Source organism: Balaenoptera borealis (genome assembly GCF_965194805.1).
Source record: "Balaenoptera borealis genome assembly, chromosome: 14".
NCBI classification, from domain to species: domain Eukaryota; kingdom Metazoa; phylum Chordata; class Mammalia; order Artiodactyla; family Balaenopteridae; genus Balaenoptera; species Balaenoptera borealis.
In genome coordinates this window covers 80,616,719-81,601,120 of record NC_138875.1, presented here as the reverse complement: position 1 = coordinate 81,601,120, position 984,402 = coordinate 80,616,719, and the positions used below count along the sequence as shown (strand labels likewise).

At 43.3% G+C, this 984,402-nt stretch overlaps 5 protein-coding genes and 3 long non-coding RNA genes across 31 annotated transcripts; 3 read left to right on the top strand and 5 right to left on the bottom strand.

Moving 5' to 3' along the window:
* Positions 1–93,191: 93,191 nt before the first annotated feature.
* HSPB8 (heat shock protein family B (small) member 8) lies at positions 93,192–107,100 on the bottom strand. Its single transcript, XM_082356048.1, has 3 exons — positions 106,169–107,100; positions 100,328–100,391; positions 93,192–94,208 (listed from the first exon to the last, which is right to left on the bottom strand). Exons 1-3 carry the CDS (start codon positions 106,533–106,535, stop codon positions 94,049–94,051), a joined length of 591 nt encoding a protein of 196 aa, XP_082212174.1. The 5' UTR covers positions 106,536–107,100; the 3' UTR covers positions 93,192–94,048.
* A 17,500-nt stretch (positions 107,101–124,600) lies between these two features.
* Positions 124,601–287,111, bottom strand: SRRM4 (serine/arginine repetitive matrix 4). The gene is made up of 13 exons (XM_082355937.1): positions 286,348–287,111; positions 172,823–172,969; positions 163,162–163,248; positions 160,597–160,668; positions 157,777–157,803; positions 155,961–156,011; positions 152,132–152,230; positions 149,036–149,192; positions 135,878–136,182; positions 132,585–132,788; positions 127,510–127,620; positions 126,699–126,839; positions 124,601–124,905 (listed from the first exon to the last, which is right to left on the bottom strand). Exons 1-13 carry the CDS (start codon positions 286,476–286,478, stop codon positions 124,602–124,604), a joined length of 1,836 nt encoding a protein of 611 aa, XP_082212063.1. The 5' UTR covers positions 286,479–287,111; the 3' UTR covers position 124,601.
* On the top strand, positions 126,582–129,112 carry LOC309611493. The gene is made up of 3 exons (XR_014234562.1): positions 126,582–126,633; positions 126,722–126,847; positions 128,937–129,112. It is a non-coding gene; the product is annotated as an uncharacterized lncRNA (long non-coding RNA).
* A 100,923-nt stretch (positions 287,112–388,034) lies between the features above and the next one.
* On the bottom strand, positions 388,035–772,447 carry SUDS3 (SDS3 homolog, SIN3A corepressor complex component). Of its 18 annotated transcripts, none has more exons than XM_082355979.1 (16): positions 771,842–772,441; positions 771,583–771,663; positions 769,482–769,551; positions 767,112–767,167; positions 764,989–765,060; positions 762,881–762,900; positions 761,490–761,646; positions 752,897–752,992; positions 751,904–751,965; positions 751,718–751,739; positions 750,442–750,547; positions 737,436–737,520; positions 734,083–734,168; positions 620,105–620,170; positions 464,699–464,813; positions 388,035–397,847 (listed from the first exon to the last, which is right to left on the bottom strand). In XM_082355979.1, the coding sequence occupies exons 1-15, from the start codon at positions 772,218–772,220 to the stop codon at positions 464,756–464,758; spliced, it is 1,416 nt and encodes a 471-aa protein (XP_082212105.1). In that variant the 5' UTR covers positions 772,221–772,441; the 3' UTR covers positions 388,035–397,847; positions 464,699–464,755. The 18 variants fall into 18 exon arrangements, with proteins under 18 accessions (XP_082212105.1, XP_082212090.1, XP_082212089.1 ...); XM_082355967.1 differs by lacking the exons at positions 388,035–397,847; positions 464,699–464,813 and adding exons at positions 474,941–474,957; positions 688,192–688,260 and having other exon boundaries at positions 771,842–772,289; XM_082355968.1 differs by lacking the exons at positions 388,035–397,847; positions 464,699–464,813; positions 620,105–620,170 and adding exons at positions 637,387–640,028; positions 683,499–683,555; positions 688,192–688,260 and having other exon boundaries at positions 771,842–772,289.
* A 3,267-nt stretch (positions 772,448–775,714) lies between these two features.
* Positions 775,715–957,823, top strand: TAOK3 (TAO kinase 3). Of its 7 annotated transcripts, none has more exons than XM_082355888.1 (22): positions 775,715–775,942; positions 866,711–866,814; positions 871,316–871,379; positions 877,508–877,725; positions 886,596–886,667; positions 887,061–887,162; positions 890,798–890,843; positions 891,769–891,865; positions 894,287–894,400; positions 895,601–895,692; positions 906,700–906,793; positions 907,813–907,894; positions 914,194–914,361; positions 916,969–917,175; positions 926,990–927,124; positions 934,953–935,189; positions 936,891–937,019; positions 940,646–940,849; positions 948,449–948,688; positions 950,225–950,437; positions 956,419–956,601; positions 957,627–957,823. In XM_082355888.1, exons 4-22 carry the CDS (start codon positions 877,606–877,608, stop codon positions 957,786–957,788), a joined length of 2,697 nt encoding a protein of 898 aa, XP_082212014.1. In that variant the 5' UTR covers positions 775,715–775,942; positions 866,711–866,814; positions 871,316–871,379; positions 877,508–877,605; the 3' UTR covers positions 957,789–957,823. The 7 variants fall into 7 exon arrangements, with proteins under 7 accessions (XP_082212014.1, XP_082212011.1, XP_082212012.1 ...); XM_082355885.1 differs by having other exon boundaries at positions 775,715–776,009; XM_082355887.1 differs by lacking the exon at positions 775,715–775,942 and adding an exon at positions 795,678–795,737.
* Positions 783,625–794,201, bottom strand: LOC309611492. Its single transcript, XR_014234561.1, has 2 exons — positions 789,693–794,201; positions 783,625–789,297 (listed from the first exon to the last, which is right to left on the bottom strand). It is a non-coding gene; the product is annotated as an uncharacterized lncRNA (long non-coding RNA).
* A 1,041-nt stretch (positions 957,824–958,864) lies between the features above and the next one.
* On the top strand, positions 958,865–971,097 carry LOC309611498. The gene is made up of 2 exons (XR_014234567.1): positions 958,865–961,434; positions 969,529–971,097. It is a non-coding gene; the product is annotated as an uncharacterized lncRNA (long non-coding RNA).
* PEBP1 (phosphatidylethanolamine binding protein 1) lies at positions 970,465–975,786 on the bottom strand. The gene is made up of 4 exons (XM_082356049.1): positions 975,503–975,786; positions 974,215–974,324; positions 973,399–973,499; positions 970,465–971,440 (listed from the first exon to the last, which is right to left on the bottom strand). The coding sequence occupies exons 1-4, from the start codon at positions 975,635–975,637 to the stop codon at positions 971,223–971,225; spliced, it is 564 nt and encodes a 187-aa protein (XP_082212175.1). The 5' UTR covers positions 975,638–975,786; the 3' UTR covers positions 970,465–971,222.
* Between the last annotated feature and the right edge of the window lie 8,616 nt (positions 975,787–984,402).

Sequence of the window (984,402 nt, the reverse complement as noted above, 5' to 3'; positions counted from 1 at the left end):
TGGTTTTCTGAATTTTGTTTGCAAACTTCTTTCTCCCACTGAACAATCATGGAATTAAAACAAACCTTTTCCCTCTTACCTTTACAATAACACTTGTTGGTTGTGGGAAAACTACAAAACACAAAGAATTAACCAAAAATAAAAGTGCTGCTATTATTTGGTATATTTCTTCCAGATATTCTTTTTAGAAGGGTTTTAGAAGTGTACTTACCTTTCAAAATAAAAATAGGCTTTAAGAAATTTTTGACTGTAGAAGTAACAAAGGTATGTTTATAATTAGATGTTAAAAAGTATACACGTTTTATATATAGATTCATTTGTATTATTTTTAGATCCACATATAAGTGACATTATGTAGCATTTGTCTTTGTCTGTCTGACGTACTTAACTAAGTATAATATTCTCTAGGTCCCTCCATGGATATAAAGGGAAAAAATGAGAATTAATTTTGTTCATAAGATAAAAAAGAGTATACATGTGGAAAAAAACTACCATAGTCCCCTTACCCAGGGATTATTATTTAGTCTTTTGGTATATACAATTCCATATTTTTCCCAGATACATCTATATCTACACCTATATCTTATCCCTTCTTTTTTGACAAAAATCAGACCACATTAAATATACTAATTTTAAAAAAACTTACTGACATCTTTCCCTGTCAGTGAGTACTGAGTTACACCATTAGCTTACATACTTTCAGTACCACAATGAGAAATACATTTTAAACTGTGATCCAGTACAGTGTATGTACAGTACATATATAATTGAGATAAAAGTTTCATGAACCACTACTCACCACTATTATGTATGACGTACTCATGTTATTTTCCATTTTATTCTCTTTCATTTTTAAAAAATGCTTGTTATGGCCTAGTAAATTGATTTCAAGACCCACTAATGGGTTGTGAGTTGCATTTTGAAAAGCATTCTCCTAGTCACAATTTCAACGGCTTTTTTGTATTTTGAACTCCAGAGTTTATAAGTTGTGTGGAATCACAGAGGAGATCTTGTCCAGCCTCTTCTTTTTATATGCAGAGGAGTGAAATTTTTATTTTCTCAATAGCTGGTACAAGAACTTCCCTCGGGAAATTTTCTTTGTTTACAGAAATACCTTTGTAACTGCTTGTAGAGGGGAGGCTGCTGTAGAAGGAGTAGCTGAACCACCTTCTGCAAGGAATAAACACATTTGGGATGGAGAATGTTGAGCCACATGTCAGAGAGGGTAGAACCTGAGTTTAAAAAAACAGAGGACTTTTAGAAACAAGAATATCAAATACCGAATTCCTGTTATTTGCACTGCTGTGCTGTAAACTCACCTACTCTCTCAAGTGTTCAGTAAGGCTTAATATTACTTGGGTCTCTTTCCACCAAGTGATAGAAATACAACTCAAATTGGATTAAGAAAAAAATAAGCTAGGAGTGTTTATTCGCTTATGAAATTGAATACACCAGGCATGGCTGGATTCAGGGCCTTAAGTCATGTCACTTAAGTCATGTCACTGACATTTGGTATCTTTTTATATCTTTTCTTTTTCTCTTGGTTCACTCTCAGGTATTGACTCCCAATAGTTTTCTCTAAAAAGACCCAGGGCTAATTCTTATTGGATGGACTGGGACCATATTTGAACCAATCATTGTGGCCAGAGGGATGGAATGCTCTGAGTGGCCAGGGTTGGATCACATGCTCACCCTTGGATCCAGAGATGGTGTCACATTCAAACCCTCTTGGTTTGAGTTGGGTGAGGAGTGGTTTCCAGAAAATTGGGTTCACAGTGGGAGAATCAATGGTGGGAAGCAAACATAATATATTGAATACATGCTCATTGACACAGTGCCTCACGTGAGCAGTTTGCTTAGTGGAGAGTAAGGAGCTGAATTCCGCATCTGTTTGCCCCAGTGTAGAAATGGACTCCCTGAGCAGCACATCAAGATGAGCCCTAAATAAAACTAAGAACAAACGGAAAGTATTCCTGGTATTTCACAGAAATCTTGGGGAGGGCATGACATTTTTCTACAATTTGTACAAAGGGTATCCATACCAATCTTATCTAGCTTTTAAAGGAAAGAGGATCCCTGAGGAGATGTGGATTGCATAAATGGGAAAACTGAGGCCCAGAGAGGTTCTGAGACCTGCCCAAAGTCACACAGCTAATTTTTATTCGAGCCTAGACTGAGCACAGTCTCCTGCCATGGCTCAGCAATGTTGTCTCCACATGACTCAAGCAGAATTCCCTCTTATATGCTGCTTACATCAAAACTAGAAATGTCCCAAAGCCTTGTTCCCCTGGCAGCTCTTACCCTTATGAGCCCCTCGCTTGACCTTGGGGCTGCTTGGGGGCTCTGCATGGACTTGGAAGGAAGAGCTTCTATGGGAATGGAGGAGTCAGGCTCCAACCTCTTTAGGAGACTGGGAACCCAGGTGTCTGAAAACGAGGCTTAAGATGCAGGGCCCGGGACTTCCCTGGTGGTCCAGTGGCTAAGACTCCACGCTCCCAATGCAGGGGGCCCGGGTTCAATCCCTGGTCAGGGAATTAGATCCCACATGCTGCAACTAAAGATCCCACGTACCGCATCTAAGAACTGGCACAGCCAAATTTAAAAATAATAATAATAAATAAAAAAAAAGATGCAGGGCCCAACAAGAAAAGCAAACCAACTGGGCAGGGTCAGTGGAATAAGCAGGAATGACCAAGAGAAGATAAATGGCTAAAGAAAGGGGATAGATATTTATAACGTACTTCCTATTACCAGGTATTTTGCATATATTATTTTACTCAATCTTCACAAAATTTTTCTTTTCAGGGAATGAAAGGGAAGGGGAGGGAAGGGAGTGGCTATCAGCAGGGGCCATGCTGTGAAGGGCTTTGAATTTGGCTGCATGAGACAGTGAATGAATGAATGGAGTTTATACCTGTATTACTTTATTGCTGTAACAAAGTACCATGAACTGGGGGCTTTCAACAGCAGAAATTTCTTGTTTTACAGTTCTGGAGGCTAGAAGTCCAAGATCAAGGTGTCAGCAGGGTTAATTCCTTCTGAAGCCTGTGAGAATCTGTTCCAGGCCTCTCTATCCTAGCATCTGGTGGTTTTCGGGCAATCCTTAATGTTCCCTGGCTTGTAAATGTATAACCCCGACCTCTGTCTTTATCTTCTCACGGCATTCTCTCCATGTGCGTGTCTGTGTCTGTGCCCCAAATTCACCTTTTTATAGGGACACAATTACATTGGATTAGGGCCCACCCAGTATGACCTCATCTTTAATTACATCTGCTACGACCCTGTTTTCAAATGAGGTCACATTCTGAGATACTGGGGGTTAAGATTTCAACATCTGAATTTTGTAGCGGCGGAGGGGGGCGCGGACACAGTTCAACCCATAACAACGGCTAAGTGGAATCTTGAGAAAAGCTGAGTTTAGCAAATTTAAACAGATTACTTTAGGGCCTCTATGGTGATTTCACAGCCTCACAGAAAAATCTCTCATACTCCTCCCATTGAGACATGGGGCCTCTATTCTCTCCCCCAGAATCCGAGACAGAGTGTGGTGGAAATGCTATGTGACTTCCGAGGGTGGACCATAAAAGACCATGCCACTTCCACCTCATGTGCTGGAAGACTGGGCTGTACCTAAGGAGTTTGAATACCCTGAGGCCGGCCCTCTGAGAAGCACGTGGATAGTCTCTGGCCAGCATTCCCAGCTGAGTCCAGTCCAAAAGTTAACCTGTTGAGATGCCAGGCAGGTAAGTGAAAAAGCTATCTGGGAACTGCACACTCCAGCCCCAGCTGCTCTAGTCCCAGCCGGTAGAGGCTTTTGAGGTAAAGTCCCAGCCCTCGTGGAAGAAGGACAAGTAGTTCTGGCTGTGCCCTGTCTGGATTCTGAGCCATAGAATCAGTGAACATAAAAAACGTTTCTTGCTTTAAGCCACTAAGTTTAGGCTATGTATTATCAGCATCCTCCAGAGAAACAAAACCAATTCCACCTCTATCTCTCTCTCTCAAGTCCAAAGGCAGCTGTAGGCAGAACTCCCTCTTTCTCAGGGGACATCAGCCTTTTTTTCTCTTGAGGCCTTCAACTGATTAGATGAGGCCCACCCACATTATAGAGGGTAATCTGCTTCACTGCAAGTCTACTGATATAAACATTAATCTCATCTAAAAAAATACCTTCACAGCATCACCTAGACTAGTGTTTGACCGAATATCTGGGTATCATGGTCTAGCCAAGTTGACACATAAATTAACTATCACATACCGGTTTGTTACACAGCAGTAGCTAACCAGAACAGCCCCTTGCAGCCTCTCAACCTGCTGCTGCACTGTGTGACTTTCCAAGTGGGTGATCATAAGTTACATTTTCCAATTTTATTTAGTCAAATCTCCTGCCCTCCTTCCCTCTCCCTCCCCCTTTTAAACAGAGATCTTTCCGGTATGTTGTTCTGCAGATCACATGTTAAGAATCTTGAGTGTAGCCGTTAAGAGTCCCTGATTTGGAGTCTGACAGAATTAGATTCAGTTCTTGACTGTACTAGCTCCTAGCTGTGTGACCCTGAGTAATTTAGTAAACCTCTCTGGGTCTCAATATCGTCATCTATAAAGTAAGATAATCATACTGACCTTGGTGCTATTTTGAGGAGTGAATTAAATGAGCCATGGAAAGGGTTCAGTCCAGCACCTGGGCACACATTTTTTAAAAATTCATTCATTCACGAGTAGGCCCCAGATTTTACCAGTCTGTGGTGCTGTATTTCCTTTTCAGATCTTCATTATGAGGCTCAAGCTTCCATCCCACTCAATTTCTAGAAGATTCTCCCCCTCCCCCTTTCCCTTTCTTCCTTTCTTTCTTTCTGTGTGTGCGTGTGTGTGTGTGTGTGTGTGTGTGTGTGTGTGTTTCTCTTCCTCTTTTTCTTTTCCTCTGTAAAGCCAGGCTTCCCGCACTGGGGAACGCACGCACGTCTCACAAATTCATCTTGCTTGTCACCGCAGCCAGCCGCGGTTCTCTGGACCACTGCCTCACATTTCCCACGAGGAGCTGCTCCTTTCCTTCAGCTCCCCTCCTTCAGCCTCCAGCTGCCGCTCTGCCCTGCGCACCTCCCCTCAAGCACGGGACAGACCTTGCTGCCCACAGTGGCAGCGAAGAACAGGCTGCAACTTTTATGCTGACTTGACTGAGTGTGCCAGGGCGGAGGGAGGGGAGCGGAAGTGAAGTGTCGGCTTCTAACCGCGACTGGAGGGAACGTGCTCCGAGACCAGAGACCCAGCTCCCTGGATGCTTACGGACTGCGCCCCCCACACTGTGTCAGTGCACCCGGTGCTCAGGGCATTGCCTGCATTGGGGTTCACACCTACCGCCCAGCTTAAGCCCCCCCTCTCCGCATCCTCACTGTCTGACCTCATTCCAGGGTGATGGGCAGTGAGAATTTCCACTGCCTTTAGGAAGAATCTGGCCTGAGTCATCAGGGAGATGATGTATGCCCTGTGGTCCTCTGTATTAGAGTCCTCCAGAGAAACAGAATCTATAGGATATATACAGTTGACCCTTGAACAACATGGGTTTGAGCTGCACGGGTCCGCTTATATGCAGATTGTTTTCAATAAATACATACAGTACTATGTAATCAGTGGTTGACTGAATCTGCAGACGTGGAACCATGGATACAGAGGGCTGACTACGGGACTTGAGCATCTGCATATTTTGGTATCCACGGCAGGTCCTGGAACCAATCCCCTGCGGATACTGAGGGATGACCGTATGTGTATATACATGTATATACACGTGCAGAGATTTATTATAAAGAATAGGCTCACATGATATGGAGGCTGAGTAGAACATACCCAGAAGAGCCAGCCTGAAGGCCTCAGGTCCAGAAGAGCCAATGCTCTAAGTTCCAGCCTGAGCCCAAGTCTGAAGGCAGAAGACTGATGTCCCAGCTCCAAGAGACTCAGGGAGAGACATAGAGAGGGCTAAAGAGATTCCTTCTTTCTCCTCAGCCTTTATCTACTCTTGAGGCCTCCAACAGATAGGATGAGGCCCACCCACACTGGGGAGGCGGATCCTCTTGACTCACTGGTCCAAATGCTAATCTCATCCGGAAACACTCTCACAGACACACCCAGAAATAATGTTTCCCTAAGTACCTGGGCACCCCACGGCCCAGCCAAGCTGACACAAACGATTCACCATCACGCTTCATACATCGGGGCCCAGCTGCCCATCATGGGCACACCCTGAGTTTGCAGGGCATCTGTGGCCAGGCCAGTCCTCTGTCGTGCCTCCCCTCCACGCGAGGGCAAGTGAGGTCCTAGCACCTTCCATCCTCCAGGCACATCTTTACATGTTGACGTGCAGCACTTCATCACCTACAGACAGCTGCTCAAACAAGAACTCACACAAACTCCCCAGAACCGGCACTAATTTAAAGGCTTAGAACGTCTGAATCCACAGAAAGAAGGAACAAGTTGCCAGGGAGAAAGCCGATTCATTTAACTCCCATGGAAAGAGAAGAGGCATTGGAATTGGTTGAACATGGATTCAAATGCAAGTCTTGCCCACACCGGTGCAGTTTCTGCCCCTATGAAATGGGGACGGTCCCAGTTCCTGCTTTAGAGAGCGGCTGTGAAGATGACATGACAAACACTTAAAAAGGTGCCTGGCACGTAGCACATCCTCAGCAAATGATGGCTGCTGTTGTTATTACTATTTGCACTACTTTTAATACTACCAGATTAAAAGTAAAAGTATTACCAGAGATTTCGATGCCTTAAGATCAACAGGGCCACAATATTCTTGACTGGAAGTCAGCGGGGGAGGGGCCACTTATCCCTGTGATAAAGTTTGGAGTTGAATTGGAGATATTCTGAAGTCTGTTCTAGCAGCCTTTTGTTTTAAGGGAAGAAGTCTGGGTTTGGGGTTCTGACAGGTGACACGGGTTTGAACCATAGCTTTGACTCATTAGCCATGTCACCTTGACCAGGTGCTGAATCCCTCCAAAACCTCTGTTTTCACATCTGTAAAGTGGGGATACTGATATGGGTTGAGGACAGGAATGGCAACGATGTAGGAGAACTACGGAGCAGGGAGATTGTTACACGGTAGGTCCTCAGAATCTGGGAGCTTTTTAATATTGTCATTGTACCTTTTTTTCCTAGACACAATTCAACAACCCATAACGGACACTAAAGTGACCACTTTCAAGTTGCCCCAGGAAGACCGTGGTGTGCTCTGCGACCCTAACCCCAGAGGAGCACTCTGATGGATGTCCACTGTTTTTATCTGCCCAGCACCCATCTCCCTTCTTCTGGGTACGGCATCCCAGTCTTGGGGGGGAAGGTGGGGAGTACTCACCACTCCAACACCCTCAGTCCTTATGGTTCAGATAGGATTGGCCTCACACTCCAGACAGGATTGGGCATGTGACCCAGGTCTGGCCAATGGGTATATTTCATCCTCCAGTGGCACAGTGACCGGTTCAGGTGACCCTGTGAGACTCTCTTCTAGGAGCTGCTACGTTGGGAGCTTGGGAGCAACAGGGACCATCTTTCCCATGAGAGAGACGCCAACACAGAGAAAGACAGGTGGGAGATACAGAGGGAGACTGAGCCTGATGACATGTTTAAAGCCCCCACATTGAGCTGTGCCTGAAGATTGCTTCCCTGGTCGATGTTTGAGTTCCAGGAGCCAATAGATTCCCTTTTGGGCTTAAGGCCATTTTGATGTGAGGTTAAATGATTTGTAACCAAACACACGCTAACCGATGTAATTTCGCCCTCTCCCTGCTCCTGTTGACGTACCTCAGTCACTCCTGGTGGCCTGCAGTAAGAACATTTCACCAGGAAAAGAGAATTTCTTTCAGTCTTCCTGTGTTGTCTCAAAAGAGCCTGGTTTACATCCCCAGCAGAGATGCTCATAATTGGCCAATGAGAGCAAGGAGCCAGGGTGGTGTACGTGTGCCAACAAATCACTCAAGCAGGCAAAACTCTTGGGGTTTTATAATTATGTGGAAAGGCCTAAGATTCCTGTAGGGGTCAGCAAATTAAAATTCTCCCAGGGGCTCAGGGCTTCTGAATGCCGGTTTCTGATAATCTTGTTTATGTCCTGGGGTAAATAAATCCGTCTTTTGTTCTGTGTTATTCAACTCTCAGCACTGTTCGTAATTAAAGGGGTGGAGGGTGGAGAAATGAATGAGTTCTTTAATTGGCTCTGTTCTGGGTGACACGGAGTAAGACAAAAAGGGGGTGGCCCGCTCTGCCCTGGGAGCCGGTGATAAAACTCTGGGGCAGCTGGTGATCAAGTGGCGAAGGGGCGGAAATCTGCCGTCATTAGTGTGATCAGTGAGCACAGGCTGCGCCTCCGCTGGTCTGTGCCAGGGCCCTCCTGAGACACGGGGAGAACCTGGGTGGATGTGGCTGGTTTCAGAAGTCACCCCACCCCTACCCCCAGTCACGGACACCCTGGCGGCACTATTACTCACCCCACCTTCCACTTTCCTACCGCCATGGCTCTAGGGGTGGGACGATGACAAAATAAAGCAGACAGAATCCTACTAGATGGTCAGATAAAGAGAAACCCCACTTACAACATAATACGATAGAAAGGGGATAATGAACACAAGTAATAACAGATGCGTTAGCTCCCATAGGTTGAGTGCTTTCTATGTGCCGGACACTGGGTTGAGAGCAGTACACACATGCTTTCTTTTAATGCTCTCAAGAATCCCATGTTACTGGCATCACTGTCTGCAGTTTTTGGAGGAAGACACGGAGACAGAGAGGTTAAGTGACTTGCCGGAGATCCCTTGGCTGTGAATGACAAAGCGGGCGTTCACCTCCAAGTCAATCAGACTACAAAGCTACGCTTGTGTTGACTGCATTACGCCTCCCCAGTGCCTTTCTGGAACTCTGCTTTGTCTCTCTAGAGCTTTTAAAATTTTTAAAATCAAGTCTTGTACTCTCTCTGAGTCTCAGAGTCCCATCTGTAAGATGGGGGTAACGACACTTTTATGCAGCAGGGTGCATGGATGCAAACAACAGAAACAGACTTTGGTTAATTTAAGCAAAAAGGGAATGTTCAGGAAGGATATCGGGGAGCTCACGGAGCTCTGGTCTCTTCTGGTCCTGTGGAGGGAGAGGAGTCCAGCTCCCACCAAGAATCTCCCAATGCGGGATTTTCCCCCAACAGGAAGGGTGTTCAGATGCTGAGTAGCTAAAATACCCTCCTGCCCTGACTTTCTAATAGGGCTGTGTGGTGATGGGTGTCTCAAGTACCAGGCATGACATGTAGTAAATGCCCAGTGAATGGTAATTATTATTATTAATAATAATAACTAGAAAGAGCCAGCTCAGCCTGTCTGCACGCTTGCCATATACATCCTGGGCCGCTTTTCCTGTGGGATGATTTAGATTTCCTTTATGAACAGAGACATATCCTCAAGACAGAAGGATGCTGGCACGTCTTCAGATTGGTCACTAAAGCATGTCCTAAATTGAGAAGAAATCAAAACAGATTGCATCTAATTTCTCACTGTTCCAAGCAAGAAATTACCTTTTTAAGGGAAACACCATGACTTTCAAGCTGTTTGCAAACACAGTGTTTGTCAAGTGTCTTGTCTTGGGTTTGGCTTGGATTTCTTCTTTAGATTGTCTGCCCCCAGGGGGTTAGCTGGGTTTTTCAGAGAGAAGAGGCACAAAGAATCCACTTTTCTCACTTCTTCATTATGGTATTAGGAGACTGGTGAGCCCTACTCTTCCCACAGTTGGCTGAATGGGTTCTTATGGGGAAAACATGGGCTTTGGAGCCAGACAGACCTGGATTCAAATCCCGGCTCTACTGTATCCTGCTGTATGAACTTGGGCAAGCCACTTTATTTCTATGGATCTTTGTTTCCTCATCTTATAAATGAGATCACCATCATTTACTTCCCAGAGTTTGCAGTGGGCAGCAGTAACTGTTGGTTTGGCTCAGCGCGGCTGCTGACCTATTTGATACCTTTGTCTGAATTAGGAAAAGGCATTCCTTCTTCTAGCAGATGTTTCTGGAGCCCGGGTGCATGGCTTGCAGAGCAGAGCACAGGGCAGGCTTTTATTTCTTCTTTAGCCCTTCTGCTGGTGCCCTTGTATAGTGTGCAACCTGCGCAACTATTCACAGTGGCCCTGTTTTATCAGCCTATTCAACTTTTTAACTTGTCTTCTAGTCTATCCTCAAGGATGGGAATATAACCCAATTCTGGTCAAATCATCTGACAACAGTGATTGGGCCAAGGAATGGTCATGTGACCCAAACAGTCCAATAAGAATTTTTCCCTGGGACTGATATACCCATGTTAGAAGAAAGTAGTACTTTATATTCATTGGGGAAATGGCAACCATGTTCCTCTTCATATGGTATAGGCCTGTTTATAGTAGGAGGAAATGTGATGAACAGGCAAAGACAAAGAGAGATAAGTAAAAATGAGAGATGGAGAGAGGAAGTTTCTGGAGCCAGTTTTGGAGGTTGGTTCCTGTGATTCTAAGCATTAATTCAGTTCTCTTAGTTCCATGAATCCAAATAATTCCCTTTGCATGATTTCCTTTTTGCTTAAGCTAGTGTGAGTTGGTTGTCTGACACTTGCAACTACAACTGTCCTGATAACTGGGGAGTTTCTATAAGATGTACTGTATATGGAAAACCCCTCACTCAGAGTGGCATTCCATAAATAATAGCTGTTATTATTGCCACACTGTATCACAGGGAATTCCCACCAATTTGCTTCTTTGGCGTCAAAGGAGAAAGTGCTTTTTTAGGTTTGTGGTGTCAGATGTGCCATCAGCCCTTGATTTCATGCCCAAGGGAGACATCCATAACTCATTAACAGAAAATATTAATTGATAAGGCTATGGTGGAATTTTTTGGTGTTATTCTCTGTTTTGTTTTTGTGTTTTTTTTGTTTAGCCTGGGAATGGTCTGAGTCCTTCCCAACAGGTGCTACAGGTAGCTGCTGCTAATCATTTGGACATGAAAGAGATGAAACCAAACACTTTTTTATTTTTTTTTCAAACATTTTGATTTTAGGCAATTTATGACAAAAATCCATTACAATTCATTTTTTTAAGCCTCTAAGTTGTGGAAGCATGCTGACAGAGGTGAGAAAATGTTGCTTTAAATTAATGCCAGAAAATAAGGGACTCAGAATAGCACCAGAGAAGCCTAAATGGCTAATGAAGTTTGGCAGAAGGTTTTTGTGAGCATGTGTAGGGCAGCTGGGTCAACAGGCAAGCGAATTCCCAAAGACAGAAGAAACAATTAGCTCAGCTCCGCCACTGCATCTGGGGTAAAACTCACTTCCTCCTGATCTTTTGGGGATGAGGGTGGTGGTGGGGATCTTGGTGAATTTTCCAGCCAGAGGAAGGCTTTGTGGTGGAACAGAAAAAGAAGAAAATAAATATGAACAAAGCACTCCAGAGTTTTCTGCCCAGCACGGAGAAGACCAAGATCTGTCACTGACTGCTGAATCTAAGGGAGCCTAAGAGGTCAAGTTCAATACTAGAAAATATAAGGAGATATTCTATTTCAAATGCACCTTATGTTTTCTAATGTGTTTTCACCGTAGTGAGATGTAGAATTTTAGGTGTTTGATAAAGGTGTATTTTTCATTATACAGATCCCTAGAGAAGCACCTGCTTATGTAGAATAAACCCACAGACAAAATAACCCCCAAATAAGCCCTTCATAACAGTTTTAAATTACTAATCACTTACTATATGCTGAGTTACTTTTTAACACACGTTATCTTTAATATTTACAATGAACTCTACAAAATAACAAATTTACCTCCATTTTACAGATGAAGAAACTGAGACTCAGGTTACTGAGTAGAACAGCAAGTTTTGTCATGCTATTTCTGCCCTCATGTGCCACGTGGCTTATATTTTTCTTTATAACAAATTACATAAGTAATTTAAAAAGTAAGGATGCACATAAAGTTAAAAAAAAAAGTCTCCTTAATTAAGTAATTCTTCTCATCCCATTTCCCAGAGGTAGCCTATAGTACCAATGGGGTGAGATGTCTTTCAAGATCTCAGATAATGCCACAAAATGTTATGTGTGCTTTCTAGGAAAGTCAGAAAATGCAGATAAGCAAAAAGAAAGATAAAGTGTCACAATTCAGAGCTATCTGGGGAGAATGTGCTGATGTATTTCCTTCCTGTCCTATGTGTGCGTTGGTGCGTGTGCGTGTATGTGAATGTGTGTGTGTGTGTGTGTGTGTATGTGAATGTGTGTGTGTGTGTGTTTAGAAGAAACATTTATTGACTTCGTGTCATGTGATCAGCCCTGTGGGGGAAAAAGAGGAATAAGACCCCAGCCCTGGTCTCTAGGTCCAACGGTCTAGAGGTAGCGAGGAGTTGCAGCCTTTCCTTCAGCTTTCCAGGGACTCCCGGTCCTTGCTTTTCCCATGGAGCAGTGAGGATGGTGTGGGAGCCCCTAAGAGGGGAGGAGAGTGCACAGTGAGCACATCTCCTGAGCATGAGGTCCCGTGTGACGTCCTCCCCATCGCTCCATGATATAGTTCCCATTCTACAGATGAGGGGACTGAGGCTCCGGGAAGTGAAGCCGCTGACCGGAGATCACACAGCTCTTAGGTGGCAGGGCCACTGTGCTCTTCTCCCTGTTGTGCAGCCCTCACCTGCTGCAGCCCTTCTAGGAGTGGGTCAACCCTTGTCCACAGGGAAGTGGGGTGAGCTCATGACTACGGGGCTGTGGGAGGGACGGTGTAGCGTGGGGGGTTCGGAACACAGCCTCTAGAGTTGGGGGGATCTGGGTTTGAATCTCAGCTCTGCTATTTCTGTGAACGAGAAATGTTGCCTACGGATCAGCAAACAAAGGGTGCTGCGGCCATCAAGTCATCGGCCACTACCGCTGGGATGGAGACAATCGGGCTGCCCCGCCCACTGCCAAGCCCTCAGCCCCTGCAGCCACCCCCAGTGGTGCCCCCTGAGGATGGGAGAGCACAGGATACTGGCCCCAGAGAGCTGAGGTGCATATCAAAGGAATGATTTCAATGAGCCCAGACTTTTGCATCTTCCCATCCACAGAAAAGCGCTAAATCCATTAACTTGAGATGTCTGGTTCTCTTTAATTAACAGTAATATTTGATGTTCCGACTACCTGATTTTTGTTGCAAAAACTCCTATGTATCCTGGCTCCTCCCTTACCTCTTCAGAGCAGTCCCTCTGAGTGATCTGAGAGGCTGCCTCCCAGGCTTGAGGCCTCAGAAAGTCCGCCCAATAAAACATAATTCTCTGCGTTTTTTTCAGTCAACACTTCCAAGCTATGTGTCCTTGGGCATGTGGTTTCACCTCTCTGAGCCTCAGTGAGGGTTAAGTGAGGCTGGGGCACTGAAGCTAGCCCGTAACCAGCTCAGCACAAAGCAAAGTGTTACTGATCGTCATTACTCTGATTGCTTCTGGGAAGCCTATGATTTAGGGAGAGAGACGATTAGGTGACCCTCCTCCTGGGGCTGGGGCTCTATTTTGTCTCTCTTGGGCACAGGCTGCTGGTACCATTGTTCCAAGCACTTTGGGAAAACAAAGCTGGTCCTGGCTTTGGGCTTCTGTTGACCCCAACTCTTATCTGAAATCCTCTCTCTTCTCTGCCTACCTGAGCTAACCTGTCTAGTGACTGAAAGTAAATGATTGTTGAAGACTGAATAAATGATGGGAACATGAAAGGCCTGGCAGATAGAAAGAATCAGTTGGGGAATGTTGAGGAATTTACTTCTCTGGGCTCCACGACCGTCTCTCTGTGTAATGAGGATAGGAACACCCACCTCATTGGGTTACTGGGAGGATTAAGCAGCTACTATATGTAAGGTGCCAGGCACAGCGTTACTCCCTCTCGCCTATCCTTTTTCCTTCTTTGGGGACTTGCCTGGTCGAAATGCACACTTTTCCATGTGTGGTCACTTGGTTGAGTCGGGTAAGGGAAAGGTACTCTGTTCCGATGCCTCTCCCCACTCCCTGATGCTCAGGGGAGAGAATTCGGACGCCTGCACCTGGCAGCCAGCCTCTTCACCTTCCCCATCCTGCCCTGCTTCCTTTTAGCTCTGTCCCTAACCACTCTCGCCCAGAGAACTTGTGGCCTGGCCCCTCTGTTCCCCTAAAGCACTCTGTCTCCCTTTCTTGCTCTTTCTGTGGCTTGCAGAGTTCTGAAATGGTTAAACAGCAAAAACAAAATAGGATCCGGCAGTCACACGTGATGGGGTATTTGATCAGAATTCACAAAAAGTGTCATAGTTGATCAGTTTCGCTCAACAGAGCAAATTTGATCAAATTCAGCCTGGACATGATGCTGGCCAACAGCCGTAATGGACTAGAGCCACTGATTTCCTCCACTGACACTGCAGGGCTGATGGGAGTGACAACGCCAATGGCCTGAGTTCGCTGGTCACTCATCCATCCTCAGAGCAACGCTATGAGAGAGGATGGTATCACTGGTTCCATTTTACAGACGGCACAACTGAGGCTCAGGTAAATGACTCAGTAGAAAACTGACTTGGAGGAAACTGCCTTGAAACAAAAGATGCAGCTCTTCTCTTTGGCATTTTGGAAGTGTGTGAAAATGGTGGGTTTGCCCTGTTGGGAACTGGGGTGCTAAATTTGATTTTAACTTTAAAGCCGAAGCATCATGCAAGATTACTTTCCCTCAGGACCAACTGGGAGCAGAATTAGAGCATAAGGAGACTGCAGAAGGGACAAGAAGGGATCTTCTTATCTGATAATTAAAAAGTATTTTCAGCTCTGACAACGTCTACAGACCGTGTAACTAAGGATTTGTACCGAAAATGGAAAGTGTCATCAGTAGATAACTGATCTGACCATTTTTGCACTAAATTCTGTAAGGGAACCAGAACTGTCTGAACATAAGTGTGATGAAATGAGAAGACGCCAATGGGAAATGATGGGGATGGTGATATAGTTCTATTTTGCTGGGTGCCAGTCACTGTAATCAGCATGTTAAATATAGCTATGCTTCCCTCAAACTGGGAGGTATAGGTATTTTTATCTCCAGGTTTCAGATGAGGAAACTCAGAGAGGGGAAGTGACCTGCCTGAGAGCACACAGCTAGTAAGTGGCAGAGCTAGGATTCAAACCCTGATTTGTGTGAATTTAAAGCCCACTCTCCTTCGATCATATTAGCCCCAGCCCTGGGCTAGGTCCCAGGGATTCAAAGATGAATTGGGATACAGTCCTGCCCTCACAGAGCTGCACGTCTTACAGGAAAAAGAAGCTAGGTCAGTTAGAGTTCTTTGAATCTCGAATCAGGCACAGATAAAAAAGCACATCTCCACTGCTCTCCAGTAAGGAAAGAAGGCAGTGAAGGCACAGGTTGTGGGTAGAAATCCCTTCGTCTTAGTTCTGATTTATTTCATCAGCACCTTCCTGGGATCTGAGTTGGGGGCCAGCAGTTGGCTGTGCTCTGATGCTGACAGAGGCAGCACCGAGTCCTGGCTCCCACCCCTGTGCTGTCCCCAACCCACCCTGAGGTTTAGCTCAGGAAGAATAATGAGCAAGTCTCCTTCTCCAACTGCTGTCCAGTGGGAGAAATCAAGACGCCCTCTCAGGAGCCGGCGTCATGAACACAGCGAATGTAGCCTTCCTGGGGCTCCTGACCTGCAGCTGTCATCTGTGGGGCGGAGGCCCCCCCCCCCCCCCGCCTGGTGACACAGACACTGCTCTCCATCATTCATTTCCTCCCACTGGGCCAGGAGCTGGTCCAGCCCAGGGCTGATCAGCCAGTACAAACAGCCTGGGAATCACTCCGACCGGCTGCAAATTCTGGTTTAACCTTCCTCTGTACAACCAGCTGCCATTTATTCATGGCATTTATTCCACATACAACACCTACAGGAGGCTTTCTCTTCATAACCTGCTTATTAAAAAAGCAGGGCTTGCGGGGGTACAATCCCAGTTCTTGTGCAATCCCAGCACTGGTCCTCCCTGTCTCTGAATGAAGGTCGGACAGGCCCTAGAGCTCATCTGCTTATTTGCAGGTAATAAAAACGTGATGCCTGTGATCCCCCAAACCATTTCAATTCAGTGATTAATACGTCCGGTCCAGGGCAAGGGTCAAACCTCCAGGCTTCACTAGCTCAGTGGAAGGTAGTGTCTTCGCTGCAGGCAGAAGCAGCCATGGGAAAGGGACACAGTCAGCTTTTTGAGTTTCCCCTAAGCGAGTCGTAATTCTGCCGTCCGACTCCTTCCCCAGCCAGCCGCCCTGCCCCTCCAAGGTCGGCAAGGGCACAGCGTGGAGAATGATGGGGAGAAAAAGGTCTCGCTTGACTAGGGCTGCTGTGAGCTGGCCTCTGCTGGCTGCCACGCCCTCCTGGGCTGTTTGTGTGAACTTTGGACCTCTGTCTCCATTGGCCTCCGAACATGACAAAACCTTTGTAGGAAGAAGAAGAAAGACCTCCTCTGCCTTCAGATGCAGCCTCATGGGTGCTCAGCTTGGCACATGGATGCTGTCTTTTTTTGGCTGATTTTTTAATTTAATTTTATTTTTTTAACATCTTTATTGGAGTATAATTGCTTTACAATGGTGTGTTAGTTTCTGCTGTATAACAAAGTGAATCAGCTATATGCATACATATATCCCCATATCCCCTCCCTCTTGCGTCTCCCTCCCACCCTCCCTATCCCACCCCTCTAGGTGGTCACAAAGCACCGAGCTGATCTCCCTGTGCTATGCGGCTGCTTCCCACTAGCTATCTATTTTACATTTGGTAGTGTATATATGTCCATGCCACTGTCTCACTTCGTCCCAGCTTACCCTTCCCCCTCCCCATGTCCTCAAGTCCATTCTCTACGTCTGCGTCTTTATTCCTGTCCTGCCCTTAGGTTCTTCAGAACCATTTTTGGATGCTGTCTTTTGCAAGTTAGAAAAAGCCTTCTCCTTCCATGTTTTTGCAAGCCCATATCAGTGTGCACACCTTGAGAGCGGAGTGTGGCTGGAATTCTGCAAAACGCACCCTCTCGAACCTCTGTTCAGTGCGCTGAGCGTCCGCCTGTCTGCAGGGACCCTGGGTGCACATCTCTCACCTGTGTTCCCCCGGCACCGATGTTCCCTTCGGCCTTGGTTCTCTGTGGTCCGTCTCCACAGACTGGGTCTCATCATCCCTCCAAGAGGCCTTCTTAGGCAAAGCGTCTTCTCTCATCTGTCTCTAGGTCAGCTCTCTCTCTCTCTCTTCCCTTCTCCTTCTCCTCCACCAAGGAAAACACTGGACTTTGGTGGGAGTGCAGCTACTTGCCAGACTGCAGCCCTCTTCAGCCAGCTTTCCACCCCTTACACTTCTCAGGCACACGTCAGACTCCGGGCCACCGGAATCCAGTCTCCAGGGGACACAGATCGTGCTCTCCAGTGTTCTCCTCAAAGCTCCTCCCACTAGGCTTCAGGTCAGGGGACCACACCCCTCTCACCCCCAGGGGGGTGGGGAGAATAAGATGTCACAGCACTCCATCAGCTCTCTCTGAAGAAATCCTCCTCCCAATTCCCTACTCTCTTCACACTTCACCTTGAACCCTCTTGTGCCCTTGAATTAGATGAGAGGCTAAGGGTCCCGAAGCAGGTTTTGACCATCTCCTTTGCCAGTCCTGCTGGGGGGGTCTTATCCCTCTCTTTGGAACATGGGAAGACTTGGGACTTACTGTTTCATTCTTGGCTTGCTTAGGGGACCCAGTCCAAATTCAAACAACACATCAGCCAGCAGTAGAAACTGTCAAGCGCCCCATCGGGACTTAGTGCATCAGAGCGGAAAGACCAACTTCCATCCGCCAATATCGGCATCCAGGTGCCCGGGGGCTTTCTCTGAAGATGAGGCAGACCAGAAGTGCCAGGGAATGAAAAGCCCCTAGGAGCAGCCCTCAGCCAGCGACCAATGAGAGTGTATGTATGAAATTCCCAGATCCCTCACTCCCGAGTTGGGTTAACTCTGAGGCGTGTGCTCTGCATGGTTCCAGAGCTCCCCACCTGATGATTTCTGATGCCCACAGTGGTCACTGGCTTGATAACAAAACCTTCAATGGTTTTCCTGACTCATTATCCCACTCTCCTCATCATCTCCCAAACAATCGCATCTCCATCATCACTCAAATCTTTATCTCAATGTCCCTGTCTGGTGGAACCCAAACCATGACACACGTAATATGTCTAGTCCTTAGAACAACCCTGATCTTCTCCAAATCTTGCAAGATAGATGTCTTCCTGTCTCCACTGAGGAAGCAGAGAGCCTAGGGGTGAAGTTGTTTAACCCATCAGTCATGGTAAGACTGGGATTCAATCTCAGATTCATATTTTTCCAAAGATCTGCTCTTTCTCCCATACCACTCTGCTTCCCAGCAGCTGTCAGCCATCCCCTCCAGCAAGTAAAACAAAATCCTTTCAGTGGCCACTCCTAGTCTCAGAGTATGTTCAATCTAGCACTCTCCCAATGTTCTCAACCTTAGTTCGAAATCATCTGCCCAATGCCATTCTTCACGCCCCACTTATCTGCTCTTAATCCTCCCAACTTCTAGTCTGAACTTGTCCTCTGGACTCAGCGCTGGGTGCGCTGGGTGCTGTCTTCCTGAACCTTGACTTTGGCCCACCATCGAGCCCCATTGCTTAGAACTGTCTTGAGAAAGACTCTTCCCAGTTGGGCTGAGCCCCAGGATTCCTCGCTGGGGTGCTGTCCATCGCGGATGCTGTTCTGGTTGTTCATATTATGACTGCCCCCGTAAGGCCTCTTTCCTCTACGCCCTAACAGTCCATATCCTTAGCTAGAGTAAAATGAACTGATACTCATCACTCAAACTATGAAGGCACAGCCACACAATCATGCCCACTAGCTGAGCAAACCTGAGAGGTTATCAGAGGAACTTGGGCACCATTGCTGGGAATTGGCAAAGTGGGAAGATTTTAACTGTTCCCAGGCTTGTGGCATCCACCTAATTTCCTCTAATGAGCACGCACAAAGCAATGAGGAGAGATGCAGGATTAGATGGCAATTCAATGCCTCATAATGCCAGATGAATGGCAGCGCCCGCTCCACAGCAGTGCGTTTGCTGATGTCTGGGAGACGGTCTCCATGGATGCTAATTCAATTACGCTGAAACATGGAAGGAAATTGTCAGCCAAATCGCTGCCACACTGCCAAGCTGTACCTCGCCCACGGCCCCAGTGCTGTTTCCTGCTGATTCAGCAGCAGGCGGCCTTTCTGGTCCAGGAATGACCAGGGGCTGTGTTTTACTTGGTACGGCTACTTGGTTCTTCAGGCAAACTCCCCATCCTAGACTTCCAGAGAAAATATTTTTTTGTCAATCTTTTCCTTGCTTCCTTTCTCTCCTAAAATGCCTCTTGTTATTCATTCACTGAACAACCACCAAAATATATGACAAGTTTAAAAGAGAATATATTATTCAACCAATAAATCTTATGGAATAGAGTAAGAATATGTGCTAGGCACTCTCCTAACCACTGAAAACACAGCAGGGGAGGAAAGGGCAAAAAATCCATGTCTTCGGGAATTTTACAATCCTGCCCCACCTTCTAAGGAGGTTGGATGATTGGGACAGCTTCAAGGTCTTCTTTGCTTTCCAGAATCTGGGTAATGGCTGAATATGAAAAGTCAAAGGAGACAGAAGAGCCATGTGAATTACAGGAGAAAGAGCTGCACGACAAGAGAAGGGTAAAGAACACAAAACAGTTGGCATGGTTAGGGTTTGGAGATTTTAGGGAGTTTCCACAATAGGAAAAAACTTTTGGGAGTGGGCTATGGGAACAGCAGTGGGGAGAAGAAAGTTAATTTCAAGTTTTGCTCTGAGAACGGATTGCCTCTGTGCTCTGTGATTTTTTTTTTTAAGGGGACTTAAGTAAATGCAGTTCTAAAATTGTTCTGTTTTGAAAGAAAAGCATCAATCAATCAGCAAATATTTATTGAGTGCCCGCTATGTTCCAGCTGTAAGATAGATGCAGTCTTTGCCTCATTGGGCTTGTTGTTACGAGGGAAAGACAGACAGAGCATGTCAGAGGTACACAAGAGAGGGATGAAACTTCACTGGAGAAGAGAGAGACATCTTTGCTGGGCAAGTGAGATTTATGCTGAGCCCTGAGGGACTGGGAGTTTGTCAGGCAAAGAGAAGGGGACGGGGTACGTGGATAGTTTCAGACAGAAGTAAGAGCATCTGAGAGGCTTCATGCAAGGAAAGAATGTAGTGGACTTGGCCAAAGCTGCCCCATCAAAAGAAATAATGCTAGAAACTTCCCCACCAGACTCTTCTCAAGACCCAGTTTCCAGAAAGCAAGTAAAATCCAGTGTTCTCAGGGGAGTTTCTACAGGGCGGACATGCATCTGTCTCACTCACCTCCTCTGCTACTTCCTCTACGGCTGCCACCATTGCCAAGGAGATCAGAGTTGAGGTCATGCTGCTGGGGCCTTGGGCAGTTGAGTAAGATTGCTTTTTAGACTGGTTGTCTGGCTGTCAGAACTGGGGTTTCTTGGTATAGGGATCTGCGCTATGGTGGCTTCCAGGCCAAAGCAGGCCAGCCAGGCTTCAGAGAAGCTACATTTATTAGGTGCCTACTAGGTACCCAGTTCTGTGCTGAGTACTAGGAGACAGAAGTGAATAGCAGATATGGTTCAGTTCTTGCCAACGTCAAGGCAAAAGGCATTCACAGCATCTTCATGTCCTAGGAGCTACGACAGTATTGGTTTATAGTTTGCTCCCAGAGTCCCTCAGGGAGATCAAAGAGACTTAAGTTGGAAATATGGGCTCTACCAAGTAATAGCTATGTGACTTAGGCAAGTTAATTCTCCTGCATCTACATTGTCTCATCTGTAAAAATGAGGATTATGACACCCATCTCAAAGGGCTTGTAGTGAGGATTAGAGGTAACCTGTGTGCCACCATCCTGATGAATAAGCAGAACGGGATAGGGTGCAAGAAAGAAGCCTAATTCTTTTCTCCACTGTCCACTGACGAAGCTGGGGTGAGCTGAAGCTTTCTCTGCCCCTGGGTAAAATCTTAAACAACTTCCATCATTTCACTGGCCGTTCCTGGGTAATACAACATCCTGCACTCATTTTACCTCACAGAATAGTTCTGTCTCAGTAATTAAAATGCCTCCTCTTAAGTAATGGTTAAAACTCTGGGTTTCATTTAAACTGAAAGCTTCTTTCAAACAAACCCACTGTAAAAAAGACACAGATGAAATAATTGGAGAAATATGAACACTGACTGAATAGTAGATGAAATTAAGGGATTCTTGTTAATTGTGTAATAGTAAATATGATATGTGGAGATCTGTGTTGAATTACTGAAGATGAAATAACATGATGTATAAGATTTGCTTTTCAATAACTGGTGGCTTGTGGGGAAAGAGCTGGGGCATAAGTGAAACAAAAATGGCCAGGTTTATTTTATTTTTTATTTTATATTATTTCCCCTACTTTTATAAATGGTTGAAAATTTCCAGAATAAAATGTTTGAAAAAGATGTTAAAGCATCTCCTCCAGGCAACCGCATATGATTGGCGGGTTGTAAAGCACATAAGACTAGTAGGAATTGTTCATATCGTAGACATTGTAGGTCTATGCCTTGATTACAACAGATCTTTGGCCAATGGCGGTGGTATGCTGCTCTAATAAAATCAGTTTATGTGGGAGACAAACTTCTATGATGACCACCCCCTGCAATTAACTCCTGCTCCTGGTATTTACACGCTTTGTGATCCCCTACTCTTGGGGCTGGACCTAGTGACTTGCTTCTAATTAATAGACTACAGTAAAAGAGATGGGATGCAACTTTGGAGATTTGATTTAAAAAGACTGCCTTCAATCTGGCTGACACTCTCTTCTCTGCTTGTCTTTCTTGCTTGTGCCTAGTTTCTACATATCTACTCAACTCATGGGAAACTCATGCATCCTTGGCACCTGCTTCCACTGCTACCCTCTTCCATCATCCTGTGATCTTTTAAAAAAATTTTTATTGAAGTATAGTTGATTTACAATATTGTGTTAATTTCTGCTGTACAGCAAAGTGACTCAGTTGTACATATATATATTATTTTTCATATCCTTTTCCATGATGGTTTATCACAGGATATTGAATACAGTTCCCTGTGCTATACTGTAGGACCTTGTTGTTTATCCATCCTGTATATAATAGTTTGCATCTGCTAATCCCAAACTCCCAGTCCTTCCCTCTCCCACCCCTCCTCCCCCTTGGCAACCACAAGTCTGTTCTCTATGTCTGTGAATCTGTTTCTGTTTCATAGATATGTTCATTGGTGTTGTATTTTAGATTCCACATATAAGTGATATCATATGGTATTCGTCTGTCTCTTGCTGACATACTTCACTTAGTATGATAATCTCTAGGTCCATCCATGTTGCTGCAAATGGCATTATTTCATCCTTTTTAATGGTTGAGTAATACTCCATCATATATACACACACACACACACACACATATACACACACATACACATACATACATGTGTATATATATATATATATATACCACATCTTCTTTATCCATTCATCTGTCAATGGACAGTTAGTTTGTTTCCATGTCTTGGCTATTGTAAATAGTGCTGCTATGAACATAGGGGTGCACGTATCTTTTCGAATTATAGTTTTGTCTGGGTATATGCTCAGGAGTGGGATTGCTGGATCATATGGCAACTCTAATTTTAGTTTTTTGAGGAACCTCCATACTGTTTTCCATAGTAGCTGCACCAATTTACATTCCCACCAACAGTGTAAGAGGGTTCCCTTTTCTCTACACCCTCTCCAGCATTTATTATTTGTAGACCTTTTAGTAACGGCCATTCTGATTGGTGTGAAGTGGAACCTCACTGTTGTTCTGATTTGCATTTATCTAATAATTATCAACAGCATCCTGTGATCTTGACAGGCTCCAGCCACAGACTGTTAATCTATACATTTTCCAGATCTGAGTCAGACTCTAGGCAACGCATAACAAAACTAGAGCTATCTCCTTGAAGTTTCCCTCACAAGTTGTGGCTAGGAGTAATTGCCTCTCCCCTTCCCAAGAGGGACTGAGACTTACTTCTCATTGGAATACTTCCTCCAAAAAAATCCTCTGCCCATTTTCCAACTTCAACTTTTTTATACGCTGGCGGTGGGTGTTGGACCAAGGGTTACAAAATTATTTCTGCCTGGAACATTTGCAAGGCTGGCATCTTGCTTTGAAATGTCAGCTGTTTGAACATATTTTACTTTATGCCTGTGGGACCTCAGCTGAAACCAAGACCCAAAGCATCCCACTTTAACATCCTCTTGCGTACATGAAACAGGGACAGAGTTTCTGTTCAATAATGTTGGTAGTTATTTTTACATTGTTGTGGGAGATGGACTGCACTGATGGACCCAATCAATGGTCTTCCTGTAGCCACACTCTTTGCCACGTGACTTTGAAGCCCCTCCCATCGGAGGATGGGGTCTATTTCCCAAACTTTGAATTTCAGCTACCCTTGTAATTGCTTTCGATAGACTGCAACAGAAGTAGTGTCATACCTTTTCTGAGACTGGGATCAAGAGATCCTTCATGAATTTGGCTTTTCTTTTGGAACCCTTCTGCTGCCCTGTGAACAAACCTGTGGGTAGAGTGAGAGAGCACGTGGAGAAGGGCTGAGTCAGCCGAGCTGTCCGAGACATGTGACACCACGCGACCAAGATCAGCAAAGCCACCAAACTGTCCACAGAGATGTGTGTGAACTTCACTGGGTTCAGCCCAGATGATCAGAAATGCCCAGCTGACCCGCTGACTTGAGATTAAAAGTAATTGTTTGTTATTGTATGCCACTGACGTTTTCTGATTGTTTGTTATGTGGCATTATGGTGGCAGCAGATAGCTGATACAATTGCACTGGGATAGCTAATGAAGGAGTCGTTTTTGGGCAGAGGGCCCTCTCCAGTAGCAGGTGGCAAAGCTGACGACCAGCTTGGCCTTGTCATCTGTATATATCTCTCCCGGAGGAAGACTGTTTTCCTTCCTTACACATTCTCAGATTCAGCCCAGAGAGATTCCTCCTGGGCTTGTCAAAACTTTCCAGAATACAGTACCGCAAACAGGGCTTCCATTGGCAGCTTGTTAGCATAATTGAAATGTGGGTGGAAGCTCATTAAGCTCCCTTCGTCAACATTCTTCCTTCCAGGCCGGGAGAAGCTGTGAGTTCTGTCACATCCCATTAGCACTGTGTCTGGGTGGTTTCCACACCTTGCCAGGCGAATCAAACACGTGGGGTCTGCATTTAAGGGAAAATACATTCCTTCCCACGGAGAGGGGTATGTACATGGAAATTTACAGAAAAAGACAGCAAGAAGGCCGAAAAACGCTTGAACGTACAAGGACTCACACGGGTTGCTGCTGCACATATTAAATAAACTAGCATTTGAAGTCTTCTCTGGATATCACCATGTTCCCTTCTATTCTTATCTCATTCTGGCCCCCTACAAAAACCTATTTTATGGAAAGCATTCTGCCACAATAGTAATAGTAATCATGATGTGAACTTTCATTGAGTATGTTTTATTTGCCAGGCTTTGTGCTAAGAGTTTTATATAAATCACCTCATTTAAGCCTGGGCAGGAAACTCTTTGAAGTCCGAAGTGGTGCCCATTGTTTTCTGGTATATATCCGGCCCATAGCACAATTCTTGGCATTAGATGCTCCATAAACATTTAGTGAGCAAATGAACGAACGACAATCTTGTGCAGTAGATGTAATTATTCCCATCATTTAGATAAAGAAATGGGGGATGGACAACTGACCCAAGTTGCTATAGCTAGTAAGCGGTGGGAGGGGCTTAAACCAGGAAAGCCATCTTCAAGGGTTGCTGTTGTGACAATGACATAAAGCAGAGAAGATGAACACATAGGAAATTACCTCATGCATAACAGGAACCCAAATGTTAGGCATCACAGAACCGAAAACAACCTGGGCTCAAATCTTTACTGCAACTCAACACTGCTGCCTCGCTTGTTTAAAGCCATGTGAAATTCAGGATGTCATATCCCCAGCAGTGCTGTTCTCGCAGCACTGGGCTAGGACTTCCAGGAAAGAAAGTGTGGGCACAGGAACTAAACAAACTCACAGTTAAATGCTTTATATCAACAAACACCATAGGCTTGTACAAATCAATCCACAACAATTAGCTTCAAAAAACTTTAACAACCCGAAACCTGCCTCATATGATTGTTTTCAAGACGCGATTAAGGTAAAGCTCAATAATGCCTAGCACTTGGTAAGCACTTAATAATAATAGCTCATAATAATTAAAGCTTGCTGAGCACATACCGTGTGCCAGGGCTCTGCATGCACCATCTCATTTAATGTTCTCATCAAGTCTGTAAGGTAGATACTGTTAAGTGTTCCATTTTACAGCTGAGGAAACTGAGGGGCAGTGAGGTTCAGCAATGTGCCCAAGGTCAAATATCTAGTAGAAAGGCTAGTTTCTCTTTGGACTGGACACACTCTCTGGAGGAGGGTTGTGAGGGGAGAACAAGGACCACTTTGACTGAGCTGGGACCAAACCCCAGGCTGAGCATGGGTAGCTCCTGGCATTTCCCAGCATTTGCAAGCAGCTACTCCTATGGCCAGTTTACAAGGTCTGACCCCTCTTGAAAGGCTTGCTTTGTCGATCTTCGGTGCAGAGGAAATGGCACTTCTCCAACATCATCTTTAAAGGAGCATTGTGTTCTAGCAACTACAGGAAGAAAATCCTCCACGGAGGATTGTTTAAAATAATTGTGCTCTGATCAATTTAATCTGAGGTTGGCTAGGTTTCACCCCACTAGTCAACCCTGTTCTGTTGGTGGTTCTGGCTGGAACTCCTTCTTGAGGAGAATTTCAGCAAAAATCAATGTGTTTGATTAGCAATGTCTGCCAGGGGTAAAGGAAAGCTGATATAGGCATGTGTGCCATGTGTTACCAAGCTTGGTTATTGACATACTCTGAAGTGGTACTCTAGGAGGGCAATCATACTGCCCTTTGTCAAAGTTTTTGGGGTGCACCACACGAGTGCCTCCACATACCATGCACAATTACACGTTTGCACAAAAAGATGTTGCTTTGTCATCTGAAAGGTCATTTTATGAGTCTTATACATATTCAGATTTGTCACTGAACCTCCACCATGTGACCAAGCCTTCCTCTAGATCTTTTGTTTTTATTCTCCTATTGGGTAGGAATTATGATTTCCATTATCTAGAAGAGGAAACAAAGGTTCAGAGAGGTGAACTAACTTGACCAAGGCTGCACAGCACCTAGCGCAGTGTGTGACGTCTAGTAGGCAACTGATAAGTTATATGTTGATTGATCAGCTAGTAAGTGGCAAAGCCATTTAAGCTGTAGGTTTTAGGCCTTGAGACTAATGCTTATTCCTTGTCACAGCAGATGAGGATCTAGAGCCGCTAGATGCTGTGGATGAAGAATGTCACCTGCCATGTCAGTAAACAAAGGATGTTGCAGCCATCAAGCCAGGAGCCACTGTAGCCACCCAGACTGTGCACGCTGAGGGGATCCAGGATGGAAAAAACCCCAGGATACTGGCCTTACACAGCAAAGGTGCAGATCAAAGGAATAATTTCAATGAGCCCAGACTCTTGTATCTTCCCATCCATAGCAAAGCACTAAATTCATTAACTTGAGATGTCTGGTTCTCCTTAATTAACAGTAATATTTGATGTTCCAACTACCTGGATTTTGTTGCAAAAACTCCTATATATCCTGGCTTCTCCCTTGCTTCTTTGGAGCAGTCCCTCTGAGTGATCTGAGAGGCTGTCTTCCGGGCTTACGTCCTCAGAAAATCCGCCGAATAAAACATAATTCTTAACTTTTAGGTTGTGCATTTACTTTGCAGTTGGCAATGCCATGGTGAATACAGAAACAAGCAGCTCAAGAAACCTGCGGTCTTAGTCCCTTTCTCCTCCCTTCCAACCCTCAGAGAGAATTCCAAAGCTTCTGGGACGAGAAAGGGTCACTGCATTTTGTTTAGCTACGAAGCACTTAAGTGGTAAATTGCCTTTACATTTTAAATTGCTGGCACCATCAGATTCACTCTGAATACAAGCGCATCTTTTGGGGGTAATAGCCATTTTTATGCTGTTAATCTAGAAAAAGGAAATACGGCTCAGAGGGCAACCTGATGATGGGCTGGGTAGCAGTCCCGAGGCTGACGTGGTCTAGAGAAAACCACAGAGTCTCTCTGGGGCTGTTTTCTCTATAAGAAATTATATTCGATCTGTGTCTTGGTAACCACAGCAGGGGAGAGTTAAGAAAACCTAATAAGGAGTCTCCTGGCAAACAGAGTTCTGTGCAAAAACAAAATAATGAGAATGCTGCATGAGAAATACCCTTCGTGTTGGCAATAAGTCCCATCTATTTGTTCAGGCGTCAAAGCTCTTTCAAATCTCGTTTCCCATGTGATCGTTGCAATAAACTTGGACGTTGGCGAGATGGTGGGAACAGGTGGTGGAAACGGAAGCCCAGGAATGTGAAGTGATTTTTCCAAGGTCACACAGCCTAAAATGGGGCAGAGCCAAGTCGCCAGTGCACTTCTAGCTGGGTCCCAGCTGCATCGCTGCACCACTGTGCTGAGAAGGAAAGGAGCCGCTCCTACCTGAGTCAATGTCTGCTGAATGAATGCAAGTGACTGAGGGAGATGTTGGTTGAATAAACCCCTGTAAACCTGTCCAGGGACAATTTTGCTAAGTGTGTCAAAAAGCCTTAAAAATATAAATTCCTGGGCTTCCCTGGTGGCGCAGTGGTTGAGAATCTGCCTGCCAATGCAGGGGACACGGGTTCGAGCCCTGGTCTGGGAAGATTCCACATGCCGCGGAGCAACGGGGCCCGTGAGCCCCAACTACTGAGCCTGCGCGTCTGGAGCCTGTGCTCCGCAACAAGAGAGGCCGCAACACTAAGAGGCCCGTGCACCGCGATGAAGAGTGGCCCCCGCTCGCCGCAGCTGGAGAAAGCCCTCGCACAGAAACGAAGACCCAACACAGCTAAAAATAAATAATTAATTTAAAAAAAATATATATATATATAAATTCCTTCTGGCCCCTTTCATTCCCCTTCTTTAGAATTTATCCCAAGGAAATAGATAAGATATGAAAATGTGATATCCAGACACTCATATCAATATTATCTCTAGGAGCCAAAATGTTACATCTAACCTAAATATCCAACAGTAGGACATTGGTTTAAATAAACAAATAGTTAAATAAATTGTGGCACGCCAGGTAAATAGATAAATAAATTGAGTTTTAAAACTGTATTGAATGAATGAAAATAAGAATGTGTATGGCGGCTTAGCTACAGTGGTGTTTATGGCCTATTTTAAATGAGCAAAAAGAACGTAAATTTAAATGTCCACCAAGGGTTTGGGTTTGTCAATGCACTGGAATCCTATATCATTTTTTAAAGTAAAGAAGCAGATGGATATTTGTGGACACAAAAAGAGATTCCTAATATAGAAGTAAAGTGGACAATGCAGAAAAAAAGATTATATGCAACCTGGTCTGTCTCTTTTACTCTATATATCTGTAAGGATATATGCGAAAATGTTAATAGGGATTATCTTTGGATGATAGGGGTATATTTTTAAACAATAATAATTGGAATAATTCTTCTTATAGATGCTGATATAGGATAATAATTCTTATCATTGTGCTCTTACTACGAGCCACGTGTGTGTGTCTGTGCTCAGCTTACAGACCTGAACCCATTCTGAACACAGCACAGCCGCATGAAGCAGATATTACTGCATGAAAGAGATAGGGACCCCAAGGCTGGGGCTGACCCGGGAAGGATGACAGAGAAAGGACAGGAAGATGTCTAACTGTGATAAGCATCCCCTCGGTGCCAAACACTCAATACACATCATCACACTGAATCCTGCACTGACTATTCAGAGTAAATGTCCCCTCCAACTCACATATGTGAAAACTGTAGCTCAGTGAGGTTGAATAACTTCTCAAGGTCACCCAGCTTGCAAGTGGCTCCAAAATGCACCGGGATCCATTGCTCAGAAAATCTGCTTCTCCTTAACAACAAGGTCATGGCCAAACCCACTGAGGCTGCAGGAGTTTGGAAGGGCCTGTTGATCACTGCGTCCAGCCTGGCTTTGCAGCGAAGGTGGAAAAAGAGTCTGGCTGGGAACTTTAATATCCTTGTACCAATCTCAGCTTCCGTCCTCCCGAGGAGTGGTGCATTTGCAGCTCCCCAACCCTGCCTTTGACTTTGGAAACAAGACACGGGAATCACACCAACTTTGCAAAGCCATGAAAGCAGGCCCCACATCTCCATCTTGCTTGGTCACCTTAGGGAGACTGCTTCAGCTCTTGAAGCCTCAGTTTCCTTACCTGTGAAGTGGAGTTTATAATGCCCATCTTTATGGGGGTTTCATGAGGTTGGAAATAATATTTGCAAAGCACCTGGCACTCTCATCACGTAAAGAAGTGTTTTTTTACTCATAAAAATGGAGAGGTGCTAACACTCAGAGAACATGGAGCTAGTGACAGGCTAGGCAGATATGTATTTTGGAGCCCCAGGGAAAAGCACTTCAAGTCTTCTTTGCCAAATTAAAGTCAGTTCCACCTTAAAATTCCCCTCTGCAAATGCTTTGAAAGATGGTATTTAATTGATCATAACATCCTCAGACTCTCAGGCAGGATCTTTCCTCCACTTGCTCATCACTGCTGATTACTCAAGATATTTTTATGTAAACAGAAAATGGCTCCTGCATAATTAGACCCATCCACTCCCCGCTCCCCGCTTTTCCTCTGCTTCCAGCCTCCTGAAGTTGCCCTGCCATCTCTGAGGCTAATCAGCTGAAGGTCTATGCCTCTGCTGAGCTCCTGGGAGCCCAAGATGGCTGGGCTGGGGCGGCAGACCCTGGAGATGCTGCTGTCTGGGGCCATGGAGGCTGCGGAGAGGGAGGCAAAACTCTGCACCTTCCGTTTTTCCCTCTTGGTTTCCCGCAATGCAGCCACCATCCACGTGCCACTCGCTGACCGTTGCACCCATCAGGAGAGACGCTCTTTTTAAACATAGCAGTCCTGTGTCCCATCCCTGACTTTGTTAGGTAACTCCAGATAGAAGGGATTAATCCTAAACTAAATGCTCTGTTTGTAGATTACATCTGAGTAATGTGTTCCTTCCATGGCAGCTCCTTGGACATACCCAGCATTGGAATTCCCGGTTTCCATCTTGGTCTCCCTGGCCCCCTGCTGATATCAAGCAGGACTCTGTGGGGCTCCTGGGCACAAAATCCTTTCTGTGTCCCCCATTTCTTTGATTACAGGAAATAGGCTTCATTCAGCCTCCATGACCTTCCTTGAGTTCCAATGGGCAGGTTCAAACAGTTGTTAACTAGGGAAGGGAGGGGATGCGAGACATGGGAGAGACAAATAGTCAAGAGAAACTATAGTGCAGCCTTGGGGCAGGGTCCTGGTTCCCCATCAAGGGATACAACAATATCTTTGAGCTATTTTACAGGTACTGAAACCCTCACCTGGTGGAAGAAGTTAACTGCATGCTGCCCACAAGCTCTAGACCCCAGACCAGCTGGAACCAGAAGGTTAATGATGCTGACTCCCAATTACCTCATCACCAACCAATCAGAAGAATGTCCACGGGACTTCCCTGGTGGCCCAGTGGTTGAGAATCTGCCTGCCAATGCAGGGGACACGGGTTCGAGCCCTGGTCTGGGAAGATCCCACATGCCGCGGAGCTACTAGGCCCGTGAGCCACAACTACTGAGCCTGCGCGTCTGGAGCCTGTGCTCCGCAACGGGAGAGGCCACGACAGTGAGAGGCCCGCGCACCGCGATGAAGAGTGGCCCCCGCTTGCCGCAACTAGAGAAAGCCCTCGCACAGAAACGAAGACCCAACACAGCCAAAAATTAATTAATTAATTAATTAAATTAAAAAAAAAAAAAGTAAAAAAGAATCACTCTCACAGAAAACAAAAAAAAAATTAAAAAAAAAAAAAAAAAAAAAGAATGTCCACGAGCTGATCATGCCCTCTTTGAACCATTACTATAAAACTCCTCACTACCCCCTCCAGGTCGGGATATGCAGTTTTGAGGGCACTAGCCTGCTGTGGCCCCCTTTGCCTGGCAAAGCAATAAAGCTATTCTTTTCTACTTCACCCAAAACTCTGTCTCCGAGATTTAACTGGGCGTCAGGGCACAGAGGCCAGATTCGGCTTCACTTCCACCCTGATAGACTGCCCCACAGACCTCCGTGATATCATTGATTGAGGGCATGGAGAATACGACGTTGTCTTCTCCATTCCAGTTCTTGGCACAGTCCTGGGAATTAATAGATGCTCTGCTAGGGGACTTCAAGTAGCTCCATGGAGAAGGTGTGGGAGTGGTGAAAAGCAAGTCCACAGAGGTGTGTGAGATTGGATTGCTGGAAGTGTGGGCTTTGTGTTAAAGGTCCTGCGGGGTCTTAAGAGGAGGAATGAAATAACTAGGTTTGTGCTTTAGGAAGATCACTCTGGTTGCCCAGGTAGAGAATGGATGAATGGAGACAGGAAAACGAGGAAGTTGTTACAATAACACCAGAGACCGCAGCCTGGACTAGGGTGATGGTCCAGGTGTAAAAACCTCCAGGCTTTTGCAGCCTCCTGTGCTGGATCCAGGTAGATGCCGTTGGGAGATGCTGTTGGGACTGTCCCTATCCCCTAGGCCTACCCCTTAGATTTAGAACAGTCTGCAGACTGTTCCTGTGTGCTCTGATGACTTCTTGTCTGCTTGGGTGACTTCCTGTACACTCTGAAGACTTCCTGTGTCTCTCAGCCAGAGGATAGCCCCTGGCCATGGCAGTGTGCTTGGTACCCCTCCAAAGAGGCAGGAGGTGTCCGGGGAGTGACATCTCAGGAGTGTCCCTCAACCAGTGAGGAACAGGAATAGGTGTACAAAGACACCAGCTGCCCTGCCCTTCAGTGGGACAAAATTAAAATGTGTCCTACACCATTGCCTAGAACTAACTGGCTCAATAATGTACCCTGTATTGCCGACTTCCCTTACTGGCTCATTTTCCCACTCCCTCACCATGCTTCCTGGGACCATTCCCAAATAAGCTCCTTACCCTCAAATTCTCCTCTCTATTTTTAGAGAAACCCAAGGTAAGACTGGCATTTTATTATAATTTTATATTATAATGAATAGATAAATATACATGCTCATTCATTTGTTCATCAGTCATGACATACCTTGGTACACTTTTTTGGTACCTCTATTTTTAACATCGATTCCCTTAAGAAGGGTCGATAACTCTCTGGGACCCTAAGTCCTACTCAAGCTTTCTCAGGTACAGCATTTAGTCATTGACACTACTGCCACGAACAGACCCCAAGTGCCAGGAGGAGGCATGAAAATACCGCTAGTTTTCAATTTCCAAAGTCAAGATGCAAAGGGTTCTGAGAGAATGAAATATCCCCTCCAGCAGACCCCATCTATCAGCCCTGGTCAGGGGCGTGGAGACAGGAGCTGCTGGTGGGCAGGGGTGAAGACCCCTCAAAGGTGCTATCATTTAAGCTTCCTTTGCCTGGGAGAGTGCAGATAAATTGTTTAAAGGGAGAGAACTTTATGGCTGGTAGAGAGTTGATATTACTGCCTTTTTTTTTTCCCTAGAAAAATATGTTGGTTTTAAAAAAAATAAAGTGACCTTCAATGACCCCAACTTCAATGGCAAAGAAATGCTCTGTATTTCAAGTTTATGGGGAAATTTTGGAGCCATGCAGAGGAACCCTATGGCTCTTGACCATGGACGACTTTGCTTCCAGAGCACATTTGACAATGTCTGCAGTATTTTTGCTGTCACAACTAGAGGAAGAGTGCGCCTGGCGTCTGGTGGGGAGAGAGGAGGGGAGAGACCAGGGTTGCTGCTCAACATCCTACAGTGTACAGGACAGCCCTCACCATAAAGGATTATCCAAGCCCAGATGTCAGTAATGAGAGACCCTGCCTTAGAGGAATCTCTGCATCCCAACTCCTATTTTCCCCTCCAGGCTTGGGGAAGGAAGAATCAAATCATGGGGCATTTCTGGGGGCATCAGCACGGGGCAGTAGAGGTTGGTGGAAATTCTGTGGTTGCCTTCGCTTCAGGGGGTAAGATGGCAATGGTGGTAGAGGTGGGCAAAGAGCCATCGGCATTGCTAAGGCCCTTGATTCTAGTTGGTTTCAACAATGAGAAGGTCTAACAGCAACCAAAGGTTAAAAAGGAAATTTGATATCATTACCAGAAATTAAAAACCAGAGTCACTTGCCATTATTAGAAGGTATCACAATATGAATCCAGTGAAAGTAATCAAATATCATTCAGTATTGGGGAGCTGAACAGGCTGGGAATCAGGAAGCCTTGGAAAGTCCCACTGCCTCTCTGGGATGCAGTTTTCTCAGCTATAAAATGGGATCTAGCTATAATAGTGTTTCTCATAGAGTGGTAAGGATACCACATTTTGTGCAAAGGGAATGATTTGCAGTTGTCCACAGAGGCGGCATCAGATAGCAATGAATTGCTTGGTGGGAAATTGATATTTTTTTTCAATTTCTTTTCAATCCTTTTAAACACAGCAAGGAGAAAGTCTCAGTTTTGGTGCTAACCTGTCTTTAACACTTTTTGAACACTTCCTAATTTCCCCTTTCACAAAACAGGGGTCCATAGGGTCAGGGCCTTGATCAAGTCACAATACTCAATTCTGTAACACTGTATAATTTCACTGTATTTAATCTACAACTACCTTCTATTCATGTCAAGTAGTACTAGTTTTCCATTTATAGTGGTATTTATTACTTTACTCTTGAAAAGCAGTACATCAATTAAAAAATATATGAAAATAAAAATGAATAGAGGGTATGTGAAAATGGAAGATTGTGAAATTAGCAGATGTTGTAATACAGCTTAGGGAGCTAAGCTATCCTGCTAGCAGTAACCTTAAAATTGCTCTATTTTTTTTAAAATTGCAAAGTTAATAATTTGCAAATAAACAGCAAACATCTATGCTTTACCTATTATCTTAGAGTTACACAAGACTCTTGAAGTAAGCCAGATGCTATCAATGGATGCTTCCAGCTATATTAGCCACCCATCCCTCACTGGACTCATTTCACAACCTCTTTTGTGAGGAGGAGTCTTCCTAGACCTACAGTGCTTGGTACACAGTAGATGCTTAATAGGTGACTGTTGGAAAAAATGCACACAACCAAGGAATCAGAAAGGAAGGTTCCACTTCCCAGTTATTAGGGACAGAAAATCCATCTCAAATTGGCTTAACAAAAAAAGTCTTACTCAGAAATGAGGCGGGGAGGGGCTGTGGCATGTTCTAGTCCAAAGGTTCGTGTTGTAATCTGGGCTGTGACTTCATCTCTCTACGATTTCCTCAGATCTGCCATCCTCCCTGTCCTTGTCCTCATGGGGGCTTTGCCTCATGTAGCAAAATTAGCTGCCCGAGAACCCACATACCCCAAAGCCAGGGGAAGAGAGTATCTTTTCCCCAGCATCCCAAGGAAATGTTCTGAGATTCACTCCAATTAGCCAATGACCATTTGGGGTCACATGCCAACCTTAGAATCAATCACTAAGGCCAGAGTGATGGAATGCTCTGACTGGCTTCTCCTAGGTAACATATCCCACACCTGCAGCTAGAGATGGTATCATCTTTCCCAGAGCAATATGGGTCCCCAGATAAGAATGAAGAGCCATTGGGAAGGAGTAAGGGGAGGAAACAGATGCTGGGACAGCATGGACACATGATGGATGCCCACTCCACCCACGAACGGCAGAAAACACTGAGAGAGACTCCTCTGGTTCGTGAACTATTTGCTATTTGCCATGACAAGAATACAAATCAAGGGTAAGCATTTAGAAACTTACAGAGCAATTTAACATTTCTACAACATCCATGTGTGTGATAAGAAGACTGATCGTGTCGAAGAGAGTGTAGACCCTAAGTACTGACTTAGGAAGGATTGGGAAAAAGAATGTCTTTCACGATAGATAATTTGAGAAGCACTAATTTAGAAGCTGTGCCTCGTGGGTTGGCCACTGTTAGCAGGTTGGAAAGTCTGAGCTGAAATTCCTAAGATTCATACAATATGACTGGGTACAGGAAATTGAGACGTTTGTGTAAATCAGCCTGACACCAAGATATTATAAGCATCCTGATTTATCTGGAGCTGTTTCCAGACACCAACGGGTAGGTTTTATGGATCACAAGATGCCAAGAACCTACAAGAAGAAAACATCAAGGAAATGCAGATGATTGAGAATGAAGTCCACGTTTTCAGGCTTGCTCCTTTTGTCTATTCTGACAATGTCTTTACTACTTTTTACGGGATGTGCACAGGTCACATACCAAGGAATCTGAATGGTATCAATCAGCTAACAGTAATATGGGAAGATTGAAGTAAAGTATCAATGCCTTCAAAATTAATAGTAAACGCTATTTTCAATCTTGAATTGTATACCTAGGAAAACTGTCAATCAAGGAAGAAAGACATTTTCAGATCTTCAAAGTATTCAATATTACCTAAGTACCTTTCTCAAAAAGCTACTAAAGGTTACAGGAAAGCAAATGAGTTGTCCAAAAAAAGTGACGGGGATCTAGGTATTCAACTCAGGAGAGAAGTTAAACCCCCAGGATAATTACGAAAGATAATACCAAGTCAACAGCCATGCAGCAGGGGCTTGAAAAGAAACCAGTTCCTTTTGAAGGATGAGACTGGAGAGTCCAGGGAAAGAGAAGGAAGAGGAGGAAGAAGAGTAGAAGAAAGTAAAGCGAGGAAGGAAGGCAAGAAAGCAAAAGAGAGAGGAGGAGGAGAGGGAGAAAGGAAGGGAGGGAGGAAGTGGAAGATTACATGTTGCATTTGAGCATGTGGAAAAATGGTACTAAGATTTTTGTATCATAGTTGTAGGTTTTAAGAAGAACTAGTGGTAGGAACTTAGCAAATAAAAACAAGAGGCAATTATTATCTCCAGGAAAAATAAAAGGTTAGAAAATAAAGAACATGCAATCACAGTGTAATACTTAGCTAAGGACTGAATTTACATGGTTCTAATAATGTTAACACTGAACAGTGGTTTAAACAAAAATTGAGATACTGTATAGAAGATATTTTATGAAATGTGGGGGGCAGAGAGGTAGAAAGAGAAAGAAACTGGGGGGTGTCATTAAGAGAATTAATTATCTTCCATAATAGATAATGCTTACAATTGACAACCAATAAAAAACAGTATTAGTACATTACTTAAAATACAGAGATAAGTACCAGAAAAGACATCCCAAAATAGTGAATGTATTTGCCATGGTGGAGCAGGACTGGGGAGTGATATTTTACAATGAAGCAGAGGGGACTGCTGAAATTTTGTTATAACTTTTATAATAAAATTTGGCCTTTAACTATACACATGTTTCATTTTTGTCAAAATAAAAAAGTAATTTAATTTTAAAGCATCCCCTCCAGCTGCTGTTTGGACCAGAGACTGTGGGGGGGGCAGGTAGGGAATAGAAGGAGGGGAGCCAATATCATCATTGAGTATTTTACCTTGCCAGTAAAAAGGTATAATCTGTTGGGTTTTGTTATTTTACTTTGTAGCTTTATTGCTCAACCAGGAGATGGAAACTACAGAATTTATTAATCTGCTTTATTAACAGGCTTGGTATTTTGCCACCTTGGTCATATCTGGGATCCTGCCATTATTGAGTTTTCTTCTCTGTTACACTTCTCTCCCATTCAGCAAAGATGCCTGCAACGGGAGCAGGAAGAATTGAAATTCTAGTCATGTCTCTCCTCAGTTCGGTCTGATTTTCAGAAATTGCAGTAAATCAGTGGCACTGAAAATTGCCCTATTTTTTTCTGGGGGTGTTGGTTTGGCTTGATGAGAAAGCAAAAACAAATGGAGTTTATAAATGTAACTAATCAGGAAGTTAAAGAGAGGTTAAACCTAATGGATTAATCAAGTTCCTCTGGGAAGTGGGAAGAAAAGGTGGGAGGGAGGGAAGAGGGAGTGATGGGGCAGGCTTTCGTCCAGACTGATTTAATAAGCCTTCCACTGGAGTCAGCTCTTTGAGTGTCTGGGGCTTCCGCCCCCCTCCTCCGTCTGTGCTTTCTTGTTAGACAGTTGAGAACCACACAATAGTAGCAGTCTGGTGTGCTCAGTGGAGAGAACAGGGTACCAGCCGCTCATAAAATTTCAGCTCTAATGTCTGATTCTGCCACTTACTAGTTGCGTGACCTTAGAGATATTCCTTCCCCCTTTGAGCCAATGTTATGCTCATCTGTAAAATGGGGTAAGTATTCCAGTCTCCCCAAATTATAAGGCTTGTAAAGGTCAACAGAAGAAATATAGTAGGGTGCCAGAGGTAGAGATGGAGAGGAGAGAGTGACCAGCACCCACAAGGACCTTGAAGAGGGAGGTGCACGTCCTGGGTTGGGAGAGCAAAGGGGCGAGTGGTATTAGAGGAAGCTGGGGGTCAGGGCTAGAATATGACAATCAGTGTAGATGACATTCAGGATTTTCATCTTTATCTTGAGAGCTATGAAAAGAACGATTTCAAAGATGGCAAGGGAGTTTGAGATGATTAGATTTGTGTTTTGAGATGATTCGTTCCACATGTCCTTCATATCACAGTGGCTCTCAGATCTTTAGCTCTGGCCCAAGACTTTTCTCTGAGGTTCATACTTGTAAATTCAACTACCTGTTAGACAACTCTCATAGCTGTTCCCCCAGGCACTCAAACTCAGCATGGCCCAAACTGAATTCATTACCTTCCTCCCTAAATCTGACTCTCCTCCACCACCCCTCTACCTTCCTTTGTCTCTTTATAAGTGGAACCTGTGGCAGAAAGTGCTAGTTGCCTCCGAATAATCATTCTCCCTTCTTAGTAACAGAATCTTCAGCAATCTGCCTAGGAAATCACTACATTACATTTCTCAGCCTCCCCACAGCTAGTTGTGGCTACATGACTGAGTTCCAGCTGATAAGATACAAGTGGAAGCTTTGCTACCAGTAAATCTCTTTAAAGGGGCTCCATTTTGTACTTCCACTTGTTCTCCTTCTTATACTCTGAAATGCAGGTGTGATGGCTGGAACTCCTGCAGCCATTTTGGACCCTGAGGATAGAACAAACGTGACAGGATGGTAGAACAGATGGAAAGAACCAGGTTCTCTAAATATTGAAGAGCTTCCAAACAGCCCTGGACTGCCTATCTCCAGCTGCCTTTCTCCTGACAAAGATTCTTCTTTCTTGTGTAAGCCACTGTAGTTTGGGGTTTCCTGTTACTCACAGCTGTATCTAATTCTAAGTGACAGCCAGAATCCTGGGATTCCTTTCCTACATCTAATTTATACTAAGCCCTGTCTCCCAGCTATCCTGGCTCCAATCCATCTCATTTTATTATTCTTGTTTGAACAACATCATCTCTTACCAGTATGACTGCAATAGCTTCCTCGCTGACTCCCTGCTTTTAACCTCTCCCCACTGACACGCATGCCCAAAAAATTTCCACATTTTAATTAAGTAATCTTTCTAAAACTCAAAATGGCTGTGTTACTTCTGAAAAATCATGGAATCACGGACACTCAAAATACAGAGTTTAAGAGGCCCTCAGAGGTCATTTAATCTGGATTTTTAAGGTTTGTTTGGCTTGCTGAAAAAGGAAAAGCAAATGGAGTTTTCCATGTGCCTTTTGCTGTAATATATAAACTATTCCATATATAAAATGTAGAAGCGAACTTCTCTGGCAAAGACACACAAATGTCAGCAGTTTCTCACAGGTGTTCACCAAAAGTTAAAAATCTCTAGTAAGTCTAACCTCCTCATTTTATATTCAGGGAAACTGAGGCCCAGAGAGGTTAAGTGACATGTCCATGGTCACAGAGAAGTTCAGTGGCAGAGCTGGAACATAACCTCCTGTTTTCTCCAAACAAGTGTTACAAACTGGAAGCCAGTGAAGTTGCTGAGGGCTCCTGCTCCTCTCCTTGAGGACTGAGTGCCCATTTTCACTCAGACTATGCAGACTGGATTCACATTGATGAGGTGGTAATTTGTACCCGTGAATAACAGGAACCTTAACAGAGTTATTAATTATATATATTTCTGTTTACAAGAGAATAACACTGTTAGCCCCATTAAACACCATTATCAATGCATAATCTAATAATTTCAACATAATGAAACTAATATATTTCAGAGGAATAGAAGGAAATATTCTACATTTGACACAAACTGGATTATTCTAAGCTAGGAAGTCCTTGAGGCAGCGATAATAATTGTTCTGATTTTCACCACATCTACTTGGTACAGTGCTTTACACTTTACATATCATTTTCACATGCCTTATTACCTTGTTTCATTCTTCTAGAAATGTGGAGAGGGAGTAGGGCAGAGCAAACAGAGTGTACTAGTTGGGAATATTTTGGTTGCAAGCAACAGAACGAACATCCAACCTACACTAGCTTTAGGAAAAAAGAAAATGGGGGGGGAGCGGATGGTAAGATTGTTGGCTCACATAACTGAATTGCCCTGGAATGTTCCGATTCAGGAATGGTTTGATCCAGGGGTCCGTGCTGTCATTAAGTTTCTGGCTCTGTTTCTGGATGATTCTCTCTGCTGCTTTGTTGGCTTCATCCTCAGGTTGACCCATAGTGGCCTCCTATTCCCATATCCTCACACCACAAAGCCCAAAAGGGAAACAGATGAGTTCTTGTGGCAGGTCTCATGGAGGGCAGAGCACTTGTCTGTCCCAGAAATGTCAGAAAGCCTCTCCTCATATCTTATTGGTGTGACTTAGATCAGGTGCCCATCCCTCAACCAATCACAATGGATGATGGATACAAGCACTTACTGGTTTGAGCCAATCAGGGCCCATTCTAGAGCAGAGGGTGGGATCAATTCCACCAAAAACAACAGAGCTAAAGATGGTGGTCGTGGGGTGGGGGGAAGGTACCCACAGGAAAACGTGAGTGAGTGCTCTTGGTGGGAAAGAGGGAGGTGGTCTGGAAAAACAACCTACGGTGTCCGTTACACCGTGACTGGAGAGGTTAAGAGGCATGCCCAAGTGACACACGGATTCTGACACGTGGGGCCAGACATAAATTCAGGGTTTTTGTTTCAAACCTTATACCATCAACACCATTGTCTAGAAACCTGAAGAATTTTCCTACTACCATCTGTATGTATCTACCAGCTCAGTCCTTAGCAAAACACCAGAAAACTCGTGACCATTATGCTGAGCCAGTAACTTCCTGTCTGTGCCCAATCAAAACAAAGAGCCCAAACATCAGATAATAAAGGAAATGAGACTGAACTTGGCATTGTCCTGATAAATACGAATTCCCTTCAATGTCACAGGAAGTAGCCAGACAGAAGCAAGTTCCCGTTATTTTTATTCCTGGCCTCACACCCTTGTATATCAAGTTGACTTCGGTTTAAGGTCAGCAACTCAATTCTTTATGTCACATATCAAATCACTGTGACTATCGCCTCCCCAGTCACACTGCTTTTTCTAGGATTTCAATTCATTTATATATGAATCACCTACTACTACAGAGCCTGGAACTAGCCAACAATACATGTAGCTCCCTACGAGGTAGGTACAGTAGTATTTCTGTTTTACAAAGGAAGGCACTGTGACTCCAAGAGCTAAGGTCACTGTATTAGAATAAACCATTCTTTCCCTGCTGGGTGTATTCTTAACTACTCACACAGGACGCTTCACTTCTGACACTTCTGGTCACCAAATGTGTGTGGGGTTTTCCCCACACCAAGCAATTCTCCATGACACCCACTGGGTGTCCTACAATTGAACTCAATTCTAACCCTACCTACCTGGAGTAGAGTCGATCCCATAGGTTAAGGGCTCGGTCCCACCGACTGTTCCCATCCCAAGTAGTAGGTCCCCAGATCACTCACAACCTCTGTCAGACGTGGCTACTAATGGGAGGTTCCCATGACCCTAATTTGCTAGAGCAGCTCACAGAACTCAGGAAAACACATTTACCAGCTTATCAAAGGATATGATGAAGGACAGAGATGAACAGACAGGTGAAGAGATACGTAGGCTGACGAGGTCTGGAGGGCCCTGAGCAAGGCAGCTTCTGTCCCCGTGGAGCTGGGTGCATTGCTCCATTACGTGGATGTGTTCACCAACCTGGAAGCTCCCCCGAATTCCACAGTATTGGCTTCACCACGCAGGCATGATCGATCATTAACCCCGTTGCCAGCCCCTCTCCTCTGGAGAAGGGACTGGGGGCCGAAAATTCCAAGCTTCTAATTACGGCTTGGTCTTTCGGGTGACCAGTGCCCACCCAGAGTTGCCTCATTAGGACAGAAGATGCTCCCAGTATTCTCATCACTTAGGACATCATGAGGGTCTCAGGAGCTCTGTGCCAGGAACCAGGGGGCAGAGACCAATACATGTTTTCCACCATCTCACAGTCACTCAACTAATAAGTGCTGAAGGCCCTTCCATGTGCTTCTCTCACATGCTACACTCTTTACCAGGCACCCGATACAAGGACACATCCTGGTCTCATTTGGAAGCACGTGGAAGCTGTTAGGTTGGAAAAGTCTGTCCTGCCTGGATTTGACGTCAGAGCCCCCTTCCCTGTCGCCCGTCACTCACATCCAGGAACAAAAGCCTTGACTGAGAGGCTTTATCAGGGCCACCTGCTCAGGACACAGACAGTACCAACAGGAAACATCTGCTCTAGAAACACCGGTGCTTCTGTTGATTGAAATGGACAAACGGAAAAGCTGTTCCCGAGTCTGGGGACATTGTGAGCTGAGGGGAGTATGGCATTACCAGCTACTTCCGGCAGAGCTAGAGATGGGAGGACGTGGGCAGCAAGAAGCATATCCCAGGCCATCTGGGACCCTCTTGGTCCTAATAATAATCAATCGCTGATAAATATTGTGCCGTGAAGAAGCTTGGAGGAGCCTCTGGGGTGTTTTGCCAGATGGGTAATTGAATTCCCTCTGGGAGGAAACAAGCGCTGCTTGGCTGACCCCATTTTGGGTGGTGGTCTCTAGGTCAACTTAAGGTAGAAAAGCCAAACCCGCAGGACATTTTTACTTTGTGTGTGTGTGTGTGTGTGCTCATGAGCGCTTGTGGCTGTGTGTGGTTGTGTGTGTAACACTGAAGCATATCACAGAAAGACTGTTCATTTCACTTAGAACTTATCACCAGTTTCCTTGAAACCCTAATTCCCCTCACCCCAGGTACTTCAAATAGAATTTGAGTTACAACATCAATTTGGGTTGATTTATCTACAGACTTCCTTCCTCTTCCCTTCCCTTTCTTCCTCCCTTCCTTTCTTCCATCCTCTCATTTAACAAACTTTAGTTGAGCCCCTGTTATGGGCCAGATACTGTGCTGGGTGTTAGTTGTCAGATGTGAGTAAGGCGCAGTCTGGGGGTTGGGGATGGAGGCTTATAGCAGCGGTTTTTAAATAGGAATGGTTCCCACCTTCCCAAAGGGGACACTGGGAAGTGTCTGGAGGCACTTTTGGTTGTCAGGACTGGGGAGGAGGGGGCGCTACCAGCACCTAGTGGGTGGAGGCCAGGACGCTGTTCCGCATCCTAGGACGCACAGGACGGCCCATGACAACTATCCGACCAAAAACGTCCATGGTGCTGAGGTTGAGAAATCGGATCTTTAATATGGAAGATAGAATAGGACTCACTGTGTTCAGTCCCGGCTCTGCCTGTCGCTGTCAGAAGACCTCAAGTGAGTCTCTGGACCAAGTCCCTTGACCTCTTTGAGTCTCAGTGTTCCATCTGTCAGAGGGGATGAAAATAGCCCCCTCTTAATAACGACTGAAGGGAGTCTGGGCATAAATCATACTGTTTAGTACCTGGCACAGAGCAGGTACCCAAGAAACAACAGCCACTTGGCTTCCAGGGTCTAAAAGGTACCAGTGGGTCCTGGTGAAATTGCAAATGTATCAAGGGGAAGCCCAAAGGGATTGCCCTGCTCTTTTCCCTTCCTGGTATCATTGTAACCTGTAGCTAGACACTGATTTGTACATTTAATGGTTTAATGCCCCCATGCCCTGATCGACCGTCAGCTCCATCAAGGCAGGGACTGTGTTTTCTGTTGTTCCTGCCTATATTCCCAGCACCCAGCAGTGTCTGGCCAGGTGGTATCTATTCAATAATTGGAGCCAGATGGCCTGAGTTGAAATCCTGGCTTCTCCACTCACCAGCTGTGTGAACTCGGGCAAGTTACTTAACCTTTCTGTGCCTCGTTTTCCTCCTCCATAAAGTGGGGAAGTATCTACCAGACAGAGCTGTGGTAAGGGTTAAATAAGCTACCATATCTGTCTAGGGCCTGGCACCTGGTTAGTGCTTATAAGAATTTATTATTATTACCATCACTACTTTCTTGTTTTTACTTTACTGAATGCCACTCTGGCACTGGATGCCAGCTCACAGGGGTAGACCTTCCTCCGCCTTTGAGGAGCGTTTGTTTCTGCGAATCATTCAGAGATAGAGCTGAATTTGCAGAGAAGCCGGCAGCTCAGCTGAGCAGAAAAGTAGAAGCCGAAGTGACTTCTGGTGGGAGATTCACGGGGCCCGCTGGGTCACCCAACAGCTTCTCTCTCTCACCTGGAAGAAATGAGAATTGATTGGAAGCTCGTCCCATCTGAAAAGGCCTGTCGGCAGCCAGAACCAGTACATGTTGTCAAGGATGCTTTTGGTTTTTGGTCCAGGGAGGAAGCGGTTCATGATGATTTGCTTTTCCAGGAAGTGAGACTGACTCCGTGGAGAGACAGAAGGAGGTCCCAGATGCCTGCTGGATCTGACTGCTCCCCTGACGAGCAGGAAGAGAGGACGATCAAGGGGCAGATAGGAAATGCTGAACAAGGAGAGGAGACCCAGTGGGAACCAACCCAGCGGCTGAGGGGAGGCTGGGAATAAGGGGCAAAACATGCGAGCGGATCAGAGAGGGAGGAAGAGAGGTTTAGAGCTGAGAAGACTGAGAGCAACAATGACAACAATAATAATAGCTGCTGTGAATTGAGCGCCTACTGTATGCTGTGGGCACTTTACACACCTGAGCTCAGTTAAGGCTCAAGATGCCATTAGCTCATGTGTGTCAGGCCTCATCCACCTGTGGGTGATGAAAAGGTCACACTTTCTGTATGCACGCATACATTCACTCATTCACTCAACAAACGTTCACTGAGCACCTAGCGTATGGCAGGCACTGTTCCAGGCACCGGGGATACAGCAGAAAAGCAGACAGACCATCAGACCACACTCCCTGCCCTCGTGGAGCTGTCGTTCTCCTGGGCTGAGGGTCGGCCAACAATGACAGGCAATGACATCTAGTAGTCAGGTGACGAGGAGTGCTGTGAGGGAAATAAAGCCTGGGGTGGAGGTGGCGCGTGTAGGGGTAGAGTGAGGTCGAATTTTAAGAAGAGTGGTCAGGAAAAGCCTTTCTGAAAAGGAGACATTTAAGCGATGACCTGAAAAAGGTCATTGGTTAAAAGTTCCTGTGTTGATTCCAGCAGAGCTGGGTGGGTGAGTGGAGGGGCTTCCCATACCACACCGAGCGGTTCTCAGACGTCAGCAGGGTGTCTGCTGACTCAAGGCCCGGGAAATAGCATCAGGTTCCACAGGGCTGGAATTGCAGGGTTCAGGCCTACAAGACCCCCAGCCCCACTTCAGATGCCAGCCAAAAGCCTAGGCTGTTACCTGCGCCTGTGACCAGCGGACCGTAAATCAAAGGTTCCCACACCTTCCTCCTCCGGTTCGACGTATTTGCTAGAGCGGCTCACAGAACTCAGAAGCATGTTACTTGCTAGATCACTGGTTTGTCATGAAAGGATGTAACTCAGGAACCGCCAGATGGAAAACATTCAGGGCGCGGAGCACCACGCCCTCTCCGGCTGCACCACCCTCCCCGCATCCCCGTATGGTCTCCAACCTGGAAGCTCTCTGAACCCCGTCCTTTTGGGTTTTTCTGGAGGCTTCATTACATAGGAATGATTGCAGGACTCACTGGCTGTTGGCAATTGATTCAACCTCCAGCCCCTCTCCCCGAGGCTGAGAGGCAGGACTGAAAGTTTCAACCCTCTAATTACAGGATTGGTTTTTCCCCCTGGCAACTAGCTCCCATCCGTAGGTGGGGTTCAAAAGTCACCTCGTTAATATAACAAAAGACACCTTTGTTGATTTCATCACTTAAATTCTGAGGGCTTTTAGCTGTGTTGGAAATAGAAAGACCAAATATGTATTTTTTATTATAAACCACAGTATCACAGGTGAAAAGTGAGCCATGTGCATATTTTGGATAGAGTATAACAGAAAGAGAGCAGCACGTGCAAAGGCCCTGAGGTGGGAGCGTGTCTGGCATTTCTGGGGAGTAGAAAGGAAGCCAGCATCCAGGAGCACAGGGAGTTAGGCAGACAGTGGTGGGAGGTGCGGGCAGAACAGGCACAGGTGTTGGATCACGTGAGCCTCATGGCATTGTAAGGATTTTGGCTTTTAATCCGAGTGAAATGGTGATCCATTACAGAATAGCAAGCAGGGAAGTAATTTCATCTGACTTAGGTTTCAACAACAACTCTGGCTGCTGTGTTGAGAACAGTCTGTGGGAGGCAGGGGAGGAAGCAGGGGACCAGTTAGGAGGCTACTGCAAGGATCTGGGTGGCAGATGATGGTGGCTCAGACCAGACAGTAGCAGCGGGGCTGGTGAGAAGGGCTGGGATTCTATATCCAACTTGAGTTGTCCTGAATCCAAGCCTACTTATGTAGGATACTTCAAACACCCTGTCTCGTCCCACCCATGTGTCCTCTCACCTGTGCCCAGAAGACCCCAAGACAGATGCACTCACCACCTAGCATCAGGCTGTTCTCTTGTTCTGGTTTCACATGTCCTCAGTCACTGCAGCCCTTGGAGTGGTGACACCATCACCACTGTGCTCATTAGGAGACAGGGTCCATGCCAGGGAATCACCTCCCTGTGTCCCCAGATCTTCCGGTCTTGGGGATGCAGGATGGTACCATGGGCCATGCAGTGGTGAGGAGACAGGCCAAGGCCTCACACCGGTTTGCTTGTGTGCCCCCAGGCATGAAGACTTCATCAATGTTTCCATCAGCTTCTGGCCCTCACTTCCTCTTGCCAGAGGACTTGGGTTCAGTTGGGGACCAGATCCCTGGCCGTATTCTCCCTCTGCATCCCCAGTGAACCTCACCCTGCTTCCTTGGGTGCAAACAAAACAGATTCCAGAGGACAGCCGTGAGAGAGAGCGAGGGAGAAAGAGAGGGAGAACGTGTGCGTGTTGAAGAAAGCGGTGTGTGCCAGCTCAATGTAGATGTTATTCTCCCCGTTTTCCAGATGAATCCATGGAGGCTCAGAGAGGTTAAGCGATTTGCCCAAGGCCATCGCTTGCATTCAAGTCTCCCAGTATTTCCTCTTCTTTTGCAATATCAAGACCCCTGCCCCATACTGCCCATGTTTCCCCCAAATCCAAAATGCCACAGTATGATTGGATAATGGAACAGAGTATTCAAAATTGAATGTTTGTATTTAAAATCTTGGACATACTGTGGCTGCAATATGTAGTAGCCCTTTATTCAGTCACTCAATAGACCTTGATTGAGCACCTAATAAAAATCAAGCCAAGAAGCGCACTGTCTCTGTGGGAGATGGACAAGTAAGAGATCAGTTAATTTCATTCTGGGTATTTGGAGAGAATTCTGGGCTACTTACTCCTTAAGAGGAAGGGATGGGACCACAAATGGGGTTGACTCCTCACCTCACTGGTGTGAGGGGTGGAAGCAACACCGGAAAAGCAGTGCTGTCGTGTCAGGCAAACCAGGGTTCGAATCCCACTCTCACCAGTGACCAGCTGGATGACCCACATTCCCTCAGGTCCCTTTAGCACCGACACACCAGTGTTTGACACAGGGTAGACACTCCATAAAGGATCCTTACTGTTGCTGGGTTGGCAAAGGAATTTGAGGACAGAAACAAACTGGAGAATTCTGCCCCGAGGCGCCTTTGTTGGCAACATCAGTTTTAGGGGAGGGAGGAAACTCGTAAGTATCTGGATGAGGACACTCTGCCCCCGAAAGAGTAGACGGAGCTCCTCAAACCACCTGCACCCTTAAGCCCTGCCAGAGAAAGTTTCCCCAAATGCAGGAACCTAAAACCTTCCATGATGGCTATAGACTTGGCGACTTCACTTTTCCAGACAAGGTGGAAACCTGCTCCTCAACTTCAATGCCTATGGGTGAAGTCCAATACGTTTAATACTTTTCTAGGTGCTGAAATGGATCGTTTTTCTCAAGACAAAAAAAAAAAAAAAGGAAAATCGAGATTCATGATAGGGTAGGGAAGAGGTGGGCAAGTTTTGATGATACAACAGAATATTTGAAATCCTGGCAAACTAGGGGAAAGGTCACCAACCATCTGTCCACTGACCAGACTGGAGCTACCTGGCAATTTGGGGATCCTGATCTATTATCTCTACAGACTGTAAGTTCCCCGAGAGGAGAACCACGTCTTTGAAAACTTCTTTTCCCCATAGGACCTTGAAAATAGAAACTTTATGCAGAGACAGGCAGGTTCCTGTTAATACCAACAGCTAATGTCTACTGAGTACTTGCCATATTCCAGGAACCATGCTAAGGGCTTAATCTCAGTAAATGTTCAAAACAAAAAATAAAAAACCCAGATGGTGCATGCTATTATTACCGTTTACTATTATTACCATTTTATAGAAGATAACATTGAGGCTCAAGGAGGCTGAATAAGTAAACCCAACGTCACAGATGGGCTCTTCAACTTCAATGTCAATGGGCGAACAGTTCAGTGAAAGAATGAAGATTTCCCCTCCTCAGCATGCAGACGGTTAACTTAGAAACTCAGGCTGTCAGCACTTCTCTGATCTTGGCACTAATTATGTACAGAAATCATTTTGCCTCTGCTGTCTAATGCAAACGACTGTACAGAAATGGAATATATCATGATACGTGTTACGAGTGTTTTTTTCTTCTTTAAAAGACTACCTCAATTTCCCCCACTTTTCATTTCCCCCTCTCCTTGCCAGATAATCAGATATAAAAGTTATATTAACCTACCAACCACTTCAATTAAAATGCTCATCCAAAATTTGAAAACAATTAAAAAACCCATTATCTCAGATTTAACGTTCTCTGATTCCGTGTCTATTTTCTGCCACAGCGCAAACGGCAGGTAACATTATCACAGTAGGTGCCTTCTAGAAAGCAATGTCTCATTCTTTGCCAGTCGGTCCCGAGGCTGCTCGCCCGGCATGGGCCTTATTAAAAACCCACATGCCCTGGTGTACTTCTGTCATGTCCAAATGCATTGAAATAATTGATTGTTTTAATGAGTTCTCCTTCTGTCTCATTTTCTTCTGTCTTTCTCTACTCAGGAGTGGGTTTCAGAGAGAGGAAAGGACAGATCCACTCTTGGGAGGTTATAGACTGAAAGATGGGAGGGTCCCTGGCTTGGATCTGTTGCCCGGGGGTTCTGCGTTCCCGTGATGAAATTAGAAATGGTTTTCCCTGGGACTTCCCTGGTAGTCCAGTGAAGAATCTGCCTTCCAATGCAGGGGACACACGTTCAATCCCTGGTCGGGGAACTAAGATCCCACAAGCCAGGGGGCAACTAAGCCCATGTGCCACAACTACTGAGTCTGCGTGCCACAACTAGAGAGCCCATGTGCTGCAACTACTGAGCGTATGCACTCTGGAGCCCGCACCACAACAAAAGAGCCCATGTGCCTCAACTAAGACCCGATGCAGCCAAAAATAAATAAACAAACAAATATTTGAAAAATCTAATTGTCCAATGACAAAGAATTATATCAACTAATGGCATATCCTAAGAATGCAATAATATTCTGAAGTCATTTAAAAGTATATTAGAGAAGAATATATATTGAATGAGGAAAAATGATACCATGTTGTTAAAGAAACCAAATAGAATACCAAATGGTATGATCTAAGTTTTATGGGAAAAAAAGTATATGGCTATGACTTCATGAAAAAAAAAAAAGACTGGAAGGTTATATAGTCCTCTGAGAAAATGAGAATCAGGGTTATTTTTATACTTGCTGAGCTTTTTCTGTTCCAAATTTTTTCTCCAGTGATAGTGCATTAATTTTTCTGTTCAGAAAACAAAAGTTGTTTCCAAAAGGAATACCTGTGAATTATAGCAGGAAATGGAGTGGGACTATCTGGGAATTAAAGCAGGTTTAAGACCTTTCCTCTCAGCCCTGGGTTCCTATTACTACCCTGTAGTAGTAAGATGTGATGCATTACTATATATGATATATATATAGTAATATATAATTAACAAGAATTACTACCACCTCTCACCATTCCCTGGCCTTTTATCCAGACCTAGATAAGGTGCTCTGGCTCAATTTTTCCCAGATCTGACAGGCCACATAACTAAACAATTACAGTGCTTTTTCTTAACAGATGATGGAACTCCGACAGAAACCAGGAATTAGTTCAATAATTGGACAATCTTTAGCTGTAGGCGAGGATGGAGTAGTGGGAATGGGAATATCCTCCTGCCTGAAACAACCAAAAAATTGGTGCAATATATGCTACAATGATTTTCAAGCTACTGGCCCTCAGGAAACAAAGGACAGTGATCCCTGAGGGGCAAGAAACAAAAAGTCAGCCCTAGGTTTGCATTCCTCCATGAGAGAATTTCCAGGGTGCAGCATAGGGAGGGGGCCTGGTGGACTCCCTGAAATGAGAAGACATTGCTGAGAGTCTGGGAACCCATGGTGGCTAGAGTTCCCAAGTTAGAATCGTGCAGAAGAGTGCTATTCAGAGAGAACTTCAGAAACGGTGGAGTTCTGATCAGCCCATGCATGCGAGCAACTACCCAAGGCTGGGGAATCTTCTGCAAGGATTAGAGATGACGGTGCTGGGTGTCTGGACCAACATATTAGTACAAAGGTGGAGAAACTGTTCGAGACGAAAACAGAAGAGAACACTTTTGTGACCCTGCTTTAAGCAAAAATTTCTTAGATATGACACCAGAAGTACAACCTATATAAAGACAAATGGACAAATCAGACTTCATCAAAATTAAGATCTTCTGCTCTTAGTTAAAGCAGCCCCAACAGACTAAGTACCACAGACTGGGTGGCTTATAAGCCACAGAAATTTCTTACCGTTCTAGAGGCTGAGCCATACAAGATCAAGATGCCAACAGATTTGCTGTCTGTTGAGGACAAGCTTTCTGGTTCATAGCCCATAACTTCTCGCTGTATTCTCACAGAATGGAAGGGATGGGGAGCTCTATGGGGTCTCTTTTTGAAGGGCACTGACCTCACTTATGAGGGCTCTGCCCTCATGACCCAAGTACTGCTAAAGGCCCCACCTCCAAATACCATCACCCTGGGAGTTAGAGTTTCAACATATGAACTTTGGGGCAGGGGATGAAAACACCCAGTCCATTACATGTTCTTCAAAGGCACTTTTTTTCTCTCTCATTTTATTACAATGAAGTTTAACAGAACAGAAAAGTCACATGACCTTGGAGGGTCCAAAGGCACTTTTAAGAGAATGAAAAGAGATGCCACACATATCTGGAGAAAACTGTAATTTGAAAAGATACATGCACCCCAATGTTCATTGCAGCACTATTCTCAATAACTAAGACATGGAAACAACCTAAATGTCCATGGACAGATGAATGGATAAAGAAGATGTGATACATACATATAATAGAATACTACTTAGCCATAAAGAAGAATGAAATAATGCCATTTGCAGCAACATGGATGGACCTAGAGATTATCATACTAAGTGAAGTAAGTCAGAGAAGACAAATATCATATGATATCACATGTGGAATCTAAAATATGACACAAATGAGTCTTTCTCATTTGTGTTATCTACAAAACAGAAAGACAGACATAGAGAACAGACGTGTGGTTGCCAAGGGGGAGGGTGGGTGGGAGAGGGATGGATTGGGAGTTTGCGATTAGCCGATGCAAACTGTTATATAGAGAATGGATACAGCAACAAGGTCCTACTGTATAGCACAGGGAATTATAGTCAATATCTTGTGATAAACCATAATGGAAAAGAATATGAAAAAGAATGTATATGCGTAACTGAATCACTTTGCTGTACAGTAGAAATTAACACAACATTGTAAATCAACTATACTTCAATAAAATACATAAAAAAAATAGAGGTGCCACTAATAGACCGGAAGACATTATTTCCAAGTCATGTATTTAATAAAGGATTTGTATTCAGAATATATAAAAACTCTCAAAACTCTACAGTAAGGGAAAAAATCCAATTTAAAAATGGGTGAACTGTTTGAATAGACAATTCACCAAAGAATCTATAGAGATGGCAAATCAGCACATCAAAAAAAGCTCAGCTTATTTAGTCATTACTCATTAGAAAAATGCAAACTAAAAAAACAATAGGATACCACTGAACACCTATTAGAATGGTTAAAATTCAAAAGGCGGACCTTAACACATGTTGGCAAAGACTGGAGAAATTGCAACTCCTAAATGCTGCTGTTGGGAATGTAATATTGACAAACTGACTTCCAAAATAGTTGTACTTTTCTTAAAAAGTAAATTATACCTATGATATGATTCAGCTATCACACACTTAGCTATTTATCTAAGAGAAATGAAAGCTTATGTCCATGTAAAGGTTTGCACCCAATGCTCATAACAGCCTTATTTGTAATAGACCCAAACTGGAAACAACCCAGATGTCCATTGACAGGTGAATGGATAAACAAACTGGTATATACATATGATGAAACACTACTCAATAGAAAGGAATGAACTGTTGATGCACCTAATGGAGATGAATCTCAAAATAACTATGCCGAGTAGAATAAGGGAGACAAAAATTGTATAAAAATCTAGAAAAAGAAAACTTAGAAAGCAAGTCGGTGATTGCCCAAGGCATGAGGTGGGAGGGAAAGATTAAGTGAGTCAGGAAGAAACCTGGGGGGTGATGGGTATGTCCTTGACTATGGGAATGACTTCACTGGTGTAAATATATATCAAAGCATCAACTTGTACTCTTTAAATATGTGCTGTTTGTTGCATACTACACCTCAGTAAAGCTATTAAGAAAAGTGAATACACAGATTTTAAAAAATTGAACTGTCAAGAAAATAATTCTGGCTCCAAGCATGTCTGAAAAAAAAAAAAAACTTAAATGGTATCTTCTTTGTGCAACTTGTCTCTCCCAGAGAGAGGCTTGCCTCACTTGGTCAACAGGGCTGCCACGACTCCTGGACTCCATCCTTCTATATTCAGATCCAGAGCCAAGAAAGCATCACCTTTTCCCTAAAGGTCCTCATAAACCTCTGAAATGTACTCTAACTGGACCAGCCCAGGTCACGTGCCCATGAATGCATGTGGGCAACCAATCACTACAGCCAGTGAACCATGATGCTCTGATTGTCTCAGGCCTGAGTCATGCGCAGCGAGAGCAGGAAAGGATCCCATTTCTTAAAACAATTCAGGGTTGTAGTCACAAGAAGGGTAGTGGATATTGTGGGGACCACAAGAATGCACCTCTTGGATCTCTGTGTGCAGGGTGCATGATGAGTCGAGGGCCTCAACTGCCATGCTCTGAAATCCATCACCGTGTTTGTGCAGAGGCCACACTTCCCTCGGGCTGCTCCCAGCCAGCAGGTGAGTGCAGAAGGAATACCAAGGTAGACCCCTTCCTGGGAGACACAAGGCTCTCCTGACAAGTCACGTTGGCTCAAGGACTCCCTAGTGGTCTTGCTGAATGGCTTATGCATTAAGTCTAACATGCTTTTGTTCACCCTTCTTTCCTCCTCTCTACCCTTCACCTGTGTCAAGGTGCCAGCTCCCTCTCCATTCTCACAGGCATTTCCCCAAATAAATCTCTTGCACGTTTAACCCCATTTTAGCATCTGTTTCTTGTAAGACCCAAATTAACACAGATACCAGGGAGACACCTAACACATCTCTACCTTTAGTCAAAAGTTCCAGGGTTTGCCAAATCAGTTCTTATCCTGTATCTTATTTGACTTGCAGCTCTGGTTGGAGAAACTGCTAGGAACACGAAAGCCTTGAAGTGGACATAATAGGACTGACTTATGGGTGGTGACCCTGCCATCCATTGCCAAGCACTCAGTGATTCACAAAGCACTTTAAGATACAAAACTTGATCTGATCTTCACAAAAAAGCAGTGAGGTGGGTGGAGCTATTGGATATTAGTCGTAAGGAGATTGATAGGGAGATCAAAGTGAATTGTTAAAAATCCCATAGATCCATGTCCCTGCTGTGCTGAAGAATCTTCAGTGGCTCCCACTGCCTTCAAGATAAAGACCAAGGTAGTCATGTGATGCAGAAGGGCCCTGTGGTCTGGCATTAGAGCCATGTTCAGGGCTCCAATAAAGCCACAGACTATTTGGCCTCTTGGCCTCTGCATACTCTGTTCCTTCTTCTTCAAACACTTTCCATACCCTCCTCTGGTATCAACTACTCATCCATACTACTACTACTCTCTTCCTATTAAAAACCTACTCCTAAAAAAAAAAAAAAAAAAAATCTACTCTTGAAGACTGGGTCATGTATTCCTTTGAGGCCCCAGCTCCCTGTTCTTACCCATTTCATAGTGTAATAGGTAAGAACTTTTGTATTCTTTTTTACAAAAAAGTTATTGAAATTTAATTGATTTACAATGTTGTGTTAATTTCTACTGTATAAAGTGATTCAGTTATACATATACATTCTCTTCCATATTCTTTTTCACTACGGTTTATCACAGGATACTGAATATAGTTCCCTGTGCTACACAGTAGGACCTTGCTGTTTATCCATTCTCTATATAATAGTTTGCATCTACTAATCCCAAACTCCCCATCCATCCCTCCCCCATCAATAGGAGATACAGATATCATATGGAATTGACTCACACAATTACGGAGGCTGGAAAGTCAAGATGTGCAGTTGGCAAGCTGGAAACCCAGGAGAACCAAAGTATAGCCCCTGTCTGAGTCCGAAAGTCTGAGAACCAGGATTAGCCAATGACACATAACTAGCTGAAAAACTGTTGACACTTGAGACCCAAGAGCCAGTATTTCAATCCAAGGTTGAAGGCTGGAAGAGACCAGTATCTCACCTCTAACCGTTCGGCAGGAGGAGATCCCTCTTCCTCAGCCTTTTATTCCACCCAGGTGTTCAATGGATTGAAGGAGGCTGCTGTTGGGCTGCACCCCCCAGGCCTGCAAGCTTTGCAGCTGCCCAGCCTCAAGACCAAAGAAAGAGCCCAGAGACACCAGCCGTTATTGGATAGGGAATCTTACACGTCTGAAGCACAAGGTCCTGGACCAACACCTTACTGTGTACGGCAGACACGACATGGCAGCAAACTTCACTTCTCAGGGGAGAAGGAAGCTACCATTTATAGGGGGAACTGATGTCAGGTTGGCTCATCAGTTACGAGGGAAACCAGTGGCTGGGGCAGGGGGCAAGCATGTAGGCAGCTACTGATTACACCTATCATGTGAGTGGACCAGGGGCTGGTCATGCAGGGAGTGTACAGAGGGCAAGAGAACAGCCATCTTGAGTGGCCTGACCTCACACTCCACCTCCACACGCCCTGCACGACCCTCACAGTTTTGGTCAACCTCTCTTCCATGGCTGCCCTCAGGTCAGGTAGATAGAGCTGCACTGCAACTGAACACCACACATGCGATACAAGTAACAGCAGCTAAGGAGAACCAAGAGTAAAGGTACCGGCACTTCCCTGGTGGCGCAGTGGTTAAGAATCCCCCTGACAATGCAGGGGACACGGGTTCGAGCCCTGGTCTGGGAACATCCCACATGCCGCGGAACAACTAAGCCCGTGTGCCACAACTACTGAGCCTGCACTCTAGAGCCCACGAGACACAACTACTGAGCCCACATGCCACAACTACTGAAGCCCACGTGCCTAGAGCCTGCATGCCACAACTACTGAAGCCCGTGCGCCTAGAGCCCGTGCTCCTCAACATGAGAAGCCACCGCAGTGAGAAGCACGCGCACCACAACGAAGCATAGCCCCCGCTCACCGCAACTAGAGAAAAGCCCGTGCGCAGCAATGAAGACCCAGCGCAAAAATAAATTTATTTTTTAAAAAAAAGAGTAAATATACCCAGTATGCTAAAGAGAGTAAAATTCGCCTAGAGGTGGGTAAACTTTGGAGCTGGTGTTTATCGGGTCAATTTTTCATGCAAATCCAGAGGATGACGACAACAGCATCTCGCTGTAGACCCAGCAGCCAGATTCATTTCATAGTGAGCCCACCACTGCGCCCCGTCTGAGAGCAGACTCCCTCCACTCAGACTCGGGAGCAAATGTAAGATGTTTAACAGGCACAATACAGGGGAGGTCGTGACCTTTAAGCAGAATACAGCAGTAATAGCACTCCGAGATCATACCGCCCCCGCCTACAATTTCTGTACTGGCCTGCAGTATCGCGTCACCCGTCCACTGGCAGTCCCCAGAGCTGGTGCCGAATACTGGAGGGGAGGCATAATGTGGATATACTGGTGCCTTTCTCCAGTAGGGGCCGGATTAATTACCTAAGTAGTCTTAGGTGGGGCCGGCTAGACCACAGGTGAGATCTGTGAGTCCCTTTCTAATCTTATTCCCCACTAGGCAGCAAACCCAAACCAGCAGGGTCTTACCTGCCAGCCCCATGCCATTTATAATGTGTCCCTCTGCGGGCAGGTCCTGTAGGCAAAAGTGAGTTGCTGTCCTGACTGACAGTTGGCAACCTTTGGGTCCTTTGGTGGTCAAGAGTTGAACTTAGATTGTGTTGACTAGTTGCCTCGGGGTTAACATGGCATGGACGCTGGGACGATGCTCCTGAGATGTTCCGTCACGGTTCGTAGGGCTTGAGTCAGCCTCCTGGCCCACATGTTGAGAGCACGGGTTTCCTGCCTGAATTGTTAAGTACTCCGTTTATCTTTTCCGTTAGCCCGGCAGCGGCGAGGCTGTAAGGCTGGTGGAGATGCCAGCGGATGTCATTTTTATCAGCCCACTCCTGGACTTCATGGTCCTTGGTCGATGGTGACGTCCATGGGGGTCCTTATTTTGTGCACAGCTGTTCTAGACGGCCCCCCCAATAGTGGTCTTTCTGTGGTGCTTGATGACTCGGGTTGGCCTTTTGTAACGTCTCCCACCTGTTGTAACGCATTGTAGACGGCATGTAGCTGTGGTCCCATCCCATTATATTGTTGCTCTGTGCCCTTCCATAGCCGGACCAGAAGCCCAAGGGTTCTCTTGTTATTTGGCCATTACCACATTTTGGATAACTGGCCACGTCCAATTCACAAGCCTTTCCCTGAGTTAATATCCCTAAAGCCTGTGTCTCTCATTGTGTAGCGGTGGTGGGTCAGGGGTAGGCTTGCCTTCCCGGACCAGAAAATACCCAAGTATGTAATAGATGGTCCAGGTCCTTGCATTCTGTCAGTGTTCACCAGCCATCCCCGGGCAGTCAGATGAGCCATGAGCGTGGGGCTGCTCCTTTTAAACTAGAAAGAGACTCCAAGGTGAACAGGGTGCCCTCAATGTAATGGAAGAAAAAGACACCTCCCATGGTGGTCAGCTGCCACAAGGCCCCATGCACGTGCTAGTGGATGGCCTCCTTGGGGTCACCCTGCTGCTTTCCATTCCCCATCCTTATTTCCTGACCTCTTGGTGTTCACGGGGGTTTCCTCGGCCTCCTGGCTGGCCAACTATTGGACTGCACCCCGCAGGCCTGCAAGCCCAGCTTCGAGACCGCAGAGAGAGACTGGAGACAGCGGCAGAGACATCAATACTTATTAGACAGGGGATCTTACGCATCCGAAACGAAGGGCCTGGGAACGACAGCCCTCCGCGTACAGCAGACAGCAGGCAGGACGTGGGAGCAACGTTTGCTACACGGGGGCGGAGGCTACCATTTATATGGGGAATTGGCGTCAGGTTGGCTCGTCAGTTACCAGGGAAACCAGTGGCTGGGGCAGGGGGCAAGCATGTAGGCAATTACTGACTAAGCCCTACAGTGAAGAGGACTGGACAGTCATGTGAGTGAAGCAGGGGCTGGGCAAGCAGGGAATGGACAGGGGGCAAGAGGACAGCCATCTTGAACAGCCTGACCAGCCAGAGGCCCACCCGCGTCAGGGAGGGCAGTCTTCTGAAATGGAGTCTACTGATTCGAGGCGAATCTCATCCAGAAACACCCTCTCCGACACACCTGGAATAACGTTTGGCAAAATGTCTGGCCACCCAGTGGCCCAGTCAAGTTGACACATAAAAAGAACCATCATATGGGATAATTGTCCAAGGGTGTGTGACAGCGCCGGTGGCAGGGCTGGAGAACAAGCTGTCTCCAAAGCTCTTCTTTTTTTTTTTTTGGCCAAGCGGTGTGATATGTGGGATCTTAGTTCCCTGACCAGGGCTTGAACCTGTGCCCCCCACATTGGGAGCGCAGAGTCTTAACCACTGGTCTGCCAGGGAAGTCCCTCCAAAGCCCTCCTTACACAGCCATGTCGCTCTCCCCGTGGATAAGGCAACCACAGGGTGGTGACCCCTGCCTGATCCATCTGGAGCTTCTGCATTTCTTGAGGACACGCTAAGTGCCAGGCTCAGGCTCTGTGCTTGGCATTTTACTTATATCCCCATGGCCTTGGACTGTCCTGGTCTCCAGATGCATGCATATTTGTTGAGCGAATAAACCCCATTTGCCAGAGAGGATAACTCGCTTATTATAGGATTCAAACCTAGGACGGACTCCACAGCCACACCATCCTTCCTGAAAAGCCCTCTTCCAAGCCCCTGATTTCTCACGCCCCAGAAGCATGACTTTGCCCCTCCAGAGGCTGCAGCCTCGGCAGAACTTAAAATCTCAGCTCCCCGGGGAGCACCATCCCCTCCCCAGAGCAGATTTCCCGGCCCTCCGTGGTGCTGCCCAACAGGCTGCCGAACAGGCGACTGGGTGAGGAGCCGGGCACATACCTCGCAGGTCAGCTGGCATCTGATCCAGACTTTTCTTCCCCAGTTTCTCCACATGCACAGGGGTTTGCTGGGTCTGCAGTGCCAAGTGGTAGCGTTGTTAAGGGGAATCTGTATTTTTTTCTTTTCCTTTCTCTAACTCTCAGCAGCAGCTGCCCCTCCGTTCATGGCAGGTTCCAAGAGTCTCAGACAGGCGTCAGTATTGACAGAAGAGGCCCCACAGCCCAGCAGGGGATGCCGTTTCAAAAGAGGAGCTGAGCAAGCTCATCAGGACGGCTTCTCGACACACTTTGGCCGCCCCAATTACTTGGTTCTGAGCAGCATGAATATGGATCAGTGAGAGGAAGGGGACTCATCTGGACTAGTTTGGTTTTTTTTTTAACACAGAGACCGTATAGAGGGGGACTTTAAGGTCACTAGTTTTGCAGTCAGAGAGACCTGGCTTCCAATCCCATCTCTGCTCTTTTTGCTTTGCTACCCCTGTGACCCTGGGAAAGGACATTCGCTCCTCTGAATCTCAGTTTCCTCATCTGTAAAATGGGCATCGTGATAATCAATACTTCCAAAGTGTGCCGTTAGGATCACGTGACAATGCATTTAGCACAGGGCCTGGCTCACCATACGTGTTGCATAAATACAGCAGTTCCTGGTGTTCTGTTTAGAAATGGTCACATCCAGAGGAACTGGCCTTCTCCTTAAGAGTGGGGAAACTTTTCCCAAAGTCTCCTGCAGATTTCCCTTCACGGCTCATTGGCCAGCACTGAACTCTGCGAACTCCTGACAGTATCTGAGGACATCTTTCCCAGCCTCCTAGTTTTACAGTTCGTGAAACCGAGGCCCACAGAAGGTTGCACAGCAAGTCAGTGGCAGAGTCAGGCCTGGAACCTGATGCCTAACCCAGAGCGGTTTTCATCCCCCTATAACACTCTTCTATCAGTGCTAAGATTTCCAAGGCTTTTTACTCAATGTATTTGTCAACATCTGCAACCAGTTTCCTGAGCACAGGCAGGCAGGAGCCCTGGGCAAAGCCTCTTTCCCTTTCTCCTCTCTTTATCTTCCAGCCCAGGTGAGCAGCTCAGTTAAGTCTTGTACTCTCCAGCCAGCTCAAGATCATCCTGTCTGTCATGCAGAGAAGAAAATGGGGACGAAGGAGAGAAGCCCAGAGCGGCATCTATTCAACTAGTCTGCACAAGGACCCCTAGCAAGAAAGCCAGGCTTGACTGAGGGGACACACGATGGCGGGTGCTATGGAGACTGGAGGGGAATGTGGTCCAGCTTCACCTTCCCCGGGCCTCCTGCTGGAAGGCACGTAGTCATGCGGAAAGCCCACTACCGTCGCACCAGAAGCCTCCCCTCGTTAAAATTCTGGGCCATGGTGTCTTGTATTAAAGCTGATATTAAGCCATAAAATGTAATATGTTATGACACCATAAAATTCAGTGTAATTGCTATAGAACCATAAAATGTAATGTAACAGGCGCAGTGTCCATTACGCTGCTTCACAGTCTAAAGCAGTTAGCTTCCACTCTGCTTTTAGACAAACAAACAATTCCTATTCATTGCTACCTCTGGAGGAAGATATAGGAAAATCAACGCAGATGAGCATGAATTGTAACACAAATGCCAAGGGAGGATGCGGTGGGGTGTGGAGGCACCCTCCAGGCTTTGTAGTAAGACAGAACCGAGGTTCCAGTTTTGTTCAGTAATATCTAGATCAGGGGGACTTCCCTGGTGGCGCAGTGGTTAAGAATCCACCTGCCAATGCAGGGGACACAGGTTCGATCCCTGGTCTGGGAAGATCCCACATGCCACGGAGCAACTAAGCCCGTGCACCACAACTACTGAGCCTGCGCTCTAGAGCCCACAAGTCACAGCTACTAAAGCCCGTGCGCTTAGAGCCGGTGTTCCACAACAAGAGAAAGCCACCGCAATGAGAAGCCCGCGCACTGCAACGAAGAGTAGCCCCCGCTCGCCACAACTAGAGAAAGCCCGCGCGCAGCAATGAAGACACAATGCAGCCAAAAATAAATAAAATAAATAATAATAATAATATCTAGATCAGGGTCCCGAAAAGCAGAGCCAAAGATGGGGATTCAGGCTAGATTTCTCCTGCAATCACATGTGCCTAGGTCCTGCAGAAGGACCACAAAGCTGCAGCCAATCTGGGTCTGGGAGTTGGAGGAGGAAAAAGGGGAGGTCTGGCCTGTCTGCCGCCCACAAGGCCCCAGCAAGGGGAACCACCAGATCCGTGACAGCCAGTGTGAGTTGCAGCCGGGCCTGAACTGACGTTGCTGCTCTGAGCATAAACATGGCTGGCTGCTGCTTCGTGCCCACTTTCCAAAGCTCACCCCAGTTCCCCTCGTGGCCCATTCGGACACAGAACCCTGCAGGGAAGGGAATCTGGGGCAAAGGTTTCCATTTAACTAAGATGACATGATGTAAGGTGACCATGGGAAGGGAAGGCAGAGGGAAACAGGGAGTGGCATCACAGTTGGTGAGCGTTACGGAAGGGGAAGTTGGGAGGCCTGCGGGTGCCCCCCCCAGTAGGGACCAGCGTTGTCTAGGGGCTCAGGCAGAAGGAAGTGATGGATAAGGTGAGGAGCAAAGGAGAAGCAGTTAGCCAGGGGAGAAGGGTGTGGTGGAAGAGATTGGTGTATGGAGAAGAGAGGGGGGGGGAGGAGGGAGGGAAAGCGGGGGAGCGAGAGAAGGAGAAGAAGAAGGGGGAGGGGAGGGGGAGGAGGAGGAAGGGGAAGGGAGAAGGGAAGGAAAGAGAAACAGATTGAGAGAGAAAGGGACAGACAGTAAGAGACAATGAAAGAAAGATGCAAAAAAGATATCAGAGAGAGGGAGAGAGATTGGAGAGAATTAGGAGTATAAGAAGAGCATGTGTTTAGAACGTGGAATGGAAGAAGAATGGTGTGAGGTGGGCTGGAGAAATAATCAGGGACCAATAATATATAAATACAGAGAGAGAGAGAGAGAGATCCACACACCTATGTAGCTAATCTATACTGTAAGCACATAACAACTCACCCTGTCAACGCATAATAGACATCCACACTCGTTCATACAGACACATGCACACAAACACATATAATTCCCCAATACCATCCATCCCCTCACACCCCAGGAGGCAACGGGTTCATTCTGGTCACTTCCTGGGCAGGGACGTTCTCCAAGAGCCCGTGTGTGGTGTTTCCCCCATTGGCTGAGCTGGTGGGCGGTGCGGACGCTCAGCAGACCACAGTTATCCTGCGGTCAGTAGCCCTGGTCAGGGGAAAAGATGGTCCTTTCTGATAGGACATCAAAGCCTGGAAGCGTGGGCTTGGCTTCCAGGGGCTTTAAGAGGAGGCCTTGCTTCTGATGCATTTTTCAACTCGCTTCACAGTGTTATTAATGAATAAAACAGACCAGAAAATCGGGAGGAAATGAGGCAGCATAAAGTCCCCACTGTGAATTCTGATGAGGCACCCAAAGGATCAGTGAGCAGGAAGGACACAGAGCTGGAGCCAGGGAAGTGTGTTTGGGAGAGCTGGCGCTGGAAAGCCACACAGAACAGAATGGACAACCAGGGACCACGCAGCACGACTCAGCTGTCTGCGTGTCCGTGTGTGCCTGAGTGTCTGCCTGAGAGAAAGAGCCACGGGGATGCAGACCTAGGGGCGCCTGTTGTATAAATATTTGTGTCCAAGTAAATGGGAGAGGGAATCTAAAACCCCAGGAGCAAATGCTAAGGTTTTCTCAGACTAGAGGGAGATATATTTTCTCCTGCCCCACCGTGCCCCCTGCTATCTCCTTATTGAGGGTATTTTTTAGGGAAGGGAGAACCACCAACAAATTTACTATGAGACAAATGAAAGGAAAACCATGATTTCAACATTTCTGCTAATTCCTAGTGTTAAGACGGAGGCCTGGGCTACATGGGTCTTTCTTTTGTGAGGATGTACCACCAAGAGTTTTGAATGATGCTGAGGAAGGTCCAGGAGCTTGTCTGCGTTAAAGATTGAGAAAAGATTCATTTGCTTAAGAAAATAAAATCAAAGTTTGCAGGTATTCTCTGGTCCTGGGGAAGCTGGCAAAGTGTGTAGATCAGGGGGAGTGAGAATACCTAAACAGAAAAGGTATCAGGCAAGGGACCTAAGGGGAAAGCCAATCTGTGAACAGTTCCCTGCAAGGTCTTAGTTAAGGAGCTTTAAGGATGGAGATGGTGAGTATTATATTTTAGGTTGTTTCCTATTCCACACTGCGTTGTAATTCACTCCTGATAGCCCTAAATCTTCCACAAAGTCTGTGTATCAGTTGAGGTAAAGGTTAAGCTGCTGTAACAAAGAACCCCAAAATGCAGTGGATTAAAGAAGACAGAAGTTTATTTCTTATTTGTGAAGGAGTCCTGACAGTGTGTGGTCTGGAATACGCCAGACTTTGCTCCACATCCTCACTGGGGGACCCAGGCTCTTTCCCCAGCATTGTCTTTGTCTGCACGGTTAGGCTGCATGCAAGCACATCTCTATGCTTTTGTATACAGGGGGAGGGAGAAAAAGAACGCCATGCACAATTTTCTTTTAAGCAAACGTGGCATTAGGGCTTCCCTGGTGGCGCAGTGGTTAAGAATCTGCCTGCCAATGCAGAGGACACGGGTTCGAGCCCTGGTCCGGGAAGATCCCACATGCCGCGAAGCAACTAAGCCCGTGAGCCACAACTACTGAGCCTGTGCTCTAGATCCCATGAGCCACAACTACTGAGCCCGTGTGCCTAGAGCCTGTCTTTTGCAAGAAGAGAAGCCACCGCAATGAGAAGCCCACGCACCACAACAAAGAGTAGCCCCCGCTCACGGCAACTAGAGAAAGCCCACGTGCAACAGCAAAGACACAACACAGCCAAAAAAAAAAAAAAGTGGCACCAGTAAACACATTGCTTCTGCTCACATTCCATTGGTTAATTCCATCTTGCCCCAGGGGAGGCTGGGAAATGTAGTCCCCAGCTAAGCAGCCATGTGCTCAGCTATTACTATGGAAGAAAGGGAGGATGGAAATTGTAAGAAAACTGGCCGTATCTACTGCAGCCTTGAACCTGGGCTAAGCCACCATAGTTTCTTACCGGATTATTGTAATAGTCTCCCAACTGCACCCTTGATCCCTTCATTCTATTGTTTTTTTCCCCCCTCAATAGATTTCTTAACCTATTAAACACATTTTTTGACTACTATGCTAGCCAGCTTTGAATTTGTATTATCACACAAAAAATTGTATCTTAGTTTTTGACTTTCAGTCTATTCTGAAAGCAACATCCAGAAGTGCTGCAAAAAGTTATTCACTGCTCAAAACGCTCCAGGGGCCTCCCATATGCTCTGAGTAAAAGCCAGAGTCTTTGGAACTGTTTACCAAGCCCTGTATGATTTCCAACCCCCAGCCACTTCCGACCTCACCTCCTCTCACAGCCCCCCTTGCTTACTCCCTCCAGCTACACTAGCCTCTGTCCTCCTCTAACGTGCCAGGAGCGCTCTTACTTCAGGGCCTTTGCACTTGCCAAATCCTCTGCCTGAACCACTCTTTCGCAAGACATACATGTGGCTCATCCTGCTACTTTCTCATCCCAGCCTTCCCTGACGCCACCCCATTTAAAATAGCAATTTTACCCCCTGATATACATGAATGATGTATGTGTGTGTGTGTGTATACATGTGTAAGTGTATGGTTTTTTATTGTCCTTTTCACCCATTGGAATGTAAGCTCCAGGGATGGGGATTTCACATGTGTGGGTGTTCATATGTATGTGACACATATGCATATCTGCAAAAACTGTTAACCTCCTTCCTACTAATGACAGACTGTCCTGGGCCCAGGCAGGGAGGTGACAGTGAATAAAAGAGCCCCCAGTCTCTAGCCTCCTGGAGCTTATCTTTTGGTGGATGAAGACAGACAACACATTGCATGAACAAATATTAAATATGATCATTTCTGAAGGTGATAATTGTTATGGAAAATAACCTGGGGTGAGTTGTTGATGAGTGATGGTGGAGGAGGGAAACTTCTCTAGCTAACATCATCAGGAAAGGTCTCTCTGAGGAGGTGACATATGAGTTGAGACCTGAGTGATAGAAGGAGCCAGCTGGGACTTCCCTGCTGGTCCAGTGGTTAAGACTCCACGCTTCCACTGCAGGGGGCCCGGGTTCGATCCCTGGTCGGGGAACTAATCTTCTACTGCCGCGAGGTGTGGCCAAAAAAAAAAAGAAAAGAAAAGAAAAGGAGCCAGCTGTGCAAAGTGCTGGGAACAGTATTTCAGGCAGAGGAAACAACAGGTGCAAAGTCCATGAATGGGACTGGTGTATTCAATGGAAAGAAAAGCAGGGAAGTTTGAGCAACCAAACTCAAACCCAGGGAAGCACCAGGGATCATAGTAGAGATGAGGGTGGGAGGGAGGTGGGGAGGGACCAGATCATTCAGAGCTTCCCTGGCCACTTCCCTGGCCATTAGCCAGTACCCAACCAGTGTTGGCTACTGAGTGCTCGCAATATGGCAATTCCCGATTGAGACGTGTCATAATGGCAAACGACACACCAGGTTTCAGAGATCTCGTATTCAAAAAAAAATGTAAAATGTTCATTTTCATATTAATTATATGTTGAAATGGTAATCTTTTTGATATTAGGTTAAATTACTGAAGTTAATAACACTTGACTTTTTAATTTTTTAATGCACCGTATACATATACAGCTTGCATTATAGTTCTATCGGGCAGTAACAGAGACTTACAAGCCTTGTGAGAAGTTTGAATATTATTCTAAGTGCAGCAGAAAGCCATAGGGGCATTTTAAATAGAGAAGCAACACAACTGGATCTGTTTAAAAGGATCACTCTGGCTATCGGGTTCCCGAGGAGTAGACCCTGAGACAGAGCGACGTGTAGGACACTGATTAGGGAGTGTTCTCGGGATCCACACTCGGGGAAGGGAAGTGAAGGAAGCAGGATGGGTAGGAGGGGGAAGATGAGCTGGGTTGCATCCCACCAAAGGGCTCAGCTGGCCCCCACGGGGAGCTCTGAACGAGGGACAGGGCTTCAGAGTTATTCCAGACTGGGCCAGGAGGCTGGGTCTTCATCCTCTTATAACGTCCGGTCTCTATACCAGCTGGGGATGAGGTAGCTCTCACTGAAGCTCAGCCCTCCGTGCTGGAAGGGGGAGCTGGTCAGTGCAGCATAGCACCCAATGCAGGGATCAGTCTGTGGACCAGGGGAGGAGGGAGTCGGAGTGGAAGCAGAGAGACAAGCTGGAAAGATCTGGCAAGGGGTGACTCTCCAGGTGGGGGGACCCTAGTGACCAAAGCTGCAGAGGTGGGACGGCACAAGGGGTCATCAGAGACTATGAAGAGCTAGGCTTCCTTTCAGGGAGCAGTGAGAGAGGAATGCAAATGAAAGTTTGGGGAAGTTTTGCTGTATGTTGGAGACCAGATGCCCCACACAGGGAATGGAAACTTCCCTGGTACCCTCCTACTTTAGGATTGGCTCTTTAAGATCCAAAGGAGAAACCAAACAAACAAAAGCATCCTTGGCAACCGGGTGCCTCCCAGCCAGTCCCCAGCTTTCTGACAAGCTTGTCACAATATTGATGGAGTGATTAAATTTCGTGCTGAAGAGACTCGAGTCCTAAATAATGTTCCAAATAGACAGCAACTGTCTGAGATGCTGCCTGCACCTGCCCCGTATTTCATTAGGGCCCCCAGAGGCGAAACAGAGCCAAGGAAGTGGGAAAAGGTCAGGATCTGAGCGCTTTGCATCCTGCAAGAGGGGCCGTTGGGGTCCAGCAAAAAGGGCATTGGACTGGAGCTTCAAAAGCCAAACTTCCCCGGCCAGGATCAGCAACTCACTGTGTGACTTTGGGCAAGACATTTCCTTCTTTGGGCCCCAGTCACCTAATTTGCAAACCAGTAGGGAAGAGGGAACATTCACTGGTCCCTGATGGCTCTTGAATATTCATAACAGCTTTTTTAATGGAGGACTTACGACGGGCTAAGCACTTTACATAGATTATCTCATTTACTCCCCACAAGAATCCCATGAGGTGAGCACTGTTATGATATTTTACAAAGGAGGAAACTGAAGCTCAGAGAGGTTAAGTAACTTGTTCCAGGTGACACAGCTAAGTGTTGGGTCAGAATTTGAAGGTCAGCAATGGAACTTACCATCTCAGTCACTCTGTTTTAGGTTTCTTACCAATGCTCTTAAGGGTCTGGACTATTTTTAACCTTACAGTTTAGGGGAAGATGATTTATTCAGGGTCACTTACCGTTAGCTCTGCACTTTGAAATGTCAGTTTGATGGCCAGCTTTCTCTCTCCACCCCTGGGCTGTCTTGCCCTTGGGCTGGAATCATTTGTGGGACTCTGTCAAATTGACTTTGATTGGTACAGTCTCAAGAGGGCCAGGGTTTGGGGCAGATGTGGCGGGACATGGGACATTATCCTGACTAGACTTTGAAGGTGCTTTATTGACAAATGTTATCCTGGCGAAAAACCAAAGCTCACCTGCCTCTGGCTCCTCTTGGCCTCCACTCTGATTCTCTGCAGCTGAAGTCCGTGAGAGACAGCCAGGCCCTGGGCTCAGAGGCTGTAGCCAAGGGGAGCTCCATCTCCTGTTCCCTCTCTGCACAGCCAGGTACAGCGGGCAGCCGGCCAGGCATCCCTCAGCACCTGTCACTTGCTGCGGGAATAAAGGGAATAAGACAAATATAAGAAGCATGTGGTTCCCTGTGAACCTGGCAGAGTTCCAGTGTTGGTCAGGATGCAAGGGGAAGGGCACTCATGCTTTCTGGGGTTTGACCACTTGTATTGAAACTCTGAAAAATGGGCATGCCCTCTCTGACCCCAGCTCAGAGTGCCCTGGCATGCCAGTCTGTCCCCCAAATACCAGTACTCATGTCCCTCCTAACCCAATGGGGTGCCTTGGAGGGACCCTAGGCTCAGAGATGGCTACATAATTTGCAGGTCGCAGTGCAAATAAAAATGCGGGGTTCCTTGTCTGTAATTTGTGCAGTCCAGTTCAAGATAAAAATTCTGTTAAAGATGCTGAAATAGAAAGCTTTTTCCTTTAAAAAAAAAAAAAAAGGGCATGCCCTTGTTGAGGAAGGGCTCACTGCATGTATAAATGTATTTGCATGGAAACGAGACTGAAAGTCTAACCACTGAACGGTGGTTGTTTTTGCATGGTGGGGTTTCAAGGATATACGTTTTTAAATTAATAGATAATTTTGGAGCAGTTTTAGATTTACTGAAAAACTGAGTGGAAAGTACAGAGTTCCCATAAGCCTCTAAGTGTGTGGTAATGTGTGATGCAGCAATAGTAACTAAGACATGATTAAAACAGGCATCCTGGCTCCAGACCCCATTCATGTCTCCTCCTCACCTAGCTGCCTCTCTATTTCCCAGCTATATGGCCTTGGACTAGTTTCTTGGTCGCCCAAAGTCTCAGTTTCTTCATCTATAACATGGAAATCACGATAATTCCTAATTCATAAGGTTGAATGAGTGAGGAAGTCAGAGGAAGCTCTTAGCATAGTGCCTGGATCTTGGTAAGATCTGGTGGCCATTCAAGAAAAGTTATCTTGCTAATGAATGTCAGAGCATCTGGAAGCGCACATAGGTGTCAAAAAAAAATAAAAGCAATAATACACTTGGCTGGTCTCAAACAAATGGGGAGTCTGAAGATTGAGGCAAAAATGACATTTTTCCCATTGAATTCCTTTCAGTCCCTCTAGAATTCCACTCAGATGTGGTCCAGTGGGGTGTGGTCTTTTCTCCCCAGTTTTTCTCCATCTTCTCTCCCTGTGTTCACATTCCCTTGCCTCTTTTTTCGCCTTTCCTCCCATGTCCCAGCTCTATCCTGGATCAGCACAAAAAGTGACAATCTCAAAATTCAAAATTGCCCTTGAAAATCCCTTAAGAGGTGTCATATTGGAGACACCAAAAATTAATTAATTTTTGGTGTGTTGGGTCTTCGTTGCCGCGAGCGGGCTTTCTCTAGTTGTGGCGAGCGGGGGCTACTCTTTGTTGTGCTGCACGGGCTTCTCATTGCAGTGGCTTCTCTTGTTGCGGAGCACGGGCTCTAGGCACGAGGGCTCAGTAGTTGTGACTTGCGGGCTCTAGAGCGCAGGCTCAGTAGTTGTGGCGCGCGGGCTTAGTTGCTCCTTGGCATGTGGGATCTTGGACCAGGGCTTGAACCCGTGTCCCCTGCATTGGCAGGCGGATTCTTAACCACTGCACCACCAGGGAAGTCCCCTACACACTGTCCTCACTAAGTTTTCCTCCAAAATTGGAGTAGAAGGCTGTTTCTTCGGTTTCTGTTTAGGTTTCATGTTGATCTTGATCTATATCTGTATCTATATCTATCTATCGAAATATATGTATCTATGTATCTTTAAATTCTAGAACCACCCTCAGTGTGGCAAAGCTGTCCTCAACCCTGAGACAAGTAGGAAATGACACCCACAGGGAATTCATTAGGTCCACGTTTCCCATCTCATGCCTGTCCTGGGGCACACACTCACTGAGTGCAATCAGGGAGCATAATTACCAGCACACTTGTGTTAACACTTCTCTTTTTTTAATCTTAACTTTTTGAGGCTCCCACTAATCCTACTGCATCCATTCTAAGATGCACACTTTTTCTTTTCTTTCTTTTCTTTTTTTAATTAATTAATTTATTTATGGCTGTGTTAGGTCTTCATTTCTGTGTGAGGGCTTTCTCTAGTTGTGGCGAGCGGGGGCCACTCTTCATCGCGGTGCGCGGGCCTCTCACTATCGCGGCCTCTCTTGTTGCGGAGCACAGGCTCCAGATGCGCAGGCTCAGCAACTGTGGCTCACGGGCCCAGCTGCTCCGTGGCATGTGGGATCTTCCCAGCCCAGGGCTCGAACCCGTGTCCCCTGCATTGGCAGGCAGACTCTCAACCACTGCGCCACCAGGGAAGCCCGATGCACACTTTTTCTGATTTTAACATCCCTGAGACCGAGATGCATTTTACACTTTGCTATCAGCCAACCAGCAGGTGTGATGTAGTTTTACGCCCTGTGCCCAAGCAAACTTGGTCGTAGCTATTCAGACTGTTGTTACTTCAACTGCGTTGTGTACACTGCCGAGCCCCCACATGTTGATTTCATTCGCCACTTAACATGTCTTCAGAAAGATGATGCCATGATACGAGTTGGCGTGGAATGGAAAGTTTCTGTGTGTACAGAAAGACCCCCAAGCAGAGTAATGGGCTGGAGATTAGGTAATTGTGAGGCAAATTCCTGTCTTTGAGGGAATGATTCCACTTTCATAGTTTCTTGCAAAGTAGCAACCAAATCTTGATGGAACCCCTAAAAAGGAAGAAACCACGGTAGATGAAGCTATACTGCATTTTGTCACTGAGATATGTGCAAAAGGATTCCTTGTCATATACCAAGCCAGGCAACAGAGGTAAGAGAAATTGCCAAACCCCTTGAAACAGATGAAGGGAATTTCAAACAAAGGATGGTGTGACCAGTTAAGGTGTTTAAAAAGACTATGAAGGCACTGGGTAATAACTTAATCGGAAGAGGTTTTTAAAATTTATTTCTTAATTTTACATAAAATAATGATGTACCTTAAACTCGATGATGTTTTACATTTAATAAAAGCCAGTTGAATTCAAGGTAGTTAAATATATGCGGTGCGATGCAAATTTAATGATCAATGAACTCTCCCAGTATAACACTGATGTGTTATTATATTTTATAAACCTCTGACTACTCCCTCTGTCTTTCCAAAGATCTCTCCCAACAAGGGGTAAGGAAAGGGAGAAAAGAAACCCCTTCATTTTGATAGTGAAGTATATATGCATGTATTTTAGGAACATGTAACAATACCAGTAAAACAATGCTTACCCATTAATTCAGAAATACTGGTTCTAGGAATTTACCCTCAGAAGAGTGACTGAGTACAAATATTTAGTTACCAGGATGCTTATCTCAGCTTTGTTTATAAGAGTGAAAGATTAGAAACAATTTAGATAAGCATCAATAGGACTGTGCTTAAATAAACGATAATACATCCATATAATGGAATACTAGAATAGGCGGACATCAAAAACAGAGTCAATGTTTATCAGCATGGAAGGATACTCATATGATAACAAAGAGGATACAAGCCAAGCTTGAGAACCTTTCTGTAAAATAATAATAATAATAATAAAATCATAATAAATGTCTATATATTTAACATATGAATGTTGAGGGGAAAGAAACAAATGAAACGTAAAAGCAGTTATCTCCTTTTCTGAATAGAGGAAATGTCGGTGATTTTTATTTTCTTCTGAGTTTTCTGATTCTCCTTTCATAAAATATTTTTATGTAGTTAAAAAATAATAAGAGAGGGACTTCCCTGGTGGCGCAGTGGTTAAGAATCCTCCTGCCAGTGCAGGGGACACGGGTTTGAGACCTGGTCCAGGAAGATTCCACATGCTGCAGAGCAACTAAGCCCATGCGCCACAACTACTGAGCCTGCGCTCTAGAGCCCGTGCGCCACAGCTACTGAAGCCTGCGCACCTAGAGCCCGTGCTCCGCAACAAGAGAAGCCACCGCAATGAGAAGCCCATGCAGCACAACGAAGAGTAGACCCTGCTCGCCGCAACTAAAGAAAGCCCGTGTACAGCAATGAAGACCCAAAGCAGCCAAAAATAAATAAATAATAAAATAAAAAATAATAATAAGAGGGGAAAAAAAGGAATTGATGTAGCTCCTGTGAGAAAAATGAGGAAAAGCTGCCCACTTAGGCTTCCTCTGTGGTGTTTCTGTAGATGTCCCCAGGCTTCTGCTCCAGGAATGACTTTTTCTCAGTAGGGGTGTGGATCGTAGAATTCAGAGCAGGGAGGTGGTTACAACTGGAAATGGCTCTGTTACAGACTGAAGGTTTGTGTCCCCCAAAATTCATATGTTGAAGCAGCACTAACCTCTGGGGTGGCTGCATTTGGAGATGGGGCTTCAAAGGAAGTAATGAAGGTTAAATGAGGTCATAAGGATGGGGCCCTAATCTGATAGGATTAGTGTCCTTACAAGCTCCTTCCCCAGTCACCCCCAGTGCCTGCACCAAGGAAAGCCCAGGTGAGGATGCAGCCAGAAGGCAGCCCTCTGCAAGCCAGGAAGAGTTACACCAGAAACCAAATCTGGGGCACCTTGATCTTGGATTTCCAGCCTCCAGAATTTTGAGGAATAAATACCTGTTGCTTAAACCACCCAGTCTGTATTGTTTTGTTACAGCAGCCTGAGCCTACTAATACAGGCTTCCCCTATGGTGAGGGGCTCCAAGTGTCCCATCTGCTACACAAACAATTAGAGGCCTCCCTTATAGGTTGTCTGACTGAGGGAAGGGAGTCAGATGGACCTGGGTACAAATCCTTCTGCCACTGCCTGGCTGTGTGAACTTGGGCAAGTCTCTTTACATCTCTAAACTTCAATTTTCTCATTTGTCCAACAGTGGTGAAAGCTGCCTATTTCCCTCATTGGGATGCTGTGAGAATTAAACTGAGGGAATGCATCTGCACCCAACTTGACCAAATCATTCTCCTGCTTAAAAATCTCTTTGGGTGAGGCCACGTGACATAGATGAGATAATGCCTGCAAAATGCCTGGCACACGGTAGAGGCTCAACAAAGATCAGCTCCCTCATTCCTAAGGATTCTTCATGAATTCATTTATTTATGACAATAAATTATCTTTTGGTGCCTCAGTTTTCTCATCTGTCAAAGGAGGATACAAAAAATAACTATTTGGGGCTTCCCTGGTGGCGCAGTGGTTGAGAATCTGCCTGCCAATGCAGGGGACACGGGTTCGAGCCCTGGTCTGGGAAGATCCCACATGCCGCGGAGCAACTGGGCCCGTGAGCCACAATTACTGAGCCTGCGCGTCTGGAGCCTGTGCTCCACAACAAAAGAGGCCGCGATAGTGAGAGGCCCGCACACCGTGATGAAGAGTGGCCCCCGCTTGCCACAACTAGAGAAAGTCCTCGCACAGAAACGAAGACCCAACACAGCCATAAATACCATAAATAAATAAAAATAAATAAATTAAGAAAAAATAAATAAATAACTATTTGGTTGAACCACATGAAACTGATAATATTTGATTGTTTGGGACCTATGGCAATTTCACAGGGTGCCACCCAATACCTCCTGGGTCTGTGGTAAAGATTTAAGAAAGAGTTAAAACGTGTAAAATGATCGTGAAAAAAAATATGAACCCAAACGATGGCTATGACGACAATTATAAAGATGATGGTGATGACGATGATTATGATGCTTATGGTATAGAAGGCTCTGAGCTACGCCCTGGAGATATTATGGGAGATAAAACACCATTCTAATCCTTAAGAAGCTCACTGTCTAGTTGGGGAGAAAAACAGGTGCGAATGATCCAATGACAGATGCTTTGACATTTATCACCTCTTCCTTGGGGACCATGGGCATTAGACAAGATGCCAGAGGGAGCAGAGTGCTGGTGGGCGAGGAGAGTCAGGCAGATGAAGCCAAAGGTGAGGGCAGGTCAGTTTGTTTCAGCTGGAAGGAAGAACACGTTTTAAGATCTGGAGAGAGAGCCTGAGATGTCTTCTAGGTAACCCCACGTCCATTCTGGTTGCCTCTCCCTGAGGCACTGATCCAGGCAGAGATCCTCCTTCTTGAATCACGATATGACCTGCTTGGACCTTCATCCCCTGTGCACCCACAATACCCTCACGTGGATTCTGTGCTTGAGTCTCTCTCTTACTGCCCAGTGTGCTCTGGCAAACCAAGCTGAGCATCCTCACTGCCTTGCTTTGCCATCACTGGCTTCCTCGCCCGGGCTGTCTTCCTCTTCCTGCTCCCCTGCTCCCGGCCCACATGAGTCTCCCTCCTCTTGCCTCACAAGGACCATCCTAAGATCTGTCTTGTCTGTTTCACCCAGAGAATACTCCCATCAGTCTCTTCCCTACCAGGAACTGTGTCTTGTTCCTCATTATAGCCCCAGTGTCCAGCAAAGTGCCTGGCACATAGGAAGCACTCATTAAGTATGTGTTGTAGAATGAATGAATGAATGAAGGTGAATGGGCAACATATATTAAGTGCTTGGCACATAATACCCCCAGATTCTTCTATCTAATCTGTCTCTACCATTTTATATTTTACAGATGAGGAAAGTAAGGGCTAGAAACATGAAGAGACTTGTCCAAAACTAGAAGTGAATTTTTCAGAGAAACAATAATGATCATAAAAGCTGTCACGTATTAAGCCCTTACCATGTGCCAGGCACTAAGCTCAGCACTTTATGGGATTCTCTCATGGAATCCTCCACGTAACTCTCTAGAGTTGGACTGAGTTTGACCCTTGTTTACACAAGAGGAAACTAAAGCTCAGAGAGGTTGTTAGTTGCCCAAGGCCACACAGCTGGATTCAAAGCTAGAGTTATGTGTTTGAGTTTTGGCTCTCAGCCCCTTATCCACATTCCGGGAACATAAATAAATGTTTCTGGGTTAAAAGAATGAAGTGGACAGGCTCCTCTCCAAATGTGGGCTGCCCTCAGAGCCCTGAGGATGGGGGCGCCCCAGAGGGTCAAGGGCAGAGCTGGAAGATCAGGGCTCCAGCCAAAGTTGGAGGCGAATCTTGGTGGACTTACCTCCGACCTCCAGGAGGTGCTCTGGATATCTTCCCCAGTGGTCTTTGAGGGGCTTTGGCCAATCCACCAAAAGTCAATTCTATGATATGAAGATCTCTGAAAAATCAAGTTGCCAATGACCAATTTCTCAAATTAGTCAACACTGCCAATTTTCCAAAACCTTATTTAAGGAAAATTCTTATCAAATATAGTCAACGGATATGAATACATTCCTCTTGAAGACAGTCAATGACTTACACTCTTATACATGTGCTAGTTTAATACGCTCAATGATGATATTCATTGAATTTATACTTCTTGAATACTCTTATCCCAAAATTTATTCAGGATGTTTTAATTATATTCAAAACTTTACTTAAGATATTCAAGAATACATTCTTCATCAGAAGATCGTCATAAGAAAGCTAAAGAGCTCCCATGATATTTAGCTTCAGACAAATTGAGCTTAAAATGCTGCTGAGAAGAATATATTCGCTGAAAACATTCAAGACTCATTTGTTAGGAAGAAGACCATTTTCGTATTCATTGAAAATATTCAAGAAAGCTAGTAGTCTTCAAGACATTTTTGGCAAATTCAGAAAATTGGTGAGTTGACGGCCCAGCTCAGCCAGGTGTTGGTCTGAGTCCTCTTGCGCCAGCACGGGGCCACGCTCCTCTCAGTTCTGTGGGAGACGTGGGACAGGCCAGTCCTACCAGAAAGCTGAGAGCTGCATTTGGACCCTCAGAGGAGAAGACAACATTGTTGTGTCCCCAGGCACCACCTTGACCCTTTGGTCACCTTCATGAGAGGGAAAAACAGAAGACACGTTTCCAAGGGCTTTGTAAGCATGATTTCCCTCAATCACCCTGAGGACTTGGTTATAAAAATTATCCCTTTTTACTGATGACGATGCTGAGGCTCAGACAGGTGAAGTGACTTGCGCAAGATCACCTGGTTAGTCAAGGGCAGAGCGGGAATTTGAACTCAGGCAGAGAGAGAATTTGAACTCTAGTGGCTGAATTTCAGAGCCCAGGCTCTTGGCTGGTGCACTGTACATCCTCACACAAAGATGACCTTCTATGAGCTTCACTGAATCAATGAACAAAGAAACTATAGTCAAGGTGGGGACCTGCTAGTGCGGACTGAGTAGATGGGGCTTTGAAGAAGGAAGGAAGCCAGGAGCTATACGGGAATTTGCTGGCATTTCCATTTGGAGATTAGAAGCTGCAGGCAAAGCAGGAGAAGGAGATAGTGAGTCACAAGGACAGGCCCCTTCTTTCTCTATGCCATGTAGAAATGAAAATAATGGACATTCTGATGACCTACCTGTGTTTTTTACTTGTTCCACAGTCATGTGATTTCTTAGAGCCCAGATCTGGCTATATTATGTTCCCTGAAACCTTAAAAAAAAAAAAAAAATCTAAGCACAAAGCACAGCGGGAGAACAAGGCTAGCCATTAATGGAGACGCTTGCACTGTTTCACAGCAGCAACTTCAGAGAAGTTTTCCAAAGTATTCGCTTCATCCTTTCTTTTGAGGGGAAAATGTTATTTTGTTCTTTATTTTCCAAGTGAGATGCACACCATATGTACATTGTTGATAAATCAAAAAGTATGTATAAGCTAAAATAAGATAAAAATCTTCCTTCCCCTACTTCAAACACTCCTTGTTAACAGTGGGTGTATATTTTTCCCCAGGGCTTTTGTTTTTATGCAATTTTTAAATGGGATCATATTACACATGCTATTTTGTAACTTAATTCCTTTAATTTATTATGATCTTATTAATGAAGACAACTTCACATCGTTTTTATTATTGCAGATTTCTGATTGTTGATGATTTGTTCCCTGAATCCAAAGAGGTAAGAGATGGAGAAGGCTTTGGGGGCTACTTGGGATGTTGGCTGTGGGACAAGGTGTCCTCCGACAGGACTTAGGAGGGTGTTGGTGGCTGGGTCCCTGAGGAGGGGCCACCTATGGCTCCCTCCAGCCAGTCAGGGCTCAGGAACTTCCGATGGCAAACATCTGGGGAGATGTTACAATGATATTCCACAAGTGACAGAACCCCACCTCTGTCAAGTGGGGTAGTTTTGAGAATTGTATTACATCAGACTGCAAAGTGCCCGCCCAGCGCCTCCCCCTTGACCCTCTCTACTCCACTGATCTAATGCAGACACCTCCACAGACACAGCAGGCTTCTGGAAATCCCTCCCAAGGACGATGGATTTTAGTAGCTTTTGTTCCACCAAGACAATAACGTTTTGGCAGGGCACAGCAGAACTTGTCTGGACAGCGTGACCAGGCGCCTCTGAATGGCAGGAGCTTAGCTCTGAGGTCACGGCGCCCTGGACCTCAGCATCCTTCCCCTCGCCACCGGCTGGCTTTTCCACGTCCTCCTCTTCTGCTTCCTGCTTGGTCTCCCTTCCTTATTCCCAGTTGTCTTTTATTATTATTTTTTTTTTCCAGAGTCTAACCACAGAGAGAGGAGAAGCTTGCTGTGGTGGATGTTACTGCCAGGGGTGGGGAGTTAACGAAACCCTTGGGAGGTGACCTGGGGCTGGACCACCTTGTATTGTTATTTGCCGCTTGAGAATAATTATAAAGAATAGACACCCTTGGAGAAAAGGGAACCCTCCTACACTGTGGGTGGGAATATAAGTTGGTGCAGCCGCTATGGAAAACAGTGTGGAGGTTCCTCAGAAAACTAAAAATAGAGTTGCTGTATGATCCAGCAATCCCACTCCTGGGCATATACCAGACAAAACTATAATTCAAAAAGATACATGTGTCCCCTCTGTTCACAGCAGCACTATTCACAATAGCCAAGACAATGCAAACAACCTAAATGTCCATCAACAGATGAATGGATAAAGAAGATGTGGTATATATATACAATGGAATATTACTCAGCCATAAAAAGGAATGAAATAATGCTGTTTGCAGCAACATGGATGCAACTAGCGATGATCATACTAAGTGAAGCAAGTCAGAAAGAGAAAGACAAATACCATACGATATCACTTATAGGTGGAATCTGAAATATGACACAAATGAACCCATCTACGATGCAGAAACAGACTCACAGACATAGAGAACAGACTTGTGGTTGCCATGGGGGGGCGGGGCACAGAGGTGGAGGGAAGGATTGGGAGTTTGGGATTAGCAGATGCAAACTAGTATATACAGGATGGATAAACAACAAGGTCCTACTGTAGAGCACAGGGAACTATATTCAATATCCTGTGATAAACCATAATGGAAAAGAATATGAAAAAGAATGTCTCTATGTGTATAACTGAGTCACTCTGCTGTACAGCAGAGATTGGCACAGCATTGGAAATCAACTACACTTCAATAAAGAAAAGAAAGAATTAATAGACACCCTCAAAGCAGTCATTCCCCTATGCACCAGAGACTCCTCAACAATATTTGATTTTTAGCTAGTTAGTGAGATAATGTATATTTAAAAAACCACAGTGCCTGGTACATAGTAAGCACTCAATAGATGCTAGCTATTACTATGATTGTGATCCCTTAAAAATGCATAAAGGGGCTTCCCTGGTGGCGCAGTGGTGAAGAATCCACCTGCCAGTGCAGGGGACACGGGTTCGAGCCCTGGTCCGGGAAGATCCCACATGCCACAGAGCAACTAAGCCCGTGCGCCACAACTACTGAGCCTGCGCTCTAGAGCCTGCGAGCCACAACAACTGAGCCCACGTGCCGCAACTAATGAAGCCTGTGCGCCTAAAGCCTGTGCTCTGCAACAAGAGAAGCCACCACGATGTAAAGCCCGCTTGCCGCAATGAAGAGTAGCCCCCGCTCGCCACAACTAGAGAAAGCTCATGCGCAGCAACGAAGACCCAACACGAGAAGGAAGGAAGGAAGGAAGGAAGGAAGGAAGGAAGGAAGGAAGGAAGGAAGGAAAGAACGAAGGAAGGAAGGAAGGAAGCATAGAAAGCATTTAGACCTTGCATCTGGGCAACCATGGGAAGTCTGAGACAAACACCATTCCTGTAATGAGACCCGCCTCCCCCACCCTGGAAACAGCCCCGGGCAGAGTGCATGCTGGCAATATTTTCATACCCCATCACCTCCTGAAGACAGCCAGGGTGTCACCAGGCAGGTAAATGCGCTCATCTTTTCCCGCTGAAATTGGCACGTCCGGCGTGGAGCTTCGATGATCTATTTATCAGGGACAGTTCTGCTCTGGGATGGAAGTGCCCTGGTTTGCTGAGTGGTCTATTTATTTGTCTCTGCTGGCAATGCAGGCTTGTGGGGTCCCCATCCTGGTTCCCACTGATGCCTTATTCCTCCGGCATCCTGCCGCTCACACGGAGGGGCAGGCACGGGGGCTGGCGGTGTGCTTGCCTCCCCACCTACAAAGGTGCCCTCCAGGGCTGGCTTGGAGCGGGGAGGTCCCTGGGGATGGTCATGGGGGTGCGGGGGGCAGCTCACGTGGCATTAAAGAAACCACATCTCCAAGATCAAGGTCCTTTTCAAGATGCCATGGGAGTGGAATTGCTCCAGGCTCAAATGCTGGCTCTGCTCTTTCTTAGTTGTGCGGCCCAAAGCAAAAGGTCTGACCTCTTGGATCCTCAGATTCCTCATCTGTTATGAGGGAATAAAGACACGTATTTCCCGCTTTCTTGTGAGGAGAGCACATGTAAAGCACCTGGCACATAGTAAAGTGAGCCTGACACACGTAGGAAGCTCTTAATAAAAGGCAGCTATTGTTCACATCTTCATCCTCATTACCATTCCCCTGGGCTCAGAGCTGGTCCCTGGAGAGGGTGGGGTTTTCTCCTAGGCTGATGAAATGCCAGAGCTGGAAGCAACCTACAGAAAAAGCCAGACAGCTGGATTGAAGCTTTGACTCCGTAACACTGTCACACTGTGTGATCGAGCGGCAAGTTATTTCACCTCCCTGAACCTTAGCTTCCTCTTCTGTCAAATGGAGATAACAAAATGAGATACATCATGAGAAGCATCAGGCCTCAAGAGGACTCAGTGAAGATCAGTTTCTTCCACCCCTCTCTCACTTGCACGATGCTTTACAATTTGCAAAGGGAGGTTACAGACATTATCTGATGCGATCCCCCCCGTGACACCCCCAGCCCAGGGACAGATCACAATCCCTGGTTCACAGATGGGGAAACAGGGGCTCAGAGAAGTGCAGCAACTTGTCCCAACTCATATTCATTCATGTAACAAGTATTTACTGAGTGCCTACTGCATGCCAGATGCTGTTTTAGGTGCTTCGGATATAGTGATGAACACAACAGGCAAAAAGAAAAAAAAAAAATCCCTGTCCTCATAGAGCTTACATTCTAGAGATGGGGTGCAGATAATAAACAATGGAGATAACAAATAGACAAATTATATGTTAGGAAGTGACAAGTGCTCTGGAAACTAGATCATGACGAGGGGGGTCAGGAATGATGGATGGAGGAGAGACAGGTCGTAGTTTTAAGGAGGGTGTTCAGGATGAGTCTTACTGAGAAGGTGACAGCAGAGCAAAAACTTGAGGGAGCCGAGGGCGTTAGCCATGCAGATGTCTGGCGGGGAAAAGCATTCCAGGCAGAAGGAACAGCGCATGCAAAGGCCCTGAGGTGACAGGGAGCCTGAGGTGTTCACAGAACAGCAAGGAGTGGAGTGGAGAGAGAGGGGAGGGATGAGGTTGGAGGGGCACAGAGGTAATGGGGTGTGTGTGTGTATTCAGAGAGAGAATCCTTTAGGGCTTTGTAGCCATAATAAGGACCATAGCTCTGAGTGAATTAAGGAGCCACAGGAGGGTTTAAATAAAGTCGTGCCATGGTCTGAGTAGTATTTTCCCAGGACTGCTCTAGCTGTTGCAGACAAACTGACTGCAGGGTATTCATCAGCAGATGAATGTGTAAACAAAATGTGATCTCTCCATACAATAGGATATTATTCAGCCATAAATAGGAATGAAGTTCTGACACAGGCTACAACATGGATGAACCCTGAAAACACACTAAGTGAGAGAAGCCAGACACAAAGGGACAAATCTTGTATGATTCAAATTCTATGAAATATCTAGAGTAGGCAAACTCATAGAGATGCAAAGTAGATTAGAGGTTACCAGGGACGGGGGAGAGAAAGGAATGGGAAGAGTTATTGCTTCATGCCTGCAGAGTTCTATTTGAAATAATGAAAGTTTTGGAAAGAGACAGTGGTGATGGTTACACAAACGGTGAATGTAATTAATGCAGCTGAATTGTGCTCTGGTAAAAAGTGGTTAAAATGGTAAATTTTGTTATATATTTTACCAAAAAAAAAAAAATTGACCGCAGGGACAAGGATGGAAATAGCCTAGGCTGTAACAGAGGCTCAGACCAAGGCGAGGAGGTGAGAGGGGCTCAGATGCTGGATACACGTGTGAATTAAGACCAGGTGTGGAACCTAGGTCTCCGGAACCTTCCTTCCCCAGGACCTCAGGGCCCTGGAACCACACAGCAAGTGTTCTGTGCTCACCGCAGGACCCCACCCTCCCAGTCTCCTGATGCTTCCAGATCCTGGTGGCGCAGCCAGGACGGGTGCTGGATCCCTCTGGCTCGTTGGGAGGACGCAGTGTAACTACACAGAGTGGGGGTTGTGGGCTGAGGCCCTTGTGGACGTCGGCACCGCACCCCACACACACGCACGCACACATCCGGGGTTTGCACCGCCGGCCCTGCCCAGGCAGCTCAGCTCCAAGTTGGCAGCTACACCTCTGTTTGGTGTATCGCTCTGGTTGTCTGGGAGATGAGTTCCAAGGTCACGAGCCCAGATTAGAAACTGGGGGGAGCCCGTGAGCTCACGAACAACACTGTTGCTGTTTGCACACCACGGACCTTAGTAACCGGCCAGAGACGCTGGCCCAAACCTTGCTCCTCCTGAATTCGGGCACCATGGACAGAGCGAATACTGGCTCAAGTTAAAAAAATAACTTGAACATCCACTTTATTTTTTAAAAAATTAGTGTCACTTTAAAACAACTAAAATATAAATGCAAACTTATATTTCTTTTAAATGGAGTATTATACAGACTGATTGAGGCTGGCTTTCCCCATGTGCCGTGACAATAAATCATCTTCAGGAACATGTTAGTTAATGACTGCATACTTTCTCCCATTGTATGGAAGTGTCATCATCTGTGCAACTAAACCCCTCACGCGGGCTACGGGCTCTGACAGTCCTGAGCTCAAATCCCAGCTCTGCCTTCTACTTCCTATGTGACCTTGGGCAGGTCGCTTCCCTTCTCTGATTCCTTATTTCCTCCTGTGGGGAGGATACCACCCAGCTCCCGGACTTGTGAGGGTTAAGTGACAAACAGGTGAATGGATGTTGTAAAGTGACAAGTGCTAGACAAACAGGAGGATTCGTATGACAGAGGACCTCAGAGAGTATGGACGCCGCCTAGTGACAGGCTGACAAGGAGAGAGGGCAGTCGAGGAGAGTCCTGGGTTTTCTGGGGGAGGCGGTGCGTGTTGATGCCATGAACGCAAGTGGGGAAAGGGGGGGAGGGGAGCAGCGTGCAGGAAGAGATACTGAATTCGGTTTTGCTCGTGAGGAGCTTGAGAAGGCCTCGGGTGGAAATGCTTAGGGGGTGTTTGGAGCTCTGGAGAGCCGATCTGGACTGGAAAGAGGAATTGGCTGTGTTAACACAGAGGTGGCCATTGGAGCTACGGAATGTGTGTGACGATCCCGGCGAGAAGCAGAAGGGGCTGAGGACAGGGTCCCGAGCACCACTGCATTGATGGGATGCTTCCAGGAGATGCAGGAGCAAAGGGAGAGGTAGCAGGACTTGCCCGGGTCACAGAAGGAATTTGCTGTTGAGCTGGATCAGAACTCAGGCGCCCCTTTGTAGGTGGCGTGGAGATGCCGCTCAGCCCAGCGCCTCTCCGCGTCTCTCTCTCTCTTCCTCTCTCGCTATAGCAGCTGGTGTTCATTGTTTTCAAGGGAGAGAAATGGACTCTATCTAGTTTAGGGGGAAAAGGATTTGGTAGAGCACATACAGTTGAAAGGAAAGCTCAGCACTGGACCCCAGGAAGTGTTAGGGAACCACTGACCTACACTGCCCACCTCGGCCGGGCACGACCATAACCACTTGCACGTGTTGTCTCACAACAGGAGGTCCCGATAAGGAACACGGTGCTGCTGCCGGAAACTAACCAGGAGGATTCGGGAGGGGCCACAAGGAGGGAAGAGACGCCAGCCCATAATGTTGTCCTGCCAACCTCTCAGACTCCTTCGTGCTGGAACCTTCGTGCTGGAACTTGGCTGAGAGATGCGTGCGCCACCAGGAAGGACCCTGAGTCAGACCAAATACGGGCCAAGCAAGATGACTGGCCAGAGACAACCCGGAAACTAACCCCATCACCATAAAACCTGAGACTGCGAGCCACGTGGCAGAGCAGTTCTCCTGGGGTCCCTGACCCTGCTGTTCCCCACCCGGGTGCCCCTTCCCAATAAAATCTCCTGCTTTGTCAGCACGTGCGTCTCCTCGGACAATTTATCTCCGAATGTTAAACAAGAGCCCACTCTTGGGCCCTGGAAAGGGTGCCCCTTCCTGCAACAGAAGGACAGGAAGGGGGTCGGGCTGAAGACCTAGGGAGTAAGAAAAATGAGCGTCTCTTCAGGGCATCGCCACTGGGATGAATCAGCTTCAGTTCTTTCCCATCCTCCCGTCTCTCTGCTAACGGTTCACATTCCCATGAGAGACCCTGATTGGCTTAGCGTGGGCCATGTGCCCACCCTTGGTGAAGGAAGGACAGGGCCCTGGGATGGCAATTCCTAATGAAACCACATACAAGGGTGAGGATACCCCAAAGAGATATTAAGGGGCTGGGACCAGAGGAAAGGGACATAGAAACCGCCAGGCAGAAGCCGCAGGTGTGCCTCCCCTGGGCGCAGGGGTCTCTGGAGCCTCCGAAACTGGTTAAAGGGCATTCCCTGGAGGAGGCGAGACTTGAGCATGGGTGCCCGTGATTAGGCAACCTGATTAATTCATCACTACCCTCTTATACCTGGCAGGATCCCAAAGGGATGCAACAGAAGGTGGAACAGGATAGCTTTAATGAGAAGAGGAAGAGCAAACAAGACCTTAGCCACTCAGACGCACTAGGGATGAGGGTGGGGCAGGGGAAGGTAGGTCTACACTGCCAAAGTGCTCTCTAGATGCCAGGATTGCTCCAAGCGTTTTACGTATCTTGACTCATTGGTTCCTCAGCACAGCTCTACAAAGCAATCTATCATCACCTCTACGTTAGTGTCAAGGAGGCTGAGGCACAAAGAAGTTAAGAAGTTTGCTCAGGGATACCCAGCTAATAAATGATGGAGAGCAACTCCAGTCAGGGTGGTCCTGCTCTGGAGAGAGAGAGAGAGATAGAGGGAGAGGGAGAGGGAGAGAGAGAGAGAGAGAGAGAGAGAGAGAGAGAGAGAGTGTGTGTGTGTGTGTGTGTGTGCGTTTGCGTGTGTGTATAACAATTACATAACGATTACATGGCACATAATGCCATGTTGTCATGGCGTTATGTTGTCGGAGGGGAAGTAAAATGTGCATCAGGTAATATGTTACCTGAAAGGGTCTCTTATGAGAATCAAATCTTTTTTTGGCCGTGTGGGATCTTAGTTCCCCCACCAGGGATCGAACCCATGCCCCCTGCAGTGGAAGCGTGGAGCCTTAACCATTGGACTGCCAGGGAGGTCCCGAGAATGTAGCACCTAGGTTTACTTTTCCCATCTTAAAGGCAAGACATTCTCTAGACAGAATATTCAAACAACCCAGAAATCCACAAAGGAAAAAAAAATAACTTGAACATCCACTTTATTTTTTTAAAAAAGTGTCACTTTAAAGCAACTAAAACATAAATGCAAATTTATATTTCTTTTAAGTGGAGTATTATACAGACTGATTGTTTGAGGCCGGCTTTCCCCATGTACCATGACAATAAATCATCTTCAGGAGCGTGGTAGTTAATGGCTGCATACTTTCTCCCATTGTATGGAAGTGCCATCATCTGTGCAACTAAACCCCTCTAGTTGAGCCGTTTTGTCATTTCCAATTATCCCTGAGCATAAATGCAGCAGACGCTGCCGGTGATCGGCTCCATCTCCTCACATGCTTTTTACTGTTTCTGAGCACACCTCCCCTGGCTGCTGGGGCCTCTTGTTTACATGGGTCCGCATCTGTGACTTTTCTCTGCAGAACCACCCTGGGGCTTACTGAAGCCACAGCGTCCAAAAGCCTGACGTTTACCTCCTCGTGGGGGAATCTGCCTCCCCCACTTCCGTCCCTAAGGTAGACCTTGGCCTATGAGTGCCGATGTTGGACTACTAAAGCCCAGACCTCTTGCCTCAGGTCAGAACAAATTCTGACCCACTTGATCCCTCTCTGGCGGCACTGTCCGATAGCGTAGAGCAGAAGCGGTGTCATGCCATTTTCACGGATAGATCATAAAAGACCTATCGGGCTTTTGTCTCACGCTCTCTCCTGGATCGCTTGCTCCCAGGGAAGCCAGCTGCCATGCCATGAGGACACTCAAGCAGCCCTATGGAGAAGCCCACGTGGTGTGTGTGTGTGTGTGTGTATATATACACACACACAGTAAGTCCCCTACATACGAACGAGTTCCGTTCCGAGAGCGCCTAAGTACAATTTGTTCATAAGTCCAACAAAGTTAGCAAACCTAACACAATTGGCTATAAAGTACTGTACTGTAATAGGTTTATAATACTTTTCACACAAACAATACATAAAAAAACAAACACACAAAAAAGAAAACATTTTTAATCTTACAGTACAGTACCTTGAAAAGTACAGTAATACCAGCTACATCACCGCTGCTTTTACGCTTGCTTCCGGACATCCCGGGCTTGAAATAAAGATACTGTACTTTATACAGTAGTGTGCAGTAAAGTAACAAAAGCACAATCACTTGTAGAGGATGCACGCACATGACAATGTACACCAGACACAGGAACGAACTTACGTGACTGGACGTGCGAACACAAGTTCACATCTTTGAAAGTTCCTATGTAGGGGACTTACTGTATATAAAACTGAATCACTTGGCTGAAACTAACACAACATTGTAAATCAACTCTACTCTAATATGAAAAAGAAAAGTAGACCCTCTACTCCAGTCAAACCTTCAGATGACTGCAGACCTGGCCACCATCTCGATTCAACCTCATGAGACCCCAAATCAGAACGACCAGCTCAGCCTTAGCTGAATTCCTGAACTTTAGAAACTGTGAACTATTAAATGTTGACTGTTCTAGGCTACTTGATTCTAGGCTAATCTGTGATGCGACAAGAGCTCCCAGATGAACCTTCTTCTTAGAGGTTCACAATGCACATCGCCAGGCTAAAGAAGAATGTTTGAGTACTGTCTAACCCAGGACTTCCCAAAACTATTTGACTGCAGAACCCAGTCCATTCCCTTTTCTTCTGACGGAACTCACTTTAGGAACTGCTGACCTGGTGTGAAATCTTGGACACACCCAGAGATGCTCAATTTCTGGCACTTTTGCGAGACCGTCTTTGTCTTCTGACAACTGTGTCTTTGCTGGCTTAGATCTGAGGAGCCATTGGCAGTCAGCTCTGTCATCCTGTCTGCTGTGGATTTTGTAAGCTTTCACTGTCAGAATCAGAACAAAATTCACACAGCTGTCACGCAGCTCTGATGGAGCACAAACAGGCAGAGGAAAATGGAAATTGTCGCATGATATCAGGTCACTAGGCAACATGTCCAAGACAACTGGTCTGCGACTCTCCTCTGACCTCCCTGCTTTACTGGGCTGCTGGGATGGTAATAATAACTAAGCAATGGTCCTGTTTGATTTACAAGCTCACTCATCTTCCCAGCCACCCTCTGGGGGGTATTCAGGGCAGCGACAAACGAGCCCCATTTTATAGGTGAAGGGACTGAGGCTCTGAGTGAGGATTAAGAGCTTTGTTTTTTCTGGCATGATTCCCTCTTCCAGAAACCCTTAATCCTTCTTTCCACCACACACACCCCCCCAGCCTAGCTAACACTGGTCTGAAACCAGTCTGCCTGAGTTTAAAACTGGCTCAGCCATGCTGCCACTTCCCAGCTGTGGGAACTTGGGCACATTTCTGCATCACTAAAGTTTGGCTACGGATTAAATGGAAAAATGGATGTGCACAGCATGGACAGCGCCTTACAGCTAATAAGCATTTAATAGCGTTATTATTATTAACGCTCATCCTTTCAACTTTGACAACATTTCTTCCTAGAAGCCCCCAGGAACTACTCTCACCTCACCCAGGCTGGGTCCAAGCCTCCCCTGGGCTCCTCCTGTACAGCGGTCCCCCACCCACCCACCCAATTCTCCAGTGGTTCCTAACCTTGGCTGCAAATTGAAATCCTTGGGCGGGAGCTTTTTAAAAATACCCATGCCGAGGCCCCACCTGAGACCAATAACATCAGAATCCCTCGAAGGATTTCTAGAGCATGAGCTAAGTATTTCGCCACCTGACCTTCCCCTCAGCCACGGAGGGATGCTGGAGACTCGGTGCCTGGGCTCCAGCCTGGGAGCGCATCCTGACACCTTCACCTGGGACATGACGGCGGGACGTGTGAGGCTAGCCAAGCAGCACTGCCCACCTGCGTCTCTCCTCCATCTCCAAGTCTTCCAGGGAGGAGAATGCTGCAGTCCACCGCCAGCCTGCTGTCTGGCCCTCTCCCTTCCGCCATGCTCTCTTTTAAAATTAACCCTCTCCACCATGGTAGTTTTGTAGGATAACCAACAAAAACAACAGTGATGGTAATAGCTGATATTCTGAACCCTTCCTATGTTCTGGGGACTGTGCTGAAGGCTAAGGGGCTAAAGTCATCCTCCTCTTCCATAAAAAAATACATCACTCAGATTCCAAAGTTGTATTTGCAAGTTTCTCCTGATTTAAAATAATAGGTTCAGGACTTCCCTGGTGGCGCAGTGGTTAAGAATCCGCCTGCCAACACAGGGGACGTGGGTTTGAGCCCTGGTCCAGGAAGATCCCACATGCCGCGGAGCAACTAAGCCCATGTGCCACAACTACTGAGCCTGCGCGCTAGAGCCCGTGAGCCACAACTACTGAGCCCGCGTGCCACAACTACTGAAGCCCGCATGCCTAGACCCCATGCTCTGCAACAAAGAAAAGCCACCGCAGTGAGAAGCCCGTGCACCGCAACGAAGAGTAGCCCCCGCTCGCCACAACTAGAGAAAGCCCGCGCGCAGCAACGAAGACCCAAAACAGCCAAAAATAAATAAATTAAAAATAATAATAAGAGGTTCATGGTACAACCACTATGGAGAACAATACGGAAGTTCCTTAAAAAGCTAAAAGTAGAACTACAATGTGATCTAGCAATCCTACTCCTGGGCATATATCTGGAGAAAATTATAATTCGAAAAGATACATGCACCACAATGCTCATTGCAGCACTGTTTATCGACACAATAGCCAAGACATGGAAGCAATCTAAATGTCCATCAACAGAGGAATGGATAAAGAAGATGTGGTACATACATACAATTGAATATTGGCCATTAAAAAGAATGAAATAATGCCATTTACAGCAACATGGATGGACCTGGAGATTATCAAACTAAGTGAAGTAAGTCAGACAGAGAAAGACAAATATCATGTGATGTTACTTATATGTGAAATCTAAAAAAAAAGATACAAATGAACTTATTTACAAAACAGAAACAGACTCACAGACTTCGAAAACAAACTTATGGTGACCAATGGGGGGGGGGATAAATTAGGAGGTTGGGATTAGCAGATACACACGACTATATATAACATAGATAATCAACAAGGACCTACTGTATAGCACAGGGAACTCTACTCAATAGTCTGTAATAACCTATATGGGAAAAGAATCTGAAAAAGAATGGATACATGTATATGTAAAACTGAATCACTTTGCTGTACACCTGAAACTAACACAACATTGTAAATCAACTATACTCCCACATAAAATAAAAATTAAAACAAAAATAGGTTCATTCTTGGGCAGGGGGTGGGGATTGGCAACTAAGATGATAGAGATGTGTTACCAGGGTTACCTCTAGACCTCTGACAGTGGAGACTGAAATCCCCTCAATGCCCCTAATTCCCACTCTTCTTGTCCCTAATGGAGACCTCGGGAATTGGGAGGCAGGTGCTGGGAGAGCATCAGCTCCAGGTACTGACTCAGGCCACTGGTTCAGTAACCTGCCATGGGTCCCTGGCAGACCCTAGGCTCCGCCTTCCAGGCTGGGCTCGGGCTGAGACCACCCAGTGCTCCCCATTTACTGTGGACTCACTCTGCATTAGTACCTGTGGGCCAAGCACTTGGCACACACTTGTGTAATCCCCACACCAGCCCTGCATTACCATCACCCACTTTAGTGGATAAGAAAACAAATGCCTGCCCACAGAGGTCAAGTGACAAGGTCACATATAGGGTGAGCAGCAGAGCTGCGATCACAGTTCAGATCCCTCATAGCCTTGCTGCTCCCCGATCTCAGGGCTCACGCTTAGCTCTGCCTTGGACCCTGCTATTCTCTTTGCTTATTTACGTATGGCCCGAGATCCCCATTATACCCTCAAGGGCAGAGCCTCGTGTCTGTCTTTTTCTCCAGGGCCCAGCATGGTACCTCATACATAGTGGGCCTGGGGAAAGGAGGCAATATTCAAAATCTTTAACAACTTGCAGGACCAGGGCACTGGCTATTCAGAATGGCCACTGGTCCAAAGGGAGCTGCTGATTCCTAGAAAAACTGGGAGAAGGTAGAGGGAGGAAGGTGTCTAGATTTTAAAATATAGATTTCATCATTATTCAGGTATGGCATGGCTAAAAGATCAGGAGACGACTGCCACAGAAAAAATAGCTCATTACATTCACAGATGCCGAGAGAAGGGGGCTCGTCACGTCATGGGGGCCACACGGGGAAGCACCAGGTTCGGTCAGGAGACAGAGGGAATGTGGACAAGAGCCTTTATTGTGGTCTCTGCGGGAAGGAACAGGGGAGGTGGGGGAAACAGACTTAGAATGGGCTAGTACAAATAACTTCAGTTAGCTCTGGGGCACAGGGGCTGTCCCTAGTTGTTTGGTACCTCACTTTGAATGATCTGGGCAGGTGGGTGGTGGCTCAGAGGGAAAGAGTGTGACAAAGGTTGGGGTGGGGTCTCCGGATTGGTCTTCATAAGAGAGGGGTGCTTGCAGGCTATCTCTGCGAGGGGCAGTCCCTCCAAGGTCAGCAAGGCGCCCGGTAGTCAAAGCACCAGAATAAAAAGACATGCTTAATAAAGGCTGAGACACTGGGGGCAGCTTAGAGGCAGTGTTATTTGTCAAGTGGTACTGAAGTATTTCAATATTTGGACACCTGGCTCCATTGTACCTGGGCATACAGTTGAATCAGTGCTGAGCCTGAAGAAAGGCACTCAGTAAATATACATCGCGTGGCTGAATTGTATGGGCTGGGCCTGCAGTCTCCTCGCCTCCCCACATCTCAGTCCTCCTTGGAGAATGGCCATGGCAGTGCCATTCCACACGGCTGCCCTTCCCTTTTCCTTGGGAGCCACCAGGGAGCCCCCATCTGCTCGTACTTGGAGGACTTGGAGCTGGTGGTCAGGTGGGCTGCTCTCACTGCAGACAGGGTGACTCAGCCAGCTCTCAGCAACTGAAGAGCAGAGCCCACAATAAGCCTTGAGCCTCCCACCCCTTCTGGCAACTCCTGGGCCCAGGGCGTTGGGTGGGAGGGGACCTCCCAGCAGCCCTCCACCCCGCCAGCTCCAGGTGTTCACTCATGGATGAGACGGTACTGATTTCCACATTATGATGCACAACTTGTCAGGTGCAAAGTGGAGGGGGTGGAGGAGAAGCCAGCCACTGATTCCCGGAATTTATTTCAAGACACATTAATTTGTTTCTTTCCTTCAAGGTCAAATCAAGTCATCTCCATATATCACCATTGGCAGTGACTGACTGGCTGGCAGGCAGTTAGGAGGGGGTGGGGGTGGGCTGAGGATAAAACTTTCCAGGGAGTTGGGTCAAGGGAGCAGAGCGTGGAAGCAGGTTCTAGGCGGTCCCTGTCCCAGCACCATCATCAAAGTGAGGGCTCCGGAACAATGTTCCTCTGTCATGTCGTTGGAGATCTCTGGGGAGGGGCCGAGTCATCCGTTTTGATGACAAGGCTTGCGTCTGTAAGCTGGAAGCTCTCAGAACTGAAATTAGCCGGTTTTCTGGGGTCTGAGATCATGTTTTTGGCCTGATTTCCCAGGGAGACCCACACTCACCATTCCTTCCTTCATTCGTCCATTCCATACATACGTATTTCCAGTGGGTGGGCTCTCAGTTCTACCCGCTCAGGGTCTCACCATTCAGCGACCCAGAACTGAGGAACGTGGAAATGAAAGCTTTGCTTTTCTCTTTACCTCACCAGGCTCTCAAAGTGGAAGGAAAGGGTAACCCGACACCCAGCACGGTGCCTTGCACTCGGTATGTGCCCAGTAAATATTTGTTGAACAAATATCAAATGAGTAGGGATTTTCCCCTTTACTTGAATGATTTCTCCTTTCATCCTTAAAAGCAGAGCAGTTGGGATGAGTTTTGGTGTTTGTGATTGTTATTATTATTTATTCTGCTACACAAATGCCCAAGCTGTTACAGGATGTGCTGGGTTGGGATGGAGGTAATGGTGAGGGGGCTCTGGCCAGCTTGCTGGGAGTCTGAGCTGAGATCCTAAAGAATTAGCCAAGGAAGAGGCTGGGGGAGTAAGCACTGGAGAGAGAGAGAGCGCAGTGTATTCAAGTTCTGGGAGCAAGACAGGGCCTGTCTGGTTAGAGGAGCAGAGGGAAGTCAGATGGGGCTGCAGGGCGAAGGGAGGGGGTTAGGGGAGGGCGGAGAGCAGTGACCCAGGGGAAGATCCCATAATGCCTTGCAAGTCTTGCAAAGAAGCTTGGACTCAATCCTTTGAACAACAGAGAACCATCAAAAGCTTTTAAAAGGGACATACCCTTCGCTTTGGCTCCTGTGTTTTCTTGTGCCTGTGAGGCACCTCCCCACCCCAGCCTCGTGTGCTCAAGTCTGACAACCGTGGAGCGACCCCTCCTCTGATAAGCCAATCCTATCCCCACCCCCCTGCAATGCCCCGATTTGAAAGATCACTTCTCTTCCCACAAGGTGGACGGACTCACTTAAGACACCCTTAACGTTCTGCATTGCTGAGACACAGGCAGAACAGGGTAACAGGTAATAGTAGAGTCAGACTCTAAGCCTGTTGCTTAGCAGGTGGGTGATTTGCGGCCAAGCACTCATCCTTCCATGCCTCAGTTTTCTTATCTGTAAAATGGAGATAAGAACCGAACCTTCCTCCTGTAAGCGAGCAGGACCCTATGGGGCCTTCCGGGGACAGACCAGCCCCCCTCCCCGCCAAAGAATACATTTCATCAGAGAAGCGAGAAAAGACAGAAACAAAGGAAAACGGTCAAGCAGACAAAATAATAATAGTTTAGCCTTTAAACAAAGTCAAGGACCTTTAGTTCCTTCTCAAAGGCTATAGATACTATTCCGAGGCAAATCCTTAGAGCTGTTCGGCAGATACTGAAACCCGCCGCCCCAGATGGAAGACGTTAACTACATGCTGAGAAGAAGCACGCACACCCCGCGAGCCTGTTGGAACCAGAAGGTTGATGATGATGACTCCCAATGAACTCACCACCAACCAATCAGAAGAACGTCCATGAGTCGACCAAACACCCGGCAACCCTCTTCCTCACCCTGTCTTCAGAAACCTTTCCCTGAAAGCTGTCAGGGAGTTCAGGCGTTTTGAACCCTAGCTGCCTGGACTCCATGCTTGGTGCCCTGCAGTAAACGCTGCACTTTCCTTCACCGCACCTGGCGTCAGCAGACTGGCTTTACTGCCTGTGGGCCAGGGGACCCAAGTTTGGTTCGGTAACACTCATAGAATTGTAGGGTGATTAAATCTATTAATACATATAAAGCACTCAGCACGGCGTCTGGCACACAGTGAGGATTTAGTGAGGGCCGGGCTGTCTATTATCTGCCTACCCGTGTTGCTGCTCTCTGAGCTCCTCTGGGAAGGAATCGTGGCTAATTGTTTGCTATATGCTTGGCTCCCAGCATGGGACCAAAATAAGTAGGTGCTCAGGAAATAGTCACTGACTCCTGCTGTCATTTTGGGGTTTGGAGGTGCTCTTAAAAAGCAGCTCAGCAACCCCTCATTAACTCGTCCAAAAGCAAACGTCTAGGTTCAAGTTCTACCGTCACCGTGAGACTTACCTGGGCTACTTCCCATGGACACAGCCTCTTCGTCGTAAAATTGAACATCTACTTCCTGGGCTAACGTGAAGCTTAAATGAGATTGGCTCCAGGGATGGAGCATGTGACCCAGGCCTTACCAATCAAAGCACTGATTTCCTGGGCTTTGCTTAGCTCAGGGATGGTCATGTGACCCAAGCTGGTCCAATAAGAATGACTCCCAGCAGAAGCGATGAGAAAAGAGTGGCTTTTCTCGCTGGGGACTGGAATGTGGGGATGTGGGGCTGTAGTGATTGCAGCTGTCTTGTGACTACTTGAGAGGACATGGGGACATGGAAGACTAGGAGCAGGGGAGATGGGAGGCAACAGGGAGACTGGGAATGGAGCTGACACCGCAGGACCAAGAGACAAGCTGAGTTCTATTAACATCATTAGAGACCTGAAAGCAGCGTTTAACCTGGACTTCACAGCTGTGCCCAATAAACACCCCTTTTTGCTTAACTCGGTTTGAGTGGGGTTTCCTAGCACTTAGCACAGAAACAGTTCTAACTGATGCATTCTGGCAGCCTCCTTGCTCCCCACCACCCTACTTTCAGGGTTCTGGGCTCCTGGCAGCATCAGTGTGGGGCATCCATGAATTGTTGATTGCCCCTTTCCTCCTTCCTAACAGAACCTTGTTTTTTCAGGCAGCAATGTTCCTGGCCTCAAAGGACAAATCAATATTGATCTAAGCCCAACACGGCATCCCTTTCCCTTTGCCAGGGATTGGCTGCAGCATACACATGTGACCCAGTTTTGGTCAATGAAATAAAAGAAAGAAATCTGCTGAGAGAGAGCTTCTGGGAAAGATGTTACTGATAAAAGAGAAATTTAGACAAAAAGACTTCTTTACCCTTGCCTTCTCTTCCTATACATTGTCGTATGAGGTTGAGATGCTTGGAGCTGCTGCAGCCATCTTGCAAACATGAGGACAGAACTTGTAAACTTGTCGGAGATGGCAGAGGAAAATGATAGACTCTGGGTTCTTGGTGGCATAACAGCTGAAAAAGTAACTCTGAAATCACTCATATCTAAACTTCTTGTAAAGTTAGACAGATATTTATGTCATTTAAGCCACTATGCATTGGGCATTATTATTTGCTGCCACAAGCATCCCTAATTGATGCGGCACATCTAAGTGGTACTGCATTTAGTTCCCATCAAAATGACACACAAGGCTAAGAACATCAGCTCCTTTATTATTATTATTATTACTTACTTTTATTTCCCCCTAAACGACAGCACAATTCAAATAACAATGACACACACGTCCCACCCATATACACAGGACCACTAGTCCGCCTGCCAGACAGTCTGGCCTTTGCTTGGTTCCCGGTGGAGCTGTCTGGAGACAGCCCCCTGTGTAAAAATCCCGACTTGGACATAGGAGACACAAGAAAGGGGGGACCTTAGCCAGAGAATAAACTAAGGGGCTTCCAGAGTCCTTGGGGAGTGCCAGCTTGGGAACGTGCTATAAATGTCTGGGTGAAGGGCAGAAAGCACTGTTTGTTTTCATGTGGTTGTTGGCTAAATCCCATATGGGGATGTAAGACCTATCTATAACCCTGTGTAAACCACGTCTGCAGAAACACAGTGGTGTGAGCTACTGGGCTCCGTCAACCAAACCCTGGGGCAGGCATGGACACTGGGAGCCCAGAATGGGAACCTGGGTGATGGGGAGGTCCCCAGAGAAAAGCAACTCTTGCATTAGCTGCAAGGTAAGATACAATGTGAAATGTTATGTCCCCTTTTATTTGTTTTGCAGCTGTAGAATGTGCAACATTTTCATCACGATAGAAAAGGTAAAGAAAGAAAAACTCCCAGCATCTTGGCCTAATGCAGCGGAACACGACCTGCCAATTGCGCCATCTTGCGGAAAAACCTACTATTACACTCTCCAGGGAATCTGGTCAATCCACCCTGACCCCCAACATTTCAGTCACACTAAATCTATGAGTTCAGCTAAAGTAATGTATCCTGGAATCAAAGAAGCCCAGGGGTTGGGGAGGGAACAAGGAAGGGCCAAGACTGGGGTCTCAGGTACAAGTGACTTCCTGGCTGTCTTGGGGAAGCTCGTTGTTGAAACTGCTCTCTCCAAATGGTGAGTAAGGGGGGATCTGGGGGGCTTCGATGATCAGCAGGCCTTCTGGGGAAAGCGAGGCGAATACTGTCACAGGATCCACCTCTGCAGGAAGCCTAGGAGAAACACACGATTCATTTATTATTTTTAATATAGCCAGACATTCTCATTTCATTTGAAAGAAAATATTTTTGATATTGCCTGGTGGGATTATTATTTTGATAATAATCCCAGCAGGCAAGTTCCACTACTATCCCCAATTTATAGATGAGGAGACTGAGATCAGAGAGGTGAACTGATTTGCCCAAGGTCACACAGCCGGCAAGCAGCAGATGGGAATAGAATTGGAATCCTGGTCTCCAAACTCAGAGTAGCTGATCATGATGCTCCTCTGTCTCCCCAGGCACCAGACTTTTGAAAAAAGGTCCACGGTAGGGAAAGCCAGAAGGTTCAATCCCCACAGATCACCGGTCCGGGCTGGCTCTGACTATTGTAAATGCAGGGGTCTTGATGAAAGACCCAGGAAGTAAGGTGAGCCCGTCCTGGTCATGGGCAGGACCCTTCCTGGAGGGGTTGGGGAGTTTTTTGCTGTGAACAGCCACCTGTAGCCACATGAACTTCCTCTACCAGGGAGACTCCTGCCAAATTGAGCCACGGAGATTACCAAGGGGCCTGCAGGGAAGGATGGAAGAGAAAGGGAACTTGGGCAGTTGCCAAGCCAAACTTCTGAAGTAGAGACAAGGCCAAGAGTTTGGACCTCCCTCTCTGGGCTGGGGATGGGCTGACTCTGTTTAACCCCTTGCACGCCAACCCACAGAACACCTGGGACCGTATGACAGGGCAGCCATGGTCCACAAGCATGGACTTTGCAGGCGGGCAGACCTGAGTTCAAATCCTGGTTCTTCCTGACTGTGCGACTTTGGGCTAGTGATCTTGCCTCTCTGAACTTATTTCCTTATAGGAAAAGGGGTTAAAAATAGCATCTATCTCTTAGGGTGGTGTGAGAATTATGTAGGATAACGAAAGCAAAGGGCTTCGCACAGTGCCTGGCATACAGGAAGTGCTCAGTCAGCCTCACCTTCTACATTGTTATTGGAGTCATTGGCTGTACAAGTGAGCATCTTGACAGCTGTGACTATTTTTTTTTTAATGACTACATTATTTATTTTTTGGCTGTGTTGGGTCTTCGTTTCTGTGCATGGGCTTTCTCTAGTTGCAGCAAGCGGGGGCCACTCTTCATCGCGGTGCGCGGGGCTCTCACTATTGCGGCCTCTCTTGTTGCGGAGCACAGGCTCCAGACGCGCAGGCTCAGTAGTTGTGGCTCACGGGCCCAGTTGCTCCGCGGCATGTGGGATCTTCCCAGACCAGGGCTCGAACCCGTGTCCCCTGCATTGGCAGGCAGACTCTCAACCACTGCGCCACCAGGGAAGCCCAGCTGTGACTATTTTAGCACAATCACTGACCCATGAAATGTCAGAGCCCAAAAGGATCTCGACTGTCCAGGACGATGCTCTCATGTTACACACGAGGAAACTGAGGCCCCAAGATGGGAAGAGACTTGTTCAAGGGCTCTCACCAGGTGACCTCTATATTGAAACACGTGGTGGGAGAGCTATTCCTCCTCAATCCTCTTGCAGATCTTTCATTTACATCTAAGGGAAAGTCTCAGCTCTGTGTTAACATGCCTTTAACACCTTAGCCTCTATCTCTTGCTATTTTCTCTCTTTTAACAAGGAAAGAGCTAATCTGTGACTTAGAGCCTCAGGCAGGCAACACTGCCTAGTTAGAATTTAACCACATTTTGCTTTCGTTGGATTTATTTTACAATTGTCTTCTTCAGTGAACGTTTGACTGATGAGAGCTGAACCTTATCAAAAGCGAGTTGATCGAAAAGAAAAAAAGTCGTGAGCAAATAATAGTATGGGAACGTAAGCATAGAAGGCAAAAAATAGTTGAAGATGGTTCGTGAACCACACATTTTGTTTCCCCTAACCAAGTAGGAAGGTCATGGGCTTGGAAGGTGGAGAGACCTGTGTTCAAGTCCCAGACCAGCTCATTATTGGCTACGTGACCTTTGCTGAGTCCCATCATCCTCTGAGCCTCAGTTTTCTCATCCACAAGATGAGCTTAATAATTCCTACTCTAGAGCATCCTCTTTTTTTTTTTTAACATCTTTATTGGAGTATAATTGCTTTACAATGTTGCGTTAGTTTCTGCTTTATAACAAAGTGAATCAGCTATACATATATGTATATCTCCATATCTCCTCCCTCTTGCGTCTCCCTCCCACCCTCCTTATCCCACCCCTCTAGGTGGTCACAGAGCACCAAGCTGATCTCCCTGTGCTATGCGGCTGCTTCCCACTAGCTATCTATTTTACATTTGGTAGTGTATATATGTCAATGCTGCTCTCTCACTTCGTCCCAGCTTACCCTTCCCCTCCCTGTGTCCTCAAGTCCATTCTCTACATCTGAGTCTTTATTCCTGTCCTGCCCCTAGGTTCTTCAGAACCTTTTTTTTTTTTTTTTTTTTTTACATTCCATATTATGTGTTAGCATACGGTATTTGTTTTTCTCTTTCTGACTTACTTCACTCTGTATGACAGACTCTAGGTCCACCCACCTCACTACAAATAACTCAATTTTGCTTCTTTTTATGGCTGAGTAATTTTCCATTGTATATAAGTGCCACATCTTCTTTATCCATTCATCTGTCGATGGACACTTAGGTTGCTTCCATGTCCTGGCTATTGTAAATAGAGCTGCAATGAACACTGTGGTGCATGACTCTTTCTGAATTATGGTTTTCTCAGGGTATATGCCCAGTAGTGGGATTGCTGGGTCATATGGTAGTTCTATTTTTAGTTTTTGAAGGAACCTCCATACTGTTCTCCACAATGGCTGTATCAATTTACATTCCCACCAACAGTGCAAGAGGGTTCCCTTTTCGCCACACCCTCTCCAGCATTTATTGTTCGTAGATTTTTTGATGATGGCCATTCTGACAGGTGTGAGGTGATACCTCATTGTAGTTTTGATTTGCATTTCTCTAATGATTAGTGATGTTGAGCATTCTTTCATGTGTTTGTTGGCAATCTGTATATCTTCTTTGGAGAAATGTCTATTCAGGTCTCTGCCCACTTTTGGATTGGGTTGTTTGTTTTTTTGATATTGAGCTGCATGAGCTGCCTATAAATTTTGGAGATTAATCCTTTGTCAGTTGCTTCATTTGCAAATATTTTCTCCCATTCTGAGGGTTATCTTTTCACCTTGTTTATGGTTATAGCATCCTTTTAAAGATGAAACAAAATTAAAACTCTACATCTTTTAACATGACTCCTGACACACCACCGGGGTCACTAAATGGCAGATCAGACAGACACCAGGGAAGATGTGGAGCAAAGACACTCAAGTCTGCTTTGGTTCTGGGCATCCTCCATTGATGACTTCCTGCATCCCCTGGCCTCTCACTCCAGTTGGGTGTGGAAAAGCCCCCATCTCCAGGCTTTGCCCTGCACCCAACCTGACTGGCAAATTCCAAGGCCTCTCCCTCTCTCCCTCATCCAGTCAAAACGGGGTCTTTCACATGGGGATGGATGTGCTGAGAAGAATTCCTAGCCGTGGCTGAGGCAAACGGCTGGAGCATCCTGTCTGGGAGGATATCTCCAAGGAAGGATCTCAGCCTGGCTGAAGGAGCTTCCCTGTCCTCTAGTGACTGGAGCTTTTCCTGGGAGAGGCAGTGAGACCTCTGAGATGGGGCTAGAGCCATCCCAAACCCCAGTCCCACTGCTTGGTGTCTGGAGTCTGGGCAGAGCCAGGAGGTCCCAGGAGGTCCCAGGACTCCCAGCTGCTCTTGTGTGATTCCAGCCTTGTGGAATCTTTAATAATTTTAATTCCCATGGGCTGGGCACTGAGTCTGTACACATCCTCTCATTCCCCATCCTGAGGGAAGGAGGGATACAGGAACAGAAGTTCAGAGCAGTTCAGCATTTTGCTGCAAGTCTCCCACTCAGTCATGGAGCTGGGACTCCCTACACGCAGAGGCGAGGTTCAAAAATATTTAACATCTGGCACAGCTGGACCAACCAGAATGGTTGGATCCATGCCGAAGTGATGGAGGAGGGTCCTGGGGGCCCTTTAGTCGCTGGAACACGGGGAGGCTTGGAGGGTCCAGGGACAGGGCCGGGACGGCTCATTGACTAAGGGGAGCCTCTAGGGGGCCTCTGGCCATGTTAGTCCAGCGTCCTAACAACCGGCCCGGCTCAGCTGCTGAGCCTCTAGCAGCTTTAGGCAGTTCTATCTGGTCAAGTAACTCCCAGCAAGCTGTTTTCCCGGAGGCCTTGGAGATGGTGAGATCCATGGAAATGGCTGTCTTTTAGAGATGATGAATTTGATGACTTCTTTCCGGCTCAGTCCCTTTCACAGCTTTGCCCTGTCTGTGACTCCATCCTGAGACCTCAGTCTCTTAAAAGAAACATCAGGGCTTCCCTGGTGGCGCAGTGGTTAAGAATCTGCCTGCCAATGCAGGGGACACGGGTTCGAGCCCTGGTCCGGGAAGATCCCACATGCCATGGAGCAACTAAGCCCGTGAGCCACAACTACTGAGCCTGTGCTCTAGAACCCATGAGCCGCAACTATGGAAGTCCGCGAGCCACAACTACTGAAGCCTGCGTACCTAGAGCCCGTGCTCCACAACAAGAGAAGCCACTGCAGTGAGAAGCCCGCGCACCACAATGAAGAGTAGCCCCGCTCGCTGCAACTAGAGAAAGTCTGCACGCAGCAACGAAGACCCAAAGCAGTCAAAAATAATAAATAAATTAAATAATTTATTAAAAACAAAAAAGGAAAGAAAGAAACATCAGCTCCCTCCCTCCCTCTCTCCCCCCTCAGCAATGTTTGTTCCTGCTGGCTGCGGTACTAGGGAAAGGTGTGGGTCTTGGGGATGGCAGGCGAGCCAGGGAGCGCGGAGAAGAACAGTTTGGCGTTTGCCCTATCAGGAAGTGGCTGCAGCCTTTTAAGTACTCCAGAGGCGCCCGGTGGGTTAGGAATGGGCACATGGCAGGAGACACAGGACTACAGAATCCTAAAGCTGAAAGCAGCCTCAGCATTCGGCTTGTGGAATCTCTCTAGACACAGGATATCTTTGCCAGGGCGAGGGGAGGAGTTAAGATTCAGTAACAACAACAATAATAGTAACAACAAACCACCACTTATGGGGACCTGCTGTGTGCCCATCACAGTGCAGTGATCTCATTTCCTTTTCAGCTGGTAACTCGGCAAGGCTGGCATCAGCACCCATCCCTTTTACAGGTGAGGAAAGGGCATTCCTTGCTCAAGGAATGAACACGGTGAATTCAGAGTTCAAAGGTCTGTTTGGGCTGTTCTAAATGCTAATTTTAAGGACCTTGGGTATGTCCTTTCACTTCTGGGAGATTTAGTTTCCCCATAATACAAGGAGGGTAATGTCTCTTTTCCCCACTGCATACCTTTGCTGCAAAGGTGAAATGGGACTGGGAAAAGACTTTGGAGCCAGCAGTGCACACAGTGGAAGGATGCTGATTAGGGGGGAGGTGAGTCTCTTCTCGCTACAGTTGTTGCCATCAGGGCCTCAGTGTGGCTTTGACTCATTGGCTCAGCCTGCTGGTCTTCCTGCTGCTTGCATAATCCCCCCGCCTCAGCCCTTCTCACTCCCCTCTGCAAAACTGGCCTTTCCTTTGTCCCAATCTCTCAGCCTGAAAACCCCTCTAGGTGGTGAGTAGTGATGACAGCAGGACAGCTTCCAGCCTAATTCATATGGCTGCTCTAGGGGAGGCGCGCGTTCTCCTGGCCATGGGAGACTTAGAGCAAGCAGCCTTCGAAAGATTCTGTTTGGGAATTTGGGGCATCATATCACATGGGTGGGTGAGTGCCCCGATTTTCGTGGAATTGTGGACAAGTCATTTTGCCTTTCCTATTCTCGGATTCTTCATCTACAAAATGAGATTGTTAATCCCACCCCACGGGGCACTGAGCAGATGACTTGGCACAACCTACACGCCCCCATTTCTGGGAACCTATGCACGTTTGCTGTGATACCTTCTCCCCTTTAGGTGCAAGGGTTCAATTCCCTGCCCCAGGGGCAGGGGGTGTATCTTGAAGTAGAGATGCCCAAGAGGGAGAGACCCCAGATCTCAGGTCCCAGGCGTCCCCACTTCCACTCCAATCCTACCCTGAAATCCAACTGCCAGGTTACTTACTGGATTTTCTTTGTGAAGTTCTTGGAAACAATGCCACCTTCTTGCTGCTTCTCTTCATGTTTACCTGGAAGGGAGAAGAAAGCCATGTGTCAGCGGCTATGTCCCTCGGGCATCATTCAGGACTCAGGCTCAGATGTAAAACCTGCCCCGGCCTCGCTGTGTGGCTCGGGGCTTGGTCTAGAGGCTCCAGTTGTCTGAGCCTCTGGTCCCTCATCTGCTAAGTGGACCCACTTGATACCACCTCCCAGGCTGTCGTGAAGATGCAGTAAGACAACAGGCAGGTCAGGAGGCCTTGACCGTGGTTTGTAGATGATTATGCGTTAGACTTAGGAAATCACAGTCTATCTCCTGTCTTCTAAGATGTGGTACGGCATCTTCGAAGCCTTGCGTCTCACCCCTCTCTCCTAACCAGCCAGGAGACCCCTGAGGCCAACATCCCAGAATGGGTGAGAGGAAAAAAGTGGGGCTAGTTTGCCACCCAGCTGGCTTTATAATGCACAGAGCCCTTTCCCAGCTCTGAGGATGGGCCTCTTTCTCCCTCAGTTACCGATGTGAAAACTGAGGCCCAGGGATGGGTCTAAGGGCACCCAGCAAGTGCATGGCAGCCCCAGTCTCAGAACCAACTCTTGGAATCGAAGCCGAGGGCTGGGGTCCGACGCCCCTCCGCCTGTTCCAGCTTCTAGTTAGTTATTTGGGCCCCATTATCTGTACTGAGTCCTGAAAGAACTGCCTGGAAATAATGCTTCAACCTGCTAAAAAAAAAACAACACCCCAAGGGGGCTTTCCCTGAGAAATGACACATTAGTCACCACGGATGTGAAATTCCACCCACCCCTCCTCCTCCAGGCTGGCAGGCAAGGGCTTTTTTTTCTTTCCTTAGGAAGGAAAAATATGAAATTACAAGAAGGCTTAGGCGCAAACTGGCTGTCGTCTGCAATTTATGTAACAAATTCTGAGCCCATTGGCCCATCCCCACTTTTTTTTTTTTTTTAAATGGGGAGAGTATCTCTAATTTCTCTTTAAACAAATCGGATTAGCACCTGGCAGAGCCATTAGGCTCCTATTATTACTCGTTCCTCGTTTGTGGCGCCACATTCCAGGGCCAAGAACCCTCATTTACCCATGGGCATCCTTCTGAGGGGCTTTGGAACCTAGACTGTAAATAACCTTGTGTAGTATGGTGTCTTACTGCAGTCAAGATTTTAAGCTGATAATTTATAGGTGATTACATTATTCATGACCTTTTTATTATTCACGATTCCTTTATTAATAACTTGTTTTCTGATTACAAGATAACGCATGTGTATGTTTGAAAATGTAGAAAAGAAAGAAAAAAAAAATCAAAACCCTCCATAATTCCATCACCCCAAGGAAACCACATTTCTGTATATGTTCCAGACTTTTCTATGTTACTTAGAAATGCATACATGTTATATAGTATAGATGTATATCACCCATTTTATCAAATGAGATCATATTGTATGTTACACCTGAAACTTGTTTTTCTCTCTTACTGACGCGTTATAATTATTTTTCCATATTATAGCAAATATTCACTGCCAACCTGACTTTTAATGGCTGCAGGGAGATTTAAGTTCATTTAGCCAGTCCCCGGCTTTGGGGCACTGAGAGGGTTTCTGACATCAGAAAGAACCTCACTGTACTGAACATTCTTGTAGCTAGATCTTCACACCCGGCCTCATGACTTCCTAGGATAAATTCCAAGTTCTAGAATTTCGAAGCCTTGCTCTATATGTTGCTAAATTTCCCTTAGGAAAGGCTGCATGAACGTAGTCTCCCACCAGCTGGGCGGAAAGGGGTACATTTACAGGAATTCGTTTTTCAACGGGAGTGTCTGCCTAACCAGAACATACTATTCTGCCAACGTGCTGCCTCTTGAAGCTCAGAGAGTTTATTCTGACCTGCCAAGTCCGTGACCACCAGCTGACCAGCTCTGATACAGGCCTGTGGCCAAAGGAACACTGTCTGTCCCCTGGTCCCCTTCCCAAAGCCTGGGCCTCCGGAGACCTGCTTCCCCTGGGGACAGGCCAGTGCCTCTGACTCAGCCCTTTTGCACACTTGGTGTCCTGGCAATAATAAATGATAATGATGGTGATGGTCAGAATAATAATAGCAAACTCTTATATTGCGGCGCTTCCTTGGTGTCCGCCACTGTTCTAAGCACCTTACCGATATCAACTGTTCATTTTTCACAAAAACCTTAGAAAGCAGGTACTTTTATTATTACCATTTTGTGGATGGGGAAATGGAAGTTTAGAGAGGTTAAGTGATGTGCCCCAGGTCACACAGCTTGGAAGTGCTGGAGCAAAGACTCCAAGGCAGGGATGTGGGTTGGGGATTGGAGTCCCTGCTCTGACATTTCCCAGCACATCTCTCTTCTTCTCTACAATGGCGATGACAACAACTTCCTAGGAGCCGATGAGTCACAGAATTGCTTTGAAAGTTGTAAAAATACCATGTGAAGGTGAATGCTTGTGGTTTATTTTGATACTGGGGGAAAAAACTGATCCTCAGAAGCTAAACCTCTCCGTCCATGCTCTGAAAATAGGTACTGGGGTTGTGGGGGAGGATCTCTAAGCAAAGGCAGCTCCGTACAGGGGGGCTTGGGGGAGGGGGTTAAGCTGGGTGAAAGAGGGTTTTGCTAGGAGGCCCCTGCTGAAGCTTAATTTGCATGTTATTTGGATATCTATTTACTGGGGCAGTTTAAGGATTATGACCGATTTTTAATTTCTTATTTTGCTTTCCTGTCTACATTTTCTACCATGGAAATAGTTTATGTTGGTAAACAAAAAAGCAATTATTATGAAAAAAACAAAAAAACGAACCCATCTGGAGGCCAGGGGAAGCTAGAGGTCCCGAGAAATATAGGTGCCAAGAAGCCGCATCAGCACTTCGGGGAAAGCCATTGGCCCAGCTGAAGAAAGAAGGTGCTGTTTCCAGGGGAGGCAGAGGCCCTGGGATTAAGGAGAGGGGGTGGAATAAAGCCTCTGGCTTTCCAGTCCCTTCCTCGGCCAGGGCCTGGGCCAGCGGCCCATGAAGAGAACATTTCTTGGCTGGTGGCTGCAGGGTGGGGGAGGGGTATATGTGAGGCATGATGGAAACCATCTAGTTCAGCATTTTCCAAACACTTCCCTGGGCCTAGACACTCATATGTGGTCAGATAAGACAGGGCTACCTCTCAGAGACTCATAAACGCCATTAGCAAATTCAAGGCTCTGATAAGTCCTGCAGTGAGGAAACCTGCATTTATCAGATGCCCAGTGATATCTTAAAACACACCATTTGGCAAATACTGACCTAGTCCAACTCCTCATAAGACCAAGGGTAAAGCTGAGGCCCAAGAGGTGGTAGGATTTGTCCCAGGCCACTCAATTAGAAGGAGATCCAGCCATCCTGACTCGGAACTATCTAAGCAGGCCTGGCTTTGAATTTCAGACCTTGCCATGGAGAAGCAGGTGACCTCAGGTGACTTAGTCTCTCTGGGCCTCAGTTTCCTCATCTGTAAAATGGGTGCAACAAACCTACGCATATTTCCTTGGAAGTCCATGTGAGGAACCGGTGAACCAACATATGGCTGCGTTTAGCACAGTGCCCTACACAAACAGCTTGAGGAAGAATGGGTGTGTCATTAAGTGAGGTAGGATGGGAGACTGATCTGACTTCCCACGTCCCTTGAAAGTTGCTTTTTAAACGGAGCCCCTGATAATCGATTTGATTTTTTAAATCCCTGTTATAAAAATCTTTGGATGTATTCTTGGGGGATTTGGATTCTGTCAAGCCGACATTGCTAAGTGCATATCTGTGAGGCATTTTCAACCTGAAAACGCTTTGTCTGTCTTTGTCTTATTTAAGCCCCCAATGACCCCATTTTACAGATGTGGAAGCTGAGGCTCTGTGACCCACTCGAAGCCTCTGGGTTAGTAAGGTACTCAGCTGGGATCTCAGCCTGGAGCTGCCAGACCCCACCTAGAAAGGAGGATGGAGGAAAAAGCTCTCCAGGCTGGACAGAGTTCTCCTGGAGGGGCCACAGGGCATGGGACACCCTCCACCCTGGGGTGGAAGCCTCTGGAACCCTAATTAAAACAAAGACAGGGGAAGCAGTGATAATAATCACCTTGTTTGCAGAGTGCCAGGCAGACACTAGTATTAGCTCCATTTTACAGACAGTCTGCATTTGTTATCATGGATTGTCTGCCCATATTTAATCTTCCCTACAGCCTTGCAAGATGGATGTTATTATGATCTCCACTCTTCAGATGGGGAAGCCGAGGCTCAGAGCAGTGAAAAGACTTTCTTGTCCATATCCATTCAGAGATTGAACAGCGGTGGTGGGATTTGAACCCGGGTCTCAAAGAACATCTAGCATGTATGTATGTATGTATGTATGTATGTATGTATGTATGTATGTATGTATGTTTTGGGGCCTTAGCGTTCTAGTAACATCAAAACAATGCCGATCCCTTGTGTTCTAGGCACTAAGTACACACTTCACATGCGTCATCTAAGACGAAAATCCTTAGGCCGTGTAGCCATTTGAACCCCAATTTCCACATAAGGAAACAAAGCCCAGAGAAATGGTTTCAGGCATCTGGCGCCCTGGCCATCTCCCTCCACCCACATAAGGCCCCAGAATGCCGCCTGGCCCACCACACCCTCCGGAGCCTCTGATGTTTATAATTGTGCCCTGGGAGCCTTTGAAACTCCCCCTGAAGGCGGCTCTGCTGGGGCTAGTACCTACCCAGCCTGTTTGCAATGGCTTTTATTGATTTTCCAGCCGGTAGAGCCTGCCAGGAACATGCTTTTTAATAGAACATTAATTGGGAGGGAAGGGACAGAAAGCTTTTCCCCTGCTGCCCTGCTTCGCAGGGACTGAGCGTCCATTTCCTCTTTCCTCTTCCCCAAAACGTTCCCTCTCCCAGGCTGGGATGTGGGCAGGCCCTGACTTGGCCTGCTGCTAACTCACGGCGTGACCTTGGACGAGTGCCCACCTGGGCCTTAGCCTCCTCAGCTGCAAAATGGGACTAGCCACCTCTGCTTCTCAGGGCTGGAATGAGGATTATTTGAGAGCAGGAATATAAAAGCTGTAGCCCTTGGCACCTGGTAGGTGCTCAACAAATTGTCAATTTGCTTCTGGCCTCCCAATTCCCAGACAGCTGGGGGTGGAATCCTTGGTGGTCTTGGGTGGGTTGCTTTAACCTCTCTGTGCCTCAGTTTCCTCATCTGTAAAAAAGAGGAGACAGGCCCTGCCCCTTCTGCTTGTGTTCATTGAGATGCCACAGGTAAAGCTCTGAGCACGGTGCCTGGCAGACCGTAAGCGCTCAACCAGGGTTACCACGTCGTAGCCTTATAATGACAATTATGCCTCAGTTTCCTCATCTGGGACAAGGGAAGGTGTTTCTCTTGAAACCTGAGCTAGTTACTGACACTATCATTACACAGCATCAAACACCCCCTTCTGGACTGTATCGTGATGCTTGGGTGCGTGAACCTCACTTCTTCTTTGGCTTTTTACTCCTATACCTGTTAAACTTATTCTTTATATTAAATTCTCTCTGTTAGGACAGACATGCAACGTGGTTTCTATTCCCCTGCCTGTTGGCTGGCTGATGCAGCACCCAAAGGCCCCAGCAGCTGAGTCAGGTTAAAAATCCCCCTAGGAACTGGAAGAGGAGAGCTTTTCTGCAAAGAGAACTTTTACGGGCTGCATTCCGGAGCCCTGAAGTCACCTGTGTCATACGACCACAGCGTCCCCTCCAAAGGAGCGTTCTCTTGGCTCTGCCGGGTCTGAGGTCTACACCCCCTCCCCTGCCCCCCACTCACCAGACACCTCCACGTATCCGTCCTTGGTCTTTACCATCAGCTCCTCCGGCTTAAAGCTGTGCACGTTGACACACACTTTCCAGGGCTCCCCGGGGAAGGGGGGCGGGCTCCTGCCCTCGGCAGGCACCCCAAATCTGGCCACAGCAGAGGGCCCCCGGGGCACCATGCCCGACCTCAGGGTCCCCGGCCAGGCGGAGGAGAGTCGAGGCAGGGCCCAGTCGGGCCAAGAGGCAGTCAAGTCGTCGGGGAAGGGGTCCATGCCAAAGCCATCATCCAGCAGGCGGGAGGACAGGGATGAGTCCCGGAAGGGGTCCCGGCGCCGGCGGCTCGTGTAATGGCAGGGGAAGGGCATCTGACCATCAGCCATGGCGGCCGCTGAGCTGGAGGGGAAACAGAGGCTCAGAGAGAGGGAGCCACCTGCCCAAGGTCACACAGCAAGGTGATGTGGGTGCACTGGCCTTCCAAGCTTATTCTTCAGCTTCGGAAAATGCCACTGCCAAGGACGGAGGCACACACCAGGTTGGGGTTCCGGCCCCGCGAGACTCTCCAGCCACCGAAGGCGACCCTTGGCTGGTGCAGCAGAATTCTCAAGGACCCCTCTCCACACAGCCTCACCGGAGATCAGCCAGCCACCGTCCGCCCAGGCCGTCCAGGCTCTCAGCCAGAGCCGCGGAGTGGAGCGGAGAGCTTAATAAGCCGGGAACGCAGGTCTAGAAACTTCTTGCTTCTCCTGGGCTGGGTGCCTTCTATTTATTCCTGCTTGGGGCTGGAGGCGGGTTCTGCAAGCACCTCCTGTCACAGGAGTATTCAGAGGTGATGAACCAGCCCCAGAGAATCCGCGGAGGGGACAGCTGGGCTCCCGGGGGGCTGGGAGGGGCCTTCGCGGCCAAGTTCTGCCAGCCTCTCCGGACTCTCCTCCCCCAGCTCGGCTGGGCTCAGCTCCGCCCTCCCTCCCGCTCCCTTCCCCCCAGAGCCTGCCCGCCCCTAGCGGGGCACTAAGGCCTGGCTATTAATAACCCTCGCCTGGCTGAGGGCTCAGATCACCCTCCTGAAATACCCTCTCCAGAGCCTGCAGCATCCTGCCTCCCCACTGGGGACCCGCGGAAGGCGAGGAGAGAGACGGGAGCCAGTGGATTGGAAGGCAGGTGACCCTGGGTTGCAATGCCCCCTTCCAAGCCTCCAGCATCCTCAAGCTCTCAGAGCTTGCCTTCTGCGCCTTCTGAGGGGCGTAACATTCTTCCCCAGGTGGCTCTGAGCTGTCAGCTTTCCCACCTGTGAAATGGATGTAATAGTAGCCTCCTCAGGGATGTATCATAAGTCATCCTCCTTGAGCATTTAGCAAACCATCACTTCTATATTTTCAATGTTGATTCTCAATTACATAATGCTTGCTACATGCCAGGCCCTGTTGCAAATGCTTCACAAACATTAGCTTTGCTTCATCCTCACCAACAATCCCGTGAGGTGAGAGTAGTGTGATGATCCCCATTCTACAGATGAGGAAACTGTCATAGGAAGGGTTATCCAATGGTAGCTTCTATTATGATGATGACAGTTAATAATGATAATTATCCAAAGGTGCTCTATTTAGGCAGAATGTCTGGTCTGGAATTCCAAGCCCGGAGAGGACCTATTTTCTAGACTTCCCTGCCCCTCCCAGGTAGCTCAGAGAATGAGTCTGTAAATTGTCCTTTAACCTAAAGGCCCCTCGAGCTTGGGTTCATCTTTCATCTGTCCCCAGCAGGTGTGCAGTTTGGGGCGTGCTATGCTCCCTCTATGGGCTTAGGGTTGGGACCCTGCCTTCCTCGTGGGCTGGGGTGGTTTGGGGGGTGTTTTAAGGAATTCAGTGAGTCATCGGTTGAGATATTGGTTTGGTATTAAGCAGGGCGCACATGAGGCAGTTTGCTAAAAATAATAGTATGGAAGGTGGCAACACCACCATCGTTTTACTGTTCCCTGCATACCTGCGACGCGGTGAGCAGTTGCTGCCGTTATCGCCCTGAACCCTCACAACAGCAGTGTGGCGTTGTCACCATGCCCATCCTGCAGGTGAGGAAACAGGCGCAGAGCGTGGCCTGTGCACACCGCTGGGGGGCGGCAGGGCCTGGGTGGGAACCTGCAAGTCTGGGCTGAGCTGACAGACCCAGACCCCGCTGCCTTCTCCTGGGGCCGAGAGGGGAAGATGGAGGCGCCCCCATCCCAAGTGACTGGGGTGAGATCATCGTGCTGGAAGCTTCAGGCTGACGTCACGTTGGGCACCGAGGCCTCAGCTCTCTCTGTAATTACAGTGAGGCGAGGCTGGCTGGGTGTGGAGCCAGGAATGGGGAGAATCGCTGCATGACACACAGAAGAAAGCTGGCCCTGCCTGCGACCTGGGCAGGGGCTGGAGAGGTTTCCGAGCAGGGGTGGGGGTGGGTGGCTCCTCCCGAGGGAGTGAGTTTGTGTGTGGACTGGAGTGGGTGTAGTGTTGTGTGTTTGTTTCCCGCGTGGGTGGGGCAGTGTTCGCCTTCCTAAGGGCGAGTCTGCGGGTGGGTGTGTTCTAGAAGATGCTGCTTCTCCTTCCTCCCAGGCTTCCCTTCCACAAAGCCTGGGGAGGGGGTGGGGAACACACGCTCAGTGACCTCACCTCCCTTCTCATTTCAGGGATGATTGCCGCATTCAGGCCCGCAGGAGGGAAGAATTGCTGTGCAGCTAGAAATAGCAACAGCAATCATTAGCATTTATCTGGCACTTTCCATGTGCCAGGTTCTGTTCTAAGCACTTTAAATTTATGTGTATTAACTCAGCTAATCCTCCCTACAACTCCATGAGGAAGGGACTTTTATTATCCCCATTTAACAGATGAGGAAACTGAGGCACAGCGAGAGGATGTGTCTTGCTCCTGTCTATATGCCCAGTTAAGTAGCAGAGCTGGGATTTGAACCTCAGAAGTTTGGCTTCTGATCCCTCTGCTGTACTGCCTCTTGTAATCATAGTCACTGCTCACATTGATTGAGCACTGACTGTGTACCAGGCCCTGTGCCCAGCACTTTCATTCATCGCCTCAATGAATCCCTGTAGTTCAGAGAGGTGAAGCCACCTGCCCCGGGCCACACAGCTGGCTGAGGATTGGAACTCGAGCCAGTGGGATGTGGGAGCCCCCGGTAACCAGAATGGGACAATATTGCCCAGGCCTTGTCTGGCGATCCTCCCGCGTGCCTGTCGTCCTTTTCCGCCTGGGCGCTTGCTATGTTTCTGGGTGGGGCAGGGGAGGGGGCGATGCTACACCCCAGGTCCTGGAACAAGGGCTCCAAGGGTGCCATCCTCTTGGAGCTTTCACACAGGAAGGGCCACAATTAATCCCCAGACAGACAGCCCAGGGGGAGGGTGACATCACCCTGCATTCTGGAAACGGGGGCCCTGGGACGAGGAACAGCAGCCTAAATTCACACAGGTAGTGCCAGGACGAAGACCCAGGCTGATTCTGTGCTTTTTCTTTCCACTGCCGTGAGAAACCCAGGTTCTCTCCCTCCCCAGCCTTTACCCCTTCACCTGCAGGTCCAGCCACGATGGGGGTGGGGTCTGTGGGAGCTGCAGGGGGGGGCTCTATGAAGCCCTCCAAGGCATGGCTTTCTGGATGTCATTTTTGCCTAAAGTTTGACCTACAACTTCAGGGGTTTGGACTCTTGTTCTGGGTGTGGAGGCGGATCCTGGCGGCCTCCCCGATTCACTCAGGCTCCAGGTCCAGGAAGACCCGGCTCACAGTTCCCTCTCTCGGTCGCCCCCAGAGTCAGCTCATTCCCCAGCAAACAGGAGGCAAGGATGATCACGCCTTTTCTCCTTCCTTTTCTCAGCTCCCCTGTGGGCGACAGTAATGGGATTTCCAGCACCTTCAGCTCCATGAGAGCAGGGCCCTTGGGTGTCTCGTTCACAGCAACATCCCCTGTGCCCAGAAGGGCACCTGGTACATGATGGGAGCTCAGGAGATCTTGGCTGAGCAGATCATGTCTTAATTCTCGCTGCGTCTGAACTGCCTTGCTACGTGTGACAGAGTCCACGCACAGTGACAGCACTGGGATATTAACTGAAATCTCTGGAGTGCCTAGAAGGTGCCAGGCACCAAGCTGAATGCTCTCCAAGCATGTTTTCACTCAATCTTTACAACAGCCCTCTGCCCTGCAGTTTGTACTATCATCACCCCAGTTTTCCTGATGAGGAAACTGAGGCTCAAGGCAGGATGTAACTTGCCCAAGGCCACCAGCTTGTGGGCTCCGAACCCAGGTGTGTGTGAACTTCAAGCCCAGTGCCCCTTCTTCTGCTGCACACTCATACAAACGCGTGATTAACAAACAAACTAGAAAACAACCCGCATGGCCCCTCCCTTAACAAGTCGATACCCTCCCAATCCCATGCAGGTGGTGCTTATTAAGCTCTAGCTTCCTCCTGCCATTGTCTCCAAAGTTCTCTCCAGACTGCTTCCTCTGACCACCTCTAAAAGTAATTATAATAATCCTAATCACAATTAAAATGGCAAACATTTAACATTTTGTACCAGTTGTGCTTTATGTATCAACTTAATCCTCAGCCAAATTGCTCTAAAATCGGTATCATTATCTCCATTCATAGATGATGATATTGAGTCACAGAGAGGTTAAAATAACTCTTTCAAGGCACACAGCTACTAAGTGGCAGAGCTGATATTCAAATCCAGGCACACTGGCTCCAGAGTCTGTGCTCCTAACCACTTGGTGATTCTGTGAATAACAACAATCAAAACAACGAAACAGTAATGAACCCACCATTATTCAAGACCGGTTATGTCAAGACTGAGCTCTGCTAAAAGCCCTGTCTTCTCTCTTCATCCTCATAAAAACCCTAAGAGGCAGTGGGATGCTGTTACTCCTGTTCTACGTGGAAAAGTCTAAGGCACAGAGTCAGGTCTGTGCTGACTGGCTCCTAAGCCTATACCTTCAGCTGCCCAGTTAGCTGGGCCGCCCGCCCCCGCTGCACGCCCGGCCAGAGCGCCAGCTCTCCAAACCCAGCCGGGCCCAACAGACCGCAGCTGAGCTGCAGGTCACGGCCCACCTCTCCCTTCATCTTCTCACTGGGCCTTCCTCTCTAGAACTTTCTACCAGTCCGTCTACCTTCTCAGTAGAACAAACGACACCGGGACACACTCACATTTGGGAGCCTGGAGGCTGCCTGGGATGAGCTATCATGGTGTCAGCCAGAGGATCCTTACGTGTTCCTGACCTGAAAGCTGCTCAGAGCCGGGGCGGGGGTGGGGGCTCGGTGGACTCCGCGGAGGGGGTTGGATCTTAGCTGCCTGTGGCTCCAGAAGGGAGTCAGGGGTCAGCTCTCTCCACCCATCTTCAAAGACGGACAGCCCTGGCTAATGGCTCTCAGGGACCCCTTTACTTATTCCCCATTACTTATTCCTTTTATCAGGACTTCTGAGACCCCTTTCATAACTCAAATAGTTATTCTGAGCCAGGGAACCAGATTTTTAAGGCGTGAGAGTGCCAGCATTGACCACTTATAAAAGACAGTAAAACATGGTGGGTAAGAATGTGAACACGCCCTGATTGAATCCTGTTAGCTGTGCTGCTCTGGGCAAGTGTCTTAGCCTCTCTGAATCTCTGTCTTGCCAGCTGTAAAATGGGGATGATAATAGTACCTATCACACAGGGTAATTGTCAGCACAGGTTGTGAGGGGGACATGGTCGAGGAGATGGGTATGGGCCAGCTGACGTAGGGCCTCGTGGACCCCACTAAGGAGTTAGACTTTGTCCTGAGCACTTTGAAGATCCACTGACCTGTCTGGAGAGGGAGGGTGATGTGATGAGATGTGATGTTCCAGAAAAATCACGAGCTGCTCATGGAGAGTGTATTACAGGGCAAGACTCCAGGGAGACCAGCAAAGATTTTGTTGTAGGATCCGGGGAAGATGGTGGCCTGGGCTAGGAGAGGCCTGGCCTGTTGGCTAAGAAGAGGTGAAGGGTGGATATAATCCTTGATATAGTAAAGAAGGAGAAGCAATTTGACCACGTGATTGGATGGGAGGGGAGGGTTAGGAGTTTTTAGACCTGGGCGACCAGGTGGATGGTGGTGCCCTGCAATGAACATGTGAGGACAAGCAGATGCGGGGAGTGAAGAGACCCATTAGTTCATTCACTCTTTTATTCATTCACTTCGTATTTGTTAAGTTCCTATGTGCCAAGCACCACCCTAGGGGCTAGAGAAATCAGTGAATGAGGTGAAAGTCTCTGCTCTCACATCTATCAATAAACAAATAATCCAATCAACAATTTAAATACCTTTAGATGCTGAAAAGTCTTACGAAGGAAGTAAAGGCTCTTAGTTACGTTTCTGATCTGATTTCCTGCTACCATCCACCCCTTGCCCCCTGAGCTGAAGTCCCAGTGGCTTTCTTTCTGCCCTTGGGACGGAAGAGCCACACTTATTCCAGTCCGAGGACCTTCCAGTCACCTGTGACACTCCTCTCCAAATCTCTGCATCTCTGGTTTCTCACTTTGTGTCTCTACTTAAATGTCGCTTACTTGGACAAACCTTCTCCTATCATGTTCTCTCACATCAGCTGGTTTCTTTTTCTTCATAGCCCTGGCCATTAACTGACAGTGACTTTTTTTTTTTTTTTAATAAGAATTCGCTTTTTTTTTTTTTAAGACGTTTTCTGGCTTTATTTATTTATTTATTTATTTTTGGCTGTGTTGGGTCTTCGTTTCTGTGCGAGGGCTTTCTCTAGCTGCGGCGAGCGGGGGCCACTCTTCATCGCGGTGCGCAGGCCTCTCGCTATCGCAGCCTCTCTTGTTGCGGAGCACAGGCTCCAGACGCGCAGGCTCAGTAGTTGTGGCTCACGGGCCTAGCTGCTCCGTGGCATGTGGGATCTTCCCAGACCAGGGCTCGAACCCGTGTCCCCTGCATTGGCAGACAGATTCTCAACCACTGCGCCACCAGGGAAGCCCTGACAGTTACATTTTACCACTCTATTATTTCGGGTTTTTTCTTTTTTTTTTTTAATCCATCAGAATGAGAGCTTCACGAGGGCTGAGGGTGGGGACTTCTGTCATTTAGGGCTCTGTGCTTGGCACCTAAAACAGTACCTGGCACATCACTGGGATTCAGTACAATTCTGGGCACTTGGTAGGTAGCGATGCACTTCCAGACGCCACTGTGATTGAGAAAAGCCATGTAACTAGTTGTGGCCAATGAATTGTGAGCAGAAGTGATGTCTGTCAATGCCAGTCCCAAGCATTTAATATAATAGCCCCAGGGAGACCTCAGCTCCATGAGGGCAGGACCCTTGGGTGCTTCCCCTTTCCTTCTGCACTCTGGTCACCAACATCATCCATGAGAGGCGTCCCCCTGCTGGATGGGAAATAAAGCTCTGTTCTCGTAAGACTCTGACATTTGGGGTTTATTTGTTAGTACAGCATAACCCAGGCTATTCTGATGAATAGTTTTCCGAGTTCTGTCCTTTTGTGGCCGTTGGTGTTCCTTCAAGAGAACTTCTCGCTGTTATAGCGTCGTGCTGAGGGGTAAATCGTTCTCTCTCCTCTATGGAGAGACCTGCCTGGGAAAGAGGTACCTATTCCTCCCAGTTTGGGACATTTATGCAGAATGCCATTACAAAGCACTTAGCAGAAGGTCACTCTGAGATCTCTGGGGAGAGCTGGAAAGTCTATAATCTTGAGGTCCCCTTTCCCAGATATCTCTCAGGTCAGAGCAGGAGGTGGTTTGACCAGTTGGTGACCGTGACACCAGGCAACTGCTTTGGAAACTTTTTTTTTTTTTTAGGTCTGGGGATGACAGCTCTTAGGAGGGCTCAGCCTGAGAGCGTTCTCACGGTCTGTGCTGGGAGGGGGAGGAAGGTTGGAGTCTCTGGGAGGATGTACAGAGATGGACAAGGGGAGATATAAACATGATGTCTCCTTCTCAGGGCTGGCTTAGATTCACCCCGAATACGAGGTAGGATTAGCTTCAGCTGAGAACAACAGAGGGTCAAAATAACAGTGGCTATAAGAACAGAGAGGTTTCGTTCTTCCTAATATTAAAGTCCAGAGACATTCTGTCTGAGCTGGCACGATGCTGTGCTCCACGCGGTCCTTGGGGACTGACACCTTTCCATCCTACTGCCCCATCTGTATGGGCGCCAATCCCGAAGCCATCTCATGGACCAAGGAGCCACCTTGGCTCCAGCCATCACGTCCTCATTCCAGCCAGCAAGAAGAAGGAAGGGATGAGGAAGAAACAAAAAGCACACAACAAATCTCTTTTATAGAAACTTCTGCAAGCAACCATGTAAAAATTCTGCCTTTTCTCACTGACCAAAATTAGCCACATGGCCACCCTAGCTGCAAGGGAGGATGGGAAATGCAGTCTTTATTCTGGGTGGCCCTGAGCCCAGTTAAAAATTGGGGTGGGGGTTATTACTGTGGATGAAAGGGCGATGGCTATCAGGAGGCAACTAGAAACTCTGCCGCATCTTGAGAGAGTAAAGACAGATTTTGCAGAAGAGTCCTAAAGGCTTCAAGTTGGGTTCTTTTAGAAAACTGGTGGGAAATATGTACTTCTCTGCACCAAAATGCTGATAGTTTCATACATAAACTTGGCATGGGATGTCAGATGATTCATGGACTCTCTGAAGCCCAAGCACGGGAGGTCATGGATTCCCTTAGGTTAAGATTACTTAACCTAGAGATAGGATTTGAGGTGAGAGAGACTCCAGGGAGAAAAGAAAACCTGCCATGAGTCACCTGGCCACAGGTTGGCCATAGTTATAGAAGGTTCAGAGCCAGGACTCAGAGGGAGTGGAAACCCCTGTTGCTCTGGGTACAAATGCCTGAATGATGCCCCGTGTCCTTCCACTGGTGGAGGGATGTGAGAACTACTCTGGTAGAAAATGTTGATGAAATGTCAGGGTGGGGATACATGTGGGGAGATCGCCAAGCTCTGAGGAGACTCTGGATTCTTCTAAGTGGAGGAGATATTTATGGAGGGCGGCAGCTGGGAGCGCCTCTCTTGAGAACTCGGTGTTCAAGGTGATGAAAGGTGAGAAGAGAGGCTGTTTGAGCTTTTGCCAAGGTGACCCGGCACCATCCCAGAAACTTATCAGGAGGGTACCTAGGCAACTCAGCCAGCCTACCCCCAACCCCCAACTTTTTTAGGATCAGTAACAAGGACACTACCTCCATCAGGCCCTGGGCTAAGTGCTTACACGCATCACCTCTATCCATCTCCAGGGCACCCTTATGAGATCGATACTTTCATTGTCCCCATTGGAAACACGAGGCACCTGAGGCTCAGAGAGGTTAAGCCACTTACACAGAGACACTCAGCTAGGAAGTGGCAGAGTCAAGCTCAAACCCAGGTCTTTCAGACTCCCAAGCCCTCACTCTCAGAAACTGCCTTTAAAAAATCATGCCAGGGCCGGCACTTCCTGCTGGGCACACCGGGAGCGGGGATGAACGAGGCAGGCAAGGCTTCTGTCCTCTTGGAGATGGGCAGCGAACACATAAACAAGTAAACACACTAATTACAGATAGTAATAAGCGCCATGGAAGGAATGCACAGGATAGGCAGGGGGCAGAGCCCGACTTTAGGCAGGTGAAGTCGTTCCTCTGGTCCCGCACACATGCAGTCGCCCCTGCCTGCGATCCCCGCCCCTCCCTCCTCTTTCTTGGGCCCCCTTTTCTGGCCTGGCCAACTCCACTCATTGCCCAGGCATTAGCCTAGATGTCAGTTTCTCTGCAATGCCTTCCTTGAACCTCCAAGGCTGTTTTAGGTGTCCCTTTGGACCCACCCTCATTCTAGCATCCAGCTGTGCCACCTACTAGCTGTGTGACCCGAGGCCCCCGTCTGTGCCTTAGTTTCTGCATCTGTAAAATTGGCATAAAATAACACCTACCTCGTAAGGATGTGAGGTTGAATTCACATAAGTAATTTGTGTCAATATCCATGAAGCGCTTGGAATCGTACCCGGCACAGAGTAGGTCCTCTGCAAGAGTGGCCGTTGTTCCTTGTGTTCTCAGTGCCACGATGGCAGCTTGTACCACACCACAGGATATCATCAAATCTGGACGGCAGATGACATCTTAGGTGCCACCTAACTCAGTGGTTCTCAGTCCTGGCTTCATATTAGAATGACCTGGGAAGCCTTTAAAAAGATGGCCGACTGGCAACCACTCTCGGCGATTCTCATTTGCGGTGGGGGGGTGGGGGGGGGTGGGACTTGGGCGTGGCTGGTTCTCTAAAGGTCACAGGTGTTTCTAATGTAGAGCCAGGGTTGAGAAACACCGGTCTAAGCCAACCTCTTTTATCAGGTGGAGTAACTAGGGCCCAGAGAGGGCTCGGTTTGCTCTCCTCATGAAGCCAACTAGGGGCCCCTGCCCCTTGGGGACTTTTATTTTCTGATGTTGCCCCACCCCCTGCTTGTCTGCTTGTCTTCACCCGGTGGAGGGGCTGCGTGTGCCCTGGCGGCTGGAGAAGTTTAGGGTTTACGCTGCCTCTGCTCCATCCCTGGGCAGCCGCCAACCTGGCCGGAAAGAGAGGCACTTCTGGAAGCAGGGCTGTCTCCCCTGGAGACTGGGAGGGCTGGGTCACCTGTTCAGGCCAATCGCAGGAAGAAAAAAACACAAGAGTCCCGTAACTGGGAGCCAGAACACGGAGAGAGGGGCGAAGACCTCCTCCACGAGTCACTAGGAGGCGGCTGGCATCACAGGGACCACCTCCTGGCAGACACATTTTCCAGAAAAAGTCATCAGAGGCCCTTAGGGAGGGCTAGCTCTGAGCAGATGGGGCTCACACCTTCGGGAGTAGAGAGGTGCAGCAGAAATGGCCCTGCAGCCCACAGACCTCGGTTCAAATACCCACTAGCTACATGGACTTCCCTGAGCCTCAATTTTCTGCTCTGTCAAATGGGGCCAAATGGGGTTTAGGAAAATGAAATAAGTTAATGCATGCAAAGGGCTTGGCACATAATTGACCCATAGAAGGTAATTATTATTATTATATTATTATTTATTGATGAAGCCTCAAAAGAGGACACTGGTGGTTGCCTTAACCAAGCCAATTTGGGAAGGAAGGAATCAGTGTGCATGAGGTGGGGCAGGGGGCATGGGGCAGGGAGGGAGTGGTGATAGATAGCTTTGGATCTACCCCAGGGAGGTGATCCCATCCAAATGACTCCCAAGGAAGATTTCCAGAGGGATGGTGGTAACCTGTTCTGTTCGATCTTTCTCCCGTAGCTAATTAATAACACACTCGCGTGTAAACAAGAGGCTGAAACAACCTCCCAGTAGCCCTGGGGGTACAGGTGAGCGTGGGGCGGAGGCACGTCCTACTCTCTGGCCCCTGGGATGATATATATATATATATATAGAGAGAGAGAGAGAGAGAGAGAGAGAGAGAGAGTGTGTGTGTGTGTGTGTGCGCACGCGTGTGCATGCAATTTTTTAGACCCACATAGTGTTTGAGAAAAGAATGAGTTATAAACATTTTAAACATCAGGAAATTCTATCTAAAAATTCAGGGTCTCTTGAGAACTTGGGAGATGTGGCAACACGAATTTGAGAGCTCTGCCTGGCAGTGGTATATTGGGCTCCCCGGTTGAGTCCCAACCCCGTACACTTCCTCACCTGGCTGTCCCTACGGGTGTTTTCAACCCCTGTTCTCCACGGAAAGAAACTTTCACACCCGACACTGAGAACATTTCCGGAGGCCTCCACGGGGTCTCGGGGGGCCCCCCACTGTTCCGAGCTGGTTACTTTAGGCTGTCTTTCCGGACGCCCCTCCCATAGCTCAGTTTAGGAAATAGTCATCATGCTCACTAACATTCACTGAGTGCGTTGCATGCACTCAATTTGTTTTTTTTAGAGCCACCAATGGGGTGTGGTCCTTGCTCCGTGGCACACCGCTAATAATGACGGGGTCCAGACTAGAATCCAGGTCTCTGGACTCTGTGCCCTGTGCTGAACTTCCTCCTGACCGTGAAGGCCTCGGAGAAAAACCATTGTACCAAAGGAAAGTGGTCACTTACTGCATAAGCAGATGTGTTGTAGGGCAGAGCAGTGAACAGCCTGCGGTCTGGAGTCAGCCCGCCGGGATCCTATCATCGATTCTGTGACCTTGGGCTGGTGACTTTGCTTTTCTGGGCCTCAGTTTCCTTCTTGGTAGAAAAGAGATCTTAATACCTATACCTAATATAGGTTGTGCTGAAGACTAAGGTAAAAAGGCTTAGGGAAAGGTGGCTGCTATGAATGTGTGTATGAACCCAAAATACTTACAGGCTTGCTTTGAGGAAAGGAGCGAGACGGGCACTGTGATGATGTGTAGCACAAAAGCAGGCGCCGCCTGGCTCTTCTCTGTCCCCGTCTCCCAGCCGCCCCCCCTCTGCTTCCGGGCACCTTATGTAGACAGAGGACGCTGGGCCGCGGATGAGAACACCATACCATGGAACCTTTTATTAGAACAGAGACACGTTTCGTACAGGCTGAAAAAAATCGGAAACCTCGGGTAGGTTATGCTTAGCTGTGGACACCAGATATCAAACAAGCCATGGCCACTATGTCACTGGGTAGAGGACAGGGTCCCAGGATGCTGGAGAACACAGGAGCTTCTCCCCCTCTGATGTGGGCACGCGGGCAGAGGACGGCTGCTCAGGCTGAGCTGGGCTGGTGGTGGGTCCCCCAGGTTGGGGTTTTCCAGGTGGGAGTTCCAGCCCCCGATGTGGATCAAGCCCCCAGGGCTGATGTGGTAGATTTTACTAGGTCCTTGGCCAATGACTGCTGGAGGAAACGGCTGGGTATTGGGAGAGAAAAGATACAGCACACAGAGAAGTCCTCACAGCCTAGGCCTGGAAAGAAAGAGCTACCGAGAAGAGCGTGGGTGGGGCGTGGAGTCAGGCAGATCGGAGCTCAAGGGAGCCTGGGCACGTCAGTTCCCCCTTCCCAGGCCTCAGTTTTCTCATCTGAAAAGTGGAAATATGACCTGTGTCACTGGCTTGTTTGAACAATTGTACAAAACATGGCCTGACACGACACACGGTGGTGAAATCCAGAGCACGGGCAAAGCCATCCTGGTCTCTCCTTTGAATACACTGGATGGCTGGGCTTGGAGAGAAGTTCAAGCTCATACAGAGGGCTTTAACCCAGGCCACAAGAGTTCCCAGGGGGCAGCACCTGGAGGTCTCCCGTGTCTGCCTGCAGGACTCAGCTACTCCCACCTCACCCTGCAAATGGAGTCCATGCCCTGCTTCTTTACTTTCTTCTGGCCCTTCAACCTACAGAAGACACGAGAGACCCTATATCTGACAGTTTGGAACTCACAGCATCAGAGTTAGAACCCCCTCCCCTCCACCCTGCCAAGAACACTTAGGCCAAGACCCATTTTACAGATGATAAGACTGAGGCCTGAGAACCACTCCATTTCACCCAGACAGACACATACAGGCAAGAGAACCACAAAAGAATGCTGTTCCCATCTCTTTGGCTCAGCTCGTTAGAAGATGAGGCATAGCTTTTCTTGGCCACAGAAAAGCAATGACAATTTTTTGATCTCTCTCTCTTTTTCAAGGAGTTGTGACTTTTTAATAGAAGTTAAGTTTGTGCGCAAGCATTTCATTCCTCAATTAATTTCCATCTCAATGAGGATTTCCCGGAGATAACCAGTGTTTTAGTTCCATTTGAGCTTAATTTGTATGAATGAAGCCTCCATTTCCACCAATTCCAATTTGCTGGGTGATTCTAGCACTCATTACCTGGGCGATAACGTCCCCACTGCAGACAGCTGCACCCGGAGCTGAGAGACGGACTGATTTCCAATAGCAATTCGGGAGAAGAGGTGGTCCTTCACCTCTCCCAATACCACTCAATAAATAGGAAATAAATTATTAAATAAGCCACGTTTTGATGAGGGATCCCCATCATTGTATTTACAATGCAAAACAACTACCACCAACAAACAAAACAAAAAAACCCTCTAAAAACCAAAAATAACCCAAAACAACAGCCACAGACAGAGGGGAGACAACAACTCCATCAGTATGACTGGCTCATGGGTGCGGAAGTGAGAAGGAAGAGGTCACAACAAAGCATTGCTTGATGACACTGCATCTACCCTAAACTCCTCAGCTGGACACTGCTGGCCAGTGGGAGAGGAGGTGTGGTTTGAGGAGCCTTTTTTGTTTTTTTTATTCTTTCTTTTTAATCAGACAAAATTTTCTATTCAGCTGGAGAAGAAAACAAAGCAAGACACATGCACCTGAGACTATTTTGAATATTCGTGGAAAGGAATACAGCAGAAGAAAAGATGGAAGTGGGACTCGAGAAGAAAAAAATGTGCTTTCAAACCTTTGGAAGCACCCCAAATGTTGGCCTCTTCAGGCAACGCCTTTTGGAAAGGAAGATGGATCTAAGTAAATGAAGAGATGGGGGTTCGCTGAGACTGAGACCCTCGTGTCTTTCAAACATCATAATTTCTGTTTTATTTTTAATCTTTTGCTTCTGAAAGATTGACTTTCCATCAAAGAAGGGACGACGCGGAGGTAGGAATGCAGTCCAACCTGGATGTCCCTGGGTGGGGGATTTGAATTAGCTTTTCTGAATCAACTGGAGGGAGTTCACATATTGCTTTTAGGTTTTATTCTCATGATTGAGAACCTCCTAAAAATGTTTGAGGATGTTTTCCTTTTTTCTCTAAGTCTCAGTGAACTCACGCTGTCTTTGAAGAATTGCCCAGGCCTCAGGTCAACGTTTAGGGTTGTATCTCAAAAATTCCTCCACTACTCAAAGGTGGAAACTTTGGCCCAGAGAAAGGAAGCAATTTGCCTAGCTCCACTCATCCAGGGAATATCCATAGCAGGAAGGTCGAAGGGCTGAATGTTGCTTGACCTCAAACCACATCTCCCTCCCTTTTTCCATACTGCTTTTAAAAATAAGTCCTCACCATGAGCAGGCTTGAGGCAATCTGTCTTATTCCCTGGAAGCAGAAGTGTAATGAAGGTGAAGTAGGCAGAGGAACAGCAGTGCCAGGGATTGGGAGCTCTGGTTAAACAAGGTTTACCAGTAGCCCCCAAACAGTTTTACTTTCGGATGGAAAAAAAGGAAATGTAAAGGAAATTCGAGAAACACACCAAGTGGCAGGGAGGGGACAGATTTTTCTCCCAGGAGGCATTTAAGCTCTTGCAAACTTTCCCAGGCTAGGGGTACCCCCTTGCTTGGGTTAGGGCAGAGTAAAGTCACATTGCCAGGGAAACAATCAGGGATGTTGCAAAAGTCTCACCAAACCCAAAGCTGGACCAGGCGAGCTGGCCATGTCAAGGCAGTGAAGAGCGACTTTGGAAAGGGCAGGAGCCCCTCCAGCCAGCAGCCGGAAGACACTGCTGGCCGGTCAGAGAGGCAGGGCTGGTCAAGACCTCTGGATCCTGGTTCCCAGGACAGGTTCCAAAATGACCCTCTTGGTGGGAACTTCCGGCTGCTCCTTTCATCTTGTTTGTTTTGTTTTCTAATTTCAGAAATAGTTGTGTGCTCTCTTCTGAGATCACAGAAAAAGGCTTTTGCTTTGGGTTTGTGTGTCTCTCCCAGGATGGCTGATAACCTCGTCACAAGGCAGGGGTGTCCACAGAGCAGCCTTGAGCTCTCAGGGGATCGGGAGAAATTAGCTAAGGGGGAGTCAGAAGCATGTGTAACTTACATGAAACCAACTAGGTAGGCTCAGAAGAGCAAATGATCTCACCCACTAACTGTGTGCCCTGGAACAAGGGTGAGATTAAGATGTGCACATCTGTCTCACATTGGGTGCCTTCCTAAAGGACTTTCACAGGTGATTTAGACTCTGCAGCTTTTGCCTTACATGCTAACTTTAGACTCTAACCCCCATGTCAGCTGTGACTCTACCATGTCAGGTCAGCACCTTAGCTCGTAAGCCTCTTGACTGTTTTCATCTTTCTGGTACCTCAGTTAGGTAGCTGGGGGGGGGGGGGCAGGGGGCTGGAGCGCAGGCCTGAACCTCACCAGACGTGGACTTAGTCATGAACCTTTGGTCTGCAGTGCTTCCGGGCCACCTCCAGGGTGTTCCAAGCTTAGAGCTCTGTGAGTCTCCCCTTCAGGGAAAAGGCCAACATTCCCATCCACATCCAGCCTCTCAAAACCCATCCATGGAGACATAAGGGAAAAAAAAGAGAGATGCACAAAAATACTGTAGAAGTTCCCCCTCCTCCCCAAACACACAGACACACACACACACACACACACACACCCCTCTCCATATAAATAAATACTTGAATACTGCTAACGGCAACTGAGAGAGCGAGAATCCCATAAATAAATAAATAAATAACCATAAATAAATAAATAAGATAAATAAGAGGTTTGCTAGGAGCCCCCGGCAAAATGACCCCCTAGAGTTGCTTGAATGAAGGCAGTCTGGACCGGGGGGCCGGCTCTTGGGTCTCTCACTGCTGTCCTGCTAAGGAGGTTCTGTGGCTCCAGAAAGCCTTTGTCTCCAATGGAGACTGGCGTCCAGTCTGGACTCCTGGGCGGGGAAGAAGGTTATCTACAGTTGCTGTACATGCCCTCCCAGGGCACCTGCCCCTGGCCCAGGCACCTGCCATCAGGCCTTCTGCGGTGATAGCACTGGCATCCATTAGTCTTGGCGGGCGGGGCCCAGGTCTGGGCCAGAGGGCATCGTGGAAAGGCCAGGTCCTCCACTGCCGCCCTGGCGCCTGGCCCCGCTCTCCCAGTGGAGGAAGGACTTTCCGGTTGGCTGCAGGGCAGTTTCTGGACCCACTGGCTGATGTGATGGGAAAGACCGGGAGGGAGGATTTCACTGCTTCCAAGAAAAAGGATTTTTTTTCAAATGTCCCCCCCCAACCCCCCAGGGGTGTAAGGGATAAAGAATGTTTGGCTTCTGCTTCCCAAAGCCCCAGCATCCAAAGCTGGGAACTGTCCCTTTCACCCTCTCCCTCCACGCCCTGTCCTGCTGCTGTTGGCACCACAAACTGGACACTCACCCGCAAGGCTCCGGAAAGCCAGTCAGCTGGTGAGGGGGATGCCCAAGAGTTTATTTTAAGGACCTTCTCCCTCATGCCCCTGTTCTCAGGGCCTTCCATGGGTGAAGCAGCTGGTGGTATTTGTGTGTTGGAGATCAACTTACCCTCGCTGCCCAGCCCTGGGCGGGGGAGTGGGGCGAGGGCAGAAATGAAGGTGGGGCTTTCCCGAGCTGGTACGAAACTCCGGAAACCAGTGGAGCTGTGGAGCATCCAAGCCCCTTTCCCCCAGACTCTCTGGATTTGGATCTTTTCCCCCAAACCTGAGCTGCTGTGCCCCAGCCTGGCAAAATTCCTGAAAGGCAAAGGAGGTGACTTAGGCTGAGGGTGGGTGGGTGCTGGGCTGCACTGGGGGGGATCCAGGGTGTGGCAGTCTGGGCAGTGAGGAGGGGGCAGGCAGGCGCCAACCGGAGGGTAAGGCCAGACAGGCTGGCGCTGCAGACTGGCAGCTGGCCACGGCACTGGTGAACGTTCAGCAGATGGTCCCGTGGAATGAAGCTGCTGCCAGCTAACAGGGCTGAGGCAAACTTGGGAAGTGGGGCCGCAGACCAGGCTGTCCTGACTGTCCGCCGTGCCCGTTCTCAGAGGTCGCCGGGTCCGTGTGAGCCGCCAAGAGGCATTTCGTGTAAACGGTGCAGCGGCCTCTATCCCCGGCTAGAAACTACTGGGCCCGTCTTCCTGACCACGTGGAGGTACTGCGGACAGCAGACTGACCCCCTCCTTTTTGCTTCTACACTCACGGCCCAAGAGTCCATCTCCTATCTCCCGACACCTACCACCAACTGAAATGTCCATGTCCCCTACCCACGTGTCTCCCTTTCTAGGACCCAACAGCCTCTAGCTTTGGCTCTGGCCTATGTGGGGAGCTGAAAGGCCTGACCCCTCTCCTAGGCCTGAAGTGCCCTTGGTCTCTTCTAACATCCACCCCTCACTCCCACCAGGGTCCCTACACATGCAGCCATGAGACTGAATGAGAGGAGAATGAGGGCAGGTGTGAGGAAGCACCACTGGCCTTCGTATGCAGCCTGCCAGCAGTGGGCGAGCAGAACTCTCTCTACATTTTCCTGGCCAGACCCAAACTTTTGAGTCACGGACCCAACGCTTCTTACAAACCTTTGAGGTTTCTCTGTGCCAACAGAAGGTGGTTCACTCCATATGCTCAGGCCTGAGTTGAGCCCCAGGGTGGTGTGGCGGAGGTTCCTGGGAGCTCGACATAGAGGCTGAAGCCCCCATACCCTCTTTTCCTCCCGCCCCCAGGAGAGCAGGAAGGACAGGGCTCAGGAGCCCTCAAAGTCTGTACCAAGGAGAAGGCAGGGTGGGCAGGGAGTGGGGGAGGCTGGCAGAGTGAAAGGGGCACCACAGGCAGCTGGCTCAAGGGAGGGCCTTTGCTTAGCGCCTTGTGCTGGAGTAGCTGTCTGCTGAGCTGTAGCTCCGGCTCCGGCTCCGGCTCCGGCTCCGGCTCCGGCTCCGGCTCCGAGAGCCCAGGCTGGGGCTGCGGGAGCTGCAGCTGCTGCTAGTGTGGGTCCGGCTGCGGCTGCGGCTACGGCTGCGGCTGCGGCTGCGGCTGCGGCTGCGGCTCGGGCTCCGGGAAGAGCTTCGGCTGGCTGAGCGGCTGTACCAGGAGGACGCGCTGCTGAGGCCGCTGGACGAAGAGGGGCTGGGCCGGTAGTAGGGGATGGGGCGTTTCCGGGCACTGCAGGGACCAGAGGGAGAAGCATGAGGGCAAGGCTCCTCCCAGCCTCAATCCGGGAGCACAGGCACTGTCCCGAGAGACATTTCCCAGCTCCTCAGGGAAAAAAAATTCCCATACTCTTCCCTTGCAGTCCTGAGAACATCAAGGAGATGCTTTCAGTCTACTGCTGATATGTTTTGAAAAGTCATAATCTCACTTTTTTTTTTTTTAACACAGCAAGGCTGGGCTCAGAGAGAACCTCCAGCTGGCAACAGTTTTGTTTTGCTATTTTTATTTTTACTAGAACCTTCTATTTATGGCAAAAAGAAGAGGCTGATTTTCCACTCACTGCAGTGCATCAAGTTTCTTTTTGAAATAAATGTATGGACCACTTAAAAAAAGAGCACATCTATTTACAGAAAATTAAGTAAATTGTACACTTAATAATCAGACAAGGCAAAAGTGGGGGATGGAAGTTTGGGAAGCACTGAATGGGTTCATCAAGATGGACTACTTGGGGTTGAGTACGGAAGCCAGAGCGTCTTTTGGAAATGCCACTCTCTTCATCTCAGCCTTCCTCCAAGTCCATTCCAAGGATACCTTCAAGAGTCAAGGCAGTGGGTGTAGGACTCCCTTCCTGCGTGCCAGGCCAAGGCAGGGTGTTTTGTGAGACACTTGAGAAGGCAATGCCACTACCCTGCCTTACTATCTGGGGCACAAGTTCTTTTTCCCCCTTCAGGTCTTCTCCAGGGAGGAGGCATGGGTAGCCGGGATCCTTGTGGGTCTCTGGACTGAGCAGCTGACCCTTGGAGGACCAGGAGGAAGACCAACCAATTGTCAAGAGCCATTTTTAGGGTAACATTCAGCCATTCTCTCCATTTCAAGGCCTGAGAAATCTGTGTCCATTTAGACCTCAGGCTTCTCTTCTAGGGCCTTTCTCATCCAAGACTTTATCTGTTACAGGAATCTTCATCCATCTAGTCTGACCATTCAATCCATCACAGTGGAACACAGTGGGTTCTAGTGTTCTGCATGTAAGTTTATAAACTGCATTCACATCTCTTTGCCCCTTTTCATTTCATCCTTATGATACTTCTGGGAGTTATTTCCTCCAATAGCTCATGGGTGAGAAAACTTAGATTCTGGGAGGTGAAGAGACTTTCCCAGCTCACCTGGAAAGTGGCAGAGCCAAGATTCCTCTCCAGAACAGTGCTCCTCCCCTTACCCACTAGGGCTCCCTCCCGGTCTTTTTGGCACCTAAACAATCCTATTTGCCCTCCCTACACTTGGTTCAGGGTATAATTACCTATGGGTCTATTCAAGCCTTGCATCCGGGCGTGTGGGTCTAAGGGCGGAGGTCTGTGGCCACCGCCTGGCTCCGCCTCCACGCAAAGTCCCGGTTCTGTCCCTTGCTTGGGTCCCCATTCCAAGGCCCGACCTCTTTCTGTGGCCCAGCCCCGCCTCCCCCGCCCCAGCTGCATGCGCAGATTCCGGCCACACCCGATTCCCCCGGCTGGGCTCACCCCTTTGCCCGCCACTGCATTCTACCCCGCCCCGCCGGCCTAGGCCCCGCCTCCATGGCCCCGCCCCTTCCTGCAAGCCCGCACGGTGGCTGAGGGTGCTGACTCGCCCGAGGCTTTGAACAGAAACTTCATTTCGGTGGCTGATGGGCGGGGGGGGGGGGGGGGGCAGGGTGTCCCTGAGCTCCCACAATCCTGCAGTCCAGCCCCAAGGAGGCCTGGGGAGAGTGTGAGACCCCAGCGGGTGGGAAGGGAGTGGAAGTGAGGGCGGAGGTGGGTGCCTCCTGGCCTCACCTCGTTATCCTCCGCGCCTCCAGGTGGCTCGGGGAGTCTCTCCGGCGCTTCCGCATGGGCGAGTAGGACCGACGTCTCCGCCGCGCTCGCTCGCGCTCCCGCTGCTGCGAACCCTTCTCGCTGTACTTGGGGTCCCGCTCCCTGAAGGGGTGCGGTGGGGATGTTACTGGGGAGCTGGGGCTGGCCTGGCTTTTCGGTGGGAGGGGGGCACTCACTTCCTCCTTACCTTTGCCCTCCCCCCCCGCTGGGGCAGGGCATGGGGTCTGCACGGGGCCCCTAGGGAGGTGGGAGGGAAAATGACCCAGCTGTGGGGAGAGTCTGCATGGATGGGTGGGTACCCGGGGTGGGGAGGGAGGGCCTTGCAGCTGGGCGTGTGTAGGGGTGTCAGCCTTTGAAGGTGGGCATTGCAGGGTGAGGATATGACTGTTAAGTGGGCCCAGGTGCCGAGTAAGAATCAGAACTGGGGGGTCTGGACATAGGGATGAGGGGTAGTATTAGGTGTGCGAAGAGTCTGAGGGCTGGGGTGTGGCCGTTGGAGTGTTTGGGGTGAGTACAAGAGAACGCTGGGATGTACTGGGGGCCTCACTGCCTCTCCAGACACGACAAAGGGAACCACTAGGATGCTGAGTCATCTCCCATCCGTAACCGGGCAGGGCTTGACCTGAGAGGAACTCGCGGGGCTTGGGCGACGCTCCAGAGAAGCGAGTCGAGGAGGCGGTGCCAGACAGGCAGATCTGAGCAAAGGAGTGGGGACTGGGGGGCGGGGCCTAGCCTGACGGGCGGGGTCAGTGCCTGGGGGCGGGGCCGGTACCTGCTGGGACTGTAGCGGGAGTAGCTGGGGCTGCGGCGGGACCTAGAGCTTCTGCTAGGCGGGCTCCTCTTGCCAGAGCTGGAGGAATAGCTGGGAGAGCGGGAGGAGGACCTGGAAGAGAGGAGACAGCCTCTGAGGGGCCTGCTGAGCTCTGCTGGGCTTGCCCCGCCTGTCCAGCATTTTATTCAGCTGGTCTCCAGGCCTTTTTATTTCTGGAGGCCAGACAAAGGAACCAAGCCCTTACCTGAGGATGAAATCCCCTCCCTTTTGGATGGTTAATAATGATATCAACAACTTCCCCTTATTGTGTTCTTCCTATCCTGGCCACGTGTTAGCTGTGTGACCTTGGGCAGGTGATTTCACTTCTCTGGGCCACTATTTTCTGATCTGTAAAATGGGGGTAATTGTACTTACCCCATAGAATTGTAAATTAAACGTGTAAATTAGGGTGACTTACTTAGCATCTTGGCATATAGTCAGCACACAGGAAATGTTTATTATTATATGATTATTATATATTCTACTATGTGCCAGATTTTGAACTAATTTTTTTTTAATATCTTTATTGGAGTATAATTGCTTTACATATATCCCCATATCCCCTCCCTCTTGAGCCTCCCTCCCAAGCTCCCTATCCCACCCCTCTAGGTGGTCACAAAGCACTGAGCTGACCTCCCTGTGCTATGCAGCTGCTTCCCACTAGCCATCCATTTTACATTTGGTAGTGTATATATGTCCATGCCACTCTCTCACTTCGTGCCAGCTTCCCCTCCCTCCACTGTGTCCTCAAGTCCGTTCTCTACATCTGCGTCTTTATTCCAGCCCTACCACTAGGTTCATCAGTACCGGTTTTTTTGATTCCATGTATGTGCGTTAACATGCGGTATTTGTTTTTCTCTTTCTGACTTGCTTCACTCTGTATGACAGACTCTAGGTCCATCCACTTCATTACAAATAACTCAATTTCGTTCCTTTTTATGGCTGAGTAATATTCCACTGTATATATGTGCCACATCTTCTTTATCCATTCATCTGCTGATGGACATTTAGGTTGCTTCCATGTCCTGGCTATTGTAAATAGTGCTACAATGAACATTGTGGTACATGTATCTTTTTGAATTATGGTTTTCTCAGGGTATATGCCCAGTAGTGGGATTGCTGGGTCATATGGTAGTTCTATTTTTATTGAACTAATGTTTTGTATATATTATCTCATTTAATCCTCAGCACTTCCTAGGGTTAGGTACTATTATCAATCCCATTCTATAGATGAGGACACAGAGGCAGAGAGAGATGATATATTGGGTTGGCCAAAAAGTGCCTTTGCTTTTTAAGTAAAAATAAAAGACACATTTTTCATTTTCACCAGGAACTTTATTGAACAACATATTCACCCTTTTGTTCCACTACCTTCTGCCATTTTTCAGGTGACTTCATAATTCCATCTTCCCCAAACTTTTTATCTTTTTGAGCAAAGAACTGTTCCAGATGCCTTTTACGGTCTTCCAGGGAATTGAAATTTTTTCCATTAAGAGAATTTTGTAAAGACCTAAATAAATGGAAACCTGAAGGTGCAATGTCTTATTCAAAGGCGGCGGATAAATCAGAACTTCCCAACCAAGCTGTAACAGTTTTTGCCTGGTCATCAAAGAAACATGTGGTCTTGTGGTATCCTGATGGAAGATTATGCGTTTTCTGTTGACTAATTCTGGATGCTTTCCATTGAGTGCTGCTTTCAGTTGGTCTAATTGGAAGCAGTACTTTTTGGAATTGTTTGGTTTTCCAGAAGGAGCTCATAATAGAGGACTCCCTTCCAATCCCACCATATACACAACATCACCTTCTTTGGAAGAAGAACAGCCTTTGGTGCGGTTGTTCATTTCGCTTGCCTCACGGATCTCTTCCGCTCCAGACAACTGAACAGTATCCACTTTTCATCGCCCACTGCAATTTGTTTTAAAAACGGAACGTTTTCATTACGTTTAAGTAGAGAATCACATGCGGAGATACGGTCAATAAGGTTTTTTTTTGCTTAACTTATGTGGAACCCAAACGTCAAAGCAATTAACATAACCAAGCTGGTGCAAATGATTTTCAACGCTTGATTTGAATGAATATTTTGAGTATGTCAGCTATCTCCTGCATGGCATAACGTTGATTTTTCTCAATTAATGTCTCGATTTGGTCGCTATCAACTTCAACTGGTCTACCTGACCGTGGAGCATCGTCCAGTGAGAAATCTCCAGCACAAAACTTCACAAACCACTTTTGACACGTTCGATCAGTCACAGCACCTTCTCCATATACTGCACAAATCTTTTTTTGCATTTCAGTTGCATTTTTACCTTTCTTGAAATAATAAAGAATAGTATGCCGAAAATGTTGTTTTTCTTCCACCTCCAATATTAAAATGGCTACACAAAAATTCACCAATTTTGATGTCTTTTTTTTGAAATTTTGAAACTTTATTTTTTAAGTTTATTTTATATATTTAATACTTTTATTAATTTTAATATATTGTTTTCTTTGTTTTTTTTGTTTTTTTTTAACATCTTTATTGGAGCATAATTGCTTTACAGTGGTGTTAGTTTCTGCTTTATAACAAAGTGAATCAGCTATACATATACATATATGCCCAAATATCCTCCCTCATGCACACCGATATGACAGCTGTCACATACACTCTAACAAAATTGTTTTGAATGAAGTTAAAGACAACTAAGTGCTACTAGAGCCATCTTACAGAAAAAACCAAACAAACCTTTTGGCCAACCCAATAATTTGTTCAAGGTCACTCAGCTGGTAAGGGGTTTGAACCCAGGTCTGTTTGGCTACAAAGTGCTCCTGACTTCTGCTAGACTACACTGTTGTGCATCCGAATTATAACCCCTATGCTATTTCCAGTCTTCTTCCCTCTTGCTAATGCCTCCCATGTTTAGAGAACGACTGCCTTGGTTTCTCCACCACTTTCCTAGGAACATCTACCCTTCTTTCTCAGTCTTTCAAATAATTTTCATCTCACAATTGCTGATTTGATCTGCTAGTAGTTCCTGCCAGGATTCAGAGGGATTATGTGGCCATGTCTGTGTTCAGTGGGAAAGAGGGCTGTGATGGATTAGCAATGTCTGCTACAGGCACAGGAATGAGTAGGGGGGACACTCTCTCATGCTCTGTTTTTGCCAGCTTTCCCTCACAGGAATGCTAGCAAAGTTTTCCTATCCTTTTCAGTTTGAAAAGAAGTCTTGCTCTGACTTGCCCTCACCTAGGTGTTCCTTAGCCCCTTCCTACTTTCTTAGGTGATCATAATAACCATCGCTTTGGGACTCTATTCTTACATGTTGCCCAGGGTGATGGAAGGAGTGTGGACAAGGAATAGCTCCTCCAGTCTTAGTGCCCTGGGACAGTGTCCAGCTACGGCCCCTGAAAAATTTGCTTTGCCAACTTGCTCTTTGGCTATATATTGAGAGACATTATAAAAAAGAGTTACGATGAAATAATGCTTTTGGACACTTTGAAAGGACGTCAGGCATTTCTATCCACTGTACCACATAGTGTCCCTTTTCTGTGGAGCCATATGAATCATTTTTCATACTTAAAAATCAGAAATAACTGCTCTTCCAAGCAACTGGTTCAATTTGTATCTTTTTTGTTAATAATGTAAAGGGACAATTTCCCTTTTTGCTTTGTCTGCCAGGGAGCTCAGAGTCACATTTGCAGCACACCTCCATAGCAACAACAGTCATCCCTCGGGATCTGTGGGGGATTGATTCCAGGAGTCCCTGCAGATACCAGAACCTGCAGATGCTCAAGTCCCTTATATAAAATGGCATAGTATATTGAATACACTGGCCTTTCATAACCAGGGATGTGAAACCTGCAGATACAGATGGCCAACCATACAGAATGGTAGGACATGCCTTTGGGACTTAACCTTCCTCCTGATTTAATTTTATTTCTCTCAATTTTCCTTTTAGCCTGATTTGCTCTTCTACTTATGTCACTCTATCATGTTGAATATTTCTGTTAGCTTCCTTGCCTTCTTATTTTGAATGAACTGGTCTTGAGGTAACCACCTACGTAAGCAACTGTTTTTTGATACAGTTGCAGAAGAGGAATAGTTGGGTTGCTGTTGGAAGTTCTTGTTTGTAGAGGGAAGCTGGACCCCATGAAGCTGTGGGTTGATTAGATTGGACGGAATCTTCCAATTCCTGAGATCGCATGTCTCTGCATTCTGCCATATCATTATTCCACATGAGAAAATCAAACAATAACCAATGGTTATTAGAATTGAGTGGTAAAGTGAAAAACTGGGCACAAATCTTCTCCCTGTATCCATGCCCCTTGCAATGTGATTTTGCAGTTCCTCCCACTAAGAGGAGCATCCCTTGCATCTATCTGGATTGGTCCTCTGACTTGCAATGGCTAAGAAAACAGCTGAAGAGGTCATGCCTGTTCCAAGCCAAGGCCTTGCACACTACTGCTCTCTCTTGGAACCCTGCCATCACCATGTGAACAAGCCCAGACAAGCCTGCTAGAAGATGTGAGGCCGCATGGAGCAGAGATGAATCAGCTGGGGTCATTCAAACCAGCCAGCCCCCAGACAACCCACCAGCTGATGGAAGACACATGCATGAACCCAAGAGAGAACAGAAGAAGAACCACTCAGCTGAGCCCAGCCCAAACTGCTGATGCACTGAATCAAGAACTAAGGAAAAACTTATTGATAAGGATGCTACACTGGGGGGATAATTTTTATGCAGCAGAATATAACTGATACACATGAATGGATCCTCATGCCAATAACAACAATCAAAACTGATATTATATTCTGAGTCCTGATCTAAGTGTCCTATAGTCCTCAGAACAATCCTTCAGGGTAAGTATTGTTATGGTTTTCATTTTGCAGGGGAGGAAACTAAGGCTCAGACAGGTTAACTGACAACCAAGGCCACCAGTGAGTAATAGATAGAATGGGCATTCAAACTCAAATCTGTTCCACTCCTGTCCCTTGGTGGTCAAGCGACATCTCCAGTTACCTTAACTAGCTGCAGAGCCAAGGTCAAAATTGCACTCACCTTTTCCCAGAGGAGGTGGATCGGCTCCTGGTGTACCTGGGGGAGGCCCTGGGGTTTGGGGATCGGGACGAGTGGCTGGAGGGGTGGGTGCTGGCACAGGAGGAGCTGCGGGAGCACCCTCGCATGGGGGAGCTCCGGGCTGCGGATGGGACCAAACTGGACTTCTTCACCTCGGTGCATTCCAGACATGGCGACTGGAATCCTCTGCAGAGGGGAGAATGGCTGTTAGCACTGGCCTGCCCGCTGGTCCAGGGCATCTTGAGCTGATACTCACCTCCTTACTTTGCCTCGGCTGTGGTGCTCTCAGAAACCCCCCCACCCCATCCACCTTTCCCCATCTTACTACCTCTGGAGAGACTTCCCGGACCACGGATGTTCGTGGAGCAGAGACAGAGTAGGACACGTAGCACAGGGTGCATGATGGGTATGATCAAATCACATGCTGGAAGGTTTCGTCCCTCTCCACTCTTTTTCAGCCCCTCTGATTATATTAATGAGAACGCTCGGGTTGGGTACTAGTGGGCTTTTACTGTCTCTTTAATGCTTGCAATCTCCCAAAGAGAGAGAGAGAGCAGGCCTGAGACGCAGAACCTTGGGCAGGCAACTGTAACTAACCAGAATTAAACACATTGTCTGAAGCCTATGTATTTTCACAGGTGCCTTCTATTTAGGACAGGTGATATAAATTTTCTATTTAAGATAGTACTACAAGTTTCCTTATATTAAAAAGTGAGTTTATTAAAGTAAATAAGAGTAACAGTAGTACCTGGATATGGAATGACTCAAGAAAGTGACATGTAGTTGGTTTAAGTTGGGAAACTGGCGTAGCCCATTTTGCAGATGGGGGAATGGAGACCCAAAGAAGGGTGGAGGCTTGTTCAAATTCACCCAAAGGACAGGGTCCTGTCATATTCTCACCTTGCCTACAGCCATGCTGGGTTCCTGCTGGTTCTCAGTAAGGACATGTTCATTGGGATTGGGCCAAGGGTCAAGTTCCTATAACATCAATATGGTTTCATCGTGACCCAGCCCCTGCTCATACTCCAGTCTCAGCTCTGGCACTTTCCTCTCTTGACTCCAGCCATAATGGACTCCTTGTCCCTCCTGGAATATTCCTATTCCCTTCCTTGTCTGCAGGCTTTAGAACATTCCCACTGCCTGGAACCCTCTTCACTTGACAACTCCCACTCATGGTTCAGGCTTTCGACCCCCTTAAGCCTGGTTGTGTGACCTCCAATGTGTTATCACAGCCCCCAGCCCCAATGTCTCCTCCACCCCTAGATGGCTCGCTTGGTCTTATAATTGTTGTCTCCCTCCCCCAGACATGGAGCTCCCTGGGGACAGGACTCACGTCTCTCTGGACACTGTATCCCAGCACCAGGACAGAGCCTGAGACATATGTCCGAGGTCATTGGTAAATAGCTGTGCAATAAACAGGCTAAGCCTCTGCACATCCTGGGAGCTTCACAACATCATCTCATTTAGCCCCCAACAACCCTAGGAAGTTGGCACTATTATTATCCCTTATTTACAGAGAAGACCCAGAAGGGTGAGTTGCTTGCTCACGGCCACCCAGAGTCTCAAACCCTGATCTGTCCAGCCCTGAAGCCCATGTCCCTGCTACCTTGCCAGCCCCTGCCTTTACCGTCTGTGGTTCCCCTGATTTAGAGCTGATGTCTCTTCCATTCTGCCCTCTGCTCATAGCTGACATGACATAAATAGCCAAGGATTTAAAGATCATTTATATTTCACAGTGAAAGGCTGGGTCTAAATTATTTAATTTGGCCGTCCACATAGATCAGGTTAAGCAGGTAACTGCTAAATGCCGTTCAGGCTTAACTCCAGTTCTGGAGACAGATCTGTGTTTCAATCCTGGTGCCGGCCCTTATTAAGTGAGTTTCCTAACTGCTCTGAGCTTCAGTTTCCCCATCAGCTAAAAAAGAATTATAACAGAACCTATCCCATAAAGGTTTTAGAAGTTTAGGAAGATTATCTATGGAAAGCACCTGGCATAGTACCTCAGGGCTCCATAAATAATAGCTGCCGTTACTATTATTGTTATTGTTGTTGTTGTTGTTGTTATTGCTATTCTCAGTATTTCCTGCATAACAGCCCTGAAGTATATGAGTAGATATCTGGGAACATCACTGCCTGTTCTTGGAGACATTGACGTTTGCTCTGACCCAGCCCTGGCTCCCAGCCGAGCTTGGGTGTGAACTGAGGCCAGGGATGTCCTGAGGCAGGCAGATCCATCCCTCTCTACCCTCTAACCACTGGTAACCACTGATCTTTTTACTGTCTCCATAGCTTTGCCTTCTCCAGAATGTCATGTAGTTGGAATCGTAGAATACGCAGGCTTTTCAGATTGGCTTCTTTCTATTACTAACATGGATTTAAGTTTCCTCCCTGTCTTTTCATTGCTCGGTAGCTTGTTTCTTTTTAGTGCTGAATAGTATTCCACTGTGTGTACGGACCACAGTTTATTTATCTATTCACCTATTGAAGGATATCTTGGTTGCTTCCAAATTTGGGCATGAATAAAGCTGCTATAAAAACATCCATGTGTAGGTTTTTGTATGGACATAAATTTTCAGTGTGCTTGGGTAAATACTGTGGTATATTTTAAAATGACAGTGACTTTAAATGTTAGACTTTCTCCTGTGATTATTGGTAAACTGACATCTGTTTTTTCCTGCCCAGCCTCCATCCCTCCTCCTGATAACAGTACCCTGCCTTTCCTTCAGAGGACCAGACATTCCCCAGTTTTAGTGTACATGGGAAGACTCATTAGCCCTGATGGTGGCATACGACAGATTCTAGCCAAGAATACAGCAGCCCCTGGGCAGTGTGATTGGTCTACTGTGGGCAGATGACCCAAGCTGGGCCAAGCAGAGTCAATGAGCACTTGCCCTGATATTTTCCTGAAATTCTGGGGAAAGAGGCATTTTCCTTCCATTGTCTGGCTAGACCGATAGAATGTTAACTGGATGGCACCTTTTCCAATGCTTTGGGAGGATCTGCTTGAAAAATAAAGCCAAGAGAGGGGGAAGCAGAACTGAGAGATGTAATAGGAAAGACAGATTCCTGATGACATATTTTCGAGACCCTGGATCCAGCTATATCTGAAGCTGATATCCTTGGATATTTTTTTCAAAAATGATGCCAATTACTCTCTCTCTCTCTTTCTCTCAAATAAAAGAGTTGGAGTCTGTGTGTGTGGTGTAGTGCTAGGGTGAGAGACTGAGATTGTGGAGCTCAGGCAGGACCCCCTCCTCCCATCCAGGTGCACTGACCTTGACTCTCTGCCCCTGCTGGTGGGGGAGAGATTCTCCAAAGTGGCCCCCTTGTTCTGGGGTGAGGAGGTGGTGAAGGAGTTCCCTGAATCAGAGGTGTTGCCGCTGTTGGGGTCCCGGCTCTTGCTTAGGCCCCCAGTGGGGCTCCCCTTCTCCGGACCCCGAGACCTGGCCGAGCTGATCTGCATGGAGGGTGGCGAGGAGGTGTCATTGCCTGAGTCATACTCCTGGGAGCGTCCTCGGTAGGTGGTGAGCAGGCTGGCTGTTTTGGTAAAGAGGTCAGCAGCAGACCCCGACCCAGCGATCTGAAAGCAAAAACACCCGTTGGACACTGCTGAGCGCTGGGTCTGTGGGCTGTGTCTAAATAACCAAGAAATGTTTACCATCATGATGCACTGTAACGAAAGGAAAGAGAGAGAGGAGAGGAAAGAAGAGACGCCAAAAAACAAAAGCACAAATTCCTGAAAGAATACCACAGAAAGGAGATCTTTTTTTTACCCCCTGCTAGGATAACTGGAAGATTTAGGTATCATGCAGAGAAAAAGCATGCGATCCAGATTAAACAAAAGAAAAAGGAAATTATACAAAATTTAATTTCTAATGAATTAAACAAAAGCAACAACTTAAGAGAAGGGGGGGTGTAAACACCCTTAACCTAAAACAATAATAAAAATAAAGAAAAGTGGGGGGAAAGAAAGGAGGCTATGGGCCTGAAAAAATATATCTTGAAACTTAAAAACAAAAAAAGGAGATAAAGCCAAAATTTGACAACCAAATCCTCAACAAATTTGACTTTTTTTTTTTTAAAGAAAAAGTTGCCCGAATAGAACCCTAAACAAATATCACATGGGGAAAAGAAATGAAATAAAGATGAGAGGTTTTTTTTTAATATAAAGTCAAGGTCACAAAATGATATTTTAGTAGTTTTCAACTAAAGGGGAAAAGAAAGAGGGGACAAAAAAAAAAAAATGGAAGTCAAATTGTCTGACTGAAAACAAACAAAAAAAAGCTCTCTACAGATATTTGCGTGTGTCCTTTTCCCCCTGGAGAAGGTAGCTAAGGCGCTCGAGTGGCTTCTAATAAATTCTCTCATGTCTTTGCGGATTATATCCACTTACCAAGCAAGAACTCCTCCTTTAGTAGGTAGGTAAGGTGTAAGAGAAAGGGAAGAGCGGGCAAGGTGAGTCCATCATTAGAGTCGCAAATGACAAGAAAAAACACACACCTTTCTGTACATCCTCATACTTGGCCCTGAACTTCGGGTTTTGAGTTTTCAGTGTTCTTGACAGGTGAAGCATCACTTCTGGTTGGCTTTCTCAGTAAGGGGACCTCAAGCCATCAACACTAACCACATCAGTCCCTTAATGCCCAAGTTGGATCAAGAAACCCTTGCTGACAATGCAGATGGCGGCTAGAGTTCGCATCAATCTAAGGTGTCAAGATGGGGGGCGGGGAACAGGGAAGGTGTGCTTGTGACAAACGGCTTTGGGAGGGGCTGCCTTGGGGTGCCTGGGAATGAGGAGGGGTCCCCAGGATCCTGTGTGGGGCTGATCTAGGACAGATGAAGGAGTAAAGGAGGCAACGGAGAGCCAGCCCTCGGGAAGGCTATGGTGTGTTTAGAAGTACAATGGATGGTTTTCTTTAAACATTCAGACCAGTCTCACAGCTGGGATGACATAGTGGGTTCGGTTCTGGTCCCCCAACAATACCATGCTTAGATGTGGGCAAGATGGACCTCTGCCCTGGGTCTCCTCCAGCGATAACCATCCCCATGGGGTGAGAAATCTGTGGGGCTGAGAAGGCACCACCTGTAAACCACTCCCCCCAAAGTGACTCTCTGGGGACCTGAAATCCCAGAATTCCCTGTTTAAATGACCCCTGAGTCCCCTTCCAGGGTCTCTGCAGGATCATCCATGGATCTATTCTCCCAGGGGTAGACCACGCTTCAAGTGTGCACATTCCTAGGTCCAAGTGTGGCTATTTGAACAGAAGTTGGATGTTCAGGCTTAGGTGTCCGTGTGCTTGAGTGGGAGGTCCATCACAGTGTTGGATGGTGCAAGGACATGGGGGGAGAATGGGAGGGGCCAGGGCCTCGGGGCAGATTCTCCCTACACTGTCATGTTGTGGCCTGGCACTCCGAGGGGTCCAAGATTCTAAATCCAAATCTGACTTTCCAGATCATTTTGAAGGTATGTTTGCCAAGATAGGAGAACTTATTTCATCTAAGTTTGCTGGCTTGATTTATAAACATTTGTATATATAGTGTGTGGCTCTCCTTCTATACGCTTGTCCCAGGCCCTGCAAATATTAGTGTAGGCCTCACCATCAAAAGCCTGCTTCTCCCACCCAGTTTCTCCCATGCACCTTGGGCCTAAAGAAGGGGGACTTCTGGGCTTTCTTAAGGAAACACTTCTGCCTTCTCAGCAGCTGGTCATGAGGGTGAGATACAGAGACAATGGAACTGTGAGAATAACAGTGATGACTCCACCAGCTCAGGATATCAGCTCCCGGAGCTGGGGAGGTGGGACTTCCTTTGCGGATTCTCCCAGGAGGCTTTGCACACAGACAAGGTGATGGTCCAGCTTTACCAAGTTCCACCCAGCGTGGCTGCCACTGTACATGCCTGGCAATCTGGCTAGCTTTGCTCTGGGACAAGGGATCTCAAAATAAGGTTGCCCAAATGGGGTTTCCTAGTGTGAGACTTCTTTAAAAATTAATGTAAAGGCCCTTTTTCCATTCAGCTCCTTTTTGTCTTCCAGTTTGCAAGTTGGATGCCGTATCTTTCCCACCTCTGAGAGTTCAACGGCTACATATGTATTTCCACCACCTCTGTCAGGAATGACAAAGCATCATGCCAGGCAATTAGACCCTGGGACCTGGGCTCTCAGGCTGGGGCTTGGCCTGGGGATGGGCTCATGGAATCTTTGTCTCAGAGACAGTGAATGTTTGGTAGCCAGTGTATCACAGGTGACTCAGGTGAGCCCCTCCTGGAGGGAACCAGGCTGGACCATGAATACAACGGTTTCCATTACCCTACGGCTTGCTACCCGGAGGCATCGAGTCCGGGCCTTGCTCTGCCCAGGTGCTTGTTTCCACCTTGACTACTAATTTCAAAGGATATGTCCTGGTGCATCAAGAGTCCCCGGGGGAAGGATCTCCTGAACATAAGGCCCCTCGGGGCTAGTGGATAGAGAAGGGGACTTTGCCTTTTTCACATTCTCAACCCCACATCCTGAGCTCACAGGGACACTTTCAGAGTGTCGCTACCTGACCACGACCACTATCCACGTGCAACTTGTGTGATCAGAACTGAGAACTCTCGAAGGCATCATGCTCTCCCATCATCACAGAAAACAGAGATAAATGTGCTACTGGAATGTCCTCATTGGGTTGACCCTGGTGCTTGAAAATATCAACCTCTCCTGCTTGTTTAAAAGTCCCATTTCTTTGGATGAATCTAAATTCTGTGACATGCGTGACAGTGTCGACACTTTACAGCTCAACCCTGTGTCCTTCACAAACCTCATCTCTTCCATACACCCACCCATGACTCTGGCCCCCACGACCTTCGGCCAATCGATTAGAAAGTTTTCTTGGTTCTACCACCACATCTTGCTCTCCCAACCCCAGGCCATTTGCCTATGCCACTTCCTCCGCCTAGAACACTGTTCCCCTCTTCCTCACTTCACATGGCTAAATTTATTCATCTTCCAGTTTACGTATCACCTCCTCTTGAAAGCTTTCTCAGAGCTCAAGGCCAGGACAGCACAAAACTCTCTACTTCATTCATTCTAACGTTCACTCTTTCATTCATTCACTCATTCAAAAATGAGTGGCTTCTGTCTGCCACAGCACTCTTACTGAGGTGAGGGGGCAGTAATTGCTTGTTTTACCTCCTGTCTCCATCTGGATGGGTTGAAAGTTGGGGTCTTGAGACCAGCTCAGGGCTGGGCGTGTGAGCCAGAGACAACCTCTAGAATCAAGTTTTAGGTCCATGCCAGTGGCAAAGAGAAGGAATGCCCTCCGCTCTTCCTCCTGGCCCTCCTCAGACCTAGGACCCTCAGAGAAAGCACACAGGAGTCCAGCCTACACATGCTCAACAGCATAAGTTCCAGGCTAAGGTGAGAAGTTCCTGACCCGAGGAGCCTTCCAGATGAGACAAGCGGTGTTGGGTCTCCTTACTTCCTTTTCCAGCTTCTGCTATTCCGGGAGGTCGGGTTAAAAGATGAACTGGGTCTGGCCCCTTGCACGCAACAGGGCTGCTGGCCCGTGCAGTGACTTTGCTCGGGTGCTAGAACGATGCTCCCCCTGGGTCAGGAACTCGAAAATGGTGCCCCACTCTGGCCAGACAAGTTAGAAAAAAGATACACCTTTCTCTGGACTGAAGCAGCCCCACATCGGTTTTCACAGCTGGCTCGACAAAGGGAGGGTCGGTGGGGTTTAACTCCAAGGCCAGTCACCCTTGGACAGGGCACAACCAGCATAACATGACACGCCTAGCAGGTCCTGGAGACGCAAATCTTCTCCCCCCATTTGACCTGCTTTAAGGATTACTTTGAGGGCCGCGGGAAGGGGTGGTGGCCCGAAGACTTTCATTCCTGCTTCCTTCAGCTGAACTCTATTTGGTTTTGTCTTTACCAGTCTTGATGGGCTCTACCTCTGTTTCCAGGTGATAGAAACATTTTCATAAACTCAGTAGGGATGTCTGGATCGTTTAATGGCCTCTTAGCCTCAGATTCCTCCTTCTCCAGAGCTCTCCATTCATGGAGAGCTGGACACAATGGAGGGGGGCCAAAGGCAGACTGTGGGGGGGGTGTGTGAGCGTGCGCGCGTGTGCGAGTGATGCCGTGATAATACAGGGGAGACCTTCATAAGTCAAGGACTTTATGACAGGCAGACGACAGAGGCCTCTGTGCGCTCGCCTCCCGTCTCTAAGTGTCTCCTTCCTCGCCAGGTGTTCACTCCCACTCCGCCACGGAGGAAGCGGGCTGTTGCCCACTGGCCGCTGACATGATAGGATGGCTCCCCCGTGCTCCTCCCTGTCTCATTTAGATAACAGGCCACTCACAAGTCGCCTTTAACGAGCTCTTCTTCATCTGCTGGAAATTTCTCTTCTATGCACATAACTGCTCTCTGCCCCTGTATCCCCAGCTTAGCTGCAAAACGGTCCTCAAGAGGCCGGCTGGGAGGAGTCATCCTAGACCCACTTTTGTCCAGGAACAATGCCCTCATGGTACCCGGGACCCCTGTCTAAGACCTGGGACCCTCATACCAGGGCTCTCTTCTGTGGTCCACTCTGACCCCTTCCTCCATCCCAGACTTGCCCTTCTTTTTATGTCTTCACAAAGGCCTACTTTTGGGGCTTGGCACAAAAATTTAGCCCCTGTAAGATTTGCTTAATCACCGAGTGAAATACACCTGTCTTCATATGGTTCTCCTAGAAATTGAGATAGGAATTTGAGTGCTGGCAGTTTCTTTGAGGGCAAGGAACCTCAGTAGGAGAGTGGGGGCAATGAGCAGGGGAGAGAACGAGCCAGCTGTCACAGAGGGCTTCTGGAGGACACCTTGGGAGCCAAGGCGGAGACAGCTCCAGAGTTAATCCCAACCACGGAGGGAGCTGTGATATTTATACACCAATTCCCTGCCACTCATGGGTTAAAGGCTGCACCCAAAGGGTGTCAATTCTCTAGTAGGTCCAAACTGCCACCCAGCCAAACAAAGTGGTCTTTGGCAGCCAGAGAACATTACCTGGAAGCTGGAAGCTGGCAGTGTGTGAAGCGGGGACGCGGAGGGGATATAAACGGACAGCATCTGTCTCAACACCCCAAACCACCACTGGAAAACTGACGGGCCAAGTTATACTTTGTTTCAGATATGCTTTCTTTAGCCCACTTATCAGCTAAACAAATTTATGTTCGACAATAAATTTGAATGAACTCTCAACATTGTAGAGTGGGGCAGATTCACATAACAGCCCATTTCTAGTTCATGCTGAAAAATAAGAGGATCTGGCAAGATTGAGTCGACATTCCTGCTTGGTGATAATTGGCTTGTGAGGAATTGCAGCTGCCCCTTTTGGACGGGGCACAAGCTCTCCTGACCCCAGGCCTTATGGGCTCCCTGTTGCTTATATCTATTAGCTGCCTGGCCCTTGAGACAGCTAAGTTTGTGACCCTCTGTTCTAAGTGTTCGCTGCTACCCGGATCTATCTGAAAGCAGCACAAACACAGTGCATCCTGTATGTTTCATCTCTCCCTTCCATCCTCCCCATCTCTGCCCTTTCAAACCCTCTTGGACTTTGTCAATGAAAGGAACCAGGAGACAGAGTCATGAAGCCATATCCAGACCCCAGAGCTATTACAAGCTTTCCCCTTCTGGGTCAGGACTGCCAATCTCAGATTTTTTTAAGGACAAACTGTTTTTCACAAACTCATGGCCACTGGGAGAAAACAAACGAATACGTTCCCTTTATTCTCTTAGCCCCCGCCAATGTGAAGCTCCAGTTTTTTGTTTTTGTTTTTTCTTTTGAACTCATAAGCTTGCCTATTCTCCTTTTTCCTTAATATACTCAGCGTCAACATTTGGGTTTTTCTAATAAGTAATTAAATCCCCCCACCATGAACTCCAGCTCCTGGTGTTTCACTAGGAGTTTCTCTCAGCCCTCCAGGGAAGCCAGCACTGTTATTTATTGTTTTTGTTTCAAATCATTATTTAATCAAGAATGGGGGAAAAAGGCAACCTCTCACTTACACTTCAAAATTTAATTTCGGCTGAATTCCGAGATCAAGAGGCAGCACAGCCTAATAGGTTACAAAAATACAATCAAGAAGAGAATTCCAATTAAACTGAACAAGTCCATTTACTGAGCTTCAAATGGCTCCATGGAGAGAGGGCTATAAATTTTTTTTCCCTCCCTGCCGTATGGGGGACTGGAAATTCTCATGTGAATGTAGAGCTGCATGGCAGAGCTTTTAGCTAGAGGGTTCTGGTTATTCCTTTTTTTTTTTTTTTTTTTAAAACCTTTTGTTTCACAAAGACGTTAAGTTTATTTTCCTCACTGTTGTTCATCTTCCTCTGCACATTAATTACGAAGACATCAGAAGACTGGATTCATTGACCTGTTAGGAGTTCATTAGAGAGGGGGAGGAATGGAGAAAGACAGGGATCTGCTGAGGATGTTGGGAAGATGACAAAGTCCTTTAGGGCTGGGGTGGTCCCACAGGGCTGTGCACTGACGTTGACCTTGGGCCTGGGGCCGGATGTCTCTCCTTCCCTCCATCAGGAAGCTGAAGGGGACCAGCAGCTTCAACCTCATCATTTCTCAGAAGCCCCTTTTGATGGCCCTCAGCCCACCTCTTCTTGAAAATTTCTACATGGATCCAGTCAGGCAAAATTTTCACCAGTCCAAATTGAAATGAGAAAAAAAAAGTTCAATGGAATGAGTTTTTCATCCAACGAAATGCATTTGATTTAAAGTCTCATCCTTTCTTCTGAGGCCATGTCTATTCTTCCTCTTCAGATGGTAAACGTCCCTTTCACTATAGAAAATGGTGGTTTTCTTTTTTCTGTCCTTGCTTGGCAAAAGTAAAAGTTGACAATGCTATTCCATTTTCCATTTAAAAAGGACAACTGTCCCACAAATGCCTGAGTCTCACGGCCCCCTTCTTCCGCATTTTAGTCCCTTTGTTCTCTAAACTGCAACGAATGGCACTGGACTAGTGAGTCTCCTAGTCTGAGCAAGAGCTCACTTTTGCAGGATGTACGTGACAACCTGGGTCAGAGGCGGGAAGGCTGGACCCTCCATACACGCTCCCTCAGCCTCACTTCCCCTGTCTGCAAAATAGGAGGCATAGCCTTCCATTCTCCTAGAGTTGTTCTGACGTTCACCTGAGATCTTGGATATGATTAAGCTTTTTGAGGCCAGAGATACTTCAGAAACATCATGTATGCTTTTACTGGGAGCAAGTTTAATTTAGCCATTATGACGACAAATCATAACACTAGCAACTACTGTATATTGAGTGTTATGTCCCAAGCATCGGGCTAAGTTTTGCTCATAGAATAGAAGCTGCATGAGGGCAGAAATCTTCTCTGTCTTGTTCACTGCTATTCACCCAGTGCCTGGCACATAGTAGGTGCTTAATGCATATCTTATAAATGAATGGATACCTTATCTCACTCCACCCTCACAGCCACTCTGTGCAGTATGTATGCTTATTAGTTAAAGGTACAGATGAGGACACAGAGGCCCAGCGAAGTGAAATGACACAAAGGAAGTCAAGTAATTAAGCACCTGGACTCTGAGGGTAGACTTTCTGGGTTGGAATCCTAACTTCTCCATTTAACAGCTGCCCTTTACTTAAGTTTTCTAGGCTGTAGTTTCCTCATCGTAAAATGAGGATACTAGCGGAAGATCCCCTGAAAGGCTATTATAAGAAACGCATGAGATGACACATGTAAAGAATTCAGCCTAGCACCTCGCACATAGTAGGTGCTCAGGAAGCATGAGCTATGGCTGTTACCCAGTCTCATAGGGAGATGAAATCAAGAACTCTGGAGTATCCGAATCTGCTTTAAAGCTCCTGTCTTCATCACTGTCGCCTCCTGCTTCCTCCTGTTGACAAATTTCATGAGGTCCTCTTTTACGGAGCCCAAGTTTTGCCTTTTTTTTTTTTTTTTGCGCCGTATCTGTGCAGGTTTTTGTTGGCAAGGGTTATGTGGCAGCTGTTGGCTCAACAGAGGCAGAAGGAGGAGAAAGGAGAAGACTGCCCTCTCCTGGGTCTAATTTCAGTCTTGATCAGCCCCCTTTAGATTCCCCCTCCAGTTAGGATAGACCTCACAGAGGACCCCCTGCTACAGGACAGGGCGTGGCCAAACCTTGGAGCCACCAACCTCTCTGTCATCCAATAGGTCCTCTGTCTATCAGAGTAAGCTTCTGAGATACAAGCCATGATTCAAACCAGCTCCCCTTCCTACTTATTGGGCTACCTATGTAAGTCACTTCACCTCTCTGAGCCTCAGTTTTCCCATCTGAAAAATGGTGATAATGATGGCACCTACCTCAAAGAACTGTTTTGTGAATCAAATGAGAAAAAAAAAACCAAAACAACTGTGTAAAGTATGTGACAGTGCCTGGCACACAGTGGTATATAGCCATCTCAATTGGGTGAACTCCTACTCATCCTTCAAAGCCCAGCTCACATGTTCCTTTATTTGTAAAGTCCTCTCAGACGCCAAGATCTCTTAGACATTGGTCCTTCCTCTGTGGTCCTCCTACATATTGTACTTGCTTCCGTCACCTCCAGGGGTGATATTCAAAATATTCAACAACTGGTTGAGTGTGGGTACTGCCCCATCTGAAGGTAGCTGGTCTTGGCACTGAAGGGCTGCCAGGTATCACTGTTTAGCTGCTGGACTGTGAGAAGGTCCAGAAGGTACCAGAGGAGGGAAGGGATGGCTTTGTTGACCGGGGGGTGGGTGGTGACAGGGTCTATTTATCAACTGGTGTGCAAGTATTTGAATATTTGAACAATGGAGGAGTACTAGTGCTCACCGACTCAGTCTCAGCCCTAACGACAACGCGTATCCTACTGTATTGCAGCCTTCTGTTGACGGCTAGATGGTGAGCTCTGGGATTCAGGAAGCCTGTTTATTCATCTCTCTGTCTCCTTAACACCTTGAACAGAGTTGACTGAGTGTAGATAAGGAATGAATGAGGCCATGAAGGATTCACTCCTTGGGACCCTCCATTTGGATTTGGGCTCTGACCAAGAAAGAGGGCTTCAGGTTATCTTTAGCTCACCAGCTAGGATTTTAACAAGATACAACCCACTTCTGCATATTCATGTATGCAAACAGGCCCCCTTGATGTAATGTGCCCGTCCCTGATTTTCAAAGAGCTCTGCATATGGGATGCCCACCATGGAGTGTGGCAGGAACCATGGCATAGGAGACCCCTCAAGCTTGGGCTCCTGTTCACCTCCAGAACCCCCAGAACCCCATCTCCTGCCCTGGAATTCTTTCCCCATCCTGACTCCAGCCTTCGTTTCCTGCTTCCACTGGCTAGTTTCTCAGTTGCCACCTCCTCTGCCCTAACCTAACCCTAACCCCAATTCCCTTCCCTGCCTGCCTACCTCCTGCCCCATCTCAGCATTCACTGTTGTGCATTGTCTTTTACAGTTTGTACCTTGTCTGTCTTCCTTTTAAGAAAGCACAGGCTGTTTCTTATTCACTGGATCCTGAGAGCCACATCAGAGCTGACCCTTTATAGATGCTTAGTAGGTAAATGGTAGATTTGAACAAGTGATGGAATGGGTGACTCAGTGACAATGACTGTGCTGTTCTCTTCAGCAGAGAGCTCAAAAAAATCTTGGGGCCAGGACTCTTGGAAAACCTTTGGTCCAACCTGGTATCCTCTTCCATCCCTGCCTTGCAGGAGAGAGGATGAGAAAGAGCCCAGCATGGAGAGCACTCGGAGGACCAGACCTGGGGGGAGTCTGACGCCCCAGGAGTCAGGCAGCCATGAGCAGGGTGGGGCTAGCCATTTGGGCTGCAGCTGCCATTGAGGATGGGAGGAAACTGAAAGCAGGGGAAGCAGAGGTTCTAGCTGTGGTCTCAACTCATCCAGACTAGCCTCGGCCTGGAACCATTCTACTATTACTACTCCACTACTATTACCAGCACTGCTACTATTGTTGCTACTACCATTACTATTTCCATTGTTAATACTGCTGCTGCTTCTATCCACCGCCAGCAACCTAGCACCTACCACTCGCCTGTTAGTCTGAAAGTCTTACTCACATTGAGTCATTGCATCCTCACAACATTCCTCTTATGAGGTAGGTCTTACTATTATCCTCATTTTGCAGATTTGGAGAAAACTGAGGCACAGAGAGTTTATGGAACTTGCTCAAGATTCCACAGTTGGAAAATACAGAGCCAGCATCTGGAATGTTTTCATCACAACACCTGCTACCATTTGCTGACTTTTGCCCCTGTGCCGAGCACTGGGCTCGACTATTTACAAAATTACTCTGCTTTTGTCCCCAAAACAAGGCTTTTGAAGAAGAGGTTTATTATCTGCATTTTTTTTTAACAGATGAGGAAACTGCAGCTCAAAAAGGTTTAGGTAACTATCCCCAGCTTGCAGCCAGGATTTGACCACATAATCATAGTCCCATGTTTTTAACAACTCCGACTTGCCATAGCCCATGGAATTCATTTCTCTCCTGTGAGTCCGGGTTCTCTGTTTGGAATCAGGGTATTGGGTTAGGTGAGCTCTTAAGGCCTCTAACTTCTAGGTACGGATGAGCTTTCTGCTCTTCTAATAGCGGCTGGGCCCTAAGAACCAATAGCCAATCTGGTACCTCATTCACTGGTGTGGGAGGACCACAATTTTGGGGTGGGGGGGAGTCAACACTCGGCTTTTTGCAACACCTTGGACCTGACTGGTTAGGAAACCATCCCAGGTGAGAGAACACAAGCCAGTTGCTCCCAATGGCACTTTTTAATGAGGGTCAGTTAGGGCCACTGAATGGGCTGCCATAAATACCATGACCAGGGAGACTGGGTGGATTTTACCAACTTAAAACCATTCTTCCACCTCTTATTGCTTGTATTTTAAATTTATTTCTACCTTTGCAACAATTCCTTTGGGACACAAATGGGATAATCATGCTCATTTTCCAGTTGAGGAAGCTGAAGCTGGGAGGGGTAAAAGGATTTGTCCTGCCAAGCCAAGACTTGCCCCCTGGCCTCCAGACTCTCTGCCTTACTGGGAAGACCTTTCATAGGACATTCACGGAGGGGATAATGCAGGTGAGCATTTACCATCTGCAAATACTGAGCAACTACAGGTATCTCTACAAAGGAAGGGCCTGAGGTGAGTTGTGGATGGTTCCAGCTAGGTAGAAGATTTGGGCAAAAGTAGACCTTGGTGATACATGGTGCCGTTACTGGTGAAGAAGGGTTTCCCAGAATGCACTGGAGATATAACTATTGTGTCAACCAGACCCAACCAGTGTTTATCATCACCTTCTCTTCCTTGACCTCTCAGCAAGAACCCCTGAGCTATTCCTTACTTCCACCTCATCCTTTCTAAGGGAGCAGCTCTCTGAAATTTTCAGATTTACGCCTAGCTAGAGGAGACAGGTCCCTTCCCAGCTGTTAGCTGAAAGCATAGGGTACGTCTGTGTTGAATCTCCTCCTATTTGTGTGTCTGTCCCTTTAGAGTCTACAAAAGGCCTTCACATAATTTCTGTTATTGGATATCCCCAACAATCCCACATGGAAGTGATATTATTTCAAATTTACCAATGAGAAAACTGAGTTTCAAAGAGGTTAAGTGACTTTCTCAAAGCCACACAGCTAGGAAGTTGAGTTCAGGCCCAACTCCAAACCCCTTGCTCAGGAAACTTCCTGGCATCGAACTGTCTGAAGTTGCATTCCAGCCCTCCTTCTTGACCTGAGGGACTGTTGCGTGATCCCATTCAAGGCCCGGTTTCTCGACTGGATTCGCTCTTGCTTTACTCAGTGGCTTCACTCCAGACCTTAACCTTTCTGAGCATTGGCTTTTCTGGCCCACCTGTGGAAGGGACTAGTGAGGGCAGCTGCGTCCTCAACTCCCTGAGACCTTGTGTGGACACGAGAGGCCGAGTGCTATCAGCTCCTTGGAGGAAAATTCTCGTATACATTCAAGGCCGAGTTTACCCAGGTGAAATCAAACCCCAGCTGCTCGTCAGTGCTGCAGACTAGCTGTCAAAGATGCAGACTTCACCGCAAAGCTGCAGTACCTCTGTTGCCTCAAAGACCCCCTCTTTTCCTTCTTCCCCAAAGAAACCTCCTGTGGTGTCTCATACATGCTTTCCTGCAGATGTCACTCTGGAGGCCAATATGTACTTTCGAAGTTCCCCTGCTAAAGAGCCGGGGGGCTTCAGGTTTTTCCTGTCCCCCCAAGCCCCCACTTCCCAAGCCGCCAAGCCGAGTGCTGCCAAAGGCTGGTGAATGACCATCTGGTTAATCAATAAGGAGGTCTGAAACCAGCTGGATATCTGCCCGAAACTGAATTAAAATGTGTCATACACTGCCCTGAACTTGTGCCTCCACCCCCTCCAAGTGTCACGGCCAAGACTGGCAGAGGAGGCTGTGTGGAATACTTACTACACCCCTGGCCGACAGGAAGCTGAGCATCTGGAGGGGCTGGCTGGGCGGGGGGCTGGACCGGGCCTCAGGGCTGGCCTTGCAGAAGGTCTTGGAGCAGCGGCGAGAGCGCCTTCGGCGGGACTTCCGCCCTTCCTCGGGGGACTGGCCACGGTGCCTGGGTGCGGGAGAGAGAAACCTGAGGGTCTTTTGACGGGGAGCATGGCAGAGAGGTGACTGAAGGGCCAATAGGATCTGAGGACAACAGAGCGTGTTTGGGTGTGTCTGTATGAGTTACGTGTGCATCCACCCACCCACCCATTCATTCATTCTCTCATTTGTTCACTTGACAAATGTTTATTCATGTACCTGGCACTGCTTTGGGGGCTGGGGATGCAGCTGTGAAGACAGAAAGGGTCCCTATCTTGATTCAGTTTACTGTCCTTTGTGTGCCTGTGTGATTGTCTGTCTGCTTGCCTGTGTCTGTGACTGTGTGTACGTCTGGGTGTGTGTCCATCTGTGTTTTCATGTGTTTGTCTATAAATGTAACTGCTTATATCTGTGTGTCTTTGTGTATGTGACTTTACCATCTGTGAAATAGAGGCATCTTATTGACTGTCACCCAAAACTTAAAAAATATATATCTGACAAAAACGACCAAGATGCCTTCTGCAAGCTTGTCACATCTAGATCTGGCTGCCTGTCTGCAGTGGAAACCAAAGGAATCTCTGACTCCTTAGAAAGGGTGTGTTTGGACTCTGCATACCTGTTAGCTCTGAGTCACAGTAGTGATACAAATAACACCTTATGGATTTGCACGGCACTTGTAAGCCCCTCTTCAGGTGCTTTCACAGTCCCCTCTACAACTTGAAGACATACACAGGGCAGATATTACTTTCTTATTTTCAGATGAGAGAGCTGAGGCTCAGAGATGTTTAGGGACCTGCCTGAGGTCACACAGCTTGTAAGTGGTGGAACGAGGGTCCCCGTGGGAACCAATGCCTCTGGTTCTTGCGCTGGAGTGTCCCTCTCTGCTCTGGGGCCTCCAGGTCACTTTTCTACTGAGTGTGTGGCCCGAGGGCCAGCTCTCAGGTTGCTCCCACCCATGCTGTAGTGTCTCTCAGCCCAACAGGCACTGGGGAGCTCGGGCGGCAACAGCAGCGGGAGATGTGACAGCAGAAGGAGGGCTGGGGCCGGGGCTGCGATGTGAGCCCTTTCCCGAAGAGGTAAGCCTCGGAGAAGGTAGAGTGGGGTGCGCCGAGAGTCAGCAAGCAGGCCCTGCACCGTCCTGCAGCCCAGGCCTGGGCTGGAGGTGAAGGGTTCAGGCTGAGTCACACAGACCTGGGCCTTGGTGCCAGCTCTGCCCGTCACCGCGACCTTGCTCGGACCCCTTTGCCCACCAACACGCAGGTTTCTCAGCTGTAAATGTCTGTAATGCAGTTGAGCTCAGTGTGTCAACACCCTCCAGATAAAGGCCACCGGGGGTACCCTGTACTTGAATGAGCGTGGTCACTGCTCCCTGCAGTGGCAGAGAATGCACATCACGGGGAAGTGGAGGGCGCCTCCGTCCGGGGGTGTTAGCGAGAACCTATCATGAGCGTATGCTCGGGGCCTCTGGGGAGCACGCAAGGAGCTGGCGCTCTGACCCGGACTGGATGTGTCAGAAAGCGGAGGTAATTCTCTGATTGGGTGTCTTCATCAGTCTTACCTAGAGAGAGGGGGAGACTAGACTGAGGTCAAGGCTATAACTGGTAAAGAAGCAGCAGTCGCTCACACATGCCAGGATGGAGAGATGCTGGGTTACTTTTGGGTTTTGGACAAAGTTCCTGTTTTGTCCGGGCTCGGACCTGATTGCAGAAGGGTCTTGTTTTTGCCTGGATCACTCAGGGTCACGGAGCAGCCTTGTGTGATGGTGATGTCCTCTGAAACTGTTGCTGTCCAGTGGGAACGCCAAGGCTATAGTACTCGATGTCAGGGGCTGCTTTCTCCTTTCGAATGCTTTTACACCTGGCTCCACGTTCACATCACCTGGGAGATTTAAAAATCTTGCTGCCCTGGACCTACCTCATCTGGATTAGATCAGAATGTGTGGAGCTGGGATCCAGGCACTGGTATTTTTAAAAACTTCCAAAGCGACCACAGTGCAGCCAAAGTGGAGAAGCTCTGGTCTAGCTCATGGTGTGATTGGGATGATTAACAAAGAGAATGTATTTGCAGTGGCAGCACAGCGCCTGGTTCAGAGTAGAATTTAGGTAAATATTTCTCCTCCTCCTCCTCCTTCCTCTAGTCGTTCTGACTTAACTGGGATGCAGTGGGACCGGGATAGTGAGATTTTTAAACCTTCCCAAGTGACATGGCCACGTAGCCAAGTGTGAGAAGCACTTAAGAAAGAATAAAGGAGCCTCTGACATCTGGAAGTTGGCCTGGTACCATCAGGGTGCCCTTGATGTTCCCATTGGTCTCAACAATGTCAAACGCCAGCATCAACGAAGCCCCCTCCCTCTTCTTGTTCTCCTTACCCACAAGAACCGCTTCCTCTTCTCAGGCCGGGGCAGCCGATGTGTCAGCGTAAAGAGGTTCCAGGTTAGGAGAAACTAGACTCAGAAGGGCCTCAGAGCTAGGTACCTTGTGCTGTGTGGCCTTTCATAGGTCACTTAGCTTCTCTGTGCTTAGAACAACCCTTAGTGAGAGACAGTCAAGTGCAGAGCCAGATGCCCCAGTTCAGTCCTAAGCTCTGTCACTTAGTAGCTAAGTGCCTGGCAAGTTCCTTAACCTCTCTGTGCCTCAGTTTCCTCATCTCTAAAATGGGGATGACAATAGTGCCTCCTTCGTAGGGTTGTAGAGGGGATCACACAGCGGATCAGGAAGAGTGCTCAGCACCTGGACACGGAAGCACGGTGTTAGCAAGTCCTGTAGGTGGAGGCAGCGGGTCCGTCTGTCTGCAGCCCCTTCTCTACAGGGAAGCGCAGACAGCCTGAGTGCGAGGCGGGGGCGCCCCTCTGCTGGGAAAGCGGCCTCCCCGACAGTGACAGTGGGAGGCAGAGCTGACGGTGGCCGCGTCTCAGACGGGCTCTGGGCAGATGCCGGGGTGAGGAGGTGCCTCAGGGAGGGGGTTACCTGCTGTCACAGCTTGAGGAGCGGGACTCCGAACTCTGGGACCGCGAGGGGCAGTGGTGATGACGGTGGCGGTGAGACTTTCGGGGCCGGCTTCGTGATCTTGGGGCGGGTGGAGGGTGAGAAGGAACCAATCAGAGGAGAGAGAGACAGAGAGTTTTTGACCTTGTGACACACGTCTTTCTCTTGCACCCGAGTCACTGTCTCTCCCAAGGTCATGCATCTCCCCCAACCGGCCCCTTGCGTCACCCCCGCCTCCCGCCTGTGTAACCGGCCGTCCCTAACACAAGAGAGCAGAAAGGGGTCGTCTGGGGGAGACGGCCTGCCCCCCAGGGCTCTGCTGGGAGCAGAATCGTCACCTGCACACATCACCTCTCCCTCGCCTGAGGCAGGAGTCTCGATTTCAGATGGTTTCACGAACCAGTCAGATACGGTAATGTGTGAATCAGTCAGGCACTCAGAAAATATCAACCGAAGGGCATGGGTTAAAGAAAGTGTTTTGTCTCCAGAATAGTGCCGTGGTGCTGTATCTTCTAATTTTTCAAGTGAATGTAGAAGTTGAGATTTTTATGTAAATTATTCCTATTTTAAATGGAAGCTCATTTTTTAAAAAAGACACAGTTTGGGGCTATCAAAACACATTTGCAGAATCCATTAGGCCTTCGGGCTGCCAATCTGTAACCTCAGCCCTGGAAAGGTAAGTCTGGATTCTTAGCATGGAGTCAAAAGCCCACTCGCAGAGGGAGTTACAAACATCATCGACAACAAAAATTACACTACCACTGCCACTAAAACTGGTGTTATAACAGGTTACTTCTGCTTTCTCTAAATAATAATGATAACTCAGAAGTAGCAGTAGCAGTGGCAGTGGTCACTGAGGATGTACAAGGAATGTCAATAGTTTGGGCCAAGTCAGGAAGCCAGTGGAAGTTAGAGATGATTCTATTGTGAGGTAGCTTGGTTATCCCAACAAAAGACTCAGGGATTCTGGTAATGTGATCATCAGACCATATCCCTTCCCTGTTTAAAGCCCTCCCATTGTCCTCATGTCAAGTCCAAGCTCTGACCTTGAACCCCAAGCACCTTCAGGAGCCAGCCTCTGCCTAGCTCTCCAGCCTCCTTGCCTGGCATCTAGAGCCCTTGTTTGAAAGGCTCAAGCAACCCCGAGGTGCTTGTATTCTGGCTCACACATTTCCCACATTTTATGATGCCCTGATGACGGTGATGGTGATGATGGTGATGGTGATGGTGATGGTGGTGATGGTGATGATGGTGATGGTGATGGTGATGGTGGTGATGGTGATGATGGTGATGGGGATGGTGGTGATGGTGATGATGGTGATGGGGATGATGGTGATGGGGATGATGGGGATGATGGGGATGATGGTGATGGTGATGATGGTGATGGTGATGGGGATGATGGTGATGGTGATGGTGATGATGGGGATGATGGTGATGGAGATGATGGTGATGGGGATGGTGGTGATGGTGATGATGGTGATGGTGATGGGGATGATGGGGATGATGGGGATGATGGTGATGGGGATGGTGATGATGGTGATGGTGATGGGGATGATGGGGATGGTGATGGTGATGATGGGGATGATGGTGATGATGGTGATGGGGATGATGGTGATGGGGATGATGGTGATGGTGATGGTGATGATGGTGATGGTGATGGGGATGATGGTGATGGGGATGATGGTGATGGGGATGATGGTGGTGATGATGGTGATGATGGGGATGATGGTGATGATGGTGATGGGGATGGTGATGATGGTGATGATGATGGTGATGGTAGGTAACCCGTCTCTAACACATACTGCCTGCCAGGCACTGGGTTCTAAGCATTTTCCTTAAATGGACTCATCTACTCCTCATAACAACCTACAAAGTGGATTCTCTTATTACTCCTATTTTACAGATGCAGAAACCAAGGCACAGAGAGATTAAACCACTTGCCTAACCTGCAGCCTAGAATGGTTACCTCCATCCTTTGCCCCAGCCTAAGCCGCCCCTCCCTCAGGAAGCCTCCCCTCACCACCACACCCTCTTTCCTGCACCCGGACTCCCACCTCACCCAGGGCTTCCATCTGCCACTGCAGTGCTGTGACCTGTCCCACATCTGTCCCCGGTGTCCTGCTGCGAGCTCCTCGAGGCCGGGAGGCACATCTGTCTAATCTCTGTCCTCGGGCCCCACACAGGGCCTGACACCTGTTAGGGCCTCTCTAAGGGATGCTGAATAAGAGGAAGTAAGTTACTCCAGCGGTCCCCTGTTTAAAAGCCGCCTTAACTAACCATAGATCTTGGCAAGAACAACCACCTGATCTCAGGGGTGTCTTATGTTTCTTGCTTCTCCCTCTCCTGACTCTTGTTTTTTGCCTTTCACAACCGTCTTTTATGTCCTGCTAGTGATTTCTGAGACTCGTCCAACTCTTGGCGCTGGGCAGGGTGGCCACCTTGCTGCCCTCAGGCAGGCAGTCCGTGCCTCTGTCATGATCTTCCCAGAACTCTTGGGGTCTGGGCGCAGCCCCCAGCTCAGTGACTGTCTAGACCGCAGCTCCACGGACAAGCCATGCTGAAGTCTCTGAGAACAGGCTCTGTCTGTGCTTAGCGTGAGCGTACACTCTATACAGATGACCAATGATCACCTCTTGACGTGAACTGAACAAGCTTGATGATTGGGACGTTCTTCCCTGAGCTAACTCACAGCTCTAGTGCTTCCTTCTGGAGCGTTCCCCAGGCCCCCGTGGTGGTGCCTGAAATGCCCTCTTTCGCACTGACCTTGGGTGAGGAGGCGCTTCAGGCCGGCAAAGCTGAGCGCCACGCCCTGCTTCCTCTTTTCCCTCCCCGGCAGCCCACTGACTTTCATCCCATTGCCTTTGATTCTCGCTTTAGAAGCTTCTTGGTGGGAGATAAAATGTTGGTTGATTGGAAAACACACTCACTAACATCTGCAAGGGTATAAAGTAGATGGGTTGTAACCAAATTTACTTTTAATTTGGCTGGGAACTGAACTCTTCAGGCAGCGCTGGCTGATTTGAATTTCTACTACCAGCTATAAACCGTGAACCAGCTGGGACCCGAGGCCGGGGGTAGGAGCTCCCCTGATATCTCCATGCTCTAAGCCCAGAGGCTGGGGCTGGGACTCACATGTACACACACACGTGTGCACGCATGTGATCATGCCCCCTTACCCACCTGTGCACACACAGCACACACGTGCACAGGTAAAAACCATCCCGCACCCTCCCTATGAGTAATGCAAGCAGATTAAGCGGTGCACACGCCAAGGGCACCGAACTAGCACATAGTAGCAGACAGGGCACCTACATGCATGCTATTCAAGTTCATGCTCACATAAGCAAGGGCACACATATGCATTCGTGTGAACACAGATATACACCCCCCCCACACACACACTATGCACCTGCATTGCACACAAATGTTTGCACAATGGAAGAATGTACAGATACTATTTACAAAGTGCACGCTACGCATATACGCACCAGGTACAAACGTTACACAACGCACACAGGCACACAGAATTCACACACAATGGGCACACACATGCACACCGTTCACTTTCATGCATACACAGACACACATGCATACACACACATCACATACACAACCTTATGCACCCATGCATGCCAAACCCACAACTGCAGATCTACACACAGTTCTGTCTTCCCCTTCCTTCTCCCCTCTTGCCCGCCCACCCTCCTCTCCCGGTCCCCATTTCTTCGGCAATTCTAACCCTCTGGCTGTTCACAGGTCAGTCCCCCACCTCCCCAAGCTGGACAGTACGTTGCAGGTGGGATCTACTTACTGCTTTTTGTGCCTCTTCTCTTCCCTTCTTTTGTTTTTTGGGCTGGAGGAGCTGAATGAGAAATGGCCAATTAACTGAAAGATGCAAAATTCTAGCAAAAGACAAAGTAGTCAAAATGCTTAACACACAGTGGTCACTAGATTCAGGCAGTTTGGGAATGGACACTGATCATTTCTAAGATCGGAGCAGTTGCTGCCAACGTTTTCACCCAGTGGGCTCAGCTAGACACACCAACCCACACGTACAGACTGCGGATGGGGGACGGAGGATGCTGAGATTGGCTCTGGTAGCTTCATAATAACAGCAGTAGCAAAGGTAATCATATCTGCCATGCTTTGAGGCTTTCTTATCAAGTAAGCGCTGTGCTAATACCTTTTGGCAATAATCTCATTTCATTCTCCCTACAACCTATGGGCAGTGGCACATTTAATAAGCACTCATTTTCCAGAAGTAGAAACTGAGCCTTAGACCAGCTAAGAAACTTGGATCACAGAGGTGAGCTGGAAAGTGGCCCCAGACCATGGGTCCCCAGGGCCCTTCCTCTTGACTGCTGTTCAATCAATTTCTAAGAGAAAAGAATGGAATATCCAGGGAGCTGCTCTAAAGCCTCATGAAGTTTGGCAGATTCTGAAACGTTCTGCTCGTGAATATTCAAGTATCTGTTTTCTTTTAAAGTCACAGTACTGGGGTGTGGCAGAATGGACAATGATGACTCAGGGTCCCAGCATCATGAAATAGAGGCCCCAGAGGGCGAACACTGTTTGGTAGTTCAAGCTAGACCGGCTTCAGAGGGTCACCAGGAACGCATCACTGACCTAAGTCCTGCGGAGGAGAAAATTTGATTTCATCCAACTGAAATCGCACCTTGACATGTGTCTGGGACTCAGCCTGGGAGGTGGAGAGCCCAGGACCTCACTGAACGATCCAAGTTCACATCCTGGCTCTGCTGCTGAGTTGCTGTGTGACATCAGGCAGGTTACCTGTCCTCCTGAAGACCCAGTTTCCTTGCCCTTAAAATGGGGCCATTGCTCAAGCTGTTGGGCTGAGTGGATGGATGACATTGGTTATCAGTGTCTACTTGCTAACTGAATGAATGAAAGGCCTTTGCACTCTGTCAGCTGCTGGCATTGTGCTATTGTTATTTTGGAAGCTGCAGAAGGGTGTCCTGATCCTCTGTCTGACAGATTTGGGTTTGAGTTTTGGCTCTGCTACCTTCAGACCGTGTGTCTGTGGACATGCCTGCCACACCTCCTGAGTCTTAGTTTCTTCATCTGTAAAATGGAAATAATAAGGATACCCACTGCACAGCGTTGTGATGGGGATTAATGGAGATTACGTACACACACGCATGGAAAAGGCTTAGCACAGGATCTAATTTATAGTGAGTACCCCACAGGTGACAGCGTTATTTGTGCTCACCCTGTGCTTCTAGCACTCGGCCTCTGTCCCTTGGCTAGGATCTGGGAAGGCTTTGGTGGGGTGACTGGGGCTGATGCTTCTCTACATGCCCCAACCCAAGATTTCAACCAGCAGTCAAACAAACAGACTCTGGCACGGGTGGCGAGACCGGCCAGGGAGAGGAATCGGTAGGAGCTGGTCCGGCAGCAACCATCTGGCCTGGGGGAAATTGAAAGTCTGGCTTGGAACTTTCAGGGAAACCAGATCATGGCCTTCATTTCAGAGGAAACTGAGGCCCAGGAAGATGAAGGGGCGTGAACACAGAGGTAGAAGCAGAGAGCTTGACCTTAGATGCTGCTTAAACCTGGTGAGGAAAGCAGAAAGCTAAGCAGGCAGCCAGGGGCAACAAGGTGCTTACCTGTGCCTTCTCTTCTTGGAGAGCGACCTAATTGAGGGCAAAAGAAAGGAAGAGAGAGAGGGAGGAGGGAAAGGAGAGAGACAGGGAGGGAGTGAAGGAGAGGAAGGAAGAGGGAAGAAAGGAACAGAGGGAGGGAGGGAAGAAAATAAATGTGAGTCTGAAGTTTCTTTTCCTGGGATGGATGTATCAGTGCATTTGTCATCAGGCTACAAGGGGACCGGGACACCTAGCAAATCCTCCTCCTCTTTTAGATTTGAAGGTCATATGGGAAACATTGGTTTGCGTTTTGAATTTCCAGGTCAAAACCTACTAGAGTTTCAATCCTCACCCAAATTTGTCAGTAAGCCTGTCCTGGAAAAGGTTGCATGAGGGGCCAGAAGAGAGTCCCTCTGCCTCTTCCCTCCCCCCAAGTCTCACTTTGGTCTTTTCTCTCCCTAGTTGTGGATGCTTCATCATCATCATCATCATCATTTTCATCTTCATGGGACAACCGACTTCCACATGTGGAACTCTTTACTGGTGGCCAGGCTCCGTGCTAAGCGTGTCTCACATACATGCTTTGTCTCATTCAGTCTCTTCCCCAAACCTGTGAAGTACTATTAACAACCATTTAACAAAGACGCTGAAGCTCAGAGAAGTTAGTTAAGTTGCCAAGGGCCACACAGCTTCACCTATGTAACCCCGATTCATTCTTCAGAGCCCCACACAGATGTCATCTTCTCCTTGTAGCATTTTCCAATCCACTCAGGCTGGCCTGGTGCCTCCTCTCTGTTCCCACAAACCCTGGGCGAGCTTCTGAGCTTAGCCTCACTATGGTACAGACTTCTGCGTAATATGACCACCATTTTCCCCACTAGAACGTGAGCAACTTGAGGGCAGGAACTGGGTTCTGCTCGCTGCTCTGTTCTCAGGGCCCTGAATCCTAATCCGTGACACACAATGGGTATTCAATAAATAGATGTGAAAAATGGGATATATATATATTTTAAACCTTGAAGCCTTACTTAATTGAAAGGGAGAAAAAAAAGCTCAATGCATCCTCTACCCCTCGATCCCAGCTCCAAAAAGTCAACCATCACTAACCAAACATTTCAGGAACTTGGAGAAAATGGACTAGAATTAGAGCTATGCTCAGTAGATGAGGGCTTGGGAAGAACCGGCGTTTGTATCTCCCCCTCCTAATTCCCCATGTCGTGGTCCTTCTTCCCTCCAAACCTCCAGCAACCCCTGGGCCACCGGTAGCCCCCAGAAAGCAAGTCTGTTTCCAACCCTCTGGCCTAGTCTCCTTCCCATGAGAAGAAGCCCTTGACTAAGAAGCCACTTGGCTCCCAAGATCCATGTAGAAAAATGCTCCTGCTTCCCCTCCAACCCCTAAACTGGGACAAACTGCTCAGCATAGGAAGGTGACGAGACGGCAGTCTGCGGTCACAGGCAGGCCCTGCCTCGACAAAGGACTCTGTGTTGGGAAAGTTTCGAACACCAAATTAGCAACATTTTACAATTGGTTTGCCCACACCTTGTCTTGAGCACAAACTCAGCATCAGTTGGCGTGTCTGGGCAGGTGGTAGACATAATCGGTGAGACCAAACTGAGTTGAGACCTTTCTGGCCACAAGGGCTGAAAGGCACCCACACCCCTGGGTTGGGAAAAGCCACGTGGGGGCTACTTTGAACGAGAGGGTGAGATGCGGCGGGAGGTGAACCCAAATGACCTCTTACCTTTTGTTCTGCTGCGATGGTTTAATTGCACAAATAATCCACCACCCGTGTAGGAAAATTGGAAGATACAGATAAGCAAAAATAAAATATAAACCGCTCTTTCCCTGTCATCCACAGCCAACCACAGCAAATAGCTTAACTTCCAAAGATAGCTTCACACTCTCTGAGCCCAGGGGGCCAAACAAGCTCTGTAAACGTGTGTAGATGGAGGGGAGCAGGTTAGGTGGGGACAGTGCAGCACCTCCGCTCTGTCTAAACACACAGCAACTCCTCAGCTCCAGCTGATGGCTGCCTGTGGGAAAACCGGTCCAATGAAGAGAGAGCTTCTGATTTTACAGAGGAGCAGGAAAACTTTGATTTTTGTATTGTGAAATCTTTCAATTATAAAATGTTGGCTTGGCCCATTAACCACAGATTTGAGACCTCTGGTGCATAGCCTTCCTGTCTTTTATTTTTCCCCATAAGCATGTGTGTGTGTGTGTGTGTGTGTGTGTGTGTGTGTGTGTGTGTGTGTGTGTACATGCACATGTGTATAGTGAGCTCCTTTGGGACTGTGTGTCCAGTTCCTAATGCCCCTTAACCACTGTCCACAAGGGCGTACGATCCAGAAGCCATGTTTCACAGGATCCCATTCTCTAGGACATAGTTGGACCAACCAGAAAGGTCTCTCCTTGGGAATTTGGAATAAGGAACAAGACCGAGAGATACAGCATCTTCCTGTGGCTGGGTCTGCAACATGAAGAGACAGGAACAGGGTGCAGACTCCACGTCCCCGTGTGCACCAGGGGGCCCGGCTGGGGTTGTGTCAGCTTTCCATTCGTCAGTTCTAGCCCCTCACTGAGGCCTGGCTGGTCCCTGAGACATTCCTGTCTCCTTAGAACAAATTCCCCTCTGGTCTGAGTTAGCATTCGTGGGCCTCTCGTCCTTGCAACCAGAGTCCCAAGTTAGACGAGATACAAATACACGACAACACATAGATGAGGATTTTTTTATAAATGAAATGATAAGCTTCCAAATGACCTTGCAGTGCCATCCACTGTCACCTCCACCCTCACCCCAGCGGGAACATCCCTGTTTATTTGCAGAGGAGGAAGGACAGTACCTGTGTCTCTTATGTTTCTTGGAACTTTTCTTCTTCTTTTTCTTGACAGGCGATGGGCTATATGATGGGGACCTGCCGGGGAGGGGAGACACACTTCAGAGGGAGGCTTTGAGGGTCAGGGTTGGTTTCATAGAGACCCTTCTCCAGCCCCCAGACATGCCTCAGCTCTTTCAGTAACACACATCAAGGATGATAATTTGTAGAGTTAGTTTGCATTTGTTTCAAATGTTACCACGTGTTTTACTACATGTATTATCTCATTTAATCCTTCCACACACTTCTTAGGTAGGTACAATTGCTACCCTCCCTTTTCAGACAAAGAAAGCAGGGTTCAGAGAGGTAAAGTGACTTGCCCAAAGACACACAGCTAACAAGGTGGGTGAGCTGAGATTCAAACTGAAGACTCACTGATCCCAGGGGCTTTGCTGTCAATCACTATAGCACCCATAGCTGCCCTCCTGGTCAGGCCATAAATATTTATTTTTGTCTGCTGCCCTCTTCCAAAACTGCACATACTTTAAAGGTCTCTCCTCTGCTCCACCCTATGTCTCCCTGGTAAGACCAAACCCCTGCAGGAGATCTTGCCAGGATGCACTCAGCATGGTGGTGCCATGAAGGGGTTACCCGAGAAACAGAGACGCCCTAGAATCATGATTATGACTCAAGGCTGAGGTTCGGGTAACCCGAGTTCCAATTCTGACTCTACCATTAATTTATAAGTCACCTCGGGCATGTCACTGCTCACTCCAAGTCTCCTGTTCTCCCACTGATAAAATACCATGGTTGAAGCGTATCAGGAGCTGCAAACTCAACACCAACAGAGGCCTGCCTCTCAGATAGCTTAAATGGATGCAGCAGGTTGGGGGGGGGGGTAGCAGGGGAGACAGTAAGGAGTGGTGAGGCCTGTGGTGAACCAGAGAGCACCTGACCCAGGGGTATGGCTGCTTCTCAGATCAGCTGAAGGTCTCAGGTAGGAATGCAGGCTTGGGCTTCTAGAGCTCCTGCCTTTTGAATAGAAGTTGCCAGAAGAAAAAAAAAAAAAAAAAAAAAAAAGAAGTTGCCAGAAAAACATATTTTCGTGTGACATCTCCTGGTTTTAAAATATGGCCACCAATTAAAAAGACAAAAAACACTTTGCAGGTCAAATAAAACATGTCTGCAGGGGGAGATGCAGGGTTGAGAAACAATCGGACTTAGGGAATCATAGCACTTGTCCCCAAAGAGTGCTCACTGGACATACTGAATGAATGAATAAATGAATGATGGGAGTCTGATCCCTCTGGTTTCCTCCTTTGACATGTTCTCCTGTCCATACCTAAAATCAGGAAGCTCAGGCCACTTACCCCAATTCCACCCCTCGCCCTAGAATGGATGGAACTCAGGGTCTTCATTCACAGTCCCCTCTGGGTCCTCTTTGGGCCTAGCCCCTTAGAACTAGGTGAAAGGGGTGTGGAGGGAACAGGGCCCCGGAAAACCTGGAGTTAGGGCCTGAGTCATCCAGACTCTGCTCTCTGCTGCCCCCTGCAGGCTTCTTCAAATACTGCCTCCAAGGTTTGCTGGGATTTTTAACTCGCCCCTCTAAGGAACATCTCTCTGATCACCCCTTGGGGTGTGGAACACTGAACCTGCTTTTAGTCTAGGGATTGACAGCCTAGAAGAAAATCTGACAATATTTTTAAATACAAAAAAATTAAAAGGTATTGTACATAGAAAAACCTCACAGGGTTCAAAAGAGTCAATAGCTGGCCAAAAATATAAAGTCCATTATCCTTGGCATTTGTGTGTGGTGGAAGCAACTGAGGAGCCCGGAATCAAGTGTCTGTAGGTTCTGTCACCTCCTCTCTGAGACTTTATTTTCTCATCTCTAAAATGGGGGTAATAGCTATAAGAGAAATGAGTCATGGTGACTAGAGTTGACAATACTGTACTGCTAAGAGATTAGATCTTAAAAGATCTCATCACAAGAAAAACCATTGTAACTATATGAGGTGATGGATAGGTTAACCACACTTACTGTGGTAATCATTTAGCAATATAAACATATGTCAAATCATGACGCTGTAACCTTGGGCTAATACAATGTTATAGGTCAATTATATCTCAGTAAAACTGGGAAATTTTTTTTAATAAAAATAAAATGGGGATAATAATGCCTGCCTGCTAGATCGTGGTCAAGCATAAAAGAGATCATGGAGATCACAGTGCTTGGTACAGCCGTTCACATACGTGAGGTCTCCAAAAATAAATAAATAAGTAAATATGCATGGTCATGACTATGCTTCAGACTAGTCATTTACTATGTGCCAGACACTGTGACAGCTGCTTCCACATCCATTTTATCACCTAATTCACCTAAAACCCCAAGAGGCAGGTATTTCCACCATTTTACAGAAGTGGAAACAGGCTCAGAGAGGTGAAGTGACTTGCCCAAGGTCACACAGCTAGTTCAGAGGCATAGAGGGGATCTGAATCCCAGGGGAGTCACTGTCTGACTCCAAAGCCCTTATTACCCCTCTTTTGTCCATTCCCCCATCTTCAGTGTTCCATGTCCCTTGGGGCCCTCACCTCCTTCTCTTCTTCCGGGTAGCTTTCTTCTTTTTCTTCTTCCCCCTGGAGGAAGGGGGTGGCGTCAAGTCTTTGCCTTGGGAGGCACTGAGGGGAAAACAGAACTGGGCATTAGAGGACACAGGGTTCCCCAAACCCCCAGTCAGGGCTGTTGCTGCTGGGAAAGGATCCAGTTCCTTGGAGGGTGAAGGACCCATAGTGAATACTTAATTACCACCTCATGGCTGATTTGGTTACACTTCAGATTAAATGCCTCAAATAAGGAGTTAATGCTGACCTAATGCGACAGATGCTGTACGTTACCCAAACATCAATTGATTAGTTAAATCAGAGTTATAGAGGTTAACTGCTCCTTAATAGATTTATTATTGAATTTGCAAATGGCTCACCTTGGTAAATAAATCAGTTTTTAAATAATTAATCGGCAGTTCAGCACCCTCTCTCCCCAATACATCATGTCTGTAGTTCCTGCTGGAAATTAAATAGGAGGCAGAAGGTAGGTTAAGTAGCAGCTGATTATTAAAAGTATATTTGCCAAGGTCTAATGTAACAAGATACATTTCTTATATCGCTTCAAGGAACCTCAAAATCCTCCACTTTTCAGGAATAATTATTTGCTGTTCAATTAAATTCAAATGCTCAGGCTGCAGTTAAATGAAGTCAAGTTATCTCCTTTTATAATTGGGGCAGGCTCCAGGGATTTTTTTTAAAGCACTATCCCATGGCAAAACGATATGGTTGTGGATGAAAAACTGCTTGGGAATTGAAACATGCCAACCCAGCTGAACCTCTTTGGGAAAATAGATTTTTAATAAAATGTTATTGTCATTATTAGTAACAATACAGCTACTGTGTATTCACTTATTATGCACCAAATGTTTTAAATACTTTGATGCTCACAAAAGCACTTTGAGGGTGTTATTTTTTTTTTTTTAACATCTTTATTGGAGTATAATTGCTTTAAAATGGTGTGTTAGTTTCTGCTCTACAACAAAGTGAATCAGCTATACATATACATATATCCCCATATCTCCTCCCTCTTGCATCTCCCTCCCACCCTCCCTATCCCACCCCTCTAGGTGGTCACAGAGCACCAAGCTGATCTCCCTGTGCCATGCGGCTGCTTCCCACCAGCTATCGATTTTACATTTGGTAGTGTATATATGTCCATGCCACTCTCTCACTTCGTCCCAGCCAACCCCTCCCCCTCCCCGTGTCCTCAAGTCCATTCTCTACATCTGCGTCATTAGTCCTGTCCTGGCCCTAGGTTCTTCAGAACCATGTTTTTTTTTTTTTAGATTCTATATATATGTGTTAGCATACGGCATTTGTTTTTGTCTTTTTGACTTACTTCACTCTGTATGACAGGCTCTAAGTCCATCCACCTCACTACAAATAACTCAATTTCGTTTCTTTTTATGGCTGAGTCATTTTCCATTGTATATATGTGCCACATCTTCTTTATCCATTCATCTGTCGATGGACACTTAGGTTGCTTCCATGTCCTGGCTATTGTAAATAGAGCTGCAATGAATATTGTGGTACATGACTCTTTTTGAGTTATGGTTTTCTCAGGGTATATGCCCAGTAGTGGGATTGCTGGGTCATACGGTAGTTCTATTTTTAGTTTTTGAAGGAACCTCCATACTGTTCTCCATAGTGGCTGTATCAATTTACATTCCCACCAACAGTGCAAGAGGGTTCCCTTTTCTCCACACCCTCTCCAGCATTTGCTGTTTGTAGATTTTCTGATGATGCCCATTCTGACCGGTATGAGGTGTTACCTCATTGTAGTTTTGATTTGCATTTCTCTAATAATTAGTGATGTTGAGCGGCTTTTCATGTGCCTCTTGGCCATCTGTATGTCTTCTTTGGAGAAATGTCTATTTAGGTCTTCTGCCCATTTTTTGATTGGGTTGTTTGTTTCTTTAATATTGAGCTGCATGAGCTGTTTATATATTTTGGAGGTTAATCCTTTGTCCATTGAGTCGTTTGCAAATATTTTCTCCCATTCTGAGGGTTGTCTTTTCATCTTGTTTATAGTTTCCTTTGCTGTGCAAAAGCTTTAAAGATTCATTAGGTCCCATTTGTTTATTTTTGTTTTTATTTCCATTACTCTAGGAGGTGGGTCAGAAGAGATCTTGCTGTGATTTATGTCAGAGTGTTCTGCCTATATTTTCCCTTAAGAGTTTTATAGTGTCTGGCCTTACATTTAGGTCTTTAATTCATTTTGAGTTTATTTTTGTGTATGGTGTTAGGGAGTGTTCTAATTTCATTCTTTTACGTGTAGCTGCCCAGTTTTCCCAGCACCACTTACTGAAGAGGTTATCTTTTCTCCATTGTATATTCTTGCCTCCTTTATCAAAAATAAGGTGACCATATGTGCATGGGTTTATCTCTGGGCTTTCTATCCTGTTCCATTGATCTATATTTCTGTTTTTGTGCCAGTACCATACTGTCTTTGATGACTGTAACTTTGTAGTATAGTCTGAAGTCAGGGAGCCTGATTTCTCCAGCTCTGTTTTTCTTTCTCAAGATTGCTTTGGCTATTTGGGGCCTTTTGTGTTTCTATACAAATTGTGAAATTTTTTTTCTAGTTCTGTGAAAAATACCATTGGTAGTTTGATAGGGATTGCATAGAATCTGTAGATTGCTTTGGGTAGTATAGTCATTTTCACAATGTTGATTCTTCCAATCCAAGAACATGGTATATCTCTCCATCTGTTGGTATCATCTTTAGTTTCTTTCATCAGTGTCTTATAGTTTTCTGCATATACATAGGTCTTTTGTCTCCTCACGTAGGTTTATTCCTAGGTATTTTACTCTTTTTGTTGCAATGGTAAATGGGAGTGTTTCCTTAATTTCTCTTTCAGATTTTCCATCATTAGTGTATAGGAATGCAAGAGATTTCTGTGCATTAATTTTGTATCCTGCTGCTCTACCAAATTCATTGGTTAGCTCTAGTAGTTTTCTGGTGGCATCTTTAGGATTCTCTACGTATAGCATCATGTCATCTGCAAACAGTGACAGCTTTACTTCTTCTTTTCTGATTTGGATTTCTTTTATTTCTTTTTCTACTCTGATTGCTGTGGCTAAAACTCCCAAAACTATGTTGAATAATAGTGGTGAGAGTGGACAACCTTGTCTTGCTCCTGATCTTAGAGGAAATGGTTTCAGTTTTTCACCATTGGGAACGATGTTGGCTGTGGGTTTGTCATATATGGCCTTTATTATATTGAGGTAAGTTCCCTCTATGCCTATTTTCTGGAGGGTTTTATCATAAGTGGGTGTTGAATTTTGTCAAAAGATTTTTCTGTTTCTATTGAGATGATCATATGGTTCTTCTCCTTCAGTTTGTTAATATGGCTTATCACACTGATTGATTTGCGTATATTGAAGAATTCTTGCATTCCTGGGATAAACCCCACTTGATCATGGTGTATGATCCTTTTAATGTGCTGTTGGATTCTGTTTGCTAGTATTTTGTTGAGGATTTTTGCATCTATGTTCATCAGTGATATTGGCCTGTAGTTTTCTTTCTTTGTGACATCTTTGTCTGGTTTTGGTATCAGGGTGATGGTGGCCTCGTAGAATGAGTTTGGGAGTGTTCCTCCCTCTGCTATATTTTGGAAGAGTTTGAGAAGGATAGGTGTTAGCTCTTCTCTAAATGTTTGATAGAATTTGCCTGTGAAGTCATCTGGTCCTGGACTTTTGTTTGTTGGAAGATTTTTAATCACAGTTTCAATTTCAGTGCTTGTGATCGGTCTGTTTATATTTTCTATTTCTTCCTGGTTCAGTCTTGGAAGGTTGTGCTTTTCCAAGAATTTGTCCATTTCCTCTTTTCTAAGAATTTGTCCCGGTTGTCCATTTTATTGGCATATCGTTGCCTGTAGTAATCTCTCATGATCCTTTGTATTTCTGCAGTGTCAGTTGTTACTTCTCCTTTTTCATTTCTAATTCTGTTGATTTGAGTCTTCTCTCTTTCTGTCTTGATGAGTCTGGCTAATGGTTTATTAATTTTGTTTATCTTCTCAAAGAACCAGCTTTTAGTTTTATTGCTCTTTGCTACCATTCCTTCATTTTTTTTTCATTTATTTCTGATCTGATCTTTATGATTTCTTTCCTTCTGCTAACTTTGGGGTTTTTTTGTTCTTCTTTCTCTAATTGTTTTAGGTGTAAGGTTAGGTTGTTTATTTGAGATGTTTCTTGTTTCTTGAGGTAGGATTGTATTGCTATAAACTTCCCTCTTATTACTGCTTTTGCTGCATCCCATAGGTTTTGGGTTGTTGTGTTTTCATTGTCATTTGTTTCTAGGTATTTTTTTATTTCCTCTTTGATTTCTTCAGTGATCTCTTGGTTATTAAGTAGTGTACTGTTTAGCCTCCACGTGTTTGTATTTTTTTTACAGATTTTTTCCTGTAATTGATATCTAGTCTCATAGCATTGTGGTCAGAAAAGATACTTGATATGATTTCAATTTTCTTAAATTTACCAAGGCTTGATTCGTGACCCAAGATATGATCTATCCTGGAGAATGTTCCATGAGCATTTGAGAAGAAAATGTATTCTGTTGTTTTTGGATGGAATGTCTTATAAATATCAATTAAGTCCATCTTGTTTAATGTATCATTTAAAACTTGTGTTTCCTTATTTATTTTCATTTTGGATGATCTGTCCATTGGTGAAAGTGGGTGTTAAAGTCCCCTACTATGATTGTGTTACTGTCAGTTTCCCCTTTTATGGCTGTATGTATTGAGGTGTTCCTCTGTTGGGTGCATAAATATTTACAATTGTTATATCTTCTTCTTGGATTAATCCCTTGATCATTATGTAGTGTCCTTCTTTGTCTTTTGTAATAATCTTTATTTTAAAGTCTATTTTGTCTGATATGCGATTGCTACTCCAGCTTTCTTTTGATTTCCATTTGCATGGAATATCTTTCTCCATCCCCTCACTTTCAGTCTGTATGTGTCCCTAGGTCTGAAGTGGGTCTCTTGTAGACAGCATACATATGGGTCTTGTTTTTGTATCCATTCAGCCAGTCTATGTCTTTTGGTGGGAGCATTTAATCCATTTACATTTAAGGTAATTATCGATATGTATGTTCCTATTACCATTTTCTTAACTGTTTTGGGTTTGTTATTAAAGGCCTTTTCCTTCTCTTGTGTTTCCTGCCTAGAGAAATTCCTTTAGCATTTGCTGAAAAGCTGGTTTGGTGGTGCTGAATTCTCTTAGCTTTTGCTTGTCTGTAAAGGTTTTAAGTTCTCCGTCGGATCTGAATGAGATCCTTGCTGGGTAGAGTAATCTTCGTTGTAGGTTTTTCCCTTTCACCACTTTAAATATGTTTTGCCACTCCTTTCTGGCTTGCAGAGTTTCCGCTGAAAGATCAGCTGTTAACCTTATGGGGATTCCCTTGTGTGTTATTTGTTGCTTTTCCCTTGCTGCTTTTAATATTTTTCTTTGTATTTAATTTTTGATAGTTTGATTAATATGTGTCTTGGCATGCTTCTCCTTGGATTTATCCTGTATGGGACTCTCTGTGCTTCCTGGACTTGATTATTTCCTTTCCCATATTAGGGAAGTTTTCAACTATAATCTCTTCAAATATTTTCTCAGTCTGTTTCTTTCTCTCGTCTTCTTCTGGGACCCGTATAATTCGAATGTTGGTGTGTTTAATATTGTCTCAGAGGTCTCTAAGACTGTCCTCAATTCTTTTCATTCTTTTTTTCTTTATTCTGCTCTGTGGTAGTTATTTCCACTATTTTGTCTTCCAGGTCACTTATCCGTTCTTCTGCTTCAGTTATTCTGCTATTGATTACTTCTAGAGAATTTTTAATTTCATTTATTGTGTTGTTCATCATTGTTTGTTTGCTCTTTAGTTCTTCTAGGTCCTTGTTAAACGTTTCCTGTATTTTCTCCATTCTATTTCCAAGATTTTGGATCATCTTTACTATCATTACTCTGCATTCTTTTTCAGGTAGACTGCTTATTTCCTCTTCATTTGTTTGGTCTGGTGGGTTTTCACCTTGCTCCTTCATCTGCTGTGTGTTTTTCTGTCTTCTCATTTTGCTTAACTTACTGTGTTTGGGGTCTCCTTTTCACAGCCTGGAGGTTCATAGTTCCCGTTGTTTTTGGTGTCTGCTCCCAGTGGGTGAGGTTGGTTCAGTGGGTTGTGTAGGCTTCCTGGTGGAGGGGACTGGTGCCTGTGCTCTGGTGGATGAGGCTGGATCTTGTCTTTCTGGTGGGTAGGACTGCGTCCAGTGGTGTGTTTTGGGGTGTTTGTGACCTTAGTATGATTTTAGGCAGCCTCTCTGCTAATGGGTGGGGTTGCGTTCCTGTCTTGCTAGTTGTTTGGCATAGGGTGTCCAGCACTGTAGTTTGCTGGTTGTTGAGTGGAGCTGGGTCTTAGCGTTGAGATGGAGATCTCTGGACGAGCTTTCGCTGTTTGATATTACGTGGAGCCAGGAGGTCTCTGGTGGACCAGTGTCCTGAACTCGGCTCTCCCACCTCAAGAGGCACAGGCCTGACACCCGGCCGGAGCACCAAGACCCTGTCAGCCACACAGCAGCAGCTCTGTCCCTCACTGCGCCTCCTGGGTCATGGCCTGTCGGCTGCTGCTGAGCCCGTCTCCTGCTTCTACCTGTGGTAACCCCACAGGAGCAAGGGTAAGCAGACAGTCTCGAGAGGGTCTGCTGCTGAATGGTGGCCAGCCTCGTTCTCGTCCCTCAGCCCGGCAGCAATCCAGCAGCTGCAGTCGGGTCTCCTTTCTAACAAATCCTAAAGGGGTATTCAGATGACACCTTGTAGAACTTTCTGGGGATCAGGGTCAAAGAGCCTGTCAACATAGTGGTGACTGCTAGCTGTTACTTCCGAAAGGACGCTCATGCAGACTGGGGTCTCCGACAGGCACGCCATCTTGGTGTTATGATTTTTACTGTCTCATTCTACAGGCGAAGAAAACCAGGCTCAAGAGAGTTGAATTGCCTTGCTCACGACTGCACAGTAAGGAAGTATCCGAGTTGGAATTTGAATCGAGGCCTGTGTGATTCCTAGCCTGAGAGCTTTCCCACAAAACCAGCTTTTCACACTTGTTTGTGTGGCTGATCTTTTGGAAGTTACTCAACTCTTTACAAAACATCATAAAATGCTGCCATAATTAATTCCATTCTAAGAATCTGGTATTTACAGTTAGTAGAAAAAAACGATACAGTGATTAGAATATATGTTAAGGTCTCCGCATTGTCAGCCAATAAAAATCATATAGCCATATCTAGAACAGTTTCAAGAGAGTCACTTTTAGCAGGTTAAAAATAAAAATCATAGGGATTAAGTACCTAGCTACTTAACTACACTTACATGTTATATAAAGCACAAAACACAGCACACATATCCAGGAAGCAAACAGGCCTCTTGTGTAAGCACGGTAGGCCACTTCCAAATTTTTCCTTCAACGAGGGCTTGACACAGAGTAAGAACCTAATAAACATTTGTTGAGTGACCAAATGAGGGATGAATGGATGAAATAATTTAGACACTTGTTAAATCACCTTGTTTCATATAAACACTTCCCAGTGTAACAGCTGCCAGGAATTTGAGAAAAACTGAAAACATTTAAGGCATAAATGCCTAAGGAGAAAGAAAAGACCTTTTAAAAATGTGTCTTATAAAATAGAGAAAGATTTTATTGTTTCTGTCAATTACTGTCACTTCATTCTCATACCCCAGGGTCTCAGGGGAGCAAGGTTTGGGAACCACTATCCTAAACTCAGATTTAAGTGATGAGATAAAACCCAAAAGCCCTACAGAGAAAGACAAATATCATATGATATCATTTATTTGTGGACTCTAAAAAAATAATACAAATGAACTTATTTACAAAACAGAAATAGACTCACAAATATAGAAAACAAACTTATGGAGTGGGGTGGGAGCGGGGAGATAAATGGGGAGCTTGGGATTAACATATACACACTATATATAAAATAGGTAAACAACAGGGACCTACTGTACAGCACAGGGAACTAGATTCAATATCTTGTAAAAACCTATAATGGAAAAGAATCTGAAAAAGAATATATATATATATATCTGAATCATTTTACTGTACACTTGAAACTAAAACAACTTTGCAAATTAACTATACGTCAAAAAAAATACTGTTAGGAAAAAAAAAAAGCCCTTGAATCTGGATGGATTTGATGTCTGTGAGGGGGGTAATTAACCCCCTCCCTAAATCCCAGATGCCTTTCCTCTACCTCTTTATTTTCCATGCACCAGTCTCCCAGGTGTGCCCTTGCACACAGTGGGGCGGTAGGGCCAGAATAGTGGTTAAGTGCACCACAGTGAGATAAGGGGCGGTTAAACATGCAGCAGTTAAGTATGCAGCGGTCACATATACAGTGGTCCACTACACAGTGGTCAGATACGTGGAGGGAAAGTATGCAGCCGTAAAGAATGCTGGCTCCAGAAACGGACACACTTGGATTTGAACTACTGCTCTATTACTTCCTAGCTGGGCAGCCTCTATGAGTATCATTTTCATCATCTGTAAGATGGGTATAAAACATGAGACCTGTGTCCTAAGTTCGTTACAAGGAACAAGGGAGCTTACTCATGCGATGTGCCCTGGACCAGCACGGAGCAAGTTTACAGTAAATGTAGTGTCTATTATTATAATTATTATGATTTTGATTATCACTAGCAATAGGATTATCATCAATATTGTGGTTTTTACTCATGTCAGAGGGCAGGTCACAGATAGGGGAAGGGAGCAAGAGGCCTGGACACTGTACAATGAAATGGACGACACAGCATCATTTTTAGATTATCATGTCCAGAACCTTCTCTTCCAGCTCCATGAGACCCCAGCTAACATCTTAAGGTCCTCTTATATTCCAGGCTCACTGTCAGGATCTGTACACACCTGATCTGATTTAATCTTCACTTGACTTTGAGAATTAGATCTCAATATCCCCATTTTATAGTTGTGAAAACTGAGGCTCACACAAGAAAACAAACTTGCCCAAGGTCACTCAGTTAGTAAGTGATGGTGTGCAGGTTTGAACGCAAGTCCCTACAACACACTAAGTCTCCTTTGGCTGTCTAGGAGTCAATGATTTGAAAGTATGGAAATTCCCTTCCCCTCCCCTTCTCTCTCCATCTCTTGCAGCCTCTTATGGAAACAACTTTATTTTTTTTCTGTTTCCTGGGGATAATCCTCCGGAACTGATGTTGAACTTCACTTCTTCAAGCTGATAGGACTTAACTGTTTCTCCCTCATTGAAATCACGGCCTAACTAACTAAAGCCTGTAGCCAGCCTGGGTAGAGGGCAGCCTGGGTGGAGGAGCAGACTTCGGCCATGAGAGCTGCTCTGGCTTCCTAAGCCACTGCCTCAGGATTCAGGCTCTTAACTAGAGACTCCTGTTCATAAGCCTCAGGGGTCTATGTGTCCTCCGAAATGGTACACAGAATTTGGGGAGTATTCTCGGCATTCATAGCTTCCATCTAATTCTCAGATGGGTTTTGATCTGATTTAAGGATCTCAAAGAGGAACTTGCAAAAGCGAGAGGGGAAGAGTCGTCAGAGAGACAAACTTCATCTCTCCATCCTCAAGTTGAACTTCCCTGTTAGACTGAAGAGGGGAGCGGGGCAGGGTCTCACCTGTGTGCTCTGGCAGGACTGGCCTCCCGGCAGGCTTTGCCTCTCTCCCAGCTGTTGGAGCCCAAGACCTCAGTGGCCAGAGGCTGGCTCAGCTTTTCCGAGGGTCCATCCTGAGCTGGGACCATGGGGCTGCTCTGGGGTTCTGTCCTATAGGGGAGGAAATAAGGAGGCAAAAGTGTTAGGATATGACAGAGATTCTTAATGTTCATCAAACATTCATAGATGTCAGAATATTTCCAACCTCCCTCGGAGTAAAGTTGGGGCCATAATACCATCAAGGGTCAATGGTCTCTGAATGGGAGAGATATGTATTGTTTCCAGTTTGAGGCAGTAAGATCTGTGTGTCATCTCCAGCTCTCTCTCCCTCTGTCACAGTGACTTTGGAGGCCACACATTCCAAAAGGTGAAGCTACTTGATGGAGGAGAGATGCCTGGACCACATCAGACTTTGCATGACAGAAATAAGCCTTAGTTAGGTTAAGCCACTGAGGTTTAGGGATTTATTTGTTACTGCGGCATAGCCTAGCCTAACCTGATTGAATCACAGGGAGAGGCTGGAAACCAGCATTTTACTTCCTTCCTCAAGACTTAATTGGAGGCCAAAGCAGTATAGGATTAGTTCAAACTCTCCTTTGCCATTTCTCTCCCACTTTTCTGCCTTATCTATGTATGGCACAGAGACAGCTTCATTTAAACACTATCTTCACGATTTAGTAACTCTAGGTCCTGGGATCAGTCCCTCAACCTCTCCGAGCTGCAGTTTCCTCAACTATAAAATAGGGAATAATATCAGTCCGTATATTGTTGAGTTGTTGTGAAGATAAAATGAGATAATATAAGCAAACAGGAAGGCCTAAGAAATATCACTTCCCTTTCCCTTTACTTCTCTGTGAACCAAACCTCCCATTTGGTGTCCTTAGCAGGTGTGAGCTCACCTACTTGGGATGGCAGTTCCCATGAAGGCCTGAAGTTCTCTTCTCTGCCTCTGAGATGAGGTCCAAATAACACAGGGAAATTACCTGCGTCCCACCTCCTTCTCTGAGTCCCAGAGAGGGAAAGGAAGTTGCTTAGTTACTCAGCCTTTGAAGAAGCTGTCACTCAAGTCTCCTGGCTCCTGTCATTCAGAGTCAGGAGTCTGAGAGCCACAGGTGGATCTGGCACCATCCAGCGAGTATCCCTGCCTGCTCACCCTGCCTGCAAATCCCAGGTCAGGCACCGATCAAAGGCATTAGCATTTCTCCTGCACCGAGCTCCTGCAGCCAGTGCATCAAGATCGGTTTTATGACTCAGGATGAATGCACTTGATAAGCCCCCTGCTCCTTAGGGCTGCCAGGAGCGCAGGCCAAGCCTGGTCAATATTGAAGGAAGGGCAGCAAAACACATCCTCCTCTGTCAGCCGCTTATCGGTGCATCTTTAGAAGCAGAGCTGGGAGATACTTCAAGCCCAGGAAGGATGGAGATTCTAGTCGGGTCTGCCCAGCCCTCCTCACTGCCAACTCCATGCTACCAGAACTCCAGTTTTCCCTACACCTCCCTGCACCCCTTCTCCCACGATGAGGGTTCCATTTCCATGTCTGCGTTCCCTCCGGTCTATCTGTGTGGAATGCCGCCCTGGCTCTTTTCAGATAACTCAAAGCTTGCAGTTTCTGCCCAGCCTCCAGCAAGGTTTGCCTCTTCCCACACTTGTCCTAGCCAAGGCTAACCCAACATTCACTAACGCCTATTCCCTGAGTGCCTGCAGTGTGTCCAGGCCAGTTCTAAGTCTGGTGATGCAGTGAACAAGACACAGGTGTTCCCCGAGATCATGGAGTTTAGATTACAGATGGGAAAGCAGGTAATAAACACACAAGAAAGTAACAATATGGCTTATTTGTTGGTAATAAGTTATGGAGAGAATAAATCAGTGGAATGGGGCTAGGAAATGGGAGCGGGTGACTGCTATTTCGTATACAGTAATCAGGGAAGGCCTTTTTTAGGAAGTAACAAGAGAGTGCAGACTTGAAGGATCAGAGACTAACCTTGCAGTTTGTGTTGGTTTTAAAATGTGTTCACAAATTCTTTGACACTCATACCATCAAAAGCTGAATCCTAGAAGATGTGATATATATATGATGGAATACTACTCAGCCATAAAGAAGAATGAAATAGTGCCTTTTGCAGCAACATGGATAGACCTAGAGATTACCATACTAAGTGAAGTAAGTCAGACAGAGAAAGAGAAATATCATATGATACCACTTATATGTGGAATCTAAAAAAACCGATACAAATAAACTTATTTACAAAACAGAAATAGACTCACAGACATAGAAAACAAACTTACGGTTACCAAAGGGGAAAGCAGGGGGAGGGAAAAATTAGGAGTTTGGGATTAACAGATACACACTACTATATAGAAAACAGATAAACAGCAAGGACCTACTGTATGGCACAGTGAACTATACTCAATATTTTGTAATAACCTATTTGGGAAAATAATCTGAAAAAGAATATCTATATGTGTGTGTGTGTGTGTGTGTGTATACACACACACACACACACACACATATGATGGAATCACTTTGCTGTACACCTGAAACTAACACAATATTGTAAGTCAACTATACGTCAATAAAAAATAAATAAATTTTAAAAAGAGAAAAAAAAAAGCTGGAGCCTAATTTCCCCCCCTGTGAATACTGGATGGGCTAGTGACTCACTTTTAATGAACAGACTGAATTAAAAGTGATGATATGTGACTTCCAAGACTAGGTCATGAAGGCAACTTCTGCCTCTTCCTCTTGGATTGATCACTTTGAGGGAAGCTGGTCGCCATGTTGTGAGGACACTCAAGCAGCCCTGTGGAGACGCCCATGTGACAGAACTGAGGCCTCCTGCCAACAGCCAGCACTACCAGCCATGTGACTGAGCCACCCTGGAAGTGGGTCCTCCAGCCGCAGTCAAGCCTTCAGATAAGATAGCAGCTGTGGCTGACATCTGACCACCATCTCATGAGTGCTGAGTCAGTCACCCAGCCAAACTCCTGACTCACAGAAACTGCAAAACATAACTGGTTATTGTTGTTTTAAGCCACAAAGATTTGGAGTATTTTGCTGCTCAGTAATATACAACTTCTACACAGGTATCTGCAATCAGTGGAAATATGTTCTAGGCAGAAGGAATAGCAAGTTCAAAGACACTTGGCATATACAAGGAATAGCAAGCAGGGGTTAGAGTGATAAGAGGAGAGATCAGAGATGAGGTCTTTGATGGGACCTAGGAATCTGTATTCCTAAAAAGTTCCTTGGGGGCCTCTGATACTGTGCCAGGTTTAGCAGAGCCTGGACTACATAGGTCATGGAAGACTTTTGGGTCCCATGTGGCTGAGATGGGTGATGATGTGGTCTGGCTTACATTTCAGAAGGTTCACTCCACTGGCTTAGGACACTCAAAGGAAGGGAAGAAAGAGATGGGGAGACTATTGCAATGACTTAGTGATCAGTGAGTTTATCAATGGATGCGTATTGCCCAGCAGAGTCTTGAGTTGGACACACACACAAGAATGGAATTTTGGACTTTCTGGAGTATTACAGGAAACCAAGACACAAATATGTGCCTGAGGCAACCTTGCACCAGGCAGAAACTGAGTTGATGTGAGGAGTTTGGCAGTGAATAAATACATGACAAATAGTGCTGGCATCGGATGGAAGGTCTCAGTGACTTGTGCTAATAGAGGCGTGGGTTATCCCCAGTGCAGGGAAAGCTGGGGGATACTACTGCCAGGCACTGACGGACAAGGCTTAAGGCAGGGACAATGTCTCATCCATCGCTGCCAGCAGCAGGGTGGAGAATCAGGGATGGAAACCCTGACAATGGTTTGATGAGCAGAGAGGTATAATGGAGTTGCTGCAGCTTACAGCTTGACACTCCCTGTTGTGGTAGTTCTTTTATTTTTCCAATAGCACTGGCCTCCCCTTCCTGGTGTTGAGTACCTCACCTGGGATTATAACACAAACAAAAACAGAATTAATTCTACCAGGCTGACAGGGAGTGGGGAGGGAAAGATGAAAGGAATCCTTCCTGATGTAACATTTAAGATTTTTAAAATGTGTTCTAATACTTTGCTTCTTAGCTTTTTTAAAACTGAAAGAGACCCAGGGATCACGTAGTCCAGGCTCTGCTAAACATGGCACAGTATCAGAGGCCCCTAAGGAACCTTTAAAAAATACAGATTCCTAGGTCCCATCATAGCCATAATAAATCAGAGTCTCCAAGGATGAAACGTGGGAACCTGCAACTTAAAGAAACATCCCAGGTAATTACACCTTCTATTAGGTCAAGAATAAATCCAAACTGATTATCTGGTTTAAAAGGCTCTGAATGATCTGGCCTCTGTCCCTCTAGACCCCATCTCCTACCCTTCTCCCCGTCCCTTACTCTGCTTTGGCCACATGGCCTTCTCGCTGTTCCTCAAATGGAACAAGGCGCTTACTCAGAGCCTTTGCTCTTTCTGTTCCCTCCACCTGGTATGCTGTTCCTCCTCCAGCTATCTGCATGGCCGGCTCCTTCTCTGCACTCAAATGTCACCTCCTCAGAGAAGCCCTCCCTCATCCCCTTATGTAATCGTGCTGCTCTCATCACCGGCCACCACCACAGTGGCCTGCTGTGCCTTCCCTCCGTCACAGTACTTGTTACTATTTGAAATGACCATTTTACATGTTTATTTGCTAACCGTTTGTCTTCTGGACTAGAATGTAAGCTTCCTGAGAGTGGGAACTAGTCTCTTCTCTCATCACCGAATCCCCAAGGATCTAGTGCCTGGCATAGACAGCATGCCTTCTTGCTCAGGAAACATTTGTTGAATGAATGAATTTACAAATCAATTCTGATGACCAATCTCATGTGAGAACCACAGGTCAGATGCAACCTCTCCTCACATATAAAGAAGCAGAGGTCCAGGGAGGAGGACCAGTCTGAGGCCACACAGCACTTCAGTGGACTCAGACCTCAGCCATGGTACCTCCACCCCCTTAGCCCCACCCATCTTCCTTCTTTGCCTCCAGCTTTGCATCCGTGCAGGGCTTTAAGAAAAATTCTGTGTTCCATCCTTGCTGAGGAGTACAGGCAGCTGCCTCGTTTTTTCCACACAGTCCGTTGATGTTGCATTAAAAAAGATACTTAAAAGAAGGCGAGCTCTTCAGGGGACGGCTAAAACAGTGAAGTCAAAGGGCCAGTGCACTCCACTTCACAGAAGGAGGGAGGGAGCCACAAGTGCTGCATTCCTCAAGGCCTCCCCGCTGGGTTCCTGCTAATCAGCGACCTGGAGCTTAGATGCTGCTCTCCGTAGTCATGGCAACCAGCAGATTCCCAGCATCTGATAAGAGGGCTGAACTTTCCGCAAAGCTCCTGACTCCAACAAAGCTCTCACTCAGCCGGTTGGACGCCTCGAGCACTAGTGTGAGTTAAACACCGCTTGGGGAATCAGAGACAAACAATGGTGGAGGGGAGTGAGGACACCGGCCCCTGCCCAGCTCTGTGCAGAATGAGGAAACTGAGGTCCCAAGAAGAGAGGAGACTTGCCCAAGGCCACAGGGTGACTCACGTCAGAGCTTCAGCTTGAACTGTGGCCTTCTGACCCCCAGTCCAGTGCTCTTTCCACGTCCTTTGATCAAAACAACAGCCGGCATTTATCAAGCACCTACTCCGTGCCAGACACCGGGCTAAGCCCTCCTCTGCGTCGTCTCATGTAAGCTTCCAAAGAAACCCAGGAGCAGGCATGGCCACCTCCACTATACAGATGGAGAAATTGAGACCCAGGGGTAGTAAATGGCAAGAGCACCAGATGCCCTGCTTGTATATGAGAATCAGCTGAGAAAAAAGGAGAGCAATCTGGAAAACACTTTGAAAATATAAGGAAATAATAAGTGGGGGCATAGGGTGAATGTTAGTAATTTCCCTGTACGACAGGGATTTGCCTCATGTGTTTGGAGAAGGGGCTGTATCTCAAGCCTCTGGCCTGAATCTTATATTCCACAAATAGAAGTGGCACTTGGCCATTAGATTTGGGACATCCCTGACACTTACTTTCCCCATCCCACTAATAGCTTCTCCTGGGTGTAGAACACTTGCAAATCCAGTGTCTCAACAGACGCTGACAAGGCTTCTCGGTAAGGTACTCAGTTTGGTGAACTTATCCCCATTACTCACATGAAGACACTGAGACCTGGGGAGGCAAAGGAACTTGCTTCCCATCCAAGATTCTTGTTCTACACTTGCATCCAGGGCTGTGAATGATCCGCCCTTGTCGCTGCACTTAGCCAGACACCTACTGTCTCCCCGTTTCAGTAGAGGATGAAGGCGCAGACCCTCAGCTCCCGGGTCCAGCAGAGAACCCAAGGTTTATCGTTGGGCTGAGCCAGCCCTTGGGCAAGATGGATTTGGCTAATTTGTGCCTTGGCTCCTGGGACTTCAGTCTGGGTCCTGTTAATATCCCGGCCTGACGTCTTGGTACCAAGTCCTTTTCAAGGTTAATTAAGCCTGGTTGGGGACACTCTGAGGGAGCTGTGATTCTTTGAGCTTTGCTATCACAATTGGAAAAAGTGTAGGAGCTTGGGGGAAGAGCAGGGATTCCAGAGAGCCACCGTGGGAGGCATCATCTGGATGTGGGAGCCACGATGCTCAGCTTAGTAAGAACTGAATGAGAAAGAACACAAGTTTTATGAGGCTGGCATTTCCCTCATTATTTCATTCATTTATTCAACAGCTGTTTACTGAACACCTACTTGGTATCAGATTTCAAGGACCCAAAGGTAACTAAAACTTATCTGTGTCCTCAAGGAATTTCCAGCCTGGAAGAGGAACACTGATTCCTCAACTGGGGATTACAATGTGGTATAGTAAGTTCTCTGATGGAGAGAAGCTCAGAGAACCATGGGACCACAGAAAGAGCACCTAATCCAGCCTGGGGAATATGGGCAGGTGGCTGTGAAAAGTTTCCTAAAAGACATATGGTAATTGGTCACGTGCAAAGGCCAGGCACCGAGACACAGCAATGGACTTCAAGGAACTGCAGAGGAAGTAGTAAGTTGGAAGAGATAGTTGGGGTGGAGGATGGAAGGTAAGAGTTGAGACTGGCTTATTTCACTTAGCATAATGCCCTTAAGGTCCATCCATGTTGTTACAAATGGCAGGGTTTCCTTCTTTTTATGGCTGAATTCCATTTAATCTATCTATCTATCTATCAGATATATATATATATGATATATATCACATTGTCTTTATCCATGGACACTTAGGTTGTTTCCATGTCTTGGCTATTGTAAATAATGCTGCAATGAATGTGGGAGAGCAGAAAAAAACAGGAGCTGAGACTAAGGAGGCAGACAGGGCTAGATTCTTCAGGGCCAAGTGGACAGGTGCTTCTCACACCTTCACGTGCATGTGAATCACCTGGGGATCTTGACAGAATGCAGATGCTGATTAAGTAGGTCTGGGTTAGGGCCTGAGCTTCTGCATTTCTAACCAATTCCCAGGTGATGTTATTGCTCCACAAACCATACTTTGAGTAGCCAGGTTGTAGATTTTACAAATGATTTGGACTGATCCAGCTTTCTAGCACCCTCTGCCCTCAGGCAACTGGTGAGAACGGTTTAGTTCAGTTCCCAGGGCTGAGAGCATGTGAGTGTGTGAACATGTTTATGTGTGCGTGGTAAACACTCTTGTATATCAAAAGCTGTCCAGTTCCTGGGCCTTCCCTGGTGGCGCAGCGGTTAAGAATCCTCCTGCCAATGCAGGGGACACGGGTTCAATCCCTGGTCCGGGAAGATCCCACATGCCGCGGAACCACTAAGCCCGTGTACCACGACGACTGAGCCTGCGCTCTAGAGCCCACGAGCCACAGCTACTGAAGCCCGCGCGCCTAGAGCCCGTGCTCCGCAACAAGAGAAGCCGCCGCAGTGAGAAGCATGCGCACCGCAACGAAGAGTAGCCCCCGCTCGCCACAACTAGAGAAAAGCCCGTGTGCAGCAACGAAGACCCAACGCAGCCAAAAATAAATAAATAAAATAAATTAAAAAAAAAAACAAACCCATCCAGTTCCCAAGTTCAGGTCAGAAGACGAAAGAACCATACGGAGAAAACTCAGCTCAGCACTTCTTACCCGGCTCAGCCAGGCAGGTCAGGCCCCCAGCCCGCCTGGGGTTTGAACTCTCACCACAGAACACAAGCCTACTGCCTGCACTCCACCCCAAGTCCACCCAGTCATTTTGCCCTTCACAGGCTGGCCTGTCAATTGCCTATTTGCCTAGTGAGGGTTCAAAGTGCCAAGAAGGGGACTGAATCAGATTCTTGGGGTTGTCTGAATTCCAAAATGTTGTGGTTTCCCACTTGACCACGTTGTGAAGGGTAATCAGGTGATGCTGGGAAAGGGCAGAGGTCCTGCAGTTCTACTGACCTGGCTTCATGCCCTGATTCTACCCAGCTGTGTCACCACAAGAAAAAAGAACACCTCTCGCTCCAGCCCAGGGGCAACTGCAAGACCTTTCTATCAGCTGGAATTGCAGACAGGGTTTGGACTTCTCCATGGAGGGAAAATTGCTGATTAGATTTTCTTGCCCTGGGAGGGATTGTGCTAGATGAGCCCCTTTTGGGCATCAGTACGGCTACTGCTAGAGGAGGCGTCAAGCAAGCAAGATCTGCTGGGAAGAGGGAAGAAGCCCTCAGCCTTAAAGGAAACCTTCAGTCCGGAGCAGGAGGAGCCTTGGTTCAAGAGCTGAGAGAGTAACAACCGGTCCCAGGAGGTGCTGTCAGGGACCGTTCACGTACCCTTCATTCAGCCACCGACTCAACAAATATTTATTGAGCACCTACTATCTGTGGGGCATGTTCTAGGCACTGGAGACACAGCAGAGAATGAGACAGAAAAAACTCTCTACCTGGCGGAGCTTGCATTCTCCTGGGATGGGCAGAGGGAGGAGGAGAGCAGAAAATAAGCAGAAGTGCACGGTAACTATGGAGCGTATTGGAAGGCAAAGAAAGCTATTTAAAAAAAAAAGAAAGAAAGAAAGGGAGACGGATAAGGGGAACTGAAAGTGCTACCAGGAGGGGGACGTGGTTTCAGATGGTGTGATCAGAGAAGGTTTCACTGAGAAGGGAACATTTGAGTGAGACTTGAAGATGATGAGGGAGTGAGCCTGGAAAAGAGCAAGACAGGCAGACAGCACAGCCAACACAAAGGCCCTGAAGTTGGAACATACTAGATACACTGAGGCTGGAAGTGAGGCAGCAAAGGGGACGAGAGGAGGGGGTGATGTCAGAAGGGTAAGGAGGGCTCAGATCGTGTCCTGGTGGGCTATTGCAGGGCCTTGGCTTTTTCTCTGAGCGAGGTGAGATGCCGTTGGAGGGTTCTAAGCAGAGAAGCGATGTAATCTGACTTAGGTTTTAAAGGATCTCTTTGGCAGCCTGCTGAGCGTGGACAGCCAGGGAGCTGGGATTAATGCAGGAAGACCCGTGAGGAGACTACTGCAGCAACCCACAGGAGAGGAGATGAGGGCCAGGATCAGTGTTATCGCTGCTGTAGTGGCAAGAAGCGGTCGGTTTCTGGACAGATACTGAAGTTGGAATCAACCAAGTTTGCTCATGGGTGACTCCAAGGGTTCTGGTCTGAGCAACGGGGATCGATGAGCTGCCGTTGACTGGGCGGGGACAGGTGCACATGAGGGGTGTTTTGTAAGGGTTCCCCAGAGCTCAGTTCTGGACATGTTAGTTTTGAGATGCTAATTAGACACCCCCTCGTGGAGATGGCAGGTGGGCAGTTGGATACAGGAGACTGAAGTTCAGAGAAGACATCAGCACTGGGGAAAAGCCCTTGAGTGATGTTAGCATTTAGATGATGTTGAAAGCCAGAAGATTGGATCTTCTGGGGAGTAACCGGGAGCACGTGGCTAGAGTGAGGTGGGAAACTGAGGACGAAGGTAAGCTCTGAGGGAGTTGTACCGGCGGGGTTTCAGAATAACAAAATGGCTCGATAGAAGCGTCCCAGCCTGGCGGACTGGCTCTTAAAATATACTCATAAAATGATTCCTCCAATTCATTCCTTTAGATGCAGTGATTCATTTATTGTTTATGCATGCATTCATCTATTTCGTCATTAGCTATTCATTTATCCACTGATTCATTAATCACTCATTCACTCATCTGCTAAGCATTACTTTACTTCTGGTGGAGGGTCATTTCAAGATGATCCAGACATGAGTCTTTCCCTCAAGAAGCTCACAGGCCAGAGGAAGACATGGGGTAGGTACATAAGAAACTCTCATGCGGGGTGAAAGTGACCCAAGAGAGGAGAAGTCCTCAGTAGAGACAGGGCACCAGTGCCTGCAGGAAACAAGACAGGTGGCACAGAGGGGGCTGAGCTGCTTGTCCGGGGAGGGCTGCCAGAGCACAGTGGCTAGATTTCTCACACTGGCCCTGCCTGGGCACTCACCATGCCCAAAGGCACGACCCTGGGCGAGTCTCTTCACCTCTCTGGTGAAATCACAAGTTGTCTGCACCTCACAGGACGGTTGTGAGGATGAAATGGCACGATGCACGCCCAGCACTTAGTTTCTGGCACACGGCAGCACTTTAAATATCAGGGAGAGATCACATTGTTCACCAGCCTCACTGCTCATTCCGATTCCCTTTCACCAAACAGCTCAAGACAAGGGATTCTGGGAAGGGAAAGGGCAGGGAGGTCAGGGGGCATTGAGTGTCCCCGGAGACCCTCTCTACACTGGGGCCTTGCTCCCCACCACCAAGCTGAGTGGCTACCCATTCGCTGCTGTGTCCCGGCTTCTCTCTCTCAATAGCCCAGGGGTGAATTTATCTCCTCCTGTCCTCCCGGGACAACCAACTGGACCCTTTCATCAGCTGGAACTACAGAGGTGGGGGTGGTGATGAGGGAGGGCATCGGGGAGCGTGGTGCAGTTGGGACTTTGTGTCCCTGCAGACACACACAACACACACGTCCCCCCTTCCTGGGGCTGAGGTTTGGTAGAAAATTCCTAACAAGCGGAGAGTAAGCTACCGCTAAAATCTGCAGAGAGGACAGAGCGGACTAGCCACAAATCTCGATGGCAGGCGGTGAGCAGGCAGCAAGCTCCGGAGGTCTGGGCTCGTTAGTTTTAAAATAACACAGCAGAGAAGTGAGATAAAGGGCTTCAGCGGGGGAAGCTGTCAGACACCTCGCCTTACGCTGTTGGAACCACCCGAGGGGCCCCATCTCTCCTCCTGGGTTTCAGAAACAGAGATTGCAGGCTGGGGCAGCGGCTGTGTTGCCTGATCACAGAGCCAGAACTTATCAGAGCTAAGCCAGCCCTTGGAACTCTACCCAGGAGAAGCTGAGGTCCAGAGAGGGGCCAGTGCTACATTCCAGACACTCGGCGAGTTTGGGGCTGAGCAGGGACCACCAATCAGTTCTTCTGCAGCTGTAGTGAAAGCTGTTGCTCAGATCTTGGTGTGAGTGTTGGCTACAAATACCTCACAGGCACCCCTTCCAAGAAGGTTATATCCACCCCTGGCGGGTGGCGAGGCATCCCATAGCCAACGACTCACTTGGGAGTACAAACGACCTTCCCCCTTGCGGCAAGGTAATACAGTTCACACTCTAGAGCTCCCTGTGGGATCAGGCTGAGGCTAGAGTCTAGCTGAAACTACATCTTTTCATAGCTTTCTGTACTGCCCTAGCTTGCTTCCTCACTCCCTTTCTCCTGAGAGCACACCCTCAATAAGTCTGTGCACCCAAATCGCTGTCTCAGGCTTAATTTCTTGTGAATTCCATCGAAGACAGACCCAGACCAAGTTTTCCTCTACCAAACTACTAAATGCAAAACAATAGTTAAGTACTGTATTTGTTCAAACAGACATGGGTTTGAAGCTCTGCTTTGCTACTTCCAGGCTATGTTTACCCAGCAGAAGTTACTTAGTATCATTAAACCTTCAATGTTTCCCCAGCTGAGGATGGCAAATGTTCATGGGTATGTTAATATTACCTGTCTCATAAGACGGTTGTAAAATGTTTAGCACATTTTATGGACACATAACAAATGCCCAATGTATGTTATTTGATGAAGCTATTTGACGTTATTTGATGATGATGGTGATGAGGAGGAGGAGGAGGAGGAGGAGGAGGATGGCGGCAGAATGAGTAGACAGGTTGGTCCAATCACAACTCCACCAATCAGCAGAAAGCTCTCAAAAGACTCCACCTCTGAAGTTCCCGCACCAATCATCAGTGAGTTCTCAAATCACACCCTTCCCATTCATCCTCCTTTAGGCTTGTCCCAGAGGCCCCTCCTTTGCCATTATCATTCTTCCCTGACAAAGGACTTCCTGTGGGAGAGAGGGAACTCTGGAGAGACCAGTCCTCTGTCTTTACCCGGAAGTGACCATTTCTCAGTGCCAGCCCAGGCATCCAGCTGTACCACCTGTAGAAAATGGCTCCTCCAAAGTAATTCTGATGAAGGAGTTGATGGGAAAGGTCTGTCCCTCTGCTGGGATTTTTACCTGCCTTCTAAAAGTCAGACCTTTATCTTTAGTAGGCAGTCAGCTTCAAGACTATCTCCCACCAACCCTGATGGGTCCCCGGGCTCCAGGAGGGCTTGGGGTGGTGGGGAAGGATTGTGGCAGGGACGGCTAGGAGCCCCCAGCACGTGGGCAGAGGGCTTTTTCAGCTCTGCGGTGTCTCTGCCGGCCACAGACAGCACCTAAGCAACCGGGAGCCACAAGGAGCACTGGAATCAGGCAGACTGCAGCCTGAAAGCTGGTTTTGCTGTTTTCAAGCTGTGATCTTGAACGAGTCACTTCATCTCTCTTCTGCAGAACGGGGTAAATGGTAGTGTCCAGCTCGTAGAGGTGATGCACGTAAAGTGCTTAACACCATTCCTGGTGCAGAGTAAGCGCTTCATCAATGTTAGCTGTCACTGTAACTGGAATTATTCATTGTAAATCGCCTTCGGGGCAGAGTCTCTCAACTTCGCTGTCTGCTCCAGCCCACCCCTGACCCCACTGCCCACTTCCCCATAGAAATAAATTCTGCACTCTCTTTGCTCCAAGATATTGCAGCATACCCTTGACCAAGGTCCCTCATCTATTTAAGCCTCAGTTTTCTCATTTTTAAAATGGGGATAATACCTTACGTATTGGTGTAGTTGTGGGAAATATATAGTTATTACACTAAGCACAATGTCTTACTATTATAATTGCAATTAGCACTGAAAGAGACTTGGTAGCTCCCATCAGAGGAAGAAGTTCTGCTTGGTGAGGAGCCTTATGGATCATTCTTTCACAGTCATCTTTGAGGAGTGCATAGCTTTCAACCTGCCTGGAATACCTTGGGACCCTGAAGACGGGGGACTGGCCCCAGTGACCTCTGAAAAGCCTGTCCAATTCAAAGATTTCTGTGAGTCAGATTCTCCTCTGGGTCTAAGTCGTCCCCATCTCTTTGCCTCTTTCTGAACACATTGGGGTGGCACAGTAGGGACCCACATGGCCCATTCACCCCCAGTTTAAGGATGAGAGTTGTCACCTCTAAACAGTTTCTGAGTTCCTAGGTGGGAGCATGGGTATACCAACTTCTTCAACTCACTGTGTTACAGTAAAGGGACCTCATACTTACTGAGAACCTACATTGTGCCAACACCTCATCAGATATTTAAAACGCATTGTTTCATTTAAGTCCCATAATAAGCCCTTGAGGTGGGAATTGTTAAGGGTTGTTTTTAGATGAGAAAAACAGAGGCTCAGAAAGGTATAGTGACTTGCCTAAGGACACACAGCAAGTGAGGGAGCCCAGAGTTCTCAAGGAACTGTAGCTGGGTGTCCCTGGTCTCCAGACTGAGGATGGCCACACAGTTCAGCTTTTGGTGTCACTATGTCTCTTCCACTGTGACCATGTCTCCACCTCCCCCATGCTGACTGGTGTTCTGTCTTCTTCCTATTTGCTCTCCTGCACCCGGTCCCCCGGCTGCTGTCTGCACAGTCTATTGATGGAGACAATCAATCAGCCAGCTTGCTCAGACAGCTAAAAAACACCCCATTGACCAATTTTCCCTCCAGCGCCTTTCCGCGGACCATGAAACCTCACTAATTTGGAATTTGCAATGATTTCTGACATAGAACCTGCATTTCTCATTCTGGTTAAAAAAAAAAAATGAATGAAATGATATCCCATGGACCCCTGCGGGCTTCTGAGCAAGGTCCTGGCAGCCAAGAGGCCCTGTTTCCACCCCCTTTCTCTTTGTTCCTTCTGGTTTCTTCCACCTGCACCCATTTCTAGGTTGGATTATAACTGATGGCACTATTATAAAGGCTAATACTACTAGTAATAACAGCAGGTATTCATGAAGCACCAGCTGCGTGCCAGCACTGTTCTAAACGCTTTGCATTTGTTTGCTTTGATAATCCTCACCACAGTTATTTGAGGCTGGTACAGTGATCAACCCCATTTTACCAATGAAAACACTGAGGCAAGAGGAGATCCCGATAATTGGGGGTGGAGGTGGAATTTGAAGCCAAGCAGTCTGTTTCCAGAACCCATGGTCTTAACCCCTTCCCCCACTGTGCCTCTAGGGCTGAGCACTATGGGGGCCACTTGTGGACCCCTTGGACCCCAACAGTGCTTCCTGCTTTGGGCCTCTGAAAGCACCATGCAATGGGACAAGAAAATGTCGTGTCCTTCTATAGATGTGTGACGGTGTGTTGAGCCGGGGATTGGAAGTCAGTGGAAAAGCTGCCTCCCGACTTGTGTCCCCAAGGACTCTACCGAGTGAGAGGCACAGAGCCTTCAAAAGAAACTGGTGGCGAGGGGTTTGAGAAGGATCTTTCCTAGGTTCAGAATCCTGTTTTAGAGTGTTGATTGCCCTTAGGGGTCAACCATCTAACCAAAGCCCTGGTTTCTTTCTACAGATATTTTGCTCTATGCTGATAGAGATGCAAAATGCAACTGGAAAGCTATGTGCTGTCCCACTTGCCCCTTTCCTGTGCAAAGGCCCTGTGGCATCCTTTTGCATAGGCCCAGAGTGGACTTGCCTTTGTGGATTTGCAGTAGGGCATCCTCTTTTTTATGGGGGGAAACGCTGCCCACTCCGGTTGCCTTGGAATACGGTTTAAATGGAAAAGAAAGACCATGCCATTAAAAAAAATTCATTGAAATGACTTGATTCTGCCAATTACCCATTTGGTGGCGTTTAGACAGAGCCTTGGTTCCTGGTACAAATCTCTCAGCCCCTCTGGTAGGACCTGAGGCCTAAAACAAGTGCGGGGGGTCTGGCAGGATTGAGGCAAAGGCCTTTAAACTAGTCCAACACTCCTCGACCGTGACAAAGCTGTCTTCCTGGTCACTGTATTTATGGTCGCATTTTTACTTGCAGCCAGCTAAGACTCTGCACATGAATGAATATATATGATGTGTCCAGAGGTGTGTGTATAAGGCGGGTAGAGCCTGGACCCCGGTGTTCTCAATGTCAAGATGCGCCATGTGGCAGCTCAGAAGTGTCCAGGGTGGCCGGAGAATTCGTTGTGCGAACTGGAACACTTGGAGGATCAAAAGGGGCACAGACGGTAGATACGCAGGATCTGTGGTCACCCTGGCTATCTCCCTTTTCTGACCTTGAGACTCGAGTGTCCAGCTGTCTCCTCTCCCTCTCCTCCCAGAAGTCCTATTGGCTCCGGAGACTCACCTGTCCAAACCTCAACACATTGCCACCCCCACCACCTGTTCTCCAGCTCCACCTTCTACCTTCTTAGGCAAGCAGCAACCGGCCATCCCCCCGGACCCCCTCTTTCTCTCACTCTCATATCCAGCCCATCAGCAGATCTTGACCATTTCAATTTCAAAACATCTCAGCATCCATCTCCTCTCCATCTCCACTGCCACCTCCCTGGTCCAAGGCCTCATCATCTCTCACCCAGACAACTGCAACGGCTTCCTCGTTCACTCTGGCCCCGCCCCGCCCACTCTCCATGCAGCAGGCAGGGTTCTCTTCCAAAACGCAGATTCAATCACATCACTTCCGTCTTCAGAGCCCCAAGAAGCAAGTCCAAACTCCCTGATGTGGCTCTCATGGGCCTTCAAGGTCCACAGCCCCAGCTGACCTCTCCTGGTGTGTCATGCTCCGCTGCTCTCTCACTCACCATGCGCAAACCATCTGACATCCCTGCACAGCCCTGTACAGCCCCTGTGTCCAGATGCAGCAGAGCATGAAACTTAAGGGCGCGGCCTGGTGCCAGATCGATGGGTTCAAACCCTTGTCCTGCCACTCTGTGACCTTCAGCAATTGACTTCACCTCTCTGGGCCTCAGAGCTTCATCTATAAGATGTGGATAATAAGAGTACCTGCCTCATAGGGTTATTTCAGGGATTAACAGTGAATACATGTAAAGCTCTTAGAACAGTGGTTATTTCTTACTAATTAGGAAATGGCATCACTCACCTTGCCTCCTTCAAACTGCCCATGTTTCCTCCTGTCCATTCTTCTGATTTCAACCTACAATGCCACCTCATCCAGGAAGACTTTCCTGACTACTGAGACCGTTTATATACCTTCTCTATGCTCACAATATCCTTTACTGAAATTGTCAGTTTAAATCTCTGTTCCCGTCCCCTGGACTGTGAAGCCTTTGAGACAGAACCTGAACATTTTGCAGCACTGTGTCCTCGGCACCTGGAAGGTGCCAGGCCCATAGCGTCTTCAGTAAATATTGGTTGAATGGGAGAACTGACTGGATAAATAGCCCAATCAAGCCAGCGAGGAAGAGGTTAACTGAGGGGACAGGCAGTGGATGGCAGTGTATCTCACTGTCAGTGTGGCTACAGATAGCCGCTTGGGACGGTTCCCAAGTCCCAGGATGCCGGCATTTGTAATAGAAATTTCTCCAAGATGGGCAGGTACTGAGGGCAGCCGGTCGCCCCTGAGGATGCTGCACACTGAGAAGGAGCATGGGTCTCCCTGGGTTTCCTGCTGTAGATGCCCCGCTGTGCCCCTTCCCACCTTCCAGGCCACTAGCTCCTCAGCTCCAGGGGTCAGAGGACAAACCGAGTCCCTCTGCTTGGTGTTCAGGAGCCCCTCCCCCCACTGACCTCTCCTCCGGGTATTCCCCCCCCAAAACCAGTCAGACTCTCTGAACCCACAGACCTGGGTTCCAGTCCCAGCTTTGCCACATACTAGTTATGTGGCCTTGGGCAAACGAATTCACCTCTCTGTGCCTCGGTTTCCCCACCCATAAAATGGAAAGCATAATAGTGCCTACATCACAGGGCTGTGATGGGGATTCAGTGAGGTCATGCATTTTGTGATGTGCACGGTACGTGGCAAGAGTGCAGTACTGCTTTTCCGGACTTCTAAAAGATGACTCTAAATTCCATGTCTTTATCAGTCAGCTAGACAGTCCCAGCTGCTATATTCACAGAGATACAATCAAACAGGGAAAATACATTAAAATAAATAAATAAATAAATTCCATGTCTTGTTTGCACTGTTCTCCCCACTTGAGATGCTTTCCCCCTGTGTCCCTGCATGGCCAAGCCTCCTGGGTGGGTCTCCGCTGTGCATCTAGACACTCCAGCTGCTCTTCTGTCCTCTGGTGCAGACCCACGGCCATGGTGGACACCCGGAATGTTCTGGGCAGCTGCACTGTCAGCTTGGCTCTGGGCCCAGTAAGTCTGAGCCCTTTTCTGAAGAATCAGCTGGCCAGCAAATGCCCCTGGCTATGCTGGGAGCAGGACCATTCCCTTCTATGCAGCCCTAGAGATGTGACCCCAGCGTCCCTGGCAGGGAAGCGGGGAGGGAGGCAGGGAATGAAGGAGCCACTAACATGTGGACCTGGAGCCTAATCCTGCTGGAGAGCCCTGGGAACCAGCGTAGACACACAACTCCGAGTTCTTGCGCCTGAGGCACCTGGAGAATTTACCCTTCAACTCCCATCAGTCCTGACTGAAGGCTACTCCCCAGGGGCAATAACTCCTGCCCTGTGTCTGGGTGGAGTGGGCTTGGTGGCTGGAGAGAGCCCTCAGGTAGAGTCTCAGGTCCTGTTAGTTGGAAGTCAGGTTGGCATCCTCAGGAATGGTGGGCACTGAGGGGACACGGGCAGAGAAATAGCAACATCACCAGTTCTGCCAGGCCTAGGCACTGAGTGGTGTCTGGAGGGCTGCAGTCACGGCCACACCCCAGAAAAAGGCCAACCACCAGGCAAAGCCCAATTTCCCTGGAACTTTCACAAGGTGGGGTCCTGAATACCAGGAAATACCGGACTTCACTCCTTTGTCAAATCCTCCCTTCTTGCCTCCCTCCCTTCCTACTTTCTTTCTTTTTTTTAAAATTAATTTTTATTGGAGTATAGTTGATTTACAATGTTGTGTTAGTTTCTGCTCTACAGCAAAGTGAATCAGTTATACATATACATATATCCACTCTTTTTTAGATTCTATTCCCATATAGGTCATTACAGAGTATTCAGTAGAGTTCCCTGTGCTATACAGTAGATTCTTATTAGTTATCTATATTATATATAGTAGTGTGTATATGTCAATCCTCTTGAAGCTTTTTCTTTAATTTTTGAATTTTATTTATTTTTTTATACAGCAGGTTCTTATTAATCATCAATTTTATACACATCAGTGTATACATGTCAATCCCAATAGCCCAATTCATCACACCACCACCCCCAACCCCCTGCCGCTTTCCCCGCTTGGTGTCCATACGTTTGTTCTCTACATCTGCGTCTCAACTTCTGCCCTGCAAACCGATTCATCTGTACCATTTTTCTAGGTTCAACATACATGCGCTAATATACGATATTTGTTTTTCTCTTTCTGACTTACTTCACTCTGTATGACAGTCTCTAGATCCATCCACGTCTCAACAAATGACTCAATTTCGTTCCTTTTTATGGCTGAGTAATATTCCATTGTACATATGTACCGCATCTTCTTTATCCATTCATCTGTCGATGGGCATTTAGGTTGCTTCCATGACCTGGATATTGTAAATAGTGCTGCAATGAACATTGGGGTGCATGACTCTTTTTGAATTATGGTTTTCTCTGGGTATACGCCCAGTAGTGGGACTGCTGGATCATATGGTAATTCTTTTAGTTTTTTAAGGAACCTCCATGCTGTTCTCCATAGTGGCTGTATCAGTTTACATTCCCACCAACAGTGCAAGAGGGTTCCCTTTTCTCCACACCCTCTCCAGCATTTGTTGTTTGTAGATTTTCTGATGATGCCCATTCTAACTGGTGTGAGGTGATACCTCATTGTAGTTTTGATTTGCATTTCTCTAATAATTAGTGATGTTGAGCAGCTTTTCATGTGCTTCTTAGCCATCTGTATGTGTTCTTTGGAGAAATGTCTATTTAGGTCTTCTGCCCATTTTTGGATTGGGTTATTTGTTTCTTTAATATTGAGCTGCATGAGCTGTTTATATATTTTGGAGATTAATCCTTTGTCCGTTGAGTCATTTGCAAATATTTTCTCCCATTCTGAGGGCTGTCTTGTTTATGGTTTCCTTTGCTGTGCAAAAGCTTTGAAGTTTCATTAGGTCCCATTTGTTTATTTTTCTTTTTATTTCCATCACTCTAGGAGGTGGATCAAAAAAGATCTTGCGGGCTTCCCTGGTGGCGCAGTGGTTGAGAATCTGCCTGCCAATGCAGGGGACACGGGTTCGAGCCCTGGTCTGGGAAGATCCCACATGCCACGGAGCAACTAGGCCCGCGAGCCACAACTGCTGAGCCTGCGCGTCTGGGGCCTGTGCTCCGCAACAAGAGAGGCCGCGACGGTGAGAGGCCAGTGCACTGCGATGAAGAGTGGCCCCCGCTTGCCGCAAACAGAGAAAGCCCTCGCACAGAAACGAAGACCCAACACAGCCATAAATAAATAAATAAATAAATAAAAATTTAAAAAAAAAAAGATCTTGCTGTGATTTATGTCAAAGAGTTCTTCCTATATTTTCCTCTAAGAGTTTTATAGTGTCCGGTCTTACATTTAGGTCTCTAATCCATTTTGAGTTTATTTTTGTGTATGATGTTAGGGAGTGTTCTAATTTCATTCTTTTACATGTAGCTGTCCAGTTTTCCCAGCACCACTTATTGAAGAGACTGTCTTTTCTACATTGTATATCCTTGCCTCCTTTGTCATAGATTAGTTGACCATAGGTGTGTGGGTTTATCTCTGGGCTTTCTATCTTGTTTCATTGATCTATGTTTCTGTTTTGGGGCCAGTACCATATTGTCTTGATACTGTATCTTTGTAGTATAGTCTGAAGTCAGGGAGTCTGATTCCTCCAGCTCCGTTTTTTTCCCTCAAGACTGCTGTGGCTATTCGAGGTCTTTTGTGTCTCCATACAAATTTTAAGATTTGTTGTTCTAGTTCTGTAAAAAATGCCATTGGTAATTTGATAGGGATTGCATTGAATCTGTAGATTGCTTTGGGTAGTACAGTCATTTTCACAATATTGATTCTTCCAATCCAAGAACATGGTATATCTCTCCATCTGTTGGTATCATCTTTAATTTCTTTCAACAGTGTCTCATAGTTTTCTGCATAAAGGTCTTTTGTTTCCCTAGGTAGGTTTATTCCTAGGTATTTTATTCTTTTTGTTGCAGTGGTAAATGGGAGTGTTTCCTTAATTTCTCTTTCAGATTTTTCATCATTAGTGTATAGGAATGCAAGAGATTTCTGTGCATTCATTTTGTATCCTGCAACTTACCAAATTCATTGATTAGCTCTAGTAGTTTTCTGGTGGCATCTTTGGGATTCTCTATGTATAGTATCATGTCATCTGCAAACAGTGACAGTTTTACTTCTTCTTTTCCAATTTGTATTCCTTTTATTTCTTATTCTTCTCTGATTGCCGTGGCTAGGACTTCCAAAACTATGTTGAATAATAGTGGTGAGAGTGGACATCCTTGTCTTGTTCCTGATCTTAGAGGAAATGCTTTCAGTTTTTCACCATTGAGAATGATGTTTGCTGTGGGTTTGTCATATATGGCCTTTATTATGTTGAGGTAGGTTCCCTCTATGCCCACTTTCTGGAGAGTTTTTATCATAAATGGGTGGTGAATTTTGTCAAAAGCTTTTTCTGCATCTATTGAGATGATCATATGGTTTTTATTCTTCAATTTGTTAATATGGTGTATCACATTGATTGATTTGCGTGTGTTGAAGAATCCTTGCATCCCTGGGATAAATCCCACTTGATCGTGGTGTATGACCTTTTAACATGTTGTTGGATTCTGTTTGCTAGTATTTTGTTGAGGATTTTTGCATCTATATTCATCAGTGATATTGGTCTGTAATTTTCTTTTTTTGTAGTGTCTTTGTCTGGTTTTGGTATCAGGGTGATGGTGGCCTCATAGAATGAGTTTGGGAGTGTTTCTTCCTCTGCAATTTTTTGGAAGAGTTTGAGAAGGATGGGTGTTAGCTCTTCTCTAAATGTTTGATAGAATTCACCTGTGAAGCCATCTGGTCCTGGACTTTTGTTTGTTGGAAGATTTTTAATCACAGTTTCAATTTCATTACTTGTGATTGGTCTGTTCATATTTTCTATTTCTTCCTGGTTGCGTCTTGGAAGGTTATACCTTTCTAAGAATTTGTCCATTTCTTCCAGGTTGTCCATTTTGTTGGCATAGAGTTGCTTGTAGTAGTCTCAGGATGCTTTGTATTTCTGCAGTGTCTGTTGTAACTTCTCCTTTTTCATTTCTGATTTTATTGATTTGAGTCCTCTCCCTCTTTTTCTTGATGAGTCTGGGTAATGGTTTATCAATTTTTGTTTCTCTCTCAAAGAACCAGCTTTTAGTTTTATTGATCTTTGCTATTGTTTTCTTTGTTTCTATTTCATTTATTTCTGCTCTGACCTTTATGATTTCTTTCCTTCTGCTAACTTTGGGTTTTGTTTGTTCTTCTTTCTCTAGTTCCTTTAGGTGTAAGGTTAGATTGTTTATTTGAGATTTTTCTTGTTTCTTGAGGTAGGCTTGTATAGGTATAAACTTCCCTCTTAGAACTGCTTTTGCTGCATCCCATAGGTTTTGGATCGTCGTGTTTTCATTGTCATTTGTCTCTCGGTATTTTTTGATTCCCTCTTTGATTTCTTCAGTGATCTCTTGGTTATTTAGTAACGTATTGTTTAGCCTTCATGTGTTCGTGTTTTTTACGTTTTTTTCCCTGTAACTCATTTCTAATCTCATAGCACTGTGGTTGGAAAAGATGCTTGATATGATTTCAATTTTCTTAAATTTACTGAGGCTTGATTTGTGACCCAAGATGTGATCTATCCTGGAGAATGTTCTGTGTGCACTTGAGAAGAAAGTGTAATCTGCTGTTTTTGGATGGAATGTCCTATAAATATCAATTAAATCTGTCTGGTCTATTGTGTCATTTAAAGCTTCTGTTTCCTTATTTATTTTCATTTTGGATGATCTGTCCATTGGTGTAAGTGAGGTGTTAAAGTCCCCCACTATTATTGTGTTACTGTCGATTTCCTCTTCTATAGCTGTTAGCAGTTGCCTTATGTATTGAGGTGCTCCTATGTTGGGTGCATGTATATTTATAATTGTTATACCTTTTTCTTGGATTGATCCCTTGATCATTATGTAGTGTCCTTCCTTGTCTCTTGTAACATTCTTTATTTTAAAGTCTATTTTATCTGATATGAGTATTGCTACTCCAGCTTTCTTTTGATTTCCATTTGCATGGAATATCTTTTTCCATCCCCTCACTTTCAGTCTGTATGTGTCCCTAGGTCTGAAGTGGATCTCTTGTAGACAGCATATATATGGGTCTTGTTTTTGTATCCATTCAGCAAGGCTGTGTCTTTTGGTTGGAGCATTTAATCCATTCACGTTTAAGGTAATTATCGATATGTATGTTCCTATGAGCATTTTCTGAATTGTTTTGGGTTTGTTTTTGTAGGTCCTTTTCTTCTCTTGTGTTTCCCACTTAGAGAAGTTCCTTTAGCATTTGTTGTAGAGCTGGTTTGGTGGTGCTGAATTCTCTTAGCTTTTGCTTCTCTGTAAAGCTTTTGATTTCTCCATCGAATCTGAATGAGATCCTTGCCGGGTAGAGTAATCTTGGTTGTTGGTTCTTCCCTTTCATCACTTTAAGTATATCATGCCACTCCCTTCTGGCTTGTAGAGTTTCTGCTGAGAAATCAGCTGTTAACCTTATGGGAGTTCCCTTGTATGTTATTTGTCGTTTTTCCCTTACTGCGTTCAATAATTTTTCTTTGTCTTCAACTTTTGCCAATTTGATTACTATGTGTCTCGGCGTGTTTCTACTTGGGTTTATCCTGTATGGGACTCGCTGCGCTTCCTGGAATTGGGTGGCTATTTCCTTTCCCATTTTAGGGAAGTTTTCGACTATAATCTCTTCAAATATTTTCTCAGGTCCTTTCTCTCTCTCTTCTCCTTCTGGGACCCCTATAATGCGAATGTCATTGCGTTTAATGTTGTCCCAGAGGTCTCTTAGGCTGTCTTCATTTCTTTTCATTCTTTTTTCTTTTTCTGTTCCGCAGCAGTGAATTCCACCATTCTGTCTTCCAGGTCACTTATCCCTTCTTCTGCCTCAGTTATTCTGCTATTGATTCCTTCTAGTGTAGTTTTCATTTCAGTTATTGTATTGTTCATCTCTGTTTGTTTGTTCTTTAATTCTTCTAGGTCTTTGTTAAACATTTCTTGCATCTTCTCGATCTTTGCCTCCATTCTTTTTCCGAGGTCCTGGATCATCTTCACTATCATTATTCTGAATTCTTTTTCTGGAAGGTTGCTTATCTCCACTTCATTTAGTTGTTTTTCTGGGGTTTTATCTTGTTCCTTCATCTGGTACATAGCCCTCTTGCTTTTCATCTTGTCTCTCCTTTCTGTGACTGTGGTTTTTGTTCCACAGGCTGCAGGATTGTAGTTCTTCTTGCTTCTCCTCTTGAAGCTTCTTATGAATACACTGTATGTCTTGTGTTCATAACACACTTGGGAATTCCAGGGCAGACCAGTGCTTAGGACTCAGCTTTCTCACTTGCAGGGGCCAGGGTTCGATCCTTGGTCGGGGCACTAAGATCCTGCAAGCTGCACTTCAATAATTCCTCTTTTCATTTCAGCTAACATTTTTCTCTTGTTCTTCCCACTCAAACTATCAAAAAATCGTCCTTCCTACTTTCTTTCCCTCCTTCCCCAGACATTTCTTGAGCTCTGGCTCTGCTAAGCATCCTTAGGGTGTAAAGTTGATTAGGACACTACGGTCCACCAATCTAAAGCCTTTTTCCTATAAAGCTCAGAGAGGGGACGTGACCTGCTTCATGTGAAGTGGCAGAGAAGTAAGCAGAACCCCGGTCCCCTAACATCTTGAGCCTCAGGCTACTCTGACTGACGAGAGCTCTTCCTGGAAACTCTGTCCCTGCCCATTCTGCCAGAGCCAGAGCCGCTTCCTCTGGCTGGAGGCCCAGGGTGAGGCTGGCGCAAGGATGTGGAGGTCAAGCTGGGCTGCTGGGTGCAGGGCAGGCAGCGAGCAACAGCTCTGTCCACAACCGCCCCGGGCTGAATCACCAGCCGGGCCAGTTTGGCTCAGCGTTTCAAACCCATCCTTATGCACTGGTACAGTCTCAGGGAGAAAATAGGATTTTGCCTGTTGTTGCAATTTAAAAGAAGGGGGGAAATCACAAACACATTCTCTGTCTCACCAGAAAGCGGCCCATTTGAGAAGATCAATCAAATGTTTTCAGCCAAAGCCCCAACAGGTCCATATTTTCCCAAATTACATGGGTTGAAAGGAAGATGGGAGAGACGGAGAAAGGCGTGACGAGGCTAGGCTGGTGATGGGATTATCCACAGCGGAGGGGGAGGGGGCCCCACTGTGTCTTTAGTGGGGTGGGGGGAAGAGGCTGGGCAGGGTGTGGGGCTCCTTCTCTTGGTGGAGGGTCTTGGCTTGTGTTCAGAGATGCTGCAGAGCCCTGCAAAGACACCCACTGGGAGTTCAGCCCACTCTCAGTAACTCTTGTGGAATAATGAGGCTGATAATGAGACCGGCAAGCCAGAGCCGAGGGATGCTTCCAGCTCAGGGGAGAAGTGTCTCCCTGCAGTACAGCTCAGCGGTTGTCAGCCGCTGTGTGACACTCCGGTCCATCATGATCAGTTGTAAGCACTGTCATGGGTTTGTTACTAATTGCTAAAGATGAAAATTTGGGAATGGTTTCCAATTGAAATAAATGTATAAATACATGAATCTTCATCATCCCAGCTAACGGCAGCTCCTTTCAAGTGGTAACCTTGGAGTTCTCCTTGACTTCTCTCTCGCAAACCCGAGGTCTGACTTATCAGCAAATCTAGATGCTACCTTCAAAATATATCCAGAATCCAAATAGTTCTCTCCCCCTGTGTCCACCACCCTGGCCCAAGCCCACATCATCTCTCACCTGCATTATTGCAAGAGCCTCCTAACAGGTCTCCCTGCTTCCACCCTTGCCATCCTGCAACCTGTTCTCCGAGAGGCAGCCAGACGGATCCTGCTAAATCTCAAGCCAGGTCATGGCACGCCTCTTTTCAAAGCCTTCCAAAGGCTTCCCTAAAGCCAAACTAATTAGAGGCCCATGCAACCTGGCCCCTGTTACCACCCTGACCTCACTTCCCACTCTCTTCTCCTGCTTTCTCTACTGCTGCCCCACTGGCCTCCATGCTGTTCTCTGACACGCCAATTATAATTCTGCCTCAGGACCTTTGCACGTGCCATTCCCACTGCCTGGTACATGCTTCCTCCATATATCCATATGACATCCTCCCTCATCTTCAAGTCTTTGCTCAAATGTCACCTTCTCAGTGACATTTTTTCCCTGACAACCCTACATAAACCCTATTTAAAATCGCAACCCCTCTCCATTGTACAATGGTCTCTCCCTGCTTTATTTCCCTCTATTGTACTATATATTTTGTGATCTGAGATAACCATTTACATGCTTATTTTGTTTATTGTATGAGCTCCCCACTCCCCCACTAGGATCGAAGTTTCATGAGGGCAGGGATTTTTTTGTCTCTTTTGTTCACAGCTGTTTCCCCAGACTCTTGAATAGGGCCTGGCACAAAGTAAGGGCCCAATTAATATTTGTGAAACGAGTAAGTGGATAGATTCACGATTCTTTCTCTAACAGAGTCCTTTACCCTGAGTGGTACTCTGTTATGTTTCCTTGAGCAGGAAAGAAAGGTGTGAAATTAAGTTCGTGCACTAAATGTTAACATTATGTGATCTTGGGTTCATGCGGGGAGATGTGCTCGGTATGTGAACATCATCTGTCGTATGTCTGGACTGCTGGGAAAAAAAGGTTGAAAACAACAGGACTTATGAGGGGGTTTACAATATTGCATGGCTCTTAATTGCTGTCTGGCTTTGAGAAAGTTGCCTGCCCTTTCTGAGAGACAGTGGAGGAGCAATGGGACCGTCATCACACCCAGAGCACTTTGGCTCAGGTCCTGATTCTGCCACCACTAGCTGAGTGACCCTAACCAAAGAACTTGATTTCAGAAACCTCTGTTTCCACGTGTCCATCATGGGGAGAAAGAAGCCACCGGGTAAGAGGGACAGCATCTACGAGGGTGAGCTACGGAACTGAGATCCGGACTTGAATCCTGGCTCAGCCACTCCCTAGCCATGAGCTTCATTTCTTTACCTTAAATGGGAATAACCCAATCCCACAGGAATGTTGTGAAGATTAAATGAGTTACTGAATAGACAGTGATACGGTAATAATAAGTGATCGTTTTAGTACTTATTTTCCAGTCTTCCTTCTAAGTTTTTATAGATAGATAACTCATTTAATCTTCATCACAATGCTATGAGGACAACATTATTATTCCTTCTATTTTAAATACAAGGAAATTGAGTCACAGAGTGCTTAAGTTATTCACCCAAGGTCACACAGCAGAGCCAAGTTTCAAAGGTCTAAAAACCAGTCCTTCCTCCCCGCTCCCTCTCTAGCCCTAAATAGAACCACCTGGGTCCTTAACATCCTCTCGCGCCAGTTAACAGAAGTTGGGGCTTAGGACCAGCCGACACCCCGCATTCTCTAGATATGGCCCTACATCTTTAAGCACCAGAGTTCTCCTGAGAGGTGTGCCAGGTAGCTGAATTTGGGTTGATTAAATCAAGGAGAAAATCAATTAAATCTAAATAAAGAAAAAAGATTGGAAATCAGGCACAATGCCTTCTTAATTACAGAACCTAATCACTGGCTGAAAAAAAAATAACTACAGAACATTTCATTTCATATACGGCCTTGTGTATCTGAAGTAGAGACTCCTAATGAAATGCACATTTCCCCACTTGATTAGTAATTGACTAGGCGATTCCGGCAGTATCATGGGTGGAAATGATCAGGCGTAACAGCCAGAGCTTTTTAAGGATGTGACAACACAGGATGCTTTGGGGGTTTATTGAGGGGTAGTTGACCCCAAGGTCCCCTGTCCTTGCGGTACAACTCACAATCCTCCCGACAATGAATGCGGCCACTGGGCAGGGCCAAGTGTGCAATGCAGCAGGCGAGCGTGATTAAATGGCTTTTCTCTGCACAGTTCGGAGTCATTGCAAACACACAGGGCTGGGGAAGATCGCCAGCAATCAGCGACCAAATGCCTCAAAGAAATTACCCTGACAAGTATCCCTGCCATTCAAACCCTGGATTATAGCTTTCTAATTGGTCTCCCTGTCTCCTGTCTCTCCCCTTCCAATCTTTCTCGTCCACTGCAGCTAGGGGCATCTTTATAAAGCACATCTCATTGAGTCACTTCCTTGATTAAAACCCTTCATTGGATTCTTGCTGCGATTAGGGCAGTCCAGGCTCCCTACCCCGGCTCAGGAGACCAGACATGATCTGATTCCAGCCCATCATTTCTCCAGCCCTCACTCCCCACTCCTGCATCCTTTATTCCAAACATACCGATCCAACAGAGTTCTTCAAAACCTTTCATGCTCTCATGATTGCATGTCTTTGCACGTGCAGTTCCCTCTACCTGGAACACCCTTCTCTCCTTTCCCCACCTGACTAACTCCTGCATCACATGCTCCTGAACCACTCTCTCATCTGGCTAGGTTTTCTTTTCAGAAGAGCTTTCTCCTATCATGGCAAATGTTACGTGAAATAATAATTGTCTGTGAGCTCAACGAGGGCAGGGTCTTAGGTCTGTTGAATTGTTTTGTCCCCAGAACCCAGCACAGTGTCCAGCCCTGCTTCAGGATTTTGTTGGATGAGTGGGTGTAGACTTGCCAGAAATGGTCGTGATAATTTGGGTGATGTGCAGCCTCCTTCTTACAAGGTAATGCATTCACAACGCCATCTCTCATCTGGGATGCTTTCTTGCCTTTTCTGACTATGAGTGAGTGTGATAAGGCTCACTGTTTGCTTGCTCCTCTGGTTCTTTTAGGATGTGGGAGCAGTGACCAGAGCTCCTGGGGACATCACCGACTCAGTTATTCGGCCAACTAGCCCCCATTTATTGTATATCTGCGATTGCTCAGCATCGAGCTGGACACCTGAGCTTTAGAACGCTGACGAAGGTGAGGTATCTGTGCTACAGTAGCTCACAGCTCAGTGCACAACAGGTGTGTAAATGGATGCTTACAACAGCAGGACACAGGAAGGACAGATTCCCACAACAGCTCCTTTTACCTAAGGGAGGGGGACTGAGGTGCAGAGATGTGCTATGGCTTTTCCGAAGTCACAAATAGGAAAAATATACATCCCACCTGCCTCCCCTCAAGGTGCCCAAGGTGGGGGAGCATCTCCCAAGCCACCAAATAAGCCAGATCCAGTGAGGTCATTCCTCAGATGGATAAGCCTGAGCGCATTTGGGAGCAGGTGAGGTTGAGAGTAACATCGGAATTAGAGTTAGTGAAAGACACAGTGACTCCAAGAAATGAAGGTCTAGAGACCAAGAACCCTACCCACTGGGTCTCTGCTCCAGGTCCACTGGATGGTGTTGGAGAGAAGTTCCCTTAAAATCCCTCTTATTGCCTGTAGTTTGTGGAAGGCAAGTGTTGAACCACTCTTTGAATTCATTCATTCACTGAACAAATACTTACCAGATATTTAAATGAGCCAGGCAGTATGCCAAGTCCTTTGTAGACATTTTCTCATTTAATACACAACCCTTGAATTAAAGCTGATTTCAAGGTATTATTCTAATTTCTCCCCCTTTGCATATGTGGAACCTGGTGTCAGAAAGGAAAATAACTTGCCCAGGTAGTCAAAATTAATAATAATGATAACAGATAACATTTGTGGGTCATTTATTGCATACCTGACATGGTGCTAAGTTAATACGCCAATTTTAATCCTCACAACAAGGTTCTGGGGTAGGTACCCTTAATATCCCATTTTACAGATGAGGTGACTGATATTTAAAAAGCTCGAGGAACTTGCCCAGAGTCAATAGCTGGTGCATGATGGAGCCAGAATCTTACGCTAAGTCTGCTTGAGTCCCTAGTCCAGTATTAATCAACATGGTCCCTGAATCACCTACATCAGAATCAGGTGAAACATTTAGGTAAAATGCAGAATCCCAGGCCCACACAGCCCTCCAGAATCTGAGGGCACAGCCCAGGAATTGGCATTTGATATGAAGTTTCTAAGTGATTCTTACACTCACTAAAGTTTGAAGAGTTTGTTGCCAATCCTCAGGTAGGGACCGAGCAGCTTCCAACTAAAAGAAAATATTCCATTTGACTTTCTCACTCAGTTGATTTGGAAAAACATAACCAAAGGAAGAAAATCAGTGAAACTCTCCCTAGGTCCCAGGAGGGCTGCAAGAGATGTAAAATGAAGACGGCAAAGACATTTTGGTGCCAATACTCCAGCAGATGTGTTTACGTAAGTCGGTTTGATTACAGGTGCTAAAAATACCCCCTTTAAATTTAGGAGCCTAGAACATTTCCCAGTGCTTTACCAAAAAGCAGTTTTTAAAAAATTTTAATTCATTCCTAACCCCAACCTCCTTCAACTAGTTATTAGTATTGACGCTGGAGTCCCAGAGTTTGTTATCGAGAATTATAATGGCAAATCACGAAGACATTTTCTCTGATTACACAGATTCTCAGTGTATTTGGCTCCCATCTCCCTGCCAGCCGTTCCTCTGAATCAGCAAAGCGCCAGCTGTACTCTTTGACTTCCTTCGGGTGGTTGAATACCAGACCTCGACAACTTCCCCAAATAAATCTTCCATCCATAGGGATCAGCCCCACTTCCTTTCCCCCCAACCTCTCTTATTATGATTTTGTACTTTACATCTTTGAATCATATATTGGTAAGCCCTGAGAAGTTCAAAGACTCAACTCACAGATGAGGAAACTGAGGCACAGAGAGAAGGGGAATAATTCACTGGAAGTGGCAAAGCATGAAATGACGGGGCTGGTCCAGAGCCCATGCACCCTGCCTCTGAGTCTAGGGTTCTTCCCATTACACCAGGCTGCTTCTCCTGTAATTCTGCTCTCCACCACTTACTAGCTTTTGACCTTTAGCGCAGGTTACTAAACCTCTCTGAGCCTCAGTTTTCTCATCTGTAAAATGGGAATAGTAATAATACTCACCTCAAAGGGTTTTTGTGAGGATTAAATGACTTAATCTATGCAAAGTACTAAGCACGGTGGCTGGTACATAGTAAACCCTCAATAAAAGGCAGCTATCATCATCATCATCATCATCATCATCATCATCATCATCATCATCATCGTGCAGTCCACAACACATGTTGATCAGTGAGTGATCACTAATATTAAAAATTCTGATCATTTTTTATCCTGCTCACTTTTTTAAAATAAGAAGAAACAATGCCTTGTAAAAACATATTCAAGTGTTCGAAAAATGTTGGCAGATGTTTTATGAACGAATAAGAAAGATTCAAAATTACTAACCTCGAGATTTTGACCAACTTAACATTTATTTCGATTGGAGATTAGGGATGCTGACCATTGGTTAACCTTCACACAACCCATCAGCCCCTCCAGAGGGGACACTGGCCTTGATCACTGTTTCTCCTTCAAGACGCAAATGCTCCCTGCCCCTGGAGTCTTCCTCGGTCCCACTTCTCTGAGCTTCTCCCACAGGGCTTGGCCTTAGAGAAAACTTTCTCTTCCATCCCATAAGGGAGCTCATTACCCTCACGCTGCCTGTGTCTAAACACCATGAGGGGAAAGACGGCAACTCGCCCTGTACCTGGTGTGTCATAAACACTTGATGCGATGAATTAGTTGGCTTATTTGCAGTCAGCTCCTAGCCCTTCTAGGACTTCTCCCTTCTAGACCAGTGCTAGATCTCTAGACTAGCATCTTCACTGAAGAATCCCCGGGGAGCTTTTTAAAATTGCCATTGTTTAGGCCCATCTCAGATCAATTAAACAGAATCTCTAGGGCAAGGGCTTGGGCATGAATATTGTTTAAAAGCACCTCCCTCCTCCCAGGAATTTATTGTCTTATAGAGCCAGAGGTGATAACTACTGCTTTAGACCATTTTATATATATAAATATATATTTGATTTTCTAGCCCACCTGACTGGGAGCCCATTGGGAGTAGGTCTTATTCGTCTTTTCATCTGCAGCCTTAACATAGGGATTAACAAGCACTTAATAAATGTTTATTGAATTAGTGGCAATAACCTTTTATACTAATCACCAAGACCCTTACTGGCTCATAAAGATGGTGCTTCTGATCTATTTAATCTCTGAGTCTCAGTTTCCCCATCACTACATTGGGGGTGAAAATAATATCTATTTCCTGGAGCTATTTATGGTGAGCGCTGAATGAGATCATGTGGGTGAAGTGCCTAGATGGAGCCAGGAACATCAGAAATGCCCACAAAATGTGATTTTTTTTTTTTTTCTTTTCCCTTTACTAGTCCCAGGGCAAGCAGTCAGAGGAAAGGAAGGGAATCAGCTGTGCTTAATCCAAACAGGAAATGTACACAATATCTAACACTGCCACACCCTTACCATCAATACCGTCACCACCAGCAACAGCATGATTAATAACGAGCCCAAACTCTGGGCAGACTCTTTTTTTCAAGCACTTTACATATATTACTTCCTTTAAGCCAATGATGACCCTACTGAGACAGGCCTGGGACCTGCGACTGGGACCCTTTGCTGCAGTGCTTGCACCTGGACAAAAGTCTCCTCAAGCGACAAAATACAAAGAAACTATAAGGGACTAAAAAATAACTGCGTGTATGCACAGTTGGGGCAAATTCTGGACAACTAGATACAAAAGAGACCAAAAAGCCCAACTGCCACTTCTGAAGAGCTGGGAGCAAAAGCAGGGTACTGTGCATGCCCCCCCCGCACACACCACCACCAAAGCGGTGGGCAAAACACTTAACCCACCCCTCTGACCCGACCTGTGGACACACCCCTACTACCCTCACCTCTTATAAGGAACCAGCTCGCCCCGCCTTGGGGAGTGAGCAAGCAAGGGAAGCTGTTACTTGTTCTCGCTCCCCGCTGCTGCAGCAGGGGCCCCAGTAAAGCCTTGCCTGAATTTCTTGTCTGGCCTCTGATCAATTTCTATTGATTAAGGAGGCCAAGAACCCTGGTCAGTAACACTAATAAGGTAGGTATTACCATGCTGGTTTTAGATGAGAAAATGGAGGCTCCAAAAGGTTATGTGACTTGTCCAAGGTCACACAACTAAGTAGTAATGCCAGTGTCAAACCCAATGTTTTAACCACCTCCCTCATATTCGTCACTACACGTCCCGATTTTTCAAAGACAGGCAATTCATTTTGCAAACTAGCTCCTGACTCCTGGAGTGTCACATTCTTTCCTTCTTTGTGTGCCCAGCTGAGATGACACATGCCTCTTGTCTCACGTGTTTGCTCAGATCACCAGACAACAGACGAGTTGGCTGTTAGCTGTTGGTGCATCTCATTTCTTTGCTCTCCTTTGGACGCAATAATAATTGTGGGTACTTTTGAATCCATCTGAGCTAGATTCAAATCAGAACCCTGACTACTCTGTGACTTTGGGGCAAATGTCTTAAAGTAGCTGAGCCTCAGTTATTCCTTCTGTACAATGGAGCTAAGAATAGTGGCCAGCTCACAGGACGCTTGTGAGGATTAGATAACGCGTGCAAAGTGCCTTGAACCTCACGAGGGCTCAAGACAAGCTAGTAAGTGGTAGTAACAATAGTTGTTGTTCCTCTTTGGAGAAGATGGTCTAGCTGCCCAGAGGCCGGCCACCTGCCTGTAACCAGAGCAGACTGGCTGGTTGCCTGGGTCCTGGCGATGTCCAATATCTCTGTTCAATTACCTCCATCTGTGGGTAGAACAGCCCCTGCATAATGGACTGATTAATCTCCTTATCGCACGGAGCACACAGTGTAATTACATCAGAGAATTCAGATCCCCAAGCGCTACATCAATCAACGCAGAGAGGGCAGCTTCACCCTCCCTTCCCTAAGAGCCCGGGGAAAAATAATATGTCTTCCATCTCTGCCTCCCTCGCTCATCCTTCCCTCTGATGTGAGAGTGGGACTAAGAATGCACAGGCAAAAAGCCGCCTGGGGAGCAGGTAGGGAAGGAATGTAAGAGGAGGGGACCTATTTTTAGGTCCGTTACTTCTCGGGTTCTGTGACAGCTGTCACTCCCCACCCCACCTCACCCCCCGCCTTGGAAGTTGCTACTTGAGCTTGGAGTGAATAAGCGGTGGGGGGAGGGGGCTGGAGAAGAAGCCCCACTTTTCTTTTTAAAGGATGGCTGGACAGAACGGTAATAACAACTACTCATAGTTGTCTTTTATGGGATTCTGACCACTGTGCCTGCAAAGGTTATCTCCTTTCGTCTCACGATGACCTTGTGAGGAAGGTGCTATTATTAGTCCCCATGATGCCGATGAAAAAAACTAAGGCTTGGAGAAGTGAAAGAGTTCCCAGCTGGCAAGTGGCAGAGCCAGGGATCAAAGGCTGCTGAGTCCAGCTGTGAAACACCAGCTTTCTGGCTCTGCTCCTGTTCCCACCCACAAGCGCTGGGTCTGTATGACAGGGCATCTAGCGCCTCACCTCCCTCACTGAGAGTGTAACTCAGCCACCGTCATCCCCTTATTTATCTCCTGAGCTCTGCCATCCACTCATCAAATAATTTATGAGCATCATCTATGTGCCAGACACTGGCTAGGTGCCAGAAAGGCAAACATATATGTGTACACTTGGAGCCCACTCTCAAGGCGATCTACGTCTGATGGGAGGACGCTCGCCCAGACCTTCACTGAGAAGTAATGATGGCGGCAACACCATGGGTGAATCTCACAGACACCACGCTTTGCAAAAGAAGCCAGACGTAAAAGGTGGAGATGGCCTAGAGTGTGATTCTGTTTCTATGAAGTTCTGGATCAGGCAAATCTAACCTATCATGAAAAGTCATCAGGACGGTCATGACCTTTGGGAGTTGGGGACTAAGGAGAGACCTGAAGGAATTTTCTTGATGGGTGTATGTTTCAAGGGTGTGTGCATTTGCAAAAACTCACTGAATTGTACACTTAGATTTGTGCATTTCATTGTACGTAAATTCTCCCTAAAAAGTACTGTGAACAAGTATCAAAAAATAAACAAAAGTAACAATGGTGGCAGCCATTTGTGGTATGCTATGTGCTGAGCCTTTATAAGCATTAATAAATTTAATTCTCATAACAGCATTACTGAGGCACAGAGAGGGTAAGCAGCTTGCCCAAGATTACACAGCTAGAAATGGCACAGCCAGGATTCCAGCCCAGATCTGTCTCTTTTGTTTGTTTGTTTGAATACAAATTTATTTATTTATTTATTTTTTGGCTGCGTTGGGTCTTCGTTGCTGCACGTGGGCTTTCTCTAGTTGCTGTGAGCTGGGGCTACTCTTTGTTGTGGTGCGTGGGCTTCTCATTGCGGTGGCTTCTCTTGTTGAGGAGCACAGGCTCTAGGCGCATGGGCTTCAGTAGTTATGGCACGCAGGCTCAGCAGTTGTGGCTCACGGGCTCTAGAGCGCGGGCTCAGTAGTTGTGGCGCACGGGCTTAGTTGCTCCGTGGCATGTGGGATCTTCCCGGACCAGGGCTCGAACCCATGTCCCCTGCACTGGCAGGTGGATTCCTAACCACTGCGCCACCAGGGAAGCCCCCCAGATCTGTTTCTGACACATAAATCTGTGCTCCCGACCACTAAGCTATCCTGCCTCCACTCACATAGTGCTCACACTGAGATTCATTTATATCTGTTTATTCACTCACTCAACCAATAGATGTTTGATGTGCCCCGCACTGGGACTAGGTTCAGAACCACGTGGTTAAAACACACCCCGGGATTTGAGCTAAAGGAGCTACTGGTCTTGTAAGAAGGGAGACGTGGAAGCAATCGGTCATATCGCAGTGTGATATGGTCTGTCGTGGAGGACCTGAGTCCTGGGGAGGACACACCTAAGCCGCCTTGGGAGAGGTGATATCCAATCAACCTGCTTTCTCGTAGCCCATTTCAGTGCCTGTCCCCTCTGTTTACTCTCTGGGCATCTGAAAGACAGACGGCGTGGAGAGGGGGTGGGGTGGCATCTCTGAAATCAGGTTAGAGGGGTGAGTCCCAAGACGCCCACGCGCCCAGCACCCCGTCTCGCGTCATGTGGGTCTCATTCCAGGTGTGGGGGAGACGTTGCCCAGTCAGACCCCAGGGGGCAGTGGAAGGGTGGGCTTTGGACCAGAAGAAGGGACAACCTGAACTGGAATAAAAGCAGTGATTTGTCAGTAACTCTAGCTCTTAGGAAGCCAAGGAAATGAGGCTTCTCTTGGTGGTTTGGTGACAGACTACCTGTGCATGATCTAGGACATATCACATCATCTTTTTGGTCCCTAGTTTTCCCATTTGTAGACTTGGTGGCCACCTAAAATCTCCCCACATAAAACAGATTAAAATGGAGCTCTTCCATTTGCAGCAGGGTTGGTAATCGGGATACCTGACCGTTCAACCTTCTGCCTGTTCTTTGAGGTGAGCTTGGAGATAGCTCTGCAGAATACAGTCTGGAAACTACAAACAGAGGTGGATGCTCAGACTTCCCAGCTCTCCAATATGAGGAATCTATGACTCCAAAGGCTATGGTCTGTCTTCTTCACAACCGAATCCCCTGTGCCTGGAACAGTGCCCTGGCCCAATAAATAGATGAGTGGACAGGTGATTCAAAATCGATTCACTTAGTGGACAGGTAGAAAGAAGCCAGGTTTTTTTTCCCCCTGGTTTAAAGAAGCTCCTGGAGGGAAGAAGCCTGCAGACATGTTTTGCTTGTGCTGCATGGTACTTTCCAACACTCAAGTTCATGGCCATTTCAAAAACAGGTGTTTCATGTACAAATTTCAATTTTAAGAAAGATCAACGTTGGAGACAAGGGACCTGCACTGCTCTCCCAAGGCAACCATCAGGCAGATCTAGGCAGCAGCGACCTCCTGGCTCACCTTAGCCCCCACCTGTTATCCTCAAACGCGCTGGGAGGGAACGGAGCTGCCACGCCTGGTCCAGCCTTGCCACGTATCCATACCTTGGGCGATAGCTGGTAATCTGGTGGTGGCTTTCTATCCCCGACAGCTTCTAAGAAATTAACTGGCCTGTATAAGGCTGGCCCAGAAAACCAAGGCCCACCCTTTTCTCTTCTAGCCAGGAAGAGACAAGGTGACTTCACATCTCATTGGCTGGGGGTGTTCCAGGAATTGCCCACATGGGTCTACACCCACGTCCTCATTTTCCTGGTAGGAAAGAAACAACCAGCCTCCCACTTTCTCCCTTCTCACACAGGACTCTTTGTTCCCAGGTTCCAAAATGCAGGCTCAGCCCCAATCAGGTTTGGGGAGTGCCACGAAGCCTCCGCTGTGGTCTCCAGCTGCTGGGATTATATTTCAATCATGGAAATCCATGGTTCTTAAATGTGTGTCAACAGCCTGTGCAGATCTGGCTCCTTCAGAACCAGGGATGGCACTTTCTGTAAATACAGATTCCTGGGCTCCACCCTCAGGGATTTTGATCTAAGAGGTCACAGTGGTGGAGGGGTAGACTCCAGTATTTGTATTTATGGAAAGCTCTCCCAGGAGGGTGATTCTAGTGCCCAGCCAGGGGTGGGGCCGTAGATAACAGGCTAAACCACTCTGTGGTCCACTTGCTCTGCCTTCCATCTCTTTAAATGTTGACTTTTCTATTTGGGGCTCTCCTGTTTCCAATTTTTGCCTCACCTTGAACTTCCCCCCAAGGAGATCTCCCTAAGCCTGATGGCTCCTTCCCTGATTTTCTCCCTCAGCTACCTTGAATTATATCCTTTGGGCTTAGCTCGGACTCCCTCTCCCCTCAGTTCCCAGTTCCACATTACTACCCAGGCAGAAAAAAAGACACCCCAGATATCAGTATCTCTGGGGACAGGCATCGTCCTCACCGACCACAAGCCTTGCATGGGGATTTCTTGTTCCTTCTCCCTGCCATCCCCTCCTATTTCTAAGCCTCACCGCCTTCCTTTTAGGATCAATTAACGGGAACAAGTGCCGTTTTATCTCTCGGCTTTGGAAATCCATCAGCTGTCTGCGACACCTCCATGGTGGGTACTTGGAAGAAGTCAGTCCTGAGCAAGAGCGATAGAAGCCCCGTGGCAAGCCGGGTGTGGATTACCGTGCCCAGGGGTCCAAGTGGATGGGAGATAAATATCTAAAACTCCCACAGCCATGGAAACAGCAGCTCTTCAAGGTGATTTTTGCACACACACAAAAGGAAAAGAAAGTGGAGTTCAGATGAGGGCCCTGACCCCACTGCGGCTACCCAGCCTTTCTGCTTGTAGAAGGGGCCGGTTTAGAAAGGGGAGGAAAGGAGAAAGAAGCAGGATAGAGGATTTGGCTGTGGGGTAAGCAGTCTGCACAAAGCCTGCTTTTTCTCCCTTTTTGTCCTCTGGCTCTGAGGCTGGGTCACAATGGTGACGATGGTGGTTATGCTGATGACGACAGCTAACAGGTATTCAGCGCTCGCCATGTGCTGGCTCAAGCCAGGCACTGCTCTACGTGCTCTGTTTGCATTTGCTCCTCACAACAGCTATGACATAGGTCCTATGTTACCACTGCTGGATTACAGAGGAGAAAACCGAGGCAAGGGGGAAGTTCCAAAACTTGGCCAAGCCTACCAAGGGACGGGGGAGGTGGAAGAGCCAGGCATGTCTCAGTCTGAATCTGGAGCCTGACACTAAATGCCAGGCTGTGCTGGCTCTGGTCATCCGAGGCCCTGTCCCCACTTGGACATCCCTAGTGGACTTGTATTTTTGTGAACATCTGCTAGGTAAGGTGTGTGCCACCAGCCATTTAAGAACTTGAAATACAGCTGGGGAAGCCAGATTTAATAAAAATAGATCCTTAGCCCTAGACTGCCAGGCACTGTGCTAGGAATTTTACAGCACTACCTCATTTAGTCTCCTGACTACTCTGTGACCCACATCTTACAGGTAAGGAAACTAACGTTCAGAGAGATTAAATCACACATCCCAGGTCACATAGGGTGTGGTGGAGGAGCTGGGATTCAAATCCATGCCTGTTGGCTTCTAAAGCCCAAGCTCTGACCCAAAAGGTTCATGAAAAGGTAACAAACCACACTAGGGTAGTTACAATAAGCTATAGCATGACAAAAAATACTGGGCTCCCGAGTCTTATTTGTACAAACGTTTATTGAGCACCTACTATGTGCCAGGCACAGTACTAGGCACTGGGGATAGGATGTTGAGAAAAACAGTTATAGTTTCTGCCCTCATGGAGATTACAGTCAAGTGGAAGATGCAAAAGGTATGTAATTAAACAGAAGAACTAGGAAGGAAAGCGGCTAGTCCTGGGTGGACATGCAGTAGTGGGGTTGGAGCAGAAGTGAGTGAGTGAGACAGGGTGAGGGGAGACAGGCAGGGCAGGCAAGAGCCAACTCTGCAGAACCTGATAGGCTACGAGCACTGTTTGGACCTGATTCTGAGAGCAGTGGAGAGCTCTTGATGGAGACTGGGCAGGAGAGTGACATGGACGGCTTCCTCTTTGGAAAGACCTCTCTGGCTTCAGTCCATATGATATTATGGATGTGTATGTATGAACCCACATACGAATGTGTGGAGCGGGGGCCAGAGCCAGTGGTAGGAAGACAGGTAGGAGGCCCTTGCAGGGATTTGGACAAGAGAGGATGGTGGGTTGAGGAAGGAGGGAGGGTCTATGTTCCCTAAATCCAATCAGTGCTGTTGGTGACAAGCAACCTCAGGTGAAGGGGTGTGGATGATTTAGTATAAATGCATCCCTGCAATCTAAGGAAGCAACAGTTCTACGCTGGAACAGTGGTCCTCAAACTTGAGCATGCCTTGGAAACACCTACAGGGCTCGTGACAGCTCAGGTGTCAGGCCCCACTCCAGGAGTTTCTGCTTTGGTCGTCTGGGCTGGGACCCAAGAATGTGCATTTCTAACAAGCTCCCAGGTGATGCTGCTTCTGCTGATAGTGGGACCACATTTTGAGAACCAGAAGTGTAGAGTAAAAAAGGCACACAATTTGCAGCATGTGCTCCACAACAAGAGAAGCTACCGCAATGAGAAACCTGCGCACTGCAACAAGAGTAGCCCCCACTCGCCGCAACTAGAGAAAGCCTGCGCGCAGCGACAAAGACCCAGGACAGCCAAAAATAAAAATAAATAAATTTATAAAAAAAAAAAAAAAGCACATGCTCTAGGCGCACGGGCTTCAGTAGTTGTGGCCCGTGGGCTCAACAGTGTGGCTCGCGGGCTCTAGAGTGCAGCCTCAGTAGTTGTGGCGCACGGGCTTAGTTGCTCCGCCGCATGTGGGATCTTCCCGGACCAAGGCTCGAACCCGTGTCCCCTGCATTGGCAGGCGGATTCTTAACCACTGCACCACCAGGGAAGCACTCAGGGTTGAATCCAGTATCTGCCCTTACTTAACCTGGGTGAAACTGGATTACCTCTCCAACATTCAGTTTTCTTCATCTCTAAAATGGAACCAGTAGTATCAACATTATGAATTTGTTGTATATTTATAGTAAATCAGGTAAACGGCTTATTATAGTACTTGGTACATAAAAGAGGCTCAATAAGTAACAGCCATTGTTAGAGAAAAAGATTAAACCAGCACTTAGCCAAAAACGCATTAGCACTGGGACTAAAAAATGGTACCTTCAATGAGCATACAAAACCTTGGGCCACTAAAGTTAATAAGTAGCTAATATCGGCAAATGACAAAAATTGGGTAACACATACTAAGGGGTTACTCTTTGCCAAGCGAGACTTCAAAGGCAGCCAGAAAACAGAGGTCTTCATGGCTGCTAAATCAGCTTGTCTATTTATATACCTATTAAGTGGGAAATCCCTTCATTAATCCACCATTTTCCATCCATCCATCTATCCATCCATCATCCATCCATCCACCCAACCACTTATGCATAGATTTTTCTAAACCCCTATTTTGGGCAAAAGAACTGTCCTAGGTACCCTAAAATTCAATGGCGAGATCCTCGATCAAGTGGGTCCAGCATTTTTGCCCTTCTGGCATTCCAGTTGGCGTCTGTTTCCATATTTTACCCAAGGACTCTGGCTCACCCAGAGCAGTCTACACCATGGTGGAGGTGGGCAGGGGGCAAAAAAAGAGCAGCACGTCCTCAACTAAGATGAAAACCAAAGGACAGAGGTGGTTGAGAATTAAGGCCCCAGAGACAGACAGACCTGAGGTAGATTCCTGATCGCTGGCCCTACCATTTATCCGCTGAGTGACCTCGGACAAGTAACCTTTGTGAGCCTCAATTTTCTTCTCTAGAAAAAATGGGAGTGTGAATAGTGCCCATCTCATGCGGGTGCTTGTGAGATAATACATAATGTATATATAAAGAGGTTGGCATGATTCCTGGTATATATTAATTAAATGCTAAACAAATCATAACTATTATTGTTAGCAGTGGAGCAGGAAACTTAAGGGTCAATGGGGCAATTTGCAATCAACGTCTTCATTATCAGCTGAAGCCAAACTTGGCGTGGGGTTTTCCCTGGGACGATACCCTCCCCCTGCAAGAGACAAGAAAATAGTCTTTCTTTCCCCCTTTTCCACAAAGTTCTGCCTGATAAATCAGTGTCTGGTTTGAGGAGCAAGAAAGAAAAGCACTTATCAATATGTCTGATATTGGTAAAGCACTTTCTGCATTTCCAAAGCATGTTTATATCCTTTTTCTCACTTTATCCTGACAAAACCCTAAGCTTTAAATAAGCAAAGTCTTCTTCGCCTCATTTTGAAAAGAAGGAAACAAGCGCAGGGAGGTTAAGTGGCTTACCTAAGGTCACACAGCAAATTAATAGCAGGGCTCTGGTTAGTTTTCTTAAATGTTCTTTCCAAGATACCGCATGACAACCTGCGTTCACTTTCTTGGTTTTATGCCTTTTCATAAATATGAAACCAGAGGACTTTGGCTGACTCCTCTGGTTTTTCTTTAATACTCTAATGCCATCACTGGAAAAAATATGTGTATGCATGCATTTTTGGCTATTGTGAATTATTAATGACAATCTCTTTAGTGTGTCAATTCCATTCCTTTGTTCAAAACATTCCTTTTGGCATTGGCAACAGCACTGAAATAAATAGTTTATTTGCCAATAACATAGCTTGTTAAATTTTAATCAAATAGAGTATTGTAAGCACGTAGTTACTGGGATACACCCCTTGGGAATGAGAGAGATCACTTTAGAAATGAATTAATAATGGAGCCTTTCGAAGCCAAAATGAAATGGCCAATGGAGCCTTGATGTGAATGATCCCTATTTGAGTTGTAAAGCAATGGGGTTGGTCTCACCCTACTCCCATTAAAATTTCCTTGTTAATTATTTTCGGAAGATAATAGGAACAACCCAATGTGGGGGGTACTGTTTTGCTTCTTATTTTCTTTTGAAAAGCATGAGCTCTTCTTACGGTGTTTCAGGCACGTCATCCAATATCCTTGCATGTTAAATCCTGGGGATCTGGTGTTGTGGCTTTAGGAATGGAGACGGGAGCCCAGACCCATGGCCTCCATTAATTTCTCTCTCCCTCTTTCTCCTCTCTCCTCTTCATGCTCAAGAGAACATGATATCATATCTTGTGAGTGATGATGCCCTTTACCCATCACCAGGAAGATGGAATTACTGAGTTGTTTCAGTTTGTGGAAAGGGATTTGGCCATAATTCCTTCTGCTCTTACTCACATATCCCCCTTATGGACCAATGGCTAGCACTTGGGAAATGGTTGTATGGTAGTTACTAGGGCTGTTAACTGATTTCCAAATTCTTCATTCAGGCACACAGTAGGATTGCACTTACCCTCCCCCTTAAATTTAGGCACATGCCATGACGTGCTTTGACTGATGAAGTGTGAAAGGAATTGATGTGTGTAACTTCTGGATAGAAGCCTTTAAAGGCAAGTGTGAAGTTTACTATTTTCCCTTTCCCTCTGCCCTAGTAACACAGACTTTCCAAATGGTAGAAGTTCATTCAGCTGGGCTCTTGAGAGAGGACACCACGGAGCAGGGACTCCTGTCAACCCATGATGAACATGTAGTGTGAGCATGAAAAGAAACCTTTGTTGTTTTAAGTCTCTGATGTTTGGGGGTTGGTTGCTACTTCAGCACAACCAAGCCCATCCTTACTGACAGATGCAGGATAAATAATGCATACATTACCATGGGAGTCACACGCAGTGATGACCATGAGATCAAATCCGGGACTTCTAGTTCTTTGGGGGGAAAGAGAATGTGGCTTGTTCATCTCTGAACATCCATTGCCTAGCAGAGTGCCAACTATTAGTGGATACCAGTAGTGTTTTCTGGAGTAATGATTTAGAAACATGGCAGCATAATCTCTGGACTCTCTTAAATGGCTAAGATGATGATGATGACGGTGGTGGCAACCACCTTATCGATGATACCAGCACCTACTGAAGGCTTACTATGTGCCTAGCACTGTGCTAAATAAGCTGACAGGCAACATATTATTCAGTCCGTGCAGTAACCCCTTAAGTTAAACATTAATGTTGTCTTCATTTTGCATATGAGAAAGCAGTGCCATGAAGAAGGTAAGGCAATGGACCAGGGCCATTAATAAGTGGCAGCACCAGGATTCAAATCCAGATACATCTATTCCAGAGATCCTCAATGAAGGTGGGAGATCTTGCCTTTGACAATGTCTGGAGACACTTTTGGTTGTCACAACTGGGGAAATACAACAGGCATTTAGTGGATAGAAGCCGGGAATGCTGCAAACATCCTACAATGCACAGGGAAGTTCCCCAGAGAATTATCCAGCCCAAAATGCCAACAGTGCCAAGAAACCTTGATATATTCTTATGATGCTCTTAACCACTAAATTACACTGTCTCTACTTCTATCTCTTCAGAAATCAGGGAGACCAAGCTTCAAGATTCCCACTTCATCTTCCTGGAAGACTTATTGGAAATAAATACATGTGTTTCTGACTTGATCACATTATAAAATATAGATTTATATACAAATTTTCAGGAGCACACATTTCCCATTAAGTGAGAGATGCCTGGAAAGTTATGTAACTAGTAGGTTCAATAGGTAAGGATGGCTGGAATTACAGACAGGTAGTGGTTCACGGTTGAATTCACCACACACGTTATGTCCTTTAAGCAGCACCCGCTGTCCTTGGTGCTGAACCACTGTCAGGGTCTCGCAGACATGAATCAGCAAAGACCCTGGGTTTGAGCGGAAGTTCTGCCCACGCGCCTGAGTGCTCACACAGGGCTACACCTTTTTCCTTTTCTAGCCTCTCCATTTCAAGGACATTCTGCTCCCACCTTTGGAACCAGTTAATTAGGATGTGGGAAACTGCTATTTTTGAGATCATCTTGAAGAACTTTCGGTGTGGGGCTTGACAAGGTGGCGATTGTTTTCCTTCCATTATTCATTCCTTCAACCTTTAAGGACTTTTCTGCCACTGAGTACACAGCGCTGCCACACATGCTGATGTGCACATACACACACACACACACACACACACACACTCCACATTAAGAGGTGCTGGGAGGGAACAGGCATGCTCAGATGAAATAGGGTGTCTGAAAGGATGAGGTTGGGGAGTGAATGATAGAATATAGGGCTTCATTATCAAAGAAAACTAGCCAGTGACCAGCATTTGGTTGCCAGGTGAGGATTATGTTCCTTTCTCCCATCTTAGACTATGGGCCTTATAAGGTTGATAAAATGTTTGATAAGAGTAGGAGTGAGCTGATCTCATCCTAGAAGCCTGTCTTTGGAAGTCATTATATCCTTCAGGAAGTTGGAAGACCTGGAATGTCAGATGTGGAGGATCCAGTATAGGGGAGTAGTTTTCTGAGGCTTAGGACGGGATGGAAAGTTGCATGTTAGGGAGCTGAAGTCCTTTCCCTCATTTTATGCTCCTTTGGAACATTCTCTCTCTCTCTTTTTTTTTTTTTAATATTTATTTATTTGGCTGTGCCAGGTCTTAGTTGTGGCATGCGGGATCTTTTTTTTTTTTTATTTTTAGTTGTGGCATGCGGAATCTTTTTAGTTGCAGCACGTGGGATCTTAGCTGCAGCATGCAGGATCTAGCTCCCCAACGAGGGATCGAACCCGGGTCCCCTGCCCCTGCACTGGGAGCGCGGAGTCTTAACCACTGGACCACCAGGGAAGTCCCTGGACCATTCTTGGGAGGGACTCATGTCAAAGAAGTTACAGACGATGCATGGAGGAAGTTGACTAAGTCCCAATCAGCTAACTCAGACCTCACTTTCTTAGTTTCTGCTGAAACTTAGTCTCTGCTGAAATGCCTTAGGGCCTGGGATATTCTGCCTTGTGTAGGTTCCAAAAAATACGAGGACTGATTCTGCCATGTGTGTGTGTGTGTGTGTGTGTGTGTGTGTGTATGTGTGTGTGTGTGTGTGTGTGTGTGTGTGTATCCCAAACCCAGATAAAATTGCAGAACATTCACAGAGGTCTGACCCCTGTGAAGAACATCTGAGGTACAGAAAGATCCTCAGGGACTTTGGATAAATGAATAAGAGTGTATATGTGTGTACATGTATGTGCACACACACACATGTAGTTATCTATGTCATGTAGAATGTGGGAATGTGTGCATGGATACATGTGAAAATGTCCATGAGTGTTTAACAGTGTGGGATGGGAGTGTCATATTCAACAGCAATTTCTCCTTTGGATCCATGGTTCTCCTGGGCAGTTTTTTTTACTTTGTTTTTGCTGTTTTGTCCATCTGTCCACTGAGGTGGTTAATTCCAGGGGAAAGGGGTTTTTGCATCATGGGCTGATATGTGAGATGTTCTCAGGTCCAAGTCATCTCAGATTCTGTTTTGTTCTCCTTTGATACCATTATACTCATGGAATCTCAAAGCTGAAAGAGCTTCCAATCACTTCAATTTGTAGGTGGAGAAGCTGAGGTCCAGAAAAGTGAGTCAAATCTATACAAATTCACATAGAAGTCAGGGTCAGTGCCTGGACTGAGTCCACCATAGGGCTCCTTCCACTCTCCTACTCATGCTTCCTCAGCACCAGGGGATTGGATTGGCACCAAGCAGAGAACTGACTTGCAATCCAGTCAGCTCAAATCTCCATCTGATCCCCAGCATGAAGGGACCCTGCACCCTCTCTCCTTTCCCCAGAGATGCTGGACACTTCCGTCTTAGAATCTGGCCTGCTCTGGGCTACCAGGATCGGACCTGGTAGTGGGCAAAGATCTCCTGAGAGAAAGATCCAGAAGAGAGGTCAAGAACCAGGTTGGCAATGACATGAGACACATGGAAGATGTGGCTCCCCATTGCCTTTAAGATAAGACATGCCCCTGTGATGCCCAGGCGGATCCAAGCCCTTCCTATACCTTCTCAGCTCCCTCCCTTCCAACTCCCAACTTGCACCCACACTCTAGCCAGGGTGGCATTTCCCAGGACGGGCAAGGCTCTTTCTCACCTCAGTCTTTCCACATATTGGGAACAACTTCCACTACTCCTCTCCTCTTTCCTGGCCGACTCTTGCTTATATCTAGAGTTTTGTCCCAATCATTACTTCCTATGGAAGCTTTCCATGGCTCCCCAAGTCCTTGATATGTGTCCCTCTCTGTGGCCCTATCACCCAGGGAGAGAAAAACGGGGACGTTCTTATCTGGTATCTGTGTCTGGTTGGCTCAGCCTTGTAGCCCCAGAGTCTTACTCAGTGCCTGTCAGAATGAATGAATGAATGAATCAATGAATGACGAACAAATAAACATCCTTCTGAGTCCCTTCAACAGAGCTGGCAAGGGACTGAGTATGAAGCAGAAGCCCTGGGGAGTGTGTAGAGAAGGGGACACTTAATTGGTAGAGTCAATGTTTCTTAAGCCAAGACCCACACAGAAGTGATTTCAGGGCTGAGGACTACCCCATAGGCTCTGAAATGCTGTCTGTTGTTCACAGGTCTTGTGCTTGCCGGACATGCAGGAGGGCCGGGCGGAGGTGTCTCCAGCTAAATAGCTGCAATCTAGGGAGACGTAACTGCAGGATTTGAAGGCAACTTTTCCATGTGTGGCTCTGCTCAGGGGAAAAAGTGATCACAGGCCTCCCAACTGGAGAGCCTGCCAAGTATCAGACAGCTGCAGGTGGGGTGGATTATACTGAATTTGGCTGCCATGGGCAGGGCCAACCTTAGACAGAATGTGAGGGTGTTAAGGGCACAAAGTCTCTGGAAAAAAAAAAAGATAAGAGAGAGGAAGGGAAAGGCAGAGGAAGGGGGCTGCAGGGTGAGCTCCAGGAGAGAGAGTAGCTGGCTGGTCTCCAACTCTAGGGAGCATCAGAAGAGGCAGGGAGAGAAGAGAGATGTCTGACAGCAACTTATATTTCCGAGGAATGCTTGCGTCATTATTTCTGGAAATTTATATTATGATGGACCCTCCTCCATAGAAGAGCTATAGAAGGGGCGAGATAACCAACGGGTAATGAACTTGGGTTTTTAACTCAAGCTGCCTATATTCTAATTCTAGCGTTTCCACCTATGGGCTGATAACCTGAGGAAGTTAGTTAATCTTTTAAGCCTCCACCTACCCCTCTCTAAAATGGGCACAACTCCTGTACCAGTCTCAGGGAGTATCTATCTCATTGTTATGAGGGTTAAAAATGAGATAGTCCACATAAGGCACTTAATACAGTGTTTGGGACACAACATGGGCTTGATAAAGATTAACTAGTATTATTCATGTCTTGTGTTATTATTTACCTAAGTAGTCCTAACGCCCCCACCCCCAAATGTCTGGCACATAGTAGATCTCAAGAAAATATGGCACAAATAAATGAATGGATGGATAAATGAATGGAGTAAATCAACGAAATATTTTTTATGTACTCAGTGTTTGCTATGAGGCAATTTTATATATGCCTTGCGTCTGGTGTTCCCTCTGCCTGGAACACACTTCCTCGTCTTCTTTCCTGGTGATTGCCTATCTGTTAATCAAGATTCAGCCCAGAGAGCCTATTTTCCAGGAAGAGGCCTTCCTGGCATCACTTGCCGGGGGGTGGGGAGGGGTGCGGGGAGAATCATGGTTGTACCTCTGTTCTAAAAGCAGCTGTGAGTAGAAAGAACCCTGGACCTTTTCGTTTCTGTTCTGTTTCTAGCCTTATGAGTGACCTTGGAAAATCCCTTGATACCTTTTTAAATTGAAATATAGTTGATTTACAATATTGTGTTAGTTTCAGGTATATAATATAGTGATTCAGTATGTTTTGCAGATTATATTTGTGCTTCTATCTTGTCATTTGTTGAATGGGGATGATGGTGTTTACCATATAATGTTGTTTTCAACATGTCTTTCCTTCAAAAATATTGAGCTCCTCTTATGAATCAGTCACTCTTCTGGGCTCTGGAGAAATCTCAGTGAACAAGACAGGCAAGATCTCTACTATAATGGAGCTCATAATTTAGCGTAGGAGACAGACATTAAAGAAATGTGTTATGAAAAAAATATGTACATAATTATAATTTGTGATATGTGCAACAAAGGAAAGGAGGCAGTGGGAGAGACTAGGAAAGACTTTCTTGAAATCTGAATGGCAAGAAGGAAATAACCATTCAAAAGAGAGTTGAGTAAGAGCATCCCAGGCAGCGTGAGCAGCGTGTGCAAAGGTCCTGAGGCAGAAGAGAGAGCTTGGGGTGGGGGTGGGGGGTTGAAGAACTGCAAAGAGGTGGAAAGGACATGAGGAAAATGGGACAGGGGAGGACAGGAGTACCATAAGGTTAGAAAGGTGGGCACAGAAACCAGGTCTGACAGAGCCTTCCAGGCCACAGCAAGGAGATTATAAGTGAGACAAGGGATGTCAGCTCTCTTAATAAAAGGTAAAGCTGCATGCAATGTGACATAAGACCCTGGCTATGGACCTGTAACTAGCCTTTTGGTTTCTCCATTGGCAAGGTGAGAGAACATCATCTGTCCTGCCACACGCCTCCGCCCCCCACTCCCCAGGTATAATGATGGGTGTGACGTCTCCTTGTAAGTGACATCTGTACATGACAGCGTACTGCACCTAAGCCTTATTGTGGCTGCACCAGGCACCGTGGCCCTGGTTATGCCAGCCCTTAGACAAGGCTGAGCTATTATCAAAAGGGAGGAAGCATCCTGCAGACGGTTTTGGAACCATGATGTATGTGGCTATTCTGGGCCTGGTGGGAGGGAGGCTTGAGGGGGGCTGGCCGGAAGAGCAGAGTTATTTCAGGACACTGCAGCAGGCAATTTGCAGCCTGAGTGTACAGAGCAAATCTGGATAGACCGGAGGGGCCAGAGACCCTGAACTGCTGAAAGCTAAAGGACGTCCTTAGGCGGACCCAGAAGAGACGTGCTTCTTTTGTCAGGCAGCATGGCAGGGGTCCTGGAGGCAGGCAGGGCTGGGACCAATGCCTGCTGTGTGACCTTGGCGGGTGCCCACTAGGTGCTAGGCATGCTGCCAAGTCCTTTACATGCCCCAGCTCACCGTGTCCTCCCAGCAACCTTATGGCATGGCCTCTGGGTTGTTCCCATCTTACAGATGAGGAAACTGAAGCTCAGAGAGGTTAAGTGACTTACCACGGTCCTGGTGCTATTAGAGGGAGAATCAGGATTTGCACTCAGCTCTCCGGATCCCAAACTGTCTGCCCTATGCTATTCTCCCTGCCTCTTATTACCCACGACAGAACAGGGTTGTCAGGACAACTAAATGAGACGGTACCTGTAAAACACTCAGCACAGCTTTCGCCACGTAGTATCTGACACATAGACATCTTGGTAAGATGTCACTTGATTTCACCTGCACTCTTTGAAACTGCTTATTTGAAAGTATGTACCAAATGTGAGGCGCTTTATTCTTGTGGTGAGATAAAGGCAGGTCTTAAAAATCCAGATCCAGCAGGGACTGGCTAAATTGGGATTCTGAGGGGGGTACTAGCCATTTGGAAAAAAAACCTAAAGTGTGTGTGTGTGTGTGTGTGTGTGTGTGTGTGTGTGTGTGTGTGTGTATGTGTGTTTTAATAGAATCCATGGAGGGAAAAAAAGCTGCAACATTAATTACATATATAAATAGCACTACTGCATGTGCTCTTTAAAAGAGTCTTGCAAAGTGTGATGGCAAGAAGTTACTGTCCCATGGAACAGCTAAAGACATGGAGACACAACAGGGTTTATGGGGTTGTCCAAAGTCACAGAGCAAACCAGTGGGAGAGAAGTGATGGAACCCCAGTCTGCTCCTTCCTGGCGCAGGTCTCTAACCCATGAATATTCTCAATGAAGATTGTAAATAAGATTTCATAGTTTTCCCTGCTGAGCATCTATTCTCTGCTATTATGATATGAGCAGTGGATTCTTCTTGAGGGACCATCCCCTTCTCTACTCTCAGTCTATCTGATTCAGGCAAAGTACCTTCACCCCATATCCACGATGAGCCCATGATCCAGTCCTGGCCAATCACAGCATCACATGCCCCTGGCCACAGTGACAGGCTCATAAATGGGCACCTATCCAAACCAGGCCAACTGAGCTACTGAGACTCAAATCTGAGGCTTCTACTGAAACCACTGGGAAGGGACCCGCCGTCCTAGAGGTTGCTAAAAAGGATATGATGAAAGCTCCTGGCAGGCCAAACTATAACCCCAAGAGGAGAGGATGCCTAAGAAATAAAGAGGGGACAACACTATTGAAGATCCTGGATGCAGCTAGACCTGAAGCTATTTAACTTTTCAGTTATGAGAACCAACACATCCTCTTTATTACTGCGGCGACCTTGGTGTGGTTTATGTCCCTGTAACCAGAGGACTCCCAGCTAATGCAATCACTGTCATCATCAACAAAAAACTTTACTGTAGGTCTACAAAACGTAGGAGCTTCTGGTACCCATGAGAGTGGTTAAGAGCATGTATACTAGAGTCAGTCACCTGGATTTGAGGACTGCCTCTGCCGTTTTCTAGTTGTGTGACTTTTGGTAAATTACTCTACCTCCCTGTGCCTCAACTGTAAAGTGTGAAAATAATATCCCCTACTTGGCTGAATCATTAAATGAGATAATATGTGGCTAAGGCTTAGAAGAGTGCCTGGCACACAGTAAATACTCAATAAATGTTACTACTGGAATGTGGATCAGAAAGAAAGTGTTTTACCCCAAACCTGGGACCCTTAGAGGCACCATGTGTACAAATCGATTTGATGGTCACAAAATAAACACAGTGATAGCTGTCACTTTTTGAGTCCCCACTAGGTGCTTTATATGATTATTTTACATCAACCATATAAGACAGGTAATTTACTATCCCCACTTAACTGACTACAAAACTGAAACTCGCAGAGTCAAAAACCCTTACTCAAGACAACACAGCTAATACGGAATGGAGCTGGCACTTAACCCAGACTTGCTTTCTCCAAAGCCGTGTCTCCCTCAGAACATGTTTCCTAAGCCTCAGCTGTTCACACAAGACCAATCATGATTGTTGACCATTTATCCATGTGCTTTTTATATTTGCTTAATATTATTCTTGAAATTGACTTTTTTAAAAAAATACATTTAGTTAAAAAAGAGACCTAACCTCACAACTGTAAATGGAAAATGAGTATCCTGCTCAGAAACAGAAGACAGCCTTAAAAATAGGTAGGATGGGGCTTCCCTGGTGGCGCAGTGGTTGAGAATCCGCCTGCCAATGCAGGGGACACGGGTTCGAGCCCTGGTCTGGGAAGATCCCACATGCCGCGGAGCGGCTGGGCCCGTGAGCCACAATTGCTGAGCCTACGCGTCTGGAGCCTGTGCTCCCCAACAAGAGAGGCCGCGATAGCGAGAGGCCCGCGCACCGCGATGAAGAGTGGCCCCCGCTCGCCACAACTGGAGAAAGCCCTCGCACAGAAACGAAGACCCAACACAGCCATAAATAAAATAAATTTAAAAAAAAAAATAGGTAGGATGAAAACAAAGAACATTATTAAATTCTAGCCATATTACTGCTACCTGCTTTGGGCTCTGAGCCTGACACCTGCTCCCTCTTTTGTTAAGAAAAGAAGATTAGCAAGTGTTGAGAGGTGTTAAAAACATAGCAGTCCCAAACTTAGACAACGCTTTGACAATCAGAAGGATAGAAAGTGACTTGAAAGGGCAATCACTTTCTCACTATGTTATTTCACGCTGCGTCCATGGGGCCACCTAAAATATCTCAGACAGATAATACTATGGGTCCAAAACGCTGGAAAACACAGCACCTCAAACTCCAATCTACCTATCCTCTATGGGCCCTCTCCGTCTATACTCCACTGCGCTCTCTCTCTCTCTCTCTCAACACTTGAGCATCCTAAATTATCAAAAAGTCTTCGATTCACAAGACTCTTTCCTCAGGTAAGTCTTGGAAGCACTATATTGCACGCTGACATAGACACCCACCCAATTACACCCACCTGACAGATACATATGGTCCTTATCAGCTGAAATTCACTGCCCTGCCCCTCTATTTTGGATGAGCCAGCATCCATCCACCCACCGTTACACAGGGATCCATCTACATTCACACAACAAGAACAGCCACTGTTGCCACAGTGATATATTCTAAACAAGGCAGGTGATATCATTCTCCTTGGGTATGTGGCATCAAAGAGATGATTGGGGCACACCGTTTCTGATTCAGACTCCTGGGGAGAAAGACTTCACACTGAATCGAATATACTACCAAGAGTCAGAAAGAGGAAAATGATAAATAAATGCCTACCAAGCTCTGAAATGTACACTCTAGCTGTGTGGCCTTGGGTAAGTCATTTAGCCCAGATCCAAATTACACCAAATGACTCCAAGCACCAGGACTTGCCCATGGTCACATAGATAGTGACAGAAGTACAGACAGACCCAAGGGACAAAGGGATTGTTGGATATTCCGTTCTGTGCCCGAATGTGCTACAAAGCAGCATTTACCAAAATGTGTTATAGTGAACACTGGTGCTACATGAATAGTTGCTTTTTCCTCTAAAATGGTGTGGGGATGGGACTGTCCACTCAAACGGAACTGAGAAGCTCCAGGTTAAACAAAAAGGACCAGGTTTTGCTGCCACAGGACTTATCACAGCTTTAATGTGCTAAGTGCAATGTGGAAGCCCAGGAAGGGAATGTGTGATGCAGCCTTTCTCAAAAATTTGTGGCCACAGAACCTTTGTTTTTTCTTTCTTTTTTTTTAACATCTTTATTGGAATATAATTGCTTTACAATGGTGTGTTAGTTGCTGCTGTATAACAAAGTGAATCAGCTATACGTATACGTATATCCCCATATCCCCTCCCTCTTGCATCTCCCTCCCTCCCACCCTCCCTATCCCACCCCTCAAGGTGGTCACAAAGCACCAAGCTGATCTCCCTGTGCTATGCGGCTGCTTCCCACTAGCTGTCTATTTTATGTTTGGTAGTGTATATATGTCCGTGCCACTCTCTCACTTCGTCCCAGCTTACCCTTCCCCCTCCCCGTGTCCTCACGTCCATTCTCTACGTCTGCGTCTTTATTCCTGTCCGGCCCCTAGAGAACCTTTGTTTTACGGTCTAGTGGCTAACAGTCCATGGAGTACTTTGGGAGACACAGCTCCACCGAGGATTCTCAGTCAGAACACCTTCCATGAGGGGAAACTCACTCCTTTTAGAAAAACTCTGATGGTTAGAAAGTTCTTCCATCTTAACCAAGAAAAAAAAACTTAATCGAGAAAAAACAGCCTCCCTGTAACTTGCACCCTTGAGTTCCATTTCTGCTCCCTTTTGAGACACATAACATTTCTGAGCCTTGCTCTTTTTCCCTATAAACTGGGAGTGATTCTAGCCCTAATTAAATCCCAGAATTGGAAAAATTACACAGGATAACTCAACTTTTTTAGACTGTCGAGCGTTGTAGATATGTGAGCCATCGTGTATAAAGCAGAATCACAAATTGCTTCAGGCAGAAATGCTTAGGCCTAGCCCTCGTGGAGACAGATAATTCAGAACAGGGTTTCCCGCCCTCGGGACTATTGTTCTGGGGGACCATCCCGTGTACTGTAGGATGCCGAGTAGCATACCTGGCCTCTATCCACTAGACACCAGCAGCAGCTCCCCAGCTGTAGCAACCAAAATCATCTCCTAACATTGCTGAATGCCCCTTGGGGGATAAAAGCGATCCTGGTTGAAAACCACTGCTCTAGATCAGCAAGCTTTCTGTGGTGATGGAGACTTTCTGTAACTTGTATCTGTACTGTCCAATATGGTTGCCACTAATACACATGGCTATTGAACACTTGAAATGTGGCTAGTGTGACTGAGGAAATGGATTTTTAATTTTAATAATAAATTTAGTATTAAATCAATAATACATTTAATAATAAAATTTCATATTATTTAATTTTTAATTTAAATATATGTAGCTACAGGTGGTGAGTGGCTACCATATTGAACAATACAATTCTAGATAATGTAATTTGAGGTCCATCTATTATGCCAAAAATATTTGTTGAGCACCTACTATGTGCCAACCACAATGCCCCTTACTTGATCTATACTGAAAAATGGCAATATGACTCCTGGTCTCACCCAACTGGTAGATACCTTCAAGTAAGCTAGTATACAAGACAGTGTGTGCTTTGGGCTTGCATGCCAAAGAATATCTCCTCTACAAGCCTGTCCCTCTGTCTGAAACGCACCACATGCAGTCCATTGAGTTGCAAGGTCTCCAAAAGACACACACGTTATCTCAAGAGGAAAGCTGATTAACACCCACTGATGTGTTGCGATGGGTTTGTTTGTGTGATTAGCTACGCTGAACAGATCCCTAAGAGCTCTCTGAAAGCACAGCCCTGTCTTGCTCATCACTGCCATCACCAGAGCCTGGCACAGTGCCTGGCACAGGTGGGTGATCAGCAAATACTTCCCAAAAGGATCCCCAGAACAGATCCAGAACAGCCTGTTAAAGACGGTGACAGTTCTGAAAACCACGTCATGTCAAGAACAACTAAACCACCTGACTGAACTTGAACAGGACAGTATCCCAGTACCTGGCACCAAGTATGTGCTTAATAAATATTTGTTGGTTGACCAAAGACTTGGGGGGGGAGGGCGGGTTGAGAAAAGCTCAAAGCCTGTGTCAGACCCGGAGAGGTGAGGCTCAGATGTGAAGAGTGTGTGATTGGCATAGATAAGAGAGACCCCAGCTGGGGTATAAGGAGAAGAAGAATTTATTATTACTTCTACTGTTACTGCTTGTTATGGGCTGAATTGTGTCCCCCGCACCCAATTCATATGCTAACATCCTAACTCATGGTACCTCAGAACGTGACTGTATTTGGAGACAAGGCCTTTAAAGAGGTGATTCAGGTAAAATGAGGTCATATGGGTGGGTCCTCATCCAGTATGACTGTTTTCCTTATAAGAAGAGTGTAGGACACAGACAACATACAGACTGAGGGACGGCCATTGGAGGACACAGCAAGAAGGTGGCTGTCTGCAAGCCAAGGAGAGAGGCCTCAGAAGAAACCAAACCTGCCAACACCTTGATCTTGGACTTCTAGGCTCAGAACTGGGAGGAAATAAACGTGTTATTTAAGCCACCTGGTCTGTGGTCTTTTGTTATAGCAGCTGGAGCTGACTAATACATTACCGATCGTTTAAAACACATCAGGCTCTGTACTAACTGTTCCACATGCATTATCTCCTTAAATCCTTGCTCTGGTTCCCGTAAGTCTACTCTTCCCCCTGCAGCCTGATCTGACTCCTTTCAATGGGAATCAGACCGTGTCATTCCTTTTTTCAAACCTGGGCTTCCCACCTCACTCAAGGCAAAAATCAACGTCCTTAGAATCACCAAAACTCATCACACAAATTGGCCCCCTGTTGACTCTCTAATCTCATTATTCTCTTCTTCTTTCAAACTGCTGTACCCATGGCTGGCCAAGTGTATTCCTGCCTCAAAGCTTTTGCATTTGCGTGTCTCTGCCTGGGATGCCTTCCCACCAGATGTCACCTGGATTGTTCCCACACTTCCTTCAAATCTTTGCTCAAGTGTCACTTCATCAGTGAGGCTTGCCTTAAACACCAGATGTATCAATACAAGGTAACCGGGGACTCCCGCCCAATGCCAGGCTTTCCCTAACCCCCTTTCCCTGATTCATTTTTCTCCCCACCAAGTGTATTCACTTGCATATCAATCTATGTCCTCTTTCCGTCCACTAAAACTTAGGCACCACGAGGGGAGAGACTTTCTTATGTTTACTGCTACATCTCTAACATCTAGAACAGTGCCCGGCACATAGTAGGTACTCAGTAAATATTTCTTGAATGAATGAATGGGTCCTCACAACCTCCTTATGCAACAGCTATTATTATGATGCCCATTTTACAGGAAAGGAATTGAGGCTCAGAGAAGTCAATTTCCCCATTCAAGGTCAAATAACAAGGAAGCTGCAGGTGGGATTTGAGCCCAGTTTTCTTTGCCTGCAGTTCCCATGCTCTTAAACACCAGGAGGCCTTTGGAGAACTCTACTGTTGGCAGAGAGTGAGAATAACCCCATCAGCTCACAATCCATGCCTTTTCTTGATGCTCTATCTAGCTCCTATAGCTCCATCACATGGGCTGGCTGAATAGGTCTTGATAATTTGACTCTAGAAAGAAGAAGAAGAAAGCTAACGGCCACTGGGAATCATCTCCTTCCGTATGACATCATGGATCCAGCCTTGATCTGGGACTGAGCTGGGGGACCCAGATTCGGGTCTGGCTTTGCCACCCTCTCCAGGTGTATGATCTGGGGCAAGCTCCATCTGTTATTTCTCTAATCTCCAGTTTCCCCAACTGTAAAATGGGGGTTCTAACTCTTGCTTCACAGCACTGTGGTGAGGGTAACATACCAGAACATTTGAGAAAGGGAAACTTTGAACACTGCAAAGTGCTAGGCACACAAAAGGCAGTATTCAAGCTGCTGAGTTCAAACATTTGTCTAGGAATTGCTGGCATTTATTGTATATTGTGGCAGATTGTATTACTGTTCTCTGTTCTTCTTGCTTCCTTGTGTCCACTCCCTTTGTCATGTGACTTTGTAGTTCCTCCTGCTAGGGGTAGGCTTATTTCTCCACCCCATTGGTGTTGGGATTGGCCATGTAACTTGCTTTGGCCGGTGGAGGGTGGGAGGAAGTGACAGTGTTCCAAGCTTAGGCCTTCAGGGGCATTGTGTGTCTCTGGTTGTCTCTCTTGCACTTTGACCATCATATGAGAATTTGTCCTGGGAAGTGGTCCAAGGAAACGAAGGCATATGAAGCAGATCTAAACCCAAGCCCGGCTAGACTCAACCTAAACAAGCTGACTCCCAGTCAACCTGCAGATGCATGAGTGAGAATAAATGATTAACGTTTTAAGGCATTGAGTCCTGGGGTGATTTGTTACACAGCACTATTGTGGCAATAGGTGACTGACATACCTACTTGCTAAATGTCACATTAGGACATTATCCCATGAAATATGTGATAGGTTCAACAATTATCAACAATTATCAAATAAGAAAACTGAGAACAGATGGCTTCAGAGGTTTGCTCATGGTCTAGCAAGAAAATGGCAAAACTAAGCCAAAAACCACGGAACTATGTGAGTGCAGAATCCTCACATTTTATACTCCAGGCTATGCTATTTCCTTTCACCTGTGAAATAGAAACCAAATTGTATCCAGATTATTTAGGCTAAAGAGATGCCATATCCTCATTGTTCTGGATATTTCAAGAGAGATTGGATAACAAAGAGTTTAGGTCCCATGCTGAAATTTAAAACAAACAAAAAAACCCAGTAACAACAGACCCCAAAGGGACATGGGTTCTGATCCCAGTTTTTCCACAAACTGTGCATTCTTGGTCAAGTTTTCTCCCTTCTCTGGGCCTTCACTGAACAATGATGAGACTGGATTCTGAATCATTAATGAAAATAACTTATGTCATTAGCTCTAGGATGTTTCACGGGTTGTCTCATTTAATCTGTCCAATGATCTTTCCAGGTACTGATGACAACCTGAGACACAGACAAGTTAAGTAACTTGCTAAAGGTCACACAGCTGGAATTCAGAGCCAGACCTCCAGACTTACCCCAGGGCTCCAGGGTCCCTTCCAGATCCAAGGTTCCCTGGATGAGCTTCAATGTGGATAGAAGCCAAGAGCTCTCCTTTCCCTGGGTAAGGGGTCACACTTGTACTTTCCTCCTGCTCCCACAGGGGTATAATGGGAATAAAGTCAGGAACTCTGCTTCCCTCTCCCTCTGTCCAGGCTGGGCTGGGGGGAGATAAAGGGGTCCTGAAAACCAGCCCTGGGATAATTAATGGTGCCCAAATCAGGCCTCTTTTCCCCCTCGGTGGGTCACTGGGATTGTTAATTCTTTTCTTTATAAAAATAATTAGCCCCAATCAAGACAGGAGCGCTTCAGAATTACAACTCATTAGCTGTGTGTGCATTTTTCAGTTCTAAGAAAAGTCTCGTGGCACTGATGAAAATTACAGGTCCCTGGCATCAGCATTAGAGTAAATCCAGCCTGTGTTCCCAGCCGATTACCATCAGCCACGTTGACTCGGCTTCTGTAATTACAGATGGAGACGGAGGGTGCGTCTGTGTGTGTGCTTGAGTGTGTCTATCTCTGCGTGAGTGGGGTTGGGCGGTGGTGACAAAGGCCTGGGAGTTCCAAAGTCTGGATGGCAACTCACTCAGCTCTTTCTCCTTCTCAAAAGGAGGCATTTGCATCAAAGATAAGGCTAAGGGTTAATTCAGAAGGAACAAGCTACAGGGTGCTGGCAGTGGGGATGGAGTGGGGTGGGAGATCTTCTCCTTGGGAAAGTGTGGCATGTGGGAAGATTCCTCACCCAGGATTCTGGAGTCTTGGGACATCTTAAGCCAGCAGGCAGGTCTGGGTTCAGATCCCAGCTCTGCACCAACTGCTTGTGACTATGGGTGTGTCTACTTTTTGGTCCTCGGTCCCCACATGCATATAGCTGAGCCCAGTGACATTAATAATGAGAGCTAACCTTTATCTAACACCTACTATGGCTCAGACCCTGATATATTTCCTCTGTATCATCTCATCTGATATTCGTGAACAATCCAATGAGGTAGGAACTGGTGTCATTCCCACTTCAAAGATGAAGAAACTGAGGCACAGCAAGGTATTTAACTGGCCCAAGTTCATAAATAGCAGAACTGGGATCTCCACACAGGCATTCCAATTAACAGGGTTTATATCATAACCACAGTGCCATACTGCGTTTCTCAAATTCTAGCTAAGGAGAATCTTCCCAACTCTGCTGGGCATCTCAGTGCCCTCTTTTTATTAATAATGAAAATCATAACATATCAAGCACTTAGTATGTGCTGGGCTTCTTCCAGATACTCCCCACATATTTTTATCTCTGTGGTGCCTCGCGGCAACCTTATGACACAGGGCAATGTTGATCTACATTTTGCAGAAAGTGCGGCTGAGAGAGGTGAAGGGTCTTGGCCAAGTCTGCAGGACTAAGTCTGGCTCCAGAGCCTGTGCTCACAGCCACCGCACGATACTCTTTCCATGGCCCGTGGGAGCTCCAGCCCTGAGCCGGGAGGAGGGACAAGCAGCCTGGGAAACTCTGCCTCTGACTCTGTTCTCCTCCCTGGGCCCCCATCTCCCCATGTGTGAAAGGCTCTGGGTCTTTGAGGCTCTGAGATGCTACCAGTATGCCTCCCCGGCCCCGATCTCCTCCTCATCTCTCCTCCTCATCTCCCGAGGTGCCCACAAGGAGCTGCTCAGCTGTGCTCTGACCCCTGTCATGCAGATGGAGATAGCGCCAGTGACCTAGAAGCATTTCCTTTTCAGGAGACTGGAAAATAACCTGGAGCGTGGCAGGCCCTTGGGGCCACCCTAGTGTCAGGAGTCCAGAACATGTCCAGCCGATGGGTCCTCAGGGGTACCAGGAGATGTGCCCATGACACGGCTCTGAGTGCAGGGGTGGGTGCGGGTGTTTGCAGCTCATTCTTCCGCTAGACTTTTCTCTTCCCCCCCTTGCCCTCTCTCTTATTCATTCTTTCTCTTTGCCTCTCCTTGTCTGAGCATTTATCCTCTGTCCCCTTCTGACTTCCTCGGTCTCCCAGGTCTCCCTGACCTCCCCTCTGCTGTGTTTATTTTTTCCCTCATTTCTGCTCTCCCCTCAGTCTCCCCCGGCTCCTCGCTTTCCCTCCCACTCCTCTCTCACCCGTCCATCTCCAGCCTTCTTTCTGGTCCTTTATCTCTTTTCTCTCCATCGCCTCTCTTTCCTCAGCTCTTATCTCTCTTCTCCCTCTCCTCTCTCCACCTCCCTCTCCTTTTTCCTTTCTTCTCCCCCCCACTTTTCCTCCCCCCCACGCATCCTCCCTCCTGATCCGCCCTCCTCTCCCTCCCTCTCTCATCCTGCATCACCCACCCCCACCCCACCAGGGCCTGCTGTTTGTTCCTGTCTGCAAAGGTTGGCAGTGTCCTTGGTGGGCGGTGGATCACTCACATCAGAGGTTTGAATCAAATCAAACTGCAACTGAATTACACTAATAAACCAATTAAATGCCATTCAAAAAGTAATTTCCGTAGCATCCCTCGTATTTACTGCTGCAAATCCCGTTTCTCGTGCTGCCTTCTCTTGTTCCCGCCCCCCCCCCCTTCCTCTTCAGTCTTCTCTCTTCCTTTCTTCATCCTCAGATGCTTTCCCCTTCCCTCTCTCGCCAGCTCTGCCTGCTTCACCCAGACACCCACCCAGCGCACAGCCTGCTTCCCCAACCTGGGATTCCAACTACAGTCTAGGCAGTTGGTCAGATGAAAAGAGAGCTGAACCAGGAGTCGAGAGACTTGAGCTCTAGTTTTTGGCTTTGCCGCTCACTGACTATTCTGGGAAAGTCCTGGAGTCTCTCTAAGCTCTTGTCACCTGCCCAATGAAGGCCCTGGACCAAGCAATTTCCAAGGTCACTCCTAGCTTCTGAAGTCTACAGTTTCATGGCCAATGCTGTTGAATGATGTCAATGATTCCTAGAGTTGAGGATCCTGAAGAGACCATCTGGTCCCACCTCGCTGCCTTGAAGCAAGACCCCTGGTGGAGCCAAGCCAAGCTGAGCAGATAGATCTCAGCTCGCTTTGAAGGCCATTATTCACTCTCTCTCCTCTCACTGAGAACGCTCTTTACCCTCAGACCACAATCCAGAGCGTCTAATCACCTCCGTCCCATTATTCCCATTTTGCAGATGGAAGTCTCAACACCAGAGGATTTTCAATCAAGAACCAAACGAGGCATTGGTTGGGCTCCATTTGCACACATTGCGCCTCAGATCCCCCTCAGTACACACAGGTATCTTACAAAAGCTGAAGTAAACAGCGATTTTGGTCTGGGGACAGACTTCACCCTATCACTTTACTTTCCTGAGCGCAGCTTAGAAATGTCCAACACTATTGCTGGCACTTAAACTTATGAATGAATTTGATTCAGTAGGGAGCAAGCAGAAAGCAGCTTTCCTCTTTCTCCTACTAGAAAAAAAAATTTTTTTTAACGTTCATGGGCTCCATATCACAGGGCTGTCTTTTGAAGTTGTATGGTTTGTTGTTTTATTCTTGAATTGAAATATCATTGATATTATAGAAATTATGTAAAAATAGCTTATATGAGAAAGATTAGGAAAGTACTTTCACAGCTACCATTTCACTGCATCTTTATAATATATCTGTAAGATAGTCAGGGGACATTATCCTCACTTGACAGATGAGGAAACTGAAGCGTAGACACCTTAAGGGGCTCCAACAAAGTCACACAGATTTAGATTTGTGACTATAACCCAGATCACCTAATTAGACCCAGAGAGAACTGGATTTGAATCCAAGCTCTGTACTTATTCTCTCTTAGGCAAATGGTTTCACCTCTCTGTGTCTCAGTTTTCTCCTTTGAATGATGGAGGTTAAAACGAAATCCCCTCAAAGAATGAGGATTATTATGACGATCAAATAAGCTAATATATGTACGATGCTTAATATGATGCCTTGATCACAACGAGCAAATCAGTAAAGAGTAGCCACTGTTACTATTGTTCTCACTGCTACTGATGTTGGGACAGGTGTCCTTCCCCCGTCCTCACATTTATGCCTTGCCCCTTAGGGGAGGTGGCTTCCCCCACTCTCTCCATTCCTAGAAAATTATAAGGAGCATTTCTGGCCTCCTCTCCACTCCCAAATTCACTCCTTTCTGGGTGAAGGTTGTCAGTCCAATTGGTCAGAGTAGGGAAATAACTAGGTCATGCTTTACTGAGATGGGGGGGTCGCTGTGTACAAAGACAATGCGCGTGCTCTACAGGCTGTCTCTCCCCGCCGTGTCTGCGTGGGTGAGAAAAGTTCTCTCACACTCTCCAGCCACATCTGAAAAGGTGGCTCTCAAGGTCCAGCACTTAGTTCAGGTGTCAAAGATGAACGTCTTCACTGAGCCTCAGAGCCAGGTCACCTTTCCTCCTGCAGCTTTCCCAAATTCAGCCCTGGCTATTCACGTCAGTGCTCTGGTTTTCATGTGGTTATTTACCTGCCACACTGCTTACACATCACATTGGTTGGATGGCCGACAGTCTCGGTTTGCCTGGGACTGAGGGGGGTTCCCTGGTATAGAACTTTCAGGGCAAAGACTGGGAAAATCCTGAGCAGACTGGGAAAACCCTGAGCAAACTGGGGCCACTTGGTCACCCTGAACGCTGGTTCAAACTTTGGAGTGATGAGTGACATCCCAAGCCCCTTACACAAGTAATGATAATAACAGTCATAGCAGTCATAAAACATGAAGATTATAGAACATTTGAAACATGTACAAAAATTTGAAGTCAGCCCTAATCTCATGACTCAGGGGCTCCTCCAGCCAGGCCCACCAGGAGACACTCCCGGGTGCGCTCAAGGGCACACACTGTACCTTGGCCATAGCATAAATGGGGCCTTCTTGGTGCTGGGCAGTGTGTCACCGCCGACCACAGCGTCACCAATCTTGCTTTGTGGCCTTTTCTCCTGTGTTCCGAGGGGAGCGAACAGCAGAACGAGGAGCGTCTGTGGTGCTGGTTGGCGACGAGAATTGTTAGCCTGCTGTGTTGGAGCCAAGTCCGCCCGTGACCTCCTTAACTGCTTCAGCTTCCTGCTCTGTGCTCTTGGACTTGGAGCGCTGGGATGGAGGACGGAGGCGGAAGAGACCTACTCTCTCTCAATCACTGGGGATCGTTATCAAGAAAACAGCTGGATACTGAGAGGCCAATTCAGCTCCTCCCTTTTCACCCTCTGGGCTCCTGCCTTCAGAGAAGGTGAGGGAGAATCGTAATGGCTTTCCAGGGGGAGCTGAAAATAAACTGGGTCTAAGTGGGCAGCAGGAGTTCCTATTTGCAAGTTCCCAGGGACACCACCCTCTCGCAGCATTCCAGGAAGACGTGCAAATGAAGAGGATAAAAGAAGAAATGCAGAGCATGAATTCAGGACACAGGAGATAACAGAGCATGATGAAATCATGAAGAAAACTTTGCTGAGTTGAGGAACAACTTCTGTTGGCAAATCAAATAGACTCAGCAAATTCCGGGAACAAAGAATGAGAAAAAACAAACACCTAGAAATCTTGGTAAATGATTTGAATTTCGAGAATAAAGAAGCAAGGATGCAAGCAAGGCAGGGGAGAAAGGTTAATTATCTGCTTAGCCACTGGACTATGAGTGAGCAGAGACAGTGGTGGGGCTCACCTTGGTCACGGCTGTGTCCCCAGCACCTGTCAAAGCGCATGGCTCATAGTATTGCGTTGGCCAAAAAGTTCACTTGGGTTTTCCTGTAAGATGTTATGGAAAAACCCAAAAGAACTTTTTGGCCAACCAAATAGCTGCTGAATAAATGTTTGTTGAATGAATTAAGTAGACGCATGTAATAGTATTATTAACGCTTGCCCCAGTTAGTCACTCCTACAGTATTTCAGCCACAATCATACTTCATTGACCTGCTGGACCAGCAGAGAATGCAACTACCCTCATTTTACAGTTGAGGAAAATGAGATTCAGCCAGATGATGCTATTGCCCAAGTTTATGTATCCAGCAATGGATGGAGCTGGAATGGGAACCCAGGTGTCTCAATCACCAGCCCTGGACTCAGGTCTTGAGAGCTCAGAAGCAGCCCAGATACACTTTCACGTCTTCTTTCTCCTTCTCTTTAGCAAATGTACTGCAGGGGTTTTACCATGTGCCTGGGCAACACATATACAAGCCAGCTGTCCCTGTGGGGAACACAGTGCGGAAGGCCTAACAGATACCCGCAGGGTACACATATAAATAAATCAACCCTGTTGACCCACGGAGAAATTCCATGCGAAAACGTGGCCCTTGGCAACAGAATCTTGATTCACGCAGCTCTATTTTCCTTGGTGGGCCGGGGATAATTTTTCACCCAGACTGTAATGTGATGGGGAGGCAAACAGACATCTATAAAACATTCAACAGAAATCCAATTTTCATTCGGAAGGGTTAGTGGTGCCCTCTCTCTCTCCTTAGCTCCTAGTCTCCCCTCCTGCCTCACCCACAAGACCCCTACTTTCTGTTTTGCATTCGGGATAGAAAAATCTATTTTCTGATAATGGTCCTTAACTCCCAGGGTATATTTCCCTTCATACAGTATGGCCTTTTGCAATCTGGGTGGCATGCATTCTGAGATCTCTGTCCCTGTCTCTGTCTCCGTGTGTGTGTGTGTGTGTGTGTGTGTGTGTGTGTGTGTGTGTGTGTCCCTACCCCTCTCCTTCCCTCCCTTCCTTCCTTTCCCCTTCTGCCTCCCATTCCCATTTGACCAAGAAACACCAAAATGGTGAGCTACCCAAGAAAGAGAGGTGGAGTCACTTCTTGTTTTCACCAGCAGGGGGCGAGGATATCCCCCTTGCCTTCAATATCCCCTGTTGCTCCCACCACAAACAATTTCTAAGACCTTTTGAGAATGAGACCAAAAAAAAATGTGGGGTGCCCTCTTTCCCCAGAAGAGTGGGTGGCAGAAGTGAAAAGAGCTCACCCAGAACAGCATCCATAGGCATCCACATGTTCCTCAAGTACCACTGGAGAATCTGGGACCACTCTAGCAACCCTGGACACAGTTGGCTACAGCAATGTGAGGTATCATAAGGCACAAGTGGGCAGCACAGACCATTCTGTAGGTTCGTTCTCCTTTCCGTCCTGTGTCCTTCCCCCTCTCTTCCTTGCCTTTCTGCATTCAACTGCTTCTTTCCCTCTTTCCTTCTCGTTTAAACTTGGACAATTACTTGCTTGAACACTATTCACAATCAAACTGGCAATCAGGAACTCCCCAAAGGTGTTATCCATCTCCTTCCACTTGTGGTCCCTACTCTGCCACTGAGATGACCAACAGACCACAAACACAGAGAGAAAACTGTCCTCTTCCTTTATTCAACCACGGGACCTGCTGTTTATGCTAGAAGCTGAGGAAAGGCAACCCTCACAAGCCAGAGGAAAACTGAAGAACATCAGCAAGGTGTAGGGCTGACAGGGAACGCATGGAAGAAGGCCCAGGCTCAGATACAGGCCATTGTGTGCTCAGAACAATGGGTCTGGAAGCAAAGGAAGAGAGTCCGGCTGGACCTTACAAACACCTGCTGGAGCCAGGGTGGGCCACAAAATCATCAGCGGATAATTTTGGAACCCACTGGTACCTCTGGAAATTGAAGTGGAGCCAGTGGCCACACGAAGTAGCACTGATTCATACTTGGAGTGTGAGAAAAGGCAGGGCACTGCTGGGATCTTGCTGACCATTTCTGGCTCCCCCACAAACAAGAAAATCTTTCACACAGGCAAAACTCCTCACCAAAGATATCTTTGGCCCTAGCTACCTCTCTTATCTCTCCAAGCGGCTGAATCTATGAAAAGGAAAAGGCAAACTGCAATAAATCTAAACATTTCCCTTTTCCCTTCATCTGGCCTGATATATCCAATCAAAGATCTACTAAATACCTCTTAGAACCTATACAAGCTTCCAATTTATGATAAGCATGTACCTCACTCTATAAGTATGAAAATACAGAGAATAATGTTTGGCTATATGAAAAGACTCAAAGTTTAGAAAAAGATGATAAAGAAGACTCAACAATATAGAGCTACTACAAGGAGAAAAATTCAGAAATTTTCTTGATAAGATGAAAGAGGGTGTTGTATCTATGTAGCTAGAAGAGATAATCTGAGAGGGGTACCTAAGAAATCTGGAAAATGCCATGGAAATGAAAAACATATTGGCTGAGTTAAAAATAAAATTGCAATAGAAGCATTAAAACAGTAGACTGCATGTTATGAAGGATCAGATTTTTTTAAATGTAAAGATAAGCTCAAGAACATCTCCCCTAATTCAGAAACATGTAAATGAAAAAGGAAAATGAAGAGACACAAAGGAGGGATCCACAACATCCAATACTGTAGAATGAGAAGAAGAGGCAAGAGAACCAAGATATAGTGAAGAAAACTTTGCTGATCCAAAGAGGACATCGAAAAGAAGATGTGCTACATATATACACTGCAATATTACTCAGCCATACAAAGAATGAAATAATGCCATTTGCAGCAACATGGATGGACCTACAGATTATCATACTCAGTGAAGTGAGTCAGGAAGAGAAAGACAAATACCATATGATACAACTTATATGTGGAATCTAAAACATGACACAAATGAACTTATCTACAAAACAGAAACAGACTCAGACATAGAGGACAGACGTGTGGTTGCCAAGGGGGAGGATGGGTGGGGGAGGGAGGGATTAGGGGTTTGGGACTAGCAGATGCAAACTATTATATAGAGAATGGATAAACAACAAGGTCCTACTGTATAGCACAGGGAACTACATTCAGTATCCTATGATCAACCATAATGGAAAAGAATATGTAAAGGAATATATATATATATATATATATGTGTGTATAACTGAATCACTTTGCTGAACAGCAGAAATTAACACAACATTGTAAATCAACTATATGTCAACAAAATAAATTAAAAAAACAAAAACAAAGAGGACATCAAAATGGCCAACAAGCCCATGAAAAGATGCTCATCACTAATCATCAGAGAGATGCAAATTAAAACCACAATGAGGGACTTCCCTGGTGGCGCAGTGGTTAAGAATCCGGGAAGATCCCACATGCCGCGGAGCAACTGAGCCAGTGTGCCACAACTACTGAGCCTGCGCTCTAGACCCCACGAGTCACAACTACTGAGCCTGCGTGCCGCAACTACTGAGGCTGAGTGCCGCAACTACTGAAGCCTGCGTGCCTAGAGCCCGTGCTCCACAACAAGAGAAGCCACCGCAGTGAGAAGCACGCACACCGCAACGAAGGGTAGCCCCCGCTCGCCGCAACTAGAGAAAGCCTGCGTGCAGCAACGAAGACCCAACACAGCCAAAAATAAATAAATAAACGAATAAATAAATAAATTTATTTTTTAAAAAAACACAATGAGACAACACCTCACACCTGTTAGAATGGCCATCATCAGGAAGACAAGAGATCACAAGTGCTGGCAAGGATGTGGTGAAAAGGGAACCTTTATACGTTGTTAATAGGACTCTGAATTAGTCCAACCACTATGGAAAACAATACAGAAGTTCCTAAAATTTGTTTTAAATAGATCTACCATACAATCCAGCAATTCCACTTCTGGGTATACACCCAAAGGAAATAAAAAGAGGATTTCAGTAAGATATATGCACACCCATGTGTATTGCAGCATTATTCCCAATAGCCAAGATATTGAAACAACCTGAAATCCCATCTATGGATGAGTAAATAATGTATATACACAATAGAATATTATTCAGCCATTAGAAAGGAGGATATCATGCCATTTGTAATGACATGGGTGAACCTTGAGCATATTATGCTAAGTGAGATAAGACAGAGAAAGACAAGTACTGTATGATATCACTTATATGTGAAATCTGAAAAAGTCAAACCTATTTTAAAAAAGAGAGTAAAATGGTGGTTAGCAGGGGATGGGGTGTGGGGGGATATGATTGATGGTGTTTAAGGATACAAACTTATAATGAGTAGTAAATAAACCATAGATATCTATCTAATGCCCAAATCATAATTTTATTAGAATATTTTAACGTACTTCAAAAAATTAAGTAGGTAAAAATTAGTAAGTCTGAGTAATATATATGTATTAGATGTTTTTCCTTCTGAAGCATGAACAAGATTCTTGAACATAGGTGGATAATTTATGAAAAAATAAATCCCCAAACTGGTGGAGGTTGGGATGCCCTGCCCAGATTCACCTTTAAGAGCGAAGGGTGAACTTGCTGCTTGGAGTCAAAGTGAAGCCCTGTAGTCCCTCCTCCAGGAATAGGGACTTTGGCCCAGCAGCCTGCCCAGCGCCTACCGTGTCCTGTCAATGGTGGAGTCCTGGAGGACAGGAGTTCTGTGTTTTAGGAGATGCCCCGGGAGAAGGAGCCGTGGGATGGAGAGCAACCTTTCCCATCATCTCCTTAAAGAAGTGCCCCTTGGAGGAGTCTTTCCATTTCACATAACATGGAAGGAATCTCACTGGGTCTATCTAATCCCACTCTCCCATTTTATAGGTGAGAAAAGTGAGGCCTAAAGAAGGGAAATTATTTTCCCAAGTTCAAACAACTTGTTTCCGGCGAACTTCGGACTTGAGTTTGGGCTTCCTGAGCTCTGATTTACCCACCACCTCAGGCTGCTACTCTTCCATACCCCACCTATATCCTTTTGCCTCTATTTTTCAACAATGTGTCACAACACCCAGTGGGGAAAGGGAGGGTGGAGGAAGTCATCCTAAAATCCCTGAGGTCAAATGTGCCCACGAAGAGAGGCCTAGATGCCCGATCTCTCTCTGTGGCTGGACTCCTGGCGGTGCTGTATTTCAAAGCAGTAAAAAAAAAAAAAAAAGAGCAAAGGGTGTATTCTCCCAGACCCTGGAAGTCCTGCCAGCAGACCACACTCAGCTGCCAGCCCTATCAGGGATTGCCCCCACTGCAGAGTGCAAAGCTCTGCCTCTTCCTAAGGCAGCCTGCATCCAATGATTGATGTGGGAGATAAAGGTTCATCCTCTTGCCCTCAACTCCAGACGACTCTGAAGGGTCCTCTCTGCTTCAGAGCTCTCTGTGGGGTCAGCTGAGGTCTCCACTGAGACTTCCTGGCAGACGAACTTTTCCCTCTGTGCATCCTGCTTCCTTCCCTTCCCTTCCTTTCCACAAGTGTCACTTGACCCCAAAGTCATTTCTCGTAAATTCCCTGCATCTAATCTCCATCTCAGATCCTGCTTCCCAGGGAACCCAACCTGCAAAACAGACCTGTGACTTGCTTCTAACAGACAGAATATGACAAGAGTGATGGGCTGTAATGTCTGTGATTAAGTTACATAAGATCGTAACTTCCATCTGGCCAGCCGACTCTTCCCCTTGCTGGCTCTAATGAAGAAGGCTGCGACGCTGTGAGCCATTCTATGGAGGAGCACACGTGGCAAGAAACTGAGGGAGGTCTCAGGTCTGCAGCTAACGAGGAGCTGAATCCTGCCCACAACCACCTAAGTGAACTTGGAAGCAGATCCTAGCTGGCCCAGTTGAGGCTTTGAATGAGACCTCAGCTCTGGCTTACACCAAGATTGCAGCCTTGTGAGAGATCCTGAAGCAGAAGACCCAGCTAAACCTGATCCGTGGAAACCGTGAGCTAAAAAACTGTGTGTTGTTTAAGCTGCTAAATTTGCGTTATGTTAATCTGTTACATAGCAATACATAACTAGTGCATAAGGATTTACCATCAGAAAATAATCGTGGATGCGTGCAATGATCTGGACACAAAGAAGTTCACTGCAAAATTTTTATAATTGAGAACATTTGGGAACAGTCTAAATGTCAGTGAATATCAGGCTGGAAAAATCAATTATGATACAGGTGAACCGTATGAAATTGCCATTTTTATAGGTTAAAAAAGGTCAAATATCACTAATTTTATGTCTCAACCTAATGTACTCATACAGTATAGACAATAAAAAAATAGTAATTGCAGAAAACAGTTTTCAATATGGTGGGAAAACCTCGTGAAAATTTCATGACATATTGTTAAGTGAGAACAACAGTTTATAAAACTATGGAAGTATGATTTTAATTTTGCAATAGAGAGAGATGTACACATATGCATGTGAAAAAGACTGCAGGGATATCAATAAAAAGTTAACCGTATTTATCTTTAAATTATGGGATTTGGAGTGATTTTTATTTTTTTTCTTTCTATACTTTCTGCAACTGACATATATTATTTTTAATGATCAGAAAGCAAGGTTAATTAATACAAGTCAACAACGGAATAAATTCCTAAACCAGAACTAAACTTCCGGCTTAGAACGCGGATGCTTGTTTCTCACAAATCATTCTGCCTGATTTCCTGGGTTTACAGAATCACTGGGAGTGTATTTGTTAAGTGCCCTGTGATATCATCAACAGCTCTGCCGGATTAGCTTGCTGGTTTCTGGAAATTTGTCAACCCTCCCTTGTGGATAGATTCTTTCTCATCTTGTGGTATATCCTAGGCTCTTTGAGTTGCTGTTTACAAATCCCTTGGCTTCTGATATTTCATGGTGCCGGGCAGTCGAGGGAATTTTGAGGAAAACATGTGTTCTGAAAGAATGTGAAAACTCACCATGTATTTTTCTCTCCTGTTTCAGTTACCTCTGCCCTTCTGTCCGCTGTTCAGTTTCATCTGTTACCCAGCTAATGACCCTGTTAGAAAGCCAAACGCTCCCCAGCTTCCTGGTGAATGGCTGATGGATTTTCTCTCCCAGATCCCAGAAGTGCCTTGGGACAGCTGTGTAGGCCCCTGAGGGATGGGCCATTAGCTGGGAGCTCTCCCTCACTGAGAATTATCCCCTTACATCAGAATGCATTCCTACCCCCTCTACTTGGTACAGCCTGCTTACTGTGTCCCTGACCATGTCGTGTCTGCATTGAATCCAAGGCTCCCACTCCCTGGAGGAGACAGGATTTGAGTGATGTGGTTTTGGCAAATTTCATTACCATCAAAGGCATATGTTATCACTGCAGGAAGAAATGGGGGTGTAGGAGAGGGGTTAGTTGGTGACTATCCACATTTTCTCTCGCTGACAAGGGACTTAAAGTACTTCAACTTCAGAAGAGCCTAAGTTTTAACAAGATGGATTCAGGCCAACCGTGAAGACAAGAACCATTTCTGTTCGATTCACCAAGCACCTAGGACCGTCCCTGGCACACAGTGGGCTCCTAGTGGATGGCTGTCGAATGACTCAGTGACTGGATTAATGGATGACATCAAGAATTGCTAGCATGCTCTTTCTTAATTTGGAATTCCCACCGATTGGTCCAACTTCTAATCCTGGCAACCACACAGAATAAACCTTATCTCTTTTGCATATCGTTTTTGAAATGTTTGCTCACAACGCTTGTGTCTTCATGTCTGCGTTGACTGTTTCCTTGAAGCTTAACAACCCCGGTGGCTTCAATCACAGAACATTATCATTTTTCAATCAATGACAAAGGAAAAATCGCTGTCCTTGTCCTTTGATTAAGGACATTAGAATGGTAATAAGGGAGCAGGTGCTGGTGGGAGTCGATCCAAGCCATGGCGCTCATTCTCACTTGAGGGAATGAATGGGGATGGTGTAATGCCTACCCATCCCCTCCCATGAAAAAAGATACTGTAAGTTGTTCCTCCCCTTTGGGTATGGGGCAGAGTGTTTTCCCACCTGTGTTTACCTTTTTCGGTGTTGGTCTCCTTAATCAGCTCCTTCCTGCCCCTCAGATCCCTGCTATTTTCCTCCTATTCTGCCCAGACCTCTTTTTATGGAGCAACCCTATGTGTCCTCACCGCAATCCTCCCGCTACGCAGAAATTCAAGGCAAGAGTGTTTGCACAGCTACAACGCAGCAAGTCAAGTGTTCCTTTGGTCCTGTCTGTAGCCTAGGATGGCCAACTTAAATTCAATTTTTTTTCAAGGTCTCCTCCTCCTCCTCCCCCTCCAGGAAGCCTTTGCCTGAGCGTTCCAGCCCACAGTTTTCTTTCCTCCTGAGTTTGAGCTGCATTTCTATCTTGAGGTAGCATGGTGCAACAGATAGAACATGGACTTTGGACCTAGCCTGAACCAGGTTCAAATCCCGGGACTAGCACTTACCCACGGTAAGGTGTGGGCAGATGAGTTTTCCCAGTATAGTCCACTTTCTCGATTTGCAAAATGGGGATTGTAAAGAGGGATAGTAACCCCTCATCTACAGAGGGACTCATTCTAAGGCAGTGGCCCTCACAGTGTGGTCCCCAGACATTCCGTATCACCTGGGAACTTGTTAGAAATGCAAATCCTAAGATACCTCCCCAGCCCATATCTGCTGAATCAGAAACTGGGGGTGGGTCCCAGCAGTCTGTGCTTTTAACAAGCTCTCCAAGTGATTTCATTGCTCAAGTTTGAGAACCACTAAAGATTAGCAATAACATGTGCAAAGCACTTGCACATATGTGTTTAAGAATCTTCACTACTATCAACCTGTACATCCATCACTCAGCTTGATGCTGCCTTGCACTAATGAATGTCTATTAGGGCAGGCAGTGTAGCATAGTGGTTAAGAGTACAGGCTCTGGAGTCAGAAAGCCTTAAATTCCATTTATACCAACTTTGTGGTCTTGGGTGAGTTAGTAATCTCTGTGCCTCCATATCTGTAATATGATGACAATGACAGTAAAAGAAAATACTCTGTTGTTTGTTGTGAGGAATACCTGTGATAAGACGTGTTGAATACTTATCCCATTGTCTACCATGTAGTAAGTGACCCTTAAAAGTGATCGATTATTCTAGTCTCCAATTATGTTCATTTATCCTCAGTTATACCATAGACTCTTTAAGAGCGGGGCTAACATCTAGGTCATTTATGCCCTCCACAATGATTTGCATCGTGCAGAGTATAGAGCAAGGGCACAACTAATGCTTGTAGATCTCTCATTGCCCCATACACTAATATCATACAGGGTAAGAGCTTGAGCTTTATCATTATCAGGTGATTCGAGTTGACATCAAAGAAGAAAATTGTCATTGACAAAGGAAAGTGATCTTGTAGGAAAACCTGGGATTGTGTCCTTACTCTGCCATCTATCAGCTATGTGACTTTAAGATTCCATTTCTTTATCAGTAAAACAGGGATTATGCTTTGTTTGAGTTTAGAAACAGAAAATCCTGACTCAGATTGGTGCAAATCATAAAGAAATATATGATCTGAATTCTAAGAAGTCCAGTGGTCAGGTGGGCTCCAGGTCTGGTTTACTCAGTGACTTGATGATGTCATTCAGAGCCCAGGTTCTTTCCATATTTTTGCTCTCCCATCCTTGGTGTGAGGGCTGTGCTCTCAGGCTGCACTGTCTTGATTTCAGATTGGCTGCCTGTCCCAGACATTCCACCCAGACACCAGAATGTCCAGAGAAAGAAAAAGACTGTCTTTAAATGTGACTCCTTAAGAAAGGAGAAATCTTTCCTGAAATTTCCACAGCAAACTTCTTGTTATGTCTTATTAGCTTAGACTGCGTTACATATAAAACATCTTAAAACAATTGCAGGTGAGAGAACAGGATTGGTTTAGACCTATCACCTGGGTTGTGTGGCTGGCTTGGGGGTGCACCAATGCCACTACATAGAACCAAATTTACAGGGTTGCTGTGGCAATTAAATGAGACCATTGTACCACACACTATACCCAGCACATAAATGACATGTGATAGTGTCCTCTGTCCCTTCCTCTTTCCGTCCCTTCTCTCACCTCCCCCATACATCAACCAAGTTCTAAGCATTCTGCCTCTTTAGTTCCAATTTGTCCATTTCTCCATAGATCCCATCACCCCCAAGTCCAGTCCACATCATGTTTTCCTTGAACCTCTGCAATTGCTCCACTCCACACTTTAAAAAAATAATATTATTGACCTCTTCTTCCCCATCCTCTGCACAGCCACTAGAGTGATTTTCTTAAAAAACATAAATTGCTTAAAACCTTCTATGGCTCCCAATTCTCCCTAGAATAAAACCAAATCCAGATGTGGGGGTCACGAGAATGTATCCCCAGACCTCCAGCCAGAGGGAGCATAACCGCCTGAGGCCTCTAGTGCCCAGCTCCGACCTCTGCGGGATCAGTGGCTGGGATACCAAGGCAGGGACGCAAGGAACTCCGCTGACGGCCGCCGACTTTAGCTTTAGGGCCCCCCAGGAACCTTGCTGAAACTTCCTCAGACTGCACAGCAGGCTAGGATGCTTCCACTCGACCTTTCTTCCTCCCCTTTCTCCTCTGTTTAAGGTCTGATGCTCTCCCAGCCTTCCCTGCCCCCACCCACCCCATTTGGCTCTTGGGCAGTTCCCCTAGTAAAATCCTTATGTAATCCTGTCTCGGCATCTGCCTCCAGGAGGACCTGGACTCAAAGAGTGAGCACCTCCATGATCTGACCCAGCCTCACCCCTCACGGCTTACCCCCCGCACTAGATGTGCCAGCCACCCTGCAACACAGACGGTCCCCCTTACCCCCTGGTTTTGCACACGCTGCTCCTCTGCCCCAATGCCACCCCCTTTGGTCTACACTCCCTGTTTGACTAAAGTCTCATTTCTTCTGGAAATCTTTAGCCTCTGTCCCCCCTACACACACACACGTACACACACACACACACACGATTACATGCCTGTGCCGTGGACACCCAGACTCTTCCCAGATCCCCATCACTCCTCAGTGTATGTTATAACTTTTGACTCAGGTGCCTCTCCACAGAGGATCAAGCCTGCAGGGCGCAGGACCATGTCTTCTCATTTCTCCTATTTGTCCAGTACCCAGGACAGGACCTGCCACACTGTGTTTAACAGCTAATGGTCCCCTTCTCCTCCTATGGCCCCAATACATGGCTGGGAAGACACAGAGAGTCCCTGATAGGGCCCTGAAACACATGCAAGTTACATCCCCAGCATCAGCCTGGTTTGGATGTAGAGGGGTCAGAAAAGATCCAATGGCCCCAAGATCCAGCTCAGAGACCTGGCCAGCCTGCCTCGCCCTCTGCTTCCACAGGAACAAGTCTTGGCCCCCCAGGGAGGCTGAGTTTAAACGCACGTCAATCACGCTCTGGCAAATCCTGGATTAAAAGATCAAAGCTGACAGGCTGCCTGTTCGAGGCAGGGGCCAGCCAGGACATACAAGGAGAGGTTGGGTGTAGAATACACACCAAACCGGGGCTTGTGAAGAGCAGCGCTTCTATGTGTGTGTGCAGTTGATGAATCACCCAAAGGTGCTCAGCCTAGGGGGCTTATAGGGGCTGAACCCAGCCCGAATTCCTTCCACCAGCCTGTGTGCCCAGCTGTCAGGTTGCATCAGCCAGAATCCAACCACCTAGAGAGGGCACCTTTGGTGACTGCACAGAGATACACCATGAGCCAGCAGCAACCCTGAGTGAGGCGGGGCCAGACTCCAGGAAAGAATCGGAGGCCAGAAGCCAGCCCAGTTGGGAGGCCAGAGCCTAGCGCGCACCAGGGGCTCAGTGCCTGTGGGCTGCTGCTGGGATGAGCTGAGGCCTCTAGCTCTGCCTCCCCAAGACACAACAAGCAGCCCTTGGCCACGTGACCTGAGACCTGTGACCTTTCCCTTTATCATCTGGCTCTCAGTGGGGACCAGAGGAGTTGCTATGCCTTATGGGATCTTGGCTGTCATAGCCCCCCCCCCCCCCCCAGCTAGGGGAGCTGTTGGTCTAGAAGGAGTCAGAGAGGAATAAACACAACCCCACCAGCAAATACTAAGCTGTCGGCAGTCTCATCGTATTGCACAGGCACCCAGTTGCTCTCCATGTTGTGATCCAGGAATGTGTCCTTGTTAACCAGAATCCTGATTCTGTTCAGGCATTTGGGCTGGAGGAAGAGGGTGTGCCTCATTAGGGAAGGCTGGGCCCTTCGGCAGCACCACAGAACAAATGTTGATTAATCAAAAAGCCAATCACGGAAAGTCCAGTCTCCTTGCCGGTGATGGCTTAGGTATAAGCATGTGATAAGAATTCTGAGAGGCCTCGAGGGAATTCATATTGTACTATTCCCAAAATAGTACATGAGAGAGGATGCTCTGTCTCATTGTGTCTGCATGCAATGGCTGGAGATGCTGCATCCTTCTTGCAGTGTGGAGGGAAAATATCATTAACACCCTGAGAATGGCAGAGCCAAACCTGAGGTCTAGTTGAGTTGCTCAATTAACCTACCCTCCCTCAGGACTTCTGTTAAGTGGGAGAATACATTTCCTTCATCATTTAAGCCATTTTCCATTGTGTTTTCTGGGACCTGCAGCTGAATACACCTTAACTCGCACAGGTTCTCTGGGCCCACATTTGAGACATATATATATATATATATATATATATATATATAAAATAATGCCTTATAAATTTCAAAATCCCTCTGCCAATATTACGTAGGCGATGGCTAGCAACTCAGCTCCATGATATATGAAATCTATGTCCAGTAAAGCTTCCCTCCTTCATATCAGGTAGACATTCAACTAATTATGCAGTCAGGATGCCAGGAAGTTCTGCCTGGCATCTGGCTTACATTTCTACTGCTGCTTTAGGGACTCTCCCTGTGAAGGAAGTCCCATGGAGATCATCTCTTTGCCTTAAACAGCCACCTAGAACCTTGGTCCCCATGGGATGATAACCTCAGCTGTGGTTAGATCCCTAGCATCTGGACCAGTGCCCAGCACAAAGTGGGTCTTGAAAAAGGGTTTTTTTAAATGAACAAATAAACATGAGGTCTTCACCAGAGGGTCGAGCGGAGGCTTCACTATAAGAGAAAGAAAACAAGTGTTCTCCTCTTTTGATTGAGTCCCAACCATGTCCCTTTCTACTAACTTCAGTTCAGGCATGGTGTCCCTAGAGCGGCAGGACAAAAGCCAGAATTCTCAGCCCTTTAGGAGAGGGATTCCAGCATCAGTGGCCACTGGGGGGCAGTGGTACTCACACTCCCTCACCTGTCTGATCCTTGGGAGGTTCTAGTCTACTCAGGTTGATCCAAGGCGTCCCTGAAGTCTTCATTCTCTGAAGCCACACGGTGATGAACGTACACCCCTCCCCTACCTACAAATCAGCTGCTCTCTCCTGATTGTTCTGCCTCAATTCCATAACTCCTGTATTGTCTGCCTTGAATTTATAGGTAGTCATTTGCCTACAGATTCCATCTCCTCTATGAACACAGGTTAGTTCTTTTTCTTTTTTTAAGTAAACTTCTAAGTGAAATATAACAGCCCTAGAGAAGAGTTCCCAAATCATCAAGGTAGAGCTCAACGCACTTCCACCAGATTAAAGAAACAGAATTTTTCCAATACCCAGACCCCCCCCTCCACCGCCATGCTCACTCCTGGTCACTCTCTCATCTTCCTCTCCTGACTTTTCTGACTTCTAGATGAGTTTTGCCTGTCTTGGGGCTGAATATTGTTGGGGAGGAGAAATTTCTCCCTCTATCCCTCTTGAGTTCTTCTGGCTGGACTGATAATAAAATTGACACAAGACAGGTTAACAAGAGAAAAAGACACAAATTTTAATTCATGCGCGTGAAGGTCTCATAGAAACGGGATCTAAGAAGCGGCCAAAGCAGGCAGCTTTTATACTTTTTAGACAAAGAAACAATAAATTTGTGAGGAATTGACAGGACAAAGAAACTTGGGTTTTGGGTGCTTAATTAGTAAGGAACCTAAACAGAGTCTGGGCTTGAATTAGTACATTTTAAAAGTAACAAGGTTTGTTTGTACGGGCTCCTCATCCCTGTATCTCCAGTGATAAGGGCATCCTTCTACCTCGGAGGCAGGGAGTGCATCTTGCACGTGAGAGATTTATTTCCTGCTTTTGGGGAGACAGAAAGGAGGGCCAAAGTGTCCCTCTTGCATTGGCCATTTCTTAAAATAACTTTAATTCAAAATAATCAATATGCCTTTGTGGCATATTTTGGGGCGGCCTGCTCTGAGCCCCAACAATATAAATGGAATCATACTGTAGATGCCCTTTTGTGCCTGGTTTCTTTGGCTCAATGCTAAGCTTGTAACATCCATCACTGTTGTTGCCTATAGAAGTTCGCTCATACCCATTGTACAGATAAGAAAACTGAGGCTGAGAAAGAGGAATCACAAGCAAGGTACCCAGACAACCAATGGAACCCACAGCTCCTCTCCACTGTCTCTGTGAATCACTTTCTTGGTGCCATGATAGCTCCTCTCTGTGGGGGGATCAGTATCTCCTTTTCCTGTCCACCCAATAGGACTATTTCTCTTTGAAAAAGACAAGCTTAATCACCCCCCTTTTTTCAAAAGCCTTTCCTCATTCTTGGCTCCAAGATAAAATCCTCTTTATTTCCCCAGCTCTTTCCTTCCTGTGCTCTCGATAGAAAACCTTTCACCAGCTCTGCTTGCAATTACCACCGAGAGAAATCTCATCTATTTTGGGCAATTCATTTGAGCTTTCACGCCGGGCCTGTCTTTAACACACCTGAATGGTCCTCTTCAGGACAACCTTCCCCCTTGAGCCGCACTTTTTCAATGCCACCAGCCCTGACTCACGCCCCTTCCATCCTGACTCTTATCCTTTCCATGATTTCATTCCTTGCACTGTTGGAAACGGATCATTCAACCCAGACTGTGCTGATAAGATGGATAGCTCTTCCCTGCTTGGGGTCACTGGGTTTAACCAACACCTCAATGCACGCATCTTCTACAAGGATTTAATTTCGATATTTAGACAACAGATTTTTATCTACCACACCAGTTGCTTTGCCTCTGAGTAGAGTGGGGATAATCCTTTGGCTTTAATCAGGAGGTAGGTGAAAGGGTCTGTGTATGTGGGGTGCAGGGGATAAAGTTAGAAAGGCGGAGCGTCAAGACTCTCATCCCAGGTACCTGACTCACCGTCTGACCTTGAGAAAGTCAGTTCCCCACTCTGAGCCTCAGGGTCCCATCAGTAAAATGAAGGGGTTGAGCGTTAAATTGGAGAGGGGGTGGTCGATCCAGCAGGGAGTCCACGCAGGGCCACCAGTCTCAACTGTGCAAGTTGCTGCCTGCACAGGGATACCCTGTCAGGGGGCTAAGTTGAGGGCTGAAGTCCACCCGGAGAATGGGGTTCCCTTCCCTAATTCACGGTGCCTTGCCGTTAAGCAGCGGCCCTGGTGCTGTCGTATGCGCGTGATTTTTCTGGGAAAAGCATCCACAGCTTTCCAGCTTCTCAAGGCATCCCAGTCCCCCTGAAGGATTCAAAACCATTCGTTTACATGGTCTCTCCAGCCCCTTGCTTCCCTGCCTCCGGTGAGTTTGCTGGTATTTCCTTTCCCCTTCAAATACCCTCACTTCTAGCTCTGAAATGATCCATAAGCACAGAGCCCTACTCCTCGAATAAAATTGCTGGAGAAGGGAGGTCTCGTCTGGGACGACTGTTTCATTTCTCAGTGAAGGAGTTTGACCCAAGGGAGGTTGAGGGAGAATGCTCAAGGGCAGAGGAAGGAGCTGTCAGGAATAGTGGGGTAAAAAATTAATTAAATGTCTTATTTGGGGAGGAGGTAACAGGGTACAAAGGCAGCCGCTGCCAGAGAAGGCAAAAAGCAGCTGCTGTTTGGGGTTCGGGGCTGAAAGTGAAAATTTAAAACAAACTCAGCTGAGATGGGTGGATGATGGGAACATGCTTGGGGGAATTCAAATCCTGGGAAACTTCAGGGATTACCTGAGTCCCTCTTTTACCCATGCTGATGGGAAGAAGGAAGATAACAGGACTGGATCTGCAGGCAGCCCCTTTTCTGCAGGCAGAAAATCCATTATTTCCGCCTAGGGATGGCAAGCGTGCCTGTGATTAGGGCTTAATCGTTCACATGGCACAAAGGATTTTGTGCTCACCTTTTTCTTTTTTTTTTTTTTTTTTAAGCTTCTATTAAATATTTAAGGGGCTGGCTCCCAGAGCATTTAAATTAGGATTTGGTTTACATCAAATTGGTTTACATATCACCTTTGCCAGTCAGGTCCTCTCTTCTGGGAATGTGGAACTGGGGCAAGGAGATTCAGGGCATCAGTGGTGGGGTGCAGATCTGGAAGATTATGGAGAATTGAGGGTTTCATCTGGCCATTTGGAGCAGTTGGGTTCTGGGGTGTTTCCCTGTGATAAACCCTTTTCTACTTGGGCTTCACTGAGTCAGTTTTGGATTCTTGCAACCAAACCATCCTTAAGAAGACACAAACTTCAGCCACCACTGGGTGGGGGGTGGTGGTGAGTGATGGCAGGATAGATGCTCTAGAATCTTCAGTGGGGTCCTCATGACTCCTAGGTGGCTTGAGAGTAAGTATGCCCCACTTTAAATCAATCTAGGGTATAAAATTCCAATTTACAACACAGCAAATTAGAGTAATTCCTTCCATTACTCTAGAGGATTCCTCTTCCATCCTGGTGGCCACCCAGTATTTCCAATTAAACCCATTCATTCTAGCTCTCATCCAGAACACATGCATTTCTCTCTCCCTCCCTGTCTCTCTCTCTGCTTCTCTTTTTCTCATGATAAGTACAATGGCTGTCATGCTTGGAACTCATACTATGCCCTAATGCTGTGCTAAGCTTTCTATTGACATTGTTTTAATATTCACAACAACCTGCTAAGTTATTCTTCCCCATGTTAATGATGAGGAAATTGGGGTTTAGATGGGCCAAGTAACTTGCTGGAGGTCACACAGCAGGTACGTAGCAGAGTCAGGATTTGAGTCGAGGTCAGTCTGAGTCCAGAGGATGGGGCAGAGCAGAGCCGCTCTTCTGCTGATAGGCGGGAGCAGAAGGGCTGGGGGGAGGGGGCAGAATGAGTTCACTAGGAAACTGGCTGAGCCTGGAGACGGTGGGAAAGGGGAGTGTTGAAGGAGGGCCTCTGCTAAAGTGAAGAGGAGATGGACACCCCCCACCCCCATCCTACAGTAAAGGATGCCAGAAACCTTTACTCTCACTCTCCCTTCAATGGACTCCACTCATTGTTGCTTTTAAGAATCTCCAAGTCCCTAGGTTCTTGTCTCCAGTTTGGCTGGCAGAGCAACACTCATCCATGCATATCTCCGCCCCTGCTTCCCAGAACCCCTCTACTCCTGCCACCCACCCTCCTGCTCCCCTCCCATCTTCCCCAGTGCAGGGAATGCAGCAGCTGCCTGCCCCTGAGCGCGTGCTGAATCCGCAGCCCAGACGCTGAAGTCCACTGTCGTGAAGGAAAAGCTCCAGAGGAAAGTATCCAGAGACAGGGCAATGTCTCAGCAAGGAAACAGCGGGCTGATGCGCCATTTCAGGCACAGACTCAGTAACTTTAGAACTGGAGGAAACCTTAGAGGTATGTCAGTTTCAAGATGGGGAGAGTGAAGTGCAGAAAGCAGGAATGACTTTTCTACCATCATGCACTTAATGGGTGGAAGAACTGGGTTTCATTCATTCGTTCATTTACTCATTCATTTGCTCACCCAAGATTTATCAAGCAGCTATTGTGTGCCAGTCACAGGAGCTGGAGATACAAAGTGGAATAAAACAGCCTCAAGGAGCTTGTAGTCTAGGCTGTAGATGGTATGGCTCCCGTGTTAAAGAATTTTCTAATTCGTGAGGATATTAAAGTTGGCTACATATTTAATAAGCATAATAGTACTTAACCATGCTCTAGACCCCAGAGTATTTACAATTATTATCTCATTCAACCCTCACAACAACCCAATGAGGTAGGTACTATTTTATCCCCATTTTGCAGATGAGAAAACTGAGGTACAGAGATCTGAAATGACGAAGGCTACACAGCTGCTAAGTGGCAGAGCTGGGATTCAGACATGGGCTGCCTGGCCGCCTGCTGCCACTTTGCCGTTCTCAAGCACTTCCATAGCATGTTATTATATAAGGAAAAAAAAAAACTGCCCATATGCTGCTTAAAACGCCATAAAGTAGGTAAAAATACAAATAAAGAATACAAAATCAGTATTCAGAAAAATAAATGACACTCAGTAGTCAAGGGTGATGGAGGGGAAAACAAAACAGGGATTTGTAAGGTACGTGTATTCTTTCCCAGGATTACTAGTGTTGAACCGCAAATTTGGATATGAGTCTCCTAGCAGACAAAAAATAAATTAAAAAGTCTGTTATATTATTTTCATAATTTCTGATTAGAAAATTTAATTTCTTATAGCGAAATACAACAATCTGTTTATTTTTTCTTTAAAAAAAAAAATATATATACACACACATATATATGAACTGAACCCTGAACTCTTAGGGCAAAGACCACATCCTGCTCATCTCTATGAAGGGTCCTCTGACAGAGAATAATGTGAAAGATGTTACTGTATTGGGTGGGTGGGGGGTGTGTATCTGTTTCCTAGAGCTGCCATAACAAGGTAGACAAACCAGGTGGCTTAAAACAACAGACATTTATTCTGTCACAGTTCTGGAGGCCAGGAGTCCAAAATCAAGGTGCTGTTAGGGCCATGCCCTCTCCAAAAGCTCTAGCGGGGGACCCTTCCTTGCCTCTTCCAGCTACTGGTGGCTCTGGCTTTCCTTGGCTTGCGACAGCATCACTCCGGCCCCTGCCTCCATCTTCACATGGCCTTCCCTCTGTGTCTGTGTCTCTTCTTGTCTTATAAGGACACCAGTCATACTGCATGAAGGGCACACCTTACTCCAGTACGACCTCATCTTAAATTACATCTGCATTGTCCCTATTTCCAAATAATGTCATATTCAGAGGTTCTGGGTGGACTTGAATTTTAGGGGGGACACTAATCAGCCGATTACAGGTGGTAAGAGAGGTCGTTTCTGAGGAGGTGACCTTTTTGCTGACGTCTGAAGAGCGAGGAGGACCTGGCCAGGCACACATCTCGGGGACCAACAGTCCAGGGTGACGTGTGAAGGCCCTAAGTCTGGCATGAACATGGTATGTGGGAGGGCTCGCAAGACCCCTGTGGCTGCAGCAGCAAGGGGAGGGGGAAGAGTGGGGGGAACACGGAGAGACAAGAGGAGCTAGAAGGAAGCCCGGACCATTGCCAGGAGCTTGGATTTTATTCATAGCGCAGCAGGGCGGGCCTCGAGCAGAGGAGTGACAATGACAAGGTCTGGTTTCTAAATGATCAGCCTGGTGGCTGCATTAAAGCGCAGCCCGGAGGAGAATAAACAACTGTAAATGGCAGTGGGGGGTTTGGGAGACTGTCCCTGTGCGTCCAGGAGAGAGAGGATGACAGCTCTGACTGGTTCGGGAGCTGTGGGGACGGAGAAGAAGCGATTTAGGCTGTACTTACGGCTGATAGCCTCCCTGACGGACGGATTATACGTCGGGGAAGGAACGGATGATCCTGCTGTCCTGAGTATTGTGCTATACGTACATCCACCTGCAGCTGGCATTTTCACTCAAACACATGCCCTCTTTCCATGCCCAGACTTGGAGTTCAGCCTCTTCCCTTTGAACGGCTTCACTGCCTTCCATATTTGGGGTTGATCACAACTTAATATTTCTAAATTCCCCCATTCTTGGGCACTTAGGTGGTTTCTGATTTCTCACAGCTACATCAGTGCTACAATAAACATGCATCCAATTGCTCATGCCTTCAACAAATTTCTGGAACAGAATTTGGGCGTGTGTCTGAGGCTTTCTCCACGCTAGAAGGGGTGTAGCTGGGTTTTAGGGTACTCCCACTCTAACGGGATTATAGGTTTTTGTCAAAGTATACTCCCATGGGTTCAGTGACCATTAAGCAGAGAAAGCCCATCCCTCCCCCACCTCCTGAGGCTGAACAGTCCTGGAGGAGGCCCCCATCGCACACCACCTCCTCGCTTCCTGTGCTTCCCGAAATTTAAAAATTTCAGGGTTCCTGTAGGCCATATGCTACCTTGTGTCTGGTCTTTAAAACATGGAGTGGCATTTGGGGAATGGGACCAGGCTGCCAAGTGTAGCTTGGATCTGGGAAATGGCCAGACTCTCCTTGCAGACGGCTTTGCTTTTCTCTAATACATGCCCTCATTTGAACGCAGGTCCAGCAGGAGAAGAGGAGATTAGATCCTTATACCTGTTCTGACTCATAGTTCTCCATCTGTTACAGCAAAGCATTCTTGGGAGAGAGAGAGGATCGGGGAGGGAGATACAATCTAGCTTCATTTCTATCCTTTTTCCAAATGCTACCTACAATTTTTTTGTCTGCTCTGAATCTCTATCCTCATCAGAAACAAACAAAAAAAGTGTAAGAGGTAACACACAAGACAGATAAAGAATAATCTGCTTAATATGCAAAGAGCCCTTACAAATTAAAAGAAGAAAAAAAGAGAATGACCTAATTATGAAGGACACAAAGTAAAGCAATCACAGAAAAATACAAAACAGCAAACAAATCTGCAAAGATGTGCAGCCTCACTCATTATTAAAGGGGAATTAGAAGAGGCACATATTTGCTAACTCTCAGAATGACACAGATGAAAGAGCTTGACCATTCCCTACCTTGTAAGTGTCAATACCCTTGGGAAGGGAGGGTGCAAACTTTGGGGAGGTCAATAGGACAGTATCTTCTTCTTTGCCCCCACCCCCTTTTCCTTTTTTTTTTAATTAAAAAAAATTTTTAGGACAGTATCTTATGCTAGGAATATTAACAATTCCATTTCTAGTAATTTATTATAGATAGATAGACAGATAGATAGATAGATATAGAGACAATGAACTCCAAAGTGGGCAAAGATATACAAAAATTCTTATTATAGTAATGATTTTTAAGGGAAAATTCTGAAAACAGCGTGACTGTGAATCAATAGGACAGTGATTAAATAAAGAATGATACATCTATACAATAGAATACAATGCAGCGATTAAAAAAAGAACAGGGCAGCTCTAAATGTACTAATATATTTTAAAACACAAGGTACAAAGTTCAGAAGAAAAGGCAACTTTCCTGGCATAATGCATTGTATTTTCATATAAAACATTTATGGAAAAATGGATTTAAAAAGCACAATAGTGATTGCCTCTAGTAGACAGGAGTAGAAGATGAAGAGACTTTCACTTTTGTATACTTCTACAGTGCTTTTTATAAATTATTATTAAATGTTACCTTTATGATTAAAACTTGCTTAAAAAATATTTAGCAGAAAGCAGATGATTCAATAGCAGATTTAAAATCTGGAAATTGGAACATTTGAGTCCTAACTCCAGTTTATGTTCTGTTTTCACCTGTGTTACATCAGGTAACACAGGTAAATCTCTGGACCTGATTTTCTCATCATTAAACTAGAGATGCTATGGGTTTCTTGGTGCTGGTGTCACTGCTGATGTTCTTTATGCCGCTGGAGTGACAAACTGGTGCAGAAAAGCAAGCAGCTTAATTGTTTGGCTCCAAAATTTGTTTTGTTTGTTACTCACGTGCAAACATCAATCTGATATTCTTGGAGATCGTGTCACTTACTCAGTGAAAGAAATAATAGTGATGCTTCCCGGCCATGAAGGCGTATTGGAGATGTTAGAGGGCCATCCAATTTCACCCATCCTTCTGCTAATTCCACCTGTAGCCTAGTGCATGCTGGGATTAAATAGCATCACCTCCCGGGTTGATGTAAAACACCTGGCGAGATTTTTCTCATGCTTGCCTTCCCTCAAGTTGAGAAGGTAAAATTGGGTCATTCTCCATCTGGGGTAGGAGTAAATAAAGACATTGTAAACGTCAACAGAGGAAATCACTAAGCAGGGGAGATATTATTAATAGGGACAAGAAAACTAGAAACGCTTAGGTGAGAGGTAACTGAACAAAAACAATAAAAGAACTTTGCAGGGCCTTTGCAGAGAAACTGCAAAGAACTGTGGGTTAAGGAACGAAGATGGAGGCCATGGTGGGGCAGAAGGAAGAAGCTGGTTGAGTCAGCAGGAGTGCAGTTGAAAAGGGAGGGCCTCAGCAGCAGACAAAGAGCATCTTGGAGGCACTCACTGGTTGATTAAAAAAAGGAAGGCGGGGACCCACAGGCTGAAGGACAGGAAGAAGAAAACTGTTCTTAACGATTATAATCAACTTGCCCTACAATCCCAAAGTGGGAAAAGGAGGACAGGTAGAAAAGGCTGACTCCAGAGGCCGGGAAGACGGTAAGCAGAGAACAGTTCACGGAAAGCTTTGTCTCCGAGGAGTGTTGCTAAGTCAGGGGATGTCCACCTGGGAATTGTGTCATGGGGACCTTGGTTAGAAAGACACTGGGTGAGTCCCAGCTCAGACACCCTGTTACGTTGGCGAGTTGGCACTCCCCATGGGTGGGTGTCTGTGTTTGATTCATCTCTATCCAAAGGAAGTGGCCCATCGTGAGCACGTGGTGAATGCTGGCTGCACGAATGAATGTCCTTCCAAGGAGGTGAAAAGAGAGACTCTAACCTTCTTCCCCACGTGCCTACTATTGGCTTATATTAGGACCTTGGCTAAAGTACAGCTTACAAATGTTGCCACCCTAAGCGTCGTAGCCACAGTGACTGAGAACTTTGCCACATCAGGACACTGAGAAGTGCTTGCGGACATTCTCGTAGGTAATCCCTGAATCCAACCTTGGAGGTGGGTGTCATCCTCACCCCCCTTTTACAGATGAGGAAAGAGCTTAGAAAGGTGAAGTGGCCTGCCTGGGGGTGCCCAGTTGGGATTTGAAACCAGATCTGTCAATTCCAAAGCCCAAGAGCTTTGCAACAAGATGCCAGAGACTGACAATGGCCCATGTGGGGGAGGCCCTAGTCTCCCTATTTTACAGATGAGAAGACTGAGACCCAGGCAACGGAAGTTCAGATTGTCAGACTCCAATCGAGTGCTCCTCCCGCTGTGCAACTCTGCTCCTCCCTAATCCCATGGGAAGGCAGGAGCCGTGACTCAATGTGGCTTTTTTCTTAATTTCCAAAGCCTTCCAAAGTTGAACAGTCCTGATTTTCCAGCCATGTCAGATATTTCTGACTGGCTCAGTGGGTCTCAACCAGTAGCGATTTTGCTCTGCAGGAGACATGTGGCAATCTCTGGAGACGTTTTTGGTTGTCACAACTAAGGGTGTGTTTTTGGGGGGGGGTGGGTGCAGTGCGGAGATTCCACTGGCATCTAGTGGGTAGAGCGCCCAGGGGTGCTGCTAAACATCCTACAGTGATGCTTATGGACCTCCACCTCGTCTTTTTTTTTTTTTTAATGTTTATACACATAACTAATGCAGGGGGAAATCTTGTAATTTATGAAAACCTTCTCATTAAATACATAAGCCACAGAGACAAAGCTAAATATCCACCACTCCCCACCCCCCTTCATCAGCAGCGACACTGTCCGCAGTCTGTGTACATCCTACGAGTGCAGAGCAAATTCCTCACAATGAAGAATACATCATTCTTTGTGAAGTGGATAGACCCCTCTTTGGCCTCCCTTTGAGGCTGGTACTTTTTACCCTCAGTCACCTAGTATTAACTTAATCGCCCAGGCTGTCTGGGCGATTCAGCCCAGAAAACATTTTCTGAGTACCTACTATGTACCAGGCGCTGAGCCTGAAGCTGTTCTGACGCAGAGAGAATATCTCCCACGGCACACAGTCATGAAACATTAGAGCAAACAGCTACGGCCGTGACACACCCCAGCTCAGGAACTAAGAAACAAAGGGGGAAAATGGTCTGACTGACAAGAGCGGAAGGAGAAGCATCTGGAAAAGTTGCTTGTAGCAACTGCTATTTGGGCCCTATTCACACCTTATTTTTTTATCAGTTGGTTTCCTTGTTTATTGTTAGCACCTTTCCGCACCCCAATCTGTCACAGGTTCTCTTATATCTCTGACTCCTAGCATAGTACCTGGTATACAGCAAGCACTCCCTAAATATGTGCCCTTTGAATGAATGATATTATCTCATTCAAAAACCCTGTGAGTAGGTATTGCTATTATCTCCATTTTACAGAGGGGAACCTCAAGGCTCAGAGAGGTGAAGTACTTGGCTTAAGGTCACACAGCCAGCAAGGAGCAGAGGGCCAATTAGAACCCAGAGGTGCAGAATCCAAAGTTCTGCTCTTGACACCAGGCTTTAGAAGGCAGCCCTGATGGCTTAGTGAGTGAAAGTCATGCAGGGCAGATGGATTCAGGAAAGAAGAAAACTAACTTTTGCAAATCTTTTCTTCAACCTCTGGATTTGAGAAGGTCTGGTTCTTTGGGGCTGGGATCGCTGTGAACCTCCTCCATCATCCCTCCCCAGTAGCTAGTGCATCCCATCCCTCTCTTGCCCCCCGATTCTCCTATTTAATGGTCTTTCTCTCCCCTGCCTGCCTCCCTCTTCCCCGTCTCGTCCAGTCCCCCGGGGCTGCCAAAGATGCCATTCGGTCAGATAATTAAAGTTCCCCTCCTGTTAGCATCTCGCTCCTGAGCCCTTCCAGCAGCTGTTCAGCTGGAGCGGGTCTGGGAGAGAGCACAAAAGCTTTACCAGTAATTGTGTCTACAAGCTGCGTGTGCGTGTGTGTGTGTGTGTGTGTGTGTGCACGCATGTACACAGCCAGCATGCGCCTGGCCTCACCCCAGCCCCTTGGGCGGGGGCCACGGATTCATTACAGATTTTTCTTGGCGGCGTTGAGAGGAGGGAGGGGAAGGGGACCAGATGGCAGACAGGCGGGAGGCGGTGGGCCCTGCCTCCTCTTCCTCTCATCAAGCAGATGCCCTAGGAACAAGGGCCCGGGAGGCAGAGGCAGGATTAGAGGGGGAAACTCCGTATCAATTAGTGTCAAAGGCCGGGAGACTTGGTGGGGGAGGGGCAGCCAGTTGGCTCTGGCTGGTGGGGGAAGGAGAGAGAGAGAGAGCACTGATGGAGGAGAGGGGACCAGACCAGCCCGCAGCCCACAAGGGGTTAACATGCATCCTCACAAGGAGCTGGGAGTGAGGACAGAGCCACCCTCACAAATCACCAAGGGCAGTACCGCACTTTCAGGTGGGTAAACTGAGGCCCAGGAGGAGAAGAGGCTCAGCGGGAAGTCTTACAGCCCCTGCACTGGGGCTAATACTACTATTAGAGTTTTAATATTATTAGATATTAGACAACATTAGATAATATTAGCTATTAGATAATAATAATAATAATAGATATTAGATAATATTAATAATACTAAGAACATTAGTAATATTCTTGTAAGTAGTAATATCAAAAAATCCTAGCAGCAATGAAATCGTATTAGCCTCATTGCTGAGCACTTACTTTGTGCCACATACTTGCTGGACAATTTCTTACCTAATCTAATCCCCCCAATGGCCGGATAAGCTAGATCTTAACAGCCTCGTTTTATGGATGAAGAAATTGAGGCCCAGAGAGGGGAGTGAGGCTGCCCAAAGTCACAAAGCAAATAAAGATGGGGCTGAGATTCTAACACGGAACTGAGCCAAATGAACAGTCAACAAGCACGGCTTATCTGGACTTGCCCTTGGAGTGAGCTTCGGTCCATGTTGGTTTTGAGGAGCAGCATTCTTAAACCCTCACTTCTTCTACTCTAAAAAACAGAACAGACTTTAAAGTCCCAAGACCAAAATTCAAGTTCAAGCTCTTACTGACAAGCTGTGTGACCTTGGGCAAGTCACTGAGCCTCTCTGAATTTGTTTCCTCTTCTGCTCTGTGAGGTTATTCAACAACGGTGGATAGGAAAATTACTTCTGATTAATGCCTATAATGGAATATTATGCAGGCTTTTAAAAATGACGAGGTGGATGGGTATTTACTGACATAGTAAGATACTCAGACTGTATTGTTAAATTAGAAAAAAAAAATCTGAAATTAAAAAAATGCCCAATATTATCCCATGTTGATTAAGACATATAGAGAGAAAGAGTGAGATGACAAAATGAGAGAGAAAGAGAGAGAACAAGAGTGAGTGAGTAAGTCCAGAAGGATAAACTCCAAAATATTCATAGTGGTTATTCTCTGTGCAGTGATACTTTCTTGTATGTCAGTGTTTATAAAAATTAGTATGAATACAAGTGATAATATTAAAAGTTTGTTCTGTCATCAGTCTTGCCCAGTCCTGAGTATTGTGAGGACCAAAGAGTCTGGCTCTGCATACTGTAAAGTACCCACACATCTGAGGGATGGTTTGTCTCCTGGGGTGTGATAAGATGGGGAGGGGAGTGATAAGATGTAGGTCAGGGTCTTGTCTACAGCTCAGTTAGAGACCCAACAACATCAGTGGGTCAGGTCAAAGTCATAAAGAACCAGCGTCTGAGGGCTGCTGGGGAGGGAAGGGTTAATGTGCAAATCCATAAAGCTGACCCCGGGGTGGCCCGCTTAGGAGACCATCTGCCAGCAGGCCTGCAGCTGCCCATCCAGGCAGGTCCTGCCTTCTCGCAGGCTCCTCCCAGCCCGCACAGCTCGGAGCGGCCCAGATGCCTCTGCCTTGGCCTCTGACTCCAGCCAGGGGATCTGGCCTGGCAGAGTTATCACATCTCTCTCCCCATCCCCAGCAGCAGCACTGGCATCCGAGGCAACAGAGGTTACCGACTTTCCCACTTAATGGTCTCACGTGACTAGTAGACAACGACGTGGTAGGTTTTCCCATTGTACAGCTGAGGAAACTGAGTCTCAGAGGCAAAGGCGCTTGGCCAAGGATACAGATTCTTGGAGACAGCCCGGGTTCCTGGGGGAAGCAGCGAGCCCCACCGCATCCTCTGATAGTCTCCCATGGGCAACGACTCCTCCAGGAGCAGTTGAGGGGCCAGATGAGGCTGCTATTCTAGAGCCTGTCACCAAGAGCTTGGGGCAACGGGGCAGGGATGGAGATGAAGGAAAAGAACACAAGATGGGAGTCTTTAGGAAGCTGGGTTCGAATCCCTGCTCTATCTCCCCACTCTGCCTCATCTGCTGGTCTATCTAGAAAGTCTCATAGGGACCTTCCAACTCTCCCATTTTGGGGAATCCAAGACCTCTGACTACTTCCTGACCCCAGGAAAAAGATGAGCAACTCTTCTTCCCACCATTGGCACCCACTCTGGAGTCAGATATTGGTCCTGAGAGCCAAAAGAGGGGAGAGAAAAGAGTTAACTTGAGGGGTGGATGGAGAAGGGACAGAATCCTCTCTGGAACCTGCCCACATGTCAGACTGAACAGCTCCAGACTGACGGCCAAAAGACGCAGAGAGAGACCCAAAAATTCCCAGAACAGATGGGCCAGCCCGGGCGCGTGGGGGATGAAATGGTCGTCATAATCATAATATCTCAAATTCCTCTGGTGCATTCTGGTTTTCAAAGCTCATTCAAATCCATTATCTTATTGGAATCTCACAACTCTTCTGGACAGTAGATGGCCAGGGGCTACAAGACCCATCTGGCAAGATGAGGCAACTAAACTCAGAGAGGCTAAGAGGTTTGCCCAAGGTCACACAGCTCGTGTGTGGTCAGAACAGTCAAAAAGAGAAATCAGGTCTCCTGAATCATAATTCATCCATCAGTGGACCTGTGATTTGATCCCTCCATTTTCTAACTTGGGGGCTTGGAATGATGATATATGTTAGTAATAAAATAGCAACAACAAAAACAGTAATAAAACCAACGTGCACTGATCACTTATAACATGATAGGCACTGCTTTAAGCACTTAATACATACTATCTCATTTAATTTCCACTTTGACCCTGGATGAGGTAGATACTACTATTAGCTCCAACTTACAGATGGAGGAGACAGCCTCACATGAATGAAATCACTTGCTCAAGGACAAAGTTATAAAACACTGGAGCCAAGATTCAAATGTAGATCAATCACCCTATCCCTTCACCACCATGCCAGTGGTTCCCAATCATCACTGCAAATCAGAATCACCTAAGAAGAGTTTAAAAAATCACTATGCTCAGATGTCACCTTGAATCAATTAAATAAGGGCGTCCAGACATGGGGCCCAGACATCAGTATTTCTTAAAGATTCCTAGGTGATTCCACTGTGCAGCCCAGTTTGGGAATCACCACACTACACTCTCCCCAGGGACTGTTCCATTGATCATCTCAGAAGAGCTCTGTGACAGCTGAGTTTCTCTCCGTTTCCCTACCTGTAAAATGGAGCCCCTTTAGCTTTGCTGACTAGGATCCATCCTCTGCAGGCTCGGGGCAGGAAAGTGTTCAGGCCCCAGAACTCTGAGCTGAGGGCTCTAGCTGCTCCCCCAGAGTCAGCTAGAGCGTGGGAACCCTATACCCACCTGACCCTGTTGTATAACTTTTATTACGTGTATTTCAAATCAGGCTTCTGTGCAACTGCAAACACCGGAATCTGCAGCAACAGGGACTGCGACGCTGCTAGCCGCGTTCTTTACCTTCTCGGGGCGAACCCGTTCGGTGCCCCCCCAAAACGTAGTGAAATCATAATGGAGGGGGAGCCTGGGGCACCGCCAAGGGAACAAAGGAAAACAGCTCCTGGAAGAAGGGGCTGTGGCTTGCTGGAAACTGGGACAGTGGTTTGGTTTTGTTTTGTTTTTCCCAGACTCTGGAAATCATCTTCACTCCTGCCTTTGAAATCATCCCCCAGTGCCTCCTCAGAAGGAAGCAAAGTGCCTTCTCCGTGCCTGCTCTCCTTTCTGAGTCTGGGGGAGCAAAGTGTAGAGGGAAGGTGGTCTCTTCCCTGGGTTCAAGCCCTGGCTGTTGGCTAACTTGTTGCACGGGCTTGGACCAGCCGCTGCCACGCTCTAACCAACTTCCCTGCCTGTAAATAAGGAGGCTGGAGCCCCTCCTGACCTTGACCTACCTAGTTCTGTCATCAGATCTGTCAACCGCAGGATGGATAACAGAGAAACTCAGATGCATGTAGAAATGCAAAGGAAATCAGGCCTCCTTGAGAGCTCTCTGCTCCACCCCCCGTACCCCCACCAGGAGAAGGTGCCATGGGAAGCTGTGGTGCTTTCCTGACCCCCTTGGAACTCGCGGTCCTGGTCCACAAATGCTTTGGGCTCAAAGCCGGGAGTTCCAGGATTGTGAAGTCCAGGATCAAATGTCCTGACGAACAATGTCCCAGAGGAGGTGGGAGTGACCCCAACGGGCTCAGCAAATGACAGGTCTTGGACCCATGGAACATAAGAACCATGGGATCCTATGGTCTCAGAATCTCAGAACCAGGGGCATAACCAGGTGTGTGGGGCCCGAAGCTTACGCAGTTGGGGGCCTTCTTTAAAAACACAGCCTGAACCACTTCTATCGTACTTTACACTCTAGACTTTTTGGTTGTATATTCCGACTGCCTCATCCTATGACAATTTTGTAATATCGTCAACTACAGAGAGAATAGGAAGGTAATTCTGCATTTTTTCTGTGCTGGTTGTTTAGGAGCACTTGGAGACCACGTGGTTGAGAGGTCCAAAGGTCCCAAAGAGATGTGAAAGTGAAAGGAGCCCACGGCAGTGCCCGACGTCAGGCCGTTCTGGCAAGCCTGAAAGGGGCTTGTGAGGACAGGGACGTTCCAGGGTCTCTGTGATCTTTCTACTGCCCGTGAAGAGGGCTTCCTTTTGAAGCTGTGCTAGGAGTGGTATCTTAGCCACACTGAGCTCTTCACGCATAGAAGATAGCTCATTTTTAGTTGGTTATCTCCCCTCATAACTTCTACCAGCTCTCCTACTTAACAATCCCACACCCTTGGGGGAACACAGGAACAGAAAATATATGCAAAATGGCCCTCAATTTTGATAGAGATATACGCAATTGCTGACTTCAATCTTTCTGCAGCATGTCCCTGAGAGAATCAAGAATCAAGGATGCCACAGAAGCCTGGGGACTGGGGCTCAGGACATAGCGGAGACTATGAAGGTACGGAGCTCGGAGGTGTAGGACTTGGGCTGGATGCTGCTGTTGTTGGGGGTAAGGGAAGACAGGGCGGTGCAGGCCAAGTCAAAGGGTTCCATCTACTTGCCCCTGGTCCTGGATCACAGGCTGTACGCCAAGCCTAGCAAAGCCTTCCCACAATCCCCTTCCTCCCTGGGACCCTGAGGTGATGGGGAGCAATGCGGTACAGGGATTCAAATCCCGATTCATTCTTTACTAGCTGTGTGACCTTGAATGAGTGCTCTGACTCCTCTGACCTCTGAGTTTCTCAACTGTAGGATGAGCGTGATGAAAACGTACGCATCTATAGAAGCAATATGATTCACATACAAGAACATACCGTTCTCAGCACAGTGCCTGGCGCTGGGATAAACACTCAGTAAATGCTGGGTGTTCTGATTCCTGTCCGGCTTGGCCTTTCTCACCACCAGAGCCCAAGGAGAGACCCCTCCCTTGCCCATGATCCCAGGGAAGGGCTGAGATTGGCCCTCCTAATATCATATGCTAGCCCTGCACCAGTTATAGCATCTAGGGTAACTGAGAAATAGAATTGTGTCTCTTGCAGCCCTAATTGGTATGGAAGTAAGGGTCTATACGGGAAAGGAAAGCTTCCTGGAAAGACCCAAATAAAAATAATATGGTCCTTTACAACTGCCTACTGACTAGGTTTGCCCCATGAATGGGATACAGACCCTCTCAGTCAACTGAGTTTCCGTCCTATCCCAACGGGCCAATCTGACCCCAATTTTCTGACAACCCTGGTGTCCTTTCTCAGAATGTCTAAGAATTCTGGGAGAATAAATCCATCCCATGTCATAACTCTGCTCCTGGAGAGCAGAGACTTTATCCAGTTCATTGTCACAACCCAAGCATCCAGCACCAGGTCTGGCACGTGAAACACACCCGATAAATATGTTACTGAATGTGAGAGTGAATAAATGGAATACTAAATTTTCAAAGGAAAGAACAATCAAGGGAGATTACTTCCCAGAGATCAAAGAGAAACTTTCTGACAGTTGAGTACTTTTCCTTGTTTTCTTTTTTGTAGCAACATTTAATAAGCATTAATGGTGGTCGAGGCACTGACCTAATCACTTTGTCTATCACTGCATTTAATTCTCCCAACAACACTTTGAAAGTTGCTCTTAACATAGGCAGTGTGGTCTGATGGTTAAGAATACAGGCTTTACGAAAAACGGGACGGCCCTCCATTACCAAATAGCGCTTTTGCGACATGCGTTGCTCTTGCCCCAGTTCTGGCACCTCATCGTTTTATCAAGGACCTTGTTGTGTTTTTACCGACTTATTACTTGAAATGATAATACAGCCTGTCTGTTTGCTGTTTCAAGACTGTGATATATTTTCCTAGTGGTTTGGCTTTAAAAATACATAAGACTTAATTTTTCTTCAAAAAAAAAGAAAAAAAGAATACAGGCTTAAGAATTAGACCCATGTTCAAATCCTAGCTCCAGCAGCTTCTAGCTGTGTGATCTTGGATCAATTACTTCTCTCCTTGAGGCTTTCCTTGTCTATAAGATGGGAATAACAATATATACTTGATGGAGTTAATTTATTTAAAATGTTAATGCATGTGAAGACTTTAGCACAGTGCCTGGATCACAGGAAATGCTCAATAAATAGTGACTGTTATTCTTCCTGCCCTCTGCCTCTTATATGGAGAAAGAGCTTATCAGAGAGGCCACAGATGCTCACCGTAGGATGTGATTCCAGGAATGAAAGGCATTTCCTGTGTATGGGAGAGGATGGCACCAAATTCCCTTCCCTTTCCACCCAGACCTGCTAATAGATTACTTTTCTAGTTCTCTTAGCACCTAGGAGGGATCCTGTAACTAGCCTTCACCAATGGAATATACACAGTAGTAATGGGTCACTTCAAGGCGGACGCAGTTAAGAGCAGGTGTGACCTCTCCACCTTGGTTCACTTTCCTCGTCTTCCGGCTGGATCATGCCACATAGCACGGAAGCCATGTTACGGGGGTGGGTCCCTATACGGCTCCATGAAGCAAAGCCCTCCTCCAACCCATTTAGGACTAAGATACAAACAAGAAACGACTGGTTCATGTGAGGACACTGAGATCCCACATAGCTGCTACCTCTTGCCTACCCTAACCACACTATTTTTATTTAATGACCTTCTTGTAATAGCCAAGATGATATCTATTCTGCTTATTCTTTAGGTCTAATGGTATAAGTAGCCAGCAGATGTGCTCTCATGGCGAGAGATTATGTTCCTTGGAGAAGAAGAGCACTGGGAATCGATTCCAGTGGTCTGAGGGATTCCCAAGAAAGAACACGAGATGTGAAAGGAAGTCCCCGTCTCTCCAGCGGCACTGCCTTCCAGGTTCCCCCACTGCGCAAACAACGCCATGACTATGGACAGCGCTAAACTTCCACTTAGGTTAGGTTCTGGCAGAATGTCTTCATCTCTAGCTGTTTCTTTTTTTAAAAATTTTTATTTATTTTATTTATTTATTTTTGGCTGCGCTGGGTCTTCGTTGCTGCACGCGGGCTTTCTCTAGTTGCGGTGAGCGGGGGCTACTCTTCGTTGCGGTGCGCAGGCTTCTCATTGTGGTGGCTTCTCTTGTTGCAGAGCACGGGCTTTAGGCGTGCGGGCTACAGTAGTTGTTGCACGAGGGCTCAGTAGTTGTGGCTCACAGGCTCTAGAGTGCAGGCTCAGTAGTTGTGGCACATGGGCTTAGTTGCTCCGCGGCACGTGGGATCTTCCCGGACCAGGGCTCGAACCCGTGTCCCCTGCCTTGGCAGGTGGATTCTTAACCACTGCGCCACCAGGGAAGCCCCTCTAGCTGTTTCTTGAGAAAACTCAGAACAGCCCAAGGATAGGACTGTCCATGGCTAGATGACTTGTAATCACAAAATCTAGGTTCCAATGGTAAGTATACTTTCTGTGTTCTCTTTGCCTCTTTTCCCAGAGATGTCTCTTCGCACCTAGAAACAGTTTAACCCAATCCTGGCTAAAGCTCTGGTCTGGCTTTGCCCAAATGGTGACCAACACCACTATGGACTTTAATACAGGACCAGTCACTGGAAACACAGGGTCCACTGGAGTTAAATATATTGGAGATTCCATGGCTCCTGGGTCCAAGTCCCTTCCTTTCCCGTGACTAGTTGTGCAGGGGTGAGAAGAGGATCCTAAGGATAAACGGTGCTCCTCCTTAGTGACAGATGACCACACACTAACTCCCGCCAGCCACCTCCCAATTGTTCATTCCTGTCCTTAGAGAGAACCAGCAAGAGAAGTTTCTGCTCACTCCTGTAAAATGGTGGACTCCGAGGTGTGCAGCTGGCTGCTGCTTTGGCGCGCCAGATGTGCTAGGCTCCTTTCTAATTTATCATCTCCAATGCTCACAGTAACCTCGGAAGAAAGTTATTCCCCCCAGTTTAGAGATGATAAAATTGAGGCTTGGGGAAGTGAAATATAGTACCATGCTGGGGTTACTTGGCTGTGCTATTCAAAGTATCACACGTCCCACGTGCTGTACACAGTACAGTCCGAGCAGAGCAGAAAGTACCTTCCAAACTCCCAGCACCATTTTTGATGTGTCAAAGGATGTGAAGAAAAAGGATACCTGCTCCACCCACCTTATAGTGTTAAAGCACTAGAGCACAGCTCAAAGGCACAAATATACATAAAGTATTTGAAAAATGTAAAACACTATATAAATGCAAATTATTAATTAATAGGCAAATTAATTGATTGACAAGTTCGTATAGCATGGAGGTTAAGCGTGTGGGCTCTGGAATCAGATAGGACTGGGTTTGATGAAGTTTTGACCTCCCTGAATCTCAGTTTCCTCTTCTGCGAAATAGAGATAAGAATATTCCCCGTCTCATAGGGCACTGTGAAGCTTTAATGAGTTAGCATATACGAAATGCTTAGTATAATGTCTGACTCACACTGTTGTTACTATTTTTACAAATAACTCTATTAGTCTCAGTTTTTTCTTCTGTGAAATGGAAAAAAATAATTCAACCCATCGCATGGTGCTTTCATGATTTGAAACTCTTTTAAGAATGCAGTATGCCAATTCTGATGATAAATCACCCCCAAACTGAACAGAGGCTGGACACAGCTGGGAAAAGATGTGGCGGGAGAAGACTGGGGCCCCTGAGGCCAGCCCTCCCTGCTGCCTCCCTGCCCCCGCCCTGCTGCACAGCAACGCAGGTGCTCCAGGCAAGACGAAGCTGGCCTCCATCGCCCTGCTCGGAGTTCCAGGGCCCCGGCAGCAGATCTGGCTCCCGCAGCCTCCCAGCATCCTGCTGGGAGAACACAAAGCCAGAAATAGCTCCCTTGGTGCAGGACACCCCTTCTCCTCCACGTCCTGCTTCAGCTCCCTGACTTGCCTGAGGAGATGGTGAAATGTGTCTGCTTCGCTTGGCATATTGTGGATCAGCAGAGGGCAGGCTGGTACTTGAGCCCTGTCTCCATCCAGACTGCCTTATCTTCTGAATCTCACCCAGTAGCCAACTCCTCTAGAACTCCCTGATTCAACAAATACTTACTGTGTACCTAGTTGGTGCCAAACACTGAACTAGATACTTTCCCATTACAAGTGCAGCCAAATCTCTTCACTCTCTAAACCACCTCTCCCGGGGTATATAACACAATGCCTGTTCACAGCTCTAAGTAAATATGGATTGGGTATCAGCTGTGTCCTGGGTCCTGTGCTAGTGGCTGGGTATATGGAGATAAACATGACAAAGCCCTCTGGCCAGATATATACATTCATGCGCTAACTAACAGGTACCAGCATTGCTCTTCTATTGACATTTCTATTCATCAACCTAATGGTTTATGTATTTAACAGTAGTTATCGGAGCTGGTTAGCCACTGTCTAGCTTCTTTAGCCTTGGGCAAGTGACCTTCCCTTTGTGAGGTTCTGTTTTCTTATCTGTATAATGGGGGGAGGGGGTGTTTTGTGATGAACATTAATTGAAACAATGAATGTAAAAAGCATAGCACCAACAGCAAGGATACTACTTGATCTGATCCTCCCAAAGCTGTAGCATTCCCTTCCTGGAAAAGATAAATATATAGCATGCATACTGCCACCTTCCCTTCTTGCACCAAGGACAGACATCACTAATGAATCAAAGCATTCTTTGTTACTCCTCTCAGATGTAGCCCCAGAAGCCTTCTCAGCACAGTGATTCGGGCACATACTACTAATTGATTGAAGCTGTTGACATTCTCTATGGAACTTTTTTTTTGCCATCCTGCCCTTACTTCACTCAGTTGCATAGGTCTGTAGTTTAGCTGACACTCTAATGAATATCTCTTTCCTGTCTGAACTTTACTCTTGGGTCTTGAGTGTAACCTCCTCAGAGACTGAACTACATGGGCATAGGCCCAGATGCATGCAGGTGGTGCCCATTATATGTATGTATTGACTGATGTGCCTCTGATCAGCAAATCTGGCTCCCATTCTGCTGACCTGTTGAATGATCTTGGGCAAGTCAGTTCTCATCTCTGGACAACTTTGATATTATTTTCTCATAGGGAGTGTGTTAGTAGAACATAGTGGTTAAAATCTTGACTACTGGGGTCTTACAAGCTTGGGTTTGAATCCTGGATCCACTTCCTAGCTGTGTTACCTTGGAGAAGTCACATAACCTTTCTGAACTTCAGCTTCCCCATCTGTTAATTGGAGATGAATTAATAGTACCCATCTCAAAAGCTTAAAGGAAATATTGCATGGAAATGGGATACTGTTTTGAGATACTGATCTATGTGGTTTTTATCTCCCTGTATTTTCCCCTTTTCTTTTTTACCATTTAAGCAGATCATGGGTTCTACCCTCCTTGCCTCCGGGGAGGCATGTGTCAGGGCTGAAAACAGGAAGAATATGAGAGTGTTTTTAGCTTTTGCTTTTTGGAAAAGTCAAAGCCTTTAGGGGAAGAGGATTTACGGACTTAAGGAGAGAGTCCTGAAGAAACACAAAGGAAGAAAGATTTCTCCAGAGCAGAAAGAGATTGCCTCTGCTTCGGAGTGGAGAGGAGAGAAGAGGGGAGGGGAAGGGAGAGGAGGAGAGGGGAGGAGGGAGAGGTCTGTAAGACCAGAAAAGTCCTATGTGGGCAGAAATGATGGGTGTCTCCATGGTAATATGTGTGAATTGATGGTCAAGCTGGGCAACCTTGGGCAAGTAAAATAACCTCTCTGGAGCCGTGTTCTTACAATGTAAGGCTGTTTTTAATCACCCTACAAGCTTAGTGCAAGGAACTGGGACGTCCTTGTGCTTAACAAATATCTGTTCTCCCATGCCCTTCCTCAACACCAATGATTCCACTTGTGATCCTCTGCATTGCCGTGTTTGGGTTTAGCTCTGGGCAAGAAAACACATGGTTAACTACCAATATCTCGTGTGTCCTTGTCTTGAAGGGTTGTCCCTCTTCATGGATGGTTCGATAATCGTCCTGTTGGGAAGAGCACTCCTGGCATGAAAGGCACTTCCCACTGGCGGACTCTCCTTCCGAGTAATTGCGCCGTGTGAGAGAGGACCATCACTCCCCCGGCAACCCCTCACCCCCCCACCCCCCACCCCCGGCAACCCCTCACCGGCCCCGTGAGGTCAGCCTCACTGCTGGGCAGTCCCTTCCCTCTCTGCTGCAGCCGGGTCTTTGGTAAGCTCCCACTGAAGTGATCACCTAGAAACCTGAAAGCAGGACAGCTCGGCCTCACCAGTGACATTCCCCGTATCTTGCCTATGGGGAAGCAAGAGTTGGGTAAGAGAGAAAACTGTGGCAGCAAGTACATCTGGGTTATAACCCTAACTCTGACCCTTACAAGGTGGTAACCTTGGCCAAGTTGCTTAAAGCCTCTAAGTCTCACTTCCACCATCAACAAAATGGGGATAATGCTATCTATTGCATAGGATTGGGGGGTGAATTCAGTGAAGTGATATCTACAAATGGCCCAGCACAGAGCTTAATTTATAAGCAGGCAATATCTAAAATTGCACGGCATTACAACTAACTCGCTGATCTTTGGCCAGTCGCTTTACCTGTTCAGACTTTAACTCTCTTTTCGACAAAATTAACTCCTGCCACGCCTGCTAATTGCTAGTTATTAATAGACATGTCTCTCCTACTAGAATGTAAGCAACTTGAGAGTACAGGAATCTTTATTCATTACTATGCTTTGCATATAGTAGAAGCTCAGTGCTGGGTGAAGGTATGAATGGATAATCAGAAGGGATTTCAGATGTGAAATCCCCTTGCACAAGTTTTAACAAAGAATCACAGCAATTGTGATTCTTTGTTTCTGACAAGAATGAATAAGTACAATCATTTAAATCTCAATAGCAAAAGGCCTCGGAGAAAAACCAACAAACCTAAAGTGCCTAAATTCCTTGGGACTACAATGTTTTAGGTGTCTTACAAAGAACTAAGATTGGGAGAACAAGTTCAACCAGGCTTTATGCTTGTAAGGTCTTAGAAAATAAATGGTCTGAGCTGCCATTTCTTATCATCTGTTAAATGAAATTAATAAACCTTACTTTACCATAAATATAGGGAAATGGTAAAGAAAGGCACAAAGTAGATGCTCAATAAATGTTGGTTGGTTGGTTGGTTGATCGGTTGGTTGAATGAATGGATGGATGGATGGGAGAAGAAAATAGTTGGAAAAAGGATGAAGGAACAAATAGCTGGAGAATAGATGAAGGGATGGATGAAATAATGAATAAATAAACAAATGGTTCCTTGATCAATGGATGGATGTAGGGTAGATGGATGGATGGATGGATGGATGAGTGACTACGTAGTGGATGGATAAATAAATGAATAGAGGAATAGATGATGAGTTAATGGATGGATGGGTGGATGTGTTGGTCAAGTTCGTAGCAAGCATGAAGTACTGTGCCTATGAAGAATGACTATGACTGCATAATAAATGCACCTAAACTGGTCAACTTGGGGTAGGTGTTGCAATTAGAAGCCCTAGATTTCTCACTCAAGAAACACTTATTCTCCTTGTTTCTCTGCCTCCCTTCCCTAGGGAAACTTGCTTCCAGGAAAGCTGCTCATTAATGTAGCATCAAACTCCTTCAGTGAGTTTGTTCACCCGAAAATAAAACTGGGCAGTACTAGTGGACATATGTCTTGAACTATGTTCTCTCTCACGCATCACTGGGGCACTGGGATGGAGCAATGTAAACAGCTTGTCAAGAACTTCCTTGTTTCCCTACAGTGCTCCTAATTTTTCTGATCTTTCCTTCCTACACCAGGAGATTGGCAGAGCAGGCATTCCCAACAAGAGCTAGTAAGAGTTACCAGCACAGGATTCAAATTGCATCTCTGACATCACCTAGCTGTGTGAGCTTAGACAAGTTACTTACCTCTCTGATCCTTAATTTTCCCATCTACAAAATGGAAATTGTCATAATATCTAACTACCTTAAAGAATGGTTCAGTGGATTAAGTGATATACTGCAGATAAAGCATTTTGCTCAGTGATTGGCATATAGTAAGTACTCAGAAACTATGATTAGGAACTATTATTAAAACTTTGAAAGGTGAAGAAGTTGAAACACTGACATTCATGAGGTCACTGAGGCAGAGAAGTAAACCCTGGGCGTCAGGAGACCTGGGTTCTGATTCACTATTTGACTTTGGGCAGGTAGGTACCTTTTCCTCTCTGAGCCTTTCTTTCTCTACCTGTATAATAGGGAATGACCCATGAGCTCTGAGATTTAGGGGTATAATCGCAGTGTCTTTTTGCCTTCCCCCTCTACCAAACTGATTCTCTTTTGAACATGAGCCTTCATGTCCAAGGGCAATCATTCCTAATAGGTAAAACCAGGAATCAGCAATTATTCAAGTTAGAGATTTTTGTCACCCTGATACAGATGAGGCTCAGGGTAGCAAAGTGACTTGCTCAAAATCACACAGCTAATAGATGGTGGGATAGGATTCCAACCCAAGCCTATCAACCACAGAGCCAGAACTCATCCAACTATGCAACACCTTTCCCTTGGCACGTGTCATAGCCGGGTTTGCTTGGTGAACGGGAGGTGATGCCTTCCTTAGGGCTGGATGAGCAGGGTGGGTGGAGGAGTATATGCTGAGCACCCAGTTTCCACGGAGAGGAAGGCAACAGGGTCTTCTGGACCAGAGTGGGGACAGCAAACACCAGCTGGCCCTGACGGCACCGAGCCCAAGCGACGAGATGGGAAACATCAGGAACATCTAGGAGCACGCAGACCACAGTCCCCAGTTCCTGCATTCACACTACCACCGGGGACAGTTTGAGAGTTGATCTGCTAAAGGGCCATTAAATGCTATCGGTCCAGGGTGGAACAGCCAGCGTTTTGGGGTGTGGATGAGTACAGGCAGTGGATGGCGATCATATTAGCCCTTTTCCTCTTCCCTGGAACCCACTGATGCTCTACAAGGAACCCACTGTCTCTGGCATTGATTGCTTGTGAGGCCTTAGGCAAGTTACTTAACTACTCTGGGCTGGATTCCTTCCATAAAAGGAAGTTAGGGAGGGTGGGATGAAAAGACTCTGAAGGCCACCCCTAACTCTCCTAGTGGCAAGATGTCCTTTCTTGGGGGAGCGGGGTGGTCATACATAACCTCCCCCATGGAAGGAAGGTTTCCAGACTCATGCTCCTCCCACTGTAGTTTGGGGCCTGTTTCCCCTCAATCAAGCCCCTGCAATGATGGGGTAAATTTCTTCCTAAGGCTCCTGAGATCTGAGTCCCCCTTGCTGTTTTGGGGTCCTACTCCATTGTCTCCCTCCTCCCTTGGCCATTAAAAGGGATGTCACTCTAAGGGATGTCTCCACTTAGGAAAAGGAGCATACACAGGGGCAGCTGTATGAGGCATGAGGCTGGTACACTTTAGTGTAGAGAAAGAAGGGGGCTTTAATGGGGGTAACACCGGCAATGCAGGCTGGTCAATGACCAGAGGTGGTCATACCTTTCCTCCCCTTGCCTGGTGGATCCATGCTCAGTGCACAAGCTCCTGGGGTCACACATTTTGTCTGCAGTGGGATGGGGACACTGAACTTGGAGTCAAGAGACCCGGGTTTATTCTGGGTCTTTATAAGACCTTGAGCCTCAGTTTCTTCTTCTGCAAAACGGACATAAAACAGGCACTTAACTGTTGTGAGAATCAAATGAGATCAACAGCAATAGTTAAACCACCACCACCACCACAATAATGTATCATGATTTCATGGTGTGACTTTTGGCAAGTCACTTCATATCTCTGAGCCTCATTTGTCCTATCTGTAAAATGGGAATACGTTAATTTTTCTGCCTTCTTCTCCAAGGAACTCTGAGCAGTGCGGTGTCTTAGAACTGCGTGTCAGGTGGCCCATAAGTCAGCTACACCTCTGACGTTAACATTCTGATGCTCCACGAAGTGCCCTGTGTACTCTCTGTGCCCCTGTCTCCCCATCTACAAAATAAAGAGGCTGTATTCGAATCCCTCAAATGTCCCCTCTGGCCCTCCCGTTCTGACTGCCAACGAAATGCCTCAGTGAGCTGACACTGGCTAATAAGGAGCTGATCACTGGGACGTGCTATTGTGGTGATGGTTTCCTGCTAGAAAAAACTGTCCACACGGTAAAGAGCTGCCCCGAGCCTACCTGCCCTCTATGGGAGTGGGCTGGGCCCCAGAATCACCTGCCACTTGGCCTTGGAAGGGAGGCTGGACAGGGCAGCTGGCCAAAGAAAAGCCTCCTTAGTGGCCAAAAGCTCTGAAATATGATCCCGGGAACAGCCAGGCTGAGTACAGATGGGCATCTCATCAGGATCCCCAGACCAGGCTTTGGGCAGCATATGCCACAAGAGGTCTTTATGGGGCAGGATGCCATATCTCACAGCGAGGGGCCGGGGGCAGGAGAGAGCAGTGTCTGATCGCCTGATCACAGCAGAGAAGCTCACACACAAACCTTGATGTTGGGCAAACACCACTTCACTGAACCCAGTGCTCACCCAGGCTGACTCAGGCTACGTAAGGGCCTTGGACAAATCCTTCCCCTTTTGTGGGTCTCAGTCTCCCTACCTGCAAAATGAGGAGCCGAATTACACGAGCAGGCCCTAGAGATCTTTTGATATCTTATCTCTTATCTCTCTCAGTAAGAAGTTTTGAGAATGAAACCCTCGTATAAGTGTATTTATAAATTTTATCTGTACAGTTGTTCCAACACATTATAAATATTATAAAACATATCCCTCCGTCCTCCACGTGTAAAATGAGGAGACTGGATAATCTCCTAAAGGTCCCTTTAGCTCTCAAATTCTGACGATGTATGTCTGTAGGTCTCTGAGTTTCCTCATCTGTACCATGCACTTACATCTGCATACCCTCAATCATTCATTCAACAAACATCTAAAGAAAATGGGCCAACCATGGGCCACTGTTCTAGGTGCTGAGATACAGCAAGGAATGAGACAGACATGGTCTCCACCCTCAGTAGTTCAAAGGGTTCTCCTGTGAATCAAAGGAAACACTGCTGTTTTTGAATATTGGAAATACCATGTGGTTCAGACTATTAGGTATGAGAATGATTTGATGAGGTGAAATTGCTACAATTCATGCATTCAACCACCATTTGTTTGGCCCCTTGCTATGCATCAAGTGAAAGAGGTAAACCAACGAGCAAACTGACACAGTCCGCATGCTCATGATGCTTTCGGTCTATTAAAAGAGGTACACTTTAACCAAAGATCCCGTAAGTCAGTGTAAAATTACAAATGTGTTGAGAACCAAGAGAGGTACTACAGTGATGAGAAAGTCTGTAACGCCAGGTGTGACCTAGTCTAGAGCATTGTGGGAGGATTCCCTAAGGAGATGACATTTGAGTTGAGATCTGAAAGCGGAGTAGGTGTAAATTAGGCACCAAGGGAGAGGGACGGCTTTCTTGGCATCATGTGCAAAGGCCCGGCGGCAGGAAGGGCATGGAAAATTTGAGTGACTGAAAGGAGGAACGGGATGCAGCTGGAGCGGATGGAGTGAGGAGCAGCATTTTAGGAGTGATCTTGGGGGAGGTGGCCAGGGGCTGCACCATGGCAGGGAGCCACCAAGGCCTAAAGTTCTGCAAACCAAGGGACAGTGATGCAGGGCTTTAGATGAGGGTAGGGAGGGTGTATATGGTCTGAATTACTTTTCAAAGAGGTTCTTCTAGCTCGACATGGGGATGGGTAAGAAGGGTAAGGACAGAGGAAGACAGTGTTACTGACAGTGGTGTGAGATGCGATTATAACAATGGCAATTGCCTAAGCTGACTGGACGTAAAATAAGATGATTAAAACAAAACAAAAACACCCATGACCTTAAAATCCAAACCACAGTGACAGGATGTATAGCAGGTAGAGAAGAACGTACTTGCCATTGAGCAGACCTGATTTCAGATCCTGGTTTCATACTTACAAACTATGTGACCTTGGACAAGCCACACTTCACCTCTCTGGTCTCAGCTTTTCTTTTTCTGCAAAATGTACTAGACTATAAACTTCTCAGTTAAGAGCTCTGGGTTTTTATTCTAATTATGACTCACCAGCCATGTTCCCATGAGCAGGTCACTTCTACTCTCTGAGCCTCAGTTTCCTCATCTGTAAAACTGGGTCTTAAAAATACCTCTCTCCTAAAGTTACTGTGAGGATGGAGTCAGACAACAGGTGAAACGTGTTTAGCACAGGGCTGGGCACATAATAACGTAAGGAGCTCGGCACACACATTCCCACCGTGAGCGAGCGCGCACACACACTATGAATACACACGCGTCAGGCCCAGATGGCACCTCTCTTCCCGAAGGAGTGGTAACTGTCTTGTAAAATTCCAGCTCACTTGCCTAAGCTTAACTTTTAATGAAGCCAGAGAACAGTGATCCACTGGTGTTTCTGCTCAGCGAACCTGTCAGCGGGATGTAAGCCCAGGGAATTCGGCAACTAAGGGATTCTCCAGATGAGAAACATTTGCGTCCAGAGGATCTTAATATTTGTTTGCAACAGACACATGCAGACGTGAATTACTTAATGACTGTTTTAGGGTTCGGCATTGTTCCTGGATTTGGTTTGGCTTTGTCTCTATGACATCTTAATTCTGTGTTTTATTTCTCAGAGCTCTACATACAGGCTGTGACATATGGGAGCTCCCTCAGCAAAATCTCCAGTGGAGATGGGGGAGGGAAGTAGAGAGAGAGAGACAGAGAGAGAGACAGAGAGAGAGAGAGAGAGAGAGGGAGAGAGAGAGCACGCGAGAGCAGACTGTAGCTTCAAGAGTGTGTGGCAAAGGGGGCTGTGAGGTGAGAGGGATAGTATACATTTGCACCCATGGATATGAGAGATACACCAAACCCTCACCGTCATGGGAACAAGATTTGCCACTGCTATTTGGAAGTCTAAACAGTGTCTTTTTCAATTTCCTAATCTGATTGACCACAATCAGAGCGATGTGTAAATTTCATGTTTGTCCATAACGCATGGAGGGGCCCAGCTAAGCTTCTGACTCTGCTGTTCAAAGTCATCCCTGGTTGCACTAGAGTCAGGAGAGAGGAGACAAGAGAAGCAGATCAGACCAGGGACCCTGACTGAGAGGGCAGGAGCACCCCTGCGACCCCCTCCATCCCCCCAGCCTAGGAGCTGAGGACCTGGGAAGTCCTTAGATGTCTTACAAGGCCCTGCTTGATCTGTTTCCTGCCTATGTCTAGGGAGTCAGCTCCTGTCAGTCTCCCCCTCACCCATTCTGCTCCAGCCACACTGACTTCCTTGCTATTTCTCAAAAACATCAAGCATGCTTCCACCTCAGGGCCTTTGCACATACTGTTCCCTCAAACACTTTCCCCCCAGTAATCCTCATGGCTGGCTCCCCCCCTTCTCCAGGTCCCTGGCCACTCCATCCAATAAAGCCATCCCCACTCTCACCCTCTAGCCTTTTGCTCGGCTTCATTCTTTTTTAAAGCACTTACTACCACCTGACCTTATATTATTTATTTGTTTCTTCATTTATTATTTTTCTCCCCCATGAGAGCGGGGGCTTCATGCTGTTCACTGCTATACCAAGTAGGAGCTCAAGAAAATTGTTGAATGAATGAAGTACAGCTTTGGTTTTTAGCCACAGGCAGCTACTTCTTCTTCATACATTCATTCCCCAGTGGTTTATTTTCTCTTTGACACGTATGGGCTCACTCTGCTCCCCTCAGCGTCGGTGGCTGCTTGAGGAATGCAGACTGGATTTTGTTTTAGCCAGAGCTGGACCATGAAGGACAAGAAACCTAACAGCCCATGCCCGAGTCTGTATCCTTAAGCCACTGACAGGGGAGCTGGGAGATTTATATTATAAGGGCAGTTCCTATCCATAGCCTCCCTTCATTAGCACTGACTAGGACTCCCCACAGATAATGCCCCCTCCAGAGTTAAACCCGCTTTTTCTTCTGGGAAAAGGAAAGCTCTTTCTTGAGACTCTATGGGGAATAAAGGCTGTATTCACTCTGATCATTCCTTGCATTTGTAGGTAAAATTGATGAAGAAAAAGAATCATTCCCATTTTACAGATGAGAAAACTAAGGATTACTGTATGATAATAAGCAAGGGGCTCCAGGTCTCACTGAGGGTCTCTTCTTCCTCTGGTTTTCCACATCCCCCTTTCTTTATTCCTACCTACATTTATAGTACTTAAGATGATCTGCCTCAGTCATACACACTCCTGTTTATGTCTCCCTTTGCTGCTAAATTCCGAGGCCCTCAAATGGAAAGATTGCATTTCACTCATCTTTTCCTCCCTGATGGGCCTGACACGTAGTAATAATAAAAATGATCATTTATTATTAATAGTAAGAGCTAACATTGATGGAGCCCTCACTGTGTGCCAAACAGTGCTTTCCATACATTAGTTCATTCAGTCCTCCCAACAGCTCTTGGAGGTGGCTGCTATTATTAGTCCCATTTTATGGATGAGGAAACTGATATTGAGAAGGTCAAGTTGCTTGCCAAAAGCCATGGAGCCAGTGAGCGTCTGTAAACAGTAAAAGGAAACATTTCCTGCCATTAGTTTGCCTTCAGGTCCTGTCGGATTTTTAAAACAGCTCTGTACAAATCTCCAGTGGCTCTTTTAGGCAACTGTAGTGAGAATTATCTCACTACAACTCCGTGAGATGAATATTTCACCGATGCGGAAACTGAAGCGTAGAGAGGTGAAGTGACTAACAGATTCCAGAGCGAGGAAGTAGCCCAGCAGAATGTCAGCCTGGGTCCATCTGACTTCTGAGCCCAAGCCCGTCACCGTTCTACCTCTTCCACCCCAGAAATATTCTCTCGCACCTCAGAGAAAGTCTTAGTGACAAGCAATTACAGAACTCCGGTTTTGTCAAGCCCCTGCGAACTCTTCCACCTTGCAGGAAGGTAAATCCAGCCACTCTGAAAGGAAGGATATTTTAAAAAATGTACTGTGCCCCTGTGGGATGACTGAGCTGCCCATGGGGCAGAAGGCACCTGACCCAGGCTTCCAGCCTCATTTACAGGAGTTAGGCTTTTAGGGATGTCGCCCCATTTTGGTGGCCTGGAGTCGGGGTGAAGTTAACGGAGACTGACACGGGCCTGGAAAGCACTTCCAAGTGACATTAAGTTCAACCTCCTGCCCCCGGACCAGCCGACATGTTCACTCACCCAGCCCCACAGACATCTGTATCTAGAGAGCTTCGTTCTGACACTAGTGAGAGTCAAATCTATCCGCAGCGTGTGTGTCTCCCCGTCTCCCGGGCTGCGCTGAGCAGCATCCTCAGATCGCCAGGACCGGGGTGGGGCTGGGAGAGGGCTGATCTGATGCTGGATTTGGACCATGTGCACTCATTCAATTAATGCATCCAACTTTCACTGAACATCTACCGCAGCTCGGGTCTCTAAGACAGCACAGTTGCCAAGTGAACACGGCAGAGTCAGAAACGATCCCCTCATTGACCCTGTACACCATTCAACCAATTTCACCTCTCAGAAGGAGAAAGGTTTGACCCAAACAGTAACACTCCCTTTCCAGAGAAAATGTTCATTCATCGCCAGGGCAAGCATTTTCCCTGACCCTCGTCTCTTGGCTCTTAACCACAGGACATCGCCTCCCAACAGCCCCTCACTCTGCTCCTAAAGACAGAGTCAGCACAAAAGTGCTAACTGATCTCTTGGCACGAAGGGGAGACTTGAATTAAATGGTTCAAAGGCATTTTCCCTGCCTTACAATTTGGCCATCTTTCCCTTTATGCAGTAAAATCTCCAATAGTTTGGAATTTATGATCCTTTAGACAGGGACTGGGCTGAAGTCTGCTTCTGGACTATTCTGCATGGAAAGGATTTTCGAAGAAAATTAATAGCTTGCCCAAAGAATGGTAAAGGGAATGCATAGTCTACTTAAGGGGGCCACCTCTCTAGCCCTTTACAAACACTCCTGTACCTACAAACAACTGATATACTAATTACAAATGATGGCTACGTGTTCATTGAGTCCTCAACCACTCTTTGTTGATCTGAACGTTACAGTTTGCGTTGGCCTCCAACACTAGGTTTCCCACTTAGAGCCTAAACTTCTTGGGTGAAAACTTTTCTGGACTAAGCAATTAAAAAAGAGAATTACTTAATGCCAGGAAAACGACTATACTTCTTTGGCAGGAACAAAAGAGGGGGTCTTGTACACTCCAAGTATCTTATTGATTCATGCTGGCTCTCTTCCAGCTGGTACAGGGTGAGGTTTGCCTGGGATAGTCCCCATTAGAGCTTCCATCCTGGAATAACCACCCACAGGCAACCCTTTTCACTCTTGATATGAACTACAAATTCTACAGTCACTCTAGAGTTGATGGGCTAGGGATTAAAACTATGGTTTTCAAGGAATTTGAGCCTTGGCTAGACTGGCAGTGCTTGGTCATCCCTATACAAAACAGACTAATATTCCGTAAGGATGTTGTACCAATCCATTCTGAATCCAGACAATTCTTCACCAGCCCTCCACCCCCTAACTGAAAGCATCAGATCAGAAAGCAGCTAACCTTCCCTCAGGGAAGGAAATATAGGACCTTAGGGAGGAAAATATGGGACTGCTCTCATCCCACCCACCGCACCTCAAGTGCTGTTGCCTGTCAGGAGCTGAAATCTCACAATTTTTATGGTCAGCATTATTAGGGGGAGAAATGGGTAGGCAGGAAAAACACAATACTGGAAGGAACTGTAGATTTCCTTTGGCCATTATAGCTCTGAGCTGTTTGTTTTAGAGGCAGTGTGCATTAAACAATCACTCTGCCCCTCGAACTGTGGGAAGTGCGTTACCTGACTCAATCCTCCTAAGTCACTGCCTGAGGCAGCTATGATTACTGTGTCCGTTTTCAAGCTGACAAAAGAGGCTCAGCAAGGTAGAGCCACCTGCCTAAGGCACTCCGATAAATGGTAGGACCAGGTATTCGGGGTTCGGTGAAGCTCAGCTCTGAGCCCTTAAGCACCGCCTCCCACACTGCTACACTGTTCCGACATTTGAGTCAGACATCTGCTCGCAACTTGATACGTTATAAAGATATTGCCTCACCAAGTACGCCTCACAGAGGGGGAGAGGGAGGGACCAGGGGATGCTTTGCTTGGAGTAAGGTTGTATGATGTATGCATATTGCTATGAAATCAACGAATTGAATGGAAGCTTCTATCCTGGTACTAAATTATCCTCCGAAACAGACTTAAAATATCCTGGGGAAGTTCACTCAGGGGGTAGTAGCCCTCATCCATAAACAAATATTAAAGTGTGTAACCAACAGGACTGGCTGGTGGTTCACCCACGCCCTCCCCCATCTCCCTATAGACAGCTACTTGGGCAGATCCGCTGACTGTGAGCTGGGCCTCATTCATGGAACTAGACAACATTTCTGATGAGACCAAATCCCCAGACTGCCTGTAGAGGAAGCTGCTGGGGCCCAGCTGATGCTAAGCTCATGCCTCTGTCCCTTTCCTTCCTAAGAACTCTGCTTTAGAAACATGGTACTTTCACCCTTAAGTAAGTATAGAACCTTAAAAAGGAGGTAGAAACTGACCATCGCTGGATGTGGCTAGCGTGGGTGAAAATGTGGATGTTTCAGGCTTTACAGCCAGTCTGTTAAAAGACAGCTCCAACCCAGCCCCTCCTGAAGACTTAAACACAATGTTTCCTGCTCACTCTCCACCCCAAACCAAGAATAACAGCTATAAAACTGGAATCTGTTCTACAGAGAGGCCATGCCTGTTACAGAAGTATTAAAGAGGATCCTTTCAGCACGACATAAATTAGGGACTAAATGCTCAGACTTTCACCTCGGGAGTGGTTTTCAGGGGGAAGGAGACTCAGGACGTTAAAAGACACCAGGAGTGAAATGATGCCTGGGTGGGGAGGGTTGGCTATTCTAAGAGTCTCATATGGATTAAATCAGGATTTGCACAAAGCTGCAGAAGCATGCGGGGTGGGAGACCTTGTGAGCAATTCATACGTCTGAGAGTATGACCAGGAAAAAAGGCATGACAGTAACAGACTGACAGGCAAAAGGTGAAGTTACCAAGCAAGGTGGACATCAGGTATGCTTATCTGAATTCAAATACCACCAGGAATCTGCTCTCCTCTCCCTGCACCCCTGAAATGCATGGAATACTCGGGACCAACTGCCACACTTCTAGTTTCCAATGAAATTTCCTCTAGTCCCTTCTACAAGGGCATATTCTTTGGCCAACGCAGCACCTGATTTGCCAACAGGAGGTGCACTCCAAAGGTGGAATGGATGGCAGAAACCCAGGAAGACAAAACCACTGATGTCAAAGCTCCCTACAAAGAACCTCCTTCCAAGCAGAGCAACATCGGCTTTTGGTGGCATTCAGTATTATTGTTCCCCTTCTCCAGCCCGTGTCAGAGGACGTCCCCTCATCCCAGCCACAAATACTGGCTGCTTCTGCCGCCACTTGCAGCCTGCTACATCCTGCTACAGCCTGCTGACCCGTCATCTTTCTAGCGTACCCATTCCCAACACGGGGTACCCGTTTTTCCAAAGACCTGTACGAGCCAGGTCTCTAGCAGACTATGAAAAGTTCTCCAGTCTGAGTTTGAATCTTAAAATATAACTCTCCCATCGGTCCTCCACCTCACACCCACTGGAAAGTTCAGAGGCAGCTGTGCCACAACAGGCATTCTGTCCGAAGCACTTGCCCAGACATGTTTTCGATCCACTCCCTAATGTAGCCTGTCAGGATTAAGAAATCCTCCAAGTGGTCTCCCCTGGTCCACTTCTTTCTTTTTCTCCCACCCAACCACTCATCCAACACCAGCAAAAGAAGAGTTTTCATTCAGCCTTGATTTTCCCTGACGGAGGGCACAGCCTTCTTCCTTTCATTCTCGAACTCCTCTAAATTGAATGATTTATGAAAACAATTGGGTCTTCTCTGTATTGGAATGCTTCTGTTTCCCCCAACCTCCTCTCAGTTTCACCCCACATCTTCTTCTCCCTCTTTCTGCCTTTCTTTCATTTCTTCCCTCATCCCCCCTCCATCACACTATTTCTATACCACCACCCAAGGATCAGTTCTTATGCCTGAGTTCAAAGCAATCAGTTTCTTTTTGAAAAACCAAATAAAACTCTTCTGAGACCATCTTCACGATCTTGGAAGGCTCCTCCCTGCCTCTTGAGCTCAGACTCCTGGTTCTGGGTGCTGCAGACCACAGATAATTCAGCAGCAGCAGCCAGAAAGGCGTGGAGGAGGGTGCTGTTTAGGGTGTATTTGAGGGAACAGCATATGGGCTTTTGTCAAAACAGTCAGAGCTCACTAGTTTCTGAGCTGAGCATGGAAATGTGCCGCTGTCTCTGAACAAGGCTTGAGCTAGTTCAACCCTCATCTCTTCTTGTACAACACCCCTAACTGCCTCGAACCCACCGTTCCTTCACCCCCTGTCCTCGGAGCCCTGGGATACCAAGAAAAGTTTCTCAGTCATCTCCCACCTCCACCGCCCACCCAAAGACAGCAAAACCTTTCCAACCGCAGCTGCCAGGTCAGCCGGTTGAGCGTTGCTCCCCTTAAAGACTCTCCGTCCCTTCCCACCAGCTGCCACCTCACACAAGCAATTCGTTCTCCCATGTTCCAGTGGGAGATACAGAGTAGTGACGGGAAAAGACAGGCGCTCTGGCCCAGCTGCCTGCCTCCACCCCGCAGGGCTCTGGGGCGCAGGCCAGAAAGGGGGACCATCAGGGTCTCCCCTCTTAAGCAGGAGGTCATTACCTTGGCAGCGGCTTGCGGGCCGTGATACTGGCGACAATGATGCTCTCGGGACGCGGGGTGGCCACGGCTTTAAAGGTTCCTCGCCAGAACTTCTCAAAAAGCTGTTTCTCTCCTTGTTGAACGCTCGCCATGGCCAACCAAAAGGGCCCGGGGCTCCCGGGCGCTGTCCGGAGTGCTGAAACGAGGATTCCGAACGGGGGCACACCCGGCCCCGCTCTCTGTCCGTGTGAAACCGAGAGGGGTGGGGTGGGAGAGACAGGGGTTCAGGGCGGGGGATGGGCGCCTCAGCCCGGGCCGGCAGGGGAGGAAGAAGGCTTGTCCGCCGGTTCTCTTCGCCTTCTGGGTCGGCTCTGGGCTGCGCTCTGAGCTTGCAGAGCCTCCGCGCCCCAGGAAGGGAAGGTTGGGCTGGCTTTCTCGGCAGCGCCGGAGAGAAGAGGCGACGGGGTCGTCCGTGTGTGCGTGCGCGTGTGAGCTCCGGAGCGCCCGGGTTTTGTCTCTCTCACAATGTGACGTTGGAAAAGGAGGCTGGTCGCGCGAGCTGCACTTTCCTCCCCCCTCTCCGCCTCTCCTCCTCCCCACCAACTCCCTCCTCCTCCTTCTCAGCCTCCAGCCGCCATCTGCATAACAAAAGCCCGCAGGTCTAGGGAGGAGAAAGGGCGGGGCGCGCGCCTGTCACCAGGGCCCCGCGGCTATGGAGTTGCAGCGCTGACCCCTGAGAAAAGCACTCGCGGCACCCCGAACTGAACCGGGCGTGAGATCCTGCTTCCCAGCCCCCTCGCCTCCCCCCTCCGTCGCGGGCCTTCCCCCTACCCTCTCTTGCGTGCTCTCTGGGCCCGCCGCCTCCCTTCCCAACCCCTTCGCGAGTCTTGAAGAAGATCCTCTATCAAGGGAGAAAAAAAACTTAATCTATTCGCCCCCGCCAACCTGCCCCGCCCCTCCGCCACCGCCTCACTTCTGGGAGGGGCTGTCTACAGCAGCAAGGGGACGGGGGACGTCTTCTGAATTCCTCTTTGCGCCTGGGTGCTGCGAGATCCCCACCACCCAGAAAGTGCCATTTGATGGACCATCCGTCAACAATTCGGCCTCTCGCCATCTGCCGAGCCGGCCCCGCCCGCAGAGGGGTGCAGCGTTACATCTGTGCACGCGGCTCTAAGGGCTATCTCTTTTGTGCCTCACTGCCAGCCAGCCCAACGTCCTGCTGCCAAACCCATCCAAAGGAAAGAGTGCCCCCGCCCCACCCGACCCCATCCACTCCTGCGGAGCTCTGCTGCAGCCACTTTTCCTTAAGACAGCTTGTCTCGGGAGAGGAGTCCGTTTTGGAAAGGAGAGTTTTGGGGGGTGGGTTTTGAGGGGGACATCGGAGGATTATAGGGGGATACTCTTCTGTCTGTCTCCCCATCTGCTACCCCTTCCCAGTCCAACCCTAATCCCAGAAAGTGGAAGTTTAGAATCACAATAAAACCTAGATGCAGAGGGTCTGGGCAGAATTTCTCTCCTTCACGCCCAGGGTTTTCATTAAGGAAAAGAGACACGGGACCCCTCAGCCCATCTCTCCCTTGGAGTCCTTTAAATCTCAGCAGAGTTGCTACTCCCACTCCCCAGACTTCACATTCCTGGAAGGAGGCTTCGCCAAGTCTTAAAGGCCTCCCAGCACCTGGCACTGGGTCTTGGCCACAGTAGGAATAAACTTCTTGCTGATGGTGATAGCGATGGGGACCAAAGGGACCAGGGCACCAATGTGAACTTCCGAAATTCTCTGAAAGGGAACAGGAGGGGAATAGGAGAGAAAGGGGAGGAGGAAGGCAGAGAGAACTCTGGGGTAACCGAGCATCCTTCCAGAAGTGTATCTACATTTGGATTTTTGGGTATTTGGATATTTGCGTGCCTGCTTGTGTGAGCGCCTGAGAGCACTGCTCGCTCTGCAGTGACCCCTTCTGGTCAACAACTAGAGATGCATTGGCTGGCTTCTTGATGTGGGTTGCCCTGCCAGCAGGTGGAGGTAAGGGCTGGGGAGCTTGGAGGTGAAGGAAAGTGGAGGCTAGGCCCAGATGTGTTCCCTTCTCTCCCTCCTGCCCCAAATTCCCCACTCTCCGATCACTCTCAGGCACTATTTCCCACCCTGAAGTTGCTGTCATTTGAAATGCCATTGAGAACTGGCTCTTTAAGTAGCCTGAGATATTTGACACCATCCTTAGTCATGACATTGGGGGTCTGAATTGAGTCACACGCAGGGGAGAGGTAGATGGGATCCTACCCCCACCAGATCAATCAACATTTCCCAGCGTGTTCCTGTTCTAAGTTCTTAGAATGTTGACAAAGTTCCCATTTGCACAATATTGTCTCTTTTAAACCTGAATAGCAGCCAGGTAAGGTGGGAAGGGAAGCTGTTGTTATTGCATTTTAAAGGTGAGGAAGTTGAGGTGTAGGATGGTCAAGTGACTTGCCCAAGGTGATTCTATAAGAGCAAAGGAAGTCTGTACAAAATACAGTTGCTGATTTTTCGTGGTGGATAGGGGATCTTGGGATAGCAGGCACCCCAAGGTGGCACACTGTGAAAACTGTCAGATACCAAAGGAGCCACATACTGAGAAGCACACAGTATTGAGACTTCTAAGTTGGGAGTCTTGGGTGATAAATTCAGGGCCTCGAAGCCAGACTGCCTGTGTTCAAAATCTCAGCTCGGCTATTTCCTAATTGTGTGATCTTGGAAGAGTGACTTCACTTGTCTGTGCCTCAGTTTCTTCCTCAGTCATATGAAATTCTATAAAACTCAAATACCATGTATGTAAATGGACTTTAGGTCTGGCTTCTCCAATGTGACTCAAACTCCAGTTCCTCCATCACTTTATCATGCATAACCATCTTGTTCTCATTCCCATAGGATACTGCACTCTGCTTTACCAGGTGCAATCAGTCACCATGCTGAGACCTTTCAGTATGCTGGGTAATGAATACAAGCATGTGGCACAATCACTACCTATCCTCTGTGCTATGCCCGTGTCAGCACTCTTTCTGAGACAAGACCTCAGAATCCTTCTCAACACATTCTTTAGATAGCCACCACTAAGTGGCTGGAGTTGGCATTCCAATTAAAATCAATTTGCTGGCCAAGTCTAGAGAGTACTTCTTTACCTGAATGGCATTGTTCTTTCATTAGAAAAAGGGAGACCAGGGAGAAGGGATTCTAGGATTTGGAAACCCAGGTACTCTAGAGCAGGAGCTAAAGAGATTCTTATACGTCCTTCTCTCTGATGATCCAAAAAGGCAGCACCACCAGCTCAGAGAAATAGCTGCCCCTCCTCCTGAGGCTGTTCAAATCCCACCTCACTAACATGACTGTGTTATTGAGGTAAACCCCTCACTCTCTCTGTCCATAAATTCTCTGAGTATAATATGGCTAATCATTATCCACCATCATCAAGGGACACCAGGGTACTTGACAGTCTGTACCCATTTCCAAAAGTCCAGTGAACAGTGAATGATTCAAATAATTACTGCGATAATGGGAAATATGATAATGAGACCAATTCATCTGTCTTTGTGCCCTTAAACAGGATCATGCTAAACTATTCAAATTACAAGATTCTGTATTTTTTCGTACAGACTTTTAAGGAGAAAAAATGATTCTATTACTCAGGGCTTACTAATCCTCACTTCTTGAAAGTTCTACTTTATGTTTAATCTGAATCCCACCTTCTCTGTTTAATATCCATTTCTCTTCTAGAATATTGATATAAACTGCTCCAAATGCCCCTGGACCAACATGGATAAACCAGGAGTCCTCCTTCCCTGGTTGCGTAGTTCCTAAGAGTCTATAAGACAAATACATTCATTACTGTCTCAGATAATAATAACTGCACTTATCGAGTACGTGTTACTATGTTCTATGTTCTAGTCACCATTTGTGCTAAACCTTTGATAAACGTTATCTCATTTAGGGCAGAGACCTAAATAGACAATTCTCCAAAGAAGACATCCAGATGGCCAACAGGCACATGAAAAGATGCTCAACGTCGCTAATTATTAGAGAAATGCAAATCAGAACTACAATGAGGTATCACCTCACACCAATCAGAATGGCCATCATTAAAAAGTCTACAAATAATAAATTCTGGAGAGAGTGTGGAGAAAAGGGAATCCTCCTACACTGTTGGTGGGAATGTAAATTGGTGCAGCCACTATGGAAAACATTAGGGAGGTTCCTCAAAAAATTAAAAACAGAGTTGCCATATGATCCAGCAATCCCACTCCTGGGCATATATACAGAGAAAACTCTACTCTGAAAAGACACATGCACCCCAATGTTCATAGCAGCACTATTTACAATAGCCAAGACATGGAAACAAACTCAATGTCCATCAACAGATAAATGGATAAAGAAGATGTGGTATATATATAAAATGGAATACTACTCAGCCATAAAAAAAATGAAATAATGCCATTTGCAGCAACATGGATGGACCTAGAGATTATCACACTAAGTGAAGCAAGTCAGAAAGAGAAAGACAAATATCATATACTATCACTCATATGTGGAATCTAAAATATGATACAAATGAACTTATTTACAAAAGAGAAACAGACTCACAGACATAGAAAACAAACTTATGGTTACCAAAGGGGAAAGGGGGAGAGGGATAAATTAAGAGTTTGAGATTAGCAGATACAAACTACTATATATAAAATAGATAAACAACAAGGTCCTACTGTACAGCACAGGGAACAATATTCAATATCCTGTAATAAACCATAATGGAAGAGAATGAAAAAGACCATATATATATATATATGTAAATATATATTATACTGGGTTGGCCAAAAAGTTCGTTTGGGGTTTTCCATAACATCTTAATTACATCATAAATATAATTAATGTATTTATATTTATTATATGTAATCTATATATTATATATATATATATAAAACTGAATTATTGTATATATATATAACTGAATCACTTTGCTGTACACCAGAAACTAACACAATATCGTAAATCAACTATATACTTCAATTTTTAAAAAAGCATTATCTCATTTAATCGTTCTCAACAACTCTATGGGAAAGGAACTATCATTGTCTAAATTTTGCAGATTTGGAAACTGAGTTTCAGAGTGGTAAGAGGATTCAGTGTGTGCAAAGACCACATATTGAAAGAGTTGGGTACACACAAAAAGGAGGCTGAAGACCAGAGAACACAGTTAGTGATGGAAGAATGGAGGAGAAATGGAACAGTTAGTGATGGAGGAATATGCTCCATGCAACGAAATGAGAGCACTGCCATTATTCTGCCCAATTTTAAAAGCCAATGACACTATATCATTATTTATCAAAGTAAGGTTCCTTAGAACCCTGGTGGCACACCCCCCTGCAGAAGGTTTTAGGTGGTACCCAGGCAGATGGAGTATTAAATAACCTCAGAGTACATGGTCATGTATGATGAGAAAGTATTCCTTTTATGACTTGCCTTCCTAGCTATTAGGTTACCTCCAGAAGTAAATCTCCAAATTTTGATTTTCTGAAAATGTCTTGAACACATCTCTTAGACTTTTCAACAATAAGAAAGTGACTTCAGATTCAGGGGCATGGACAACTAGTATTTAATAATGCTGCTTTGCTTTCATTGTATTTATTTTTATAGTTATCTTCCATGATTGGCATGTGACACTAATTTTTCATTTCTAAAATGTCCTCTTTAAGGAAATTTGTTAGGTAAAGAGGTGATTCACGCTTGAACAACTTTTTACTATAGAAAATTTCAAACATATTCAAAAGTAAAGACTAGCACAAAGAGCTCCTGTGTACCCATTTCTAAGTTCAACAATTATCAACACATAGTTGATGTTTTTAATCTTACTCTGACCCACTTACCACACCCCTAAATGATTCTGAAGCAAATCCAAGACATTGTTATTATTCCAGTTGTAAATACTGCAGGATGTATCTCTAAATTGCTTTGTTTTTTTTTAGTATAATGGTGATATCGTTATCACACTAGACAAAATTAACAATAATTCCTTAGTGTCATCAAATATCCAGTCAATGTCCACTTTTCCCCAACTGTCTTAAGTGTTTGTTTGAATTGGGATACAAATAAGGCTCATTCATTGTGGTTGACTGATGTTTCTCCTTCAGTATCCTTTTCTCTATAAGCTCCCCCCACCACACACACACACATATACATACATGCATTCCATTTCTCTTTCTTCTTTATTTTTGATAAGAAACTTGCTTGTTTGTCTAGTAGAATTTCCCATAATCTGTATTTTCCTGATTGCATTGATAGCATTTCTCTGTGCCTTCTATTTCCTGTTAAGTGATGGTTAGATCTAGAAGTTTAATCAGATTTAAGTTCAAAAGAAATTCCACCAGAAGGTTAATAATGTATGATTTTTTTCTTTTCTTGTGATGCTAGCTGAGACTGAAGATCTTTGCCTAATTTATTAATTTATTACGGGTTGCAAAAATCGTGCTGCTCTAATCCATCGTTTATTTTTATGTATTAGCTGGAATACTTCTATAGAGAAAGATCCCCTCATCAACTATTTGGGAAACTCGAGGCACCATCAATATAGAAAAGGCAGAATAAATACTTGATCCTTTCCCTTTATTTACTAGTTTAAATAACAATGAGTTGGTGTACTAACATTCTTTAAAAGTACTACTGAATTTTTTATACTTACGATGAATTCATAGATTTAAATATATTTGATGTGCTTTGTTATTTTTAAAATAAAATTTATTATTATTTTTTTATTTTTATTATTTTTGTTGGCTGAGTTGGATCTTTGTTGTGGTGCGCGGGCTTCTCATTGTGGTACTTCTCTTGTTGCGGAGCTTGGGCTCTAAGCGCAAGGGCTTCAGTAGTTGTGGCTCGCGGGCTCAGTAGTTGTGGCGCCCGGGGCTTAGTTGCTCCGCGGCATGTGGGATCTTCCCGGACCAAGGCTCGAACCCGTATTCCCTGCATTGGCAGGCAGATTCTTAACCACTGCGCCACCAGGGAAGCCCTTAATTGCTACTATTATCCTTACTAATGCTAAAATTGTTTCACCTCTAGCCAGGATAGTCTATTCAATTGGTTCCTGAGTCCTGTGAAATGACCCTAGAAGCCTCTGATGACTTTCTTGCTTTCTGCTATGTCCAGATGTTCCAAGCTCAACTTACAAATTTCCTGCCTCCCCCAGACCTGGAATCAGCCATTTCTCCAAACGGCAGTGGTTCCTTTTAATGAGTGCCAAGGTTGCTCATCCCTACTAGATTAGTCAGTCATTGTTTCTAGGACTTTTTAATATACAGACCTAGGAAATTTTATTTTAAGACAAAAAAATATATCATGATTTTCTCCTGGTATCTCTGGTTCAAATAAGGGCTGCAGGTTTTTCTCATAAACCATAAATCACACATTTGTATTTCCTTTCTGACATGCCAAAAATCCAAGTTTAGTGACACCAACATAATTACTCATTTTGTCTGTCCCACAATACACACGTTTTAGAACAAGCACACTTACACGACCACCTATAATATGATTACTGAAATCAGTTTCAGATTTTGTTTTAACCTCTCACTTGGGTGTATATTCAAATTACTGTGTTTTAAAGTCAAGTGGAATAAAGTCACATTGAGGTTTATTTATTTACTTTTAAGCTGGATTTTTAGGGATTGCTTTTTAATATAACTTTATTTTTTAATTACGTAAAATATTTACAGTGTTCTAAAGTCAAAACTTCCACAAAGTATATTCGGAGAAGTCTAGACACCCTGTACTGTCCACCCTCTTTACTCTATCTCCATAGATAATTTAATTTTTTTTATGGTTTATCTTTCCATTTAAAAACTATTCCTCATTCAAAATTATTCCATTTTTCTTAAAGTGTCAAGACTAAGTAAGAGCACAGGCGAGACACAGATGTTACAGAAATCCTAAAGTAGTATTCAAACTACTAATGTTCAGGACATACTGTATCATCTATCTGTGTGTAATAGCCCAACCTGCTTTTCCCAGGCCTGGAAAGGGGCATTGCCAGCATTTGACTCAAAGGCCTTTTTGCCCAGAGGTGTGTAGCAGAGCTCCTTTACTTACAAGCAAAAAGTATCTGGCATATGCACATGTGGGCATCTCATCAACTGCACTATGCTGGTGTAATATTTAAATGTGGACACACAGATCTGTGTTCTTCTCAACAGCAAGGTGGGAAAAGAACTTGCCTAAGAGAATCCAATTTTGCATCTAAAAGCATCCCTCCACCTGTCATGATGGCTCACCTTATTTAGTGTATGTGTGTGTATGTACTGTATATTGCCTCTAGTGCCTTCTGTTTTTAAAGATAGGACGCAACTTCTGAATGTATCTCGCTTTGTCTTGTCTGTTATTTCTTTTCTCCTGAAAGGAGTACAGAAGTCTCTCCTGGAATGCTTTGAAGCAGAAGACAAAGGCAACTGACCTTTGGCTTGGAGAAAAGAAAGGACAAAAGGAGAAAACCGAGGCTGTTCCTATGCCCCTGCGTGCCGCAGACCTCTAGGCAGAGCTGAAGCCAGGCACCTTCTGCAGCCAGGGCCTTTGGGGACAGTTCTGTGGCAGCAGGACCCTCCCTATTGCCTTGCCCCTGGATTGGATGTTGCAGAAATAATTACCAAACAAACCGATAGTCTGTGTTGTGATGTGACCACAATTGTTAATGCATCATTTCCCTCCTGGAAACTTAGTTTGCTTTACAGGCAGGCCAGATTCTAAGCAAGCTCCTGCCAACCCAAAGCCCAGAATAACTTCCAATGCATTTAATCTTTCCTCTCTGTGCAAGAACTTTATGAACATTTTCACGTTTTACTCCCTGCGGTGGCCCTTTGAAGCAGGCTCTGTAGGAAGTGAAGGGATTGTCTGAGATTATACAGTCAGAACGTCTAGGGGGCATTTCTCTTTTACTTTGTTTGGGGGGCATGATTAAAATAAATTAATTAATCAAAATAAATTTTGTTTTTAGAAAAGTGACAAATGCTATTTTTAAAAAAATCCCTCTCAACTAGACTTTACAGAGGATACCCTGGGTCTATGATTCAGGAATCGGAGCAACAAGCTTATGACTCTCGGCCCCCTCTCCTTCAAGGGGTCTTCAGATGAGGCTGGGCAATGTACGGAAGGCTGGAAGGGCCAGGATTCCTGTCCTCATTAAACTTGGGCAACTCATTCCTAACTCTGGCCTCAGTTTTCCCACCTGAAATTATACGGTTGGGTTCTCAGAGGTCTCCAACTGGCACTCCACAGGATGAATTTCTGGCCTACAGAAATACCCACAAGGTGTTCAAAAATAGAGAATTTCAATGACTACAGGTCGAAGGCAAATGCTCTCCTTTTCGCCACAGACCCCACCATTCTTAACTGCATCTCACCCAGCCTTCCTCGGGCATGAACATTTCCACCCTCAACCCAGCAGCAACTCCTGGACTTGGGCACCTCTAAGGGCCTTCCCAGGGGTGACATTTTATAGTTTCTTCACGATTTTGTTTGCTTGGAATAGTCGTAACAGTCATTTTAATAACAGCAGAAATTTAGCATTTGTTGAGTGATTACTGTCTGCCTTTGCATTGGATTAAGCATGAACCATCTTGCTCCCCTCTCATAATAATCCAAGGACAAAGCTATTATTGTGGTCCACCCTTTGCATATGTGGAAGCTGAGGCTCAAAGAGATGAAGTGCTTTGCCCAAGGCCACACAGGTGGTCATACGTGGAAGAGCTGGGATTTAGGTCTAGGCCTTTCTGAGCCCAGGAGCGATATTCAAAATACTTAACAACTAGGACAGCACGGAGCCGACTAACCAGATGGATGCCAGACCTAGGGTAGCCTGGGTTCCAGGGAAGTGGATGGAGTGACCAGGCGGGTGCAGACGTGGGCCCTGGAGGGGGACGAGAGGAGCAGCTATTTACTGAGATGAATGGACGTACTTCAGTATTAAACATCCAGTATGACTGCAACCGCTCTCTGGCTTCGTGGCTGGACTGCTCGCTCTTCACCACACCGCTCAGCCCGTTGCACGATGAGTCAGAGGCACCTGAAGTATCTTTAGAACATGTGTTCCAGAAACACACAAAAAATGGTGCTGAACGGAAGGCAACGATGCCAGGTGATTCTGGGGGACAGGTCTCCTGAGAGATGGAGAAATGGGGAAACAGAAATACAGACAGGCTCCCTGCTTTCAGAAACTTAGAAATAAAAAAGGGAGGTGGAGCTGACCCGGAAAGACAGTTCTGTGGGTTTCTACATGAGTTGAAGGAGGCTAGAATTAACATTAAGTGGACCACTTAATATGGCTCTGGCCCCAAACCACAGACAGTGTAACTGACTCTTAAAGAAGTAATTCAAGTTATGTGCCCTTTCTAATTATTATAACACATTTACAAAATTTATTGGGCACAGACTAAGTGCCAGCAATTATACCAAGTGCTGAGGTTTCAACAAGAAGTAGGAAACTATCTCTGCCTTCAATAAGCCCCCAGTCCAGGGTGAGGGGAGGTGGGGGTGTAGGCAAGTAGCCTGGCAATGCCTCTGGGTTGCGATGCGTGCTATCACCCCTCCACTCAGAGGGCTGAGGCTGCACACAGAAGGAGTCCTCGTCTCTGTGTTGAGGTGGTCAGGGAAAAACCAGACCCTAAGTGCAGGTTATCCAGGCCAAGGAGGCGGGAGAGGGAGAGGCCACTCCAGGGAGAGAGCTCGCAGGTACGCAGACCCAGAGCTTAGAGTCCAGCAGCGATTCCCACAGTGCAGTCCAGACCAGCAGGAGCAGCATCTCCTGGGATCTTGATGGAAATGCAAATTCCCAGGCCCCGCCCTAGGCTTATTGAGTCGCACACTCTAGGAGGTAGGACCCGGCCATCTGTTTTGACAAGTCCTCCAGGTGACTGTGATTCAAGTTTGAGAAACGCAGAGGATAGGATTTCCTCAAGGTTGAGGGTCAGAAGTATGGCTGGAGAGGAGGGTGGGGCCGGGTCACAAAAAGCCTGTGTGATCAAGGTTTTATCTTTAGGGTAATGAGGCACTTTTGAGGATTTTAGAAAGAGCAGTGACATGACACTTGCTTTTACCTACATAAATGCTCCTCAAAACTGCTCAGATCGTTCCTACCTCTAAGCCTTTGCATTTGCTGTTCCATTTGCCTGCAACATTCTACCCCCAGGCTTTAAAAATACGAATTCCCCAAAGAAGATATACAGATGGCCAACAGACACATGAAAGAATGCTCAACATCATTAATCATTAGAGAAGTGCAAATCAAAACTACAATGAGGTATCATCTCACACCGGTCAGAATGGCCATCATCAAAAAATCTAGAAACAATAAATGCTGGAGAGGGTGTGGAGAAAAGGGAACCCTCCTGCACTGTTGGTGGGAATGTAAATTGATACAGCCACTATGGAGAACAGTATGGAGGTTCCTTCAAAAACTAAAAATAGAACTACCATACAACCCAGCAATCCCACTACTGGGCATATACCCTGAGAAAACCATAATTCAAAAAGAGTCATGTACCAAAATGTTCATTGCAGCTCTATTTACAATAGCCAGGACATGGAAGCAACCTAAGTGTCCATCATCGGATGAATGGATAAAGAAGATGTGGCACATATATACAATGGAATATTACTCAGCCATAAAAAGAAATGAAATGGAGGTATTTGTAATGAGGTGGATGGAGTTAGAGTCTGTCATACAGAGTGAAGTAAGTCAGAAAGAGAAAAACAAATACAGTATGCTAACACATATATATGGAATCTAAGGAAAAAAAAAAAAAAAGGTCATGAAGAACCTAGTGGCAAGACGGGAATAAAGACACAGACCTACTAGAGAATGGACTTGAGGATATGGGGGGGGGGAGGGGTGAGATGTGACAGGGTGAGAGAGTGTCATGGACATATATACACTACCAAGTGTAAAACAGATAGCTAGTGGGAAGCAGCTGCATAGCACAGGGAGATCAGCTCGGTGCTTTGTGACCACCTAGAGGGGTGGGATAGGGAGGGTGGGAGGGAGGGAGACGCAAGAGGGAAGAGATATGGGAACATATGTATATGTATAACTGATTCACTTTGTTATAAAGCAGAAACTAACACACCATTGTAAAGCAATTATACTTCAATAAAGATGTTAAAAAAAACTCATTTAAAAATTAAAAAATTTAAAAAAATAAAAAAATAAAAAATAATAAAAATACGAATTCCTTCTCATTATTCAGATTTCAGTTCAAATACTAATTCCTCTAATCACCCAATAATAAATGGTCCTTCTGTTCGCCTCTCCCCCATCAGCTTGTTTTATTTTCTTATAGCTCTTACCTCCACCCATAATCATCTTGTTAATTATGTGTTTATTTGGCTATGGTGAATAACGCTACGATTAACATTGGTTTATGTGTATCTGCTTGAATCTCCGCTTTAAGTTATATTGGGCATGTGCCTAAGAATGGAACTGCTGGATCATGTGGTAATTCTATGTTTCATTTTTCTAGGAACCTACCCCTCATTTTACATGTCAAGGAACTGAAGTCTGGAGTGGGTTCCGGATATGCCTAAATTCATAAAGCACTGGGTAGGTGGTAGAGTTGTAAACAGACTCCTGGACTCTTTATCAATCCCAGACGGTGGAGAGCAATAAAGGGAGAGGAGAAACCAGAGGGTCACGATCAAGGAGACTGGCAGGGGTTGGGTATCCGCTGGGCAGAAGGGTCCACTCTTTGGCAGTCAATTTTTCTAATACTGGGCCGACGGCACAGTCAGGTCTCTATGATAGTAAGCCTAAGAGGCTGGGTAAGCAGGATAGGGTGGAAGAAGGAAGACCAGGAAAGAACAGAAATTAAATTAAAACAGTTTTGCCCAAGTGCTTGGGAGAAGGCACCTACATCTTGGGAGAAGGGAGGAAGCAAAGAGAATGGATGGGAACAGCTTGGCTTCAGAACTCTGGGCTAGGGCTACAGCCAGAGAAGAAGCGGGAGCTGTAGAAAGGGCATGAATGTCACACTAAGGCATCTGTACTTCTTTTTGAAGCCAGAGGTCTATGGGATTAATGAAACCCATGAAGTTCTCTGAAAAGTTTGTGCTTACGTGTCTGTATGCACTACCCTGGGATAAAACTACTGGGTCTCCATCAGAGTGTCCAAGGGATTACAGACCCCCAGCTAGCTAAGAATCCCTGGGAGCTGCAGATGGGATTTAAGCCTCCCATTGGTTACAGCTCATTCCGTGCAGGCATGCAAATGTCACAAACACTGGGATGGAGGGCCCAGGGATAGAAGAAGAAACTACTACCCTGTTCTTTCCTTCCCCCTTGAATCTTTGCACATCAGTTCTCTGCGCTGGGATGCCTTCTCTTCCCCGCTGCCACCCACACCTCACCTAATTAAGTCTTATTCATCCTCCAGGTCTCGACTCAGAATCTTCCCCAGCCTTGGAGAAGACCTGCCCCTCCCAGGATACACACCTGTAGCTCATTTGAAACAACTGCCACACATTGTGATTATATAATAAATAATGTAAGTCATCACTCAAAACTATCTGCACCCCTCCTATCTACTGGAATAAGCACTCTTTGTTGGAAGATATCATCCACTGTGTTCATAGCTATACTCTCAACACCATGAATGGGTCCTGGCACATAGTGGAGACTCAAGAAACACTACTGGGCGATGGCATGGATATTTGAGTGAATGAATGAGTGCATTCACAGAGTTGATCACTACCACCTGAATTCTTTTCCCTCGCAGCCCTAGCCCTAACTCCCACCCAACTCTTCATTTTGTATTTTAAGCCCTTCCCCTTGCAGTCCAGTAGGTATGGTGGGAAAGAGCTGCAGGAGGGAATCAATTGGACTGGGCAGGTTTCTGAAGTCTGCCCCAGTGGCTTCATATGGATGTTTTTAATCACTTAGTGAGCAGATGAGAGTGATTCTCACTCTATGGGTGAGAATCCAAGCACCTTTCCAAAGTGGTTAGCAAATCCCATCACTGACCAGCAGCAGCATGGCATTCACGGCTGTATTTTGAAAATCCTGATACCTATTTTCTAATGAGCACGTTGCCTTATTTGGCTTATTCCTTTTAAGCTGTCAGGAAGGTGGGAAGACTTTCATTTGTTCTACGTCACCCTATGTGAAGAGAAGAAAAATACCCACATTACAATAGCAGTTTGGGGTTTAATGTTATTAGAGTAAGGATGAGTAATTCTGAAGGCAAAGAGTGCAACTACAGTGAGTCAAGAAAGTCTTTTAATGGGTGTCAAATTAGCAGCATCAGCCCCCCTGTTCTAACTCCTCCCTAAAGCCTTCACCTGACCTCATCAACTCTAAACCTCTGTGAGCCTCAGTTTTCTAATCTGTAAAGTGGGGAGAACAGCATTTTATCTGATAAGATTGTTGGGAGGATTATAGGAGATAATGTATGCAAAGTATCTGCTTCTATATTTCCTTCTCCCACACTAGCCCACACATTTAAGCAATTTTAAGATTAACATAACTATTGGACCCCAAATTCTAAGCAGCCCCAGCAATAGAGGGCAAAAATGTGAAGCTTTGGGTTAGGGGGGTTGCAGAACAATGGTCAAACAAAAAAACTACGTAGAACAGCATTAGGTTTCATTAGCCCAAAAGGTTTGGTTATGTATCTTTAACTAACAGGGAGCTTTCTATGTCTTTTCCATGCTGTAAGCATTTTCCCTTCAAACTTTTTTTTTAAAGCTGATGGAACAGGAAAGAAGAAGGGAAAGAAGCCACTCTTTCGTTTCTTCAAAGGCAACCCAAATTTGATCCCTTTAGTGAATGGCTCAAGATAAAAACTCCACTTCAGTCTGTTTTCTGTGATTAAACAACCCTCTTGTTTGTCAAATAGCAGGGAGAAGAGAGGAAGGGGAAACTCTTGTGGCTGCTAAGTGCTCTGAAATGGACTCCCTCCCAGCTCCCTCCGGTTAGGTGCGCGGACGCCTACAAAGGGATTCTCGAGATGGGAGGCAAAGCTGAGGTTCAGCTGCACAGAATAGAAGAGAAAATGGGGATGAGGTCCCACAGGATTGTGGAATCCCCAAGTGAGGATGATCTAGAACTCTTAAGCCCCGCTCCCAACCCCCTGCCTTCCTTTTAGGGACACCCTTCTGCTCCATGACATTCTCCATGAAAGAAATCATACTATTGAGTAAAACTAGTAGACTGCTCTTTCTTTTTTAAGGGGTCGGAGGGGGCTAACCTAAATCCATCTTGCTTCGCTGAAATCTAATTTCGGCTCGACGTGATGAGAACTTGAGTTTCCACGGGAAGCAAGGACTTTTTACTCAAAGCACTGCTAAGTCCTGTAAGTTCTGGTTGGGATGTAGATGTAAACGTGCTGGGCTGTTGAAAAGGTGGATGGATGTAGTCCATAAAAATACAGGACACCAATACAGGCCACCCAGTTAAATTTGAATTTCAGATGAACAATGAATGTTTTCTTAAGTATGTCCCATGTAATGTTTGGGATATACTTATGCTAAAAAAAAAGTTTCATTGTTTATCTGAAAATCAAATTTAACTGGGCACCTTGTATTTTATTTGGCAACCTCAGCTATTGACAATCTAACCCCAGCCTACATTTCCTTCTCATTTCCTTGTGAGCAGAATTGGGAGTATGGATAAGAGCGGAGAGCCACTGAAGGCTTTCTGAGGAAATTTCCGGGGGGGTTAAACCCATGGGTTTTGATGTCAGGCAGGGCTAGATTCAAACCCCATGTCTGCCTCTTACTACGTGACCTCCAGCACGTGACTTTCCCTACTGAAACTCCTTTCTTTATGGTAAAATGAGAATTGTAATATCAGCCTTACGGAGTTGTTGTTAAGATTAAAATGGGGTGACATCAAAGCACCGAGCAACCTGTAGCTCCCAGATAAATGGCAGCCCTCACAAGCACACCCCTCTACCTTTCCACTGGCAGTTCCTTCCTTGAATTCCTCCTTACCTATGAAGATTTCTCCATCTTTCTCTTCAGCCCAGGTAGCTTTTTGTCTAAACTGCTAGAGCACAATGCCATGTGCTCTGAGGCACTGTATTGGAATCAGCATCAGTGTTCACAGATGTTTTCCCAGTCGAGACTGGATTTTTTTGGCATCAGATACCAAGTTTCCTTCATCTCTACAGGTCTAGCATTTAACACAAGGCTTAACACATAGGAAGAGCTTGATATTTCCTAAATGAACATGTTATGAAACCACTAACACCTTAGCATAAGTCGCCCCTGACTGCAGTTTACAAATGGTAGCACAAGCACAAAAAAATAAAGTCAGTATAGGAAAAGTTTCTCAAGAAGCTGAAATTGTCCCATTCAACGGATTGTCTTTATTTGAGACTATTCTTGCTTCTTCGTTTGCGGTTGAAAAAAATGTCACTTATAGAATAAGTTTTTAAAGGTATTTATTTGACAAAATAGAGAGTTAGCAACCTCCACATTGAGACAAATCTGTATCTCTATCTCTAGCCCAACAAGGAAGTTTCAACATTGAAAATGCACTAGTACCTGAAATCGAAAGTCTGAGGACCACCACTTTATGAAATAACAGAGTGAAAAGCAGAATTGGAGGGAATGTAACCCACGACTGGTAAGTTTTGATGAGAAGAAATGGAGAGGAAAGAACTACAGCATGAGCCCCAACTACGGAGGTAGATTTTATCTGAATAAAAAGACCAAAAGGAGTTTGGTGGAGCAAAATGGTGGATGAAAAAAGCAAACTAACTTCCCCTACTTCCTCACTTACTTAGGACATAACCCCACCACCCCAGAGATCAGGATCTTCATTTACTCAAGTCTGAGGTCCCTCCCAATGGTCCCTCCCACAGCTGCTGAGGTCAACAACCTCCTTCAAAGATAACAATACAGTACAAGGAGGGATGTCGATCCCACTGACCTCCAGGGACCCTCCTGTCTTTGGAATCCACATCAGGCCCCTCCCTCTGAATGAGAACAGCTGTACCAGTGCCCCATGCAAATTCTGGGAACTTGCCCTTGACTTGGCCTCAGAATTACATTTCTGTAAAGACAGTTCCTTAAACCTCTGTAGCTCTGTTGACCACGATTCCAGGCATTGTTTGGTCATTCCTCAGCCCTTCCTCCCTTTGTCCCTCCCCCTTTGTCCTGTCCTAATTGGACACATCTGTCACTTTCAGGTCCGCATTGCTCATCTGTCATGGTCCACAACCAGGAAGAGACAAGGGAAAAGGCCAGATGAATGTTTTGCCAATAAGAGGAAGACTTGGATGTTTTAAAATTCTCCATCTCTCAGGGTAATCGTGTCCCTCATCCCCAACTCAGAAATAATAATAATAATAATAGCAACTATTTAACTACTTGTCGTGGGCTCACCATATGACAGGCATTACACTAAGCACTTTACAGCATTACTTCATTTAATCTTTACGACAAGCCCATGGGGGAGATGTTACCATACTGCAGATGAAGAAACTGAGGCTCATGAACTTAAATCATTTGCCCCAGGAGCTTCTCACAGCTGTAAGCAGTGGAGCTGGGGACTGGAAAGCGGTGTTCCTGATTCCAAACTTCTGTGCTTAACCTCACTTAATAGAGCCTCCACTCAGCCACCTTCAAAGACTCCTATCGGTCTACCCGATGGACCTCAAAATTCTCAAGAATTTTGGGCTCTCAAGACCCTTCAACACCTGGTCTCCATCTGCTTCTGCAATCTCATCTCCCACTAATGCCCTCCTAGAATCCCCCATGGCAGGTATTTTGGAGTCCCTTTTACTTAAGAAGTCCCTTATATCTGAGCCCTTTCCCACACCATTCCTCAGCCCTTAACATGCTATTTCCCTGACCCAAGTCTACCCATGTTGCAAGCTCGAGCTCGAGCCCCATCTTGCCCAGCACACCATACCCAACGAGTCCACCTTCATCTCAGTTTCGTAACACTTAGGGTCTGATGAAGCACGCGGCCCACCCCACAGATGACCCTGAGTTACTGTGTCATCATCCCTCACGTGGGTGTTTCATCTCCCCATCTTGACAGCCACCTACGGGGAGGAGACATGTCACAGCCCACGTGTGTCTTGTATTCTCTTATGGGGAACACAACAGGTGCCCAACCAGTGTTTGATGACTGACCCCCTTCTCCCCTCTTCCTTTGTCATCTTCATTCTTACTTCTTCTTCCCCCTCTCCTCCTCATCCTTTCCTTTTGGATTTCATTCTCTTCTTTCTGCTCCCCTCTGCTCCCCTTGGCTTTTTTAAGTGTGGCAGGCGGCTGCTGACGTGGCTCCCAACGCTCTCTGCCCCTGATACCCACAGCCTTGTGTAACCCCCTCTCCTTGGTGTGGGCAACTTGCTTCTAATGAGCAGTGAAGGTAATGCAGTGAAGGTATGCAGTGAAGGTAATGGTATGCCACCTCCATGATTAGATGACAGAAGGCTGTGACTCTCGTTAGCACTCTCTTGCTGGCACTCTTTCCTGTCCTCTCTCTTGCTCCCTCTGATGAAGGCAGTTGCATGTTGTGAGATGCTCTGTGGAGAGGCCCACATGGCAACAGATCAAAGAAGGCCTCTGGCCAACAACTCATGAAGAAGTGAAGTCTCCGTTCAACAAGCTGCAAGAAACTGACTCCTGCCAACAACTGCATATGAGTGAACATGCCAGTGGATCCTTCCTAGCTGAGTCTTCAGATGACTGATGATGCAGCCCGGGGCCACACCTTGATGGCAGCCTTGTGAAAGACCCAGGGCCAGAGGACCCACTAAACCATGACAGACTTCTGATCCACGGAAATTGAGATAATACGTTATGTTGTTTGTAAGGGGGTGAATCGTTAAGCAGCAGTAGATGGCTACGACACTAAGCGTTCATTTGCTCAAACATTTGTTGAGCATTTAACATCATGTCCCTGTTAAATGAGGGGATGGTTTGATGACTCAGGCATGGCTCTCTCAGTTTGAAAAGCTCTAGTCTCGTTGGGAGCTGGGAAGAGAGGCAAGTTCTCAGATCACTGAAGTTATCATTTCAGTGAAAAGCCCTGATAGGGAAAGGAAGAGGGACCTAGTCGAGATGTCATTCTGCTTAGGAGAATCCGAGAGGCTCCAAAAGTGGTGAACGTTGAGCTAGGCCTTGAAAACAAGTAGGAGGTCATCAAACTGCGGGAGTTACATAGGAGGGTGGGAAAAGCATTCCCGGCAAAAGGAACACGATGAACGAAGACACAGCGGCATGAAAAGGCTTGTCATAATTGGGTAAACAGTGAAAAGTTTAGCATTCCCTATTCTGACTCTTCTGTAACAAAAAGAACAATATGATTTGATTCAATGTTCACTGTTAAGTTTTAATACTCAGCATCTCATTGAATTCCTACCACATTCCTACGAAATGGAAAATCTCCATTTATAAGTGAGGAAACTGAGGATCAGAGAGTAGAAGTGACTCAAGTGCTCAGGGTCCCAGAGCAAGTCACTGGCTAAGCTGGGATTTGAGCATTGAACTGTGTTACTCTCAAGCAGCTCTCTCAACCATCCGCTTGCCTGTGTCACAGCTGTGACAGGTGGCTCCAAAGGGAGAGGCTTCCAGTTTCTGCTGGATAGGATAAGTCTCTCCAGGCCTGTGGACCCACACACTCCGCTCACAGCCTGGTATGAAAACAAGGAGGCTGGCCCAGTGAGGCTCCCCGCCGTCCTGGGGCAGGAATAGAGTTCAGTGGAGAAGGGCACAGGCCTGGGTTCAAATCCTAGCTCCTCCAGTTACCATCTGAGTGACCTTAGGCAAAGCATTTAACATCTCTGAGCCTCGGTTTTCCTATCAGTAAAATGGAGAGATAATAACAGCACCCACTCATAGAGTCAATGTGATAATCCACAGAAAGCAGAAGCAGAGATGGTGAGAAGATGCCATGAAGATGAAGGGCCTCAGTAAGTCTGTCCATGTAAAAATTCAGAAAAAGGAACCTGAAAAAGAGACAGGGAGAGGCCAGGTAGCCCCGTATATTTTCCTCAGGTTCTGATGACTTTGCAATTCTGATTCCCTCATATCCTTAAAACCAATGTGCCATTTTCTTGAGACCACCTGATGTTGAGGGGGAGAAGATGGGAGGGGGAACACTTATTCCCCAGGCCTCATGTTTCCCTATAGGAGGACCTCCAGTAGAGTGACACTCCTGGCCTCTTGCCCCACCTGACTGGTGTACCTGGAAGAAGGAACTGAACTTGCTCAGCTAGTCTCTCTTTGGGGATCTGCTTGCCTGCAGAGAAGGTGCATTCCGGGCTTAGCAGAGCAGGCTTTGTCCCATCGGTTTTGCCTTATGTTGGGATTGGGGGTGAGTTCAACTGAGAAGAGTATTAGCAAGCTGTGTCCTCCAAAAGAGCTTCTTATCAGTAATAAAGCGGACACTTTGATCTCCATCTGACTGGCTCTTTTGTGTCTCTTGCAATTAGTTTCCAACCACCTTGAAAGGGTTCACTCCCTTCTTTTTACATTGCTCATTCCAACCCTCCATTAAGCCTCCTTGTCATGATTCCAGATGGCTGTCCGAAGCAAACTTTCTGCCAAGACAGCTCTTCTTTGGCTTTCCTCTCGCCTGACATTCTGGCTTCCCACCCACCCAGGTCTTGAATCGTACAGCAATTTGGCGGATCCACTTCATACCCATGCCTTGCCCTCTGCCAACCCTGCAGATGCCTTGATTCATCCAAGTCATTTCTAATTACATTTTGGCTGATAACTATTCTAGCAATTTCTTCATGTCTGGTACATGTTCCAACTTTTCCACTTTCTTACTGAATCTTATAAAAAAAAAAAAAGGAACTTGGTAACTCTGACATTTTTGAATCATCATTAATTTCAAGCTTGTCTTATTTTATTAGCTGTTCTACATTCCCTCTGAGATCTCTTTCCTCCTTGATGGATCTGAGAACCTCCATGTTTCCCATAACTGAGCTAGGACTAACTTGAACTAACTTATTCTAATGAACTTGCAGAAGCAGCAGTAGATGTAGCCTCAGGGTGGGGTTCCCAGGTGTAGACTGCTGGCACCGTGAGCCCTCAAAACCTCTCTTCCAGGGGCTTGCTGATCCTCTGTCTGTTCTGAAATACCTTCCAAGAATTAGTTTTTCTGAACTAATGAGAGGTAGGCAAAAGTCTCCAGAAAGGCACGATGATGCACATACTCACTGAGAGGAAGGTGAGCTCATCGACTCACCCTCCCCCGTTAACACATATGGAATGATTTTCTTTTCTCCCTCCAGATAAGCTCTCTCATCACTGGCTGAGAGTTCCCAAGGGGATTAGGGAGCAGAGAGGTGTTTTATGGGGGAAGAGGAGCAGAGAAAAGGGTCAGGTCCAGAGTGTGACTCTCAATAGCACTGTCCAGAAGAATGTCCCATGACGATGGAAATGGTCTGTATCTGTGCTGCTGATATAGTAGCTACAAACGACATGAAATGTGGCTAGTGTGACAAGAGAACTGAATTTTTTATTTTATTTAATTTTAATTAATTTAAATATAAATAGCCACACGTGACTAGTGGTTACTATACCCAACAGTGCAGCTCTACAAAATGCTACTTTGGGCTTATCTGGACCTTCCTTCTACAGTAGCCATAGTTCTTTGTGAGTCCTGGGATAACATACAAGAAGACGATGATCCATCTGATTCACAGAATCTGGGGCCAGTGGATGGATGTCATGATGCTCCAGGCCCATGGGAACTACCCTCTAGTAGATATTTCAAGCAGAGGTCACAGATTGGTGGTCCACAGGCAAAATTCAACCTGTACGCCTGTTTGACTTATACAATTTAAAAAAAATCAACTGGTTGCTGACATTTAAAAACGAAGAGGTTTCACATAACGATTTGCATTTCTAGCTTCTCTTGAAGAAACCAGAAGACCCCACCGGCCAACATTCAGATGGAGATGGGTAGCACCAGCGTCCTTCACATAGGACAAGTTTGCCACAGTTCCCATCCCTCCCTACGGTCTAAACGTACCATGTAGGCGTTTGGGTTTGTTCGTCCTTGCATCACGGTTCTAAGCACGCATGGGCTTTTGTTAGGCATCAGACATCGTGAGTTCAAATCCCATTTCTGCCTTATCACAAGCTGTGTGACCTTGAGCAAGTGACGTCACCACTCAGAGCCTCAGCTTCCTCCTAAGTAAAGTGGGGAAAGTAATAAAACAGACTCCAGAGTGTTGTAAGGATCTGAGGGAACAGTACTTGTAAAACTCTTGATATAGAGCCAGACTCATGGAAGTGCTCCAAAAATACATGGTAGATGTTGGAAGGAGAAGAGGGAGGATGAGGAGATGGAGGAAGAGGAGACATGAGAAAAAAAGAGAGAAGAGGAGGAGAAAGAGGGGAAGAAGGAAGAGTCAGAGGGAAATAAGAGCTTCTAGTCAGTTTCCAAACACATCTAAGACCAACAAAGAAGAAAACAAAAACTCTTTCCCCAGTGAAATATTCCCTAATTCCCTACAAAACAGCAACACATAATACCACAACCACCCACATCGTAAGCCCAGGGGCACGGGGTGAGAGTTGAGAGGTTAAGAAGGAAGGTACTAAAGCAGCTGGCCCCCAGCACCTTTGCCCTCAGATCTGCAATCTTTGTCCTGAGAACCAGTTCTTAGAGGCATTTGGGACTTTGTGACAGAGACACCAAAGGGTCTGGGCTTCATGAAATCTATTCAGGCTCAAGTCCCTCCCTCACATCCAGCATCTATAATCAGAAGAGAGATCTCCATGTGGCATAGTTTGTACATGTCTGTCAAAGGAAAAGCAAGTCCTTCTAAGATAAATCCAGGGAAAGTTACCAGCTATCTGTTTGCAAAAAATAAAGAAATGCAGGAGATTTGGCTAAATTCTCAGGGAGTTATGACCTCAGGTTCCCAGTGTTTAACTTTGCACAGTTTCTCAAAGTTAATTCAAGGACCATGTAATTTAATATGCTGGGAGAGGCATATCAAAATGCTGATTCCAAGGCCTTGCACCAGACATGTGGATTCAGTGGATTCCGTTCATCTGGGGGGTGGGGCTAGGGAATCTGAATTTTGTAGATATACAAGCTGTTCTACTTATCTGACTTACTGAATCAAGGCATATTAATGCTGGGGAAGCATAGTTAGCAGCTGGTGAGACTAGCAAGATCACTGCAAATTGGAGTGGTCAGGGAAGGCTTCTCGGAGGAAGAGGGCCAGCCTTTTGCTGGGTCTTGAAGTATCTAGATGTGGGCCGCAGGAGGAGATTAATGCACTCAGTGACTCATTCACCAGATTCTTACTGAACACCTGCTATGTGCCAAGCTTTGTTCTAGTAAGCAAGACAGAGAAAACCCTCTGTCCTCATGGATCTAGTTGGCAGAGGTGGGCAATAAACAAAATATGTAAGCAAAATACTTAGCTTGTAAGATGGCAATAAGCACTAGGAGAAAAACAAAGCAGAGACCTTTGGTAGAAACATGTTTCAAATTTGGATATAAGATAATATTATATCAATACAAGCATGAGTCCCAGTCTAGCGGTCAGATGTTGGCAGGAGGCTGCCCATTGTGGTAAACCATCACACCCAAGATCCATCCATCCATCCATCCACCAATTTATCCATCCATTTATCCATCCCACCTTTCATCCTTCCATATTCTATTCTTTCCTTCCTTCCTTCATTTTTTAAAAAATCGAAGTATAATTGACCTACAACACTATGATAGTTCCTTCCTTCCTTCATTTATACAATCTACTTAGGAAACTGTGTGCTAGACCCCCTGTGAAGTTCTGAGGATACAAAACTAAGACAGACACTGTTATGGGATGAATTGTATCTTCTTTCATATTCGTATTTTGAAGCTCTAACCTCAGAATGTGACTGTACTTAGAGACAGGGCCTTTAAAGAGGTAATTAAGTTAAAATGGGGTCATTAGGGTGGGCCCTAATCCAATATGCCTGGCGTCCTTATATGAGGAGGAAATCAGGACATGGACCAAGAGAGACAATGGACACATGCAGGCAGAGAGATTACCACGTGAACACAGTGAGAAGGCAGCCGTCTGCAAGCCAAGGAGAGAGGCCTCAGAAGAAACCAAACCTGCTGACCTTGGTCTCAGACTTCCAGCCTCCAGAACTGTGAAAAAATAATTTTCTGTTATTTAAGTCACCCAGTCTGGGGTATTTTGTTATGGTAGCTGTAGCAAACTAACACAGATACCATCACAGAAGCAGGGGTTCACCCTCCAGAGAGAGAGAGAGAAGGAAAATTAAACAGAAAATTATGATACAAACATCGCTTTGCCTTGCCTGAAAGCCCACCCATAGAGGCACCTCCATTTGAATTCATCACTGCTCTCTCATTAATTCAACAAATATTTATTGAGCACCAACTACATTTCTGGTTCTGTACTAGACAGTGGGGATACAATGATAGATAAGGTAGATACATCCATTGCCTTTAGAAGTTCACAAGCTCCCCTACCCACGCCTCTAGACTGAACACTGTTCTCTACCCATTCTCAAATAAGGCGGTGCAGTGTTGTGCGATAGATATGATCACAGACTGTGGAATCAGACAGACCTGGATTTGGGGCCATGTTCTACCACTAATGGGCTGTGTGGCCTGGGGTAGGCTATTTAACCAGTCTGAGCCTCAGTTTATCTCTAAAAGGCAATAACAACACCCAGGTATGATTGCTGTGAGAATTAAATAAGATCAGGGACATAAATCAGGATAAGTACTCCATAGATGTTTGCTATGGTTATCAATGCAGCCTCTGAAGCAGAGCCAATCAGATGATAATAAATATCATCACTAACATGGAGCGCTTTCTCGATACCCAAGAACTCTAAGTAATCTGCACACATTATCCTTATATCCATGAAGCAGTTTCCCTACAACCCCAGCCTTTCCTAGTTTAATATTCTGGTTTCTCTTTTGTCTACTTAGTGTTTTATCACTCCCAGGAAAGCACTTAAGACCCAAGATTGTCTGAGGGAGAGGCTATAGGCCTGTCTGGAAAGAACTTGTGTCTTTCTCCGCATCCATGGTTCCCCTGATGCTCCAGTTTGCACACTGGCTCAGGCGAGCTGGAAGAGGGATCTGGAGGGAATGGTGCCGGAAGTCCCTCCCTTAGAGCTGCAGTCACCAATAACACATTGGATTACTGGTCCCCAGTAAAGCAGTGCAGCTGTCTCTGTACATATCATTCCTAGCAGGGTTTTGCAGTCAAATTCCCCCCAGCGCTACTGGAAGGTACGACCCACTTGCCTTCGAGGGAGTGGAGATGGGAGCCAGCAAGGACTTGTTATCATGGAAACCATGTCTCCTCTGGGGCCCCAAGGGGCACTTCTGGAAATGGTTTGGAATTTGATCACAGTCTTCAAGCATAAGAACCGTGGTTAAAAGCTGTTATTTCCTCCCTTCTGATAAACGGTTGTCGAGAAGCTGCCAGTTCTGTTTTCGCTGGGGGAGACTGGATTGGGGGAGGATGTGGGTCGGGAGGAAGGGAACAGATGATAGGATGGGGATCCCAGAGCCTCAGAGCTGCACCGCACCCCAAATGGAGATGACGGTTTGGAGATGGTCCTGCCTGACTCCCTGTGAAGAGTGAGACAGTCAACGGGACATTGAGATTAGATGGGGTGAGTCGTTAAGCGACCACCCTCTCAGGTTGGAAAGGAGGCTCAGCTTTAAGTAAGAAACTGAAACACGCAGGTAAGAGTCATCAAGTCTGAGGGTCTTAAAAGAGAATTCCAGGTACAGGGGTTGCAAACTCAAATACCTATTAGGCACCGAGAAGAAAAACACCATTTAGTGAAGTTGAAGTGAGCTTGGTGAGGCTTTAGGGGAACAGGAGATGGCACCCCATCTAAAGGAGAGGGCAGTCACCAGTTCCAGCTGCCTGCTGGAGACCCCGGGTGGGTCTGCAGCTCCAGCACAGACCAATTACCCACGTTTTCAGTGGTAAGCCCCAAATCTGGAACTTTAGGTGAAATCTCCTGACATGGAAATGTAAGCTATGGATTCAAACATTTAAAAATCACTTTGCAGGCCAAATAAAACATGCCTGAAGGTCAAATCCAGCTCACTCATTCAAGTTTGCAAACTGTGCTATGAGTGTTGAAAAGAAATTCCAAATTCCAGAGGCGGAAGGGAATTTTAATATATCATCAATTACCACCACAACGACGAAAAACATGTAAAAAGAATAGTTATGATTTATTCAGTACCTACTGTGTGCTTAGCAATTTGTTTATATTACTCCATTGAGTCCTCACCACAATCCCGGAGAGGGCAGGGATTTTTACCCAAACTTAGGAAGAAATTGAGGCTCACAGAGGTTAAGTCATTTGTCCAAGGTCACACTTTACTACACTGGAGTCTCTGCAGAGAGGGTAATCATTTCTCCATGTATCTTCTGCGGCACAGAACGCCCCAGACACCTCCAAAGGCTTCTTTCTTCTCCAAAATTTCGCCTTGTTCTATCGATCAGGCTTGTTCTAATGCAGTGTTTTTTAAATGGGGGGGAGGGAGGAGGCGATTTTGACATTTAACAATGTCTCTAGACATTTTTGGTTGTCACACTGATGGGGGAAGAGAGGGGGCGCTACTGGCATCTAGTTGGTAGGGGCCAGGGATGCTGCTACACACACACTACGATGCACAGGACGGCCCCCACTACAGACAACTGTCCAGGCCCAAGTGTCAGTAGTACCAAGTTTGATAAATCCTTGTCTAAAGGGATTAGGGGAGGGAGAGCTGACGGCTGGGGCATTCCTAAGGAGATGAGAAGGAGGAGGGAGAGAAAAATACTGAGGATGATACTTCTAGAAGCAGCTCCACTGTTAGAGAACCTGCACAATTTACCAAGGGTTCTCACTGCACTGTTTCACTAATACTTCACGACACCTGTTTAACACATTTTCTTATTGCCATTTTACAGATGAGGAAACTGAGGCCCAGAGAAAGAAAGGGATTTTCCCTCAGGCTTCATGAATGGCATCCCACAAATACTTATTGAGTGTCTGGGATATCTTGGTTCTAGTTGAGGGATGTGCCCCTTCTGCTAACACTTAAGTGTTTTCTCCCTGCCAGGCACTTCACTAAGAATTCTATACGTATCATTGTAAATCCTTCCAACAACCCAATGAAATGAGTACTCGGTGTATCTGCATTTTTACGGTTGAAAAACTGAGATTCAGAGGAGTGACACCACATGACCAAAGGCATCAGAATTTGAACCAGGCATTTTTGACTTTGAATCCTGTGCTCTTAGCCATTCTATTGTCCTTCAACCTGTGATAAGTATCCCATGCTTATCCAGTGAGGAAGCATTTACTGAATTCCCTATTTAGAGGAAATTGGGAATACACAAGAGCAATTCCTAATGCATCCTGATTTCAAGGAGCTTACATTCCAATGGAAAAAGCAGGCATATTCACCACTAGCTGTAACACAAAATGAAAAGTGACCAAGTCATAAAGAAGAGGCAGTAAAGCACTGAAAGACAGAAGTCAGCAAACTACGGCCCGTGGGCCAAAACCAGCCTGCTGCCTATTTTTGTAAATAAAGTTTTATTGGTGCACAGCCATGCCCATTGGTTTACATAATGTTCATGGGCTACTTTTCAGTTGAGTAGTTGCTATAGAGATCACCCAGCCTATAAAGCCAAAAATATTTACTAAATACATGGCCCTTTACAGAAGAAGTGTGCCGGTCCCTGCTGTAGAAGAGAAGTGACCAATACTGAAAATAACCCACCTTCTGTGCTTCTCTCTAGATCCACAGGTGATTGATTATACCTCATAAATATTAGCATGAGGACCCCCAGAGATGACATTAATGACATTAACAAACTCTAGATACTGGGTGCTGACTGTGTGCCAGGCACAGGCCTAATCCTCTCTAGTTCCCCCAAGCAACCCATCAGACAGGTATTATTAACCCCTTTCACACATGAGGAACATGAGGCTCAGAGAGGTCAAGAGGCAAACCCAAGTTCAAGTAGCTATCAAGGGTCTGAAGGTGGACATGTACGGCTCCAGAGCTCTCAGCCTCCTGCGTGCGGAAACACTCAGCATGAGCCTTGGCTCTGCAGAGTCAGGAGACTCTGATAAGTTTTCCATAAATAAAATTTTCTTCTTTCCTTCCTTGACCAAGTCTCCCACCCCTGTAAACCAGGTTGATACTTCGATTTATAATAAGAAGTATATATTTGGCTTTCGTCCCCATTCCTGGCACAGAGCTCCTAAAACCCTTGGAATTTCCTAAGTGATGACAGTGATAAAGGTGTACTGTTATGTCAGTGAGGTGATTTTTGGAAAACTCCAGTGTAACCTAAGAATGGAAGCTGGTGGTCAGGGGAACCAGCCATGTGATTAGAGGGTTGGAACTTTCAGACCCACCCCACATCTACCTCTGGGGAGGGGAGAGGACTGCAGATGGAATTCAGTCACCAAAGGCCAATGATTTAATCAATCGTGCCCAAGTAACAAAGCCCATAAAAACCCAAAGGACAGGTTCTGACTACTTCCGGTGCTCAGTGAGGCATGGAAGCCCTGTGCTCTTTCCCACCTACCTCGCCCTGCGCATCTCTTCCGTCTGGCTGTTCCTGAATCATATTCTTTTATAGTAAACCAGTGATCTAGTAAGTAAAATGTTTTTCTGAGGTTTGGGAGCCACTCTAGCAAATTAATCGAGGGGTGGGTTGTTGGAACCTCCCATCTACGGCCAGGAGGTCAGAAACACAGGTGACAACCTGGACTTGGCACTGGTGTCTGAAGTGGGGGTGAGTGACCTTGTGACACTGAACCCTTCACCTGTGGGATCCGATGCTACTCTCAGTGCAGACAGCGTCAGAATGCAGTTGAACTGTAGGACATCCAGCTGGTGTTGGGGAATTGCTTGGTGGGGCGGGGGAAAACCCACACTTGGGATGCAGTGTGGCTGAGTGGTTCTCACACTGGGTGTCAGAATCGTAACCAGTAAGAAGCTCCTGCCAGGCTCAGATAGTCCTGGAAGCTCTTTTCATAACCAACTTGTCTGTCTCAGACAGCACCCAGAAAGTTCCAAATTTCAGAGGGCTGCAAAGCTGCTACCTCAGCCTCACCTCGGGGAGCTACTGCGGCTTCCAGACGGGCTCAAGTAACTCCCTGCCCCCAGCAGTCCAGCAGTTGATATTACACAGCAGTTTACAACCTCCCCTGGTTAATCCAGCCTGCTCCCTGGTCACTTCTCATTAAGCTGAGTGTGGCCTCCTTTCAACTTTCTCTGAATTAAACTGTCACTTTTCCCAGCAAGGGGCTGCAGGTGGAAAGTACAAGCGCAAAGCTTGGAAGACAAGTGAGGGAAAACGGGACCCCCCCCCCAGAGCCCCCCCCATCAGCTCCCACCCCCTTTCCTGGAGCCACAATGATGCTGCCCCTCACCACCTCCTCCCACCTGCAAGTTAAACAAACATAAGTCAAAGCATGTCGGGGAAGTTTTAAAACTGAGGGTATTTGGCCCAGCTGCTGCAGGAGAACATTCGACTACAGCAGTTGGACCTGTAAATTTCTTTCTTGGTGTTCCCAGGCTGGCCAATTATCCCAGCTGTGCAGCCAAGGCCCCCCCGGGATGTTTTCAAGAGAACTAGCTCACAGCAGACGTGCTGTTCTGATTTCAGTTGTCCCCAGTCAAGCATCCCAGAGCCCCAGCTCTCCGTCTCCCAGCTTGATCTCAGACCACAAAATCCAATTGCCTCCCCAAGGCCTTCACTGACTGACAAATTGCTGCCCCGGCAATGGTCAAATGGTTACCAGGGATCCCTTTGGCAGCAAATCCATGAGCAAGTTGTATATTTCTGTGGAAAGAATTTGGGTTTAAATCCCCCAACTCTGTTTCTCCCCAGCTCTGTGATTCTGAGCAAATGACTTAGCATCTTGGAGCCTCTGTTTCTTCTCCCGTAAGATGGGCTGTCATTGGGGCTTGTCTCCAAGATGTAATTAAATAACACAACAATATATTTTTTAATTGTGGTAAAAATATATATAACATAAAATTTGCCTTTGTAACCATTTCAAGTATACAGTTCTGGGGTATTAAGTACCTTCACATTGCTGCACAACCATCACCACCATCCATCTCCACAATTCTTTTCATTTTGCAAAACTGAAACTCTGTACTCATTAAACACTAACTCCCCATTCCCCTCCCCCCAACCACCATTCTACTTTCTGTCTGTGAAATTGACTAGTCTAGGCACCTCATATAAGTGGAATCATACAATGCTTTTTCCTTTTGTGACAGGTTTATTTCATTTAGAATAACGTCCTCAAGGTTTGTCCAGGTGGTAGCATGTGTCAGAATTTTCTTCCTCTTTAAGGCTGAATTATATTCCTTGTATGTATACAACACTACACATTTATTTATCCATTCATCCATTGATGGACCCTTGGGTTTCTTCTCTATTTTAGCTATTGTGATTAATGCTGCTATGAACCTGGTTGTACAAATATCTCTTTCAGTCCCTGCTTTCAATTCTTTGGGGTATATACCTAGTAGTAAAACTGATGAATCACATAGTAATTCTATATTTAATTTTTGGAGGAACTGCCACACTGATTTCCTTAGTAGCTGTACCATTTTCCATTCCCAGCAACAGTGCACAAGGGTTCCACTTTCTCCACATCCTCACCAACACTTTGTTATTTGGAGTTGTTTTTTTTTTGATAGTAGCCATCCTAGTAGATGTGAGGTGGTATCTCATTGTGATTTTGACTCACATTTTCCTAATGATTAGTGATGTTGAGCATCTTTTCATGTGCTTGTTGGCCGTAGACAACAATATTTTTGATTAGTGCCTGGAACATGTTGGGGGCTAAAACCTGATGCCCATAATTACAGATCCTGTGAGATACAAATCATGATTCCAGCTGAATCTTTCTTGTAGGTCGGAATGCTTGTCTGCTCCAGGCCTCAGAGCCATTTAGAGGGAGAAAGCTGTGCTTTCTCTTGCCTATTCTCTGAGACTGTGGGAAGTCACTTCATGTCTCTGAGCCTCATCAAGATGCTCTGAAGACATATAAAATAAATTCAAAACAATCTTAAAGGTGGTGGAAAGATCACTGTACTAGGAGTCGTACAGACCTGGGTTTGAGTCCTGCTCTGCCGTTTATTAGCTGTGTGATTTGGGCCAAGTCATCTATCTCAGATTCCGGCATAAATGAAGCATTCCATGGATATTTGTTAAACAGGTGAATGAATGAATGAACGGGTGAATGATCTCTTTCTCATCAGTAAAATTATACCCATTGCTGGAATATTCTATCCACTAATACAATGTATTTGCAGAGTGCTTTGCAGTTTTGAAACTACTTGGGATGTGGTATGGCTGAGTGGTTCAGAGTATATATTTGCATATTTACAAATAGACAAATCTCAGTTTGAATCCCAGCTCTGCCAATACTATCCATGTGACCTTAGACAAGTTATGTAATCCTTCCAAGCCTTAGTTCCTCTGTTTTTAATATGAGAATGATAGGAATTCTCACTGTACTAGTCAGCCGATGATCCTTGTTCCTGATGTTCAAGTTCTTACGTAGCCCCTACTGAAAATGAATAGGGCTGATCTACACAACCAATAAGATATTGCTAAAATGATGGAGCGTGACTCTTGAGCACGCCATAAAGGATACTGCAGACTCTGCCTTGGAGGCTTGCTCTCTCTTGGATCAGTCAGCCTGAAGGAAGCCAGCCATCATGTCATGAGGATGCTCAAGCAGGAGGCAAGGAACTGCGGCTTCCTGCCAGCAGCCAGTACCAGTTTGCTAGCTTGTGAGTGAAACACCTTGGAAAATGATCCTCCAGCGCCAGTCAAACCTTCAGATGAGGCTGCAACCTAAAGAGACACCCTGAACCAGAACCACTTGGCTAAACTGCTCTCAAATTCCTGACCATCAGGAATGTGTGAGGATTAAAGAATAATAAATTAAAAAAAAAACAAACTATGCGTCAGGTAGTAAATGTTTACTGATGTTTTAAGATGCTAACTTTCAGGGAAATTTGTTATAAAGTGATAGATACCTAGTACACTCACCTCATAGGGCCACTGTGAATTTTAAATGCATGTAAAGGATCTTTCCTGCACAGTGCTTTACCCACAATAACAGCTCAGAAAATATCACTCATTATTGTTATTTTGGGCCATAAAAGTAAGTTATTTGCTCTTTGCTCTGATTTAAGGACTTAGAAGGGGTGTGTCTGTAAAAACATGCACTTGAGAGGCATCAATAAATTAATTAAAGCACAGATGATGTGGAGCCAAGAATATAACCTTTCTGTTATCTAAGCTAAAGAGAGGGGAGACGGGGCAAATAAAAACCTAAAAGGCTGAAGGTTCTTTCCAGCATTGCAAAGATTTAAGTAAGTCAGTGGCAGAGACCCAAATTAAATACAAATTACGAAGACTGGAACACTCAGAGCGCTGTATAAACAGACATGGTATTATGGTTTCCTGTACTTTATAAAGTCTATGAAGTGCTCATGGAATTATCTCTTTTAATCCTCCCAATAAGTCCTGTAGGATGCTTATGCTTGTGTCCATTTTATGGAAGGGTCAACTGAGACTCGGAGGCCTGAGGCAAACTTCTCAGGAACATATAGTCATCAGGTGCTAGTGACGGGCTTCAGACCGAGGCTTCCAGTCCTCTTGACTCAGACCAAGCCCAGAGGTTGTTCCATGATGCCAGGTTTCAGTCTCTTCCTCTCTCTGAGCTTCAATTTCATGAAAAGTAGGGTTTGGAAGAAACCAGAGACCACATGTTCAGAAGCTTAATGCACAAAGCGGTTTACTGAAGTGCAAAAAGCAGGTCGACAGCGATTGCTTTCTCTACTATAAGAAAAACAAGAGCACACATTCAACATACATAGCAAATGACACTGGGCCTCAGAGTTGGGGAGGCAATAGGGACTGGCGTGGACGCTGGCCAACTGAAGAGCATACGTCTTTTCTTGACAGGGTGTTCTCCTTGCTCTATCCAGGTGCTGCCATGCAGGAATAGAAGCCTAGTGCTGCCAGATCACCTGCTTCTTCAAGAGAAGCCTGAACCTGTATTTTATATGAATTCTCACCAAGTTTAAAAGTTGGGTCAAAGAAAATAAAAATAAAACAAAACACTGTATGAGTCAAACGCACACATCCACAAGCTAATTCAGCTCATGAGCCACCGTTCAGTGACTCCTGGACTAGATACTTTGCAAGGTCCCCTCCTGCTCCAGGGCACGCTGTCTCCATCAGCACTCAGCACGACTGTCTGTTTACACGGGATACTGGGCAGCCTCATAAATATTCCAAACTGGTTTTCATGTGCAGATGTGAGCTGTGTCCTCAAATAAATTCCAGACTCTCTTGAGCGCGGGGACCAGGTCCCTGGTTTCCTGTGGGTCTTTGTTTCTCTTTCAGTATAAGGTGCAGCCACTCAGGGTGAGGGCTCATTCAGCTGGGGCAGAGGGTCAGGCTGAATGATTTTCCCCAGGCAGTGGCTCTGGAGAGCTGCAAGTCTCACATCACTGAGGTGCGGGGGAGCTTTGGATCTTGGGAGGGCAGCTTCCATCACTGCTGGTGTTCTAAGGAAGTGAGGCCAGGGAATCAAGGTTAATGACTTCCATCTATATCATGTCTGCCAGATTTATAAACGAGGCTTCTGTTTCCTTTGGGAATCGTGCCTGCTGCTGGGCAGATGTGGCTGCTTTTGCAGAGGGAACTGACTTCCTCCAAATCATCCCAAATGAAGAGGCAGGTTCCTCTGGGTGTTCTCTCCCTGGAGTCCCCGAACCATCTCATAGTGTCTCATAATGTGGGTCCTGGAGCTACCCTTCTTGGGTTTGAATCCCAGGCTCCTTCACTTACAAATTAAACAGAACTGAAATTGCTTCCTGATCATCCCTGTGCCCATAATGGTGAAGAATCTGTGTTTAAAAATATAACTTATGTCCTCTGCTCCCCAGGGTCTTATAATTTAATTGAGGAGATAGAACCAAAAAAGTTACAAAGGTTTAATATAGATATGAGAAGTTATGGTCCGTGGCAGTAAACGATCATTAGCAATTGAGTTGTGCAGAAAGTACCATAAGAACAGAAAAGAGGGGAAGGGTAAGCTGGGACAAAGTAAGAGAGTGGCATGGACATATATACACTACCAAATGTAAAACAGATAGCTAGTGGGAAGCAGCCGCATAGCACAGGGAGATCAGCTCGGTGCTCTGTGTCCACCTAGAGGGGTGGGATAGGGAGGGTGGGAGGGAGACGCAAGAGGGAGGAGATATGGGGATATATGTACATATGTAGCTGATTCACTTTGTTATACAGCAGAAACTAACACACCATTGTAAAGCAATTATACTCTAATAAAGATGTTAAAAAAAAAAAGAACAGAAAAGAGGAGGAGAAGAACACAGTGAGATTCATGCAGGAGTGTTAAGGCTTTACAAGCTGTTGGAGCTGGTGGGGGAGAAGGGGGCATTGATGAAAACTGCTCTGCTGGCCCCCACTGAAGAAGACAAGGTTGAACAGTGGCTAGAAGTATGGACTTTGGAAACAGACCTAGGTTTGAATCCTGAATTTACCAGAGGATTCTTTTAGTTGAAGGTGACAGAGACCCAGCTTCAACTTAAGCAAAATGGGCCTTTACTGATCCACAGAAGAGGGGGTAGCTTACAGAATAAATTGAGGTAATTAGGGCAGTTCTGAGGCCTGAGAAACTGGAGGCCACTGGGATTGTCTGACTCTGCCCATCTCATTTCAGCTTTTTTTTCTGCCCCATGTCACACTCTTCTGCAGCAGATGGGCCTTCTCCATCTGGTAGCACATATGGCACCTAGAAGCTCTGGATAAGGGCCTTTGAGTTCTGTGACTACAGAGAATAGGCTATTTCTCCTCCAGCTCCAAGTAAAAAGTCCCAGGGAAGAGCTCTGATTGGCTTGGCTTGGTCACATGACTTTCACAGGCCCTTCTCAGTGACCACAGAGGAGTGTGGTCCTGTGATTGGATAGGCTTGGGTCTTGGATGGAGTCTTGTGAATGGCAGCTCCACCAGAACCACAGTAGTAGGGAGGGTCTGGAGAGAGGCTTCCACTATTCCAAGAAGGATAGGATATTTATCAATGCTTTGTTTTGGTAGAAGGTCTTAGAAATAATCTAGCCCAGTGTTTCCCACTCGTGAATGAACCTGTTAAAATTCAGATTCCCAGGCATCACTCAACACCCTAAACCTGTCTCTAGGGATTAGAGCCCAGGAAGCTGTTTTTAACCAGCTTTCCACATGACTCTAGTGATCAGTTAAGTAGGGAGACCACTGGTCAGTCTATCCCAATCTTATAATTTTATTGGCAAAGAAAACTAGGCACAGAGATGAAAGTGATTCACCCAAAATCACAGATCCAGGAAATGGCAGAAGAGAAATAAGACTTGAGTTCACCTGACCTGCAGTGCCCCCCTCATTCTCCTTATAGCTCCTTGTTTTCCCTGGCTCTTTCACTGTCTCCCCAGACCACACAGGGAGGAGGCCCCATGAGTCACCTTTCTACAACTAGATGTCTCTACTACTGAGTCCCTAACACTGACCCTCCCAACACACTCACACTAACACACACGCACGCACGCGCACAGCTAGACACGCTTCCTCCTTCTCCAACAGCTGTGTCTGGAGAAAGCTTGATGTGATATGATGGGCTGCAGAGATGGCACTTCAGGCAGGGGGAAGTGGGGAAGGGAGGGAACCGCAGAAGGACTGGGAGAAGCATCCCCCAAAGATAACCATGGCTAACCCCACGGGGCGCTCTGAAGCAAGAATGGTCCTTCTTCAGAGGTGTCTCAAGTTGGGTCTAAATGGTCAGATCTTTGTACTCCCACGTGGATTACTAATTTGCTGTGGGCTGCCCTGAGAAGGCTTATGTCTTTGGATGAGGTAGTTCTCTGCAGCTGAGGCAATCCCTGAAGGGCTGGCAGGTGAGGACCAGCTACCGACAACACCCGCACGGCTGGATAACACGTCCTTCCTTGAAGGAGGATTTGGGCAGTGCATTAGCATGTCCACCATATATAAATGTTTATAATTTACTGTAAGTAATATTTGTAATTCATTTATTATAAATATAGTTTCCTATGTATTCTTATACATCATGATAACAGCACACTTTTCCAAAAATGCTCAACATGTATTAGACACTAAGCTAAGCACACTGCCTTGTTACTACATTTAATCGTTAAAATAGCACCATGAGGCAAATATTGTTACCCTTATTTAACAGATGAAGAAGACGAGGCTCAGAGGGTTTAAGTAAGGTTACACAACTGGTATGCAGTGGATCTAAGATTCCAACCCAATTCTGTCTGATGTCAGAGTGCTATAGTAAAACCACTATCATAAAACTGCTGCATGAGTTATTCAGGTAAAGTGGGGGAAGAAGTGGTTACCAAGAATCAGCAAAGAGGAGGCCACTGCATCTGGAGGAGTCTCGACACAGAGGAACGCACCCGATGACCTCTGAGAGATTCCTGCAGTTCCCCACTAAGATTCACGAGCAATTCAGCATTATTTAGCTTACCAGCGTTTTCAGTTACCTTGTAGAACGTGAGCACATGGGATACGGGAGATGTATGCTTTGACTAGAAAGAGAAGACAGACAAAGGAAAGAAAATTCTTGCCCATAGGATGGTCTCGAAGTACTGGGGAGGGAGTTCAGGATAAGGAGATTGGGGAGATCCCATAGGGTGTCCAGAGTCTGAAAAGTCAGGTTTGGGCTAAGAAGGTAGTTAGGAAAGTGAGTCAAGGGAAAATTTCACAAATTAACCAAAGGTCAGCCCTGTCTTGGGATTATATCCCGCAAAATCTCTAAAATTAGAAAGGCTCTTGGAGATCATATAATCCAACCTTCTCAAATTTTAGCGAGGGCGATGGAGACCTAGATATGGCCTGGCTATGGCTTGACAAAGACTGCAGAGAAAGAATAAATGAAAACATAGGTCTCCGGATGACAGTTGGCACTATTTATTAACATGCCTCCCTTTTTTACCTCAGTGTTGGTTAAGTTCTCTAAGCAGCAGATGCTGAGATAAAACAACGAGTGTAAAAGGTTTACTGGAGAGTAACAACCCTTGAAGGAAAAGGGAAGGGAGCAGGGTTGGACAGAGGCAGCTGTCAGACTGCAGTAGAGCCCGGGGCAGTCTCTACCAGCCCAAAGGGGAGCCCCGGAGCAAAGAGTGCCCGTTAGAAGCATCTACACTGCTCTATTCTCTGCTTCTATGAGTTTGATTATTTTAGGTTTCTCACCTAAGTGGAATTAGTCCTTCTGTGCCTGGCTTATTTCACTTAGCATAACGGACCAGGGACCGTTGGGGAGGGGGAATTGGGGGGTTGTTGTTCCATGGGTATAAAGTTTGTTATGCTATGCTAGATGAATATATTCTAGAGATCTGCTGTAGAGTATAGCACCTATAGTCAACAATACTGCACTGTGCGCTTAAAATTTTGTTAATAGACTTATCGTGGTGATCCTTTTACAGTATATACAAATACCAAATCATTTTATGTACACCTGAAACTAATATAATGTTACATGTCAATTATACCTCAATTTAAAGAAAAAGAAAACTTTTGCAGGTGATGGATATGTCTATCACCTTGGCTGTGATGATGGTTTTAAGGGTGTATGCACATGTCCAAACTCATCAAATTGTATACATTAAATAAATGCAGTTTTTTGTATATCAATTATACCTCAGTAAAACTTTTTAAAAGCATCTGTTCTGGTGGGAATGGCTGGGCCCTCTTATCCCTCTCATGTTTAGCCACTGGCTGGGGCCTCCCTCAAAGGGTGCGACCTTGGGAGGCGGACCACACTCCTCAGAGCTGGACAGGGAGTCCTTCCCTGAAGGGGGATCTGAGCCATGTATTTCTGTGTCGGCCACAACTCTCAACGGAAAGAGCTATTCTTCTATCTTTTTTTTCCTGACTAGATAAATAACCCATGTCCACTGTAAATATCTGAACAACACAGAAAAGTAAATGGCAAAAGGTAAAAGTCACCTAAAACTGCTAGTATTTTGAAAACATCCTCTTATATATTTTTATGCATATACATGTATATTTTATGTAAATGGCATCATATAATACAATAAGTTTTTATTGTTGACTTTTAAATATATATATATATTAACTCCACTCCACTCCCCCCTGCCCTTCCCCAAGTAAACAATAACAACATTGTGCGTGACCACCTTATGTTTTATGGGCATATAGGAATTTTAGAAGTGTTTTTACACAACAGAATTTTTTACACCCTCACAACAAGTACCTTGTCAGCTGGCAAATGTAAGCTTCCCCATTTCCAGAGGAGAGGACTGAAGCCTAGAAAGATTAGGTGGTTATCTAAGAAAGTCACTGAACTTGTAGGTGACAGAGCCAAGGCTCAAAGTCCAGGACTTCCCATGCAGTGCCCTTCCCTGTAAATGCCCTGGCCTAATACCGACCAGGTCTCCTCCTGCTTGACTACATGCACCGGACTCCTCTCTGTGACTGGTAACATATCAGGTAGTGAACTTTCCATCCCAGGAAATAATCAAGCTAAGTTCTGATGGCCATTCATCAGAGTCGCAGGGTTAAGCAGATTCTTATGCTGCAAGAAGGTCCTGCTGCAACGCCATAGAAGGAAGTGCAGTGCTGTTACTGAGTCAGCATCTATTGGCAGACAAGAAATCAGCTCTGGCAGCTCCTGTGTTTACATCGCCATCTCACCCTCCAACTAGCAGTGTTCATATGATAGCTGGATTTGGGGGGTTTTTTCCCCCAAATTTCTATTTTGCTCTGCACCTCTATAGAAATGCAAACACTGGCCCATTAAAAGAGACAAATGACAATATAATAGTAATAGCCCATTTTTTAAATCCACATGGCTGCTTTGGCCAGGGTGGAAAATGTGCTTGTTAAAATGTGAGGAGGTGCTCTGGCTGGTTTCCTTGATGCAAACACAGATGTGCCAAGTAAGCAACCAATAATCAAGGCATTTAGTTAGGTGATTAATTTCCAAGCTTTCAAGGATGAACATTTAGTGGCAAAGAGCATGGGTCTCAATGTCAGCTAGACGTGGGTTTAAGTATTGGTCCCTCCACCTCCTGGCTTTATGATCTTGGGCAAGTCACTCAACTTCTCTGAGCTTCTTCACTACTTCTTAACAAACAGTAGCTGTTAACAAGTAATAATGCTAATACTGCTATTACCCCATTACTAGTATTATAAACTCAAGTGCTAAAAAGGCTTCTCGGGCTAGAGGTTCCCCCTAACTCAGTTTATTAGATCTCTCCCCACTAAACTGACTTAAGCCATGGACCCAATCCCTGAGCACACAAGTTAACTTCACTTTGCACTATCAAATGTATGCTCTCTTAGCCTAAGATAACACGTGTTTCAGGCCCATATTTCACAAAGTGTAGAAAGAATAGACCTACCGATATTAATTACTGGAAAAAAGGAATTGGTGATCAAATAAGTTTGGGATATACTCGGTTCAACTTGGTTAAATGAAGTGAAACACTTGGTTAGAGACACTCGGTTAAACAAAGTGAAACAGATTTATTTCCTGCAGGACTTGTCAGAAACTTTTAAATCCCAATAGAATTTGTGCCTCTCTAACAAGCAGATATAATATTGTATTAATCTTGACATTTTCAGTTGCAAATGGCAGAAGCCCAGCTGAATTTAGGTTATGCAAAAAGACACTTTATTGGTCATGTAACTCTATCACCTAGGATTGTATATACTTTAGGTTAAAAGGGTCCAGGGGTTCATATTATGCCGTCTAATCTGTCTCTCCTCCCTCCCTCCTCTCCCTTCTTCTTCCTGCCTATTCTCTCCTCACCTATTTGAACATCTCTTCCCTGTTTGGCTTTGTTATTAGGCTTTTGTGTTGGACAGCAATATTGCTTCATGGAAGTCTCAAGATTACAGTCTAGGATACAGAGAAAGAAAATATTTTCCCCCAATTTACCTATCTTGGGTCATGGACCCATGTCTAATTCACTCTCTGTGGCCAGGGGTATGAAGTAGCCTGATTGGACAGGCGGACATAAACTAAGCATGGAAGACAGGGAAAGGTGTTTCCCCAAAAGAAGAGTTGCAATGGTGACCCAAGGGCAGGTTATCTTGGCATAGAGAACTACCTAAGAAAGCTTCTGCTGTTTGAGAGCTCATAGCTTAATTTGGAAGTGATGATAGCTGTGTGATTCTAATGCAGCCTATACGGTCAGGCAAGAGACAGAAGTGAGAGCGCTGGAGCCAGGATGAACTCCTGACTCCCAGCTCACTACTCCTTCCCCAACGTCCCTCCTGAGAGCTTCCTTCATAAAATAATGGACTATGGACCCTGTTGTTTTGTGTCTACCTAGAAGGCTTCCTCATCCCCATTTCTCTACTTTCTGCAGGTCCACAGAGGTTATATCATATGACCCAGGTGGAGCCAATCATCTTCTATATTTTCCTGATCACCAGGATTGGCCTAGAGGTGGCCATGTGATCCAGATGCAGCCAATCAGTGCCTTGCTTTGCTCTTTATAGAGACATATTTGAAGAAAGTTGTTTTTTTATTCCCATTGTGGGTAAGCAGCTGAAAATGTGAATCTGTGACTCCCCAGTATCCTTCCATGCTACATGTTTGGTAGCTTAAATTGGGCTTTGTCCTTCAAAATGGTCACCTTCTCCAACATTTCACCTGAATGCTGCAAAACCTCCCTGCAGGTTCTGGAAAGGGGAAGCCTGTAATAGATGGAAGTGGTACAGACAGTAAGTAGTCTTTGGAGCACTGCTCCACGACTCTGTCCTGCTCCCCTTACAGGAGCGGATGTCAAAGTCTGTCGACCCAATCCCTTCCTGAGCCAAGCCTCACCCCTCCTCCTTATGAGGCCCACACCTGCCTCCACGTTTGCCTCCACACCCAATCCACTCTTGACACTGCATGGAGGACCCTTTGGGTGCCCAAACCTCACCACGTTACTTGCTGTTAAAACCAAGGTGTATCACCTGAAAAAAAAGAGGGTCCCAGTTCCTCAAGTTAGCCTACAAGACCTTCCAAAGTTTGGCTTTGACATGTTCCAGTCTCATCTCTCAACACGCCTCATAATTTGCCCTCCACCAACATTGGATGGCTTCCGTTCCTCTGCATATACCATTTTTAGAGCCTCTTCTCCTCTTGGGAAAATCCCACCCATCCTTTAAAACTCAGCTAAGGTATCTTCACTACTTCACACTAGGTGCACCAGAAGGACTCGTATTACCCCTGTCACCGCACTTCATTCTGCTTTATGATCGTATGCTCGGGTGTCTGTCATCCCAGGAGAGAAAGGGTCCTTGCTTAGTCTTCTTTCTCTCCCACCTCATATCCAATTCATGTGCAAATCTTGTCAGCTCTACTTTTGAAATATATGTATATATTCCAAATCCAACCACTGGTTGTCACCACCACTACTATCTTGGTCTGAGCCCCACTAATTCTATTCTAACTAATAGAATTAGTTCTATTAATTAACTAATGAAGTTAGGCTTCTAATTTCTCACCCATATTGTTGCGTTAGCCTCCTCCCAGGTCTCCCTTGATTCTGTCCTTAGCCACCTTCTTGTTAGGAAGCAGCCAAAAAAAGCAGCCATCGTCAAGACAGCAGCCAAAATGTACCTTAAAAAACCAACATTCAGGATTGGTTGGTCCTCTGCTCAAAACTTTAAGTTGGGCTTCTCATTCACTTAGAAAAAACTGCAGTCCCTACAATGGCCTACGAGCCCTCCACGATGCTGCCTCTGTTCCTGCCTGATGTCATCTTCCACCACCCTCCTTCCGCCTCGTGCACTGCAGCCCCTGTGGCCACCCCCCCGCAGTCCCTCCCGCCCACCAGGCACACTCCCGCCCCACAGAGACACATGTGCTAGTCCCTCTGCAGGACTGTTCTCCCACAAGTCTTGCTCCCTCACCTCCTTCAGGCCTTCTCTCAAATGCCACTCTCACAATCAAAACTTTCTGGGTACCCTATTCTAAATGTCCATTGACAGAGGAATGGATAAAGAAGATGTGGTACATATATACAATGGAATATTACTCAGCCATTAAAAAGAATGAAATAAGGCCATCTGCAGCAATGTGGATGGACCTAGAGATTGTCATACTGAGTGAAGTAAGTCAGACAGAGAAACAGAAATATTGTATGACACCGCTTATATGTGGAATCTAAAAAGAAATGATACAAACGAACTTATTTACAAAACAGAAACAGACTCACAGACTTAGAGAATGAACTTATGGTTACCGGGGGGAAGGGTGGAGGGAAGGGATAGTTAAGGAGCTTGGGACTGACATGTACATACTGCTGTATTTAAAATGGATAACTGACAAGGACCTACTGTATAGCACAGGGAACTCTGCTCAATGTTATGTGGCAGCCTGGATGGGAGGGAAGTTTGGGGGAGAATGGATACATGTGTATGTATGACTGAGTCGCTTTGCTGTGCACCTGAAACTATCACAACATTGTTAATCGGTTATACTCCAACTAAAAAATTTTTTTTCCAAAATAAAATGAGTTTCTTCTTGAACACCTCCCATCCTCCTTTCTTATTTTCTTAATTTTGTACCATTATACCATGTATTTTACTTGCTTATTTGTTTTATTTATTATGTGTCTCCTGAGTAATACCCCACCCCCAAAAGATAAACTCCCTTATGACAAAGAATTCTGAGTGTTCTGCTCATTGATATAGTTCCACTACCTAAAACAGTGCATGGCACATAGTAGATGTCCAATAAATATTTGTCAAATAAATGAATAAACGAATGAGCAAATTATTTGAACACAAACTGCCTACCATATAGTAGGCGATCAATATAACTGACTGAGTAAATTAATTAACTAATGAAGTTAGTCTTCTGTAAGTCTAAATGAGGTTTTTTTCTGGTGTTTTCAGGGTTCTTTCTCAATCCCCTTCTCAAGTTTCTGGGTCTCCAGCATCCTAATCAATTGTCCGTGGAGTTTTTTTGTCCCTCTCTGATGTGGTTCTGTAAATGTCTTCTCCAGGAGCAAGAACAAAGTCAATCAATGAGTAGCTGACAATGAGGGGCCATATCCCAACTGACAAAGCTCAGCTCCATTCAGGAGAGTTTGTCATTCTTAGTGACACAAAGCCAGGCAATGTCACAATTCTTCATCAGGAGTTTCCAAAATACTGGGCTGGGCATTCATCTGCAGGCAAAACTAAACTCTTTGGATTCTAGGATTCTATAAAAAGGGCTGGACATAGTGACACTGATGTTGAAGTCAGCAGGCTAGCCCTCAAAGCACATGGGGAGTATATGTGAAGACAAACAGATTTCCATGCAAATAGAGATATGTACAAAATATGTCTCCATTCAACCTCTATGAGACCCTTAGAGAGCTTGGCGTTAGGGAGTAATAATTAGCATGAACCCAGAATTTAATAGTTTGTAATAAACTTTCCTGTGTATGATTTCATTTGGGCTTCATGACTATCCTATGAAGAAGGGAGTATTATCATTTCACTGGTGTGGGTTATATTACGGTTCCAAATTATTTGCTGCCCTGCCTGTGAGAGGGTTATACAACCCTGCTTACTGCCATGTGATTTCCACTGCCTCTCTGTGGGAGAAGTATAACATCCTTACCCACAGAACATGAGCAGAAGTGAATATCGGGGACATCTGAGCAAAAGCTTTAGAGACACTGAATGACTCTACCTCATTCCTTATCCCTGGGCACAAAACCAGTGGATGTGTCTTCATCTTGGACCTCAGAATGTAGAATACACATGGAGAAGAGCCACAAAACCATAGCTGAGACCTGACCGCAGCAAAAATATAATATGAGCCATAAATAACCCTCTGTTGCTGTAAGTCACCAAGATTTGGGGGGCTGTTTGTTACCACAGCATAACTTAAGCCGACTAGCACACCCATTTTACAGGGGAAGAATCTAAGGATTAAAGAGATTAGTGATTTTCCCAAAGGCATTCATCTAATATGTAGCAGATCCAGGACTCAAACTCAGGGTGTCTCACCCCCCAAACCATGTTCATTCTACCAGATCATTCTGATTAAGGACAATGTCTCCTTCTGCACATCTCCTGCAGTAATCTGGAAAACTGAGTGGTATCAGCCTCCAAGCTAGTTTTTTTTTCACCAACAAGAGCCCTTTCCTCTCTGAGCCCCTGCCAAGTCAGAAAGGGGCTCTGAATTTCACAGTTATTTAGGGAAACAGAGTTGGCTCAATCTAGTTGTTTTCATAGACTGGTCTCTGGAAACTATCCCAGCCCAGGGTAAAATATGAAATTTAATCACAGGGGGAATTTAGCCAGACCACCAAGCCCCATCAACTGTTCCTCTTGTTTCCTTTTAGGACTCAATTGTTTTTCAGAAGCCCTTGGATGGGTCTGGAAGAGCTCTGGGAGGATGGGTTTAGAATGTTAGCTTTATTTAATCAATTCATGCTTTTGGACCTTCCCTGGTGTTCTTAGAGGGACATCTGGGGACCCAGGCAGTCTTGCTACAAGGCTAATATTTCTCAACATGTAGAGTCTACACATATAAGATTTGTTCCCTCGGGGCCCAGTTTGGAGCACAAACACTGAATTCCCAGGAACTAAAATCTGGGCCGTGGGCATTAAGCGTACAATGAAATGGTGCACATCACCCAGGCAACCTGACTGTCCAGCAATGTTTCCAAGAATTCTACAAAACAAATGTCCTTGGCCACTCCTGGTACAGAGTAAAAAGCTGGCTGTGCCTGGAACCTGCTCATGAGGAGGCAGGAGAGAAAGGCCGAAGTCAGCTTGGATATCCCACTACCTTCCGATTAGAGACCCAGGCCATGTACAAGAACACACAAGAGGAAATTAGCGAAGCCTGGGCATGGTTTTTAGTTCAGGAGCTATGCAGGGAAATGCAAAAGAAGCTTCATCTCTTTAACAAGCATTATCTAGCATCTACTATGTGTCAGACACTTTTTTAAGCACTATGTCAATATTGTTACTGAACGTTGGCAGAAATTCTCTGAGATATGAACTCATATTATCCCTATTTTCCAGATGAAGAAACTGAGGCACAGAGAGAATAAGTATCTTTTCCAAGGTCTAGGAGCTAGAAATGAAGAAGGCAGGATTGGGACCCCCGTAGTCTGCCTCCGGAGTCTGTGTTCTTTACCTCTATGCAGCGGTGCTTCTAAGGTGTCACGGAGGAATCAGACCTCGGCAAAAACTGAAACTGATTGAATGTGTCCAGCAATGGCATGGTTTCTCTTTCAGTCTGACTCCACTCAGAATGAGAGGGCTAAGACCCCACCTCCCGAGGTGGAGGTTGAACACAAGACACTTTTCCCATATCTCATGTCCCTGGAAACCTCTAGACTATGAACTCACAACAGGTAGGGAGAGAGCCACTCTTTGTACCACTGTCTCCATAGCACCTAACGCAGTGCCTGAATCAGAGAATGCCCAGTAAGTATTTGTTAGAGGGAATGGAGGGAGAGGGGGAGGGAGGGACGAAGAGAGCTAAGGAAAAAGGAGGGAGGGCTAAGGGAGGGAGTGCGCAAGGAAGAGAGGGAGAAGGGAGGAGCTATCTAGTTGTCAGCTGCCCATCATCTCATCCCCAGCTAGAGGTTAGCTGAGAGCTTAACGTATTGCTCCTCCTAAGAATGTTTAGAGATCCTCTCAAAAGAAAACTTCAGAAACTGCTGTGGCTTTGTCCCTTCTCACTCACTCTTCTGCAATGTTTTCCCCCTGGTTTTCCAGATCCCTTATGTACTGCTGAACATCAACACGCGCGTGCGCGCACACACACACACACACACACACACACACACACACCCCTACAGAACACCGTTTGCCCAACAGTTAAGCCACGAGACCTCGTGCTCTGCTGTTCTTTTTCTCTTTGCACAGAACCAGAGAAAGGACCCAAGCGCGGACATCACTCCAGCTGACTTCTCGTTGTTTTGGGCAGCAGGGATGCCCACAGCTCCAACCTCTTCTCTGCCCATGAGAACCTCAGCTACTAACAGCACTTAGCTGCAGGTGAAATGTCACGGAATCTGAGGCTGCAACAGCCCAAAGGGACCTGTGAGATTACCTTGCTTAGGAATTCTTCATCTTAATTTTGGGGGAATCCATTATTGTCCCTCCAAGGCCTGACTCTTCTCATTATACTACATTGTCTTCCCACTCTCATGTCTTTTCTCATTATTTCCTCAGACCAATATCTTCAAACAAGGCAGTGTAGCATTTTAGTTCAGAGCACTCTAATTGGAGGTAGGGAGACCGGTCCGATTCCTGGCTCAGCCAGTAACTAGCTGTGAGCCTTAAGCTCATGTCCTGCTCTCTCTGAGCCTCAGCTCTCCCATACATAAAACGGTGATAAGAACAGATGCTACATCATAGCATTTCTGTAAGGAATCAATGAGATAATGCATCTAAAACACTCAGCACAGAGACCAGCACATAGTGAGTACTCAATAAATACTTATGATTATCCTCATTCTTCATGCTTTGTCCACACCCCAAACGGCAGCAGCATGTTTGTGATTCCACATAATTTCCCTTGTTTGCAGAGTCAGGAATAGCCCTCCCTTGTTAACCTTCATTTGGAAAGCTATTTAACTCTCTGACATTAAAATTAAAATATAAACAGCCCAGCGCCTGATTTAATGGACAATTAAAAATTAAATTAACAGTTAGTAAGTGATGAACTAATTTTGTTATTATAACCATATTAGCCTCATACTCGGAGAAATATAAAAGGGAAAATAGATCCCTTAAGATACACACACACACACACACACACACACATATACATAGACACAGGCAAGAAAAGATTTAAGTTCATATATTATAGCCTTGGCAGATTCACTCTTTGAAGCTATTCCCCCCAAAACTCAGCTGTCTGATATTTATGCAAAAATGTTTAGATGCCAAAGCAATGAGAATTAATGATCTGGTAGAAAGAAAAAGAATACCAAAGGAACGTTTTATTGCAAGCTGTAGAGCAAACACTTGGTAAAGCAGCCTGGGTTATCTCACCCCATGCTCGTTGGTGGCCTCTGGAAAGACCAAGGGTTTTCTTGCTTGTCTTCAAATACATGGATCTGTCAGATGTGCTAATTGCAACTCTCAGGTATGGTGCTCTCGGTTGGGATCCTTACTCTCAGCTCTGATAGGAGGGGGAGATGAAAAACAGCACAGGCGACCTGGAGAGGGCTCAGCAGAAGATGGGGCATGGAAGAATGGCACCACCCTCTAAAGAAGTCCCAGAGCTCACCTTTTCTTCCCTTACCCCCTTTGCGCTGTGCCTGTCCCCGCTCCTTCCTCCCGGGGTGCCCTGCTCTCAAAGCTCTCATCATTTTAGCATCATTGCATATTAATGTATCCGTCCTTCCTGCTGATCCGTTCGGTCCACATTAAGCACTGCTTCTATCGTGTTTACATTTACACGCCACCATACAGCAGAGTGTCTGGCTCAGTGTTTGTCGTCTTGAATTGATTTAATGTAAACGAGTGAAAAATTTGTTCAATCTCAGATATTAAGACCCAAGATGCTGCCCTTTCTAGGGGCATTTGCCATTTCAGTAGGGGGACTGGAGGAGCGATGCTGAATCCAAAGAGATGGCTTATGCATGGGGTGACTCCAGGCATCAAGAAGTGGCCAGAGGCTCAGGGGATAGTGTTGGGAGGGGAGGCTTCCAAGAACTCATCAGATCACAGCTTGTAGATGCCTATCTGCTCCGATTACACGCTGGTCTGGCTTCAGTGAACACAAACTGTCTTAGGAGCAAAGAACACCACTCAGTTCTCACCATGTGTGAAGTGTCTGACAAAATACGATCTGAGTCTGATAAGAAGTGATCTGAATGGGGCAGCCTTCACCCCCCAGAGTCCTCCTCGCCTCCGTTTTCCGAGATCCCTACTGCCATAGTCTCTGCTTTGGAGTAAAGAACATTTGTCGGCTTTGGGGACAAATGTTCTTTACTCCAGGATCCATTCCCTCATAGCTTAATTTCCTTTGGGAGATTTCCTCTCACTCAGTGTGTACAGTCTTAATGATACCAACAGTCAAGGCACTTCATCTCCCACCCAGAGATGTATGATTCAAGTGTGGCAGATCAGTCCTTTCCTGCTGTGACTCTGAATCGTGAGTAGAGGACCATAAGGAGGAAAAGTGTTTGCCATCACTTCTTCCAGAGGGACACCTTTTCAAGAATGTTGTCCACTTCACACCACCCAGATACCAGAGTATCACTTTCCTTTTCTGAGCTGGGTTCTCCAGGTTTCTCATTGATTCTATGATCCAGTACCTTCTAATAAATTCATTTTCTGCATAAATTAGCCTGAGTCTGTTTAAACATATTATGACCCGATATATCTAACTGATACTTGGGGTTGGAGAGCAAGAGGTGAGGGCAGGAGGAAGCCATCATCTGGGCTTCCAAACTCTCTCCCAATAACACAGTAATTCATCACATTTATTAGTTAGCCTCGTCCAAGGAAAATACCCAAATGAATTCAATCTTTAGTGAAAAAAAGGAGGGGGAGAAAAAATAAGGTAAAATCATGAGGAGGACAAGTCCTAGGAGTGGTAAGAAGCCAACAGGAGAGGTCTGCCAAAGGAAACCAATTCTTGCTTATTTTGCTCAGCTTCAACCTCAAGTAAATTTAAAGACCCTCATCAGTCTAGCCTCAGGTAGGGAGGTGGGGATTCTGCGTGATTAGTAGGACTCGAAAGGCCTTCCTGATATACGTCCCCCTTGAGCCTAGTTTCTCTGTCTCATTTCCCAGATGATCCGAGTGCCCAGCCATGGGGTCCCCACCTTATCTCTACGTAATGGTCCAACCTCACAGGCTGCATGGAGGGAAAACCTCCAGGACATTGTGGGGACAGCACATCAGAAAATACCACGGCTTTCCAATGGTCCCTATGTCTGGAAGCAAACTGGAGGTTTGTGAAGTTGGTCTTCCACCTTCAATTGCCACCAGTCACATGTCACAAAGGTAACATTAAATAATTTTACTGCATCCAGTATTAGGCAGAGTCTATAAAAGGACAGACGAGTGGGACTTCCCTGGCGGTCCACTGGTTAGGACTCCATGCTTCAACTGCAGAGGGTACAGGTTCCATCTCTGGTTGGGGAACTAAGATCCTGCATGCCCCGTGGCACGGCGAAAAAAATAAAATAAAATAAAAGCTTAAATAAAAAGAAAAAAAGGATGGAGGTGCACAGAGAGAGACATATTAGGGATGTCATTCGGTGCTTGCCCCCGCATACTCATTTCAGGAAAACGATCTACCCTATGTTCCCCCATTTCTTCAACAACCTCCTATTCCTGCCAGCTAACGGGGCCACATGTGGACTACATGACCCAAGAATGATGGGTCCAAAACATGGCAGTGACTTACGACCTGTGTGACCCGGGATGCAAAGATATATTTGGCCAGATGGCTCTGAGGTACTGAAAACTGTAAAGCTGAGAAGTGAGATGGCACAGGGGCTGAGGATGAAAAGACACCTTCAAACCAGGAATAAACCAAAATTCTATGTGAGCAGAAAAGATAAAGAGTGAGAGGAAATCAGCCCACAGAGAGAAAGTAGAACTGAACAAATAATTGGAGAGAACAAGAGAGAGGATGAGACAGAGAGAGAATAACAGAGACTAGTGCCTAAAGCAGTCTCAGGTCCTGACAGCTTTCCAGATCTAATTACAGTTCACGGTTGTCCTAACAATACACCACTGTTCTGGAGGCAACTTGAAGGAGTCTGTCTCTTGCAACTGAAAGAGCCCGAATGAAACAAAGGGAAGCCAGGACACAAAGACCAAGGTGAAGACCACGCGAACCAATGCCAATTTTCTCTGGCCCTAGCTTCCAGACCAGAGACGGATCCATCTAAAATAGCCTCTGGGGCCTGGAGCATATTCTATTTCTCACCGTGTGCACTATTATCCCATTTGAGCCTTATGACAACTCTGCAAGATAATAATGTTCGACACACATTCATTCGACAAATATCCGTTCAACTGCTGCAACGTGTATCACCAGCACTCTCCCAGAAAGGCCAGAGGATCATGGCTCTTGCCCTAGAGGAGGATGCCAGCTTGTGGACAGAGGTATCTGCATTTTACAAATGAGGAGAAAGACCAAGATGGGGGCATGGGTGTATTCAGGCTCCCCCAGCCGGTCAGTCAAGGGGATAAGATTTAGTTCGGGTCTCTGAACTCATCATCTTTCTAGACTGCTATCAGAAAAGGACCCTGCTTCTCCCATAGCCATGACCCCGCCAGGGGTTGGCAAACTTTTACTTAAAGAGCCAGACAGTAAATATTTTAGGTTGTGCAGACCATTTTTGGTCTCTGTCATGACTACTCAATTCTGCTGTTAGAGCACAAGAGCAACTTTAGACACTATGGAAACAAAGGGGCATGGCTGTGTGCCAATAAAGCTTTATTTACCACAAAGTGGCTGGCTGGGTTTGGCCTGTGGACCATAGTTTGCCAACCCCTACTAAACGTCTGTGTGCTTGAAGGAGCCCCCTCCTCCCATGACCCATGAGAGTCCCAAGAGCTTTAATGATGGCAAAGCTGTGGGAGTCAAGTAACGTTTAGACACTTTCTCAACCTTATGGTGGCTGACTGATTGGGCCATAGGAGGAGATTATACACCATCTGCAACCTGACTTAGAAATGGATCATTTCACACAGATAATATATTTTCTCCAAGAGCCTCTCAATATCCCAGCTGCCCATCACCATAACAACCCACACTCTATAATGAAAAAGTAGAAGCAGTAACAAATAAGGGAAGAACTCAGGCATTGACTTTTTTGGATATAAGTTTTGACATTTCAAGGTATGCTACTAACAGACCAGCCATCAGTGTCTTCAAACATTCTGAATTTCTTGGATCCTCATACGATGGTAAGTGTGTTCGTGTTTTCCTGAAGGCCAGTAGTCATATATCAAGAATCTTAAATTATTTAGAGCATATATACATACGAAGAAGAAAACTCAGCCTCTATCAGGAGAGGCAAAAATGTAAGAGTCAGAGATGATAGATATACTAAAAAATTAACTGAGAAATGCTAAGAAGGACCATTGTGTGAACACAGACAAGTCAGCTTTATGCAGATTCCTGGTGGGGCAGTTAGAGAAGGAGCCAGAATATATCCCATATTTTTCTGCCCTTGGGAAGGATGCATTCTAATTCTGTTTGAATGTTAGGCTTTGCTGTGAATAGTGTTATAACTTTTCTATCATCAGAGTCCACTATGATTAGAGGGATGAAAGGCAGACCTCTGAGTCAGGCCCACGTCCTCCCCATTCTTCTGGGTCCCTGTGAGATAACAGAAAACATATGTATTGGTCTCTGCCCCCAGTTCCTGGCACAGAGCTCCTGAAACCCTTGGAATTTCCTAAGTGATAAGAGCACTAGGAACATCTCTTGTTCTAATATTTGGCCTCTAACTCCAGTTCCTGCCACAGGGTTCCTGAAATCTTTGTAATTTCCCGGGTGATAGGAGTGTCTTTTCCTCCAATGAGGCGACTCTGGGTGGTTCCTGGATGAGGGCTGGTCACCGGAAAGACCAAGCCATGATTAGAAGCTTGGAATTTTCAGCCCCCAGCCCCATTCTCTTGAGAAGGGAGAAGGGCTGAAAATGGGGTCAATGATCCGTCATGCCTAACTGATAAAGCCTCCATAAAAATCCCCAAATTCCAGGGTTCAGGGAGCTTCCAGGTTGGTGAACACATCCACATACCAGGAGGGCGATGCACCCCAGCTCCACGGGGACAGAAGCTGATGTGCTTGGGACGCTCCCAGACCTCACCCTATGTACCTCTTCATCTGTCTGTTCATCTGCGTCCTTTATCGTATCCCTTAATAAACTGGTAAATGTAAGCGTTTCCCTGAGTTCTTTGAGCTGCTCTAGCAAATTAACTGAACCTCTGATTTACAGCCAAGTTGGACAGAAGTTGTGGGTAACCTGGGGACCTACTACTTCCAATCGACACCTAAAGTGGGGTGGGAACAGTCTTGTGGAACTGAGCCCTTACCCTGTGGGATCTGACACTATCTCTAGGCTGACAGTGTCAAAATTAAGTTAAATTGTAAAACACTCAGCTGGTGCCATGGAGAGTTGCTTGCTATGGGGGAAAACCTCCACACATTTGCTGACCGGAGGGGTCAGAAATGAAGTGCTCTGGATGAGGAGTAAAGGATACACACAGGAGAGAAAGAGTTTTCCCAACACGGTGCCCAAGTCCTGGGTATCAATACACGGTATCCTCATCCTCTACATAAGCCCATGCAATTCCCTGATCCTGTCCTCTGGGAAAGGTTGAAGGGCACAGAATGATGGTGGCTGTTTGCCCAGGATACAGCCTCTAGAAACATCCTCTGCCCTGTGGCTCCCTGAAAAAAATGAGGAGGGAAGCAGCCTAAAGAAGCCCAGATAGGTTCTATTCATGATACCCTGACTTGAGGAAAACTGTATCCTGGGAGTGTTGTTTAGAATTCTCAAACGTATTCCTGCCCAGCTATGTTGTCTGCTTAGTTTCAGACCAACCCTTCCCTCCTTGCTCTCCGGGGTTTCCGTGGAGACACTGCAGAGGAGGAGGGGAGACTAGACAAGTGCATCTGCCTGTGGTTGGGGGTCACCTGGGGGCTGCCATTTCAGCCTCCCCAGTAGTGGTGGCTCGTGAATGTTTTATTAAATACCTTCCTTGGGATGGTTCTTGATGAAGGCAAAGAGCTACTCTCCTGAAGGCAACTACGAGCATCTTTTCAGCCTTCCTCTATTTATGGGACTGACCCTTTTCGTTGCTCATGTCTTGAAGGTACCAAACAACAAGAAAGGTAATGATCTCTATAGCTGAATGTATTAAGCACTTACTAGGTGCCATGTGCTCAGCTAAGCATTTTCCATTCATGGTATCATTTAATCTGTAGGAAAATTTTTGAAGTAGGTACAAGAAGTATCCCTGCATTCCAGTAAGGCAGTAGAGTGTGGTGCTTAAGAGCATGAATTCCAGAGCCTGATTCCCTGAGTTTAAATCCAGATTCTCTACATACTAGGTGTGTGAACTTGGGCAAGTGACTTAAGCTTCCTGGCTGTTACTAGTCATCAATTGCTGTGTAACAACCCTGCAATTTAGTGGCTTAAAACACCACTCATTTGTGATCTCACAGTTTGGGGCATGGCCTATCTGGGTCCTCTTGTTCAGGGTATCCCACAAGACGATAATCAAGGTGTCAGCCAGGGCTTCAGACATCTCCATGCTTGACAGGGGGAGTATCTGCTTCCAAGTTCATTCAAGCCTATCAGGATTCAATTCCTTGAGTGTTGTTGGACAGCTGGCCTCAGCTCCTACATGGAAGTTTGCCTCGTCAAAGCCTGCAAGCTGAGAAGGCAAATGAAATGGTCTGCTGGCAAAATGGAAGTCACCATCTTTTGTAACCTCATCAGGGAAGTGACATCCTATCATCTTTGCCATATTCTACTGGTTAGAAGCAAGTCACTAGTCCAGTCCACTCTCAAGGGAAGGAGATAACCCAAAGGCATGGATTCCAGGAGCTGGGGATCACTGGAAGCTATCTTAGAAGGCTGCCTTCCGTATCTGGGTCTCAGTATCCTCATCTGTAAAATGGAGATAGTAGTGCCTACCTCATAAGGTTATTATGTATTATTAGCTTAGTTACTGTATGCAAAAGCATTTAGATTGGGGCCTGGCATATACAGAAAGTGTTATCAAAGTGTTTGCTATTATTGTTTTCATAAAATAATGAAAACTAAGTCACTTGCCCAATGTCATTCAGCTAGTGAGTAAGGACTGAACTCAGGTTGTATTAACTGAGTCTCAACTGTGCACTTAGAGGGGCAGCAGTAACTGAGGACAGACACAGTTCCTGATAACATGGGGCTTCTAGTCTAGAGGAGAAGAACAGACATCAGTCAGGGAATTACTCAAATAATTGAAAGCGTGGTAAGTGCTACAAATAAAGATGTACCAGGTGCCAAGAAAGCGCATACAAATCCAGATAAGAGGGTGGTCTAACCTAAGTATGGCTGATTGAGAAAGGTTTCCTTAAGGATGGGACATTCCAGCTGGGGTTGAAAGGATAAACAGAAATTGGTTGGGTTGAAGGGAAAGGACGTGTGCTCCAGCAACTGGGAACAGCCTCTGGGAAGACCCTGGGGCTGAAAATGCATCCTCGATGACATTTTTTTTTTTTCAAATATTCCTCTCTAGTCTTGCATGCACTCCCCATACATCAATGACAGGTCAAATACCACCTCATCCATGCAGGCATCCGTGATTGTCTCTCTCCAATATCTGGAAATATGCTGGCTGTTCTCCCAAAGCATTTGTATCCAGTTTGGAAGGCACCTGTCACACTGATCTGCTTTGTCCGGTAAGTTTGCCTCCGTGGTGCTTTTCCTGGCTTCACAGTTGACCTGGAAACTCCTGGAGGACACTCCACAGACCTCTCACCTCCTCCTCTCTGGGGGATGCTCACTGCCAAACTTTGGGACCAGGAGGTAGGGGTAGGGAAGGAGATTTTGCTCTATACACTGATGCGCCTTTGGATTTTGTAACATTTGCAGATATAACTTAGTCCAAAAGTAAGAGACATTAAAGTTCATAATAAAAACGCAAGGCAATGTCGCATAGTTGAAAGAGCATGCACTTTGATATGAGACGTGTGTATCGGTGCCCAGTGATTCTGGTCAAGTGTCTTAACCTCTCCGAGCCTGTGTCTTCTTCTGTAAAATGGGGATCGTCCCACCTCCCTGGAAGGGTTGTTGTGACGCTGTATCTGATGCGCCCAGTGAAATACCCAGCACACAGTGGGAACTATGATCTTATAACACAGGCCAATGGCACTATCATCTTTTCGCTCTCCTGCTGGGGTTTTAGATGGTTTAGCTTAGATTTTCCCTCTTCCTTTCCCTCTTCTACCCGCTAGCAGCATGGAGACTTTCCAGTGCTGAGCTGCTGAGCACGTCTTAGGTGGAGGAAAACAGCCAGGGTCCTGAAAGGTGCACAAGATGGAGCTCAGGCAGCCTCCCCCACAGTGGTTTTGATGGAGCAAAAATGAAGCCATACAGCAAGAGTGCTTGTGGCAGTTGGCCAGACTGCATCCTCATGTAAGTTCTCATACTGGGAAAGGGATCTGAGCAAACCACCGGAGCAGCTGAGACTCTGGGGAAAACCTACAGGAAACAGTGAATTGTCCTATAGACTAAGATATCTGAGGACAGGGCTGCATCTTTTCATTCCTGCATCCCAAAAGCCTACCAGAGAGTGGACACCTTAGAAATAATTATCAGGTCACTGATCCAGCCAGCCGGCTATCCACCCAACCCTCCAATTTCTCATGAGCCCTGGAATTCTTCAACTGATTCATCCGCATTGAATTCCTTGGTTATAGACTCATCCTTGTACTCTGCCCCCCCAAAACACAGATTTTTTTAAAAAAAATATATATATATTTATTTATTTATTTATTGGCTGTGTTGGGTCTTCGTTGCTGCGCGTGGGCTTTCTCTGGTTGCGGCGAGCGGGGGCTACTCTTCGTTGCGGTGCACGGGCTTCTCATTGCAGTGGCTTCTCTTGTTGCGGACCATGGGCTCTAGGCACGTGGGCTTCAGCAGTTGTGGCACGTGGGCTCAGTAGTTGTGGCTCGCGGGCTCTAGAGCGCAGGCTCAGTAGTTGTGGTGCACGGGCTTAGTTGCTCCGTGGCATGTGGGATCTTCCCGGACCAGGGCTCGAACCCGTGTCCCCTGCATTGGCAGGCAGATTCTTAACCACTGCACCACCAGGGAAGCCCCACAGATGGGTTTTTTCACAGATCTGTTCTTCACAGGGAGGCTTCCAGATGAGGAGGCAGAAGTGCCTAGTGGTTAAAGATCCAGGCACTAGAATCAGACATCTGGATGTGAAATCACAGCTGGGCCACTTCCTAGCTCTGTGACCTCAGCCAAGTCATTTCATCCCTCTGGATCTTCATTTCCCCAAGTGTACAATGGAATAGCAACAACAACAGATTGCTAATATAATCGGGTACTTACCCTGCGCCATGTACCGAATGAGTACTTCACACATGTTCATTATTAATGGTACTTACTTCATATGGTTGCTATGCAAACTAGGTAAGTGCTCAGCACAGAGACTGGCATACAGTAAGCATTCAATAAATGCTACTTATTGCTGTTGTTATTCTTCTACTGGGGCATGAAGACTTGATTAACTTCTATTTCTTGGTCCAGTGCCAGCCTGATACCTAAGACAACTTCCTTCCACCCAAATAGATGGATGATATTTCCAGCAGAGAACAAAAACTCAGCCAAAAATCACAGACATTGATGTTCTGCATTTGTGAAAATACTGATACCCACATTTTTAGCAACAGGTGTTATTACAAAAATACTAAATACGTTTGCAAAAATTCCTTCTGTTCTAATGTGAGATAAACACCAATTGTCATCCCTTTCAGCAGTGTCTGCTGTCTTCAGGGATTCCCAAGTTAAAACACTCACATGCAAAAGCCATACTCTTCTCTAGGAGGAACTTTTGCCATCATAGCTGTTTTTGAAAGCATGGTTGAATAGCATTTCCCTTTGTTTATAAAAATGTCTGCTGCTGGCACATGCCCGGCAGGGAACTGGAGGCAGAAGCCCCTCTCTCCACTTTGGAGCCCCTTACATCACTCCCATCCCGCCCCGATGATGAGCCCACACTCATTAGATTGCTCCTAACCCTTCTTATCTTGTATTGTGCATTACCACCTCCGCTACATTGCAGTATTAATTTGATTTATGGCCCAGCCGCCCCACCTGAGGCCCAAGAAGATGGCTCCCCTCCGATCGCTTCCATCAGCAGCATAAGTGGAAGGTAATAAAAACCCATACGTGGCTCAGACTTTCAATTTCAATTGGAAATTGAAACCGTGCAATCTGATTAAAGTTTAATCTGCATCATCAATAAACATGTGTGCTAAAGCAATGAGGGCTGCTTCACCTCGTGGTCGCAGGCATGGATTTGACGAGAGCGTGTCTGCCGTCTCTTGTCTAAATGATGCGTTTACTGGGGTGGGGGATTGCATACACCAGCACACGTGCATGGGCTGTGGGGAGGTGGCACATTGGAACAAAGAGATGCAATCACCATATGCACGTGTTTGGGAGGAAAAGGTTGCTCATGCTCAGAGGAAACTGGACTGAATCAACAACTCTACAAGGATCTGCAAAGGGTGCAATGGTTTTTCAAGGAGTGCTAATTAATATTCATGTATTCATGTCTTCATTCATAAAGTATTCATTGAGTGCCTACTGTGTGTCAGCCCCTGTGCTGGGTCCCGGGGTCATAATTGTGAAGGGGAAGAACAGACACCGTTTCTGCTCTCGGGAAGCTTACAGTAATGGTTGAGAGGGATGTCAGTCAAATAATTAGGCACTTAAATGTAAAATTGCTCCCCTATGAAGTGCCCACAGTGCAGAGGTTTATAATGCTCTGAGCACTATCAAGGCAGCGATGTGACCTATCCTGTAAGGTCAGGGAAAGCTTCCTGGAGGTGATGAGGATTGAGCTAAGGTCTAAGGCGTAAGTCGTGTGGGGTTAACTAGGCTGGGGGTGGGGACAGGGTTTGGGAGATGGTACAGACACAGGAGTGATCCAGCCACAGGAGGCTCTATATGCTAAGGCTAGGGGGCAAGAGGAAGCATGGCAGATCTGAGGAAGGGTTGAAAGGAGGCAGAGTGACTGGAGCAGAGAGGAGGAGGCTCAAGAAGAGCCCGGAGACTGTACAGAGACATCACACAAGACTTTGTAGGATGTGGCAAAGGGTCTAGATCTTTTTTTTTCCCCTAAGTGCAAGGGGGAGCTACCAGAGGGTTTTAAGCAGGGCAGCTATGTGGTCTGTTTAACAGATGCTGCATAAAGAAGGAAATGGAGGAAGCGGGAATGGATGGGCAGGGACTGATGTGGAGGCTATTTCTATGGTCCAGGGGGAAGGTGAGGATAATTTGGACTCATTGATGACAGTGAAAGTGAGAAGTAGACACATTTTCTACAGGGTGGAAGTTAATGCCTGCCCTGCAAACACATGATAAACGGACTCATCTCATCTCCATTCTCACAGCCCTTACTCAAAATATATCACCTCCATGAGCTCCCCCAGCCTCCTACTCTCCAAGAAAACAGGCCACTCAACCTGCACTTCAGCAACTTTGACTTCCATCCCAAACTTACCTGCATCTTTACCCATCTTTACCTATGTCTGTTCCTCCTGAAGGTAAAAGGTAGAGTACCTTTGCTTTGGCCTCCAGACCTTACACACATTGTTCCTTCTGCAAGAACACTCTTTCTGCATCCCCCTCAAGTCTCAGCTCAGAGGCTTTCTTTCAGAAGGTCTTCTCTGACCCTCTCTAAATACCTGGGTTAGAGACCATGTATCACAGTGCCCGTAACTGCCTGCTTAGTTGGCTCCAGGCAACTACTAGACTAGGAAAACCTCGAAGAGATGGCCAGGACTTGTTTCCTATTATATCCTCCAGGACCCTGGACAGTGGCACATGAAAAGGGCTCAGTAAATGTGTGTCTGAGGATTGAAGAGCTCTAACGTCTTTCTAAAGCCAACTCCTGCCTTTGCGCTACTGACAGCAACTCTTCCCGCTTCACCAAGACCTTGTTGCATCAACTGTCCCTTCCCTCTTATATATTCAAGCTCACTCTCTTACCTAGATCCTCCCTCACAACAAGAAAGCCATACTTCCCCATCCTAAAGAGCACTTTCATTCAATCCTGGCTTTCCCCCGAGAGTAGAAGCATCCCCCAAGCTTCTGTTCAGTCCAACTTCTAGAAAACACAGTCCACACACTCTTCTACTTCCTCATGCCTTGCTTCCTTTACCATCTGGTTTCCATTCACACAGTTCCACTGAAATTGCCCTCGAGAGCGCTGGGGACTTCTCAATTGCTAAACTCAACGGTCATTTTTCAGCCTTCATTCTACTTGACCTTTCAGTAACATTCGCTGCTGCTGATCACCTGCCTTCTGCTTGAAACTCTCCTACCCTCTGATTTTCACAGTACTATCTCCTGGCTCTTCACTTACATCTTTGACTGTGATTTCTCATTTCTTACCCTTTAATGAACTTTCTGGGGTTTTTCATGCCATTTCACAGGTGAATAAACTAAGGATACAATAGCCATATGATTGTGAATATGTTTTTTCAAAAGTCCTCATCTGTTAGAGATATTCACTAAAGTACTTTTGAGTGAAATGGTGTATCTTGGAATTGCTTGAAATACTCCAGATGTGGCCATGTATTATCTGTGCAATTAAAAACGTAAGCATAATTTTAAAATAAAATAAATTAAAATAAAATAAAAGGTTATATGATCCACCACCACAATTCTATCTTCTAAAACTAGGTCTCCTTTGGAGTCCTAAAACCAATGGTGTTTCTACCACAAAGATCAACATACTTCAAGTGATCCAAGAGAGGTCTTAGTCAGAGCAAGGGTTCATAGTGTTCTGCCTGACAAATGGAAGGTCAAGGACCATGCGTTTATGTTACGACAGAGGAAACTTGGAAATGTTGTCAGGCTTGGCCCTGCCAGGATCCACACATGGAACCCTGAATGGCATATTTATCCCTGCTGAGGTGAGTCTCTCTGTATGTGAAAGCATACTTTAGAAAAATAGACTTCTGTAAGGGAAATAAATTTTGGATCTCTCAAATCTTAGAAATTATAACTATCAAGAAATCTGAAATGTTCTGTGATTTGTAAAGAAGGGCAGCATGGTGCCACGGTGAAGAACACAGGCTCTTGAGTAAGACAGACCTGGATTTAAAGCCCTGCTCCATGTTCAGTAGCTAGCTGAACTCTGACAAGCCACCAGGGGCTTCGAGTATCAGTTTCCATACATGCCAAAAGGGGAGAGCAATTCCCTACCCTGAGGGGTTATGGAGAGGATTAAAACGTGAAAACACCTGGAATACAGTAGATGTCTACAAATTCTTATTGGGGATGGTGGATAAATTGGAGGCAGGGAGCAGCCCTGGCCCTCCAGGAGAACCTAACATTGGTCCCTCTTCCCATTTCCTGTGCGTCTCACTCACTCAGGATGATTTGCAGTTGGTGGCGAATTCAGCCCTGGGACCAGAGATCTGAGACTGGTGATAAAACTGTCAGCCAAGATTTGCTACATCTTTTTTTTCCACCCCCTAGCCTCCCATTAAAAATGATTTGTCGTTAGGACGAAACATGGGAAAACAAACGTGATTAAAATTTTCCCATATTAAACGCCTGTGTAGCAATGGCAGGCCTGAGCTGAGCTCTCTGGAAAGGCTCTGATTCATCCATCTGGAAGGGGGACGAGCAGCTGGCAGAGTCAAGGAGCGGAGCAAGAGTCTGGGTTTGTTCCTCTGCTGCCTCATACACAACCCAGCATCTTCCTTCCAGCTGGTTGACTTCATCCCACTGACTCCGCCAAACACAGGTATAGCTGATCAAGGATTAAAGGTGTCTGGGGCAGAGGGTGGGCATTATCACAGCAGCAGGGAGGTAGGAGAGGATGGGGAGGGAAGATGTGCCTATCTATCATACTCTGCATTCCCAGAGGTGAAAAACAAATCTCTTGTGACCTTTGGAAATGTGATAGATCTGCCAAAAACCCATGAGGTCAGTTATAGGTTATAGGTTATAAAACTCACTTCACAGTTTTTCCATCGTTCAAAAACCTTTGGCTTCCTTAAGTTCTGTGGTAGATCAATTGCAAAAGCATCCAAATTCTTCACCCCTCCCTGTATCCATGCCCCGTGCAATGTGACTCTGCAGCTCCTCTCATCAAGAGGAAGACTCTCCCCAGTCCTTGATGTGGGCTGGTCTTGTGAGTTGCTTTGGTTAAGTGAATGCAGCAGAAGTGAGGGTGTGCTGATTCCAAGCTTAGGGTTCAAGAGATCTTAAACACTTCCACTCTCTCTTATAACAAGCTTGAGTTACTCTGCAGGATGATGAAAGATACAAGGCTCAGTCATCACCTATCACCCCATCCAACAACCAGCTAACCTCTACATATGTGAGTGAGGCCATCCTAGACTAGCATGCCTCCCACCAACAACAATCTGACCACAGATTCATGAGCAAACCCAGCTGAGATCAGCCCATCTCGTCCTAGATCAGTAGAACTGCCCAGCTGACCTGTAGACCAGTAAACAATAATAAATGTTTATTGTTTGAAGTCACTGATCTTTGAGGTGGTTTGTTATGCAGTGAAATTAACTGATTCACAGTCCATATGTGTGTGACTTTCCATGATCACCTCCTTATAACATATAACTCCTGCCTAACCCCTTCTGGAAATAACTTTAATCCATTATGCCCTGAAATTGAAATGGGTGTTGTTGTTGGTTTTCTTCAGCTCTGTAGAATCTGGTAAAAATCCTTGATTAATGTGAAAATCCCTCCCCCCAGGCTCAGACCACAGGAATTTCCTCTGGAAGAGGCCAAAGTGTTAGTCACTCAAGGACCAATGGAGAGATAAGCCCTTGCTCTACCAAACCCACCCGAGCATGATGACCAGGGCTTCTATCATCCCACCCCAGATACATCTTACTGTACTGTTTTTTTCTCTTCAGAAAGAATATGATGACTGTAATATGCTTGACTGGTAAGAAATTTTAGTTAATAGGAGAAAGAATCAAAAGTAGAGTAGATATTTGTTTAGTCATACTCACCATACTCATAGAGATTTCCCTTCCCTCATTTGATCACGAAAGATGCTGAAGGTTCATTTGGATTGGCCAAGCCAAGGATGTGTGATTGGGGCAAAGGTTTCATTGGACCAAACCTGCCAAGGTGACTCAAAATCTCTCTCTCTCTCTTTTTCTCTCTCTCTCCTAATTATGAGATTGGAGAAAATATACTATCTCCTCCCTCTTGGGAAGGGTCATTTCCCCTACCCCTTTGGAATCTAAGGGGGAACTAGGGTGAGGCCCAGAGGAAAGGCTATCTCTGCTTGTCTAAACTCGGTGAAGGAAGTTACCCACATGCTCCAGCATCTGAGTGTATAAATGGTGGTTTGAGAGCAGGATTCATTTGTTCTCTTAATAGCATATATGCTCTTAATGGTACCCCTTACATACCCACTGCAACTCAAAGACTTTTTTCAGGAAATGTCTCTCCCAGAGGACAAACATGAAGGAGGGAGTGCCTAGAAAGTTATTGGACCCACAAGAAACACACAGATGGGTTACTTTAAACGTTGATGAGGAGGAAAATAGAAATGGCATCGGCAAGGTAGAAGACTTGGTGTTGTAGGTAAAATTGCATCCTGTGAAAATATTAGGATGTAACTAGAGTATCTGAGATGGAACTCTCTTTGACATGAAGGTATCAAACATCAACTGCACGAAATGGGAATCTGAACACATAAGAAGAAATTCTTGAAGTGTTTCCCTAAACAGAAAGCTTTCCCTAAAGCAGAAATCTTTCCTCCTCAAACCCGTCTCCATTCTGCAATTCGTAACATTATCAGAATTTTCATTACAAGGCCATTTCTCCATCTTCTGGGCCTTGCCTACCCACACCAACCTCGTTTCCTTACACTCCCCATCTTGGATTTTACCTTCTAGTCATTGTTACACCTTAGGAAACACTGGGTTAACTCCTCTCTGTTTTTGCAGGTACATTGTGTCTCTATATGGGACATTCATATCCCTTCTCTCTTCCTAGATAACTCCTACTCATCCTTCAGGTCTCTGGTTAGATGTCCCCTCCTCCTACAATTTGTGTCAGTGGACCTTTGGGCAGTCCTGTTTCAACTGGTGGAGAACCCCAGGGCATTTTCCATGTGTCATTGCTTCCTTCCCTTGAAGATACAGAACTGGATAAGTTGTCACTTGGGGCTCACAGCACCATAAGCCTCGGGCCATTTCACGCCCACGAGATAATTTCTATGAGTTACAACAAGGGAAGAAACAAAATCACGAGCCTTTAAATTCATCTTACTTTAGGTCATAAAATTTTTTGTGTGTGCTTACCAGTTATTTCTATCACAGCGTATAGGGAGCCTGCCCTCCATGCCCAAATATAAGTGAAAAAACTGTAATTGGATGTCATCACTATCAATCATCCCTCTTAGGGAAGGAGCAGTGCAGCAGTGGCCAGGTGGTAGGCAAGGAGTTTGACCTGGACAAATCTCGTTCTGTCATATTATCCTAAGACCAAGGCAGCAGAGGGGAGATGGAGGTGCTTTCATTTCAGTTAGACCCTTGAAATCATTTAAGGAGAGAGCCTCATGAGCAGGGGGTTAAGAAACCAAGGGGGTAATATCTTATTATTTCTTAATGGTACCTTGAGTAGAAAATAAAGGAGTTTGTTGAAAAAAAAAAAAAGCTGTACTGATGGATTTCTGTTCTTTGGAGTTCTAAACCTTTTCCCTACTGCTTTATAAAAAGCAGCAATTAATGAATGCACTACTGGCAGGAAGACAGGTGTCCCACTTGTTCTTTGAGTAAGATGACCCCTAAAATCCAATTTTTGCTAATCCTGCCAAGAATAGGTTTGGGGCTCCTCCTCTAGCTCCCACAGATCTTGTGAAGGGTACAAACAGAACCCCTCCCAGAGTCTGTCTCCACCCCCTCTCCCCACTGCCAGATGATGAGCTTCTTGAGGACACAGGCTATGTCTCGTTCCCATAAGTGAGGACTGGTTCTCAGAGCCTATGGGAACGCTAACCTACGAGTCAGTTCAGGATCCCTTCGGCAGCCACAGATCCAAGCATCAAGAGAGGATCTGACCACCAGTTTGGTTCAAATCCAGGTCCCTAGATCAATCACCAGCTTTGGTCTCACCAACTCAATTGACTTAAAGCAAATGACCCTTGAATCTATCAGCTTGTGATTTTTCCGGTGAGTAAATGATCCAAGTTGGCAGTTCACCTACCCTTGGTATCCGAGAACAGAACTGGGCTCCAATCCCAGCCCTGTCACTTACTTGGGAAAATTACTTATCCTCTTTGTGTCTCAGTTTCTTTATCTACAACATGGGGACAATAATAGTACCTCCTCTCTAAAGTGGTTGTAAGGAATTAGAGAGAATATATACACATACAGTCTTTGGGGCACACGGTAGACCCCCATGAGTGTTTGCTATGATGACAATGATAATGATCACATTGTTGATGACATCATCAATGATGCAATGATACTATGCCTGTTTCATTCTTGCATAGTGTTAAGTGGTTGGGAAATATTCCGAACAGAATGAAGAATGAATATGGGCCCAATATATATCTGGTACCTGAGACAGCCTTCAATGTAATTAGCACACTGTGGGCACACTGACAGGATATTTCTGGGTCCTTGTTTATGTTCCTTCCCCCTTGTCTTTCGGTGTCTGTATCAGCTGGTGAATCGCTATGCACAAACATTTCCGATTGACAGGAAAGTCAGAGAAAGTGCAATCTTACAGCTCAGATATTAGTTCAGTTGCTCCAAATCTTGGTGATGTGATTGATGGGAGTTTTACTGCAAATGTAAAAAATCTGTATTCCTTTCTTCCTGTTCTGGCACATCACTGTTTTGGTCTTACACAACACGTGCTGGTGCATTGAAGATAACAGCGCTCTAACGTGCTTGATGGCTCTGCATCAGAGCCGGTCAACGTACCACCCGCAGGACAGAAACCACTGGGTCCACAACACTCACACACCCACTGCCTACTAAAGACAGCGAAAACTCGCAGAGCGAGAGACGGAGAGTATTTGCTGATACAATACCAATTTCACCAGCGTTAACTGAGCACCCTGTATGGGTGAGTGTCTACTGCATGGGTAGGTGTGAAATAAATTCTTGTTCTGTGAACGAATGGATGAATGGAAGTCTACGTATTGTGAAATTGTTGAGGAATCTAAAATGCTTCCACTTCTGGAAACCGCATTTTCAGAAAGCAATCAAATCCCAAGGGAATTAGCTAGATGAGCTGAACACACAGCAAAACCCCAGGGGTGTTAGTCCAGCTGCTGCAAATGTGACAAATGCACAAACCCAGGGGAGTGGCCAATGGCTTGACTGCTAAAAGATGAAAATCCACAAAGAGACTTAATTTTGAGAAGACAGTGTTCGACCATCAGCCACAGGCACAAGTTGGATCCCACAGATGTGGTGAGGGCGGCCTTCGCTTTAGGCGATGTGCTTCGGAAAACCTTGAGGCCATTCTCTTCAGTGGTGGCTGGGTTACTATGGGGGCTGGGGGCCAAGGAGTTTTTAGTTTCGAGAAGGAGAGGCAGACAGATTCTAGGCTCTGTGTCTAAAGGTCCCGTCAGTCTTCTGCACTGCTGTAACCTCAGCAGCTAGCACAATGCCTGTCACAGAGCAGATGCTAAAATATAGTTGGATGGATGAATGAAGACATCTGCAAAGTATACTACCTATCTCTGTATTGATATAACATGTTATCTGCATTACTGTGAAAGTATTGGTAATATATAGTATATATATCTAGTATACCTGCATTACTTGCATGGTTCTAGAAGATAATGTTTATACATATAGTTTATAATACTGAGTCTATAATCTATAGTAGAAGGTACCCTAATGAAGGAGAGATAAAATGGAGTAGCCAGCAGAAGGAGAAATGCCTTCCAACCCGGGGAAACTGGGAAAGGCACTACGGAAGAGGAGACATCTCCTATGGGTCTTAGAGCAAAGGCAGAGTCCAAGATGCCTGGGTGTTGCACAATCCAGGCTGAGGAAACAGCAGGAGAAAAATTCCAGCAACATACAAATACGGAGCAATGTTTCTCCAAGCATATCCTAAGGAACCATTTATACAAAACCACCCAGGAATGACCATCCCTAGCCTACTGGGTCAGAATCTCTGTCGATGAGGTTCATGAATCTGAATTCTAATAGACTCCCTAAGTCATTCTTAGGAGCTACATTTTGGGAACCATTTCCAAAGAGTTCCAAGCTCACCCTTTCATTTAATCCTCTCAGCTACCCAAAGAGGTAGGCATGATTATCCTCAATGTATGTGCAGGGATACTGAGGTTCAGGGAGGTGAAGTGTCTTACCCAAGGTCACCCAGCCTGTAGGTAAAAGAGCTGTGATTCAAACACAGAACGTCAGACATCAAACCTCTAGGCTTACCTACCACTAGTCACTGCCTCTCTGAATGCAAGGCTACAGGGCAAGGTGTGTGAAGAGGAGCTATCGGAAGTGACTTTGAAAGAGTATGTCCTGATAATCATAGTAGCAGAGATCGATAAAGACAATGATACTGCTTTATATCTTTTAAAAGAAAGAAAGAACACACTGCCACTCTGGCTGCAGCAGACTTTATCAGGAGGCTCTGATTAATGAGCAAAGCCCTGGGCTCCGCTCCCTAATAGATGCCTGTTATATCACCAGGAGATTTCCATCTCAGTGATACACTGCTATAACGTGCTTAGGCTGCAGTGTCGATTCTGCCCTGCGTTTGATCAGGCTCATCTCTGTTTTTAAATAAAAAGGTCAATAAGTACATGCATCCAATAGAGTAACTCGTGATCAGGAGATGAAGTTAAAGCAATTGCTGAATAATTCTCGGGGTTCAGCTCAGCATTGGATGTGAACGGTGTGGTTGGACATTTCATTTGTGGTCAGCTGGACATGGAAGGTTAAAAATCCAAGGTCAAAGGTCCAAGGTCATGGGTCCAAATGACCAAGGGAACCAATCTTCCTTATTGTTCAAAAGCCTCACTTGACTCTCAACCCTACCTGGCCACCCGAAAAGTCCATGGAGGGGAGACCACCTGAGAAGATCTGGTGAATCAGAGGTCTCGCTTCCTCCAGTTCTCTGCTCAAATGTCAACTTCGAAGGACTCTCTGTCCACCCACGGGAACAGCATGGCCTTATGCTTTCCTTTACTTTCTTTTGCCTTTCTTCAGGAATCGTAGCAATACTCAACATTATATTATCTACTCATTTGTTCTTTTGTTTATTGCCTTTCTCTCCCCAGTAGACTGTAAGCTCCGTAAGGTTAGAGACCTTTGTTCTCCTCCATTCCCCAGCATCCAGGGCTCTGCCTGTTACATGGTACACATTGCCTAAATAGTTGCTGAGTTAAAGAACAATGTGGTGGCACAGAAGCATCCTCTTTTGGGACTTCCCTGGGGGTCCAGCGGTTAAGATTCTGTGCTTCCAGTGCAGGGGGTGTGGATTCGATCCCTGGTCGGGGAACTAGGATCCCACATGCCACGGAGCGTGGCCAAAAAACCCCCCCAAAAACCCAAAAAACAGAAAACAAAAAAAGCATCCTCTATTCTGAGAAGCAACTTCATTCTCAGTTCTAACTGTCTTTGCTTGGTGATGTCATTTAAAAATAAAACTTTTTTTTCTAATTAAATCTTTCAACAGCTTTCTTCTGATCATCCCTAGGATAACTTGCAAATTTTGTGATGTGGTTTTTCAGATCCTCTGGTTCTGGCTGAGGTTTCTCCACCAGGCCATCCCATGCCTCTTTCTCTCTTGCATCTGGGTATCATACGTTCTTTCAACTGGACAGTAGTGCCCTGCTTTCCCCCGTTTCCAGGTCCTTCTATATGTACCCCCTCATCCTGAAACACCCTTTCTTCTTCCTCCTTCTTTACCTTGTTTGTTCCTAGGCATCCTTCCATTCTCAGCTTAAACACTACTTCCTGGGGCTGTCTCCCCTGAATTCTCAGGCTCAGCTAGCTCCCCTCTTATATTTCTCCATGGCATCCTGCATTTCCACCTTCTGTCACATTTGAACATGTCTCTATAGACTCCACTTTGTGAACTCCACCAAGGTGGGGATGGGCCTTTCCTCCTGACTGCTGAATTCCTAGCAGTCAGCACAGTGTTGGAGAGAGTCAGTGCTCAATAAATATTGCCTTTATGAACAAATGCATGCATGCATGGACAGCAGAGCCTGAGAGCTCTCTCCCACTGAAATTACCTCCAAACACAGGACACACACAGATCTTCATCCCCTGAGATGGTGTTCGAGGACACGTGGGTGATTTCGGGTCTCAGTATTGACAGCAGAACCTCACTCACCCCCATTATTCTCCAGGTCCAGCCCCTCACTGAGCAAATTAAGTGATCTTCTTATCAGTAAAGACCCTGGCCCTCTCCTCAGGAGCTGAGGTCATTCTCCAGTCCACACCCTAGATGGCAAAAACATTAGGGAGTTGGATCTTTTGCAAACGTATTATTTAAGCCTTTAACTAAGAAACAACACTTTTGTTTTTGGAGGTGAAAAATTTGCAACTAACTCAGCATCTAGAATGCTAGCAAAATTTGAAGCAATCTAGAGAATTGTGCTGAAACTGCAAAGCCGGGAGGCCAAGCAAAAGAGGCCATGCTAGCTTTATATTCACAGAGAAACCAGAGCCAATCTGGAGACCACAGGGGAGGAAGACAGGGGCTGAGTAGGGGAGAAAAACACATGGAGACCTTTTATTGCTTTTGTTTAACTCTAATTACAAAAATTAAAAACAAATGCAAAAATCTCCCATAATTAACCATCCAGAGATAACAACTTTTAATATTTTGTTGCATGCCCTTTTGGTACTGAAAAAGATGGGCTGGAGGCTGCACTTATTATTTAATAACCAGCTTCCTTCCTTAGCAATGCAGCACAATCATACTCCAATGGGAGGCAGATGGCATCAGTCAAAAACATGGACTTTGTAATCAGATAGACCTGCATTTTACTCTTGCTGAACCATATACTATTTAGTTCTTTTGGCAAGACGCTTAAGCCTTAATTTCCTTATCTATAAACTGGGGACAAAAGTGGAATTGATCTCTCTGTGTTGAGGACATTAAATGAAGTAAAACATGTAAGTTATTAACACGGAGCCTGTTGCATAACAGATGTGTGAGTAGCTATCGTTATTACTGGTATAGCATAGCATCAGCAATTACTTCTCCCCAGCATCATTTTTGGTGGCCAAAAGTGTTATCGTAAATGCATTTGCTTAACCAATCCCTTATCATTGGACATATACGTTGCTATCATTTCTCTTTTCTGTTAGATGGGACTTTAGGATGAATAGCCATGCCAAGAGTCCCCAGGAGAAAAGAGAGCACAAGAAGAAAGGGTGGTTCCAGCAAATGTCCTGGTGCCAACAGGTGGAGAGCCAATGACACATGAGTCCCCAAGGGGGAAGGGAGGGGAGAGGAGGGACACGACACCTGAAATCACTCAAAGGAGGACAAACAACTGTTTTTCATTCTTACACTAACTGACCAAATTGTTTCACTGGATCGGAGACAAGAGTGATGGAACAACCTACAGCCACCAGAGTGATATTTTAAAATCTAATTCAGACACACTTTCTTCCTTAAAACAAAACCCATTCCCTTTATCCTTGTAGGATTTGGCATCTGTCTCCCTCTCTGACTGCAGCTCCTATCACTATCTCCTTTGCTCACACCAGTCTGAACACGCTGGCCTCCTTGCTAGTCTTCCAACTTGGAATGCTCATTCCTGCCACAGGACCTTTGCACTTGATCTACCCTTTGCTTGGAATACTCTCCCTTAGATCTTTGTGTAACACACTATGCATGATGCAGGTCTTTGTACCTGCTCTGAAAGATCTTCCCTGACCTATAATTACAAAGCTATAGTAATCAAAACAGTATGGTATCAGCATAAAAACAGACACATAGACAAATGGAACAGAATAAAGAGCCCCAGAAATAAACCCACACAAATACTGTCAATTAATATTTGAAAAGGGAGCCAAGAACACTCAGTGGGGAAAGGACAGTCTCTTCAATAAATGGTGCTTGGAAAACTGGGTATTCACATGCTAAAGAATGAAATTGGACCGCTATCTTACACCAGTCATAAAAATTAACTTGAAGTGGGTTAAAGACAAATTAAAAGAATTGCAATCATAAAACTCCTAGGAGAAAGCACAGGAAAAAAATCCTTTTGACACTGGCTATGACACTAAAGCATAGCAACAAAAGCAGAAATCATTAAGTGGGACTAGATCAAACTAAAAAGCTTCTACACAGCAAAAGTGACAACAAAACAAAAAGGCAAGCTACAGAATGGGAGAAAATATTTGCAAACTATATATCTGTTAAGGAGTTAATATCCAAAATATATAAGGAACTCATAAACTCAACAGCAAAATCATCATCATCATTCTATTTAAAAATGAACAGAGGATCTGAATAGACATTTTTCCAAAGAAGACATACAAATAACCAATAAGTACATGAGAAGGTGTTCAATGTCACTAATCATCAGGGAAATGCAAATCAAAACAACAATGAGATATCACCTTACACCTGTTAGAATGGCTATTATCCAAAAAAAAAAAAAAAAAAGACAAGAGCTGGCAAAAGCTGGTGAAGATGTAGAGAAAAGGGAACCCTTGGGCACTGTTGATGGGCAAGTAAACTGGTACAACCACTATGGAAAACAGTATGGAGGTTCCTCAAAAAATTAAAAGTAGAACTACCATATGATCCAGTAATTCTACTCCTGGCTATACATCTGAAAGAAATGAAATCATTATTGTGAAGAGATATCTGCATCCCCACGTTCAGTGCAGCATTATTCACAATAGCCAAGACATGGAAACAACCTAAGTGTCTGTCCATGGATGAATGGATAAAGAAAATGTAGCATATATACACATTGGAAGATTATTCAGCCACAAGAAGAAGGAAATCCTACCATTTGTAACAACATGGATGGACCTTGAGGGCATTATGCTGAATGAAGCAAGTGGGGAGATGTTGGTCAAAGGGCACAAACTTCTAGTTGTAAGATGAGTAAGTTCTTGGGGCATCTAATGTACAGCATGGTGACTACAGATCACTGCGCTGCAGACTTTAAAGCTGCTAAGCGAGTACATCTCAAATGCTCTCACCACCACCACGACCACCGAAAAAATGATAATGACGTGAGATGAAGGATGTGTTCGCTAACCTTACTGTGGTGAGCATTGTGCAATATACAGGTGTGTCAAATCACCACACTGCACACCTTAAATTTACACAATATTACATGTCAATCATATTTCAATAAAGCTGGGAAGAAAACAAATATTCATCCAACTATCTGCTCATTTTTCAATGATTTTCTTGTTGTTTCACAGTTCATACATCTATCTATCAACTGAATCCATCCAGCCTCATCCATCCATCTATCCATCTATTTATGGTTTAACCTAGTACTTATCAAGCTTATTTTGAAGGATGCTGAGGCAACAACAGAGAGATTAGAAGCATGAGACCATACCAGTACCAGCATTTTTAAACATCCCTCTGAAGCCAGCTCAATTATGCCTGGGGGCCCACCCCAAATTGTGCCCCTCTCCCCCCAGTCCAATACCTCCTCCTTCCAGCCCAGGGACACAGGCTCCAAGACTCAGCATCCATCCCTCTAGCTCCCTGCAGCCTGGGGCCTCCATCCCTCTCCCAGCTTCTGCCAGTGTTTAGTTTGCAAACAGAGCTAATGCCTTCTGGGCCAGGGGAGTACACGTCACCCAGCCTGAAACACTAGTGAGATCTCTTCCTCTGCCTTGTGCTGGGATGGCACTATTCTCCCAGGTGCCTAAAACACCCAAAGCTTTGGCCATCTGTCCCTACCCCAAATCTAGCAGTTATTCCTGAAGTCTCATTCTCTGCATGCCGCCAGGGTGGGGAGGCCAATGGGGTTCAGGAATGATGATGAAGATAATCATGATAATGATGATGGTACTAGAACTGGTGTCCATGAAATTGGCTCCTGCCAATTTGCGAGAACAATATCCAAACATATTTATCAAGTGGACAATCCAACCAGTCAGAGGAGATGCTCCCTGCAAATAACCATTGGGACCAGCACAGCTATCCCAATGCCTACCAGCTGACTATCTGCCTGCTTTGCATATCTATCAATTAATGAAACCCATAAATAGGCCAGGAGGCAGTATTATGAGCCCATTTCTCAGATGTGGAAACCGAGACTCAGAGAGAGAAAAATCACTCACAGAGTACGTAAGCAGATCTGGAATTTGCTGAGTCCTGAGTTAGCTTGCTGAGCTCATTTTGTATGTTTGTATATTTATTTGTATTTATTATGAAAATATTTGCTTTATTTGGTAAACACCTTAGCTGTATTTTTCCCCATTTTTTTTTACTTTTGAAAAATTTCAAACCTATAGTAAAATTAAAAGAATAGTTTTCTGAACACCCATGCATGCTTCACCCAGATTCATCAAATTCTCTCTTGCCTTCTCTCCCTCAGAAGGCACACGCACACCTTTTTTTTCTGTTCCATTTCTAATTAAGTTATAACCACCACGATGGTTCATCCCTAACTCCTGCATCAACTTTACACTGGTAAGCACTGCCCCACATACACTCCTGTTCACACAGCCCATTACAGGGCTTCTCTTCCTTCCCAGCCAGAAGCGGTCTCACCTGTGCTTCTAGACGAGCTTCCCGCCGTCTGCTGCTCACCCGTGCCGCCTAATGCGAGGCTCCTCAGCCACAGCTCCGCTGAGTGGACCCCATCCCCTGACATGGGGACCAGGGAGGGTCTCTGACCCAGAGGGATCCCAGCCACGAGCTGGCAGAGGCCTGTGATTTGGATGGAACGAGTCAATCAGATTTCCCCTCTCAGCAACCTGAACTAAGAGGAGAAGATAGTATTTAGGGAGTTACAGGCACTAGAACTTAGAAGGTCATGTTGATTCAGGGGCTACTGTGAAGGTGGAAGCCGTGAGGAAGCAAAAGAAAGATGGAGCAGCTGCACAAAAGTAATGTAGAAAAATATAACAATAACAACAATAGCAGCTAACATTTATTGAACAGATAGAATATGCTAAGTACGGCACAGTCAGTAACCCATTTAATACTTGACATAGAACTACATAGTGTCATCTCCCCTGTTGAGACTGAGACACAGAGAAGTAGAGTAACTCACCTGAGGTCACACAGCAAGCAGCTGGAGGAGTCTGCTTGCACCCAGCACCCTGCTGGCTCCAGGTACTCTCCCTGCCCTTCCTGGGTCCCCTGTCCTGCTGTCTCTAGATTCCCACGAGACGCGTCTACATCTCACAGCAAAGTCTCAATTGCACTTGAGCTCGCTGGAGTGGGTTTCTGTTGACTCCAATCGAAGGGACCCTGACTAAAGCCCCTGGCCTCCCAGGTGACTTCAACGTGCCTCTACCCTGAGACTGGATTTCCTTAAGAACACTTATGCCCACCACTCTGACTAGTGGCCTTGAAGTTTGCAGAGATAGGCCCGCACATCTAGGGAGCTGAGGGTGATGCGTGAAGATAAATTATACATGACCTGTTATCAATAATTTAATATGCATAACCTGTCTTTGATGATTTCCTTATTTAGATGGCACCTTTGCTTTATTTTATGTAAAAGAAAATTTATCAGGACTCTCACACTTTCACTTGTGACCTTATACAACATAACCCATTTTCCCAGAGAAAACCCTAAGCTTCAGGGCTTGAATTTTTCCACCAGTGAAATTTTCAGGGAACTACTGCTTGCTCGATTAGGGAGAGACTTTTTTTTAAATCATATTCAGGTAACCAATTATTTGAAAATTAGCATTCCTCAAAGTACAGTTAACACTAATGACAGCAAACATAATTGAATCTCTCTCCAATGATTTAGGAGGTACTTCTGAATGTCACTTCCCTTTATTTGAGACTGTAAAAAAAAAAAAAAAAAAACCCGGATAATAAAATTAAATCCTTACCTTTGCTTGCTGGAGCTTTCTGGGTGTTACATGGTTGCGAAACTAAGTCAAGCACAGATGTCACATCTGCTATGCTGGGCTGTTCGTCAGAATCATCAGAGTCGCACTGAACAGTGTGAGAAGATACTCAGCTCCACTGTATGGGGTCACTCTACTGATTCTACCGTAGATGCCTCCACCAAGCTGGTTACATGCCTAGATCAGCTCCTTTAGAAGTTGGACATTAGCTCTGAATTCCAAGGTGGTTGGGAAAAAGCAGGGAGTTCTCATGTTTGGGAGACAAAAATTCCCACCTAGCAGAGCTCTTTTGAGGATGGGTGATTTATATGTCATGTTTATAATACAGTGTCTTGTGCTTAATAAGTGCTCAATAAATAGTAAGTGTTATTAAGGAAATAAATACTTGAGAGTTTGAGAGGAGCCAAAAATCTATGCTTCTGGCTATCTCCTAAATATTCTGACTAGTATTTGTTTTCATGGCAGATAGAAAATCAATTCTACTCCATTATATTCTCCTCTTTAGAGAACCATTCAGGTCCCTCTTAGCGGAGGAATATCCAGAGGGAAGGAAAATGAATGCAGGAGGAAGCCACAGGTTCGAGGAAGCATTGGTGTCATGGAAATTCACGGGACCTGAAGGCAAAAGAGTGGGATTCGTGTCCCCACTCTCCATGGCCAGCACTTTTGAAGCAGCCAGTTTCACAGCAGCCCATTTTGGGCATGGCTCAATACTACATAGTGTTTTGATGGAATCCACATCCGTTTCTTTTTTAACTTGCACCTCCTGGCTCATTTGTTTCTTCTTTCATCGGGCAAAGGTACATTAGGCACCTGTTGTGAGCCTGGAGCTGTTCTTGGTACTGAAGAAACACCAGGAAATGAATCGGACTGGGCCTGCCTTTACAAAAGGTTTCAAAGGAGAAGTGCAGATGAGACAAGAGAGTGTGAGGACCTTGTCCAGTCCTGGGGGTGGCGAGGAGGAGCTTCAGAGAAGACATCCTGGAGAAAGTGACCTTTAAGCTGAGACCTGGAGAACAAGAAGGAGTTAGCATCCAAGGTTTTCCTTGAAGAGCAGCACAGAAAAAGTCTTTACCTTCCAAACATTTGAGGTCAGCTCTCTGACCTCATTTCCTATTACTGTCCTACTCTCTCAGTCTGATTGGACCACACTGGTCCACACTGAGGATTTCCCTTCTCCCAAAATAACATTCTCTTTCCCCCAGATGACATGATTCTAGGCCCTTTACCACCCTAACCGACCCACCATCCACAGCTCCATTGGTCAAAGCTTCTTAAAAGGTGGTGTCTCATGTGTTTCTACCCCTGGCCACAAGGCTATATGATGAAAAATTATACCTTGATGCCAACAAGAGGATTGGAGTCTCCTTGCGTGACAAAAGCTCCACATCAAGAATGCCTTTCTTACTTATGTCCACACAAACTTGAATTCAAATGTTCATAGCAGCATCATTCATAATAGTCGAAAGGTGGAAAAACCTGACAAAGGGATAAATAAAAGGTAGTATATCTACACAGTGGAGTATTACTTGGCCAGAAAAAGGAATGAAGTACTGACACATGCTACAATATGAATGAACCTCAAAAACAAGCTAAGTGAAAGGAGCCAATCACAGAAGACCACGTATTATGATTCCATTCATATGGAAGTCCAGAATAGGGAATTTGTAGAGACAGAAAGTAGATCAGCGGCTGTGGGTGGGCTGAGGAGGGGGACGATAGCTAAAGAGTAGATTTCTTTTTAAGGTGATAAAAATGTTCTAAATTGACTGTGGTGACTGTTTCATATTTCTGTGAATCCTTCAAAACAATGGAATTGAACACTTTCAATGGGTGAACTGTATGGTGTATGAATTATGTCTCAAAAAACCTGTTAAAATAAAACTTAAAAAAAATGTCTGTCTTCTCTTTGTTTGGAAATGTTTCTAGAACTCCAATGATGTGCTAACCAATGTGCCAGACACACTGAAATTATTTTGTTGAAAAGAATAACCTTTTCAACAAATGGTGATAGGACGATTGGAGAGCCACACACAAAAGAATGGAGTTGGAACTCTAACACATACAAAAAATAACTCAAAATGGATCAAGGACCTAATTATAAGAGTTAAAGTATAAAACTCTTAGAAGGAACCAGAAGTATAAATCTTCATGACCTTGGATTAGGCAACAGTTTCTTAAATATGAAAACTAAAACACAAGCAACAATAACAACAAGAAAAAATAGATAAATGAGACTCTGTCAAAATTAATAACTTTTGTGAGTCAAAAGTCATTATCAAGAAAGTGAAAAGACAACCCATAGAATGGTAGAAAATATTTGCAAATCGTATACAGGGTCTGCCTAATATCCAAATATATTAAAAACTCTTACAACTCAACAACACAGGTAAAAACAAACACCCCCCCCAAAAAAAAATTTAAAAGTGACCAAAGGAATGGAATAGACATCTCTCCAAAGAAAATACACAAATTGCCAATAAATACATGAAAAGATGCTCAACATCATTAGTAATTAGGGTAATGCAAATTGAAAGCAGAAGAGAGACACCTCACACCCAGTAGAATGGCTATAATAAAAAAAAATAGAAATTATCAAGTGTTGAAGAAGATGTGTGGAAAAACTGGAGCCCTTGTATACGGCTGATGAAGATGTAAAGTGGTACAGTATTGTGGAAAATGGTTTGGCTGTTCCTCAAAAAGTTAAACATAGAACTACCATAAGACCCAGCAATTTCATTCCTAGCTAAGAGAATTAAAAACATATGTTCAAACAAATGTTTATACACAAATACCCACAGCAGCATTATTCATAATAGCCAAAAAGTGGAAACAACCCAAATGTCCATCAATGGATGAATGGATAAACAAATGTGGTATTTCTATACAGTGGAATATTATTCAGCCATAAAAAAGAACGAAGCGCTGACTCATGCTACAACATGGATCGACCTCAAAAACATTATGCAAAAGGAAAGAAACCAGTCACGAAAGGCCACATATTGTATGCTTCTATGTATAGGAAACGTCCAGAATAGGCAAGTCCATAGAGATAGAAAGTAGATCAGTGGTTGCCAGAGGCTGCGGAGAGAAGGGAATGGGAAATGACAGCTTAATGGGTATGCAGTTTCCTTTGGGGTGATAAGAATGATCTGGAATTGGACAGTGGTGATGGTTGCAAAACATTGTGAATATACTAAAAACGACTGGTTAAAAACCATTAACTTTTAATGGTTAAAAGGATGAATTTTGTGCTATGTGACTTTTATCTCAATTTTAAAAAGGGGAGGAGAAAGAAGAGGAACAGGATGTGGTGAGAACAATCTACTAGGGGCATCACACAAGGCCTGTGGAAGAAGGGTTTGTTTATTCTTCTCAAAGTCCATCTGCTGACTTTCAGATGGTGTCTTGCCTGAGAATGGGGCTAAGAAATTTTTTTTTTCTGAACAACGGAAGAAAGTAATTTAGGAGTTAAAGAGATGGCAAAGTGAGAGTTGGGGAAAGTTTGTATGACCTCTGAGGCTTTGATGACCCCAGTGTCCAAGGGAGGATGACCTAGGTGAGAACTTCTGGCCAGATGACTTTATGTTCTGCAACTGACCATCAGGACAGAATAGAGAAAGAGGAAAGGGAAGAGAGAAAACAGCACAGAGGCATAATCCAGGAGGAGGAGGAGGAAGAGGACAGACAGAGAGAGACAGGAAAACATTCTTTTCTTCCTTTTGTCTCCAAAGCCGGGTGATAGAGAATGGAAACGGGGGATGTAGATCAGAATGTACTTTTCCCTTACAAGCTGCGCTGAGGCCAGGGGCTGGGGAGCTGCTCACTCGGCCACAACTCATCGGCAGCCCTGCACAAAAGCACCCTTATTAAAGGTCAAACGGAGCCAGCAGGGGAAGGGTTGATGGAAGCAATAAAGGGGCACAAGAGGGAAGAGGCCACGGGGGCAGCTGGTTCTGATTGAGAAGTTGTCCCAAGCAGGGCAGAGGCCAGTCATTCAAGCTAGCAGATGATGCCTCTGACACCCACCGGGGATCCCTGGGCTGGAAAACACTGCCTTTGTCTTCATGGCCCAAGAATTTCCCTGGTCCCATGCAGAGATCAATGGCCAATCAATAAAACACTGGCTTGTATAAGAAACAATTATCAGTAAGCCAGAAAGACAGGACTGGGAGCCCTCTGCTCCTGTCTACCTGCCAGTGGATGGGAAGCTTGCTGAACTCTCAGAGGTCAGGTAGCTAAAGAATGACCGAAGTTCCCAGGTGCCCAGGTCAGGATAATTCATCATCATTATTAGTTACTTCTACTATCTGTCAAACATTCTACACAGTTCATGATCTCATTGGATCCTCTCAACAACATACACACAAGTGCTGTTACTAATCCCATTTTACAGTCAGGAACACTGAGGCTCAGAGAGGCTAAGTCACCTGCCCAATAGCACTTAACTAGTGAAAGGCAGAGTCAGGGTGTGACCCCTATCTGTCTGACCTCAAAGCCTGTGCTCTTAATCACAATACTTATCTGTTTCTCACAATGACCAAATTATTATTGCGGGCCTACTATGTGCCGGGTCATGAATGCTTTGTTGGGATTTGGGTAATTCATTTCTTCTCTAGGGGCCTCAGTTTTCTCACCGATCTCATGGAGAGTTGTCACTGATGTTCTCTCCTAGGAGGGAGGTTCTGAGCATCAAGTGATATAGTCATTGGTACCCATTTGGATATCCAAGTCGTTATCCATTTGGAAAATGGAAACCCTGAGTGTCTCAGAGGTTGTCCCTCCCAGAGTCTTTCGCACTGGGAATGCTGTCCTACCTAGAAAGTAGCACAATCCTGACACAGACAGGCATCAGAGTCCCAAGCTGAGACTAGGATAGATTATTTGATTTGTCACTGATCCTGGAGTAGAAAACAAAAAAAAAGTGAAGGTCACAGGGTGGGAAAAGAGGAATGAGGAATTGCAGTTGACCGTATGATAATCAAATGCAACATTAAATAACAGGTATGGCCCAAACCATCAGGCCTCTGACCCTTCCCTGTGAATAGATAACCAATAACCACTTGCTAGTCATGGTCTTGCCCCCATAATGATGAGCTACCGTATTTTTAACATGTGCATATCAGTTCTCTTAAATTTTTTAAAACATGAAGCTTTATTTTTACCTTTAAAAAGCCCTAGGCGGACGCTTTTATGGCCCTCACTTGGGCGGCTAGAAAGCGCTGCCTGGAAAGTGTGAGAAGCATCCACCTCAGCAGAGAGCAGGGCTGCAGAAAAAAATTTTTTTCTGAGCAATGCAGGAAAGTAATTTAGGAGTTAAAGAGATGGTAAAGTGAGAGTTGGGAAAAGTGTGTGTGTGTGTCCATAACAGATCTCATGATAGAACATTAGAAAGCTCTAGACCTTTTATTTAATTTCTTTTAAATATACCTTTAATGCCATCTTATTTGTTTCCTCCTGACCCAATGGCATCTATGAGACTTGATCTTGCAAACAACGACTTTGCCAGGGATAACAGATGCTTGTGGTGCCCAAGTCACAGCCTTTCAGCTCACCCTTGACTGTGGCCCCAGCAGTCTGGGCACAGTGACACCATTCAACTTCAAGCTCCTGCCCAGAACCCAGGACCTCTCTGCTTCAATGCCCTCTCTACCACCACAAGGACCCGCTCAGCCTCAAGTAGGTGAATTCTGAAAGTGTGGGGCAGTTAACACCCTCGGGGAAACCCTCAAATGGGTGACTGGAGTCAGTGGATACATAACTCAGCTGTCCTGCCTCCCATGCTTTAAACAGGGACTTCTGGGAGACAGTGTGTGTACACTTCTCAGACGCCCCGATGGATTTGAGCCCCACTGCCTACAGCAGCAGCTTGTAAATAATGAATTCTTTATTGGCTTTTCATCATTTCCTGATTTCACTCTCCCTGATCCTTCACTTCTGCTTCCTGGGATTAGCTCCCAGATAAACTACTTGCCCCCAAGTACTTATATCACGGTTCTTCTCTGGGGGAATCCAAGATAGGACCCCCAAGCATGCATCTTTCACGAATAAAACTTCCCTGGTAGGTGTATCAGTCGGGGTTCAATCAAAGAAGCAGGTCCACTGGGAGGTGTATATATATATATTAAAGAATTCGTCCCGGGCATGTGACCTTACTCAGTTGTGATTGATTAAACAGTCTCCATAAGGCCGTTGTTGTCTTTGCATCTGATGCTGGAGTTTGAAATCTGCAGGACAGGCAGTCCCGAAGAGCGGACAGATGAGAAGTGAGAGAGAGCAAGGACAAACCGGAATCTGTGAGCACAAACTAGGACCCACAGAACACAGACTCAAACCATGTTGCGTCTCACTGCCTCTGACCTTGTCAGAGTCAAAGAAGAAAGAGTCAGATTTGTAACTGGTACACACTTATGGTTTGTTACTGCCCAATATCCATCCTCATTTCTCCTAACAACACAACAGTTTCCCTTGTGGAACAACTCTCCTCAGGCCTCAGTCAATGGGAAGCCCAATTCAAGACTGGGAAACTGAGGCCCACAGACACGTGAAATAACTTGCCGCATGTCACACGGCATGGTGAAGCCTGGTGAAGACCCATGACTTCAAGGCTAGGGCAGTGAACTCTCTGTAAGTCCACCAGCAAACAATGGTGAGCTGACCCTACAGGGCCGGGCCAGGTCAGCTGTGGGAGGAAATTCAAACAGAAACTGGAATTTGTTTTCTCACCTTTGCTCTCCCTCTCTTGTTCAGTCAGGAGTAAATGCTTGAATAGCATGTGCAGGAAGAGAACCCAGCTAGTTAAATTGCTAATTCTCTCCCTCCTGCGCCATCCCCAACAAGGCCCCAAAGTCAGCAAAACCCGTTATCTACTTAATCTGATTTTATGCCACGCGGCAATTTATTTTTGAAATTTTTTTCTTGTTGGATAATGGCAACTCTAGAGAAAGCTCTATTGATTTTTTTGACTGCAGGTTTATCGGGGCTGAGTCAGCCCAGCCTTCCACCACCTGGAGTCTCCATTTAGATCTTTATCTTGTCTCTTCATAGCTTGAAAGAGTTAAGTTTAGTTAAGGCCACAGGGATGGGTCCTGAGAGTCACATTCACACTCATAATGAAACAAAATTAGAAACTGCTTTAGGTTCTAATGACCACTGTATTCACCGTGCTGAACTATACACCGAGGAGAGAGTACGAACACGGAGGTGAAGTTGGTATTTCCCGAATGCCTGTAGTCTAACTGCAGCCATGTAACTTTCAGGGGGTTAAAGCAGACAGAAAACCTAAACTTGGTCCTGACGCTGACACCGTGCACCCATGCCGAAGTGCTCGCCGTCTCCAGATCTGTTCTTCATCCCCAAATGAAGGAAATGTTTCCTACCTTCCTTATGACACCACAGACTTATCAATAAAATTGATCATCCTCAGTGGAAAGATGCTTGAGAATAGATGATCAGTATCCACACGGGCCCTGGTCTCATCCTTCAGACACTGAAGGGGGGTCTTAAAATCTTGCTTTCTCCAAGAATCTTTCCATCATTTTTCCTTCATTTATTCATTCAGAAAACATTCATTGAGCAGATACTAGAGATATGAATTATTTCCACCCACACTTACACTCTCTTCTTAGACATCCTGCCCATACCTCCTTACTGGACGACTTGTTTGCTCCATTTCACATCTCACACCCTCTTGGCCCACCTCTAGTCACTGCTGCAGCAAACCACCAGCTCGCAGGTCTATTCTGATAGCACCTTGCTTTAGCTGAGCCACGCACCTCCTGCTTTCTGCTCTAGGGATTTGATCTAAGGGCCATTCTGGTACAAGTACAAAACTGGAAAAGAGATGAAGATGACACCCTTTGGGGCAGTCCTTTGACCAACAGAGACAAGGAGCTGATGAATAAATTCTTCCCTCTCCCATTCTCAGGAGGGCATCTCTGAGGTGCATTCTACATAGTTCAACACAGGATCGCTGTTGAGCATGAGCCTCAGTTTCCCACATCAGCTCAATAACACACCTTTGGACTGGCTTGCCCTCCTTCTCTATTTGACTCTTCCAAGTTCCCCCTCTCCTATTCCCCAGCATCTCTTTCCAACCAAGCCACCTGCATGCGAGCCCTTCTCATAAGCTCTGCTTTCAGGGGGGAATTTGAGCTAAGACCTCCATACTGCAAAGAGATACTTCCAATCTTTAGAGCAGCACGGCACATGATCCCATTCCCCTGCCCCTAAAACCAGTTGATTGGCCAAAGAGTAAATGTCTGGCAGGAGTTAAAGCCAATCAAATTTTCTCTTCCCTGGGAATTTAGAATCAAGATGCTAATCTCTGTGTGATGTTCGAAGTGGAAAGCATTGTAAAGCCTGGGCTGGGGACATCCATGTGCCCATGGAGCAGAGAAAGCCAGTTTGCAAAGAGACAGAAAGAGACATCATGCAGTCTTAGAGAAACACAGGGGGAAACTGCTGGGTCATTTTCTATTTTTTTTGGTTCAAGTTCCTTGCTAGCCCAACTCCCCTTCCCACCTTTGGGCTCTCTGAGACCCTGTTGTCCTTCCAATAAATTCATTTTTCTGCTTATACTAGCTTGAGGGGGATTCCATTATTTGCAATGAAACAGTTGCTAAATCCAAACATCCTTTTATGTGACAGGCACTGTGTTAAGCTCTGGATGTACAATAATGAACAAGACACAGCCCCGGCCTTCAAAGAGCTTAACATCAAACTGATCAATAAAAAATGAGGTAGTGTCTCATAACATTTCCTATGCTGCCAGAGCTAATTCTTGTCAACACAATCCTGTATATTATGCCAAATAACTAATTAATCCATTCACAGTAATTGCAACCACTTCCTAATCCTTACCATGTGTAGAGCACTGTGCTTTATGTGTGTCAGATCTTTTCAGCCTTTACTGAAATGGTTCATTTCTTTAGTGTTAGGAATATTGCAGTAAATAACATCATTTCAAGTTATGATAAGTGCTGTAAAGAAAATCAACCAGGTGATGTGACAGAGAGATAAGAGTCAGGGTGGAGCAAGTGGATGAAAACTATTTTAGATGATGAAAGGAGAGGGTCAGAGAGAGCTTCCCTAAAGAATGAACATTTTCACGGAGACTTACAGAATGAGAAGCAAGTAGATGTGCAAACAAACAAACAAACAAACAAAAACCCAAGGGAAGAATATTCTGGGTGAAGGGAAAGGAAAGTGCAAAGGCCCTGAGGCAGGAATGGAATGAAGGAATAAATGAATGACTAGACTCCACGTAAGACGCCTCTTCCTGACCTTGAATTACACCCGTCATTCTCAGCTCTCTGGGCGCACAGTGAGTTTTTAAAATACCCATGTTTAGGCTACTCCCTGCCAAGATTTAGATTTGATCAATCTGGGGTAGAACTAAATCATCTTTTTTTTTTTTTTTTTAAAGCTCCCCAGCAACTGTGATTCACAGAAAGGGTGGAAAATGACTAGACTAGATGGACATTGGTGCAGTAGAATTTACATAAAAAGGAAGCAAACATGATGGGGAAATGTGATGATTGGTTATCTCTCAAATCTTGGATCAATTCCTTGGTTCCTATGGCAATAGCCTGTATCCAGGCAACAGTCTCCCAAATGTGGGTTTTTGGAGACTGGGTGAAGGGATGTGATACATCCCAACCAGGAAGTGCTTCACTATAAGAAACTTTGTCAATGTTGCCAGACCCTCCCCTAGGCTGGGTTAGGCCTCACCTCTCTTCTCCTCAGCCCCCATACTTAGCCCCACAAAGCACTTATCACATGATGTGATACATGTCTGTATATTTGCTCATCCAGTAGAATTCCACGAAGGCAGGAACTGTGTCCTCTTCCCCAAGGCATCTTACATGTCTTTCAGGTCTCAGATTAGATACTACTTCCTCCAGGAAGCCATCCTTGACTTCACCCCAGGAAAGTTTAGGTACCTCTGTTGGGGGTCGCTTTATCATAGAACTTATTGCCCTATATTCCAACTGTATTTACACATATCTCCCTCAGTAGTCCAGGAACTCTTTGAGTCTGAGACCATATTTATTGATTCATTCCACTAATATCTATTGATCACCTTCTATGTGATGCATATTGTTCCAGACACTGGAGATACAGCAGTGGAGAAAAATGGACCTGCTCTCATAAGGCTCATGTCACTGTGGTGGGAGGACAGGCAATGAACTCATCAGGCACACAGTATGTCAGACAGTGGTAAGTGCTCTCAGTGTGATGGGAAGACACGGAAAGCCACTGGGTGGCTTTAAATAGAGGAGTGAAATGACCTCACTTTCCTTTTAAAAGCATCATTGTGAATTCTTTGTTGAGAAAAGAGTGTGAGAAACCAAGGGCAGGTGCCAGAAGGGCATGGCATGGGGCTATTTCAATTAACCAGGTGAGAGATGAAATGGTAGCAACAGAGATGGTGAGAAGTGGTCAGATTCTGGGTATGTTTTTAACAGCTTAATTGAGGTAGAATTGGCATACAATAAACTGTACATACTTAAAATACAACTTGATAAGCTTTGATATATGTTATACTTGGAAACCATCACCACAATCAAGGTAATGAATATATCCGCCACCACCCCAAAGTCTCCTCGTGCCCTTGGTCGTCCCTCCTGCCTTCTCCTATCCCCAACCATTGATCTGCCTTCTATCACTATGGATTAGTATGAATTTTCTGGAATTTTATATAAATAGCATCATATAGTACTCTTTTGCATCTGGCTCCTTCCATTCAGTATAATTATTTTGAAATCCACTCAAGTTGTTGCATGTACCAATAGTTTGCTCTTTTTCATTCTTGAGTACAATGCCATCGCATGGAGGTACCACAATTTGTTTATCCATTTACCTGTTGATGGACATTTGGGTTATTTTCAAGATTGTGGGTGTATTTTGAAGGCAAAGCTGAAAGGATTTGCTGGTGGAGAGGCTGTAACATATTACAGAAAGGGCAGAGTCACGAATGACCCCCAGCTTCTTCACTTCAACTGGGGAGATGGACTTCCCAATTGCTGAGATGGGAAACACTGCAGGGTTAGCGTAGAAGACCTCTAGCGCCCAATATACTGCCTAGCGTATAGCAGGGGTTCCACAATGTTGGCTGAAGAAGGACGAGGACAGGAAGAACAAAAGGAAATGGTGTAAACTCAGTCTGGGGTGCTGGTCATTCAACTCTGAAATTTCAAGCCGAGCTATACCTATTCTCTCCTTTTCCACATCCCCCATCCGCTCCTGAAGCCCAGGCAGTCATAAGCATAAAGAGACTCCTTGGGCACAAAGGAGGTGGAAGGCAGGTTCAATTAGAGCAGGGCCCCTTGTTCTCAAATGGCCTCGGGTCCAGGAAGCATTGTTTCCTCCCCAGCATGGGGCTGAATGCACAACTGTCCTCTTTGGTTTCTGAACAATAACTTCCAAATTACTCCCCACCTGGCAGATCCACTTGAGATCTATGGGCCACAAAGAAGCGTCCTCCCTCTCCCGCATTTACTCTGTACTTCCCAAATGCTCCGGCTTGAAATGTGTCTAAATGAGCTGAGCCCCAGCGTGAACTGTTACTAAAATCCGCACACACACCAACGTTTTCTATGGCAAAAAGATATAAAAGACAATCCACAAAACAATAGATACAAATAGCCAATAAACATAAAGGAGGGAGGCTGCCCAGCCTCACTATACTCGAAGAATTGGAAATTCCTACAATCTTGAGAAAACATCTTATTCCTATTAAATTGGCATGATTAAAACAAATGCAAATAAGCTAGCACTGGCAAGAGTGTGAGGACACAGACAGGAATGTACTTTGCTGGTGGAACTGCAAATTGGTACAACCATTCCGAAGGAAGCTTAAAAAATGGCCAGAGTCTTTGATCCAAAAATTCTATGTTTAGGAATTTGTCCTGAGCAAATTGTTATGGACGTCTGTAAAGATATTCATCACATGATTATCTATAACAGGAAATGTCACCAACCACCTTAACATGTAAAGAAATTATGGCACTGCCCATCAACAGAATAGATAAATGCACTGTGTATATTCATACAGTGAATTTTACAGCAATGAAAAGGAACAGAATAGCATACATGCAACAACATAGTTGGAGCTTTCAAACATAATATTAAGTGAAAAAAGGAAAAAAGAGAAGACATAGAGTATGATTCCATCATGTAAAGTTCAAAAGTAGACAAACTGAAACTATATTGTTTAGGGATGCAAACACAAATGGTAAGACTGTAAGGAGAAACAAAGTGATTTCAATAAAAGACAACATAGCAGTTAACTCTAGGGGGGAGAGTGGGGGTACATACAGGGAGCTCCTGGAGTTTGGCAAGGTTTTATTTCTTGCCCTGCATGGTAATTATGTGGGTACTCAAACTGCTATCATCCTTTATGCTGTATTTTCCTACCCCTGGTCATTTCAACGTTAAGCAAGATCAGGGAACGAGCTTCTTTCTTTCAAAGCTTACGATGGAACCATACACGGAGCAAGGTTTGACCACTTGTATCTAAAAATTCTAACAGGCTTGGCATGAATAATCTGTCCTTAAGATTTCTTCCGTTAGACCTTTAGAAGATCTAAATTCTAAATATCAAATTCTACTTTGATAGGATTGTTCTGGAAGATAACAGGGCCACCTCATCTCCGAATTTGCTGAAATTTGGCATCACTAAGAAAGAGAGAGAGAGGGAGGGAGAACAGGTGATATTACTCACTAAAGTCCTTCTTTTTAAACAAGTTAGTTAAATAAAACTGTGGCTGTGTTTGGGGCAGTGGTGGAGGAGACAAAGACATCCCAGATAATCAGGAGGTCACAGGCTGAGCCACAATACACAGAGCTCTGCTAAGTGCTAAGCACTCTCCTTGACATTGGGGCAGAATAAGAGATAGCATCTGGCCTTAAGAAACTCATAGAGCAAGGGAAGGTGGCAGAATAGCAGTGAAATAGTCCATCTGGGGGATGAGAGAATAGTTTGAGGCCATAGAAGAAAAAAGGAAATGAGGGCATGTGTTTCTTTTCTGAGCCACTACTTCTATTCTAGCCCAATTCAGCAGGATTTAGAAACCAACGGGTACCCAGAATGAAAGAACTGCTTCCTTCTTCCTGGTAGGCCTAAGTTCAAGCACATCTTGATGCATCTAAAGCCTTCTGCTAGGAGGTAACGAGACTGCCGGCCCACAGGAAAACTGGGCTCTCTCTTGTCAAGAGGATATGGTATCTCAAGCACTCTTCATGTTAAGTATATTCTGCATCTAATTCAGAAGCTAAAGTGTCAATTTGTGATGATCATTAATTAAAACAAGAGCAGCAGCAACAACAGTGAGGAGGATGATTGTGAAACTTATTGAGACTCAAAAGTGTCAGAGGCTTAATTTGCATTATTTCATTTTCTCACGTAACATACCAGGTAGTATTTTTAGATATTATTAATGTTCCCATTCTACCAATGAGGAAACGGAGGGAGAGAGAAGGGAAGCCACTTGATCAAGGTCACACAGCTGGTTGGTGGCAAAGGTTGTGTAAAACCAGGTCCTCCTGACTCAATCACCACGCTAATTAGTACCACGTGAACACTGCCATGGCGCCGGCCCATCCTCCACGATGGGAGGGAAACTTAGCTATTGTGCCTTGCTCTGCTCACTCCAGAAGCACTGGTTTGTGAGTGAGGGGATCTCCAGGCTAAGGAGATAATACAGCAGGGCAGAACTGGAGTGATGTTGAATGGCTTTGGTGATTTATTCTCTGGCAACAATTGTGCAGCTCAGAGGGATGGTCAAGCATCTTGAGGCCCTAGAGACAGCTGACTGCATTCCTGAGGTAATGGTGGTTTATTTAGCAATCTCCATCCTCTCTGTCATGTTGTCCAGGGTCCTGTGCATTGGAATTGCTCGGTGGTAAGGGAGTGGGAGAGAAGTCCTCGGGCTACATCAAGTCACTGGAGGAGGTATTAGATGAGGTGTCCCAGTAAGATCTTTGAATAATTCTCACCAGCACCAGGAGGAATGAGGGAGACAGCAGATTCCATACCACTGGTTATTTCCTTCACCTCTTCTGTCAAAGTGATGGGGCTTCTGCTGTCTTCCATCAAATCACCTTCTCCGCATGCTTTGGCGCCAGGATACAACACTTGGGACTCGTGGCTCATTCTTATGCCTCTGAGAGTGGGGAGGTCATTGCCAGTGACTAAGCCTTGGAGAGGCAGATAAGACTAAGGAGGAAGATCAATAGAATAAGGAGACTTGGGATGACTGGGAGGGAAAAGAGGAAAGTCATACAAAGAGTCCAAGACTGGTTCCAATAATGACCACCATTTGCTAAGAGCTTACTAGATGCCAGACCCTGTGCTTAACACTTTACCTATATTATCTCTTTAAAATCTCACAAGAAACCTAAGAAGTAGGCATGAGCTCCATTTTACAGATGAAGAAATTGAGGCTTAGAGAGGTAAGATGAAGTCCCCAGGGTACACAATCACTAAGTTGTGGGTTTGGGATCCAAACCCTGATCTATCTGTTTCCAATGGTCCATGCTCTTAGCATTACAAGATACTGCTTCTCAACCCAGAACAATTAGTTCTGAAATGAATTCTGTAGCTCAAAGACAAAATTTAAGAAATTAAATAGATGAGGAGAGAAGAGAAAAAGAGAAAAAAGGAGAAATCATCAGAGTGCATTGTGTGTAGTGAAATATGAAACAAATACGAATGTTTTGTTTCCCACTGTGTGTGTGCACATGCACATCACCAGGTTGTGGCATAAAATGCATCTCTTACCATTGATTATGGTAGAAAAAGTTTGGAGAAGCACTGCTTTAAGGTCTTCAATGTCCTCATTCATTGTCTCAACAAAGTTTCAAACAGGTACAATGTGTTGTCCAAGGTGCTGAAAACACAAATATCAACCCAGGAGCCCCGCCCCAAGGCATCGAAGCCCAACAGGGGAGCAGACTCTGTGCAAATAACGCCACGTGCAAAGAGATTTGATGGAGAAGCCCAGGAAGCTGAAGGAAAAGCATGGGGAGAACAGGGAAAGCTTTGCAGAGAAAGGTCTCCACGAGGTGAGTTCTGAAGTTGTCGAAGCACATAGGTAATGAGGCTCCTGGGAGAGAAAACTGCTCTCTCATTCATATGAAAAAGGGGAATGTTGGGTAGACTAGGAATCCATCCCCATTCTTGCTTCATGATCATGATATTGGATATTTACTGAGTACTGACTATGAGCCAACATACTTGATCCCACTTAGAATCATGTACATAGCAAACATACAAGGCAGGTCCAGGATTTTCTCCTCCAACTTACAGATGAGGAAACTGGGCCTAGAGAGTGATTTGCCCAGGGTAGCACAGCAGAAAAAGACAGGGCCAGGATTAATACCTGAGCAGGTAACTTCAGTGTGTGTGCTCTTAATCATTACCATATCACCCTCTCTAACCAAATCATTCAAGAGTCTGGAGAGAGGGGAGAAAAAGCAAGAGTGAGAAATGAGGCAGAGGTCAAGTGATCTTGAGATCATCACTCTATATACACAATCCCGACAGGTCTGTGAGGTAGGTACAATTATCCTCCCATTTTACAGATAAGGACAGTGAGGCTCAGAGTGGTGTGGTGATGTCCTTCTCAGTAGCCACACCCACGTAAGCTCCAGTTCTGAGTCCCCACTGCTCAGGCTCTCAACTCCCTGCTCCAGAAGCTGGAAAATCGCTTTCCTCCCAGGCCTCTGTGGCGAAGCCTTCACTGTTGGCCCATCTGAGGAGGCGTCTCGTCTCTGCCTGGGAAACGTGGAGGCCGCGCACCAGTGGCCCCAGGCCCCAGAGGAGGCAAGGCCACTAGTTAGAAGAGTCTGTTCTGGTGTCTGCCCAGATGCCAGCAGACAGACAGACATGAGACGGGAATCCCACATCACTCTGTTTTAGGGCCTCGGAGTCTGGCGCCCAAGTAAGATGACATTTCTGAAACATGGCAGTGGGGCCCAGCTCTGGGCAGAGAGAAGGGGGAAGGGCTGCAAGAGGGAATGAGAGCTGGCAACGGGTGGGCGTGGGTGATGAGTTGATCCTTTGTCCCCTGAAGGCAAAAGAGAGATAAGCATTCATTGACCTGGTTTTAAGTCCTGGAGGGGCTGGCATGAAGAGGTAGCTTTGTAAAGAGGGAAGAGCCCAGAGTTTAGGCATGGGAGACAGGGTTGAAGTCTTCCTTCTCTTCATAGCAGCTACCAGTATCCTCGTCTATGAAATGGATGTAAAGATTGCCACATCTAACGCTGACAGAGCACACACCATGTGCTGCTTTCCACTGTTAACTAGGTTAATCCTGAAAACAGTCCCATGAGAAAACAGTTCCATCATCCCCATTTTACAGATGAGGAAACTGAGACTTAGTGGCAACTCAGGTCATAAGTACAAGAGACAGGGCTTGAACCCCAACATATGCCCTTAGCTATTATTTTATGCTGCCACACGGAAAAGTAAATCAGTGTAGCAGCTGCTGCCTACTGAGCACGTATCATACCCACCTACTCTCATTTGGTTTTCTTGGTATTGGTCTCAGCAGCCCTATTTTATGGATGGGGCAACTCTAGGGCCTGGCAATCTGTAGAGATGTGTGCAGGGTCCCACAGAAGCTGACTTCCAAGCCCACATACACAGCCACCACACTCGTGGTTCCCCTGCCTGGATAATCATAAAAATCACCTGGGAGAGGGCTAAACATTTGGACTTCCAAATTCCATTCTTAGAGCTGGTTTGGAGTAGGTCCTAGGAATGTGTATGTTTGAAATACACCCAAGGTGATTCTCATTATCAGTGACTTGCCAAAAGTGACATGTTAGAATTATATGAAATAATGAGGGAATGCATTAGTAAACTTCAAAATGCTATAAAAATGCGATAAAGTATGCTTTTAACAGTAATATATTTCATCATTATTAATAATAACAAACCACTGTAAATGTTGCTGGAAGCATCGGTGAACATGTGCTAAGTTCTAATGAGCATAAAAGCTGAGAAAACAGAAGTCGCGGTGACTGACCTTAAGGAGCTAGCAGTCCAATAACTGAGATAAAGGATGTTTTGGTGTTTTTCCAAGAGTGAGTTGCTAAGGAACGTATCAAGAAAGAATGAGATAATTCATGCTACTGTCAGCATATGAAGCCAGTGGACTTTCAATTACCAACGTACAGAGCAGAAGGGTGTTAACGTGTGTCTGAATTCCTTGAATTCACTCTGTCAGAGGGTGAGAAAAACAGGTTGAAAATGTTGTAGACGGCAGGGAGGAGTGGCCATCTTAGACTCTAAGCTTAGCATCTGGGCATGGAGGTGGGAGACTGTGTCAGAAATGGGACAGAACTGGCAAAAGAACATGAATGGATTTGCTAGTTGTCTGACAGTGTGTAGGAACCACCCAGTTGTCATCAAGAAAGAAAAGAAAAACAAACATTGCAAGCGGTTTAGCATTATTAACTCATACTGAACTGCATCCACTTGGCTAGTGTTCTGCTTACATGCTGACGGGAACTATGACTTGCGTTCTTAGGAACGTGCCTTCCTCTCTCTCCTTGCACTGTACAACTCCTAATAATGTTTGGCTCTAAGACTGGCCAATCAGGTGTTCACTGTACCCTGGTCTTATTGATTGACTAAATGATGGTGTTATGGCCCGATGAGAACCAAAGAGATTCTATTCTTTGACTTTTGGGGAAATGCTGGTAAGGGAGAATTACTCCCCTCTTTATTAATGGGCTTGCTGAAAGGACAGGATATAAGCCTGGAGCTGCTGGTGGCCTTCTTGTCATCACTGGGGAGAGCCTACCTGAGAGTGGAGCCAACACGGAGGAAGTAAGAGCTGAGATGGGGGAGAGGAAAGAGTGAGAGAGAGAGACTGTGGAAGATGTCATTTGAACCTATGGATCCAGCTGGAACTACCAAAGTCTCCATTGTATGTATGCATGTGTGTGTGTGTGTATAAATAAATAAATAGCTAGATAGGTAGGTAGTAGGTAGACAGATAGATAGACAGATAGATAAATAAAATTTTGTGCCTAATTCTCTTTGAATTGGGTTTCTGTGCCTTGCCACTCAAAGTCCCAACTTTTACAGATGCATTCTCCCTCCCTCCTCAAACTCTCACTGCCCAGGCTCAGCAAGGTTTGGAAATAAATGGGATGCAGGTGGATCATGCCGAGTTATGTCTACATTGGCTCCTCCCGTTAGACATGAGTAACAGGAGAGTCAGAACTCCCATGAATGGGAAAAGAAAGAAGAGTATGCAGTGATGCAATTGTAGCAGGGGTATTTCAAGCTAAACTTTCGCAAAGACTTTTTCAACAAGATGATTCTATTTAAAGAGAGTACCATTCCTACTAATAGCCTTTCCGTGGTCCTTCTCTTAAATGCAGCAGGCAGCTCCTTCTTTTTTATTTTTCCTCTTTGCCAATAGTTTATTTAACACATGTTCACTGCAGGAATTTCACAAGCCACTAGTATACAGGGTCATGTCTCCTAATAAGACGATAAAGAAATAATATACTCTAAACCAACGATAGGTTAATCACACTGTTGTTCCGGGCAAGGGGAGATGACAGAAGTAAAGTCCAAATTAAGTCGAGATGTACCTTTATGCAAGTTTGGTTTCTAGGGAAGGAAGGCTTAACCAAATGGGAGCTGACTTTCAGCTGCCAGTACAAAACGGAAGTCCCTTGTTGCTGGAGCTCGTTGCTAGGGAACCACAGCACCTGTGGGGCAGGGTAGGCTCCTCCCAGGGTTATCCCGCCAGGGACCGTTGCCCACCTTACACCACTGCGAACGAGGAGTGCTCAAGACAGGAAAAAGATGTCCCTTCTCTTCTTTAGACTGCTGTACAGTTTAACACCACTGCCGACCAAGAGCAGCCTGGCCACGGCAGGAGCAAGTGGAGAGCTAGATCATCAACTCAAAGTCTGTAGCTTTTGCCCAGACCGAAGCTCTCGGATATTCCTCACAAACTCTAGGTGCTCACAGTCTAAATGTCCCCTTGCCTTTAGTCCCCTTGCTTCTCCACGTGCTCTTATCGATAGGCCCCCAGCGGGGCCCCTCAGCAGTTGTGCATATCAAGGACAACTGATGTGACAACATCCTGACACAACTTTACTTCTAAAAACAACTTTTTTTTGGTCTTTGTCATCAATAAGTGCATTTGAAATCGTATCAAACCAATACACAATATACTATAAACCACTGAATTGTGTACTTTAAATGGGAGAATTGTGTGATATATTATCTCAATAAAGTGGTTTATAAAAAAAAAAACCAATACACAACACAGGTAGAGAGAGAGATGCTGAGTGAGCCCACCCGTTCTTGTCCCCAGTGGTTCAGGTCTTCCCAGCCTAGGAGCCAGACTTGTAAATGGATGGTTCCAGCCCCAGACACTGCCCGACTGTAATTCCATGAGAAACCCTAAGGGAGACTGGCCTCGTGGAGGTCGGTCAGCCCCAGAACCATGAGAGATAAAAATAAAATGATTGTCGTTTTAAGCCCCAAAGTTTTGTGATGAATTGTTATACAGCAATAGATAACACAAACAGACCCCATTTCAGAATAACGTTTCCAAATGCTAAAAGAGCATATATAGGATTACAAAGGCACACTGAGAGATTAAAAACCCAGTATATGACAATACATGTGCTTTTCATCAATGTATTAAGTAAGATCTGGCGTTGCGTATAATGACGACTATAATTTCAGTGTTGTTTGGAGTTGTCCACACAGCAGACGTTTTTTGTCTGTGATATAAATAACATGATATAAAGATATTTGCTACTTTTTGATAAAGTCACAGGTAGTTCTAATACTATGGCCACATGCTGCCTTTATTCATTATGGAAGGAAAAGCTAAGTGTCAGTTACCAATGAGTGGAAAGAAAGTAATAAAGGTGTAATTTTTTTTCCCATCCAAGTTTATGGACTGCTTTCCTCCACCCCCGACACCCAACTGAGAACCACAGGAAGTTGGTGCTTGCAAGAATCTCAGGAATTATAAACCAATCCTGTCTTTTCCATATGTTGGAAGCGAGGGGTGTGCCATTAAGTCTGATGATAAATTGAGATTATAATGGAGTAATCATAGTTCAGGCATACAAAAATGGAGTCAGGTGGCCATTGAGGATCTGGTCTCAGACATGTCCCTGCACCACTGAGAACCAGAACTTCCTGTGAACTATGCCTATGCCAAGGACACCAGCCATTTTTAAAACAACATCTGGTAATTGCAAGCTTGAGTCTCAAGGTTGTTCCCCCTTGTAACTAATTATGCAACCATTTCGGACCCCAACCAATCCTTACTTCATAAGCACCCCTACTTCTTGCCAGCTCCAATTATGATTCTTGATAAACCACTCATGTAACTAACCGGAACCTTGCACTTTTTGCCTTTATAGACCTCCCCCATTTTGTAGTTTGGTGGAACACAATTCAAGTGCTTCCTGAATATGTGGTCCCCTGGGCTTCTTGAATCTGTGTCTCCTGGGCTGCAGTCCTAACAAACCCCAAATAAACACCTTTTTATTTCAATCAGGTCTCCATTTCTCAAATTTTGGTTAACAAGTCTTTGCTCAATGTGAGTGGCTCTTTGGTAGCAGTGTATTTTCCCAAGCCACTCCTCTGTTCCCCTTCTCTAGAGTTTTCTGTCTTGTACTCTCCCTTCATGGATCTGTCTGCATCTCTTTTTCCATGGCCTTTTCTTCTCCTGTGACCCCTCCTAGTCATGAAATTAAATGGAGCTTCACAATCAAAGCTGTGTGTATACTCACTTCTTTCTCAATCTTGCCCACGATTCAAGAATTCATTTACCGGGTACTCAGTTTTCTTCTTTACGTGCTGCGATTTGTATCGTGAACCCTCTACTTAGATTAATCAGATCATGAAACCATGTACATCCCTGTGCCCCACCCCCAGGATGCTCTGTCCACTCCTCCCCTTATCTAAATTAGTGTCTCTGCAGTATGTAGTCTGTGCTCTGCTCGTAGCAGAATCACTTGGCTCCACCTCTAACCTAAAGACCGCCAGGGGGCAGGTCTTAAGAACCTGCTTCTTAACAAGCTGCCCTGGGTGGTTTAATGGCCCTGACAGCTTGAGGACCCCCCACCCTGGTCGACAAATGTCCACACAATTTCCACCTCTTCTGCTCACCACAGCCTCACCTGCCTCTGACATTCCCATCTTCAGAATTCCTATTTATCTTATCCTGCTCTGCCTTCTTGATGGAAACTTTAGAGCAGCGAGGAAGAAAGAAGAGGATCAGGTGGTGAGCACTTCATGTGCCAGACATTCTATGAGATCCAGTGAAGTAAATGTTATTGACCTTGTTTTACAAATAAGAAAATTAAAGTTCAAAAAGTTGAATGACTGGTTCTGGGTCACACAGTTACTAAATGGTGGAAATAAACTTACAGCTTTAATCCTTTTTTTTTTTAGCTCCAAAGCCTCTGTTCTTCTCCTGACACAGACCTTATTCAACTGAGCATCAGGGTTGAAGCATAGTCACTTTCCATATGCTAAGTCCTAATGTATGTTCCTTTTTCCCAATAACCTGAACTTAATAACCTGAGCTTTCCCTTGAGCCTTTACAGATTTTTCTCATTTTATGCCCCGCCCTCCCCATTCAACATATGTCTTTCTAAAAGTTCTTCTCCGGTCTCTTCTCTTTTCTCACTCTTCATATGACCTCATTTTTTGACCTATATGCTGGATGCTCAAATCTATCTCCAGCCCAGACTTCTTTCTTGAGCTTCAAACCCAGATGCCGGATGCCTTAGGTACTAAAGTTCAACAAGCTGGATTCTATTTCTTGGCCCTATTCCCATCTACAAACCATCTCAGTCACTGTGGCAGATTCTGAGGAAGTGTGCTCTTTTAACATCTCTTCCAGCCTCTATCTAGTGGACATCCCCAATGCAGAAGCCAGAACGCTCCTTCTCTTCAACTCTACCTCTAAATTTTCCAGAGCCCAGAGCTCAGTCCTCCACTTATACCTTAGGTGTTCTTTCAGTTCAAAGGCATTCAATAGCATATATTTGCTGATGAATCCTGAATTTCTCTACCAGACCTCTCCCTTGAGGTTCAGACTTGTATATCTGACCTCATAAGGGCAGTCTCCATGTGGGCATCTAATCAGCGTCCCAATACGTCCGGAAGAGAACACTGAGATCCCTGCTGCCTGCAGTGCTCACCTTCCACACTGCAGATGACTTACTCCTCCATCGCCTTCAGATCTCTGCTTGGAGATGCCTTGCTCTACTCATCCTATCTAAAATAGCAGGCAGCTCTTTCTTAATTCAACTGTCTGCTCTGGGTCCAAGATAATATCTCAAAAAAAAAAAAAGAGGGAAGGAAGGAAAGAAGGGAGGGAGGGAGAAAGAGAGAGAGGAAAGAAAGAGAGAAAGGGAGAAAGAAGAAGAGAGAGGAAAGAAAGAGAGAAAGGGAGGCAAAAAGACTATTTCCTAAATCAACAGTTCTCAACCCTGACTACAAGTTATGGAGCTTTTGAAAATTACTGATGCCCAGGTTCTACCTCCAGAAATTCTGATTTAATTCATCTTGGGTGGGAGGAAGTATTGGTATTCTTTGAGAACCACTGAGTAGTACTGGTGTCTTTCCTTGTGTGGCCCTTGGACCTAAAACATCAGCGTCACCCAGGAGCTTGCTAGAAATGTACAATCTCAGGCCCCACCCTGGACCTGCTGAATTGGAATCTGCATTTTCACATGATCTCTAGATGATTCCTGTGCACATTCAAGTTCAAGACAGAGGGACTCCCCTGAAACCAGCTTCAATTCTGGGGAGAAAGCTGGCACAGCTCTGTACCCTGGGGCCATCACCACATCTACAGGGGAGCCATCTGTCTTGGATGAAGCAGAGAGGAGAGGACCGTCCGGGTGGCCCACATCAAGGACAGGTGACTTCAGTCAGTGCCCCCCCGCCGCCAGCCTTTCTATGGCCGCTGCTCTTCCACGATAAGTCGCGGTGCCGTGTAACGGTCACTTAAACCACCCAACGCAGAGCAGCCCGGCTCCAGCTCCGGAGCAGCGTCGTACAATTACACCGAGGAAATCATTTTCATGCTTCATTAGTACTCCTTAACAGAGATGGCCTGCTGCCAGGTGTGACTGCGAGGTGGCAGGTGGACTGTCTGCGTCCCCTTTCGATCAGCCAACTTTAACGTGCACGTGAATCACCTGGGAGATTCTGATTCATGGTATCTGGAGTGGGGTTGGGCGCTGGGGGTGGGAATGTGCCTTTTTAACCAGGTGGTACTGAGGCTGCTGGTCCTTGGAGTATCGAGAAGGCCTCGGACTCCACAGGTAAACCCAGAAGGCCCACTTAGAAACATGCTTGTGCTGAGAGTTTTCTCTAGTGTGATCTCATTTAATCCTAACAATGCTGTAAAGTAAGGTTATTTAAAAGCTATTCCCATTTTCCATCTGAAGCAACCAAGGTTCAGAGCCCACTCGAATCGCAGCCAGCTGATTTCCCAAGTCTAGCTGTGCGTCAGAATCACCTGGGGACTTTTTCAACGTACACTTCCTAGAAGATTTTGATTCTGAGGTGGCTTCAGGAACATGTATTTTTAAAAGGTCCTCGAGCAATTACAATGCAGCTACTCAGTGGACTGACTTGGGGAATTACAGATTAAGATGTCACTACCTGTCTAGAGCAGATCAGAGCAATTCGTGTGCGTCCCACTTCCTTTAAAGAGTAACTGCTTCTTATTTTCTTCATGTCCTTGACACCTAGCCCAACACCTGCCAAAAAGCAAGGGCTCCCTAAGAGTTACTGCCTCTCTAAATGAGTTGAGAAATGGATGGTGGATGGACAGAGGCATGTTTGCAGGGAGAAAGGAGGCAGAAAGGAGGTGGGGAGGGGAGGAGGAGAAGGGAGAGATGAACCAAGCTAGGGGCTCCTAGAGCTTGGCATTTACCCACACACTTGCATCAAATCCTCAGAAGCATTTTTTAATGTCACAGATATAAAACAGGGGGTACCATCTTAGCAAGTGAGCTATCCAAGATGAGATGTCTGTATTTACAGGATACACTGAAACCCTTACCGACTAACAGACAATGTAGGCAGGGACGGGGGGAGCTGGGAGAACCTGACTCCGCCATAACACGTGGAAGGATGGTGTCAGCCTCTGTGCCGACCAGCGTGACGCGCTCCCTCGCTGTGAGGCACTAACCTACAGCGGTGGCCCACTTGCAGAGAACAGGCCTCCCGTTCCCCAGGCTCATTTGCCACCCTCTCTTCCTCTCCCACTCTTCTCCCCGAACTCGCCTCCTCCTTATGTCAATTTCCTGCCTTCACTTCTGTCTTGTTCCCTGGGCTCTTAGAACCTTCTTTTCAAGGTTCTAGCCTCCCCACCTCCACCTCTCTCTACAGGTGAATTTGGAACCACTTTCTCATCAAGACCCATCCTGCCACCATCAAAAGCGTAGATCCAGCCTTTAGCACAACCATGAATTAGGAGAAGGTAGTCTTCATTTTCCCACCTCCCCCAGCCCTACTGGAACTCAAGCTACCCTTCCCCTGACCCTCACCAAAGAGCCATTTCCGCACCCAGCCCCACAGCTTTCAAGAGCATCTCTGCATTGATGATTCTGTAATTTATATCTTCTGCCTCCACTCATCCCTTGACCTCCAGGCTTGTACATCCCGCTGGGTGATTAGGATCTCCAGTCGGAACTCTAACAGGGATCTCAAGCTTAACACGTCGCAAACCCAACCTCTAACTCTCCTCCACTCTCCCTCCACGGTCCTCCCCACCGCACTTGCAGCACCACCACCTGCCCAGTTGTTCAGTCATTCGTGACCGCTTCCCCCTCTCACTCCAAGAGCCAAGTCTTCAGCAAGTTCCCAGAACTGCACCTTCAAGACATAGCTCAAACCTGCCCCTTCTTGCAGCCCCTCTGCTGCCCCGCCTCTCTCCCGGATCATCACGACACCCTGCAAACTGGCCTCTGGCTTCTCTTCTTGCCTCCCACTAGGGCCAGTCTCCACCCAGAGCCAAAGCGAGCCCTTCCAAAGAGACATCAGCTCGCACTGCTCATCTGCTGAAGACCCTCGCAAAACTTGCCATCCACCAGCCACACACCCCGCTGTGGCTTCTGAAGGTCTACACAACCTCAAGTCTAAGTTCCTTAGCCTTCAATCACATTTGCTGACACCCTCCCTGCTCCCAGTGCTCTTGAGTGTTTCTGTCCCCAGCGCCACGACCCTTCCCACCCCCCTGCCTTTGGACTTCCTGCTGGTCTAGTCTTCACTCAAATACTCACATGGTTCACTTGCTATCTTTGCTCAAATGTCATCTCCTCAGAGGGCATTTAATATGGTGTCTCACCATCCCTACCCTCTCTGCTGCCCCTGCCTTGTCCTTCATTCCACCTTCACCATCTCATTTATATTTACAGACACACACACGCACACACACCTATCCACACATGTATTTGTTGATTATCTGTCTCCACCCAACAATATGAGCTTCATGAGACCTTTTCTATACTGATCTCAGCTGTATCCCTCACGCCGTGCACAGTGCCTGGAACATAGTAGATATTCAACCTAGTTGTTGAACAAATGGGTGAACTGTCTGCCCCTACCTTGCTCAACGGTGTGTTAATCTGGATTATAAGAACCAAGCTTTGTCCCTTAGCCTGTAGTTCATCCTCCTGGCATCTTGCTTTTCAGCAAATAAGCTTGATAAATGCTTGCTACCACAGAACATGTTAAATAAATAATGAAGCATTCACATCACAGAATTCTACATATTCTTACTCCATTTTTCTTAAAAAGCCATAATCCTTATAGAAAAGAAGACAAGGAGGATATACCCCAAACTGAGAATGAGATCATCTTTGCACTGTGGGATTATGGTTAAAGTTTAGTTTCTTCTTTGCCTTTTCTCCATTTTCTAATTTTTCTACAATGAAAATGTACAATCAGGACTTCCCTGGTGGCGCAGTGGTTAGGAATCCACCCGCTAATGCATGGGACACGGGTTCAAGCCCTGGTCCTGGAAGATCCCACATGCCGCGGAGCAACTAAGCCCGTGCACCACAACTACTGAGCCTGCGCTCTAGAGCCCGCGAGCCACAACTACTGAGCCCATGTGCCACAACTACTGAAGCCCACGCACCTAGAGCCCGTGCTCCACAACAAGAGAAGCCACCACAATGAGAAGCCCGCACACCGCAAGGAGTAGCCCCCGCTCACCACAACTAGAGAAAGCCCACGCGCAGCAACGAAGATCCAACACAGACAAAAATAAAATATAAATAAATAAATTTATTATTTTTTTAATGTACAATAAAAATCTAATTTTTTGAAAATTTCAATGTGCTCCTGTTTAGAGGTAAAACAACTAATCATCTAAGACTCTGAGAGTCGTTGTGCCGAGACCTGAATTCTCACTTCTGCTCCTTACGTTGCCTCAGCCAAGTCACAATTTCTCAGGACTCAGTTTACTCCTCTGAAAAATGGGGGCACCATCTGTTGTTCTTGATATAGAAGTGTGATGAGGCTCAAATGGCAATGTCTCCACACTAATATTTGGAAAACAGTAGTACATTCTGAGGGGCTATCACTAGTGAATTGTTTCTAGGGCACTGGTGGGCGTCATAGAGCTTACCCCCTCTCAGCAAAGACGCTCGCACATCCATGCTTCGCCCGAAGGCATGACTATCAGTAGAAATGGTAGGCACCGTAGGGAGGCAAATGGAGAAATCAGTTCATCAGGCAGCCCTTTTTTCCCCCCTAGATTACCATTAGCTAAGTGACCGCCCACTCTTTACAGACAAGACCTGAGTTTCAGGGTATGTTCTGAAAGGACCCCTCCTGTGAGGAGGGATACAGTGGCAGCTCAAAGCAGGAGATGGAACCAAGTCAAACCCCTCTTCTTTTGCCTTTCTTTTTCCCTTCAAGTCAGATCCAGATTCCCAACTACATCCATAACCTGCCCAAACACACCAAAACAAACACACACACACACACACACACACACACACACACACACACGCATATGACTAAACAGCCTTCATTTAAGTTCTGATGATTTTCCCTTTAAAAATAAAAGTGGGTCTGAGAGTCTGTAATATTTTGTGAAAATCGGGCTGAGTGCTGCAGACCAAGGATGACAGCAGACACAGGCGCTGGCTCATTACCCTTGCCTAATGTCTCCCATCACAGTCTCAGAGAAGAAGGCTCATTGGGCAGCCATCAAATGAGAACTCCATTAGCATCCTTCCCCCTATAGGGGTCTCAGTTTCCCCATCTATAAAATTAGGAGGATAGACTAGAACAGGGAAGCAGATAGGTGAATATCTCACATATATCAACTTGTACTCTCCCATTCTTTGAAATCCAAAAGAAATTAGCCCTAACGCTTATTCCACATGCAGCCACAGACCCAGTGTCCTTCCCATTCGTCCAGGGTTATTTGCGGGTGGGGCTGAAGGGAGTATTTCTCCAACTCTGGCTTCTCCATTTTCACTGAGTTCGGTTCAGTTTATGGACCATCAGTGCAGCACCCCACGTGTTCTCTCGTTTTCCCGTAATACGGCCCCTCACACTGGACACCGCCCCTATTCCTGCATGCCCCTAGATGCCACCAACACAAGGCTCCATATGTAAAACAGACTTTTATTGTCAGTCTGGGGAAACAAACTACTTAAAATTGGAAACGAGGTATCCAGCTCTTTGAAATCTTTGGCCACTCTGCCATCATGAAGTTCCTGTGCTGTCTGCCCTTCTCTCTGAGGTTCAGCTACCCACCATGTGGTGCAGCCTCCCCTCCCGTACAAGCACTTTTACCCTCTCTCTTCCCTGCTCATCCATGACCTTGAATTCCTATTAATTATGCAAAGCAATTTAGTTCTCTCTTTGTTTTGCTGTGTTCTTACAGCTTATGTTCCTCATGGCCCATCTTCAATACCTAAAAGAGCCTATAAAAATACATTCTGACACAGACAGTTTTCTCTCTAAGAGGAGTTCTGATGCCAACTGTGTCCAGCTTTTTTGACCCTACTCACGTATCTGCCATCAATTCCTAGTTCCATGCCTGAAGCAGACATCACTAATCAATTCACCACTACTTGCCACTAATGAGGTCTCTTCCCAACAGAGAAATGTAAGTAGACACCACCAGTCAATAACAGCTGTCACCCTAAGTGCAACATTTTTGCAAATGTTTTGCATCTGAGCCCCAGATGACCTCAAAGTTTCCTTCCAGATTTGACTTTCTAGGGTCTGGTGAGAACAGAATATTCATTGAATAAAATTAACTGAGGACCTCATTAGTCATTTGCATGGAAATATTCCAGGCAATCTGAATAGGATATACTCCAACCTCAAACTTCCCCCTTCCCTCAGCTCCAAGAGTCTGCCACAGATCTGAAAGCAGCCCACATTTGATCATTCCTTTGGATTAAAATATGAAAGATCCTAGTTAAATAAGAATAGCACAACTTCATTCTCTGCTCAGAATGTTTTTCCCTCATCCTTTTCCTTGAACTGGCTTCCTCCTAGTCAGCCTTCTGGGCTCAGCTGAAATGTCACTTTCTTCAAAAAGACATCTCTGAACACCCCTCCCACCTCCAAAAATAGATCAGTTCCCCCTCCCCTCACTATGGACCCTTACAGCACCATGCACTCCCCTCTATAACCCTTATCATCATTTAATTATATAATTATTATTTGTCCACCTTCCATCTAGACTTCAGCCCTAGCACCAAGACATGCCTGCACATAGTAGATGCTCAGTAAATATTTGCTAAATGATAAATTGATTACTGATTAATTAATATCTACTTTCTGGGGTGGTTGTGCGACTTAGAGATGCACACTGAATATAACATGTTTAGCAAAGTGCCTGGCACATAGTAAGTGTTCCATAAAGGATAGCAGTAAGAATATGACTGATACAGGGCTCCGTGCCCTCTCTCTGTATAGCATCTCATTTAATCCTCACAAAATCATACACGAAGGCTCTGTGACTGTTCCCAGTCGACAAGTGAGGAAACTGAAGCTCAGAGAAGTGAGGGGTGCCGACGCTGCAAAGTGGCACTGCTGAGATGGAGGCCGAGGCAGCTGAGCCTCAGAGCCTCTGCCTGCAGGCTGTCCAAGAGGGACCAGCGGAGGGGCCTTAGGATGAGGACTTGAGGGTGAGTGAGGTTTCCACTGAAAGGAAAGGACAAGTGTAGCAGATCAGCTAAGGCTTGAGCCTTAGAGTCAGAACAGCCGGAGCTCAAATCCCTCCCTCGCCACTTCCTAGCTGGGCGCCTTGGGCAAGTGACTTAACCTCTCTGAACCTCAGTGCTCTCCTCTATAAAATGGGGATAATAATACCTCTGTCTGTAACTGTATTATGTAGATGAAACAAGATCCCATAAGCAAAGCACTTGGTACACTGCCTGATACATGATACAGTGCTCATAAAAACAGAAGCCAAAATTATTACTTCCTCCTCATTCTCTTCCTTTCTCTTCCCTTCTCCCCCCTTCCTCTCCCAAAATTACTTCCTCCTCATTCTCTTCCTTTCTCTTCTCTTCCCTTCTCCCTCCTTCCTCTCCCTATCCCCCATACCCCCACACACACACTTGTATACACCATTTGATTCTTAGAACATCATTTTTAAGTGGGTAAAGTAGTTAAGTAGAGGCTTCTTTACCCACCACCCAGTGGTATGTGTGTTTTGGGGAGAACTGGGGCTTTTTCCCCTAATGCCCTGAAACAAAGAGAGCTTACTGGTCACAATTAATTGTTCAAACTGCCAGAGGTTTGAGAGCGGAGGGGTAAACAGACGCTGCTCTGAGCACTGCGCTCAGTAACGCACAGAAAGGACTCATTTTCGATGCATGATTAACTCCCCGTCGCCAATGATTTACACAGCAGATGATCAAATGAGAACTCGTTATTCCACAGACAGAGAGTTTGGGCACCAGGCATTCAGCCTCCTTGGGACAGCTCTGTGCCCCAAATTCCTGGGGTGTCTGTGGTTTGTGCCTTGACCCAGGAAGATGCTGCTTGTCTTTGGCCCGGTTCTCCCAAGGGCTCTAAAAAGAGCAGCTATCCAAAGCAGCTCAGGGTGAGCCACAAGACCTCCCTCTGTCCCATGACTGGAAGGGACCCAGAGCCCAGCTGCCTTTGGTCTCCATTATGTCTTGCGATTGCTTAAAGGAACGCCTGTACTTTGGAATATAAAGCCAAGAGTGGCAGGGCTCATGTTCAACCAAGAAGGCTCCCAGGACCAAAACAAAGAGTCAGCTTCATAGATTTCGAGATCCATAGAGAGTTGTCAAGTATTAATTGAGCACCTACTATGATATTACAAATTAAGAACATCGCAGCCTCTTCTTTCTCCATTGGATGGACAATGTCTTCCTTGAAGGCTACATGAGTACCTTCAGTACTGAGTTAGTAGGTAAAAATCCGAGGGGCTCTACACTGCCCTTGCCTTCCAGAAAAGGGTAATTCTACTGCAAGGGCTTTCTTTAACCATCAGTGGCACAGAGGCCAAAGAATCAGGAACCAAAAGTATTCCAGAGAAAGGACAGGGCCTCTGCCCTTCATGATGTTCAATCAAATAGCCTTAGTCACCATGAGCCAGGCTTTGTCAGGAAGATGGTGCTGAAGTAGACACATTCCCTACCCATGAGAAGTGGTGATGGGGTAGGGACATGGAGAATTAGAAGACAAAGTTTCCAAATGTTCCATTCTAGATCAAGGCTTATCTGTGACGAATTCCTTACTAGGACTCAGAAACAAGAGAAAAATAAGAACCATCCTTGTGTGAATTTTTCGTAGAACTAAATTTATTTCATTGTTAAAATGATTCCTTATTTTGAAATAATGCTCTTCCCCCCCTCTTTTCCCTTTTTGTGTAAATAAATTTCTTTTATGAAATGACGGTGGTGATAAGATTTGAGTGTTTCAAGGTCTTTTTGGCAAAGTCAAAAGTTGCCGAATCTATGTCAGACACCGCCTGCACCTTCTCAAATGTTAGTGGTTCATGAAGTCTCTAAATCAGGCACCCACAGCTGTGTATAAAAGCAGTACAGATAAAGCTCTATGGGAACTCAGCAAGGAGGGTGAGAAATCTTCTCATCTAGGTGAAATCAAGAAAGGCTTTAAAAGAGTTGACATTTGGGCTGAGACTTTAAAGATGGAGGGGCTTTGTATACCTAGAGTTTGAGGTAGATTTGAAAGGGAGGACACAGCTGGAACAAAGGCACAGGGGTGGGAACAGAATCCCACAATGAGTCATGCTGCAGGAATAGCAAAGACCTAGTTTAACCGGAGTAGTAGATTCCAACCTGTGAGCCACTGCCTCCTAGAGGACTGCAGAGGTATTGCAAGGTATCTGCCAATTTTGGGACCAATTTGCCAATGCCTCATCCCTAGTAGAACTACTTTTCAAATGTCTGTAGACCTGTTTATTCAAAAGCATTATTGAATTCATAGATGCATTTGGTCAACAAATTGTTTCCCAAGCCAAGTATATTAAAATATCAACTGTTAGTTTGGCGATCCATGATTTTTTTTTAATGTCAAAAAGGGAACTTTATGCCATTTCCTAACCATTCATTCATCAAGTATTTATTGAGAGCCCATTACGTGCCAGGCACCATGCTAGACACAACTTGCTGAGGTAAACAAGATCCGGAGCAGGGAGACCAGTGGGGAGGATGTTGTAATCTGGGTGAAAGATGGGGAAAAGACTTAGATTAGGATGATAGCAGAGGAAAGAATGAAAAGTGGCCAGACTTGGGCATATTTTGAAAGTAGAATAAAAAAAGTAGAATTGCTGGTGGATTTGATGCTTAAGGGTCAGAGGAAGAGGAATAAAAAGTTACTCCTAGGACTTTAGCCTGGACAACTGGTTAGATGATGACAGACAGCACTGTATGAGAAAATGAGAAAGGGTTGGAACCATTGGACAACAGAGTGAGGCTTGTGAAGGTGGGTGAGAGGGTCACTGGAACTAATCCTGGAGGTCAGATCAAGAGGGTGGGGACCTTAAATGCCACAGCAAGAAGTCTGAACATTCATAACTGAAGGCACTTTCTTTAATCACCCCCCAAAGTTGTAAGCTTGGGATCCCTGAGGATGCTTGGGGGAGATGCTCTTCATTCAAGTATACTTGCTGAGGACCAACTATATGCAAGACACTGCACTTAGCATCGTGGGGGATACTAAGAAAGGCAGGACGTAATTTCTGCCCTGAAGGCACCATCATCTGATCAGCTGAGTTTCAAGATTTACAGATGAGAAGAGCAAGCATCCCATCTTTGAATAGTGGCATAATAAGATAGGCTCTGGGGGGAAGTTGGGATTCCGGAAGTTGCCAAGATCTCTATGAGGAATCAGGTGGAAATATCCTGAGTTACATCAGGGTGGGTCTCCTCTGCATCTTTTTGTCAAGAGAGTCATCCTCATGCTACCTAAAAACAGTCTTGATACACTCACTTTATTCAGTTTCCACTCTGCGTCCTTCACCCTGACCACTGAAATGGACTTCACTGGTGCACCCAACGCGGACCACCCCTTACTAGCCCAATGCAGCCATCCCCCAGATGTTGTGAGTACCGGCTACTAGGCTCACATCTGCCCTGGGGGGGAACTGCTCTCTAACAGGAGCCACTTCACCCAGAAAGCCCACTTTGGGCACAACCCTCCCCCAAAGCATCCTGTATACAATGACTAACTGACCTGGAGTTTAAAAAGGCTCACCCCGGGGCCCCAAGGCAGATCAATTCTGCAGCACAGTTCATGCTCCAGAGCTCCCTGTGGGATTGGGCTGTGGCTAGTCTCCAACTGAGACCACATCCTTGTTTAATTCCTTCTCCTGGGCTTTCCTGCTTCCCCCACTCCCGCTTGCTTCTAAGAGCTCAGTCTATCACATGCATGAGAACCCCAGGGAACCCAACCTAAAATATCAACTCTGCACTTTACTCTCTAACACAGTACTATTATTAATCATAACTAACATTTCTGAGCTCCTACTACATGCCAGACAGCATGCAAAGAGCTTCACGTACCTTCTAGGATCCCAAAGGTTCACTGCCATGACCCCCATTTCACAGGTGAGGAAATGGAAGATCTGAGAGGTTATCATGTGTGGCATCCCTAACACGTTTCCTCTGGCCTCTCAGAAGGAACCCAGACATAGGGGGCTGCACTTCTCCTTCTGCAAAACAACTGTTTCCTCCCCCTACATGTTCCTTGGTCCTCATTTTCCTCTTACTACCTTTGCACCCATCCCCCTCTGAAATCCACTGGTCAATTACACGGGTTTCATTGCTCAAGATCTCCTAGGGCAGAAAATTCAATTGATTTCCATCTATTTTAGTTTTCTCTCAGAATGGCTTTTTTAAATTGGCAATAAGCACTTTAGTTCTCCCAAGAATTGTTTGCTCAACAAAATGTTCGTAGCATTCATAATAGTTATGTGTGTTGAGGGGAGAGAGGATGTCCCACCACCGTCTCTTCTAGATGCTGAAAATAATTGACAAGATCTGGGTCTGCTGTAGAATCACAGAGGCTTCTCTCTCCCAAAGAATCAAGCCTCAGTGCCAGCAGAGTCAAAGGGGAAATATTGTGAAATTCCAAGCCCTTCCCTGAAGGAAGGGGCATAAGAGAATGAGGATGACTTATACCAGTCGTCTCTACAAAAAAAAGGGGGGGGTGTGGTGGGCAGAGGGCTGTTCCTTTTGCCTGGAGTGTCTTTTCCCTTTCTCCAACCACTGAACTCCTACTCATGCTTCAAAACCCAGTTTAAACGTCATCAACTCTAAGATTTACATGAGCTTCCCCAGCCCCCAACACAGTCATTGATTTCTGTGGACATACAGAGTACAATCCACTCTCAGAATATAGAATGGCAGCAAGAGCTCATTCCTGGGTGAGATAACCCAGGATCAAATTCTCACTCCTTCACTGGCTGTGTGACTTTCTGCAAGTCATTCAACTTCTCTAAGCCTCAGTTTCCTCATCAGCAAAATGTTAGTGCACACAAACAGCACTCTGCCTGGAACACGATAAATGCTCAGTAAAATGGGAGCAAATTTCCTCATTACTATCATCATGATCACTCCTTCCTCTGAATTCCCATAAGCACCATTTTCCTATTGTCCATTCCATTAATTTGCTATTTACCCTAGATGGCCTTGTTTTGTTAATTAACATCTCATATGCGCACATCTCCTCTCCTTAAATACACTGCAAGGTCCCTGGGGACAGGAATGCGTCTTATACTTTTATATCCTGTACAGCTGTGAGAACAGTACCAAACAAGTAATATGTGCTCAAATATTTGCTGAATAAATTCTTAAAGCGTTGGCTATGAGTACAGGTACTTATTTTGCTTGGCAACAGAATAACATTTTGTATTTACATTCTCATTTCCAAGGCTAATTGATGTGGGTCTTATAATCATAAAAACCCCTCTAAACCCTCCCCTAATAATGGCAGAAGCCATCAACTAAACAAACCATTAGATGTATCAACAATCTATTAATCCGCTCTTAGGAGGGACACTGGTTGATTTTTCAGCTGTCTGGCTGCACAGAGGGATTGGATTTAACTGGAATATTCAGTTTGGTTTCCAGCTCTCCATCAGCACTGCTTACTCTATGAAATGAGGATTAGGTGATAATGGAGCTAATATAAATATGGAGTTAGAGAAAGTTATGCAGATAGCATCTAACACAGTTCCTGGCATATTGGAAATCTTTAATACATGGCAGCTCTAAAAATCTGGGGAGAAAGCAGAGGTGGCTAACAGAAAGGACTTTCAACCCTGGCTCTGCCACTTGCCAGCTGTATGACCTTGGGCAAGTCATTTGATCTCACTGACATCCAGTTTTCTCGTAAGTAAAACGGGGATAAAAATATCTGCATTGTGGGGCTATTATGAAGATTAAGTGAGATTATATGTATAATACGATAGCTGTCTGTATTGGCACAGCTGACACAGTGGAGGAAAAGGGACAGAGTACCTGCCCTCATGAAGTTCATAATCTAGGGGAAGACACAAACAATCAGTTAGGACAAGAGGATAGTAAGTGCTGCTACAGAGGTGGTACAGAGAACTGAGGAGACACACAAGAAGGCAAGAGAACAGCCTGGGCCCCTGTGGTGGTGTCACTGAAGGCTTCCCCCAAAGAAGGATTCGCTGGCCATTACAATTTCATTGCCCAGCTTCACATCCATCTTCCATCATCTCTGTGATGAAGCTGAGCTGCAACTACATCCCTACTTTTCAAGCTGCATCCCTGGCAGGTTCTGTAAGATGTAAGCCAGAGGTGACTACAAGGCTGGAGGAGGCTGTATTCGCTTTCCAGGACTGCCGTAGCAAAGTGTCACCAACTGGGTGGCTTACAAAACAGAATTTTATTCTCTCACAGTTCTGGAGGCTAGAAGTCCAAAATCAAGGTGTCAGCAGGGTGGGTTCCTTCTGAGGGCTGAGAGAATCTGTTCCATGCCTCTCCCCTAGCTTCTGGTGGTTTGCTATCAATTGTTGGTATTCCTTGGCTGGTATAAGCATCACCCCAATCTCTGCCTTCATGTTCCACTGGACTGTGTGTCCAAATTCCCCCTTTTAATAAGGACAACAGTCATTTTGGATTACTATGACCTATTCCAGCATGACCTCATCTTGACTAATTACATCTGCAGTGACGCTATTCCCAAATAAGGTCCCATTCTGAGGTTCTGGGGGCTAGGACTTCACCATATGAATTTGAGGGTTGGGGGGATACATTCAACCCTTAAAAAGCGCAGAAGGGATTGCTCCTTCCGGTCTGCATCCTGTTCCCATCCGTGTCAATGGTTCTCCCCTGACCCTGGGCAGTGCCAACTGGTTCCAGAAACAGCAGTTAGCTCCTGTGTCCAGGTGTGTTTTCTCACACTGCCGGAAACAGCTTCATTGTACCCCATCACTCACCAGTATCAGCTGGCCAGGGCTACCCCCTCCGAGGCAGTCTCAGCCCTGTGGGGACCCTCCTCCAAACATCTAGATTCTAAAACCCAGCCTCTTCCCTTTAGGTATTAGCTTCTTTCTGCCCGTGAGAGGCAATCTCTGACATGGTCCCCCCATGATCCCTGCCCTCTGATATTTGTGCCCTTGTGCCATCACCTCCCCTGGCGTGTAGGACGGACTTGCTGACTTGCTTCTACTAGAAAACGGCAGAGATGATGGGACGTCACTTCAGGGATTCGATAATAGGACTGTGGCCTCTGTCAAGGATGTTTTCTTTTGCTTGTTCAGTTAATGATGTTTTGTCTTGCCACACTGCGAGCTGCCCTATGGAGGCCCATGTGGCAGGGAACTGAGGGAGGCCTCCAGCAAATAGATGGGGATAAACTGAGGGCTTTGGTCCAACAGCCCACGGGGAACTGAATCCTGCCAGCAACCAAGTGAGTGAGCTTAGAAGGAGGTCCCTCCTCAGTCGAGCCTTCAGAGGAGACCCCAGCCTCAGCTGCCACTTTTACTGTTGTTATGAGAGACCCTGATGGAGAAGATCCAGCTAAGCCATGCCCAGGTTCCCAAACCACAGAAAATATGAGATAATGAATGGTTGTTTTAAGTTACTGAGCTGTGGGATAATTTGTTACATAGCAATGGATAACTAATCCACTGCAGTTACTATCTCTGTGACCTCAGTGTTCCCTTTTTATCTTTTCCATCTTCCAATAAGTGCTTAACCAACTCCCTATTAAATTCTCTCAGTTAAATTAGTTCCTGTGATTTCTATTTTCCTGATTGGACACGAACTGACACAAGATGACATCTAAATTGTGACCTTGAGGACGAGTAGGGGTTAGCTAAGCAAAATGATGGGAAGAGTGTTTCAGGAAAAGGGAAAAGGATAAAACATAGGTAAAGCCTTGGCACCATTCATTCTTTAAACATATTTATTAAATACCACTATGTGCCAGGCCTGGTCCTAGGAATGAGATTATGAATGAGAGAACAAGGTCCTACCCTCACGAAGACTATCCTCACGTGTAAGCCAAGACCGGTACATCAGAGACAGCCCCACACATGCATCCTGTCAAGATAGGAGCACTTGCCTTGGCATCCCTAATCTAGGCACGAGCTGAGGAACTACCTCCCAGCTTCAGCATCTCATCTGTGAAGCAAGGATGACAGTGTCTCCCTCCCAGGACTGTAGCACTGACCAGATGAGGCTGGGGGTGGGAGGCGCTTAAAGAAGCTTTGTGTAGGAGTCCTACTTTAATAACTGGCACTCTCAACTCAGAATGATCCAAGTTCTTCATCTGCCCACGTGGCCAGCGGCCCTCTGCTGGCCTGGAGCTGGCTGCAGACAAGGCCTGGGTTAACAGGATTAAACAAAGAGCCTGTTGCTTCTGGCCCCAGCCAGCGGGTTGCTGGTCATTGATAAAAACCAGCTGTAATAAAAGGAGCAACCTCCCCCTGGCCACCCACCCCATAAATCATCAGCTACCAAGGGCTACTGAATTACCTTTAGAAAATGGATGACACCAAGCTGGAAGGCTGCTTGATAAGGTTTCCCTTTGAATAATTCCATGTAGAAAGCTGGGTTTGAGAAATGGGGTCCTTCCGCCAGCTCAGCCCCATCCATGCCGTCTCTGCCAGGTGCTTTCAAGATAAACATGTTTCCTTATGGGCTGCCAGAGCATCTGTGACAAAGGAAGAAAACTTACTGTCAGGTCCCAGGAAAGAATCTACTTCTGCCCAAGACATAAAAGGTGGTTTTGTTTTATTATTATTGTTCATGATTTGTAGTACTAACTTATTAATAATAGCTATGATTTATTAAGCATATTCTATGTGCCAGGCAGTGTGCAAAGCATGTGATCTCATTAAATCCTTAAACAACCATATGAGGCAAGTCATGTTATTCTCTCCATTTGGTTGCTGAGAAAATTAAAGCTCGGAGAGGTAATATGACTTTCTCAAGGTCACACAGCTAGTAAGTGTTGGAACTGGGACTCAAACCCATGCCCTTAACAGGAATCAGCAAACTTGTTCTGTAAAGTGTCAGACAGCAAATATTTTGGGCTTTGTAGGCCATCCTGTCTCTGTTGCAACTACTTACATCTGCCCCTGTAGTACAAAAGCAGCCACGGACTATACATAAACAAATAGGCATGGTTTTGTTCCAATAAAACTTAATTTACACAAACAGGCAAAGGACCTGATTCGACAGATCAATGGACCATGACCTACTATGGCAACGTCTACTCTTAGCAGTTATATGGCACTAACTCTACATTTGGACTTTGCAGTTTCCTCCACTTCTTTATTTCCACGTAGAAAATGTACTGGCTCCTCATGGAGTTATTTCATTTATTCAATTCATTTATAATTCCTTTACTGCTTTCTTGAAGGCTCTAGCTTTAAGGAAAATAACAGATTCTGTGAGGTGGAGAAGCAAGATTTGTAATAGATTTCAATCATTCATTGTATAAGTGAGGAAAAGACCTGTTGAGCTAGGGTAACAATAAATCCCCAAATCTTAGACTTAGAAAAGGGCTTCTTAAACTCAGCATTATTGACTTGTGGGGCTGGATAACTCTTTGTTATCCTGTGTATTGTTGGGAAAAGGGTGGAGGGGGAAGGTTAGGGAAGTCTTTCCCATGGAAGTGTCAAGAACTCTGAGGGGTGTGTAGGAATCAACTAGATAAAGAGGAGGAGGAAAGAGTTGTAGGCAGAGAAGTGGGAGTGAAGGAGCCTGCTGTGTCTGGGGGAGCTGAAAGGTCAGCGGGATGAACACACAGGAAATAAAGGGTGAGTGGTGTATGAGGCGGCTTAAGAGGATGAGGGCCGGATCACCCAGGGATGCTATGAGAGTTTACAGAGTTTGGTTTTGCTCTTACAGGCAATGAGAAGTCACCCAGTTTTCATCAGGGAGTGAATAATTTACTTTGCATTTTGAACAGATCATTCATGCTGCAGTGTGGAGAATGAGGTAGAAGGGGGTGGGGGGGGATGCAGGGAGACGGATCAGCTGACTGCTACCGCCCTTCCAGGTGAGAGGTGATGGGAGCTCAGGGTGGTGGTGGGGAAGACAGAGAAGAGTGCATATATTTCAGAGATAATTAGGATGTGAGATGTCAAGAGGGGAGAGGTTTTCAGATTGTCATCATTTCTGGCCTGTACAGCCAGATGGATGATTGTGAGGCTCACTAAGAAACACTGGAGAAGGACCAGGTTTGGGGGTAAGGGAGTAGGGAGACAATACAGACTGTAATAGACTGCGAGCTTAACAAGTCTTTGAGGCGGCCAGGTGTAAATATCAAGAAGGCAGCCAGAGATATTTGTCTGCAAACCAGAGGAAAGATGAGGCTGAAGTTACTAATACAAGAATTATCAGAACAATGCTCAACCCTTGCATTGCAGCTTGTGGTTTGGACCCCAATCCGTGGCTTCATCATTTGCGGCTGGTTATCCTTGACTAAATGGCAGTAACTATAACACCTCTACAAAGATAGAACCATTTGTCTGCTTCCCTCAGAATTCATTCATTCATTCAGCAAACAGTTTTGGATCTCCTCATTTGTGACTGGTTAGCCTCGATTCAGTGGCGATAAACCTAACAACTCTACAGAGGTAGAACCATTTGTCCGCTTCCCTCAGAATTCACTCATTCATTCATTCAACAAACAGTCTTGGATGATACTGTGTACCAGATTTTGTCCTTGTGGGGGCTGATGCTACAGCAGTAAACGAGGACCAACAAGGTTACGGTCTTTACAGGCATTTGGTATTTTATGGTTTCTTCCTTTGTGTGAGTTGCTCACAACAAGGAACTCTTGTTCTTGCATGTCTGGTCTGGAGTAAATCACCCCACACTGAAGGAAGTGCTTGCCTGTAAAATGACCTCAAATTTTTAATAGGAAGATAGAATTAGAGTATCTCAGCCTTGTACTGTTAGGATCCATTTAATTCAATGACGTCAAATAGATTTCTTCTCACATGCCAACTTTAACTGATTGATATTGACTGCCTGGAGAAATAGGCTGAGAATGTTTCAGCCAGAAAAAAACAAAGTGATCAATTAGTCATGTCTGTCAGGGGTTTGCTATGGAAGAGTGAGATGCAATGTGTCCATGGTTCTGATCTCAACTCTACCTTTTCATGTACTGCTGAATTCTGTTTCATAATATCTTGTTAAGGAACTTTGAGTCTATGTTAAAGATATTGGTCTATTATTTTCTTTTTTTAAGTCAGCTTTTCTTATGAGAGTTATGCTGACCTAATGATATGAGTTGGAAACAATTCTCTTCTTTATTTTCTGAAAGGGTTTGTGTAATCTTGGCATAATTTTGTCCTTAAATATCTGATAAAATGGGCCTATAGTTGTGGTGGAGAGAAGTCAAGAAGAGTTTTTAAATTGTGAATTCAATTTCTTAAATAGATACAGGGCTTTTTAGATTTTCCATTTCTTCTTCTGTTAATTTTAGTAGGCTGTATTCTTCGAGGAATTTGTACATTTCATTTAAGTTGTCAAAGGTAACCCATTAATTTAAAAGGTGTGAAACTAAACCTTAGATATGACAACTGACAGGCCCTAGGACACAGAGTAAATGACAGATGATCAAATGTAAGAACGCAGGGCTTCAGAGGCTGAGTCAATTGTTCTCAATCTGGCACATCCAGATGTATCCTACTTGCAAAAGCCACAGGGAAATTGACAAAGGATCTTTCCCCAAATGACACACCCATGCATTTTAAATGCCCACATGCTGCAGTATTTAGCACGATCTGGTGACTTGGAGAAAAAGAGCTGCCCAGGGTAAAAAAATCACCATTAGCACCAAACTGGAGCCTCAGATTTTAGCGATCTTACCTGCCTAAGCCTGAGGCTTTTTGAAAAAACTCGTGGTTCACAAGAAAGAGAAACCCAGTTCATTCAGGTTGCCCTGGGAAGTATCCCAGGCTGCTTTCCCTCAGTGGAGCACAAGAAGCCAGGCTGTCCATGCAGATTATTGCCCCCTGAATCCAGGCCTGGCCATTGGAAGAAAAGCCCCTGAGGACCTTCTCTGCCTGGCCTGACCTACTTAGATGCGATGTGCCTAGTGAGAATGGGAATGGAGCTGATGGCGATGGACAAGAAGGCAGGCCCGGGGTGGCCCAAGGGAGATGAGCTCACAGGACTCGGCTCAAAATGCCTCTGGGGGAAGGTCTCTGCAGAGGAGAAGCATCTGTTAAATCTGGATACTCAGTGCCCTGCTGAAAATTTTTCAGTGACACCCCTGTGCACTCATGAAATAATCCAAACTCCTGCACATGGCCTCCAGGGCACTGCATGACCTGATCGCTCCACGCGTCTTTCCCCATCCTTCCCCCGACCACTGTCTTCTTTGAGTGAGACTGACCTACTTTTACAGGCAAAATGGTAACACGCTCTCCCTTCCGTCGGGGCCTGGCATGGGCTGTTCCGTTTGCCTAAACTCTGTTCTTCCTCTATTTTCACTTGGCTTGTCCTCCTCGATCTTCAGGTCACAGCTTAAAGATCACTGACTCCACAGTGCTTCCCAACACCACAAGTCTGGGGCCCTCCTCTGTGCCGCCACAGCCTGCTGCGCTCACTCGTTGCTCCGGAGTAACTTGCCTATCCATGTGTCAGTATACCCTCCCTAGTCTGCAAGCTACCTGGCCTCTCCGCTGAGTCCCACAGTCCTATGAGCAACTGCCTACTTGATGTCTTCTTTTGGATGCTTATAAGCACGGCGGACCTAACCTGGCTGATACCAAACTCCCACTCCCCCTCCCAAACTGTTCCTCCCACAGTCTTTCCCATCTCAGCAAACCGCACCTCCATCCATTTAACTGCTCAAGCCAAAAACCTTGGAGTCATCCTTAACTCCTCCCATTTCATCACATCCCACATCTTATTCATCAGCAATATACCTTTCCAAATACGTCCAGAGTCAGGCCACATACCGACAAGAAAGTAAGAGAGAAAAAAGCGAAAAGCCAATAAAGTTTGCGTAATAAGCAAGTTACCGCTGGGGGAAACTGCTGGGGACCCTCTGGGAGACTGTGGTAAACACACCTCAGAATATTCCCATGGAGGATGGGGGATGGGACGTTAAGCCACCAACTCCCATCCCCCGATGGTTAAAGGTTGCTCTGAGAGTGTCAATTTCTCCGCACTTCCAGGTTATACCAGAGCTCAGCAAGATGAGCTCTCAAGCAGAGGAGAGGCAAGCACTTGTGGTAAAAAGCTGTCAGCAGCACACTCTGAAATGTTTGAAGCTTAAGAAAAACACAGGTGGACCACAGAGATGCAAGGTGGGGCATCTACTATATTGGGGAAAAAAGTCTACTGTAAGAAATCGGAACCCCAGGCATACTGGTACCAAGGCATGGGGGTCTGATTTTTATATTCCCTGAATGATACAGAAATCCGCAGCCAAAAAATTAGCATAAATATAAGTCTGGATTTTGAAGCTCTTGAGCCTCAGGAGGAACAAAAGCAAAAACACTGCATAAAGATGGAATCCATTACCAGGAAGGTCTGTTGGGGTTTCCACCCCGCTGCACAGAGTCCATGGACAGCAAGCCAGACCAGTGGAAATGACCAGCAGAAAGAGGACAGCTCCAGCCCCCCCCCCGCCCCCCAGCATGGAGCTTCTCCCACGTGGATACAGCAGTTAGAACTGAGAGGACAGTCAGCTCACCAAGGACATGTTAAAAAGAAACCTCCCAACAATGAGATACCACTGCACACCTATTAGAATGGCAAAAATCCAAAAGACCGACAACAGCAAATGCTGGAGAGCATGTGGAGCAACAGGAACTCTCCCACATTGCCAGTGGAAATGTAAAATGAAACAGTCATTTTGGAAGATGATTGGGCAGCTTCTTACAAAACTAAACATACTCTTACCCATGTGGTCCAGCAAACACGCTCCTTGGTATTTTTCAAAATGAATTAAACACTTATGTCCACACAAAAACCTGCTCTCAGATGTCTGTAGCAGCTTTATTCATAAGTGCCAAACCTGGAATGAACCAAGTTGAGCTTCAGTTGATAAATGGGTAAATAAACTGTGGCACATCCACACAGTGTAATGTTATTCAGCGCTACAAAGAAATGAGCTACCAAACCATGAGAAGACATGGAGGAACCTTAAACACATCTTACTAAGTGAAAGAAGCCAATTTAAAAAACTAAATACCTTACGATTCCAACTATATGATATTCTGGAAAAGGAAAAACTAAGGAGATGGTAAAAAGATCAGTGGTTGCCAGGGGCTGGGGCAGGGAGGGATGAAAAGGTGGAGCACAGAGGATTTTTGGGGCAGTGAAACTACTCTGTACGATACTACAGTGGTGGATACATGCCATTACACATTTGTCCGAACCCACAGAACGTACAACACAGAATGCACCTGAATGTAAACTATGGACTTTGGGTGATAACAATGAGCCAGCGTAGGTCCATTGATTGTCATCAATGCCCCGCTCTGGTAGAGGATACTGATAGCCGGAGAGGCTGTGTATCTGTGGGGACTCTATGCTCTCCGCTGAGTTTGCCTATGAAACTAAAACTGCTCTAAAAGATAAAACCTATGAAACAAAACAGAACAGAACAAAAAGAAATATCTCTTCCCCTCTCTCTCCTTCCCACCTCACCACAGCAGGAAAAGAGGAGCAGGAAAGTGTAGGGAGCACGGGCGTAAGAGGCCAGAGCCATCCCCTAAGTCCAGTCCATGCTGGCAAACAAAAGGGGGAACTCTGAATGAAATATGTCAGTTGAAAAATGGCCTGGTGACTAGGCTATTTTAATAGCTCAAGGAGATTGAAGAGTTATGGAATCCAACTGACTTATTAGGTGGCAAGAAGGTGGGATGGGGGTGGGAGGTGTAACAGAGACTGGCTTCATAACAGTTACTGAAGAAAAAAAAATAATTTCATGTTTTGTTTTCTCAATGAGAAAAGACTTCTCAATCAATCAGGCTCCAGAGGCAATTTCTGAGCTCTTTTACAAATCAGATAAATTCTCCCTTGTTTCTACACCGAATGTTTACCCATATATATACTGCAGGCGCACACGCGCGCACACACACGCACACACACACACACACACACACACAGAGCTGAGAAAAGCCTTTATGGCTGGCAACATCCTAACACCTGCTCTGGTCTTGTTGGCAGCACACAGGCCATTTAACAAGAATATGCTCTGGCTCTGCTGAGAAGCAGAGTATCAATAACAATCATAATTACAAAATCTCACACTTCTATTCCATTTTGTTTCAGGAGGTTTAAAACACTTGGCAGACTTTAATTCATTAGCATGGGTACACACACTCACCAACCATGGGAGGAATAGCAATTGTGAGATGCTCCTGCCCAAGCCTGATACGGTGTGATAAGATCCCAGGACATCTGTCAGACAGTTACACGTAGCACCATGTCCTGCAACTGTTCTGCAAAGGTTGAGACAACTTCCCTCAAGGCTTTCCATGTCCCCAGTGGTCAATGGGCTGCCATATTGGTTCTTTGAGTTTTATCCAAAGTGGTTATTTCTTCTCTACTTTGACTTGGGTCTCATCTCACAGCTTCTAGGGATATGGAAAGACTGATGAGGCCCCCAGAGAATAGTTTTCTAACAATAGTGAGGGTCTTGGTCATGACCCCACCTGCTACAGCATACCCTTCCTCTTCCCCACAAAGCACAGTAGCCCTATCAAGTAAAAACTTGGCCAAGTGCAGCAAAAAATGCCCTGATCCTTATCACTTTCCAGGATCAGAGAGACAGAGATGAAAATGAGTTAAGGCTGGGGGCAGGGGTGTGTTCCCTCACATGCCACGTTCCCCCCACCACAGGACCTTTCATGGGCTGCTCCCTCCACCTGGGACACACCCACCCCCATGCTCTCCCCCTCACTTAATTCCAGCACCTCCTTTAGAGCTCAGCACAGGTCACCTCCCCAACTCTGATGCAAACTTCTTTGTTAGACACTCTCACAGAAAGAAGCAAGTCCATTTCTCCACATTTTGTTCACTTTGTAACAATTTACTCATTTTTGAGATTATTTGATTATGATCTGCCCCCACACCACCTGGACTTTAATTTCCAATAGAGCAAGGCCTGTGGCTAATTTTGTTCACCAACATAGCTTCAGAATTTAGCATACTGCCTGGTACAGTAGATACTCAATAAATATTTTAATGAATAAATCAATGAATCCTATTTTACTGAGAAATACAAACACATTCGATAAATACTTGTTGAATAAATTAACCAATATCTCTAAAACTGGCTTAATATTAGTACCTACTTAATAATAGGACCTACCTAATAGAGCTATTAGAATTACAGTGTTAACGCAAATAAAACTCTTAACAGTGCCTGGCACATAACAAGCACCCAGTAAATATGAGTTAATCTTATTGTTCATATCGGTATCCCCCTAATAGGAAGATACTTTGAATTATTATGTAAAGGGAGTTTTCTTCTTTTTATTTTCTAGTAACCCAGCCCTTCTTTCAGCCTGGGCAACATTTTTCAGATATGGAAACAGAGGCTCAAAGAGACCCTAAACTGTACAGCTGGTAAATGGCAGAATTTGGATTCCAATCTACTTCTCTCAGACTCCAGAACACTAGTGTTTAACCCACATTTTCTCAAACCATCTAGCAACTGTCCAATGAATAAACAAACAGAACTTCAACTTTACTCATTTGAAAGATCAGCTTATTTTTTTATTTGTCCTCTAAAGAGAAAATATCATTTTACTGAAGAATCACTGTCATTACAAAAAGTACCTAAAACGATAGTAATCCCATGTCTAGCTGCGAAATAAATTCTCCTTTTTTATTACAACAAAGACAATGGTGTACTGATGCATTATTGGAAACAATTATCTCTATCCTTGGTTTGGGCTGTAGCTCACCACAAGTTGCTGCCTCAGCCAATATTACTTAAAGATGGTGATTTTTTGTTTCAGTCGCATGAAGTATACTTTAAAAGCAAACAGGAGGCCCTGCTTGAAAAATCGATTACATGTTTCCATTTTAATGTAAACATTTAGTGTCCAACCCTCCACCTCACCACCTCATTAGCATTTGAAGGCAAACCCCCACTGCAGACCATTACTTCAAAACCTTTTTAAATTTTCAGACAGAGAAAGCAAAGGCAGCAAAATAGAGACCTTAGCTGATAGTTGATCAAATGCAATAATCGTGATGAGGGCTGTGGGGCAAACTGCAGGAGAAATGGGAAAATATCAGCTTCAAATCCATCTCTGCCTCCAGGGAGCTACTCAGGTGCTTATTTGGATTTTTAGAGAATCTTTCAAGTTCTGTTTTGCAAATATTGCACCTCCAAAACATAACAATAAATAAAGTGGATTTTATCATGGTCAATTTATGCCCTAAATGACCAAATTTTCCTTTTCTCCATGCTGAGGAGTCACCCCTCTGAGGATACTAGAGAAGACTCCTTGGCTAAAACCCACAGGGTCGGAAACGAAAGTGCTGTTTGAAGCCCAGTGCTGTCCCCCCCTGGTGACATGGTGTCCTGCCTCCAAAGCCACAGAAAGCAGCCTGCACTCTTCCTGAAAAACATTCAGCCTGTCTGCGCCGCCATCCACCCAGCACGCCAGGTGTGATTGAGGCAATTTAGGCTGAGTGCAGTGTGCTCCATTTCAGGCTGAAATCACGCCAAAGACTCCTTACAAAAGCTACATTCAGCACCTCCAATTCCACATTCCATCCCGCGCATTGTCTGCCATTATCACCCAGGATTCCAAAAGCACTTGGCCGCATTAAATAAGAGTCAGGAAGGAAAAGCATAGCAAGGGACTGCTTGAGGACGCAAAGCTGGAATAATGAAAAGGGACGCAGCCAGAGACGTCAGCTGAGCTCTGAAAACAGACGAGGCTTAATGAGCAGGAGGGAGGTCGGGTTTCTCCGAAAAGGCAGATTCAACCAGGTAAGAACTGGATCATCACGCTCTACAGATGGGGGTGCGCCTTGGTTCAGTACCTCTGGAGGTTTGGCAGTACTCATTAAAACTAAAAAGGGCATGTGCTCTAGGGTCCAGACGTTTCTCTTCCTGGCAACTCTGCTAGAGAAAAATGCAGATGGATGCAATGCGCACAAGGAGGGATACACAAGGATTTTCAACACTGGGTTGCTTGTAAGAGCCAAAAGGTGGGAAATGATCTAACATCTGTCTACAGAGGAACAGTCACACTGTGGAATACTATGCAGCAGCAAAGGGATTATGCCCTAAGTGGAAATGATAATAATATCCACACATACCTGTCCAGGGCTTGAGATGTTCCAGAAACTCTCGTAAGTGCCTTCCACGCATTAAACTGTTTAATCCTTATAACCGTCCTTGAGTAGTTCTGCAGTTAGGCTCACAGAGCAATTCGGGGCACCAAGACGTGAAATGACCTGTTACCCAATGCAAGTCCTTGTGCCCGACGCACCGAGAGGCCAAACGATACTAAAACGTCGGAGTTTGGAGCAGAGAGAGGTTTACTGCGGGGCCCAGCAAGGAGAACTGGGGGCTCATGCCTTAAAAAACCCCAAACTCCCGAAAGCTTTCAGCAAAGCCCTTTAATAGGAAAGGTGAGGGAGGGGCGTGGTTAGTTGCTGCAGACTTCTTGGTGGCAGATCCTTTGTTCTTGAGGCCAGGTCCCAATGTTCCATAAACCTCCACCAAAACAAATGTTACTCTCTGTTCTGACAAGAGAGGGAAAGGTCCCAAGGTTCAACTTTCCCCTCCGAGGTCCAGGCCCCCGGCTAAGGTGGCGGGGGGGGGGGGGCGGGGGGGGAGGGTCCCTGCGCAGGCCGGTTACCCTGCCTGGGTCTTCCCGCCAGTGGCTAGGCCTGGCTGAGCAGGCACATCTCAGCTGGCGGCGCCCTCAGGGCCAGACCCCAGACCCTGCCCAGCCGTCATCACTGAGGGAGCCAGGCGCCCAAGACCCCGCCGGCTCTCGGGCTCCTCAGGCTGCCCAAAGCGGGGCTGGGCCCGAGGACCGCAACCCACGGAGACCACCGCCGCCATTAGGTCGCGGAGCTGGGGATGCGGGAGAGGTTCGCGGCTGCTCCGAGGCCTGTGCCCGGGCCCCCCAGCTCACCCGCGGGCCAGAGGCCAGAGGGCCGCGGGGAGAAGGCCACGACCCGCCTCGTGCCGCACTCTCTGCCGGGAAGACGCCTGCGAGGCTGGGACCAGGACCACTAACCGCCAAGCTAACGGTCTCGCGCTCGCAGCAAAGATTGCGGGCTGAGCCTCTCGCGCTAATGGTCTCGCGGTAACACTAACGGCTGCGCACACGCCCCGCCCCTGTTACACACCTGCCCAGGATCACGCAAGTCCGCAGGGCGTTTAAACTCACGCCAGCTGGATCCAAAAGTCATACTGCCTCTCAAGGAATTTTAAAACAGATTTTTGCCCTTTAAATTAAAAAAAAAAAAAAAAAAAGCATGATGTTGTGGAATGATACCTACAATCTGCATCTGCCAGCTAGAGTCTCAGGTGCCAAAGAGCCTCATGGCCTGTGGCCTCTCGTTGCTTAAACGGCATTGAATGAACTTGGCCACCAAACGCCACTCTCTCACTCCTTCCTCTGCTTCCCGGGCTCATCATTCCCTTCCCGTAGCACATTATTATTATGTTTAGATATGCTCATTCATTCAGTCAGGTCTCAGTCAAGTTTGTCGTCCTGGGGGCCCTTTTGTTTCTTCAACATGTGCCCTGCGCCAAACCGGAAGTGGGGGGGAGGGAGTACCTGGAAGGGTGGATTCTGGAGTCTGACAGGCCTAGGTTTGAATCTGTGCTCTGCCTGTGTGTCCTTGGGCAAGTGACTTCGCCTTTGTGAGCCTCATTTTCCTCACCTGTTAAATGGGGACATTAATAGTTCCTACCTCATGGGTTGTGACGATAATGTTTGGGAAATGTTTAGCATAATTCTTGGTACATGGTAAGCCTCTCTCTGGTCCATACTCAGAGGGGAAAAAAAATTCACATTTTCTTATGTCTTCCTTCTTTGGGATGCGCCTGACTCTACCCAAAGGAGGAAAAGTAGCAGATTCAGTTCAACATATAACATATACTGACCACCATCCAGTCTACAACTCCTCTTCCTGTTGGCACATGGACTTCCATTTTGGAAACTCTCGCACTGAGAATGGTTCTGGGATGAGTGTCCCTTCCCACTGTTGAAACCCATAAGGGGACAGGAGAATGACACAGTTTCCTCTAGTCACCTGCTTTCTCCAGAGGCTTGGAATCTTGAGCTGGTGACGAAAGGATGTAGAGATGGTTGAGGCTGTGAACTGGACAATTTCTGCTGATGGACATGTGCTATAATTCTTGATGTTTATTCCCTTGCAAGCCTGGTCCTCCAGCCCGTCATTCATTCCATACACCCCATAGCCTTCCACATATTCTCCTTTAGTTGAAGAAAGCTGGAGTTAGGTTTGTGTCCCTTGCCACCAAGAATGTCGGCTGATACCTGCTATCCACAAGATGCTGTGGATGTGGGAACTAATATGATGTCATCAGTCCCTGTGCTCAAGTTGTCCACAGCCTTGCAGGGAAGTTCAGAGCACTCTCATTAGGTGCATGGTTAGGTAGTATTCATCCTCTCCACCTCCCAAAAAAGGCAATATCTGAGTGGAGCTGAGATGAGAGAGAAGGGCAGGAGAGTCATGACTGAAACAATGATATTTGATTTCTCTGCATACTATGACCCCATTCTAGAGACCAGAGACCATACCCAAGCTTAATCTTATGGGCCTATTTAGAAGTCTGGCTAATTAATGGCTGTAAAAGCAGTTTGGACTTTGCAAGTCTTTTATAATATGCCTCATTTAGTCATAATGGGCTCGAGACTGCCTCTGGCATCTTCAAGAAAATTAAAAATCCAGTAGGCAGTGGAATTGCCTCTACCTAGTTTTCCTATTAGTTTTATTTTTATTATGATTGCAAATAGCGGCATTACTAATGGTACCTTGGACCAGGAAGCCTTTCCAGGGAAGGCCTTGCTGTCTCCCCATGTCCACAGCATGAGTTATTGGTCTTTTAGCCAGCAGTGTGCTGGCTCCTTCCTCGTGGTATTAAACTCGCACCAAATGGAGGGGAGCTGCAGGGCTCCTGAACACATGACCCACTACAAAGGGAAACACCGTGTATTATCCTCCTGCTTGACAATACAAGTCCTAATTGATCTTTGTCTAATCCTTGGCTCCAGACAAGCAGGTGTCTGGTATGCGTGGGCTGGACAAGATTTGGTATTCTGGAAGTCTGGGATAGCACGTGGTGTAGAAAGATGGCAGCGGATAAACTGGGCAGAGGAGGCACGACTAACAACAGTAATAACAATAATGACTCCATCCATTATTTGCAAATAATCATAATACTGCTACCAACTGAACAGAAAAAAATTGTAGTGATATCAAGAAGTTCCTGGCATCTCCAATGAGAATCAAAGGATTACGATCAGGGATGATATGCCCAGGAATGAAACCCAGTCTGTACCACTTCAGCACAGACAACTGCTACCACTACTCGTTACAGACACTTCAGTTAATATTAGCGCCTCTGGGTTTGAAACACCACCCCCTGCTAATGCTGCTCCTAAAAAGCTGGGTGTGTCTGCCACCATGCTCACTCAAAGGTGGAGTTCACCCATACCTGCTTACCAACACTGCTTATTTCCAAATTGAAGTTTTGCATAGGTGAATCAAATTGGTGGGACAAGGTCAGAGGCATGCCAAGGGCAGTGGGAGTGGTCTGCCCCTGACGCAAAGAGTAAGAGAGTGCGTGGTTAAAAGAGAATTTAAAAGCAATATAATAAGACTGAAGACAATCACCCAGCTTTATATTTTTACCACGAGACAGTAATTCTAAACAATGTCAAAGATATAATACATCTCTGGGTGGGACACCCCTCCTCCTTATACGCCGTGAGACTAGTTTACGTTTTTGTGCCTCAGCTGCAAAAGAGGGATGCATTTGTCAATGGGGATAACAATAGAACCTACCTCATAGGGTTGTTGTGAAAAAAAAATGAATCAATATTGTAAAAACGTCATTTCTCATCAAATTGATCTAGAGACAGTAATCCTAATAAAAATTCCAGCAAGTTTTTGTTTTGATGGAAATGTACAAGGTAACACTAAAATATATGTACAAAGTGAAAGAGCCAAAATTATCACAAAGAAGAACAAAGTCAGATGACTTTCACTACTGGATATCAGGAGTTATTATAAAGCCATAGAAATTAAGGGAGCGTGCTTTGATACGAGAAAGATAAATAGATCTGTGAAACAGCATCGAGAGCTCAGAAACAAATCCACACATGTAAAAACACTTGATTTATAACAAAGGTGCCACAGGAGAGCCATGGGGAAATGATGGCTTTTTCAATAAATGGTGCTATGTCAATTGGCGATCCATATGAAATAATCTGAATATTGATCTCTAACTCATAATATACACAAAAATCAATTCCAGGTGGATTATAAATCTGAATGTGAAAGGTAAAGAAAGATAAAGTTTCTAAAAGACAATATGGGAGCATATCTTGAGCTTGAAATACACAAAGAAATTCTTAAACAAGACAATGGAACCAGGATGGCTGACTCCCCACTGTGCATTTGGTTCTGCATAAGAGGGAATCCACAAATCAAACTCTGTATCTAAGTCCCATCGCTTAAAGTTTCACTGCCTAAGAAGCTTTTAAAATCTCAGAATGTTCAGGCTGCAGCATTCCAAAGGAAGAGGGAATTCCCCATGTGCTCTCCATGGGAAGCATCTATGTGTAGGCTACCTTTATAGAGGTAGCGACTCTGATGTCATATATAGTGATTGTTTACTACATGCCAGGCACTGTGTAAAGCACTTTGCAATCATTTCTTATTTATCTGTTTTTCAGCCAGTGGTTGATGCTTGCCAGTTGGTGACCATGGAAATCACAACACAAGAAATTCTATCTTCCAAACTCCCCTCCACTACCTCACCCCTTAACATCTGAAATTTTTAATTTATAAAATTAAGACCCAAAGAATCAATCATGAAATTGAAGGTTAAATCAGTGCTTCCTGATTGTTTTGTTCAATTTACAGTAAACCTTAATATCAAGTTGAAGACTTCAACTTTCAGAAATACATTCCCCACATTCAAAGAAAGATAGACAAAATGAAAAGGCAGAGGACTATGTACCAGATGAAAAAACAAGATAAAACCCCAGAAAAACAATTAAATGAAGTGGAGATAGGAAACCTTCCAGAAAAAGAATTCAGAATAATGACAGTGAAGATGATCCAGGACCTTGGAAAAAGAATGGAGGCAAAGATCGAGAAGATGCAAGAAATGTTTAACAAACACCTAGAAGAATTAAGTAACAAACACCTAGAAGAATTAAAGAACAAACAAACAGAGATGAACAATACAATAACTGAAATGAAAAATACACTAGAGGGAATCAATAGCAGAATTACTGAGTCAGAAGAACAGATAAGTGACCTGGAAGACAGACTGGTGGAATTCATTGCCGCAGAACAGAATAAAGAAAAAAGAATAAAAAGAAATGAAAACAGCCTGAGAACTCTGGGACAACATTAAATGCACCAACATTCGCATTACAGGGGTCCCAGATGGAGAAGAGAGAGAGAAAGGACCCGAGAAAATATTTGAAGGGATTACAGTCGAAAACTTCCCTAACATGGGAAAGGAAATAGCCATCCAAGCCCAGGAAGCGCAGCGAGTCCCATACAGGATAAACCCAAGGAGAAACATGCCGAGACACATAGTAATCAAATTGACAAAAATTAAAGACAAAGAAAGATTATTAAAAGCAACAAGGGAAAAACGACAAAGAACATACAAGGGAACTCCCATAAGGTGAACAGCTGATTTCTCAGCAGAAACTCCACAAGCCAGAAGGGAGTGGCATGACATATTTAAAGTGATGAAAGGGAAGAACCTACAACCAATATACTCTACCTGGCAAGGATCTCATTCAGATTCAATGGAGAAATCAAAAGCTTTACAGACAAGCAAAAGCAAAGAGAATTCAGCACCACCAAACCAGCTCTACAACAAATGCTAAAGGAACTTCTCTAAGTGGGAAACACAAAAGAAGAAAAAGACCTACAAAAACAAACCCAAAACAATTAAGAAATTGTAATAGGAACACACATATCGATATTTACCTTAAATGTGAATGGATTAAATGCTCCATCCAAAAGACACAGGCTCGCTGAATAGATACAAAAACAAGACCCATATATATGCTGTCTACAAGAGACCCACTTCAGACCTAGGGACACATACAGACTGAAAGTGAGGGGATGGAAAAAGATATTCCATGCAAATGGAAATCAAAAGAAAGCTGGAGTAGTAATACTCATATCAGATAAAATGACTTTACAATAAAGGATGTTACAAGAGACAAGGGAGGACACTACATAATGATCAAGGGATCAATCCAAGAAAAAGATATAACAATTATAAATACATATGCACCCAACATAGGAGCATCTCAGTATATAAGGCAACTGCTAACAGCTATAAAAGAGGAAATAGACAGTAACACAATAATAGTGGGGGACTTTAACACCTCACTTACACCAATGGACAGATCATCCAGACAAAAATTAATAAGGAAACACAAGTTTTAAATGACACAACAGACCAGATAGATTTAATTGATATTTATAGGACATTCCATCCAAAAACAGCAGATAACACTTTCTTCTCAGGTGCACATGGAACATTCTCCAGGATAGATCACACCTTGGGTCACAAATCCAGCCTTGGTAAATTTAAGAAAATTGAAATCATATCAAGCATCTTTTCCAACCACAACGCTATGAGATTAGAAATCAATTACAGGGAAATAAAACGTAAAAAACACAAACACATGGAGGCTAAACAATACATTACTAAATAACCACTAGATCACTGAAGAAATCAAAGAGGAAATCAAAAAATTCCTAGAGACAAATGACTATGAAAAGAAAACGATCCAAAACCTATGGGATGCAGCAAAAGCAGTTCTAAGAGGGAAGTTTACAACAATACAATCCTACCTCAAGAAACAAGAAAAATCTCAAATAAACAATCTAACCTTACACGTAAAGGAACTAGAGAAAGAAGAACAAACAAAACCCAAAGTTAGTAGAAGGAAAGAAATCATAAAGATCAGAGCAGAAATAAATGAAATGGAAACAAAGAAAACAATAGCAAAGATCAATAAAACTAAAAGCTGGTTCTTTGAGAAGATAAACAAAATTGATAAACCTTTAGCCAGACTCATCAAGAAAAAGAGGGAGAGGACTCAAATCAATAAAATTAGAAATGAAAAAGGAGAAGTTACAACGGACACTGCAGAAATACAAAGCATCCTAAAAGACTACTACAAGCAACTCTATGCCAACAAAATGGACAACCTGGAAGAAATGGACAAATTCTTAGGAAGGTATAACTTTCCAAGACTGAACCAGGAAGAAACAGAAAATATGAACAGACCAATCACAAGTAATGAAATTGAAACTGTGGTTAAAAATCTTCCAACAAACAAAAGTCCAAGACCAGATGGCTTCACAAGCGAATTCTATCAAACATTTAGAGAAGAGCTAACACCCATCCTTCTCAAACTCTTCCAAAAAATTGCAGAGGAAGGAACACTCCCAAACTCATTCTACAAGGCCATCATCACCCTGATATGAAAACCAGACAGAGATACTACAAAAAAGAAAATTACAGACCAATATCACTGATGAATATAGATGCAAAAATCCTCAACAAAATACTAGCAAACAGAATCCAACAACACATTAAAAGGATCATACACCATGATCAAGTGGGATTTATCCCAGGGATGCAAGGATTCTTCAATATACGCAAATCAGTCAATGTGATACACCATATTAACAAACTGAAGGATAAAAACCATATGATCATCTCTATAGATGCCAAAAAAGCTTTTGACAAAATTCAACACCCATTTATGATAAAAACTCTCCAGAAAGTGGGCATAGAGGTTACCTACCTCAACATATTGAAGGCCATATATAACAAACCCACAGCAAATATCATTCTCAATGGTGAAAAACTGAAACCATTTCCTCTAAGATCAGGAACAAGACAAGGATGTCCACTCTCGCCACTGCTCTTCAGCATAGTTTCAGAAGTCGCAGCCATGGCAATCAGAGAAGAAAAAGAAATAAAAGGAATACAAATTGGAAAAGAAGCAAAACTGTCACTGTTTGCAAATGACATGATACTATACATAGAAAATCCTAAAGACGCCACCAGAACACTGCTAGAGCTAATCAATGAATTTGGTAAAGTTGCAGGATACAAAATTAATGCACAGAAATCTCTTGCATTCCTATACACTAACAATGAAAGATCAGAAAGAGAAATTAAGAAAACAATCCCATTCACCATTGCAACAAAAAGAATAAATACCTAGGAATAAACCTACCTCAGGAGGTAAAAGACTTGTACTCGAAAAACTATAAGACACTGATGAAAGAAATCAAAGATGACACAAACAGATGGAGAGATACACTATGTTCTTGGATTAGAAGAATCAATATTGTGAAAATGACTACACTACCCAAAGCAATCTACAGATTTAATGCAATCCCTATCAAATTACCAATGGCATTTTTTACAGAACTAGAACAAAAAATCTTAAAATTTGTATGGAGACACAAAAGACCCTGAATAGCCAAAGCAATCTTGAAGGAAAAAAAACAGAGCTGGAGGAATCAGACTCCTAGACTTCAGACTATACTACAAAGCTACAGTAATCAAGACAATATGGTACTGGCACAAAAACAGAAAGATTGATCCATGGAACAGGATAGAAAGCCCAGAGATAAACCCATGCACCTATGGTCAACTAATCTATGACAAAGGAGGCTAGGTTATACAATGGAGAAAAGACAGTCTCTTCAATAAGTGGTGCTGGGAAAACTGGACAGCTACATGTGAAAGAATGAAATTAGAATACTCCCTAACACCATACACAAAAATAAACTCAAAATGAATTAAAGACCTAAATGTAAGACTGGACACTAGAAAACTCTTAGAGGAAAACATAGGAAGAACACTCTTTGATATAAATCACAGCAAGATCTTTTCTGACCCACCTCCTAGAGTAATGGAAATAAAAGCAAAAATAAACAAATGGGACCTAATGAATCTTAAAAGGTTTTGCACAGCAAAGGAAACTATAAACAAGACAAAAAGACAGCCCTCAGAATGGGAGAAAATATTTGCAAATGAATCAATGGACAAAGGATTAATCTCCAAAATATATAAACAGCTCATGCAGCTCAATATTGAAAAAATAAACAACCCAATCCAAAAATGGGCAGAAGACCTAAATAGACATTTCTCCAAAGAAGACATACAGATGGCCAAGAGGCACATGAAAAGCTGCTCAACATCACTAATTATTAGAGAAATGCAAATCAAAACTACAATGAGGTATCATCTCACACCAGTTAGAATGGGCATCATCAGAAAATCTACAAACAACAAATGCTGGAGAGGGTGTGGAGAAAAGGGAACCCTCTTGCACTGTTGGTGGGAATGTAAACTGATACAGCCACTATGGAGAACAGCATGGAGGTTCCTTAAAAAACTAAAAATAGAATTACCATATGATCCAGCAATCCCACTACTGGGCATATACCCAGAGAAAACCATAATTCAAAAAGACACATGCACCCCAATGTTCATTGCAGCACTATTTACAATAGCCAGATCATGGAAGCAAGCTAAATGCTCATCGACAGACGAATGGATAAAGGAGATGTGGTACATATACACAGTGGAATGTTAGCCATAAAAAGGAACGAAATTGGGTCATTTGTAGAGACATGGATGGACCTAGAGACTGTCATACAGAGTGAAGCAAGTTGGAAAGAGAAAAACAAATATCATATATTAACACATATATGTGGAATCTAGAAAAACAGTACCGATGAACCGGTTTGCAGGGCAGAAATAGAGACACAGATGTAGAGAACAAACGTATGGACACCAAGGGGGGAAAGTGGTGTTGGTGGTGGGGGATGAACTGGGAGATTGGGATTGACATATATACACCAATATGTATAAAATAGATAACTGGTAAGAACCTGCTATATAAAAAATAACATAAAATAAAATTCAAAAAAAAAATACAGTCCCATGCATTTCTTTACAGAATCTGTATGAGATAGCTATAGCATTGTAATTTCACTTTTCCAAATGGGTAAACTGAGGCACACAGAAAGCATCTATCAGGGTCTGGAACCGGCATTAAATATTTTAAGCCATATCCAACGTGAATGGAAGAGTTCGCCAGTTTTGCAGAGGCATGCGCAAGTGAAAAATGGGATTGTTATTTGGGATTGTCTCCTTACAGGTAAGTAACCACAGAGGGTGAGACAGGAATGTACTTGGCCTTCACTTCATTTAGCCTCATTCAGAATCTCCTCACCTCATTCCTAAACTGGTCCTCCTGCCTCCAGTTTTCCCCCGATTCCACACACCTCTTAGCAACACTTTTAGATTTATCTTTCTACAAGAGAGTTCTGATGTGTCATTTCCTTGCTCAAAAAGCATCAATGGTTCTTCTTTACTTTATTTTAAAATATGGGATTTGTAACCAAACACCATCAGAAATAAATCTTGGGTTCATTGAGTGGTTTCGGTCTACTTAATCTCTCTAAGTCTTGGTCTTCTTGTCTGTAAAATGGGGTAAGACTAGGGTTGATGGGAGGGTTAAAAGAGATATTTTAAGTGGAATGACAGTGCATTGATGTGCTGGTTTTAAAAGATAGAATGAAACACTTGATTCAATTAACAGTAAAACTTAAAAAAAATTTTTTTTGCTATTTAGATCTTGCTGTGCACCAAGTTCTGTGCTCACACTTTTCATGCAGGCCATTATCAAATCTGCACAACTACCCCTGAGGTAGGAATCACTATTTTTGCATTTTATATATACACAAGGAAACTGAAACTCAGAGGTGTCACCCAGCTGGTAAATGGTAGCATTTAGTTTTAAACTCAGATCTCACTGAGTTCAAAACTCATTCCCTTCACTGCTATGTTTGGACCACCTACATCAAAGTCACCTGGGGTGGTGGGGCCTTGCAAAAATGCATTCTGGACTGGGGCACAGAGATCAGCTAGACTACCGACAGAATCCATTCTCCCCTTTCTTAGTGACAGAGAATATGGCGGCATAGCTAGAAGACTGTATTTCCTCACCATTTTTGCAAGTATATGCAGTCATGTCACAAGCTCTCACCAATGGAAGGTGAGCAGAAGTCATGGGGACCAGCTCCAAGCCAAGGTGAGTAAGAAATAGATGCAGCTTCTCCATATTCTTCCACTGACTGGAAGCTGGACATGGTAGGAACTGAGCCTTGACTGAGCAGATGATGACAAGTTTATAGAAGGCAGAGGAGCCTCATGATGGAAGGGTCTCTGGACCCTTCTGGCCTATGTGTTTTGGTTATCAGAGCTGCACAACAAACCGCCCCAAACTGGCACAGTGTTGCTTCCGTAACATTCTGTTGGTCACAGAGCAGTGACAGAGCCTACTCAGATTCAAGAGGAGGGCACATCAACCTCATTTCTCAACGAGAACAGTGTCAAATAATATGTGGCCATCCTTAATCTGCCGCATCTCATGAAGATATCCACCAATAAGCAACACTCACCTTGGATTGTAATGTGTGTGAGAGAAATATGTTCTTTGTTCTCTAAGCCATGCTGTTATTGGGCCTCTAAATAGCCTTTTGCCATAACAAATACTCCTAGTGAATTAAAACAGGGGGAGGGGGTGAAGAATCTGAATTCTGACAAGGAACCTGACGGCTTACTGCACACCCGAATTTAAGATCCACTCTGCTAAGCCGCACGGCTACTCCGTCCCATGTCTGACCTCCCAGTGACTCTGAGATAGTTAAGCCCTTTTATCTGATTGTTCAAGGGGTTCACATCTTAGAACAGACAACATCTCCACGGGGCTGTTCTGAAGATCCACGACCTTGCTAAATCCCACTTGGAGATACTCAGAGGGGACTTGGAGTTCACCTAGTGAAACACTCACGGGTCCGGGAGCTCTTAATACTCTAGGGCTCCAGGATGCGCACTTCAGGGGCAAAAATACAGAAGTCCAGGCAAAAGGGAGTGCTTTCTAATGCAACTCCTATAGGCACTCAAATAAAAGGATTGAACTATTTCAGAGGCATAGAGAAGTTAGAAACTAGAGGTGCAACAGTGTTGCTTAGCTGAGTGGATCTTGAATACGACAGACTTGCCGTCAACCAACAGTGAATGACTTTGTGGGTTTCACACACGTCACATAATCGGGGAGCCAGGCTCCTACACCAGCATGTTAAAACTCTCTAAGCAAGAAAGTTGCAGGAAAGAGCAGTGGTATTTAAAGCAATTCGTGAAGATACCCAACAAAAAAAAAGGACAGTTTTTTTTTTAAATTTTTGGCTGCGTTGGGTCTTCGTTGCTGCACGTGGGCTTTCTCTAGTTGCGGCAAGCGGGGGCTACTCTTGGTTGCAGTGTGCATGCTTCTCACTGCGGTGGCTTCTCTTGTTGCAGAGAATGGGCTCTAGGCACGCGGGCTTCAGTAGTTGTGACACGTGGGCTCAGTAGTTGTGGCTCACGGGCTCTAGAGCGCAGGCTCAGTAGTTGTGGCGCACGGGCTTAGTTGCTCCGCGGCATGTGGGATCTTCCCGGACCAGGGCTCGAACCTGTGTCCCGTGCATTGGCAGGTGGATTCTTAACCACTGCACCACCAAGGAAGTCCCAAGGACAGTTTTGAGCCCAACGTCTGGCTATTCAAGTCTCTTAGCACCTGGAGGGTCTCATAAAATCAGGTCTCTAATCCAAAAGCCTTATCCTCCTCCTAGCTCACTTCTAGTTCTATGTGAATATTAAACGTCCTCATGGCTAATATCGGGTCCCTGCAGACTTAAGTTGGCAGTCTTCCTCAACAGAGATGATAATACCAATCCCATGAGGTTGTTGCAAAGATCAGAGAAGATAATAGAGATGTTCACGCGATGAAAATTCATGACGAAGGTCCACAGAACGTGCAGTACAATGTTCAGAACGACGTGGCTGCGTAGTTATAAGAGTATAAGTTTTTTTTATACTTTTTTTTTATGCTTTTATACTTATATTATAAGAGTATAAGTCCCTCTTATTCCCTTTCCATTGTTGGGAAATAACTTCTAAATCAGGAATGGCAGCTGTTATAGACTGAATTTTTATATCCTCCCAAAAGTCACATGTTGACATTCCAACCCCCAAGGTGATAGTATTAGGAGGTGGGGGCGCTTCGGGATGTGTTTAGGTTATGAAGGTGGAGTCCTCATGAATGGGATTGTGCCCTTACAAAAGAGACCCCAGAGTGCTCCCTCACCCCTTCCACCATGTGAGGACACAGTGAGAAGTCATCTGTCTATGAACCAAGAAGTGGGCTTCACTAGATACCAGATCGGCCAGCACCCTGATCTTGGACTTCCCAGCCTCCAGAACTGTGAGGGATGAATGTTTGCTGCTTAAGCCACCCAGTCTGTGGTACTTTTGTTATAGCAGCCCAAAAGGACTAAGACAGCAGCCCATAGATATTTGATTTGCTGTACACAATGACCTTTTTTTTTAAAAAAAAGTTGCAAATTAGGTTCAAACATGAAAATTAGAAGGGCTTACATGAAAATTCAGATTTCTGGTTTCTTCTAAAAGAACAGAAGCTCTAGAAACACAGTCCAACCTGGCCCCTACAGGCATGAATTTGAGAGCCTGGGACTTGGTTCTCTCTTGTCAACTTTTGCCTCCTCAGTCTACTTTCCTGGGCTCAAATTTGTCTTCTCAGTTTGGGGGAATGGGCAGGGCAAGAATCTGTTGAAAGCTCTGACATCACCATGAATGCTGAGTGGAGAAATTTGTCTTTGATTCTTGGCCAAATGCTAGGTGCAGGCAATGAGAAAACACATGCCAATAGTACTGTTTGCTTCGGAGTCATCATGTTTTATTCCTCACAGATTTGGTGACGCCCTACTATGCTCAGGGCATTATGCTCTAACCGATGGAACACACAAAACTGGCAAGAAAGATACCTCATTTAGCTAACTCCTCCTGTTCATTGCTTAAGTTTCACTATTAATGTCCCTGCCTCCAGAAAGCCCTCTCTAATTCCTCCAACTAGGTTAGACTGCAGGTCTACTCTTCTGAACTTCTCCTTTGTCACATCCCATCAACTTGGTCAATGTCTTTCTCTAGCTCCCTCCTCCGAGTTCCTTACGATGCCCTGTGAACTGCTGCATCCCCAGTTCCTAACATGGTGCCTAATATGCAGTGGGCCCTTAACAATACACTAAAAGAAAGAATAAATGAATGATTACATGAATGAATGAATGTACGAATAGCAGAAGATTGGATGTTTATGCAATTAATTGCAATAGAAGTGAGAAGTAGGGCAAGTGTATTCATTGGTCAATTGCTCATTTGTTAAACATTTTAAATATCACCCCCGAATACAGGAGAGTTAAGTGCCCAGTGTACTAATAGCTGTAATTAATTAATAGCTATAATGATTACAAGCAGATAAAGTATATTCCACTAAAAGGGCCAGTTCTCTCCCCGCAAGGAATTTTGGTATCAAGTTCCTTATACAAATTAAGCTCCTAGAACACAGTAGGTGCACAGTAGGTGCTCAACCCATGACACAAAGTTATTATGAGCGCTGTGATTTGCAATATCGCATCTATTATCTTCACTGCTATATACTCAGCACAGAATATGGTACACAGTGACGAATCAGAGGCAGAGACTCGCAGAGACACACCCAGCAACAGATCCAGGAACGGGAGAGACAGAAGAGAGACAGAGAGAAGCAGAGACTCAGAGACATCCCCCAGAGAGATGACACAGAAAACAGAGAGACAGAGTTGAGAGAGAGAGAGAGAGAGAGGTTGTCAGGGAGACACAGGTAGACTAGAGAAGGACAAACACAGAAGGACAGGGACAGAAACGTAGGGGATTAAAACAAAATAAATCACAGAGACATAAAATTAGAGTTCTACAAAGTAACAGAGAGAAGGAGCGGGTGGAGGGGACGCACAGGTGAATGTGCGGGTCAGATTTATCTGGAGTATGCAGCACTCGCCAGGGGTCCCGATCCTGGAGTTCTGGGGGCGGGGGGTGGGGGTTGGGGAGGGCTGGGTGGCACAAGTTTCAAAAGCTCCCCAGGTGACTCTCCTGTGCAGCCCAGACTGAGAACCGTTGCCTAAAGCAAGGTTTCTTGTCAGAGGGGGGACTGTACCAGAATCACTTGGGTGTTCGTTTAAAATCCTTGGGCCCTTCCTGGGCTATGAATCAGACCTATGAGTGCAGGGCCCAGGCAACTGCATTTTGACATGTTCCTCTGGGAATTCTGAGGTACACTTAAATCTGAGAACCACTGTCCTAAGCTGGTGGCTTTAGGGAAGCCACACACACACACACACACACGCACGCATCTCAGAGCATGCTTGGACATGATGTTCCCAGGTGCTGGGGAGAGCCCAACCTGTCCTTATGTGTGGAAGCACAAGACTCAAGGTCAGAAAACCGGGTCACAGCCTTGCTTCCTACACACTGAATCACCCTAGACTTGTCACTTAACCTCCGGAGCCTGTAATTACTCATCAGTACAGTGAGGTTAATAACCGCAGCTCTGCCTACCTCACAGGCCCTTGTGGTGATCACATGAGACAGAGAATGCACAAGTGCTCTGTAAGCGGAAGAGCCCTACACTGCCATCACTAGTATGACTAACAGCATCATTATCATAATAGGTATGTTGTCTTTTTCCAACACCAACAACCAATGCTCCAGTTCTCCGACTCTCTGACACCAACTAGGTGTCCAACAATCAACTCCAACACCACCCACAGGCTACCCACACTTCTGTCCAGCCAACTACAAACTCAAGGGTTCCCAAGGCCCCTTCCTCAGGTTTGACAGTTTGCTAGAACAATTCACAGAACTCAGGAAATTGCTATGCTTGCTATTACAGTTCACCATAAAGGCTGCAAATGAACAACCAGGTGAAGAGGTACATACAGTGAGGTCCGGAAGGAGCCCAGGAGCTTCTGTGCCTGTGGAGTTGGGGTGCCCTCCACTCCCAGCATGTGGGTGTGTTCACCAACTATTCAAGAGCGTTTATAACCGAATCTTCAGGCCCCTCCCATCCCCAGGGACTGGGGGAGCTGAAAGTTCCCACCCTTTAACCAAGAGTTTGGTCTTTCTGATGGCCAGCCCCTAACCTGAATCTATCTAGGGGTCCCACCCTGAGTCACCTCATTATCAACTACTCCAGTGTCAAGAAAGGGGCAGAAAGTTATGAATAACAAGAGGTACTGCTATCGCTTAGGAAATTCCAAGGGTTTTTTAAGCTCTGGACCAGGAACCAGGGACAAAGCCAAATATATATCTTATTATACCGCAATGTGTAAATTACAGAGTGCTTGCAATCTTCTCAGTGTCCTGATCACATGCTTTGTTTCACTGGTTCCTTATAACTACGTTGCGACATGGATAATTTACTATGATTAAGCCCATTTTACAAATGAGGAAATTGAGGTTCATAGAGATCTAGTGTTTTGCCCAGGATCACAAACAAGCAAATGGCAGAGCCAGGTCCCTTATCATCTTAGATCTGAAAGGAATCTCAAAGACCAGTCCATACAATAACCTTCCTCTACAGGTAAGGACCTCCAAAGTTCAGAGAGATAAGATGTCTGACCTAGGTCATAGAAGGAGTCACTGCTACACTCTACTGCAAATTATTTTAAACAAATTGCAGTCATGACAGACAACCTGATTGTGCATGTAGAAAATCCTATTAAATTCACACCAAAAAATCTACTAGAATAAGTGAATTTAGTAAAGTCACAGGATACAAGTCAATACATAATAAAAATAAATTTCATTTCTGCTAGTAAGAAATAATTGGAAAACAAAATTAGAAATACAATGGGATTTACAAAAGCATCAGCAAAGATATAATAATTAGGAATAAAGTTAATTAAAAATGTGTAAGTTACTGAAAACTAAAGAAGAATATTAAGGGAAATTAAAGATGACTTGAGTAAATGGAATGATATACCATATTCATGGGTCAGAGACATAATGTTGTTAAGATGCCCATTCTCCCCAAATTGACTGCAAGCCCAACCAAAATCTCAGACTGAAGAAACTGACAAGCTGATTCTAAAATTCCATGAAAACGCAAAACACCTATGTATTAGTTTGCTTGGGCTGCTGCAACAAAGTACCACACGCTGGGTGGCTTAAACAACAAACACTTATTGTCTCACAGTTCTGGAGGCTTGGAGTCCAAGACTGAGGTGTTGGCAGGATTGATTCTTTCTGAGGGCTGGGAGAGAAAATCTGTTCCATGCTTCTCCCGTAGCTTCTGGTGGTTTGCAGGCAATCTTTGATATTCCTTGGTTTGTAGAAGCATCACCCTGATCTCTGCCTTCATTTTCATGGGGTTTTCTCCCTGTGTGCATGTCTACATCCAAATTTCCCTTTTTCAAAGGACACAAGTCATATTGGATTACAGCCCACCCTACAGATCTCATTTTAACTTGCTAACCACTATAAAGGCCCCATCCCCAAATAAAGTTACATTCTGAAGTACTTTGGGTCAGGACCTCAACATATGAGTTTTGGGAGGACACATAATCTAGGAAAGCCAAGACAATCTTGAAGAAAAACTTACATTACCTGATTATTATAAAGTAACAGTAATCAATATAATATGATAGAATGATATAAATGAAAAGAAAAATGTATCAATGCAACAGAAAAAAGATTCTAGAAATAGACTCACATGTTATAGTCAATTGTTTCTCTACAAAAACACCAAAGCAATTCTATGGAAAAGGAGTCTTTTTGACAAATGGTGCTGGAATAACTAGGTACTCATATGAAAAAAGTGAATCTCAATTCCTATATCATACTATACAAAAAATTAATTTTAAGATGAGTCATAGGTCTAAGCGTAAGAGTTAAAAGTATAAAGCTTCTAGAAGGGAACATGGGAGAATATGTTATAATAAGCAAACAGTTCTTAAGACACAAGAAGCACTAAGCATATCTTTTTTAAAATTCATAAACTGGATGTCATAAAAATTTTAAACTTTTGCTCATTCAAAAGACACCCTTAAGGAAATTAATAGGGAAGGCATAAAGTGAAAGAAAATGGTTACAATACATGTATCTGATAAAGTCCTTGTATCTAGAACATAAAAGAAACTCCTACAACTCAATAATAAAAAGAAAAATAATCTAATTTTTTAAATGGTCAAAACTCTTAAACAGATACTCCACAAAGGAAGATATACAAATAACCAATTAGTGCATGAAAATGTATCTAATGCCATTAGCCATCAGGGAAATGCAAATTAAAACCAGATTGGAAAAAAAAAAACACTGAATGCCCATCAAAATGGTTTCTTAAAAGTCTAACGAACATAAAACATTGGCTAGGATGTGGAACAACCAAAAATTTGAAACATTCCAAATTGGGATACAGAGTGTACACAATTTTTAGAAAAGATCTGGAAGTGTCTTATAAAATTAAACTTGCATCTACCTTGTAACCCAAAGAAACTCATTCCTAGCAATTTACCCAAGAGAAATGAAAACATATGTTCACACAAAGACTTGTACATGTTTTATTTATAATAGCCCCAAACTGGAAACAACCCAGGTGTCTATTAATAGAAGAACAGATAAATAAACTGTGGTACATTCGTACCACGGAACACTAGGCAGCAATAAAAAAGGATAAACTGCTGCTTTATGCAATAAAACGGATGATTCTCACTGACAATGATGACCAAGAGAAGATAAAACAGAATACACACAGAATGGTTCCATTTTATATGAAGTTCAAAAACAGGCAAAATGAATCTAAAAGTGTTAGAAGTCACAAGAGCTGATCACCTTTGAGAGTGGAGTGTTCACGGAAAGAGACATGACGGGGCCTCCTAGGGGACTGCGAATGTTCTGCATCTTCATCTGGGAGCGATTGCATGTTTAAGACCTGAACACTCTACAGATGAGTGGATAAAAAACGTGCGGTATATAGAATACCTCTTTATTAATTTTTTTACAACCCCATGGCGACATATCATACCTTCCCAGCATATCCAAGTGTCCCAGCACAGGAGTTGGGCAACCACAGTTTAGTCCAACGTTTTTCAAACTGAGTGCTGCAACCTATTCCCGGTGCCATGAAATTAGTGCATTGAAACTAGCATTTTGGAATGGAATGGAATGGAACATATCCTAGTACAACAGTTATGTGTGTGCCTGTGTGCGTGACAGCATGTGTGCGTGCACACGTCTATGCACACAAGGCCATGTACTGGTTGTGATGTGAAATGTATCTTAGCAAGGATCAAATCAAAATATTTGAACCTGACTCTAGTCCATTCCCCACTCCCACAGCCCCGTTGGGAGCACACACACACCTGCACCAAAAGGCACCTTGGCTGTTGATTTGTAGGTAGACTTCCTTGCTGACTGTTCGCAATGAATTGATCCAAAAGGTAAACTCACCTGCAGCTATGGAACAAAAAGAGGTCTTCTGTGTTAATTGAGATGTTTACTCTAAGCAAGGCAGCGACCACTTGTGTGTGCTCGCACTGTAAAGAGTGTGTACTTTTTGCTTTGTTTAGTTACCACGATCCCTGGTCTATGGAAGAACCCCCAGACGCAACCGACAACATCCCTCTGGGTCCAGATACAACAGGTAGGCGAGGGGCTGGTGGCTCCCTCTCAAAAAAGGGCCAGGCCCCTGGGATCAGACAGGTGTAAACGCCAATCCTGATGTTGTTACCTCCCATCTGTGCGACACCAGACAAGGGAAATCACTCCTTTGAGCCTCAGTTTCCTCATCTGCAAAAAAGAGGTGATGGTAGTACCAACCTCATAGGATTGTCGTGGGTTAACAATAATGATGGTTTATACCTAATACAGCGCTTACACTGACTATGCCTATTGACCCAGGTAAGCCTCACTACAACTATGAGAAATGAAGGATCTATTTCCCCACTTTACAGGTGAGAAAACCGAGGCCATAGAGGTTCAGTAATTTGCCCAAGGTTCCCCAACTGATAAATTGGGTGGGCTGGGCTTCTCATTCACTCTCTCTGCTCAGTTTTAGCTACTTAATGAAAAAATTAGTGACAGAGAAAATGATATATAAGAGATCATGCTAATCTTTAAGGCTGTTTACCAAGAATTTGGGGTTCTCTTTCCAGGCACATAGTTGGATTACTGTTCTCCACCCTCTTGAATTTCGGTAAATCCATCTGCTTGCTTTAGCTAATAAAATGTGAGCGAAAGTGATGAGTGCCACTTCTGGGCAAAAGGTTTAAAAGAGAGCATATTTCAGCATATTCCTCTCCTTCCTGCTGAGAGGATCATGAAAATACATCAACACGGAGCCTCCATTAACCTGATTTCCTGAAAGGCTAGGGTGAGCGCAGACCTCCTGCCAATATGCCTTCATCACACTACGTGATTGAGAAATAAAGTTTTGTTACATTAAGACACTGAGATTTGGGGTTACCTCTTCTTATAGCAACACCTGGGCTATGCTGACACAAGCCCTTCACAGATACCATTTACTGAGCTCTGTGTGTCAGATTAGGTGCTAGACACTTTACATACTTCAACTCATTTAACCTTGACCACAATCACAGACAGAAATCCTACGAGTGTGCCCGTCTGCAGATGAGGAACTGAAGCTACGAGAAGTTAAGTAAGTCACCCAGGTTCACACAGCTCCTAAGTGGCATGGTCAGGACCCAAACCTAGACCAAAATGATGACTGCCTCTCCCCCACTCGTGGGAAGTGAACGCGGTCGTGTGCTGGAGCCAGCTTGTACCAGCTTGTGAGAGTGGGCTGTGGGCATCCCTTCCCAAGTTCACGTTCAGCGACACCGTACTGGGACCTTGAAATCCACCATGGTGGGAGCATTTACACCATGGAAATTGGCAAATGCTACAAATCAAGGCTTTTCTTTTTTATTGAAGAGCCAAGTTACCATGACACTACTGATTGGACCCCTCTTATCAGAGCCAGCCATGCTGAGTTCCAATCCACTCAGCGTGCCCAGGGAAATTCCCAGAAGCTTATCCGGGACCCCTTGGGATTCCCCAAAGTGTTTTTAGTTAATGGGAAAGAATCTGTAGCACTACTAGCACAAAGCAGGGGTAGCACAAGTTGAATTGTTAAGAGCAAGAAGAGAGAAGATGCTCTGCAGGGTGGCTGGAAAACAGGCTTGGAGAACAAGAGAGGGAAAATCTAGCGGAGGAAAGAAAGGCCTTCCAGTAAGGAGAACGGAGTCTTTAATCTGCGGAGCACACATTTCGTTAAGTCTGCATAATTCATGAAACACAGGAACTTCCCAAGGACAGCTCAAGTTCAGGGCAGAAGATCAAGTTGACAAGATTGGCTTTGGGGTAAAACAAGTAGGGGCGGGTCAGGAGGGTTGGCTGCTGGAAATGACCTATATTTCTCTGTGTTTACACTGCAGCAGGAGCTGTCTCTGCTCATCCATCACCTCAACTAGGCTTCACCCGCAGCCCAGTTTTCCCTGGGGGTGGGGGGCCTTTGGAGCACTGAACCACAAGGATGGCTATTGTGTTGGCTTCCAGTGGCTGCTCCCGCATCTCCAGACCACTATTCATTCTTGGGATGACAGTGAGAGTAACTCTGCCACTTCCAGGCAGGGTGTCCTCGGAAAAGTGATCTTATCTCTCTAAGCCTCAGTTTGCTCTTCTGTAAAGTGGGGCTGATAAGAACTCCTAATACGTAGGGCTGTAATGCACAGTGCCCGGCACATAGTTAAGTGCTTAATAAATAGCAGCTTTCAAATTTTATTAGTACAAGGAAGAATAATAATAGGAATAATAATTATAATATTTAATAGTGTCCGATACTATTCCGAGAGCCTTGCTTAAAATAAATCCTTTAATCCTCACAGCAAGCTTTTTAGATAGGTACTATTACTATCCCCATTTTCTAGATGAGGAAACTAAGGTGGGAGAGGGAGTGTCGTTTGACCTCAGCACAGTAAGTGGTGGAGGCAACCAGTTATCGAGCTCCTAACTGCCAAGGAGTTTCTCAACAGTATCTTTCATCCTCACCTGCACACCTTGGAGAGTTAGGTATGTTTGTTTCCATTTTAAAGATGAGGAAACTGAGGCCAGAAGAGTTAAATTAGCTAACCCTGGGTCACTGAGAGAGTATGAAGCAAAGTGGGAATTCAAAACTAGGTCTCTTCGTCTCTGAGTGTTTGTTTCATTCAACCATCCTTCATTCCCAGAAACAAAAGCAGCAATCCTTATGAAGACTAAATAATGTTTATTTGGCACTTAGGATATGCACGACACTAGACTAAGCATCCTCCTATCCCAACAGCTACAGGTGGTAGGCTTAGCCCCATTTGACAGAGTAGAAAACTGAGGCATAGAGAGGTTGACCACTTGTCCAAGGTCACCCAGCTAGAAAGTGGCACAGGTGGGACACAAAACCAGCTGTTCTGAGGCAGAGCCTCCTCACTTAACCACTGGGTTAAATTCTGTCCAGCTCCAGTATCTAGTCAACAAACATCCTTGATCTGTGCTAAAGAATGGTAAGGCAGACTTTATTCAGGGGGCTACCACTGTAGGAATAGGGACCACTGCAATGGGATTTTGCAGCAGGGAAGAGAGATTGGGCTCAGCTCCAAATACAAGGAAAAGTGGGAATTCATAGCCAAGGAGCAGGGTGGAGGTCAGTGGATGGAAAGTCACTCAGAGAAAACATCAGGGCAAGGATTCTGGCTAAATTAGGATTCTTGTGGGATGAAGGGCAGGGTGATGAGACATCCCCTGGGGGATGGTGGAGGATGAGGAACCCACTCAGATATCCAGGGTGATCAGTGAGCACGGCTAAACAGACTGAGAAGTATTCTTGCGAAATACAGAAAGGAACATTAAAGTCCAAAAGTCAGGGTTTAGTCGAGAAGAGAATTCAGAGGAGACCAACTAAAGTTTGGTTGAGAGAATCTTTGTCACCTGCCATGAGGTCCTCTCACTCTTTTTGACCAGTATCAGAGTAGGATTGAGGGGAAGAGGAGGGACAGGGGTGGAGAGAACCCAGAGCTGGAGAGAGAAGGGCAGATAGCTGAGAGAGGGGCAATGTTGGAGCTAAAGATGACTGACAGGAAGCTCGACCAATGGCCCTGGGGGCTGGGCCAGCCCTCCTCCTCCCCTGGACGCTCCTCCTTCCCTCTTCCCTCCAGAAGGGAAATTATCCCAGGTGTGTCCTGGAGGTCTCAGAACTACCAATTAAAATGGGCCTGGAAAGATCCCTCAGTGTCCTTGGAGATAAAGCGAATATCCCCACCTCACACCTCACTTCCCCCCTCCTGAGCGGGCAGCGGCAGAGACCCGGGAGGTCCCTGCCTCGGCTCTCTTGGCTAGAAAGAGTTATTAAAGCAGAACCTTCTGAAATGACGAAATAAAGGTCGGAGCCTGCCGGCTGAATGGACTTCCGGCTGAGTCTGACGGAGTCAAGCCAGGAGCCGGAGAAACACTTGGCTTGATTAACAACCCCCTTGCTCACCTCCGTGCAGGGTGGGCCTGGGGGTGGCCCAGGGGTGGGGCCCCACCTGGGGAGGAAATTTCGTGTCTCCTGTAGGTGCCAGACTGAATTCCAACGAGAAGCCAGCCCCGCAGGAAGCTCACCCTCCAGAACCTCCAGGCCTGCCCATGTCATCGCCGTGTCTCTCCCCTGTCTCCCCTCAAACGCTCCCTGGTCCCCGCATGAAACCCCCAAGTTTCTCGGCTGGCCTACAAGACCCCGTGTGATCTGGGCTCCGCCTGCCTCCCCAGCCTCATCTCACAAGAGTCTTGGCACCGTTCTAGAAAGGCTGCCCCGCGTGCAGCTCCTTGCCTACCCCGGGCTGTTTCTCCTCTCCTGGACTTTGATGGGGTCGTCCCTGTGCCTACAATGCCCCTTCCCCTGTCCCCTCCCATCTGCCACTTTCACCAGGAAGCCCCTAATCATCCCTCCTGATTCTCCTCATTCTTCCCAGTCGCTGTCTTCCTCCCCCAGGGCGGGGTCGGGTGCTGTTTGTGTCTCCTAGGGCTGCCGTAACCAATACCACACCGGTGATTTAAAACAACAGAAATCTACTCTCTCACAGTGCTGGAGGCTACATATCTGAAATCAAGGTGGCAGCAGGGCCATGGTCCCTCAAAGCCACTAGGGGAGGATCTTTCCTTGCCTCTTCCAGCTTCCGGCGGCTCTGGCTTTCCGTGGCAGGTGGCAGCATCACTCCAACCTCCATCTTTGCATGGCCTTCCTCCCTCTGTGTCTCTTCTCTTCTTAGAAGGACACCAGTCTTTGGATTTAAGGCCCACGCTAATCCATTGTGACCTTATCTAACTAATTACTTCCTGTTGGGCTGCACCCCACTGGCCTGCAAGCCCTGTACTTGTCCAGCCTCAAGGCCTAAGAAAGAGCCCAGCGTCAGCAACAGTGGCATCAGTGGTTTAATGGATGGGGAATCTTACATGTCTGAAGCGAGGTCCTGGAGCGACACGCCACCATGTTCTGCAGACGCAGGTAGGACATGGCAGCAGTCTTTGCTATGGGGGGAGGGGAGAGGTATGGAAACTAGCAGAGGAGCACGCCCGCCCCATGCCCCTCACCCTCGCGGTGGAGATGTTCTGATCTAAAGATTAGAACAATCACTAGCTGGGCCGTAGGCAAGTATGCAGGCATTTACTGATTAGGCTCTATGTTTAAGAGGGAAGGTCAGTCCTGTGGGTAGGGTATAGATGAAGCAGGCACAGGTTGACCAGGGGATGTAGAGAGCAAGACAACAGCCATCTTGGGTGGCCTGATCATACACATCTGCAAAGACCCTATTGCCAAATAAAGTCACATTCTGAGGTTTCCAGGTGGACATGAATTTTGAGGGGAAACTATTCAACGCAGTACACGCACTTAAAAAAAAAAAAAAAAAGGCTGGGTCTCTGAGGCTGACTACGATGTCACAGGCAGATATTCCATTTGAGAAAAACGGCTTAAGCGAACACCCAAAGGTGGGGAGCCAGTGACCCCTTTAAAGCTTCCCTGGTAGCGGGCTTCCCTGGTGGCGGGCTTCCCTGGTGGCACAGTGGTTAAGAATCCACCTGCCAATGCGGGGGACATGGGTTCAAGCCCTGGTCTGGAAAGATCCCACATGCCGCAGAACAACTAAGCAAGTGCGTCACAACTATTGAGCCGGCGCTCTAGAGCCTGTGAGCCACAACTACTGAGCCTGCATGTTACAACTACCGAAGCCCGCGAGCCTAGAGCCTGTGCTCCGCAACAAGAGTAGCCCCTGCTCGCCGCAACTAGAGAAAGCCCACGTGCAGCAACGAAGACCCAATGCAGCCAAAAATAAATTTAAAAAAATAAATTTGAAAAAAAAAAAAAGCTCCCCTGGTAGGTTCAAGCCTGTGCCTGATACCATCTTTTCTCAAGGCCCTGATGACCCCTCCCTTTTGCTTGCCCCACTTAAAACAATCTGGCAGGAGAGAAGAAATACTCAACACCTGTAAACAGACCCCATCAGCTAATAAAGCAGAAAGCAATAATCTGTCGCTGAAAGTATGAGCCAACACGTTTCTCAAGAAGCTTTCCATTCTAGTAATAACATTAGGCTAGTAAACGGCTTGCCTCTCTCTGTCTCTCTCTCTCTCTCTCATCTGTGCATTTCCATATAATGAATGTCAGGTCATCTTTGGGAATATTAAATATCCAGGTGGCCCATGCAATTGGAGAGCAGGCACATTATTAATTCCAAAGGCAAGGGGGAAAAATGAAACCCAAAGCAAGAGAGAGTGATGGAGTCAGCAACTTGGGGGTTCAAATATTGGCTTCATCACTTACCGACTTGTGACTCTTGAGCCTCAATTTTCTCATCAGTAAATGGGGATAATAATCACACCTTCCTCCCTGGCTTGTTTCAGGATAAGTGCCTGGCACCAAATGAGCACCTGAATAAATGCTACCTGGTGATGTTTTTTAAATAAAATTTTTTTGAGTAATCATATTGTTAGTTTGTTATTGTATATTTCTGAAACATGATATATTTGTATTACCAAAAAAGCAAGTAAGAAGCTAATTTCTTGTCGTTAGGAGTTAAGGTTTTTCAGCTTAAGGGATACACATATAAAATCAAAATAAAAACAATGCATCCCAAGTGTGAATTAGAAATACATTTATGAACATGATGCAGTTTCTCCCACAAAACATATGCATTCTCTAATTGTCCTCTTAAAATCCCTGGAAACAATAGCTAACCCAGGAGGAATGAGCCCTGCTAACACTCAGATTATGGTCTCAAATATCATTTTCCTATTCAAAGAAAATAGGGCTCCTTGGAGAAACAGCTGACTCCTGGCCTTGGGCAGAAAATGTACACGATGAGTCGGAAAGCACCCTCATACCAGAGGGTAAGAAAGCTGTTGATATATTAGGGTCATTTCCAAAGGACTCAAGGGCCAACGTTAATAGTCTCCCACCAGCCAAAGATGAGATAATTTGAGCACTAATAAGAATAATGCAACAGAGTTAAGCACATCAAATATGTTAAAGATCCACGAATTCATAGTGGTATGAACAACTAATTCAGTTGTTTCATTTAATCCTCAATTCAATGCTATGAAGGAAGATCTAATTAGCTTCTATGTCACACATGAAGAAACTGAAGCTCAGAGAAGTGAAGTCTCTCATCCAAAAATCACACAGTTTATAAATGGAGGAGCTGGAATTCCAAACCAGATCTGTGACACTGCAGAACTGCAGAAAATGTTCAGCAAAGTTTAACTTTCCCTCCACTACCCCACCACATCAGGGCAATAGGAAGGCAGGTAATAAACGGTGAGAAGAAGGAACTCTCAAAGTTTCATCCCACAGTCTCTTACTCCCTGGTTATAAGCAACGGCTGCTGGTGGTTGAGTGTGTAGCATGATATATATGTAAAATGATAATGATGAACCAATTATAACCACTCTTGTGAAAAATCCATGAGAGCCATTAAATGGTCTTTGGTTTTAAAGTGGTAACCAGCAAGATGTTTCTCAGATACTTCCTGATTCATGACTGTACCTTCCTGCCCCTTAGACCAGAGTTTCTTAAAGAGTGGTCTGGGAACCATTTTTACCCATGACCTAGGGTACTATCTAAAAGATGCAGATTCATGGGCCCCATCTCAGACCTACTAAATCGAGCTCTCTCTAAAGAGCCCTGTAATAGTATTTTTAGCCAAGTTCCCTGGGAGGAATGTGAGAGCATTAAAATTTGAGGTACTGCCTAACATCCCCCAATTGTCATATGAAACACCCTCTGTCTCTTCCTGTCTCCATCCCCCCCACCCCATTCAATCTACTCTGCACTACAGTCAGAGTGATCTTTCTAGAAGACAAATCTGAAACAGCACCACTGTTAAAAGCTTCCAGTGGCTCCCCAGTGTCCTCAGGACAGAGGCCAAATATTTTAGCTCCTTAACAATCTCAAGCCTTGTTTGCCATTGCTCCCAACACCACCCCAAACACTCCCTGCACCCCCATCACGGGGCACTCTGAACCTTCCCCAAGTACACTCATGCTTCTATGGCTCTTCCAGAATGCCTGTGCCCACCATTCACTCTAACCCTACCCTTGTCCGCCTCTCCAAATCCTACTCATCCTTCAAATGTCCTTCTGGATTCACCGGTACTTGGCCTTCCTTGGTACTTTTAGCTGAGTTAAGGTACCCCTTCTGATCCCATTCTCTCTCTCATCTCAAGATAGTTAGTAATGGGCAGGTTATGTGCCCATCATCCAGCCCCCATGCATCCCTGGAGAACAGAGGCCATGTCTTTTTCATGTATCTCCATCACCCAGTACAGTTCTGGCACACTGTAGGCTCACAGAGCTTATTAAATGAGTGAATGAATTAATGAACAAATGGCATCCCTCTCCCCATTCTCACTCCATCATGGTATACACCGTGGCTCACCCATTCTCTGAACTCCCCTTACCTTGCTTCACTCCCTCATCAATAATAATTTTCTCCCATGCTGCCCCATCGGGTCAGGGCCATGATCTTGGCAAAGGATGTGATGGGGGGATATTGTATCTTCCAGATGCTCCCTTTAACCTAAATAACAACTGGCCCTTCTGAAGCACTTGCCAGTTTGCAAACTCCTTTGATAAATACGCCCTCCCTACAACAGCCCTTGAAGGCAGGCAAGGCTAGTCTGCATATCCCCACGACAGAAATGAGTGTGTTTATATATATAACTCAGGTTGCCTGTCCTGTCCACACCTGCTGTTTTGACCGCCCATGCTAAAGAGTTGGCCACAAGTAGCTGGTCATGTTATATGCTCGGAGCCTCCCCTCTGACCACAGCTGATTGGACCAGGACTGTACACTTGATTCAAGTGAGCCAATCAGGTTCAGTCTTGAAAATTTCAACTGGAAAAGAAAGAGGATTTTCTTGAAGGTCATTTTTAGCATTTATGGAACCTGTAAGCTGAGCCAATGTGCAGAGAAAAGCAGAAAGGAGCCACTAGGTGGTTTGAGAAAGAGACAAAGAAAAAGAATGGTTTTCTTGGCTTCTGATCTCTGTTCAGTGCCCCGATGGGAATCTTGTGAGATCCAGCTCTGCATCCTGCCCTTGGGTCTCAGGAGGCCCTTCACTGTTCTTCCAATAAACTCTCCATCCTACTAGAGTTCATTTGTGTAAGTTTTTGTTCCCTGTAAACAAACAAGCCTGGCCCAGATAGGGCTGTAAGCAAAAGGAAGAACACTTGGGAATCCGAAGACCTTAGTGACTTTGCCACTGAGTGACTGTGTGACCCCCTAAGACTTCAGTTTCCAGTCAAGTGGGAGTAGTGATAATACCCACCGCACAGGATCATATGAGTAACACCTGGAAAAGCATTTTGTAGCTACGGAATTATTAAATGAAGTAACCTGCCCAAGTCCACTGTAATGGTAGGAGAGTCAAGCATCCTGGAGTGGGCAGCCAATGAGAGAGCTACAAAGGAGAGACCCAGTGCCCTTCAACCAGGAGTCACTTTCTACAAACAGCCCTCCCAGGACACTGCCTGGAGACAGGAGGAAGAATGTAATGGCCCGACCCAGAGGTTACCAGCTTCTGAGAGACACCAGCCTTCAGAGTAAGACCTGGTTACTCCATGAGGGAAGACAGCATCTCCCTCTGGCTCCAACAGTTTCTCTCTCTGGGTCCGTAAGTTCCAGGGGTAGGCATGGTGTCCGTCTTGCTAACAGGTCTATCTCGCACAGCAGGTGCAAATAGGTGAATGAATATCTCCGTAATTCTCTGTCTCCAAGTGTCTCTGTTGTGTCTACCTATGTTTTAGTGGTTCTGCCTGTCTTTTTCTGTCTCTCTCTGCCTCTCCCTCCCCCGCCCCACCTTGTCTTTCCTTTGTCTGCTTCTCTGTCTCCCCCTCTCCCGTCTCGCTCTGTGTCTGCCTCCCTCTCTCTCCTCCCCACCTCGCCCGCACACACTCACACCTGCCCCGGGCCGCTCCCTCATACCGGCTCCCTTTGTCTCGGGCCCTCCTCCTTTGCCTGGAAACCGCCCTCCCTAGCAGCCCCGCGGAAACCATAGCAACGGGCCGCCTAAGTCGCCGCCATTCGTCCCTGTTTTGTCCCTCGCAAGCTCGCGGACGCTCCAATTACAGGTACTCGGTCGGCGGCGATGCCTTTGTCTGCAGCCCATTCGCAGCGAGCCGGCTCCAGGCCCAGAAGCTGCTGGGCGCTGCCTCGCAAAGCGGCTTTCGTGCCTCCTCCGGGCGCCCCGCGCCGCGCTCAAGGACAAGGCGAGCTCTGACTCTTGCTCCGACACCCTACGCAGCCGGCGGGGGGAGGGGGAAACGGAGAGGGGAACGCGGGTAGAAGGTGCTACAGACAGACTGACCGCCCAGCCTCTGCAAGAGAAGCCTCGGGCCGGAAGGGCGGGGAGGGAACGGGCTCGGGCTCCCCACTGCTGGCTGTGTGCTCCTCTGGGCTCTGACCTCCTGTCCATCCCTCCAGCCTGTAGGTCATCCTCAAGCCACAGAACCTTCCCACGTTCTGTCCCCTCCAGCCCAGATCTCCCCTCTCTTTGCACTCTCAGCTCCTACCCCACCTTCAGAACCTGCTCCAGCGCCCCTTGCCCACCTCCATCCCACTTCACTGGTGACCACAGCTCCCTGTGTGGTGCTTCCCCGTGTGCAATGATATGTGCATTTCTTGAGCGGCACATTAAACTCCTAGGGCTTCTTTAACAAATTACCACAAACTGGATGGCATTTATATCTCACGGTTCTGGAGACCAGGAGTGTGAAAGCCATGTGTCAGCAGGGCCATGCTCTATCTAAGGCTTTAGGGGAAGATGCTTCCTTTCCTCTTCCAGCTGCTGGTGGCTGCGAGCAACCCTTGGCGGTCCTTGGCTTGTAGAAGATCACTCCAGTCTCTGCCTTGGTCATCACATGGCCTCCCTGTGTGTCTCTGTGCAAATTTCTCAAAAGGACAGCAGTCACTGGATTAGGGTCACCCTAATCCAGTATGTCTTCATTATAAATTGATTATATCTGCAAAGAATCTATTTCCAAATACGATCACATTCTGAGATTCAGGGGGAACATGAATTGGGGCTGGGGGACTATTCAACCCAACATAGATTTATAAGCCCTGGACCTCAGCAAAGGCGTCTCCCTTGCTCACGCCTCTGGCCTCAGTGCCCAGTAGAGCGTCTGGTCAGTTAAGAGGTGGGTCAATATTTAGCGAATGAATGACTGAGCATGAGTTGCTTTGCCCCCACAAGGCTTAGTACTCCTTAAGCATGAAACAGAAATAACAGCATCGCTTCAAAGCATCACTGAGAACTCCACACCTGGCGTGGAGAGAAGGCTCAAAAACCGGTAACCATGTGTATTCGTTTCCTGTGACTGCTGTAATACCTTTGTGACTTAAACCACGGAACTGTATTCTCTCACAGTTCTGAAGGCTCGGAATCCAAAATCAAGGTGTTGGCAGGGCCACACTCCCTCTGAAAGCCCTAGGGGAGAATCTTTCCTTGCCTCTTTCAGCTTCTGGGGGGGCAGAAACAGATGTTCCCCGGCTCATGGCTGTATCTCTGCCTCCATCTTCACATGGCCTTCTCCCCGTTCCATTCTTCTCGTCTTCTTATGAAGACAATTGTGCTTGGATTTTGGGCCCACCCAGAAAATCCAGGATGATCTAATCTCCAGGTCCTTAATTACACCTGCAAAGTCCTTTTTTCCAAATAAAGTCATATTCACTGGTTCCAAGGATTTGACATGGATGTATCTTTTGGGAGGCCCCCATTAGACCTACTACACCGTGATTTTTTTTTCTGTAACTAAGGTCCAAGCTCCGGTTGCTGACAATTTATAATTAATCAGTACTTATGAGAACCAAGTAGCTGCAGTTCTGAAACGTACTCATTTTTATTTACTTTTCACAATGACTCTGAGAAGGGAAACTCTGTTATTCCCAACTTAAGAGTTGAGGCAAATGAGGCAAGAGGGGTGAAGTGATTTCCCTGCAAGTCACAAACCTGGAAATCAGGGAGAATCCCCCCAAAGCATCCTGCTCTTCATCCCTGTGTGCACAAGCCATCCCCCTGCAAAGCCCTTTCTTTCTCCTGATTTCACTGCCTGGGTCCACTCATCCTTCAGTTTCCATCTAACTGGTTGTCCCTTTTCCAGAAAACCTCCTCTGCCCCCATAAGTCTGTGTTAGGACCCCTCTTCTGGTTTCCAAGGTATCCTCTATTTATCACTCGGTGTCTATGTGTGTCTCCTTCCTCTCAACTGCAAATTCCTTGAGGGTAAGCACTGAGTCTAGTTCAGTGTTACATTGTCATAGCTTAGCATGGAGGCAGGCATTGAGCAAGAGCTCCATAAATATTTATTGAAGCAAGGGACTTCCCTGGTGGCGCAGTGGTTAAGAATCTGCCTGCCAATGCAGGGGACACAGGTTCGAGCCCTGGTCTGGGAAGATCCCACATGCCGCGGAGCAACTAAGTCCGTGAGCCACAACTACTGAGCCTGCGTGCCACAACTACTGAAGCCCACGTGCCTAGAGCCTGTGCTCCGCAACGAGAAGCCACGACAATGAGAAGCCCGCACATCACAAGGAAGAGTAGCCCCCGCTCGCCGCAACTAGAGAAAGCCCATGTGCAGCAACGAAGACCCAATGCAGAAAAAAAAAAAAAAAACTATCGAAGTGAAATTATGCGTGTAATGGCATCGTCATAGATGTTCAACTGAAACACATCAGTATCAGTTATATTATCATCATTATCATTATTATTATTACCTGTTTAACTGAGATCTCAGTCCCACAGAAATCTTGGTTTGGGAGAAGGCTAGTGGATAGTTATTCCTAGGATTTAAATAATTGCAAAGTTTTAAGACTTGTGTAATTGGTAAAATGCTGGTGCCATTAATAAAACGCAGAGAATCAATATGTAGACCAATGCTTATCAAACATTAATGTGCCCACAAATCACCTGGGACTGGTTAAAAATGCACATCCTATTCAGCTGGTCCGTGGCAGGACCTGAGATTTTGCACCCATGTGCTCTCAGATGATGCCCATGCAGCTGGCCCTGGAGAGAACTTGAGAAGCAAGGATGCAGCGGATTTGAGCAGAAGGTCAAAGATGATGAGTTGGATTTGGAAATGCTGAGTTTGAGTTGCTGAAGTGATTTGCAAGTGAATATTTCACTGAGGCAGCTGGAAACACAGGCCAGGACTTGGAGCGAGAGGTGTGGGCTACCGCTTCCAATATGGCGCATCATATCAGATGTTGGTGACTTCGCATATGGGCAAGAAGAAACAAAGATATTGGGGGAGTACCCACATTTGGGAGGAGGAAAATGAGAGAAATAGAGAGTAGTTGGAGAGAGAGAGAGAGAGAGACCAGGATAGTGCAGAGTCACAAGTCAGCCCCCTGCTGCAGGCCACATGCACAGTGAGCCAAGAACTTGCTAATGGCATCTGTGACCTTGAAATAAAGGTTTTACTGGAATCCAGGGATGTGTAAAACAGACACTGTTGCCCCCACCCCGTATGCCCTTGGCCCACCTGAATTCACCTGCAGCTGCAGCCCACAATATCCCCATGCACAAGCTTTCCACCTCGAGCACCCGTATCTGTCTGTCCTCTCAGCCTGAGGGCCTCCTCCAGCAACCAGGGAGCTTGCTTGGCCTCAGCCCGGATGTATAGGGGAGTTAACACCCAGGGGGCCAAGGGGGCAACCTTAAATGATGCAGTGTGGGAGTGGATGGATAAATACCCCAGTCCCTCGGTTCTCCAGGGGGTGGTTCTAAGGTGTGGTTCTCAGTAGAGCGAAGCTCCAAATGCCCACAGCAGTCATCCCCTCAATGACACTCCTCCTCTTCTTGGTTTTTCTCCCTTTGCCATCTCACTTTTCCACTCCCTCACTCATACTTCCTGAGATCACCTCCCTAATAAATTCTTTGCACGTAAGTCCTTGTCTCAGGGTCTGCTTTGGTGGGAGAGAACTCACCTGAGACAGGTTAGTAGCCATAAGGCAAGGGGTTAAGTCTGAATGGCTAATACAAAGAACAAGTGCATTAACACAAGAGATGCAAGGAGTTTTAAGCCAGTCTTGCAAATAGCCCCTCAGCCACTAGCCCAGGCAAGTAATAAGCTGAGCCAGGCAAGTGATCTGGTGATTAGGTTGAGTGATTTCTCCTGCATGAGAGAGAGAGCCTTGGGGGCAGGTGCACCCGAGCACCCCCCTGCCTCCAGCATCACCACCACCACCAGTCCACCTTAACACTGGTCTGCACGCAAAAGAGCAGACTTTGTCCCTGGAAATGGGCCAAACTTGAGGGAGAGGGTAGAGTTTGCCTTGGTTCACCTCTCTGGAGAGAGGCTCTGGGTGCAGCTGAGGTTGCTTCTATATATAACACACAAGCACAACTAATAAAACCGATTGTAAAGCACTCTGCAGATCCAGAGTGCCACATAAATGCTAAATAAGAAAATTAATCTTAGCTACAAAGAACTCACATTGTGAGACTGGAGTGGTTTTGAGACTGTGCCAGGGAAAGGGGAGTGTGTGCCCCCTCCTGCTCCCACTCTCTGCCCTCACCCTCCCCCCAACCAACACAGGTGCACGCACTCCTCAGGGGCATGTGGGTTCTCCCGCGTGCACCCCTGACACACGCACACATACGCACACACGCTCTAGTACATATACCCCACACACATGCACACAGAGACATTTTTATAGCCAGACATGTACACCCAGATGCACCCTGATACATGAACACCTGCCAACACATACGCCCCCCCATACATACTCACCACCCCACACATATGCACCCAGAGACACCTTCATAGCTGCGCATGTACACCTACATGCACACCCAATACGTACATCACTAAGACCAGAAGTCACCCATTAAGTGGCAAGGCTGAGATGTGAACCCAGACAGCATCTAGAATCTACACTTTGAACCCCTGTCAGGTGGGAAAACAGAGGCTCTGAGAGACGAAGTGATTTGCCCATGATCACCCAGGTCAAAGTGCAGAGCTGGGAGCTGGACTGGGCCTCCACCTCCTGACTGCGTGGTGCTTCTTGCTGAGCTGACACGCCACGGACGTTTCCAGCCTAGACCCGTGATGCTAGAAGCTTCTGCTGATAACTTGCTCCTCCAGTCTGCTATTCTGTACCCGTTCCAGGATGACAGCTGCGTGAGCCACTCACCAGCCGCAAGGCGGCTGGGTTGCCTCCTGAGTGTCACCTGCTGTCTCCAGCCCCCTCGGGAGAAAGAAAATGCCACCAGCTCTCTGCTGCTGTCTGAGGACGGCTGTGGTCTCTAGCCCCCTTCACACCAGCTTCAGATAGCACAGACCAGGCGGAAGGAAACATCAGCCAGGTTTTCTGCAGGGCACGGAGACTGTGGAATAGCTTAGCAGATAGGGATGAATATTATGCCTGCCTGGAAAGGTTCTCTGTGGAGACAAAGGGGTATCAGTCATCCCCTCTCTTGCAGGAGAGCAAGCTGGCCACAGGGCTAAACGCAAGCCAGGGTCCCCAAGGTCAGAGCCTCCTTAATTCTCAAGATGAGGAAATCTAACACCTGCAGTAACACCAGCTGGTCTTTACTGAGCACCTACTATACACTAAGCACTGTGCTATGTGTTTTTGCACTGAGTTCTCTATAATCCTCATTATACTCTAGGGACATAAACCGTCATTAGGCCCCCTTCACTAAAAAGAATGGGGGTCGGGAAGGCTTGCTCAGGGCCACACAGCCAGAACTGGCTTTCTGACCCCAGAGATATAGGTGCCCACCCACTCCAGACGGGAAAGTTCCTTGTCCCAGGTATCCTCCAAGTCAGTGACTGGCTGAGACCACAACTTCTGCACCCTAACACCCGAATTATCTTATACATCATGAAGCCTACTTTGCAACTAGTAATGAAACAGATAGAGGATGAGTCATAGGGCCAGAATTAAGAGTGTAGTAGTCACAAGTGTGGAGGGAGAGAACAGACGGTTGCCCATCATGGCCATTTCTCGACTCAGAAGTAGAGTCATTGTCTAAGCCATTCTCACTCCCTTGCCAGGGATTGGTTTGGGAACGGGATAGGGAACTTAGTTTTTGGCCGATGCCTTGTTGGAAATGTTTCCTTGCTCTTAAAGAGACAGAGTCGGGGTGGGAGTAGGGACAAATTAGGAGCATGGTATTGATTAACAGATAAAATAGATAAGCAACAAGAATTTATTGTATAGCACAGGGAATTATACCCAATATCTTGTCATAACCTATAATGGAATATAATCTGCAAAAAAAACCCAACTAATCATTATGCTGTACACTTGAAACTAACACAATATTGTAAATCAGCTATACTTCAAAAAAAAAAAATTAAGAGAGACATAGTCAAGAGAAGGCCTCTCATCTTCCCTGGATGTTATATGTGGATGTGACAACCTGGAACCACAGCAGCCATTTTGTGACTTTAAGAAGAGTCAGACTAAAGGCAATTCCCTTGAGTTTAGAGATGGAAAGAATCCAGGTTAGATGACATTGTTGAAATGCTAATTAACTAACCACAGAACCAAATTTCCTCCAGACTGCCTGCTAGGGATATTATGAAAGTCTTTCTTGTTTAAGTAATTGAGTCAAGGTTTTCCATTACTTGCAGCCAGAAGCACCCTCACTAATACAGTGAACCTTAAATTCTGGTGTCAAACTGCACGGGTTCTAATCCTCACTCCACCACCAATTAGCCATGTGACCTTGGGCAAGTCTCTTGATACTTCTGAGCCCTGGTTTTCCTCCTCTGTAAAATTTGGTGGGTCATAATAATCCAGGGTCATTGTGAAGATAAAATGAGAGGATACAAATCAAAATGCTTTGCAAACAGAAAAGCCTGAGGTATTGCTGGATATTATTACTGTTGCTGATGTTATAGACTCAGCAGGGCCAGAAGAAGCCTGGGGCATCCCAGGGGGCCCAGAGCCTGCCCTTGTTCCTGGCGATGGACTCAAGGAAGACAGCAGCTGCACACACTCAGATAAGGCCATATTTGCATTCCCCCAGCCTCTCCTGCCCACGATCTGCAGGCTGAGCCAGACCGCAACCCTTCCCAGGGGCACAGGGCCAGCAGTGAGCAACGGATGGAGGGAGGGATGCTGAGGTGGGGGCTGAGAGGGGGCTGCACCTCAGCCATGGAAGCCCCACCAGAGAAGCTCACATGCCAGGAACAGCACAACGTTCTAGCTGTCATATTCGGACAGTCTCCTGGGCGGCCAGATCCTTTGTTTTCAGCCTCTCACTCAACCCTCATAACAACTCTATGAAGTAGATTTATTCCTATATTATGGATGAGGGAACCAAAGCTCAGAGAGGTTAACAGACACGTCCAAGTTTAAACAGCCGGGAGTGGGAGGGCCAGACTCCAAAGCCGTGCTCTTAACCACTGTGCTGTAGCCGAGAAGATCACGTGGCCCTCAAGCTGCACAGAAGAAGCAAGCATGAGCAGTGCTGGGAAGAGCTGGCCTCCTGCATTCACTGACCTGGGCTTCGTGGAGCTCACCGCCCAGCCGATGACGGAAGCATTCAGGCTTCGACTCTTCCTGCATTTGCCTTTGACATCCTGGCCTATCTCAGAACTTCCCTTTTCCTTCTGTGTCAGCTCTCTCAGTAAGGGTCCTGGTCCCCAGGAGAGAGCTCCTGAGGGAGACAGTGCTCTCTGAAAATGGCTCCAGAAAAGTGGAGACACCACCTTTCACTAAGAGTCTGGGGGCCCGAGAGGGCAAGCGAGGGGGAGCACGTGGGAGTGGGCTGGTGACAGTCCCCCAGCCAGATGCGCCCTCTGCCATTCTATGCACTGCTCGCTGCCTCGGGAGGCCGACGCATATGAACGGCACCCATGGGCCCCCTGCCCTCTAGCTGCCCTGTGAGTTTAGCCAGTGGGAGGCACCGGGAGAGGCTGGAAAGCTAGGAGAGAGAGTTGGAGGCGTTTCTCCCATCCCCTTTCCTACTCCCTAACTCAGCACTGTGCTTCTGGCTGTGGCTAAGCCCCTCCGTGACCGCAGCTCCTCTGGCCTCCTCTCCCTGGCTGCACCTCTCACCGGGTTCTGAGAGCCCCATTCCTCTCCTTCATATTCAAGCCTTATGTTCAACTGCTCCCAACTATTGCTAGTGTCTGTGTCTCCCCACATCCCTCATCAATCCCCCTAACCTTGCCCACTCCTCTGCGAGCAGTCCTTTCATCAAATGTTCTTCAAACTCCCAGCTTTCTCTTTCCTCACGGGGCTCTGAGTGGTGGGATGTGTGCGTGGGAGAGGAGGCCAGAATGTAATGTGTTCTCAAGGAGTTGGACTGTCTTGGCTCAGCTATTCAGTAAATTGCCAGTGGGAGGGGTTTAAGGAATCACCAGAGGTTGGTAATGTCCCGTTGATGCCATTGGAAGAGGGTGGAGCTCGGTGGCTAGGGCGGTTCTCTATTTCTGAAGGATGCAAGCTTTGACAAGCCAAAATCCACCTGGCCTAGTCTGCCTGGCTTCCCGTGAACTTCAGAATGGTAAAGAGCAAACAGCCTATGACAGTGAGATGGTATCCAGCTCTCACGCACAAGAGCTACGTGGCACTTTTAAATTGACAAAGTAGTTTTTCATGAATTCACTCAGCTGAGGCTCACAATTATCCTGTGAGGCAAACAGATAAAGGCCACTTCCCCCCACTTTACAGATGAGAAAATTAAAACTGAGAGAAAGGAAGGGACACAACTAAAGTCACACAGCCCCAGAAGGTCTCAACCACCAGCCACGGTGCTCAAAGTCTCAGGCTCCTTCCAACACACCTCACACTTCTAGCCAGTGTACTCTCTGCCTCGGTGGCTGAAGGATCACTTGGCAAACCTGAGAAGGTTGTCCTTCCCTTAGACTCAAAAATAAATAAATGAATAAGAGCTAGCTAGCATTTGTCCACTGAGCACCTATTATGTACCAGGCACTGGGCAAAATACTTTGTATACACTTTATCCTTTTTAACCTTCAACAATGCTGTGAGGTAGTTATGATTATCCCCATTTAAATGTGGAGGAAGCGGAGGCTCGGAGAGTTTAAGTGATTTGCCTAAAGTCACACATCTGGTAAGTAACAGACCTAAGATTTGAAATTAGATCCGTCTTATGCCTCCTGTGCCTAACCACTGCACTGAACTGCCTCTAGGCCAAATGTTCCAAAAAGAGAGCATTGACATGATGCATGAAAGGCATGTCCTTCCCCTCTGCCAATGCCTGGAGCTATGTTAGCAAGAGCAGTGAACTGCATATTGAAACTTGATCATTCTACAAACAGCACCTGTAGTAAGGCAACCCCTGTCCTGGCAGTTTTCCTTAAGTTTTCTGATCCCGCACAATGTTGCCCTGGACTTGGGGGGATGAGAGAGTCAAGTTTCCACGGATGGAATGAATGATACCGCATACATCTGCAGCATTTCACATCTCAGGATGTGTTTTGACATTCAATGGGTCATTTCATCCTTACAGCAAACCTGTTGGGAACATGGGACAAATATTCCCTATCCTATCTTTCTTTGGAGAAAAGTAAGGATGCAAAGAAGAAAACAGATTTTCCCAAAGTCACACAGCCGGTACAGGGGGAGCCTGGATTCCAACTTACATAGATTAGATTCCAAAGCTTATGATCACTCTACTCTAACATGCTGTTTGGCATGGGATAAGAATCCGAGAGGGGAAGTGACTTGCCCATGGTCACACAGCAAGACAGTGTTACTGGGATTAAACTCAACCAACACACCATGCTGCATCCTGTCAGCCCCCCAGACTTCCTCCTTTCCATCTCCTCCTCCCTTCCTGGCAGTTCTCCCCTCTAGGGGCTTTCCCTCAAGTCCCTCTTCTAGAAGCAGATAGAACTAAGAGATGTCTCACAACCCATAGCCTCCTTGGGGAGAAATAAAGGAGAAGGAGAGACTAATGAGAAGGGGGGAAAGCCCTGATGGGCTTTATTTGCATGAGCTGGTTACAGCACGGCTCGGGAACTCTTGGCAGTATCTGCCTGCTCTCGGTCTGCAGGAAGGAGGTGGAACAGCTGTGTGCACATCTGCTGGAGGAATTCTTTAAAGAGCAGAGATGATGCTATTTTTCTACCAGCAGTAGCAGCAGCAGGGCAAGTGCTTGAGGCTCATCTTGGGTTCATTCTCTCTCTGTCTGAGGTTCATGTCTTTAGAACAGCTGTACACACAGAGCAAGGCTAAAAGGCAAGGAGGCCTCTGAAGCAAGATCAGGAGCCCCCAGTCAAATTCATGTAACTGACTATTCACAGAGGTTGCTTACAAACAGAAAGTAATAGCTAAGACACACTGTGTGCCAGGCACTCTTCTAAGCTACATGCATATTTCATTTCCATATTCACATTTGTATTTCATATATATTAATTTAATCCTCAAAACATATAATCCAAAAGAATCTCTATGCCATAACTACTGTTACTGTGATCAGCAGTTCTCAAATTTTAGTGTGTTCAAGAAACACCCCCAAGACATTGTTTAAAAATCAGATTCTTGGGCTCCTGCCCTCTGAGCTCAGGAGAGCTAGACAGCCCAGGAATTTGCATTTTACTAAGCTCCCCTGTTCGATTCTTGTACAGATAGTGGAGAGACCACTCTTTGAGAAAGACTGGTAAGGAGATATATTCATTTTCATGGGCGAAAAACAATAGGCCAGCACCTGGGATAGGCATATAGGAGTTGAGGAGAAGTAATTATAATGCTAGATGTTACCTGGATGTTAACTACATTCCAGGCACCTTGCTAAATGCCTTACATTCACTAATGCTTAATTATCAGAACAACCCCCTAAGTCAGGTAATATAACCTCCACATTACAGACAAGGAAACTAAAGTCCACAAAGGTAAAGTAACTTGTCCAAAGCCTCAGTTGTCCAAAGCCTCAAAGATAGCAAGTAGAGGAACTGGGATTTGAATGCAGGTCTGTCTGATTCCAGACTCTGTGATCGTAGTCATGGATGCACATTTCCTACCCTGTGGAACTCCCAGACCAGTGGAAGAGCCAAGCTAGGGACCTAAATAGTCAAAGCAACACAGTAAAAAATAAAAAGAACCACAGAGTTTTATAGTTCTAAGAGTTGTGAAGGTTAGTAGGGGAGATCACTTCCTATCAAAGGACAACCCTGGTAGGCTTCCTAAGGGAGGTGATCTTTATATAGGGTCTTTTTTTAAAATGGTAGGGTTTGAACACAGTAGTGATGGGAGTTGTAGGGAAGAAAATTCCAGGAAGAGGGAGTATCATACGCAAAAGCACTGATGTGAGAAAGCACAGGGATTTGATGGGAAACATGAGCAATACCACTAGGTTGGTGTGAAACTATAGGCAAATCTGAATAATTCACCCCCTCATCGCTTTCAAATGTTTATTCAAATGTCATCATCTCCATAAAACCTTAGCTGGCCACCCCATTTACAGCTGCAGTGAAAATTCTGCCCTCCCTGTTCCATTACTCTGCTCTATTTTTTTTCCAAAACACTTTTAATCTTCTAATATATAATTTGCTTTTTTTTTGTTTTCTTAACGTCTTGTCTGACTCCACCCACTAGAACAAAAGTTCCAAGAGGGCAGTGATTTTTGTCAGTTTCGTTTATTGTTGAATCCTGGGTTCTATAACAGGACCTGGGATGTGATAGGTGATCGATTCAAATTTTTAAAGTTTTGAATGAAGGAAGCAAGAAGGAGCATGAAGAGAAGTGTGTGCTCGGAGATTTCAGCACCTCAGACAGAGACCACTGTTGTCGCTCCTGGGAGTTTCATACCTGGCTGCCCAACTGATTGCAATTTGGTAGATCTGGGATAGGGGACCAAGTTCCTCCTTTCCTCCCTCCCTTTCTTCCTTCCTGCCTCCTTTCTAATTCTCCACTGATGAATCTAATGTACATCCAAGATGAGACACCATGTCATATCCAGCTGTGGCAGCCTACATAAGCCACTCCTACTGCAGACATCAGTAGAGTTTCCAGGATCCTGACATTCTGACCAGGCTGGTGATATCAACAATGTCCCAAGTCTGGGGGGTGCAGGTGGAGTTCTCCCATTAAGGCAGCCTTAGCCCACAGGAGCGATTCCCGAATCAATTCCCTGCCACAAGACAGCCTTCTGCACTCTCTTCTCCACCACAACATCTTCGACAAATCCTATTCCTCTCCCTCCTCCTTTCTGATGAGCCCTCAAAGACTCCCACCAGTCTGTTCTGATTCATATTTATCAGCTTGGGGCTGTCTTCCCTTCCACCATCACCCTCGTATTCTCTCCCAAGTTAATCAGGGAAGGCAGACGGATGATGGTACCCTGTGCAACCTAATTAAGATAAAAGCTTCCACTCATCTCCCTGCTGATGAGACAAAAGATGCTGCCAGCAATAACTCCTGGTGCCGACACGTCTGATATGTGTAGCCCCGTGGAGGCTGGGGTCCTGGTAGCTGCCTTCAGAGCAAAAGGATCCCAGTTACACAAGCTCCCAAGACATGGACAGATATGGAAGATGGAGAAGATAAATCCTGAACCTCATGTTTGCTAAAAACTCTTAGTTTCTGTATCCAGAATCTGGCTACTCCTCACCACCTCCACCTGGTCCAAGCCCCCATTGTGTCTTACCTGGATTATTGCAGTGGCCTCTTCACTGGTCTCCCAGATTTCATCCTTGCCCCTCTATAGCCCATTCTCAATGCAATAACATTGCCATACTGTTATGTTCCTTTTGAAACAAATTGACTCATGTCACTCCTCTTTTCAAAACCCTCCAGTGGTTCCCCAAGTCACTCAAAGTAACAGCCAAAGTCTCTATATGGCCCTACCTGTTTGGCCACAGCTACTGCTATGATCACACTTCTTCCTACTCTCCCCTACTCTGTTCCAGTCGTATTGGTCTCCTTGTTGCTTCTACAACACCCAGCGTACACTCTGGCCATCTGCTTTGCACTGGCTACTCTCCCTCGTGACCTTCCCCCAGGTAGCCATCTGGCTCATTCCCTCACCTCTTGACCACCTTATTTAACACTGCAACATACACCACCAATCACCCTTACTCTGATTTATTTTTTTCCTGTAGCAGACATCGCCTTCTACTATACCAGATAGCTCATTTGTCCGTTATCGGACAACTAGCACGTGAGCAGCACAAAGACAGAGATTTTTGTCTGTTTCATTCCCTGCTGCTTCCCCAGCCCCTTAAATTGCGCCTGGCACATAGTAAGCACTCAGTAAACATTTACTGAATAAATGGATAAATCAATCAGCAGGGAAACAAAAATTTACATTACTCAAGATGGCTAGAAGGAACAAAGGCAACTGTGGCAAAAACATGGAAACCAACATAAGAAAACATTCCCTGCAGTGTAATCATCAAGGGCTTGACAGTCTACAGGTGTGCAACCTGACTGTATCAGTCCTGCATCTTATAAGTACACCTGAGGTCACATTAACGTCCTGGCTCTGCCATTCCCTGCCTGTGCGACCTTGAGCAAGTTACTTAACCACTCTAACCTTTGATTTTCTCATATGTAATAAGGGGATGATAATAGAAACTCACCTCATGAGTTTGTTGTGGGACTTAAATGATGATGTATCTAAGGGGCTTAGAATAGTGCTATAAGCTTAGTGAGCAGTTACTGCTGGGAGCCCTCACGTGCTGACATAGGTCCTAAGCCACTCACTGGAGGAGGGACACAGAGCGGAAAACTGGGTCTCAGAGTTGCTCAAAGCTCTCTCTATGACTCCTGCCCCCTGGCTATATCCCCTAGAGGGCACCATGAACCCTCAGAGGCCAGAGCAGCACTGAGGCCTCAGGCAAAATTGTAGAGATGAATTTTCCTTAAATCAGGCTCCCACTTCTTTCCCTAAGAAGCCCTGCTTGGGTCCAGAATCACGTATTTCTTGTACCTGACAGCTCTGACTTTTCATCTTAACTGCTAACTTCACTGGAGATCAAAATTAGGCCATTAGCTAGGTGTGGATGGAGGTGAATCTGGTTAAGGGGAGGGACAGACACTTGGTTATTCTTATTTCCCTCTTCTTCTTCCCCCAGCCCTCCCCAGCCCCAAATCTCCCTTCTCCTTAACTACAAAGCAACAGTCCCCATGCATGTCAATGAAAGCAAGCAATTCTAGCCAAAATAGTTAATGTTTTGCATCAAAATAGTTTGATGTTTAAGCTGCTAAGTTTCAGAGTTGTTTGTCATGCAACAATAGATAACTAATACATCTGGAAAGAGACCTGAAAATCTGCACTTCTAACAGCTCCCAGGGGATGCCCTGCTTCTGTGGACCACCCTCTGAATAGCCAAGAGATTAGATGATTTGCTCAAGAAAAATATAGCTAGTCGTAAGTGGTAAAACATGACTTTGAACTCAGATCAACCTGTCCACATCCCCTGGGCACTCACTGTTCCAACATACGCTGAGAGTGTTGGACAGCAAGCATCGCCAGTCTCCACCTGAGGGCCTCCTTCCTGCCCACTCAGGACATTTGGGGAGTTCTGCAAGTTAATGTCCAACGGCAGCAGTTACCCGATGATGGCTGGGAACTGAAAGGTAAATACACCAGCTTCCTTACCTCTTAAGCGGGATAACTGAGGTGTGTTCTACAACGCCTCCCAGAAGTCCCCAGAGAGACTGAATTCCAGTGGTCCTAATTTGCTCAATATTAGGACCACTGGAACTCGGTGCTAATTTGCTCAATAACAACCCTTATTGACTTTTTTTCCCCTTCCCTATGTCACTTTCCCACTACCCTACCGATAATTCTTGGGTTCATCTCCCAAATAAACCACTTGAACTCAAATCCTTGCTCTGGGATAGATACAGTGTGCCAGCCGCTGTGCAAAAAGCTCTAAATATATCATCTCACTTAATCTCTACAACAAGTAATATTTCCATTTTATAGACACCTGAGGCACAGAGAGGGTGACTGACTTACCAAAGGTTACACAGCTAGGAATGAGCAGCACAGGATTTGGAAACAAGCCTCTCTGACCTGAAAGCCTAGGTTCTTATACTTCTAGCCACGCTCCACCCACTGCCATCTGCTCTCAGTCTAAAGCCATCCATCTCCATTCTCAGGTCCTTCTCCCCGCCCCTGCTTATAAAAACTTCCATGCCTCAGGCCCCATCCCAGTGTGTCTCTCGCCCTAGGAAGAGGCCACTAAATCAGTATGAACGTTCCCCAAACTAAGTTCCTAAGTAACTAAGATCTTCTCAAGGCTTGTCCCCCAAAAAGCAATCCCAGCAATAGGGAATATCATCGGGTTTTCCGGCACATCTGAGGATCCAAACAGAAGAGAATCCACTGTGACAAGTGGATCGTAAATCAGTCCTCACAGGCGACAATAATTCAGCAAACTATAGGGCTTCTTCCTGGGGATGCAGGTAGGAGTTTGGCTTAGTACTCTCTGCTCCAACTCATTCCCAGAAATGTTAAACAAAATCTACCCTGTGTCTGGCTCATAGCAGGCTCTCGGTAAATGTTTCTTGAATAAATGAAACAATCAGTGAACCGATGAATACAGGTGGACCGCCTAGCTGGGCACAGAGAGACCCTGCCCACTCCCAGGATACCTCCTGCCCATTTGATTTCACAAAGGAGCAAAGTGCTGAACCACCTGTACCAAGAATCACAACTCTATTCATGTGGAATGCTTCCCAAATTTTTCAAGATGACTCCCTATGTGATGTCTCATTTTATACTCATCCCTCCCACAACAGCCTTTGAGCTTGTCGGAATGGGAATGGAAGGCAACTGAGTGTGAATGAAAGAACTTCAGCCCCTAAGTCCAAGGGACGTTAGGCTCTAGCCCTGGTTTTGCCACCATCTGCCACTAACATGCAATGTGACCTGAGGATGGCCTCTTCCCCATTCTGAGGACCAGTTTCCTTGTCTTTAAAATGAAAAGGGTCAAACTGAATTTAAGATCAGAGTCCCTTCTGGTGCTAACATTTTAGGATTCCAATATCTATCCAGATAGAAAGGGAGGGCAGAAGAGGGCCAAATTTTATCTATCGCAAATTTCCCCGTGATTCTGCAAATCTCATCTGTGAATCTCGGTTAAGTTATTCCTACCAACAGTAAATGCTGTTTTACTGTTTACTCATCGTGCTCTTGGGACTATGCAGGGAACGCTCTATACGTTATCTTACTTATTCCTCACAACAACCTGTGAGCCTGGGCTTGATGTGTCATTTATAAATGCTTTCAACTGCCAGAAGCAGGAAACCTGACTAACCATGGCTTAAGCCACAAGGACATTCTTAACAAGGATGGTTCAGTACCTCAATGACATCATTAAGTATCTAGGTTCTTATATCCTTCTCTTCTATCATTCTCAGAGTACTGGTTTTTCATTTACAGATTTGTTGCCTCATGATCACATGACGGCTACCATGGCTCCAGACATCATAATCCAGATATTATAACCCCACACAACAACATTCAAAACAGAAAGGAGGAAAGGGAGAGAGAGAGAGATCTATCCTCAAGTATGTACTGCTCTCTTTTTTATGGGAAAAAAATCACTCCCAGAATCCTCTTTGCCAGCTTCCCTTTTATCTCGTCAGACAAAACTCAGTCACATGGTCACCCTCGGCTGCAAAGAAGGCTGGAAAAGTATTTGGCTTTTTCAACCGTTACAATGGGAGGTAAACTCGAGAAAAAAAATGACACATGCTATTGGCTAGGAAACCAACAGTCTGCCCTACTCTTTATTTCCATTTGAAATTCAGGAAGCTGAGGCTTAGAGAGGTTAAGTAACTTGTTCAAGGTCAGGCAGTGAATAAGTGGCAGAAGCATAAGCATAATTATCCCCACCTCCAAAGCCTGTGCACTTAACTACTGTCACAAGCCACCCGGGGAACCAATTAGACCTTAAAAGGTTGAATGGTGGGCAATTTAAAGGGAGTTGTTTTTTCTAAAAGGATATTGAAAGAGAACAAGGATTTCAAATCAGGCTTGAAGATCCAATGATGAGAGAGATAGGAAATGAATCTCCTCTGGAAGGCAACAGGATTCTGCCCAGATACCTGGCAGGCTGGTGAAGATGAGGCAGCATTTTCCCAAGCCCTTGGCACCCTACCCCAGTTACAAGTTTGGCTGCACACAGCTTTGCCTTGCCTTCATCAGCATAAGCAGCTGAGTCAGAAGATGGTTCTCCTGGGGAGGGAAGCAGGAACCCTGGAATGGGCTGGTCATTCCTGAGCCATGTGTCAAGGGGCTTTTAATAGCATAATCACTCTCTCCTATGAAGGCCAGTGGTGACAGACCTTTTAATGAAGGATAATGGTATTTTGCATTTAAATATACTCAGCCACTGACTCATTACTGTAGTAGCCATCAGAAAGACAAGTAAATCAAAGGGAAGGAAGAGTTTATCAGGCTTGGGGAGAAACCAGGCTAAGATGTGGACCACCAGGGACCCACATGACTGTTGCAGCCAACGCAAGTAGCTCCTGAGCCCTCTTTGGTGGAGAACCGGACTGCATGGAACATTTCCATCATCGCAGAAAATTCTATTGGACAGTCCTAAAATGGAATGAGGCTGGAGGAGGGTGACTTTCCCAAAGGAAAATCAAGACGCTGGGACCTGAAGAAGGGTGGATGGATGTTGAAGAAGCAAAACAGATGCCCACTGAGGGTCATTCTTAATTTAAGAGTTGCAGACTTCTGAAACTAAAGAGAGCTATGGACCTTCTCCCCAGGCGGGATAAAATTGCAAACAATTCACAGACACTGAAGTCTGCTTAGCATTTCAGAGGGGTCATAGGCTCTCATAAGCTCCCTGAAGCCATGCAATGAGCAGTGACCCCAGTTCAGAATGGCTGGTGTTCAGGGAATTTTAGCAAGACAGTGGGTGCTGGAGGGAATAACTTTTAAAGGCTTTACTGCCTGAGGGCTGTCTCCAGAGCTTCGTTTATTCTCCACCCCAATGCCCTTAGTCTGGGAACAAGAAGAATTCGTCTCTACTCCTAATTATCGGGTAAGACACAAACGATGCAAATATTATGCTAAATGAGGCCCCTTAAAATAGCAGAGAGCAAACCAGGGCTGAAGATGCCTTGTCATTTGCAATTTGCAAACGAGTTTGATGTCTTTCTTCATTCTCTCCCCACTCCCCACCCCTGTGGTTGATGTTAATCTGAATTCCTGAAGGAGTCACCTTCCCCCCAGAAAGGTGTCTCTTGAGGGGAGGCAGGGAGGAAAATAGGGGGATGGAAATGCAGCTTGATTGCCTACATGTGATTAGTAATTACATGCCAAGAGTCGCTCTGGAGAGAAACACTGTCACCCTCTGATGAGGAAAAGGCTTTGAGAGGCAGATCTCCCAGGTGGAGAGTGGAAGAGGAAGATGATGAGAAGGGGAGGGAGATGGTAATAGATATGCAGTTGGGCGGCTGCTGCTAGTTGGGCTGGGGGAGAGGCAGGCAGGTTATTCCATCCTTTGCCAGTGTTTGCACTCCACCATTCATCAGCACGGAGACTTTGAGCTATGTGTGGCTTAAACTGTGTGCCTCAGTTTCCTTATCTGTAAAATGGGGATAAAGCTGGTACCTGCTTCCTAGAGCTGTTGGATGACTGAATAAAATCTTATTACAGTGCATGCATCCAAACAAGCTCCAGTTCAGCCTCCAATTGACAAGACATTGTGCTTGGAACTCTACAAGACCTCAGGAAGGCCACCCTGGTCTCTGCCAACATAGACCCACATCCTTTAAAAATGGAACATGATAGTCTATAACCAACTTCCAACTACTTGTGTCACCAGAAAGGAATGCTGGTTTGGGCAATCCTAGACAAAAGTAAACCAAAATCGCATATTTGGTTTTAGCAGTTTTCATGAACTTTCTCACCATGGGTGATGAATGAGAAAGGTGATTCAGCTCACCCAGCATTCTCAGTTGTTCTAAATGCAGAAAAGACTCTGGAAGGAAGGACCCCCATTAAGTACCTCTCCCAAAAGGGCATGGACGGCACAATACCTAGTGAATCTCCCTCCCCATTCCTCAAAAATTGGAACATGTCACCCAGCCTACAAATTGCTGCGTGACCTTGGGTAACTGGCTTAACCTCTCTGGTCCTCAATTTCTTCGTGAGTAAAATGGAGATACTAAAACCAGGCTTCTGCACTGTTTGTTCTTCCCTCTTCATTTCATTTTTTTCTCTAAATGACTTAGATCAGAGCCCCTCTCCTCTGCCTCCCACCTACCTCCCCCCCACCTACCTCCCCCCTGAGCATACAGCCCCATAGCATTCCCCGAGATCTGCCTGGCTTCACCGTACCCTATTTTCTGCTCCAAAAAGAAAGAGGTCCATTTTGGTATTGTGTGTACAGTACACAGGTATAGTGATTAGACTGCATTTTTACTGATTTGTACTGGTTACATCGTTCCGATGATGACCCTTCCCACTGAGGGAAGAATGGGGCTACAGCAGTGGTCCTCAGCTGCGGCTGCCCATTGAACTCACCGGGGGGGGGGGGGTTAAAATATTGATGCCCAAGTTCCACCCCATCTCCTTATCCCCTCACTCCTACCCCCCACTGAGATTCTGATTTAATTCATTTTGGGTACGGTCTAGGCATTGCGATTTTTTTTTAACCCAGGCTATACTAATTTGCAGTTATATTTGAGGACCACTAAGCTAGAGAAACTAGGACTAATGAATGACATACAGTGATAGGGTAAAGCCTTAAATCCATATTTTTAAATTTTATCATGAGGAAAATAATGATATATTTGACCACAATTTTTAAAAAAATCTTTTTTGCTCTCCCCAAAACCATAAGACAATTTAAGAAGCCGAACAGCCAACTTCTTAAAAAGAAACTGAAATAGATATGGAAGACCAAGGGGAAAGTACACATCCCCCCAATTACCCCCAGACAAATTTTAAAGCTCTGTCATATATAAAGAGCCACTGTAAATCAATAAGAAATATATAAAAAACCCTAAAACTCCAACAAAAGAAAATGAACAAAAGACATGAAAAACAATTCTCAGTAGGATAATACGTGTCTAATAAGCTTATGATTTTTTTTAACTCAGCCTTTTCAATAATCAAAGAAATGCAAATGGAAACAAGTCACTGGCTTTAAAGCTATTAAATTACCAAAGACAAAAAGAAAACCTCTATGCTGGCCTGGGTAAAGGAAGCACTCTCAAACCCTGCTGGTGGGATTGTAAATTAGTTCAACCTTTCTAGAAAGCAATTTGGCAGGACAATCCCAATTATGTTAAAAATATATATAGGTACATTTAGGCATATGAAAAAATACTGGGAAGATAAAAAACAAATGTTAACAGCAATTTTCTTCCTATAATAAGATTAGGGTGATTTTTATTTTCTTTTTTATACTTTTCTGTATTTTCCAAATTTCCACAGTGAACATGAATTGCTTTCATAATGAGGAAAAAAGAAGAACAATGAAAAGAGACACATTTTTTAATGTTATGTTCTTTTTTAATATATAAATTTATTTATTTATTTATTTTGGCTGCATTGGGTCTTCATTGCTGTGTATGGGCTTTCTCTAGTTGCGTTGAGCGGGGGCTACTCTTCGTTGTGGTGCGCGGGCTTCTCACTGTGGTGGCTTCTCTTGTTGCAGAGCACGGGCTCTTGGCGCGTGGGCTTCAGTAGTTGTGGCTCACAGGCGCTACAGCACAGGCTCAGTAGTTGTGGCACATGGGCTTAGTTGCTCAGTGGCATGTGGGATCTTCCTGGACCAGGGCTCGAACCCGTGTCCCCTGCATTGGCAGGTGTATTCTTAACCACTGCGCCACCAGGGAAGTCCAAAAACCTTGTTATGTTCTTTTGAAATGTGTTTTTTACCATTTCATTCCAGGATGCTTGGTTTTGCAGTGCTAAGCTCTATCTGAAGAGTTGTACTTCATCCTGAGAGAGCTGTCCAGTAAAAAGAACTGTTTAGTACCTCTAGCAAAAAAGAAAGCACACCTGCTTTGTACTCGGCAGACCTGTGTAGGTGTTTTGGTTTTGCCCCTTCTTGGCTGTGTGAACTTGGGTGAGTCATTCAAACTCTCTGAGGTTTGGATTCCATATAATCATTCCTACGTTGTGGGACTGAATGAGACAGTTTATTTAAAGTATCTGGGCCCATGCCTGGAGCAGAAGAAGGGCTCAATAAATGGTAACTAGTACAAACCACATGGTGGGGAAAAGGCATGAACTCCTTACAAATGGGAAGCAGTCATTACAAATGCGGGGGAAAACCCATCCCACTTGGAGAAAATTCTCCTGATAAGTACACCTCAGGTCATTGTTCCCATTTTACAGAGGGGGCTCTCTCATGAGGTAGAACGCTTTGCTTAAGACCCTCCCAGGACTTCAGGGTTAGGAGCTGAATGAGCAGCAAAGCCCAGCCTCCTTTACTCCTGGAATATACTCTGCTGTTTCCCAAGCCCAGAATGACGTGTCGTCCATCTTCTCAGGTCTCCCCAGACCAAAGGCAGCATCTCCTGCCACCTTCCACCAGCATGATCCTCTCGTGTTCACCGCAGCACATGCATAATGGGAAAAGTTTAAAGCCACCTAGATGTCTGTGAGCTCCCCGAGGACGAGAACCATGTCCATTTTGCAATCCCCATGTTGTGTCCTTAGCTTCTTTGAGTCGGAGTTAAGCTAGAACAGAAAGGGAACAGGGAGATTCAAATGGCCCCTGGCCCCTGGCTTACTGGCCACTCCAAACAGGCGATCTCGTTCTTCGTCCAGCTGCTCTCAAGCAGAAGCGAGAAGGTCAGCTCCTGGCTGAACACCGGGGGCAGGTTGTGTAGGGTCTGTAGGCCGTGGTGAGGACTGTGGCTTTTAATTGAAAGGCAGGGATTTTTGCCCTCTTGTTCACTGAAGCATCCTCAACACCTAGAGCACTGCCTGGTACAGAGCAGACACTCAATAAACAGCTGCAAAAATAAAAACAAATACTACGCAGCCAGCAAAAATTCCTGCCACAGGAAGATATGTGTAATATTAATATATTCTTAGGTTTTGTTGTTTTTAAAGGCTGATTACAAAAGAGTATAAAACTGGGCGATCACACATTGTTGACAGTGGCCGGTTGTGAATTTGACAGGGGTAGTGAATTTGCTTGCTCCCCCCCAATTTCTTTTCTGCTTTTCTAACTGAATATTTCCAAAAAAGAGCTTATGATATTTGTGTAAGAAAGGAGAGAAATAAATGAATAAATTGGATGGAGGAGTGGGAGGGAAGAAAGGAAGGATCTAGGAAGAGGAGAGGTTAATTCAGGCTGTGAAATCCAGAACATGTCCTGTCACCTGCGTCCTCCAGCTCACACACACACACACACACACACACACACACACTCACGCACGCACGCACGCGCACATCTGGAAGCCAGCCTTCCCTTTCTTAGCCTTGCCCCTGGAGGCATTCCAGACTCTCTGCTCTCGGCGGCTCCCTCTCCCTCACCTCCTCCCTGAGGCCGGTGCCCGCAGTGCCTTGCTGCCCAGGCCACAGCAGAGGCTGCGTTCAGATCTGCAAACAAAAGCAATTAGCAAGGGTCTGCCGCCTGGCTCCTCTAATTGCCCACACTCCTGAAAAGAAAGAAATGATGGCTCTTTCTGAGGAAAATAAAAACATCTCAAGCATTAGCCCCACAAGCATGCAGAACAGGCCTCTCCTAGGGACACCCAGAAATGGCCAGAGATGGGACTCACATGGCAAGAAGGCCACTGCCCCAGGAGAGATGAGGTCAACTGACCGGGATGGCCCCTTGCCTGGCTCTCTTAGGACTGACCATTAACCCCCTAATGTGAAATCAGGCCTCTAGAAAGAACTGGGTTCAAATCCCATCTCTACCATTCACTAGCTGGGTGGCCTTGAGCAAATCACACAGCCTCTCTGAGCCTTGACTGTCAATGGGAGCAGTGACAGCAGCAGCCTCCAGGGGTTACTGTGGGAGCTAAGTGAGAAAGCACCCAATAAGAGCTACTGACCATTGTCACTTACGAGCATATTTTCCCTCTGCCTATGCACCCTTCCCCCATCACTTTTCTATCTCACTAATTCTTATTCATCCTCCAAGATTCAGTTCATATGTTACCTCTCCCAAGATGCCTCCCTGACCCCTTCAGGCTGAATTGGCTGCCCTCGGCCTGTGCTCCCAGTTTTACACACTGCTTATTTGTGTGTGGTTAGGGCTCATTGGTTGTGAGTGACAGAGACAGCCCCTGGTGAACTTAAGCAGCAAGGGAGTTTATTGGAAGGATGTCAGAGCTCAAGAAATCAATGTGAGGTTGGAGACTGGGCCTTGAGAATGAACTAAGGACGCTCCAGGGAGCCAGGAAGTAGAATCTGGGCATGAGGCCACTGAGAACCTTGACCCTTTCGGATGCCTTGTTCCTCTGTTCAGAATCAAATTCCAGAGAGAATAGTGGACTGCCCTTGATAAGGGCACAGGCCCATCCCTTGTCCAGAGTAAAGCAGAGCCTCCAATAAAGCAGGCCCTGCTATGGGGAGAGGTTACCCATAAAGGAAGTGATCTGTGAAATATAAGTGGGTGCTGGTCAGTGAACAAACAACTGAAATCTGTCTCAAATACAAGCAGGGATTTCACCTCATTCACTTCCCTCTGAGTCTCTAGCACTTTACTCAGTGTCTTGCAAAGTTTGAATGAATGAGTGATGGAAAATCATAGCCTTCAAGGTAAGTAGCACTAAGGGCCCCATTTGGGCACCAAGGGGGTTAGTGGTTAGAACCATGGACTTGGTAGTCAGACAGAGCTGAGTTTGAGTTCTAGCTCTGCCTCATTTTTGACTTTGTTATCTTCGACTTTGGGCAAATTGCTTTCTAGGCTTCAGTTTCCTTACCTGTAAAGATATCTTTCTAAGTTTGTTGCAAGGATCCAAGAAGATTTATGTAAAGAATTGATACAATGCCTGGGACATAATAAGTGCTCAATAAACCACACTGCTACTACTGCTTGGTTTTTATCACTGTTGTGATTACTGCAGGAGATGAGGGGAGGGAGGTGGTCTGCTGACTGAAAATGAGAGCCTTAGGGAGAAGGAATCACTGTGATATGTGTGTGGGCCCTAAGGGAGGCCCCTAGATGACTCCGCCCCAGGGATGCTCAGAGCTGAGAGAGGGAGACAGATGAATTCTCACCCAAGATAAAGTGTGAAAGTTATATTTTTAAAAAAAAATGAACGAAAATGAAACTAACATATGATGAAAAACATATGCAGCCAGTAGAACCAGGTGCAGGAAGAAGCAGAATCGAATGTAGTCAAGGACCGACTTACTCAACTCACTAAATTCTGAGGGTAGTGACGAAATGCCCAAGCCCTGGGGAAGGGAGGAGACTCTGCTCCAGAAGTTTTCTCAAGTTGGAACTTGAGCTGAGGTTTGGGATAAGTTTGGAGAGGTCAAGAAGAAGGGGGGCACTCCAGGCAGGGGGCATGGAAGCTAGAGTATCAAGCCTTAGGAGGCTGTCTTAGCTCAGGCTGCTATAACAAATCCCATAGGCTGGTGGCTCCAACAATAGACACTCATTGCTCACAGTTCTGGAGGCTGGGAAATCTAAGATCAAGCTATCCGTAGATTCAGTTCCTGGTGAGGACTCTCTTCCTGGCTTACAGACAGCCACCTTCTCGCTGTGTCCTCATATGGTGGAGAGAGAATGAGCTCCTGCCTTTTCCTCTACTTATAAAGGCACAAATCCCACCACGGGGGCCCCACCCTCAAGACCTCATCTAAACCCAATTACGTCCCAAGGGCCCCACCTCCAAATACCATCACATTGGGAGTTCTGGCTTCAGCATATGAATTTGGACGAGAAGGGGACACAAACATTCAGTCCATAACAGAGACTTACACGGTGGGCAGGGAGAGCTAAAAGGGAGATGATGATTCTGCAGGTGGCTTACATTTTTGGCAAATCATGCCTCTCCTCTAGATCTTTAGCTCAGACAGGGGAACGTAAACCTGGTCTTACATAAAAAGTAGTGCTGAGGTTTCTTTCTACAATTCAGAGTCCCCGTCTCTGCCCCAGATATACTAAAGCAGAATCTCCTGGGACAGGGACAGGAAATCTGGACTTTTTCATTTCCTCAAGTGGTTGCTTTTTATTGAGATACAATTCAAATAATACAAACTTAACCATATTAAAGTGTGCAACTCAGTAGCACTTAGCACATTCACAATGATATGATATGCAACCACCAACTTTATCTAGTTCCAAAGCATATTCATCATTCCATAAGGAAACTCCTTACCCATTAAAAGGAAACCCCCAGGGACTTGCCTGGCAGTCCAGTGGTTAAGACTCCATGCTTCCAATGCAGGGGGCGCAGGTTTGACCCCTGGTCGGGGAACTAAGATCCCACATGCCATGTGGCATGGCCAAAAAGTAAAAAAAAAAAAAAAAAAAATGACACCAAAAGGAAACCCCTATATTCCATTCCCCCTTCCCGCCAGCCCCTGGCAACCACTAATCTGTCTTCTGACTCTATGAATTTGCCTACTGTCATTATTTCATATAAATGGAATCATACAATGTGAGTCCTTTTGTGTCTCTCTTCTTTCACTTAGCATCATGTTTTCAAGGTTCATCTATGTTGTAGCATGTGTCAGAATTTCATTTCTTTTTATGACTGAATACTATTCCATTGGATGGACCACATTTTGTTTGTCCTTTCGTCCACTGATGGATATTTGGGCTGTTTCCATCTTTTGGCAATTGTGAACAGGGGTGTCCTCCAAGTGATTTTGAGTTCGCAGACTTGAGAGTTGCCATTTTGGAACCGTGCTGAGATGACAATCACTTAAGAAAACCAGAGTTCTCAGACTTCAGTGTGCCTCACTCAGAACCGCCTGGAGAGCTTGCTGAAAACGCCCATGACAGGGCCCTACCTCCAGATACTCTGACTCAGTAGCTTTGGGTGGGCCTGGATACCTTTATTTTCGATGAGGTCCCCCCCCCATCCCCACAAATTTTGATGCAAATGGCCAAACCACCATTCTGTAAGAAACGGGGACTTAAAAGAAGGAAGTCAACCATGGTTGCTCGAATTGTGCATTTTTTTTTCCATTTTTTAAACACTTGCCAAGATTTGTCAAATATTCAATAGTGAGCATGTTTTACTTTTACATTCAAATTTATTTTAAGTATTAATGAATTTTAAAAAAGGAAAAGGCTCTAATGCCTTGCTAGATTCCTAGCCTCTGCCTCTCTCCAGACCCCTCCCCCCACCAAAAAAGACTTCCTGACCCCCCTCCTGTGCTCCCCCAAACTCAGGCTCTTTCTAAAAAGCGCACACACACACATTAAGAAAGTGAACCTCTGATTTCTATGCACGGGACACTTTTGCCTACGGCGTGTCATACAATTTGCTTACTTACTGCGTGCTTTTTGGAGCATCTGAGGAAATCAAAGCTGGGGGCTGGATCTCTGTTTGTTTTCCTACAGATAATGATATTCTCCCACCACCTAAGTTAATAGATTGAGGCTTGCAGGCATTTATGAGTGGTGTCTTTAATACGGTGCTGGAATACTTGCCCTATAAATTCTTAAGAACAGACTTATAGATTGCCTGTTACCAGCATTATGGGCTATTAATAAATCAGTTACAGCCACGTATTTTTTTGAAATTGCATTTTCCCTTTGTGTTCACATTCTAAGCAGCTACAAATCGGAGAGAGACAGAACACCCATGCTGGATGAGGGTTGCAATTTCCTACAGAGAGATGGCAGGGGAAGGGGGATGACAACTAGGTCTGCAGAGGCAAACAATTTGGAGCAAGGAAGAAAGAGGAGCAAAGGGCCCCCAGCAGCTGGGTGTTGTTGCAGCGTTTTAGAGCCACGGTCCATCTCCTGGTGTCCTCCGGTAGCAAGGCTGAGTCGGCCAGGGTCACCGTGATTCCTTTGCTGTAAATCCCCCGGCAGTTCTCGACTCAGGCTGCTCTGTGTTAACTTCACATTTAAGGATACGCTGGTGTGGATGGTCACCTGAGCCTTGCTGGGACTCTCCAGCTGGTGTGCACAAACACCGCCACGTGGGAGGACAGATCTCCACAGCCCCTTCCCCGGCAGGAGGAAGCCTGGGCCTCCTTCAAGGCTCCTGTCCCCATCTGGAAGCTGGGGAGTCCCCAGGGGCTGACACTGCGTTCAGGTCTGGCACTTCAGGCAGCTGCTCTTTCCCCACCCCCACCAGCGCAGCAGCGCTCTCCAGCCGTGGCACTCGGAGCTCCCTCGACTGGCACTCACCTCACGGCAGAGCATCATTTCCCCCTCAGCCTGCTCCACGGAAGGACCCCGCGGCACTGGTGCTGGACCACAGCGTCGCACACTTTGCATTTTACACAGACGCTTCTTTCCTCTCAACAGTGCCAAGTCCAGTATGACAAAAGTCAAAGCCGCATTTTGGGGTTTTTAAAACATTATTTTCTCTTTGTTTGTTTTTGTCAGAACTCCTCTTTTCTTCCAACCACTAAGCCTTCTTGCAGGGACTGAGTCACTATGCCCACGGAATGTTTTCCCCACCAGCAGATTCACTGGAACAGATCCCTCTGTCACCTTACAGTCTCTTCTCATCGAGCCTCCCCTCCCCCTGCCACACTGTGGTGTGTGCGTGCTTGTGGTGTCTGAACACCACTCATTAAGGCTGGTGGAATTTTTTTTCCCAGAAGCCTCCAGTGCAAATCACTGGATGCAAAGAGATACAGGGAAGAGCAGTTTCTGGCATCACACACCCTGTGTGTGATATAAGAAGGCGTGGCCACCTGCTCTAACAAACCAACCCCATGTCTCAGTGGCCTAAGACAATCAGGTTTATTTCCCACTGACCTCACAGTCTGATGCAGATGGACAGGCTTCCCTGGTGGCTCTCCTCCAAGTGATGACTCAGGGATCCAGGCTCCTTTCATCAGGAGCTGCTGCAACCTTGAATACTTCACCACCACTGCAGAAGTGAGGGGAGAGGAACTTTCAAAGAGATGCCCGCATTTTAGCCAAGGGCCTAAACCCTGTCATGTGGTTCCAACTTAATTGCAAAGGGAGCTGGGAAATTTGATGTGTGCCCAACAGGTGGAAATGGGATTGCTGGGCCATTTACCCAGGTTCCACTTTGGCTCAGCCAGGAATCCAGACACATATGGGTTCCCAAAGATCATGTGTATTTTATATACAAATAAAATGTAGAGGGGCAGCCCCTACACATCCTGTCCCAACTTCCCAGCCAGAATGGGACAATCTGACAGTTAACCAGGAGACAGGAGAGTCCGAGACCCCTTGGAAGCTTCCCAGAATGTTCCCTACCCAGGCACCTGTTACTGAATCAGAACCTTCCCTAGTGGAATCACTCCTTGGATGGAGGAATGGTCAGGAGGCCCCTGTTAAAATGCTCCTCCAGGGGAGAGTCCCTCACATGGATTTGCAAAGTTCACTTATCAAATGAGCTCACTGATTGATTCCTTCATGTCATTGATGCCTACAGGGGCAAAGGACTGGGGATACCTTGTGACAAGAGTGTCCCCTTGGAGAACAGCAGGCAGAATGAAGCAGGATGAGGACGCAGGATGGAAATGGGCAGCACAATCTGGTCCTGGGGCCCTAGAGCGGGGGGTGGAGGGGGGCTGATCTGAGGCATTAAGGAGGCACCGAAGGGCTCTGGGTATGAAACAGAGGGAGCTAGAGAAGGGTTATTTAGTGATTTTTGCCTGAGGCCAGCACTGCCCGAGACGACTTTGTCCTCCAGCCTCTGTCACATCCTCTGGCCTATTTCTTTGAAGATAAGGTCTGGGGCTTAAAACCAGAGGCTTTCAATTTATGTAAACAGAAAACCTTCATTGGCAAGATCTCTGGGCACAGTGGAAAGGCTGGACCGGAAAGCAGGAGGCTGGCTCTGGCGCTGACTCGACCTGGAGATGGTGGGTCTGTCACCTCTCTTCTCGGGGCCTCAGTTTCCCCGTGTGCAGTTGGGCCACACTACAGACAACAAGAGGATTGATGGAGCTGTGGGGAAAGCCTGAGGCTCTAGTCTCAGTAAGAGCTGGGTTCACATCCTCAGACACACATTTAGCCTATGTGGCCAACAAGACGGATTCACGCCCACAGCCATCCACAGCCCTTCCTCTTGTCTTCCTCTTCAACAGAGGCCAGAAAGCTAACTTCTCACACTTCTAGAGGCTCTTACAGCTTGAGGCAGTTACGGTCTGTGAAGAGACACAAGTATCTAGGGAAAGCACCCCTCCTAGAATGAAAAGACAAAGCTTCAAGAGAAAGGGTTAGGGGGGACCTTCAAGATGGCAGAGGAGTAAGATGTGGAGATCACCTTCCTCCCCATAAATACATCAAAAATACATCTACATGTGGAACAATTCCTACAGAACATCTACCGAACACTAGCAGAAGACCTCAGACTTCCCAAAAGGCAAGAAAATCCCCACGTAACTGGCCATGTGGCTGACAGGGTCTTGGTGCTCTGGCCTGGTGGGAGAGCCGAGTTCAGGACACTGGACCACCAGAGACGTCCCAGCCCCACGTAATACCAATCGGCAAGAGCTCTCCCAGAGATCTCTGTCTCAACGTTAAGACCTAGCACCACTCAACAACCAGCAAGCTCCAGTACTGGACGCCCCATGCCAAACAACTAGCAAGACAGGAACACAACCCCACCCATTAGCAGAGAGGCTGCTTAAAATCATACTAAATTCACAGACACCCTAAACGCACCACCGGACGCAGCCCTGCCCATCAGAACGACAAGATCCAGGCCCACCCACCAGAACATAGGCACCAGTCCCCTCCACCAGGAAGCCTACACAAGCCACTGAACCAACTTTACCCACTGGGGGCAGACACCAAAAACAACGGGAACTACGAACCTGCAGCCTGCGAAGAGGAGACCCCCAAACACAGTAAGTTAAGCAAAATGAGAAGACAGAGAAACACACAGCAGATGAAGGAGCAAGGTAAAAACCCACCAGGTGAAACAAATGAAGACGAAATAGGCAGTCTACCTGAAAAAGAATTCAGAGTAATGATAGTAAAGATGATCCAAAATCTTGGAAATAGAATAGAGAAAATACAAGAAATGTTTAAAAAGGACCTAGAAGAACTAAAGAGCAAACAAACAATGATGAACAACACAATAAATGAAATTAAAAATTCTCTAGAAGGAATCAATAGCAGAATAACTGAGGCAGAAGAATGGAGAAGTGACCTGGAAGGTAAAATAGTGGAAATAACTACCGCAGAGCAGAATAGAGAAAAAAGAATGAAAAGAATTGAGGACAGTCTCAGAGACCTCTGGGACAACATTAAACGCACCAACATTTGAATTATAGGGGTCCCAAAGAAGAAGAGAAAAAGAAAGGGACTGAGAAAATATTTGAAGAGATTATAGTTGAAAAGTTCCCTAACATGGGAAAGGAAATAGCCACCCAAGTCCAGGAAGTGCTGAGAGTACCACACAGGATAAACCCAAAGAGAAACACACTAAGACAAAAATTAATGAAACTATCAAAAATTAAATACAAAGAATAAATATTAAAAGCAGCAAGGGAAAAGCAACAAATAACATACAAGGGAATCCCCCTAAGGTTACCAGCTGATCTTTCAGCAGAAACTCTGCAAGCTAGAAGGGTGTGGCAGAACATATTTAAAGTGATAAAAGGGAAAAACCGACAACCAAGATTACTCTACCCAGCAAGGATCTCATTCAGATTTGACAGAGAGATTAAAACCTTTACAGACAAGGAAAAGTTGAGAGAATTCAGCACCACCAAACCAGCTCTACAACAAGTGCTAAACGAACTTCTCTAAGTGGGAAACATAGAGAAGAAAAGGACCTACATAAACATACCCAAAACAATTAAGAAAATGGCAATAGGAACACACATATCAATAATTACCTTAAATGTGAATGGATTGAATGCTCCATCCAAAAGGCACAGGCTCGCTGGATGGATACAAAAACAAGACCCATATACATGCTGTCTACAAGAGACTCACTTCAGACCCAGGGACACATACAGACTGAAAGTGAGGGGATGGAAAAAGATATTCCATGCAAATGGAAATCAAAAGAAAGCTGGAGTAGCAATTCTCATATCAGACAAAATAGACTTTAAAATAAAGACTATTACAAGAGACAAAGAAGGACACTACATCATGATCAAGGGATCAATCCAAGAAGAAGAGATAACAGTTGTAAATATTTATGCACCCAACATAAGAGCACTTCAATACATAAGGCAAATGCTAACAGCCATAAAAGGGGAAATCAACAATAACACAATCATAGTAGGGGAGTTTAACACCCCACTTTCACCAATGGACAGATCATCCAAAATGAAAATAAATAAGGAAACACAAGCTTTAAATGACACATTAAACAAGATGGGCTTAATTGATATTTATAGGACATTCCATCCAGAAACAGCAGATTACACTTTCTTCTCAAGTGCTCTTGGAACATTCTCCAGGATAGATCATATCTTGGGTCACAAATCAAGCCTCGGTAAATTTAAGAAAACTGAAATAGTACCAAGTATCTTTTCCAACCACAGTGCTATGAGACTAGATATCAATTACAGAAAAAAATCTGTAAAAAATACGAACATATGGAGGCTAAACAATACATTACTAAATAACCAAGAGATCACTGAAGAAATCAAAGAGGAAATCAAAAAATACCTAGAGACAAATGACAATGAAAACACAATTACCCAAAACCTATGGGATGCAGCAAAAGCATTTCTAAGAGGGAAGTTTATAGCAATACAATCCTACATCAAGAAACAAGCAAAATCTCATATAAACAACCTAACCTTACACCTAAAGCAATTAGAGAAAGAAGAACAAAAAAACCCCCAAAGTTAGCAGAAGGAAAGAAATCATAAAGATCAGATCAGAAATAAATGAAAAAGAAACGATGGAAACAATAGCAAAGATCAATAAAACTAAAAGCTGGTTCTTTGAGAAGATAAACAAAATTGATAAACCACTAGCCAGACTCATCAAGAAAAAAAGGGAGAAGACTCAAATCAACAGAATTAGAAATGAAAAAGGAGAAGTAACAACTGACACTGCAGAAATACAAAGAATCATGAGAGATTACTACAAGCAACTCTATGCCAATAAAATGGACAACCTGGAAGAAATGGACAAATTCTTAGAAAAGCACAACCTTCTGAGACTGAACCAGGAAGAAATAGAAAATATAAACAGACCAATCACAAGCACTGAAATTGAAACTGTGATGAAAAATCTTCCAACAAACAAAAGCCCAGGACCATATAGCTTCACAGGCGAATTCTATCAAACATTTAGAGAAGAGCTAACACCTATCTTTCTCAAATTCTTCCAAAATACAGCAGAGGGAGGAACATTCCCAAACTCATCCTACGAGGACACCATCACCCTGATACCAAAACCAGACAAAGACGTTACAAAAAAAGAAACCTACAGGTCAATATCTCTGGTGAACACAGATGCAAAAATCCTCAACAAAATATTAGCAAACAGAATCCAGCAGCACATTAAAAGGATCACACACCATGATCAACTGGGGTTTATCCTAGGAATGCAAGGATTCTTCAATATACGCAAATCAATCAATGTGATAAACCATATTAACAAACTGAAGGAGAAAAAGCATATGACCATCTCAATAGATACAGAAAAAGCTTTTGACAAAATTCAACACCCATTTATGATAAAAACTCTCCAGAAGTAGGCATAGAGGGAACTTACCTCAACATAATAAAGGCCATATATGACAAACCCACAGCCAACATCATTCTCAATGGTGAAAAACTGAAACCATTTCCACTAAGATCAGGAACAAGACAAGGTTGCCCACTCTCACCACTGTTATTCAACATAGTTTTGGAAGTTTTAGCCACAGCAATCAGAGAAAAGAAAGAAATAAAAGGAATCCAAATCAGAAAAGAAGAAGTAAAACTGTCACTGTTTGCAGATGACATGATACTATACACAGAGAATCCTAAAGATGCTACCAGAAAACTGCTAGAGCTCATCAGTGAATTTGGTAAAGTAGCAGGATACAAAATTAATGCACAGAAATCTCTTGCATTCCTTTACACTAATGATGAAAAACCTGAAAAAGAAATTAAGGAAACACTCCCATTTACCACTGCAACAAAAAGAATAGAATACCTAGGAATAAACCTACCTAAGGAGACAAAAGATCTGTACGCAGAAAACTATAACACACTGATGAAAGAAATTAAAGATGATACAAACAGATGGAGAGATATACCATGTTCTTGGAATGGAAGAATCAACATTGTGAAAATGACTATACTACCCAAAGCAATCTACAGATTCAACGCAATCCCTATCAAACTGCCAATGGCATTTTTCACAGAACTAGAACAAAAAATTTCACCATTTGTACGGAAACACAAAAGACCCTGAATAGCCAAAGCAATCTTGAGAAAGAAAAACGGAGCTGGAGGAATCAGGCTCCCTGTCTTCAGATTACACTACTGTAAAGCTACAGTAATCAAGACAGTATGGTTCTGGCACAAAAACAGAAATATAGATCAATGGAACAGGATAGAAAGCCCAGAGATAAACCCACGCACCTATGGTCAACTAATATATGCCAAAGGAGGCAAGGATATACAATGGAGAAAAGACAGTCTCTTCAATAAGTGGTGCTGGGAAAACTGGACAGGCACATGTAAAAGAATGAAATTAGAACACTCCCAAACACCATACACAAAAATAAACTCAAAATGGATTCAAGACCTAAATGTAAGACCGGACACTATAAAACTCTTAGAGGAAAACATAGGAAGAACACTCTGAGATAAATAACAGCAAGATCTTTTTTGATCCACCTCCTAGAGTAATGGAAATAAAAACAAAAATAAACAAATGGGACCTAATGAAACTTAAAAGCTTTTTTTTTTTTTTCTCATTTTAGGTGCATATACATTTAAATTGTCATATATCCCTGAGGGATTGACTTTTTTATTATTATAACATATTCCTCATATTGCTCTATTTACCCACATGTATTATGTCTTTTCTGTTCTCCTGTTCCTCATTTATTAGCTTCTTTTGCATTGGGTTGATATTTTATGCTTTAAAGCATTAATTTTTAAAATAATTTTTGACTATATTTTTTTTTAAACATCTTTATTGAAGTATAATTGCTTCACAATGGTGTGTTAGTTTCTGCTTTATAACAAAGTGAATCAGCTACACATATACACACGTTCCCATATCTCCTCCCTCCCGCATCTCCCTCCCTCCCACCCTCCCCATCCCACCCCCCCAGGCGGTCACAAAGCACCGAGCTGCTCTCCCTGTGCTATGCGGCTGCTTCCCACTAGCTATCTATTTTACATTTGGTAGTGTATATATGTCCATGACACTCTCTCACCCTGTCACATCTCACCCCTCCCCCTCCCCATATCCTCAAGTCCATTCTTTAGTTGGTCTGTGTCTTTATTCCCATCTTGCCACTGGGTTCTTCATGACCTTTTTTTTTTTTTTTTCCTTAGATTCCATATATATGTGTTAGCATACTGTATTTGTTTTTCTCTTTCTGACTTACTTCACTGTGTATGACAGACTCTAACTCCATCCACCTCATTACAAATACCTCCATTTCATTTCTTTTTATGACTGAGTAATATTCCATTGTATATATGTGCCACATCTTCTTTATCCATTCATCTGCTGATGGACACTTAGGTTGCTTCCATGTCCTGGCTATTGTAAATAGAGCTGCAATGAACATTTTGGTACATGACTCTTTTTGAATTATGGTTTTCTCAGGGTATATGCCCAGTAGTGGGATTGCTGGGTCGTATGGTAGTTCTATTTTTAGTTTTTTAAGGAACCTCCATACTGTTCTCCATAGTGGCTGTATCAATTTACATTCCCACCAACAGTGCAAGAGTGTTCCCTTTTCTCCACACCCTCTCCAGCATTTATTGTTTGTAGATTTTCTGATGAAGGCCATTCTGACCGGTGTGAGATGATACCTCATTGTAGTTTTGATTTGCATTTCTCTAACTTAAAAGCTTTTGCACAGCAAAGGAAACCATAAACAGGACCAAAAGACAACCCTCAGAATGGGAGAAAATACTTGCAAATGAAGCAACTGAGAAAAAGATTAATCTCCAATATATACAAGCAGCTCATGCAGCTCAATATCAAAAAAACAAACAACCCAATCCAAAAATGGGCAGAAGACCTAAATAGACATTTCTCCAAAGAAGATATACACATTGCCAACAAACACATGAAAGGATGCTCAACATCAGTAATCATTAGAGAAATGGAAATCAAAACTACAATGAGGTATCACCTCACACCGGTCAGAATGGTCATCATCAAAAAAGCTACAAACAATAAATGCTGGAGAGGGTGTGGAGAAAAGGGAACCCTCTTGCACTGTTGGTGGGAATGTAAATTGATACAGCCATTATGGAGAACAGTATGGAGTTCAGTATGGAGAACAGTTTTTCCTTAAAAATCTAAAAATAGAACTACCATATGACCCAGCAATCCCACTACTGGGCATATACCCTGAGAAAACCATAATTCAAAAAGAGTCATGTACCACAGTGTTCACTGCAGCACTATTTACAATAGCCAGGACATGGAAGCAACTTAAGTGTCCATCAACAGATGAATGGATAAAGAAGATATGGCACATATATACAATGGAATATTACTCAGCCATAAAAAGAAACCAAATTGAGTTATTTGTAGTGAGGTGGATGGACCTGAGTCTGTCATACAGAGTGAAGTAAGCCAGAAAGAGAAAAACAAATACCGTATGCTAACACATATATATGGAATCTAAAAAGTTCTGATGAACCTAGGGGCAGGACAGGAATAAAGATGCAGATGTAGAGAATGGACTTGAGGACACGGGGAGGGGGAAGGGTCAACTGGGATGAAGTGAGAGAGTGTCATGGACATATATACACTACCAAATGTAAAATAGATAGCTAGTGGGAAGCAGCTGCATTGCACAGGGAGATCAGCTCGGTGCTTTGTGACCACCTAGAGGGGTGGGATAGGGAGGGTGGGAGGGAGGGAGGGAGATGCAAGAGGGAAGAGATATGGGAACATATGTATATGTATAACTGATTCACTTTGTTATACAGCAGAAACTAACACAACATTGTAAAGCAATTATACTCCAATAAAGATGTTTAAAAAAAAAAAGAGAGAAAGGGTTTGCCATGTTTCTTCCTGTTGCCAAAGTCATGGAAAAGATGCTTGAAGGTGCAGCAGCAGCCATCGTGTAACCATGAGGAAGAAAGCCACACTATGAGAATGGAGAGTAGTAGAGCAGGAAGACAGAGGGAGCCTGGGTCCCTGAGGAAGTTCTTGTTGGTGAAATGTTGAGCAGCTGACAGCAAGCCTCTTATTTCACGGGCCAAATAAAACCCCTGACAGATGTGTCAGGTCTCAGTTACTTGCAGCCACTCGCAATTCTAACTAACCTTGAGCCAGTTCTTTAATGCTTTTTAAAATTAATATTTATTGAGCACTTACTTTGTGACAGGCATGTACCAGGCACACTATATCTATTCTGTCCGATTTGTCACAATAACTCATTTCATAAATGCAAAATTTGAGGCTCAGACGGGGTAAGTAATTTGCTCAAGGTGAAACAGCATGAATTTGACCTCTAGAACCTGGGCTGTTAACCATGACCCATGTTCTACTTTCCTGAACCTCAGTTTCCCTATCTGTAAAATGAGACAGAAGGAGGCAGTGTTGTAAAGGAGCCAAGCCTATGGGCTTTGAATAATTCAGATTGACATCAGCTCAAATCCTGCCTCCACCACTTGGTGCTGTGTGACTTGAGGAAGTAACTAAACCTCTCTGAGCCCCCGTTTCTTTTCCAATAACTGGGACAATTAGGGGACCTACCTCATAGGGTTGTCCTAAAGATTAAGCATCAGGTAAAGCTGTGAGCACGGAGCCCAGCAGAGAGCAGGCACTTCTCTGCAGCTGAGATCATCTCCCCTCTCCCTTCTAGCACAGGATTTCCATGACCTTGGTGGCTGGTTGTACGTCAGTGAAATATCCGACATCTTTCCCTGGGGAAGAAGCACTACTGTGGCTTTCTAGGTACAGATGACAAACTGAATACAGAAATTTTTCATCTGAAACCAACTATTTTTTAAAACAACTGTTTGCAAGTTAAAAAAAAAAAAGGGACTTCCCTGGTCGCGCCATGTTTAAGAATCCGTCTGCCAATGCAGGGGACACGGGTTCGAGCCCTGGTCTGGGAAGATCCCACATGCCGTGGAGCAACTAAGCCCGTGTGTCACAACTACTGAGCCCGCGTACCACAACTGCTGAAGCCTGTGTGCCTAGAGCCCGTGCTCCACAACAAAAGAAGCCACTGCAATGAGAAGCCGGCACACTGCAACGAAGACCCAACGCAGCCAAAAATAAATAAATAAATAAGTTTTTTTTTTAAAGTATTAAAACTGTTTACAACTTTGTTTACTCCCAGCAAGGGTTAGATCAAAGCATCCAGCCCCTCCCTGCCGCAGGTAACGGAGGAGGGAGAGAGGGAATCACCCTCCAGGGGGCTTCGCCGGACTCCACAGCTAAGCTCAAAACTTAAAAACCTGCAAGTGGGAGGGAAAGGGGGAGGCGTGGAAATAATAAGAAGCCGGTCCCAAGAAGGTTGTATAAAAACAATGAAATCGTAATATTTTCCACGACAGATCTCATCAGTGCCGACTGAGTGCATTTTATTAAACCTCATTTATTAAATTTTGAGGAACATAATTTAGATATAAGATCCCGGACAAACAGTTTGCAAACTAGCTGAATCCGGACGCATCACCGTCCCCCCATGCATGGAAAACAGGCTGCTTTTCGTCTTGATGGTCTCAGGGCTCTCCGTCTACAGTTTGTGCGGGGGAAGGAGACAGTGAGACAGGGTGTGTGTGGAGGACTCCATGCTGTTATTTGCCATCTTTCTCCCCCCTCGAGCCGTTTGGACGTGTTGGGCTTCCTGCCCTGTAGCATAAACATCTCTGAAGTTGAACGGGCATGCTTCGTTGTGTTCTGGAATCTGCGGGCTGAGAGGAAATAGGTGCACAGGTGCCAAAAAAGCAACATACACGCGCAGCACAAATTGTTGATTTGTTTATCTAAGGGTCTCCCCTGAGCCTCCCAAGACTCCCCCCACCCACTCGGAGAATCTCATTTACTGGGATTTACAAAGCAGGAGTTGACCCAGTGGATGAAACAGATGATATTTTCATTCTAGGATTTCCAGGTCACTGGGAAGTCTCCCTACTCCCACCAAACTCCCAGCCCAAAACACTTCCCCAGCCCTGCTTTCTAAGGCCTAAAATGCCCCTTTGTGAAAACCAAAAGAGTTAAGGCATGCCAGAGACTCTATGTTATTTCGTCTATTCCTCTCCTTGGCCCGCTCAGGGCATGCATTAGTCATCCTGCTGCATGGAGGGAAACACAGACTCAGATGGGTGAGGCGACTTTCCCAGGGTCACTCGGTGATTAAGTGGCAGAACCAGGAATCCCAGCCCAGGGGATACTGTATACGATTTAAACATTCTTTTAATGGCAGGACACAACACACTGACACTCAAATAGAGGAAGGGCAGAAGTCTTTGTCACTGACAGCTCCAAATGAGAGAAGGCCACCATGCAGGGCCTCCCAGGGGTTTGCACTGGGGGCAGGGTAACGTCAAGCTTGAGCTGCTGCAGGGGCACCCTATGTAAGCACAGCGGGGCTATCTGGGTCTCTGGGGCTCCCTGTGGACTGGCTGCTACTTGCTCTGGCATGATTAGGGCAGGTGCACTGGGACCCCAGAGTGTGAGAGCCCCGTCATCAGCTGCTCGAGAAGAGGAACTAACAAGCCTCCAGACAGGCCCTCAAAACTGGGTTAAGACAGCATTTTAAATATATATATAATATATATTATACATATACATATATCATACATGTTATAGGTGGGTCTAATTCTGAATCTCAGATCCTCTTCCTCTCTCTCTGCTGAAAATGCCTATCAACCTTGGGGTCACCCATCCTCAAGACATTCACTTGGTCACCTTGTCTTGTTGGCCCCATCTCTGAAAAGTCTCTTGGATCAGTCCCCTGCTCGAGAAAGTTACGCTCAGATCTCTTTCATGAACTACAAGGCCCTTCGAGAGAGCATCACAGGGTTAAGAGAAAGAAAGTGTGCTCAGAGGTCAGCATAGGGGTCACACTGTGGCAGAGCCACTTGTTAGCTGCACGACCTCAGACATCAGTGTCCCGCTGAGCCTCACCTGCATCTGCAAAATGGGAATTAGAGGACGGCCCGCCGCTGGAGATCGGCAGGAGGGAAGAAGGCAGATTATCTGTTGGCAATCCTGGCAGAGAGTAAGTCCTCAGTTAAGATACTCAGTACTGCCGCTGCTGTGATTCTGTCCGCTCCGGCGCAAACCTGCATTTCAACCTCGCCAGCCACACTCTGCCCCCCAAACACTACCGTGCTCCTCCTTACGTCTCTGCCTCGGCTGGGATATTTTTCTCTACACCTTTCCCACTTCCCAGCACGTCCTGGTCATCCTTCAGGGCTCACCCCCATGGTCTTCTCCTCCGAGAAGCCTCCCGGAGCCACTACCAACCCCAGCAGAATCCACCTCTCCCTGCCCAGTGCTCCCTCCCACTCCGTCAAAGTCTGAACTCGGGCATCTGGTGGGAAGGAAGTCGGGTTCCTACCTGCTCCCCCCACAGTGAGCTATGTGAGGAAGTGAAGAATCTTATCACACGGTGCAGTGGTAGCTGGCTTGATGTATTAGTCAGGGTTCTCCAGAGAAACAGAACCAGCAGGACAGATAGATATAGATGTAGATTTTTCGATATTATATATATAGTCTATCAATAGACTATAGATCTATATCAATCTATATCTATATCTACATGAGGATATTTATTCTAGGAATGGGCTCGTGTGATTATGATCTGCCCTCTACAAGCTGGAGACCCAAGAGAGCCGGTGGTGTAATCCAGTCCACGTTCAAAGATCCAAGAAGCAGAAGCATCAATGTCCAAGGGCAGGGGAAGTCAACATCCCAGTTCAAACAGAGAGAGAGCAAATTCGCCTTTCCTCCACCTTTCTGTCCTATTCAGGCTCTCAACACATGGGATAATGCCCACCCACATGATGGGCACATCGATACTCAGCCTATAGATTCCAGTGCTAATCTCTTCCAGAAACATCCTCACAGACACACCCAGAAATAATGCTTTACCAGCTCTACGGGCCTCCCTCAGCCCAGCCAAGCTGATGCTTAAAATTAAAAATTATAGTTGATGAGGCACCTTTGAGTAGCTGCCTTCCCTTTCTTGTCTCACTCCTCCGCTCCATCACCTTCGCTCCTCAACTTGCACTCAAGTTCTTATCTCAGGGGCTGCTTCTGGGGGAATCCAGATTGACATGTAATCCCTGCTAGCCGTGAGATCTGGAGCATGTTACTTAAACTCTCTGTGCCTCAGCCTTCCCTTCTGTAAATGAAAATACTTTTACTTATGGAATTGTATTACGAGGATGAGATGAGCTAAGTTGAGCTTGGAAAAGTGCCTGAAAAATAGAAAACACTACAAATATTAGGTCTCATTATTCTCAAGGTCTAGCTAAGGACCTGGCATATGCTATGGCTTCAAAAAAGTGTTTGCTGGTTAAAGCATACTGAATCTCTCAGGATGGAGGAAGGCTGTATATTAAGCCTTTTCATTCCACATTAGTTAGGTTCTTCCAGTTGCCAAGAACTCACTCAAGCAAACACAAGCAAGGCAGCCTGTTTCAAGGATGTGCCTGTAGGAACAGAGATGGGCATCTCTAAGGAACTGCAGAACCACCAGCCAGGCAGACTGTACCAAGGCAGGAGCATGACTGGGGAATAGGAAGGTGTCTCAGATTCCGAGAACAGCCCTAGTGAATGGGTTATCTTGTCATCCTCCAAGAGCTGCAGGGTGTTTTTGTGTCTTCCCTCTAGAGATCTATCGCTCATACATCTCATCTGCTCCCTCTGTATTGCCTCTCTTTGTACAACAACTTTCTGGTTCCACTGAGGTCTCTGAGTTTCCAGTAACATCTCTTTCCCCCGTGGGTTCTGATCCAGTTGAGAAATAGTCATAGTAGTCAAACTGGGATGAAGACATCAACTTCGGGGGTGGTAAAGCTGCACTTAGAAACACAGTGTAGACTTGTGACAAGAGGCAAGAATTCCACTCCCTCCCCCCAAGTCTAGACCTTGATTCTTCCTTCAGCAAAGAGTCTGCTCTCCAGCCAGCCTGGCCCACACCTGCTGACCAAGAAAAGACCTGACGGAGGAGAGAATACAGGTCATCTCACTACAGAGGTGCAGGAGCTGAGAACAGACGTCCTGAACAGCAGAGCAAGTCTGAAACCAGAGCTTGACGAAGAGACCGAGCTGGCCACACTCAGACCTGTTCCCAGCTTCACCAACAGATCATCTATTCACCCCACTGGTAGAGTGAGAAAAGGAGGAGGAGGGGTGGACTGACGCCCTCCCTGGTACTTCTAGAAGGGTAGAAGTTGTTATTTTAATGGACTATGGCAGACTAGACAGGGGAGGGTTTGAATTTTTTTTTCCTGCAGCTACTAACTGACCAATCTTGCCTGTGTCTATAGTTCAAATTCCCAAGAGAGAGGATCTGACTGGCCCAGGGACTCATCTTCATCTCTGTTTGAACAGCTAGTTCATAAACAGCTAGCACAAAGGCCATTGGCCAGCCTACCCCTTAGTGCAACATGAAATTGCCCTGTTCATTTATTTGTTTATCATCTTCCCACACCCCGGCTAGGGTGTTCCTGAGGGACAGGAATCTTGTCTGTTATGGTCATTGTTTCATCCCCAGCATCTAGAAAGGTACATGGCACAAAGTAGGAGCTGGATAAATATTTATTGAATATAAGATTGAATGATTGATTAATGCAACAAATAAGTGAGTGAATGAACAAACCTAACAGGTTTACAAAAAGCCCTACCTACATCATTGGAGCCTGTCCTCTATCACCCAGGGAACTCAGCTTCAGCCCGCAGCTTGTTTAGCCTACGGGGCAAAGTCCCTCAGGTAATGAGACCCCACTCACCTAGAAGGCAATTGAGTGAGTTTCCATTGTCATGGCAGCGAGCCTCCGATCTCCATCAAAGCAACTTAGCCAGTGTTCCTTCTAACCACTGGAATCTTTCTGAGAGATGTTCTGGCCAACACAATTTTCTCCATCTTATTCTATTTCCAATGATGTTTTAGCCCTTCTTGAAACTGGACCACTTCTCTGATTACCTGCTTCTTAATCCAACTCTGTCTGCACCAGTACCCTTGATTAACGTCTTTCCCACAGACAATAAAGTCTTCCTCCAACTCACTATCCAGGGCATTATTTAACAGAAACCTAAACCCAACATGCTAATGAAAACAGCTCTTGCAAATAATCCTTTAAAGGGGTTTTAAGTACCCAGTTCCTACTAAACTGATGCAAATTAATGACCTTTAGGAGGCTTCTAAAAACTCACTATTCTTTTACCCAGAATGGAGTAGCGATGAGGTCACAGATAATAAGCACCAGAACAACTCAGTCCCAAGTTTAATCACTGCTGAGCCTGACACAGTGGTAAAAGGGGACAGTGCCCTGGAGAGCTCTGAAAAAGGAGACCTCAGTGTTGCTGAAAGAGGTAGACGGGGATGCCCCAAAGGAAGGGACTTTGTCCCAGTTTCCTCAGCATTGGCCAGAGGGGCTGGGAAACTTAAAGGGTGAGCTATACTCATGAATAAATAAGACCTCCAGGGCCATTGTGCAGATCAGAGATAAAATGTAAATGTAAATGTAAAATGTAAATGTAAATCTGCACATAGCAGATGCTCAATAAAAGTTAAATGTTGTTATGATGAAAACCACACACTGGTGCCTGCGACAGCAGGGACCTGGGGAAAGAGGGTCAGCCCAGGGGCAGGGGTGTCTTGGCACCAAAGGGCTTGTGTGTGCTCAGCAAAGTGGAGGCTTTGGAGATATGAGGTTTACAGCTCCAGGACATGCATTTAAGGGCCCCTATGGCCAAAAGGGGCAATTTAGGAAGGTCCTAAGTTAGCTGACTTGTTGAGAGGGCAGAGCAGAGGCTTCCTCTCAAGGGAGCTGAGGTCAGGGTGAACCTCTCCAATTCTGTGAGTCTACACTGGACCAGAAGTGTCTTTCCTTGTATTCCTCTTCAAGTTCACAGTGCACTCTCTACCCCTTCTCACCATCCCTGTCCTCTGATTTACAGCTCTAGGTTCACCTCCTCCAAGAAGCCCTCTTAGACTTTTGCAACCTACGTACTCTTTTTCCCGTCTCTATATCCCTATGACATTCACAGTCTGTAGCAAACAGTTTAGCCTCCTTTTTCCACTTTACACCTTACTGGTTTCTGGTACGTGAGATCTGGGAGCCCTCTTTTTTTTTTTTTTTTTTTTTTAATTACAACCCCGTGGCTTATTTATTTTATAACTGTAGGTTTTTACCCTGTATTCCCCTTTACCTATTTCTCCCAGTCCCCATGCCCTCCCCTCTGGCAATCACCCATTTTTTTCTCTATATCTATGAGTTTGTTTTCTTTTTTTTAATTTTTATTTTATTAATTTTTTATACAGCACGTTCTTATTAGTTATCCATTTTATACATATTAGTATATATATATCAATCCCAATCTCCCAATTCATCACAGCACCACCACCATCCCCCCCACTGCTTTCCCCCCTTGGTATCCATACGTTTGTTCTCTGCATCTGTGTCTCAGTTTCTGCCCTGCAAACGGGTTCATCTGTACCATTTTTCTAGATTCCACATATATACGTTAATATTCGATATTTGTTTTTCTCTTTCTGACTTACTTCACTCTGTATTGACAGTCTCTAGATTCATCCACGTCTCTACAAATGACCCAATTTCGTTCCTTTTTATGGCTGAGTAATATTCCATTGTATATATGTACCACATCTTCTTTATCCATTTGTCTGTCGATGGGCATTTAGGTTGCTTCCATGACCTGGCTATTGTAAATAGTGCTGCAATGAACATTGGGGTGCATGTGTCTTTTTGAATTATGGTTTTCTCTGGGTATATGCCCAGTAGTGGGATTGCTGAATCATATGGTAATTCTATTTTTAGTTTTTTAAGGAACCTCCATACTGTTCTCCATAGTGGTTGTATCAATTTACATTCCCACCAACAGTGCAAGAGGGTTCCCTTTTCTCCACACCCTCTCCAGCATTGTTGTTTGTAGATTTTCTGATGATGCCCATTCTAACTGGTGTGTGGTGATACCTCACTGTGGCTTTGACTTGCATTTCTTTAATAATTAGTGATGTTGAGCAGCTTTTCATGTGCTTTTTGGCCATCGGTATGTCTTCTTTGGAGAAATGTCTGTTTAGGTCTTCTGCCCATTTTTGGATTGGGTTGTTTGTTTTTTTAATACTGAGCTGCATGAGCTGTTTATATACTTTGGAGATTAATCCTTTGTCCATTGATTCATTTGCAAATATTTTCTCCCATTCTGAGGGTTGTCTTTTCATCTTGTTTGCAGTTTCCTTTGCTGTGCAAAAGCTTTTAAGTTTCATTAGGTCCCATTTGTTTATTTTTGTTTTTATTTCCATTACTCTAGGAGGTGGGTCAAAAATGATCTTGCTGTGATTGATGTCAAAGAGTGTTCTTCCTATGTTTCCCTCTAAGAGTTTTATAGTGTCCAGTCTTACGTTTAGGTCTCTAATCCATTTTGAGTTTATTTTTCTGTATGGTGTTAGGGAGTGTTCTAATTTCATTCTTTTACATGTAGCTGTCCAGTTTTCCCAACACCACTTATTGAATAGACTGTCTTTTCTCCACTGTATATCCTTGCCTCCTTTGGCATATATTAGTTGACCATAGGTACGTGGGTTTATCTCTGGGCTTTCTATCCTCTTCCATGGATCTATATTTCTGTTTTTGTGCCAGTACCATATTGTCTTGATTATTGTAGCTTTGTAGTATAGTCTGAAGTCAGGGAGTCTGACTCCTCCAGCTCCGTTTTTTTCCCTCAAGACTGCTTTGGCTATTCAGGGTCTTCTGTGTCTCCACACAAATTTTAAGATTTTTTGTTCTAGCTCTGTAAAAAATGCTGGTGGTAATTTGATAGGGATTGCATTGAATCTGTAGATTGCTTTGGGTAGTATAGTCATTTTCACAATATTGATTCTTCCAATCCAAGAACATGGTATATCTCTCCATCTGTTGGTATCATCTTTAATTTCTTTCATCAGTGTCTTATACTTTTCTGCATACAGGTCTTTCATCTCCCTAGGTAGGTTTACTCCTAGGTATTTTATTCTTGTTGTTGCAATGGTAAAGGGAAGTGTTTCCTTAATCTCTCTTTCAGATTTTTCATCATTAGTGTATAGGAATGCAAGAGATTTCTGTGCATTAATTTTGTATCCTGCAACTTTACCAGATTCATTGATTAGCTCTAGTAGTTTTCTGGTGGCATTTTTAGGATTCTCTATGTATAGTATCATGTCATCTGCAAACAGTGACAGTTTTACTTCTTCTTTTCCAATTTGTATTCTTTTTATTTCTTTTTCTTCACTGATTGCCATGGCTAGGACTTCCAAAACTATGTTGAATAATAGTGGTGAGAGTGGACATCCTTGTCTTGTTCCTGATCTTAGAGGAAATGCTTTCAGTTTTTCACCATTGAGAATGATGTTTGCTGTGGGCTTCTTGTATATGGCCTTTATTATGTTGAGGTAGGTTCCCTTTATGCCCACTTTCTGGAGAGTTTTTACCATAAATGGGTGTTGAATTTTGTCAAAAGCTTTTTCTGCATCTATTGAGATGATCATATGGTTTTTATTCTTCAATTTGTTAATAAGGTGTATCACATTGATTGATTTGTGTATATTGAAGAATCCTTGCATCCCTGGGATAAATCCCACTTGATCATGGTGTATGACCTTTTAATGTGTTGTTGGATTCTGTTTGCTGGTATTTTGTTGAGGATTTTTGCATCTATATTCATCAGTGATATTGGTCTGTAATTTTCTTTTTTTGTAGTATCTTTGTCTGGTTTTGGTATCAGGGTGATGGTGGCCTCATAGAATGAGTTTGGGAGTGTTCCTTCCTCTGCAATTTTTTGGAAGAGTTTGAGAAGGATGGGTGTTAGCTCTTCTCTAAATGTTTGATAGAATTCACCTGTGAAGCCATCTGGTCCTGGACTTTTGTTTGTTGGAAGATTTTTAATCTCAGTTTCAATTTCATTACTTGTGATTGGTCTGTTCATATTTTCTATTTCTTCCTGGTTCAGTCTTGGAAGGTTATACCTTTCTAAGAATTTGTCCATTTCTTCCAGGTTGTCCATTTCATTGGCATAGAGTTGCCTGTAGTAGTCTTAGGATGCTTTGTATTTCTGCGGTGTCTGTTGTAACTTCTCCTTTTTCATTTCTAATTTTTTTGATTTGAGTCCTCTCCCTCTTTTTTTTGATGAGTCTGGCTAATGGTTTATCAATTTTGTTTATCTTCTCAAAGAACTAGCTTTTAGTTTTACTGATCTTTGCTCTTGTTTTCTTTGTTTCCATTTCATTTATTTCTGCTCTGTCCTTTATGATTTCTTTCCTTCTGCTAACTTTGGGTTTTGTTTGTTCTTCTTTCTCTAGTTCCTTCAGGTGTAAGGTTAGATTGTTAATTTGAGATTTTTCTTGTTTCTTGAGGTAGGCTTGTATTGCTATAAACTTCCCTCTTAGAACTGCTTTTGCTGCATCCTGTAGGTTTTGAATTGTGTTTTCATTGTCATTTGTCTCTAGGTATTTTTTGATTTCCTCTTTGATTTCTTCAATGATCTCTTGGTTATTTAGTAACGTATTGTTTAGCTTCCATGTGTTTGTGTTTTTTACGTTTTGTCCCTGCAATTGATTTCTAATCTCATAGCGTTGTGGTCTGAAAAGATGCTTGACATGATTTCAATTTTCTTAAATTTACTGAGGCTTGATTTGTGACCCAAGATGTGATCTATCCTGGAGAATGTTCCGTGTGCACTTGAGAAGAAAGGGTAATCTGCTGTTTTTGGATGAAATGTCCTATAAATATCAATTAAATCTATCTGGTCTATTGTGTCATTTAAAGCTTGTTTTTCCTTAGTAATTTTCTGTTTGGATGATCTATCCTTTGGTGTAAGTGAGGTGTTAAAGTCCCCCACTATTACTGTGTTACTGTCGATTTCCTCTTTTATAGCTCTTAGCAGTTGCCTTATGTATTGAGGTGCTCCTATGTTGGGAGCATATATGTTTATAATTGTTATATCTTCTTCTTGGATTGATCCCTTGATCATTATGTAGTGTCTGTCCTTGTCTCTTGTAACATTCTTTATTTTAAAGTCTATTTTATCTGATATGAGTATTGCTGCTCCAGCTTTCTTTTGATTTCCATTTGCATGGAATATCTTTTTCCATCCCCTCACTTTCAGTCTGTATGTGTCCCTAGGTCTGAAGTGGGCCTCTTATAGACAGCATATATATGGGTCTTGTTTTTGTATCCATTCAGCAAGCCTGTGTCTTTTGGTTGGAGCATTTAATCCATTCACGTTTAAGGTAATTATCGATATGTATGTTCCTATGACCATTTTCTTAATTGTTTTGGGTTTGTTTTTGTAGGTCCTTTTCTTCTCTTGTGTTTCCCACTTAGAGAAGTTCCTTTAGCATTTGTTGTAGAGCTGGTTTGGTGGTGCTGAATTCTCTTAGCTTTTGCTTGTCTGTAAAGCTTTTGATTTCTCCATCGAATCTGAATGAGATCCTTGCCGGGTAGAGTAATCTTGGTTGTAGCTTCTTCCCTTTCATCACTTTAAATATGTCATGCCACTCCCTTCTGGCTTGTAGAGTTTCTGCTGAGAAATCAGCTGTTCACCTTATGGGAGTTCCCTTGTATGTTATTTGTCGTTTTTCCCTTGCTGCTTTCAACAGTTTTTCTTTGTCTTTAGTTTTTGGCAATTTGATTACTATGTGTCTTGGGGTGTTTCTCCTTGGGTTTATCCTGAATGGGACTCTCTGCGCTTCCTGGACTTGGGTGGTTATTTCCTTTCCCACGTTAGGAAACTTTTCGACTATAATCTCTTCAAATATTTTCTCGGGTCCTTTCTCTCTCTCTTCTCCTTCTGGGACCCCTATAATGTGAATGTTGTTGCGTTTAATGTTGTCCCAGAGGTCTCTTAGACTGTCTTCATTTCTTTTCATTCTTTTTTCTTTATTCTGTTCCGCAGCAGTGAATTCCACCATTCTGTCTTCCAGGTCACTTATCTGTTCTTCTGCCTCGGTTATTCTGCTATTGATTCCTTCTAGTGTAGTTTTCATTTCAGTTATTGTATTGTTCATCTCTGTTTGTTTGTTCTTTAATTCTTCTAGGTCTTTGTTAAACATTTCTTGCGTCTTCTCGATCTTTGCCTCCATTCTTTTCCCGATGTCCTGGATCATCTTCACTATCATTATTCTGAATTCTTTTTCTGGAAGGTTGCCTATCTCCACTTCATTTAGTTGTTTTTCTGGGGTTTTATCTTGTTCCTTCATCTGGTACATAGCCCTCTGCCTTTTCATCTTGTCTATCTTTATGTGAATGTGGTTTTCATTCCACAGGCTGCAGGATTGTAGTTCTTCTTGCTTCTGCTGTCTGCCCTCTCTTGGAGCCCTCTTGAGGGTTGAGACTCTGGCTCCTATGCCTCATGTATCCCTCACAAACATGTTTTCTAATCTAGGGCCTCTCACACTGTAATATGCACATTAATCCCCTGGAGATCTTGTGGGAATGCAGATTCTGATTCTGTAGGTTTTGGCTAAGGCCTGAGACTGCATTTCTAACAAGCTCCCAAGTTATGTCAATGCTACTTTGAGTAGCATGGATCTAGAGCATCTTACCAACACTGTTTCTTCAAGCTTTTAATGTGTTACATATCTAAAAAGATAGAGAGAGAAACAAGTCTACTCCAGGAGTTCTCAGAGGCTTTAATGGACATTATGAATCTTCAAGAAGGGGCTATGGTGTGCAGCATCTCCCAACAGAAATCTCTGTTCAAGGGACTGTCCTACAGCATTTATCTCATTATCAGGTACACATCAATTGCTAATAATAAGAGCAAATATTTATTGCATCCTTACTACAGGGCAAGCATTTTACACACACCATCTTATTTAATTATTCCACTGAACACTATGAGGTAAGCACTACTGGGATCCCCGTTTTAGAGGAGGAGATGGAAGCTAAAGGGGTTAAGCCGTTTACCCAAGTGTGTGTGGCAGAGTCAGGAATTGAACCCCATTAGACTGACTCCAGGGTTCTCCATTTTAACCATCCCACTTGACCTCTAAGCCTGGGCCCACAAATCTTCCTTCTGCCATGAATAACAGCTAAGAGGCCAAACTTGGTGAGGACAGACCTCTGCCTCAACTGCAATCAGTTTTGTCCAGGTGCTCTTTTTTTACATAGCTATAAGTTGTTTGTTTGTTTTTCCCCCCCCTCTGGTGAACATTTACTAATCGTATGTAGGAAAGAAAAAAAAGCACACTTCTGTTTCAGCTCAGAATGTGTCTGGCTGCAAGTAACAGGACAGACAGGAGTTTGTTCTTATTACACTACAAGATGTCCAGAGATAGATGGTTAGAGACTTTTTAAGTCAGCCATCAGAAACCCAGGCCCCTTCTTTCTTTCCAGGTGTGTGCACAGTAACAGAGAAAGCTTATGTCTTGGTTCTGGAAGAAGTTGGTGTAAGCACCTTCCTCATTCATCCTTTCATTTGAAAGGCATGTTAAGGTCCTTCCATGTGCCAGACAGTGGGCTTTGGAACAAAGATGAAAAGATACAACCCAGTCTATGGGTCAGATAAGATTATACAGATACGCAATCTCCTAATTATGATACCATGAAGTGACTATTATTTATTTCAACCCTGGCTTTCTACAGAAAGGATCTGAGGTGCTAATGTACTGTGATAGGTGTTATAAGAGAAGTGAGCACAGGATCTGTGGAAGCCCAGAGAAAGGGCCCCTCACCTACCTGGGGGTGAAGAAGGGCAAAAGGAGTCAGGGAAGGGGTGGATCTGAGTCTTGTAGGGCAAACAGAAATGAGCTGGGCAAGAGAAGATCAGGTAGGCAGGGCATGCCAAGCCAGGAAAAATAAAAGGACAGTGTAAGTAGTCAGAATGCTTTGCACTGAATCCTGTTTTGGCTTTTTAAAACAGGTGGGGTTTTTTTTTCCCCTCATGAAAAAGAAGCAGAGGGGTAAATAGCTCCAGTGTTGTTCCAGTGAAGCAACCACATAAGGATCCTGGATCAACTTCTCTGCAATTCTCTTCTCCCTCCCCTCATGGTTGTAAGATGGCTGCAACTGCTCTGGGTATCACAAAAGGACAGAATAAGCTTCCCTGACAGCTTTGCCCTTCCAGGCAAAGCTGTTCACTTTGCAGTGTAGCACAGCAGTTTGTGCATATGGGCTAGGGGGTTAAACTAGATGAGATTCACTGGAGACACACAAAGTTTTTAAGAGAATTATATCTGAAGAAACAAATGTGATCTTGAAATGAAAGGGACAGAAAGGGTACAAAGCGAAAAGAGATATTCAGATCATCAAACTTCTACAAGCAGGAAGCAGGCTGAGAAAACTATTCAGTATAAATGCACACCACCTTTTATATAAAAGGAAGGATGACTAAGAGGGTAGAACCAAGAGTCTAGAATTTGGAGTCAAGAGCCATGGAGAATTATTCCCAGGCCTTGAGACTGAGTCAAGGAACTGTCAATCTGTGCCCAGCTGGATTTCAGAATTGCTATGGACCCGTGACTCCTGTGTGCCTCACATCTTCTGCTTTGTGAACAAGAATGTTTACAGTGGCTATCCTGTCTGTTCCAGCATAGTATCTAAAGATAGTTTGTCTTCAAATCCTGGCTCTGAGCTTGGTATTTTGGGCACCTCCAACCATAAGCCAGTTTATTCATCTGTGGAATCAGGACAATAATGCCTACCTATCTCATAGGTTGTTATAAACACTCAATAAGCTAAACATAATCACTCCACAGTGCCTGGCATAAAGTAAGTGGTGTTCAGTAAATGACAACTGTTATTATTTTTCATTATTCTCCCCTTTGTATTCTGAATATACTCTTACTATAGCACCTGTCATTCTGCACTGGAATTATATGCCATATGTCTACCCCATATATATGCTACTGTTTACTCCATTAGGCTCTGAGCACTTGGGGCTTAGAGAAGATATTCATGTTTGTATCTTCAACAAATATAAATACCCTGGCATATGGTAGATGATTGGGAAGTGTTTGTTGAATGAACAGAATAGAATGGAATAGGAGAGAATGGAATAGAAAACGATAGAAAAATGTATACCCATGATTCGGCATTCCTTTCTGCTAGCTTTTGGTATTGAATAGCATGGTTTTCTTTCCTGGCTGTTATTGTGGGAAATGATTTGAGAAAGGCAGGGGACCTTCCTGTCAGTCATGATGACTGTACAATTCTGAAAACCTGTGATGCTGAAGTTCTCCAGAAGCGGTCCCTACAACAGGAATCCACTGTGGCTGGGGCAAAACCCCTGGAAAATGAAGAGCTTCTCCCATTTTGGAGACATCAGAGCTCCAGAAACATGCAAAACAGCCAGCTCTCCTCAAGCCACTTCCCTTTCCCAGAGTACTCTGCTGACCACCCTTCTCCCAACTCTGTGTTGTGAGCAGATGAAGTTCAGTGAGTCGAGGTTTCTCATGTGGCCCCAGAGAGTTGAAGGCAAAATGGGATGTGGACACAAGGATGTTTTTACTGACTCTTCTTTAGTGCTTCAGGGAACATTACGTTTGGCTAATTTAGGAAGAATATCAAATTAAGAGATACCCATCTACATAAGATCTATTAGAAATAAAACTCTCAAGAAGCAAGGGGCTATAGTGCCCAGGGTCATGACCTATGACCTTCAGAGCTAGGATCCTTTACCAGCACCAACAACAGTCCTAGCACAAATGCCAACAACAAATTCCTAGCATAAATGATGCCATTCACTCATAACAGACATTACTAATCAATTATAGCCTACTTTCACCCCAGACATAGCTTCAAATGCTTCTCATCCCATTGACTGAAGAAAGTCAGTACTAATTGATTGGGAGTGCCATGCAGGATTAAACCCACTTTCCTTCCCTGACCTAGATGTTCACACTACCTGTGTAGTCCTCACAATTATAATAATCTCCTTAGATGGTTCTTCTTTAGGTCCCTAACAACATGATCCTAATAGTATCCTAAGACATCATGAGCAGACTACTTGCATCTCATCATATTGCCTCCTCTCTCTAGGATCCTCTTACTTTCCTGAATTGCACTTTAGTAGGACATAATATGAAACAGTCAAATAAAATCACATTTACTATAAGAACACTGTTGAGGATATTGTTCATTACTTTATACACCATCTTCTCTATGAGGCTCCAGGAGGAAAAAAATGCCTTTCTGATCTTAGGATCAATAATGGATGTGTCTCTCCTGAGCCACCAGACTTCCTTGCCTTATGAACCACATGCATTCTGTAACGGACATGTTTCCCTCTTTGCACTGGCTGCAGGAAGCTTACAGACCAGGATGGCACTACTTCCCTTATAATTCATGCATTAATCTCTTTACAGAATCCAAATTATTTTTCTTGGTTGTTTCCCTCCTTTGTCTTACTTATCTTAATTTTCATTTATTTCATTCTGCTACATTTTGTGCATCCTTGTAAGCCACGTTGAATACTTCGGGGAATAAACTTGGTATAAATAAACAGATGGATAACTAACATCCAGACGAATGTGAAGCATTATTCAGGTTTTTAAATATTCATTTCACGTGCAAATGTTGGGGATGGGGTGCATCAGAGTATGTTTATTGGGGGAGTGGAGTGCATAAGACCATCTTTCTCTTTAAGCATCTACCCTTGTTCCTCTTACTCTGCAGGACCTAAAAAAGGTGTGTGTGCGTGTGTGTGTGTGTGCACACACGTGTGTGTGTGTCCTCACTTCCCTGCTTCACACATGCTCCTACAGACCTGAGACCACCTCACAGCAACCTAAATCAGCTTGCCAGGAGACACGTAGTTTAACCTGAACACCAAATGCCCAGGGGGTTCTTGAAGCGCCAAGATGAAAGAACGGTCACTCTCATTATTCCCCAGAGTCACAGCTCTCCGTTGGCTAAACTACTTGTCTAAACCACTTTAAAAACATGGACTTTGAAGCTACATATATCTGTGTTTAAATCCTCATTCTGCCATTCAGAACGTATTTACTTAACCTCTTTTTATAAGCCTCAGTTTCCTCTTCTGTAAAATGCCTACTTTCTGGAGTTGATGGCTTAAGTGAGATAATATATAAAAAGCATTTAGCACAATGTTGGGTACGTGGTGAGTCCTTAATAAATGATAGCTATTACTTTACAGCTCTGATTGCTCTTGTCTCCCTTAATCTTGTAAACTATAGGCTCTGCTTCACTATGGTGGGGGTAGAGAGTAATTTGGTTTATTACATCCTTATTAGCATCTAGCCCAGGGTCAAGAACACGTAGGTGTTTAATACCTGGCTGCTGAATATTTGGAAGAACGTGCACCTGGAGACATTAACAATCAATATATTTACGATGCTGTGCAATATTCCATTATACTATACTACTTCCTCCTTCCTAGAATGGTCTGTCTTCAATTGGCATCAGTTATATTGATAGTGCCCTCTGCTAGCTGGCAGTAGCAACAAATAACCTCTTAAACTTAGCGTGAGATTTGCTCTGAAGGAAAAGAAAGGAAGAAAACAGACATGTACTGAGTGCCCACTGTGTGCCAGCCAATGTCCTGGACATGTCCATCATCTGTGCATGAAACTGTGTGGTTAGTGAGTGAAATCCACATCAGCCTGCATCAGGTCAATTCTCCCTGTGTGTAAATCCTACAACGTGAGAAAATCTATATTCTTTTCCAGGTCAAATGAAATGCCAAGAGGATTAAAAATGTGTCTCAGAAACCTGTAACCAGAGCTCAAGAAGCCAGCAACAGGGAGAGCCCTGGTTAATTTCAAGTTGCCAAACAGCCAGCTTTCTATCAGTTTCCAGGACCTTATTTCCACCCACCCCCCCACCTTCATTCTCAGAATTGATGTTTATGTTTCCACCAGGATAGAGACCAATTCTCCTTGGCATCCTCCGTCAGAGAGAATCAGAAATTTTCCACCTGGGATGCTACAAATTGCATTTCTCAACACAGTTCTGGAATACAGGATATGACCAGCATAGCTAATGCTGAGTGATCAAAACTCAGCTGCTCTAACTTTATAACAATCATCATCAGGCAGTCAGAGTTTCACCAAGGGATGGAACCTCTTGTCCTCTGAGATTCAGAGAGCAAGAGCACAGCAGTCTGAAAGCAGCTCCCAGGGGAGATTGCAGCGCGAGGGGAGGCTGGTGGAAGGCTCTGCCAGCTCCACCCACGTGACTTGGGGCACACTGCCGCATTGCTCTGAGCCTCAGTTTCCCCATTTATGAAATGAGGATCGGAGCAGGACCTAATTCAGTGAGCTACTGGGAAGATTAAATAATAAAACACGTATGAAGTTCTTAGCCCAGTGCCTGGATCATGGGAAATGCGTGATAAATCTTAGCTAAGCTCTAGTAGGCAGCTTGTCTGGTGTTTGTCCTCCTTCTCTAAAAATATTCCTCACTCCACACCCCAGTTAAACCCTTGGGAGCTATATTTATCCTATCTGGAACCCCTTCCCCCGCTCCAAAGTTCCCAGCCAATGGTGGTTGGAACGTAGAGGAAACATCACCCAAACCAGACCAATCAGATTCTCCCTCCCAGAAACCTGGGATGGAACTAAAGGAGCTAGTCTCTGCTGGCTGTTTCAACTGAGGACATGTAAATTCAAGAGCCAGGTGGGTGCCGTCTTCCACATGTGACTAAAAGAAGCACAGAAAGAGTCTGGAGAGAGAGGGTTCTCCTCCAGGTCTGTGGCTACTGAGGGAGAAAGGGAGACAGACAGACAGACAGAGACAGAGAATATGAATTTGCCTTAATTCCAGACCTTTTCTGGCTCACAGTTCCAGGGCCATGGAAGGCCAGGCTGCATCTGTTCCCTGTAAGCTTCCTGAGTCAGCACTGTGGGCTTTTAACAAACCTCACTTTTTCCTTAAGCTACTCTAAGATTTCTCTTAGTTGAAGAAAAACGTTTTGATGCCAAAGCAAAGAGATTTCAGGCCCCAAACTCTTTTCTTGGGACTATGCTACTTCGTGGGATTTAATGAGGAATTCTATGAGAAAGGAAAGAAAAGGGACAAAAAAAATACCATATAATGAGCATCTATTGGGTACCCGCCTCTCTGCTTGGTGTTCTCTCATATCACCATCCAGATGTGACACAAGTGTCTATGTCAGGGACAGTCATCAATATTTTATCAATATTTTAAAGCTTAGAATGGTTAAGAGCCCGGCCCAAGATCACACAGCCAAAAACATGGTGGAGCTCAGAATTGAACCCAGGTCTGTCTGAACCCATGTAAGGGTTTTTCATACATCTGGTATGAACAAACTGGGACTTACTTAATTCAGTGTCTGCTGCATGGTCACAATCATCACCACCATCATCACCATCACTATCATACCATCATCATCATCACTCATCACCATCATCACCACCATCACTGTCATCATAATTATCACCAGTATCACTATTATCACCATCACCGTCATCATCTCTATCATCATTACCATCAGCACCATCACCACTATTATCACCATCACAATCATCACCATCATCGTTATCACTATCATCACGATCATAAGCATCCTAATGACTAACATTTATTTATCAATTCCATTCAATCAGTCTTTGTACTGAGCATGGTACATATACACGTTAGCACACAACAAGCCTTTGAAGAAGATATTAATATCATCTTTATTTTACAGCTGAGGAAACCGAGGTATTGTGAGGTTAATCACTCATCTGAAGTCACTTACCTGGTCAATAATACAGCAGAGATTCAAACCGGGTCTATCTGAATCCAAAGCCCACTCTGTAAGACCATACTGTCCTGGAGGGCAGGGATGCATCTCCTATTTCTTTTGCATCCCCCATGATGCCAAGCATTGTGCTGTGCATGCAACAGTTACCAAATAAATATCTGCTGAGATGATGAAAAATGTGGAAAGGATCACAGAAGTGCGGAACAGGAAAGGGTCAAATGCTCCGCTCCGGGTCACCAGTAAAGACAGCAGGAAAGCCAGGCTCTGAACACAAATCTCCAGGCACAAAAGGGTCTCTTTCATATTGGTAATAAAGATGTGTGTCAAAATGCCTTTCGACGTGGGCGAGAGGCTGACAGGAGCGTGCCGAGCATCTCAAAGGCTGAGGTTCACTGCTTAGTCCTTAACCTTGTCTCCTGAGCTGAGCCAGGCCATGAATAAATGCCAGGGAATTCCTCTCTGACCTCCAGCTCAAGCCAAGGAGACAATTAGAAGAGAAGACCCCACTCAGTGAGTGCTTGTATGTACCAGGTGCTTTGCTAAGTACTTTACTGAACAGGAGAAGATATGCTGAGGTCATCTGACAGTATAGCACAGTGATTAAACAATTAGGCTCTAGAGGCAGACTGCCTTCAGCCCTGGCTCTACCACTCACTACCTGTGTGTCCTTGGACCTCACTCTCCTTGGCTATAAAATGGGGATGATGTTAATGCAAATCAAAACTACAGTGAGGTATCACCTCACACCTGTCTGAATGGCCATCATCAAAACGTCTGCAAATAATAAACGCTGGAGAGGGTGTGGAGAAAAGGAAACTGCACTGCTGGTGGGAATGTAAATTGGTGCAGCCACTATGGACAACAGTATAGAGGTTCCTTAAAAAAAAACAACTAAAAATAGAGCTACTATATGATCCAGCAATCCTGGGCATATATCTGGAAAAGACGAAAGCTCTAATTCAGAAAGGTACATGCACCCCAATAGTCACAGAAGCACTATATAAAACAGCCAAGACATGGAAACAACCTAAGCGTCCATCAACAGATGAATGGATAAAGAAGATGTGGTATACATATACAATGGAATGTTACTCAACCATAAAAAAGAATGAAATAATGCCCTTTGTGGCAACATGGATGGAACTAGAGATTATCATACTAAGTGAAGTAAGTCAGACAGAGAAAGACAAATATATGATATCACTTATATGTGGAATCTAAAAAAAGAGTGCAAATGAACTTATTTACAAAACAGAAACAGACTCACAGACATAGAAAACAAACTCATGGTTACCAAAGCGGAAGGGTGGGGGAGGGATAATTGGGAATATGGGATTAACACATGCACATTACCATATATAAAACAGATAAACAACAAGGATTTACTCTATAGCACAGGGAACTATATTCAATATCTTGTAATAAACTATAATGGAAAACAACTGGAAAAAAGAATATAGATATATACATATATGTGTATATACGTATATATATGTATTATATAGATGTATAGGTGTATATATATGTATTCATGTATATATGAATCACTTTGTTGTATGCCTGAAACTAACACAATATTGTAAGTCAACTATACTTCAATTAAAAATAAATAAATAAAATGGGGATGATATTATTTTCTTTATTTTTTACTTTTTTATGCAGCAGGTTCTTATTAGTCATCAACTTTATAAACATCAGTGTACACATGTCAATCCCAATCGCCCAATTCAGCACACCACCATCCCCACCCCCCCCCCCCCCGCCGCTTTCCCCACTTGGTGTCCAGACGTTTGTTCTCTACATCTGTGTCTCAACTTCTGCCCTGTAAACCTTGGAGGTAAGGCAGAAGAACCTTGGCTCTTCTAATTGGCTCCTTGGCTTGGTTCAGCTGTACCATTTTTCTAGGTTCCACATATATGTGTTAATATACGATATTTGTTTTTCTCTTTCTGACTAACTTTACTCTTTATGACAGTCTCTAGATCCATCTACGTCTCAACAAATGACTCAATTTCGTCCCTTTTTATGGCTGAGTAATATTCCATTGTATATATGTACAACATCTTCCTTATCCATTCATCTGTCGATGGGCATTTAGTTTGCTTCCATGACCTGGATATTGTAAATAGTGTTGCAATGAACATTGGGGTGCATGTGTCTTTTTGAATTATGGTTTTCTCTGGGTATATGCCCAGTAGTGGGATTGCTGGATCATATGGTAATTCTATTTTTAGTTTTTTAAGGAACCTCCATACTGTTCTCCATAGTGGCTGTATCAATTTACATTCCCACCAACAGTGCAAGAGGGTTCCCTTTTCTCCACACCCTCTCCAGCATTTGTTGTTTGTAGATTTTCTGATGATGCCCATTCTAACTGGTGTGAGGTGATACCTCATTGTAGTTTTGATTTGCATTTCTCTAATAATTAGTGATGTTGAGTAGCTTTTCATGTGTTTCTTGGCCATCTGTATGTCTTCTTTGGAGAAATGTCTATTTAGGTCTTCTGTCCATTTTTGGATTGGGTTGTTTGTTTCTTTAATACTGAGCTGCATGAGCTGTTTATATATTTTGGAGATTACTCCTTTGTCCATTGATTCGTTTGCAAATATTTTCTCCCATTCTGAGAGTTGTCTTTTCATCTTGTTTATGGTTTCCTTTGCTGTTCAAAAGCTTTTAAGTTTCAGTAGGTCTCATTTCTTTATTTTTGTTTTTATTTCCATTACTCTAGGAGGTGGATCAAAAAAGATCTTGCTGTGATTGACGTCAAAGAGTGTTCTTCCTATGTTTTCCTCTAAGAGTTTTATAGTGTCTGGTCTTACATTTAGGTCTCGAATCCATTTTGAGTTTATTTTTGTGTATGGTGTTAGGGAGTGTTCTAATTTCATTCTTTTACATGTAGCTGTCCAGTTTTCCCAGCACCACTTATTGAAGAGACTGTCTTTTCTCCATTGTATATCCTTGCCTCTTTTGTCATGTTAGTTGGCCATTGTTGCGTGGGTTTATCTCTGGGCTTTCTATCTTGTTCCATTGATCTATGTTTCTGTTTTTGTGCCAGTACCATATTGTCTTGATTACTGTAGCTTTGTAGTATAGTCTGAAGTCAGGGAGTCTGATTCCTCCAGCTCCGTTTTTTTCCCTCAAGACTGCTTTGGCTATTCGGGGTCTTTTGTGTCTCCATACGAATTTTAAGATTTTTTGTTCTAGTTCTGTAAAAAATTTCATTGGTAATTTGATAGGGATTGCATTGAATCTGTAGATTGCTTTGGGTAGTATAGTCATTTTCACAATATTGATTCTTCCAATCCAAGAACATGGTATATCTCTCCATCTGTTGGTATCATCTTTAATTTCTTTCATCAGTGTCTTATAGTTTTCTGCATACAGGTCTTTCGTCTCCCTAGGTAGGTTTACTCCTAGGTATTTTATTCTTGTTGTTGCAATGGTAAATGGGAGTGTTTACTTAATTTCTCTTTCAGATTTTTCATCATTAGTGTATAGGAATGCAAGAGATTTCTGTGCATTAATTTTGTATCCTGCAACTTTACCAGATTCATTGATTAGCTCTAGTAGTTTTCTGGTGGCATTTTTAGGATTCTCTATGTATAGTATCATGTCATCTGCAAACAGTGACAGTTTTACTTCTTCTTTTCCAATTTGGATTCCTTTTATTTCTTTTTCTTCTCTGATTGCCGTGGCTAGGACTTCCAAAACTATGTTGAATAATAGTGGTGAGAGTGGACATCCTTGTCTTGTTCCTGATCTTAGAGGAAATGCTTTCAGTTTTTCACCATTGAGAATGTTGTTTGCTGTGGGTTTGTCGTATATGGCCTTTATTATGTTGAGGTAGGTTCCCTCTATGCCCACTTTCTGGAGAGTGTTTATCATAAATGGGTGTTGAATTCTGTCAAAAGCTTTTTCTGCATCTATTGAGATGATCATATGGTTTTTATTCTTCAATTTGTTAATAGGGTGTATCACATTGATTGATTTGCGTATATTGAAGAATCCTTGCATCCCTGGGATAAATCCCACTTGATCATGGTGTATGACCTTTTAATGTGTTGTTGGATTCTGTTTGCTAGTATTTCGTTGAGGATTTTTGCATCTATATTCAACAGTGATATTGGTCTGTAATTTTTCTTTTGTACCATCTTTGTCTGGTTTTGGTATCAGGGTGATGGTGGCCTCATAGAATGAGTTTGGAAGTGTTCCTTCCTCTGCAATTTTTTGGAAGAGTTTGAGAAGGATGGGTGTTAGCTCTTCTCTAAATGTTTGACAGAATTGACCTGTGAAGCCATCTGGTCCTGGACTTCTGTTTGTTGGAAGATTTTTAATCTCAGTTTCAATTTCATTACTTGTGATTGGTCTGTTCATATTTTCTATTTCTTCCTGGTTCAGTCTTGGAAGGTTATACCTTTCTAAGAATTTGTCCATTTCTTCCAGGTTGTCCATTTTATTGGCATAGAGTTGCCTGTAGTAGTCTTAGGATGCTTTGTATTTCTGCGGTGTCTGTTGTAACTTCTCCTTTTTCATTTCTAATTTTATTGATTTGAGTCCTCTCCCTCTTTTTCTTGATGAGTCTGGCTAATGGTTTATCAATTCTGTTTATCTTCTCAAAGAACCAGCTTTTAGTTTTACTGATCTTTGCTATTGTTTTCTTTGTTTCTATTTCATTTATTTCTGCTCTGGTCTTTGTGATTTCTTTCCTTCTGCTAACTTTGGGTTTTGTTTGTTCTTCTTTCTCTAGTGCCTTTAGGTGTAAGGCTAGATTGTTTACTTGAGGTTTTTCTTGTTTCTTGAGGTAGGCTTGTATAGGTATAAACTTCCCTCTTAGAACTGCTTTTGCTGCATCCCACAGGTTTTGGATCGTCGTGTTTTCATTGTCCTTTGTCTCTAGGTATTTTTTGATTTCCTCTTTGATTTCTTCAGTGATCTCTTGGTTATTTAGTAACGTATTGTTTAGCCTCCATGTGTCTGTGTTTTTTACGTTTTTTTCCCCTGTAATTGATTTCTAATCTCATAGCGTTGTGGTCGGAAAAGATGCTTGATATGATTTCAATTTTCTTAAATTTACTGAGGCTTGATTTGTGACCCAAGATGTGATCTATCCTGGAGAATGTTCTGTGCGCACCTGAGAAGAAAGTGTAATCTGCTGTTTTTGGATGGAATGTCCTATAAATATCAATTAAATGTGTCTGGTCTATTGTGTCATTTAAAGTTTCTGTTTCCTTATTTATTTTCATTTTGGATGATCTATCCATTGGTGTAAGTGAGGTGTTAGATTCCCCTACTATTATTGTGTTACTGTCGATTTCCTCTTTTATAGCTGTTAGCAGTTGCCTTATGTATTGAGGTGCTCCTATGTTGGGGCATATATATTTATAATTGTTATATCTTCTTCTTGGATTGATCCCTTGATCATTATGTAGTGTCCGTCCGTGTCTCTTGTAAGATTCTTTATTTTAAAGTCTATTTTATCTGATATGAGTATTGCTACTCCAGCTTTCTTTTGATTTCCATTTGCATGGAATATCTTTTTCCATCCCCTCACTTTCAGTCTGTATGTGTCCCTAGGTCTGAAGTGGGTCTCTTATAGACAGCATATATATGGGTCTTGTTTTTGTATCCATTCAGCAAGCCTGTGTCTTTTGGTTGGAGCATTTAATCCATTCACGTTTAAGGTAATTATCGATATGTATGTTCCTATTACCATTTTCTTAATTGTTTTGGGTTTGTTTTTGTAGGTCCTTTTCTTCTCTTGTGTTTCCCACTTAGAGAAGTTCCTTTAGCATTTGTTGTAGAGCTGGTTTGGTGGTGCTGAATTCTCTTAGCTTTTGCTTGTCTGTAAAGCTTTTGATTTCTCCATAGAATCTGAATGAGATCCTTGCCAGGTAGAGTAATCTTGGTTGTAGATTCTTCCCTTTCATCACTTTAAGTATATCATGCCACTCCCTTCTGGCTTGTGGAGTTTCTGCTGAGAAATCAGCTGTTAACCTTATGGGAGTTACCTTGTATGTTATTTGTCGTTTTTCCGTTGCTGCTTTCAATAGTTTTTCTTTGTGTTTAGTTTTTGCCAATTTGATTACTATGTGTCTCAGCGTGTTTCTCCTTGGGTTTATCCTGTATGGGACTCTCTGCGCTTCCTGGACTTGGGTGGCTATTTCCTTTCCCATGTTAGGGAAGTTTTCAACTATAATCTCTTCAAATATTTTCTCGGGTCCTTTCTCTCTCTCTTCTCCTTCTGGGACCCCTATAATGTGAATGTTGTTGTCCCAGAGGTCTCTTAGTCTGTCTTCTTTTCTTTTCATTCTTTTTTCTTTATTCTGTTCCGCAGCAGTGAATTCCACCATTCTGTCTTCCAGGTCACTTATCCGTTCTTCTGCCTCGGTTATTCTGCTATTGATTCCTTCTAGTGTAGTTTTCACTTCAGTTATTGTTTTGTTCATCTCTGTTTGTTTGTTCTTTAATTCTTCTAGGTCTTTGTTAAACATTTCTTGCGTCTTCTCGATCTTTGCCTCCATTCTTTTTCCGAGATCCTGGATCATCTTCACTATCATTATTCTGAATTCTCTTTCTGGAAGGTTGCCTATCTTCACTTCCTTTAGTTGTTTTTCTGGGGTTTTATCTCGTTCCTTCATTTGGTACATGGCCCTCTGCTTTTTCATGTTGTCTATCTTCCTGTGAATGTGGTTTTCATTCCACAGGCTACAGGATTGTAGTTCTTCTTGCTTCTGCTGTCTGCCCTCTGGTGGATGAGGCTATCTAAGAGGCTTGTGTAAGTTTCCTGATGGAAGGGACTGGTGGTGGGTAGAGCTCGGGGATGATATTATTAATAGTGCCTTCTTCATAGGGTTATTTTCAGGGTGAACTGAGCACACGGTTAGTGCTCCATAAACAGTACCATGTATTAATCCTCCTAATGACCCTGTGAAGTAGGTACATCCACCCATTTTTCAGATGAGGATACTGAGGCTCATGGGCAGAAATGACTTGCCCAATACCACACAGCTAACAAGTACAGAAAACAGATTGGAATTTAGGTCACTCACATCCCAAGGCTGGGTCCTTTACCATTCATACTGCATGTCACTATAGGTTACCTTGACATTGTGTCCTCAGCCTTGGGAAGAGGGGAAAGGTCAGACCCTTTGTCTTCTACAACCTTCGATCACTCTTCCAATGGTTTAATTTTGTCACACGCACATATACGTGGGTGCTGTAGGCACAGAGAAGCCAAGTGTCAGGGTTTCTACCACTCATTTTTTCATTTATCACATATTTACTGTGCCATGCCCTGAGAAAGGTGCTGGGAATAAAGTCACTGACAAAACAGACTCAGCCTCTGACCTCATGGAGCTCAGTTTAGCAGGGGATGCAGACATTAATCAGTCATGCAGATGTACGACTGTGGCTGTAACATGTGTAACATGTAACATGAAGCAGTGATGCTGGTGCTCAGAGGGCCTGTGATAGAAAGAAATGACAGAGAAAGGAGGCAGGGAAGGCTTCTCTGAGGAGGCGATGACTGAGCTAGCGTATATAATAGTCAACACCCACAGGAAAAAGGGAGGGAAAGCCATTTCAGGTAGAGGGGATTGCATATGTAAAGGCCCTGTGGCAGGAGGGAGCACGGGAGTGAGAGGGACTGAAAGGGGACCTGTGTGGCTGGAGCAGAGGGAATGAGGGATGCATATTATGGGAGGGAGCTGGGGACATCATCAGGAGGCAGGCCACGTAGGACTTGAGGGCAGAGCAGAGGCTCAGCCTGTGCAACAAAGTGAATCAGAGCTGCCTTAGTTACTTGTTCATTCTGTGAGCTTCATGAGGACAGGGATGCTGTCTGTTGGTTTACTGCTGCATCCTATGTCTACAGTAGTACCCAGAACACAGAAGATACTCAATAAACATTTTTGAATGAGTGAATTTATATATTCATTCCACAAATTCCACCGCTTCATACAAGGCCGTGGCCTAGGTCCTGAATGAATGATGGACCTTGAATAGTTCTGGGTTAATGAGAAAGGCAGATAGTCCACCAGACTGTTAATGTCCTAAGGACAGAGGCCATGTCCTTAGTTGACTCTGCACCTGTACAAGAGCAAGTCTTCACATTTATTATGCAGATCCCTGGGTCCTAGTCTCAGACAGTCTAACCTGGTAGTTCATATGTGGAATCTGGGACTCTGCACTTTAGCAAGGGCTCCTGTTGATTCTGAAGCAGGTAATTCCCCAAAAACACTCTTGAGAAACACTGTTATAGAACATTGCCTGGCACAAAACAAGTGTTCAATATAAAGTTGACAAATGAGTAAGTAAAAGGAGTGAGTCATTGACTGAAAACAACCTATAATATAATGTTATGCGATGAAATGCTGTAATAACAAAGGCAAGTAGAAAGAACTATGGAAGTGCTTATAGGAATGCAATCGCAGGCCAGGGAAGGCTTCCAGGAGGAGGTGGCTTTAGAATTGAGCCCTGGAGCCTGAGAAGACATTTTCCAGGTGGATATGTCTTTATATTTCTGAACCTCATTTTTCTCAACTGTACAATGGGAATAACAATAGCTTCACTGGGAGGAGGATATGAGAATTACATGAAATTTACTCATTCATCCCATAAATATTTATGGAGCATCTACCACGTGCCAAGCACCATTCTAGGCACGTGGGCATATCAATGAACAAAGCAGTGAGAGAATCCTGTCCCTGAGTTACTTACATACTAGGAACGAGACACATAATAATCCTAATAAATGAGTATATTATCTAGTATTTTAGAAGGCAAGAAACGCTATTGAAAAACAGTAAGGTGGAGCAGGGTCATGGGGACACTATAAATGTATCAAATCAACACATCAGACACCTTAAACTTACACAATATTGTATGCCAATTACATCTCAATAAAAATAAAAAAATAAAGACAGCCATTGCTGCTATCATGATCAAATATTTGTCAAGTAAATAGTTGCTCTTTTTGACAGATCTTTTATTTTTATGGCTTTCCTTGCTTGGGAAAATAAATCCTTGCTCCCTCGACTGACTCCATGAGGACAAAAGAAGTTCTTCCCATCCAGAGAAATGCTTTTTCGCCATTAAAAACAAAAACAAGCAAACAAACAACCAAGCAAATCTCCTACTTCAAGCACTTGACAAGGGTAATCTAAGGTCTGGTGCCCAAGGGCACCCCTTGTCCTGAAGCATAGGTTCTCAATGGTGGTGGTGCTGCCCCCTAGGGGGAGATCTGAAAATGTTGGGAGGAGATTAGATCATCACTAGGTCTGGAAGTGTGCAATGCATTCACATCAATGCCCTGCCAGACACTTAACATCCGTGAAAAGTAAATTTATCATAACCAACTGAGCCTAACTCTAAGTTCTTTGTACATAGAAACAAAAAAAAAATATTTTCTGCATGGTTTAGGTATGCATTGAATTTTAAAGGAATATTACTACTGGATAAATTGAGCAAAGATTGTTCTTTGCTTTGTTCAGAACGTTACCGAAAGTTGTGCACCGTTTCAGAAAACCAGGTCACTGACAGCAGCGCTGTGCATGGCATTTTTTGTAGGTGACACAACACATCTGTACAAGTTTGCCTCTGTAGCTGCAGCAGTCACAGTGATTATATATGGAAGCAATTATCTGACTATATCATTATGTTTTATTGTAGAGTCATATGCAAACATTTACATGTTGAAATATATACTGTCTTATTATAGACTACATTCACTTTATTCTCTGTTATAATGCTATTAGGACATTATATTGATTTTTTGAAGCTACGTGTATATATATAGATTCTATTATCTGTGAGTTTCATTTCTGGATAGTAAAGAGGGTGTTACAAAGTGTTTCTTCTTTTATGGAAAGCGGCATTGCGTCTGACTGAGGACTGACTCGTCTAAATGCTACTACTGAGCTTTAGAAAGTATGCCCTGTGGATTTTGGCACTATTATTGCCTGATCTCTCCATATTTCAAGAGAAACTGGGCATCCAGATATTTATGTGCAAGCTCCTGTTTTTACAGAAATGGTAACAAATTTTAAATATATTTGAACACACAGTGAAAAGATCAGTGACGTCAGGGGTTTGGGTGAGGGGGGGACAAATAGGCAGAGCACAGAGGATATTTAGGGCAGAGAAGCTATTCAATATGATACTGTAATGGTAGACATATGTCATTATACATTTGTCAAGACCCACAGAATGTACAACAGTCAGAGTGAACCCTAAAGTAAACTATGGCCTTTGGGTGACAGTGACGTAGACCCATCCACTGTAACAAATGTACCCTCTAGTGTGAGATGTTGACCATGAGGGAGGCTGTGCATGGGCTGGGGCAGGGCGTGTGTGGGAACCCCCTGTACGTTCCACTCAATTTTGTTGTGAACCTAAGACTGCTCTAAAAATAAAGTATTTTTTTGTATAAACACTCTACAGGCCAAATAATCACACGCCAGACTGTGATCTCAACTTTGAAACTAGATGTATTTGCAAAACTGATAATACAAAACCTAAAGAGCGGGTATAAGAACATGCAGATGGACCAATGGAACAAAATAGAAAGCCTAGAATTGTATCTAAGGGAACTTGACGTATGATTAAGATGGTGCCTCAAACATGGGGGAAGTGGTGGATTTTTCAGTAGGTGGTACTGGGAACACTAACTCGCTAGGAAAAATAAAGCTTACCATCTTTATTACTCTACTTACAAAGGAGAAATCTCCATGGATTAACGACCTTAATAAGAAAGACAAGATTATAACGTCAACAGTTTGTTCCTACCAATAGTTTGTGCCGTAATTTAACTCCACCTCATGAAGGACATCTGGGTTGTTTGCAGTTTGGGGCTATTATGAATAAAGTGGCTATAAACATTTGTGTACAGATAATAAATAAATAAAACTAGATGTATATGATGGAGAAACCAGGAGAAATGCCTGAACCTCTCCAGGGTGTGTATAATCATTCCAATTGTCAGTGGCTAAGAACATATGTACTGTGCAGTTTTATACATATTACATTTCACAAGAAGCATCTAAGATAAGTAGTGTCCATGTCACAGATGAGAAAACTGAGGCTTGGAGAAATGAACTGACTTGGCTTGAAAGGTGAAACCAGGATTCCCACTGAACTCTGGAGTCTTGTGATTAATTATAGTAATTACGGTCAAAAGCATTTTAGGGCCCACTGTTTGCCTGACCCTGTGCACAGTGCATTTCAAATACTCTCTTGTCTAAGTGCTATAATCATGTTTTGAGGCATACAGTTTTATCTCCACTTTCTAGACAGTGAAGCTGAGGCTCAGAGAGCAACACCTGTGCAGACCTTGCAGCCAGAAAGTGTCAGAGTAATCTCAGGATGACCCCAGCCAGACCCGCTTGACTCCAAAGCTCGCACAATCAACTACAATGTCTATATTTCCTCTCAAAAAAATAAGCAATACTAATAGATTCATTCACTGAACCCCTTCTAGGACAGGGACTTCATCCACTGTGTCTATACCAGAGACTGTCACACATTAAAATCACTTTAGACACTATTCATGCCTGGGTCTCCCGTCATTGGTCTAGGATATGGCCTGAGCATCAGGATATGTAAACGCTCCCCCAGGTGATTCCAATAATTGGTAATAATTAGTATAATGAATTAAACATTCAAAGATGGGTGGGAATCCTGGCTTCACCTCTTCAGCCAAGTCAGTTCACCTCTCCAAGCCTTAGTTTGCTCCTTTGTGACATGGACACTACTTATCTTAGAGGGTTTTTGTGAAATAAAGTGTGACCTCTAGCTGATGCACACGACTTGGCCGGGTCAATGATTCTCAAGCCTGTGCACTAGAGTCATCTAGAAAAGTCTTCTTTTCTAGTTACAGATGCCCGGGCTCCATCCCCAAAGATTTTTTTTCCCAGCTGGTCCATTCACTGGGTGCGGATAGAAAACCTCCCAGGTGATTCTAATGTGCAGCCAAGGTTGAGAACCACTGAACCAGGTATAACTGATGCCCTATTTTGCTCATGCACTAAGCGAGGCTCACAGAGGTGAAGTGACTTATTCAAGGTCACATACCTAGTAAGTTGTGCTTTTAACCATTATTCTACAATATCCTGAAAAATTAAAAACCTCTGTCCTTTGCCACTAAATCCAGATTGTTGCTAGAACCTTCTTGCCGAGCCAGAGAATCATAAGATCTCAAGGTAAGTGTGCTCCTTAAAGGCCACCACAGTACAACCTACCACCTGATGCTGATCTCCCTCTCTGAGGGGTTACCTTGTTCTAAGTGGTTCCTTCAGAAACAGGAAGATCATTAGCACTTGAGCAGCCCGCTCTGCCTTTGAACTGTTCTGACTCTTAGGAAGAGCTGCCTGACTTACTACACAGCTGCTGAGAATTTTGAGATCGATCTGTTTGAACTGACACAGGGAAATCTCTGAGATAAATTATTAAAGGCAAAAAGCAAAGTTCAAGGACTATATGCCTAGTATGATCTAATTGTTATGCAAAATACAAACCCTTCTGAATGTGTATGTAATCACATAGGGAAAACAACCTGGAATCATAAGAACAAGTCAGTAACAATGGTTAACTTTAATAGGGAGAGGGAAATTTAGAAGGAGCAAGTGTATTTTTTCCAAATAGTAATGATACGTACCTCGTGGGCTCCTGTGAGAGTAAAATACAGAAAGTAAGAGACTTCACGTGATCCTATCATAAACACTCAATAAATGTTAACTGAAGATTTTTTAGTCATAGAAGAGTTTCAAAAGGATGTCAACAGTGATTATTTATGGATTTTTTTGCTTGTATGTTTTTAAATTTTTTTTCTAAAATGAGCATTTTATTAGTTGTCAACAAGGAAGAAAAAGGATTCACTTCTATGGCAACTCAGAATGCATTCGGCTGCAAGTAACAGAAAACCTAATGAACAGAGGCTTACACAAAGAAAAAATAATAAAAGGAAGTTTGTTTTTCTCTCTTAAGATGTCCAGAAGTAAGTGGCTCTTGTTAGTTCTGTCATCAGGGACGCGAGGCCACTGGCCATTTTAGCACATCTATGTTTAGCCCCCTGCTTCTCACCGCATGGTTTCAAGGTGGCCACGGCTTCTGCAGACACCACATCCTCTTTCCAAGCAGAAAAAGGGAGGAGAGATGGTGCCGGCTGCATGTTTTCCCTTTTATTGGGAGACACCCTTGTTCCCAGAAGCACTCACAGCAGACTTCAGTTTAGGTCCCATAGATCTCATTTGTGTCACTTCTGCCTTCAAGGGAAGCTGGCAGAGTAAGGAACAGGACTGTCGTAATTGGCTTCAGCTCATCATAACTCATAAGCCTAGGACTGGGTATACCACTGCCTATTTTTTTTAAATGTTCTGCTCTCAAGGAAGAAGGGGGTTTAGGTACTGGGTATGATACACAAGTGTCTGCCACAGCTTCCATTTGTGGAGCCTACATTTCTCCCCCAAACATCCACCATTGATCCTAGGTGTTGTTTACAAAATCACATGCACTGTTAATAACTGCACTTGTAGGCTGCTTGCAGTGTGACATACAATTTATTTAAAATCTCATGGGGGAGGGGCTTCCCTGGTGGCGCAGTGGTTGAGAGTCTGCCTGCCAATGCTGGTGACACGGGTTCGAGCCCTGGTCTGGGAAGATCCCACATGGCGCGGAGCAACGGGGCCCGTGAACCACAGTTACTGAGCCTGCGCGTCTGGAGCCTGTGCTCTGCAACAAGAGAGGCCGCGATAGTGAGAGGCCCGCGCACCGCGATGAAAAGTGGCCCCCACTTGCCACAACTAGAGAAAGCCCTTGCACAGAAACGAAGACCCAACACAGCCAAAAATAAATAAACAAATAAATTTTTAAAAAATCTCATGGGGAAACCCAGCAGGGTCAGAGCTGGGATTTGCAGACTTCCCCCTGTGGAGATGAGTAATACTCTTACCCCCATTATTTATTTACATCCAACCGAAATACAAAGCCGAGGGGAAAAAAAACTTGAATCCCATCCCTAACTGAGACTTATACACATTCAAACATCATCTGAAAGAGAAATGGACATGGAGGAGCAGGTAACGGAAGCTGGGTTTTAGGGAGGGATGGCTCCAGTTCCGAGAGAAACGTCACCATAAAAGGAAAAGGTGACTGGCACAGGGAAGGCTCGACAGCAAAGCCTGCAGGGCGGAGGGAAGCAGGAGGTTCAGGTAACAGGTAACAGGCAGAGCACAGCAAACCTAGATGATGCGCTATATGTGTGTGAGTGTGTGTGCCCTGCGAGAAAGGGGGCTCTCAGACAGAGTGACGTGAAAGCTCAGCTTCCAAGGAAGGAACAGGGAATTTGTCTTCTCACTTCACAACACTATACTCAGCTCCTGCAGCACTGTGAGAATCGAGAGCTGCTTACAAGAGGGGTTGAGAACTCTGGTTCTAGAATCACATGACTTTGGTGCACACCCCACTTCTACCATCAACTATCTGTGACCCTGGGCAAGCTGTTTAACCTCTCTTTCATTAGTTTCTTCATCTGTAAAATGGAAATAATAAAAATATCTACCTTAAAATATGGTCGTGAACATTAAGCCTAGACAGTGCCTGGCACTTGGTAGGCTCTTGCTATTGGTTAGCTAGTGGTATTGCTATGCCAAAGGGTCGAGACCACCAACAATTACAGGGGATCTCAGGATGGTGAAGGCCAGGAGTTATTAGAAGCCAGAACTGATTTGAGAGTCCACATGTAACCCTAATCAAACTCAGGTTCCCACGTGGCCAAGTCTGGAGCACTGTAGAATTTAAAGAAACTCAGCCCAGCAACCAAAAGCCCAGACCAACTCAGTCTGGTCTTTTTGCATCTCTTGGGCAGCATTAAAGAGGGATCAAATTCATGATCCACAGACACACTTCTTTAAAGAACCCCTTTCTCTTACATGCCAGCTCTCCCACGTTCCTCATCACATGTTCCTCACTCCCAGCTCTCCCCCAAAACCTTCAAACCCCCCCTACCATATGTGCCTCACAAAGCCTCTCTCTCATAGAACTCTGTTCTCTCTCCTCTCTGACAAGTCCATCTAGGTCTTTTCAGGACAAAATCCCACCATCTCTTCTCTGGTTCTTCATCCACAGATTGGCACAATCTGCATTTGAGCCTGAGGTAGGGAGACAGGGAATGATACTAAATGGGTAATGCCAGAAATCATCCCAAAAGAATGAGGGATGGCAAGAATATTATGGATAGTCACTTGGTCTCTGCTTTTTATGCAAGGCACCTTTCCTTTGCTAACTTGGTCATTCAACAGATATTTATTTGTGCCGGGCACAGTTCTTGTCTCAGGGATAGGAGGATGGTAATTCGTGGTCCCTACTCTTAGGAGCTTACTGTCATCTCCTCCTATCTCAGCCACTTGCCAGCATAGGGGATGCCCCAGGTCACCCAGGACCTGAGCCAGGAGCGGATGTGCAGTCCCCCAGAAAGTCCTCCTAAAGACCTCTGGTGGAGGGTTCCAGCCTGATGACTATTTCCAGCCTCTCCATAACACTCTCGGGAAATGAAGATACCGAGTTGACAGTGGCCTTGGCAGAGCCAGAGAGAGATCCCAACACATTTATCACCAGCCGGGGAGCTGCTGTTCAGCCTCACTGACCTGTAAAATCCACACTAAACTCAGGCCTGGCTCTTCAGCTTCTGAATTTGATTTAGACCTCAGTAAAGGCCCCCAAGGCCTGATATTGACAAATCATCATTTCTCAGGACTGATCTACTTAATGTGAATGTTTGAAGGATGCTAGTGGGAAGAGCCAGACTTGCTTCATCTACTAGGCACAAGGGGCCACAAAGTTACCTACCTTCCAAATGCCCCCTCAATTTGGCACTTCTCCCCCATAGTGCTCATCACATTTGGAATTATCAAACCAAAAGCTGTCTCCTTTGATGGAATATGAGCTCCAGGAGGGCAGGGACCATATCCGACTCATTCATGGGCTGTACACTCAGCATCAAGCCTATGTGTAGCCCACAGCAGATACTCAATATATATCTAATGATTTCATCACACGTGATACTACTCTCATAACATGCCTTGAAAAAAACCCAAAAAGTGTGATAATAATAATATTTAGTCAACATTGACTCAGCACAAGGTAGGGTACTAAATGATTTACATTCATTATCTTAAATAAAAAGTCAGAGAGACAGGATTTATATCCTAACGTAGAGATTTCCCAAATGCATAACTTTGAGCAAGTGATTTAACCTCTTTGAGCCTCAGTTTCCTAATCTGTAAAAGAGATAAACAAGAATAATACTAATACGCCTGTGACGTGCACAGCACAGGAACAACTTTTTAACAAAGAGCCCAGCCCCCTCCACTTATCAAAATTTTAACTGCTATTCCCATTAATTCCCAATAATTCCATTTCCAGGAGTTTCTCAAATAGAAAAAAAATGTGCAGCTATACTATAAAAAGACAATGTACAAGAGTGCTTACTGCAACATTGTTTGAAATGAGAAATTTGGCAGTAACCTAAATGTCCACCAACAGGGGATGGTCACATAAATCACAGCATAGTGTATTCGTTTCTCAGGGCTATTGTAACAAATTACCACCAACCGGGTGCCTTAAAACAACAGAACTTTATTCTCTCACAGTTCTGGAGGCCAGAGGTCTAAAATCAGTGTGTCAGTAGGACCAGGCTCCCTGCACAGGCTCTAAGGGAAAATCTGTTCCTTGGCTCTTCCAGCTTCTGGTGGCCGCCAGCATTCCTTGGCATGTAGCCGTCTCTCTTTCTGCTTCATCTTTACATGTGCCTTCTCCTCTGTGTGTGTCTGTGTGTGTGTAAAATCTTCCTCTACATCCCTCTTAAAAGAACATACGTGATGGCATTTAGGGCCCACAGGATAATTCAGGATGATGTTCTCATTGCAAGACTCTTAATCATATCCGCAAGATCTTTGTTCCAATAAGGTAACATTTACAGGTTTATTATAGACTGACGGTTGGTATCTCCCCAAAATTTGTACGTTGAACTCCTCACTTCCCAATGTGATGGTATTTGGAGACGGGGCCTTGGGGGGTTCACTAGGATTAGATGAGGGTAGCGCCCTCATGATGGGATCGTGCCCTTATAAGAAAAGACACCAGAGAGCTCACTCACTCTGTGAGTGAACACAAGAGAGACGTCATGTAAGCACACAGCAAGATGGCACCCGCCTACAAGCCAAGAGAAGACACCTCAGAATGAAACCTATGTTGTTAGCACCTTAATCTTGGACTTTCTAGCCTCAAGAACTATGAGAAATAAATTTCTGTTGTTTAAGCCACCAGGCTACAATATTTTGTTATGGCAGCCTGCGCTGACTAAGATAAGACTCCAGGGATTAGGACATGGACATATACTTGGGGGCCACTATTCAGGTCATGACTTGCAGTAGGTGATGGAATACTATACAGACATCAAAAAGAACAAAGCTATTTCATTGTCCAGGTGACAGGTGACAATGACCTGAATTAAGGAGGAGAAGTGAAGATGGAGCAAAGGGAACAAACTCTAGATGTTTCTGACAGTAGAGCTTAGAAGACTTACTTTTAGTTTGAATGTGGAGGATGAAGGAAGGAGAAGAATCCTCCTTCAAGTCACTGCAGTAAGAAAAAGAGACCTGGAAGATCACACAGGATGATTTAAGGGCTAAGCCTAGATTCTGGATACATAACCATTCTTGACTTATTATTGAAGCATAACATACAGTAAAATAAAAAAACCTTCAGTGTACAGCCCAGTGAAGTTTTACATTTGCCTTCGCCCACTTAACAACCATGCAGAGCTCCTTATATAACATTTGCAGCGTTCCAGAAGTTTTCCTTGTGTACCTTCTAAGTCAATGCCCATGCAAAGGTAGCCATTTTGATTTAGATGTTCTTTTATTCTTATAGATGTTTTTGTATTTTGAATTCTATAGGTTTTAGATGTTCTTGAACTTCCTACAGATGGGTCTCTTTTATATCTGGTTTCTTTCACTCATCATTATGTCTCTGAGATTCATCCACGTTGTTGCATGTATTTGTAGCTTGTTCTTTTTTTGTTGCTGTGTAGTATTCCATTGTATCTAGATGGAACCTATAGGATTTACTGATGGGGTATGAGAGAAAAAGGTGTCAGGGCTTCTGTTCTGAGCCACTGAAAGGTGGAGTTACCATTAGCTGAGATGGATTACATTATGGGAGGAGGAGCTCAGGGGCTTGGTTTCGGATGTGGTGAATTTGAATTGCTCATTAGACATTGAAGTGTTGATAGTGAGTAGGCCATTAAATCATCAGGCAATGATGGGGAGTGACAGAGGGGAGGCAATTACAACAAGCTGGGGTAGTGGGTGATGGAAAGATGGCAAGAGATTCCGAGCTAAAGAGGGGGAAGAAGGACAGGGAGGTGGCAAGCACGAGAGAGAGGAGACACACCTCACCTCCAGGAGTACTGCAAGGGCAGGAGGCGTGGGCATGGAAAACAGCCACCACTTGGGAGGGCTCCATCTGCAGAAGAGGTTGTACTGTGCCAGACGCACACATTTTCCAGGGGCTCCTCATCCGCTCACCAAGCAGACACCCTAACACCCACCTGCAAAGGCATATTAGCAGCCCCAACTCTTTTATTTAAGGCTGCTTCCCAGCCTTAGCCATCCAATCAGTTTTCATTGCTGTTTATATCTTCCTGTTATTCTTAATGTCTAACAGGTAATAAATGAAATTACAAAGGCAGGCACATGACCATTCCCCATGCTTGCCAAGCAAATTAGCTCCTCTGACACCCGAGTCCCAAACCCACCTCTGCCGCTAACGTGACATGTGACTTCCAGGAAGACCCTGCCCTTCTCTGACCTCACCTCCTATGTCCATAAAAGAGAAAACCATAATTCAAAAAGACACATGCACCCCAATGTTCATTGCAGCACTATTTACAATAGCCAGGTCATGGAAGCAACCTAAATGCCCATTGACAGACGAATGGATAGAGAAGATGTGGTATATATATACAATGGAGTATTACTCAACCATAAAAAGGAACGAAACTGGGTCATTTGTAGAGGCGTGGATGCATCTAGAGACTGTCATACAGAGTGAAGTAAGTCAGAAAGAGAAAAACAAATATCGCATATTAATGCATATGTGTGGAACCTAGAAAATGGTACAGATGAACCGGTTTGCAGGGCAGAAATAGAGACACAGATGTAGAGAACAAACGTATGGACACCAAGGGGGTAAAGCGGCGGGAGGGTGTGCGGGGGCTGTGATGAATTGGGAGATGGGGATTGACATGTATACACTGATGTGTATAAAATGGATGACTAATAAGAAAATAAATAAATAAACATTAAAAAAAAAAAAGGGACAGGGAGAGTGTAGATAAAGAAAGTGTGGGCTCTGGGATCCAGCAGGCCTCACACAGTAAATGGGGTGTGGCCTCTTTTGTTGTTTGGCCTCCCCAGCACCCACACCCTCTTCTGATAACAGTACCCTGATTTTCTTTAAGGAACCCCTCCTCCTCCCTTCTCAGCCCTTGAGGTTCAGAGAGAGCTAAACCCACCCCCCAGATCCACACGTGGCCTATCAGAATCACAATCGTTTGTTTGGGGATGTGCACATGACCTAATTAAGGTGAAAGGGACATCAACCCTGGGACTTTTATTGAAACCGCTGGAGAATGATGTTCTCTTTTACCCTGTGGCTCAGCTAGCAGCCTGTCAGCCTATGGCTGCTTGAGGCCATCTTGCGTCATGAGATTTGGGCCAAACTGTGAAGAGCTTTTCATGCTATGCCATGAAGTATGAAGGCTTTACTCAAGGTGAGCATCTCCAATTTTTTCACCAAAGTGTCTGTACACAGCAGAGAACAACAAATTGAGTATGTCCATTCTGAAGTGCTGAACTATGACCTCAACTACAAAATTTCCCCAAAAAGTCATGTCTTAGTGTATATTAATTATTTGTTTCAATGTTTAATAAATTCTCCCCTCCAAAGGTATTAGTTCCAGGAAGTTCTTCCTGTTTAACCTGTGGCTTTCTGTCTCTCCTGGTTCACTGTCACCCATCTTCAAGGCTACAGCTGCCCCAGTTTGAGAAATATGACTTTAAATAAGAGACAGCCACCAAAGGTTTTTGTGGAGTGGTGTAACCTGATCTCAACTCTATGTTTAAAAGGTAACTCTGGACCATGACACGCCTTGTCCATAATTTCCAGGGTCACTGCAGCAAAAGCCTGTCATCTCCCACATGAACCTTGACAATGAGTTAAGCCTGTGACTTTAGTCTGGAATGTTCAAGCCACATCACTCACTCACTCACATCACAGGGCTCTTTCACATATCAAGCTGACCTGTCCCAAGGACACCTGCATCCTTGCTGCTCCCACCAAATTTTTTTAAATTATTTAATATCTTTTAAAAATATTTATTTATTTATTTGGTTGCACCAGGTCTTAGTTGCAGCAGGCGGGCTCCTTAGTTGTGGCTCTCAGGCTCCCCAGTTGTGGCATGAGAACTCTGGCTGCGGCACGCATGTGGGATCTAGTTCCCTCACCAGGGATCGAACCCCGGCCCCCTGCATTGGGAGCACGGAGTCCTATCCACTGCGCCACCAGAGAAGTCCCTCCCACCAAATTTTTATTTCCCTGTGGGGCTGCACGCTGCTGGGAGATAGCTACATCCCTGCTAAACTGCTTTGATAACGTTGATCGTGAGCCTTAGATTGCTGAGCTTTTCTGGAAGTTGCGTGAAGGTTTTGAAGTGAAATCTGTCTTAGTACTGACCTAATCCTCAGGAGGGTCAACTTCTACTTCTTCAGGATCACCCTAAAATATATGGAATCCTTATATTCTAGAGGAATGATTCATAACTGTTTAAAAGGGACGGGTGTCACAGCCCCTTTTAAGAACTGATGAAAGGTCTGGACCCCTCTACCCAGGAGAAAACACCTTTGCACAAAGCGTTAAATACAATGTCAGGAGTACGGTAGACACCCCAAAAACCCCATTCTGAGACTAGGTTAAAACTCAGGGATGAGAACATCAGAATTGGAAGAAATCTTAGAAATTATCCGGCTGAGCTGGTCTACTGAGCACTAATGATAACAACAGTAATGATCATGATTATAAAATCAATTATCTATTAAGTACTTACTATGCACTAGGCACTCTGCTAAGACTTTACATACATCATGTCTTTAAATCCTCACAATGACTCACCCTACTAGGTACTATTTCATCCGCACTTCACAGACAAGGCACCTGAGGCTCCTGGAGTCTAAGCCACTTGCCTGTGGATAGGGAACAACTGAGTGGCAGAAGCCTGCAGACTCCTAGATTCATGCTCATAACCGCTGTGCATTAGCACCGTCATTCATAGTTCTTGTTGTCACCCTTGGTGACAAGTAACAGGAACCCACTAAAGCTAGCTTAAGCACAAAGGGGGTTTGTTATAAGGAAGGATATCAAGGTGTCTTACAGAATCAATAGGCAAGGAATTAGCTGGACTGTAGGAATCACTTAGAACTAGACATTGGTTTACTATAGGAACCAAAAAAAAAAAGCAATCCATCTATTATGGACTGAATGTTTATGTTCCACCAAAATTCACACCATGAAGCCCTAATTGCCAGCATGACTGCATTCGTGGCTGTAAGAAGGTGATAAAGGTTGAAGGAGGTCATAAGGGTTGAGTCCTAATCCAATAGGGCTGATGCCCCTATAAGAAGAGGAAGAGACACTGCAAGATGGCAGCTGTCTGCAAACCAAGAAGAGAGCTCTCATCAGGAACTAAACCTTGCCAGAACCTTGATCCTAGACTTTCCAGCCTCCAGAACTGTGAGGAAAAAAAATTTCTGTTGTTTAAGCCACCAAATGTATGGTATTTTATTATGGCAGCCCTAACAGACACCCTTTCCCTCACCCTCCCCTACTCTCCCTCTCCCAACAAAGAAAGAAAATCAGCAAAGGGAAATTTTAGGAGCTGGGCTTCCCTAGCATGAAGGCTACATCACCAGCTAAAGACGGCCCCTCAGAATGGCACATACCCAAAACAGTGAAACACTGAAACTGCAAAGGTCTCAAATGCAGATGTGTAGAGAAGCCAGGCAGGGACCAGAAATGAGTGAAGTGGGCTAGAGGTGCAGAGAAGGGAGAGGCAGGAACTGAGAGCCCCACAGAAAAGACACAGCCACTTCTCGGCATCAGCCAGCCTGGCTGTAGATGGACCTGTCAAGTGCTGGCAGATTGCGCCCTTTCATTTTTAAAAAAGAAACTCTTAATCTGCATTTGCATGTGAAATCTCCAGAGTTTTAAACACTGCACACTTGTACAGTCCAAACTAAACACATGTATGGGCTATTTCTAGACTGAGGGCAGCCAGTTTGTGAGCTGTGTGTACAAAGCCCTATAGAATCCTGCTGGGAGGGAGGGGAGCAGAAAGAGAATGTGCTATGGACTCACAAACCTAAGTTCACATCTTAGGTCCAACACTCACTGTGCTACTTACCCAGTCACTTAACCTCTCTGATCACTGTGAGCTAATCTCTTAATCCTATCGTTTCCAACATTTCGCCAATACAAATAATGCTATTATAAATCACGCTGTACACATGTCATTTTGTATTTTACAAGTCTATCTGGAGTATAAATTCCTAAAGGAGAGACTGCCAAATGTCACAGGTTGGATTCTCTGGAACAGACGCTGAGATGGAGTTTGGGTTGAAAAATGTTTACTAGGAACATATGTCCACACGAAAACTTGCACGTGAATGTTCATAGCAGCATTATTCATAATAGCCAAAAAAAGTGGAAACAACTCAAATGTCCATCACCTAATGAATGGATGGATAAAATGTGGCATATCCATACAGTAGAATAATATTTGACAATAAAAAGGAATGAACTACTGATGCATGCTACAGAACGGATGAACAATGAAAACATTATGCTAAGTAAAATAAGCCAGACACAAAAGACCACGTATTGTATGATGCCATTCATCTGAAATATCCAGAACGAGCAAGTCTTTAGAGATGAAAAATATATTAGTGCTTGCTTGGGGCTAGAAGTTCTGGGGGAAATGAGGAGTGAATGACACTGAGTGCGGGGTTTCTTTTGGGGGTGATGAAAATGTTCTAAAATTGACTGTGATTCACAACCCTGTGAATATACTCAATCTTAATTATACACTTTAAATGGGTGAATTATACTTGAATAAAGTTGTCCCCAAAATGTTGAAGGCAAGGGGAAGGAAGGAGAACTGGGCAGACAAAAAGTCTAAACTGCAGTGCAGGTCCAGTGGGGCCAGCCAAGCAAGCAGAGAATGGCTGAGCCGAGACAGCCAAGCCTTTCCAGCCGTCTCATTCAGCCGGGATGCTGACCGCTCCGGAAGGTGCAGCCTTGGCTGGGTGAGGGAGCTCTGGGCAGCTGACGGCTGGAAGCCCCCTGCTGTCCACACTCCCCACAGCAGAGCAGCAAACCCTCCCCTGAAGGGGGGATCTGGGAAGCGCATCTCCACGTCTACCTCACCAACTCAAAAGGCCAATTTAATTAACTTTGATAGATAGTGCCACACTGCATGATTGTCACCGTTACTGCTGTCATCCAAGAACTCCCCAACCACTGGCAATATTTTTCTATCTGGCAGGTGGGATCCTATTGGACTACATCAGGGGCTACCTTTTAGAAGACCACACCGAGGAATACCCGAACTGACTGCCATATGAGAGACTTTTCATTTTCTCCTGTGATGACTGGTTCTGTGGTTTTCCAAAGAGAGCTGATATGATGTAAAGCTATGTTTTAGAATACTTATTCTGGTGACAGCGTGCAAGATGGACTGGAGGGGGAGACCCAGAAGACCGGGAGACTAGTTGATTATTGAAACCTCCCAGCCATGGGGTGAGGAGGGTGGGTGGTTGCCACAGAAAGGGATAGAAGGAAGAAGGAAGTTGTAGCGCACCTGGAGACTGATTGGACCAGCTTGTAAGGGAGAAGGTAACTCCTTTTAGTTCAAGTTCAGGGGCACTGGATGGATGCCTTGGCCCTATCCCACCATGATACCAACCTCCTAAAAATCTTCCCCATCCACTCATTTCCCTCCATCTCCACCATGACCACCTCCATCTCTTGCGTGGGCAACTCTACAGCCTTCTAACTGATCTCAGAACATCTATTCTGCTTGTTGCAATCTATTCCCCTACAGCAACAAGAGGGATCTTCTTAAAACTTCAATCAGGTCCTGTTAACCCCAGATTCAAGCTCCTCCAATTGCACCTCATTGTCCTTGGGATAAAGCTCTACGTCTACAAGGCCCTTCACTAGCTGCCCCTGCCCACCTCCCCAGCCTCATATTTTACCAGTCCCCACACTCCTGTCCTTGCTGAACTTCCTTGAAGTCTCTGAAAGTTCCATGTTCCCTTTTGCCTCTGAGTCTCCACACACGCTGTTCTTCTGTGTTCAATATTCCATAATCTCTAGCCTATTCCTACTTAAACTGGAATAGATGTTGCCTATTCCAGGAAGCCTTCCCTGACCACCATATCTTAAGATAGGATGAGTTGACTGTGGCAGATGATCTACAAAGATGGCATCAACAATCCCCTCTCCCTGTTTGCCCTCCTCATCACGAGGTGGATGCTGTTTCCTCACTCTTGAATCAGGCTGGAGGTTGACTAGCTTTAACCAATAGAATGTATCAGAAGTGACTTTCTAGCGTGTCAGATCCCAGACCTTAAGAGACTACAAAGCCTCTTCTGCTTTCACTCAGGCGGAACACAGCCCCTGGGTAAAGAAGTCCAGGAGAGAGAAGCACCCCATGGAGGAGAAGCAAGGTCCTACACTATGTGAGAACCAACACCATGAGAAGAAAGTGGCCCCACCATCTGAACAAGTCCCGGGATAGTCAAACCATCCCCAGGAGGTGCCAGACATGTGACTGAGGCCATCTTGGCTCCTCCTGCCCCAGCCAACACCATGTGGAAGAGCAACGAGCCATCCTACGGAGCCCTGCCTGAATCCCTAACCCAGAGAATTGTGAGTAATAAAATATTTGTTTTAAGCCACTGTATTTTGGAATGATGCATGGATAATTGATAAAATGTCCCTCCCCTTAGTTCCCACAGCACCTTCTGACTCCTTCTATCACGGCATCTATTTCATTGTCTTAGAGTTGTTTGTTTAATCCCTTCCACCTCTCCCATGCATATACACATTAGCACCAGGAGGTAAAGGACTAAACTATGTCTTGCTCAGCACTATCTCTCCAGGGCCAGGCACATGGTAGATGCTCATTAAATATGTTAATAATACAATCAATCAAGATAGAGACACTCTAAGTACCACTTCCCTTAATAAAACCAAGCCATCTCCCCAGGTTGCCAGGGAAGGGTGAATTTCCACATGGCAAGAGGTGAGTAGACCTCATTACCAAGCTCTTTCTCTCCTCCCCTCCCTCTTATTTACCCAACCATTGGCTCTTTGGAGAATCTGGATGTTTTTATGAAAGGAACCATGGGTGCCCATATCTTTTTTAAAAATTACAGTAAACACAAGGTCATCTATTGCATGTTAAATACATGCTTGGAAGCGTACCAACCACCTGTATGAGTTTCCTAGGGCTGCTGTGACAAATTATCCCAAAATCTTTGGCTTAACACAAATTTATTCTCTTAAAGTTCTGGAGGCCAGAAGTCCACTCTCAGTCTCACTGGGCTACAGTCAAGGTGGCAGCAGGGCTGGTTCCTTCTGGAGGCTCTAGGGGAGAATCCTTTTTCTTGCCTCTGATAGCTTCTGGAGGCCACCTGTAATCCTTGGAGCATGGCTCTTTCATCACATCACTCCAATCTCTTTCTTCCATCATCACACCCTCTACTTCCTCCTCTGTAGTCAGATCTCCCTTCATCTCCCCTTTTTAAGGACATTTGTGACTACATTTAGCATTTACCTGGATATTCCAAAACAATCTCCCCATCTCAAGATCCCTAACTTAATCACATCTGCAGAGTCCCTTCTGCCATATAAAGTTACAATCACAGGTTCTGGGGATTAGGGTATGAGCATCTTTAGGAGCCACGATTTAGCCTTACACCTACTGACTCACTCATTCTCAGCAACACCATGACTAAGTTCTTTTGTTATCTCCATTTTACAGATGAGGAAACTGAGACCCAGAGACGTGAAATGACTATTGTAAAGTCACACAGCTAGGACTTCCCTGGTGACACAGTAGTTAAGAATCTGCCTGCCAATGCAGGGGACACGGGTTCGAGCCCTGGTCTGGGAAGATCCCACGTGCCGTGGAGCAACTAAGCCTGTGCGCCACAGCTACTGAGCCTGCACTCTAGAGCCTGCGTGCCACAACTACTGAAGCCCGTGCACCTAGAGCCCGTGCTCCGCAACAAGAGAAGCCACCACAATGAGAAGCCACCACAGTGAGAAGCACGCGCTCTGCAATGAAGAGTAGCCCCCGCTCGCTGCAACTAGAGAAAGCCCACCTGCAACAACGAAGACCCATCACAGCCAAAAGTAAATAAATAAAATAAATAAATTTAAAAAAAAATAAAGTCATACAGCTAGAGAGTGGTCAGGCCAACCGAGGAAACCAGTTATGTTTGACTCCTCGCCACTCTGCTACACTGACCGTATATCATTGTTTATTACAGGGGCTGACAGCGCTATTTGGGGAGAGATCCTTTAAGGGAAGGTGAATCTCAGCAAACGGTGGCTACAACGTCCAGCCACCCCTCTCCCTGCATGGAGGGTTTGTTGGTTTTCTTTGGGGCCACCTTGGAGGATTAGGGTGCTATTCACTAAAGAAACCAGTGGTAAAGGCTACCATTTGGGATGTGTTGAGTTGGAGGCAACCTTGGCAAGCTCTCAGTACAACTTGAAACACCTGAGAAACCAGGTCTCTACTCTTATGCCTGTAAACCATGCACACGGGGCAGGAGATATCAGGGTTCTTCTTTCCCCGTGGGCCTTTGGAACCCCATTCATCTCCCAGGTCTGCAGCTTAGTCATGAGGTGAAGCAGGGACAGATTTGCCCCAACCGGAGGGGGATCTGACGGTGAGGAGTTCAAGGCAGCCTGTGCCTCTGGGACTTGTCACTCCTCCACTACCTTTTGGGGATCCCACACCCTCAGAAGTACCCTCCAGACCCCTATCAACACCCATCCCTCAAAGACTATATGATCCTTAAGTGTAAGGATTATACACATTATCCTTTCATTTCTGCCCCTCAGAACCTAGCACATTTCTTGGCTCACATTCAATAATCAGGCAGTTTGTGTATGAGAAAGAAAGAGAGGAAACAGAATGGACTAGATAGAAAGGGAGGAAAGGGATGGCCATTTGGTGCCAATTGTGCAGTCTTGGGCAAGTCACTTAACTTTTCAAACATCATTTACTATCCTTACCTGTAAAATGGGCATAATGACTTTCTGATAGCTAACATTTATCGAATACTTACTATGTGCCAAGCACAGGTCCAAATGCACTATCTCACTTTATCCTTGTAGCTTATGAAGTAGCTACTATTAGCTACCCACGTATTCTTTTTTGCCTATTTTTATGGCCAAAACTCACTCTAATTTTGTTTTGTTTTGTTTTGACCTTTGCAGTTCAGTTTAAACACACACGCACATTTCACAGATGAGGAAACTGAAGCAGAATGTGATTAAGTAACTTGCCCAGGATCACACAGCTTCTAAGTGGTGGAGTCGGGGTTCAACCCCAGTACTCTGCTAGCACATAGAGTGGTTATGAAGACTAAATAGGATGATGGATGTAAGGTGCCTAGTACAGGGGTTAGTATGTATGGATTGTTATTAGGAGTAAGGTAGGGAGAGAGGGAAACAGGATATCACACCTAGTCTCTCTAGTTGCTTTCTTGTGTCTGTCTCCCCTTTCCAGGTACACAGAATCAGATTAATCATTAGCTAATGATAACCATTTTGTTTTATTATTTTTTAAATAATACAATGAACACCATGAACTCATTGCCCAAACCAAGAACCAAAATTTTAGCAATAATTTCATCTACACATGTGCTCCTCCCATCCCATCTCCTGCCTTTCTCTTAAAGGTAACTATGATCCTAAATGTTGGATCAAACATTCCATTGATTTTTTTTCTTTAGTTTTTACACACATGTATGCCTAACAATACATTGTTTCACTCTGTTTGTCTTTAACTTTCTAATTTCTAGGTCTTTTAATTATAGGCTCTTACTTCTTTTGTTGTGGTTGAATTTTACAAGTTCACTCAGGCTGCCATGTTTGGTTCTATGGGCTCTTTGGTGCACAAGGGTTCCGAGCTGAGGGCACAGGTGGGGACTGAAATTCACCCTGCAGTTCCTCTGGTCTTTTTCTTATCAGCACAAAGATGCCATTCTCCCACCAAACCATGTACTATGAGGCAGCAGCCACTGGCGGGGGCGGGGGGGAGGCTTTCTCTAATTTGCACAAAGGCACCATAAGGGCTAATGGGGGGTCTGAGTTCACCTCTCCTGAATCACGAGCAATCCCTGTCAGACCCTCCATATTCAAGGTCAAGATAGAGCCCATTGAGATTCTAGATGGGAAATGACCCACAGTGACAGCCTGTGGAGACAGCTGCATCGTGAGATTCACTGTTCCCGCTGGAAGCTCGTTGGCCTTACTCCATCCGTCCATCTCTAACCCATCAGGAGGGACTTCCTAATCATGTTCCAGGGGCTTTAAGATTTATGTCAAGGGGCCTCGATTTATTGAATTAATGCTGCTGAGCAGAACTGTAGTTGTTAAACAGTGTGGAGATCTGGATTTTACAGCAATGTAACTAATAAGGCTATTAACACAAACGGGGCCTGCTGCTGGCATTTATAATACCATAAATCTCTCTTCCCTCTGGAAGTATTTATGGGATGGCATGCACCCAGAGTCCACCACCTTTTCTGTGCTCTGCTCTCAAGGCTCAGCCAGGAGGATGTGTTGCCCAATAAGGGAACTAGTTAGGAGGAAGGAGGGAGAGAACTGAACCTGGGCTGATTCTCAGCTTCCATCCCTTCCATCAGTTGGAAAGGCTGGTCATTGCCGTGGGCAGATGTAGATCTTTTAAATTATTATTTATGTATTTATTTCCCATTTATGGAGCATTTACCACGTGCCAAGCCCTTTGAAAATTTAGTGACTATGGTTCCCCAACACCTTCTCAAGAATGAAGTATGTGTCCTTCCACTGAACTTAATTTCTGTCTTGAGCCCCCCCAAACCCTCTGAAGCAGAACATTTAATATTGTCACTTCCAGCTAAACTCAATCATTTTAATGATTTTTATTTTTCTCATTGATTTCAGCTTAAACCAAGTCAGATTTTGGATTTCCTCACTCCTTTCCTCTTAGTGGAAAAGATTCCAAGTTCCAGGGGGGTGTGCAAATATCCCTGTGCCATCAGTGGAGAGGCATGGCCACGTCTTTATTTTCATCTGTCCATGTGCTCTACTGACAACCACTGAGATGGAACCCCCAGCTCAGTGTCAGCCTCCAAGCTGGCTGACTCCTGGGATGGGATACACCTCACCTGGTCCGCACATCCTTCACTGCGGTACCTGCACCCCAGCCAGACGCAGCCTTGCAGAACTGCTGTCTCACTCTCTCCCTCCCCTCCTCCTAAACTCCCAGTCCCACTAAGGGGCCAGGGACCACGACACTCCAGGAACACTGGAAAGACACTCTCTGTCCTTCACATGCCGGCCAGACCACCCACCATGTGTGCTCTCTCCAGCTAGTACACTACAATGCCACAACGGCACTGGGGACATCTCCACAAAGCCTGCCATCTCTCTTGGCCTGCTTGCTTGCCTTTTTTTTAAACAACATACTGAGCCTTTCTCAGGTACCATTCTCAGCTTTACAAGGTGTGCTTCATCTACTCCCACCAACAGCTCTATAAGGTAAGATCTATTATTATCCCCCCCATCAAAGATGTAGAAACTGAGGTCCAAAAGCTTAAGTCTCCTGTGTAAGGTCACATGGCCATTAAGAAAGGGAGCTGGATTTGAACCCAGACAGCTGGACTCCACAGGGCAATGACACATCTGCAGAATCCAAAACTAAAAGTGGGGCCCTGCTCCCTAACACCTCTCCAGAGCTTTGCCCCAGAGAGGTACTGTCCAGAGTCCCATGCGCATCCAAGTGTATACTCCTCTCCCTTTTTTAGGGAGTTTGGGGAATAAATGGTTTCCAAGGAAATCTTCCTAAACTTTCCCGAACACCTCAGCCTTTGGAATTCCAAAGCTACAGATGTCACTGTAATCCTTTTTTCTCTTAGGGCAGGGGAGGCTAAGGCCTGATCTGAACTGAGTCTAGGATGACAGGTGAACTTGAATGTTTCAGGGAACAAAGAACCCCACAAAGGTGGAAGCTTCATGCCTCATCCATATTCACATTATCACATTCAACCTCACAGAAGTTCCCTTGAGGAATATGCAGTCCTCCCCTTTGTACACGGGAATAAAGATTGCAGAAAACTCAAGGGCTTCTCCAGAGAAGTGAAAACTCGCAAGTTGGGAAATGAGAATTCGGACTCAGGTCTCTCTGAGTTTCTGTGGGATCACTAATCTCTCTCCTGGGAGCAGAAACTTGGTCTTGATTGGCTTTTCCATCCAGCCAGATGGTGGAGAAACTGGTCTGAGTAGAGACTTGTCCTGAGCTTAGGACTGTCCTCTGGGAGCTGGCCAGGCATAAGGAAGTGTGTCACAGGGGATGCTCAGCTCTGGACCCTTGCCAGGAAACTTCCGGTGAAGCAGAATTCAGAAGATCCACTCTTCTGACGTTTCTTAGCTTTTCTCCGTTCTGCTCCTTCCTTCTTTGGCTCCCATTGTTTTATTAAAAATATTTGTGAGCCCCTACTGTGCGCTAGGCTTTGTTCTAGAAACTGGGGAGACAGCAGGGAGCAAATCAGACTCCTTCTCTCCCTCAAGATCTTAGAGCCTCAAGGTGACCAGGAAGACTATTAGTTCCCCCAGAGGGCAGGGCCCTGGCACAGAGTAGGTTGTTAGTAAATCGATCAAGGGTTTTCAGTTTCCATCAACTATACAACTTAGAGATACAAGGTGAAGACCCCACAGGTGTCTCAACGATTTGGACAGTGCTGTGCTCCCCAGATTCCTAGCAATACATGGACATCCAAGAGTGGTCATAACATGCTTCAGTGATGGCTGATGTAAAAGGAGACAAAGCAGACGAGGAAGTACTCAGACTAGGACAGGAACCCAGATGTGAGTCGCTGCCAGGGGAGGAGAAGGAATCTCACATTTTCTGAAAACCTACTCTGTGCTAGACCCTGGCCTAGACAATTAACCTACATTATCTAATTTAATCTTACGACAGAGGATGAGGTAGGCACTCTCACCAACCCTGCAAACTATTGCTCATCAATAAAGAGGGCCCTATTATTGTTCAGTCTCCTGCGGACGATGACTGCCCACCTCCCGTGGGTGCTGAATTAATTTTATGAATGGAACTAGGGTGGAATCCTGAGCCAAGCTGAACCTGGGAAATGTGGCCCCACGTGCAGCGAGGATGTGGCTGGCTCATTTGTTTTATTTAATCAAACATGTATTTTGTTAAAATAATACACTGGTGTTTTTGGGGTTTTTTTTGCTTCATCAATACATGTACGTGGTGTGAAACTGGAAAAAGAAATGGAAATAAAGAAAACAGAAGAGAAAAACCACCATTAATCTCATCATCAAGAAATATTCACCATCACTACTCTGGCATTTACTTCCTAAGTGCTACCCAAATGGATATACATATTCATGGACATATACATATGTGTACACATACAATATCATATACATACATATATGTGCATATCATATACACATATATCTCATGTGCATATATGATTACATATCATACATATATCATATACATATACTTAGGTTACATTTTTTCAATAGATAATTTTTCTACAACATTGTGATCTTGCTGTTTTAAAATTTTCTCATTTCACCAAAAAATATATCATAAATATATTTTCCTAATATTAAATATTCCCCTATAACAAAAATTTGAAGGCTCCAACAAAAGCCATTATATGTGTACGCCACGTTTTGTTTACCTAGTCCCAATGGTTAAACATTTAGCGAGTTCAGTATTATAAAAAATTCTACCATGAACATCTTCATGGCTATATCTTTGAGCACATTCAAGATGATTTTCTTAGAATAGATTCTATAAAAGAACTTGCAGTCTTGGGGGCTGTGCATATAGAAAAGGCTTTTTGATGCATTTTAGCAAATTCCTCTCTATAAATTGTGCATGAGTTTGCCCTCCCACGCCACTGGATAAGACTGCCTACTTTTCCACATTTGTCCCTTCACCAGATGCTGTCATTTTTTACATATGTTTCAATTTAAGAAATGAGAAATGATGTTTCAAGGACACTTTAATTTGCAATTTTTATTACAAGTAAGGTTAAATCAATCACCTAGAGTGCTCTGAGTTCAGCACAGAGAGGGTGAGTTGGGTGGAGTGGTAAGTAACACAGAGAAAGTTATTTACCCACACAAGGACCACACAGAAGACAGCAACCCAGAGGGTAGGCAGCATGAGTTGATAGAGAACTAAGTGCTAGAGGGGTCAAGGCTTGTTCAAGGGGAAAGGGCTCAGTGTCTGTCCTGGAGCTGAAAGCAGACCTTGAGGGGGAGGTATGACGGGAGCCGTGAACAAGGGAAGGTGCCCCTCATGTCACTCTCCCCTCACACGCTCCGTTCCCCAAATGCTTCAACTCCTCAAATGCTCCCACCGCTTCATCTCCCAGCCTTTGCACGTGCTGGTTCCTCTGCCTCTCCCTTTCTCTTTGCTAAGTCATCCTTCTCACCCTTCAGGCTATATCTTGAGTGTTTCTTCCTCAAAAGAAGCATCTCAGCCCCAAACAAGTTCATGCCTCCTGTCATGTGTTCTCCCTGTGCCCAGTACTTATTATAACAGTAATTAATTGTGTTTGTAATTATTCACGTAATGTTCCTGCTGGACTACAAGTTCCGAGAGCCTGAACTGCATCTGCCTTGCTCACCTCTGGGTTCCCAAGACCTAACATGAAATCCTATTTAATTCTCCCCTCCCAGCTCTAAAACCGCCCTTCATTAATCTGCCTTCTGCTGCTGTTGCTGCTGCTGCTAGGCCTGAAAATTACAGTTCTCCTTTGCCAGCTAGATTTCTTTATCGGTTCTGTCAACAGGGGGAGACGTGGAGGCTGGAGGAGGGAGAAGAGACTCGCTCTTCTTCCTGTTGGCATCCTGTCCCTTTAAGCACCTCCCCAGCAAAGCAATGCCTCCCAGCCCCCAGCACCCCCTAGCCCCAGCACCATCACCTCTACAACCCACCACCCCGCTTCGGCAAGTGGTTCTAGTCTACAGTTGCTTTCAGCACTCCCTGAGTCAGACTATTTGTGCCCTTTCACAGGTACCAGCACAAACCAGCGCTGTTCCCTCATCAGAAGAATAAGCCCCAGATCCATGAGCCCCTCCTCCCAGCTTCTAGGCTTTGATAACCATACGTTCTTCCCTTTGTTTCCCCAGCTATAGGGAAGAAGCAGATTCCCTCAGCTATTACATCTGGGCTATCTTTGTTCTACTTTTGCTTTTCCATCCTCCACCTGTCCATCCAATTCCCTATATTAAACTCTCTCTGTTCAAATACCTAGTGTGCTTTCTGTCTTCCTCACTGGACCCTGATGACACAGTAGACATTCAATTAAAATTTCACTGAAGCCAGGCACCATTCTGTGGTTACAAAACAGCATGAACAACTCAAATCAATCTTGCGAGATTGAGCACCTAGTATGAGCCTGGCATTGTGTGGGGTCCTGGAGGCCCAGAGATGAAACAGAAACAGAATGAGCTGGGAGTGCCCAAAACACCTTTAGACTGAGAGTCAAACCCCCTTTCTCCCACCTCCATACCTAGATCAGAAGCCTCTTAAAGGGGAGCAATTTAAGCTAAGGATTCCTCCTGCCTTCTGCATTTTGCAGGGTTTTTCAGTGGGTTTCTATTGACATACTGACAATAGAAACTCTTTACTGTGCAGGACTGACTCTGTAAGAAGTTTAGCATTTTTGACCCCCTCAGATAGATGCTCATGCCCCTCCTCCAGTCGTTCTGTCAGTCAAAAATGCCTCCACCCATTGACAAATGTCCCTTTGGCGGTGTCCACCCTCCCTGACCATTATGAGGTTGCCCATTGAGGACATACCCCCAGGGGATGAAGAATTTGCTGCTGATTTCTGACATTATCAGCCCCAGCAAAGAAGACTTTAATAAATGTAGAGGATGGAGTAGTTCTGCATGATTTCTGCAAATTAACCGAGACAACCAGCAGAATGAAATCCACAGAGGGCATGACAGGGCGGCAGACTGGTAGGGTGTTGGGTAGAGGAATAAGGCAGCCGGAAACCTAATTAGCCAGGACTGCTCATATCTGATCCGCTCTGCTCCCAGCTGCCTCCTGAGTCGTAACATGCTGAAAATGAAATCATTAAGAAGCACTCAGACACAGCCCCCTTGTTAGAAATGGTCCTGAGTGGGCTTAAATGGAAGAAGAAGAATAGGGAGAAGGGAGGGCATCGAGGAAGAGAGAGGGTGGGTGACAGCTGACTGTGAGTCCCCACATATACGGTATAATCCAAGCCAGGGTATGTTTGAAAGAATTGAGGTTTTCTCCACTTCTCCCCACTCCTTTCCTGCTATTCCACCCACTGGTGACTTGTAGAGCACCAGTTTTCAAAAAGGTAGGTTGGTACACTCTAGACTGCATGGAAATTGACAAGGAAATGTGGTTAAAGTTAACCCTATTGTGGGTAAAAATCACTAACAACAGTTTTCAAAAGATGATTTTCTCCCTTCCTTCCTTCCTTCTATTTCTTTCTTCAATCCTTTAAAGAATTAATTAAAATAGATTCCAGTTGTCTCTCTAATAATATCATCTTTATGGCACTTCTATTCCAAAATCCCGTCTCACAAGGGAGAGAAAAAAGACAGAGTTCCACGTGTGGATCACAACGCCAATGAGTCTCATCTTCCCAACCCAATGATAACTGATGTTTGTCTTTTACTCCCTATACCTTTCGCCCCCAACCAAAGAAAAAAGTTTTCACTTTTGAGATTAGCATAGCATAACATGATAAAGGACAGTGGAGTCCTAATCCTCTCTTGGACATTTAGTGGCTCTGGGATTAATAGCAAATTACTAGCCACTCTGAGCCCTAGTTTTCCTCCCCAGCGGATACAGCCACTGGCTTCTCAGCCTCTGGACCCTGGATGCTGCTGAGAAACGGGGACCCTGTGTTACCAAATCTCACAGGGTTGTTGTGGGGGTCTAGGAAGGTAAAGGATAGACGGGTTCTTCGTAACATTAAATCATTATATGCACAGATACTGTAGGGCCTTGGTTATTTGCCAATGACTTATGCATTCCATTGATTATCTATGTCTGCCTCCCTGCTCTGCCTCTCAACTAATCCTAGACGGGAGAACTGGGCAGAGTGAGTGAGTGGCAGCCCTTCCGACTGCCTACCCAACAACCTTCACTCCCACCTCTTTCCCAACAGAACTCCAATGTTACTTACTCTCCTAACAGCCAAGTGCTTGAATTGGGGCTGTGCCCCGCTCTTAACCCCAGGAGAGAGGTGAGTCTTGACTGGTCAAAACTAATCATATTAATTCCACTGCTCTTGTCAGTGATTGGCTGAAGCATGGACATGTGACACAATTGTGATGAATGGGAAGTCTGCTGGGGACTCTGGGAAATGCATTTCTTGCTCTTACAAAGTCAATGCCTTTGACGATGATGTTGTCTTGATGCTTAACACTCTTGCAGCCATCGCTGAGCTCAAAGGGAAAAGTATAAGGACAAAAGCTAGCCACTGAGACTTTGAGAGCGTCAGCATCTTTGATCCTCAGAATTAACTCTAGATGTGCCCTGTCTACAGATGTCCTGATACGTAGGATCATGTAAGGTGATCACACATCCTTGTCTTAGTCAACTCAGACTGATATAACAAATTGCCATAGACTGAGTGGCTTAAACAATAAACATTTCATTCCTACAGTTTTGGAGGCTGGAAGTCAGAGATCAGAGTGGTCAGGTTCTGGTGAGAGCCCTATTCCAGACTGCAGAAGACCAGCTTCTCCTTGTATCTTCACATGATGGAAAGAGACGGCTAGCTAGCTCTCTGGCCTCTTCTTACAAGGGCATTAATCCCATTCATGAGGGTGGAGCCCTCATGACATAATGACCTTTCAAAAGCCCCATCTCCAAAATACCATCACATTAGAGATGAGACATATGAATTGGGGGTGGGAGACATAAACATTCATTCCATAACAATACTGGGTTTCCTGGAACTGTTCCAGTTGACATTTGTGCCAGTGTACTTTCTGATTTAGCATTTGTCCTGAACAAAATTTACTGGTTTGAATGATAAATCATATGGTCTGCCTACTGATAATAAATGTCCTTATTATTTAAGTCACGTTGAGTTAGATTTATTCTATGCAGCCACAATATTCTAATTAAAACAGGGCTAGAGAGAGGTATAAACGATGCATGTATACATATGTGTGAATATTTATGCATACACACAAGCACATGCAGGACGATACTAAAGCTTAGAATGAATGTTTTATAGTAACCTCTACTTTAAATTTTCCATGCTTCTTCTTCTTCCCTCCTTAGTAAACAGTATTATTGTGGAAACAGAAAAAACATGAGAGAGAAACAAATCATGACATTATAATCTGAAAATTCGTCGTCTCCCAAATGTTTCATGGATCTTTAAGGCAGAGCTCTGTGCGTCCCCACACTATTTTCACTACTGTCTCGTGCAGCAAAACCCTGATCCCTCTCAATGCATGGAGCTCTTTCACTTTGCCCAAAGTTATACGTCCACTGTTAGAAAATGCATCTACAAGTGCTCGTTCTCACTCTCTCCTTCATCTGTCCTTCCCCAGTCACTACACTAAAAGCTTCAATTTGCCAGTTGCCCTCTCCCCTTATGCTGTTGTCAGCAGGTGGGGCTGACTTGGCCAGTGTCACAGAGAAAACTGAGCAGTCTGCTGATGTAGTCTGTCGAACAAGTGCCCCATTAGTTTTCCTATCATCTGATGAGCTTCATCCATTAGCTTGGCTGATTTGAGGCTGGGTTTCAAGGTAAATCTAGCAGGCAGGCATCTAGTTAAGACAAAAGCAAGTTAGAGTACTCAGTGCCTGCCCAGCCTGTAAATGACCCTTGCAGATAAACTCTCTCTTTTATTCCTCACCTGATGCAAATCCAAGTGTCTGAAATCAACTCTAACCACCCAAGGTCAGGAGTATCTAGACTTGGAGACTGGAATCAAGAAACTCAGAGGACGCTCACAGCTGTTACCAACACTCTTTCCAAATCGAAACAGGCACTCTTCTGTGCTGATGGTAGTGGTATAAAAAGGTACAACATTTTTGAGAGGGAAATATGATAGTATGCACCAGAAACCTTAAAAGAGTTCACATAGTTTGATTCAGCAATCCAATTTCTATGAATTTATCCTAAAGAAATAAGGGGACAAATATGTGTGTGTATGAAATATTCATTACATTTCTGTAATGGAAAAAATTAGAAGTGCTCACTGGCAGGCAACTGATGACATGACTTATGATACATCCATGAAATGGAGTATAGCATAGTTATTAAAACAAGTCCTTGTCATTTTAACACATGAGAGGGTAAACTGGCACAACCATTCTGTAGGCGAGTTTGGCAATATGCACCACAAGCCTTAAAAATGTTCACACCACTTAAAAGAGTCACTAATGCTGTTCACAAGGTTTCTGGTTTTCCACCTTCCAGACACATGGTAGACTTGAACTTCATGGCCTCCTAGTTATTATCGACTTAGTTATTACCCATGGTTCTGGCTAATGAGTTGTTAAGAAGGAGAGTTGAATACCACTTCCAGGCCAGAACACTGAACTGTCAATGTAACACCCAGAGAACTCTTTTCTTCTTCCACGGTGACTATCAGTGATTGAAATGGTGGACGTTCCATCAGTCTTGGTCCCAGTGTGAGAAGACATAAGCATAACATAGATGGATATGTAGGATGAATGGGAAATAAACCTTTGTTGTTTTAATATTTTTAGAGTTGTTTGTTACTGCAGCATATCCTACCTGTGCTGACTGATACACCCTTTGACCTAGCATGACCATCTCTAGAATTATAAGGAAACACTTGTACACATAGGTATACATATTGGAGGATCTTTTGTATACATAGATACATGTTGAAGGATATTAATCACAAACTTGTTCTTAACACACATACAAAAACATACAGCAATAAGCCCTACAGCACACTTACAGTGCCAAGACAGCTAGATCAGAAGGCATGGCAACATCACCCATGTGCTACAACATTTCCTAAGAAGACCTGGGCCCTGATGTAGAACCAAGTCACCATCCCGGCTTCTTCCGTCTCTCCTACATAATGAGTTCCCTTCAGAGTCCCAACAGTCCAATCAGCTGACTTTTTAGTCAAGGTTTCTCTAGTCCATTAAAGATTTTCTAATAATATTACATTTCAAAAAGTAAGGGTTAGGGGACTTCCCTGGTGGCACAGTGGTTAAGAATCCACCTGCCAATGCAGGGGACATGCGTTCGAGCCCTGGTTGGGGAAGATCCCATATGCCACCGAGCAACTAAGCCCATGTGCCACAACTACTGAGCCTGTGCTCTAGAGCCCGTGAGCCACAACTACTGAGCCCACGTGCCACAACCACTGAAGCCCATGTGCCTAGACCCCGTGCTCCACAACAAGAGAAGCCACCGCAAGGAGAAGCCCGCGCACTGCAATGAAGAGTAACCCCCGCTCGCCGCAACTAGAGAAAGCCCGCGTGCAGCAACGCAGACCCAACACAGCCAAAAATAAATTATTTAAAAAAAAAAAAAATCAATTGTCAAAAGATAAGGGTTAGAACCTCAATCTCTTTTCCTCCCGAGAACCTCTGAGGTTCCTATGCAAAGTTATCCAACTCTCCCTCTCCCCCCTCCCCCATAAGTCACCAAGATCTGTTTAACAAGGAATATAGGGAGAAAAAGCCTTTATCCCCAAACATACCTGCTTTGCTCTTCCCCTGGAACAATGGGTACATACTTGCTTTATATCTACATAACCCACTCAAGCAAAGTCTCCACCTTTAGAAATAAAAGCAGCTGGAAACGTAGAAACTTCTCTCAACTTGGAGGGAAATAACTTTATTCACTACAGCACTATTATTATGAATTATATTGACCAGATTGACAATGATGAGAAATAAAACAAAGATGTAGCAGGGAGAAATGATATGTTTCACCAACCAGATTAGAATTTGCCTTGTGGGGGGAGGGTCTCAGGATGTCCCTTTCAGCAACAGCTCTTTAAAATTTAATGGCCCGGGGCTTCCCTGGTGGCGCAGTGGTTGAGAATCTGCCTGCCAATGCAGGGAACACGGGTTCGAGCCCTGGTCTGGGAAGATCCCACATGCCGCGGAGCAACTAGGCCCGTGAGCCACAATTACTGAGCCTGCGCATCTGGAGCCTGTGCTCCACAACAAGAGAGGCCGCGATAGTGAGAGGCCCGAGCACCGCGATGAAGAGTGGCCCCCGCTCGCCGCAACTAGAGAAAGCCCTCGCACAGAAACGAAGACCCAACACAGCCATGAATAAATAAATAAATAAATAAATAAAATTAAAAAAAAAAAGATATACGTACATAGCTATACTATGTATACCATCATAAAGAAAAAAAAAAATTTAATGGCCCTACTGGATATACCTTCTGAGCCCTAGAAGGTAGTTGGTGAAGAGAAAAAGTAGAATGAAAATCCCTGAGGCTCTGAAAGGGATGGTTTCTCGGTTGCTGGAAGACCTTACAGAGTTGCTGGTGGTGGCAATTGTGGCAATGGTAGTAGTAGGGGTGGTAGGGGTGATGGTGGTAGTGGTAATGGGTGCACGTGATAGACCCACTCATCAGCCTAATCCTGACCTCTCAATTCAGAAGACTGAATTAATGTGACAGTAATGAAGCATTAATATTTACAAGGATTTAATATTTTATCGCCAGTCACTCATTCTAGAAATGGATTGAAAACAGAGAGGTCAGCTGCCATCAGGGAAAACAAACAACTCAAAAGCAACAAGAGAAGACTAGGGAAATAACAGGGGAGTGGTGAGGGCAATGAGTAGAGAGGGGAGAACGGCCAATCCCACAATGAGAGTGGAGGATCTTAGGGCACCTGCCCTCATAGGCTCTCAGCCTGTGAGACAGAAGCATCACCGCTCTTCCCCTCCTGTTTTTCTTCTTCCTATAATATTCTAGTCACCGATTGCCTTTGGGAGACCCCCTCTCTGGGAATAGGTGAACCCTACTAAGCATCACAGTTTTCCCCAAAGAGTATTCGGAGGCGTGGTCTGTAAGCTGACTGGTAGCTCTGTCAAGGCAGGGACCAGGTCTATCTTGATCACCGATGTTTCCCAAGAGCTGGAAAAGTGCCTGCCATATGGTCAGAGCTCAACAACGTCTGAGAGATGAACAATTGAGTGGATAGCTCTATGGGATGTTTTATTTTTAAAGGTTCCATACTCAAATAATCGCAGGAAGCATGCAGATCCTAGCCCTCTCTTGGAGAATTACGATGTAACATCAGAGAAGCCTTTGTCTAACTGTTTCTCACAGAAGGTCTCAAATTTGTTTGAACATATCATCCCCCACCCTTTTTGGAATGCCTTAACTATTCCTGTGGGACGTGCTTTGGGAAATGCTGATATATAGCATTACAGCACAGTGGAAAGAGCAAAAAATCTGGCGTTGGACAAATCAAGATTCAAAAATCTCAACTTTACTATCTTCCAGCTGAGTCACCTTGGACAAGTTGCTTAATCTCTCTGAGCTTCAGTTTCCTCATTTGTGATAGGTACATAATGCCTGCTTTATGTACCTCACAGGGGTTGTTACAGGAATCAAATGAGATACCACATGTGAAAAGTAAATTGCTTTCACATTGCAGTTGTTGCTGTTTCTAAAAGCCAGAATCATGTCAAGGTGACATTGCCCAAAGCAATTTCCAGTTTCAGACCCTGCTGAAGATGTCCCAAGATATGCTGATCTCTGGGAGCTTCTTGGGCCTTGAAGGTACATTTCTACATGCAGGTGAGTCCTACTATCATAAAAAACTAATATCAGAGTCTTTATAAAGGTCACTTGAAATATTTTAGCAGGTACTGGTCATTCACAACACCTTTATCCCTTGCCATCTCCCACTATTTGAAGGCTGGAAAACCAAATACTCAACTCCCAGATTCCTTTGCAACTAGGGCAGTTATGTCTTATTAAATATAAGCAGACATCTTCAATGAAGCTTCTGGGAAAAGCTTCATTCAATTTTCTGATTTAATAAAGAATCAGGCAAGACCAGCACAGCCTTCTCCCCATTCCCTTCTTGAATTGAGTACAGATGTGAAGGATGGAACAGCAACAGCCATCCTGCAACTTTGAGGGAAAATACAAGAGAATTACAGAGGCATTATTATGGAATTATTGAGCCAATGCACCTGAGCCAGAAACCACCTTCCCTCAACTTCATGTTATTTAAAAAAGTTTAAATCACTACAGCTGAAAAAAATCCTAGCTGATTAAAAATAGTGGGGAAAAGGGTTTGATTGGGACTTTATTAAAATCAAACTTAAAATTATGAAAATGTTTATATATCATATTAAAATAGATTTAAGTTATAATTAAGTTGCTCTATAATTCCACGTTCTAATTCTTAAAACCAAGAACATATTATTGATTTATTTGATACAGAGCACAATTCTTCTAACCAAATTATATCCCAACATATTGTAGAGATGCTTCACCTCATATTTGACTTTTACAGCAAGTTCATTAATATCAGCTTCATCAATTTTCCTGCTAGTCTCTTAATCCTCTGCTATCCTCATCCCTCCCCTTGGCAGCTCCCATTGTAGGGTCACTCTTCTAGATTTTTCTCCTCTTTAATTACCTAGCTCTGCCAGGTGCTCAGTTGTCAAGGGCTGCATGAGATGTGAGCAGTTCGCCAGCATCATTGTCATGAAATCCCACATCTTACGCAAGATTTGCAGGTCCACTTTGCAGTCAGTTTTCATTATATTTCTTTAACACTGTTAGATGTTTACAACATCTGATAACTGAGGAAGAGGCTGACTGAGACACTGGCTAGAAGGCAGGGATAGACTAGCGTTGAATGAAAAGAAATATCTATAGGGGGGTTGATTTTTTCTAAGTGGACAGTTCATTGGTGAATATTTTTATGCACTGATGGCATTCAAAAGTCTACCATTGGTGTTCACCCTGATAAAGCCATGAAGGCAATAGACTGGGAGTCAGAAGACTGTGCTCCACTTCCACCTCTGTCTCTGATCTGCTGTGTTACACTGAGCAAGTCACTTCGTCTCACTGGGACTCAGTTTCCTCAACTGCAAAGTGACTAGACTGCATACGTTCTAAAAGCCTTCAACTTCTGAAAAGTCTATTATCCTGCAAACAACTGCCAATGAGTAGGGAGTGGCAAGCTTGAGTCCAGAAGCTAAGAACCTCTGAAAAGGGTGACAGACAATCCTGGACAAGGTCCTCCTTCGCTAAATCTGACTCGAGTTACACGTTTTCATCTTGAGGATTCCCTCGATCGCTTAGTAGCAGAGAAACTAATTAGATTTAATAAGAGACAAGGCTGCTAAATGAAAGTACATGAGAAATATCACACTGCTGAAGATTAACACATGTTCTGGTCTGTCCTCTTAATAAAACCAGGACCTTCATTTATCCTGGAATCTGTGACCTAGACAGAGTGAAAGGAATAAGCAGTTTATTCATCTAGGATAAATAAGGATTTCATCCCAAGGAATACAAGTGCCATCTAGAAACAGAAAATACGTAAGTAGTAACAGGCCAATCTTACCCCATCTTAATGCTCAGAAAGTCCCTAATGCTTGAAATCGTTCAGTGGTTCCCCACTGACCCAGCATATCCATCCAGCATGATGTTCAAAGCCTCCACCATCTGGTCCCTGCAAGTATCTCTGCCCTTGTCACTCACTATTTCACTCCTTTTACTTTGTATTTCAGCATCAAGGAATTTAATATTTTAAATATCTGGGAACATCCCATTTACACTGAGCTCTTCCTCACTTCCATGGTTGTATTTCTTCTGTATTTCTCAGAATTCTCTTTCCTACCTTCCACCCTATCCTGCAGCCAAACTACTTACAGTTCCCTGAGCATGTTCCCTGCAGCCTCCTCTTCCGAGGACACCGTTCAGGTACAATGTATTTTACTACAATTAACAGAATACCCAACTAAAAATAGCTTAAACAATACAGAATTTAAAACAGTTTGTTCAGTGACTCAACATCCTCAGGCTTGATGCACCCCCTCCCCCAGGGTAGTAAAATGGCTGCCACAGCTCCAGGCACCACAACTCACATAACAGCATCCAAAGGCATTCAAAATAGAACTTTATCTTCTCAACTCTCTTTTTTTATGATGGAGAAAAATCTTTCCCAGAAGTTCGTGCCCCCAGCAGAATTTCCCTCAGATTTCTCCCGTCAGAAAACTTCTTTAGTATGAAATTAGAACACTCCCTAATACCATACACAAAAATAAACTCAAAATGGATTAAAGACCTAAATGTAAGGCCAGACACTATTAAACTCTTAGAGGAAAACACAGGCAGAACACTCTATGACGTAAATCACAGCAAGATCCTTTTTGACCCACCTCCTAGAGAAATGGAAATAAAAACAAAAATAAACAAATGGGACCTAATGAAACTTAAAAGCTTTTGCACAGCAAAGGAAACCATAAACAAGAAGAAAAGACAGCCCTCAGAATGGGAGAAAATATTTGCAAATGAAGCAACTGACAAAGGATTAATCTCCAAAATTTACAAGCAGCTCATGTAGCTCAATATCAAAAAAACAAACAACCCAATCCAAAAATGGGCAGAGACCTAAATAGACATTTCTCCAAAGAAGATATGCAGATGGCCAACAAACACATGAAAGAATGCTCAACATCATTAATCATTAGAGAAATGCAAATCAAAACTACAATGAGATATCATCTCACACCAGTCAGAATGGCCATCATCAAAAAATCTACAAACAATAAATGCTGGAGAGGGTGTGGAGAAAAGGGAACCCTCTTGCACTGTTGGTGGGAATGTAAGTTGATACAGCCACTATGGAGAACAGTATGGAGGGTCCTTCAAAAACTAAAAATAGAACTACCATATGACCCAGCAATCCCACTACTGGGCATATACCCTGAGAAAACCATAATTCAAAAAGAGTCATGTACCACAATGTTCATTGCAGCTCTATTTACAGTAGCCAGGACATGGAAGCAACCTAAGTGTTCATCAACAGATGAATGGATAAAGAAGATGTGGCACATATATACAATGGAATATTACTCAGCCATAAGAAGAAATGAAATTGAGTTATTTGTAGTGAGGTGGATGGACCTAGAGTCTGTCATACAGAGTGAAGTAAGTCAGAAAGAGAAAAACAAATACCATATGCTAACACATATATATGGAATCTAAAAAAAAAAATGGTCATGAAGAACCTAGGGGCAAGGCGGGAATAAAGACACAGACCTACTAGAGAATGGACTTGAGGATATGGGGAGGGGGAAGGGTAAGCTGTGACAAAGTGAGAGAGTGGCATGGACATATATACACTACCAAATGTAAAATAGATAGCTAGTGGGAAGCAGCCGCATAGCACAGGGAGATCAGCTTGGTGCTTTGTGACCACCTAGAGGGGTGGGAAGGGAGGGTGGGAGGAAGGGAGATGCAAGAGGGAAGAGATATGGGAACATATGTATATGTATAACTGATTCACTTTGTTATAAAGCAGAAACTAACACACCATTGTAAAGCAATTATACTCCAATAAAGATATTAAAAAAAAAACAAACTTCTTAAATGTCCCAGGAGTAAAACTTATCAAGCACTTACCCTCTGCTCCCTTCCTAAATGTCACCAGGTCCCCCCTAGCTTGACCTCTGATTTTGTTTTTTATTTTAGCAACATTTACCTAATATTACCAAATGCTAGGCACTCTGCTAAGCACTCTAAAAACATTACCTTATTTAGCTCTTAGAACAACCCAGCAAGGCAGGCACTGTTATCCCCATTTTAAGTCGAGGCAATGGCCCAGAAAGGTTAATCAACTTGCCCAAGGATGCACAGCTAAAAAGAGGAAGAGTCAGGATTCAAATCCGAGTATGTCCAGCTCCAAAGCCCAAGCTCTCAGCCACTCTTTGTCCTTCTCATTCCTGTCTCCTCTTGACATTCTTTACCCCTCAATGGCCCCTTCTCTTTTACACAGAAGTCTCCCTGTCTAATGGACCCTTTCCCATTGCTTAGCAACATTTTCAGATCTTCCCTGTAATTAAAGAAAAGTGAGGGCCATTTTCCTTCACCCTATTCTCTCCTCAATCTATCAAGCTTCTCAAAAGCTCCTCTTCACACTCACTGATTCCACATCCTCAGGACACGTTCACTCTTCGCTTAATCTAGCATCCTCCCCCGCCTCCCCACTGAAATGGCTCTGCCCAAGGTTATCAACGACAGCCAATCGATTGGCTTCTCCCCATGCTCCCTTCTCCTGGACCTGATTAATTGGCACGGCAGGTAGGCAGCTGCCAAGGGCTCCAGTCTATATGGGACTCCAAAACATCACTGGAAATATAACGAAGAAAATTGTGTTTACCAGAACTCCTCTTAGGAGTTAGTACCGTGTGCAGTTGGCAAGCAAACTTTAATCAGTTACTCTGGGAAGGACTGGGAGATCTCCCCAGGAGGCATGCCTGAGTAACAACAAATGCTTCCCAACTGTCTACCTATGAGGGCTGGTCTCTTTAACTGCAGGGCTTATGTTTTGCTGAATACGAAAAGCAAGCCTGGAGCCAGAGCTAATTGCTTGGGTCACTAGAGGAGAGGCCTCTGCCCCAGGTGATGCTCAAGCTCTCCTTCAAATTAATGCCAAGCAAATATTTAAAGAACATCAGTTTAAAGGGTACAAAATGATTAGCCTACTCTATGGACCTACATTTCTCAGTCCAGGTAAATCTGCTGTATGTAATATGACTGGTTCACTTCCTCCTCCCCTCGATGGTCTGGGCTGCTTTTTTCTGGGCCCCAGCATCCCACTGGTAAGTCCTTTCTCTCTCTCGTTCTCTCCTCTTCATTTCAGTGGTTCCTCTGCCTCTTCCTACACCTATAATGGGGACAGGCTCTGACTTCAGACTGACTTCAGACTCCTTTCTTTACACCTTCTCCCTCCTGGTCTCAACCATTCCCAGGTGTATTAGTTATCTACTGCTGCATAACAAATGACCCCAAAACTTAGCAGCTGAAAACAACAAACATTTGTTATCTTACAGTCAGAAATCCAGGAGTGGCCTAGCAGGTGTTTCTGGTTCAAGGTCCCTCAGGAGGCTGCAATCAAAGTATCAGCCAGGACTGCAGTCATCTCAAGGCATGACTGGGAGAGAGAATCCACTTCCAGTTTCATTCATGTGCTTCTCCACAGGGCTGCATCACAACATAGCAGTTGGCTTTCCCAAGAGTGAATGATCCAAGGGAATGTACCCAAGATGGAAGCCACGTCTTTATAATCTAATCTCAGATTGACATCCCATCACTTCTGCCCTATTCTGTGCACTGGAATCAAGTCAAAGTCCCATCCACACTCAAAAGGAGGGGATTACACAAAGGCATATATACCAGGAGGTGGGGATCATTGGGGCCATTTTAGGGGCTGCATACCATCCAAGGCTCTCCCATCAACTCTAAGGAGAGTCACTACTTTTCTCATGACCCTTTCATCTCGATTCCCAACTGCCTGCTAACTCATTCCATGTGGACATGGGAGATGGCTGGCACCTCATGTTCCACCTACCTCAAACCAACTTTTTTGTGTTCCCTTAAAGCAACCCAATTTCCCTGCCTTTCCCCACTGATGGCTGTTCTCACAGTCCCTGAAGATTTGGGGCTCTGAGTCATCCTTTTATTCTTCAATCCAAAAAAAATCCTCATGTTGCCATTTACTTAGCCCCTGATATGTGCCAGGCTCTTTCGCAGACATTATCCTATTTAATTTTTGCAGTGCTGTAAGGTGAATGAACTCATTTTTCTTTCAAAGGGAAGTCGATTTCCTGGAGTTGGGTTCCATGCTGTGTGCTGAGAAAAAGCAATGAACAAGACAGGTACAGTCCCTCGGGCACTTATAACCTAGCAGAGGAGAATTTTCCTGTACTAAATACCCCATGGCTGAGATCATATGTTGTATATAGTGAAAAACTAGTGCTTGAAATAAAACAAACCTAGGTTCATGTCCCAGTTTATCCATTTACCAGATAGGTAACCTTGGGCATGTTACTGAATCTTTCTAGGCCTCAATTTCCTTCTGGGACAAAATAATAGGGCCCACCTCATGCAGCTATTTTGAGGATTAAAGGAGATAATTCAAGTATTCCACTTGGCACACAGCCTAACACACCAGGGTTCAGCAAAAGAGAGGTTTTGATGAGGACATGTGATGATGATCATAGAACTAATTTACCCAACTCACAGCAGCAATAATCACTAACATTTACGGAGAGCCACTGTGCACCAGACACTGTTCTAAGCACCATGCATGCAGTAATTCACTGAATCCTCCCAGCCACTCTATGAATTCAACATATTATGTCCATCTTATATATGAGGAAACTGAGGCACAGAGAGGTTAAGTGACTTGACCAAGGATACAAAGCCAGAAAGGGGCAGAAACAGACTTTGAACCCAGGCAGACTAGCCTCACGGCCAGGAACTTGATAGAATTTTAGAAGCAGAGATGCCTGAAAAACCCAGTGCTCGGGGAATGCTAGAGGTGTGTGTGTCTGTCTGTGTGCATGACTATGTGTGTGCATCTATTTGTGTGTGTGCATGTGTGACTGTGTATGTGGGATCATGTGTGTGGCTATACATATGTGTAGACCGTGTGTGTGTGTGTTCAATCTCACTGTATTGGGTAGAGAGAAAGAAATTCACATTCTGGGTCACAGTTTGCCTTCATTTGCATTTGGGCATGGAGCTTTTTTTATTTTAATGAATTTTTCTCTTTTTTAAAAAATTTATTTATTTTTGGCGGCGTTGGGTCTTCACTGCTGTGCACGGGCTTTCTCTAGTTGTGGCGAGCGGGGGCTACTCTTCATTGTGGTGAGCGGGCTTCTCACTGCAGTGGCTTCTCTTGTTGCAGAGCACGGGCTCTAGGCGCGAGGCCTTCAGTAGTTGTGGCACATGGGCTCAGTAGTTGTGGCTCCCAGGCTCTAGACCACAGGCTCAGTAGTTGTGGCACACGGGCTTAGTTGCTCCATGGCATGGGGGATCTTCCCGGACCAGGGCTCGAACCCGTGTCCCCTGCATTGGCAGGCGGATTCTTAACCACTGTGCCACCAGGGAAGTCCCGGGCATGGAGCTTTTGGTTGTGAAAAATCTTGCTTGTTTGTTTTTATTAGAATTCCTCTCCTTTTTCTAAAGCGTGCTCCCCACTTGTGGTTCAGGGAATGATGAAAAAGCTCCCAGTGGCAAAGTAGAACCTGCCTCTTAACAGCACATTAAAAGAACTACAAAACTCACTTAAACCTTTCCTACCAATAAATTATAGGGAGATTTCCTCAGTAAAGAAGACAAATGAATTATACAGTATTTCATTCCAACACACTCTCCTCCTTCACACTATATATTTCTGAGACATAACTGGAAGAAGAACAGCTCTATGGGAGGCAGCGTACCCCGCCCCCCAGGCCCAGACTTGGTGTCTTTATCATAATGGCTTGAAAATTTGTACACCCCTCCTCCACTGAATATGTCTCCATTTGGAAGTGACCAATTCTAGCATCAACAAAACCCACCTGCCATGTCTCTCCTTCTTTCCCTTCTCTGGGAAAAAAACCTTAGGTTTTTCCCCTCCCCTGCATTTCCAACCCCCTTCCGCCCCCGACCCCCCATTCCTTCCTTCTACTTCTCATCTTTACTCATAAAATTAGGAATCAGGAGTGCCTAACAGGTAGGGAATTGGTGTCAGACTCAGCTCTGCCATTTACTACCTACATGACCTTGAGCAAGTGGTTTAAGCTCTCAGAGCCTCAGGTCCTTCATCTGCAAAATGAAGGTCATTGTGACGATTAAGTGAAATAAGTAAGTAAGGTGCTTGGAATAGTGCCTGACAATGTGGTAAGCAGTAAACATGTATATGAAGTAACTATTAAGTGCATAGTGAATCACGGTGGGGACTCAAAAATTTCCTGATTGAATGGTTATACATCTGTTAAGAATAGGCCTCTGGTCAAGAAAGAATTTAGTCTGGCATCATGCAGTGGTCAAGAAGACAGACCTGGGCTCAAGTGCAAGCTCTACAACATAGTGGTTTTGTGACCTTGGGTGAGAGACTTAAGCTCTCTGAGTATCAGTTTCCTCAGCTGTCAAATGGTGACAATAATAGCCCCCACCTCTCGGGGGTGGTGTCAGTCACTAGATTTAAGCCCTTAGCTCAGAGTCTGGTGCATAGTAGATGTTCAATAAATGGTAATTATTAGGATTGGGGTATACCCTTCCCTTTGCAGCCCATGAACTCTCCTTGCCCCTTTTCAGCCCTCTTCTCTCTGTTTGGTCTTTAACTCTCCTCACTCCCTATTTACACACAAAACAAGGAGGGTTCATGAGAGTGTTTATGCAGTGCTGTATCTCCTATCTATTGCTGCCCAACAAAACACCCCAAAACTTAGTGGCCAAAAACAACCACAATCATTTATTTTGCTCACGAATCTGCAATTTGGGCAGGGCTTGGCAGAGATGATTCTTCTCTGCTCCAAGCAGCATCAGGAGAGACAACTCAACTGGGCACTGGCAGATCCACTTTCAAGAGGGCTCATTTACATGGCCAACAAGTTGGTGCAGGTTCTAGGCTGGGAACCCAGCCAAAGCTATGCACTGTGGAGCTTGGTTCCTCTCCACAGGCTACCTGGGCTTCCTCACAGCATGGTGTCTGTGTCCCAAAAGTGAATGTACTAACAGAACAAGAGGGAAGTGCATAGTATTTTTATCAACTAGCCTGGGATGTCGTATAGCACCACTTCCATTGATATTCTATAGCTCAAGGTAGTCATGAAGGTCCACCCAAATTCAAGAGGAAATGACATAGATTCTTGATGGCTAATAAAGCATATAGGATTGGAGATACTGTTGTGGCCATCCCTGGAAAATACAGTCTGCCATACTTGGCTTTCTTTCCTCCAAACCTCCACCCTCTAAGGAAAGCATTCCACCTTAAATGAGTTATCTCTCCCAAACAGGCTTAATCAGGTTATAGCTAAAGAAACCCAAGCTAGGAGCCTCATAAGACACTGAACTGACTCATGGATGCTTCCTAATTGGTTTGGATTATCTGTGTGAATCTGCTGGTTTGGACAGGTTTGACTAAATTTTCTTCATCTGGTCATTTACAGGAGGTGGTTCTGGGAAGGGGGGGCAACACAAGAGAGTATCACAGATACTGTGGTCAAGTTTAACTCCTCACTTAGGAATGTAAAAATAGAGGCTTAGGAAAGTGAACTTAAGATCAAGAGCAAATGTGCTGGGACTTCCCTGGTGGTCCAGTGGTTGAGAGTCTGTGCTATCACTGCAGGGGACACAGGTTCGATCCCTGGTCGGGGAACTAGGATCCCACATGCCACGTGGCTTGGCCAAATAAATAAATAAATTTTTTTAAAAAAGAAAAAAGAACAAATGCGCTGGAGCCAGAACTTCTAATTATCTCCTAATTCCAAGGTCAGTGTTCCTTCCCTAGTACTGCACTGCCCTGGACCCTAAGGACTTTTTATAAAGTATTCATTAAAAGGACTAGCTAATATGCACCTGCAATCCTATGTAGCAGCCATGCCTTGCCCCAGGCCCTTTTTTAAAAATAAAGTTATTTATTTATGGCTGCGTTGGGTCTTTGTTGCTGCGCATGTGCTTTTCTCTAGTTGCAGCGAGAGGGGCTATTCTTCGTTGTGGTGTGCTGGCTTCTCTTGTTGCAGAGCACAGGCTCTAGGCACGTGGGCTTCAATAACTGTGGCTCACGGGCTCTAGAGCTCAGTAGTTGTGGCACACGGTCTCAGTTGCTCCACGGCATGTGGGATATTCCCGGACCAGGGATCGAACCTGTGTCCCCTGCACTGACAGGCGGATTCCTAACCACTGCGCAACTAGGGAAGTCCCTACCGTCCCTTCTGACGGGAGTCTTAAGCAATCAGATTCTAAGTGCTATGATGTGAGTCTACCCTTCCATGGACAGCTGATTGGCTTAGGTTTAATCACCTGACCTAAAGGCAGCCAATCCAGAGGCCTGGTGCATAAAGGTGTGCTAAACCAATCAGATTCTCTCTCTCTGGAACGTGAACCAAGAAACAGAAGGCAGCACCTGTTCATGGGAATGAAAGCTGAAAGTTCATGAGGCAGAGTAGGGATGAAGCTGCCTTCAAAGCCTTCTGCAACCTAATGTTTTGATGAGCAGAAACTACCAGTTACAGATGAGGTAGTCCATAGAGAGAAGAGTGGAGCAGTCCCAAAATAAAGATAGAGACAATGAGTTACAAAAGGAGGGAGAAAACAGTCATTAGAACCATTTCAGATTCTGAGAACTTTCCATTCCAGTTTCAGGGACTTTATATTTTTTATTTTTTAACACCTTTATTGGAGTATGATTGCTTTACAATGGTGTGTTAGTTTCTGCTTTATAACAAAGTGAATCAGTTATACATATACATATGTTCCCATATCTCTTCCCTCTTGCATCTCCCTCCCTCCCACCCTCCCTATCCCACACCTCTAGGTGGTCACAGAGCACCGAGCTGATCTCCCTGTGCTATGCGGCTGCTTCCCACTAGCTAGCTATTTTACATTTGGTAGTGTATATATGTCCATGCCACTCTCTCACTTTGTCACAGCTTACCCTTCCCCCTCCCCATATCCTCAAGTCCATTCTCTAGTAGGTCTGTGTCTTTATTCCCGTCATGCCCCTAGGTTCTTCATGACCTTTTCTTTTTTTCTTTTTTTTTTTCTTAGATCCCATGTATATGTGTTAGCATATGGTATTTGTTTTTCTCTTTCTGACTTACTTCACTCTGTATGACAGACTCTAGGTCCATCCACCTCACTACAAATAACTCAATTTCATTTCTTTTTATGGCTGAGTAATATTCCATTGTATATATGTGCCACATCTTCTTTATCCATTCATCTGTTGATGAACACTTAGGTTGCTTCCATGTCCTGGCTACTGTAAATAGAGCTGCAATGAACATTGTGGTACATGACTCTTTTTGAATTATGGTTTTCTCAGGGTATATGCCCAGTAGTGGGATTGCTGGGTCGTATGGTAGTTCTATTTTTAGTTTTTGAAGGACCCTCCATACTGTTCTCCATAGTGGCTGTATCAACTTACATTCCCACCAACAGTGCAAGAGGGTTCCCTTTTCTCCACACCCTCTCCAGCATTTATTGTTTGTAGATTTTTTGATGATGGCCATTCTGACTGGTGTGAGATGATATCTCATTGTAGTTTTGATTTGCATTTCTCTAATGATTAATGATGTTGAGCATTCTTTCATGTGTTTGTTGGCCATCTGCATATCTTCTTTGGAGAAATGTCTATTTAGGTCTCTGCCCATTTTTGGATTGGGTTGTTTGTTTTTTTGATATTGAGCTACATGAGCTGCTTGTAAATTTTGGAGATTAATCCTTTGTCAGTTGCTTCATTTGCAAATATTTTCTCCCATTCTGAGGGCTGTCTTTTCTTCTTGTTTATGGTTTCCTTTGCTGTGCAAAAGCTTTTAAGTTTCATTAGGTCCCATTTGTTTATTTTTGTTTTTATTTCCATTTCTCTAGGAGGTGGGTCAAAAAGGATCTTGCTGTGATTTATGTCATAGAGTGTTCTGCCTATGTTTTCCTCTAAGAGTTTGATAGTGTCTGGCCTTACATTTAGGTCTCGAATCCATTTTGAGTTTATTTTTGTGTATGGTGATAGGTAGTGTTCTAATTTCATTCTTTTATATGTAGCTGTCCAGTTTTCCCAGCACCACTTATTGAAGAGGCAGTCTCTTCTCCACTGTATATTCTTGCCTCCTTTATCAAAGATAAGGTGACCCTATGTGCGTGGGTTTATCTCTGGGCTTTCTATCCTGTTCCATTGATCTATATTTGTTTTTGTGCCAGTACCATACTGTCTTGATGACTGTAGCTTTGTAGTATAGTCTGAAGTCAGGGAGCCTGATTCCTCCAGCTCCCTTCTTCGTTCTCAAGATTGCTTTGGCTATTCGGGGTCTTTTGCGTTTCCATACAAATTGTGAAATATTTTGCTCTAGTTCTGTGAAAAATGCCAGTGGTAGTTTGATAGGGATTGCATTGAATCTGTAGATTGCTTTGGGTAGTAGAGTCATTTTCACAATGTTGATTCTTCCAATCCAAGAACATGGTATATCTCTCCATCTATTTGTATCATCTTTAATTTCTTTCATCAGTGTCTTATAATTTTCTGCATACAGGTCTTTTGTCTCCTTAGGTAGGTTTATTCCTAGATATTTTATTCTTGTTGTTGCAATGGTAAATGGGAGTGTTTTCTTAATTTCACTTTCAGATTTTTCATCATTAGTGTATAGGAATGCAAGAAATTTCTGTGAATTAATTTTGTATCCTGCTACTTTACCAAATTCATTGATTAGCTCTAGTAGTTTTCTGGTAGCATCTTTAGGATTCTCTATGTATAGTATCATGTCATCTGCAAACAGTGACAGCTTTACTTCTTCTTTTCCGATTTGGATTCCTTTTATTTCTTTTTCTTCTCTGATTGCTGTGGCTAAAACTTCCAAAACTATGTTGAATAATAGTGGTGAGAGTGGGCAACCTTGTCTTGTTCCTGATCTTAGTGGAAATGGTTTCAGTTTTTCACCATTGAGGATGATGTTGGCTGTGGGTTTGTCATATATGGCCTTTATTATGTTGAGGAAAGTTCCCTCTATGCCTACTTTCTGCAGGGTTCTTATCATAAATGGGTGTTGAATTGTGTTGAAAGCTTTCTCTGCATCGATTGAGATGATCATATGCTTTTTCTCCTTCAGTTTGTTAATATGGTTTATCACATTGATTGATTTGCATGTACTGAAGAATCCTTGCATTCCTGGGATAAACCCCACTTGATCATGGTGTATGATCCTTTTAATGTGCTGCTGGATTCTGTTTGCTAGTATTTTGTTGAGGATTTTTGCATCTATGTTCACCAGAGATATTGACCTGTAGGTTTCTTTTCTTGTAACGTCTTTGTCTGGTTTTGGTATCAGGGTGATGGTGGCCTCGTAGAATGAGTTTGGGAGTGTTCCTCCCTCTGCTGTATTTTGGAAGAATTTGAGAAGGATGGGTGTTAGCTCTTCTCTAAATATTTGATAGAATTGACCTGTGAAGCCATCTGGTCCTGGGCTTTTGTTTGTTGGAAGATTTTTAATCACAGTTTCAATTTCAGTGCTTGTGATTGGTCTGTTTATATTTTCTATTTCTCCCTGGTTCAGTCTCAGAAGGTTGTGCTTTTCTAAGAATTTGTCCATTTCTTCCAGGTTGTCCATTTTATTGGCATAGAGTTGCTTGTAGTAATCTCTCATGATCCTTTGTATTTCTGCCGTGTCAGTTGTTACTTCTCCTTTTTCATTTCTAATTCTATTGATTTGAGTTTTCTCCCTTTTTTTCTTGATGAGTCTGGCTAATGGTTTATCAATTTTGTTTATCTTCTCAAAGAACCAGCTTTTAGTTTTATTGATCTTTGCTATCGTTTCCTTCATTTCTTTTTCATTTATTTCTGATCTGATCTTTATGATTTCTTTCCTTCTGCTAACTTTGGGGTTTTTTTGTTCTTTTTTCTCTAATTGCTTTAGGTATAAGGTTAGGTTGTTTATTTGAGATGTTTCTTGTTTCTTAAGGTAGGTTTGTATTGCTATAAACTTCCCTCTTAGAACTGCTTTTGCTGCATCCCATAGGTTTGGGTTCATCATGTTTTCATTGTCATTTGTTTCTAGGTATTTTTTGATTTCTTCAGTGATCTCTTGGTTATTAAGTAGTGTATTGTTTAGCCTCCATGTGCTTGTATTTTTTACAGATTTTTTCCTGTAATTGATATCTAGTCTCATAGCATTGTGGTCGGAAAAGATACTTGATACAATTTCAATTTTTTAAAATTTACCAAGGCTTGATTTGTGACCCAAGATATGATCTACCCTGGAGAATGTTCCATGAGCATTTGAGAAGAATGTGTATTCTGTTGTTTTTGGATGGAATGTCCTAAAAATATCAATTAAGTCCATCTTGTTTAATGTATCATTTAAAGCTTGTGTTTCCTTATTTATTTTCATTTTGGATGATCTGTCCATTGGTGAAAGTGGGGTGTTAAAGTCCCCTACTATGATTGTGTTACTGTCGATTTCCCCTTTTATGGCTGTTAGTATTTGCCTTATGTATTGAGGTGCTCCTGTGTTAGGTTCATAAATATTTACAATTGTTATATCTTCTTCTTGGATCGATCCCTTGATCATTATGTAGTGTTCTTCTTTGTCTCTTGTAATAGTCTTCATTTTAAAGTCTATTTTGTCTGATATGAGAATTGCTACTCCATCTTTCTTTTGATTTCCATTTGCATGGAATATCTTTTTCCATCCCCTCACTTTCAGTCTGTATGTGTTCCTAGGTCTGAAGTGGGTCTCTTGTAGACAGCATATATATGGGTCTTGTTTTTGTATCCATTCAGCCAGTCTATGTCTTTTGGTTGGAGCATTTAATCCATTTACATTTAAGGTAATTATCAATATGTATGTTCCTATTCCCATTTTCATAATTGTTTGGGGTTTGTTATCGTAGGTCTTTTCCTTCTCTTGTGTTTCCTGCCTAGAGAAGTTCCTTTAGCATTTGTTGTAAAGCTGGTTTGGTGGTGCTGAATTCTCTTAGCTTTTGCTTGTCTGTAAAGGTTTTAATTTCTCTGTCAAATCTGGATGAGATCCTTGCTGGGTAGAGTAATCTTGGCTGTAGTTTTTTCTCCTTCATCACTTTAAATATGTCCTGCCACTCCCTTCAGGCTTGCAGAGTTTCTGCTGAAAGATCAGCTGTTAACCTTATGGGGATTCCCTTGTGTGTTATTTGTTGTTTTTCCCTTGCTGCTTTTAATATTTTTTCTTTGTATTTAATTTTTGATAGTTTGATTAATATGTGTCTTGGCGTGTTTCTCCTTGGATTTATCCTGTATGGGACTCTCTGTGCTTCCTGAACTTGATTAACTATTTCCTTTCCCATATTAGGGAAGTTTTCAACTATAATCTCTTCAAATATTTTCTCAGTCCCTTTCTTTTTCTCTTCTTCTTCTGGGACCCCTATAATTCGAATGTTGGTGCATTTAATGTCCCAGAGGTCTCTGAGACTGTCCTCAATTCTTTTCCTTCTTTTTTCTTTATTCTGCTCTGCAGTAGTTATTTCCACTATTTTATCTTCCAGGTCACTTATCCGTTCTTCTGCCTCAGTTATTCTGCTATTGATTACTTCTGGAGAATTTTTAATTTCATTTATTGTGTTGTTCATCACTGTTTGTTTGCTCTTTAGTTCTTCTAGGTCCTTGTTAAACGTTTCTTGTATTTTCTCCTTTCTATTTCCAAGATTTTGGATATCTTTACCATCATCACTCTGAATTCTTTTTCAGGTAGACTGCCTATTTCCTCTTCATTTGATTGGTCTGGTGGTTTTTTACCTTGCTCCTTCATCTGCTGTGTGTTTTCCTGTCTTCTCATTTTGCTTAACTTACTGTGTTTGGGGTCTCCTTTTCACAGGCTGCAGGTTCATAGTCCCTGTTGTTTTTGGTGTCTGTCCCCAGTGGCTAAGGTTGGTTCAGTGGGTTGTGTAGGCTTCCTAGTGGAGGGGACTAGTGCCTGTGTTCTGGTGGATGAGGCTGGATCTTGTCTTTCTGGTGGGCAGGTCCACATCTGGTGGTGTGTTTTGGGGTGTCTGTGGCCTTATTATGATTTTAGGCAGCCTCTCTGCTAATGTATGGGGTTGTGTTCCTGTCTTGCTAGCTGTTTGGCATAGGGTGTCCAGCACTGTAGCTTGCTGGTCGTTGAGTGAAGCTGGGTCTTGACATTGAGATGGAGATCTCTGGGAGATTTTCGCCATTTGATATTATGTGGAGCTGGGAGGTCTCTTGTGGACCAGTGTCCTGAAGTTGGCTCTCTCACCTCAGAGGCACAGCCGTGACACCTGGCTGGAACACCAAGAGCCTTTCATCCACACGGCTGCTAGTGTTGGGGGGTCTCCTGCAGAGGTGGGGGGTGGCTCTGCCTCACCGTGAGGACAAGGACACTGGCAGCCAGGGACTCTAAAAAGCCCCTTTTATTCCCAGAAGTGGGACGGCTGGATCTTATGGTAGTTCTATTTTTAATTCTTTGAGGAACCTTCATACTCTTTTTCCATAGTGGCTGCACATCGTACACTCCCACCAACAGTACATAGGGTTCCCCTTTTTCCACATCCTGGTCGACGCTTGTTATATTTTGTCTTTATGATAATGGCCATCCTGAGAGGTATGAGGTAGTATCTCACTATGGTTTTGATTTTCATTCCCCTGATGATTAGTGAATTTGAGAATCTTTTCATATACTGGTTGGGCACTTGTATATCTTCTTTGGAGAAATGTCTATTCAGGTCCTTGGCCCATTTTTCAATCAGGTGGTTTTTTTGTTTGTTTGTTTGTTTTTGCTATGGATAGAGAAAATGTGCTATATACGTACAATGAAGTATTATTCAGCCTTTTAAAAGAAGGAAATTCTGTCACATGCAAGAACATGGACGCACTGAGGGGACAGTATGTTAAGTGAAATAAGCCAGTCACAGCATCACTGCTTGATTTCACTTACACGAGGTATTAAAATGGTCAAACTCATAGAACCAGAGAGTTGAATAGTGGCTGCCAGTGGCTGGGGGAGGGGGAAGTAAGGTGCTGCTATTCAATAGGGATCAAGTTTCAGTTACACAAGATGAATAAGTTCTAGAAATCTGCTGTACAAACTATTGTGCCTACAGCTAACAATACTGCAGTGTAGACTTAAAAATTTAAGAGAGCAGTTCTCATGTTGAGTTCCTACCACAATTTTTTTTTTTTTAATCTACACTGGCCTATGTTCTTTGCCAGTTACTTCACTGCCTTAGCTCACTAAAATGTAGAGTATTCACCCATTTCATAGATAAGGAAACTGAGACTCAGAGAGATTAACCAACTTACCCAAGATAGCACAGCCATTGAGTGACAGAGTGGAGCCTAAGCCCTTTCTTCCACATCTTTTTGGAAGGTCATTCCTCTCTGACCTATCCCTCTAATTAACACTACCCCCTCCAGAGACTTGTTCCTTGGAGGCTGCTATGAAGATATATTAGCAATAACCCTGTCCTTGAAAGATGACTTTGCCTTAGGATTCCACCTCTTCCTCAAGCTGAGTTAATTGCCAAGACTGTAGGGAAATCTCACCACCGCCTTAGTTCACGCAGCAGGACCCTCATCCTTAACAAGGCAACTTTCTGACAAAGTACGTTAGATGGCCTCAGACAAAACTTTCCTAGCAGGGGATTGGAGAGGAAAGAAAAAATTAAAAGCAGAATAGAGCGGAGCGAAAAAGGGGAGATTTCTTTGCATTGATTTCTTTGCCAGTGAGAAGTCTTTAAAAATCACTCTTTAGCTGCAGTCCTCAGATGCATGAGCTGTTATGCTGAAGGAGGGAGAAAAATCAAATCTGAATCAGATCAAACTGTGGTCTTTCATTCATCTGAACAGGCAGCCCTCTTGGTAAACAGAAAATTAGAAATTCCCACAAAAGGAAGAGAGAATGTCTGAGACAGCGTTGGCCTCGGGCAGAATTCTGAGGTTGGCAAAGTCTGACTTCAGAACCCTCTGGTGCCCCATCCCCGGCCCAGGAAGAATCTTCCTTGAGCTAGGTGAGGAAAAGAGGAACTTGGCTTTGCCTCGCCCTCAGCTTCTCCTTCTGCTTCGTGGTAGACCTCCTGTTCCTCGTCCCATCCAGTTTCGCCAGTCACCTGTCCCATTAGTGTTCTCTGATGCTAGCAACAGACCCCCGGGAAGGACAAATTGATAGTTCAACCAACTGTTAATTAACTGATAATGAAATCTACGCTCAAGATACCCCTACCCCACCAATCCAAGGATGTTTGAGATTGAAAAAGGGAACTCTTGGAGAGCCCATAGTCTTCAAGACACAGACTCTATGATGGAGGGATAGCAGGCAGTGTGCTGACTGAGGGGCGTGGTGGGTGCCGTGAGTTGGTGCCAATATTCCCCTTCGGAAACGAAGGGTGCATTATCCCACCTGCTGAAGTACTTTTTAGAAGAGCCCTTTGCAGTTCGCCCTTTCAGGGATTGCCTCAGCTGAAGAGTAATACCTCATCGAAGGTCACGCCCCCTTCCCTGGGCAGCCTGCCCCCTATTACTGATGAACAGAGGTTATGCAGGCCCAGCCTTCTTGTTGAGACAACTTCAGACACAGTTGGGAAGATCATCCCATCTTCAGAACTCCCCCTAAGGCTGGCTGAGGTTTCTGCTGAGACTACGTTATAGCTCAATTTCCTCCTCTTTTCAATCCTGCATCCTTCCCTTCCCCCATAAGTACTGATCCCAAGGGCTCTCCCTAATGAACGTCCTGCATGCCAATCCCCATCTCAAAGTCCGCTTCCCCAAGGAGTCCACCCTGTGACAGGACAGTGAGAGAAGAGCCTTCATGGCAGAGCCAACATGTCGCATCAGCCCAGGGGCACCATTTCCGCCATTCTGTTCGGAAATTGTATGCCCTAGTGTTATGCAATCCTAAAGCCCTGCATTCTGTCATTGCTTCAAATCACACTATCTGCTCTTAAGCACGCATTCATGACCACCCAGCTATCCACTCTACTGACCTCTAAGATGGTCTCTTCGGGTACCTGACTCTCTCACTGTGGCCTGTTTTTGTCACTCAGGGCTTTGCAGTGTGTTTTCTCTGTATGACTATCTGGCCTGCCAAGCTACTTCCCCACATCCTGAAACTTCTCCCACATCTAGTCCTCCTCAAAATGTGCATGTTCCATCTGTGCCACTAAATATACGGTACTGGACAAATATTTACCCTTCTGAGCCTCCATTCCCTCATCTGTGATTATGGCACAGACTGCTGATTAGGTCCCAAATATCCATTATTCCCTCCTTCTTTTCCCAGATCATGTGGCCACCCATGTAGACATTTCCCAGTCTGCCTGGCAGCTAGGTGCCACGGGACCACATTCTGATCAATGAAATGTAAGTAAGAGAAACTGCATAGTATATTTAACTACTATTGATATATTGTTCCCCTAAAGGCAAGCTGTTTTCCCTCCACATTCCTTTTCTCCTTTCTGCTGGCTAAGAAATTCCAAGAAGTAGAACAGCTGCCTTGAATTCATAAATGCAAGCCAATTTCAAATCAAAAAACTCTGCCAGTTATATGAGAGAAATAAGTTTCTATCTTAAGTTCCTGTAGTTGGGGGTTATAGCATTTTTTGTATGTATCATAACCAATATACATAAAAAGAAGATAATAACTCTTATCTCACAGATCTCCTAACACCTAATCATCCTCAGTGAGCATTTCTTCATCCTATTTCTGTTTAATCTCATCTCTAAATGAGGGGTTTAAAAAGAACAGACCTCACAGGATGTAAAATAACACAAGGAAAGATGCTGAACTTAGAGCCTAGATAAGCCTGAATTCACTCTACATAAGCTCTGTAATCCAGGGCCAAGTCACTTAACCTCTCTGTGTTTTTGCTTCTTTGCTCTTTGTAGTTATCTCATAGGGTTGTTGTGAAAATCAAATGAGAAAATGTATGTAACATGCTTGTGTAAACCCATGTTACATGATGGGTGCCAGTTTTGCAGAAACAGACTCTCAATCAAGGACAGCTATTATTATTAGAGAGGCCTCAGGCCAATATTATTATTGCCTGAGGGATATGAGCATGTGCTCTGGAACCAGGCTGTCTAGGGTTGAATCCAAGCTCCCCCACTTACAATATGTGTGAACTTAGGTGGACTACTAAATCCCTCTGGATCTTAATTTCCATCTCTATAAAATAGGGATTGTAATAGCATCTACCTCATAGGTTCATCATAAGGATCAAATGAACTGATAATTTTAAAGCCCTAGTAGAGTACCTAGTAGATGGCAAGTGTTCAAAATTCTACCTATTGATTATTGTTATCAAAGACTCATTCCAGGGCTGATAGGTTAGGACTCTCCTCACAAAACGGAAAAGTAACCAAAGCCTCAATCAAGGGATAATGCACACTCCAATGCTTTATGAAAATGAGATCTGCCCTTGCTGACCTGCTGTTAGCTGAAATCCGCATTATTAGAACCACACCTTCAAATTAAGATGTGTTTTTATAAAAACCCTAGCCCTGAGGCAAGATATCAATGTATTAACAGAAAATGAGACTGCTTGGCCTATTTTATAATTCAGCAGAAATACACTCAGTCATTTATTCATTTAAACATTTTCTAAACAGCTATAAACACAGTTCAGGGCTCTTAGGTATTAAAAAAAATAATAGAAATCAGTTTCCCCAGACTACTACCTCAGATTGTAAAGAAAAAGGATCATGGAAGACACTGTTAATTGCCTCAGCAATATCTATTCCCCTTCTTTCTTGATAACATAACCAAATCTTACTTGGAAAAGTAAAGTGTAGGGCTTCCCTGGTGGCGCAGTGGCTGAGAATCTGCCTGCCAATGCAGGGGACACGGGTTCGAGCCCTGGTCTGGGAAGATCCCACATGCCGCGGAGCAGCTGGGCCCGTGAGCCACAACTACTGAGCCTGCACGTCTGGAGCCTGTGCTCCACAACAAGAGAGGCCGCGATAGTGAGAGGCCCGCGCACTGTGATGAAGAGTGGCCCCCGCTTGCCACAACTAGAGAAAGCCCTTGGACAGAAACTAAGACCCAACACAGCCATAAATAAATAAATTAATTAAAAAAAAAAAAAGTAAAGTGTCAATTCCAGGCAATGGATCATGACTGCTCTAAGTTGATCATGACAATCTTGTCCCTCTTCCCAGACTCTCTTGTAGCTAAGGTGGTCATGTGGCCCAGGTACAGCCAACAAATGTAAGCAAAATCTGAGGGGGCAGTCCTGAAAAAGCATTTGCTTTTCTGGTAAGAGGAGACAAAGCAGATGGTTTGGTGCCTTTGCCTTTTTCCCTGCCTGCCTTCTTTCTGTCTTGAACATGTATGAGATGTCTGAAACTGAAGCAGCTATCACATGATCTTAAGATAACAAGCATAAAGGAAAGGCTGAGGAAAGAACAGATACACTGGCCCTGACATTCCCAAGCCACTCAATGAACCAACAGCAGTAACCATTTACCTCCTGACCTCTTCTTATAAGCTATTACAGACGAGTTTTACTTGCAGCTAAATGTATTCCTACATATACAGGTTCTCCCACAGAATATGGAGCTGTAGCAGGCAGGTCCAGACAGCAGGTTCTAAAACATGGGGATATGTTCTTAAATCCAAGTTGTGGGATGATATAAAGGCTGTGAAGAGGGTGCTAATACTAAACCTTTCCTATTTCATCATTTTATCTGTGACCATCATCTAATTCAACCCAGTCTTTTGTGTATTCCTCTAGCGTGGATCCAAGTGGCTTATTGATAATCCTAAGGGGCACGATCCACCTATAAGTATAACAATATGTACTCCCTGCGCTCATATAAAACCCTGCTGTATTTGGACAGACACTCTCCCCAACCCACAGCTTTTTTCCTTTCCTATCATTTCTGTTCTAGCACATAGCAATTGTCCCAAAGGCTTCCTGTGCCTTTTCAACTCTGCAATCACACAGCAGTTGATAAGACCTATTAATATTTCAGCTCATTTTTCAATTGCAGGGCCACGATACTCACTGAACACAAACCATCTATTTGTCTACCACAAAATGCACCCAAGTGTCTCAAAATGTAACCTTCTGGTTACAAAATGAGACAGTGCTCAGGACCTCGGAGAGCACCCTTCCAGCACCCTTCCAGCACCCTTCCATGTCAATGCAAGGGCAATATCTCCAGGACCTCTTCCACAATCCAGGTCATGGAATTGCCTCTTCTTGACATTATTAACCAGAAAAAAATTTTTTAACCACTGGGTGGAGGGATATAGCCATTTTCTTAACCTGAAATATGGCAATCCACCTCAGAGGAAGCTTGGGGGAAACAAATGCTTCCATTTAGCAAGATTAAGATAATAATCAGAACCATTCACTGAGCACCTGATATGTGCCAGAAACAGAAGATATTGTTGCCATTTTATAGGCAGAAAAACAGAGGAGTAAAAAGCTACCGTATTATATAAACACTTGCTAAATGCCAGGCAGTCTGCTAAGCCATATATTCACACACACATATATATACACATATATATATATGTCTTATATATAAATTAATATATATATTTACACACACAATCTTATCAATTTATACTTATATATATATTGCTATATTGATCTATTCAGTTCTTGAATTTGAATAAAAATAATTTAGATAGTAGTGAGAGATACTTCTATTATTAGCCTCATTTTATGTGAAGAAATTGAGACAGGTAGTACATAGCTCTTAATAGCAGTATTAGAATTTAACCCAGGCAGTCTGACCATACCTAAGGCGACTATATAATTTACTGTGCAAAATAGCATTCTTTTGAGGGTGAAATGAGTGCTAGTAATGATAAGGCCAGAATAGCAGGTGTGAATCAGGACTGTCCCACATAAACTAGAATATATGGTCACTCTAGTTGTATTGACCTCAATGAAATAATGACATGAAATAATGCACTTAAAGCATTCATCTCTATGCCTGAAATGTAATGTGTGCTCAATATATTTTAGCTATTTTTATTATTACCCATCTCTCAGGGTCACTTTGAGACCTTCATGAGATGGAAGGTGTAAAGTGGTCCAGAGATACACAGTAAATATCATCAAGTGTTTCCTTAACATGCCTCCTCCATCCTGTCCTCTTGCTTTCCAAGGAAGCATCAATCCCAGCACTTGACACCTGTCACATGTGAGCAATGCAGAGCCAGAAGAATGTGAGATGACTCAAGGCCTGTCTGCCTCGGGTTGATGGGTGGGAAACCAGTGAACTTCTGAGACTGGTCCAAACACCCACTGCCGCATGTCAGGAAAGAAGCCGGTGCTTCTGGAGCAGCCATTGATGTCTGTCTGGGCATCTGATATCTCAGCTAAATTCAGATTGACAATCAATACAGACTCCTCCGGAGACCTAATTTTCACAGGTTCCCTTAGTTCACCAGCATGTCATTTTGCATAGGTGAGACTTTCATTCAGGGTGGCTGCTCCTGTTTCTAAGCAGTTGTCTGAAGTTTCCCAGTTCTACCTCCACTCTCCTCCACGTCTTCAATCGCTTCATTTTACAGCAAGGAAAACATTTTATCAATGGCCACTCTCCTTAAGGTGGGATTACAGATATCAAATCACAAAATCATGGAAATTCTAGATAGAGCTGGATTGCTTTAAGAGTTTCTAGTCTAGAACAAAAAATCTTAAAATTTGTATGGAGACACAAAAGACCCCGAATAGCCAAAGCAGTCTTGGGGGAAAAAAACGGAGCTGGAGGAATCAGACTCCCTGACTTCAGACTATACTACAAAGCTACAGTAATCAAGACAATATGGTACTGGCACAAAAACAGAAACATAGATCAATGGAACAAGATAGAAAGCCCAGAGATAAACCCACGCACATATGGTCAATTAATCTATGACAAAGGAGGTAAGGATATACAATGGAGAAAATACAGTCTCTTCAATAAGTGGTGCTGGGAAAACTGGACAGCTACATGTAAAAGAATGAAATTAGAACACTCCCTAACACCATACACAAAAATAAACTCAAAATGGATTCGAGACCTAAATGTAAGACCGGACACTATAAAACTCTTAGAGGAAAACAAGAAGAACACTCTTTGACATCAATCACAGCAAGATCTTTTTTGATCCACCTCCTAGAGTAATGGAAATAGAAACAAAAATAAACAAATGGGACCTAATGAAACTTAAAACCTTTTGCACAGCAAAGGAAATCATAAACAAGACGAAAAGACAACCCTCAGAATGGGAGAAAATATTTGCAAATGAATCAATGGACAAAGGATTAATCTCCAAAATATATAAACAGCTCACTCAACTCAATATTAAAGAAACAAACAACCCAATCCAAAAATGGGCAGAAGACCTAAATAGACATTTCTCCAAAGAAGACATACAGATGGCCAAAAAGCACATGAAAAGCTGCTCAACATCACTAATTATTAGAGAAATGCAAATCAAAACTACAATGAGGTATCACCTCACACCAGTTAGAATGGGCATCATCAGAAAATCTACAAACAGCAAATGCTGGAGAGGGTGTGGAGAAAAGGGAACCCTCTTGCACTGTTGGTGGGAATGTAAACTGATACAGCCACTATGGGGAACAGTATGGAGGTTCCTTAAAAAACTAAAAATAGAATTACCATATGATCCAGCAATCCTACTACTGGGCATATACCCAGAGAAAACCATAATTCAAAAAGACACATGCACCCCAATGTTCATTGCAGCACTATTTACAATAGCTAGGTCATGGAAGCAACCTAAATGCCCATTGACAGATGAATGGATAAAGAAGATGTGGTACATATATAGAATGGACTATTACTCAGCCATAAAAAGGAACGATATTGGGTCATTTGTTGAGACGTGGATGGATCTAGAGACTGTCATGCAGAGTGAAGTAAGTCAGAAAGAGAAAACAAATATCGTATATTAACGCATATATGTGGAACCTAGAAAAATGGTACAGATGAACCGGTTTGCAGGGCAGAAATAGAGACGCAGATGTAGAGAACAAACGTATGGACACCAAGGGGGGAAAGTGGTGGGGGTTGGTGGTGGTGGTGTGATGAATTGGGCGACTGGGATTGACATGTATACACTGATGTGTATAAAATTGATGACTAATAAGAACCTGCTGTATAAAAAATAAATTAAATTAAATTAAAAAAATTTTTTTTTACAGTTTCTAGTCTGATGCACTCAATTTACAGATCAAGGAACTGAGATACAATAAGAGACTTGCTTAATGTAACAGGCAAGTTATTTTAGCATCAGAATGGGGTTGGGGGCAGGACTCTGAAGTTGGACTACCTAGATTCAGATTTTACCTCCATCATATTCAATTTACTTTCTCTCTCTGTGCCTCACTTTTCTCAGCTATAAACTGGGACTAATCATAGCACCCACCTCCTTATATTCTGATGAGGATTAAAAGAGATAAAACCCCCCTAGCGCAGTTTCCTAGGACTTAGAATAAACATTAGATAAAGGTAGCATTTTATTATTAATATTGATGGAGCTGGTACAAGATTCCACATCTCTTAGTAGGAAAAACCATGAATTTGTCAAATTCTGGGTGCATCCTTAAGAAAAGGGGCATTTTTTTAAGGTTTTGGATTTTTAAATGCTTTTCCTTTATGGCATTTAATACTCTCAAGATTAATGAGCTTGACCATCATTTCTTAAACTGTATTCCTCAAAGTAGCAGTTTCTAACAAAGCTAGGAATTCTTTGAAATCCCTAGTTTGGTGGTCATACAAGTCTGAGAAATAGTGGACCTTCTATTTCTTCCTCCCCTGAAGATTCATAATGCATATGAACATATTATGCAAGAAGTCCTGCAGGAAAGAAGTCTGCATGACATTATTTAAGCTGCCATTTCCCAAATATACTTGACCACAAAATCCTTTCAAATATCCCCACTGACACTAGTGTCCCAGAACACGGTTTGAGAAATTCTGAATTAGATCAAAGCTTCTTCAAGTCTCCCTCTCAAAATCAGAAGCCAAGCCATGTCACCTGACATTCCACAGCTTCCCAACCTGAAAAAAATAATCTAGCAAATAACCGAGATTTGACATCTGCCCAACCCAAGATTCCCACAGCACTGAGTCTTGACAGTCATGTTTGTATAACTCTACTCTGCCACCCTACCCCTTAGCTATAGCTAATTGGACAAGAAGTGGACACTTGACTGAGGATGAACCAATCAGATTCTCTCCAGAGACAGCCCGGTGTAGGGAGGTGTCCCAGCTCTGAAGTTGAAGTCTCCAAACTCCTACTGCTGGAAACTCAGAAACTATTCTGCTTAGAGCTTCTTTCTCAAACGTTCCCCACCGAGTGGTAAAGACGGTGGCTAGCATCTCCTGCCTACTATTCTATTTCTCACTTCCCACAATTCCATGAAAAGTCCCAGAATTGAGTCTTGTTGGCCCTGATTGGCCCCGCTTAGGTCACTGACTCATCCTAAACCAATCACAGAGGACAAGGGATATGGGCCTCTGATTGGCTGGGCCTGAGTCACGTGGCCATTTCTGGAGCCAGGATTGACAAGAAACCCATCTGAATCTCCCAGGACTGAAGATATAGGAAGAGTGGTTCCCAAAAGTAAAATTGAGGTTTTGTAACCAGAAGAGGGTATAGAGGATGGACAGATAAAAATAAAGATGTCCACCATGCCCAGGGCCACATTATGACTTTAATGGGTCTTAGGCACGTCTGTCTTCATGAGTCCCTTCCTCCATAAAAACATATATATTTAAAATTGTATTTTACGAGTGTGTTGGCATAAAGACAAATATAACCCAGGCTGGGTTATATTCCTGTTTGTCTTCTGATTTTAGAGGAAATTAAAACATTTTTGTGGACTCTAGGCACTGCACCTACTGTGCCAATGGATAAATCAGCCCTGACCACACCAGCTCTCAGACGGAGACTTTTCCAGCAGAAACTCACTGATCAGCAAGTATTCTTCCTGTGCCTGCCTTCCACACCACCCTTGAGCTTGGCCCAAGAGCTCATGAGGAGGCGCAGCCAGTTTTCCTAAAGAACCAACCGGGAGAAAAGGGAACCAAGTAAATTATGGGCTTCTTAATAAGCATAATCTTCCTGCTAAGGTGTTTATCTGCCAGACTGCCTTAATCTGCTTCCAAAGTTCACATTCATTAACTGCCTAATCTCTGAATGGTGCTGACAGCCCCCTTCACAAATCTCTCATCTGCCGTAACCCAAGTTATATTCATGGTTGTTATTTTTAGGGTTACATGAAGTCAGTAACCTTTTACTTTCTCCCTACCCCAACCGCCCCCATAGTTTAAAGAGAGAGGAACCAAGGGGATGTTTTCATGGAGAGGAAAACCAGAGAAAGAAACAAGCTGATAGGGAGGGTGGGAGGGAGGCTCAAGAGGGAGGGGATATGGGGATTTAAAAAAAAGAAAAAAAGAAAGAAACAAGCTGAAAAGGGCCCTGACCGCTTTGAAAGCAAAGTCCAAAAGGGGCTTTCTGAGGTTAGCTAGAAAATCTCTTGTCCCTAGTAATTTACCCTGAACTACTATGGGCAGAGGGTTGCCAGTCAGCATAGTGCGGTTCACGCATTCCTATGTGTCAGCCATTTGCTTAACACATTGGTGGGTTCTGCCACATTCGTGTGTCGACCGAAGAATTATTTATTAAGCTTTTGTTTACTTTAAACCACCTCACTTTTCCCACATAACCTCATCTAAGCATTACCATCCATGAGATCAAAAGTTTGATAAACAATATTTTTCCTGATACATTTAATTAAATATTAACTATTCAAACAGAAAATACTCCTGGTAGCATACCTACCACTAATTAGCTGTGTGACTTTAGCAAGTCACTCACCCTCTCTGAGCTTCAGTTTTCTGACCCTGTTGACCTCTCAAGCTCTATGATTCTGAAATTCCAGAGATACGTTTAGGCAGTTGTATTTTGTGAGATTATGTTCCACTTTTTCTCCCACTTTTCTAGCCTTTATTTTCCTGAGTATTAATTATTAAATGGGGGGGGGAACTATATAAAATTTGAAAACAAAATATATCTTAAACTACTCTTTTCCCTTTATTCTCTATGTTCCAAATCTATTGGGTTTGTTTTGTTTTGTTTTTTTCAGATTTCTGTCCACCCAAGCTCCTTCAAAACTTCAGAGGTTTTGTACATGCTGTTCCCTCTGAAAGCAATGCTCTTCCCACAAGTTAACACTTACTCACCCTTCATATCTCAGCTCAGTGTTCCTTGCTCAGGGAAGCCTTCTTAACCTCTTACCGCCACTTCCACTATGAGTCAGGTCTTCCTTCTAAATGCTTCCATATCATTCTGTTTCTCTGGATGTAATTTTTTTTAATTTGGAGGATCATTTTAGTGTCTGACCTCCTCACTAGACTATGTTTCACGAGGACAGGAACAGCACTTGATTTTCGTGACACTGTGTTTCCAGAAATTTCTGTAGTGCCTAGCACACAGTAGACACCCAATTTGAATGAATAAAATCTCCAGGAGAGGGTGGTTTTGGAATCTCATAGAAACTCACATTTCTTTTGGTAACCTATTCTAGGGACTCCCAACCTTTTCAGTCACAAAATCATCCTTAATGTCTAGCCTAAATTCTTCCTTACTCTTGGCAGAGAAAACATTTTAGAAATAGAGTTATACCTGAATGCTGTAGTCTTGGAGAGCCAAAGAGAAATTATAAGTTGCTTCTCTGATGAAGCCCTGGGAATTTCTTCCTACTCCCCACGCAAGGCAAAATCCAAATGTTCTTTTTTTTTTTTTAATTGGGGTATAGAAATCCAAATGTTCTTGATGCATGTTAATTGCAAATGGAGACTACTGTTACCTGTTTCCACGCAATTATCTACAGAGTTCAGCCCAAGGCTGTGACTCTGCCTGATGGCTTTCTCTGGTAACCGGAGCCCAGTGAGCCTGTGCCCAGGAAATGCCGGGGAGTTAGTGCTCCTGGGGATTAGCACTCAACCAATGACTGATGCTAGCTGATGGATAAATATGCCAGCTCCCTTGCCATCCCAGGCGGGATAATCTGATTGCCCACCGTGGTAACCTGCTGAATAACACATCCTTATTGGCTTCTTTCCTTTCATTGCCTCATTTACCCCACCCCTTACTGCGGTGGACACTGTGAAGCGCCATCCAGACCTCCCTTCACTGAAGGACTTCCTGCCCTAGCTGCTGGGAGTGCTGCTGGCAGACGACCTTCATTTGTCAGTCCCTTTAGGAATTGTCTCAGCTGCAGAGAGCTGTCTTGGCCAAGGATGCACCTTGTTCTGGGAAGCCCATGTCCAATGACTGATGGATGCGGGTTTATGAAGGCTTAGCCACCTAGCCAAGTTTAGGACAACTTGGAGGGTCGTCCTAGCTTCAGAGCTCCCTGTAGGGTTGGCTCGGGCTGTTGCTGAGCCTGCACTGTGGCTCGCCTTCCCCCCTGCCCATCCCTGCTTCCTTCTCCTTCCTTTTATACGTGTTGATTCCAAGGGCATTCTTTAATAAACATCCTGGCGCGAACTCCATCTCAGAGTCTGCTTTCTGGGGCCTCGCCTCTCTACGAGGGGGAGAGCTAGTGAGCCAGCCAGCTATCCAGCTGTCCCGTTCATCGAGAGGGAAGGCTCTACAAGGAGGAAAGCGAGCTTACTAGTATTTGTAGCCTGTGAAGCTGCACTAGGATTATCCCTATTAATAATAGTATCAAATACCTACAGTGTTGATTACCTACAAAATCTTAACCTTCTCCAATGTTAAAAATTATTGTCCCAACTATTATATTAATGCCATTAATATGATTAGCAAAAAATAATATAACCTGAATCACTACCACAACCTACAGCTTACTAATTAGTTTTATCAGCCTATTTCTTCTTAACCAGTTTAACCACAACAGCCTTTACTTTCCATTAATCTTCTTCTACTCCCTATCAGCACCTTTACGAATTCTAGAAACATGACTCCTACCACTAATACTCATAGCCAGACGATGCCACCTGTCTAAAGAATCACCAGCTTGGAAAAGGTTATACTAATCGTCCTACAGATGTTCCTAATTATAATATTAACAGCCACAGAATTGATTCTATTCTACATGTCATTAGAAGCAACACTAGTCCCAACATTATTATTATCTCCTGAGGAAAGCAAACAGAATGACTTAATGAGGGACTTTGCTTTTTATTTTACACACTAGTATTGATAGCATCTCTTCCACTTCTAGTTGCTCTCGTACATACCCAAAATACTATAGGTTCGCTAAACTTTTTAATAATCCAACACTGAACCCAAACAATATCTAACTCTTTATCCAGTATTTTCATATGACTAGCATGCATAATAGCTTTTATAGTAAAAATACCCCCCTGACTGCCAAAAGCACATGTCAAAGCCCCCATTCTATAGTTCTTGCAGCCATACTACTCAAACTTGTGGGCCACGGTATGCTACGAATCACAATGATCCTACACCCCTTAACAAACCACACAGCATATCCACTCGTCACATTAGGAATAATCATAACCAGCTCAATTTGTTTGTGCCAAACAGACTTAAAATCACTCATTGTGTACTCATCCATTCGACACATAGCACTTGTCATTGTAGCTAACCTCACCCAAACATGTAGAAGTTATACAGGGGCTACCGCCCTAATAATTGCCCATGGCCTCACGTCATCTATGTATCATTCTGTCCGGCAAATTCAAATTACAAACATATTCAGAGCCGAACCATAATTTTAGCCTGTGGCCTACAGACGTCTCTTCCACTAGTGGCAACATGATGACTACTGGCAAGTCTTACGAACTTAGCATTACCCCCCAACAATCGACTTAATCGGAGAACTATTGGTAGTAATAACATCTTTTTCATGTTCCAACATCACCATCATCCTAATAGGGATTAAGGCAGGCATTACTGCCTTAGACGCTCTATGTATTCTAATCATAACACAACATTTACATGAGAAAACACCCTCTTAACTCTGTACCTATTACCCCTTCTACTATCACTCAACCCCCAAATTACTTTGAGACCCATGTACTGTAAATATAGTTTGACAAAAACATTAAATTGTGCATCTAATAACAAAAGCTCAAATCTTCTTATTTACTGAAAAAGTATACAAGAACTGCTAATTTATGTCTCCACATTTAACCAAACTTTTAAAGAACAGGAGTGATCCATTAGTCTTAGGAACCAAAAAACTGGTGCAATTCCAAACAAAAGAAATAAATTTATTCCCCTCTTCCACACCAGTCACGCTAACTATATTAACTCTACCAATTAAAATAACAACCTCCAGTGTCTACAAGAGTAACCTATGCCCATTTTATGCAAAAACCATTGTCTGATATGCCTTACCAGCTTAATTCCCATGACAATATTCATTTACTCAGGCCAGGAAATAATCATTTCAAATTGACACTGAATTACTTACTATCCAACCCTAAAACTATCACTTAGCTCTAAATTTGACTACTTCTCAGTGATATTCCTACCAGTAGCACAATTCGTCACATGGTCAATCATACAGTTCTCAACATGCTATACACCCTCAGACCCTAACGTTAATAGATTCTTCAAATATCTACTTGTATTTCTCATCACTATGCTAAGTTTTAGTTACTGCCAATAATCTTCTCCAACTTTTTAGCTGCAGTCATGTCCTTTTTGCTAATGGGACGAACGGTAGGGCCAAACAGACACAAACACTACCTCTCTTCAAGTCATTTTACATAACCGCACTGGTCTCTAATTGGATTCATTATATCAACAGCATGGTTCTTACTCAACTTAAATGCATGAGACTTGTAACAAATTTTCAGACTTAACTTAAATCACATTAATTTACCCCTAATCAGGCTTCTCCTAGCTGTAGCTGGAAAATGTACCCAATTTGCCCTTCATCCATGACTTCCCTCGACAACAGAGGGCAACACTCCAGTCTCAGCCCCACTCCACTCAAGTACTATAGTTGTAGCAGGTGTTTTCTAACTTATCCGTTTTCATCCACAAGTAGAAAACAGTAAAACAATCCAAACAATAACATGATGCCTAAGAGCCATCACCACCCTATTTACGGCAATCTGTGCTCTCACCCAAAACATCAAAAAAATAGTCGCCTTTTCCACCTCAAGTCAACGAGGCCTTAAAATAGTAACCATTGGCATTAACCAGCCCTACCAGCCTTCCCCCATATCTGCACACACGCACTGTTCAAAGAAATGCTATTCATGTGCTCCAGATCCATTATTCACAGTCTAAATGACGAACAAGATATTAGAAAAACAGGAGGTCTGTTTAAAGCAATACCTTTCACCACAGCCTCTCTCATCATCAGAAGCTTTGCATTAACAGGGATGCCTTTCCTCACAGGCTTTTACTCCAATGACCTAATCATTGAAACCGCCAACACACCCTATACCAGTGCCTGACCTTCCTAATTACACCGATTGGCACATCCCTAATGACTGTCTACAGCACTCAAATTCTTCGCACTCTTAGGACAGCCTCGCTTCTCTACTCTAACTCGAATTAATGAAAATAATCCACTCCTAATTAAGTTTATTAAACGCCTTTTAATTGGAAGTGTTTTCGCTGGATTCTTTATCTCCAGCAACATCTCTGCAACAACTATTCCACAGGTAACTATGCCTTATTATTTGAAATTAACAGCCCTTGCCGTGACTATTTCAGGGTTTACTCTGGCACTCGAAATCAAGTGTAGATTTTTGTGTAAAAAATACACAAAACCTAAATTTCAATTATCCTTCAAACCTATTCAAATTCTCTAATCTCAGATACTTTCCAACTATCATACACTGTCTCTCACCATATCTAAATCCATCAACAAGTCAAAAATCAACATAACCACTGTTAGATCTGATTTGATTAGAAAATGTGCTACCAAAATCTACCTCACTTTTCCAAATAAAAATTTCTATACTAGCCCTAGACCAAAAAGGCCTAAAGTTTATTTCCTCTCCTTCCTCAGTACATTTGCCTTAAGCATAGCTCTATTTAATTTCCATGAGTAACTTCCATAATTAGCACAACACCAATAATGACCAACCAGTAACAAACAATCACCAGCCGAGTACCATAACACAGCAATTCCTATAGCTTCCTCACTAAAAAACCCAGAAACTCCCGTCTCATAAATCACTCAATCCCCCAACCCATTAAACTTACACACAATCTCTACTTCTTCATCCTTTAAAATACAAAGAACCACTGCAAGCTCCATTATCAGCCTTGAAAGAAACATGCCTAGGATGGTTTTACTAGAAACTCAAATCTCAGGATACTGCTCAGTGGCCGCAGAAGTTATATAACCAAAAACTGCTAATATACGCCTAGATAAATTTTTAAAACCATTAGACCCCAAAACAACCCAACAAAATTTATTACAATACCACAACCAACTCCACCACTCACAATTAATCCAAGCCCACCATAAATAGGTGAAGGTTTTGAAGAGAAACCTACAAAACTACAAAAATAGTATTTAAAATAAATACAATGTGTGTCATCATTATTCTTTTTTTTTTTTTAATTTATCTATTTATTTATGGCTGTGTTGGGTCTTCGTTTCTGTGCGAGGGCTTTCTCTAGTTGCGGCGGGCGGGGGCCACTCTTCATCGCGGTGCGCGGGCCTCTCACTATCGCGGCCCCTCTTGTTGTGGCGCATAGGCTCCAGACGCGCAGGCTCAGTAATTGTGGCACACGGGCCTAGTCACTCCGCGGCATGTGGGATCTTCCCAGACCAGGGCTCGAACCCGTGTCCCCTGCATTGGCAGGCAGATTCTCAACCACTGCGCCACCAGGGAAGCCCCTGTCATCATTATTCTTACATAGAATCTAACCAAGGCCAATGCCATGAAAAATCATCATTGTATTTCAACTATAAGAATACTAATGACCAACATTTGAAATCTCACCCATTAATTAAAACTGTTAACAACACATTTATCTACCAGCTCCATAAAATATTTCATCATGAGATATCTACAGACATGCATTGTTCAGAAAACAATGGTGAAATTTCAGTTCCCTACTAGGTATTCCTTTAATTCTACAAATCTTAACAGGGTTATTCTTAACAATACATTGTACATCAGATACAATAACTGCCTTACATTTGTAACGCATATCTGCCGAGACGTAAATTACAGATGAATTATCCAATATCTACATGCAAATGGAGCTTCCATATTTTTTATGTGCTTATTTATCCATGTAGGGCAAGGCCTGTATTATGGATCTTACACTTTCCCAGAAACATGAAACATCAGAATCATCCCTACTATTTACAGTAATAGGTTTATGTGTTACCATGAGGCCAAACATGCTTCTAAAGTGCAACAGTCATTACAAATCTCCTTTCAGCAATTCCTTACATTGGCACCAGCCTGGCTGAATGAATCTGAGAATTCTCAGTTGACAAAGCCACCCTTACACGATTCTTCTTCCACTTATCGTTCCATTTATTATTGCAGCTTTAGCAGTTGTCCACTTATTATTCCTTCATGGTACAGGCTGTAATAATCCAACAGGAATCTCATCCGACATGAACAAAATCCCATTTCACCCATACTACACAGTCAAAGATAACCTTGGTGCCTTGTTCCTATTTCTTTTTTCTTTCTTTTTATTTATTTATTTATTTATTTATTTTTGTCTGTGTTGGGTCTTCGTTTCCGTGCGAGGGCTTTTTCTAGTTGTGGCGAGCGGGGGCCGCTCTTCATCGCGGTGCGCGGGCCTCTCACTGTCGCGGCCTCTCTTGTTGCGGAGCACAGGCTCCAGACGCGCAGGCTCAGTAGTTGTGGCGCACGGGCCCAGTTGCTCCGCGGCATGTGGGATCTTCCCAGACCAGGGCCCGAACCCGTGTCCCCTGCATTGGCAGGCGGATTCTCAACCACTGCGCCAGCAGGGAAGCCCTATTTCTGATGCTACTAGCAGTAGTACTAGTACTATTCTTACCTGACCTTCTAGGGGACCCAGACAACTATACCCCAGCTAGCCCCCTCAACACTTCTGCCCTCACATCAAACCAGGTTGATACTTCTTATACCCATACGCAATCCCACAATCAACTCCCAACAAACTAGGAGACGTACTAGCCTTAATCTTCTCAATTGTAATTTTACCAGTTATCCCAATACTTCACATATCAAAACAATGAAATATAGCACTCGACCCCTTAGCCAATGTCTATTCTGAGTATTCATAGTGGATTTACTAACACTAACATGAATCAGAGGATAACCTGCTGACACCCATTTATTATCACTGGGCAACTAGCATCTATTTTATACTACCTTCTAATCTCGTTCTTATACCACTAACAGGCACCATTGAAAACAACCCCCTAAAATGAAGAGTCTTTGTAGTATATTTATTACCTTGGTCTTGTAAACCAGAAAAGGAGAATAACACATCTCCCTAAGACTCAAGGAAGAAGCCCCAGCTCTACCATCAGCACACAAAACTGAAATTCTACTTAAATTATTCCCTGAACAATTTGTTGTGGGACATTTACACTATCTTTAAGTACTATATAAGTATTAATAATGGCACCATCGGGGCTTCCCTGGTGGCGCAATGGTTAAGAATCCGCCTGCCAATGCAGGGGACACGGGTTCGATCCTTTGTCCGGGAAGATCTCACATGCCGCGGAGCAACTAAGCCCGTGCGCCACAACTACTGAGCCTGTGCTCTAGAGACCGCAAGCCAAAACTACTGAAGCCCGCGCGCCTAGAGCCCGTGCTCCTCAACAAGGGAAGCCACCGCAATGAGAAGCCCGCGCACCGCAATGAAGAGTAGCCCCCGCTCACCGCAACGAGAGGAAGCCCGCGCACAGCAACGAAGACCCAACACAGCCAAAAATAAATAAATAAAATAATAATTAAAAAAAATAAAATAAAATAATGGCACCATTAAAACCAACACTGCTATGTATTTTGTGCATTATGTTACCTTCCACATATGTAAGTACATATATGTTTTATTGTACATAATACACGATATGTATAATCGTACATTAATTATCTACCCCATGCTTATAAGCATGTACATTATCCTACTGACATTACATAATACATTATACTGGTCAACTCACATTAAACCCTTGTCCCTGTGAATATCCATGAAGTAAATGGACAGCTTGTTATTACATAGGACATATACGTTTATTAATCGCACATACCACGTTGAGTCAACTCACTTCCAGTCGACATGCTTATCATAACTGATAAACAGAGCTTAATCAGCAAGCTATGAGAAACCATCAACCTGCCCACAAACATGTCCTTCTTATTGCTCCAGGCCCATAAATCATAGGGGTTTCTGTGAATGAAATATATCTGGCATCTGGCTCTTACTTCAGGGCCATCTCAGCACACACTTTCCCCTTAAATAAGACATCTTGATGGACTAATGACTAATCAGCCCCTGCTCACACATAACTGGTTTCACGCATTTGGTATTTTTTAATTTGCGGGGTGGGTGGTGGGTGGGAATGCTGTGACTCCGCTATGGCTGTCAAAGGCCTTACTTAACATAGTCCAGCAACTTGTAGCTGAGCTTAAACTGAATATTATTTACCAACATCATCAACCATCAGTTGTTGTTTAGCCAATGGTTATGGGACATAAAGCAATTACACATATACATACAAACGTATGTACACATGCACATGCATCAGGTAAATAGCCTGTTTAATCAAACTCCCCTTACTCCGCGCTAAACTCACACTTTATATGCCATCATCACCCTGCCAAACCCCCAAAACAAGGCAAAATATATAAATATATAACATTCAGCTAACTCATTAAACAAACACATTACCCTTATTTTACCAACCCAAAGCTAGCGTAACTACAAACTAGCCTCTGAACTGTACCAATGAATTACTTACATATACAGCTTATACAGACAGACATCCCCCTAGATCTGCCACTTACCTCAGACAAAATCAAAATTAAGTATATTTTAATGTATAAATTAAAATACATTTTAATAACACACAAAAGAAAAAATTATTTCGATACTAATTTTAACACAATCCAAACTATTACACTGAATACCAATATATCACTTAAGTACATAAATCTTCTACGTACAAAATTCTACTCAACCTGTTGATGTAGCTTAATAATTAAAGCAAGTCACTGAAAATGCCTACATGAGGTTACCTACTCCATAAATACATAGGTTTGGTCCCAGCCTTTCTATTAATTTTTAATAAAGTTACACATGCAAGCATCTGCATCCCAGTGAGAAAGCCCTCTAAACCGTAAAAGATTAAAAGGAGCAGGCATCAAGCACACCAAAAAGTAGCCGCCATGGTCATATGATTGATTAACCCAAATTAATAGAAATCTGGCATAAAGCGTGTTAAAGAGCACCCCCAAAAATAAAGTCCTAGCTAAGCAGTAAAAAGCCATAGCTAAAATAAAAATAAGCTACAAAAGTGACTTTAACATTTCTGACTACCCAGCAGCTAAGATCCAAACTGGGATTCGATACCCAACTATGCTTAGCCCTAAACTCAAATAGTTACAACAACAAAATTATTTGCCAGAATACTACTAGCAAAAGCCTAAAACTAGAAGGACTTGGCAGTGCTTCTTAGCGCTCTGCAGGAGCCTGCTCTATAATCAATAAACCCCAATAACCCTCACCAACCCTTGCTAATAATACAGTCTACATCCCAGCACCTTTAAGCAAACCCTGAAAAGGAAGAATAGTAAGCGTAATTATCAGAAATAAAAATGTTAGGTCAAGGTATGGGATGGGAAGAAATGGGCGACATTTTCTACCTCAAGAATGTAAAATAATTTAATATGAATGTTTTTATGAAATTAAAAACCAAAGGAAGATTTAGCAGTAAATTAAGAATAGAGGGCTTAATGGAATCAGACCACGGGGTACACACACATCACCCATCACCCTCCTCAAGTATGGATAACTCTCCAAAAGCTATTGACAAGTACCAAACATAAAAGAGGAGACAAGTCGTCACAATGTGAGCATACTGGAAAGTGTGCTTGGACAAATATAAAGCACCTAATTTATACGCACGAGATTTCATACCGCATGAACACTTTGAACTAAAAGTAGCCCAAACTTCCCACCAAATTCAACTGTCATAAGCGAATTAAATAAAACATTCACTCAACATCTAAAGTATAGGAGATAGAAATTTAAACTTGGCTCTATAAAGTACCACAAGAGAATGATGAAAGAAGCATTAAAAGTACCAAAAAGCAAAGCTTACACCTTCTACCTTCTGCATAATGATTTAACTAGAAAACTTCAACAGAAGGAACTTACACCCGAAACCAGACAACCTACTTGTAAACAGTTTACAAGAACAAACTCACCTATGTGGCAAAATAATGAGATTTATAAGCAGAGGTGACATGCCTAATGAGCCTGATGATAAGCTGGTTGTCCAGGAAAGAATGTTAGCTCAACTTTAAATATTACTTTTAAAATCATAACTTTTTAAAAAAAATAAATTTATTTCTTTTTGGCCGCGTTTGGTCTTCATTGCTGCACGCAGGCTTTCTCTAGTTGCGGCGAGTGGAGGCTACTCTTTGTTGCGGTGTGTGGGCTTCTCACTGCCGTGGCTTCTCTTGTTGCAGAGCACGGCCTCTAGGCACGCAGGTTTCAGTAGTTGTGGCACACGTGCTCAGCAGTTGTGGCTCGCGGGCTCTAGAGCACAGGCTCAGTAGTTGTGGCGCACGGGCTTAGTTGCTCTGTGGCATGTGGGATCTTCCTGGACCAGAGCAATTTTAAATGTTACTCTAAAAAAGTACAGCTTTTTATACACAGGATACAGCTTTTCTTAGAAAGGAAACATTAACAATTTCATAGTTGGCTTCCAAGCAGCCACCAATTAAGAAAGCATTCAAACTCAAAACACATTCATCTTTTTTTTTTAATTTATTTATTTTATTTATTTGGTTTTGGCTGTGTTGGGTCTTCGTTGCTGCACGCGGCTTTCTCTAGCTGCGGTGAGCGGGGACTACTCTTCGTTGTGGTGCGCGGGCTTCTCATTGTGGTGGCTTCTCTTGTTGTGGAGCACGGGCTCTAGGCACGTGGCCTTCAGTAGTTGTGACACACGGGCTTAGGTGCTCCGCGGCATGTGGGATGTTCCCAGACCAGGGCTCGAACCCGTGTCCCCTGCATTGGCAGGCGGATTCTTAACCACTGCGCCACCAGGGAAGCCCAAAACACATTCATCTTAATACCAACAATAAACCAACTCCTAATTTAATACTGGACTAATCTATTAATAGAAGCAATACTATTAACATGAGTAACAAAAAATGATTATCCTTGCATAAGCCTATATCAGAGCAGATGGCCCACGAATAGTTAACAACAAAATAAACCTAAGCCAACACTTAGTTATTTATTAAAACAATTATTAACCCAACACAGGCATGCATTTAAGGAAAGATTTAAGAAAGTAAAAGGAACTCGGCAAACACAAACCCCGCCTGTTTACCAAAAACATCACCTCTAGCATCACTAGTATTAGAGGCACTGCCTGCCCAGTGCCTCCAATACCAGTGGTTAATGCCCATGGTATCCTGACTGTGCAAAGGTAGCAAAATCATTTCTTCTCTAAATAAGGACTTGTATGAATGGCCACATGAGGCTTTTACTGTCTCTTACTTTTTGATCAGTGAAATTGACCCTCCTGTGAAGAGGAGAGAAAAATATAAGACAAGAAGACCCTATGGAGCTTTAATTAACTAATCCAAAAAAATAATAATAATAAACAATAACTGAACCTCAGGGGATACCAGAGCTTTTAATGGATTAACAATTTTTGTTGGGGTGACCTCAGAGAATAAACTAACCTCCAACTGATTGAAATTTAGACCAACTGGTCAAAACGCATTATCACTTATTGATCCAAAATATTGATCAACAGAACAAGTTACCCTAGGGATAACAGCACAATCCTATTCTAGAGTTCACACTGACAATAGGGTTTAGGACCTCAGTGTTGGATCAGGACAGCCCAATGGTGTAACTGCTATTAATGGTTCATTTGTTCAATGATTAAAGTCCTAAGTGATCTGAGTTGAGACCCAAGTAATCCAGATAGGTTTCTATCTATTATACATTTCTCCCAGTACAAAAGGACAAGAGAAATAAGGCCTACTTAACAAAAGCACCTTCAAATTAATCAATGATATCATTTTAATTCAATTAATTTACTCAAAGAACAGGGTTTGTTAGGGTGGCAGAACCCAGTAACTATGTAAAATTTAAATCTTTATTGCCAGAGGTTCAATTCCTCTTCCTAACAAAATGTTTATGATCATTCTTTCACTCATTATCCCCATCCTACTAACTGCAGCATTCCTCACATTAATTGGACAAAAAGTTCTAGGCTATATGTAACTCTGAAAAAGGGTCAAACATTGTTGGCCCCTATGGATTACTACAGTCCATTGCTGATGCAGTCATGTTATTTATTAAAGAACCACTACAACCACCAACATCATCAATTTCTATATTTATCATTGCACCAATTCTGGCCTTAACCTTAGCTCTCACAATATAAGTCCCTCTTCCCATACCCTACCCACTAAGTAACATAAACCTATGTGTATTAGTTACACTAGCCATATCAACCCTAGCCTTTTATTCCATCCTCTGATCCGGATGGGCTTCAAACTCAAAATACACACTAATTGGAACCCCACAAGCAATAGCACAGACAGTCTCATATGAAGTAATATTAGCAATTATTCTCTTATCAGTCCTGTTGATAAACATATCATTTACACTTTCAACCCTAATTATTACACAAGAACACATATGACTAATTTTCCCATCCTGACCCCTAGCCATAATATGATTTATTTCCACTCTAGCAGAAACCAACTGAGCCCCATTTGATTCAACAGAAGGAGAATCAGAACTCGGATTTGGCTTCAGTGTAGAACATGCAGCACCCCATTCACTGGGTTCTTCCTAGCAGAATATGCCAATATCATTATAATAAATATTTTCACAACAATCCTATTTCTAGGTGCATTTCATAATCCCTACTTACCATACCAGTATACGGCTGATTTCATCATTAGAACACTCCTCCTACCAATTGCCTTTCTATGAATTCAAGCATCCTACCCATGATTCTGATATGATCAACTCATCCATCTTATGAAAAATTTTTCTACCACTAACACTAGCCCTATGTACACAGCATGTTTCACTACCTATCATCACATTAAGCATCCCACCACAAACATAAGAAATTTGTCTGTGGGACTTCCCTGGCGGTCCAGTGGTTAAGATTCCGAGCTTCCACTGCAGAGGGCACAGGTTCGATCCCTGGTCGGGGAACTAAGATCCCACATGCCATACGGCCAAAATAAAAAAAATTTTTTAATTAAAAAAAAAAAGAAATTTCTCCGACGAAAGAGTTACCTTGATAGAGTAATAATAGAGGTTTAAATCCTCTTACTTCTAGGGAATTCCCTGGCAGTCCAATGGTTAGGACTCGGTGTTTTCACTGCCAGGGCCCGGGTTCAATCCCTGGTCAGGGAACTAAGATCCCGCAAGCTATGAGGCATGGCCAAAAACAAACAAACAAAACAAACAACAACAACAACAACAAAACCTCTTACTTCTTGAATTATAGGAATTGAACCTACCCATAAGAATTCAAAATTCTTCGGGCTACCACATTACACCACATTCTACAGTAAAGATCAGCTAAATAAGCTATCTGGCCCATACCCCAAAAATGTTGGTTTATAGCCTTCCTGTACTAATAAACCTTATTATCTTTACTATCATTCTACAGACCATCATTGTAGGAACCGTAATTGTAATAACTAGCTCACACTGGTTATTTACCTGAGTTGGATTTGAAATAAACATACTAGCTGTTATTCTCATTCTAATAAAAAAAAAAAAATTCAACCCACGAGCTATAGAAGCATCCACCAAATATTTTCTAACACAAGCCACAGCATCAATACTACTTATAATGACTTTACTATTAATCTAATATACTCCAGTCAATGAACTATTACAAAAATCTTTAATCAACAAGGAGCTCTCCTCCTCATAGAGCCTTTCCTCTCTTCCGCATTGGTCGTATTTATAAACTGCACTACATTTTTGTTGTTGACATATCTGTCTCCCCCACTAGACTGAGCTCTGCAAGGGCAGGGACCATGATTTGTTCACCAATATATCGCCGGTTCCTGGCACAAATGCCTGGCACAAGGTAGTTACTCGGTTAAGTTGTGGTGGAATAAATGTGAAGCAAAGTTTGCCCCACACGCATATTAAACAATGTCCTAAACCCTTCCCAGGGGCTTCCCTTGCGGTCCAGTGGTCAGGACTCTGCGCTTCCGCTGCAGGAGGCACGGGTTCAATCCCTGGTCGGGGAACTAAGATCCCGCATGCTGCATGGCCAGCCAAAAAAAAAAAAAAAAACCCTTCTCAATTTGGCCTAGTTCCAGTTCCACAATCATCACTCTGGAGCAATAAAGACAACTTCTTCACTGTGGGCCACGAAGGAAGTCTTTGCTGTCTAGTCTACTTTTATGTCAATGGATCACTACTTTTCATGCCTGGCTATTATGAGAAAACTGACATTTGGCATCTCAAGAGGAAGGACACAATGATTCAAGTAAAAAAAAAAAAAAAAAAAGACTTTTACAACTTCCAGTCATGGGAGTGAGGTGTGTGGAGGGATGGAAGTTCCTAATAAAGAAGATGGTTTGGTTAATCAACGGGGAGAAGTGTGAATTTAATGAGGACTCTCCGGCAGCTGAGGTGCAGACCTCATCTTTTACAGCTGCCTTCAACAAGAGAAACGCAGATGATAAATCAGAAATCTGGAATTATTACCAAGCTGCAAAGGTCCAGTCCAAACACTAATTGGCCTCCCAGAGTGACATTAGAGTTTTGGAATCTAAATGAATCCAGATGTCCAAGCAATCAGTAATCCCCAGTTGAATTAGCTGGAACCCAGCAGACTATAGCCTGAAAGAAACTGGACAGCAGGGCCTAAAAGAAAACCATTTGTAGGCCAAAATTGGAATAGAAACCAGAAAACAAGAGTTTGGCACTGGTACTGCAATTCTTCTGACAATGGATACTTCTATTTCCAATAGACTATAAACTCCATGAGGACAGGAATTCTGTCCATCCCTTTACAGATATATCCCCAGAGTCTAGCACAGTGACGTATATGTAGCAAATCTTCATCAAATATTTGTTGAAAGAGTGACTGAATAAATAACTAAATGCTGTAGCACCCTTTCTTAAAATCTTGCAGCACCTTGCTGCTGTCAGTTTCTCCAGTTTTGTGTCTATTCTCCACCATGTAATTGGCCCTCTAGCAAAGGTGCAGATGTGGAGGAAATGGAGCCACGAGGCATTACCAACGTGGAAGCCTCTTCCGCATGGACCCTCATTCTCAACTTCCTCTCCCCTCTGGACCCTTAGCTTATTGAAGCCAATGCTCATTCGTCCTGGGTTCAGTGCAATCCTTCAGCCACGTGTATCTTCCTTTTGTTCCACTGTTGGGTTAGAAGTTAGGGCATGTGGAGGGGACACAGATCCTTTGAGGAGGAGATGAGTGGTACTCACCCTGGCCTCCCTCATGGCTGACCATCAAAAGAGCAATCAGATATGTCACGCTGCCAAGATTAACCGCCCATTATCTCATCCTCTCTGCATTACTGTGCTAAAAGAATATCTATCTCCTACCGTTATACTAGCCTTGGAATGTGCCATAAGGATGTGTGAGGGGAGGGGGAAAAATATGTCTTTCTCCTCTTTTATCATAATAATCATCACACTGTAATTTGACTTGTTGTATATAATCTGCTTCCCCTAGGAGACTGTGACCTCCCTAAGGGCATGGACTACGCTTTATATTTCTACACATCTAAGGGTCCTCGAGGCACTCACACAGGGGTGGAGGTGGGTGCCATATGGTGATGTGCTCTGCTGGGTAGTGGTTGGAAGAAAAGCTGCTGCCACTGGTGAAAAAGGAGAATTTTAAAAACAAATTCATGTTTGCGTCCAACAGACTGCATCTGCCCGATGTTCTATATGGCTGTACTTATGCTACAGAAGACAAAAGGCACAAAGGGGAGTTTGGGCAACTGAAAAGATTGCACCATTCAGAAAGATAGGTCGCATAATAGCTCTCTCCACTGGAAGCTTTGGGTGCCCACCCTGCCTCTGGTGTTCAGAATACTGCATGCAGGGTAGAAGATTTAACATGCCATACACACACTCCCTGGCCTATAAGAACCACCACAGGCACCACCAGGCACGAGTACCGTACACAGCCTAACATGGTGTGGAATTCCAGCCAATACTTTTTAATTAAAAATAATTTTTTTCTTGATACAAGCATAATGTATGTTAATTGTGGAAGATTTAGAAAATACAAGGAAGCTCAAATAATTTTTTCAAATACATGTGATACTAGTACCTAGAAATAAACACTGTAACTCCTTCCAGACTTTTATATACCAATCCTAGCACTTATCTCAGAGAGTGCATTAGTATCTTCATGTTAATTCAACTCCGTTCCACATGGTTTCTGCCAGGTGTGGTCTTCTCCTCAGTGCCCAGTGCCACCTCCACTTCCCTCCAGTGAGAAGTGACTCTCCTCTCTGGCAGACCATAAGCATCATCTGCTGCCCTCTTTTCATCCTATGACACACATGCTGTTAGGGCGTAAACTCTATGTCCTACTCCTCTCAAGCCCTTCCCTTTAGATTATGAAAAGCCTATTTCATAAACTAAAAAAATTTGTTATTATGTCCCTGCTACATCCACCCTAACGCTCCTCAAGGCACGATAGATACCTCTTACTTATTAGGGAAGCATGCATGCTAGGAAAGAGAAAATACGCCCCCCTATGCACACACATAAACATTTCTGCATTTCATCAAATCTAAAAAGCTAGTAATTACAGGACACACTATTTTTAAAAATTTTATTGAAATTAAGGCCCACAGAGAAATGTGTATAAAACAGAAATGTATAGCTCAATGAATAATCACAAAGCAAACATCTGTGTGACTGCCAGCCAGGTCAAGAACTAGAACGATGCCAGGCTTTCAGAAGTCTTCCCCCCGCCCCGCATATCATGTTTCCTCTAACCTCTCAGAAGATAACACCTACACCTACCTTGAGGTATAACACTATATCTTGGTTTTGCCTGGGTTTCTGAACTTTATGTAAGTAGCATCATACATTATATATTCTTCTGTTAATGACTTCTATCATTAAACATTAAATTTGTGAGATTCATCCTTGACTCGCCACTGTTTTATGCAGCTCTAAGAGAGAAAAAACACTACCAATTAAACTGTGGCACCAAGCTTTCTTACCACTTACAATTTTTCTTTTATACCTATTTAAAGAGCTCTTTTAGACTTATTTGTTCAGACTTTTATCACATATTATTCTTATGCACTCATAAAAAAGGGAAATGTAAGCAAAATAAATTGGCAGGTTGTTCCTAATACTCCTTTATTTTCAGAATTCAATTCTTCTTGACTATTATCCTGCAGGGCTGCGCCCTATACAACCTGCCTGACCATATGCAGCAGCCCCTGCTTACTTCTCCAGCCTCCCCTGCACCACTTTCCCTCTTGCTCTCCATAATGGACCCACATGCACCTTCTCTTAGTCTCCCAGACACGCCAAACTCCTTTCCAACTTGGTCTATGCTGCTCTGTCTTTTTAGGCACACTTACCCTCAATTCCCCCTTCACTTAAATAACTCCTACTAACCCTCTACGTCTGTTTGAATGACACTTCCTCAAGAAGGCACTCCCTGACTCTCCAGGTTTTCTGTACAACCATGCCTAGACTTGGTTAAAATGTTTCATGTGCTTTATGGTTTAGTATCTGTATTCTTGCCTGGCACTTAAGCTGCCCAAGGAAAGAAGTTATCTGTCTCCTCACTGATATACTCCCAATGCCCAACACAGTGCCAGGCACAGAGCAGGTGTTCAATAAGTAGAGAATGTATGAATGAGTAGAAGGATAGATGTAGGGTAGATGGATAGGTGAGTAACTGAATGAATGAATGAATGAATGAACCCCTTTAAGACAAAGAGAGGCAAAATTAATTCATTTGGTGAACTTCAGGGCTGTCTGATATCTCCATTCTTCTCTCCTTTCTCTCCCTTACCTGCCACCCACCCAAACTGGCCTGAGAATTGGGACCCTCCAAGGGTTCAAAATTGCCTTCAACCTAGAGTGGCCAAACGTAGCAAAGAAAACACAAGATACCCAGTTAAATGTGAATTTCAGATGAGCAATGAAATTTTTCTAGGGTGTCAAAATGAATAATAATTAATGAAATAATCATTTCATTTTGATATAATACTTATACTTTAAAAAGTCATTGTTTTTCTGAAATTCACATTTAACTGGGAATCCTATAGTTCATCCGGCAACCATAATTCAACTTCTTCAAACCTGGACCTTCAGCTCCATCCTCTGCCTTCTTCCGCCCACCTCTGTGTCACAGGCGTCTGACCTCTGCAAAGTACATTTCCCAGAACCTTTTGCTAGCTGGCTTCTGGGTTTGGCCAGTGGGAGGCACGGGGGCGGGGAGAGTGGTGGGTGACAGTAAGAGAGAAGTCACTCTTTCTTCCCATCTTCTCTGCCTCAGGCAGCATCTCTAGTAGCAGCCATGTCACCTGTAAGTCCAGTTCCTGCTAGCAGGCTCTCTGTAGTGCCAGCTTCCACACGATGACCCCAACTCCTGGTCACACCACCCCCTCTCTCTGCTCCTCTGGCCTAGGAACAGAGCCGCTTCCTGCTGTTGCCAATCTCTGAGTTGCCTCACCCTTTCAGTTTGGCTTCTCTCTTCTTTGCTCATCTATAATCTATTCCCTGCATTTAATTCCTTTTGCGTTGAAACCTCAGAAGGTTTCTGTTTTCCTGATTTGAACCCTGGACTCATACACCCCAAGTCTCTGACTCCTTGTACAGCCTCCTGACCTCATTGCTAGGTATAACCCTTCCTCCTTGGAGAGCCAAGTGTAACATCCCCAATGCCAGGTCCGTTTTCAAGTCCTTTCACTCCTACTGTAGAGATTGCGTCCCTGGTCTAATGTTTGGGGAAATGGCTTCAGTATTATTTTTATGAGTAATAATAATAGAGCTAATATTTACTGAGCAGTTACTATATGCAAAGCACATCTCATGAGCTTCATCTCATTTGCCTTCCAGTATAACTTTATGACCGGATGCTATCGTCCCCACTTGGCAGACGAAGGACCTGAGAGACCAAGGTGATGCCTTTAGAAAGGGCAAACCTGAGCAAGTGTGACTCTGTGCTCTGGACTGTTCCACTCGACTGCCTGGGAATCCAGTCCCAGCTTCCCTTGCCCCTGCTCTTAGAGCCAGTGCCAGTTCTCTCAGAGGATACAGGCATCTTTAGAAGCTGCTGTGTGGGCTTTCTCTGGAGGGGCCTTTGAGTGTTTTAGCCAGCAGGCTATATCTTGGGGCTGCTTTAAATGAACCAGTCTCCACAGTGTATGTGTATGCAGGGGTGGGTGTAACAAAGAGGGAATGACCTTGAAATTTGCAATGAAGTAACTGTGTCAGCTGTCATCATGGTGAGAAGCCAGCCAGCCAGCCAGCTCGGCAGGGGACCCAGGGAGACACGAAAGGCACAAAGCGTCAGATTGAAGGAGATATCATTAATCAGGCAGAGGGGCCGTTGGCACCAAGGGAGTACCTGCTCAACAAAGTATGAAGTGTCACCCAAGCAGCACTGTGAGCTGGCCTCCTGATGTATGCTACCTCAGAAAGGCCCATTTTATGGCAAAAATAAATAATGAGATGAGGTTGACATCCATCCCTCCATCACTCTTCCGCGTTTCTGGGGAAATCGCAGCTAATGGAGCACTGCATGACTCTGAGCTTCACAACCAGAACACGTGGAGGTGCCCCCCACAGGGATTCAAATCCCACGGGGGCAGTTCAGACACTGCAGACCTCAGCCCTGTTAGTCACCAGCTGCTGGCCTCACACAGACCCAGCTGTTTAACATTTGAAAACCAATATCAATTTTTAACATGGCACAGGTGTCAGGGAGTGGGCAGAAAGCCAGGCAGGAATGAAGTTAGCACGATTTGATTTGGCCAAGCTTCCTGCTCCAGGGAGTAGTGGGGGAGAAGAGGCAGAATGTGATCTGGACAAACTGGGAAGCAGATGCAGTATATGTCTGGCAGTTTCCTTCCCGGCACTCCCCACATCAAATGCCCAGGGCTCACAGGTCATTGCTGTGGTGCCCAGGAAGGCCCATCTCCAAAGCCCGATTCATGCACTCACCACTTAAAAAGTATTTACTGAGCATTTACCATGTCCTAGGCATTGTGCGGGGGGTAATCCCATACTCCCTCTATTAGGGAAGACCTTTCCCATCTTCTGTCCCACCCCGTCAAGATCTTGCCTTCTGGTCATTTGTTTCATTCTGGTCAAGAATATTAATTGAGCACCTACTCTGTGCCGGGCACAACAGTTGTATATACAGCAGTGAACAAGACAAATCCAGTCAGTGACATATAGTGGAAAGAAGAACAAATTTGGAGGCCAAAGATCAATTTTGGACAGGTGGGGTTAACCCCTCAGAACATCAGTCTTCTTGTTGGTAAAATGAGGCTGATCCTACCCATTTACGAAAATACTATGAATCTCAGAGATAAAAGATGTGAAAATTACTAATTATACCTACAAAGACCCTATTTCTAAATAGTCACATTCTGAGGTGAACGGTAGAGATAAACTTGGGGGACACTAACCCACTATAATTATACAATGTTATCAATTAATCAATATTTTTAAAGGTTTTAAGGGACGATATGTTTATGTCTCTTATTACTCAACCACCCTATGAACTCCCAGAGATCAGGAAGCATGGGTAATATTGTCTTGGATCCCCATTTTCACAAACATGTAAATATCTGTTGAATGCATGAATGATTGAATGAATGGACTCAGGGATAATAATAGGGGATGGAAAACTCCAGGGCCAGGCTGGTAACATAAACGCGGGCAAGAATGGCCCTGGTGGGGTGGACTTGAGGGCACTTGTCCTAAATGAGGGCAAGGCTACTCAACTCCAGCCAACGCTTCCAGGCCACAATCAAGCCCAGCATTGCCAGACCTTCTAAGTTTTCAATAGAAACAGAAAGTGTGGCTTTTTATGTGAAATCTCCCAAGTTTTAACTGTTGGCAATAAACTGAATTTTTAAAAACACAGTACAGAATAACCAAAATGCACTGATGAGTGGTATGTGGCGACCACCAGCTCATAACCTCTACTAAGACCTAAGGAGTGACTCTGATGGTGTCATTTCAGGCAGGCCAGTGATAAACACATCCTTGAGATGGCTGGCCTTGCAGTGTCTCTCCCCTGCCTACCTGTGTGTTCGGTGTTTGCGGAACCCTGCTAAGATTTACAAGTGAAAGATTCACGTCCTCATCGATTCATGCATTCAAGAAGTATTTATGGAACCTCCACCCTGCATGACGCTATGTGCTAGTCTGTGTTTTGAGACCGAAACAGACATAATGCCTGCCCTCAAGGAGCCTGGAAAGGGAGAGAGAAATTAAACTGATCATTATGCAAGTAATTATTTAATCACAACTATGTTGAACTGAAAAGAAGACAGAGGCAAACGTTTCCTCTCTCAGTTTTTCAGTACTTTTGTTTAGTTTATTTGAGAATGGGGATACGTGGAAGGGGTTACTGTTACAACCTGCAGAACCCAAACAGGGGAATAGCATTCTTTAAGAAGTGATTGGAAAAGTCAATAATAACAGCTACCATTTAGTGAGCATCTACTATATATCCATCATTGTGCCAAACATGTTGAATGTGTTTTCTTTAACTTCCAAAACAAGCCTGCAGGGTAAGTTTATTTCCATTTTCTAAAGGAAAAACACTAAGGCTAAGGGAGATTAAGTAAACTGCCCAAGATTGGGAGTCGATGAATGGCAGAGCCGAGACTTTAACCCCTGTCTGTCTCACTCTGCAGCTCGTGGTCTTTCAAGCACATAATGTTCTTTCTCTGCAAACACTACACACACCACCAAGTGCAAACTCCCTGTCCAGACTTCCAGCCAACACAGCAAACAATCCCCCAAAGGTATGATAGCTCAAACATAACAGTTTATTTCTCACTTATCTACTATTCCAAGGCAGTGTTCCTGAATGGTAAGGGCTGCTCTGGCAAACAGTAACTCAAGGACCCAGAACCTTTCCATTTCCTGACTCATCACCTTCAAAAACAAACTGGCTTCCAAGGTTGCCAGGGTGGGAAAAGAACAAGAAGGATTGTGGGTGTGAGGTTTTCATGGGTCATGCAGGAGGTAGACCACAACATTTCTGTTTACATCCCAGTGGCTACTACTCAGTCACATGGTGGCAGCTACCGCAAAGGAGGCTGGGAAATGTAGTCTGTGTGCTGAGAAAGAAGGGAAACTAGGGATAGGCTAGTACTCCCGCCACACTGCTTCCCAATAATCCATTTATTCTGGTTGTATGCTTTGAGTACTTGCAAAAGTTCACCCAGGCTTACTTTCCCTTCTGGAGTGTTCAAGGAGCTTTTATTCATGTGCCTTACAGTCTTATATTTACACTGATAGCTATTTAAAGTCTGTATAACTGCTTGACACTATCATTATCTTGCATGCTTTGCTGAGGTTGGAGTCTCAGGGAGAGATATGCTTTCTTTTCCATGGGTTAGAAATGAATATAGCCCCCTAAGCAATCTTGCCAAGGACTAAGAAAACGATATAAAGAATGAAAAGCTTTCAAAAGGAAGATATTACTCACATAGTCATCCAGAGCTAGGTCTGCAAAGGAGATACGAACATACCATAAGCCAATTTCAAGCAAATGTCATCCAAGACTCTTAAGAGGTTCCCTCTTGTCAAGTTTCCCTTTATGACACACTGAAAATTTTAGGGTACATCAACAAATCATGATTTGCCATTTCCCTCCAAAACCCTCCCTGTTGTGAAATTCCAAGTAGCTACTCCCTAGAACAATATATTCTAGAAGATTTTACTGGGTATGTCTGGGTTTATTTTATGTTGCCCTTTATGTAAAGAATGAACTGTTGCCTATTCACCACCAGTAGGGGATGCACGTTGAAATGGGTTCTTCTCCCCCAATGTGGGGAACACACACAGCCTTAAATGCCTCCCCTACAAAGGGAATTACTCAAGCCCTGTTTCATGGAATACCCTTCCTGTGGATGCTAATACATGTTCTAAAAGAAAATGGGAAGCAAAGAAGGGATTCTGAAGGAAAAATAGGGTGGGACAAACTGGGTTAAAGAAAAAGAGGCATCTTTACTGCAGGACTTTCAGAACCTTTTGTATGTTAATTGCTGATTGAATATTAAAGAGAGGGCACGGGTTGACAGCTGCTCTCCTTTCAAAGGGACCATGAGACACCTACAGAGAGTGAACGTGTTTTTAATTTACATATATATTCATATACATATGATTCTTCTGAATTTGAAAAACAAAGTCCTCTGCTCTGCTCAAAATATTCCTAGAAGAGGGGATATTGGACACATTCTCTGACCACCCCATTGCAAGTCAAGGATTTGGAAAAAAAAACTCTTAATTCAAGTTAAGAACAGAAGCTTTGGGGTCAAAAGACCTGGGTTCAAATCCTTGTTTTTCCACTCACCTGCTGTACAACCTTGGGTAAGTTAACTAATCTCTCTGAGCACCATTTCTTGATGTTTCATTTCCATGCACGTGAAATGGGGATTATAATAACCATTGTCCCTACCTTATTGGGACATTGTGAGAATTAAGTGATACAAACTCTGCAAAATACTTAGTATGCTTGCTGGCACACATAAGTCACCTGCCCTCCAAAAATATTAGCCATTATCATTGTTACTCTAGTATGCTGTATTTCCCAGATTTATATGTCATGGGAACCTTTTAACCCAGAATATCCATTAGCATCTCAAGGAACAGTATAGAACCAAGTTTGGGAAATGCTAAATAAGAGGGCATCCTACGAAGATGACATCCTATGATGAAGACAGACCACAGGGCATTACAGGACCCAGAGAGTTCATTAGGAGTTCAACATCATGAACATGGTCTCTCTCCCCATCTCTCAAAATCCAAAATGGTACATCTAGAGGTGGTGCCAACTTCCCGGGACTACCTGCAAAGCCCTGGTGTCTAGGTCTTCCGCTCTTCAAGTCCCAATCCCAGCCAGGGCGGACAAAGTGTAAGGCTGACCTTTCTCTGTTCAAAATGAGATTCGGCTGGCTGAACACACATGGAACTCTTAGACCCCACAGATTACCGTTACATCCACCGCTGAGGGCAATGCTTTCCTGTCTCCTCCTGGGGTTCATTCTCCCGTGGTAGAGGGCCCTTTCCCCTTTGAGTCTACTCCAGCCTGTCTACTCCAGGCTCTATGAGAGATGATCTGTCACTAAATGCAGTTATGGCCATTCAAGTTCCAGTGGATGTCAGTAGTAAAATAACTATAGTCACCCTCTCCTTAGCATTTCCAATATGCCAGGCAGTATACTAAGCACCTGAAATGCACCACCTCATTTAACCCTTACAAGAACTCAAGAAGTCGGGTCGATTATTGTGCCCATGTCACAGATGAGAGAGTGTGGTTCCAAGAGATATAATGACTTGCCCAAGTTCTCATAGTCAATTATGATCTGAACCTGAGCCAGGTCTCCTGAATTTGGTTCATCTACTTCACACCACCTCCTTTTTCTCATGGTTTCCCTCCCTCTCCTGCCTGCTCTCAGCAATGATCTCCGAGAAAGAACTGGATGGATTTGGGTGGGGAGGGAGAACGCCAGTCAGACACACTGATTTTTAGAAAAACAGCTTTCTTCTCATTGATGTTCAGCAAATTGGCCTGCTTGCAGTATCAGAACTAGTGGTTGGTCGGTGACTCAGGAAAGCCCCAGTGAAGAATCATAAAACATAATGCCTTCATATCTTAAGTGTTTTAGTTTAACCTAAAACAAAGCAATGTCATTTGTCCACCCATATTTGGAGGCAGGGAGAGGTTTTGTCTGGGAGCATGGGAGTCCTGCTGGAATTTCCCTGCCTTCTTACATGAATCACAACCACAGTATATTACCTCTGATATCCAATCCCAATTTCTTTGGAGTGGAGCACTTGAAAGAAGGCACACATGAAGGAACCTGGGTACCGCACTCTTTTAGAGTGTTGTGAATTTTTTTTTTTTTTTTTGCTAATCTTTTCATTTTCGTCCCCTAATTTGACAGCATTTCTTTGCAACTCACCTTTTCAAGTCTTTTCAAAGCATTTAACTTCGTGTTCTCAGAAACAACTCCTCTCTTTTAGCTCTTGGATTTCATCTGTGATTTGTAATGTTTAATTAAAATATATACTTGTAGTAGAACAAAATGTAGGAGCCGTGAACTCCCCCCCCCACCACAGGACTGCCCACCTCATTCCCTCACCTCCTTCCGATTGTTACCTTCTCAGTAAGACAAAATGACCACACTCCCCCTTCCCGGCTCACTTTTCCCTAGAGCTCGTCTAATCATCTCAGGTACTGACCGTTTTATTTCTTTTGTTTATTGTTGTCTCGCCCCATTAGAATGTAAGTGCCGTGAAGACAAAGATATGAGTCTATTTTGTTTGCAGATGTCTCCTTAGTGCTGGGCACATAGTAGGTCCTCAGGAAACATGTGTTGAATGAATGAACAAACGCTCCAAAATGGTGACTAGGACTAAAAGCCAATACCAAAGAGATCTCAACAACCTCCGTGCTTTAAAGTGAGCCACTAACTTGGAAGTCAGACACCTACCTCTGAGGCTCACCAAGAGAAGAACCACTTGACTTTACCACCCCCAGTTCTCACCCATCCCCCACCTCTTCCCAGACTATGAAAGAAGGCAGCCATGGCCCTGTGAGTCATGTTCTGTGGTGACAGCTGCTCCCACCGTCCACTGTAGGGTGAGGTAGATGCGGGCTGGGGGAAGGAGTGGTATTTTGCTCACCCTGAGGCCAGGTAAAGAGAGATTTTCTCTTTGTTTTGGTTTTCTATATTTTCTTCCAGAATGTGCCTATGTATTGGTTTCTTTATATTTATCCTGCTTGGGGTTTGTAGGGCATTGTCTGGCTGATGCCTTTCATCAGATTTGGAAAAGTTTTAGTCACTATCTCTACAAATACCTCCTTCTGCCACATTCCCTTCCTCCCTTCTCCTTCTGAAACCCCAATTGGACCTTCTCACCATATGCTTAAGTCTCTTCCTTCTCTTCTGAATTTACCATTTCTGTGTCTCTCCATTCTTGATTTTGACTATTTTCTTCTGACCCATCTTCCAATTGACCAAGTCTCTTCGAACTATGCCTAATTTGCTGAGTTCTTAATTTATTTTCTTTTCATTTCTAGAACTTCCAATTACTTCTTTTTATTATTTTTAGTTTTTCACCAACATTCTCAATTTTCTCTTTTATCTCCTTGTACATAGCAAGCAGAGTTATCTTATGGTCGTTGTCTGATAACCTCAATATTTGGAGGTTCTAGGGGTCTGTTTCTTTTGTCCATTGTTTCTGCTGGCTGCTCACCTCTCATGTGCCTGATTATCATTTTCCTGCATGCCAGACATTGCATTTGTAAACCTGTTTGTAGAAATAATTTGAGGCTTAGAATGATGTTATTTTTCTCCAGGGAGCACTTACGTGTGCTTCCTCTGAGTCCCTGTGGAAACCGGCAATCTGGGGTCCTCTCCATACAAACTTCAGGGACTGAGATGAGTCAGTGCTGAGCTGCATCCCTGTAAGAGCCTGTCTGCCTCTATCTCACCTTTACCCCTAGGGTGCAGCCCCTCAGGATGCCAACCAAAAGGAAGGAGGGCTCACCAAGCCCTCTCCCCCTCGGCAAGCCCTGAGTTCTCATCTCTGTGCCCCCAGCCCTAGGTGCGGGCTAAAATGACCACTCAGCTTCTTCGCCTCTCATCACACCCAGAACTGCCAGATATTGGTCTCACCTCCGTAGACCTCCACCCCGGTGAATAATTTTCACTACTTGTTAGCTGTCTGATGTCTTGAAGTAGTGTGTGTGTGTGTGTGTGTGTGTGTGTATACATACATACGTATACGTGTGTATACGTATGTATGTGTGTATATGTTTATATAGACATATGGGTGTATATGTATGTGTGTGTGAATATATATTCCAGTCTGTCTAGTGGGAGGGTTGGTCCAGATTACCTAGTCTACCATTATCAGAAGCAGAAGTCTCTTCATTACCTGTGTCAGGGCCTGGCTAGGGTAAGGCAAGTGAGGCATCCGAACACAAAATTTCAGGATGTTCTCACTCTCAGGTCCATGCAAATGCGGGGCTGGCACCTTAAACTGTGCACCCTCGGCACCTCACACGCCTCCCTCGCATGCCAGTCCTGATCTGCATATGTTTGCAGAGGTTCAAATACCTGGGCAGACATTACTAGGTGAACTTATATCTAGAAAATGGGCTGGGGGATACTTTACTTCTTTATTTACTTCTAGGTTGTTTGATTGTTCTTATGTCACCAGATCTTGTCTACCATGCATCTTACATGCATCATCTCACGCAACCCTCAGAGCAACCCTAATAAATAGGTACCATCTTCACCCTCAGTTTGCCTATAAGGAAACAAAAGTACACAGAGATTTAGTAACTTATCCATGTACCCAAAACTGAGAGGGGATGGAGCCAGATTTTGAACCCAGGTAGCCAGGTTCCTAAGCCTCCATGTCTAATCACTACACACACAGCCAGTCATTATGACTCCTGTTAAAAGCACTGAATTACGTACTTTCGGAATTTTAAAAACATGGTGCAATATAAAATGGAAAATAATATTTTAATTAATAACATACAGGGACTTCCCTGGCCATCCAGTGGTTAAGACTCCGTACTTCCACTGCAGGGGGCACAGGTGGGTTCAATCCCTGGTCAGGGAACTAAGATCCCACATGCCACATGGCACGGCCGAAAAAAGAAAAACTTAATAATATACAGATATGTTCTATATATTAGAAGTCTTTGACCAATGGTCAAAGCTACTTCCAGCCCATCCCGCAGCAGGGGAGAAGCAGGGTTCCGTAGCCCCTTTCTCACTTCCTTGGCCTTTTCACGCTCTCCAGCACAGAGGAAAAATGACCCAGGGCCTGTTCTCAGACGTGTGCTGGGGCCAGACTACTGCCCAGGCCACATTGGTCTGCCTGTTGTTACCACGTCAACTCAGGCCTTTGTTCGCGACACGGTGCCCGACTCCCATTACTCACTCTGTCCTTTCCTGTCCAGCTGTGCCAATAAGATGACTTATCAGCAGGAGCTTGGGACGGGCTGCCAGGTTCTGGGCAGAGGAAGGAGGCATGGGAACTGTTTTATGAAATAAAGGCCTGGCAGCCAAAGGACACACTTTGCAATCACAAGTGCCTCTCCCACGAGCTCTGGACGTTGCCTTCATTCCTTCGTTCACTCATTCGTTCATTCAGCACGTGTTTACTGAGGACCCAGCGCTGAGCCAGGCCTGTGGGATACACAGGCGAGGCCTCTGCCCTCTGTTCAGGGGCCTGGGGAGAGGCAGGCACTGAGCGAGTTAATCACAGGTGCGTCAAGTAGGCGTGGCAGGCTATCAAGGCAAGAGGCAGGGGCCTCAACTAGCCCGGGGCCAGAGAAGGCCTCCGTGACGAGGTGATTGTTGAGTCGTGATGGGGCTCAGGCCAGGCTGCCCCAAGATGCGTCACTCTGGCACTCGGATTATTTTAAGCTGAAAACAATCAGGGCCCAAAAGACTCAGGAAGAATCTTTGAACCTCCCCCTTACTGCCTAAAAGAATTTAAGACAGGAGGCCTATCCCAGGAAGAAGCTATCACCATAAACAACTGTAGTAAAGTGTTAGGAGTGGTGGACCACGAGGAACCATTTGATCAAAGCCCACTGTCTTTGGATGCCCAGCTAACGTGTACCAAACATTAACTCTTCTTAGCGCCCTGTGGGTTACTTTCCTTCCCCCTGAATCCCCAGACCCCTACCTCCTTCTCCTTAGTCCAGCATATATGTACATATGTATGTGTGTGTGAGACATATATATATCTCATCTAGCCTTGCTGTCTTTGGAATTCTTCATTATGTGGCTTCCCCATGCACACGTGATACATTTGACTTTCTCCTGTTAATCTACCTTATGTCATGTTAATTACCAGCCAAATGAACTAAGAGGGGAAAAAAGAGAAATTTCTCCACCCCAACAGCTGTGATCTGAAGGCAGAATAGGAGTCAACTCCCCCAAGATGGAGGCGAAAGCATGCCAGGTAGAGGACGTCACACGGGTAAAAGTCCTGAGGTCAGAAGGAGCTTGCTGTTTGTAAGGATATAGGAAGTGTGGGGAAGAAAGCAGAGGGGAAGAAGCTGGGGAGGTGAGTGGGGACCAGATGATGCAGAACCTTCCAGGCCCTTGTGAAGAAGCTGGTCTTTATCCAAAAGAGCTTGAGAAAATCAATGGAGGGTTGTAGAAGGAGGCATGTCAGGATCCCACTTGCGTTCTAGGAAGACCACTAAGGAAAACAGATTAGGAGGGACCTACACGGAATGAGAGAAGCACTTAGGAACCCAGCACAGTGCTTTTCAGACTATCTGCAGGGACGGACCATTTTCTCTCCAATCCATCACAAACCGACGCTTTTGTAAAATACAACAGAAATTCACTTGGATGTCACAGCAATGTCAGATTGCTATAAAAGTTTCTAAACACTAACTCCCAGTTTCTTTACTTACTGTGGACTGACTGTCACTAGTCTGTAGATGACAGTTTGAGGAGCACTGGGGTAGCACAAATGAGGTTCCCAAGCCAGACTCCAGTGTCCAGAGAGAAAACGACTTCATCTTCCAGAACCTAGGCGAGCCTCTGGCACCTGGCCTCTGATCAGCCTGATGTAGGAAGTATCCTGAGCCCTTCCGGACAAGCCTGCAGGTTACCACTCACGTACATGTGAGTGTTTATTCTCCTCCGAATCCCTCCTCGGCGCCCTCCTCCTGGAAGCTCCTGCACACGCCAGCCCGACGGTCTTGGTGGAAGGGGCTGTTCCGTTTAGTCTTCGTCGGCCTCTGCCTGATGCCAGTTCCTGCTCTGCATGTAACTTGTCCTTTTCAGTCCTTGAGCTCATCTCCTGTCCTGCACTGACTTCCGCTGAGGTGGCGCTGCACCCTCCTTCAGGCCTCCCTGGTTCAGCTCATCAACCCAACCTCTGCTGCACAAGTCCTTGCATCCTGGGACCAGCCTTCCCCTGGCCCTCTCTCCTTACCTCCCTCCCCCCACCGGCTCCTTTCCCATCCCGCCCGGGGCCACACACAACCCCCATGCTTTTGGCCAGCTTTCCCTCTGCCCAGCACAGCCACCACGACCTCTAGCTCTCTTGCCATTGAGAGGAGCAAGGCTGCTGGTCATCGGAGATCACAGGGGGTCAACAAGTCACAGGCACCCCTTGACCCCTGGGTCTCTGTACTCAAAATGGTGTTCCCAGCAGTCAGCTCAAGGAGGTGGAGCAAAGACGCGCATGTAAAATTCTCTCTGCCTCTCTCCGTAGCTTCCTCCCTCTCAGTCTCTCTCTCCCTCTGTCTGTCTCTCTCCCTCCTTGTCTCTTTCAGTCTCTCTTCTCTTCTCCCCTCCCCACACTTCTTTCTCCTTCTCCCCTCTCCCTCCTCCTCTTCCAACTCACCTTCCACCTGACCTCTAAACAGAGGTGAGAGGAGGAGAACTGGGTCTGGCTGACGTTGATTTCCTGAATCTTTCTGTCTCACAACCAGATCAATCTCCTGAATTAAAGAGGTAATAAATCACCACCCTTATTATGAGCTCCTATTCTGCCACCCATTCCCTGGGGAAAGTGATTAGATAAGACTGCTGCACACAAATATTTCCAATTCCTCCTCTTCCAAGTGCTCCTCTGATCTTTTGAATTAGACATGGTCCTACGACTTGCTGTGGCCAATAAAATGTGAGGAGTGACACGTGTCACTTCTGGGTGGAAGCTTCTCAGAGCTGTCGGACAATTCTCTCTCTTTTCTCCTCCTGCAGCAATCATGGAAGCATGTTCCCTTGATATGAAAGATTCATAAGATGAAAGCAGCCTGGAACGCTGAACCTGTCCCAGAGTGCAACTGTCCCCGGGCGTCACCAGCACTGCAGCAGACTTTGCATGAGCACAAAATTTTGTTTTGAACCCACTGGTTGTCCGTTACAGCACCATAGCATTGCCTGTCCTGACTAACATACCATGTTTCTGGCCCAAACAGCAGGTGGTGAAAGTGAAAAGAAAAAGCACTCAGTAGCTAATAGCTCAGCAGGTCATCATCCAGGGGAGGTTGTGGCCCTTCTCCAAGCTACAAACAATGGCGGCCTGGCTTGTAAAGGTGGTGCCAGCAGAGATGACAGAAGTGGATAGATAGGATACAAAGTGAAAAGAGGCAAGTCTTGGTGATGGACTAGACTGAGAGGATGAGGAGAGGGGTCTGTCAGTTTCTGGCTTCGGGAATCAGGGGGACACAGAGCCATTAGATGAGGTGCAGAGCACCAAAGAACATGCCGACCGTATCTCCCGGTCCCAAGAGCTCTGAACACAGCCAGTTACAGCACCTGGAACAAACAGCCTTCATTCTGGGCACTCTCCTGACTCCAGTGCGCAGGCTTGAGGCTGAGCTTTCCTGGTGGTGAGGCAGATGCTCTGTGGAACAGCCAACAGAACTCTGCTGTAATCACTTCCATTTATAACCATCAGGAAAAGGCCAAACTACAAGGAGGAAGGCTGTACTCCAGAAACCGCTGGTGTTTGAGCACCTGACACAGCTGCCAGTGCTGAGGGCTTGATGGATGGAAAAGGCAAAGAAGAGTGTCTCATTTAATTGTTCACTGTATCAACTAATTACCTGGCGTTCATCCATCAACACAGGACGGTTAAAGGGAGAAAGTCCTGAACTTGAGATCCAGAGGCCTGGGTCTTGGTTCCAATTCTGTCATTCAGGACCCTGGGCCAGGTACTTCCCCTCTCTGGATTTCCCCAGCCCTACAGGTAGAGGTCCTTCAGTGGGGTCCTGTGCACTCCTTGGAGATTTATGAATGGGCCTTAGAGAGCCCCAGAAATTATATTCAGGACACTGCTTGAATGTGCAGATGTCTGTATATTGGAGAAGTGGGTCCATGCCTTTCATCGGATCCCCAAAGAATTCCATGACTTGGAAAAAAGTTTTAAACCACTGAAAGTAGAGGTGGACACCGCGGAGGGCTGGGGGGAAGGAGGTGGAAGGAGACGGCAGGAGCCAGATCACGAAGGACCTCACGAGCTGTGTTAGGGAGCCTGGCACCACCCAAAATGAATACAGGAACCCCTTCTGGTTCACTTTTCCAGTTGTGCCCAGGCAAGCCAGAACAACAAACACCTAGGCATCTAGGGACAGGGCAAGGAGAGAATACCTGAATCACCCCTGCGCTTATTCATCCAATAGGCATTTGTTAGACACCTACTGTGAGCTGGGACCTGATACTAGAGGCTGCGTTATTGTGATAAAGAAACAGTGAATGGGACAAACGGGCAGAGGAATGCGTGTCTGTGTGTGTCTGCATGTGTCTGCGTGAGTGTGTCTGTGTACGCGGCCCTTGGAGCAGCTGTGGGCTGGGAGCCCCGCTGCAGGCTCTTCTCCACCAGAGCCTGACTCCGAAAAGCTCCAAGGAACAGTTTGCATCGCGGTTATAAAGAGCTGACACTAAAGCTGCAAGGCACACAGGAGGATGCCAGGGAGTGACGGTCTGGGAACCAAAAAGTCCCGTTCCTAAGACGCAAACCTGGCTTAGAGAGGACTGGCTGTCCCAGGCCCTGCTCGGGGCTCCTGTCTCCACCACTGCTGACAGCCAGCCCTGTACTGCCAAGACCTGGAAACTTGCTGGACGTGGAGTCCCTAGATTTCTCTACCCCTTGCTAGAAAACCTACACCGTCATCAAAATTTGAGCTGCAAAAACTCAGAGTTCTTGGTATATCTATTTACTGCAAACTGAGAAGGCTTCGAATATCAGGTGTCTTCCTGCAGTAGAAAGCCATGGGACACTGGCCTCTGTGTGAAAGCTGTGAGGCTGGACAGCACAGCACAGGGAGGTGGCGAAGGAGCAGTCAGGACCAAGGGCCTTGGAGTCAGGATGGACAGGTTTGAACCAGTGCCCAATGTGTGCCTCAGTCTCCTCCTCTGTCAAATGGGAATAACAATAGCACTGACCCTCTAGGGTTGTGTGAGAATTCAATGAGTTAAAATGCAAAAGGGCTTGCAGTAGTGACTGGCACATAGCAAGCACTAAATAAATATCATCTATTATTTTTTATTATTATTGTTCATGAAAAATGGTTTCCTCATAGTCATTTGAAACTATACACTGCTGGGAGAGAGAGAGAGAGAGAGAGAAAGAGAGGAGGAGGCAGGGAAAAGGAGGCAAGGAAATAAGATGTTCCATATCTACCCATTAATGACACCAGGCAAGAGAAGGGTGAATCAATTTTTATGACACATTAATATAAATATTTTACATATGAGAACTAGCTCGGGCTATCTTTTTCTCAACTGTAAGGCATTTCTTTTTCTTTTCTAAATTAATTAAGCCATGTTTCACTTAGAAGAAAAGAAGGAAGGAAGGAAAGAGGAGGGGAAGTGGGGGAGGAGCTTAGCAGAAACCTGCCCCTCACCGCATAGCGACTGATGTGCCCGTGCACCATCTGCCTAGTGTTTTACAGGTTCCTGAGCATCTGCAGTTCATCAGCTCCTTCTGGCTGCTCGAAAACTGTCCTTGAAGCAAGTCTTCTCAGCTCCATCCAACAGACAAGGAGGCTGAGGCTAGAGAGGTTAAGTGACTTGCCACGTTACGTGACCGAGCCCCAGCTCCTCTGATCTCCTAACACCGGGCATTCCCCCCATTGCTTCTCAAAATTCTCCACTTATTCATTCAACCAGCAGCACTAAGTCCTGCTCTGTGCCTGGCCTCGTGATCAGCGCTGCAGACACAGGAATGAATAAGCTACTGCCCTTTCATCGAGGCAGGTTATAGTCTGGTTACGGGGGTATTTCGAAGTGCTGTCTCCTAGAGTGACCTTCTGAGACATAAGGAAGCCCAGGCCCTGGAGCCACAGGATCACACAGTCCTGCGGTCAAGTCTTGACTCCTCCACATCCTGCTGTGTGATATTGGGCACCCAAACAACCCTTCTAAGAGCTGTTTTCCTCAAATGTCAAACAAGGACGATGATGATAATAGGGCCTACTTCACAGGGCTATTGTGGGTCTTAACATAAAACACTTCCTACAGAAACACTTAGCCTGTTCTCGGAGAGACACCTTCTGAAAGGCAAACTTGATAGATTTCCTCCCTGATGGGCCTGAATATCTTGAAAGGAGATTTAGACAATTGGCAAAGAGTTGAGGGTTGAGTTAGTGGGAAGTACACAGATAACAAAGCCAAGGGAAAAACGAGGCAGTTATTAACTTCAGAGAGAACAAAAGATGCTGCAGGCGGGGAAGGTAATCTGAGCTGACTGCAGCATCAGCAGAGCACACCATTTACAGTTAGGGTAATATAAACACTGAATATTGATCCAACAGAAATCACAGCGGATCTGGGGGGAGGGGGAGCCACGTGTGCAGGTGGGCACAGGCAGGGGCTGAGGAAGGAGAGCCGACTCCTCGCCTTCCACAGTCAGAAGCCAAGGGATAAAGTCTAGAATGGAATCATCAGGAAGTCACAGTACAAGCAGGCTATTTAGAGACGTATAGGTAAATAAAATAACCCACCCAAAGGGCAAAAGTAGTTGCTTCGGAGGAGGTGAAGGGAAGAAAGGGGCCAAGAGGCTGCTGTTTTATATAACGTGCTTTGCAGAACTACCTGAATCTAAACGAGGATTTCTCAACCTCAGCCTCACTGACATTTGGGAGCAGACAATACTTTGTGTTGGGAGACGTTCTCTGTATTGCAGGATGTTTAGCAGCATCTCTGGCCCCTACCTGCCAGATGCCAGTAGCAAATAACACCCCCGGCCCCAGCTGTGACAACCAAAAATGTCTCCAGACATTTCCGAACATCCCCTGGAGGCAAAACACACACACACACACACACACACACACACACACACATTGAGAACCACTGATCAAATTAAGCACATGTATAACTTTAATTTTTAAAAAATTTTTATAAAGTGTTTACTGCAGTGACAGATGCACGGTTAGTGCTTAATGAATGGTACCAAGGATTGTTATTTCCTTGACCTTGCTGGGGATGCCTTCTCAATCCATCAACAGTCATTTCCTGCACCGCCACAGGAGATACGTCATGCCCCAGTGAGCTCCTGATCCTTCATATTCACAGACAGTACCACTGCTGCTAATCACATTAGTATTGATAACAATAACCGTCTACCATCTCTGGGCCTGGCACAGGGCGCTGCACACAGAGGGTGAGTGCATTCATTCACATCTAGCAATACCTTGTTGCCGGGCTCTTGTACATAATCAGTGTTAATTTCATCCTCACAAGTGGGGGAGGGAGTGGGGAGGATGATTCTTCTCAGGTTACAATGAAGAAACGGAGGATCAGAGAAGCTAAGCAACTTGCCTAAGATCACACAGCTAGTAAGTGGAAAGGTCTTAGCTTCAAACTTAATTCTCTCCAACTCCAAAGCAAGTCAGCCCCCACCACACCTGGGATAACCCCTTGCTATGCATCGAAAACACCAGGGGAGATTTTAAAAAATAGCAATGCCCGGACCCCACCCCAGACCAAGGGACCAAAATCTATGGGGGTGGGGCCCAGTCATCTGCATTTTTTAAAACTTCCCCAGGTGACCCTGATGCACAGGGAAAGCCCTAAATCAGTGTTTCTCAAACTGTAAGGTGCACATGAATCCCTCGGGGACCTTGTTAAATCCAGATTCAGCAGATCTGGGGTGGGGCCTGTGACTCTGCATTTCTAACATGCTCCCAGTAATGCTCCTGTTGGTGCACAGGCCACACTTTGAGCAACAAAACACGAACCTGCTGCACGTCCTCGCTTGTTAACCCTTCATGCCAAGTTTACTTAGGGAGTTTTCTAGGGAAGAGGTAAACTGAATTTCTTCTCCAGGGAACAACAACAACAGTAACAACGCCATTTACTTAACATCTACTATGTGTCAAACACTGTGCTAAGTATGTTTTAAATACATCAGCTCATTTAAACTTTACAATAACCCTGTGTAGTAGTTGCTTCTATTAGCATTCCCATTTTACAGGTGATGAAACAGAGACACAAAAATTAAGTGACTTGTTTAAGAGCAGTACAGTTAGTGAAGTAGCCAAAAGTCATACCTGAGTCTCTCTTAGGACCCTTGATCCCTGGTTATCCTGCCTACCTTAATTTAAGGCCATTATCCACCTATGCTCTGCAACCTTAGGCAAGTCACTTGACCTCTCTGAGCTTCATATGTCCCAATTGAAAACTGAGCACAGAGGTCATCCCTAGATAACTCACATCAGGAGAATGCATTTTGATGTCAAATAAGACCACATCCCTGAACAAGGCACTCACTCTTTAAAGACACAGCATGTTACAAATACCCATTCTGAAGAGTTGGGGGTGTGCTATTTTGCTTTTAACCTTGAGTGGGTGGGTGGGATTCTGGCCCCTGGGAACACACTGTGTGAAGGGGCTGGGAGGCAGATACACATACCTGCAGAAGAAGATAAGGTTTATGACTGGAAGCTTATTAGGAGGGGCGGCAGGAGAGATGCTATCACCCCAGCTGAAATATCAGCCAGTTCATCTCTGGCAGTGACTCAGCCTGGACAGGGGGGCAAAGGCAGCAGGGCGATCAATTACAATGCTTCCTGCTCTCCAAGGATGCTGAGACGCCACCCGCCCGCACCTGGTGGGGCTGAGCACTGGGTCAGGGGTGGAGGAGAAATCTAGCAGCCTTTCAGAGAAATTGGATGAGCTGCAGGTTCAAACTCTTTCTCAGGGAAGAATTTATATCCAAAATTATAGAGGCAAGAGGTGGAGCCAGAAGGCCCTGTTCCAGCACCTTCTGGCTGTGTGAGCCTGGCAGGTCAGTGCACCTCTTAGAGCCTCAGTTTAATCCTCAGTAAAAATTGAGCCTGTCTTAGCTGATGTGCCTTGCTCTTGGGGGTGTTTGAAGGTTTTCTAAATGGCAATATGTATTTTGTATGGACCTGCTGGTATAAAGCAAGTCCAGATGGTACCTGAACCGACGTTTTTTTTTTTTTGGCTACACTGTGCGGCATGTGGGATCTTAGCGCCCTGACCAGGGATTGAACCTGTGCTACCTGCAGTGGAAGCACGGAGTCTTAACCACTGGACCACCAGGGAAGTCCCATGAACCAACATTTTTATTCTAACAGTTATGTGTTGATTTTATATGCATCGGGGGAAAAATATATCTATATATACAGTTATTGTAATACATTGTTGGTTTCTTTTACCTTCATCTGCTTTATTTCACCTCATATCACATATCACCACCTGACATTGTATAAATGTATTCATTCATTCATTGTGTATCTCCCGCCACTACTCCCTTTTGGTGCACTGATGTACTCCCAGCGCCCAAAATAGTGCCTGGTATAATGTAGGTGCTCAATAAATATTTTTAGAATGAATAGCAAACTATGAATTCACTTGATATGATTGCTTAGGATGGGTCAAGATATTTTTTTTTCAGTTTTGGTTTTTAAGTAAGCAGATTTAAAGAACAGTCAAAGTGGATGCAAAAGCCCAAAGTCGGGGGGGCCACCAGGTAACAGATGCGGAGATGCTTAAACTACTGCGTCTCCAGAGTGCTGGGGGCTACTGGCAGCAGTGACAGCAGCAGCCCTGGGGGCCAAAGAGCGACTCGGGGCAAATGCCAGATCCTCAAGTCACCCACCTGTAACGTGAAGGAATCCCTCCTGGTCCTGCCTCTTTCCCAGGTCTCCTGTGACAGCCAAGTGAATTAACCAACTGGAACTGTTCTAAAAACCTTCAAGAGCTACTGACACGGTAGTGAAATTCTGTTACTATATAAACACTCTGGGTGTCACCCAACCTGATCAGCGCAAGGATCTCAATTCGTTCCCATTGTAGGTGCTCCCCAGAGGAGTCTGCGTGACTCCAGGGTGGAGCCAGACTTGGGTTCAAGGCCCAGCACTGCCACTTGGCACCAGTGTGACCTGAACAGTCTCTGGACCTCGTTTTCTGCACTCAGCAAATATTTTTTGCTCTGTGTCTATAAAATAGGGATAGCACAGCTGCCCCGCAAAACAGCTGCTCTGTAAGCAGCAATAGTAGGTCCTAGGTCCCTGCAACAACCTATTATGCCCAGTGTACAGATGGGGAAATTGAGGCCTGGGGAGGTGGGATGATTATATAGCTAATAAGAGATGGAGCCTTCCCTCAAACTCAGGAAGTCAGATAACCAAGCTCCAAGGTTGTTCACACGAAGCTACACTGCCTCCCTTTAAATGTGGGTATCTATAGCTACTATCTTCATTCATTCATCGAAGAAACATTTACAAGCAATGACTGTGTGCCAGGCACCAGGTTAGTCACTGAGGAATGAGGATGTCAATGAGTTGGATAAGTTCCCTGCTCTCAAGGAGAGAGGAAGACAAGGGTATTAGAGGGTGGCAAATGCTACAAAGAACAAATGGCTATGGGGGCTCATTCTGATGGTTGGGGAAGATCTCTCTGAAGATGAGACGTGAGTGACCAGAAGGGATCAATCTTAGGGGAAGGTTTCAGGAAGAGAAATCCAGAAGGAGGGAACAGTTAGTGCCAAGGTCCATGTGGGGAACAGGCTTGGCATATTCAAGGGACAGAGAGAAGGTCAGGGTGGCTGAAGCACCATGAGAGGGGGAGTGGCTCAAGAGAACCAGGAATGGCAGGTAGGGGGCAAGTCAGGTATGGTTTTCTGGGCCTGAGTAAAGAGTTGGGGGTTATTCTAAGTTCAAGAGGAAGCCTTTGGAGGCTTAGGCAAGGAGCCACACATCTTATTTAAGGTCATCCTGACAGCTATGTAAAGAACAGATTAAAGGGGGGAAGTATAGAAGCTGGGACATTAATACGGATATAAAGAGACTATTATAGTTGTTGGTACAAGAAATGATGGTAGAAACAAAGGCTTGTGTCCACCAAAAGCCACGTGCAGGAATGTCCACAGCAGCATTATACATAATAGCCACAAGCTGGAAACAAGCCACATGCCCATCAGCAGCAGAATGTATAAACAAACTGTAAGACATTCACCCAGTGGAATACTACACAGCAGCGAAAAAGGGGAAAACTCCCACTACCCACAAGAACACGGCACAATCTCCCAAACGCAATGTTGAGAAGCCAGACAAAAAACAGTACATGAAAAAAAAAGACAAATAGTACATGCTGTTTAATTCCATTTATAGGAAGTCAAAACAGGCAGAATTAATCTGTGGTCATGGGAGCTGGGGAGTGGTTACCCTTGGGATGATCTCGACTGGGAGGGAGCATGAGAGAGCAGCTGGCCTCTGAGTAATGCTCTCTATCTTGATCTACACGGTGGTTATATGACTATGTTGGTATGTAAAATTCATTGAGCTGTGCACTTAAGATCTAAAACAAGAGCAACATTAAAAAGAAAAATGATGATAGAGTGGGTCAGGGTGGCAGCAGAGAACGAACTCAACAGGTCTGGTCCCTCCCTTAGGATTTTGGAAGTGAAACTGGCCTCCTGGGGCTCTGTCCCATGACTTACGAGCAGCCCTCTCTCCTGTAGCTGAGGCTGTCACCCAAATGAGGGAGGACCATGCAGCACCCACAGCCGCAAGAGACAGGATTCCCCAGGAGTGTTGGAAATCTCCAGCAAGAGGTCCAGAACAGCGAGCTCTGGCTTCCCACCCTGCCAGCTGAACCGGGAGGGCTTGGGCTCCAGAGGGAAAAGGCCTGATCCCATCCACGGGAGCCTCTGCAAACAGCCCTGGCCAGTTTTAAACAACTTTCCGTCTCTGTCAACCAAAGGGCCACATCAGAACTGGAGGAACCGGGGCAGCCAGACTCCTTCTGCCTGTTTTCAGCCTGAGCTACCTGCACTGTGCTCCCCGTCGCATCAGAACGACTGCAGGTTGGGGCCCTGCTGCTCGGGGAAGCCTCCAGAAAGGACCCCGTGGGCCAGTGGAAGATGGGCTGAGAGGTGCTTTGCATCCTTGCAGTAAGATGAGTGTCTTTAATATCACTTTTAAACCTTCAGGAAATTTTTTAAAGCAAGAAGAAAAAATAGGGCTTCCCTGGTGGTGCAGTGGTTGAGAGTCTGCCTGCCAATGCAGGGGACACGGGTTCGAGCCCTGGTCTGGGAAGATCCCACATGCCGCGGAGCAACTAGGCCCGTGAGCCACAATTGCTGAGCCTGCGCGTCTGGAGCCTGTGCTCCGCAACAAGAGAGGCCGCGATAGTGAGAGGCCCGCGCACCGCGATGAAGAGTGGCCCCCACTTGCCGCAACTAGAGAAAGCCCTCGCACAGAAACGAAGACCCAACACAGCCATAAATAAATAAATAAAATTTAAAAAAAAAAAAAAAAAAAAAAAGACTTGGGAATTCCCTGGCAGTCCAGTGGTTAGGACTCTGCACTCTCACTGCTGAGGGTCTGGGTTCAATCCCTGGTCAGGGAACTAAGATCCCACAAGCCACACGGTGTGGCCAAAAAAAAAAATTAAAAAAAAAAAAAAAAGAAGAAGAAAAAATACATTATATATACAATAATAATAATACACACACACACACACACACACACACACACACACACACACACAAATGGGGTCCCTTCCCAACTGCCTTTTTTCACTTAATAACTGATCTTGACTATCTTCCAGTGCCATTTGAGAGACTTCAAGTGCATCTGTTTTATTAGCTCCATAATAAAGTGATAAGCAATAAAGCTGGAATTCATTTGCTACACACAGTTCTAAGCCCTTCTCGTGTCTTTTTGCCTTTAATACTCACCTCAACCCTATGAGGTCAGTTGTATAACTGTCATCCCCATTTTACATGCGAGGAAACTGAGGCTCTCCAGAGGTCTGCCCAAGGACAGGACACAGTACTGTCTTAAATGTAAGTGCGTCTGACGTCCAGGTCTGCCCTTGATCAGCACATGTGACAGCCTCAGGGTCCAGTACGATGAAGGTGCTGTGGTGTCTTGAATCAACAGGCCTCTCATCATACATCCAGATTGAGTCCATGTTTCCCATTTGTGATACGACTGTGTTGAATAAGTCCTTGTGAATAGATAACCAGGGGTCAGCATGACTATTTTCTTAGGATAAATGCCTGGTTGTGGGATGGCTAGGTGGAAAGCTAAGCCCCCTGTCCAATTAACTGCCCTCCAGGAAGGTAGTGTCGTTGACTCTCCCACCAGCAGGGTGGGAACTGTCTGCCTTCACAACCCCGCCCCCCTGCTTCATAAAACCTCAGTCAAGAGTGACTCTCGTCCCTTCATCTGGTATATTGCAGCACTATTTACAATAGCCAGGTCATGGAAGCAACCTAAATGCCCATTGACAGATGAATGGATAAAGAAGTTGTGGTACATATATACAATGGAATATTACTCAGCCATAAAAAGGAACGAAATTGAGTCATTTGTTGAGACGTGGATGGACCTAGAGACTGTCATACAGAGTGAAGTCAGTCAGAAAGAGAAAAACAAATATTGTATATTAACGCATGTATGTGGAACCTAGAAAAATGGTACAGATGAGCTGGTTTGCAGGGCAGAAGTTGAGACACAGATGTAGAGAACAGACATATGGACACCAAGGGCGGAAAACTGCAGTGGGGTGGGGATGGTGGTGTGCTGAATTGGGCGATTGGGATTGACATGTATACACTGATGTGTATAAAATTGATGACTAATAAGAACCTGCAGTATAAAAAAACAAACAGAAAATAATAATAAATAAATAAATATAACTAGGTTAATTGAGGTCAAAAAAAAAAAAAAAGGGTGACTCTCATCCTCCCTCTCTCTTTCCTCTCCTTGAACACACAGATGTACCATTCGCTGAAGCCAACTACCAGATCACAGGCTCCCAGGAGGCGGAGACCACAACTTACTCCGCTTTATGACCCTCCGTGCTCCAGGGGGTGGAGGAAGGCATTTGCACTGGGAAGAGGCCATGTCCTTAAACTAAAAAACAGATTCTCAGCTCCCAGCCTTGGCACATGCTGTTTGCTCTGCCTGGGTCACGCTTACACCACTCTCAGTCCTACTTATCCTCAGAGCTTCAGCTTTGACATCTTTGCCACCACTGCCACCATCTCCAGGAGGCCTTCCTTGCTTCCCCAGGTGGGCCAGGATGGCTTCACGGCACCTCTGCAACCCCATTTTCACCCCCGACAATGTAACATGGACCACACCACATTACACCCAATTTCATCAAAACGAAGCCACCCTCATTATTTTATTAACCCTAAGAAACACACTGACCCAATGCTTTCCTTTTTTCCAACAGCTTTGTTAAGATATAATTCATATACCATACAATTCACGCATTGAACCTGTACAACTCAATGGGTTTTAATACATTCACAGATATGCATAATCATCACCATGTCGATTTTTAGAACATTTTCATCACCCCCCAAAGAAACCCTGTACTCATTAGCTATCACCTCCCTGTCCCTCTATCCCACACCTTTAACCCAATCACAGGAAACCACTAATCCACTTTTTGCCTCCAGAGATTTCCCTATTCTGAATTTTTAAATGAATGGAATCATGTAACATGTGAATGGATGTGACTGGCTTCTTTCACTTAGCATAATATTTTCAAGGTTCATCCACATTGTAGCATGTATTGGTACTTTATTCCTTTTTATGGTAGAATAATATTTCATTGTAGGGATAGACCACATTTTGTTTATGTATTCATCAGCTGATGGACATTTGGCTATTTCCACCTTCTATCTATTGTGAATTATGATGTTGTAAATGTTTGTGTACATGTTTTTATGTGGACATATGTTTTCATTTCTCTTGGGTATATGCCTAAGAATCACAATGCTTTCTTATCATTTTATTTCTACTTATTTTATTTTTTTTCTACTTATTTTAAAAGTGCTTTTAGACTTATTTAGACAACAATTTTTTAATCACATATCACTCTGGCACATACTTTAAAAAAAAGAAGCAAAATACATCAGCTAAGATATTCCAAAAATGTTTTCAATACAAAGTCTGGGTCTTCTAAATCATTTTTAAAATCATAGTTGCCTGCGTCCATGTTTTCCTGTAAGCTATTGTCCTCTTTGCCATTCTTGTATTAACAATACAAGAATTCTTAAAAGAGAGCTCCACTGTCTTCTCCGGTCAAGACTAACCTCATCCTGACTGCTGCTGATCAACGGTGATTTCACACCATTGATCATAAGATGCATCCCGATCTTGGAGAGGTTAATGTGTGGGAAAATGTGTGCCTTAGAATTGATGAAATATGGTCATTTCCTGTCTGCTTGTCTGTATCCCGCACAAAAGATCACAAGTGTCTTGAGGACAGGAACCAATCTTCTCCACCCTTGTACTCATTCCCACTTTCAGTTAACAGAAATACATGAAGAACCTAGCCCACACATAATACACTCTTAATGAAAATATATCAAACGAATGAATGAATGTTGACCTACTTTGGAAAATGAAACTCACCTCCTAGCTGGGGGACCACCATCAATTTGTTTCATCTCTCTGAGTTGTTTCCCCATCTGTGAGATGAGGTAATGATAAGGATGAAAATGAGCTCATGTGTGCAATGAACCTAGGAGAGTCCCTGGCACAGAGCAGGCTACTGAAAAATATTTGTGGAATCAAAGGATGAATAACTGAATGAGAAAATAATTTTTTTAATTTATTTATTTTATTTATTTATTTTTGGCTGTGTTGGGTCTTTGTTGCTGTGCACGGGCTTTCTCTAGTTGCGGGGAGCGGGGCTACTCTTCCTTGAGGTGCACAGGCTTTTCACTGCAGTGGCTTCTCCTGTTGCGGAGCATCGGCTCTAGGCACGCGGGCTTCAGTAGTTGTGGCATGCAGGCTCAGTAGTTGTGGCTCGCGGGCTCTAGAGCTCAGGCTCAGTAGTTGTGGCGAACAGGCTTAGCTGCTCCGTGGCATGTGGGATCTTCCCGGACCAGGGCTCGAACCCGTGTCCCCTGCATTGGCAGGAGGATTCTTAACCACTGCGCCACCAGGGAAGCCCGAGAAAATAATTATTATTGCAGCTAAAATTTATCACACACTTTCCCGTGTGCCAGACACTGTTGTATGCACTTTATGTGTGTGAACTCCTTTTTCTAACCCCTCATGTCATCCTCACAACAAGCTTACAAGGTAGGTACTGATATTTTCCCCAGCTAAATAAGGACAATGACAAATGAGGAAACTGAGGCATGGAGCAGTCAATCAATGAATAAATGAATACAGGAATGAACAAATGTTGGACCTACATTAAAATCCCAGGCATCCAATCTCTAGAGGGGTAAGCTGGTCAGTCCCTTCACCTCTCTGAGCCTCACCCCTGTCTGTAAGATGGGGAAGTAAATGACCTGCACCTCACAGGCAGGTGCTGAAGAGGAAGTGAGTAAGCATTAAGTAAGCACCTGACTCAGGTGTAAACGGGCAAAATGAAGGCTGACCCATGTGATAGGAAAATCCCTTCAGTGCTTGGCCAGGTGACCTTGGGCAAGTCATGTAGCTTCTCTGAACCTCATTTCCTCAGCTGTAAAAAGGGGATACCCTACATCCCCAAGGTGGCGATGAGGCAGCCTGCAATGACACCTGCAAAGCCCCCAGCTCAGCCAGTGACTGCCGCAGAGAAAGTCTCATGACGACAGGTGGCCCTCACCCAGCCAGACCTGCTTTCCAGGACAGCACATCAGCTGAAAGGGGCTCCTCCCTCTGGAGGCAAGTGAAACATGTGCCCGCAGCGGCAACCCTTCAAGCTGTCAGACAGGCGGGGCACAACCCAATAGGTGCACTCTTGCTTCCCCCAGATGAATAAATCATTACGGGAGAGTGGTATGCCTCCCACCAGCATCCATAAGGACCTGAATTATATATGAAGGCAGCAAAAGCAATTTATCCCAGACACGTGCAAGTCATAACATGGGAGTTCTTGGGCGCCCAAGACAACTTTCAGATATTGCAGTTTTTATCAAAGCAAAAAAGGCCTCCAAAGGAGCACCCTGCCCCACGGGTGCGGGGATGCCTTACTCGGGCTTATTTATTATCAGAGGAGAGAAATCTACTCTCCCTCCCGGTTCTGCCACATCCCCCCATCTGCCGCCCCAGCATGGCTGCTTCTCAGCTCAGGAGCCCTGGGATTTGAGGGTGAGCGGCCAAGAGCAGCCCCCTTCCTTGGAGGGAACCATCTGCTGGCAGGCCGGGAGCGGGACCAGGTGTGCTCCAGATCCCTGGAGGGAGAGGGGAGAGGAAGAGGAATTGCAAGACGAGAAAATGGTCCGGTAGCAAGAGCTCTAAGCCAGAGCTCCGGAGTCCCACCTTCGCCACTGATTACGTGGGGGAAACCGAGGCACTGAAAGGTTGGTCAAGGTCACGTGGAGAGAGAGGGGAGGAGCTGGAATGACAACTCAGTTACACTCAACAGACATTTATTCAGTGTCTACAGTGTGCCGGCCCTAGGGATACATGGTAGAGATGCGCATGTGACTTCCCGCTGCCCCTTCCAACCGTCGCCCTCCGGCCCTGGGCTTCTGCTCCCCCTGCCTGCCTTGCTGCTGATGCTCAAATGTGCCAAGTGCACCCCTACCTTAGGGCTTTTGTATGTGCTGTTCCTTCTTTTTTTTTTTTTTAAACATCTTTATTGGAGTATAATTGCTTTACAATGGTGTGTTAGTTTCTGCTTTATAACAAAGTGAATCAGTTATACATATACATATGTTCCCATATCTCTTCCCTCTTGCATCTCCCTCCCTCCCACCCTCCCTAACCCACCCCTCTAGGTGGTCACAAAGCACCGAGCTGATCTCCCTGTGCTATGCGGCTGCTTCCCACTAGCTATCTATTTTACGTTTGGTAGTGTATATATGTCCATGCCACTCTCTCTCTTTGTCACAGCTTACCCTTCCCCCTCCCCGTATCCTCAAGTCCTTTCTCTAGTAGGTCTGTGTCTTTATTCCCGCCTTGCCCCTAGGTTCTTCATGACCTTTTTTTTTTTTTTTTAGATTCCATATATATGTGTTAGCATATGGTATTTGTTTTTCTCTTTCTGACTTACTTCACTCTGTATGACAGACTCTAGGTCCATCCACCTTACTACAAATAACTCAATTTTGTTTCTTTTTATGGCTGAGTAATATTCCATTGTATATATGTGCCACATCTTCTTTATCCATTCATCTGTTGATGGACACGTAGGTTGCTTCCAGGTCCTGGCTACTGTAAATAGAGCTGCAATGAACATTGTGGTACATGACTCTTTTTGAATTATGGTTTTCTCAAGGTATATGCCCAGTAGTGGGATTGCTGGGTCATGTGGTAGTTCTATTTTTAGTTTTTTAAGGAACCTCCATACTGTTCTCCATAGTGGCTATATCAATTTACATTCCCACCAACAGTGCAAGAGGGTTTCCTTTTCTCCACACCCTCTCCAGCATTTATTGTTTCTAGATTTTTTGATGATGGCCATTCTGACTGGTGTGAGATGATATCTCATTGTAGTTTTGATTTGCATTTCTCTAATGATTAATGATGTTGAGCATTCTTTCATGTGTTTGTTGGCAATCTGTATATATTCTTTGGAGAAATGTCTATTTAGGTCTTCGGCCCATTTTTGGATTGGGTTGTTTGTTTTTTTGATATTGAGCTGTATGAGCTGCTTATAAATTTTGGAGATTAATCCTTTGTCAGTTGCTTCATTGGCAAATATTTTCTCCCATTCTGAGGGCTGTCTTTGCGTCTTGTTTATGGTTTCCTTTGCTGTGCAAAAGCTTTGAAGTTTCATTAGGTCCCATTTGTTTATTTTTGTTTTTATTTCCATTTCTCTAGGAGGTGGGTCAAAAAGGATCTTGCTGTGATTTATGTCATAGAGTGTTCTGCCTATGTTTTCCTCTAAGAGTTCAATTGTGTCTGGCCTTACATTTAGGTCTCGAATCCATTTTGAGTTTATTTTTGTGTATGGTGTTAGGGAGTGTTCTAATTTCATTCTTTTACATGTAGCTGTCCAGTTTTCCCAGCACCACTTATTGAAGAGGCTGTCTTTTCTCCACTGTATATTCTTGCCTCCTTTATCAAAGATAAGGTGACCCTATGTGCGTGGGTTTATCTCTGGGCTTTCTATCCTGTTCCATTGATCTATATTTCTGTTTTTGTGCCAGTACTATACTGTCTTGATGACTGTAGCTTTGTAGTATAGTCTGAAGTCAGGGAGCCTGATTCCTCCAGCTCCCTTTTTCGTTCTCAAGATTGCTTTGGCTATTCGGGGTCTTTTGTGTTCCCATACAAATTGTGAAATTTTTTGTTCTAGTTCTGTGAAAACTGCCAGTGGTAGGTTGATAGGGATTGCACTGAATCTGTAGATTGCTTTGGGTAGTAGAGTCATTTTCATAATGTTTATTCTTCCAATCCAAGAACATGGTATATCTCTCCATCTATTTGTATCATCTTTAATTTCTTTCATCAGTGTCTTATAATTTTCTGCATACAGGTCTTTTGTCTCCTTAGGTAGGTTTATTCCTAGATATTTTATTCCTTTTGTTGCAATGGTAAATGGGAGTGTTTTCTTAATTTCACTTTCAGATTTTTCATCATTAGTGTATAGGAATGCAAGAGATTTGTGTGCATTAATTTTGTATCCTGCTACTTTACCAAATTCATTGATTAGCTCTAGTAGTTTTCTGGTAGCATCTTTAGGATTCTCTATGTATAGTATCATGTCATCTGCAAACAGTGACAGCTTTACTTCTTCTTTTCCAATTTGGATTCCTTTTATTTCTTTTTCTTCTCTGATTGCTGTGGCTAAAACTTCCAAAACTATGTTGAATAATAGTGGTGAGAGTGGGCAACCTTGTCTTGTTCCTGATCTTAGTGGAAATGGTTTCAGTTTTTCACCATTGAGGACGATGTTGGCTGTGGGTTTGTCATATATGGCCTTTATTACATTGAGGAAAGTTCCCTCTATGCCTGCTTTCTGCAGGGTTCTTATAATAAATGGGTATTGAATTGTGTCAAAAGCTTTCTCTGCATCGATTGAGATGATCATATGGTTTTTCTCCTTCAATTTGTTAATATGGTGTATCACATTGATTGATTTGCATATATTGAAGAATCCTTGTATTCCTGGGACAAACCCCACTTGATCATGGTGTATGATCCTTTTAATGTGCTGCTGGATTCTGTTTGTTAGTATTTTGTTGAGGATTTTTGCACCTATGTTCATCAGTGATATTGGCCTGTAGTTTTCTTTCTTTGCGACATCTTTGTTTGGTTTTGGTATCAGGGTGATGGTGGTCTCGGAGAATGAGTTTGGGAGTGTTCCTCCCTCTGCTATATTTTGGAAGAGTTTGAGAAGGATAGGTGTTAGCTCTTCTCTAAATATTTGATAGAATTCGCCTGTGAAGCCAGCTGGTCCTGGGCTTTTGTTTGTTGGAAGATTTTTAATCACAGTTTCAATTTCAGTGCTTGTGATTGTTCTGTTCATATTTTCTATTTCTTCCTGGTTCAGTCTCGGAAGGTTGTGCATTTCTAAGAATTTGTCCATTTCTTCCAGGTTGTCCATTTTATTGGCATAGAGTTGCTTGTAGTAATCTCTCATGATCCTTTGTATTTCTGCAGTGTCAGTTGTTACTTCTCCTTTTTCATTTCTAATTCTATTGATTTGAGTTTTCTCCCTTTTTTTCTTGATGAGTCTGGCTAATGGTTTATCAATTTTGTTTATCTTCTCAAAGAACCACCTTTTAGTTTTATTGATCTTTGCTATCATTTCCTTCATTTCTTTTTCATTTATTTCTCATCTGATCTTTATGATTTCTTTCCTTCTGCTAACTTTGGGGTTTTTCTGTTTGTGCTGTTCCTTCTGCCTGGAATGCTGTTCCTCCAGATCTTTGCATAACTGACCCCCTCCCCTCGTGGTCTCTGCTCAAATGTCACCTTCTCAGGGAGGACTACCCTGACCACCTTATCCAAACTGGCAAGCCCCTCCCGTGCCCTGAGGCTCCATCACCTTGTCGCATGTTGGGTTGTCCAGAAGCAAACACAGCGTGTAGAGGGGAAAGCAGGTTTGAGAAAAGGGGGGAAGATCAACTGTTTTGGTTGACAAAGCCTTGTCCACACGAGCAAAGAGCTCTGCAGGCAAGTACTGTCCCCCAAAATGTTCCGAGTCAGCCTGAAATGTATCCCCCTCTTCTTGCAGTCACTGGATGCAGGTTGCCCTGGAAAAGGTGTGAGCTTGGCAAGGTGTCTTTGCAGCTCAGGCTGACCCTGAAGGAGCTGACAGGTGCGGGCTGTCTGCTGACCACCCTCCCACAGCCAACCAGCAAGTCCTTCTTTGTCAGGACACGTGGGTGGAGCATCCCCATGTCTACAGCATCCCTGATCCTGCTTGAAATCTCTTCCCAGCACTTACCACCACCCAACACTGTATATAACTATGTATTTACTTATTATCTTTCCACACAACTCGACTCTTGTCTTCAGGAATATAAGCAATGGCTGTCTTGTTCTCCTTGCCTAGAACACTGCTTGGCATAGAGCAGATACCTAATAAAAATGTGCCCAATGAATGAATGAATGAATGAGTGCCTCCCACTGCTCCCAACTTAACAAGGAAGACTGGACAGTGAACGGTTACATTTCAGCATGGTAAGCACTGTCAAAGGGGATATCCCAAGGGCAACAGGGGGCCTCTAACCCAGCCTGGGATGGGGAGTGTCCAGGGAAGGCTGTCTGACTCCAAGTCCACTGCTATTCCCACTTCACCAGGACAGGACAGGCGATGTGAAAGCAGCTGCCATTGCACTCAGGGCTCCTCCATCATCTTGATGTGTCAGGTACGGTTGCTTAACCATTTCATGTTTTTATATACTGCCTGTCCGACCAGGTTATAACTTCTCTGAGCCCAGGGAGCATGTCTTACATTTCTTTTTTTTATCCCCCTCAGTGGGAGTGTGGTGTTTTGTGCACCACTGACACTCACTGCATAATTACTGAATATGTGAATCAGGCCTATAAGGATGAAGCAGCATGGCTATGGGTGACTAGGTTTTCTGACCTCCAGTTGGGAGACAAGGTCTATAAAAATAAAAACGGCTCTCGCTCAGTGAGCGCCAGCTCCAGCCAGATACTGTGCCAAGCCCTTTGCATATATCACACTATCAGTTCTCATGGCAGCCTTGCAAGGTAGAGGTCTGAATATTGTCTCCATTTTACAGATGAGGAAACTGAGGCCCAGAGAGGGGAAAACATTTTCCCAAAATCACACAGTCAATATGTGGTCGAGCTGCCAGACAAGCCTGCACTGATGCTCTTAACCATTACACTGACCTTTTAAGGTTAGCAAGACAGTTTTAAATCAGGATAGAATCATAAAACCTGGGTTGTGAGATCAAACATCTCCATCAGCCTGAAGTCACTAGGGTCTCTGGGTATTCAAGTCAGGGAGCATGACAAATGGCCACTCAGCCCCATTCATTCTCATCTCTGTAGTGATTCCTGATGTCTTCTCTCAGTCACTGATTGTGTCTCCACCAGAAGAAAGAACCAGAAGCTGTCTCCCTAAGAGATTTATGTGACAGCATGAAGGTTGGGTGATTGCACCCAGATCATTACAAATATGGAAACCTGGCTTTCTCAGCACACAGCGCAGTATCATCCCTAGGGATTAGACTCACATTAGCCACACTTTGAGACTGATGTGTAAACCAGATGACAACTTGTTCATGTGCAAAGAGAAATTACTACAGTAGGGATTGGTTCAGAAAGTCTACACAACCAGTACTTTCTCTCCTGGTAAGAAGACCAGCCTGGGGGAATAAATAATAATCTGGTTTCTTGATGCATAAACTCAGGACAAGGAGAGACAATGTTTAGTGGCAGCAAACTGAAATGGCTGGGAGCAAGCATTTCATGGAAAAGATAGTTCAGATGGGATCGTAACTAGTACGAGTCAATTGGCAGCAATATCTGCATCCATCTTGTGGCAGAGATTTTTGGTTGTTGCCAAAAGGCCATTGTCAATTCCCTTTCCCATGGTTGCTTCACATTGTAGAGATTAGATAAACATACACTCACTTTCCTTAGAACTATGGGTGGTCATAGCTGGCCAATGAAACACAATGGCAAGTCATCTTAGGGGGTTCTGGGAAGATATTTGCCTTCCTGGTGAGAGGTACGGAGGCAAGAGAAGAGCTCACTGGTACTACCTCTTTCCCCTTCTTTTTGCTTAAGCATGGATGTGATACCTGGAGCTGCAGTAGCCATCTTGCAACTATGAGGAAGATGAAAAGCCAATGTGCTAAGGTTTATGGAATGGAAACCTTAGACACATGGATCATTGATAGTATTGTTGATCTGCTGCACCAAACCTGAAACTTCCTACATCCAGACTTCCCATTAGAGAAGATCATTAAATGTCTTTGTTGCTTAATCCATTGTTGTTTCAGTTACCTGTTGCATGATTACAAATCACTCCAAAATTAAGTGGCTTTAAACAACAACCATTATTATCTCTCATGATTCTGTGAGTTGACTGGGCTCAGCAGGGCAGTTATTCTCTCCACGTGGTGTTGACTGGGGTTGCGATCATCTGGAAACTCGACTGGGTTGAATGCCCAAAGGAGCTCGTTCACGTGCCTGGCAGTTGGCTGACAGCTCAGCCTTTCTCGGTATGGCTTGGGTTTCTCACAGCATGGCAGCTGGGTCCCAAAAGGGAGTCTTCCAAGTGTGCAAATGTAGAAGTTGCAGATCTTTTGCAGCCCAGCCTCGGAAATTACAGAGCATCACTTCCACTTCATTTTATTTTTCAAAGTAAGTCACAGGGTGAGCCCAGGTTCAAGAGGAAGGGAAGGAGACACTGCCTCTTTTTTTTTTTTTTTTTTTTTGACATTGCCTCTTAATGAGAGGAGTGGCAAGGAAGTTCCAGCCACCTTTAATTGACCACAGTTATCAACCTGCTTTTATACGACTTGTGGCTGAAAGCATATCTCTAAATGCAGCCTGGCAAAGATCAAGACTCCCTCTCCACTGGGACAACCTGCAGTGGCTACGCTGCCAAGGTGGGCATTTGCAACTCTGTCCTTTAGGCCCCCACGGCAGATCATGATGGATACAACCTTGCTTTAAATATGTTAACACATTCAGTCACATGACAGACAAGTCTTGCAGGCCTAGGAGCCATTCTGTCTCTTTAAGGTGACCCTGCATTGCTCTGCTTTGATCTATAATATATTGGCTTCATGGTTTAACTCTCAGAAGGCAATCTTTACTTCTTGTGTTTTCCAAGTGCTTGAGAAAACATCACTGTAGCCCCCTAAACCTGGCAGCAATCTCCATCAAGATGATTATCCTTCTTGCCCTGTCTGTATTGTAGGGTCACTGAAAGAATCAGATGGGATGATGGCTGGAAAAGTACCTTGGAATGGTTAAGAGGGATTATTACTATCATATTCAAATAAGCATGTTGTGTTAGTTACGGCTTTTTTGGTAAAAGTGACATAAAACCCAATTCGACCCAGTTTATGCAAAAGGGAGAAAGGTTGGCCGGAAGTCTGAGGGAGTCTTTCCAGTTTCAGGCATGGTGGGATCCAGCAACTCAAACATCGTCAGCAGGACCTATTTTCTCTCCACCTCTTGGTCCTGATCTCCTCCAGGTTGTTTCATTTCTCAACAGGACAAGCTGCCAACAAGTTCAGGTGCATATCCTCCTAACTCTTTAAACAAAACTCCTTCTCCTGACCATTACGGGTCCAAGTTGAGCAACATGCCCATCTCTTAACCAATCCTTATGGCTAAGGGCATGTAATGGGAAGGGGAGACACATGTTATGAAGTATGGGTGCTTTGACAGGCACACCGTGAGTGAGCAGAGAACACAGATGTGCAGAGAGAAGCAGGGAGTGGAGTGGTCATGGCGAGAAGTGGAAGAGAAAGACCATGCAGCTCCATGAGGAAAGTGGGGGGGCGGGACTTCCCTCCCTGGCTTTTTGTTTCTATCCTTGAGGAGAGAGTCAATCTTGGCAGAATACATTTAAAGAGACTCGATACTGATCCCAAATTTTCATAGCAAACTGGGGGGAAGAAAAAGGGTTTGAGTTGGAAATTTATCTTGAAAAATGAAACTAAAGCTTATCAACCTAACAAAATTTAGGTTACCATTTCAACAACACATGAGTTCTTATGAAGAACGAAAAGTGAATTAAGCAGTAAGGGTTTTTTGGGGGTAATTTTTCTGACAAAATCCTTCACTTCAGCTTTGGCTTTCATAGCATGATAGCAAAAAGGTCATTTAAAAAAATATTCAAGGGCTTCACCAATTTTTCCTAAGGCCTTCTTGAATCTTTTGATATTTAAATCTTTCTCTTTTGAAGCGCTCACCGTGTCACTTTCCTTGTCATTTTTTTTTTTTCTTCAACTGTTAACTCTTTGGGGGGAGGGATGTTCGAAACACTGAATAACTGATATGACAGCATGGAATGATCAACAGTCACCACAACAGCCAGCGTGGCTGAATCTGTGGGTTCTGGCTGGGTATCAGTACTGATTGTTCTAAGACCACCAGACTCCCAGGGGTTGTCTGTGATTTTTCTGTTCTTTAAGCACGTTTCATCAACTTCATGGAATCCTGCACTTTGGGCAAGATTTCCAATCAAACATTTGCAGTTGGATTACACTGCATATGCACCAGGGTCAGACAGTCAGTGAGAGGCTGATTCTCTTTGATAGGACTCATTTGCTATAAGAAACAGCAATCCCTCCCAGGACATGTGATGGGCACTCAAAATTCAGGGGGTCCTTCAGAGAGACTAAGCCACAAGGAAGCTGATGTGGTAGAAAAGGATTCATGCTAATATTAATCATTAAAATTTTTAACAATTGATGTTGTACAATTACTGAAAGAGCTGGAGGACAACTTTTACGTCTCTACACAACTCCATCATCTCCAGGACTCAGATGATAAATACTCAATAACAAAGACCTCCTGAGTTTTGTTTGTGAACTAGCTTGCATGGATTGCCCTTTCTTGCAGGCAATAAGTCTTGCCAAAGACAGTCAGGATTTATGCATAGGGTCACCAGACGGTTTCGACAGAAATATCAGAACCACTTGGAAAAAATACGATGACCATGAATGGGTCTGATATTTTCTGAATTTGTTTCCTAAGTGAAATGCTCAAATATCAGCCTACATGGTTCAAACTGGAAATCCTATTTATAAAATTCAGGACAGATCCCTTACACAACTGTAGTCTTTAGCCCACCCATTCAGAGAGGTGTGGGGCTTCCCTTGCTAATCATGGGACAGAAAACAGAGTAAACACAGAAGAGGGAAAGGAGCAGCTGAATTGATGAATTCTACATCTCGTCTCTTTGCTGAGGCTTTGGAGTTCTGATCCTCAGACTTAGGGGGCAGGGCTGGGGTGGTTACAGGTCACTGGATATCTTCCTGGCCTCAATTCTGAGGAACAACAGCAATTATTTCATGTTCTGCAATGCTAATTAACTCGAATCAGTCAAAGGCTTGCCCAGATAAGAAACAGTTCTGAAAATAGACTTGTGAATTCTGCAGACTATGAACTTTCCTTAATTAACATGTTAACATACATCCTTCCCATGCCTCAAGTCAAAGCTTTTTCAATCTTGGGAATAGAAAAGCAAGAGCATCTGAAGCTAGCAATCATTGGCTCTCAAGAGTCTAGCGGTACAAAGCTGCAGTTCTACAGCCTGACAGGTGTGGATGTAAATCTTGGCTCTGGTACTTGCTAACTGCGTGACCTTGGGTAAGTCATTTAACTTGTGTGTGCCTCAGTTTTCCAATCTGTAAAATGAGGAAAATAATAGTATCTACCTCATGGGGTTGTTGTATTAAGTATAAATATTTTCAAGACCTAACACATAATGAACGTCTAAAAATTATTATGAATCTGACCCAGTGGGTAGACAATCTAGATTTCTTTCCCCTACTAGGCCATTATTCTTCCTTGTAGTAATAGCCCCTTGGGTTTCGTTGGAGTAACCACCCCTTCTCTGCTCAGGGTGGTTCAAGAGGGACTAAATTCACCCCAACTCCAGGGCTGAAACTATGTATTAGTTTGCTAGGGCTTCACAGACTGGGTAACTTAAACAACAAAAATTTCTCACAGTTCTGGAGGCTAAAGGTCTGAGATCAAGGCGTTGGCAGGGTTAATTTCTTCTGAGGCCTCTCTCCTTGGCTTGCAGACGGTCATCTTCTCCCTGTGTCTTCACATGGTCTTCCCTCTGTATGTGTCTGTGTCCTAATTTCCTCTTCTTGTGAGGACACCAGTCATATTGGATTAGGGCCCAACCAAATGACCTAATTTTACCTTAATTACCTCTTTAAAGACCCTATCTCCAAAATATAGTCACATTATGAGATACTGGGGGGTTAGGACTTCAACATATGAATCTGGGGGAGACAAAACTCAGCCCATAAAAATTTGTGACCCAGATCTGGCCAAAATATTTCCCTTCCCCTGGTCAGAGTGATTGATTCAACCCAAGACATTTGTTAAAAACCTAAGTACAGAGAATTTCTTCATTTGCAAGATTGTGTGTTGCAAAAAAAAAGTGTGGAATGGAACTGCTGGGGTCACCATACGGAAAAGACCAATATAGAAGAAAACATAACAGAGAGATGGAAAGAGAGAGACAGTCCTGATGTCATCATTTGAGCCCCTGGAGCCAGCTGAGCCTGAAGCTCGAATGACAGTTCATTCATATAATTCACTAAACATCCCCTTTTGTGACTTTAGCCACTTCGAACTGGGTTTCTGTCACTTCCAACCAAAGAAGTCTTGCCTAGCATAGCCCCTACTTAGTTATTAAGCAGCTTGTAGATCCCAAAGAAACAGAAAGAAAAGGAGAGGATCGAGAGAGAGGACTGCAAAGTGGAAGGAATATTTACAGAAAAAACTAGGTAGGAATCATGAGCATATATTACAGGGGACGGGGTAGATTTAAGAACAGATGTGTATTCCTTTCAGCCTAATGTAATAAATCTGACTGCACAGTACTTGAGGCAAGTAGTTCTTCACTAAACCACAGTCTTCTGAGAGGCAGTAATAGTATCTTGTTCAGATGCAATGTATCCCAAGTGCCTAGGCGCTCAAAAATATTTGTGGATTTGAATGAGCTTACTAAGAAATCTTTTGCATTTTATGATTTAACATAGACACCCTTTAAATAATGAATTTGCCATAGCATTATATTTGCAAACTCCCAGTGCACTCACTGTTGGAGAATTACACTGATAATCACACAGTTGTCGAGTATTAATTTTAATGAGGACTAATAACTCAAAGAGGAAACTTTCAAGTGCATCCTCTCACCATTAGCTGACCTGTAACTGGCCCCTTCTTTACCCGTAAATCGCATTATAATTCTCTTTTGCAATCTGGAACTGCTTTGCTTGGGACCCATTACAGCCCCTCGTGAAAGAGGTTTGGGTGGGAGAAGGGAAGAAGGTATGTTTACGACACTGGACAGCAGCAGGGAGTGAGAAGAGTCTGGCCTCCTCTACTTGGCTAACGGCACTGGAGAAGAACCCTGAACTTGGGAGATGCTAAGTTTCTATCAAGCTGGTGGTTACCTGCCCATCCTCCCCTCTAGAGAGAGATTATTCCTTACCCTGGAAGGTAAGTAAATGTCTCTGGAATATGGGGCTTGCTGTAGGTTTACTGCCCTACAAAGGTAAGCAAATATCCTCCAGGAAGAGAAGGGAACTTTCTTATCTTGGAATGTCTCCTGGGAGAGAGAGTTTCTCTATCTTCAGCTTGCTATTCAATCAGCCTTGAACGAAACTTATCAGTGTCCGTTCCCGGGAAGGCCCAGACCATACAAGAACCCAGTGAATCCAGGGAGAACTCTCTCCCAACAGACATGTGCGGAGGTGACAATGACACAGGATGGAAGGAATCCCTGGATCCCTGACTCACCAGATGGAGGAGAGCCTTTGCCACCTCACATGAGGCTTTATCTGAGCAAAAAATAAACTTTTGTGATGTTCGACCACTGAGATTTCAGGTCTCGTCTACTGTGGCAGCTAGCATTAATAATCCTAACAAAGATGACTTTAACATACATTGAACAAATTATACTTGTATGAGAAATAAGAGAGCTAGAAAATATACAGTAAACAGCAAATGACAAGGATGGGGTGGGATTTGGGAGAGGGTAGAAGATTATGAAGAAGTTGTCACCTTACTAGTGACAGTGTGAAAGGAAACAGAATTTGAGAGACAAGCCACAGCCGTCCAGGACCACATCCCCCCAGGCTCAGCACATCCAAGTGTAATCAGCCCACCTCAGTCATGAGCATCCATACTGGAGCAAAAGCTGAGGATGACTTTCACACCAGTTTAGACATTTCCAGATCATCCTAAGCTCAATTACAGCTAAACCAATAACATGCCCCAAACATCATTATTGGAAAATCACCAACCAGGCCTGCTAATTGTATTTGCGGCCTCTTCACCATATTAGTAAAGCAATAAGTGCAGCATGATCTTCCCACGGGATAACTATTCACAAGGCCAATTTCCTTAGGAGGAGACTTTCATATTGCACCAGCTTGGAACTAATGCGTCTCGGGAAATCAACTGTCAGATCAATAACATTTGCAACCAGAAAATATTTGGAGCAAACAGTGGAGTACAGCCTGCAGGTGAGACCGATGTGATCCTTACCTGACACTTTCAAGCTGTCGTGACTCAGAACCTTTGGGGTCAATTTGGAGATACTGTTCACATTCCCTGGCAAGACAAAAAGAAGCCTCATTATAAGACTTTGCAACTCTTTCCTGGGAAGCTCACCATATTATCACTAAACTGAAAAAAGCAAACAACATTACTAAGCTCCTTCTGTGTTCCAAGGTTGACGCCTTGAGCAGTGTACATAGAAATAAGTGGTCTTTATGGAAGTCCGGAAGGAGTTCAAATTCCAGATCTGAAGCTTCCTAAGGCAGTTTTCTTTACTTCTCTGAGTCTCAATTTTCAAATCTGCACAATAGAAATAATAATACCTATTTTCCAAAAGTGTTTCGATCATTGAAGAGAAGGTGTGTAAAGTGACCAGCGTGGTGCGTGGCACACAGTAGGTGCTCACTAAATAGTTATTGCTATGACTATAAGTACCTCTTTTTAATTGAACTTAACCAATGTTCATTAAATGAATTAATGTTCCCCCTCAACTGGACCATTTGAGGGAAATAAGGAGTTTACACAGTGATCTAGATTGACCTCCATAACCCTTCCACCCAAATATAAAAGGCATCTCATTTTGTTTTTGAAGTAACAGAAAGAAATTGTCAGCTTCTCTTCTTTATGCTTTTTTTTTTTTTTTCAGGAAAAGCCCTTGATGTAACCTAGCATTCTACGAGTTTCAGATAAAGATTAAAAAGTCAATAAAAAAGGAAGAAAATACAAAAAGCATGGAAGAGTGAGAAGTATTTAACAATTCATAATGTTGGGGTTACTTCTGAATCAGGTAGGCCTGGGACTGAATTCTAGATTGAGTACTTAGCAAAGGTGTAGCTTGGGGAAAATAACATAATGTCTCTGAGCCATCGTTTACTCTATGCAAAATGGAAACACCATCCACTTCAAAGAGTTAAGGCAAACACTAAATAACATGATAAAATTTTAATGACTGTTAGTTCTCGTCCCCTCCTTTTCATCTCCCATCATTATAAGGCTCAAATTAATTCGGTAAATGTGGATTAGGCACTGTGGTGGACACAGGGGATATGGTGGTAAACAAGACCAACAAGGTCACTGTCTTCACATTCCAGACCCCATTCTGGAGGAGAATTGATAAATTACTCAACCAACTCCACAAATCAATGGAAAAGTGCACTTGTAAGAAGCACTAGGAAGAAATTAAATAACATGTTAATGAGAATTTGCTAAGAGAACCTGGCTGAAATGTTAAGAAAGCCCTCTCTGAAGGAGGCCTCTCTTGCCCATTATGGGTTGTAAGCATATTTCCTAAGGGTGAGAGGCTGGAAAGTACCACTGAGAGAGTAAGCATGGGGCCAGATCATGCTGAGCCTCACAGGGTGAGCTACAGGGCCTCCACATCGCACAACCACAGGAGACACCAAGTACACTGAACACACAGCAGCCCTGGTAGGCAATATTCAGAAAGCAGAAATCACAAAGGACCAGAAGCATAAATAAAATATAAAGGGTGTAAGGGAAAGCATTCAGAAGAAAAAAAAAATCATGGAACTTCCCAGTGCAGCTGTGATGGAAGAACTGAGGCAGACCAATATTCCCAACAAGTATAACTAGAAAAGCTGGATAAAATATTTACAAACGTTCAAAAATTCTATTTGAGGGCTTCCTTGGTGGCACAGTGGTTAAGAATCCGCCTGCCAATGCAGGGAACACGGGTTCGAGCCCTGGTCCAGGAAGATCCCACATGCCACGGAGCAACTAAGCCCGTGCGCCACAACTACTGAGCCTGCACTCTAGAGCCTGAGAGCCACAACTACTGAGCCCACATGCTGCAACTACTGAAGCCTGCACGCCTAGAGCCCGTGCTTCGCAATAAGAGAAGCCACCGCAATGAGAAGCCCGCGCACCGCAACAAAGAGTAAGCCCTGCTCGCCGCAACCAGAGAAAGCCTGCGTGCAGCAACGAAAACCCAGGCAGGAAAGGACAGGGGAAAGAAAACAAAAAGAAAAAAATAGTAATATTGTAGTTATAAAATCAAATATATCAGTAATTGCATTACATGTTAATTGATTAAACACTCCAATTAATAGACCTAGCTTGTCAGAGTGCGTTAGAACAAAACAGTTATATGCTGCTTATATGAGCTACACCATAAACATAAGGACACAGAAAGACTGAAAGTAAAAGAATGAAAAAACAAAAACAAAAAAACCACTAACCAAAAGAAAGGTGGTATAGTTAAAATATTATTAAGCCAAGTAATCCTAAAGTCAAGATGCATAACTAGAAATAAAGAGAAAATTTTCAATAAAAAGGTTAATTTGTGGCGATCGTATTGTAACGCATACAACTACTGGATCACTATGCTGTGCATCCGAAACTAACAGTGTTGTAGATCAACTATAGTTCAATTAAATTTTTTTTTTAATTTTTAAAAATTTTTTTAAAATTAATTTAAAATAAAGACAAATACAATCCGATTTTTTAAAAAAATAAGTATAGTGCTGAATTTCTTAGCAGTCACAGGTTTTCTAGCTTAATTCCACAGTGGTCAGAGAATCCTTGCTGAATAATTCCAATTCTTCTGTATTTTGACCATTCTATGTTTTGAATCATTTTATGATTGAACACTCTATATACCTTTGAAAATAATATGTATCCTTTCATTGTTTGGTATAGTGTCCTATAAAAAATAATATAAAATAAAATAGATTTTAAAAGGTTAATTTCACCAGGAAGAGATAGCAATTTTACATTCACATGCACATAATAGCATACTTTCAAAATACTCAAATCAAAAAACTAAGAAGAGGGAATTCCCTGGCGGTCCAGTGGTTAGGACTCCACGCTTCCAATGCAGGGGGCACAGGTTCGATCCCTGGGTGGGGAACTAACATCCCACAAGCCGCGTGGTGTGGCCAGTAAATAAATAAATAAAAAGAAAAGTGGAAAAATCCATAGTAATAGTTGAATATTTTAACAACCTCTCTCAGTAGCTAATAAAACAAGCAGACAAAAAAGTGGTAGGAGTATACAGATGTAAGCAACACAATTAATGAATTTGACTTATTTTGTATTAGAATGTTTAACAATAGATTGGACACAGCTTTTTAAAAAAAAGGATTAGTGAAACAGGAGAGAAGTCAGTATAAATCCTCCACTGCACCAAGGATAGCGGTATATGTACACATTTTTTTCAAGTGCACATGGAACATTTACCTAAAATGGGTCATAAGATAAATTTAAATAAATTTCAAGGATTAATATTAATCAGAATATATATTCTAACTATAATGCATTTATGCTAGAAATCAACAATAACTTTAAAATCTTTTAAAACCTGCCTGGAAATTAAGAAAAAGTCACAAAGGAAAGTAGGAATATTTTGAAATGAATGATAATAAAAATAAGACATATCAAAAAGTATGGTAAGTAGCTAAACCTCTAGTTAGGCAAAAACTTACAGCTTTTTTTCTTTTCTTTTTTTCTTTTTTAATTTTTTGGCCATGCCTCGCAGCATGTGGGATCTTAGCTCCCGACCAAGGATCGAACCTGTGCCCCCTGCAGTGGAAGCACAGAGTCTTAACCACGGGACCCCCAGGGAAGTCCCACAGCTTTAAGTGGATATATTAGAAAACAAGATAGGACGGAATCAATGATATAAATATCCATCTCAAGAAGTTAGAAAAAGAACAACAAATCAAACTCAAAGTAGAAGGAAGAAAATAACAAAGATAAAAGCAAAAAATCAATGAAACAGAAAACAAACTTACAATAGAGAAAATCAACAAAGCCCAAAATTGGTTCTTCAAAAAGGCTAATAAAATTGATAAATGCCAATCAAGATCCTATGGGCATTGAAAAGATAACAATATGATTATAAACAACTTTATACCATTAGAATTTGACAATGTAGATGAAGTATGCAAATTAGAAAAACACACCTTACCAAAACTGACGTAAGAAGAAATAAAATACCTGAATACTTCTATATCTATTAAAGAAATTGAATCTGTAATTAACATTCCCACAAAGAAATATCTAGATCCAGATATCGAATCCTTTCAAGCGTTTAAACAAGACATAATACTGACCTTACACAACATCTACTAGGAAATAGAAAAAAAAGAAACATTTCTCAATTCATTTTTTAAGGTCAACATAACCTTGATACGAACACCTGGATACCAAAACCTGACAAGGAAACTATAAGAAAAAAAAGTACAGTCCAAACTCTCTCTCAGACCCAGATGCAAAACTCCCAAACAAAATATTATCAAATCAAATGCAGTTATACATAAAAAGGATGCTAGATCATGACCAAGTTTGGTTTATCCCAGGACTACAAAGTTGATTTCACATTTGAAAAGAAATCACTATAATTGTCCACATTTATGGAACAAATGTCAAAAGAGAATACAGAATGATCTCAACAGATAAAGAAAAGCATTTGAAAAAGTCAAATACCCATTTATGGTTTAATCTTAGCACACTAAGATACTTTTGATAAACGGTAGCTACAAAAAACTAGCACCAACATCACATGTAATGGTGAAATATTGAAGATTTTCTCTATGAGGTTGGGAATGAGTTAGGGATACCTATTACACCACTTCTAACCCACCATATCAGAAGTTCTGCAGACCAGCTGTTCAGCCCATGCTCTCTGGCAACTTCCTCCGCCACCCAGAGGTAGGCCACTCCTATAGGTCAGGTGTGGCCCACATCTTCCTGTTTCTCCATCATTGGTGGACTGCGTATTTCTATGGGGCCCACACCTTCTCCAAAGAGCTCTGAATTTCAGCCTAGGCAGTGGGGATGGGGGCCCTTTTAAGTTTCCAAGCATCTTTATTTATTCACTATCTCTTGGCCCCAGGGGTAGTAACAACTTTCTGTAGTTGCTCCTGCTGTACCCCTTTGTCATCTTCTACCCTTTTAAATAATGATCCGCCTTTTTACTAGTCAACACATTTTTTTTTTTTTAAAGGAATGTAGTTTACTTATTTATTTATTTTTGGCTGCGTTGGGTCTTCGTTTCTGTGCGAGGGCTTTCTCTAGTTGCAGCAAGCGGGGGGCCACTCTTCATCGCGGTGCGCGGGCCTCTCACTATCGCGGCCTCTCTTGTTGCTGAGCACAGGCTCCAGACGCGCAGGCTCAGTAATTGTTGCTCACGGGCCTAGCTGCTCCGCGGCATGTGGGCTCTTCCCAGACCAGGGCTCGAACCCGTGTCCCCTGCAGTGGCAGGCAGATTCTCAACCACTGCGCCACCAGGGAAGCCCCTAGTCAACACATTTTTATATTAAATTTTCCCTATTCAAATTACTGGTCCAACTTCCGTCTCTTCATTGGACCCTGACTGATACAAGACCTAAATAAATGCAAGAATAAATAATATTCATGGATTGGAAGACTCAACATTCTAAAGAAGTCATTCTCTCTAAGTTGAACTATAGATTCTAACAAAACCTCAGTCAAAATCCCAACAGGTTTCTTTTTGTTTGCATTGATATGCTAATTCCATAATGTATACGGAAACAAAAAGGGCCAAGAATATCCAAGATAATCCTGATGATGAACTAAGTTCGAAGATTTATACTTTCAGATATTAAAAACTATGATGAAGCTACAGTAATTAAGACAGTGGGGTAATGGTGCAAGGTAGATGAATAGATCAGTAGAAGAGAATACAGTCCAGAAACAGACTTATAATATATGGTTACTTGATTTATGACAGAGACCATTGCAGTGTGGTAGGGAAAGATACTATTTTTCAAAACTGGGGCTCAGTCAGTGGAAATCCACATGGAAAAAAGAAAGTATCTTGCTTCACACTATATATAAAATCAATTCCAGGGGGATGGTAGACCTTAAATGTAAGGATACAAAAATAAAGCTTCTGAAAGATAAACCTAGAATAAGAAAAGATTTTTTTCAACAGGACCTACAAAACACTGACTAATTTAAATGACTGATAAATTAAACTTCATTAAAATTAAGAACTTCTGTTCATTAAACTCATCAATAAGATACTGAGGAACTGCCAAACTGTTTTCCACAATATTTGCACCATTTTATATCCCTGCCAGCAATGTATGTGTTCCAATTTCTCCGCATTCTCTCCAACACTTGTTATTTTTCTTTCTTTTTTTAAATTATGGCCATCCTAATGGATATGAAGTGGTATCTCATCATGGTTTTGATTTGCGTTTCTCTAATGACTCATAAAAAGGAATAAAGTACTAACATATACTACAACTTAGATAAACCTTGAAAACAGTGAGCTAAGTGAAAGAAGCCAGGCACAAAAGTCCACATATTATATGACTCCCCTTATACGAAATGTCCAAAATAGGCAAATCTATAGAGACCAAAAGTCAATTGGTGGTTACCAGAGGATAGGGAGAGAAGGGAATTGGGACTGGCTGCTAATAGGTATAGGATTTCTTTTTGGAGTGACAGAAATGTTCTCGAATGAATAATGGTGATGTTGCACAACTCTGTAAATATACTAAAAACCACTGAATTGTATACTTTAAAGGGTGAACTTTATAATATGTGAATTATATCTCAATAAATCTGCTATTTTTAAAAGTACCTAGATATGAGCTCACTGCTCAGTCGACTTTGTCTGCTTGCTCTCACCTGATATTCATTGTCTGTAGAACCCTTAAATATATTTTGGTTATTTTGCTCCTTAGTAAATTACATGTGCTTATTCTTCTATAATAAATCAGTTTGCAAATGACCAAAGAGATTTCTTCTAAAAAACATAGCTCTTGCTTTTAAGAGAATTCTTTTAAGTGTCCGTGGATGTAAAATGATGTCTTAAATAACTGAAAATAGTTTTTAAATAATATTAACCAAAAAAAAGGTGTGATGAAAACATTTAGTGGTGGTTAATCTGAAAAAAATAGGTTTTAAATCATAAAGTGGCACTTAATTGACCTGCAATAACTGGCTTGTTAAATCCCAATTAAATTATTATCTGAAGCTCTTTTTTAAAAAAGTAGAACTCCTAAAGATTTGCAGGAAAAAAATTAGTTAAGTCCAAGAAATAGCAATGAGAGTTGGATACTGAACCAATTGTTGAAGAAGCCTAGAAACTTTTGCATTACTCACTTGCCCAATGTTGTTTAATAAGAACTTACTGGGCCCTTGCTATGCACTAGGCATTGTGCTGGATGCTGAAAGCACAGTGTGAAGCAAGGAGACAGGTGTCTACCCTCTTGGACCACACAGTCTAGCCAACGGCACTGCCCAATAGAAAGAGAATATCAGCCACATCTGTAATTTTAATTTTCCACTGGCCACATTAAAGAATTAAGAAGAAATAGTTGGAATCATTTTAATAATTTATTTAATTTACCCCACTATATCCCAAATATAATTTACCCCACTATATCCCAAATATACTTTCAACATGTTACAATATAAAGAATTACAAATGATATATTTCACATTCTTTTCTTCATGCTAAGTCTTTGAAACCCAGTGTGTAATTCACACTTACGGCACAATCTCAAGTCAGACTGGCCTCATTTCACACGCTCAGCAACACATAGGATGTGACTAGTGGCTACCATGTTGGACAGTGCAGTTCTAGCTGTATTACTATCTCATTTTTGTTTTCTTTCTCTTTCATTCTATTTTCCCTAATGTTCTCAGTATGTCATTCGGACCCTGGCTTTGCGGTTAGAATTAATATGGAAAATAGGGCCTGCGTATGGAAAAGTACCTATTACCATAAAAACTTTACAATAAAAATAGTAGTACTGTCACATGATGTACTCATTTAATTGCCCTATATTTGGCATCTTGTTGGCTGCTGCATTGTTGGTACCAGGCACACAATAGGTGTCAAAAAACGCTTATTGAATGAGTACAAGTCCTGTGAGTTTCCAAGTGGGAGGAATCCCTATAGCTGGAAGGGGCTGAGAAGACTTCTTAAAGGGTTTATTCATTCATTCAACAAATATTTTTTGACCAACCACTATGATGGGTTTGAACTGGGTCTAGATGCACCAACAGGACTAGAACAATGTAAGTAATCCTGACTAGTTGGTTCACCATGTTGACCCAACCACTGCTTCATAGACTTCAGTCCTTTTTCAAGGACTTTAACAATTTTCACCAAAAACCACGGGCACTATTGTGTATCTCCTTAAATCGACTCACATCTTTTGACTTAGGAAAATTCTAACATATAAATTCAAGCATATAACATAAATGTAAAACCACTAACCCTTGCCATTATTAACAACTACAAAAAAATAAAAACAACATTCCCAGTGCTATTAAATTCTCTAAAGGTACTGTTGCCCACTGGAGACTCTCAGGCAATGGCCTGGTTTCCTTCCTTGTTCAAAGGTAGATTAGCCAACACTAGAGAGGTGTTAGAAACATATTAGTACCTAACGAATACCGTCTCCCTGCCATAATCAGTAGGTAAGGCATTTGAAAAAAGAATAGCTATGTGATTCAACTGTATGCAACGTTCAGTGCTGCCTTAAGTCATCCTGTGCGTAACCAGCAGTACACATACCACATTCTGTTCCAAGAACATGAACGGCTTCCAGAAGGAGACCAGGCAGGCGGCCTGTTTTATGATTCAGTGAACATGCCACACTTGCCTATAAGCCAGACTCTCAAAGACGTCATTACCTTTGAGGAACATCCTGTTTCCAAAGCAAGCATACTCTCCTCTCCTCCTCTGCAGTTGGAGGATACACCAATGTTCACAGTGCAGAATAGCCATAAACTATATTCCTAATGTGAAGTCTGGCTAGAGCCTGTTTTTAAGGGAAGCAATACGGTGTGATGGTTTAAAGCCCAGGCTTTGGAGTCAGACAAACCCAGATTGGCATCAGTCTCTGCATCTCTATGATGGCAGTCAAGTGACTTAACTTTGTTAAGTCTGTGCGCCTCGTATATAAAATGGGAATAATAGCCCTTGCTTACAGAATTATTGTGAGGATTAAATAAGATGGTATGCCTGAAGCACCTGGCACAGTCCTGACAGTTAAAAAACATTCCAAAGTGTTTCTTGTTGCTGTTGTTGCAACTGCTGCTGTTATTCAGATGGAAATCCTTTTGTATCAACCAGAGAAGCAAAACCGCTAGGAGATAGATAGATAGATAGATAGATAGTAATGTACATATATACATACATACATATACACATATATTTACATATATTTAAAAAATATTTTTACATATAACATATTTTAAAATATATATCTCTACATAGTTATATATATGTAAAACAAAAGGGATTTGTTATAGGAAATCGGCTTTATGCTCTTGTGGGAGCTGATTAAACAGTCTCTGAAAGGCTGTTGTCTTCACATCTAATGCTGCAGCTTGATGTCCTTGGAATGGGCAGTTGGAAAGGGACGAGGGATGTAAGGTGGGGAGAGCAAGAACGTGCTGAAACACCACGAAACCCATGACCATTCCTGTTGCGCCTGGTATAAGTGCTATGAGTGTCCTGAGGAAGCTGGGCCCTTAGTCACAGAGCTGAACACACACACCCAGCCCAGGAGTCAGAGGCACTGAAGCGGGAGCCGCTGCTCACGTTGCCCCCAGGATGATCAAGCAGATCAGCAAGAACACGCGTGAGCTACAAGTTGTCTGCTGCTCCCCTGTGGCCTCCAGAGCTCCCAAGAAGCGCCCTGGTGGCTCACCCTCATTGGAAACACACACGGAAAGGACTGTGGGGACTGCAGTTCATACTAGTCACGTTGATGGATGCATTACAAAGCCACCACACCATCCAGAAACAAAAGAATTCCCGCGAAGGAACTTTCACACTAGAAGGAGTTTTCACAGGGGAGTGCCAAGGAATGTTACTTGCACCACTATGGAACAGTGTTTTGGGGCATAACTGACATGAATCTTTCTCTCCCTCTCTTTCTCTGTCATGTATCATTCATGAATCTCTATGCACTGACACGGAAAGACCTCTGAGACCCCTTGTTAAGTGAAAAGAACTTGTCATAAAGCAATATGCCTAAGAAAACCCCCCTGAGGTTAAACATACACGTACACACACACACACACCAAAGAACAAAGCTGTGTACGTGTACTTAGTGTATGTAAGTTCACAGAAAATGAAAGGTCCAGAATGATACATACGTGGCTTACGGTGTTCATTTCTGGAGAGGGGGGAGAAAATTGAGATGGTGGTGAAGGGGATCTTTCCCTTTCCCAAATGACTGATCCACAAACATTTTATTTGGACTAAACAGGTTGGTTTATTTTTTAATCGTTGCCAACACTTAGAAATCACAAGATTTCACATAAAAATCTCCAGTCCTGGATTTTTTTAAAATTACAAGTTCTGGTAACACTAGGCTCCCTCCCATGTGGCAACACTGGGCTGGAGCTGAGTGGTAGCTGATACCCTGGATGGAGCACAGGTGCTCCAGGTCCCCACAGTGGCCAGAATTTGCTGCCTGACCCATTGCCTTCCCATCTCTTGTTAACAGAACCCTGATGCTATTCATCTCACCTGCTGAGCAGCCACGTGTCCCAGGTGACCCTCCCCGCTCCTGGGTGCAGGTGTAAATCTTGATTGGCCTAAGTCAATTGCGGTGGGCACACGTCCCTGGCCAGGGACCTGCTTAGGCTTAGACATGTGATATAATCCTGGCCAAAGGGCCTGGGGGTGGGGCTTCTGGGAAATATTTCCCTTATCGATTACAAAAAACAAAACAAAACAAAAAAATATATATATATAAAAATCAACAGAGGAAGACACAGACTCAAATTCATTCACTGGAATGGCAATGTGGAAGAAAGTTGACTTTTTTTCCTGCTGCTGAATTAGCCACTCTGGAACTACCTCCCTCCAGAGTTCTCATGACACAACATAATTTTTTCCTGACATTTGAACCTCTCCCGGCATGGCTTTCTTTTACTCGTAAACCGAAGCCTCCTAACTGATATAAACTTACTCTCAACCCTGCTTGGATCTCTGGGCATACAACTCATCTCTCCCCAGACATGCCACCAAGATCCTCATCTTCATGTCCTTATTCTGCTTTAAGCATCCTCCCCCATCCCCCCATCCTTAGATTCCTGGCTGGCAGATTCTTAGTCATCCCTAAAAGTCCAGGTTAATTATCACTTTTTCTCCTATAGCTTCTTCAATCTCCAGCTCCAGGCCAAATTAATTTCTCCTCTTCCATGTTCCCATAAATTGCTCCCAAAATTTCCATTTTTAGCACTTTCTTCCCAGAACTTTGTGAGTCTGTCTTCCCAGCTGTATGCTACACATACACAGACTGTGTCCTAGTTCCTAGTTCCTAGATTCCTGGAAATCTGAATTCCCAGAAGAGGTTTACAGAATTCAATCAATGTCTTGGTCGTTGTCCATGACCTCCAGCCTCCCCACCTGTTAAAGAATCCTGAGTAGGATTCAGTCTAAAGACAGAAAGAGGGATTCTAGGACCCTTTGAGCCTCCTTCTAGCTCTGTGACAATTTTAAGACTCCCAGATCATAGGAAGCAGAATAATAGAAAACTATCTGAAGATTATGTTTGCTAAGGATCCAGAGAGCTACGTTCACTTATTTATTCATTTATCTCAATAAAGATTTGCTGTGCATTTACTACTCTGTGCCAGGCATTGTGCTAAGCACTAGGGTTACCATGGGAAACAAGACAATTGGCCAAGCCTTCATGAAACTCAACCCCTGGTGGGAAACAGAGACACCCCCAAAAAAATCATGTGATAAATGCTATTAAAAGCTAGGGGCATATACCCAGAAGTGGGATTGCTGGACCATAAAGTAGTTCTATTCTTAATTTTTTGAGGAACCTCTATACTGTTTATCCATAATGGCTGCACCAATTTACACTCCGGCCAACAGCGCACAAAGAAAGGCTCCTTTTCATCCACATCCTCCCCAACACTTGTTATCGTTTGTCTTTCTGATAACAGCCATCCTAACAGGCGTGAGGTGATATCTCATTGTGGTTTTGATTTGCATTTCCCTGATGATTAGTGATGATGAACACCATTTCATATACCTGTTGGTTATTTGCATGTCTTCTTTTGAGAAATGTCTACTCGGGTCCTTTGGCCATTTTTTTAATCGGGCGATTTGGGGTTTTGCTACTGATTTGTATGAGTTCCTTACATATTTTGAAATACTAATATCTTACCCAATATATGGTTTGCAAATAGTTTCTCCCATTCTGTAGGTTGTCTCTTCACTCTGCTGATTGTTTCCTTTGCTGTGCAGGAGCTTTTTAGTTTGATGCAATCTCACTTGTCTGTTTTGGCTTTTGCTGCCTGTGCTTCTGGTATCACGTTCAAAATATCATTGCCTAGACATTAGCTTGATTATAGTGATTACTTCACAATGTACATGACCATGAGTGCAAAGAAGAGTTGCTTAGCCCAAGCATGAGAAGTCAAGAGATTGCTCCCAGAGGTATGTTATACAAGATAATAACTAAAGGTTGCAGAAAGGAGCTTGGAGAGTATTCCAGGTAGAGGGAAGAAAATGTGCAAAAGCACAGAGGTGAGATAGAACATAAGAAGCTTTAAAAAGTTTGGTTTAGATAAAAAAAAGGTGGCTGAGAAGGTAGCAGAAAGTCACATTGCAAAGCATATGGTGAAGCCATAGTAAAGCATTTGGTATTCATCCTGAAGGCAATGGGGAGCTATTTAAAGTTCTAAGTGGGAGAGTGGCACCGATTTTCCTATTAGCTCTCTCTAACTTGGTGTGGAGATATGTTTTGGTTAGCCTGGAGGCAGGAATACTAGTTAGGTGGAAGAGGATGGTGGTGAAATATCTGAAGGTGAAAAGAACAGAAGCACAAAGCACTTTCACCAGAATTTAGAACACTGCACAGCTGCAAGTCACTTACCCAACCTATGTAGACACACCGACACACATGCGTCTACACTCTAACGCTGGTGTTATTCAAGGAAAGTCTGAAGAACCTTACCACATGTTCCAAGGGGCAAAGACAGACAGAATTACATGATCAAATTGGGAAATACTGGGTTAACAAAGTGAAGCAGATGTCTTTACTGCAGGCCATCAGAAAACCTTTGATATGCAACTGTGAATTTGCTAAAAAGAAGATACAATACGTGATGTTTTTCACGTGTAGTTGAATATGAACTGCTTCTCCTTCGGTCTTTCCCATCTCAGGAGATAGTACCTTTTATCCATTGAGACCAAAACTCCTCTTTTTTCCTCACACAGCACAGCAAGTCCTGTGGGCTCAACTTTCAAAATAGATGCCAAGTGCAACCACTTGTAACCACGTCCACTGCTACCCTCTGGTTCAAACCACCATCTCTCACCTGGATCAACGCTTCCGAAATCAGCTCCAGGCTCCCACTCCTGCTCCCTACGGTCTATCCTCCGCACGGCAGCCAGAGTGATCCTTCCAAAATGTAAGTTGGATCACGTCATTTTCCTGCTTAAAACCGTCCAACAGCTTCCCATCTCATTCAGAGGAACATTCAGATGCCTTATCGTGGCTCCCGGGCATTGTGAGATCCGGGCCTGCCCACCTCGCTGACCCTCTCCCCACTTCAGCCCCTGTGAGCCACATTCCTTTCTGCTGTTCCATGAGCCCACCAAGCACATTCCCATCTCAGGGCTCTGCACTTGCCCACCCCTAAGGAATTGTTTCTTCTCATCATTCAGGTTGCCACAGACAGAGGGACTTGGCCTCATTTGTTACCGTGTCCCCGTCATCCAGAATAGTGCTAGGCACATGGCAGGAGCTCAGAAAGTACTGAATGAATGAGTAAATTTGTATTTGAATGGCATGGCACCCAACGACTCACTATTCTGGAGCACATTTAGCTGGATGAATGTGATAAAATATCTGTCCTCTTGCCACTTCCCAGGTGAGAAGAAAAAACACAAAAACCCAAATAAATAAAAACAAGTCACCATTCTTCCCTTTGGTGTGCTGAAACTATTTCTTCACAACAGCTTCAGTTCATTTTACAGGGAGAAAAATGCACAGCCCAACTTCTGCAGGTTAATTCAAAGCTCCAGTATTAGCTGACAAATGATGGATGCTACATAACAGCCCTTGTCGGTCTTGTGTCTTTGGCACAAAGCTCTGTAAGTATTGGAGGGAAGGGACAGGAAGGGAGGAAGAACTGATCTATCAGGTCAAAAGGTCTTGCTTCTCACTGCCTGGAAAGTCCACTCCTTGGCCCCAATTGCTTCATGCCAACCCTCTGTATTTTCCAGGTGCCTTTGAAGATCCCAGCACTATGATGAGCCCAAAAGAACACAGAAGACAAAGAGCCTCAAGTTGGATCCTGCATCAACCAGAGGTTAGAAGCAAAATTCAAATCCCAACACAGTCTAATCGTAATCCAAGCACAGTCATCTCTCTCTTGTGAATGATCTCTTGCTAGTTTGGGGGCTTTGGACAGATTATATACATTTTGAGCCTCAATTTGTTTATCTGTAAAAGGGAGATATTAATCTTTGCCTCAAAAAGTCATTGCAAGAATTTAATACACACAAACATCAATGTGCTTAGCAGAATCTGGCACACCAAGTATCAAAATGATCCACTGTTAACATTAATAATACTATGGATGTTCAAAGTCTCAGTTTCCACACCTTCACCATTTTGTGTCGGGGGCGTTCATGGGTTTTTAATGATGATTAAATAAGTCGTTCTCAATCTTTGCTGCATCTTAGAATCACCTGGGGAGGTTTTAAAGCTCCTGACACTAGGCTGCCACCCCGACCCCAGTTACTCCCAATTACATTGTAATCTCTGAGGGTGGGGATCAGGTGTCAGTATTTTTTAGCTCCCTAGTGATTCCAATGTGCAGCCAAATTTGAGAACCATGGACTAAATTACTGAAATCACATTTGTAAGCACATGGTAGATGTTAAACAAATGTCCCTTTCTTCCACCCCTCCAATGACTCTGGGAGAATGAGTTCCTCATATGATCTGAGATCTTTGCCACTTTTATGATTGTATAAACAGAAATGACAAAGCTTTTGGAAATCAAATAAGATATAACTGCACAGAACAAGATAGGTTATGCAAATTATATTCAAATAAACAGTTATGCAAATGCTCTTGTGGCCCTTCTAACTATTTTATAGGCCCAGAGAAGCCCCAGAAAGACTCTGGTGGAAATACATGCCTTAAACGACAGATACAAAGACAGAAATTTACCGTCTCAACAGCAGATGTTCCCAAAACAAGGCAGCTCACCTGAGTATGAAGAAAATGGAGGGACTCAGCAAAGAGGAGAAAGGGCAGGTTTTAGCTCTAATCAAGGAGTAGATTATCTTTATTTGGGTTTAATTATCTTAAAAGTAGACACTACCTCTTCCTGCTTCAAGAAACACATCTGAAAGGCAGGTTGCAGGGGGGCAGTAAATGAGCAAAACCAATAACACAGGTGTTTTTACCTTGCTTTTCATCTGTGGCTTTGGAAACACTTTATAAATATTAGTTGATTAAGCCACCCAACAGTTTTGCAAAGAATATTATTATTATCCTCATCCTTCAGATGGATGAAACCACCCTTATTGGAAGACAGTGCTAGTTCATTATCCCAGGACCAGCCTTGGCAATTCTCACAGCTGAATGGACACCTTTGGGGGAGGCGGGGGGGGGGGGGGGGCGGGGAGGCGGTGGGGGCGGGGAGGCGGAGGACTCGCTCTCTGCATTCATTTATTCACATAGTCATTCACCCACAGGCTTTCCTTGAGGGCCTACTATGGGTTCTGGGCTTGGTGGGGAAATGCTAGACTCTGAGGACAGGGATTGTGTCTTAGTCTTAGCTGCATACTTAGGGGCTAGAAAAGTGCCTGGCACATAGTAAGTGCTCACTGCACATGGGTTTAAAAATGGAATGAACAAAAATGAGTGAGACACAACCCCTGCTAAACACACACAGTCTGAGGGAGGGAGGGAGGGAACCCTGCTTCAGGCCTTACTCCCCGTATCTTAATAATAGCAACTGCTAGTTACTCTGTACCCGGCACCATGCTAAGTGCTTTAGACACACCAGCTCACTGAACCCTAAGAACAACCCTACGAGGCCAGGACTGTTATTCCCATTGGAGACAGGAGGGAATTGAGACCTAAAGAGGTATTGATGGAAGACAGTAGAGAACCGTGATTTCAAAACGTGGGCTCTGGACTTCAGCAGTCTCTGGTGGAAGTCCCAGCTCTGCCCCAAATCCTAACCCCCAATACCCGTGAATGTGAACTTATTTGGAAATAGAGTCTTTGCAGAAGGAATTAAGTTAAGGATCTCCAGGTGAGATCAGCCTGGAGTTAGGCAGTGACCGGTGTCCTTGTAAGCGACCGGAGAGGGAGACTGGAGACAAAGAGAGGAGGCCACGTGAAGATGGGGTCAGAGACTGGAATGGTGAAGCCCCGCACCAAAGGAAAAGCAAGGACGGCCAGCAGTCATGAGAAGCTAGGAGAGGGCAGGGGACGCAACCTCCCTCAGAGCCTCCAGAGGGAGCAAACCCTCAGGACACCTCGATTTCAGACTTCTGGCCTAAAGAATTGTGCAAGAATAAATTTCAGTTGTCCTTAGCCAACAAGTGTTTAGTAATCTGTTATAGCAGCCCTGGGAAACTAACAAAAGCCCCTACAAATTGCAACTCAAGCACCTCCTCCTTCCTCTCTCTTTCTTTTTAAAATTTTAATTATTATAAAATGCCTCTAGCCCATTAAAAAAAAAAAAAGATAGACACCAATATAATGAGCACCACGGATTCATCACCCACCTTGGGAAACGAAGCTGTGCCAATACTGGTGAAACCCCAAAGGCACCTCCACCTGAGTCTACTCTCCCCCACAACAGGAAATCACTCTCCTGAATTTGTGTTAATCATTCCCTTATGAGCTTTTATACCTTTACTACATATGTATGAATTCCTAAATAACAAATAGAATTATTTTGCCTGTTTCTAAACAGTACATATAAATGGTGTCCTAGAACATGTATCCTTCAACTTGAATTTTAACTCAGCATTGTTTTTGAGATACATGCTGATTCATGTGGTTCAAATTCATTTATTTTCACCGTTCCACTGTGTGCATACATCACAAATGCACTGATACATTCTCCCGTGGATAGGTCTTTCAGGTTGTTGTTTTTTCTTTTGTTTTGTTTCGCTTTTTCCAAATTTCTTTTTGTTATTACAAACAATGCATCAGTAAGCCTTCCTGTTTCCTGGTGTGTAAGAATTTCTCCAGAGTTCTGTTTCTTGAAGTGTGGCCTGAGACCCGCTGGTGAATAATGAAATCATTTCAGTGGCTTTGTGGTCAACACTGCTTTTTTTTTTTCTTTTTTTGGCAGAAGACAAAATATTAGAGTGCATCACATGGCAAGGATAAGTATTGCTTCATAAAACTTCTGTTTCAATTATAGGTAAGTGTATACTGGGTTGCCATCTGAAATGTGTTTTTTACTAGCAAAGCCAAAAGAAAGTGTAGAAAGCAGTTCCCTTGGGCCTTGCTACTCAGAGTGCGGTCCGAGCGTCAGCACCAGCTGGGAGCCAGCCAGAAATACGGAATCTAAGGCCCCATTTGGGATCTACTGAATCAGGATCTGCATTTTGATAGGATCCCCAGGTTCTTCAGCTTCTCACTGAAGTCTGAGGAGCAATTCTCTAGAGATATACCAGCAAGGAGGAATTGCTGGGTCATAGAATGTGCCATGTTTATTTAGCATTACGAGATACTGCAAAAATGCTATCCAAAGTGTTAATATCAAGAAGCTCCTGGGACTTCCCTGGTGGCACAGTGGTTAAGAATCCGCCTACCAAAGCAGGGGACATGGGTTCAATCCCTGGTCTGGGAAGATCCCACATGCCACGCAGCAACTAAGCTGGTGCGCCACGACTACTGAGGCTGTGCTCTAGAGCCCGTGAGCCACAACTAATGAAGCCTGCGCACCTAGAGCCCACGATCCACAACAAGAGAAGCCACCGCAATGAGAAGCCCACGCACCGCAATGAAGAGTAGCCCCTTCTCGCCGCAACTACAGAAAGCCCACACACAGCAATGAAGACCCAACGCAGCCAAAAATAAATAAAATAAATAAATGTATTAAAAAAAAGAAGCTCCTTTAACGATCTGCTTTCTATGGCAGGGTTCCTAGTAAGTCTCCATTTGACCAAAGCATTCTGCAGCTACAAATTTTTTCTTTTTCTTTTTTAATTCACAGTCCATTGCTGCTTTCCTGCAACTTCCTTATTCTCCATCCCTCCTGGCTGTCTATGAGGAGTGAGGGAAGCCTGGATAAACAAGGCCCCCTTCTGGGAGAAGAGGGCTTCACTCACAGATAGAGCAAGGGACAGCTTCTGTCACACAGAACCACCTGAGATGTGTAAACACCACGTCCTGGAGAAACACCAGCCCCAGGAGAAGACAACAGGCCCCACTCTGGCAGCTCCCGGGTTTCTGGGGCTAAGGGAAGGCTGCAGCCTTTTTCAGTGCAGCTGACATTGCTTCGTGGCTAGAGCAGCCCCACTCCCAGATGCAAAGTTTAATATGATTTTTTCACTTCAGTAACCAAAGCATTTCTGATGCATTGCTTTTCATGAGGTCCTGGCAGTGCATCAGCTGAGCCATTTCCTCAGGCTTCTCCTTTCTGCTCTGGTTCACACTTCCTTTTCCGGGGGTTTCAATGCCTGACTCACAGCCCTGCATGCACTTCCTTATGCAGAGTCGATGGAATAATATACCTCCGTGCTGACAGCCATGCTCACTGAGGGCTCACCATAAGCCTGGAGCTGTGCTGGGGACCTCCTCCACCCCACAGACAGACACAAGTATCCCCATTTTACAGCTGGCATCATCATTCCAAGATGCACACTGTCACACTGATGAAATTGAAGTGGGTCCTGGAATCAAGGCACCTCATTGCCGTGTGACCAGATGGCAGTGATGTAATGGACATCCCCTGTGGACTGGAGAACTTGGCTGGTTTTCCTCACGGTCTGAGTAGACAGCTGCCCCTTCCCAACACTGCAGTCAGCACGTCATATCAGGATAACAAGCCTGTGAGCAAGGACCATGAGTCCCGGCTGCTGAATCTTCCTTTGATACTTCCAGGTAAGACCAAGAAACCACCAGCATTAAAACTTGCAGAATGGGTTTCAGGGGCTTGAATGAAAACCCTGGAGTCCATGGTGGGGCCCTCGCACAAGAACTGCTCTTGACAGCAGGACCTGCTTATTTATTGAGCATAACAAAGCCCCCAAAACAGTGCCTAAAACAATAGCAATCCTTTATTTTGCGCCTGGATCTGTGGGTAGGCTGGGCTCAGCCAGGCAGCTTTCGCTTGGGTATCTCTCATGCCCTTGCAATCACTGTAGCTGAGTCCTGGGTCACTTCACAGGTTTCTTCAGTCGTATGTCAGGCACCTGGGCTGGGAAGACTCAGACAACTGAGGGCGGGAACGGCTGGGGCTCTTTGAACACCTCTTCTTGATGTGGTCTCTCCACATGGTACCTGCAGGGAGGCCACACTTGGCGAGGAAGGCTCCCAGACTGAGTACCCCAAGAGAAAGCAGCAGAGGCTGCATGCCCTTCTGTTCTAACCGAACCCTGGAAGTCGCGCAGCGTCACCTCCACTGCATTCTGCTCATCCAGTGGCCACAACGGCCCACCCAGATGAAAGGACAGGAAACAGACTGCACCTCTTGAACGGAGGGGTGTCAAATCATGTGTGGACATGTTTTAAAACCACTACAGTCTGCCCTTGTGGCCCAAATCATACACATGCAACACAAACCCACCCATTCCCAAGGACCCCCGAAAATCTCTCCTAGAAGCATTAAGCTCAGCTCAGGATCCAGTCGTCTAAATCACGTCTAAGTGTGGGTCAGGCTTCTTGCGTGAAATTCAGCAAGTACAGTTCTTCAAGTACCGTTTCTCTGGATCTGAAGACCTGTGGACCAGAAAGACAGAGTATCTTCCCTCGACACACGCAACCTACCATGGTGAGCCAAGCGGACTGCTACAGACATTCTCATTAAAAAGCAGGGAAGTGGGAGGCACTCAGTGGTCCATATCAATTCTGGGACCCAATAGGGCATATTTTGTCAGTGCCTTGATTAGGGCTCAGTCCAACTGCCTGGGATGTACCCAGCCAGGATCATGGGTTTTACTGGGGCTCCCAGATACTCTGCCCCCTCAAACTGCCCAAGCCAGCAAGTTCCATAGGAATCCTATCAATGAGATCACCTTCCTGCCCAAGCACAGTCTTTTTTTTTTTTTTTTACATTTAGAAGCAAATCAGAGAATTTTATTTCCTTGAAGCATTTCAAGCTTACAAAAGAGTATAGAAATAGCATAATCAATATCAGCATATTCATCATTCAGCTTTTGTAAATCTTAAGATTTTGTCATATTTGATTCTGAAATGTTTACTCAATATATAAATGTTGCATATGTTTACATCCTCCTCCCCACCCCAAGAGAGAACCTCCATCCTGAATTGGTTGTACCTCCTCCCTGTGCATTTTTTTAAAACCCTGGATGCAACCTCAAAGGATGCAACCTCAAATCTATGTCATTACAGCTGCCTCAGACAATAAAAAAAATTTTAGGTTGATGAGACCTAAAAGATGGAAGCGAAATCACCTCCAGAAATCCCTGAGAGTTGCTAAGTTACCTAACTGGAAGTATGTCAGGGGATAATCAAGAAGAAGAACACCAGGATCTCAACCCAGCTTTACCATAAACCAACAAGTTATAAGGGCACAATGCAAATAGCCAGCCTGCATGTGGAGTAGCCCTCCGGAGGTATTATGCTTTGCTACAGCATGTTAGGAGTTAAATTGCCAAGCACAGTCTTTAATGATGACTTTGATTCTCTTCTTTCTCATTCCTGAGGTTTTTAGTACATTTTCCCTAAAATCTACATTGTGATTTTTTTCAGTTGTGTTATGAAGGTTGGGATACAGCCCTGGTGGTTGGTTAACAGTAGCAAGAAGCAGACGACATGAGGTCATTGAGGGATCATTCTCGGCTGAAGTGGGAGGATGACAGGAAGGTTCAGTTTAACACAATTTTGCCCAGTACCTACTGTGGGCCAGGCATCAGGCGAACAAACCAGTACATAGCACGATGTCTAGCACACAGTAGGTATTCAAAAATCCTCACTGAAATAAGGAAGGGAGGGAGGGAAGGAGGGAAGGAGAGAAGGAAAGAAGGAGGGAGGAAGGGAGGGAGGAAGGGAGGGAGGGAGGGAGGGAGGGAGGGAGGAAGTCTGCTCACGTCCTCAGGAGAAAATGGACTCATAAATATATCACTGCAGTAGCACAGAGGAGGGGGCACCTTACTCGGCCAGAAGAAGAAGTCCCACCAAACGGAAGTAACAACAAATGCAGAGGCATTTTCACATCCAATTATCTACCCTATGAAGTAGGCAGAGGGCATGTCATTCTGTCCAGTACACAGATGAGGAAACTGGGGTTCAGAGTTACATTTCTTGTTCAAGGTCACATATCCAACAAGTGGTAGCCCAGAAGTCCGACTCATGCTTCCTGACTTCTAATCCAAGGCTTGTTCCCAATAAATGAATTAATATTTATTGCTACAGGCAATGCTGCAGCCCTTCAGAGATCCCAAGAATGGAGCCACCTTCTCTCTCATCAAAGCAGCACCCTAGGATAGTGGTCAAGAGCTCAGACTCTGGAGTCAGACTGTCACTTACTAGATGTATGATCTTGAGATCATTATTTCATCTGTCTGAACCTCAGTTTTAAATATGTAAAAGAGTGTTAATAACACAAACCCTTAGTAGACCTCTCATCTTTTCTCTCTCCTTTCCAGGACTCAGTCCCCCTCTTCTGGTAAGAATATGTACATTTTTCTTTTGGAGAATCACCACTCCCCCGTTCTCAGTCCATATGTTTCAGATTAAGTTAACCACATCTCCAGCCCCAGATGTGGGCACATGACCAAGGCCTAGCCAATCAGAGTATTCCATCCCTGAGCACATGACCAAAGCCTGGCCAATCAGAGTATTCCACCCCAGGCCACAGTGATTGGTTCACAAATTAACATAGGACCCAAGTTGGTCCAATGAGACACCATTATGGTATGAACCACTGGAAAAAAGAATCTCTCTTCCCAATGGGTTTGCTGAGCTGGTCACCGGCACCCCCGTAACTGCTAGACAGCCAACCTGCCGTCATTGAAGGGAAAGGAACAGAGAAGCTGACGAGAGTGAAGCCAACACAGAAGAAAGCACAGCAGAAAGATGGACAGAAAGCAGTGACATTATTTAAACTCCTGGATCCAGGCTGTGCATAATTCCCCCTTGACTTTGCCATTTCGTGAGCCAAAAAGTTATTTTCCCCTCAAGTCAGGTCGCCTTGGGTTTCTATTACTGGTAAAAAAAAAAAAAAAAAAAAAAAAGCCTTAGAATACCAGTTTCTGTGACTGCTGGATGTGATGACACGAGATAATGCTCGTGGGGCACTCAGCACAGAGCCTCACAGACAGCAGGTGCTCAATAAATGACTCCTGCTATTTTATCATCCCTGGACTGAACCAACTCATCACCCTCAAAATAATTAGCAGAGCAGTGGCCATGACCCTGAGGAGGGAGCTACTGACTTAGCCTGTGCATCCGCTTACTTCTCCCTCACTGCCTCTCAGCTCCCTGTGCAGAAAGCTCCAATGCCAGATGGCTTGGGAAGATGGTGACAGATGAAAGCTGGTGCAGCAAAGGTGGTAGCAGCTCCTGATGGATAGAGGGGCCATTGGAAGGGTGAGAGGTGGGTAGAGAGGAGGCAATTAGAGACTAAATGAGCCTGAGGCACTTCTGAACCTCCAGACCTCCAGCTGCTGGCGAGTCAGCCTTGGCATGGGCAGGTACCCAAGGCTCTCTGGACCCAGCAACCTCATGCCAGCCTCATCCATCTAGCAGGGGCCTAAGGTCACCCCTCTGGCTTCCCTGCTGCCTATGCTCCATGCTGAATCACCTCCTCACTTGTTTCTGCACAGTGAGGTCTCAGCATGTTGCTAAGGACTGTTAGGGGCGCTGTGATGATGGCTATGGTCAGTGGCAGAAAAACACCAGAGGTGCGCGGGGCTGCTTGGTTTCTCCTCCTCGATCCTGACCAGGATGAAAAACCACTTCATCTGTCCATCTTCTCACGGGTACCCATTCTTTCCCTTGCCCTTGCCTCCTCTCCTTCATGCCTCCTTCACCCCCTTCTGCTACAGACAGCTGTGACTGTCCCCCACTACAGTGGGCCCTAGATCCCCTTGCATCCCTTTTACCACTCCTGTACACCCCAGAGCTTCTGTGCGGTATGCTGCCAAAGCCCCACACCTGTGACCTTCAGAGCATTGTCCTTGAGCTGCTGTTGCTGTGTCCCCCATTTAGAGGTCCAGAAGTCCCTGGGAATTCACACCCAGGGAAGCCCATGGCCAATGGCTGGTTCATGGGTACAAACACCCAGTTCCTATGACCAAGGTAAGACATTCTCCAAGGTTTAATTTATATTCCAAAGCTCCCCATAGGATCAGGTTAAGCCTGGGACTTCACCTCAAATCCCACCCTTACTTGACTTCCTCCCCTTTCCTTCACTTGATTCCCTCACTCCCTTACCAGTACCTCCTATAAGCATTTCTTAATAAATCACACCTCATCTCTAGTCTGCTTCTGGGAGAACACACCTGTCCGGCACCCATTCCCCTTCCTCTAGTAAAAGAATGTAGATTTTCCTTTGGATAAACTGCCCTCTCCCACTCTTAGTCCCTGTGGTTTGTTTAAAACTGATGACCTCACATCCCAGCTTGAGGGAGAGACATGCCCCAGACTTGGACAATCAACCGATTTTGTTCACCCATGACCTCAGTGATTGCTTCAAGGATGGGCACATAATTCAAGTTGGTCCAGTGGGACTCAAGACCATAGATTTTGCTGTAACTATAGGGAAAAAGAAGATCTTGTTCCACTAGGTTTGTGAGTAGTGTGTAAGTCTTGAGCTACTGGGGACTATCTTGCCACCAGGAGGAGAGGGCCCTCCTGGGAGTGAAGCCAACACAAATGAAAGCAGAGCTGAGCGGAGTATGGAATGGGACCAGGTCATGATCTCATATGAGCACCTGGATCCAGCTGTACCTGAAGACCTAACTGATGGATTTTAAGTTTTTGAGGCTTCAGAGTCTCGATCTGTACCCCATACTGCATTAGTAATAACATTCATTTACTAGGCACCAAGAGGTGCCAGGCACTGTGCTAAGTACTTTCTACACATCATTTCTAATCCTCACAAGACTGCTGCACACATTATCATTTCCCATCTACAGAAGCAGAAATTGAGGTCCAGAAAAGTACAACATCTGTCCCAAAGTCACACAGCTGTCATGTGGCAGAGCTGGACTTGAATCCAGGTGTGCACAGCCTCTCTACCAAGTCAGTTTTCAATCAAAGCTATTTGATTTAAATCAACTTAACTTTTCAACCTCTCCAAAACAATTATGTGGGACATGGATAGAGTAAGTTTGGACTACCTAACAGTGGAGGTCATCGTCTTCACAGAACTCTGCCAGCAACTTCTGCTCTAAAAACATCTCCCCGAACATTCCTCACAGGGCCCACATGTCTGCCCTTGAGGTTGATCCTTTCCTTGACTCTCAAGTGCTTTTTGCTCTCCACACAACCCCTGTGAAGTTGGAGCCATTTTTATCCCCATTCTTCAGATGAGGACACTGGGGCTCAGGGAGGTGAAGTCACTTGTTCCAAGTCACACAGGGGCTTTAGTAGAAATCAAGACCCTGGAGAAAAGAGAGTCAGTGGGACTGTGTCTTCATCCCATTCAAGCTCACAGAAAAGGAAACAGTAAATGCTTGCTGAATGCATGAATGAATGAATGAATGAATGATGGGATGGAAGGAAAAGTAAACAACTAGTTGCCTACTTTCAGTATTTTTTAGAAGGTGAGAGATGGTCTTGACTGATGAGAAATAATCCTTCCAATCTATAGTTTCTTTACATGAAACTCTAAGGAAAGGGACAGGGGACTGGCTTGGTATGGGAGCCAAGATAATTAGGATCTGACTGTGCCTTTATTTCCACAACATCCCATTTAGTGATGCAATGGAGAAACCAAAGGCCTTGGAGATAAATCCAGGGTGAAATCCACAGTCTACCAATTATTAGCTGTGTGACCTTGAACAAGTCACTTAGCCTCTCTGAGCCATTTTTCTCATCCATAAAAGAGGACAGTTCACAGATGCCCCTCCAAGGGTTGATAAGATGCACAGAGTAGAAGCATTAAACACCAGCTCCTTTAGCGTTTCTCTTTATTCTCCCATAACTCTGTTCTCCCACATTTAAGACAGAGATGACTGTAGCCCCTACCGTTTGAAGAGAATTGATTAGTTGCCAAAGCCCTTTCACATAATAGTCACCAGCTGCCTCCCTGGGGAACTGGAGGCTTAAATGGGACATATGAAATGCTTTGCAGGCCTTGGAAGACAAGGGACAAGAGAATCCAGAGGGTTATTATTAGACATGGAAACGGGAGAGCGGGAGCCCACACACGCCTCTCATATAATCAAACTGACATTGAGGTTTACAGCGCATTGAACACTGCGTTCCAGTCCCAGGAGCTAAAAATGGAAACCTGTGAAAACAGCAGCTGGGTTAAAAAGGGAGCAGGCCCAGAGCACACTGAGCGGGCTCCCACAGGCCAGAGAGCAGAAAGGACGCCAGGCCTTCACCGCCTAAGCTGAGGCAGCAGCAGGCCCATGCTGGCTGGGGCACGTGCTCCACCTGCCACGGACCTCCAAATGGGCCATGACCTTGCAGGACTCCTGGAAATAGCCAAATCAGAGCTACAGCCTGTCCTTGGGCAAGACACTTCACCACTCTGGGCCTCAGTTTCCCCATCTGCAAAGTAGAGTTATTACGAGGGCTGTTATGAGGATTTAATTAGTTAATACGTGAAAGAGCTTCGCAGAGTGACTGGTGCATAGTAAGCTTCAATAACCATTAGCTTATATGCTGCGGGCCTTGTTTGTCCTACCTCTTAGTCTTCACTTATGCCATGTTCCCCACCTGAATCATCCCCTCCCCCCAACCTCACTTATTTCTTCCGAACTAAATCCTATCCATCCTACGAGCCTAAGTTCAAATTCCATTTTCTAGTAAAGCTACACATGTGCTGGGAGATTCATTCATTCATTCACTCATTTGCTGGGCACCACTGTGTGCCAGCAGCTGTCCTAGGTGCTGAGTCTACAGCCATGAACAAAATAGACAAAAGTCCCTGCCCTCGTGAACCTCCATTTTACTGCATATTTAGTTGTATTATGGTTATTCCAATTATATTACCATAACTACATAACAATGAACATTTTTAAGTGTTCTTGAACATTTTAGAATCAGCTCATGTACTATGAGAATCCCTGCACTGGTGCTTCAGATACACAAATCTTCCTGCGAAACAGGCTGCTGAACTGCTGCAGGGCGGGGTGGGCCTCATTCCTCTCCAGGGAACACTCAGCTGGTCACTTTTCTGGTGGAAAGAAAAAAAAAAGGCTGGCTGCCTTGAGTAGAGAAACGAGGCACCCATATCTCACATTTCTCTCCCCATTTATCCTAAATAACACCGGATTATGCTAAAATAATCCTTTGTACAAACGTGCCTCTCTGCCGGCATGTCCCCTGTTACTCCATACCTCGGATGACATTTCAGCAGCCTAATCAGCCATGTCCAGATCTCTCCCCAGAGAGCAAGAGGCTGCTTTCAGAGTCTGGCAGTGCCTGGCACGCGTGTGTGTCCTCAGACGGAACTGGCCTTGGGGACCTGAGGGCAGATGTTCTAAATGAACAGCACCCAACTGCTGGCAATCATCTTGGTCTTTTCTAACCCACAGACCCTGTAATACCTGGGGGAAAGGAGTCCACAGCCAGACTCTCAGCCCTGCAGGAGGGAAGGCTGGGAGGCCCCAGATCTGCTGACAGATGCAGTGTCAGAGCCAGTGACCCTCAAGCCTCCTCAAGGGGACATTCTCCATCCTCCCACCCAGCATAACAGAAGCCATGCAATGGCCTGGGAGTCAGAAGATCCAATCTCCCATCTAACACAGTGGTCACTAACCATGGGAAAGTCATTAGCCTTCCTGAACCTTGCTCTACCTGTCTGTAAAGTGGGGACCAAAAAAATCCCCCTTAATCTTACAGGTTTCCCTGAGAGGAAATGAAATAATGGTTGTGGTAGTGTTTTGTGATCACTTTCTACTAACTACGTGACCAATACTCCCTGTGCCTCAGTTTCATCACCTGCAACATGGGTTTACCAGGAGAACGTTCCTCAGAGTTTTGTTGCAAAATAAGTGAATGAGGTCAATCAGAAACAAAAGTTTAGGGAAGGATTAAGGAGGGTGACCAACCATCCTGGTTTGCCCACATCTGACCTGAGGGGTTGGTTCTCGGGATGGAAAATCCCCAGCAAACCAGGACAAGCTGGTCACTGCAGGAGTCAATGACTTAATGCAGTGTCTGGCACCTAGTAAGGTCCAACAGGCATTAATTAGCTCAGTGAGTAAGGCTTATGCTCAAACCAATGAGCTCAGAATCTAGACGGTCCCAGATGGTTTTAATGGGCAGCCAGTGCCTGGAGGGGGGTAAAAACCCCTCTACACCACATTCTCAATCCTGCCTACAGACGGGAGTCACTCTGAGTGCTTTTGGAAACTCCCCATGCAGGGCCGCCATGCCCCAAACCAACGGAATCAGAAGCTCTGGTGTGCGGCTTGGCATGGTTATTTTTTTTTACTTGAAGTATAGTTGATTTACAGTATTATATTAGTTTCAGGTGTACAACACAGTGATTCGATATTTTTATAGGTTATACTCCATTTAAAGTTATTACAAAATATTGGCTCTATTCCCTGTGCTGTATATTACATCCTTGCACCTTATTTATTTTATGCCATTGGCAGGCAGATTCTCAACCACTGCGCCACCAGGGAAGCCCAGCAGGCGGATTCTTAACCACTGTACCACCAGGGAAGCCCGGTAGGCTTATTATTATTCATTTAATCAGCATAATGAGGTGATTAAGAGCCCAGACTCTAGAGCCTGCCTAGATTCCAATCCCAGCCCTGCCACTTTCTGAGTATGCGGATATGAGAAAGTGACCTGCCTCTCAATACCCCAGTGTCCTCATCTGTAGAGTAAGGATGTAGATTTTTGTCTCATGGGGTTGTTATGAGAATTAAAGGAGTGAAGCTGGAAGCATCAAATAAGAGCTGAATAATTGAGGTAAGGCATATTATTATTCCTCAGCACACATTAATGAACCCGTTTTGCAGATGAAAAAAAAATTGAGGCTTCAACAGTTTGTCCAAGTTCACAGCTACTAAGCACTGGGGCCAGCAGCTGCCAGATCAGAAATCACCTGCTTCTGTCACCCTTCCACAGAGTTCACCACCTTGGCCATGTGCCTTCCCTTGCCTGGTCCCATATCTGCCCCCTGTGTTTTTCTCACCATCCTCACAATTTCAGTTTCTAGGCCCTGCAGCCACAAGCAGACATGCAATACTAACCACCAAAATGGGTTCTGAGTCAAAGACACAAACATAAACAGGGTCCCTGCATCCAGGTGAGTTTTCCAGGTGAGAATCTCAGAGCCTGACAATCCTGCCACTTTCCTCTTTTCTGTCAAGAATCCAGATGCTGTGGATACTTGATGACAGCACATGCCAGGCCTGGTCTAAAGGTCTATTAAATGGCCCATGACTTATTTAATACCCACAGCAACCGATGAAGTAGCTACTGTTATGATCTCCATTTCACAGATGAGGAAACTGAGGCTCACGGAGAACTAAGAACCTTGCCCAAGGAACCCAGGGGGTCTGGCTACACAGCTGTGCTCTTAACCATGTCCTGCCTCCACAGGCAGCCGAAGATCAGTCCTCGGTGGAGTGGGAGGCAAGGATGCAGGTCAAAAATACACTAGGGCTTGTCCTAGTATTTGGATTTTTGTTTGCTTTTTTGTTTGTTTATTTTTGTTTTGCTTTGTTTTTCTAGCTCCATAAAGAAAGCCTGGGGCCAAGAGGAAAAGGAACAAGAATCAATTTTCAACACAACATAAAGAAGAGCTTTCCAACCATCAGAACTCCCTTAAAAAGAAAGATTGCCATAGCCATTAAAAAGCATGTTGGAATTATTAAGTATGGTTAGCCCCAGGGAGGTGGTGACAGAGAGAGGTGGAGTAACCCCAAAGAGCCAGTTAAAACTTCTAGATGCCCTGGGCTCTGGGAAGATTATATGATCCAATGTTTTAAATCCAGAAAATAAGTGTAAGGAACGTCAACAGAGGCTTTCCTTGAAACATCAGATTCTTTGTCCCAAAAAGATAAATGGGTGGGGAGAACCCCCTTAGACTGCTCTCTGGATAATCTAGCAGGAGAGAGTGGGGAGAGTTTTATTTTCTATTCCACAGACTTCTCCAGTATTTGACTTTGAGACCACTTTTTCAGACAAAATAATATTAAAATTATTTTAAATGGTCTGAAAGCGTATTTATGATGGGGGAATATTCGTGATGTCATGCTAAGTGAAAAATAACATAAAAAACATTTTACAATGTAACCTTTTTTCTCTGTTTATTTTTATATACCTAAACATTAACAGTAGTTGGTGCATGATAGTATTACGGGTGGTTTTTATTTCTCCTTTATGCTTTCCAATAGTAATTTATACTGTTTTCTACAATTCACATGTATCAGCTGTATGATAAGAAAAAATAAAGGTGTTTTTGAAAAGGAGATGATCCTTGCCCAGGACTGAGCTTCCATGGTTAGAAAGTTTCAAGCAGAGCCAGGGAACAGGGGGCCAGGGGGTTTCAGCTTGGGGTAAAGTTCAGAGATTTGAGCTCAAAGAATCCTTGATGTTGGGATTCTAAGGTTTGTAAAACCTGAACAGCCAAGCTAATGGTCGGTGCACTGATCAAAAACTGGGACAACAAGAGGAATCTGGAAAATGAAAAAGATGTTGAGTTTGATATGATCTCAGACACATTCATACAAGTGGAGGTTGTAAACCTGGGACTCATGGAAAAGTTCAGAGTTGGAAAGTTAAATGTGGGAATTTCATGCTTCAAAGTGATCAGTGAATCCTAACAGAGAGAAAGATCCTCAGGAAAACAGTCTTACCCAGGATTTCTCAGCCCTGTTGCACCTTAGAATCACCTGAGCCAAATAAATCAGAATCGCTGGTCATGGGGCCTGGGCATCAGCATTTTTAATTAATAGACTTCATTTTTAAAAATTATTTCAATTTTTAAAATTTATTTATTTTTTATTTATTTATTTTTGGCTGCATTGGGTCTTTGCTGCTGCACACGGGCTTTCTCTAGTTGCGGCGAGCGGGGTCTACTCTTCATTGCGGTGCGCGGCCTTCTCATTGCGGTGGCTTCTCTTGTTGCGGAGCATGGGCTCTAGGCATGCGGGCTTCAGTAGTTGTGGCTTGCGGGCTCAGTAGTTGTGGCTCACAGGCTCTAGAGTGCAGGCTCAGTAGTTGTGGCGCATGGGCTTAGCTGCTCCGTGGCATGTGGGATCTTCCCAGACCAGGGCTCAAACCCGTGTCCTCTGAATTGGCAGGTGGATTCTTAACCACTGCACCACCAGGGAAGCCCAGTAGACTTCATTCTTAAGAGCAGTTGTAAGTTCACAGGAAAATCAAGCAAAAAGTACAGAGTGCCATGTGCCACCTTCCCCACCATGCACAGAATCACCTCACCACCACCCCCCCCACAGGAGTGGTTCACTGGTTACAGCTGATGAACCTACAGTGACACATTGTTATCACCCAAAGCCCACAGTTTACATCAGGGTTCACTCTTGGTGTTGTACATTCTAGTTTTGACAAATGTACAGTGACAGGTATCCACCACTGTAGTATCACTTAGGATAGTTTCTCTGCCCTAAAATTCCTCTGTGGGGACTTCCCTGGTGGCATAGTGGTTAAGAATACACCTGCCGGGTGGGAGGGAGGGAGATGCAAGAGGGAAGAGATATGGGGATATATGTATATGTATAGCTGATTCACTTTGTTATAAAGCAGAAACTAACACACCATTGTAAAGCAATTATACTCCAATAAAGAAAAAAAAAAAGACAATATCACATTTTTTTAAAAAAAGAAAAAAAAAGAATCCACCTGCCAATGGAGGGGACAGGGGTTTGAGCCCTGGTCCAGGAAGATCCCACATGCTGCGGAGCAACTAAGCCCATGCACCACAACTACTGAGCCTGCACTCTAGAGCCCAAGAGCCACAACTACTGAGCCTGCCTGCCACAGCTACTGAAGCCCGCATGCCTAGAGCCCGTGCTCCGCAACAAGAGAAGCCACTGCAATGAGAAGCCCACACACCGCAACAAGAGTAGCCCCTGCTCACCGCAACTAGAGAAAGCCCATGTGCAGCAACAAAGATCCAACGCAGCCAAAAATTAATTAATTAATTAATTAATTAATTAATTAAAAAAAAATTCTCTGTGGACACCAGCATTTTTTGGAAACTCCCCAGGTGAGTCTAAGGTACAGCCAGGCTTGAGAACCACTGCTGTAGCTAGCAAGAAGCGAGTTAATATGCATTTAAATCTTGAAGCGAACTTGCTCTTGGAGGAGTGGAAGAAGTGAGTTTTGAAAGAGAAAGGTGAGGGGAATTCCCTGGCAGTCCAGTGGTTAGGACTCAGCACTTCCACTGCTGGGGCCCGGGTTCAATCCCTGGTCGGGGAACTAAGACCCCACAAGCCACTCAGCGTGAGAAAATAAAAAAGATGAATAAAGAAAGGTTATAGAGATAACAGAACAATGTCATGAAAGGTAGAGAAAGGACGGATTTTTTAAAGGAGAAGATGGAACATCCTGCAGGAGTGAAGAAAATTGAGAAATGTGGAGAAGGAGAACAGATAGTGTTTTTGCAAGATCTTTGGTGGCCTCTGAAAGTTCAGATTCAATAGACTATGTGGGTTGGGTAGGGTGTGGAAGCAAACTTGCAGGGCATTGGCATTGAGTGAGTGGTGAAATGGAGGCTGCAAATATTTTTTAAGAAGAATGGGAATAAGGTAGCCAAATAGGAGAGCAAGTTCAAGGAAAGGGTCTTTTTTTTAAGAGTGTATATATACTATCTATCTATCTAATCTATCTATCTATGTGTATATATATGTGTGTGTATATATATATACACACACACACACACACATATACATATACATACAAATTTGCAGGCAAAGAAAAAATCTGTGAAGAGGCAGAGATCAAAGATCCTAGAAAAAAGTAAGTTTTGGGGTGAGACCTTGAAAGGCAGTGCCTAGAGGTGGGATGAAGGACAGAGGTGGGTTTGCTTGTAGGAGAAAAAAATATACATATTCTTCTACCTCCAAGGCTAGAAGGACAGAAATAAATGGTGGTGAGGACATGTGTAAAGGTAAAGAGGTCACCTGAAGGAATTCAGGTGTGATGGCACCAATCTCTTAAGCAAAGTAGAAGCCAAGGTCACCTACTGGGACTTGAGAAGACAGAAGAGGGGACTTTGGGACTTGAGGAAAGTTGGGAAAAAGAAAGGAAGAACTCTTGGAAGGACTTCGATAGACCTTAGTACAATGCCTGGCACAAGTTAAGTGCTTAATACTTAGTTAGCTAGTTAGTTACTTTTAAGAGGAGACGATGTAGTTTTCTAAAGTGGATATCTTCACAAAAGGATTACAGAGGGATGGGGAAGATACCCTTTTAAGAGCTCTTATCACATACAAGATTAATTTCCTCATCAGTTCTGTTGCAGATTCTATCTTTTCTCAGGAAATGAGGGCCCATGCCACACCCCCTTGACCCACCTCAGATTTCAGCCGCATCTATGGGGGATAAGGCCATGTCCACTGACAACATCACACATCAAATGCCCCCTTGACTCTCTGGTTTTCTGCCTCAAAGCCACAGGAACAGCCTTCACAGGTGCCTTCTAGAAGTACAGAGTGGTGCACGCCCCCACGGGCAACCCTCAACCAACGCGGGACAGAAGGCAGCAGGCATATATCTCCTGTCCTTTGGGGGGACAGTTTTGAAGTGCATTCTCCATGGTTCCTCTGAAGGTTGCCTACAATGTTGGCCTGCTCAGTAATGCACCTCTTTGTCCTCCCCTGTCTCACCTCCCCATTCCCTCATTCTCGCTTCCTGAGTCGTTTCCTGAATAAACTACCTACACCTAGACCCAAGTCCTTGTCTCAGGCCCTGCTTTTGAATGAACGCCAACCAGAACACTCACGTTTCACTGCGCCGTGGAGCCCCACGAGGACTTTGTTGGACTCTGCTGCACCATCCAGGTGCTCCTTCAGGACTGAAGGATTACCCCCCCAGCTGCTGAGTTCCTACAAGGATTGCCTCAGCTGGAAAGAGCTGTTTCACCCAAGGTCACTGCTGCCCGCATCCAATGACTGATGGTCCTCTCATCCCCGACCCGGGACAGCCCTAAACGGACACCCAGTTTCAGAAGCCCCCAGCAGGTTGGCTGAGTCTTCCATTCAGACTGTATCACAGCCCAACTGCCCCCTCTGCCCAATCCTGCTTCGTCCCTTCCCTCATCAGATGTCGATCCCAGAGCGCTCCCTACCTAACCTGCTGCATCTTCATGCTCTCCCTCAGAGTCCGTGTCCAGAGAAATTTCTCTGAGACACTCTAGACTGCTGCATTCTCAGTGCTTATACGATGCCGGGCTCGTAAACACTCAGTATACACTTACGGAACTGACTGATTGATTGATTGATTGATTGACTAGAAGGTGGGGGAGCTCTCTATGGAAACTACCAAGAGAAGCCCACCTTCCACCTGCTGTCAGCATCTCCTGCCATTCTGAGGTCTGGTCACATCACTGCTAAGTAATTTCTCCCAGTGGCCTGAATGTGGGGGAAGCGTTTCACAGTTTACCTCTCATGAACCTTTTACCTTCTCCCGGCCACAAACTCAAGGCTGCAAAAGCCAACCTAGTCCATGAACATCTCAAACCAGGAGAAATAAAATCTCTGTTGCACTTGACCTCTTGCTCTTGATTCAGAGAGTATTTAGAAGAGAGTCCAGGTGTGGGTCCAGAAGATGAAATGCAATTGCAAAATGTACCTGGGGCCAAAAGAAGTGTGGAGCTGTAAATAAACCATTTCCCTGGCTGTAATAAACCATTTCCCTGGACCTAGGTCTCTCCATATATGATTAACTGTCCCAGGTTGGGAACTGACTGTATTCTGGCTCCTGCCTATTGAGAAGGATTTGGCTCAACCGGCCCCTCAGCCCAGCAGCAGGGATCTGGGAGGCTAATGATGGGATTCAGAAGCCTGACCTTTACGGCAGCATCTGCTTGGGATAAGGCCACAGCAGGCTGGCCACAGAGAGAGGAGCAGCCAACAGCTCTGTCCAAATCCTGAAGAATTTCCTGGCTCTGGGTAATGAAGTCATGGTGTTGAGTGTCTTCTTCTAGAAAGTATGCCTGCACGTAAGCATCAACCCTTTGACCACCAATTCCTTTTCTAAAAATGTACCCTGAAGATGAATTACCTACACGGATGTTCATCAGAGCACTTTCTAAAATAATGGTGAAGGACTAGAAACAACCTAAGTGTCCATCTGAAGGGGATTTGTTTTTATAAATTATGGTCCAACATGCCGGGGAATATAGTAATTAAAAATAATGTTATGATATACAATTATATTTGTTGGCATGTGATGACATGCCTAATGTATTGTTAAATAAAAAGTCAGTGCATCAGACATAAAAAACAAACTTACGGTTACCAAAGGGGAGGGACGGGATAAATTGGGCGTTTGGGATTAGCAGATACAAACTACTAAATATAAAATAGAGAAACAACGAAGTCTTACTGTATAGCACAGGGAAATACATTAAATATCTTGTAATAAACTATAATGGAAAAGAATCTGAAAAAGGATATATATGTATACAACTGAATCACTTTGCAGTACACCAGAAACTAACAAAACATTGTCAATCAACTATACTTCAATTAAAAAATTTTTTTAAAGTCAGTGTGTGCAGTATGCTTCCATTGGAAGGAAGGGAGGGAGGAGGAAGGGAAGGAAGGGAAGGTGGAAGAGGAAGATGACAGGAAAGAAGTGACATGGTTCAAACCTGGTATCTTAAATTGTCCCATGGAAAGTGGCCAGAGTCCTCCCCCAAGATGCAGAAAATGATCTCAAAGCCATTTCTTCAAGGGCCCACTTTTTTTTAAGTCAGGAAGGACAGCAGGAACAAAAGAAGAAAGAATGATGTAGCAAATCAACAACCAGGGGCTCCTGCTTTCTACTCTGAGATCTGCCACCAAAGAGCTTCTTGACCTGGGCCTGTTTCCCCAACAGGGGGTGGGGTGAGCCTGAGTGATTGCAAAGGTTCCTTCCAAGTTTGACACTTCTGACTAAAGAATGATTCTAAGACTCTCTCCAGTTGATCCTAGATCTCCCTTTGCCTCTTCTCAGCCCCCGGTTGCCTCTACTGATATTCCCTAACTATGCTGAACTCTCTTAAGAGCAGGGAGTAGCAGACATGTTTTAGGGCTTCTCTCTTGCCCCACAAACCCCAACTGAGAAGGAACCCATAATTTGGTAGGACAGGTCTAGAAGGACATATTCGTTTCAAGTGTCCCTGCCTTCCATAGTCACAGCTGATTGGGCAAGAGCTGGACACATGACCCAAAAACAGCCAGTCCCTTTTTTTCTGGCCAATGAGCAATTAGATCCTCATTCTTTCTTTCTTTCCCCTCCCCTCTCTTCTTTCTTTTCTCTCTGTTTCTCACTCTCTGTCATGTCTGTGACGGACAATGAAGTTACCAAGTCATCTAGAGCAGTCATGGCTGGCAGTCATGTTGAGTCATGGATAGGCAGAGAAGGCCAAGCAAGAGAAAGAGGATCTAGAAACAGAAGAGAGAGCGTGTTCACCCTGGGAAACCAGAGGGCTGCTCTGTTCCTAGTGGCTTCCAAGTTCTGGTCTGCACAAGGCCTGGCTGTATTTCGTTTCATGTGTCCCTGAGATTCTCAAGTACATCCCTTCCCTGAGCTCGCCAAAAGAGCTTCTGTTTCTTACAATGAACAGCCTCTAAGTAAAAATCAATGCCTGTGTGTACATCATACTTTGTTCTACATCTCTTGCACTTAGCTAAGGGTCTGGTATATATTTCAAACATTGTTAACATATTAATAACTAATAATAACAGGTAACATTTACTGAGCACTTAGTACATGCCTAATACTCCGCCAAACACATTAAATGGATTGTCATTTAAACCTCACACTAAACCTACGATGGTTACAAGTCATCCCCATCTAACAAAGGGAGTAAATGAAGCTCAAAGAAATTGAGTCCAGGTTTCTCAACCTCGGCTTTACTGACCTTTGGGACCAGGTCATTCTTTGCTGTGAGGGCTGACCTGTGCATTGTAGGATATCTAACAGCATCCCTGGCCTCTACCTGCTAGATGCCAGCAGTAGCTTTGTTGCCAGAGCTGCTCCAAGTCTTCGCTCAACCCTCACCTTTAGCAGGAGTTAACGGAAATCTTTAACTTAAAGGGTCCAGCGATAAGAAAGGAAACTATAAACAAACAAATGAAAGACAGATGGAACGAGCTGGGACCAAGATGGTGACGAATCTGACCTCCAAGAGACCCTGAGTCTCATTATACATTGATTTTACTACATTAGCATAGTAAATGACACAACTACCAGCAGCCCTGACCAGACATTAGGACCAAAAAGGATAAAAAGGGGTCGAGACCCCACTCCCTTGAAAAGGCACTGACCCTTCCCTGTAGACTAATGCATATGCCACCCCATCATTAGCCTTACTCCTCCCTGCGTCTTTACTCGGTAAAATTAAATCCCTCTCGCCAGGTGGGCAAGAAGTCGATCCGTGAACTTAGTTCCCTCTTCTCCATTCTTTGGCCACTGAATAAAGCTAGCACTGTGTTGATCTCAGCTTTGATTTCATTATTGGCTGCTCAAACCCGAATGGAAAAAGACCCCTCCCCCACTAAGGTAGAGAGCCTCGGCCAGGCTAGGGCCCAAGCAGGGTCTATATGACTTAATTTGGTAACAGCTTCACCCTCCCCCATTTGTAACAACCAACGATATCTCCAAATGCCCACTGGGGTACAGAATCACCCCGATTGAGAACCACTGGTTAAGTGACCTCCTGCAGTGGCACAGCTAAGCAAGGAGTGAGCTGGGATTCCAATCTAGACTGTATATGCTGGAGACAAAGCTCTTTACCACTACACTGACTGCTTCTGATTTGAAATGATTTTTTAAAGATATGGGAAATATCTATGACATAAAATTAAGTGAAAAAATCTGGACCCCAAATTACATGATCTCATTTAGATAAAATCATAGAAAAAAAATACTGCAAAATGTTAACTGCAATTTGGTGGGATATGGGTTGACTGCCCTTACTGATCCTTTTCTGTATTTTCCAAAATGGGCACTTATGACTTTCATAATTAGAAACAATTAAAAAATATTAAAAATTATATTAAATCCCACTTATCAAAAGGAATTAGCAAAGCACATATGAAAAGGGCTTGGTGACTTTTGTATCTACGGCGCTTTATTTATATGTGGCCAAGCCCCATGAATAGTCACACAGTGGAGCCCCACACTCAACAAGAGCCAGACTGGTTTGCTGCATTTCCTAATAAGCCTGGTCTGTGTTCAGATGAAGAGCAATCATTCAGCTCTCCCCACCTCCTCCTTTCAAATACAGGACTCTCAACATTGAACAGACAAGAATTCAGTCATTTTCCCAGAAAAAAATTAAGGAGCAACGGGGAAATTTGTTCCTCTCCATTTTCAGGGAAAAGACTCGTGCTTCCCAGGGAATATGCCACCCAGATGAAATTAAACGTCATTCAAAACTCCATTCTCCTTCCACACACACCAACACATCCATAAGGACACCAACGTCCTACACCAGCTAGTGTGGGTCTGTAGTCTGACTTTGCATGAGGTGTTATGTGCAAGCTTGGGGTCTGGATGCCTTCCCAGCACCCACTGGAAATGGTATCTTTTTTTAAAAATTTATTTATTTTGGAAATGGTATCTTTTAAAGGAAGAAGAACAAAGCGATGGTTTTAGAGTCATACACACTTGGATTTGCATCAAAGCTCATACACGCACGCGCGCGCACACACACACACACACACACACACACACATTCTACCTGTGTGACCTTGGATTCCAGTTCAAGGTGGTGACATAGGAGGACCTGAATTCGCCTCCTCCCACAGACACCAAATCTGCAGTTATATATGAACAACTTCCTCTGGGAAGAAAAAAAAACCTAAAAACTGCCAGAGCAACTCCTATGCACCAGTGAAGGAAAGAAGGCCCACATCGAAGCAGGTAGGAGAGGCTGGAATACAGCGTCACCATGAATCCCACCCTCAGCGTGACAACCCAGAATCGGGAGGGAACTCAAAACCCGGAGTTCCTCCCTAAGGAGGGAAGGGTTTGAATCCCACATCAGGAGCCCCAACTTTTAAGACCTGCACTTGAGAGACAAACCCCCCAAACATCTAGCTTTGAAAACCAATGGGGCTCATGTCCACGAGACCCACAAGGCTAAAACGAACTGAGAAACAGAGCTTAATGGGCTCCTGCAAGGACTCACTTGCCCCAGGGCCCAGCACAGAGGCAGCTGGTCGAGAGGTGCCCAGACTTTAGGTGAACGAGGCTCATTTGCTAATCTTAAAGTGTCAACCTTGGGGCTTCCCTCGTGGCGCAGTGGTTGAGAATCTGCCTGCCAATGCAGGGGACACGGGTTCGAGGCCTGATCTGGGAAGATCCCACATGCCGCGGAGCAACTAGGCCCATGAGGCACAATTACTGAGCCTGCGCGTCTGGAGCCTGTGCTCCGCAACAAGAGAAGCCGCGATAATGAGAGGCCCACGCACCGCGATGAAGAGTGGGCCCCGCTCTCCACAACTAGAGAAAGCCCTCGCACAGAAACGAAGACACAACACAACCATAAATAAATAAATAAATAAATAAAAATTAAAAAAAAAAAAAAGTGTCAACCTGAGGGGCACGCATCCAGGGGCCTGCAGGCTGGTGGGTGCCATCATCACATGCCCTCTGCCTCGCTCTAGCCAGTATCTCCCAGATGGGAGATTTTACATGCATCTGGCCCCCTGGTTTTTGAAGCCACTACCCAAGGGATGCCCTCTGATCACTGGGCTCTGCAGGACAAAGGGGCTTGCGATCCATAGACTGTTGTTGGCAGGCTACCACCCCCAGGGCACTGCATGGATAGCAGACTGAAATACACCCCCAGACTTTCTGAGAAGGAGGCGTATTTGCTTATCCAGGAGCGTCTGCCTGAGTGGCAGGCCTCTGGTGTGGCACAAAACTAGGAGCCCACGGAGGGGCTCTCGGGGAGCAGTGGACATAATCTTTGCACTCGCCCTCTGCCTCGCTCCAGCTCACTGGTGTCTCCCAGAAAGGAGCCTATGCCCTTGTCTGGCACCACAAGTTTTACAGCTGCTGCCAGGGGGCACTTCCACATCACCTGGCTCTGGTGACCAATGGGGCTTACACACATGGGTCCCACGGGACTGTATGTACTCGCATACTTTAAAAGCTGCTGCTGGGGCTTCCCTGGTGGCGCAGTGGTTAAGAATCCGCCTGCCAAGGCAGGGGACACGGGTTCGAGCCCTGGTCCGGGAAGATCCCACATGCCGCGGAGCAACTAAGCCCATGCACCACAACTACTGAGCCTGCGCTCTAGAGCCCGTGAGCCACAACTGCTGAGCCCACATGCCACAACTACTGAAGCCCACGTGCCTAGAGCCCGTGCTCTGCAACAAGAGAAGCCACCACAATGAGAAGCCTGCACACCGCAACGAAGAGTAGCCCCCGCTTGCTGCAACTACAGAAGGCCTACACGCAGCAACGAAGACCCAACGCAGCCAAAAATAAATTAAATAAATAAATAAATAAATAAATAAATAAAGGCACTAATCCCATCATTAAAAAAAAAAAAAAAAAAGCTGCTGCTGATGGTCTGGCTTGCAGTCACCCTGAGTCTAGGCACTGACTGAGATCCTGCCCTTTGGGACACTGACAGATCTTGGCACAATCTCAACTACTGGGAGCCATTAAAAATAAAACAGGTGCTTGGACCATCACAAAGGTTTGAAAGACCATCAGGAGCTGGGGCATGGTTGAATGATAAGGTCCACCTCCTACACTAGGCCACTCCTTCAAGACTTTGCGTGGGGACTTCCCTGGTGGTCCAGTGGTTAAGACGTCGCCTTCCAATGCAGGGGGTGTAGGTTCGATCTCTGGTCGGGGAGCTGAGATGCCACATGCCTTGGGGCCAAAAAACCAAAACATAAAAACAGAAGAAATATTGTAACAAATTCAATAAAGACTTTAAAAATTGGTCCACATCAAAAAATCTTAAAAAAAAACCAAAAAACAAAAAGACTGTGAGTGGTGGCTGTTTCATCTAATGCATAGACCTCAACACAGAGAGTCAAGAAAAGTGAAGAAACAGAGGGATATGTTCCAAAGGAAAGGACAATATAAACCTCAGGAAAAAACCTTAATGAAATGGAGATAAGTAATTGACCTGATAAACAGTTCAAAGTAATGGTCACAACGATGCTCACCTGTGTGACCCTGAGCTGGTGATGTAATCTCTCAGAGCCCCAGTTTCCTCATCTTTATTAAATGGACATGACAGTCTCTCCTCACGGGGCTGTTTGGAGAATTAAATAAGACAAACAAAGCACTAAGCACAGTGGCTGGCACATGGTAGCTACAATTAACAGTCTGGCCATTAAGCACGGAAACTAGCAATTCGTGGTGTGGGGTAGATTCCTGTTTCAGAGGGATGTATGAGTTTCCTGTTGCCGCTGTAACAAACTACCACAAACTTAGTGACTTAAAACAACTCAAATTTATTATCTGACAGTTCTAGAGGTCTGAAGTCTGAAATGAGTCTTTTAGCGCTAAATTCAAGGTGCCAGCAGAGCTGCATTCCTTCTGGAAGTACTAGGGAAGAATCCATTTTCTCTAGAGCTTCTAGGGGCTGCCCGCATTCCTTGGTTCATAGGCTTTCCTCCGTCTTCAAAAACAGCAGCATGGCATCTTCAAACCTCTCTCTCTCTCTCTCCTCTGCTTCTGTCCTCACATCTCCTTCTCTGACTCACCTGTCCCCTCTTATAAGAACCCTTGAGACTACACTGGGCCTACCCAGATCCTCCAGTATAATCCTCCAATCTCAAGATTCTTAACTTTACCTTATCTGCAAAGTCCCTTTTGCCATGTAAGGTGACATATTCACAGGTTTCAGGGATTACGACATGGATATCTTTATGGGGGTCTTTATCCTATCTACCACAAAGGACAAGAAAGGAGTCCATCCTTATAATCAAATAGCCACAGCTAATCATAATACTGGGAACACTTAGCCGACTTGTGAGCTGAAAGTAACCTTGTGGCCAGGCCCCACCCCGGGGGAGCCCCAGGGTATAGGAAGATGTGGTGCTGAGCTTTGGGGATCCTCCTTAGGCTACTAACCACTCCCACCTGCCTTATATATTGGATTGCAGTTTTAAAATATTCTACTACATTAAAACGTTTTTTAAAAGCTCTGATCTAGCCAAATGCTCTTGTTTTAATGATGAACTGAGGCCTGGGGAGATTCAGCGACTTATCAGAGAGGCAGAGGAAGATCAGCTCAGTCACTGAGCTCTGAGCTAAGACGGTCAGTCACCGAGCAATCACTGTGGAGGGAGCAGCACATAGTGGTAAAGAGCATGAACTTTCAGGAACACTCATGAGTGCAAGTCCTGCCCAGATATTTGCTGGGCAGTGTGTTTCTAAACCTCCTGGGAGGGTGAATTAAGTGAGATAATGCACCGAAAGCACTTAACCATGCCGTCTGTCATTGTTGGCTAACTGGTAGTGTCATTATTTCCATATATTTCTTTCTTTTTTTTTAACACCTTTATTAAAGTATAATTGCTTTACAGTGGTGTGTTAGTTTCTGCTTTATAACAAAGTCCATATATTTCTTATCTCTCAAGCTACACTCTTAAGTTCTTTGAGAGTAGAACCTGGGGTGATCGGCCTTTGTGAAACAGCGGGGTGCCTCACTCCCTCTCGCCACCTAACCAGCCCCTGGTTGCCTCTCAGGTCTCGGCTGAAACAACCCTTCCCTAGGAAGCCATCCAGACCACCCAGAAGGCACCAGATCTCCTGGTTTACGCTCTTGTAGCATCCTTAATTCTCTCTTGTAGGCTTCATCCCAATTATTGCTCAACAATTATTCATGCAATAATTTCTTTGATCCCTGCCTTCTCCTACAACACAAGCTACAATGCAAGCTCTCTAAGGACAGTTAGGCATACCAAATATTCCATGTGCTCTCTCCACATTTCTCAGCCTCCTTTGAAGTTAACTGGGGCCATGTGACTAATATGTGGCTCATGGGCTGAGTACAGAAGTGATACATGTCACCTCTGGGCTGAAGCACAGAAAAGCTGGCACAGTAATTCTCCAGTTATCAATTCTCCTACTGCAGAGATGTAATGTTCCATCAGCCTAAGCCCGAGTGACTACATGGAGAAGCACCCTCTGTTGATCCACATTGGATGTGTAGCTTAGTGAGAAAACGAAAAAAAAAAAAAAACCTTTGTTGTTTTAAGCTTCTGACATTTCAAAGGTAACTTGTTACATCAGCACAACCTAGCCTATCCTGACCAATGCAGCACTATATTCCCAGCATTCACATAGTGCTGGGCATGTAGAAAGTGCTCCATAAATACCTGATGAATGAATGAGTCTCTGAAACAACAGGTAAAAGTCAGAATACAAGGTATTTTCTAAGTTAGTAGAGGAGGACAGCTCACCACCACCAAAAATAAAAGAATGAACCACTAAAAAGTGAAACACCAGGATCCCTGTCACCCAGAACAGAAGCTAGAACACGGGCTCTCTGACCTTGAAACGGCTGGGCTCTGAGTCACTGTCGTGTTGTTGCAGGTCACAGAAACACTCAGCGAGGCCGAGGACGATTAGGTACTCAACAAAGTGATAAAATCCACTACAACCAAAGCCGTTAGTCACAGGGCATTTAGAAACTGTTGCAATTTATAATATATATGAATTGATCTGCAGGAACCCATAAACATTGCTCATCAATATAACTAATTGGCATTTATGAGTTTGGTTGGCTGGTACAGTCAGGCCAGTGTCATCATGGTCTTGAAGGGAAAAAGGAACACATGCACACTGGGGCCTTCGACTGGGGTGCTGGCATTCTGACCATTCCACTGGATTGGACAAGGAATTGAGTGAAAGTGGTATATTTAAGAAGTGGAGGAAACACGGTATAGAAGCAAGGAAGATATAGCAAATAATGGATGTGCCACCAAGTGAGCTATTACAAGGGGAAGAGGAGCTTAACGCCAGGAGGAAACTCTGGAGAAAGGTGCAAAACACACCTTTGCCCTCCTACTCATGACTCATACCTCCCGCCCCTTCCCTCCCTCCCTCCTGCTCTCTCTCTCTGCCCTCTGCTAACCAGTTTTCTCTTTCTCTCCCTTTCTTCAAGGGAGAAAAACAGGTATCCACCATCTTCTATATGTTATGATTTCAGCCACTACAGGCTGCCTTTTCTTTATTCTCAGTCCAGAATCCCAGGGAAGTACTCTAATGGGCTCAGCTTGGGTCTGGAGAAAAGACTTGTAGTAACTGTCTAAGGCCAAAGGCCGAGTCTCATTGTAGTAACAACAGCTCTCTTGGTGCCCTTGTGATTAGAGTACTGAATCGGGGTACAGGAGGGCTTTACCCAGAAGAAAACAGGAATTTTCCAGAAATAAATATTCGTTAAATGAACGGTCCTTAAGATCCCTTTACATTCTGGAAATCTTAAGATCTGGAACTCCAGACAAAGTGTTTTTGGTTAAAATGGCTAATAGAGTGATTTTTAACAACAGTGATATGTTTGGTGAGGGCTGGCATTGTTCTTGAGCTGCAAGTGCAGCGCGGCAGCATTTTGTACCCAGCAGGGCCCGGCACAAAAGTTGGGTCTGGGGACAAAGGAGACCTCTATCAAGAGCCATTCATCTCAAGATGTGGCCTCCCAGCCCCACACTCAGAGAAGACAGTGACCCCACAGGACACCCACATGGGCCTAGAGATGAAGTCCTGTTGCCAGCTCAGCAGAGATGCATTTCTCCGGATCACACAGAGACAGCCCTGGCTTGCATCAGCGCGACTCTCACTTAAGCTGCAGATGGCAAACGGAACGCTCCTCCCCGCCCCCCGCTCCCTGGCCTAGCTGCTTCTACATTCCTTGACAATAATGCTGGTTCAGAAGCTGGTACTGGAGCCAGCCCTCACCAGGCACAGCAGGGCAGGCAAGGCAGAAGGGAAGCTGGCAAGGTGGGAAGCAGGGGCTATTTATTTCATGCTGGCCCCAGCAGCCTGGAGGGTACTGTGAAGAGTGGGCAGCGAGACCACAGCAGATGACAGACCTTTACCAGGTAAGGGGTGGCGGGTAGGGGGCACAGGAAAATGACAGCCCCACTTGCCAAGTCTCAGAGACACCTGTGTCTAATTTAGTATAAGGAAGAGATTATGGGAAAGGGCTGCCACCTTCCCCAGATGCAGACGCTCACTAAATCTAGTCTATTCCGTCACCTCCACCTCTCTCCAGCCTACTCTCCATCCCCACCCCGCCTGCTCTAAGCTACCATCATCTCGCCTGGAGAGCTGGGACTGCCTCATAAACTCTCTCTCCCTGTATTTGCTCCTCAGGCCACAACAGTCCATTCTCCACCCAAGGACTAGAGTGATCAAAGTTAAGATCAGCTTAAAACCCAACAGTGGTTCCCCAAAGGGTAGAGTCCAAAATCCTTCACAACAGCTCACAAGGGCCTTCACAGGCTGATCCTGGCTGACCCCAACAGCTCCAAGCATCAAAGGGAGTTGGAGTACATAGCAGATGCATTAGTGCCCTGCCGGATCCCCTCTCCTTTACCATACTGGCCCAACTTCCAAAGGCCAGCACCTGCTTTCATTTGCCTGATGGCTTCTCTGGCAATCGGAGCCCACTTTTGCTCATATGCATAGCAGAATGGAGGTGCCAGGGAATTAATGTCCCCCCACCCCAAGAGCAGTCCTCAAACAATCATTGATGGAAGATGGTGTATGAATACCATCATTCGTTGGGTGGAATGTTTGACACTGGCCCCCAAAGTTCCCCACTTGCCCACAGTGGTAACTAGCGTGATAATGCATCCTTTCCTGGATACCTCCCTTCCCTGTCTCACCTCCCATTTCTCAACTTGTATTAAGAATTGCCTCCCAGATGCAAACATCTTTTTTTTTTTAATTTATTTATTTATTTTTGGCTGTGTTGGGTCTTCGTTGCTTCGCGCAGGCTTTCTCTAGTTGCGGCAAGCGGGGGTTACTCTTCATTACAGTGCGCAGGCTTCTCATTGCGGCGGCTTCTCTCGTTGTGGAGCACAGGCTCTAGGCGCGTGGGCTTCAGTAGTTGCAACACGCAGCCTCAGTGGTTGTGGCTCACGGGCTCTAGAGCACAGGCTCAGTAGTTGTGGCGCACAGGCTTAGATGCTCTGCGGCATGTGGGATCTTCCCGGACCAGGGATCGAACCCATGTCTCCTGCACTGGCAGGTGGATTCTCAACCACTGTGCCACCAGGGAAGCCCCCCAGATGCAAACATCTTGCATTCAAACCTTTATCTCAGGGTCTTCCTTGGAGAGATCCCTGAAAATTCAACTATTTTCCATAAGCAGGCTTTCCAGCTACGTACCCATTTGTATACATTAGATATGTGCCATATTCTCTGCAGCCTCAAGACCTTTGCACAAGCTGTTCCCTCTGCTTAGCATACTCTCCCCTCACCCCACCCCTACCTCCTACTGCCCCATCCATCTCCTGGATGGATTTTACTCTAGCTTAGATCTATGTTCTCAGGTAGGACTTCACTGACCCCACTCCACACACACAGATGCTTTGATTCCCTTGGAATCTGTTCTCCTCGCCCTCTATTTCTCTTTCATTTCACTCATCCCACCTGTAATTATTTTTGAAGCCTGTAGTCCCCACTGAAATGTAAGTCCCATGAGAACAGGGACTGTTATGGGATCACTTCTGTATCCCCAGAGTGGAACACAAAATAGATGGTCAATGTGGAGCCAAATAAGTGGTCCTTTGACCTAAAAAAAAAAAAAAAAGAAAGAAAGAAAAAGAAAGGTATAAAATCACCCATTTACTAATTGGATAGTCACAGACACCATCACTCAGCACATACGATGCACCAGGCACTGTGCCAATGGCTTCACAAACATTAATTCACCCTCATAAGTAGATATTGATATTAACCCTATTTGACAAAGGGAGAAACTGAGTCAAAGAGAGGTTAAGTAGTTTGCTAAATGGTACAGAGGTAACAAGAGGCAGAGCTGAGGTTTGAACCTGGAGAGCCTGGCACCAGAGTACACATATTTAACCACTGAGCTCTCCTGCCTCTCACTGCTCAGGAGGGAGACGCCAGTTGTAGAGAGCTTCACAGCACCTGTATGCAGAGCTTTCCCCCTTAGAAGGCACAAAGTGAAGAAAAACAGACAGAATCCCTGACCTGGTGACATTCATTCTTTGTACCAGATACTGACAAAGTACCTCCTATGTGCCAGTCATTGTGCCAGACACAAAGGTGGAGTGGCAAACAAGACAGACACTGCCCCTGCCCTCCTGAGGCTTACGGTCCAGCAGGAAAGACAGACGCTGAAGGAATAAACACACAAATAGGTATGCAATTACCAGTTGTTGTAAATACTGTAAAGACAACAGTGCACAGGAAGCACCTAACTGAAATGGATCAGAGACAACATCTAACTGAAGACCCGAAATAAGAAAAGAATCTAGCCACCCTAAGGGGGTGAGCAGAGAACATTTCCCACCGGACCTTAGGAAATGCTGGATGTTATTCTAGGCGCAGGGGAAGCCACTGGGGGGGTTTAAGGAGCCGGAGATGTGGTCTGTTTACGTTTTCAAACATCCCCTCTAGCTGTGGAGGGGAGAGTGAGTGGCGGGGGGCAGGAGCAGCGAGCCCAGCTCGGAGGCTGCTGCAGTGGATTAGGGGAGAGATGACGGCGGCTCCGGTGAGGCTCTCCAGCAGGGGAGATGGGGAAACAGGCTCCAGTTAGGACACGTCTGGGGAAAGTCCACAACAGAACTTAGCAGTGAGTTGAGGGGAAGGGTTGAGGCAGGCGGAGGAACATCCAGGTTGACTCTCAGGAGCGGGTGATGGCACATCTCCAGCCTGGCCAAGGGCACCAGCTTTCACAAAGTTTTATCCAGGCAGTTCCACTATCCTCAAGGCCCATCTTTCCCAATCCCTCCCTTCACCATAACGACCTCATTCCAGAACAAGCTGTCGGAGCATTTCAGGAAAGATGGAAGGAGCAAGCCTCAAAGCTAGCAGTTTTTGCATGCTCGTTACGTGTCAGGCATATATTGCATGCAATTCTCTCAAATATTCTATGATAAAAGGCCTATTACTATCACCATTTTACCGGTGAAGCTTAGAGAGGTTTAACTTCTGCCCAAGGCTCACACAACTGATCAATGACAGGGGGCGCTTCAGACTTGGGGCTGGTAGATTACACAGCCATATCCCACCCCTTTGCTCCCCATTTGGACAGATTTGTCTTTGGAGGACCAGTTGGTGACAATGCCTTCTTGCTGTGGGCCCTGAGTATCCTGGGACTGCCAGGGGCTGCCTGTGAGACCAGGGAAACTGACCAAAGGGGCCCCTGATGCCTGAGTCTGAGACCACTGCCCAGAGGCATCCATCCTCACTGATATCCAGCAAACACCCCAGTTCTGCACAACCCACTAATCTCAGCCCAGACTAAGGAAACCTCAGTCACAATAGAAAAATACCAAGAGTACAAAAGGAATTAGGATTTTTTGGGTGGTCCCTTTCGGTACCACCAAGAGAGAGGGAGAAGAATGCAGGCCTGAAATACCCACTCGTCACACCCCTGGTCTGTTCAAGCAGCTCTCCTCTGATCTCCTGCCTCATTAAATTCTTTCACATACATTGTCTCATTCAGTCTACGGGTACAGATCATTCTACCCGTTCCTACAACACGAGTAAAGTGAGGTTCAGCAAGGTGAAACGACCTGCAAGCTCACAGCCAAGTTCTGAAGCCAGGGCCTCTCAGCCTAAGTCCAGTAGCTTTTCCAACACCACTCACGGGCTTACTGTGAAAACCTTCCTAGACGTTTGCTCCTTAGTGATTTTTGCTCTACATGCATTTTCCCACTTCAGCACCAGCCTAGAATTGGCGCGCTGGGGGGAGGGCAGCAGGGGGTGGGGGTGGCTGGACGACGACAAGGACGCGGCCCTGACGGGAGCTGTGATGTGAGCCGAGTACACACTGCTTCTCTGCTCTCTTTGGAGCCACTACGTTTGCAATTCAGGACCCGAGGATGCCCATGTGCTGGGCCAAACACTGCCACAGTTTTCTGATCCAATCTCCTTCCCAGGACGATACCACTTAAAAATTCTCTGTAACCAATCAGGCAGTCTAAGCTCCTCTAGAAGACCCATATCGCCGAACAAGTTCACAGAGGACTCCAACGCTAATCAGCCAGAAAAAAAGCCACGCACCACGACATCTGTGGGGTCAGGTGGTAAGAGAGATTCACAAAAGCCTGTGCGGAACCAAAAGGAAACATAAAGGTACTGAGACACCACTCAGTGCCTTCTTCACCCACATCCTTGCTAAGAGAATCTGCCCCCAGTCACAGCCCCTGATTCCTCTTTGCCTCATGACTGATATCCAGCCATTGCACATAAATACAGGCACACTGGAGGTTAAAATATTAAACTCCTTCTGTACACACTGGTGAATTACCTCCCTGAATGCCCCTGAGAAATTCCATCTAAAACAATAAGGAAACGTGTCATCTCATGCAATGGAAGTCCACAGGTACGGAAGGTCTTAGCACTTGTTGATTCAGCTGCTCCACAAGCACCCGGGTTCTTGTCCCTCTCCTCTGCCATCTATGGTGCTGAGGCTTTCTTGTTTCAGTCTAAGAGAAGAAAGACAGAACCTCTCCCCAAATCATGGAATAAAATTTCTTCCCATTAATGGTTTATTTGGACCAACTTGAGTCACATGACTACCCCTGGACCAGTAAGAGTCACCAGGGAAATGCCTCCAGGGACATTTGGCAATGAATAGTCATCACACTATTAGTCTGGAAACATTACTAGTCATCTCACTGGGTATGGGATGCTACTGGCATCTAGTGGGTAGAGGCCAGGCATGTTAATAAACATCCTATAGTGCACAGGACAGTCCCCACAACAAGGAATTGCCTGGTCCAAAATGTCAACAGTGCTGAGATTGGGAAACCCTGGCTTAGATTAATCTAGATCAGGGTTAGCCAACTATAACCCATGTGCCATGTTTGACCCACTGCCTAATTTTATAAAGTTTTATTGGGACACAGACACACTCATTCATTTCCATATTGTCTACAACAGAGAGTTGTCACACGGCTAGTGGTGACAGAGGTCACATGTTCCCCGCCCCCTCAAAGCTTAAAATATTTTCTCTCTGGCCTTTTTCTGAAAAAGCTTGCTGATCCTTGATCTGGAGCTGGGGATGGGAGAATATGTAAACAAAATTAGGGTTCTGTTAGGAAGAAGGAGAACTGATATTGGGAAGTAATAAACAGTAATGACTATCAAGATAAAAGTCTGTTTATGGAGGTCACACCGTAGGGCACAGCTCTCAGCAGGAATTTTCCCAACGAAAATTTATTTCCACATAAAGGACTTATTACAAAAACTAGGGCCTTAGACCTTACGCAATTTTTAAGTTGGTGGGAGGTGTGAACCCTCCAACTTGCACCCGCCCCCCCAAAAAAATCCAGATTTTCCCCATTCAACTCCTACCACAGAGACAGAAGTGATCATCAGAGATCAGTGAGTTCTGAGTCCACGAAGATCTCAGAGTCAGGCCTGGTGTGAGCTCTGGGGCAGGCCACAGTCACCCCGAAATCAAGGGAGGGGCACACAGGGACGCTTTAGAACACTCCTGGGGGAGGGAGTTACCCAGCAGAGAGGCCCATGGGACAGACGAGAGAAGCACTCCAGAAACACGGCTGCCCAAACAGTCTTGTCCCATAACGTCCCAGGGCCTATCAGTAAGTCCTCTTCCCTCTACTAGTTTAAGTGGGGTTTTTTTGCTTGGACCAAAGGATCCCTGAGGAGGACAAGACCTCCTGAGTCACTGAACACCCTTTCCAGGACACTCCCCTCATCGCCTCAGGGGCAGGGTAAATATTCACCCCCTGGGCAGACTGGCTCCTCCTCTCTCCTTCCATCCCGGTCATCCAGGGAGATTCCCGACCCATTTGGCAGGAAATTAGGCAGGCCCAGAGGCCTGACTGACAGAACCTTCAAGACTTAAAAACTAGGAAACCCAGGAGGGAGAATGGTACCTGACTTTTCAGAGTTATTTTAAAGATTTCTTTTAATGGCAAGTATAAATGGTTACTGGACTTGTCAGACTTGAGTCAATATCAACTCCTAAAAAGGACTAAGAAGGAAAAAAAAAAAAAAAAAAAAAACACCATTTTAAGTGGAAAAAAAAAAAAAAATCCATCGCCATTTCTTTTCGACCTGGGATAATAATGTGACTCCGATCTTCCCATTCGTTCAGGCCGGTCTTTAAGTTACCAGAAACCCCCCCACTAAACATCCTGTTCCTATTTCTTCCCTATTTGATATTTTAATTGAATGAGAACTATCATATCCTGGCCAATATTCATTCCCCATCTGTTGCTTCTCCGGTTTTTTTCTGGGAGCGCCTGGGGCAACACTCCTTCCCGGAACAAAATCTCCTCTCTCTGACTTCCTCTGGAAGAGATTCTCTTTCCTGAAGCCAGAATCATTTGCCTCCTGGAAGCAAATCTCTCCTGGAGGAGTCCCCCAGGGGCCACCATCTGGGTTTCCGGGCTGCCCTCACTCTTCAGCAAGCGTGTTGCCACCACTGGCTCCAGCCCACCCCCCTCAGCCTGAGGCTTTGGGAAAGGGGTCCCTCCCCTGGAACCACAGCCAAGGCAAGATCAAACAAATGACGATTCTGAGTTATACAAACTGACTTCTTCCCAGCAACATCACAGTGAAGACAAACACCTCATGTGAACATATTCAGCGCACACACTCCGACTAAGTTCTGAATTCTACAGACAGAGATGAAGAAAATATAATCCAAAGCCCCCAAGAAGTCAATCTTGAATAACACTGTCCAGTAGAAAAATAGGCACAAAAGCCACATTTGTAATCTGGGAGTTTCTAGTAACCATGTTAAAATAAGTACAAAGAGGGACTTCCCTGGTGGTGCAGTGGTTAAGAATCCGCCTGCAGGGACACGGGTTCGATCCCTGGTCCGGGAAGATCCCACATGCCGCGGAGCAGCTAAGCCCGTGCGCCACAACTACTGAGCCCACGCACCACAACTACTGAAGCCCGTGCGCTCTAGGGCCCGCACACCACGACAAAGAGTAGCCCCCGCTCAGTACAACTAGAGAAAGCCCGCGCACAGCAATGAAGACCCAATGCAGCCAAAAATAAATTAAAAAATTAAAAAAAAAAAAAAGTACAAATAAACAGGTACTTCCAGGCACTTCACATACATTATTTTCTAATTTAATCCTCACAACAAGCATATGAACCAAGACCTTTTACTCCCTCATATTGGAGATGGTAACACTGAGGACCAGAGAGGGTGAAACTGCTCAGGATCTGACACTGAGCGGTATTAGGGGGATTTAAACCAGACAATTTAGATGCAAAGTCTATGCTCTTGGCATACTTGACTGTTGTAGAGAAGTTGCTATTCAGAAAGCTCAAGTAGGTGGGTCCCTTCCAAAACAAGAAGCCTTTTTTCTTTCATCCTTTAATCTATTTCTGGCTTATATATTTAGATTCTGAAAAATCTAGGACTTTTTCTGTGGCAAACATGTCAAGCCAAGACATTAAACTCAGACCTAACCAAATATGCTTTTGTCAATGTTGCAAACTGGCTCTCAGTTTGTTTGGCCCTTGTTTATCTGCAAAATATTTTCCTTCCTACCTTGTATCTGTTGGTGCCATCTAGCACAGGCACAGAGAGGCTAACTAGCTGTGGGTCGGTCACACAGCTCATGACAGGTCAGAATTAGAACCCCTTCTTGGGGTTCCTAATCCACACTGGGTCCCAAGGAAATTCCTCTTGGATCTAAACAACCTCCCAGAGAAACAGCCTTTCCCCAGAGACACAAAGGATTAAAATAGAACATCTTCAGGCATTCATTTATTGTGCACCTATTATATGCCCAGCACTGGGCTGCACTGGGCTAGGTGCTGGGATTAAAGAGAAAAAAGACAAGATGCCCACTCTCAGAGAACTCACATTGTCCCAGAGGCAGCAGACAGAGTGGACAACTGCAGTACCATGTGATGAGAACCACGAAAGGGAAACTGTGGGAACCCTGGGGCAAAGCACTTAACCCTGCCAGGGGGGTACCAGGGGATGGGGATGGTAGTGGTCACGGAAAACTCCCTGGAGGAGGTAATGACTGAACTGAGTCTTGAAGAATGAGAGTGAAAAAGCAGAAGACACAAGGTCAGGAAGAAATGAGGCTGGAGAGATAGGCAGGGTCAGATCATGAAAGGCCTTGAGTACCCAAGTAAGGAGTTTGGACATTTCCTTGAAGACAATGAGGGATTGTGCCTCAGTTTCCACATCTAAAATGAGGGAAATAATCCCAACCAACTCATCGGGTTTTTGTGAGATTAAACCACAATTATCGCTGAAAGTTTTTAGAGAGAGTGATAATATGATAATACTAATTACTGTTAATATGACAACTACCATTAATTAAACATCTATTCCTTAAAAAACTAAAAGTAGAACTACCATATGACCCAGCAATCCCACTCCTGGGCATATACCCAGAGAAAACCATAATTCAAAAAGATACATGCACCCCAATGCTCATTGCAGCACTATTTACAAGAGCCAGGACATGGAAGCAACCTAAGTGTCCATCAAAAGAAGAACGGATAAAGAAGATGTGGTACATATATACAATGCAATATTACTCAGCCATAAAAAGGAATGAAATTGTGCAGTTTGCAGAGACGTGGACAGACCTAGAGGCTGTCATACAGAGTGAAGTAAATCAGAAAGAGAAAAACAAATATCGTATAATATCACTTATATGTGGTATCTAGAAAAATGATACAGATGAACTTATTTGCAAAGCAGAAATAGAGGCACAGACGTAGAGAATGGACGTATGGATACCGGGGGGCGGGGGAAGGGGGGGGGATGAATTGAGAGATTGGGATTGACATATATACGCTACTGTGTATAAAATAGATAACTAATGAGAACCTACTGTATAGCACAGGGATCTCTACTCAGTGCTCTGTGGTGACCTAAATGGGAAGGAAATCCAAAAAAGAGGGGATATATGTATACGTATAGCTGATTCACTCTGCTGTACAGCAGAAACTAACACAACATTGTAAAGCAACTATATTCCCATAAAAATTAATTAAAAGAAAAATTTTAAATAAATTAAACATCTATATGTGCTAGACATGGTGCTAAGCACTTCATGGACATCACCATTTTTCTTCTAAACATTTGTCATTATCTGAAATTGCATCATGTATTTGTTGGATTGTGCAATTACTGCCTGCTTCTCCCACTAGAAGAAAGCTTCCCAAGGGCAGGACCTGCTTGTCTTGTTTGCTGCTGCATCTCCAGTGCCTACAATGGAGACTGACACATGAAGTAGGAGCTCAATAAATCATGGTTGGATGAATAAATGATGATCCCATTTACAATAATCCAGAGAAATAAATATTATTTCCTTCCTTTTACAAATGAGGAAACTGAAGTGTAGAGAGATCATTCAGGCTGCAATGTGGACAAAAGATGAAAGATGAGAAACGTTGGAGGCAAGGAGACCAGTGAGGAGGCTATTTTAGACTTTCAGGGAAGAAAACTGGGATGGAGAAAAGTTACTACACTGAAGAGATATTAAGAAGGTGGAGGAATGGATGGATGGGTGGGTAGATGGATGAGTAAATATGTGGATGGGTGAATATGTGGGATATGTGGGTGAACAGATGGGTGAGTGAATGGATAGGTGGGTGAACTGATGGACGGGTAGATGGATACATGGGTGGGTTGATTACAGATGAGTGGATAAATAGATCTTCAGAAGGCCCTAAATGTCCTTGCATGAAGCATCTTATACATAGAATAAAATTTTTTACCGGAAGTAACCAGAATGGATATCAAAATATTGCCCAGATGATGAAGACAAGTCTTTAACATCATCATAATCAGGGAATATAACAATCCTCTCCTATATGTCTTCATACCAATTTTGCCCAAGACTCATGTGCTCAATTACTCTTCCCATTACCCCCCCAAGACAAATAAGGCATAAATCAGCCCTTAAGCTGTCCTTCCTTCAGCTGATTTCCAAATCCACAGTGCTGAGGCTTTAAATTATTCTGTATATAACTTGGTTAAGCAGTACCTGGGTCCAGATAGGATGATCTTATTGTCAGGGAGACAGAGTTGGCCTGACCTGCAAAAGCTTCTGCTGATGCTATTGCTATTCCAGGGAGAGTGTTAAAGCCAACTCAGAATGGCTTTGAAAGATGAGTCCTGTCCAGTCAAGTTTGAATAGACATCCAGCCGTAAAAACTCCCAGTTGTGTCATTCTCCCTTATTAAAGGCAACACGTAGACAGAGAGGAGTCTGATCTGTTCTTTTTCTTCAGCCCCTTCTTCCCACCCTTTCCCTGTGTCTTGAAAACACATACACACACACACTCACTGCCAAATTCAGGGCTAGAGTACGTGAAATACATTAAGATAATTTAAAGGAAAGCCCCGCCTCAAAACAGTATCTTCCCAATCTTTCCTTGAAATTCCCCCATGAGCAATACATTCTTTTGTAATCAGCATTACCCTCTTGTGACCTGATGATCTCGTTGTAAATAATACTCAAGTATTCCACAGGCTAGACCAGCAGGAGTCAATAGGTCCCTATGGGAACTTCCCCTACCTAGCCTGTCCATTTAGTTTGCTAGGGCTGCTATTACAAAGTACCACAGACTGGGTGGCTTAACCAAAAGAAATTTTTCTCACAGTTCTGGAGGCTGGAAGTCCAAATTCAAGGTCTTCTCTCTATACCTGTCTGTGTACTAATCTCTTCTTAAAAATAGAGAGACAACAGTCACATTGGATGAGGGCCCGCCTTAATGACCTCATTTAACCTCAATTACCTCCATAAGATGCTATCTCAAGTACAGTCACATTCTGAGGTACTGGGGGTTAGGACTTCAACATATGGATTTGGGAGGAGACACAATTCAGCCCATAACACCCTGGAACACTGAGTGGTCCAGGAAAGCATCTTGTCCAATACCCACATCAAAGAAGTCTCGTCTCCAGTGGGACAGTTCTTAAGTATATCCACTTGTACATGAATGTTCATAGCAGCATTATGTATAAAAGCCAAAATGTGGGAACAACCCAAGTGTCCATTAATGAATGAATAAACAAATGTGGTAGAAGCATGCAATGGAATATGATTCAGCCATAAAAATGAATACAGTACTGACGCGGGCTACAACATGGATGAACCTCAAAACATTACACCAACGGAAGGAAACCAGACAAAAGACCACATAGTGTATGATTCCATTTATATGAAATGTCCAGAATAGGCAACTCCATGGAGACAGAAAGTGGATTAGGAAGGTTGGAAAAGAAATTAAAACAAACCTGGGTGTATGCTTGATGTGGGTGCACATGGAAAAAGGTCTTCAAGAATATGTTTAGATTACCAGCAGCAAGTACCTTTAGGGAGTGGAAGGGGAAGTAGCTAGGATTTATTCACTATTTACCCTGATACCCTTTTCTAACTTTAGAATATTTTAAGTACATCTTTAAACAAAAGCCCTCAAGCAAATTGGTGACGTGTATTACAAATTTTAAAACTGTGCTTGAGACAAATTAATAGAGATGTCTGTGCATGTGGATGTTTGCCTTATTATTTATAATACGGGGAATTTTCAAACTACCAATGTCCAATAACAGGGCACTGGTTAAATTAATTACACTATGTACATGTACAGGAACACTATTTTTCAAAAATACTCTTATTTTTTGAAAAACTCCTATTTTTCAAAACCATTTAATGCATAAAACTGTCTATGATGCACTGCTGAAGTGCGGGGGGGAAAACCCAACTAATTCTAAAGAGTACTGTATGTAAGGTCCAAAATTTTGTTTAAAATACCTGTGTTTATGCATATGCATTATATACAACCAGTATATCCACACGCATAGAAAAAGGTCAGAAAAAAATGTTAAAGAGGTTACCTCTGAGTTACAAAATTATGGGTAATTTTTATTCTTATTCCTTCAGTCACTTCATAATTATTGTGTACCTACCAAGTGTTTCCTGTATTTCCCTTTTTATGAATATGTTTTATTTCTGTAACTAGAAAAGAACAATAAATGTTCATTTTAAAGGGATAAAAAAGATCTCTGGAAACAAAACAGACTACCAGCTTCCTCTCACTCCCCTAAATCTGAACTGCTGTTTGCACTTAACCTTAGCATGTGAGATCTGACCACTACAGGAGCCTTAAAGGAATGGGGACCAAGTGGGGAACTAAGCTTTGCTTCTGCTCAGGGACAAAACCATCACCCCATGCAACCACTCACCATCATCCCATGTGGCCATCTTCCAAATATACAAAACCCACTCACTTCTCTCCTTTCCTACCTAGTTCTCCTCTTTTCTACACATCTTTGAATTGCCCACACTAATACTCACAGTCATGTCCCTAGGTTGGACATCCGTAGTTTTTGCCAACCTGCATCCATTCACTCTTCTCCTAGCAAAGGATCCTGAATTATCTCTGAGGAATACCATCTTTGTGTTCTCATCCAATGTGTTACAGGTTGGGCTCCATCCCTAGCCCAGGGTCAGAACATACCACCCAGGTCCAATTCAACGAGCACATTAAACATTAAATCCCTCTGGTCAAAATGACTGGCTCAGGGATAATCATGTGAGCCCATGAGATTCAGTGAGGCTTTTGCTGGGTATGCTGGGATGAAGACTGTCCTACTTTTCCTGTTGTGTGTAGACATGAAACAAAAGTACCTATTCCTGGGAACTGCTGGCAGTCACTGTAAGACCATAAAGGGAATACTAGTCTGTGAATGGGATCGACTCAAAGAAAGCAGAACAGAGAGATGGAGAGAGAGAGAACGATGCGCCTGGATCCAGCCATATGCTGACCTTTTAGTTACTTCAGCCAATAGAGTTCCTCCTTTGCTTAAGCCAGTCTGAGTCGTGTTGCTTCACTGACTCCCAACCAAACACCACCAGCTGACATACCTGCCTTCCTCTGACTGACTGGGCAGTCACCTGCACTGGAAGATGTCTTAAACAGAAACCCAGACTTGGGTTTGAATCCTTCCTCTACTACTTATTAGCTATGTGACCTTGAGCCGGTCACTTACTCTTTCTCCTTCCTTATCTGTAAAAGAATAGTAACACCTGGGCTTTCTTGGTGGCGCAGTGGTGGAGAATCTGCCTGCCAATGCAGGGGACACGGGTTCGAGCCCTGGTCTGGGAACATCCCACATGCCGCGGAGCGACTAGGCCCGTGAGCCACAACTACTGAGCCTGCGCGTCTGGAGCCTGTGCTCCGCAACAAGAGAGGCCACGATAGTGAGAGGCCCGCGCACCGCAATGAAGAGTGGCCCCCGCTTGCCGCAACTAGAGAAAGCCCTCGCACAGAAACGAAGACCCAACACAGCCAAAATAAATAAATAAATAAAAAAGAAATTAATGTGTTTAAAAAAAAAAAAAAAAAGAATAGTAACACCTAACTCACAGCCTTGTTGTGAGAATCAAATGTTAAGGATTTTGATTTTTAAGAACAATGGGAAGTCTTTGACAGACATTAATGAGGAGAGTTCTTCAATCTGCCTTGAAAAAAATCACTTTGGCTGTTGTATAGAGAACAGATGGGAGGAGGGCAAGAGTGAAAGCAGAGAGATCTGTTAGGAAGGGGCTTTAGAAGTCCAGGCAGATGATGGTGGCTTGAACCAGAACAACATTTACCCACTGTCAACTATAATACCAAATGACAGTTGTCAAAATGGCAATCACCAAGTTTACCAAAATTCCCATACCATCTCTGACTTTTTGCCATGTTATTATCACATGAATGAATTTCGTGCTTCAGTAAATTCTGCCACACCTTAAGCAATAATACGACATCTCGAGGTTGATTTACAAGAGATATAGACACACTATATCACATAACACATATGTTGGGGAAACACTGACCAAAACTGCCTGCCCTGGCCATACCCAATAGTAACCACTGGCATGAGTTATCTTACAACAGGAGGTCCTGGTAAGGAACACGGAACCAACAAGCTACCACCAACCGGAAGAATTCGCGAAAGGTCAAAAGGAGAGAGGAGACGCCAGCCCATATGTCCTGCCAACCTCCCAGAATCCTTCTCACTAGAATCCACCTTGGCTGAGTGATGCGTGCGCCACCAGGAAGGACCCTGAGTCAGAATGATTAGCCAGAGACAACCCAGAAACTAACCCCATTACCATAAAACCCGAGACTGCAAGCCACGTGGCAGAGCAGTTCTCCTGGGTTCCCTTACCCTGCTGCTCTCCACCCGGGCGCCTCTTCCCAATAAAGTCTCTTGCTTTGTCAGCACGTGTGTCTCCTCGGATAATTCATTTCCGAGTGTTAGAAAGAGCCCGCTCTCGGGACCTGGAAGGGGTCCCCCTTCCTGCAACATGTATATGATAAATTACATGTCATATATATGATAAACTACATACCATAGATATTATACATTAGATACATATTACTGTCATAATATTTCTAATCTACATTAAGGTAAGTACATAACTATTAATTTTTTTAACGTTTATGTACACATCACTGAAAATCAACTCAAATACTACCATTAGGAGACAATAAACCACCCAAAAGGATTGTGGGAGGTACAGGGGACAGAAAGAACTATTTCTTCTGGTTATTCAGAGAAAAAGTGCTAGTTAGCAGCAAGTAAGGTAATTTAAGAAGGCTAGTAGAAAAGTCTTACCTGTAGATGGACCTTACTTTAAGAGTGAACCCAATTAAAAAAAAAAAAAACTCAGCTGAGCAGAGAAATGAGAGGGCGATTATTTGAACGACAATTCTTTCCAGTGACATTTTAGACTGAGAGCTCCCCTACTGAATGAGTGCCTAGTACAATCATTAACTACTTGACAGAAAACCTGGGGGCTGGGGAGGAAGGAGGGGGTAAAGAGGAATCTTAAAGCCGAGTCCTGGCCCATTTAAGACCAATTTGAAATGAAGATTTCAGAACGTCTGAAAGTATAATTTAAGTGAATGGGCTAAGTAGGCTTCTGCGAATAACTCTTCCACTTAGACAATGTTCCTCAAGAACACCCTACTCTGCAGTCATTAAAAAGGGTGTTTTAGGAGAATATTTAACGACATTGGAAACATCTCAAAAGCAGGTGGCAAATCAGCATGTACAGCATGATTCCAATTTCAGATTTAAAAAAGAAATTCTATACATGGGTTTAAAAAAAAGACTAGGAGCCCACATTAAAATGTTATATTTAGATGGTGGGTTAGATGGATGATATACATTTTCTCCTTTATTCTTGTCAGAATTTACTCAAGTCTCTGATAATTTTTTAAGCAGAGGATAATTAAAGGATTTTTTTTAATATGAATTCATTGATGGTCTATTGTAAACTGTACCAATTTCTTATTGACTGAAAACATAAAATAGGAAAACTCTTACTAGAAGAGCCAAATCTGATATTTCAAATATGATGGTATAATGATAGTTAACATTTGTAACCACTTAATACGTGTCAGGCACGGAGCTCAGCACCTTATATAATCATGTCATTGACAATGATTCCTCACAACCACTCTATGAGATGGGTATTTTTATGCATACACACCCCTCAATTTTCCAAACAGAAGAAACTGGGGCTCAGAGCAAAGTCATAACCTGTTCAAGGTCACTAGCTGGCAGGTGACAGAGAATCCAGGTCTCCTTATTTCTAATTCAGAGCTCTTTCTCCTCCACAGCATTGGGTTTCTACAGATGCCCTAGTTTATGAGCTGAAAATATCCCGTAATTACCCCATAAATAAGCCATAGAACTTATTTATTCCTTGCGTTTAACTTATTATGTAGCATTTAAAGGACACATTACATTGAGCGAGAACCATCAATCTTTCACATAATGCTCCGGTTAATAACTTGGTAATTATAATCCACAGTCACAAAGCTGAATATGCTTGTCACTTCCATGGTGCCAGATCACCCTTTAAAGAAGAGAACTCATCAATTATCTCCGACCTGCTCACTTGGTGAATTTACACCCTCCCAGAGCACCAGCACTTACCATGGTGGTCGGAGAGTTCAATAGTAATTGCAGAGTCCCTAAACCTAAGGATTTAAAAAGCTGTGTGTCCATAATCCCCTTTAACATGGTATCAGAATATCATCTGGCCATTCATCAACGTTAATAGAACTCCTATTGGAAAGCATTCACTCTGTGTATTCCAAGACCTGAGCTAACCACTTTGCGTACAGGAGGAATAGTAGAATAAAATGTTTATCAATCTTATCAGACCCAACATCTCTTTGTATCAGTCAGTTTCTGGTGCATAACAATCTCAAAAATCTCAATGACTTACAAGGAAAAAAAAACTTACAGTAAGTCCCCTACATACGAACAAGTTCCGTTCTAAGAGTGAGTTCATAAGTCCAATTTGTTCATAAGTCCAACAAAGTTAGCCTAGCTACCCAACTAACACAGTCAGCTATATAGTACTGTACTGTAATAGGTTATAATACTTTTCACACAAATAATACATAAAAAACAAACACAAAAAATGAAACATTTTAGATCTTATAGTACAGTACCTTGAAAAGTACAGTAGTACAGTACAACAGCTGGCATACGGGGCAGGCATCGAGTGAACAGGCAAGAAGAGTTACTGACTGGAGAAGGGAGAGGTGGTGGGAGATGGTAGAGCTGAAGGATCGTCAGCAATAGGAGACTGAAGGCAAGCTGCAATTTCACTCACACATCCTGGGCTTGAAATAAAGATACTGTACTACTGTACTCTATACAGTACTGTAAAGTATACAAAAGCACAACCACTTGTAGAGGATGCACGCATGTGACAATGTACGCCAGACACGTGAACTAACTTATGTGACTGGACATGTGAACACACGTTCACATCTTTGAAAGTTCACAACTTGAAGGTTCATATGTAGGGGACTTACTGTATGTTTTTTACTCATGAGTCTGTGGTTGGCTGTGGTTCTGCTGAGCTCATCTGGGACCCCATGAGCTTGGCTCCAGGTTAGGGTCTCTCCATTCTCCACAGAGCAGTGGACACACATTTTCTCACAGCAAATATCAAAAGAACGAGAGGATGAGTGAAAGCACATGATGCCTTTTGAGCACGAGGCTCAAGACTGGCATCCCTCCATTTCTGTCCAGGTATCATTGGCCGAAGCAAGTTCCATGGCTAAGCCCCAAACCAGTGAGGCACATAAATACTCTCCACCCACTCTACTGAGAAGTACTACAAAGTCACATGGCAAAATGTGTTGATGTGTAATTCCATTATGCGAGAGAGGAAGAATTGGGACCAATGATCCATTCTACCCACCCTTTTATAACAAATATACTGTAATGTGCCCTTTATACTGTCACAGAATGAAATTCAGAGACAGTATAACCTACATACATGTATAATTTTCAAAAATCAATTACATATGTAAATGCTAGAAGACATAGTGAGGTAGTCTGATGATGGCATATAAATAAAGAGCCACTGTGGGCATAACAGATAAAATACAAGCTGATTCAGGGGTGTGATGCTGGCTCCTCAAATACCTTGAATGACGTTTCCATTGGTGATGTGATTTTTTTTTGGAAATGGTATACAACTATGGATAACATTTTGAGCAAAATAAACTACAACCATCCCTTGATGCATACTGTAGAAAAATCAGAATGTGCTAAAACCATGCAAAATATACTCTATATGTAAAACAAGCTCAGATGACAATAAATGAGTTTTTCACCTACACGAAGGTCTGGCAGGGTACTGGCAGGTCAAGCAGGACACAGGACAGATCTTCCCCACACATCGCTAAATGTCTAGCTCGCCTGGTCCTCTAAAGCAAATCATACCAAAGTCATGATTTTGTAACTCCCCATCACCATAACTACCAAAATCGTCCCCATAAATTTCTGAAAAGAGCCCTAGGGGGCAGTATTGCCCCAGTGAGAACCACTGGTGTTGCATTAGAGTGAAATCTTTGATGTTCTACAGCCTGATTCTGAATCCAAGCTCTGCCGCGTACTTACTAGCTGTGTAACTTTGGACAGGTTACTGAATTATTCTGTGTCTGCCTTACTCATAATGTTGCTTTAAGGATTAAATGGGAGCATGCAAATGGCAAAGCATTTGGCACAAAGCCTGCACACACGAAGCACTTAATAAAAGTCAGAGCCTGATGTTATACCATTCAGTTAACTTATTCCCATTTCACAGATGAGGAAACTGGAGCTCGAATGAGATGTCTTTGGACATCATTCCTCCTCCTCTCCCTGATGTCTTCTAGTCTAAAGATGGGTAATCGCTGATGTTCTGCTGAGGATCAGTTTCAGAAGAAAGGTGAGACTGGAAAGGTTGTGGGATTGACAGGTGAGTCCATGAGTGGAGGGGACCTGGATTCAAATTCTAGGCTAGGATATGTAGTGGTTTTACTCTGAAAAAAAAAGCATTTCCCAGGAGTTCCCTGGCGGTCCAGTGGTTAGGACTCTGTGCTTTCACTGCCGTGGGCCTGGGTTCAATCCCTGGTCGGGGAACTAAGATCCCGCAAGCCATGCAGTGTGGCCAAAAGAAAAAAAAAAAAATTTAAATACATATATATGGAATAAAAAAAGCACTTCCCTTCACATCTGCATCAGTGTTACCACTTGGCACACTTAAGAATGGTGGCAGCACAGAATCGTCCCGCAGCGGTCCAGAGGAGGATATGGTCTTCAGTGGCAACGTCAGGAGAGATTAGAGAGGCAGAATCCAAGACAGGCTCTGGATTCAGATGCCAGGGTGCAAACCCCAGCTCTACCACTTACCATTCATGCATCCATTCGACCTTGGGTGAAAACTCCCCTGTGCCTCAATTTCTTCATCTGTAAAACACTAGTACATATCTCACGGGGTTGTTGTGAAGATTAAATGAGTTAATACACGTAGAGCATGTAGAACAGTGTTGGCATATGATAATCTCTATATAATTGTGCACAACTGGTGTCCACCCACAGGTTCAGTGCAGTCATACAGAGCCTGACCCACGGTGGGTGATAAAAAGTGGTGAATGGATGGAGAAGGGTAGGAAATAACTGTGAACTTTGGAAACATGTAATATTCAGTGTCCGATTTGGGCATCTGGAAAGCTACAGTGGAGTATTTACGCTTATTGCTACGCTCTCAACCACTAGACTGGATGGTCTTTCAAAAATGCAGAACAAAACTGAGGTGCGTCAAGTTGTGCTCACAGCAGTTAACATTCTAAATGAACTAAAGCCATCAGCATCAATCTTATACAGACTTGTCCTAACAAGTAAGGAGGTTTTTTTTAACCTATACTTGTCAACATTCACAGAGGAGAATGAAGGAGGATGCATTGGTGAGAAAAAGAATGAGACAACAGGAGGAAGGAAAGCAGAGAGAAGCAGGGTGCCTAGTACAGTCCTGATGCATAGTAGGGCCTCAATCATTATTTGTTGAATGAGTGGATAACTGGATGGAGGGATGGATGGAAGGATGGAGGGAGGGATGCCTAATCTCCCTTTCTGCCCCCATTTCAACCTTCAAACAAAGACAAAAGATTTCCAGAGATGAATGAGCATCTCTGTTTTTTAAGGCCAACAGCTTCCTTAGGAAGAGATGATGAAAATACCATGTTTTCCAGTGTTGGACAAATCATAAATATCTCAAATTGTAGTGGAGCTCTGCCACTTACTAGTTATGTGACCTGCAGTGAGTCGATATGATTCTCTGAGCATCATTTTTCTCATAAGTGGCCTCTAAGAATCCACACGGTGCAGACATCATATAATCTCATGAATGGTTTATGTGCATGAGTGTAGGCTCATATTTATACATTATAACCAGGGCCCAGTTCATTAGTTTTGTTCATGCCAACTCTCTTATCATTATTATGACACAGCCTGTTATTGTATATTGATGACTCTTTACTTCTACACAGTACTCAAGCGTTTATAAAACACTGTGATGTCATGGCTACCATTTATTTAATGATTATGTGCTCTCTCACAGGTCCTCACAACTCAGTGAGTAGGTACTTCCAATCCTGTATCAGTCATATATTCCCCCCAGTGATGCTGAGTAACAAGCAAGCACAAAAACCCCAGAACATTTAGCAATAAACATTTATGTGGGGTTCAGCCGACCAAGGTGAGGCTCATCTGATTTTGCTGCCTTGCTCACGAGCCTGTGGGTAACTGCAAGTTATCTACACAGCTTTGCTGATTTTGGCTGGACTCACTGACACGTCTGGGATTTGGCTTGATGTTGGCTGATTTAGGATGGCCTCTGCTGGGATGTCTGGGACAACTCAGGCTCCACAACATGGGCCTCTCCTCCTCTAGCAGGCTTGCCTGGAAATTTTCGCATGGCAATTGCACAAACATTTTTGCAGACCTCTGCTTGCATAGCCTCTAACGTTGCTTTGGCTAAAGCAAGTCACAAGGCCCACACAGATTATTTAAAAGATGGGAGGGATTTCCTCGGTGGTCCAGGGGATAAGACTCGGCACTCCCAATGCAGGGGGCCCGGGTTTGATCCCTGGTCGGGGAACTAGATCCCGCATGCTTGCCACAACTAAGAGGTCGCATGCCACAACTAAGAAGTCCACATGCCGCAACTAAAAGATCCCACGTGCCGCAAGGATGATCTCGCGTGCTGCAACTAAGACCCAGTGCAGCCAAAATAAATTAAAAAATAAACAAAACTAAATAAATAAACAAAAGATGGGAAATACCCTCCACCTCTTTTATAGGAGGAATTGCAAAGGCTGTTATTGGTTGAACTGTGTCTCCTTAAAATTCACATGTTGAAGTCCTAACTTCAGAATGTGACATTCAGTCCTATCTCAGAAGGTGACATTATTTGCAAATAGGGTCTTTACAGAGATAATCAAGTTAAAATGAGGTCTTTATGATAGGCCCTACTCCAATATGACTAGTATCCCTATAAGAAGGAGCAAGTTAAACACAGACTAGGACACAGGGAAGGAAATGTGGAAAATGCTATCTATAAGCCAAGGAGAGAGGCCTGGAACAGATCCTTCCTCACAGCCCTCAGAAGGAACCAACTCTGCCAACACCTTGATCTCAGACTTCTAGCCTCTAGAACTGTAAGACTATAAATTTCTGTTGTTTAAGCCACCCAGTCTGTGGTACTTTGTTAAGGCAGCCCTAGCAAACTAATACAAGGGGTAAAGAATGAAGGCAGGGACTTCCCTGGTGGCGCAGTGGTTAAGAATTCGCCTGCCAATGCAGGGGGCATGGGTTCAAGCCCTGGTCCAGGAAGATCCCTCATGTTGCGGAGCAACTAAGCCCGTGTGCCACAACTACTGAGCCTGAGCTCTAGAGCCCGCGAGCCACAACTACTTAGCCCGTATGTCACAACTACTTAAGTCCGTGTGCCTAGAGCCCGTGCTCCGTAACATGAGAAGCCACTGCAATGAGAAGCCCACGCACTGTAACAAAGAGTAGCCCCGGCTCACCGCAACTAGAGAAAGCCCGTGTGCAGCAACGAAGACCAATGCAGCCAAAGATAAAAAATTAATTAATTAATTAATTAATTTTAAAAAAAAGAATGAAGGCATTAACGCAATCAATCCTCAATACTCTATTTTTCAGTGGGGACACTGAGGCTCAGAGAGTCTGGTTAATGTACCACCCAAGAGGCATCGGAGGTGTGAGTGGAACCCAGGTCTTCTTTGCCAGACATCCTTGCACCTGCCATGGAGACATTTCAGTTCCCAACCCTTTGTCTTTTCCTAGGTGGCGTCCAACAGGGAGGCACAGGCACAGGCAGGACACCGTTCATGCCCAACTAGGCAAGGCTGTGCATGTTGCTTCAAAGCTTCTGTTTTAATGATCTAGTAATTGTGTTTATGGCTTTCCAATGAAGTGTGCAGAGCTCTGATAGCCGTCACTGGTGTCTTGAGGGCCTTTATTTGACCTGAGACTGTACAGAGCTTCTGATAGATACAAAAAGGTGTGTGAGGCAAAGAGGAGAAAATTCTGGTCAAATATTTTTCAAAATGGTTTTTGGCTAATCACTCTACACACTTGAGCCACCAACTACATCTACATTGAACATACTCAATTATTTGGGATAACTTTGAAGCCACTGTAATGATTTCTTTGGACAGAATAAAATGAAAGGAAAAGACTTGGGTCATTAATTCATGTATCAGTCAGGGTTCTTGAGACAAAAAGAACCAATAGGAGAGAGAGAGAGAGAAAGAGAGAAAGAAAGAAAGAAAGAGAAAGAAAGGAAGTAAGGAAGGAAGGGGGGGAGAGAGGGAGAGAGGGAGAGAGAGAGAGAGAGAGAGGGAGGGAGGGAGGGAAGGAGGGAAGGAGGGAGGGAGGGAGGGAGGGAGGAAGGAAGGAAGGAAGGAAGGAAGGGGGGGAGAGAGGGAGAGAGAGAGAGAGAGGGAGGGAAGGAGGGAGGGAAGGAGGGAAGGAGGGAGGGAGGGAGGGAGGGAGGGAGGGAGGAAGGAAGGAAGGAAGGAAGAAAGAAAAAGAAAGAGAGAAAGATTTATTATAGCTATTGGCTCATATGATTATGGGGGCTGAGAAGTCTGCCATCTGCAAGCTGAAGCCCCAGGAAAGCCAGTGGTGTGGTTCAAAGGCCCCAGAGCCAGAGAGCTGACGTATAGATTCTAGTCCAGGTGCACAGGGCCAAGGGTAGGAGACGATCAATGTCCCAGCTCCGAGAGTCAGATAGGGTTAATTCAACCTTCCTCCACCGGTTTATTCTATTCAAGCCCTCAGTGGATTGGATGAGGCCCACCACGCTGGGGAGGGCCACCTGCTTTACCTAGTTCACCAATTCGAAAGCTAATCTCTTCCAGAAGCATCCCGACAGACATAACCAGATAAAATATTTAGCCAGCAATTTGGGCATCCCATGGCCCGGTCAAGTTGACACGTAAAACTAATATTTACTGAATACCTACTACACGCCAAGCACTGTTACAGCTCTTAGAATACAGACATGAGTGAGGTACAATCCACACACACTAGAAGCTTCACTACCTCACTCACTGTTCACTCATCAAATTCTAATTATGAGCATCTACTGAGATGAACAAGACATACATGGTCCCTGCTCTCGTGGGGTCTACAGGTGAGCTGGTGAAACAGGTATTGGATAACTGATGGCATAATTAAGCAATGACAATTGTGATGAGTGCTGCAAAGGAGAAGCTGAAGTTGTTAATGACTGTGTGACAGGAAGACCTGATCTATTTATTTTGGGGGGGGGGGGAGGGAGGGCGGAGGGATGGATGAGGAAAGACTATCATTAGGAAATGAGGTTTGAGCTGAGATCTTTTTTTTTTTTTTTTTTTGCCATGCTGAGCAGCGAAAGCACGGAGTCCTAACCACTGGACCGGCAGGGAATTCCCTCGAGCTGAGTAGGGATTAGCCAAGCAAAGATAGTGGAAACTTCCTCCTGAGAAGGAGAAAAGAAGCTGCCCTGACATCTAAGAGCTGGGCTGGTACTTACTATCAGCTTGGCCTCGGTGTTGCTATGAGCCGTTCATGCTGGCACTCACGGCTAGGGCTTGGTGTTCTCCTGTTGAAGATAAACAATTGCACAGAACATCAATATCAGACAAGGCCACTCTGAGACCACAGGGGAGCAAGACAATGGAACACAGACCAAACATGAACACCGTCCAAACCACAAAAATGACCAAAATTCCCCTACCCTGTCTAATATGAGGGGCTGCTGCTTCTTTACCAATTTCCCAAATGAGCTCAATCAGCCTTTTCTCCCTTTGGATAAGATTTATTAAGATGCCCAATCATAGAATTACTCCCACTTCCTGCCAGTATCCAGTCCAGAGCAAAGTCCCAGTTCTTTAAACCCTCCCCAAATCACCCAACCTAAGTCCAAATCCCATACTAAGTCCTTTTTAAAACCTTCTTACTGAGATACCCCACAGCTCCCATCGTGCCTTTCCCCCCTCACTGCAATGAATACTAAAACCAATTTGTTCAACTGCAAGTGTGTTCCTGGTGGTCTTTAGCCGAAGGGCATTGACACTTGGTAAATTTGGATGTTTAATTAATATTTATCATAGATAATGTATTAGTTTTACAGTAAATTTAAGATGGAATTGTTTTTATGTGCTGTATATACACTTTCACAGTACACTGAGAACCTTTTATAATTAATGTGTCTAGTATATCTTTATTTAGATTAGAAGCATAGTTTATTATCTTAAATCAATGAAGGCTTAAACTTCTCATAGCTCTGCTTTTGGCAATCTGTAGTTGTCACTTTTCTTCAAGTCCTAACCTGTGTTACTAATGATCTGGGAGAATCCATAGTGAGCTTTGGCCTTTGGCACCTTGACCTTAACTTGACCAAACCAGAACTCATTAATTGCTTCTAAAAACCTGGCTGACTGGAAATTTAGAAGAATTTATCCTATAAATTCACTGGCACAAAAATCCAAAGACATACACAAAGACATCTATCGCTTCACTGGTAATAACAACAATAACTCCCTCCCCCAAAAAACTGGAAACAACCCAAATTTCCATCAATACTCAGCTGGCTAAATGAATCTTAATACATACACCTCTACAGTGGAATACTACATAGTCATTAATAATAATGCTGTAAATATACATTAATTGGTTTGGAAAGATGCAGATAATATACTGTGGGGAAAAAAGTTATAGAATAATATAATCCAAGATTAATACACTCACTCACACACACACATACACACACATTTTTCTTAAAACATATTTTTATACCATAGGTAAAAGTGGGTTACTTCTGGGGATTGGGATTGAAGACTTTTATTCCATCTACATGGTCAAAAGTCATGTTGTTTTGCTTTTATTTTTAAAAAATGCATTTTTCATTTGTCCCATTTGCTGTATTCCTTTACCAGATTCACCAGCCACACAGTCCCCATCTAGGATCCTATCTTCTTTTCTTGTCACTAAACCCAGCCAAATGCTGAGCCAAACATTTCTACCTCTGAAACATTTCTCAAAGCTTCACCATGCCCTTCCTTCTGGTCTAGGTCAGTCTGAGCTGTCAGTTCTCCTGGACTCTACTTCCTCACTGTATACTCTGTACTGCCACAGGGGGCTCTTTCTAGCATACATAACCATAATCTTCATTCCTCTGCCCCAAAACCTTTGGCTCTCCTGGACCAACAGAATAAGCTTCAAACTTTCACTGTGGACTCCAAGATTCCGTTTTAGCTCCACTTTACCATTTCAGGCTTAAGTCAAGCATCCAAGGCATCCTTCACTCACATCCCAGACACAGCAGCATTACTGGATACCCTGAATTTGAACCTGCGTTAACATACCTTCAAATCTTTGCTCACATTGTTCTCTCCTTCCCCATGCCCCTCCTTTTAAATTCCATCTTTTAAAATACAAGTCTTGGGCTTCCCTGGTGGCGCAGTGGTTAGGAATCCGTCTGCCAATGCAGGGTACACGGGTTCGAGCCCTGGTCTGGGAAGATCCCACAGGCCGCGGAGCAACTAAGCCCACGTGCCACAACTACTGAGCCTGTGCGCCTAGAGCCCGTGCTCCGCAACAAGAGAAGCCGCCGCAGTGAGAGGCCCCCGCTCGCCGCAACTAGAGAAAGCCCGTGCGCAGCAACGAAGACCCAATGCAGCCAAAAATAAATAAATAAAATAAATAAATTTATTAAAAAATAAATAAATGAAATAAAATAAAAGAGTCTTGACTTACATTTGACACTGTAAATGTTTCTTCTTGCTTGTACTGAGAGGTAGCCTAACATGATTGGAAAAATGCACAGATTTTGAGCCGACCACCTGGGATGAAATCTCAGCTGCCACTTACTCTGTGACATTTACTTCACTATTCTGTACCTTGGTTTCCTCATCTGTAAAATATGGATAATAATAAAGCCAGTCTTCTAAGCTCACTTTCACAAAGCATAGAAGTACTGAACACAGTAAACACTTGAAAAATGGTAATTATTTTGATTATTGGATTCTAAGGTGACATTATTTTGTGTTGCTCTTGAGAAGTTGAAACTTCTAAATTAAATGCTCCCCTCCCAAAGCTACTAGCCTTTTGAGTTCTTATGATAGCTTTTTATGTATAACTTTTTTGGCCTTAGTCTCCATACATAATAGTTAAGAGCTTAAGCTCTGAAGTCAAATTTTCTGGATTCATGATCTCGACTGGATTCAAGGCAAGCTTGGGCAGAATAACCAAGTCTATGTGGCTCACTTTTTCCATCTATAAAATGAGTGAATAATATTCCTGCCTCATAAGGTTTGTTTTGAAGATTAAATGTGATCATATCTGGAAAGTGCTTAACGTGGTGCTAGCACATAGTAAGCACTCAATAAATGTTAGCTAGTATTATTATGAGAGAGTGAGGGAGAAGGAGAATATACTCAGGATAGGTTTAAAAAGGTGGAATTTAGAGACTTCCCTGGCGGTCCAGTGGTTAAAACTCTGCGCTCCCACTGCAGGGGGCACGGGTTAGAACTCTGGTCGGGAAACTAGATCCTGCATACCGTGTGATGAGGCCAAAAAATAAAATAAAAATTTTAAAAATTATTAAAAAGGTGGAATATATTTTAAGGACCCAGACAGAAAAATAAAGCTGCCTCAGGGATTCTCAGCTAAGCACTACTGACACTTTGGGCTGGACCGTTCTTTGTTGTGGAAGCTGTTCTGCATCCCCAAAACACAGGATAGAACATTTAAACAGCATCCCTGGCTTCTGCCTGAGACAAGAAGGAAGCGGGCCGGGCACAACCGCTAAAAGAGTGAGGAGGCGGACACAGCCATTGAGAAAAACTGGATGCGACAAAAACCGCTTAGAACCAGCTACACCCAAGATGGCGAAAGATCTGACTTCCAGTTGACCTTGAGCCTCATTATACGCTCATTGTAATATATTAGCATACTAATGACACACCCACCGACAGGCGCCATGACAGTTCCAAAGCTTACCATAAAAGGCCAAAAAGTGGGCAGTGGCCCAATAACTGGAAATCCCTGCCCCTTCCCCCAAACAGTTAGAATATTCTTCCTACCTGTTAGCACATGAAATTACCAAGCCCATAAAAAGTAACCACTCCCACACCCCCGGGGCACTCTCACCTCTGAGAGGGTCCGAGTTCCGCCTATGGAATGTGTATCTCTCCATATAAACTTGCTTTCCTTTTACTTTGGCTCGCTGCTCTTGAATTCTTTTCTGTGTGAAGCCAAGGACGCTCACTCGGTGGCCCATCCCGAGAACTCGCCAGAGACCTGGGACATGACCATTCTCTCACTCCCCCCTTCTCCTGCAACATCCCCACTAGTTGCCAGTAGCAACCCCTTCGCCCAGTCCAGTTGTAATAATCAAAAATGATTCCAAACATTGCCAAATATCCCCTTGGAGAGGGGAGGGACAAAATCATTTCCCGTTGAGAACCACTGGGGTACCTTCACAGGACCCAGAAAGTTGTTGGCCCATACGGCTCTGTCCTCTTGGCTTCTTTCTACCCTTTAAATTGCTCTGCAGGGACTTCCCTGGTGGCGCATTGTTTAAGAAACTGCCTGCCAATACAGGGGACACAGGTTCGAGCCCTGGTCCGGGAAGATCCCACATGCCGCAGAGCAACTAAGCCCGTGCGCCACAACTACTGAGCCTGCACTCTAGAGCCCGCATGCCACAGCTACTGAGCCGGTGTGCCATAACTACTGAGCCTGCGCTCTAAAGCCTATGCTCCGCAACAAGAGAAGCCACCGCAATGAGAAGCCTGAGCACCGCAACAAAGAGTAGCCCCCGCTCCACGCAACTAAAGAAATCTCATGTGCAGCAATGAAGACCCAACGCAGCCATAAATAAATAAATAAATAAATAAATTTATATTGCTCTGCAAATCAGCTTCCTCTGCAAGTTTCGCTCTTCTGCTCCCCCATAATTTAAGCCCACCTGGGCTTTAGTTTGCCATTGAAGGGGCAGGGCACAACCTCTTTTTTTTTTTTTTTTTTGGTTGTGTTGGGTCTTCGTTGCTGTGCACCGGCTTTCTCTAGTTGCTGTGCGCGGGCTTTCTCTAGTTGTGGTGAGCAGACGCAACTCTGCTGCGGTGCGCGGGTGTTGCGGTGCGTGAGCGTCTCATTGCGGTGGCTTCTCTTGTTGCGGAGCACGGGCTCTAGAGTGCAGGCTCAGTAGTTGTGGCGCACAGGCTTAGCTGCTCTGCGGCATGTGGGATCTTCCCGGACCAGGGCTCGAATCCGTGTCCTCTGCCTTGGCAGGTGGATTCTTAACCACTGCACCACCAGGGAAGCCCAGGGCACAGCCTTTAAAAGAATGACAGAGTCGTTGAGGATATGACAAAGACTGGTTGGAACCAGTTAGGTCCAAGATGGCGGAAGACTGGACTTCCAGTGGACCTCGAGCCTCATTATATGCTCATTGTAATACATTAGCATGCTAAATGACACCAGCGCCATGACAGTTCTGAAGCTGACCATCAAAGATCAAAAATTGGGCAGCGGAGGGACTTCCCTGGTAGTCCAGTGGTAAAGAATCCATCCTGAAATGTAGGGCATGTGGGTTCGATCCCTGGTCAGGGAACTAAGATCCCACATGCCGTGGGGAAACTAAGCCTGCACGCCACAACTACGGAGCCCACCTGCTCTGGAACCCGCACACTGCAAGAGAGAGAAAACCCACATGCCACAACTAGAGAGAAGCCCTCGTGCCGCAGCGAAGAGCCTGCCTGCCGCAACAAAAGATCCCACGTGCCACAATGAAGATCCCACGTGCCGCAACTAAAGACCCGATGCAGCCAAAATAAAAAACAAAGTGGCAGTGGCCCAATTCCTGGAAATTTCCGCCCCTTCCCCAAAATAGTTGGAATAATCCTCCCACTTGTTACCCAGCCCATAAAAACTAACCACCCCATATTTCAGGGCCCCTTGCCTTCTGAGATAGCCCACACTCTTTGTGGAGTGTGTTTCTCCCAAGGCCATTTTCACCTTTTGAGACAGACCGCATTCTGTTCACGAAAGGTGTTTTCTCTCTAAATAAATCCACTTCTTACCTATCACTTTGTCTTTCACTGAATTCTTTCTGCAATGGGACATCAAGAACCCGAGCTTCTGTAAGTCCTGAGACCAGGTATGTGATCTCGATTAAAGGACAGTGGGTTCAAGTCCCAATCTGCGTTGTGCAGTTTCACCGTGATACCAACGTTGGCCCATGCATTCCCATGCCGTTAACAGCTCCAACATGGCTGCCTTCCATTTCTCTTTATGCAGAGTCTCAAGAAACAAAGACTCTATTTGGCTAAACTATAGTCAGGTGTCAACCTCTAGTCCAATCAGCTCTGACCAGGAGAAAAAAGGCACCTGGAATCAGCATGGGAGCCCTGGGTTCCACACTTTCAGCAGGGATCCTGGGGTGCTTCCAAGGAAGGGGTTGTGGCCAGGTCAGGAATCCCCAAACCTGTTCCCATAGCATCTGTCTTCTCCCTTTTCCTCAGATGGTTTTCAAATATGACTCCCACTGCCAAGGAGCCTGCCACCACCCAAAAACTTCTATCAAGTTTTTGCTTCTGGTCAGTCACAGGCTTTTTAGCACTGTTTTCAAAGAATGAACAGGCTTCAAATATGGGTCCCAGACAGTAGTCAAGACATTTATTTGGCTTCATAAGAGACCTTTCTTAACTCCTTTTGGCTTTTCAGAACTGATTCAAGTAATTAAGATTGCAAGATTAGTGAGATATCCCTGTGTGTATTAAAGAGAATCAGAACATGGCACACAAAATACGCCACTTTGGCATAAGGATTGTTTGGAGTTCAAAGCAATTAAGAAGCAGCAAACACAGAAAGAGCTCCTAGGTCTCCCCCCCATTTACATAAAAGTAGAACATAAATTTCCCTTTGTGAAAGTCTTCCCCTCCCCTCTTCTATACCAGAAGAAGGTGAAACAACCATTATCACTGGAGCTAGAACTTCAGCATCAAAATGGGTTTTTACTACAAAAAAACTTTACTAAAATAACACTTATCTTCTATTAGTTCCCCCACATATTTACCTTCCCACAATTTACTACCCCTAAAAGCCCAAACCCCTTTTCCTTTGCCTTGTTACTTCTCCACAAATGTACTGCCTTTTGTTAAAATGGTATATAAACTGCCCAGATGTAACCACTTCTTTCAGTCTTCATTTCTTTTCTAAGAAGGCCTCTGTGCATGTTTTAAAAAAAATTAAAATATTAACATCAAGTAAAATCTGTACACTTCTTCTCCTGTTAATCTGTTTTTTGTCAGTCTAATTTGCAGGCCCCATGAAAAGAACCTAAGAAGTAGAGGAAAGGATTTTTTTTCCTTCCCTACAGTATTATAAACACACTAGACCAATGTGATTTCTTAGCTTTGTTGAAACAAAGACCTTCTGGAAGATAATAAACAACATTTTTAAGTTACATACAATTTCAGAGTGGTTGATGGCCCTCCAGCCACTTCTTGGGTCCTATAAGATTTTATATATGTATAGAAATATAATATATATATAAATCAGTTAAACATATACTGTATCCAGTGTACTGTCAATGCACACACATTTACCTTATATGAATTCAATTATGAGAAACAGAGAAAAATTTATCCTGCAGCTCTTAAAACCAATCACACTAGAATTTGTCCTCAATGCCTCATAAAAAGGAAGGTCACAAGCAAAATGCAAAGAGAAACAGAAACAAGATAACTTATCTCTTGTCTTTTGCCCTTGTAAAGACCCAGGGAAATTTAAGGTAATTTTTGCCCTAAGCATTAACACTAGAGCCTATCCCTTTAACTTCTCATTCAAGACATAACTTTACAGTAACTCCCCTACATACAAACCTTCAAGTTGCAAGATTTCAAAGATGTGAATGTGCCCCTGTATGCCAGCTGTTGTACTGTACTACTGTACTTTTCAAGGTACTGTACTGTAAGATTAAAAATGTTTTATTTTTTGTTTGTTTTTTATGTATTATTTGTGTGAAAAGTAATATAAACCTATTACAGTACAGTACTATATAGCCGATTGTGTTAGTTGGGTACCTAGGCTAACTTTGTTGGACTTGTGAGCAAACTGGACTTACGAACGTGCTCTCAGAATGGAACTCGTTCATATGTAGGGGACTTACTGTACAGGTTTTCCATATCAATGGTTTCCATGTCAGCTGTACCCACAGGTGGTCATAAAAGCAATTTAATGGGTCATGACCACTATTTTTTAAAAAATTAAATAGAAATAGAAAATATCAGAGGGCAAGATTCACAATATGATAATTATTTCATTAAAGCTGTGCTTAATTTTTATAGTGTGTGTGTATGTGTTTCTTACTGTGTTCAAAAATGTTTGAAAGTCACTGTTCTACAGTCTGTGCTACCCAATATTGGTAGCCAGTAGGTACATGTGGCTACTAAGCACTTGAAATGTGGTTGGCCAAAATAGACACATGATGTAAGTGTAAAATACATATGGAATTTCAAAGACTAAATCCAAAAAAAATGAATCATGATAAAATTAATAATTTTATAGTGATTACATGTTAAAATATAACATTTCACTTTGGATGTATGATGTTGAACAAAATATTAAAATTGTAAGCAGATAAGGTAGGGGTCCCTGGAGAAAGAAAACCAGGCATGTCTTTCTTGACATAAGAGAAGCCATTTTTGGCCTAAGCAAGTTGTGATCTACGGCTGGCCTCAATCCTTGCCCTTGAACAGGTCTCAGTAATTAATGACCTTAAGGGAACAGAAGAATGCAGAAACAGGCAACTTATCAAGCAAGAGAAGTAACAATAGCAAAGATAATATATCAGTTGTAAAGACTCCCAGTTCTGTTTCAATGGTAAAGATTAGCCTGAAGCGCTCAACCACCAGATAACTGGAATCTAAGGGATGATGATATTGACCTCTTCTGACCCTTTTAGTGACTTCAATCAACTAAAGCTTGGACTCTGTGGACCACCCAGGCCCCTTTGTGAATATGCAGGTACGCTTAGCTTAGAACTTGCCCAATTTTGCTGTTCAGGGAGACAGTGTTTGGGGAAAGATCACAGCTGTCCTCCTTTCTTGCTGCAAGGAATAATAAATCCTTCCTGGGCTTCCTTGGCAATCCCGTGGTTAGGACTCCACGCTTCCACTGCAGAGGGCACAGGTCCAATCCCTGGTCAGGGAACTAAGATCCTACATGCCGTGTGGTGCAACCCCAAAAATGAAATAAAATAAAAAAATAAATCCTTCCTTCCCCCCATCTTTATTTTGTTTCTTTTTTTTTTTTTTTTTTTTTGATCAGCAGCTAAGTTTGCCATCAATTTTATTTTTTTTCCCCCATCTTTGTCTTGGTTGTGTCTTTTGGCTGGACACCCACCAAGAGGCAAACCCAGTTTACAGGTGACAAAATTAATTTCACATTTGTTTTTACTGTTATAATGTGGCTACTAGAAAAATTTTAATTATATATGTGGTTGTCATTGTATGCCTGTTGGAAAGCACTGCTCTATATGTTTCGGCCAAGTATTATATGTATATACATGTGTGTGCACAAGATATATCTATAATCTGGCTTATATCATCTTCCCACAGCATCTATCACCATCTTATTACCAAACACTTAGAACTGTTCAGTGTCAAAATCAGTGCCAGCCTTTCAATGTCAGCTGAAAGGGCTGCCCCCGTGATGTGAAGCAATCTCTTGCAAAGCAGAGAATACCTGTTGACTCAGTCTGACTCATCTGCCTGACTGACCTTAGTCTGATGTTGCAGCACCTTGGCGGAGATGGCAGACCTCTTGAGAATGTTTTTTTTTTTTCTCTTAACCTTATTGGTTCAGAAAGGATTATAACCATCCTGCCAATGGGTATGCACTCCAAATGACCACACATCCTGGATCAGGCAGGAAATGACTGCTTATCTACTTCCTGTGTTCTCTGTAAATCTCTCCATGCATCAGCTTTACCATTCCTCATATTCTCCTTCCCTCTCCTAGCTCAAGGTCTTGTTAAATCTGTCAATCATAATCTTGATCTTTCTACTTGTCAAAGGTGTGCTAGAATGACCCTCGCAACATACACACACACACACACACACACACACACACATACACACACACACACACACACACACACACACACATACACACACACACACACACACACACACACACACACACACACACACACACACACACACACACACACACCTGCCACTCCTGACTAGTTCTAGCCTCTATGGAGCCACTCATTTTCCCCAAGCTTGACTCCTTCTACATCCAATACCTCTACATCATATGAATTTAAGAATTCTTCCCTTCCTTCAGGTTAGTAATAGTAATAATAATAAGCTGTCTTTTATAGAGTACTTATCTTCAGACACTATACTATGCATTTTCTCTCATGTAAACATCACAATAATTTTGTTGTTGCGAATACTTCTCCCACTTCAAAAATGAGGAAAGTCTGCCTTATGAGGTGACCTAAATTGTAAGATCCATGACGTCTTGTTCACCATATACCCAGTGTATACAACAAGTGCCTGATACATACATGTAAATACTTGATAAATGTCTGTTGAATAAATAAGTGAATGAATAAATGGTGGCGTACAAAACTTTCTACCTTAACTTATAGTTGTGTCCATGTGCTAACAACCTTATTTAGTTATGAGTTCCTTGAGGGCAGGATTTAGTTTTGTATTTCCTGTGCTTGTTAGCATAATACCTGCCACAGAGTGGACACTCAGAGATATGTCAAATAAATTAAAAAAATAAATGATTAAATGAATATCATAGTCCCACAACTTCAGAATATGACATTCCCTTGCTAAGAATCGTTCAGTGACTCCCTATTACCCTTAGGCTAAGGCCCAAGCTATTCTTCATGGCCTACGAGGACTCCCTCACCACTTGAGCCATTCATTATCTCTTGGAGCTCCAGCTACAAGCTCCTCAGACTTCTTTCAGCTCCTCAAATTCGGAGTCAGTTTGAGGGCCAGAGCTTCCACTTCCCCTCTCAGGGCCTTCCACCTGGCCATTCTCACCTGCACCCAACCCCACTGCTACCCCCTCCACCTGGCCAATTCCCCTCAGAGAGCTCTCATTGTACCCTGTACTTTGGCTTTGTAGTGCCTATTGCAAGGATTACTCAATAATTATGTTTATGTTTCTTTTATCTAGTGTTTATTTCCTGAAACACCTCATGAAGCAAGGAGCATGTCTGTTTTGTTTATCACAATGTACCAGTGTCTAGCCCAGAGATAGGAAACCACTGGCCCACACATGTTTTTTGGCCCACCCTCCAAATGTTATATATATGTGATATGAATTCATTACAAAATTTTAAAAATATGTATTTCACCAAAAAATCTGAATCTATGACTTCTCTCGGGAAAAAAAAAAAAGAATCCAAAGACCCAGCAATACTGCATGTATGAGTCAGGATAGGCAAGCAACGCGACAGTAACCACCCCAGAGGACTGGTTTGTCACTCACACCACAAGTCTGATGTGTGAGTCCCATCTGGAACACTGACAGTCATTGTGGCTGAAGGAAAAGCAGACCCAGCAAACCACGCTTATCGCTCTCACCCAGAAGTGACACACACCTCTTCCACCCACATTTCGTTGGCCAAAGCCAGTCAACAGCATGGAGATACATAACCCCGCTGCAGGGAGGGCCTTGCCTCCCACGGTGACAAGAGACTCTTCGCTCTGCTGAGGGACTCAGGGATACGGAGGCTATGGATTTCCTATTTCTTTCGCGCTTACTTTCTTCACACTGTAAAGGTACAAGCAACCCAAGTTTTTCTCTAAACTTTTGTCTCTAAGAGGTCTTAAGATGCCGTGATGAGGCATCTATAATTATCTGCAAAACAATCTCTTGTCCAATCTGCAACGCTTCTGCTAATTTCCTTTCACCAGGCTACGAGATTTCAGGTTATCTCTTCCTACACACAAACACAAGTGCTCCCATGTGGACACTTTAGGGGACATCATTCCATTTTTAGCCAGGTTCCAGATCGTCCCCCTTTTCTGATTCCCATCTGTTGACTCTCTCATGTGTGTATGCACGTGAGTAAACATACACACACATGCATTTATGAATGCCTATGTAAAATTCATTATTTCTTCCAATGAACATTTAATACAATGTTAGACACTTGGGGTAAAACGACGAGCAAGATAAGCACGGACACTAGCCTTCTGGATCTCAAGAGTCCTAAAGGAAAGACAGCAGCAATCACAGGAAATGGTTGCGATAAGTTCTACCATAAAAGAAGTTCAAAGAGCTACAGGAAGCCTGAGCCCAGACCAGGAAGGTTCATGGACCACTTCCCAGAAGAAATGACATTCAGTCTAACACCTAAAAGTCAGTAGTAATTAGTGAGGCAACTCCAGGACGAGGGAACAACTGTGAGAAGACCCAGAATCCAAAGAGAGCACTGGATCTGTAAGAAACAAATGAGTTCAGCTCGACCGGGACATGGGTAGCAGGAGGTATGATGGAAGCAGGTGGGGAAACAGAGAAGAAGCTAACGAGGGATGCAAGCGCCAGACCTTATAAGGCCTTCGGTGCTCCGTGAAGCAGATGGAATTTAATTCTGAGTGAAACAGGGAGCCAAGGCAATGAAGGCTTTTAAGCAGGAGGTGATGTGATCCGATTTACATTTGCTCCACGCGGATTTTCACAACGGGCTGGAAGTCTTGGCACTGACCCATCAGAATGGATTCAGACAGGGTCCTGTAGGCACCCTGCTCTTATAGGCATTTACCCATTGGCCGCTGGAGGTCTGAAGTGTCCCGGGGGAGAGGCTGGGCTGCCTGGAGGACAGGAGACTCAGGACAGTGGCTTTTTATCACTGTATAGTGTTAATTTACCACTGCATTAATTATACTCATAAATATCTAAAAATACACATATGAGAAAGATGAAGAAAATATACACCAGCACAAGTTATCTTTTAGGATAACAGGATTAGTGGTCTAGTTCTTAAGTATTTTAATTTTTAAACAGCCAGCATGGCCATCCTGAGGCGTAACAGCTAAATACACGTGCTAATGTCTACACAGAACAAGTAAACCAGGATAATATTCAGGAAGATTAACTGATGTTCTTTTCCCCCACCACCAGTATGTCCTGTTATCCCATGGCCGTCCTCTATTTATGGGGTCAGACCATGAAAGCAGAAAAACGGCTTTTAAGTTTCAAAAGACCGAACCTTGAAGGGACTCAGGCCAGAGGAAAATAAACCCAAAAAAGCAGACCAGGGAGCTCTTGCCTTCAAAATGAGATAAAAGAGGAAAGAAACTGGAGAGAACTTGGGCACTGGGGAGCAGCTGTCCCCCACCCCACCAAGGGGCGCTGTCAACAGAAACCCCAGTCTGGAATCCGAATGCTGGAAACCTGTGCTCTGAGCAGTTCACGCAAGAAGCCAGCAAGGATCCGGCAAGAACCCAAGAGGGGAAATAGGATCCAGGCACATGAAACAGTCTTCCAGACTTCCTCCCACAGAGGACTCCATGCCTCACCCTCTCCCCACGACCCCAACGCCAATGTTATTTAAGCCTCCTGGAACTTGAAAGAGTCAGGCTCTCAGAATCCAGCTATAAGAGATGTTCTTGCAACAACTGGGGAATTCTGAATATGGACTGGATTTTAGATGATATTATGAAATTACTGTGAATTTTCTTAACTGTGGTAATGGTATTGCAATTATGTAGGAGAAAGTCCTTTTACTTAGGAAAATCAGGCTGAACTGTTAAGAGGTAAAATACCATAACTTCTGCAACTTATTTTCAAATAATTCAGTGGGGAAAATACACAAGTACATAGGGGGGAGAGAGAGAAAGCAAATCCAGAAAAATGTTAAGAACTAGCATAGAAAGGGGGGCATATGGGTGTTCACTGTGCTAGCGTTTCAATTCTCATAGGTTTTCATTTTCCAATAATATATAAACTTCTAAAATAAAATTTTACAGTAAAATTCATAATTGCTGAATGCCAGAAGTCACAAGGAAAATGTTGATCCAATAATACCAGTTTGATTGATTGATTGATTGGCTGCGTTGGGTCTTCATTGCTGCGCACAGTCTTTCCCTAGTTGCGGCGAGCGGGGGCTACCCTTCTTTGCAGTGCGCGGGCTTCTCATTGCAGTGGCTTCTCTTGTTGCAGAGCACGGGCCCTAAAGTGCACAGCCTTCAGTAGTTGCGGCACGCGGGCTCAGTAGTTGTGGCTCACAGGCTGTAGAGCGCAGGCTCAGTAGTTGCGGTGCATGGGCTTAGTTGCTCTGCAGCCTGTGGGATCTTCCCAGACCAGGGCTCAAACCCGTGTCCCCTGCATTGGCAGGTGGATTCTTAACCACTGCGCCACCAGGGAAGTCCTCAATAATACTAGTTTAAAATGTGTTAAGAAGCACAAAGAATCGTTTGTATTAAGTATATTCATAAATTTGTGAAAACTTATACACATGAAAAAGATAAAGAAGGTGCAAATAATAGTTAAGTTAGAATGGTGGGATTATCTGTGGCATTTCCCTCTATTTCTCACCCTTCTGTGCTTTTATAATATTAAAAATTAATTTTAGATGTTAGCTTATAAAAAGATGGGTGAAGAGAAGAGATCCTGAATTGACTGCAATTAAGTATCTACCACCCAACATAATGAGAGCTCAGAACATAAATTAAATTGAATTATGGGAAAGTAAGAAAGGTACTGTTATTCCCGGGTTAGTGAACCAAGAGTTTACACAAGTCAGGTGTGCTAGCTGCAAGCAATAGAAACCAACTCTGGCTCCTTTCAGCGTTCTGGGGATGGTGGGGAGCTTACAGAATCACCTGGAAGGCTGGAGAGCCAGGCCTGGCAAGTGGGCAGGCGTAAAGGCAGGCTGACCAGCAGCCACTGCCAAATGCAGGTGACGAGAACAGTCCAGAGAGGACAAGACTGCAGCAGCCACTGAACGGAGGGTGCCACAGCTCAGACGTCTGTCCCTGCTGGTCCTGGGCACTGAATGCTGCCTCTGGCCCCACCACTGGCCTGTAGAAGCCTGCTGCTGCTCCTGCCTTCTCCAGAACACATTCTCTAGGGCCCCTGTTTCTGCGTAACACAGCTCCCAGTTCAACCTATCACACACATACATCTAATTGGTCAAGTCTAGGTCACATGCTCACACCTGAGCTGGGAAGACCCTGGGAAGGCAATTACCTCATCTTTGGAGCTCCTACAGCACCAGGAGGGCCCTAGTCTTAGGGGGCTAAGACATGTAATGGGACAATTTCCAAAGATTGGACAGAGATTCTAATATTGGGCACCAAAAAGTGACAAATGTCACCACACAGTTGTTCCTGCTACAACAATTGGACCAGGCACTGTGTAAGAGAAAACAAGACCAAGATTTGCCCTTTGTCCTCAAGGAGCGACTTTGAGAGTGGATATTATATCTTATTCTTTGTTTTTTTTTGTTTTTAATAAATTTATTTATTTATTTGTTTATTTTTGGTTGTGTTGGGTCTTCGTTGCTGCACACGGACTTTCTTTAGTTGCGGCGAGCGGGGGCTACTCTTCATTGCAGTGCTCAGGCTTCTCATTGCGGTGGCTTCTCGTAGCAGAGCTCCGGCTCTAGGCGTGCAGGCTTCAGTAGTTGTGGCACGTGGGCTCAGTAGTTGTGGCTCACGGGCTCTAGAGCACAGGCTCAGTAGTTGTGGCGCACGGGCTTAGCTGCTCCATGGCATGTGGGATCTTCTCGGACCAGGGCTCAAACCCGTGTCCCCTGCATTGGCAGGCGGATTCTTAACCACTGCACCACCAGGGAAGTCCCTTATTCTTCTTTGTTAACTGTAGTGTTTGACAGAGAGTAAACACTCAGTAAATGTTTGCTAAATAAAAACAAATGAACAATCTGCCCCAGACAAATCAAACGACACTTTGCAGGCAGGGGACTGGACAAAATAATACTCCAGGAACTTCTAGCAAGAGGATTCTTGGACTTGATGATCTTGCCTGAGAATGGCTGAGACTCACAGTTTTCTTCTAGAGACTGTCTATGAACCAGAAGCTAGACTAAAACTGCACTGATGCACTAAACCTTAACAAAAACCAAATATTAAGTTTTGTAAATGGATCCACCTAGAAAACCAGTTCAAATCAAGTCAAAATCCAAACATCTAAAACAAATGAATGAGAATGAAATTTGTTCTGAGTCCCTACTTAAAGCTGAATTTTCTTATCTTTTAAGCAAAAAGCCCAATGTCATTAGTTTTGGTCATACACTGGCCTGTGGTGCCATGCTGGGCTAAGTCACAGCACACATCAGCAATAATTTTATAAATGTGTTCTCCCCAGCTGCCTACCTCTGAGCTTGAATCAATTTCCAGTCACAGTTTGCACATTTCATGCCACAAGGCTGCAGTGGGGGTACTGATGGTTAGTATGAAATCACTTGTCCTGCAGATCTTTAAACACAGGAAAGAATCATCTCTCCTTTCAATGGTTTTGTCTCAGTTTAACAAAATGCAAAGTTGCTAGATTCTGTGCAGCGTCTGAACTTTTCATTAATCCACTCACTCAACAATTTGCATTGACTGCTTACTATGGGTCAATAACTATGCTAGATGCTGGGGATATGACAGTGACTGGAGAAGATATGGTCCTTGAATTCATGTCACTTAAATTCCAGTTGGAGACCCATAGATGAATATGTAATTACAAGACGTAATAGGTATTGGAGGTGGAAAAGTGCTATATACAAGAATGGAAGAATAATAGGAAATTTAATTTGGATTGGATGGAGTGGAATAAGGGAATGCCTTCCTGAGGAAGTGACACGTAGGCCACAATCTAAACAATGAGAAGACTTGTTATGGGCCGAGTTGTGTCCACTCAAAACTTACAGGTTGAAGCCCTAACTCCCAGGACCTCAGAATGTGACTGTATTTGGAGATAGGGTATTTAAACAGACAATTAGGTTAAAATGAGGTCATTAGGGTGGGTCTTAATCCAATTTGACTGGTGTCCTTACAAGAAGAGGAAATTTAGATGCAGAGACACACACAGAGGGAAGACCACATGAAGACATAGGGAGAAAACGGCCATCTACAAGCCAAGGAGAGAAGCCTCAGTAGAAACCAAAATGCTGACAGCTCCATCTCAGACTTCCAGCCTCTAGAACTGTGAGAAAATATATTTCTGTTGTTTAAGCCACTCAGTCCCTGGTACTTCGTTACAGCAGCACTAGCAAAATAATACAAGGGTTAATCAGGCAAAAGATCAGGGTGGGGAAAAGAGAGGCAGAGGGAAGAGCAGGAAAGACAATGACCCAGAGTCAGAAAAGAGCTTTGCCCCATCAAAGAGCTGAAAACCCAATAAACTTATGTGGTTGGAGCTAAGTAAAGAAGAGGCAGGAGGGGGACTTCCCTGGCGGTCCAGTGGTTAAGACTCCATGCTTCCACTGCAGGGGGCACGGGTTCAATCCCTGGTCGGGGAACTAAGATACCGCAAGACCCGCGGCCACAAAAAAAAAAAAAAAAAAAAAAAAAGGCAGGAGGGACAAAGTAAGACTGGAGAGGGAGGCAGAAGCTAGGACCTGACAGGTTATGCTGAAGAGCTTGACATTTTCCCCTGAATTATAAATAAAAGTCACTGGATAGTTTTTGAGGAGGGGGAAGAGGTGGGTGACAAGGTTCGATTTACACTGTTAAATATCTTGCTATCTGGTGAGTGGAGAAAGGGTTGCAGCAGGGAGATCAACCAGCAGAGAGGTGATGGTGTTTGAACCAGGGCGGGAGCGGTGCAGGTGGAGAACTGTAAACAGACGTCCCCTTAGAAGGCAGAATAGACAGGCTTCCCTGTGTGGGAGCTGGGGGAGAGGGAGTGGCAAGTATGGTACCTTGGCTTCTGGCTTGAGCACGCGGCAGTACTTAACAAAACACATTTTCTTCTGTATAGAGGAGCCTGGGAAGAGAGTTGGGCTTCCAATCCCTCCATCTTCTGGCTGAGACACCAGACAAGAGGTTTAACCTCTTCAGGCAAAGGCTAAGGTGCTCAGCCTGGAAAACAAGGTTCTTCTGAATGTAACCCCTACCTGCTGTCTCCCTTCCATCCACCGCCCACCCCTGACACCTTGTGTGCTCTAGACACATCAATTTCTCAGTGCCCATCCTCGCTCCCTGTGTATAGAATCTGACGCGTACTCCTCCTCCCTCAAAACCCCTGCCCACCATTCCATACCCTGTGAAAATGTAACCACCTCTCCCGAAACTTCCTTGACTCTCCTGTGTTTCCACCTTGACCCCACCTCTCCCTCTGGCGGCTGTTCTTTGTAGGGCCCTGCTCTTCACCCAAGCTTCCTGAAGAAGGCGTCTACCGTCACTGTTTCCTCATCCCTTCCTCCCTGATCATGCCATAGCAGGCTAGCTTCTCCATCCTCCACTGCACTAGAACTGGTCTGACCGAAGCACTAATTACATCCACGTCATCCTCTCATACAACACCCTGTTCTTTTTCTTCCAACCCCTATTCCAATTTGAAATTAGATATTCATTCATGGTTTTGCTTCTAGAATTTAAGTGCCATGAATTCAAAGCTAAATCCATGTTGCTAAATCCAATGGACACTTTGGACCTTTATCTTGACCTGACTTCTCCACAGAATTTGACACTGTGTATACCACTCCCTTCTCTCTTTTTTAACATTTTACTTTGAAATTTTTCTATAGAAAACTATACGGAAGTTGTAAGAATAGTACAGTAAATACCCACATCTCCTTCATCCAGATTCACCAATTAATATTTTTTCACCTTATATGTTTATCCTTTGTTTTTCTGGACTATGGAAGAGTAAGTTGCAGGCATTACAACCCTTCACTCTCAAATACCTCAGCACGTTTCCTAAGAACAAAGATTTTCTGCCTTAGCCCATCTGGCCTTCTATATATATATATATAACAGAATACAACAGACTCGGTGGCTTATAAACAACAGAATTTATTTCTAGCAGCTCTGGAGCTGGGAAGTCCAAGGTCAAGGTGCCGGCAGATTCAGTGTCTGGTGAGGATCCACTTCCTGGTTCATAGACAGTCACCTTCTCTCTGGTGTCCTCACATGACAGAAGGGGCAAGGGAGCTCTCTGGGGTCTCTTTTATAACGACACTAATCCCATTCATGAAGGCCCCACCTCCAAATATCATCACACCAGGGGTTAGGATCTAACATGTGAATTTTGGGGGGACACAAACATTGTTTATAGCCAACTCTTATCTAACAGACAGCCTATTTTAAAATTTTGTAAGGTGTTCCTATAATGTCTTATTTATTTATTTATTTATTTTTATTTTCAGCTGCATTGGGTCTTTGTTGCTGCGCACAGGCTTTCTCTAGTAGCAGCGAGAGGGGGCTACTCTTCACTGCGGTGCTCGGGCTTCTCATTGCGGAGGCTTCTCTTGTGGAGCACGGGCTCTAGGTGCACGGGCTCAGTAGTTGTGGCTCACGGGCTCTAGAGCGCAGGCTCAGTAGTTGTGGCACGTGGGCTTAGTTGCTCCACGGCATGTGGGATCTTCCTGGACCATGGCTTGAACCTGTGTCCTCTGCATTGGCAGGCGGACTCTCAACCACTGCACCACCAGGGAAGCCCCTATAATGTCTTTTAGAGTGATTTTATTCTAAGATCAAATCAAGAATCATACATTGCATTTGGTTGTCACGTCTCCTTAGTCTCCTTTTATCTGGAACAGTTCCTTAGTCTTTCAAGATAGAAATATTTTTGAAGAGTACAGCCCCGTTGTTTTGCAGAACGTCCCTCAATTTGGGTTTGTCTGATGCTTTCTCATGATTAGATTCTGGATATGCACCTCTGGACATGCAGGGATATTACTACAGAAGAGATGTGGTACCCTTCTTGGGGCATGGTATCACAAGGCATGTGATACTGGTTTATCCCATCATCAGTGATGAACCACTCCTTCCTTGAAGTTCTCTCTTCCCTCAGCTTCTGTGGCTTTCCTCCTGCCTCCTGGGTGGATGCTTCTTGGTCTTTTTCGTGGTCCCCTCTTCCTCTGCCAATCCATAATCACTGGCCAGGCAGGTTCCTATTGTAGGAGCCTATTCTAAGCTCTTCACGATTTAAACTCTTCTAGGCAGCTTCCCGTTCTTCTGTATCCTGAATCTAATCTTCGTGACTTCAACTAACGCCTCTGCATTGATGGCTCTCAAACTCTCAACTCCCCTTACCTGGGTCTCTCTCCTAAACTCCAGACCCAGACCTGCCTACCAGACAGCTACACCAGGATGTCAGCACAATGTTCAAGACCGAATACATCATCTTCCCCTGCTCCAAGCCTGCTTCGCTCCCTCCTATGATGAATGGAAACACCCAGAACCCAACATTCAAGAAGGCACTCAGAACTTTTCCAATTTGATGATTCGGAGTCTTCCTTGCTGGACTGTCAGTGTCTTTAAATAAGAACCGTATCTGTCCTGTTTGCAACCGTGTCTCTAGAAATGCCTGACACTTGAAAATGGTAGCTATCTCTTATCAGACTCTCAGTGTCCTCATCTCGAAGGCAGAAATAATAATGGATACCTCACAGGGTTTGGGTGAGGATCAAATAAGATCACATATGAGCAAGTCCTTTGTAAACGCTGTATCTCCCGGCTACTCAAAATGTTCATAGATCAGCAGCAGCAGCAGCACTGGGAAGCTGGTTAGAAATAAGCCTCTTGGGCCCCACTCCAGGCTTCACCCACCTGCTGATTCAGAATCTGCATTCATAAGATTCTCAGGTGATTTGTATACACAGTAAAATTTGAGAAGGACTGCTTAAACCCAAGCGAATTACAGACAGACACGTCCATGGAATAGATACCATTCGTTAATCTTCAGGTTGTGGTCCTTCTCACACAGGAAATATTTCCTCATCAAATGAGAAAATGTGAGGTTCACGTGAACTGGCTGAGCATCATGGAAACGGTGGGCTTTCAAAGCCTGACTCTTGATGCTTGTTGTCGCTCTGACCGTGGGCAAATTGCTTCACCTCTGTAAACCTCAATTTCCTGGTCTCTAACATGCTTTTGAGAGTACCAACCTCCCTGACTTCTGTGATGACTGATGGAGATATTGCACAAGATCACAGGCAGAGCATGGCATGTGCTGAATACTCAGCTAATCGTACTTGTTTGTTTTTTAAGTAAAGAAATTCACATTCTGACGGCTTCCCATTTGCCATAAATGTGTAAAACCTGAGTTTGTCTCTGGGTTCTGCCTAAGAGAAGAACGGGAATCTCCTTGTTCTACATCCGGAACAAATAACAATTTTCCCAGAGATCTGGATGGGTGTGCTTTTTTTAACTACCATTTTAAAAAAAAATCCTACTATGCGCCAGACACGAGTTAAATAAAGTGAAACTGTCTGGTCTTTCCATTCCCCATGGTGATTCCAGGCCTGGAGCACATAAAGTGGGCAGGGGCTGGAGCAGTGGAACAGAAGGAGGGGAAGGAGCTGGAAGGAGAAGGAGACAGCCGGCTGGAGGCGCAGATGGGCACGCTCAGATTCATCCTGCCGCAGTTTATATCAATCTGGCTGGGCTTTTTCAAGCTTCAAACTTAACAAGCTCGAAATGATAACAATTCCCATAGCTCAGCGCCTTACCTAGATAAAGATGCTTCTCAAATATCAAGGACCTCTTGTACCTAAGATGATTGTGGCTCTTCAAAGCGAAAGACGTGCCAGCTAACAGGCAACACAAAATTACAGACTGACATTCTCTAAAACCCCTTTGAGATTCTGACGAACACTGTGTTGTGCGACCTCCAAAAAAATAATCATGCCCTTGACGCAAAGTTCTGCACACAATTTTGGGGAAGGGGAGGCTGTAGTCCTTGAAAGGAGACTCAACAACTTTCCACTTAAAACCCCTAGATTTAAGCCACATCTGCTTCTCTTCGCGCAGATCCTTGTGTATCAGCACACACACATGTGCAAGCATGCGTGCGCGCACACACACACACACACTGCTTTGTCAATCACTTCATTTACCTCTCTAGATCCAAAAGCAGAATAAATTAACATTTTCCTGGCAGCAAAGTGGAGACGTGTTTTGTCTAGAGATCACACAGATTAAATCATTAAGTGCCATAATCCACTCCCCAATAAGGCAGAAAGACTGACAAGAAAATGTGGATATGGCCATCTAAGCCCCAGCAGGAAACTGTAAATTCACATCTGAGGTGCGCCCTGGCCCATGGAAATGCCCGTACGCTTCAGCCTCCCTCCTGGGAAAAGTGCTTCTCTGATCTAAGTGACATTGTTCAGAGGAAAACACATTTTCCGTGGAATGAGATTTAAAAAAAACACACAAAAAACTGGATAGTCAGAATGAGCAGGGCCACTTGGGAGCCACTAATGATTTCACTTCTACTTTATTACTGTTTGACTAAGTAAATATTCAAAATAGGTTTTTTTAATCCAACGGTAAGCATTTTGGCTCCAAATCTCAGCAAAAGAGAGTGCAATGGTTAAAAGCATGGGATCATATGGAACCCGACCACCTCAGTTTGATGGAATACGGTCTCTACCCCTTTCTCTGAGCCTCGGTTTAATCACAAATACAGGGGAGCAATAGGAGCACCTGGACTGTTTTGTGGGGTTGTTTTGAGAGTTAAGTGAGGTGATTTGTGTGAAGACCTTAGCTTAGTACATGGCGAGTACTCAACAGAACCTGCACTTCTAGAACGGATGTCTTAGAACTCCACAGACGCTAACCCTAATGGTCAGAGTCCCCAGATCCCACCTACTCCTTCCCCTCAAATGTTCCATCACAGGCCACAGCATCTTGGTCATGCGTTGCACCAAACAGTACAGGACTTGGCAAAAGTTTGACTTTAACTTATTTGAAGTTTTTTTGTTTACTTTCTTATTGTGGTAAAAAAAAAAAAAAAAGTATTTGTAATGTAAAGTTTGCTATTTTACGACCAGGTTAGTGACCAGGTTTAAGTGTACAATTCGATGGCATTAATTACATTCTCAATGTTGCACAACCATCACCACTATCTAGTTCCTAACCTTTTCATCACCCCAAATTGAAACTCTGTACACATTAAGCAGTAACTCTGTACCCACACCTTCCCCCCAGCCCCTGGTCACCTCTACTCTGTTTTCTGTCTCTGGGAATTTTCCTATTCTAGATATTTCATATAAGTGGAATCACATAACATTTGTCCTTCTGTGTCTGGCTTACTTCACTTAGCATAATGTTGTAAAGGTTCACCCATATTGTAGCATATAGCAGAACGTCATTCTTTTTATAGCTGGATGACATTCCCGTTGTATGTAGAGACCACATTTTACTTATCCATTCATCTGCCAGTGGACACTTGGGTTGCTTCCATTTTTTAGTTATCGTGAATAATGCTGCTATGAACATTAGTGTACAAATATATGTTTGAGTTCCTGCTTTCAATTCTTTGGGGTATACATTTAGGAACTGAGTTTAGGATTGCTGGATCATACGGTAATTCTATACTTAACTTTTTAAAGAGACACCAAACTGTTTTCCACAGAGGCTGCACCATTTTATGTTCCTAGCAGCAATGCACAAGGGGTCAAATTTCTCCACATCCTCCTCATCTCCTGTCATTTTCTGTAATTCATTTGTTTTTGTTTTTCTTATAAATTATTTTTTATTTGTTTATTTTTGGCTGCGTTGGGTCTTCGTTGCTGCGCACGGGCTTTCTCTAGTTGCGGCAAGTGGGGTCTGCTCTTGGTTGCGGTGTGCGGGCTTCTCATTGCAGTGGCTTCTCGTTGCAGAGTATGGGCTCTAGGCTCACGGGTTTCAGTAGTTGTGGCTCGTGGGCTCAGCAGTTGTGGCTCATGGGCTCTAGTGTGCAGGCTTAGTAGTTGTGGCGCACGGGCTTAGTTGCTCCATGGCATGTGGGATCTTCCGGGGCTGGGGCTCGAACCTGTGTCCCCTGCATTGGCAGGCGGATTCCCAACCACTGCGCCACCAGGGAGGCCCCTCATTTGTTTTTAATGATACCTCAAGACTGTCTCACAATACAGCAAACTTACTGTTCTAAAATAATTGAGACGTGAGTAATTCTGGTTTAGAAGTTCTCACCTAGTGACATTTTTTCCACCCAAGGAACATTGGACAACGCCTGGAAACGACTGGGCACAGGGTGCTACTGCCATCTCGTGGGTAGAGCCCTGGGGTGCTGCTAAGCGTCCTAGATGCACACGGCAGCCCCCACAACAAAGAATTATGGCCCAAAATATCTACAGTGCCAAGGCTGAGACATCTTGTTCTAGTTTAAAAGTTAGCCTTTAAGCCAGTCTTCAAACTGCAAACTCTGTTCTGCAGAGGCACAGGATTCCAGAGGCAACTTGGGTCCTGTCATAAGGGAAAATACTGGAGTCCAAGTGGGCAAGGTTTCAGCACTCCATACCCACTTCTTCAAGGGCAACTCCTCATACAATTATTTTACATACGGGTCTTCCCTGTAAGATTCCAAAGTTCTCACTTCTCTTTTCTACCTACAAAACAGTTATTCAGGGACTTCCCTGGTGATCCGGCAGTTAGGACTTGGCGCTCTCACTGCCATGGCCCAGGGTTCAATCCCTGGTAGGGGAACTAAGATCCCGCAAGCCGCGTGGCACAGCCAAAAATAAATAAATAAAACTTAAAAACTTAAAAAATTAAAAACAGTTATTCCAATCAAGTTGCTTTTGGCTGCTAGTAACAGAATGCCAAATGAAAAAATAATGACATCTCAAATTTTTAAGTCCGGTAATAATGAGGTTTAGTAGTTCAATGATACCACCAAGGACACAGGTTTTTTCCATCTCCTTGCGTTATAACCCTTAATACTCTGGTTCCTATCCTCAGACTTGTCTCTTCATGGCCTCAAGCTGACAGCTTCAGATCCAGTCATCACATCCTTGCACAGCCATGTACAAAGGCAGGAAAGGACAGTTTACTTCTTTGTCCTCAAGAGGAAAATCTATGCCAGAATTCAGGCAGGAAACCTCCCTCCCTTCACCAGGTTTGCATCACCTACTCATGCCTAAAGCAATCATCCACCAGGAGAATAAAATCACTATGTCAAGTCTAGGCTCATCAAAGTTTACCCGCTAAGGCTAGGGAGGGACCACCTTCCCTCAGCTCATGGAAGGGTGAAAATCCAAACAACAGGAGATGTTGGAGGTACTAACTAATCTGTACGTTGTTCCATTGGTGCTTTAAGCTAGTTTACTTGTCATTTGGTTTCAGATGCAAATGACAAAAACCTCGGGTTTTTTGTTTTGTTTTTTAAAAAGAAGGGAGGGCTTCCCTGGTGGCGCAGTGGTTGAGAATCTGCCTGCCAATGCAGGGGACACGGGTTCGAGCCCTGGTCTGGGAAGATCCCACATGCCGCGGAGCCGCTAGGCCCGTGAGCAACAATTACTGAGCCTGCGCGTCTGGAGCCTGTGCTCCGCAACAAGAGAGGCCGCGATAGTGAGAGGCCCGCGCACCGCGATGAAGAGTGGCCCCCGCTTGCCGCAACTAGAGAAAGCCCTCGCACAGAAACGAAGACCCAACACAGCCATAAATAAATAAATAAACAAATTTAAAAAAAAAAAAAAAAAGAAGGGAATATCCAGCTCACATAATTGAAAAATCCAGGGACAGACTTTGGATACACATGGATATTGGTGGTCAAATGCCATCACCAAAACTTGGCAATGCTTTCTCCAGCCCTTAGTTCTGCCTTCTTCTGTATTGGCTTCATTCTCAGGCTGCCTCTCCCCTGCTGGTGAGAGCAGGACCAAAACAAATCCCCAGAACTGAGTTTGCATACGCTGTGACTGGTCAGGCTTGGACCACATGTTGATCGTTGAACAAATCACTGTGGCTAGGGAAACGGAATGCTCGGATTGGCCATACTTGGATCATATGGCTCCCCGCAGTGTTGGGGAGGGATGTACCATAAGCAGGAAGGGTAATGAATGCTGGGTTTGCAAAATCAATACACACGCATTCCACAAATATATAGGGAGGAAATGTATGTATTTTTTACCTCTAGGTAATCCAGATATTGTAAAAATGCATCAGTTCTTGCCACAAACATCTACTGAATACTGTGTACCAGACACAATGCACTGGGGAGGTAAATAAGACAGTCTCTTCCACAGAGAATCTAACCCTCTGCCACTAACCCACTGTGTAACCCTGAATGAGTCTGAAACCTCTCCCATTCTCCTGCACATCATGTGTAACAAGAAATGGCTGCAGTGCTTGATTTCTGAGTTGATTTCCAATTCTGTGTTCTATTAATTCCACCACTACCTCCCTGCAAACGCCTTTGAATATTTTTTTCTAGATGCTACCAATAAGGCCAATTTGATTTCACTTGCATGGTTTGTTGCCACCACAGAGGAACAAATGAAACAGGAGTGAAATCAACTCAGAGCCCCTCTGTGACTGAAAGGTTGACCTTAGGCATCCAGAGTTCACTGACTCTTGCAGCCAGACACCTTGGGGGTGACTGAGGTGAGGAAGCCTGGTAGAGAAAGAGGGGTCTGGGAAAGAGGGAGTGAGGAAGCCCAGCCCTGGAGAGGAAGCTCTGAGCCACAGGAGTTGCTCTTTCCCAGCTTCCAGCCCCAGTCTGGGTGAACCACTTCCAAGCCATGTCTGTTAAGGGTGCCTGGCAAAAAGACTCATTGGTACCCTCTGCAGACGGCAAGCTAAAATTCCCAGTGGGGTTAAAGTTGACTCCTTCAGAGCAATTACAGGGCCCTGGAGGTGCTGGCTTCTGTTGATTACTCATGATGCTGGCTTGCAAGGAAATGGTGTCAGGTGCTTGAAATGTTTAGTGACCCTTAAAAGAATACTGTAGCTGAGCCCAAGTGAACTATGTCTGCTCTAACAATCCTTTATTCTTTCTCCAAAGTGATGAGCATGGTAATAAGAGGTAAGAGGCTGACAGCCCTCGCATGAGGAGTTGTGCAGGTTGGGCACTGCACAACTTTAGGGGCACCAGGTACACTGCAGTCTATGGAAGCCTAGGTGAGTGTTGCCCCCAAGAGTCATGCAGTGCTCAACCTGTGTAACCACACAACACAGTCCTTAATGCTGACACCCAAACTAAGGAGAAAAGGCTGCCATGGCAGAAATCCAGAGATTTTCAATCAACCAACACATAATTTTTATATTGACTATATACGGAAGATACATTGGGTTTGGGAATTCCCTGGCGGTCCAGTGGTTAGGACATGGCGTTTCCACTGCAGGGGGCAAGGGTTTGATCCCTCGTCGGGGAACTAAGATCCTGCATGCCCTGGGGCGTGGCCGAAAAAAAAAAAAAAAGATATATTGGGTTAAATGAAATATGTTACTAATGTTAATTTCATCTGTTTCTCTTTATGTGGCTACTAGAAAACTTTAAATCACACATGTGGCTTGTATTTGTGGCTTGCATTATATATATTTCTATTGGACCAACCTATCTTAGAAGGTCCCCAGTTGCCCACAGTGGTGAACCAATCCCTATCACACCCTTCTCTTTTCTTCCTTTGCTTATCTCACTTTCCTACTCCCTCATTGAGCTACACTGGATCACCTCCCAAATAAACTAACTAGACCTGAATCTTGTCTCAAGGCATGCTTCTGGGGTAGACTAATAAAAAACTTACTATGCACAGGGAATCATGCTAATATCTACCTTTCCTTACATGCAGTTTGCATATAACCAGGCAGAGAGATAAAGAAAGCAACACAGGAAAGGTTAAATACCAGATTTAAATAACAGAACAAGAGATGTGCGTGATTACCTGACGAATGAGGAGTACAGAGAGTAAGTGCTGAGAGCCTGAAGGAGAAATGACATTAATATGTAGTGTGGTGGGGAAGGAGAGTTCTTCTTGGCCGCACAAGATCTAAGTACTGTCAACTTTGCTGCCAAGAATGGGTCGTGAAATATGAAGTATGAGCAAGGACGTAGACTCAAGGAATGACTCTGGTGTTGAGGGCAATGTGCTGTGTATTTTGTGGGGAGTTCACTTTGAAATGCATTGTGTATGCGCGAGTGTGTGTGCGTGTGCATGTGTACAGCGGGAGTCGGGGAGGATGCTAGACTTGATTCTCTTATTTCACTCATTCCACTTGTGAACAAAGTTGGCAAGGGGAGGTAATGCAGCCTATTTCAGAAAGCCCAAACAAAACACACTTTCCACAAACGGATCAAATGCTCCACCCCTTTCCCATTAGCACCTTGCTTTTTTGTGACTGAGATGAGCAACTGTAAATGTCACCATAGGAGGGGTAAGCTTTCATTACTGACCATTCACTATGTGCCAGACACTGTTGAAAGAACAGTGCAGAAAGCAAAGAGCAAATGCTTTGTAGCTTTCAGGAAGAAGAAATAACCCCCTGCCACCATTCAGGCCTTTAACATAAGCAGTAAATAAACCTTAAAAAGGTACATAAAGGAAATAATTAAAATGTCCTGAAGACTCTGGTTTTGATAGTTACCCATTCTTTTATTTGCTGTTCCTCTTTATAGGAGTTACAAGTATTTAAAAAATAAGAGTCCAGAGTTAGCTGGAATTTTAAGAGTGGGTGCTAGATACAGTATTTCCCCTGCAGAACAAACTCACACCAAAGACTTGGGATGGTGCTGTCCAAGGTACCAGCTGACCTCTCAGTGAGCCTAGCTAGGATTTGAACATATTACGAGTTCCGCCATAACTTTACAGAGGTAACATTTTGCCCTCAGTAAGTGGGCATCACAGTGCACAATTATATATGTACGTGTACTAAAAACAGCTTTTCTTTCACATATTCTTATTTTAAATGTCCTGATTTAAAGAAAAGTTCCTTTAAAATGCATAGAATTAGGGAGTTAAGGTTTTCTATCAATTCAGTTCAAATGGTTGTAAAGTGTGCTTCATCTCGTAGATGATGTCCTTCCTTATACCCAGCTGAAAATCTCTCCTGCTTAGATGTGGAAGTTACAAGTTCAACTGTCTACAAGGATCAGAGGGCAGAGTAAATGACTGAAATGGGACGTTTTAAATAGTAACTGACACAGCTTCAGTGTTGGGGAGATAAAAGGCATGATGGGTTACCATGAGAGTGTGTGCTGTCTAAAGGGAGAAGCTTCTACTCAACTCCAGCCACTGTGTCCACGTAGGACAACAAACTCAGTCACAAAGCTAGCTAACTACTCACGAGGCGCTCAAAAATCTCTCAATTAAAAAAAAGAATGTTTAGTTAATTCAATTGCTTACAATTCACTGTGTAAGCCAGAGAGAACACCTGTGGGTTGGAGCTTACCCACAGGCTTCTGCTTTGCAACCTCCATTCAAGGCAAGTTCTCTTGCTTGAAATCTCATATACTCAGAAAATTGGAAGATGTAAAAACAGGTATTTTTCTTCCCCATTTCAAAGACGGAGACTGAGGTAAAAAACATCTTAGAGTAATCGACAGGAGCCAGCACCTCCACGGCCCACCAATTACCCTGAGGGAGTCAGCTCCATGCCCACTGCTAATTTTAGTTTGCAACCACAGAGGGTACCAATGAGCCTTTTTTTTTTTTTTTAATATTCTTCTCCACCTAAGCACTTTATTATTTTTTTAAATTTATTTATTTTTGGCTGTGTTGGGTCTTCGTTGCTGCGCACGGGCTTTTCTCTAGTTGCAGCAAGCGGGGGCTACTCTTCGTTGCGGTACGCGGGCTTCTCATTGCAGTGGCTTCTCTTGTTGCGGAACACAGGTTCTAGGTGCATGGGCTTCAGTAGTTGTGGCACACAGGCTCAGTAGTTGTGGCTTGCAGGCTCTAGAGCGCAGGCTCAGTAGTTGTGGCACACAGGCTTAGTTGCTCCATGGCATGTGGGATCTTCCCAGACCAGGGCTCGAACCTGTGTCCCCTGCATTGGCAGGTGGATTCTCATCCACTGTGCCACCAGGGAAGCCCACCGAGTCTTTTTGCCAAATATTTTTGGCTCTGTGGGCCACATATTCTCCGTCACAACTACTCAGCTCTGCCTTAATGCGAAAGCAGTCTTGGAGAATGTGTAAATTTATGGGTGTGGCTATGTTCCAATAAAACTTTATTCACAAAAAAGGTGGCGGGCTGGATTTGGTCCGCGGGTCATGGTTTGCTGACCCGTCGTTTAGAATAAAAAGATGATGATGTGTAACAGGATAAAGCAAGCTATTCAGTTCAAGAAACTGACTGCATAAACACAAACTCCTGGAATTTAAATCAAAACCCAAGACAAACATGGGAGGTGTGAGATACCAAAAGGAAAAATAAAATTGCTAAAGTGATTTTAGGCCACAAAGCCAAAATTCTACCCTAGTGTGTTCTTTATGGATCATGCCTAGATCATTTCTGGATAAAGTACTGTGAACAGGAGCATGTTCAACTGAGACTGGTGATAAAAGACCCAACCAGAAATGGCCTTTACGTTTCATCTGGTTTGTGTGCCTGCCACCCCGCCTCACCCCACCCCCAATCAATTGCTGGTGGCCACTGAATGGAAAAGGATCATGAGACTTCACATGTGGACCTAGAGAGAATGAGGGCCATACTGATTAGTAATGTCTGTCATGGGTACAAAAGTGGAGAACAATGATGCGTGTGCCACATAACTGCCGTCTCTAAAACCGAATCTCATGAGGAAGGATAGGGAGTCGATAAATGGAATTTGTTACCCCAAGTAAGTTGTATAACCCAAAATATAATTATCTTCAAACTGACAAAACAGTACTACACTTTCTAAACATTAATCTGATCTTGCTAATGATGAGCATGACTTACCCAAAATAGTTTATTACAGCAGGCAGTAGGAGGCCGGGCTAGATCACCTCTGAATATTCTTCTCAGCCCTGCATAGGACTCTTATGATTTTTTTCAAGATGTCTCATTGTACTATCCCAGCTGTGTTCCAGGTGGCTTAGTCTTCCCAACAGCTTTGCTTTGAAGACGTCATGAATATTTAAACAAACTTCAGGCTAAACATTTTTCACGCTTCTCATTTCACCCACAGTCCAAAGCTGGGTTTTGTTTGGCAAGAAGGCTCATTTTTGAGATGTGTGTATGTGCACATATATGCATAGAAACCCACTGGCATTGTGTTATATACACATACTCGGACCTCCAAGGTACGTGTATGTAAATTCCTCCTCTTAAACCTTTTTTTTTAAAATAATTTATTTATTTTTGGCTGTGTTGGGTCTTTGTTGCTGCACGCGGGCTTTCTCTAGTTGTGGTGAACGGGGACTACTCTTCATTGCAGTGCATGGGCTCTAGGCACGTAGGTTTCAGTAGTTGTGGCTCACGGGCTCTAGAGAGCAGGCTCAGTAGTTGTGGCACACTGGCTTAGTTGCTCCGCGGCATGTGGGCTCTTCCCAGACCAGGGATTGAACCCATGTCCTCTGCATTGGCAGACAGATTCTTAACCACTGCGTCACCAGGGAAGTCCCCCTCCTCTTAAATCTTGACACTCAGCTCTGAAGTTAAAGTCTGCAGTTAAAGGCCATTGACGTGTCTTCAGGCACAAACCAGCAGGTATGCAGTTAAGTATGGACAGACTGATTATTTGGAAATGACCTGCTAGTGTTCCCACTGCAGTTATTCATTGACTGTGACTTCAGAACCACAGTGACAGGGAGAAAGCCAATGTCCCTTTCATTGTCTTGATGAGTAAGAGGCTCAATGAGTCACAGAAGGTCCCAGAGAGAGGTGGGGGCAGGTAAGGCATGAAGGGTTGAGGTAAAGAGGGTTGGTTAAATACACATATCTTTTTTTCTCTTTTCCATGAAATCCCATGAAGACAACTACAGAGGTGTTTTTTTTGTTGTTGTTTTAGGGTTTACACCCACCAGAATTGAGAGAATAGGCAAGGAAAAACACAAATTGCAGAAGCTGAATGTAGATTAAAAAAACACAACAAAATCTTAAGCCAGCAGTGGATAAAGCAGAGGAACATGGATTAGCAGCACCTAATCAGAAAGGAAGATACCCCTAGAAATGAAGGTGAAGGCAGTGGGAATGGTTGAAATTCAGTTTAAGAAGCTCTGAGTTCCCCAGATCTGTCTCCCTACTTCATGCAGCAAGATTGCCAAGATCCCAACCTGGCAAGAGACCAGAGATTTCTCTAGAGAAGATAAAACTAAAGGTCTCTGGACTAAAGGACTCCAGAACCAGGTCCTACATTTAAAAAAGAAAAAAAAAAAAAAAAAAAGAGGGAATGAAAAATTAGAAAACAAAAATAGCTCTTAGTAAATATTTTTTGTTTTAATGAAAAGAGCAAAAGTTAAACTCAATAGAAAGGTTAGAAAATAAAGTTAAGGAAATCGCCCAGAATAGAAAGTAAAAAGATAAATGAAAATAGGAAAGAAATGAAAATTTAAAGACTCTTATAGGAAGTCTACTATCCAAGTAACAGGAATCACTGAATGCAAGAACAGAAAAAATGGAGGGGAGGAAATCATGCATTATATTATTTACCTACTGCTGCATAAAAAAAATTACCCCAACCACACAGAAACTTATAACAAACATTTATTCTCTTACCTAGTTTCTGAAGGTCAGGAATCTAGGAGCAGCTTAGTGGGGTAGTTCTGGCTCAGGGTCTCCTCAGAGGTTGCAGTCAACCTGTCAGCAAGGGCTGCTGTCTCATCTGATGGCTGGACTGGGGCTAGAGGATTCTTTCCAAAGTGACTCACTCACATGGCTGTTGGCAGAAGCCTCAGTTGCTAGCTGGCTATTGGCAGGCGGCCTCAGTTCTTTGCCACATGGAACTCCCCATCAGGCTTCTTCACATGGTAGCTGGCTTCCCCCAAAGCAAGTGATCCAAGAGAAAGAGAGAGCATGGCCAAATGGAAGTCACGGTGCCTTTTATAGCCCTATCTCAGAAGTGAATTATTATCATTTCCACTGTGTGCTATTGGTCACAGAGACCAATCCTGGTCCAATCATGAGAGTGAACTGTACAAGGTATGACTATCAGGAGATGAGGATCATTGGGGCCATCTTGGAGGCTGCCTATCACATCCATGAAATAGGTATGTGTGTATGTGTATATTTATGTATATGTGTATTTCAATTCTCAGAATTTGAGGACCTAAGTTTCCAGAATTGAAAAAGCCAACTAACCACTTAGCACAATGGGCCCACGCCAGAGCCTACTGTCATGAACTTTCAAAACACCAAGGAGGGACTTCCCTGGTGGTGCAGTTGTTAAGAATCCGCCTGCCAATGCAGGGGACACAGGCTCAAGCCCTGGTCCGGGAAGATCCCACACATCGCGGAGCAACTAAGCCCATGTGCCACAACTACTGAGCCTGCGCTCTAGAGTTGGTGAGCCACAACTACTGAGCCCATGCGCCACAACTACTGAAGCCCATGTGCCCTAGAGCCTGTGCTCCACAACAAAAAGAAGCCAGCGCAATGAGAAGCCAGTGCACCACAACAAAGAGTAGCCCCCGCTCACTGCGACTAGAGAAAGCCCGCACACAGCAACAAAGACCCAACACAGCCAAAAATAAATAAATAAATAAATGAAGAAGATACACAAATGGCCAACAGGCACATGAAAAGGTGCTCAACAACACTTATCATCAGGAAATGAAAATCAAAACCACGAGATATTACCTCACACTTATAAAATGGTTATTAGCACAAAGACAAGAGTTAACAAGTGTTGGCCAGGATATGGAGAAAAGGGAATCCTTGTGTAGTGTTGGTGGGAATGTAAATTTGTGCAGCCACTATGGAAAACAGTATGGAGGTTCCTCAAAAAATTAAAAATAGAACTACCATATGATCCAGCAATGTCACTCCTGGGTATATATCCAAAGAAGATGAAATCATTATCTCATATCTGCACCCCACTGTGTTCACTGAAGAATTACTCACAAGAGCCAAGACATGAGAAAAACCTATGTTCATTGACAGATGAATGGATAAAGAAAATGCGGTACAGGGAAGTCCCTGGCAGTCTGGTGGTTAGGACTCCACACTTTCACTGCTGTGGGCCTGGGCTTGATCCCTAGTCGGGGAACCAAGATCTCGCAAGCCACATAGCACAGCCACAAAAAAAAAAAAAGAGAAGTAAAACAAGAAAGAAAATGTGGTATATATGCAAAATGGAATATTATTCAGCCATAAAAAAAAGGAAATCCTACCATTTGCAACAATATGAATGAACCTTGAGGGCACTATGTAAGTGAAATAAGTCAAACAAAGAAAAATGCTGTATGATATCACTTACATGTGGAATCTAAAAAAGATGAACTCATAGAAACAGAGTAGACGGGTGGTTGCCAGAGGCAGGGCCTAGGAGGTGGGGGAAATGGGCAAAGGTGGTCAGAGGTACAAACCTCCAGTTTATTTTGTAAAGCCTGGGGATGTAATGGACAGCATGGTAACTATAGTTAACAATACTGTACTGCACGCTTAGAAGGTGCTAAGATCGTAGACCTTAAAAGTTCTCACCACACACACACAAAATGGTAACTAATAAGATGATGGATATGTTAACTAGCCTTATTGGTAATCACATCACAATACACACATATATCAAATCATGTTGGACACCTTAAACTTGTACACAATGTCATATATCAATTATATCGTGATAAAGCTGGGGAAAAAAGTCAAATACTCAGTAATCAGAATGGCTTCAGACTTCTCAAGGGCAACATTGGAAGCTAGAAAGCAATAAACAGTGCCTTCAAATTCTTGAAGGCAAATGATTTCCAAGCCAGAATTAAACCCTCCAGAATGGAAAACATTGGAGAAGAAACAACCAAATTTTAGAAGCTGAAAAGTAAATTAAAAAAAAAAAATCCTGAATTTTAAAACTTGACAGTGAAGAACTTGAAAATAATGAATTAGCAGCACAGGGAACCTCTAGAAATGGAGGTTAAGGGAGGGAGGGGCTGTTTGAAATACGGTTAAGTGCTAAGTACTTAGCAGGCCTTTTCAGTTCTGGAAATACATAGGCCTAAATTCTGGGCATGAAAAACGTAGTTATACCAGCCAAAGCATCAGTGAAGGGAACAGAATAAAAGTGTTCTGAATCACGCTTGGTAAGTTACTGCAAGATGCGTTTTACCCAAATGGGGGAGGAAGCAGAGAAATAGGAAGACAAGAGAAACAAGAAATGGGAGATCCAAACCCAAAGAGAGGTAATGGGGAGCTCCAGGATGGTGGTGAAGCGGGACCCCAGAGGGACCACTGTGTGCTAGGCTGCGGGCAACCAGTCCAGAGTGGAGGTCAGAGGTCCCCAGGGAGGATGCTTTTTCAGAGTGATGAAATGGACGGAATACCTGGCGCATCGCAATGTATTGGGAGGAACTGAGACACTTGTCAAGGCTTTGAGGTCGAATTTACAATAGTGCACAGAAAAGCAAGCAAACAACAAAATTGTTTTAAAGAACAAGATAGGGCTTCCCTGGTGGCGCAGTGGTTGAGAGTCTGCCTGCCAATGCAGGGGACACGGGTTCGAGCCCTGGTCTGGGAAGATCCCACATGCCGCAGAGCAGCTAGGCCTGTGAGCCACAATTACTGAGCCTGCGCATCTGGAGCCTGTGCTCCGCAACAGGAGAGGCCGCGATAGTGAGAGGCCCGCACACCGCGATGAAGAGTGGCCCCCGCTTGCCGCAACTGGAGAAAGCCCTCGCACAGAAACGAAGACCCAACGCAGCCCTAAATAAAATAAATAAATAAATAAATAAATAAAATTAAAAAAAAAAGAACAAGATAATTATTGACTCCTGGGGAGAACACTGTCCAGGAAAGAAAAAGCAGTCATCGTTTACAACATGACTCAGCTCTGACTAGCATTTATATAGTCATATCAATGTAAACACTGAATACTGACCTAATCAAAATTATGAAAGAACTATATTCTGGGGGAGTAGGGGATGGCTTCCACAGTGGGAATTTAATAGAGAATGCCTAGAACAGAAATATCTAGCATTGGTAACAAGGAGACAGAGATAGAAGTTAAATATGAAAATAATCAGCTGGTTGATTCTGGGAGGGGAAATGAAGGAGAAAACGGGACTACTGTGTTTTGTGGCCAACTTTGTAGAATCCTTTGACTTTCTAAACTGCACGTGCACTACTTTGATCTTAGAAAGAGATTAATATGCTGCAATGAGAAATCAGGCAATAGCCAACCACTCATTCATTCAATAAGCATTTAATGTGTGCCTACAGTACACTAGTCCCTGGGAATTTGGAGGAAAAACAAAAAATGATCCAGGCCCTTTCCTCCCTGGCTCACAGTCCGTTGGGTTTCTCAGCACAGCCAGAGTGGCAACAATTCAAACTCTTCTGTAGTGAGGCGTTAATATGGTGAAGGAAAGAGGCCTGGACACCTGCTTGTTTTGAATTTCAAGGTCTGTGGCTAGCGGTTTCTGTTGGCTTGCCATGGGCAAGGTTGCTGTGGGTTTAGCCTCAAGTCACGATGGGACCCAAGCAGGTGGGGTAGATGACAACTGAAGTAACAATGATCCCTAACATGGGCAGTTGGCAACGTGGGGTACATTTTCTAAAGCATTAGGGCAACCGAAGGCTTGTTTCAAGCATGAGGGTCACTGGCTGGCTGCTTTGTTTGCATGACCTCATTTAATCCTCACAATAAACTTCTGAGGTGGCTACTATTATTATCTCCACCTTCTAGATAAGGAAACTGGAGCCCAGAGAGGTTATGTGACCTGCCTAAGGTCACACAGCTCGTAAGCAGCAGAGCTAAACCTCAAACCCAAGGCTTGAGTCTATGCCCTTCAGCCTTAAGACTGGGATTTTTCTCAGTCATTGGATTAAGAGCTGCAAGACCTGAATTCTAGCTCCTGCTCTACCAATAATCGGCTGTGTGATCTTAGGCAAGTCCCTTCCCTCGTCAATGTCTGTTTCCAGGTGTGAAAAATGGAGGGGGTTGACTCAGATGACATCTAAGCATCCTCTATACTTCGGCAGTCTGTGTTAGCAATAGGGAAAGCCAACGGGAAAAGGAAACGTATGAATGGGGTGCAGAGGTGAACACACTTTTCTCCTCTGAGCCTCAACTGCCTCATCTGTAAAATTAGAGAATCATTAAGACACACCTCTCATGGTTGTTGAATGTATTAAATAAGACAGCGTATGGAAAGTACTTAGCACTTGCCTGGGCACAGAGTAAGTGCTCGATCAACACAAGCCCTTATTCATTCCTACTACTCGTATGCTTACAGGGCTCCACCACACTTGGATTCCTGAACGTTTCCACTTCTGGTAAGGTCAAAGCACCATGTTTGTGGGAAGAAGGGGGGATCAAAGCACAAGAAAAGGGAGTCAAACAAAATTACTGTCTGACAGGAACGTGTGCTGTTGCCCTTTATTGGTTTTACATACGAGTTAGTTTACCAATACTTTCAGGAGCATGTAAGTGTGAAATTGGAAAGCGTCACCGCAGGACTGCCACAAGCCACTGCACTGGCGATATAAAAGGGGAGGCGGGGGGAATACGCTGGGCCAGGGAGAGGGAGAAAACTAGAGAGGCGGAAAGGATAGGAAGGTGAGCCCCAGGTGTGGAAGGACAAAAAGATACGGGGCTGGGGAGCAAACTGGCTTTAAAGTTCAAAGCACATTCATCCAGATTGACTGCTGAACACACACTTCTTTGAGTTTTTAAACATGCCCCTGCCGTCCCACCTCTGTGCTTTCCCTCAAACCATTTCCTCTATGTGATTTCCTATTCCTGGCCACGGACACTGCTCAAGGCCAACCTAGCTTTCAGGCCAAGCTCAAATTTTATTTTCTTTCAGAAGAAATTACAAAGCATTCATGGTTAATAAGAATATAGACTCTGGGTCAGCGAGACCTGCTTTGGAATTGAGTTGGTTGAACTTGAGGCGAGTTTCTTCACCTCTCAAAACCTCAGCTTCCCAATCTGTAAAATGTAGACACGTAACAACCTCACAGGATTACAATGAATAATAAATGATGGTGCACATGAAGCCTTAACCGTATGCTCAATAAATGTCAGCTGCTGCTATTTTCTCCATCACCCCCATTCCAGTCCATTCTCCACACCTATTACATTGAACTAGAATTACTGACAACCATGGAACCGTGCTTCTGTCTCTGAATCCCCAAAAACAGCCTAGTACACTAGGTAACATGCAATAGATGCTGCATAATGAATCATCTGAATTGAATGCAATGACTGTCACATTCTCAAGCTCATGATTATTGACTGTTTCGAGTAGAAGAAAAAACATCCCAAGCAATTGGCTACAGGTGACCAGATTATCATGGCAGGGTTCCCAATCTTGTCTGGGCTGAGAATGAACCTCTCCAGGAAACCATTCTGTGGCAGGGACCCTTGGGCTCCCATAATAATGAAAACAAGAACAATTAACAACATGTATTGAGGACTTACTATGTCCCAAACACTACCTCTAAGCGCTTTACCCAAAATAAATCAGTTAATCCTCAAAGGAACTCCGGGGGCAATTCTCACCCCCACTTTACAGAGGAAACTGAGTGACCAGCTGCCCCAGTTTGCCAGTATCTGAGGGGGCTCCTCAGACTTTCAGTGCTAAACCCAGAAAAGTCCCAAGCACGCTGGGACGAGTATGCCCTGACACTGAAGCACACAGATATTAAGTAAATGTCCCAAGGTCAATGAGTGGCCAAACCAGGATGACAAACGCAAGAGCCCCATCGCCTCTACTGTAGGCACAAAGGCAAAAATGAACCCACTGAGACGACAAATTAGCCAGGTCATCAAGTGGGCTGTCCACCAGGCTTCCGAGCACAGAGTGTGATGCAAGTAGGTACTCAAATAATTGTCCCAACTGTGTTCTAACCGTGCACTGCCCAGAGCTACCCATATGACCTTAGGCAAATCATTATCATCTCTGGGCCTCAGATGTTTTCATCTTCAAAATGAAGGGGTCACACTCAATCAGGGATGGCAAATAAATCGGCTCCCTTGCCCATGGCAGGCAAAAGTAAATGATTAGGCTACTACTTCCCACTCCACCCAGACTTGGGCCTCAGAATCCTTCTCAACCCAACACAATGGGTATTCACAACCCATTTGTAGCTGATGCTTAGCATGACCTCTAAAGCCACCAGCTTTATCTTCACAGTCCGTTGGCACTCAACTAGCTTCCCAGGAATTGCTCTGGTCTCTTAGGATTTGGCACTCAGACTAACACCCAAGGATAGGGAGCAGTTCGATGGCAGCAGGATGACAATGGAAGGGACAGTCTCCATAGACTGGGCACTCCCTGTGTCCAGTCCTATGCCATGTATACCTCACAGTACAGCACAGTGAACGAGGGCAGGGACTCAAGAGAGACCACCTGGGCTCAGCATCCTGGCTCACCATTTACTAGCTGTGTGACCTCGGGCAAATTACCTAATGTTTCTCGATTTCCTCAACTACACAAGGAGGATTATAATACTACCTACCTCACAGGATTATAAGGATTCAATTAGTTAATATGTGTAAAATGCCTGGCACGTAGTAAGTAGTAGATGTGTTAATACCAGAACCCTCAAAATCACCCTCTGAGGTGGATATTATTTAACAGATGAGGGAACTGAGATTCAGAGAGATTAAGTTGCCCAAGATCACACAACTAGTTAAACAGCAAAGCCGGATTCAAACACTAATTTCTAAGCCTTTGCTCCGCCACACTGCATTTCCGTAAACACTCAATGGTGAAATAAGGGATTCTTGATTATCTGCAGGGCCTTGCCTGGGGCTGCTGTACTTCCACCCTCAGCACCTGCTTGATCCCTCCTGACACTGCTCTCCTAGCTGGCTCTTGAATACTGCCTGCTTCAACTCCTGGACCATCTACACCTTCGGCACAGAGAGAGCAGATGCCTACAGAAAACCAGAACACAGACTGCTGAGTCTCCAGCTCCTGGGAAACAGGGGAGAGAATCTTTACAATTCTGATTATTGGTCTTCCCCTATCTGTAAAGCGAATTCTGCTATTTTATAGATTTCTGTCTTCCAGGGAATTGAGCAAACGCAGATTAGAGAAAATGGGTAAAGGGATTAAGCACCTTAGGTACCTATGCTGTATCTTATCTACCTCACTCCCCTAGGGGTCCTCCTAAACATATGTATCTCTTTGTCTTAAAAATCATAGCTATTCACAAAAATATTCTGGTTAACACTAAAGTTGCTACAGCTAATATATTTCTTGCCATGCTATTATGTCCAGAAAGAGTGAGCTGGTGCCCACGTTTCTAGTTCATTCCATCTAGTGCTTTTTTTTTTTTTTTTGGCAGCGCCACGCGGCATGCGCAATCTTAGTTCCCCGACCAGGGATCGAACCTGTGCCCCCTGCAATGGAAGTGCGGTGTCTAAACCACTGGACCGCCAAGGAAGTCCCAATATGCCTTCTTTTTAAAAGCTGGGAAAGTGCTTACCCAAAGATGGGGCTTGGAGAGTCTCTAACACTAGTGAAAGAGACCAGAAATTGGTTCCATTCCTGCTTCTGCCCAGGTTGCTGGTGGGAGCTGAGCAGGCAGCTTGCAGCAGGTGACACAGAACTGTGTGTGTGCTCTTCCAGCCGGTGACTCCACAGGATGCGACATGGGAAGGTCCATTGCCCTCCAGAGCGCAGTAATGATGTACGACGTCCAGCTCTCAAGGGCTCCTACCTCTCCTCACTTTACAGATGATAGGAAAGGCAGGAAGAAAGTGAGTTGGAAAAATACAGATACGTGTTTCCCTCCAAAGTCTCTCTCGTTGCTTATGAGATAAAGTCAGCTCCATCCAGACCCATTACTCTCCACGTTCTAAACGGTTCCTTCCTTTGTGAAACTGTCATACTCGTGCCTTTTCAAAGGAAACAATCTCTTGGCCGGGAACTTGACTCCTCAACTCTAATGCCAAGGGAGAACCCCAGAGTTATCCGGCAAGGGGAAGGGTCCCACCAAATAAGAGTGTTTTTACCTCTAAAATTTGCCCTGGATGTGTGTCCAAGAGTTGAGAACAGATAAAAGCAAACTCCCAGGGAAGCACTGGAGGAGAAAGGTGAGAAGGCTGAATGTGATTTTAACAGATGGGGTTGGGAAAGGACAGCAAAGGGTAGGAGGTAGGAAAGCTGGCTCAGATTCCGAAAGACGTGGACTCGGCCACTCAGTGTGTGACCTTGGAAAAGTTACTGAACCATCTTCTGTGACTAACAGAATCTCTTTCCTCCTCTGAAAACTGGTGATAACAACAGTGTATTCTCTCCAGGGTTGTCATGAGGCTTCAATGAGATGACGCAGGTGAAGGGCAGAGTGCCAAGAACTGGAGCCATTCTTACTAACCAGTCTGCCTCTCTCGGCCCATCATTTGACACTAACACTGTCTGACAGCTAACATTCACGGAGCACTTACTATGACCAGGCACAGTGCTGACCTCTGGGTTTCAAAGGAGAATTAAGTCTTGGCTTGATTGTATTAAACCAGCCTGAAGTTTGTGAGTATTAGTACTCTTTCACAGATTACTGCCAGGATTAAGCGAGAAAACGCCTCCTACAAAGGGTTTAGTCCAGTGCCTGATGTATAAAGAGTACTCAGTTAAAGGCAGATACTAACGTCGAGGGCAAGCCCCGTTTGCCTTGGTAACAAACAGGAAGGCGAGATGGTTGACCTGAGTCTGCTTTTGGGCCTCTCCCCCTTAGCCACACCCTTTGCTGCTAGCTCTTGCATCCCTGGTCAGCAGCCCCTAGCCTACACCAAGGACTTGGCTCTTCTAGAACAAATATGGAAGGACCCATAGACCTGAAGAGCCTGAAGGCTAAGGTGATTAAAACAGAGAAAACTTGTCGGGCTAGTAGTTACCCTAGGGAGGAGTGGTAACTGGAAGAAAGCCTACAGAGCTCATGGACGCTGGTAACGCTGTCTCTCGGTCTAGATGCTGGTTACGTGGAGGCTAGTGACGCTGTCTCTTGGTTTAGATGCTGGTTACATGGACGCTGGTGACGCTGTCTCTTGGTCTAGATGCTGGTTACGTGCATGTGTTCACACTGAGAAAACAACTTCTACAATTAAGACTTGCGCACTTTTCTGTATGAATGTTATGTTGCAATAAAAAATTATTCAGATCGTGACTGCCCCTCTCCATTACCCAAAGCATGAAGCAGCCCTTCCCAATGGGTGTTACAAATACAGCTGGGTTGCAAGCACAAGACGTCAGTCCCCCGTGGCAGCAAGCGGCCTTATCACTTTACCCGCTGGGAGCTGTGGAAATACCATGATGTTTGGTGAGATTGGCAAGTCCTGCTCTCGAGTACCCAATGAACAGCATCCTCCTCATCAGACCAGTTTACCTTAAGGTATTTCCTATCTAAGGTCAATTTTATTTACTTTTTTAATTTTTTTTTTTTTTTTTAATTTTTTGGTTGCGTTGGGTCTTTGTTGCTACGCGCGGGCTTTCTCTAGTTGCGGCGCGTGGGCTTTCCCTAGTTGCGGCGAGCAGGGGCTACTCTTCACTGCGGTACACGGGCTTCTCACTGCAGTGGCTGCTCTTGTTGCGGAGCAGGGGCTCAAGGTGCACGGGCTTCAGCAGTTGTGGCTGGCAGGCTTAGTTGCTCCGCAGCATGTGGGATCTTCCCGGACCAGGGCCCCAACCCGTGTCCCCTGCATTGGCCGGTGGATTCTTAACCACTGTGCCACCAGGGAAGTCCCTATTTACTCCATTTTTAATCAGATTCTTTTATCCTCTCCAACCAGGAGACAGCTGGCTACATTTAAGGGTCGACACCCCTAGACTGATCTTTACAAACCTGAGAGTCAGTCTTGGACATCACTCCGTATCTCACCCTTCATAATGAGCAAATGTCTAGTAGGTCCCTCCCTCTTCCCCAACTTCCTTCCTTCCCAATTGCTGGAGGGAAAACCTAAAATAAATTTCAATCATTTATCAAGTCAACGGATATACAAGTCAATGGATATAATTTCAGTAAAAATATACAGACTACGTGCTGGTTTTCTCTTTGAAAGTTTATTGTCATTAAAAAAAAAATAAAACCCTCTACTTGTTACATTCACCTCTCAGAACATTTAATGTACCAGTTAATGATGTTATTGTAAAAAAAAGCCCACCAACTGCTTGAAATGGCTCTAAGTTATCATTATTATTTTTTGCCATGTTCTGGTATTATAGTGGTTTAAACTCTTTGGAAAAAAATGGTGCAACATTAAGTAGCAAGATTTCAAATTCCCAGATTAGAAACAATTTTTATATCAGGAGGAATTTTAGTAAAAAATCCAACGATAAAAGGAAATGTTAATAGAAAAACAAAAACAAAAATACTGTAAAAAATAGGATTCCCCCCACCCAGCCCCAAGTTAGGTTAAAAAAAAAAAAATGGAACCAATCCCACCCCACCCCCCCATATTTCTCTTAGAAAAGTCACCCAGTCCTAAACGCAGGGTCTCACACACTAATACAAGTAGCCTGATTTGCAGACCAGCCTCTGGGATCTTACACTGGCCCCAGTCTGAAGTTTTTTTTTTCAAAACTTAAGGTAAGTTAGGTAGTTAGACTTCCATAAATACTGGTATCCGAATGAATGAAAACATCCTGGCTTTGGTATGGCTACAGAAATCTGGAAACTGTTCAAGAGGACACTGGCTTAGAGAGGGAGTTGAGGGAAGCACACAACCCCCAAGTGGAGGTAAAATAAACATTAGGCCACACCCATAGCAAACACTGTGTGTAATACCTGAGGCTGATGCCTTGAACGAAACACATGTAAAGGTTCTTGATCAGAATCACACACATACAGCTTCTTGAACAGAGTAACACACATACAGGTTCTTGATCAGATTAACACATGTATATAGGTTCTTGACTGGAATTGTCTGGACCAAACTTTATCCAAGTTACCACTTGCAGGAAACAGTTTGAATTTGGTAATTTATCCAGTGCCCTGGAGTCCAAGAAGAGACAAAGACCTTTTGGAAGAAGAATAACCACCTGGGCTAAAAGCCAGGCCCCTCTTATTCTAGGAAGCTCAAAGTCTGTTTTTTCCTTCTCTCGTTCGATTTTGCCCATCACAAAAGCACCTTCATCTCCCAACAAGGGGGTTTTTCCACCCCAGGTCACCACAGGGGCCTGTCTGAGGGGTAGAACTGATGATTTTTTCATCCCTGGAGTGACTCAATAAAAAGCAAGTCTTCCGGGATCAGGAATATAATTTACAGTGCTGTGTCTCAAGTGTACTTTACGGTTTCCCTCATTTTCACTAGATCATGATTGTTAAAGGTTGTGAGGATACTGAGAAGGCAGCAGCGGGGCTGTGACCAGGCCGAAGTGTGGCCTCAAACATCCTCAAATTTACAGAAAAGGGTAAAGTGCCCGGTCTTCAAATCACCAGTTATTTCATGAAAGCACAAAGGACCCACCAGACAAGGCAAGAAAACAAGGCAACTTGCTGCTGCATCCATGCAGAAAACTAGTTATCAGTACAATCCTTCCCCCAAAAAACAAACTTTGGTGCAGTGTTAGGAAGACAAGATAATCATTAAAAAAAAAAAAAAATTAAAATAAACCACCTTCGATGGCAACACACACTAAATATATCTAAATAAATTTCCATCACAGGGCACAAGGGGCTAACAAAGAGCTCCCTGATATTATGGGAGGTAACACACACCACAGTGACAATTCAATCAAGAGAGAGCCTCCCTTACAGCAAAGGCCGCCAAGAAGAAACAAAAGGTGAAGCCGCTGTTTACTGTCGATCTGGTTCACTATTGCAAAGATCATAATTATGGGGGGCTGGGAGGCAGAGAAGAAACTCAGAACGCCCAGGCAATTTTGATAAACAGCATCATTTGTCCTGTTCTCTAAATGAGACTCCAACACCAGAAAAAAAATGAGAGGAAAATTGGATTATAAATGAAAACTAAAATGTATCTGTACAAGTCTTTACTCTGAGTCAGTAGGGTTTGGTCTCTGTTGAAGCCAGGACTCTGGAGAAGGTGATTTACTTGTCATCACAGCTCTACAACTAGCTGTGGGGTGTGTACATCAAGAGACAACACGAAGACAATCACTTGAGACCAAGGGAATTACTTACAAAGATTTCCTAGGATGTATAAGGTCTACTGATTGCCCAGAGAGATGCTAACACTTGCTCTAACCCCAAATACTTTAAACATCTTAAGGTGGCAACTAGAATATTAGAAACAAAACAAAAAAATCATCACCCAGTGAGTTATTTCTCCCATTATGGGAATGAGGGAAAGGGCACAGGGCAGGCTGTTTCACCAGGATTCATCAGGGAGAGTGCAGGTTTAGCGGCAGCCAACGGCCTTCCCCGTCTGCAACCCGGGCCAGATCTCCTGGGAGCCCGGGAGTGCCGACAAGGTGCCATGGGTTCGGAATGGCCAAGGCGCAACACTGGCGTGAGCGACGAGAAGAGTGCAATGTGAGGTACCAGTGAGAGTCTACAGATCACTGATGACTCCACCAACCATCTCACCTCCCCACCGACCACAGACAACCTGGATCACCAGCCGGCGGCAGGTGCCACCTCATCTACTTGGGAGCAGGAGAAAGGAGGGAATTACAAACGAAAGCTTCTGAAATGACCGCTTCTTGTTCCAGCCTGAGCTAGAACAAATGTGTCTGAGTGAACCACTTGCATTAAACAACATATAAAATATGGAACCTTCAGCACTTTATGAATATGAAACGCCCCCTTCCCTCAACCCCATTTACTGCAGTGCACGTCGTCTCCCAGGCGAATTTTTCTGTCTTTCAGCCGGTGGAATGGACGGCATACACCAGATGTTACACAAGGCATTCATTTCTCCGAGAAGGCTTAGAGCCAGGAGAATTAATCTCCTTCTGCTAGGACCTCTGCCCCAAGCTTCTGGGGAAACAGTGAATTGGGCTTGACAAGGAAGGTAGCTACATGATCCACTAATCAGATTCAAAACATGAAAATGCACTGAGGAGGGTACCCCTTCCTGCTCCTCATCATGACAGAAAGACCTATAGATAATTAAGAGAGCTGTCCCTTCAAACTCAAAGGAGGCTTTAAAAAAAAAAGACAAAGGCTTAAAAAAAAAAAAAAAAAGACAAAGTATAAGCAAAAAACAAAGAAATCAGTAAAGCAAACTCCCAATACTCCTGAAAGCAAAATAGTCTCATGGTGACGGATGACTGGAAGAAGTCGAGGCAGAGAAAGAATGACACAAAGGCGGGAAGTGCCTGGCCACAAGGGCGCCTTGCAGAATCCACCACAGTGTTCTCCATTTTCCAAGGCCAAGCAAGCAGCAAGTCCCAAGTTAAAAACTTTCTATTAAGAGCAAAACAAAACCAAAAACCATTCCAGAAAAGGGGTCAAGGGAAGACCAACACTGGAGAAAGTCAAGCCGCTGACCTCCGGCGGATCACGAAGAGCCCGCGCTGAAGCTGGCCCAAGTAAATCCTCATCTTGGTGCTGTCACTTGTCTTCCTCACCCAGATCTGCGGGGGAGATGGAAAAGGAAGAGGATGAGAGAGGCTAATCCTGAGGGGCAAACTTTCCAGAGCGTCGGGATGTTTGCACGAATTAGGTGTAGCCAGACAGCTGGCAACCTCTTCCTGTCAACTCGCGAGGCATCCACAGGCCTTGACCTCTGGCCTCCTAAAGGCACGCCTCCACCGCAGAGGGCAGGCACCATCCCTTGAACTCATTTCTCCCAGCCATCTCTCTTACACCTTTGAGTAAGCAAATGGAAAGCACGGTGTTCTTGAGTTCCATTTTTGCCTTCATCTTAAAGACTTTTTTTTTTTTTTTTTTAGACTGCACTGTGTAGCATGTGGGCTCTTAGTTCCCCAACCAGGGATTGAACCCGTGTCCCCTGCACTGGGAGCATGGAGTGTTAACCACTGGACCACCAGGGAAGTCCCCTTAAGGACTCTTTTTGATATGGTATGACTACAGCATTATCAACATTCAAGACACATATATTCATAAACTTACAATCAAATTAGAAAATATTTTCCTTGCCCCTAGGGACTTCCATAGTATAGCCCTGCAATTCTCTGGTTTCCTGGCAATTAAGGCTAATGGTCATAACAGCAAAAGAGAGAAAAATTAACAACAAAAGAAATGCCCACGGGTGAGCGAAGGCCCAATGAGGATGCTGAGAAGGCTAAATTAGCTTAAGACAGTCCTTCCCTCCTGACCGCATCATTCTCCCACAGATGGGATCAGATGTCTGGCACTGTCCAGGGCAGATGTATTCTTCCCTAGAACTGAAAACGAGCTCTTCCAGCATGGGGCCTGCCAGAGCTGCCAAGTGCGCCCAGTATGTGGCATCCTTGCAGCCAGGGAGGGGAAGGAGAGCTGCCACCTCGGTCAGCTGACCCACTTGCGGGGGAGATTACTGGGGGCCAGACACTGTGCTGACCAAACTGACCAAGCTCCTTCATCCTCAGAACAATCCTATGGAGTAAGTACTGTTATCACCCCCATTTTACAGAAGAGCAAGGCTGAGTCCACTTGTCCAATGGGAATCCTGGCGCCTGACATCAAAGCCCCTTGCTCTTCTCACCTGTTCCCCGCTTTCTCACCCCTTCTCTCATCCGTGTTATTAACACGTGATCAGATGGAGACAAAAGCATAAGTTTTTTAAAGATCTGCATCTCACCTATATATACAAGTACAAGTTTACAGATATAGCTCCTCCTTTGCCCATTCAGTTTTCAGGTTTAAAAAAAGCTTATTCAGGGCTTCCCTGGTGGTGCAGTGGTTAAGAATCTGCCTGCCAATACAGGGGACACAGGTTCGATCCCATATCCGGGAAGATCCCACATGCCTCGGAGCAACTAAGCCCTTGTGCCACAACTACTGAAGCCTACGCGCCTAGAGCCCACGCTCCGTAACGAGAAGCCACTGCAGTGCGAAGCCCGTGCACCACAATGAAGAGTAGCCCCCGCTCACCGCAACTAGAGAAAGCCCGCGCGCAGCAACGAAGACCCAACGCAGCCAAAAATAAATAAATAAATTTATTTAAAAAAAAAAAAAGCTTATTCAAAAAAAGAGAAAGCTATTCTCAGTTTCATATTTCCTTACTGTGATTATTTAACAACAAAGAGACTTTAAAGTCAAATACACTTGTTTAAAAATAAAGACCTCACATGAAGCTGAGCCTCTAAAGGACCTTGCAGAACCATTTTAAACAGAAAACTGACCCCAAGGAGGGCTGAATAGCCATTCACCAACATGCTCAGACCCACGCACCAAATATGCTCAAAGTCAAGTTATGCAGAAGCCAAGTAGCTTCAGTGTTACTTAGGATTTCACCTGAAAAAATGAGCTGGAATACTTCCAAGAAGTGAGAAATGTTTTCCCCGTTGCAAGCCTCCGACGCACTGAGGCTTCTCCCCTCCAGGAGACATGTCTCAGTGTCACCGTTTCCTTGTCAGACTTCGCTAACACTCTATTATGTCAAAGGGTGACAATCTTCAACAGAGAGAGAGAAAAAAATCTAACTTGCATTTCTGTTTTCCTGAAAAGTCCTGAGGTGTCACAGAGAATAATGCATGGGTTCTGAAATTAGGTTCAGGGACGAGGAGGCCACACGCCCTCTGTGCAGCAGCCCACACGGCCAGGCACACGCGCTCCGCTGTGAAACTGCAAAGCCTCCTACCAGGGCAGCGGCTCTCTGAGATGCCCTGTTCCGACCTGGCTTAGGGTGACACACAGATCGTGAGCCCAGAGGAAAATGACATTCATTTATCTGGAAGGCTCTCCCTAACTTCTAAGTAAACAATCATTTTGCCAACTAGTCACATTTGAGGGCATTTTCAATTCAGGAAGCTGGGAGAATAGAATAGGCTTAAGTTATTTCATAATCCAGCTTCATCAGACTTACTATGCACTGGCACGAATAAGTTAGAGGGTAGACACATAAAAATCAATTTCTTTGCAGATATTTGTGGACTGATAAAAGATCAAGCCAAACAAGCTATTAACGTTTTAAACTGTTTTTTGACTACTAACAATACCAGTTACACACTGCTGACACCCTCCTAAAGAAGGGTCAGCCAGAGAACTCACAGGCTAGTCACATCATCCTTCAGCATGACCCTCAGAGCTGACTTTCAACCAGCCCCCATCCTATAAGAGAGACTGGAGGAGACCAGTCCCTAAGGGTATGAGCCTGGTAGCTCATTGTTCAGAAGTACAACAGGACACGTCAGATTAGAGAGACAGCAGGTGAAGAGTAGTGTGTGGGTCAGATCAGGCCAGCACCCATTTACTGAACACTTACTGTGTGCCAGACCCTGTGCCAGGTGCCTTGTTAGATCCTCAGAGCATGAAACAAATCTGAGTGCACATGAAAGCTCGAGAGAAATAACAGCAAAGACAGAGTATGCTCCAACGGCAAGTCCCATCCTCAGTAGATGGCTGCCTCAAAAAGCAGCAGGATTTGAATGCGCAGACAGCACACCAACTTGCCTTGTGTTCTTTCCTGCAGTCTATCTCAGTGGTGCCCAACTCAATTACTCTGCAGGGAGTTCACAAAACCACAAGGCTTACACAAACTCGCATAAACTGCAGTCATGCAAAGTAAGGGATTTTTAAGGGTGATTTTGCCTATGTGCAATTTAAGCCTGAAAATGCTAACTTTAGAATCTAACCCACATATAACACTGTGATTCCACCGTACTTTCTTGGTGGCACTCACATTGCAGGTTTGTCCCATTTTGCTTTCCTAATGGGTGACAGAGGTTCAGTCTTACCTCATTGGCTCCGACAGAGCTGATCACACAACTCAATTTCTGGTTGTCCTTTGACTCTAGGTAGATGGCCTGGCTCTTGTGGTACCTGTGGGAAAAAAGACACACATTTATTTTTTTAACCACTTTATTGAGGTATGACTGACATGTGAGAAGTAGTACGTATTTAATGTATACAACTCAATGAGTTTCGGGATAAGTACATACCTGTGAAACCATCACCACCATCAAGGCCATAAACATAATCCAACTCCTCCCAAAGTTTTCTCCCACCCTCTTTATTATAACTATTGTTTTGTGGCTTTTTTTTTCCTTTTGTGGTAAGAATATTTACCATAAGGTTTACCCTCTTAACAAATTTTAAGTATACAGTATTGATAAGGGCCCAAATTTAGGAAAGGAATAAAAAAGGACGCAAAGGAGGGAAGAAAAAAAAAAAACACACACAACAAAAAATATAATTAAAGGAATCTTAATTTATGATTGAGGAACAGCTTGGATTTTAGGTTTAATTTACAGGCTTCCATCCTTGGATTAGATTAGATGACCTCCTAATCTCCTTCTAAGTCTAAAAATTACATTCTTGGTTCCACTGCAGAGTGGAAAAGGGGGCCAAGGAAAGGGCTGGAAAACTAACTCTGTATTTTAGTTTTTTATTTGAACTATATGACCCAGTTCAAAAAGTAAATTATAATTTTTCAAGTAAAACCTCTGTCCCCACTTTCTGCCTCCACCCCAAAACACTGAGGAGGGTTGGGTGGACAAAATGAACAGATGGGCTTGAACAGACTGTCCCATTATATATTTTCTATTTGTCCAAGTAAGTCATCAACAAGAGGGCAGGCCAAATTCAGTCCTTACTTTGATCACTCATTCAGCAAATACTCATTAGCCACTTGCTGTGTACCACGGACCACCCTGGAGGGCGGAGTGGACAGTGAACAAGGCCACAAGGTCCCTGCCGTCAGGAGCTTCAAATACAGTGGCAGTGACTAATATGAAACAATCACACCTGGCAAGTACTAACTAGGTGAAGTCCTGAGTGTTAGACTTGCACCAAAGGGTATCTAATTTGGCCTGGTCAGTCGGGAGAGCAGCTCTGAATGGAGTAGATAAGACAGGCTCCCCCCTTTCAGTCCCTGCATCTATTCTCTTGGCCTGTAGTGTAGGACCACCCTCACCTTCTTCTTCTACAAGTTCAGGGACAAGGCAGAGGATGAAAAATGAGGAAGCCAGGGCCAAAGCCCAAATGAGTCAGTAACAGCTGCCACAGGAGGAAGGAGCAGCTGCTGGGTGACAGGAGCTGGAAACATCAGCTGAGCTGCTGCTGGCAGCCCTGGCCTAGGCCAGCCCAGTTCAGTCAAGAACATAACCTTTAGTTCATTCTGGCTGCAGAGAGTTGGCTTAACAGACCCACTAACTCACATAACTTCCACCAAAACACATCTCCCAGCAAAGCACTGCATCTAACCATTATTTCTGTGGGGGAAGAAGACAGATTCTGTTTTGCTGGTACAGTGAAATAATCCACTGCTAAGATATCACAGTAAAGGATGTACTTCACTCCCACAATGGGCTTTTTCCAATCAAGGTTCTAAGCATTCTTTAACCTGCTACTTAGGAGCGGAAAACTCAAGTTTCCAAGTCAATTTACTTTCTGAGAACACCGTTAAAAGAAATCGAATCATAAATTCAATTAGAACAGCGAGACTGGTTTAGACCCAGCTTGAAAGCTGCTTTTGGCCAGGGATTAGCTGGTAAACTGGGTCAGGGGACCTCCATTATGCTAAATATGTAGTATTACAAGGTCTGAATTAACAAAGTGCATGAGGAAAGGTTGAATTAGTTCACAGAAAACTCAAACTTGAGTTTCCCTCCCACATCTAAGCCAACCATCCTATGTAAATGGTAATGTCTTGAGTAATGGTTAGAATAAAAACAGAAGGGGAGAACATTCAGTTATTCTATGGGGGTTGTGGGTTATTAAAGAGATAAAAACACAAAACAACATGCAACTAGCCTCAAGTCATCCTGATACTACTTTCTTAATAAAGACAGGTCATGGGTGTGGTGTAGGAGTATATTACTCCTACATGGGTGTGGAAATGTGGTCAATATACTGCTCAGTCAAGAAAAAAACTACGTCCATTATGTCCCTGTGTGACATACAACATAATGCATGTTACATGTGTATCATATACACACACACACACAAATTGGTAAATTTATATTAAAATGTCTATTAAGTGTATATTAAAATTTCATAAAAATATAAAGTTTTATAAAAATATAAAAGAATGATATTCTTTTTATTGCATATCTTTCTTCCTTCCGGAATAAACAGATATTACTTGTAATCAAAAAGTAAATAGTACTTTCTTATAAGTCATGGTACTGAAAAACACCAAAGTAACCAAAGGGCAGGAAGAAAACTTAATGTCACAAATTAATGTCTCAGTGTCTGTTAAAGACAACTCGGGGAGACGAGCCGGACAACTCTCCTGAGACGTGCTGCGTTTTCCTTCAGATGTGCTCAGCACCCAAACCCCAACACATCCGACTCGTTTTAAAGTAAACATCAGGAGTGAACCATGCAATCTGATCTACCACCCCTGGGGAGCGGTCTGGGACTTGCACATCTGGCCGCCTCCCAAATCTGCCCGCTCTGGGACCACCGGATGGTGGTGGCTTGAGTGCCCAGCACTGCTCCGTGAGCTCCCTGTGCTCCGCAGGAGAGCTCGCCAGCGTGTTTCCCAAACCAGCTGACTCCCAGGTCCTCGTGAAGCAGAGGCCCTGGGACCACCAGCGGTTGTCAGGCACCGCACAATGCTCTTGGGGAACCATTATCCCTGGATATCAAATCTAGTAAATTACCCAAGTTCCCTGGGAAAAAATAAATAAGTCCTCAGAAATTAAAGTGCTCATGCTGGGGCGGCGGGGGTTTCAAGATGAAACCAAAAAGTATATGACAACCGTAACATACAAATTTACTTGCCGATTTCTAAATACTAATTAAAAGGTTGCGGGGGGGGGGGGGGGGGGGATTCAGAATATGTTTAGACACCAAAAAATGTTAAAAGAACAATAAAAATAAAGTTAAATTAGTAAAAATGTACATTATCCCTTTTTTTTGCCAATTAACCTGTTTTACAAGCTACAACTCATTTCTGCTGAAAAAATACTTTAAATAGCCTCAGAGAACAAGCCCCAAATGTCAAATTGACTTTATTACTAATGGAAATCCTGACCTGGGAATCCCTACAGTTAAGTTCTTAAAGCTCTGCCTCTACTGTTAAACCTGACAAACTAGAACCACTGCTACTATTATGGAAAAAAGCAATGTCTTTAGAAGGTGGGTCAAAAAGTGGGGCAGGGAAGGGGTAGAATGAATTTAATTTTGTATCCTACTGGGAATCCTGATATTAATGTGTCATTTCCCAAAAAAAACCCATGAATACCATGTTACAACTACAGGACTTCAAGGAATCCCAATTCCAGCTATAAACAGTCACTGTTTTGAGTTAATAATCTCTCGTGTCAGGCAAAGGCTGGAGGGTTAAATCCACCCATGCAAGTGGGTGACTTCACTGAATTCACTTCAGCAGTGCTGGATTTAAAGTGAGGAAAGAAAAAACAGTCCACTGGCACCATCAGTGAGTTCCTTTAAAATCTCAGCTACTTTCGCAGTACTTTCTAAGAAGAGTCATTAGTTCAAATCAAAATGTGAGGAAAACTTACAGCAGGATATAAAATGTCTTAAAAGCAGTATAAGACCCAGGACAAGGGAAAACGCTTATGTTTCAAAATGAAATGTAGCTTGATAAGCGTTCAGGCCAAGATGGGAAGCCCGAACCATGCTCATTTTGCTGAAGTCATTTAAAACTGAATGAAACATGTTTTGCCAGAAATACTGTTTCACCAAAATACTCCACATCACTGGAAAGAGCAGAAAGTGATTCAGCCGACCTCTCAGCCACAGGCCACAACTTCTGGAAAAGAAGGAAGAATGAAAGCCTCCAAACTGCCAAGGACACAAAAGCCAAACATCAGGAGCCTGGTGAGACGCGAGAAGCCGGCCCTGTAGAGGACTCCTGGCAAACACCTTCCAGATGCAGTGGGAAGGGAGGGGCCCGCCTTTCAGCAGATGAGTCATGAACCTGACCTCCAAGGCCAAGGAAGGGAAACACAAAGAATACAGAAAACAACAGTCTCAATATTTAACAAGAGAGTAAGCAACTTTAAAGTCACTAAAATAGTAAAATGCTCCGAGACACTTTACAGATTTCTGCCGCCACTGGGAGAAAGACAGTGATGGTGACATTCCTTCAAAATGCTTAGGTGATCTACCACATCCCACCTGACCACTGTCTACATTATGAAACACCAGTCACCATGGGTCCTTTCTTTAGAAAAACAAGAATTTTATTTTACTGCATTTTCACCCTCAAGACATGTCTCACAAAGTCTAAGGATTAAGCCTTAGAAGGAGGAAGATCAGAAACAATGCAATGACAAAACAAACATCATTTGAAATATCACATGGCTTTAAGACTCACAGATCCGTAAAAATGTTAGTGATAAATCTCATCGTTTTTGAAGATGGTTCTTATGTGTGGGCTTGATCTTTAAAGGTTATTTGGTTTTCATTATTAGAAACATTTTTCATTTTATTTTGCCCCTCAGTGTGTTGAGCTGTCAGGGCCTGCCACCTAGTGGTGCTGTGTTCTGATAAGCTATGTTAGGACACAACATAACTGGCCTCTTAGAAAAACAGTCGTCAAATGACAGGGGTAGAAGTCACTAAGATCGGGGTTACAGGGGGCGGAGTCAAGATGGCATACTAGGAGGATGCAGAATTCGCATCTCCTCACAACTAGGGCACATACCAGGCACCAGTGGGGGACCATGGACACCTAAGGGGACGGGAGGAACCCCCAGCAACCAGGCAGGACGTGGGGCCTGGGGGGAGTGAAGGGGGAGGAGAAGTGGAGGCAGGACAGGACTGGTGCCCCTGAGGGGCGGCTGGGGGAGGGGAAGGGATCCCTCGCCCGAAGGGGTAGATTGGGGAACCATTAAGAGGGCAGAGGATCAAAAGGGAGGGTGGCCAGGTTCCCCCTGCCCACTTGGGCCCCCAGGAACCTGCTGAGATCCCGGGCCTGATCCTCTGCCCACGGAGGTACCCTCCAGCCACACGGGTCCTGAGGGAGTGGGAGGGAGGGAAGGGGGAGCAAAAGTAAAGGCCAGACCTCTGGGACCAGCACCCCTGAGGGGCGACTGGGGGAGGGGAGGAGTTCCTACACCCAGCAGGACCCACCCACGGTTAGGGGTCCAGCGACCGGGGAGACCCTGGGGGAGACGGTGGGGGAGGGGCGCAAAGGAACGGAAGGGAATGGGGCCAGCGCTTTCCCTGTCCTCTTAGGCACCGGGGAGCCTGCTGGGCTCCCGGTCCTAATCCCCTGCCCTCGGGGCCTCCCTCTTGCCACGCAGAGCCCAAGCCCTGCCCCCCACCCCCACCCAGGGCCCCACCCCTACACTGGGGGACCCCCTCCAATGCCCTGGGCCTAAACCCCACCCACACACCCTCCCGCAGGGCTCTACCTCCAAACTCTGAACTCCACTCTCCAGAGGCCCTCCATTCCACGTGCAGCCTCGCCCCTTGCGCCAGTCCTAAGCAGAGGCCCCGCCCCATGCTTGACCGTAGCCCCGCCTAGGCCCTGCCCCACGCCCAAAGTCACCCGCCCACCCACCTAGGTCCCGCCCCTGCCCAAGTTCCACCCCTGCCTAAACTCCGCCCCCATAGGCAAGACTTTTTTTTTTTTTTTTTTCTTTTTTCCTCTTTTAGATTGGGGTTCTGTTTTACCTTGTTGATTCACTGTTGTTGATTCTTTTATATTTTTATTTTTCTTAAGAAAGCTTTTATTTTTCTAATTTTATTTTATTCTTTATACTTTGTTATTGTTCTCTCCTTTTGGCTTGTTCCCCTCCTCCCCTTTTTTTTTCTTTTTCCTGCTGTGGTTTTATTTTACTTTGTTGCGGTTGCTTCAATTATAGTTTTATTTTGCCTACTATATTTTTTATCTTTCCAATTTTATTTTGTTTTTCATTCTTTGATATTGTACTGCTCCTTTTTGTCTTTCTTTTTTTTTTTTAACCACGCCACAAAGCTTGTGAGATCTTGGTTCCCAGGCTGGAGGTCAGGCCCAGGCTCCTATGGTGTGGGCTCTGAGTCCAAACCGCTGGACTAACAGAGAACCTCAGACCCCAGGGAATATTAATCAGAGTGAGGCCTCCTGGAGGTGCTCATCTCAGCACCAAGAGCTGGCTCTATCCAACTGCCTGCAAACTCCAGTGCTGGATGTCTCAGGCCAAACAACCAGTAAGATAGGAATACAGCACCACCCATCAAAAAGAGAAGAAAAAAAAAAAAGAAACGACAGAAAAATATGTTACAGATGAAGGAGCAAGGTAAAAACCTACAAGACTAAATAAATGAAGATGAAATAGGCAACCTACCTGAAAAAGAATTCAGAGTAATGATAGTAAAGATGATCCAAAATCTCGGAAACAGAATGGAGAAAATATAAGAAACACTTAACAAGGATCTAGAACAACTAAACAGCAAACAAACAGTGATGAACAATGCATTTACTGAAATTAAAAATACTCTAGAAGGACTCAATAGCAGAATAACTGAGGCAGAAGAACGGATAAGTAAGCTAGAAGATAAAATGGTAGAAATAACTGCCAGAGAGCAGAATAAAGAAAAAAGAATGAAAAGAACTGAGGAGTCTCAGAGACCTCTGGGACAATTATTAAATGTACCAACAATCAAATTATAGGAGTCCCAGAAGAAGAAGAGAAAAAGAAAGGGACTGAGAAAATATTTGAAGAGATTATAGTTGAAAACTTCCCTAATATGGTAAAGGAAATAGTCAATCAAGTCCAGGAAGCACAGAGAGTCCCATACAGGATAAAACCAAAGAGAAACATGCCAAGACACATATTAATGAAACTATTAAAAATTAAATACAAAGAAAAAATATTAAAAGCAGCAAGGGAAAAGCAACAAATAATATACAAGGGAATCCCTATAAGGTTAACAGCTGATTTTTCAGCAGAAACTCTGCAAGCCAGAAGGGAGTGGCAGGACATATTTAAAGTGATGAAGGAGAAAAACCTACAACCACGATTACTCTACCCAGCAAGGATCTCTTTCAGATTTGATGGAGAAATTAAAACCTTTACAGACAAGCAAAAGCTAAGAGAATTCAGCACCACCAAACCAGCTTTACAACAAATGCTAAAGGAACTCTCTAGGCAGGAAACACAAGAGAAGGAAAAGACCTATAATAATAAACCCAAACCATTAAGAAAATGGTAACAGGAACATACATATCGATAATTACCTTAAATGTAAATGGATTAAAAGCTCCAACCAAACGCACAGGCTCGCTGAATGGATGCAGAAACAAGACACCTAAATATGTTGTCTACAAGAGACCCACTTCAGACCTAGGAACATATACAGACTGAAAGTGAGGGGGTGGAAAAAGACATTCCATGCAAAAGGAAATCAAAAGAAACCTGGAGTAGCAATTCTCATATCAGACAAAATAGACTTTAAAATAAAGACTATTACAAGAGACAAAGAAGAACACTCCATAATGATCAAGGGATCAATCCAAGAAGAAGATATAACAATTGTAAATATTTATGCACCCAACATAGGAGCACCTCAATACATAAGGCAAATGCTAACAGCCATAAAAGGGGAAATCAACAGTAACACAATCATAGTAGGGGACTTTAACACCCCACTTTCACCAATGGACAGATCATCCAAAATGAAAATAAATAAGGAAATACAAGCTTTAAATGATACATTAAACAAGATGGATTGAATTGATATTTATAGGACATTCCATCCAAAAAGAACAGGATAAACTTTCTTCTCAAGTGCTCATGGAACATTCTCCAGGATAGGCCATATCTTGGGTCACAAATCAAGCCTTGGTAAATTTAAGAAAATTGAAATCGTGTCAAGTATCTTTTCTGACCACAACGCTATGAGACTAGATATCAATTACAGGAAAAAGCTGTAAAAAATACAAACACATGGAGGCTAAACAATACGCTACTTAATAACCAAGAGATCACTGAAGAAATCAAAGAGGAAATCAAAAATTACCTAGAAACAAATGACAATGAAAACACAACAACCCAAAACCTATGGGATGCAGCAAAAACAGTTGTAAGAGGTTAAGTTTATAGCAATACAATCCTACGTCAAGAAACATGCAAAATCTCAAATAAACAACCTAACCTTACACTTAAAGCAATTAGAGAGAGAAGAACAAAAAAACCCAAAGTTAGCAGAAGGAAAGAAATCATAAAGATCAGATCACAAATAAATGAAAAAGAAATGAAGGAAACAATAGCAAAGATCAATAAAACTAAAAGCTGGTTCTTTGAGAAGATAAACAAAATTGATAAACCATTAGCCAGACTCATCAAGAAAAACAAGAAGACTCAAATCAACAGAATTAGAAATGAAAAAGGAGAAGTAACAACTGACACTGCAGAAATACAAAGGATCATGAGACATTACTACAAGCAACTATATGCCAAGAAAATGGACAACCTGGAAGAAATGGACAAATTCTTAGAAAAGCATAACCTTCCAAGACTGAACCAGGAAGAAACAGAAAATATAAACAGATCAATCACAAGCACTGAAATTGAAACTGTGATTAAAAATCTTCCAACAAACAAAAGTCCAGGACCAGATGGCTTCACAGGCGAATTCTATCAAACATTTAGAGAAGAGCTAACACCTATCCTTCTCAAACTCTTCCAAAATACAGCAGAGGGAGGAACACTCCCAAACTCATTCTACGAGGCCATCATCATCCTGAAACCAAAACCAGACAAAGATGTCACAAAGAAAGAAAGCTACAGGCCAATATCACTGATGAACATCGATGCAAAAATCCTCAACAAAATACTAGCAAACAGGGCTTCCCTGGTGGCACAGTGGTTGAGAGTCTGCCTGCCAATGCAGGGGACACGGGTTTGAGCCCTGGCCTGGGAGGATCCCACGTGCTGCGGAGCAACTGGGCCCGTGAGCCACAATTACTGAGCCTGCGCGTCTGGAGCCTGTGCTCCGCAACAAGAGAGGCCGCGATAGTGAGAGGCCCGCACACCGCGATGAAGAGTGGCCCCCGCTCGCCGCAACTGGAGAAAGCCCTCGCACAGAAACGAGGACCCAACACAGCCAAAATAAAATAAATAAATAAATAAAGAAGGAAGGAAGAAACTATTTAAAAAAAAAAATACTAGCAAACAGAATCCAACAGCACATTAAAAGGATCATACACCATCATCAAGTGGGGTTTTTCCCAGGAATGCAAGGATTCTTCAATATACGCAAATCAATCAGTGTGATAAGCCATATTAACAAACTGAAGGATAAAAACCATGTGACCATCTCAAGAGATGCAAAAAGAGCTTTCAACAAAATTCACCACCCATTTATGATAAAAACTCTCCAGAAAGCAGGCATAGAGGGAACCTACCTCAACATAATAAAGGCCATATATGACAAACCCACAGCCAACATCATTCTCAATGATGAAAAACTGAAACCATTTCCTCTAAGATCAGGAACAAGACAAGGTTGTCCACTTTCACCACTATCATTCAACATAGCTTTGGAAGTTTTAGCCACAGCAATCAGAGACGAAAAAGAAATAAAAGGAATCCAAACTGGAAAAGTAGAAGTAAAACTGTCACTGTTTGCAGATGACATGATACTATACATAGAGAATGCTAAAGATGCACAGAAATTTCTTTTATTCCTATACATTAATGATGAAAAATCTGAAAGAGAAATTAAGAAAACACTCCCATTTACCACTGCAACAAAAAGAATAAAATACCTAGGAATAAACCCACCTAAGGAGACAAAAGACCTGTATGCAGAAAACTATAAGACACTGATGAAAGAAATTAAAGATGATACAAACAGCTGGAGAGATATACCATGTTCTTGGATTGGAAGAATCAACATTGTGAAAATGACTGTACTAACCAAAGCAATCTACAGATTGAATGCAATCCCTATCAAACTACCAATGGCATTTTTCACAGAACTAGAACAAAAAATTTCACCATTTGTATGGAAACACAAAAGACCCTGAATAGCCAAAGCAATCCTGAGAAAGAAAAACGGAGCTGGAGGAATCAGGCTCCCTGACTTCGGACTATACTACAAAGCTACAGTAATCAAGACAGTATGGTACTGGCATAAAAACAGAAATATAGATCAATGGAACAGTATAGAAAGCCCAGAGATAAACCTACGCACATATGGTCACCTTATCTTTGATAAAGGAGGCAAGAGTATACAATGGAGGAAAGACAGCCTCTTCAATAAGTGGTGCTGGGAAAACTGGACAGCTACATGTAAAAGAATGAAATTAGAACACTTCCTAACACCATACACAAAAATAAACTCAAAATGGATTAAAGACCTAAATGTAAGACTGGACACTATAAAACTCTTAGAGGAAAACATAGGCAGAACACTGTACGACATAAATCACAGCAAAATCGTTTTTAATCCACCTCCTAGAGAAATGGAAATAAAAACAAAAATAAACAAATGGGACCTAATGAAACTCAAAAGCTTTTGCACAGCAAAGGAAACCATAAACAAGACGAAAAGACAACCCTCAGAATGGGAGAAAATATTTGCAAATGAAGCAACTGACAAAGGATTAATCGCCAAAATTTACAAGCAGCTCATGCAGCTCAATATCAAAAAAACAAACAACCCAATCCAAAAATGGGCAGAAGACCTAAATAGACATTTCTCCAAAGAAGATATACAGATTGCCAACAAACACATGAAAAGATGCTCAACATCACTAACCATTAGAGAAATGCAAATCAAAACTACAGTGAGGTATCACCTCACACCAGTCAGAATGGCCATCATCAGAAAATCTACAAACAACAAAGGCTGGAGAGGGTGTGGAGAAAAGGGAACCCTCTTGCACTGTTGGTGGGAATGTAAATTGATACAGCCACTATGGAGAACAGTATGGAGGTTCCTTAAAAAACTAAAAGTAGAACTACCATATGACCCAGCAATCCCACTACTGGGCATATACCCTGAGAAAACCATAATTCAAAAAGAGTCATGTACCACAATGTTCATTGCAGCTCTATTTACAATAGCCAGGACATGGAAGCAACCTAAGTGTCCATCGACAGATGAATGGATAAAGAAGATGTGGCACATATATACAATGGAATATTACTCAGCCATAAAAAGAAACGAAACTGAGTTATTTGTAGTGAGTTGCATGGACCTAGAGTTGGTCATACAGAGTGAAATAAGTCAGAAAGAGAAAAAGAAATACCGTATGCTAACACATATATATGGAATCTAAAAAAAAAAAAAAAAAAGGTTCGGATGAACCTAGGGGCAGGACAGGAATAAAGACACAGATGTAGAGAATGGACTTGAGGACACGGGGAGGGGGAAGGGTAAGCTGGGATGAAGTGAGAAAGTAGCACTGACATATATACACTACCAAATGTAAAACAGATAGCTAGTGGGGAGCAGCTGCATAGCACAGGGAGATCAGCTCGGTGCTTTGCAACCACCTAGAGAGGTGGGATAAGGAGGGTGGGAGGGAGACAAAAGAGGGAGGGGTATCGGGATATATGTATGCATACAGCTGATTCACTTTGTTATAAAGCAGAAACTGACAACATTGTAAAGCAATTATACTCCAATAAAGATGTTAAAGAAAAAAAAAAAAAAGATCAGGTTTACAGACAGAGCCAGCCTTCACCGTCCAATGTGTTATTAACTCACTGCAGCCTCAGAGGTGGAACTGATTTATTTCAGGCATCACCAGGTCTCTAAGCATTTTTCCCAACTTCTGAAGTACAACATTATAAGGTTATCAACTAACACAGTGTTGGGGTTTTTTAAGAAAGCTCAAAATATTCAAAATAACCACAACTCTAATTTTGGAATTTTGGGTTAAATAAATATATTGAAACTCAAAAAAATCATATAACCATTATAAATGACAATTACAGAGAGCATACAATAACCCAGAAAAACATAAACAAGTGGAAAGGCAGCACGCAATTATGTGTCCACCATGACTTAACCTGAGTGAGACTATGCCTGCATGTGGGGAATGAATAAAAGGAAGAAATTCGAATTTAAAGAAATGGTGGCAGGGTCCAGGTGACTAAACACCTAGGAGAACGCCTAGTCACAGAGCAAACAGTAAATATTTGTTGAAAGAGTAAATGCATGAGGTATTTGTTTTACACATTGTTTTGCCATTTTCTTCCCAATGAAAACTCTGGTGGTCTGAAGGTTTCAAACCGTCTTCAATCTAAACTAGTAACGTTTTAGGATACACCTCCCCCGATTATTTTTCCTGGAACACTCGTGCTGCAGGACGTTGCATGCAACAGGGTACCTCAGTCAAATAAACAACACCTAATAACATCTCAGAAATTCACAGTGTACATTAGCATATCAGAGGACCCAGAGTGCTACAATGATGAAACCCGTTGGTATTAGCTAACATGGCCATTCCCCCAAACTCATCTGACCACAAAATCCTTTCTTCCACAGAACTCCTATTAATTTTAGCACACAGGGGTGCAGTTAAGAGGTGGCAGAGGGGGACATAAGCCCTCATCCCAGTCTACAGGGGCACAAGTTCTAGTACAGTGACAGCAGCATGGAGCAAGAAGGGGGCCACTACCAGAAGAACACATTTTGGGGAAACACTGCCTTCAGAGAGCTAAAAAGCCGTATCGATCCAAGACTCCTGACAACTTCTAAATGCTCCTCCACCTTTAGTTAAGCAGCAGCCATGCTCTGAAATAACAACTATAGACAGCCCCAGCCCTCTTTCCAAATGGTTCTTTTGAGATTCTAACGAGTAATCTGTGTTTACCAAGAACATACCATCTTTTATCATAGTACAGTTTGCCATCTTCTATCCGTGCTTCAAACCTCTGGGCTGGAGACTCTGCAGGTGTGGCGGGCAAGTGTTCGGGAGAGGACGGGGATGCTGGAGGAACCAAAGAGATATTTCAGTGACGAAGCGGGGCATGAGCACGCGAGTCCATCAGCTAACATGCTTTCACTGAAATGCTATTAAAAAGGGGGAAACAATCATGATCAAGTCCTCACAGTTGTAATAAATGGGAATTCAACAAAATTCTTGTACATCACATCTAACTTAATCCTTAAAGCAACTCTGTGAGGAAGGCAAGGCAAAGAGTAACCTCACCACACAGAAGGGAAACTGAAACCTGAGGCTCGGGCAGGCTAAGGGGTTTGCCCAAGGTGACTCAGAGCAGGTCTATAACAACACTGATCATCAGAAGCTCCAATGGCAAGAACCAGGAAAATCTCTTTAAATTTATAAAGATGAAATCATTTCTAGAAATATTTATTACAAGGCAGAGCAGGTTACCGGGCATGTATGGAGTCAAGCTAACACACTGCTGATAACCGCAGTGGGTTCAAATCGTCTAAATTCACACACTCACAAAACCCCCTCCCCACCAGGCCTTCAGAAACTCAGGACGTCTCTGTGGACCATGGCAGCTCTCAGGAGGGAATTATCTAGAGCGAGAAGAATCTTGTTTTCTTTCACAAGACTTAGCTGGTAGAGGGATGTGTAAGTAATCACAGTGCTTAAAACCAAAAAAAAAAAGCCTTGTCAGTTCAGAATTCTATTTTGCAGCCTAGCAATGACCCTTAAGCGCTGCTCTGAATGGAAGCACCCTGAACACTGGGCCAGTCTCTTCTGTAAGCTGGGACTGGGAGAAGCCCGAGAGGCCATTACTGGAAGCAGGCTGCGAAAAGCCACTGGATAAGCATGCCTAGTACTGAACTCCACAAAGCAACTCACGCTGCAAAATCCTTCTGGTTTCATTTTCAGAAATGCATGTGTACTTCAATCTTATGCCTGATGCCTACACAGAAGGAAATGTCTCTCTTAAAATAAATCCTAAGGAAAAGACAAAGTAACTTTAACATAGCAGGATTAAAAATAAATAAATCAGGGGAGGGTACACATGAGGTCCACTCCAGTTTTCATGATGACTGCTCTTAGGCAAATGATGAACGTTTTGTTTTTGAAAACTGCAACAACTCCCTGTCAGGTATTCACATGCTTTTCCAACAATATGATAAAAAGATTGCACGAATGCCAGTAACATCGTGCACTTACCTGGTCTCTTGGGTGACTTCAGCTGTAAGAAGAACAACAAAAAAATCTTAGAGAAAATCATTTGAGACACAACTTAAGGTGTCAAAGGTATCAAAGTGATTTAACAAGTAACAATGTGAACAAAATAAAGCAGAAAACCCACATCAAGCCTAAGCTTTCAAATGAATCAAAAAAATCAAACTGTACCTTATTTAATGTTCTCAGATCCTCCATGATCTGTTCATCTGTTAACAAATAGTTTAGCTGGGGTGTTCAGAGTTAAAGGAATGTGTCTGTAAAGGATGGTTTCCAAGCAAATAAACAAAATGGTGCCAGCGTGTGAGAATGTACAAAGTGAGAGTTTGTTCCACCATGCTTCTACAGTTTGCCTCTTGGAATTTTTTGATCCTCCTACTAAACGTCATGAAGCCAGGTATCTAAAAGAATTCACATACCCCCCATCTTACAAACTTCTATGGTAAGAAGGTGAAATGAGACCCCATAGGTAACTACAACAGTGAGAGTCCAGGCCACAGTAAAGAACTTCATCCTCAATTTGTGAAGTGCTTTTGTTCCAAAGATCTGAGACTTCCACACAGGAACAGGATTAATCTTGCCTAACAGCTTCAATTCTCAGATGGTAAGATGAAGGGAACGTGAAGTTATACCCCTTCCTCGTGGCAGACAAATAACAAAACCATTTTGTACAAATGGCTACTTATTATCTCCTCGAGAGGCTGGAAACAACACTCCCTCATGTGTCCCCTTCCCATTCCCACCGTTATGATTAAAGGGGCTTCTTGATGTCCGACTGAAATCTTTTGCTTTAATTAAACAACAGTTTGCAATCCACTGTTTGGGGGATATAGCTGATGGAAGTACGAAAGGCAAGTATTACGATCCTCACTTCACAGGTGGGAAAATCTAAGGCATGTGAATCTCCCAGTGAGTGTTAAAACCAGCACAGAGTCCCTTTCCAAATAACTGCTATCTATAAATTCCTCCCACTCAAAGCAGTAACAATTGAGGACTCCAATCATAAAATGGCCATCCCCTATCTCCTGGATAAATACATGTGCTTTCCAACCAAACATGACAATTTCTGAAGGACAACGGCCATGTGTATTCTATCAAATGGAAAAGCAAAGGATTCAACAGTCTAAAGGTAAAAAAGTGATTAAGGCTTGATGCAACGGATATCAGGAGCAGGTTTTCGCCTCTTGTCTGGGATGGGGACAGGATCATTTGGTCGCCTCCGCAACTTTCTGGTCATGATGGGTTTCACTTCCATAGAATCTGTGGCAAGAATGGAATGGGTAAATCTATCCAACTCCAACCTGAAGTCAGCAAGAATTCGCAGCGTAAGAGTATCAGCCCCAGAGCCACCCAATCAGAAATGTTTTATCGGGGACGTCTGGTCCACACGTGGCCCGAGTCAGACACCGTATCACACTTTCGAGGGGCCTGTGCTCAGGAGACTCAGACCTGCTGACCTAAGAGCACAACCCTCTCAGAGACACAGCCCCGTCCTGCAGCCTCCCACTGCAGCCACGGTTGGCATCTCTCCGGCTCCCTGGAAACTAGAAATTTTCCTCTCCCTCCCTCAAATCAAGAGGCCACAGGGCAGTAGGCTCTTGGGACAGGAAGGAACCTTCGGGTCGGCTCAGCTGACTAATTCCCGCTGTTCCCGCAGAGGGTGGGTAAACCAGAGCCCACCGGCATAAAAGGCCCTTTGAGAGGCCTCTGGCCTCAGGCCCAACATTTTTACTTGAGATTTACAAACCTGGGCTCTTTTCATTTTACTTTATAACCTTTTGTGACTACTTGACTATCCAGACTGATACCCGGAGGGCTCCTGAGAAAGGCCTCCTTTCCTCCTCCTTGACTCACCCCCTCACTGCACACTCTCCCCCCCCCCCCCCCCCCGCCGTGACCACACAGATCTCTCCTTCTCTCCTGCTCTGCCTCCTTGGCGTTCTTCTCGCTGGCCTGCTCCTTAGACACCGGGGCTCCGCGGGGCCCCGTCGGTTCTCGGCCTGGATCCCGGTGACTCTCCCGTCCGCAGCCACCCTGCTGCACGGCATCCCACACCCCACGACGGCACACACTCTTCTCCAGGTTCCACATGAACCCACTTCTCCCCCAAGTCTCAGGCCCCAAGGCCATCTCCCCAACGACCCACCCTTCCCGGCCGGAGCCAACTGCCATCTGCGACTTGTTTTCCTTCACCCACACGTCAGATCCACCAGATAATGGCCGTTCTGCCTTTGAACCGCCTCTCAACTCCATCCCCTCATCATACCCTCGTCTCCCTCAAAGGGATCTTCCTAAGACACAAACCGGATCATTTAGCACATCACTCTTCCTAGGAAACGTTTCAATGGCTCGCCATTGGCTACTGAATAAAGGCCGTGTCTCCCTTCCAGTCTCCCTCCCTTCTCCTTCCTTCACACAGAGCCTGGGAACAAGCTTTCAGCTATTCTGTTACCCAAAGGCGCCTTGCTTTTTATGCCTTCAAGCCTCTGTGTGCTGTCCTCTGCCTACCCTCCTCTTTTCTGCCCAGAAACTCCTACACAACATCCTTTGAGAGCCAGCTCAACACTCCCCCTGCTGTGATGGCTTCCACAGAGTCACGCCACCTTCCCGTAACCAGAGCATCTGTACAAACCCCTACCACCAACCGCCAGCGTCTGGGACATTCCCCCAGCAGACGCATGGATTCCACCCCATCGCTGAGCGATAGTTCTGGTGCACGGGAGGGGCTGGCTACACGGGGTTTCCTGCAGAACTAGATGAGGTCAAGTCTGATGATGAGATGCAGTTAATTCATGACTACGCATCCTATGTGCAGAGTAGACAGGACAGCCTTAGGGAATTCAACGTAGCCTGTCCACCACGGCAACTCCCGAGACCCGAGAGGCCTTGGTTTGTGCAAACAAAGTCAAAAGACATTTCTGTGTGTTGCTCTTAAGAAGAGAAATGGGCAATACTGACTTTTCTCCCCTAGGAATGGAGGTAAAGTGATCAGAACCAGTGACCTAATGAACATTCATAAAGGTGTATTCAGAAGTTGGGACGGAAGGAAGGAGGACAAACACGCACCCACCCCTGGGAAAGGGGGGGCCTTCTCCCTAAAAGACACCTCTTACCCTATGCTGAGATGCCACCCTTCTCCAGTTTCTTACTGGCCGGTTGGGTGGGTATCCCTGCGGCAGCTGTGTGACGTAAGGCAGGCTGCATAAATACTCTTACGTCTCAAGTTTCCTCATCCATAAACTGGAAATATCAATAACACTTCCCTCGCAGGGTGCTGTGAAGATTACATGACATGATACATGTGAAACCCTCAACATAGTGCCTGGCATAATGAGAGTTCAATCAATGCTAGTTTTTATTATCATGTTCTTGGCCAGGAAAAAAATCATACAAAGATCTTTTTGAAAAGTCAAGGCACAAATAGCTGAAACAGAAGTTATACACTTGAAGAAAAGTGATGTCAACAGTGAGGCTTTGCAACATTCAGACCTAATTTGGAAGACCAAAGAGCACCAGAGAAAAGGCACCAGAGACAACAGCCAAGTGTGCCCTACCCTCCAGGGGTGGGAGATGCATGATGGAAGTAAGCAAAAGTAGAGCTGAAAGGATCTGGGAATAAGCCGGTCTGACCATGGCCAAAAAACTCAGAAAAAAATAACTCCATCACTCACAAAGCAGAAAACATAATCAAATTCTCCGTATGAGACGGTGAAAATCAATCCACATTATTGGTCTAGTCACGGTAATAACCTAATCAGTTTACCCAAAAGACTACTTCAGCACAAGGAAGGTGCTCTGAAGAAGCCGCTAAAATTAATTAGCACGTCCCCATCACCAGCCAGGAGAGTGAGTGAGGAGGGAGCAGTCCTGGCCAGGGGTCCAGGTGGAGGATGTGATTTGAGGGGAAGAGCAACATGTAAGTATCACAGCCCAGAACTACACAGTATGATTACCTACTTAACTCACTTTGTTCCAATCCCAGCCAGGTATGCATGGTCAGCTTCCACAGACGATTTTTTCATAGAAAGATGGGATGTGCTGACCACCTGGGTCTGAGTGGGCCTGGAAATCCTATTTCTCACCAGAAGAAACAGGCTGGCAGGCTGGGTTTGTTTGTTTGTTTATTTATTTATTTTTAACATCTTTATTGGAGTATAATTGCTTTACAATGGTGTGTTAGTTTCTGCTTTATAACAAAGTGAATCAGCTATACATATACATATATCCTCATATCTCCTCCCTCTTGCGTCTCCCTCCCACCCTCCCTATCCCACCCCTCTAGGTGGTCACAAAGCACCGAGCTGATCTCCCTGTGCTATGCGGCTGCTTCCCACTAGCTATCTATTTTACATTTGCTAGTGTATATATGTCCATGTCACTCTCTCACTTCATCCCAGCTTACCCTTCCCACTCCCCATGTCCTCAAGTCCATTCTCTATATGTGTCTTTATTCCTGTCCTGCCCCCTAGGTTCTTCAGAATTTTTTTTTTTTTTTTAAGATTCCATATATATGTCTTAGCATACGGTATTTGTTTTTCTGACTTCCTTCATTCTGTATGACAGACTCTAGGTCCATCCACCTCACTACAAATAACTCCATTTCATTTCTTTTTTATGGCTGAGTAATATTCCACTGTATATATGTCAAGCTGGGTTTATTAACATCAGTCTTCTGGGAGTTTGGCCAGGAGGAGTCCCAAGGGCTCAATCTAGGTGCACTGACAAAAACCAAACTTCTGGAACTGAAACTCAGACCTTGGAGTGTGGCCACCCTGGAGAAGGCACTCCAGCAGGAAACAGCTTCCTCTCGGACACCGTGCACCAAGCACAAAGCATCTCCAACTGGCTTCAACCAGAAAGCCTCCCTAAACCAGAGGCCTATTTGTAGGTTTGCTTCCTGTGAACAAGTGGGGATAAAATCTGCAGAATCTAACTGAACCTCCAACAATTAAACCAGAGGCAGGGGAGCATCCGTGACAGAAAACACCAAGCAAGCGGTCAGACGAGGTGTGCAACTCCCCTCCACACCCCTGGGTATATGTGGCCTTGAATTGCGTAAACCCTACTGGTCTGCTCTCCAGACGGGCCTGCCGGCTAAGAAATGGGAGCGCAGGATGAGGCAGTGCTAAGCCACAGCCCTATGGAGACATAGTCCTGATAATACTAATTACCTGCAATTAACACACAACTACGGGGTACTGGCTGGCCTTTGGCTCTGCACTTCTCAAGGCAGAGTCATTCACTCCAATAGCCCACCCGCTTACAGGGCACAGATGCAGTAAAAGCTTCACTTTAACTTCACTTTAACATACTTGCACCATGAAAACAAACTCATACTTGTTTAGCTACTGAAAAAACAAAAATTAGTTGCATGGATTCAAAGGAACATCCTTTTAAGTAGGAATGTGACAGAAAAGCCTCGGTAGAGTCGACACTGCAGCAGATGGGCAATTACCCCCAAACCAGGGGCAGCAAGCCACGGGGCTGGACTGAAGGCCCGGACCAAACCCCAAGACACCCCTCTCTAATGGCAACATCACAAATCCAGGCTGCATGGTGACCACAAACAGGGGCCTGAAGTCGGGGGGGGGGGGGGGTGAGGGGGAGGGGGTGGATAAAAATCAAGGTTAGGTCAGCGGTGGCCAAACCAGGGTAGGAACGAAGGGACCAATTTCCATTAGGCCACAGCTGCCTGTAACACAGGGTGCATTTCAAGAGTGAACTGATCAAGGCCCACCGCTCTGCATCCTCAGCCCCGTTCAATGGCCTGGACTCCACAACGGCATCATCAAGAAAGAGCGTCTCAGGGACAAGCCCACCCCACCCCAAATCCAGGTCCCCTCTTCCATCCTCCCTCCCCTGACATTTGTGCGGGGCCTCTTCTCCTCGCCTTGACTTCCCTGCTCACGGGCACGTGTTCCGGTGAATCTGCTCCCGTATCACTACAACCACACGTGCCTCTTAAGGTTTTACAATCAGTGAAAACCAGCCTGACACATCTTTACCTTCATTTATTTAGGATCCCCCTCTCTCAAAACTACCTCACACTGGGGAAAGCACAGAAACCGTGTCAGTCTTGTAACTATGAGGACATAAGCTCCTCGAGGACAGAGACCTCCCTATCAACCTCATTCTGTGAAGCACTTGGACCACAGGAGTCCACGGGATTTAGAGTCGGTATAATGCGGTGGTTAAGAGAACATGCTTGGGGCCCGAGGCTGGCTTACACACCACCTCACTGGGGCACTCGGAGCAAACGGCTCCGTTCCTGCACGCCTGCCCCGCCAAGTCGTCACAGGAGTCTCAGGAGCTGAATGAGGTCACAGCTTCCCCGGCCCTTAGTGCCCACTCTGCGTGCCAGCCACTCGGGGCACCATCTCCTCTCACCTCTACACCAAACCTCCACAGCGGGTTCTATCGTGTCCTTGCCAAATGACAAAACTCCGCCACAGAACCAAGTTCACGTCTGGGCTGTGATTCATCCACATCTGTCAGCCTTCAGCAGCAGCTGTAGTATTTTTATATTATACCTGGCTCGATGTAAACACTCAGAGCTTCTGTTTGATATTATCATTACTCATGCCTCCCGCTATGAATCCAGTAACATCTTTTTTTTTTTTTTTTAACTATTTATTTATTTATTTATTTTTGGCTGCGTTGGGTCTTCATTGCTCCGCCTGGGCTTTTCTCTAGTTGCGGCGAGCAGGGGCTACTGTTCGTTGCGGTGAGCGGGCTTCTCATTGCAGTGGCTTCTCTTGTTGCGGAGCACAGGCTCTAGGCACGCAGGCTTCAGTGGTTGTGGCTCGTGGGCTTTAGAGCACAGGCTCAGTAGCTCTCCCATGTGGCGCGTGGGGTTCATTGCTCCGCGGCATATGGTATCTTCCTGGACCAGGGCTCGAACCCGTGTCCCCTGCACTGGCAGATGGATTCTTAACCACTGCGCCACCAGGGAAGTCCCCTGAATCCAGTACCTTCTAAAGGAACCTCACAGGCTTTACTGAAGTCATGAATAACATCCATAGGGGCCTGAGGGTTGAAAGATGCCCCTGGTGAGGCAAGAACTTAAAAAAGAAGATGAAGTGGCAGTTAGTGGGCTGTTGGCAGAAAGGAGAAAAGGTGGCTGGCATAAGGTAAGAGGACACATGAACTAAGAATGATAGAGCGCCCCACGTTTTCAAGCTCATGAAGCTCTCGTTGATTACTGGGGTTACTGAGAACCTTGGCCTCAACTGCAGAGAAAAGTCACCCTCAGGTAATTCTACCTATAACCTCACTACTCCAATTGTGGTCTGACCAACAGCATCACCAGCCCCTGAGAGGTGGTTAGAAGTGCAGGATCACTGGCTCCACCCCAGACGCCGTGAACCAGAATCTGCATTTTATCAAGACCCCCGGCTGACTCACATACGCATTCAAGGTGGGGGAATCACTGACCTATAACCCATCCCAGTTCCTCTGCCGACAGTACACCTTTCTGCCTGCACAACCCAGCTCTCCCAGGTTCTCCATCAGTGCTTCAGGCAGTGAAGAGAACGTTCCACCAATTCCCACAGATGGCTGGAAAGGCGGAAATCCTGTTTGCACAGAGCAGGTCACTGGGTATGCCCGTTTCCAATGCGTTATCTGGTTTAAGCTTCTCATCGGCCTCATACTCCACTGTGTTTTTCAAGAGATCTTCAGGTTGAACTGGAAAAGGAGATTTTAAGAAGTATGTTTTCTGGGCAGAGCTAGGCAACACTGATACTGGGCATCAATCCACAGAAGTGAATCAGTCACTCGGTGAGAGGATGGAAACCAGGCCTTTAAGTCGACACCGTAACAGCACCATCTGTGGAAGCGCTCATTATGCTTCTAGCTCCAGTGCCTTCTCTTTAGACGCTCCATCATGACCTTGGCAGTGCTTTCCATACCAAGGGTACCAAACGGCTTGAGGAAGGACATCGGTACCTTTAATGCCCATGGCTAGCTTTAAGCACTTCTGTAATCTATTTTACTGCCTCACAAATGACTTCCCTGCATTTATTTGTCTTTTCTACCCTGGCAGGTTTGGCCGCTCAAGTCACTGAGGATGCCTACTGTCCCCGTTAAGATTCCAGCTGTAAAACTGCCTGGCCAAACAGCGTCTATCGCTTGTCAATAATTAGGCTGCCAAATCACAGGTGAGGTGATGACAGCCTTCCCCGCAGATGGAAAGGGAGCAGCTATAAACTGACAATATTTCCCACCAGCCTAATGAAGGCTCAGAGCATCTGGTGGCTCTAACGGAGAGCGATGAGGCGTCAATGCCAGCCAGAGCCACCGTCGGAGAAGACGGTGTGCAGGTCAGAAGACAGGCACGCCGACTGGGACCGGACAAGGCACCAATGGGCTTGCAGTTTAATTAAAAAAACGTGTCAACAAGAATAAGACGGTGCTGTTCTGAAGACGTTATTTCAGCATCCATTCTCACCAAAACACATTTCTGAGCCACTGTCAGTGGTCTGCAAGGAATTCATTCCTTTTGCCAAGTCTTTCAATGAGGAAGGTATATCAGAAGAGAGATTTTTCAAGAGTCAGACCCCTACTTTAGACACAACCACATGATCATCGCTGTATCGTGGGGACTGGAGCTAGAAGTTTGTGTCAATGGGAGGGCCATGTTAGCCAACAGCACCAGAAATACCAAAGGGGAAATACAGCTCTTAACTGTTACTTTTAGTTTCAAAGTCAGCCCCAAGGACTTACATAACAACAAGGTATTTCTTAAGGACCCCGACAAAAATCAGACATGCCAGAACTCCAGGACCTTCTGAACATGATTATAAGAGTGAAATTTTAGGGTGTGCCGAAGGCATGTCACTTACATACCCAAGTGACAAACTCACCACTGACGTGCCTTGCAATATTTGCTGATGGAAAGAAATTTTGCCAAGTTCCAAAATAGCTAGTTCAAGCCGATTCCCATCCTGTATCCTTCTCAGTGTTGTTGGTCTACATATGGCAACAGAAGAGGCAGCCCATATTGCCTCTCCCTTAAACTTGCCTACAACCTGCTGAGTTCCCATATGCGGATGACTGAATCCTAAAAGGCCAGGGAGGGACTGGCTCCGAGTCTAACGTAACTTTCCTGCCTTTACAAGAGAACGGTTCAGTTTAGCTACCCCTGCTGAAACGGTAACAACTCTTTCTGAAATGTTCACAGTAACACCCGGGGCGAAGGGATCTAATAGCACAGATGACACAGCCAAAGCCTCTGTTCTCACACCCGGGTCAAAGGAAGACAATGCCTTTTCCATAATGAAGGTAGAATGAAAAAAAACAAAAGTAGAGGGATTCCTACCACCACAGAGGGACCAGGGTAATTTGTGAATATAACCAAGATAGGAATGGCAGCCGACCCAGGAATTACATTAAATAAAGCATAAGCCTGAAGTTGCAGTCGCTATTAAAGATCTACCCTTTAATCTACCCAACACCTGTTATGTACAGGGCCCTGTACTAGGCACTCGTATTTCTAACCACAGTCTTGTAAGATAAGATATGATCAGCCCCATTTTATAGAGGGGGAAATTGGCTCAGAGGGGTTAAGTGGCTTGACTAAAGTCACACAGCCAATACAAGATAGAGCTAGAACTCTGACCCACCATGTGAAAGCCCACCCTCCTTTCAGCTCACTCTGCTCTGATGAGGAACCAACAGGAGTCAGCACCAGAGCACTGCCCTTCCCCCAGGGTCCCCCTCGGGTCTCCCAAGACCCTGCTCTGTGGTGCTTTCATACCTCCAGTCAGTTCCATCGTTAGCTTTTCATTTTCAATCATTTTCTTCTTTTCTTCTAGCTCGGCAATCAGGTTCTCTTTCAGCTCAACCTTCTTGTCTTCAAATTCTTTCACTGCCGCCTTCTTTTCTTTGATGTAATTTCTTTCCACTTGTTCAGTCTGAGCAAAAGAGAGACACAGGCTGGGGCTACACGACCCTGGCAGCCAGGGCTCCAACACAAAGCCTGGCTCTGTGCACAAGCACAAAGGAAATACGTTTACTATAAAGAAGAGAAACAGCTGCAGTCAACACACCAACTTTCAGAAACAGGGTGTCTGGGAGCAAGTTTTCCAACGAATGCGTGAAACTGAACCACACTTCTGGTTTTTATGTGCATACCTCACTCATGACTCAGATCTATTTCCTCTCTTCCACATCTTATATTTTATGGGTTGTATGTGAAAACAGAATGTAAGTTTCTCAGAAACAGTAAATAAACCCTTTTGAAGACACAATTTCGAAGGAAAATAGTACATTCCAGATAAAATATCTATACTTAAAATAGTTACAGGATACCAAGTCAAGACGGCCTGAGTCACTCTTTTTTTTTGACGCTTACAGTAAGATAAAGGCCAATGAGAGGGCAGGATCACTTCTTAGGTGCCTGAACCCCTAGGTACCCAAACCCTGAAATTATACTGAGTAAAATAAATGAGTAAGCATCCATTTTCCAAATCTCACTGTTGCATTAAGAACAAGGGGGCTCCTGTTGGGCTACAGCTGTGGACCCTGTGACCCCCTGGGCTGTGGCCGTGTGTGTCGCATTCACTTCAGTCCTGACACCGTTTCTCATACGCGGCTTTGATAATCTATGACCCCCCCGCCCCCCCCACACACACACCAGCCTCCCAGAAGCAAGCACATTACCCAAGATTCCAGCCCTCATCTCTGCCTGTAGCACCGCACCTCACACACAACCAGCACTCAGACGTCTGCTGAGTGAAAGATCTTAATCCATCTTTCCGACCCAACCAGGGTTTCAGCTGTAAAACGGAGCCAATTCAGAGACCAGGCTGCTTTGAGGACCAGTATAACAAACTATTAGGCCACTGTAATTCAGACATACTCCCAAATGGCTTTAATGTGAGTTAAGCGTCGACAAGAAAGCAGTCAAGTGTGAGTATCCCCTAGCCCCTCTGTGATAAGCAGAAGCTGCCCAACCAACAAACGAATAGATGGAATTTCTGAACTGAGACCAAATGTCCTTCAGTCAAACAGAACACTGACGGAGGCTTCTGGGGGGCTTCCCAGCTGTCTACGTGGTAATGGAAGGAAAGGCCACCGGATCGGTTGGGAGAGCAAGATTCCAGTCTCAGAATGAGCCTGCAAGCCCAGAAGACCCGTGGTACTTACTTCCAGCTGGAGGAAGAGTTCTGAAAGAGATAAAACATGCAATTAGATTCACCAGGCTATGCCACCTTTCTAGACAGTGACGTTAGGATTCATTTAGAAGCAGTAATTGCTTTCTGAAAGCACGGCTGCAAGGAGAAAATGTTTCCGTCAGTAAACCGTTGACATACGTGAAGGGGTAGGATGCTAGAAGCATGCGTGTCTAGTTGAAATCTGACCCTGAACAGAATTCGCTCTGGCAGCTCTGCCCAAGGGTGAAAGCGAGCGGCAGGAACCAAACCACCCTGGAGAAATAAATAAAGTTAGCCCCTCTTTCACTCAGTACACACCCTCAACAGCCCTACGGGGCAGGAGGAAGGAACAACGCAGTTACTCCAGAAGCAGAGGCCACATGGATATTTTTAAAGCCCCTCGCACAGGGCTCTGCGTGGTGAGGAAGGGCATTCCCCGAGTGTTCAGAGGGCAGAGGTCCCGAGCCCTCCTGTGGCTCTGCTCACACCCAGGCCTCCACCTGCAATGTCCTCTGGTCTCCGACCGCAACTCAGAATTTCAGACTACTGCAGCCTCCTCCTTGAGGCCTTTTCTGAGGCCCCTTCGCTCACCAAGCCCCTCTCAGACACCTCAGAGTATCCACTGCCCAGTATCAGCAGCTTACTGAGCACCCACTGCGCGCCAGGAGATCGGTGCCTGTTTACCCAGGAGCTCCCCGACCTCCAGACTCTAAGGTCCTGTGCACACTGAGCATGTGGAACCAAACAGGTCCACGGCTTCTTTTCTGGGTGACATCTGAGCTGCTGCACACGGTCCACAAAGACTGCTGGTGGAGTGGCAACTCCAGGGGGTGCTGTTCCCACCGGACCACGGTCTCCTCTGCAGACCCTATGGATCCATCCCCCCATAAAAGAGCACATATGCACAGTCACACATAAAATCTTGAGAGTTTCAGGAACTCGAGATGAAGCATCTAGACATCCATCAACTGTTGAATGAGAAAATTAATTGAGGAAAATGGACCAGCCACTCACTATTTTCTAACCCCCAGAAATCCTCATCACCTTGGCACCGGGAAGCGTGAGGCACACGAGCCCAGGCGCACTCAGCCCAACACACTCACTCCTGACTGCTGCAGACCCATGCCCGCGTGAATGGGCCACATATCTGAAGTTTGCGCCGTTCGGAGCCATCACCTCTGCACCAGCAAGTCAAGCGACACGTAGCACTCGGAGCTGGTGGCGGTTGTTTCAAAGCAGCCAGACGCCAGACACAACAAGAGCAGGCGGATCAGCTCCGCACGGAATGTGCTTTTTGAAGCTCAAGGTGTGACGGATTCAGGAGCCCCTCTGCATTTTCACCTGGGGGCAGGGGTGGCGGGGATGTTTATGAAAGACACCGAGGACAGGACTGAGAGCAGAATTCAGAAAGACAAATCAACACTCACCCTGCAGTTCTCGCTTAAGAGAAATGGCTCACATCAATTTTCTTTCCCTCCTTACATCTCAAACCAGTTCCACGAGATATTAGCAGTGCTCTCTCCAAATGGGGAAACTGAGGCTCCAAGAGCAGACGCGTGCTAAAAGGCTTACACCCTAAGGGATGGGAGGAAGCCCTCAACCTGGGACCTCAGCCTCCACAGCACCCCCCCTCCCTGCTGAAAGGGGCTCCAGGAAGGAGGCTGAGGAGTTTCAAGATGCCTGAGGAGATGCCTCAGGAACTGAGAGTGGGGCGGGGAGAGGGGTGCTGGGTCGCCACAGCAGCCCTATCGCCCACCTTCCCTGCACCCCCTACCCTGCAGCTCCTTTTCTGTGCCTTGATGGACATGGGCATCTACTCACTGAAGGAAACAAAGAAGGGTTCCATCCACAGAAAGCTGCAAAGTCAATGGATCAGAAAGTGAAAGGACAGCAGCCTTAGGCCACTCATTGGGGAAGAAGATGAACAGTCCTACATAAGTGCAGCTTTGGAGTCTCTCTTCCCCAAAACTCGCCCCACAATGGGATAGCTGAAACACGTTTTGGAGAATGGCTCTTCTGGCCACATTACGTCCCAATCGATGATCAGCCAAAGGAGGAAAATTTGACGAGGATTTATTTCCAGTTAAGAGAGAGCCTCACCTGCATTTCGTATCCTCTCTTTGTACTGCTGATCTAGTTTTTTCATCCTCTTCTGATATTCCTGTAATGTACCTGATTGAGATTTACAAAATAGTTACTATGAAGCTCAAACTGCTCTACATTTTGGTTTTCTAGCACCGACAGTGAATGTTTTAAATAACATGAGAGTAAAACACACACCATGGAAAGGCACCCTTGAGCAGAGGTAACTTGGTTCCCAAGCAAGATGCACAGCAGCAACCCCAACCAGCGGCTCTCAGACTCTCTGGCGAGCGAGGAGGAGAAGAAAGCCGCACCCATCCACCAGTGGCTCTCAGACTCTCTGGCGAGCGAGGAGGAGAAGAAAGCCGCACCCATCCACCAGTGGCTCTCAGACTCTCTGGCGAGCGAGGAGGAGAAGAAAGCCGCACCCATCCACCAGTGGCTCTCAGACTCTCTGGCGAGCGAGGAGGAGAAGAAAGCCGCACCCATCCACCAGTGGCTCTCAGACTCTCTGGCGAGCGAGGAGGAGAAGAAAGCCGCACCCATCCACCAGTGGCTCTCATCACTCGCCGCTACAGTTTCGGTCTGTGGGCCTCCCTTTCCTGGAAAAAGCTCACTCTCCCTCAGTAAGGTCTAGATCAATGCCATCCAGTAGAACTTGCTGTGCAACGGTGGAAATGGTCTATTTTGCCCTGTCCAGTATGATAGCCCCGAGTCACATGTGGCTATGAGCACGTGAAACGGGGCTAGCGCAAGCCGGGAACTGAATTGTTAATTTTATTTAACTAAATTTAAATAGCCGCGTGTGGCTAGTGACATTACTGGACAGCTCAGTACAGCGTCTGACCAAATGGCTCTTCCCTGAGCAGCTGATTATGAGGGTCCCAATTAGCGTGGGAAGTATTTTCGGATGACAATGCTTCAGTGAGCTATATATACATATTTTTTATTATTAATTAACTTATTTATTTTTGGCTGCGTTGGGTCTTCGTTGCTGTGCGCGGGCTTTCTCTAGTTGCGGCAAGCGGGGGCTACTCTTCATTGCGGTGCGTGGGTTTCGCATTGCGGTGGCTTCTCTTGCTGTGGAGCACAGGCTCAGTAGTTGTGGCTCGTGGGCTCTAGAGCGCAGCCTCAGTAGTTGTGGTGCATGGGCTTAGTTGCTCCGCAGCATGTGGGATCTTCCCGGACCAGGGCTCGAACCCGTGTCCCCTGCATTGGCAGGCGGATTCTTAACCACTGTGCCACCAGGGAAGTCCCCAGTGGGCTATATTAATGGCATCTTTTTCAAAATCCCCCACTCAACCCTGCCGGGCACACCTTACAGACCTGCTAGAGTGGGACATATTTTTTTCTCTAGCAATACTTCCATTACCATGGGAGGAAAAACTAAAACAAAGGTGTGTGATTGCAAGTCACGGGAACATGTTTCACCATGAAGGAGAAACCAGTATAAGATGGGCTGCTCCAAGCAATGGAAGTACCTCGTGGAGCAGTAGTTTCGGTGCCGGGGGCCCCACTGAAGCAAGCCGAAGAGCTACTGACGGCAGCCACTGACGCCAGGCTGTCACCGGGGGCCCAGCAGTGCTGGTCGCCCCTCACACACAATCTCACCTGCCTCTACTTTCTTCATTTCACAGATTAGAAGACAAATTAAGCAAGAGACAGTGAAGTGCCCAAGGTCAAATTTCTAGAAAGCAGTGCAGGTGGGATTCAAGCCCGCCACAGGAATGGAGAGCCTGGGCTCTTCAGCCAGTGCTGAACTGCCTCTGGCAGCAAATAGCCTTCGACAAGACACAACCCACTTGTAGTTTACAAAGTAAAAAGAGAAAACACCGTGAGAAGGACCCACAGCTCGTTAGCATTCAGTTTAGAAAGAACAGTACAATTATATTTATCCTTGGTAACGCATCTCTCCTGAAAACAGTCAGCTTTAGGCATGGCGGTTTCCAGTTCTTGCTCTGCAGAAGGTCTTAACTGAGACTTCAAAAAAGTCTGAAAATTGCCACTTTACTGACTGCTAAAATCAGCCAGACCAAATTTTAAATCACTCCCACTTCACTGAGAAGTGAAATACACAGACTTCAAAGGTGTGTGATATTAGGAAGTATGTTTAGAAAAGAAGGATTAAATCACACACCAACCTTCTTGCAGTTGTTGCAACTGTCTCTTGAGAGAAGCCAGTTTATCCTGATACATCCTGTAAAAAAAAAAAAAAAAAAAAAAAAAAGGAAAGCCACACTCAGAGACAAAAACATCCAATACCCAATTCAATAATAATTTACATGCAGAAATTACCTGGGCTTTTATGGAAATGTCATTATTAATGTCCCTTAGGGAAAGAGAAAACTAAAGTCTGCTGGTGGTTTAAAATGTGCCCACAGCTAAAGGGATCGGAAAGGGACAAGGATTCTGTGTTTTTGAGTAGTTTCCCAGTTTTGTAGATTCTCCTGTGTTCTCTCACCTTTAGAGAATCAGTCTAAAATCTACAAATAGGAAGACATGAAAAGTATTAATAAATAAATGACAATGATAAACACAGTTAGGCAAGAACACACACAGAAAGATTGGAAGTGTGATGCCATTTTCTTGGGGATTCAGAAGCGTAACATACACACGAAAATGTAAAAAGCGTTAAATGCAGCTCTCATATCAACTCTACAATCAGATCATAAGTTCCAAAGGAGTAAGATTCTGCCTCCAGCACATTTTTCTATATAGATAGCACTGCTGTGTAGGCACTACGTTAATCAACCTTCACGTCATTTTTAAAAACACCTCTTTTATGATCAGAGAAATGACAGCAATTCAGTAACAAAAGTTAAAATGCAGGATTTATTTGCAGCCCCAGTGGGATAAGAACACACAGTACACACAAAGCAAAAGAACCTGGCATGTTTTCTCCCCCTTCACGCTGAATGGATTACAGGCAATTATATACCCTGGTAAGTCTGTTTGAATGGTGGATTTCACACGTCAGTCACGTTTCAGCAATATTTTTGCTTCTACCAGAAAAACATCCCCAATTTCACAGTGACAAAAACAGGACTTGCAACCCGTCTAACAGGTAAGAGGCACGACAGCCTCTCGATTACTCCAGTAAGGGCTGCAAACACAACCTGTCTGTCTACAGGCTGAGGAAGAGTAGGCAGAATCTGAGAATTACACGGAAGGCCTTTGTTTTTTGTTTTGGCTGCGCTGCGCAGCACGTGGGATCTGATCTCCCCAACCAGGGATGGAACCTGCGTCCCCTGCATTGGAAGAGTGGAGTCTTAACCACTGGGCCGCCAGGGAAGTCTCAAGGCCTGATTCTTTTAGGGAGAATGCTGATGCTTTCAATGCTCATCTTGAATCACGAAGGGCATTCAATTTTAATCAAAATTATTTTCTACATCATCAAATATTAAGGGGTACGTTCACTTAAACACACCAAGTACAGGAGAGGGAAAGGATGAGCAAGCTGCACACAAGAAGTCAATATCTGGAACCCAGCGTATTTAATTTTCCACCACAACGAGTGTGCCAGACTACGCCTCTGAATTCTTAGTCGGTCTTTGAAAGAGAGTATTAATAGATTCAAGAAGTAAACAACAACAACAAAATTCAGATTTGGAAAAAGAATAGGTATGTAAAAATACATCTCATATGGGTCCAGGTAAGTCAGTAAGAAGCCTGGAGAGAGTACAAGTGAAATAAAAAGCCAGCACAGTTTCAGGGCTGAAGCTGTGAGAAAAATCACATCAATTATTAAAGCAATCCTTTATTTGGCACTGGTCAGATCTAGCTGAGCTTCCCTTTTGGATTCCAAGGCTTGAAAAGGATGACAGAATCCAGTCGATGGTCACAAAACATTCGTGTATACGGAAAACATTCTATAAGGAAAGGAATGTGGATCATCCAGTTTGATGGTAAAGAATTTAAAAAACCGAATCAAGATCCTCAAAATACATTCCACAAATACTTATCAGATCTATGTTATACTGTGTTGCCCATAAGTTTCCGATAAGAGGGAGTGGTTTTAGTTTCTCTGAGGTGTGGCTCCGCTGGAGGCTTGGGTGTAGATGCGGGGTAATGGGAAGGGCGCTGGAGCAGGAGTCAGGAGCCCTGCTCTCCAATCCTGGTCTCCCGAGCTCTCCGGGAGTCCAGCACACCGTCCAGCTTGTAGTCAGTGGTCGGTGGGGTCACGCCCATCTGAGAACCAAGGAGCTGTGAAACACCATTTCCCCCCTCTGGGCAGTCCTCACATTAAAAAAAAAAAAAAAAGGCAAGGGTTCTCTCCTGTTACATGGCCTTATTTCCCTGGGAACATTTCCCTCCAGGTTCTTTCTAGCCTTCCCTCAAAAGATTCTTATCACAGGAAGGGCGATTAAATGTGACAAATTTAAAGGGGGGAAATTGCACACATATGCATGGTCTTTGGAAGCACTACGTGAAAACCATACACACGAAATCACTATTAAAGATGCCCTTGTCAATTCTGTATTCCAAAGAAGAAATGTAAAAACCATACTCACTGTTCCTTCATTTCTACATAGTCTTCCTCATCATGCTTTGCCAGGTCAGTTTCGCTAGCATCCTCAGTGTCTGTGTAAAAAATTAGGGAAGAAGATTTGTTAAAATCGTAATTCGTAGAGTTGGTATCACCTGACACAATGACACTTCACAAACTTCTATAAAATGAATTTCTACTCAATGCAGGCCTGCGTGAAGCCATCAATGAAAAATATTACATCCAATTACTTCAGAAAAGAAAACGCCATTTCCAACTTGTACACAGCCAGATTTATCCAAAGAGCCTGCCTTTATCTGAAGTGCAGCCAGAGAACAGAGTGCATCAGACACAGGTGGTCATAGTCAAGGCTGCGACTTCAGCAGAAACAACGCTGGCAGTTGTTCAGGAAAAGGATATGTGGGTGTAAGACTGGAAAACTACAGGCAGCAAGCCCTGCTCACTACTCCAAAACAACCTAATATGAACATTCTCTTCTGGTAAATGCCAGTTTGAACCCCTAAAAGATTTTACATCATATATACAAAGGAGAATCCAAACCAACTAAATGAACTCTAATAACCGAAGTATTTTCAAAGGGAGAGGGAACAAGACAAGATCAAACAAAAACTGTTTCAGAACACTTTAAACATTGTCTTTAATTTTTTAACATCTTTATTGGAGTATAATTGCTTTACAATGTTGTGTTAGTTTCTGCTGTATAACAAAGTGAATCAGCTATGTGTCTACATATATCCCCATATCCCCTCCCTCTTGAGCCTCCCTCCCACCCTCCCTATCCCACCCCTGTAGGTGGCCACAAAGCACCGAGCTGATCTCCCTGTGCTATGCAGCTGCTTCCCTAGAAGCATACCAACTCTATACACTAGAGTTGGTAGTGTATATATGTCAGTGCTACTCTCTCACTTCGTCCCAGCTTACCCTTCCCCCTCCCCATGTCCTCAAGTCCATTCTCTATGTAAACATTGTTTTTAGAATAAGCAAACGGCTGGAGTGTCCACCTAACTTCAACAGCCCTACTTGAGGGGGGAACAAAACTTAATTTTTGCTTCACTGCTCCCCCTTGTGGGCATTAAAAGCAGTACAAGTGATTCACATTCAAATTCTCTGGTTAAGCCTTGTCTTCAAATGTAGTTTAACCAAATTGTAATTAGTTTCTTCAATTTTGTATCTTCACATAAAATTGACTTTTTAAAGGTTGTTGCAAACTCAATCCTCCACCTACCTTTCCCCCCTCCTTCAGTGAAGAAGCCTACCCAGAGCAGTCATGTGCCAGCCAGCCACAGTACTTGGCACTTGGGAAACTGACATGAATAAAGCATACTCCTGATTCCAAACAGCTGGTCTAGCTTTTGCTCCACGGCCCTATTTTGTTCACCCATATGTTCATCTCTTTTTATCTCCTCTTTCTTCTCTCTTGTCCTTTCGTGTTTCCTCATCTTTCTCCTCCTGCAGCCAGCTCCTTCCTCCATTCCACAAAAAGTGTTCCTCAAATTTACCAAGCTTATAAAGCCCAGTTTGAAAAGCCAGGCTCTCAGAGGCAGTAATCCTAATGCAAAGAGTGTGGAACTGAAAACACAACACCTGAGCACCATTAAGCAAATCCCTATCCCCCGCCCCCCCGTGCCTGTTTCCCCAATGGTGAAAACTGAGTATTAGACCAAGGACCAAGCCACGTGCTTTATGCCTGTATCTCATTTTATCCTCGCACCTACGCTAGGAAGTAGGTACTACTGACAGCCTCATTGCAGATGGGGAAACTGGGGCTCGGTAAACCTAAGTATTATAAATTGTCTAATATTAAGCTGGGTTCAGTGAGCCAAATTTACACCTAATTCGATTTGCCTGGTTCCAGGTCTCGTACTTTTACCCAACCTGTCCCGCACTGCCCAAAGCAGGGCTGACTTAAGCATTTCCCCGGGGTAGGGGGAGAGAGGCACCTTAGTAACTAGAAAGCTAAACCGGGCTTTGCTCTGAGCCTCTCAAGAACTAAATAGCGAGGAGTACTCCGTGGACCCAATGAATGGCTTTCTCATTCCAACCAGTGAAGACCTGAGGTTCAGAGACAGCTGGGGGAAGAGGGGCAGAATCTTAAAGGGACCTACAGCTCTGACAACAGCTTCTTAAGGCCCTTCTCCGCATAACTGTAGGATACAACGTCCTCAGGGCTTCGCCTTCCACAGCACCTGTCGGGATAACTTCCGGGAGCCGCGCTCCTCCCGGCGGCCCCTCCAACCGCCCCCAAACCGCAGAGGTCGCCCCGCCCCTCTCCCAGGCAGCCCCACCCCCTCCCACTGCTGTCCCACCCCCTCCCACTGCTGTCCCATCCCCACCCGGGGCTGCCCGGCCCGCGGGAAGACGTACCTTCGTCCGACTCGCGGCCCCGGCAGCTGCGCTCGTCGTCCTCGGCGCTCTCCAGCTCTTCGTCCTCCTCAGGGTAGTACTCCGGAGCCGGCGGCGCTCCAGCCGGGGCCGGAGCTGGAGCTAACAGCCCCGCAGCACTCATGTCGCCTCTGCCCGTAGCTGAGCGTGCCACCCGGGATCCGCGGCCACCCGCCCTGCGGACTCCACGTCCGCGTAGCAGCGCCCGAGGGAGCCGCCGACTCGAAGAGCCGGAGCCGCGGCTACCCCTTCCCTGTCTTCGCCAAGCTCCGCCCCGCGCGCTCGCTCTCGGCAACGGGGGCCTCGCGCCGGCGGCGACTTCCGGGTCGGGAGCTGCCTGAGGACCGCCTGACTCCGCCATCCTAGAGGGAGTGGAGAGGCCGCCTGACGCCCCCTTCGCCTTAACCCCATCTCCTTCGTCGCCGTCTTTAAAATCCTCAACGGGTAGTGGAGAATGGCGGAGACAGGCTCTCTGGAGTTAGGCAAATCCTTGGGTAGGCCCAACCGCGGCAGGACCCCGAAGCTCAGAGGCCACTTCCGAACACAGCCGCTAGGCGGCGCCTGGAGCCAAAACTAAAGAGGTTTTTTTTTTTAGGGACTTAGGAGGCAGAAGATTTGAAGGGCTCTTGGCAGGTGGAGGTGGTCTCTTTAATTTAAACAGGTGAACGACATGAACCATCCCATTTACAGGTCGGGAAACCTAGACATTTAGAGTTCGCGTGATCATCCCGAAGAAAAGGAGCGTGGCTCCTCCCCTGACTGATTAGAGCTTTATTAAAAACTAAAATAAAAACGAGGATGCTAATATTCCATCCTGGGGTCGGCAAAACTGTATTTTCCCAGTCGGTGGGAGTCCTTTCTTTTTGTGTAGGTTTGTTCAATACGGTATTATCCCGATTTTACAGATAAGAAAAGAGCTGTCAATTGTCTTTTTTAAAAAAAAGCGTCCAGGCTGCCTTGTTTAGACTCTCAGACCCAGGTCCTCTACAGTACAGCTGCCTCATATTTCTCAGAATATAAATTTTTTAAAAGGTGGTTTTCCCCAATCCAATAACTTGCTAACCAACTCTCAACTGAGCAAGTGGAACATTTGCCTGCAGAAAGTTAATTAGGCTCAGGAAAGGAAGGTGCTAGCTGGTAACCCGGAAAACAAGAGAGTTGAATATCTGCATGAATTTGTGTGATTATCTCTGAGTAGAAGGGGGCACGGTGTTATAAGCTTTGCTTAATGAACAAATTGAGGATGTCCTTTGTCTTGGTGTGTGTAGCAAGAAAAGGGATAAAAGGGCCCAGAGATGGTTAATGGTTTGTCCAAAGTAACCCTACTCTTTACGTTGCACCCAAGTCTCCATAGAAAAAAAAGTAACATACAAGCAGTAAACGTGAACACAGATGTAAAAGCCAGACTGGAACCCAGTATTCTGATTCTCAGATCCTTCGTGACCAAATTTATCTCTGAATTGGCCCCCACAGAGTCTCCTCAAAGTGAAAAAATATATTCTCATCCCATTTATTTTAACATTTCTTATTTTCTACCTTGTTGTAATTAAAATCTTGCCTGTACTTGTGAGGGGTTCTTCCTCCCAACAAAACTCAAGAATTTTCAGAATGGAATGCTGCGATGCTCAATAAGAGGCATTCTCATGGCTCCCTGTAGGTCCACCGTCAACATTTAAACTAGAATTTCAAAGCTGTCTCTTGTCCAAAGGATGAAGTCATTTTCTTTCTTTATGTTGTTAGGTCACGTCTAAATTATTTGTAATTGACTATCTTGAGCAACTTGCGTTTCCATCAATAGCAATAATCATAGACCAAACCAAGCACCAACATTTTAAAAATTAGAGTTCATCAATAAGATATATCGAATTTTTTTTAAAAAGAGTTGATATCATTGCTAATTGGTTTCCTTTCAAGACACTGGCATTTTTATCTTGCTTACATTTTGTCTTCTTTTTTAAAAAATATTTATTTATTTATTTATTTATTTGGTTGCACAGGGTCTTAGTTGCGGCATGTGGGCTCCTTAGTTGTGGCATGCGAACTCTTAGTTGCAGCATGCATGTGGGATCCCTGACCAGGGATCGAACCTGGGCCCCCTGCATTGTGAGCGCAGAGTCTTATCCACTGCGCCACCAGGGAAGCCCCACATTTTGTCTTCTTGGCTGCAAATGACATCTGTTAATGATCATGCATTTTTTTATATGACTAGACAGAACTGAATACTTGCGTTGTGAAAATCTACCCCATTTCTTCTGTCCATGTTGCAACTGGTAGCATGAGCTTTTAACTAATAAACACTCAGTAAAGGAGGAGGACCTAGTCAACAAAATTCTCTCATGACTTTAGTCTTACCCAACTTTTATAGTTGTCTAATATGATTTTGGACAGTCTTTCTCGAGGTCTGTAAAAATCAAGTTCCCTTAAAACCAAGTTCCCTTTTTACCACCTTGAAATCTCTCTACATCGCTTCCCAAAATGGCACTCAGTCACATCGCTCAGGAGACATCTACATCCAAATTCATTTTAGAGGAAGTACTGCCAGCACTCTTCTACAGGCCCTCTCTACATACCCTAACACTCAAATCTTAAAGGGGAGCATCTTAATTGGAATGGGTATGATTTTAAAACACTAGGAAAAACATCAATAGTGTTTAGAACACAAATTTTGTTAGGAGTTAAAAAAGAGTTAATGATGGAAAGTTTTCTAAGAGCTAAGTCCTGTATACATCTGACAATGCTTAGGAACAAACGGTGTTCCTGAAGTGAAACAATGTCTTCACAAAGTTCATAAACTTTCGGATTTAGGGGTGAAGGTAGCAGTTTTCAGTTTCCAGTATTGATTTAATCAACATATCCAGTTTCACAAAAAATATATGAAGAATGGCTCCAAGTTAACACCATGCACTTTCACCCCTGGCAAGCTCCATCTTGCAGCTTGGGTCAAGATGAGTCTCTGGTTATCACAAGTTGCCCTTGGGTCAAAGTTCATTATACTTTGGCCATTAGTTCCCACAAAATCATTAAAATCATTTCCTGTGGCCCTGAAAAAGAATATGTTGAACAGGCTTATTGAAGCCTTGCTAAAGCTAACAAGGGTTCCCCTACCACACAGTTCCTGTTCCTACTTGTCAACATGATTATCATAACCCACAAAGTGAGTATTTCTTAAGCTTTGTCCTTGTACCTATCAAAATGTGCCCCGTCAGTGTTGAATGCCTAAGTGTGCTGAGTATGCATCTAGTATATAGATTTTTTTTCCCCCAACAGCATCAAACTAACGTCTGTTGAACGCAGTGCAAGTAAGGGCAACTCCCTTGCCAAAGATATAAAAGACTTTAAATCCAGGAAATATTTACAAGTCCTGAGTAAATAAATGCCATTATTAATTTATGGCAGAATTACTTAGAAAGCTGTGCCAGGTCTAACGAGGGAATGGGGGCCCCAAAGGCTCTAACATGGTGGTCCCAGGGAGTCCCAGAGGGCCTTGGTCTCTGGGAGTCTCCCAAGAAAAGTAAAGGCTCAGTGAGGAGTGCCATGAACTTTGACCCCAACTCAGCACAAACAAGGCAGACCGCACCCGAGGCGGGCCAGTGGGTAACTGAAGTTGCAAGGTCTTCCGCATCTGAGGAAACCCCGCCCCGTCCCGCACCGCCCACCTTCAACTTCGCCAATCCTCGGGCGCCATCGACAGCTCGGCTTCCCAGGCACCTCCAATCAAGTACCTATATCCGGCCCCAGGTCTGCGCCCCGCGATCAGGGAAGGTCAGTAGAGAGCCTATCGGAGCCTGGCTGGGGGCGTGGTCGGGGGCAGGGGGCGGGCGGGCTGGGACGGCTGGGCGGAGCGCGCTCGGCGCAGTCGGGTGCGATTGGCCACCCCTGGCAGGAGCCGCACCTCGGACAGCAGCAGCGGCGGCCGCGGGAGGGTCTGTGTGGCTCCCGGTGGTGGCGGCGGCTGTGGGGACCTGTGTGAGAGAGTGGGACCCGACGCGGAGACCACGGGCGGAGGTTCCGCGCGGCCGGACCCGACACTCAACGACTGGACCCGGGGATCCACCGGGGAACAAGCGGCAGAAGAGCGACTCGGTAACAAGTGTGGGAGAGGAAGCGGCGGCGGCGACGCCGGGCCCGGGGTGGTGACAGCAGGTCTGAGGTGAGAGCACCGGGGCGCGGGGAGGTGACAGAGTGAGTCGGGGCGGGGGGACCCAGGGCGGGGTGGGGTCGGCGAGGACCCGAGTGAAGGGAATACCGGGAGTGGGTTTGACAGTCTGGACTGTGGAGAGGAGACCCCCAGAGGGGCCGGCCCCGCGGGTCTGAGAGGGGGACTCCGAGAGGACTTGGGACAGAGCGGGTGTGAAGGGAGGGGACCCCCAGAAGGGCTGGAACAGTGGGTCTGAGGGGGCACCCCCAGAGGAGCCAGAACAGTGGTTCTCAAGGGAGGGGACCCTGAAATGGGCAAGGACAGCGGCTCTCAGCGGCAAGGGGACCCCGAGAGGGCTTGGGACAGCAGGTGTGTTAGGGGACCCCTAGGGGGGCTGGCACAGCGACTGTCACGGGGGACCCGCGGGGGCTGGAGACCCGGGTCTGAGGGGGGACCCGGGGGGCGTGCGGTGGAGGCGCGGCCCCACCCCGCGTGGGTGAGGAGAGGGGGCCTGGGTCCGGGTCGCGGCGCCGGGCGAGTCGGGACAGCCGGCCGCCGCTCCCCGGGTGCACTCAGCCGAGCTTCCTAAGGGCGGAGTGGGAGACGGAGGACCGCCTGAGCCCCTGTGATTCTGGGTGACTCTAAGGAAAGGGGATTATGTAATGAGACATCTTCTAGGAGAACGCGCAGGCTGGAGGGTCTGGCCGAAGCGCGGGGATCTTGGAAAGGGCAGTAGCGAGGGGCTGGGGACCTCTGCTCACTGGCCCCCTGGCTTCCCGTTTGTTTCTCCGAGTTGGGCTTGGATGCCTTGAAAGTGAGGGGCTTCCTGACCTCGATAGCTTCATCAGGATGTAAAAAGTTGGAGAGGGCTTCTTTAACTCACCACAAACCAAGTGGAAAGGGAAAGGGACCCTTTGGGAGATGCAAGTTTTGGATTAATTAGGCTGTTTATTTTGATAGACCCTGTCTTTTTCACTTCGGCTCAGCAGGGAGCTCAGAAACTTTTTCAGGTTCGGCAGCACGTCCGTATCAGTGTTTACAATGCAGACTCAAAGGAACTATATACTAAGTTGGACTGTTTATCTTTGATGTGTTGGAAAGATAGTTGGAAGATCAAACTAAATTTTGAAAAGAGATTTTGGAGTCGCCAAACTAACAGCACTTTCCGATTAGATTTCTAATTCTAAAAGCTACCAGGACTGAGTTTTAGACATAATTCCAGGACAAGCTAAGGAGAGAGATAAACCTATTTAAACCGGACACTGTACGCGCTGGTGGGAGGCAAGTGTGTGTCTATTAAAATGCTGAAACAAATAGTGGAAAGCGATAGGGGGTGGGAACTGGGGGGCAGCCTCCTACTTTGACGTATATGAAAATTAAACTAATGACCAGGCTAGTTGTTTGGAGTACTTAGGATATGTTAATACCGCCCCGACTACCTCTCGAATGTTCTCTTGAATGCACACGCTTTGTTATGGTTGCACCCAGCAGTTTTGCATTTGAATTTTTTAACCTCTTTTTCTCTGTGTGTTGCTTCTCCTCACCCCGTATCTTTGCGACGAGTTTCTTTTTCATAGAAGCAGACTTAGAAAATGATGGTTTGGGGGAAACACTAGGGAATGTAGTTACTGTGTCATTTTGCAGTTATGTAGATATCTTCTTTGTTTCAGGTTTAGAATAATGTCTTATTGGAAGCCTTTGCCCGTGTTCAGTAATGGGCAACTAAGAGGAAGAAAGGAATGCTGTACTGTTTCCCAAAGACATAGTGTAGAAGGCTTACAGAGAACTGCCTATTTAAATCCAAGACAAAAATTACTGAAGACATCTTACATCAGGGTGATAATAAGTAGAGGGAATGTGTCACTTGAGGATTCTTATTTGATATTACCTGATGCAAAACAGTTTTTATATGGTTTCAGAGAGCGTGGAGCTTGGTGTGGTTATTAAAATTCCACCAACTAGCCGTCCTCCCCTAAGAAACAAGTTATGGAGGTGAGGGGAACAACAGTAAATACACAAATACAAATTTAAAATATGAGACACTATATTTAAGATGTATTAAGTGTAACTTTTTTTACATTAAATTTATTTTTCCAGAACCCTAGGTAGAATTCAAGTAAAAGTAAGGTCAGTTAACTCAAGAGGGTTATTTACAAGGGGCATGTATTCATTATGTAGGGCATGTAACATAGGAAATGGTCTTTGGAAGGATTGGAAATCTCAGTAACAATAATTCTGCAAAGTAATAGAAATGTTTAAATGTTTGAGCAGATAAGCTCTTCCTTCATGCTTGTTAGCTCATTTCTGTCTGGTGCAAATGAAAAGTGTCACTGTAATAAAGTTTTTAGTGATAGGAAGGGTCTATAGTAACTATTCCCAGGGACAGGGGGTAGGGTGGGGGGGGTAGGTTAGGAGCGTAGGAATTCTGTGGGAATTTATTTTCATTTGTTTCACAAAATAAAACTACATTTTGAGAAGCTATTAATATGTAAATTAGTTACACCTATGCTCATTTTAACTCTTTCTTTTCAATTGAAAAATATAATCAAAAGAAGAGGTTAAGAAGGAGCCTTACACTTCCATATGAATGGTTATAGCCACCAGAGAATGCAAGTTCTTTTTGGTGCAGAGTTCTTAAACTATCCTTAGTCTTAGTTTAGCAGGATGCAAGTAGTGCCCAGTAAATACAATAACCCACTTTATACTTTCTTTACCACTTGAGTCATATACAGTCAAACCATTGTAATCTCAGAGTCTACCTTGATATCTAATTTGGTTTAATGTTTAAGCCAACCTGAATAAAAGTTCTCATTGCTTGTCAGTGTTCATACTTGTTGGTTTCAGTGGTATGGGAGAATGAATGAAAAGTAACTATTGGTACTTTTACTTTAGAGTCTATTTATTTAGAGTTTATTTTAGAGCCATTAAAAGCATCTTTCCTTTATAGTCTTTTCTTCCAGTCTTTGTTTCTTCCCTCCCCCGAAAAAGAAAGCACACTGACAGACAGACAGGCAGACAGAGGGAAAGCTTCCATCGAAAAGTGCTTTGTGACTGTCCTAAGCAAAGACTTCCTTTCAATCTTCAGTGAGAGATTCCCATCAATTAGAGAGGATAGTTTTGAATTAGTAATTTTGAGTTATGGGATAATGTACAGTTTAGTTTTGTGATTATTTAATTATAACATCCATTTAATTGGTTACTTTGTCATTTGTGAGGATACATTAAAAGTTTGTTACTATTCTTAAATTTAGAGTGACCTTAGTAAAAAAAAATTAATGTCTAACTAATTATGGATTAGATGTGTTGAATTTATGGGCCAAAACGTGATGTAACTCATTTACAAGCTATGGGCAACCAAGTTAAAAACAAGTATTCAGAATTTTTATGATAGTAGGAATTAAATTGATAAATTTTATCATTCCAGGTACATGTTGTTAAAGTTACCTAAATACTTTATAAATCAACCTAATGCATTTTTTTCTGCCTGACCTGAGATTTGTTAGAGACATTGGAGTATATTTAAAGTCTTTGTAAATTATTTCTATTTTACAACAGAATGACATGGGGTCAGTTTTTTGATTTAACACAGATCTGCTCCTAACCATGGTCTATCTCACAAATACACATTTATCACCCCCAGAGTGAGTGAGAAAAGGAACATGCCTTGGAATAAACATTTTACAGCTAGCAAAACCTACTCCCATGTGGCCCATGTGGCTTTAGCTCCTAACTCTGGGAATTGACATGCTGGTGTCTAGTGTTTGGGGCCCTTTCACCTCACCCCTGGCCTCAGTGAAAATAATGGATAGCAAAATCAACCCCATATTTGTTATGCTTATTATTTTAGTCAATTATCAAAGTACTCATTGGAAGACTTCAATTTTACTTCCTTCCACTATTTTTGATGGGCAACGGGATAACCTTTTATTTCCAAATCAAACTAGGACTCTGTGCAGTATTTATTTTTATATGTGTCACTTTCTGTCTAATGACACTGGCTTTGGTCCGTAGCAATCAAGGCTTATGACAATTCAAATACATTTTATTTACCCATTACAATAGATGGCACTAATCAAGGAAGAATGCTCTCTTAAATAAACTAATAACCTCATTAGTCTTGGGAGTAGGCACACAAAACAGAATTGGAGTTCATGGCCAATTTTCCATTCTATTGTGAACATTAGCCTTTACTTCTTGAAGGCTTTGTGTGTATATACACAAATATTTCCCAAAACCACATAAATATAGTTTTTAGCTGATCTAGGTCAAGACTTAATAGCAGAGATACAAAATTACATTATACTTCATGTACCTCTATGCGTCCCTTGTCTCTTGTGCAAATTTCTCTTCTGTCATTGTATACCAGTTCCTTGTTTACGTGTGTTTGTCTTTCACAAATTTGTGAGCATGTTGAGGTAAGAGATGGTCTTGTTCATCTTTGCATCCCCACGCCAAGTATAGTACCAGGCACAGAGTGTGAAGGATGCTCACTAGATGTCAACTGAGTGAGTGAATGAATTAATAATCACCAAATTAGTAGATTATATTTATGTTCACATTTAGTTTCTTTTTTTTTAGAATTTTATGTATTTATTTATTTATTTATTTATTATACAGCAGGTTCTTATTAGTCATCAGTTTTATACACATCAGTGTATACATGTCAATCCCAATCTCCCAATTCATCACACCACCACCCCCAACCCCCCACCGCTTTCCCCCCTTGGTGTCCATACGTTTGTTCTCTACATCTTTGTCTCAATTTCTGCCCTGCAAACCGATTAATCTGTACCATTTTTCTAGGTTCCAAATATATGCGTTAACATACGATATTGGTTTTTCTCTTTCTGACGTCACTCTGTATGACAGTCTCTAGATCGATCCACGTCTCAACAAATAACCCAATTTTGTTCCCTTTTATGGCTGAGTAATATTCCATTGTATATATGTACCACAACTTCTTGATCCATTCGTCTGTTGATGGGCATTTAGGTTGCTTCCATGACCTAGCTATTGTAAATAGTGCTGCAACGAACATTGCGGTGCATGTGTCTTTTTGAATTATGGTTTCTCTGGGTATATGCCCAGTAGTGGGATTGCTGGATCATATGGTAATTCTATTTTTAGTTTTTTAAGGAACCTCCATACTGTTTTCCATAGTGGCTGTATCAATTTACATTCCCACCAACAGTGTAAGAGGGTTCCCTTTTCTCCACACCCTCTCCAGCATTTGTTGTTTGTAGATTTTCTGATGATGCCCATTCTAACTGGTGTGAGGTGATACCTCATTGTAGTTTTGATTTGCATTTCTCTAATAATTAGTGATGTTGAGCAACTTTTCATGTGCTTCTTGGCCATCTATATGTCTTCTTTGCAGAAATGTCTATTTAGTTCTTCTGCCCTTTGTTGGATTGGGTTGTTTGTTTTTTTAATATTGAGCTGCATGAGCTGTTTATGTATTTAGGAGATTAATCCTTTGTCCATTGATTCGTTTGCAAATATTTTCTCCCATTCTGAGGGTTGTCTTTTTGTCTTCTTTATGGTTTCCTTTGCTGTGCAAAAGCTTGGAAGTTTCATTAGGTCCCATTTATTTATTTTTGTTTTTATTTCCATTACTCTAGGAGGTGGATCGAAAAAGATCTTGCTGTGATTTATGTCAAAGAGTGTTCTTCCTATGTTTTCCTCTAAGAGTTTTATAGTGTCCAGTCTTACATTTAGGTCTCTAATCCATTTTGAGTTTATTTTTGTGTATGGTGTTAGGGAGTGTTCTAATTTCATTCTTTTACATGTAGCTGTCCTGTTTTCCCAGCACCACTTATTGAAGAGACTGTCTTTTCTCCATTATGTATCCTTGCCTCCTTTGTCATAGATTAGCTGACCGTAGGTGCGTGGGTTTATCTCTGGGCTTTCTATCCTGTTCCATTGATCTATATTTCTGTTTTTGTGCCAGTACCATATTATCTTGATTACTGTAGCTTTGTAGTATAGTCTGAAGTCAGGGAGTCTGATTTCTCCAGCTCCGCTTTTTTCCCTCAAGACTGCTTTGGCTATTTGGGGCCTTTTGTGTCTCCATACAAATTTTAAGATTTTTTGTTCTAGTTCTGTAAAAAATGCCATTGGTAATTTGATAGGGAATGCATTGAATCTGTAGATTGCTTTGGGTAGTATAGTCATTTCCACAATATTGATTCTTCCAATCCAAGAACATGGTATATCTCTCCATCTGTTGGTATCATCTTTAATTTCTTTCATCAGTGTCTTATAGTTTTCTGCATACAGGTTTTTTGTCTCCCTAGGTAGGTTTATTCCTAGGTATTTTATTCTTTTTTGTTGCAATGGTAAATGGGAGTGTTTCCTTAATTTCTCTTTCAGATTTTTCATCATTAGTATATAGGAATGCAAGAGATTTCTGTGCATTAACTTTGTATCCTGCAGCTTTACGACATTCATTGATTAACTCTAGAAGTTTTCTGGTGGCATCTTTAGGATTCTCTATATATAGTATCATCTGCAAACAGTGACAGCTTTACTTCTTCTTTTCCAATTTGTATTCCTTTTATTTCTTTTTCTTCTCTGATTGCCATGGCTAGGACTTCCAAAACTGTGTTGAATAATAGTAGTGAGAGTGGACATCCTTATCTTGTTCCTGATCTTAGAGGAAATGCTTTCAGTTTTTCACCATTGAGAATGATGTTTGCTGTGGGTTTGTCATATATGGCCTTTATTATGTTGAGGTAGGTTCCCTCTATGCCCACTTTCTGGAGAGTTTTCATCATAAATGGGTGGTGAATTTTGTCAAAAGCTTTTTCTGTATTTATTGAGATGATCATATGGATTTTCTTCTTCAGTTTGTTAATAGGGTGTATCACATTGTTTGATTTGCGTATATTGAAGAATCCTTGCATCCCTGGGATAAATCCCACTCGATCGTGGTGTATGATCCTTTTAATGTGTTGTTGGATTCTGTTTGCTAGTATTTTGTTGAGGATTTTTGCATCTATATTCATCAGTGATATTGGTCTGTAATTTTCTTTTTTGTAGTATCTTTGTCTGGTTTTGGTATCAGGGTGATGGTGGCCTCATAGAATGAGTTTGGGAGTGTTTCTTCCTCTGCAATTTTTTGGAAGAGTTTGGGAAGGATGGGTGTTAGCTCTTCTGTAAATGTTTGATAGAATTCACCTGTGAAACCATCTGGTCCTGGACTTTTGTTTGTTGGAAGATTTTTAATCACAGTTTCAATTTCATTACTTGTGATTGGTCTGTTCATTTCTTCTATTTCTTCCTGGTTCAGTCTTGGAAGGTTATACTTTTCTAAGAATTTGTCCATTTCTTCCAGATTGTCCATTTTATTGGCATTGTGTTGCTTGTAGTAGTCTCTTAGGATGCTTTGTATTTCTGCAGTGTCTGTTGTAACTTCTCCTTTTTCGTTTCTAATTTTATTGACTTGAGTCGTCTCCCTCTTTTTCTTGATGAGTCTGGCTAATGGTTTATCAATTTTGTTTATCTTCTCAAAGAACCAGCTTTTACTTTTACTGATCTTTGCTATTGTTTTCTTTGTTTCTATTTCATTTATTTTTGCTCTGATCTTTGTGATTTCTTTCCTTCTGCTAACTTTGGGTTTTGTTTGTTCTTCTTTCTCTAGTTCCTTTAGGTGTAAGGTTAGATTGTTTATTTGAGATTTTTCTTGTTTCTTGAGGTAGGCTTGTATAGCTATAAACTTCCCTCTTAGAACTGGTTTTGCTGCATCCCATAGGTTTTGGATTGTCGTGTTTTCATTGTCATTTGTCTCTAGGTATTTTTTTATTTCCTCTTTGATTTCTTCAGTGATCTCTTGGTTATTTAGTAACGTATTGTTTAGCCTCCATGTGTTTGTGTTTTTTACGTTTTTTTCCCTGTAATTGATTTCTAATCTCATAGCGTTGTGGTCAGAAAAGATGCCTGATATGATTTCAATTTTCTTAAATTTACTGAGGCTTGATTTGTAACCCAAGATGTGATCTATCCTGGAGAATGTTCCATGCGCACTTGAGAAGAAAGTGTAGTCTGCTGTTTTCGGATGGAATGTCCTATAAATATCAATTAAATTTGTCTGGTCTATTGTGTCATTTAAAGCTTCTGTTTCCTTATTTATTTTCATGTTGGATGATCTGTCCACTGGTGTAAGTGAGGTGTTAAAGTCTCCCACTATTATTGTGTTATTGTCGATTTCCTCTTTTATAGCTGTTAGCAGTTGCCTTATGTATTGAGTTGCTCCTATGTTGGGTGCATATGTATTTATAATTGTTATATCTTCTTCTTGGATTGATCCCTTGATCATTATGTAGTGTCCATCCTTGTCTCTTAAAACATTCTTTATTTTAAAGTCTATTTTATCTGATATGAGTATTGTTACTCCAGCTTTCTTTTTTTTTTTTTAACATCTTTATTGGAGTATAATTGCTTTACAATGGTGTGTTAGTTTCTACTTTATAATAAAGTGAATCAGTTATACATATACATATGATACATATGTTCCCATATCTCTTCCCTCTTGCATCTCCCTCCCTCTCCAGCTTTCTTTTGATTTCCATTTGCATGGAATATCTTTTTCCATCCCCTCACTTTCAGTCTGTATGTGTCCCTAGGTCTGAAGTGGGTCTCTTGTAGACAGCATATATCTGGGTCTTGATTTTGTATCCATTCAGCAAGCCTGTGTCTTTTGGTTGGAGCATTTAATCAATTCACATTTAAGGTAATTATCGATATGTATGTTCCTATGACCATTTTCTTAATTGTTTTGGGTTTCTTTTGTATGTCCTTTTCTTCTCTTGTGTTTCCTACTTAGAGAAGTTCCTTTAGCATTTGTTGGAGAGCTGGTTTGGTGGTGCTGAATTCTCTTAGCTTTTGCTTGTCTGTAAAGCTTTTGATTTCTCCATCTAATCTGAATGAGATCCTTGCCTGGTAGAGTAATCTTGGTTGTAGTTTCTTCTCTTTCATCACTTTAAGTATATCATGCCACTCCCTTCTGGCTTGTAGAGTTTCTGCTGAGAAATCAGCTGTTAACCTTATGGGAGTTCCCTTGCATGTTATTTGTCATTTTTTCCTTGCTGCTTTCAATAATTTTTCTTTGTCTTTAACTTTTGCCAATTTTATTATTATGTGTCTTGACGTGTTTCTCCTTGGGTTTATCCTTTATGGGACTCTCTGAGCTTCCTGGACTTGGGTGGCTATTTCCTTTCCCATGTTAGGGAAGTTTTCGACTATAAGCTCTTCAAATGTTTTCTCGGGTCCTTTCTCTCTCTCTTCTCCTTCTGGGATCCCTATAATGCGAATGTTGTTGCGTTTAATGTTGTCCCAGAGGTCTCTTAGGCTGTCTTCATTTCTTTTCATTCTTTTTTCTTTATTCTGTTCCGCAGCAGTGAATTCCACCATTCTGTCTTCCAGGTCACTTATCCGTTCTTCTGTCTCAGTTATCCTGCTATTGATTCCTTCTAGTGTAATTTTCATTTCAGTTATTGTATTGTTCATCTCTTTTTCTTTGTTCTTTAATTTTTCTAGGTCTTTGTTAAACATTTCTTGCATCTTCTCGATCTTTGCCTCCATTCTTTTTCCAAGGTCCTGGATCATCTTCTCTATCATTATTCTGAATTCTTTTTCCGGAAGGTTGCCTATCTCCACTTCATTTAGTTGTTTCTCTGGGGTTTTATCTTGTTCCTTCATCTGGTACATAGCCTTCTGCCTTTTCACCTTGTCTATCTTTCTGTGGATGTGGTTTTTGTTCCACAGGCTGCAGGATTGTAGTTTTCTTGCTTCTGCTGTCTGCCCTCTGGTGGATGAGGCTATCTAAGAGGCTTGTGCAAGTTTCCTAATGGGAGGGACTGGTGGTGGGTAGAGCTGGATGTTGCTTTGGTGGGCAGAGCTCAGTAAAACTTTAATCCACTTGACTGCTGATGGCTGGGGCTGGGTTCCCTCCCTGCTGGTTGTTTGGCCTGAGGCAACCCAACACTGGAGCCTACCCGGGGTCTTTGGTGGTGCTAATGGAGGATTCTTGGAGGGGTCATGCCAAGGAGTACTTCCGAGAACTTCTGCTGCCAGTGTCCTTGTCCTCAGGGTGAGCCACAGCCACCCCCCACCTCTGCAGGAGACCCTCCAACACTAGCAGGTAGGTCTGGTTCAGTCTCCCATGGGATCACTGCTCCTTCCCTGGGTCCCGATGTGCACACTACTTTGTGTGTGCCCTCCAAGAGTCGAGTCTCTGTTTCCCCCAGTCCTGTAAGAGTCCTGCAATCAAATCCCACTAGCCTTCAAAGTCTGATTCTCTAGGAATTCCTCCTCCCGTTGCCGGATCCCCAGGTTGGGAAGCCTGACGTGGGGCTCAGAACCTTCACTCCAGTGGGTGGGCTTCTGTGGTATAAATGTTCTCCAGTTTGTGAGTCACCCACCCAGCACTTATGGGATTTGATTTTATTGTGATTGCACCCCTCCTATCGTCTCATTGTGGCTTCTCCTTTGTCTTTGGATGTGGGGTATCTTTTTTGGTGAGTTCAAGTGTCTTCCTGTCGATGATTGTTCAGCAGTTAGTTGTGATTCTGGTGTTCTCGCAAGAGGGAGTGAGAGCACGTCCTTCTACTCCGCCATCTTGGTTCAAGCTCTCCACACTTAGTTTCTTATCCTCACTGAGGGCTTTTAGTACATCAGAAGGGTGTTAAAAGAGTGATTCTGTTGGAACACAAGAACAAATGTTAGCATTATTTATCTGCCATGTAAGAAACAGCATGATACTCTGCATTGGAAAGAGAAAGGGCCTCAGACTCAGAGAGACCTAGGCACCTATTCTGGCTTTGTCACTATGCCAGCTGGCTTACCCTTGTTAAGTTACTTAAGTCTTTAAAGCTCTCAATTCTCTCATCTATAAAATAAGAATACAGAACTCATAAGATTCTTATAAGGAATAAATGAAGCAATTTATGTAAAGCACCAAATGCAGGGATAAATGCATAGGAAGTGTTTAATAAGTGGTAGCTGCTTATTATTTTAATCACTTTAAACAATTTTTTAGTGCTGTTTTTTGCTCTACCCTCAGTATCTAATCACTTGCTGAATCCTACAGCTCCTGGCTCCAAAAAGAATAATTAAGAGATTCATACATAGGGAAACTGAGACTCAGTTAGGGTGAGTGACTTCCCAAGGCCATACAGACGGTGACAAACTTGACCACTGTGGCCTAGATCTGTTTTTTCAACTGAAGACACTTTTTATTTTATACCTCTTAAAGGTCCAAGAAAGAGCTAATGAGAGCCCTAATAATGGGCTAGGGAAGGACTGTGACAATTTTCCAGCCTTCTTCTCTTTTTCATCCTTCCTATATACACTGTTGCTCTCTTATTTTGCTGTAAAGTACAGCTCTGATTTTGTCACTCCTATGTTCAAAACCTTTAATACCCCTTGGCCTACTAAATTCAGTACAGATTTATCAACCTGTTTTGTGGCTTTGGGATTCCTATAGCCCCATAATCCATCTATACCTGTATCTATATATCTGTATCTATCTCCTGTGCCCCGGCCAGAACAGCCTGCTTACAGCCAACCACTTACTGATTTGCCACCTTCAGGCGTTTGTTCCTGCCATTTCTTTTCCCTAGAATGCCTTTTCTGTTCCTCATATTTCAGACCTTTTTTTTTGGCTGTGCTGCGTGGCTCGCATGATCTTAGTTCCCTAACCAGGGATGGAACCCAGGCCCCGGCAGTGAGAGCGCCAAGTCCTAACCACTGGACTGCCAGGGAATTCCCCAGACCTACTTTTAATGCCATCTTTCCTGGGCCCTTCTCTGATTATCTTTCTTGCTACTCTCTCCTTTAAATTCCCTAAGTACTTTGTACATTTTCTTATTACACTAATATTCTCTGTGATAATACATTATAGGGTTTGTATTTGTCTGATTCTTCCTAAATGTCCATCTTCTTGATTTTAAAAGGATGGTGTCTTACACACCTAACCAAGCGTCTTGTAACTAGTATCTGTTCAATAAATATTTGTCGAATCGCGTTAAATTTAAACACTTGTTTTAGGTTCAAAAATAATGTTTAAATATAATTATTGCTACCAGTGAAGATAACGGATAATTCCTAAGTGAAGAACTTACTTCTGATCCTGACAGTTGGTAAATTGATGCCACTGGTAGCAAGTATTTGGAAACTTGTATGTCCACATTCAGCATGATAATATTCCCCGAAGTGACCTTTGACTCTGAGTGTTGGGGATTTGTTGTTTTGTTTCCTTAAGTGATGTTTTTATCTGTAAGGAATGGGTTCCAACTTCAGGTCTTTGGAAGTCTGTTTTCCTTCCTCTAGGTATTAGGAACAAATGAAATAAGATTTTCTGTCATTTGCAACAGAACGTGGTGTTCAGTTGAGTCAGAGATGGAGGCTGGGAGAGCTCTATTACTCTGGTCTTCCAAAGGGCAGTTCCTTACTTTGTGATACAAGCAACTTGCAACTGTGAACAAATAAGCTCATTGTTATCCTTATCTTTCATATTGTATTCTTCGCCATACTGGGGAGAGGACACCATTCTGACACACCGGATATTTTATTTATGTCTTCGTTTGTCTTATATCCCTACACTAGAATTTAGACTCCATGAAAGCAGAGATTTTTTTTATTCATTGCTGTCTCCCCAACTCATAAAACAGTGCCTACCTAGCATGTAGTAGTTGCTCAATAAAGATTTATTGATGGACTAAATAGATGAATTTGGCTCTGGGAATTCCTCCAATTTGTTGGCTAAAAAGAAGGTTTCGTTATTTGAAACATAGGAAGTAAAATCCTAAGGAAGTAAAGTATGTCTGGGAAGAGTAGAGGTTATCTGTATATTTTATTCTCTGGGCTTTACATTTTTTTTTGAGCAGCCTTGAATTTAGTGTATTTTTGTTTTATTGAATACAAGTAAAAGCCATTCCTACCACGACATCATACATCCAAGATGACCGTGTCCCAGTCTGGCTACAGTCTAAGAAAGCTATGTTCATTGTAATAAAATCTAATGGAAGCTGCTAAAATGGCCCTTAGGCAGTAAAGGCTTGTAAGACCAAAATTATAACAAAATTCAGTACAGGGGCATTATCCCATTAAAAGCACTTCACTTGTTTTTCTTATATGCTGATATTAACCCTGAAAATTGGTCAAATCAAGCTCCTGATGTTAATTTGAGGTTATCAGTTTTCTGCATGTATAAGTAATTGGGTTTGAAATGTGCTTTAAGCTTGAATTGAAAGAACTTAGTCATTGGTGACTCACGGTGAGAAGTTTTTCCTTTTCCCTGCTGGAACATATGCCACTGCCGGGCTTCCCTGGTGGCGCAGTGGTTGAGGGTCTGCCTGCTAATGCAGGGGACACGGGTTCGAGCCCTGGTCTGGGAAGATCCCACATGCCGCGGAGCAACTAGGCCCGTGAGCCACAACTACTGAGCCTGCGCGTCTGGAGCCTGTGCTCCGCAACAAGAGAGGCCGCGACAGTGAGAGGCCCGCGCACCGTGATGAAGAGTGGCCCCCACTTGCCTCAACTAGAGAAAGCCCATACGTAGCAACGAAGACCCAACACAGCCAAAAATAAATAAATGAATTAATTATTTAAATTAAAAAAAAAAGAAATTTGCAATAATGTCCTTCAGCTCATTAAAAAAAAAAAAAAAAAAAAATTAAAAAAAAAAAAAAAAACAAAAAACATATGCCACTGCCTCCAACCTGGCCTTTTGCAAACATTGAAAACATAAAGAATTCTGTTTTTATGTACTAGGTTCTGGAAAAATTGTTTTAATTTTAAGGTGGCATGGCCTTAATTACAGTGCTTTTTAGTAATAAGCACGACAATCGACCTTCCAAATTTCCATACAAATTTCTTTAGTCTCTGCGTTTATGGAAGTTTTCTCATTACATATGAAATAGTCAAAAGTCTACTACATGGTGTATGAATGACCATAGGGACTTTGTTTTGTTCATTACTGTGTTCCTAGAGCTTAGAACAGAGCTCTGCACAGAGAAAGCAATTAATACATATTTGTTGAGTGAAGTCACATACCTTCCTAATAACAATGCATCTTAGAAAAATCATGAAAGTATTGAAATAAATTTTCTCCAGCCCTTTTGAATTGGGTAATTACCAATTCACAATCAACCTAGTTTGGGAGGCTCTTGGTGTTAGCCCAAGGTAGTTCTGCCGTAATAGTTCTCAGCATTGATTGTGCCAACCTGAAATCTCCTTCAGTGGTTCAGTTACCAAAGGAAGGGTGAATCGGCAACACCCATAGGCAGTTGCACCTGTGGGAACCGATGGGCGTCGTAACAGGAAATACTTCAGCTTGCAATACCGATAGTAATGAACAGCGCCCAGGTCCCGCTGTTTTTATCTGCAGTTCCTTTTTTTAGGATTGTACAAGGTTTTCTTGGAGTTGTTTTTTTTTTTTTTTAATATAAGTTTAGAAGAGAATTAACTTTAAATGAAAATTAAAATGTGAAAGGTTACTGGCATTTTCTTCATTATCAAGGAATTGGTAAGGTGTCCTACTTTAAGTAAGTTATTTCTTTACCTTCTATTGTTGTGTCCCCTGAAACCTCACTCTGGCACACAGGAAAGGGGGAGATGCAGGGTACGTAAATGTGCAATAACTAAAACTTAAGCTGATATTATCCATAATAACAACCAGTTCTGATATTTACATGATACCATAACGGTAGGCATTGATAGAATTTCGTAAATTTAACTGTAAGATTTGTTTAGCTTGAGCCAGTTTTCCTCTGTTGTAGGGACTGGAGGAAAAGAATCAGGAAGAATTTTTAGAAAGTTCTTTACAAAATGTCGAAATGTAAAGCTGTATAAAATGATGTTGACGTTAACTGTCTGACGAGGAAGTATTCTCTGTAAGCCTCATTTATAAAACTGTGTCTGTAATAACTTCCTTTCTCAGGATGAAGGTGCTGATAGCATGGTCTTGTTCTTATGACTTAAGTGTAGTTCAGTTTTATCTTTCCTAAGTGAATAAGAGGCAGCCTTTTAAAGAAAGCCATCTCCGGGGCAATCTTAACTGATTGCTGTAGCTAAATAAAGAATTTTTAAAGTCTTTAGTATGTTGGATTGGGAATGTAGGACAGGCATTTGAGAAGATCTACTGAGAGTAAGCTTGGTGTTTTGTTTTACATTTAACGTTTTATTATAAATATGGTTTCTGTCTAAACATAGCTAATAAACTCTGTTGAGTTTCACGTGAATGTTTATGGCCTTAGCTCAAAGTCCAGCTGAGAGTGATCAACCTCAACAGTCACTGGATTCATATGCTCTATTTATTTTAATTTGTAGTTTGATATTCTACAAATAAATATTAGTGGGAATTTTTTTTCAAAGTGTTTGATTTTTCCTTACTCCTAGGTAAGTAAGGTAAATACTGAGCCTCAAATAAAACATCAGAATCTTGTCAGAAGAGTCTTTTAAACAAAAATTTTAAATATATTTTAGGACATCTTTATTAAATGGGTGCAGTTTATGGTAATGAATGATATTATTACTATAAGACAGTATTTCAAAATTAAGCTACTCAAAATGGCACACTATTCATCCTGGAGATCTTAAAAAATAACAAGGCCACTTCCTATTTTTCTTCTTTTACAGAAAGGGATAAAAGGAAAGCAGAACAGTTTTTTTTTGTTTGTTTTTTTGTTTGTTTTTAATGTAATACCACATTTAGAGACAGAAAAGTCAGAAGATTTGATCACATTTACTTTGTTTTGTAATTTTTTTCTTTGTTTAGTATGTAAGGGTAGTTACTTATTACAGTACAAAAATAAAATATCTTAAAATGTCTTAGGCATGAGGTAATAATTTGTGGGACTACTCTAGTCCGTGAAATGAAATCAGATGAAGTAGGCAAGTAGATAAAATTTTTAATATCATAGTTTGTATGTCAGAAAATTCACGCAAAATATTTTATAAACCAGGAAAGCTACCTTAATAGTATCTTTCCCAAATTTACTAGGCTCTTGGAACAAGGTTTAAATGAAGTGTGTATAACCCTGACTTCTAAACTCCTAGTATTTTGTATGTTAGATGTGTAAATTAAAGTCTTATAGTTGTACATAGGATACATTTTCATTCAAGAAGCATTGCAGTGGATATTACTGATTTGGGGGTGCTATTCTATCTTACATATAAAAAAGGAAATTAAAACCTTCAAATAATCTTTGAAATATGATCATATAGCATGTTTTTTTTCTTAAGATTTATGAATGTTAAAGACCTAAAAGTACGAATTAGGTAAATTTCAGTATTCATAGATAAGGAGGACTTTTATGATTGTCTGAGCATTATATTAGCACTCCAGAAGGATCCCAGTCAGAGTTTGCATGGGGGTGGGGCAGAGGAAGTTGCTGCGGCTTCACAGTAGTGACAGGTTATTGCAGATTGTATGGCTGCCTGCCAAAACACCACTAGTTGGAGGGAAAAGTGGTAGTTACTAATTGCGTGCTATTAATTTGTACATGTTTATTTAACCAGTTATAACTGTTTGCTGGTTTCATACACAGATGACAAGTTTTAAGCTTCTGAATTACTTGGCATGTGCTAAATCTTCTTGAGTTTACCATGGTCATATCCGTTATCTGCAGTCTACAGAGATCCCACTGACTCTTTTGTGAAAGACCATGCGTTAGCAGAAAAAAAGCGAGGGGTGAGGGGAAACAGAACTTGAAACTATAACTGCTTTACTCGCTAGTGAAGAGTGTTGCGGAGTTAAAATGTAAAGTGTCCAGTCATATTTAGACAATTTATATAAAAACTATTAAAAGTAATCATCTCTTGTGAAGGAGCTCGCAGTTCTCAATTGTTCTAGTTCAGCTTGAAATTGAGATTCTTACTGTTGCAACATAAAAGGAAGCTTTGTGGAGGAAATATAACATCTCTGCCCAGATGCATAAGGAGGAAAGTTATTTTTAAGAGTGTTTTCTTATGAATATATGTTATGTACTGAGAAGTATTTTTAAAAAGCTAGTTTCTATTTCAGGGTCATTGGTAGGAGTTATGTAGGTTGCTCAGGTCACTGGAATTCTATCAAGAAAATACTTTTTTGTTTTTTGGCCACACCACACAGCTTGGGGGATCTTAGTTCCCTGACCAGGGATTGAACCCACGGCCTTGGCAGGGAAAGCGCGGAGTCCTAACCACTGGACCACCAGGGAATAACCAGAAAACATTTTTTTAAAGCATTCTTATGTCACTAATCAGCCTAATTCGTCTTGGCCTGGCTGATCTAAGTAACTTTTTTTTTAACTGTGAATCAAATTAAGATATTGAGGCCCTGTCAATACCATGAAACAGTCATGTAATATGTGTCCTACTACAAGAGGAGACAATTCCCTCCCATTTCATAGCAGTGTCCCACTCTCCTTCAGAAATAGAGTGCAGTGTCTTCAGTATAAGGAAAGGTGAGAAATGAGTCAGGGAATCTGTCCATTTGTGTCACTGATGCTTCCTCCCAAACCCTTTTACACAGTGAACAGCATGCCCTGGTTCCTTATCTCTCACTTTTGGTTTCGCTCACATATATTTGGGGTTGGCAGTATAATCTAATGATTCACAAGAGCGTGTCAGATGCACACGTCTGCCACTTACTAGCTCACTAGCTTTGTGACCTTGTACAAATCCCTTAACTCCCAAAGCCTCGATTTCTTCAGCTGTAAAATGGGCATAATCATAGTACCTACCTCACAAGATTGCTGTGAGGGTTAAATGAGATTGTGTACGAAAAGCACAAGTTTGGCCACACATGGTAAAGGAAGAGCTCAGTGAGTGATAGTAAATAGGGTTATTTTTGCTATTTTGGAACATTTCAAGTCTTATTCACAGCTCTACTAGCAAATGATCATGAGAAGAGATATAAAACAATGCATGCAATCATGTACAGGTAGTAGGGTCAGCGTTGCAATAATAGAATTTGAAAGGACCGTGGGAGCATGTGAATGAAATCTATAAATCTTCTTTATGCCATTTCTGTACTTACTACTCATTCTAAGGGGAGAGTGGAAGCGGGGAGGAGATGACTGTAGACTTAAATATTTAGTCAAAAAAATGAGTCTGCTAAATTTAGCATTAGTAACATTTTTCTCCTTGTTTTTCACTTAAGAGAATTTCTTCCCAATTTGATAGCACAACTCAGGAAAGCAGCATGGCAAAGTGTTGATTTCTTAATTCATTTTCTCAAGAGTTGGTTTTCTTCTGACTGGATCACTACCAGATGAAGTCAGGATTATGTTTCAAGATTTTAGATCAGCTAAAAATAACAAGTTGGGTTTTTTTGGGGGTGGGTTGGTTTTTTTTTGTTGTTGTTTTTTTTGTTTTTTTTGGCAGAGGGGGACTAGGACCAGACCGTAAAGAATACACACTTGAGTATAAAGAAGAATGTTTTTCTCTTTTCACCATGTTAGTCTCTGGGGGCTCATATCCTGTAATGGGTTAATTAACTTTGTATTGAAAAAACAACTAATTTTTACCTAAGTGGATTTTCATGGGGCTGTGTTAGCAAAGCAGTTGTGAAATTTGGGGAGCACCTGCAGTAAATTTACTAAACAAAACAATGAAACTACTTAATAGGGTACTTGAAAAACATTTAGGCCTTGTGAATGTATTGCTAGTGTTTGAAATGTCCAGGTCTTAATCTGTGGTATGACCCCTTTACCTGGTAGCCAGTCCCTGGATTAGTCTATGCCTCTTCCTTGTTTCTGGTACCCCCTAATTTTACAGTCTCAAGGCCCATCACACTGCCATTAAGATACACTCTCTGTGTGCACCTATCCCACTCAGACCCCTATCCCCTCATTCCTGGATTACCACAGTTGCCTTCCATCACTTCTGTCTGTTTTTTCCAACTCTTCCTAATTAACCTTCTTTAAATGCTACTACTTTCAGCAGGTCTCTCCCCTTATCAGAAAGATTCATTGGTTCCCTGTTTTCCACCACATTAAATCTAACCCCTTCTGCCGGATTTTTGACGCCCTTTCTAATCTGTCCCACACTTCTTATCCAACTTCATTTCCTATGTTCCTTGGCCCATTCTTTCTGCTCTGTTGAAGTCAGTCTGTCTCTCAAACACTGTACGGATTCAAGTCTGTGCCTCTGGTACTATTTACTTCACTCAAAAAGCCCTCCTCCCTTTTCTCTGCCTATTTAGATTTTACCTTTTCTTCAAAACCCTGTGTGAAGTTTACTTCCTATTTGCAACTTTTCCTATTTCAGCTCTTACTGTTTTGCTGCAAACTCCCAGGTGATTTATTTTTTTAATTGAAGTATAGGTGATTTACAATGCTGTGTTAGTTTCAGGTGTACAGCAAAGTGATTCAGTTATACATACATATATATCTCTTTTTTTTTAGATTTTTTTCCCTCATAGGTTATTACAAAATATTGAGTATAGTTCCCTGTGCTATATAGTAGGTCCTTGTCGGTTATCTGTTTTATATATAGTAGTGTGTATATGTTAATCCCAAACTCCTAATTTATCCCTCTCTGCCCCCTTTCCCCTTTGGTAACAATAAATTTGTTTTCTACCTCGGTGGGTCTATTTCTGCTTTGTATGTAAGTTCATTTGTATCGTTTTTTTTGTTTTTTTTTTTAGGTTCCACATATAAGTGATATCATATTATATTTGTCTTTCCCAGGTGATTTTTTTTTTTTGACTGCATTGGGTCTTCTTTGCTGCACGAGGGCTTTCTTCTAGTTGCGGTGAGCGGGGACTGCCCTTCTTTGAGGTGCGTGCGCTTCTCATTGCGGTGGCTTCTCTGGTTGCAGAGCACGGGCTTTAGGCACGCCGGCTTCAATAGCTGTGGCATTCAGGCTCAGTAGTTGTCACTCGCGGGCTCTAGAGCACAGGCTCAGTAGTTGTGGTGCACGGGCTTAGTTGCTCTGTGGCATGTGGGATCTTCCCAGACCAGGGATCAAACCCGTGTCCCCTGCATTGGCAGGCGGATTCTTAACCATTGCGCCACCAGGGAAGTCCCCCTCCTTTTTAAAAAAATATGTGCCTTCCTTTGTATTGATGCCAAAGAGCAGATAGGACACCCAAATGAGAACTTTTAAAATATAAAATGTTTTATATATGTAAAAGTATGGATATTTGGAAATGTCTAGTTAATGCTTTGGATTTTGTGTTGATGCTTGGTTGTAGATACAGCCAGTAATAACATACTCTTTATTCATTTGTTTATTCAATAAATATTTACTGAGTATCTATTTGTGTCAGACCTTATACTAATGCTGAATAGGACTATGTCTTTTCTTTAACTAATAAGCAAAAAATTAAACTATTTGGCTAACGCAATGCTGTAAAGATCCATGTGATGCTAGAAAAACAATAGGAAGGGCACTGAATCATCCCCTATCCTGATTACCTGATCTAGTGTCCAAAATATCTATTCTTTATTCCTGGTTATGCTTCGGATTTGTCTCATAAACTTAGACCCATCATTTAAACCTGTTACTCCACAAAATGGAAATAATAATAACTGCTGATTATTGAATGCTTGCTAGGTACCAGATATTGCAATATGTGCCTTATATAACAAATATCTCAATGAATCTTGTAACTCCTGTTATTGGGTAGGTCTCTCACACACACACACACACACGCACGCACACTTTACAGTACATTGACAGTCAGAGAAGTTATGTGTTTGCTCAAGGTCAGTGGAAGAACCTAGACTGAAACTCAGTTCTGTGCCTTTGTTTATAACCGTCATTTCATGCTACTTTTCACTGTGAAAATTAGAATTAAATACGTCTGTGACATACTGTACTACTGGTGCCCACAGGATAATTGCTACAAATTCAGGATGCTATTCATCTACGACAATAAAAGCTGGTTAGATAACGTGCCAGTGATCAAAAGTTGAAATCATGGCCTAGTCAATACAGTTTAGGATTTTTTAAAATTATTTTAAGTATACAAAATAACAATAAGGTTTTTCATTTGTGAAGGACTTTAGAGTTTATTAGTGATTTCACCTTATTTCATGAGTCTCACAACTTTGTGAGGCATTAATTGTTCTCACTTTATAGATGAGACTGTTGAGGCTCAGAAAAGTTAAGTAATGCCCTTAAGATCACACAGCTGGTTAGCGCAGAAATAACTTAAACCTAGATTTCCTGATTCAAAGGTGAGACTTCTTTTCCGTTACACCACAAATCCAAATCAAGTTATTCAGGAGACAAAACTCACAACTATTTTTTTTTTTCTAGTTAAGCTAAAATTCACATAACATAAAATCCATCATTTTAAAGTGTACAATTCAGGTTTTTAGTGTATTCACAATGTTGTGCAACCATCACTACTCTCTAATTCCAGAATATTTTCATCACCCCAAAAAAAGAAACCCTCTACCTGTTAGCAGTTACTCTCAATTACCTCCATCCCTTGGCAACCACTAACTTACTTTCTGTCTCTGTGGGTTTGCCAATTCTGGATATTTCATATAAATGGAATCATACAGTATACGGCCATTTGTGTCTGGCTTCTCCACTTAGCGTAATGTTTCCAAGGGTCATCCATGTTGTAGCGTATATCAGTACTTATTCCATTTTATGGCTTAATTCTACTCCATTGTGTGGGTATTCCACATTTTGTTTATCCGTTCTTCAGTTGATGGACATTTGAGTTGTTTCCACTATTATGAATAATGCTGCTGTGAACATTCATGTACAAATTTTTGTGTGAACATATGTTTTCAATTCTCTTGAGTATAGGCATAGGAGTAGAATTGCTCATTTTTGTAAAATAATTCAAATGAAAATGTTTTGAAATGATTTCTTTTAAGTCATTTATTAAGCACCCCCCCCCCAACACACACACACAGAGTATTGTTTATTTAGCTTATTTGTTTCCCAGATCTTTTCTTCAGAAATAAGGCAGGGGCAAACTTTATCTCAGATCCTGGAGAAGTAATCTCTATTTTAATCTCTAATTTCAAATGAATATAATCTGCATTGTCTACTATATTCAAGATGCTATGGAGTATTTTTTTTGGAATCTATTTTACTAATGTGTTCTGGAACTGATTTGGGGCCTTTTTTTTTTCTTTTCTTGAGTGATGGTGATAAGAGTATATAAATTAAAATGTGATTGCTGATGCTTCTCATGAACTTTATGTATCTTTGGTCAAGGAAAGATGTTCAAAATAAAAGATCTCCAAATTTTCATTAAAAAAAAAAAGACTGTATGGAGGACAAATAAGTAAGTAAGATTCCTACTGCTAATCATATGCATATTAATAAATTTCATACGAATTTCATTAATATTTCCTATTAATGAAATTACGAAATGCCCATGTCCTTTAAAAGCGAGGCAGAATGACATCAATGCCACAAAGAAGTTGTTAAGTGCTTTCTACACATTAAGAGTGAAGGGAGGTGGTGTAACTTGGAGATAGAATTTGAGCTGTCTTAAATACTCAGTAGCTTCTTCAGCAGGTGTGGTAGGACATAATCAATGTATTTTTTAGCCCAGTTCAGACATTGTGAATAAAGTATAGAATACTTAGGGATAGTGGCAAATCAAAGGCCCGCGAATCACATACCAAGAGGTTTGAACTTTAAATAGTAGGTGTTGGGGAGCCATTTAAGGTGTTTGATTAGAGACTGATACAATAAGAGCCATTGAAAGATTACTGCTACCAGTAGTTTGTAGAATGCCTTAATGGAAGAAAGAGATTGGGAATGAGAACTTGGACTGGTAATGAGGTTCTAGAACTAGGACAGCCTCAATGGAAAAAAGAAAATCAGCCTGTAAGAGATTCATTGAGGGCGTCCAAAGCTTGGGAGAGAGAGCTGAAAGCATATCAGATAAGTAAGAGAAAGTGTAGAGAGGAGAGAAGAGGCCCAGCACAGATGCTTTGTTAAGAGGTAAGAGAAGGACAAACCAGCAAAGATGGTTGGAAAGGAACTCCTAGAGCAAAGCGCCACACAAACCAAGAAACAAGAGCCTTGTAGGGAGATGCTACATGAAGGTCATGGAAGGATACGACTTGAGAAGAATCCTATTGCGTTTGGAGATGAGGAGATTGGGAGCTAGTGAGTTTGTTTCCCCAGGGTGTCTTCCTGTCAGGGCAAGTTCCCTCTCCTCCCCTCAATAAATGATACCTTGAGCGTATGGTAGGCCAAAAAGTCTGAAGAGCAATGAAAGATTTAAGGAAAATGAGAAAAGTGACTTAATGAAATGAGAAGGTAGGATACAAAATTAAGAGGCCTTTTTTGGGTGGTGTTGGGGAAAGGTGGTTAACCTGAAAAAGGAAGACTGAAGTGGTGAAGAGAAATTTTAAAGTGGGATGGAGGAAAATTGAAGAAGCTTACATTGAATGGCCTCAATGTAGTATTTATAGTATTAATGCTTATTAGTAGTACTAGACTGACGAGTTAAAATTAGAAAATACCTTGAATTTTGTCTTTCATTCCTGTATAAATGTTTTATTCTTTTAGCTGTGTATTGAACATAGCTTTGCCTATGCTTTTAAATAGATTTTTCTCCCCAAAGCATAGCTAGCTATGTGATGTAATAGAATATATAGACTACCAGTTAAGCCTGCTGAGCCCATTATCCCAATAGTTATTCAAGCTGTATATTTTAAGTGCTAATAATAGTTGGAACTCAAGTAAGGTGTTTTGTTTAAAAGTTAGTTCATAATCCTCAGTTTGGATTCTTTTTATATAAATGTTTTATTCTCTCTGAAAGATGCCTAAAACTAATATTATTGTATGTTCCATAGGCTAGAAATTTGTTAGTTCTATTCTACAGTGTAGCAGGCACTGTGGAGACATTTTAATCTGCAGTTATTTTTTTAGTTAAAAGTAATAATGATGAATTTATATCATTCTAAAATTATAAGTTCCCTGTTACAAGATGTTGTAGAATCAGTTCCTTATTAATCCTGAAGTTCGGAGCTCCCAGCAAGAAGACTTGTTGTTAAATGAATAGATATGGAAGCTAAGATCTCCTTTATTCCCTTTAACTTTTTCTCCTTTTCCACACAATATGGTGGGAAGTCCTTGACCCAATATAGCTCTTCTATAAATTTTAACAACTATATAAGTTATACATGCTTTTTATGTTAATAAATAGAAAATACAGATGAGTAATTAGAAGAAAATAAAACTTACCTCCTATACCCAAATATTTTTTTACATATAACCTCCCAGACTTTTTTTCAGTTATTTAAAAATAGTAATTAAGAAGGTTATATTGTATGTATTATTTTATAAGCTGCTTTTTAAAAACTTTAACAGTATATCACTATACCATATCAACAAATATTCATCTTTCTAAGTCTGAATATACTACTTCTACATCATTTTCAAGCCAGCCTTATCACGTGGATATTCAAGGTGGATTTTGATTTTTTTTTTAGGTGTTTTTTTTTTTTTTTTTAGTTTTTATTCTTACAAATTGTTCTGAATAGTTCCTTAGTTATTCTGTCTTCAGTACAACTTTAGGTTTCTTTCCAATCATAGGAGATTCTACGGCAGATAGATGATAAGAACTTGCTTTCCAAAACATGGTTTAATTTTTTTTTTTTTCAAATAAGAAGAGTGAATAGCATTGTTATATTGTATGCCTCAACCAAGCCTCCCATTGTTTAAGAATATGTTCCCCATTTTCTCCATACACCAGAAGCATAAGCTAGTAGTGTTCTGACAGTTCTATCAACCAACAAGGGCTTAAAGGGATGCATACTTATCTCCCTAAACACATGGCTCTTTCCTTGGCCTTTATCTGTTCCAGAGGAACTCTAGCTCCCCTTCTTCCCTTAGACTATCACCAGCCTTCCTTCCTCTTATATTCCTGCCTATTATGGATCTTGTTTTCAAGTTTTACATTTAAACCTCTTGGTTATGAGTCCTTTAAGATCATCATTAAGAGGGGAGAGAATTTGGATTTGTCCAAAGTAATCAATTACTGCAATCATTTGATTGTATTGTAAAGGCTATGTTTCAGCCTCCTTAATTTAATCTATTCTATTTTGTATTATTTTAAAATTTTTTCCTGATCTGACCCTAAAAAATAGATGTCTTTATTTTCATCTTACTAAAAATTTTACTTCAAATTTATATCAGTATAGTAAACCTGAATACAAGTTTAGAAGCTGCTTTCAAAAAGTAGATATGATCCAGTAGGCTTGCTTTTTAACATTGTATTTAATGACTAGGTGATTGAGTAGACTAAGCTTACAAAATTTAAGTGATCCTTAACTGGCTAGTATCTTAGAAAAACAAATTGAATTCTAATTATCCCTGACAAGGTGAAGGGGTGCATGGGTATTAAGAGGACGTTAAGTAGAGGACATATACTGAGTGATTCATAAAATGAAGTATAAATACAGCATGGGGCTCCAGACTCTGAAAAATCATGACAGAACTAAATAGTGTTAACTATGGGAAAGCAAACTATTATTATCATTTTAAAAACCATAATACTATTAACAATGTTATTAATAGTATTACTAACTGATCATTTTGCAGTTAAGAAAGAGCCTTATTAATTAATTTATTTTTGACTAAACTTTCTGTAGTTTCTTTTTCTTTTCTTTTTTTTTTTTTTGTAGTTTCTAATATGCATTAACAGAGCAGGAAAAGAGAAGAGAGAGGGAGAGAGGGGGAGAGGGCGTGTAGAGAGGGGGGTGGGAGGGAGAGACACACTCAAGTGTTAAACAGGACTGTGGGATCAGAAAGTTGTAATTGCCATATATCTTTCATATTATTGAACATATTGTAAAGTGATAGTGCTGATAGCACATTTCTTAGATGAGATTTCCATCATTGTCAAAATGTGAATAGGGTTTTTTTTTTGGTTTTTTTATTTTATTTATTTATTTTTGGCTGCGTTGGGTCTTCATTGCTGCGCACAGGCTTTCTCTAGTTGCAGTGAGCCGGGGCTACTCTTCATTGCGGTGCGTAGGCTTCTCATTGCGGTGGCTTCTCTTGTTGTGGAGTGTGGGCTCTAGGTGCTCAGGCTTCATTAGTTGTGGCTCACGGGCTCAGTAGCTGTGGCTCGCGGGCTCTAGAGCGCAGCCTCAGTAGTCGTGGCACACTGGCTTAGTTGCTCCGCGGCATGTGGGATCTTTGCGGACCAGGGCTCGAACCCGTGTCCCCTGCATTGGCAGGCGGATCCTTAAGCACTGTGCCACCAGGGAAGTCCTGGCAGGTGGATTCTTAACCACTGCACCACCAGGGAAGCCCTGCGAATAGGTGTTGTTGATGTGAGCACTGCTTCTCCCTTGTGAGGCAGGTAAGATGGATGGTTGGGTTAGAATGTGGTATTCGTCTGTTCTGTACATTAACAGAGATTTACACCTGCACTTTTATATAATAACTGAACAAATCAACTCTATAATTGCCTTACCTGAATCTAGTGGATTATATTTGCTGTGACACCTGCATTTACTTTGTTTTAAAAGAATCAAGAGCTTGAATTTTGCATTTTGTTGAGTCAGAAAAAATTTTTGGAACATACAGAGGATAAAGTGCAATTAGTACATGAGGGACTCTGGGGGAAAATGAGTGACGTCAGTGTAAACAATAAAAATAAACAGGATTAGAAGTCAGTTCATTGTCAACGTTCTAAATTTGCGAAGTCCATACAAGATTTTTTTTTATGTTGTAGAACTTGGAACAGTTAAGTTCTTGGGAATTTTTACAAGATGCTCTGAGTTTAAAACATTAAATCTCAAATTTTCCCATCTCTAAATTACTCTCTTTAAGCACTTCTTTTAAACCAGATGTATTAGTGGTTGAATTTGGTATCATTCTGACACTTTATTTTGCAGTTTGCTAATGCTCCTAATGCAGTTCTCTGCACATATCAAGCACTCACTAAGTATTGTTAATTATTTTACTGGGCATTTTAAGCCCTAGGCTTAATGCAAAGTGTCACATACATGGAGTGCACTGAGACTCCTGAATTTCAGTAACAAATTTTGCTTTTGATTAATAAATTTACTCCATAGTGAACTGCTGTCTAGAATTTACCAATGAATGTGGAAGGGACCACCGTATACTTTTTTTTGAACCTAAGAATTACCATTAGAACTTGATATGCAAACTTCAGAAGACCTAGTAATTTCTAATTACAGTATCTCACAACCATCAAATATTTTATATTACATTTTTTATTGATTGACATAAACTTGTATATGTCAATTATTGATTGACATATACAAGTTTATGACTCTTTGTTATATTATTATCTGAGTAAAGAGTCTGGCATTCACCATGTTGACTTCCGTAGACTTCTGCTGATGATAAGTTGCTAACCTTTATTATTTCAAATCTTGAACTAAATGTGTTTCTTTCTTACTTGTGTAACAAGATCTCTTCAATATGGAGAAAATATTAACTTTACCGAGCCTTATAAAAGGATAAACCCCGAAGTCATTTCATGTTGTGCTAATAAAACTTTTACTGATTATATTTACATAGCACTGTCTGTTAACAAATTAGAACATAGTCTGTAATTGTCAGCAGATTGATTTCTCATGCTATCTTTCTCACTGGGAAACAATATTATAATAATATCAAAGCTGCCTACTCTCTGAGATGAGGAAGCCACATGATCCCTCCAAACTCTGAAGTCCTGTGATTTCAAGCTAATTTCAAATGAAGGAGGAAGTATTTGGCCAAAGTAAAACAGGGCAAATATTAAAACACACAAGTGAAAGATTACAGAAGAGTTTTGTTAGCATGGTTTAATGGACTTCCTTGTTAAAAATCTTATTAAAATCATTATTATGGGCAGTTTTGTACTTAAAAGTGACCGAAAAACGAAGCGTTTTTAAAACAGGCAAAAATGAAATCAACCCTCCCCCAACCCCAGCTTTTTTTTTTCGAGTTTGCTTAGTTTGACCATGTGCCCATGTATTTGTAGCACACATATCAACATTGTCCTGCCTGTGTGACTTAATCTGGTTATTCACTCATTTTATATTAGATTTTGTTATTTAAATTCATTAAAACTTCTAAGTTTAATTTTTTAAGTTTAATTTTTAAAACATATTGAATTATTGCCATTAAAATAAAATTTTGACAGATCAATTAACCACAATATTTGGACCTGAACTTTGACTCGTATAGAAGACAATAGAACAAAAAAAAAAATTATGAGGCAATCTGGGAACTTTGAAAATTTGAACTTATCTTTGATGACATTAAAATTGATTGTTAAATTTTAGGTATACTAATGGTATAGTTGCTATGTTTTTGAAAATAGTTCTTTCAGAGATACAGTCTGAACTGCTTATGGATGAAATGGTCTATCTAGGACATGTTTTAAAATAATGGAGGGTGGACAGTGGGTTGATAATTTAAAACTGGGCCTGAGGTGGTTCATTATACTGTTCTGTCAACTTTTCTTTACGTGTTACTTTTTCTAGAATAAAAAATAAAAATAAAAAAATAGCATTTAATACCCATCTGTGAGGTTTTATATACAAGACTATTTAAATGTCTTTATTCCTTGTAAAAGAAAGAAAAGCGTTACCTACCTCTAAATTCCACAGCTTGCCATTCTCTTCTTATAGTCCACGTTCCTCTCTTTGCTGTTAGAACAGAGCTGTTAAAATTGTCACATGATAGAAAAAGAAAGCAAGGGGGATAAAGTCACTTCATTGTGCCCTGAGGGAAGTATATTTAACCCCTTTGCTCTTCCCTCTCCAACCTGGCAGAGGTTTTTTTGGGGGGGGGACAGGGGTGGTTCAGCCACGTTATTATCACATTAGAGAGATGCCATTCAATTGTATTTACATTTTATCATGAACAAATACATGTATATGTGCACAGAAATGTGTGGAAAGTACTTATAGTTATTCTCCATATTCAGATTTGTAATTCTCTCCAAAGATCAATATTTTATTTACTGAAGCTCTAACTTGTTGCTAAAATAGTCATTTTGTGTTTTAAGAGAAGTAAGTGTAGTTCCTTAATAGCATGAACACAGCATGTGGAAATGGTCATTTTTGAGGTCAAAATATTAATAAATGGACCACCAACATGTGAAATTTTGTGAAGTATAAAAAATAGTTTATTATTTCAAATTTTTAAAAATTGTTAAAAGGGAAATTTCAAATTAAAAACTAAAACAGCATGCTTCTATTGGAAGAATCTGCAGAAAAGAGCAACTTAATAAATGTCTCTACAGCCCCATGATATGATTCATTACACAGATTTAAAGATAACAATGTTATAAACCATTCAGGCCAGTAGTTATGAACACTCACCTTCCACGAATGCAGAACTTTGGAGGATGGAGTTTTCTGGAAAATTGGTTATGAAGAATTGAGACTTTTCATTCACTTTAAGCCCTTGTCTTGGTTTCTCACCTTCTCTCTGTCCTCCCTGCTGTGCATCCTCCTCACTGCCATCAGAGTTAACTTTCTAAAAGGCAAATCTGATCATTTGATGGCTTCAAAAACTCTAGTGTCACCACACTGTTCGTACAAAAGCCCAGCTTGCCTTAGTGTCGAATCCACAGTCAGACTTCTAGCCTCACCCTCTGCCTCCCTCAGTAGAGAACTATAAACTGAAGCACAACAAACTCTTTGCTGGTCCCAGGGAATCCCATGCTTTTCTTACACCACTGTGCTTTTGAATGCTCCGTTCCCTCTGCTTGGAATGGTTTTTCTCCTCTTCCCCCATCTCATCTTGTAAGACTGGCCTGAAAGATCACATCTCTGAAGCCTTCCCCCAGGCCCCCTAGACATTGCTAGTGATTCCCTCCTCTGCTTTCATAAGCACTTTTCATCACGTCACTATTTTTTGTACTGTATTTTAACTATTTGGTGGTGTTTACCACCTTTTCTATTGATTGTTTCATTTGTTCAATCATTCATTCATTTATCAGGTATCAGTTGAATAGTTATTATATTCCAGACACTGTTTTGGCACTGGAGATGGAGTGGTAATTAACAGTCAGTCTCTGCCCTCTGCTAGTGGAAGACACATACGTAAAAAAAAAAAAAAAATCACAAAAACATTTATATAATTACAATTGTGACGTCAGTGAAGGTGGGATCTCAATACCTCTTCGTAGATTGCCCACCCTCTTTCTCCCCATTTCCACTCCATCAGCACTTAAGCTAATGCCTCACACATGTGAGCAACTCAATAAATGCTTTAAAAAGTGAGTGATGAATATACAACTGTACATGAACTACATGGAACTTTTAAATTGAACTTTATTTTGAGATTTTGTAGATTCATACAGAGTTGTAAGAAATAGTATAGATATCTCACATACCCTGTACTTAGTTTTCCCCAATGATAACGTCTTAAAAAACTGTAGTATAATATCACAACTAGGACATTGATATTGTTCAGATTTCCCCCAGTTTTATTGCAGCTCCTCTGTGTGTGTGTGTGTGTGTGTGTATTTTTAGATCTATGCAATTACTCACATGTGTAGGTCTGTGTATCTACCACCACAATTGAGATAAAAAACAGTTCCATCACCACACCTGCTCCCATCCCCTTCTCCCCACCCTCTATCCTTAACCCCTGGCAACCACTAATCTGTTCTGCATTTCTATAATTTTGTCTCTTCAAGAAAGTTATACAAATGGAATCATACAGTGTGTAATCTTTGGGGATTGGCTTTTAAAAAAAAAAAAACTCAATATAGTTCTCTGGGGATTCTTTCAAGTTGTTGCATGTATCAGTAGTTCATTCCTCTTTATTGCTAAGTATTCCATGGTGTGGATGTACTACAGCTTGTTTAATCATTTATCCATTGAACGACATCTGAGTTGCTTCCAGTTTTTGGCTATTACAAATAATGGCTGCTATGAACATTTGTGTATAGGTTTTTATGTGAACATATTTTTCCACTTCTCTGGGATAAATGCCCAGAAATGCAATTGCTGGGTCATGTGATAATTACATGTTTAGTGTTATAAGAAAATGCTACACTGTTTTCCAGAGAGCTGTACCATTTTATATATAGGAAAACAATGTAGGAGAGATCCAGTTTCTCCATATCTTTAACCAGCCTCTGGTTATGTCACTATTTTTTATTTTAGCCATGCTGATAGATATATAGTTTATCTCATTGTGGTTTTAATTTGCACTTCTCTAATGGCTAATGAAGTTGAATATCTTTTCATGTACTTATTTGCCATTTGTATATCTTCTTTAGTGAAATTACTGTTTGTCTTTGACCATTTTCTAATGAGATTGTTTTGCTTTTTTTTTTTTTTTTTACTGTTGAGTTTTGAGAGTTCTTGATATATTCTACCTACTAGTCAGATATGTGGTTTGCAAATATTTTCTCTGTATCTTGTCTTTTCATCCTTTTAATTGAGTCTTCTGCAGAGCAGAGCTTTTAAATTTTGTTTAAGTACAGTTTATCAATTTTTCCTTCCATGGATCATGCTTTTGGTGTCAAGTCTAAGAACTCTTTGCTTATGACTAGATCCCAAAGATTTTCTCCTGTGCTTTTCTCCTAAACATTTTATGGTTTTATGTTTACATTTAAGTCCGTAATCCATTTTGAGTTAATTTTTGTATAAGGTATGAAGTTTAGGTCAAGGTTTGTTTTTAGCCTGTGGATCTCCAATCACTCCAGCAGCATTTGTTGAAAGGGTATCCTTCCTCCATTGAATTACTCTTGCATTTTGTCAAAAATCGGTTGAGGGGCTTCCCTGGTGGCGCAGTGGTTGAGAGTCCGCCTGCCAGTGCAGGGGACACGGGTTCAATCCCTGGTCCGGGAGGATCCCACATGCCACAGAGCAACTAAGCCCCTGCACCACGGCTACTGGGCCTGCGCTCTAGAGCCGGCGAGCCGCAATTACTGAAGCCTGCGCACCAGGACTGCCGAAGCCCGCGCCCCTGGAGCCGGTGCTCGGCCACAAGAGAAGCCACAGCAGTGAGAAGCCCGTGCACCGAAACGAAGAGTAGACCCCGCTGTCTGAAACTGGAGAACGCCTGTGCACAGCAACGAAGACCCAATGCAGCCAAAAATAAATAAATAAATAACAAAACAAAACAGAACAAAAAATCAGTTGGGCCTATTTTGTGTGTGTCTATTTCTGGATGTTCTGTTCTGCTCAATTGATCTTTGTGTGTGTCTCTCTCTCCACCAGCACCAAACTGTCTTGATTATTGTAGCTGTTTTCTAAGCCCCAGTATCCGGTAAAGTGATTTGTTCTTTTTCAAGATTGTTTAGCTATTCTAGCTCTTTTGCCTTTCCATATAAATTTAGAAGTTTTGCTATGTCTATAAAAAACCTTGCTGGGATTTCGCATTAAAACTATTAATCAGTATGGAGAGAATTGACATCTTTTCTATATTGAGTTTTCTTTTTTTTTTTTAGAAATTTCATGTAATGTCTGAAACATTTATATTAACATATTTCCATACATATTTCCATACAAATACAAATATAAGATTTTTAGAAATTTCATGTAATGTCTGAAACATTTATATTAACATATTTCCATACAAATAACCCAATGAAAGTTTAGTATTAGTTGTTTTGTTTGTTTTTTTATACTGCAGGTTCTTATTAGGCATCAGTTTTATACACATCAGTGTATACATGTCAATCCCAATCGCCCAATTCAGCACACCACCATCCCCACCTCACCGCAGTTTTCCCCCCTTGGTGTCCATATGTCCATTCTCTACATCTGTGTCTCAACTTCTGCCCTGCAAACTGGCTCATCTGTACCATTTTTCTAGGTTCCGCATACATGCATTAATATACGATATTTGTTTTTCTCTTTCTGACTTACTTCACTCTGTATGACAGTCTCTAGATCCATCCACGTCTCAACAAATGACTCAATTTCGTTCCTTTTTATGGCTGAGTAATATTCCATTGTATATATGTACCACAACTTCTTGATCCATTCGTCTGTTGATGGGCATTTAGGTTGCTTCCATGACCTGGCTATTGTAAATAGTGCTGCAATGAACATTCGGGTGCATGTGTCTTTTTGAATTACGGTTTTCTCTGGGTATATGCCCAGTAGTGGGATTGCTGGGTCAGATGGTAATTCTATTTTTAGTTTTTTAAGGAACCTCCATATTGTTCTCCATAGTGGCTGTATCAATTTACATTCCCACCAACAGTGCAAGAGGTTTCCCTTTTCTCCACACCCTCTCCAGCATTTGTTGTTTGTAGATTTTCTGATGATGCCCATTCTAACAGGAGTGAGGTGATACCTCATTGTAGTTTTGATTTGCATTTCTCTAATAATTAGTGATGTTGAGCATCTTTTCATGTGCTTCGTGGCCATCTGTATGTCTTCTTTGGAGAAATGTCTATTTAGGTCTTCTGCCCATTTTTGGATTGGGGTGTTTGTTTCTTTGATATTGAGCTGAATGAGCTGTTTATATATTTTGGAGATTCATCCTTTGTCCGTTGATTCATTTGCAAATATTTTCTCCCATTCTGAGGGTTGTCTTTTCGTCTTGTTTATGGTTTCCTTTGCTGTGCAAAAGCTTTGAAGTTTCATTAGGTCCCACTTGTTTATTTTTGTTTTTATTTCCATTACTCTAGGAGGTGGATCAAAAAAGATCTTGCTGTGATTTATGTCAAAGAGTGTTCTTCCTATGTTTTCCTCTAAGAGTTTTATAGTATCCAGTCTTATATTTAGGTCTCTAATCCATTTTGGGTTTATTTTTGTGTATGGTGTTAGGGAGTATTCTAATTTCATTCTTTTACATGTAGCTGTCCAGTTTTCCCAGCACCACTTATTGAAGAGACTGTCTTTTCTCCATTGTATATCTTGGCCTCCTTTGTCATAGATTAGTTGACCATAGGTGCGTGGGTTAATCTCTGGGCTTTCTATCTTGTTCCATTGATCTATGTTTCTGTTTTTGTGCCAGTACCATATTGTCTTGATTACTGTAGCTTTGTAGTATAGTCTGAAGTCAGGGAGTCTGATTCCTCCAGCTCCATTTTTTTGCCTCAAGACTGCTTTGGCTATTCGGGGTCTTTTGTGTCTCCATACAAATTTTAAGATGATTTGTTCTAGCTCCATAAAAAATGCCATTGGTAATTTGATAGGGATTGCATTGAATCTGTAGATTGCTTTGGGTAGTATACTCATTTTCACAATGTTGATTCTTCCAATCCAAGAACATGGTATATCTCTCCATCTGTTGGTATCATCTTTAATTTCTTTCATCAGTGTCTTATAGTTTTCTGCATACAGGTCTTTTGTCTCCCTAGATAGGTTTATTCCTAGGTATTTTATTCTTTTTGTTGCAATGGTAAATGGGAGTGTTTCCATAATTTCTCTTTCAGATTTTTCATCATTAGTGTATAGGAATGCAAGAGATTTCTGTGCATTAATTTTGTATCCTGCAACTTTACCATATTCATTAATTAGCACTAGCAGTTTTCTGGTGGCAGTTTTAGGATTCTCTATGTATAGTATCATGTCATCCGCAAACAGTGACAGTTTTACTTCTTCTTTTCCAATTTGTATTCCTTTTATTTCTTTTTCTTCTCTGATTGCCGTGGCTAGGACTTCCAGAACTATGTTGAATAATAGTGGTGAGAGTGGACATCCTTGTCTTGTTCCTGATCTTAGAGGAAATGCTTTCAGTTTTTCACCATTGAGAATGATGTTTGCTGTGGGTTTGTCATATATGGCCTTTATTATGTTGAGGTAGGTTCCCTCTATGCCCACTTTCTGGAGAGTTTTTATCATAAATGGGTGTTGAATTTTGTCAAAAGCTTTTTCTGCATCTATTGAGATGATCATATGGTTTTTATTCTCCAATTTGTTAATATGGTGTATCACATTGATTGATTTGCGTATATTGAAGAATCCTTGCATCCCTGGGATAAATCCCACTTGATCGTGGTGTATGATCCTTTTAATGTGTTGTTGGATTCTGTTTGCTAGTATTTTGTTGAGGATTTTTGCATCTATATTCATCAGTGATATTGGTCTGTAATTTTCTTTTTTTGTAGTGTCTTTGTCTGGTTTTGGTATCAGGGTGATGGTGGCCTCATAGAATGAGTTTGGGAGTGTTTCTTCCTCTGCAATTTTTTGGAAGAGTTTGAGAAGGATGGGTGTTAGCTCTTCTCTAAATGTTTGATAGAATTCACCTGTGAAGCCATCTGGTCCTGGACTTTTGTTTGTTGGAAGATTTTTAATCACAGTTTCAATTTCATTACTTGTGATTGGTCTGTTCATATTTTCTGTTTCTTCCTGATTCAGTCTTGGAAGGTTATACCTTTCTAAGAATTTGTCCATTTCTTCCAGGTTGTCCATTTTATTGGCATAAAGTTGCTTGTAGTTATATTGAGTTTTCTGACCCTTGAACATGGTATGTCTCTTTATTTACTTAAATCTTTGATTTTTTTTCATCAGCAGTTTGTAATTATCAGCATGTGGATTATGTACATGTTTTTTAAGTTTATACCTAAGTATTTAATTTTCTATGGAGTGATTGTAAATGATACTGTTTTTAATGTCAGTATCTGCATGCATGTTTATTGTTAGTATATAGAAATGACTGATTTTTTTTGGACTGCTCTCAAATCTTTATGACCTTGCTCAACTCACTTATTAGTTCTAGTGTTTTTGTAGATTCCTTGGTATTTTCTATGTAGACAATCAGATTTCTGCAAGTAGTGACCATTTTATTTCTTTCCAATCTGTATGTCTTTTTCTTTTTCTTGCCTAATTGTCCTGGCTAGAATTTCCATACAGTGTTGAATAGAAGTGGCAAGAAAGGAAATCCTTGTCTTGTTGCTGATCTTATAGAGAAGCCATCATCTTTCACCATTAAGTATGATATTTTCTTTTGTTTGTTTGTTTTTTGGTGGATGCTCTTTATCAAGTTGAGGTAGTTCTCTGTTCCTAACTTGCTAAGAATTTTTATCATAAATGAGTGTTGGATTATGTCAGCTTTTTCTGCATCAATTGATATGATTATATGATTTTTCTTCTTTAGCCTGTTGATGAGGTAGATTACATTAAAATGTTGAACCACCCTTTCATACCTTAAATAAATCTTTCTTGGTTATGGTGTATAATTATTTTTTATACATTGTTAGACTCAATTTGCTAATATTTTGTTGAGGATTTTTCTGTCTAATTTTTAATTTTACTGATTATCTTTTTAAAAATCAGCTTTAAATTTCATTGATTTTGCTTATTTTTTTCCTTCTTTTCAATTTCTTAGATTGCTGCTCTTACTTTATTATTTCCTCCCTTCTGCTTACTTTGGGTTTATGTTGCTGATCTTTTTCTTGGTTCTTAAATTCTTTAGAAACTTGTATTATTAATTCGAGACCTTTCCTTTTTCCTAATATAAGCACTTAGTACCATAAATTTCCCTCTCAGCACTGCTTTAGTTGCATCCCACTATTTGATATGCTGTATTTTCATTTTCATTCAGGTCTGTGTATTTTTTATTTCCTTTGAGACTAGCTTTTTAACCCACGCAGTGTTCAGAAATGTATTGTTTAATTTCCAATTTAAGGATTTCCTTGTTCTATTATTGATTTCTAGTTTGATTCCATGGTGGTCAGAAAACATAGTCTGCATGGTTTTTAGTTTTTTTAGATTTGTTGAAGTTTGTTTTTTGTCCCAGGATATGGCAAATGTTCCATGGGCACTTGAGAAGAATGTGTATTCTGCTATTGTTGGGTTGAGTATTCTATACATTGTCAATTAGATCATATTGGTTGATGGTATTCTTCAATTCTTTTATATCTTTACTAATTTTCTGTTTAGTAGTTCTATCAGTTACTGAGAGTGGTGTGTTAAAACCAGAAACTATAACTGTAGGCCTGTCTGTATCTCCTTTTAGCTCTATCAGGGTTTTTTTTGATTGTTTTTGATTTTTATTTATTTATTTATTTATTTGGTCACACCAGGTCTTAGTTGCGGCACATGGGCTCCTTAGTTGCAGTAGGCAGCCTCCTTAGTTGCAGCTTGCCGGCTCCTTAGCTGTAGCATGAGAACTCTTAGTTGCAGCATGCATGTGGGATCTAGTTCCCTGACCAGGGATCGAACCCGGGCCCTGTGCATTGGGAGCTCGAAGTCTTAACCCCCGCACCACCAGGGAAGTCCCTCTATCGGGGTTTTGTTGTTGTTGTTGTTTTAATATATATTTTTTTTAAAGCTGTTGTTTGGTGCATGCACAGTTAGGATTGCTATATCTTCTTGGTAGATTGATCCTTTTATCACTATGTAATGTTCCTCTTTGTCCTTAATAATTTTCTTTTCTCTGAAGTCTATCTGATAGTAATATAGCTACTACCCACTTTTTGATGCAAGTTAGCACAATATATCTTTTTCCATGCTTCTACTTTCATCCTACCTATGATATTATATTTGAACTCAGTTTCTTACAATCATTATATTGTTTGTTTATGTATTTTTATCCATTCTGTTAGTGTCTGTCTTTTATGATGTCTGCTTTAAAATCTTTTTAGTTCCAATTTCTGATTCATCTGAGTATTGACATCAGTTGATTGTCTTTTCTCATCAAGTTGTGGTTTTCCTGGGTCTTGGTATGACAAAACAACACAAAAGTTCTTGACTTTTTTATTGTGTGCTAACATCGTGGATATTATTTTTTCAGCTACTGATCTATTTATTTATTTATTTATTTATTTTAATTTTTATTACTACTGATCCTATTTAATAAATCTTCTGTTTTACCAGGCATTTGCCCTGTTTAGGTTTAGCATGTAGGTTCTGCCCTACTTTTGTGGTTGGTAGTTTCAGTGACAATTGTTGAGTCTTCTTTTCAATGCAACTTTGGTCTACTTCCTTCTTCTGGCTTTGCTTGAGCTCCGCACTGGATCCCTGGTGGTGCCACCTATGAGCATGAATGGCACTTCCCTGGGCCTCCCTGGCTTATCATTGTTATTAGGTAGGGGTGTGAGATGCTGAATTCCAGGATGGAGAGCATTTCCCCTAGTATTTCCACTCTGTCGCTGATGGTGCTCCTGGGAGAACAGAGTACCTAACGGGGTCACTTTCTGCTGCTGATGGAGGGCCAGGAGCCAAGGGTTCTGGGTGGCCTCTGCCACTGGGTGGAAAGCAGGAGACTTTGGGCCTGGTTCCTGTTGTGGGACAAGAATGCTTGGGTTCTGCTGTTGCGGGAGGGATGTAGACCTCTCCCATGCACAGTCTGGAATATAAGGGAGTAAAACAAAACCCCAGGGAACTCATCAACATGTTCTTCAGATTCTGAGGTCACTGCCTCCTTCTTTCTACCCTTCTGAGCCCTTTAGGGTTATCTATTGAATTATTGACAGGTTGTGTAGTTGTACTGAGCGGGGAGGAACAGGGAGAACTGAGCCATCTCGTCCCAAACCAGAAACCTACATGGATTTTTTTTTTTTTTTAATTTTGAAATCCTGAGGTGTTTTTGTTTTATTTATTTATTTATTTTTGGCTGCATTGGGTCTTCGTTGCTGTGTGTGGGCTTTCTCTAGTTGTGGCGAGTGGGGGCTACTCTTTGTTGTGGTGCGCGGGCTTCTCATTGCGGTGGCTTCTCTTGTTGCGGAGCACGGGCTCTAGGCACGCGGGCTTCAGTAGTTGTGGCTCGTGGGCTCTAGATCGCAGGCTCAGTAGTTGTGACGCCCGGGCTTAGTTGCCCCACGGCATGTGGGATCTTCCCAGACCAGGGCTCGAACCCGTGTCCCCTGCATTGGCAGGAGAATTCTTAACCACTGCACCACGAGGAAAGTCCCCCTACGTGGATTTTTAAAGAGAAATGTTATACAACTAACACTAAAGCAATACTGAACATACTGAATTTCTTTTTCTTTTTCTTTTTTTTAAACATTTATTTATTTATTTATTTGGCCATGCCCAGTCTGAGTGTGGCACGCGAGATCTTCGTTACAGCATGCGGGATCTTTAGTTGTGGCATGTGAACTCTTAGTTGTGATATGTGGGATCTAGTTGCCTGACCAGGGATCAAACCCAGGCCCCCTGCATTGGGAGGGCAGAGTCTTAGCCACTGGACCACTAGGGAAGTCCCCATACTGAATTTCTGATAATCTATCTGTTGCTTCAGGATTTTGTGTGCTTCTGGGTCACCATAATGAAAATCTGTTAACCAAAAGAACTTTATTAAAATAAACTCATACAATGGAAAATTTAAAGCATAGATTTTTATTTTTTCCAAACAGTGTAGAAAATGGTATGTTTACCAAACCCATTTTTTCTTATCCTAAGATAACCACAATTTCCCAGTTTTTGTTAAAACAAACCTGAGGTTCTTCAAGCCTCTAAATTCTTTCTCTTTAAGCTGAGCTGGAGCAGGCTGACCAGCATTGTGAATGTGAAGGAAATCTGAGATGCTCCCAGGTCCTTCAGAGGCATGGGCCCCCTGAACATCATTTTTAATACATAGTATAGAGTAGGAGCTTCGGTTGAATTTGTGATGGCTAAGTGACATAAATCTGTAAGTCTGTAATGTGGTTACTTAGTATTTGCCTCCATTCTATAAAAGTAGAATTAATTTTTTTAAAATTTGGTTTTGGGTTTTCTAGTTGTGGATTAGGACAAATGAGAATTTAGACTACTTCTAAATGATTTCAAAAGTTCAATTTAAATAAAGAAACTGATTACATGATCTAATTCTACCACCTACCCACACCATTGTGTAATAGACTATGCATGCAGTTCTCTTTATGGAAAATTATATCATCAAGCAGTGGGGAATGACTAACTGACTTAATGACAGGACAAGAGCATAGTTTCTTTCTGTGTATCTTAAGGAAGAAATGCAGCAAAAAAATTGTTTAATCAAGACAGTTGATTATTTTTATTATTATTACACAGTTATTCTTATCTAACTGTAGCCTTATACTAAAAGAGAAGTATAAAATATGTAGGTGCTACTGAGATGTCAGTTGGCCTACAAATAGAGGAGAAAGTTTTCTGTATTGGTACTTTTAAGAGGTGATTAATTTATTAAAAAAAAAAAAAAGTGGACCAGAGAAGAGTATCTTAGAAAGATAGCTTTGTTTATAACCAAAGTATGAGAAAATAAAGTCATATAATAGAAACTGAAGGCTGGATAGTGGGGGAGTGGGGGGACAGCTGGGTAACAAGAAAATCCGTAAGGAAAGATTATCTTTAGTTTTAAAAAAATAAACAACTAGTATAAACACTAGAAATTCCTCCTCATTTTCTATCCTATTCATAGGTATCATAGGTGTTAAAAATAAATTTATTTGTAATGTGATAATAATCATACTTTACCTTTATAGGTTTCAAAATGCTTTTACTTACTAATGGTAGATTATATTTTATAGCAGTTTCTAAGGCACCTTTACATATTTTATTTTATTTGATCCATGAGACCATCATAAGGTCACATATTATTATCCTCATTTTAGTTAAACAACTGGCCCAAAGTCAGGGCTAGCAAATGGTGCACCAGGGACAGAACCTATCTTTCAGGTTCCTAATTTAGGATGGTAGAATCATTTTCTGGGACCCCATCCCCTCTACTTCTTACATCAATTCCCTCTCTACATCAATTCAATAATCAAAGATTAAACAGTATAGACTTCCTTCTAAAAGAAATGGACTTGAATTCCAAGTTAACATTTCTATTCTGTAGTAATTACTCCCTCTTAAAAAATACTAATCATATATATGTAAGTTTGAAGAAATTCCCCCCAACATAAAATGAGACCATAGACTTGTGTGTGCCATATCTAGAGTTTTGTATTGCTTCTTTGTCTGTTGATTGTTTTTAGTAGGTGGCAGTTAGGCATAGATGTGAGAAACTCCATAGTCTTGTTCTTCACACCAAAGGAAACAGATGTCTAACATTTTCACAAGGTCTAGGGCAGTTTCAGACTTATGAACCTCCTAAAGATAAATGAGAACTGTCAAACTGAAGGATCGTTGTTCACCGAGATTGCCCTCTGTACCTTTCTCCCCATTTCTGGCTTTCTTCCTCCCTTTTTCCCTTCTTTTTCTTTTTCTTTTTCCTTTTTCTTCTTTTTTTCCCCTCTTTCCCTCTTTTCCTTTTTGGCCTCTTTTCTCTCTCGGTTTCTTTTTCATGTCTTTTTATCATCAGCCAACACACTTAAAGTTTAATTGGCAACTGCCTTCTTTTGTAATCCAAAGGGGCTTCTGTGCAGTGTACTTCCTCTTTGTGAGGGTTTCCTCTTTGCCCTACTATCAACTGGAGCCAGATATACACAGACATGGTATCTTAACTATCTGGAGAATGCCTAGGGCCTGAGTTATGATAATGGAGTTTCGGTTAAGAATTTGAACACTACCTAAAAATACACAAAGCTGCTTTGCCATTTTTTAAAAATTCATTTAGAAGTGGGATTGCTTTTTTGACCACCAATAGATAGATTTATACTGGCATGTATAAATATACATCTAGCTATTCTTTGCAGACAAGAGAAGTGGATAAAGACTTATCAGACTTCACTATGCTAATATAACTTGAAATAATTTCATTTTTAGGCTTGAATATATCTTTACATTTATTTTCTCAACTGTCATTTTGACTTTTTATAGTGAGGGTTTTGTTTTGTCTTGTTTCTCATTCTAACTTCTCTAGATATAAATAATTTTTCTGTGGAAAAAAGAGACAGGAAATGAAAGTTCAGATTTTAAGACTTTTGTCATTTTATAGAAAGTACACATCATTGAACCCCTAGTATATTTTCCCCCTAAATATTGAAGATATCCAAATATTTTTCAGTTTCTTGTTAACAGAGTTCTAATTTAATGGCAAAGGTTGATGGTGTATTGTCATTCTTCAGTCATTATCTTATGAGAATTAAAAGGCAAATAACGTATGCTTTGCTTTATGTTTCTGGTCAGTCACATACCAGAGTTCCATGTTTAAGTCATGGCAGAAGTGGCTTTACATAACCATTTAATGCAAATGCTGATTAAGTTTTTACCAGTATCATGTCAGAGAAGTCAGCTGGTATCCATATACAAAATATCAGAATAGAGGGGATATTTGTTCTCCATGTCCTTTGGTTTTTATTTAGCTCTGCTACTCCCATTTTAAAAATTCAGGGGACTTCCCTGGCGGTCCAGTGGTTAAGACTCCGTGCTTCCACTGCAGGGGGCACAGGTTTTATCCTTGGTTGGGGAACTAAGAACCCACATGCCGAGCGGTGCAGTCAAAAATTAAATTAAATTCAATTTTAAAAAATAAATTAAAAGGGCAGAGAAAATGACCTTCCTAGTGTAAGCCAAAGTCATAGAATATAGCTTAGCTTTGTATCTTGATAGAAAAATCTTGCTCCTCCAAAGCTATAAGTATGAGACATAGAAAATGACTCGTGTTATAGAATATAGCCTTTGCTATTTGTGGTTCTGGCAAATATTTAACATTAATCTTAGTACGTTATCTTCCTTTTCCCCATTTTACTTTCCCTAAATGTACTCTGAAATAAATGATATAATATTTATGATACTTTGTTTTAAAAGGTTAAGAATCAATTTGAATTGCTTTGGAATTCAAGTCTTTCAGGACACAATCCTAGTGTGTTCCCATGTTAATTCTGGAGAAAATGATCCTAATTTCAAGAACTAAATCACCATTCCTAGTAGAAAGGGGTAGCACACCATTTCCTTCAGGAAACGTCACAAACATAGTGTTTTTAAGTAAAGTCCAAGGTCCAAACATCTATATTCTGTTATCCAGTCTGTTGACTGTGTTTATTAGTCATGAACTCTGTCATGCTCTCTTGCCTCCAGGCCTTTGTGTTAACTACCCCTGCCTTGAATACTTTTTGGTTTCTCTGGGACTGCCTTACCCTCTTTCCTCAAGAGACTAGGTTAGATGACCTTTATGTGTGCTATACTCTCCTGTTATTGCCTGTACTTCCGGCTTGCTTTCTCACTAAATATAAACTCCTTGAGGACAGAAATCTTAACACATTCACAACTGTGTCTTTATTTGGCATGAAGCCTGGCACACAATGGATATTAAATAAGGATTTGCTGAATATATGAATACAATTTACAGGAAAAATAATTTTGCTTAATTTCATATTTCTTTCAAATTTAAATGCCATTATAAATCCTTTATACCAAGAAATTTGTTATCTTGATTAACACTACACTTCTTCATACAACTAGAAAGTTTCAGTAATTCAGTTGCATTTTAAATTTGGGACTGGCAAAATGGATTCTTTAGTAAGAGACCTCCAGTTTCCCTTGAAGAAAAAAATTTGTAGCTCATCTACCCAGAGGAAATAATTAGTGTAACATGTTACCCATTAATGTGAATTTCTGAAATAGCTGGGTCGTTTGGTTTTTTTTAGTAGTAAGCTACAGAGTCTGCTGTACCCTAAGTGTAGAGCTTTGAGCTTGAGTGGGGAGTAGAGTCTGGTTCTCCATCCCCATGTAAGTGGGGGATAGAGCATTAAATTAATTGTTTCTTCTATAGACTACAAGCTTCCTGGAAGTATGGTTTGGGGCTACCACATTTCTGTCTAGTACCTAGCACAAACTGGTCATTTTAGGAACTCAATTAGAATTTGGTGAATAAATTAATGAAAGAAAGGGAACATTGCCGTGGAAATCTTAGTTCTTCATGTGAACTCTGTGTGGTAGAATGCATATATGGCCAGTTTCAAAAGTAGAATTTACTGTCTAAGTATAATAAGCTTTCTGAAAATAAGCAAAAAGGTCCTATTGGGATTAGGAAAAACATAACTTTGGGATTGGTTTTATACAATATCGTCACTCTTTCAGGCCAAGTGGGTCTAAAATTAATCCATAAAGAGCAAATGGACTTTTCAAATTTTATCTACCAATAAAAGTTGAGAAGGATAGTGTTTGTGGCCTCTAAGTAGATCTTTATTCAGGAAGACATAAAATGGAAACTCTAAATGCCAATAATCCTGAGGCTTACTGTGAACATTATATTTTAGGAATTTTATAAAAGTTCGTCTTCTGCCAGAAAGGAAACTTGAGTTTGAGAACCAGTCTCCAAGGACTTGATATTGAATGAACTTAACTCTTTGGTTGGTTTCATTAATTTTGACCCAAGATCAAAATAGCTTAGACATGACATTTATATGAATGTTTTGAGAATTTTCCTTCACTATTATTATTTTTCAACATATGTAAGTATGTTTCTTTCAAAGTGATATATGTTTACATTATATAAACAAGTGGTTCAGACTTGTTTAGACATTGGATTTCATGCTATGATTAGAAAGTTAACAAAATGAACTTTCACTAGTCCTGGTTCTTAACCTTTTCAGAACCTCAGCTTCTTCCTCTGTACAATTGGTATAATAGTGCCTACCTCTTAGGATTTTTGTGGGAATTAATTGACATACGTTAAATCTCCAGCACAAAATAAACATTTCATAGATAGTGATAGAATGGAGTCAATAGTCATTTTTATTATTAAAACCATATGCAGGAATTGAGTTAGGTGTTTTGCTTGCTTGTTTGTTTTTGATCATGTGGTCCCAAATTAGCCCAAATGTGTCTTTTAAATAAGAAATACTATTAAGGAATACTTTGCGGTAATCATGTAGTGATCTCTTTAGGCTGGCATGTGAAGATGTTTGTCAGCAAGTTGCAGATTAGTATTATAGTATGACTTCATTAGTGTAATAAAAAGGGGTTAATCATTATACATATTCATAGAAAAGTTTTTGAAGAATACACAATAGTTTCTTAGGAATTACCTTCAAGGAGTGAGAATGGAGATACCAAGGGGAGAGGGAAACCTTTTCTTTTCTCTGCACCCTTTTATACAGTTAGAATGTTGTTGAACATGTATTACTTTTATTTAAAAAAAAACAACAATGAATGTTTTAGCAGCAGTTGGTAGAGTGTAGATTGTAAATGAGAATAAACTGCCGAATGTGCTGGTGAAATCTAAAAGTAAGTTATCTTTTATCATAACCAATAACGTCAGTATAATTAAACCCATGATTATAAAAATGAAAATATAGAAATGCATGATATAGAGAGGTTTCTGTTAAAATTACAGTGAATTAGTCCCAAATACCTGACATGATGCGGGTTACCTTAAAGATGCCGCGCCTCACGGTTTGTGGGATCCTAGTTCCCCAACCAGGGATTGAACCCGGACCCTCAGTGGTGAAAGCCCAGTGTTCTAACCACTGGACTGCCAGGGAATTCCCTGTGATAGTTTGTTTTTTTTTTTTTAACTTTATTTATTTATTTATTTATTTATTTATTTATTTATTTATTTATTTATTTATTTATTTATGGCTGTGTTGGGTCTTCGTTTCTGCGCGAGGGCTTCCTCTAGTTGCGGCAAGTGGGGGCCACTCTTCATCGCGGTGCGCGGGCCTCTCACTATCGCGGCCTCTCTTGTTGCGGAGCACAGGCTCCAGACACGCAGGCTCAGTAGTTGTGGCTCACGGGCCTAGTTGCTCCGCGGCATGTGGGATCTTCCCAGACCAGGGCTCGAACCCGTGTCCCCTGCATTGGCAGGCAGATTCTCAACCACTGTGCCACCAGGGAAGCCCCCTGTGATAGTTTTTAATTCAGAGTAAAGTTGAAAGTGAAATTCCTCTACAGTAACACTATCACTGAAGTTTATTTAGTATTAGGTATTTGATGTATGTTTTTTTGGAATTTTTCCTATGGGCATACATAAACCCACATACAATTATATACATATATTTCTTAATAAAAATGAGATTTTATTATATGTATTGTTCTACAACATGCTTTTTTCACTTAACGTATTTATATAAGATCAGTACATATGTACTTATCTTTCTTTTTAACCCCTAACCTGTTGTACCATAATTTATCTAATCAGTGTCATTGGTGAAAGTTATAGCTGTTTGCATTGCCTTGCTATGTTGAACACTCCTATCCCATTGTGCATTTCAATAGAACAAATGCCCAGAAGTAGAATTGCCGGATGACAAGGTATCTCTGTTTTAAAATTTGATAGACAGTGCCAGATTGCCCACCAATGACATTCTATTGTTATATGACTTGCACATCCACCCACCCACAGGCCGATATTACTCGTTCCAACACTTGAATGTTTTGGCAGCAATTGGTAGAGCGAAGATTGTAAATAGAATAAACTGCCTAATTTGCTGGTAAAAATCTAAAAATAAGTTATTTTTTGGTGCTCTGGTATAAAGAAATCAATATAATTTAATTTACATTTCTTTGATTGTTACTGTGGTTGAAAATCTCTTCACATGTTCGTTAGCCATTTATAGTTCTATAAGTTGGCTATTCACCTCCTTTTGCCCATTCTGATACCTTTTTTCACTTTCTCATCTTCAGTTGTTAGTGCTCTTTATATATTTAGGATAATGACTATCTTTATAGGATATGAGAGAATATTTTGCCCATCTGTTGTCTTTCTGTCTTTTAATAGTGTTTTATGCCAAAGAAGCATTGATTTTTTTTTATGTATTTATATTTTTATCAAGATTGTGCATTTATGTAGTTTAAAAGTCAAAATTTTCTTCAAAGCTTATAATAATAAACAGTTGTCTCCTGCCTCACATTTCTACTCCCACTCGCAAATCCTGCTTCCCAGAAGCAACTACTTTAAAGTTTTATAGAGATTTTCTCTGATTTTTTTTCTCTCTTTCTAAAGAACATATTTATACTGCCATCTCAGTACTTCAGTTTTAGATAAAAGATGAGAATTTAACTTTTTTACACACATACACGTTTGACCTCCATCTTCCAGATACAGTGATATCATAATTTTTGGTCAGCTCAGTAGACAATGCTTCTATTATCCTGATTCTGTGTATTATTCACAGCTGTGATTTTTAGTGTACAATGATTAAATTTGCTTTCTCTGTGTAACAGTTCATTTTCCTTAGAGTAAAGCATTGCTTCATTTTTCTTTTATTAATGTGTGTTAATTGCCATATCCTCTTGATATAGCCATTCAGTATATTCAGATATATCAGGTAATCTATCAATTTCATCTTCTTCTTGAAGACTTCCCTATAGGATCCCTATGTCCTTCTGCTTCAATCTGGACTGGTTTTCTCTATAACATTACTGCACAGTTACCGTCCTGAGATTTCTCTTCACCATCATCCTGGAGGCTTATATTTTTATTTAGCAAAATTAATGTCTTTAAGTTTCTATATTTTGTATCATACTTAAAATCTGAGATTATAAAAATATCCATGTTCGTAGTGGTTTACTGTTAATTTTTCTATGTAAGTATCTATTTTGCTGTAAAGAATGAGGTAGATGTTTACTTTTTTTTTTTTTTTTACTTTGAATGACTAGGCACTTATCCTTATATCATTTTATTGAATAAATAATTCATCTTCTCACACTGATTGGAAGTGCCACGTATATCATATATTAAACATCCATATGTTAGGTTCTGTTTTTGAGACCACCATTCTGCTTCATTGATCCTTTTTGTCCTATTCTAGCGCTAGATCCCAATATTTGATATGCTATAGTTTTACAATTTGTTTTAGTATCTGATGGAACAAGTCCTTCTTTGTTACTTTTTTTTCCCCCTGAATTTCCCTGGCTATTTATTAGGTGTTTATTCTTCTAGATTAGAAGTTGGCAAACTATAGCCCACAAACCGAATCTGTCCTGTGGCCAGTTTTTGTATAACCTGCAAACTAAGAATAGTTTTTAAATTTTTTAATGATTGGGGGGAAAATAATCAAAAGAAGAATATTTCTTGACATGCATAAATTATATGAAATTCAAATCTCAATGTCCATAAATTTTTATTAGAATACACACTCATTTATTAAGTATTATCTATGGCTGCTTTCACACCACAAGATAGAATTGATTAGTTACATTGTAGACCATAGGACCCACAAAACCGAAAATATTACAGTTACTTTACAGAAAAAGTTCATTGACCCCTGTTCTAGATCAAATTTTTAATAGTAAAAAAGGGAGATCTATTGGAATTTCATGTAATATATAGACTAAGGAGAAATAATATCTTTTCAATATTGAACCTTATCAAAGGACAAAAGATCTGTCATTTATTTAGATTTTCTAGTATATCTCTTGGGAGCATTTTATAATATTTTTCCATCTAGTTCCTGTACACTACTTCTATTACATGTATCCCTGGATTTTTGGGGGTGGTTGCTGTAAATACAGTTGTTAATGGGATCTTTTTGTACACCCTGTTTTCTTTTTTCTTTTATCTGTGTCTGTGTGTGTATACACTTTCTTTTTAAAAAAATTAAAAATATATATACTCATTGTAAAAATAGTGAGGACATATCATAAGGACCTCACTGATTAAAAACAAGATTTCTGTCTCAAGCAGATAAGTAAAACAACAAAGAATGTAGAAATTATTTACTTGGTAAAAATATAAGTGATGGTAGGAAATTATTTTCCTGGAATTTTATGTTATGATTTCTTTCTTGAAATATTTTGTAATCTAACTTATTGCTGTAGCACACATTTTAATTATGAGTCAAAGGCAGAATTACTAATTTTGTTGTTTAAAATTATTTTTAATTAAAGATACTTGATTGTATTTTAAATGATACAGCAATACACAGTATAGAAAGTAGATGTTCCCAATCAAATAAAAGTTACCAGTTATACCAACCTTTCCTCCACCAAGTATAGTCACCAAACAATTTGAAGCATATTCTTCTAAATTTTATTTTATCTTTAACATTGTTCATATTATTAATGTTATTTTATTATCATTATTTTATTTATTGTTGGCTGCATTGGGTCTTCGTTGCTGCGTGCGGGCTTTCTCTGGTTGCTGCGAGCGGGGGCTACTCTTTGTTGTGGTGCACAGGTTTCTTATTGTGGTGGCTTCTCTTGTTGCAGAGCACGGGCTCTAGGCGCGTAGGCTTCAGTAGTTGTGGCACGTGGGCTCAGTAGTTGTGGCTCACGGGCTCTAGAGCGCCGGCGCAGTAGTTGTGGTGCACGGGCTTAGTTGCTCCGCGGCATGTAGGATCTTCCCGGACCAGGGCTCGAACCCGTGTCCCCTGCATTGGCAGGCAGATTCCCAACCACTGTGCCACCAGGGAAGTCCCAATTAATGTTATTTTAAAATGTAATCATATCATGCCTATTACTATTTACTTAACAATACGTTGTAGGACATCTTTGCTATAGATCTGTCTCTGGTTCTATTAGCTACACAGTAGTCAAGTGTAATTGTACCAATTTCTTTTTGATGGATGTTGGGTTGTTTCCAAATGTTTTCTACTGTAAACCATGCTGAATTATCATTATAAATAGCAGTGTTATTCATTTTAAATTCATCTACTCTGACTTTGAAATATTACAGCTTGGGGACCCTAGTTTTTCATCAACTCCCATCAGCAAAAAGGCCCCTTTACTTCAAAACAGTGTGCTAATGGAAAGTCCTTTTTGCTTTTTCTTTTTTGTTTCCTTCACAGTAAAACAGCCCTTGTATCAATGAGCTTACAGTCCGGTGTGGTTGGCCAGCATGTAACTAATCAATCATAATTATTACAAATTATGTTATTTGTAAAATGCTAGTCATGACTATGAGCTGATAAACTTATTTGCTCTGGGCTTCCAACAGATTGCAGGGAGACGGGTTGATAATCAAGAATGTGAAACAACGTGTATATGAAATGGTAGCAAGAAGCTATTTATTGGTGGGCTTGTGCCAAAACAAATATCTCATCCCCTAGGCAAAAATACATATTTTAACAAGGGAAACAGAAAGAAAAAAAAAAAGGATGTAATATCATATTGGGTATCCTGGCATTCTCAATATGCTGTCTTGTTTCAGTGATCATGTGCTGGCAGCATCAGCTTCAAGAAGTGATGGTTTAAAAAACTTCTGTAAACCTAACTTTCAAAACATGAAGAGGTCATAAGCCTTTACAAGATCACTAAATTTCACTAGACCTGTTCTCCTATATTTGACTAGACATGTGATTAAAAGAGATTACAGATAGTTCATCATTAAGTGGGAAAATGTTAAGCTTTATTAATAATCTAAAAAAGTACATTAGAGTAAGGCTAAGTATTGTAGTTATTACAAATACCTTTTGACACATCAATTCCACTTGTAGAAATTTATCCCAAGCAAATAATTTTGGGTACATCACCACTGTTTCTTGAACTTTTTCATCCCAAACAGAATCTCTGTACCCATTAAGCACTAACTCTCCATTCCCCACTCTTTGCCCAGCCCCTGGTAACCTCTCATCTACTTCTGTGTCCATGAATTTGCCTGTTCAAGATATTTCATGCAAGTGGAATCATATAATATCCATCCTTTTGTGTCTGTCTTATTTCAGTTAGCATAATATTTTCAAGGCTCATCCATGGGATGTCATGTACCAAAACTTCATTTCTTTTTATGGCTGAATAATATTCCTTTTTATGTATAAACCGTATTTTGTTCATCTCTTCATTTGTTGATGGACACAGGCTGTTTCCACGTTTTGGCTATGAATAATACTGCTGTGAACATTGGTGCACAAGTATCTGAGTCCTTGTTTTCAGTTCTTTTGGATGTATGCCTATGGTAATACCATGTTTAACTTTTTTTTTTTTGGCCTCACCGTGCGGCATGTGGGATCTTAGTTCCCGGACCAGAGATTGAGCCCGTGCCCCCTGCAGTGGAAGCATGGAGTCTTAACCACTGGACCTCCAGGGAAGTCCCTATGTTTAACTTTTTGAGGACCCAGCAAAGTGTCTTCCATAGCAGCTGCACTATTTTATATTTCTACCACCAATGTAAGGGGGTTCAGGTGTCTTCACATCTTTGCCAACACTTATTTTCCATTAAAAAAAAAATTATAGCCATTGCTAGTTTTGGTTTACATTTACCTAATGACTAATAGTGTTGAGCATTTTTTCAAGTGCTTTTTGGCCATTTGTATGTCTTCTCTGGGCAAATATCTATTCAAATCCTTTGCCCATTTTTAAATTGGGTTTTTTTTATGTTGTTGAGTTGTAGGAGTTCTTTCTATATTTTAGACATTAGCATTAGGAATAAACTGAGGGGAGATCTAAGAAATTAAATAATTAGAAACAGCCTTTAGGTCACATATATGTGATGTTCCATCCCATCCACCTTGTGATCTTTGCCAGTGCCCTTATTGGCATCCGTACCTCATAATAACCTTCCTTTTCTCGCCATCCTAAAACTATCCCAGGAGCAACCAAACTGTCCTACGTCAATACCAACCAGCTCACGGTGAACTTGGAGAATTATCCAATCCAAACTTCACAGTCTCCTTTATTTACTATTTTTCCATCAATTTTTTTTGTCATTTACACTCACAATTTAGTTAATTTTACCCCCCAAAACTTCTCTCTTATGTACATATACATAATTCACTCTTTCCTAAGACTCTCATAAACACCTCAAGTAACTGTTCAATCTAGTCTCGTCCATTTCTAGATCCTCCTCTTTTTGGGGAGGAGCATTTTTTTTTTTTAATGTTAAAGTATTTCAAACATGTAGACTGTAACTAACATCTATGAACCTATCTCTCAGAATTAATTTTTTAAAGAACTACAGCATTATATAACTGAAGTCTTCTTTGTACCCCTTCCCAGTCCCATTCCTTTCCAAGATCCATCCACTCCTCTGAAGTTGGTGTGTATCCCTTCCCTTCCAATTTGTACTCTTATTATATGTGTTCTCCTACGAGTAATATATATAGATCTTGTGCTGAAATTTGCATAAGATTCAATATACCATACATACGATTCTTCAACTTGGTTTTTCTTTCATTACGTTTTTGAGACTTCTACATGAAAAATTTAAATCAAATGGTATGGCATTTGATTTAAACTATGGTGTGGCAGGGACTTCCCTGACGGTCCAGTGTTTCAGACTGTGCTTCCAGTGCAGGGGGCACAGGTTCGATCCCTGGTTGGGGAACTAAGATCCCATGTGCCGTGCAGCATGGTCAAAATATAAAAAATAAAATAAAATAATGAAATTAAAAAAAGTAAACTATGGTATGGCATTTACATCGGATGATTATACCATAGTTATTTTTTTCCCTGTTGATGGATATTTAAGTTGTTTCTCATTTTTTACCATAACAAACAATGCCTTAATAAATATTCATGTGGCCATGTGAGAGTCATGCGGTATGCACATCCCCAACTTCACTAGATAATGCTAAATTATGCTGATAAAATGGTTATAGTAATTTTTCCTTTTTACTTTATTTCTGAGCAAAAATATGGCATTGATAGTGACTGCTAAGCTTTGTTATAATGGAAAAGATACTGGATGAAAATTAGGATGGAGTTTCAGCTCCAGAACTAATTGGTTGAGTAACTTATATTAAGTTATTCCATCTGAGTCTGTTTCTCCACCTTCAAAGTAAGGTCAAACTGAATGTGATCTCTGAAGTCTTTTCTAACCTTTATGTTCTGTGATTTTAGTGCTAATGATAAATTGTGTGTTGAGAGATAAAAGAGCTATACACTTTTTAATGAAATTAGATCTAATACAGGACTAATGTCAGTAGTCCCTAAAGTCTTTAAGTAATCCAAAAGTTCAGTTCAAAATAGTCTCGTCTCCATTTACTATATCATTTTTATGCACTCTATCTTAGTTCAAGATATAGTTTTAAAAGTATTACTCAATTGAATGTTTTCTGATTTGTGTAATTAGTTGTATTTCAACAGTACTTTTAAAGATATTTTGAAATGCAAAATAAGGTATTAGATTTGCATTGTAGTTAATAAAGTCTGTGAACTAACGTAAATTTCTTATGAAACATTGATTTGTGGATAAAAACAGATACTTAACTTGGAAGTGAACACTTGGAACCCAACACTTTTGCAAGCTGGAGACTTCCTGTAATGTTAATTTCAGGAAATCCTAAGTAAATATACAGTTATAACTCTAGAAGATATATGGATGGTGTGTTCTGTGATGGAAATTAAAATGTCACTGCTAAAAGATTTGCATTTTGTGGTCTTGGAAGGGCCTAGAACTTCCGTCTTAGGCTTTGTTTTCTCCATTATCAGTACCATTCATTTTACTACTTCTGGAGAAAGGCAGACAAGATTAAAGTCATGGTGTGGAGAAAACTTTAACAAATAACTCTGCGAAAGGGCAAAGAGAACTTCAAGGGCAATGATGGTAAATAACTTCTTGGACTGAGTCACCAAATTAGATGAGCCGTAATTATTTATTCCAGTTTGAATTCTTCATAAGAAGTTGTCTTTGTTTTCCTTTAATGTAAAATGGTTGGTTTTCATTTCTCTAAATATTTGGCCTCAGATTACTGGACAGTTGAATCATTTCTCTTGTGTAAAAAATTACCGTTAAAGTATCTAATACAACCTTGTAAAGGGGTTACTACTGACAATGATCTTAGATGTCCTAGTTATGAAATGGCCTTTCTTTCTTTGTAATACAGCTGAAAACACCTTCCTTCTGTAAAGCCTTGCCCGACCTTTCTACTGGGATCCAGCATTTCCCGTAGGTGGTTGGCTATCTATTATATATGAGTTTTAAACTGTCACTTTTAAAAGATGTCATTTTGTTTGCTTTTAACTCTTTAATGGCTGTTTAGCATCTTCTCTTCATTTTCCCCCTCTTTAATGGTAAGGATTTTATTTTTTTGGTCAGTTTCATTTTCACTCCTGGTTTTTAATACAAGACTCAGCAGAATAGAGCCTCAGCAGATAAGTGCTTTTGATTGATGGAATTCACATCTGTTGTGTTTCCCAAATGTATTTTCCCCCCAATCTTTCAGCACTCTTATCGTGATTTTGTTGTGCTAGATCATGATACTACAGGCCTCTGTTTCAGATCGGTGTTATTCAGTAGCCAAAAATAATGTAAGAGTGCAAGGCTGTGACTAAAGAGACAAACAAAAAATTCATAGTAGAAGTGATACTCTTCTGTTTCTGTTGATTGAATATGCAACTTTGGGCAATTAGTTTCCTTTAGCTTTGCTTTCATTTCTTCATTTGTAAAATGAAGCTAACAGAAGCCGTCTTATGGATTTTGTAAATAATTCAATTATAAAACATTTGTAAGTTGTGATGTCTATTGAATTGGATGTTAGTAATAAACCTATAATAAATAAATAATTTTAAGAAGCTATTCTCCGACAACTATCCACTTCCCTACCCCAAGAAAAATATCTCAGTTTATTGCAATTGTTCAAGACATGACTGGTTAACAGCAGAAACTTAACACAACATTGTAAATCAGCTATACTCCAGTATAAATTTATTTATTTATTTATTTTATTATTATTATTTTTTTAACATCTTTATTGGAGTATAATTGCTTTACAGTGGTGTGTTAGTTTCTGCTTTATAACAAAGTGAATCAGCTATACGTATACATATATCCCCATATCTCCTCCCTGTTGCTTCTCCCTCCCACCCTCCCTATCCCACCCCTCTAGGTGGTCCCAAAGCACTGAGCTGATCTCCCTGTGCTATGCGGCTGCTTCCCTAGTAAAAATTTAAAAAAGAAAAAGAAAAAAATATACATGACTGGTTATAGATTATAGAAACATGGGTAACTAATATAATCGAAAATTATGGCATTGTTGCTTATTTTAAAAATCACAATTGCTTATATAATTTAACCGTATTTCTTCTATGAACTTTTAACTAGTCTTAATAAATGTTAAATTATAAATTAAGGTACTAGATTTTCTTAAAAATGTTAATCCTTAATACTAAGGAATCACTTAGGTTTTACAGTTTTATTCAACTCTTAAGTAAATAAGTATTACTTATTTAACTTAATTTTCTATAGCTATAATTTTTGTTTAAGGTTTCTTTTATGAAATAAGTAATACACACATGAAAAACTATTTTGATGATGAATGTTAATTCTTAAACCAGTAATTCAAGTGGAAGAATATTGGATTTATGGTAGTCTTTAGGTTGCAAATATTCTTAGACTTATTCTTGGGACTTTTTGCCTGAATGCCTGAAGAATTTTTTTCTTTTAATCTTTGGAATTTAGTAGCTTAATTAAGACATGTTTCAGTGTTTAATTATTCTATGATCATTTTCTCTGGGATACTGTGGACCCTTTCAATCTGTATGTAGCTTTAAGTCTTATTCCTAGAAAGTTTCTTTTTAATTATCTCAATTTAAGATTTTTATTATATTTCCAGGATACTGATTATGAATATGTTCATCTTTAAAAATCTCTGATTTTCTCTAATTTTTAAAACTTTGTTCAGGGCCCTTTGGTTAATTTTCTCAGTTCTATACCACGCTTTCTTCAGCATTACAAGTTCTTAGTCCTGCTTCCAGTGCAGGCTGCATTTCGGTAGTGGTTTTATTTTATTCCCACATCTCTCTTGACTTCTGCCAATTCATTTTTCATTCCCTTTTTGGCTTAACTCTTATATCCCTGCTATGAGCTCCTGTTTTATACAGCAGTTATTTCATTGAGTTCCTTTTTTTTTTTTTTTAATTCATTGGCAGTATGTTCTGACACAGCTTCCATCTTATCTATGACATTTTTTGAAGAGGGTTCTTCACCTGCCACTTCTTTTCCCTATTTCTTTATGTTTTGTTTTTATAATATCTTTACAAAGATTTGATGCTGTTTCCTTCTTATTATTATTCATCTCTAAATGAGATGAATTCTCCTTAGTCTTGTGACATTCCTACAGGGGATGGCCCAAGACCATGTTTTTAATCTAGCGCTAGTAAGAGTTTTCCCTACTTAATGATGAAGATCCTTTTAACAAACTTAGTTATGAATTATTTTAGCCTTTACTTTTACTGAGACAAATATCATTATAACAAACTTATTTGTGAGTTCTTTTAGTTCCTACTTTTACTGAGACAACAGATTTGCAATTTTATTGCTTTAATTTTGAAGGAAAGGCCAATACAGACCTTTTCTGGACAGAGTTCATTAATTGTACATTGAAAAAAAAAATAACCTGGGGAATTCCCTGGCAGTCCAGTGGTTAGGACTCTGCACTTTTACTGCCAAGGGCCCTGGTTCAATCCCTGGTTGGGGAACTAAGATCCCACAAGCTGCGTGGTGTGGCCACGAAATAAAAAAAATAAAAAATTTTTAAAACCTGCATGAATATCCATGAAACATTTATAAGAAAAAGTAGCACTATAGGCAATCTGTGAATATCTACACAAATTCTGTAGATACAGCCAGTAGCTATTATTTACAGATTTACTGAGGAAATAATGTAGTTGTAAAATGTCTTATGAATGTGATTAGTTTTCCAACTGCCCTAAAACTCAAAACTTCAGAACATATTAAGGTTATCTTCACTAAATGGCTTACATATTCTTGACTTCTTTCTGTCCTATACTTTAAATCCTTCCTCCATGCTCTCTCCTAAACTAGGAGAAAAGAGCTACCAACATCACCAAGCATATGTGGTAAACCTATTTATATGACTAGTAACAATATAATAGAAGGATGATTGTAAACATGTAACAGATTATATCAAATAGATATTGTATATTAAATAGACAAATAATAGAAATCTTCCCAAGCAAAATATGGATAATTTTTATATTTCCCTTTTAAAACATTTTAAAACCATGTAATATACAATGAAGGGAATGAAAACGTTTCAGGGATTAAATTTGAGAGTTCAATTAATTACACCCAAATATCATAAAGATGTGGATCATAGACTTTTTCTACAGTGTCCACTTTTTCCCAGAGCCATTGTTGGGTAGCACTCTTGCCATGTAGAAATATTGGTATACCAGAAAATGTGAGAAACTGGGAATCAAATGCCACTCATAAAAAAGTCAGAATAATCATTACATCTTCCCATCTTACCAGGATGTTAAAATAATTGAATGTGATTAAGTATGTGAAAGAAGGCACTTTATCCAAATGTAAGCTTTAATGTTCTTATTAAATGTAAAAAGAGACCAAACTTAATTCTAGCAGCCTTTTTCAAGCAGCTATTGAGAACAAGTACCAGCATCTACCTTGTAGTGCCAAACCCTTTTTTACTATGACCAGTGAAGATGGTAACAAGTCTTAAAACTACTCATTGGAGCAGTATGCAGCCTAACATTTATAGTGTTTGAGTAATAAAATACCATTTCCTTGCGTGGAGTTAAGCATTTAGAAATCTTTTAGGAAAGACTCCCTGAACTTCACTAAGAATTCAGGGAGGAAACCATTACTTCTAGCTAGCTGTGGGACTCTTCCATCAAGTGCTTGGAAATTTGTCTAACAGGAGGAGGAAGGAAGGGGTAGGTCTGATTGCTCTCCTAGACCCTGTGAAAACACACATATACATATACACTCTCACTGCTACGTGATAACTCAATGTAACAGTTCCTGTTTCCTATTGTGGTTCTGTTTCATTCCTGTTTAAAGCAAAGACAGCATGGTCAAGAGCTAACTAAATGTGACTAGTCTGAGGAGAAGGTATATGACAGAGATGGCATTGGTGGCAATACCTCCATCCCTCAGAGGTTAAGCCAATAAAAACAGTTGAATTACCATAGGAGCCTAGGGTCAGAGTTAGGCTACTGGTTAGATTTTTAGATCTTAACTTTTTGTTTCTCAAGTGATTTCAAAGAGAGAGTATGAGGCCACCAATGATGGTGGGGAGGGAGGGGCTAGTGGAAGGTTGATTTATAAAGTGGTAGAACAGTGCTGAAACCTCAGTACTTCTTGCACAATTAGTCAAGAGATGTGTCAACAGCGCCTGAGGCAGCAGTGATACAAGCTTTATAGTTTAGTTATGAGAATCATTATTATTCATTTTCAACATAATTACCAGTGTTTTTTGAACTGTCTAGAACTGTGCTGTCCAACTGGTTGCTGCTAGGCAGGTAGCTATTTAAATTACAATTTAATTAAAATTTAACAGAATTGCAGATTCAGTTCCCCTGTCACACTAGCCGCATGTCAAGTGCTCAATAGCCACATGTGGTTAGTGGCTGCTATATTGGACAGTGCAAATGTAGACTGTTTCCATCATCATGAAACATTCTAATTGAAAGTGCTGATCTAGAACAAACTCTCAGAGCAAAAGTTTAATGTTAAATATATATAGTTTACAATCAAATGATTGAGGTCCAAAGTATAGTATGTAAAATAATTGCCTTTTAAAGATGGAACCTACCATTGTGGCTTAATTATTCTAGGCATAAATAATATTTCTAAAATGAACATTAGTGTCCACTAAATAAAAGGACAGATCCATGTTAATTTTAGACTCAAGGACTTTAGGGAAACATGTATGGATTTAAAAAAGAAGAAGAATAAAAAAAATTTTCATTCCATTCACAATACTTAAAGATAAAATAAGACAAGATGAAAATTTTAGGCACAGTATTGATATAATGAAAGTTATTGGTAAATAAAGGATAGAACATGAAAAATCTGATTCAAACAATGACATAGGATCCTTTACACATTCTTTTTTATTTTATGAAAACATGATGTCCTCTTTATAGAGGACATAAAATCACTTAAAAGTGATTTCTATGACAAAATTTAAATACCAGTCAAAGAAGACTGATCAAATCCTTAGTTCCAATATAATATTGAATGTTATTACTATATCCAGAGCAGCAGGGGGGAATAATTGAATTATGGGCAATTGAGACCATTTTTTGACATATAGGATAGTAAAAATTTAACACTTAAGTACTTCATACTTTATATATATGCTCCACACAGACTATCACATTGAATTATCTCATTTATTAGTAGTAATGGGTGGAGTTTATTGAATGCTTATTCTGTGCCAGCCACCTTGTTGAACACTTTACATTCACTGTCTTATTTAATCTTCACAATATACAGTCCTATGGGTTAGATATGTTTATTATGTCCATTTTACAGATGAGGAAACTGAACCTTGGAGAGTTTTGAAACTTGCCCATGATCATATGGCTAGTTAGGGATAGATCTGGGACTTGAGTGCAGTTCTGTTTTAATCAAAACTCCATGCCCTTAATTGTGGTTGCCTTTCCAAGTAGCAGGCTGAAGACCATATTAATAAATAGCAGAGTAGGATTTAAATATATCCCTTTCTAACTCTAGGTGTCAGTTCTTTCTAGTTTGCCATATGCCTCTTATATCAACTGTAAATGAGGAAGAAATGGCCATAATTTTATAATATTGAATGGAAATTCTTGAAGTCCTTAGGCCCAATCAGTTTTCCTAAATTTGTTACACATCAAGATTTGAGAATGCTGTCTGAACAAATTGCTAAAAATACCACAGATTAAAACAAACTGAAATACAGGTTGTACTCGTGTGACTTTCAAAAATCAAAAGCCTTAAAGCAATAGAAATTATATTTATCAGAGGCTAATTTTCACATTGTCTTAATTTCCAGTTACATTCATTTTTTTTAGAGAACATTGCAACCTTACAAACTTGTTAAAGAATATTTAGGGAGTTCCTTATTTTTAACCATAAATTATGGTAATTTTTCTAAACCGGGTTATGAAGAAATAATCAAATATCATACCAAGAAGTCTAGGAACAGGCAATCAGTAATTGAAGACCAAGTAGTGAAAGCCTCTTTTTGGTGAAAATACTCTGTAGTTAGCCTAGTCCAAACAGTCCCTGTCTATTCTGAGACCTTTGAGGGTTCAAGTACTCAATCTGAGAAATCTCACCAAATGTTAAGTATCTGGAGAATAAAAATAAGAGAGAAGTAAGTTCTCTTCAGTTGTCTATAGTGGAATTTCCCTCTAAGTGAATGAAATGTAATTCAGCCCGTTGAATCACTGAACTATTTTATTGCATTGGAACTCATAAAAGAATTCTGTTCAAAAAACACTGCTTGCCATTTCAACAACTTAAAACCATAGTCTATTCAGTCACTTGATAACAAAGTAGTGTGGAGAATGACTTCACTGAAACGGTGCCAAACTCTCTCCAGCAAAGTGGCAGTGGCGTGAGGCAGCAAAAGGAAAGGGAAGGACCAGGAATGTAAAGAAGAGTTAACTAGACTTTATTTATTAGCTAGCATTTAAAATATGAGAGCAATAAGGAAATAATTAAAAATAATATGTGGAGCCATCTTCCAGAAAGTCATAGTCTAATTGAGAAAAACCAATTCATATGAAATAATGAGATTTGCAAAGTAACATTAACACAGGAAGAATGGAACATAGTCCATGCAAAAGAAACTTTTTACAACATTGTTTTTGTTATGATGGAATTGATTGATTTATTCAGTTTTTCATCAACTATATTTTGCATGAGTACTGTCTGTCCAACATTGTTTCAGCCATTGAAGATGCAGTAGTGAACAAAACAGACTAAAAAACCTGCCCTAAGAAGTTTACATTCTAGAAGGGGGAGACAGAACACATACAAATTAAGCACATAGTGTATTAGAAGGTGATGAATGCTATGGAGTATAAAAGCAGAGAAGATGGACAATGGGGGAGGTTACAATTTTAAGAAGAGTGGTTAGGGTTTATAATATATCTTTTATTAAAATCATATTAGTTTGTAGGAAGCAAAGTTGAAACAGGGCCAAGCTCTTCTCTCTAGTGAAGGAATAAGTGGAAGGAAGTCAATGAAGGAATGGAAATGGCATCAGGTACTTCACTTATCCCTTTTCTGGTCCTGGGTCTGCCCTTCTGTTTGGATAAGTGTTTAGAAGTACATTTGGTGTTTTGGTAGGGTCCATTGGCCTTTGAGATAAAATGGGGTGTGGTGTGTGGTACTGAAGATATTCTCACTGATAGTAGAGCACAGTTCCACTCACCTTCCCCTGAGATCTCGGCACACGCTGTGTGTGGTTATGAAGAATACTTTTACTGAATAGTATTTGAGATAATGAGATTTTCACTTGTAGAAAAATTTTTTTCTCTATCCTCTTAAAATCTCAAGAAGTCATCATAGTTAAGAAAAGTCTGTCTCTTCCATGTCTCTTTATCAAACCAAGTCTACCAAAGCATCGAATAGTTGTTCATTCATTGAGTGACAAATTTGTGCAGAAAATGTTTTCTTTTTCAAGTGTATCTGAGTATTTCCTTGTCACAGTTAAAAAAATGCCTAAGAGATATGGGAACATATGTATATGTATAACTGATTCACTTTGTTATAAAGCAGAAACTAACACACCATTGTAAAGCAATTATACTCCAATAAAGATGTTAAAAAAAAAAAAAGCCTAAGTATTAGCTGTCCTTGTCTCTTCCTTTCCATTGACCTCTTCTCTCATTTTTTCAGGCAAGCACAAGTCTTTTTTGATCCACAAAAACCAGTACTACTCTCTTGTTTTACCCTAGTGTGCCTGTAAACCACCTGACCCCACCCCTGCCCCCCACTCCCCACCCCAGCCTACATTTCCTTCCCTTTTTTTCTTCCCACCCCAACCCCATTCTGGCAAACCAAAACGATTTTCTCAAAGATCACCAATAATTTCCATTTTGCCAATGTTAATCGTCTTTTCTAAGTCTTTATTTAACTTGTCCACCTGATCTCTTTGGAAAATCTCCCCACCTTGTATTATATCCCTTAAGTGAGATAAATGAAAGCATATCATAATGTCCGACACAAGAAAGTACTCAACAAATGTTGGTTGAATTTGAACTGAATATGACTTTATCCTCTCTGGGTTCTATTCCAGCTCAATGCCTTAAATATTGTAGATACTTGATACACTTCGGTTTGTTTTATGTACGAATGAATGCATGAACCTATCACTTCTTCTCTGCCTCCTTTCATGGTTCTTCCTCTTTCTGACCTCAAACATATGCTTAAGAACGTATATATTAGTCATCGTGCTAATTCATTATGCTATTTATTTCTCACAAACACTTGATATGGTAGTTACTCTTATTTTTCTTTTACAGGTGAGGAAAATGAGACTTAGAACTCTTCAGTGACTTAGCAGGTTCACATATTTAGCTAGTACATGGTAGAACCACCAGTTAAAGTAATTGAGCTTGTTCTAGAGGACTCAGATATTAGTTCTGTGCACATTCTTTACACTCTTCTCTCCCTTGTAGAGTCCATCCATGATTTCAGTTGGCAGTTCTATGCTAGTGACACCAAAATCAACACTTTAAGAATTGACATTGTGGGGAGGGATAAATTAGGAGTTTGGGATTAACAGATACACACTACTATATATAAAATAAACTACAAGGACCTACTGTATAGCACAGGGAATTATGTTCAATGTCTTGTAATAACCTATAATGGAAAAGAGTCTGGAAAAGAATATATATATGTGTGTGTTTTATATATATAAAACAATCACTTTGTTATATACCTGAAACATTGTAAATCAACTATACTTCAATTAAAAAAAAAATTGACATTGTATCCCATTTCTCCAACTGCCTCCTCTGAGCTCTCTTGCTCTCATGTTGAACTCAACCTATTTTAAACAAACTTCATCAGTATTTCCTCAGGATGTACTCCCTATTAGTGATTTAGTTGTGACAGTTTCATCATCCTAATCACTCAGACTTGAAACCATCTTTAACTTTTTTCTTTTCCATTTCCTTGTCTTAACTCACATCAGCTGATACAGTATTATTCCCAAGGGATACACAAATACATGCCTAATCCTACACAAGTCTACCACAGGTAGAAAAGTCAATCTGAGACGTGTCTTCATTACTTCCCTTTAGTTAATAACTTACTTATTGTCCCCTGTCATTTTAGAAACATACTGTGAAAAAATTAATGAGAGCTGTTGGAAATTTTATATTTATTTGAAACTATTTTTCCAGAATTGTACATACTGGATACATGACAAATATTGCTAACTTACTAATTCTTCTTGCAGGTGGGGGAGATTTTGTTTTTATTAGGTACTAGTATTCAGAAACCTCCAGCAGACATCCCCTCAGGTTACACTGGGCAAAACTGGAGCACATGTTTACCCCTAGATCAATCACTGGCAATGACAATTAAAATATTACTACAACTAGCTTATACCTATTAAGGCTTATCCTGTATCACAGGGCAGAAAATTGTTCTGTCAGCAGAATAATGGGAAGAAATGGCTGTTAGGCAGGTAACCAACAGCATTCTTTCTTCATTTTGGATTTATCCAGTACAAAGCACCCGCATCTTAAGCACACCATCTCTCTGGAAGTAAATAATGTGATTATCTTCTTTAAGAATGGACTACAACATACAGAATATTTAATGTAAGAGATACTTTGAGGAGTTAGAAAGGTGTCCCCTGTTTCTTTAAGAACATACTGTTTATAGGACTATCAATATACATAGAAAACAAGAACTGCCATTTATTTTTTTTTTTAATAAATTTATTTTATTTATTTATTTTTGGTGGCTACTTTGGGTCTTCGTTGCTGTGCACGGGCTTTCTCTAGTTGCGGCAAGCAGCTGCTACTCCTTGTTGCAGTGCACAGGCTTCTTATTGCGATGGCTTCCCTTGTTGCAGAGCATGGGCTCTAGGTGCGTGGGCTTCAGTAGTTGTGGCACGCAGGCTTCACTAGTTACGGCTCACAGGCTCTAGAGCGCAGGCTCAGTAGTTGCGGTGCATGGGCTTAGTTGCTCCGTGGCATGTGGGATCTTCCTGGACCAGGGCTCGAACTCGTGTCCCTTGCATTGGCAGGCGGATTCTTAACCACTGCGCCACCAGGGAACCCCTGCCATTTATTTTTATTAGCAATAATAGCTAATAAATTTATTACATGGGATTTGATGTGTGACAGTCAGCCTTCTCCCTGAAATATCTCATGTAATCCTTATAACATCCTATAAGTTTCGGATATTTTTATTACCCCTATTAACCCATGAAAAATGAGGCTTAGAGAAGTTCAGTTACTTGACCATACTGTAAGTCAGAGGCGGAAGCACGATTCAAACACAGGTAATCTTGCATCTGAGTTAATATTCTCAGCTAGCATTTAAACTGCCTTCAGTAACTGGCAGTAATGATGACACTGAGCCAAAACCTGTGCTATCATCACTTATTCTGAAACCTAGGGCTTGACCTAGTTTTTCCTCTTACTAACCTTTTTGCTCTGCCTCCTGACAGGATAGCACAGGTCACTCTAATTTCCTTCCTTGACCTGTGCAGAAAGTCATGCTTTGTTTTGTTTTGTTTTCCCCCCTTAAAAATGAGTGAATAGGGACAGAGAATGACAAAAGACATCTACTAGAAAAATATCTGAAAGCATACAAATATCCTAAAAGAGAAATTTTGAATTTAAATTTTGTTCATAAGTAATATAATTCTGTGAAAGTTAAAGGGGGATAGATAGTCTGAGAAGAAAAAATATATATCATAATATGATCATCTCCAACCTTTCTTATTTTTTTTTTTTTAAATATCATATCGACTTTTAAACCTTTCTTATTTTTAATGCACTCTTTCTTGTCATGCTTTGAACTCTGACTTATCCTTACCACAACTTCAGGCTTTAATAACTGCAAATTTAACTGAAAAAAAAAAAATCTTTGCTGAATCACCATTCATGAATTCTTCTAGCTTTGGGGAAGAGTCTAGCTTCAAAGTACAAAGTTGCCTGTGGTGAGAAAGGTCCTTAAAATTTCCACAAAAACACTGAAGCAAACTTCTTTTATTATTGAGTTCCCTCTGTGTACCTCTTAGGCATTCAGCTAAGTGCTAGGATTTTTTTTTTTTTTTTTGAGCTTCCATTAGCTATTTTGCTTTGATGTTTTCACCTCTTAGTCACTGTAATCAAGGCTTCCTGATGGTGACATTTGCAGCTACTTGTGGCATCATACTGTCTAACATTTATCAAGCACCAAGGAAACCCAGGCAGATATGAATGAGTCGTAGTGGAGGGGGCACAAAAATATAAAACTGACTAAAACACAAATACTGAAGGAGAACTAGATTTGGTCATTTCTGGCTGTATGAGGGAGGTAAAAAAGAGGTTCCTAAGAAAGGAGAGAGATGAGCAGAGAATGAGGAAATAATTAGACCACGGACACATATAATTGTTGATGAACAGAAAGAATAGCAGAATTCAGGAAGAAAAGAGCACTTTGCAAAATATCCTTAAATGTGCTGAAGCTTTTTCAGTGTGTATGTATTTAATGTGGTGAGATGATTTAGAAAACTTGCTCTGAGTTCATCTTTACTCAGGGTGAGTTTTAGCTTTGTGATCTTTCTTCACTATGCTTAACTGCTCACCTCTTTGATACTCAGCCCCCGCCGTCCACACACAAACACTCAGTTGCTCAGAATTATCTCTTTTATCGCTTGATATTCAGCTCACATTTACTTTCTCAGACTTTTGGAAGTTACCACTCAGACAGATGCAAATGCGGTATTATGCCTGCCAAAGTGCTGAGCAGAAAAGAGACTTCTTTTACACCTTCCATCTTTTGAGCTTTTAGTCCTGCTCTTTCAGATCTTTGCTAAATAGTAAATGGGGAGATTGTTATTGTTCAGATGAACACAAGCGTATTCTCATTACCGAGCTGTTTCTAGTCCTAAAGAGATTCATTACAATTTCCTTATCAGCAGAGGAATCGCCTTGATTTCCTTTTGATGATGCTTCCCAGCTGATATTCTAGAACTAGCACAGAAGCAATTCATACCTTTGTGAAATAGCTCTTGCCCAGTAATCCTGCTTGATTTGTACATATTAGGCTTTAATTACAGGGTTAAGGGGATGTATGGAGAAGAAAGCAAAAAATACCCACTGCCCCCAAATTGAGCTCTATCAAATCAGCTTGACTCCCTCAACAGAGACTTGCAGGAATACATTTATATTGCAACTGTTTTTCCCCCCTAGTTGTCAGCCACAAAGAATAAAACAATTAAAAAAACAAAAAACAAGAAACAACCTTTAGTAATTTAAACTGAACACAAATAGAACTCTGTTAATAATAGTTCACAAAATTGTGGGAATCCTTAAGTACCATAGACCTATAAAAAGCATCTCAGTACACATTTTGTGCCTTTTTTGATTTGCCATTATGAGCTGTTATCTTTTTTTTTTTTTTTTAATGGGTACTGTGTTCTGAACCCAAGATAGCTATAAAGGGTTATATGAGTCTGTTAAGTGTTAAGCGTGTTAAATTAAAAGAAGTTTACCTATATGAAGGAAGGAAAAACAGTGCTGAAACAAGTGAATATTCTTCAAAGGTTTTGGAAGATCATTGTTGCCAAACTTGGGTTCACTTGCCCATCATGCAGCAAAGCCAATCTACTCATAACGGGTTGTGGTGAAGGAAAGTACAGCATTTATTGCAGGGTGTTAAGCAAGGAGAAGGAGCAGCTCACACTCAGAAGACCCAAACTCCCTGATGAATTCCAGGGAAGGGTTTTTTAAGACAGCCTTAGAGGTGAGGGTTGCAGGGTGCCTGAGCAGCTCATGCTCAACCAGTCATTCTTCTGATTGGTTGGTGGTGAAGTAACAGGGTAATGTTTCAGGAATCTCAATCATCAACCTTCTAGTTCAAACCAGTCTGGGGTCAGTCTGTAGTCACCATCCTCCACTGAGTGGGGGTCTTAGTTTCTGCAGAACAACTCAAAGATACACAGCAGATTGTTATCTATATCCCTTCAGGAGGAACTAGGAGTCCTGTGACTCTAATGTTCTAATCATTAACTGCTTGAGTCTGTTATTTGGAACCCAGGGAAGGTCTCCAAGACTAAAGACTTTTTTTTATAAACAAGAAACAGGGGACTTGGAGGGGCTTTTGTATCCAGGAAGGCCCCACAGGGTCCTGCTCAGTTTCATTTTCATGTTTATATATTTGAAGGATTCTATTTTTGGTTTAACTTTTTTGGTATAGTTAACCTTTCAGTTGAATCTTATATAGTCTTTAGCTACTTGGTCTTTTAAAAAATCTAGGACATAAGTTATGTATTTAAAAATTATAGTATTGGTTAATGACCTCCTGAGAGATGGCAAGAATTTAGAAGGGGGGAAAATTTTTTTGACTAGTAAAATCGTCCAGATTTTACTACCAAATTAGGTCGCCCTTTCTAACTTTAACACTTCCACGTATACCAATTAAAATGAAATTGTTTGGCGCATTGGAAAGTAGAGAACAATAGAGTTTTAAATGAGGTTTTCCTTTTTTATTTAATTAAGTTTAAATAGTTAATTCTGGTTAAAGGCATTGCCTTGAAAAAAAATCTGGTTTATAAACATGAACTTGAATTTATGGGGGGACAAGGGTAAATTAGTAGTAAAAGCTTTATGAAAAGCTCCCATCCCCTTTCAGCTGTCTAGCCTGTTCTTTTCCTTTCCAATGAATGTCAATACGCTTTTTTTTTTTTTTTTGCCACGCCATGCAGCTTGCTGGATCTTAGTTCCCCAACCAGGGATCGAACCCCGGCCCCCGGCAGCAAAAGCGCTGAGTCCTAACCACTGGACTGCCAGGGAATTCCCTCAATACACGTTTTTAAATTATAAAAATATAGTGAAAGAAGAGCCTTGTTTACAGTTTCATCTTGTGTCTTGCAATTCAAAGTGTAGTCCATAAACCAGCGGCAGTGCCTGGGAGTTTGTTATAAATACAGAATCCCTGGCCCCAGACCTACTGACATTCAGAATCTGCATTTTAACAAGATACCAAGGTAATGGGTACACATCAGAGTTTGAGAATTACTGATCTAGTGCTTACAATTAGAAGGTGACACCCTCAAGAATAGTTGCTAAACTTCCCTTTTCTTTTCAGTGACCTCTGTAAGCATCCAAAAGTAGCATTAATTGGGTTGTTTCAAACTAATATGTCCTCCCCAATTAGTAATTTATTGTTCATAAAAAAAGAACAAAATACTAATAAGAACCTGCTGTATAAAAAAATAAATAAAATACAATTCAAAAATTTAAAAAAACAACTAATACTAAATTTTGGGTTATTTGTATGGAAATATGTTAATATAAATGTTTCAGACATTACATGGAATTCCTAAAAATCTTATATGTTCTGGTATAATGTTATAAGTTATAATTCTAGTTATTATTTTAAAATGTATATCTCAGAAATAACTAAATTTCCTTGTCAATTGCATTACTATGAACTTTCATCAAATCTTTAACCATGGTCATTTTTAAGTCTTTTGTCATTTACAGACAGTTCTGGGTGTACTCTGATGCTTTTGCAAAAATGTTCCTATAAAAGGGTTTCATCTTCAAGGAATTCATGGAAAAGACTCTGACAAGCACAGGTTTCTGGTAACTGACTATACTGCTGAACTGAATGAATAAGCATTTCCAGAACTCTAATGGAAAACTGATGAATTCATAAAAGTGCTAACAAAAGATCAAGGTGAAAAAAAATTAATTACATGGGACTGAGTGAACTGATGAGGATGATTATAATTTTTGTGACTTTCTGTTTGAATAAAATAAATAAATAAATAAAAATAAAATTTTCATATTCACTTTTAATTTTAAAATACCTATTTAGGTAAAGTGTGAAAAGAAAATTTACTTTGCATATATCAGTCAAAAAAAAAAAAGAACAAAATAATGCCATTTGCAGCAACATGGATGAAAGTAGAGATTATCATACTAAGTGAAGTAAGTCAGAAAGAGAAAGACAAATACCATACGATATCACTTATATGTGGAATCTAAAATATGGCACAGGGCTTCCCCGGTGGCACAGTGGTTCAGAATCCGCCTGCCAGTGCAGGGGACATGGGTTTGAACCCTGGTCCGGGAAGATCCCACATGCCGCGGAGCAACTAAGCCCATGCACCACAACTGCTGAGCCCATGAGCCACAACCACTGAAGCCCACCTGCCTAGAGCCCGTGCTCCGCAACAAGAGAAGCCACTACAATGACCAGCCAGCGCACCGCATCGAAGAGTAGCCCCTGCTCGCCACAACTAGAGAAAGCCCACGTGCAGCAACGAAGACCCAATGCAGCCAAAAATAAATAAATAAATACATTTTAGAAAATATATGGCACAAAGGAACCTATCTACAAAACAGAAATTGACTCATAGACATAGAGAACAAACTTGTGGTTGCCAAGGGGGAGGGAGGAGGGAGAGGGATGGACTGAGAGTTTGGGGTTAGCAGATGCAAGCTATTAACATTTAGAATGGAAAAACAAGGTCCTACTGTATAGCACAGGGAACTACATTCAGTATCCTGTGATAAGCCATACTGGGAAAGAATATGAAAAAAGAATGTCTCTATGTGTATAACTGAGTCACTTCGCTGTACAGCAGAGATTGGCACAGCATTGTAAATCAACTACACTCCAATTTTTTAAAAGTTGAAGGAAAAAAATTGTAATTTATTGTTCAAAAGAAATTGTGAGAATGCCTTGGAATTTGAGAGACTTTGTAAGGAAGGGTTGAAATATGGAATGACTCCCTGTTTGTGAGAAATACAGTAGTTTGGATTAAAATTAAAAGCACCTTATATTGGGGCATATAACCTGGCATTACCAACTGTGTTATCCACGTTCCTGAATATTATTACATTTTTTATTATACTTTAAACAGTGTGCTTTATCTGAATAGACAGTAGTTCTTTTGGATTCTTAGTAGGATTTTGCAGATAACTTTTTACCATGTAATTGATCCCAGTATAAGAACATAATTTGGGTACCTCCTTTATTCTTTTAACAAATACTTGTCAGATGCCTGTTACATAAGAGAGAATAACAGCAGTGAAAAGGACAGACAGGAGAGTAACAATAAAAATATAAACAAACATATATATAAAATAATTTCAGATACATTCAAGTGCTATAATGTAAAGAAAACAGAGTCACTGAGAAGGAGGAAACGTACTTTAGATAAGGGGGGTCTGGGAGGGCCTCTCTGAAGTAGTAACATTTGAGCAGAGATCTTCAATCAAGAAGGAACCAGCTCCATCAAGCTGTGAGGTATGAAAAAAAGCCAGTGGGGCTGAAATGTGGCAAAAAGGAGCAGAGAATGATGCGGAATGCAGTAGGGAAATTAAGGAAGGGCAGATCACATAAAGTTTAACATTATGACATTTGACTAATAGTTGTCGTAGTGTGACGTCTCTTTATTTAACCCATGATGGGTATCTGAGGTTTTTAAAATTTATGCTTTAAGCCCTTCACCTTCCATTCTAGTTCTTAGGGCAACTTTTTACCCAGTTCAGTTCTGCTATGACTGAGGCCAATATTGATCATTTAGAAAATTCTTATTAATCAAGGGAAAGAAGAAATCTTTCCAGGGGTAGCAAACTCAGGACTGGAGAGATAAGGAAATGTATAAATCTTTGGAGTGTAAGACCATAGAAGTAATAGAAACTGTGGCATAGGAAACAGTGCCTATCCCACCCAAAGGCAGTCTATTAAATAGGTAGTTGTCTATTTTCAAAAACAGTGTAGTACTAGCTAAACAGATCAGTGGCTTTATTCATTAGTTTTGCTTCCTATATCACAGTTGTTTAAAAATCCATATTCATATATAATGACACAGTTTTGCCTATCTATATTAAATTCGTTATAGGTGCTCAATAGCTAGATGTAGTAAACTAAATGTGGTTTGAAATATTCATTATTTTTAAATTTTTAGGTGTAAATACTTGGGTATTTTTTAAAGTTTTAGAATGTATATATAATAATTAAATGTCACATACCTTAAACATGAAGGCAGTCAAAATGTCACCCATTCTATGGAAAAATAAACTGAGGTACAGAGGTTAAATGGCTGGCCTAAGATGTTATATTGTCCAAGTCAAAATTAAAATGCTATTTAATTAAAGAGAGGTGATTGCCATTCTCCCCATCCCATTCCTTTTTTTTTTTCTTTTTCAAATGCACAGAAGTTGTAATTCAGAAAAGGCCCATATACCTTTCAGCTAGATTCACCAGATTTTAAGCTTTTGCCATGTTTTCTTTTTATCGTTTTCTCTTCCCTGTTCCCCTGCAGCATCTAACACACACACATTCTCTCAAGCACACGTACATGATCTGGTCATTTGCCAGTATGTCATACCAGGGCATTCTAGGAGATCTGAATCAATTGGAACATGAAGATTATGTATTAGCTGCTGCCTACTTTAAGCATATTATGTCCATTCCTCCCATTTTTATTTTTTTTTTATTTTTTTTTTTAATTAATTAATTTATTTATTTATTTTTGGCTGTGTTGGGTCTTCGTTTCTGTGCGAGGGCTTTCTCTAGTTGTGGCGAGCGGCAGCCACTCTTCATCGCGGTGCGCAGGCCTTTCACTGTCGCAGCCTCTCTTGTTGCGGAGCACAGGCTCCAGACGCGCAGGCTCAGTAGTTGTGGCTCACGGGCCTAGCCGCTCCATGGCATGTGGGATCTTCCCGGACCGGGGCTCGAACCCGTGTCCCCTGCATTGGCAGGCAGATTCCTAACCACTGCGCCACCAGGGAAACCCCTTCCTCCCATTTTTAATACTAGAACAGTGATTCCTAATGCTGGAGGTGCAATGTGTTACTCAGAATGGGTGCAGGTGAGGTCTTTTGAAATTTTAAATCATTTAAAAAGAGGACGTGAAATTTTTATGTTTGTCAAAGATTTTCTCAACAATTGACCAACCGGATTAAAAACTAGAAGACTGGGGCTTCCCTGGTGGCGCAGTGGTTGAGAATCTGCCTGCTAATGCAGGGGACACAGGTTCGAGCCCTGGTCTGGGAAGATCCCATATGCCGCGGAGCAACTAGGCCCGTGAGCCACAACTACTGAGCCTGCGTGCTTGGAGCCTGTGCTCCGCAACAAGAGAGGCCGCGATAGTGAGAGGCCCGCGCACCGCGATGAAGAGTGGCCCCCGCTTGCCGCAACTAGAGGAAGCCCTCGCACAGAAACGAAGACCCAACACAGCCAAAACTTAATTAATTAATTAATTAATTAATTTAAAAAAGGAAAAAGATATTCAGTCTTTTAAAAAAAAAAAAACAAAACTAGAAGACTGGACAGATTTATCCACATTGTTGGCAATTCGTTTACACCCTAGAAAGAGTTTTCTTCCTACATTGTTGAAATAAATTTGAAGAATATTTATTGAGAACCTATTTCAGTCAAGACCCTTGTGCTAGGGGGAATAAAGCCAAAAGACCATTCCTGCCTTCAAAAAGTTTATAATTGAGAAAGGAAGAAAACATGTACTTTTAAAACTTACACAGAGAAAATGTGGTTAGTTTTATTTTAAAAGTTGTAAATAAGGAGAGGAAAAAAGACTAACATATAATGAGTATATCTACAAATGGTCAGACACATGGGTTTTCTGGTTTAATCTTCAGGACAGCTCTCTAAAGCAGATTTTTTAATCTTTATTGTCAGATAAGGAAACTGAGGTTTAAAAGGATTAAGCAATTTACAATACAATTACAATTACAATAGATTACTCTCCTTGCTCCTAATCTAAAGCTACTTTCTTTACTGGTTCACTAGATCCCTTCTTCTCTGGTCTACCCAGGGACGTCACTTCAGCAACTCTCCCTTCTCTCCTACAACACCAATTATTCCTCCTCCTGGATCATTCCCACGAGCCTGTGTATCTATTCTTATCTCTTCCATCTTTAAAAAACAAAAAAAACCAAAAAACTTCTTTTAACCCCACTTTCCCTCCCAGCTACCTCTTCATTTCTTTACTCTCCTTCTTGGGTACATTCGTCAAGAGTTGTCTGTACTTGCTGCACCCAATTCCTTTCTTCCCAGTTGCTCCTAAACCTATCCAGTAAATCTTGTGTCCATACCAGTCCACCAAATTTGCTCTTGTCAGGGTCACCAGTGAGCTCCATGTTGCTCTAGGTAAAGGTCCATTTTTATCCCTTATTTGACCACTCAGCTGCATTTGACACAGTTGTGGTTTTGTTTTTTTTTTTTAATTTATTTTTGGCTGCATTGGGTCTTCATTGCTGCACGTGGGCTTTTTCTAGTTGTGGCTAGCGGGGGCTACTCTTCGTTGTGGTGCGCGGGCTGGTCATTGCAGTGGCTTCTCTTGTTGCGGAGCACGGGCTCTAGGCACGTGGGCTTCATTAGTTGTGGCACGAGGGCTCAGTAGTTGTGGCTCACAGGCTCTAGAATGCAAGCTCAGTAGTTGTGGCGCATGGGCTTAGTTGCTCCGTGGCATGTGGGATCTTCCCAGACCAGGGCTCGAACCTGTGTCTCCTGCATTGGCAGACGAATTCTTAACCACTGCACCACCAGGAAGTCCCTTGACACAGTTTTGACTCCTGCCTTTTTGAAACTTTACACTTGACTTTCAGGATACCACACTCTTCCTTTTATCTCACTGGATGTTCCTTCTCAGTCTCCTTTGTTGGTGTCTTCTTCTCCCCAGTCTCCTAAAGTTGAAGTGTCCCAGAACTTGGACCTTGGTCAGCTTCTTTTCTGTATCCATCTTATGTCTTTGGGGATCTCATCCAGTACCATGGGTTTAATACCACTTACAATATGCTGACAATTCCCAAATTTAAATCTCTAGTCCATACCTCACTTCTGAGCTCCAGATTTATATCCAGCCTAAGCATATGACTCAATATCTCCATTTGCATGATCAAGATATCAAAAGTCTAATTCCTGATCATCTTCCCCTAGCCTTTTCCTCCTGACTATTCTCACTTGATAGCGGCTCCATTTTTCCAGTTTGCTCTGACCAAAAACCTTGGATTTATCCTAAATTACTCTTTTTCTCTTACACTCTCAATCCAATCCATCAGCAAATCCTTTATCTGTCATACAACAACATGGATGAATCTCCAAGTCATAATACGACTGAGTGACAAAAAGCCAGATACAAGAGAATATATACAGTATACACTGTATAATTAAATTTATATGAAATCCTAGAAAATGTAAACTAATCTATAGTGCCAGAGAGCAGATCCATTGTTTGCTTGGGTGGCTAGAGCTGGAGGGAGAGACCTTACTGCAAAGGTGCAAAAGGAAATTCTTGAAGATTGGAAATGTTTCCTTGATTGTGGTAATGGTTTCACAAGCATATACATCTAACAAAACTTATCAGATTGTACATTTTCTGTGGCTACAGTTTATTACATAAATTATACCTCAACGAAATGTGCACGCGCACACACACACATAAAATCAATTCTCACCACCTCCATTGCTGTCTCTCTGGTTCAAGCCACCATCATATCTTACCTGGATTATAACTCACCCTTTGCTCGCTCTGTTCCAGCCACATAGTCCTCCCTCACACTTCTCCCTTAGGGCCTTTGCACTAGCTGTTCCCTCTGACTAGAAAACTCTTCCCCCAGGTATTGGCACCTCCCTTACCTCCTTCCAAATTTGAGAAGGGTCAACTATCATCACCTTCTCAATGAGGTATATCCTCATCACCCTGTTTAAAACTGTGGCTTTGACCGCATACCCCTGGCATTCTTGATCCCCATCCTGCTCTGTTTTCTTGTTCCAAAGTTCTCATCATTCTTTTAATATACTAATTTACTTTATCATGTTTATTGTTAAATGTCTGTTTCTCGCCACTAAAATTTAAGCTCCACCGAATAGGAAGCTTTGTTGTGTTTCCCCAGGTGCTTAGACTGACACATAGTAGGCACTAAATGAATATTTGTTAAATGAATTAGGTATTAAGTTGAAACTGCAACTCAAGTCAGCCTGTCTAAATTCACATATTTAAAAATCACACCATGCTGCTAAAGAGCAGAAGAAGAGAAAGATCACTTCTGTATGGATGAAAAGATCGAGGAACAACTTACTTTCCACTCGAAGAAACAAATATGTTCACAATAAACTGTTAATACAATATCAGATATAGATGATACATGTTATAATAAAACTACAAATAAAGTGCCATAGTAACTTTGAACTTTGTCAGAGTAAAGAAAAGAGGTGAAATTTAACTGGGTCTTAAAGGAGCAGTAGGATTTTGACTTCTAAAGAAGTGAAAAGATTTTCCAAGCTAAGTAAAAGACGCAAGCAGTGTTGAGACTGTGAAAGTATCCTGAACATTTAAAGAATAACTAGGAATCTACTAAACCTGGATTGGACCCATATCTTAGCAGCCTTGAGTACCTTTCTGTGGAGTTTGGATGACTCTATCAAAGATATTTGAATAGTAAAGTGATACTATTATAGCTCTCTATGTTAGGAAGATGACATTTCAGGCCATGTATGGGAGAGGTTAGAAGCAAGAAGATTTATTTAGGAGGTGATTGAATTTACAATAGGTATCATTATTTGCCTGTGTGGCTCTTCTCTCCCTCTACATTTTGAACAGCTAAAGGATAAAACTTTGCTATGTATTGCTGACATTCTTATGAATATTAAGTTCAGTTCCTTTTATTCTTTTTCTACCCCTCAAAGTTAATTTAAGAACTTGGAGATATGCCAGGTCAGTTGTTATTAAGACTGTTTACTTTTTTAAAGCATTTTAATATTGGTATTCTGTGTTTACTTATATGTTATGTAGAATAGATGTAGATTCATACACTTTTGAAAACAGCAGTTCCTGTGAGAGAGAATTGCCGAAACAGTGTAAGGCAACTTTCCACAGGAGTAAACTGCTCTAACATGTATTCTGTCAGCATTTATGCATGCTTGCCCTTCTGCCAGTGGCAAAGCAAAATTAAAAGTGACTAAGAATGCTGAGTTATTCTTTCAACATTAGAAATTAGGCAAAAGTTTCAAGGTTTAAATACTAATTTTCTAGGTTATTAAGGCATCTCTGAAAGTCCCAGGATAGGATTACCTCCTGCACAGAAGATTTTGGAATACTTAGGCTTCCCTTGTGTTGAATTGGCACACTCCTTTTCACTGAACAGAAATTTTCAATAATGACATTTTTTTTTTTGACATTGCCTTTTTTTTTAAAGCACAAAGTAAAAAGAAAGTGTTAGACAGAAGGACTTAATCTTCTGGTTTGGCCTTGGGTGGAGCAAATCAAAATGATTAAGTGGTTAGTATTCAGGAATATTGTAGGCTAGATGGAATCCTTTATAATTTATCGGGTCATTAATTTCTGAAATCTTTTCATACAGTGATTTAACTGAAAAGTGTACCATAGTGGTTAAGAGAATGGGCTTGAGGTTGGACAGTCTAGATTTGAATCCCAGCTCTACCATACACTAGCTCTGTGAAGTTGGGTCTCAGATTTTTAACCTGTAAAATGAGATCTATAATAGTAAGTCTGTCATAGTAGTGTGTTACGGTTTAAATGAGGTGATGTACAGTGCCCGGCACATAGTGAGCATTGAATAAATATTGTATGGTCAGGACAATGTTGATTACATTAAACTAGGCCCTGCTAATGAAAGTAACTCTTACTTCTTTCTGTCTTATAATAATCTAAAATAAATTCTTGTTGACTTTCTGTTTTCTATTACATTTGTGCTAAGATTAGTTCATTTATCAAAAGCAATAATGAATGAATGTTCTAAAAAAGCTCAAAGACTGAATGAAGTCCTCTAAACCAATATAAGTGAAATTTTGGTCTGTTGACTGAAGGCAGGCCTAAGTAACTGGTTCTGAACTACTTAATGCAAAGATGCCATGTATTATGACTGTCCATGTGGAAGAAATATTGTATAACAGGATTAAATTTTTGTTTAATATGTAATATAGATTTTATTTCACTTTTTAAAAAATAATACATGTAGACCAGCTCCCAGGGGGTTTCTTGATGTTTAAATAGTGTGATATCAAATGCCAGTTCTTTAAGACACCCATTAAAAATAGATAGGTTCTTGGACAAATAGGTTGAGAGTGCTGATAATTCTGAAATTATTGACATTTGGGTACCAGGTAGTTCAATAAAATACATAGTAAATTTTCAGGGACTTCCCTGGCTGTCGAGGGGTTAAGACTTCACCTTCCAATGCCAGGGGTACCGGTTTGATCCCTGGTCAGGGAGCTAAGATCCCACATGCCTTGCAGCCAAAATACCAAGACATAAAACAGAAGCAATATTGTAACAAATTCAGTAAAGACTTTAAAAAAAATGATATCACTTTAAAAAAATACATAGTAAATTTTCAAAATAAAATGTCGAGTTCATTTTTAAGTAAAGCAACCTGTAGAAATAGTAATTCAAAACACATGAAGGAGTGATGGTTACCATTTGTTTAACAAAAATATTTGCCATAATATTCCTTAAAATCATAAATGCCTTAGTGTATTTGGTATGTGAATTAGTATAATTCAACAACGTATACCAGCCATATGCAGTGTAACAACCAGTTTGTTAGGCCCTCGTGGTAGAAATATGATCCTGTTCCCCTAGCAGTGTATGGTCCTAATGGAGAAACATTTACCTAAGACAACCTAAATCCGTGTTTATACCCAGTATATGAGAAATGTTTACAGCGCCCTTCTGTGGGAACATAAAGGAAAAAACCCACCCCAGCTTGGGGGAGAGTCAGGACAGTTTCCCTGAAGAGGTGCTGTCTAAGCAGATTCTTGAACAAATTTTAGTTATCTAGGGAGAAGGAGAAGAAAGAGGTTGCCAACAGATGCTTGTCCATATCCCAGGGAAGTAGTTTGAGATAGCTGGGTGTCTAGTGTGAGGTCCTGGAGTTACTAAGGACAGGGTTCAAGAGCAGACAAGGAGGAATTCCCTGGTGGCACAGTGGTTAAGAATCTGCCTGCCAATGCAGGGGACATGGGCTCGAGCCCAGGTCCGGGCAGATCCTACATGCTGCAGAGCAACTAAGCCCATGCACCACAACTACTGAGCCTGCCTGCCACAACTACTGAAGCCCACGCGCCTAGAGCCCATGATCCGCAGCAAGAGAAGCCACCACAATGAGAAGCCCACGCACTGCACCAAAGAGTAGCCCCTGCTTGCCGCAACTAGAGAAAGCCCGTGCACAGCAGTGAAGACCCAACGCAGCCAAAAATAAATTAATTAATTAATTAAAAAAAAAAAAAAGAGCAGACAGGGAACAGATCACAGAGGATTGTATTTGCCCTGTGTCTACAAGGAGCTTGGATTTTATATCCTATACATGATGGGATTAAAGGGTTTTAAGCTGGAGAGTGGCATGGTCAGATTTTACTTTCAGGTTGATGATGCTGGCGGTAGGGTCGGGAATGGATTCCATTCATAGACAGCTTTAAAGAGTTTTTTAAATCTAGTGGTATGTAGAGAACTGATAGGGTTCATTCAGTTTCTAAATTTCAAGTACATCACTCAAGTATGAAGAAATTGCTTTAAATACCTGAACAAGAAAGTACTTGTAATCACTTATAACTTGCGGAATTTATACATTTGAGGTTCATATTCAGAGCAGTATTGTTGAAAGATCAAATAAATGTAGAGAGCTTTTGGAAACAGATTTTAAGTCAAGATTTTACACTTAATCAAGTATATGTACTCTACCATATTTATGTTTTTTAAGTTATTGGGTAGAAACTAATGAAGTAATTGTAAACTTTGTCTTGTAGTTCAGAAAATAATATTTCTACCCAATTCTTTGAATTATCAAGATACATTTTTGAAAGGAAAAGGATTATCAAAGGATTAGTTTCTCTAGCTACCTGAAAACCATTTGAAAATTGTCCGAATCTTAGTCCAAAAATTAAGTAAGGGGGCTATCTTAGTCTGCTCAGGCTGCTATAACAAAGTACCGCAGACTGGGTGCCTAAACAATAGAAATTTATTTTCTCACAGTTCTAGAGTCTGAGAAGTCCAAGATCAAGGTGCCAACCACTTAAGTTTTCTGGTTAGGTCTCTCTTTCTGTTCACCTTCTGGAGTTGTGCTCACATGGCCTTTCCTCCTTACGTGGTGTGAGGTGTATGTTGGGGAGAGAGATCTTTTTCTCCTCCTCTTCTTATAAGACCATCAATCCTAGCTAATGTTCCCCATCCTTATGACTTCATTTAGCCTTAATTACCTCCCAAAGGCCCTATCTTCAACTATAGTCACAGGAGACATTAGAGTTTCAAAATATGAATTCTGGGGCGACACAATTCAGTTTATAGACGAGGCCAAGTAGGCCTTTTTCCGAAGAAGTAAATATAAATTTAAGAATACACAATTTAATTTTGACATTTTAGGGTCCCTAAATATGGGGTTTTAGGGTCCCTAAAGCTTAAGGAAAACTTTTATTTTCAGGGCAACAAAGCAGAGACAGGAGAGAAATAGTTCCAAACAAACAAAGAACTTGCTTATAGCTCTGGCATTTTAGAAAAATTGCATGCCAGATAATCCTTCATTAGCTGTAAGAAGGTTTATTTTCAAAGCTCTTATTTCTGCATGTTCTTTTATCTCCAGTGCCTGGCATTGTAATCCTGTAGCAGGGAGTCAAAAGTTATAAACACAGGACTCTCACAGTACCTTCATAAGTGGCAGGTAAAATTTGCAGAGGTTGAAGGTGTTTATATCTTGGGTTTTTCTTTTATTTGAATTTGGAACAATTAAAGTGAAGATTACTGGGAATTTCGGTTATATTGAACTCAGAGCAGTGTGTGTGTGTGTGTGTGTGTGTGTGTGTGTGTGTGTGTGTGTGTTCTGTTTCTGTTTTGTAGATAAGTTCATTTGTGTCATATTTTAGATTCCACATATAAGTGATATCATACATAATCATAGATTTTCAGAGTTGAATGGAACTTAGAGATTGTCTCAACTAGCCCTAAGACCAGGAAACTGAGGCTTTGAGAAATTAAATAACTTGATTAGGGACTTCCCTGGCAGTCCAGTGGTTAAGATTCTGTGCTTCCACTGCAGGGGGCACGAGTTCCTTCCCTGGTCAGGATCAAACCCGTGCCTTGTGGCACAGCCGAAATATACATATGTGTGTGTATGTATATATATCTTGATTAAAACTGAAAAGCTATTTAGGGACCAATATGGGATTAGGACCTAAGACTTCTGTCTTCCATTTAGAGTTCTTTCCACTATATGTATCATGATGCTTGCTACCCAACTGGCAAGTTTCTTTGATTAGGAATTCAATCTAGACTGTAATGATACCAAGTCATTACTACTAAACTACTTAGAAACTATTTGAGCCCATCTTAGATCCATTCCAAATATAAAATTCTGATTATAAAGAGAATGTAAAAAATATATAAAATATATAGGTTAACTTAGCAATTAAAAGTCAGTTGGTTCATTTTATTGCTGTAGTACACATATTTTCTTTTCTCAAAATACATTTCCAAGGACAGAAAGACAAGGGACTATATATATATAAAATTGACATGAAGCAAAAGCAAATATAAAAATTTGATTTTTTTTTTTTTGGCTACACTGCATGTCTTGTGGTATCTTAGTTCCCCGACCAGGGATTGAACCCAGGCCCTCAGCAGTGAAAGCACAGAGTCCTGACCACTGGACCACCAGGGAATCCCCTGAGTTTTATCTCTGATAGTATTCTTTTCACTATTCATCTCAATTTGTTAGACTCTGGGAAGTCATTTTAACCTTTTGATTATATATAAAATGGAGTGAATGCCTAATTATAGAAATATAATACTGTACTTAGTACTTATCTAGCATTCACTAAGAATTCAACTTTAAAATATTTCCCCAAAATTTTGTTCTCAGCCTTTTCCCTCTGCATATTTTGCCTAAGTTACCATAGTTCCTTCTTGAGTTCTTATCTACCTTATACAGATAATTCCAGATCTGAATCTTTGGCTCCATTGTTGCACCTGAACTTCAACCTCTGTTTCTTTCTACATGCTGTGTATTTGTACCTAGATGCCCATCTAGCACTTAAAAGTCATTTTGGCTGGAATACACTCACCATCTTTCTACTATTAGACTTGTTCCTTCTGCTGAATTCCCTATTTTTGTTTTTCTAGAACAGTTATCTTCTCTGTCACTTGATCTTAGAGCCTCAGAGCTAACTTTGACTCCCATGTCTTTTTCAGGCTATATAGCCCGTCAGTTGCTGGTTCTACGCCATGTTATTACTGTGTTATTCTTGCATCCAGAGGCATGGTACCTGCCTTCTGCTTTCAATTTTATTGCCAACATTCTAGAATAAGATTATCATGCTTTCTTGTTTGGTAGCCCTAACTTGACCTTCCTGCTCTAGTCTCCTATTCCAATTCATTCTTTTAAAAATATTTTTAGCTTACTTTTTCTGTTACAAAGTAATATGTATTCAATGGAGAAAATATATAAAATGCAGAAAGGTAAAAAGAAAACAAAATGCCTATATTCCCAATACCCAAAGATAATCACTATTAACATTTTGGTCTGTATTCTTCCAATTCTTTTTTTCTATGATGTGTGCATAATGTTTTTAAATAAAATGTTTCCATTCTAACCTGTATATTACTGCCAAACAAATAGAGTATTATTCTTTTTTTTTAATATAAATTTATTTATTTTCATTTTTGGCTGCATTGGGTCTTCGTTGCTGCACGCAGGCTTTCTCTAATTGCGGTGAGGGGGACTACTCTTCGTTGCGGTGCGGGAGCTTCTCATTGTCATGGCTTCTCTTGTTGCAGAGCACGGGCTCTAGGCGCGTGGGCTTCAATAGATGTGGCACGCGGGCTCAGTAGTTGTGGCTTGTGGGCTCTAGAGCGTAGGCTCAGTAGTTGTGGTGCATGGGCTTAGTTGCTCCGTGGCATGTGGGATCTTCCCGGACCAGGGCTCGAACCCGCGTCCCCTGAATTGGCAGGCGGATTCTTAACCACTGCGCCACCAGGGAAGCCCCTAGAGTATTATTCTTGAAGCCTGATTCTAATATTAAATGATTTCATCATTTACAGTTTAAAAACTTAAAATCCTTTGCATGGTATTCAAACTCCTGGATAATCTAGACCCATTAGACTCGTCCAGCTTTGTTTCCAAAGGATCCCATCCCAGATCTGCAGAACAACCACTTAAGTTACTTGCCATTACATGCTGCAAACTCCAATCATTTGCTCACACCATTTCCTATAAAATTTCTCCCTGTTCTTTACAGAGCAATCCAAATGCTGTTTCTACCATGAAGCCATCAATCACCTGCCCATTCCCACCCCCCAACTCCTTAGAGAGTTAGAAGTTCTCTCTCCCTCTTTGGAACTTCTGTAGTACTTGCAACATGCACTGGTTCTAGATAATTAGTTTCTGGTGAACACATATCAGTATTATATATTTTTCAACACCTAGCATGATGTCTTAAGCACAGCAGGTATCCAGTAAGTGTTGAATGAGTAAATGAATGAATGAATAGTTGAACACTGCTTCAGGGTCATTATACCTTTTATTAAACTCATGAGAAGAGTAATATTTTGTAGATGTAGAAAAAGCTTAAACAAATAGAACTTACTCAGGTTAGAGGGAATTAAGTAAGGAGACAGAATGAGAAACTGGAATGCTGCAGTTTGTCTCTTATCCTCCGAGCTATGATATGGCTCTTAATCATTAATTAGTAAATATATACAGTATATATATAATATATAGTATGGGTTGCCCATCACTTGAACATTATCCTATTTTGGATACAGGAGGGAGGCAATGGTCCTCCTTCTTCTATGGATACGGAAGAAGCACAAGTAGAATATTCATTTCTTGGTTGCCTGGCAGCTGGCCTATGGACATGTGATTTTGGTCAATCAGATGCTCCCACCCAGGACTTTGAATCTTGAGAGCTTAGGGCACAACAGAGACAATTTGTGGCAGTCTAGGAGAACAGAAACAAGTGGCAGTGGCATCAGCAGACAATTACTGTGGCATGATCTTGATTATGGCTTTGCCCTTCTAGGATCCTGTCCATTTTCTAAGCTTTCTGGTTTGTTCTGTGAGACAGCCTATTCTGATGGGTGTTTTCTAACAGCATCAAGGTTTTAACTGAATTCTGACACTGTCTGCCTGGAGATAGCATCAGATCCCACAGGGCAAGGGCACAGTCTCACAGGCTGCCCGCAGCCGCTCCCCCACCCCAAACTTCAGATGCTTGTTGCAAGTCCAAGTTGTTACCTGTGCTTCTGACCAACCAGCTGTAGATCAGAGGTTCCTACAAGCCTTCCTCGAATTTGTGGAGGGGGTTTTGCTAGAGTGGCTCACAGAGCTCAGAGACACATTTACTTACATTTACCTGTTTATTATAAAGGATATTATAAAGGATACAGATAAACAACCAGATGAAGAGGTACATAGGGTGAGGTCTGGAAGGGTCCCAAGCACCGGAGCTTCTGTCCCCATGAAGACAGAACTAGGGTGTGCCACCCTCAGGGCATGTGGATGGTTCACCAACCCACAAGCTCTCCAGACCCCATCCTTTTAGGGTTTTATGGAAGCTTCATTATGTAGGCATGACTAATTAAATCTTTGGTCCCTGGTGATTGAACTCTACATCCTGAGGTCAGGGGTTGGGGCTGAAAATTCCAGCCATTTAATCAGGTTTGGTTCCTCTGGTTACCAACACCTATCCTCAGGGGCTTTCTAAAAGTCACCATGTAAACTCAGGTGTGGTTGGTAGGGAGTTGTCATGAATAACAAAAGACACTCCTTTCACCTTTATTGCTCTTAGAAAATTCTAAGGGTTTTAGGACGTCTGTACCAGATGAAGACCAAATATATATTTCTTACTATAAGTCACAGTATCAGACCTATAAATAAGTTTCTTTTCTAAGTTAGCCAGAGTTGGTTTCTGTCATTTGCAACCAAAAACCCTGACAGAGGCTGTTATCTTTAGTACTTACAGTAGAGCAGCAGCATACATGCATTTCAACTAACTCCCACAAGGCTAGATGCAATGCTATAGTAATGGGGCTGCCAATGCCAAAAGGCAAAGGAGTGATAGCTGTTCAGTGGAATCACTGTGGGAAATGCCAAATTATTCTCTGCAACTTTTCAAATAACTGCATGTTATATGGATTTTTTTTCAAGTAAGAATTACGTTCACATCTAGCAAACCTTTTTTCCGTACCTACTACGTACCTGGCATATGTTATCTCATTTAATGCTCACAGCATTCTATTACTTTCTATTAAGAGAAATTATAGAGGCTTGATAGAAAACAGAATGGAGTAAACTCTGCAGATAAGAAGGCTCTCTTTAGAATTCTTCAGAATTCCTCATTTATACTGGTTATCTTGAAGAGAGAATGATTTGAACATCCAGATTTCTGCAGATCAAGGAATCTATCAGAAAACTTGAAGTTTTTGTTTTTACTAACCTCTAACTGAAATTTAGCATTTCCTGTAATTTACAAATGTTGGCAACAAGCCACACAAGTATTAGCAATATCTGAGATTTTTGTCACCAATCACCAAAAGAAATCCCAGATATTTTATAACACATTACAGTTACAGAAATCTCAAAATATTAAGTTCACCACTCTTTGAAATTATTGGGGTTATTAGACTTCCTACTAACTCTCATTACTAAATGAATTAATAAAGAAGCACATAGGGAATTCCCTGGAGGTCCAGTGGTTAGGGCTTAGCGCTTTCACTGCCCAGCGTCCTGGTTGGATCCCTCGTCAGGGAACTAGGATCCCACAAGACACGCGGCACAGCAAAGAAAGGAAAAAAATGGCACATATATATCACAAATCTGTTTTTTAATATTTTGGTAACTATTTCAGTATGATTGGTTTCCTTTCCTTTGTAATTCTAAGTGGTTAATTTTTTTCATTTAAAGCATTATTCTGAGGGACTTCCCTGGTGGTCCAGTAGTTAAGACTCCACACTTCCACTGCAGAGGGCAGGGGTTAGATCCGTAGTCAGGGAACTAAGATCCCGCATGCCGCGTGTTGCAGCCAAAAATAAACAAATAAATAAAACATTATTCTGAGAAGGTGTCATAGGCTGTGTACTGCCTGTGATCAATGTCACAAAAAAGGTTAAGAATTCCTTTTATAGGTAGACTTTCTTCCTTTAGACTAACTCAGTGGTGCGTGAGAATTACTTTAAAGGCTTGTATAAACAAAACCGTGTATAGTGGGATTTTCAAGGATAATTTGAACTGTATGCAGTTTTGGCCTTAAGTGTCCACCTTTGTGCCCAACCACCTTAGGTAAGATATGACTCCATTCTAGAGTGTTTTCAAGTAAATTCACAGACTCCTAGGAATTTGAAGACATGAAAATAGGTCAAGAATTCTCCATGAGATTTTTAAATGTTATATTTTCATTTTGATGATTGTCTCCTAAATAATAAGCTATAGTGGATCATCTGGATGACTGCCTTATGACCAAAGAGTTCGGTGGCTTATCCCGACCACTGACGCTACTTTATCTTATTTTTCTTTATGATATTTATTAGTACCTGACATATCAATATTTATGTGTCTCTCTCCACTAGAATATAAGTTCTATGAGAGTAGGAAAGAACTTAAAGCCTTGTTCAGTACTAGACACATATTAAGCACTTAATAAGTATTTGCTGAATGAATGAACACATGAATAAATGAATGACTAAAAATAATTTAAGAAAATGTTAGGAATCTGTGAGAATTTTTCTATAAGGGATCTGAATATTAATCAAGTTTGAGGAACCCTGTATTAAAGAGTAAATTATTATTGTGTATTACAAATATTATAATTTTCATACCACACATATGATTAAGTTGTGCAAAATGAAGACTTCAAAAGACCAGTTAAATCTATTAGAATAGTTCAGAATTTATGTAGACATAGACACCATTTTTGTACTGGTCTTAATTTTAAGACCCGTGTAAAGTACCGTTTTCCCCAAAATGAATGCATAATTGATTTCAAGTTGCTAACCACATACAAAACTATCAGAGAGAACAAAAACTTTCAGTGTTAAATTTAAGAAATCCAAAGGAGCTCTCCCATTTGTCTCTCTAACCTAAACATCTTTTTTTAAGGGAGGGAGAAACTAATACTCTTTAAGAAACCAAAAAAATTGATATTTTTACTTTTTAAGCACACATAGTCTTAAATGGCGACCCAAAAGTAGTCTACAAGTTATCGTTATTATGATAATCAGTGTCCCAGATACTTCTGCATTATTTGCTTAAGTAGAAATTAGATGATCACAGAGGTCCCTTTCCAGTTCTCAGATTCTGTCGTGATGGGCTATGTGATCATTTGGCATAAGAAACACCTGTCATCTAGTTTTACTTTCACAGTGAAAGTACCATAAAAATGGTTTCTTACCTCAGAATAATAGTTAGGTATTAGTGGCAGACAGTGGTAACAACTGTCCAAAATAAGTTTTCTGTTTATTTCTTTAAAGATAGTTTTCTTTAAGTCTGTATTGGGAGGTTGTATTATATGAACAGGGGAGGGAAAACACCAGACTGGTCCTGACTTTGAAAAGGTCCAATCACCTATTTCTACTCTGTTTTTCACTGCTGTAACATGAAGATTTTGCCTGCCTCTGTATACCTTCTTGGAGCAAGATAATGAATGCAATAATAGGAATTTACACAGGCACATTTACTGTGAATCTTACATTTCAGAGCCCCTTATTTACACCAGCCCCTTCTAAGGCCCTATACCTATTCTTGTGTGGAAATTTTGTAAAATTTTTATTCTTAAAGAGATCCCCAGATTTGTCGATGCTTCAGTCTCCATAAGAACTGAACCCACCACTATATATTCAAGTATTATTTGGAGAAATAAAGACAGAGAAGTTCAATCTTATTAAATTAAACTTCTCTTATTAACCTCCAAAATATAGCAAAATAGGAAACTTTTTGGTGTTCTGAAGTCTGACTTAGGCAGCTTGATTCAGAAAAAAGTTTTCTGAAGTGAGAAATTAGAAGGAGTTTTAATTTGGGATAACAGTACTGCATAAGTATGATTTGACACTTAACTTTTCTGAGATTGAGTTAAAAAAAAAAAGAATTGATATGTCTGATCTTTATAATTCTTTCCAATGTGAAACATTCTTTTTTTAATTTTTTTAATTGAAGTATAGTTAATTTACAATGTTGTGTTAATTTCTGCTGTACAGAAAAGTGATTCAGTTATACATATATATACATTCTTTTTCATATTCTTTTCCATTATGGCTTATCACAGGTTATTGAATGTAGTTCCCTGTGCTATATGGTAGGATTTTGTTGTTTATCCATTCTAAGTATAATAGTTTGTATCTGCTAATCCCAAACTCCCAATCCATCCCTTCCCCACTCCCCATCCCACTTGGCAACCACAAGTCTGTTCTCTATGTTTGTGAGTCTGTTTCTGTTTCGTAGATAAGTTCATTTGTGTCATATTTTAGATTCCACATATAAGTGATAACCTATATGAAACATTCTTAATCTTACTCCCTTTCTTAATGCTAAAATATTGTGGATTTTCAATCTAGTTGGCTCCAAGTTTATTGTTGCAGAAGTGTGACTACAACGTTGAAAGGCAACTAAGATCTTCACTGAATCATCTTTCTTGAAAGTTTCTGAGAAAAGGAAAAATATTTATATTTCTACTCTCTATCAAGTGTATATTAAGTTAGAATGTCTGTGAAAAATAATTTACTTGACTATCATTCTTGGAGGATTTCCATTTCTTAGAATAAAGCATGAAGAAAATTATTTCAGTTTCACATCTCTGATGCAATCTTTGCATCTAAGCTAGCTGGATTGTTCAGTTGGCCCAAGAGCCTAAGACCTGAAATTCTACATTCTTGGCACAGTTCTGAGTTCTCACTATAAATGTAACACCTGAGGTTGCAGGAGGTCAAGGAAGAGGGAAAAAGTAATTTCATGCATATCACTTCATCTTCAGTTAATTCTTAAAATGCTGTCCTATTGGAAGGAAAAACGTCCTTGTTCAGCTTTTGAGGGAAGGATGAATTTAAAGATCATTTTTAGTGTTAAGATTTGGGTGGAAAAGGGAAGGAGATTTCAGCAGATTTTTATGGACTATGTGTTATATAAAGATGCCACAGGACCCAGCAATTTCACTCCTAGGAATATAGTTAATAGAAACTAAATGTATGTGTACACAAGTGATTATAACAGCATTATACATAATAGCCAAAAAGTGGAAACAACCCAAATATACATCAGCTTATAAGTGGATAAACAAAGTGTGGTATATCTATACAGTGGATTTCTATTCGTCAATAGAAAGAAATATTGATTCATGCTACAACATGGGTGAACCTTAAAAACATTATGCTAGGGAAAGAAGCCAGTCACAGAAAACCTCATATTATATGATTCCATTCAAATGAAATGTTCAGAACAGGGAAATCTATAGAGACAGATTAGTGGTTGCTAAGGAATGGAGGGATCAGGGTGGGAGGAGTTGATAGCTAAAGGAAATGGGACTTCTTTTTGTGGTGATGAAAATGTTGTAAAATTGACTGTGGTGATGCTTACACATACTTGAATATACTAAAAACCATTGTACACTTTAAATGGGTGAATCGTACGTGAATTGTATCTCAAAAAATTTTTTAAAGATGCCATGGAAATATAATGATTAATCAAAACTTAGATTTAGACGTGTATCCTCTGAAGAAGCACTTGTCATCCAGTTAGAGTACTAATATATATGAGTATTTAAAACTGAAGCAAAGGGAGAAAATGGTCGGTCTTATAGGAGGGGTGACATTTAGCTGGACTGTGAGAGTAGTTGGATATGGATATCTGGGTAGAGGTGTAGCATAAGCAAAGACAAAGGTATGAAAATGCAACTGTAGTAATTCATTTTTTCCTGATTATAGAGTTTAAGAATTTAGGTTGGGGTAGTGGTTTGAGGACAGCTTTGAATGTTAGTTAGGTCAAGTTAACCTTAATCCTGTAGGCAGTATGGGAACATGGAAGGATTTTGAGCAGAGCTGTGATATTATCTCAACTGTGCTTCAGGAAGGTGATTGTGATAATAGTGTTTTAAAGATGAATTACAGAAAATTTAGACGAGAGGCTGAAAGAGCAGAAAAAGAGGAAAGAGATAACAAATGCTAACAGAAAGGAAAAGTGAAGAACAGATAAAAAGAAATATTTGAAGCACACTTGTGATTTAGTTGAATGTTAAGGACAAGGAGAAGGGAAGAGTCAAAGTTATTGTGAGGTACATGTGAGACATTTAGGGGAGAAGCCAAACAGATAGTTGAAAGAATGGGACTGGGATTTAGACTGGAGGCCAGAACTGTCTAGTGACAAAGTGTTACTTGAAACTATTAAAGTGGACAGAAATTAGGATAGCAGCTTGCATCACACAGAGGGCTTTGGACAAATACCTGGAGGAACACACTGATTTAGAGCTCAGAGAGAAGAGGGGCTATAGGAGGAATAATGTGGAAAAACAGGAGAAGACAGTTTCATGGAATCCAAGAGACATTTATAAAAAAAGAAGGAAGGTGGTTAAATGGGACAAAACTGTGAACATCTTTTAGGTGTAATGGATAAACTTTAGGAATATGGTTTTCAGCTTCAATACCATGTGCAGTATTCTAGCAGGGGGGAAAATGATAAAATCAAGAAAGTTGAATTCCTAGGCGTCTTAGAGAGTTTATTTTAAAACATTTATAGAGCCATGCAACTGCAGATGGAGAGAGTACCCATTTTAAGAAAAATTATGTAAAAACGAATAAGTATTTAGAGAGAAGAAAAATACTAGGCATGTGTGTCCATAGCATTAGAAAAATATTTTCTAGGAGTGAGCACCTCCTGCATTTCGAACTAGTCAGGACATGAGGCTGTTAGTAAATGCCTTATTTAAAACTACTTTCTCAGAAATTTCGCAACTAGTGTTCATATAATAAGGAATGTTTTAGTTCCTTGAAGCTATAGTCAGACTAGATTAGCAGGACATACATGCAGACATTGTAGTTATTGATTGGTTGATGGTTAGGTAAAATGTGATGCTGAATTCAGGCAAGTTTTAGCTACCAGTTAATCTAAAACATTCCACAGCCATAGAATCAGAGGGAATAACAAAATAATGAAAAAGATTAGTTTGTAAGTATAGACGTGAGAAGAGATTGGGATATCCTCTACAGGAAAAATGTGAAAATGGAGGTCAGTGCCTTTTTTTTTAATGTATAGTTTTTTCCCTCTTGTAAGGATTTCATCTCCAAAGCTAGTCAAGCATCCAAAGATCATTTCAATATGCATAAATTTTAAATTGTTGTATTCTTTGACCCAGTAGTTCTACTTCTAGAAATCCATTCCAAAAAAGCCCTAAATGTTAAGTGCATAGATAATAAGCGCAAAGGTCTTCAAAACAATAATTTTTAGTAGTTCAACAAACAGAGGGTTGAATAACAGCCTTGGTTTCAAATTGTGGAGAAACTGTTGTGAATGAATTGTGGCTCTTCCATACGATAAACATTGAGCAGCCCTTAAATGATCTTTGTGAATAATGTTTGATAACATGGCAAAATACGTACAATCTAGAGTTAGATAAAAGAGGTTGACTGTGGAATTATATGTACAATGTGATTTCAGCTGTATAACAAAATAAATATGTGCTTCAAGAAGTAAATGTGTTCATGGAGAAAACTATCCCAGTTGCTAATGAAGTTTGTCCTAGGTAGGATTAAGGATTTTTTTTCATAATGGTGTATATTTCTTATATTTTCCACATTGAGCATGTACTTCTTTAATAGATAATAAAGAATTATCACTACCCCAAAATCTGAAAGATTGGTTATAGAGAGACCAGGAAAGGGAAGATAGATGAGTCAATATAAATCATCATGCTTATTGGAAAAGCAATTCAAAATATAAGCCTTACTGACAGAGAATCAGTCGCATCACCACATGCTGTCAGATTAGTCCTGTCTACTCATAGCCTCTATTGAGTTTCCTTGGACTCAAACAGACCAGTGGAAGCCTCAGTATAGATTCTGAAATCTAACGACACATTTGTTACCCTGATATTGTTTGTGAGACAGTAGCTTGTGTCTTTGTTGTGAAAATCCTACCTTTTACATTTGTCATCCACAAACTGATGAAGATAAAATTTTAACTTTGAATGTTACATTTGTAAATATTTAAAACTATCATGTTATCGATTATTGCTTCTTGAATTTTGCCCCTATAATTACGTATTTTATTCTTCTTTTTTCATAGGTGCACCATAAATACAAAAGACTGAAGTTATAAAAGAGAAAAAAAAAGATTGCTGCTAAAATGAGTCTGAGCAATACAGTATATTTTGTGCCGTACACGAAAAGGTATTGTCCATAAATCCATGATTTAGCTTTCTCCCATAAAATGGGAACAGATTGTGTTTTCTGGTTTTTCTATGAGGAATTTTTATTATGTTTGTGAGAAAAATTAAAAGGAATTAATAAAATTAGGATAAAATATTCTTTTATAAAAATTTTTTAGTTTCAAATTATTTCCTTATAGATTTTCGTTATTTTCAGTTATAGCTTAAAATATGGAGAATTGCCTGGCTAAAGTTATTTTATTCCTATTATCAAATTATTTTCTGGAAATACATATTACCATTTTCTGTTATAGTGATTTATAATTAGACTTTGAGATAAAATTTTTTCATATCACTTTTCCTCTAATTACAGAAGTAATAGGCTTTGCAGAACATTTAGAAAATAGAAATAAACAAAAAGAAGGAAATAAAAAATAACCTGAAATCCCAACACCTACTTCAGATAAAACACAAGTCTGCAAAGAAATCCAAATTTGTAGGTGAAAGAAACCTTGTTTCCCATCTTCACTGTTGCATCCCTCCTATGCTCTACCTTACACCCTGCCTCTTTTACTAAAATAAATCAAAATAAAACAAGTAGAAACTGCCTTGTAGAAACTCCCTGTAGAAGGATAATACTTGGTCAGAGAATGTTCCCATTTTATTCTTCCAGGAGTGTATAAAGGTGACTGTTTCCTTATGCCCTCACCAAAAAAATGTACCTTTTCTCTATTACTTTATCAATTTGGTGGGTGAAATGAGGTGTCTTACTATTTTACTTTTTATTTCTTTGATTATTAGTGAAATTATATATGTTTCATGTCATTAATAGACACTGCTTTTTTCTTTTTTAATTTCCTATTTGTGTCCTTTGAGTGTGTGGGTTGGTGTATGTATATGTATATGTTCACCTCTCTGATATTAAGAATAACTTCACTGGCACATATTTTGCAAGAACCATCCCCACTTTACTTGCCTTTCAATTTTGTTTATTGCAACTTTTTAAAGCAATAATTATTAATTGACATACAATAATCTGAACATATTTAAGTAACATAACATTTTAACGTGTGTGTGTATGTATCCATCATCATGATGAAGTTAGTAAACATATCCGTCACTCCCAAAAGCTTCTTCATATCCTTTTTCAATACCTCCCTAACCTCTTCTCTCCCCAGCCCTTTCCCTAGGCAACCACTGATATGCTATCACTCTAGGTTAATTTGCATTTTCCAGAACTGTATATAAATGAAATCATAAAGTATTGATATGTTCTCTTTTTTTGTTCTGGCTTATTTTACTCAGCATAATTATTTTGAGATTCATCCATGTTGTAGCATGTATCAATAGTTCATTTTATTTCTGAGTTGCATTCCGTTGTCTGCAAGTACCACAGATTGTTTATCCATTCATCTGTTGATGGATGTTTGGATTATTTCCAGTTTTGACTATTAAAAATAAAGCTGCCATTAACTTTTGTGTACAGTGCTTTGTATGGACGTTTGCTTTCATTTTGGTTGAATACCTAGGAGTGGAATGGCTATGTCATATGGTAGATGTATGTTTCACTTTTTAGGAAACTGCCAAATAGTTTTCCAAAGTGTTTGTACCATTTTTACATCCCACCAGCAGTGTCTGAGAGATCCAGTTACTTCAAATCCTTGCCAACACCTGGTATGGTCTGTCTTTTTAATGTCAGCCATTCTAATAGGTTTGTAGTAGTATCTCTTTGGGATCTTAATTTGTATCTCCCTAATGAATAGTGATGTTAAGCATCTTTTTTTTTTTGGTTTAGTTGCCATCCATTTATCTTTCTTGGTGAAGTGTGTGTTCTAATGTTTTTCTCATTTTTAAAATTGGGTTGTTCATGTTCTTTTAATTGAGTTTTGAGGATTCTTTATATTTTATGAATGCAAATCCATTGTGAGATATATGTTTTGCAGAGATCTTCTACTGTGGCTTATCTTTTCATTCTCTTAACAGGGTCTTTCAAAAAGAGTATGTTTTTATTCTAATTTAACCTTTTTTTCCTTTGTGGAGTGTGCTTTGGTTTTTAAATCTAAGAAATTCTTGCCTAACCCAAGGTCACAAAGATTTTCTCTTGTGTTTTCTTCACAGTTTTTTTAGTTGTATGTTTTACATTTAGTTCTATAATCCATTTGGAGTTAATTTTTGTGTATGGTGTCAATATGAATCAAAGATATACATATGCAGTTGTTATGGCACCATTAGTGGAAGATGTTCTCCACTGAATTGCCTTTGTGCCTTTATCAAAATTCAGTTGTCCATAAATGTGTGGGTCTATTTCTGTACTTCCTGTTTTGTTGCATTGATTTATTTGTGTGTATATATATACACACAAATATATATATACACATACACACACATACACACCAGTATCACAGCGTCTTGATAACTGTAATCTTATGATAAATCTTGCAATCAGGTTATGTTAGCCCTCCAATTTTGTCTTCCTTTTTCAAAGTCGTTTTGGTTGTTTTAGATCCATTGCATTTTCATATGAATTTGAGAATCAGCTTCTCAATTTCTCTTTCTAAAAAATACTCAATATTGAGTCTTCTGACCTATAACCACAGTATAACTTTTCATTATGTCTTTACTTCCTTTCATTATTATTTTGTAGTTTTCAGTGTACAAGTCTTACAGATCCTTTGTCAGATTTATCCCTAAGTATTTCATTTTTTTGATGCTATTATAAGTGATATTTAAAAGTTTAGATATCCATTTGTTCATGTATAGAAATATAATTGAGCTTTATATATTGATCTTGTATTCTGCAACTTTGATAAACTCACATATTAGTTCCATTGAATTTTCTACACAGGTGATTATGTTGTTTGTCAGTAAAAGTCTAACTTATTCCTTTCCAATCTTGCTACTTTTTACTTCTTTTTTCTTACCTTGTTGCACTTATAGAACATCCAGCACAATGTTGAATAGAAGTGTTGAGAGCAGACGTCCTTGCCTTGTTCCTGACCGTAGGAGGAAAGCAGTTGGTCTTTCACCATTATATTTGACACTAGCTGTAAATGTTTCATAGATTTCCTTTATTAGGTTGGGGATGTTACCTTATATTCCTAGTTGGCTCAAGAGTTTTTATCAGGAATGAATTTCGGATTTTGTCATATGCTTTTTCTGTATCTTTAGAGATGATCATTTGGCTTTTTATCAATTTGTTGATATGGTGAATTACATTGATTTTTGAGTTGTTAAACCAACCTTGCATTCCTGTAATAAATTCCACCTAGTCATGATGTATTATTTATTTTATATATTACTGAACTATATTTGCTATAATTTTGTTGTGAATATTTGTATCTGTAGTCTTAAAGAATTTTACTCTGTTGCTTTCTTTCTTGTAATGTTTTTGTCTGGCTTTGGTGTCAGGGTAATACAAGCCTCATAGAATTAATCCTAGAAAGTATGTCTCCTTTTCCATTTTCTGAAAGAGATGTGTAAAATTAATATTGTATCTTTCTTAGATGTTCCGTTGAATTCACCAATTAAGCCATTTGATTCTGGAGTTTTCTTTGTGGGAAGATTTTAAATTACAAATTCAATTACTTTAATAGATACAGAGGTATTGAGGGTATCTGTTTCTTCTGGCGTAAACTTTGTTGATTTGTGTCTTTCAGAGAATTTATCCACTTCATCTAAGTTGTTGAATAATAATTGCATAATGTTGTACAATTTGCATAGTATAATACTCCCTGATTATCCTTCTGATATCTATAGAATCTGTAGTGATGTTATCCCTCTCATTCCTGATACGGGTAATTATGTCTTCTGATTTTTTTTTCCTGATCAGTCTGGCAAGGTTTATAAATTTGATTACTTTTATCAGAGAACCAGCTTTGCTTTCATTGATTTTTTTGTTTGTTTATGTTTTTTTCTATTTCATTGATTTCTGCTTTAATCTTTATTATTTTCTTTCTCTCCTTACTTTGGGTTTAATTTGCTCTTTTTTTCCTAGTTTTTAAAAAAATAGTGGAATCTGAGGTCATTGATTGAGACCTTCTTTTCCAAAACAGGAGTTTATTGCTATAGATTTCCATATGAGTACTGCTTTAGTGGTATCCCACAAATTTTGACGTCTTCTGCTTTCATTTTAATTAAGATAAAAGTATTTTCTAGTTTCTCTTTTGATTTATTTTTTGACCCATGGATTACTTTTTATTGTGTTATTTAGTTTCCATGTATTTGGGGATTTTTTTCATATTATCTGTCTGCTGTTGATTTTCTAATTTAACTCCATTGTGTTCAGAGAATATACTTAGTATAACGTAAGTCCTTTTAATTTATTGAGTCTTGTTTTATGGCCCAGAATATGGTCTATCTTGGTAAACATTTTGTGTGCACCTGAAAAGAATATGTATTGTGATGTTTCTGGGTCGAAACATCAATGTTACTAATCATATTTCAATGTCAATAATCAAATTGGTTGATAGTGTTGTTCAAGTCTTCTATATCCTTACTGATTTTCTGTCTATTTGTTCTATCAGTTATTGAGGAAAGGATATTGAACTCTCCAACTACAATTGTGGATTTGTCTATTTCTCCTTGCAGGTAAATCAATTTTTAATCATGTATTTTGAAACTTTTTTTATTAGGTGTATAAGCATTTCGGATTGTTATATTCTCTTGATAAATTGATCCAATCTTTTTATCATTATGAAATAATCTTTGTAATATCTTTGCATTGAAATCCACGTTACCTGATATTAATATAGCTGGCCCAGCTTTCTTTTGATTAGTGTTATGTCTTTTTCCATCCTTTTAGCCTACTTGTGTCTTTTTATTTAAAGCGTGTATATAGACACATGTGTACACATGTATGCATATATGTATTTATATTTGGATACACATTTATGTATTAATCCGCTGTCTATACTCAAGTGATAGTATACCTTTTTGTATATAGTATGATAACTTTACAACACTGTGCTTCGATTTCTATCCTTCCCAACTTCGTGTTCTCATACGTTTTACTTCTACATGTTATAAACTCACACTATATTGTTATTTTTGTTTAAACAGTGAATTATACTTTAAAGAAGTTTAAATAATGGGGGGAAATCTTACATATTTAACCAAATAGTTAACCATTTTCAGTGCTTTTTCAATGTTTTGTAAAGCTCTATTTCCATCTGGTATGATTTTTGCTTATGTCTAAAGGATTTCCTTTAGCATTTCCTATATGACCACCAGCATTTAGCTGCTGGTCAGGTCATGAATTCTTTCAGCTTTTGATGTCTAAAACCCTCTATTCTGCCTTCGTTTTTCAAAGGTCTTTTTACGGGACACAGAATTTTAGTTTGAACTTAGCACTTTAAAAATGTTTCTCTATTGTCTTCTCACTGGTATTATCTCCAGTGAAGAATCTGCTGTCATTGTTGTCCTTGTTCCTCTATATATAATGTGTTTTTTGTCTCTGGCTGCTTTCATGATTTTTGCTTTATCATGTTTTGAGCAATTTATTATGATATGTTTGGTGTAATTTTCCCCATTTTTCTTATTCTCATTCTTGTTCTTGAGCCCCATTGACCTTCTTGGATCTGTGGTTTATAATTTTCATCAGAATGGTAAGTTTTTTTCACTATTATTTCTTCAAATATTTTCTCTGCCTCAACATCTCTCTCTTCTCTTCAGGGACTCCAATTAGATATATACTAGTCCATTTGAAATTGTTCCACAGCTCACTGATGCTCTTTTTTTTTGGTTGTTTATTATTTTGTTATTTTTTTTCTCTGTGTGTTTCATTTTGGATAGTTTCTACTGTCATATCTTCAAGTTCATAAACCTTTTTTTCTGAAATCTCATCTGCTATTCATCCCATGCAGTGTATTTTTCATCTCAGACATTGTAGCTTTCACCTCTAGAGGTTCAGTTTGTGTCTCTTTATATCTTGACTATCTCTATGTGTTTGATATTTCCTCAATATTTCCTAACTTTTTAAATATATGGAATACAGATATAATAAGCGTTTTAATGCTCTTGTCTGCTAATCTAGCAACTATCATCTATATCAGTCCTGGATTGGTTCCAATTGATTTTTCTCATCATTATGTGTCATATTTTCCTGCTTCTTGGGATACTTGCTGATTTTTTTTTTTTAGACATTGTGAATTTTACCTTTTTGGATATTATATATTTTTTTTAATTCCTTTAAATATTTGTGAGCTTTATTCTGGGACACAGTTAAGCTACTTGGAATAATTTAATCCATAAAGATCCTGCTTTTAAATTTTGTTAGGCATCCAGAACAGCACTTAGTCTATGGTAATTTCCTGCTACTAAGATTAGACTCTTGTGAGTACTCTAAACAATTCCACATGAATTATGAGATTTGCTATTCAGGCTAGTGGTAACAGGCACTATTTACAGCTCTTCATGAGCCCTAGGTACTGTTTTCTTTAATTCTTTCATATAGGGTTTTTTCCCACCCTGCCTGGCCTGGCATAGTTTTCTCACATGCATAGATCAGTAGTCAGCTGAAGACTTGATGGGAACTCTGTGCTGATCTCCATATCTTCTTTCTGTGCTGTTCTCTTCTATTTAGTACTCTGCCCTGAGAACTCTAGCCATTTTGTTCACCCTGGACCCTCATCACTGGAGTGCCCCAGGCTTTAATTGGGTTTCCCCACCCCCTACTCTCTGTGCCATGGCCTGGAAACTCTCCCAGGACATTAAATTGGGACAGTTTTAGCTCTCCTTGTTTGCTGTTCCTCTGTCTGGGATCACTGTCCTTCTTTGCCTGATATCCATTGTGTTAAAATACCATAATTTCATGTTTTTCCAGTGTTTTAGTTGTTTCTGGTGGTAGATAATAAATCCAGTCCTGTTACTCCATCTTGGCTGGAAGCAGAAATCCATTCATTATATTTTTTAAGATAAATAAGTTGTGTATTGTCAAGCTTACTGATTTTAGTTTATGGTTTTTGCCTCTGATATCTTGCTCAATAACTAAATACTCATCTGTAAATTATTTTAGAAGTTTTTATGATCTCTCTTTTTTTTTACATTTTAATATTTATTTCTTTTGAAAAATCACTTTAGTCTATAGTATGACTTAGTAGTCTGTGTGTGTCCTCCAAATGGTTATCCATAGTACTTAGCTTTAATCACATTGAAGCCAAAATATTCAAGTTTAAAATACATCTTGGTGATTGAAAAGATTTTAGTTCTCATAAATTTGGTTCATAGATCTTCTTGTTTTTCCTAACGGACATTTTGTAATTTGCTTTTTTTTTTTTTTTGGCATGGTCTCAAACGGCATGTCTTTGATTTAATCCGTTGTTCCTCTTTTCTGTTCTCTAAGCAGTGAAGGCAATAGCACTTTTGAACTTTATGTACTTTGTTGCCTAACAAGTAACTAAATTTAAGTTACTTTTTCAATAGTATTGATATATTGACTTTATGCTTGATTATTGGCATTCATGGCTTGGCAGGATGACTACTCATGATTACAGATGCAGTGTTGTGGTGGAATTCTTTTTCATGTTTAAAACCTTCAGTGGCTACCCATTACCCTCAATATAAACTCCAAATTTCTTAGCATGGTTTAAAAGAATTATTGTGATTTTCCTTGGCTTATAAAGGAATTTAGTCTTTCCTGACACATAGTAGTGCTTAATAAATGTTAGCTGTTACTATTTCAGTATTAATTAGACCAAACTGCTTTTTGAAACAGATTTATTGAGATATAATTTTCTTGTTTTCTTTTTTAATTACATTTTATTCTACATGTGTCTCCAAGGAAATCAAAAAGAAATGCAATTAGTTTGTGATGTTGGGGGGAAAAAATCTTTGGTTTTACTTGCTCAACAAAAATATCTGAATCAATTATACTTTTATCAACTTTCCCTTCACATCCTAGCATTCTGTTTTGCCATCCACTGTGTATTTCTCACACATATCTATCTCAAAGTTATCTTGAGAGGGAGAGTAAAAACAAAAATCCAAATTCTAAAAGATAGCGCTTAATCAATGTTAAATCTATCCACAGTTATGTATATTAAACAGAATCATGTCTATTGCATCCTTATAAGCTTCTGAAAATAAGCATATTTATGCTAAGAAATGTCATTGTGATATACAAATAAAGTTTTCCAAAATTTAGATTATTGTAAACTAAAATTAAGCTAATTTGTGATTTAAATGACTATTTATTAGCTCCTTAGAAATCAGTGCTCATTGTTCTTTGCATTTGTCTAAGTACACTGTCAGGTGTAGAAACTTTTAAATACCACTAATGATGCTATAGGTACAACAGATCACACCTAAAGGAATATACTTCAAAAGCAGAATTATTTTTTCATAAAAAAGATAGCAGCTGAATCATAATATATTTTAACGCTAATGTTTTTCTCACCAAACTGTTCTCTCCAAATCTACATAGTACCAACCAAAAAAAAAAAAAAGAAAAATTATTTAGGCAGCTACATACTCCAAAGCACATTGCATGTCTTACCTCTATTGTCAGTCAGGTATCTGGGATAAAATATGTAGTCTCTACATAGACAAAGCTTTCACCATGAAAGTAAAGGAACATCCAGCTGGGCATGCTGGCTAAGTGACATTTTCCAGTTGCCTGTTGCAGTTGTCATTAACTAGAGAAAGTGTCTATGTAACTATTGGTCAGGAAGAATATATACTTCATCTTGCAGTCTTGTAGACTGTTTGATTAACCCATTAATGGGTGGATCAATTCAGAATAATCACCTTTATGCTTCTTTAGTCCCCTTTTGGAAATTTCTTCTTTTGAGGTTTTTTCCCCCTGCGTAACTGATAATTTACCTGTTCTTTTTCTTTTCTTCTCCTCAGAAATCTGTTGTTGGTATTTTGATTTTCTTATCTTTAATTCCCATTTGTTTTCAATTAGCTAGGACAAAAGTCATGGTTATTACCCCTCTCCATTTTATTTTTTTTAAGTTTTTTTTAAACTTTTAATTATATTGGCGTATAGTTGATTAACAATGCTATGATAGTTTCAGGTGTACAGCAAAGTGATTCAGTTATACTTGTTTCTATTCTTTTTCAAACTCTTTTCCCTTTTAGGTTGTTACATAATATTGAGCAGAGTTCCCCATGCTATACAGTAGGTCCTTGCTGGTTATCCGTTTTAAGTATAGCAGTGTGTACATGTCAATCCCAAACTCCCTAACTGTCCCTTCCCCCAACCATTCCCCCCCTGGTAACCATAAGTTCATTCTCTAAGTCTGTGAGTCTGTTTGTGTTTTGTAAGTAAGTTCATTTGTATCATTTATTTTTAGATTCCACTCTCTCTTTCTCTGACTTACTTCACTCAGTATGACAATCTCTAGGTCCGTCCATGTTGCTGCAAATGGCATTATTTAATTCTTTTTAATGGCTGAGTAATATTCCATTGTATATATGTGCCACATCTTCTTTATCCATTCCTCTGTCAATGGACATTTAAGTTGCTTCCATGCCTTGGCTGTTGTAAACAGTGCTGCAGTGAACATTGGGGTGCATGTATCCTTTTGGACCATGTTATTCTCTGGATATATGCCCAGGAGTGGGATTACAGGATCATATGGTAGCTCTATTTTTAGTTTTTTAAGGAACCTCCATACTGTTCTCTATAGTGGCTGTACCAATTTACATTCCCACCAACGGTGTAGGAGGGTTCCCTTCTCTCCACACCTTCTCCAGCATTTATTGTTTGTGGATTTTTTGATGATAACCATTTTGACTGGCTTGAGGTGATATCTCATTGTAGTTTTGATTTGTGTTTCAGATATAATTTTCATACCATACAATTCACCCATTTAAAGAGTACAACTGAAGAGTTTTTAGTATATGAACAGTTGTACAACCATCACCACAATGAATTCTAGGACATTTCACCACACTAAAAAGAAAGCCCATACCCTTTAGCTATCACCCCCAACTCTCCTTCACCTGCTAGCCCTAGGCAACCAAAAGTCTATTCAATACTTTCTGTCTCTATAAATTTACTTATGCTGGATGTATTATATAAATGGAATCATACAATATGTAGTCTTTTGTGACTGGCTTCCTTCACTTAGTGTAATGTTTCACCTGTGTTGTGGTGTGTATCAGTAGTTCATTCCTTTTTATCCCTGAATAATATTCCATGTTATGGATATACCATATTTTGTTTATTCATTCACCAAATGGACATTTGGGTTGTTGCTGAATAATATGGCTACCAATATCCAAGTTTTTGTGTGGACGTGTGTTTTTATTTCTCTTGGGTATATACCGAGGAGTGGGAATTTCTGGGTCAAATTGTAACTCTGTGTTTAAGTTTTTGATGAACTCCCAATCTGTTTCCCAAAATGGCTGTACCATTTTACATTTCCGCCAACTGTGTTGGAGGGTCCGAATTTCCCCACATCCTTACCAATACTTATTACTTGACTTTTTGATAATAGCCATCCTAGTGGGTATGAAAATGGTATCTCATGTGTTTTTAATTTTATTTGTCTAATGACTAATGGTGTGGAGCATCTTTTCATGTGTTAGTGGACATTTCTATATCTTTGGAGTAATATCTATTCAGATCCTTTGCCCATTTTTCTTTTGGATTACTTGTCTTTTTATTATGAATTTCTAAGACCAAGATGCTTTTTATGGATAATATGAATCTGTAATTGCCACCAAACAAAATGTATAATAAGTTAATGTCAAACCTTATTTTTCTACAGGTACTGAAATTTTACCCCCCCATCCGCCAAATATTTGTCAATGAGAGAGAAAGCTGACTGGGATATCAAAAGCAAAGTGCTTGCACATACTGGTCATCATGCGGAAAGGGGTGCCAAGGGACCCAGAGATTGCTGATCTGTTCTACAAAGATGATCCTGAAGAACTTTTTATTGGTTTACATGAAATTGGACATGGAAGTTTTGGAGCAGTTTATTTTGTAAGTAATTAAAAATTGTTTAGATCAAATTATGAAAGTTTAAATTCTGTGCATTCTAACTATTACTTGTAAAATGCACTTGGTTTTAATGTTTAGTCTACAAATTAAATGATGTCTACAGTAGAGGCAAATAGTCATTGCTGAAGAGCCAGTCCTAGAATTCTAGGCATCATTCAAGTCAATGGTATCCTTATCAAATGACTCTGCTGTCAAAGTAGTGTAAAAAAGTTATAAGCTTGAGTTTGAACCCTATTCATTTCCCTTACATGCCAAGCTCTTTTCTGCCTCAGGGCCTTTATATATGCTATTCCTCCTGCCTAGAAAACTGTACATTTTTTCCCCATTCCTGTCTAACTCTTGTTTACCCTACAGATATCAGCTTAAGTGTTAAATCCATGAGATAACCATTCCTGTTCAACCCTCCAGCACTAAATTAAGACTTTCTTTATGGTCTCATAACACCCTATGCTTGTACTTTGTTGCATTTGTTACAGTTATAATTGAATAATTATGTGTGAGATTTTTTAATTCATGTATGTCTCTCTCACTAAATAATAAGCTCCATAGGACAGGAATTATATCTACTTGTTCCTTGATATATCCCCAATAGCTAGTATAATGTCTGAATAGTAGGAACTCAGTAAATGATGGATGGATGGGTGGATGGACAAGTGGACATCTACGCAGACAGATAGACTGACAGATTTTTAGTAACAATCGTGTTAAGTCAGTATCTTAGGTTAAGGGATACAAGGCTTAGCCCCACTGAGTCAGTTTGAATTCCAAGACTGTGATTATCTTCTGATGAGAAGAGTGAGAAATGACTGAAATGTTAACATAGATCATTCACCTGAAATTCATTGCATAAAATATAGTTCTTTATTTCAATAACCTTAGAAGTTTGCATCATCAAATTAACACATACTTCCTTAAGAGTACTAGTTCCTTAAAGCAAGTAATATTTAAGTAATATTACCTATTTCTCCTCCAAACCTGTTAGCAAATAATTTCTTTCTTTTTTTTTTTTTTAATTATTTTCTTGGGGAAATACTCAGTGGTCACCTTTCTACAATGGTTATTTCTTAGTTTTTTTTAAAAACCCTATTTATTTATTTATTTATTTATTTATTTATTTATTTATTTATTTTTGGCTGTGTTGGGTCTTCGTTTCTGTGCGAGGGCTTTCTGTAGCTGCGGCAAGTGGGGGCCACTCTTCATCGCGGTGCGCAGGCCTCTCACTATCGCGGCCTCTCTTGTTGCAGAGCACAGGCTCCAGTCGCGCAGGCTCAGCAATTGTGGCTCACGGGCCCAGCCGCTCCGCGGCATGTGGGATCCTCCCAGGCCAGGGCTCGAACCCGTGTCCCCTGCATTGGCAGGCGGATTCTCAACCACTGCGCCACCAGGGAAGCCCTAATTTCTTTCTTAATCAAACAGTATTTGACTTTTCTTTTTAAGTGGTCCTTTATGTCCTTCCATCTGGATAGGGCTTATCTTTAGTTGTCCTTCCAAATGAGATTTTATTAATTGCTTCTTGAACTCATCCTTTTGTTTCTAGCCAAATCTTCAGCCTGAGTTTTCTCAGAATGCTCTTTCGTCCCTTCATGTCTATACTCAGCACTACCACCACTTCTCCTCACTCACCCCCATCTAATACTTGGCTCCCACTCAAGTACATTTTATCATTAAGTGACCTTCCATTGCTGAAGTGGGTGCTAATTTTCTAGTTAATACCCTCATATTAGTCTTTGGGCTTAGAGTAGCATTTATGGCCCAAAGTCCTATCTTTCTCATTCACTGAGACACATTTTTTTAAGAGGATTTTTTTAATTACAAATATATCATATATACAGAAGTGTGTATAATACATTCACACTTATATATTTTAATATATAATTTAAAGAATAATTAAAATGTAAATCCCTTTATAACCACCAGCCAGGCCAAGAAATAGAATATTGCCAGCACCCCAGAAGCCCCTTTTTTGTTAGAAGAATCCACTATGCTGAATTTTTATGATGATGACTTTCTTATATTTCTTTATATGTACCCACTTACTTCTCTACCCCTAATAATATAATTTGGTTTCGCCGGTTTTGAACTTTTTAACAATAGAAACATTCTGTATATATTTGGTTGTGACCTGTTTGTTTTGCTTAGAGATACTTTCTTCAGTCAATCATCTTTTCTTACTTTCCTTCTATTACTGTATAACTAATTCATCATCTCAGAATCTCTCTTGGCCAGAGTCAGAGAGTAGTTGCAATCTCTGTTTGACTCTTCTATTTTAAAAAGCAGCCAGACCACTCTCAAAGTTCTCTTTTAGAATAAATACAATAAACCAAGTATGCTTCGAAACTTACTAACATGCCTTTTGTGCTAGGGATAAAATGAGAACTACATTGCTGTAGAAGACCCAGTGCTTTTGGGACTAAGTCCTGTCTGTTTAGCTAGAGTACGGTAGTTCCCCCTTATCCACAGTTTCGCTTTCCACGGTTTTAGTTATCTGTGGTCAACCTCAGTCCAAAAATATTAGATGGAAAAATCCAGAAATAAACAATTCTTAAGTTTTAAATTGCGAGCTATTCTGACTAGCATCATGTAAATATGTGTTATTTGTTGATAATGATAGACTAGAGAAATCACAAAGATACCTGGGTGGCTTTGATACTGAAATGTAATCATTAACTATATATTGCCTGTATACAAAAGTGTAGAGTACAGGCCCTTATAAGCCCATAAGGCACTTAAAAAACAGCTTAAAGGAGAATTAACTGATACTTTACTATAAAACTTAAAAAAGCCTTAACCTTTTATCTACAGTGGTCACATAGGTAGCACCTTAAAAATGGATTTTCTCAGGGACCACAGTAATATGACCCATGTTGCTCCTCCCTGTTGACAGATTCTTCCTCTTCTCACTCATACCATTATAACCAAGAAGACTACCATCTCTTACTTGGACAACTGCAGTAACCTCCAAACTGATCTCTGTGCATCCATTCTGGTCTGTCTCCAGTCTTTTGTCCACACCACAGTGAGCTTGAGGGTTGGTGGAGAGCGGAAACACGTAAATATGATCACATCACCTTTTCTCTGTAAAGCCTTCAGAGGGTCTCCTCCTCTGTTCTTGGACTAAGTTCAACTTCCCTACTGTAGGCAGCCTGTAAGGTCCTTCATGAGGTGATCCCTCTATACCTGAACTGTATTCCCTCTTATTCTCATTGCTCTAGTTATTATATAAAAGTTTTCTTTTAATCATCCATCATAGGATCTTTGCATAAACTGTTCTCTCTGGAATGTTTTCCCCTGCCATCTTCATCTTCTTAACTCCACTTTATCCTTTGTCTCTCAGCTGAGGGCTCATTTATTCAGGGAAGCCTTGCCTGACCTGCCTAATCACATCCCCCCTTTTTTGGTTCTCAGAGTAACACATACCCTTCTTTGTAACACATATCACAGTTGCAATTTTATATTAATTATGATTTCATTTTTGCTGTCTATACTACTAGAAGAGAGATAGGCACTAGGCATACTTACAATTCTATCCCTAGCATTTAGCCCAGTACCTGACAAATTTTGAGTACCTGGTAAGTATTTGAATGATGAAGAACTCAGAGAATTTGGAACTGCTAATTAGTACTTTTCATGAGTCAGAATCATATTAGCAAGCTGTAAAGACCAGAGTCTAGCAACCAACATCTTTATACCTCAACACTATAATTCTGTTAGACTTTTTGTAGTTTACAGCTTTTACACAGAACGATGCCAGGAAATGTGTTAAAAGTGAATTGTACGCTGGCACAGCTCTTGTAGAATCAATCAGTTGAGAATATATATTATATTCAGAGAAAATTGAAACTATTGATGAAATATCTCTGTGTATTTGGATTTACATAAGTAATTCAGAAATTAGCATCAGTAAAAATGAAATAGTAAGAAACTGTATTAAAGGAAGATAAAAAGGTCTGAGCACGTTCATTTTTGTATTCACTTAAAAGACAACTATAAAGTTTCTAGGGTTCTAGTGTTGCCTTGTTGAACTCAGCATATCATCCATAATCCACCTAAAGCAAATAATTTAGTTTTGTTCTTCTGGGTATAAATACCTTTTAGTTTTAGTTGAGGCTTAATAAATAGGGCAAAAGGAAAAGCTTATGTTTAATTTTTATATTTCCATACACTAGTAAAGAGTTGACAATAATCTAAATGTAGCTGGAAATGGTTATAAAAATATCAGAAACACATATGTAGTAAGTTCTCAATAAATATATTTTGAATCAGTGATTTTTTTTTTTATTGGAGTATAATTGCTTTACAATGTTGTGTTAGTTTCTGCTGTACAATGAAGTGAATCAGCTGTATGTATACCTATATGCCCTCCCTCTTGGACCTCCCTCCCACCTCCACCCCCCCATCCCACCCATCTAGGTCATCACAGAGCACAGAGCTGGGCTCCCTGTGCTTTATTTTACTTTTTTTTCCCATTTATTTATTTATGTATTTTTTAACGTCTTTATTGGAGTATAATTGCTTTACAGTGGTGTGTTAGTTTCTGCTTTATAACAAAGTGAATCAGCTATACATATACATATATCCCCATATCTCTTCCCTCTTGCGTCTCCGTCCCTCCCACCCTCCCTATCCCACCCCTCTAGGTGGTCACAAAGCACTGAGCTGATCTCCCTGTGCTATGCAGCTGCTTCCCACTAGCTATCGGTTTTTTTACATTTGGTAGTGTATCTATGTCCATGCCACTCTCTCACTTTGTCCCAGCTTACCCTTCCCCCTCCCCGTGTCCTCAAGTCCATTCTCTAGTAGGTCTGCGTCTTTATTCCTGTCCTGCCCCTAGGTTCTTCATGACCTTTTTTTTTTTTTTTTTTTTTTTTAGATTCCATATATATGTTTTAGCATACGGTATTTGTTTTTCTCTTTCTGACTTACTTCACTCTGTATGACAGACTCTAAGTCCATCCACCTCACTACAAATAACTCAATTTCGTTTCTTTTTATGGCTGAGTGATATTCCATCGTATATATGTGCCACATCTTCTTTATTGATTCATCTTTCGATGGACACTTAGGTTGCTTCCATGTCCTGGCTACTGTAAATAGAGCTGCAATGAACATTGTAGTACAAGACTCTTTTTGAATTATGGTTTTCTCAAGGTATATGCCCAGTAGTGGGATTGCTGGGTCGTATGGTAGTTCTATTTTTAGTTTTTTAAGGAACCTCCATACTGTTCTCCATAGTGGCTGTATCAACTTACATTCCCACCAACAGTGCAAGAGGGTTCCCTTTCCTCCACACCCTCTCCAGCATTTATTGTTTGTAGATTTTTTGATGATGGCCATTCTCACTGGTGTGAGGTGATATCTCACTGTAGTTTTGATTTGCATTTCTCTAATGATTAATGATGTTGAGCATTCTTTCATGTGTTTGTTGGCAATCTGTATATCTTCTTTAGAGAAGTGTCTATTTAGGTCTTCTGCCCATTTTTGTATTGGGTTGTTTGTTTTTTTGATATTGAGCTGCATGAGCTGCTTGTAAATTTTGGAGATTAATCCTTTGTCAGTTGCTTCATTTGCAAATATTTTCTCCCATCTTTTCATCTTGTTTATGGTTTCCTTTGCTGTGCAAAAGCTTTTGAGTTTCATTAGGTCCCATTTGTTTATTTTTGTTTTTATTTCCATTTCCCTAGGAGGTGGGTCAAAAAGTATCCTGCTGTGATTTATGTCATAGAGTGTTCTGCCTATGTTTTCCTCTAAGAGTTTGATAGTGTCTGGCCTTACATTTAGGTCTTTAATCCATTTTGAGTATATGTTTGTGTATGGTGTTAGGGAGTGTTCTAATTTCATTCTTTTACATGTAGCTGTCCAGTTTTCCCAGCACCACTTATTGAAGAGGCTGTCTTTTCTCCATTGTATATTCTTGCCTCCTTTATCAAAAATAAGGTGACCATATGTGTGTGGGTTTATCTCCGGGCTTTCTATCCTGTTCCATTGATCTATATTTCTGTTTTTGTGCCAGTACCATACTTTCTTGATGACTGTAGCTTTGTAGTATAGTCTGAAGTCAGGGAGCCTGATTCCTCCAGCTCTGTTTTTCTTTCTCAAGATTGCTTTGGCTATTCAGGGTCTTTTGTGTTTCCATACAAATGGTGAAATTTTTTGTTCTAGTTCTGTGAAAAATGCCATTGGTAGTTTGATAGGGATTGCATTGAATCTGTAGATTGCTTTGGGTAGTGGAGTCATTTTCACAATGTTGATTCTTCCAATCCAAGAACATGGTGAATCAGTGATCTTGCTTAAGGTTGCTGAGACCTCTGAGACTATTGGAAGTGTTAAGTATGAATGTAAGTTTCAAGAATAAAACTTGAAATGTTTAGAAGTTGTAATCATTCATAATACAGTATGATGCATTGGAAAGCTGAAACCCCATTGATAGTTTCCTTTCTCTATACTAAAATATTGATTTTTTTTTTTAAGTTTCTGTTTCAGTTCTGAATTTTAACTAGTATAAAATGGATTAAAAATTTCACATCTATATATGAATGGAAATGTTTTCAAATTTCAAGTCTCTGCCCTGTAGATAGGTTCTATAAGCAAGTACACTTATCAAGTAATAAGTGATAACTCTATAAATGTGAAGAAATACATTTTTATTTTAGGGTGATTCTTTTTTCATGTCTCTTGTTCCAAATAAGCCTTGATTATAAATAACCTTAATAAGCAATTAGATAATACTGTCAGATTCCATTTGTGTGGGCCTTTTTTTTTTTCTTTCTATAAAGGGTACAGATTTGTTTTTTAAAAACCCCATTAAAAGTTAATATTCATCATTGTTTGAGCATTTTCTAAACCTTTCCCAGGCTCCTTAAGCTACACAGTACATAGATTCATATCCAAAATATCCGCTTTACAGACACAGTCACTCTAACCTTCATTGTATTACTGAATTTACATCAACTTTTCTTTCTTGTTGTCATCTAAGCACAGTCTTAGTGTTACATTTTTATTTTATTTATTTATTTGTTTTTGGGCTGCATTGGGTCTTCGTTGCTGTGCTCAGGCTTCCTCTAGTTGTGGCGAACAGGGGCTACTCTTCGTGGCAGTGCGCACACTCCTCATTGTGGTGGCTTCTCTAGTTGTGAAGCATGGGCTCTGGGCACGCGGGCTTCCATAGTTGTGCCTTGCGAGCTCAGTAGTTGTGGCTCACGGGTTTAGTTGCTCGGAGGCGTGTGAGATCTTCCCGGACCAGGAACCGAACCTTTGTCCCCTACATTGGCAGGCGGATTCTTAACCACTGCACCACCAGGGAAGTCCCTTAGTGTTACATTTTAAAAGCCAGCAAAATGTGAGAGATCTTTGTTTTTAACAAAAGTCAGTCTGTACCTTCTAAATGAATAAAATACCTAAAAAATGCCTTTACAGAGTCCTGCCGATTTGAAAACTGTAACTAGTGGATACCTTGTTTTTGTAATCAGTACTTTTACCTTAGTGCTTGTACAAAAAGTTTTTTTTATTATGTGTCCATTTTCTCTGCATTTTGGCATTAAGACTCTGGGGTTGCATTCTTTTTACATCAACGTTATTGTTTATTGTTGGAATTAAATTTTTTTTTAATTAGAAAGAAGACATTGCTCTGAGGAGCTTCTTTAATTGTATTTTAGAAACTGATTAGACGTTTTTCTCTAAAATTGGTGACCTTATTTTACCAGAGTGAATTCCAGTTTTACTTCAGAAACACTGCTATTGCTTTATTGGTCCACAATAGTAATATCATAGAACTGAAGTGGCTTACTTACATCAGGGGTATGACACTGGTGCCCAGCCCTGTTATTAAAGAAGGCTAAGATTAGATAATCTTTAATGTCTTATATTTATTTTTCTGAAAATTTTTAAAAATAGTTTTAAATTTCTTAAGTAAATTTGGAGGAAAAGATTATTACCTGAGGTATTTATGATTTTCAGGCGTGCTTTCAATGAACTGTTATATTTTGAGTATGGAGAAGATATATAGAGATAATTATGAGACAAGTCAACTTTTATAGATGAATACACACACATACACATAAATGTGTGTATGTATTTATGTGATACATTCTTACTGTAAAATATAAGTACCTTTGAAAGTGAAAGTCCCTCAAGATTAATCTTATCCTTTGCTGCACTGTTTAATACATTAGCCGCTATTTAAATTTTAAGTTAATTGAAATTAAATTTAAAATCCACTTCCTCAGTCACACTAGCCACATTTGACGTGCTACTATATACGATGTAGATATAGAACATTTCCATCATCATGGAAAGTTCTTTCAGACATAATAATATATCAGATAATCCAGGGATTACCACTGATATATATTCTGGTATAAATTCTTTCATAATTTTTTCTACACATATACTCATTATTACTATTTTGCAAAAAGAAGATCATATTGTACAGGTTTTTTTTATCATGATATTTTTTACTGTTACCATATATACATATTGATTACCTCATTCTCTTAATGTTTATTTCATTACATGACTGTTTCATATTTATTTAACTGGTTCTCCATTGGTAGACATTCTACATGGTGAAGCCAGTATGGATATTTTGGAAATATGACTTTTTTGACTCGATATGTTTTGTTAAACCTTAATCCCTTTTTACATTATAGCCTTTGCATGTATATGGAAAGGGATAAAGGGAAGTTGTACCTTAAAGTGGGGTGGAAATGTCTGTCTAGCCTATCAAAAGTTGCAGCATCTTTAGACTGTGAGAATGAAGGGTGAAATGTTATAAAAGTCAAGTCAAATATTTAAGTTAAACTGGCTGAAACATTGTTCATTCTTTTTAACTTTTTTTCCCTACTCTCTTAACACAGGCCACATATGCTCACACCAGCGAGGTGGTGGCAGTTAAGAAAATGTCCTATAGTGGGAAGCAGGCACATGAGGTATGTTAAAGACATTGTGTACCTAAACTGACATAAGCAAGTTAATATGAAATTGACAGTAGAAACAAAGTTCTTTAAGCATTTCTTTATCACAGTTCTTTTTTTCCCTTCTTGTGGAGCATATAATAAATGTTCCTAATATTCTACCTCAATCAACTATTTTGTGGAATAGAACATGGATTAGTGTAATGGATTTATTATAATATATTTGGTGATTGATTTAATTTATATGTACTAAAACAAGAAATAACGCAAGTTTAAATTGCTTCTTCATGTATTAAACATTCTCTTTGTCCATTTAAAATAATGAAAAGACTATTTTATATGTATACTTGAAAATAAAATACTGTTTTCCGTTCAAAAATTATGATATTTTCTTTCTGACTTAAATAGAAATGGCAAGATATTCTTAAGGAGGTCAAATTTTTACAACAATTGAAGCATCCTAATACTATTGAATACAAAGGTTGTTACTTGAAAGAGCACACCGCCTGGGTAAGTAAGAGGACCTCTATTATCTTTTTATTTTTTCCTATTAAAATTTTTTTCTTTTCTTTTTTTTCTATTATCTCGTTGGTCTGTAAAATTATCAGCCCATTTCTGTCCCATTTGATTTTTGTTATCAGTATTTAACATTTGTTACTTCAGAGTGTGCCATGTGGTATACATTAGTTTAAGCATGACATCTAGTCTATAGGAAATTTTATTCTTAAACACTCAATGAAGAGAGAGTGAAAAGTTAACATCATTTTATAATGATTTATTTGCAAAAGTAAAGAGCAGTGCCTTTTATTCTCATCCTAGAATTTTTATCTTTGTCATTTCTCATCCCCTACTCCAATTCCCCCCAAATTTGGAATTGTGCTTGATATTACCATCACTGTCTAAGATTTTTACCAAACAGAGCCTAGATTATGATTAAAATGCAATGGTCTTTTTTTCCACTCTATCTTACTATATTTTTATTTTACATGATTTTGTTTCTGATTTTAGGTTAGCACATTAGACATTGTCTAGAACAAGTAAATGCTATACCTTGTACTTTATGGGATTGCACATTCCAATTTAAAGTATTCAATATCACTATCATTTATTGAATACTTACCAATGTACAAGTCCTTTCCTGTACATGATCTCCAATTAGGGAATGGAATTTTTGTTCCCAGATAGAATATCAAAGGTTAAACATAAACCTTTCTGCTCAAGCAATTCTTAAAGATATCTAGAGCCATTGCTTCTGTACTGAGCAGAAGAAATTAATAAGAGGAGTATCTCATTCTGTGGAAATCAGTTCTCTGGCAATCTCAGCTGTCTTGAAGGAGTCAAGAAAAGGATTTTTTTTTTTTTTTTTTTAAGAAAGGGATTTTGAGCAGGCAGAATAAATGTTAACAAAATCAAGTGCTAGATCTCATGTGTTTCAAAACTTCAGAAAATCCTCTGAGCTCTTATTTACTCTTAGATTACATAGAATGCTAATAAGTTTGGTTACCTAGTCTTTGTCTATAAGGATTTGATAGGCTAATTAGAAGGAACTCATAGAACTAAAGCTGCTGGAGACATGCATACAAATAGCCATAACTAATTTGACCTTAGGAAGAAGTTGGGGAAGTTAGAAAGCAGACCTAACAATTTAAAAGCAGAGCAACTAGAGCTGTTAATTTTCAAGGGCAAACAGCCAGCCACAGCTCAGGTGCCCTCATGTTATGGAATAATTGGGAAAAGAATGTTTGGGACAGAAATACAGAGTTAATGTGTAATTTCAAAAATAGACACATAACTATAAACATACTCTAGTCGGTTCTAAAGTTCTATGTTCATTTTCCTTATACTCAGTTTAAGGAAATTATATGTGTGTATTAATTTATATAATTTAAGAAATTAGAGGGAATTCCCTGCTGGTCCAGTGGTTAGGACTCTGTGCTTTCACTGCTGAGGACCCGGGTTCCATCCCTGGTCAGGGAACTAAGATCTTGCAAGCCGTACAGAGTGGCCGAAAAAATAAATAAACAAATTAAAAAAATTTTTAATTAAAAAAAATTTTTTAAAAGAAATTAGAAAATTAAGTAATACAGTTGAGAAATGTTTCCATCAAAACTGATTAAAAATATTGTTTGTCAATTATACCTTAATAAAGCTGAAGAAAAAAGAATAATAGTGCACCTAAAAGGCTAATGTTCATTATAATATTCACTTATGTGGACTCTTTCATTTCACAATAAGAAGTAAAATTAATGTTTCTGAATCTGCTTACTTTTATTTTTAATTATAAATTTATTTATTTTTGGCTGCATTGGGTCTTCGTTGCTGTGCATGGGCTTTTCTCTAGTTGCGGCGAGCGGGGGCTACTCTTTGTTGCGGTGCACGGGCTTCTCATTGCCGTGGCTTCTCTTGTTGCAGAGCATGGGCTCTAGGCGCACGGGCTTCAGTAGTCGTGGCACGCGGGCTCGGTAGTTGTGGCTTGCGGGCTCTAGAGCGCAGGCTCAGTAGTTGTGGCGTACAGGCTTAGTTGCTCTGCGGCATGTGGGATCTTCCCAGACCAGGGCTTGAAACCACGTCTCCTGCATTGGCAGGCAGATTCTTAACCACTGCGCCACCAGGGAAGCCCTGAATCTGCTTACTTTTAATGTAAAGCAGAAAACTATAATAAAGTTTCTAAACTTTAAACTTTTAAGTTTCTCATATTGTTTTAGATTATTCCAGAAATGGAATAATTTTTATACATTATGTATATTTAATTACATCTATAAATATATAATAAATTTAATAATGTAGATGTATATCTTTATTATATATAATAATATATATGTATGATATATGATATATTATGTATTATGTACCTTGCTACTGGAATAAATTCAGAAGAATATAAGATATGTATGTTATGTTATGTACAATTATATATTATAATAATATATGACATATAATATAATATATAATATTATATCTCATATCCTTCTGAAATATTCCAGTAATGCAGGGTACATAATACATAAATATTTTCACATTTATTTCTTTTAATGAAAGGAACCAGTATGTTAATAGTAGTTGTGTCTATGTGATTATAGGAAATTTGTATTTCATAATAAGCATATTGTATTTTTTTAGAATAACAAAATAATAATTTGTAGGAGTGTGTGTGCTTGTGTGTATATGTGTGGAGATTGGTCACTGAGCACTCCAGTTCTGACCCTGGCTATAAATTAGTAGTAATCTGGAATGCCTAAAATATCTAAGATGAGAGTAAAGAAAGAGTTTTCTCATTTTTGCTTTTCAAAAGCCTCCCAACATTGCAAACCCAATAAATATCAATATTAATGTAATAGTATTGTTCTAGAAATATTTTAAGATATAAATTGAAATATTCCATCTCTCTCAGGGATTCAAGCTAATGTAATAATATATAGCAGGATACATCTTTAGATTGAGTTCTATGTTTTCTTGTTTAGAACTTTTCAATTTTATTTTATTTTATTTTATTTTTTGGCTGCATCGGGTCTTAGCTGTGGCACACGGGATCTTCACTGAGGCATGCAGGATCTTTCATTGCAGCGCGCGGGCTTCTCTGTAGTTGTGGTGTGCGGGTTTTCTCTCTGTAGTTGTGGCACGCGGGCTCCAGGGCGCATGGGCTCTAGTTGAGGCGCAAGAGCTTAGTTGCCCCACAGCATGTGGTATCTTAGTTCCCCGAACAGGGATTAAACCCACGTTCCCTGCATTGATAGGTGGATTCTTTACCACTGGACCACCAGGGAAGTCCCAGAACTTTTTAAAATGTGAAAATAGGGAATTTACTGCTTACTTGTTTGTATTATTTAACTAATAATTCCCAGTATAGATTTTACTGGCTCATTTATTTGGCTGCCACTTTCCAAGTTACAAAATTTAATTTATACTCCAACCTAGCCACCTTAAATCCTTAAATACAATCCCCATATTGTCTTAGACCAATTCCAATTTCAAATAGGAAATAACAAAAACAGAAATTCCGATTTCAAATAGGAAATAACAATAACAGGTTCAGATAAATCAGAATATTTATTCTCCTAGTATTCTTAGTTCCTTGGTTAGTTGGTTGGTTTTAGCAGTTTCTTATTAACCTACATTATTCTGGTTATTATTTCAATCTGTTACAGTTGGTGATGGAATATTGCTTAGGCTCAGCCTCTGATTTGTTAGAAGGTAAGGATAAAAGCACTATCCCCTTCTTTTTTTACCTTGACCAGAATGTTGTCTACTCCTGTATTAAAGCACACCTTGGGCAAACTAAATGGTTAATGACTTAGACTTAAGGGTTATGTGGATAAGCCATGCAGACTCTATCTCTGCAATGTCGGGGAAAGTATCTGAGTAATGATTAGCAGCCCTCCCGCTGTTTTAGTTCATGGCCCATCCAGGGCAGGTACTACTACTAAAATGTTTGGGTCATGTGATGTAGTATGTGTAGCCAAAAACATCAAATTCATGTGTATGTATGAAACAGAGGTAGATGGTATCGGTATCCGAATTATATTGATATTTAACCCTTTCACATCTCTTGACTGACCCAGTTCTTTGCAGACGCTGTTATAACCAGAGACTGAGTTAAAATTTACATTAAAAAAAAACCAAAAAACTTTCTTATATTATCCATGATCTCTGAATAGAAATTGCTTATTAGCTGCTTTCACAAATAATGAAAACCTGTAGTTAGAAGGGGTACTTATACGTGGCTTGCGGCAGAGGAGAATAATGCAACCTAAAACACTCTAGACACTTAAAATGTCAGAGGGACTGGTAAATTTGGGCCTGGCCAATTGGAATCAGTGTGGCTTTGACTTGCAACTGACAAGTAAATTAACAATTCCTTGCAGTGAATATCAGGCTTTGTTTTATTTTATTTTGAAGGGGTTTGTTTGTTTTTATGCTTCAGTTTCCTGTTATCTGATTATTTATTGTTATTCTATAGAAAATATATATCCTGTGTATTTAGGTGAACATGTTCCCAAATTGTCATTTAAGAAAAAGTATGTAATTCAGCCTGCTATAGCTGTATAATATAATAAAAATAGGAATGAAACTGATCATCTATTCCTGGTTTTTTTTGGTTTTTTATTTTTCCCCTCAGTTCATAAAAAACCACTTCAGGAAGTGGAGATTGCTGCCATTACTCACGGTGCCTTGCAGGGGCTAGCCTACCTACATTCTCATGCATTGATTCATAGGTAAGATTAGAGGCCAGTTACATTTTCGTTTCGGTTACAGGACTGTCTCTTCAAGGAACCTTGAAAATTAGTGCATGCTCCAGTTTTTAGGGTGCCTAAGAATTTATGGGAAGCAAATAGATTGCTGATGCTTCTGGATGTAAAGAGTAAAGTTGCCCGAATTTAGTTCCTATCTCTTGGTCTCTCCCATATAACCACAAAGACTTATATCATCTCTGTTCTGTAGGTAACTATTCTCCAGGCATAGTGTTGCAGGGAAATTTGAAGAAGAGCCCAGCAACCTTTTGATACTGTGAAGAAAAAAAGGAAAGAAAATTAGCCTTCCTTGCATATATTTATTTCCTAGCTGAGTTCTTCTCCCTTTCCTGTTGCAAATAACAAGTCAATCTCATGTAAATATATGCTGTTTTACCAATTTTACATTTTTTGCATTTCTTTAGTCCATATAGATATTTAGGAAGGTATTACTGTCTTCATTTTGGTAGATGAAGAAACTGAGACTTAAAAAGATTTAAATAACTTGCCCATAGTTTCCTAGCGTTTATGTAATAAAGATTGAAACTCAGATTTTCTAACTCCTAGTCCAAGGCTTTCCTCTAAGTTACATTTTCTTTATCACAGCCCCGATCTCCTCTTTCCAACCTACTTCCCCCCACTAACTTCTTAACAAAGATGTTGTTACCAATTTTTCCTTCTCTCAGTAAAGAACTTCTAGTACTGTTACTTTAATGAATGGTGGCCAAGTAGTGGAATATGAGATAGGCATAAAGGACCTGAGATGGCTCAAAAACAGAAGAAAAAAAAATTTACATTTACTAGGAAGAAATGAAACTATTAAGTCATAGGTTCCCCTTTTGCTTCTGTTTTAATCATCCTAGAGTAGCCATCACAATTACTGGTACATACCACAAAGCAGAACTCCCTCAAGATAGGCAGACCAAAATTCCTGCCATGAATTTGGCTTATTCATAAGAATGAAGAATGAACGTAACCATGTCTAATAAATATTGATAAAATTAATTTAACTGTAATTTACGGATTTGACAATTTTAAAGTATATATATGTATAAACTTTAAAGTGTGTATCTATCTATCTATCTATCTGTCTTTGGTATTAAGATGTCATTACTGAATGCCAACTTGTTTATGACAGTTTTGCCTGCTCCTGTTTATAAAAGTCAGTTCAGGTTTCTGTGCCTTTATTACCTCAATTTTCACATTAATTTAATGTTTTATTCTGTATTACACTTTATCTTTTTTAATACGTAAAAAGAGTTGAAAAGACAAAAAAACTTTTAAAGAATGCTCTTTATTTAAAAATAAATTCAGATTCTTATTGTTTTGATTTAAAAGGCAAGCCAGGGTTAGAGAAAAGATATTTTCTGTTGTACGAGAAATAAATAATGCTTTTTTTAGCTCTCTCTGCCAATGCCTAATGTCTTCATGAGGAAAGAAACTGAATTTTCAAGGGAAGATTTTTGGAAAAGTTATTTTGGGAGCATTTGAACCTTTCATTTTCAACTTAACGTGTTTTCCTCATTCCCTCTGCTTTATCTTTCCATTGCCCATCACCGTACAATTCTTAGTTCCTAGTACTCATTACACCTCATGCCTTTTTTAAAGAGAATAAGGAGTACATCCACATCTTCTCATTCCAAATTTTCATACTGAAGATTACATTTTTTTAAATCATGTTTTTTAAACTTTTTGCTGCATAAAATATCTAGTAGTTTTAGTAGTAACCACTTGAGATTCTTTGTAATAATACAATAGAAATGCAATTTCCTAACCCCTAATCCTTGTTTGTTTTGATCTTTCAGGGTCTTCTTTTTACTGTACAGTGTTATTTTTAAAATAACACCTTCTCTATAACATGTACCCTCAAATGCCTTAGAGTTGCAGTTACAATTAAAGGCAGAGAGAAAGGGTCACAGGCAAGAAAGAAAAGGTATGTGTGTAGTTGAGGTTTATCGGTAGGTAGTTGATACAGAGTCATTGAAGGTTTGCTTAGAGTCCAAAAATGTCATAAAATTTGGAAGAGAAAAAAAAAAAGGCAGTTACAGATTGTGCCAATTTTCCCCAGCACAAGCAATACTGTTGGTGACTGGATTCAGCAGTTAATATGATTTTGTAAGTGTAGCCACTGAGTAGGTTTCCTTGTCGGCCATGTCTGCCTTTTTTCTCATTGCATTCCCTCGCTCTAAAGAAAGCTCTACCTTTTAGTAATTACTATGACCTACCAGTAAGTACACCGAGGAATCTGGGCCCCCTTACAACATGCAGTAATTACTAAATCCCCTTCTGGCTATCTGAGCAAGGTTTTTTTTTAATAAACTTTTTGTCTTATTAATTGCATGCTCTGACCTATTCCATAATCAAAACTGAAAAGTAATTTTCTAACCCTCTTATTTTTTCCTATAGGGATATTAAAGCAGGAAATATTCTTCTAACAGAGCCAGGTCAGGTGAAACTAGCTGATTTTGGATCTGCCTCAATGGCTTCTCCTGCCAACTCCTTCGTGGGCACACCTTACTGGTATGTGGAATTAGAAAACATGGCATAGTTTTAAAATATGTGTATATAAACAAGATGGACTCATAGCACTGGTTTTGTTTGGTTCTTTTTTTTTTTTTTGACAGTGTCTAACCATGTGTCTCAAATGAGATTTCATTAGGAAGGATAGAAAACTCACTAGCAAAAAAGAAACACTCAGACTTAGTATAAAATTTCCAGTGACTTTAAATTGTTCAAATAAGGTTGATGTCACTGTGTGTAAACTGAGTAGGATTATCAACTCACTGACCACGCTCAGGTTTTAGACTTCATTTGAAGTTTCTTTTGAACTTTTCTCTTCAGGCAGAGTCTCTAGGCGAGAACAAGGTAGTTTCTTTAACCTTCTGTAGCCAATGAGCATAAATTTTACCTTTCAATGAAAGAAATCCAGATTCTTGTTTCTGTTGAATTCTCTGATACTTTACCTCACTTGTCATTCTGACTTAAAGTTTCACCCCATTCTATTCAAGACTCCTTTCCTTCCTTTCATAGATACATTGGAATTTCATTGTATCTTGGAGAATGACTTATACCCCTGGAAAATTACTTGCCTACTAAAAAAAATCAGCTACTATTTGAATATTTTTCCACTATCATCAAATAGCATCTATTAAGCAACTACTTACATACACTAATAGAGAACAAAGCATATTAAACTATATGGCCCTTACCCTCCTAATGAAAATCCATTATGGACAAACAAAATAATATCCATTATTATAGCCAGTTTATTTGTTTTTTAACTTGTAACATCTTTGAATATCTCATTATATTGCTTTATGTAATTGCATAAAGTATTCTTCATGTTGTTTAAAGTAGTTTATTTAAGTGTTTCATACATATTAATCCTTTACCAATCTCTCTGAGGTAGCTAATAAAATTCTCTCCATATTATGGATGAGGAAACTGATATACAGAAAGGTTAAGTAACATAGCCAAGATCAAAGGATAGTAAATGATGGAACCATGATCTGTTGAAAGTAATGTATTGTTTCATGTAAATCACTGAGTGTATTGTTTATATTTTGAATAGTGTTTTTTCAAATTATTTGTGTAAGAAAATTATAACTTTATCAGATAAAACTTAGAATATGCCCCAAAACAGCTATTTTATTGAATCACTTTATCAGGTGAATTTTGTTTTTAATTTGCAACTTGAGTTTTGTACATTATGTTTGGCAGGATGGCTCCAGAGGTGATCTTAGCTATGGATGAAGGACAGTATGATGGGAAAGTTGATATTTGGTCACTTGGGATCACTTGTATTGAAATGGGTGAGTAAATAGTTGTTTTCATTGTACTTTTGAGAATCACTCCATATTATGATTGTTAATTCATTTATCCAGTGATTATTTAATGAGTTACTGCTATATATGTGCTAGGCAATGTGAATTTGCTATATTTTTTCTATGCTTTGGTATAACATCATAAGATTGCTTTTCTCTGCTATATTAAGTTAAGAAAAAGAGTTTGAGCAGATATGGCAGCTAACAAATATAAGAATATACAATAGTTAGAATTAATATTTGAAAAATATCCATTCTCCATACCATGAGTGATGATATATGTCCTTCATAGTAATATTCATTACTTAATTTACATTCCTATTTGTATAAGGGAAATCTGGAAAAGTAATAGCAGGCTTATCAAGGATTGGACTCTAAAAAGTAATAGCAAAAGTAATAGTAGGCTTATTAAAGATTGGACTCTAAAAACTGACCTGGGACTTCCCTGGTGGCTCAGTGGTTAAGAATCCACCTGCCAATTCAGGGGACATGGGTTCGAGCCCTGGTCTGGGACGATCCCACATGCCGCGGAGCAACTAAGCCCATGCGCCACAACTACTGAGCCTGCGGCCTCAGAGCCCGCGAGCCACAACTACTGAAGCCTGTGCTCCGCAACAAAGAGGAGCCACCGCCATGAGAAGCCCGCGCACCGCAACGAAGAGTAGCCCTGCTCGCGGCAACTAGAGAAAGCCCGTGCAGCAACGAAGACCCAACAGAGCCAAAAATAAAATGAATAAAAACTGACCTATATAGAGAGCAAACCCAGAGAAAACTTCATATTAGGGGATACCCCCAGGTTTAAAGTTGTCTTCCAAATATTGTTGCAGTTATCTAAAATTGTCTAACATACCACAGAATCTCAATCCTCTGGTTGCATATTTTGAACTTTAATATAACTTAAAGTTATCGTTATCCAGTGCTCTACTGGTAAATTTAACCAATGACCCCCCTGGGGGGCGAGGGGGAGCATTTTGTAGCATTTGCCAAATTCTGTGGTGTAAGTATCCCCACCATAGCCAATTTCAAGTTATCAGTTTGAATCACTAAATGTGGAGTTGGAGAAAGGTATGCACAGCTAACCTTCCAAAGCCAGTGTGAGCTGGCTCCAGCACAACAGTGCCTTTATTTAGATTTTTTATTTAAAATTTGCATAAATATGTCTAGTTTTTTAAAAATCCATTTAAAAAATTTCTTTGTCTAGCTTTTAAATTTGTTTAATTTCTTCTGTATTGTTTAATATAGGGTTTTTTTGTTTAATTTCTTCTATATTGTTATCCAAATTTGTCCTAAGGATTTCTAAGTTCAGTTTGATTCTCAGAGTATAGTTTTCTCTTTCCCTAAAATGTTTGGCCTACAGAGATGACTTGGGATATGTTTGTATTGCATTTCCAGTTGCTTCATTGACCTCTTCCAACAAAGAAACATATGATAAAGATACACAGTTTGTTTGTTTTTTTTTTAATACTAAAGAGATGTTAGTGAAGAAAAAAAAAAAAACAAGGAGGAAACAGAATATTTACTTAATTTTTTAAAATAAGTAACATTCATGTGTTTTATAAATCAAAAAATATAAAAAGATAGGCAGTTAAAGGACTTCTTCTACCCCTGGCCCTATTCGTACAGTTCCTTCCCCACCCCTGTGAACACACACAGGGAACCTCTGTTATTAATTTCTTGTATATCCTTCCAGAGTTTCTTTACAAATATGTATATTTTTATATATATTATATATATGTATGTATGTATTTATTTATTTAGTGTGTGTGTGTGTGTATTTATAATATATAACCTTCCATATCCGCGGGTTCCATATCCATGGATTCAACCAACTGCACATCGAAAATATTTGGGAAAAAAAAATTCTGGAAAGTTCCACAAAGCAAAACTTGCATTTGCCATTCTTTGGGCAGCTATTTACATTGTATTTACAACTATTTACATGGCATTTACATTGTATCAGGTATTATAAGTAATCTAGAGGTGATTATATGGGAGGATATGATTAGGTTATATGCAAAAACTATGGCATTTTATATAAGGAACTTAAGCATCCACAAATTTTATATTCTGGGGCATTCCTGGAACCAGTCCCCCACAGTTACTGAGGGACGACTCTAGAAATATGTATATATGCTTACTATATTCCCTTTTACCCCTAAATTAACATATACAGTTGGTTCTATACTTTGATTTTTCACTTAATACCATCTTGGAGCACTGTTTTATATTAGTAACTTAGACACTTTTTCATTTTTTACTGGCATTATGTTATTCCATTATATGGATATACCATAGTTTATTTGACTGGTCCTCTATTAATGGATATTGAGGTGGTAGATTTCTTTTTTAGTTTCTGATATTGTGTTATTCTCTGTTTCATACAGAAAAAATTCATCTTATTAATACTGATTTCGGGGGACAGTCAGCAGAAATAGTCACATACTTTAAAAAGGATTCATGACAAACTTCCAGAAATATTTTGTAGAATTTGACAAGGTAGCCCTAAAATTCATAGGACCAAAACCAGTCAAGACAATTCTGAAGAAACAGAATTTGGACAGAAGAATCACTATACCACAATCCAAACCATAATAATTAAATCAATATGGTCAATAGAACAGACTAGAATACCTAGAAACAGACTCGTCTATAAGTCGGATTTTGGTATAAGACAAAAAAGACATTAAAGATCAGTGGTGAAAGGATGGCCTCTTTGATTAATAATATGAGACAATGTGTTAATTATATGATAAAAGCCAAAATTAAATTTCTAGCAAATGCCATACACAAAAATAAATTCCAGATTTTAGGTAAATACTCAAAAGTAAAATTTTAAAACTTTTGGGAAAAGATCCTTTATGCCTCAATTTCCTTACCTATAATATAGAGATGACAATCCCATGAAGTAGGTGCTATTATAATGAAGATTAAAGAATTAATAAATATAAAGTACTTAAAACCTGGCCTGGCATGTAATAAGCACCATGTAAGTATAATTAATACTATATTATTCTAGGAGTATACCTTTATGGGTATAGGGAAGAATTTTTCTAAACAATATTTAAAAAATAATGACAAATATGATAACTTTTAGTATTTTAAAATATAAAGCTATATAAAACGCAAAAATTAAAAGGTAGGCATAGACTGATAGAAAGTAGTTGAAACATATCTACCCAACAGAGTATTGGCCCAGAATCTATAAAAAACTCTCACAATTTCTTTACCAAAAAGAAAAAGATAAACAGCCAGTAGAAAAATGGGCATGAATATGATCAAGCAGTTAACATTGAAAAGAAAACCTAAATGGACAACAAACATGAGAAGATACTCTGCCTCATTAGTAATCAGGGAAATGCAAGTTAAAACTATTTCACATCAGACTGGTAAAATTTTTTTAAAGTCGAAGGTTAATGAATTTGGAGAAGCTGCTAAAGAAACAGGAACTCTCATACACTATTGATAAGAATGTAATTTGGTATAAACATTTTGGAGGGCAAGTTGGCAACATCTGGTAAGGATGATGAGGATTGTCAGTGACTCAACATTTCACTTGTAAGTATACACTTTAGAAATTTTATGCATGTACACTGGAAAATATGTGAGGCTGCAACCTTGTTTGTAGAAGCAAGAAATGGTGGAAACAACCAAATTCTTATGATGAACTGGATCTACATGTATCATCATGGGTAAATCTCAAATCATAACATTGAATAGTTAATGAACAAAGTCGCTGGAGTTAGGTACAGTACGACGCCAATTATGAAAGCTTTATAAACAATTTTATATATTATTTATGAGCATATATATACTAATAAAATATCACATAGATGTAAGAGATACCATCTCAGGATAGTAAACTCTGGAGAGCAGAAGAGGAATAGTTATATCTTACTTTTTTTTAGAAGAAAATATCTGAAACAAATATGACAAAATAATGTTAAATCTAAGCAGTAGGTGTCTGTTATAATACTATGCAAATTTTTTATGTATTTCAAATATCAAATAATTTAACTTTTTTAAAATTAGAAATAAATGTACATTCCTTTGGTTTGAAAAACAAAAAAACAAAAAACTATTCTCTGTGTAGCATGGAGTTAGCAATTATACACCCTGGATTTGAATCTTGGCTTTACCAGCACTTAGCTGGCAGGACAGTCATGTGTGGCTGCACATAACACCAGCAGGCATTCTCATAGTCTAGGCTGTGAATGACACCTTCTGGGGTTGTGTAACGTGTTGATTCTGACGATGAGACCTTGGACAATTTTCTAAACTTCCCTAAGCCTCAGTTTTCTCATCTAAATGAAAAAAACAATACATATATCATAGGTATTGTCGCACTTCAATGAGATAACATATGTAAAGTGTTTAACATAGTGCTTGACATATATCAATGCTCAAAACAGCTGATTGCATTCATATGTAGGATTATTCCTATTTTTGTCATTTATATTCTAAAGTGAACCAAAATTTTACTTGTAACACTGCAATTATAATAGCAACTCCTCAGTTACAAACACCTTAAAGGAATGTCCCCCGAGTTGAACCTTACAACTAATTAGTGCCCACCCATTGTTTCAGCAAGTTTTTTTCTTACCAAAATCTTTCTAAAATATAACATGGATTCTGCCCTTTCCAACCTAATTAAATAGAGCAAACAACACACACCCTTTTATGATGATTCAGGATTGTCATCACATCGGTTTTTGTACTATGTAGATGTAGTAATGACTGGAGTTTCAAACAGCAGTCGACATTGGCAAAATAGGTGCAGATCCCAGGAGGTACCTTAGTATTTCCTCTCTTGAGACAGGAGAGGAAATGTGCTTAATTTCTGATTTTATCATTTTATAAAAAGGAATTGATATATATATAACAACATGCTCTCTATATCAGCCTATCTTTGATTGCCTTTTATAAAATGATTTACTGAATCAAAGAACAGAGTAGCCTTCTCCCAAATTGTCTTATCCTCCACAACAGCTAGTCCTTCAAATTGATAGATGATAGTATTAAATTATGCCTAAGAGCACAGACTCTATAGTCAGATAAACCTGAGTTCTAATTCCAGCTCTGCCATTTTTTAGTTGTATGACTTTGGTCAAGTTATTTTAACTGTCTATGAAATTTGCATAATAAGATCCCCTACCTTATGGGGATTGTCTGGATTAAATGAAAATGTGGACTTAAAGTGCTTATTATTATATCTGGTGTTTAGTATGTGTTCAGTAAATGTTAGGCATCATCAGCACAATCCTAGTATATATCATATCTCATCAAATTTTTAATTTACATTTTAACATCTCTTTAAACTGGGAGGTATTTTACGGGCAACAGCATTTTATGATTATAATTGGCAGCATTTTGTTCTAAGTTATACATAAAATAGTGGTACACCTTAAATTGCGATGCATCTTGTTGTCAATGACATCTTAGATTCAGAGAAGGATGGTAGTACATGCTCAGTTAATATTCATAAAATAAAATTGTTACCAAGGACATTTAAATTCTCAGCAATTATTCAAACTTTATTATACTGGTAGTGTAATAAACCATACAAGTACCTCTTTGACAGCTTTACTATACATCTCTATTTCCTTGGCATTAATCTTGTTAATGGACACATAAAAGAAGGGTATTTTTTTTTTAACCTGAAAGATGATTAAACTGCTGCATATATAAACCTAAGCAATGATTTTTCTAAGTTTTCTGTATGTTTCAGGCTTAATGAAATTCCAGGTACAGACAGTATACTTTAAATTTTACTTTTAATGTTGAAATTACAGTGAAAGTTGTGGATAGTGCCTGAATAATGTGTTGTCCCCTTTCCTTATGATACCTCTTCTATAACAGTGTATATATATTTTTTAAACATCTTTATTGGAGTATAATTGCTTTACAATGGTGTGTTAGTTTCTGCTTTATAACAAAGTGAATCAGCTATACGTATACGTATATCCCCATATCCCCTCCCTCTTGCGTCTCCCTCCCACCCTCCCTATCCCACCCCTCTAGGTGGTCACAAAGCACCGAGCTGACCTCCCTGTGCTATGCGGCTGCTTCCCACTAGCTATCTATTTTACATTTGGTAGTGTATATATGTCCATGCCACTCTCTCACTTCATCCCAGTTTACCCTTCCCCCTCCCCATGTCCTCAAGTCCATTCTCTACGTCTGCATCTCTATTCCTGTCCTGCCCCTAGGTTCTTCAGAACCATTTTTTTTTTTTAGAGTCCATATATATGTTATAACAGTGTATATTTTTTTAAAAGCCCCTAATCTGTACATTGAATCGCTGAGGTGTCATCAGAAAGCAGGAAGATGATAATGCTGCTGGCACTCTCTCTCTTTCCTGGATCAAATTCCAAGGTCCCTAAGTGGTTAAACCTGCTTTACAAATTATCTTTTGATAAATTGATCTTCCACTGAAAAACCTAGTTAAATTCATGCATCCTTGGAAGCTTCTTGGACATTGAAATTGTCCAGTCACCAGATATTTTATTTTATTTTAGTTTTTTTAAAATAAATTTTATTTATTTATTTATTTATTTATTTATTATTATTTTTTTGGCTGTGTTGGGTGTTCGTTTCTGTGCGAGGGCTCTCTCTAGTTGCGGTGAGCGGGGGCCACTCTTCATCGCAGTGCGCGGGCCTCTCACTGTCGCGGCCTCTCTTGTTGCGGAGCACAGCCTCCAGATGCACAGGCTCAGTAGTTGTGGCTCACGGGCCCAGTTGCTTCGCGGCATGTGGGATCTTCCCAGACCAGGGCTCGAACCCGTGTCCCCTGCATTGGCAGGCAGACTCTCAACCACTGCGCCACCAGGGAAGCCCCAGATATTTTATTTTTTGAGATTATTTCAAGAGAAGTTAATCTGACACTCTTCTGTTTAAGCTATAGACCCTTAGTTCACCAGCACAGACCACGGTAGAAGCTGGCAAATGGTTCATCAGCATTGACAGGGAATTGACTGTGTTCGGAGATGCATTCTCCAAGGGATAAAAAGAAAAAAACATAAAAAACATAAATGTTGTTACATAGTTTCTCTGCCTGGAATTTTCTTCTTCCACATTATTATTGCCACTCACTGTTTGTGTTAATAAATGAATGTTGTGATGGCTGTTGAGGGGACAGGGTTATATTTAGTCTTATAAAGCTTCTTCTTCCTTTTTTTTTTCATGTTGAAATACCAGTACTATCTATTATAAAATGCACAGAATAATTGAAGAGGCACTGAGGTCTAGTGAAAAGACAAGTCTTGGAGTCTTACAGGACTGGGTTGAAATCCCAATTTAGCCACTTACTGTGTGGCTTGGTTTCATTATTTAGACTAGCTTACCCCAGTTCCTTCTGTTGGGAAATTGAAGTAATAATGCTTATCTTGCCAAGCTGTTGTGAGAATTATGAATAACATACCATATGTAACATACCTAAAGTGAATGCCTGACATGTAATAGGAACTCAATAAGTGGTAGCAATTATTATTATCATTAATTATTATGGTTGTCAACCATATTTGTTCATAAGAAATCTGCCTTTTCATGAAGTGTTTATCCAAAGATGGAGTACTCTCTGATCTTCTTTATTAAAATAAAGCTCAGTCTAGGTGCTCTAATTTAGCATGAGCTTCGCCAAGCAGAGCAGTGTCCAAAGGCTTCTCTGAACCTTGATCTCATAAAACATACATGGAGCATTCAGAAAAACTTGATTATTATCTTTAAATTAAGTAAATCACTGGTTTTTTTCTTTTAATTTAGTTAATTCAGCTTTGTTACGCTTTCACCTTTTTCCTTTCTTTGGAGGTAAAATGGCTTACATATCACAAGGTAGCTTCAAAGCACTTCCGGTTCCTGTTCTGTTGCTTATCTAGAAGCTTCTATGCAGACTATTATATTCTGTCAGTAAAGGCTGACAAGCTTTCAGCTAAGGACCAGATAATAAGTGCTTTAGTCCTTTTAAGTAGTATAATCTCTGTCATGACTACTCAGCCCTGCTGTTGTAGCATGAAAGCAGCCATAGACAACACATTAATGAATGGACATGGCTGTGTTCCAATAAAACTTTACAAAAACAGGCTGCTAGGTGAATTTGGCCCACAGGCCATAGTTTCCCAACCCTTGCTCCATAGTATGCTGACTTAGCAATGAACCCTGTCACTATGGCTCAGAAGATTTATGTAGTACATCTAGCAAAGGACTTGAACATAGGTGAGGCCATCTGAAACTGGTATTTAGCGAGTGCTTCTCAGACCATAGAGCTGTGTACTATGTTTGGAATGCCTTTTTTCATGATTCTCTACTAGAGCTGTTCCACCCATAGTGTGGCTGGCTGTCTTCCTGTCTTGTTCACAACAGAGTATCTGCCACTCACAGACCTCACATTCCTGCTCCAAATCCGCTACTACCTTTCTTATTACTGTTGAATTGGGTTTTGTTGTTGTTTTTGTTCCTTCATCCTCCCCTTTCTAAATTTCTATTTTCTTCTTTCTTTAGCTCCCCTTCCCTGCTGTTTCTCCTGTGCAATTTCGTGTTCTTCTAAGCAGCTCGAATTGTATACCTTTTGCCAATGAGTGGGAGGGTTCCTATCCTTCTAATAGTGAATGAAGCCATCACATAGTATCTTGATGTAAGCCTTGCCAAGACTTAGTCACTCCTCAGTCATTTTTGTGATTTCTTGCTGCACAAAGATTCTTTGTTTGTTGACAGATTTTCTTCTTTGCCTTAATTTGCCTTACCTTCATTTACTTATCTAATAGGTATTTTGGGGCCAACCAAAATATATACCAGGTGCTGTGCTCAGCAGTGGGAATGCAAAGATGAGCATAATAGACATTGTTCCTCATGAAGTTTAGCAAACAGAACATACATTAAGTAAAGAATTACGTATATAATTAGTTATGGTTGTGATAGGTGGTAGAAAGTTAAAATATAATTTGCAATGACAGAATCTAATGGGACACCTAGTCTTGAGAGGTCAGAGAAGGCTTCCCTGAGGAAATGATTGTACACATATAATAAGCCTTGAATAAATATTTATTAAATTAATGCAGAAATGCAACTATATTTAAGGTGAAACCTGAAGGATTGGGAAGAATTAACCAGGTAAAGTTCAGGGAACAAAAGTGAGAGGGGAGTCCAGACAGAGAAGGCAACGTGTGTGAAAGGCTCTGAACTTGGTTCTTTCAGTGAAGCAACAGATGCATGAGAAGAGGGGGGAAACATTGATTCTCAGAATGAAGTGCTGGAGGTAGCCAGGGTCATGTTAGGAAAGACCAGCAGACTATGTTTAAGGATCTAGACTTTGTCCTAAAAATCATGGGAATCCATTGATGGTAACATGATGAGTTCCTACTTCCACATGGTTCCAATATTTGAAGTTGTCAGAAGGCCATGCTCTAGAAACTTTCTAGAATCTACCTCCTGATAAATAAAATAAACCTGAGCCTTTTTTTTTTTTCATCTTCTACATTTGAAACAGCTATAAAATCCCTTTGTCCACACTGCAGCTTTCAAATTTCCACTTGTTAACAGTTCATGTCCCCATAACAGTGGTATCCATTTGGTGAGTGTAAAGTATCCTGTTGAGAAGTTAATAAACAATATTTGTGGAATCAGAGACTGTCACATTTCAAAAGTATCAGAGATCATTTAGTCAAGACTATAAGGGGCCCCTCCAGAGTATCACTGATAAATAAGTATAGTGGCCTTCTGCTGGAACTCTGCTAATAGCTTAAAGTTCACTGCTCTCAACATTATTCATTGTGGGTTTTGGGGGGGTTTTTGGTTTTGCTTTGCTTTAGCACTCTGGCTTTTCATAAGTTCTTCCTTCTATGAGTAAAAATGTCTTCCCTGTTACTTTTTGTTCCCTGCCCTTAGTTCTTGTTATGTTTCTTAGAATTGCATAGAATAAGCTGAATTCACCTTTTTAAAAGTGGTTAAGAGGAGAATCTTTACTTAAAAACCAAGGTGCTCTGATGAAACCTGAGATCAGATTATGAATTTTAAAGTGGTACTATATAAAGAATCCATTAGGATAAACACAGTAGAATGAGATAGTGATTTATCTTCTGTGACATAATAACTAATAAATAGCATAAAATTAACTGTACTCAGAACTAGAACCTTGTTTCCTTTGGTCAACAAATGGAGCACCTAATATTTGAATAATATCTTATTACATATGCCAGAGAATAAATAAAAGAATAAGAGTATTAGGGTTATAAGATCTTGCTCTTAGAACTTATGATTTCTTTTGAGAGAAAAGATTTGTATGTTTATATAAATGCAATAGGAGAGTGCATGCCAAGTGAGCAGTCTACTAAAAGACAGCAATAGAAATTCCAAACATGAGATCATGGTGGGCTGGGATGGAGCAAATCTTCTACTAAGAAGTATCTGATTCACTGAGTTTCTCCTTAGAAGAGGGTGGACAAAACCTTGCTTACACTGACCCTCCTTTTCCTACCTCCTTTTTACCCTCTACCCTGACTTGTACCAGTTCATTGGCCTGGGTGTGCCTTCAAATGGTGTTTACTGAATTGAATTATTTTGTCTCCCATACTGTGTTAGTGATGTTTAAGATGTTCCATTCCATAATTATCCCCTTTTTTCATTCTACTTCTCTGCTTTCTGAATTTTTTTCAATGAATACATATTTTTAATTTTAACTAAAACACACACACACGAAGATGTTCATACCTATTGTTGGAAAACAAAGTCCAGCCTTTTGAAGATACATGTGAAAAATAAGAAAAATTTTTTTTACTCTCTTGAAGTGGGTTCTGTTAGGAGCTTTTCCAGTGTACTTTAAGATGACCAGCAGCTTCTTCTGAATGGCTATCCTGAGCGACCTTAGAGATTAAAATAAGTGGATTATGTGGCATGAGGATAATAACGAGCTATTGATTTAGTGGCAAAGCTTTGCTCATAGTTCCTTATTTCTCCATCTGCCTGATGCCTTTCAAGAACTGCTTTATCGTGTTTCTTTTCTTTCAGCGGAACGGAAGCCCCCTCTTTTCAACATGAATGCAATGAGTGCCTTATATCACATTGCCCAGAACGACTCCCCCACATTACAGTCTAAGGAATGGTAAGACTGAGCTGTTGCTTTAAATTTCTAAGAGAAGGCACCATATGTATTTGGCACTTTCATTAAATTACACTTTAAATATCTGACCTAGAAAGCATTTCATTCCTTCATTGTATGTTGTGATAACTGACACTGAACTTTTCTATACACACACACACACACACACACACACACACACACTATATTTCTGCCCTCACTATGGCTTCTACTGTGTTCTTAATGTGTGTAGGAATTGAAATTCTACCAGGTACATGCCCTGCTACCTTCCTAACCAGTCTGGTCTCTTAAGTCATGATGGTTTTGTATCGATCACCTCAGTCTTATCACTTCCCAGCAAGGATAAAGTACCCTCTCTGATGTCATTATTTTTCTAGTTGTCATTTTTTTTCTTTACTATATGTATAAATGTGTTGAGACAGAACATATACTATCTATTCAGAAGATATATTGTTCCTTGCTGAAAATTATGACATTTTGCTAACTATTGGGGTCACAGAGTTATAGAAAAAGGGCATTGTCAAAGAAGAGTAGACAAAATGGAATTTTCAAGAGAGAAAGTGTTTTCATCCAGAAAGCATATTCCTAGGTTCTCTGTCCCTTATGCTTCAAGTTTTACTACCTGGTTATAGGTTGTGGGTGATGGAAGAGTTACCAATTGGTCATGAAGAATATAGGCTTGAGACTTATGAGTGTTGTTATCTTTGGAGAGAAAAATGTATATAAAACCGTTGTATATAAATATAGTATTTTTCATTTTATGATATAACGATTTGACCTTGCTTATATAATAAGGTATGTATATATGTTAACTAACTTGAAACTGTCCACATGCATTATCCAAAAGAATTAATTTTAGATACCTTAAACTTGAAAATGGTTCAGTTCTCCTGACATTCCAAAGTATTTTAATAAAAATCTCCTAAAATATAAAAATTTCCCTTGGATGAAAATTATTTAAAGTGATCAGTATGTTCTACAGACCCTGATTTTATTTTCTTTCAATGTATTTGCACACACAGGACAGACTCCTTTAGGAGATTTGTTGATTACTGCTTGCAGAAAATGCCTCAGGGAAGGCCAACATCAGTGGAACTATTACGGGTAATTTTTCAAGTTTATATTTGAGGAGGGGGATTTAAAGTCATGTTGTAGTGGAATATAGTAAATCATTCCCGTGGCAGCTCATCATGACAAACTGGATTAGAACATACTGCCTTGTCATTTATCCAGAGATAGTAGCTAGGCATAGAAGTAGCAAGATATGTGCTATATGTTCCCCGCAGAAAGTTTTTCCCCCATCTTTTCCCCTTTTCTTTTTTCTCCCCCTTCTTTTTGCCTTGTGACAAAGAATATTTCTCCTTGCTCTGGTCATCATTGTGATGTTCCTGTGACTGATATCTGCATGAACTTTAATGCAATGTTTTCAGGACAGAAACTGCCAGTGGTTCAGATACCAACTCTGGGATTTCAGTTAGGTTGTTGTCAAATCATCAGGCGATGAAGATATGTGATAAACATATAAAACAGACATTTGCATAGCATTGCATCACACATGTTAACTGCATTCATCTGATTTAAACGTAGCATTTTTGAGCATCTCTTTTCATGTAACATTTTATTATAGGCTTTATATACATAGGCAATGTGTTCCATTAATATCAGTAAAGTATGTGGGAGTCTTTTACGATATAAGTATCTTTTATTGGCCACAGAATAGTTCAGCTTACTTTAATCTTTTCTGCGTATGTGTTTTTCAGCACTTTTTTGTTTGTTTCTTTGTTTGTTTTAAGAAAAACTCAGGATTGTATTGCCTAAATTTGTGAAGGTTAAAAATGTCAGCTGCCTTTATAATTGCACCTTGGCTAAGTCACAGATTCTTGGTTTACATTTTCTTTTTCTCAGAACTCTTATTCTGTTATTTTCTGGCTTTGAGTGTTCCTGAAGAAGTAGGTCTGAAGCTGACTAGTTTTTCTACCCAGAAGTAAGTTTTTTCTTCTTGTGAGTAACAGGCCACAACAATATGGTGACAGAAGCAACAAGGCAATGGACTCTACCTTATTCTCTTTTGGTGTAGAGCCATCACATATTCTAGACATGGACTACAGACAACAGAACACCAGAAACACAGATAATATGTTTATTACTTTGAAGGAGACAAAGATTTTAAAAAAAGGACACAAACAGCACTGCCATAAAGAGAAAAAAATTATAAATTTGGGCTATAAATTAAGGAGAAAAAAAAAAACCTCAAAGAAGAGATACTACAAGCATTCAAAGATGATATTTTAGGGCAACAGACAACAAAAGGATATAAAAAACAAATGGGCAGAGGGAAAGAAAGAAACGAAAGAGAAAAATTTAAATATAGATTAAGGGACTTCCCTGGTGGTCTAGTGGTTAAGACTTTGCGTTCCCAATGCAGGGTGTCCAGGTTTGATCCCTGGTCAGGGAACTTGATCTTGCATGCCGCAACTAAGAGCCTGCATGCCACAACTAAAAGATCCCGCACACGGCAATGAAGATCCCACATGAGATCCCGCATGCCACAACAAAGACCCAGCGCTGCCAAATAAGTATATTTTTTAAATAAATAAATATAGATTAAAATCATACCATAAGCAACGAACGAATATAATAAACCAACCCATTTAGGGTGTTTCCAATGGTAGATAGTCTTAGGGAAATAAAATTAAATGCAAAAGAAAAATTTCAAAAGATGATTATAGAGAACATGACATGTGTGGAAGACAGTGGAGATATATATTCCAACCTATTATTCCTAAAGAAGAAAGCAAAACACATGGAACAGAAGATATTTAAAGATATACCTGAAGAAAACTTCTTTGGAAATAAATGTTTGGATCTTTATTTGATTTGATTTACTCTTTATTTGATGGGCCAAATCAAATGAGCCTACCATTTAGTCAACAATGTTTACTGATTGTCTACTGTGTGCCAAGCACTGTTCTAAGCACTGAAAATCATACAGTGATACAAAGAAAAAGATAGTTCCTGCCCTCCTGGAACTTATATTCTAATGAAGGAGTAAGAAAACAAACAAATGATTTGATATAATGTCAGAAAAATAAGGCAAGGACCGGGATAAAGAGTAGAACTTTACAAAGTTCTAAGGAAAAGAAAATGTAAACCAAGGATTTGTGACCCAGCTAAGGTGCTCTTCAATTTATAAAGGCAGCTGACATTTTCAAGCCTTTTCTTCTCTTAAAAGCTTCTTCTTAATTACTCAGTAACAAAATCCAGCCAATCTATTGATGAAACAAAGAGCAAGAGAGAAAGAGAAAGGGATGGAGGGAAGAAGGAAGAAAGAGTGAATTAGGAACTGGGGAAACTTGTAAAAGGACTGGTGGTGAACATTAAATTTAAGTTTGCTCTCTGATATTTATTTATTTATTTATTACTTATTTACTATTTATTTAGCATCGTAAAGAGACTACATTCTTCATTTTGGAAAGACAGTACACATTTTAGAAGATTAAAAAATAGTGGAAGGGAGAGAATGAAAAGTAAATCTTCCCCTTCCAGGCCCTTCTCTAGAGTTAGCAACCGGTGTCACTAATTTTGTACATGTCCTTCTGGAGATATTCTACGTATATGGAAGTAAATATTCTTTTTTATTTTTGCACCAGTGGTAGCAAACAATAAACGCTGGATTTTTGTTTTGGGTATTGTTCCATATTACTACATGAAGAACTATCTCATCCTCTCTAATGGCTCCATTATATACTCAAATGGACTGTAGTTTTTATAACCAACTCATTTATGGTATTTGCAGTCTTTTGCTATGACAAACTGTGCTGGAATGAATATCCTTACGCATGTGTCATTTTGTACCTGTATATACAGATATCCAAAGAATAAGTTCTTAGAAGTGGAATTGCTAATCAAAGGGAATGTGGATTTTAAATTTAAATAAATATTGCCAATTTTCCACCAAAGAGGATGCCCCAATTTATGGTCCATTAACAAAGTACGAGTACCAAAACTTTTTGAGCTTCTAGTCAGATCAGTGAAAAACTTTTCTCACTGTCATTTTAGTTTGTATTTCTCATTGTGAATTAGACTGAGTATCTTTCATATGTTGACAAGCCATTTCTATTTCCTTTTCTATGAACTCTCTACGATCTTTGCCCATTTGTCTGTTGGGTTGTTGGGTTTTTTCCCTTATTAATTTGTAGTAGATCTTGCAAATATTTTCTTCTTATTTCTCTTTTGATATTCTTTATTCTGGGCTTTTTTGGAGAGGTCATGCAGATGTTTGTTATAAGGAATTCAACTTTTTTTTTTTCTCCAGTTGGCTATCTTGCTGTTCCCAAATACTTTTAAATAATCCATCTTTTCCTCACATTTTCTTCCTGATGTTAAAATGTAACCTTCACATAGGATTAATTTAAATAGAGAACTACAGTAAAATCATTGCTGTGGTCAAAAAGCAGAATGTAAAACTTATAAACATTGACAGTGTAAAAATTGAAAATGTAAAAATAATAGTAACTAGAAAAAAGTAGGGGTAGGAAAGAAATGTAAATGTACTAATTTTCCTGCTTTTCAGGGTAGATGGTCAATAAATTCTTAAATTGAAAGTCTTTTTTAAGTAACTCTTATGTCTTAAAGCTTTTCACAATCTTTTTTTTTTTTTTCTTCTTCCCTTAACTTTAGAGGACCCTTTAGGAACTGGTAACTCTTGGTGAAGAAATTATAACTAATGTTAAGCAATTATTTTACTTCAGACGCTTCTAATTCTATTAAACTCAAATACACCTTAATTATTCTTTATTACCATGTGTAATAAGTTTCTCATGTAAAATTATTTCTGGGTATCCATCATTCTGAGAGAGTGAGAGAGAGAGAGGGAGGGAGAGTGTCTAAAATGTTATTTCATGACTTAATATTTATTTCTGGGTGGTGGAATTTTGAGTGATTGACTTTCTTTTATGCATTTCTCTATTACTTAAATGTTCAAAGTAAAGATATTTCCAAGAACAAAGAAAGCATTCTTTGAAAATGATCTGAGAACCTTTTAACTGTATGGGTTTAGAGAACAGTGAGGAGATGGGATTGCAGGCAGAGAGGACGAGAGCAAAGACATGCAGGTGTGAAATGCACAGCACGAGGCAAGAATGATTTAGACGTACGATGCATTGGGTGGGAAGGAGGAGTAGGACTAGATTGGAACCTAGAAATTCAAGCAGGAACCCCCTGTAAAGGGTCAAACTTTACGATGGAGGCAGTGAGATGTTTTTAAGACGTTGAGTATATCAGTTTTAAAATACTTAAACAAGTAAGGGTTTAATTACCTCCCGAAATAAGAAGTCCAGGACATTGGGAAAGCAGTCCAGTGATGTAAGCAGCTCAACATCTCCTCCTCTCTCCCTACTTTACCATCCTTAGTATGTGGCCTTCGTCTTCTTGGTCACAAAATGGCTCCCCATCTCCAGGACTCAGTTTTATTCCTGGCGAGAGAAAGGAGGCAGGGCAAAGAGCAAAACAAACGCCTTCTTTTCTTGTGTCTTGCTTTTTATTCTGGAAAACAAAGCCTTCCTCTGGGGCTTCTGCCTATATCTCATTGACTAGAACTATTGGTCATGCTATTAACTGCAAAGAAGGGTGCAGTCCAAGTCTTTTACTTTCTACTGCTTACAAGAAAGGAAGGTGAGGAAAAGAGGTTGGAATGGAGGATAAATGGGCCATAGTGTCTGTCACAACAAATGATATGGTCAAGTAAGTGGTAGAACACCAGAAAACAAACCCCCAGATAAAGAAACCTGGGTTGCAGCTCTAGCTCTTCCACTGTTTAGCTGTGTAAATCACTTAACCTCTCTGGGCCTAAATTTCCTCACCTTGGAAATAAAAGAATTTCTAAGAGCTATTTCTGCTCTGAAATTCAGTATCCTAGGTTATAGCTTGAAGTTTACTAAAAACTGATTTGCTCTTATCTAATTGCAAGCACTGGAGAAGCAAAATAATTTTCTTTCTCCCTTCGTCTCCTCTTGAAATATGCAGGCTACACTTCCTTCTGGGAATGGTGTTTCATTTTCAGAAAGGACTCTTTGCAGAGGAAGAGATATTTTATAAAAACGGGAGCAAAAGCCACAATTCCCCGGACAGCAAAGTCAGGGTGAAGAACCACAAGACATACAGATTTTTTTCTCACAGTGGTCCTGCTCCTCTTCTATATCTGTTTAACTTATAAAGAAATTAAATCTATTCCATCATCTAAGGCTACCACATTACATCTCATTTTCCCAATATCTTCAAATTATAATTTCACGTAAGTGAATTTTCCACATAACTGAAACTTTTCCTTTAAAAAACAAAATTCCCTCCTCCTACTTTTGATCATTTTCTGTGGTAATCTTGTCAAAATACATGATGTGCTTCTCTGCCTTCTTGAAGAAAGCGTAATGAATATACTTTCACTTCTTGATGGCTCAGAAACAATAGCATTCCATGAAGTCTTGTAGTATAAAAGGACTGTATGAAGAACATTTGCCCCTTTGCAAACTAGCCCACAAACCTTGGTTCATTCTTATTTGGTTGGTTGGTTGGTGTGTTAATCATGGAATTTCCCTCTCTCTACTGTCAGGCAGTCAGAGAACTTTCAAAGGACTCTTCTTTCGGCAACAAGTAACCCTCTAACAGTTCTCAGTCCTTTATTCTCCCACTTCTGTTCCCTCTTTCTAAACTGCTATAGACTGAGAAACCAGGAAACCAGAATATGTCTTAAAGATCGTTGATAATATTGAAAGTGAAGCCCGTTTATACCAAGAAAAACTTAAGGACTTTGGGACGGATATTTTTACTTCTCGGAGACCCTTTTCCCTTATTTCTGGTTATACAGCTCTGTAAAGAGAAGATAAAGTTGCCAGAATTCTGACTTCTGGGTATATGGAATAGCTGCCATATTTTCAAGCATACACTATATATGACCACAGAAATAGAAAACAAAATATACACAAGTCTGTTTTTAAAAGGGTAGCATAGGGTGGGGAAGAGGATTGAGGCAGATTATAACAAGAATATTCTATACTCTGCATTCTTTTGCTTATTATGTAGTTTCAGATTTGAAAGTCACAAGCTCTCAGCTACTATTTAAAGTTCTAGTCATTGTTACTACTTGTATGGTAAAGTAAACCTCAAGAATTCTCGAGTAAATTCTAGGACAAGTCCACAAAATGGGGCTTGAGGAAGAAGAGAAAAGCATAGTTACCGCTCTATGAGATTTATAAAGATGACAGGCTACATGAAATGAAAATCATATCTTGTTATTTCTTCAAAATCCACAGAGCTGTTTTATGTCTATTTACTTTTATATCTAAACCTAGCACCTAAAAATATGTCTCCTCATCATCAGTTTCTGTTTTTTCTCCTCCCTCAATTAGCATGACTTTGTTCGACGAGACCGGCCACTACGTGTCCTAATTGACCTCATACAGAGGACAAAAGATGCTGTTCGTGAGCTAGATAACTTACAGTACCGGAAAATGAAAAAAATCCTTTTCCAAGAGACACGAAATGGACCCTTGAATGAGTCACAGGAAGATGAAGAAGTAGGTTGAGTTTATTTTAGCAGGCACTTATAGAATGCCTACTATGTGAAAATGTTCTGGACCGGCGCGCTATGAAAAACACTTTGGGGAATAACAATGTAATTGATGTTCTCTGCCTTAAGAGACATGCAGAGTTGCAGAAGAGACATTCATAAAATAACTCTTATATAAGGCAAAATATGAAAAATGCTGTAGAGGGAGAGCACACGGCAGGGGTGCATAGTGGGGAGAGAAAAAGTCATCAGCTGGTGGGGATTAGTGAAGAGGTGGGCCGTTTTTGACAGGCAGGCCTAGGGCATTTTAGACTCAGGGAAGTGCGGTGCTTTAGGAAGATTATCCTGGCATCAGAGTGTAAGATGGATTTGAATAGGTAACATTCTGGATAATAATCCATGCAAGAGGCAGTAAGGGTAGTGTCTATGGGAATCAGGGGAAAAGGAACACTTAAGAAACACTGCAGAGGTAGATTTGATAATACAGTGCTTCTCATTGACAGTGACAGATGAGGAGGAATTTACGGTGATTCTGAGCATTTGAGCCTAGGTGACTAGAGTATGTCAATACCAAGAACAGAGAAAAAGAACCGAGGAGAAAGAGTAGGTTAAGCATGATTTCAGTTTGATGCCTACTGAGTCTTAAGTTCCTGGCATCATATGCTACTGACACAGTGTACAGATGGAGTTTTTAAAGAAAGATGACTTTCTGGTTTCTCATTCAAATAACTTAAGAAGGATTGGTCGAAGGGAAGGGTAATGACAATTGGGACACCTGAATGGAGATGTCTAGCATTTGGTTGGGAAATACAGATCCAGAACATAGGAAAGAGGTCTGGGTAAGGGATAGTTGGATGGGGGTCAAGGAATTAAAATGATGATGAATCAAGGAGCTGAATGTAGAATGAGGCGAGGGTCCATGCCACATAAGAAGAGGGAGACCTGGTTGATCAAGGCATCACAGATGTTACGAGCGTGCACAGCTTCAAGGAGGGAGCAGCCAATACCATCAGATGCCACAGAGCAGGCAAGTTAAATAAGGACCAGAAACAGTGTTAACTGGGTTTTACAAGTAGGGCCTTCTTGATGACCTTAGTAAAAGCAGTTTTACAGGAATAGTTAGGATAAATAGTAGATTACCGTGGGTTGTAGAATAAATGGGAAGTGAGAAGGCAGAGGTAGTGAAAGTTGGTTATTTTAAGATTCGTAAATTTGGCCAAGTAGGAAAAGTGACAGAGGGCAGTAGGTAGAAAGGTACATACATATAGGGCAGCCCTCTTCATATTTATATGCAGAAGGAAAGGAGCCAGGACAGAGGCATTGGAGATAGAGGAAAGAGATGCAGTTAAAGAAGTAGGATCTCAGGAAGTGCATAACAGTAAGAGCATTAGTGCAGGGATTAGCCTTGAACAAAGGACTCCTCTTCCTCTAAAAATAGATTAAAAAATAGGAAAAGAATGAAGAATGAATTTTAGTTTAGCTTTTTAATATAAAAGAAAATAAAATTATTTTATCAATAATTATAAAAATGAAATTAAGAAAGCTGAATTGGAATATCAAGTCTCTTGATTGCATATATACAAATGAGCCCTTTTAATTGGGAAAATAAATCTATTAAAAATATAATGTATTATCTGTCATTTTAAATTACCCAAATTACGTTTGTCAGTGATTCCTTACATTACCATGGCTAAGTAACAATTCATTACCCAAATGACGTTTGTCAGTGATTCCTTACATTACCATGGCTAAGTAACAACTCATTACCCAAATGACCTTTGTCAGTGACTCCTTATATTACCATATGGCTAAGTAACAACTCATCAAAGTTATGTATGTACAGCATGGTTCTTTGAAAGTAGGGTTCTTTTGGAGCTAAGTTTCTTTAATTGTATTATTTAATCTTGTATCGAAAGGTATCCCACTGTGATGGATAAATTATATGTTCTGATTATTTTATCACTTCTCAAATAGTAGTCTTTGGACGAGTAGTGATGAATACCAGTATTACTTGACAGATATATTTAATAAGATTACAGAGGTAAGCATGATAGAATTGCCTGAGGGAGGCAGAATTTAATTACCTGTCCGGGACAGTAGAATTAATATCCCTGCTTAGATATGAAGTTACTCAGTAATGACTTGCAAAGGACCATATTGTTTGTCAAATCTCTGAAAGCTCTCTTCATTCGCTTTGAGTTTCAAGTGACAACTGCCGTGTTTGTAGATATCCTAGAGGTCCCCTGTTCAGTAGCCTGTGGTCTTTCCCTAGCACCCTGATGTTCCTGAAGGTCTCTCAGAAACCTGGCCTGGTTCTGATTACCGAATAGCAATACAATAATATGATAGTCGCATATGACAGAGGAAAGCCCTGGCATAGCAGCATTTGGAGCCTTATGACCCATGTCCAAAATAGCCCCTGCGGAAGGCATAGAAGAGAATTGGAGGTGTCAGAAAATGGTAGGGGAGCCACTACATTAAAAGTGTATCGTTGCAGATTTGGCAGAAAAGCAACTTGGCACTGCAAAATTGAGTGTACTTAATAGCTTAGTCAATGGATTGGTACTTTATCTCCAGTCATTTTTTTTTTAACCCGAGTGCCCCATTTTTATAGGACAGCGAACATGGAACCAGCCTGAGCAGGGAATTGGACAGCCTGGGCAGCAACCATTCCATCCCAAGCATGTCTGTGAGCACAGGCAGCCAGAGCAGCAGTGTGAACAGCATGCAGGAGGTCATGGATGATAGCAGCTCGGAACTTGTCATGATGCATGATGACGAAAGCCCAGTAAATTCCAGTTCCTCTGTTGTGCCCAAGAAGGTAAGTTTCATGGTCCCCTTCACAGCACTAGGCTTTGCCAATCATAATGAAGCCGGCTCAGGTCACCTAGCAGCCAGCTATTTTCGTTCCCCTTTTACAACTGAAATCTGGGACTCAACCTAGCACATGATAGTTCTTTTACGGTAAAAAGATAATGTAGGACTAGGCAATCTGTATCTGTGCCTATTTCTTTTATTATTATTTATTTATTGGCTGCATTGGGTCTTCGTTGCTGTGCGTGGGCTTTCTCTAGTTGCAGCGAGTGGGCCACTCTTTGTTGCAGTGCGCGGGCTTCTCATTGTGGTAGCTTCTCTTTGTCGCAGAGCATGGGCTCTAGTCACACGGGCTCAGTAGTTGTGGCTCACGGGCTCTAGAGCGCAGGCTCAGTAGTTGTGGCACGTGGGCTTAGTTGCTCCATGGCATGTGGGATCTTCCCCAACCAGGGGTCGAACCCATGTCCCCTGCACTGGCAGGTGGAGTTTTAACCAGTGCGCCACAAGGGAAGTCCCTATGTACTCATTTTAATAAGTATCAGTGATCACAGTCTAATTCCAGTAGATGAGCAAGTTTAAGAATTTTTTTCACTTAGACATCTATTAGGTGTGCATTTTTCTTGGGAGAAAAAGGAAATTGAACAGGTAAGGATGAAGCATGAGAAAATATATTGGTGCCCAGTCATGAATAGTGGAGGGATTACATTTATTTTCTGAACTGATTAACTTATTCATTTATTCAACAAACATTGGTGGGGACCTTTATTATCTGCTAGGAACTATGGTAGGCCCTGTGGATAAAGACAAAACAGACATGATGCCTTCATGGAGCTTATTATCTGTGGGGGAGATTAAGCAAATAATCACACAAGTAACTTTATCATGTAATTATAAAACTTGTTCTGGGTAAAAGGAGGACTTAATCTAGCAGGGAGTAGGGGAAAGTCTCCCCAATAAAGTGACATTTAAGCTAAAACTTCAGAAATAAATCGAAGTTAGCTAACTTGGGGTGAAAGATTGGGGTGAGTCAGGAAGCAGCATGTACGAAGGCCCTGTGACAAAGGGAACTTTGTATGTTCAAGGAAGAAGGGAAGGATCTGAGAGATTAGAGTTTGGTGAACTACGTAGAAAGTGAATTGAGACCAGAGAGACAGCAAGGACCCAGATTATTAGAAAACCATAAAAGCATTTTGAGGAAAGGAATGATAGCATGCAGATGCGGAAATCTGCTAAGAGTTCAGCATTGTCAGCTGTCCTTCTTTGAACTTGGGCAAGTGGTCATGTATTTGAAAGGTTGAAAAGAAGGTTTTGCTGGGCTCTCTTTCTGGAAGGAGTAATCATGGATGTTGATAGAGATCGACTTTTTCCTTTCCGTTACCTCTGGGGCTCCGTGGGGATAGAGAGCAGAAGAAGAGGAATTCTGTTGGATCTTTTTACTCCCGGACCTCTCAGATGAGCACCCAAAATTAGAAGAGAGACTCTGCTGGCATAATCAACAAGAAAAAAGGCGCTGGTCTTGAACTCATTGGGGGTTTTAATTTTAATTTTTACATGCCAGTATAGAGCTTTCTTGTAATAATATGGGCCTTTCAATACTTTTTTCTCCTTGGTGTAATCAGTTAAGAAAACCAGATGTTAATTTATAGTCTGAAATATCAACTGAGTAAAAGGGCAACCCACAGAATGGGAGAAAATATTTGCAAATCATCTATTTTATAAAGGATTAATATCCAGCATATATAGAGAACTCCTAAAACTCAACAACAGTGAAAAAACAACCTGAATCAAAAATGAGCAAAGGACTTGAATCAACATTTCTCCAAAGAAGATATAAAAATGGCCAGTAAGCACATGAAAAGATGTTCAACATCATTAATTATTAGGGAATTCTAATCAAAACTACAATGAGATACCACCTCACACACATTAGGATGGCTACTATTAAATAAAACAGCATATAACAAGCGTTGGTGAGGATGTGGAGAGATTGAAACCCTGGTACACTATTGGTGGGAATGTAAAAGGGTGCAGCCACTGTGGAAAATGGTATGGTGGTTCCTCAAAAAATTAAAAATAGAATTACCATATGATCCAGCAATTCCATTTCTCAGTATATATCCTAAAGCATTGAAAGCAGGGTCTCAAAGAGATTTTTGTACACTCATGTTCATAGCAATATTATTCACAACAGCAAAGAGGTGGAAGCAGTGTAAATGTCCATTGACAGATGAATGAATAAACAACATGTGGTATATATGTACAATGGAATATTATTCAACCTTTAAAAGGAAGGAAATTCTGCCATATGCTACAATGTGGATGAACTGTGAAGACATTATGCTAAGTGAAATAAATGTGCCAGTCACAAAGAGAAAAATACTGTATGGCTGTTAGGGTAGTCAGAATCATAGACAGAAAGTATAATGATGGGCTTCCCTGGTGGCGCAGTGGTTGAGAATCTGCCTGCCAATGCAGGGGACACGGGTTCGAGCCCTGGTCTGGGAAGATCCCACATGCCACGGAGCAACTGGGCCCGTGAGCCACAATTACTGAGCCTGCGCGTCTGGAGCCTGTGCTCCGCAACAAGAGAGGCCGCGATGGTGAGAGGCCCGCGCACCGCGATGAAGAGTGGTCCCCACTTGCCACAACTAGAGAAGCCCGCGCACAGAAACGAAGACCCAACACAGTCATAAATAAATAAATAAAAGAACGTGAATTTCTTAAAAAAAAAAAAAAAAAAAGAAAGTATAATGATGGTTACTAGAGATTGGGGGAGGGGATAAATGGGGAATTGTTATTTAATGGGTACAGAGCTTCAGTTTTACAAGGAGAAAAGAGTTATGGGAATGGATGATGGTGATAGTTATACAACATTATAAGTGTATTAGCACTGAACTGTACACTTAAAAATAATTAAGATGGTAACTTTATGTGTATTTTACCACAATGAAAAAAGGAAAAAACTATAAGCAGGCTAGAAGAATAGAATATATTATATATAAAAATAATATTAAATAATGGTATGTCTTCATGAAACCCATTTAGTCCTATACCTGAGCTTAAAATTATATTATCTTTAAACACAATAGAAGTCAATTATTCAGAAGTTTCATTATTTGTTGGTTTACTTGAATTCCTAAAAGTTTTCCACTTGGGAACATAAATAAAGTAGGATCTTAAACTCCCAATAGAAAGTTTTATATAGTGGACTGTAGGAATGAGGAAACTAGTTTAAAGTTCTGTCTGCCACTGTTAGTTTTATTTTACTTCGGACAAGTCACAAACCTCTCTGGGCCTAATTTTCTCCATCTGTAAAATAAGGAGTTGTTCTGTATGATTTCCAAGGTTGCTTCCAGCTCTAAAATTTTGTGCTCAGGAGCAAGCTTCATCCATGCCTCACTCAGGACAAGGTGTACTTTTATCTCCTACATTATGTATTTGGATTCCACTTAAGATTTCACTTGAAAAGGCTTTTTTTCCCTAAAAGCCAGTGCCCGGATCAGTCCCTTCTCCATGTAGATGGGATGGTAGCTACACTGTATTACGTGTAGGTATGGGTAACGTGTTGCCTATGGGATTCTCCAGGAAGCAGAGCTGAGATGGTTTAGCACAGCAGGATTTTGTTTTGTTTTGTTTTGTTTTAATTAGGAAGTCCCTTTGGGGTCAACACCTGTGGGAGGGAAGAGAAAGAAGCAGCACTGGGCAGAGAGCAAAGTTGAACTGAGATGCAGTCCAATGGCAGCCTCAGCCAACCCCTCCAGGGAACTTTGGAGCTAAAATGGCCCTTCAAAGTTGTCCAAACTGGGCCAGAATGGCCAGGGCTAGATCAGTCATTGCATATGCAGAACCTGGGAAGGGTGCAAACTTGGACAAGGCTGCTCTCTCTGCAGCCCGTAGGAGAACTGACAGCCAAAGACGACTGCCGACAACAACTCCTTCCTTAAAGGGGGATCTGGGTGGTGCATTTCTGGGCCTATTGTAATTTGTGACCACAAAGATTAGAAAAAAAAGCAATCAGTACTGTTTTATGAAACATTTTCCAGTTTTGTATTTCTAGAATCTTAGAAAAGCCTATACATCAGTAAATTATCATTTTATAAACAATGTTCTACCCATTATCTCATTATCCTATTTTATTTTCTTTTTAATACTTGTCACTATCTAAAATTATATTATGTACTAATTTATCTATTATTTCATGAGTAGAGTGTAAATTTCATCATGGTTAAAACTATTCTTACCTTGTTCTGCACTATATCTCAAAACCTAGAACAGTGCCTGGCACAGCCTAGGCTGTGAAATGAATAAGTAAATAACTATGGAATGAATGAGGAACAGACAAAAAGTACACAGAGAATGAACTAAATACCAGATACTAAATACCATCCTGTTTTGGTTCACTGAACATAATGGATTAAACGGGTTAAATAATATTAAATATCTTTATGGTTTGAAAGACTAAAATAAATAGATTTTCTCCAATAATAGTACTCTAGACAATAAGAACATGCTTAATAAATATCAAAATATAAGAATAAGAGTGGAGAATGTTTTTCCCCACCCTTGACTGTTACAATCAAGACTGCAGACATATCCTAAATTAGTCAAATCATATATATGACCAGATGACCATTTTATATAGGAAGTGAACTTACTTTTAAAGGCCATGTGTAACTGGTAAGGGCATGGTTTGCAATTAGCTGTTCTGCATCCAGAATAAAGATGCCCTGATTTTAAGAGGACAGTTCTATCACAGATCAAGTCCAAAAAATATAAAGTGGGACACTGAAAATTTTCCTTTAATATCAGGATTTCAGGTTACTTCTCTACAATCTTTGCCTCTACTCTGGTCTTTCCCAGGCCCTGAAGGGATCCTAATCTAATCTTCCCTTTGAGCAAGAATGATTTGATAAGTCTACACGTATATTCTGACAAAATAAACTTTAAGCACTTATTTCTTTTCCCCTTGCTAGTGTTGCCACACTGCTTTTTCCAATAACAAGAATATCACCTCATCTCTAGACTGTTAGGTCCTCGAGGACATCTCTCTTCACGTACCACCTAGATGGGTGTCTGTCACATAGTAAGCACTCAATAAATGTTTTGTGAACTAAAATGAAGATGAACTTTTATAGGACACAACTCTACACCTCAGTTCTTGATTATTCATAAATGAGTCCAGGGCAAACTCTTAATCCAGATTAGTTTTTTTTTGCTGTAGCCTAGGCTGCTTCTAAGCCTCCACCCTACACCTTAAAACCACTGGGTGTACAGCAGTAGCAAACAGGGTTTAATATTGTCCTAAGCAACAAAGGCTGTTTTTTTTAATTTTTCAATTAAAAGGTATACTTTTATTTTGTTTAAGTCTAAAATCAATTACTGTTGCTTGCTGCTGCCTTCTATTAATATAGATCACGAGACTTTAATATACTAAAACTCTTTATTAATCAATTTGTTGTTTCCAGTATGCCTAATGAACTCTAGTCATCATGGCCCTCTTTTAGAGATTATTTTTTAAAAATCCTTATCTTCTAACTCCTAAAGCTTTACTTGACCCTTCCTATTAGTCAATGTTAGTGGGGTTTTTTCTTCCCCCTTCTTTAAAAAAAGAACAGCTTTCACCATTTTCGTGGGAGGAAAAAAAGAGAAATGTCCTTGAGGGGATAGGATGTTCTAGTTTAATTTTCACTGGCTTCAGTGGCCTTTCCTATTATTTTTGCTGAAGAGAGGGACGGGTTCTTTGACTCTTCAACTCACGTTTGGCAGAGTAAAAGTAAATTAACATGTGAAGGCAATGTTTCTTAAACAGAGCAGTCATACAAAACACCTCTCTATAGTTCTGCTAGTCATTTTCTCTCCCTAATAGCTATCCTTCCAGGTGAAGATATCCTTTTCCATCTTCTCGCCTTCCTCTGGCCCCAGCTTTTGATAGCTGTACCTGCTTAGGCAATCATTTAATCATTTTGAACAAAATGAAAGAGATGGTGGGTTTGCTGATCCCTTCTCCACAGCGTGAAAAGTATGGGAACCTATAAAAAGACGTCTCGTCACCAGAAGAAAAGCCATTTTTAGATACGCTTCTCCCCCCGCCGCCCCCCCCCCATGTAAAGGTGTGCTTGTGTGTGTGTCACTGTTTTGCGACTTCCTTAGAGTACAGAGTGGCAGGTTTTTATGAAATACAAATTTGAATTCTGTTAAATAATAACAAAGAAAATGTCATTTTTTCAGAATCTCCTCAGACCTATATTCTTGAGCTTATTTATTCAGCAAACATTTTTTGAATGCCCGCAAAGTATCAAGCACTATGCTAGGTACTGGGAAGACAGATTTTTCAAACCACATTTACTCTGCCTTCAAAAAGCTCACAGTCTCATGCACAGGCGAGTATAAGTATGATGAGGAGTGTGATAAAGGTATACCCAAAGCATAGCAGAGTCCAGGAGAGTGGTTTCCAAGGTTAATTTCAAGTTAACCTAGAAACTCTGAACAAGTGACCACACCATGAATCCTTATTTCAGAAGCATAAATAGTCAGACATTTAGGGAAAAACTTCTAAATAAAAGTAAAGCCCTTTGTCCAGGGAATAATAGTAAAGTTTTTAATCTGAAGAGGTTTTACTTTTTATAAAGAAAGGACATTATAAATTTACCAGGTTAACACAGACTTACTTAAAACTGGTCCCCAATTCATATTGGTATTTCAAAGAGCTATTTTGTTCATTCCTGGATGAGAATGTTTTAAGGATAAATTATAAACAAGTCATATATTTTGTCTTGGTAAGGTAGAACATGATATTTGTTCTTAAACTTCTGAAATCATTCTTCAACATCAAAGATGTTGGTCCTCTCATCAACATTTGTAAATCATATGCAGCGGTGCTTAACTGTGTAAAATAGCAAATTCACCCTTTCCAGTATTGATCTTAAAATGTGTTCAGGTCGGAAACTCTGGGAGGCAAGTATAGTTATTTTCAAAGGGGCTGCTACTCAAAGGGGTGATATAACCAACAGACCACATACCCAGTAAAGCTGATAGTTTAATTTGTTCTTACTTGCTTCTCAAGTCACATTGCCCTCATTTTAAAATTGCTTCATTATTTAAGTTGTCTGCAGAGTTTTGAACTTGTTTTAAGCAATGGTGTTGAATATTTTAAAATTTATTTCCCTATGCACTTGGATATCCACTGTTAGACTGAAATATTGCCTCATCCTGTGGTCTCTTGTATAATATTTGGAGACTTAGTGTTGGTGATCTCTGTTATGAAGCTAGTACAAAAACTAAAAATTCTTTTATAAATTTTTTTTTAATTTTAAGGAGATGCAAGGGATTATACTTTTAGCGTTAGCATTATTTATTATATTTAAAGTAGATTAGAATTTTTGACCTCTTCTCTCAGACTAACTTCTAAAATAGAATTATTTTTTAAATATACCTTAGTGGGTTATTTAATTAGCTGCATGTCAACTAAAATCACTATGGTCTCAAGTTTTAATTTTTCCAGTGTATTCCAATACCCTTGAGTTTAAAAACTTAGCAAATATGATGTGACTTTTAATTTGATAAGCAGGGTCCTAACCTACAAGTGTTAATTTTTATCTGAGAGAAAACAACTAATATTAAAGTTATACATATTTGCATATGAATGTGTTTTGTTTTATTCTGTTATGTGAATAGTGTGGATTCCACAGGTTAACTTTGTAAATCAAGTTATCAAAATTTGAAATTTAGCTGCTGCCACAGCATTGAAGAGCTCCCTCTCAGTAAGTACACTTAATGTTAGCTAACTAATACTCACCAAAACTCTGACCTGTAAAACCACAGGCCTCTACCTAGCCTATCTCTTCTGATTGCTAGCATTTAGAAGCATCTTGCTTTTCTGGGACTATAATATTAAGTAAGAGCAATTTTGGAGTTAATGTAATTTATTAATAAATATCCAGCAATATGAATGGTAGTAGATCCCAGTGCCTTCCTCTCTAGAACCTTAAACCTAGATGCATAAATCCCACACCTAATCTCTCTTTGCCTGCTGAAATTAGAATTTAGATTTCCCAGGAAATAACGTAGAAAGTTTTAAATTGACCTATCAAGTATTTTTTTATAAATTTCAAAAATATGGGTTGAGATGCATTTTTAATCTATAGCACTATCTAATAGAACTTCCTGCAGTGATAGAAATTATCTGTATCTGCACTGTTCACTGTGGTAGCCATAGTTAGTGGCTAGCTTGAAACACAGCTGGTATGACTTAGAAACTGAATTTTACATTTTATTTAATTAAAATATCCATGTGGCTAAAGGGTATCTTATTGGACAGCACAGCGGTAGAATATCCCTTGAATTTGATATATATGCCTTCAATGGCATTAAAGGTCCCTTCATTATTTGAAAGCAACATAGACCACAATACAGTAAATTTTAAAAAAAAATCTCTAAATATAGACGTAATGGTAAATACCTTCCCAACATTCTGAAGCATTCTAATTTTATAAAAAGGAAAAGAAAATCAACCCAATGATGAATTTAATCATGGGTCTTCTCTTTTACATAGAAACCTGGATGTAAAATTTAATTTTCCTCAAGGAGTCTATGTGTTTTCAGCATTTTACACTGTATAATAAAATTTTGTATTTTTTAAGCCTTTAATTTTGTTTACTGATGAAGAAAAGAGCAATTATAAAAAATTTCAAATAGTCATGGACAAAATGCAAAATTGACTTCTCACAATGGTTTCTCCTAAAACCCTAGGGCAGTAAGAGAATTAGTTTCTCCTTCCCCGTGCTGAACATGTACTATTTGAAAATCCCCCATGGTTGTACATGTTTCTGAGCTATTAATTATTACAGTATCTTTTTTTCTGAAAGGTTAGTGCTACTTACTGACTGGCCACTCCATCTTTTATCGAGCAAAGCATTGCGCTTTGAAAGCATTTACCCCTTTAAAAGTCATTTCAATTGCATTTAAGAAACATCCATTATTATCTTTCCAGGGAATGTTATTTTTCACTGGACGTTACAATAAGATTAATCATCTTTGCCTGTCAAGAAGCCCAGACCTGATTAAATCAGTCAAGGACATTAAATTCCAGCTTTACTCACTCTGGTGACCATACCGACATTGAGTTGAGGAAGAATTTGTGAAAGTATCATTTTGTTAAAATTGTATGCCTGTCTCTTTAAATCTAAAAAAAAAAAAAATCCTTTCAGAAGCTGTAGAGAGAAGGTGCTAGAACTGTGTACGATCATGACTGGAAAGCAGGATCCCTCAGTGACTGCCGAATCTTCCCAGCACAAGATAGAGAGGCAGTCCAGCACAAGCCTACACTGGTTCTAGGCAGAACGATGATGCTACCGAACAGATCTCAAATAAAATTAAATTGAGAAAGCAGATCTTTCAAGGGAATGAGGCGGAGGCTCGCTTTTATGTTAAAAGCCACCAGCATCCTCCTTGCTAGACATGGACATGACATTTTTAAAGGAATTATTTGGTTACAGCGTTTTAAGCAAACTGTTCTAAGGAGTCTGTACATTGCCTTGTTTTTTCTATTCTTTTTTTCTTTTGCATATATGTAATTCTGGAGGTAAAGAAAAAGCCTGCCAGGGATTCAGAAGGCATCCCACTAGCGATCAGCTGACATTCCTAACTGAAGGCTGCAATGTGTTGCTTATTCATTTTGTACCGTGGGAGCTGCGGGGACTAGCAGAGAGCTAAACTATGCATTTCAAACAGCAGTGCTTGTGCAGAAAGAGGGGTGAGAGAGAGGCAGCCGGCGAGGAAAGAGCACAGCTGGACTTTCTCCTTGTTTTTATCCATTTCTGCAGGATCATGTATTCATAAGGGATGAGGCGGGCCACGGCGATCCCAGGCCTGAGCCGCGGCCTACCCAGTCAGTTCAGAGCCAGGCCCTCCACTACCGGAACAGAGAGCGCTTTGCCACGATCAAATCAGCATCTTTGGTAAGCAAACACCCCTCTACCCACCTTCCCTTCCTTCCCCTCCTCCCCATCTGGCAGCCTCTCGCCCTCCCTGAGCCTCTCTCGGCTTCATGGATGGGAGGAAAGGAGTCAAGAATGTTTTCTCCCTCCTAATAATTTTATTCATTTTAGAAAAAAATTTGTCGGCATAGCAACCTGATCTCAGATATTTTAGCATTGTCTATGGCATGGAAAAAAAAACCCTTTGTGTGTGTGTGTGTGTGTGTGTGTGTGTGTGTGTATTTATATATGCTGTATGTGCAAAATAAAAGGCCTTTGAGATGAAGTTGCTAATCTGTCCAATTTTGTAAAAGCTATTTGTCTTTTCATTGAAATAATAATGCTAAAAAAATATTTTAAAGGTATTTGATGTGTGTGTGTGTGTGTGCAGAGCACTATGATTCTTTTTGTATAGTTACCTGTGTGTCTATAATGTGTACACACACATCAAAAGATAAAACACAATTTTTTTAAAATATATGGTTGCTGGCTAATGTATATAATTGTAGGAAATAAGGTACTTGCTTCCCAGGGATGGATTGCTGGTCCGTCTGGTTCATTCATTTATTTATTGCAACAATGGTAGTGGCTGCACTTCCCCGTTTAACCCCTGAAGAATTTCCTGGCACCGATAAAGCAAGAAGGGCTTTGTAGGAGATGGTAGGGATGGTTGTGGAAAAAAAGATACTGTAGGATCCTTCAGCATTTTTACTATTGCAAATGTGATTGCTGGATGCCCTTGTAGTAGCAAAAGGGGTGTGTGCTGGAAGAGTTAGTTTTCATGCCTCCGCCCCTTGGCCCCCCACGCGTGCGCGTGCGCACTCACACACACACACACACACACACACACACATCGTTTCATCCTTGGCACTCTAAACTCTCTTTAATCATTTGCTTCTGAATCTCACTTCTCAGCCAAAAAATTATTGAGATATTAGTTGTTTTGCTCAAATTGATGTTAGAGGTCACATGGGCAGGAAGAGTTAGTGTACACTGCCTGGCTATTACATTTAGAACCTATGATGACATCATCCAAGGCCGACCCAGAAATGATTATTTTTCTTGTCCTATTTTTAAAATCTGATTTCCACTCTTATTTCTCAAGTGTTTTAAAGGCTTCATTTATCTTTGGGATTGATAATGGTTTATAATTTTTAAAAACCCAAATATAAGGAAAATGGAAGTTAAAGCACCTACATATTGCTATGCCTGCTGCTGTCTAAAAGCAAGCAATTTAATTTAGACTGCTTACAAATAAGCCTGGCTTTAAGTTCCTTTGTATAGAAGTTTCTTGTATTCTCTTCAATGGACAATTTTTCATTTTAAATGCATGCCATGCTGTGTAATGGAGATCTTAAAATGTCCACTATGTATTTGCTAATGATTATTAAGCACCTACAAAACATGCTTTTGAGTCTAAATAAAGCATCATGAAATTATTGAATAATAAATACCTCCATACCATGATATCTGACAAAAGAAGAAATATGGTGTGTTTAGAATATGACTACTTACCACTGACTCTTGTGAGACTTGTACCTTTATCCAGACCTGTGCATGTTGAAATGAGAGGAGAAATGAACAGCCACTGAGACTCAGAGCACCATAAGCAGGTTTTGAATGTGAAGCAGACATTGTATGTGGGTCTTCCCCCTCTGGGACAGGTTCTCTTCTTTTCTCACTTGCCACACCCTCATTCCCACATCATATATTCATGACCTCTCCTGCCGCCCAGGAAGATCACTACTGCCATGCCAGAATGGTCTCACGCTCGCATTTGTGAGCTCACCCAGGCTCCTCTGTGTGTATATCAGCCATCACAGTCTCCCTCTCTGTGAATGATGAAAGCTGCTTCCCTACTAGGCTATCTCAGGGCCACAGGCAAAGTCCTCAGGTACCCCTCTGAATCCTACAGGCTCGTAGTGCCCATCCAGAGAACAGCTGGGATCAGTCTCTCTGAGGGACTTTTGATCTGCTAAAAGGCCCCTGCACCTATATTAAGTTAAAAACAGAGTGGCTGATAGGCTGTTGCTGTAGCCACAAAATAAGGTGTTTTATGTGTAAAATCTTCTCCAAATGTGATGCTTTGGGAGTCACAGTGGGATTGATGCAAGTTTATCAGCGTTCAGTGGTATTTGTATTTAACAATTTTTAGGGAGAAAAAAATTAATGAAAGGGGAAAGTGGTATGGTTTTGAGTGGTTCCATGTCCCATTTTGGACAGTCTAACTGTTGGTTAAGATAAACAGTTGTGGATATTTTAATATATATTATTGAGTACTACAGTTCTACTACCCATCATATTATTTGTTTTAAAGGCTAATTCCAATAGGAATATATAAATCAGGACACTGGAACATCAGAAAGAAGTATCTAATTTTTAAAAACTTATCTCAACCCTTATTGTTTTCCGTGGACCCCTGCTCAAATGAGAAAGTCTAAAATTACTTAAAATGACATAAAAGTAGGAACAAGATCATGGAAAAATGAAAGTCCAGGGTACTGAATAATCAAGTCATTGTTGAAACCTCACTTCTTACAGTTAGTAGCAATACAATATTGATTTATTTATTTTGGTTTTACTCTTTCTTTATAACCTACCAGCAGCAGTGCTAAGAAACCATAGAGTGATCCAAAAGTGAACAGCAAAAAGAAAAAGAATTTAGAAATTAATTTTTCAATTACTAGATAATAAGTGATACGTGTATATTTTAAAGAGACTTGCAAACTGACAGAAAAATTGCAATTCCTCAAATTTGTTATATCAGCCTACCTCTTCTACATAAACCTAAAAGAAGCCTAGCTCTGTGGTTTTTCCACTTATCATTTCTTTCTACATTGTGCTTTTGAATGGAGCTATTGACAAATATATTAAGCCAATGGGCTACAGGCTTTTACTGCTGATGTTTTTATTATTTTGGCACCTTAAAACTGAGATTTTTTATGTTATTATGCACTGTTGCACAATTACATTTGTAACAAAGGACCTTCATACCAGAGGAAACCCTGAGGAAACTTTAGAATTTTATGTATATATATATATGTGTGTATATATATATATACATATATATTATAATAATTTAAGGGCAGAGATTATTGACCTTATTTTGAAAAATTAGGGAAAGGAAGGGCATTTCATGGAATCTCTTTTACTTTATCCTTTCTTTTTCTTCTTCTGTTTGAAAGTTCACATTGGGCTGATATGTTATATGAGGAAAGGAGTTGTTTATATAGTTCTTTGGAATTACTACTCATCTGACTTCTTGGGCTTTTGAGATGTGCCTTCCTTGAGTTTTTATTGTTGGTGAATGGAGATCCTAACATTTTAATTAGATTAGTGACCCATGGGAGTGTTTTCAGCTATTGTTACATCTGATGTCATTTCCTAAAATTTCATAGTGTCCTGGGTCACTGGCACTTCCCATAGTAGATGTTACTATAGAGAGCACCAAGGCCATATCTATAAGACAGTTCAGCTTCTGGCCTTATAAAGGAATTCTCACTAGAATGCAGTGGTCTTACTACACGTGTGAATTTATGTTAGAATGCACATTAGGGAGAGGGGCATGAAACTCTTAATTTCTAATACCAAGAAAGCATGTAAGAGAAAATTATTATTGTTCTATCCATTCAAATATAGATTCTTTGGCTTTACCAGATTCAATAGAAAAGTTCATATAAAAATGGAATCTTCACTTGCTTTTTAAAAATGTAACATAATCATTGAGCTAATTGTGAAATTGTATACCTAAATGAGTCTGATAGACAAGCATAAAAATATTAGAGCCTCAGCAGTAAATGCTACTGTTTCACCTCTCATGTGCCCTGCTGTTCTGTTTCTAAATGCTTGAAAATGTGTTCTCTCCCTGAATAGTGTACCAGAGGCTGCTTATCAGAGTATTGCATATCTCCTCTTTCCTTATTCTTGGCTTTTTAATCGCACTAAGATCATTGCTGATACTATTTTTCACTTGTGCTACTGCCCAACCCACATGACCAAAGTCTCTCAATAAACGTGTTGAATGTATGAATGAATGAATGAATGAAGTCTCTTCCAGTCCTGTTATCACAGGAGAATTTGGATTTATAAGTGTGCATTTCAGAGTTGCTCATGTCAGTTTTTCTGTGTAAGGCAGAATTGCCTGGATCAGTCATTACTTTTATTATGAATTTAAAACATTTTTTCCCTAGGTGTTCTGAAGAGTGGAATGTCAAATTTCTAATGCCAAAATGTGACTCATTGTATTCTTTTTAAGAACTTGCTATAAATTTTATTTGTTCTAAGTGCTGAGGTAGCCAGTTTTATCATATGCATTATTTTGATTCTTACACATAACTAATCTTATAAGTTGACTTTGATCTCTTAAGAGGGTAACATTATCAGCCACCCTCCTCCTCTTTTATCTTCAGTAATTTGCTTATTAGCCTTCTAGTGCAGTGTTCTGTACTTGGTAGGCATACAGTACACTTTGGATGAAGTGGTTTGTTTTAGGGCCAAATTTTGCTGGAATTAAGTAGGGTAGAATGCAATGGATGTAGAAACTTTCTGAAAAAAGTTCAGCCTTCCTTTATGGTTCTTTATTTTTATATATTATTCCAGGTATATGAAATAGTTAATTCAGAGTCTGAAATTACATATACTTGTAATCCACAACCTGGATATAAGTACAGTTTTATTGTTAAACTGGCCTTTCTCTTGGATCCACTTCTGGTCTATGTCCCCATCACCAGAAATGCTTAGTTGAGGGGGGACAGGAACCTATTTCTCTTAGCTTGGCAAAAGAAGGAAACCAACCCATATCGAACATCTCCTATGTGTCAGACACCTTGCTAGGCACGAGCATTATCTCATCATAGCAATAGCTCCTCTTCAAGATTTTGAGAGACTTCAAGAAGTTATATGTAATTTGCCCAAGATCAGTTATGTAGTGAGGGATGGAATGAGATTTGTCTCCTAGCAACCTACTAAGTGTGGCAAGATGATGCTGCCCATTTTTCGTTGATCACATTTTTGAGACTACCACTGTAAAAGCCAGTCACTACATTTCTATAAGTTCCTCAAATTTTTAGAGTTATTCAGTTTGTAATTTAGACTTAACTCTCTCCAGCACTCACTTTTTTGGGTGTTTGATTTCCTCTATTACTTTTTAACAGAAAGCTTCATTTCTTTTCTGCCTTGGTGATGTGAATTTCCTCAGGCAATTCAAGAGCCTAGGACCTTAGTTCAAATCCCAGGCTTTATAAAAATTAAAGAGGTAAATTACATGTGAAAGCACATTGTGTAAACCATAAAGCATGATTAAAATCATGAGCTATTTTTAATTCTGTTGACCAAATAGCGTATTCATAAGACATGAAGTATAAACTTAAAACTCACATGGTATACATAACTGTATAATAATATATTTTTATATATTTCATGTTAGACTTCATGAACAAACTGTTGTTATACTTTTATTTAAATTCATCTATCTAGCTTGAGCATGGAATTCTAAAACTCAGTATCTCTAAATGTACCTAGAAAGACAATTACTTTGAAACTTAGAAATTATAGTTGTAACAAATGAAAGGTGATACATTACGAGTTTAAGAAAGTGATTATCCAAATTATGGGAAGCATTCTCATTTACAAGCAAAATGTCTTTCCTGGCATTCAGTGCTGTACAATGATAGCATGGTGAGCTTGTGATTTGTCTCTGCCACATGCTTGTATGATCTGGTATGCGGTAGGACCACCCTCTTCACAGGGACTCACCCACCAATTAGGATAGAAAATGTTCTTGACACAAGTCATTTCCATTTTATCTTGGGGCTGCCTGGTTTAAGGAAATGGCCATCCTGAGAATATTTTATCGACCACAAGCCAGTCAAACATTCTGCTGGCAAATTTTAAATGTGTCATGATGGCTGTAGAGTGTGCCATGCCTCAGCTTTGGGAATCTGATTAAAGAAGGGATGCTCAAATAAGAAAAAATAAGTTTATGGGTAGAACACATCTCAAACCCATTACCCAAGAACAGACACTTTACTGCCGTATTTGTCTGAAAAAGAAGTGAATGCAAAAAGAACTAAATGGTATCCTTTCTGTGATTGGAATTTTTTTTCCCTGTAATTGAACTTCAGAAAGGCACAAGTATGAGAAAGTGAAACACATGCATTGTTTCAAACTACTTCCTCCTTTTATCATGAAATAAGTACTTAAAAAAAAAAACATGTTATAATGATGACAAAACATTATTATTTTCTTTAGAGTGTTAGGTGCCTCTTTGGTGATGCTATCCCTTTTTTTTTTTTCTTTGTCTTGAAGTATCTTCTGTTCTTACTCCTCATCCTTAAAGAAGATTGTCCTTTAGAAAAGAGAAATGAATATAAGAAACCTAGTGTTAGGTTCAGCTGGAAAGGTTTCAAAGTTTGGCTTATGTTTAATGGTATACTTTGATAATACTATCCAGTTACAGAATAGTACTCTCTTGATAGTAAGGACTCAGTCTAGTATGCAGGGATACCTTCTAAAAAGAGCAAAGAAACAAACTGTTCTTTGTACAAAATGCACTTTGACCCACAAACTGAAAATAGTAGAAAGAATTAATAGCAGCATGAAAATTTCCGGTAAAACTTGTTTGAGAGTTAGGTTGGGGAGAAGTGTCTGATAGTAGTAGATCAGAGTGACTGAATTACTTAGTGTAAAACAAAACTAAAGTGATAATTGTGTAATTAAGGTTTTCTACTAAAATAGGGATGATTAGAAGGAGGTGAACAGGACAATAATGAGGGGTCGTAAATTAAAGAAAGGACTGGAAAATCAGAAAAGGTTTAATAGAAAGAAACAAGAAATGCCGAAATTTATATTTGCAATCTTCCGTTTGTTGGATATTCACTTGAGAATGGGTTAAGGAAAAATTACTAAGGAAAGTAACCATCCAAAAATCATAGAAATCTTTTCTCCTCTTTAGGAGACCACGTGACTGTATATAATTTGTTAATATCACCTTTGTGGGGAAGGGGAGGAAGGAGACAGATGATTTAAAAGGAGGGAGCTCGCTCTCACTCTTGCTCAGTTCACGTTAAGAATCGGAAACAAATCTTGTTCAAACTATTTTAAAGGATATTCAAGATTCCTATGACTGTTAGAGACGTGATCTTTAAAAAGAAACAAATAAGCAATATGCTATAGTGCAGCGCTTCCCAACCAGAGGGATTTTGCCCTCCAGGGGACATTTGGCAATGTCTACAGACATTTTTAATATTGTCTTGACTTGGGACATGCTACCGGCATCTGGTGGTTAGGCCAGGGATGCTGCTAAAAATCGTACAATGCACAAGATAGCCTCTCAAAACCAAGAGTTATCTGGCTATTGTCAGTAGTGCCAAGGTTGACAAATCCTGGTGTAGTGGAAATAGCATGGCTCTGGAATCAGACAGAAATGGGTCTGCATCCTAGCTCTAATGCTTATTAGCTACGTGACCTTCAGGATATACATTATGATATATCAAAAATGTGTAAGTATATTTTTGCTGAATGAATATATTAATTCCCTTAAGTCTCAATTTCTTCATCTATAAAATGGTGATGTTAACACCTACCTTATGAGTGAATAGAATGAATAAGTGAATGAGATGGTTTGTAAGATTAGAGATAATATAAAGAGCACCCAACTCAGTGCCTGGTACATGTGAGTGTTCAGGAAATGGTAATTAAATTGATGGTGACAGTGAGAAATAAAATTATGCCAGAGGGTCCTTCTGCTTTGCCTGAAAGTTTCTCTTCCACGAATCTGGTTACCTGAGTTCTGTTCCCCAACCCAAACCAGGTTACACGACAGATCCATGAGCATGAGCAGGAGAACGAGTTGCGGGAACAGATGTCAGGTTATAAGCGGATGCGGCGCCAGCACCAGAAGCAGCTGATCGCCCTGGAGAATAAGCTGAAGGCTGAGATGGACGAGCACCGCCTCAAGCTACAGAAGGAGGTGGAGACACATGCCAACAACTCGTCCATCGAGCTGGAGAAGCTGGCCAAGAAGCAAGTGGCTACCATAGAAAAGGAGGTCAGTATGCACACACATGCCCTCCTGCCACAGCCAAGCCAAGCCTGTTCCCATCAGCAGCATCCTGTGAGCTGGAGCCGGGAGTGGTGTGCTTTTGGGGGATGGAGGGACAGTACTGCTTTGGGGAAGGGGGTCCAGGTTTTATGGGGCTACTTAAAATTGTCATTAAAAGTTAAAAGAGTAACTGAAAGTATATATTGCATTCTTGGCCGTTCAGATATATTCTGAGCATCAGTCCCCTGATGGGGGTGTGATACACGTAAAAAGAACCAAAATGCTTCTATCCTGTGGAAACTTGCACCACTCAGGTCTGTTACTGTGCCTGCCTCACCCACAGTCCTCTTCAAAAGAAAACTGCTCTACGAATAGTCCCTTTTAGTGGCGATAATCCCTGCCTACAGCTGATTGGACTAGGGATAGGCACCTGACCAATGACAGCAAGTAATTGATCTGGCTACTGCTTGGGTCTTCTAGGGACCATCTCTCTTCCCCATCCAGGTTCTAAACTAATTTTAAAAACAGACAAGAAGGTAATGCAGATTGAGTCAAAATATCACTTTATTACTGATAAATATTAGATAGGAGAAGTGATTTATATCTGAATGGAAACAGGCCTAATAATACTGAACAAAATTAAACAGACTTGCCCACCTAGGCACTGGCAGTGCTAAACCAGTTGCCTTCCCCACCCCTACCCCCCATGAGACTTACATAGTATGGAAAAGCAGGGGTGAATCTGTGCTCCCTGGGGTTGGAGTGGCTGGGGACAGGGTGCCAGGAGTGTTTCAGTAATTACGCTCTCTCTCTATGTGGAAGGAAACATCAGAATTGTAGAAGCATTCCCCCAAACAGTCATCAATCTATGAGGCAGTCTGGCGTGAAAACCTCTGCCCAAACAGGGACGATGTTAATTAAATAAACCAGTCAGAGTCTTTCTTGGGAATTTGATTTGGTAAATATGTGGAAAGAATTGTTCATAATGGAAAAGTTGTTGATAATAGAAGCTAAAGGTGAAAAGATACATAGAAAGAACCATAAAGCATACTTCTCTCTATTCCCTAAGTATCTCATCGTACATATGTGCTTCGTCTAGATGGTTCCCTGAAACTTAGATTTGGTCGCTTTCTTTTGATTGGGTTATCTTTTGTTTTGTTTTCTATCCATTTAGGAGCCCCCAAAATGTCCTGATATCCAACTATTGTGGATTATAGTAGATGCCTCAGAAAGCAAAATGTCATTAACTTTGCCGATTATACTAAAGATGACCCCATTCAAAAATCTGATAGTTGAAATAACCAACTAAAGAGTTAAATTCTTGGAAAAAAACTGGCCAGTCATCGTTATTTATCCATTTTTATAATTTAACACTTAGGCTACCAACAATATAATAAAAATCTTTTATTATAATCCTTAGTTCACCTTTTATACCATGTATTTTGTATGTGTTCAGTAAAACATGTTTATGGTTTATCTTCATGTTTTTCCCATAATTGGGAATATATTTTTCACTGGTAAAAACTTCAATTTTTTTTTTTCTTGTCTGTTTAAGATACAGGAGAATCAAATCAGGCATTTACTTATCTGTGTTTTAATTGTTTGTTCAGAAATACTTTTGGACTCTTTTAATGCATTCGAGAATATAGACAGCTGAATTCTGTGTGAAGAACAATTCATACTGTATTACATTTGTTATTTTATCAGGCAAAGGTAGCTGCAGCAGATGAGAAGAAGTTCCAGCAACAGATCTTGGCCCAGCAGAAGAAAGACTTGACAACTTTCTTAGAAAGTCAGAAGAAGCAATATAAGATTTGTAAGGAAAAAATAAAAGAGGTAAGAATACCGATATTTTGTAGTCATCAAGTTGCCATTAGAATGGCTGGAACTTAAAATTTATTCATCTTACATTGTGATCAATAGTGTAACCCATTGATTCTCAAACTTTCCAGTAGAATCACCTGAAGTGGCTATTAAAACAGATTGCTAACCCACCACTAAATTTTCAGATGCAGTGGATGTGGGGTGAAGTTTGAAATGTGCATTTCTAACAAGTTCCCACGTGATGCTGATGGTGCTGGTCCACGCACCACACTTCAGGAACCATTGGCCTAACTCTAAACCATTCATGCCTACTTCTGGTTTGTTCTCCACACTTCAGCCTGTGGTCTTTTCAAACCATGAGTCTCATCATATCACTTCATGATTTTAATATTCATTGGCTTCCCATTGCTCTTAGGGTAGATCAAAATACTAGAAGTCGATATGTGGTCAGCTACCAGCCTCCCCTCCACTCTCATCTCACACCAACGTTCCCCCAACCTGCTTACCCCGCCCCTGACTTAGTGCTGCTTCTGCCACTGTGGTCACTTTTGGTTCCTCAAACGCGTCAAGCTCTGACCTTCTCCACGGTCTTTGCTCACACTCTTTCTTCCACCAGGGTGCTCTCCCCACCCCCACTTCCAGTCCCTTCCCAACCTCCTTGTAAGACTAAGGATTGTTTATTAGTACCATAACTTAAATTTCACTTCCCCAGGGAAGCCTTTTCTTGACTGCCTTGACCAAGACAGGTGCTTCTGGTTTTACAACACTAATTTTCAATCATATATATATGATTGGAAAAATTATATATATTTTTTAGTGATTATTTGAGCTATTTTACCCTACTAGACAGTAAGCAATAAGAGAAAAGACCATGTCTTTTTTTTTTTTTCTTTTTTTGGCTCATGACTGTATCCCTGTGTCTGGTACATGTGAATATTTGATAAATGAGTGACTGATTCTTGACTGTTTGGTTGAAGACCTCTAGTGGACTTAGAGAGTCCCCTTGAGGAATTGCAGTTTGATCTGAAAGCTCAAATTTCTTCACTTCTCCTTTTACCAGTACTTACAGGTGAATTGCCTGCAGTTCCATAGACTTCCTCCTCATGAGACTTAGGACTTCTTATTTGTGGACTAATAGTGTATTAAGGTTTAATAGAATTCAGATGGGACATTGACTTAGTGTATGAAATCATTCATTTGAGCTCATATTCTAAGTTAACAATATGGGACTTAGCAAGATTCCTCTCCAATTCTTTTTAAATTAGGAAGTGAAAGCAGGCGGGTTGGGGTGAGCCTCAGGATCTCTTGCCCTGCCCAGATGAATCACTGGTAATTGTTGGAACCAACAGAAATTTGTATCTGCTCCGCACTGCCAGAATGGAAAGAATCTCTGACACTGTAAGGTCTAGAAAACCAGGTTGTAGAGAGAAATAGCCAAACCAAGAAGATTCACATGCTCTCCATTTTCTTTTAGTTATTATTTGATCTTGATTATTATATCATAATAGAAAGATGTTGCTGGATCACAGAGATAACCTTGATTTTTCAATAAGAAATTTTGGAATTTTCTCAACTGAAGATATTCTTATTTCTAACTCCATGTGTTCACTCATGCTCTGGAGGCCATACTTTATGGCTGTAGCCACTATTTTGAGCATTTGTACCACTAAGGTATTTGGAGATTTCCATGAACTCCATCTTTAGAAGGTTTTCCCACAGAACAGCATTCAAAAGTTCCCACTCTGTCCTCAGGAATAGGGCTATTTTTGGTTCACCATACTCAGATTTATGAGTTTGAGAGACCACACGCCTAAACGTACAAGTCCTTCAACATGCTCATGGAGAAAAACAAGGCTACACCCAATTTAAGATCACCTCTATAAGCCTTTCTATGCAAAGCTAGTATTACTCCTTATGAAGTAAAGCTTAGTTCAGACTATTGGAAATGGCATGTATGTTTAGATATTGATATAAAAGGTATTGTCCTTGGGATGACAAAACAATATCCGTTACCCCTACTGTTGATAGATAACAGGGGTGTGGGCAATACAGAATGATGAATGGTCCAAAAATAATCTTTCCTTGATTTTGGAGTGAATTTTTATGATCGTCTTTGAATTTGGGTGTGCAACATAGTGGTTAATGCCAAACCTAGGATTGAAGTCACGGCATCAAGAGATGAGTCCGCCAGCCTTCCTGTGGTGATCCCAGCTTACTCCGTGCTGGAAACAGCTCTTGCTCTCATTGATTCTAATATTTCACTTGAGATTTCACTGGAACAGGAAAGTTGAATGTTGATTTACAAAGACTTCTTGGCTAAGTGCAAAAACAATCTAAATAGTGTGTGATGGCCACATCACAAAACATCAAGTAAAATAGGTATTAGTAATTAAAGGAGATTTCAACTGAGTAGTTAACCAAGTATTATAGGTCCAGCTTGTGGGTGTGAACAGTATGAACAAAGAGGGGTGCCCTGTACTTTCTCTAAAAGTGGTCTTCTTACTTTCCCCATAGACTAACATCTTCTTAACTGTTCTGATTTATTGCTTTCTTCCCTTTACCCATATGGTCTGAAACAATTATGAACTTTGTCCTTTTGAAAATATAGGTGGTGTATTTACCCTCTAATATCAAATAAAGAATGCTCATTCCTGAAATTCAAACTAGTGACATTTGCAGCATTACCTCCTGTCTGTGACATCTGCCTACTTCTCTCCATCTTGTCACCACCTCCTCTGTCTAAGCCCCGATCGTCTCTCGCCTGGACCTTTGCAATAGCTTCCTAGCTGTCTCCGTGGACGTGCTCTTGCCTCCTTCATTCTGTTCTCCACGTGGCAGCCAGAATCGTCTTTTTCAAATGCGCCTGATTATGACACCCCCACACGTATATAAAATGCGTTTCCCCTGTGCTAAAGCTCAACGCCCTTGACCTGGCCTGTAAGGTCCAGTAACAGTCCTGCCTGCCCGTCCAGCCTCATCTCATGTCACGCTGCACCACCCACCTTGGCCTTCTCTCAGTTCCTTGATCGTACCATGTTTCCGTTAACCCACCCGAAGGGTTTTGCTCAGGCTGTTTCCTCTGCCCAGAGTATTCTTCCCTCTCCTTTCTCACTGGTTAATTCTTACAGATTTTTCAAATTTCAGCTTAGCTGAAATTTTGTTACCAAGATCAAATATTTTTTATTCAGCATCCTTTGAACCAAGTACTTCAGCTGCACGGTAGTTATCATGGTAATCTTCAGTTCGTTTCTGTGGTTCTTTGATTGATTTTTGATTCTAGACTATAAAGCCCCATGGTGGCAGACACCATATTCTTTTGCTCACCGTTGTATCCTTGTGCCTCGCACAGTGCCTGTTGCACGATAGGAACTCAATAAGTGTGTGTTGATTTAATGAGTGAACTCATAATTCTGAGCATGAGAAGCCAAAGACATGAAAACTAACAAGTCTCCCTCTCAATTGATAAGAAAAAAGGGAGGTGAGGGGGAGTGTGTGTGCAACACCAAGCCTTTCTGACCTTACATTCTCAGTTGCTTTCAAAATAATTTAATCTGCATTGCAATGAGCTATTGTATTTCTTTTTGCCTGATGAGACTGGCATGTTTTTTTGGCTTTTGTTTTTGTCTGCTTTTGTAAAGGAGATGAATGAGGACCATAGCACACCCAAGAAAGAAAAGCAGGAGCGGATATCCAAGCATAAAGAGAACTTGCAGCACACACAGGCTGAAGAGGAAGCCCACCTTCTCACTCAGCAGAGACTGTACTACGACAAAAACTGTCGTTTCTTCAAGAGGAAAATAATGATCAAGCGGCATGAGGTGGAGCAGCAGAACATTCGGGAGGTATTTATCTTGTTCATAACCGCTGCCACTGACTTAAAACAGTAAGCCTTGTGAGGATCGTGGCCGGGGTGTTTTGTGCATTCCTATGTCCTTAACCTGTGCAGGCGTCAGTGCAGTCAGTGCCTGACACAAAGTAGATATACAGAAGTGCCAGGGAATGAATCTACCACTGCTAGGAGAAAGCCCATTTATAGAACAAGGAATCAACCTTTTCCAAATAAATGTAACAGAATTTTCTTGAACACCTATTATAAGCCATAGCATGCAGTGGAGAATCAAAAGAAGTAGAACAGACAATGTTTGCTTTTAGCCTGTTTGTCAAAGACTTGCGTTTTTGTGACTCTCCATGAAACACTTAAATAACATAATGGTGCTCTACAGTTATGTTAATTCATTCCGTCATCCAGCACTTACGGAGTGCCTTCTTTGTGCCAGGCACTGTGCTAGAGATGCCAGGGCTATTGAGAAGCCATCCTCCCTGCCTTCAAGTAGCCCTAAGTCTAAGAAGGGAAACAGACATGTAACAGACTAATTACAATGTAATGTGTTAGGTTTAGTAATACATATAAATAAACTCTCACAGGCATATAGTCATGAAAGGGCTTGGAGGATTCCGTGATTGATGGGGAGTTGAGTGTTCTGGGTGTGTGGAGTGGAGTGTCAGAACAGGAGTAGTTGGAAGCAGGATGGAGGGCCTTGATTCTTAAGGCAAGACTTTTAGATTTCTGCCTGAAGGCAGTTGCATGGGCATGAGAGGGTTTTAAGCAGAGGAATGACAGTGAGAGTTCTTTGTTTTGAAGAATTATTGCCTCAGTGTGAGGGTAGCCTAGAGTGGTGAGAAGTAAAGTACACTGAGGTCAGTTAGGACGCCCTTTCTCTAGTTCCACCTGGAAGAAACAGTGAGGATAGAGATTAGATCTGAGTGACATTTCTGAAGCAGAACTGACAGTAATTCAAACCAAATGCTGTGAGAATTTCAGAAGAAGGAGGAGTCAAAAATGAATTCAGAGTTTCTAATTTGGGAAATTGGACGAATATGATGTTATTCACTGAGATGAGGAATACAGAATGTGAATCGGTTGCAGATGCAAAGTTCAATAGGAAATCATTGTGACCTGGAGTAATCCGAGAAGCCCTCAAATGAGCTAGCACATTGGTAGAAACATCGAAGTTGGATAAATATCAAGTGTTAGCCTGCATGAGGGAAACAAGCCCTTCAGGCACATTTAATGGGAATGTGAATTGGTGTAAGCTTTTTGGAGAGCAGTATTCAAATGGGAGGAAAAAAGGGTGGAGCAAACTAAAATTTATTGAACACATATAATCATGGGCCAGGCTCAGGCTCTATCTGTGTTATCTCATCTTATTGGAAGAGAGAGAAACTAAACATTTTCAAGCCAGGCAGTGAGTGATATGGCTAAAATTCTACTTTACAGAGATTAGCCCAGTTTGGTGGTAATGCACAGATTGATTAGAGCGTGCGTTGTCAATGGGGGCAATATTGCCCCCCGCCGGGGAGGCTGTTAAAAATGGGTTCTTGTGGGGGAGGGGGGTCTTAGGTATTACAATGGCTTGTGCCCCTGTGAAGGGCCATAGTACATGAAAAGCTATACAGTGTATCTGTGGTGTTAACGTTTCAGTGGTGAGGATGATCTGGGAAGGGGGAAGTCTAAAAAGGCTCCTGATGGGGACAATAATAGGGGAAAAACAGGTTGAGAAACATCAATTAGAGGGAAGAAACTAGAAGCAAAGAGATCAGGTGGTAGGAATAGGGTATAGACAAAGATAGTGGTGGTAGCTGGCAAAAGAGAGATGGGTTTTAAACATTTTGAAGTATAAAATAAACAGGACTTGGCATACAGTAGGATATGAGAGAAAAGATGAGGGTAGAATCAAAGTTATTTCTAGGGTTTAAGACTTGGGGAAATGTAGATTTGGGCAGAAACAGAGAAGCTTAGAGAGAGGTATTGATAAGAAACTGATTAATTCAGTACGACACAAGTTGAGTTTGTTAGAAGGCTAAAAAGTCCAAATCAAAAAGTCCAATAGCCAGTTGGAAACAAGGTATTTGGGATTCTTTTTCGTCTGGCAATTATTATTTTTATTCTAGTGTCATGTATGCGGAAGAAGTCCGAAGCTAAGGGGGCAATTAGTGCCAATAAAAGCTATAGAAGATAATTATTCCCCAAAATGATAGAAACTACATTCATGACTTCATAAGTATCAGGTTCTAACCAATGAAGTGAACAATAACTAACTATACCAAGGTTTATTTCTTAAGAGTCTAGATTTTTTTCTTTGTTTAGTCTTATTCCAGAGCTGCCTCAGTGAAAATGTTCAAAGGTATTTTTCTTCTATTTACAAAAGTAATAAAAGAACATTGAAAAAAGACAAATATAGAAAAATACTGAGTAGTGAAAAGTGCTTGATAATCCCATCCCACCCATTTTCTACCCTGAGACAGTCACCATTAGTTTGGCAGATATATTTCCCGATTTTTTCAGGTATGCATGTATATACACGAACAGCTTATATATTATATATAACTTTAACTTTACAAAAATAAGATTACATTAGTACCAGTGGGTTTATTTGATTTGCAAGCAATAGAAACAAACTCTGGCTGACGTAGCATGCAAAGGAATTTATTGGAAGGATATGGGGTAGATGACAGAGCTGAAGACCCAAGCTGGAAAAGGTGAAGAATCAAGCTGGGAAAGCAGCTTCTGTGACCTAAAGGGCAAGAGCTAATGGACATTCCTCAAGACACTGCCATTTGGATGTACCTCCTCCAACCATGTTTCATCTTTGTATCATTTCTGCTTAAGACTCAAATTCCTAGGAGAGAGAGGACGTGATTGGGTAATGTGCTTATTCCCTTACTCAGTAGTGTCTCTGACTCCAGATAGGGCGGGGTAGCTTCTCAAGCAAAAAGAGGAGCGTGCTGACACAGAAGGGGAGATGGGTACTGAACCTACAAAAATGTCCGCTGTACCGTCTCATAACTCTCTTCTTTTGTATTTTTTTCATTTACTATCTAGGACATATAACTCTGCCTCATTCTTTTTAACCATCAGTAGTATTTGGGGCGGGGTGGTATGGCTATAGAATAATTTATTTAATGAGATACTTCTCGGTGGATATTTTGTTGAAGTTATGCAATATTACTAACAATGCTACAGAGAACATCTTTGTATACATCTTTTTACATGTATGCAAGTACTTTGTAGGATATAGTATTCTCAGGAGTAGAATTTCTGGGTCAGAGTGTATATACCTAAATTTTTAATAGATATTGCCAAATTGCCCTCTAAGGGTTTATAACTCCCACCAGCAAAGACTACCTATTTTCCTCTACCTTTGCCAAAACTGAGTATTACCAGTCCTTTTCGTTAATGAAAACATTTAAAAGGATCACCATAGGCTGAGTTGAGCCCCTTCTTCTATCATCACTACACACAGATGCTCACTATTTTCTAACCAGTTATACAACTAAGAACTGAAGCTAAGAAAGTATTAAATGTCATACGCTAACAACATCTCCACTTAAATTTTGAATTCTAGTTCTTACTCAGTGTCGGTGGGCATGAACACAAAAATTTTGATTTGAGTCAGATCACTTGCTTTTAAAGAAGTCAATTGAAACTTAAATAGAATGCTTGGATCGTGGTTGGGAAGGGTTTATTAGGGGATACACCCTGGTTCCACATCTTACGCAGGAGGTAGGTTCAAATAATGTGTATGGAAATGTGTTTCTTGGCCATGGTGTATGACCATGGCCGTATGTTGTATGTATGTTTCAACCCTAAGCTCACACCCAGCCTGGCGAGGTGCTCACTGTATGTGATGTGGGCAGGGGAACGGGAGCCACACGCCTCTCATCTCACGCTCCCTCCAAGGCATATATGCATGGAATGCACTGGTGGGCAGAATCACCTGTACCATGAAATTTGTTCTTGTGTTTTTGCTCAACTCATTTTATTGAATGTGTATAAGCTAGAAGTGCATATGATGTGGCTCTACTGTATATTGTGTCATTTGTACAGATGAAGCAACCATTGCATGGTGTCCAGATAGAGCAGAGGAATATTCTTCAGAATATAGTATTCCAGACTGAAAAAGCATAAAACAAGAAAACATAAGCCATTCATTCGAACATTTTTAGTGGAAAATATTGAAAATCTAAAAACCTGAGTTTTAGCCTCAGTTCTACTTTATAGAAATTATATGATCTTGTGTTAGCCTCTCAATTCCCAAATGCTTTACTATCATATATAAAAGGGGTAAATCCTAACAATTCTTTTTTTTTTTTTTTTTTTTTATTTATTTATTTTTGACTGTGCTGGGTCTTCGTTTCTGTACGAGGGCTTTCTCTAGTTGCGGCAAGCGGGGGCCACTCTTCATCGCGGTGTGCGGGCCTCTCACTATCGCGGCCTCTCTTGTTGCGGAGCACAGGCTCCAGACGCGCAGGCTCAGTAGTTGTGGCTCACGGGCCCAGTTGCTCCGCGGCATGTGGGATCTTCCCAGACCAGGGATCGAACCTGTGTCCCCTGCATTGGCAGGCAGATTCTCAACCACTGTACCACCAGGGAAGCCCCCTAACAATTCTTAACCACTGCATAGGGTTGCAACTAGGATTGAACAAGATATATGAAATCACTTTAAAAATTGAAAGCACATTACACATTATTATGTAGGTACAGCAGTGGGCTCTTAATAAGCTGAATAATGTTTTTATCCCATGGTGTAAAATATTATAGGCAGCTTACCAACTTACATCTCAGCAACTCAGATGTATGAATTAAAGGTAATTAATTAAAGGTAATTTCTATTGCAATTGTAATAGAAAAACCATTTCAGTATCATGTTTCTGTCACTTTTTAAATAGTTTATAAAATCTAGATTTGTTATTATATGCCAGATATTCACTTCTGAATACAGAAAAATAATAATGACATTTATATATCCCGAAGCATTTTCTTATGGTCTTTTCTTTCATCTTCACAAGAATGGTAGTTCACAATGTGTACTACTGATATTATCCTCACTTTACACCTGAGGAAACTAAAATGTAGATTTAAAGTCTTGCCCAATGCCATACATAATGAGTCAGGGGAAAAGCTGCAACTGACTCACACCCTGAATCATTTTTCCATTGATTCTCAAACTTTAGTATATATCAGAATTACCTGGGTGGCATATTATGAACTCTGGTTTCTTCCAGGTAATTTTGATGCAGGTATTCTTTGGACAACATCCTGAAGCATTCCATTAAACACAAAGAGAAGCATTCGTTTTCTTCTGAAAGTGTTGTTTGCTTTATATCTTTTTTACCCCCTGTGAGTTTCTGGGCTCTGGACAGCTCAGACTCAGTTTGAAATTCTCCATTTAAGAAAATGTGTGAAAAAAAAAAAAAAAAAAAGAAAGAAAATGTGTGGAATGTATAAATGCCCAATATTGGGACTCCTGGTACTCAAAGGTTGAATATGATAGAGTGATCTAGGAACAGAATCTTCTGCCATTGAAAGGGCTTTCCTTGGTTTTAGTCTCTGAGAAGAGCTCACCATCCTTTGGTGCCACCTAGGGGCCGGTTAGTAATTTTTAAAAGAAGACATTTGATGGTCCAGGTAAGGAAGGAAAAGAAAAACGCGGGAGAGGATTGGGGGAGATGCTCTAGAGATTATGTTTTACTCCTTATAACAAACGAAATGGCATTTATACTTCAGATATTTCCCCACTAGAAAATAAGCCTTGATGGGGATGTACTTGTTCACTGCCCCATTCTTAGTGCTTAAAACAGTGCCTGACACATAGGAAGTATTCAACAAATGTTTGTTGAATGAATAAATAAATGAATGATTAACAACTTTGCTCCAGTAACAGATGCTGTGCTGTTTAAAGGACTTCTCTCCAAATGGATGGAAGGCTCAAGTATGCAAGATATTCTCAACCATGCCAGTACACAAATGTTACTGATATCTCTATGAAAATGATCTTGCATTTTCTCCCATAGCGGATGCCATTGGAAAAGAGAGGCACCCTATTGTTCTGATTTAAAGTTCAGCTCAAGGGCTTTCTCCTTTCCTTGCCCTTCTTAACTAGTAGTAATAACACCCTTTTCGGAAATCTTACAGCATAAAATCTTCACCTCTTTTATCCACTTAATCACTTCCAACCTTGCACTTTTTAAAAAAATTTTACACATAAAACTTATTTCCCTGTATTAATCAAGCTTCTTTTGTTTGCGTGTTACTGAAATTTATTTGAGCTGGCTTAAACCAAAACCAGGGGGTTTGCTACAGAGATATAGGAATGTTTCATAAAACCCAGTAGCAGTCATATAGGTGGACCTACAAGGAGAGCTTAGAACCAGTCAGGAACTTGGGCATCAATATATTCCCTGCACTTCTTTCTTTCTTTTTCGTTCTTCTTGCTCTGAAGCCCAGCTTTCTCTGATCCTCAGCCCTCATAGCAACGGGTGGCTACCACATATGTCGTTTTTATATGCCCCTCAATTCTAGCCACACATGGAGATTAACTGTCCCTGAATCCAAATTCCCAGGAGAGAAGATAGATTGATTCAGTTTGCTGTGAGCTGAGGATATACTTCAATAAATGTCTATTACAGTTCCCTGTTAGAGTGTTAGCAAGTTGAGCACCGAGTGATGGCTTAGTAAATATTTTTATGTACCCAGAGCGCACATGGTTCAGATCTTTGATACAGTGCCATTCAGGAAATATTCTTGAACTGGGAAATGAAAAAATTTCACCCAACGTACTCCCTCTTTTTTTTTTTTTTTTCTGGTTTCCTTTCTTTCCCCCTTCGATAAAAGAGAGAGAGAAAGACATGAGTAAAACTGGGAGGAGCAGAATGATTAGATCTAGAAATGACCAAACAGGCAGTAATGGAAAAGATGAAAGGGGAGAGATCTCATCTGCTTTTTCCCAGTGAGCCCTGACCTCTGAGATTTTGAAAAATACGTAGTTGGCCTACTTCTGATACATGGAAAAACAGGGTGTTTCCCGGAAAAACAGGAACACTGCAGACATTATCAGTTTAATCCAGCGATTCTCAACTCTGACTGCATATTAGATCCACCTAGAGAACTCTTAAAACTATTGACGTCAGGGTCCCACTCCAGACAGTTATCAGAATTTCAGGTTATAGGACTTAGGCATCTTATGTTTTAAAAGCTTCCTCACATGATTGTAATGGGCAACCAGCCAAGATTGAGAACCACTGGCCTAACTAAAGAGACACTTATTTAGACCCATGCATAACACATCACCTAATTAAGATTCACAGCAGCCCTGTGAGATAAGAAGGGGTCAGGTAGAATTACAGTAATCCCATTTTACGGGTAGAGTAGTTGTGGTGGCTGTGAAGTTGCCCAACTTGAAAGTGGTGGATCCACATACAGAACCTCTGTCTCCAGGGATTGTTCATCTAGTCTCATTAAGTCATGCTGCCAAACACTAATGGGCTTAATTAAGAGACAGTTAATAGTGCCATTCCTTGCCATCCCTCACCGAGTGGTGCCTTCCCTCCAGTTTGCCTCCATTCATCTCTCTCCGTGTATCTTTTCTTCCTGAATGCAGGAACTAAATAAAAAGAGGACACAGAAGGAGATGGAGCATGCCATGCTGATCCGGCACGACGAGTCCACCCGAGAGCTCGAGTACAGGCAGCTGCACACATTACAGAAACTCCGCATGGATCTGATCCGGCTCCAGCACCAGACTGAACTGGAGAACCAGCTGGAGTACAATAAGAGGCGAGAAAGGGAACTGCACAGAAAGCATGTCATGGAACTTCGGCAACAGCCAAAAAACTTAAAGGTGAGAGGAAATTTCCCGATTTATGCTCCAGGACACAGCCAGGTTGGATCGATGGTTCCTACACCTGGATGACTGTCAGAGTCACCTGGGAAACTTCGTAAAATTACAAATTTCAGGACCCCATAGCTACTGAATCAGAATCTCCAGAGTCTGGGTATAACAGACTCCTAAAGAGATGTTGCGGGGCAATATGATCTCTCCATTTCTTCTTTGTATCCATTATGCAATTTCTCTGACCCCTTCATGACCTTCCCTCTCTAAAATTATAACACATGGACTAATAGCTGTCCATGGTTCTAATCCCAGGAAATGAGGAAGTTACCTAACAGTAATATAGCAGATAAATTGTATCAGTCATGCCAGTCAGATAATTGGTTGTAGCTACCTTGAGTGCTATTCTATTGAGAAAGACTCTAAAGCCACATCCACACTTAGTAAGGAAAAGTATGATTTATTAGTGACATCTGTTCTGGGCATGGGAATTGGTAGTGATATGCCAGACATTTATTATCCCTGCACTAGAAATATGGAACTCCTTTGGCCTGCACTACCTCCAGAGAATTTTAGCTGACTGCTAATTAACAAGCTATATGGACTAAGCCATTGCTATTTGTCAAGGGAGTCACTGTCAATGTTGACAAAGATATAAGGCCAACGTCAACCGCACTGGCCTTCTTCCTCTCTAGCCAGATCCTAACCTGTCTAATTAGTGATCCTTGTCATCAAAACCCCTCCGTGTGTTCATGAAATGTACATGTGACTATCAGGCAACTTGATGGAATGCCTTCTGGGCTTATAATAGTAAACCCCACCTTATCCTTGCCAAAATGCATAGTTGATATTGCTACATGCAAGTAGTGGAAGTGGGTTATGATGTAAAGTATGATCCAATGTTGCCCTTTATTGATTTTTCAAGGAAACACAGAGCAGTGAGAGATGGCTTATACATTGCCATCCCCTTTCTTACTTGGAAGTGGAGGAAAACAGTTAAAAGGGGGTGTGAGGGACAACAAACAATAGAAGACACTGAAGATTTTGACTAGGAAACAACTGAAATAATGAGCAAGCTTTTAACATACTAAGCTTCATAGTATTCCAGAGTCTTCTTAGAGTTATGATCTTGTAACAATTCATTTTTTAAAATCTATTTGTAAATTCAAAACTACTTCTATTCATTTGATATAAAACCAAAGTATTTTAGGGAGGGTGGGAGGGAGGGAGACGCAAGAGGGAAGAGATATGGGAACATATGTATATGTATAACTGATTCACTTTGTTATAAAGCAGAAACTAACACACCATTGTAAAGCAATTATACTCCAAAGATGCTAAAAAAAAAAAAAAAAAAACCAAAGTATTGATAGAGTTAACACCTGTCTGTGACACATGTATTATTTTCATTATTACTGACTAGTAATGTGGGTCACTGCACCAAAAGACAGTTGGTTTCAGCACCTATATTGTATCATGAGAATGGAAGGCTTTCTGTGTTTACTAATGTGTCTTTATTTTCCTTTTGTCACTTCTTCTATACAGGCCATGGAAATGCAAATTAAAAAACAGTTTCAGGACACTTGCAAAGTACAGACCAAACAGTATAAAGCACTCAAGAATCACCAGTTGGAAGTTACTCCAAAGAATGAGCACAAAACAATCTTAAAGACACTGAAAGATGAGCAGACGAGAAAACTTGCCATTTTGGCAGAGCAGTATGAACAGAGTATAAATGAAATGATGGCCTCTCAAGCGGTAAGTGGTTAGGTTCGGTGCCACGGCTTCAAGAGCTTTGGGAATCAAGAAAATTCAAGATCCAGCCTTTTGGTCCCAAGATGATTCTTGCACACATTTAGGATATTGGTGTTTTTCTGCCCAAAGAACTGAAGGAAATGACGACGCTGAATAAAGCCAAGCCAGAGCGGATACTTGCTGGAGTGTGTCTTATAAGATGGAACTCGAGGAATAACATGCTAAATCAGACCTGTGGCACATAGGGACTTTGAGGGCAAGATGTGATAGATATTGCATGTAATATCATACTCTCATTCATCAAAGATTGCACAACTAATGTCAGGCACAAATGAATAGACACACAGACACATTCATTCAGTAAACTTTTACTAAACATCTATGCTCAGCCCTCTGCTGGGCTCAGAGATAGAGTGATGAGCTAGAGAGACGACAGTGGTCCCTGTCCTCACACTTCTGTCAGTCAAGTAAGGAGGTCAGATAATTAAGCAATAAAAATAAAACGTAAAAGTGCTTTGAAGTGGGAGGTGCCAGGGGCTATGGGAGGATGAGTAGGAACAACTAATCTGGTCTAGGGAATGCTTCCCTGCAAGAGCCAAGAAGCATGAAGGAATTTATTGAAGCAAACAGGTTCCATGGAAAAGGGCCTACACACTTTTCCAAAAGATGGATAGTGTACATTTGGGGACTGAAAGAACTTTGATATGAGCCCAAAGTTCAAGGAGGAGGATTGTGGGAGCCCAAAATGGAGAAGTCATAAAGGTCTTGGCAGCCAGGGATGGGAGGTTGCCTGGTAATTCAGTGAAGATTTCACAAGGAGATGAATCTTAAAGGGTAATAGCTGATCAGACAAGCAGAAATGGAAAAGTTATTCCTGGCAGATGATACAGTATATATGAAGACTCAAAGGCCTAAAAGAGGATGGCACGTTTGAGAAACAATGAGTAGTTGATATGGCAGGGGTATAATGGGCAGCTGGTGGATAGTCAGGGGTCAGAGCCTCAAAAGCTGGGAGTGTGGACATTATTCTATCAGCAATACAGAGCTGCTTAAGCCTGTTTTAAGAAGGAAAGTGACAGTATCAGATGTGTGCTATAGAAAGATACTGGCAGTGATGTGGCAAATATAGGTAAAGAGACCTGTTAGGAAGCTATTATAATAGTCCAGGAAAAAAAAAAATGAAGCCGTGAACTAAGAGAGAACATGCTAATGGAAGTGGTGAGAAGGGAGAGAAGGATTTGATAAATATTTAGGAGGTAGAATAGATAGAACTTAGGGACCAATTTGAGAGGTAGGTTTGGTAACAGTGGAACAGGTCATCATTTTACCAAGATAGAAAAGTGGAAGGAGGGGTGAGTTTGGATGGATGTCTAGAAGATACTTGACTCATTATCTGAGCTCTGTGGGTATCTAGGTAGAGAGGTACAGAGATGGAAATCCGTAGTTCAACAAGGTGTCAGGATTAACATCAAAAAGTTAGTCATTGTTATATGGGGGCAGTTGTAGCTATTCGGAATACCTGAGATCTCCTACGGATAGGAGATAGTATTAAAGAGGAAGAGGACTCGGGACAGAGTTGTGGGCGTCAACATTTGAGGGCTGAGTAGAAGGTGGACCAAAGAAGATGAATAGCCAGCAATATGGAAGGGGAACCAAAGAGAGTATGTCACAGAAGCCAGAACAAAAGTTTCTAGTTGATGATTTCAAATGTTGCAGAGAGACCATTTGGGCCCAGCAGTGGCTTTGTCCATTGTTTGTCACAGACAGTGGAGTGGTGGAAATGGAAGACATTCTAAGTAGATTGAAAAAGTGATTATAAAGTGAGATAGAAACTGTAAGTGAGACTGCTTTCCCCAGATTCTTGTCAGTGAAAAAAAGGAGAAAGAGAGCTATAGCTAGAGGAAGAGACAGTTAAAAGAGGTCTTCGATTAACTGGGAAAGGCTTAAACACGTCGTTAGCTGAGGATCGGAGCCAATCTATTTCATTCATTCATTCATTCATTCATCCAATAAGTATTTATTGAGTGCCTCTACTGTGCCCCAGGCATCCAGGAATACTGTGGTGAATAAGACTGTCATCGATCGTGTCTTCATGGAATCTATAGAAGAGTGGAGGAAACAGACGTTGGAGAAGTCTGTGTATAACAGCAGAGCAAGGGCAGTGTGCCCACAGAGTGTAAGCCAAGAGAGCTAGGCTGGTCTGGAGAGTCAGGAAAGGCCTCTCAGACACAGTGATTCTTTAAGCTGCAGTGTAGGGAGCACATTCTAGGCAAAAGGACTACATTTGTAAAGATGGGAAAGACCATTGCACTTTTAAAGAGCTCAAAGAAGTCCATTGTGTTTGGAATATAGAGAACGAGGAGGAAACTAACATAAGAATAGGATGAGAGGGGTAAACGGGGACAAGATCATATAGGGGCTTGTAAGCCTTCTTAAGAATTTTGATCTTTATCCTAAAAGCAGTGAGAAGCCATTGAAGAGTATTAAGGAGGAGACTGACATCAAATTTGCATTTTTGAATGATCACTCTGGAGACACGTGGAGAATGGCCTGGGAGTTGACAAGAGTGGGTGTAAGGAGATCATTTATAAGGTTGCTGCCTTTACCTGGGTGTGAGGGGGTGGTGGCCAGACTCGAGAGGGGACAGTCAGGATGAAGCAGAAAGTGACTCAATTTGAGAGCTAGGCAGGAGGTGGGACTAGGAGCATTTAGTAACAGATTGAATGTGGAGAGTGAGATAGTGAGAATGACTCCCAGTCTCTAGTTTGAACAAAATGGTAGATGGTGCCATTTATCTATATGGTAAAAAAGGAATTGGAGATTGGGAAAGTGGGAAGGGAAATATGATTAGTTAATATTAATCATGTTGAGCTTGAGGCTGGGAAACATCCAGATGCAGATACCTCGTGTAGAGTGGATAAGCTAGCCTGGACCTCAGAAGAGAAGTCTGAAATAGAGGTGTAGATGTGGGAGTCATTTGCATAAAGATGGTAATTGAAGCCTTTGGAATAGATGAGATTCCTTAGGAAGGGAAGTTAGAGGGAGAAGAGCGCCCATGACAGAGCCCTGAGGAACACCCACATGTAATGGCCCAATAAGGTAGGGAGTAGCTGGAAAAGGAGAGGAGGTGGGGGGGAAACCGAAAGGGTGTGGTGTCTCAGAAAACAAGAGAGTTCAGGAAGGAAGGGGCAGTCCACGATACCAGATGTTGCTGGGAGGACAGGTAAGATAAGGACCCCTCCAGGGTGGTCATCAGTGACCCTCCTGTGAGCAATAGACGGGAAGGTGTAGGAACAGAATGAGGAGTGCAGACAGGGGTTAAAGGTAAGGAGAAGGGGAGAGAGTTGGTAGGGACATAAAGGTGGATGGGATTTTGGTTTTGTTCATGTTTGTATTCTCAGCATCTGCTACAATGCCCGGCATACAACAGGTGCTCAATGAACGTTATGTAAGATGCAAGAGAACAGGATCAGGAGTATAGGTTCATGATTGCTCTTGAATAAAAGGAAAGAAATAACCCTTCCTTCTGAGGCAGGGAGGAGATAAAAGTACAGATGATAATTACGGCAGTCCTTTACTGCCCGCTTACCACGTGCCAGGCACTGTTGAATTTTATAAGTGTTATCTCATTTCATTTTTGTGAAACCCCTTTGACCTTTGAAGTAGTTACTTTTTTAACCCTAATTTACCTGTGAGGAGACTGAGGTTTATTGAAGTCAAGTCACTTGCTTAGGGCAAGGGTTGGCAAACTTTTTCTGTAAAGGGGCAGGTGGTAAATATTTTAGGCTTTGTGGACCAACAGAGTCTCTGTCACAACTACTCAACTCGGCTATTGTAGTACAAAAGCAGTCATAGATAATATATAAATGAATGAGTGTGTCTGTGTTCCAGGAAAACTTCATTTACAAAAATAGGCAGCAAGCCAGGTTTGACCCTTGGTCCGTGGTGTACCAACTCTTGACTTAGAGGGTCACTTAGTGGTACGTAGCTAGTGGTGGAGCTACAATTTGAAGCCTGTTTGGGGAGACCGTGTAAGCCTATATGCCTGGCCACTACTACATTATGCTGCTTCTATCACATCCTTTTCTTGAGTTTAATCCAATAGAGGGAACAGACATGATATTTACCTATACTTTTATAAAACTTTTTAATGGATTTGGTATGTGCAACTTTGGGGGGGTGATGAATACCAAATACTGGAATATCCCCTGATTTCTAGACTGGCACTTCTTTAGAGTCAGAGCTGGTACAGAATAACACAGTTACTGACATTAATAATAGAAAGCCAGAAATAAGAGAAGATGGGGGTGTTTCAGTGGTCTAAATTGCCTGTAGAATGAGCCTCTCACCCACTTGGCCAGGGCTTATAACAATTAACCAAGCCAAGTAGAAAAGAATAGAGTTTCGTTCCCTTTATTGGTCAGAAACCTCCCATATCAAGAGGAAATCGATAACAATCTCCTTGGGAGCCAGTAATCCCTTCGGCATTTATCTGTGAAGCTGTTGTTGCTGCAGCCTGACTGTTCATTGTGTCTAGTGTCTCTTCTCCCTTCACTTCTCATTGGGAAGTGAGAAGAGCAGCATCCTCTCTAGTGGATTTTAGTGAAAGCTGGTTAGGGTTAATTATTAGAAAGTACCTTGGAAATATGATTCCATTATTTATTTTGTGTTCATTTGACATAGTATATTTCTCCAAAGCACTAAAGAAGACACTATGCAAATAACTTTCTAAAACTATTCTAATAACATTTCAAAAAGTCATAATCAAGATATTAAGAAATGTTATTAATTGTCACAAATTGTACAGAAGAGGGAAGGCAGCGTAAGGTGGAGAATAGGTATCTTGGCAAAGTGGTCTCAACGGAAACATGCAGATATACTCAGGGTAGACAGAACTGTCTAATTCAAGGGTTCTAATCTCATAGTTCCCAGCTGAACTGAGGGCCTGCTAAATCTAGACCAAACCAAGTCTGGTGGGACAGGAGGGTCTTCATCCCTGAACACAGTCCTGCTAATGGCCCTAAATCTTCAGCTGTGCTCATTGAAAGGCTGGCATTTCTGCTGGCTGGCTTGGTCCATTCCCTACACGGGATCAGTATCCTGGTGTGTAATACAAAGTACAGGTGCCACAGGGAGCAAGGGAAAAACTTTATCTGGATTTCACTGCTTCAAACCAGAATACGCCCCGTAAGATTATCAAGGCTACCTTCTGTGGGGAAGAAATTTTGAACCACTTGAGTTTTAGATGGCTGGCCATAAGGATAAAGTATAGCCAATGTTATAGGGACCAACTTTACGTGCTAGGAGCGTAATGGTACTGTGGTATTCCTCAAATGCTATGGAGATTAGACTCATTTTTTTAGAGCTAAGGATATCTAAATGTATAATAGTTTGGGGGTTAAAGATATCTAAATATGGAAATGGTTAGTCAAAATAATGATAACACCGGCTATTTACTGACCCTTTGGTATACATCAGGAACTATGCCTGGGATTTTATATGAATTCTTTCATTTAATCCTCACACCAGTCTTAGACAATAGGAACTATTATTGTTATTTTCTTGAGATGAAGAAAATGAGACTTGGAGATGTTAAGTAACTTGCCAAGGTAACACACCTAAGTGAATGGTGGTGCTGGAATTCCAGCTCAGGAGTCTGCCTCCAAAGCCCACAGGCTTAATTACTGGAGTGTGGACCTTCCTGACTCCTGCTAATGTGGTTTTAAGAAAACCAGGTTTCTTTAAGAAAAGAATGTTTTTGTTTTCTTAAGAAAGAATGTTTTAAGAAAAGGAAGTGTTTTTAGAACTTTGTAGCCCATTGGGCAGAATGTACTATTTTTGATTCCTAACTCTGAAGGTACCCCCCACCGAACATCTGTTTTTCTGAGAGACCTGTTTCAGTCCAAACAAGGAAGCCTCTTCCAGTAGTCACCAAGTTCTGTAAGCTAGGAGCGAATCACACTGTATGTCTTCTGTACCCGCAGTTACGGCTAGATGAGGCTCAAGAAGCAGAATGCCAGGCCTTGAGGCTACAGCTCCAGCAAGAAATGGAGCTGCTCAATGCCTACCAGAGCAAAATCAAGATGCAGACAGAGGCACAACATGAACGTGAGCTCCAGAAGCTAGAGCAGAGGGTGTCTCTGCGCAGAGCACATCTTGAGCAGAAGGTATGAGCGTGTTGTCAAGGGTCCTGTACCGCTGGGTAGAGGATGGGCGTGGCTCTGCCTGTGTACCGGGCGATTTAACAAAGGCGCTGTTCCCCTCGTACCTGCTTTGTTACTCCTGGTGCCCCTGAGAGGTAGGCGTAGTCCCCATTCCACAGGCAGGACACTGAGGCTCAAAAGGCTTAATTAAGTTACTTGCATAAATCTGATCCCACAGCCTAAGTTCTCTCTATTACTCTGCTCGGAAACCTTCCACCTTCACAGCCTGAGGACTGACACCGGTTACTGGGTAGTTGATTTGACATATGAAAGGTACTGTGAGTTGATAGCGTGGCCACTAAATGTCATGAGGAAGCCAAATACAGATTTGGTTTTTATTCTCAGCTATTTCTAAACCAAAAGAAATCACGAGCAGAGCTCTTTAAAAAAAATTTAAATGAAGAGAGGCTGATATTGCCACACATAATAAATGATATCAGAATTGAAATATTCATTGCTTTAGAGATTGCTGAGGAATATGAAGTAGAAAAGATGTCATAAAGCGTCTCAAAGCTGTTAAGCATGTATTTGCTTAACCAGTTATTCATGCTTTCTTCTGGTAGTTCCCAGAGATCAACGTGAGAGACTATTTTCCCAGCTCCTGCTCTAGAACTAAATTGCTAATGACCCAGGGGGCTTTGGGCTCTCTCTGGGAAAGCAGCACAACTTAATTGTGCTCGAGTGTCTTTTAGCTTCTCCCGAGCCATCTCCTGCTGAGACAGGACAGTGACCTAGATTGGCCCAGCTGCTTGGCTTGCTAGAATGGCAGTGCTGGCCCCAGGTGGCCCCAAACATTTTTATTCTTGTGAGAAAGTTTTAAATGTGATGGATTAGACACACAACACTTATCACAGGACTCTCCCAGCCTGCCCCAGACTAGTTTACTCGTAGTTCCTCCATGTTTGCGTGTCATCTGTGTGCATGTATGTGTACATATATGCCTGTGGGGACTCCTTTCCATTAAGAACTGTTCATTGTGCTTATTTCAGATTGAAGAAGAGCTGGCTGCCCTTCAGAAGGAACGCAGCGAGAGAATCAAGTACCTATTGGAAAGGCAAGAGCGAGAGATTGAAACTTTTGACATGGAGAGCCTCAGAATGGGATTTGGGAATTTGGTTACATTAGATTTTCCTAAGGAGGACTATAGATGAGATTAAATTTTTTTGCCATTTACAAAAAAAAAAAAGAAAGAAAGAAAACAAAAAAATTCAGACCCTGCAAAACCACATTCCCCATTTTAACGGGCGTTGCTCTCACTCTCTCTCTCTCTTACTCTTACTGACATCGTGTCGGACTAGTGCCTGTTTATTCTTACTCCATCAGGGGCCCCCTTCCTCCCCCCTCCCGTGTCAATTTTCAGTGCTGGCCGAAACCTGGCCATCTCTTCTATTCATAGTACACGTCACAGTATCGATGTGATTCAAAATGTTTCAGTGAAAACTTTGGAGACAGTTTTAACAAAACCAGTAAACCAACAACAACAAAAAAGTGGATGTATATTGCTTTAAGCAATCACTCATTACCACCAATCTGTGAAAGTAAAGCAAAAAAATAATAATAATAATAATAATAAATGCCAAGGGGGAGAGAGACACAATATCCGCAGCCTTACACCTTAACTAGCTGCTGCATTATTTTATTTTATTTTATTTTTTTGGTATTTATTCATCAGGAATTAAAAAAAAACAAAGTTTTATTAAAGATTGAAAATTTGATACATTTTACAGAAACTAATTGTGATGTACATATCAGTGGTGACATATTAATACTTTTTTGGGGAATAGGGGGTGGGTGGGGTGAAGAGATCTTGTGATTTTTAAGAACCTGCTGGCAAGAGTTTAACTTGTCTTGAGCATATTCTGATTGTATCATAATCATTTTCTGCTGTTGCAGAGGATGTGAATACACTTAAGGAGCTCACAGAATCCCAGTAGCACAAATTGGGCTTTGGCAAATCGTGTATTTTGTGTATAGAAGGAATTTAAGGAGAGGTATTACTTATTTTCATATTGTATTTTAACTGTTTCTCTGATCAAATTTTTTTACTCCCTCCTCCCAGTCCTCCCCACCTCCCTCCTTTTCCAATTCAGTATTTGGAGTTCAACACTGTCTCTCAATCAGATCATCTTGATCTTTTTTCTTTATTTCCCTGCCCCTCCCTACGTCCCATATCTTGGTCATAAATATTGCATTATTCACACTTTCAAACTGTGTATTTTCTTACAATAAAAAATGATGAAAAAAAAAAGGCTTTACTTCTTTTGCATGCACTTTAAAAAACAAAACATTTTTCAGGTTCCAAGGAAGAGCATGATAACTGTCAGAGCTTTTAATTATATTTGTAAATAAAAGTGTTCATCACATTGCCTTGCTGTGTTATTGTAGCAGGAAGTTTCCCTTCTAGGTTCATCAGCTCCTAATGCAGAGGGAGAGCTGCCCTCCAGAAGCTGTTCTCCATGGCCCCTCAAGAAGAGCCATTCACGATTTTCAGGTAAAGCTGTGTCTTCCAAGTTCTTCTGCAGGGCTGAAGATGGGGTTGCACTGTCTGAAGTGGTCAACTGCACCTTTTTACCCTTAAGAATAGAAGAAGGCACATGTGTGCACATGCACGTGCACACACACACGTGCACACACGTGCACCCACAATGTGCCAGTCCTAGGACCATGTATTGCTGAGAGAAGTGAGGTACCTTAAAGAAAAGCAGGCTATGAAGAAGACATTATAACCAAATATTTGAAATGATCCTACTGTAATAGTAGATTCCCCCACCCCTCATAGCTTTTATTAGAATAGCTTTATGTACGTGACAATGAGGTAGTAAAATCTGTAACTTCTAGGAAACGGTTTTGGGGTCAAGACAATCTCAGTAAGATCTCATTCTCTTAGGGTTCTGAGTCCTAGTCATTGAAAATTGATCTCTAGCATGATGACTTGAAGATCACAGTTGAATTCTACAGGATATTCAGTCATCGCAGACAAATGTGATGAGTCATGTTCACTGTGATAGACTAGCCCAGAGAGGTATACTTCAGAACTCACAAAATGATTATCAACACGGGCTAACCCCAACCGTAAAGGCTTTAATAATTAACACCCAGTTTCCTGAGCAGCTTAGGTCATTAAAGTTTCCATATTAGGTACATCAGAAAGTAATATTGGAAAGGGCTGGAAAGGACTCATAATTATCCATGAAAAATAGATAACCTTTATTGCATTATGCTTACCATGTGATTGATAGAACTCTACACTAAGCATTTTGTAGATGAGGAAATAAGCTCAGACCAGGGTAAATGGAGGGAGTGGAGTCTGAATCGAGACCTGTCCGATTTCTGAACCCACACCTAAGAATAGTCACACTGCCACTCAAAAGGACATTAAATCATCAGTAAGAAAAACTTCTTGTAGTTTATTTCATACATTTCTGTCTGTAGTGAAAACTGTCTAGCTAGCTTGTGTAAAGGCCTTATGTTTGTGAGATTATAGGTGCTGATCTTTGTAAAAGTTCCCTGTCCACAAGTTTGTCAGTGATGTGTCCAAGGTAGAGTTATCAGAAGAAACATGGGTCTGTGCTCTTGACACCTGGTACAGACTAAGTCTTCCAACTCCTTCTAGTACTTGAGGCAGTGAGAATAGACAGGGACCAGAATAGTCGCAGGAAGAGAACAGGTATAAAAGAAGTACTGGGACGGGAGCAGAGAGCCATTGTCTGGTATTATTCCAGCATATACAAAACTCCCCTGAGTTAAAAGAATTGTTATAGGTTTGTCAAAAATATTATAACGGCTGCTTACCTTTGATTTGCAACTATTCATTCAATGAATATTTACTGCGTATCTTATATGTCAGGTACAATGCCAGATGCTTAAGCTCTGTCAGTGTATCTCAAACAGGTGAAGATCCTCACCCTAATGGAGCTTACATTAGAGGTAGGAGGAAAATGGTAACACACAATAATTATAATTTTAAATGATCTTACATGGTAATAAGTGCTATAGATAAAGGAAAAAGGAAAGAGTAAGGGGGGTCAGAAGTGCCAGGATCAGCATACATTCAGCTTATTCGTTCAGGAAATATTTATTGAGCATCTACTGTGTCTGGGGATGTAGTAGTAAGGAAGATGGATAGGGTCACTACTCTGCTGAAACTCATGGTTTAAATCTCCACTGAAAGAGATGTAAAGAAGCAGTGGACTAATTTAATCAACAGTGGGCAAAGACAAGCCATTACAATGCAAATGCTGGGTGCAACCAGGAGTTTAAAGGAACTGACACAATTACAGTCATAGGGAACATCAGAGAATACTTACCAGTGATGTCTAATTAACAGTAAAAATTTACTTACTGAATTTACCACTGACTGTAAATATTTGATTAAATATTGAAAAAAGTATTCCTGGGCAACTGGAAACATGCCCATGTAAGAATTTGGTATACCTCCCTGATTTTAATTTAGCAATAAATTTTGCCATAGAAATGATAAAACATAAAAAAATGTTTTGTTGTTCTAGTTTGGCATAGCTGTGTGCTTTTCTTGCTGATTACAACTAAAAAGTAGACAAAAATGCAAAAGCAACTATCTGAGGATACTGAGAAATAAAAGCAGGTGGATTGTGGCGAAGCAACCTAGACAGAGGAATGAAGGCAAGATAAAACCATTCTCAGATGAAGAAAAATTAAGAGAATTCATTGCCACCAGACTTAATGTACAAGAAATGCTAAAGGAAGTTCCTCATACTGAAGGGAAATGATACTTGAAGGAAACTTGGATCTCTGGGAATGAAGGAAGAGCAACAAATGGTAAATATCTAGATAAATATAAAGTTTTCCCTCTTATAGTCTTTAAAATACATTGATATATATATATATATATATATATATATACACTTTGTTGAAAGCAATAAATATAACATTGTCTGGGGAAGGTTTCACTGTATGTAAATACAATCCATATGACAAGTATAACTTAAAGGTTGGGGGTTAAAGGACCCATATGGTTGCCATGCTTCTGCATTTTACATGAAGTGATACAATTCTTATTTTAAGCAGACCATGAAAAATTAGTTATGTATGTTTTTAACTCCTAGAACAACTTACCAAAAAGAAAATGCAAAGAAGTAATAGCCAAAAATCTAGGTCATGAATTAAAATATTCAAATAATCCAAAAGAAGGCAGTAAAGGGAGAACAGAGATACAAAGAAAAAGAGGGACAAACAGAAAACAAAATGGTAGACCTAAATCCCACCATATCAATAATTACATTAAATATTTACAGAGTGGATAAAAAAGACTATATACTGCCTGTGAGAGACAGACTAAATATAAAGACATATAAGTTGTAAGTACAGTCATCCCTCATTATCTACAAGGCATTGGTTCCAGGACCCCTGTAGATACCAAAACCTATGAATGTTCAAGTCCCTTATATAAAATAGTGTAGTATTTGCATACAACCACACATCTATCCATATACTTTTTTTTTAACATCTTTATTGGAGTATAATTGCCCCACAATGCCGTGCCTGTCTCCGCTGCACAACAAAGTGAATCGGCCACATATATACATATATCCCCTTATCCCCTCCCTCTTGCATCTCCCTCCCACCCTCCCTGTCCCACCCCTCTAGGTGGTCACAAAGCACCAAGCTGATCTCCCTGTGCTATGCAGCTGCTTCCCACTAGCTAGCTATTTTACATTTGGTAGTGTATGTATGTCAGTGCTACTCTCTCACTTTGTCCCTATCCATATACTTTGAATCATTTCTAGATCACTTCTAATACCTAATACAATGTAAATGCTATGTAAACAGTTATCAGCACATGGCAAATTCAAGTTTTGCTTTTTGGAACTTTATGGAATTTTTTTTAAAGTATTTTCAACCTGCAGTTGGTTGAATCTGCGTATGCAGAACCCACAGAAATGGAGGGCTGACTGTAAATGGATGGAAAAAGTGCCATGCAAATAGTAAAGCATAAGAACACTGGAGTGCTATTTTATTTATTTATTTATTTATTTATTTATTTATTTGGCTGTGTCGGGTCTTCATTGTGGTGCGCGGGCTTCTCTCTAGTTGTGGCGCGCGGGCTCCAGAGCACATGGGCTCTGTTTTGTGGCACACGGGCTCTCTCATTGAGGCGCGCAAGCTCCGTAGTTGTGGCATGCGGGCTTTGTTGTCCCTTGGCCTGTGGGATCTTAGTTCCCCCACCAGGGATCGAACCCGGGTCCCCTGCATTGGAAGGTGGATTCTTTACCACTGGACCACCAGGGAAGTCCGTGAAAGTGCTATTTGAATATCAACTAAAATGGACTTCAAGACAAAGAGTATTATCTAAGATAAAAGACACTAATAATGAGAAGAGGAATCATTTATCAAGAAAACATAAAATTAAATAGAGAAATAGACAACAAAATTATAGTAGGAGAATGTTAACTCCCCTCTCTCAGCAATTGATAACTACAGACACAAAAATAAGGAAAGACACAGATCTGAACAACACTATCAACCACCTTGATTTAATTGACATTTATAAAACATATCCACAAGCCAGAATACACATTCTTTTCAAATATACATGATATATTCACCAAGTTAGACCATATGCTGGGCCATATAAAATACTCTCTGACCAAAAAGAATTTTTAAAAAATTAATTACAACAAAATAGGAATAAAATATCTAGAAATTAACACACTTCAAAATAAGCCATAGGCCAAAATGAAATCACATATGAAAATAGAAAATATTTTGAACTGAATGACAAATATATCAAATTGTGAGATGCAGATAAAGCAATCCTTAGAAACTTAAGCTTTAAATGCTTATATTAGAAATCAACAAACTAAAGTTCCACTTTAAGAAACTAGAAAAAGTTGAGCAAAGCAACCAAAGTATGTATAAAGAAAGAAATACTAAAGAGCATAAATCAACTAAATAGAAGATAGAGAAACTACCCAAGCCAAAAGCTTATTCTTTGAAAAGAGCAACAAAATTGACAAATTTCTTGCTAGACTTATCAAGGAAAAAACAAATTGCCAGCATCAAGAGTGAAAGGGGGTTATCACCACAGATCCTACAGACAATAAAAGGATAATGAGAAAAAATTATGAGTAGCTTTATGGCAACAAATTTGACAACCTAGATGAAATAGATTTACTTCTTGAAAAGTACAATTTAACCAAAGTTGACACAAGGAGAGAAACTGCATAGCCCTATATGTATTTAAAAATTTTGAATCTGTCATATAAAAAATTTCCCAAACAAAAAACTCCAATTCCAGACAGTTTCACTGTTGAAGTCTACCAACATTCAAGGAAGAAATAACACAAACCTTTGCAAAACATAAAGAAGGGAGGATCACTACCCAACTTGTTTTATGTATATGTGTAATATCATAACCTGATGAAGACTTTACAAAAAAAGAAAATTATAGATGACTAACCCTCATGAGTATGGATACAAAATGCTTAACACAATTTAGTAAATCAAATCTAACAATATTTTAAAAGATCAGTAGTACACAATGAACAAGTAAGGTTTATCTCAAAAATACAAAGTTGGTTTGATGTTTGAAAATGTAGTCAACATATTAAAAGAATAAGTGGGAAGCCCATATAATCATTTCAATAGATGCAGGAAAAGCATCTGACAAAAATTCAACATCCACTCATATTTAAAACATACAAACAAACATACCTCCCAGCAAACTAGGAATAGTAGGAGATATCCTCAAACTGATAAAGGGCATCTACAAAAACCTATAGCTAATTTCATACTTAATAGTGAAAGATTGAAATGTTTCCACCTGAGATCAAAATCAAGGCAAAAATACCCACTTTCACCACTTGTACTTATCATTATTCTGGAGGGCCTACCCATTAAATAAGGCAAGAAAAGGAAATAAAAGATTAGAAAAGAAGTAAAATTGTCCCTGTTTGCAGATGATATATCTGTTTACAAAACTACTAGAGCTAATAAATGAATTTAGCAAGTTCACAGGATCCAAGGTTAATATACAAAATCAACTATTATTTTATACTAGCAGCACTCAGTGGGAAAATGAAGTTTAAAAAACTGCATTCACAGTTTTTACATTTACATGCCAGAAAGTACCTAGAAAGAAATCTAAAAAAGAGTTCTAAGATCTCTACACCAGGAAAAAACAAAAACCACAAGAAGTTGCTGAAAGAAACTTAAAAGAACCTAAATACATTTTAAAAATATATACTATGTACATGGGTAGGAAGACTTAATATTGTTAAGATGTCTATTCTCCCCAAATTGATCTATAGATTCAATGCAATCCCAATAAAAATTCCAGCAAGATTTCTTGTAGAGATTGACAAACTGATCCTAAAATGTATATGTTAATACAAACAACATAGAATAACCATAGCAAATTTTAAAAAGGTGAACAAAATTTAAGGACTTAAGTCTGCTTGATTTCAAGACCTGCTATAAAGCTACAGTAATCAGGGCACTTTGGTATTGGCAAAAAGAGAGACATAGAACAACGGGACAATACAGACAGTTCAGAAATAGATGAATACATTTGGTCAAGTGCTTTTGTTTTTGTTTTTTTTTTAATAAATGTGCTAAGACAATTCAATGAAGAGAGGAAAATCTTTTCAACAAATGGTACTGGATCAACTGGACATCCATGTGGGGAACATCAAACACTGACCCTTATCTCACTGTCCACAAAAATTAATTCAAAATGGATGATAGACTCAAGTAAAGAATCTAAAATTATAAAACTTCTAGAAGAAAACAAGAAAATCTTTGTGAGCTTGGACTAGGCAAAAGTTTCTTAGAAAAAGTAGGAACCATAGAAGATTTTTTTTTTACTTTTATCAAAATAAAAAATGTTTGCTCTTCAAAAGACACCATTAAGTCAAAAAGGCAAGCCACAAGCTGACCAAGAATATATCCACAACACATTTATCAGACAAAGATTTGTATCCAGGGTATATATAAGACTCTTACAACTCATTCATATGAAGACAAACGCAATAAGAAAGTGAGCAAAAGATGTGAACACTTCCCAAAAGATGACATACAAATGACCAATAAGCACAATGGAAAGATGCTCAACATCAAAAGTCATCAGGGAAATGCAAACTAAAACCACAATGAGATAACACTATACATCCATTAAAATGTTAAAAAAAAATACAAGTTTTGTTGAGTATGTGGAGCAAATGAAACTCATAAAGTAAAATGGTGCACCTACTTTTGAAGACAGTTTGGCAGTTTCTTAGAAAGTTAAACACACTTTACAATCCAGCAATCCCACTTCTAGGTTTCTACACAAGAAATGAAAACTTCTAGGTTGACATAGAAACCTATACATGTATTCATAGCAGCTTTGTCATAGCAAAAATAACTAGAAAACCCTCAAATGTCCATCACCAGTTGAATGGATAAATTGTTACAGCCATACAATGGATACTACTCAGCAATAAAAATGAACTGTTGCTACATGCAACAACATGGATGAATCTCAAAAGCCAAGCAAGCAAAAAAAAAAAAAAAAGGAGTATGTACTATATGATTCCACTTCTGTAAAATTCTAGAAAATGCAAACTGTAGTGACAGGAAGATCAGTAGTTGACTTGTGATAGGGTTAGAAGGAGGGATGAAATACAGAAATGTAAGGAAGCTTTTGGAGGTATGGAATTGTTTAATCTTGATTTGGGTGATGGTTTCTTGGTATATACATATGTAAAACATCAAATTATATGCTTAAATATATGCAACATAATGTACTTTGATTATATTCCAATAAAGTTGAAAAAATAAATATTTTACTTGTTCACAGGTTAAGCAGGGAGCTTATCAAGGTAGAATCCCAGAGATGGCCCTAACAGTACTTTCAGAAATGTGATCTTAAGACGATTGTAAATTTTTTAGCCCATTTGAGTTTCTTCAAGGAAAAGGTACAATTAGACCAGGGATCAGAGATAAGAGTAAGGTGAGAAATAAAAAATCTAAGATATAAATTCCTGAGTGGAAGGGACACCAGACTAAGAAGGAGGTTAGCTTTCTGATGTTTATGGTCATCAGAATTACGGAATTGATGAATGAGCTTTAGAGAGCTCTGTAAAAACTCAGCTGTATGTGGGAACTTCCCTGGCGGTCCAGTGGTTAGGACTCCACGCTACCAATGCAGGGGGTGTGGGTTTGATCCCTGGTCAGGGAACTAGGATCCCGCATGCCGTGGGGTTCAGCCAAAAAATAGAAAACAAAACAAAAAAACACAGTTGTATGTGAATTTTTGTAGAAGTATACATTTGGGAAAGGGGAGAAGGAACTTTCACGGCATGGTAAATGGATATAAAGAAGTCCGTGCTCCCTAAACTTGACAGCCCCTTTACGATTATTCATTCAGCTGATGGTCACTGAGACTTCGTTATATGCTGGACATATGTCCGGTGCTGGAGATATTGAGCAGGACACTGGTTGTGCTTGCCTTTATAAAGGGTCCAGACTAATAGAGGAGATAAACATCAAATTAAAAATTATACACATATACAATTTTTAAATTACAGTTTTAATGTTTCAACAGAGTGGTGCAGGAGAATCTTACCTAGTCAGGGAAGGATTCCCTGAAGGTCAGTTAAGGGATACCTAAAGGGCGAATGGGATATTGTCAAAGAAAGTGGAAGGAGAAGGTTCCAGGCACCACTTTTAAAGGACCAAATCTGGAAGCAGTCCGCCTTGTCAAGGGACTGAGAGGCAGCCAGCAAGTTTGGAGTTTAACGAGAAGACAACCACAGGAAGCTAGAGAGGAAAATGGGGGTCAGGTCATATAGAGCCTTAGAGGCCATTTAAGGATCTGAGCTCCCTCCCAGAGCAGCTGCAAACTGCTGAAAGGTTTTAAGTGGACACTGAGGCTGTTTGACTTTGCACCAGTTTAAGAACAGAGGCCCTTTGCTCCCTGACCCAGATGAGGATTTAGGCCAGTACCATCACGTTTAAATATTAAAGAGATACCAATCCTGTGTTTCTGAGATCTGGTCTTAGCGTCTGTGTTAATCAGGGATTAATTCAGGGCCTCCTGAATAATTGCCATGTTTGATATATTTTCTGCCATCAAGTCAGAATGATGAGCAGTTCCCAAGGGTCCAGACTTGTTAGAAATGCGGGGCTCTGGCAGGGCTGCTAAAACTGCACCGTGACACAGAACAGCCTCCTGTGTCTCGTCATTCTAAACCGTACACTTTTGGTAAACGTGTAGCCTTGAGGAAAGCGGGGCCACTTGTAGACATGGTTCCTGTATGTCAATCAGGTCAAGTTAATCATTTATGTGTATTAATTCACTTAATCTCAACAAAAGATCATTTTGTGGTTCTCCAACAACCCTGCGAGGTAAATAAGGCAGATTAATGATTCCCCCCCACCCATTTTTTCACATGAGGAGGCTGAGCCTCGAAGGGAATTTGTGTGCAAGTGGGTGTGGTGGTTGTGAGCTGGGCTCTGAGGCCAGAGCTACATTCAGAAACAGAATCATCCACTTCCTAGCTGGGAGTCCTTGGGCAAGTTCCGGTCTCTTTCCAATTTACTAGGTGAAACCTTGCTTCTAAGGTTATTAATATATCTTTTCATATGTATTACTTTTATGTGAACTTCCTGTGTATACACTTCACCTTTTTGGTTGGCTGAAATTCTGTACCTGTTTTTTTTTTTTTTTTTTTAACTTTTTAATTTATTATTTATTTATTATTTTTATTTTTGGCTGTGTTGGGTCTTCGTTTCTGTGCGAGGGCTTTCTCCAGTTGCGGCAAGTGGGGGCCACTCTTCATCGCGGTGCGCGGGCCTCTATCGCGGCCTCTCTTGTTGCGGAGCAGAGGCTCCAGACGCTCAGGCTCAGTAGTTGTGGCTCACGGGCCCAGTTGCTCCGCGGCATGTGGGATCTTCCCAGACCAGGGCTCGAACCCGTGTCCCCTGCATTGGCAGGCAGATTCTCAACCACTGCGCCACCAGGGAAGCCCCCATCTGTACCTGTTTTAAACAAGGAAACTAATAGAGTACTAAAATTCCTCATTAATCTTTAGACTCTGTGACTAAAAAAATACTGTGGTTAGCAGATAAAAAGTCTCAAGGAAAACAGGAGTTTAGAGAAAAAGAATAAATGATTTTAAATATACATAAATATCAAATTGTCCAAATGTTTAAAGTTTAAGAAGACTGGTAAAAGGATGGAAAAGCAGGTGCTTACGTATACCACTGACATGAATAAAATCAGTGTGATCTTTTTGGAGGGTGATTTGTCAGTATCAAAACTGAAAATGTATATACCCTCTGACCTGATGTCAATGCTAGGAATTTACCCCACTAAATTACTCGCAGAAGAGTTTTATACATATAGAAAAATGTTTGCTGAAGCACTCTTTATAATAGCAAATAACCAGAAATAATCTAACCACAGCAGGGGACTAGACTAGTTAATTATGGAACATCTATAAAATAGATTATTTGTTCAAAATAACATGAATTGTGGTGACCTGTAATCTGAAGATATATGACATGAAGGTACATTAGTTGGGGGGAAACAGTGCAGAACAATGTATACCAGTATGCATAGCAAGACTATAATTTTTAAAGGATAAACGTGCAGACATATGCTGATACGAATCTTTATATTTGCTTCTGAAAGAAAACACAAGAAACCACCAACTGCCATGGAGGAGGCTGGAGGGTGGAAGGCATTTTCTTCCTGTACTGTTGTTTGCCTTGTCTTACCATGTGCACGTCTTACTTCTCACATTTATTTTTAAGGTCGACAGGGTCGTTGTTCTCTTTGTAATTTTTGTTTTACAAAATGTTATTTTAAAATTGAATTTTAAAACCCCAAAGTTAAAAAAAATTATTCTCTACCTTACTCGCCCCCAGAGATTATACGAGGCAACGTTTCCAACAGTTTTTTTCAGAGAAGAAAGTAACTGCAGCAAAAGGTGGGAAAAGGCCCAGCCCTGCTCACACCTGCCAGGCCTGACCAGGATGCCTCCCCGTCACAGACCAGGTCAGTGGAACAGACCTTCAGGTGCCTTTCCCTTCTTTTGCTGTATCAAATGGTAGCAAAGTAATCTCCCCCCGGCTCCCCTTCCCCTCCTTTTTTGGTACTGATTCTATATGGATCACAATCGGAACAATGAGAGGTGTGGGCTATTTCTTAGTCATTGTTATGGTTTCTATACACAACTACCAAGGGGGAAGGTTTCCAACCAGCTTCACTCTCAGGTGGAAAAGACCACTTACAAAAAGCAAAGGTGCTTTTCAGGCAAGAAGTCTTAGCCTAGAGTCGTGATTTTTTTTTTTTTCATCTCCAGTTTTAATGGTTGCTCCTGCTGTAGTTTAATGGCACATGTACAAGGACGAGCCCTCTGTATGGTTCCTGAATCAAGTCCCAGTTGTCACTGCTGATCAGGGAAAGGGGCTGCTCACCCTTAGAGGTTGTCTCTTTTTTTTTAAAATTAATTAATTTATTTATTTTTGGCTGTGTTGGGTCTTCGTTTCTGTGCGAGGGCTTTCTCTAGTTGCGGCAAGCGGGGGCCACCCTTCATTGCAGTGCGTGGGCCTCTCACTATCGCGGCCTCTCCTGTTGCGGAGCACAGGCTCCAGACACGCAGGCTCAGCAGTTGTGGTTCATGGGCCTAGCTGCTCCGCGGCATGCGGGATCTTCCCAGACCAGGGATCGAACCCGTGTCCCCTGCATTGGCAGGCAGATTCTCAACCACTGCGCCATCAGGGAAGCCCTAGAGGTTGTCTCTTGACGTCCCACATTTATGAAACCCCACACCCAAAAGGGCAAAATATCTGGAGGCCGGATTCAACTACACAATGTTTTTATTTTTATTCAACTATAAGCAAACAGCAGAATTAACACAACATTCAGCAACTACAGACCGGCTTTTCTTACACCGAAGAGTGATCAATTTAACAGGCACAGACTTTCGGACTTCTGATGACCTCTCACTCAGCCCTGCAGCTCATCTAGATGGCCAAGCTTTAACAGCAACTCTCTCCCTATTGCTTTTTTCAGTATTGCTCTTTAAAGGAGCCAGAGCAGGACACTGACACCCAATAACCAGCCTGAGATGTATCACATGGGGGGCTAGCGGACGTGCCGGCCCCTGGTTGTCTTAGGGAGAGACAGGGTCATGAAAACACATGCCAGAAGATGCCATCACAGACAATCCTGGGCTCGGGCTCACAAAGGCAGAGGCAATCAACCTTTTCTTTTTTTCAACCTCCCTTAAAGATTCTTTGATGCTCTGTTCTAATACTGCAGACCTGGTCTTTTTACCAGAATTTTTTTCTTCTTTAATGTCTGGGTTGTTATTCTTATATTAACATTTTGATGACCCCATCCTAGTACCAAAATATCCCCCAACAAAACGGAGTTCAAATTTGATCAAAACGTAAACCCCCTAGAATTACAGAGGACAGGCAGAAGGAAAAGTCACCCTAAACCTAAATCTGACCGCTCAGGGATCAGGCAGGGGGAAGGGGAGAAATCTACATGCATCACTAAACTGAAACACTGCTTGGGAACTCTGGGACCGTGTCCATCTCCTGGCTTTCCTCTACTTCCCAGACAGCTGCTCATACAGTTTGGGCACATAGTCATCCCATTCGGCCTGGTAACACGTGCCGGCCACTGGAGCCCCGAGCTCGTACTTTTTGCGGAAATTCGCCACCTTGAATTTGCCACGGTGGTCTCCAGATCGGTTGCTGAGAATGGGCTCATCACACTTCAGTGGCCTGTCCTGCTCGTAAACCAGCCAGATGTAGCGGTGAAGGCCTGGAGGGAGAGGCGGGAGGGAAGATGTACACACAGCTAGGCATGTGAGAGGGAGACGTCACCCATTTTCGGAGAATGCACCAACTCGGAGGGACCCAGACCACCCCATTTATGATAGGGACCTAAGTTCACTGCAGCTTTATTCACAATAGCCCAGAGGAGAAAGCACCTCAGATGTCTATTGATGAACAAATGGATAAACAAAATATAGTATATACGTATGATGGAATATCATTCAGCCTTGAAAAAAGAAGGAAATCCTGCCCCATGCTACCACATGGATGAATCTTGGTATGGATCTGCATATGGCATGGAACTTATATGGAGCTACTGAAACTTTCCTATACTGCTGATTAGAGTGTAGAAATTTTCAACCATTTTGGATTTCTATGACCCAACAATTCTACTCCTAAGTATTTACCCAAGGGAAATGGAAACATGCCCATAAAAGGACAAGAGTGTAAACAGCAGCTTTATTCATAATATCCAAACACTGGAAACACAACCCAAATGTCCAGGGAATGGCTAAACAAACTGTGATATATTCACACAATGGAATACCACTTGGCAATGAAAAGGAACAAGCTACCATCTTGAGTCCAAGAGACCAGTCACCGAAAACAAACGCATATTGCATGACACCATTTATAAGAATACAACAACAGCAAGAGTAATCCGTGGAGAGGAGTCAGAAAATAATTAGCTCTGGGGAAATTTAACTTAAAAGATGCCTTAAGAACCTTCTGGGGTGACAAAAATATCCTACATCTTGTTTTCCATGGTGCTTACACGGATGTGTGCATTGGTCAATATTCACTGACTAAACCCTTCTGATCTGTGTGTTTTATTATACTTAAGTTACACCTGACTAAACAAATACGAAAAAGAAAAAAGTGAGTTACTGAAGCTCTTTTTGTTAATGAGAACACAGCTCCTGCTTGAGAGAACTGCTTTATTCTCATGGGTGTATTTTCCATAATTAAACTGCCTAATGCAGTTTTATAACTGCCCCAGAGAACTTAAGAGATGCCTGGGAAAGCTGTCCCTCTCCCATCCTCTTATGAATGCATGAGAGGGTCTGGCGCCATCTGAAGCTTCTGGGCCTAAAGATAAAACACAAGGTCCCTTGTCGGGGACCTTCTTATACCTCTTCAGAGTAACTCATGGCTGGACAACATGTACAAGAGCAAGTGTTCTGCCGTGCTCCACCTCCCTTGCTTCAGGAAATGGAAACACCTGTAAGGCATGACAGGCAATAACAGTGCATCTCCCACTGTTAGCCTAGGCAGCACTTACCCAACTTGGAGAGGCTCAATACAGTATTCTCTCTCTTTCTCTCTCTCTCTCTTTACATAGATAATACATAACCTAACGCAATACATTATGTGTGTGTATCTTCAATACAGTTCTTAGCATCCAAATCTTTTCAAGATACACTAGATTTTCGAGAGAAAGACAAAATGACAAAAAAGCCAATTTTTTATAATTAATTTGGAAACTATGACCATTTCTGAGACCGTTCATGGGAACTAGAAACTCAAACAACCCACAGGGCAAAGGCTGAATATGGAATTTAGATGATTTAACTGTTTAATCCACATGTAGCTCCCCTGGGAAGTTGTTCTCAGCATTCTGCAACATTGCTTCCTTGGTAACTCTTCACCAACTTCCCTGCTTGCTAAAGGCCTGACAGCTCAGAGGCAGTGCTAAAAGAACACATCCATCTAAACTGGTACCCAAGGTTCTAGCCACCTGACACTACAGCAGGTCTGAGTGTCCCTGACAGGCAGTTGCCTTAGAGAGGAACCAAGTTGCCTAAAATCTCCACTAGGGTAAGGGCTCTCATAAATAAAAATAAAACTCTAAGAACCGGACTAAAATTTTGTAGCACTTTAGGCCAATCCTGATATGCACCCAGGCTCCCCTCCCATCTCCCTCCAAAAGCAGCCTTTACTGACCTGTGCCCTTGGGAGGCCCAGAGCCCACATAATCGGAGAGGACCGTGCCACTGCTGATGTCGTTGCCCTTCATGTTGACCACCAGGAAATGGTGCCATTCCCTACGTGGAGGAACAGAGGACCATCAGCACCGCAGGACGTTATTACGCACTCGTGGGCGCAGCCAGCAAATGTGCAGCACACACATGCTCCACACCAGGATGCAGTGACAGACAAGACAGATGGCCCCGCCTTCTCGGCCAGAGCAAACCTCACATGCCAGCAGAGAGGACCCAGCCACTCCCTCCCTCCTTCCGACTCTCTAGGGCAGGGGTCAGCACACTTCTTCCGTGAAGGGCCAGACAGTAAATGTTTTAGGCTTTGTACAACACACTGTCTCTATCACAACTACTCAACTCTGCAGCTGTAGCCTGAAAGCAGCCACAGACAGAACATAAATTATCGTGGCTGAGTTCCAACAGAACTTTATTTAGGGACACCAAAATCTGAATTTCATGTAATCTCCACATGTCACAAAGTATTATTGTTCTTCAATTTTTTTCCCCCATTCATTTAAAAATCTTAAAGTCATTCTCAGCTCATGGGGCTGTACAAAAACAGGCCTGGGGCAGATCTAGCTCTCGGCTATAGATTCTAGACTTTTTTCTAGGGAGTGAAAGGGAGGGAAATGCATACTCAGGCTTAAGCATGGACGTGAACACCCCAAATCGGGTCTATTTCTGCCACCACAGCATGGCCAGTAAGGGACTTACACAGTGCAAGAAGCACTGGGTCACATGTGGATGACTCGGTGTTTCCCATCTTTCCCCAACTTGCCTGTATTTGGGGTCCTTCCTGCTGGGAGCATCCGGGTCTGTCAAGACCAAGGTATACAGTTTACCTGGATCAAGGCCATCCCATGCAATGCTGGTGGGCCGGTTCTTAACCTGTAGGAAGGAATAGATTTGGAGTTCCAGTCAGAAATGCTGAAGAAACCAATACCTTCTTTGACCTCAGATTCCTTAAAGGTCAAGCACAGTAAATTATTAATTAAAGCTCAAGTGTATCGACTCTATTACGAGCCAGGATCTGAAGTTTAATATACATTATTTATTTTAGTCCCAACAACAATATGGGGCTAATATCCTAGCATGTTATTAACAGAAAGACGTTGGGTCAGGATTTCAACGCTGGTGCTGACTACAACCTTACATTATCTGGAATGACAGGATCTCTAGATTGGTGACCACTTTACCTGGGGCCTGCTAAAGTGAAATCTGAATTAACCAGATATTTAAGAGCAGAGAAAATGAGAAAACCAAGGTGGGCAGACGTGGACAGTGAGTCTGGAAAGAGAGGCTGCGAGATGGGCACTTTAAACACCCAAAACAATAAACTCTGTAAGCGTCTAAACCAATAAAGCATCTGAGCACTGTTTATTCGCACTGTTGCTCCGGAGGTTCGGAACCAAAAACTCGCCACGGCGTCGGGCACCTAGTTTCCCCACTTGCAGCAGCCAGGACCTGGTTAGGCCTCAGCCGTGGGCGCTCAGAAGCCAAACGGTAAAACAAGGCCATTTACCCTCAAGCCTTCCAGCTGCAGAATGCATTTACCTTTGGGGCGGCTTCACGCTACTGGGAAGAATCTCTGCGCACTGCTGCTCACCGCTGCTGACTGCTTACATAATGCGTCACATGCCCTCGGGTGGGGCTTTTACTCCCCAAATTGAGGCCTAAAATCCTGAACACCGAGGGGAGGCTCTGGGGACATGTGGGCGGCCACTCCCCACTCCCTACTCCCTCCAGGGGATGTCGCCCTCCCCGCCCCTGCGCAGCAATCTGGGCCGTTTCGAGGCCTACGCCACTGCCTGCGCCTCGAAGTCCCGGGAAAACGGATCAATTTCTTCCGAAGGCCGAGCCCCGCCTGCCACGTGCCGGGTTCCCGGGGCTGGGTGGGGGAAGGGGGCGGTCAGCAGGCCTGCGGCTTGGGCACCGCGACCCCCTTCCCTCGGTTGATGCGGCGCACGGAGGCCGGAACGTCCCTCCCCACCTCCACTGGGTCCCCGTCCCTCCGGCCTGAGAGACTCTGAGCCTCCAGTATCTGCATCCCCGCCGCCCTTGGGTACCTGGGTGGGTGTGAGCACTTTGCCCAGCTCGTCAACCTCCGCCCCGCCGTATTTGACCTGCAGCGGGTGCTGCGGCCTCTCGTCCACTTCCTGCAGGCTCAAAGGCCCGGACCACTTGCTGAGGTCCACCGGCATCGCGAAGCCGAGAGGGTCGGACAGCAGGGAAAGCTGCGGGAGGACTCACGCAGGGTAACAGCCCACACTCCCAGCGGTCTGCAAGCTGCACCGAGGCAACTCACGCACCACGGCCGGGGAGCGCATGCGCCAGAGCACCGCCCCGCCCTGCCCCGCTTCTCCAGTCACCGGCGAGGACGGGCCCCACTCTGCTCTCTGATTGGCCGAACCCAGTAGCGCGGGCCCTCTAGCGCTCCCGGGTCAATGCGGCAGGTTTGGCCTTTCTTTTTTGCGGAGGGGGAATGTGCTGCTCGCCGCTGGCAGAGTTCCCAAGAACTGTGGCTGGGCTTGCAAGACTGTTGTTTCAAGAACTGCAGTTGAGCTACCTTTAATTTTTTTTTAACCTTTTTGCATGATTCTTTGCTCTACTTTCTAAATGCAGAAATGGTAAGGTCTTGCTTTTCTCCTGCACTTCTTAAAACAACCTCATTGCCCCGCCTCCTGGTATTTTCGCGCATGCTCACTGCTTTCCGTAATGGCCAGGAGAGGGCCTGGGGGAACTTTTGAGCGTTGTTCTCCACGGATAAATATATTTGCACATATATTTGACCTCCCTATCCCCACTTGCTCTAGACAAGATTCTCGGGAAATTTTTTTTTTTTAACTTGCGAAACAAGGAATGTTGCTCACCATCCAGTTTTAAAAGAATGAAGTCAGCCACTGCAGTCCCTGACCTACAACACACCCTGAAAGGCATTCAGGACAAGAACAGGATGAGGCACTGTGTGCCTTGAGAAAAAAAAAGGCAAAATCCTTAGATCTTAGATATATTCTAGGAGAATTTTTAAATGAATCCAGATTCTTGCATCTTTCCATACTTAAAAAGCACTAAAATCATGAACTGAGATATCTGCTCCTAATGACTATCATCAATCTTCTACCAACATGTATGCTTGATTTCATGTACCCCTTAGCCAAAATCATATATATACTGGCCTTTCCCTCTTCCTCTTCGAAGCAGTTCCTCAGAGCTATTCGAAAGGCTGTCTCCCAGGCTGTAGTCCTCAGTAAGACACAGAATAAAACTCAACTTCCAGCTCTTGTGCTATTTTTTTTTTTTTTTGTCGACAAACCATAGTTACTATTCCTACTTTGTTGACAAGTGGCTCTGCCTCAAAACTGCTCTCATTGTAGCCACCAAATGCTTTCTTTTTCTAAATATGATGGGCACTATGTAATACTCCTTATCTAATTTGACCTTAGGAGAGCTTTTGACATTTGATAACTCCCCCCCAGGGAATAAAAAGTTGTCTGTTGTTTTTATTTCCTATTAGGAAATAATACAATTCATATTTAAAAATCCAAAGAAATAAATACGAATAGCTTCTATTCCACTACTTGGACATAAACATTGGCAACAATTTGGGGTATATCTTTCCAATTTTAAAACTATGACTATAGGGGACTTCCCTGGTGGCGCAGTGGTTAAGAATCCACCTGCCAGTGCAGGGGATACAGGTTCAATCCCTGGTCCGGGAAGATCCTACATGCTGCGGAGCAACTAAGCCCATGCGCCACAACTACTGAGCCTGCACTCTAGAGCCTATGAGCCACAACTACTGAGCCCACGTGCCACAACTACTGAAGCCTGTGAGCCTAGAGCCTGTGCTCCACAACAAGAGAAGCCACTGCAATAAGAAGGCTGCGCACCACAATGAAGAGTAGCCCCCACTCGCCACAACTAGAGAAAGCCCACACACAGCAACGAAGACCCAATGCAGCCAAAAATAAATAAATAAGTAAAATAAATTTTTTTTAATTATGATTATAAATATTTTGTTCTGTTTATTCACCCAAAAAATTGCATTTACTCTACCATTGTAGAATATCCATATGAAAATGGATCTTCATTATTTTCATGGCTTAGTCTACTCTAGATGCGCCACAGTTTGTTCAACAAACTTCCTGATTTTGGACATTTATGCTATTTTGTTGTTTTTTCATTTTACAAATATCACTGAAATGAATATATGTTTGTGTGTGTGTGTGTGTGTGTACACTTGATGGATAGTTTTAGGAAAATTTTATTAGACAGGGATTAGGTAGGTAAAAGAATGTGTACTTTAAAGGGATGAATCATAGCTAGTTAACTGTCTACTTAAGTCGAGACCAGAAGCAATGCCTTCAACATGAAACACTAATATGATTGTTGGTTCTTTCCATCAATTGTTCTATAAATGCATTTTGAGAAACTTGTAACCAAAAGAGAAATAGTTGCCGCCCTCGTGGAGTATATAGTCTAGCAGTGGAGAGAGGCATTCATCAAATGACATTCAACAAATAAAAAATTACAAAATGTGATCTTTCTCAGATATAAATCAGGTAGGTCCACACCTCACCCTGCCTTCCCTAAAGCCCTCTGTGCCCCTCCCCCAATTGCCTCAGGATGAAGTCCAGACTCTTAAAAGCATCCTGTAGACTTCTACTTCCCCGTGTCTACCTCCTTGCATTCTTCTCTCCAAACACTGAATATGTTTCATTTCCAACTTGTCTTTCTACCTCTGGGCTTTTGCACACGCTGTTCCCTCTTCTTGGAACACTTTTCCCTCATTCCCCTTCCCCCCACCCCTCACTGTATTCTTGTCCCAGTTCACCTTTACTCATCTTAAACATCGCTTCCACCTTCTCCCACTCATCAAGACTGGGAAATGCCCTCATCTCTGCATCCACATTCAATTTGTCTTTTCTCTTTCTTAACATTCAGAGCATTTGGGATTATGAGTTTATCATCTGAAACACACCACTGCCCACTGGAATATACACTCCATGAGGGTTATCTCTCTTAGTCACTGGTCTTATCCCCAGCACTTAAAATAGTGCCTGACACACTTAGTACATGATATTATCATTATCATTATTATTATATGAAAATAAGAATTTTTAAAAATCACCATCTGGTTGGTTTCAGGTTCAGATCACTAAAGCTTTGCTTTCTAATAAAATATCACATTCAGAAAAGATAGATCGTTGCATCTGCAAATCCAGTATCAACAGCATCTCCTTAATTAGTGGCAGTTGGAAAAATCAGAGCACCTTTCTTCTCACTGTTTACATTAAACAGCTCTCATCAAATGCTCATGAGATGATAGATGCCATCCCACAAGCCATGTGTTAAAAAAGAAAACAACTCTTTGGTCTGATGAGATGGTTGCACCTTCATAGAAAAGGCTCAGAAGGAGACTTTTAAAAATTTGCTTTGAAGGAATTCCCTGGTGGTCCAGTGGTTAGGACTCCGCACTTTGACTGCCAAGGGCCCAAGTTCAATCCCTGTTCGGGGAACTAAGATCCCACAAGCCGCGAGTAAATAAATAAATAAATAAATAAATAAATAACTTTGCTGTGAGGACTTCCCTGGTGGCGCGGTGGTTAAGAATCCACCTGCCAGTGCAGAGAACACGGGTTCGATCCCTGGTCTGGGAAGATACCACATGCCACGGAGCAACTAAGCCCACGTGCCACAACTACTGAAGCCCGGGCACCTAGAGCCCCTGCTCCGCAACAAGAAGCCTGCGCACTGCAACGAAGAGTAGCCCCCACTCACCGCAACTGGAGAAAGCCTGTGCGCAGCAACGAAGACCTAACATAGCCAAAAATAAATAAATAAATAAAATTAAAAACATAAAAAACGAAATTTGCTTTGAGCTAGCTCTGGGACTAAGCACAGATGCTCACTGGCTATTTAAGAGGTGGGAATGACTTTATGGAGTGCCTGCTAGCTGCAAAGTGCTTAACTGTGCTTATGGATAAGGTTCTGGAGGCTCATGGAGTGACGGGGAGAGACCTCCTGGATCTTGCCATGCCTTCCTCTGTCTCTGTTAGCCTGGGCTGCTCTCTCCACTGAGGAGAGAGAAGTGGAACCACTTCCATTAAAACAATGGTTGGAACCAGCCAAACCATATTTACTGGGCGCCTATTGTGTTCAGGTCAGCCTGCTCCCGTAAGGACTGCTCCCATTACCAAATGCATGCTCCCTATAGGTCCGCGCATTCCAAGGACAACTGTAACATTTACCAATCACCCACTGTATGTATGCCCCAACGACAACAATTAACATTTACTAAGCACCTACTGTGTGCAGGTCAGAGTGCTCCAGTGAAGACAACTTCCATTTCCTGACCATTATCACTCCCACATGCCAGGCCCTGACTGAAGGCCCTGATGCTCAGCGTTTCATTTCATCCTCACACCAACCCAATGTGGGAGGGACTGCTATTAACCCATTTCATAGTTAAATAAACTGAGGCCTGGAGAGGTAGAAGTGACAAAGCAGATGAAAGCCCACCTTCCCCCCTAGGCTGGACACAAAGTCCTTAAGCATGCTGTAGCTGGGAGTGCTGGGAATAGGTGAGGCAATCATGGTCTTTGACTCCAGAAAGCTTTCCCCTGGTGAAGGTTTATGCAGGAAATCACCATGAAAACCCCTCATGGCAGCCATGAAAATGCAGCCCATACATCCATAACTGCAGGGAGAGAAGTTGGTCAGGGCCCCAGGTGCTGTTATCTGCTTTGAGGCCAAGACCACGCTTTGGCAGGATGCCCCCAGCCCATGACCGAGCTTGGCAGGGTTATTAACACAGAGCTGGGAGGCTCAGGGCTCCTACCTGGTCAGGACTGGCTTGCCTGTTTCTTTGCAACTACACCTCAGGCTCGGTTGCTTCCTTCCCTGGCTTCCATACTCAGGCTCAGATTCTCTCCCCATTTTCTCTCACAGCCATCTCTCCTAATAAATACCTTGCACATTGAATCCCATCTTGTCATCAGCTTCTCAGATGACCAAGAGTGATGCTCCCAAGTTTAAGAGGCAGTATGAGGACCACCTGAAGTGGAAGCAAGCTTGGAGTGTGTGGGTGCTGGACTTGGACCAGTGGACAGACTGGTTTTGCTAGAATGGGAAATTGAGGTAGGGGCAGATGGATGACATAGCAAAAAGGCTGAATAAGCATAAAGGGACAAGGAAGGAAATGTCCTTTTATTTTTTTTTTAACCTATAAAAAGTTTTTAAATGTCTTCAATATACAAGTAATCAGACACATAGCATAATCTAAGGGCACAGGACTGGAAGTCAGAATGCATTCACTTCCTAATCCATCACCTGGTACCTTATGAAACCTTGGGCAAGGAGGGCAGGCAGAAGAATGGCCTCTCAAAGATGTCCACATCCTAATTCCCAGAGTCTATGAATACATTCCGTTACGTGACTAACGGGAATTATGATACCAGATGGAATTAAGGCTGTTAATCAGCTGACCTGAATATTGGGAGATTACCCTCAATTATCTGGGTGGGCCCAATGTAATCACAAAGGTCCTTAAATGGGGAAGAAGGCAGGAATGTCAGAACCAAAAGGATGCCATGTGAGAAAGACTTAACCAACCATTGCTGGGTCTGCAGGTGGAGGAAGGGGCCAGGAGCCAAGGAGTGCAGGCAACCTCTAGAAGCTGGAAAAGGCAAGGAACCAGATTCTCCCCTAGAGGCTCCAGAATGAATGTAGCCCTGCTGACACCTTGATTTTAGCCCAGTGAGACCCACTTCAGACTTCTGACCTCCAGAACCGTAAGATAATAAATTCGTGTTGTCGTTAAGCCACTACATTTCTGGTAATTTTTTACAACAACAATAAGAAAGTTATACAGAATATGACTTATGTTTGCTAAGCCTCAGTTTCCCCCTCTCTAAACTGGGTTTATCAACACCCCTGAAATGATTGTGGTGAGGATTAAATGAAACACAGGTGATGTGCTTCGTACACAGCCTGGCACCTCCTAATGGGAAGCTATTACTATTTTTACATGTGCATTATATAAAACTTTATTCATAAATACAAACACGCAAACATAAAATTAATTAATTAATTAGCAATCCAACCACCTAAAAGCAATGAACATCCTGCAGTATTTCCTTCCAGACTACCTTCTATGTATATAAATGTGAATATGCATATATGATAGTTTGGATTCAGTATGAACGGGGTCAAATTATACATACATGCTGTTGTATAATTTGCTTTTCTTCACTTATGTCTATAAATAAATTGCTACAGCAACATTCTCAATGGTTGTACAGGATTCTACTGTACGGATTGTTGCTTGTTTGCAAACGAAATCCTCCATTTGGGAACATTTCAGATGATCTCACTATTATGCTCTAGAAACGTCTCTGCAATATGTATTCTTTTACATGACTTTCATGCACTTGTTTGGTTGTTGTTTGTTTTCTCCTGAGGATAAAATCATAGAAGTGGGCCAAACATCATTTACATTTTAAGTTTGGGATACCATATTCCAAATCGGGCAGAGTCTCTGTGACTGACCGATTTTTAAGGCAAAAGGAGACGTAGTGATCAACAGGTTTACTCTCAAATGGTTTTCGTTTTTTTTTCGGCCAATGGGGGTGAGGCGGCGGTGTTTACACTCTCATTTGTTTTTCAATGTTCCTTTCTATCTCCACAGTTTTATATTCATGATTTCAACAATATATGTAGACTATCTGATCCACATAAGAACACAGATCTCATTTAATAGTCTATGTTGATCATTTTCTGATGTTATACATTGCAAAAAATGGTTTTTTTAAAACAACTGCCAGTTACGATGACGTTGTGAATTATTTGATCGTGCATTTGTTGTTAGATGTTGAGACTGATTCCCATTTACCCCTTCACTGGACAGTTGAGGAAACCGAAGTTCAGAAAGGCTCAGGGACTTACCAAAGGCTGACATCCAGCTGAAAGGAGAATCTGTCTGGTCTGTGGGGAGATGTCTCTGCAGAGTCGGGCAGGGCTGGGCACCCAGGAGAGAGCTTCTGCCAGCCAGAGTGGAGGAGCCAGGCACACCTGCAAATGCCTCCAGAAAGCCTTGTTTTTATCCAGAAACCAAGAAGTGCCCCAAAAATCCAGGTAAAGACTCAGCCTGGGGGCCTTTAGGGGCTCCTGGCATATAGTAGATGCTCACTGTTCACTGCTTACTCAGAGTGCTGTCGATGTCTTAAAGGAGGTGGGAAAAGCAATTTTTAAAAAGAAAGAAAAGCAATGTTACATTTATTGGCACACATCTACTGTGTACACTTGCCTTTCTGGATTGTAAATTGTCTGTGTGTGTTTGTCTCGGTGAGGAGCTTTTGTAGGGCTGCTGTGGATAGACTCAAATGAATGAGCCTGTAAAACCACAGGCTGTTTTGTTTGTTGAGTGAGGGCAGGAAATTCATTGATGTGGTTATTCAGTGGAATGGCTTCATTCCAGTTTTACTCTTGTGCTTCTGCTAGAGGAAGTGTTTCATAAGGGAGGGCTGGACAAAGATAAATCTCCCACATGTGGCCACAGCTTAAGTTCAGAAACTATTGTCGAGACCATGCCAGTGACCTGGAAGTGTGACTCCAGGGGCTCAGGCTCTGGCTCTTGGCCAAGCAGATGAACTGAGACATTGTTCTGGAAATTGATCTCCAACTGGTTTCCAGGATTCCGCTTGTTAGATTTTTTTTTTTTATATTGAGATTTTTGCTTTTACTCTACGAGAATTTCAAAGCATTTAAAAACACCCTTTACATTCCCACTGGTATCTTCTGCATAAAATATTTTTAGGAAAGAGTTAGGCAGAAAATTAATTTTAAAAACAAGCAAATGCTAGTTGTTCAAAAAATTAAAAATAGAATTACCATATGATTTAGCAATCCCACTTTTGGAGTGTAGATCCAAAGGACTTGAAAGCAGAGTCTCAAAGAGATATTTGCAAGTCATGTCTACAGCAGCATTATTCACAATAGCCAAGAGGTGGAAGCAACCCAGTGTCCCTTGACAGATGAATGAATAGACAAAATGTGGTGTATACATACAATGGAATATTATTCAGCTTTATAAAGGAAATGCTGACACAAGCTACAACATGAACGTATATTGAGGACATTACACTAAGTGAAATAAGCCAGAAACAAAAGGGCAAATACTGTATGATTCCACTTATATGAGATATCTAAAGTAGTCAAATTCACAGACACAGGAAATAGAATAGTGTTGCCAGGAAGTGGGTGGGAAGGAGGGAATGGGGAGTTGTTGTTTAATGAGTATAGAGTTTCAGTTTTGCAAGATGAAAAAGTTCTGGAGATTGGTTGCACAACAGCCTAGTATAAACACACAATAGAATATTACTCAGCCCAAAAAAAGAATGAAGTGCTGATACATGCTACAATGTAGATGAACCTTGAAAACATTGGGATAAGTGAAAGAAGCCAGACACAAAACGTCAAATATTTTGTGACTCCACTTCTATGAAATATCCAGAATAGGTAAATCCATAGACACAGAAGGCAGACTGGTGGTCACCATGACTGGGAGGAGTAGGGAAGGGGGAGCTTCTGCTTACTGGGCATGGTTTTTTTGGTTTGTTTTGTGTTTTTTTGGCTACATTGGGTCTTCGTTGCTGTGCGCGGGCTTTCTCTAATTGCAGCGAGCGGGGGCTACTCTTCATTGTGGTGCGCGGGCTTCTCATTGCAGCAGCTTCTCTTGTTGCAGAGCATGGGCTCTAATCACGCGGGCTCAGTAGTTGTGGCTCACGGGCTCTAGAGCGCAGGCTCAGTAGTTGTGGCACACGGGCTTAGCTGTTCCGCGGCATGTGGGATCTTCCCGGACCAGGGCTCGAATCCGTGTCCCCTGCACTGGCAGAAGGATTCTTAACCACTGCGCCACCAGGAAAGACCCTGCATCATTCACTTTAAAATGGTTTATTTTATGTTA

Bases quoted from the DNA above. Each gene is read 5' to 3' on its own strand.
- HSPB8 (XM_082356048.1), bottom strand. From the start codon at position 106,535: ATGGCTGATGGTCAGATGCCCTTCCCCTGCCATTACACGAGCCGCCGG. The intron at 100,392-106,168 runs GTGAGTGGGGGG...TCTCCCTTCCAG, and splicing joins CGGATACGTGGAGGTGTCTG to GTAAACATGAAGAGAAGCAG. The intron at 94,209-100,327 runs GTAAGTAACCTG...TGTTTCTCCTAG, and splicing joins AACTTCACAAAGAAAATCCA to GCTTCCTGCAGAGGTGGATC.
- SRRM4 (XM_082355937.1), bottom strand. From the start codon at position 286,478: ATGGCGAGCGTTCAACAAGGAGAGAAACAGCTTTTTGAGAAGTTCTGG. The intron at 163,249-172,822 runs GTGAGACCCTGC...TTTTCCCCTCAG, and splicing joins AGTCCTGCCAGAGCACACAG to TGCCTCCCAAGGCAAAGACT. The intron at 156,012-157,776 runs GTAAGCACCTTG...TTTCTCATTCAG, and splicing joins TCCAAGAAGAGAAGGCACAG to CTCCTCCAGCCCAAAAAACA.
- SUDS3 (XM_082355963.1), bottom strand. From the start codon at position 772,220: ATGGCGGAGTCAGGCGGTCCTCAGGCAGCTCCCGACCCGGAAGTCGCC. The intron at 767,168-769,481 runs GTGAGTATGGTT...TTTTTTTTACAG, and splicing joins TATGTAGAAATGAAGGAACA to GATGTATCAGGATAAACTGG. The intron at 765,061-767,111 runs GTTGGTGTGTGA...AATCTCAATCAG, and splicing joins GTTGCAACAACTGCAAGAAG to GTACATTACAGGAATATCAG.
- TAOK3 (XM_082355888.1), top strand. From the start codon at position 877,606: ATGCGGAAAGGGGTGCCAAGGGACCCAGAGATTGCTGATCTGTTCTAC. The intron at 886,668-887,060 runs GTATGTTAAAGA...TGACTTAAATAG, and splicing joins GTGGGAAGCAGGCACATGAG to AAATGGCAAGATATTCTTAA. The intron at 891,866-894,286 runs GTAAGATTAGAG...TTTTTCCTATAG, and splicing joins TCTCATGCATTGATTCATAG to GGATATTAAAGCAGGAAATA.
- PEBP1 (XM_082356049.1), bottom strand. From the start codon at position 975,637: ATGCCGGTGGACCTCAGCAAGTGGTCCGGGCCTTTGAGCCTGCAGGAA. The intron at 973,500-974,214 runs GCAAGTTGGGGA...TCCTCCACGTAG, and splicing joins AGGAAGGACCCCAAATACAG to GGAATGGCACCATTTCCTGG. The intron at 971,441-973,398 runs GTCAGTAAAGGC...CTCTCCCTCCAG, and splicing joins TGGGCCTCCCAAGGGCACAG to GCCTTCACCGCTACATCTGG.